The sequence below is a fragment of the Crocodylus siamensis genome, chromosome 4 (genome assembly GCF_052110815.1).
Source record: "Crocodylus siamensis isolate JL-2025a chromosome 4, ASM5211081v1, whole genome shotgun sequence".
Taxonomy (NCBI): domain Eukaryota; kingdom Metazoa; phylum Chordata; order Crocodylia; family Crocodylidae; genus Crocodylus; species Crocodylus siamensis.
Window position 1 is genome coordinate 214,587,465 of NC_143398.1, and position 1,076,707 is coordinate 215,664,171.

At 43.8% G+C, this 1,076,707-nt stretch overlaps 10 protein-coding genes across 26 annotated transcripts; 7 read left to right on the forward strand and 3 right to left on the reverse strand.

Annotated features, from left to right (window-relative positions):
- Nucleotides 1–9,000: 9,000 nt before the first annotated feature.
- Nucleotides 9,001–284,173, reverse strand: PKP4 (plakophilin 4). Of its 9 annotated transcripts, none has more exons than XM_090045673.1 (23): nucleotides 284,028–284,173; nucleotides 192,444–192,577; nucleotides 156,359–156,471; nucleotides 135,821–135,855; nucleotides 110,979–111,110; nucleotides 110,689–110,879; nucleotides 109,745–109,835; nucleotides 109,277–109,627; nucleotides 103,222–103,413; nucleotides 101,041–101,257; nucleotides 97,401–97,533; nucleotides 82,796–83,009; nucleotides 41,568–41,751; nucleotides 40,156–40,273; nucleotides 39,474–39,665; nucleotides 36,680–36,853; nucleotides 34,776–34,926; nucleotides 26,462–26,681; nucleotides 24,000–24,084; nucleotides 23,756–23,873; nucleotides 18,086–18,217; nucleotides 13,226–13,299; nucleotides 9,001–12,135 (listed from the first exon to the last, which is right to left on the reverse strand). In XM_090045673.1, exons 2-23 carry the CDS (start codon nucleotides 192,570–192,572, stop codon nucleotides 11,887–11,889), a joined length of 3,495 nt encoding a protein of 1,164 aa, XP_089901799.1. In that variant the 5' UTR covers nucleotides 192,573–192,577; nucleotides 284,028–284,173; the 3' UTR covers nucleotides 9,001–11,886. The 9 variants fall into 9 exon arrangements, with proteins under 9 accessions (XP_089901799.1, XP_089901795.1, XP_089901800.1 ...); XM_090045669.1 differs by adding an exon at nucleotides 269,959–270,067 and having other exon boundaries at nucleotides 109,277–109,835; nucleotides 284,028–284,159; XM_090045674.1 differs by lacking the exon at nucleotides 284,028–284,173 and adding exons at nucleotides 111,277–111,347; nucleotides 170,020–170,328 and having other exon boundaries at nucleotides 109,277–109,835; nucleotides 192,444–192,578.
- On the forward strand, nucleotides 69,478–71,544 carry LOC149867562 (uncharacterized). The gene is made up of 2 exons (XM_090046300.1): nucleotides 69,478–69,760; nucleotides 69,835–71,544. Exons 1-2 carry the CDS (start codon nucleotides 69,478–69,480, stop codon nucleotides 71,541–71,543), a joined length of 1,992 nt encoding a protein of 663 aa, XP_089902426.1. The 3' UTR covers nucleotide 71,544.
- LOC149867563 (uncharacterized) lies at nucleotides 72,925–75,639 on the forward strand. The gene has a single exon (XM_090045677.1). The coding sequence runs from the start codon at nucleotides 73,004–73,006 to the stop codon at nucleotides 74,627–74,629; it is 1,626 nt and encodes a 541-aa protein (XP_089901803.1). The 5' UTR covers nucleotides 72,925–73,003; the 3' UTR covers nucleotides 74,630–75,639.
- A 146-nt stretch (nucleotides 284,174–284,319) lies between the features above and the next one.
- Nucleotides 284,320–450,236, forward strand: CCDC148 (coiled-coil domain containing 148). The gene is made up of 15 exons (XM_090041252.1): nucleotides 284,320–284,374; nucleotides 306,757–306,820; nucleotides 308,621–308,742; nucleotides 315,664–315,767; nucleotides 318,084–318,166; nucleotides 318,308–318,471; nucleotides 321,282–321,377; nucleotides 321,477–321,658; nucleotides 344,565–344,703; nucleotides 350,502–350,708; nucleotides 399,020–399,160; nucleotides 419,807–419,925; nucleotides 440,401–440,518; nucleotides 442,844–442,984; nucleotides 449,322–450,236. The coding sequence occupies exons 2-15, from the start codon at nucleotides 306,766–306,768 to the stop codon at nucleotides 449,466–449,468; spliced, it is 1,818 nt and encodes a 605-aa protein (XP_089897378.1). The 5' UTR covers nucleotides 284,320–284,374; nucleotides 306,757–306,765; the 3' UTR covers nucleotides 449,469–450,236.
- Nucleotides 450,237–455,659: 5,423 nt separating this feature from the next.
- UPP2 (uridine phosphorylase 2) lies at nucleotides 455,660–489,875 on the reverse strand. Of its 3 annotated transcripts, XM_090045680.1 has the most exons (7): nucleotides 489,588–489,875; nucleotides 487,575–487,692; nucleotides 485,032–485,190; nucleotides 471,464–471,578; nucleotides 464,932–465,141; nucleotides 458,448–458,594; nucleotides 455,660–457,745 (listed from the first exon to the last, which is right to left on the reverse strand). In XM_090045680.1, the coding sequence occupies exons 1-7, from the start codon at nucleotides 489,611–489,613 to the stop codon at nucleotides 457,564–457,566; spliced, it is 957 nt and encodes a 318-aa protein (XP_089901806.1). In that variant the 5' UTR covers nucleotides 489,614–489,875; the 3' UTR covers nucleotides 455,660–457,563. The 3 variants fall into 3 exon arrangements, with proteins under 3 accessions (XP_089901806.1, XP_089901808.1, XP_089901807.1); XM_090045682.1 differs by lacking the exon at nucleotides 487,575–487,692; XM_090045681.1 differs by lacking the exon at nucleotides 458,448–458,594.
- Nucleotides 489,876–593,713: 103,838 nt separating this feature from the next.
- Nucleotides 593,714–708,508, forward strand: ACVR1 (activin A receptor type 1). Of its 5 annotated transcripts, none has more exons than XM_090045683.1 (11): nucleotides 593,714–593,924; nucleotides 646,859–646,932; nucleotides 659,919–660,182; nucleotides 660,652–660,869; nucleotides 666,279–666,378; nucleotides 671,604–671,645; nucleotides 675,365–675,511; nucleotides 682,923–683,198; nucleotides 687,622–687,819; nucleotides 706,370–706,500; nucleotides 707,222–708,508. In XM_090045683.1, the coding sequence occupies exons 1-11, from the start codon at nucleotides 593,917–593,919 to the stop codon at nucleotides 707,354–707,356; spliced, it is 1,593 nt and encodes a 530-aa protein (XP_089901809.1). In that variant the 5' UTR covers nucleotides 593,714–593,916; the 3' UTR covers nucleotides 707,357–708,508. The 5 variants fall into 5 exon arrangements, with proteins under 5 accessions (XP_089901809.1, XP_089901810.1, XP_089901811.1 ...); XM_090045685.1 differs by lacking the exon at nucleotides 593,714–593,924 and adding an exon at nucleotides 594,123–594,286; XM_090045688.1 differs by lacking the exon at nucleotides 593,714–593,924 and adding an exon at nucleotides 620,702–620,723.
- A 57,063-nt stretch (nucleotides 708,509–765,571) lies between these two features.
- Nucleotides 765,572–852,168, forward strand: ACVR1C (activin A receptor type 1C). 2 transcript variants are annotated; one of them, XM_090045689.1, is made up of 9 exons: nucleotides 765,572–765,842; nucleotides 787,212–787,442; nucleotides 831,049–831,294; nucleotides 834,792–835,022; nucleotides 836,808–836,975; nucleotides 837,857–838,013; nucleotides 840,673–840,797; nucleotides 842,699–842,829; nucleotides 848,345–852,168. In XM_090045689.1, exons 1-9 carry the CDS (start codon nucleotides 765,770–765,772, stop codon nucleotides 848,468–848,470), a joined length of 1,488 nt encoding a protein of 495 aa, XP_089901815.1. In that variant the 5' UTR covers nucleotides 765,572–765,769; the 3' UTR covers nucleotides 848,471–852,168. The 2 variants fall into 2 exon arrangements, with proteins under 2 accessions (XP_089901815.1, XP_089901816.1); XM_090045690.1 differs by lacking the exons at nucleotides 831,049–831,294; nucleotides 834,792–835,022.
- Nucleotides 852,169–885,398: 33,230 nt separating this feature from the next.
- CYTIP (cytohesin 1 interacting protein) lies at nucleotides 885,399–907,303 on the forward strand. The gene is made up of 8 exons (XM_090041254.1): nucleotides 885,399–885,639; nucleotides 889,937–889,983; nucleotides 890,353–890,407; nucleotides 892,886–892,988; nucleotides 894,447–894,540; nucleotides 895,086–895,155; nucleotides 905,521–905,587; nucleotides 906,380–907,303. The coding sequence occupies exons 1-8, from the start codon at nucleotides 885,472–885,474 to the stop codon at nucleotides 906,850–906,852; spliced, it is 1,077 nt and encodes a 358-aa protein (XP_089897380.1). The 5' UTR covers nucleotides 885,399–885,471; the 3' UTR covers nucleotides 906,853–907,303.
- A 42,338-nt stretch (nucleotides 907,304–949,641) lies between these two features.
- ERMN (ermin) lies at nucleotides 949,642–969,099 on the forward strand. Its single transcript, XM_090041255.1, has 4 exons — nucleotides 949,642–949,716; nucleotides 949,965–950,272; nucleotides 950,635–950,727; nucleotides 966,204–969,099. The coding sequence occupies exons 2-4, from the start codon at nucleotides 950,026–950,028 to the stop codon at nucleotides 966,713–966,715; spliced, it is 852 nt and encodes a 283-aa protein (XP_089897381.1). The 5' UTR covers nucleotides 949,642–949,716; nucleotides 949,965–950,025; the 3' UTR covers nucleotides 966,716–969,099.
- Nucleotides 969,100–970,519: 1,420 nt separating this feature from the next.
- GALNT5 (polypeptide N-acetylgalactosaminyltransferase 5) lies at nucleotides 970,520–1,019,039 on the reverse strand. 2 transcript variants are annotated; one of them, XR_016442085.1, is made up of 11 exons: nucleotides 1,017,145–1,019,039; nucleotides 1,010,524–1,010,690; nucleotides 1,007,533–1,007,652; nucleotides 1,000,762–1,000,897; nucleotides 999,334–999,453; nucleotides 997,412–997,529; nucleotides 995,761–996,084; nucleotides 987,332–987,412; nucleotides 986,090–986,251; nucleotides 979,297–980,359; nucleotides 970,525–974,580 (listed from the first exon to the last, which is right to left on the reverse strand). XR_016442085.1 is itself a non-coding variant. In XM_090045691.1 (10 exons), the coding sequence occupies exons 1-10, from the start codon at nucleotides 1,018,644–1,018,646 to the stop codon at nucleotides 980,219–980,221; spliced, it is 2,871 nt and encodes a 956-aa protein (XP_089901817.1). In that variant the 5' UTR covers nucleotides 1,018,647–1,019,039; the 3' UTR covers nucleotides 970,520–980,218. The 2 variants fall into 2 exon arrangements, 1 of the variants encoding a protein (XP_089901817.1); XM_090045691.1 differs by having other exon boundaries at nucleotides 970,520–980,359.
- Nucleotides 1,019,040–1,076,707: the final 57,668 nt, after the last annotated feature.

Below are 1,076,707 nucleotides of genomic sequence, written 5' to 3' on the forward strand. Positions count from 1 at the left end.
GAATAAATCTCAATAAGGATCTCAAAAGATTTGTTTATCCTTATCTTGATTTTTCAAGTTTCCCTGCAATCACCCTGTATTTTTACTTTCGAGCATTAATATAAGCAACAAAGTTTGTCTTCATTATCTTTTTTGGTTCTGAAGGTTGGTGACAGGATGCACAAAGTTGCTGCTGATGAGAGAGAGACTCACAACAGGAGAACCTCAGTTATTAGTTTTCAAACAATGCAGACCCATTGTAACGGTTTATTTTCCTATACAGAACATTAACCTATGCAGTGATATAGCCGGGGAAATTATGAAGTCAATGAAGTGTATTTGAGATTCTACAATAACAGCATAGGCAGAATGTGCAGTATAGGCAGCCATGATCATTTGCACTAAAACCAGGGTTAGACAAGCTCATCCCAAGCAGCAGATGTTCTGAGGAGTTCAAATCTTACCCAGGGTGCCTTTTTTTTTAATAATGACTGAAATTGCACACATGAAGGAAATGCATGACAGCTGGAAGACAGGACATGACATCTTTACCACCTTGCACTCAGGGTGCTAGTATATGAGATAAAAGGAAACTCTTTAGGATGTGGGTAACTATCAACCTGTCTTAACTGCTGAAGCCTAAGCAGAATCACAGTAAGTCAGCATACTACGCTATTCACATCATTTTCAGCCAGGCCATCTTTATACAAATACCATGAGACCTTTCAACATCCATGGTCTCCATTGCCAACCAGGAGCCCATGTTCCATGTTTGAGTGTGGCAAAGAGTCATGGACAGAACTAGGGGTGGAAGAGATCTCCAGAGGTCAACTAGTCCAACCCCCAATTCATTACGGTCACCACCTGGTGTAGCTATTTACAGCCAGACTATGTGGCTGCAAAGCACTTCTAAGATCCAAACGATCATTTTCGTGTGGGTGTAAATAACCCCATAAAATATGACTGGTGGACTCTCAGGCACCTATACATATGCCATAAGCCTGCTCTGATGCGTGCTAATTAGCACATGTTGCAGCAGACATGATTAATCGAGTCTGCTGGAGCGCTCCGATTAGCATGCTCCAGCAGCCTCTGCGTCACATGTATTCAACGTGCCCTCACTTCGAAATGGTGGTGAGGGTGTTTTAACTAATGCTTGTTGAACAACCCTTAGTTAAAGTGCCCCTGCTGCCATTTTGAAGTGTGGGACACTGAAGACACAGGACTCTGTGGGTGTTTTAATTAAAGCAGCTATTGGAGCCAATCTAATTAAAGCACCCCCACCCCCGCTGCACCCTGGAGTACATGGAAAGACACCCACTTCTAGAGGTGAGTCTTACCTCAAACAGGCCCTGCTTCAACTCCCTCAGAGAGCTGGCTCTGGAGTGAAACTTTGTTGGTTGAGTGATTTTTGTATGACAAATCTGAAGTTGAAAACAACTTTCAGATCCCAATAAATATCAGGAAATTGAAATGTTTGCTTTCTCCTCTCAGCAGACCTCAGGCTCTGCTTTAATTTTTTCCAAATTTTAAGAAGCTTTAGCTGGAAATAGTAAAAGTGGCTCCCAGCTGGATTTTTTTTTTTTGCCCAGCATGCAGCTCCTGATTTTGTTCATTAAAGATGGGTAAGATGGCTAGTTTGGTCTAATTAGGAGTCTAATTATCTTTGCCTTTTGTTGTTTTGTTGTTCTTACTCCGCCTACAAGTAGAAAAGGAAAGAGTAATTTTAGAGAAGTATTAATGGATTATATTGTATAGAACTATGAGCTAGTCTCAGCTGACCTCCTCTTATGGGGAGCTCTTTCATGCTAACCACCAAAAGAAATCAGTAAGGACCTCAGCTGGTATTTTTTCTTCCCAAGGCGCAGACACAACATGGCGAATCACTCTAGAAACTCACCTTGGTTCTTGTGACCATGCAGGAGCCTCTCACTGATTTTAATGGGTAATCTTGGTACACACTGAAAGCAGCAGGTTGAAGATAGAAAACTTGAATTCTTTTCCCAGCTTGTGATCGTAAGGTAGTTTGTGGTTTTGACATCTGCTAAATACAGAAGAAAAATCAGGTGTGAAGTGAGTTCAAAAACACTCTTCCCAAATGTGTCTCAATATCTATGGCTACAAAGAGCTAAGTATTTTATTACTGAAGACTTAGTTATGCTGGTTTTGAGAGCAACTCCATATCTTCTTTCACTTTGATTCTCTGGGGAATACTGTGGTGAAAAAATGGATCTTACAGCAGATACAGAAGGTGTCAATAGTGAGAGTCTTCCTGATTTTCCTTGGGAGAGTTCCTGACCTTTGTCCAGAACCTAAGTGTGCCTGTAGAAAACACTTTATATCCTGGTCCATTAAAACCATATCGTGGTTTTGTTCACTTTCCTCTTGGAGACTAACAAAATTCTTGGCAGGCCTTGGGCAGTATTTAGAGTGTTGTAAATCAGTAACAAAGACTCAGAAATGAATTTACTAGAGAAAGAAAAGCCAAAGCAAGTTGCAATTTGTAAGTGTAATAAGCCTTATTTCTTGGAGCCTTCTTTAAAGGAGCATCTCTCAACTAGTTGAGAATATTTCACTGAATCCTAGTATTGCCAGCCCCAAGCATCCAAAAATCACAACAGAGTGGCTGAAAAATCAGTTTCGATTGTCAGTCATGGCACTTTAGTTTTTTATGTCTTCTGGTATTCAGCCTCCAGAGTCTGCATTTCCAAGCTCTTTACAGCCACGAGGGCTAGATTCCACTGTCCCTCTCCACAGATTAAAACTGGGATTTTTTACAAAATCACATGGGTCCAGACAGGACACTCATGTTATTGTGAGAAGTTATTCCATTGGAAGGGAGCTGCACAGCCTAGCAGTCTAAACAAAGGACTAAGAGCCAGGATTGTCTCCATTTTATGTTTGGCTCTAATGCCAACTTCCGCTCTGATCTTTGCAGTTCAGTACTGTTGTAAAATAAGCTTAATGATGATTGCTTACCACCCCTATCCACATCAGTGGAAATGTAAGGATTAATCAGAATTAATCAGGTAGTGCTACATTCTGTCACCCTGCTCATGTTGAGTAGACCCCTAGGAAACAGTGATAAAACTCACTCCCCTTGCTGCCAAAAGGGGAAAAATCTTGTTAAAATATTTAGCCCTTTAAAAATGATGATCTATATTTAGTGAGAATGGATCAGAATAGTTAAAACCAAAAGACATTTGTAAGTCTCAAAAAACACTCCTACCTGTAAGTTAGTATCTTATAACAACACATTTTATATCTTTAAGCTTGAGAACGGACATGAAGTGGTTAATCAATGCCACACTCCAGTGAAGTAGGAAGGTCAGTATTAGTGCCTCATATTTTACAAAGAGAGAGGTGAGGTAAATCAGCAGTCAAGCCAGGACCAGAGCTCAGGAATTCAGGAGCCTGCCCAGCATCCCTTGTCCCATCCCAGAGGGCATTCTGTCTATGGGCAGTGCAGTGATAAAGTCATTTCTTAAAACCAAATCAGGAGGAATGTGTTTGGTAACACTATGTACTGGTCCCTGCAGTGCACCAACCCCATCAATACAATATAAGTAGAATATGACTTTTTACAGGATAAAAAAGTACCTGCCACTTTGAGAATAAGCTAATTTTGTTCTGTTAAAGATATCGCTTGATTGCATATAACTATATACAATGAATGCTTTGGAGCAGTCAATTGGTCAAGTCAAACCATGTCCATACTGTGGGGGAAAGAACACTGAAAGCCTCTTCAGTACCCTGTGACCAGCATCAGGGATGATAAGCTTTACAATTCTACTTGAAAAAAGATTTTTTTGTTCATTTTAAAATACTGTACGTGATTCATGAAGCCCTTGAAACTACAGAAAAGTGAAACCATTGAGGCCACACAGATTAATCAAAGCCCTTTTCAACAGCTGTGGTAGAGATAGCCTTATCTAGAACTTGTTCCTCTCTAGCAGCCTGCTCAGATAGGTTTGATTTAAGTAGTTGCTTATATCCATTAGAAAAGGGAGATTATTGGAAGTGTATATACTTTTAAAGAAGTCAGCAAATACCTGATTAATAGCTATGGAATCTGTAATTACAGCACCGTCAGAAGCCCAAATGTTCTCAATAAATCTAGTCTCATCTGGCTTTCTTAGCTGCTGGGAGAGGTATCAGCTTGATTTAGCCCCCATTCACATAGTTCCACATTATTAAACCTTTGAGAATACTCAGGTTTTAATGGATTGAGAGTTTCATTCTTGTCTAGTTTGGAATAGACATCCTAAGATACTATTGTCCTTGTGGAAAATAGGTGGAGAGACTAGGACTGGCTTTGTTTTCTCCTTTTTTTCCTTTAATTCACCTTTTTCACAATTCAGTTTCTCCATTTTTAGGCACCGAGTTTGTGGAACATGTTCATATTTCTAAGGCTGCTGTTTTGCTGGCTAAAATGGCTTAATAGTTTAAGGACTAAGCAGGGGCATAATCCAAGTGGGAACATCAATATCCATCTGACCAAATTCTTTTACACCAGGAACTACTACTAGAGCTAATGAGAGTCTGGAAATTAAGTACATTCAGGACTTGATCCACATTTTTAAATGTGTTTTGGGCACTTTGGGGTGAAAGTTTCTCTTTTAGCGTAGGATATTAGAAATGCAGAGCCACCCGTTAGGGGGGCTGGTATAGTGATGTGGTCAGAACCTTCCCTCTAGGTATGCACGTCATCTCTGTCAAGTTGTTCAGGAGCCCAGGGACTTGCCTTTTAAACTGTGCAGTAGCAAGGCACACAGGTACTCCTTGACCATTGATTGTTACCTTGAATTCCCACTGTTTGCTGAAGCCATGGGGTTAAGAAAAAGCTTTTCAGTATCAACCTAAATTTTAGAAGAGGACATTACTGAGCAAGAGCTGTACTTAGAGTGGCAGTGGATTTGTTTTGTAGTAATTGTCTTGAAGTCAGGCTTTAGTAAAAAGCAGGCCATTTTATTTTATGTAGAATTCATGAACAGTCCATTACCAAATCACTTCAGGGACTGGTGGGAGATGGAAACAATTTAGAATAAAACATTTCCAGGATCACCAGCTGAGCATAGAAAGGTTCAAATTAAGAACTGTTAATAAGATATCACATAGCAATGTGGATCTTTTCTTGAATTGTCTGTCCCCAGAAGCTTAGCTTTGCTCAATTATATTTAATAACAACACAGCCTCACTAGCCTCAACAAAGCATCATTTTTTTAATACACATTGTGCAATCTGAAGTAGAAAACGCATCGATGGCTTAAGTTCACACACACTTTAGCAAATCCAAACAGAATAGTTTCTATAATATAATTACTAAATCAGCATTATGTTGCTCAAGTTACAACATGGCATTTCATGACACGCTGGTTGCTGACATAAAGCAAGTTGTACAAATGGGATGCTCTCTGCTGCAAATATTTGAATCCCACCAATGGGTTTGAAGCCAGTCACTGAAAGAAAAGGAAATGATGTAATCATTGAAGGTACAGATCCTGTCCTGTTTTGCAGTGGTGGTGCTGGAGAGCTTTCAGAGAGCTTTCTTCCTCAGCATACCTATCTGGTAGTATCTCTTACCTCTAAATAACCTCTCATAAGGTGTGGTGGCATCACAAAAACCCAGGGATGGCAAATCTTCCAACTTGATGGTATGGGTATATTATCATGACCATGTATCAGAGATCCAATGATGTCAGCAATGTGAACCTGACCAGTGACTTTATAAAAGAGCAAACATACTCTTGAAAATCCTACTTTAAATGTCCTTGGTGACAAATGAGGGACCAGATATATTTAATACAGAAACAGAGCAATTTCTAAATAGATTTTTCTTGTACCATTTTTTCAAGAGACGTCAGCAGCTTTTTAACAAGGTTATGAACATTTCATCAGGAAGCACAGTGAACAAACAAAAAAATTAGCCTGTTAGAAATGAAAATGTATAATTAACTTTCCATAGAGTTGAAGCCTCAGTGAAGCAGAAGCATTGTACATTTATCAAAAGAACTTAAAACCCCCAAGAATTTAATAACTTACGTGTCTGATCAGAGTTTGTTCTCTCCAGGCAGCTGCTTGATTGCTGCACATGAATACCACAGAAGAGGAAAAAAAAAATCTTTTCTAGGCTATGCAGGAACAGCAGCGATCTTATGGTGTAGGTGGAAATTGGCAACCTTAAATTTCATATCATTTGGGGGAGTTGTTTCTAAAATTGGAGCACTGTCCATAATTGCAAACTCATTAAGAACTGGAGCACTGTTCCAACTCTATCAGCAGCTTGCTAGACATGGGTGTTGTACTGTCTGGTTCTGGAACATCTGACAGCGCCTTGGAATTCACACGTTTATTTTCCCCCCCCCAAAGTATCTTTTCAGTCCTGCAACACATTTCCTTTGTTCTTCTGAATGCTTAGCTTTTCTCCCATGTAGGGTTAGCATAGCTAAACATATTGTAATTCTTCAATGCAGTCCTGACACAAAATAACTTGCGCACCTCAAATAAATGAAGGGTGTTGTACTTTCACGATTAGCAATCTTCCTCTGAATTCTTCCAGAGTCCACATTTTTGGAAGGGTGTTTCAGATTAATGACAGAATACTATCTTCCTTTACACTCTCTCCCCCTCTCTGTCTTTCTCATAATAGAGAAGTACAAAATGTATCCAGATGGCTTGCTTCAGTTGTTAACAAGATTTTTCTGGTGATGGTTCCTAACATCACTGTCTCCATTTCAGGATACAACTGGAGAAGGCTTGCAAAAGACTGATTTGTCTGGGGGAAGGTTCATCAATTCTCCATCCTTGGAAGTATTCAAGAGCAGGGTGGACAGACACTTGACTGGGATAGTTTAATTAGGGATAATCCTGCTTTGAGCAGTGTCTGGATTAGGTGACCTCATCAGGCCCTTTCCAGTCCTACTTTCCTATGAACCTGTGAGCTCCCTCTGAGTCCTCTACTTGGTACATTCTTGCCATATGCAGCAGTATCCACAGTGGCCATTTTCTTACTGATGGTGCATTGTTGATTATTTTAAATACACAAAATTTAGAAGTTCCTTGCTGGATTCTTCTAAAGAAGGTGACATTCTTAATGAAAAGCATTTGACAGCATTCATAATTTTTAATTCTGAATGTCAGTAGCTCTGTTGACTTCCAAGCAGTGAAATGAACAAGAGGTACATTAGTGGAGACAGAAATAGAAGCCATTGTCTCAAAGAAGACAAAGTTTAATACATAAATTATTGATTTTGGATGAAAACTGACATTTATTGCTTTGTAATATTTATAAACTGGGATTATCCTTCCTCTCCCTTCTCAGAAAGAACATTTGGGAGATGCCTCATTCATGATCTGGGCAGTGAAAACAGACTATAAAGGTTTTTTACAGCCTTCATCTACCTGGTGGAAAGCAGTCTTCCTCCCCTTCATGAAATCTAATCTTAACTTGTGTTTGTTGGGTTATCTAGCTTTCCCTGAATACTTGCTTGTATGTAACCATGCCAGACAGACTAATGCGTACAGGTAAACTTCAGGGGTGTGTGAAGCAGGCAGCATTTGATTTGGATTCAGCCGGATTCGGGGAAGTGATTTGATTCGCTGATTCAGATCACTGTCCTGATTTGATTTGGCAGAATCTGAAGATTCGATTCTGATTCGGAGAATCAGCGATTTGGCCATGGACACAGCTTTTAAATGTTTTTTCTTCATACCCTGAGGTACCAGGTGTGGCTCGTGAACACTGAGATGGTGGGACAGATGGAGCGTACCACAGGGGGCCCCCACATGCTTGGTGGTGGACCCCCCTGTGCCCCCAGCTTGATGATTGGCCATGGGGGGTCCCGGGTGGACCCAGGAGGCACCAGTCACTGAGCCAAAGGGGTCCCCCGTGCACTCCATGGTGGACCCAGAAGTGGACAGGAAGTGCTTCCGGTCCACTTCTGGGTTCGCCGCCGAGCACGCTCGGAACCCCCCTGCACTCCTGTGGGATGCTCCATCTTCCCCACCATCTCAGCATTCACAACCTGCCTGGTACCTCGAGGTATGTAGAAAAAACGTATAAAGCTGTATCTATGTCTGAGTCGTCAAATCTCTCTGAATCTCTGCAATTCAATTTGGAGAGATTAAAGGGTCTCCTGGTTCGATTCAGATTCAGAGATTTGGCTGCCGAATTGGGCTGAATCTCTGCTGAATTGAATCAGAGACCATAGCTTCACGCAGCCCTAGTAAACTCTGCAAATATCCATGCATAATGTATGTCCCTTAAATTCAGTTCTTTACTATAATGTTTTCCATACAGACAGGACTCCAGATCTGATAGCAAGTTTTTTTGTAGGAAGGAACTTCTCTGAGGACTGTTTAAGAAGTACCCCAAGTGGTTGAGCATCTGGCCGCTGTCCCTTTGTTATTTCTCTGATCCCTTAATAGGGCAGGACAATTTCTTACCATTCTTCCCATTTACCTATAAAAGACTGTTTTCTCAAGATCCCACATATTCTCCTGAATCACCCCTTTCTGACTTCCTCCATAAACGTTACAGTCACATATGAGTCCTCCACAGTTTCTTATTAAATCTCCATTGTATGTTTTCTAAACCTATTGAACATTTATTTTTTTTAGATAATGTTTTAGCAGTCACTTTTCTTGCATCAGATTCACTATGTCATTCTTTGGAAGGTGGAAGCAAAAAAAAAAAAAAAGCTAAAAAAAAAAGCTCATTGTTGGCTTTTAATTGCTAAATCAGCAGCACCCACTCCAGAGGCCATCTGCTCTTTGTTTCTGTTAACAATCCTGCCTTCCCATTTCTATTGTTTTCACTGGAGGTATCAAGCTGAATGCAAAATTGTGAGTACAGTTCACTTTAAAGGAATTTAGCTCACAATTATGCACCTGCATTTTGAAACCAGACTGAAAGTCTGAATGCAGTACAAAAATCAGTATGAAAAATGGAAGAAATCTAGGTCTTCAATTCTTCCTTTTCCAACCACTGCCCATCCAAATATGAAGCAACGTATGCAGGGAATTAGTCAACAAATTTACTGTACAGATCATTTTAATTGGTATAGTACCAAGACATAACAATGTGTAAAAAATACATAAATAAATGAGACCAATAAAATGGAAGCAAATGAACAGCTTGAATCAATGTAACAGCACAGGAGCTGCAGGACTGGGGGATTTGCTTAGTTTCTTGCATTTGAACTTGATAGAACTTAGTCTCAGCAAAGAATCATTGCAGCATGGCCACTTACCCCTCAGATGGTCTCCTCCATAATTTTTTCAGAGTGAGATTGATACAAGATGGGCTGTGCCCATCTGCACAGGAACACTTAGTGTCAGGGTGCAAAATGGTCGACTAATTTATTAATCTTCCCAGGACAAGCAAGCTAAAAAGATGCTGGCTGAAGATCTTGGAATATCTTGCTAACACTTTCAAATTGTTACTTCAGTTAAGTTCTCTTATAATCTAGCTCAAGACTCTCCTCGTGGAGAGTACAGCACCATAATGCCTTAGTTTATTAATTCGTATGGAGCACACCAACATAGTGTTTGGCATTTAACTTTTATTTCATTACGACGATATATAAATAAGAGTCACTCATATGGTAGCCTGTGAAATTAATGCCTGCTGGGTCATATTCTTTGTACCCAACATCTTGTATCTTACTCTAATGGCAGTGAAGCAAAAGTCTGCTAAAAGATCTGCTGGGAAGTGGTTCTGACAGAGTGAATTCAAAGTGAAGACTTATTCTGTGTTAAAAGATCTCTTTGGAGAAAGAAGGCACCATCTCAAGACAGGAAGAGAAATTCTGTCTTCAGTGGCTCCTATGCAACAATAACGAGGGGGAGAGTGCATGGCTGTAATGAAGTCAGAGTTTGGTCTGAGTTTTTATTATTTTAGTGGTAATTTTTCTTTCATTTCTTGGCACTTGTTTAATGAAGAGGCAGATGTAGTCTGATAAATAGTGGTTCCCGATTGCACAATTGTCCCTGATTGCAGCACATTGGTTGTTTTTGACCCTACAGAGCAGCAGCAATGAGCTACTGTACAGTAGTGGCAGCATCACAGTTAGTGCCTGATGATGCTACGTCGCTTTAGCAACGAGCCATGTCGCCATAGCTCATCGCTATGGTGACGTAGCATCTTGTGTAGATGTGCCCAGCGCGTGGGAAACTAGGTTCTCAAGCTACTGGCTTGTTGTGTGACCTTAAGCAATTCCATTCACTTTTCTCAATTATCCTATCAGTGAAACGGGGAATCCTTGTAAAGCGCTTTGAAATCTACAATGAAAAGGACAGTGAAGACAAGTTAACTTGAATTATTATAATCTAGTTGCATCTACAGTCAGGGGAAGATGCATGATTGAGTGGTGGATTTCTTTTTTTTTGGACAAGAACTGCAAATAGAGGAAGTTGAACGTGTACCAGATAGACTGCTGACAATCCATTCTTGTTAAGGGAAATCTATTTTTTTCTGCAACAAGCAAGATAAAACTGAAAAGTCTTGGATTCACAATACTAAGTGAAAATATTAGGTTGGAGGAAAAACAAGGGAGGAACATATATAATTTCATGCTTTAGCTGCTACTTGACAAATAGGAAATGTATGAACTGCAGAAAACTTGGAAAATGGCCAAAACTGTGATATATTTAAGCTGCTTACAACATGCAATTAGTAGGGACCTACTTAATTTGTGATTTCACAGAAACAGCGAAATCCACAACTTCCCACAAAATCAACTCAGACAAATAAAATAAAATGCTAGCTCCCCAGTGGGAGCCATCAGTCCTTACTGCCATTGCAGCCTGCCCAGGAGAGGAAGGTGCTGGCTGGCAGGGTGGCATGAACAGCAGCCAGCAGCAACAATAGTGGCTGCCTCCTCCCCCTGGGGCTTTTCTGCCAATCAGCAGCAAGGAGCAGGGCCACACAAAGGGTAGCCAGCAGCCCAGATGGCGGCCACCCCCTCATCCATCCTCCTTCTTGGGGTCTCTGCCAATTAGTGGTAAGGGGCAGAGCTGCTGGGAAATGCTCGCGAAATTGGCTCTTTGTACTACAACCAAGCCACAAAAATTCCTTTTTCTGGCCATGAGTTAAGTAGGTCCCTAGCAATTAGATTAACATTTGCTGAATTTGCTTTTGAAATTACACACAGAAAGTAAAAATGAGCAGGGAACAACTTTACATGGATGAGACTTCCACATTTATTTTTCTTCCATGTGCATAGAAAATGGCAGTGGAGTAATCTATGAAAGAGGCAGGGAATGGGAGTGGTGTACTTTGTGCTTCAAAATTACACTGTTATTTTAAAAACCAAAAATGATATATTTTTTTCAATTTATAACAGTTCCTTGGATTTTCTTTGTCTGTTTCTAGATGTCATCTTTTCTAATCGGTCTTAAAATGACACAATTCATTACAAATGATGGCACTTTTAACCAATGTTGCATTTCCATATTTACACCAACAGAAAAAATGTACAAGACGTAATAGCATACAATCATGACATGTAGTAATAGCAATAAAACAAGGGCATCCATTTTATTTTTTCTGTACAAACTTTCAGAGCAAGACTTTTATTCACATTAAAAAAAATCAGCTTTAATTTGATCTGATCTACACATTTCCCAAATTCATGTTCCTCAATTCTCAAACCTTTCATCACATCGCCCACACCTTCACCAGACTACAGGAGCTACAAGTAATTAGATCTAACATCTAAACAGAGCAAAAAGACCTCCCTTCCAATTTCTCTCACACCTTCCTGATAATTCCTTGTAAAAAGCTCTTCCTTGTGCCTTCTTTTATTTCACTTCCACATTTCATCATCAAAATAGCAAACAGGCCATTCCTTTTCTTCTCAAGCAATATTAGAAAGATAGAATGTTTCTCTGTGTAACTTTCTGGTGCTACACCCAAGAGTCAGGAGAACCTGGGTATTGTTCTGCTCTATAAGAAGGTCGTCTAGTGGAATAGAAGTCTACATAATTTGTGGTTGACTTCAGTCCGTACTGTGTTGTGTAATCAGAAGCAGCTGGAAAATGAACTCGGTCGTCAAAATATGGGTCCTCATAGCTATGTGGGGATTGCAAATATAATCTGTATGTGTCATAGTTTTTTCTGTTGGTGTCATCTTGACTGTAGTATAACTGCTGATGCTGTTGACAAAACGTACAAATAAATATTAGTATTTTATAACTGTGTTTGAAGGAAAAGATCTTTGAGTTTTTCAACTCGCTTCTGAGTCAGTTATCAGCATATGTATAATGGGCTTTCGTGTACGCATTTAGCTACCTATTATCTTCTCATGCAAAATAAGAGTTGTGTGGCTACGTTTCTGCATACTGATCTGTACAATTTTAATCTAGGGTGCCTATACATGAGCAGGCTCAGTTAATTGAGTCTGCTGGAGAGTGCTAATTACTGTGCTCCAGCAGCCTCCTGTGTCTCATGTATCAGTGTTCCCATGCTTCAAAATGGCAGTGGGGGTGCTTTACCTAAAGCTCGCTCAACAAGCTTCAGATAAAGCACCCCTGCTGCCATTTTGAAGTGCAGGGATGCTGGTACATGAAATACTCCAGGAACTTCAGTTACAGCAGTGCTAGGAGCCACTTGAATTAAAGCACCGCGCACCCCTGCCCCCCAACTCATGGAGCACATGTATAATCACCCCTAGTGTCTAACATTTGGATTTTTTTAGATCTATCATCGGTAAGCGCAACCAGTGGGATAGATAACATAGGCAGGACTTAATTTTTTAAACCACTGAGAAGAATTACCAAAGGAAAGACAAAACTATGGAAAATTTCTCTTCTACCTTAGTCTTTTTTTACCCACTGGGAATCATGGGTCTAAAAAAGAGAGAGAGAGAGGCAGCCATATTTTATTGTCAAACAGCTGGATAAGAAATTGGTTTTATGAGGCAGCTGTTTTCTAAGTAGAATATTAAAGATTTTCTGAAAGAAACTAAAACTAAAAGTCAGGAGATGAGTGTCAGCTCCAACCATAACAAGACTGAAATCAAGTGACGAAAAGACATGGAATTAAAAGGATAATAAAGTGGCAACTGATAGCTTATCTCCAGGTACAGTAACAGTCTATAAAAACAACTAACTACATGTTACAAGTGTTTTATGAGAAGTGTATATAACAGTAATAGTATCTCCCTTCAGTTTGTTAAAACAGACAGCAGTAATATAGGATGACCCTTTTTAGCAGCGTCTTTTGAAATGAGATTTCAAAAATCACCTGTAGCCGTCTATTTTGTTCTCTTGCTGGTGAAGAATAGGAACTGATGTAAATTGGTGAAGCTTTGCTGGACCCTGTAAAAAATATTTTATGGTATCAAATTTAGCAGTTATTTTTTGTATGCCCACCTTGTCAGTGTCATGATACCTACAATAAATAAAGTGGCACCTGTATATTTAGGAACTTGTCTGCACTGCTTACTCCCTCTGTGTTCATTCACAGTTGGAAGAAACCTTGGGGGTCATTTAATTCAACCACCTACATGGATGCAGGATGTGCTGGTTTTAAAACTGTCTCAGGGAGGTGCCTACCTAGTAGGGCTGTGCAAAGCTGCGGTACCTGATTCAATTTGGAGGACACTGGGCCCAATTCAGGGACTGAATCTCCAAATCTGAATTGAATTGGGAGACCAAATAAAAGCTCTGAATCGATTTGAAGCATCCAAATCAATTTCAAAAAGCCTCAGAAAAGATTCAGCTGATTTGGAGATTCAGCCATAGATTAAACAGGCAGCTGACCATGGCCTCCAGCTGGTAAGTTTGTTGGGGTTGGGGGAGGGGGGAAGGAAGGGGCAAGGGGGAGGGAGGGACTGGGACAAGCTGCCCAGCTGGGGCGGGGGGGGCATGTTACTTGGGGGGGAACGGGGGGGCAAAGGATGTGGGTGCGACAGTGCTGGGAGTGGAGGCTCTGATCTGCTGCCGCTTGCCTAGCTAGGGGGACGGGGGGCGGGATGTGGGTAGAGCTCGCTCCAGGCAGAAGGGGGCACCCGCATCCTGCACCCTCCTGCACTGGCTGGCAAGCAACAGCAGGGCAGAGCTCCCACTCCCAGTGCTGATGTACATGCAGCAGAACTGGCAGTGGGGGCTCTGCCCTGCTGCTGCCCAGAGTGAGCTGTGCCTGCATCGCACCCCCCCATACCAGCTGGGCAAGCAGAAGCAGGGCATAGGCCCCATGGCTTCCCCCACCAAGGCAGAGGCAGGCACAGCTGGAGGAGCCATGGGAAAAGCTCCCATGGCTGCCTTGCCCGGCCCAGCCTCCTGGCACTTAAAAAAAGAAAAAGAGAAAAACAAAAAAAAGCCCCATAATCACCAGCTCCGGCAGCAGGGATTGGGGCCTTTGGGTGCTCGTGGCAGAGTCCCCCTGCACAGTGTGGGGCAGTGGTGGGTAGCGGGGAATGCCCCCCCACCTGGCACCTGCGCAGCAGCTGTCGCATTGCATGAGCGGAGCATGGTTTGGTGGTGTACTGCACACTGTCTGGGAGCTGGGGCGGTTCCACGTGTGAGCTGGAGTCTGGCACTGCTCAGCCCCAGCTCACAGACAGCGCGCAGCGCCCTGCTGAGCCACACTGCACCCATGCGACGTGACAGCTGCTGTGTGGGTGCCAGGTGGTGGGGGGCAATCCCCTCTGCCCCCCACTACCCTGGCGCTGTGCAGGGGGGGCTGTGCCACAAGTGCCCAGAGGCCCCAATCACCACTGCTGCATCCGGTGAGTGCGGAGCTTTAAAAAAAAAAAAAGATCCGCACTCACTGGCTGCAGCAGCGGCGATTGCAGCCTCTGGGTGCTTGTGGCAGAGCCCCTGTGCAGCACGGGGCAGTGGAGATCGCTCCCCCCTGCTTGGCAGCTGTGCAGCAGCTGCCCCCTGGTGTAGGTGCAGTGTGGCTCAGCAGGGTGCTGTGCACTGTCTTGGAGCTGGAGTGGTTTACCTGGAGCCCGACAACACTCAGCCCCAGCTTCCAGACAGTGTGCAGCACTCTGTGGAGCCACACTACAACCACGCCATGGGGCAGCTGCCATGTGGGTGCCAGGCGGTGTAGGGGGACGATGCCTATTGCCCCCCCACTGCCTTGTGCTGCATGGGGGGGGGGCTCTGCCGCCCAGAGGTCCCAGTTGCTGCTGCTGCTGCATCTGGTGAGTGTGGGGCATTTTTTTTAAAGTGCTGGGACTAGGCTGGGGCTGAGCATGACAGTCTTGGGGGCTTCTCCCATGGCTCTCTCTGCCTGGGGAGAGGCAGGCACAGCCGGAGAAGCTGCTCAGCTGTTCCTGCCTCTCCCCGGCTAATCTGAATCACCGAATCTCTCCAAATCAGCGCTGAATCTTCTGAATCAGCCGAATTGATTCAAGACAGTGATCCAAATCTCTGAATCAAATCACTGTCCTTTGAATCGGCTGAATCTGAATCGAATACTTCCCTATTCACACAGGCCTACTATCTAGCCAGTGATATTTTCCAGGGCCTGATACTATCTGTCTACAATGTCTTACTCTCAAAATATTAAAAATATTAATGATAATACCTAAATTATTCACCTGGCACACTGTTCTAAACATAACCTAAAAGGAATGTTACATTTCTTCCTTCCCAGTAATTTCCATGGCATTTTAGGTCAAGGCTTTCCTTACGTATAACACTTAGGTGGAATGCACTCAATATTGCTATACATATTTGGCCAGGAGGCTGAAACACCTACACACCCCTGTAGCACTACAAATGAACAGCTGTTAATTGCCTACATCAGAATACCAGGACAGAACCACTGAAGTGTTAGTATTGGTTATAACAAGGCAAATGAGAAAAAACTTAAGTGCAAGTTTTTAAGCCATTATTGTTCAATTGTAGTCCTTACTCTGATGCTAACTCCATCTGTGGCTTTTCACAGATCATCCAAAATTATATTATACCTATGATTTTCAATGCAGAAATGTGTTGATATCCCATTTTAACGGGGAACACTAGCCCTGTTACCAAGAAGCAGGGTGGCCCCTTTAAATCCAGAACTTTCCAGGTGTATTTGTCCAGTTGAGCAGGGGTTAAGGATCGAGCCGTACTGGCTGGTCAGGTGACTGGAAGGGAAAGGCCAGAACCATATAAACCCTAGGTGGAGAAGGCCGGAGGCAGCAGAGAGGGGGACTCCTGATGACTATGGAAAAGCTACGGCAACCTCCTCAGGAAGAATGCGACAAACTGGGAGACAGAAGCCCAATCGCATGTAAGCAGGCAGTTTGCCTCTCTTACCTTTATTTTCTTTATATGGCCACAGGGGCCTATTGTTTACGTTCAATGTTAAGGTCAGTGGTTTGTGGCTGAGGCTATAGTGGAGGAGGAGGTCTCAATAGTACCGAGGAGCGCTGTGATAGAGAGCTCAAGAAGCCCTACCGCATTGGGGTGAAGCACTAGGGCCACAAGCCCAGAGTCACTTGAAGGGAAGCTAGGAGCTTTGAAGCTGAGTCCTAGTGGGTGGACTTAGGCGAACAGCTTTAACTATAGAGAGAGGGGCAAAGCCGGAGGGGGCCAAGGCCCAAACAGCCTGGCACCACAAGGGTGTAGTATAGAAGGGCCAGTAGGCCTGGTGTCATGAAAAGTGTGAAACGGAGGGCCATGAGCCCAAGTGGGTTACAGAGCTAGAGCTTTGGAGTCAAGCTCTGCTTAGTGGGTTTTGACTGACAGGCCTAGATAGAGAGAGGCAGGGTAAGCCCACAGCGGCTGAGACCCCAACATAAAGAGAAGATTATAAACATCTGCGAGGCATGGGGCATGTCCAGGAAGATTGGAGCGTGCATTTTGTCCTGAAGGCTCATTATCCTACAGGTGGTGAGCCTTAGAGTCCATCTGGGAACCTTTGGGTCAGCCTCCCTCTTTAAGAACCAAGTGACATCAAGTCGTGGCAGATGAGCAAAGGGGAGGGGGAGGAAGCTGGTCTCTAAAGGAGAAAGAAAATATAGCAGGACTTGAAGGGTGCCTCCCTCACTGGCCTTTAAAAATGCTGCTGGAGATGGCACCCTGTTACGCCCATCCATCATCTACCTCTTAGGGGTTTTGTGAGGATGAATTAGCAAAGATTTACAAATAAATTTCCATCTGTAAAAGGATATACAAGTGCTAATTTTTATGGTTAATTCACTTTTATGCACAATTAGAAAATGAGCAGTTTTATCCACATAAAGATAAGTCAAGGTTACATCTACAGCATGCATAACATTTTATTCAGTCATATTTAAATAGATACTCATTAGTACAAAAATAAGAATACGAAATAATCAGAGGAGACCCAAATAGATTACTACTTCTTTTTACCCACCCTGCTTACTTTCTATTAAAGACTACTATGATATTTACCAATACAATAAAATCCTTATCTGGAAAAAGTACAATGAAAAATTAAATAAGTATATATGCAACAATGCTAGCAGGACAAACAAATCTCAGACTATATATTTTTAATTCACATTTCCTTAGAAAACCACATTGTGTTTGTGACGCCACACTTGTAATGTAACACGGTAATTAACTGCCATAGAAACCATACATCATTAGTAAACAGTAGCATGAACTCATAGTTTAAAAGATAAGAGCACAATTAAGATTTGTCCCTCAGCAGCAGTTAAAGTCAAATCAGGGATTTTAAAAATAAATAAGCTTTCAAGCACGGAATTTGTGTATTCCTTTTTCAATTTTTTCTTCTTGGAATATTTTTTTGGCAGAGGGGTGCAAGATACTTTGGGGGGGGGCAAATGGAATATTTTTTTTGGGGGGGAGGTTGAGATCAGTGAGATGATGAAGTCTTGGAATATTTTTCCTAAGATTTATGAATAAAACTATAAAAAGCAACTTCCTGCAACAGGCTTTGGTTGATAAAAATGTTGTTTGTTATGATCAAAAGTAACTTTTTTTAAAAGGAAGCACTGTTTTTTTTAGACACTAAATCCCCATTCTCTCACATTTTTAAGACAAACGTGTGAACATGTGAACTAAATCTTCCCATTCAGATACATTAGGCATTTCCATATGCATAATATAGGCTCTGTAAATAAGGTGCAGCTTAAAAGTATTTTAATTAAAGTTTGTCTAGCTGGTAACTTACCAGTATACATATCCTTATGTGTAATGACATCACCTTGGTTATTGTAATACTGCATAGAAGTTTGTGTCCTATCGTATTCTGAACGAGGTTCTCTAATTCCTAACAGTGCTGGCGATGAAGATGTGCTGCCAACTGAGGAAAAGAACGTAAGAGAGAGTATCAATGTATAGGGAGGAAAAAGCACTTTAGGAAAATGAAAGTGATGGCTAGAAATCTGGTGCTCAGCTTGGCTACTGAATTATCAGCACTCAGCACTGCATGGTACACATGAAATCAAATGTTTTCAACAACCCAAGAAACAGGTCTTTTAACAATGGTAGATTTGAAGTGTCAAAGTAGAAGGGCACTGTTGAATTTTAATTCATTACTAACTGTAATGTACTTTGAAGTTCTTATTATAGTAAACAGATTAATGTTATATGCACAAATTATACTTTTTCTGTACCAAAAATATAAAATAAAGCTTGTTTCTTCTAAAACCAATCTGAAAAGGAAGATTGATAAGTAATATTTCTCAGCTGATGTCCCCTAGGGACAAGTGACAAATTACTTATCACCTGAAATGAAGTTGGCAACTTCAACGAAGTACCTGCCCTAGACTGTTTACAGCTGAATTATACCCTAGCAACCAGTTCTGATTTGAGTGAGACACTTTATCTGTCTAATACAATCTATTATATTTGAAGACCTCACTACCCACAAAATAATAAAGCGCTTACCAGTTTGAAGACTGGTTTTTTTTTTTTATTATACTAGAATAGAAACTCTTAAATCTGTCCTGTGAAGGGGCACTGGCCAGATCCTTGGAAAGAAGATGCACACTTCTGCACCTGACTGGCTGAAATGATCTATTCAAACACACACTGAATCTGAATTCTTTGATCAGCACATAGAATGAAAACTCCTCAGCTCAGGCTAATAATGGTTGTCAGCTGATCAGAGCACAAATACGTTCATAACACAACTGCATGGTTACTTTATATCCTTACAGTGAATAATTAACTTTCTCTATTTTGATTGCTTTAATATCTATATTTTGATGTGCCTCCTCTGTTTTACAGAGTGGTCAATCAATCTGTCAGCAATGACAATGAACAGAACAGATCATCTCCACATTTTACATGGAGAAGAAAATTAGAGCACATCAAACCAAACAGTCTGTAAGGGAGCTAGGAAATCACTATAACTTTAATTTAAAAAATCATTTTAACTGGTGACATCTCCCCACATCCCACACCTTTTTCTTGATTTTGTTATTAGTAAGAGCTTACCAAAGACCTGAAAACAGACAGACTTTACTCACATCAGTGGGCACATCTACATGAGATGCTTCTAGCGCAGTAGACTAATTCTATTGTGCATTAGCATGGTGGGCAAAGCCCATGCTACTGCGCGGTAGATTTAGTCTAATGTGCAGAAGCATGAGAAAAAAACCATTCATCTGTGCTAATGCACAGTAGTGTAAATTACAGCACACTACGTTAGTACTTGTTACAGGTACTAAACAATGCACTCTAATTATGGTGTATTAATGGACATGTAGACATGCCCACTGAAACTTTGATATTGGTCAAAATGGCATTTGAATACGTAATAGTATCCCTAGAATACTAGCAATGAACCTCACTTTGAGGTCCCACTATACCAGCATAGTCTTTCAATTAAACGTGCTCTAGTCTGCAATGGAACTTGAATTGATACTGTAGTATTCAATAAACATACTATTTATACTCCAGACTCTGAGCTCATAAGATTAACAGGTCTCCTTGTATTTCCTAGCTCTGCTGGAACATGTCCTTGGTTGTCCTCATGATTTGTCTCCACTCCTTTCTGTCAAGGGCATCATTTTCCTATTGCTAATAACTTACGTTAAGAACTCTTAGGCCAGGGGTGGGCAAAATAAGGCCCGCGGGCTTGATCCGGCCCATCAGGCCATTCTATCTGGCTGGCAGGGCCCCTAAAAAATTTAGAAAATATGTACCTGCTCCTAGTTGCCTGTCAAAGACAACAGGAACCTGGGGCAGTAGGATCCAGGGGAAGCCGCAGCAGGAAGTAGGAGCCCAGCCTAGCCCAGCCCTACCCCACCCCACCCCCAGGCATTTCTCTACCTTCCTGCCCTGGCACTGCTCCAGCACCACATGGCTCCCAGCTGCATTGCCAGACCAGGAAGCACAGGCTGCACTGCTAGGGGTGTGTGTGTGTGTTTGTGTTCATAGAGCAAGTCCCACATGCACACCCCACCATACATATGCACCCACACCCCCCTTGCACTGCCATACATGCAGACCCCCACACCTACACCCCCTCACACACCCCAGCCACCCTCCCCCCACACAGTCCCCCCAGAAGCCCCACACCCACCTACACCACACATATCCACACACCCCCACATGCTCCCTCACCCCCCACACCTATCCACCCCCCGCAGACACAATCACACCTTCCCTCCCACCCCACATACCCACACACCTACAGTCCCCACAAACCTATACCCACCCTGCCACACTATACAAGAGTAAGGCTTCATATTATGCTATTATATATGATCCCCTCTATGTACAGTGCACAAACACATGTAAACCAGGACAAAATATTTTTTGAAATCAAATTAATAAACATTTTAGATGTTCACTTTTTAGAATATAATTTGGTGGTTTTCTAGTTCTAGCTGGCAAACCCCCTTGCTGAAAGGAGTACTTTGGGGGGCAAGGAGAGGGACTTCTGGTCACAAGATGCCGACTGGGGCGGGGCACCTGTCAAGGGACAGTGCTACCCAGGCATCCCTCGACAGCTTGCCAAAACACAATAAACGGCCGCGGTTCCAAAATAATTCCTGCCTCTGTTTTAGGCTTTTCTCAATATTATGTCTCTGTCCTCTCTTTCAATACCTACAGGGTCAAATTCATAAGAATGGCCTTCTAAGAGATACTGGACTGGTTCATCTGCCATCATCCTAGCTATATGCCCTGTTTAACAAAGAGCCTGGGGCCCTCTCTCACTTTAAGAGAGCAAAAGCCCAGCCAGAACACTGCTTTGGAAGCAGGGGACAACTGGAGCTAGGTTGCCATAGAGACTGACTGATTACATTAATTAGGAGACACTTGCAGGGAACCCTGAGGAAGTCAGTTGACCGGAAAGGCAGCAGGGTCTGAGAGAGAACTCTTAGGGATCCTGGTTTGCTCTGATAAAAAAATCCCCAATTTTCAGGTTAAAAAAGTAACCCAAAATCCACAGTTTTCCATGGTTAAAATGAAACGCCACTAATACATAGTGGTGTTTCATTGCGATAACTAAAAAATGTGGATTTTGGATTACTTTTTTTAACTTGAAAATTGGGGATTTTTTTAAATCACAGAAAAGCAGGATCCCTACCAGATGAGGCAGCCCCAGAGGCTGGCCAGGCAAGTCTGCCTATTGAGCTGAACAAGAAGCAGCTCTGTGGAGGGGCCTGTGAATTAGAGGCAGACTGAATGCACTAGGCCCCAAGTCAGCTAGAGACATGAGGGCTAGCAATGGATCTAGATCCAGGATTGAGCTGGCATTTTGTTAGAGTCAGAAGGGCTTGTGTTTGTGTTTTGATTCCAGTTTTGCCTGGTGGTTTGGGAGGATCATGGAGGTGATTTAGGAGGTCCCATGGCACCTGCAGGAGGTGTGCAGCAGCTGCAGAGAACCTGAGAAGGGTAGGACTGAGACTTTGGGGGCTAGGGAGCCCAGCGCCTGGGCAGGGCAGTGATAGGGCTTGGAGCCCAGAGAGAAAGCCTAGAGAGCTCTGCTCAACAGCCCAAGAAAGGAGCAGAAATAAAGGTCTTGTAGGGCCAGACTAGAAGTTGGAAACCCGGAAGCTCAGTTTGGTCAGTGGACTAGAGCTAGAGGGCTCAGCAAGAGCAAAAGGCTGGAGGCCAGGAAGGCTGAAGCCCACCACTTGAATGGCAGACTCACTCTAGGTCCCTCAGGAAGCCTCCCTCCTTTCCAGACAATAACATCAAAGGCATGGCAGGAAAAGTAAAGGAGGTAAGGGCCCCTAGAGCTGGAGCTGGGGCAGGCATTATGGAGCCACAACTGCACCTGGGACCTGCACCTGTCACATGCTGCCAGTGAAGTTGCTGGGATTTTACTGTTTACTATGCCTAGTCCATTACAGACCTCCCAAGTTGAACATAGCAAATATCCACAAAGTAATCTCCCTAACTCAAAAATTTGCCTCTATTTTATTTTTTAAGAGTATTTTACTGTCTTTTTCCATTTTGACAAGTACCCAGGTCTCTCAGCCATATAAAATAATAGGTCTTGTTGTGGTCTTGAATATCTGGACTTTGTCTTTCTCAGTATTTTGGAGATAAAAATGTTCTGCAGAGAAAAGTAACAGGCACCGCTGCTTTGCATCTATGCCTTATTTTTCTCCCTCATCAAAATGTTATTAACGTTTAGTGTTTCTAAGCGTCTAAACTGTCAAACTTGTTGATATCTATGGTTGTTTGCTGCTAGGTTAACTTGTCTAAGATGCTGGCTTACAATCATGTATTTGCTTTTATCTTCATTTAGCTTAAACCATTATTCTTATTTCTTAGACTTAAGTCATCCTTTGTACCATATCTTCTGTCTCTTACAACAGTCAGGTTATCAGCATATACAAAAAGCTGGTCCAGGTTATATGCCTTCACTCAGTGCTAAGAAAATCATAATTACTGTACCACTTTTTCCACAGCCACATTAAAAATACTGATGATGCTACATCTCTCTGCTTTAATCCCACAGTGATTATGGGGCTGAGTTCTCAATCCTCACTTATACTCTTGTCTTCTGGGCCATAAAACAGAGTTGTTTCATGGTAACATTTTAGGAGGGATTGCAAATGACTATATTAATACTTGATATTTTTACAAAAAGCTACTTTGAGTAATACCAGAAACACACACAGACTGGGCAACATGGGGCAATTTCCCTTTGTCCTTTAGGGAAGGAACTATATCTATTTTGATATTTGGACAATGGCTAGGAAGCCCAAACCCAGTTCCCAACTGCGGTCTCTACCATCCTATAGTATAAATATTAAATGCATGTTATATACATATAACCATCATCATTATAAGGCTGTTTTAATCTGTTCAGTCAGACTGACAGTTTAACAAGGACAAAATGTGCATCCAGCTTCTCAATAATGCATCTAAAATCACACAAACATACATATATGTTCATGTACAAATACAGCTAAGAAATGGGTCATGAAAATGTGGATCCTAATACTCCCAGCCTTGGACACAGAACAAAGCAGGAATTAAGTGTTCTGTTTCCTCCTCATTTAGTGAGTTTAACTGTGACAGATCCCTTGGGCTGGTCTTCTAGCCTAATAAGATAGTGCCTGAACCTGCAGGGAACCTCAGGTCTGGTTTTCCATATTGATCTCAAGTTCTGCACACAGCCTAGGCATTTGTGCATCTGAAAGGACAAGACTAGTGATTAATAGATAGAGTTGACAGGCTCTACAAGTAGTACCCACCTTTTCCTGTTTATAAGGAAAAATATGGTTGTGACACAGGGGATGTCCATTTCACAACGTAACAGCAAATAAATCAAAAGCAGAGTGCAGATTTTCAAAAGAGGAAACAAGGTCCCCCATAAGGGGCAAAGTCCCTCAGCAAGCCTGTCCAGAAAAACACGAAGGATACTGACCTGACTGTATGATAGGCGACATCTGCTGATTGGTTGTAGACAAAGAAGGATGTGATTTGAATCGGTCACGCTCTAATGTTGATACTGGTGTAATAAAATGACTCTGATTCCACCCATCCTGTGAAGTGGCAGCAGAACCGAATACCAGAGTGAATTACATTTCATTAAAATAAATGCTTTCAAATCTTTGTGGAATGATTTCCAGATGACTGCTGATTTTTTCAGATGCAGTGTTGTAATTTACCTTTTTATAAATGCTACGGAGGTCTCGGTATTGCCATAATGTATTCAATACCTGGGCTGCTGCCTTGACCACTTTCAATGATGATCTAAGAAAATAAAAAATACCGTTATAGTGTATAGTATGTAAAGAAAGTGCAAACGGTGCATATGTGAATTTCACTTTGATTTGCTACAGCCATGAAATAAGCTGGGGTAATTTCAGTCTAATTCCCAGTGAACAAATGCATATCAACATGTTGACACCACCTCTGCGCCATACTAACAAGCACTTCAGCGAAGCCCGACAGGCTGCTCTATGTATGCTGAACTCAGAAACAGATGCAATGCATGACAATAAGTGTGCCTAGATTGTACTGGTGTGAGCTCAGTTCTGCCCCCAGACAACTACATTACATCTATTTTGGAGTTCAGTATGTGTTAGGTGGATGCACTATGCTTCACTGAGCCACTTCCTAGTGCAATTTAGAGGCAAATCACAACTACTAGGGGTCACGGTGATAGGTCTCAGCAAAAAGGCTGGTTTACAACTACACAGGCATGGCCTTTACACTTATGTTATGCCAGATATGATTCCTCCAGGTCTGTCCGGTAGCACATGGATAGGTAGGGTGGGGCAGTTAGTATAGTTACTGCCTATGCTGTACCAGTTCTGTGGAATAACATTAAAACAAATAATTACAACTCTATTACACCTGATTTAAAGACAATCATGAATAAAGAGAAAGGTAGGCAGGACTTGTAGCACCACCTTGTAAGGTTGCCAAACACCCCTGCTAAGACCCTGTTTTCAGTCACTTACAATCAGTCTGTCAAGTGTTACCCAGTGGACTGAACTTGTCCCTGCTATGGATCTGGGCATTCAGTTCAGCCTGTTTTTTTTTTTTTAATTTCAGCCAAACAATTCCGCCACTTCCAAAATGAGGGCAGGGAAATCCATTGTTTTGACTGTTTTGTCAATGGTAAAAATGTTGGCAACCTGTTCTTTGAAAAGTGCTAGTACCCCTGTAAGTAGTGACTTGAAATTTGCCAGATCAGGCTCCCATGTTAGGCATGAGTCTTTTGCTATAAAAATTCACCTATATCTTGGCAATTTATAAGCCTTTGAAAATTCAGTTTGGTCTGGGAAAGGTATAGGTTGGAGGGAGTTGGAGCAGGAGAGGGCAAGCAAGAAGGCTATGTGCAGAAAATTCTGTGCCCACTAGAGCATGTTTCCCTCCAATACTGGGAATGGAACCAAAATCAAGTTAAGAATAGCAGTTAAGAAATGCCCATGTAACTAGTGTGTAGTTATGATATGGCCTTTCATTTAATATAATGTTTGTACACCATTTTTATTGCAGACTCCAACCTCAGTAAGTACATGGAGGGACCCACTCTGGGGATGAATCAGGGGGTGCAGTGGTTGAGACTTTTTGACTCCAGGATCCTTGCCTAAGTTATTCCAGTAGTTGGTAGATGTATAGTAAATAAGGCAGGGAATAGCCAGCAATAAGAGAAGATTTCATTGTGGTTAAAGTATTTGAATGATATGCTGGAGAACTAGAATGGAACCTTACGGCGGTCCTATGTGAAGCTTCGTAAGTCACTTAGAATACTAACTCTGCACAGATCCATCATTTGTTAGATGCCTGACTTGAGAGACTAAGGTCTGATTTGCAAAAGTGCTGCAGACTCTCACCTCCAACTGAAATCAATGGGTGCTGTTCTTGACCACACATACTAGATGTTCTGAAAAAAATCAGGTCCTTGGGCACCAAAAATAACTGAATGCTTTTGACATTAACTTGACTGTGCCTACCATGGATATTATGAATGCTAATTAATGTTTATGACATACTCAGATATTATATTTTGAGTGCCATGGAAAATCTCTTGAAGAAATATACGTTTTATATTCAGAAGAAGGTTTGAATGGTGTAGTAAATAAGGTACAGGATCAGTGATGAGCAAATAAAAATAGCTCACTAAGTAAGCACTATTTATTTTCACACTGACTAAAGCAGGGTGCTGCTGAAAGCAGAGGTTCACGGGATTAGCAACTATCACAATATACTGGTCTGGAGAAGCTGAATTAAAGTCACAAGCAGCCTTAACTCTGCAGTTTCTTAACTTGTGGGTGCTTGACATTGCAACTAACAATGTTCTATGAACAGAATGCAACAGAGGGCTGCTATTTTGTTTCTAATGGTTCCAATTATAGCAAAAGCTCCCACAAGCTTTAGACAGTATCCTGGCCTGTACCCAGTATACTGTGCCCTGAGAAAGACTGGCAGGACCTGGATGGAAATAACATTACAAAACGAAACAGATGCCAAAGAGCCTTTTCCCTTGCCTAACAGGTTGCAGCTATGGGAGACTACTAGTTTTGTCAGCAAACCAGGAATGTGGTAATGAATCCTTTTTCTCTTTAAAATTCCCTTTCAAGTGCTTTTTAAATCTGAAATGGAATAAGAAATATCTCACTCGTGAGCCCTGCTGCTGACTTGCCTGTCACCCCTTCCTTTTGTTATGTTCACAAGTTTTTCTATTCCTCCTGTGTCAGCCAAAGCTTTGGCATTTTCCATGTTCTTACTAGTGACCTCATGCAAAGCACAACAGATTGCTGCTACAGTCTCATCAGACAATATGCTTGTGCCGTTGCCTCCTGGAAGGCGATTCACTAGATCTCGCATGGCATATTTACCTACAAAGAACCATAAATAAAACCAAGTTAGAAAATGTGTTTTCTATTTGTATTTAAAAATTATAAAATCAGTATCTTGACAAGAAACATACAAGTTTAAAGGCAATAATGAAGGAATGTAGAATAAATACCACCACCACCAAGTTGAATACAATACTAATTCAAATGGCACACAGAAGCAAGAGAAAATATAGTGTTATTTTCTGAATTACAATTGGTTCTTTTTTCCTACTAGATTAGAGAAAGGCTGTTTAAATAAATATCATGGCAACATGCCAATATACACAGAGAGACTCAAATATGTATGCTTATTTATTTAGTTAGGTTTACTTTAGCTGGGGTGTTTTACACCAAAAGAGAAACAACGTTCCAATAACATTGTTTATGAATCTTTTAGAACAACTTGGGTCTTAGGGGAATGCACAAGAAATATATAATCTTCTACGAGCAGGGTTTGAATCAACGGATCTTTATTGGCCAATCACACTTTGCTGTCAATTGTTCTAAGTTAAAATGGTTGGAAAATGATGAAAAGGGTAAGAAAATATTGGACCTTATTATCATTTACTTTTGTCCTCAATTCAAACACTATCTTAATTGTTGACAGATATTATTAATTGGAAAGTCTTTACACTTTTAGGTAGACATAAACCTGTACTTTACTAGTAAATAGGTTTTGTCCACATTTATTTTCCCAACAGGGCTCTGTTGACTATGAGGTGAAAGATCACCCCCTATAGACAATGTCATTCTGTTGCTGAAGTCCCCCATGTGGATGCAGCTCTGCCTGTGGGAGATGGCTCCTGTCAGCAAAGCATCCGTTTTGGGGAGCAGCACTCTGGCAGCAGCAAAACTCGTCCTGCGAATGGAGCCATATCTACAGTGGAGGCCCAGGTACAGATGCTCTTTGTAAAGCAGCAGCAGCCCCCAGAGCATAGAGACACTCTCGGTAATTTTGAAAGCAGTTCTTATAGATGTTTTCTTCACCTTGCTCCTCACCCGCAAAAGATTAGATCTGGACTCTTTCAGATTTCAATTACTGCCTAACAAACAAGCATAGTCACGTTGCAAACAAGGGAAATTACTAAAGCTAAAGTCAATATTTTTTCTGCTTAGCCCATGTTGATAACTGAATGGCTATTAATGGATTTTATTGAAGACATTTATATATAATGGTGAATAATGGATAAATAATGGATAAAACTTTACACAAGGGCTTTAACTTTATATTTACATACTGTACCTGGGGAGAAACCCTGATCCTTAACCATAAAGAAATGCAACAAAAAAATAAGCTTTCTGACTCCATTAAAAAAACACAGCAATTCACCGGACTTCAGAAAGGCAGATTTTGATAAACTCAGGGAACTCTGGCGGGCAGGATCCCCTGGGGGCAAATCTGAGGAGAAAAGGAGTCCAGGAGAACTAACTGTATTTTAAGAAGGACCTTTTAAAGGTGCAGGAGTAAGCTATTTTGAAGCAGTGGAAGAATAGGAAGTGCAACAGGAGACCAGACTGGCTAGACAGGAATGTGTTCAATGAGCTGAAACTCAAAAAAGGAATCCTATGAAAAGTGGAACCTTGGTCATAGTACTAGTGAAGAGTATAAGAGCATTGCATGTGTGTGCAGGGAAAAATTAGGAAGGCCACGGCACAATTTGAGATGCAGCTGGCAAGGGACATGAAGGCAATAAAAGGGATTCTAGAAGTATGTCAAGAGTAAGATGAAGACTGTAGTAATAATAGATCCCTTACAGAATGCAGGAGGGAATCTAGGTACAGATGATACAGAGAAGGCATAAGTATTTAATGCCTTTTTTTATTCTAGTCTTCATAAATGGGGGCAGTCACTAGATGACAAGTGCATTTAATAGCAAAGATGGGGATATTGACAAACAGCCTAGAGCAGCAGAAGAACAAATTAGGGATTACTTAGAGAAACCACATGCTTTCAAGTCAGTAGGGCTAGATGGGATGCATCCTAGGGTACTGAAGGAATTGGCAGAAGGAGTTTCAGAGCTATTAGCTATGCTCTTTGAGAAGTCATGGATGTCAGGTGAAGTCTCAGATGATTCAAAAAAGGCAAATGCAGTGCCCATCTTTAAGAAAGGTGAGAAGAAGGATTTGAGGAATTAGATCAGTCAACCAGATGCTGATGCCTGGAAAGATCATGGAGTAGGCAGGTCCTCAAGGAATCTATTGCAAAGCGCTTAGAGAACAAGATCAGAAGAGATCCTGGTTTTCTTGTTTAAAAACTGAGAATTCTCTGATAAAAATGGCAAATTCTCTGATTAAACCCCCCCAAATCCATGTTTTTCCGTGATTAAAATAAAACACCACTATATATATATATAGGTATCAGTTGAACACAATGTTTTATTGATACAGTTACAGTTTTAAAGCAATTTGGAAGCCTATCAATGCCTCAGCCACTTATAATATAATATATTCTAAATACTGTACCTATATATTTTGGCATTTGATTTTAGTTTTTTATCACAGAAAATCAGAGCTCCCCTGTCACCTTTGCTCACCAGCACACAGGCCCAGCTGTGGCTTTGGGCCCCACTGCTTTGTGGTGCTGAGCAACTCTGATATGCTGGTGCTCAGCCCCTACTTTTGCCCCTCACTTCAAATCCACAGGCCCCCAGCCTTGCTGGTGGCCCTTTACTCCTGACCTATAGCCCACCGCCCCCTGCTGGTGTCCCTCACTCCCCACCAGCAGCCTGCCATCCACAGTACTACTAGTGCCCCTCACTCCCGGCCTGCAGCCCCTGCCCCCTGCAACCCTGCCAGAGGGGACCCCAGCTGCTATGGCTATGGGACCAGGGTTACGGGACCAGGGCTAGGGCCCACAGCTCCCTGCCCCCACCCCTCAGCAGCACCTGAGCCCAGCCACCACCTGTGGGAGATGGCAGCTGCTGTGGCCAGAGTGGAATCATGCTTCCCACCACTGCTCCCAAGGGCCACACGGACAGAGCAGAGCCTGATGTGGGGGGGGGTTGCGAATGTGGGCTGCTTGTTGTAGGCTTGGGGCTCCTTGTCCTGCTGTCCTCCCCCTGGAGGCCTCCATGGCCCAATGGGTGAAACCCAGCAGAGGAGAGCAGAGAAGGGCAGGCAGGCTCAGTGCCGCTGTTGGGAGCCCCATGCCACCATGGCAAGGTGCCCCTGGCTCACTTGACAGCAGCAGTGGTGGTGCAAAGGGCACCTTGCCATAGCAGTGTGGGGCTCCTGACAGCAGCACTGAGTCTGACTGCCCTTCTCTGCTCTCTTGTGCGGGGTCCCACCTGCTGGGCTGTGGGGGTCCCTGGGGGGAGGGCAGCAGGGTAGGAAGCACAGTGGGCATCTTCTATTTGACCCCATCCCATGCACAAATCTGGGGGGGAATGTGTCCTCCCATGCCTCTCCCTGGGAGTGTGTGCAGTGCGGGGAGCCAGCCCTCACCACTACACCCAGGATGAGCCACTTGTGGCTCCACCCTGCTCCCCAACTGACCCTGCATTCCCACCCTGTTCTTTGGCTTCATGCACAGCCCGGCTGGGCAGCACCCTTAGTCTGAGCCCTCCCTCACTGTTGGGGGCCTTAACCTGCTCTCCTCCCCCACAGACTTACATGGAGGGAACTGCGGGAGCTGTTTCCATGTTGCCTGGCCAGCACATACATGTGTATGCACACACATGCCTGTAGTGCCCCTTGTCTGTGATGGCTCTCCTCCCGCTCCCTCCAGCCCTTTGGAGGCTTGAAGGCTGACAGCTTGCAAAGGGAACCCATCATTTCTCATGCTTTTCTCCTTCAAAGGAAAAAGTCTGCATTTTCCCACATTTTCCCCATAGGAAACAGAAAACCCAGATCCCTGGAGATCAGAAACATCCAGCATGGATTCACAAAGAGCAAGTTATGCCTGACCAACCTGATTTCCTTCTATGAAATGGTGATAGGCTTTGTATGGGGGGAGAGCAGTGGATGTGAATTACTTTGATTTTAGCAAGGCTTTTGTCTGCCAGGGCTCCCTCATTAACAAACTAAGCAAATGGAGACTAGATAAAAGCACTGTAACATGGATATGTAACTGGTTGGATTATTGTGCTCAATGAGTAGTCATCAATGGCTCAATATCTAGTTGGGTGGAGGTATCAAGTGGGGTTTCCCAGAGGTCTGTCTTGGGTCTGGTATTATTCAACACCTTCATTAATGATTTGGAGGATGGGACTGAGTTCACCCTTAGCCAATTTGCTAGTGACACTAAGCTAGGTAGAGCTGTAGATAGTCTGGAGTACAGGGCTAGAATCCAGATTGACCTCGACAGGCTGGAGAAATGGTCTGTATTCAACCAGATGAGATGCAATATAGACAAGTGCAAAGCCCTGCACTTGGTATGGAATAATTGTATGCACAAATGCAGACTGGAATGATGGGCTGGGCTGCAGTACAGCAGAAAAGAACCTGGGGATTACAGTCAGCTGATTATGAGCCAACAGCAAAAAAAGCCAACAGAATATTGGGTTGTAGTAACAGAAGCATTGCTTGCAAATCAAGAGAAAGGATTCTCCTGCTCTATTCGGCACTAGTGAGGCCTCACCTGGAGTACTGTGTCCAGTTTTAGGCCCCACACATTAAGAAAGATGTGGCCAGATTGGAAAGAGTTGAGTGCAGAGTAACAAAAATGATTAGGGGCCTGGAAAGCAGAATTTATGAAGAAACATCAATGGCTATTCATTCTGGAGAAGAGAATACTCATAACTGTCTTGAAATACCTGAAGGGCAATTACAGAGAGGATGGATACAGGCTTTTATCTGTGACTCCAAGGGACAGGACTAGGAACAATGACCTCAAGCTTCAGCAGGGGGAAATTTAGGTTGGAGATTAGGAAGAATTTTCTTACTATGAGGATGGTCAAGTATTGGATGGTCTGCTATTTAGAGAAGTTGCAGAATCTTAATCCTTGGAAATTTTCAAGAGCAGGTTGGACAGACATTTAGCTGGGATGCTTTAGTCAGGGACAATCCTGCCATGAGCAGGGGGCTAGACTAAATGACCTTGTGAGGTCCCTTCTGGCTCTACTTTCCTATGCTACCTATGAGCAATATTTCTCTATCTGTCTGCAGAGAATATTTTTATTACAGTATTGGGAAAGATGTGCAAAATATTAGGCACACATTTTCAAATATAGGAGGTCTATTTACATGAAAATGGACACATTTTGCAAATATGGCTTTCACAGTAAACATGCCCAATCTTGTTTTTAAGAATATCTGTTCAACAAAACCATTAAGAAATGGAAAACCATGCAAAACAAGCTAACAAAAATGTCAGAGCTAAATGTAATGACACAAAGAGTACAGCCTATTCAGCAGTTCTGCTTTGATTTTATTAAGACTGAAGAACCTCTGGAAGCCATTCATAAGACCTATAATTCCTAGTAAAAATAATAAAAATAGATTATTTAAATCAACTGCAACTGGCTCCCATTTTAATAAAATAAACATAAAAACAAATGGTTCTGTAGTAACAAATAATCCCATCCTTTTTGTGAAATTCTATAGAAAACAGGATCAGTTTTCCAGCATATCTAAAAGGTTACCAAGGCAGGCTCTGGGAGTTGAGGGAGGGAATAGGAAAGCGTACATTACAGAGAGCTGAGAGGCCCTCTGGGAGATTACTCTGCCAGCAGTGATCTCTCCTACATGGAAGGAACTCCAGCTGGGTATCATCTGGATGCCGCAGACATTGCAACACATTTTTTTACTAACTTTTTGGTGACCTTGTTCAGAGTGTATCAGAGAGGGGAGAAAGTACATTTCATCAGTGCCTTATATGAGAATGCCTGAGGGACACAAACAACAGCTTACAATAACCACTGGCTCCTCCCATGTTTAGCGGAGGAAAACCTCTTCAAAGTGATTCTATTCACTTCTGCTAAAGGTCACCAGAGATTAACAAGTTATGATTAACTCAAAAGTATGATAAATTTTATATGGTCAAAGACAATATAAATATCTAATAATGTCAACACAAACTACAGACAGCAGAGCTAGGGATAGACATTCAAAAAGCCTGAGCCTGAATTGACTCAATCTTTACAGGTTAATTTAACCTGGCTAGGCTAAACCGGTTTGTAACCTCAGAGACATCCCAGAAATGCAGACACATACCTGCAGTGGCTCAGGCTAAAAACTGGGGGGTGCTAGAGCAGCCCTTCCTTCCCTTCCAGAGCACTGAGCTGAGGGGAGGCGTGGCCAGGCCCCGGCAGGATACTCTGATTAGAGAGGGGTTCTACCCCACGCCCCCAGCCGGCAATTGATAACAGTGTTTATCATCACCCCTAACTCAGTGTTTATCAGCTCATAAAGAAAACAAAAGCTTCTCTCCATTAGTTCAAACTCTTCTTCTTCCAAGGAAGGAACAGAGGAACATTACCAGCTAGCTGGTGATTAGTTCCAAAAAGCCCTAAGTAGACACAGTCCTGTCTGCCTTTGTCTAGTCTCCCACAGCACAGACTGCAGCCAGCATGTGGTATGTAGCTAATGCTGAGGTGTCTGTGTAAAGCAGAGAGGAGAGGGGAATCTCTGCTTAGCAGGGAATGGGGAGGGGCGGGGAGGGGTGAGGGAGTAGGGGGAAGCCAGGCAGATGCCTGCAGTCTCTGCCAGGAAGCAGAGGGGAGGAGCCAGCTCTGCTGTGGAGCAGAGAGCCCCGCCCAGCACAGAGAGCATGCCAGGATCCTGGGGGAGTCTGGTTTAACTTGAACCAGGAAGGGGTCTGGGACAGACTTTGCATAAACCAGTTTGACCCAAATCAGTTAAGTATGATATACTACATTCAACCAGGTTTATCTCAAACCAGTTGCAGCCATTTTCAAACCCATTTATGTGCACTGAACATCCGTTCTGTTACAGGTTTAAATTGGTTTCTGATCACTTAAACTGGTTTATGTGTAATGTCTGTCCCTAGCCCAGAAGTTCACGGATCAGTACAGCTACTGCAGTTTCCATCTCATAGCTAGGTGTATGTCCAGATTGAATAGGGTCAGAGAATTTGAAAACTGAAAATATTCATAGAGCTGCATTAATAACTTCCTTGCAATCTTTACTCAAAACACACATTATATATTGGTTTTTGGTTGCCAAGATTATTTTTATAATTATGAGATTATGGCATTGTATTCTGAGTATCCTAATTGAGTAAGCTTCATAAATAAATAATAGAACTGTATTTTCAACTGCATTTATATTTATCTGTACAAACTGTACCCTACTTGTGCAAGTAGCACTTGCATAATTATTACACTGGTTTAAAATAATCCCAGCGAGTTATTTCTTGTTATATGAAAATTAAGCTTCTCTGCATCATGACAGATGTTTGTGGGATTCTTTTGGACTACAACAGCCTGAAGCTAAGGCTGAGGCATTCTCAGAATGTGCTGTGCCCCGTCCTCTGGGTGGATTTGCAAGGCTCCTGTTCAGGGCAGGACAAATACTTATGTTCCCTTTGAAATGTATCCCAGATGAGAAGGGCACAGATTGGAGCTGCAAAGTGCTAATCATTAGTTTAGGAAACAAAAATAATTAATGATTTAGAAAAGTAGCACTATCAATTACGTATGCTCCTACTCTTATGTGGTCCCACACCTGAGTTTTGATGGAAACATGTATTTTAGTAGGAGATGAAGAATACAACATAATCAGAACAAAACATTTATTATGTGTTAAGATCTGGACTGTTAAATCCTTTACAGTACATGAACAACCTTGAGGCTGGCTGAGAAGGTTACTGTTTTGGCTCCAAGGAACAGTAGTTGCATTTTCCATCATGTTCTACAGTGATAACTTTTTATTTGATTTACTTTGAGTTCAAGTGACTCCTATGTGTTGTAAAGGGATTGTAAGACGGCTAAGGGCAAATTAACAGACAATGTTGTTCCAAACACCTATTGCTGTCAAGATTAAATGTGTGCGACACTAGTGACATATGATAAAAGGGAACACATAGATCACAGGGGAACATCATCCCAAAAGGAAAAAAATCCCTTATGTGCATCAAAGGAAAGATTGTCTTGTATTGCTATGACTGAACATGCAAGTCAGTGACAAACTTACCAATCAGCTCCTTGTTGCGAACATCTAACGCCATGTTCCTTAAGGCAGTTGCAACAGAAGAAACAACTCTATCATTATCCATTCTTAGCAGTTCCACAAGAATTGGAAGTCCTTTTTCTTTTCTGACAGCAGCTCGAATATATGCTGCAAACTAATACACATACTTAATGACTTACAAACCTGCCATCTTAAAACATCAACATAATGTTTTAATATAGTATTATTATTCCTAAGTGCTTTAGTGGGAGATTTTCAAAGGCACAAATGATAAAGAGGTGCCCAGTTCCTGGACAGGTGCTAGGAATTAGAACTTGCCTGTCTTTGGCCCACTGAATTCTCCCCATTTGAGAAGAATATTTAAAAACACAAAATTAATAAAAGCATGAACGACTAGATTAACTGTTCTAAATGGATGACATAAAACATTACATCTATTAAGAAGGGAATACTTTAGGAAAAAGGCTGATTCAAAAACATCTGCGATAAATGCTCAAAAGTCCTAGATAAAAATGTCAGCTATTTTTGTATAGCAAAGAAAGCAATGAGTATTTTTATCTCTTTCTGACAAATATATAAAAGTGATTAAAGAGATGTCCTGTGGTGCCTTCGCAATGAACCATATGTGAGGGCTACAAGTGTGAGTGTATGCTGAGAGTACAGCAGCAAATAATAAAAAGTGTCCTACTCTTGCTGATAGCCACTAAGCGTGTCAACTACCATAACTTACTAAGAAACAGCCTGTCCTGATTCCCACAAACTGGTGCCATACGTTTTATGTTTACATCTGGCTCATGTCCTCTGTTTCTGCATCAATTTTCCACCAAAATTCAGAGTTAAACGGTTCTCTGGCATTTGTATTCAGTGGGGAAAATACTACTTTGTTTTTAAACAGTGGCACAGATTTCAATGCCACTTTCAACAAGATGTCTCCTTTCCCTGCTGCCATACTTGTATTTCTTTTCATTGTGAAAATAAATTTCTGTGAAGTGGGGATAGTATGTATCTATCTTATAAGGCAGTTTTGATTGCTAGGCAAATCTGTACAGTAAAAGTGCACCAACAGCGCAAAAGATTATTTAAACATATTTTTATTTCACTAGATAAAAGATGACACCCCCTCCACCCCCAAGTAATCGAGTGCCTCCAAACTCATCTGAATTCTAAGAACATATTTGTCCACATCACAAATAACACTTTAAAATCTGGCATGTTTGTCCACCTGTTCAAGACAGGTCTAGCAAAAAGTTATAAAAGTGCATGCTATACTGCCAGTTATGGGTGTAAGAAAGACTCTGCTCAGCACCTGTGCGTGCTTATCTCCTTTGATTGCCTAAACTGACATGCACCAAGGAAGCGATGCACTTGGAGGCCAGTCCTTGACTTTTAATGAATACTCACAGTACTGTAACTAATGGGGGGCTATTTTTCTACCTTTATAGCAGAGTGCAAAAACAGCCACCACCATAGTGGTGGCTGACTGCACCACCATAATTAGCATTGTGGCAGCTCTGCACTGTCCCATGTGCCACAGCTGCTCCAAGTGCAAAGCTGTCCTACTGTGCTTCTGGATCTGCACTTTCAGCTGATTTCAAAGTAGATTTAAAAGAACCTTCAACTCAGAGGAACTGCTCTGCACTTTTAGGGACTAATTTCTTGGTCATTGTGGAGGAACAGTGATATGTACTGTATGTACACTATATGAATACAGGCTGTGCACTGTATGAATGAGCACTGAAGGCACTGATTAATGAAGATGTGTCAACATACACATGGCAGCAAATTATATATTCAATACACACAAGTGCTAATATTTTGTTGAAAGAGAACAATTAGGGTTTACATGTAGGAGGAAGTGGGGAAATTCAAACAGCTATTAAGATTATGGGATGAGCTTAATGTAATACCTTCCAGTTGCCTGCAGAAAGATTCTGGAGAGATCCTGCAGAACCCTCCAGGGTGGCTGGGTTAGAGCTTTCTGCTAGAAGTGTTAGATATGGTTTTACCACAGATGGATGCCATAGCATTTCCACCCCTTTGGGAGATTTAGAAAATCCTGGTATAGGGCCAACTCCATCCCACTGAGGGAAAAAACCAAAAGACGTGTTAGTTGTTAGCACACCAGTTCGAACAAAACTGAAATCCTCCACAATATTACTTTCATCAACTGATTTGTTAATCCCATAAAAATAGTTATCAAGTTAGTTTAACAGGATATTTTCCATAAAGCCTTATTAACTGGGATTTATTGTATTTCCCTCTTTTAATTCTTTATTATTCAAGTCCCATATCAACTATCCCACTATTTTGCTCAGGATCAATCTAGGGCTGACAGGCTTATAGTTACTTGAGGCTATGGTTTGGTGTTATGTTTGTACTGGGAGAAATGCCTTTCTTCCATCAGAGATAAGGTAGTGTACAGGTGTTCAAGGGGTTTTTCATGGAAGAAAGCAGTTTATCCACAAAACAATGGTAACACTTCCAGCCAGGAAGTTCTCTCTCCCAGGAAGCTTTTGTGTGCCAGCTTGAATGGCTGTATGTTTCTCTCAGGGTCACCCAGCATCCCCCAGTCTTTTGTTCTTCCTCCCTCCAAGGGGGAGGAAGAGAGGAAGAGCACTGGCTCTGATAGTCTGTCCAGTAGCAAGCTGTCAGGAAGCCTTGGAGGTATACTGCTCCAGCCTGCATATGCTGTTTAAGTGGTGGCAGCAATTTCTTGTGCCACTGCTCTGTGCTACACCTGTGCCACTGCTTCCTACTCCCTGCATAGATGGAATGACCCCAATCTATGCAAGGGGCAGAGGACAGAGGTAGTGTTTGCCTTATTGTTGGGTGTTCCAGGGAGGGTCCACTGGTGAGGATATCCTCCAGCCCTGCTGATTAAGTGACAGTAGGCCAGAAGCTGCTGGCTGCTTAGTTGGGTTGTGTGAAAATTTCAGCAGCTGTTTTGTTTCAGAAATGTTTTGGGCCATTTTAGTACCTGAAACACCAAATCCAAATTGAAATGGAAGGCTCCAGGACAGCTCCAAAATGAATCAGAAGGCTGCAAAACATTTTGGAAATGTTTTGGAGAACTTCAGAGTTTTGGAGCTGGGCTTGCAGGGAAACAAAAACTAAGAGGGAATGGAAATAGGGTGGGGGGGAAGGACTGCTCTGGTATTGATGTCTAATTCCCAGTTTGATTCCCCAGCTCTCAGATAGCTTCCCCGGCTCTCTGATCATTTCCCCAGCTCTTTCCAGCGGGTGCAGGCCCCTGACCTGCACGTGGGGTTTCAGCAGGCTGTCACTGCAGGCTGGGGCCAGTGGCAGCCGCTCAGCACAGCCTGCCAAAACCCAGCGCACAGATCCGGGGGCCCGCAGTCTCCAGGAAGAGTTGGGACAATGATCAGAGTGCTGGGGGAAGCAATCAGGAGGCTGGGGAATCGAGCTGCGGGACGGAGGAAGGTTCCAGTCCCTGAACATTCCCCCAGTTTCCAATTTGATTACCAAGCTCCTCGATCTTTCCCCCAGCTCTCTGATCACTGCCCTCAGCTCTTCCCATGGGACGTGGGCCCCCAGATGATGCAGGATGATGGCGGCTTGGGCCATCTCCCCAGCCGGCAGCAGCAGCAGCAGCCCACTGAAACTCTGCACATAGATCAGGGGGCTGCACCCCTCAGGAAGAGCTGGGGAAATGATTAGAGAGCTGGGGAATTGAACTGGGAGCTCTAGCTGACAGGTGGATCAGCTCCAACTCCCGGACAGTGCACAGCATCCTGCTGAGCTGTGCTGCACCCACACCATGGGACAGGTGCTGCATGGATGCCAGGTGGGGGGGGAGCCATCCTCGCTGTCCAGGGGGGGCTCTGCCATGAGTGCCCAGAGATCCCAATTGCTGCTGCCAGAGCCGATGAGTGTTTTTTTGTTTTTAAAGCTCTGCACTCACCGGCTACGGAGCATGCGGATAACAGCATGCTGCTGCTGCTGGCTGGGGCCAGGGCCAGCACCCACAACCGCGTCTGCTCAGCACACTCCATGCCAAGTGCAGGGAAGAACGCAGTGCTGGTGCTGGCCCCAGCTGGCAGCGGCAGCCTGCTGTCACCCTACATGCAGACGTGGGAGCCTGCGCGCCCTGGGAGGGCTGCAGGGCTGTGCCAGACTCCTTCTGGGGGGCACAGGCCCCTGGATCTGCATGAGGAATGACAGCATGCTCCCGCTGCTGGCAAATAATGTGCGATTTGCTTTGAACCGTTTGAGGTGCAGTTTCACAAAATCCTCTGCAACTATCTCCTTGAAACTTGGCAGGCTTCCTGCCCTCAGAAGGGGCTACCATTCCTGCAATTCCTGTCATCTGAATCAGGCAAGGAATGGTAACGTTATAGGCATTTTAGTGATTTCCCATTATAGCCTATGGCTGAAACACTGAAACACCGCTGAAACTCTGAAACAGATTGGGCCAAATCAAAACAGGACAGTTATCTGAAACACCAAAACAAATGACTGTCCCTCTGAAATGCCAAATGCAAAAACGCAATGAAACAGTCATTTCACAGAGCCCTAAATGGCACCTGAACTCTTTTGGAAATCTAACACAGCCCTATCTTAACATCAGCATTTTACGTGCCGGAGGTAGTCACTATGCTTTTATAGATAGTTTTCTCCACACATACTTCTCTACTATCAGGAAAACAGTATCTCAAGTTTTTAAACAAGGAAAAAGCAAACCTGATCTTCTTGTGCAGTTCTTTTTTTCTTCTTCTTCTTTTTTCCCCAGCAGCTTGGTTCTGCATCTTTACTTGGTGATTCTTTCCCTAGCAAGTCATCCAGTTCATTAATACCCAGTAGGCGTGCCTGAGGTACCTCCAATTCTAGACGATAGGACAGGTTTCTCAGTGTGCACACACAGTTCTCCACTGTCTAGAACCCAAAGTGTGAAGATAACCTGTAATTAACACTTTCACATAAAATGCATCAAGCTTTCAGACCACAGAATCTTGGACCAGGAACCCCAAATTCTAAATTTGAGCCTAACCACTCTCTCCTTGTCCTTGGACAAATTATAATCTTGTAAACTTCCTTCCCAAAAATGTGATAACAGTCACCCACTTTACAGTGATAAATTCAGGATTTTTTAAAAGGATTTTGAAGGTGAAAGGCATGCTAAGCACTGAATATTATTACTATTTACCAAAGAGGGAGTACTTCAACATTGTCAAATCAAACACACAGAATAAGTGTGTTCCACAGTTGGATTTGATTGTGCATAAATAAATGTAGCTGGAAAAGAAAAGGTCAGCAAAAGTAAGTACACCACAAGTGGTTCAATTCTACTGTACAAAGCAGAACAGAATCACATCAGACAACTGGTTTGGTACCAAAGAATTATTTAGTTAAAATGTGGCCACACCTTGCTGTCATAGTCTGATGTGTTCACACATGTGTGAATCACATACAGCAATGAATCAACCAGTCCTTCACAAGACCTCATCTGTTTCCGTGCTTCTTCTCCTGCAGAGCTTAGGTTCCTGAAGTGTTAAAATATAGCAAGAATGTAAATCAAGACTGTACAGTATTCAAAGGCATACATATATCAACACAGTGTTTTAATTAATCAAATAATTTGCAAAAGGAAGGGCTTTTTTAGAGTTGGCTGATAATTTACGTTGGGAAATTACAAATATGCCACTTAGCTCAATATAGTGCACTGCAAACAAATAGACTATACGTAGTTCATAAAAATCTGCAAGTTGGGGGGGGGGGAAGCACTTTTGGCAGGAATAGTCTAGCAATGTTCCAGGGTATGGGATGACCAGCCATCACCAAGTGCAAAGAAATCCCTCAGTTTCACTCTGATGACTGTAGAGCTCTGTATCACAACACTGTAGTTTAAAGAAACAGTCAGTGTGAAATCACTTAAAAAAAGGAAAAAGACACAAGTGGATTCACTACTTCGGGCCCTTGAGTTCTCTTGTAATTGATTTTTTTGGTTATTTTTAATTTCTCTATTTTACAAGTGTTCTTCTATCTTGGTGATGTGTGAAACACCCACGTAACGGAAGAAGTGAAATTGGCTATACAAAAAGTACTGCTGTGAAGTGCAAAGGAAAGTAGATAAAGACCCCCAGAAAATAAGTGCTTCGCCTTATCTTTCATTTATAGTAATCTTAGCTCTTACCTGTAGCAATAATACATTATAAGAATCATTTAGAAATGCAATTTTAACTTGCCATTAACTAAATTTCATGCACTGCTTATTGTTAACTACATTTAAACATTCACAGTCACTAAGCTTTCTTATATTTCTCATAAAAAGTATATATGCCTCTTATTATTTGTATTCGTTTCTAAGATTTAAATGGCTTTTGCAGAAAAATTAAAATCTTTTTTATATGTTATATAACCTTACCAGTGATGTAATAATATCACATTACTTTTGTAGAGGAGACTTCATTCAAATTGTTTCAAATGCTTATGGAAAATTCTTTTAGTATTATGACTTTGGTTATATTAGTTACTGTTAATAAGGAAAAGGTCACTGTATGATTTGAGAACAAAAACAACAGAAATGCAACGCTCAGGAAAAGAGCTGAAACAGCATTTTCTAACTGGTCTCTCCTAAGGTCTAAGTTTGTATTTATGCTGTTTTCTGAACAAGGATGAGTAAGAAGCAGTGCTGGCCTGAATGACAGAACTAAGCAGACTACAAAGAATATAATAACTACATGGTTTAAGAAATTGCATTTTAAAAAGAATCTGGATTCACTGTTGTACAGTTTGGCTATTATGTTAGTATGGATCTTGTAGTATGCAGTGATTTACCTCAGGCATCCCGTGGTATTGCGTAGAACTAGAGAAGTCTGGAATTTAATTTTATGATCATCATCAAAGGCAGAATTATTCCATCCAGAATGTGGAACTATCACAGTGTTTGTTAGCGTAGACAGAGCATCTCTAATGATTGTCATTTTTACTGCATCACATGAGGACAAGTTCCAAAGAACTCCTAAAAAGAAAATCCCATTGCAGTATTTAATGTTGAAAGATCACAAGAGACTTGGCAGCATTTAATACCAAATATAAAATAGCATTCACTGTTAAACAGGTGGATAAAAATCAACAGTTAAAAAAAATTGGATTTTAAAATTTAAATTGGATTTTTATTTAAATTAGATTTTTAGAATGTAATCACATTTTTTGATTTTTTTCTTAAGATGCTTTAAAAACAAAAACCTATATAAAGATAGTTTTAATTTAAGATATGTTAGAGCTCAAAGATATCATTGTGGAATAGGGATTATAACTTGAGACAATATATTTATGTAAACTTTTTTAGAAACGTTTTTATAAATAGGTCACAAGCCATAGACTGTTAGGGGCCCAATCTTATGGGGTTCCCAGAGGTTCCTCTATAGATTAGTAAAGATTAAAAAAAACCCAAACTCTCTACCCAGTGGGACTCAGTACTCAGTCTAGAAGTTCCCATTAAGCATCTCTGTGATGCTTAGTTTCAGTTCTCAAACTGTGGATTTGTGTCTCCAGAGATAACATCTTTGTTAACAGCAGTATATGGAAATGAAAGAGAATAGACCTGATAACCGACCCACCAGCCCTATTGTGTCTCTGCAAGTTTGTGTACACAGAGTCAAGCACTTGCCGCTCTCTACAAGTGCAAAGTTTCAAGTTAAATGAATAGAAGATTGTTGGGGTCATGAATGTTGCATGCTCCCAGAGGCTGGGGGGCACGGCGAGCTCTTGCAGGCGGTGGCAAGCAGTGAGCTCCCGCAGGTGGCCACAGCACTGTCGGGGGGGCGGGGGGTGGCGTGCACTGACCAGTGGTTGGTGACCACCCGGAGACACTGCCAGCAGTTATCGAGGGCTGCTGGCGGATGTCGCGGGTGGTGCCGGTGGTGAGGGGGCAGGTGGGGTGGCAAGCGGCAACCACTCGCAGGGACCACTGGCAGTGTCAATGGCGCTTTTTGCAGGGGGTGCACTGCCAAGCTCAGTGGGTACATGTGCACCCTGCATGTGCCCACTACATGTCGCCAATGGTTGGGGTGAAATAGATCAGGGCAAGGAAGAAGAGTCTGGAGATCAATGCAAGAAGGGAGGGGCAGTAGAAACGGAAGAGAAAAATTTTGAGTAGAATGTTTTAGAAGTCTTAAGGAATACATTTCAGAGTATCGAGACTGTAAAAGAGACTCAGTTTGGGAAAATTTTTATTAAGGTTGTATCAAACAACAAGAATACACTTTTTGAAGAAAACAATGATAAATAAAGGCTTCCTGACCAGTAACTTAAATTGTGATTTAAATCAATTTGATTTAAATCAAATCTACCTTTGGCTAAAGATCCAACATGTAAAGCATGGGAAAAATAATTTACCTATACACAAGCAAAGGCAATATGGTGCATCATCCTACCTTTACACTCCAAAGTGGGTATGATCAACAGGTCATCTGAAAAGTTGCCCTTGAAAACTTTTATTTTACAGACTGTGTAAACAAAATGGCTTTCATATTGTGGGGTATATGGTCCTTGACATTCCCCAGCCTGGCTGATCAATCAGAGCAGAAGCATCAGCAGCCTACCACTCAACTGTCTGACAAAACAAAGCATGAAATGATAAAAAGAACACACCTAATCTTAGGTGAGATGCAGGGAACGCATGTACCTCAGTTACTGCAATACACGTCTCATTTCCCCAACAGAAGAAAAAAGCTTTGGAGAAATTTTCTTTAGTGATCTAGTAGGGTGCAAAAGACCCATCTCTCACAGAGAACATAACTCCATTATGACATTTCAGAAGACAGGAGGAAGATCCACATCTGATTTCCTAGGGACAAGTACCCAGAGTCTCAATGCAGTTGACAAAACACATCTTCCTGGAGGTATGCGTCTTGGACTGGATTCTTGTGTCCCTAAAGGCTTAATTAGGGTTGTCAAACATACAGCCAATGGGCCGGAACTGACATATGGTACTACAGAATTCAGCCTGTGGGTCTTGCCAGCCCCAGCCCTGCATGGCAGATGACAGAACAAGGAATAACAGTCTCAAGGTGAAGCAAGAGAAGTTTAGGTTAGATACTAGAAAAAACTTTCTCACTAGGAGGGCAGTAAAACACTGGACCAGGTCACCTATGGAGGTGGTGGACTCTCCACCCTCAGAGGTTTCCAAGACCCAGCTAGACAAAGCTTTGGCTGGGGTGATCTAGTTAGGGATGGTCCTACTTTGGGCAGGGGGTTCCACTAGATGACCTCCTGAGGTCCCTTCCAACCCTAATTTTCTATGATTGTATGTCACATCCTGCTGGACAGCTGTGTGTGCTAGCTCTGGAGCCAATCCAGTGGGGTACCACATGCATAGAATGCCCTGTGCCAGCCACTTGTGCCTCATGCAGCATGTGTGGCCTGTCCAGCCCCCCCTGTGCTGCATACAGCATTTGCTGGCCACTGGACTTGATATGCAGGCAGCCTGTGGGCTTGACCTGGCACTGCACATAGCACAGGGGGGCTGACTGCATGCAGTGCCCACAATGCCAGAGCTAGCAAGCATGCTTAGCACAGAAGGACTGTCTGGGAAGGAGGCTACATGCAACACCCTGACAAATTGGCCCTGTGCACTGGCACTGTGAGCGGGATGAATTTGACATCCCTGGGCTACCCTATTTTCTACATATCCAAGAACCAATACCCTAAACAAACCCCTCGTCTCAGTAGAAAAGATTTTTCCAACACTGCACTCAACATGGCAAACACCAAACCATAGTTCTCTGAGAAGAAAAAAAGCAGAAGAAACTTTGTGCTGGCCAACTGGGTAGATAACTATGTATTAGGGTTCTGAGTGAGCAGCTTACTCCGCGAGTAAGGTAGGGACAGAAATTACACATAAACCAGTATAAGTGATCAGAAACTGCTTCAAATCTGTTACACAACAAAAGTTCAGTGCACATAAACCACTTTCAAAATAGCTGAAGCCAGTTTAGGAGAAACCTGGAAGTTATATCATTTGCCTGAACTTTGGTTCCAGATCCCCTCCAGATTCAAGTTAACTCACAGTCCCCCAGCATCCCGGATGCTCTGCACCTCCCCCACAAATGCCCCTTGCAGGGTGGGTGGGCTAACCTGAGCCCAAGCTATCTGCTTCAGCCAAGCAGGGAGGTGTGCTTTAGCATCCCCTGGCTTCTGGCCTGGGCCACTACAGGCATGTGGCTGCATTTCCAGAACCAAAAGTGAATGTCTGTTTACTTCCTTATTGGTTCAGTCTACGCAGCTTAAACTAACCTGCAAAGACTGAATTGATTTGGCTTCTGGCTTTCTGACTATCTGTATGACTAGCCCCATGTCATCTATGGTCCAGAACCTTGAGCTTTCTTTCCTCAACCCATTAGGGCTGAAAAAAATTATTCAAAAATATGAACTAAGTAGAATCGATGTAGCATTATCTACCTTACGTACAATGTCAAAATAGTTCTGTGAGGTGTAAACTGTCCCCCACTTTCCCCTAAAAAGTTAAGAAGATGTTAACTTAGCAACTCAGTGATAGGAACTTAAATGTAAGCACTGATAATTTCACTGTTGATCAAAAAACATAAGGAAGAAAATAGATGATCATATTCTGAAGATCTGCAGACTCTGTTAGAATGAATCTTTCTGGATCATGAACAGATACTGCTTAGAATACTAACAGCCAAGCATCAACACTAAACGCATATGGAGAAGTCAGGATCACTCATGAGGCCCCACAAAGCATATATGATGACCTTTTAATTCATCTCTACAATCTACTGTGTGTAATGTCACTCTGGTGTCTCAAATAGGTGGAGTATGGAACACACAACTCCTTTTCCCCCCACCATTCTATGTGACTGCTAACTAACACTTATCTTTTGCTTGTCTTTGAAAACATGGGCAAAAATGTATGGAAGTTAGGTGCTCCTCTGCTTTTAGTTATATGCCAGTACAGCCTTCAACAGTACAAAAGCCATCACTGCTCTTTGGCATAAATTTAAATACCCCTAAATACTTTCCTTCTCATCAACTTTAATTTAATAGATTTCATAGACATTAGGGACTGGAAGGGACCTTGTGAGATCATTGAGTCCAGCCCCCCACCATAGGTAAGAAGTCTGTTTGGGATAAATGATCCCAGCAAGATAAGCATCCGAATGCTTTTTGAATGAGTCCAGAGTAGGTGCTTGCACAATTTAAATAATAATTTACAATTAATCAGTTAAAAACAGTTTTAAATATGCAATCTGTGGAGAAAGAAAGGCTACCAAAATTTGGGGTGTTTTCCTCAACACACCTCAGCCTGGCTGACTGATTTTTAATTAAGTTTAAAAGTGTACCAAACTGACCTCTATTAAGATTCAAATCATACACATATTTGTTTTAGAAAAGAACTCAAGATCTTTCTAAAATGTAATGATTTTGTCATCTTCACATAATCTGAGATAACTTAGTGAATGAAGAAGGTGCCTTCTGTTGCTTCAGTATTTGCTACCTAATAGAAAATTTCAGCATAAACTGGAACAAATTAAAAGGGTTTTTTTTTAGTTAGACTATGTACATAAGGTCAGTAGGAAGAGCTCATTATCGTTAGGAAGAGTGCTCCAAAAGCTGCCCACATTTCATCAAGAAATTGAAGAATCAAAGCATGCTGGATACAATTTACAATACAATAGAAAACAACTTTTCTTGCATCAAGACAACTACGAAAGGAACAAGTGATTTGCTCCATTTTCTCCATATGAAAATTATATGCAGCTGAAATGATATTTTACTGAATGAAGCAATTTGTTGGTATGATTAACAGCAGCATTGTACTCATACTATATGAAAAAAATCATGCATAAAAAAATAAGGAAGAGGCTGGCCAATTCTGTTTATCCACTTCCAGTGAGAAACTTCTAGGACCAGCTAATGAAATTAGTATCTGCTCCCTCTCCATGTCACTAAACAATAAATAAACCAAAACTTTTGCACCTTTACTTAAAGGGCAATTAATACTTGATGGATCATGAAAAATGCTGTTAAGGAAGCAGTGAACAGGAGAGACATGCACCCTGAGCAAGACTAAGAGAACACAAAGGGTTTTAACTTTCCATAACAGCAGCATTACAGATGAGATTAAGTGAATGTTTTAATTTCTTACAGGGCACAGACACACTTACCACCCCCAGAAATAACTTCAGATTGCTTACGTTTTCACAACAGAAAGACCAGAAATAAGGCCTGCATGTGTTGCCATACTATTGAGCGCTTTTGTAATTACTTTCCTTGTGAAGATTATAATAACTCTGATACTGACTTTACAGGCATGTCCACATGACCACACACGTGCCTCTTGCCACCCCTCAAACCCTTTGAGGAACGGCAACAGGCACGTGAGGGAACAAAAAAAATGTTCCCCGTGCTGTAAACTTGCAATGTGGGGAGAAAATTTGACCCCTGGATATCCAAGGGTCTAAAAAAAGCTAAGTATAAAAAAGTGGGTCAGGGCACGGTCACTGTGCCCTGAGGCAACCAGAGGTTGGGTCCTCCATAGAGGTGCTCTGGCTGCCAGAGCGTATCTATGGTTGGCCTCAGCCCTGGTGCTGAAACATGTGGTGGGCCAGGCTGTGTGTTTTGGCACCAGGGCTCCAGTGATGCTGAGTAAGGGATTGGGGGGGCTGGAGGAGGGGGGAAGGGACTGTGGGGAGCAGGGACCTTTGCCGGCCCTGTCTAATCCCCCAGCCCCCCCGGCCAAGCCAGCCCCCCCGAGGCCGGCCACTCCCCCCAGCCCCCCCTCTCTCCCCAACAGCCCCCCCAACCCCTGCCAGGGCCGGCCCCTCCCCCTGCCAACCCCCCCAATGCCCCTGACCCCTGCCCTGTCTGGCCCCATCCCTGAACCCCCACCCCATACTTTAAAAAAACAACTACCCCCCTGGCACTTACAGCTGCCCTATGTCTGACTGGGGCCCCGCCTGCATAGTGCAGGGCAGGGTGACAGCCCCAGCTTAGGCCCTCCTGTCCCTCTGCTGTCCTGTGCTGCCCAAGGGCTCTGCCTGGAGGCCCTGGAGCCCACTCCACCCCTGCTTCTAAGGTAAGCAGAGGCTTTTTTCCCCCCATTTGTTTTCTGTTCTTTTTCTGGGTTTTTTTTTTTAAAGTGATGGTACCTGGGGTTCTGGGGGTAGCCTTGGGAGCCTGGGGTGCAAGTTGGGGGGTGGGGCAGCCATCGGGGGGGCTGCAGCAGCTGGTGGGGATGGGGCCAGGTGGGGAAGCAATCGGGTGGCTGGGGTGGGGCATGTGGGCCTTGCAGGTGGGATGGTAGCTCCTGCGGGGGCCATTTGGCGTGGTGGAATCCCTTGTGTGGGGGCCATCACCCTGTGGGAGGGCAGCAAAATATGTATTCATGAATTCATGAAACATGTATTTAGAGTTCACTTTATTATTAAGATAGAAGACTTGCTTTAACACTGTAGATACATCAACAAAACATTGGCCAGCTGATCGCTGTCTCTGTCTCACTCTTTCTCTCTCTCATTATAGTGGTCTTTTGTTTTACTTGTGAAGGAACATGGATTTGGGGGTATTTTACAATGTGACTTCGGGATTTTTTTTTTTAATCAGATTTTTCAGTTTTCCAATAGGGAACACCAGAATTCCTACTAGGGAGGCCAATGGTATGACTCTGCTTGCTCAGAGCTGGTACCTTGGACCCATCTGGCTGTGGCTGACCTCCTGGCCAAATGGGGCCAGAAGGACATGCTTTGACAGTTCAAAGCAGGCCACCACACCCAGAATATCTTCTGGGTGATAGCTGCCCAGGTGGTCGGGCAGGGGGCACAAATGGCAGTAGTTCCGCACAATGGCCAACCCTGCAACCGCAGTCCACTGGCAGCTGGTCCAGAGGGACAGATGCCTCTACTGGCTCTGCAGTCCCCATCCAAGACTGGCAGGTGCACAGCAGGTTACACCAGGCAGCAGCCCCCACTGCCAGAGTGCTGCAGTGGGTACAGGGTGCAGGGAACTCTCAGGGCTGCTTCGGCAGTCCAGCTGGCACGAGGGGTAGTGTACCAATTGGCTGGGCCCCACAAGCTCCTGAGAGCTAGTAGCCCTGAGCTACTTGCCACTGTGGCTTTTTATATTGCTGGGGCAAGGACAGGACAGCTTTTTATACCGCTGGGGACAGCACAGGTGCTGGCCCCAGACTCTAGCTCCCTCTGGCTGAAGATCCAGGAAAAGCCAGGCAGGGTTATTTTGTCCCAAGTGGCAAATTTGCTCCGCAACAAAGTGCATGTCCGAGCATGTGCACCGAGGAAAAAAGCCCGACTCAAATTTGCACCACTTTTGTTTGAGCTGCTGCAAGCGCATGTGCTTGCATGTGTGGACATGCCCTATGAGGATAAGGAATAAGGTGGTGAAGAAGTAGCAGAGAGACTATGATTAACGTTTTCAAAAGTGAGGTCTGATTCTGGGTGAGAAGTTGGTCACTCTTAAGACCACCAAAATATTAAACTTCTCAATTAAATGCCTTGCCCAAGCCTGCAGGGAAACTGAGACTAGAAATCAGCTCATATCCCTATATTTAAAAGACTGGAATATAGCATTCTCAGGGTATAGCAGGGAACCCTGGCAAACTACCTAAGAAAACCAAGATGGGTATATAAGCATGTATTTGAGATTAGTTTTACAAATGATAAGTTTTGCAAATTATTTAAGCTATATTCAGTTCACTGTATTTCTTACTATATGTCATCTTTCTTTTCACCATGAAAAACAGCTCAACGCTCATTTAAAATCTCAGCTAATATTCATCTTTTGCTACTTGCAATTTTTTCTTTCTATATTTTATTTTACTAATTATATTGCAGAATAGCACTGAATATTCAGTGAAAATGTTAAATAACATTTCCTCAACAGCCCACTAAAACTTCCATTATAAACCACATTATTAATTTTGCAATTTGACCAGACCCTTAAACACTGTCAATTCTTCCTTCATTAAATAGATTCTAGTAGTTTTCAAATGCATCAAAACAGCAAGAGTTTCTAATGTGTAAAATACTGGACACAGAGAAATGAGACAGACGTAAACCTTTTTGTCAGGCTGCAAACTCCTTTTTCGCTGTTGGGGCGGTAGGGATAAAGTTGACATATTTATGGCCATCCTCTGCTCGTATTTTACTTATCATTTATGAGCCAGCCTACCGGTTACACCTCTATACTGGGTTCTACAGAATGCTGAGTAAAGTTCTAGGTCTGGGCCTTATCTTCAAGGTCTCTTATGTCTTAGCCTACAGTATCTAAAAGGTTGCTTAAAGTGATGGAATGAAGAGTATATTTATGATCTTTATGCCTGTGACACAATGGACTTTTCTACTATAAGGAAAAGGCTCATCTCTGCAGGATACCAACTTTTCATCTCATCCAGCCCAAGACTGGAACAAACTCCCTTCCATAAGGTATTAAGGCTGTGTACATACTTTCAAATGACCTGGGAGAATTTTCCTGGTAGAAGAACTAACCTTGAGATGTCTGAACAGGCATTCAAATACAGAGCCACTGAAGAGCAGAGAGCTTGCAGTGTTCACACTACCCAGCTAGGAGGCCACTCTGCACAGATCTCAGCTGCTCTGCATGTTCCCTTAGTTTGCCTGGGGACAGATGGCAGGAGTGCACAGGGGAGGTCTGACTACTTGACCCAAACTACTCAGGGTTAACCTGTGTCTTTTTGCAGTACAATGTGGGATTCTGAAGAGGGAATGTTATGCTCCCTGTTTGACTGGAGTAGTAGAGTCCAGCCTGAGCAACAGTGTCTGGGGGAGGAAAGGGGCCAAGAACAAAGCACCCTGGGATGGTGGATGATTGTGCTGTTGCTTCTCTCATAAGGGTAAATTGTACAGATGGTCACTCTCTCTGTAGAACGACTGATTGAACCCTCATTGTTCCCAGGTTATTTTCCTGGCCATTTTTGCTCTGGGAGAAACTGAATGTCTGTATGTGGCCAAAGACCATCCCAGACCTAATTAACTCCCATGACAAGTGCAAGATACATTTTTTCGACTTTATTTTCCCTAACACTTAAGGCATAATTAATCAGTTAATCATGCCTTAAGTGGCCACCTGTTCACATGTTCAATTAACAGCATGATAAAAAGAGGAATAAGCTACAAAGCCATTCCACAAAACATGTGTAATAACTTGTACCTGCTTCTTATGATGCCATTAATTGAATGTGTGGTCAGGGGCCCCTGTGGTTGGGAGTCCGGTCAGCTGACCAGAGGTCGCAGCTTAGGGGGCAGGCATATACATCCTTGGAGCTCTCACCTGCACGGAGCCCCATGCATCCCTGCAGTTGGGAGACCATAGCAGCTGCAGTCTCCTATGTGTGGCATGTCAGGAGGCATGACTGTAGGAATTGCTCATTAAATTCCACTGCGCCTGTACCTGCACGTATAGAGGGGGCCTTAGTGCACAGAATAGACTGAATTCACTTAATGTTTTGCTTTCTCCTCCTTGTTCAATGTGCAGCCTCATAGCTCATTTATTTTGTTATGCACACCCTTCTCTGAAGGCAGAAATAATTTCCATGTGAGTTTTTCTGTGATGCTTAGCACAATAATATTTGAGTGATTTGCAAACATTAATGATTTTTCTAAACACCCCTGAGAAATTAAGAACTATATTTATTCCTATTTAAACAATAGGGAAGTGAGGTACAAACAAAATCTAATGCATTTGCTAATTTTGGGTGCCCAATCTGAATTGCCAAAGACATTTTTTTCAGAATAAACAGTGTTATATAGCACTTGATGCATTCAAAGCACAGCTCCCATTTACTTCAGCTTCAGCTATGAGAACATAGAATTTTAACAAAGTAGACTGTGAAGACCGCATCAGCACCTAGAAAATGAGAAACAGCCACTCTCCCTAAAAGAATCTCACAGAGTTCCCTAATGTGCAGCACTCATGTCAGGCAGCTAAACTCCAAGAGGGAGAGTTGCGACACACCTCTGGGCCTTTGTATTGGCCACTGTAGGTGCCTCCAGTCTCAGCATCCATACAACCTGATTACCTTTGGGAGGCACCTCAGTTTCCCATTCATTATGGAGGAGGGTCTAGACAGCAGAAGCAGCTTGTTCTTGGGGCACCCCAGCTGGTGCTGAAGAGTGAGGTGGGTGAATTGGAGCCCCCTACCTTGGGAGGGCGAAGGCTCCAATACCCCCAACCCCACCCTCAAGGGGGAGGCTGAAAAAACCCCAGACTGAACTCCCTCTGCTCCCTTTCCCCCCCTTCCCATTCTAAAAACAGTGACAGGCTGGGAGCTCTGCAGACACAAGTTATAAAAGATGCTACATTTTGAAATGTCCTTATATGATACCTCATGCAATGAGGGGTCAGATTTTCACCTGATCAGCCATTTTTGAAGCTGTCTGCAGCTGTGCTCTTGTGTTTGGTCAAAGCTATAAACTGCTTTCTGTGGCCAGATTGGGCAAAAATTGTCACTTCTGTCCGCATCCCACATTTTGATTGGGCAGGTTTTGATTCAACCTGGAAGTAGCTCAACTAAAACCTCTCCTTTTCTAAAACACTTCTGTGTCTGCATCAGTAATGCAAATTATGCTGAGAGAAATACATTTCATTATATTCTTATACTCTTATTCTATTTATATATTAAGCTATCCACAGTTACATACACTAAGGGCCCTCCTACCTATTCAAACTAAAGCTGGATAGAAACCAGCTATAGAGCTGTTACACATTTTCAGGCACTAACTTTATAGCTGACTGTATTTTTGTAGCTTGATCGTCACTTCTATGGTATGATAATTACTTCGCATGTGTAGTTGGTTTAATTTTTTTGCACAATTAACCAGTTAAACGGCGTGATTACTTTGTACATGTGACTGGTCTAAATTTATTGTGCTATTAAACAGTTAATTGAGTACTATATGTTAACATGTAGTAGGAGCCGGAGGAAAAAGGTCTACTTGGTTTTCTCTGGCCTATAATCCACATTTGGGAAATATAACTTGTACTGACCCATGGGACAAATGTCTCAGTATTGTCTTATTGGACCATTAACCATTCCACATGGGACAGTCTTTTGAAAGCTGTAAGACTAAATTATAGCTTGTAAGTTAACTGGAGCAGCTGGTTAGCATCTGTAAAACCTAATCAACAGAAAAAGAAGGCATCATGTATCCAAGAATCCTGGAAGCAGAAGTACACACCATACTTGTAAATAAAATTTGTGGCACCCAGTACTCGTATACATGGCTGCTTCCTAGCTTTCTGAAGGGACAGACTGCAGCTACTAGCAGCACTGCCTTCTTCACAGGTGTACTGATGGGAAGAAATACTTAGAGGAAGGAGCTCCCTGAATTTCATGTCCTCCTCCATTATTGAGCAAGACAAAGTGTGCCAATAAATTTAGCTGCTGAAGTATAGCAGAATCAAGTAATATCAATGATTCCAGAGAATAGTATGGGAATGACAGTTAAATGACAGTCAGTGGAGTTGTTTGGAGTAAGAATGCAAAAAATTACTTATTGAGGGGAAATAGCATAGGAATGAAAGGAGAAAAGGTACTTCTAATAAAGGTCCCAGTGCCTGTTTTATGTGATTACAACATAATTTAATGGTTTAGTAAGAGAGAGGACATTTTCTGCTTGTAAAGATGATCTAGAAAACAGGAATCATTTAAGTGTTGCAGTAATGTGCATCTGAGTCTAAAGACAACTTGAAACAGGACGTACATGAGGTGTAAAAGACATTGTAAAGTTCCATGGGTTATTAACTGTAACAGAGCTGACAACTAACAGCCTGCACACTGCATGCTTCTTAACCCCCTGTGGGGGGACAGCAGGGGCTTGGGGACACTTGGCTGGGCTGGCAATGGCCAGCAGGCTGGGAGATGGCCCTGCGCCTATTGGCCTGGGTCAGTGCATGCCTCTCCCTGCCTTTACCAATTGAAAACTGAGTGTCAGTTCAGTTAGTTATTGGTTCAACCTACACAGCTTAGAGGAAGCTGCCTAGATTTAATTGATTCAGCCTCAGGCTTTTTGACCGTCTGTACTTAGCCCTGGAGTCTCTGGATTTCCATGGCTTCCTCTGGCTGCCATTTCCTGCTTCTACCCAAGGGCAGTGTGCTGACCAGTGAGAGGAGTGGAGGATGAAACCAAGCTGCATACAGGAGATGGTGGGGGGCAGAGGAGGCACAGGGGGACAGGAATATGCATAGGGGATCATGCCCATGTGGTGCAATGATGGGATGAAGTGACTGTGACAGTGTGTGTTGCAGTTGGAGAGGATTGTATTTGTGCTCTCACATATTGCAGCAGGGGCAGGGGGAAGAGAATTGCACTCATGCATCTGTACAGTGTAATGGGGGTGAGTGGGGCCTTGGTGAAGGGGTCAGTGCCCATGAGGGTGCATGGTACAGTAGGGGGTTGAGGGGAAGTGACTGGGTGGCTCAACTGCTGTGGCCCCCAGGGCATGTAGACCCTGCTGGTGTGTCCCCCTAAGGACTTAGACCCTGCTGGTGTGTCCCCTTTAGGACTATAGTTGGGCATCCCTGAACTATAAGATCTACTGCTCTGGAGGTCCTCCCAACACCACTGTAGCAAAGAACGCTGTGTGTATCAAGAAGTGAGGAGTGTAGAGGTTCAATTAATTTACCCACAGAGTCAGATAAGCTATCCATCATTCCTGGAGCTGGAACAGGGGAAGAAAAGGAAGTTTAAAATGGCACAGAAAATAGCTACTGGGTAAGTATCTTTGGGCTTTGGCAAAAGGTTACCTGCATAACATCAGAAATCTGTTGACACACTTGCCACTAGAGGGCTGGCAAGTAATGGAGTGGATGGGAGTCAGGACTCTGTCTGTGCCCGCCCCCACCCTGGCTACATGCCACCTTCCTGCTCCTCTCCCACCACAGGGAAGGAATAGAGAAACCAGCATAGGATGTCTTCCCTGCCTCTACATCCAGCTGGAGTTAGAGTGGAGGGTGGGCTGGGAATAAAGAGAAAGAAGTATAAATGAGATTTTAAATAAATTAAAGGACTAAAATTTTGTAGGTGTCTCAGGGAATTGGGATTTGGTCAGAGGGAGGAGTGGGGTTAGGGGCAGCAGGGGTCATGCCAGCTGGGAGTGGGTAGCTGTCCTGGCTTGGGTGGCAAGACCCTGGGCCTGGGAAAGGATGCTTTTCCTCAGCTCCAGGATCCTGCAGCTGTTAAGCTGCTCTCTGAACAGCTGTGATAGCTTCAGCCTGAGCAAAGAGCCTCAGGGAGCCTGCTTCTCTGGGGCTCTGTGCCGGGGCTGAAAATGATGAGGCCTTTCCATGCTTATAGCACAGGGGCAGGGGCTCAGCCAGACAGGCAGGGGCTCAGCTGGGAAGTAGCTTCCTCAGGGCTCTGTGATCAGGCTGAAATTGAGGCAGCAGTTCCCCACTTAGAACAGAACATCTGGGGCTAGGCCAGAGTACACAGCACCAGAGAAGTCTTCCCAGGTCTTCCTGCTTGGGCTGAAATAGAGCTTCCTGCAGCCAGGCCACATTGCTGGAGGAAGCAGGCTTCCCTGGCTCCATGGGCTCTCTGTGATTAAGCTCAGAGCACTTGGTCTCTCAGTAGGAGGTGGGAAGGAACAACTAGAGTTTTGGAGGGTGGGAAGGGGTCCAGCAGTTGGGAGCTATGCATCCTGAGATGCTGGAGGAATGAAAGTAAAGCATTTTACCTCCAATGACCAATCAAACAATCCTGGGATTGGTATAGGTAAAACACTTTCAAGATAAACTGCCTTTTGAGTGGCTTATCTTTAAAATGTTTAGAGAGCACTTATGGAGGTTTAACACCCCTTAACTAATGCCTGCTCTCATTTTAAATGCCTTCATGATGTTTTTAAGGTAACTTATGCCAAGGTCCTAAGCCTATTTTACAGAAGGCTTTTTCAAACTCTGGATAGTTTAATTCTACTTAGAGCAGTGTGATAAAGGCTAGGTATAGACAGTCAAAAACTCTGAGACTGAATCGATTCAGTCTTTGCAGGTAAGTTTAAGCTGCACAGATTAAATTGAAACCGAAGTGAACAGACATTTACTTTCAATACAGGAAATGCAGCCACAGGCCTGCAGTGGCTCAGGACAGAAGGAGCCGGAGGTGTGCTAGAGCACGGCTCTCTGCTGTCTGTTCATTTCCTGTTCCTGTGGCCCTGAGGTCTCTGGGATTTGCAGTCCAGAATTACAGCAACACAACTCCGCAGGGTTGCTCATCATTTCCTCTTCCCACTTCCAGGTGCCTCTGGGATTTGTAGTCCACAGTTGCAGCCAGTAGTAAGTTTGAGCAGGGGAAAGGGTGTTTATCCGCCCCCCCCCCGGGCCCCAGACTCCAACTGGGGGTAGCCTCAGGCACAGAGGGGAGGGGAGGGGAGGGCTGCATCTCCAGCCGGGCTTGCCCCTCCACCTCCTTGTTAGCCAACCCTCCACCTAGGGAGCAGATGGGTGGGGCCAGCTCTGATCTCTGGAGCAGACAGCCCAGCCCAGGGCTGGAAAGCATGCTGGGGGACTCTGATTTAACTTGAAGCAGGAAGGGGTCTAGGACAGAAATTTCATAAACCAGTTTGACCCAGATCAGTTAAGTCTGATACTACATTCAACTAGGTTTATCTTAAACCAGTTTAAGCCATTTTGAAACTAGTTTATGTGCACTGAGCTTCTGTAACAGTTTAAACCAGTTTCTGATCACTTAAACTGGATTATGTGTAACTTGTGTCCCTAGCCAAACAATAGAAAAAAGCCATGAGCCGTGTTTACACTAAAATTTCCACTGTTACTACTATTACAAAAACCACAATGGAAGTAACAGCAGTCGGACAAATTTGCCATAATATCTTTTCCTGATTACAGGCTCAGAGGGCATGTTATTAACTCTTGCACCCTAAGGTATGTACAGACATTTGGGGAGGTCAGGGGAAAGTTCAGTTGATTTAAAAATGGTCACCAGTGGTCAATGATCTAAGGTAAGTCAGGATGGGGGAGTTAGCTGGGCAAGTGGGGTCTGCAGGAGTGGGAAGTGGAAATGGGGGTGGGAGGGCAAGCTGGGTATGGGAGAGGATCAGGGGGACTAGCAGCATCTTCAGGGGGAGTTGGGGGAATTGGGGAGCTAGCAGAGCCTGCTGGAAGGGAGGTTGGTAGGAAGCAGAAGGGTATGGTATACCGAAGGGGGTAAGTTGGGCCCACAGGGGGCTTGGAAGGATTGGGCAGGGGCCTGTCAGGGTCCATGGGTGGTTGGTGGGGTCTGGAAGGGTTTGGCGGGATCAGGGGGGCTATCAGGGTCTGCGAGGGGGTTTGGGGTGTGGTTTTCCCTAGAACTAGGGGCTATTCTTAGCCCCCCTCCCCCACGGCAAACTTACCCCCCAATCCCACCCACCCCTCCCCCCATCCTGACATACTTCCATCAGCTCCTGGCACTGGGAATGCAGGATAGGGGGTTTGATAGGCCTGGGGTTGCTGACTGGTCTGTGGTGGGACATTGGCTGTCTGGGGGAGGGGCCAGGGGGCTAAAAATAGCCTGGTGCCAGAGGGGTAGGTAGGAAAAGCACAGCCCTGGGGCTGGGGACAGCAGCTGGGTTTTCCTAGCCCTGGGGCTACACTGGGAACTGTACAGAAGTTCAATTTGATCAGTCTCACCGGACCTCATCCAAGACACCATCAGAAGTACAGTTAACTTAGACTGAGTTGGCCATTTTTAGACCAATCTAAACTTCCTGAACTTCTACACAGTTCGCTCCTAGATTTCTAGTTAGATCAATCTAAATGCAAGGCCTGTACCTTGGATGCAAGTGTCCTTGGACCCAGGTATTGTGGTGGACGTAGTCTTTCTGGACTTTAGGAAGGCCTTCGACACTGTCTCTCACGCCATTCTCATTAAAAAATTAGGTGACTGTGGTGTTGATGCCTACACACTCAGATGGGTCGCAAATTGGCTGGAGGGTCACACCCAGAGAGTGGTGGTGGATGGGCCATTTTTGACCTGGAGGGATGTGGGCAGTGGGGTTCGCCAGGGCTTGGTGCTCAGGCCTGCACTGTTCAACATCTTCATTAGCGACTTGGATGAGGGGGTGAAAAGTACTTTGTTTAAATTTGCAGATGACACTAAGATGTGGCGAGAAGTGGGCATGCTAGAGGACAGGAACAGACTACAACTAGATCTGGACAGGTTACAGGGGTGGGCAGATGAGAACAGGATGGATTTCAGCACTGACAAAAGGTACTGCACCTGGGGAGGAAGAACCAGCAGCATACCTACAGGCTGGGGAACTCCCTTCTAGTCAGCACAGAGGCAGAAAAGGATCTTGGAGTCATTACTGTGTCCAGATGAACATGGGCCATCTATGTGATCACGTGGTCAGGAAGGCCAACCGTACCTTCTTGTACATCCACAGATGCATCATAAGCAGGTCCAAGGAGGTGATCCTCCCCCTCTATGCGACACTGGTTAGGCTGCAGTTGGAGTTCTGTGTCCAGTTCTGGGTGCTGCACTTCAGGGGGCATGTGGCCAGCATCGAGAGGGTCCAGAGGAGGGCCACTCGCAGGATCAAGAGGCAGCAACGAAGGCCCTACAAGTGGAGGCTACGGGACCTGAACCTGTTCAGCCTCCACAAGAGAAGGCTGAGAGGGGATCTGGTGGCCATCTACAAACTGGCCAAGGGGGACCAGCAGGCTATGGGGGAGTCCCTGTTCCCCCAAGCACTACCAGGAGTAATGAAGAATAACGGCCATAAGTCGACCGAGTGTAGATTCAGGCTAGATATCAGGAGGCGCTACTTCACAGTCAGGGCGGCTAGGATCTGTAACCAACTTCCAAGGGAAGTGGTGCTCATTCCTACCCTAGGGGTCTTCAAAAGGAGTCTAGATAATCACCTAGATGGGGTCTTTTGACTCCAGCATTCTTTCCTGCCCCTGGCAGTGGGTTGGACTTGATGATCTGCTCGGGTCCCTCCTGACCCTACCAACTATGGAACTATGAAACTACCTGGGCAAATTAAGTTAGATCAGTGGCCACTCTTAATGTGATCTGACCTCCCTGAATGTCTGTACCTAGCTTAATTGAGGAAGAGAAGACAAATCATCTAACGAATGCAAGATTTTCTTTTTCCAAAACTGTAGTTATTGAAGCTGATTAGATATTAAAAAGAATAAAGTCCTAAAGAATCTGCCTTTTCCAATCAAATGATTAGCTTTCCATTTCATAAGTCTAGGGCTTTTTTTCCGCTGACCTCTGGCCCAGAGCGTGGAAGAATGATCATCTGGGTTTATTTGCAAGACCCAGGATTTAAATAAGAATGATTAACGATAAAGGAGAAAATGAACTGGTTTATATCTATACACCATACCCATCTGTTCTCTGGTATGAATTTCAGATAATTATAGACTCAATGTCTGTGAAACTTTGTAACTTATTAATTTCTAGTTCAATTAAATCATATATGCGTTTTGCATAAAACAATTAACAGAGCTCTGTGAATATATGTTAAGCATTACAACATAAATGCTAAAGTATAGCTGGAGTTCATAATAACCAAAAAAGAACATCTGGGATTTTCACATTAAATAATCTTCTTCAGTATTCCTTGTGCAACTTCTATCCAAGGAGTAATATTTCTAACAAAGACCGTCTAAAATCACTATGCTTTCTAAAAAGTTTGATGTTTTCTCATTTACAGCTACAAATCCTAGAATAAAAGGTTACTCAATTGCCTGGTACAAAGTCATTAAACTTTTTAAGGTTCAATCTCTTTCTGCTTTTCATCAATGAACATTAAGCACCTCAGACATGCATTTTACAATGCTACTAGGACTTTAGACATCAACTAAAAATGAAATTGAAAACTAGAAGTACACGGAGTTTAAAAAATATTACCTTAACAATCCACATTTATCAACTGTTAACAGGAAAAATCATTATACTTCACAGACTTCTATCTAGTCTTAACTTTTCAAGTATAAGAAAAAACCCCTCAAAATCATCTTAAATATTTAAAAGCCATTCTGATTAATAATTGATAGTTCTTAGACAACTTTTGGAAATGCAATCAAGTGCAGTTTCTTTCAAAGGCAAAATAAATGCAAGAATTTAACTGAATCATCATAAATGTAATGGAAGAAAACTGGAAGTGTACCCTTGAATATCACTTATCTACTTACAGATTATTAAATACAGTCAGAGTTAGCTCCTCTATTACAAGATGAAGCAATACCTTAATGTATTTATATTGGGGGGAGGGGGAGTTTAACCAGTGGGTGAAATAAAAAGAATATCTGAAAACTACTTGACAACTAGTAAGAAATCACATTAGATAATTTTTTTTAAAAAGCTCAGTGATCCACAGTATAGTGAAACTATTGTATGTGCATTTTCATCTCATACTTTGTTTATTCAATCAGGCATAAGAATTAACAAAATAATGCTACTGCAGTCTACATTATATTGATATTTCTTGTATTAATATAAAATAAATAGTTTTTACTTACTACTTAGAACTGCTGCAATATTGTTGTGCCATGGAACTTGAAATATCTTTGCTGTTAATTTTATTGTAATGGCACTCAAAAACGCCAAACAGGATGAAGATCTTATTTTGAGGACACTGACCAAGAAACTTAACAAATAAAACAACTTTAAAACTATGAAACTGTAGTTATAATCTTTTAAAACCTTGCTTCTTCCACTTACTTCTTGAAATATATGAACATTTCTTTCTGTGGTTGTTTCTGACTTGACTGGATTCAGTCAGTATTGGGAGATGGGAGAAATTGTGTTTCTAAAGGAAACATTCACACTTTGGAGAATTTTGTTGACTGAGAATACTGAGGTTTTAGGAGAGCATTAATTTATGAGATAAGGGTGGACTTCATCACAGTGTGTAAAATGTAAGGGGGAACATACTGGATCTTTTGACAGTCAAAACTGCTATTTCCTCCCTCTGGAGGATGAGGTGCCATTTTTCAAATGAGTAACTGACAGTCCTTTCCTTTTAAAGATCTCTCTTGATACTGGAAATCTTTCTGATATTGCCTTGTTTCTAATCATCCTTTTTTAGGCCAAGAATACTAAGAAAGTATTGAAATGGCAAACTGGCATTTTAATTATATTCTATTCCATTTTTTCTAGATTTAACCACAGTTGTTATTTTAGGTGACTAACTCCTCCTGGTAACTGGTGATAATTAGGTGTTAATTACAATTATTTAAAATCTTTCAATTTTTATTGTTAACTGTGAGTTTTGGTCTGTTTGTTTTCAATTTGATTATGAGTCAAGACAAAAGGTATTAATGATACAGTTTTGTTCGCTTTTCTCAGAGGTTTTCTCTTGTGAGGGGGTTCTGTAAAAATTCGTTTTTGACACCTATTTGATTCCAAGTATATGTGAAACGTCTGTGGTAAGGAGAAAGTGAGATGATGAGGAGTCTGGGGCCATCAAATGCAACATGCCTCATCAGGCCCACATAAGGTCTTAGTTTTTGTTTTTCTCTACCTTTTTATGCTTAAACACAGATAAAAGAGATGGTTGAAGTTCACTTCAGGGAGCAGAAATGTTTCTTCAGGTTTGCTAATCCTTTGCCCAAGATTTATTTGAAAGAATTTTCCAATTCCAACTATTTATAACAACTTTTGGGTACCTTTGGCAAAGATCATCCTTTCTCATTTGTACATTTTTTTTTGGTTGCAGACTTTGTCACTATAATCCAGATTTACAAGGCACTATTGGGCATGTCATGAGATATTTACTGCGGAGCTGATGAATTGGCTCTGTTTACGCGTATGACCTTATTACGTCACAGTAGGCTAATAAACACCACTGCGGGGTAGTTGACCCCAGCAAACTTCCAACCCATGGCAGGGGCACTGGACTTGATCTTGCAAGGTCCCTTCCAGCCCCTAATGTCTATGAAATGTATGCTGTGGAGGGGCTGGCTAAGGCATGTGGGTGCTTCAGCATGGGGCTAGCTGGCATGCAACCCCCATGCTGAAGCACTCTCGTGCCCCAGTCAGCCACTCCGCAGCATATGAAGCCCTGTTGGAGCAGCCAGCTGAGGGTCCCCTATAGGCCTGGGCTGATCTGACTGTGCACAAATGCTGTGTACAAATAATCTCCGGCGCAATATGCTCCAAAAGTTTATTCGTGAGCATTAACTGCATGTGTAGACACGCCCACTGATAAGCACTCTACTGGGGTATGGATACACATTGTCTAGGAGCTACAACTGGTACAGAACAGGTAGCCAACTAGTTATCACATTTAACAGCATCTTTTAGCTAGCTATACTACTTTCAAATTCCCTTCTGGCAATGTATAGAGCCATCTCCCAATGCTTGTTCCATTCTACCTCTCCCCAGAACGTAGATCTAAGTGCAGCTGAAGCAGCTTACCATTTTATATTTCTGTTTGTAATCTAATGGCACTTCCAAGGTAAATATGAGTCAAAAGAGCTTATAATGATGTATATATTGATAGAAACTGGAACCTCCATAAAATATAGCTTATCTGGAACCCTAGTGCATCTTCTGTATAGATTAGCAAGAAATGGGACAGAACTGGAATAGTAACCATAGCAGGGGTGGGCAAAACGAATGCCGCCCATGAGGCCATTCTATCTGGCCTGCGGGACCCCTAAAAATTTAGCAAATTAATATTTATCTGCCCCTGGCTGCCTGTCATGCGGTCCTCAATGGCTTGCCAAAACTCAGTAAACGGCCCTTCAACTGAACCGTAGTGAAAGACGGAGCATAGGCCTGACTGAAGGGACCTCAGAACTGTAACTTTTGTTACTTGTTATCATGGGTATCTGCGCATCATATGGTTCCTTTACAAAACTGATCAAGATTCATCTTAAAAGGAGTTAGGTATTTTTATCCCCTACTACTCTAACTGGCTGTTCCAGAATATCATTGCTGTGATGGTTAGAAACTATCTTCTAATTTTTAGCCTACATTTCCTTGTGGACAGTTTACACTCATTCATTTTTCTGCCAACATCTTCCTTTAATACTAAATAATTATTTTTCCTGTCTAGTATTTACTAGGTAGATATGTAAAAAAAAAAAAAGAAAAAAGAAGTTACATTTGTGCCAGGGAAAATGACTTTCTTCCAGGCCAAAGAGCATACACTGCTCAAGGGTTTTTTTGAGGAAGAGAACCAGCTCTTCTGTGAGAAAATAAGAGCACTTCTCCCATGCCAGCTTGAATGACCATATGTCTCTCCCACCCATCCCACAGACCAGGGTGACCCCAGTCTGTGGAAGAGGGAGTGGGCATTTTATTTCCCCATGACTTGACTCCTAGGATTGACAAGATTCAAGCTGAGGCTGCCCCCTGCATCTTCCACAGACTTGGGTGACCCTAGTCTGTGGAAGGGATGGATGGCATATCTCTATTATTGCTTGAATCCTTTCAGGACCAAGAGGAGTTAAGCTGCTGCCTAACCTCAATGTCTTTCACAGACTTGGGTCACCCTGGTTTGTGGAAGCCATGTAGGGGGGGCACTTCCCCATGGTGGTCAGGGACGCAGGGCAGCAGCTGGGGCTATGGACTCAGCTCTGATTTGCCGGCAGGAGTGAGGGGCAGCTGCAGGCCACAATGTCTGCACGCTTCTCTAGCATCACAATTCCCATTGATATAAATTTCTGGGAACTGAACATATGTGCATATCCAGAGACAGCAATCACTTTCTTCTTTACTAGGTTATGCAAACCAAGTTTTTAGTCTCCTTTCTTTAAACAGGTATTTCAATTTCATTAACATTTAATTTCATTAAACAGTCTCCTGATTATCCTGGGTATCTTTCTCTGCAGTTGCTCCATTTTGAATTCATTTTTCTAGAACGTGAATAACTAGAATTTTCACAGTGCTCCAGATGAACTCTCATCAGTAACTTGTAGTATTACTACCCTGTATCTCCAGGAAATACCTCTTCTGACCCATACAAAGACAGTATTTCTCTTTTTCACAATCAAAACCATCCTGAGATTGACAAATACATGCAGGCCTGTCATCTTCTCTGTCATTTTTAACTGATTCAATGTAGTTTAGAACCATTTTTTTTGTTTTTAGGTCCAAAGTACGTGGTCTTGAATTCCGTGCTACTGAATTTCAACTGACTACTATTACACCAGTCCTCTAGACCATCTCTTCTCCCCTGGCTAGTATTCTCCTGTATATTGAGGGTGCCTCCCACCTTTGTGTCATCAGCAAGTTTCATTATCACAAGGTCAGTAATGAAAATGTTATATAATAAGTTTCAAGATTGAAAATTAAATCTGTCTCACACAGGGAGCATATGATGCAGCTGAAAAGTAAAGCCAGATCTACTGAATCCCAGTCCAGTGCCTTAGAAACCAGACCATTCTTGTTCCTTATACAACATCAGGAAAATCTTTTTTTTCCCTATAAATTCCTTGCTTTGGAAAATGTGTTGATCCTCATTCATTTCATTATTTATATTTTTCCTTCATCCTAGCTATCAATGCCTTCATCCTACCTGCTGAAAATGAAACTAAAAATTATAGAGGTTAACGTTACAGCCTCTCTTTCTCACATGTGTACATAGGTGGGTGCACATGCATATCCCCCTGCCTTAAAAAGAACATTAAAGTTGTAAAGTCAGGCACTCAACAGTTAGAAGAATGTAAATAGTATAGTTGCTAATACCTTATTTAGGTCCATTTGTCTTTAATTACAAATTGTTTCCACATAAACCCTTCTGTAATCAGTGCTGAGGATAGATAATGTTCAGTTAACAAGCAGCTTTTTGGGATTTTGTTTTCTTTTCACTGAAAAATACATAGCCTTAAGACATTTTGCTGCATACTATTCCAACTGCTATGAAGACAGTATTATATATTTCCTTATTGGTTTTTCTAGGACACTCAATAATTTAACTTAATAACATCCCTGTGAGAAGGCAATCTATTGACACTTTTATGGGTCACATGTAGGTTTGGAAACTCTTGCTACCTGAGTTCATGGAGTAACTGATAGCACTTGTAGGTTGTCATTTTTGGGACAGGACCTTACTTTTCCTGTGGGTTACCCAGTTAAAGTAGAACCTGCATTTGGTGCATGGGTAGGTTCTCAGCCCCCACCTCCTTGCAAAGATGGGGATATGTGAAGTATCTAACATACAGAGATGCAGCAAATAGCTGTTCAGGACGGCTGAGTTCTTCAGCTGCTGGTTGCAGCTTCTTTTATCAGCTTTGAAGTAAAAAAAAACAGCAAATAGCTGAGTGGCTCATTCTTATTTTGACAAACCGTTGTAAACTAAGTGGGTTGCAAACTACTCCAGCGCAAATAATCCAGGTTCTACTGTATATGCTGAGGAACTGTGAGACTTGGGAATTTTAAATTTTATTCCAGATGCTGGAGGAAAATGCCAGATTCTTTTCAGAATCTCCCCCTGCCCTGCCTTCTTGCTTCATTCTGCTTTATACCCGCAGCCTCTCTCTGTCTCCCTTTCTTCCTAACCATTGGCTCACCAACCCTGCGTACCCAGGCAGTCCTCTAGTATCCCATCAGTATCAGCCTTCTGCCCAGTGGGTGTGTCTACATGTGTATTTACGTGTGGCTAAACTGAATGAACCTTTGGTTAAGGTGCATTATGGCAATTTAGGCATGGGTCTACATGTGGTTGCACTCGTGCATTAAGGTACATTAAATTTAGGTGTGAATAGCTAAGTTGCATCAGCGCACGTGCAGATGTATTAATGCACATTAACACAGTGTCTATCCACTGACGCACACTGCATTAATGTGCATTAGTGCATCTAAATGCACGCTAATGTGACTTAGCTAGCTGCACCTAAATTTGATACCTGCTTTATGCAGGTATCAAATTTAGGCTCACATAGCTGTAAATTGCCATTTTTAAGGCGCATCAAGGGTATGCATGTGTAGACATGCACCCTTAATGCACCTTAAAAATGGTGATTTTAGGCTAATCCTACTTAAAAGAGACATATAGATGCACCTGGATTGTCTTAGTCTCTGCACCTGGATTCACCATCTAAATTCTAATCAATCCTGCCACTCCCAAGTGTCTCCTCCAGTCCATGCCTAGTCCCAACCTCTTTAGTTAGTCATTGCCCTTCTCTCTCAGCTTCTTATTAAAATCTCTCTCCCATCTTCCCCACTGGTTCCCAGGCCCAATTTCCCATAGCAGGATCCTCATTCATTCTCAGTTTCATACCTCCCAATGCCTCCCTGGCTCCTTGTCCCAGATTTTTTGCTAAGCCAGTCCAGGTTTTGCTCTCACATCCAAGCTACTCATCAGATCTGTTACTCTTCCCCATCCAGCTGTACTTCCACTAGGTTCTAGTATTAATTTTCTTACTCAGCCACTCCTAGTCTCACTTCTTTCCCTCAGTTGTTTGTTCAGTCCAAGTGTAATTTCCAGTAAACTGGTTTCCAGAGCTTATTTATTAGCCCAGTTACAGTTGCTTCTATACAATCAGTCCCAACATCCTTATTGGCTGAGACTCCCAGCTGGCCCACCAGGAGAATCTACTCTCCCACCACTCCGAGTCTCTTTAACAGCCCAAAATTTTAGCTGTAACTTCTCCCCTCTATCCACAATCCACATCTCACCAGACTCCTTATCCCACCCAGTTTCTTCACTTCTGCCTGATTCAGCTTTTGCCCATGCTGCATACAAATCCGACTGCTTCTCCATTCAGACAGAGGAAATACTTTATTTAACAGATCATCCTTATAATTAATGTCTGAATGATCTCCTGCAATGCCTCAACTTTAACTCTTCTACAAAAAGGTTCAAGGTAGTTTCAGTAAAATAAGCAATTTCAATACTGTCATGGAAATTTTTTGAGTATGTGCTGCCAGTACAGAAGAGGTTAAACTGACATGCGCAGTTTGAAGCTGTGAGTGGAAATTTCCAAGGCTCACCCAGACCTTGCCCCCTGGGTGACCTGCGGAGCTGTCAATCATTGCTGACCTACTTTCCCCACAGACCATGCTCAGATTGTGTCAGCTCCTGACTGAGAGCATGCTCAGTCAGAACCTGACATGAGGTAATCGGACTAGAAATTTCTCTGCGGAGAGCACGCTGATTGGCTACTAAATTGATATAAAAGTTCTGTGAGCCCCTCCCTCGGGGTGGTGGTGTGTGGTGTGTGTGGTGGCGTGTGAGGGGAGATCGCAGGGACCAGAGACAGAGGCTGCTGCTGCAGGGACTGCTCTCTGAGTCAGGCTTTAGGGCCTATTGATCTCCTCCTTTGCCTCCTTCGCTTAGTATTTCGTATTACTCGTTGTATTGCGGTTTTGACTACGTTCATCTGGCTTCCTGACTTACCTTTCGAACTGATTAACGGCTTACGATTTCGGATCACCCTATGGACTTTGTTTAACTCGGTTCCGGATCACCGACCTCGGCTTTCCTTCACCACCTACGACTCTGCTCATCCCTCCAACTGACGTCTCCGCTGCATCACCTTCTGGCTACTGACCTCGGCTTCTCTCATTCGACCACCCGATTCGTCCATTGCTGTGGACTGGCGTCACGCGGTTCATCATCACCGTGTTACAGTTCGTTTTATTGTTTGTTTCGTTGTGTGTAATCCCCATTTATGAGCTGTTGACCAGCCCTGGGACTAGGTCTTCGGACTGAACCTCGTGGGCCAACAGACCCCTTTGTTGTTAATTGTTTGTTTGTGTTCCAACTGTAACTGAAGACCTTTCTGCCTACGCCTGAAGCGTAAGTCAAATAAATTCACCTGTCTTTCTCAATCCGCTCCGAGTCCCTAACTCCAGACTCTACGCCGCTAATCCCACCTGTCCGTATCTGATTGCCACCCCGGCCCACCGTGACCTTGGGGCCCGATCCTTCGGTTTTCCCCGACATGGCGTCACGAACAGGATCAATGGGAGGCGTATTGGAGTCGGAGATTATAAGGAGTTGCCCATGGAGCAACCGAGTCCGGCAGACCATCGGTGCCGAGGACTTATGGGACCACATAGCATTCCATCAGGCCGCACCGGCTGAAGGAACTGTGAGCGGGTACCTGTCCCTCCGGGGAGAAAGTGGGGAAGAATGGGCCGTTCGGCTCACCCCAAGTGCGCTGGGTTGCATTATCCAGGATCCTCGGGCCGTTTACCGCCCAAGGGGGGAGACCGGGACCGTAGCCCTGGCCCGTAAGAAACCTTCGGGCATGGCAACCTCAGGCCCGGACCGAGAATTCGCCCGGTGCATAAAGTATGTGAAGGAGGGTGGTGAGGATACCCCTCCTGACGGGTTTAACTGCCCGACCCTTGCCATCGGGTCTAGGGGGCATGAGCTCTTGGTCCAGCTACGAGAGTGCTTGGAGAAGGACGGCAGAAAAATAAAATGGTCAGGACCCCGGTGGAAGAAAGGCCGTATAATAAATGTGCTTTTCCGGGAGTATGTTGTCTTACTGAGGGAGCTAACTGACACTAGGGCCCAGCTCATGGCAGCAACCAGAGCTGTGACACAAAAATTGGCCGAGCGGCCATTACAAGATGGCGCCGACCAAACTGTCAGCGCGCCAAAACCAATGCTGACGTCACGACGCCCAGCTCCACCCATCCCGAGCCTGCCTTCCGGAAAAACCCCGTCTATGGTTCCGCCCACCGAGAGCCGGCCTCCCGCAACAGCGCCACCTGCTGTACGCAAGCCACCGCCCCCGTACGTCAGCCAGCGCCACCAGGAGGACGTACGGGAGAATTGCACCCAAACGGACAACGAAAACTGCAACAAAGTAATTAAACACAGCACAGGAACGGAAACAACTGAAACAACAAGCGAAGATAAGACTAACAACGTAACCATAAGGAAATCAAGAGTGAGCACGAATACTATTGGAACCGATACGAATGATGTAACAACAAGAAGCTTAACGATTAAAACGAGTACCATCGGAACAAACACAAGCAACGGATTAATAGAAATGACTAAACCAGTAACCAAGATGAATTATACAAACGAAACTATAAGTGCTGATGAAGCTGAGAACGACTTCATAAGAGTAACACGAAATAAACCAAGCCAACAACACAATGATTACACCGAAGAACTAGTATCTGCTTTTCCCATTGCAGTGCAAAAATGGGTAACTGATCCTCAGGGTCAGACAAGACAGACCATCACGACACGAACTAGAACACGTTCTGAGATGAATGAATTGAGAAAGGAAACCGGCATACGAAATGATGAAACACCGATTGCCTGGTTGGGGCGTTTAGTAGCAGAAGCAGGGAGTGAGACCATCAATCAAGATGAAGCCTTGCAGCTCGTGCGCAATTCAGCTTGGAGCCGAGCTAAAGTAGTGGACCCGGTGCCAGTGCTGGCCAATTATTATTGGCCAATACCCATTCCAGCTCTGGTTACCGAGGCACTTCAGAGGAAGATCCACACCTGGCACGAGGGACATGCGGGTCGTGCGAGTGCTACCTCACTGGTGTATACAGTGATCGGAGCCTCATACGCCATGTGGAACCCAGCCCACCAAGCTTTGAATTTGACACCTGCTCAGGTACAGGGGGCATGGCCACACAGATATGTACTGTCATCCGGGGATGTACCTTGTTTACAAGAAGCGGTCGATGCCGCCACTGAAATCTACGGAGGAAGTCAAAGTATAACAGCAAGACTCTTGCTAAGTACATCAGTAAACGGACCCGTAATCCATACCCTGGGTCAACTCGATCAGCTGAGAGGGGCGATGGAGAGATCGAAGCCCCACAAGAGTGTACATTCTGTGGAGGAAAGGGAATGGGAGTCAAAATGTGCTTACTCAGTGGAAAACCCTGTCAACCACTCAAGAGGGGGTGACAGAAGGGAATATCCCCGAAAGCAACCCCGAGTTTCACCCACAACTCCGAAAAAGTATTATACCCGAACCTCTTCACCTCCACAGCAAAGAGCCCGAGCAAGCTACTCACCACCGCAGAGAACCCCTCTAGAAAGAGCCATGTTTGGGTTCCTTCTAGACAAGTCTGGCCTAAGTAAGGAACAACTGAGGGCCCTAAGAGATGAAGGACAGCGAGCTCTTGCCAGAGCTCTAGGGTTTGTTGAGAAGACCAAGCCAAAAAACGAGTGATCGCCATCGGCGTAAGTCCGGCGATCGATGGCTTGACTGACCCAGCAAGGCGACAAACGGACTCAGCAATCGAAGTAACACAAAGCGAACGTAAGCGAAACGAACCTAAACCGAACTCAAACGAGGAAACGATTAACGAATTGAAACGAAGCGAACTTAAACGTGATGAAGCAAAACTAAGCGGACAAACCGAACTGAAACGGCGTAACCCAGAACGAAACGAACCAAAGCGTAACGAATCTACACGAAGCGAAACTCAACGAAGCGAATCCAAACGACGAAATGAAAAAACCGAAGTAAAGCGAAGAACACAAACCGAACTTGAAGAAACCGTGATAACCGAACCAAAACGTACCAAAACGAAACAAAGTCTGAAGCATAACGAAACCACACAAAACGAATCGAAACAAAACCAAGAAAAACCAAGCGTAACGGAAACTATTTTTTCTGAAGGAGTACAGGAGAGGGTTGGAGAAAAAGACATGGAAGCCCGAACCGGAAAACAAAAGATATTGGTAGCGACGAACCACATGAAACTCTTTGATAGCGATCCTCGACCGTACGCCTCAATAGAGATACAGAACCCCGATGATCCACACGACATCACTACGGCAAGATTCCTACTAGATACAGGGGCCCAGGTTAATGTCATCAAACCGTCGATCCCACATCATCGTACCAACAAGGTAATGATGGTTCAAGGCCTCAATGCTGCTACTGCAACAGCTCGTGTGAAATTTACCGTCAAGGGCCATCCCAAACGACTGGATGCGGTCCTCGGGAACGTGAACATTTTAGGAATCCCTGGCATTCGCACTTTGGAACTGAAACATAAGGTGTCAGAAGTCCTACCTATCATGACTGTACCTAGACCAGAGTGGCATACACCCTCGCTAAAAATCCACTCCCTATGGCGGTATACTCCGATACCAACGAAAATGCATCTTCAGGATCCTCTGGACACCTTGCTAGACGACTTGGTCCGTGAAGGCTCCATCAGGCGAATACAGGCGAGTACTTACCTTTCCCCAGGTTGGGGGATACCAAAGCCTGGAAGACCAGACGCCGTACGCCTCGTTGTGGATTACCGTGAGGTTAATAGACGTTGTGTAGCACTGACCCAACCTTCATCGAGTACGCTGCCACAGAACCTATATGAGATGGCCAATTATCAAGCCCATGACTGGGTGGGCACGACTATAGATCTGAAGAACATGTTCTATTCCATACCTATCGACGACTCTGAGGGTATCCTCAACATGTGCATCAGAGGGAAAATGTTTCACTGGAACGTATGTCCGCAGGGCTATCGAAATGCTCCAGCCTTAGCCACCAGTGCTATGAATGACACCCTTGACAGATTCACCAAAAGCAACGAAATCGCCAAGTCCATCCGAATCTGGGCTTACCTCGATGACATCGCCATCATGGGTAGGAACGCAACCGAAGTAATCCAAGTCACGACCGATCTCATCCAACATTTAACTACTGAAGGATGGATCGTAAATAAAGAAAAATCTCAACTGCACCCGCTTGCTGACCACATTCATTTTCTAGGTTCCACGCATAAAACAAGCACCAGTCAACCGGACTGCAAGGCTATTTCCTTTCTTTCTTTTTCTCTTTTCTTTTTTGCATGGAACTATTTCTTCCATAGACTTGGAACAATCAACTGGCCAAGTTATTAATTATGATACATCTAAAAAATGAAGTACTCCCCCTAGACGATACGAGCGAACCCATGCCACGACCAGTACCTAATGATGAAGTACTCCCCCTAGACGATACGAGCGAACCCTCGCCACGACTAGTACCTACTGATGAAGTACTCCCCCTAGACGATACGAGCGAACCCATGCCACGACCAGTACCTAATGATGAAGTACTCCCCCTAGACGATACGAGCGAACCCTCGCCACGACTAGTACCTACTGATGAAGTACTCCCCTTAGACGATACGAGCGAACCCAGGCCACGACTAGTAACTAATGATGAAGTATTCACCCTAGACGAAACGAGCGAACCCATTTGTATTGACCCCTACCTCACTTGGTTGCACGAGCGATGGAGTCATCCAGGCCCCAAGGCATGCTACTCCCGATGGCGTGAGACCATAGTAGAAAAGCCACAGTATGGCTTACATCGTGACTGGAGGCGCGTAGTCCAAGCCTGCGCAGCTTGTGCAAAGGAGAAAGTACATCCAACGAGGAGCACACAAGGAGCCCTCGCAAAAGAAAATTTCAACCCAGGTCAAACCTGGCAAGTCGACCTTTTTGGGCCATTACCTGGAGCCTCAGTCCCAAATAAGGGGCTACTCGTTATTGATCTCGGCTCTCGGCTAATGACCGTCATACCCCTTCGGAAGTCCCACGCCGCAGCAGTTACTACAGCCTTAACCGCCGTCTTCGCGATGTGGCAAGTTCCCACCACAATACAATCGGATGGTGGGCCACCTTTTACATCGAACACTGTCGAAAAATTCGCTAGGTCATATAACATCACATGGCATCATCATCTTCCTTACCATCCCCAGTCCAATGGGGTTGTGGAACGGGCCATAGGACTTTATAAAGAAGCGCTCCGAGTAACGGGAAATGGGAGTTATCGAAATTGGACAGTCCGTAATCATGAGATCCTAATTAATCTGAATGCGACCAAACCCTTGTGGGAACAATCTACGGAAAAACCAGTCGAACCATGGGAGAAGAAATTTGCAGACAACGAGTTAGTGTGGGTCTCCCTTCCAGACCATAACCATCGCCATCCTAAAGTTTTGCAAGGCGTAATACAATCTGCAGAGAGCTATCCGAACACCTACTTGGTCACCCTTACAGATAGCGGACGGACCATACTCACCCACCACAACTGGCTATCGAGACGCTCTAATACAGAAACGATTCTACCACAAGACGTTAACCATACCAATGAAACTACTTAAAGTCACAGCTCCTGTCCTCCCAGCAAGGGGGCAACTGTTTGTCCCTTATTAAGTGCTGGAAGGTACAGGAGAAAGAGGTCTATAGATAAAAAGGACACGTTCTGTTGTTTTGTTTATGTTTGTCGTTTCAGGTTATCGGATCATTCCTCAGAGGATTTGAGAGGAGCCTGGAAATTAGAGTGACAACTTAAATCAGACAAGGCTACAAAGATGCCAAGAAGACAAAAGGACTTTGGAGTACTCTGGGTTTTGATGTGTTGTAAATATGTTACTTTTGTATCTACGGTATCGATCTCAGATTCTGAGTGGTCTCAAAATTCGGTTCTGTACTTGTTGTCAATGTGGGCTAATGCCACGGGAGACGACGAGAATGGTGAGGGATTGACCGCGTGTCTTAAAATCCCTCTGTCCGTAGAGGATTCGGTCCTCATCCCATATTCAGTACCGTTTGACATCGAAACATGGTTTACCAAGGTCTCAGAAAGTGGGGAGAATGTTATCAATATCTCTGTCCCCTTGATGGGAGGAGGCTATATTCTGACTAGTTACACTTGGCCCCGTGGATTTAATCTCACCACTCTCTCGCTAATCACTCGACCACCTCGTGAGGAGTGCTGGGAAAGGGAAGCTCCATGCGCTTGTTCCACTATCCCATGGGGGATACACCCCGAAGGTGAGGATTGGTCTCGACCAGACATGTCGCTAAAGTGGGACCCCCGCTCAATTATCCCACCTTGGCACCTCACCCTCGTTCCCAGGGGAAGGAAAACTTCCGACCCTGAGGTCGCCCTCTCACCCCTCGTAAAGCCTACTCCCTTGGTGGTGTGGAACGAATCATTAGCAATCGATCTAACTCAGCCAGGCCCCAGGGGAAACAATTCATTGTTTAGTTTTTATTACCCCATATTACGAGCGGTGTTAGTAAGTGCTCTCTGCCATGGTGTGGAACAACCCATTAGACAATCCGGCCCCCCGGAAAGGACTAGGCATGCTTTTCCTGCCCCAGGTCGATGCTCTGAATTGAGTACACCAGCACCTTTGGGAATGGTATGGGCATGCTCGGACGGGCGATTGTACACCACCCTACCAGCTACATTATCAGGTGTACAGTGTTTCTTGAGTTCGATTTTATTTTGTCCACCTCTACAGGCTTCCACGGCACACCCGCCGAGTCCCCTTGTGTCACACCGAGATAAAAGATCTCGTACTCCGGTGTGGAGTTCTTTAACGAGTGGGGAAAAAGTTGCCCAGGGACTCAGTTGGGGTTTTGAGGGTCTCTTTTTCTGGGGACTCGCGATCGCCAAAGCCCGGATAGCATTAGCACAACTTTCTGAGCAGGTTGAGTTACTTGCAAATCATACGGCCACGGGTTTTGACCTCGTAGACCAACAGCTACAAGCAGTGTCGCGCATGACTATGCAGAACCGATTGGCGCTAGATGCACTCCTCATCCAGCAGGGAGGACTGTGCCAGTATTTGAATCTGTCCCACGATATGTGCTGCATAGCCATCCCTAATGTCAGCGTCCCACTACAAGGTCAAATCATCAAAATCCGAAAAATTGCAGAGGAGGTCAATTCCATTGCGGGAATAGGAAAAGGATGGCTGTCTAGAATATTCAATTGGTTGGGCTTTAATGTGTCGTCATGGCTAACGAATTTGTTAACACCCTTGTTATCGTTTTTATTCGTGTTCTTAGTTATCGTTCTCATTGTTAGTTGTATTTCTAAGATTCTGACACGGAAGGTTTCAGCTTTGTCTGTACACGTGTATTCCATCGTTCCCTCTCCCGATAAGTTTCGGAACGACGACAACACCGAGGGGGAGGAGGTATAATTCGGCCTTCTAGCTTCTGTGCTGACAGCAAGGGGGCATGTCATGGAAATTTTTTGAGTATGTGCTGCCAGTACAGAAGAGGTTAAACTGACATGCGCAGTTTGAAGCTGTGAGTGGAAATTTCCAAGGCTCACCCAGACCTTGCCCCCTGGGTGACCTGCGGAGCTGTCAATCATTGCTGACCTACTTTCCCCACAGACGCATGCTCAGATTGTGTCAGCTCCTGACTGAGAGCATGCTCAGTCAGAACCTGACATGAGGTAATCGGACTAGAAATTTCTCTGCGGAGAGCACGCTGATTGGCTACTAAATTGATATAAAAGTTCTGTGAGCCCCTCCCTCGGGGTGGTGGTGTGTGGTGTGTGTGGTGGCGTGTGAGGGGAGATCGCAGGGACCAGAGACAGAGGCTGCTGCTGCAGGGACTGCTCTCTGAGTCAGGCTTTAGGGCCTATTGATCTCCTCCTTTGCCTCCTTCGCTTAGTATTTCGTATTACTCGTTGTATTGCGGTTTTGACTACGTTCATCTGGCTTCCTGACTTACCTTTCGAACTGATTAACGGCTTACGATTTCGGATCACCCTATGGACTTTGTTTAACTCGGTTCCGGATCACCGACCTCGGCTTTCCTTCACCACCTACGACTCTGCTCATCCCTCCAACTGACGTCTCCGCTGCATCACCTTCTGGCTACTGACCTCGGCTTCTCTCATTCGACCACCCGATTCGTCCATTGCTGTGGACTGGCGTCACGCGGTTCATCATCACCGTGTTACAGTTCGTTTTATTGTTTGTTTCGTTGTGTGTAATCCCCATTTATGAGCTGTTGACCAGCCCTGGGACTAGGTCTTCGGACTGAACCTCGTGGGCCAACAGACCCCTTTGTTGTTAATTGTTTGTTTGTGTTCCAACTGTAACTGAAGACCTTTCTGCCTACGCCTGAAGCGTAAGTCAAATAAATTCACCTGTCTTTCTCAATCCGCTCCGAGTCCCTAACTCCAGACTCTACGCCGCTAATCCCACCTGTCCGTATCTGATTGCCACCCCGGCCCACCGTGACCTTGGGGCCCGATCCTTCGGTTTTCCCCGACAAATACATATATATACACACATGCACCTCTATTGAAATATATATATATATATATATATATATATATATAGGCATGTAACATAAATATATAATCTTTATCTTTATCCGAATATATACATATATATTCTGTTAGTGAAAATCAACATATAGTTTATGTGAAGATACACTGAACAAGTATATTTCTAAGACAGTGGGAACAAAATATATATGTCTATTTTGTTCCCGCTATCTTAGGAATGTATTTGTTCAATATATCTTCACATTATAGACTATATGTTGATTTTCACTAACGGAATATATGAGTCAAATACATACATACATATGTATGTAGTGTTTTGTTCCCACTATTTTAGGAATATACTTGTTCAATATATATTCACATTATAAACTATATGTTGATTTTCACTAACAGAACTCTTTGTATCTGAATAATTATTGGGCTGTTTTAGAGCTCACACAATCTCTATGCAACAGCAAAGATAAAGATCGTATATTTTTGTTATACGCCACTATAACTATTTCAATTATAATTGATACACATAATTACTTAAATTATTCAGAAATTTCCCCAACATTAGTTTTGTTTTCCAAAATTGATTTTTCCCTGAAATTCCAACTTTCTAAAATTTAGATTTTTAAAATTTTGCAATGTCCTGAAAACAAGAATGTAAACCAGAGTTTCTTTATTGAATTACTAATAAAATCTTACACTAGTGCTTCCAAATATAAGATGTCATCTTTAAAATTTTTTAAAAAGTTCATTATACTTAGTTTCTACTTTACTTGGGACATTGAGAATTCACATCCATCCCACAGCATGAGAAATGACATTTTCAGTGATGGCAGACATACCTCCTGTAGTTAATGATAGTTAACTGCTGGCAGTAAGAATCCAAGAGAAGTGGTGCTGGCTCCTACCCTGGGGGTCTTTAAGAGGAGGTTAGATGAACACCTTGCTGGGGTTGTTTGACCCCAGTAATCTTTCCTGCCATGGCAGGGGGTCGGACTAGACGATCTACTCAGGTCCCTTCCGACCCTAGAAACTATGAAACTATCCTTTTCTGCCTCTGTACTGATAAGAAGGGAGTTCCCCAGCCTGCAGGTATGGTGCTGGTTCTTTCTCCCCAGGTGCAGCACCTTGCACTTGTCAGTGTTGACAAGTGCAAGGTGTATCAGTTATATGGCTCAATTAATTTTAATTTTTTTTTTAAAGTAATTTCTGTAAAAGTATCCATTCTAAATATAACTCAAATCAATTAACATCGAGGTTTTCAACCTTCTTTGGTTGGTGCACTTCCAGCAGCCAGTCGAGAAGCGGGGAGTCCCCTGATGGCTTGTCGATGAACAAGGGAGGATGGGGGGGAGGGTCAGGGGGTACCTGGCACCTGGTTGACAAGTGAAACCAGAAATGCCAGCAGCTTCTCCACGCTGCTGCTGTGTACCCCCTGGGGCCTTCCCAGGGGTACACATACCTGGCTGACAACCCCTGAATTAACAGATTTTGTTAAATAAAAGAATCATTTATTCTATCTTTACAATAAGCCATTACAGACAGGTCATGTTCTAATTTTAGTTTAAAAATAAGTAACTTGCATGTTTTTGAGGAAATGCCCATATCCTGACACAAAGTAATCCAAAGGTTGGAGGACAACAGAACAGTTTAATTTGGATTTTGGTCCATAAGGGAAACATTACAAAATAAACCACAGTGTGTATTTATAATGTAAAAGCTATTTTGTATTCTCTCTCTGGGTGGAGTCTCTAATTCTGCACTGTGTGACTTTTTGCAGTTTAATGGCATGCATTTCAAAGGGGACTGAGATAAACTGCACTGACAAAAGAGCTCCTGTTGCAACTGCAAGACACTGGTTTAGTAAATGTGCAACTACATGTACTTAATATCCCTTTATTCTGTACAATGAAAAAGATATTTGCAGGAACCTAAAATTTTAAAAATCACTTCACTAAATAGCAACTATAACAATATGTGCTATTTCCAAGTATATTATTTTATCTTGACAGCACTGGGTACTGCAAAAAACACACTGTCCAAATTGTAACTGATTTGAACAACAATGTGGTTATGCAAATTGGCCAGTAAAACTTAAAAAATGAAGAAGAAATAAAACATACATTTAGACTTGGGAGAAATTAATTATTTCTCTGTCTGTAAATCAAGCAACAATTTAGGCCAATGTGTTCTCTCAGACAATAGCAGTTAAAACTATTTTTAAAATTAGAAGCAAGAGATCTTACATTTCCATGTGCAGCTCTCTCATAACAACTGATACTTGTTTTTATCTCATGATATATTCATAAATGCTAAACAAGCTTTTAGCTGTAGTTGGCAAAAGTTGAAACATCTGTGGAAATTGCTAGCTTAGGAACATGGAGCTACAGATCATACAAATACTGTATTCAAACAGTTAAATAATTTACTCTAATTGTTGGTTAAAGTAACATTTCAACCACCTTTTGCATAGTACTACTGAATGTTTTATATTTATTTCACACACTGTGAATGCTAATTCTGTGAAAGTGTCACATGTTACAACATTTTAACACAGAGTTGCTTAGTATTTTCAAATTATATTTCTCAGAAAAGCCAATGTCTATAACAACACGACTCTTCCCATAATAGCATGTCTTTGCTTACTTTAAAATACAGTCAAGCCCTGATAACGTCACATACACAGGATGGACAAAATACTAAGATACTAAGCACAGTTCACAATATCAGGGTTGCATACCAGGTGGCAGTGCATGGTGAAGAAGTGTTTAGAAAAATTATAGAAACCAATGAGATTATTTTCTTTTTGAATGTGTATTTTGCCTCAGACGTCCACCAAATGCACTTACTTGCATTCTCATTGCTTCACAAAAGGTGGTACCATGACTAAGTTCGGTGGGGCTAGAGTTCATACCCTAGTCTGTTTGTGAGCTTACTCACATGTCCAACTTTGACATTTAGGTTGCTTACAGATGTAATGCCCCCTCCCCATGGTGCTTTACTTTAAACTCAGTGTTCCCCCACGCTGAGCCCAGTGCCTGCCTAGAAGAGGCATTGAATTAATTTGACCCGGCTCACCTAACATCTATATAGACGGGGTGCTTCAGCAGGCCTTTTTTGGCGCTTTTGTCCAATAGCTGATTGAATTAGCTATTAGATAAAAGCACCAAAAATGCCCTGCTAAAATGCCCAATTTATACGACCCAGCTCTGCAGTGTCTGAATTCATGGGCTAGCTCTTCCAGTAAAGCGCATTTTTTCACATGTCAGCAGCCCTATTTATTATTAAAAATATAACATGAAATACCATAACAGTTATATTATGCTAAAAAATTATATTCAAAGTCAGTATTGCTCAATTTACCTTCTATGGGCCAGATGCAGCCTGAACAACCCATGTGACTGGTCCATCATGGGCATGAGCCCACTGGTATGCCAGCGTGGGCTTTGGCTGGAGCCACCATTGCATCCGTGCAGTTCCTGAGCCAAGGGGATGAATGCCAATGTCACTTGTACCCTCTTTTCCCCTGCCCCTGAATTGAACAGGGGTGAGGGGGAGGGCAACTGATGGCTATATTCACACACTAGGTTTCAGAATCACGTGAAAGTGGTGGCTCCAGGCAGAGCCTGTATTGGCATGTTGTTGAGCTCAAAGCTTACTGTACAGTTGAAAAGGGTGTGGCCTTTATTCGCCCATTTTTAATTTTAAGGTTTGGCCTATTCGTACACCCAAAAAGGATGAGCACTGTTATTCTAAATAATTGAGGAGAGGCTTCAGCATCACTTGTGTCCCCCTCCCCCATAGCAGCCTCATCCCTGAGCTTCACCCACTCTGTGACTCTAACTTTTTTGTCTGTTTTCAAGCATTTCACAAGTACATTGTAAAGTTACACTACATATTAAGAACACACACACGCCCAGCACGTACATGTAATACTAAAGCTTTAGGCAAGCTGCACTCAGATTTTGCTGGTACCTTAAATTCCTAGCGGCTGAGCAAGTATCTGATAAGCCAATCTTGCAGTTACAGTGAAAATATAGTTTTATGCTGTTTACTTTTACTTCTTCAGTGAGGCAAGTTATTTTGCCATTAACTGTCTGATAATTTAATCTAAGAACATCATTCAGTAATTATGACATTAATTTGTAAATTTACATAATAGAGATCACTTTACTTAGGAATGTCCAACTCATCCAGTGAGAGGTGTGGGACTGGTTCCTGGGCCAAATCAGGCCTGTATACACTGTCCCTTCCCCTTCCCACTCCCAGCATACTGGATCTGGTGCCTGCTACAGCCAGCCTGGGACCTGTGCTGTGTGGATACTGGACGAGTTGGAAGAGGAGCCATGTTTGGCACAGTCTGGCCAGGGGTATGTAGTGTGGATCCCAGCCTGGAAGGAGTGGATGCCACACTACATGAGGTGCCTGCTCTGGCCAAACTGTTGCACATTCAGTGTTTGCTCTGGAAACCATGCTGCACCTGGTGCCTGCTCTAGGACCCATGCTACATGTGGTGATGCATGTAGCACAAGTCCTGGATTGGCTGGAGCAGGCACCCAATGCAGCACCATCCTGGAACTGCTGGGGTAGGTATATATGCAGCACGTGTCTTGGAACCAGTGCTGCGTGTGGCACAGTCCAGCTGCAGCAGGCACTGCATGTACCATGGCACCCATTCTGGCTGGTCTGGGATCTGAACTATACACCTCTGGCCAGACTACACCTCAGGCAGTGCTTGTTCCAGCTGTTCCAGGATCCGTGCCACATGCCTGTCCATGCGATACTGTCTTGGGTCCAGTCCATAGGGATGGTCTGGTGCATGCTGTGCCCAGTGTAGATCTGCTCAGACCCAGGGGCATTAGCAGGGGCCAGGTGATGGGACTGTATGTTTGACACCCCTGACTTAAGTTGCTGACATTAAGTGGCTTGTAATAATGTCTTCAGTGACAAGAAACTGATTATATTGCATTATTACATATGCAAGTCAGCCACTGATGATCACATTTGTGTTAATGGGCAAAGTGCAACATAAAGAGGAGTGATATTTCCTGGGTTACAACATATCTATTAAAACATTTATTTAGTTCTATAAGGTTATCTTTAAGTATAATGTATAAATTTCTGTCATTCTTACAAAAAAGGACTTCAGAACTAAAAGGACTAAATAATTAGAGGTTTCAACACACTATACTAAACAGAGAGCCATACCGCTAAAATATGTGCTTGCTGTTGACTCAGTTTAGGAAATACTGCAAGTTTTAAATTTAAAGACGCATATTAGCAGAATCCTAAAATAATATGATGTTACCACAGGTAGGGCTTAATACACATCAACAGCCCTTACACAGGAGTCAAGTACAGTATGCAGGAGGACTACATGAGTGGGTTGAAGTAATCCCCCATACCAGAAGTATGTGCAGTTACAGGGATTAAGATGGTACATGACAGCAGTTTTCAGATTTTTGAAAGACTGCCATAAAGAAGATGGAGAAACATTGTTTTCCCTTGCCAGAGAAAAGGGATTTCACAGTGGGCTTAAACTTCAGCAAAGCGGATTTAGAGTAAATCTCAGAAAAAAACTTCCTACCCATTAAAATAGCAGGACAATGAAAGAAACTCTCTGGAAGGGAAGTGGTAGATGGCTGGACAACATTTAAATGGGGTTCCTAGAAAATCTTGCATTATGTGGGGAACTCAATTAGGTGACCCTTGAGATACTTTTCATTTCTGTGATTCTATACTATATGAATATAGTTCTCTAAATTTATCTACAATATATAAAATAATTTTAAGGGTCAATAGACAAAAAACAAATTACAGGCATACCTCAGAGATATTGCGGGTTCGGTTCCAGACCACCGCAATAAAGCGAATATCGCAATAAAGCGAGTCACATAATTTTTTTGGTTTCCCAGTGCATATAAAAGTTATGTTTACACTATACTGTAGTCTATTAAGTGTGCAATAGCATTATGTCTAAAAAAACAATTATCTTAGCTAGATCTTCTGGATAACTTGCTGCAGCTTCTACATCAGCACTTGTTGCTTCACCTTGCACTTTTATGTTATGGAGACGGCTTCTTTCCTTAAACCTCATGAACCAACCTCTGCTAGCTTCAAACTTTTCTTCTGCAGCTTCCTCACCTCTCTCAGCCTTCATAGAATTGAAGAGAGTTAGGGCCTTGCTCTGCATTAAGGGAATGTTGTGGCTGGTTTGATCTTCTATCCAGACCACTAAAACTTTCTCCATATCAGCAATAAGGCTGTTTCTTATCATTTGTGTGTTCACTGGAGTAGCACTTTTAATTTCCTTCAAGAACTTTTCCTTTGCATTCACAACTTGGCTAAGTGTTTGGCGCAAGAGGCCTAGCTTTCGGCCTGTCTCGGCTTTTGACATGCCTTCCTCACTAAGCTTAATCATTTCTAGCTTTTGATTTAAAGCGAGAGACGTGCGACTCTTCTTTTCACTTGAACACTTAGAGGCCATTGTAGGGTTATTAATTTCAATAGCCTAATTTCAATATTGTTGTGTCTCAGGGAATAGGGAGGCCCGAGGAGAGGGAGAGAGACGGGGGAACGGCCGGTCGGTGCAGCAGTCAGAACACACACAACATTTATCGATTAAGTTCGTCGTCTTATATGGGCGCGGTTCGTGGCGCCCCGAAACAATTACAATAGTAACATCAAAGATCACAGATCACCATAACAAATATAATAATAATGAAAAAGTTTGGAATATTGTGAGAATTACCAAAATGTGACACAGAGACATGAAGTGAGCAAATGCTGTTGGAAAAATGGCGCCGATAGACTTGCTTGACGCAGGGTTGCCACAAACCTTCAATTTGTGAAAAACGCATTATCTGCGAAGCGCAATAAAGCGAAGTGCAATAAAACAAGGTATGCCTGTAGTTAGTTATACAATTACCTAAGTACTAATGTACAAATAAAATTCTAATGAACATGCAATATTAGCATTCATTCTTAGCTACAAAACTTCTTATGAAGGTGTCACTCACTACAGAGAAATATACCTTAATTCATCACATGCTATCTATCCAAGACTTACCTGTTACAAGCTCTTTTATTTCTGCATCAACAGATTTTCTTAACAATCGCAAAAGGGCAGGTATCCCACCAACATTCTTCATAGCTATTTTATTTTCATCAGTAGATTTTCCATAAACAAGGTTTCGCAGTGCGCCACAAGCATTTTTCTGAACTTCGAGGACCCTATGATCCAGAAGGTCAACAAGGTGCTTGATTCCTCCTAATCTACAGACCTAGAAAGCAATGTTCATATCAGTTCCAATTAGTTGATAAGTTTTATTCTGTGCATTTAAAACTAAAATAAATCTTATTCCATTCCAAGAAATGTTATTTGTAAAACTCTCTATATAACATGACTGTCACATATTGTTTTACTGCCAAATTCAATGCACTGTTTGCATGCCTGTAATAGGGTGTTTACTGACATTTCTATTACCCACAGCAATTTTCAGGTGCTTATAGCACAACCATCATTAAAATCTTTACAGTGCTGTTTGCAACTTTACCCATGCTGTTTCTTACATCTAATAATAGCTGCACAGAGAATACCACAGTAATACAAGCAAATGAAAACTACAAAGATTTGAACTAATTATGTAACAGAGCTATTGAACTTAAATATGACCTTATTTCAGTCAGAACATTAGCATATAAAGGTCCCTCCTTAGAAGGAAGATTTAGTTTACAGAGCTGTACAAATAAACATAATAGGATAACTTGTTCTGATACCTGTTACTTAAAGAAAAACAAAGAAAGAAAAATTTGAGAGAAAACTAGCTTACAAGATCAACGGCGTTGTTTGTGTAATAGTAAATACATTCTAATAAAAACTTTTTAAAAATCCCATTCCTTTGCAATATTTACAGTTCAAACGCTGCAGCACTGTAGCAGCAAGAGAACCAGAGAATTAAATCTAAAAGAAACAAAAGTGGAACTGACAAGCTTATTTTCTCTGATCAAGCTAAAATGAAAGGAAATGAAAAATATAAATGATAAAAATGTTAGAATTTTATCTTCCGTCTAATAATCCAAGTTTATTTATATAAAAGTAACTTGTAATCTGCCAGTCTAAAAATTAATTTTAAAGTTTGCACACTGTCAAAAACCTAATTAAAAAAGGTTTCTGTTAATAACTTTTAAACACCATATTTACTGAAATACAAAACAAGGCTTTCCCGCTCCCAATCAGCATGGGGGAACCCCCCTCCGCCTTGTCTTATAATCACATGCAAGTAAAATCATTAAATACATTGTCTATCATAAAACTGCTGCCAAAAGCAGAATGTGCTCTTTAACAGAAACAGTAACAGTTACTAAGAAGTTGATTAAATGCAGCCAACACTGAGCATGACTATAAAACACATAGACACACAAAATAAATGTACTGACCCAAACCATTTTTTGTATGCCTGTGTGACCCTTAAAAAATGGGCAGGTGTTCCCTCTACATGGAACTGGCACCAGGCTATTGGGAGAGGCAGAACCAGCCCTGACCCTCTCCCCTTGGTGCCAAAAATATGGTACGTTTTATTTTAGCCAAAAAGGCTGAGATGATAATGGGAACCTTCCTCTTTTTTTTTTTTTTTTTTGGGCGGGGGGGAGGGATTTTTTGTGTTCCAGGTCAAATTAGCAAGATCAAATCCAAATCTGTTTGAATCAACCATATGTGGCCCTGCTACCAGCAAGCATCCTCCACCCCAGCAGCCTGGGGCTTCAGATACTTCCAAATCCTCTGGTAGGCATCCTATGTGCAAGCCCAAGCCTGGAGGCTTGGGGTTTGGATGCCCTGGGGTTTTGCTTGCCCTCAGTCATATCACTGCAGAAGCAAGCTAAGGAGGAGTCTCCCATTTCCATAAAGTCAGTGTGTAGTCAAGATCCTCCCACTGGAAGCCGGACAGTGGGAAGCTAACTATGAGGCTCTCATAGTGAGTCTTGTTCACAAGCTGACAGGGGTGCACCCTCCACTACACAGTACCATTTTAATTGCATTTTTGACTCAGGTATCAGACCAGTGCCTTCCTTTTTTTTAAAATTAAAATATATTTTTATATCTAGAGAGTTATATCTATACATCCTCTATCATAAGCTTTTCATCACACATCCTAAAACCGCATTAAAAAACCCACACTTCTTGTTACAAATACACCCACTCTCCTGAGCCTCTGTGCACACACCCTCTACCTTCACGCACCCAAATCACAGTCCTTTAATCCAAACTCTGATTTGGGGTTTACATTCTCAGTTCATTCACTGCCCTTCTCGCTGTTGACGTTGCTGTCATTTCCGCTGCTGCTGATCCTGTTGTAATCCTTCTCGCCATCTCCAGGTCCAGTTGCATCTCTGTCTTCTTCATTCTGTCTGTCCATTTCCCCTCCTGGGGGGTCTTGGAACAATCTGCACCAGGTGGTGCTTTTCCAAATGAAGTTGGCTATGCCTTCTCCATCCTCACTCACCACTTTCTGGTGGTAGGACTGAAGTTCGCTCAGAAAGATTTTAACAGTTTGTTTCTTTGAGTTAGGCGTGCCTGTATTAACACAAGGTTCCTGCATTGCCATAGGGTGCTCCTGATACAGGATACAAACTGGTTGAAATGCATTGTATGGGACCCGTGCTGCTCAGTAAGGTGTCTGTACATTGCCTCCTCCCTTGTCATCAGCCTGACTTCTGTAACTCTTTCAAGGAGCTGTCATAGGCTTTCCCACACACTCTTGGCATATGGGCAGTGCCATAAGAGGTGGTCAATGGTCTCTGCTTCTTCTTGGCAAGTTTCCCTCGGGCAATAGGTCCAAATCCCTCATCCCTCCCTGTACCTCCATGCCCTCACTGGGAGTACTCAGTTCGCTATCGATCAGCTCAAGTCCCTGTGGTCCTTGCAGAGGTCCTTGAGGAAGATCAGGTTCCAGATAGTCCCTGATGAGGACTGACAAGCTGTCTCCATGGTTGATAACCTGCCTTTGTCTCCAACTACTCTCTGTATCTTTTTGTGGGTGGACATAGTTACCAGGCTTTCCTTCTGTAACCCGTACTCACTCCGGAACTCATTCAGGACCCTGTAGAACCAGGGCTGCTCCATGGTCCACCCCATTTGAATAAAACATATGCTAGCACCCATTAAGTATAGCCCAACTTTTTCAAGTCATGATGAGCCATTACTTTGAATATGTTTCGACTTCCTCTTCATTTCCACAGCTGGGCTGTGCACCTTTCTTTCCCATTTCCAATGATTCCTGTTTCTTCACCAGCCTTAAATATGTGGCAAACATCACCAAATAGGACCCCAAACAGTTCAACCAGAATCCCTCTGTTGACCCCTCTCTCAGCTGCGTGATGCTTCAGTAGTTGATTTCATTTGGGGGAGATATGGCCCAATTCGGCAGCTGAAACTCTGAATCTGAATCGAGTCGGGAGACCTGTTAAAAGGTCTGAATTGATTCGGAAGCCTCTGAATTGATTCAAACAGATTCAGAGATTCAGCCATAGGTTATACAGGCAGCAGTCCTCGATGACACTGGGCACAGTTGCCTCCCACTGGTAAGTCTGTTGTGGTGGGTGGAGTGGGGAGGGAAGGGGCGTGGGAGGGAGAGACTAATGCCCCCACAGCAAGGGAGGGACTGGGGCTGGGACAAGCTGCCCAGCCAAGGTGGGGAGCATGGGACTTGGGAAGGGGGGCTTCTGCCACTGTGTGCTGCTGCATGCCGCCAGTCCAGGAGCTGGTCTTCTGGTGGCTCCTATGGCAGCTCTCGCCATCGGTCCAGGAGGGCATGGGAGCAGGCATGTGCCCATGGATCAGTGCGGGGTAGGCTGGACCAGGCTGCATTCCAGTAGACTAGCCCCAGCTGCTCACTGCTGGGCTGTGCTCTGCAGGGCAGGTGGAGCCAGGGTTGTGCTTCAGGTGGCTAGGCCCAGCCGCAGCCTGGAACATCCCTCAGAGCACAGCCCTGGCTCTGCTTGCACAGTGAAGCGGGTGCTGGGGGGGGGCTGCAGCCACTCTGAAATTCCCCAAAGACCCTGCTGCTGGCCCCATCCCAATTTGGGTGGACACGCCCATCCCCATGCCCTGCTGCTCACCCAGCCAGGGCAGGGTGGGGAGAAGCCGTGGCTTGTCTGGGAGGCACGGGGAGGCTGGAATGGCTTCTGCCACTGTGGACCGCTTGTCTGAGGCAGCACAGTGGCACCATCCCACACCTCCCCACCCCGGCTGGGCAAGTGGTGGAAGGGCATAACCCCAGCTCCCAGTGCCTTCCACCACCCGTCCAAAGTGAAGCCTGGCCCAGCCCGCTCCACGCAGATCCGGGGGCACATGCTTGCTCTCATACCCTCCTGGGCTGGTGGTGAGAGCTGCCAGAGGAGCACTGGAAGAGCAGCTCCTGGACCGGCGGCATGCAGTGGCAGGAGCCCTGTTCCCTGAGTCCTGCACCACATAAGCAGTTTTCGGAAGCTGTTGTGGGCTGATCAGGACCTCTCCTACATTCCCTGCAACAGCTCACCAAATCCAGAGCCTTCAGGCCCTGTGGTTCCTCCCTGCCTCTGCTGCTGCCAGCTGTGCCCGGTAACAGCTAAGCACACAGCCCTGGCCCATGCCTGCTCTGGACCCGCCCCAGGCAGAGTGGACCAGCTCCAAACCAGCTGGGACTCAAGTGCACAGCCCTGTTCCTGATCCACCTTGTGCCTGCTCCAAACCATCCCGCCACCCTCACAATGAGTGGCAGCGCCCAAGCAGAAGCTGCTGCTGGGCGCAGGGGAAAAGCGGGCACCTCCCTTGCCCCTTCTTGCTGTGGCCACCTAAACTCTATGCCCAGGCTGCCCAGTGGCTCCCCTCCACTGCCACTGCTGGGCGGCCCAGAGGCAACATTGGTGGCAGTGGTGATGGCAGTGGGGAGGAGCCTCAGGGCAGCCTGGGCACAGGCTCTGCGTGGTTGTAGCGAGAAGAGCCTGGCAGCAGCATGGAGAAGTGGCTGCTTTCCTCCTGCGCCCAGCAGCAGCTTCTGCTTGGGTGCTACTGTTCATTGTGGGTGGGCTAGTCTGGAGAAGGTGAGGGGTAGGCTGGGGTTGGGGCTGTATATGTATGTTCTGGATGGTCTGGAGCTGGTTCACACTGATTAGGGCTGGTCTGGAGTGCGCATGGAGTTGGCTGGGGTCGGGGCTGTGTACGTGGGTCCCTGCCAGCTTCTTTGTGGCCAGTGGTGGCAACTAGAAGGAGCAGCCCCACTGTGGGGTGCATGCCATGGGCTGGACGGGGCCTGGACAAGGCAGGACCAAGGGACCTGCTGTGGGCCAGATCTAACCTATGGGCCGTATTTTGCTTAACCCTGATTTAGACGCATTAGGGTGAATTAAGAAAGGATGATGAGATGATCGTAGCAGGGTGTGGGGCCCGGATGCGAAGAAGCCGGCGGTAGTGGCAGGGGATGAGGGAGTGGCGAGAGGCCAGACATGAAGCTGGCGGTGCGGAGTCACCAGCACGAGGTGGGTCCCGTAGGAGGGGGTGTCTGCTTCACCCAGCTCTGTGGGGTCCCCCAAAGCATGGGGCCCAGGGCAGTTGCCCCTATTCGTGTCCTCCTAGGGATGGGTCCTGATGACTATAGTTCTAAGCTTTACTCATAATTCGTTAGAATACCATTTTGGGTATTTAATGTAAAACAGAATCTGTGTCAGAAATCCATTCATAAGAGACTTCTTTACTAAACCACTGTGTATTCAAAGAACTATTCTAAACAAAATTATAGCAGCTGTATGAACAGGAACTTATTTTTCTAAATAAAAAAATCAAAAGAATTCATGTAAAATGGCAGTTTATGACATAATCTACCAACATTTTAAGTATTCAAGGAAAAATGAAGCTAGATAGATGTTCTTTAAACATATGCACAGCTTAAGCATTATATTTAGTTTCATAAGTCATTCAAATGATAAATCTTTACAGTTTTTACAGTTTGCAAACCTTCATGTTTTAGCAATGCAAGCATTTTAGTTCATTCTGTAAGACTTTTAATACCCTTGATAGTCAATTAATCTGATCCTTACCATAGCACTGAAATACAAAATCAAAATAATGAAAAATTTAAAGTTAAAGCAGTGTCAGACAAGGCTCTACTGATCTAGGTAAGGTAGTAAGTTTGAGCCCTTTCCAATCCAAAATAGCCTCTTGACTTCTGGCCTCTGATTAAAGGGGATATTCTTTTGTTAATATCTTTTTCTCAGGAGTCACAGACTATATCATGTCTTTTCAAAGTAAGTAAATCTCCATCTAGCATCTTAATTTAGAGGATAATTCTTCTGTGGCTGAATGAATATCAGATAGGTAGGGAAGAACTGATAAAGGCCTCCATGAAGCCTTCTTTTAGAACCTCACTTTAGAAGATTCCTCTCTTCTGAAGGCCTGTACAATCTGTACCTAGTAGTACATGAATTCCTAAGGGATGCTTCATCAGTGCAAACAGAGGGGCAAGAAATGATGGAACTAGCATGTTAAGCTCATTTAGATTTTCCCTTTCTTGGAGTAATTGACAGCATGAGAGGTCAAGAAATACCCCAGCCCTTCTTTCTCAAAATGGCAAAATATTTTTCCTTTTCTCCTGTATGGGCTGACCTAAACAAAAATCCAGACTCTTGGCATGGAAAGGTAACCACTATCTTTTTCCTGGATGAGGCCTTATGTACATGATGTGTAGCACAAGTTAAAAACATGTTACACCTGATGCTAACCAGAATTTGTGCTAATGCTAGCCAGAATTAAATACTGAAAAGGAGTTCAGCTTAATGTCTATGAGCCGAATCTCTCAAAACAAGCGCTCTGTTCCCAGCTTAGTAATGGCCTAAGATCTTGTAGTGGCCAGAGCAAATGCTACAAGGACACATTGAAGGCATACCTCACGAAAATAGATGCCAACATCAAGAGCTGGGAGGAGCTGGCTGCCGACTGACTCCAGTGTTGCCACAACCTCAACCAAGTGGCAGCTCATTCAGAGGTAAAGTATCTTGTCCTTGAAGCAGAGAAGAGAGAATGGAGGAAGGAAAAGGCGAGAAATCCTAGCCTACAGCCTACTTTTCCCTGTGGAAAGACCTGCAACTTCTGCAGATGGGTCTGTGGCTCGAGGATTGGACTCTTACGTCATCTAAAGACTCATCAATAAGTAGAGATCATCCTCAAACTGAGGGATTGCTGACTATGTTCAAATTTAATATAGTTGTTGGCTGCTCCATTCAAAATATTTTAAATTATAGACAGACAAGATTCTTTGGGTACATCTGATATCTTTTATTAGACCGACTCAAATAGTTGGAAAAATTCTTCTTTGCAAGCTTTCAGGTATAAATACCCTTCGTCAGACTGATGAAGCATGTACAGTCAGTGTGCACTCTTACTGGATGGAATTAATAGTAAAGAAGTTAGAGGCTGGTATGCATGCAAGAAAGACAGTCAGTCAAGATGTAAATTGAGGAGTCAGTGGGTGAGACACAGGTTGGGGGTAGAGGGGAGGGCAATGAATGTAGGCGGTAAATAGTGGAGAGGTACCTGGGGAATCAGATGTTAGGCAGGTTATAATATGCCATAAATCCAATGTCTATATTTAGTCCATGTTTTTTTGTATCCAGTAGGTTGATGAAGTGAAGTTTATAGACTTATCTGTGAAAAGTGTCTAATTTTACAAAACATGCTTCATACATGAGCCTACAAATGTCACTTCATCAACCTAGTGGATAGAGTGCACACTAGATTCCAAGTCCCTGATCTTTTAGATCAAAGTTAAAAAAACTGATTGCATATATACACCCCATCAGAATGTTTTGATACTGCAGTCAGCCTTCTAGAAACAATTTGAAAAGCAGCCCTTGTCTGGTGAGGAAGATAATGGAATGAGGAACATTGCTGCCATGGGGGACTTACAACCATGTCTACTGACATGGCTGTAAAAAAGCAGACTGAAGTAATCAAGACTAATACCACTGGTAACAGGTATAGATTTTACAGGTTTAGAGCTTACTGGTATAAAGCTTACAGATTTTGAGGTTGTCAGCTTGGTGGTAAAGGTTTTTTGCAGAGGGATGTACTACTAAGGAATAAGCGATAAACAATATATGACACTCCCAGTGCTCCTAGTATGCTCCTGACAACTCAGAGAAGATGATGCAATACTGAGGATAAATTGGAAGTGCCAGTCAGATTTCTAAGCTAAGAAAGATTTAAAAGGCTCTACATTATGCGCCTTATATATATATATTTTTTTTTATCAGTACCATGAAAACGGATACCGATTAGACTCGATCTCCTAGACACTCCTGCTTGAGCTGGTCTCTGATTCAAGGCAGACTCAAGCAGAAACTCGGGATAATTTCACACAGAATGCAGTCTTTTAGATTCAGAAGTCACATTTCTGATAACTGGGGCATTGGTAAGTACCACATTTAGTTGAACAGATTTCTGCAAATGAATAAATCTCAGTCTGACACAAGCCTGCTAGATGTTTCTTCAAGAAAAGCTTTCAAACTATCATTCTCAAAGCAGACTTAGCTTGAGATGAACTGCAGATTACATTTGCAGCAACATGCAATTTTTTAAAACAAGCATCTTCATAGTACTAGTGAAGAGTATAAGAACATTGCATGGGTGTGCAGGGAAAAAATTAGGAAGGCCAAGACACAATTTGAGATGCAGCTGGCAAGGGACTGAAAAGGCAATAAGAAGGGATTCCACAAGCATGTCAAAAGTAAGAGGAAGACCAGAGAAACCATAGACCCCATATGGCATACAGAAGGCAATCTAGTTATGTATGTGTAACAGAGAATTCTTACCCTGTTATGGGGAAGTAGAATGAGCCCTTTAAAGGATGAGTTTTTGTGAACCTGACAAAGGCAGCCAGCAAGGCTGGGGTTAAGAAACAGCCCCGTGATCAGGCCAGCTAAAAGGGCACCTGACCGGAAGAGGGTGGGGCTTGGGAGGCATATAAGCCCAGACCCTGATGCAAGAGGGCAGTCTATCTTGGGAGGCTGAAGAGCTCTGCAGCCAAAACACTGTGGCAGTCCTAAGGCTAGGGAAACTGCTGCCACAGGGGGGTGGGGAATATAAGCAAGGGGGAGAAGGCTTGCAAGGAGCCAGGATGCAGGATAATGAGAGTTTGGTACAGCTGGTGAGCGTAGACTTTTGTTACAGCCAGAAGGCTTATATTTTGGTTTGTGGTTTAAGCCAGTGCACTGGGTAGGACTAAAAGAGGAGATAAGGAGGTCCTATTGTTGCCCAAGGGGTGCATGGTTGCTCCGAGCCCTACTAAGTGTTGGGCCTGAGGTGCTGACAGGACTAGAGGTCCTGGGGATCCAGAGGCATGAGTTTTGAGCCTTCTAGGGTAGGGCACAAGCTGTTGTAGCCCAAGAGGGGCAGAGACAAAGGTCAGGGGCCCAGAAGCCCAAGAAGGGCAGAGACAAGGGCCCAAGGGGGCAAGATCAGGTCTGGGTAATAGAAGCCAGGTTTAACACAGTAGACCTAGGCTGGGAGGCACCTACATAGATAAGAGGGGCCAAAGATGGAACATGGACACCCCAAAAAGGGTGTGTTGACCTTGAAGTAGCCTAACAAGGTGATAATGAGTAACAACTACGAGGCATGGTGCAAGTAGAGAGGAAGAAGGAAGCCATGAGTTTAGCTTTTGAGGCAACAGAACTTAAGGCCTAGATGGGCCCAGAAGGCTCATTTAGCTTTCAAGGGGTACAGCTGAGAACCGCAGGGTCCAAGAGGGGTGAACTATTCGAAAGAAGGGCCATGGCATAACCTGGAGCTTGGGGGCAGCCTCCTTTTTCATACAGTAGTTGATGATATCAAGGTGTGGCAGGAAAGAGAAAACATCAGGGGTATGATCCTGTTATAGTATGATACAGAGAAAGCTGAAATATTTAATGTCCTTTTTATATCAGTCTTCACAAAGAGGGGCAGCTACCAGATGACAAGTGCAGTTGGCAGTAAAAATAAGGAAGGAGACAAACCATTTGGCATGGTAAAACAAGTTAGGGATTACAGGTTAGCTATATGTATTTAAGTTGGCAGGGCCAGTTGGGATGCATCCTAGGGTACTCAAAAAATTGGTTGAGGTAATTGCAGAGCCACTGGTTATTCTCTTTGAGGACTTGTGGAAGTAGGGTGAGGTCCTAGATGACTGGAAAAGGGCAAATATAGTGGGAACACCCTGGGAACTACAGATCAGTCAGCCTGACATAGATACCTAAAACGATCATGGAACAGATCATCAAGGAATCTGTTCTGAACCGTCTAGAGAGCCACTGTGCACTTCATAAACCTGGGGGAAGGCTGAGGGAAGAGAAGAATTGGGGATGGCGGGAGGGAGGGAACAAATTAATATTGTGAGTGTCCAGAGGCAGTACGAAGGAAGTGCTGCTGGCCTGTAATGACCTTGCTGTTAAGAGGGTACAAGGTCCCACCAGCTGCTTACAGCTACAGCAGAATCCATGTAAACAAATTCTTGATGAAAAGCAAATGCAACTTCCAGTGCATACTAGACAGTGCATACTCTGAACAGTAAGACATTCTACAGCTCTTCTACCATTTCTGTCCCCATACTGTAGGGCATGGGTACTCAACCTCTGGGCCGTGGGTCAAATGTGGCCTGCAGAGCCTTGGAATCTGGACCGCAGGGCTCCCAAGGATCAGGAAATTTGGCAGCAGGGGAGGAGTAGCTGTTAATATGCCATTCCTCCTTGCTGTCAAAATCCCAAGCCCTGTATGCTGGGTCAGAGCTGGGCCACAACTCTCCCTCCACAGGGTCAGACTGGCACCCTCCCCCCAGTGCAGCTGGTTCAGGGCTGATCTATGGCCCCTTCTCTCCCCCACCTTCTCCTTGCCCTGCAGGTCTGGGCCATGCTGTCTTTCCTCCATCAGGCCATTTTTGAGGCAATAGAGCTTGAGGCCTAGATGGTCTTCCCTCTACCAGACCATTCCCACTTCCCTCCCAGCCAGACAGGTTGGGGCTGAGCCATCCCCGCTTCCTCCTCTGAGGTTGGAGCACACTCCCTCTCCCCTAGGGGCTGGAATGGAGCTGGGTCATGCCCTCTCTCCTTCTGCAGGGCTGTGTTGGGGCTGGGTCAAGCCCTGTTTACTAGACTGGGGTTGGGATGCCCCTGCTACACCTGCCGAGGCCACTGGATGGGGTCTACTGGCTGGATCCAGCCCTGCTCATCTGGGGAACCACTTATCTGTATTCTTTTTCAGGTAGGAAGGATAGAGAGTTTGTTTCTTTCATTTTTTCCTCTTGCCACTACAGGCATAATCACATTTTATGTTCAAGAGTTTTAGTGAAAAAGAACATTCTGGGCTCAAGCACGGAGCAGTGACATACCCGGAGGAAACAGTATAGAACAAGGAGTTATTAAATTTAGGGAGATTAGGGATCATCATTAATTGAGCTAATAATCATAGGAAATTATAAGCATTTCTGAAATCAGTTGTTTTCAGGGATGACTAGTTTTCGAGGAAAACATTGTTTCTTGTAACTTTCACCAGTCCTTGAATTGGCTGCTATGAAAGAGTCAATGCTCTATGCTCTCAGTGCAGCAATGTGGATTGATTTAATTAGCATGATTGAAAACAAAGATGTCCAATATAGGGCCCATAGGCTGGATCTGGCACTGCATGTGGCATACTGAGTCTGGGGTGTAGGCTGCATGCAGCACCCTGGATCGATCTTCTGTGCTGCCTGCAGCACCATGTCCAGCTTGCATGGTGCAGACAACACAGGTCCTGTCCCAGCCCCACACACCGCATGCACAGTAAGCCCCAGGGCCAGCACATGCTGGACCCCGCACTGCAGGTGCTGCAGAGGGTGGGTCCAAGTCTGGCCTACAGATCCACCTTCCAAACTACATCTGGCCCACATTATCCTTCAAGGCTGGATGAATTTTACACCCCTGATTTAAAACAATAAGCAGGAAACTAGGAAGATATATTTTGGCTGGGATGCTATATTAAGCAAGATGTTGGGCTAGATGACCTCCTAAAGTCCCTCCCAATCCAAATTTTCTATCATTCTATATGAAACCCTGGTCAAAATAATGGATTTAATTCTTGCTTTTTATTTGTATTTTTTAGTTATTTTATAAAAAAAAGTTTGTCTTGTATGTCAGCTCTGTCCAGTTTCTAAGTGGCTGGGGGGCACTCACTGGCTAGTTATAGACATTCAAAAAGCTTGAGGTGGAATTGATCTATGTTATACAGTTTTCTGTAAGGAGCATAGCTTAGATAGGTAGTGAACAAAATGTACATTTGCCCTTTGGTAGGGGGGAGGGTCCGGGAGAGCAAATCTTAGATCAGGTTCTGCCATTAGACCAGCTTCAGCCAGGTGACTCCTGCTCCTGGCTGACTTCCACCCTGCCAGGTGGGCGGAGTGGCCGGTAGGCAGCCAGGAGCTGGAGCCAGAGCCCCACACACTGGGGCAAAAGCTGCCAAGTTAAAGCTTCCCCATCCTGCCCACAGCAGAACAGCAGGGGCAGGAGCATGAGTAGGAAGAGACACTGCTAGAGGCAAGGGGAACTGAGCAGCACCTGGGCAGCTGCAACTGCACCAGAAGCAGCCCCGACAGTAAGCTGTGTGCACCAGCCAGGACTGGCACCAGTGGGCACAGGCGGTATGAAGCCCTACCTGCTGCAGGGCGGGGCTCAGCCCCATGGAGAGCTCCACAGAAGCAGCTGAAGGCCAGATCCAATCCATTGGTAGTTGCACCCTGCAGCCTGGTTCTGGCTTATGGGCCATAATTTGCCTACCCCTGATTTATAGCCTTTGCACTTTATCTGCTTCTTTTTGCTAGCTTGGAAGATGCACTGGATTCCTTTACTGGAGCAATTATGTTGATTAATATATGTTTTTTTATTCTAAATTTTTACATATTTATTACCTTAGACAATACCACTTAATGTAACAAATTTGAGTATTTATATCGTCAATTTTCAATAGATTTATTTTCAAAAAGATAGAAGTATTATGTTGAAAAAAAATCTTTATTTTTATTTTTTACATCATTAGTTTTTTCTCCTTCCTGCCAGTACATTATAGGAAGCTATGTTTGCATGAAATGGATCTTAATTCATATTGATGGATACAAAAAATAAAATTCTTCAATCAAAATTCTGTTGTCAGCAGCCTCATTTTTCCACAGATATGTGTCTTGGTGTTTTTATTGTATTTTTTCATGTGTTGTACACCCGTAGATATAGTATGCCTCTTTATTTTGATGGGGAGCCTGAAGGAAGAAAAAAAGCCCTGGACTCTGTGTCAAGTCTGGATCAGACCTGGCTTATGGCTCCAGAGCCAGGACATGGTCCCAGGCTTGGTGCACAGCCCCAGAGATAGCATACAGGGTCAGACCTGGCATGTGGCTCTGGAGGTAGCATGTGGGGTCAGACCTGGTAAATCAGCTCTGGAGCCATGTGCCAGATCACACCTGGCATGCCAAGTCCAGCTGTATGCCAACTTCACACATCAGTTTGACCCAGGACAGTTGAGGAGGTGGGGTTCCTCACAGGTCTGGCAGGGAGGGGTGGAGGGAAGGAGCAGTGGCAGTGTTAAATTGCAGTGGCTCCCAGAGCCATGGCAATTAATGCTACCACTGCTTTGCCTCTTCCCCATCCAGCTTCCGGACTCATGGGGAACCCCTTTTCCTCATACATAATGCACACCCCAATTTTTCCCAGCTGGTTTTGGGTGGAAAGATGTGGTTTATATGCAAGAACAGGGTAAATGTACATTTTTGCTACTTCTGGGCTTTGTTCACAGATACTGTTAGAATTGCTTAGGTGATGTGGGAGTAACTAATTTTAAATCTGTCTGCTTGATTAAGTATTTTTAAGATTAAAGAAATGCTTGTAAATGTATGAAATTTCAGGATGAAAGATAACACACTCCAACATTGTGTACTACACAAACCCTTGATGGTGATTAAAGCTGGGTGGGAATTTTTTGATGATGATGTCTTTTTTCTGCTAAATATTTTATCAAAGTACATAACACAACATCAGGGAAATGGTGAGTAAGATGGTCAGGAGAGATGGATACAATGTGACAGGTTTCTTGAACATCAGTGGATTTACCGTTGCTTTGTAAAAGGAGTAGAATAATAGCCAGTAGCAGTTAAGATTATATTCTTCCTCACTTATCTCTCTCCTCCCTATCAACCTGGCAGAAACCCTGCTTACAGTCCCATAAATATTCATGGACTGGGATTTATTTGTTCTGCTTTCATTAGCTGTTCATAACTCACCACAACTTTATTTTTTTAATTCATTAAAACAGTGGAAAGTCTATGTGGATTTTTATAAAATCCAATTATCAATAGGTAAGTAGTTTTTATTACTGCATGAAATACATATTTTATAAAGCCAACTTTAAGAAAGTAATATATAGTTTTCAATATTGAAAATATTTGTGGTACTGCACACTTTAACCAATGATTTTGACCGTATGTTATGTTGTAAAATGTTAACATATCTAAGAATTAGCATGTTTTTCATTCTTGAAAGGGTGTAAATTCCAGTTTTTACAATGAAAAAAATCAAAATAAAAGGCTACCTATCTAGTTTCTCTTTGTTTACAGTTTATCAAATGAACAGAAACAACTTCAGTATTGTACCTCCGTTTTTACTTTGTTATCTCCAAAGCACAGGTGCTGAAGGTAGGCTGCTGCATTTGCTTGAACTGATGGGAACTGGTGTTGAAGCATGTGAATGACTTCAGGCAATTCTGGATCTCTCCAGGCAAACTCCCTTCATTAGATAAACAAATTCAAGGGAATGTATTAGTTTGTATATACTTACTGGAAAAATGTTAGTAGTTTTCTAAAATAGTATTTTGTCCTGAAGTGTCAGACGGAAGTGTGGAGGCTGTTATGTTAGTCATTCACTGTGAGTCATACTACTTTTCAGTTCTCCCGTTAGTAAATAACTCTTATTCTTAAGAACTCATAGCAAAAAAACCTAAAAAAATGACTGCACTGGCTTTTGTGGTCATCAGCATGCTAATGCTGATTGTACAACTAAATATACATAAGTTAATTCTACTAAATGAAGCACTACAATCTATATACACCTCCTTACCTTTTAAAAGGTAACAGCTTGACTTATATGAAGATAAGCATTCATTTATATCAGTGGAACACATGAGTAACTCCTCTAGGTAGCACTGTTTTCTGAACATCGAACACATTTTATTGTTCTGTCGTCAATAATACTTGGACAAAATACTGATGCAATTTTCTTCAACATATATCACATCAAAATAAAGTATCAGAAAGCTTTAGCAGCTTGAAGTGTATAAGGATTGTTGGCTTACAAACAATGTTATTGTATCTGCTTCACCAAGGACACAGCTCTTATGTAGTCAAAAGCCAGCAAGTTTTTAAGCACATGACCATAACATTAATCCAGTTTACATCTTTAGAAACTTATAGAAACATCATAGAAACTTATGCAGAGCCATCTGTTGGGAAATGTTCTTTTTCTACAGAAAGTTAAACAACACGATGCATATATTTCCCTCTTGCTGAAAATCTAGGCAAGTGAAATTATTGAAGCTCGGAGAACAGGGTAATATATAATATTACTGTGGAGCACATAGGACTCAAAATATGATTTATAAATCTAAACTGTGGGATATGTACTGTTGAACCTAATATCTTCTTTTAAAGATATTAGATAAATTAGTTAATGTTGGACTCAAATTTAAAATATGGGCTACTTTAAGGAAACTGTAAAAAAGCATACATTTTCATGATTTTTCTGTATTTTAAATTAAAATGCTTGTTTAGACTCCACATTTCTCTGTAGGAGCATGGTAGCCCCTCTCAAAAAGAGACTGAAGCTGACCAAAAGCAAGATATAACTTGCTTTTCACAATCAAACAGTTTTAACACAAAGTAAAGGAACCATTTGATCAATCATAAATAAATGAAAACATTCAAGTTCTGTCATAACAATGTAAACCATGAACAATAGCAGGCTTCCAGAATTTTTAGAAGACTACACAAAACATGTTATACTGTGCTTATTCTGATGATTTAGCAACAACATATAACTAATACATGCTATCTCTAAATTTAAGCTTACTCTTGCTAATACCTTAACCATACAGTCCAGAGCCAGAAGCAGCCATTTTTTCAGAGAATTACAAGAATGAGATTATAAAAAAATAAGGAATAATTTTGAAAATACTCTTGTTAAAAAATAAAGATACTAACAAAAAATTTGAAGATGTAACATATTTCTGAAATAGCCTGCGGAACTGCAGCTTCAATAAATGCTGTTGCTTGTAAAAATTAAGGTAAGATATTAATTTTTTTCTTACAAAATGTATTATTCCAAATATTTCTATGACTAATTTAATATTAAAAAAATATGACATTTAGAGATAGAAAGAACCCACAAGTTTCCAAGGCAGTTACCAATGACTAAGGTGCATATGTCTTTTTGAGACACCCAGTATTTTATTAAAATAAGAGACATTTCTTATTGTAACTAAATTATTATTATTTTGACCCAAGTTACTAAGTACGAGTCTGCTGACTTGTCGACAGTTAGAAATTAATAAAAAAACCATTCTGTGATAAATGGTTATTTCAGACAATTTCTATCTGCATACAAACCTTGACTTCCTGGTAATTTTAAAACCTAATTTGTCTCCCTTGCTCATATTACCTTATGCCTCAAATAAATCCTTAAAATAAACATTCAGTATATTGAGACAAGCTAATTGGCTGCATGTTAAAAGTGATGCAACAGCCACAGACCGCTTACCAAACAGAAGCTGTCAAACTTCTCTCCCCTAATTTGAACTTGACCCATTGAGGTGGTTTTAAAAGTTTGGAAACAAGGGACAAATACTTAAATACTTTTGCTTTGGTCATAGAAGAAGGCTGATAACTGTTTACAGAACTACCAGTACAAGTAAACTTGTCTCCATTTCCATTTTAAAGACACTTATTATCAATTAATATATGACTGTTCTCTACTTTTGCTAAATGGCATACTTGTTATTTTAAAGGCTTTCAAGAAATATGAAAACTTAATTATAACCAGGGATCTGGGTGTTCTGTTTCCCACAGAAAAACACAGTAAAACGTGGATTTCCCCCTTTACCAGAGGGAAATGCAGGTTTCTCATTTTATCAGAGAAACCTGAGGATTTTGCAGTTTTGCAATGAGTCCTCTGCAGGCTGGCAGAGTCCCAGCCTGCAGGGGGTTGGGAGGGAGCAGGAGGCACCACGGGGGCACCACATGCATGTACAAACACATAGCTGTCTGGCAGCCTGGAGAGCAGGTCCTGCAGGTAAGTGGCTGGGGGGTGAGGTCCCCACAGGGAAGGAGGGAGTTGGGGTTGGGTAGGGCTGGGGCTGCTGCCTAGCCAGGTAGTGTGTGGGGCTTGGGGCAACAATGCACAGCTGTAGGGCCCCAGGAGCATGAATGATGCATGCCCCTGGAGGCTGGGGGGTATGGCAGCGGCAAGCGGGAGCTCCTGCAGACACTGCCAGTGCTGTTGGTGGGAGGGGATGCGAGCGCCGGCCAGGGGTCAGCAACCACCCACAGACACCACCAGCAGCATTGATGGCGGTCAGTGGTGATTGCAGACCACCCGCAGATGCCGGCAGCATGGTGCCTCAGGGGTAGCAAGTGCCTTTTTGTAGGGGGTGCCTTGCCATGCTCAGGGGGTGCACATGTGCATCTTCCCTGCCTGGCAGGGAGTGGGACTGGGCCATGGCTATCTCATTTGGCGGAGGGGAGGGGGGGTGAGGGGCACCAGCCAGGGGGCTGTGGGAGCCTTTCATTCTAATCACGGATTTTTGGTTTTTTATCAGAGAATTTGCAATTTTTTATCAGGGAAAACCAGGATCCCTGATTATAACTCTAGATGTTCATAAACTTCATGCTCTGATAGACTTACAAATGTCTAAAACTTGCCAGAAAAAACATATTGTGACATTTAACAATTACTCAAAATAGTCAATGAAATCAAATGTATCATTCAAAGTTCAAATATTCCTTATTTTGCATGAAATATCTTATTTGAAACTGCAAATAAAAATAAACTTGAAGGAAAATTAAAATAACTAGCACAAATGGATGTAAATAAAAGCCATTCAGTAAAATCAGTCATATTTTTCTGTATAATGCAAAACTGGAACGTATATACTATTAAGGTTTTGTATTTGATCAAAGAATATTTTAGAATCATGCTATTCTGGTAATTGTGTATGATCCTTGAGAAATAAATTGGACTTACCTAGGGTCTTTCTGGATGCTGTCTATGGATGGAGATCTTGTTGTACCATCATCAGCTGGTGCTGCATGTTGCATCCTGTTATAACTGGATTCTGACATTCGGTAAGGCATTGACCTGTAGGGTTCCGCATAGGTAGCTGCTGTGTTCAGAGCATAATTATTTCTTTGGTATGTAAGTGTGCTACGTTGACTGGATGACCGTTGCAGATTTGCAAAACCTGGTGTAAAATCAGTATTAAAGGATAATAAGTTATTTTCTACAGACAACTATTAAGAGGCAGAGTACTTGGTTAAAGTAATGCAAAATTAGAGTTGAAGTGAGCCTGAAATACCCATATGTCTAAAAACTATTATTAGACTTGAGGGACCAATCACATCAATATGAAAAGTTTTTGCCAAAGAAGTCCCAAGAAAGATAATGAGATTAATTATACAAGTAAAGTTTTTGTGGCATGAGACCCAAATTGTTTCTAAATGAGATTAACTGTTTGATTATTTAATGTAACAAATGGTACTTTTGTCAAAAACATTAGCAGTAAACAAGAACTGAGCTATAAAACAGTTACAAGTAAAATAGCAGGCTGCCCTTGTATTTATTATGCACCTAGTGCCTTTCATATACTAGATACTAGCTTGTTTTGATCACCTGAGCAATCTGAATAGGAGGAGGGTGTTGGCCTGAAAGCTGTAGACTGGAAAGGAAACAGCTGGGATGCTCAGGGCTGTGTGGGTTGGACTGGGGACAAAGGAACATGTAATCCTTTTGTGATGGACCATAGGGTTTACTGTTAACTGTGTTCATGTTGTCATGATGCTATATGCCTCAGTTTACCCATAATGATAGGACGAGGAAAAGATGGGTTAGAGAGACAGGGAAGCAGGAGATGTGCCCACATGTGGGGCCAGACAAGGACTTCCGGTACCAACAGAGATTTGAACATCTTTGTTGATACATCCACAAAGTGGGGATCACAGGTAATACCCAGGAGGTGTCTAGGGGGAGAGAGAAATTAATATGACAATAAGAGAGCTGGCTGGACAAGGAAGGTGTCAACATTTTGTGGGGACAGTCTGAGGACAGAGTCTGGAGAGAGACCAGCAGACAGGCTTTTGGGCTCTGGAGCTGGAGACACTGGAAAGGAAGCAGTTGAGTATCTTTATTGGTGCTCTAAGATGCATGGACTGGACTGGGGACAGAGGCACTACTTAAACCTTTGGAGAGGAAGAGCAGAGGAAGGACCCCTGGCTAGGTGACTTCTGTCTCAATAAATACTTTATTGAAGTGGAGCTATCTTGTTTGCCACTTGGAACTTTGGGTTGCACTTGTTCGGTAAAATCCCTCTCTCAAGAGAGGAGCTGGATGAGAGATTTTCCTGAGTCAAGGCCACACAAGGAGAAACAGGGATGGCAACAGACTGAAATACCAGGGTCTCAGTGAGAAGGCCAAGCCTCGGCTGGTTTCTGAAGGCACTCTCAGAGACCAGACAAAGTTACTGCAGTCCTGAGCAAGCACTCAGGACACCTTTGCAAGGGCAAGGTCTTCCTCCTGTGTGGCCTTTCCTGCAGGGAGCTTTCTCCTTTGTCACCTGGCGCTCTTAGAGGGTGCACTTTTCCCTCTGAAGAAGAAAAAGATAGCTCCCTGAGACTGAACCACAGATAACCAGGGAGGATCAGAGATTGAACATCTGGGGTCCTGGAGTCAGAAGGAGCCAGGACTCATCCAGACCCTAGAAGCCGCATTTAGACTTGATTCCATGAGGACTTAGAAAGACCAGATAAGGCTGACAGTGAGGAGAGAAGGTCCTGGGCAAGTGCTTCCCTGGGGGAATCCGTGACTGTGATGTATCAAAATTAAAAGACACTGACTATCTCAAAATGAATGCGTTACCATACAGCCCTGAGTATTTGCTCCAGGGGGAAAGAATAGAGAACATTTTCAATTACTTTTCTTATTCCTATTTGCCATTATTTCAAAAGTCTTTTTGGGGTTATTTTTCACCTCCACTGATTTATGGCTTCTAGTCTATCATTTTAAATTGGCACTATATTGGCGCAGTCATGCATGTTGACAGTGTAGCACAGTATACTTACTGTCAAATAGTAAATCAATATGTAACTCAAAGATTTTCAGGCACATAAGTTAAATTGAAGCAACTATGAAAAATTTCAGTTCTTCACTTACCTGATCCAGTTCGATATAATGCAGACTGGGACCCCTGGTGTAACTCCATTGTTCCATGATTTGGACTTCGGTACACAGGACTGTAATAGGGTCTGCCTTCATATATGGGAGTGATGTGCAACTCAGGAGATACAGTTGAATGTAATTCTGGCCCAAGCTGGCTGTGCTGACTAGCATATGAACTTCGCAAGCCTAGAAATAAGAAAGATATATACTGCTTGCATTTTGTGGTAACGTCAAACTGAACAAAATCCTATCATCAGTGAAGTAGGGCCACATGGGTATCCAAAAACATAATAGAAAAAATAATATATGTAACTAGAAAAAATAATATGTGGTACAAATGGCCTGTAAATAAACAGACACATGGGAAAACCTTTTGCACATTTTTAAGTCTTGGAAAGACTTATGAGAGTGTTTTTCAAGTAACTAAGAAAAAATACAAAGTGTTCAGAAGTTGTACCATGTTTCCCAGAAATTAAGAAATACTTTACAGTACATTTGTGTGATTTGATTCTTTTATATCACTTTCTTTTTAACATACATATTCATTGTATATAAGTATTCATGTGTCCATAGGGCTTTAGATGAAAGAGATCTTAGCATGAAGATAAATAAAAGGGAAACTCAAGCATAATTATTTCTTCTAAAACTTTCTTATATTTTTGGCATTTTTGCCTATCCTGATCTTGGAAGTATTAAAAAAACAAAAAACCCAAGAAAGGCAGTTTGTTTTACACCTCTATTTGATTTTCTACTTGTTGCTAAAGCAAATATTTTAGTTGTAATATACAATCCTTCCTAAATGTTTTGCAGCTATATAACATCAGAAGTTCATGCTCTTATTTCTAGATTTGATGACTACTGAGCACAAAGCAACACACTGGTAAACACCACAACATAGTATTTAATTCTTTTTGATGAGAAATGCATGAATTTTATTTCTAAAATATCAACTCACTCTATACTATGCTGCCAAGATGATTAAAAAATAACACACAAATAAAATATTACAATCCAATTCTGCTGAAGTCAATCAGAACATTCTGATCTCAGTGAAAACAGGAGCAGGTGGGGGAATTTTTTTTACTTAGAGTGGCTCTGAGAGCTGCTCTAATTAAAATGCCCACAACATCTTGTGTATTCAGCATCCCTTGCTTCAAAATGTCAGCAGGGTGCTTTAACTAAAGCTTGTTTGATGAGCTTTAGTTAAAGCTCCCCGCAGGTCGCCATCATTTTGAAGCATGGGGATGCTAAGTACACGAGATGCAGAGGTTGGTGGAGCGCACTGATCAGCCCATTCCAGCAGACTCAATTCACTGAGTCTGCTCTGAGGTGCTGTAATTAGAGTATGTTGGAGCAGTGTTCCCACACATGTAAAGGCACCTGCTGAGACACAGGACTGACTGGTTGTTGGACAGCCACTCACAAGTTCTTTGGCTAACAAGCCTAAAACAGTCTTTAGTTTGCTTTAAATTACTGGGAATCATTTCAACAAAGTTCTTGCATGAAACAAAAGAATACAAAGTCTCTAAAAAACGAACCGAGAAAAAAAAGGGTGGATCATTACCAAAGAAAGGTAGAAAGTCTATTTGAATCTAGCGGCCCATTCGATTACAATTGGTAAAACATGCCACTTTCTGAAGCCCGGGTGGAATGCAAGAGGCTGTAGCTAACACCTGGCTGCCTTCAACTCCTCAGCACAAATGCTTAGGTTCCCATTTATAGCTGAGCTACCTTTGGCACCACCCTGAAACATGGCTCATACTCATGCTTCTGGATGCCTTAGCCCAGGCTTTTCCAACATGTGGCCTGCCAAGCCATTTTCTGAGGCTCGAGGTGCTGCAACGGGAAATGAAAGTAAACACTGTTTGCTTTTGTTCCCACCCCTTGTCCCTCAGCAGCTTCCTAATGGCGGCTGAAGGGCTGGGGAAGGGACGAGGTTCCCACATGCACCACGTCAGCCTGACGTTGCCTGCATGGTGTGGCTCCTCCCCTACCCACTCATTTCACAATGTCCCTTCCTAGCCCCCCCTCATATGCATGCCAGCTCCTCCCTTCTCCCTCATTGCAGGGTTTCCCTTCCTAGCCCCAGCCTTCCCTTCCTTATTTGCATGCTGGCCTTGCCCCACACTGGTCCCCACAAGCCGCACAGGCTGGAGCAGGTCGCGGTGCAGTGGCTGGGCAGGTGCGGATGCTGACTCAGAGGGATGCTGAGCCCACGGGAGATGCTGCTGCCACTGCTGCTGTGACTGTGGCAGCAGGAAGCCAGCACTGCTCCCGCCTCTCCGGATCCCCCCGTGCTCGCAGACATTGTGCTGGGGGTGGTGAGTTGTGGGCCCTGGGAAGGGAGGGAGCCCCCTGCTGGTTGGGCTCAGGCTGTCCCGGGGGGGAAGGAGCAGGGGAGTGTCCCTGCATGTCCCACACCCCACTGTAGGGTCTCCGCACGTCCCCCTGACTGCTAAGCCCAGGCGCACAGGTGTGGGAGCATCCTCGAGGCTGCCCAGGTGGCAGGGAGGACATGGCGGGGTCAGGCGGCACCGCTTGACCCATCTGCCCCCAGGCCATGGCCGGACTGGATAGGCTGCGCGAGCACCCGCTCCTGCCTCCCTGGCTGGATGTTGCCCCAAGAGAGCACCTGCAAAAAAGAAATTAATGATCTGTGATGCATTTCAACCAAGTATTTGAAAACTAGGAGGTATGAAACCATGGTAATAGAAAGCTCTGCTAACCTTTGGAAAAATCAGATCCCTGCAACAATTCTCTGGAGTAAATACAGCATGATGTCAACAGAGGTTTTGCATTCAAAAATGATTTTTACCCCTCTGCAAATTGTGGCTTTCCATGTGGACAAAGGCAGGGAATTAAGGGTGCAGTGGGGTGGTACGCTCCTCTTCAGCACTGCTAGGGGGCTGTTTAAAATAAAACAGTGCTACCAGACCAAATTGTTTTTATTTTGGATTTTAAACCACATTTTCAGACCCATTTCATTGTCACTTCCTGCAACTTCATTGGTGTCAGAGGTCACCTGACATCACTTCCTGATGTGATACTGCTTCCTGTGAGGTCTTTGAACATGGCTCACCAGCCCACTAGGTGATAGGAAGTTCATGATCCGGCCCTTCATTCAAAAAGGTTGGACACCCCTGCCTTAGCCACTCCACCAGTGTGCCCCTGAGCCAGGACTATGTCTCCTGAATGCAGAACTTTTGAAGGACCAAGAATACAAACAGTCCTATAATAATGGAATAAACCAGATCCAGTGCTTAGCTTGAAGTTAGCAGTGGAACTAAGCTTTATGGACTCTTCTGTCAGTATATGTGTGACCTATAGTTACGTCTACAATGTAGTCTTAAGAACAGTGTAGGGACCTCAAAGCTAGATTTAAAAAAGATTGCTCAGTTACCAAAAGCAATTTAGTCACAGCAGCAAAGAGTGGGCTAATCTAACCTAATAATAAAAGCTTAAAGAGTCATGGTACATTTTGCAAATAGAAGGTTTTGCTCTGCTGCCACTGTACATATTATTTTCTCTTTCACTGGGTATATCCTGCGTGGCAGCTGGTTGATATCCTCTGTTACAGAGATTCTGCTGCATTTCAGACATGCTTCCTTCTCTTCCTTCGGCTTCTGTGATTTGCTTTCCCAGGTTCCCTTCCGCTTCTATGGACATCCTTCCAAAGATCTTATGTCCACTCTCCTCTGCTGGTGCCCTTGCAGAGTATCTTCTAATTGTGGCTCTCATCTTTTATTTCTGTTCCTAGTATTTTGATGATTTCATTAGCTCCATTGGTTTAACTATACCAGTGGTGGCTAACTTTTTTGGCTAGTGTGCCCAAATAGAGCCCCAAGCCCTTTTTTGTAGCACTATTCTGCCAGTGCCCAGAGCCCCCCTGTCTCTATTCCTGTATATCCTTTATTGAGCATCCAGGGCTCACATGCCATTTTTGGCATACATGATGCAGGCTGGCCACCCCAAGCTATATTCTTTACAGTAATAATATTCTAACTACACTTTACCATATCTCTCTCCTGTGATTTAATTACATGCACTTTGCTGTTTTTCAGGACAGCTTTTCACATCTTCCTCTGGCTAATGAACTTTGATTTTTCAATCTAAGGTTGCACTAATGATAGGATTTATTTGTACAGAATTATAAAAACAATCTAACTCTGTCTCCATCTCTACAAATAAACTATCACTATCACAAAGTACAGCTAATAAATCAAAAGTCACAAATACAAACTTTTAACAGTATTAGTTATGTAAAAGTTAGCAAATAAGAATATGAATATACAGCTAGTTACTCAATAATTTGTTCAAATAACTAACTGGCTGCTAACAGAATCAAGTGAGTTTCAAGCAAGAACAATGTAAGGTCCAATATAATTCATAGGATCCAGTTCCTTACTTGTACTTCTAACAAGTTTATTTCAAATCTCTTTTATAAGGTACACACTGATTTGCAAAGCATGCCTACTTGTACATAAAGAAGTTGTCACTCTAGGTAGGCACTGCATTTTAGTAAACTAGTAATTATAGCTATGTAAAAAATTAATCTCTGGATTTAGAGGATTAGCTAAAAAGGTGATGTTTATCCCACTTCTCCAAAATGTGATTCTTTGATGAAGTGATACGCAGCTAATCATACAGTTAAGTTTGTATTTGTATATGTTAGGCAAGAATCTCCGACTTGCCTTCTATAATGTCTAGACACCTCTTCAATTGAGAACTCCTCAGGACAATAAAATGTCCTGAGAAAAAATTATTTGGAGACTGAGAAGAGAGGTGTTAAGTGACTTGCTCAAAGCAAACCAAGAAACTAAATTTTAGAACTAGAAATAAAATTTAGATCTGAATAGCTAAATGCAGGATCAGCTTGTTACATTCCAGGGAAATAATTTCAGTTTCTACCAGTTTCTCTGTACCAAATTGGTCTTCTTTTCTGAAAATAAAAATGTCAGGGAAAGAGAGGATACAATTAGCTATTCAATCTATCCTTTTTCTCAGCTTATATAGCAGTGGGCTTGGGTTTTTTTTTATGTTTTTATTATTGTGCTAGAGTCTGCCAAAATAGTAACCTTTTTTTCTATTACCTTCTGTCCAGTAGGTGCTCTCACATGTACAGTATCAGTGGTTAGAAAACCGATATAAATTTGAGTGAAAGATTTATGAGTTTTTTTGTTGACACCCCATGAAAAAGAGCTAATTTACTTTATCAGATGGTAGGTTACTATTAATCCTATGAAAAATAAAAAATGGTAGTTTATTCCTCTGATAGCAGTGTGAACAATTTGGGAAGTGCTAGCTCTATAATAGTTGAAAAGAAAAATAAAACATTTAAATCTGCACTGACAGAATATATTGTCCTAACTGCATGATCACTATGCCTTGGGGCTCTTGTAGATGAGAGAAATCAAGGGGAAAAAAAGGTGCAACTTCAAATCTAAAGTAATTATATCTTAATAAGCACTCCCTTTCTTAAATCAATAGGTCTTAGTATTCAAGGTGGCATATAGCTAAAACTGAACATTTGATAGCCGTTCCATTTGCTAACAGTTACAATATTACTATTTAATATATTGGATAGTACTTTTAAATTCATAACCTAGAGAATAAAAATTACCACAAAAATCAAATAATATTAATGACTTATTTAAAAAATAGTTCCATTTAACACTAGTTCAACCAGACCACCTTTTATTTTGTGTATAAATTGTGAATGTATTTGGATGTAAGCTAAATTGTTAAAACTATTTTGCTTTTAATTTCACCCGAGGTTTAAAATACAGTTTTATATATGGCTAATGTAATCTGTTGATTAAAGAAATTATGTCATTTGCTGCAAATTTACAGTATAACATGAATGCAATTATACCATTTGATAAATAAGGAGTAACAACTAAGGTGAAGAACTATCATCATTGCTTTCGTATCACAATGTTTTACTTGCACAGCTATAACTGCTTACTTCACAGTTGCAATTGCACTATTGGTTTTCTATACTTAAAGATCTCAGTGCAAACCTATAAGCTACATATAACTTTTTACTAACCTGTAAGGCTATCTGGACGTGGAGGGACCATTCGCTCATAGATATCAAACTGTTGCCCATACTGGTCTATATCATGAATTGTTCTTTGTAACGCTGTTCCTAAATGTTGTGGTACTGCAGTCATGCCAGAGCGTTTTGGGGAAGAAGATGCTATCTGGGATTGGGATGGAGAAGCTACTCTTGTCTGTGCATCAGTGAGGGCAAGAGGTGAGCCAACTCTTGCTGATGTTTGGTACTGAGAAGTTCCTCCGTTTGGATTAGCTGTTTGCCTCGATGTAACTGAACTGATTCGCCGCACAGCTGTTGGTGAAGCGGGTCTCTGTGTTGAATATGGAGATGCTGCTCGCTGCACTGGTAATGTAGTAGATGAATATGCATTAGAAGTTAGGGGTCGAGATTCAGTAACGGATGGAGAACCATATCCACTTCCTAAAGAAGTTCTCAGTGACCCCCTTGAAGGTGACACACCTGTGCTGACAACATACGAAGGAGACTGTGCTCTGGATGGAACTGAACTAACACGTCTCATGGCTCGGTTGGCAGCAATATTTACTGATGGCTGTTTATGAAGAAAAAAATAGGTTTATTAAGTTCAGGGTCTTGGTCAAATAATTAAATTGTCTTCCATGATACAACCAGAAAACCTATAAAAAAAAGTGCACAGCTCAAAAGTAACCGCATTGACTTTTATTTTAATCTTCATATTTATCAATCTAAACTTTGCTTTGAAATGTCTTTCCCCTGCAAAAACTCATCTCATCTGAAGTCTTTAACCATTTCTCCCTCAAAAAATAGCAAAAACATCAAATAAAAATATAAAAATTATATATATTCTACATTCTGTAATGCTTAGTTCTCTCCTGTTGTTTTTTTCCTTTTTCTCCCCACAGCTCTAATTGCTTATTATTGCTGAATCTTCTTTCTAGTTCTATATAGACAGTAATATATTATAGGACAGGCGGGAAAACGAAGCTCTTGTACCTATCTGAGATTCACAAAAACAGTTGAGAAAATAGGATAGAAAACATGGTAATACAAAAAATATCAGTCTCTATGTGTAAGATTTATGCACAAATATAAATTTAAGGTTAGAAAAGAAAAGTCTTGGAGATAAACAGCTATAGTTCACCTATAGTTCTGTCCAGATAAGATACAAATAATGTACCCGTTAGTCAGGTGTATTTTAGGTTTTTTTCTTGGTTTCAATTACAAGGAATTAGATTTCTGCCTGCCTGCTTGCCAAGTGATGCCTATGTTAATTTTTTTCCTTGTGAACTGTTACTAATCCATAAATGTTTTTGAAGTCTATTAAGCTACTTTAATTCTTGCATACAAAAAAATGAGTTAGATATATATTATGTTCAAACTATATTCAACTATGTAACTTAGATAAATTGTTACGCTGAGCATACCTGAACTAATGTTTGTCCTTCAGCCCGTGAGCTTCTCACCACATGATTATTCGTTGTTCCAATAAATGAATGCTGCTGTCTATTTTCTGATTTGCCCAAGTTCTGGCTGTTATGGAAACTGCTTACTTCCTGGTAACCACTATCAGAGTAGGAATTCATTTGTGTTGAACTTCTCGAGTTACCTACTGACCCTGTAGAAATCAAACCAGTATGAGAACAAACTATTATACAATTTTGACAAAAAGCAATAGAGAAATAAGATTCAAGTATTTAAAAACTATACAACAGACCCTCACTTTCATGAAGAGATGTCTGTTCTGGTGAGTAGAGATTCCCTTGTTCTGGTTCTGATCTAATGTGGTAAGTATTGGTATGGATGTTGTCAGATGCTCTAGATTTGCTTACACCTGTGTTTGGCGCATCTGAAAGCAAAGTTTTATTAGTTAAAACTATGTCATACAAATTTGCCATAAATTCAGGTTCTCAAGCAGATATTTATCAATTTATACACCACCTGTAACAAAAAACTTGGATGCTACGTTATGATCATAAATGCATACTACCACTGGTATACAAATATTAACTTACCATCATTTTATCTGTTCCTTATGCGTATTGAGGCTTGTGTCAAATTTTGCATTTTGTTACGTTTTTCCAACCTATTTTGGATGCAAAATGCAGATGAGCTTCTAAAAAGCACAGAGAAATATGTAATGTGTTTCTATTCTGAAAAGGGACGGTAAAATGACATCTTCTTACCTAACAGATTTACGCTCTGTGTGTATTTCAATCTAGTAACTGTCAAGCCAAGAAGAAAAGCCTTTTTATTCAAGTCCTATTATTGCTATAGAGTCAATGGAATTAAAATGCTACCGTGTGCATGGCCAACAAAAATATTTACAGTCACTTATACACATGCAAATCAATTTTCTACAGTAAGACCACAGAGGTGTCACTGAGAGCCTGCTGATTTGACCCACAGAACCTTTTATTACTATGGATGAATGTGTAAATGAAAAAAATCCAGCTTGACTTTGAGATTCCAGTTTGAGATTGCAGGCAAAAGAATTATAAAAAAATTGTTTTTTTGTGAGCATATCTGATAGCAAATCATTGAGTACACTTGGAAACCTATTAAAGTATGTTTATGACTTACATTTTAGAGCAGGATCACACTGTCTATAAGACTGATCTGAACTCCGATACAGTCTTCAAACAACTTTCCTTGTTTACCTCTACAGAACACACGGCTGATTTGCAATTCACAAAAAATGAAGCATCAGTGTTAACTTTTTAGCAAGAAAATGGAGCAGTACAATGTTTAGTGTGGGGAAAACTATGTTTCATAAAGAATGGTACTGATAAAGCTGATATTTAAGGAAAAGGCACATAGTCCTTAAATAACTCCTTCCTCCCAATGTCTTGTGTTTTTAAATTCTACTCTTCATGACGTAAGCTTTTTACATTTCTACTTGTGCAAAATGTAGGATCTTTTATTCTGGAGATCTGACATTTTTGCTACCTTTTTCAGTCAGAGGTCAGTTTCATTAGCCTGTCAGACTAAAAAGTAAAGCGCTTATTATCCTTTAAACTTGCAATTTATATGGCTGTAATAAGCAATGGAAAACATAGAATAAGTGATGGAAAATGTTACAATATATATAATTGTTCCTGATGCAAGCATAAGCTTTCATGGCTACTTCTAAACCCAAATCTGCTCTGTATGGTTGTGTTTGTCAGGATACTGAGACAGCCATTATTAGTTCCTCTTTTCAGATCAGTCCCATTTTTATTTTAAGAGAAAATGACACAATGCTAGATTTGGAACAAGTTGGAAGTGGTATATTTTCATTCCTTCAGAAGTGATCTTTCTTTTAAAATTTTCTTTTACAGGATTTCAGCAACCACTTTGGCTCGATTTCAGTTAATTTAGTTGCTGAATGTATTCAAGACATCAACTACATTCCAGTCAATAATCACGATTCCTCCTCAACTAGGACTCTTTGATTTTACAACCTAAAAGCAATGCAATGAAGTATCTATTGCAATTGAAATGCAATGAAGTAAAAATGTGCAATAGAGTGTCAAATAAGAAGACCATTTATGTAGTAACATGATTTCTGAGCACTGGGTATCCAGCCATTCATGATGCAGGTAAGCAAAAATATGCACAAAGACAGACTGGAATATATCTGGATCAAACTGTGAATTCTGTGCTGTACTGTAACCTCCATTTGGTGCTGTGTGCCAAGTGCATCCAATTTTGACAAAGTGGAGATTAGGATTTATTCCTGACAGCCAACCAGTTTGATACATTTAAGGATGATCTCTGAGAAGCCATCAACACAACTATCTAGGGTCATTTGACCCTACTACCAAGTCATCTCATAGAAAAATGGGATCTATGTAGAGCTTAACTTGCAGAAGCAATTGGAGTTTTTGGGCATTTGTATATGTTTGCGCTGCAGTGCCAGGCACTTTTAAAAGGGCTGGGAGCTGCGGCACATGCATTTGTGTAAATGGTGAAATGCACATCAGCGCTCAGAAAATGGCAGCAGCTTGCTTTTGAAGTAAAATACATTGAATGTGATTTAGTTCAAAAGTGCACCGCCACTATTTTTTCAGCACTGATGCACATTTCACCATTTATACAAATGTATGCGATGTGGCACCAGGCACTTCAGTTCACATGCGGAGCACACAAATGTATGTGTATAAATGTTCTCTCTGTTGGGGAAGAAAGGAACTTAGACTGTGCTTAAGGAAAGATGGATGTCTGAAGAGGAAGCCCACATAAAATGACTAGGATAGAGAAAGAGGAAGGACTCTGCCTATCCTGAAATGATAAAAAAGACCTCTAATTCACAAAAAGGAATGAGAGATAAGACTGCAGTAGTTAGGCTGGGAGATACAAGTCTCAGGACTTGCAATATCTTCTGTAAGTCTTAAGTAAAAGTGAAAGAAAGAAACAAACTAAAGAGTGAAGTGACTGTTGTTAAAACCTTCCCCTGTTAAGTTTGTGTTCCTTGCTTTCCTGCTACCCTGCCCCAGAGGAATTAAATTAGAAGCCAGTATGCCCACAGCTAACCATCTATCCCACAGCTAGATAAAACTCAGAGGGTGCGTAAAGAGTTAGGAGACTTGGCTCAGAGTCTGAGCCCAAGAATATGTTCCAAAAACAGACAACTAGAAATAGTGGCTGGTTTCTACCCAGGGGCAGAGGGTTTAAAAGCACAGAGGACCCAGTGTTCAGAAGTAGGCTAAGTAGTCTCACATACTAGTAATTGCAGCTCAAGTGTACTGCATTTGTACATTTATATTTCTAGGACATAGTCTGATAGACAGTGAGCTTCAAGAATATTCCAGAAGGCAAAACTCTCTTGCATGAACTCACTATTGCAGACCAAAAATTCAGAGTGAAGATTTTTTTATTCATTATCATATGTGTAGTCAATGCATACTTGAAAGTCAAACACTTCTGGACTGCAGCTACATTGAAGCCATGGCAGCTACAGTGGGCACCTACATACATGCCTGACACCTGCTCCAATGCGTGCTAATTAGCATACATCAGAGCAGACTTAATTAAGCTGCTGCTCAATTATTCAAGGCTGCTACTGTGCTAATTAGCATGCTCTACCATCCCCGCCCCCGTCATGTGTATTCAGTATCCCTGCACTTCAAAATGGCAGCAGAGGGCACTTTAACTAATGCTTGTCAAACGAGTTCACACCGCCATTTTGAAGTGTGGGGCGCTGAATATACAAGATGCTGTGGGTGCTTTAATTACAGCGGCTTTTGCCTCAGAGCATGTGTAAAGACACCCATTAAGACCAAAGCCAAAATTAGTGTGGTACTAGTTTGGAGCAGCTAATCCTGAGTACTGGGAAGTATTGGGGAGTATGCATGCAAAATTTCAGAAGGTACTGAAGAACAAAGCAGTTGATCTGCTAATAAAATCTAATATTTCTTTTAAAAGCAGCTACAGTGTCAGGGGTGGAAGGATAGCAATATAATTAATATGTAAAAAAAACATGCTTGGAAATGGTATTCCAGTGAATTTTTACTTTAATATCAAAGAAATGTCATAATAAAACTGAAAATAGAGTTATAGGACCTCTAAATGGGGATTACACAGATAAAACAAAATGGCTTTTCCACAGGAAATTTGTATCTTTAAATTAAAGAGAATTTACTTAAAAGTTTTAGAGTTAATAATCTTTCAAATATTCTTTGACAAATCCTTAAATACTTTAGAAGTAGAAGAATCAGAGAAAAAATAAAGTACTATCATATATTAGAAACATGATAAGTACAAAACAAATGATAGGAAAAAATAATCAAATTCTCATAAATAGAGAAGATTAAATTTTATCCTTCTAAATGGAAGATAATGCACATGGACAAGAATACTCTGAACCATGTATACACATTGTAGGTTCTTACAATAATTCTAACCCTCCTTAAGAACACTTGGGTGTTTCTACAAAGGGATTAATGATGTCTATCCAGTTCTCTCCTCTGGTATAAAACACCCAGTGTTAAGATACATGAAGAACAGAACAGAATGTAACAATGAAAATGTAACAAAAGTCATTGAAATAAACCAGTGAGACACCAACAACTGGAACACTGTCAATTTTGTTCATTTGTTCTCAAACACTATAACAGAAATAAGAGGTTCATAGATTGGTGATGAAAAGCTTCCCATACAAAGAGGGACTATAATGCTCAGGACTGCGTAATTTGGATGGCAGAATAAATAAATTACATTATTAGATTTATATAAAATTAAAATTAAGGTATATTGAACTTTCCTATTTACGTTCTCTCATAATATAAGAACAAGAAGTAATTCAATATGAAAGGTGGCAAATTTTAAATGTCTATCCCCTCCTAAACCAATGCATAATTAGCATGGGAAATTGATCGTCAGAAATATTTAGTGAAACAGAGCTAAGCAGTATCCATTTACAAAAAAGACTGTACATTTATGTAGACATTACACAGATTTTTAAAAAAATGTAGAACTGAAGCTATGGAGAGAGAAACATGCTTAACATAAAATTTCTGGTATCGACATGTTAGTATAGGCACTGAAAGAAGTAATGTTTTGTCACACGATCAGCCCCTTGAAACATTCTACAGCTGTGCCATGATAGAAATTCATGGCTGTAGAGTGCTTTAAAAGTGCCCAATAGCACAGCAATCAGAATCCTGATTATATGAGGTTTCAGATGAAGGCATTGCAAAGCAGAGCACCTTCGTTAACTTCTGTCAGTCCCTGCTGGAAGCAGGGCTAGACTAATACAGCTGCACACCACAACTGGTACTGTCTTCAGAATGGGAGAGGGAGCAGGGAGGGGATGGGGCTTGGTCTGGGTTTTGGCCAAACTGAGCTGGAGGGTGGGGCAGGTGGACTGGAGCCCCCCTGCCTAGGCAAGCTGGATCCCTCCCCTCCTTTCTCCCCGTTCCCATCCTGAAGGTAGCACCGGAGCTGGTGGAGGGAGGGGAGGAGGCTAGAGGAGAGAGGCTGCACACATGCAGCCACTCCAAACTGGAGCTCAATTCAGCCCCCTGCCCCGCCACACCCACCCAACAGCAAATGTCTGGTTGGGTCAAGGGAATTGCTATAACTTAGGGGTGGGCAAAACATGGCTCACAGACCAGATCTGGCCCATCAGATCATTCCAGCCAAGATCCGGCCCACCAGACCATTCCAGCTCACAGGCAAGATCTGGCCTACTAGCCCAGGAGGCCACTCCAAAAGACAATTATTACTGGTCCATGGCTGTCCCTCTGAAAGCTGGTGGGAGGCGCAGGCTTTCAGAGGTGCCAGCTGTAGCAGCAGCTTGGGCTCTGGTAGCTAACCAACCAACCCCCCATGTAACAGGGAGCTGATTCCTAGCCCCTGTTACATGCAGTAACACTGCATTCACTAGGCTTGTCACTTTCTGATAGTGAGCCCCATGCAGAGTTCACACCCCACTGGAAGACCTACCTCAAGCCAGCTAGAGTTGGTCTCCTCCAGGGATGCCATGCCAGCTGGGGATCTGAAGTAAGATGGACTGGACTGATCGCAGCAGGGGAGACCCAGCTCCACCCAGCAGTTGGAGTATGCAGCTAGGGGTGAACCATGAAGTGACTGAACTTCAAAAGCAGGGGAATTCCTGTCTATAGAGTACCAAGTGGTGTCAGCAATGGGACCAGACTGGACCATGTAGAAGCAACCCCATTTTTCACAGATTTCATAGACATCAGGGGCTGGAAGCAGGCCCATTTTTCATAGATTTCATAGACATTAGGGGCTGGAAGGAACCTTGCAAGATCATCAAGTCCAGCCCCCTTGCCATCAGCAAGAAGTCTGCTGGGGTCCCAGCAAGATAAGCATTCAAATGCTTTTTGAAAGAGTCCAGAGTAGATGCTTGCACCACCTCTGGGGGCAGTCTGTTCCAGACCCTGGACACTCGGGACCATTATAGAAGTTTTTCCTTATGTCTAGTCTAAATCTGCCTTCCAGAAGTTTGTGGCTGTTAGACCTTGTTATCCTTTGGGGAGCCCTTGTGAACAACTGTTCTCCCAGATCCTGGTGCATCCCCCTTATGTAATTATAGGCTGCCACCAAGTCCCCCCTGAGCCTTCTCTTCTCCAGGCTAAAGAGTCCCATGTCCCTCAGCTTCTCCTCATAAGGCTTACTCTCTTGGCCCTTGATCATGTGAATGGCTCTCCTTTGTACTCTCTCAAGCTTATCCACATCCCTCCTGAAGTGGGGGCCCAAAACTGGACACAGTACTCCAGCTGCAGCCTCACTAAGGCCAAGTAAAGTGGGAGGATGAGGTCCCTGGTTTTGCCTGAAATGATTTGGTGGATGCATGCCAGAGTTTGGTTTGCTTTGCTGGCTATGGCATTACATTGGTGGCTTATTCTCATCTTGTGGTCAATCAAGATGCCCAAGTCTCTTTTGGTTATGGTGCTAGCATGCATAGCACTACCAAACCTATAGGTATGATGCTAGTTTTTCCTCCCAAGGTGGAGCACCCTGCACTTCTCTACATTGAATGCCATCAGGTTTTGGTCCACCAACCTTGTGAGCCTGTCCAGGTTGGCCTGTATCCCCAGCCTGCCCTCCAGTGTGACTGCCTTCCCCTGTACTTTAGTTTCGTCCACAAACTTTGTCAGTCCGCATCTGACGCCCAAATCCAGATCATCAGTGAAGATGCTGAAGAGTACTGGCCCAAGTACTGAGCCCTGAGGGACACCACTGGTTGCCCTGCGCCATGTTGACTTGCTTCTGTTAACTAATACTCTTTGGGTCTGACCACAGAGCCAGTTCCCCAGCTATCAGACCATGAGATGATCAAGCTGCAGTTCCCCAGCTTAACCATGAGGACATCATGGGATACTAAGTCAAAGGCTTTCTTGAAATCCAGATATATGACATCAACCTTGTTTCCTTTTTCCAGGCAATGCATCATATGGTCATAGAAGGAGACAAGGTTGGTCAGGAAAGACCTTCTAGCAACAAAACCATGTTGGCTGGCACTCAGAAAGTTGCCTTCCATTAGCCTGCTGCTGATGAAACCTTTGATGATTTTCTCCATGCTCATTTCAGGGATGAATGTCAGACTGACTGACCTGTAATTCCCTGGATCTTCCTTCCTTCCTTTCTTGAAGATTGGGACCACGTGGCCCTTTTCCAATCTTCCGGTACCTCTCCCGAGCACCATGAGTTCTCAAATATCTTAGCCATAGGGCATACTATGAAGTCCGCCAGCTCCTTTAGGACTCTCGGATTCATTCCATCTGGGCCTGTGGACTTATGGATGTCAAGCCTCTTGAGGTGTTCCCTCACTTCAATGGTGAAATGTTATGTAACTGTGGGCCCATCTCCTGCCCCCTGGATGCTTTGTGTCCTGCCTAACATGGTGACCCCTTTAGGCAGGTGGAAGACCAACACAAAGTAATCATGTAGGAGATTAGCCTTTTCCTAAGCATCAGCTGACTTAAATAAGAGGATCAGGGATTCAGTTCTCCCCAGAGGGGGAAGAAGAGGCATTGTCTCTGTAATTAGAGTGGCGCATGCCTATGTGGAGGCACAGGACTAGGGTGAGCAGTCAGTAGACTAAACCGTTGAATGGAAAGCTTAGGAGGATGAAAGATGAATGGTGTAGTGAGATGGGTCAGTGAGACGCGGCTGCTGAAGGACTTTGGTTAGCCGACAGCACTAGACAACTACAGGAAACCTGGATTCACAAGGCAAGAATCCTAACTCATGCTGGGTAAGACTGTTTACGGACTTTAATAAATATTCAGAGAAAGGTGGAGGGAAGGGACAGTACCCTCACCTGGGTTTGGCTGAGGGGACTGAGAGAAGAAAATGGGCTGAGACCTGGACAACTGGTCAGATTGCTGGGGATAACCTGTGACCATTGTTTTGAGGATAATGGGTAAAAGATGCTCATTGCACCAACAGGAGTGGCGAGAAGAGGGCAAATGGGAGGTGAGAGTCCTATGAAGAAGACCATCAGGGTGATGAAGCTGTAATTCTCATTGTATGACTATTAACCAATGGCTTCCCATTTCTTTTCCAACAAGCTGTGGCAGGAGAGTGAGACAAAGCAGGCTGTGCTTCAGGCCCTAAGGGTGGGAATAAGAGCTACCCATTCACATCTCACCACTCCAGCCTGGCCTGACCGCCCCCCGCCTCCAAGGGAGGGGGCACTGGAAACAGGAAGCTTATGCCTAGCAGAAGTTTCTGCTTGGTGACCCCTGACTTTTCCCCAGCCCTCTCTCTATATGGGAGTAGAACTTAAGAAGGACCCCAGGGACTCCTGTTGGGAGAAAGTTGGGAGAAATAGGGAGGGAGCCATGGGCGACTACCCTGGTCTGTGTCTCATGTGCAACTCCTGAAACTCTGTCTGGCCCAGCCCCAGTCCTTGTTGCCACATGAGGCTCCTGGGACTCTAGTGGAGAGCCATACACCATTGGACCAGACTGGGCCAGCTTTGTGCCTCCACCTCTGTAGGGCTTTTGGCACTCCAGTTGGAAGCAATGGGGAGCCATGCACAATTGAGCCAGGCTGGACCAGCTCTGTGCTGCCATGTGTGGCTGCTGGTATTGTATCCAGGAGCTGTAGGAGGCACATGCCTTCAGGCCAGGCTGGCCCTGTTCCCCTATGTTTGGCTCCTGGCACTGCAGCCAGGAGCCGTGGGAGCTGTGCACCTTCAGGCCAGGCCAGTCTGGCTCTGTGCCACCAGGTGTAGCTCCTGACAATGCGGTTGGAAGCTGTGGGAGCAATGTGTGATTGGGCCAGGTTGGCTCTGTGCCACCAGTTGGGGAGGGACGTGCCATCAAGCCAGGCCGAGTTGGCTCTGTGCCTCCACACGTGGCTCCTGGCACTGCAGCCAAGAGTCGCAGGAGCTGTGCGCCTTCAGACTTGGCCAAGCTGGCTCTGTGTCACGTGGGGTTCCCATTAGGCTGCGTGGCTCTGTGCTACCACGTTTGGCTTCCAGGACTCCAGCTAGGAGCTGTGTGCCATCAGGCCGGGTCAGGCTAGCTCTTTGTCTCCATGTGCAGCTTCCTGCTGGAGTGCTTGGAGCCCCAAGTGGAGACAAGGAGCCAGAATAGTCCAATGGCATGCAGCTCCTCACAACTCCTGGCACTCCAGAGGGAAGCCATGCACTGTCAGGCCAGGCCAGCTCTGTGCAGTCACGTGCAGCTCCTGGGACTTGGCTAGAGCCATGTGCCACCCTTTGCCCTGTCCTTGCCCTTTGCCCTGTTCTCACCACCCCTGGAGCTGTACGCCTGTCACAGTCCATAATAAACTTGAGGGCCTGCCACCTGGTGCTGCTGCTGCCAGTGACAGGTGCTGTGCACAACTGGGGGGGGTCCCACACACACACCCCACCATATCCATACACACCCGCACCCCTCCACACCCCCCCACAAACCCCACCCTCCCACTCCCACACACACATCCACCCACTCCCCCCAAAACCCCACACCCACCTGCCCATGACCTCCCCCCCACACGATATGTAATAAGACTTTATTTTGAGCTATTATGCAATTGCCTCTATATAGACTAGGCAAATGCACATAAATCAGGACAAAAAATTTTCTGAAATATAATTAATGTATGTTATAGTAGATGTTTTATTTTTAGTATATGATTTGGGTTTTTTTGGTTCCAAGATGGCAAAGTCTGCTGCCAAAAAGAGTATTTTTAGGGGCAAGGGGAGGGACAAAGGTCAGAGGTTAAGGGCAGGATTTCTAATCCCAAGATGGTGACCAGGGGGCAAGGCACCTGTCAAGGGATGAGGCTACCCTTGCAGCCATCCACAGATCACCAAAAACTGTTAAGTGGCCCTCCAGCGGAAATAATTGCCCACCCCTGCTGTAACTCATTGCACTTTCTGTGACATACAATGAATAACAACAGGAAGCTGCCTGTCTGTCAGCGCCCTATGCGTTCCAGTTTCTTCCACTTTCCTCTGAAGGTTATGCTACAGACCAATGTTAGAAACTAGATATCTGACTAGATGGACTACGGATTTAATTTGACAGAGATTCCTTTCCCAGAAATCCCCACATTTCTGGGAAAGACATTTGAAAAGTATATATTTAAAATTTTTAGCTCAAATAAAAGTAATGCTAAACAGTTTTCTCTTCCTTAGCAACTACTAAGGTAAACTGTGTTTCATGTGATGATGTCAAAATAAATGTCAGAATTCATTCATTTACAACACAACTGACTGTCAAGAAAACTTTCAAATAAATTCAAAATTAAGGAGAGTAAAGTCACTGTGAAAACACTGACATTCTGTGAAAATGTAGGTTCACATAGTATCCATTTCTATCCACTGAATCAGGACCTAAAGAGGGATAGCAGAAGGATGGAAGGACAATTTTACAGTCCAACCCCTTTCTCAGGAGGCGGCATGATTATTCACATCTTTAAAGCATGCCACTTTGAGTGCAGAAATAAATATTGAAAATCTACTTTTGGGTTTCTTGAAAACTAGCCTCGAACTTCATCCATCAAATCTTTAAGAGGCTGGGTAAATTTCCAAAAGTTGCTATAAAGGCATGGATAGGTGGGTCATAACACTAAAGTAACAAGCCCAGGGAGGGCCGAGCTGGACCAGACAGTCCACAGGCCCAGAGGGACTGAACTAGACTAGAGAATCCTCAAGCCTAGAAAGGGGCTGAGAGCCGGACCAAGGAATCCATGAACATGAAGAAGAGGCTGAGCAGGGTACTGGGGGTTGACAGCTCAGAGAAGCGACTCTGTGGGACCAGGCAGCTGAGAGCTCATGAAGAGGCTGAATAAGGGATCAGAAGGCTGAATAGGTCAGTTTGTGGCCCCTCCTTCTCTCCCCCCCACTCCATTTTCAGCTTGACATGAGGAAGCAGGAAAAAAAGGAACCCTTTGGGGCCAATGAGCAATAAACATGCCAGCTTCCAGGTGAGTTTGCTAAGGAAGGGGTGCTTGGAAAAAGAGCAGTAAGAGAGAGAAGGCAGATTAAGAGACCCAGGGAAATGGCTGGAGGGTGTCTCAGTGCCAGAGCCACTGTCACTGTCTCTGCTTGCACTTGTGAGGTTAGTGTCCAACCAGGACCACTCATTATCAACGTTTTCACCCAGGTCCAGGTTTGGTGCTTGGGGACTATGCCTTGTAGGTTCCTTCCAGTGATGGCTAGGTCAGGGAGCACCTGCAGTTTGAGTGGTGCCTGCTGGTGGGGTGTCTCAAGAAACAGGCGAGAGAATAACAGGAGGAGATGGCAAGGCTATGAAGCACCCTCTGCCATGTGGAGTTCATCGATTCGATGCTGGAGGAGACCTCCAGGACCGTGGAGGAAGAAATGCCAGATGCAGCACTAGAGAAGAGAGAGGACATGGATACCCTAGATGGGTGGAAGCTGGAGGCTCCTTGAAACAAGAAGAGATCTTCACCTCCACCTGCAGTAGTTCATCTGGAGAATAGATATGCAGCCCTAGCAGCACAGAGGAAGAAGCACATTCCATTAGTTCAGGAAAAGAGGCCAGGTCTTACGAAGGTGGGGAGGATCGAGATGACAACTACTAAGAAGTGATGGGTGGTGGTGGTTGGAGACTCTCTTCTGCGGAGGATGGAGGGAGCCAACTGCTGACCTGACCTGTTGTCTCAGGAGGTCTGCTGCTTGCCCAGAGCTTGGATTCAAGATGTCACGGAGGGACTACTGAGGCTCATCTGACCCTCTACTACTACCACCCCATGCTGCTCATTGATGTGGGCACCAATGATATTGCCAGGAGAGATCCTGAACATATCAAAAGTAACTACAAGGCTCTGGGTGCACAGGAGAGGGGGCTGGGGCTCAGGTTGTGTTCTTGTTGATTCTTTTGGTCAAGGGAAAGGGCTCAGGCAGGACCAGGTGCATCCTGCAGATCAACACCTGGCTGCATACATTGTGTTGCCAGCAGGGCTTTGGCTTCTCCTACCATGGGATGTTCTTCCAAGAAGGATTTCTGGGAAGAGGTGGGATCCACCTGACGAAGAGAGGGAAGAACATCTTCACAGACAGGCTCGCTAACCTAGCAAGGAGGGCTTTAAACTAGGTTCGCTGGGGGATGGAGACCAAAGCCCTGAGGTAAGTGGGGAAGTTGCAGACCTGAAGGAAGAGCAAGCAGGAGTGGGCCACAGGGGAGGTGCTCTCATACTTCCTGAGAAATCAGGGCAATCAAGTAGTTAACTCAGGTGCCTGTACACAAATGCACAGAGCCTGGGAAAAAAGCAGGAAGAATTGGAAGTCCTTGCACAGTCACGGAACTATGATGTGACTGAAATAACAGAGGCTTGGTAGGATAGCTTGCATGACTGGAAGACTGTCATGGATGGGTACAAACTGTTTAGGAAGAATTGGCAGGGGAGAAGAGGAGTTGCACTTTATGTAAAAGAGCCATATGATTGCTCAGAGCTGCAGTATGAAGCTGGAGATAGGTCTGTTGAGAGTCTCTGGGTTAGGGTCAGAAGCGAGAGCAACAAGGGTGATGTCATGGTAGGGGTCTTCTACAGACCACGAGACAAGGAGGAAGTGGTGGATGAGGATTTCTTCAAACAGCTAGTAGAAATTTCCCGATCACAGGCCCTGGTTCTCATGGGGGCATTTCAATCACCCTGACATCTGCTGGGAGGGCAATACAGTAGCGCACAGACAATCCAGGAAGTTTGTGGAGAGTGTTGGAGACAACTTCCTGGTGCAAGTGCTGGAGCGGCCAACTAGGGACCATGTTCTTCTTGACCTGCTAGTCACAAACAGGGAAAATGTGGTGGGGAATGTAATGGTGGATGGCAACTTGGGCAGCAGTGACCACGAGATGACTGAGTTCAGGATCCTGAGAAAAGGATGGAGAGCAGCAGAGTAAGGATTCTGGACTTCAGTAAAGCAGACTGATTCACTCAGGGAACTCATGGGCAGGATCCCCTGGGAAGCCAGTCTGAGTGGGAGAGGAGTCCAGGAGAGCTGGCTGTATTTTAAAGAAGGCTTACTGAGCATGCAGAAACAAACCATCCTGATGTGCAGGAAGACTAGCAAGTGTGGCACAAGACCAGCTTGGCTTAGCACAGAACTCTTAAGTAAACTAAATCACAAAAAGGAAGCTTATAAGAAGTGGAAACTTAGACAAATAACTAGGGAAGAATAAAAGAGCACTGCATGAGTATGCAGGGATGAAGTCAGGAAGGCCAAAGCGCAATTGGAGTTGCAGCTAACAAGGTATGTGAAGGGTAACAGGAAGGGTTTCTACAAGTATGTCAGTAGCAAAAGGAGGATGAGGGAAAGTGTGGATCCCTTACTGAATGAGGGAGGCAACCTTTTGACAGAGGATGCAGAAAATACTGAAGACTCAATGGCTTTTTTGCCTCAGTCTTCACTGGCAAAGTCAGTTCCCAGACTACTGCACTGGGCAGCACAGTTTGGGGAGGAGGTGAGTAGCCCTCAGTAGTGAAAGAACAGGTTAGGGACTACTCAGAAAAGGTGGACATGTACAAGTCCATGGGGCTGGATAGGATGTACCTGAGGCTGCTGAGGGAGGTGGCTGATGTGATAGCAGAGCCATTGGCTATCATCTTTGAAAACTCATGGTAATCAGGACAGGTCCAAGATGACTGGAAAAGGGGGAACATAGTGCCCATATTTAAGACAGGAAAAAAGGAGGATCTAGGGAACTACAGACCAGTCAGCCTCACCTCAATCCCTGGAAAAATCATGAAGCAGATCCTCAAGGAATCCAGTTCTAAGCACTTGAAAGAGAAAAAGTTGATTAGGAACAGTCAGCATGGATTCACCAGGGGCAAGTCATGCCGACCAACCTGATTGCCTTCTATGACGAGACAGCTGGCTCTGTGGATGTGGGGAGACTGGTGGATGTAGTGTATCTTGATTTTAGCAAGGCTTTTGATAGGGTCTCCCACAACATTCCTGCAGGCAAGCTATGCCAGTATGGAATGGATGAATGGACTATACGGTGGATAGAAAACTGTCTGGAGCATTGGGCTCAGAGGATGGTAATCAATAGCTTGATGTTCAATTGGCAGCCAGTATCAAGTGGAGTACCCCTGGGGTCGGTTCTGGGGTTGGTTTTGTTCAATGTCTTCATCAACAACTTGGAAGATGGCTTAAAGTGCACCCTTAGCAAGTTTGCAGATGACACCAAGCTGGCGGGGGGTGAGGGGGTGGAGTAGTAGATATACTGGAGGGTAGAGCTAGGATTCAGAATGATCTAGATAAATTGGAGGATTGGGCCAAAAGGAAACTCATGAGTGAGGGCTTTAAAATGGCATTTAGAGGTCTGCTTCTGGGAACTGGCAAACAGGTAAAGTACATATGCATTAGAATAATGGTCTAGGGCACCAGTAAAGATTAACTGATTTTTAAAAGCCTGATTCTGAAAGTTTCCTCAAGGCCTGCTATGTCTGACAGGCAAGCAGTGAACAGACACACAGGCTGGGAAATTAAAGACATGCACCACACTGTTCCATAACATGAGATAAGGTGGCACCAGGTCACAGTACCCAAGTGCAGAGCCCTTGGGATTTTCAGTTTTGAGGGAACAGATCAAATTAGGAGGACACTGGGAAAGCCCAAATTAGGACGTGAGCATGTGATGGGTTTATGAAACAAAGGAATGTGCTGACAGGACAGAACTTGGATAGTATGATGACCACAGAGAGACCAAACAGCGATAGCCAGAAATGAAGTCATCACAAAGGGAAAAAAAATACAAGAGGAGGGATTTCAGAGCAACAAAGTGTCAAGAGGGGAACTGGAGGCCAAGATGGACAGAGGGGACACCACAAGTCCGTCTCACCCACCCCACTCGGGTGGGCTTTGGATTCCAAACATTCATGAGAGAACCTCAGAATGAAGCTCGACTCTGATGACAGCTCTAGGACTGGTAGATATAGAATTGTTTGCATTATTCTTATCTGCTATCACTGTGTATCAATTTGTCTGTTATTGACTAGAAAGGTCATGGTTGGTCTGAGGGTTTGTGTCTGCCCAGAACAAGGTATTGGGGTCATAAATCCAGTGCCAACAATGAGGTTCAACAAGGACAAGTGCAAAGTCCTGCACTTAAGGTGGTACAGTCCCATGAACCAGTACAGGCTAGAGGCTGACTGGCTGGGCAGCAGCTCTGAAGAAAAGGACCTGGCAGTTATAGTGGACAGTAAGCTGAATATGAGCCAGCAGTGTGCCCTTGTTGTCAAAAAGGCTAATGGCATCCTGGGCTGAATTGATAGATGCGTTTCCAGTACGTCAATGGAAGCGATTATTCCCCTCTATTCAGCACTGGTGAGGCCACATCTGGAGTACTGCGTTCAGTTTTGGCCTCCCACTACAGAAAAGATGCGGACAAATTGGACAGAGTCCAGCAGAGGGCAACAAAAATGGTGAGGGGGCTGAGGAGTATGACTTACAGAAAGACTGAGGGAACTGGGCTTATTTTAGTCTAGGGAAGAGGAGACAGAGGGGACTTAATAGCAGCCTTCAACTACCTGAAAGGAGGTTCAAAATAGGATGGAGCTAGACAGTTCTCAGTGGTGGCAGATGACAGAAGAAGCAGCAACCATCTTCAGTTCCAGCACAGGAAGCTTAGGTTAGATGTTAGGAAGAATTTTCCCACTAAGAGGGTAATAAAACACTGGAACAGGTTACCCAGATAGGTGGTGGAAGCTCCATCCTTGGAAGTTTTTAAGACCCAGCTAGATAAAGCTTTGGCCGGGATGATCTAGTTGGAGCTGGTCCTGCTTTGAGTGGGGGGTTGGACTAGATGACCTCCTGAGGTCCCTTCCAACCCTAACTTTCTATGATTCTAAAGGGGCTGAGAATGTAAATAGGTGACAAAGAGATTAACATCTGCGAGGCTTGGCACATCGTATAGGGAAGGAACGGGGCCGCACAATTTGCCCTTAAGGCTACAGGTGCCCTGCAGGGGCATAGCAGAGAAGGATCTACTAGGCTTGAGGGCCAAGCGAAGATGAAGGGAGTCCAGGATAGGTCCAGTGGAGATTTGTGTGGACTTAGGGTCTTTTTCTAAAGTTCAAAGGAAGCCCCCCCTTATGCTATCTCTAATAAGAACAAGACATGGTAGGCAAGTGTACAAGGGAGGGTCACACTAGTATCTGAGCCAAGCAGGGAACGTACAGCCTCCAGGGGGCATCAAGGCTGCCCCTGTGGACATAAACCTGCCACACTAACTAAATACTTTTTTTGGTGCTTTACTGATTCTGTTTCTTTAGCTTCTAATATCATGAACTATAATTTGGAAAACTCTCTTTTAATATGGACATCTTAAGATCCTATGATAATTCTGAAAATATAACTAGATTTTGGCTTACATTTTATGTAAGAATACAGGCTCTTCAGAAATAAAATAAATAATATGGATCAATTCTGTATACAGTAGCCCAATGCAATGTTTTTATAGGATATCTCAACATGCCATTTTGTCACTTGATTTGGTCTCATGCTGTGTATTATGCACAAGTTTGTTAAAAATGTATAAACTGAATAAAATACATGAAAAAAGCTCTTATTCAAAAGACTCTCTAAGCAGAGACTAGCATTACTACAGTAGCTGCATATTTATGAGAAAAGGGCCTTTTTTCCCTTTTCACTGCAGTAAAAGATACTTTTGGGAGGCCTTGACCAATGTCTTGTTGGCATGTCAAAGGCAAACAACATTGTTACTGTATCACTTTTTGCTTAAGACTACATTTATGAGAGGCATTTCTACAAAGTTATCTGTGAAAGCCAATCAAAATACAAGAATTAAACAGCATAGAATTCATGTTGATTTTGCCAAATGAAAAGAAGGCATAGCTTTCCCGTTCATAACAAGAGCAAGGCCACAAATCATTACTTTTACTCTTAAATATTTAAATTGCATACTCAGAGGCCTGCCCAGGTGCAGTACAAACACATCTGAAGACACTGTTTCCTGCCCTGAAGAAGTAAGACAAATCAGATAAGGCAAGGAAAGCATGAGATCAAAACAAATCAAACATGCTCTCAAAACCACTTTTAAAAGTGATTATAAACAGTGTAAAAACACATTTACTTCATGCATGATAAGACTTCCTTGAATTTATCTCTAAAACTAATATCCTCTCTTGCTTCTGCCTCTCACTTCCCACCTCTTCGGTCTTTCTTAAAAGAAATCAGCAAATTGCAGTTAAAACTGAGGGGAAATGTGTATACTTTACTGGGACTCCCCAATACTTTATCCTAATTTCTCCTTAATTTAGCTGAAATCAGCAAATTATGTCCAAATGCCCTAGCAGAAGTGGGCCTTGAAGTTAGAGGTAGAAGCAGAGATGATATTAGTTTTAGAGAGAAATACAGGGAGGTCTTGCCATGCATAAGGTTTACTAAGTAGCACAAGGATGAGAATGTCTGGGGCAAAGACTAATAGGTGGGCAAGTGTGGCACTGCTGATGGGACAAAGAAAGCAATGGGGTAATGTTATAAAAAGGCAATAAAAGTCAAGAGGTGTAACTCAATTATGCAGAGTCTTGAGAATGAAGACAAGAAACATGAAGTTTATGTAGTGAACCGAGATATGTCCATGGATGATTTCAAAATGGCACCTAACTCTTGAAGCACTGAATAAAAATCATCTTAAAAGATGTATGTCAAATAAACTGTAGATGACAATAAGGGTACAAGGGATGCTGGAGAGGAGGAAGTTATGACAAAAGATGAGAACCTAAACCAGAATCTGGGCTAGCTGTACAGTGGGGGAAAAAAACAGAACTTAGAAATACCTGGATGTGCAAAACAAGAGTAAAAACAATTAAATAGGACCACTATAAGTTTATGGGTCTGGATTTTGAGACAAAGATGGTACATGTCCAAGAGCATGAGAAAATGGAGGGAGACAAAGGGATTTCGGAAAAAATGTAAGTGTTTAGTTTTTATCATGGTAAGTTTAACCAGCACCAGCTTTGCTATCCAAAGATTAGGATGGAGAATAACAGCATGTCATCTATTGCTAAAGAAATGGTAATGAGTCACGTGATCTGAGGGGAAACCAAGGATAGAACCCTAAGTATTAGTGATCAGTTAAGAAGTTTAGTGAGGTATCATGTAAGAGGCTAAGAGGTTGGATGCAAGAGTCAAAGAGTCTAGAAAAACAGGCAATGAATACAATCATACTGCAGGGGAAGAAAAAAAAAATCAGCGCATAGTGGTCAGAAAATTGAACTTTTACCAGAGGTGCTCAGTACTACATAGGCGGAGAAAACAAATACTGGATACATACTGAAGACTGTGGTTGAAAACTGAGGAGAGAGAAAATGGAATAAAAGCTAAGGATAGCATGTTGGAATATTTTAATTTGCTTAAAAAGCAGACCTCTGTGTCAAAAGCTACAGCCAACGAAACCTCTCAAAATCTGATAAAGAGCTAGCCAAGTGAGTTCAGATTGTGATATTCAGAATGATAAATACATGAGTTACTGGGTGCCTAAACCAACTATTATCACACTATGCTTGAAAGGATGACCTAAAGTACAGATACAGTTTATTTGTGGCTAAATTTATGGAGTCAAACAGAAACATGTTGAATTTTACTTGTAAACAGATTTACACACACAAAAAATGCCTCAATAATTATGCAACCAACCAAAATAGAACATCCTATTAAGAATTATGCTCTATAATTTGGCACTATGAACAGAAGGTTTTTCATGTCCTTCAAATTATACATAAGAAAAAATAATTAACATTTTCCACTAACTTTGGAGCAATTTATTGCACAGTTTAGCTAATCAACACAATTTACTTGACAGAAATACAATTTTAGGTCAAAACCATCTGGTTTATTTGACACTGAAATCAATTCACTATAGAAACTGTACTATGGCTAAGTTAAAATGAGAATTGACTAGAAGTGTTATTATATCAATGCATTGCAACATTAAAGTTCTTAGAGTTGCAACCATGCACAGAACACAGGATCATTATGGATGTGAATGTCTCCCTCCTACATCTTTTTTAATGACATCAACTGGATAACAGATCATGAGAGAAATCAATTATATTAACAGTTTTTTTCAGTATTACACTTGTATGACTGGAATACTACATTTAAATACTCTTGTACATTTGCCTCCAACTTAACCATTTTAGTCTTTGGTTTTTGCTGTCAAAAACTACAAGAGCCTTTTATCTCTGTAACAGCATCAGCTAATTGTATGGAGTCAAATCTGAACTGACAGAAGCCTTTGCTGTCTGAGGAAAGAGGGAGGGAGAGAATCAAACTGGATTATGCAGTGTTAAAAGATTTTTCATATAGAACCAAAACTTAGGTTCCCATATTCCCCATTTAGCAAATGCTTACATGGCGTTAAAATTAGGAAAATGCTTTATGGGTCTGAGTAGAGCTCAGGATGATAGCAAGAATGCATAATAAAAAAGGTTTGTTCCTTCTCTAGATTCTTGTGCTACCATAAATCATGGGAACCAAAGCCCTCAATAAAATAATAGTCTTTTATACATGGTTGCTGATTTAATATTCTATTCATGAGCATCTGCAAAACAACATACTTCATGTTATATCTCTGTTATAAATTCTGTACAGTTCTACTGGTGCATAAAGCACTTTCATTTAAGTTCACATCTTATCACATCATGTGCTGATTTTTTTCTGTTGTAAATTACTAACTGCAGACAAGAAAAAAGAAAAAATGATTTAAGGTGGTGCTCTCATTTATCTTTAGCTCCATTATAGTTTTTTTTTTCAGATCCTAACTTCTAAGGCCTCCAATATTGACAAATCTTCACAATAAAGCTTCATAGTAAAAATTATAAAATATGAAAAAATCTATTGTGGTATTGTTTCAATTTTAAAAGTAATCAGTGTTAAATAAAAATGTTTGTATCAACTGTCAGTGTATGAAAGCATACAGTTTCTTCTAAAATAAAGTGAAAAAAACTATAGCTGCTGCTGAGCAATTGCTCTTAATAATCCCTATTTTGCAAAGACCCTGGTTAAAGTATAGAGGGATGTGGGAAGATTTCCAGAATGTAATTTCACTTAGGGAGATTTTAAAATTGGGTATACAAGATTTTATAAAGGGACAGCAAATACATATGTGTAAGGGGGATACTTAGCCTGCTGAGTCCTGCAGGCTTGGCTTTGGTCCCTGATGATGTGGACAGACATAAGACTTAGAACATTCTAAATACACTTCAAACCCTAAGAATTTAGATGTGCAGACCACTTGAGACTGGTTTAAACTTCCTGAAATGTTTCAAAAGCACACTGGGAAAGCCAAGTACTATTCTTAGCCACTCCTCTTTGAACCAGCTTGGTGTTATGTACGGACACAGAATATTCTGTGCCTAGTGTTTGGTCATTCCTCCAGGCATCCCAAACTGCACAGCTTCTCACCCTGCCCAAACCCATGCAGGGCAATGGGGCTGCTCTAGGATGCAACCAGGATTCTTAGGGCATTTATACACATACCTTTAGTTCTCAGATGTGTCAGAGGTGAGCCGCTTGGGAGCAGACTCAACTAATCAAGTCTGCTCTGCATGGGAGCTGATGCACACTGCACTGCGCAGCTTGCAGTTGTATAAGCAGTTGAATGCACATCAGCACAGAGAAAATGGTGGGAGTTCATTTTCAACCAAAGCACCTCCAAGGTGTTTTAGTTCAAAAGTGTACCACCACCATTTTCTTTGCGCTGAAACACATTTCACCACTTATACAACTGCAAGTGTCACAGTGCTGGATGCTTTTCAAAGTGCCCAGAGCTGCAATGCTTGCACGTGTAAAAATACCCTTACTGCTCAAAGATTCATTGCTTAGAGCCCACAAGCTGCAGGGGTGGAGAAACAGAAAGCCTCCATGTCAGCTTCACTTCCCTGCTAGGGACGCGGGCCAGGATCCCAGGCTTCTTTGGGGTAGAGAGGGGAGGCTTTGTGGCCCCTTGTTTGTGGTGGATGGGTGGTTGTGCCTGTTAACAGTAAAGATCTGTCAATTGTTGGGTGGTAGTCATGGGGAAACAAAGCACTTAACAGCTCAGAATACCTATCAAACCCAGGCTCAATATGAAGTAAACTGGTTCATTTACTGTAACTGTTGCTCATTCTCTGTGCTGCACTCCTACAGGCAGCCCACCCAGAAGGTTCTACCTTGCATATATCAGCTGGAAAAGCCAGGGAGTTCATGGGGGCCCCAGAGCACGCAGCAACCCCCATGCCACCCAGCAACATCCTCCACTCCAGCTCTCTGCTCCAATCTGGGTCTCTAGGGAAATCCTGGGGAAAACTCAGGGCACCAACTCCTGGAAGACATGATGATCTGGGCACTCTACCACCCCCTAGTGACGTTTTGGCAGCAATGCAGTCCCTACATGGTGAGGATTTGACTTGGAAGCTTTAACAGTGCATATGTGGACACTTGCATTGCAGAGACTTTTGTGAACTGGTTCCCAATCAGTGACATTCTCGGACTGTTTTTAGTATTATGTCTGTCCACACCCTGAGGAGCCAGTCCTTTCGAAATAAGACACAGTCTTGAACAGCAAACAAAACCCTTTGGCCCCGTCTCAAGCAGTAGGAGAGGGCTCTTTGGCTTTGGATCAGCACAGTGTGACCACTCCCTGCTAGAAAGCTGCTCCTTCACTCATCCTGAGCCTTTCTGCTTTCTCCCTTGGGATTTTAAGCTCCGAATGGGACACTCCATCATTATCTAAAAGCCCCACAGTTGGGCTTCCTCAACAGAGTGGACTGGTCCCTCTTAAAAGGCCAGAACACCCTGTTGCAATATGCAATCTTATACACACTACAATAAACACATACTTCCAAAACAAGGATAGTATTTCTTAGGCTCAGGTACACTGCCAAAGAAATGTAAGTATTACAGAGGGTATCACCAGGTGGTCATTTTAGTACTTGAAATTTCTGAGAAAGATTTGTGGGAGAAGGAACATGCAGGCATTCTAGCTTGCAACCATCCCCTTTCCCCTGCTTTCAAGGTCTTGCTCAGGCCAGGATGATGATCCCAGTCTGGGGAAGGTATGGGGAGCACAGTGGCTACTCCATTCCGCTTGGCTCCCAGGTGGAGTGGAGCAGTAGGGAAAGGCTCTCTATGCCTTCCCTAGATCAGGGTCATCCCAGTCTGAAGGAGCATAGGGAGCAGCAGGACAATGCTCCTCATGTGTTCCCCAGACTTGGGTTTCCTTAGGCTAGGGGATGCGCAGAGAGCACTTCCCAGCTGCTCCTCCACTTCCAGCATCATCTCTGGGAGAAGAGGGAGCAGCAGGACAACACTCCCAATGCATTCCCCAGATTGGGGTGTCCCCGCTCTCAAGAAGTTAGATTAGAAGTTAAACTTCTAGGGCACCTATACATGTGACAGAGCTCTGGTCCGATGCATACTAACAGAGTAGACTCAACTAATCAAGTCTGCTGCCAGTCTGCTGGAATGTGCTAATTATTGCACTCCAGCAGCCTCCACATCACATGTATTCAGCATCCCCACATTTCAAAACAACAGTGGGGGTGCTTTAACTACAGCTTATCGGATGAGCTTTAGTTAAAGCACCTCTGTCCCCATTTTGAAGTACAAGACACTGAGTACATGTGATGCTGGAGGCTGCTGGAGTGCTGTAATTACCACACTCCAGCAGACTTGATTAATTGAGTCTGTTTTGACGTGCTGTAATTATAGCGTGTCAGAGTAGCCTCACTGCTTGTGTATAGGCACCCAATATGCTTTCTATAGCAGAAACACCAAAACTAGGGGCTAACTCATGTTCTGGTGAAACTAGACATTCCTACACTATAGGAATAATTTTATTTTTTTTTTTTGCACCGGTCCTGGAAGCACTACTATACCAGGTCAATGCACGGAGTGGATGGAGCACGCTCCGGTTCCACCACCCAATACCAAAAAGAATCTGCTCAATATAGACCTCCTGTGGAGAACATATCAGCGGGCCAAAAGCCCCACATGAGCGGAATGCAGGGAGAGGCTGCAATGGGCTCTCCCGGGTCACTACAGGAATAATAGGGAGCAACTACACGAGATGCTTACTGAGTTGCCTAATTAGCTCTGCAGTAAAACAGAATCACTTTACATGTGTGGCGCCATTAGGCTGGAGTAAACTAACTAACTCCACCATAGGTTAGTACTGTCAGATACAAGTACTGTTCTACAACAGAGATATTTATTCTACCGCAATGCACATGTAGACACTGAGGGGGTTGGGGCACGAGGCTGTGTCAGTGGTGGGGCTGCCTGCTGGCTAGCTCCACACTGAAGCACCCTTGTGTCCCAGCCAGCTCCTCTGCAGCCTGCTGAGCTGGGGCAGAGCAGCCCCAGGCTGCTCCTTGGTCCCCCTGCCAGCCAGGACTGCACCACCACAGCTCAATATGCTGTTTTCCTGGGCACACGTATAAATGCTGTGTCCGGGGACAGTAAAATCCATACGAACTATGCTGGAGTTCATTGTGTTGTATTCATATTCACCTGTAGATGCACCCATATAGACATAGAGCGAGTAATACATAGAAAACAATATTTACCTGAAATAATACTTTTATTTTTATTCTACTAGTCTTGCTTAACCTATAGCCTTAAAAATAGAAGCTGCATGATCTGTGGAAAAGGCACTGGAGTAGGAGTCAAGCAACATGGGCTCTTTTTCTGGCTTTGTTTCTGTCCTGCTTTTTGGCCTTAAGCAAGGCAAATCTTTACTCATCTGTTTCCCTTCTTACTCTGCGTCACGACTAGTAATACTATAAACTCTTCAGGACAGGGACTCTCTCTTCAACCATAAGGTACTGAGCTTGATGCAAGAATTAGTGAGTGAAATTTTCTAGTCTGTTATCCAAATAGTCAGATTAGCTCATTAAAATGCATCCTTCTGAGCTACAAATTGTTACTTTCCAGATCCTACCCAAACAAAAGAGCCCTACTGATTCCACTGTCTATATTGAAAAGAAACAGGATACAAATCACCACAAATCTATTCTTTCTTGTACGAGGAAAGAACTTCCTAGACGTTGAAGGGAGTGAATAGAAAACAATAATATATTAGAAAATAACCTTGTATATACAAGTCAGTTTCTATCTAGGCAGAGAAACCTGGAAAAAGAAAAAAAACCTTCAGATTTTACATATAAAAAATCTTAATCTTAACCAAAAATTCTTGAGACTTTGATAGTAACTGTCATGGACATCATCAGCTATGAGGAGACAGATTCAACAGTATTTTTGAATTAACTGAAGAGGACTTCTAATATTAAAAAAGGTGTTTCCCACCCCTTACAGTTTCATTTTTCTCTTAAGAAAATCCAAGGGCATAAAGCTATCATACACAAAATATCATTACAGATGATATCAATTAAAAAGAGAAAGATAACATACAAGTACGTCTCAAGATATGAGTAAAAGCATATAACAACACTATTTTTGCTAAAGATACTTTAAAAAGATACACGGTATTTGTGCTAGCAAGGTTAATATCCAGTTCAATTCAGAACAGGTAGTAAATTGCATGAGAATGTTTAGAAAATAAATTGCTTTTGGGGCATAAAGAATGAAATGAAAAGTTTACACATAAAAGATTGTACCTGCTGATCTCCAAGGAAACGACTTCTCAGTAGAGCTACAGGAAAGGGAAAAAAATAATATTTATTTGCTTTATCACAAAAGTAAAGAAAGGGGCTATTTTGTATTTATTACCCAAAATGTATTATCTTAATATTAAATTATAGAAAAATCAAAGAATGAAAAAAAAATCTGAGATGCTTCTCAAAAAAATCTTACTATGTAATATAATTTAGTTTATGCAATTTAACCTTTGGACTTGTTTTGCTTTTATTTTACTGTAAATAATAAGATGGCACTTCTGCAATCGGATAGATGATATGCCCATCTAAGGTGTAACAATATCAATAAAATGTTGTAAAACATTTGGCATGATTCTATATTAAGGACAGCATAATATACAGAAATAAATTACATGGCTAATGACATTTTTACAAGCTGTATTTCGTGTAACCACTTTCCAAAGTGGTAAATTTTATACCTTGCATACTAAGACTCATGAAAATTGAAATGCTAGATATTTTAATTAAATAGACTCAATTTAGGGTAGGCAAAATTTCTGATATTCAGTGGTTGAGATGACTTGTGCAATAATAATATTTTAACTAGATGGATTATATTATCAGTACAACCCTATAATAACCCCGTAACTGTATATGTCCTTCAGTCATACAATTTTAATTCTTCTATTGCCCCAGGATGCCACATATTAGCACTTCATCAGGTGTGAATAGATATTTGTAGATCATCATATTGCAGATGGATGAGAAATTCAAACTGGCCTGTTCAATGTATTATTTTATTAGATTTACTAATGTAAAGGAAAAAATGTTTACATTTTCACTTCAGGCAACACCATCATCTTCTATAACACAATCATTACAAATGATATATATTTACTACAGAAATATACTGTACCCATCCATGTTTCAAAAATTGTATTTTGGGGAGAAGCAGGCTCTCCCCAACATTAGTTGGAAAATAGAAATCTGGGCACAGCATTTCTATTACCACATGTCAATTTCTAATTTGGCTTTTTTTTTTCTTTACTGATTTTCATCTCACCATATTACACAACAAAATCACAGCCCGTCATGTTTGGAGAAGGGAAAATGATGCTTATCTTTCTAGAATGACAGAAAGTAGATACAGAAAGGACCTCATAGGGACAAAAGTTACACATAAACCAGTATAAGTGATCAGAAACACGTTCAAATCTGTAACACAACAGAAGTTCAGTGCACATAAATTAATTTCAAAATGGCTGAAACTGGTTTAAAATAAACCTGGATGGATGTAGTATCAGACTTAACTGATTTAAATTAAACTGGTTTATTGAACTTCTGTCCCAGATCCCCCCCACCCCCAGATTCAAGTTAATTCAGAGTCCTACAGCATGCCAGGATGCTTTGCACCTCCTCCAAAAGCCCCCTCTCTCAGAGTGGGTGGGCTAGCCTTGGCCCAAGCTGTCTTCTCCAGCCGAGCAGGAAAGCATGCTCTAGTGCCCCTTGGCTTCTGGCCTGGGCCACCATGGCTGCATTTCTGGAATCAAAAGTAAATATCTGTTCACTTGCTTATTGGTTTGATTTACATAGCTTAAGCTAACCCTCAGCAAATTTGCAGATGACACCAAACTGTGGGGGAGTAGTAGATATGCTGGAGGGTAGGTCTATGATTTAGAGTGACCTAGACAAATTGGAGGATTGGGCCAAAAGAAATCTCATGAGGTTCAACAAGGACAAGTGCCAGGTTCTGCACTTAGGACGGAAAAATCCCATTCACTGGTACAGGCTGGGAGCTGACTGGTTGGACAGCAGCTCTGCAGAAAAGGACCTGGGGGTTACTGTGCACAGTAAGATGAATATGAGCCAGCAGCGTGCCCTTGTTACCAAGAACGCTAACGGCATACCAGGCTGCATTGGCAGGAGTGTTGCCAGCAGGTCAAGGGAAGTGATTCTTCTTCTGTTCTGAACTGGTGCAGCCACATCGGGAGTACTGTGTTCAGTTAACTACAGAAAGAATGTGGACAACTTGGAAAGAGTCCAACTGAGGGCAATAAAGATGGTGAGAGGGCTGAGAGACATGACTTCTGAGGAGAGAGTGAGAGTCGGGCTTATTTAATCCAGAGAAGAGAAGACTGAGTGGGGATTTAATAAACAGCCTTCAACTACCTGAAGAGGGGTTTGAAAGGCAATGAAACTAGACTGTTCTCAGCGGTGACAGATAACAAAACAAGGACTAATGGTGTTCAACTTGCAGCAAGGGAAGTTTAGGTTGCATATTAGAAAGAATTTTCTCCCTAGGCTGACAATAAAACACTGGTACAGGTTACTCAGAGGTTGTGGCCGCTCCACCCTTGGAGGTTTTTAAGACCCAGCTAGACAAAGCCTTGGCTGGGATGATCTAGTTGGGGATGGTCCTGCTTTGAGCAGGGGGTTGGATTAGATGACCTCCTGAGGTCTCTTCCAACCCTAATTTTCTACGATTCTGCTTTGGGCTTTTTGACTGTCTGCACTTAGCCATAATGTCATCAAGCCCAACTCCCTGCTCAAGACAGGGCTGTTTGTGACTATACCATCCAAGTCAAGTGTTAGTCTAAAGGACTTCCAAGGATGGAGATTCCACTATCTTTCCAGGTAACCCGCTCTAATGCTTAACTACCCTCATAGTTAAAAATATTTTTCTTATATCAAACCTAGATTTCCCTGATGCAATTTAACACCATGAGGCCTTGTCTGGTCCCCTTCAGTTACAGAAAATAGTCTACCGCTGTCTTCCACATAACCACCCTCACATATTTGAAGACTGTTATCAAATTTCCCCGCCCCCCGTCTTTTCTTCAGATTAAATAATCCAAGTTCTTTGATCATTTCCTCATAAATCGTGTTCCCAGGACTCTCTTAGATTTTTAAGATCCTCTTAAGACTAGACCACCATTCATCTTTTGCTAATTTGTGTTCTATGACACAAATGGGGAAAACAGAAGTAAATTTAACCAAAATTAAGATTAAAGTCCACATCTTAAGGAGGTGAAAAGCTACTCCCATTTAGCTATTATCTTCTGTTTTCAGAACTATTCCCTGAGTAATACTGGCCACTATTTCTTATAGTTGCGAATGCACAACATTTGCATTAAATTGGAACTTTTTAGATAAGGTTGGGGTGATTTGGGAGAAATTTCTAAGAAATTATGTTCCATTATGTGATGGTGGAACAATAAATGTTTAGTTAAGATTACTAAATACACTAATTACCTTAAGAAATTTATTTGCACTATACCATATTTCCATGCCACATGCCTTTCTGTGCCTGCACCCCTATTCTTGCCTCCCCCTCCCCCTTTGCCTGACACCTGTCTCCCATGTCTGCCCCAACATATAATTATCCCATTTACATGGCCGCAACTGAGATAAATGAGGGAAGAGATTTGCCCACAGTTATGCAGCAAGTCAGTGGCAGACCCACAAACTGAAGCCAAGTTTTCTGAGTTGTGATACAGTGTCCCATCAACTAAGCCAACTTGTAGCCTGAATGCATATCATGAAAACCAGCTCCCAGGTGGCCACCACTCCCCTCATTGCTCTGGCTGCAGTAATAGCTAGGGTCTCTGGGCTCCCCCTCCCAGGGGATGGGACAGGGCGGTACAGCACAATGCAACCCATAGGGTTGGGGGAACCCATTGCCTGGGGCCAGGAGCACAGGCAAGATGCAGTGCAGCAGGAGATCTGGGAGTGGGAGCCAGGGCAGCCACATGTCGTGGTGCAGCAGAGGGGAGGGAAGAGGGGGCCTGCAGCATGTAGTCCAGGGCTTATCTAGTGCAGGCCCTGGCCACCTAAAATTTAGACAGCCTTGAACTAAGTTATATTGCCTCAAAGCACAATTACTTAGCAGGACAAAGCCAACTGACAAACAGGATCTGAATAGCAAGATAACCACTTGGGTTTCCGTTCATACTTTTTATTTTAGATAGCAGAGATACAGATCAAGAAAGAAACAGATTTTTATTTTTAAAGAAAGATTCGTAAAAATGTGTAAATTAATATATGAATCATTCTCCCTCCTATCATCAAATGCAGTCTATCTAAATTCCAAGTGGAACTAAACTCTTCCTGCTACATAAAACCTTCACAACTGTTACCCAACACATGAAGACTATTTCATAGCAAGAATTCCATGTCAAGTCCAATTATTGTTTTATAGACTGCTTTAAAGAACAGTCTATAAGAAGAAATTGCAAACGCAATGATTTTTCAGGAAGAGGTAAGAATTTCTTTGGGTGATATCTTTTATTGGAACAACTATGTAGTTGGGATAAAGTCTGATAAGCTTTCAAATGTAAGATATTCTTTGTTGGGTCTCTGATTACAGGAGGCCAGGCATAGCAAGTGAAGCACAGAAAAGAGGAGGGGCTGAGAGAAATTCTCAGGAGTAGCAGACACACAAATCCTTGCCTTTCACAATTTCTGAACTATAATGGCTACATCACCACTCTTACACTACTATAACATGGCTGATTTCCAGCGGTGGGCAAAATGGTGGATCTGGCCAGCATCTGGACTCCATTTCCCAGCAGCCGCTGCATATGTGCTTGGGGCCAGTTTCCATGGAAAGCCCAGCAGCAGCTGTGCTGCGATAGTGCAGGGCCAGCGTTTTTGTGGAGACTTGCTGCAGCACTGGCAGAGTACGTGGCAGGGCATGGAGCTGCTCCGGGGTCCAGCTGGGATCTTGCAGGGGCAGCAGCATGGTCCAGAGCCAGGCAAAGCCATGATCTGCAGGCTGCATGCCCTGGGAAGGGGCATCCAGGGAGTGGATTGTGGCTCTGTCCCAGTTCCAGACCACGCTGTCACCGCTGCAAGGAGCTAGAGCAGAGCCACAACCCAGTGCCTTAACTCCCCTGCCCAGAGCATGCAGGCTGCAGCTCATGGCTCTGCCATGGCTCCAGACATGCGCACCCTGGCAGCACTGCTGGGGCCAGTCTCCACAGAAATCCTGGCCCTGCACTATCACAGGGTGCCTGCTGCTGGGGTCTCCATGGAAACTGGCCTCACCACTGCAGGCAGGGGCTTTTGGGAAATGGAGTCCACTGTTGGCCAGATCTGGTCCATGGGCTGGACTTTGCCTGCCCCCGGTTTTGACCACTGCCTTTCACCAGTACTATATCCATTTTAATATCCAAAGTGAAACTGCAAGTTTATAAGTGAAAATGTGAAATATAAAACCTTTTTCCATATAGCATTCAAAATGGGAAAAGTTTTGGAAAGTTAAACATTCAAATTTTGTAAAAAATTATCACAAAACTTGTTCAAAACATTTGTCAAAAGACACGTTTTTAGTCTCTTTCTTGAGTAGGCTTTTATTATGGGGATATATCTTCTTTCTGTCAGGCACTCAATGGCAAATGGTTTATTCATGTGGACTTGTGTTTGTTGCTTATTCAGAGTTACTGTCAGTCAGAATTTGAGAACTGTCTGTTACAATCATATATCAGTTAATCTGTCTTTTACTTTTCATTTTAATCATCTACAACAAGAATACCGTTTCAATTATTACATATGCTATGAAGTCTCTTTATACCTTGCAATTTTTATGACTAGTTTCCAACAAAATTGCCTAAATTCAGTTCTATATATGCAATATGCATCATTATATGGCCACTGACAAACAGGAAAAGTACAGTATAATGAGACCTTACATTTTTGCTGTTTTTCTATACAGGTTACTAGTATATTTTTCAATTTAATAATTTTCAACTGAACTTCAATGCTGTGTTTAGTCTTTAGCTCTTTAGCTTATTAATTCTGATGTGGAGAATATTTTTAGTTTATAGTGTCTGGCACAATGGCCTCTGTAACGGACAAAGATCCCAATATGCTACTATAAAGTAAATATTAAATAAACCAGCCAAGCAGCCATGCTTGAACCTGAGCATTTTCATTTTTTTCCAGAGATGAATTAATAGTCCTAAAATGCAATTTTAGTTAAACCCATCTCATAACTATCATGGAATACGTTGTCCTTTATAATTCTCCTGTAAGAAATTACATATTCATGTCCAAAACACATTAAGAAAAACAGCCCCGCTTTCTGGTTTGACAGTATTGTTTGTAGAGATTGAATCTGGGAATTCTGAATCTGAAAGCATAAATTTTCCACAAAATAGTTCTACTGGTGGAACTAAAAGACTGGACCCTATTAGCTTGGAAGCAACTGTTTTACTGTAATTTTCACTAAACCTATATTTGCAAAGTAATAGCCCAGGGGAAATTACACGACACTTAAAAAATACATTAACAATAGTCGTGATGGAGGCAGATCTGAGGTGTACAAAGTATTGCTGTATGAAAGGAGACTGTTTCCCATAGTGGGATGTCACACTGATACATGAAAGTAGGAAATCCCGTAAGTTCCCATAAGGAAGTACTGTGGCCACATTTAGAAGTTTCCAGATGCTGTTTCTTACCACCACAATTGTCATTTCACATCTAACTGATATATTTCAACTTTGCAAACACTATTCTACTTAGTTTTCTTTCTCATTTACTATTCTAACTTTGGTTTTTTACTTCATTTCCTTCTATCACGTTACCTTTACTTTTGCTAAATTAGGCTCTTTGCTAATTTTAGGTTATTTGGGGTGGAGGTTGCATATTTATTTCTATTTTTCTGTAAAATGCTCAATATGCTTTTGGGTTCTGTAAAAAAAAAAAGGTAATTTGTACATGTTAATAAAATCAACAACTTGGAAAAGAGAAATGATTTAGGAACTGTTGCTTCTCCTCAATAAAATAAAACTTCTTTCTTCCTCATAAAAATTAGTAACTGTGAACTTGCCTATTATTCAAAGTAAATTCAAAAGCTCATAAAAAATTATTGTCATATGACAGCAACCCAGCCATGGATATACATAATACATTAATCCAGGGGTTGTCAACCAGGGGTACACATCACCCACCACCCTGTGCTGCAATCTTCCAGGAGCAGGGCAGTGCGGGGGCGTGGAGGCAAGCAGCTTCCCTTTGCAGGCTGCATAGGTCCTGCCTGGCTCTACCAGAAGTGTACCCAGAAGGGGTACACGCCTTAAAAAAGATTGAAAATGCCTGCATTAATCAATTAATCGAGTCTGCTGGAGCATGGTAATTATTGTGCGCCAGTAGGCTCCCTCATCTCGTGTCTCAGTTTCCCCACGGTTCAAAATGGCCATGGGGCACTTTATCTAAAGCTCATTGAACACTGATACACAAGATGCTGTGGTGCTTTAATAAGAGCAGCTCTTGGAGCTGCTCTAATTAAAGCGCAGTCCCCCATCCCCGGGGCACGTGCAAAACTGTCCGTAAATATTTTGTGAACTTAAAGTTCACAAGAAGTACAACAACAAAACACTTCTGCCTATTCATTTGTAATTGAGGCTAAGGTAACAAGCCCTAAACCCCCTCCCCACCCCCAAACACAAATCTTGAAATAGATTACCGTAGACAACATGCATATCAGCCTCAATGAGAAAATGCTGAGGTTCCACAAGGAACTGAACTCTTTGCCTTGAACTCACTCACTCGGGCTGAAGACCATGTGACTAATGGTAGATTCAAAGGAAACAATTTCTCTACAGAGTTGCCTGCTCTGAAGTTTAAGACAATGATGCTTGATACTAAGACTTTCTTCACTCGCAACTGCTAAAACTCCAACACATCCAGTTTGTAGTTTGCAAATCAAGTCATCATTTATGAGCCTTTAACTTTTTAACTGTGGCTTTAATGTCAAGCCTCACCTTTTGAGGGTGCTGGGGAGGTACAATACCCAAGTGGGAAGCAATTATGTTTGAAAGAGGTACCACTACTTCCAGGACCCCAGGACACTAAAGGCAGAATCAGTAGCATAACTGAAAAGGGATGACCAGGGGAGCAACTCTGGGTGCTGCCCAGAGGAAAGGGTGGGGGTCCAAAAATACCTACTGCGGGCAGCACTGAAGCTGGCAGAATGGATGCTACACCACCCTTGAAGAAGTTAACTAATGCTCCACTCTGGCTGTTTCCTAAACTTACTGCATATGATACAAATGTTGAATAATAAGACGTCCTATTAAATTTGTGGAACACAATAAAGTAGGATTCCTTTTATCTGGACTGCTACTATCTAATCTTTCTGTATAACAAATCCTTGCAATGTCTTCTGCTCTACTGACTCCCTCTCCAATGACTTCTAATCACATGGTCCTTCAGAATATGGAGTCTAATCTTCTTCGGGACAAGAGAAAGGAGGGTATGCTGTTGCAGGTCAAAGGCAAGATAAGTAACTTTGTTAGCTTTCCTAATTCCTGAAGAATAAATATGCAAAAACAGAAGCAGCCAACCAGAAATAATTCAAATAAATCAAGAATTGAAAACGTGAGAATGTGTTCACTTGATTACCAGACAGTAAAAGTGTATAGGTAAGGAAAATACAAACATTGCTGACAAGGCAAGTAGATTTCTTTGAAAAAGTTTTCACTGCAGAGTATGTTGGGAGACACCTACTTTTTGTACGTAATAAAGATAAAAGAGAAAACTTACTGAAAACTCTACTCAATATATATCTGCATGCAAAATGTGAAACAATATTAGGCTATAGAAAGACTGGGATGGATAATTACTACTGAGGATTTTATGATGTTATGTACAATGGTGCATTCTCACCTATATAATAGTTCCATCCTAGTCAACCCATTTATTAATAAGGGTCAGGTACACAAATTACACATATTGCGCAGTAGGCACAAAGAAAGCCATAACTGAACAGACAGTCAGGACACACAGAATGCTGTAAAAATGGCTGGTCCCGCTCTTAGATAACCCTGTATGGATGTGGTATCAGTGCTGTAGGTCAGAGAACCATAAGTAACATCTATACTACACAGAGGTGTACTGATATTTTGGTTGCATATTGGATTGGCATCAATAAAAGGAAAATCAACATTACTAGCCATCAGCTTTTTTTGGCCAGTGTAGCCAATATTGTTCACCGATAAATACAATATGATGTTTGGCTGGGGCCCCAGACCCTGTGTGCACGTGCACAGCCCAGCCTGGCTGCACGCATGTGCATGACCAGGAATGCAGCTGGGCAGTGGGGAGAGCAGCACCCTGCAGGTAAGTCTGTGGAGCAGAACAGGAGTGCGGGAGACCAAGGACCCCACAGTGAGGGAGGGAGCGGAGCAGGGATGGGGCAGGGGACACTGCCCAGCCAGGGCAGTGAATGGGACCCAGGGCCAGGGCAGGAAGCAGGACAGAGCCATAGGAAGCTTGTCCAGGGGGCATGGGGAGGTTGGAAGGGTGGGGGGGGCAACTCCCCACCACTGTGAACACTTCCTGGGGAAGACATAGGGGGGCATGTGGCCCCCCCCGATTTGGATGCAGGCTATTCACTGTGAGCTTGGGGCCCTCGTTGCCACTTCCAGCCCAACACCTGCCCCCGCAGCTGCCACTCCCCCTCCCTCACACCTGCCCCCACTGCCACTTCTACCCTGTGCCTGCCTCTCTCTACCTGCAGCTCTGGCGTGACATGGTTCCAGCTGCAGAGCTGGGACCACAGAACACAGGAGGAGCACTGTGCAGTTGCCAGCTAAGAACCGTGTGGTGCCAACTGGCTCTTGCTGTACCAGCGATCCTCTCCTCCCTCTGCCCATTCTTATCTGCATTTCCCTCTCTGGTGAAAGGAGGTGAGGAGCAGCCCCAGGTTCCCAGGCCAGAAACTTCTGCTAAGGCAGGGGTTGGGGATGGGAGGGGCAGGGCAGCAGGCCTTGCTACTGCTGCAACTGGCTCCTGCCAGCAGCTTCCCCCTGGGTCCCACTGCCCTGGCTGCTGTCATCTTTGACAGCCAGCCAGGGGCAGATAAATATTAATTTAAATTTTTTTTTAGCAGCCTCCCATTTTGCCCACCCCTGAATTAGGGTCTGTCTTTTTATGACACTTGGTCTAATGTCCACAGCTTCCAGAATGCAGGGAATACTACTGTGTGTATGCAAGCTGTGTAGCCTCTTATGTGCCTCTGTGCACTAAGTGAATGGGGACAGTGCCTGGCCAGCCTGAGTTGTGGGCAGTGGTGGCTGTGATGCAGGGCCAGCGGAGCCTGGAGCTGGAGATCCATGGCCCACGGCTTTAGGGATCTGGACAGCTTGCTGTTGTGCGGAGCTGGGGCCACCAACATTGGTGGAGGAAAGACAGGCATCCAGGACATGCACACGTACTTGGTAGGCACAGGCTCCACCGGGTGGCCATCTATGGGATGGCCAGCTGGTGGCTTGTGGCTATGAGGGCACATGCCATGACAAGCTGCTGCTGGATCAGGTCTAGGTGGGCAGCCAGATGTTCCCCACCACCCACACCCCAGTCAGGGTTGGCTCAGCTTTTCAGCTCTGCTCAGGAGTTTTTGGCAGCTCAGAAAGCTCATGAGGCATGCTGGGAGATGCCAAAGATGCTCCCCCCACCTGCTGGTGGGGGGGAAAAAGGGGAACAGAAGCTGGGTGGAGGGGCAGGACAGGTGGGCAAAGGTAGCAGGGACAGGCACAAGCTGCTCCATTTTCACACAACAACTGTCCCCCCTACATCTGTGGAGGGGATGAATTTAAGATGTCCCTCCAATAATTAGATTCTATAAATGGAAAATTACAACAAATATATACATTTTTCATGTATATAATCTAATCATTGGGGGTGGGTCATCTTAAGTTTAGGGTCATCTTAAATCAGATTTTAAATTGCTCATTTTTAGCTCAGTATTTTATGTGAATTTTAGACTCTACTGTCCTTTTAATTCTCCAACAGAGTAGAAGTCCAGTTATTTTATTTATATGTTGCACTGATTGTAATTGCTGAAACTAATTCATATATTTACTGTCAACATCAGTGTTGATATTAGTATAAAAATAATGTTAATTATTGGGATGATTCATCAACACGTTTTGCAAAAAATAAGCTAAGCATAAAGATAATTTTGCATTGCTTTATAATTAAAGATTGGTATATGATGTTATACAATAATATGAAAGTCATTTCGAACAAGATTTCTCCGAAGTGTGAAGTATTTAATATCATGTTATATACAACATTATTCCACATTTTTTAACTAAGAAAGCTTAGCCTGCTCTTATTGGAAATTAAAGTTTCAATGAGGTCACGCTTTGAAAAACCTAGACTGCTTGCAGATGTAAACTCTCCCCCCGCAAAATGGCGCTTCATATTAAACTCGGTGCATTCCTGCGCCAAGCCCTGCACATGCCCACAACAGACAGTGTGCTACACCCAGCTTGCCCAATGTCTGTAAAGACTGGGTGCTTAGTAAGGCTTTTTGGCATTCTAACAGCCAATTGAATCAGCTTTAGCTGAAAGCACCCAATCTTTATAGATGCTGAAGAGCTGGGCTGAAGTAATGCACTGCTTCTTCAGGTAAAGCGTGTTTTTTGTTTGTTTGGGTTTTTTACTTCTGCAAGCAGCCCTAGATGTATTCAGCAAAAATCACACCAAACAATTAGTTCAACATTTAAATTTCTTTCAGGCAGAAACATGTTTCATGTACTGAAATGTCTAGACGGTTATCAGGTGGGTTAGCTGTCAGGTGATCTTATATGTTAATTCTCGATGGAACAAGAATTGGTTCATGCTACACTGTGGTCTGCCTGATCTCATCCAGATTATTCATCATGCTGACACTTTTCAGAAAAGGCTGCCATTATATACGAAACATCCTCGTGTGCATTAAAGTACAGTCAATATCGTTTTCCTGCAAAAATTTTAAATATTCAATTTACAGCATGTAATTATAGCATGTAATATTTTATTCGTATGGAGTACTTCTGAAACACTGTTATTTTAACACAAACTGCATAAAAATAAATCAGACCAAACAAACTATTCTGATAGTTATTAAAACCCTTACGTTTAAACTAAAATCTTCATATAGCCACAGCCTTAGACCACTTGAATTAGCTTGAATACTTCAGATCAAGAGAAATACTGACTGAATTACCTTAAAGATAAATGTCCTATGAGAGAATCAGATATATATTTTTATTTCCAGCTGATGGGGACCATTATAAGTTGGATTTTTATATCCCGGAGGAAACTGACCTGTGGCAGAAATTGTTTGTGATCAGAATGACAATGAGAAGTAATTAAAAATGGCTGCTTGAAGAGTTGTGCTTCAGTGAACTGCTCCAAATAAAACTGCACTTTTAGAGGTTTGCACCTCAACCATTCACTGCTTGAAGAGTTGTTTTGTTGACTATTTACTGTATTGTCAACAGGACATTTTAAAAATAGGATAAAAATGTACTATGCAGCAAAAGCAGGGCTATTTTGTAATGCTGCAAGAGCACAAGACACTTTATGTTGTCATTGGTAACAATTATGTATTCAGGTCTTTATGATACAAAATGATTAAACTGGTGCCAATAAGTGTGAGTTTTTTCTCAATGGTATTCAATTTTCTTCAGTTACATAGCAATTGTACCTGCTGACAGGAGGGAGAGGTGTTTACCAAATGGGAGTTTAGTATAACCAGCCTTTCACCTGGTTTACTTATCTTTCTTCTTTACATGTAGACTTCTGTCTACATCACAGAATTTACACACAATCTGATATCACTGACAGCCTCTGGTTCAGAATCACAGGGCTGAATTCACAATAATAGGTTAGAAGTAATGTGTGGTAATGGACATACAATAAAGCAATCAATGTCTTTTTTTGGGTTAAAGGAATGTTAATGCAAAAGTGGCAGCTCTACCTCTGGCCCAGGGCACACGCAGTGGCAGCAGTGGCTCCAGCTCTTGCTCAGGGCGTGTAGTGGCAGTGGCTTTAGAAAGGACAGTGCTGGGACCGGCGACAAAGGAGATAGGGCAAGTGCACAGTGGTGGTTGCAATGAGCCAAGTGGCTGCCTTGTATCCACGGCTGTATCAGCTGTTGCTCACTATCACTACGTCCACCAGGGCCCAAGGGCCCCAGGTTCTACAGTAGGCCACTCCTCCAGTCACACCGCCAAACTTCCTATTGCTCATCAGTAGCTTGGCAGGCTGAACAGAGTGACTCCACAGCCAGAGCCAGCCCATAGGCCCTATGTTCGACACCCCTGCCATGCAGCAACATGAAGGCATAAGTAAAATATGATAGCTGACATGTGCTCCTAAGCAACAGCTTCACCACCCACTTTGTAAAACAGCTTAGTATGTTTGTCCATTCTCTCAGATTGAATCTCTGGGCTATGAACCTCTTCTTCCTTTCATTTCTGAATTATGTTAAAGTGCCAGCCCCAGCTGTCTTGGGCATCCCTTTCACGCTAGGGACCTGCGACCAGTAAAGTAGATTAAAGTGATCCAAAAACAGCATCTTTAAAATAAAGCGTTATATCTTAATTTCCTCAAGGACAGAACATATGTATAGCAAAGTACAAAAAATAAAACAGTACCACTCTCCCATATAACTCGGTCTTATTCGCATCCCAGTCTTAACTTGCCAATTTTTGGGGGTTTATTTAAGTTCCCCTCAACCCAGTTAACCTCCATTTCTGGCTGGAAGAAACAGACTATCCTGGTTGCAACCTGATTGCTGGCTGTGTATTTCCCGACCAGCTCATCAATATTCATAGATCACAGACATTCCTTGGGTAACAGCTCACCAGTCAACATGCAGCAAAAGCTGTGTTAACCAGCATTTTATTAGCCAAAAAGCTCTACTAACTGATATCCAAGGGCCGCGGCAAAACTGAAACCGGAAGTCCCATTTCCGGTGACTTCCAGTTTTGCAACCATGAGCCGAGTTCTTCTTTGGCCTATGGCCTGCGGCAAAGCAGCCTGTGCAGGACCCCTCTCCCTGTCCCCCGGCACACTGGTGCCAGGGAGTGCACCAGACAGTGCACATTTGATTAACTGGCATATTTGATTAACTGGCATCCCCCTTTCCCAGGGGATGCCAAATAACAGAGCTTTTACTGTACCACCTTTCCTGTGGCTCAGGATGCTCTTGTCTTAGTGTTACTGTAGCAGGGCACTAAGGTGCCTGCTACTTGGAAAGCTGGAGTAGTGGCTCAGGTGCTGGTTGCTAGGGGCAACCAGGATGAGCTGAGGGCCCACACCTGAAGAGTCAGCTGACCGGAAGGGGAGGGCTGACTACTATAAGACAGACTGGAGGCTGTGAGCTCTTTCGCTCTCCCTCTCAACTGGCAGCCAGAAAAGAGGAGTACTGCTTGACTGAGGAAAGAGCTCGGCCCTGAATGTAGGAAAGAGAAAAAGACCTGGATGTATAAGCCTCTGAGAGATGTGGTGCGGTTTGGAGAATGCTTAGCCAGGAGGTTTAACTTTGTATTATAGCCCAGGGGCTTGTGTTATTGTTTGTTGTTACACTGGAGGACCGGGTGAGGCTATTAGGGGTTGAAAGAGGCCTCACAGGGGCTCCACGGTAGCGTGGGGAACCTGGTGCCAGAGAGGGCACAGCATTCAGGGGTGCACTGACCCCAGCCCTGAGAAGGGGAGCAGAAGATTGGGAGGGGGGCCAGGTAAGGCTGAGGCCGCCTGAGCCCTAAGTGCCCAGAGCAGGCAGTTTGAGACAAGCCAGAGAGTGCCAGTGAGGGTGCAGAAAGGGAAATCGACCAGACAACTTCTGGTACATCTGCGAGGCTTGGGGCATGGTACAGGGGTGGTTGGAGCCACGCATAGCCCATAAGACTGTGGTGCACTGAGTCACCCAAAATAGAACTGAGACCGAGATACATCAGAGCACCGTGTCAGAGAGGACAAAAGGCAGCCTCCCTTATTCATTGTTAACACCAAAGACGTGGCGGGTGAGATGTGAGGGTGCTTTAGTACCACGTTGGCACGGTAGGGGGCGCTAGGGGAGATCATGGCCATCCCTAGGACCCCACGCTGCTACAGTTACCTTTGATGTCTATTCTTAGCCTTAGCAAGACAGCTATGGGTGTGGACAGATTATGCAACAATGGAGCCAGTCCCAAATGTTGCTGATTGGGAACCCATTCACAACTGTTGTGGCTCAGATGCATTCAATGCCACAGCACAGTCACCTTTTAAGTATCAAAGTGCTGTGGCTTGAACATTAGGAGTAGGTGTGAGCACCCAGTCCAGTGTACTTGGGAGTGAAGGGAGAGTAGTACTTGAATCCACCTTTGGGGACGCCCCGGGGCTGGTGACCTGTAACTGGGGGATGTTTTCCCTCCTCTCCTAAACATGAGATCATGAAAGTTCAGCAGCCTGAACCTGAGTGAATTCAGCAGTGTGCTTACTTGATTTGGGGAGCTTGGGAAGAAGGGAGAGCTTGCACCCACAGTTTGGGGTTCCCACAGGCTGAGGGATAATAAGGGGCTGCAGTCAAGTACGAAATGAAGTCACAGCTAGCTGTTAGAAGAAAGCTTATACTGAACAAGCAATGTAAGGGAACTCACTGATAAGAGGTGCCAAGAAATGGGGGCAAAAAACAGTCAGTTGAGTAATGGCCATAAACCTGGTGGAGGGGGTAAGGTATGATGGAGTGTGTGATGCTGGAGAACCAATCAGACCTATGTCATGGAACACCTGGCGTCCATATGTAGCATTCCCAGTTCATAGAATCATAGAATCAATGAGTCGGAAGGGACCTAGACAGATCATCTAGTCAAACCCCCTGCCATGGGCAGGAAGGAGCACTGGGGGTGGGAGGGGTCATAAGACCCCAGCCAGATGCCTATCCAGTCTCCTCTTGAAGATCTATGAAACTATGAAACTATCTTCAGGGAAGGTGAGAGCACCACCTCTCTGGGAAGCCTATTCCAGGTTCTGGCCACCCTTACCATGAAGTAGTTCTTCTTAATATCTAACCTAAACCTATCCTCCCTCAGCTTGTGGCCATTGTTCCTGGTGACTCCAAGGGGGACCCTGGTGAACAGACTTTCCCCGACTCCCTGACGCTGGCCCCTGATAAAGTTGTAGGCAGCCACAAAATCTTCCCTCAGTCTCCTCTTGCAGAGACTGAAGAGATTCAGGTCCCTCAGCCTCTCCTCATAGGGCTGGCCACGGAGGCCCTCAACCATATGAGTGGCCCTCCTCTGGACCCTCTCCAGGTTCTCCACGCCCTTCTTGAAGTGCGGCACCCAGAACTGGACACAGTACTCCAGCTGTCACCTGACAGTGCCGCATAGAGGGGGAGCAAGACCTCTCTGGACCTGTTAGTGATGCCCCTGTTGATGCATGACAGGGTGCGGTTGGCTCTACCTATTGCTTTGTCGCATTGGTGACTCATATTCATCCTGGAGTCAATCCTGACTCCAAGATCCCTCTCTGCCTGTGTGTTGCCGAGAGGATCAGCCCCTAACCTATAACCATAATGCTGGTTCCCTCTCCCCAGGTGCAGCACCCTGCACTTGTCCTTGTTGAACTGCATCCTGTTCAGATCCACCCACTTCTCTAACCTATCCAGGTCTGCCTGGATGCGGTCCCTGTCTGCTGGTGTTTTCACTTTACCCCACAGCTTGGTGTCATCAGTGAACTTGAACAGGGTGCTCTCCACACCCTATTCATGTACTCTTGACCCAGTGCACTGCGATTTTCCAGGTTCATTTTTTAACCATTTCAAGTCACTTTAAACCAGTTTAAAGGGCTTGGTACATAGGTTCATTTCAGGTTTAGACTGCATTTAAACTGGTCTAAGTGTTCTGTGTGTCCATACTAGGCGTACACCAATAAAATTTTTTTTGACCAATACCAATGGCTGATTATTGACCAGCCACATCGGCTGATGCCAATCCAATTGCTGATATGCAGCCTGGAAACTTGGAGACCAATGTCTAGCTGGTAAGTCTGTTGAGGGGAAGGGATGTGTGTATGTGTGGACACACACACACAGATTTAGGCCCCCTGTGGTGAGGGAGGGAGGGGGGCAGGGGGAACTGCTGTCCATCTGGGGTGTGGCAGTGTGCAGGATGCTGGCAGCTCATCCAGAGGACAGGGAGGGGGAGCAGCTCCTGCCACTGCACACACCCCTGGGCGAGGCATGCAGGGGGCACTTACCCCCCAGATATGTGCATGGGGTGAGGGCTGGCTGCCTGCTGTGCACTTGGGACTGGGGCTGCTCCAGACAGCCCCTGGATGAGTCACTGGCTCCATCCTGTGCCCTCCTCCATCCTGGCTGGGCTGCCCCAGCCCTTCCCTCACTGTGTGGGCCTCAATCTGCACCCCCATGTCCCTTCTCTCCCCCACATCCTCTCTCCCCAACAGACTTACCAGCCAGACACTGCTCTCCAAGCCACCGAGCTGCACTCCTGGCCCAATGCGTGCTGCGGCTGCATGCACACATACAGCATTTATTGGCGACATTATCAGCCACATCAGCCAAAAAAAGCCGGTCACTGATAGTGTCAATTTTCCTTTTATGAGTGCCAATACAATATAGACTGATGTATCAGTGCACCTCTAGTCCATACCCTATGTCGTCAGAATTAGAAGTTGTTCTATTTGTTGGGAAACTTCTGTTTCTTGGGATACTCCTTAATTAGGCCATTGTTTTAACTGTCCTGCTTGGTTCTTCTAACAACTCCATTTATATAGTTTTGTGCAGCAAGTAATGGATTATTATTACACACACAGAGGCACATGCAATATTAATAAAAAGTAATACAGATTATCCAAGTTCAAATGTATCCTAGAGGAAAAAAGCTTTGGACCTCATCAGAAGCTGGCATGCAGACAATGAATCAAGAAGGTGGTTCTCTCATAGCAGCCCCTAGCAAGGCATTTTACTTTCTGGATGGCACACAACTACTTTCTCAGCTAGGTACAGTATAATCATAAAAAAGGAGGAAGGCAGGGTTTCGTGTAAAAATAAAAACCAACACTAACGTTCAGAGGCTTAGTATCTGCAAGTTGTTATGAAAGCTCCTGGGTAGATTACCTTTGGGCAGATTATTTTTCACAGAATACAGCTCAATATCAAGTAATAATATGAAGAATTTTGGATTACTGTTCAATTAAGGTGTTATTTATAAAACTACCAGTAAGATGTACTTCAAGTCAGACTTTATAACACTTAAAAAGTATGCACAGTACTTTTATTATTAGCTATGAAAAATATAGCACAGATACTGGCTGATAATGTATGTGCCTGGAGATTTTTACTAGATTCATAATTTACATGTACTAAAATACACGACAAACTGCCTTAATTTGAGTGCTAATGGACATTTAGAGAAAAACACATTAACTTAATTATGTAAATGGTCATTTGTTAAACCACAACAGAAACAATTGCAAGAGAAATGAGACTACATTTACAGCCATTACAGAATACAAGTTCCCACCTTGTATATGGGGATATAAAGCTCTTGGGAATGTATTACCTCTCTATGGGAATATATTACCCCTATATTACCTTTATGGTAATATATTTCCTTTTTATTACAGCAATAACAGCGATACTATATCATTTCAACAACTGGAGACATCTTGATTATTTAGAGTATAATAAAGATGTGCAGAGATGTAGCTAGGCATATTGGTGCTGAAGGCATGTGGGGGGGAGGGAGAGGGGGTGCTGAGCAGGGAAGGGCTGTGTGATTACCCCTTCATGTAGGGGTTGCTGCAGCTGTGGGAGCACTGCAAGCTGCAAAACATGGGCCACTGTTGTGGTAGTAGTAGGTGCAGGTTCTCTGGGGGCTGCCTCTCTAAATCAGCACCTGAGGCTGGTGCTTGCCCAACCCTGTTTACATAACTGAGGATATTGACTTAGTAAAACGATGAAGTTTGGGGACCATCTATCCAAGGCAGAATGTTTTTTGTTGTGTCTGGTAAAATGAACTGGAGTACTGAAGGTTTAAACAGAAGATACCTGGAGGCAAGACATAACTATGGCTTTGGAACGCCCTACCAAGAAGCATCCAATACAAACCTCCTTTTTTGGCCTTCACATACCTTTGGATACAAGTACAACACAAAGAATGGTGTGGGGAATATTGTATTTCCACTTGTCAGGTATTTCACAGTACATATAAATATTTTACAAGCAGAAACATGTTATGTGGTAACAATACTATCATATGACCACTGAGGTAAAGTATTTTAAAGTATGAAATTGAAGATTACAGGAAGTGAACTTCATTAGTTGGCCATGCTTTGGGAGATTTGTTTTCGGACCCAATATGAAGAGGATATCTATAGAGTTAAATACTCTAGCTCCAAAAAAGGATGTCCCTTCAATCAAAACAAAAGTTACTTTTGAAAGAATACAGAAACCAGTGGTATTTAAAACACAAGAAATTGCATGTATGAAGGAGCTGCTCTTTTAATGAATGTTAAAGAGGTCTGCTGGAAGTTGAAGCCTAGGTAGTTATTTTATGATAGTTCATGTAAAAAAGCTTTAAGAACGAGAATCTTCACTTTCAAAGGTTATTATAAAAATCACACAAATGTGGGGCTGAAGAGGCTCTCAGGAGATCAAGTCTAACGACATGCACAGGGCAGGGTAGCCAAAAGTCTGCCTAACCTGCGTTTATAAACTTCAAAGGAGAGGATTCCACTACCATTCCAGGTAATCTGTCCCAGAATTTAACTGCTCTCATAGTTAAAAGATTCTTCTTAATAGTCTACTTAAATATCCCTTGTTGCAATTTAAGCTCATTATGCATGTCTTACCTTCTGTGGACACAAAAAAGAGTTGATAGCCATCCTCTTTATAACAACTGTTTTTCGGGGGTCCCCCCCTCCCATTTGAGACTTATCAAATCCCTCACCCCATCAATATTTTCTTTTCTAGATAAAATGATCCCAGGACTTCTAACTTTCCCTAGTGTGCTGTGCCTATTAAAGATCTACATATTTCTTGTTGCTCTCTTTTGGACTTGTTCCAATCTGCTACCAATCACTTAATCTGCTTGAGGATTTTAATAATCTAAACACATTTGGCATATGAAAGCTTTCTAATTATGAAAAAATATACTGTAATTACTACACACCTACAACATACAGTATGTAATACTACATTTTAAAATGGACATATTGTGTCAAATATATAGCATTATATTATACCATTTTAAATATACTCAAAAGTATGCATAAAGAAACCAAGAACAAAATTTTAAAAGACTGATAAAACTAGATGACTTATTAAATACATACGGTAGCATGCAACTTTGTTACAAATAAATTTAAATATAAACATGAATTCTGGTTGGACATTTCCTGGGAAGTATTTGGAAACACAAGTATAACATTCACATCCTTGTATTATACCACTAATGATTAGAATCACCGAGTTACTGCAAATAAATAAATTAGTAAAATTGCTTTCACTAAATATGGGTAAGCCAAGTCCATAACAATTACTATGATAAATTCTTCTTCTACTCTGTTTTGATTTAGGACAATCCGGGAATAATTAAAACTTTACAAGCACTGCAGTAAAAGATAGGAAACAAGAGGCCTTTATAGTTTCAACTGTAGTGAATCAGCATTTTTGAATGCTAAGTAACTGTAAACTGATCAGCAACCTTACAAATAATTACACGTAGCACCCAAAACGACGAGGGGATGCAAAAATAAAGACATCAAGGCCTGTACCTTGTGCTGGCAATGCTCGGTGATTCTGCTCCAAGTCTACATCTTTCTAGTTGACTAGCAACAATTTGCCTCTCCACCTCCAGTTCTCTGGTGAGTCTTTGAAACTGCAGCTCCTGTAATTTCAAAACAAAAATAAGGCATTCTGGGTGTTATAAGTTAGATGAGATCCTATTAATCCAAGGTATCAGAGTTAAAAAAAATGAGTGTAGATCAATAATGAAACAGTAATAATGCATTATGATTTTCCCTTGTAACAACTCTTCAATAGCTAAAATAGTCTATTGGAATAATACAGTATACATTTTATAGCTCTTTAAACCAAAGGTAGCATAAACATAATTTCCCACCCTCCCCCATTAAAAAAAGGAAAAAGGAAAAGAATAAAATGCTCAGCTATCTGTGGCATAAATAGGAGACATTTATTATCTGTTGCTATATGATCTATGATTTCAGTTATTCCAGTATCTTCCTCTGCTGCTGCACTTTGACACATTGATTGAAACTTGAAAACATACTTAACTATGTCTGCAACTGTTGAGAATACTGCAGCTTGTCATTCTTAGCTACAAAACTTTAAGCCCTCAGCTGCAGTACATGGTGATTTTACATTAAAAAATTTAAACACAATTGCAGTTTGAAAGTTGACAGAAATGTTGCATAGACATTCCTCCACTTTTGAGAGCTGTAAAAAAAAATTCTCATTCTAGTACTTGTTATGTTTTCTCAGTTACACTTGCACCATCCCTCTCCGACAGCCTCAGATGCAGTCATGTAAAACAATGGTAAGCAGAGGTTGCTTATTGTTTCTAAAAGCTTGAGATTTCACAGAGAAATGATACTCTGCTCTGTGGTAGATCACTGAGGGAAATCAAATCATATTACAAGAGGAGAGATTTTACTTTTACATAGATAGCTTTCATAAATGATCAAACAGGTGACATTAGAACATCAGTATTATTTTAAATGCATATGGTTCAACTTCTATATGCATTTTACATTCTGCAAGTGAAATGAAATGGGTTTTTTAAATATTAATAAATGTTCATTAATACATATTAATACATGTGACCTGATGAAGAATGACTTGCATTCTAAAGGTTTAGAATTTTAAATCACAACCATTCAGTTGGTTCAATAAAAGATATCATCCCAAAAAAATCTTGCTGCTTGCAATAAATGTTTAAGCATCAGAATCCTAAACAGAATAGATATTTTTAAAAGGGTAACGTAACAACTTTTGCCATGCAAGTGGGTTTGACACAGCCATGTTCTGTAGGAGTTTCAGACTGTGCTGCTGGAACTCCATTTTCTCTTGTCCAGCTCACGGTCAGCTCTTTTAACAATAGGGACATATTAACGCTTAATTCTCTAAGTAAAAGCTAGTTGGGTAAACTGAGGCCATATTCTCAGCCTGCGTCCAAAATGTGCCAATAGCTGCCTTGCAACAGAGGTTTGGCAAGCTGGTCAATAGACTGCATATTTTTTGACTGGTCAAAGATTATAGCAATTTTATGGGGAATTAATATATTTTTGCAGTTCTCTGGATTGAAATATGATTTTTTTTTTTGCAAAAATTCTTAATGGAAAATTTGTGCTTCTTCTGTGCATGATTTGATCATATTAGCAATTTTCTGACTGATATTTGACTGGTTGACAACTTTATTTGACCAGTCAAATACCAAACCCTAATTATAACAATGTGAATACACAGTTAACAGAGAAATATTCCATTAAAACCCTTACTCCATCACAATGACATGGGAAACTAGGCATTGAAGTCTACAGAACTTTCACTGGGATCCTCAAAGCCAATCAGAACAACTCTGGTATTTTTGGTAGTGGCAGCTTTGATACCAACAAACTCCCTACTAACCCTGGAGCAGGCAGAGCCAGGTTTGGAATATGCCATGACAATAGATATTAGACATTATAATCAGATGAATAATCTGGTAAATATCCAAGTAACACATTAAGAATGAGTAGCCAGCGGGACATCATCCAGGTTCTGTCTCATTGGCTCAGGCAGTAAGGAAGATAGCAGACACTTCAGATTCCTCATACAGGAGACTATATACACCCAGCTGTACACTACTGCTTGGAAAAGATTCCAAATGCATGGGCATGAAGCCCATGCACATCCACAATGGGATCCAAATTAGACACATGCTTAAAATATATCTTTTGATTGGCCTCTGGATATTCCTATTTGTGAGTTTAACAAAGAGTACAACTGTAGAGCTCTGGTTGAATAAGGGCTATAAAACAACCAAAACAAAAGTTCAGTGCTGGTTGAAAGTGAGAATATTATTAGAAAAGACTGCAGTGTTACTCTGCTGAAAGTTTTTTGGAAATGCAATATATTTTTTGAACATATATTGAATGTAGGTAACATTTAAAAACCTTTTGAAAAAGAATGATGGAATCCAAGAGATGTTATCTGCAGACTCGTTGAATATATTATGACATCTTTAAGTGAGTAAATAACTGGAAAGTCTTAATAATGGTCTAAAAGCAAGTTGAAGAAAGATAAACCATCACCTGCCCTGATGGAAACGGTAATAAGTGGAGGCTGGAAATGGAGATGATGAAAGTTATGTGCAAATTATATAACAGGGAGCCAAGCTGAACCTGAACTTTTTAGATATCCCAAGAGATGGGAGGGGGAGAGTTTCCCCAATCCCAGTGTTGGTGCCTCAGGACTTCTAAAAGCCATGCGTGCAGCTGGAGTCATAGGTCAACAATCAGCTGCATAGATAGCCCAGGGTTTCGAACCCACTCTAACAGTTAGCTGATTTTCCTACCTGGTCTATCTAGACAGTCCTGGGTGTGTTTGAGACCCAGGGCTGTGGGGACCAGATCTTGAACTGGACCCAGAACTAACAGCTAGGTCTGACAATCAGCTGACCTGGCCTGGACATCCCTGAGTCTTGAATGCTGCTGGGAGTATTGTGGCTGGGGCTGACAATCAGCTGATTTTAAGAGCCAGCCCCAACAGTCCAGGAACCTTCAAGGATCTGAGCACAGCCCTAGTTTTGGGACAAAGCTGCCCTCTGCCCAATCTTCAGGACTGAGTTGGGGGCAGCTCAACAGTTGTACAATTGGAATCAGAGGGATTTTATGCCCTGCCCCAAATGTTGTTCCCCCTGTGGCAAAAAATTCCTCCAATCCTAATTGCATTTTAATGTTTTTCAGGGGCCAGACTTTTTTTCCAAAAGAGAATTACAAGTCTTTTAGTCTACAGACCTTTTGCAGAAGGCATTGACAGCACCATAAATTTTGGCTCACAACATCTCTTCAATTTTTTTTGTTAGGAAATGATGACAAGAGAAGCACTTAAATGGAGATAGGTTGGCAGATGGCTGTACTTTGCTGCAGAACAATACAGAATTTTGTTGGGATACATTTTGCCTATTTGTTATCCATAGATCGTTACATGTATTCTATTAGTAACTATTAGTAGTCTATTAGAATCCAAATTTATTTTTTTAAAAAGCACACAGGTCTTGTATTTTGGTAGGAAAGATTTCCAAGCACAGCCATTAAGGAAAAAATAGTCATCAAAATAACATTCACTGTTTTGTTTTGCTTTTCCCCCCCATAAAGTTGTAAGTGGAACTTGTACCCAACTGGCAGAGGGTGGGGAAGTGGGGGAGGGGGCAACCAGTAGGCAATTATTAATGACAGAAACAAATGAGCTGACTTTCAAAGATACTGAAATCCACAGTGTGGGCACAGTTGCTGCCAGCACAGAGCTAATGCCAGAGCTGTGCAGCCCAGCACAGCTGTTTGTTCTCTGCCTGCTGCTTGCTGCAGCTGCCCAGAGCCCGGGCTGGCTACAAACAGCTGCACCGGGCTCATCACCTCTGTCCCAGGAGCGGGGGAGAGACAGGGCTGCACTGTCTCAGGCCCCTCCCCCCCCCACCCGCTCTGAGGCGTGCCTGCACACACTAGTGTGGAGCTGATGCTGGAGCCGCCCAGAGCCCGGCACACCTATTGGGAGCCTCTTGGCTGCAGCTGGCGCTGGCTCTGGGCAGCTGCTGCCAGCCAGGATCCTGGGCTGCTCCCAGTAGGCAGCTGGGATGCTTCACGCCCTGCTGGGAGCAGCCTGGGCTCCGTTGCTGGCAACAGCTGCCTGGAGCTGGGGCTGGCTGCAGCATGTCAAGCAAAATGGCCTTGCATGCCACGCTCGGCATGTGTGCCAGGGGTTGCCGACCTCTGACTTACAGACTCACTATTCATAATGCTTTAATCCCTAAGTGCAATAAGCACCCATTCTAGACCTTCATATCAGTATTTGCATAGCCAAAACATTCACACAACTGAATCTCCTGGCAAAATCTGAGCCTGAGTTTCATGCTATGTTATTCATATACTGACTGATTTTTCCCCTGCAGGAGTTATGGAAAATGCTGCTAGACATCATCTGTTTACAGTATGCAACTGAAGCTGTTGACCTTGAAAATTCATAGGCTAAGGAGCATACTTAACAAATGAGTAGCCAGGGAAGGATTCTCCAAATCACCAAATTAACTAAACTTTCCATGACAGGGCTAATATGTAAGTGTACAAACACACAGTCCCTACTCACAATATTAATAAAAAAAACCCTCTTTACTTGTACCTATTATGAAAATATTTTCTTGAAGTTCTACAGGTATCTGAACCAGGCCTAGTGCAGTCCTGAGGCTGGGACCGACAATCTGCACTGGGTTATGTTGGGCTGTGGGCACCCAGCTTTCAACTTGCAAGATTATGATGCTGGGCACCCCCTGCACTGGCAAGTAGTAATGGTGCAATTTGGATCTGATCCCAAAAATCTCTTGTCCCATCATTTTTGGCATGACAGGAAGCATGATTATTGGGATTGCACTATTAAATCAATAGCCCAAGGCACTGTAAATTCATGCCCTAGCAACCTAGATTACTTTACAGTGACTTCATATTGAAACTCAATGCATTAGCAGGCTTTTCTGTATCTACAGATCAAATCTCTACTGCTTCTTAATGAAAAAAAAAATCCCATAATGCACAGCATTCTTAATTTTACAACATAAATTTTTGGTAATATAAAATGCATGCCAAAAATGACTTTATATTATTTGAAAGTAGAATAAAAATTAAGAATACCAAGCAGTAATATGTTCTACAGAATGAAAACAAAAATAATTATTACAGAAATTATACTGTATTTGTATAATTGCTAGTTTCAAGGAGAAAGTTGCCAATTTTCCCCCCAAAATCAAACAGCACTAGTTGATTCCAGACATGGGAAGATAAAAATTGTAATTTAAAAACACTTAAAAAATGAATGCATTTTAACCATGAGCTTTAATTAAATTAAAATTATAAAAATTAAAAGGCAGAATAATGGTTATTATTATTTGATATTACATAGGCAAAGAAAGAGTTATCATTAGTAAATAAAACAGGGCACTGCTAAACTCTTGCACTGCCAGATATACTTCATAAGTTTAAAAAAAGTATTTTCATTTAACATAGTGAGATCAACTGAATTTTTTTTAATTACAGAATTTACCTAGCAAATCTGAAACTTTTCCATGTTTATAATGGGAAATAATTTTTATTTCTGTAGTACAGTCAATAGAAAGGAAGATCCTTTTGAAGGCAACAACAGCTTCATTCACTGGACAAAGACACAGAAGACGATTGGGAAGATTGTTTTTAAATATAAATTTATCTTGTCAAAATTGTTTATCAAAAGTTGGAAACATTCATCACTGAAGTTCTCCTCTAAACTTTCCTTGCTACTGATTCCAATCTCAAATCTGGAATATTTTCTTAAAATAAAAAATTGAATAATTGTAAAGCCATAATTCACAAGATGCTATTGTTACTTTGAGAATAATAGTGCACTACGTTTAAGAAATTAACTTTATTCTTGGTATAAGCCAGGGGTAGACAGCTGCTGGCATGGGTGCCAGAGCACGGCATGTGAGCCTTGGGGCAGACCATGGGGAAGGGGATGGGGCTGTGCTGCCACAAGAAAGATCAGGCACCTCACAGCTCCCCTGCTGTCTGTCCTGGCACACCAACATCTTACAAGCTGAGGTTGGGTATTGGCACTTTGCCCAAAAACATTGCTAACTCCTGGTATAAGCATTGATACAGAGATCCTGGTCTCACCTCCATAACTAACTCTTTTATTCTATCATATTATGTAAAGCACTGTGGCTATAAAAGAAAACTGGCTTATAACTTGGACAGTTGTATGCTGAAGCTCTTAAAGGATCAAGTACATAAAAGTAAGGCTATGTTAAGACATTCAGAAAGGTTAGGGGGAAGTTAGATCATGTGAAAAATGGCCACCCAATCTAACTTAGTTCACCTATGTGTTGACCTTCTATTTGAATCCCTAGTTAAGTCAATCTAAGTACAACCTGTACAGAAGTTCCAGGAAGGTTCCAAAGCCAACAGCCCCCTCATCCTGCCATATCCCCCTTATCTACCCACCCCTTACTTCAATCAGGTTCCCAGGATGAGTGAACACTAGTAAAATCAGCCATAGGCACAGTTTTTGCAGGATATGGGGCAGTTCAGTGGGATTGGGGGCAGCCTGGGGAAGGGGGGGACTGGGTAGATTTGGCAGAAACAGAGAACCTCTCCAATCCTGCCAATCCCCTCAATCCTCCCAAACCCTGCCAGGGCCCCATTAGCCCTGTTTCCCCCAAGTCCCTCTGCTAGCCTCTTCCGCCTCCTTTGATATGCCTTAGATCAGATGGCCATTTTTAACCCGATATAACGCACCCCTAACCTCCCTGAATATTTGTATGTACCTAAGTGAAGAAGCACTTAATTAGTTGATCTTTTAAGACAGAAAGTGGTCCTTGGGCCAGATGAGTACTGTAAGGTTGGTCTGCAGGTGAACTGGAGTAAGGGTCCAGGCTGACACAAGGGTCCAGTCCCACATTCTGGATTGAGACTTGGCTCCAGTCCTGGCGCCACATGCTGCATGCTGGGTCAAGCCCAGTGGCACATTGCATTCATGGCCCTGCCCCACATGCACGGCCATGTTATCTGGCTCACAGGGCTTGGAAATTTGGCAACGGGGGAAATGGTGGCAGGGCTACTTCCTACTGCCAAATTTCTGGACCCATGGAGAGTACCATATGCCAAATGCATGGCTCTGTCAGCTGGATTTGACCCGCAGACCAGTTTGAGCACTGTTTTTAACACATTTTTTTTTCTCCAAAGCTTTCAACTTCCTTAAAGAGAAGAGGGAGAGGAAAACACTGCATTTTCAGCTGAAACATATCTGATCATTGAGTTATCAGCTGGAAGTCTAAACAGGCCTTCAGACTCTGACCTATATCCAAAAGGCAACATATTACCCTCAAAATGGAAGCAACTGCCATGGCTATTCTTTTCAGGTATTTCCTAAAATCAACATTATCTCATGCTCCATTCCTGTAGAGAAAGCAAGCAACTAAATCCATCCATCAAACCAGAATAGTATATTATACATAGGTCTTGAAGACACAACCAGAAAAGCATCCTCACTAGTCTTCTCAATACTCTTCTGAGTGAGTCAGCAGCCTTTTGGGAATTCTACAAGACAACTCTGTGAGTAGGAACAGTTTCCTATCATTACTTACATGCATATATATTCCTACATGCTCATGCACACATATGCACACATGCAAAGCAGAAACTAACTTCAATTGAAGTACTTCATTAAAAAGTGTTATTTGATACACTCATGATATACAGTTAATTAAAAGTATATTTATTGCAATCATGAGTCTGAGCAATATAATCAAATAATGGTCTGAAAATGAGTTCCCAAACGGCTTCATGACAAATGTATAGATAGAATACAATAGCCAGGAAATTATTCACCTTTTAATCAACAGGTGCAACTAGAAGTACTTTATGAAAAGACTCTGTTTGTTAAACCAAAAGGACAATGCCATGAACACAGGCGGCTTCTTGACTGATTTAAAATACACAAAAACAGTGCTAGTCATGTCAATGCTTGAAATAATCTACCATTTCCCAAGTCCTAAAAGTATGTGGGCCTGAAAAGTATTTTTAAATTTTGGCAGGTCATATGTTCATACCCCAAAATTGAATTCAGATTGGCATTTTCCATTCATTTCAATTGTAACAACATTTTAGCTGCTATTATCTAGAAAATAGAGAAATCTGTGAAAGCTATATACTTTCTAGAAAATAGTTATTAGATTATATATTAAAATCAGCAAAATGATAGCAAATAATGATACTAATATCATACAAATGCTCACAATTTTGTAGTGGTATGAAGACACATATACTCCAGTGGATGCTATGATGCAACAGTGCTCAACTTTCAGCCTGTGAAGCTCTGTCATTCAGACTGCAGGTCTCCCCATGGGTTTGGAAATTTGGTGGGAAGGGAACAGTGGCAGCACTAATTGCTGCTCCCTGCTTCTAAATTTCTGGACCTCTGGAAAGCCCTGAGGGCCGGATGTCATGGTTTAGCATGCAGAAGGACTGGTTCACAGGTTGCTCTGAAGCTGGATCTGGCGCACAGGCTAGGGACAGGCATTATACATAAACTGGCTTAAGTGATCAGAAATTGGTTTAAGCCTGTAACAGAACAGATGTTCAGTGCACATCAACCGGTTTGAAAATGGCTGAAACCAGTTTGAGATAAACCTGGTTGAATGTAGTATCAGACTTAACTGATCTGTGTCAAACCCATTTATGAAACTTCTGTCCCAGACCCTTTGCTGGTTTAAGTTAAACAAGACTCCCCCAGCATCCTCGCATGCTCTCTGGGCTGGGCGGGGCTCTCTGCTCCACAGCAGAGCTGGCTCCTCCCCTCTGCTCCCTGGCTGAGGCTCAGCAGAGACTGCAGGCATCTGCCTGGCTTCCCTCTGCTTCCCCCTCTCCACTCCCTGCTCAGCAGGGATTATTCTCTTGTCCTCTCTGCCTTACACAGATCCTTCTCAGCATTAGCTAGCAGGCCACATGCTGGCTATGGTCCATGCTGTGGCAGACGGGACAAAAGCAGAATCAACATGTAGCTGATAATGTCCCTCTGTTGTTTTCTTAATGGGGTGATAAACACTGTTATCAATTCCCTGCTGGACTGGTCAGAAGGGGTGAGGGGGATACCTGAAACAGAGCATCCTGCCAGGGCCTGGCCTTGCCCCCATCAGCTCAGCACTGTGAAAGGCAAGGGATGGCTGCTTTAAGCACCCCCTGGCTTCTCACCTGAACCACTGCAGGCATGTGCCTGCATTTCTGGGATGTCTGCACAGTTACAAAGTGATTCAGCCTAGCCAGGTTAGACTAACCTGCAAAGATTGAATCAATTCAGGCTCAGGCTTTTTGAATGTCTGTCCCTAGCCACAGGGTCGGGCCAGTGTGCTGTATCTGACCTGCGGATTAACCCTGTATTGGATCTGGCTGAAATGGCCCCATGCTACTCATCTAGCCCATGGGGTTGGAAGGTTGAGCACCACTGTTATAAATCAATATAGTCAGACACCTGAGTACAGCGGATATTCCATCCAAAAGGTAGACAAGACCTATGCACAAAGAGGTAGGAGACTGTTTATTGTTATACTGACTTGTAGAAACTAGGACTTTATTCTACAAAACTATTTATAGATATTAAGAGGGACCTGAAAAAGAAACAAAAACAAATAACAAGAAAAAGGGATGTACCCATTTCATTTTTGTCATGATATATAAAAGCTTGACATACTGGCCTTTTAAAATTTATTTTCATCAACTTGCTTTATATTAAAATTAGAAGTCTCGTCTACCCTGTTTTTCTAGAAGGATTATTAACAACTAAATAATTAACAGGATGCCACTGCAAATTCCAAAGAAATAAAAACATTAATTGAAAGTGATTTGACTGAGATTGAAATCTCTTCAGCAGCTAGCCAGGATGCAACAGTGATGTGTAGCTGGTATCTCACACTCCTCCTGCAGCAAGAGGAACAGAGGGGTGTCAGATGAAGACAAATGGCTGGGAAACAGAGGGCAGTATTGCAGAAGAATAAGCTGGAATAGGAGACAGAGAATCCAGCCTCAATGGGGGATCTGTAGCATGAAACAGGAGGCTCTTCAGGTTATAAAGCAATCAAGAAGGGATTCTTTGGCCATCTCTAGTCATTCTGTTAGTTTCATTTTAATTAACTATGAAAAAAACTGCTTCCATTTAACCACCCCCTGTGCCTACTAAATCATTTAGAACTGTGGTCTACAAAAGATCAAGTAGGCCAGCTTCCTATCCCCCTATCTCTTCCCATTTCATTTCTTATGTTATTTCAAATAAATGTTTTTTTTAACACAAATCTCAGTCAAGTACTTGCATGCACTCCCTCCTGTCACTAAAATATACTTAAATACCTGCAAACACAAATTATTATACGTCATTTTGAGGGTACTTGCATTACTAGAACAGTAAGACCTGAATCCGATTCTTCTTGTCCAAATCCAATAGAATACTATACAGAGTCAATTTCTAACTAACATGTAAAACAACAGCCCTGATATATTCTGTAGCTTTTCTTCTTTTTGCTGACATTCTGTATTGAACTCTTTTATCCTTATTCTTTAACCCCCTCCTCTCCAATAAGAAGGCCAGGATTTAGTTTTCCTTTGTGACCAAAAACTTAATTCACTTCTAAACAGTGAAGTTCTTTTCTAGCAGACCATTCTTATCAACATAAACGCGGTCTAGGCAATTGAAAAGAATAACATGCATACACAAGGCCTACTCCTACTCCTACTCAATCAACAGTAGTTTTGTCAAAATGCAAAAAGGAAACGGCTGGTATTCGGAACCTCTGCCCAGCAGCAGCAAAACACCTAGCGAGAACCAAACTCCAAACTGATAACTGCATTCAGCTCCCACCTTGGGAATACTCCCTCCTCCTTCCTGAGCTGGTCCTTTTGGAGGGCTGCTGCTGATCCTGCCTGCTTCAAGGAGTACTCTGGTGCTCCACTAGGACTTTCTCAATTAGCTCTTTCTTTTGCAGCTGCCTCTCCTTTTCTGAAAATAATCTAATAGCAAGTAGTTCTTTGCAAGTGGTTCTAGGTTTGGCAATGTTCTGCAGAGAAATAGCTGGGGTCTGTGCAAGAGTTGCAGTTACAAAGTATTGGTTCTCATTGGCCAATGGAACTGAAGGGATCAGGACACAAAATGATGGGACACAATGGAAGTGGGGGGTTCTGGGCTTATTTTCACTTAGCTCAAATGCAAGCATACACAGTGCAAAGGGTAGTTCAAATCACATCTGAGTTACTGCAGGCACACTGTTGCTGTACTTAATTATATGAAAGATAATGCCTTCTAAGGACATATTTTCTGGTTGTTTTTCCTATGTTACTCAGAACTGCTCCTTTCAGACTTATGTTGTGTGTGTGTGTGTGTGTGTGTGTGTGTGTGTACACCGATTTTTTCTGTCCAATTTGAGCACATGGTTGGGACTAGTATTTGCTCAACACTAAACACTGTACCTTATTTTGACTTTTGTATTTATGACTTCCATTCTTTTGTGAAACTGGGGATTGTACCTTGAAATGTTGACATCAATATCACCATCATTCTGGGAGCAGAGTCTGAGACTGGGTAGACACAGCACTATCTTTTGCTAAGGAAATTATGTAGGCTGCATGCAGACATATAATGCAGATTTTTCAGAGCTGGGCCATCACCCTATGCCAGGCAGACATTCTGGAGTGGGACATGCGGTAGCACTTAATTGTACTGTATGCCTAGCATGATCAATGCTAGAACCTCCAAAGGATGAAAGCAGCACAGGTACAAGTAATCCCAGCTTTTCATTGCAGGACACACAGTTGAAAGATGACATACCAATAGCAGGCTACTTTTGCTGTCTGGCAGCTGGCTACCTCAGACTAGCACAGGTTTGTGTGTAATGAATTTGGTAGCAACAAATCAATTGTGGTACTGTAGGTTTGCTAGACAATTAGGGTGCTGACAGACATGGAAAAAAAACAACCAACCAACCAACCAACAGTGCTTTACCAGAAGAGGAAGTGTGTTAGTTCAACATGGCTCTGCAGCATCTGCATAGGTTGGGTGCTGAAGCACCCAACCTATACAGATGCTGGGTGAGCCAGGTCAAACTAACATGATGCCTCTTCTGGACATGCAGTGCACTGAGCACAGGGGCATGCCATCTTAAAGTAAAACACTGGGTTTTCTGAAATCAGTAAACCAAAACCATATTGCTTTGGCTTACCCAGGTATGAAAAAGACTGCAAATAACTCACAACAGAAGCAAGAATTGAATGGGCAACCCATAATGTTCTTGGGTAATGGATAGCACATAGACCCATCACCTGTTTCTTCCACCCCCTACAAAAACACATGATTACATTATAGTAAAGGGCAATATTCTACTGTAGTGCACCAAGGCTTGCAGAACAAAGGGAGGTATCCAACTGGCTTCATGCAGGGGTCTGAAATCATATGGAGACAGCACCACGTTTTGCTGAGGAAATTATGCAGCATGCAGAAACATCTAATGCAGGTTTTTCAGAGCTATGCAATCTCCTGTGCCACGCAGACGCTCTGGAGTAGGATATGAGTTAGTACTAAATTGCTTAAAATGATTAGCGCTGGGGTAGAATGCTAACACAAAGACTCACCCTTTTTCAATCTGGACAAACTGGAAATGTATTCCATTCCAATAATATAAGTGAGGAAGTATGTGTGCCCACTGGCATTTTGGGAGATACAATCTATCCTCATTCATGTCCTGGCTTATAAAAAGCTACCCTAATTAGAAACATTTGGCAAAAGTTTCATTTACTTCCTGGAACAGTGAAGGAAGGTGGTGGAATCATCACCTTTCCTACTGAAGGCCAAATGGTAATGTCTAAAAATAATCTGGAATGTAATACATGCACAATTGATTTTACTGTGCTCTACACAATATGCAAGAGGGAAAGGGGGAACATTTTTTGCCAGGATCGGGAAAGATGATGGTCCTGTTTTACTATATGCAGCCAGAACATTGGCAAACTTTGGCTTACGCTTAGGACAGGGGTTGTCAACTGAGGGTAGGTGGACCCCTATGGGACAGATGTGGGGATGGGGGGGCGGCAGTGGTCTCCACATGTGAGCCCCCTCCCACTGCATCTGGCCACTGCCACAGAAGGGGTACACTTGTTAAAAAAGGTTGAATACCCCAGGTTAGAACTAAGGAAGTAAAGGGCACCTTGTGTTCTCACAAACTTTAGCTTGGAAAAGGAAATGAGGGAAGGGGGGAAAGGAATTAGATGTTCATACAGGTACCTTGAGCCAGACAATCTGTTTGTGTTTGTGTATGTGTTGTGAAGCCAATACTGCATTAGAAAAAAAGAGAGTCAAGTGTTGTGAAATTTCTCACCCTCTCCTTTTGCTAAAATACTTTTGGAGTACAAGGCAAAATAATTTATTCAAAGTAAACACTACCAGCTCTTAATTTCCCCAAGAGCAATCCATAGCCTAAAAGGTTATATGCACATAAGCAAGATAGCTTGTTAATCCTCTGATATTCCTATATAATTCGGGATACACTATTTGTTTGGTACAGATGACGAACACTCCACCAAAAGATTACTGGCAGCAGGATTTGGTAATATAATGACCATGACTGAGGCCAGGCCTGATGGGGCATTTCTAGTACCTGCTGGCCATCAAATATAACATGCAAAAAAGGTCCATCTGCTGCTGGCTCTTTTGCTCCTCCATCCCCTTGGCATGATCTCAAGTACTGGATACCATCTTCTGCTTTCTCCCAGCTTGTATGTGCACTCACGCTCCAGCATCTCTTTGAGGCTTGAAGAGGCAGTCAGACTTCCTGCCAAAGTCCCTGTGCATCTTTTATCAGCAGATCATCCCTTGCCTCTTTCTTCTGCTTGTGAGCATCTGGACCTGGCACTGAGAGTCAGCAGTCTTCTTCATGGTTGCCTCGTCTGCACTGCGGCAGATGGGCCTGTAAAGCAAACAGTATATAAAACTTTTCTGTCTGGGAGAGTATGCAGGAGAAGTTTCTCCCCGTTTACTTTCTGCATCGCAGCAAAGCTTAAGTCACATCTTTTATTTCAGTAGCATGCACTCTCCATCTCTGAAAATCTGCTCTGTAGGTGCTGTACTCTAGAATTTCTACCCCATATATAAAAACTAAAACAATGATATGAAGAACTTCAGGCAGGAGGCAGGCACTGGACAGCCAATCACTACCAGTGACAGGTTGCAGTTGTACTGGAAGATGTTAGCTTGCTTGAGATTCCTCAATAGAAGAGAAAGAAAAAACATTCCACATCTCCGGTGGAGAACCTTTCATTTAAACTATGACTCAATCCTGGGGGGAATCAATGATCAGAAGGGACCTGGAAGTTAAAATGAAGTCTATGGAAATATGGTCTGCATAGAACCTTGACAGATCCATTTGCAATATCTGCCACATAAATAAAAGTTCTTCTGTAGCAGTCCCCAAAACTGTACAAAAAAAGGTCAAGCCAATAGATTGCTAAACAAGATGCAGCAATATACAGCAACTGCAGATGTACCCTTCACCCTGCACTTCCATGATTTTGAGAAGGCCTGGGATGCACTATTACTGCATTTACCACATTTCAGCTTATCAGCACTACTCTAGATCAGCCATTTTGCCACATAATATTCATATGGCATCAAAGGAAAAGCAATGACAATTAGTTTTGGTGACACGTGAAGCATGGAGAGGAAAAAGCTAGAAAGCTACAGTTCTTCTGTTCTTATTTTGCATTTTAGCACTCAGCATGTACTACAACTACTGAAGAAATTTACCAAAGATTAAAAGCTGTACTTCATAAATTATACTCAAGTTACTCAGGTACTACCCTACTGAATTTCACATCTTTCTGGCTTAAAATCTATACTGCAGTGATCCAAGTGTTAACTCCTTATAGCTAATTAGAGAACAATACAGAAACAAACAAACAAAAAACAACCCTCCCCACAAAATACCTAAACAAAATCCCTGAATGCTCTTGTTCAGGGATATTGAATGCATAGTCTATGTGGCTTCTCATGGCCTGGATGATCCATTTCTGAGACTTAGATCTGTCCCATGGAACATGGCACCACATTTCCTGGAGTCACTGCATAAGTATGCCTGCCCTCCTGGCTGTCCTGTGTGCTCCCTTCCCCGCTCAATACCGCTTTTTCTCTCTCTTCTCTGCCATACTCTCCCTTACCTTTGCTCCATGCCAGCAGCAGGCTCTGCCCTCCCAGAAGCCTGGAGCATGGCTCTTGCAGTGGTGTCAGCTCTGTGCATAGGGCTGGGCTGGGGCCATGCTTAGTGCCTCTAAACTTCAGTGTGGACAACGCCTGCTGGCATGGAACAAAGCTAAGGGGGAAGGTAGAGAGGGGTAGAGACAGGAAGAAGGTGGGGGCAGGAACCCAAGGCTGTGGGGGGCATGCATAAGGGGGAGATATGTTTGCGTGCGCATGCAAGGGGGGGTGGCGGGGAGAAAGAACACGTGGCAGGGGGCAAGCTTCCTGTCTCCTCTACAACTTCCACACTGCCTGCCCCCTCCACTGCCCTGACAGGCCCCCCCAACCATTACTGCCTTCTTCACAATCTGCCCGTCAAACTGCCACCCTCATTACCTCTCCCTCACTGTCTGCAGTAGCGACGGGGGATGAATTTAGGATGATTCTCCAATAATTAGATTGTATACAAAGAAAATTATAATAAATTTACAAATTTTCCATATATAGAATTGAATTATTGGGAAGCTGCTTTAAATTCAGGGTTGTCTTCTATTTGCATAAATAAAAACAACAATGGGGGAAAGATGGGAGGTTAGTGGAAGCTGTATTAAGCCCCTAGGATTCTGGAGCAGTGCCAATACAGCAACTCCAGCAACCATGGGTATTAATGCATTCAGTACTGCTTGTCCAGTTTGCAAGAAGCCCCATAGTTCAGATTTAGTCCATGCAGCCAAATAAGCTTGATGCCCCTACTCTAAAGTTATATTCAAATATTGCTGTTTCTACATGTACATATGGTAAATAGATTTATACATACTTAGATGTACGTACTTGCCACATCTTGAAGAACGGCTCCAACACATACAATGTAAAATCGGGAACCAGGCAACAAGAATACCATGTGACAGTGTAGAAACCTAAGAGAGCTGCAATGACTGACAACTCTACTTACATATCTACTTACTTGCCACTAATCAGCAGAAGACTATTAAAGCCTTTAATAACTTTTGCATCTGAATTGTCCACTAGTCTAGTGATGTGGTTAGAGCTACTCTGACAATTGAGTGACTGTAGCAGGAGGCTTATTGCTCCTGCTACTTTAGGAGCTGGCAGGTGGTAGAAGAAGCAGGCTGCAAGTGTGGCTGGGGGAAATCAGGAGCCATGCGACCCAGAAGGGGGCTGGGCTTAGCAAGGATATAAGCCCAGGCCCCAAGCTGAGCAGGCAGGAGAGCCTGGAGGCCACTGAGGGAACACTGCCTAAGCAGGTTGTCAGCAGCTCCTGCATGCCAGCATGGAGAGTATAGCCTGTGGCAGTCTGGAGGTTTGTGGTCATGAGAAGATGATCAGGTTTGGGAAGCCCTGGGGAAGCCTCCTTTATCTAAAAGCTAGATACATTAAGGTATGGCAGAAGAATGAAGCATGACTATACAAAAAGAATGGAGTGCATAATAGTTGAGGAAACTTCAGGAGCATAACAGCCACCCCTGGAGCTGAACCCTGTTACAGGGACACAAGAATGATGAAAAGTGGTTGTCAGTATATTGACTTGAATACACTCATTAAGTAGGGGAGGAGAATGTAAGGCCTGAAACTATGACAGCATCCTTAAGTGACCCATATCAATCTATCATTATTGGACATCACAAGTTTATGGAGCCTGATTTTTCAGATATACTGAAAAGTCTGTCAGGTAAAGCACTGGTTGAAGACCGAGGAAGATGGAAAATATTTCAATGAGTAGGAAATTAAGTCACCCTGGTTTGCTGACTGTTGATGGAATTCAAGTGCTGATGGACAGGGGTAGAAGTAGTAAAGGAAACAGGCTGCTGATTTATATTTTAAAACTCATAATACCATTTTATATGTACCGTATTGTTCTGGTTATAGGGTGACCCAGGCCACAAGTCAACATCGCATTTTCAGGTTAAATTTTTGGAAAAATAATTTTTCTCTAAGTATAACTCGATAACTACAAATAAAAGACCTTGAATTGCTACTGTACTTACAAAATCCTACAGGAGAATAAAGTGATGGAGAAAGACCTAAATGGTTAATGAGATAAAAGATACCAAAATAAAAACTACACTTAAAAAATTCTGACTTGGTATTTTTATTGCATGAACAAGTACACTGAAATTACAAAAGTCAGAACTGCAGGGGGTGCCTGATTATAGTTTATCCTGCATAAAAAGTCAAGAGCAATTTTAATTGTTCTTTCTGAGGGGAAAAAATATAGATTTACAATCAGAACAATACAATATATCAAGAGTGTCCAGAGCTTTGTCTGTGATCGCTCTCGTGTACATTTTACAAGGCTGAATTACAATCTGGTTCTAAAGAGCTGAACTACCTTCTCTGGAACAAGATAGATGCTTGATGAAGAATCAGTTTCTAAATGTATCTCATGTTGACAAAAGAGAGATCAGAATTTGACAAGGGTTCTTAAGACATTACCTGGAAGTTCCCCTGATAGATACAGAAATGACAGTTTTGTTCAGGAGTAAGATCCTGTAAAAAAAAAGGATTCCTTAGGTTTGATGCACCAATTCTAGTATTTCATTGCAGTGAGCAGCCCCCATGAAGTTATGATACAGAGGTACGTTTTAGTTCACAAGGATTTCTTGTAAATTCCCTTTTCCAGTTATTCAGAAAGCACTGGCAATGATTTTGGAGGAAGACCCAAACAAACATCTGATGATATTTCCATACTGATAGTCATTTGAAACTCTGAGTGACTCTCTCCAATTATTGAGAAGCTAGGAAGAGCAAACATATTTTAGGATAAAAGCATTTCAGAAGAGCACAGAACAGAACTTGCTAAATGCTGTTATTCCTCTCTTACTTAAGTGCATGCCTCCTAAAGGTATCTGAGAAGTGAAGTATACTTTCCATGGCTTCTTGCAAACCCAAGTAATTTCCATCCATCAGACTGATAAATCAAAGAATTGTAGAAAATATGGATGGAAGGGCCCTCAGGAGTCCATCAAGTCAAACCTCCAGTTCACTGCAGGACCATCTCTATCTAAATCAGCAGTCAAGTGTTTGTCTTACCAGCACTTAAAAAACTTCCAGGGATGAAAACTCTACAACCTCTCTAGAAAATTTTGTTCTGGTGATTAAGTACTCTCAGAGAAAGTTCTTCCTAACACCTAACATACATCTCTCTTGCTTAGTTGAAAGCCATTACTGCTTGTCCTGTCCTTTGCAGTTGCAAAAAAACAGCTGAGTGATCATCCTCTTTATAACAACTCTTGTTATGACTTATTAACCTTTACCCACCTCCCAGTCTTCCCTTCTCCAGACTAAGTAACACCAGTTCTTCCAAACGTTCCTTGTAAGTCACTTCCCAGATCTTTTTTGCTGCTTTCCACTGGACTCTTTCGTTTGTTTAGTTCTTCTTAAAAGCATGATGCTCAACACTGGCCACAGTACTTCAAGCAAGGTCTCACCCTTGCAGATCAGAATGGAAGAATCACTTTTCTTGACTTGCTAGTGACACTCCTATTAATATATGCCAGTTTGTTATTGTCCTTTTTGGGGGGGGGGGAGAGGGGACAGGGGGGCAACAACACCATATTGTTGATTCATATTAAATTGACCGTCTATAAGAAGCCTCAGGTGCTTTTCTGCAATATTGCCAGTTGTTCCACGGTCTGCATTTGTACACGTGATTGTTCCACTGTAAGTGCAGGACTTTATACTTGTCAGTGTTGAATTGCATTCAGTTAACTTTGAATCATTTTCCAGTATATCAAGGTCATTTTATTGTAATCTTATCCTCCAGACTTTCTGCAGCTCCAACCAGATTAGTGTCATCTGAAAACATGCTAACTATGCCACCAATCCCATCATTCAAACCATTAGTGAAGATATTAAACAATATTGGATCCAGGACAGATGCCTGGGAACGCACTTGATACCTCCTCCCAGTTAGACATTGAACCATTGAGGACTACTGTTTGAGCATGCTGATCCAAATAATTATGTATCCAGCCTATGCTACCTTAATTTGGACTATATTTCTTTAGCTTACTAATAAAAATGTCAGGGTAAACAATGTTAAAAGCCTCACTAAAAATCAAAGTATATCACAGCCACTGCTCTCCCCTCACCATTATGTCATAGAAAAGAAATCAAATTAGTCAGTCATGACTCATAACTTTTTTTGATTAATCCAGGTTGGCATTTCCTGATCATTTTGTTCTCCTCCAGTTGAGAAATGGATTTTTTGATGACATAAATCAAATGGGATTTTATTATCTTTCCAGGTGTCAAGGTCAGACTGCCCATTCTGTTATTCCTCAGCTCCTTCCCCTGTCCGAACTTAGGGATGGACACTATATTTGCCCTTTTTTAGTCGTCAGGGACTTGACCCAACTTCCACTAGCTTTCAAAGACAATGCCAGTGGCTCTGAAATTACCTCCGCCAGTTCCTTGAATACTCTAGGATGCATCTCAACCAGTCTTGCAGATGTGAATATATCCAGCTTCTGCAACTTATCCTTAACCTGCCCTTCTCTTATTTTAGACAGATCTCCTCTTCAACCTGTGCTGTTAGCTACCTTTTTCTGATGGCTTATGCTATTTGTGAGGACTGACATAAAAAATCCATTAAATACTTAAGCCTTCTCTGCATCATTCATTATTACGTTGTCTTCCTCAGTTACTCAGGGACCTATGCTTTCCTTGTTCTTCCTTCTACTTCTGACTTGTACAGAATGCTTTGTCTTGCCCTTGCTAGCTGCATCACAGTTCATGCCTTGACCTTATTTTCTCCCTGCATTCTTGTGAATACTCTTGTACTCCTTAGTAACCTGGCCAAGTTTCAATTTTATGCAGGATTCCTTTCTGTGGTCAATGTTTAGTGAGGCCAGTCTCTTGACACCCTTCTTATCCTTTCATTGCACAGGGAGAGCATACTCTCGCAACCTTAATCTGGCCACCTTAATGTACAGCCAGCTCTCCAGGAATCCTTCCCCCCACCTCAGATTTGTCTCCCATGTGATCCTGCCCACCAGTTCTTTGAGTCTGTTAAAGTCTGTTTTCTGAAGTCTAGCACATTCCTCCCTTCCTCTCCTTCCCTCCCTCAACACTGCTCCAGAGCATGATACTCTTAGGTGGTGAACACAGTTCTAGACTACAATATTTTTTTCTGAACGAGTAAACAAAACGCTTAGTAACATCACATGGCTCCTTTTCAAATTAGGATTTTTCATTGCCCCCTGCCCCACAACAATAAAAAATGTACTCTTGGTTATGTTCAGGCAGCATCCTATTACTATCAAAGCCAACATCGATCCCACTCTCATCACAATACCATCAAAACAGCTGACATTAATAGTTATGCTTAGTCTTGTATGAGGCGAATTGTAGATCAAAAACAATTTAAGAATTATTTCTTTATGGAAGAATTTTGTACCTGTCTACAATTAAAATGTAGAGTTAAAGTATATAGTTTCCAATATTATTATTAATAGAAAAATGTTTTGATATGACTGTTATTCAAATAAGAATTATTACCTTAAGGAAATGCTATTAGTCAATATATTTATTATAATGTTTCTCCATGACCAGAAATAATATATAATAATTCTTAGTCTGTCATAGCCAATTTTCTATAAAAAAGGAGATAAAACATTGTTTATCTGTTTTTATAAGAAAATAATTTTAATAGAGTGTGACAAAAAAACAAAATCTTTTAGTCAAACATTATATATCTATATATTCATTATATACCTATATATTTTGTTTTGTTTTATTTCAACACAATCATCATATGTTACAGCCAGCTTTTTCCTGTAAGACTTTCCTCTCCAAAACCAATCACTGAAAAGGAAAGCTAACATGCTAAGCAGGAAATTCTATGCTGAATGATCCAGTCATCCGTTTAATCTCGCCAACTCAGCAACAATTCATTTCATATCCTATCCTGAAATGTCTGCATGTGCAAAGCAGCAGCAATTCCATAGGTCTATAATTCCATTCTGAGTAGCTGCCTTTCAATTTCAAAAGAAATTACAATTTTGAAAAGCTACATTATAGCACTGGCTTTAAGTGATAACTTGCTATTGACAACATGGAAATACTGAATTTTCTCTCACATATGAAAGAAAGGGACAGTTGATTTGGTATGAAAGAAAGGGACAGTTGATTTGGACCTACAACTGAAAAACCTCTATCCAAGTCTCTTGAAACAGGATCTAAGAAAAGATAAAGCAACGTATACCTTAGCACATAGGTTTGATGCAAGTACAGTTTCAGCACTTTCCTGAAGTTATCTAGTCCCAATCAAAATGATAAATTCTGAAATCTTTCAGCAGATTAACTAAATAGATTTGCAGCTTTCTTTTCAGATTTCCAAATCCAAAAGAGTAAAATAAAAAAAGTTAACCCTCACTTTTTTTTTTTTAAGTCATATGGCAGACTTCTTTGAATGCTCAGACTCCATACAATCAGGTATCCAAGGTTGTAGCCATATTGGTCTACAGGCAAAAGGAATCAGAACTTGTGGTAGAGGTGATAACTTTTATTAAACCAACTAGATTTTTGAAAAAATAAATTCTTTAATTGCAAGCTTTCGGGCACTAGCACCCTACCTTGATTCTGCTTACCACCAAACAACTTAGAGGTAAACAGACTATTCCAACTTTTCTCTGAGCCTAATCTGCATATAAAATGAACTGTTCCAAGCAAGACATTTTACCACACCTTCAACTCTCCTATGAAATATGAACTTTTATTTCTATCCAGGAGAATTTTTACAATCTTTTCTCCTATGCCTGAAGAAGGGTGCTTGTGCTTGAAAGCTTGCAATTAAAGAATTTTTTATTTTATTTTTTGCAAAAATCTGTTGGTCTAATTAAAGATATCACCTCTACCACGAGCCCTGATTCATACTACATACACATACTTAAACTTTTTTTGCTGCAGCATCTTAATATGTAGTGAAGGTTTGTTTGCTTCAACTATTTCAAAAATAAAAGCCTATTGCAAATAAAACTGGTTACTGAATAAAAGAAAGCTAGGCATTAGCAAACAGTATAGCAGCCTCAGTTTGAGTGGAATAAAGTAAATACTTGCACTGGAAAACATTCAGTTCTGGGCTTTCAGCCATACAGGAAGGGTGTTTAATTACTGACGCTGACACATCCATATCAACATAAAACTGAAACCAAAAAAGCAACATTTAATTCTTAATACTTTGCATATATCAGTTTTAAGAAAGAGGCAGGATGCTCATTTATTCTCAACTTGCTCCGTTTTATCAAATGTTAAAGAGTCTGGAAAACTTGGCTACCATTTTGAAACATGTTAATATACAAGTTTATTCCTTCCCTGATCAGAAATGATACGTGCAATATTTTTCCTTTAATACAAATGAGATCAGTTTTAACACCTTTGAAAAATGTAGAAATATCCTATTCTCAGTTCTCTTTCTTATTTAACACCACCCCCCCACCCCCAGATCCTGGTGTGGGTTTTAAAAACAATGTCCACTGATCGCTTACTATCTGACCACACAATAACCAGTTAAATAGTGTATGAAGCAAAGAATATCCTTTGGTAGGAGATGGCCCATCTTTTTTATTGCATCATACTATCATTTGTTAGCAAGAGCAAAAGTTAGGTTCCCTTGTTCCTTAGTCCTGCAGGAGTCAGACCTATTTATTATACAATGACAGGGGCCTTCATCCACCAGGAACACCAAGCTCTCCTCAGGGTATGAACAAATGTTCACCATATCCAGGCTAGGTGTAGGCAGTTTTAAGCCACTAAAACTTAGACCTGGAGCAGGCATGTACAGGAATTTGCCACCACCAGAAGCAGTGTGAGCTGCTACTGGAAGCCATGCAGGAGCCCACTGTAAGTGCCCTGGGGCAGGAGGCAAACAGGCCTATGTTGGGAGGAGGGAGCAGGGGCACCTCAGTTGCCCGCTCTGGGCTTGGGTTCTGGCCTTCTTGGCCTCAGCCTGCTTCGGTCACTCCTTCTGAGCTCAGGCTCTGGCCCTCTTGGCCTCAGCCTCTGTCTCCTGTCTTGAACCTTTTTCCTGGTAGGGCTCAAGATCTGACATGCCCATCAAGCACCCTTGCGTGGACTCCTTATTACCCCTAACCACCACCACCACCTAGTCCTCCACTATAAACTAAAACAGAAATGCAAGCAACTGCTTCAAACTAAGACTCAAAGCCTTTCCTGGGGTCACAGAGCTGCTGAAGCCCTCTTCTCAGTCATTGGCTCTCCTAGCCCCTCGGAGTACCTGACCAGGCCTGCAGCTTAAAGCTCCTTGCTGGTCTGAGCCAGCAAGAGCTCTTGATCTTACAGAGTTTAGGGCTGCACTGGCCCCTCTACATCAGGAATGCAGGCATATATCCCTGGGCACCTCCCCTTCTGGTCAGGTGTTCTCCTGACCAGCCACAGGTATGTCCTCAGGCTCTAGTTGTTCCCCTGGCCAGGCTGCCATAGTTCCCTCGCTGCCCACCCAGGGCTCTGCCATACTGTCCTATTGCTAAACAGTTAGCTATGCAATAGGCACTTGCAGCCCATGGGCACATCCAGATGGCTGTGCATGTGCAGTATGCAGCACCACAGACCCTTCTGTGATGATATACACCACACATGCAGGTGTCTGCCATGCTTTTAATTTGCAATACAGCAGGTTTTTTGGGGTTTTTTTGACCACAGGAGGTTCTGGTGTCAAAAAACCCAAAGCTTGAAAAGAGTGTGGTGGCACACATGGCAGCAGTGTGCGCGGCCTGAAACTGGAGCCTGGCTGGCCAAAGCCATGTTCCAACTGCTCACAATGTAGGTGCAATGTAGGTGCATAAAACACCTCCGGTGGCAGGCTATTCCAGACTTGGGGGCTCAGACAGTGAAGAAATTCTTCCTTATGTCCAGCCTGAAATGATATTGCTGGAGTTTATAACTATTCGACCTTGTCATCCTTTGGGGTGCTCTGGTGAACACCCCTCAGAAACTTATAGGTGGCCATCAGATTGCCCCTGAGCCTGCACTTTTTCAGGCTAAAGAGTCCCATAGCTTTCAGCCTGTCGTCATAAGCTTTCAGCATGTCTGGTTTCCTGACCTCTGATCATGTGCATGGCTCTTCTCTGGACTCCCTCAAGCTTCTCCACATCCTTTTTGAATTTTGGAGCCCAAAACTGGATGCAGTACTCCAACTGTGGCCTCACCAGGGCCATGTACAATGGGAGAGATGTCCTGGAATTTGCTTGAGAGGCATCTATGGATGCAAGCCAGCATTTTGCTCACTTTACTAGCTGCAGCATCACACTGATGACTCATCTTCATCTCGTGGTCAATCATGACCCCCAAGTCCCTTTCGTCTGTAGTGCTCGGTAGTAGCACTGCCGAGTCTATAAATGTGCTGCGGTTTTTCTTCCCAAGATGGAGAACCTTGAATTTTTTGGTGTTAAACACCATTAGGTCCTTGTCTGGCCATTTCCTGAGCCTGTCAAGGTCAGCCTGGATTGCCCTCCTGTCCTCAGGTGTGGACACTTAATCCCAGAGTTTGGTGTCGTTAGTGAACTTGGCCAGTCCATTTCTGATACCTATGTCCACATCATTAATGAAGATGTTGAATAGTATAGGCCCAAAGACAGAGCCTTGAGGGACCCCACTGGTCACACCAGAACAATTGACTTCCATCCATCACCACCCTCTGGGTCCAACCATGGAGCCAATTCCCCAGCCAGTGGACTGTGGTGAGGCCGAGGCCACAGCTGACCAGGTTTACTAAGAGGGGATCATGGGATACCAGATCGAAGGCTTTTCTGAAGTCAAGATATATGACATCAATCTCTTCTCCCTTGTCCAGGTGATAGGTTACCTGGTGCTGGCTATCCCTCAGAATGTTGCTCATAGGCCAGTCTGTTAAGAATGGTCTCTTTGATAATCTTTTCTAAGACCTTCCCTGGGATAGAGGTCAGGCTGATGGGCCTACAGTTTGCCGGATCCACTTTCCTCCCTTCTCCTCCCTTTTTTATACATAGGCACCACACTGACCTTCTTCCAAACTTTGGGCACTTCTCCAGAGCGCCAGGAGTTCTCGAAGATCCGTGCCACAGGCTTGCCTATGATGCTAGACAGCTCCTTCAGTACCCTGGGGTGTACATGGTCAGGGCCAGCTGAGTTGAAGGTATCCACCCGCTCAAGATATTCCTTCATGAGGTCGGCATTGATGGAGGGAAGGGAATCTCTCTCACCCAGGCCTCCCTCACCTAGGCTCCCCTGTCCCGTAGTGGGCAGAGAGTCCCATGGGACTGATGAAAGACTGACGCAAAATACCCATTTAATAGGTTGGCTTTTTCCTGGGCTTCGGTTGTCAGTTGTCCCATCTGGTTTAGCTGGTTCAATGTTGCCCTTGCTTTTCCTCCGGCTCCCCACATATCTAAAAAAGGACTTTTTATTGTCCTTAATACTTATAGCTAGTTGGAGTTCTGTTGCAGCCTTGGCTTTCCTGGTTTGCTCCCTGCAGGACCAGACCAGTGCAGAATATTCCTCCTTGGAGGTGGATGCCATCCTCCATCCTTTGTAGGCCTTTCTTTTTAGCTGCAGGAGACCCGCTAGTTCCCTGGAGAACCAAGGGGGCTGCTGTGACCTTTTGCTGCCTTTCCTCCGAGACAAAATAGCATTAGCATGTGCATCAAGGATCGCTCCCTTCAGGAGCAACCACTCTTCTTGAGCTCCCCTCCTCTTGGGGTTGTGGTCCCTTAAGGCCTCACTGACAAACCTCCTGAGTTTGTCAAAGCCAGCTTTCTTGAAGTCAAGGACTTCTGTATTGCTGACTGACTTGCCAGCTTTACGGCAGATGGTGAAGATGATCAGCTCGTGGTTGCTGTCACCCAGTTTCCTGTTGATCATTAGGTCACTGATTAGGTCGTCTCCGGTTGCCAGTACCAGCCTGAGCAGCGCTTTACCTCTTACTGGCCCATAGACCTCTTGCGTCAGATAGACATCATCCACACAAGGGAGGAAGCTTCGAGACTGCTCGAATTTAGCCAAGTGTTCTTCCCACGAGATGTCGTGGGAGACTTCAACCACCCAGACAGCCATGGACCTGGAGCATGCAGCCTCAGCCAATTCCCTAGCAAACTGCTGGTCAAGCTCTTGACTTCAGGTGGGAGGTCTGTAGTAGACTCCCACCATCGTGTCCCCTGTGCTTTGTTCTCCACAGATTTTAACCCAAAGGGTTTCCAGTCGTCCACCATGGTTGCCATTGTCGGTTTGCAGGGACACATAGCTCTCCTTGACATAAAGAGCTACATCCCTGCCCCTCTTTTGTCTACTCGATCTCTCCTGTACAGGGTATAGCCATTTATACTCGTGGTCCAGTCATGGGTGGAGTCCCACCAGGTTTCCATCACCCCTATGTCATCGTAATTTTTTGCATTAAGCAGGAGAACAAGTTCTTCCTGTTTATTCCCCAAGCTCCTGGCTTTTGTGTACAGGCAAGCAAGTGTCCCCTTGGGGGCCCTGCCTTGTCTATCGGTTGGTTCCAGGGCTGGGGCATGGGTGGGCTCCCTTAAGTGCCTTGGCCTGCTGGCTTGGTTGCTCAGCAGGCCAACAGTGGCGGTAGTCCATCCCCGTCCCCCGCCCCGGTCTCCCGGTGGGCTTAGTTTAAAGCCTGGTGGAGCAGGTCAGCCAGTGTGGCTAAGAAGAGCCTCCTCCACAGCGGAGAGAGGTGGAGGCCATTCCTTCCCAGCAGCTTGCTGCCTCTCTCACCAAAGAGCGGATTGTGGTCATGGAAGCCAAAGCCTTTCCCGTGACATGAGTGCTGCAATCTTTGGTTCACTACCTGGATCCTCTTCTCCCTCCTCAGCCCATAGCCCAAGACTGGGAAGATCAAAGAAAACACCACCTGTGCCCCCAGACACTTTAGCCCCACTCCCAAATCCCTGTAGCGCCTCATGACCCAGCTGGGAGTGCTCTGAGCCATGTCATTGGTGCCCACATGGATAAGGGCATGGGATAGTGGTCAGTGGGCTACAGGAATTTAGGGACCTTCTCTGCAATGTCTCAGATGCAGGTTCCTGGGAAGCAGCAGAGTGCTACCTCAGTCCCCCTCAGGATGGAGTCTCCCACGACAAAGAGTCTGAGTTTCGTCTAAGATATACTAAAGCTCAAAGATACCATCATGGAATAAGGATTATAAATTCTAAATAGCAAACTGCCTGTCAAAAATGACTGGGGTGGGGAGGGGGAAGTGATGGGGACAGAGCCCAGTGTTCAGCCCTGTGGCCCCATTCCCTGCCCCCATGCTCATCCAGCCCTGCCCCCTTCACACCCGACCTTGTCCCCCACAGCAGTTTCGGTTTGGGGCTGGGGCTGCTCCACCTACCTTTGCTGTGGGCCTGACCCCATTGCCCTCTCCCCGCCTCGCCACCATAGCCCTGCTCTCGCTTTGGGGTGGCTGTGGACGTGGGCCCAGCATGGCAGCTGGGGGCACGGGGTGGCAGCCGCGGCTACTGGTAACCACTCCCCTCCCCTCCCCACCGGCTCTTGTGGGGGGGGGCGGTGAGAGGAGGGTATTCTGGTCCCTGGCTCCAAGAAGTTGCTGGCCTCCCCCCTGCCATCCCCCTGTGCCTCCAAGGAGAAGGGGGGAGGGAGGCAGGCCAGTGCAGCTGGCTTGGCTGCCCCCCCCTCCAGCCCCTCAGTCTCCTCTGTCATGGCAGCGCTCCACCACCTGTTCTGTCTGTCTAGAGCACTCTGGTTGGCTGCCAAGACAGCTAATCAGAGTGTGAATAAAGCATTATTATTTACTATTTGAGACAATATATTCATGTGACCTTTTTAGAAGTTTTATAGATAGGTCACAACAGGCCATGGACTACATTAGGGGCCTAATGCTGGGGTTTCCAGAGGCTCTTATATAGATTAATAAAGATTAAAGAAAACCACTCTACTCAGTGGGACTCAGTGATCAGTCTAGAAGCTTCTTTTAAGCATCTATGCGAAGCGGATTTGTGTCTCCAGAGATCATATGCAGACAAGGTTTGTTGGGTAGATTTAGTATCTTTTATTACGCCAAATAAACAGTTGGAAAATTATTCTTTGTAAGCTTTCAGGCACAAATACCCTTCTTTAGGCATAGGGAGAATTTGTTTTATCTCTAGAGATAACATTCTTGTTAACAGAAGTCTATGGAGATGAGATAACAGACCTGATTACCTACCCATCAGCCTTCTTGTCTCGCTGCAAGTTTGTGTACACAGTCAAGCCCTTACCTCTCTCTAAAAGGTGAAGTTTCGAGAAGTTAAATGATATCAAACAACAAGAATGCATCTTTTGTAGAAAAAAGTGATTTAATTGAGGCTTCGTGACCAGTGATTTAAATCATGATTTCAATCCATCTGATTTAAATCAAATCCATGCTGGTCCCAGCTTCCCCTAGTCACCCCCAACAGCTTGCCGTGCACCAGAACACATCCCTGGGGAACACCCATGCACAAGAAGCAGTGACAACTATATGCCGTTGCTATCTGACATCAGGGAAATGCACGTGTGTGCTCATCTGGACATGCCCTTATGGATCCCTGGTTGCCTACTCCCCTGCAGCTAGCCCAGAATCAACTCTCTTTACCCATCTGGGGACACACCTGCTGCAGTTCCTTCCCTAAAGTAAGAGAAGACCCTGGCTCTCTGTTTCAGTTAACAACTAAGGTAACAAGGAAGGGCACATACATACAGAAACACTCCATTTAAAAGCATGCACCCCCTGCCCTGTTCCTTTCTCCTGAGCTCTTCCAGCCTTACTTCCCCCCCCAGCTCTCCCCCCCACCCCACATTAAGCCACATGGGGCTGTAGGAACTACTCTGTGCTGAGAGAAGAACCAAAGCCAGGAGCACAGAATAAGGTGCTGCGACTTGAAAAATGGAAATAGCAAAATGGTTGAAGAGTTTGCCTGCTGCCAGCTTAACTTAACTACCTTTTAGAAACTGACTTTTGTCTTTTACAGTCGGTATGTCTTAGTTTCATTTTTTAAATTTTGTAACAGAATTAACTGCTGACCCTGGGGTTTTGGAATAAAAGCCAAGGAAAAGAACTGTAGTTTTGACTATCATCCACATTTACACTCATCTAACACTGATAGTTATAAAAACCTCATAACATTTTTTTCAACTGTAATTTGTTTCATAACAGCAATTAACTTTTTTTTTTTGTAATTAACACAGGTATTCTACCTACTCAAGATTAAGGTCTTTTTCTTCACTGTCCTGATAAATTAATGCTTGGTGAATTGACCAGTCAAATATATTAAGTATTTTTTGACCAGTCAAATAAACAACCCTACAACATAATGAGTACAGGGTATTAATCCACAGAGAACTTAAATGTAAAATAAATAAAATAATTATTTTATTACAAATAGATTACAATATTTTTATACTTGAAGCAGTAAGTTTAACACCAACATCTTCAATGAGCATAAATACTTTGTTACTATAGCCATAACTCAAAACTGAATGCATTCTGAAAGTTGGATTAAACACTTTGTTAGGCTTGAAAATAAATCACACCCAATCAACAGCTTTGCTTTAACTTTTAAAAAAGTACAGATAAATGTGGACTGTAACACAGAGATAACTCTGCTATAGCTGCTTTTGAACTGTTACTTTTCGTTCAAAAGATGATTAATTTCAAGTGCTCTAAAATCTACCTGCTTTACTTCAGCTAACTCCAAGCATGCTGCAAACATGCATAAACTACACAACTAGAAAAAAATCACCCTTCAACAAGGAAAACTGTCAAGTGATACTAAGTACATCACAGAAACACTGTTGCATCTTTCAAGGTTTAAGGAAAACTTCTGAATGGAGTGCCACTCACACTGAAACTTAATTGGCCCACAATTAACAGGAAAAAACAGCGTCTATCATCGGTGCTGTGTACTACCAACCAAGCATGATTTCTGGAATATGCATATAAAAAAATATAATAAAAATTAATATGCATTTTAATTATGGGCATTTAATTATGGAAGTTTCCTGATGACTACACTGTTAAAAATCAGTTTTTGACACACAAAGCCTGCAATCAATCAGATGAAATTCAACTAGAACAAGTACAAAAGTCCTGTACTTGGGCAGAATAATAACACAAACAAATACAGAGTGGGGAAGGACTGGACAGGCTGCAGTACTGCAGAGAAGCTGGTTACAGTGGACCATAAACTGATGGCGAGTCAACAGTGTGCTCTTATTACAAAAAAGCCAAAAGCATCCTATCAAATAGCTCAGGGCTACTCACTCTCAGGAGCTTGTGGGGCACAGCCAATTGGTATCTGGGACACTACCCCTTTTGCCAGGTGGACTTCTGAAGCAGCCCTGAGAGTTCCCTGCACCCTCTACCCATTTCAGCAATCTGGCAGTGGGGGCTGCTGCCTGGCTGTGAGCTGCTGCAAACATGCCAGACCTGGATGGGGACTGCACAGCCAATAGAGACATCTGCCCCTGGGCCAGGGGCCAGCGGGCTGTGGCTGCAAAGTTGGCCTTTGTGTGGCATCACTGCCATGTCTGCCCCCCGCAGAGCCATCTGGACAGCTATCGCCCAAAAGATGTTCCCAGTGTGGTGGCCTGCTTTGAACTGTCACAGCATGTCCTCCTGGCTCCAACTGGCCAGGAGGTCAGCCACCTCCAGCTGGGTCCAAGGTGCCAGCTCTGAGCAGGCTCCTCTGCCTGGGTCCTGCCACTTGCCTCCCTAGTAGGAGTTCTGGTGTTCACTGTTTGAAAACTGAAAAATCCCTGATGAAAAAATCCCAAGGTCACTCTGTAAAATACCCTGAAATCCATGTTCCCCCACAATTAAAAGACCAGCATATAGAGTGAGAAAGAGAGAGAGTGAGAGACAGAGAGACAGCAATCATTTGGGCAATGTTTTATAGATGTATCTACAGTGTTAAAGCTATTTGGAAGCCTACCAGTGTCACTATCATCATCATAAAATGAATTCTAAATACGTATGTTTTGCTGTTTGCCTTTGGTTTTCTTACCATAGAGCAGTTAGAGCTCCCCCTGACCCCCTCACTAACGAGGATGTGGGGACAGCTGCCCCTGCAGTCACAGCTCTGCCAGCAGGTCTCATCCTGTCTGGCAGCTGGGCATGCAAGGTGTGTGCTGAGGGGATGTAGGTGGCTGTGGGAGGGATGTAAGGAGACATGGGGTGTGTGGGTAGGTGTGGGTGGATTGTGGAGGGACTGTGTAGTGGGGGGGCTGCTCAGTAGGGGTGGGTCTCCTGCTCCCCCACAGGGTGTAGCCCTCCTGCATAGCTCATGGACTGCCCGCTCAACAGGGGCCACAGCCCCCCCAGCAGGGGCCACAGCCCCCCCAGCAGGGCCTACATGGCCCCCGCAGGTTCCCCCTTGCAGGGCCCACATTCCGCCCTCTGCTTACTCCTTCAGCCCCTCCCCGGATTGCTGCCCTGCCTGGCCCCATTCCCCCATTGAGTCCTGCAGCCCCCACAATGGCTTTCCCACCCAGCTCCATCTCCCACTTGCACCCCCAGTTCCAACCCCCGGCACTTAAAAAAAAAACCTCACACTCACCAGTAGTAGCAAGGGCTGTAGGGGCTCTGGGGCCTTGTGGCAGAGCCCCCCCATGCAGCATGGGCCAGTGGGTTGCAGCGGGACTCCCCGATCGCCCCCCTCACCCAGTCCTGCCCCGATGCACCCCTGCCTGGCCCCAGCAGTCCGGGACTCAAAAAAACCCCACACTCACTGGCAGTAACAGCTGCTGTGGGGGTCACTGGGGCCTCGTAACAGCGCACCACACACAGCATGGGGCAGCAGGGCCTGGCCCCGGCCCCCTGGCACCCACACTGCCATTTCCCCATTGTGCATGTGTGGCAAGGGTTGCGCTGCGCAGCTCCATGCACTGTTGGGCCACTGGGGCTGCTGCGACTGTCACCTAGGCCCCATGATGCCGGGGGGGGCGGGGGTGTGTGCTCTGCCACATGGCCCCAGGGACCCTGATGACAGCTGCTACTGCCAGTGAGTGCAGGTTTTTTTTAATTGCCAAGATGCTGGGGCGGGGCAGGGCAGCTATCAAGGGAGATCAGAGGGCAGACAGGAGATGGGGGAACGGGCATGGCAGTGATTGGGGGGAGATGGTGGGGTGGGCAGAGCCAGCAGGCCCCATGGTTCCCTCCCCCCTCCTCCAACCATGCGTACGTACCGGCAAGAACCTGGGTCCAGCTCCCAGTAGCTGGCATGCTGCCTGCCCTGCATGCGCAGGCAGCGTGCTTCAGCACCAGAGCAAGGGCCAGCCATAGAGATGCTCTGGCTGGCTACCAGAGTGTTTCTGTGGGGGACTGAGCCTCCAGTTGCCTCAGGGCATGGTCCATGATTGTTCCCTGTCCCACTTTTTTCCCCCCCTCGCATTTTTTTTTGACCCCTGGATATCCAAGGGTCTAATTTGGCCCCCGTGCTGCACATCTGCAGTCCAGGGAAGGTTTTTTCATTCCTGCACATGCCTCTTGCAGAGTATCAAAGGGCTTTGAGATGCTGCGAGAGGCTCATGCGCACTTGTGTGGATGTGTCCACAGAGTTTTAAGAGGCACTAGTGGTTCCAGTTAACTGAAAAAAGCGTGTTTGCAATCCTTGACAACTTATTTTGGAGCAAGTAAAAATGTCTGCATGATGCAACGAGGGTGGGGGAGGGCAAGGAAAGAAAACAATTTAATTCAGAACACAGGTAAGGCTGCCACTTGAACAGATAACCTTATTCAGCAAATGCAGTAGTTGTCTCCATCAGATAGATAATGAAACTGTGTAATACCAAGTTTAGTATACTTTACCTACACTACTTTCACTAATCCAACCTTGACAGGACTATTAGCTTTCTACAGCTTTGAAACAGCTTCCAACTAGCTATCAGTAAAAAACACAGACCACTCAAGAACTTTACTAACAGGAACTAGATCTGAAACAGTAGAGGTAGAAGATACACTATCACCAATGATGCATACCAAAATGGGAGTAATGCTGCCTCCTCTGTAAATTGCCCGCAGGTCTAATTATTCATAGTGCTCAACAAAAACGTATCATTTACATTGATTTCATTGTAATATATTTGCAAGTCATGAAATTTTCTTCTATTCAGATTAAAAACGTATGTATTTTGAATGCAGAGGGTATGAGGTCTTCTTCCTGTGTTGGGGTGAAAGGAAAAAACAAATTTTGATTTAAAGGACCCAGCCTCATAAAAAAAATGCCAGTGGGCTTTAAAGAGTCCTCGTAATCAGTTTACATTACTTCACAAACTTTTATAATTTGTCTTTGCTTCCTTTCCCACTTAAAACTGGCCATAACATAATATAAAATCAGTCACACTAGGTAAAAAGTCTTAAAGTAATCATTGGTGGGAACATGCGCCTCATGTCTGTCTCCCAATTAAAATATATATAAATGGAAGGTGCATCAAGGAGAAGATTCAAACAACTGGAGAAATAAAATAATTGTCCAGATTGTCACAGGAACACCAAGGTGTCCTGTGCCATGGAACTAAAAGGAACCGAGCTGCCAATCAACCGGGCAGCTCAGGTGCCGGTTGCCAGGGCAACCAGGCGGGTCAGGTGGCCAGAAGGGGGCAGGGCCGGGCCTTTATAAACAGCCCAGGCCGGAGCCTGACTAACAGTTCCCTTCTGGCAGCTGCAGGAACAGGAGCTCTGCGGCTGAGCTGAGCAGCCTGAATTGGTAGTGGCAGCCTTGTGGTGCTGACTGGCTGCGATGACGCCGGGGATGAGAGCCCCTTGACGAAAGGTAGGGTTGGAGGCCCTGCTGGGGGGCTCAGTGTTTACGTTATGAGCAGGAGGCTCTGTGTTTTATGTTGAAGCCAGGTGGCTTGCGTTGTGTTACAGTTACTCCGGAGGACCGGGTGAGGCTGTAGGGGAGAGAAGAGGCCTCACGGGAGCTCCCCAGGAGCTTGGGGATTCCCGGTGCCCAGCAGGGGCACAGTGCCACAGCGGGCACAGCATAAGGAGTGCCAGGAGGGTGCTCACTGAGTGGGGGTTGTAGCCCCAGCTGCGAGAGGCGCAGCACAGGCCCCAGAGTGAGGCGGCGGGCGTGAGAAGCGCCCCCGGAGTAGGGCAGGCTCTGATTGATAAAGACCCAGTAGGGTCGGGGAGGCCAGGTAAGGCTCCGGCCGCCTGAGCCCAACCCGGGATTCTTGGCAAAGACCCAGTAGGGTTGGGGAGGCCAGGTAAGGCTCCAGCCGCCTGAGCCCAATTCAGTATTTACCAGTAGCAGGACATTGGAGTGAATAGTAGGAGCTAGGGCGGCGGCGACGAGCCAGGCCCAGGGGTGCTGGTAGGAGCTAGGGCGGCGGCGACGAGCCAGGCCCAGGGGTGCCGGTAACAGGCCGGTGGGTAGGAGCCCGGCCCAGGGGGCGCCAGGCGGGTGACGAGCCCAGGGTGCCAGGGGGAGAGCACCTGAGGGGCAGGGGACTGTACAACGTCCCACGGAACAGCTGCAAGGCTTGGGGCGTGCTAAAGGGGAGGTTTGGAGGCACGCATACCCCTTAAGGGAGGGGCGCACAGAGGCGCCCCATTTGGAGTAGGGGCAAGAACACACATACCGTTCACTAGGGGAACAAAGGCAGCCTCCCATTTAACCTATTAAACAGCAAAGTCGTGGCGGGCGAGGATTCGAGGGTGCCTAGTCCACCCTAACGTGATGGTAGGGGGCGCTAGGGAGTTCACGGCCGCTCCTAGGCCCCACTCCCTCACACAGATCACTAATTAAATATGACATAAGAAAAAAATCAGATAAAATTACTCAGACACTACGATTCCTAAATGGTTTGTGAGGTACTGTTCCAGAAGGCTGTGTTACAGTAAGTGGCCTTATTGATTTTTTTTTTTTTTTTTTTTTTTTTTTTTTCCATCTTGCCCTACCTTTCCAGGGGCAAAGTACTGAATATTAACACAGAGTGATCTATGACAACTAATACAATTATTTGGGTTCCAAGGTTTGTAATCTTGAACCAACCAAGTGCTATTTTTTAAATTTAAGGAGTTATTAAATGTCTACTTCTCTTGAAATGGAACATTCTGCATTATATTTTGTATGTATAAATCCATGATAGATGTGTCTTCCAGACATCAGTTTCTATAACCAGTTCTTTCTCTTTATTTTTGTTAAATCAAACAGATAAGCAGAACTAAAAAAAAATACTTTCTTCAAATGCTAATATAAATTTATGCTGAACTTGATTTTCAGTATGTGGGAAATCTTGATTTTTTTTTTTTTTTTTATAAAGCATCAGCCTAATTAGAGCAACATGTGATGATAAATATGAGACAGCGTAAAGATGAACAGGTATTCATATTTTGCATATCTATCTGAACTATGAATTTCAAAGTAAATCTAGCTCAGGGAGATTCAAGCCATTTTCTTACAAAATCAATTTAACACATTGCAGCATTCACAAGAAACATCCACAAAAAGTTTTATCTGCACATCTGATACACAAAAGATTTCTGAAACACTCCTGCACATCTGATACACAAAATATATACGAGTAAAACCACTTTTTTTGCATAAAACCCACATTTCAAGTCTGTTTTACAACTAGATTTCAGAGCATTCATACCATAGAAAGACTGCTTTAACAGTGTTTCTCTTTCTTGCATATAAATGCGCATATAGGCTGCACATCCAGAGTCCAACATGTCTTGTTGATGCTTACACTTCAGTCATTTCAAGGACCACCATTAAGGGAAGGAATTACCCTTTAGAAAGTCTGTTTCCTTGACCATTTTGACTTCAGATGAGTGATGCCTATATAATTCTGAAAAACATACCATACTTCTGACCTGCTACATAAGAAAATTAATACCTGTTCTTTTACAGAAGCCAGAATGGTTGTGGCAGTGGTCTCTGATTCCATTCCTGGGCCTGATGAAATTTCCTGGGTGGTCTGCTGGAGCCCCTCCTCCACCAAAGGGGTCTGCTCAGGAGCTGGCATATTGCCTGCAACCAAAAAACAACATACCAGTTAGTATTTTCAGGAGATGAGTTTAAATAAGCACAAGACTTATCAGAAGTTTAATATTAAAACAAAACAAAAAAACCTTGCAAAGGTTATATTCTGATATCTGTACATGCTACTATAAAGATTTTGCTTCTTTGGCTATTTTAAACTAGAATGATGTTTAAGGCCTTAAGGTCAGGAAGAAACCAATTAGAAGAGACAAGTGTAAAAGTCATCTTAAAAATAAATGCTTAGAAAATGACACTTTAGGATACCAGGGAGCAAAATGCAAGCACTTTTTTAATTACATAAATGCTGAACATCAGAAGTCAACATCAAACAAGTGGAGGCACATTAGAAATTTATCAGACTTGCACTTTTCGATAAGGAATAACAATAAAGTATCATGAAATGAGAGAGTTTTACAGGTACAAAATACTACGAAGTACTCTAGTTATTATTGACAAATAATTAGCTCTGTCAGCACTATCACAATTTTTGCAGAATAAGAAAGCGTAGTAGTTAGTTGAACTGCTCTAGGTTTGTACACAGCAAGAGAGGCTGACAGACCTCAGATTAGCATTCAAGAATTCAAAGGCTTGTGATGTCTAAGGCTGGAGAGTCTAAATCAGTGTTTCCCAAACTTATTAAAGTCTAGGGACAGACATTCAGAAAGCCCAAGCCTGAACTGATTCAATCTTTGCAAGTTAGTTTAACCTGTGTAGACTGAACCGTTTTGCAAGTGAATAGACATTCACTTTTGATTCCAGAAATGCAGGCACATGACTGTAGTGACTCTGGCTAGAAGCCAGGGGGTGCTAGAGCAGCCCTCCGTTTCTCCTCATAGCAGCGGCAAGGCTGGAGGGAAGCTGACCTGGGGATGTGGCCAGGTTCCCCCCCCCCCGGGGCGAAGTATGATTGGGGAGGGGTTAAGCCTCCACCCTGGCCTGTAGGGACCCCAGCAGGGGTGTGCCTGGAGGGGGAAGGGGGAAGCAGCCCTGGCCAGGCTTGTCCCCAAGGCCAGACACCTGCCAGGGCAGCGCCTCAGGCAAAGGGGAACAAAGTAGGGGATTAAACTCCCCCCATCTCCCCTCATGGGCACTGGGACCCCAGCTGAGGTCTGCTTGGATTTCTCCCCTGCTCATGTTGGAGGGGAGCCTGGCTAGAGCTGGCCCACATGGCCTTGCCATCTGGCCGGGGCTGGGGGGCTGAGACGAGCTGGCCTGCAGACGCTGCCGAGAGCAGACACAGAGGGGCCAGGCCCTTCCCAGTGGGCTGCAGCTCACGCTGGGGCTGTGGGAGCTGCGCAGCCAAATTGCTCCCAGCTTCCTGTACCTAAGCTGGCACGGCCCTTCCCAGCCAGCTGCAACTCCATGACAGCCCAGCCTGGCAACTTGGGCTGTTGGCTGGCCAGGCAGCAGGTGGGCAGAGAAGGTGGCAGGCATCCAGGAGCTGAAGCCAGAGAATCCATGTGCTGTGAAGAAGGGCTGAAGTTTCCACCTGCCTGGAGCAGCGCTGCACAGCGTGGCAAGCTGGAGGTGAGAGGAGCAGAACAGCCATGCTGGGCCCAGCCAGTGAGCAGCTTCACCTCAACTCCAGCAGCTCCTCCTCCTCCCACTCCTGCCCCTGCTGTGCTGTTCTGGGTGGCAGGGAGAGGGTGGAGGTATAGCTTCAGCCTGGCAGCTTCTGCCCAACGCATGGAAATCCAGCTCTGGCTCTTGGCCAACTTCCACCCACTCTGCTCACCCGCAGAGGCTGCTCATTGTGCTGGGCAGGTGGAGAGGATGGAAGGCACAGATGGCATAGGTGGGCCATGGAGGTTTTATAGCATGCTAGCTGGGGGCTCTCAGGAAGGAAAAAAAAAGTGCTGAAACCCCTTTATCTAGAGCAAAACTTAGATTCCAGAACAAATAAGCAGCAGTGCCAGGAACAGAAAAGGACTGAATTTCCAGTTTGTTTTAATCCCACCCATCCTCTCTCTCTCGCATCTCAATTATATGCTGATTCTATATTTAACATTTCAAAACAAAAGTGTCTCTATATAGGAATGTTTAAGGCAGGCATAAGCATAAGCAATAGAAGAGGCTCACAAGAAGTGCGAATTTATTGTAGAAGTCCCAAAAATGTATTTTGTTTAGAAAAGTAATTTAGTTGAAGTGATCTCCTGTGATAACAACTGCAAAGAACAATTTTCCAACTATTGAGTTGCTCTAATAAAAGATATCACACGTATCTAAAGAGCTCTTGTGAGCTGGTAATTTTAACTGGGTTACTAAAGACCTCAAAGGCCTTGAACAGACATTCAGGTTCTCCCAGCAAACCAAAAGTGTACAAATGTTCAGGCTTTTCCTCCCAGAGTAAAAATGGCCAGTCCAAGAGAAAAACAGCTGGGGAACTACCATGGTTAAGCCAGTCCCGGGAGAGTGAATGTGTGTACACTCTGTGGCTTCTCTCAGAATACAACACAGTCCTCCAGAATCCATTCCACTAGAATACTGCTAGTGGAATTCAACATCCACATCTTTAAACACGAGAAAGCAACAGAGATACCTCTTCAACAGTATATCACCATAAAATTATATATAAAAGAAGAGCTAACCCCCCAAATACATAAGTTTTTAAATAAAGAATCGTGATTTACAAGACAAAAAGTTAGGCTTTTCTATATATCTTCTGGTTTTTGAATCTTTTGAACAAAGATCCCTAGGTCTATGACTATGAGAATCAAAACATCATTTAGAAAACCAGAAATATGAAGCCCAGCAATCTCATGTAATCATTTGTCTCAACAAGATGCGTGTTAGAAGTGGAGAGTTAACACCACCGAATATTTGTCAGTAATAATCTATGCACAGTGGGGCAGGAGTGAAAAACTGAGACTGAACATTTCCCTTTCCTAATGCATCCTTTTAGGTCAAAGTACTTTATTAAGTGGTCTATATCAATGTTTGACATTCAGTCCCAGGGCTCTGGAAAGTGGTGGCACTAGCCAGAGTCAGTGCAGACATGCCAGTGAGCTCAGAGGATTCCCTATTACTGCATCATTCATTCATTCAACATGGTGTTACTGTTAAAGAACTAAGGGGAGAGTTCAGCAAAAAGGTTTGGTGTTCGAAGAGAAGAACAGGAGGGTCTGCCATGTTAAATCCTAAGAAAGAGGGGTGGGTTAGACAAGTACATCAAACCAGAGTTGGTGATTATTCTGAGCAGGGTTCAAAACTGAAGTAAGCCTGGTGCTAGGGAGGCACACAAAAATGTCACAACCCAAACTTTAAAGAAATAGTACCCCATGCACCCATACGACAGTTAAAAACAATACCATGACACACCATTTTTGCTTTGCCAGAGTACCAAAAAAAAAAAGAAAAGAAAAGAAAAAAGAATGCACAAATGGGCAAGGGATACAGCAAAGAGAAGAGATAAGATAGACACAGGCATTATGCTGTCCAGGGCATTTTGGGAAGGGACACAGAGCTGAAATTTAATTCAGAAGGCTTAAGAGAATTCAAGACTGCAAAAGGAATGTGGCAGAGTCAGAAAATGGGGCTAGTTGCATAATTCTTAACAGCAGTAGTTGTATAGATCAGGGACAGGAGTAGAAAGGAATAAATGAAATTGCAAATTTTTTTTTTTTTTACTTATGCAAGACAAATGCTTTAAAAAAAGTCATATAAATGTGCACAAGCACATGTACACACACACACACGCATGCACACTGCCAGCTCTCCCTCCCCTAGAAAGGGCAACAGGATTGAAATAGCGAAATAAAAAATAAAATACATAAATTACAATGGAGTTTCACAGCTGAAGAGTGAAGTGAGCGGACTTACTACATTTCTGCCACTGCTCTCCATTCCACCTTTGAAATCAGGATTTCCAGATTACATTTACCAATAAAACCAAGTCCTGGTTTCGTACTACTTCTACTGTAGCTAAGGCAAGTCTTGAGCGTCAGACAAAACCCTCAAGAAAAGATCGGCAAGCAATTCCTTCCCCTTCAACAAGCACATGTAATACTGCAGTAATGTCAAAGAAGTGTCATATCAGAATCTGCAAACTTTAGCAAGGAAATAAGTGCAAGTTGACTCAGTATAATCAGGGGAAAAAAGCAAGACACGGGCTTCTGCAACAAGCATACAGTATCACAGATCATCCTTTCCAAACTATATTGCACATAAAGTATTAGCGCAATTCAACCTGCTGTGCTCCGAATCTTCATTTCTAGTGAAATGAACCCAACAATTGTTTAAGTATTAAGTTTAATCTCCATAGCTTATAAAAATGGCTAAGCAGAAGCCAACTAGCGACCAATAAAGAAGACAGGCCTTACTAAAACAGGGAAACACCTTGGATGCTGTCTGCGATCTGCTGTCCCATAGTCATGCCATAAACAAACTACTTGCTCAATGTCCTCTGTTATTTATAGAGCTCGTGTCAGTTCCCCAAAGAAAGCTTCTTAGTTTAGGTAAAAAGTATTATTTTACTGTCTCTGTTACGGTATAACTTCATAAATCCGGCATGCTCGGAAATTTGAAAATGCTGAATTTTTAAACTGGTGCAGCAGCTGGTCGCAGAGTGGGGGAGGTGGGTAGTGGCAGCCAGTCCCGGAGCAGCTGCTGCATCTGGAGCAGCAGCATGGGGTAGTGAATGGCGGTGGCTACCACTGCACGCAAGCTTCCCCCTCCACGTCTTGAGAAGTGGCGCCCTGTCCCTGAACACTAAGGGGAAGTGATGGATTTTTGCTAATTCCAGATTTTTTGTATCTGGCTTTATGAGGTTATACTGTAGCAGAAAGTCTACTCAAAAGGGAATCTAGGCCTGACTTATGCTACATGAGTGCTATTGGTAAAACTATGTATGTAACTCTCTTGGCAGAGTAACATCAGCTCTCTAAGCATCAGACCACTTGATGGGCACCTGAAAGACATGTATACATGTCTACCTAGCGTTTCTGCCATGCTGCTGCAGCCCCTCTAACAGCTGGTACCTCCTTAGCATGTATTATGCGCTCTGCCAACAAAGCTACTGTAGTGAAGCCATCAGAAGCTCTAATGTGTTTTAGAGCAGGGGTCAGTAATGTTTTGGGGCCAAGTACCAAAAAACCCTGCAACCCTGACTTGAAAGATTTTGGTATGCTAGGGGCAGAGGGTGGCAGAGCCACAAGGGGCCTAATTTTCTTTGTAGCAGCACAGCTGCAGCCCTTGCCCCTTCCCTACCATCTGCCCAGAGGTACACATGCAGCCACTGCCAGCAATGAGCTGGGGCGAGGAATCACTCACTCAGTCCCGTTCCAGAGAGATCCAAATAGTTTCTTCTTGCCCTTTGCTCCACAATGCTATTGCTCCCAGGTCTGTCTTGCCAAAAAAACCTTCAAGGCTTCTTCCATTCCTCTGTACTGGAGCTTGGGTGGGGAGGGGCGGAGGAAATTGCAGGGGAGCTAGGAAGGCAGAAGGGAGTGGGACCAAAACCTGGAGTACGACATGATGGGGAAGCAGCTACCTCACTTCTCAGGGGCCAGGCAGATGGGGTGTGGCCACCAAACAGCAGGAGAAGGCAAGTGCAGCAGCGTCTATGCTTCTCAGTCCCACTGGGCTATGTACACGAGTGTGCGTGCAACATCCAGCACTTTGTGCGTGTGAATGTGAGTGTCAGATTGGGGCAGCTAGGAGTGGGGTGCACACCCACATTCCTTACCCCTAGGGGTGGGGGCTGTATGGGGCTAGAGCCTGAGAGGACTCCACCTCCTGCCTGCCCCTCCCCACATGCGTGCGCACCTCCCCCCCCCGCTCCTTCCTCCCTCCCCATTGGTGCATGAAGCAGCAACATTTCTTCTTCTCCTCCTTTCTCCCCACTCAATGAAAGCAGGGTGGGCACTGGGTGACAGAAGGGTAGGAGCGGAGGCAGGAGGCTCCTTACAGGGTGGTAGGTGATCACGGCAGGCAGCAGGGCATAGGTAGCTATCAGGGTAGCACAGCGCAGGGGCAAGGGCAAAGCCTCTGGTGCCTAAGCACTGCTGCCACCATTGCTGCTGCTCCCTCTGCACCACTCCCAGCACACAGCCTCTGCAGGGGCACCTGCTACACTAGCACTGCTGCTGCACCAAGCTGCACGGCTGTGGCAGGGCTCCTGCCTCTCCACTACTGCTATGTGCAAACTCGTGCCATGGGGTGGTGAGGGGGTAGGGAAGGGGAGGGCACCTGGAGCTCAATGCAGAGCAGCACCTGCAGCAGGAGCCAGGACAGATGGAGAGGAGAGCGGGGATTAGGGTGGCAGGAGAAGAAGGGAGGGGGGGAATGGGTCCCCCCCCCAACCTCCTAGCTGTGGTGTGCCAAGCAAAATAGCTTCACATGCCATGCTCTGGCACACAGGCTGGGAGTTGCTGAACACTGCTCTAAAGGCTTCCTTGGGCAACTGGTGCCTCCTGATCGCCAACTGGGGGGCGGACAGCAGCTGATCCCTGCCAGTAGCAGAAGTGCCAGCAGCAAACCCAGAAGCGCTTCTCTCAGCACCCCCACAATCTCAGGGGAGCACTGGCTGTTGCCCCCCCCCCTTCCCCAGCTGGCAAGGGCCAATCTCAGGGGTGGGCACATGCCCTCCCTCTGGCAACTGCTGTCTGCTTGCAGAACTGTTAGCACGAGGTTTGTAAAGTAAATTTAAGATACTGATAAGAGCTCTTCACATTATTTCTTTTCTATCACCAGCTGTTTTTGCTACTCTTAAGCAATCTGAATGCAGCACTATGAGTCTACCAATTGGCTGAAGTAGTTCAGTAGATAGAAAAAAACCAATCTGGCTCATTGCTTCAGTTACCCATGCAGATCTTCACTAACACCTCTCCTCTAAATTGTTGTCTCCTGTGCTCCTTGGAGGGGCATTTCTATATTAAACTTGGAAAAAAATGTAAGCTAAAGTTTGTACCAATATAGGGTTTTTTGAGAATCTCCATGTACTCCATACACTCAGCTGTTTGCAACAGTCCCTTTGAAAGTTGGAATGAATTGAGGTTAGTGATATGTCCTTTGTTTGCCCTATAAAATTATGTTCAACTTTGTTTGTTTCATGTTATTAATCAGCATGCAGTACAGGAGAGGACTGTCTTTATTAAGACAATTATTTACAGAGATACAGACATACAAGCTATATGCATACAGATTATTCTCTGTGCTCTTTCCTCCAAGTTCCACATGCACAGTTGAGATAAGCTCTTAGAAAAATCTCACTATTAACCTTCTGTGGCTTGCTAAAAATAAGCAGAGAGGTAGTTAGCCATGTTAGTCTTAAATCAGTCAGAAGGCAATGTTGAGATGCACCTTATAAAATAACTACATCAGAGATGCATACATTTTGTGAGCCCAAACTCACTTCATCAGGTGCTGAAGAGTGTCCAGAGAAGGGCATGATCAGAGGTTAGGAAAACAGACCTTACAATGACAGGCTGAGCATCATGGGACTCTTTAGCCTGGAAAAGTGCAGGCTCAGGGGTGATCTGACAGCCACCTAAAAGTTTATCGGGGTGACCACCAGGATCTGGGGGAATGTTTGTTCACCAGAGCACCCCAAGGCATGACGAGGTCGAACGGTTATAAATTATTGAAAGACCATTTCAGGCTGGATACAAGGAAGAATTTCTTTACTGTCCGAGCCCCCGAGGTCTGGAACTGCCTGCCATTAGAGGTGGTTCAAGCACCTACATTGAACACCTTCAAGAGCAAATTGGATGCTTATTTTGCTGGAATCCTATGTCCCCAGCTGACTTCCTGCCCTTTGGGCAGGGGGCTGGACTCGATCTCCCGAGGTCCCTTCCAGTCCTAATGTCTATGAAATCTATGCATTTGATTAAATGAGCTTGGGCTTACGAAAGCTTATGCTGCATCTGATGACGTCAACTCAGGCTCAAACTTATGAATCTCTGATTGAGTCCAAGGCAGGGGTTTTCAACCTTATTAATAAGTGTAGTCCCTCTGGTGGTGGTGGCTGGACATGGAGCGGGGAGGGGGATATGGGGGTCAAATGATATAGCGTCAAGAAAGAAAGTGTCAAAATCATGGATGCACAGATCAAGATTTTTTGGGCTAATACTGAGGGCCGATTATTAACCAGCCATATTGGCTGATACCAGTCTGACAGCTGGCTGATATGCAGCCCAGCAGCGTGGAGAGCAGCATCTGGCTAGTAAATCTGTGAGGTGAAAGGAGCATGGGGGAAGGAAGGGGTATGGAGGGGAGACGGGATAGATAGAGGCCCTGCACAGTGAGGGAGTGAGAGGGGCTGGGGCAAGTGCTGCCTAGCCAGGGCAGATCATCCATAGTTTCATAGTTTCTAGGGTCAGAAGGGACCTGAGTAGATCATCTAGTCTGACCCCCTGCCATGTCAGGAAAGATTACTGGGGTCAAAACGACCCCAGCAAGGTGTTCATCTAACCTTCTCTTAAAGACCCCCAGGGTAGGAGCCAGCACCACTTCCCTTGGAAGTTGGTTCCAGATCCTAGCCTCCCTGACTGTGAAGTAGTGCCTCCTGATATCTAGCCTAAATCTATCCTCTACCAGCTTGTGACCGTTATTCCTGGTCACTCCTGGCAGTGCCCAGTGCCTGCTGATCCCCCCTGAGTAGTTTGTAACAGGCCACTAGATCCCCCTCAGCCTTCTCTTGTGGAGGCTGAACAGGTTTAGGTCCCATAGCCTGTCCTCATAGGGTCTGCCCTGCTGCCCTCTGATCATACGAGTGGCCCTCCTCTGGACCCTCTCCATGTCGTTCACATTCTTCTTGAAGTGCGGCACCCAGAACTGGACGCGGTACTCCAGCTGCGCCTGACCAGTGCTGCATAGAGGGGAAGATCACCTCCTTGGATGCGTTCGAGATGCATCTGTGGATGCATCACAAGGTACGGTTGGCCTTCCTGACTGCATCCCCACACTGCCGGCCCATGTTCATCTTGGCATCAATGATGACTCCAAGATCCTTTTCTGCCTCTGTCCTGACAAGAAAGGAGTTCCCCAGCCTGTAGGTATGGTGCCGGTTGTTCCTCCACAGGTGCATCACCTTGCACTTGTCAGTGTTGAATCCCATCCTATTCTCATCCACCCACCCCTGTAACCCGTCTAGGTCTGATTGTAGCCTATTACTCCCTTCTAGCGTGCCCATATCCCCCCACATCTTAGTGTTATCAGCAAATTTGAACAGGGTGCTTTTTACCCCCTCATCCAAGTCACTGATGAAGATGTTGAACAGTGTGGGCCCCGAGGACCGAGCCCTGCGGAACCCCACTGCCCACGTCCTTCCAGGTTGAAAATGACCCATCCACCACCACTCTCTGGGTGCGGCCCTCCAGCCAGTTGGCCACGCAATTGACTGTGTGGGTGTCGACACCACAGTCCCCCAGTTTCTTAATGAGAACAGGGTGAGAGACAGTCTTGAAGGCCTTCCACTGCTACCCCTGCATCTAATGGATTTGGTAATCTGATCATAGAAGGCCACCAGGTTGGTCTGACAGGACCTGCCACTGATGAACCTGTGTTGGTTACCCCTAAGCATGAAATCCTCTGCTGGCCCCTCGTGGATATGTGCCAGCATAATTTTCTCAAACAGCTTGCCTAGGATCGAAGTAAGACTAAGTGGCCTATAGTTTCCCAGGTCCTCCTTCTTACCCTTTTGGAAGATGGGAACCACACTGGCCCTCTTCCAGTCCTCTGGCACCACACCAGAGCACCACAAGTGCTCGTAAACCCGTGCCAGGGGTCCTGCAATGACCTCAGCCAATTCCTTTAGTACTCTAGGGTGGAGATCGTCTGGACCAGCTGACATGAATATGTCCAGTCCCTCCAGAAGCTCCCTAACTAGTTCCTCACTAACCCTTAGCCTAGGTGTGCCTCCCCTGGAGCCTGAGGGGGGCCCAGCAGCGGGGTGGCTGTTCCAGTCCCTGCTTAGGAAGATGGAGGCAAAGGATTTGTTAAATATGTTGGTTTTGTCATCTGGTGTGACGACCAAGTTTCCTAACGTGTCCTGCAAGGGCCCCACATTACGTGGAACCTTCTTTTTACCCCCTATGTATTTAAATTAGTCCCAGTTCCATTTCTGCTTTGGCCTTCCTGACTGCCCCCCTACATTCCCAAGCAACTGCAGTGTATAGTCATCCCTGGTGCCACAGGGAGGGAACGTGGCTCCCACTGCTGCATGCACCCCTGGGCAAGGCATGGGGGGCATGTGCCCCCCTGGATTTTTGTCTGGGGTGAGGATGAGTTGCTTACCATGGGCTCAGGGCCAGGGGCTGCGCTGGCCTCTTCCTGACTGGGGGAGGGGTGAGGGGGCTGGGCCAGGGTTGTGCTCAGGGAGGGCAGCGGCATGAGGGGGCGGGGGGACTAGGAAGAATTTTGGAGTGACTGTAGCCCACCATGTAGCCCCCGCTCCAAGCACTGCTGCTGCCTGCCCTGAGCGCAGTCCCAGCCCAGCCCAGCCCCTGGCTCCGGGCCTTCAGTGGGCAGTCCAGCCTCACAAAATCGCAGGGGGGGGGGGCACATGCCCCCTATGCCTCCCCCAGGGGCACACACAGAGGTGGAAGCTGCCAACGCGGTCTCTCACCCCATTCTCATTAAAATATTAGGCGACTGTGGCGTTGATGCCTACACAGTCAGATGGGTTGCAAATTGGCTGGAGGGCCGTACCCAGAGAGTGGTAGTGGACAAGTCATTTTCAACCTGGAGGGATGTGGGCAGTGGGGTTCCCCAGGGCTCGGTACTCAGACCCGCACTGCTCAACATCTTCATCAGCGACTTGGACGAGGGGTTGAAAAAACACCTTGTTCAAATTAGCGGATGACGCTAAGATGTGGGCACGCTAGAAGAGAGGGACAGGCTACAACTAGATCTGGACAGGTTACAGGGGTGGTCAGATGAGAATAGGATGGGTTTCAGTACTAACAAGTGCAAGGTGATGCACTTGGGGATGAAGAACCAGCAGCATACCTACAGGCTGAGGAACTTCCTTCTTGTCAGCACAGAGGCAGAAAAAATCTTGGGAGTCATTACTGATTCCAAGATGAACACTGGCCGCCAATGTGAGGACATGGTCAGTAGGACTAACGACACCTTGTCATGCATCCACAGAAGCATCACGAGCAGCTCCAAGGAGGTGATCCTCCCCCTATGCGACATTGGTCAGGCCGCAGTTGGAGTACTGAGTCCAGTTCTGGAGGGATGTGGACAACATGGAGAGGGTCCAGAGGAGGGCCACTCGCATTATCAGGGGGCAGCAGAGCAGGCCTTACAAGGAAAGGCTATGGGACCTAAACCTGTTCAGCCTCCATAAGAGAAGGCTGAGAGGCGGATCTGGTGGCCATCTATAAACTTACCAAGCGGGACCAGCAGGGAATGGGAGAGACCTTGCTCCCCCCAGCACTACCAGGAGTAACTAGGACTAACGGCCATAAGTTGACTGAGAGTAGATTCAAGCTAGACATCAGGAAGCACTACTTCACAGTCAGGGCAGCTAGGATCTGGAACCAACTTCCAAGGGAAGTGGTGCTTGCTCCTACCCTGGCGGTCTTCCAAAGGAGGCTAGATAATCACCTAGCTTTGGTCGTTTGACCCCAGCATTCTTTCCTGCCCATGCCAGGGGGTTGCACTTGATGATCTGCTCAGGTCCCTTCTGACACTACTAACTATGAAACTATGGCAATGGACCCAGTGGCAGCTCATGCATGCCAATTTGTCTTTGGTTATCTGCAAGATGAGCAAGGATGGGCATTTCATGGGAGAAATACCAGGCACTTGCCTAATTCCATGCACAGGAAGGCATGACTATGTATATGTCCAGCTCTCCCTCTCTGCCAGTATTTTCCACCTTGAAGAGGTGTTGGCCACAAGCAATATAATATGTCCAGGGTACTGTGGGCCAGGGAGAGTAGCAGTGACTGTTGGGAACAGATAGCCATGGCCACCTGGGACAGAGAGCAGTGGCAGATGAACTTGTCCCAGACAACCTTGTCTTAAGTGGTAAATTATCAGGATGAGGGCATGCTTGACTGTGAAGTCCACAACAGTGCTGAATCGTGAATCTACATATTTTGGGAACTGTTTGTACATGCCATTTTACCCCATATCTCACTAGTTTCCCTCAGCAATAGCAATAGCAATAGCACAGTCTTCTTCCATAGTACCATTCACCTGGAATCAAGTGAATTGATTCCAAGTCTAAATTTTGTCAGCTTGTAAAGGAGACTGCTGATTTCATCAGATACATATTCATTTTTATTTTTCAAGATGCAGCCTTTGATAAAAAAGGTATACTGGCCATTTTCTTTGCATTCCAGAAAAAAATGCACATGTGCACTACTATTTAAAAAGAGATTCTCTTAGGAATACTGGCTTTCTTACATTACCTTTAAATAAACACATTTGTGCACTACTTCTGATGGACAAGTTGGTTAGAAATGTGGGCCTATTCCAATGTTATAACCACCTTCTGTATGCTATGTCCAAGTAAGGAAATGTTTTACTAGAGGCTAGAAAAAAAAGGGGGGCTCATTAAATTGCATCTGAAGTCTGGCCAAAAAAAAAAAAAAAAAAAAAAAAAAAGAACAACAATTGCCAACAATAAGAATTTAACCACCTAGATGCTATCTTTCATTTCTTACAATAGCCCCCTATTCATATTTTCTGAAGGACTTTGATTTGTTCCATGAACTCCACTCAGTAAAATTTTTTTTTCCTTCATTTATATACAGGCTTTGTTTTTATGCTTCATATAATCCCTTAAGAAAACCATTTATTCCTTTTTGCTTGCTAGTAAAAAGCTAATGTTAAATGTATTAATCTTCTAGGTTATGAAGTATTATTTCAGGAGAGCTAGCATGCAATATCATAGTTTGCCCTATTACGAAACAGATGATTAGTCTTTCGAATTCACTTCACATCCATAAAATGGATTCTCTTGGTAAATTTTCAGTAACTTTTTATTCCAAGGTTCACATATTTTCATCAAAGGAAGAAACTGTAGGGTTTTTTTTGCTGCTTCTCCCCATAGGCATATAATATAATCAGCTCAGACATCATCCTGCAGGGAACAAGAAAACTACTAGATAAATGACTTCCTGGGTTACATTTGCCTTGTGTTCCTGAACTCCTACAGTTCTGTCTTTCATGTTTCTAATGGGATTATTGTTAAATGACTACAACAAGATTGGGCCCCAGGGGTGGCAGTGGGGCCCCAGGGGTGACGGTGACACCCCCAGTGGCCACATGATTTCTGCTCTGCTCCAGCTTCTGGCATACCTTCGGTTTCCATCTCTCCTGCCATGCCTTTGTTGTAATAATTTGATTATGAAACAGGAGGCTGCCTATGGGTCCTAGAGTGTCTGTTTTTCAGTCAACAGGTCTCTGCCTTATGTTGCTGGTTCCATTCCTACCCTCAGGCTCTAAGTGAGCCTTCCTGACCCAGCTATGCTCCAGGGTATCTGTTGCCTTAAGGTTTATTCATGGTCTCCTTCTGCTCCCACAGCCACACCCATGCCTTGCAGATGTTACTATTTAATCACTTTAATGTCAGGCCTCTCCAGGCCCCCATACCCTTGTTGGGGCCTTGGCCTTCTCAGCTTCCACCCCTTTCCTCTAGCTGAGTCCATAGTCCAAGGTCCACTGTTCTGGACTTCAGCTTCGGGGACCCAGTCCCTGTCTCACCTCTCTTGGGGCTCTGGAATCCTGGTCCTGGTTTCTGCCCTTCTGGGGCTTCGGGCTGCTGGCCTTCTCAGTTCCAGACTGCCTCTATTGACTTTCTAAGTGCAGGCTTTAAGACTCTAGGTCAGCCTGCATGTACCTTGAGCACAGCCTCTGGCAGGACTCAGAGCCACACATGCCCCTTGGGCACCAAAGTGGTCTCCTCATCACTCCTTGTAGGCACACCCAGTCCATTATCATAAAAGCTTAACCAAAACTACATGGCCACTGGATGTAACCAAATTATCCCCATACTAGGTCCATACCTCCCTGCAAGCTATAAGCTGTTTACTTGCAACTCTCAGAGCAGCTCAGGTATCAGTCTCCCTCCTGCAGCACCCTTGCTCTGGAGCTCCTCCCCTTGCCATCTGCAGGGCCAGACTGGCTGTCTGGTCTTATGTACCTCTGAAGCCCTACCCCTTCTGGTCTAGTGGCTCCCCAGCCATCCTCAGGGTTTTCCACTTTGTGACTGATGACCAGTCTGCCTTATCTTGCAGTAGCTTAGTTTACCTGCTTTCAGCCCATGGTTTCTAGGCTGTCTAGACAACTGTCTTAGTGTAGCTTACTGCCCCACTACTACTTCCTGGCATAGTCGTGTCCTGACAGGTGGCCTCTAATCCAAAGGGCTACTAGCGTGCTGGCTTATAAGCAGTTAGTCTGTTTCCTAGCTGCCAGCCCTCATGCAGCCAGCTCAGCCTTCTGCAGCTTCCTCTTAAAGTAAAAGGAGCCCACTGGCTCCTGGTTACAATAACCAAATACAGGCAGTCCTTGACTTACGACTTTGAGCTACAACAAATGTTACTTACAACGTTTAAAAATTGACAATCTATTTCGACATTGCAACGTGCGTTTCAACTTTTGTCCAGCTGGTAAGTCTGTTGTAGTGGAAGGGAGAGGGAAAGGAAGGGGGGTGGGAGATGGGGGCAAATCAAGGCCCCTGCAGTGAGGGAGGGACTGGGACTCGGGCCGGGGCAAGTGCTGCCGAGCCAGGGCTGGGTGGGCATGGGACTGAGCTGTGTCTCATTGGGGAGGGGAGCACAGGAGGGAGTGGGCAGTGGCTTCCATCACTGTGTGCTGCTCATCTGGTGGCTTCTCCAGTAGTTCCTGCCGCTGCTCCTACTACTTATGCAGAAGGGAATGGGGGGGTGCCCCCCGGGGGTGGGCTATTGTGGGCTAGGCTCCAGGTGGGCGGTGAAAGCTAAGGCAAATTTTTGGGTGGCTGCAGGTCCCCCACTGCTCACCCAGCCAGGGCAGGGTGGGTGTGGCATGAAGCCATGGCTCGTCCAGGGGGTGCGGAGAGGGCAGCTCCCACTGCTGTGCACTGCTTATCTGAAGGCAGTGCAGTGGCTCCATCCCGTGCCCGTCCCACCCCAGCTAGGTGAGTGGCAGGAGAACATAAACCCTGCTCCCAGCACCACCGCCTCCAGCCTGCAGTGCAGCCCAGTACAGACCTGACCCCACCCCATGCAGATGCAGGGGCACATGCTCCCTCATGTCCTCCTGGACAAGCAGCAGAAGCAGTGGCAGGAACCTACGAATGAGCTGCCCAACGAGCAGTGTGCAGCAGCAGGATCCACCACTCTCTTCCTCCCTGCACTGCCCCCCCCAATGAGCTGCAGCTCAGTCCCATGCCTGCCCAGCACCAGCTGGGCAGTGCTTGCCCCAGCCCCAGTCCCTCCCTCATTGCAGGGGCCTTGATCTCCCTCCACCCTCCCCTTCCACCACAACAGATTTACCAGCTGGACTCAGCTGTAATTGACCATCATAAAGATACCAACCCCCCATTTATAACACTGTTCCTATGGGAAAATTGGTTCCGACTTGCAACGTTTTGACTTAAGATGAGGTTTTCAGGAACCAATTGCAGCGTAAGTCTGAGGACTGCCTGTATTTCATGCACTAAAAGCTATATACAACAGACTTTGGTTTAAGGAAAAAAATGAAACAAGCAACTCAAATAACCGCTCTCTTCCAAATCTCTATTCTGAAGAACTAGATAGACGGCAATAAAAAGAATGGGTGCATGCCTACGATTGTGTAAGAATCTGTACTTAATTTGGGCTTTAAGTAATCAAGAAAAGCCTGTCATATTTTAGAAATTCTGGCCTAGAATCATTAATGGCAAAAATAATGAGTTTTGGAAAATTAGTAAGGGTAAGGCACGATCGAGATGCAATTGGCAATTACATCACAGGCAATAAGAGAATTCTCGAAGCATGTCAAAAGTAAGTGGAAGAGGAAAAAAACCATAGGTTCCTTACAAAATGCAGAGTACAATCTAGTTACAGACAATACAAAGAAGATGTCTTTTTCACTTCAGTATTCTCATAAATGGGCAGCTACCAGATGATCAGTGCAGTTGGCAGCCATAACAGGGAAAGAAACAAACAGTTTAGAGTAATAGAAGAACTGGTTAAGAATTACTTAGAGCAGGGGTGGGCAAAATATGGCCCATGGCCCTGATCCAGCCTGCAAGGCTATTCTATCTGGTCCGTGGGGCCCTAAAAAATTTTTGAAAATTAAAATTTATCTATCCTTGGTTCCTGTCAAAAATGACAGGACCCAGGGGCACTAGGACCCAGGGGAATCCCAGGCAGGCTCCTGAAACAGCAGGGTCCACCCAACCCTGCCTTCCCAGCTGGAAGCCCCAGCAGGGTCTTCTGGCCTGGGACCATGCAACTGCCTCGCCCACCTCAGCTAAGTGGGGGAAGGAACTGGTGCCGAGCCTGGGGAAAAGCAGGCCCTCCCCGGCCCCATGGCTGGCGACCTGCGCTGCAGCCACTCAGCCCACCTGGGCTGCCTGTACCTGCTCAGAATAGTCTTGCAAAGGCTGCAAGTGGCTGCAGAAGGGAATGCAGGCCACAAGGGGCCACTTTTCCCCGTGCTCCACACCAACTCCTTCCCTGCCAGCGAGCAGGGGTGGTCGAGGCTGCGTGCTGCCCCTGCCTGTACTGCAGGGCTGGGGGGTACTGGGAGTGAGCAGGTGCATGGGGCCTGCACTGGTGTCCCAAGGCCAGTGCCAGCAGGGCCCAGAGCAGGGTGACAGGGGTACAGGGTCCTGGCCGGCAGAGGCTCTACGGAGCTGGGCCAGCTCACCCCTCTCCCTGCTGGTGCAGCCTAGCCCAGCTCCACAGACAGGCCTACACCCTGCTCTGGGCTGCACCGGTGCTGGCCCTGGGATATTGGTCCCAAGATGGTGACCAGGGGTGGGGCACCTGTCAAGCAATGGGGCTACCCATGTGGCCCTTGACAGCTTGCCAAAACTCGGTAAGCAACCCTGTGCCCTAAATAACTGCCCTGACTTAGAGCAGCTAGGTGCTTTCAAATCGACTGGGCAAAATGGGACACAACCTAGGATACTGAAGGATTTGGCGTACATAATTTCAGAGCCTATCCTTTTTTGAGAAACTGTGGAGGTTGGGTGAGGTCCCAGATGATTGGAAAAGGGAAAACAATGCCCAACTTTAAGAAAAGGAAGAAAAAGGATCCAAGGCAATAGAGACCAGTCAGCCAAATGTTGATACCTGGAAAGATTATGGGGCAGCTCTTCACGGAATCTATTACAAAGCACCAAGAGGATAACAAGGTACAGCAGCATGGATTTACCAGGAGGAAGCCTGACCAATTTGTTACCTTTCTATGATAAGGTGATAGATTGTATATTACACAGTGGACACATAACTGCATGGATCAATCGTTGTGCTCAGAGAGTAGTCATTAACAGCTCAACATCTAGTTGGACACAGATATCAAGTGGGGTTCCCCAGAGCTCTGTCCTGGGTCTGATATTGCTTAACATTATTAATAATTTCATTGATGGGAGTGAATGCTTAGTAAATTTGCTGGTGACACCAGGTTGGGTCAAGTTGCAGACACTCTGGAGAGTAGAGATTGGATCCAGAATGACCTGGATAAACAGTCCGCAGTCAGTCAGATAAGATTCAGTAAGGACAATGTGCAAAGTCCTGCACTTGGGACAGAATAACTGCATGCACAAATACAGACTGGGGTAAGGACTGGCTAGTTTTTGGTGCTGCACAGAAAGTCCTAGGGGTCACAGTGTACCAAAGCTGAATGAGCCAACAGTGCTCTTGTTGAAAAAGAAGTCAAGAGCATACTGGGTTGTATTAACAGGAATGACTCTTGCATATCAAGGGAAAAGATTATTTTGCTCTAGGCCTCATCTGGGGTGCACAGAGTTTTGACACTGCATAGAGTTTTGATCCCCACACTTCAAGAAAAATGTGGACAGATTGGAAAGTGACAACATGATTAGAGGCCTGGGAAGCATGATTTCAGGAAAGGGTGAAATAACTGGGGTTATTTAATGTGGAGAAGAGAAGATTGCAAGAAGATCAGATAACAATTTTCAAACATCTGAAGAGAGATTATAAAAAGGATGACAACTGATTTCTCTCTGTGGCTGTAGAGACCAGGACAAGGAGCAATGGATTCAAGCTGCAGCAGAAGAAATATAGGCTGGAAATGATGAAGAATGCTCTATGAGGGTGGTTAAGCACTGGAACCTAGAGAAGAAGTTGTGGAATTTCCATCCCTGGAAATTTTCAATAACAGCTTTAAGACAAATGCTTGTCTGGGATGGTTTAGTCAGGCATGTTCAAGGGGCAGGATTCAATGACTTCATGAAGTAACTTTCCCATCTCTATTTTCTTATAATTTGCCAGAAAGTTAATCCCTCCCCCCAACAAAAATGATTGGGTTAATTTTTCTGTAAGAATCTTGCTTAATCTTGACTACTACTTCCATTTAAATAGCTACCAAGATGCCATCACAGGCTACTGTTAAGTGGTTTCAAACATTTCCCACAGCTGAGTTACTGTTCTATACAATGAAAAGTATCTAAATGTAGCTTGGACAATGTATTTAGTCATATGTGTAGAATAATTCTTACAATGCCTTTTACATTACAGAGACTGTCCTTTTATTTTGCAAGCATGCAGCTGCTTCTAAACTTATGGCTACTATTCTTCACCTTTAAGACTGAATTCCCAGTTGGTACAAAATCTGTGCACGTGAACATGTGTGAAGGAGATACCTCATGAATATTTATCTGTGTCAAGGTTAGAGGAATATTTCTTTATTATTGGTATACTGTAGTTAACTTCATTGTGTAGACCAGAGATGTCCAATTGGTAGCCCGCACACCGTATGTGACCTCAGGGTTTTAAAATGTGGCCCCAGGACTCCTAGTTTGGAAGCTGCTCCCCTCTACCTAGCAGCTGTTGCTGCCAGTCTCTGGGCTCTCTGAATCCCTGGCTTCTGCTCCCTGGAAGCTGAGCTAAGGGAGACAGGGACCCTATGCAGCACAGTGCAGAGCACAGGCACAGTACAGCAGGTTGCCTGCCGTGTGGCAGGAGAGACTCATGTGGCCTAGCATGCAAAGCACAGCAGCACTGGGACAATGCAGCAGGGGCATGCCTGCAGTGTGTGGGTGTGCGCCAGGGCAACTGGGAAAAAGGGAGGGGGGAGTTGGGCATGTGCAACAGTGTGGCATGTTGCCCGTGTTACAGGAAGCCCATGCGGTCGTGAGGCCTTGAGGCCCCTGGCCACTCAGAGGTTGGACAGCTCTGGTATAGATCTACAGTTATTCTATGTCTGAGTAAAATAATCTAAAATTATACGCCTCGATACATGATCTGGCCATTCCTGATCATGAATAAAACATTAAATACTGGAACACTTCAAACTACATTGTAATATATTTTTTTATCTTGTTATATTCAGTGACCAGCCCTATGTTAGCAGGATGACACATTTGCCAATTCATGATTTCATTAATCCCTCTCACTTTCCTTTTTAACCCAAAGTCCTGAAATTGAGATGAAACCCACAAGCCATTTCTTGTAAATTTTGTTTAAACTTCTATTTATAATTCTGTCAAGATTAAGTTTCCTCTGTCTAAAATAACTGAAAGAAATCAGTACATTTTTTCTAAATATGCAATATGCTGGATTGATCCCTTGTAACAACTTATTCAGATTAAGTTATCAAATTTGTTAAATGTGAACGTCAAGGTTAAATGTTCATTTATTCCAACATTATTCAGAGATAAAATTAAATAATCATAACTTTCTAGACAAGTAGCTTTCAACTGCTGATCTTTCAATTAACACATATTTCTTGGCAAAGATACCAATTTTCTAAATCTTTGATTTTCTAATCAAATTAGATAAATATTGGCTTTAATTCTACAAGCACTTATGCCCATACTTAACTTAAAGGAAATGAGTATTCTTGATGATTTGAAATGATTGCAATCAAGGCTACGAAACTTAATTAAGAGCTTGGGTTATGCAGTACATTAAGTTAAAAAAGTCCAGGTAAAACTTCAATAAGGCAAGTTTCTATTTATGCTCACCCACCTTCTGGACTGGAAGGACCTCTCATTTGAAGAAATGACAGTTCTCAATAAGTGCAAACTTGACTCTACAATTTGCATAATTTTTAAAGTAGTAAAGCAACTCAGTTTTTCTCCTGAAGCCACTGCACAATTTCTCTCTCCTCATCACTAAGTCCATTTCACCTACCAGTAAGTATGTTACTTCATTGTATATTAGTCCAGTGACTCCCAGCAGGGAATGCTCACCCTGGGGTGCTGCAAGATCTTTGCAAGGATGTTGTGGCACCTGCCCAGTAAGTGATGAGGTAACCAGCTGCTCTTCCACACTATGCCTGCTCCAGCATCCTATGGACAAGTGACACTTCTGCCAGCTGCTCTGGGGGCTTCTGCTCCGCTCCCCCAAACAGCCTGTTTTGTCCAACACTCTAAGCAGTGATTTTTCACCTGTCTCGTTCCCTGTTCCCATGCTTCTAGAGCTGGTTGGGGGAGTTGCAGGGGCTGGTGAGTTGGATTGCAAGAGTACAAATCTCTGAAGGAGTAGGCACAGCAGCACGGGCTGCACTTGCCCCCTCAACTATACACTGGAGGAGGAGAAAGGATGGACAGAGGAAAGAGGAGGGCACAGCAGTGTTCTGCCCCATCTGGCACCAGCCACTCTGCTTCCAGCACCCAATTGCTCCCTTCCCCCTATTGTGGGGGCAGCTGCCTCTTTCAGGAATCTAATGACCCACCCCAAAGCTCCCCTATGTGCCCCACCACACAGCCTCAGCCAGCTCTGAGCACTGTGCACCACCCTTCTGCTGTGGTCTCAGGGGTGCCCTGCAACCCTTTTACGGACAACACAGGGTAGACAGAAGTGAGCACTGTAAGAAATAAACTCATTTTTAAAATTGGTGCTGTGAAACTCAGAAAAGTTATGGAGGGTACCTTAAGTCTAAAAATATTGAGAACCACTGCACCGAATAATGTGTGTTTGGGTGCTACAAATTAATAGCAGGCATTGCAGTACTGATCTATTTATGTTTCTATTCAGATGTCTTCCAACATTTACGAGGTGACATCAGAAGCTCCAGATGCTCCCACGTGGGCATATCCAAGACTCTAGATGTCTTCCCCCCCATTATAAACAAAGATAGCTAAAACTAAACATGCAACAGAACACAAGACTGCACTTAACTGGGATAGATATAAATCAAATCATTAAGACCCAAATGAGCTTGTAAGGTGCATCTGTTTAATGCAATACACCCTTAAAAGTTCAAGAGTTTCCTTAAAATTTTCCTTAAAAGTTCCAGAGTTCACAGCCTTTCACAGCTAACTCCCAAGTAGCTTACTCCCTTAGGTAATATTACAGATTATACAGCACCTCTAAGTCAAATCAGGTATCCTTTACCTGGACACCTGCCCTTCCTGCCCCCTTTAGTGGCAGAGAAGCCAATTAGAGTCGATTAAGGAAGTGAACAGAGTTCTCTCATCTTCCTCCAAGCAACCACACAGTAACCTGGAAAACGTAACAGGCAGCTGTTGCAGCTGACTCCTCCCTTCCACCTTCAGTCCGTGGAGAAATGAATTAAGAACTGCAGGAAATACAAGAGGAGCAGAAGTGATGTCATGTGTGTGACAGGATTGAAGCAGGCAGGGCAGAACTAACTGCTGGCAGTGGATTGGCAGATATGAAGGAAGAGATCTATTAGGACAAGCCTAGATGCTTTAACTAAATTCAGGAAAGTTTTGCCTAAGTTTTTGAGTACTTGAGAGCTATAAGCCAGTATTAGTGATGGAATTATAAGTTACCATTGTGAAACACCTTGAAACTTCTCAAAGAACCATGAGAGAGTCCAGAGCCACCCGAATGATCAGAGGTCAAGGCCTTATGAGGAGAGGCTGAGAAGCATGGGACTCTTCAGCCTGGAGAAGTGAAGGCTCAGGGATGACTTGGCAGCAGCCTATAAGTACAAAAGGGGCATGCATCAGGAACTGCGAGAACGCCTGTTCACCAGGCTACCCAAGGGAAGACAAAGTCTAATGGTCACAAACTGCTGGAAGGCCACTTTAGACTGGTCAGAAGGAAAAATTTCTTTACGGTCCAAGTCCCCAGAGTCTGGAAAGGCTCCCCCCAGAAGTGGTGCAAGAACCTACTCTGAATGCCTTTAAGAAATGCTTGGATGCTTATCTTGCTGGGGTGATCTGACCTCAGCTGACTTCCTGCCCCTGGGCAGCGGTCTGGACCCGATGATCTCGCAAGGTCCCTTCCAGCCCCTAATGTCTATGAAATCTATGAAATCAGGAATCAAGGATCTTAAATTAAGGAATTACAGTAAAATCTCTTCCTCTACACTTCACAGGTACTTCTTCCACCATTGTGAGACAGGAAGTGAATCCACCTCTTGATATAACCAGCCTGTCCTGAAAGGGTTCCCTGACTAGACATGAGGGAAAAAAGGTAAAGGACTAGGGAATGCACCTCCAGAGTTCCACAGAATTTCTAGGACCCCACACTGAAGAAGAGAGTAACCGCCCAGTGTTTCATAACTAGGGTACCACAAGACCCTTTCAAGGATGCCACCAGGTAGAACTGCCTTGTGCACCTCTGTTTCTGCAAGACATCTGCAGAGCCAGATTGGGAAGTGGCTGCTCTTACCTGCATTAAATTATAAATCTAATGAGCAGTCCTACCTGCAGCTGCTTCCTGATCCAGCTCTGCAGGATCCTCCTGGAAACAGAAGTACACAGGGAAGCTGAGACATTAGAACAGTGTTTCTCAATTAGGGTACCACCAAATTCAGAAAAGTTATGAAGGGATGCCTGGAATCTAAAATGGTTGAAAACCCCTGCTGTATACAGAGATGTTCAAAAGGTTTGTTTTGATATGGCTGCAGAATGGGAAGCTGAAAATAGAGACAAGTCGTCTCCTTTTCCAGAAAAGCTAACTTTTTCCTCAGCACGTGAACAATACTGATAAGGCATTAGGCAATTGTCTTTCAGGTGTCCCCAATTCTCTCTAGAAACTGACTGAAGGAGGGCTGGGCACTCTTTCAATGAATGCAGTATACCCTCAAGGAAAGTCTTCAATAGTTTTCCACAACACCACCTTGGTAAGTCCAACTCTTGGTCTCAGTACTATAAATCATGACCCACCAGTATACTGTAATTTGCTATGGATTTTGTTATCCCAGTGTGTCTAGTACTGTCTGAAGTGAAGTTCTTGTTACTAGCTGTGCCAATGAGATTAGTATTTGAGTTCTGTTTTCTTCTCTTATGGTCTCATTTTGTGAACAGGTTTATGTCACTATGTGATATCATATCCATGAAGAATTCTTAATTGCAAACCATCTGACGATTTATTTGGTAGAAAAAATACCTAAGATACTCAAGCTGTCACTGGTTTCATTTTCAGTTGTAGCTATGGGATTTCTCTCATGGGATACCACAACCATTAATGAGGCAGATACCAAAGTGTAAGGGTACTCAAAGGCAGTGAACTGTCCTGCACCTTTCTGAGTAGGTTGGGATATAAGTCTAAGTAATAATATCACTGATCTGCCTTACCTGAGATAGGCACAACCAATGATATGGCAGACACCAGCATTTTTTTGCTAGCTTCAATAAAGCTTTGTTACCTAGCATTGCCTGGAAGGTATGGAGTATATTAAGGGGCTTAAGAGAACTCTCCTATACAACTTCCAGAATCTCAGGTGAATCTACTACATTACAAAATCTTCAAGATTTGTTTTATTAACTTATCAACTGTTTTAAGGGTTACTATAGGCACCGCTGCTTTATATGGAGACAGAGGTGACAGCATTTAATGTGGTCTTTTACTTAGCAAGATGGACTGCAACCTGAGATTCCTCAATGTTTTCAAGCAGTATGAAATAAGGGTATTCCTTGCACAGGAAGGGAATGCAGATACAAGGTTATCTAGGATATTGTAGGCCCTAGTGGGCCCTGTAATGCTCTAAGTTCATATGATACATGAAAGAGCTGGACACCAGGGAAGAACACACTGTAGGGAGTAAGAGCTATTCCTTTATGAAGTGCAGAGGGCCCCTGACTTCCTGAACTAAGACTGCTGACAGATGTGGAAAAAAACCCCAAAACCAAAACTGTACTTTACTGGAAGAAGAAGTAGCGCTTTAGTTCAACCTGGTTCCGGGGCATCTTTAAAGATTGGGCACTTAGATAAGTGCCAAAAGGCCCTACCCAACAGCTGATTCAATCAGCTATTAGATAAAAGTGCCAAAACCCCCCCTGATAAAGCATCCAATCTATACAGACGTTGAGTGAGCTGGGTCCAACTAATGTGATGCCTCTTCTGGGAAAGTGCTGGGCTCGGCATGGGGGTGCACTGAGTTTAAAATGCTGGTTTTTGTTTTCTTATGTCTGTAAGCAGCCTGAGTGCCTAGGAAATTGGCAGAAATGCTGAACAAGAATGTTCCACTTCCTGGAGGGAAGGATGTCTAATATGTTCATCATGTAGCAGCTTCACTGATTTACAGGTGGGAAGATTTAAAGCTGACAACTACAGCCACAGTTTTGACTATGCCTTTGTACCATGGAAAATTTCTTCCCTTATAGTAAGGAAAAAATAAAAGATTTTACACAGTTTTCTCACTGTCAGATTTATACTATGTACTTTCCAGAATCCTAACTGTCTACTTTCAAAACCTATCATAATTTTTTTGGAAGTGTATATCCCAGCTGATGCAGTTATAGAACACCTGAAGTGGAATATACATGAATAAGTCACAGGGGCGGGGGGAGGGGGGTGAGAAAGAGGGAAAGCTTATTTCTATATTTTCTGCAAACATATTGGGATACTGAATGCCTTCCTGCCTCCGTTACAAAAACAGGCCAGTTTTGCCTTTTTGATGGATGAATGAAACAATATGGAATGTGTTAACAACATAAAAAAAGGGAGAACAGATTTTTGGCTTGAACTAAAATGTTATTTGAAAAGTTAGCATAAGCAACGAAAAAATTTATTTCTGAATTCCATGCAATATTTAAAATCCTCTAAGAATGTCATTTGTTAAGGAACCTGTTAATAAAGAAGGCCTGTAATTTTGCATTTTATGTACTTTTTGCCCCCTGGTTCCCTGCAGGATTTAATATCGAGAATGAGAGTAATAACAGTACTTGTGGGCCAAAGCAGGATTCTAGATTCAAACAAAAGTAATAATACAAACGTTTACCGAGAGAGGGAGAGGGAAAGGAGATATGAATTGGTGGTACGCAACTATGCCTTCTAATCTGGAAGGAAAACATTTAATCTAATAATTTACATAAGACTGTTTACTGCTACAAGAACAATATTAAAATTTCTGAATACTTGATTTTTGTGATATTTATGTTGTCTTCACATTGTATAAGCATGTTATAGATAGTGATGTTCAATCCACAGCCTGTGGAGCCCAGAGATGCAGCAATTAACACTGCTGCCATGGCCCCACTGCCAAACTTCTAGACATGTAGGGAGCTGCACTGTCTGCATGGGTTGTTTTTGTTTTTTTTTTAAACTGGTGTGTTTTACTGTTTTATCCTTCAGTTCTGATTTAGGGTGCCCACCTTCTTCCTTTGAGGAGAAAGAATTTCCTCTGTCCGGGACCAGGTGGATTAAAACACACACATCTATGGTCATATCTTCTGCAATTCTGAACTCTGAGATGAACAAAGGAACCCCATACTGATGATCATCTGACTTGCAGTACTTTGAAGGTGAATAGTAAAAAATAGTGCTGATTATTAAAATGTATCACCTTTTAGGAATATGTCCCTACTAATCCTGATTTGGCAAGAGACCAAAACTGGGCTCAGATTTCTTCCAAAAAATGTTAGGTGGTTGTTAATCTTCACAATCCTGGTTACTCAAGGAAGTATGAGACTCAGGCAGGTAAGTTTCCAGGGAAGAACATTTTTTCTCCATTTTTATTCTTGGAATCAATGAGATCTATTTCTACTGGAGTCTTCAGCTACGTATAAGGTAATATCCAGAAGTGGAAGTAGAAATGGAGTTGTATCCAAAAAACCTTTAGTGCATTGTAAAGAACATTTACAATGAACTATGGAGCTGACAACATTCATACTGTGTTCACACACCTTCACTTCTGATCTATGAGGAATTAGGAAGAGGTGGCAGTAGTTCAGAGATAGAGAAGTAGATACTTGTGAACAATAGAGCCACAATAGTTCAACTGGTGTTTCTGGTTCTATTTATCTTCAACTCCCAGCATGGAGATGAAAGAGTAGGGGTTGCATAAATCTTGAACAAGTTTTACCCCTGCCTACCTCCTTTCTAGGGAAAGGAAAAGAACCAGGGAAGGAAGAGGACATGGGGTATGCTGCGGGGTGGGGCACATACTTTACCTGGACCAGACTAAAAGGAAACCTGTATTTTGCCCAGTACAGGGCTCATCAGAGCTGGGCTCATCAAAATCAGAGCCTCAATAAGAGGTGGGGAGGGGGAGCTGGAGAGACAGAGTTTTCTTTTTGCCTATGGCTTTTCTTGGATTAACTTTCTTCCTGAAACCTGTACCAGCACCAGCCACTACAAATACCTTGAAAAGAAAATCTCTTTGCATCCCTAGAGCTCTGGGCCCTTCCCCTACATCCCCCATCCAAAAAAATTCAACAACCCAAACAAACAGATGCAGCCTTGGGATGCAGCTGGCAGTTTATTCCAACAGACTAAATGTGTTACAGTATTTGAAATGAAGATTGGATGTTTCCTTAGAAAAACTCTAAAGACGAGCCTGCCACTATGAGAACAAAACTAGAAGGAAGTTTGAAGAGCAAGATATTCCCATGCAGCCAGCTCTAGTGCTGCCTCTAAACTGCAAGTGTGTTTCTGTACCCACTGTAACAGATCTGTGGACCTTAGAAAGAAAAACTTAGTAGATCTACCACTGAGAGAACCTTGAAAGGGGAGTAACTTCTGCATTACTGATTTGCTTGAAAAAAAGACACCTACCTGAGGATCAGTGAAACTAGAACATTGGGACATTTTCAAAACTGTGTTTATAACCAATTCTTCTCCACACCAACTTGTATTGACAGGTAATATTTAAACACCAGATTAACCAATCTTTTTGGCTTTCTTTTCTTGGTTTCTACTTCTACAAGAACGCAAAATATGTTAAAAGCAGTTATGCAAATGATCAGGCAAAATGTAACTTGTATACCGTCTTGTGCTACATTAAAGTATGCAAGCAGCTGTAATATGAGAATAACTCATATCTAATAAAGCACACTTCTATTCTTGACTGACAAGTGAACCCACTGTTTAACTGCTACAAGTTGCTGCAATATTGTAGATTGCTAATTCTCAAATATCACCCCCAGAAAATTCTTCTAGTTCCTTTAGAGTCAACTTTTTTGCACAGAGGTCAAGGGGAGATTTGAACTGTGACTCATCTGGTGGAGTTTAGTTATGGATTCCAGCTTTGCAGCTGGCTCCCTCCCCTTTGCAGAGAGGTGTTCAAAATAGTTGTCCTGGATTGTTCAAAATAGTTGTCCTCACTAATAGAGGCTGATTCGGGAGCCCAAATCTACATACTCCTCTCGATTTCAGTCAAGCCAACCTTCATCTCTTACTCCTTCCCACATGTCTCCGGAAGGCTTTCCTCCCAAACAGCATGGGTGATGTTATTCCGCCTCTCTTCCCCAGAGGAAGCATTTTTCAAAGACCCTCCTGCCTTGCTGAACTTCCCAATTTTGAAACAGATTTCTCCAGTTGAAGCAAACAGAATTATTTTCAGCAGATGAGATTTATCCCTTTAGCAGTCATGGTAATAAGACGGGTAATATATCCCATTCAGGCAGAGTATTAAAAATTCCAATGTGTATCACTAAAATCCATGTTCTTATCTAACAACCAAATAAAATCAAGTAGAGGAAGTATATTCTCCAAAAAAGTGGAGTTTGTTAGAACAGCAGAGAAAAGAGTGCTAATTAAGGGGAACTTACAAAAGCATTTAATGGTAAATATTACACACAATAAAATAATACATAAGAATCTGTCCACATATCTAAAGATGCATACTTTAGGATTTAATCAAAGATATTAGTTACTCCTTTTCCTTCCTTCAGCGGTGTTTACTTAATAATGATGACACCTATTATTCAGTCTTCACTGTATAAAATCAAATGAAGACATGTTATTTTACTTATGAGTAGAAAAACTATGTATGCATCTCCTTTAGAAGATATCTATTGCCCTCAGTGTCCAATTACAACTATTTGACTGGAGAAAAAACAACAAACATATTGTACTTTCTTGGATCACCAACAGGAAAAATTAAAAATGAATGGTGTAAACACTGGTCAGATGTAATCCACATCCAGTAGCACATATAATTTCAAGCAGGTTATTCTGATGACATTTTAGGGATGACTGGTATGAAAGTTTCAAGCAAACAGTTCTGGTACTAGCTATATGTTGGGATTTTGCCTGGCTATACACAGTTCAGTCCCAATCACTTTGACCCCTGCTTCTTCTGATAATTGTAATAACTGGGTCTAGAAATTTATCATGTTGCATGATTTGATGGAAGTTAACAGAGAAGAAAAAGTTTTTCCCAATATTGCGTCTTCATAAGAGGGATGCAACAGAATCATCGGTAAAAGCAGATTTTCAGCAGATGAGATTTATCCCTTGAGAGGTCATGGTCCCTGAGTAGGGACCAGATCAGCCCCCCCCACTGGGCCCCCCTCAGTCCCCAGGGGTGGTGCACCTAGGCCAAGGGTCAATGACGATCTAGTCAGTGAACTTCCGGAGGGACTGGATGTATTTAAATCAGCTGGTCCGGATGGTCTCCATCCTGGAGTGCTGAGGGAATTAGCTGAGGTCACTGGGGGTCAGAGGAAGGGCAGGCTGAAGTGCTCTGGGTCAAGATTCAAGGGGGCCATGGGGAGAGCGATTTGATGGTGGGGGTCTACTACAGATCCCCCAACGAAGGGGAGGAACTGGACCAGGAATTTTTGGGCCAGCTTGCAGAGGCACTTAAGGCAAGGGATGTAATTGTCATGGGTGACTTTAATTACCCGGACATCTGCTGGGAGAAAGTCAGCCAGGTCGGACTATTCTACGAGGTTCTTGGCTGAGATACAGGACCTCCACTTAATTCAGGAGGTGCACAGTCCCACCACAGGAAATGCCCTGTTGGACCTGGTCCTGGCCACAGGCGATGACCTGGTAAGGGGCCTTCAGGTTCTTGACCACCTGGGCGACAGCGATCATCGCTTGCTGGAATTCACCATCCAGCACAGGGTGTCAAGGGCCTGCAGCAAGATGGTAGCCCTAGACTTTAGGAGGGCCAGCTTCAACAAGTTGAGACTAGTGGGAGAGGTACTGGGGTCCTTAAGGGCAGGGGAACTGAGTGTCCAGGACAAGTGGCTGTTCCTTAAAGAAATGAAACTCAGGGCCCAAGGGGTGTCCATCCCAACAAGAAGCAAGGGGGGAAAGAGTGCCCGAAAGCCCCCCTGGCTCACCAAGGGCGTCCGGGAAAGCCTGATTGCCAAAAAGGCGGTGTACACCCGGTGGAAGGGGGTTGCTCTCTCCAAAGAGGAGTATACCTCCTCTGCTCAGGCCTGTAGGCGGGCTGTCAGGAAAGCTAAGGTGGACATAGAGCTAGGACTAGCGTCTAAGACCAAGGATAATAAAAAGTCCTTTTTCAAATATATAGGGAAGATGAAAAAAGCACCGGATAATGTGGGGCCCCTGCAAAATATGCTGGACAATCTGGTGGTTGTGCCAGAGGAGAAAGCAGACCTCTTTAACCAATTCTTCACCTCCGTTTTCTTGTGGAGGGACAGGGACTTCCCCGCTGTGATGCAAGATGGACTCGAGGGGAACGCCTCCAGTCCTCAGGCTGGGGAGGACCGGGTTATAGAGCTTCTGGAGGGGCTGGACGTGTTCAAATCAGTGGGTCCAGATGCTCTCCACCCCAAGGTGTTGAGGGAGCTAGCTGGGGTTATTGCAGGGCTCCTGGCATGGTTTTTCGAGTGCTCATGGTGCTCGGGCCAGGTGCCAGATGATTGGAAGATAGCTAACGTGGTCCCCATATTCAAAAAAGGGAAGAGAGAGGACCCGGGCAATTATAGGGCCACCAGTCTTACCTCAATCCCAGGGAAACTCTTTGAGAAGATCAGGGAGCACATCTGTGATGGTCCGGCTTCAGGGATGATGCTCAAAGGCAACCAGCATGGTTTCATTAGGGGCAGGTCATGTCAGACCAACCCGATTGCCTTTTATGATCAGGTCACAAAGGCAATAGATGCAGGTGTTGCCGTGGATGTAGTCTTTCTAGACTTCAGCAAGGCCTTTGACACCGTCTCCCACCCCATCCTCATTAAAAAAACTAGGTGACTGTGGCATTGATGCCTGCACAGTCAGATGGATAGTTTCATAGTTTCATAGTAGCTAGAGTCGGAAGGGACCTAGGTAGATCATCTAGTCCGACCCCCTGCCTTAGCAGGAAAGAGCACCGGGGTCAGATGACCCCGGCAAGGTGCTCATCTAACTTCCTTTTAAAAATCCCCAGGCTAGGAGCCTGCACCACTTCCCCTGGAAGCTGGTTCCAGGCCCTAGCCGCCCTGACTGTGAAGTAGCGCCTCCTAATATCTAATCTAAACTTACCCTCCGCCAGTTTGTGACCGTTATTCCTGGTCACTCCTGGCAGCGCACGGGGGAACAGGGACTCCCCCAATACCTGCTGATCCCCCCTGACCAGTTTGTAGCAGGCCACAAGGTCCCCCCTTAACCTTCTTTTGTGGAGGCTAAACAGGTTCAGGTCCCGTAGCCTCTCCTCATAAGGCCTGCCCTGCTGACCCCTGATCATACGAGTGGCCCTCCTCTGAACTCTTTCCATATTGTCCACGTCCCTCTTGAAGTGTGGCGCCCAGAACTGGACGCAGTACTCCAGCTGCGGCCTGACCAGTGCCGCATAGAGGGGGAGGATCACCTCCCTGGACCTGCTCGAGATGCATCTGTGGATGCATGACAGGGTACGGTTGGCCTTCTTGACTGCCTCCCCACACTGCCGGCCCATGTTCATCGTGGAGTCAATGACGACTCCAAGATCCTTTTCCGTCTCCGTGCTGGCAAGAGGGGAGTTCCCCAACCTGTAAGTGTGGTGCCGGTTCTTCCTCCCCATGTGCAACACCTTGCACTTATCAGTGTTAAACCCCATCCTATTCTCATCCGCCCACCGTTGCAACCTGTCAAGGTCAGCTTGTAGCCTATTGCACCCTTCTAGTGCACCCACATCCCCCCACATCTTAGTGTCATCAGCAAACTTGAACAGGGTGCTTTCTACCCCGTCATCCAAGTCACTGATGAAGATGTTGAACAGTGCGGGCCCGAGGACCGAGCCCTGCGGAACCCCACTGCCCACGTCCTTCCAGGTCGAGAAGAACCCATCCACTACCACCCTCTGGGTGCGGCCCTCCAACCAGTTGGCGACCCATTTGACCGTGTGGGCATCGACACCACAGTCTCCCAGCTTTTTGATGAGGACAGGGTGAGAGACAGTGTCGAAAGCCTTCCGGAAGTCCAAAAAGACTACATCCACAGCAACCCCTGCGTCTAATGATTTGGTGACCTGATCGTAAAAGGCCACCAGGTTGGTCTGACAAGACCTGCCACTGATGAACCCATGTTGGTTGCCCCTAAGCATGCATTCCCCCGCAAGGCCCTCCTGGATGTGTGCCAGGATAATTTTTTCAAAGAGCTTACCCGGGATTGAGGTAAGACTAACTAGCCTGTAATTTCCCGGGTCCTCTTTTTTTCCCTTTTTTGAAGATAGGGACCACATTGGCCCTCTTCCAGTCCTCCGGCACCTCGCCAGAGCACCACGAGTGCTCATAGAGCCGCGCCAGGGGTCCCGCAATGACCTCGGCCAGTTCCTGTAGAACCCTAGGGTGAAGATCGTCCGGACCAGCAGACTTGAACACGTCCAGCCTCTCCAGAAGTACCCTAACTAACTCCTCGCTAACCCTTGGCCCAGGCGTGTCTCTCTCGGGGCCCGAGGGGGGCCCAGCAGGGAGGTGGCTGAACTGGTCCCTACTTAGGAAGACAGAGGCAAAGAAATCGTTAAATATGTTAGCTTTGTCATCTGGCGTGATGACTAAGTTGCCCATCGTGTCCTGCAGGGGCCCCACATTACCTGGGACCCTCTTTTTACCCCCTATGTATTTGAAGAAGGACTTCTTATTGTCTTTAATCCGGGAAGCTAGTCCTATCTCCATCTCTGCCTTGGCCCTCCTGACTGCCCCCCTACATCCTCGGGCGACTATAACATAGTCCTTCTTGGCGATGACCCCATCTCTCCATTGGGTATATGCCTCCCTTTTAGCAAGGAGACATTCCCGGATGCTCTTAGTGAGCCATGGGGGTTTATGTGCCCTCCTGCTCCCTTTGACCCTTGTTGGGATTACCTCCCTTTGGGCATGGAGGATCGTCTCCTTAAGGAGCAACCACTCACCTTCGACATCCGATTCCCTTCCCCTCTGGGTCCTCAGCGCTTCCCCAACGATCCTCCTTAGCTTGTTGAAGTCAGCCCTCCTAAAGTCTAGGGCTGTTGCCTTGCTGCAGCCCTTTGCCACCTTACGCTGGATGGTGAATTCCAGCAAGCGATGATCACTGTCTCCCAGGTGGCCCATCACCCGCAGCCCCCTCACCAGGTCATCCCCCGTGGCCAGCACCAGGTCCAACAAGGCGTCTCCCCTGGTGGGACTGTGCACCTCCTGGGTTAGATGGAGGTCCTGCACTCTGGCTAAGAACCGACGTGAGCGATCAGACTTGGCTGACTGCTCCTCCCAGCAGATGTCTGGGAAGTTCAGGTCCCCCATGATGACCACATCCTTAGCCCTCACTGCCTCTGTAAGCTGACCTAAGAATTCCTGGTCGAGCTCTTCTCCCTGGTTGGGAGGTCTATAGTTTTTTTTTGCAGACTGGCTCAAGGGTCGTACTCAGAGGGTGGTGGTAGACGGGTCATATTGGACCTGGGGGGAAGTGGGCAGTAGAGTCCCCCCAGGGCTCGGTTCTAGCGCCTGCGCTGTTCAATTTCTTCATCGGCGATTTGGACGACGGGGTGAAAAGCAATCTGTTTAAATTCACTGATGATACCAGAATTTGGGGTGAGGTGAGCACACTAGTAGGGAGGGAAAGATTGCAGCAAGATCTGGATAGGTTACAGGGGTGGGCTAACATAAACAGGATGTGTTTCAATACTGACAAGTGCAGGGTGCTGCACTTGGGCAGTAGAAACCAGCAGCACGCTTATAGAATGGGAAACTCCCAGCTTGAGAGCACGGAGGCAGAAAGGGATCTTGGAGTCATTACTGACTCCAGGATGAACATGGGCCGACAATGCGAGGTCATGGTTGGTAGGGCTAACCGGACCTTGTCGTGCATCCACAGGTGCATCTCAAGTAGAGCCAAGGAGGTGATCCTCCCCCTCTACGTGACACTGGTCAGGCCACAGCTGGAGTACTGCGTCCAGTTCTGTGCGCCCCACTTCAGGAGGGATGTGGACAAAATTGAAAGGGTCCAGAGGAGGGCCACCGGCATGATCCGGGGACTACAGGGCAGACCCTACAATGAGAGACTGCGGGACCTAAAGCTGTTCCGCCTTCACAAGAGAAGGCTGAGGGGGGACCTGGTGACTGTCTAGAAACTCACTAGGGGGGACGAGAAGGGTTTGGGAGAGACATTGTTTCCCCTAGCACCCCCTGGCATAACAAGGAATAATAGACACAAGTTACTGGAGAGTAGGTTTAGATTATACATCCGCAAGAACTCCTTCACAGTTAGGGCGGCTAGGACCTGGAGCCAACTTCCAAGGGAAGTGGTGCTGGCTCCTACCCTGGGGGTCTTTAAGAAGAGGCTTGATGCCTACCTGGCTGGACTCATTTGAGTCCAGTTTTTCTCTTGCCCAGGCGGGGAGGGTCAGACTTGAAGATCTACAAGGTCCCTTCCGACCCTACTTCTATGATTCTATGATTGCGGGACCCCTAACACAGCTTTATGAGCACTCATGGTGCTCTGGTGTGGTGCCAGGGGACTGGAAAAAGGGCCAGTGTGGTTCCCATCTTCAAAAAACAGAGGAAGGAAGACCCGGGAAACTATAGGCCAGTCAATCTTACCTTGATCCTGGGCAAGCTTTTTGAGACAATTATTGTGGCACGTGTCCACAAGGGGCCAGCAGGGGAGATTATGCTTAGGGGCAACCAACACGGGTTCATTAGTGGCAGGTCCTGTCAGACCAACCTGGTGGCCTTCTACGACCAGGTCACCAAATCCTTAGATGCAGGGGTAGCAGTGGACATAGTCTTCCTGGACTTTTGAAAGGCCTTCGACACTGTCTCTCACCCCGTTCTCATTAAAAAACTGGGGGACTGTGGTGTCAACACCTACATGGTCTAATGGGTCACCAACTGGCTGGAGGGCCGCATCCAGAGAGTGGTGGTGGGTGGGTCATTTTCGACCTGGAGGGATGTGGGCAGTGGGGTTCCGCAGGGCTCGATCCTGGGGCTTGCACTGTTTGACATCTTCATCTGTGACTTGGACAAGGGGGTAAAAAGCACCCTGTTCAAATTTGCTGATGACACTAAGATGTGGGGGGATGTGGGCATGTTAGAAGGGAGCAATAGGCTGCAATCGTACCTAAACAGGTTACAGGGGTGGGCAGAGGAAAATAGGATGGGATTCAACACTGACAAGTACAAGGTGATGCACCTGGGGAGGAAGAACCAGCACCATACCTACAGGCTGGGGAACTCCCTTCTCATCAGTACACAGGCAGAAAAGGATCCTGAAGTCACCATTGATGCCAAGATGAATATGGGTCAGCAGTTTGGGGATGCAGTCAGGAAGGCCAACCGCACCTTGTTGTGCATTCACAGATGCATCTCGAGCAGGTCCAGGGAGGTGATACTCCCCCTCTGTGACACTGGTAAGGCCGCAGTTGGAGTACTGCGTCCAGTTCTGGGCGCTGCACTTCAAGGAGGGATGTGGACAGCATGGAGAGGGCCCAGAGGAGGGCCACTCGCATGATCGGGGGCAGCAGGGCAGACCCTACGAGGAGAGGCGACGGGACCTGAACCTGTTCAGCCTCCACAAGAGAAAGCTATGGGGGGGATCTAGCGGCCATTTACAAACTAGTCAGAGGGGACCAGCAGGCATTGGGGGAGTCCCTGTTTCCCCGAGCACTACCAGGAGTGACTAGAAATAACGGTCACAAGCTGGCAGAGGGGAGATTCAGACTAAACATCAGGAGGCGCTACTTCACTCTCAGGGTGGCTAGGATCTGGAACCAACTTCCAAGAAAAGTGGTGCTGGCTCCTACCCTGGGGGTCTTTCAGACAAGGCTAGAAAAATCACCTTGCTGGGGTCCATGGCAGGGGGCTGGACTTGATGATCTGCTCAAGTCCCTTCCGACCCTACCATGAAACTATGAAACAACATTAATTTCAGTTTCAGGGGAAAACAGTTTACCGAGTGTAAATGGTGTTCTGACTAATGATCAGGTAAAGTCTACTATATATGAGAGACCGTAGATATGTTACAGGACTAGGCTTTTATTTGGTTTCTAATAGATGATTCAGCTCCCTTTCTCCCATAATTCAGTTATTTTTATTTTTCTGGAAGGCATTCAAGTCCAGAAGGTTCTTTTAGATTGTTTTCTAATTAATTTTTTTCAGCAAGTCATCACCCAGTACCCCTGCTATTGTAGATCACAATAGAAGTAAGGAAAATGCATCATACTCAGAAACATGCTTTTGTACTCTACTCTAGTAAGCAGGCATGACAGTACTAACTTCTACAAGACTTTCTGCCCCAACATGCTCAGAGGATTAAGTTGCTCTCCGATTCACACAGATATAGTGGGAAATTTATTGTAAAATGAACACATACTTATGAGCAGAGCTAACAACATTACCCTGGGCATAGTTTTGAAGGGTTGCTTGAAAGAGATCAGAGCTTTTATTGCCCAGAACTAATGTACTGGAAGGATTTACACTAGCCTACACATATATTTAGTACCTCAAGTTAAAAAGAGGAGGTGGAGGGAAAGGAAGGGCCAGGCCCCAAGTAAAAAGAACACTGAGTTAGCAGATCCAAATTCTGTTTTTTCCCATTCTTTATATTTGGATTCATCTATCACTGTTCTAAGTCCATGTTTTAACTCACTCTGATTTAGAAAAAACTGCATGAAAACACAGTACACAAAAAAGCAGGTCTCATAAACCAGCAAGCATGCAAAACAGATTTATCTGCAATAAATAACATTTAAAAACGAATTAGTTGTGACCCATTACAGACTGAAAAAATATGCATTATTTTAGAAAGAGATACATTACTGTTTCTTTTTTGTTTTCCCAAAAAGACATTTTTCTCTGGCTTGATGCTTTAATCACTTATTTAATTCTTTCATAATTATAAACCTTCAGTCTGATCGTGACATCTTCCAGGATTCATGTTGCCTAGTAATGTATTTAATGAGCTGTTTCCAATTCTAGGAAAACTGCAGCATGTACACTATAAATATATTACTTACATGCAAGATTTTGATGAAAATAAATTCTAAACAAGATTTAAGACTGACAGAATCTACTGTCCATTGAAATGGTCTAAGAAAGAAACAATGCAAAACAAGTCTAGAGTAATTTGAAGCAGGGATAGCAAACATTCCCACTTTTCAGTCATGTAAAAAAACTTTGTATGTCAATTTCTTTTCAATCCTTTAACTTATGTAGGAACTTTTCTGAAACAATGATGTGAAAATAAACACGTGTGTGTGTAAGATGAAGACTACATTAGGAAAAAAATATGACACTTGCTATGCTAGAGCTGGAACCACTAGAAAAAAAAGCGGGAAGATGAGGTGGGGGGAGGGGAATCTACTCAGTTTGTATAAATCTTTCAATTATTCCAATGTATTATAAAGACTGAACAAGCAAGCTTTGGGAACATCATAAAATGCTCTGAGTGCAGAGCGAGAATATGCCTGCAAGCTTTGAAAAATCCTTAGTATTTATTGTACAAACTTATCCATCAGAACCCAAGAAGTGTAACAATTATAAATTGCAGTTTATAATCATGGCATATAGATTTCATAGGATTTAACAGACATTAGGGCTGGAAGGGACCTGAGAAGATCGAGTCCAGCCCCCTGCCCCAGGGCCAGGATGTCAGCAGGGGCAGGGGGCTGGACATCCAAATGTCTCTTGAAGGCATTCAAAGTAGGTGCTTAAACCACCTCCAACGGCAGTCTATTCCAGACCCCGGGGGTTCAGACAGTAAAGAAGTTCTTCCTTATGTCCAGTCTGCCACTGTCATTGAAGAGCTTGTGGCCATTCCACCTTGTCATCCCTTGGGGCAAATCTGGTAAACAGACATTCCCCCAGATCCTGGTGAGCACCCCTTATAAACTTATAGTTGGCCACCAGATCACCCCTGAGCCTGCACTTTTCCAGGCTAAAGAGTCCTATAGCTTTCAGCCTCTTATCATAAGGTCTGTTTTCCTGACCTCTGATCATGCGCGTGGCTCTTCTCTGGACTCTCCCAAGCTTCTCCACATCCTTTTTGAATTGTGGAGCCCAAAACTGGATGCAGTACTCCAGCTGCAGCCTCACCAGGGCCAAGTACAATGGGAGAATGACGTCCTGGAATTTGCTTGAGAGGCATCTATGGATGCAAGCCAGCATCTTGCTCGCTTTACTAGCCGCAGCATCACACTGATGGCTCATTCATCTTGTGGTCAATCATGACCCCCAAGTCCCTTTGGTCTGTAGTGCTAGCCAGAGTAGCACTGCCGAGCCTATAAACGTGCTGTGGTTTTTCCTCCCAAGATGGAGAACCTTCTATTTTTCAGTGTTAAACACCATCAGGTTCTCATCTGCCCATTTCCTGAGCCTGTCAAGGTCAGATTGGATTGCCCTCCTGTCGTCAGGTGTAGACACTTTACCCCAGAGTTTGGTATCATTGGTGAACCTGGCCAGTCTGCTTCTGACTCCAATGTCCACATAATAAATGAAGATGTTGAATAGTATAGGCCCAAAGACAGAGCCTTGAGGGACCCCACTGGTCACAGCACACCAGAACAATTGACTTCCATCAATCACTACCCTCTGGGTCCAACCATGGAGCCAATTCCCCAGCCAGCGGACTGCGGTGAAGCCAAGGCCAAGGCCACAGTTGGCCAGGTTTACTAAGAGATGATAATGGGATACCAGATCGAAGGCTTTTCTGAAGTCAAGATATATGACATCAATCTCTTCTCCCTTGTCCAGGTGATAGGTTACCTGGTTGTAAAAGGAAATAAGATTGGTCAAACAAGACCTACCTACAACAAACCCATGCTGGCTATCCCTCAGGATGTTCCCATCAGCCCGTCTGTTAGGAATGGTTTCTGTGATAATCTTTTCTAAGACCTTCCCTGGGATAGAGGTCAGGCTGATGGGCCTATAGTTTGCCAGATCCACTTTCCTCCCTTTTTGTTTTGGTTTTTTTTTTTTTTTTTTTTTTGAAGACGGGCACCACATTGGCCTTCTTCCAATCTTTGGGCACTTGACCAGAATGCCAGGAGTTCTCGAAGATTCATGCCAGGGGCTGAGCCATGATGCTTGCCAGCTCCTTGAGTACCCTGGGATGTAAACTGTCAGGGCTAGCTGACTTGACAGTTTTTGCTAGCAGACTGTTTTTGCTCAGTTTACTTTTTATGACAACTTTAATCAGATTATTAGATTGAAATGTTAGTGAACTGCATCATCCAATGATAACACAGACAAATGATTTTGTTTAAGAATCAAGCAACACACACCATTTCAGGAAATGCACAATTTGTGGTTTGTGCATTTTGTTCTAAAACAGAAATTCTGTTTTGGAAAAGCCTCATATGAAATTAAGGGAATCTAATATTCAGAAGAACCACATGAGTGCACTACAGATCGAATCTGGAGCAAGGAAAACAGAGCTCCCACACATAGAAATACCACATTTCCCAATTGATGTAGAAATGTAAAGATTTATTAAGTAGCAGCAATTGTGCACCAACTTAGAACCTTATAAAAGATAGGCCACTATGCATAGGGGAAAGAATATCAGAAAACGTTTTTAATATCAGTTAATTGTAAAAATAGATTTCACAGATGGCATTAAGATTAGATAAAACCAGGGACAATTTGAGAACTTTTGATATACCTCAAATATTACATGAATGGATAACATTAAGACAAAAATTACTTTGGCAAATACAAGTTTTTTTTAAAATCAGCATGTATCATACATGTGTTTAAATTTTAAAAAAGGGAAGGAACTGTACACACAAGCATAATTTTGGACATGCCAACAAGATGCCTGCATAATCTTGTATTAACTTGAATCCAAGATGAGGGTCCCCGTCCCAGTTTCCATTCATCTTAGATTTGAGTTCAGCATGGAACAGGTGGTTGAGGCTCTAGCTCTGGTCCCAACCAAGGGAAAACTGTGCAATGTGGGAGCAGCGGGAGCATGGGGGAATCCATGAAGTACAAGAGTAATTGCACAGTTGCAGGGGAACTGCTGCAGCTCTGGTTCTAGCACCAGCCCTGACCAAAAAGGGGGCAGGCACCAGGAGAAACAAGCTGAGGTGGCAAGGCAGCCTGCAGGGCCTCCTCACTACTTTCCGTACCAGAGGCAGGAGGAATAAATTTAAGACAACCCTCCAATTATAACAAAATTTATAAATGTTCCATATATAGAATCTAATTACTTGGGGTCATTGTAAAGTTACAGTCATCTTAGATTTAGGTAAATACAGTATGTAGCAACACTCCAGCATCAAGATTAAAAGAGAACCACTATAAAAAAGTCCCATCATTAGTAAAACTGGAAGTACTATTTTCAGTTCCATTTTCTTTTCTTTTTTTTTTTTTTTTTAAAGACCTAGCAGAAGTAGAGGATTCAGGGATGAGTGAGAAGAATAATCAGGCATTGTGAACTGTGTGTGCTTAGGGGACAAGTGAAGTAGAATGAATATGAAATCACAGAGTAAGTGGAATAGAACAGGTGATGCAGACATTTCAATTCATCCTCCCTCAAAGAAACAGTAAGGGACAGTCAAAGTGTCTTCAGTGTGATCACACATTTCCTGTTCTGTGCTCTATGACATTATGTTTAACTAACCAATTGCCAGTCAAAAATGCCAGGTGGGGGGGAGGGTTCTGGGATGGAATGCCGCCAGCTAACGCCCCATGATGCTGCTGTTCTGCCACTTGCCAGCGCTGCTCTCCCACCCTGTCTGGTCCTCAGCATGGATTGCAAGGAGCGCAGTGGGAGAGCAGAGGCCAGTGCTGCTCCCCCACCCTCTGTCCACTCCTTGGCACAGCTTTGGAATCATGGCGGTGCTCCCCCACACTTGGAGTACTCTTATTAGCTATTTCCAGCAGCCAGTCAGTGTGCAAATAAAGCACGACAGACAGACAGACAGACAGACAGACAGACAGACAGACTTCAGATTTTATAATATTAGAATGCTTCCTCTTTTCTCAATGGCAATTGCTGATGACTTTCAAAAAGTTCTCTCTGCTGTCTCTTTGAGATAGCTTTCAGTATTCTTATTTAATACTATAGGAATACCACGTAATACTTTTCACTTAAAAAAAAAAAAAGCATTCACAGCCCCATATAGTTTCCAAATGCCTGTGAAATCATTTACAACCTTCTGAATAATGATCTTCCTTTTGATAAATCTGGAAGAGTAGGCACATGACAATCACCAGCAGTGTTGTACTATTAGATGCATTTTCAAAGGCCCATCAAGTGGATGCAATATGCATAAATACAACTTCAGACTTCAGCACTTCAAAAAATAAATACAATAAAAAATAAAAGGCCACTGACAGACATGGAAAACAAAACAAAAAACCCTCAGTGCTTTGCCAGAAGAGGAAGCACATTAGTTTGACCCACTCCCCAGCATCTGTATAGATCAGGCACTTCAAGTGGTGCTTTCTGGCACTTTAATGGCTGATGAAATCGGCTTTAGATAAGACAAAAGTACCAAAATGCCCCACTGAAGTATGTGATTTATACAGACATTGGGCAAGTCAGCTCAAACTAACATGGTGCCTGTTCTGGACATGCGCTGTGCTTGGTGCAGGAGTGAGCTGAGCTGAAAGTAAAGCACTGGGTCCCCTCCCTCTCCCAGTGTCAGTAAGCAGCCACGGTTATTTTCTAGGTCTTCTTTTCAAGCTTTCTTTGACTAAAGTACACTTTAAAGGTCCCAAACCCTACAATTATTTTTAAACACCTCATGTTTTTTAACCTTTTTTTAAAGACAGAAAAGGAGGACCTGTACCCGACTCTCAGTTGTTAATACAAGGGCCAGTCAGTATTTCTCCTAGGTTATGAATATATACTTCCCGGTTTATGTATAAGTATAATTTTTGTGCAGTACAAAAGTGAGTTTGCTTACACCTGTATGACAGATCCAGATGAGATCACACATGCAATATGCAGCACTGCAGACCCATCTGTGGCACTGCACACTGCATGCGCTGCACATGCAGGCATTCCCCACGCTGCTAATTTGCAGCGTGGGGGCTTTGACAGTGGGAGATCCCAGTGTCAAAAAAAACCCACACCCAAAAAAACAGAAGGGCAGCACATGTGGTGGCAGTGTGCGCCACCCCGAGCTTGAGTTGGCCAGCTGGAGCCATGCTCTGGCTTTCAGCCAGGCTCCCTGCTGCCAGATTGCCACAGCTGCAGCCCTTGGAGGTTCCCAGGCTCTTGTGCTGCTGTTGTTTGTCCCTGGAGAAATGCATGTTCCCGGCTCATGGGGATGCACCCATATCAGAAGAGATTTCTGATTGATACCTGTTCAACAGATACGTGCTGGAAATGCAGACAAAAAATTCAAAGTTTTGCAGGTGTAGATTAGATGCCCTGAGCAATTCCATACTTCAAGTGCCCAATTAGATAACCAGAGAAAATCTCTTAATTTAAGTCCCTCTCTCAAGTTCCTCCTGCAACACATCTTGCTTCACTGTTTAGTTGAGAACAAAGATGTCAAACTACCAAATCCTCAACTTGTATAAAAAGATTTGAAATTAACTATGGGTCCCATTTATTAGCTTTGTTAGTTGTGCAATAAATGTAGATTGGCTACACATGAAAATTAACTAATCGCACCTTAAGAAGGCCCAATCAACTATTAAGTTATTGCTCCAAAATGTGTAACAACATTTTGCATCTATGCATAATGCAATCTATGCATCCTCACAGATGAAGAGGGGCTAAGAGGCCTTATCTGGTGGGGCTCTTGGTTCCAGCTGCTCATATGGTGCAGCTAGGTTTGATATCCATCAGCATGGTCCCTGCGGCTGGGAGCCCCCTCAGCAAAACGGGGCTCCCAGCCATGGGAGCCGGCTTCTCACTAATTTGGGGGGAACCCAGGCTTGGCCTCTTCCTATACCAGCAATAAGGTGCAATCTGATCTAATACGTGATCCCATGTTGCACTTCCTGCCATGCCACACATGCACGGCAAGACATGCAATTGTGTAGATCACACAATAGATTCAATCACATCTTTACCTGAACACGTAGAGAGGACCATGGTGACTTACAAGGAAAAATATGGTTGCTGAGTTGAACTTCTCTCCATTACACACCTTATCTTATGCAAAAATAACTTCACAAAAATATTACCTCATTCAAAGAAGAGCTTCTTAGTGAGACTGTGTTTTCTAGCTGTTACAAGTAGCAATGGGACATGTTGTAGCACCACAAATGAACATTTGGATGTGTAGGAACTTATAAATTCAAGCAACCTTCATTTTCTAAGGATTATTACAGTTGTTTACAGATCAAAAAAAAAAGGAATTAAAAAGGTCATATTCATATTTGAATATGCCTGGAAACTAGTTCTAGTACATAGTTAATGATCAGATCTGTTATACTTGAACAACAAAATGGTTCAGAATTCAGTCAAATGTTTATTCTTTTATGTCAAAGCTTCCACAAAACTAAGACCAACAAGGGTTTTAAGACTATGCTTATTAAAGAAATAATCCATTGAAATAGTCACTTTCATTAAAGTGAAATATTTAAGAGCCTAACCCAAAAAGATTAAGTGCTATTTTTAAGGGAGTTCCATTTTCATAGCATGGAAACTTTTCCTCGCTTCATTATGCAAGACCAAGAATACAACAACACAGGAAACACACATGCATGACAATAGTTGCAAAGAATGAACTTTCTAGAACTCATCTTTTATAATTTGACTATGTTCACTTTCTAAACATAAGGCATTTTCTCCTCTTAAAATATATACACATACATATACATATACATACACATATGGCTTTTGAGAAACTAACAATATAAGTGTTCTGATATTGGGTTGGATATTAAAACATAACAAAATAAGTGACAGGAAACAAAAGCACCAAACAAGATAAGCACCAAAACAACAAAAGCAGAAAATAGGATGCAGATTCCTGAACTTCACTTGGTAGCATAAGAAAGGGACCTGTAGAAAAAGCACTGACGGTGTTTGTAGTAACTTTTCAATATACCACAAAGTCACAAGTGTAGACATTCATTAACCTCACAAGGTTTGTACCAAATGAAATGACTATCAATACAAAACAACCTGCCAATGATATACTTTAGAAAATAATTAGATATGGTAAATATTTTTAAACAAGGAAAAACTCCAATATTCACAGCAGACAGATTTAGTCACTATGCAAAAATAACACGGTATGTTAATTATTAATACTACAGGGTGATTAACAATGAAATAAATAAAAGTTAGAGTTTGTGGTCCCACCTGGTTCTGAAAAATAAGTACCTAATCTATTCCCACCCTAAAAAGCAACTGAATTCTCTCTTTTTTTTTTTATACAGTGGTTTAGATTAAGATAGATCAAATAATTGAAAGATGTTGAATTTAATGTTTTTCTAACCTACAAGACACCATAAGGTTCAAACACATTTGTAGAAGTCCACTCATTTTTTTCTCCTCCTATAAAAAGACAATACGCAAAAGAACCCCAAACAGTTTGAATCGTGATTTCCATGCTCAGCTTTTCTTGTTTTATCCTGATATTTATACTTATTATGCTATATTTTCCCCTTATTATAAGTATTTTATCTTAAGATATTTGTGCTCCTGGTAAGTACTTCACCTACAAGAATGACCTAAATAACATGAAAGTTGAAGATATTGGACAGATAACAGCAAAATTCTTCTTACAACACATCATATATAAACAACTACAGTTTCCAGGCTACAATATTTTCCATCTGCAACAGCTGAGTTTCCATAGTACAGTCTTATTCTACTATGAAAATCTCCTCCTACGTGGACCGAAGAATGTTTAAAATCCTGTTGAACTATAATTAGGGGAGTAAAAAGAGTCAAAACACCAATCTCTTTATAAAGTGGTTTAAGACTTGCAAATAACAAAAAGGAAATTTAACATAGCAAGGTAGATAAGGGAAGAGGATGATCATACAAAAGGTTTCTCAGTGATCTACTTCCTAAATTTAGTCTCAAAGTATTCTTTTTATTTCAGTAAAAACATCTGTTTGGTTGAAATAGATAACCTTCCCACTGACAGCAATACATTTACATACTCTTTTAGCCTGTATTAGAAATGAAGGAGAGGCAGAGGGCTCCTTACAGACTAACGGAATCAGAGATGCATAGCATCTGATGAAGTGAGCTGTGGCTCACAAACGCTTATGCATCTCTAATTCAGTCAGTCTGTAAGACGTATGCTGCCTCACCTACTATATTAGAAATATTAAAGTAAATGTCAAGGACAGAAAAAACTGCTTAAAAGCTCTATTATTGTAGATATAGAAAAGGTCTGCAAAGGATCTAAACTTTATTATACTTAACTAATACAGTTCTTTACCAGTTCAGTTCTTGCACAACCGGTCAGGTAAGGATACCAAATGACAGAACAAATATTGTCTCAACATGCCTAATATGGGTTGGGCAGGAAGTGGGGGCTAAAAATCTTACCTCAAACATCTTCAGAAAGTAACTGCTCATTTGTTTTTTCTGCCAGTTAAAAGTACAATTAAAAGCTAATTAATAAGTAACCTTAATATACAAGGTCTCTAATTATTTTTTTTTCATTTACTGAGCTACTATCTGCCCTTTTTCTTTATTAGACTCATTTCAAGAGTTTTTGGCTGCTGCTTTTTTCTTTTTTTAAATATATTAAGGGACACTGTTAGCTTGAAAGTTTGAAATAAGCCAATTCAAAGCATTAGGTTAGAGCTCTGTTCAGACTTCAGTATCTTGAAATAAAAGTTCCAGCTTTCTTGTTTAAAGAAACAGGAGAGCAACCTAACTATGTTCAAGCATCCCTTCCCTCTGTGTGCATGTACTTGCATACAAGTGGCTGCCTTTCATCCTCAGTCTTAATTCTGGTTCTACAGTAGCTAACAAACATCATCTTGGAAAGCCCAGGGAATTATGGGCACCAAGAGTTGTCAAATTCTCTCTCTCTCACACACACACACCCCATCTTTATTCGGTGCACCCTGGACTTACTGTGAACTGACTGCTTTTAAAAAGATGGAAATAAACATTTTCAAATCATAAATGAGTAAGATCTCATCTGAAAAATTTCCTCTTAAATTAGAGGTCAGCAGAATCTGAATAGATTTCATAGACATTAGGACTAGAAGGGACCTCGAGAGATCATCGGGTCCAGTCCCCTACCCAACGGGCAGGAAGTCAGCTGGTATCAGATCACCCCAGGCAGGTAAGCAACCAAGTGTTTCTTAAAAGTTATCCAAGAGTAGGTGCTTGCACCACTTCTAGGGGAAGTCTATTCTAGACTCTGGAGACTTGGATGGCAAAGTTTTTCCTTATGTTCAGTCTAAAGCAGTTTGTGACCATTAGACCTTTACCTGCTCACCAGGGCACCCAAGGGAAGACTTCTCCCAGTTCCTGATGCACACTCTTAATAGGCTGCCACCAAGTCACCCCTGAGCCTTTGCTTCTCCAGGCTGAAGAGTCCCATGCCAGGTCTCTGCTTTGTAACAGGCTTGCCCTGCCTCCAAGCCTTAGGACAGGGGTCAGCAACCTTCAAAAATGACAGGTCAAATTAATGCAGCTTGGTCTGAAGGTGGGATGCTGCTTGCAATTCAGTTGCTGCCACTGTCTTTCTTGCTGCCAGTTCCCTGTCACCAATGTCTCTGCTTTGCAACCTGGGGGAGGGAGGCAAGAAGAATATTTATATATTTTCTTGCTTGGTAGGCCAGATCTAGTTCACAGGCCATAGGTTGCTGATCCCTGGCTTTAGAATATCAATTATATTGAGACTTCATAAGCAAGACAGTTGAAAATTAAACAATAACATTCAGCAGAGCAATTAATTCAACAAACAGCAATTGACATTTTGAATGTCAGTTACTTTTACCTATATTATACTAGTTAACAGCCAATTCAGAACAAGTCGGGTATATGGACTTCATTACTTCCAGAAAGGGAAAGCAATGTAAATTCTCTTGTATCTATTTGTAATGAGCTCCACAGACGAATATAAGAATTTTCACTGATATATTTACTCAGGATGGTGGCACACACATACAGTTACTAACTTTTCTCCCAACCCTGTTCTTATGAACTAGAGTGTAACTCTTGATGTTCACATTCCAGTCATAAGAGCTGTTCCACCAGGCCTCTGTAATGCCAATCGGATCACAGTTCTTTTCACGGGCTGTAACTTCCAGCTAATATTGATTATTTCCCATACTTCTTGTATAAATGTATTGGATGTAGTTTGCATTTTATTCTACTTGCTTCCCTTTTCTGCAGTTCTTCAAAAAAGGGGAGAAAGGAGGATCTGGGTAACTATAGATCAGGTAGCCTCACCTCTATCGTTTGGAAAACCTTTGAAAAAAGTTATTAAGGATCACATTTGTGGGAGTCCAGCAGGAAAAATAATGCTGAAGGGCAACCAGCATGGATTCACAGCAGGTAGATCCTGCCTAACAAATCTTGTTTCTCTTTACGACCATGTCACAAACTGCTTACACACAGGAGTTGAGATGGATGTCGTATACTTGGATTTTAAAAAATCCTTTGATACGGTGTCACATCCCATTCTCATAAAAAAATGAGGCAGCGGTGACTTAGATGATTTCATAGTCAGGTGGGTGGTGAATTGCCTAATGGGATGCACCCAGAGAGTAGTGGTAGATGGGTCAGTATTGACCTGGAATGATGTGGGCAGTGGGGTCCCCACCCCCCCACAAGGCTTGGTCCTTGGACCAGTGCTGTTCAGTATCTTCATCAGTGACTTGGACGAGGGCATGGAGAGCACACTGTCCAAATTCGCAAATGACACCAAATTATGGGGCAAAGGAAATACACTGGAGGGCAGGGAATGGATTCAGGCAGATTTGGACAGGCTGGAGAAGTGGGCAGAACATAGGATGCAGTTTAACACAGATAAGTGCAAAGTACTGCACTTAGGGAGAAGGAATCACCAACACACTTTCAGATTGGGAAATGACTTAAGCAGCATAGCAGAGGAAAGGGATCTCAGAATCATAGTGGACTCAAAGATGAACATGAATCGACAATGTGACGAAGTGATCAGTAGAGCCAACCGGAACCTATCATGCATTACCCTTGAGAGGGTCCAGGGGAGAGCCACTCTTATGGTTAAGGGCCTGCAGGTAAGGTCCTACAAGGAGAGACTGAGGGACCTGGACCTTTTCAGCCTCCATAAGAGAAGGCTGAGAGATGATCTAGTGGCTGTCTACAAATTCATCTGGCTGTGGGGGGAGGGGAGGGCAGCAAGCGATAGGAAATACCCTGTTTACCAGGGTGCCCCTTGGAGTAAACTAGAAACAGCCATAAACTGACAGGCAACAGATTTAGACGAGCCATTAGGAAGAACTTTACAGTAAGGGTTACTAGAACCTGGAATGGGCTTCCAAGTGAGGTGGTGCTCTCCCCTACCTTGAAAGTCTTTAAGAGAAGACTGGACAAACATCTGGTTGGGGTCATCTGACCCCAGCATTCTTTCCTGCCCAGGATAGGGGGTCAGACTCAATCTACTGAGGTTCCTTCTGATCCCCCAAAATCTATGAGATTGATGAAGCATCTGCCCATTGTCAAAGAAGCCGAAGCCTTCACATTGACACCACTGGTTTCAGTTTACTTCCAGGATACCATGGTCTCTGCCTGGACCCTTGCCTTCCATGGGCAGACTATACGAGACCACCACTTTTGCTTCAAGCTCCTTACTCCTTCTGCCAAGAGCCTCATAGTCATTTCTGATCTGTTCGGTATCATTCCTGGCAGTACTGTTGGTGCTTACACAGGCAAGCAGAAAGAGGTAGAGATATGAAGGATGGAAGAGCTTTGGCAGTCTGCCTGTGACATCCTGAATTCAGGCAGCACACATCCCAGGCCTCCAAATCTGGATGACAAATTGATTCCTCTGTCCCCTGCAGAAGGGAGTCACCAATCATCACAACTCTTTTCTTCCTTCTTGGTGCAGTGGTCCTGGAGCCCATGTCATTGAGGCCTTTCTGCTCTCTAGGCTGCTGGCTCCTCTGCCTCATGCCGGCTTACATCCTCTCTTCTGCCTTTTCCTCAGCAGTTCCACTGCGGAGTACTTGAAAGCAGTTGCTGACTTCAATCTGTTCCTCTTCAATTCTGGGGGCCCCCTTTCTTCAAGTTGTGCCACTTCTCCTTATTGCCCTCTGGCCTCTCCAGTACATACCAGCTTCCAAAACCTCTTGTCGGAGTCATCTTCCTGGTTCAATACAGCATGGATATCCATGCTTCCAGTTTCTCAATTTTCTCCTCCAGGGCAGACACCAGGTTACACTTAGTGCAGATGAAGTACCCCTGACCCTCTCGGAGGAATTCAAACATGGCACATCCCATGTAGGTCACAAGAGCTGGCCCAGATTCCATTTGTGCCGCCTTTGCTCTCTGGAGAACACCTATGTTAAAGGTGGGGGGGGGGAAGGAAGCAGAAAAAAAAAATAACGCCCCCAAACCGACACACACGCACAATCTCCTGCTCCCACTCCCTCTCTAAGTAAATTCCCTCTCTTCATTGCTCACATGGTTTGCTGGGGACTGTCTTTTGTAATTCTAGCTCCACCCCTGTTATCTAAACCAACCCCACCTTGAGCAAGCCCTGTCACTCAGTCACTTCAGAAGAATGAAGAAAGAGAAGAAAAAAAAAAAAAAAAAAAAATATATATATATATATATATATATATACACACACACACACCACACACACACACACACACACACACACAAGGAAAACTCTCCAGCACCAGTCAAACACTCTAGGTCACTAGCACAGAGAAAAACTTCTTCAGAGCAGCTCCACACCTGAGCGGCTTATCCCAGAGCAACTGCTTTCGCTTGCTGCTGACCTTTCTGATTACTTTGAATTTCAGAGGACGCTCCCTCCCACAATAATTAAATTATAACATTTATAATGTTTAGTATCTAGACTGCCTGGATTCTGATCCTCACTAGTCTTTGGAGTATCAGATCTGTTGTGTAAGAAACAGAGATGGGAGATTTGTGCCATGTCCAGGAGATCAAAGAATCAAGGCTTTCTTGGTTCAGAACAGGAGCTCTTAGAAGAACTACTAGAACAGCTTTTCTCCTGAACCAATACGGTAATGAGAGGAAACATGAACAAGGTATGTAGAGACCCTGTGGCCATCCTTTGCCTTGTGGTGATGACCCTAATGAGTACAGGGAAATCCTGTAATTCAGTGGGAAATTAAGTTATTGTGGGAACAGCAAATTCCTTTAACTATTCTATAGGACACCTCTGGGTGTAGCTTCAATTCTGAATCATCTAGTTTTTCCTTGTTGGTGGCAGCCAGGCTACCATAATGTTTTTTTTTTCCCCCCTTTGAAAATGAAGGTATTAAGAAGTATCAAGAAAGCAGTGGGATGAGGCTTTTTCCTGCCCACCAGATCTTTTACACCTGGGGTACTGCTCTTATAATCTTCTCAGAAAATCCAGATTCCCAATTCCTGTGGAAAAACACAGATTTCCCCCTTTGAAGCAGGAAACTGTAGGTTTCCCCTTGCAGGCTGGCAGAGTTCCAGCCTGCAAGAGGCCCCTTGGAGCTGGGGAAGGGGATGGGAGGCAGGAGGCCCCATACGCATGTGCACATGGACACACACGGCTGGCAGTACAGCCAGGCAGGGTGGTGGGAGTAGTCCTGGCAGCTGGATAAAAGTAAGTCCATGGGACTGAGGGGGCTGGAGGTCCAGGGCTTGGAGACCATCCAGGCACGCCCATTAGCAATGCATTGAGAGTGCATGGGGGGGACCACATGCCTACGCCCCCCCCACAGACTTCTGCACAAACAGATAGGTGTGGGGCTGCAGCCTGGCTGGACTGGCACCCGGCAGGAGCCGCCTCCACAGTCCAGTGGCTGGGACCCAGTGTGGTAGGGCAGAGTGGGGTGGGGAGACTTGGTGCTGCTGCCACCAGGAGCTCTGTACCATCATTGCAAGGCACCACCTCTGCCTGCTCAGCAGCAGTGGGGGCGGAGGTGGGCGCAGCAGCTCAGGGCTCCCAGCGATGGCAACAGCACCAAGTCTCCCCACCCCACCCTCCCATGCCAGGTCCTGACTGCTGATCTGTGGAGGCCCCTAGGGGGAGGGCGGGAAGCCCCAAGCCCTGCCATGGGCAGCCCAATCTTCTGCCCTGCACAGGCTTTTGCTCAGCTCTACTCTGGCTGTGCTACCTGTGGGAAGGGTGGGAGGGGGACCTGGACTCTGCACTCTTCCTTCCACCCTGGCTGTAGCTGGTGCCTGCCAGGCAAGTGGGCAGGATGTAGCCACCTGGCCCCATAGCCTTGGCAGCTGGGAGGGTAGGGAGCCACGGGTCGGGAGAGAGAGGCACCAGCAGGGATGGGGGACTGAGAGTCAGGAGGGAAGGGCATCAGCAGGACTAGGGAGGGTGTGGGGATGCAGTTCAGAAGTAAAGAGTACCAGCAGGGCTGGGGGGGGGGGGGGGAGGAGGGGTCTGTGGCTTGGGAGCGAGGGGCAATGACATGGGCCTGGGCAGGGTACTGGCATATAAGGGCTGCTCAAACAAAGCAAAGTAGGGGGAGAAACAGCCACAGCTGGACCTAAGTCCTGGTGAGCAAGCAGGGGAGACAGAGAGAACTCTGATTTTTCATGATAAAAATACCAAAATCAAACACCAAAATATATAGACATTTAGAATTTATTTTATTCCAATTGAGGCACTGGTAGGCTTCTAAATTGCTTTAAAATGGTAAATATATCAATAAAATGTTGTGTTCAGCTGATACCTATATAGTGGCATTTCATTTTAAATCACAGAAAAACACAGATCTGGTTTTATCAAATAAGTTTGGATTCTGTTTTTAATCAGAGAAAACCAGGATGCCTGCTAAGGACAAAGACAGGAGAGGGAGGCTAGGGTATGCAGAGTCACCTACACAGAACTAGGAGAAACACCCGGGACATTGGGGCACAAAGACCCACAGATGCAGCTGGGGATGATGGCTCAATACACTTAGGTCATGCCTCAAGGTCCTACTGCGATTTGCCAATAACTTGGCTGATAACCTGACTTTTAGCTGTGATAGGAAATCCCTATCCCATTGCTATACTTCCCCAAGATGTCCAAGGAAGGATACAACTACAGCTTGTTTATGGCAACAAACTGTCCATCTGGCTGGCTGGGTTGCAAGGTGCAAGGGTTTGAGACAAGTTTTTGTTTTGAGAATGTGCTTCTGTTTAGATTACACAGCTGTCTGTGGTTTTGCACGTGGGAGGTCAGGCTTGGTAACTTTTTCTGGGCTACGCTTACTCTGCTTGCTGTTCTGTCTCTTGAATTTTTAATATAGCTACAATAGTTCTGCACAGTATTAACTTACTATCGTGTTTCAATGTTTCTGCTGCTTAATTGGGGAAGGAAAAGGCCAAAGAACTCTTCATCTCCAAATGCAGTGCTTAGCTGCATTTTTTCGTCTCTGATGCACTGGATATTGTCTGGAGTACACTGGTGCTCCTTATGGTAATGAAAAACCTCTCAGGAGGTTCTCATTACAACACAGAGTTAAACCAACTGCCAAATTTAGAGTCAGAAATAATAGACTAGCAAAGCCTAGCAAGACTTTTTTTTTTTTGGTGGGAGGAGGGGATAAATTAGCCTGAAAAGGAACAGACTGGTAAGGCTTCCTTGTAGCATGGGACTTTGCTCTCTTCCTACAATAGAATCATTTAGGTGTATTTTACCTAATTCTCTACGACTGCTGTATCGGATTGGCGGCCCCCTTGTACCTCCTGCTTTCTCCATGTAGTAAGGCTACAAGTTGGTTTTTGGGTTTGTTTAGTTTTTTGTTTTTCCCTAACTAGGGACCCAAAGTTTAAAGTGCTCTGTGGTTATGGTGTAAGTAAGGTGCCAAAGCAGATTCTCATGGACAATTACTACGTAGTTGGGCCCAAGGAGACATTGCTAACTTTTCCTTATTCCATCTACCCCAGACCTCTGCTACTGCACGGGAGGAAAATGAGGAACTGCAAGGGTCAACTGGGCTGTGAATGTGGGTTCCAGCGCCTGGGCAGGAAGCTTTCTTATGCTTTGGCATTCTGCCTCATCTTGCATTCATCTTTACCCATTCTTCCATGCAGGAGGAGAACGTGGGAAGGGAGGGCAATTGTGAGTAAGAAGGATCAGGGAATTGAGATTTGTGCAAGTCTAGGGCCACTGCCTGTGCAAGAGCTGGGAAGCTATTTTGCAGGTGAATTAATATTAGTAGTTTTGGAAATATCTGCTTACTATGGGTAGGAGGCTGTAAGACATCCTGCTCCATACCTTAAACAAATGAAGCATTTTGGCTCTCCCACACACTAGGCATCTGGGCCATCCAGCACAGGAGGTGCAGGAGGCATTACTTGGGTTCTCCTCTGAGCCTTCCCCACAGATGTCAAATTTGCACCTTCTTAGAGGTGGAGCCAGAGCACCTGTCACTATCCGGCAAGTTTGGTCCGTTTCTACGGCTGCATAGAGAACATACTCCACATCATGTGCATCTTACTATAAATGATGGTATCCTTTTAGATTTTTTCCTACATTCCCCTCCCCTCCCCAAATCCAGGAAACTGGAAAACACAATGGCTTAGATCATGGCTCAGAAGTCTACAGTTCACACGTTGAATCCAGCCCACAGAGCCAGGGGCACGATGGTATGGTGCTTCGCCTCTCACCTTTTGATTGGTGCCTCTCATAAGAATGGATGCTGCACAGCTATGCAGTAAAGAAACAGACTTCAAAAGCCACTATGGCTGCTTGCAGATGCAGAAAAACAAACCAAAACAAACACACGTAAAAACAGTGCTTTACTTTAAACTCAGCATGCTCCTGCACCGAGCCGAGCAAATGCCCAGAAGAGGCAGAGTGTTAACTGCACCCGGCTTTCCCAACATTTGTATAGACTGGGCACTTTAGTGGGGCTTTTTTGTTGCTTTTATCTAATAGCTGACTGAATCAGCTATTAGATAAAAGCACCAAAAAGCCCTGCCAAAATAACTGATCTATACAGATGCTATGGAGCTGAGCTGAAGTAACACACTGTTGCTTCCAGTAAAGTGTGTTTTGTTTTTTCCCCCCACATCTGTCAGCGCCCTACATTACAAAGAGGAAAAGCAGCTGTAGAACTAATAACAGTGTTATATGTTAAACAGAAGCCTCCAACTCATTTTAGCTGGAAATTCTCTGAAGGCACCAAGAAAAGGTGCTTTAAGAACAAACCTGAAGGACGTAAGTTTTGTGGACCTTTTGCTATTCAATACAGAGTACATTCATTCTTATTTAAATTTGGAGTAAAATTATTTTAAAATATGAATTCCTGACAAGAAAAGGGGGGGAAAAAATCTCTGTTCAAAATTAAACTCCCTGGTCTTTCAACGAAGATGTTAAAAAGCTAATTCCATTTATCTAGTTCTCCAAAAAAAAAACCCAGTCCCCTTCCCCCCCCCCCCCAAAAAAACCAACACACATCCAATAAAAGACAAAAACAACTAAATTCCACATTCATATAGTTAAGTTAAACAGCCCAACTCAAGCAACTGAACAAGAAACCTTTCTGGCTTTCTTTTTCACACAAATATGGTTCCACAAAAGATAACAAAAATGCACAGGTCTTCCCCTTAGCAGATCACCTGGAAGTGGACAGCTCTCCATACTAACTCAAACTGACACCATTTGTTGTTAACAAAAATCACTGCCACACTTCTCTGTTAGCATGTGTATAAGACAAACAAACAAACAAACAAACAAACAAACAAACAAGGTCATCGCAGATGATATCCTGATCTAAGCTCTTTAGCTTGTTAGAACAACTCTTGTTACAATAAAATATTTATGTTAGCACTTATGTCGAAACTAGCTGCATTATCTTTGGTTAAGATACTTAACTTAGTTAACTATAAGTTAAAAGAACTAAATATTATGCCAAGCCAGATTTTTTTTTTTTGTTTAAACAATTTTTTGAAGGACACTAGATTTCTTATTTCAGGAGGAAACCTGCAAACAGAAAATGACTTAAGATCTTGCCTCATGTTCAGTGACTGATTAGGTTCTTAGTGACTTTCAGAAGCACCTGGTAATGAGCACAGCCCTAGACAAGACCTGAACTAGAAAGACTTGGAGATTACACCGTGACACAGTGGGCACGTCTACACGTGGCCATACGGTGCCGTTTTTACTGCACCGTCCTTTAGTACTTCCTTTACTAAAAGATGATGCCGTAACACCCATTACTGCACTGTTCTTGCAGCACACAGTTATTTTTAGCTGCTACATCACCGTAGCGATGCACTACAATGAGGTAGTTCATTGCTACAGCAACATAGCTGTGATGTGACAGTTTGTGCCCGCCAATGCTACATCGCTGTAGTGTGCTGCTACAGTGACAGAGTGTCCTCATCTAGATATGGCCCAGGTTGGAAAGTCTTATATTTAGAAACATTAAAGTTAATTTTTAAAGACAGTACTGTAAATCCAGTGTCCCAACTGATAGATAAAAATATAAATACAAAATTGCCATATACAGTTTTATCCTGTTTCTAATAACTAGAGTTCATCACTGAGCATGAAATGTCATCTGCAATAAGTTCAAGTGAGTGTCTTGAGTACAATTATTGCAATTTTTCCACCCATGCACCCAAACTGGAAGTCGCTTGCTTTTCAATTTCAACTTTGTGAATGTCAGTTAAAAGTTCTCCTAAATAGGATCCACATAAAAACAAAATAATCATCACAAAATCACAGATGCATCTTACTTGGAAAACCCTTAACTGGCTATTCTAGCAAGTTACTTTTTCAAAAAGAAGCTTTTTGATGTTATCAAGTAATAGCATAGATTAGGCATTGGCAACCTTTTTAGAGTGCTGGGCCGTCACTTCTGACACCTTTAGGACCATGGGTCACCAATCCCCTCCATATACAAACACCATCTCTGCAGTTCCCAAGTTGCCTTCACTGCCTCCACAACATGAACCACCACTCCACATCCCCAGGAGCAGTGGGGAGGGGTAAATTTTGTGCTGACCATGAGTGGTGTATGCTGTACGGTTGGAAGGGTAGGAAGGCCAGAGAAGACAGTGGGAGGGGAAACACAAGGACTGTCTGTATACCAATCCGCCCAGTGCTGTGTTGCAGGATGGATCCAGAGCCATCGCCAGCCCACAAGTCATAGGCTGGTGACTCCTAGTATAGATGATGGCCTGCCCAGGCATATCTACAATTAAGCTGTATGAACAGTTAAAGATAAATCAAAATAATGCAACTTGATGAAAGGATGGTGTGCGCATGCGCATGTTGGGCAGCCTATGAAGTGCTTGTGTAAATAGAATTTGAATACACAGAGGAAAATTTAGCTTTATAAAAGTAGTTTTAGAATATAATTGCAATTTACTGGGTCAGACCATAGGCCCATCTTATCCAGTATCCTGAGTCACACAGTGGCAGAGAGTACACTTTGTCTTTCCTTTCTTGTGTCTGTGTGAAAAGGTATTTAGCAGAATTCATAGATTCACTGGAATTTGACAGGCTGCGTCAGAAGCACTTCTGCTATGGCCTCAAACTTATGACCTCTGGGCTGTCAACTGTGTGCTTTAGCACCTACGCCACCCCAGCCCCAGGTAGATACTGAAAGGGAGAGGGAACTGGGTATGACCAGGGTTTTTTCCAGTGGTCCTCTCTCGTTTTGTTTCATTGGAACATTACACATTTTGACTCTTGTTAAAATCAGGAAACTAAGTCTGCTATCAAGAAGCTCAAGTACCCAAAGCAAAATGTACTAAATTGAGCTGCAGTTCATTTAGGTTGTACATTCTTTTCTATACTGAAGTAGGATTTTAGATGATAATGTTATGGTGTTTGAGAGAAAAAAAAACATGTAAGCGTTTATATCAAATGCAATATTGTTTTCAAGGGTTCACACAGACTTAAGGAAAAAATAGTCTTATCAGTTTCAGAATCACAGAAGCTATTCACTGAATCACTGAAGATGTAATGTACTGCTCATTGTTAGCAAGCCCTTACATATTGACAGGTGTCAGGGTCTCTAAGAGAGAGCTCAGCCTGGGCTAACTGCCTAATTGGCCAACCCTGTAAGAGCCCAACAGCAGCTAATGAACCAGCTGGCCACCACTGGGGCCTTCTGATTTGTTGCTGGGGAGAACAGTCTCCTCATTTAAGTTCTACCTATGCCAACAAGCTGCAGCCCTCGGCCAGCTGATGGCTCTTCTGAAGGTTTGCTCTGGTAAGCCTCTTTGAGCTGAAGCTCTCTGGTTCCTGACCCAACTCAGCTTTTTTCCTTGACTTTGGCTTTTTGGAAAGTCCCCCTGGATCTAGTAACTTGGTCTCTGACTTTTGGCTCCAAATCCTGGCATACCCTGACTTCAGCTCGACTCCCAGCTCATCTTGACCCCAAGCACTGGTTTCTGACTCCTGAACTTTGACTTGGCCTGGAACTTGGACTCTGCCCCTGGATTTCCCTTTGGATCTGGTAAGTTGGTCTCTGATTCCTGCTCTCTGACTTGGCCTGTGATTTGGCTCTGGCTCTGCTCAAGTGGCTTAACTGTTATGCCAGACCACCTATGCCCCAGTCTTTAGAACAGGTCTTGTGCTTCACATAACATCACGTGCATCTTCTCTATATAGAAGTAATCAAGATGTATAATCTTTGTTAAAGTCAGTTTGCATGCTAGCATGAAGTAGTATAGAAATTTTAATGGACATTTGTTCTAAAACGCCCCCACTCTGTCAGTGACAAAGATCAGAAGCAGTCAGGAAGTTCTATCCAACAAAACGTACTGAATTAAGTCAAAACTGTCCCAGTAGCCATTATGCAGTTAATACGTTACACCATCTCAATTTAAGAATTTATGAAAAAGAATAGACCAAGGCAATGCCCATGTTCCAGGAAGCCATAAACAGTTTTCTACAGTTTATAGTTTCTTTGTAAAAAGAAGGATTAAATAAAAACACTGAAAAGCAAGGTGGATGAAGGCATTAGTAGTAAATGTATTAAATATAACAAATCAAAACTAGAATTATTCAATCCCTATGAAAAGTAATATTTCCTACACTTGCTCCTTAAGACCAGATCATTTCAGACTCTGACTCAGGTAGCTATATAAGTCTTATTTTCAGGGTGGCTCATGAGTTCAGCAGATTATACGAAGCAAAATTTAAAGAATTCTGCTAATATTTCTGATTTAGAAATTTATGCTTAATGGAGACTTGAAAAATATTTCAGTCTGTTCCATAGTGGAGATCTATATTGACAACGCTCTGGATCTCATAGCTACAGACACGTTTCTGGATGGATTAAAACCAGCACTTGAACCTATCATAGCCTAAGCGGCTTTGGATGCAATTACTCAAGTGACTGAGTAACTCTCCCTTTATGACAAATTGTTTGAGATTCAGAATACTCATGATAGAATTTTCTTTATACAGATGTCATGAAGTGTTTGGCAGAGCAATCTATGAAAGGTACTGGATTTGGGAATTCACTCCCACCTTCTATGTCTTGACTTGGTTTGGTTTTGTTTTTAAATCCCCTGGAAGAGACAGTTGGCTGCTAGCTGAAAGAAAATAAATTTATAGTTAGTCTAGACTGAGTTTAAATTTATGTTAACAGACACTCTTACCTGGTCATCCAGAGATATTTACAGACATTTTCAAAAGAAAACAAAACAAGTTTAGCTACCAAGTACATTTTTAGTATCTTTATCCTGGAGAGACCCCTATTCTATATAGTGCTACATAACAGAAGAATAGAAATCATGACTAGAACACTAGTGCTGTGTATTAATGATATGATGAACAGTAAGAACTAACTTTTTTGAATCAAAAGTCACTTTGGTGTACATGTTGAAGTCCTCTACAGATTACCAGGGCAGATCTGGCGAAATGATATAGATGTCTGATGTTTTTATGGAGATTAGTACTATCAAGAATGTTGTCATTATGGGAGACTACTTGGATGTAGGGAGGAGAACAAACATAACAATACAGTAGGGATGTGTTATTCCTGAATACAGAATGGACAGACTTTTTCATCAGTCACTGAACCAAGTAGAGGTGACATTGTTTTAGACATGATGTTGGTACGTAGATAGTGATATAGAAGATCTAATCACAGAAAATAACTTTGGACTTAGGGAAACGAGTTGATTCAGTTTAATTTAAAAGGAAGGATATCAAAAGTAGGCCTAAAGTTCTCCATTTTAAATGAGCCAGTCTAGATAAGTTATGGGAACTAGTTCATGAAGTGAATTAAGAAGCTCTAAGATTTGTATTTAGAGGAACTTGTTTAAAACAAATCATGTTAACCCAACTTGATTTTCTTTTCTGACAAGGTAGCTAATTTTGTTGATGGGTGGAATGCAGTAGATCCAATATACCTGGACTTCTGATGGTTCCATTGTTATAGGCTAGAAAGACACTGACAAATAAAGCAGATCAGCTGCTTCACTGGGTGAAACACATGGCCCAGTGTCTTGCCCCATTGATCTTGCAATGTGTTTCCCACTTCCAGAGATATGCTCATGGCTGCTTCAGGGGTGCTTCCAGAAATGTGCCCCAGAGACTGCTGCCAGGAGTGCATCTCGAAGTGAGGAACCCTGACTTCCCTTGCTTTCAGAGATAGGGAGATCCCAGTGATGTGGGAAGCGAAGAAGGCCATGCAGGATTGAGCCCCTTAAGCCCTGAAAATGTCTGCCTGGGACTGAAGAGTGCAGGCAGCTCTGGGCTGTCTGTACTCTCCTGCCATAAAGCAAACTGCAGTAAAGTGGCACAAATTACTACCACCCTGTGTTGAGACAACTGTGGAATGACAAAGGCTATGGATGTCTACTTGTTTTTGTTCTGTGCCAACATAAAAAATGTTATGCTGTCACAAAGGCAATAAAAGGCAACACCTGTTTCCACCCATACAAACTAGAGAAATGTAGGCTAGATGGATAGCAAGTATAAAGGGGATTGATATCAGAATAGTGGGGGGTTTCAAATGTGATTCTACAGCAGTCTTTAATGTTTTAACGTTTTTATTAATTATTTTGATATAAGAATAGACTAACTGCTGTTCAAGTTTGTGGGTGAGACAAATACTTGCGAAAATAAGTTTACTTTTTGAAAAGTATCTTGAAAAACTGGAGAATTGTGCACTACACAACAGAATAAAAAAGTCAATAAAGACAAAATAAAGATGCTGTACCACAGGAAGAAAACCCAAATACAAACAAAGAATGGGAGAGAAATGGGTAGGCAGTAGCATTACTGAAAGGGAGCCATGAGTTTCTGGTGCATCACAAATTCAACACAAACTAGCAATGAGAGACAGCATTTGCTTTCTTGGTGATTATGTTAACATAAGTACAGTAAGACATGAGAGGCAATAGTACCACTCAGTAACACTGGTTAGGGTCAACAGGTAACTCATAACTGGTGATAGTGGAAGAGGCACAATCTAAAATTTGGAAATAGAAGTGTGGACCTGCTTTGGATATCTCTCTCTCTCTGTGGTGCCAGATCCCACCCTGAGGCAATGGTGAGGAAAGGAAGAAGTGTTGCTACCTGGTTGTACTCTGCTGGAACAGCAACAGCACAGCCACCTCTTGCAGACCCCTTAGACATACTCCATGGACCCCCCAGAAATCTGAAGGGGCATGTACCCCCTCATACTTCCCCCAGACACAGACATAATTAGATCTGTGCTAAGAGTACTATATACAGTTCCAGGCACCACAATTAAGAAGGATGTAGAGAAACTAGGGAAGATGCAGGGGCAAGTGACAAAGATGAAGGGGCTAGAACATAAGTCACAAGGAGTCATAAGGAAAAGATGATAAAAACAAATATGCTTAGTTTGGCAAAAAGAGAGAGGAAGGAGCAGGGGTGGGGAGACATAACAGCGATATTTTTTTTTTCCCCCAACTGTTTGAAAGGGAGCCATAAAAGGCAAGTGAGAACAACTGTTCTCTCATTTCAGAGAGCAGGGCACAAGGCAATGAGTTTATCTAAACCTACTTTGCTTCAATCTAAAGTCACGTGGGGAATGATACAAACCCAAACAGTTTCCTTACTTCCAGAACAGGCCAATGGAAAGAGCTGCTTGAGGAAATTGTAGAATCTCCTTCATTGGAGGTTTTCCAAAAGGAAGCTGGATAAGTATATTCTGGGATAACATAAAAATAGTACGCCTTGCAAGTTTGCAGAAAGCTAGACTATATGACCTTAGAATCTGTACTGCAGGAAGGTGGGAACAGAGGTATGCAAAGGCTCCAAGCCCTTTAGGAATAAGCAAAAAAAGCTGTGTCTTTGTCATGAGTTAACATCCTTTGCAGGATCCAAGTCAGCCTAAAAACAAAACAATAAAACCTCTTCATACATTAAAAAAAGAGAATAAAGAAATATTGAGGATATTCTAGAAATGCCCAATCTCTTAAATTATTATTTTTGCTTCAGTTTAAAATGAGGATTTAGAATATGCAGGGAAGAATAGGATGACTTATTAGTACAATGGTATAGACATAGAAAATTTGCATATTTGAGGTGGATGCAAAAGCTCAAGAAGCTTAATGAGCTCAAGTGTTAGGCCAAGGTTCAGTGGGTAAGTGAAAGAATGGAAACAGGGTCAGGGATCAGCAGACTCTGGCCCTTCATGTTGGATCAAGATTGTAAGACAGGGAAGCTTTTTCAGCATTTCAGTGACAAGGCGAAGGGGAGAAGTAGCAATGGCTCTATAGTGAAAATTGGGGGTTGTGGTGGCAGTGCAGGCTGGGTTGGAAGTGTCCTGTGCTCGCAGCTAGGTTCCATTAAAGTGGTCCCCCACTACAAACATTGCCAACCCCTGAAAAAGATCAATTCTATACCAGAATTCTGAAAGAACTGGCAGGTAAAATACCAGGGTCTGTTAGGAAGAATATTTAATGACTCTCAGCTTGGGGTGGTAGTTTAAAACTGGAAAACAGCAGATGTAGCATACATATTTGAAGGAGGAGAGGAATTGGGCACTTTAGAAAAGGATTTGATATTGTGTCAACCTGGCAAATTTTTGCTTAAACTGGATTACATGAGGACTAGGAGAACTGTGTTAAAAAACTCCCCACACGAATTACAGAATTGTAGAAAATGAGGGTTGGAAGGGATGTCAGGAGGTCATCTAGTTCAACCCCCTGCTCAAAGCAGGACCATCCCCATCTATATTATCCTAGCCAAGGCTCCGTCTACCTGGATCTTAATCTCTAAAGGAGATTCCATAACCTTTCTGGGTAGCCCATTCCAGTAAAATGGGGAAAGGTCTGCTTGAAACACATGACAATGGTACTACTGAAAGGGGAAACATTGGGCTAGAGGAACATTATTAGTAGAGTTCCTCCAGCTGTGGTCTTGACCTAATTGCATTCATCATTTTCACTAACGAATATAGAACATACTTTTGCTGGTGACAACATTCAAAGGTATTGTCAGTGTACAGAAAAAGGCTTGGAATAACAAATGAAAAATGGGATGACCTTGAGTCATTTAAATAGCAGTAAGTTTAAATAGCTTTGTAGTGGCTTCTCAAAGTTGTGGAGCATGACCATGTGAACTCAAACAATGAATTAGTTACTTCTGTCATTTTTCCATGCAAAGCATCGAGTCACTCAGATACTGATCTGGCCTACATCAAACTGCTGTCTTTAAAATATGAGGAGGAATGGCAAGGGGGAAAAAAATAAGGTCAGCAAATCAACAATTGACATCCTGTACTGATAGCAAGAAGAACGCAGAGAACCTGGATTTTAAATTGGGGCATGCTCTCCTGCTTGTCAAACATCCATGTGAGAAGCTAGGCATACCTGCTATATGTGCAGTAAAATGGAGGCTTTGTGACAGTTAACATGTGGACACTGTCACAGTTAAGTCATCCTTAGTTTTGCTTTGAAAAAAAGACTTAAAAATTAGCAGGGAAAGCATTGAAAGAAGGATGAGCACAAATATCAAACTCTTCTTTAGTTCAGTCATACCAAAATGTGTCTGTGTCAAGATGGGCTTAACTCATTCATTGTTCAAAGGTAGGCCAGTAAAAATTATTTTCAAAATCAAGTTCTGAATGACTCTCAGCTTGGAGTGGTAGTTGAAAACTGGAAAACAGCAGATTATTTTCAAAATCAAGTTTTTGCTAGTTATTTCAGCTGCTAGCATTTGAGTCTCCATTGGTATGTGCAAACAATACGACATTTAGGTTGGTCAATGGTATGAGAGAAAAGTTAGAATTCATATCTTTTGTAGCAGTTTAGACTATCTGTTTATGCTTTTTTGGTACTGATATTGTTTTGCCGGATTGGATTTTCTAAAAGATAGGTGTTAGATCACTGTAATTCCTCTGTCTGAATGTAGCTATATTCATGTACAGGTGCTATACAGGTACAGATTATTTTCTTTCCCTTATAGAATGTTATCCTGGTATAGCTATATTCTTATAAATTAGCTCCATGAGACAGGTGGCTGTCTCAAGGTAGGCTGAATCACTGGCCTGCCCACCTGTCTAGGTTAGTCCACCCACCTGACTCACCTACCACATCTTTGATGCAACTGATAAGTAGTTGTTTATAAAAGGTGGGACGCTGCCAATTTTACTGGCTGATGCCAAGGACGTAATACAAGGTTCCATACCACCCTACACTCAGTCCCATGCCTTGCCCATGACATCACTACGTGGCTTTGGCCCCACACTGGGCCCCATTACAGTGGAGTTGCATCTTGCACAGGGGTTAGGTTCTAAAGTCAGCACATAAGGTGAAAATTGCATATAGTCAAAATTACCCTTGGGCTTGTCCAGTGGTACAGTCTGCTCCCTCCCTCATCCAGTGGTACAGTCCCTCCCTCCCTCCCACCCAGTGCAGCCTGCACCAAACTCCCGCCAGGCCAGCATGCACAGCTTCCCAGCAGGGCTGCTCCCAATGTAGCTGTTTGGCTCCATGCACAGTGCTGCAGAGGGAAGCTGCAGGCTGAATCCAAACAATCGGCACTCTGGGGCATACGCGTATGATGAATTCACTTAAGTTAAATGCGTGTATGATGCAACTCCACTGTACAGCCTAGTCTGATATGTCTGAAAGGAACAGAAAGAAGGGTGGAGGGGTGGTTCTCTATGTGAAGGAGCAGTACCCCTCCGTGCAGGTTACATTTGATGGCAAGGGGAAGTCCCTTGAGACCCTCTGGGTCAAGTTACAAGGGGGCTTGGGAGAAGGGGACCTGATGGTGGAAGTCTATTACAGGACCCGCTCCCCGCCCCCCCCCCTGCAAGAAGAGGATTATGACCTCACTTTCTACAGCAAACTGGCCAAAGCAGCCAGTACTAAAGGCTTGATTGTCATGAGTTACTTCAACTACCCTGATATCCATTGGGAAGATCATTCAGCCTGCTCCAGCAGATCAACCAACTTCCTGGCAACTACAGATGACCTGTTCTTGGTACAGGCTGTGGAGGGGCCGACTAGGAATAAAGCCACTCTGGACTTGGTGCTGGCCAAAGGAGAAGACGTGGTAAGTGACCTGAAGTCTGGAGATGCTCTGGGTGACAGCGATCACAATCTGATTAGATTCACCATCCACGGAAAGGCTGGGAACTCTACAAGCAGAACAAAAGTCCTAAACTTCAAATAGGTGGACTTTGGTAAACTTAGAAGTTTAGTTGGAAAGGCCCTTTGGAACCAGCATCTGAATGACTTGGGAGATGAAGAAAAATGGTGCTTCCTCAAGGAGGCTAATCTTCTCACTCAAAGAGGTTATCCCCATGCAATCGAAAAGAGGGAGAGGGGCCAAGAGACCTGCCTGGCTCAGAGACATTAAGGAACTTCTCAAAAAGAAAAAAATTGGAATCCCAATGGAAAAAATTGTTTGGGATCCAGAAAAGAGTCTGTTCACGTGGCCAGGATCTGCTGATACTAGACAGGGAAAGCCAAAACATCCATGGAAGTTGAGCTGGCAACCAAAATTAAAGATAACAAAAAATCCTTATATATGGAGCAAGAAAAAAAGTCAGGCTCCACTGTGGCACCCCTATGAAACATGAAGGGGAAGCCCACAGTTGACCACCCATGAAAAGGCAGAGCACTTCAACAAATACTTTGCATCAGTATCCCTGAAATTAAGAGAGAAGCGGTCACCAGACCAGGGGCTCAGAGAATACAGCAATGACAGTGGTCCATAATAGCTGAAATAAGGCAAACATGGTACCCATCTTTAAGAAGGGAAAGAGGAATGACCCTGGCCAACTACAGACTGATCAGTTTGACTCTGGTACCGGGGAAGATCTTTGAAAAAAAAATTGTCAAGGAGGATATCACCCACAAGCTTGCATTTGGTGGAGTTCTAAGAAGCAATCAGCATGGCTTTGTAGAGGGGTGGTCATGCGTAACAAACCTGGTGCTCTTTTATGACTTGGACATGGGACAGGAGGTGGACATCATCTACCTAGATGTCAGCAAGGCCTTTGATATTGTTTCCCATTAAATCCTCTCAGTTAAGTTGGAGAGTTCTGGCCTAGACCAGACTACAGTGATATGGGTTGGGAACTGGCTCAGCAGTTGATCCCAACGAGTCTTGATTGATGGGGTGGCCTCATCCTGGAAGGCTGTCTCCAGTGTTGTAACCCAGGGATCAGTGCTTGGGCCCCTGCTCTTTAATATCTTTATTAATAACTTGGATGAGGGAATGAAGAGTGGAATGATTAAATTTATGGATGATACCAAACTGTGGAGACAAGCTCAGAGGACAGGTCAAGGATTCAAGACAACCTTGACAGGCTGGTCTAATGGGATGAAGAAAACCAGATGAGGTTCAATGGGGACAAACGCCAAGTCCTTCATCTGGGTAAGAAGAACCCTCGCCGTATCTGTACAATTGGTGGTGGTCCACTGGCTGGCACTGCATCTAAAAGGGATGTACGGGTGACCATCAACCTGAAGATGAATGAGAGCCACAAGTGTGACGAAGTCACCAAGACAGCAAAATAGAACTCTGGCATTCATCAGCAGATCTCTCACCAACACATCCAGAGAGGTGTTCCTCCCCCTCTATTTGGCATTGGTGAGGCCACAACTGGAGTACTACATCCAGTTCTGGTCACCACACTTGAAGAAGGATATGGACAAGCTCGAAAGGGTACAGAGAAGGGCCACCCACATGATCAAGGACCTGGGGGACAGGCCCTATGAGGAGAGACTTTGGGATCTGGGACTCTTCAGCCTGAGCAAAAGGCGGCCGGGAGGCAGCTTGATAGCTGCCTACAAATATGTCAAAGGAAACACCAGGACCTAAGTGAACAACTTTTCAGAAAAGCCAACCCCAGAAGACAACTACCTTGTGTCCATTGGTCCATGAGGAAAAGTTTCAGCTGGACATAAAGAGAAACTTTTCTATACGAGTAACTACAATCTGGAACACATGTCCAGCAGAGGTCCAGGAGGCTGGACAAATCTCATTGGGCTCGTTTTGAGCCCAATTACCTCCTGCCCATGGCAGGGGACCGGACTTGATGACCTTATAGGTCCCCTCTAGCCCTTCTTTCTATGATTCTATGTCAAAACCCAACCTGGATCCCTCTTAGTCAGGTGGCTTAACCTCTGCCGTCATGCGGGGCTGCAAACTCCCTAGAACCCTTTCCTTCTTGGCAGTGGCCCCCCCGGGACCTTTGGCCTTGCGGGCCCTGGCCTCACCTCTAGGCCAGTAGGAACTCCAGGCCCCTGGTTCTGGCCGCCCCTTGCAGTGGGCATCCTTGCTTTTGATCTTGGCCCCAACATTGACCAGTCAAGGGTTTCCTGGCTAGGTTCCTCAGCAGCTAGCCCTCTCCACTTTGTACAAGTCTGCCTTCTCGGGCCCCTCCAAACAGCGTGCTTGATCTCTAAGCCCAGCCTATGTGCAGTCCTTTAGGTCTGCACATGAAGACCCTACTCTACACAGCCTACTTGTACATGCTGCATCACTGAGGCCACTACATTGCCCCTCACTAGGCCTGCTAGGCCTTATGTCCCTTGGGCCTTAAGCCTCTGACATGCCTGGACCCCTCGCCTGTCCCCTCTATGGAGTAATCCACCAGGTTGTTGGGGCTGAGAGTATATGGCACCCCATACTGGCCTTTCAGCAGAGAAGCACTGGTGTGGCATTTTGTGGGTACCACCCTGCCACAGGCAGCCCTACCACACCATTCGACCCTAGCAGGGTATAGTTTTAAGTTATGCCAGGACCAGGAACCTCCTCCATACCCATAGTTCCTACCCGGGCTTCTAGGTGTTCTGGGAGCAGCAGCTCTGGCTAGGTGATGTTACACCAGCAGCATCCCTGTAGCAACTGCCAGCTCACCTCTGAGGGCCTGGGTTTATACTGAGGCTGCCCAGCCCCACCCTTCAATCCAGGAGCCCTCTTGCAGTCATGTGACCACCTCATTAGGCTGCACCACACCTGCTGGCTGCTCCACAGCCTGCTTAAGCCTCTTAAAGTGTCAGGCAACAGAGGGGCCCTGCCACAGTCCACTTGAAGTGAAATGGTTCCACTTCAACTATCTGTGGACAGCTATTATAGTAAATAATATATTTGGACAAGCGCTTACCTAAAGATCATTTCCCACTTAGCTAGCTGTATACAAGTTAGAAGTGTACGCATTCACATCTTGCTTGCTTTTAGCAATGTGAACGTTCTGAGTGACAGTTTACAGCAGGGCATTATCATGTGCGTCAAAGGATGAATTTTAATTAAAGACTTCATACTCTTATTGAAGAGCCTATCCTAGTGTCAATTAAGAACTCATTTAAAAAAAAAAAAAATACTGCAGTAGTAACTGCATTTTTTAATTAGCAAAGTTACTATAACATTTAGCTTTACTTCCCAATCTGATCTCTCAAGAATATTGTAAGGTTGTTTTTACTTATTACACTTTCAGGCTCACACACGCACAATGTGCATCTTTGGCAAGCCAATATTATTAGAAAAACTTGTCTTTAAGGTATGATCGTTTGGCTATAGAGATAATATTCCATTACAATGGATAGAGCACCTTTAACTTTACAGCCTGTTTCAGCTATTACACTGTGTTTCAAAGCAGTATCATAGGAAAACAGGACATGAAAGGGCCTCATGAAGTACCCTAATTCAGCCCTCTGCTTGAGATGGGATTATCCTCAACTAACTCATCCAAACCGACTGTCTGCCATACCTGGTCTTCAAAATTTTCCAGTATTTTCTGGAAATTTCCACTCTAGGCAGCCTTTTTCCCAGGTCTCTAACCAGTTTTTGCACTCTGCTGGACTCTTTCAAATCTGTCCACATCTTACTTGAAATGTGGGGCTCAAAACAACACAGTACTCCAGCCTCACCATTTTTGGACACAGTGGAAGAATCAGTGCCCTAGCATTACAGTTTCACATTTGAAAGCTAAAAAAAAAACCAAAAAAAATTCTACATATTTAAGAAAACACAATCCTTCTGCAGACCCTGATTTTGTTGTTATGGTACCAGATGCATCAGGCAGAATAAATCCAACTACCTGAAGCCTCATATCACACTGTATAAATAGGGACCCACCAAAAATCATGATTTTGCAGATTTTTTTAAATCCAGCATTGCCTGTGACATTCACAGGAAAAAAAAAAAAAAAAGAGAAAAAAAAGACGACTTACTGAAAACAAAATGCTGCTTCCCGAGAGGGAGCCAGCAGTCTTCAGGGTGCTGTGGCAGCCTGCTGGGGTACGGAAGTGGGGGGTAGGAGATGCTGCCAGCAAGATGGTGGCTGCCCTGCCCCTCATCACTGATTCGCTGTGAGGGCTGCCTGTAATGTGGCCCTGCCCCTCTCCACAAAGAATGGTGAGGGGCAGGGCTGAATGACAGGTAGCCCATCAGCAGTTGCATAAGACCAACTTTTTCAAACTGCAGAACCAATTCTTCTTTTGCACTTCCAGTTGGCCCTACAAGCAACTCACAGGTTTTCTGTTTTTAAAAATAGGAAATCACCTCAATTAATAGTTATTGTGCATTTCAGCCAGAACTAATTCTCCCCCAGTATGGGATTTATAGAACTTACAGTAGAATTTGTTATAGTTTAAATTCAGTTGAGACCAAATAGAGCTCTGACATTGTTGTGCTAATCTAGACTAGACTCCGACCTTGTGTTTTAACATGTGAGCCATCCTTCCTTTTGAGCAGATAATATAAACTATGTAAGCTACCTGCATATTGCTGGATTTAAAATCAACCAGATTCTTAGCCAATCCCAGATAACAGAAATGGCATTTTAAACGAGCTGTAAATAACTTCTAAGGTATGCTACCAGACATAAAAACAAGTTAAGATGTTCTATAATTTAAACTTTAGAAATGACCATTTTAAGACCATACAACTAATTCTTGCTGAAAGCGACATGCTCAATATACTCTATACCCAGCATATTGCCTTTTATTATTGAATCAAATCCAGCTTGCAGGAAAGGCAAAAGTAAAAGAAAAATACCAGAATACTTTAAACATCAAAACTGCACTTTGTATGTGCCTTTGCATGCTAGTAAGGGGAGCTTCAGATGCAATTAAGTCATTAAGTTACTGGGCAGTTTCATTAAATGAACTTTCAAATAAAATTATAGCAATGCACACTGGCAGAGAACCAAGACAATCTGAACTTTTAGATGCTGATAGGCTTTCAGACTGCTAGGTTACTTGAGACACAAGCTTCCACTGGCTGAAGTGAATATGTCTGCTTATTATACCACAGCCCTTAAGTCCAAACAAGCAAATCAACATGAACGAACACACACTCACACTCTATAGAAGCAGACTGCACCTCTAGTTTCTTAAGGTATGTTTAATATGTTAATATGTTTAATTATAAAAACAGGATCTACAAACTGGATGGCTTTCAAAACTAGGATTATCAGACCTGTTTTAATTACAAAGGAGAGAATTTAGCTTTGTACTTTAATCAAGGCCCCTAAGTGGATAACAAATTATTCTTGCAAGTAAAGAACAGATTTTTGAATGTTCATAATATTTTCCTTTTTTCTTTTTTATATCTTAAACTGCTAAAACGAATGTTCTTTACTCATTTCCTACTTGCCAGTTGTGTTTCAGATTTTGCATGAAGGATTTTTTGCCAAGGAATTTCACCTCTGAAGCAGCTACATATGCCAAAACAAAGTGGCAGTGTCTCCAACATCTTCCGTTGCAAGAATAAACTTTAAATATAAAACGCAGAAAATAGTCCAAGCTAGATTTCAACACACTATCCACAACCAAACAATCCAAAGTTCAAAATGAGGAGGGTAATCAAACTAGATTACCCTCCTCATTCAGGACTTGTGGTGACTGGGTGCCTGCCATACAGACAACCAGTTTCAAGAGAATACTGTTTTCATAAACTATTCTGAGAGCATATTTATAGCTGCTGATATTAAAAACAAAAACAAACCCAAGGTGGATAGTCTATTTAAATTCAAAAACATGCAGGATTTTTATTTTCTGTTCCTAGTCTTATAATGTCTTTCCCATTTTAAATATAGCTTTAACTTGCTGAAGTGGATGTTTTGTATTTGTCTCTAATTAGTTCCTAATTGTTCACAGAACGATATTCTACTTTTTAAACTAAGCAGTTTTACTTTTACTGCTCATCTATGCTGCAACACAAGGCCTCATTAACATCACTACTGTGGTAGCACCATAGACTCAAATTCATGAATAAATATCAACCAACACCACCACCCTTCTAACATGTTGAGCTTCAAATAAATAAATAACCTCCCCTCTCCCAAGAACAAATATTTTGACCATACAGCTACTCCTTGCCTAATAGCGTAGTTATGTTCTTGAAAAATGCGATTTTAAGTGAATGCAATTACGTCACAGTAGTTACCTACCAGCAGGCAGCAGCCAAACATTAAAACCGAACATTGCGCGACTTTAAAACGGGTATGTTCTCTAATAGATCAGTGACATAATAACAAAACAACATTAACCAGGACAACGTTAAGTGAGGAATATCTGTACTATGTTTTTCCATCAGCCTCACAAGTCACATTAATTTCAAATTCTATTTCTGATATGATACTAAGAGGCATGTAAATATGAATTTAACACCCAAGTTCAGGCTTCCAGTTTTTTAAAGTTCTGGCCAAATATCTGAATTTTTAAAAATACATTAAAAACCTAATAGCTTTTCGCAATTAGCATCACAGCAAATTTTCAAGTGCTAAAGATTATGCTATTTAAAGACTCCTTTAATTAGAAAAGAAAGTGCAATTTGAGCTCCTTGCTGCTCCAAATTGATGCACAAGCTTAACTTTAAAGTGCCAAGTAGTTGCTTTTTACTTCATGGGACTATTCATATGAATAAAATTGCATACATGCTCAACCGTGTGCAAAAATCAGGGACTTTCTGTTGGTTGCTGCTTTGTTTAAAAAACAAAAAACCTGTCATCCTGTTCCTAACAAGAACAGCACTTAAAAACGATTTTAAATTTAGTTCAGTCTAAAATAGAAAAAACATGTTTCAAATTACAGTTTGTCTATACTATAAGCTCTCTGCCACTGTAAGTACTGCTGGCAGACAGCAGCCACTGAAGGGAAGCTTCCAACGTTCCCCACCTGAGCAGCTTCTGCCAGAGCTCTACAGGCCACTACAACAGCTGAGCTAACAAAATGTGTGGTGCATCTTAGAGCTGTTCAAATGATTACATCCATTCTTTCTCCTGGCAGCCCATTCCACACGTGAGTTCTGTTAGCTTCCTCTGTGGTAGCAGGAGCCTTCTGTCATTCAGAGCTGGCTCTGCTTTGCTAGCAGTCTGGAGAGCTTCTTCCACCATGGGGGGGGCAGGCTGTGTGGGTCAGTTTTGCTTGCAGAACCCCATTTCTGCCACCAAGTTACACAAGGCAGTGCAGACATGAATCTGACAGAGACTTATCTTGATTTAAAAGGTAGGTACCAAGACAAATGACTGAAAAGATTAAATCAATTATTTAAATACTACTTCAAACAACACACAGTTGGCTAGAAATTATTACAGGAGGAGTCACAGGCAGTCCTCGGACTTAGGACACAATGGGTTCCTGAAAACCGTGCCTCAAGTCAAAACGTTAGGGAAAATTAAAGATGGTACACATCCCCATAGGTAGAAAAATATTTTACGTTAATTTTGTATTATTTGAATACTGTATACCTAGTATAAAGTTAACATTACCCGACTTATTTCAATATCACTGATTGGAGGATACTTAGTTTGTCTATTTCAAAGATGGTCCAGGCAACAATGTATTGAAAATTCAAAGCTGTGTTTGCATGTCACGTTTCTCTTGTATTCAAAGAAGAATAAAGTCTTGATTACAAAACATTGAATTTACCCTTACCACTGAAATTGTTTTTCTACCTATGGGGACCTGTACCATCTTTAATTTCCCCCAAGCCTGAGGAAGGGCACGTGAGCTCAAAAACTTGCAAAAAAAGATAATTTTTTTGCAATTTCTGACTTCGTCTAATGAAAGGCATCATCGCTGAACCAAAAATGTTAAGAGTTTTGCATTTCTTTTTACCCAGTTATCAGCATTTATTTGACTACTTACTTAGTCACTAGTAGCATAAATCAAAGGGTATAAAAGAACCACTAGTTTTAAGACAGAAAGATCTCTGCTGGAAAAATTTAGTGTTAGTATAGTGAGAGGTGAGGATTTCATAGATTTCATAGACATCAGGGCTGGAAGGGACCTCGGGAGATCATCGAGTCCAGCCCCCTGCCCAAAAGGCAGGAAGTCAGCTGGGGTCATAGGATCCCAGCAAGATAAGCATCCAATTTACTCTTGAAGGTGTTCAATGTAGGTGCTTGAACCACCTCCGCTGGCAAACTGTTCCAGACCTTGGGGGCTCGGACAGTAAAGAAATTATTCCTTACGTCCAGTCTGAAACGGTCTTGCAGGAGTTTGTGACTGTTCGACCTAGACATCCCTTGGGGCGCTCTGGTGAACAAACGTTCCCCCAGATCCTGGTGGTCACCCCTGATAAACTTATAGGTGGCCATCAGATCACCCCTGAGCCTGCGCTTTTCCAGGCTAAAGAGTCCCATGGCTCTCAGCCTATCATTGTAAGATCTGTTTTCCTGACCTCTGATCATGCGCGTGGCTCTCCTCTGGACTCTCTCAAGCTTTTCCACATCCTTTTTGAATTGTGGAGCCCAAAACTGGACGCAGTACTCCAGCTGCGGCCTCACCAAGGCCGAGTACAAGGGGAGAATGACGTCCCGGGATTTGCTCAAGAAGCATTTATGGATGCAAGCCAGCGTTCTGGTCGCTTTACTAGCCGCAGCATCGCATTGCAGGCTCATGTTCATCTCGTGGTCAATGATGACCCCCAAGTCTCTTTCTTCTGTAGTCCTATCCAACGTAGCACTGCCGAGCCTATAAGGGTGCTGCAGGTTTTTCCTCCCAAGGTGGAGAACCTTGCATTTTTTGGTGTTAAACACCATGAGGTTCTCGTCTGCCCATTTGCTGAGCTTGTCCAGGTCAGCCTGGATCACCCGCCTATCTTCTGGCATGGATGCTTTGCCCCAAAGTTTGGTGTCATCGGCGAACTTGGCCAGTCCATTCCTGACTCCAATGTCCACATCATTAATGAAGATGTTGAACAGTGTGGGTCCAAAGACCCCACTGGTCACAGGGCACCACGATGAGTGACTGCCATCAATTACAACCCTCTGGGTCTGACCAGGGAGCCAATTTCCCAGCCAGTGGATCTTGGTGGAGCCAAGGCCACAACTGGCCAGTTTGGCCAAGAGGTGATCATGGGATACCAGATCAAAAGCTTTTTTGAAGTCAAGATATATGACATCAATCTCTTCTCCCTCGTCCAGGTGATAGGTCACCTGGTCGTAGAAGGAAATGAGATTGGTCAAACAAGTCCTACCCGCAACAAACCCGTGCTGGCTATCCCTTAGGATGTTAGCCTGGGCCAGTCCATCAAGGATGGCCTCCTTAATAAACTTTTCTAAGATCTTCCCCAGGATAGAAGTCAGGCTAATGGGCCTGTAGTTAGCCGGATCCACTCTCCTCCCTTTCTTGAAGATCGGCACCACATTGGCCTCCTTCCAGTCTTCGGGTGGTATCTTTTATAGAACCCAATGCATAGTTTGGATAGAGTTTTATATAAGCCTTTCAAAGTTTGAAAGGAAAGATCAGTGCCTATATTACATGCAATTAAATTTTTCCTAAAATAAAAATTTTGTAGCAGACAAGACAACATAAAGGTCCCCATGTAAAGTTCATGCTTTGTAAAGTAAAGGAGTTTGTTTCAAAATTGTTTCAAAATAATCAGTCCTTTTTCTGGCCCGGTCTGAAAAAGACCATGACTAAAACCAACCATTTGCCAGAACATAAGTAAAGGCCCAAAGCAGTGCACTGATCAATTATACCAAAAGCAATCACAGACCAATTAATATGTGAGCACTGAAAGTGTTAGTGTCAAAATAGTTTTAATTTAAAAAACCCAAACTATTTGAACTTAAATTGTAGAATGAAATGTGTATAAACACTTCCAGAACAAGCTTTTGCATTGTCATTTTCTAGCATATGGCTAAACCCAGAATATGAAAACTTCCATTCACAAAAAGAAAAGAATAAATATATATTCTTCAACATACAGAAGAGGTATGGCCTTAAGTAGAGCTCTGCTAACATTATTCAGTCATAAACAAGGTCTTTTCCATCTCAGAAACTCACGTTCTCCCATGAAATACTGAAGAAAACAATAGCTATTCTGAAAAGGGGTCTTGAGGAAACACTCTAGAAGAGGATGCAAGCCTGAAAGCTGTGCTTCAACTTGACTCTCAAAACTACTTGTGTTAATGCTGACTATATTGTTATTACTTCCTTTGTTGTATTCAAAGGATTAGAAGCCCCATGGAAATAAAAAGGGCTTCAAAGTTGACTTTTTTTCTATAAAAGTTTTAATTCTGAGAGTCTTAAAAACACCCTCAGTTTCCATGAGTCTCAGTAGTAACTTACTTCTAAAACTTTTACCAGCTACAATCCATGATAAAAATTTATGCTTGAAAAATTAATATTTAGTTTATCTAGTTTATTTGTTTGAGATTTGGCATCCTTTAAATCTACATTTGTTAGTTGGTTGTATATAATGTTAAGCTCTCCCCTTCCCGTAGTCTTTACTAAATTTATAGTATTATGTTTAATTATCTGTTTTGTAATGCTTTGGTTTTGCTTTCTTATTGCATTTTAATTATTAGTTTACATTAGATGGTTTTGTTCGTTTTATACTGTTATAATATGAAAAATAATTAATATAAAAGTTACAAAAAATAGAAATTAAATAGTGATAGCCGAAGACTGCATCTATGAGGCTAAATAGTTTTTATAAATGTGACCTCTAACATCTTACAAGGCTTCTGACAATTTCAGTGGTAAGGGTAAATTAAGTGTTTTGTAATAAAGACTTTATTCTTCTTTGACTACAAGAGAAATGTGACGTACAAACACAACTTTGTAGTTTTCAATAAATTGTTGCCTAGACCATCTTTGAAATAGACAAACTAAGTATCCTCCAATCAGTGATGCTGAAATAAGTCAGATAATGTTATGTGTATACTAGGTATACAGCATTAAAGTAATACAATATTAACCAAAAACAGATCAGTTGAAGTTAGTTTACAATACTTAATGAATTAAATAATATTGCAATAGTACAAGTTTGAAAATTAGGCTGAGGCTTTGTAAATGTCTAATTCCTTCTCTTCCTTCCACCTACCGCCATGAGCCAGAAGAAATATTCACAGATTCAGAAGAAATACAAGGAAGAGCTACTTTCATTGAATGCATGGTTAAGCTTGTGAAACTGAGCAATTCAATTGTTCCTACATTAGATACAATGGTCCTTTTCCCCTTCCTTATGAATATTCAAGAGTGCTCACTGAAAAACCTAGATTTAAATGAATTATGTCAAATACCATTGCATATTCATTAGCTTATTTTTAAAAATCCAATAATTTTAGCTTTCAATACTGTAATCAGCTTGCAGGTTACCACTGAAAATGAACATCTCACAGAAACTACAAGTGTACAGATGTTCAGGCTTTTACTCCCAGAGTAAAAATGGCTGCTCTCAGAGAAAAACAACCTGGAAACAACCAGGACTAAATTACTCCCCGGAGAGTTTAGCCTGGAAGAGCAAACGTCTGTATTCTTTGGGACTTATTCATAGATTGTAAGGGCTATAAGGGACCTCACAAGATTATTGGGTCCAGTCCCCCAGCATTAGGCAGGAAAGACAACTGAGGTCAGGTGACCCCAGCAAGGTGACTGTCCAGTCTGCTCTTGAAGATTTCTAGGGTAGGTATTTCCTCCACCTCTGGAGGGAGTTAATTCCACAGTCTGGACACCCTAGCTGTGAACAAGTTTCTCTTAAAACAGCCTTCCAGGAGTTTGTGGCCATTGCTCTTGGTTTTCCCCAAGGATGCCCTGGTGAACAGTTGTTCACCAAGCCCTTGATGTATTTCCCTGATACAGTGGTAAATTGCAATCAAGTCCCCTCACAGCCTTCTCTTAAAAGACAGGATAATCCTCTAGCATCACCTTCCGCCTTTACCACCTCTGCCCCAAAACACTGTTGCTCAGTGGAGTCTGCTGCTACAGCAGGGAACAGAATATGTCACCTCCCTCCCCCCACCCCACACAATCCCCACATTATGTTGCTGAAAAACACAGGCAGATCATGGGCATTCTGGTTCAGCCAATCAGGGCTGCACTATACAGTACAGTCACCTGTCACCAAGCAGACTGCAGAGCATATTGTGATGTGTGCGCAAGGCACCTCTCCCACCCAACAGCAAGTACTACAAGCTCTTTAGAATGTCATTAGGCAAATGTCTATACACACAGCTCTGAGTAAGTTTCTCTACCAAGAGAACAAACCTGGGAAAATTCTCCCAGGTTATATGAATGTATTTATGTAGCCTAATACATATTTGTCACCATAACTGTGCATGAGGACAAAGTTCCATTAATGTAATGGTTTCCATTCCAAACAACAAAAATGAAATGAAAGAGTCACTTGTCAGTTCAGGAACACTCTCGTGTAACACTGTAGGATCTTTTAAATATTAAGTTTTTCAAATACAGCTACAAAAAATGTGATCCAAAATGTAAAAACTGACAACGCTAAGCTCTAATGGAAATACTACTATTTCTTTGTATGTTTCCAATACAGGACTCAGATTGATCAGTCTCTCAAAACAATCTCTCTAGCAACAGTTACAGTTTCTACTAAAGATTAATTGCAAGTTCCATATATTTTGTTCAATTTTAAAAATTAGGTTTATTTACTGTATGATGCAGAGAGCAACAGGCAAGGGACATTCATATAATATTTTACCAAAATGTAGGTGACTGCCTTTATATTTAAACTCAAGAACAAAATAGGCTTTGACTTATACCCACAAAGATAGAGTATCAACTGCTATACAGACGTACAGCATTAACTTCTTATCTAATACAGATTCAATCTATAATGCCAATGGATAGGATCATTCCAATGCGCTTATTTCATTTCCAACTCTGGCTGAATAGGTGACATTACTGAATAAAAATGCAGACTGAGTTTAAATACAACTATTGTTGCTTTCATTTGCTCTGAAATGGCTCATTAAACTCCTTTATTGTGAATAAAATAACAACACTGGTAAATTTTTTAAATATGTTACCTGACCATCCTCAGAGCCTCACCTTCTTTTGCATCACATCTGCCAGACTGTGATCTCTTTGGTGTAAGGATTGTTGTTAACTAAGTAATGAGCAAGTAGGCTCTCAATCTCAATAATATATTTGGACATTGCTGTAATAAAAATTAAATTGGTTATAAAAGTATTTTGGTACTCATTATAATAGTGGTATGTTATTTTAACAGTTAAATTTTGTCCCATCCTCTTCCCAAATAAAAATAGAATACAAGATCACTAAACTACGTAGTCAGACTAAAGATCCCTAAAGACTCATTTTTAGGTATGCTAGCACTTGAACTGAAATCTGTATCATCATGTATAATAATGCTGTTACACATACACACACACACATGCACACACTTTAACTCTGTATGCAGACTCTCTGTAAAACCCAGAACTAAAAATAAGCACATATGGTGAACACACAAATAACGAGACCTAATTTAGAAGCATTTCTATTAGAATTGTTCAAGATTTAAAAAAATTTAATATTTTATTCTTTAACAGATTCCTTTTTTTAAACACTCAATTCCAATGGTTTAAATACATTTTTGGATAACAGTTGCAAAGAGAGCCAAGGGCTTTTCAATTCTCTTAAAAAATATGTCTATCTCCTTAGAGAGAAGTTTCTTTTAACAGTTATAAAGCTAGAAAAAATGGCTTTTTGGAATTGAAGAATTAATATGCTGAAGAAATGAAGTAGTAACACATTTCAGAACAAACCTCATGTGTGCAACTAGGAGAAGCATAATTTTGGAAGTAGTTTCCTAGGCATATAGTATCACAGCACCAGAAACCACTTCCACAGGATGCTGAGGAAGATTCATCTGCTCCTCACAAAACTGATCTATTCCAGCGGTTCTCAACCAGTAGGTCACAGACCTGCTACAAGAGCAGCAACGAGGGTTTAGGAGAAAGAGGACAATTAGCCGACCTGCTCCCATCCCCAACACGTTCACGAGCTCTTAGTTCTAGCATGGGAAGCAATATAAGTAGGTAAATGCAACTCTTGCAGGTAATATAATGAGCTCAGCCTGTTAGCGTTAAGTGAATATGACTTTGCTTCTTTTGAAGAACTAGCATTTACAGAACTCCTAGGCTATGGACCCATGTTCATTTATAGCATTACAAAGTGCTATAGAATCAAAGAGTTGAAGGACCTCTGACCTGTGCAATATGTTGAGACATTTGCAATCACAGATGGAAAGCTTTCAGTTGATGGAATTTCACCAGAAAAAGTTAATAAAAGGAATTCCAAAGTTATTAAGCTTGATGATTTTAAAGGGATATAAAATCAATGGGCACAAAATCCACTTCCTATATAATCATAGAAGAACTTGCTAATCTACAAATCATGCACGTTTCATTTTTTGCTATTAAGAATGTTCTCTGCTGCAATACTTTTTTGGTGGAGCAGCCACAATAAATTTAAACATTCTAAGCACTTCATATTTTATGCATCTAGCAGAGATGGCATAGGCAAAATAATTAAAGGCATACTAAAATGTGGAAAACATGAATTTCATTTAAACAAGTTTCAAATGCAATTTTCTTAAAAAATGTAATTAAGTAAAATTCACCTGTAGTATAAGCTTAACGGGCTAATGCTTTTCATACAACTTAATCTTCACAGTGGAGCTATGTCAGGTCATAAAAGAAAAACTATGTAAACAGTCATCTTTAGTCTGTGCAGTTTGGGGGAAAAGTATCCCCAAACTCCTGTTTAGGAAATACAGAAAAAAATTATAATAACTAATTTTTATAGAGCAGCATCTGCAGAAAGTCTGTATTTGGAAAAATGACAATTAAAGGTTAAGTGTCATTCATCACTATTCCAAATTAGTACTGAAGGCCTTAACAGAGTAAATAATCAGAACATTTAGAAGTGATTTTCACGCATACTATTGTTAAATTAAGAATTTTTAAAGCAAGCTGTGCTGCAGTAGACAACTTTTAGCTTGTAAACCTTTACAGGATTTACAGTAGTTTAAAAGCTGCAGAGAAAGACTGCTTTCAATACTTTTACATGTAAAACTAAGCCAAATTTTGGGTTCACAAATGGTTATATTACAATTCATTCTGGTTATGTTTTACTTTTTTACTTAAGAGGTTCCCTCCTTTTCATTTTATCACTAAGAATTCCATTCTAAACAAATAATATTTAGAACAGAAGAGAAACTAGACCGGTCCAGAATAATGAATCCACTTAAGCAGTCTATGTGTATATCTTTATTATTTTAGCTACTCTTACAGACATGAAACCCACCCCCAGAAAACAACCCAGCACCTTCAGCTCAGTGCAGCTCCCACACCAAGTGCAGCACATGCCGAGAGGCATCATGATATTTTGACCCAGTACATCCAACATGTGCGCAAGATCACATGTTTCAGCAGGGCTTCTTGGCACTTTTATCTAATAGCCGATTAAATCAGCTATTAGATAAATGTACCAGAAAGTCCTGTTGAAGTGCATGACCTATAGAGACGCTGGGGAGCTGAGCTGAACTAATGTGCTTCCTCTTCCAGTAAAGTACCAATTTTTTTTGTTTTTTTCCATGTATGTCAGCAGCCATATTTACTCCAATATAAGATGGCAACCTTCCAAATTAGATTATGTGCATACAAAATTTATAAATGTATAATTTAAATAATTTTTCAGGTCCAGAATCTAATTCTTGGAGTGTCTTGAATTCACGCCCCCCCGCCACAGGGAAAAATAGCAGGGGGAAGGGTCAGGTCCGCCCTTGCTCTCTGCACCCCCAAGTTCTTGTCCCTGCAGCTTTCCTGCCCTGCTTAGGTTCCGTTCCTCCAAGCACAATATGGAAGTGAACTGTATGTGACAGTAAGGTGGGGGAAGAAGGGACAGAACGGAGGGCAGAAACTGGAAAGGAACAGGAGACTGCTGTAGGCCTGACTGTCTGGCCCCAACCCTGAATACTCCAAATTTCAGCACCTACTCCATAAACTCACTGTTGAGCACCACATTTGTACCCACTTCTACATATTACAAACTATGCATGATCTTAGTCAAGAGGCTTATGACTTATATAATTCATCAGGCTGGGGCCCAGCAGAATCAAGAGCATTTCAAGCCACTGAGACCCCAAAACCCAGCACTGTTTGGTATGTGCATGTACTTCAGATACCCACTACAAAGGATCCATGTGCAAATTAGCCTCCCAAGTGCAACTGGAACTGGGTGTTCTTATCACCATTCCTGGGACCCTCCACAAATGTATATGCAGATATGACACAGGATTGTCTGGTCTGCCTCTACCCCAGAGTGGGGCCAGACTAATTAAATGCAACACAGAGAGAGGGAAACAGAGCCTCTCAGCTACATAGAAGTTTAGTGATGTATGCCAAGCATTTAAAGCTCATAAAAAAAAGAGAGATCACTACAAATGGGAAAGAAAGGCCCTGCTGAGCTGTAGGAATGAAGAAGTTAAAATGTATTTAATATAGTGGTTCACCAAGACTTAGAAAAGAGTTGGCAGTGAGGCAGACAGAGCACAATGGGCACTATATTTTATTCAGATGGGCTGCACTGGAATCACTGTGGTTCTACAGGATCCTAGAACATTTCCAGAATAAATACAAGCTGCACAACAAGGCCCCAGCAACCCTGACAAACCACTTCAAGATGCAAGAGTTAATAAGAATAAGAAATATGTTGTTGCCCGTGGACCTACTATCCACCAACTGCTGCCAGCCAGGCTGTGTGGAAGCAAAACTTCTGTAAGGACCAGCACAAGGATCACAGAGACTCAAACTGCCAGGCAGCCCTCCACACACTCCCCATATAGACATTGAAAAAAAGGGGTAGAGAGGCCCTAACTGCCCCAGGCAAACCTGCTGGTGGAAGGCCGAAATAATCAATCACCTCCTCTGGTACTGCCCATATGCTAAAGGGGTGTGGAGAAAAGTGATCTTTACCGCCTGTCACCATCATGATGAATAAGACCCTCAAGAGCGAGTCATTACTATTCAGTCACATGATCAAGGAGACCCCAACAGCCCACTTCAACGAGTTCATCTACAGCATTTCTGAAGCAGTAAGACCAGGAAACTGCTCATGTACAGACACACAAACTTCTCAGTATCAAAATGGGACCAAGTGAGATGCAGGGATACTACACAAAGTCAGAAGAAGACACTGGGGTGGAGATGGCAGAAATCATACAGAAAATAAGAGACTGGCAAAGACTGTTCAGGAGGTGGGACAGCTAGCAACAGCAACGACCATAACGATGATGACAGTGATGAAACACTGTTACAGCCTCCTCCTCACCTTGGGGCTAGCCTGTCTCCCTTCTTCTCTCTCTCATATGCTTATCAATCCAGTTATTGAGCAACCTGCTCTGCCTACGTGACTGACCACAGGTATGGAGGTGGGAACTCAACCTCTCTATAGTTTCGGCAATGACCTCATGGCCTGGGGGTGGGGACAAGAGCCCCCATCACTCCACCAGGTAACCAGTGATGCATTTCAAATTGATTGGCTAGCATCCAACAACACCTGACTTGATTGGATATAGAAGGTGGGGTTAGAAAAGTTATTTAAGAGCCCTTGTTCCTTGAAGAACAGGGAGAGCCATTTTGGAAAGCATGGACTACACACACATGCCTCTGAAGGTCTTCTAGGCTCCAGGTGGGAAGGGAGAGCCATTTTGGGGTACATGTGAGCAACTGACCAGGCAGAGAGATGGGGTTCTCTCTAAAATATCACTGATACATCATGAACTGCTTGCCTCTAGAAGAAAGCTCAACCAGCCTCTGGATGATACTTGTGAGTAAGCTATTTGAAACCTATCTAGATTATATAGCTTGCAGGAAAGCAGATGTGTGATCAAAGGATACCTAGCCACACTGTTTGCTCTAAGGTTATTCTGTGATATTTCTCTGTCCTGTACCCTTCCCCAAGCCTACTGTCTGTAATCAATAAAGTTCTCCATTGCACTAAGTGTGGTGAGCTGGCTAGGAGAGGGAAAGGGGCGTGCCTCTGTATCACCTCAGTTGGGCTGACTAAGGGAAGCTACTTTTTGTGCTTTAGGCTAAAAGAAGCACCCCAAGTTCTCACAGTGGGTCAAGCACCCTCAACATCTACAAGGCCTGCATACTCCTGGGGACACATGGCTGAAAACAGACCAAAGCCCCTGGGTAGTGGCAGTGGTGACCCCAGGCTTGCAGGTATGCTCTAGGAAGGGGGTCACCAGACATGAGGCGCCCCAGGGAGCTCGGAGCTTAGTAGGTGGTCTGGTGCAGCAAGGTGGGTGGCTCAGCAGAGGAGCGTCCCCTACTGGTCCACCACAATGACATTATAGCAACGAGCGAAAGGACTGGGGAAATCAGGAGAGGGAGTTGGAAGGGGATTGAGGGTATAGGAAGGAGAAGCAGAGGCAGTCTTTTGTGTGACTGTAACAACTGAAGGTGAATGTGATGGACATAAGGGCACACAGGAGCACAACATGGTCATCGTAACTGGAATAAGGATGATGTCACTGTAAAAGTGTGTTTTGGACTGTCAAGTGAACCACAGCGGTCATGAGACAGATACATAGAAGTGGGGGGGGGGTGTTTATTTATTTATCTATCTTCCCCCCTGCTCCCCCCAAACAAGTCCCCGTCAGCACCTTTGAAATTGAGCGGTCGGTGTCAGAGTTTGCTCCAACACTCATTCTTCTCCTGGGGGAGCAACTGTCCACTTTAAGGGCCACACACAAAAGAAAAAGGTTCCCATGACTGTTTTCCCAGTTTGGGCCATGTGTTTTATGAACATGCTCAGCATGGGCTGTATTCAATTAACTTCATAGCTGGTTTCCATGACTGAACACATGCCACTTATAAGCAGCAGTTTAATGGTAGCCAACATATTTAATCAGGCAGTTGGCTGGTATGCAAATATAAGATATGGGGCTTTCCCCCCCTTGCTGACTGGGGGAGAATAAACCTGATTGTGTTTATTATAATATATGATAACTTACTATCTACACTTTTGGTTTCTCCAGTTATTGGTATGCTAAAGAGAAATCAAAGCTGATGTAAAAGGGACCAATGCAAAAGATACAGCTCTGTCTCCAGGACTGAAAATACAAGATGATGCTTAAACCATCTCTGCAAGTCTATTCATAGCATCTGATGAAGTAGGTTGTTGCCTACAAAAGCATGTGCCTCTCATCCTGCCCTACCTTCTGTCTAACTTGAAACTAATATAGCTAACCATATCTGTTAAAATTACTTTACCTTAATTTCTGTGGTCTTCAGAACAATTTTTAAATACAAAGAGAAAAGAAGACTGAGTATCAACAGGCAGTGGAAGGGGAAAAGAATAAGGTAATCCATCCTGAGTAGTCATCAAGGAGAAATAGTTTTTTTCTGTGGTAAATTACTCCAGTACAATAACAATACTTTTATACATATCAGACAAATATATATTTATAATGCAATACCAGTGCTAAGTTTAACAAGCACATTGGTTAACCACAGCGGAGTTCACAACTTGCTTACATAATGGCTGAGTTCATAACTTGCTTACATGTTTAGCACCTTTCAGCACCACTGAAAGGTGCTATAAACATCTGTAATCAAATTATCTTCTGTTTAACTTTACAGGTAGTGAAACAGGTGAATCCTCAATCTCCAGGCTTCAAAACCAGCCCTGAATTGACTATAGCCTCTCTATTTCAAGGCTGCCATTAAGAAGCATGAGATGGTCTTAGAAGCAAGCTAAGGAGCCTTAATAAGGCACATAAAGCTTTGCAGTTAAGAATCACTGTGTCTAATAGGTCCATATAGTTGTGCAGCCTTTTTTTCAGTCCTAAGGCTACACTCTTTAAAAGAAGCACACTGATTTTAGGACTGAGAAGCACAAACTGTTAATTCCTCCCACCCTTCTCTATTTCCTTTCAGGTAGGAGGACAACAAAGCTGGAGGAAAGTGTTTGTATTAAGATCATTTCCTGATCAGTTTCTGTCCTAAAATCAACTTGCTTAGTAACTTTGGAACAGAAGGCAATATAACAGCAAGGAGTAATGAAAGTTGATAAATGGTTCCTTTTTAACAAATGTTCATGAGGACATGGATACAGTATAACACGTGTTTACAGGAATCATGGAATCTTGGTCCGTATGAAGCTGGATTAAATAGAAAGTTCTTCCCCTGCTCCATCCTTGCTTAGTTTATAGCTGGTTAGAGCAGTCAATCCAAAAAGCAGAGCACATGAAATATATGTATGAAAGAAAAAAGAGAGAGAGACAGAACAAAAAAGAAAAAAGAAAGACATTAAGTGCTAGTTGCCTTGGGTCTAGAGAAAGACCTAAGCTTCCTTACCAGATTTGCAGCTTGTTACTAGTTCAAGAACAAAAAAAAAAAAACCTTGCAAGCTAGCAGCATCAGTTCCAGCGGGGGGGGGGGGGGGGGGGAAATAAATAAATCAATCACCCGTTTCTCCAGGAAGTGGACTGACTGGCACAAAAGGTGATCCTGAAAAGCAAAACATGCCTGCTGAACCCCTGGATATGTAACCACTTTACTGTATAGCAAAGCAAAAAGAAGTTACATGTTCAGCTCTAAGGAAGTATGCCCTGACATGCTTGCAGATTGGGGCAAGCACTGGGCAACATCAGATTCAAAAGAAGCCTTCCCCTTAAGCACTGCATCTCTTTCCAAACAAAGAAGACTTTTGATGTTGTGTGGGATGTACACTTACTAATAAACATTAATCTACAATTACTAATAGTCATTTTCCACTAAATTAGGGAGTACTCAGCCTAAAAAGAATGAGAACCCAAGCTGGAGGGGAAAAGGAGAACAAGTTTTATCTGGAGGGGAGACAAAAGAAAGTATTTCACCTGAGAAACTGCCATTTGCAAATGGTTTTCAGATCTCTATTCTCCTTTGTGCAAGTAGAAATTCTGAGAAGCCTTTTTTTTAACTGTACTCATTCATTCCCCAATACACAAAAAAGGAACCATGTTTATCCCAACTGTAGGCAATAGAAAGCATGTGAAAAAAGCTACCAGACAACTCAAAATTTCTGAAGCTTGTGTAAAGACACTTGAGAAACAACCCCCCCCCACAAACGAACCACAAAAACCCCCATGCAACACATTATCCCCCAGGCCCCCAAAAAGCAATTTAATGTGGCACTGAAACAGTTAAGAAAATTCCCTATTAGACACTTGCTGTTAGTGCTGGCAGCCCAGTGAACATATTTTGTAAGTCTGCCATGTGAAGTTCTGTTGTAAAGACTGGACAGGTGTTTAAGAGGAGTGCTTTATATTTTTTAAGTAAACAATGTTCCCTCAGTTTCTAATTCTCTGTATTTTAACTATTTATGATTGCATAGCTCTTTACCTTCACTACCAGTTTTCATTACACTGGCCAACAGGCCTTAGCATTACCTTTAATGCTAAGGCCTTGCCTGTGCACAAGGAGCTACATTGGCTTAGCTACAGGCAAATAAAAAAAATTATTCTATTCTAAAGGAGGGGGGATGCATATCAGCACTGATAGAAATCAGATTTAAATAATCTCATTCATTTTTTCCACTTTATTCAAAGTGTATACTACTTTCTAAAAATAAAAAGCGTGTAAAATGAAATGTTTATTTAACATGAAATAGGTTAAGACCTACAATTATAATCTCCAAAATATTTAAATAATACAAATGCACTGAATTCTACTAATATACTGAATGCTGACTCCTGGAAATTTAGCATGAATAGAGAAAAGGAAAGAGAAGGTGAAATCTAAGTTTTAAAAAAATGTGAAGGATTGTCTAAGTAACTCTGGAACTCTTGAAAACAAAACATACACATAGGAACTTAGGATACCTATACACGTCAGACACTTACTCCAAAGCATCTCATCTCCAGAGAGCTGCTCTAATTAAAATGCCCCTCTCCCCCTCAACCTCAGAGTACATTAAAGATGCTCTTAAGTTCCAGTCCTTTCATTTGGACTCTTCCTCGGATAACCTGACATAATCAGCTTAAATCAGTAGTTGGCTATGGGTCAGAGTGGCCCAGCTCAAGCAGGAGTAACCCAGTTTGGGTTGGAGGCTGGAAGGCACTGGACCTAACCACTGCTGGTGCTTCCCTCCTCCTCCACCCCTGCCTTGAGGAGTGCCCACAGCTAGTGCTTCCCTGACATGGAAAGGGGAAACCAACTACACTCAAAGCCTTCAGCCACTAGATGCAATGGAAGCTGCACATCTGCAGGTGGTATCAGATGGCTCTGCAAGCCAAATTTGGCCTGTGGCTGTAAATTGCCAATCTCCGATTTAAAATGATTTAATGAATGGAAGATTAACTGTAGTCAGTGAATTTGCTGTGTGACTTGTTTTTATAAGAAAAGTTTATGTATCCAAATCATTTGAGGTTTTGTGTTTTAAAAAAACAAACAAACAAACAAAAAACTAGCTATTATCCTAATCCAGTTGCCTGACACAAATCAATTATTTGTGCTAATTAGCACTATTACTCACCATTTATAGAATTAATATTAAATGTTATCCTGTACTATACAGCTGCCTCAATGAATGGATGCTGCTTTAAAGTGACAGGGGGACAGGGCAAGAGAGCTTACCAAATCTAGTGTAAAAAGCTCTATTTAATCTACATGTTTTAGTTATAATCCCAAGGAAAATACATCATGACACAGTTGCACCAAAACACATATGTTAAATAAGTACACTTTAAAAGTGTCTTAATTTGTTTTAAGTTTGAGTTGGTAAATTATCAACTTAAAAAACAGCCTACACACCTGGGGAGTCTGAGTCCATAGATCTTAACTTAGGATGTCACACAGTAAGTATGTATGCATGTAAAAACAACTCTCTGCAGCAAAGCCCACATATCACTTTCTATTTAATACTGGATACAGAAGTACAGAGTACTGTTGGAGCCGAGTTATCCTTTTCAACTCACTGCCTCAGTTTTCTCTCCATTTGCCTATTTTGTTCATTTGTTGTGTTCTGCCTGACTTACAGGTTGTGGAGTCTCTTGGAAAGGGACTGTCTTCTTTGTACTTAGCTGTTCCCTGATTAGCAAAAACTGGGTCTTTAGTATTGATGGGAATTCCAAAAGGCAGCCATAATGCAAGTGAGAAGCAAAGCTTAAATAAGATTAAATGCGTCTGCATGAGGGATTTGCCCTGCTTTTTGATCTATTTAGTCAAGCCAGGACAACAACTTACAGTCATGGCTGAAGTTGAGATAGATGCCTGAGGTATTTTGGGGGCAGCATAGGGCTAGGGAGAGAAAGGGCACTACTTGGATGATATGAACTATAGTAAAACAACAAGAACAACACATCTATTTTCCATCAAAAATCTCTAGTCCTCATACTAAATTCAAATGTGGTTTCATTCTCTCAGCATGTTCCAACAGGCATATCCTGGCAATAAACCTAGATATCTTTGTCAGGTTTATTATGCCTCTGGTAATAAACCCTACTGTGATCACCAGGTCCTTGGATTAGTAAGAATGTTTTGTCGTAACTACAAAAATGTGATATGAAGTTAAAGATAGCTCAGAAGCATCTCATTTACTTACTACTGCAACATTTTTTCATTAAAATATCACAGAAACGGGGACCCTTTATGTTAGCATTCCACCAGTTATTTACAATCCTCATGCACACCATGATAAATCAGTTAACTGTCCTATCTGCTACACAGTACCAAATCACAAGAACAACAAATTAGTGTGTTTTACTTGGATACAAGCTAACACAATACATGTAATATTAATTAACACAGACAGTATTTCTTTCAAGTGAAGAGAACATATACAAACTACATGTATTAAGTCTGCTACTTGACATGAAGTTCTATGTAGTTCTTACATAGTTTCAAGGTTTAATATAAGCTATATTTGCAAAGAACATTTTTATTTAATAAAAACATTTAAAATGTCATTCTGACAGTACTTTATACTGCTAGAAAAAAAATAGTTGAATACTATTTTGGTAGCTGTAAATGAACTACATGGAACCATAAAAAAGAAGAGCACCCCCCCATACAAGAGGGAACACACTCCCAAAAGTATGCAATATTCTCAACATGCAATCAGAAAGTCTGCATGAATGCCAAAAAAGGGCCCATACAATATACTAATTGGATTAAAGTACGTGATTGCTATTGAAAGAGGAAAAATTCCATGTGTATACTTTATATACACATCACATTTTACAGAAATAAAGTATGTCAGGCAAGATAGGAATGACCTTATTTAATTATTATTGGAAAATACTTAGTGCATTGATTGAACCAACTAAATTAAAAAATGCATGTAACATACTGCAAGTGTCCTTTATGAATATTTTTTAAAAGCAACTGAATGAATACAGCTTCCAAGGCAAAAACTGTGGGAAGGGGAGCAGGGCTATCCTTGTTTTTGCTTTTGGGGTATTTTTCCCCCTGAGAACAGATGCAATTTGCAAGATGATGCTGTTCACCAAAATATGTATTATGTTCCAGTAATCTTATGCTCCAATTTTAAGTTTTAAAAAGAATTACCAAAAATAATTACCACATTAAAAAAGAATTCTACCCCGTCCCCCCGAAAACTATTCAATGAAGGCAAAAAAAGGTTTATTCTCCTTTCCTGGTCTCCTTTCTTCAAGCAGAATTTACCAAAAAAATTACAATCATGAAGAGAATTAAAAGCAAATTATAAAATATTACCACCTTCACTAATACCACACCTATTGCTTCAAGCAGTTAGTTTTATACATAATTATATACCACATGTTGGTTTGGACTGCTGTTTAAAATATTAGTATGTAGAGGAAGATTAGAAGGGAAGTATAGGATAGTCTTCTTGGGGCTACATACTTAGAAAATATAATAGTACATTTGTCCTATAGATTTTTGTGTGTGTTGGCATCTGAAAAAAGCATTCCTCCCCCTTCCTCCTTACCTGCCCCCCCCATACAGTGTTCCTATACATCATTTAGAATTTTACACTGGGAGTGCTCATTGATCACAGAAATACTGGTTTGTGCTGCAACATCTTAGATTCAACAACTTCAGAATTCATTTCACTCTTTCATTTCTTCCCCTCTCAGAACCTCCAATCCAGACAGGGTAGACATGCTCTACCTGCTAAATCATGTCTACCAATATGCCTACACTTTTTGTATGACTACTGCCGATAGCATACACACAGGCAAACTAGTAAATGCAATCCATCCTCAGAGGCAAAATGTGTCAGCTATAAAACATCTGTATGCGTCATTATAGTCAGTCAGAAGTGCTTGTTTGAAGGTATGTCATTTTTCTTCTGTTTATTTTGCTTATTGATCAGGCATGAAAATCCATAGCTTGTGCTCCCTATATTCAGCAACAAGGAATATTTTAGGAGGGAGAAATGTCTCTAAGATTTGGGTACTGAAATGTGGTTGTCACATGGGAAGAGAGAGCCACACACTTAATCCTTTAGTTGTGCTCACATGCATAGCAACTAACAATCATCTCAGACCTTTTGGACTTAAAAGCAGTACTGGAGAAATATATTCCTCTTTTCTTAACCACCCTCCACACTGATTAACAGATTCCAAATAGCTAAATTTACACTCCTGATCATGATGGCCATGATAGTAACAAAACTGGCCAAAACAATGTGTCAAAACAGCAGCAGGTATAACAATCCCCGAACTGATTTAGCTACTACTCCGATTTCCTTAGATAAATGCTATGTAGACTTTGACTAGAATGTGCCGATGCTACTCCTAAGGTTTCTGACTACAGGGTCTTGTCCCTCTACTCAAGGTTAAACTGATTGCCACTTTTGGTGACAGAAAGGGATTTTACCCTGTGGTCAGATTGGTCTGGGCTGTAGGGGGTGTTGCCTTCCTCTGCAGTGGAGACATGGCCTTCTACCTGGGATCTCTTGAGGTTGTACTGACATTTCATAGAAGCAAGAGGTTGGCTGTTGCAGTCCCCCTGCTTTACCTGTGGCAGGTTAGGGTGTCAGGTCTGTACTACGTCATATTCAATGGCAGTCTTACGTATGGATTGTACAGGATGGTTTGGATAGGAATGATCCTGCCTCAGGCAGGGGGTTGGACTACTGCTTCTCTCTCTAAGACAGTCTACCATTGGAATTATTACCTTTGAATCCGCAGAGAAAGAAAAGCCACAGACAAAAAATAACCTCTATTAGACCATCCTCAGGAGCATTCTGCTACCAAAGTTGGCAAAACCTCTTCCTCCTCCTCTCCTCTCCCACCTGCTCCAAATCACTCCCTGGCAAACATGCAGAGAAACAGCTATGACAGTTTGAGCAGCAGAATGAAAACTCCCGTAAGGCTACAGAGCGTAACAGTGGGAGAAGACATGGTGGCAACCGGTCTCCTGCCACCGTGCTGCCTCATTTCAGCTGGTGGCCGACACGCCCAGTGCACAGCTCCCGCACCAGACCGTCCTCTCCGTCCCATCCCTGCCACAACACTGCCTCTCTGTTCCTTCGAGTGACGCGAGATACAGGGGTCTCGCTGCGGCTCAGGAGGATGAAAAGCCGCAATTCAGGAGACGACAAGATGTGTCCAGGCACCGACAGCGATTTCCCACACCCTGCGGCCACAAGGGCTAGCGGAGGCCGCGCTGCGGCACCAGGCTGGTCCGCCCTCCCCCGAGCCCCAGCCCCAGCACGTTCCAAGCAGGAGCTCAACTTGGCGCGGGAAGCAAAGGCCGCGGGGGTGGGGGGGAGGGGGGTCCGGGACTGATCTCATGGCGGGAAAGTGCCGCGAGCCTCTAACCTGAGCGCGGCGCGGGCGGGCGAGGAGGCCGCCAGGCAGATGCTCCGGGGCCCTGCGGCTGCGGGGAGCGGGCGGGCTCCTTCCCAGCGCGTTCCTCGCATGCCTGCGCCCGCCCGCGCCGCGGCTCGCACCTGCCCAGCCCGGCAGCGCCCCGCCCCGCCCGGAGCCCGGCCGCACGCGGGGGCCGAGGGCAGCGCGGGCTGCGGAGCCGAGCCCTAGCCACGGGGCCGAGCCGGGGAAGGTTCCTCGGGGCAGCGGGACGAGGAAGGGAAGGGACGGCGAGCCCGGTCTCCGCGCCCGCCGCACTCACCGCGCAGATGCAGGCGCCGGCGGGGTCCGGGCGCGGACGGGCCCAGCGCAGCCCCCGCCGCGCCGCGCGCCCGGCCCTAGCCCGGGGTCTCCATGGTGCCGCCGTCGCCGCTGCCGCCGCGTCCACTCCTGGCCGCCTGCCCGCTCGCTCCGCCCCCCGCCCCACGCGTCACGCGGCGCCCTGCCCCGTGCCCCTCCACCATTGGCCGAGCCCCGCGCAGGGCCGCGCGCCATTGGTCGCTGCCCCGTGTGAAACCAGCCAATGAGCCGGCGACTTGAGGTTGCCAGGGTTACCGATGCTGTGAGCAGGCTGCGTGGAAGTGGCTGCAGGTCCTCCGGCCGGCGCGGGTGCGTGCGGCGGCGGCGGGAGGTTGCGGGTCCGTGCGGGGGAGGTGGTTGCGGGTCCGTGGGCGGACTGAGCCCTCTGCGCTTACCTGCATCAGTCCCTCCTCGCTGCTGCCCTCCATCCGATCTCCTCCCGCCGCTGCAGTCACAAATCCTGCTGCTAGAGACCTCTCTCTGTCTGCTTCCCTTTCTTCCCCCCCCCCACCATAATTTCCTCAAATGCCTAGGATCCAGACCTGAATCAGTGACTGATTTAATGTCTGATATTTTGTGACCTTTAAACACCGAAGTGTTTAAGCCCTGGGCCCCTTCTCTCTCTCTTTGGTAAAAAAATGTTGTGCTCTATTTAACTCCCTCATGGGTGAAACTGACTCGGCTCCCTCAGTATCAGGGCCTGGGGAGCGCCTAAAACTAGAAGTCTTGTCAGTCCCAGGATCCTTACTAAAGACTTAGGCCACTCCGGAAAAACAAGGCCACAAGCCTTAATGAAGCATAGGCGAGTAATTAGCAGTGTTTATACTGAATTTGGGGGGGTAAGTTTTTAGCCGGCTTTCTGTGCCATGGCTATGTCCTTCACCTTATTCTTGGGTGGTTACTGTGTGCCAGTTGAAAGACAAGGAATAGCTAAACGTGTCGAGCAGCAGTTAACAATGTTTTGGAGCCCCTGGTGGAAATAAGCAAGCTTCTGTCTGGTCTGAGGCAGCCCAGTGTCCCAACCCTGCCACCGCTCTTCCCTTCTGCTGCTTCTCCCTACCCCTTAGGTGCAGCACAAGCACAACCCTTTTCCACCTGATCCTAGCTCTGCTCCTTGCTGCCCAGCACAGCTGTGGGCAAGGGCCCCTGGCTCCACAGGCCAGATGTGGCCTGTGGCCATATGTTGCTGACCCCTGAGTAAAGTCATCTATATTTCTGAAGGAGGAGGGGAATCTCTTGTACGTGTGATTTCTGTCTTCCCACTTTTTGCTTCTGAAAACTGAGATATACCGATCGGTTCTATATATCCTCCTGTCCTCCTGGTTAGTTATAAGTTTTTTGTCTCTGTAGTGTTTGTTATTGCCATAGATTAAAGGAGACACCCAGAAGAAATCTGTTCAAACATCAGCAGGGAATAACTTGGTGTGTATAAATAGGGTTGCTGATTCTTCACAATTCCCGATGCCTTTATGACACTGCCACACTAGAATGGTGGCCTAGTTGCAGAAGTGTCACTGACTATTCAAAGTTCAGGGCAATGGAGAATCAGGCCCAAAGTGTTCAATCCGTGAAATCCCATATGTGTAAGAAAGCAAAGTTAAGGGGGAGGAAACATGAGGCAATAAGGAGAAGAGAAACGTGATTAAAGGTGGGTGGCAAAGAGGAGGGAACGCAAGTTAACTGAAAAGAGGTACCAGAAAAGAAGAGAAAAGTAGAAAACAGAGTAAAAATTGTGGGAGGAGTAATAGAAATGGGGCTAGGGGAAGAAGAGAAATACCTGTCCTGCCAGAAGCTAATTGGTCATAGTTGCTAAAGATGACTGGATTAACTACATCAATATTAAATCAATGCGGGTAAACTGCTGTAAAACTTGAATAATCAAATTGGTAACTTCTCAGAGTAGTTCAGTGCCTTCCTTTACTGTGGACACTGAAGCACATCAGAGCATTCAACTGTAGTGTCAGCCTTAGTGGAGTGAAGGGACACTCATAAAAGGCCAAGTGGCTGTGAATCAAATGCTGGGGAAACTTATGCAAGTACAGAAATGGAAAAAGTCCAGGAGAAGGATAAAACACCCAGGAAGCCATTGCAATGGCCAAGGTGGCTGTTCAGAAACGTGTGTTCTCTTAATCAGAAAAGTCTAAATTACAGTTCATAAGATGGAACAACCAAAAGATGACTCTGTCCTGAGGGAATAAATCAGTTGTTTGCATATGAGCAGCCCTGCACTGGAGTCAAAGCCCTGGAGAGTGACTGCTACTGCTGGTAGTGATGAAGCCCAAGTCCCTCTTCTACTTGACCTTGAGACCCGAAGCCTAAGAGATGTTGCTTTAAGTTCAACTTTATAGGGCAGCAACTCTTGTGAGAAATCCTACCTCCAGTTACTGGGGAAGGTAGACAGTCAGCTGAGCTGTAGCCTGGAATGTCTAACACACTGTATGTGGGTTCATGTGCCTCTTTCCTCCTAGATAATAGGGAGGAGACAGTGGCAGGAACCAGTCCTAAACTCAAACATAAAAGTTTTGGAGTGTCAGAGTTATATGTGGGTGCCTAAAAATCAACCCATACCATCCAAAGACGAAGATATACTTGACTGATTTCTTTTTCTTTGAAAACTAATGAAACATATATGTTGTTTAGTTATGGAAATACATACTGTAAGAAACTTCAAGTCATAAGAGGTTTTAATATATGGTCTAACTGAGAAAAGTGCTAAAATGTTCCCCGATACCTGAGGAGCACTTCCTGTTTGGCTTTTTTTGTGTGTGTGTGTTTTTTTTTTAGGGAAGGAAAGATGCATGTATTTTGTGTAAATCTCTATTTTCCTGAGTTTCCCTGGTCATGTCATTATCTTAGACCCACAGAATTAAAGCAAAAGAAAGCCTATTGGATAAAATAAGCACCAAGCAAAAACCCATTTCCCCCCTCCCTCCCTCTCCCACTGACAGCCCCAGAGCTTCAGGAAAGGGAAGGGGCAGGTTCCCATCTGCTGGCCAGCGCAGGTGCAAGCAGGCTCCAGCCCCTACCCCTCTGTTGGGGCAGGGCCTCTAACTCATGGCGCTTTACATAAAGTGTCACGATTTAGAGTGGGGCCCTAAACATCTGTAGGCACTGTAGATGTGGGTTGGCTTCTTTGGAAGTAATAGAAAGACAAGGAATTATTTTGTGAGGTTCCATTAGGTTTGCAACACAGTAATTTAACGATAACTGGTCATAGTCATGCATTCACGTATTTAAAAAATAAAACCAGTGATCCCTCTTGTTTATTTACCTTAAGATTCTATATAAGCCAAAGATAAGTTATTAGGTTAAAATATCTTCTATAAAGGAATTCAAACTTGATGTAAAGATATTAAGAGCTGAAGTATTTACCATTTTCCTTGATGTGCGATTAAATGGTTAATAATTTTACTCATAAAAATGCTGGCCGCACTTCTAATTTGAATTTGTCTGGTTTAAGCTTTCATCCTTTAATTCTTTTTGTGCCTTCTTCAGGATTTGATTTGGGAGTATTTTTTTTACAGTCTCAGTGCCATTAGGAAAGGACTTTGCCTCCACTGCATTGTTAGCAAATACTATATGAATTTTTGAGTGTATATCTCCTTTACCTCTTAAAGCTACCCAGATTGCTGTGACCTCTTCATCTGATCTCTGCCAGGTTTCATTGTATCTTTCACATTTTTGGCCAAGGAGTTTAGTTGACTGCTATTTGACAGTTCTATTCTTGCTATGATTCTTGCATCTTTCAAATCATTAATATTTTTCTGCTTCATTTAACCTGCCCTGGAATTAGCCGAAGTTGGAATCTGGCTTTTTCACAGATGTTCTCTGTGCTTGAAGAATATTAGCGTGACCAGTATTTAATGTCAGTTGATACTTCTACTTTTTCACAATTACCTGGAATCTTTTATTTGAATGAGAGCAAGAGAAGTGCCTTTGCTCATGACTAGGTAGAGTAGTAGATACATAGGACCTGCTTTCTGGAAAGGCAGGATTATAAAGATAAATAGCAGTCTTGAAAACAGTACTGCTTTGTTCTTCTGGTTTTGCTTAGCTGTATTTATTTTATCTATCGTCTCACTCAGGTGCTGAAGTTACAAGAATTTGAAAATGTTTTAAGTATTTGGAGGAGAGAGTGCATCTAAACAAGTGAAGAGCTATTTAGCATTCACAAAAGAAAAAATATAAATTATTTTTCGTTAAAACTTAGTTTGCTTTAAAATGATGTTAAATATTTTTGTGGCGGGGGGGTGGGGATAGAGGGAAATCAAGACAATTGAAACTGTTTTGAACATTTGTTCACCAGAGCGCCCCAAGGGATGACGAGGTCGAACGATCATAAACTACTACAAAACCGTTTCAGGCTGGACATAAGGAAGAATTTCTTTACTGTCCGAGCCCCCAAGGTCTGGAACAGCCTGCCATTGGAGGTGGTTCAAGCACCTACACTGACACCTTCAAGAGTAATTTGGATGCTTATCTTGCTGGGATCCTATGACCCCAGCTGACTTCCTGCCTTTCGGGTAGGGGGCTGGACTTGATGATCTCCCGAGGTCCCTTCCAGCTCTAATGTCTATGAAATCTATGAAATATTATGATACACTTTTGGCTCACTTGTAAACTGCAGTTGGTTAAAATGCAGTAAATATTAAGTGTGAAATAAATCCAAGTTAATAAGAGGTCTGTTTTCCAAATATAATGTCACAACACTGGGTTGACATTTTTTTTCCTGGCAGTAAGAATTTTTTCCCCATTTTTTAAATGGTGCCATACCTCACTATTCTACTTAATTTTATTTAGTTACCATATTTCTCAGCATACATAAAATCATTTTTTGAGGAATAGTGTCACCTAGTTACTTTTTAAATTAGTCTCTTGCTTTGTTGAACAATCAAGCTTGAGCATTGCAGTCTCATTCCTACAGGGTGCTGAGTACAATTCCGCAGAATACTGTAGGATACCAAGCAAATCTACTACTTTGGAAGTACTGCTTCCAACCCACTAGAATTGCTTACCACTTAAAGTGATCCATGCTACACAGCAAGTATTTAGCAGAAATAAAAAACTTGTGCAAAAAGCCATGGACTCCTAGTCAAATTAAATTAAACAAATTAAATAGCCTTTAATGATCACCAGCATGTAAATCACGCATCCTCCTCCACTAATTCTTATAGATTAAGTAATGCATTTTGCCTTGAAAACCAAAAAACATATAGTCTACACCACAAAGGATCCCCCTCCCTCTTCTGCTCATCTTAAAACCACGTATGGAAGGCAAGATTGAAGGCAGACTATTCTACAAAATGTCGTCTCTGAATCCTATGTCAAGGTAATTCTCATTTGGCCCAAAATGCCCTCATGAACAGTGTCAAATAATTAAAGAAAAAATTGAACAATTGCAGCCCTAAAAATGTATGGGATAAGGCCATTGCTGAATTAAGGCTAGAGTGCTCTGTCTCTCAGGCTGGGTCCCTCAGTTTAGATAATGTTTAACTGTTTTGCTTTACTGGCCAATTTTGACGTTTTATATTAGACTGGTCTGGCTTGGTTTTGAATTTATTTTTAAATGAATGAAACTCACAGCTCTGTATCATATTGCACAGAGATGCAATTTACAGTGCTGTGCCCTGCCCACCTGTACTGCAGAGAGAGCACAGAACTTTCTTGTTATCGTCATTTTCCCAAAATTTATAGTGTTATTTCTTCTCTCCAGAAAGGTAGATTATATTAATAAACTGGATATTTGGAACTGGGAACACTTCTCCCATTTGAGTTTAATGCTTAAAAATTCGGCCAGATTTTGGACCTGGCCCATGTTGCATTAATGTTCTTAAGGTAGCAATGCTCAAGAAATGTTAGTTGTTTTCCTTTACATTTATTTTCTCTGGAGTTTCTGTTCCCTTTGCACTTTCAAAATATTCACTATAAATTTAAAAAGAGGTGGCTAAAATATATGGGTGGCAGAAGTGTTTAGATCCAATCTGTAGGGCTGTTAGAGAGAGTGCAATTTAAGAGAGATTATTAGTGGAACAGAACGTTGGCATAGACTAATGGTTTCCAGCTGCTAGATAAATGCCTTGGTTTTACTTTACATTTATCAGAAATACACATTCAAGATGCTTCTAAGGCAAGCGACATTGATTGTAGTGGTTTTCTATTTCATTGTCTTTATTTCTGTGGAACTATATGAATGATGCTGACTTTTTTAAAAGCATTTTATTTTATGGGTGCCAGTGTGGTAAAGTAATATTTGCTCACTCTGCCATATGTAAAAGAAACTTTCTGAACAAGTTGGAAAACAATATTATTATTTAATAACATAATAACAAACCTATTATTTGAGCTGGTTAGGAAAAGGCACTTTATCCATCCAAAAGTTAAGTAGTTGTAAATTGGTATAGTGTATAAGATTCTGAAGGTATAATTCCTACTGAAACTCAGCTTCTGCTTAACTGCAGATCTTGAACTATATTGGTTTATTTTTACATTTTAAAAATAGCATGAGGATAGAGGGGAAACTTCCTTTTCTAACAGAAAAAGTTACTGTTAAGACTCTATAGACTTTGCATGTGATGAACCCTAAAACCCAGGTGTGAGATTCTGGGAAATTTGTTCTGGAAATCAGTGGGCCAAGATCTCACCCAAGATTGGTATGAGAAACCTACCAGCAGCGATACCACTGAAACTGGCATCTTTTGCTCCAGCAGTCTTTTCTCTCTCTCTCTCCCTCTGGTAAGCCTTTGACACTGACAGGCAGACTGCTGGGGCTAACTTTGAAATGGATGCATTTGGTCAGCAAAAATGGGATGTATAGGAGCTTTGTTTTTTTAAAAAAACAAAACACCAGCTGAATCACTTGATTGAACGTAGCTTGGCAGACATAGGTGACTTCAGTTCCTGGTTTTTTATGCCCCCTCCCTCCCCCCCCCCCCGGTCTTTTTTCTTTGTTTCTCTCCTTTTATTTTTAACCATTTGGCTTCTGTTTTGTGGGGTTTTTTTAACTAGTTGTTTGTTAATTCTCTGTATGATGTTGTTGTTAACTCTTTATGGAGCTAGTTTTTACATCCAAGATAAACTGAATTTATTTTTTTAAATGTAGTAAAATGTAAGGGATACAATAGTGGCATTGCAGTGTGCTGATGTGTGGAGAGGAGATGAGATAATGTTTTTTTGTTTCGTGGATAAAGTATACTATGAAATTCATTGGGTTTAAAAGTTACTTAACTTGACCTTCCTACTTACTCATTAAATGAAATTTAATCTAAAGTAATGAGCTTATCGGATACAAAAGGCCTGTGTTTGTTTTGGGATATACCTGACTCTCAGCTATTTCTACTTTACAATTCTTTGTTTAAAGATGGAATATTTGAATGATACTGAGATTAGAGGTATTTTCCAGGAAATACTTGACTGTAAGAGCATAAAACTATTACTATGCAACTATGTGTATCTCTGTGGGGAAGAGGATTTTTGTTTGTCTGGGACTGCTGGTAGCACTTGCTGACAAGTAATGTGAATAGGTGGTATTCTCAGGTAGTTGGCTAAGCTGGCAGAAGGGAATGATTGTGTTTAAGGATACTGTGTTTTTCATTTTGTGTTTTGCATCCAGCCCTACACCTGAAAGTGGTATTTTTGCCTTTCTTCCTTATGTTTATTCTGATTTCCTTCCTTAATCCCTCATTTGTTTCCCCAGATATAATTAGCATTCAAGAATCCCCACAACTGTACTTTAACATTCCCCTCCACTAAAGGGAAATATACAATGGTAAGGCAATTAATTAACAGGTCCGTAAACTTGAAAAGAAACTAGACAAATGTCAGTAAACCATTTTTTTTAAAGGCTCCAGGCATTTGAAAGAACAGGACTGAAGACAAGGGGCTTGTTTGTGACAAGTCCAAGAAGAAAATAAAAATCGTACATAGCTGTGCCTACCCTAGATAACATACAAACAAAGTTCTCACTGGTGCTCCATTGGTAACTACTGTTAAAAAAGTTCCAGTGGCTTTATTATTATTGTATACATATATTAAACAAGCTAGTTGAGTGACTGGTAGTGCTGGTAAAATGTAGACAACGTGAGGATAATATGCTCTTAGTGTCAAGGATCATTTTGGTTATCTCTTTCATTGCACCAAGAAAAAAATCCTTGCCTTCCTCATATATTTCCTGGACCTACCTGATATCATACCACTCTAACATGTGAAAGAGGTAGCTGTAAAGTTATGGAACTTCCAAGCACCTGAGTAGAGCTAACTTAATGTAACCACATTCAGGACCTAATGTTTTTCCCTTGAAGTGGCTTGCATAACTTTCATTGACTTCACTGAGAGTAGGATTAGGACTTAAGAGGTTGGTTCCAAAAAAGCAAATTTGTATCCCATTGATTTTTAAACTTGATTTATGTATGCACTTACAGTTTAAGCATGTGTTTAATTATTTTATCGAATTAAGAATGTAACATTATGATGCACTTGGATAACTTTAGTTATTGGGAATTCTGTCCAAAGAAGTAAATCAGAATTGTGTCTAAATTTTTGTATTCAAGGAAACCTTTTGTACGTGGGGACTCAAAATACTATAGTATAGTAATGGAATAAATATCTGCAAAAAGTAATGGGAAAGAAAGAAGTAACAGTATATGAAGTAATAATGAAACACTAAATTAGCAACATGAGCAAAAAAATGCAGGACTGGTAACCTCATACTTTTTACTGTTACTAAAAAGATTAGTCATGGCTGACTGTAGATGTGGCTGACTTGGCAATCTTTGGAAACATGTAATTTTCTGTGTACTGAAGACTTCTGCTCAACGTCTATTTGATTTATTCACCCTTTGCATCTTGGAAACAAAATACATCAAGGCTTCCAGCTATGAGGCTGTACTGAAGTATCAACAAAGCCTTGAAGCTGTGTGTCTGGATTTGGACTTAGAAGGCCTTTTAACTGGAGGAAGGTTTTCCTATGCATCAATCTCTTTTAAAATAGAAATCTATTTTACTTTTACTTCAATTATCATTTGATTTGTCTTACTACATGTTCTAGTTATTGAACATAAAATAGGGACTTGCACCAGGCCTTGCTGTTTCTCAGTCCACATGAATATTTTCCTCCTAGATGCTTCAGTGAAGTCATAATGCTGAATGTATGATATCGGAATAACTTTCACTGAAAAGGACTAAGATCAAATACAAACTTATGACTTCATTGCAGAAGAGATGAACAGCTAAACTGGAAGGGAATGAGCTCTTATCTAAACAATTGTCTGCATCAGTACCAAAATAGTACTGAAAACTGGCCAACTAAATTGCTTCTGTATAAATTTTGTTCTCTTATGTTTAGGCTGATTAGTTCTTTGACAGAGAAGCAAAAGTTACTGTAAGTGTGTGAAAAAGTATTAAAACACTAACAGTGTAACAGATACATGACACTAGGGGTGGCACAAGGTGCAAGAAAACAGACATTATAGGCTCTTGTTGTGCTCCAGGTGCTTAAAACTGTTGCCATGAAGAAAGGTAGTCATACTGTGGCACCTTAAATGTCTGTGTGCTTATTGCGAATCATGGGAGCTCCCCTGTGGGAGATCCCCCTGGTGCACTTATTGAGTTGCCTTGCCCAAATTCGAAGTGCACATGTGGAAGTGGGGGAACCTGCATGAGGGCTCCCCTGTTTTCAGATGTACATTGTGAATTAGGGTGTGGCACCTAGGGCACTTGTCCTGCAGGACTGTGTCCCTGAAGCCCTAGGACAGCAGGGGTCTTACCCTGAGTTACAATGACCCCTCCAATATCTGTAGATACCAATGAAACAAATCAGCTGTGCCAGGACACATGGTGGCACAGTTGACCCTACTCCAAAGACCACCTCTTTCTACCCTAGGAAGGGTAAGTTTTGGCTATCAAGACATTATCAGTAACATCAAATGAGTGGAGATTGAGGTTAAGAAAATCTTATTAGTACCTACAATTGGGTTTTTAAAACAAGAAAACAGGGCTACTATTATAAGTACACAATCTAAACCTAGGCAAGTAACCACAAGGTGACTGGCCAACATTATGATTGGTTACCATGTGATAATATAAGGGTATGTTAACAACAGGTAGGAGGATGATTCATTGTTACCAGTTATTCCCAAACACTCTTCAGACTTGTTATTGATAAGTGAGTTTTCTGTTGGGCATCATGGCAGAGGGGTCTTGTATATCAAAAATATAGGAATTTTGTAGATGAGCTTAGGAAAATACAACTATGTAAATAATAGTTGGGAATGGATAGAAAGCAAGAAAGTAGAATGAAGCCTGAACTGCTCAGAATATCCATTTCCCAGAGAAGAGGAACAGAATTTCCTCCTACCTAGGCTTGGAGAAGAGAGCACCTAGGTTGCGCTCAGAGTACAGCTACGGAGAACACTTAGTCTGCAATTAGGAACAACTGAAGGAGATGGTAAAGCATTTCTTCAAAGCTCCTAGAGAAATCTCTGGGTCCCACTAAGCTATTACTTCCAGAGCTGAACACTGTGCTTTTCTCTGTTGCTTATGTTTTCTTTTCCTTGAACAAGCATCTTTTCTCTGAAGTAAGGTTACCAAATTAGCTAATAAAGGAGACCTCGGGGATTAATACCAATTCATTCTTGATACTTATTTGGGACAGAAGTACTTTATTTTGATGCTTCAAGTATTTCATACCAACAGAGGGCTACTGTATTACTGTACAGTTTGTTGTTCTGTGTCTGGGACAGCCAGATGACATATTAATCTGCCTTGCACTTACAGGGTCTAACGCTGTTAACATAAATAAAAGTACCTACTGGTGAAGCTAATTAGACTTCTAATGTAAGGAATGTTATGCGAGAGAGGTTCAGAGAGTACCATTATGCTTATTAACTTACTGTAAAAGTATAAGAATGACAAAGTAATTATATAAGGGGAAAATAATCATTTGAGAAATATTATGCAATTAAAAATCACTGGGGACATAGTAATTTTCAGTTTCGTGACTCTTGAGAACTTCACTCTTAAGTGTAGTCTTGACACTCTCAAAATGGTAGAATCATAGAAAATAAGGGTTGGGAGGGACCTCAGGAGGTCATCTAGTTCAACCACCTGCTCAAAGCAGGACCACCCCCAACTAGATCATCCCAGCCAGGGTTTTGTTGAGCTGGGCCTTAAAAACCTCCAAGGATGATGATTCTACCGTCTCTCTAGGTAACCCATTCCAGTGCTTCACCACCCTCCTAGTGAGTTTTTTTTTGCTAATATCCAGCCTAAACCTCCCTTCCTGCAACTTGAGACCTTGTTCTGTCATCTCACTGTGAGGGGCGCGGTTTGTCGACCGACCGTCTCACAGGGGACCCCCGGTGGGAGGGGAATGTGCCGTCCTCACTGCACCCACACCAGTCTCGCCTGCCACGACTTTGATGGTAACTTGGGGTTCACAATATTGTGGCGCGTGCAGTTCGGAAAATGGTACTCCGTCTCCGCTGAGTCCAGGGGTCCTGAGGGCTCCTCCTCCCCTACACCCTCGCCTGGTCCTCCGGGTAGCGGCTGCCCCTCGGCAGGCCACTCATCAGGATGCTGGTCCCAAAAAAATGCTCAAAAGGAAAACAAAGTACAGAGTCCAACACAAAGTTCCTCACAGGGATTCACGGGAGCCGGGGTTTGTTTGGCCCCTCGGCTATCCTCCCTGATATCCCTACCTGCAGCAGGGCTGACCCCCTTCCAGACTTCGGGCTGGGATCTTCTGCCCTCTCCCAGGGCCTCCTTCTGCCCCTTAGTCCTCCCAAATTTCACAGGCGCGGTGACTTCCCTGCCTGTGGTCGCCCTTGTATTATAGTACTTACGGTATCCAGCTCCTGCCGGGTGCTGTCGTTTCCCGCGGCGCTAAGCCGCTCGAGTCTTCGCCGTCAGTTGGCCGGGCCTCCTCGCCGCGCCGGGGCTTACCCCTGCCCCAGTAGGTCCTGCCTTGTCTCCAGGCAGCTTGCACCCACTCCAGGGTGCTTCTCCCAATGCCGGCTCTTCCCCAGCTCTCCTCTGGATCCACCGCTCCCGACTCTGGACCCGCCGCTCCTGCCTCCGAATCCGCTGGGGCCCTCTCCGGACCCGCTGGGCTCTCTTTATCTGTCCGAGTAGGCCTCGACCCGGGTGCTTCCGGGTTCCTGGAAGGGGGAAACTTAGGTGCTTGGCTTTCTGCTGGGACCCGGAAGTCGGGCCAGTCCCCGCCGCTGCCGGCGTCACCCTCGCCCCGCACCTCCTTCACCCCCTTACACTCACCACTGAAGACAGTTTAGTTCTATCCTCTGTGGAACCACCTTTCAGGTAGTTGAAATTTTCTATCAGATCTCCTCTGCAGCCTTCTTTTCTCCAGACTAAATAAGCCCAGTTCCCTCAGAAGTCACACGGGCAGGGGCTTCTCCTCAGAAGTCATGGCCCCTGCCCCCTAACCATTTTCATTGCCCTCCACTGGTCTCTCTCCAGCTTGTCCACATCCTTTCTGTAGTGGGGGGGGGCAAGACTAGAAGCAGTACTCCAGATGTGGCCTCACCAGTGCTGAATAAAGGGAAGTGATTCTTTCCCTCAACCTACTGACAACACTTCTACCAATGCAGCCCAGTGTGGCATTAGCCTTTTTGGCAACAAGGGCACACTGTTCACTCATATTCAGCTTCTTGTCCACTGTTAGTAACCCCCAGGTCCTTTTCTGCAGAGCTGCTGCCCAGCCAGTCAGCCCTCAGCCTGTTCTGGTGCATGGGATTGTTCTGTCCTAAGTGCAGGACTTTGCACTTGTTCTTGCTGAACCTCATGAGATTTATTTTGGCCCAATCCTCCAATTTGTCTAGGTCACTCTGAATCCTAGCCCTACTCTCCAGCATATCTACCACTCCCACCCAGTTTAGTGTCATCCATGAACTTGCTGAGGGTGTACTCCATCACATCTTCCAGATCACTGATGAACAAAACTGGCTCAGGACTGACCCCTGCAGCACTCCACTTGATACTGGCTGCCAACTAGACATCTAGCCATTGATCGCTACCTGTTGAGCCCGATGATCCAGCCAGCTTTCCATCCACCTTACAGTCCATTCATTCAACCCATACTTCCTTAGCTTGCTTGCAAGAATATTATGGGAAATCATATCAAAAGCCTTGCTAAAGTCAAGGTGTATCATGGCCACTGCTCTTCCTGTATCCACAGAGCCAGTTATCTTATCACAGAAGGCAGATCAGGTTGGTTAGGCATGACTTGCCCTTGGTGAATGGATGCTGATGATTCCTAAGCACCTTGTTCTCCCCCAAGTGTTTAGAAAAGGATTCCTTGAGGACCTTCTCCATGTTTTTTTTCTAGGGACTGAGGTGAACCTGATTTGGTCTGTAGTTCCCTGGTACTTTCTTCGCCCCTTTCTTAAAGATGGCCACTATACTTGCCCTTTTACAAATCTTCTGGGGACTCCCCCCACCACACACACGCTCCAATTGAGATGAGTTTTCAAAAATAATGTCCCAGCAGCTCTGTAGTCACATCGGCCAACTCCCTCAGCACTCTCAGATGCATTGTAACATGGACTTGTACATACATGTTCAGCTTTTTTAAGTAGTCCCTAAATTTTTTTTAAACCACTGATGGCTGTTCACTTTCTCCCTGAACTGTGCTACCCAGTACAGTAGTCTGGGAACTGACCTTGCTCATGAAGACCAAGGTAAAAAAAAAAGGCATTGAGTACTTTAGCCTTTTCCTCATCATCATTGCCTCCCCCATTCAATAAGGGACCCAGACTTTCCCTGACCTTCCTCTTGTTGCTGATATACTTGTAGAAACCCTTCTTGTTACCCTTCATGTCCCTTGCTAGTTGCAACACAAATTGTGCTTTGGCCTTCCTAATTTCATCACTACATTCCCAAGTAATATTCTTATACTCCAACCTAGTCATCTGTCCAAGCTTCCTCTTGTAAGCTTATTTTTTGTGTTTAAGTTCACTGAAGAGCTCTGCTAAGACAAGGTGATCACCTGCCATGTTTGCTAATCTTCCTACACACTGGGATGGCTTGTTTCTGTGCTCACAGTAAGGTTTCTTTAAAATACAACCAGCTCTCCTAGACTCCTTTCCCCCTCAGACTGGCCTCCCAGGGGATCCTGCCCATCAGTTCCCCGAGGGGGTCAATCTGCTTTTCTGAAGTCCTGGGTAGTAGGCATAGTGATGTACAAGCAATGCTTACTCCACACAGTACAGTGAGCTGACTGGCATGCATCCAGCATGTCTATAACCCTGCATTACAACCATTTGTGTATGTTGCATGCCATGCTTCATCATCACATTCCATAGCACACTCTGGGAGTGGATATGGACATGTCCCTAGGGATGAGATTTTTATTTGAAATCAAAATAACTATACTAGGACAAGTGCTAGTGAGAATATGATTGTATTAGCATTAAAATGTGCAGTTGCTCACAGGACCAAGTCTGAAAAAAGCATGCTTCGTTTAGAGTCCAAACACTAAGTGGTAAGCATTGTGTTGTGAGCCTTGGTTCTAATGGGCTCTTAAAACATCTTTGTGAAAAATACAGCTCCCCATCACTAAGAGAGTTGATTTCCTTTCCTGTACAAGAAAAGCTATATCAGTATAATGCACCTTTTTACCAATACATTTGCATCTCCACTGTGGTAGAGGATTTCCTGGTAAAAATGCAGGCAGTACAATACAGTACATTGAGACTAGACTTCTGCTGGCAGAGCTGTTGGTTGGGGGCATGAAGAGGTGTGATCCCTGACCAACTAAGTGGGCTGGCAGAAGTTCCACATGTAGATGCCGTTATCCCTGTGACTTCATCCATTTACTAGTATAGCTGCATCTGTCCTTGGCTAGGGCAGTCTAACTGATATTTCTACACCAGTGAAACACCCTTAGTATAACTAGCCCTACCTATTAATCATCCATGGTCATCCTAGTCATCATGTCTCTGAAAAAGAATGCAAGGAAGGAGTGGACATTGTTTACAAAGGACTATTTAAAGATATGTTGAAAAAGTGAGGACCAAATATATTCAATGAGTCCTGCAAAGCAAAGATAAGAACAGTAAAAATGCAGAATGAGTTACTGCTAATCAAAAGGTAATAAAAATGTTTTTAAAAACATGGGACCAAAATAGATGGATGCACGCAGCCCACTAATAAATTGGAGCACGACTATATTTCTAATGACTTCAAAAATAACTAAGTTACTAAATTGTTTTCTAAGAATCTCTTTCCCAGGCAAAACAGTGACAAGAAATTAGTTGATAGAAAGCTTCTGCCTACATAGAATTCTAAGCATCCCCCCATTAAATGTGTTGTGGTGATGTGCTCAGGAATTATGTGTAAAGGTTTCTGGAGGATGTAGGTCAATAAACAAAGTACAGGAGTTTTCCAAGTTGAATGATTTAGGCCCTAGCTACATGGGTATGTTACTTTTGCATTCGTTTTTTTACTCTAAGGTGATGATTTAACCTTGTTGAACTGGAGCATGTCCACACAACACTATTTTTTTTAACCTGCTTGAGAAATTTCCCTTGTTAATAACTTCCCACATAATTCAAAACAGGCACTGAGCTAACTGTTTAGCATTCTGGGCCGATATTCCCAGGTGCAATCTTACACCCTTCAGTTTCGTGATTGTTCTTGCAGTGCATTATGGGCTTATTCCTGGAAATGACAGGTATTCTGGAACAGAGGTCAATCTAACAAGCTCCCATGATTCTTTTTCTTGCATCAATTGCATTTTGATGGGATTATTTTAAAATATGTTTTCTGTTATAAGTGCCCATCTGTGAAAACAGGGGAGGGATCCCATCAGGTAGCATGGAGGACATGCTGCTGAGCCCTATGGTCATGACGATCATTCATGTGACCAGGATGATGCACATGCATTTGGATTTGCCTAGGTGGGTGGGATTAGCTTGGCAGTTTCAAAAAGTTTTTGATGCTGTCATGATTCATTTAATGGAAAAGGCAAAGCAGGAGGTGATACTAAGCAGTTGCTGCTCCAGATACATGCTTGGCAAAAGTTTACCTAGTGGATTACTGCCTTTATGCTGTGTCAGCTAGTCAGTGGTGGCTGATGGACAAGTGATGCAGAACCAGTATGATCATCTGTGATGGCAGAGCTTCAGGAGGCAAACACCACTTTCTGAGAAAACTGTGCAGAGTCCACCCCAGCATTACAAAGACAAAATGAGAGTTGCCTTCATTGATGGAAAAGGTGTTGCACCATCTGAGAACTTGCCATTTGTGTTTGTAATTGGTCAGCAGCTAGCTAGGCGTTAGATCAACTGCCAGTCCTCCTCTCATCAAGGTTTTGTTATTCCATGAGGAGTATGCTACTGTGTTATCCCATGAAATAGGTCAAGTCACATGAGATTTTGCACAGAGCGGGCTCTGAATGATACTGAGAGTAGGAAGGAAATGGGTGCCTTGTTTTCAATTTTTTTTTTTTTTTACAATCAAGAATCCCAAACACTGTAAGTCATTGATAGAATGCCAACTTAATACATTTTGCAGCCTAGTTGTACCAAAATTTACCAAGATAACAAAAAATATATCTACCACATCTGTTGCTTTTGTTTTTCTTCAGGAAACAAGTAGGTGGTGCAAACCTAACACCAGTGAAACTGAGCCATGGCCAAATTGTAGGCGAGTTTACGAATTGCTGCAAGCCAGTCGTTGACAGATTGACTCAGTTCAGGCCAGGGCTGGTGCATAGGTGGGCACTAGGACCCAGCCACTGTCACTGCTTCTTTCTGTGGTGGCACAGGGAGAGTGACTGCTGCCAACCCCCTTTGCTGCCCAACGCCACTGAAACCTTATGTCTGCGAGCTGCATCTAATGGCTCTGTGGGCCATAGGTCTCTGAACTCTGCTATAGGCAGTGAATTTGAAAGAGTTCCCTTTCTGTACTTCCACATGACTTGTTGATGTGGGAAGATAGAAAAACCTGAATGAGTTTGCTTTAAATGTAGGTCCTAGGATGCGTTGTGCTTTATTTTGCTGAACATTGGTAGGCTGGGGTAAGGACTTGACCTCAGCAACAAAAGGTGCTCCGCCACAATGATTTTTTTACACTGTACATCGCAGAACCCTGTGCCCTTTTCTCAAAGCTGTCTTCTATTTTTCATCTATTTTTAAAAATCTTTTAAGCATGTTTCAGGAAACCATTCCTTCACATCTTTCTTCAGGACCCTCTATTAAGATGAATGCATCCATCAGATGTAGGACTCTTTGCCCCCAGCGACGTGGGGTGCAGCTAGGACCCAGGGTCCTGTCAGCTGTGGGGACTCTCAGCCTGGCTGCATGTGGTCCCCGTGGCTGGGAGCTCCGTCAGCAGGGGGGGCTCCCAGTCACAGTAGCCTGCTTCTTTCTGATGCAGAAGGAGCCCAGATGTCAAGTTTGGTCACTGATCTGGGTTTTTATATAGAATGAATAGCATTCGCGATGCATAGGGGGTGCTTGGCAATTGGCCTCTGGGGGACCACCCCCCCATTGGCAATCTGGTGCCCCCCCAGACCCAGGAGGCACCAGTCGCCCATGACTAATAGAATATTAACTGGAGATTTAATGTTTTATATCTTGAGCATGCTCTGAGGGGAAGAGGATAAATGTCAAGAAAGTGGACAGATTGTCCACTTGGCACGAGATACTTTTATCTGGAATTAGCTAATTAAAAGTCCCCTTTTAGTCCAGTAGTAAGAATAATCTTCAGACAAGAGAGTTGAACTCCTCAGTGGGCACATCTGCACAAAATGTTTACTGTGCAGTAGCCTACTACCACTGCACAGTAGCGTGCCTGTCAAAAACCGAGCTGATATGCTACTGCTAGTGTTATTAAGCTACTGTGCAGTAAGCAATGCCATAAGAATGAAGTTTGGTGCCCAGGGCAAAACCTGAAGTGGCAGCCTGCCCTCACCCTGCACACAGATCCAGGGGGCACATGCACCCCCATATTTGCCTGGGAGTGCACGCAGTGGCAGGAGCCACCCTTCTCCTATCCTCACATCCCCCCGAAATTAGCCGTCTCATGGCTCTGTCCTGCTTCCCGGCCCAACTGAGCCGTGCTTGTTGGCGCCCCATCGCTTTAGCACCCAGGGTGGTCACCTCGCTTACCCCCCGCCCCCGCTACAGCACAGGCAGTAAGTATCACAAAGAAACTGCGCGCCAGCGCTACTCTGTAGTAACTAGTTACTGCGCATTTAGTTAGTCCTTCATTAAGTAAGTACTAAACTCTGTAGTAACTACTGTGCATTAATGAATGTGTAAATGCACCCAGTGAGTACTTTAGCTACTGAGCTATGTGGTATGAGGGGGAGAGAGATGTGTCTTTCATTTTGTAAATGACAATCAAGGTTCCATGTGAATCCAGCCTGAAAAATTTGAAATGTTTAAATAAGAAAGCTAAAATGAAAATAAAATTAAGAAATATTGACATTTTTAGGGAGCTAAAACTAGTCATTACTCTGATCCAAATTTAGGAATAGTTTGAGTTCTCCCAAGACTGCTTCATTTTTGTTGTTGTTGTGAATGTACAAGTGTCCAAAAAAGGAAATATGTAGCCCTATTTTGAAGAAGTATCACATAAACATTTGAAGCACATTCCCTAGAAAGTGAAGTTAGCCCTTTTCTAAGGAAGACTAACTACTGCATCTTAGGACACTAAATAACAGTTAAAAAGACTGAATCTGAACAAATGTTACTCTGCCATGACAGTCCCACATAGACGAGGCCTAAGGGAAATAAGACTTAAAGTTGATGGAACTTGTGCTTTTTAATTAGGTGCATTATGTCCTATAATGCACGCCGTATTTCTGTTGCAACTTTTGTATACATAAAATCTGGAATATTCCAGCCACTATGTTGGCTTAGCAGTCCAAGCAAGCCCAAAGTTTTAAAGATTAATCTTTTTGGCTTTATCTCATCTCTACTCTTGGTGCAAATGCATTTTTTAAATAGAAGTGACATTATTTGTGATCAGAATATATGAATCCATATGTCTCTTCAATACTGTGTCAACAGCCAAGAGAGATACAACCAGATTTTAGAATATTATGGAAGACAGCAGCAACTTAATGGAAATTACCCTTTAAGGATACAAAATACCTATTCCTACACATTATAATGCCACCATCTAAAATAGATTATACCCTTTATTAAAAGGAAAGGAGGAATGTTGCTGAAAATCACTTTCCTATACCTTGAAACACAAAATGCAGTGGCTTTTCTATAAAAAAAAAAAATCAGAAGTACTTACATTTAGTTTTTGTGAAGTAGGGTTGAGATATAAGATGAAGTAAGCGATATTTCTGTCACTTATGATTATTTTTTCCCCCCTTGGCTTATGCTTGTAAGAATGAAAATGGAAGTAGGCTGAAAAGCTTTCAGAATGCGGTCTGAAATTTGCTGAATCACAGTTCCTCTACTCGACTGTGCAGACCAATATCAGCACAGTGGGGATTTCCTCAGTACTAGGGACTCAAAACCATATGCTATCAAAGCAGTCCCTGAAAGCAGATTGCTCATACTAGTACAAAATAGTTGCACTCTGAAATAAATGATAAATATATACTGTCACAGTCATGATTAAGACTTAAATGCTCTTTTTCATGAACTATCAGATATGAAATCCTTTGAGGTACATTTTACAGTTTTCTATTCATTTTCCACTCTTAAGGTTTAATTCTGCACCTGCAGTTGCCCTATTTAACTTCATTGTAGGAGAATCAGGCACGAGGGAGGCATTTCAACCTGCCAAGAGAGTAAGGTCATAGTCAAAATGTTGTATAGCCTGAAACATCTCAACACGGCTTCTTAAGCTGCTTTGATGTTACAGTCTATCTCAGCTGTGTGCTGTTTCCTCATCTAAGGGAAAATTAGTGCTGTTGTTAGTAACCTAAAGTAACTATTGCACAAAGTTCTGATTGAACATTAACTGGTGTTTAAAGGGCATACTGCAAGAAAGGCTGCTCTCTGGCCCTGTCTTAAACCTGTGCAAATCCAATGGCTCTGTTAGCAAAGATGGGTTTTTATATATTTTCAGCAGAGCTATCATTCTCTGCTTTTGTGTCTGTTTTATCCCCTTGGCTTCCTTTGGGTGCTTGTACATGGGACAGGGGTTTAATTTTCCCAAAATTGAAATGATGGGTTTTTAATTACTGGGTTTTTAATTGCATCGTTTAAAAACCCACCGTTTCAATTTAGGGACTTGCATGATGTCACAGTATGTCATGGCCCCTGATCAGCTCACCTGCCTCGCCTGTCGTCCCTCCCCCCAACCCCCACCCTGACAGGCTCCACCAAAAAAAAAGAAGTGATCAAGGGACCCATCCTTCCCCTGCTCCAAGCTTCTCCTGCAGCATTGGGGGCCAGTTGCCAGTGGGCTGAGTGGTTCCTGAGCTGTGGGAGACCCAGTCCTTCCTTGTGTGGTGGCAGTACCCCCCAGGCAGTACCTGTCTGCTAACAGCCCACCCGTGTCATCCCAGGGGGTGCTGCCAACGCAGAGGGAAGGCTTGGGGTTCCCCGCAGGGGCTGCTTGGCCCGCGGGCAGCTGGCCTCCATCCATGGGAGAGGCAGGTAAGCTCCAACACCCTGTGCACCATCCCTGCTGCCTTTCTGCCACCTGGGACTGCCTGGGAACAGCTGGCTTGCCCCTGTGGTAGGGCAGGAGGGCGGCTGGGTGTGCTGGCGGTGGAAATGGTGCACAGGGTGCTGGAAACCCACCAAGCCCGAGCTTCCCCAAGCACACCTGGGTTTCCAGTACCTCATGCAGCTTTGTGCTTCGTGACGTAGCAAACTAAAGTACCTCAGATGGATTTTACCTTGCTACGTAACAAAGTCATTTAAAGCAAAGTACACTGCCAAACATGTACATCATCATGAAATCTAAGTGAAATGTGCCGTCAAATGTGCAAACAGCAACATCATTAAAGCGGTGCAAGAAGGTGATTAAGCTGCTTTAAAGGCCAATTTTGTTGCATGGAGAAGCACCCCTTGTCATTTGTGCAGGCATGGTGTACATCTGGCCTTATAAAGGGAGAATTTGGGGAAGCTCTTGTTCATACATACGTTTTTTAAAATACCATTAAAATACTAATGTCATGCCAACTGAATGTTTTATGTTCCTCACATAATGCTAAGAATTTATTATAATGGTCTATACTTCAGATTAACCAATCACAGCAAAGTAATAAGTACATAATGAATTAGGAATTAATAGGAACAAATGTTCTTTGTGGGATAACTTGCCCTAGTGTGAATGCAGTTCTAGTGATATAAATGTACTTTTTTATATAGATTATTCCTCTTAAAAGAGGCAGTTAGCTAAGCTGTTTCATATAACTTCCTTCATACTGGGGACTGTGCTGGTATAGCTTTTCAGTTTAGGGGCTGTGTGTGGGGTCTTTTGTTTGTTTAACAAAAACAAAACAATATACTGAATATACTGGTACAAAGTGGTGTGTAGATGAGACCTTATGATGGCAAGAATGTTTAACAAGGTGCCTGCCTGTTGTGGGCATGGACGGCTAATCCATTTTATCTCCATGAACTTGGGCAAGTGCTATGTGGTTGCAATTTAAAACCAAAATAAAATTATTAGATTGAAAGTAATTGGAAGAATTTTTGTGACCACTTCATTTTTGAGGTGTTGGTGATTTAGAAGTAGAGGTTTGCATGAGGGATTAATTGGGATTAAATTCTTATTATAAGTAATAATGCATATAGTATTTTTCTCTTGAGGGGAAGGTAAGTAATTTTGTGTTTATTTGTTAATTTCAGTTTATGTAATTTTATTATACCCACCCATGTAGTTTCTTACTAATATACATTATAATTAATTTACCTTCATAAAAACCCTGTGAAACGTGTACTTATGGTATAGATACCATCAATTTAGTATAGATGGCTTTTAGAAATCTAAATATTGTTTCTGCTTTCTGAGCATTTCTATACTTCTTTTGTTCGGTGCAGAGTGCTATTGCATAATATCGGTGAAGACTGAAGAATATAAATCAAGGAACACTGAGAGATGTCAGGCTTGATCAATAGGCCTTTGTTTTCTGCTTGATATAGCCATGTATTATCAAATGTACAAAACCTAATGAGTTTGAATCCTCACTGCCTTGTAACTTGTGTATTAATTACATTTGTACAAAATGAGTATAAAACACCCACTCTCAGCCACATGTGGAATCATCTGTATGCCATTTTATAACTGTGATTCATATCTGAACTCTGTTGACTATCTTTAGGGATAATAGAAACTCCCTTTTTATAAAGCTAGATTGAATTTCCCGGATGTGATGGGTTTGTAATAGAGATTACTAGCATACCTACTCTACTTTTCTATTTCTTCTAATAAAGTAAGGAGGTTTATATGAATATTGTCTCAAGACAATGAAAGAGCTCCTGGACTTTATTTGGTGTAATTGTGAGGTAGTTTATACAATATTACCATGGTTTCCTTTCCCATGGAGCAGTAGTAACCAAAAGTTGTGCTGTGCTGGTGGTGAAGGGTCGTTTTCCCCCGTGACTTCATATTTCAGAATGGTCACTTAACCTTGGAAAATAAAGTCCCTTCTCTTTACTGGAACTCTAGGACTTTTTAAGTGTTTAGAAATTTAGATGTTAATGCTCATACTTAACATTTCTGGTTTTACTAATTTATTGTTTTCTCAACAGGTAGAAAAAATGAGTGGACGGGACCTTCGAGCATTCATTACAACTCACAGGACTAGTGATATAGGTATATTTATACTGTACATTTTTATGTTTCAATGTAATTATTCTATCACTAAATGAAAAAATGAACTGGCAATAATGCTTGAGGGCAAGTTTCATTATTCAAGATGACCTAATGGTAGAGATTAGAAAGAAGGAACCTTATCTTACAGATCCTCCCTTTATGGAACTCCCATATAAGTCATTGGGTGTTCTGTGCATTGAAGTTTTGCAGAATTGGGCCAAAAGTTCAAATATTTTCAGTCACACTTTAAATGTACCTAAGCTTTAGTTGTATCAAAAGGTTAGATTAGCACTTGTCAAGGATAGCCAGCAATTGTTTTCTCAGGGGGCTGTTCCCTGAGTTCCCTTCCAGCCCTATTTTTTCTACGATTTTATGAAAAGATTATTCATGTTGTTCATGGCCACCTTTTATATTTTTAACCACTTTTTTGCAGGCTTTGAAATCTTGCGTACATGGTGCTTTAGGTTTGTATAGCATTTAACAAAGATGATGCTACTTGTCCAAAGGTGTGTTTTTCTTTTTTTTTCATAGACACTAGGGCTGGAAGGGACCTTGGAAGTCTAGCCCAAAGTCTTGTACTCCAAAATTCTGAACTTGGAGTAAGTTCTTTCCTGGGTAGATATTTACTGAATGAGTGAATCATATCTCAGTATTAATTCCTTCAAGGAATATTCATTCAAAGAAGGAAGAGGTGGAGGTCTATGAAAGCAGTTTCAACCCTGTCTTCTGTCATATAAGGCTTCATGAAAGATATGGGGAAGAAGGTCATGGAGGGGTGAGCTATTGTGGAAAACTTAATAGTGTCCTGAGCTGTGGGAATGGCGTCAGCATCCAGCTGACCATTTTCCTGATCACCTCTTAAATGTACTGAGAGAAGAAATGTTCAAGTTAATAGAGTGTGTGGGGCATGCAGACCAGCCACAGGCTGGCTCATGAGGCCCCAACAGTTCCAGCACTTTGGCAGTGGGGGCGGGGGAAGTGGCAGCATTAATTGCTGCAGAACTCCTAGAGCCATGACAATTAATGTTGTCACCACTCCCCCACTGACAAATTTCCAGACTTGTCAAGAGCTTTATGGGCTGGATGACTCGGCTTCATGGACCAGATCCAGCCCTCAGGCCATCTTTTGGGCACCACTGCTATAGAGGGAGAATATTTGAACAGGGCATATTCAGAGTGATCCATCCCATGTTGTATTCTCCCTGGCATCAACCATCATTGCTGTAAGGATGTTAGTGGATAGAGCCTTGACTGTTCTATTTAAGAACTCTCAATGAATCTGTCCTCCATGAATTTCTCTAATTGCATTTTGAATTTGGTTCTGCTATTTACACCTACAACACCTGGTGGTAATGAATTCCACAAGCTAACTATATGCTGGTTTGTTTTAAATTAGCATCCCGATAACTGTAGTGGGTGCCCTGTAATAACAGTATTTTAGGATCTGGTGAGTAACATTTCCCTATTCACTTTATCTACATCCTTCATGATTTTATAGACCTCTTGGCCTTCTCCTATTCAAAGGAGCCTTTTCAGTCTCTTCTGGTATGGCAGTTGCTTCATACTCTTAATCATCTTTGCTGTCATACTCTTTTTACCATTTCTAATTTCAAAACTACCATTTTTAGCTGTGAAGACCAGGACTTCTTAATATATAAAATAACTAAATATTAAATAGTTTTCAGGCTTCATGTTAATGAAACATTTCACTTGAGTCCAACATGTAAAAAATAAAAAATGTTTTTTCACAATTTGGATTGATTTTTTTTGTGTGTGTTTGTGTGTGTATTTGCAAAATAGATAAGCTGGTGGTTCGTGTGAAAAATGGTCTTTGCAGCCAGAAGTATAAACCTGTTGACTATAAACAACTGTATGCACTTACTGAAGAAAAAAAAATAGCATCATTTAATATAAAATTAAAGGTAAGGATTTGGGGGCTTTTTTGGACTTCTGTTTCAAATAGCATTGCATTTTATGGAATTTAACCATCTTTTAGCTATTTTTCATTAATTAAAGCATACCTAGAGGCTTGTAGTGCAGGCTGGACACATGGTAAAGCACTGTACATAAGCATAAAGGCAATCACTGCCTTGAAACTTACCATCTAAATAAATATTAAAAGACACACCTAAGTAAAATAGCCTACTGGGGATATTGCTAGTTCCTCAGGCACTAGTCTCAGAACCAATCTTAATATTTTTTAAAGACTTTGGAACAAAGCGTTGATGTGTGCTAATGAACCTTGCTAATTAAAGGCATTATGCTTGAAAGGGAGAAGGATTGGCATATCATACAACAGGAAATGGATGACCTTGAGAACTGCCTTGAGGAACTTGAGTGGTGCAAACCATACAAAATGCAAGATCATGCAATTAGGAACACACAACAAGAATTTCTGAAGTAAATTCAAGGTTTCATCAGCTGGAAATAAGACTGGGCATATTGGTTGTTCAGGTGGTCACTTTCAGGTATATATCCCATGTTTCTATGAGCAGCAGTAAAAACACATGATATTTTAATGAGGGATTTGAAGGAAAATAACATAGTTGCTTTGCATATATTTATGGAAACCTCTCATGGGTAAGCATTTGCATGAGAAAGCGTGAAAGTTTATTAAGGAAAATTGACATCATTGGCAAGGCAGAGTTGAGAATAGATGATTTGATACCACATCAGAGAATGATCAGTTGGGTCATGCATGATGAACAATCTTACAAGTGAAAACAAATATCTCTTTGTAGTGGAAAAGGCCAGCTGTATAAGGAGTGTGATGGTAGTCAAGGGATAAATGAGGACAATAGACATGGCAGCAGAATTTTGAATAGAATGAGAATTAAAATGGAACAAGATGGTATTTGGCGATAATGAGGACCTGAACTGGAGTTTTAGCTCTGAGGAAGGACTGAATAATAGAGATGATGTAGATGATGTTCAAAGGTCTGCACATGTCTAGTCTGGTATTCAAGCGCTATATAAATTAATGAGGGCCATATAAAGAGCCATAGAGATCATATGGGTTAAATACAGAGTACTGCAATGAAATATTTAACTAAACATATTTACAATATGTTAATACGTGGTCTACTTGCCTACATACTTGCAAAGTGGTTTCTAGCAATTTGGTACCAGTTACAACAGCAACAAACTAAGGGTCATGCATAATAAGTACAGTATAATTTCAAGGGCTGTGCGAATCGCTGATTCGATTTGGCAGAGATTTGGTCCAATTTGGCGGTCAAATCTGAATCAAATCAGGAGACCTGTTAATCTCTCTGAGTCGAATCGGAACCCTCCAAATCAGGTCAGAGAGATTTGGAGAGATTCGATGATTTGGACATAGACACAGTTTTAAATGCTTTTTCTACATTCCTCAAGGTACCAGGTAGCTTGTGAATGCTGAGATGCTGGGGCAGATGGAGCATCCCATTGGAAGTGTGGAAGGGGGGGTCCCCAGGGCACTTGACGGTGGACCAGAAGCTCTTCCGGTCCACTTCCAGGTCTGCTGCAGAGCGTGTGGGGGACCCTCCCCCTGCTACCTGGCTTGGCAACTCATGCCTCCTGGCCTTGGGGGGGCATCCGGGGTCCCCCTGCGGCTGATCACCAAGCCAGGGACTGTGGGGGGGGGGGGTCCCCCCAGCGCTTCGGCGGCAGACCCAGAAGTGGACTGGAAGTAGTTCCAGTCCACTTCCAGGTCCGCCGCCAAGCATGTGGGGACCCCCTGCACTCCTGTTAGATGCTTCATCTGCCCCAGCATCACAACATTCACGAACTGCACCTAGTACCTCGAGGTATGTCGAAAAGACATTTAAAGCTGTGTCTGTGTCCAAATCTCTGATTCTCTGAATCAGCATTGAATCTCCTCTCCTGGCCCCTTGCCTAACCGGGCAGTGCTGGTTGTCATAGAATCATAGAAGTAGGGTCAGAAGGGACCGTGTAGATCTTCAAGTCTGACCCCCTGCCTTGGTGAGCCAGGGGGGCTTTCGGGCACTCCTGCCCCACTTGCTTCTTGTTGGGATGGTCACCCCTTGGGCCCTAAGTATCGTCTCCTTAAGGAACAACCACTCATCTTGAGACCTGAGTTCCCCTGCTCTCAAGAACCCAAGCGCCACTCCCACTAATCTCAACTCATTGAAGTTGGCCCTCTTGAAGTCTAGGGCTACCGCCTTGCTGCAGGCCCCTGACACCCTGTGCTGGATGGTGAATTCCAGCAAGCGATGATCACTATCACCCAGGTGGTCAAAGACCTGGAGGCCCCTTACCAGGTCATCATCGCCTGTGGCCAGGACCAGGTCCAACAGGGCATTTCCTGTGGTGGGACTGTGCACCTCCTGAATTAAATGGAGGTCCTGTATCTCGGCCAGGAACCTCCTGGGATGGTCCGACCTGGCTGACTGTTCCTCCCAGCAGATATCCGGGTAATTAAAATCACCCATGACAACTACATTCCTTGCCATAAGTGCCTCTGCAAGCTGGCCCAAAAATTCCTGGTCCAGCTCCTCCCCTTGGTTGGGGGGTCTGTAGTAGACCCCCTCCATTAGCTCTCTCTCTCCACAGCCCCCTTGTATCTTGACCCAGAGCACTTCCGCTTGCCCCTCCTCTGACCCCATTTTGCTGGCAGACGATGTGTATTGCTCCTTGACATAGAGTGCCACACCCCCACCTTTCCTTCCCTCTCAAGGGGTGCACCAGCACTCTCAGGGGGTGCCTCCTGAACAATAGTCTGATTTCAGAGTAGAACCATACTTTAAAGACCTGCAAAATTTCTTTCTCTTTGGTTTTGTATCAGAAGGCTTTGTTTTCCTGCTCTCTATCTTCCCTAATATTTTGTGGAGGAAATTCAGATTTTGATTAACTACCCCCGTCAAGAGACTACAAAAATAACAGTGTAAAAATAGTGGCAATAGTACTTGCCCAACTATGGTGATATAATATGGTTTGTTCATACTTGTGAGAATAGCTCCTAATCATGTTACAGCTGGAATAAAAATGTGTTTAGTCAATAGAACTCTATCTTGCCTAAAGCACTTCTTCAATAACGTTGTTAGGTCTCTGCTACACAGTTCCAACTAAAGCATATTATAGTACTGCAAGGCCACAACATGGCTTTTAAATAGTGTTATGCTTAGTTTTTATAATCTGTGTTATGGAAGCTCTTTTATGCTAAACTGTATTGAAAAGTCTTTGTCTTGTACTCAAATCTAGGTGAAATGGGTGAGAATGAACATTCTTGACTTGATAGGACAGTGTTCAAATATGTATCTGTTTGATATGTATCTTGGGAAGAATTTCAGTTTAGAATTTCAGTTTAGAAGCGCTTTCCCTGAGGAGAGAGAGAATTATGTCAAACGCCATAAATAGTTACCTTTTTGAGAAAAGGTCACCTTTATGAGAAAATGTTTTTAATCTTGGGAAGAGGATATAAATGCCTTTGTGGACTCCTTCAAGGCATTTGTTAGTATTTGTTGGTAGTGTTGCATGGCTTTCCCTTCCTTCTTTTGTACTTCCTATTTCGCTGAAGAATTCAACATAAAAATTCCAGGACAGAAATACACAGCTGTGATAATTCCTTGTGATAGTACGGCTGTTTGTAGTACGTGGTAGTCTGCTTAATGAAACAACTTGAAAATATTAGGTTCATGGAACTATCGTTTTGAGAGACAGTGCTGCAGAAGCAGCTGCCCACCAGCCTTTCTGTGGGAGAGCAGAAATCTGTCTTCACATGTGAATCTTGACCTACGATCTGCCCTTGTTGTCTTATGTTTTGGCCTAAGCTGGTCCTGATTTCTGAGACTGTATTCAGGCACAATCCACAAAAAAGTTAAATGGAATTTTGCTTAAGAATTGCAGAAAATTTAGAAGATGAAAAGCTTGAAAATTGCAATTTAGAAGTTCATCAAAAGAATGTTATTAAATATAGTGCATTGCCTAGCAAAAACCCTATGGTTTTATGGTTCATTTTTGCTTCTGTATTTTAACTGAATCTTTTACTAATGCTATTTGTTAAACTTTAATGATCAGAAAATATTTGGTACAGATAAGCTTTCCAATACTGGTGCCTGATACCACCCCCCAAAGCCTCAAGATAATATTACAAAATGAAAAGCAATGTGAACAGAAGTGTTGATACTAAATGTTTGAACAGAAGCAAGAATATCTGTCTTCAATGTAATAGTGCTTCCTTTAACATTACAGGTATAATCTATCCAAAGAGTTGGCAGATATTTCTTCCTAGGCTGAACAAAATTCTGCTGAGTTCAGTCAAGCTTTAAAACTAGATGTTAGTGTTATGTCCTGGTATTTTATTTTTCACAAGTCTGTTCCAGTTGAGTAGGTAGTAAAAGTTATACACTGAAAGCTCTACAATGGCTAAAATATTTCCCACTTTCTCTTTCTTCCTTTGCACTCCAACATTTGATTATTGGTTTAATTCCTTCACTGATGGAGATAGACCAGATTCAAATATACAATATGACAAGATTGTTATTGACCATATAAGAAAGAAAAATTGAGAATTTTACTGTATGTGTAGAGAACCCAAACTGTGGCAGTCCTATGGAAATGTCACTGGTGATATAGCCATGAAAATGTTATAAACATATTAAACTTTATTTGTGAACAAGTTTACTTTGAAACTAATGGTGAATAAAATAAATGTAAAAAATCCATTTTCAGGATGCTTTTTTAAAATCATGTAGGGTTTGCTAAGACGTTTTCCTTGTATTATATGTTATGATTGTAAAGGCATGACTTTCAAATACTTTATTACGGAAGTGCTGAAAATTTTTTTAAAGCAAAAACTTTAATTAGAATAAAGAGAGATTCTTGCTAAATCAGAAGTGTTATAAGTAAATTGAAGAATATTCTAAAACAGGAGTGTTCAGACTTTTTCATACTGCAGTTGTGTTTTAAAAGAAATTGTGTTATGGACACCTCAGTTCCCCTTCACAATCTAGTGACTTCTTTATGGTATCTGCAACAATTCTGTACACAAAACTGTGGTGGAAAGGGACTATGTATGAGGTGTGGGTGTCTGCTCTGTTCAGTAATCCTGCCATACGTGACCTATTACCTCTTGCAACTATTTATAAAATAGGGTAGGAGTTAATATTTTACTACCTTCTGAGATAGATTTATAAGGGCTATGAATGTTTAACGCATATCATCATGCTGAGCTCACAGTACCTTTTGTTACTTGCAAAAGTATTTTCATTAGTATTTTCTTTCACTTTCTGGCTAAGTCAGAGGAAGAAGTAAATCGGGCTTTCTAAATGAGAGGAGATACAATCCCTAATGATGGTAGCTTTCCAGGCTCTGTCAGTTTGACTGATGGAAGAGGTGTGTGATTTTTGACCAGCTAACTCTCCTTAGGGAATAGAGGACTGTTGTGGTAGAGCTTGGAAACCGGCATTACTACTCTCCTAAACACACTGGGCTCTCTTTCCTGTACAGTTACTGTAGCTTCTCCTTCTCTTCCACACTCCCCTCTCCCCTTATGCTGTACAACACAAGAAGATGTGAGGTGGTGGGGAATCCTCCCAAGTGCTTCCAATTGTGCTGTATTTGAAAGAAGCGGAGTGGGGAGGGAAAATCAATGGAAAACTTAATAAAAAAAACCTTGCATTTAAAATAAAATTAATGCTAGTTTAAATTTGATCCCCTAGGTACTAAAAACAAGAAAATGCCAGATGTGTACACTTCTTAAGCACATTCCAGTTCCCATGCAGCACACTTCTCTTGACAGAGAAAAATTCTGCACCTCTGCAAGAAACTTCTTGCTGGCTCTCATAGATAAAGGGAAAACCACATATGCTAAGCACAGTACTTTTCTTGTTCACACTAGAATTCAAAACCCTAATTAAACTATATAATTCCCCAGCCAGCAGAAAACATACTACATGCTTAATCTGCTTACATATGGCAACTGGGAGCAGGAGGGGAGTGATGGGGGCAAGTATTTGGGGAGGGAAAGAGGGAATGGGGCTGAAAAAAAAGCATCTGTGTGCAGCTGTGCATTTGTGATCATGGTGGCAATCGGAAGCCACTACTTCTCCTTTATCCTGGGTGGCTGGCCATGTCCCTACACTGCTGGATTGTAGGGTTCTTATTTTCTCACACGCATAGCCCCATTCATTTCAATATGACTACTTGACTGAGAAATAATTACAAACATTAGTTTGCCCTAAATATGATGAAAAAATATGATGTACATTGACTTTAAAAAGTGGCTCTATGTTCAAAGATAATGTTAACTCAGGTGTGTTTTGAAGGATTTAAGTAATTCCTAATTAAAAATGAAAATATTTAGTTTTAAAATAAGGTTTTTACTTAGTAACTGGATGGATGAAAAGTTGTACTGATCAGCAAAGGATACCAAAACAGAAAAGGAAGAAGTCTTAAATTGTACCCTGTATTTCAGCGTCCTTTGCAAATGATTGGATTTTCATTAATCAAAATTATTTGTTAATTTCTCTTTTCATTGTCATTTTTGTTTTCACCCATTCCTCTATTTAAAAAGAGGAGAGGGACAGCAAAGAGAGAGAGAAAGGAAAGAAAAAAGAAGAGAACTACTTTTTTTCATTTTGAATTTGTTAAATTTTTATTTCAAAATGAAAAAGTTTAAGAACAAGCAAACAAACAAACCAAATATTTTAAGTAAGAATGATGGGATCTCTGTTATTTACAAATCTTCTGTGACAGCTCTGTCTTTCAGCAATAAAGTACTTACAGAAGTACACAGGTTCACACAACTCAACATCATATGTTTCTTTAGGATATCCATTTTATAAACATATTGAATAGATTTTAATACCCCTTAGCCTTACTTTTGCTTTTTTTTCACACAGATCAGAAAAACAGAACAAGCTTCCAAAATTAACAAAGAACAAATACTGCTGAAACAGCATCACCAGGTGTGGTGGCAAGAACATAAAAGACAGAGTGAGAACCGGTAAGAGCTAGAGAGATCATAAAAACAAGACATTGATAACAAAAGTTTTAGTCTAGACAACTTCCTTCAAGACATACAATTCAGAAGAAGATAGAGTAAGCAGATGCAGATGAGTTTGGTGGGTGACCTTAACTATCCTGAGCTAAGTGACTAGATGTGGGTGGTTAACTGAGTTTGTAGGCATGAAATGTAAAAGGGAAATGGAAGATGGGTTATAGAAGTCTCATAGCTCAATATATGACCCTGGCCCAACTCTGAGCAGCCTTGAACCTACTAGGATATTGGCAATCCTCGGAGTCTACTTTTCTAAGGGTAAAATTCTGAAAATGCAACTTGTGTTGTATCAGGGAGTGTAATGCTCATCACTCAAATTCAAGGACAAAATTTAGTCATAACAGCTAATTGGTGTATGAGCTTCTGCTGTAGCTACACTGGCTAATTTTATTTTAGAAGCTATTTCCTCATCTTGGTGGTATTTTTGCATTTTTATCTCAATTTTTTCCCTTAAATTTTATTTTCAGTTTCCTGCTACCCTTACTATCAGAACGGTAAGGCAATGGGACAATATATCCAGGGAAGTTGTGGAATCTCCTTCTTCAGAAATTTCTCAAGAAGAGGCTGGCTAGGCATGATAGGGATGGATTAGGAAAAGGAATACATGAAGGGGGTTGGACTAGTTGACCTGTGGATCATTTCCAAACCTGTGATTCTATACGAAACGCCTATAGAATTGGGCCAGTCATGGCTTCATGTGTCTTTTGGGCTGAACTTTATCTCCATATTCAGCTGATTGGTAAGATCACATTTTAAGTGCTGGTAGCGTTCATAGTTGGTAGGGTTGGAAGCGACCTGAGAAGATCATCAAGTCCGACCCCATGCCATGGCAGGAAAGAATACTGGGGTCAGACGACCCTGGTGAGGTATTCATCCAGCCTCCTTTTAAAGACCCCCAGGTTAGGAGCCTGCACCACTTCTCTTGGAAGTTGGTTCCAGATCCTAGCCGCCCTGACCGTGAAGTAACGCCTCCTGATATCTAGCTTAAATCTACCCTCTGCCAGCCTGTGACCATTATTTTTTGTCATTCCTGGTAGTGCTTGGGGGAACAGGGACTCCCCCAATGCCTGCTGGTCCCCCCTGACTAGTTTGTAAATGGCCACTAGATCCCCCCCCCGTCAGCCTTCTCTTGTGGAGGCTGAACAAGTTCAGATCCCTTAGCGTCTCTTTGTAGGGCCTGCCCTGCTGACTCCTGATCATGTGAGTGGCCCTCCTCTAGACCCTCTCCATGTTGTCCACATCCCTTCTGAAGTGTAGTGCCCAGAACTGGACTGTACTCCAACTTTGGCCTGACCAGTGCCACATAGAAGGGGAGTATCACCTCCTTGGACCTGCTTGAGATGCATCTGTGGATGCATGACAAGGTGTGGTTGGCCTCCGTGACCGCGTCCCCACACTATCGGCCCATGTTCATTTTGGCATCAGTAATGACTGCAAGATCCTTTTCTGCTTCTGCACTGACGACAAGGGAGTTCCCCAGCCTGTAGGTGTGCTGCTGGTACTTTCTCCCCACGTGCAGTACCCTGAACTTCTTGGTGTTGAAACCCATCCTGTTCCCATTGGCCCACCCCTGTAACCTGTCTAGGTCCGATTGCAGCCTACTGCTCTCTTCTAGCATGCCCACTTCTCCCCACATCTTAGTGTCATCCACGAATTTGAACAGGGTGCTTTTTACCCCCTTGTCCAAGTCACTGATGAAGATGTTGAAAAGTGCGGGCCCGAGGACCAAGCCCTGGGGGACCCCACTACCCACATCCCTCCAGGTTGAATAAGACCCACCACCACTCTCTGGATGTGACCCTCCAGCCAGCTAGTGACCCATTTGACTATATACGTGTCGCCGCCACAGTCCCCTAGTTTTTTAATGAGAATAGGATAAAAGACAGTGCTGAAGGCCTTTCTAAAGTCCAGAAAGACTATGTCCACTGATACCCCTGTGTCTAAGGATTTTGTCATAGAAGGCCACCAGGTTGGTTTGACGGGACCTGCCTCTAATGAACCCATGTTGGTTGTCCCTAAGCATAATCTCCCCTGCTGGCCCCTCGCAGACATGCGCCAGGATAACTCTCTCAAAAAGCTTACCTAGGACCAAGGTAAGACTGACTGGCCTATAGTTTCCATAGTGAACCTCCAGTGAGATTTATCCTGTGAATCTCTTGCATTTACTTCCTTTCTAAATAGAGTTTCTTCCCTCTATTCATTGCTTTTGTTTAGAGTGACAGTGCTTTACCATTTTGCATAACCCACAGTTTTACTTTTCAGACACAAAGTAGAAGCAGAAATACAAACTTTCCTTGATGAAAGATGCCTTGAACCTGAATTTCTTTTGGATGTGTGGGACTTGGGTAAGAACTTTCACTCTTTCTTGCTCAATTTAAATGTGAGTATTTAAAAATAATAATATACTGCTGATTTCAATTTTTAATAAGAAACTGCAGAAACATATATTTTTGTCTTTGATAATGCTTTTGTTCAATTTGATATAGCACATCATTTATCAAAGGAAAGGGAGACATATCAACGAAATACAGTAGATCCTGTCTGGCAACTGAGAGAAGATTTGAAATTCAGGCTGTCTGAAATGCAATGCTGTCTCTCACAGCAGTCATCTTTGGGACTTCAGTTCAATCCAGTCAAGGTGTTAGAGCAGGTTGGTATTTCAACTTTTGCTCTTACAACTTTATTGTTGCTGGTTAGCAGAGGCATAGGCATAGCTCCTTCAGCAGCTGCAAGAGCAGCAGGGGAAAAATTATGCTGACCACTGAAGACTGAGGGAGGGGTAGGAGAATGGGGACAGACATTCCCTAGCTCTTTGCACTCTGGAGGCAGCTGCTGCTATAGCAGCAAGGGATGGCTGCAGCAGCCCAAAGGTGCAGATTACCTGGAAGCTGCTCCTGGTGCTCTGTTCTCTTCCCGCTCCACCTTTTCCAAACAGCACTGCTTTGTTTCGACTTCCATTTTGCCATTTTGAAGGGGTAGTTTTTCATTTTATCATTTTGTTTCATTTCAAAGCACTGTTCCATTTTGTTTTGTAGAAACTGTTTTGCTGTTTCGACGTTTCATCCATAGGCTATAATGGGGAATCATGAAAATACCTATAACTTTGTACTTTCTTGCCTGATGCAAATGAAAATTGCAGGGATGGTAGCCCCTTCTGAGGGCACGAAACCTACCATGTTTTAAAGAGATAGGTGGAGCTGTGCTGGACTCCTCCTGGGGGTGCAGGCCCCCAGATCTGTGTGCAGGATGACAGAAGGCGGCCACTGCCACCTGGGATCAGTGCTCGGTGCAGCCCACACCCAATCCTGGGAAGACTGCTGCTACCACTAGTCACAGGCAGCAGCAGCAGCCTCCTGCCATTCCACTCACAGATCTGGGGGCCTACGCCCTCCAGGAGGCCCATGCTTGGTGGCGGCACTGGGAGGGCAGATGGTGCGGGCTACAGCAAATTGTGGGGTGGCAGCAGCCCCCCTTTTATCACGGAGACCCTCCCCAGGCACTGGGGAGAGCCCAGTGCTGCCCCTGCTGCAGCCCCAGGAGCGGGGCATCCCATCTGCCTGCAGCCACTGGTCTTCACTGCACCAGGGGGTCCAGGGCACAGTGTAGCCCAGTGACTGCAGGCAGGCAGTGTCTGCCGCTCCCAGGGCTGCAGCAGGGACAGCACCAGGCTCTTTCCAGCACTCAGTGGCAGTGCTGGGAGGACAGGCTGAGTTCCATGGGGCTGGCAGAGCCACTTGGAGAACAGCCCTGGCTCTCCCTACCACAGATCTGAGCCTGGCAGTGGGAGGTGGGGGAGAGCCACTGTCCAGGACTGTGCTTGGAGCCAGGGCTGCACTCTGAGTGGCTCTGCCACTGGCTGTCTGCTACCTCCCACCACCAGGCTCAGCTCTGTGGGGTTGTGGAGCCTCCAGTTGCTAGGCTGTGCTCACCAGGGCTGCACTCCAAGTGGTTCCACAAATTCCATGGAACTCAGCCCAGTGGTGGGAGGCAGTCGGAGAGCCAGTGGCCAGGCCTATGCTCACAGCCAGGCCTGCGCTCCAAGCAGCTCTGCCACTGGCTCTCTCATCTCCAGGCTGAGCTCTGTAGGGAAGACCCCAGCACAGCCCCCCAGCTCACAGCCCTCCCATTGCAGCTGGTGCTGGTGGCCCCCCAGGAAGGGCTGGGGGAAGCAATTGGAGACCTGGGGGAAAGACTGGGGAGCTGGGGAATCCAACCAGGAACATTCCACCAGCTCCTGGTTCAATTCCCCAGCTCTCTGATTGCTTTCCTGAGCTCTTCCCAGGGGTGTGGGCCCCCAGATCTGCACACTGGGTTTCAGCGGGCTGCTGCTGCAGTTTCAGCGGAAGCCTACTGAAACCCCATGCACAGACTGGGGGCTGGCAACCCCCGGGAAGGTCTGGGGAAATGATCAGAGAGCTGGAGGTAGTGATCAGAGAGCTGGGGAATCGAACAGGGAGCTAGATATCAATATCGGAGCAGTCCTTCCACACTCTTCACCCCCCATCTTCTTAGTTTATGTTTAGCTCCAGCAAGCTTGGCTTTGAAATGTGAAATGTTTTGAAACATTTGAAACGTTTTGAGTGCCCTTGTTTCGTTTCAAAGCTGTTTCGAAGCCTTTTGTTTCATTTCAATTTCTCTGTTTTGAGCTCGAAATGTATTGAATCAACTTAAAAATGAAACGCCCATCAAAATTTCTCACAGCCCTAATATGCTGTTGTATGCAGGGCTGACTCCCCTGGGGGAGGGGCATTCTGTTTGTCCCCCACCCCCTGACACTCTGCTGGACATGGCCTGCAACTGCCCTGCTCCTCTAACTAGCCAACATGTGGCTGCTCCTGTCATGGCAAAGAACCTGGGGGTAAGAAGAAGCACATTCTGGCACCCCCTTATTGTCAGCACTCAGGTCGGTGCCCTGCTTGCCCCTCTTGTTTACACTGCTGCTGGCTGGTATTTATTTTTGAAGGATGGGGAGCAAGTATCTTGGAACCTTTTAAAAGAAATGTGAAATATAAAAATATGCACCTTAATTTTACAGAAAAATATTGTAGCTATTTTTTTTTTTTTAGTAATGAGAAATCTCCATTGGCCTGGATGATCCTTGAAATTGCTTCACTAATGTCACTTAAGTTACACCAATGTGAAACATGTATGTTAGAAGAAAAACAGGTTTTGTGGCAAACAAGCTACTGAAAAACAAATGAGCATACATTTGTAGTCGGCTACTCCAGCTAATCCAGAGTAACTTCCTGTCCACACAGTTTTACCACATGGCAATTCAAAGCAGTTTACCCACTTTAGCTGGGGGATTGACACCTTATCACACTATAATGTACACGAAACAGTTACTGCAGAGTGGCTGAGTAACTTGTTTGTGTGCCCTTCATAACCTTTGTTTTGTTTTGAAATGACAGCTTTCATATTTATAAAAATCTAACTGTGAAATAATATTTCATAAAATAGGTAGCCTTTGTGAAAGAACAACAGAAAACTATTTTGGATCAACTTAACCTTGAAAGACTGGCTTTGGAGAGAGAGCTTGAAGAATATAAAGCCAAAGTAAGAGCTGAAGAAGGTTCACTTTTCCAAATTAATCAAGTAAACAAAATATACCTGCATCATCCATATTGGCCCAATGATAAATGATTTTTCTTCTAGGTGTTGGTATACTCTTCAGAAGAGGAAGCTATCCTTTTTCACGAAGTTCCTACAGAATTACTGGCTTTGGAGTGCCCATACCCCGATTTGAAGACCTCAGTTCTTAGGGAATTCCATAAACTTGCAGGTGAATATTGGTCTAAGCTTCAGGAGATTGACCACCAGTTGAAAGTCATATTCAGGTAATGAAATAAATTTTAATATGTCTATTTTTAAGGACAAAAGAGAGAACTGTGCTGTTTTACACTCTTTAGAGAGGACATTTGTCTTTATCAGAATTACTTCTCTTTTGTAAAGTACAATACATAGTTGACTCTATGCCCAGCTCTCTGGGATTAAATAGTCAGTAACTGTTTGCACAGCTGAGAGAACTGTGACAGTCTTTCAAAAGAACTTGTCTGAAATAATAAGCAAAATATTTTACAGATTAAAGAACCAGTGTCTGGTGTATAGCAAATCTTTTCTTCACATGTTTTGCCTTACACAGATAGAAATTCTTTTGAACATTTTCCATACGGTAATTTCAGTACAGTATCAAACATTTAATATTGGAAAAGTATTTTACTTCCTTCTGAGGAAAATCTAGAACATACACCCATGTACACTAGATAAATAGGTCCACATCTTTTTATGAAGTGTAGTTCATTGCAGCAATATTGCGTTATGAGATACCAAAAGTTTACTGAATTAGTTTAGAATTATTTTAAAGGAGTCATTATTTATAAGTCATCGACATCATAATGGGATGAAATGTAACATGTTTTGACACACTAATATAACATAACTCACTGTAATGGTTTGCACATGCAACCTGACGCAATTGCAGAATGATGTATGAACTCATCAGGCAAACCTAGATTTGCACCCACTTGGAGGACTGATGAGAGCAGGAAAAATACTAGGTTTCTTTTGGGAAGGAGATTCCTGATGGAACAAAGAATGTTCAGGAAATATCTGCATGAAGCTGCTTTCGTTATGGTTTATGCAATATGACCAGGGATCCAGGTTTTCCATTTCCCACAGAAAAACAGAGTAAAATGCAAATTTCCCACTTTACCAGAGGAAATTGTGGATTTTTCATTTTAGCAGAGAAACCTATGCAGTTTTGCAAGGAATCCTCTACAGGGGTTCCAGCCTACAGGGGGCTGGGAGGGAGTGGAAGGAGGGTGGTCAGACAGGGGGTGCCATGTGCATGTACATGCACATGGCTGACAGGCAGCCTGGAGAGCAGCTCCTGCAAGTAAGTGAAAGGGGGATTGAGGCCCCCATTGGGAGGAAGGGAGTTGGGTAGGGCTGGGGCTACTGCCCAGCTGGGGAGTGTGTGGGGCTTGGGGCCCAGGGCAGGGAGTGGGACACAGCCACTGGTGGGTGGGTAGGGCTGGCTCTCTGCCACTGTATGCACTCCTGGAGGATGGGGGGGCCCTGTGATTTCCAGATCTGTGCATGGGGCAGGTGTGGGTTGCCTGGTGCAGGCTTGGGCTCCTGCCTTGCTGCCCTCCCCCAGGGTCACCTCAGCCCGGTGGGTGCAACCTAGTGCTGCAGGGCAGAGCGGGGCCATGTAGGAAAGCTGCTTGCAGCTGCAAGCTCTGAGCTGCCCTGGGGAGGTGTCTCCTGCATGCAACCCCATACCACTGCTCCTGCTGCTGTCGCATGGATAGGGCAGTGCAGAGCTCGCAGCGGCAAGCATTTTTCTGCATGGCCTCACTCTGCCCTGCAGCACTGGGTTGCACCCACCTGGCTGCGGAGGATGGCAGGGCAGGAAACCTAGCCCGCAGTGGGAAGCCCACACCCAACCCATACATACATCTGCAGGTCATGGGTCCCTCCTGCCTCCCTGGGACTGTGTGAGTAAGGAGCACGAATAGGGCCAGGGGGCTGTGGGGAGTCTTTCATTTTAATCATGGATTTGTGTGGGGTTATTTTTTGTTTGTTTGTTTTATTAGAGAACTTGCGATTTTTATTTATTTATTTATTTATTTTTCATCGGGGAAAACCAGGATCCCTGAATATGATACACTACACAATGCAGCTCTAGTTGAGGAGAAATTACATTTGTATTAAGTGCAGAAATCTCCAGTGGAGTCCTTTCTGAAAAAAATCTCATGACTGTTTGTCTGATAGCTATGTTTTATAACTTCAGTGAGTGTTACAGCCGTGTAACACGGTCTTTCTTTAAAGTGAGGAAAGACTCAGAATAACATTTATCGTGAATTTGAAAGCTTGTCTAATTTTATCTTAAATATGCAGTTGGTTCAATAAATGATATCATCCCCCAAAATCCTTGTCTCTCACATCATTCCTAAGCCATCATGGCTACAACATCACTTTAACATTACAATAACACTTACAGCATAAGCTTGCAAATCCTGTTTGATTTATATCACCTCTTTCCTGATTGACTTAGACCTGTCATGCAATTCAATCAAAGTTTTATTTTTATGGAAGTGATTTAAAGTAATTATTGTTAACAAATCTACAAAAAATATAGAATGACTAAAAAGTACAGGGATGTTTTGATACTCTTAATTTAGAAACTAAATATTACACTCAATGGAAATAGGAAAAATATTAGCTGGATATCAAAAGAATACCAGAATGCATGTGTTAGTGCATAATAACTAAATGTTACATTAAACAACCAACTAAATGTTACATTACAACCAACAGAGAAAGATAGATTGGAGGCTTTTTGCAACTGTACTTGAGTATCATATTTCAGTTTGGATTTTTGAATATCACCTAGTTTTTGCACTGGCAGGTAAAAACTACCTTGAAGGTGAAAACTAAAACACCATATGTGTACAGTGAAAGTAACTTGGCCCTAGTTATGAAGACCACCTTTATGGTTACCTTCATAACTATGGTATGGTATTTAATGAATATGTAGTATGAAAACTAGAAAAAATATGGAGGGAAACCCACTGGAAGGAGAAGTTAAAAGCAAAAGGAGCCCTCTACTGGAAGATGTAGGGAGGCTCTAATGGGTGAAAAATTAGGACATGTATGTGTATATTTTCTTATTGGCAACCCTAATTCACAAACTGTTAATCCTCCCAAAGTCATCAAGTATTTAAAATCATATTTAAAAATACATTTTAGGGGATTTTAAATTGCCTTCTAGCTTCTTAGCCATTAGTATGCTGTTGCTTTGTTCATGGTTTCAGGATTTCTTCTCAAATACCCAGGTGCTAGGATCTCTTTCCTTCTTGTGATTTTGTTTTTTGCCTTTTTAGTTAAAAACTGAGATTCATTAGCCTCAAAGACTGAGAGTTGGCAACACTGATATTTGTAACTTTTTAGAAGTACAGTCCTTTATAGGGCATTAAAAGATTAAACAAAGACTGTGGAATTGTAAGTCTAAAACTCAGATCTTTGCATTCTGCTGACTTCTTACTGCCCTAAGGGTTTACCTAAATTGCAAGGGAAAGTATGACTACTGCATGGGTAAACATATTTGAACTCAATCAAATTTGCATGGGTACCAATAACAGTGAAAACATGGAAGCACAAATTTCAGGCTCTTGAACACCATTACTAAGAATCTTTGCCTAGCTTGTACAGCTCATGCTGAAGCTTGTGCCTCAGCAATTGCGGCAAATATGTGTATTCATACTAGTCATAACTTCCATTGCAGCATACCCTAAGTTTTGTTCATACTGTGATTTTTTTTGTTTTTATTTTTTTTTAAAGAATCCTGCAATAGAATTATAGCCTTAATGACCTGTTTTTCCTTGATATAGTTCAGAACTATCTCTTTATTGCCTCTCTCTTCATATACATAAACTGCAGGCTTTCTTTATTATGCCATATATATAGTAGATCACACTTTTCTTGGCTGCTTGTTTCGGAGCAGCTGACAAACTTTGGCACAGATCTGAGAAACTGCCAGTTAGAATGTCTACCCTAAAGTGTAAAAAAGAAAGCCTGTAGTTAAAAATTAGAGTTCTTGTGGTTACAAATTTCTTTGGACCAAATGAACAATGAGAGAAAAAAATCTGCCTGTCACAATATTATGCATAACCATTTCAGAAGTAAGGAAAAAAAAAAGAGCAAGAGATTGGTTTTATAAGGGATTCTATTTCTTCTTGTTTTGGTGGATCTAAAAAAAGATAAGAGTTTCTTCTTTTTAAGAAAAAGAGAAAAATACATAAATAGTATAGAAGAATTGAACTACCAACAGCATACTTTGCAAGGAAAAAATATGCAATTAAGGCTAATTTTGGTAGATAAATTTTATCTATAAGTTATTAATAAAACATTCTACTTTTTAATGTTGCTGGAATATAAATTTTATTTGTAGAACCTCTGCCTCCCTCAAATCTTGAATTCCCACTTTTGATATTCAACCCAGAATCACATTTTACCTTTATTTCTAAGGAAAATAGTAATTTTCTGAATGATTTAAATAACAGAAAGACAAAAGAGTAATTTAATTTCCAGTCATTTGTATGTTTAAAACTTGCCCTCTCGTTTTTCCAGAAAAATAGAGTTTCAGGGTATGTCAAGTAATTTTACTCTGTACAAAGCTTTTAACTGGATGTTTCCAGTACAACAATAGACAATGACACGGTTGACAGCTGGGGAAATTGACATCTCACTTGGTGGTATTGTTGCAGTCTGTCTGTCTGCAGATTCAACAAGACAGCAGTGAATGAAGTTTACATTGTCCCAGCTGTTGTATAGGATATCTGGCGATTACTGAGGTGGAGAGGGTAGCTTCCCTTATTAGTTGTTTATATTCTTTAGAGGATGTAAAGCAAGAGATTAACTCTGGGTAAATCTGCTTCAAAGGAAGCAGCTGCCTGAGGGTTGTTGTGTATAGGATAATTGCCATGCTTCAGTTCTAAAACCAAATAATGGATACTTCTAGTAGAAGAACAATAGATATGATTTGGTAAAAGTACCACATTTAATATCTGGATTACATTTTCACCCTGGTGAAAAGGCCAAATTCTGACATTTTAAAGATGTATTTAATCTGAAAGACATTTGAGAGATTCCAGTTTTGTTTCAAGATAAGATCCCATACTTGTATTTTCACTGAGGCTAAAATAAAACTAAATCTTTCAGGATACCCTTTCTGGATTATGTGCAATGCACCAATTGTATACTGGCAGAGAATATAAAAGTAAAAATTCCCGGTATACTGGATCAGTTTTCCTGGATGTTTAGTGAGCAGCTGACAAACTTTGGCACAGATCTGAGGAACTGGCAGTTAGAATGGCTACCCTGACCATTTACAATAGACCATTATAATATACTAGCCAATCGTCCATCAGGAATGACAGGAGGGGGAGGATGGATGCCACCACCCACCACGCTGTGCCACTGCCATCTCCCAGGAGCAGAGGTGGTGGGGAAGCCTGCCCCTTTGGCCAGCACCCTGTGCTTCCACCACCTGCAGGGAGCAGGGCTGGGAGTGGGGGGCGAGGCCAGTGGGACTGGCCTCGCCCTCCTGCTCCATCCGCTCTGTCTCTACCATCCTGGCGGGGGCTCTGCCCCACCGCTGCCTCTTGGAGTGCGAATAAAGCATGACAGACAGACAGACTAAGGCTTTTATCATATTAGATTTTTCTCAGTGTGTCCTCCATATCTCTTTCAGGAAACCTAAACAACTCTATCTCTGTTCCTGTAAAGGCAGAAATATACCTTCAAGGCTAATTGGTTGCTAGAACAGTACACCTAGAAACAGAGGATTCCTCACTGCTTGACTTGGAAATTTAAATTGAGAATGGGGATCCCTTTGAAAGATAAGTTGTAGCTGAAACAGTTATGAGCCCAATGTAGGAATCATGAAGTTGATGTGAATGGGTGCATTACATGAGCAGTCAGCTGAGATGATTGTAACTTTCCTCTCTGACCATAGGCTAAATAAAATCTTATATTTATGATAAAACTGGCAGATTTTAAAAACTTTTCTTAACAAATAAAATAACGATTATTCTTTATTCTCACCCCCACCTCCCTGTACTCCTTGTAAAATTCCCAACTTTTAGAACTACAATAGATGGTGTCAATATTACAGCAGTTCCCAAATACAGGATTATTTGCACCAAGGCATTGCAGAAGGTTTAAAAAGAAAAATTCCTCGCTTCCAGTGTAAAAATATAGGATTAAGCGGCCATAATTGTCCTCAAGCATGCTTATTATTTTCACAGCTGGTGACGTGCTCGGAGTTTCTTAGAACAAACAATTCGTAGCAAACAACTTTGGCTAATTTAGTTTATTTTTTAACTTTTTAAAAATAATCTGCTATTCTACTTATGTATTTATACAGTGTGGAAACCTTTTATTCTATAGTTTGTAAAGTAAACACTTAGTCATGTGTGCACATCTAATTTGTGCTATTAGTGCTCATATGCTCAAGATGGTTCTGTAGAACAGCAGTGTTCCTTGCAGCTGGGTATGTGCCCTAAGGTCCTCATGCTCATATAGTGGTGGCATGAAAACCAGAGTGGTACCAGCTGCTGCTCCATTCCTTCTCATGTCCCATAGCTGCAAGGTGGGACTACTCAATGTCTGCTTCTTGGTTTTGTTTTGTTTTTAAATTTACTCTTGCTAGCTGTCTTTTGGTAAATATTAGGCTTAGACTAATTTTTGTTTCTGAGATTTAGTTTTATAATTTATTTGAAAAATATTTCTTTTTTCCCTCCCACTTTTCTGCTTACTTACTGGAGCCAGTGTTGTTTTAAAATTGAGAGAGTAGGTTAAATATTGCTCATTTTGTGATAAAGCAACACCAATAAACAATGGACATGCTAGGTGTCGTCTTTGGGGGGGGGTTTCCGGGGGAATCCTACATCCTCGGTTTTTCTATGTCCTTTAATTCTATCTCTAAAAGAACTCTGAAATTTAGATAAGTTTATTTAATTGGATTCAGGTCCAGCTGTAGTCCCAGTGGGGCAGACTCCATCTCTGTATGAGTGCTTCTGTAAATTTGAACTTAACTAGCTCCATTGTCTAAAGTCTCAGCTTTCACATGCTTGTGTTCAGGCCTGTGTGAAATTACAAAATTGCAGCACTACAGTTTTTCCAAAAATTGGGGGTCTCCTGACTTTAAAGATTCAGGAATCCTAGATCTATCCTGACCACAAAGCTCCTTCCATGCCTACTGGATTAAAATGTATTTAAATAGTGCCAGAAGCTCCTTTTTGAATGGGGCAATCATTTCTCACCTGAGATCCTTCTTTGGTTTCTGATGTAATAAGCCACCCCCCTCAAGAGTCCTTTCTTATGTGTCCTAAATGTTTTTGTATAGTATGAAATGCTATGCAAGAAATTTTTCAGTTCCAAAAAATGCTGACGCATACTCTGACTTGTGAAAAGGTTTCCCTTTCTTGTCCAGGCAATGCAAAGGTTTGTAGTGTTGGCAAATCTAAAATAAACTATCAGTAACAGACTCCTATAAAACTTTGCACTACACTAAGTGTTTGGGAAATTTGGTAGTTCTGTGCAGCTTTATATTTGTTTTGTCATAAGGTGAAGGCTGCCAGTTTAGGCAGACGAAGGAGTTTAAGAAGAAGGGTGCAGATGGTGTGGTGCAGGTGGTGTGGTGCATCACCACATATACCATGACCTAGTGAGAGAAGCTTTACTAATATGCTAGGGGCCTAGCACTATATTATTTTGTTTAAGATTGAAGCAAAAACACATATGTAAGTTTATTGGAATGTGCACTAATTTGTGAGTTTATGTTTAAGTTTTAAAAGATGAAAGACCCTAGGGGGAAACCCCCCCATCAAAATTAGTATAAAAAAAAAAACTTTCATAAGATCTGTAATCATTATAATTAAATATATGTCTCTTATTCAGATTTGTAGAACAAAATCTAGTTTTCTGGAGTGTCTTGAAAGTTCCTCCAGTATTTCACTGTCAGTCATTTCTACACCTAAATTAATGTTACCACACTATGCAGAAGAATAACAGACAGCAAAATTGCAGAAGAAGGGACAATTTGGATAGTGGACCATCAAGAACATTAAAAAGGAGAGGGTTAACACTTATGGAATGAAGAGACATTGGCAGGAAAAAGATAGATTATAATGAGCATTGAAGTCAATTGATTAAGTGTCATCTGAAAAGAAATGCCACTGACCCTCCCAGGCAGTTGGTTTTAATGTTTTAATGTTTCGGTAGAGTAGAAATCACACTGTACCACTGCAATCCCTAGATCCAATCCCACCAGTCAGACAATTTGTAAATGCATTCCTTCTTGTTGGAAGCCGTTCTTGTTGGAAGCTTTTCACAGGCACCGGGATTTCATAGCAAATAGGAGTGCCATATCAGAGATTCATAGATTGTAAGGCTGTAAGAGACCTTGGAATATCACCAGGCAGGAAAGACAGGTGGGGTCAGGTGACCCCAGCAAGATGACAATCCAGTCTCCTCTTGAAGATTTCCAGGGTAGGCGATTGCACCACCTCTGGAGGGAGCTTATTCCACAGTCTGGACACCTGAATTGTGAAGAAGTTTTTTCTAATGTTGTGCCTGAAACAGTCTTCCAGGAGTTTGTGGCCATTACTCCTGGTTCTCCCCAAGGGTGCCCCGGTGAACAGTTGTTCACCGAGCCCCTGATGTACTCCCCTGATGTAGCAATAAACTGCTACCAAGTTCCCTCTTGGCTTTCTCTTTTTCAGGCTGAGGAGTCTCGGGTCCCTCAGCCTTTCCTCGTATGGCTTGCTGTGCAACTCTCTAAACATATGGGTGGCCCTTCTCTGGACTCCCTCAAGTTGTACCACGTCTTTGTTAAAGTGCAGCACCCAGAACTGGATGCAGTACTCCAGTTGGGTCTCACCAGTGCCAGGTAGAGCGGAAGAATTACCTCCGTGGTCTTGCTGGAAATTCATTGACCGATGCATGCCAAAGTAGTATTTGCTCTGCTGGCAACAGAGTCACATTGCCGGCTCATATTCGTGCTCTGGCCTATTATTACCCCCAGGTCTCTTTCATTTGTAGTGCTGGTCAGGTTGGCATTGCCAAGCCTGTAGGTGTGCAAGGGATTGTTTGTCCCTTGGTGAAGGACTTTACATTTCTCAACATTGAACTTCATCTGGTTCTGATTCACCCAACTTGCTAGACTGTCCAGATCCACCAGTATCTATAGCCTATCTTCAAGCGTGACCATGCTTCCCCATAACTTGGTGTCATCTCCAAACTTGGCTAGTGAGCTCTTCATCCCTTCATCCAAATCATTGATGAAGATGTTGAAAAGTACAGGACCAAGCCCCGCCCCCCTGCAGGACACTGCTGTCCACTTCTTGCCAGGACAACACAGATCCGTTCATTAGGACTCTCTGGGTTCTGCCCCGCAGCCAGCTTTGTACCCACCTAACTGTCTTGCACTATCTTCCAATTTTCTCGCGAGAACATCATGAGATACCAGATAAAAGGCTTTTTGGAAGTCCAGGTACATAATATCCACCACTTCTCCCTTATCCAGGTGACAAATCACCTGATCATAAAAAGAGATGAGGTTTGTTAGACAAGACCTGCCCACGACAAAGCCATGCTGGCTGTTGTTCAGTATCCTACCTTCTGCAAGCCTATCATACATAGATTCCTTAGTGAATTTTTCCAGGATTTTCCCTGTGATAGATGTTAAGGTAATTGGTCTGTAGTTAGTCAGGTCCTTACTCCTCCCCTTCTTGAAGACGGGCACAACATTGGCCCTCTTCCAGTCCTCGTGAAGACGGGCACAACATTGGCCCTCTTCCAGTCCTCGGGGCATGCCACGAGTTTTGGAACAGTTTTGCCAGGGCCTCTGCAACGACATCGGCCAGCTCCTTCAGCACTCTTGCCCCTTCTGCTGCCCCCTAGCCAAGCCAAATTTCAACTCCCTATGCAAAACATGAAGGCACTAGTGCTTTTCAACAAAAAAAAGAAGAGTCTTTGAACATGGTGAAACAACATGTTTCTCTAAGCTTGTTTTTGGAAGTTTCTGGACCATTTTATCTGTATCTTCTAAAAATACTCAGTTTGAGGCAAGCACATAATATGGGACTCTTCAGCCTGAAAGACTGTAAAGTTCAGCAAAATAATAAGCAACTGATAATGGAAGGTATTAGACAAATTTATGCATAGGTATCAGAACTCGCGTTCCCTATATAAAAAAAAAAGAATCAATTAAAATGTAATTACATGAGGTATTTACATGAAGGAAATTCTTATGTGATGGTCATTAACTCATTTGTTTCATTGAAGATATAAAAAATGAAACTTATTATTAATATTAAACTACCTTGTCAAAAATAAGGAGTTTGAGTATATCTAGAAATTTTACACCGTAAACATAACTCTCACCACTACGACAATAATGCTGACATTGTGATCATGTGTACTCACTTCTTTAAATCTGTGGGTTAAGCAAGGGCTGCTGAGCTAGAAAGTCCTGAAGCTTCACATTGAAAAGGCAAGAATAAAACTAAGCAGGGCCTAGAAAGAACTGAAAACTTCTATCCTTTTTAGAGCACTGCTTGGGCAAAGAATTGGGACCAGAACAGGTGAAAAGCTTCTTCCTGACCAAAGAAAGATCATGGATACCCTTTCTAACAGACTTTCTAATATGGCTGCTGCATTACAGAAGCTAAAAGCCATCACTTAAAATCACACAAGTTCTTGTCCTGCTGCAAAAGCAGTTTCTTAATATTGAGGTCCATTTTCACTTGCTAATATCTGCCCTGAAGAGAGGGTGGATGGACAACTCTGTGTTACTCAAACTGGTGTAACTGCCCATATCCATATAAAACAGCCATCTTACAAATATTCATGTGAAGAAAAACAAGGAAAAAGGCAAGAAACAAGCAGCTATTTAGAAGATTAAAACCTGTTTTGTAGCATCTCCCTCCTTTTAGTATTGCCTCTAACCATATTAAGAATAATATGTTGCAGCATGGCATAAATCATGTTATAGACCTGTAATGTTGTTTCTGCAGTGCCATTTTTAAGTAATAATAAACTTTGGACTTTTGTTGCATGAAAACCTGAGGGGGAAGGATGAAGGAAAAACATTCATTGCCCATTGACCTTCATCCTTCCTTCATGGGTAAAAGTAGTAAAGGCTCGTCTTTCATCTATTTGGCCACCTCCAGATACCACAAAAGGGCAGATAAATGGTAACAGTCTGTACAAGTAAATTTTAGGTGAAAAAGTGAGCCTGGATTTTAGTGATGGGGGGGAGGCTACAAAAGGGCAGCATCAGGGTGTAGTGGAAGTGGGGACAGTGTGTGAAATGGAAGCAGTGCTGCCCCCACCCCCAAGAAGACTTCCCTCTGGTAGATACAAGCTCCAATGTGGGGACACCAGCTTCTCAAACACCATCAAGTGAGGTCTAGGAGCTTTTTCTTTGCTTTTTCCATATAATCGACACTGAATCAAACTGTGTGCAGTGGTTTGTATTCAGCATGGTTATATTGCACACAGAAGATAGGCACATAAACAGTTACTGCAAGGGATATTAGGATGTGAATTTATATTGGTTTCTGCAGTAACTGCCCATTTACACGTTCTTACCTCATGGTATATGTGATGTAGTTTTACCCTATGTGCAGGGGAGGTGGGATGAGTTGCCTCCAAAATAAGACTGTGCACACAGGCCATTAGTTCAACATCTACCCTACTCCACAGTGAGTTCACATGCTACTTTGCCTTGCATTCACTTGTTTGTGTGTTCATATCCATAGTTTTATAATGGGGTTGTATTAAATGGTGCTAAGCAGAATTTTTATTTTTTTGTCTGTTTTTTTTTAATGGCTGCTTTGATTCAATTTGGTTTTCTTCAAGCCATTGCTATCAGAAACTTGTTGAATAGGAGTTATACTTGTATGTCTTGGATAGTAGAAGCCCATTTATTATGTTTTTCCCCCCCCCCTCCTTTCAACTAACCTCACATTTCTGACTACCTTCTCCCCATCCACCTCTCTGTTGTTCCAGTGGATATATCTTGATGAATATATATAAAGGAACTGGTGTGTGGTGCATTGTTTTATTGCTGTTCTCCTGTTTTCTGTAGAGAGTGATCAATATGGTTTTCACTGCACTAGAATTTCTGATGCTTATTTTTGGCTCATATATAGCAATAAATATCAGTGACTTCAAGCGTAGAGAATATATAATTATTAGTAAACATGCTTGTTAATTTTATGTCTCGGGTGTTGAAAATATATAGTCTGCTTAATTGTGGCATATTTGCAAGAGGTGTTTGAAATATGAAGTCATTAAAATCAATGAGGGGACAAAACAGGATTTGATTTCGATAACTAGTCATGCCATGCTTGTTTTGAGGTGCATATTTGTGCATTGTCCTATAATGTCATCTATATCCAAATAATATTTTAATGTTGACACTTAATCTACAGTCAATCAATACCATCATGCAACATGTATAGAATTGTTATAAAACTGTATCCAACAACACTCAGTCTATTTTTTTCCATAATGAAATATTATTTCTGGTATTCTGTTATGAAAAAATACTCTAATAAAGCCTCTTCACTTTATGTTGGGGAAGCATTAGTCTTGCTGCTTAATTTAATGTGGCTGATCATTAAATGCAAATACATCAAAGTTACCATAATTATTTATATGTTTTGAAGGTCATATTCTTTAATTTCTAATTGAGCATAAGAAAACAAACTAGCTGTCTGCTATATTGCATGTTATTTTCATTCTATTCAGAATATAATCCTTCTTTTTTATTATTGCATCTCCATATGACACTTTAAAAATGTATTTTCTTCTTCATTCCTAGTTTCCTGGCACATTCTTCACAAAGGGACTTTAAAATGTGAACCAAATCTCATGCATGTTAATACTAGGACTTTTTTCATTTCAGCATTTGAATCAACAAGTCTGTAATAGATTCTACTAGAACCAAAAGTTTCTTCTCTGGCCCATCTTCCTTCATAAGAATAGATTTTTTTTTTTTGGTTTAATCCAAAATGAAAGGTCTCTGCACCCCCAAATGCCAAAAATGAAAAGCCAAAGGAAATGAATGCTAGATTTGCAATGTTATCAATGGAGGAAGCTTTACTGCTGCCACAGACCTGTTATTCAGTAATTCAGGAGTTAAAGGGTAAGCACTGAACTACTGAGTAATTCCTCCCCCTACCTGAGGGATTTGAACCAAAATTTCCTAAGAGTGTGTTCTAACCACCCCATTTTGTAGGGAGACAGCTTTCAATGTTAATACTTGACTACTTTAGGGGTGTACTTGGTAGCTGTGTTGGTCTGAGACAAAAAGACATACAAAAAATGAGAACTCTTGGTTCCAACACGATACCTTTTATTAGACCAACTGGAAAATGACAAGAAAATTGTCCTCTTCTGCAAGCTTTTGGGATCAAAGTTCCTTTGTCAGGCTCTGGATAAAGTGTAGATTGTACAAGATAGTAAAAAGTCCCCATCCCCACTTTTTACCATCTTGTACCATCTTCACTTTTCCCAGAGCCTGACGAAGGGACTTTGATCCTGAAAGCTTGCAGAAAAGGACAATTTTCTTGCCATTTTCCAGTTGGTCTAATAAAAAGTATCATTTTGGAACCAAGAGTTCTAGTTTTTTGTCAACTGCTGAAACAGAGACTGGAATCTAGATGTGTGGCCTAACTTCCCAACTCACACTTTGACTACTCTTATTCTATACAAACGCAAATGAAATGACTGCATCAGAAGAACTACCTCAGAGTATGCTTATAACTTAGTGGGACATCTGGGTTCTGGTTCATGAGCCTGTCTAAGTTAAATTTCTCCCTAGTCTCAGTGAACTGAATAACTAAGGGTTAAGGCACTGTCCTCAGAGGTGAGAGAGGTAGGTTCAAATTTCATGCCCTCAGATTCCTAGCTCTCTCAAATCCTGAACATGTGCTCTAAACCTTGAGCAGCTATTGATTAAATGGAGAGTCCTTCAACAGTTATGTAAATCCTTCCCTGAAAAAAAAAAAAAATCAGTTGAAACTCTTGGGCAATTTTTGACCAATATTTGCAAATAGTTCTCATCTAGTCAACCAGTCCAACCCGCTGCTCAAAAGAGGACCATCCACAACTATATCATCCCAGCCAAGCCTTTGTCTAGCTGGGTTCTAAAAACCACCAAGGATGGAGATTCCACCACCTCCCTGGGTAACCTGTTCCAGAGATTTACTACCCTTCCAGTGAGAGAGTTTTTCCTAAGATCTAGCCTAAACTTCCCTTGCTGCAACTTGAGACTATTGCTCCTTGTTCTGTCGTCTGTTAACCCTGACAACAGTCTAGTTCCGTCCTCTTTGGAACCACCTTTCAGGTAGTTGAAGGTTACTATTAAATCTGCCCTCAGTCTTTTCTTCTCCAAATTAAATAAACCCAGTTCCCTCAGCCTTTCCTCAGAAGTCCTGTGCCCCAGCCACCTAGCCATTTCTGTTGCCTTCTGGTGGACTCACTTCTATTTGTGCACATCCTTTCTATAGCGAGGGGTCCAAAACTGGACACTACTCCAGATGTGGCCTCATCAGTGCTGAATAGAGGGGAATAATTGCTTCCTTTGATCTGCCGGCAATGCTCTTATTAATGCACCCCAGTATGCCATTAGCCTTCTTGACAACAAGGGCACACTGTTGGCTCATATCTAGCTTATTGTCCACTGTGACCTACAAGTCCTTTACTGCAGAGCTGCTGCTTTGCCAGTCAGCCCCCAGCATGTACTGGTGCATGGGATTGTTCCATCCTAAGTGCAGGACTGTATTGGTCCTTGTTGAACTGCCAGGTTGGAGGGTTAGTCTCCCCTCTACCCCCACTGGCAGCAGGGTCTGCCCACCATCACTGCCACGCTTGCTCCCTGCAGGGGATTTATCCCCCTGCTGTCCCCTCCACCAGATGCCAGAGGGAGGGAGAATATCTCTGTATCTGCCCCTCACACCCCAAAGGGGCCCTGCCAGCTGGTGCCTGGCCATGCCCCCACCCTGCTACTGCAGTAGGAGGGGCAGGGCCTTTGGGGGCAGCAGCCCTTGTCATAATATTGTAAAGTGCAAGCTTCTTCCCAGCAGGGGGCTGTGCTGTGGGCAGGTAGAGCTGCGGCAGGCTGTGCATGGCAGCACCAGTGTCCAGAGCAGTCCAGAGCCTTCCAAGGCCCCCACAGTTCTGCCATGCTCTGCAACTGCTCTGCCAGCCCCACAGCACAGCCCCCTCCCAGGAAGAGGCTCGCGCTTGGCGAAACCATGTCCTGGGATGCTGCCCCCATCACGGTCATTCCCCCCCTTGCCTCTCTAGCAGCTGGGCAGGGGTGGGGCTAGTCGCTGCCAGTAGGGCCCCTGGGGGGGCAGGGAGGAGGGGTACAGGGAGCAGGGTTATTCCCCACTCTGCCCCTGGGGTACCGCAGCTGGGTTTGCCCCAGCCTGGCTGCAATCACTGCTCAGTCTGCGCTTGGGGCCAGCCCCCTCCCGGCAGGAGGGGGCTTGTTCCACCAGACACTGCCTTGAGTGCTGGTGCATGGGAGTACCAAGCAGTATCTGTGGCCAGGCTGGGCAAACCGGGCTGAACGAGCAAGGGGAGAGTGACCATGATGGTGGCAACAGCCCCAGTCACGGTTTCCCTAAGCATGAGCCTCTTCGTGGTGGGGGGGCCATAATGAGGAGTCAGCAGAGCTGCTGCAGAGGGTGGCAGTGCTGTGGGGGGCTTGGAGGGCGCTGGCCAGCTCCAGATCCTGGTGCTGCCGTGCACAGCTTGTTGAAGTTCTGCCTGCCTCGCAGCACATCCCCTCTCTGGGAAGAGGTTTGCTCTCTGAGACATTATGACAAGGGCTCATCCCCATCAAAGGCCCTGCCCTCTGCCACTGCAGCAGCAGGGCAGGGGCATGGCCAGACACTGGCAGGCCCCTTGTGGGCAACGGGGCAGGGATGTGGGCAACGGGGACAGCAGGGGGCTTATTCCCCTGCAAGGAGCAAGCACGGCAGCCAGCAGACGTGTCTGCTAACGGGGGTAGAGGGAAAACTAACCTTCCTCCCTGGCCCCCTCTGCCTCAGGGGCCATGGTGCTCTGCTGCAGCTGCAATGAGGGGGGAGCTGCTGGCAGACCTGGCTCAGGTCCTTGCCAGTGGGACAGAGAGAGGGGAATTCAACCCCTTTCTGGCCAGTTCAAACCAGACTGGCCATACCCCCCCAGCATACTTCGGTGCAGCCAAGGGCACGTTCTAGTGCTCCCAGCTCCTGGCTTGAGCATCTGCAGACATGGGCCTGCATTGCCTCAGTCCAGGGAGAATGTTTTGTCCTGTTACAAACTGGTTTAGCGCTTCACAACTGGAGAAAGGTGCAACTGGGCTGCTACACCCCTGGATCTGCCTTTGCTTAAGTCCTGCCCCTCAAATTGTTTCAGCCACTTCTGAAATGCAGTGTTGCTTCTGAGCAACAATACATAATCAGTTCATATAATAAAGTGAAATGTAGGGAAGGGAAGGGAAGAGAAAACTATCTGCCTGCAGAAAGGGCAGCAGTTGTGTGCATTTAGATTTTTTCCTCAGTAGCCTTTCCTAGGTAAAAGTAGTGACAATAAGAAATAGGAACAGAATTGTTGTCAGTTGATTGTACAAAATACAGAAACAGACACATCCAATACAAGAAAAATAACACAGCTAACGAGAGATGCAATTCTTTGCCAGGTTATCAGGTATCTTGTAACAGACATTCCTATTCTTAATAAAATACAAATAGGACAATGAGCATCATAAGAGACTGGAAGTGTTTTCTTGTTTCTCTCTGCAGGTATTGATTTTGCTAGGAGAGGATTAAGCTCTTTCTACTGATTAACAGGGGTAGGTTACTCATTATGGCACCAGGTATAAAGAGGAAGGGGTTGACTCTTTCAAGGAGTGTTTTAATGGTATGAGTTGAGCAGTCCTGAGGAAAAAACCCTATGATGAGCTAATCCTGTGGAAAAGTTTGAGGTTATATGAAGGACTATCATTTTTGTGTCGCTAAAACAAAATTCCTGAAAGTATGTGGAATGTACTTGTGCAGGAGGTTTAAAAATTGTCTTCTCACAACTGGATAGCCAAGGATATAAGTAACAGTCTCTAGTTTGTGCAAGCACAAATAGATATCCTGTGAATGCTGCAAAATGAAGGGAAATGCTTCTCAACTGTAAACTGTTTTGTAGAAGAAAAATCCTCCCAAAGATTACTTCTTTCAGTATTGCAAGATCTAGTTCTTGGTTCTCAAAATGTTTCATTCTGTAGGTATTGGGAATGGCCATTGGTGATTCGTAGACCGAGATTAAGAACTGTTATGGTGGACAACAGAAGCAGTACCTACTTATGCGCATCGTAATATAATATCGAGTATGATAACATCCCTGTGTTACACTTCCGCATAACAGTTGCAGACAGTAGAGATGTATGTGATGGCAACGCACTAATCAGAAGGTACCATTCACGTACAGAACAAAAATTAAATACACCACAACAGTGCTGCAATCATGTAGCAGGAGGTACAGTTGAGGAATTCATACTGAGGAAAAGGTTCTTACCTCAAGAGTAAGAGCCATCTCATAGAAGTGATCTTTTAGCGTTCCAGAAATTAATGCTAGGCCCATGTAAACCTACTTCTTTGTTCTTAGTCATACCAGTGGAGTTTCACAATACTGAAAATACATTCATAACTTGTAGAAGGCAGAACTTACCCAGTTTTCTTCTTTTGTTCAGTTCCTTTCAGCAACAGGGCCAGTGGATGAAGCTTTTTTAATGAATATAGATCTATAATGTTATAGATCGGTTATTTTAACAGAGGAGTCTTTCAGCATGCTTTAAAAGGAAATCAAAGCACACTCATGTTAACCTCTCATACAAGTTTATCCCATAATTTTGGGCCCCTCTTTAAAAACCCTTTCGCTATCATTCCAGTCTTTTTATTCCCAGATGAAAACTAGGCCAAAGTGACTTGCATAACCTATTATACAATAGAAGTAAAAAACCCCCACTGACCTCACACCTGTCATCCTACACTTGAACTTATAATAAGGGCCATCAAACAACTGCAGCCTATATTTGAAAAGGACTAGAGTTTGAGAAAAATACTTTCAGCACCCCGACTTCTGCCTTCAAACAGTCCTATAACCTTGCCCAACTCATCATCAGAAGTAAACTCCCTGCTGAACAGCAGGCACCTAATGGGACCCAGCTCTACCTCAGTAATAAATGCAAGACCTGTCATCATATTTCTACAACCACCACAATCAACACTCCTCACAACAAAATCATCCATCAGAATCCATGGGTCATACACATGTTTCTCTCGGAACGTAATATTCCTCATGCAGTGCACCATATGCCCTCATGGAAACTGGATGAAATGAGACTAAAACTATGCACTCCTTATCTAAATTCACAGTTCTAGTGCTCAAAGGAAATCTCACCAACACCTCTACAAGGTGAGACTGGGAATAGAAATTCACCAGCTTATTGGACATCAACCGTCAGAATTTTAACTTAGGTAACGATTTCATGATTATAGGAAGTTAGGGTTGGAAGGGACCTCAGGAGGTCATCTAGTCCAACACTTTGCTCAAAGCAGGACCATCCCCAACCACATCACCCCACCCAAAGCTTTGTCTAGCTGAGTTTTGAAGACCTCCAAGGATGGAGCTTCCATTACCTCTCTGGATAACCTGTTCCAGTGTTTTACTACCCTCCTAGTGAGAAAATTCTTCCTGATATCTAACCTAAACTTCCCTTGCTGCAACTTGAGACGGTCGCACCTTGTTCTGTCATCTGCCACCACTGAAAGCAGTCTAGCCTCCATCCTCTTTTGAACCATCTTTCAGGTAGTTGAAGGTTGCCATTATGTCCCCTCTGTCTCCTCTTCTGTAGCCTAAATAAGCCCAGTTCCCTCAGCCTCTTCTCAGAAGTCCTGTCTCCCAGCCTCTTCACCATTTTTGTTGTGCTCTGCTGGACTCTCTCCAGCTTGTCCACATCCTTTTTGATCCAGATCCATTATAATTTTTCTGATACTTGCTAACCCCCGCACTTCACAGATTACAACAACCATACTTAAAAAGCTTTTGATCCACCCACAATTTAGCTCATCTGTGCCCGCTTCTGTCTCTGTCTGAGGAAGGATACTGATACCCAAAGGCTTGCCTATGTCTGTACAAACTGTATACTTCATCCAATAAAAAATATCATCCACCAGAGTTCTTGCCTCTTGCATAAGCATAGTGATCATGATCCTTTCCTTGGACCGTAACCTTGTCATGGTGGAGAGGCTTATGTGTTCCAGTGACCCTCAGAGCTATGTCATTTGTTGTCTTCTACTCCTTATAGTGTCTTCCCTGGCAAACAGGTTTGAGGCAGGGTCCCAGACTAAGCATGGTTTAAACTTCTGAAGATCCCACTGGTGCAACAGATGTACTTGAGGACCTGCTGTTCTCTACTGCTGTGAAGGCAGACAAGGGCTGCAGTGGGATAGAGTTCTCTGGTTGTTTTGGACATCCTTGCCACTGGGTCCAGGGCTCCTTCCTGTCAAGTTTGTGTGGCTGTTGCTTGCGCACTGGCTTCCCCACATTAAAATATATCAGATGCAGGCCTCTGCCAAGGGTGTTAACATCTCCCACAAACCAAGTCCTGTGGTGATGGACAGGTGGTGGTGGTGGGGACAGGAACAGTGATCTCTGAGAGTCCCTAGCCACAAATATGTATGTACGTGGTGGTCATGTGATGATCATATTGCACTTACCAAGATAAAAGTACAATTTAGCAGCTGCAGCCATGACTGAGCAGTCCTATTTAGGATCCCCTCTGCTCACCCTGAGAGGGGAAGGGGCTAGAAAAGGTTCCCTAAACCTGTCTTGAACTGCCCTGGCTGGATTGCTGCATCCAGTGGGATCACTCTACCTGCAGTCAAAACCAACAAAATAAAGTACTGAAATTGTTAATGGTGCTGCACCATACATCAAGCTGCAGCTCATTTAAAGGAGAGCAGTCTTGCTCAGGAAGCCGAGAAATGGCAGAGGAGGAAGAAAAGTGCACAACATCCTGGTCAATAGCTGTGCCCCCCACCCCAAGACATCACCTCTCATATCTGTGGAAAAACTTGCAGAGATTGACTCTTCAGCCATCTTAAAACTCACCAATAATTCCCTCCCCCCTGGCAGACATCATCCTTGTATTGAGGGATAGTCAAAGAAGTGATCATGATAAAGAACAGAGAATGAGAGATGTTTTATGAGCTAATTGGTCCATTTGTTCTTATGTCACACCTTCATGATGCACTATTGTGGCAATAAATGAACACCATATTTAAAGCACACAGGGCACATCTACATGTGCACCAGACTGTTGTTACTGTGCAGTAATTTAGTATTTGCTTAAGCAAGTACTAAATGACTGTGCAGTAACTGGCATTACTACACAGTCCTGACGCCACATGGGTTTTTTCCCACACTACTGCGCAGTAGCGTTGGCATCATGGTTTGTACCTGCTAGCATTACATTGCTGTAGCAATGAACAGCCAACAGCTAGATTTCCCTGGAACAGTGAATTTCTGTTGTTCCAGGGGATCATTGAAACTGAGAACACTTCCTGAAAAGTGTTCTCAGTTACAGCATTCAGAGAGAGTGCAGAAAATCAGACCAAGTCACAGAAGAATTAGTAGTACAGCCTTGAGAACAGAAAGTGTGCTTTTCAGGCTAAGTACCAATTGACTTAAAGGGACTTGAGGCTGGGAAAAGAGAAGCTGCCCTCCATCATATGATCATTCCAGTGTTTAGAGAAAAAGGACTTTGCTTATACTAGTAAGTAAATAGCATGCCAAAGATGCCTCCATTATCTCGTAATGAAAACAATTAACAGAACACTGAACTTGTTGATTTGAGTAGTTAAATCAAAAGGTAACAAATGTATTAATTCCAATGGAATATCAGGTTAGGTTCTTATATACTGTAAGATCACCAACACAAAAAAGCTGGAATGTCTGTGAATAAAAATAGTTTAACACTAGCTATGAATGGTTAATTTACACAACAGTCCTGTTTCTGTTTTCAGCCAAATTGGTGACAAGAGTATCTTGCAGCAAATTCTCTTCATTGCTGTAAGACTGTGTTCATATAGATTATTCCCCTTTTGTTGGACAATGATACGAGTTTAGAGAGTCCAAATTGATTTTTTTTTTTTGGCTGTGTTTTGTATATATTGACCATTTTGGCAATTCAGAACCTTAATACATCATAATTGCTTTCACATATCACATCTTCTATTTTCTTTTTTGCAAGTTAGATTCCATCTGCTTGTTTCACCCCATATGTTCCCATTTCATACTCAGTTAAATTTTGCCTTCTGGGGCTGGATATGAACTCGCCCATTCTTAATTGCCTCAGAAATCCAACAGTAAATTTGTATGGGCCTTAAAAAAAACCAACTTGTTTTCAGCACTGAAAACATTCCAGAGCCATAACTTCAGGTAATGAAATATTGTGAAGAAATACCAGCAACCATAAGTAGCATCTTTGGCCAGCTTTATTTCACTTGACATTTTTTACACAGTGTAATTTCCTAAGTACTGTGGAAAGCAAGAATGTTTTAATACTTTCAGAATACTTTAAGGGTATATTTGAGTACTTTAATACATTTTAGCATTGTACCACATCTCTCTTTGTGTCTTATTTCCTTTGCTTCAATAATGTCCCATAAAGATCTGCAGGTAACTTCCTAGAAGAGGGGTAGCACTGACCCAGGAACAGTACTTGTAGAATAAAAGAATTCAGTCACTGAGGAAGAGAAAAAAACCTTGGAAAGTGGTTTGGAAAAATACTTTTCTTTCTAATTTAGGCCTGGGAGTAGTGTTCTGGCAGCAAGGAGGGCAAGAACTCTCATCTCCTCATAGTGATAAACTGATTCTTTAATGTTCCAGCCAGTCTTTTACTCATGGGACCAAGACAATACAATAGACTGGGAAATGTGGGTAGAAACAGATGTTACCTTGATGCCCCCATAACATATTTTATGGGGGCACAAAGGCCAAGCAAATAGATACCCACAGATATAAATAGCCACGCTATAAATAGTGGTTGCAACAAAGGTGTTATTTATTTGTGCTGGATGTACGTTTTAACAGTGGATATCTGTTTATGGTGCAAGAGTGAGTAGCCTGTAGCTGCCCATGCTCTCCAGCTGCCCTGGCATGTGCTCCAGACATTTGAGGGACCTGATCTTAAACATGTTGGGAATCTCTGGGCAAAACTGCATCCCTCAAGTCCTAGGATTGCCTTCCTGGTTTTCCCCGCTTGCTGAGATACACCCTTGGGATCTCCAGGGTGCATCTCAGTAAGCGAAGAAAGTTGGGCAGGTGTTCCCAGGGCCTGAGGGGCCAGATCCTGCCCAGGAATTCCCAGGGTGCATCAGACCGGGTTCCTCAAGCTTGAGGAGAACACATCAACAGTTGTCCTGGAACATCAATGGGTAATGTGTGTTTTTTCACAGTGAAGTGGATCAGCTGTGTCTGGAAGTGTCCAGGCATAGTTAATTCACTTCATTTTGCAATGTCTATTTCTACCCTGAAATTCCCATCTCTGTTGGGAATATAGTGTAGGGCTCTGGAAGGCCCCTTTGTGGAATGGCTTTGGATATCCAAGAACAACAGGTAGGAGAGAGACCAGGAAGGGAATATTGGTGCCAGCTCTTCTCTTCTGACTTTGGGCAAGCAACCTACCTTTTGTTCATGTTGTTTATTTATTTATTTTAAAACTAGGGGTTAGGGAGTGAGTGGGCTGAGTCTTTGTGAGAAGGACAAGAGCATAAAGTACAAGGCAGAAAAGGTGTGGCTTCTCTTTGCCAAGAACAGATCACAGGGCTGGTTTTCACTACCTTATTTGTCCTGCCTCTCACCGTTTCTATTTTCTTTTAATCCATCGCTCTATTTAATAGAGTTGACTCTACATGAGGAATATGCTTATACCCACTGTCATTCAGTAACTTCTGAATGACATTTCAGAAGCCCGTTTGACATTCAATTACACTCTGCGTAGATGTTCTGCTAATGCAAGGGTTAGCCTTAAAGAAAGCCAAATCTTACGATTTTCAGATCTCATTCGTTTTCAATTTAAATTATGTTGGACCTGATTATTTTGAATATTTACAGGAACTTTGGATGGAGTGAAGATGATCTCTGGGTTTTTCAGACTGTTATAAGTCAATATCCAAGTGACCTTCAGAGAAGAAGAACTCTCTACTTGGATATGCTACAGAGGTATCTACCCGACAAATCTAGGCATGAGCTGGTAAGTGCTGTTTTTTTTATGTTGAAAAGCTCCATTTGTTTTAAAAATCACTGTAATGAACATCTGCATGAATATATTAATTACAGAAGCTTGAGAGAAAAAAAGTTTTATATTTTAAAGTGAGTTAAATTTTATGCAAGATAAAAAAGTTTTATATTCATAAAGACAGTCCAGATGAAATATTCTAAATACATGCCTAATATAACTAACAATATGGTCCTGAAAAATTTCACTTCTCCACAACATGGGCTTCAGCAGTGCTGAAATTCCACCCTGTGAATCTAAGAACCATGAATCCAGCTTGCTGGGATTGTTTGTGCTATGGGTGTTTATAGTCATGTCACATTGTTCTTGCACTCTACCTTCTTGGTCTCTTTTTGTGAGTAGGAACCCTCTCAGATTAATCAATCATTCTGACTTACCTACTGTGCATGTTTCAAGCAAAAATGTGGAAAATTGCCCAGAATTGGCCCCCAAAAGATTGCTGTAGTTAAAAACTATGATATTCTAAGTGCTTGCAATAAGCATTGTATGGAGCAAGTTTATTATTTATTCTTTTTCTACTTGGTAGTAAAAATAAGAGAGACTTAAAAACCAAGAGTCTTCAGGACAGTGTATAAAAAAATGGAGAAAGGAGGCATCTGCCCCCTACCTTTCATGTTCTTTTAGACCAAAAGAGACCATCTAGCATTCTGTGTTGGTACCGTGCCTAGTGAAACGGAGTCACATTCGTGACTGGCCATTGGGAAACATGAAAAACAACAGTGAAGATGGTTGGTTCTTCTCAAAGTAGAATTCTTGTCAATACTAATACTTCTGCTTTCAGAAACTGAGCTAAAAGAAAAGGTGAGACTGATGACCTTTGTAATATGCATGTCAATTAATAAAAGTAAATCAATAATTTAATGGGTCTAATTTTAGACCCTCAGACTTTATTAGGAATTATTTTAAATAAATAAATTGGATTATATTACAGCTCTGGGTCCATTTTTCTCTTAGGGGAATGGAGCAGCATGCTACATATAGATTTGTTCTAACAGTACTAAAATCTATTTTTAAAATAGTTACATATTATTAGCATAGCTAAACTGGGTTTGCTTAATTTCTGTATTAGTGATTGGCAGTATATTTTCAAAGCTTGTAAGTTTTTTCCTGAATGTTTGACAGGTGTGAAATTAACATAAACTAAGCTTTATACCACACAGGTAAAATCTTAACAGTAGGATATTAAATAGAAAGTATTTTTAAAAATTAAAGTTCTTCACTTGTGAAAGCTTTTGCATGATAATCTGAGTCTGGTGATTTTTTTTTTCTAAGATAGGTTCAATCAGAAATAATTTTTGTGATTTGATTTTGATTGATTTTTTTTTTCACATCTGAGAAGACAAAAAGTAAAAAAGGGTAAACAACTTGCAGCATATATGATTTTTCAAAGCTGCAAGGCCAGACGGTTATTTTCTCTTTGACTTCTAATTCATAGAAGTCTAAATCCTACTGCTATGTTACAGGCATGAGCTTCCTTGTCCATTTTTGTTAGTTATGCACTTGGCAATCAGGGCAGCCCTCAAGAACCATAGTCCTTGTGGTGCAGTAAAATTAGTTTAGTGGGGTTGTATCTTTGGATATAATTTTCACCATAAGTCTGACTGCTGAAGTCAAATACCATTTTAACTTTCATGTCAGCCTCTTTCTACAGACGCCTGACTGTTGCACAGTCCCATGGCGTATATGTCTGTGGCCTTTTTCTATATTCCAGTACCAAAACCCACATAATTACTTTATCTTGTGCAACTTCAGTAATTCTTGTACATTTTTTTACTAAGAATTTTTGTTGTATTCAGGAAGATCTTTTGCCTGTGAACATAGATCTGGGGAGCATTATAAATTCCCAGTTATCCAGGAGCTTCTGGTAGCCCTAGGACAATACATTTTTGAATGTTGTATATTTCCCATTCTTCCTCCGAAGAATGTTGCTTGTTTGGGACTTTGTATCTATCTGAAAATGGACATGCTTGTAAAAATGTATCATTTTGCAGAAATGCAAGGGGGGTAACTCCAGTATTATTATTCATATTATCACAGTGCATGAAGATCCTGACAGATTGGGGCTCCACTATGTTTAGTATAGCACATTTACATAGTACATGAACAATGTAGAATCACAGGGCACATCCAGACAAATGCACACATGCCTCTTGCCTCGTCTCAAACCCCTTTGATATGGGGCAAGAGACACGTGTCGGAATGAAAAAATGTTCCCTGCACTGCAAGTTTGCAGCGTGGGGAGAAAATTAGACCCCTGGATATCTAGGGGTCTTAATAAAATGGAGTTTAAAAAAGTGGGGCAGCCTGAGGCAACTGGAGGCTGGGTCCTCCACAGAGATGCTCTGGCTGCCAGAGCATCTCTGTGGTTGGCCCCTCGCCCTGGTGCCGAACCACGCGGCCTGCCAGGCAGCATGCTGCAGCTCCAGAGCTCCAGTGCCAGTAAGTTAGGAGTCAGGAGGGTTGGAGGAGGGGGGGAGAGGACCATATGGGGGACCCCCGCTGGCCCCACACACTCCCCCAGCCCCCCTAGCCCTGCTCTGCCCGGCCTCACTCCCCACCTGCCCTCCAAGCCCCCCCGATCCCTGCTGTGCCTGGCCTTACCCTGAGACCCCAATCCCTGCCCCCCGACCCCAGCATCCCCATAGGAAAAAACAAACAAACAACCCCCCCAGCACTTATCAGCAGTCCAGCTGCTGTCTGTATCACTGGGGCCCCGCCTGCACAGTGCGAGGCAGAGGGACGGTCCCAGCAGCCTCAGCCCAAGCCCTCCTGCCCCCTGCCCTGTGCTGCCCAGGGGGGTTCTGCCAGGATACCCCCTGAGGCCCCCCAACCCCTGCTTCTAAGGTAAATAGAGGCTTTTTTTTTTTTTTAAGTTTTTAAGATTTGCTTTCTGTTTGGGCATCCACATCATTATTAAACAGGTTAACTTGCACTGGACCCAAGACAGACCCCAGTGGAACTCCAGTCAAAACTTCCTGTCTTTCTGACATTGATCCATTTAAAATTACTACAAAGTGAATAGATAACCGGCTCAATAATGGTACACAAAGGGTAATCATATTTAGCCTACATTTCTGCATTTTGCTTATGAGAAGGTCACATGGGACTTCATAAAAGCTTTACTAGAGTCCAGGTATATTATGTCCACTGCGTTCCCTTCATCCACCCAACTAATTACTTTGACAAAGAAAAAGAACAAGTTGATCTGACATGATTTGTTCTTTAAAAATCTATGCTGGCTGTGATTTAGCTCTCCCACCTCAAAGTGGTTACAAATCATCTTTATAATTTGTTCCAGTAACTTCCTAGGTATTGAAGTCAGGGTGACCAATTAAAACATTTCCAGGTCCTATTTTTTGCCTTTATGTTTTGGTAAGATGGGCACTATTTCAGTACTTTTCCAGTCCTTTGTAACAGCCCCAACCCCAACCCCAACCTTGTAAATATTAGGGGTCTGCAAAACAGGGTGTATTTGATTCAGATTTGGATTCAGCCTGAATCGGGGACAATAATTTGATTGGTTGATTCAGATCACTGTCTCTGGTTTGATTTGGCTGAATCTGAATCTGAAGATTCAATGCTAATTCAGAGAATCAGTGATTAAACCACAGACACAGCTTTAAATGTTTTTTCTACATACCTTGAAGTACCAGGTGCGGCTCATGAATGCTGCAATGCTAGGGTAGATGGAGCGTCCCACAGGAACGTGGGGGAGAGGGGGCCTGTATGCTTGGCAGTGAACCCAGAAATGGACTGGAAGTACTTCCAGTCCACTTCTGGTTCCACCAGGAAGCACACAGGAGGGCTCCCCCGTACTCCCCTCAGCTTGTGAGTCAGCTGCGGGAAACCTCGGGTTCCCCCTCCCCCCCAAAGCGAGGAGGCATCGGTTGCCAAGTCAGGGGGTCACGGGGTGCCTCCCCAGTGCTCCCCGGTGGACCCGGAAGTGGACCGGAAGTACTTCTGGTCCACTTTAGGGTCTGCTGCCGAGCGTGCTGGGGAGCCCCCCACACTCCTGTGGGATGCTCTATCTGCCCCAGCATTGCAGTGTTGATAAGCTGCCTGGTACCTTGAGGTATGTAGAAAAAACATTTAAAGCTGTGGCTATGTCCGAATCTCTGAATCTTTTCGAATCTCTTTGAATCGATTGGGAGGGTTCTGAATCGATTCAGAGAGGTTAAAGGATTTCCTGATTTGATTCAGAGATTCAGCCACCAAATCGGGCCACATCTCCACCAAATTGAATCGGCGACTGAAGCTTTGCACAGCCCAGTACATATTATTGCTATAATCTTTGAGATCCCTTTTTTGTCATTTTTTTTTATTACCTGGGACTGAAGTTTGTCAGGCCCTGCTGACTTATTTAAACTCATCAAAAGTGGTCTGACAATCTCTTCCATTTTCACAACACCCAGCTTTTCTCCTTCCTTGTATGTATAATTTTCATTAGCTCTCTGCTTGTAGCTTATTGTTTTTGTGAAGACTGAGGCAAAGAAGCTTTTGAACAGCAACTTCATTTATGCCTTTAGTTAATAGCTAATTAGTAGTGGACCTACAACTTCAGTAGTCTTTATTTTTTGACCAACACATATATAGAATCCTTTCTTATTGTCCTTAATTTCTTTCAGTAGATGTAACATTTTAAACTTTTGCTTCCCTGATTTTTATCCCTGCAAGTTCTTGCTATTCCTTAGTGACTTGCCCATCCTTCCAATGCCTGTATGTTTTCTTTTGCTTTTGAAGCATGCTAGAATTCTCCTTGTGCAGCCACATCAGTCTCTTGCCATTCTTCTTGTGCTTCCATCATGTTGAAATTAGCTTCTTGTTGAGCTTCCAATACTATGCCCTTTAGAAGCTGCCAGCCCTTCCAGACCTCTTTATCCTTCAGTCTGTCCTCCTATAGGCCCTTTCCTACTATATCTCTGAGTCAGTTGAAATCCAAGTAAATAAAGTACCTGTCAAAAAAACGTAGAGTGTGAAGGTCTCATTCTGCAAACCTCCCTCACCCCTAGTTGTACCTTCTTTTACAAGCATCCCTATTAATTTTAGCATGGTTGTTTGTACTATATGGCCCTGATCTTACTCCCTTGTACTCTCAAAAGCCTTATTGATAAGGGAGAATTAAGTGGCTGAAAGGAAGTAGGAATAGCAAAGTTGGTGGATTCTTTGACAATGTTAGATTCCCATCTCTTTTTAAGTTTTTATTCAGAGAATCCAAATTTATTCCTCTGTTTTCCATTAGGAAAAACAATTGGGCATATTCTGTATTGCATCAGTGCTGCATCATTGACTTCAGTGGAGCCATGAGAGAACAGAATTTTCCATTAAGGGCCTGATTTTACAAATTATTCAGTATCTTATATAAAGTACTTCCAATATGCAGAATTGTACAGTTTAAGCCTAGAAGGGGCCATTAGATTACATAGTCTGACCATTGGACATTACAGATTATTAAGTACTACCCGATTACCTCCATGTTGAACCATGTAACTTGGTTTAGAATGAAGCATTTTAGTCCTTGGGAGATGAAACCATTATGTGCTACGTAGAGACACTAGGAGAAATCTAGGTGCCATTCAAGTGCAAGGAATGGAGGTGTTCTGCACCTAACAGAAGACTCAGGACCTGCATTATTGATTCCATAGGAATACTGTTAATGTAAATGGTGACTTGCAAGTTACGCAATAATGTCCAGAATGATTTTCCTTTCATTTATGTCTGGTTTTAAATCTTTCTGAACTATATCTGTTTTTTAGGTTGTTCACGAAAAAGCTTTGGACCGGTATCATTTCACTAGGAATCAACACAGAGCTTTGATGTTAAACTGGGCTCAGGCTAGAGAAGCCTTTTTACTGAAGGCTATAATGACTATTGCTGAAGCCTGTGCTGCTCATGAGGCAGAAATGATGTTGGCTAATAATAGACGAAAGCAACAGGAAATCTGTGCTGATCTGAAAGGAAAGGTAGGCCAAATTACAAAACTACCACACATGTATCTGTTGTTAGGTGCAACTTGGTAGGCTCAAAATTAACTTCAGCAAAATCTTGTATAAGATGCAGTATCTTGAGACATTTATTTGTTTTTACTGTTTTGGTTTAATCCTTCTGGGCAATGCATTTTTTTTTAATATAAGAAAAGAAAATGCCTCCAGGTGAACAAAGAAGCACATGATCTTTGACAAAGATCTGTATATTTATACCTCATTGACTTGTGTACGTTTAAACTGCAAGTGACTTCGGTTCCTTCTTTTCATAGCTCTGATCCTTACTGACAATAGGGACACTCATGTACACTGAAACAGCTTTATGATTTCTTTTTTCTGTTAATTTTGGTGCTTTAAGCTATCATTCAGTGGCATAAAACCATACAGCTTCATTGGAGTCAATGCAGCTATACTCATTTTCACCAGCTCTGAATCTGATCCATCAAAAGCATGCATGAATAACAACGTGAAAGGAAGTGAAAGTTATGTCATATTCCCACTCGTGTTGAACCCCACTATTTTAACTGTTTATCTTTGCTAGCAATGTGAGTTGTGTTTGATATGGGTAAGATAGAAGGCTAACTGCATTAAATCCTTTTAATAAAGGGCTAAGAGTGGAGTAAATACAAAGTGTTAGAACCTGGTTGAGAACAAATGGGCAAAAGGTAGATGAAAAACATTAAATTGAGTTAGGGTTTGGAATACCTTTCTTTTTTCCTAAAGTATAAAAAAATTTAAAAGCTGGTTAAAAATGGATTTTTTCATGTAAAAATCCAGAAGCTTTTTAGATAAATTCATCCACATATTTTGAAAAATCTGAATTTAAAGAACAATGTTTCTGTTAAAGTATTTCTTCTTTTGTTTATTTGTGAGAAATTACAGCTTCTAGAACTTGAAAAAAATGGAAGCCACAGTTCTTCTCTCTCTTAGATAGGTAGTTTTTACTAGTATTTCACAAACATTATGAAAAGTGTTTTAACAGTGTTGGAAACTGCTTTTCTGTAGAGAATAGAATGAAAGGGGAGGAGCTAAACACAAAGAAGAGGAAAGTGATATGATGTTGATGCCTAAGGCACTTAAAGGGGGAAAATCACATTTCTGAGCATGACAATTCTATAAAAGGCATGTTAAAATGTGTTTGAACTGGGCTTTGCAATTTTTCCAGTTGCAGAGAAATTAATACTTGAAAGCACACATAGGATTCTCACTTCACTATTGTCATCTCTGTTGAACTCTTACTGGTCAACTAAAATTAGTTTTGGTTCTTTCAAATTGATGGTGCTAAATAAGCAAACAAATCCCCAAATTTGGGCCATATTCTTCAACAGAGTTACTCTGGATTTACAGGAGTATGACTGAAGTTAGAAATGTGACACTTAAACCTAATCTTACCTAAGAGATTACACTTTTTCTGTGTTTTTACTCTGGTACATATGGCAACATGGAACTTCTGTTCACTGAGTTTCTGCTTGGAAAACCCAGCAAGGTTCATGGGATTTATCAGGTAGTTGGGTTTAGTCCCCTTAGAATAGTAGTAGACTAGATTCTGATTTAGAGGAAAGTGGCCTGGAATTAGTCTACTGGATACTGTCTGATGGTTATCCCTGAAAGACCAGGCAGCAGATAAGCATAGCTTGCAGTGCAATGGTCTCTGGCTGTATTCTTTTTAGCACCACATGTGACCTCTGTGTTTGGGGCCAAATAGAGAAAGTGGCTGGGAATGCTGACGAGTTGAAAACTGTTGTGTTGTGGGAATTCTCAGCCAGCTAGATCTGGCAAATTTTCTATCTCTGAGGTGGTACAAAAATTACTATAACATAGCAGAGAATCAAACACAGTATTTAAGTTTGCCAGGCAGTAATAACCTTGGGTCTCACATTTCTGTGGAATTTTAATAGCTTCAGCTTTTTTTTGTCCAGGTCAGAATACTGCAGTGCTCGGTTATAAAATATTTGAGCCAATCTCTATTCTACTTTGACTCTGTTTCTTTGATGCCAACTTCTACTTGTAGTAAAAAAAAAAAAGAAAAATATGGAACCACTATATGCAGAACCAGGGAAGAGGAGGATCTTTGGTTAATATTGATCTAGTCTTTGGTTGGAAATTCCATGAAATTGTTTGAATGGTATAGCAGATTCAGGCTTATTGCTTAACTCATGAAGTCTTTAAACATGATACAGTCCTTTATTTCCATGGCACACCTGTATCTTAGGCATCCTCTTACATCAATCAGTTATCCAACACTAATGTAACTACAGTCCATAAAAGGTTAACATATGGGCCTCAGTCTTCTTTAGCCCCTGAGAAAGTGCCTCCAGCTTACTGCTGTTCCTTCTTATGGCAGTCTTTCTTCTCAGGCTGGCTGTGGCTCAGCTGTCTGCTATGGTGCTGCTGTTCCCAGTCTTGCAGCCTCTGAGTCTCTCTCCAGACCTTGGGAGTCCGTGGCCCAGTATTGTAGCTGCTAGCTAGGCCATTCTCTCTTACCTTCTGTCTGCCTGATTCCCCCCTGGTTTCCCCTCCCTTGGGAGCCTTTTAATTTCCTGTGGCAACTAATTATCTTCCTCAGCTGGCCAAGTCTCCCTGAGCAGCCTTTACTTAGTGTTACTTCCTGCAGATGGGTTGTAGCCTCTGGCTTCAGCAGCCTGTTACAAAAGGGTAATATTGTAGTGAGTTTTCCAACCGTATCTTCTTTCAGTGCACAGATCCCAAACCCAATGGTCAGCTTTTGGGTGACTGTCCCGGAGCTCAGTGAAGTAGGACTGGTGTAGAAGTCACATTCTGTATTCTTGGCCATAGACAGAAGTGATGGTGTGTCATGTACTTGGGACCCTGAAGCATTCTACAGCCATGCCCTTACCAAAGTACATGACTGCAGAGTGCTTTAAAAGTGCCTGATTCCATGACAATCTGAATCCTCATTATATGAAGGATCAGATGAAGGTGCTTCAAAGTGTAACACCTTCAATTAACTTGTGTTCCTGCATACCAGGAGCAGGGCTGGGCTGATGTAGCTCAGCCCCACTCCCAGTGCTGTCTTTACAATGGGAGAGGGAGAGGGAGTTCCATCTGGGGTTTGACCAGCCTGTGCTGGAGTGTGGGGTTGGGTGGATTGGAGCCCCCCTCCTCCTGAGTATGGGGGGGAAGGCTCCAATCCACCTACTCCACCCTCCAGTGCAGGCTGGGCAAACCTCAGACCAAGCTCCCTATGTTTCCTTCCCCCTGCCCCTTATTCTGAAGACAGCACTGGAGCTGTGGCAAAGGGAGGGGGCTATGGGAGAATAGTTGCAGACAGGCAGTCTCTCCAAACTGAAGCTTGATTTCCCAACCCCTCGGACTCAACAGCGAATGTCTGTTGCATAAGGGATCGCTGTAACTCACGGCACTTCCTGCAAAGTGCTATATTAGTTACAGCATGGAGCGCACATTTGTCAGCTCCCTTTGTTTCCCTGTTCACACCTGCTGTACTGTGATTGACTACACCTGTAGAAATGGGGCAGATCATTTTGTCTACCTTAATAAATTGCTTTAGGAAGTCTGTTATGTAAATACAAGAATCTCTCTATTGGCCATATGTAAGGGGACATTAAAATCTTGCTCGGTCATTATAGTGTGACTTCGGTTGCAACCCATTAAACATTTATAAATGCTTACATTTATAATCTCCTGTTGTCAGTAACTCAGAATTTATGACATTTTAAAGGGTTATTTTCTGCCAAAAAGTTAACTTTTTGAATGTTGAACATTTGATCAAACCAATTTAACTTATTTTTCCAGTATGAAGAAATCAAAAAGGTATAGTTTTTTCATCCTTGAACGAAATCATGGTGACTTGAACGGCTCTACAGATGAAAAGGTTAGGGGTTGACAGTTAAAATTCAGTGAAGGAGTAACTGTCTCTTGAGATGAATTGATTGGGTGTTCCCAGATTTAATTATTTGAATTTTACAGAATTAGAAGCATTTGATATCTCCTATCCTTCACAAATGCAGTTCATTTTACAGAGTTTTTTGCCTATGCTTCTGAAGTTCACAACTGAAAAAATGTGATACTGTTCATATTTGAGAAGGCACCTATAGACCTAATTATTCAGTCCTCTGAATTACTTTGAACTGGCAAAGATCCAGTAAATGAACTTTCTTTTATAGTGGAATGTATAGCAATGGAAACCCACCTTTAGCCAATGTTGGCCTTAATTTCAAACTTTACCTTGATGAAAACTGTTACTTCCTTGGGAAATAGGCCAATATGTTTGTTCCCATTTGTTCCCAAGGTCCTAGCTCCAGGTAGAGCTAGGAAAAGAGCCCTCATTATGATGTAAAAGACCTACATTGGATTCACAAGATGAGTGTCTCCCAGAAAACTTGTAAAATCTAAATGCTTAGTTATGACATCCATAAATTGGGACTACTCAGGCTTGTTACCAGATCAATAGATAAAAACTGCTATATAAATAGAATGAATTCTCATTGGCAGGAAATTTGAAGCATAGAAAAATAGAATGACTCACGTGGAAATTAACTATGGGCAGCAGGGTAAGCTGGGGCGTTTAAATTTGAAGGCTTTCGTTACTGTATGAACTCAGGCAAGCTATTTAACACATCTCATTTACTCTTCTTATAAAGTTCTAACCTTAACTTGGAACTTTTGTTCTTGCTAGTGTTGTAATTCTAAGAAATCACATTTCCTCTGAGTGAGAAATGTGTTTCTTGGTATTTGACATATACATTCATTAAGATGAAGGACTAAACAACTTATGTACCCAAAGTTATATAAGGATACTTAATTTTAGTAAATAATCATATATGCAATCTGGGTAGTGATTTTATACACACTTCATCTGTCAATCTCAAGCATTTAACAAGGAATGTCAGTACCTCCAACTTCTACAGAAGGAGAAATTGAGCAATAGGAGGTGAAATGACTCATCGGCTGATAGGGAAGCATCAAATATGGGAATAGAATCAAGGTTTCCCTAGTCCTAGTCCAATATTCTATCTGTTAGGCAACAGTTCCATAGCATCTGTCAACTGAAGGTCACATAATGCTTTGCAAAATTTTAACCCCCACGACTTTTACAAATGGAGAAACTGAGGCATAGAAAAGATAAGTAACTTGCTCGTGTATGCAAAATATGCCTGTGGGAGAACAGGAATAAAACCAAGATTTCTTGGCTCCCAGTTCTCTATCCATTGACAAGATTTATCTAATTCTTTTCTGAATAGAAATGTGCAAGGTTCAGGGGTATCAAAATAAAAGTGGAGAAAAAATGTGACCAGGGAGTAGCACACACATGTACTAGCTGAAAAGAACCACTGTGCAAAAACTGTGCACAAGCTACATAATTAGACTGGAATTTGTGCTATAGTTATCATCATGCAATGCAGAAATAAAAAGGGAAAAGAACTGGCATGCAAACTAAAGACATCAAGATAGATTTAAAAATACTGTTTAAACTTGTAGAAGCAACTAGACTATCTCTAAGCCTCTAGTGACAAGAGGTGATGGGACAATTAAAAAGTGAAGGCAGCAGAAAAGTGAAATTAATTTTTGCATTAGTTTTCACTTAGGGGATGATTTGGAAATTCTTATTCCAACTGCACTTCTCACAGAAAATCAATGTGCAGCCTTAACAGAAATCAGAATCTCTAAGGAGGAATTATGGAGCAACTTGAGAAACACAAGTGAAATAAATCACTGGGACCATATGGTATTCATCTGAGGGTTCTAAAGGAAATAAAGTGTGAAATGGGTGATACTGATGAGGATATGCTGTGTATCCTTAAACAGCAACTGTTCTTGAAAATGAGGGATGTGGTAAATATCTTAAAAAAAAAAAAACCCGACAGAAAATGGGGAAGTAGACTTTCAATTACTTCCTTAGCAAGTAGGAAGGGAGGAAACAAATGTGTCATTTAAGGACGTGTGAGTCTATTATTTGGATAAATTTTTGCTGAGAGAGTCATAGTCCCATGATATATGTTTAAGAAAAATCATGCTCTAATCTCCTTCTCATTTTTTTTTTTTAAAATGTCTACTCCTAAAGAATATAAACAGTGTAAGGAGAGGAAACACATTCCTGTTTTCAATCAAAAGCTGAACTGAATTGTTTAGAACTGAATTGAAGTGACAGCATGCTCCTTAAAGCTGCTGTATATTCAGTATTTGGAGAAGTAAATAAACAGAAAGTTGGCTAAGCATGCTTAGATAACTAAAGTTGTCATGGACTTTGGACTATGAGAAGCCCCAAAGGAGTTTATGTACACTGGGAGAAGAGGACTGGCACCTTGGCAAATAGTTTAAATTTTTTGTCTCTTGGACATTGTCACAGAATGGGGCCTAGGGGCGGCCGTGATCCCTCTAGCGCCCCCTACCGTGTCAAGTAGGCAAGCCAGCACCCTCTTTTCTCACCTGCCACGTCTTGTTGGTATATGGTTCTAGCAGGGAGGCTGCCTTTGATCCCCTTGTACATGGTGTTATTCTGAAACTATCCCCTGTTCCGTATGGGGTGACTCAGTGCACCCCAGCCTCATGGGCGATGTATGCCTCCTACCTCCCCTTTAGTACACCCCAAGCCTCGCAGCTCTTCCAGACGTTATCAGGTCCTTTTCCTCTCAGGCGCCCCTCTATCTGTTAGCCCTCTCGGGCTTACTGACAGTACTTTTCCCAGCTGGACTCAGGTGGCCTGAGCCTTACCTGGCCCCTTTGACCCTTCGGAGTCCCCACCACGGTGGAGCACCTCTGGGAACCTTCTCAGTCCACACCCCTCCCGGGGTTTCTATCAATAGTATACACCCCCCCTGGGGCTTTGCTCAATACTTGCCCTCACCGGGGTTTCTCTCGGCACACGCCCTCTCGTGGGGCTTCCCTCAAGTACACGCCCGCTTTTGGGGCTTCTCTCTGTCCTCTCCGGGCTCTCTGTAATCACAGACTCGCCCTCTCAGGGCTCGTCTCTCTAGTAGCACCCACCCTGGGCTTCTCTTCGTGTGCGCCCCCCTTGGGCCTAACACGAGCCCCTCGGGCTTCTTGCTGGTGCTCCTTGCAAGTGGGGCTCAGGTGGCCTTAGCTATGCCTGGCCCCAAAATCCTCTTTGCCCTTCTCAGGGCTGGGGTCTTGTACCCCAACTACAGTGCCCTCACCGGCACTGTGCCCCTCCCCAGGGTTGGGGTAGTATACCCTGCAATGTAGCCCTATACTCTGGCACTGGGAGCACCCCCACTCTACTGGGGCACTCCTAAATGAGGCCTCCTCCGTCCCCTTATAGCCTCACCCGGTCCCCCAGTGTAACAGTAACAAAACAGAACCATAAGCCAAACGGCTGTAACACAACAACAAGCCTCCTGGCTATAACATAGGATCTAAGCTCACTTGGCTCTCTAGCAATGGCCTCCCAGTCAGGGTTCTCTCCTCCCCTACCATGGTGCAGCCCCTTGTGTGCTCAGGCCGCTCCGCTCTGCTGCACCTCAGGCTGCCAGACAGGAACTGCTAACTAGGCTCTGGCCTGCGCTGTTTATAAAGGCCCAGCCCTGCCCCCTTCTGGTCACCTGACTAGCACGGTTGCCCCAGCAACCATCACCTGAGCTGCCCTTCCTAGGAACAGGGCACCTGCGTGACCCTGTGACAGACATGATGTTCACCTATAGGGCTATAAGGTAATGAGGCACTTGTAGTGCTACAAAAATGAAGTTTTATGGGAGTGTACATACCTGCACAGCTCCCTAGCTGGAACGGTACAAATCTGACTCAAAAGCATGCTCTCCAGTCAGTGGGCAATAGGGGGTTGCTCCTTTCCTTATCCCTTCCCTCAGGGAAGTCTGTTAGTGAGCTGGACCACTGACAGCCATGCTCTTCCCTGCTGGAGAAGGGAACAGATTGTCAGTGTTCACTGTCTCAGCCAGTTTCTCCCTTCTGCCTGGTGGGGTGCTGCCTTTGCAGGAAGTGAGAAGCTGTTTCAACAGCTGCTGAAGCACTGACTGTTACTGAGCTGCTGCTGCCTTCTTTACCAAATGGCTGATAGGCTGCTGATCAGGTGTTTGGCAGGATGGGACAGCAGCAGCAATAAAGGTCACAGGAGCAAGCTCCCTTGCTTCTCAGCTGTGGTCACGGAGCCAGCCACCCTCCCTCCCCTTCTCTTGGAGGATGGGAGGAAGAGCGAAACACTTAAGGAGGCTGTGGGTCTTAGAGACCCCCTATAGCACAAGAAGCAGCACTTCTGAGATGTTCCTGTTTGAAACAGGAAAGTGCTTTGTGCAGATCCACCATCTTTGTAGTGCTACAGACAGCCTGAATGTGTGGACACTTGCTTTTTGTAGTGCTCTACGGGCGTGTATAGCTACAAAAGTAATGTGTGACCGAGGACTCAGTTCAGGGATGTGCTAATTTGGGAGAAACAGATTCACACATCAGATATTGTACATTTCATAAATAATTTTTGTAACACTGTATATAATGACTAATGTTTTCTAATCAATGAGTACATCTTCACATGAAATTAATGCAATGCAGTAAACTGGTGCAGTTTGAGTTGGAGTTAGCTGTTGCCAGGCACAGAATCTACATGTGAGCTGGAACAGCATCAGAGTGAGCCAGAGTGGAGCAGCCCCTGGTGCATGGGCAGGGTCTGTGTCCGGCTGTTCTTGGCAGGGGGGAATGGGCCAGGGTGGGCGGCAGCAGTGCTGGGAGGAGGGAAAAAATGCTTAAAACAGTCACAGTAAAAATGCAATGGGCTTCATTAACAAAATGATTAAAAGAAAGGATAAGAAAATAGTAGTAAATTGGGATTCTTATAAAGTGCTTGACTGAAATCTTTATAAGAACTTAGGGTGAAATCCAAAGCGATCTTTTATATTTCTTGAACTTTTAGTCATCACAAAATAGGGCTAGACACTGACAGTATATACACGTGCTTCAACGTGTTCCAATTAAAATGTGTTGGAGCAGGCTTGATTCATTGAGTCTGTTCACATTCTAAGTAGAATGCTCTAGCATTGCCACAGCATCATGTGTATAAACCTCTGTGGGTTTAAAAATGGTTGCTGGGGTGCTTAATGGTTACACTAAAGCTTGTCAAATGAGCTCTTTGGGAACCGCTGTAATTAAAACACTTCCCAGGGGGTAGCAGGTAGAGTTTGGGGCTTGAGAAGCCATGACCAGCCTAGTAGGTGCCACCAGGTGGATGCCCCTGGTTTGGGCTTGGGGGGTAGAGGGAGGGGATGGGGATGGGGATGGGGATGGGGATGGGACACATCAGATCAGTGGAGGACATATCTGACCAACCCTGGACTAAGTCTGAGAGAGCCATGTACCAAGACATACAGCTATGTGCTTCTACCAGATCTTTACTTACCTGGTTACATCTGGACCTACCTTGTGCATCTGGACCCACCTACAGACACTCAGACCCCAGGAGCACCATGCAGTGCAATGGTAGAGCCTGGCTTGTTTTCCTCCACTGCTTACAGCTAAGGACAGAACTGAACCATCAAGGAAGTGATGGATCTCATTGCCATGTAGGGCAAGCAGGAGACCCAGGAGCTGCTTCACAGTGCACACCATGACAAAGATGAGAGCATGGGTTCACAACTGGGACTTGAAACAATACAGGGCCAAAACCAAATGGATAAAAACTGTTGGCACTGGATTTATGACCCATATACCTTGTTCTGGGCAGACCCAAACCCTGTGACTGACCATGACTTTTTCCATTCGACAATGGACAAATTTTGTTGATACATAGTGATAGCAGATAAGAGTAATGCAGGCAAAGCAAACAAAATAATGCCCTCCCTGGTTCTACTTATCTACCAGTCCTAGGACTGTCACAGAGAACAGTAACTCTTGGCCAGTATATGAATGCTACCCTGTGGTTTTTGCTTGAATGTTAGAAGTCAGCAGCCTTGGAGGTCAAGGGTGGAGGCCACCCCACCTTCAATGGGGTGGGTGAGATGGGCCAGTGGTGTGCCCTCTGACCATGGTGGCCTTGGGATTCCCCCTCTCAGGGACCTTTTGCTGCCCTAAAATCCCTCCTTTTGTATTCTTTCTCTTCTGACGACTCTTTGTTTCTGGGCATCACTGGTTGGTCTCCTTATGGTCATCATACTGTCCACGTTCTGTTTTGTCACCATAATTCTTTGTTTCCCAAACCCATCACATGCATACATCTTAATTCGGTTATTTACTGGTGTCTTAATTTGTGGATTTCCAGCCTCCTCATTTGGTCATTTCACCAAAACCATGAACCATTGATGGCCCCCACACAGTTTTGGAAATCCATATGGTGGAAGGCAACGATGACCTCCCATGGGTTGATGAGGTGAATGAAGTGGTTTGCCAAAGTTTTGGATGATTCTGCACATCTTCCGGAGTGCTGCTTCAGCTCTGGGCTGTGGACCTACTTGCATCAAGCTGGTTGGCAGTGGAGCGGAGGCTGTCAGAGTTGATGAGCTTCCAGATGGCCATGGTAACTCACTTCTTATGCTGATATCCTGCTGCTCAATGTGGTTAGGCTAGCTCAGTGACATTTGTGAAAGTGGGCTGGCACATATGGAAGTTCTGCAGCCACTGCATGTTGTTCGAAGTATCCAGGATGACCATCTCCCACCAGTTTCTGTTGGTCATGTGGGCTCTGAACTACTACTCAACCATCTGAAGGTACTTCTATAGCACCTCCCAGTCTATGCTGTTCAGGAGGGTCTCATCTTTGTCAGTCAGGTGGAAGTAGTTTGTTGATTCCAGGACTTTTGGTGTCTGTACGGTCCAGTAAATGGCCCCATGTGGGACACTGAGTTCCTGGGTTCTAGGTAGAAAGGCACATGTGCCAGTTCATCTGCAGATAGGCATGTGTAATGTCCCACAGCCTCTGGTGAAAGTTGCTCAAGGTAACAAGAAGGACATGCCATAGCTCTTGAGTCTGTGGCCTCGCTTGTGAGGTGTAGGGATCTGTGTCTGGGTCTGTGCAGAGAAATGGACACATTTGCAATTAACAAGAGAGGGGACCTACTCTGGGTCTCTTCTGAAATCTCTGGGCAGGGTAGCAGTGGGAGGTCACTGTGATTGGAGAGTTCCTGGGGGCGATGGGTGTGTTATGTGGTGACAATTGTCCTGCATGCTCAAGTGTGCTTGGCAATCTTTGACAACTCAGGAAGCCTGCAGGACAAGCTGGGATGTGTGCCAAGGGGCCTGTCTGTGGGCTGTCACCAGTGTGGGCTGTTTGCATGCCTTCTTCCCCAGATGTCAAACACTTGCCTAGTGCTCTATCAGTAGGGGTTTAGGCTGCTCAAATTAAGCTGCACAACTTAGGTTCATTTGAACACGCATGCACCCATTTTTAGACAAGTTCATAAAAACTGAGTTGCAGCTTTACTTTGAAAGAAGATTGTAAAATTTGGTGACAACTACCTTGGGCAAGGGAAATAATAAATTTACATTAAAAAAATCTATTCCTAAAGAGAGTATATTTACCTAAACCACAGCAGAAAGGGGACATGCTCGGCAGAAATAGTAAGGGATCAAAATAACTGTTCATATACAGTAATTGCAGAAGGAAATGTAAGAAATTGTTTGCAAAGGACTGAGAAGTATAATCAAAGAGGTGGTAAATGGAGATGCAGTTTAAAGGGATGTGTGAATATTTGAAATAAACAACCCACATAAAGTCTCAACAAATGAATAAAACTTTGACATTCCCATTGTCAAGAAAAAAAATAAATGTTTGACTGAAAATGGCTGAAAAGGGAGAAAACACAAGGACAAATCATGTGAGCATGTCAGCTTTTGCGCAGTCTTGAGCCAAGACGCTCTGATAAGCTTTCAGCTCCAAGCAACTCAGTCTCTCCTGCATTAGTTTGTAACATGTATAGCTGCCAGTCCTTAACCTGGGTAACTTAATTTTACAGTCTGGGCCTAGATGCAATTAAACTTAAATTTTGTTTGTTTGTTTGTTTTACTCGTCCCTTGGGGTAAATAGTTTTCGAAGGTATTTTATGGATAACAAGAACATAATGTGTTAAATTAATTGAACAGAAGTATGAAAAATGTAGACTTTCACGCTAAAACAACTGCAGTCTAACTGCAGGAGCTGGAAGAAATTTGACCTACAAGCAGATTATTCTGTGATTATTTATTTTCTACCATTCTGCTATGCCTCTTTGAACCATCCAGTACTGATCACAATCAGAGACTAGCTGGGCCACCTACCTGATTTGTTATAGTAACCACACTGTAAACTTGGTTTGAATGCAGGTGTGCTATCGGAAAATACACAAGATGAAAGAAGCACTCCTACATCAAGTTTAGACGTGCATTAATGGGACAAGGAACTTTTATCTTTTAACACACTGTTGGTTGTATGAATGACCTCACCTGTCATAATTTGTTAAATGTTCCTGAGGTAGCCAAGTGAAAAGAGCATTTGGAAAAGTGCTTTAGTCTCTTCATAAAGGTGACGCATGACAAACAGGACTTCACACCATCATAGCGTAAGTAAACAGAAATCATGCATTCAGCACAGTGTGCCTTCATCCTTTAGGAGTGCTTAGGGACATATTGTTGTGGGCTTCATATTTTTTTGCTTCCCCATAACCTCCAGATGAAGTTTGTTGTTAGATCAAGAAAACATGCTACCTTCCTCATCTCCTCACATTGTTTGTATATCATTAGTAATACATATTTATAAATATGAACCATATGATCTTCATAACTACTGTGATCCACACATATAGGTAGTCATAATTTTAGTTATGTGGTTGTCATTACCATAGTATTTGAGCACCTCACCATCTTTAAAGTCACCCCTGTAAAGTCCTGGAGTACTACTTTTCCTGTAGTACTGTAATTGACTGGTGAATTGACAGGCGAACACCACAGGCCAGATCCAAATCACCTTTGCAGATACCTAAACAGGGCTTAGGAGGAATTTTAGGTGCTTAATTCACAAAACATAATACAGATTAACCGTGCTCCAGAAAACACAAAAATATGTACAAATCTAGATTCAGTAAGCACCTCTCTTCTGGCTTGAAAAACTCCCCCAACATCTCAGCTTTGATTACTCTTCAGGTGCAGAAATTATCCTGATTGGCTACTTGATGCATGACTTTCACCAAAGCTGTTTGGTGGTCAAGGTAAACAATGGTGCCCATTCTTTTGCATAATTTTCTAGTGGTGAGAGCATTTCCCCAGGAAGTGGGATGCCCAGGTTTGGCTTTCCTGAGCCTGGGGGGTTCAAAACCCATATCCCACCTACCCTTCACTTCGTCTAGCCATGAGGCAATAGAATAAGCTGGATGGCAGTAACTTCCACCCATCTTGCTGAAGCTAGATCATCATACAGCCAAGAGTGCAAGAAGATCAAGCCAGAGGGAGACTCTTGTAGCCAAGTGGGAATGATACCCTTTTGGAACTGAAGAGTCCTGGGCTCCAGTCCTGTCCAGTTACAGAGTTATGTCTGGTTTTTATTTAGTCTCAAATAAAAAATGCATAAACACTCTTGAGGCAGGTGTTGGAAACCAAGGAGTCTATGGATTTCCCTCACTGGGCTACAGAGTTATGATTCTTTTTTTACAGTCCTTCTTCCTCATGCCTGTTACCATCCTGGCTGGCCGGTGCCCCAGCTTCAACAGGGAGGCTGGAAAGCGCTGCAGCCCAGCCTCTTCTTATATAGCTTGAAGTTTAGCCTGGTTTCCTGGGAAGTGGGTTGGAATGCTTCAAAGATAAGGAGGGTCTAGAATGCTGTTCTTTCACTTTTTTGAGTTCTTTAGTTGGACAAAATGTAGGCACCAGCATGAAGCTGTTCAAAAGTGAATGGGCTGAACTCTATGTTGCTCTGGCTGATCTGGATCCTAAGTTAATGGATGCAGCTATATATAGATAGATGGCTGTGAGTCTTTCTTTCTAACTGTTATTGTCAGTAAAGTATTTTGGATAAATGAAAATGGCACAGAATGATGACCTGAAACTGGAGGGTGGCTAACCAGTTTGTCAATGATGCTTGAGCAAAAATGGAACTGAGCTTCATAGATGCTTTTGCTTTGTGCTGCTAAGAGTAAAAATAATAAAGCACACTAGAGTTGTTGCTAAAGTAAACAGATGTTACTGTCCTCCTTGTAGCAAGCAAGGTGCAATTTTATATACCTGCTTTCCTGAACATAACCAGGCTTTTACTTCTGCCAGTTTTAACATGCAGGGCCGTCCCTTTGGGGGGGGTGGGGGGTGAATCAGGGTAGCCGCCCCAGGTCCTGCACTTTAGGGGCCCCTGCAGAGCTGGGCAAATGGTGCAGTGACTCTGCACTGCTGCTGGCTTCATGTCTGGCACCTTGACAGCCCCCCCACCCCGAATCTGGCGCCGGCTTCCTTGTGTCCAGGGTCAGGGCTCTGCATAGGCTGATTTGCCCTGGGCCCTGCACCCTGCTCAAATCATCTCTGTTAACATGCCAACTCTTACAGTAGTTTTATAGCTGTTAAAACAATAGCCCATTTTAGAATGGCATACTATTGATAGAAAATATCTATTTACTAATGTCAAATAAAGGTTGTTGTGTAGAAAATGTAATCAAATGTGATGATACAGTTCCTGTAAACACTGATTCTGAAGTTTTGCTCAGAAATACAATTCTTAATCTAAAAAGTGCTTTTTCTAAAAAGCTATTTATTGATGCATGATTCTAAAATGAGTAATTTTCTCTTAAGGCAGGAAAATTGAATTGAGTTAAATTAATATTTTGAAGATGAAATGATCTCCTTATACTCTGAAAAAGCAACATTTTTATATCTTAAAGTGTGCTTAAATTGGGGCGATTTGCAAAAACAGTTTCCACTATTGCTATGCTTGGTTCTTATCCACCAGTGTATTAAAGTTATGAACACTGGCATAGACAGCGAATTTTCAATTCTTGTGGTTTTTATTATAAGGATATTAAGGAAGAGGTAGAGGAGGACAACAAGGAGCGAAGGGACAAAGGGAGGGACAGGAGGGACCCTTTGTTAATCTCAAGTCTGATTTTGTATTTTCCTTTCCCCTTGATGACTCCTGATGACTCTTCATCTGTGGTTATCTCTGGTTGGCTGTCTCTGTGGTCACATGTCCACGTAGCCTTCCAGGCCTTCTCCTAATTTGGTCTGTTCTCCCAAAACCAGGACTTAGGCCCCGCTGCTCTTTGAGGCCTTGTTTCTGGTGTCACTTATCTTGTGTTATGGGACAGTATGGTATATACTTCTTTGGTTCCTAGGCTGTGTGTCCTTGTTGTGGCTGTGATCTCATGTTATGGCATGCCCCCCTTTATTCTGAGGCTGTGTCCATCTATTGGCTTTGTTGTGCTAGACAGCCCATCTGTTTTGAGGGCCATGAGAAGCTGTGTGTGTGTCTCCCAAGCTTTTTGGAAATCCATTTAACCCCTGTTGCCCATCTTGACCCCTTATAATACATATATCTATACCTATAAGCCAATTCCCAAAAAATAGGCCTTTAAATACCATTTCTTAGCCAACAATATGGACAGATTATAAACTATAAAGAATATTATCCCTGACAAGAAAACTGCTGTTTCCATTAAACTCTCCTGATTTATCTTCATATGCAATTGTTTTATGTTTGAGGACTTCCTATACCTACAAATGAATGGCTGCCATGGGCACACACATGGCTCCCTAGTATGCCAACATATTTATGACAAACCTTGAAGTCATCTGCAGCTGCCCTCTTATCTCCCTGGTTTATCTTGGGTACATTAATGACATCCCCATAATATAGACACTTGAGAAGGAATCTGTATAAAAATTTCACCAAGACATTAACAGCCTGCACCCTCCAGTCAGACTAATTCTGGAATACTCCATACATCAGGTTCATTTCCTAGACACTGCATTGAAGGTTTTCAGTGACCACATTGCCATCATGTTGTTTTGGAAACTTACTGACCGCCACAGCCACCTTTACGCCACCAGCTTTCATCCGAAGCATGCAACTAGTTCTAATGGCTGCAGCCAAGTTCTACATTAAAACCAGATCTGCTGTGATCCCACTGACTGGGATGAAAACCTTAAGGATTTAGAGCAGAGATTGCAACAATTACAACCCAGTCTCCAAACTGTAGCCACTCAGACCAACCAAACCAGACTCAGACCTTATTCTACCATACCATACAATACCAACCCCTGGACAAGGACAACAGAATCCCTCTAGTTGTCACCTACAGCTCCCAGCTTGAGCACCTAAGACACATCATTAATGACCTGCAACTCCACCTGGAAAAGGCTGTCTCAGGGAACAAACCTGTCCTGGCTTACAGATTGTACCCCAACCTCAAATGACATATTTCAAACAACAGACTAATGAACAGACTGTCCTCACTGAGATCCCAGGCCCTGCAATGAACTCAAAAGCCTGCTGTGTCCACACATCAATACAGTCCACATCATCACTGGACCTAATAATGAGAAGTTCAACATTCAAGGTTCATGTACCTACAACTCCTCCAATATCATATACACCATCACCTGCCTATAATGCTCATCTTCTGTCTACATTGGACAGACAGGGGAATTTCTGCATGTAAGAATGAACAAATGCTGATCTGACATCAGCTGCTGAAAGCCACAAAAGCCTGTGGCAGCACTTTTCAACTTCCCCGGACACTCAATTGCTGACCTCAGGACCGCTGTTCTTAGGCAAAAATATTTTAAAATTTGAATGAGAAACTGTGGAACATGAAATTATCCACACACTAAGTTAAATATGGTTTAAACAGGGACTATAGTTTCTTATTTCATTACCTGGATTAGTTTTTGTGACCGCTTTTGTTCCTGTAGGTTTATTGCTCACTTGCTTTTTACTCCTAGTGTATCCCTCCTCCCCCTATCTCTCCCTCCCCACTTTTCCTTGTCTTTTGTATTCTAATTTCTCTCTATTTCTTATACTCTGCTTTTTGCACTTAATTCAGAGCATCTAATGAAGTAAACTTTAGTTCAAGGAAGCTTGAGCTCCATATGTTTAACTCCAGTTAGTCTATAAAGGTGCATATATACCCTGCCTTAGTACTGTCAGTGGGCCACCAGTATTTAAAGCATTGTGTCATACAGCATTGCTGACAGCATGTCTAGTCAACATGGTACTTAATCTCCTGGCAGGAGGCAGTGACTTATCTGCACAAGGCTAATACTGAGACGTCTGAACCAGAACTAGTAGTGATGGAAGCTTCCTGTAAAATCTTACCAGTGAAGGTCAGGCTTAAAAAAATAAACAAACCAAATATCCATGCTGTAATTTAGCATGGTACATTAATACCAGAACTTAAGCCTCAGTGTCACTCCCTAAGAAGTTTATAGATATGATCGCATTGTTATATAACCAACACTGACTACTCTTAAAAATACATTTTTAGTCCCCTTATTAACTCTTTAGAGTTCAAGGGACTGTCCTTCATATTTCATTTGAACTTGTTCCCTGTTATAACTTACATTTAGTTAGTTGGTTTCTTGATTTTTCACACAGTATCTCAAACAGAAATTATATGCATAGATTTGGGTTTCTTGTCTTCTGCCCAAGAATAATATTATCTAATTTAATAATTTGATGTAGAGTAATTAGGTTAATGAGATTACACTCTATTTTTTTTGCATTTGCATTTGTTACCTCCCCTTCCAGCAAGAATACACACAAGACAATCCAGTTATATGGCAACATATGTGTCATTTAGGATTTAGCTCTTAAAAATAGGAAAGAAATATGATTATTTCATTTACTTATTTTTAAAAGGTACTGCTTTACATATGAAATGCCAAATACCTATTATGAAATAAATAATTTTATATAATTAAATACTTGTTTTTAACAAAGGCTTGCTGTTAAGCAATTTTGCAAAATTCTCTCTCAAAATTCTAGCATCCTATTCTATGTTTGAGGCTAAGCATATTCAGTGAGAGAAAGGGAGAGAATTGGGTATATGTTTTGAGCAGGGGGTTGGACTAGATGACCACCCAAAGTCCCTTCCAACTCTAATTTTCTATGATTTATTCTCCTTTAATAAAATAGGAATTTATATGCATAACTTCTATTAGCCTCAGTGGAAATTATCTGCATAAATCCCTCCACATTAAAATGAGACTAGAGCTTTAATTTGGTATTTTCCTCTCCATTTCCTTTTCTCCATTTCCTTCCTGTCTTTGTTGCGATTTTTTCTTTTCTCTTCCTTGAACTAGAGGGAGGCAGTGAGGCAAGAGATATAGATCAGCATGCACTACTTTGTTTTGAAGTATTTATTGCTCAACTCTATTGCAAGTGAAGAGGCTACACTGCTGGCAATGAAAGTCACCCTTTTATGAGTTTTCCATGTTAATCTTAGTGATCTCAGTTTGACTTCAGTCTTTGCCCTGTCCATAGTAGGGAAGAAGTAAAGACTTCCTCTTGCTTGAAAGAATTAAAACCTGTGCCAAATTCACTAAATCATCTCTTATTGATTATGTGTGTCCAGCAGGAAATGAACTAAGAAGAATATTCTCACTGAAGACCTCTTGTTGGAATCCTACACATCATGTAGCCCATAAACTTTAATAACTTTTCTTTATCACCTTTTACTTACATTTTGCTTAAGTTCTTACAGTTTGCTGGCTCCAAAATGCTCACTTCATTTATGTGGGATGGAAGTCTGCTCTGAGGCTGAATCCCTGATCCAAAAAAAAATTGATCCAAAAATTTAAGGCTGATTTTCTACTAAATTGACAATCAAGAGAGCTAATCCCTCTATGCTATGAGGCTGGTTTCTGTAGAAATTAAGAGGGACCCTCAGACTTATCAGTTAATCAGATTCTATGCTTCTCACATTTAGTGAGAGAAGGGGGAGAGAGAATGAGGTCACAGCATAGAAGATGAAGATCCTGGTACCAGGCTGGGGGAAAGTCTGGTCCTAAGAAAGGGGAGTCAGGCAGGAAGATATGAAAAGAGAAGAGCTAATAAATTGAGTGGGATTGACCACGACTGGCTTCAGAAGTTTGGGTAGTTTTAAGTGCTGCTTCCTGGGCTTCCTTTCCAGAACCCAAACTTACTTTACCTCTCTACTTTTTTTTTTCTTTTTTGGGGGTAAAATTACGGGTTCCAATAGCTGTAGGAACAGCCTCAGTGTCTACCCCGAATGAGTAACTATGACAAGGACAGCAGGTGCAGGTAGAGGACAATAGGTAAGCCTTTACATTGAAATAAACTTTATCTTGAGGTGGAGTGGTTGATGCTTGTGTCTCCTGGGTAAGAGAAAAAATCAAACATGCTATAACATTAGAACTGTGGTTTAACAGGATATATGCAAGAGCAGTCTCTCAAAATTGTTTTGTTATTAAAATATTTCTATTCCATTAAGTACATAGTAAAATATATTATTATTGTTCATGCTTGGGAGGGAATTATATAATTTATTACTTTAATTAGTTGCAGTGTATTTTACATTTGTTGCAATATTGAAATAATAAACTGAAAATAAATATGTAGCCATTCTGTGCAGCTCAGTGATTTAATAATTCACTTGGCAAAAACTCCTTTCTCTATGTATAAACTGTGAAATGTATCTGAAATGCCAGTTGTAATTAAAAACTTTACTTTCAGAGCTTACTGTTGGCAATGGTCACGCTGTTAAAATGTGAGCTCATTTGTGAAACAGGCAGTAGGAGTGCCAGTTTTCAGTATGTTTTAATATTAGTTTAACAATCAGGATTGTTTAATATTTAAACAGAATTTTTAATGTTTACTCAGTGAAGTCCATCATCTGCTTTTGTACAATTAGAAAGAAATGTGATTAAGACCACATTAATTTTTTCCAGTGTTCTTCTATAGTCTAAATTTAGTCTCTTTAGCAATTAATACATTTTCTTCAGGTTTTTTTCCACCCTTCAAATCCCACAACGTTACTTTAGGAAGAAGAAAATAAAGAATGAGAGTATGTTTTTCTCAAAAAGCATATTGTAGAAAGCCTGGAAATTGCAAATCCAGACTGCTTTTAAACAACAAAACATTCAAAAGAATGGAGATGTGCTTTTCTCCACTTCACTGTCTGTGCACTTCGTTGTTGTTTCTCTTGCAGCCATACTTGGAGGTTTCAAAATAGGTCTGGGATACTACTGGGTCATGTGCTATACTGACATGCAGTAAACCACAGTTTGCGATGTAAACACAGATGTAATTTGCTTTTGCTAGGGGGAAGTGTGTATATCTTTGTACAATACCAATATAAAGTAATCTGGTTCTTAATTTTTCAGCTAGTGATAAAATGGGTATAAAACTGTTTGGTAAGGAAAAGGGAGATGAGTACAGAAACTGAGCTCTTGAGAATCCCTGCTAGCCTTGAAAACTCTGCTTAAATAAAAGGTTAAAGTTTTCTAGAAGTGAAAATGTTGATGTTTTTCTTCCCTGCTAGAAGACTATAATTTTTTTTACTTACAAATGACACAGCTGCTTTTTCATATGCCTTATTTACTAAAATACAAGACAAGGTTTTTTTCCTCCAGTCATCATGGGGGAAAAAGCCCCTCATCTTACTTTTACATTCAAGGAAATCTCATTAAATACATTGCCTATCATTAGATTACTGCCAAAAGCAGCATGTGCTCAGTAATGGAAACTAACTATGAAGCTGATTAAGTGCAGCCAACACTGAACATGATTATAAAACACACGGTCCATATTGGGCAAGCATACTGATGAGGACCTGTTTTGTGTATGGCCCTTAAAAAAATGGGCAGTTATTCCCTCCATAGGCAACTGACACCAGACCTTGAGGTATTACAATACCAGGCCAGTACCTAAAGAGCCTGAGCCACCCCTGACACCCTCCCCTTGGTGCCAAAAATGCTACATTTGATATTAGGCAAAAAGGCCAAGATGTTGATGGGAACATTTTTTTTTCTTTTTAAGGAAAATTTTTTGTGTTCCAAGCCAAATCAGCCAAATCAATTCCAAATCCATGAGTCATTCAAGAACCATATGTGGCTCTACTACTGGCAAACATCCACCACCGCCGCCTGGGGCTTCAGGTCTTCCCAAATCATTTGACAGGCATTCTACGTGCAGGCCCAAACCTGGAGGCTTGGGGTTGGGGTTCCCCCCGGTTTCATTTGCCCTTAGCCATATGGCCGGAGGAGCAAGATAGGGAGGAGCTGATGGGAGCCTTCCACAAAGATAAGTTAGTGCAGCTGATCTCAATAAAGTATATTAGTGCCCATTGTGCTCAGTCCCCCTCAGTTCTGACTCTTAAGTCATAGTGAGCCACTACATTGAATAGATTTTGACTTCTTCATTCTTACAGCTGAGCTATGAATTCCTTTCCTATTTCCAATGATTCCTATTTCTTCACCAGCCTTGAATGTCTGGCAAGCATCAGCAAATGGAGTCCAAATTGTTCACCCAGAATCCCTCAATTGCCGTCTTTGTCAGCCTTTTGCATATGGTTAGTGTGGCCCTACCCTCCATGGACTGGAGCCAGACCAGATCCTGCAACTCTTTTTGGAGGATCTCAGGACTCATAACAAGAACACCTAATTCCAGTCATGAGTGTGGGGCTAATTAGCACATGGATCCACTTATGAGCTGTTGGGCAGGTATGGGCCATGTACACTCACACATAATGAACAATGCTGAGCTGTGGATTCACCCCTGGCTTGAAATGGAGAGCCATGAAAAGGAGGGGGGGAGGAGTTGGAATTGGAGCAGAGGGCAAAGGGGCTACCTACCTGATGCCCCAATTTATTTTCCTTGCTATAGCAGTAGGAGGGGGACAAATTCAAGGCACACCTCCAATAATTAGCTTCTATACCTGGAAAATTATAATAAATGTATACATTTTCCATATATAGATTCTAAATGTGGAGTGGGGGGTCATCTTATATTCAGGGTTGTCTTATATTCAAGTAAATATGGCATTTTCTATGGCCAGCTTAGGGCCTGTTACCCAACAGAAGTTGCATTTAGAATTGTAGATATTCAGACCTAGTCAGGAAATTAGAAGAATTAGAAATCTAATCTGCATTTTCACCATGATCAGCACCAGCTGCTCTGATTACACTGAGTTTCCATAGAGTTATGAATCTCTAACCCCTATTATCATTTGATGATAGAAGAATCATTATATTGCTTATAATAAAGGGGAAAAAACGGTGCCAGCAGAGTTTCTTTGAAAAAGCTGCATTTATTTTCAACATAGGTACTTGACAGCCAGCTTGAATTTTGCTATGAACTGGAGAAAGAAAATGATTGCTTTCTGCAACATAAAAGTTGGGAAGGGGGGTAAAAAGACATTAGGTTCTCTACCCATCCTCAGTGCATGTTTCGTCACTATCTCCATTTAATACTGGTTCAGTATCGGGCTGGGCTGGGCTGTCTGCCTGCTCCAGAGCACATGGCTGGCACTGCTCATCTCCTCCGTAGCTGGAGCTCCAGCTGGGTAAGAAGGAGGTGTAGACTGCAGGCACAAAGGTATCTGCCTGGTTCCCCTTGCCCTACCCTTCTGTCACTCACTGCTCAAGCAGGGATCCCCCTCTCTCCCATAGCAGGGGCCTCAGTGGCATGGACTCCAGCTAGCATCTGGTCACACCACCCCTATGCTAGCTAATGCTGAGTGGTGTCTGTGTGCGTGTGTCTCCAATTTCACTGGAAAAAAGGCATACAGAACAGTGTCCTCTTAGGGCTTTTTGGAACTAATCAACAGGTCAGCTGGTAATGTTCCTCTGTTCTTCCTTACAAAAGCCTTGGAAAAAGCTGTTTAAGAAGAGCTTGAACTAATGAGAGAGGCTTCTGTTTTCTTGATGGGCTGATAAGCTTTGTGTTCTGATAAGCCCTCTGCTGGCTCCCTGCCTCAGAGTCCTAGTCAGGGGCTGGGGGCTGGCAACACTCCCTGCCGTTTGAGCAGCAAGCAGGGAAAAACCTGGCCAGGACTGCTTCCCCCTCACCATTTAGGCACACCCCAGCTGGGGACTATTAAGGCCAGGGTGGAGGTTTAAAACTGTCCCTAATCATAACGCCCTGCTGGGAACTGGCCATGCCCCTCCTCCCTCAGCTCAGCACTGTGGAAGGGAAGGGAGAGCTTGTTCTAGCACTCTTGGCTTCTAGCCTGAGCCACTGCAAGCATGTGCCTGCATTTTCTGACTCAAAAGTGAATGTCTATCCGCTTGCAAATCAATGCAGTCTCTTCAGGTTATCCTAACCTGCAAAGATTGAATCAATTTAGGCTTGGGCCTTTTGAATGTCTGTCACTAGCCTATGGAACAGTACAATTAAGTTTTTCATGCTGTTCATTTTTCTTGAACCAGTTAGATAATATAAAGAAGAGCTGTTAATGGGGGCATCAAATTAGTACTTGGTAATGAAGCTAGATAGAGATATTCAAAAAGCCTGAGGAGGATTCAAACTAAGTTATGCTGTTTTCTCTAAGCAGACTACATTAGTTCATGAGTGAACAGAACACAAGTTTGCCTTTTCATGAAGGAAGAGGGCAGGGTATAATGGCTGCCTGTGGTGGCTGAGGCCAGCAGCTTGGGGACACTCCTGCATGTCTCCCAGCATGCTGGAGACTGCCAAGGGCAGATGAATGCAACTGAGTGGCAGGTCATCCCTGATTGGCTGCTAGGCATATGCCTTCTTCTGCCCCTTCTGTCAGACAGCTGTAAGCTGCATGCAGGCAGTGGAGGAAGACATGCTCACCCTGCTCATGATGGCATAGGGGCCCCTGGGCTCTGTCTAGAGTAGGGGTGCAACAGAGGCAGGACAGAGGTGGGAGGGAGCAGGGCTTGTGAGCTGCTGAGGGGTTCCAGTAGTGCACCCCACATTCCTGGTCGAGGTTGGTGGGGCACAGCGTCCGTCCCCTGTCCCACTTCTGTTTGAACCCCAGGACCCTGTGCTGGAGCTGATCTGGGAAGGTCTTGTTGGATTCCACCCCTCCCCACATCCTTCCCCTGGAGCCAGAACTGGGTTCACAGCTAAAGACACTTTCCCTGCAGCTGCAAGGACATGGCTGCCCCCTGCCTCCAGGGACTGGAGCCCCACAGTTACAGGGAAAGCAGCTTCAGCTGTGAACTCAGCATTGGCTCTGGAGGAGGAAATCCTCTGAGCCATTCCTGGAGCTGCTCCTGTGCATGGTCCTGGGGTTCAGATGGAATCAGGACAGGGAAGAGATGCTCTGTGCCTCAGAGACCTGGGCTGGGAATGTGGTGTGTGGCACTGCCTTCCCCAGTAGTTCACAAGCTTCCCGCTCCCCCTGCCTCTGTCCTGCATGCAGCTGACAACTGGAGATCTTAGGGGCAGAGTCGGCTAGGCACTCAGCTGGAGCAGCCAAGCCATGGCTCCTTGCAAGGGAAGATTAGCAGTGTCTCCCAAAGGCACCTGGGATGCTGGCAGGCAGCAACCTATCATGATTTGATGTGGAATCTGGTACAGAAGTCCAATAGATTGGTCTAACATAAACTGATCAAGTCTGATGTTAGTAATCAATGGATCAATGTCTAGTTGGCAGCTGGTATCAAGTAGAGTGCCCCAGGGGTTAGTCCTGGGGCTGGTTTTGTTCAATGTCTTCATTAATGACCTGGAAGATGGCACAGAGTGTACCCTTAGCATATTTGCAGATAACAGCAAGTTGGGGGGAGTAGCAGATATACTGGAGGGTAGGGCTAGGATTCAGAGTGACTGAGACAAATTGGAGGATTGGACCAAAAGGAATCTTATGAGGTACAGCAAGGACAAGTGCATAGTCCTGTACTTAGGACAGAACAATCCCATGTACCAGTACAGGCTGGGGTTGACTGGCTGGGCAGTAGCTCTGCAGAAAAGGACCTGGGGACAACAAGCTGAATATAAGCCATGAGTGTGCCCTTGTTGTCAAGAAGGCCAGCAGCATACTGGCCTGCATTGGTAGGTATGTTGTCAGTAGGTCAAGGGAAGTGATTATTCCCCTGTATTCAGCACTGGTGAGGCTACATCTGGAGTACTGTGTTCAGTTCTGGGTTCCCCACTACAGAAAGGACAAATTGGAGAGAGTCCAGCAGGGGGCAACAAAAATGATGAGGGCAGGGGCGACATGTAAGGGGTGCACAGGGGTTCATGTGCACCCCCTGAGAGTACGGGTGCACCTGCTGTCAGGCCATGCTCCCTGTTTAGCCAGTGGGCAGGAGGGCAGGTGGAAGCACCAGTGCCTTCCCTGCAAACGCCAGCTGGGGAGCGGGGCTGCCAGCAAAAGCAGCCTCGCCGCTTCCAGAAGTGGCCATAGAAGTTCCGGAAATGGCACGGCTTCGTTTACAGTGAGTGAAATCAGCTGCCGGGACCCTCCCCTGCCTCGGCCAGTGGGATTGGCTGCTGAGGCACCCCCCCCACCGGGGAGTGGGATCGGTTGCCAGGGGATCCCCCTCGGTCACTGACTGGTGTTGGGGGGGCATGTGCCCCCTCCCCTGACTCAAAAGGCACCAGACACCCATGATGAGGGGGCTGGGGCACATGATTTCTGAGGAGAGGCTGAGGGAGCTGGGCTTATTTAGTCTAGAAAAGAGAAGACTGAGAGGGGATTTAATAGCAGCCTTCAACTACCTGAAGTGGGGTTCAAAAGAGGATGGAGCTAGACTTTCCTCAGTGGTGGCGGATGACAGAAAAAAGAGCAATGCTCTGAAGTTGAAGCAAGGGAAGTTTACGTTAGATATTAGGAAGAAATTTCTCTCTAGGAGGGTAGTAAAACACTGGAACAGGTTACCCAGCGAAGTTGTGGACTCTCCATCCTGAGAGGTTTTTAAGACCTGGCTAGACAGAGCTTTGGCTGAGATGACCTAGTTGGGGATGGTCCTGCTTTGAGCAGGAGGTTGGACTAGATGACCTCTTGAGGTCCCTTCCAAACCAGTTTTTCTATGATTTCTATACTATATCCATCCAGATCTATCTTAGACTGGATTCAGCCATTTTTAAACCAGTTTATGTATACTGAATTTCTGTTCTGTTCTGTTACAGTGTGGTTTCTGATCACTTATATCAGTTTTATGCGTAATGTCTCTACCTGGCCTGAGTTTTCATCTTAGGTGCTCAAGTACCGTGGTGGAAATGATTAAATTCCATGGTGATAAACCAAGTAAATAAAAACCAAAATAACTAGATAAATGTAAAACAAATGTGAGTATATGCAGTGGGGAAGCTGACAAGCTTACCTTAGATTGGAATTTAGGCAATGTATACAACTTGTAATTTAGCAATATACTTTGGCTTGGGGGAATTGTGGTGCACAATTAATGTTTGTCAACTGAGTGAAGTTTTTGTTTGTTTGTTTGATGCTGAGGTACACTCGTATATTCAAATAAAAGCACTAAAGAACTGAAGGTATGCCCAAACATTGAAGTTTCTGCCTTTGATCTAATAGGGTGTTACAGGAAGACGTATGTGAATACACTAAAAAGAGGACACTATAAACTATACAAGCTTATAAGAGGAAAAGTAGCCCTAGAATCAGAGATCTGGCCACTAGCATAATTTGAGGGGAGGGGGGACAACCAGGGCACTAGCCTTGGGCACCGATTCAAAGGAGGAAGCAGAATGGAAGCCCCCAAGGAGCCTGAATGTAAGGCACATGCCTGCTCTCTAGTCACATCCCAACAACTCTTTATTGAAGGTTCTGTTTCTATTTTAAAGATTGATATGAAAAATTATATTAAATGGGACTTGGGAAGACGAGCTTAAAACATAAATATTCTATTTTTTTTAACAGTAGACTCACGAATAAATTACATGTTTGAATTGCACAGATCTAAACTGAATTTTTTCACTTCAGAAAATCCCAACCATACAGATTTATGAGTTCAGATTTTCTTAGAATACTTTAGCAGTTTATCTTAGCTTCAGTATAAAAGTAATATTGTTAAATTAAAATTGTCAGTATTAATGGACTTCATTTATTCAGTGTATGTTTTTAGAAAGCTTTTAGGCCTCATGAATGCTCCTTTATTCTATTCACTTTTTAAACCTTTTCAAAGGTGACTTGAAAATGATAATGTCTTTCAAAGGTTCATTTTCAAAATGATCCTGTTTTAGCTTATTAGAGGACCGTATAATGCAACTGAAACTACTCAACCTTTTATTTTACACACTTATACTGCAAATAGCTTGCTTTCATTTTTTTAAATCCCCATTTAGGCAAAGACCTTGTTTCACACTGGGAGGGACTTTTCATCAAAGTATTATAGCTAAGCCACCTTTACTATAATATTCTACCAAGTGCCACTATAATGATCTTCCCCAATCCCTTTTCTTTATCATTATCATTCCATATTTCTATTCAAATTGCCTTAAAACTGTAATTAGCTGCTTTTCATTAAGAAGGATATTGTAAAGTTCTTGTAGGCCATTCTTTCTTTTGTTGACATTTTACTTGGAAGCCTATCTGCTTTATGCTATTGCTTTGCTATTGATTTCTTTGCCCACCTACTGGTTATCTTATTCTTATACTGCTCAGAAATACCGTAATCAGATTGTCATTCTCTCTGCATGAGACATGCCCAAACCCGTAGACTTCCTCTGTGGGATCTATCTGATAAACATCTGTTAAACAGCATTTTCTTTTCAAGTCCTCTCTTACCCATTATACATTCTTGCCAAGCGGAGCAGTTTCTAGAAGCACCAAATTGCTTAGACTCCATCTAGTGCTGAAATTGCTATTAGAATGTCTGTGCTATAGGAACTGTACAATAGATATTTCTTGGTGGAACTTCCTATTATATAGTTTTTGAATATTCTGTGTACTTCTTTTTTTGTTTCCGAATTAATTCACAGTTAAGTGTTGCTTGCCTTCTATGATTCCCTTCAGAACTTTCGCAATACTAACTCTGTTTTAGAACTTTCTTGCCTGCTGATCTTGCTTTCTTCGGTAATGCCCCTCCAGTCAAATTGAACACCCTTCCTATGCTGGACCACAAAGTCACTGCCTTTTTGATTGTCCTGAAAATGAACTTCAAGAAACTAGCTGACTAAGGGCCCAGTTCTTCTCCTAGTGATGATACTGGGAGTGTTGGCAGTGACTTCAGGAACAACAGGATCAGTTCATAAGGCATCTATTTAGCTCCTTAATTTATTCAACTTGTGAATAAATGACTTCGTATAGAGAGATGGGGCTCTATCTTGAGAGAGAAGAGGATAAAGGGCATAAGAAAGCTAGGAAGGAGTGTAGTAGTGAAGGCAAAATTGTGTTTGCATGGACATAAAAAGAGAGAACAGGTATGTGTATGTTTTAAAAATAGTAGATTCTTATTTAGAGAAAAAAGGATGTGGGGAAAATAAATATAATTGAAAATATGATCGCCTACTGTAGAACCTGGCTGTAATTATACCTATTATAAAATTGTATAGATTTCCCACTGTAGTAGAGATGAGGATCATTTTGTCAGTAAAATTCCTAGATTATTGATCATTTTGCACCAGTTTCACAGCTACTCAGTGTAGTTCACATTGTCATTTCAGCGTGAATACAGTACATATTATAAAGAAAAAAATCAACCATATGAGGCGTTCTTGTAGTCCACTATTATACATCTGTATTATATTTATGGCCTATATTGTTTACTAGAAAATATTAGGAAATATGGGTTAAGGTACTCCGAAGTAGGACTATGTGAATACTTGATTATTTTTTGGTTTGACTGCTGAACTATTAAAAAACCCCTTTTGGTTTGGATCAAACTGAATTTAATTTATTTTTAATTTTTCCCCATAAGATAAATAACTAAAAACGTTGTATGGCGCCATAATCTTCCAGCTCACCAAAAACAAACCATTTCTTTGTGGGTACTTGTAAGAACAAATAAGGAAATTGATGACTAGAATCACTAAATACCTAGAGGATATGGCAGTTTCCTCCTCTTGCCCAGTATCTCAGGTTTTAGGGCACTTGCCAAAGAAGTTTGAGACCCAGGGCCCATTCTTTCCTCCATGCATTTGTAGATTTGAAATCTCATTATCCAAGAGGAATCACCTGGCTATAGGATGTCAGGGGAGGGAGAAGGAAGGAGATTCTCAACATATTCTGATAAGTCTTTTCTGTGTTGTGTAGACAAATAGTCCTAGAGCAGGGCCTGGAGCCTAGGTATCCTCGTTCCCAAGTTGAGTGTCTTAGTCCCTCTGGATAGAGAGCTCCTGACCTACTCTTTCTCAGGAGAGTGCCACACCTCCAACCGTAAAAACTGAGGAAGCACTGCCTCAGGCTATCCTACAGTTTAGAAAAGAGATCAGGACACTCACTCTGGAAGCGAAACACTGGCCTCCAACCTGCTTATTTTTATAATGAAGCAGCATTAACAGGTGATGTGTTCCCTTTGCATGCAGGAGGAAATTAACTTGGATATCCTACATCTTGAGCTATAGGATGGAATAGGCAGTGGTGTAACTAGCAGGGATAATAGGGGCAACAATGGCTGGGGCGCTAAGTTGAGGAGGGGAGGGGAGGAATGAAAGAAAGAGACTCCTGTTGGAAGCCATGTGTTCGTGATTGTGAACTGGAAATTGCCACTGTTGCTTTGCCCTATGTGCTTTGCCAGTCCCCTATACTGCTGAAACAGGGGACACATCTGGCATATTTCCCCTCAGCTTTAACTATATAGTACATGTCTCAAATTCATTATATATTCAAATGCATTCTTTCTCTCTCCCTCTCCTTCTCCCCCGCTCTATATATGGGATGACTGAAACCAAAATTTCCAGTGAATTTACTAGTTGTCAAACATTTTACCCATCTCTTCTCTCAGTAACTGGCTGTTAGGAACTTCAAGTAACTGATTCCCACACAAGATAAGTGGGATACATCAGAAAAGGAGGAGGTGTTGACCTATATATAAAAGATGTACATGTGTCCTGAAGTTCAGCACAAAGTGGAAAGTAAGCCTGTTGAAAGGCTCTGGGTATAGGTCAGATGATGGAAGTCACAGTGGACGTTTTTTGTAAGTGACCAAGCCAGGAGAAAGAGGTGGACAAAGCCTTCTTTAACCAATTGATGGAAACTTCCAAATTACAGGACCTTGTTTTCCTGGGAGAGTTTAATTATCAGGTCATCTGCTGGGAGGGAAACACAGCATTGCACAAGCAGAAGAGCAAATTCTTGGAGTGTCTCAGAGAGAAATTTTGATACAGATGGTAGACAAACCAACAAGGGGGAAGTCTTCTTGACTTGCTGCTTCCAAACAGGGAGGAGTTGATTGAGAATGTGAAGGTATCTTGAGTGACAGTGACCAGGAAGTGATAGAGTTCAAGATTCTAAGGCAGGGGTGAGCAAAGTCTAGTCTGCGGTGGACTCCATTTCCCAGCAGCCTCTGCCCTCGTTGCTGTGGCTGGTTTCAGTGGAGACCCCTGGAAGTGGAAAGGCTATGACTGCGTGAGGCCAGGGTTTCCATAGAGCCATGGATCGCAGCTCTGCCCCAGCTCTGGACCAATGTGTCACTGACGCAAGATCTCAGCCCAGTCCCAGAGCAGCTCCTTGCCCAGCCATGCGCCTTGCTAGCACTGCTAGGGATAGTCTCTGTGGAAACCCTGGTGGTCTTCATGGAAACTGGCCACAGCAACACAGGCAGAGGCTGTTGGGAAATGGATTATGGCTACCAACTGGATCTGCCATTTTGCCCACCCCTGTTCTAAGGGGAGGAAAGAAGGAGAGCAGCAGAATAAAGACCCTGGACTTCAGAAAAGCAGACATCAAGAAACTTCAAGACTGATGGGTAGAATCTCTTGGGAGGCAAGTCTGAGGGAAAAGGAGGCCAGGACAGCTGCTTGTACTTTAAGGAGGTCCCTTTAAGGACCCAGTATTTAGCACTTCTAGTACAACAGAAGAATGGCAAGTACAATATAAGACCAGGTTGTCTAGATGACAGTCTGTTTGAGTTGAAGCTCAAAAAGGTATCCTATAAAAATGGATACTTGGTCATAATACTAGATAATATAGGCCCCAGCCCTGGTACAATCTGTGGGCAAGGCAAGAGCCCCCAAGGGGACACTTGCCTGCTTGTACACAAATGCCAGGAGCTTGGGGAATAAGCAGGAGGAGCTCGTCCTCCTGGTCAGTGCAAATAATTATGATGTCATATGGATAATGGAGACCTGATGGGACTCCACCCATGATTGGACCTCGGGTATAGATGGCTATACCCTGTACAGGAGAGATCGTGTAGATAAAAGGGGTGGGGGTGTAGCTCTCTATGTTAAGGAAAGCTACATGACCCTGCAAGCTGATATTGGCGACCAGGTTGGACGACTGGAGACCCTCTGGGTTAAAATCCGTGGGGAACACAGCACAGGGGACACAATGGTGGGAGTCTACTACAGACCTCTCACCCAAAGCCCTGAGCTTGACCAGGAGTTCGCCTGGGAACTGGCTGCGGCCACATGCTCCAGGACCATGGTTGTCATGGGTGACTTCAATTACCCGGACATCTCATGGGAGGATCACTCAGCAAAATCTGAGAGGTTGCAAAGCTTTCTCTCGTGTGTGGATGACCTCTACGTGACTCAACAAGCCGAGAGGCAAAGCGCTGCTTGACCTGGTACTGGCTACAGGGGATGACTTAATCAGCAACCTAGTGATCGATGGGAAGTTGGGTGACAGCGACCACGAGCTGATCACCTTCACCATCCGCCGTAAAGCTGGCAAGTCAGTCAGCAACACTGAAGTCCTTGACTTCAGAAAAGCCGACTTTGACAGTGGCTTGTCAGGAGGCTTGTCAGTGAGGCCCTAAGGGACCATGACCCCAGAGAGTTGGGAGTTCAAGAAGAGTGGTTGCTCCTCAAGGGAGTGATCCTCAATGCACAAGCTATGTCTATTCCATCTCGGAGGAAAGGCAACAAGAGGGCACAGCAGCCCCTCTGGCTCTCCAGGGACCTAGCAGACCTCCTAAGGCTAAAAAGAAAAGCCTTCAAAGGATGGAGGACGGGATTCACCTCCAAGAAGGATTATTCTGCACTGGTCCGGTCCTGCAGGGAGCAAACCAGGAAAGCCAAGGCTGCAACTGAACTCTAACTAGCTTTGAGCATCAAGGACAATAAAAAGTCCTTTTTCAGATATGTGGGGAGCCGGAGGAAAAGCAAGGGCAACAAACTAGTCAGGGGAGACCTGCAGGCACTGGAAAAGTCCCTGTTCCCCCGAGCACTACCAGGAGTGACCAGGAATAACGGTCACAAGCTGGCAGAGGGTAGATTTAAGCTAGATATCAGGAGGCGCTACTTCACGGTCAGGGCGGCTAGGATCTGGAACCAACTTCCAAGAGAAGGGGTGCTGGCTCCTACCCTGGGGGTCTTTAAGAGGAGGTTAGATGTACACCTTGCTGGGGTCGTTTGACCCCAGTACTCTTTCCTGCCATGGCAGGGGGTCGAACTAGATGATCTACTCAGATCCCTTCTGACCCTAGAAACTATGAAACTATAAAACTATGGACCCCTGGTGTACCAGATGGACAACTGACAACTGAACACCCAGGAAAAAGCCAACCTATTAAATGGGTACTTTGCGTCAGTCTTTCATCAGTCCCATGGGGCGCCCATGCCCGCCACGGGACAGGGAGGTCCGGGTGAGGGAGATCCCCTGCTCTCCATAAATGCTGACCTCGTGAAGGAACATCTTGAGAAGCTGGATACCTTAAAGTCAGCCGGCTCTGACAATCTGCACCCCAGGGTACTCAAGGAGCTGGTGAGCATCATAGCCCAGCCCCTGGCACGGATCTTTGAAAATTCCTGGCGCTCTGGTGTAGTGCACAAAAACTGGAAAAAGGCCAATGTGGTGCCTATCTTCAAGAAAGGGAAGGAAAGTGGATCCGGCCTGACTTCTATCCCAGGGAAGATCTTAGAAAAGTTTATTAAAGAGGCCATCTTTAATGGACTGGCTGACGCCAACATCCTGAGGGATAGCCAGCACGGGTTTGTTGCGGGTAGGTCTTGCTTGACTAATCTCATTTCCTTCTACAACCAGGTGACCTATCACCTGGACAAGGGAGAAGAGATTGATGTCATATATCTTGACTTCAAAAAAGCCTTTGATCTGGTATCCCACGATCACCTCTTGGCCAAACTGCCCAGTTGTGGCCTTGGGTCCACCACGATTCGCTGGCTGGGACATTGGCTCTGTGGTCGGACCCAGAGGGTAGTAATTGATGGCAGTCACTCATCATGGTGTCTTGTAACCAGTGGGGTCCCTCAAGGCTCTGTCCTTGGACCCATACTGTTCAACATCTTCATTAATGATGTGGACATTGGAATCAGGAGCGGACTGGCCAAGTTCACTAACGACACCAAACTCTGGGATTAAGTGTCCACACCTGAGGACAGGAGGGCAATCCAGGCTGACCTTGACAGGCTCAGCAAACGTGCGGATGAGAACCTCATGGTGTTTAACACCGAAAAATGCAAGGTTCTCCACCTTGGGAAGAAAAACCTGCAGCATCCTTATAGGTTCAGCAGTGCTACGCTGGCTAGCACTACGGAAGAAGGAGGCTTGGGGGTCATCATTGACCACAAGATGAACATGAGCCTTCAATGTGATCCTGCGGCTACTAAACTGACCAAAACGCTGGCTTGCATCCATAGATGGTTCTGAAGGAAATTCCGGGACGTCATTCTCCCTTTGTACTTGGCCTTGGTGAGGCTGCAACTGGAGTACTGTGTGCAGTATTGGGCTCCACAATTCAAAAAGGATGTGGAGAAGCTTGAGAGAGTCCAGAGAAGAGCCATGCGCATGATCAGAGGTCAGGGAAACAGACCTTACGACGACAGGCTGAGAGCCATGGGGCTCTTTAGCTTGGAAAAGCGCAGGCTCAGGGGTGATCTGATGGCCACCTATAAGTTTATCGGGGGTGACCACCAGGATCTGGGGGAACGTTTGTTCACTAGAGCACCCCAAGGGATGATGAGGTCTAATGGTCATAAACTACTGCGAGGCCGTTTCAGGATGGACATAAGGAAGAATTTCTTTACTGTCTGAGCCCCCAAGGTCTGGAACAGTCTGCCATCAGAGGTGGTTCAGGCACCTACATTGAACACCTTCAGTAGCAAATTGGATGCTTATCTTGTTGGGATCCTGTGACCCCAGCTGACTTCCTGCCCTTTGGGCGGTGGGCTGGGCTCAATGATCTTCCGAGGTCCCTTCCAGCCCAAATGTCTATGAAATCTATGAGAAGAGTATAAGACTATTGCATGGGTGTGCAGGCCAAGGTATGACTTGAGATTCAACTGGCAAAGGACATAAAAGGCAATAAAAAGGGATTCTATAAGCAAGTCAATATTACGATGCAAACCAAAGAAACCATAGGTCCTTTACTGAATGCAGAAGGCAATCTAATTATGATGATGCAGAGAAGGCTGAAATATGTACTACTTTTTTTTCTTTAGTCAGAGCATTTCATGCCTGACCAACCTGATTTCCCTGCCTGGCCCCATCTCCCACCTGGCCTCAGCCTAGTCCCAGCACTTAAAAAAAAGCCCTGCACTCACTGGCTCTGGCAGCGCTGATTGGGGCCCCTGGGTGCTCATGCCAGAGCCCCCCCATGCAGTCAGGGCAATGGGGGGCAGTGGCGCGTGGGTGCAGCGTGGTTCAGCAGGGAGATGTGTACTGTCTGGGAGCTGAGGCTGCTGGGGCTGAGCGGTGCTGGGCTCCAGCTGACGTGTGGAGACCAGCAGCTGCCTGCCCAGCTCCCAGGCAGTGTGTGGTGCCCTGAACCTGTGCAATGTGACAGCTGTTGTGCGGATGCCAAGTGGGGGAGGTGTTCCCCACTGGTCCCCACTTCCCTGTGCTGCATGGGGTGGCTCTGTTATGAGTGCCCAGGGGCCCCAGTTGCTGCAGGTGGTGAGTCTGGGGATTTTTTTTTCTTAAAGTGCCAGGATGCTGGGACTGGGGGGGGGGGGGGGGCATCGGGGCAGGGCTGAGAGGGGGGGCAATCAGGGAGTGGAGGCTGTGTGGGGGTTCTTCCAGGAGGCCCCAGAGCCTCCACAGCCCCTGCTACAGCATATGAGTGCAGGGCTTAAAAAAAAAAGCTGGTTGTACTCACCGGCTGCAGCCATGGCAATTGGAACCTCTGGGCACTCATGGTGTAGCCCCCCCCATGCAGCACGGGGCAGTGGGGGGCACTGGGCATCATCCCCTGGCCTGGCACCTGCCCTATGGTATGGGTACAGTGTGGCTCAGCAGGGTGCTGCGCACTGTCTGGAAGCTGGGGCCACTGGGGCTGAGTGGTGCTGGGCTCTGGGTGACAGGTGGAGCTGCTCCAGCTCCCAAACAGCATGCGGCACCTTGCCAAGCTGCCCTGCAGCCATGCCATGGGGCAGTTGCCACGTGGGTGCCAGGCAGGGGGGTGACTCCTGCTGTCCCCCACTGCCCTGAGCTGCATGGGGAGCTTTGCCACAAGCCTTCAGAGGCTCCAATCCCCACTGCTAGAGCCGGTGAGTAAGGCTGGGCCAGTTGGGGGATGGGGCCAGGTAGGGCAGCCATGGGGGCTTCTCACACAGCTTCTCTGGGTGTGCCTGCCTTTGCCTGCTGCCACTTGTCCGGGTGGCATGGGGGGGTGCGATCTAGATGTCGCTTGCTCCAAGCAGCAGTGGGTCATAGCCCCTGCACCCAGCACTGCCACATCCACATCAGTGCTGGGAGTGGGGGCTCTGCCCTGCCCCTGCTTGCCAGCTGGCGTCGAGGGGTGTGGGATGCGGGCATGGCAGGACTGGGAGTGGGGGCTCTGCTTTGCTGCCACTTGCCCCCTTCTGTCTGGAGCAAGTTGCTCCCCCATTCTATTCCCCCCCTCCACTGTAGCAGGGCAAGCAGCAGCAGGGCAGAGCTCCGCTCCCAGCACTGCTGTGCCTGCATCTCACCCCCCGTAATGCTCCCCCCTGCCCTGTCTGGGCAGCTTGTCCCAGCCCCAGCCCCAATCCCTTCCTCTCCCATGCCCCTTCCCTCCCCACTCTTCCAGCCCCAACACACTGACCAGCTGGAGGCAGATGTGTCAGCTGCCTATTTAGTCTATGGCTGAATCTCCAAAGCTGTCAAATCTTTTCCGAATCTATTTAGATGCTTTGAATCGATTCAGAACTTTTATTTGTCTCCTGATTCAATTTTGAGTTGGTGATTCAGTCCCCATATTGGGCCAAATCTCCTCCAAACTGAATCAGCTATCAAAGCTTTGCACAGTCCTAGTAGCCATGTGCACAGGCTGACTTCCTGATGCCTGGTCCAAATTGTTCTGCTCTGGAAGCTGTCCTGTTTCCTGTATCCTTGATACAGATATTACTGTATTGAAGAGTGTTTAATTTAAGGGAATTTAATATTTTAGTATCAGCAGCTCCAGACTTTTAGCAATGAGAGGAGATATGTGGCTTTAAAAATAACTTCATTTGGAACAACTTTTTTTCCCATAACATATATCTGATTCTGGAGACCTGGTTTGGTTGAGACAGGCCTTTTCTGTAGTATTTAACAACTACACCAGCTAACTAGTGTTCTAACCAGTGTTCCAGGGATGCTGGCAGCCTTTCTTTGGCCTCTTCCAGGACAAACAGCTCACATGATAGGTGGAAGAGAAGGCTAACCACAGAGGCATGATCCCTTTCATGCAGGAGTAGATTTGGGGAGGTGAGGTGAGCTAGTGGTGGATCCCCCCCTACTGCCACTGCCATCCCCAGCTGATCCAAGCACTGGGGATGCCCCAGAGTTGCTCCTGCCTCACTCCAACTGTGGCCATATGGGGTGCAAGGTTCAGCATGGGACAGCAGCAGCAGCATGCAGGTTCCTCTTTTCAGTACCTGCTCCCTTCCCTCCCCCACCACAGAGGATGTCCCATGCTGGCTGGGAGCAGACATTGGAAGGAGAAAGTAAGCCCTGTCCTTGGCTGACAGGCATGGGGGAGCTCTAGAGCCACTCCTGCCCCATGCTCCAAGGAGCCTGCTTTACTTCAGTCTTTGGCCAGCAGGGGACACGCGAGGCGGGGAAAGAGGGGAGGGGTGAGCAGGAAGGAGGAAACTGTGCTACCACAGCAGGTGTGCCCAACCAAATCTGGCTCTCCACAGCCCCCAGCTGGAGTGGGGGAAGAGCAGTTCTACTTCCCCCATTCCCTCTGAGTCATCCAGGGGCAGTAGCAGCAGTGTTGGCCTGGGGCATATTCCTTTCCACCCCCACACTGTTCTTTGTATTCCTGTTCACTGTCTGGCTCCCTGGTGTCCCTGGCAGACCTGGGGGCTCCAGCCACACTGTGGCCTGAGGGCATGGCGTGGCACACCTCACTTCAATAATTTCTGGATCTGTCCATGTTTTCATGATCCCCTGTGAAGAAACAGATGGGAAGTTATGATGATATGGGGCTCATATGTCTGCATTTGTCTCCTGTAAAAGAGTTAGGGCTTCTTTGAGACAGAGCTGGTTTTACTGGGAACGGGTGGGAGCAGAGAAGCAGAAAGCCTATTTGCACATGTGTGTATGAGTCTAGTTGCACACAAATGCATGATGGGATTTTTTGTGAAGTTGGATCATGGACCATGGATAATGCAGAAGAGTTGTGGGAAAGAACCACTCTATATCCCAAAGCCATAGCTAGTACACTGAAAGAAGTAGTAGTGCATTTAGTGGTTGAGTGACCGCTTCCAATGAAACAGAGAATTTCTACCTGATTTCAGCAGATCACAAGTCATTAAATATATACCCTACAGGGCCTACACTATAGGGCCTACAGAAGGTGCCTGCCATATTTGCAGCTCTGTTGTTAGATCAGTGATCAATTTGATTCCATCTGAATTGTGGAGATAGCTACAATATGGAGCCTCAAGACATGCTAAATAGCAACATGTGGTTCAAGAAATATTACTAAAGGCTGGTGGTACACAATAAAACTATTCAGACTTCACCATCAAATGAAGGCTGTTGATTAAAAAACGATGAAAAAGAAACATCAGCTAGTATTTATAGTAGTTGACACATAGGAATACTGTCTTGTGCTGGGCAGTAGGGCAGTGCAAGCTATCTATATCTGCAGTACAGTACCAGAATCTCCTCAACATACAAGAAGAGAGAGATCAGTCACTATGAGTCCTGTCCAGATTCTAACCAAATTTGGGGAAATATTTCAAGAAGATGGACACTTAAAGGACTAGGTGAAATTAAAAATAGACCCTTTGAAACTAGGAAAATGAAGGAGTTTCACTTGCGTTAAAATGACTGAAAATAGCCAGTGGAGCCAGAGAGAAGGGCTAAAGTTACATCCAGGAGGATATAGAAGGCACCTTGAATATTAACTGGTTTGAAGTAAATAATACAGATGACCAAGAGAATGCTGCCCAGCATGGAGGCCGCCAAGGGATAGAAGCAGGTCCCTCACTGTCAATCAAAACACAAAGTGCTATATACTAGCCCCCACCAGATCCAGCAAGTTAACAAACACTGGAAATAAAGGCAACAGCAACAAAAATTGTTGAAAGGAAAGATGTAGCAACTGCATGAACAATGGAGGGAGGAGCACAGGTTGCAGGCAGAATGATTCAAAGGATGCTTTACAAGGATGCTGGCTACAGCTGCCGAATCTCTGTAAATAGCTCTTTTAATAAATACCCAGTTTAGTTTTACAAATGTGGAGTCTTTTCAGCATACAATGCATGAAACAGTTATGCAACAGAAGACATATCTACTGGACTACATCATACCGTTCTTCTATATTTTTCATTTTCTATGTTATGCCTAATACAATTTCTCTGATATCATATAACATGCTATTACTTTTTGAAACAGAAACAACTCAGAGCATTTTTGGCATTTAAAAAAACCTATTTTACAAAACAAACGGTGATATTTTTGCTGTGAATTGATAGATGTACTGGGGAAGAGGTTTTAGATAAATAGTTTCAATTCTAGCCTATAGCTAGGTACAGACATTCAGGGAGGTTAGGGGTAGGTTAGAGCGAGTTAAAAATGGTGACGCTAAGGTAAATTGGGATGGGGACCTAGCAGGGGTGGGGTGGAGGTTGGAAGATTTGGGGGCAAGCAGGCACAGGGGGAATCAGGGTATTCATGGGGGAATTGGGTGGCAGGTAGCATCCATGATAGGGATCGGAGGGGCTAGCAGGGTCTGCAGAGGGATTGGGGATTCAGGGGCAGGTGGCATCTGTAGGGGAAATTGGAAGGAATAGAGGGGGCAAGCAGAGTCTGCAGAGCACTTGGAGAGTTGCATCTGTGGGGGGCTAGTGAGGTCTGTGGGGGAATTTGGAGAGCTAGCAGGGTATACAGGAGCAATTTGGGAGATTGGAAGGGCAGGCAGGGGGTTGGTGGGATCTGGGAGGTTTTGGCAGAATCAGGGGGGCTTGGGAAGGTCTTTCCTCCACCCCAAATGAACAATCCCCTTCCCTGGCAAACCGCTGAAAAAACTGGCACTGGCAGCTTACAGGATGGGGGGTTTGGTGGACTGGAGGAAGAAGCGGGGCTGGCTGGTCTGTAGGAAGGGGTTGTCCATCTGGGAGTGGGAAAAGGCTAAAAATATCTTTGTGCCAAGGGGTGAGTAGGGAAAGATTAGCCCTGGGGCTGGGGCTAGCAGCTGGGCTTTCCCAGCCCTGAGGCTGTACTGAGAACTGTACAGAAAGTCAGGACAGTTAGACTGGTCTAAAAATGGCTAACCCAATCTGAGTTAGACTACATTGGAGGCACAGTTAACTTAAATTGGTTTGGCCATTTTTAAAGTATTCTAACGTTCCTAAACTTTTGTACAGATGGCACTTAGGTTGACCTAAGCGTAACCTGGGTGAATTCAGTTATATCTGGTGGCCATTTTTAACACAATCTAACCTTTCCCTAACCTCCCCACAGATCTGTATGCACCCTTAATGTGCTCTTCAGTATTACCAATTTATACCTTCTAGGTCATATAGTCTGTTGCTAATAAACGACCACTTGATTGTTCAAATTAATTGAACAAATTAACCACTAAGAGAGGATCATATTGTATGGTCCCTGATATGCAACAGCAGGTGTCAGTGAAGAGATTCTGTTGCCCTCTGCAGTTTGGTGGGGTGAGGACCCATGTTGGGTCTAGAGAAAAACACATGGGGTTTTGTACTTTACCCTGCAGTTTGTTCATTTCCTAATCTACTCCCTACCTGAGCCCAGGAGTTCACCTTTTTATCAGAATTTTTCTTCACCCCTAAAAGGTATGGTTGAGAATCACAACCACTTCCCTCTAGCAGTCCTTCTAGCTCATAAATCCACATAAATAGTCCCAGCTTCTCATTTCTCCACTCTGCTTTTCTCCCTCTGTCTCCATGCACCCTATTCTAGATCCAGGCTTCCATCTTCATTCACTCTCTTCTTTCTTTAGTTCCTGCTTGTGTCTTTGCTACCACACTGAGCCCATGTTTTTTCTGGACCACAACCATTCCCTAATCTCATGGTTCCTCTTTTCTTGCATCCCCCAAACAAACTCTCCACATCCCTGCTGGTCTTTAATTCTCTTACCACCCAGGGTCTCTGCTTTCCCTCCCAGCCCCAACTTTTCTTTCCTTTTTCAGCTCTTTTCTTTCTTCATGCCCCCAAACCCATACCTTCCCAGTTCAAAAGTGCCACTCTCCTACTGCTTGTAAGGGATGATCAGATCCCTGGCATCACTGTATAGACAATGTACTAGGAAGGGAAGAAGGAATGAAGCTGCCTTCATTCTCTGCTCTGTCTGATTCTATCAGCTATTATTTTAAATCTGTCAGAGAAGTCATTCAGGGTGTCAGCATTTTAAATTCTGTTATCATAAAGGAAGAGCTGAGATAGTGCTGTTTGTGTGGAAGATCTAAATAAATACTAGGGCTCTGTGAAATTTTGACGAGTGTTTCATTTTGAAGCTGTTTCGACACATTTTGAGCTCGAAACAGTGAAATTGAAATGAAACAAAAGGCTTCAAAACAGCTTTGAAATGAAATGAGGGCACTCAAAACGCTTCAAAAGTTTCAAAAAGTTTCAAGTTTTGAAGCTGGGCTTGCTGCACCTAAACAGAAGCTAAGGAGATGGAGGGTGAAGAGTGGGGAAGGACTGCTCTGATACTGACATCTAGCTCCGTGTTCAATTCCCCAGCTCTCTGATCGCTTCCCCCAGCTCTCTGATCATTTCCCCAGCTATTCCCAGGGGATGCCAGCCTCCGATCTGCACATGGGGTTTCAGTAGGCTTCTGCTGAAACTGCAACGGCAGCCTGCTGAAACCCAGTGTGCAGATCCAGGGGCCCGTACCCCCGGGGAAGACCTCGGGGGAGTGATCAGAGAGCTGGAGAATTGAACCAGGAGCTGGGGGAATGTTCAGGTCCCTGAACATTCTGGTTGGATTCCCCAGCTCTCCAGTTTTTCCCCCAGTTCTCTGATCAGCTTCCCCCAGCTCTTCCTGGGGGGACACCAGTGCCAGCTACAATGGGAGGGCTGTGGGATGGGGGGCTGTGCTGGGGTCTTCCTTATGGAGCTCAGCCTGACAGTGGGAGCATCAGTGGCAGAGCTGCTCGGAGTTCAGCCCTGGCTCCAAGCACAGCCCTGGCCAGTGGCTCTCCCCCACTTCCCGCTGCCTTCTGGTGCCAGGCTCAGCTCTGTGGGGCTGGCAGAGTGACTCAGAGAGCAGCCCAGTGGTGGGAGCTGGGGAAGAGACAGAGCTGTGCTCTGAGCATCTCTGCCAGCCCTATGGAGCTGAACCTGGTGGCAGGAGGTGGCGGAAGGCCTAGTGGTGGAGCCACTCTGAGTGCAGCCCTGGCAAGCACAGCCTGGTGGTGGGAGGTTATGCAGCCCCATGGAGCTGAGCCTGGCAGTGGGAGGCAGCGGACAGCCAGTGGTGGAGCTGCTCTGAGTGCAGCCCTAGCTCCAAGTGCAGCCCTGGCTGGTGGCTCTCTGCTGCCTCCTGCTGCCAGGCTCAGCTCCATGGGGCTGCAAAGCCTTCCACTTCTGGGCTGTGCTCACCAGGGCTGTGCTCCAAGTGGCTCCTCCACTGGCTCTCCTACTGCCTCCCACTGACATGCTGAGCTCCATGGAGCTGGTGGAGCCACTTGGAGCACAGCTCTGGCGAGCACAGCCCAGTGGCTGGAGGTTCTGCAGCTCCACAGATGCGAGCCTGTCGGTGGGAGGTGGTGGAAAGCCAGTGGCAGAGCTACTCGGAGTGCAGCCCTAACGTCAAGCGCAGTCCTGGTCAGTGGCTCTCCACTGCCTCCTGCTTCCAGGCTGTTCTGTGGGGCTGTGTGGCACCTCTAGTGAGCGGGGTAAGTACCATACCATCTCCCTTTACTGGAGCACCCCTCAACTTTTCTGCCATGACTTGTTGTTATTAAGTTAAAGGAGGGGGTTCAGTGGTGTTCCTCTTCTTGGGTGACCCGGTGACGGAGGTACTCACATTTGCACCGCAGTGTTCCTCAGGGCTCCGCCTCCCCTACACCCTGTCCACTTGCCAACTGCTTGGGCATTGGTATCATTGTTTCCACCATTCCCTGTGAAACCCTTTTACTGTGGGGTTCAGCTTCAGTACCGGTCAGTTGCGAGGATGTCAAGGCATCTGGAGCCCTGGACCCTGATGCCAGAGGGCTGGGCTCCCAGAGAGAGAGGTGCTCTTATGAATTCTTGAATGCAGGCAGGTGGGGACCGATCGTCCCCCTGCCGAATGCAGAGACACTGCTCTCCTTGCTCCAGGTGCAGGCACAGCACCTGTGGCAACACTCCTGCCAGCCACCAGTTTTTGAACTTCCTGTAGCGGTTGCCCAAGCTGCCACAATTAGCCCGGGGTTTCCCCACCTTGGGAACAGCTGTTTAAAGAGCCAGCATAATGCTGGGTCGTGTGGCCATGGCTCTGGTTCTGGCTCTGGCCGTGCTAAGAAAAGCAAGTTCCCTGGGATCTGGGGGGTCTTTGTGTTCCCTACAGGGGCTCTTGGGGTTTTCCCCAGCCCCCTTGATGCTTGTGGGGGCTTCTTGCCACCACAGGCTGGCAGAGTCACTTGGAGTGCAGCCTGGTGGCGGGAGGTGGGAGAGCTAGGGCTGTGCTCCGAGTGGCTTTGCCAGCTCCATGGAGCTGAACCTGCCCTCCTAGCACTGCCACCGAGTGCTGGGAAGGGCCCAGTGCTGCCCCTGCTGCAGCCCCAGAAGGGGCTGACGCTGGCTGCCTGCAGCTGGTGGGATGCATCATGCCCCGAACCCCCTGGTGCAGTGCAGCCCAGCAGCTATAGGCAGGCGGCATCTGCCATTCCCGGGGCTGCTGTAGGGGTGGCCCTGGCCTCTCCCCAGCACTCAGGGCAGGCCACAGTGGTGGAAGGGGGGCTGCTGCCACCCCAAAATTTGCTATAGCCCCTCCTGCAACTCCCAGCACCACCACTGAGCACTGGTCTTCTGGGGGGCACAGGCCCCCAGATCTGCATGTGGAATGACAGGAGGCTGCCACTACTGCCTGGGGCCAGTGGCAACAGCAGTCTTCCCGGCGCTGGACAAGGGCTGCACACAGTGCTGATCCCAGGCGGCAGTGGCAGCCTCATGTCATCCCACATGCAGATCCAGGGGCCTGCATCCCGGGGAGGAGTCCGGCACAGCCCCACAGCCCTCTTGGGGGTATGGGCCTCCAGATCTGCACAGGGGATGACAGCAGGCTGCCACTGCCAGCAAGCTATATGAGTTTTGATTTCATAGATTTCATAAACATTAGGGCTCGAAGGGACCTCGGGAGATCATCGAGTCCAGCCCCCTGCCCAAAGGGCAGGAAGTCAGCTGGGGTCATAGGATCCCAGCAAGATAAGCATCCAGTTTACTCTTGAAGGTGTTCAATGTAGGCGCTTGAACCACCTCCGCTGGCAGACTGTTCCAGACCTTGGGGGCTCAGACAGTAAAGAAATTCTTCCTTATGTCCAGCTTGAAACGGTCTTGCAGGAGTTTGTGACCGTTCGACCTCGTCATCCCATGGGGCGCTCTGGTGAACAGATGTTCCCCCAGATCCTGGTGGTCACCCCTGATAAACTTGTAGGTGGCCATCAGATCACCCCTGAGCCTGCGCTTTTCCAGGCTAAAGAGTCTCATGGCTCTCAGCCTGTCATCCTAAGATCTGTTTTTCTGACCTCTGATCATGCGCGTGGCTCTCCTCTGGACTCTCTCAAGCTTCTCCACATCCTTTTTGAATTGTGGAGCCCAAAACTGGACGCAGTACTCCAGCTGCGACTTCACTAAGGCCGAGTACAAGGGGAGAATGACGTCCCGGGATTTGCTTGAGAAGCATCTATGGATGCACGCCAGCATTTTGGTCGCTTTATTAGCTGCAGCATCGCATTGGAGGCTCATATTCATCTTGTGGTCAATGATGACCCCCAAGTCTTTTTCTTCTGTAGTGCTAACCAACGTAGCACTGCCGAGCCTATAAGGGTGCTGCAGGTTTTTCCTCCCAAGGTGGAGAACCTTGCATTTTTTGGTGTTAAACACCATGAGGTTCTCGTGTGCCCATTTGCTGAGCGTGTCCAGGTCAGCCTGGATCACCCGCCTATCTTCTGGCGTGGATGCTTTGCCCCAAAGTTTGGTGTCATCGGCGAACTTGGCCAGTCCACTCTGACTCCAATGTCAACATCATTAATGAAGATATTGAACAGTATGGGTCCCAGGACAGAGCCTTGAGGGACCCCACTGGTCACAGGGCACCACGATGAGTGACTGCCATCAATCACAACCCTCTGGGTCCGACCACGAAGCCAATTTCCCAGCCAGCGGATCGTGGTGGAGCCAAAGCCACAACTGGCCAGTTTGGCCAAGAGGTGATCATGGGATACCAGATCAAAAGCTTTTTTGAAGTCAAGATATATGACATCAATCTCTTCTCCCTTGTCCAGGTGATAGGTCACCTGGTCATAGAAGGAACTGAGATTGGTCAAACAAGACCTACCTGCAACAAACCCATGCTGGCTGTCCCTTAGAATGTTAGCCTGGGCCAGTCCATCAAGGATAGCCTCCTTAATAAACTTTTCTAATATCTTCCCCAGGATAGAAGTCAGGCTAATGGGCCTGTAGTTAGCCGGATCCACTCTCCTCCCTTTCTTGAAGATTGGCACCACATTGGCCTTCTTCCAGTCTTCGGGCACTACACCAGAGCGCCAGGAGTTTTCAAAGATCTGTGCCAGGGGCTGGGCTATGACGCTCACCAGCTCCTTGAGTACCCTGGGGTGCAGGTTGTCAGGGCCAGCTGACTTGAAGGTATCCAGCTTCTCAAGGTGTTCCTTTACGAGGTCAGCATTGATGGAGGGTAGGGGATCCCCCTCACCCAGATCTCCCTGTCCCATAGCAGGCATGGGCATCCCGTGTGACTGATGAAAGACTGACGCAAAGTACCTATTTAATAGGTTGGCTTTTTCCTGGGCGTCAGTTGTCAGTTGCCCCATCTGGTTTAGCAGGGGTCCAACATTGCCCTTGCTTTTCCTCCGGCTCCCCACATATCTGAAAAAGGACTTTTTGTTGTCCTTGATGCCTGAAGCTAGTTGGAGTTGAGTTGCAGCCTTGGCTTTCCTGGTTTGCTCCCTGCAGGACCGGACCAGCGCGGAGTAATCCTCCTTGGAGGTGAATCCCATCCTCCATCCTTTGTAGGCTTTCCTTGTTAGCCACAGTAGGTCCACTAGGTCCCTGGAGAGCCAGGGGGGCTGCTGTGCCTTCTTGCTGCCTTTCCTCCGTGTTGGAATAGATTTAGCTTGTGCACTGAGGATCGCTTCCTTGAGAAGCAACCACTCTTCTTGAACTCCCAACTCCCTGGGGTCATGGTCCCTGAGGGCCTGACTGACTAGCCTCTTGAGCTTGTCAAAGTCGGCTTTTCTGAAGTCAAGGACTTCAGTGTTGCTGACTGACTTGCCAGCTTTACGGCGGATGGTGAAGGTGATCAGCTCGTGGTCGCTGTCACCCAACTTCCCATCAATCACTAGGTCACCGATTAGGTCGTCCCCCGTAGCCAGTATCAGGTCAAGCAGCGCTTTGCCTCTCGTTGGCCCATAGACTTCTTGAGTCAGGTAGAAGTCATCCACGCACGAGAGAAAGCTTTGCGCCCGCTCAGATTTAGCTGAGTGATCTTCCCACGAGATGTCCGGGTAATTGAAGTCACCCATGACAACCAAGGTCCTGGAGCAAGCGGCCTCAGTCAGTTCCTGGGCGAACTCCTGGTCAAGCTCGGGACTTTGAGTGGGAGGTCTGTAGTAGACTCCCACCGTTGTGTCCCCTGTGCCGAATTCCCCACGAATTTCAACTGTTTGAGGTATAGTTTCACAAAAATCCCTGTACCTATCTCCTTGAAACTTGGCAGCTTTCATGTCCTCAGAAGGCACTACCATCTCTGCAATTTTCATCTGAATCAGGCAAGAAATGACAAAGTTATTGGCATTTTCATGATTCCCCATTATAATCTATGGGCTAGATGTTTAAACACGTTGAAACAGCGAAAGAGTTTCGACGAAATGAAATGGAACAGTGCTTCAAAATGAAACAAAATGAGAAAGTAAAACACTGTCCCTTCAAAATGGTGAAACAGAAGTCAAAACAAAGTGGATCTGTAAATGTGAGGGGCTCTGACTGTCTCCCATTTCTTTCTTCTGAATTTTTCATTTTCTTCCAGAAATATAGGGATTAGGGTAATAAACATTTTATCCCATAGTAGTCTGGTCACTGATGCCTAAAACATTCCCTGGAAGTCAGGACAGTGACCAGATTCTTGGTAAAGTTTGCTGATTGCAGTGTTTGAGTCTTTTCATCCTGGGATCCACCTGTCCTTTGACTTTCCTTGTCTGAATAGGACCACCATTGACCCTTTCCTTGGCTTCTTTGACACAATTTTTGGGCACAGGTTTTATATCTGTTACTCAGGAAATGAGACCCCACAGCCCAGGTGTGAAACTTCCAGAATCAGTTCTGACCTCCCACTATAGCTTAAGTGGAACTTTTCCTAGAGTTTTCAATCTTGTAAGTGCTCTGTGTCTCTAGCTTATCTCTTCAGGGACATGTGACAGATGCAGCCAAGAGACCTGTAAGGGTTCCAGAAATCAATGACTGTTTAACTAACATAAGAAATAAACATATCTAAACAAAATAATAAAATACCTGCCTTTCTTTACCACTCTTGGGTGTTCTTTGGGCTTAAGTCAGAGTCCCATAGGGAGCCCTTCTTCCAATGGCTTCTTCAAATTATGGAATTATTTTCTCTGTAACCAGTTTTCATCTTTGTCCACTGCTCCCATGGGTAAACAGGGCCCATTGAGTATTAAATAGGGCGACCATACAGGAGAGTGTGAAATCCAGGACACTTCACCTGCCTTCTGCCCCCGAAGTCAGCAGTGCTGCTTCAGGTAGAGGTGGGCATGGTACACTGGCAGCTGTGTCTGCCTGCCTGTCTGCCTGGCACTCCATGCCACTCCTTGCTTTCCACTTCCCTGCCAGACTGTGGTCTGCACGCCTGTGTTTCTAGGACGCTCATTTTAATTCTCACTGGCTGGCTGGGACCAGCCTCCAAAATCCTGGATGTATGGTCACCCTGCTATTAAAGTATACTGTTCTATACAAGCTTCCTTTGTTTCTGGCAGTCTCTCAGGTGTGTGTATGGCCATAATACCTACCTTTTTGTGTTCTAATTTAAGGATTTTTTCATTGTCCGAACCCTTGCAGAGCGACTGGAGAAAATTGGTTTCATGTAGGATGCAACCAAGGTCCTTGTATTTGAATGGGAGCAATTCTCTCTGGTCTGGGAGATATGTGGTAGAGCTTCAATAACAGCAGCAGCAGTAACAACAACAACAACACAGTATACAGTTGCTTAGAAGAAAGAGCTGTGTGCTGACTACACCTGAGAGAATGGACATACAAACAAGTGAACATAAAGCAAATGGGGTTGGAGCTTCCCAGTGTTTTCACTGCTCTTTGCTAAGTGCCCTGGCGCACGTACTTCTCCGATAGTAAACAAGAACGAATCTTCGTTCTCCTTCTCCTCTGCTCTCTGTTAACTTTCTTTTTACTGAGGGGTAGGGGTTTACTTACATAGGCAATCATACGGAGCAACTAATTTGCTGTAGAGGTAGAGAAGCTCCACCTTCTTTTACCTCAGTCTTTTATGCCACTTAAATGCTTTTGACAATTTACCCAAAGTTATTACATTTGCATATGTGTTTGTGCTCCTTAAATACTATGCCACCAAATTAAGACTGACTTACAATAGGGAAATAATGTTCATTAGGTAATTGCATATTGCTGAACCATAAAACTTAATGTATAAAATGCGTTTCTGCATTATTCAAATTCTTGTTTCCAGGGTCAAGATATTACATTTCTTTTATCATGGGTCAATCTACATGTGAAGACTTTCTCAGTCTTTTCTTTTAGGTTCTGCAGTGGAGAGCACAACAAGAGGAGGCTGCCAGATTGGAAGTTGCTATAGCTGCCAGAAGAAAAGAAAAGGAAGATGAAAAAGAAAGGCTACAGAAACAAAAGGAAATGATTTGGAGAGCAGAGGAGAAAGAAAAAGTATGTGAAATTTGGTATTTCAATGAGTTACTATGTCTAATTGCCTCTAAAATCTCTAACTCATCTCAGTTCTTCACACTTTTTGTAAACAGTTTTTGGTATTTGTGCAGAGATATAGTGGTTAATGGAGCTTTGCCAATGCCCATTTTGGCATTAAAACTGCATGCACTTCCACAGTGATTGTGCTAATTTCTCATTTTTCTAAAAAAGGGCACAGATACAGGCATATAGCCTGTGACTGTCACAGTCTTGTAGAGGAAATCAATGCAGAGAAAATACTGAATTTCTAGCTGTTTTACAGACTTGTATTATTGAGCAATATGGCAAAGACCTACTGAAGCTTCCAGTGCTGCAGTAAGGTATGCTGCAATGCAGCAAATAAGTCTCACAAAGTATTGTCTGCAATATAGCACACTGCACTTAGAACAGCACAGGAAACTTTCCAATTGCCTTCTCTTAACAGAGGGCCTGATGCACATATTAATATTAACACTTTCAAGACAGCAGAGAGATGTAGTGTCTTATCCTAAGTTTTCATTTGGTGCACAGGAAATTACATTGTTTTAAATCTGAACAATACCTAGTGGAAAATCTTCAATCACTTTAGTATTTATTTTTAAAAAAAAGCTATGTATCAAACTGTTCACAAAGGACAGGCAGGGAAGAAGAGGAGAAGGAGTTCCACTTTATATAAAAGAGCCATATGATTGCTCAGAGTTTCAGTATGAAACTGGAGATAGGCCTGTTGAAAGTCTCTGGTTAAGGTTAGAGGGGAAAGCAACAAGGGTGATGTTGTGGTGGGGGTCTGCTATAGACCACCAGACCAGGAGGAAGTGGTGGATGAGGCTTTCTTCAAACATCTAGCAGAAGTTTCCCAATCAAAAGCCCTGGTTCTTATGGGAGACTTCAGTCACCCTGACATGTGCTTGGGAGGACAATACAGCAGTGCACAGGAAATCCAGGAAGTTTCTGGAGAGTATTGGGGAAACTTCCTGGTGCGAGTGCTGAAGAGGCCAACTAGGGGCCATGCTCTTATTGACCTTATGCTCGCAAACAGGGAAAAGTTGGTGGGGAAAGTAGTAGTGGATGGCAGCTTGGGCAGCAGTGACCATGAGATGACTGAGTTCAGGATCCTGAGGAAAGGAAGGATGGAGAGCAGCAAAGTAAAGACCCTGGGCTTCAGAAAAGCAGACTTAGACTTGCTCAGGAAATTCATAGGCAGGATCCCTTGGGAAGCCAGTGTGAGGGAGAGAAGAATCTAGGAGAGTTGGCTATACTTGAAAGAAGCCTTACTGAGAGTGCAGGAACAAACTATCCTGATGCATAGGAAGACAAGCAAATATGGCAGAAGACTAACTTTGCTTAGCAGGGAACTCTTCAGTAAACTAAGTCAAAAAAAGGAAGCTTATAAGAAGTGGAAAGTTGAACAAATAAATAGGGAGGAGTATAAAAGCATTGCTCAAGCATACAGGCATTAAGTCAGGAAGGCCAAAGCACAATAGGAGTTGCAGTTAGGAAGGGATGTGAAGGGTAACAAGAAGGGTTTCTACAAGTATGTTGATAGCAAGAGGAAGATTAGGGAAAGTGTGGGTCCCTTACTGAATGGGGGAGGCAACCTTGTGACAGAGGATGCAGAAAAGGCTGAAGTGCTCGATGCCTTTTTTGCCTCAGTCTTCACAGGCAAGGTCAGCTCCCAGGCTACTGTACCAGGCAGCACAGTTTGGGGAGGAAGTGAGCAGCCAACAGTGGCTAAAGAACAGGTTAGGCACTGTTTAGAGAAGTTGGACATATACAAGTCCAGGGGGATTGGATGCACCTAGGGATGCTGAGGGAGTTGACTGATGAGATTGAAGAGCCACTGGCCATCATCTTTGAAAACTCATAGTGATCAGGAGAGGTCTGGATGACTGGAAAAGGGCAAACAGTGCCCATATTTAAGAAGGGGAAAAAGGAAGATCCAGGGAACTACAGATCTGTCAACCTTACCTCAGTCCATGGAAAATCATGAAGCACATCCTCAAGGAATCCATTTGTAAACACTTGGAGGAGAAGAAGGTGATTAGGAACAGTCAGCATGGATTCACCAGGGTCAAGTCATGCCTGACCAACCTGATTAGCTTCTATGATGAGGTGACTGGCTCTGTGAATGTGGAGAGACCAGTGGATGTGATACACCTTGATTTTAGCAAGGCTTTTGATATGGTCTCCCACAACATTTTCACAGGGAAGTTAAGGAGGTATGGGCTACATGAATGGACTGTAGGGTAGATAGAAAACTGGCTGGAGTATCAGGCTCAGAGAGTAATAATTAATGACTTGAGGTCTAGTTGGCATCCAGTGTCAAGTGGAATGCTCCAGGGGTCAGTCCTGGGGCCGGTTTTGTTCAATGTCTTCATTAAGGACCTGGAAGATGGCGCAGAGGATACTCTCAGCAAGTTTAGAGATGACACCAAGCTGGGGGGAGTAGTAGATACACTGAAGGGTAGGGCTAGGATTCAAAGTGACCGACATAAAGTGGAAGATTGGGCCAAAAGTTATCTCATGAAGTTCAACAAGGACAAGTGCAAAATCCTGCACTTAGGACAGAACAATCCCATGCACTGGTACAGGCTGGGGCACTGACTGGCTGGTCAGTAGGCCTGCAGAAAAGGACCTGGGGATTACAGTGGACAATAAGCTGAATATGAGCCAACAGTGTACCTTTGTTGCCAAGAAGGCTAATGGCATATTGGGCAACGTTGGTAGGTGTGCTGCTAGCAGTTCAAGGAAAGTGCTTCTTCCCCTCTATTCAGCACTGGTGAGGCCACATCTGGAGTACTGTGTTCAGCTTTGGGCACCCCCACTACAGAAAGGATGTGGACAAATCGGAAGGAGTCCAGTGGAGGGCAACAAAAATGATGAAGGGGCTGGGGGGGCATGACTTATAAGGAAAGACTGAGTGAACTTGGCTTATTTAGTCTGGAGAAGTGGAGACAGAGGGGATTTAATAGCATCCTTCAACCACATGAAATGGGGCTTGAAAGAGGATGGAGCTAGACTGCTCTGTGTGGTGGCAGATGAGTAACAAGGAGTAATGGTCTAAAGGTGCAGCAAGGGAAGTTTAGGTTATATATTAAGAAAAAAATGTCTCATTAGGAGGGTATTAAAACAGTGGAACAGGTTACCCAGAGAGGTGGTGGAATTTCCATCCTTGGAAATGTTTAAGACCTGGATAGACAAAGCTTTGGCTGGGATGATGTAGTTGGGAGTGGTCCTGCCTTGAGTAGGGGGCTGGATTAGACGACCTCCTGAGGTCCCTTTCAACCCTAATTTTCTATGTTTCTGTATGCTAGCTGTAGTTCTGTTATCTAGATTTTATTTAATATACAGAAATGTGACCTTTTCAATACTCATTTTGCTTAGTTCTTACTTTTAAAACTTAATCCTTTGAATGTAATATTGGAACTGCTTTCTGTGGAATTTTTATATTAAAAATTTTTAATTATTATTATTTCAATAATGATAAACACCAGAAGTAGCAAATCTTGTGGGGTGGTCCTACAAACATATCAACACATGAGTAACTTAAGTTCTCCTATTTGCTTCTTTGAGATTGCTTATTGTTAAAGTTACTAACATGCTGAGTGTGTCCTTTTGCGTGTATCTGTTCGAAATAATAAGTTAAAAATAAAATAAATAAACCAGGCAGAATTATTTTAAAATGCAATGGTTTCATGATATATGTTCTTCACAAGAAGGACTTAAATTATCAGATATCAACTGGTGGAAGAAGGACGTATAAAGAAAACAGAGTACCTATCATCCATGTGTCCTCTTTGGAATTAAAATTTCTTCCCTTTATTTAGTTGCCATATTCCTTTGTAACATACCTTAATGAGAGACAACACAAGATCACAAATAGGGGAAGGGGTGCAGGAAAACCCTTTACTGCTTGTTAGAAGCTGAGAGATTTTCATCTCTTTAAAGCCATCTGCATGAAATTACTGATATCACAGTAACATTCTTAAAAACGATAATAAAAATATAAACCATAAAAGAAACTGTTAGCATAACATGCCTTATCTGAATATTTTTCCACATTTAATGAGATAGGGTTCCATTACCTTAGTTACAGAGAAAAGAAAAGAAAATCCTACACTTCTAGAAATTTCTCTAATCAGTTTGGGTTTAACTCTGACCCAACTTTCCCTGCTGTGTTCAAAGACATTTCCTTTCCCTCACCTGTGTAGCAGGTTCCAGGTGCTAGTGCTCATAATCAGGTGGCTATATAAGAATTCCACATAGCAAAATGATTAAGTGGCATATAGCTAGCTTGACAATGGGGCAAAATGTTTTTTTCTCCTTCTATCTTGTTTTTGTCTGTTCTCATAACCTATAACTTAGAGTTTTATTATGAAGGCTCATGGCTTCCAAACATGGACATGAGGAAATCTTCTTTGGAAGTATAATAAAGTATACACTTTCAGTTGACTAGTTGTAGTCAATACATGTTTTGCCTTTATCTTCAGTGGGGCAGAATCACAGGAACATACTCTGTGCAGGCATATTCTAGACATCTGCTGTACATTTTAAGCATAAACATACGGAAAAATGCACAAGAGAAACTTTTCAAATTCTGTTTATTCTGAGCTCTGGCATTCTTACAGTTTGACTCAGGCAAATGTTTCTCATATTTCTTCTGCGTTGCTGGCCTATTATTGCTTTTTCTTGGCTATTATTAGTCTTTTCACAGTATTAAGGGAATAAATGCATATAACCACAGGTCATTTAAAAAAAAAAACCTAACAAAAAACTGTTTGATTTTCAATCCCTTGATATTTGCATACATCTTCACCCTACTGAGTAAAGGTAAAGACATTGGGGGCCAATACCGATAGCTGATATTTAAGGAGGCATATTTGCCAATACCGATCCGATATCTTATACAGCTGCCTCCAGGTGGTAAGTCCAGTGTTGTGGAAAGGGACAGGGAAGGGAAGGGGCGTGGGGGGGGCAGGTCAACAGCCCCCATGCTGAGGGAGGGGGCAGGCGCTGCCCAGTGAGGGGGGCATGGGACGGAGCTGTGGCATGTTTGGTGGGGACAGCTCCTGTCACTGCTTGCATCCCTGGAGGGTGTGGGGAGAGTGTGCCTCTGGATCTGCATGGCTCAGGGTGGGCTGCAGCTGCTGGGTGGAGACGGAGCTGGCACTGCACAGGGCTTTTCTTGCTGAAGGCTGGGATTGGAGCAGGCTCTGGCAGTGCTGGGAAAAGGCTGCAGCCACCCCAAATTTCATCACAGCTCCACTCCCAGCCCCATGTTGCTGCCTGCTAAAAAGCTGTGGCTGCATCAGGTGGTGGCACAGGGTTGGCAGTAGAGCTGCAGTGAAATTTGGGGTGGCTGCAGCCTTCTCCAGGAGCAGCCAAAGCCTGCTCCAAGCCATGCAGATCTGGAGACACATGCCTCTGCCCCCCTGGAATGTAAGCAGCAATGGACCATCCCCCTGCCTCAGCTGGGCAGTGCCTGAGCATTGATCAGCGCCCCCACATCCCTTTCCTCTGCCCTCCCCTTCCAACTTACCAGCTGGAGGCAGCTCTCCACGCTGCCAGCTGTGCTCCATGCTGCATTGTAGCTGCGTGCAGCACAGGCATTTATCAGCCAAATTGTTGGCCCCATTGGGCTGATATCCGATACAGAGAATTTTCTTCATATTGGTACCAATCCAATACCAGACCGATGTATCAGTGTACCTCTAATTGTGATGCAACCCTGATTGAGATATTTCATAGATTTCATAGACATTAGGGCTGGAAGGGACCTCGGAAGATCATCGAGTCCAGCCCCCTGCCCAAAGGGCAGGAAGTCAGCTGGGGTCATAGGATCCCAGCAAGATAAGCATCCAATTTACTCTTGAAGGTGTTCAATGTAGGTGCTTGAACCACCTCCGCTGGCAGACTGTTCCAGACCTTGGGGGCTCGGACAGTAAAGAAATTCTTCCTTATGTCCAGCTTGAAACGGTCTTGCAGGAGTTTGTGACCGTTCGACCTCGTCATCCCTTGGGGCGCTCTGGTGAACAAACGTTCCCCCAGATCCTGGTGGTCACCCCCGATAAACCTATAGGTGGCCATCAGATCACCCCTGAGCCTACGCTTTTCCAGGCTAAAGAGTCCCATGGCTCTCAGCCTGTCATCGTAAGATCTGTTTTCCTGACCTCTGATCATGCGCGTGGCTTTCCTCTGGACTCTCTCAAGCTTCTCCAATTGTGGAGCCCAAAACTGGACACAGTACTCCAGCTGCGGCCTCACCAAGGCCGAGTACAAGGGGAGAATGACGTCCCGGGATTTGCTCAAGAAGCATCTATGGATGCAAGCCAGCGTTTTGGTCACTTTACTAGCCGCAGCATCACATTGGAGGCTCATGTTCATCTTGTGGTCAATGATGACCCCCAAGTCTCTTTCTTCTGTAGTGCTATCCAACGTAGCACTGCCGAGCCTATAAGGATGCTGCAGGTTTTTCCTCCCAAGGTGGAGAACCTTGCATTTTTCGGTGTTAAACACCATCAGGTTCTTGTCTGCCCATTTGCTGAGCGTGTCCAGGTCAGCCTGGATCACCCGCCTATCTTCTGGCATGGATGCCTTGCCCCAAAGTTTGGTGTCATCGGCGAACTTGGCCAGTCCACTCCTGACTCCAATGTCCACATCATTAATGAAGATGTTGAACAGTATGGGTCCCAGGACAGAGCCTTGAGGGACCCCACTGGTCACAGGGCACCACGATGAGTGACTGCCATCAATTACAACCCTCTGGGTTCGACCACAGAGCCAGTTTCCCAGCCAGCGGATCGTGGTGGAGCCAAGGCCACAACTGGGCAGTTTGGCCAAGAGGTGATCATGGGATACCAGATCAAAGGCTTTTTTGAAGTCAAGATATATGACATCAATCTCTTCTCCCTTGTCCAGGTGATAGGTCACCTGGTCATAGAAGGAAATGAGATTGGTCAAACAAGACCTACCCGCAACAGACCCGTGCTGGCTTTCTCTTAGAATGTTAGCCTGGGCCAGGCCATCAAGGATGGCCTTCTTAATAAACTTTTCTAAGATCTTCCCCAGGATAGAAGTCAGGCTAATGGGCCTGTAGTTAGGTGGATCCACTCTCCTCCCTTCACCTTTGTGGTGAAGATCGGCACCACATCGGCCTTCTTCCAGTCTTCGGGCACTACACCAGAGTGCCAGGAGTTTTCAAAGATCTGTGCCAGGGGCTGGGCTATGACGCTCACCAGCTCCTTGAGTACCCTGGGGTGCAGATTGTCAGGGCCGGCTGACTTGAAGGTATCCAGCTTCTCAAGGTGTTCCTTTACGAGGTCAGCATTTATGGAGGGTAGGGGATCCCCATCACCCGGATCTCCCTGTCCCATAGCAGGCATGGGCGTCCCATGGGACTGATGAAAGACTGACGCAAAGTACCTATTTAATAGGTTGGCTTTTTCCTGGGCGTCAGTTGTCAGTTGCCCCATCTGGTTTAGCAGGGGTCCAACATTGCCCTTGCTTTTCCTCCGGCTCCCCACATATCTGAAAAAGGACTTTTTGTTGTCCTTGATGCTTGAAGCTAGTTGGAGTTGAGTTGCAGCCTTGGCTTTCCTGGTTTGCTCCCTGCAGGACCTGACCAGTGCAGAATAATCCTCCTTGGAGGTGAATCCCATCCTCCATCCTTTGTAGGCTTTCCTTTTTAGCCATAGGAGGTCCGCTAGGTCCCTGGAGAGCCAGGGGGGCTGCTGTGCCTTCTTGCTGCCTTTCCTCCGTGTTGGAATAGATTTAGCTTGTGCACTGAGGATCACTTCCTTGAGAAGCAACCACTCTTCTTGAACTCCCATCTCCCTGGGGTCATGGTCCCTGAGGGCCTGACTGACAAGTCTCTTGAGCTTGTCAAAGTCAGCTTTTCTGAAGTGAAGGACTTCTGTGTTGCTGACTGACTTGCCAGCTTTACGGCAGATGGTGAAGGTGATCAGCTCATGGTCGCTGTCACCCAGCTTCCCATTGATCACTAGGTCGCCGATTAGGTCGTCCCCGTAGCCAGTACTAGGTCTAGCAGCGCTTTGCCTCTCGTTGGCCCATAGACTTCTTGAGTCAGGTAGAAGTCATCCACGCATGAGAGAAAGCTTTTTGACTGCTTGGATTTTGCTGAGTGAGACCGCTCGGATTTTGCTGAGGGGTTAACTACCAAATTGTTGCTGTTGGAGCTCTTGATATATAGTTTTTATTTTCTCCACCTTTATGGGAAGAATCAGGGATGTAGTGAATAGCATGCATCACATCTTTAATAGCAATCCACTTAAAGTTTTTTATCTGTTGATAATTTTGTTATAGTTTATTTTGTTATAGTTTTTTCTGACTTCTGGTTTGTTTTTAGATTGGTCACCCATTGGTAGTTGATAGTAAAACCACAAGGAAAGGAAGAGAGGCTTGGTTTGATGGGGGCATTCAAATGACCTTTGGCAATATCATTCTTAACATATAAGAATCTGGGTCATGCAAGACTCCCTGCACCTTAAGTGATTCAGGCAAAACGACTGTTCAGGGGCATTGAAATTGTGTGTTGCAATCGTCAGCACTCATTGCTTGATCCCAGAGGGGAGCTCCCTTTATTTCTGAGTGAATATACCATATGGTAGCAAAAAAAATCTGTAATCAGTAGGGTGTATAAGAAACGTTCCCACTTTACACAGACTGTAGCACTGTTGGATATGTTGAGTGTTCCCACATAACAGAGAACGGGTAAAACATTAAATCAACAGATATCATATTTGACCTGCTCAACACAGTGTTACAGTACATGATATAGACATACCTAGTATGCCATGTCAGTCACAGATTTTTTTTAACATATTCAAATATTATATTTAATTATGCCTTGTGGCTCCTAATTAGATTTTATGAGGAATAGTGATTTCTCCTTTGGGCAATACTATATAAAGGAAAGCATCTAATGCGATAGGAGAAATTTTATTTTATAACATAAATTTGTCAGGTAATATTTAATAAAAATATTCTAAAATTAGAGTTGTATAGGTGTCCTTGCCTTCATATTTGCATGTAAAAATGTCCTAAATAAAGTTATACTTAGTTATTACATTTTAACCTATAATGCTAGAAATTGGGAGTACTGAGGTACAAGCATTGTTTGAAAAATCCATTCTCTCACAGCAGCTAGGGGCTTGTCTACAGAGATGAAGTGGTGGGGGGTGGGAGGAGGCTGGCATCCTGAACTACAAATACCTGTAACTAATGAATTCTAGATTCATTAGCTAAATTTAAATTAAAGGCCATATACCTTTTATGGCCATTTCATAGATATTTCATTGCAAGGGGTGGTCACTTGATTCCTTTCTGAGTAAATACCTTCATTAATGTTGGAGAGTATGAGACTATTTTCCCAAAATCCTCTCTAGACCTTTGGTTCATTTCCCACCATTAATCCTTGGTTTGATAAGAGTCCCAGCACTTGGCCCTAATCTTTAGGTTGAAGTAGCACACTTAAATCTCTTACAGTTATGTCTTTCCTCTTTCTCTTCTTTAACTTAAGCAACCTAATTCTCTCACTCTTCTATCGAGGCCATTCTTTCTAGACATTTGATAATTTTTCTTGCTCTTCTTTAGATTTTTTCCTTGAAGAATGATGTATAAAACTAAATGAGGGCATAAGAGCTGAGGAAAGTAGAAGGTTCATTTCACATCTAACACAGAACATTTCTGTTTATATATTCTGGGATGATATCTACTTTTAAATATATATAAATATATACACACACAATGGTAAAACGTTGTTGACTCATGTTTATTTTGTGTTGCTCTCTAACCCACAGATTCTTTTCTTTAGAACAGCTGCCTGATTAATTGCACAGTTATTCAAGTTGTACTGGTTTGCACTTGTCCTTCTTGAATTTTATCCTGTTCACTTCAGTCCACATCTTCAATTTATCAAGATCATTTTGCGTTTTAATCTGTCCCAAGTTCTTGAGATATTTTATGAAGCTCCTTTTGCAAAGATCCAGGATCAGAACTCTTTTGAATCTCTTTCTATGGAATTGCTAAGCTATGTTGACTTTACCTCTTGCTTGCACTGAAATCTAATTTTGAAACTCCCACTGCCTTAGGTAGAAAAGAAGCTCTTCTCTGAAGCATAGTTAATTCAGTGAGAAGATTTGCAGATAAAAGCTCCTGTGAACATCTGTGAAATAGGTCCCCAAAGTATAAGACACATGAACTTTACACAGAGAGTTCTAACATGGAATGACAAATCTAACATGGGATTTGGGGTATCTTAAACCTACATTTTCTTCTTTTAAAATGATTTTACTTAAAGTGAATCTGTGCATTGGATTTCTTAATGTTTACGCTTTAGAATCATAGAAAGTTAAGGTTGGAAGGGACCTCAGGAGTCCATCTAGTCCAACCACCTGCTCAAAGCAAGACCATCCCCAACTAGATCATCCCAGCCAAAGCTTTGTCTAACCAGGTCTTGAAAACCTCCAAAGAAGGAGCTTCTCCTGCCTCTCTGGATAACCTGTTCCAGTGTTTTACTACCCTCCTAGTGAGAATTTTCTAATATCTAACCTAAACTTTCCTAACCTAAACTTCCCTTGCTGCAACTTCAGACCACTCCTTGTTCTGTCATCTGCCACCACTAAGAACAGTCCAGCTCCACCCTCTTTTGAACCATCCTTCAGGTAGTTGAAGGCTGCTATTAAGTCCCCTCTGTCTCCTCTTCTCTAGTCTAAATAAGCCCAGTTCCCTCAGTCTTTCCTCAGAAGTCAGCCCCCTCACCATTTCTGTTGTCCTCTGCTGGATTTTCTCCAATTTGTCCACATCTTTTCTGTAGTGGGAGGCCCAAATGTGAACACAGTACTCCAGATGTGGCCTCACTCGTTCTGAACAGAGGCAACTAATCCCTTCAAGATTTGCTTGACCTACTGGCAACATACCTACCATTGCAACCCAGTATGCCATTAGCCTCTTTGGCAACAGGGACACACTGCTGACTCATATTCAGCTTATTGTCCACTGTAATCCCCAGGTCCTTTTCTTGAGAGCTGCTGCCCAGCCAGTCAGCCCCCAGCCTGTACCAGTGCATGGGATTGTTCTGTCCTAAGTGCAGCGCTTTGCAGTTGTCCTTGTTGAGCCTCATGAGATTCCTTTTGGCTCAATCCTCCAACTTGTCTAAATCACTCTGAATCCTAGCTGTACTCTCCAGCATATCTACTACTCCCCCAGCTTGGTGTGATCTTCAAACTTGCTGAAGGTGCACTCTTTTCCATCTTCCAGGTCATTGATGAAGACACTGAACAAAACCAGCCCCAGGACCAACCTCTGGGGCACTCCACTTGATACCAGCTGCTAACTAGATATCGAGCCATTGATTACAGTTTTCTATCCATTCATCTAGCCCATACTTCCTTAGCTCATCTGCAAGAATGTTGTGGGAAACTGTATCAAAAACCTTGCTAAAAAATTAGGGTATACCACATCCATCCATCTTCCCTCATCCACAAAGCCAATCATCTCATCATAGAAGGCAATCAGGTAGGTCAGGCATGACTTGCCCCTGGTGAATCCATGCTAATTGTTCCTAATCACCTTCTTTTCCTCCAAGTGCTAAGAAATGGTTTCCTTAAGGAACTGCTCCATAATTTTTTTCAGAGACTGAAGTGACGCTGATGGTACTGTAGTTCCCTGGATCCTCCTTCTTCCCTTTCTTAAAATAAAAAGAATATATTTCCCCTTTTCCAATCATTCAAGACCTCTCCTGATTGCCATGAATTTTCAAAGATGATGGCCAGTGAGATTGCAGAGCTATCTGCCAACTCCCTCAGCACTCTTAGGTGCATCCCATCCAGCTCCATGGACTTGTACACTTCCAACTTCTCTAAACAGTCTTTAACCTGTTCTTTTGCCATTGCTGGCTGCTCCCTGTGAAGACTGAGGCAAAAAGTCATTGAGCACATGGGCCTTTTTTGCATCCTCTGTCACAAGGTTGCCTCCCCCATTCAGTAAGGGACCCACACTTTCCCTGATCCTCCTCTTGCTTATTGACATGCTTGTAGAAACTCTTTTTGTTCCCCTTCACATCCCTTGCTAGCTGCAAATCCAATTGTGCTTGGCCTTCCTAATTTCATCCTTGCATGTCTGAGCAATGATTTTATATTCTTCTTTATAATATTAAATTGCCATATTCTATTAGTGTTTTTTCTTTGAATTATAGGAATGTATTTATAACCCTAATTTTGTCATAAGTGTTTCATCTTGGAATTATAATAAATACAGTAACATCATGATTTTTGAAGTAGTCACTTTTTAAAATTGGAGATCCATGACATCACAAAACCCTTTTTTTCAACAAGTAGATTGTTAGCCCTAAAGATAATACTTTTCTGTATTTTGCTAGAAGCATTTTTTATTAGCACTCTTTTATAGTTTGTTCTTCTATTCAAGCCAGCAATTGCAGAGAACATAATAGCCTATTAAGATCAGGGAGGCAAAAGGTCTGTCAGTCAAGGCTATTGAAGTACAAAAGCACCAATCTATTTACTTCCAAATTTCTTTGCCTCCTGACCTGGAAGTATGGAGTGTTTCTTTCTTTCTTTTTCTTCTAGTTCCTTCACATAAAAGAAGGAAAAGGTATGTGTAGAGAGATTAAGAAATATGGAAGAGGATAAGAGCAAGAGGAAGGGTAACAAAGAGAAATCCCACAGTTTCTACATTTAGCTCACAGCCAAAATGAGTTTAACATGATAGAAATTTCTGGAAAATGAACAGGAAATACCCATCCTCCCCACTAAACCTAACCTGTATCTCTGCTCCTGAATCAATCCATCTCCTACATAGGGCCAAGTTCTATTCATAAGGCTAGATTTAATTTCTGTACAGGATTTCATGTCCCTTTTGTTTGCTTAGTCAGTTTGGCAGCCAGTCTTTTGATTCCTCCACAGAAAGAGGCTCTGTAAGGTTTATGGCTTGTTTTACTGTCAAAAAGATGTATATTCAAGGTGGGATAACTTTTGTCTTGGCTGTCCCAATGTAAAATTCTAGTGGAGACAAGACTCTGTAATTGTATCATGAGGGGAAACTAGAAAATGTCAACTATAGGTAATGGGATACTGTTGACTTTACCTAGCAGTCTTGTGGTGAAAGTTACATATAATTCCTCCTTTAGTACTTTACAGAAGGGTAACTATTGGATGTAAGTTATCTTGCCCTTTAAAACGGACCTTTTTTTGCATTGAAGGCATAGTTTACGAGTTTCAGTGATTCTCAGGAACTGTTCTATTCTATACAGGTTCTTTTACCACCATCTCACTGCAGTACCTGAATACCTAACCAGTAGCACAGCAAGCAGAGTTGGCACTCAGGGCAAACCATGTGTGGGATCAGGAAGTGGCATGAGAAAGCAGTACTACTCATGCCAGGAACTTCTAAACAGTCCCTGGCTGAGCTGCTGCTGCTGCTGCTGTGTGCCCCACCATGGGCATGCTGCCAGGACACAGACTCTACAGGGGTGGGGACCCATTCTGATGCCCCTCCTAATTTAGCACCTGGCACAGATGCCCCTCTCACCCATCCCTAGTAATGTTACTGACTTGTTGTAGGTCTCTCTTATTTCAGAGGCCCAGTGCTTTTCTGACCTAGACATCAAGAGGTTGAACAATCTATGTCCCCATCCTGCTACCTTGGCCTTAGTTTTTCTTATTGCCTTTTGGGTCCCAGAAATTAGCTGATTATTAGGATTGCTTCCATTACAAGAAATTGATTACAAGATTCAGATATTTGTTTGCTACAAGATTGTTAATTTACAACAAGTATATACAAAATATGTGCCCAAAGCTAGGGACAGACATTATGCGTACACTGGTTTAAGTGTTCAGAAACTGGTTTAAACCTGTCATAGAACAGTCACTGCACATAAACCAGTTTGAAAATGGCTGATACCAGTTTGAGATAAGCCTGGTTGAATGTAGTCATGAACAGTGTGATCCCCTGGTGGTTGGGGGGAGGCACGGCTGTGCCAGTGATGGCGGGAGTGCAGCGACAGGAGCCTGTTGGCGGTGAGTCGGGAGCTCCCGCAGATGCAGCCGGCACTGTCGGCGGTGGGGGTGGGGGTGGCAAGCACTGAACTCAGGTTGGCAACCACCTGCAGGTGCCACTCCTGGCGGTGGCCAGGGGCAATCATGGACTGCCTGCAGATGCCATTGGCAGTGGGGTGGTGTGCAGCGACCACCCACAGGTGCTGCTGACAGTATCAGCGGTGCCTTTTTGCAGGGGGTGCACTGCCATGCGCAGCGGGTGCACGTGCACCCACGTGCATCCCCTATGCATCGCCCCTGAATGTAGTATCACACATAACTGATTGAGTTTAAAACAGTTTATGCAATTCTGTCACAAACCCCTTCTTGGTTTAAGTTAAATCAGAGTCCCGCAGCATCCCAACATGCTCTCTGGGCTGGCCGCTCTGCTGTAGCTGAGCAGGGCTGGCCCTGCCCCTCTGCTCCCCAGACTGAGAAGCAACAGGCAGGGGCATAGGTTTGGCCAGGCACTGGCCCAGAGGGGAGCAGGGAAGAAGTTTATTCCCCCCTTCCCTCCCCTGTCCCACCAGCACAGATCTGCACTTCTCTGTGCTGGCTGCTCCAGTGACAGGGGCATGGTCAGCCTGGGCAGTAGCCTTGACTGAACTGTCCAGGGAGGGGTTTAATTCCCCCCTCCCTTTCCCATGGGCAGGGACCTGAGCTGGGTCTGCAGGCTCTGCCTTGCTGCTGCAGTGGCAGGGCTAGGTGCAGCCAAACACTGGCTAGCATGGCCCCCGAGGCAGAGGGGACAGGGAGGGGGTTATTCTCCCCTCTACCCCTACTACACCTGGGGGACCACGGCTGGGTCTGCCCGCACTGACCCCTGCTGCTCACTCCCTATTTGGGGCAAATGGTGGAATAAGCTCCCTACTGCCCCCTCTGCCAGATGCCAGAGGGAGGGGAAATAACCACCCTTCCTGCCCTCCACCTAAGGGGCTCTGCTTCCTGGTCTCTGACTGCACCCCATCCCCACTACTGCATCGGCAAGGGGGCAGGGCCCTTGATGGGAGCAGCAGCCCCTGTTATGGTGTCAGGGAGCATGAGCCTTTTCCTGGTGGGGGACTGTGCCGCAGAGTGGGCAGAGCTGTGCCGGACTGAGTGTAACAGCACCAGGGCTCCCCTCTGCTGGAAAGAGGCTTGCACTCCCTGACACCATGACAGGGGCTGCTCCCCTCATCCTGCTCACTCCCGCCTTGCCACTTCAGTGGCCAGGCAGGGGTGGGACCAAAGACAAGCCAGCAGAGCCCCTTAGGCAGGGGGGCAGGAGTTATTCTCTTGTGTGACCACAGTGGGGCCTCTCTACCTGAACCATTGCTGTCACCACTCTGTGCCCGGGGCAAATGGTGGAATAAGCCCCTTCTGCCAGACACTGGAGGGAGGGGACACCCTTACTCCACCCTGGGCACAGAGCAAATGGCGGTAGTGGTGGCTGGGGAGGGCAGACCATGTTGCGGTACCCTGGGGGGAGAGGTGGGGAATAACCCTGCTCTCTGTCCCCCGCCCAACAGGCTCTGCTGGCCAGCCTCTGGCCCTGCCCCCACCTGGCTGCTGGAGCAGTGAGTGGGGAGCGACCATGATGGGGGCAGCAGCCTCTATCATGGTGTCAGGGAGCATGAACTGGCTCCTCACCTGAGCAACTGCAGGCATGTGCCAGCATTTCCTTCATCCAGAGGGAATGCCTATGCAGTTGCAGATCAGTTCAACATAAGCAGGTTAGACTGACCTGCAAAGATTGAATCAATTCAGGCCCCAGTTTTTTGAATATCCGTCTCTAGCCCAAAGGAACAAGCAATAACATGTAGTTTCTTTGCTCAACAATTCAACTCTGCCTTTCCAACAAGTACTGTGCCTAAAAATAATTCTGTCTTTGGCTTCCTTCCAGAGTCATGCTTCTTGCTTTTTGATGATCATAGACGTAGACACACCAGGCTGCTGCAACCAGTCAATATCCTGAATTTACAATCAGTTCCACATGCTTAAATTTGCTCAGTCATATAGCTGAGTGCCTTAGTTTGTGACTTCTTATTGTTTCCAGTTAAACACTATGTAAAGAGATCAGAGGCATGATGAAAAATGTCTTACATTTGAAATCTTGTCTAACTTTAACCCAGCTACATAGGTGGTCTAATAAAAGATATCACCCTAAAAAATCCTTGCCTTTCCCACTACATAAGGAAACATTTAATTGTTCCTTTCACTTAGCTTGAATGAAGGATGCTCAGTAAACTCATCAGCTGTGCTGTGGTTGTTTGCAGATCAAATAATTGCTTGAAGACAGTTATTATCACCTGCCAGATAATTCTACCATCAGGAAAGAGTTGTTGTGTTATCATTGCACAATAGTATATGGTTTGTAAGGGAAGTGCATGTGCACAAATATACTCTGTAGCATATGTAGAAGTGGGCAAAAAGAAGCACCTACCCTGGATACCAGGTTAGGAGGGTGCCATAATTGCCCCCCACCCCAGTGGAATACATACCCAGTGGACAGCATAGCTGTACTGGGAGCTCCAAAACAGTCTCCAGCTGCTGCTTGAAGAACAACAATTGGGATGGGCAGAGCACGTGGAGGCAGCAGCTCAGACAAGGAACTGTTCAGGAGGTCCTGGCATAGTTAAACCTGCTGCGAGTCCCGCCCATGCTCCCCTAACTCTCAGAACCATGCATATCCCTCCTTAATTCTGAGAACTTGAACCCCTTCCCCTGCTCTCATAATTTACAACCTGCACCCATCCCCCTGCTTTCATAATTTACATGCCCCTCTGCTCCCACTGTTGGAACTAAGCACCAGCCCTTCCCTCCCCACTACAAGGTTTGCCCTGGGCACCAACTCTGTTTCTTATGCCGCTACATGCACTCATTTTTTTAGCATTTGCTGCTATGTTGTCTAGGAAAGGAATTTAGAATCAGCTGCCCCTTCCAACATGATTGAGTGCCAAGTAAATTGAATAGTTTCTTCTGAGAGGATGATGGCCAAGACTTTTAGTGATTGCAGCTGAAAGGTAAAGTTACAAAGGGGCTTACATGACTAGTAGCCTAGACAGTCTGCCTTGGATTCAGTGTTGTGATTGCAGAGTAGTGTAGAAATGCCCAAGATAACCTTATGCTAACTAGCATGAATACTGCTAGCATTGTAGCCATAGCAGCAAAACACACCTGAAAAAGCAGGCTGAACACTTTAGGCATTTAGCTTGTATGGAGCTCTGTTTTTTTATAATGAGACCACTATTAGTAGCTGAAGCAGCATGGGTAAAACTCTTTTGACAGCAGTGTACTGTAGTGACTACACTACAGATATAACTTAACTTCTATTGACCCTTAATAGGTCTTAGATGCAAGGTACCTTATAGCAGGTCTGGCCTCTGAGGTTGGCTGTGGCACTCCCTGGTGACCACATAAAACCTGCCCCACTCCAGATCCTCAGTGTACTCCTCCACTATTTCTCCTACCACACCTTGATCTATATGAATTGGGAGGCTACCACCAACTTGCCTTTAATTCACCTAACCAAACTCATGGTCCTACTGGTTGCTCTCTGGACCCTTAATCTGCTACCCAATTATTCTGTGCCCTTCTGGCCCTTACCCTGCCCTTCAGGCACCACCCGTGGCTCTTTCTGTGCCTTAAGGTACTAAATTGCTTTAAGAGCATTAATTGTGGCCTCCCATATCCACATCCATGCTTCATAAATGTCAGTTACCATCAGTTAGTAAATCTTATCCCTTTTGTTCAGGTTTTGCCCTTTACAACTTTGGCCCCCTTCCTCTGGCTGTCACCTTTGGCCCTCTAAGCCTCAGCCTCTTCCATGGGTTCTGGCCCTGTCATGGCTTCAGCTTCTCTAGGGCTTCAACTCTTCTGTCTTGGCTTCAACTATTTCAGCTTCAGCCCATATTTATTGAGGCTTCAACTCTCTCAGCCTTAGCCAAGTTGCAACCCTGCTTCTTGCAGGGCACAGAGCACCATAAGCACCCTGATGCATGGTCCCCTGTCCACACCTACAGCCACAATCCAGTCCTCTAGTCTAAAAGCCTACAGTAATCAAAACCCTAAACACCATCAGTTGAGCCAGATGCTTCTCTCCAGACTTTCCTCAGCTCCTACCTTGTTTAGCTGGCTTCTCCCAGCCCTGGCCCTCCTGGGCCCACTCACAGTTCCAACTGTCTTTTAGCTCTGTGCCAGATTTTTTTTTCCACATGGAGAGCCTGGGTCCTGAGCTTTTATCTGCCAAGGCTCTACCTCTTCCAGTCTGGTGATCCCTTGACCAGTTGCAGGTGTGTGCCCTCAGCTTAATAAGCCCTGCCCAAAGTTTGTTGCACTTTGTGGATGCTGACAGACATGCAGTTCCCTGTTGTAACTCATAGTGCTGTACAGGAAGCACAATGACTTACAGTGATCCCCCCCCCGTCCCAACAGATGTTCTCTGTTGAGACTGGGGGGTGGGGGATCGAGCTCCAGTTTTGAGCTGGCTGCATGTCTGCAGCCTCTGTCCCCTAGCCCTACCCCCTTATCCCAGCTCTGCTGCTGTCTTCAAGATGGGGGGGAAGGAAGGGGAGGGATTTTGGTCTGGGGTTTGCCTAGCCTGCATTGGAGGGTGGGGTGGGGTGGGGTGGATTGGAGCTCTCCTGAGGTGGGAGGGCTCCAATCCACTGCCTCTCCCCAAGTGCAAGCTGGGCAAACCCCAGACCAAACTCCCTCCTCTCCCTTCCCGCCTCCCATCTTGAAGACAACACCAGGGCTGCGGGCTGCATCAGCCCAACCCTGGTCCCAGCATGCACTGACAGAAGCTAATTGAAAGCATTCCGCTTTGGAGCGCCTTCATCTGAACCCTTATGTAATGAAGGTTCATTTGTCATGCAATCAGACACTTTTAAAGCACTCTGCAGGTAGGTACTTCTGTCAGGGCACAGCTGTAGAGCACTTTAAAGGGTCCAACTGCATGACAAAATGTCACTTCTGCCAGTGCCCTGCCTTCCTACTTGCCTGGGACTCTGTGCTATTGTCTTGCAGCTAGCTCCTAAGCAGCTATTTTGCTATCCTATAGCCTATCTTTTTGCTTTCTCTGACTACTTATTCTCCTGCAGCCATCCCTACCTCAGCTGCCTACCTCAAATTGAAGACTTCTAATGCAGCCTTTTTATTGCATAAGTAGCAGGAATTAAGAGACCATGCTATAACTTTTAAAAACGTTATTCAGTGTCTGTAGGTCAACTCTTTCCAGGCTCATCTCAAATATCTGTAGTCCCTTCAAAGGTAAAGCAATTTGTTCTCTTCCCTCTGATGAAGAGCTTTATTCATATCTTTCACAGACCTAAGAACTGGTCAGTAACTTGTGAGTGCCTTCGTTTAGCGCGAGTTCCCATTCAGATTTTTGGGAGATATATCTCAGAAGGTATTTTACCTTAAGATAGCGTATTTAATTGAGGTCATCCCATGCTGCAGACTGTTAAGATTAAGTTTGCTTCTGATTCCTTCTTCTTATCTTCAAAGAACTGCTCTGAGTTTAAAAGACTTGGATTCTCTTGAGTTAATTCAAGAGAAGAATTTGGAATTTTGTTTTATTGACCTGCTGTTTTATTTATATGGTATCTTGAAACTTCTTCGTTGTAACAAAGAGACTTCATTCCTTAGATGTCACAGAGTTCCTAAATTTTTACTTTCCTCTCATTCAAAGTTTTATAAAAGCTATTCAGTTTAGTTGTCTAGAGGGATAATACAACTAGGGACTGTAGGCCATAAGGACTACTGTGAATTAAAGACATTTTCCTCTTAGCGTTTGATCGGGACAAAAGTATCTGTTGAAAGTTATTAACTGACATTCAGTAAGCAGCATGACAATTTTCAGGGTCACTGAATTTGTAAAACTTTTACCTATTCATAACTCACACCTTCATTTGGCATTTCCTGTCACACCAAAAGCAATGTCAGTGAGGGCAGCTCTGGCATTCCCAGCATCTGAAATAAAGCCATGCAGCTCATTTGGTTATTCCTGTAACACCTATTTTTTGTAATCACTGTTACTGAGTGAGACAGGAGAAGAGGAAAATAAGAAAGGAAAATAATTCACAGTCAGTTGTGTGTGTCATCATTCCCACTTCTTTCCTCCTATCTTACCCTATGCTATCCTGTCTTGTCCTATCCTGTGTCTGGCGTTTCTGCTCTTGACATTTGGAGTTACTGTTGTTTCTAACTGGAAAGAAGTGTCCTAATTGACAATTGTTTTGCTTGCTTGTTCTCTGTACTTGCTGTTGTTGGGTAGAATGGAAAGAGAAAGGACAGTACAATACATTCTAGTCAATAATTGTTTCATTCAATTTTTGTGGTTCACATGCTGTTGCTTCTCAAAACCAATTTTTGCACCTTGAATCATTAGAATGTGACTTGTTCTTGTTTCCTATCAACATAAGCAATATGCTATACTAAAATAAACATACATTACAAAGTAAACAACATGTCAAATTTTTTTCTAACTCTTCAATCTTTTCGCATTGATAATTCTCTTTTTTGTTTATAAGTAACTGCTATTTTAATTTGTATACTGCATTCATTCAAACTTTAGGTGAGAAAGTATTGGGCTGAGAAACAACAAAAATGGCAAGAACTAGAAGAGAAGGATCTTCTGTGCCTGGCAGAACTAAAGAAATTAATGGCTGAACAAGCATTTAAAGACAGAGAAAGGTAAAAACATGAATACAGTACCAGTATTAACTTTTCTTGGTCTGCTTTGTTTAATCTCACTAAATTAGGATACATTAAAAATTAGTAATTTTTTCCTTCTTGTTCTGTAGTGATTCCTACCCATCATATCCAGGTTGTAACACAGCTGTTTTCTGGAGCAGTCTTGTGTAGGTATAAAACAAAAATGTCAAAGCTTTAGGTCTGCTTAAACTGCAACTTGGATGGGTACAAAACAATATAACCAAATCTTTCACTCATTTGTTATTGTGGTATAGATGGAGCTTTCCCTTCCTCTACTTGCAACTAGTTATCATCATATTTGGCTTTTTGTGAATGAAATAAGAGGAGACTGCAATAGGGTGATCTATTTCTTTAAAGAGGAATAGTCAACCCTGTTAGCAAAACCCAGCTGCTGGGTATTTGGGTGATTAGGGATTATCCACCAGGATCTTTAAAAGCTCCCAGAAGAGGAAATAAGAGAGAGGAGAAAGTAAGGTATGAAGGGAACAGCTGCTTGCAAGGAGGACCCAGGCTACTGTGCTAGGGCTAGAATGGCAAGGGACACTTCTAGTGTCTATGACCTAAAACTGCACCCTGCCAGGAATGAGTGGTCTGGTGGGGCTCCCAGTGGTGTAGGAACCCCAGGAAAATGCCAGGCCAGTTACCACCCCAGTGAAAGGTGGGTAGGGGCACTTTAACTCCAGCCCTCACCTTCAGGTTGGGGAGGATTATATGATCCATCTCATCCAGGGAAGGCCAGGTAAGCTTCTTGAAGCACCTGAGCCTGCTGGGGTGTGTGTGGTGAGGTGGACATCCCTCAGTAGCTGCAGCTAGCTCCCCACCTGCCTCTGGACATGCTGCCTGCCTATCTTACCTGCCATGCCTTGGTGGTAATTAATAAGTTGTTAATTAAGGCGAGAGGCTGCCAACTGTTGCACCCTGATATTAGGGGGGTGTCTGCAGCTCCATACCTCCCCTACACCATGGCCCAAACCTTGCAGGTGGCATCTCAGACTGTTAGCTGAACCTTCACCTTCACCATATTAGCTGTGGCTCCCAACTGTGGGGACCTTCGGCTTCCATAAGCCCTGGCCCCATCTCAGGCCCAGTTGGGACCCCGAGCTTCTGCGCTTATCATGGGGTGTCCCTCATGGTGGGTCCCTGGCACTTTTGACCCTTAGGTCCTGGCCCCAGCATTGACCAGTCGAGTCCCTCAACAGGGTCTTTGCCTCCTGCCTGAGCTTATGGAGTGGGGTTCCCTCATTCCCAGCTCAGGTGCTCGGGGAGCGTGCCTGGCCCTGCAGGGTCTCTCCCCAACTAGCTCAGGCACTTCCTGAAGCTTACCTGGTCTCTACTCCTCCCTTTGATCTTATTCTCCTCGCACACACCATGAATGGTGCTCCAGGGTCTCACAGGGACTCTGACTCCCCTCCCTGGAGCAGGAGGTCATTGTGCTTGGCTATAGATGTCACTCTCTACCCACCCAAAGGTGAGGGCTGGGGTTAAGGTGCCCCTACTTGCCTTTCACTGGGGTGGTCACTAGCCTGGCATTTCCTGGGGGCTCTTGCACCACTGAGAGCACCACCAGGTCACTCACTCCTGTCAGGGTGCAGTTTTAGGTCATGCCCAGGACCAGGAGCCTCCTAACCATCCCCTTACCTCCAGGATGATACCAGCGGCCTTGTAGCCAGGTGAAGTTGCTGCCTCCTCTGCCAGGGAACTAATCCAGTTATAAAGGCAGCCAGGGATTTAAAATGGCAGCAGACACCTGCTGGCAGCTTGGTGCAGGCCCTTAAAGTAGCAGGCACCCTGCCACAGTGAGTGACCCCATGGGGCCAGGGACAATTTGTGAAGCACCTGAGCCAGGAATGGGGGACCCTGATCCCTGAGTACAGGCAGAAGGCTTATACCTAATCGAGGGACCCAACTGGTCAATGCTGGGGCCAGGACCCAGATAGGGGTCCAAAGAGCCAGGGGCCCACTGCGAGGGATGCCCATATAGACCAAAGAAGCTCGGGGATCTGACTGGTCTGAGATGGGACCAGGGCTTAAAGGAAAGCCGAAGGTCCCAGGGAAGGGGCTACAGCTAATAGGCAAAGGGGATGGTTGAGTTAGCTGTCTGAGATACTATCTGTGAGGCTTGGGCTGCTGTGTAGGGGTGAAACGGAGCTGTGGGTAGCCCTCACAATATCAGAGTGTATAATGGGCAGCCTCCTGCCCAATTATCTCATCAATATTATTATACCAAGGTGTGGCAGGAGAGTGAGGTGGGTGGCTGACATGTAGACTGGGGGAAGGCCGGTGCTTGCACCAGGCATGAAAACCTGCCCCTGTCACAACAGGATAGAAGGGATTTTGTTTTGTTTTATTTCTTTCTTTAGTCAAAATATGAACTTTGCTGTGGAGACCTGGCTGAAGATCAAAGACTCAAAGAAAATTAGGGATGGAAGGGACCTGAGAAGGTCATCTAGCCCAACCCCCTGCTCAAAGGAGGACCATCCCCAAATACATTATCCCAGGCAAAGCTTTGTTTAGGCCTTTGAAACCTCCAAGGATTTTTGTAAAACCTGCAAGGTTACACAACTTCTCTGAGTAACCTGTTCCAGTGCTTTTACTATCCTCCTTGTGCCAAAAATTGTCCTGATATCTAACCTAACTTCCCTTGCTGGAACTTGACAACATTGATCCTTGTTCTGTCACTTGTCAGCACTGAGAACAGTCCAGCTCCATCCTCTTTTGAACCATCCATCAGGTAGTTGAAGGCTGCTATTAAGTCCCCTCTGTCTCCTCTTCTCTTGTCTAAATAAGCCCAGTTCCCTCAGTCTTTCCTCAGAAGTCACATCCTCTAGCCCCCTCACCATTTTCATTGTCCTCAGATGAACGCTCTCCAGTTTGTCCACATCCTTGCCATAGTGCAGGGCCCAAAACTGAACACAGTACTTTAGATGTGACCTCACCAGTGCTGAATAGAGGGGAAGAATCACTTTCCTTGATCTGCTGGCAATGCTCCTACTACTGCAGCCCAGTATGCCATTAGCCTTTGCAACAGGGGCACACTGCTGGCTAATATTTAGCTTATTGTCCACTGTAACCCCCAGATCCCTGGCTGTCTAGCCAGTTAGTCCCCAGCCTGTATTGGTGCATGGGATTGTCCCATTCTAAGTGCAGGACTTCGCACTTGTCCTTATTGAACTTTATGAGATTTTTTTTGGTTCAATCCAATTTGTCAAGGTCTTTTTTAATCCTAGCCCTACCCTCTAACATATCTACTACTCCCCCATTTTGGTATTATCTGCAAACTTGCTGAGGATGCACTTCATCCCATCTTCCAGGCCATTGATGAAGAAATTGACCAAAACTAGCCTCAGAACTGACTCCTGGGGCACTCCACTTGATACCGGTTGCCAAGTAGACATTGAGCCTTTGATTACTATCCTCTGAGTATGATGATCCAGCCAGTTTTCTATGCACCTAAAGTCCATTCATCCAACCTGTACTTCCTAAGCGTGCTTGAAAAAATGTTATGGGAGACTATCAAAAGCCTTCCTAAAATCAAGGTATATTGTGTCCACTGCTCTTCTCACATTCACACAGCCAGCCATGATTGAATGCAATCAGGGTCGTCAGGTATGACTTAGCCTTGGTGAATCCATGTTGACTGTTCCTAATTACTTTCTTCTCACATTGGCTAAGATGTTGTAAGTAAGCAAGTTTTTCTACAAAAGTCAGCAGGATAAATGTCCTACTTAAAGAGACATTTTTGTAGATTTCAGATCCTGCATTAAAATTATATTATGTAATCTACATTTGTTTATAGTCTAAAATTTCAAAAGCAGGTAGTTATTTTTGTGTGCTTTTATTATTTTTTTAATGTGGGTGGGAGGATTTTTTAGGGTTCTGCCACAAGATGCATTTATGCTGTGATTAAGGAGTTAATAGCACCATAAATAATAAACCTGCTACACATTAAAGACATATTATATTGTGATAATTTAGTAAAGGAGCCAGGCAGACATTTAAAATATAATGTATAATAGTTTTGTGGATTGTTTGTATCATACCTAAAATTGAACAAGTCAGAAAAAGTGCACAACCTGAATCAGTACTTGAACTTGAGTTGTAGCATAGTTAGTTTTTTTAAAGACTGCCATAAAACATAATGCTAACCTGCTTTTGACCCCAAATAACCCCTGGCAACATCTCCTGATGCATCTTAGTCCCAAACATTCATAATCTTATACAAGATAAGAGGCTGAAGTGCAGTGAGCTAAAGAAAGGCTATTGCAAGTGTGTTAAAGAGGAGGCAAACATACATAAATAAGGAGCACTGAAACTGAGAACTGGAGGACATAACAGTGGCGAACAAGTCCCTTCATCCAAACCAAAGATGTATTTAAGGGTCACTTGCCAGCAGGGTCTTGATGTCCCTGAAGCTGCTCTACACTACAAAAAAATAAGATCAGAGATCTGGTTATCCAGTTATCTGGTTATCCCCAAATCAGTTGTTTAATGTAGATACTTCACTTTGTCCCTAGACAGCACAGTTTGGAGATCCTGTCTAAACTAAAGACAAAATTCTGCTTTGATTGTATGAGAGACCAACAGTATTGTAAACAGAACCTGTAATGCAGTTTCTTTTACATTACAGTCAAGCCCTAAAGCTACATTCCTTTACAATATCAACTGCTGCTTCAGGGAGAAGGCAAGGTACAGTAGCACCTTAGATACTAACTAGTTCAGAGAAGCATAAGCTTTTCTAGGAGACAGCTAATTGTCTCAGAAATTTGGGGAACAATTACAAGGCGTTAAAGGCCAGATCCTGTGCCAGTGAAACCAAACAAAGATATGGCAAATACCCTAGTGAAAACAGGTTCATGCCCTGAATGACCTAAAACAAGCCAATAGTATTTACGATATTAACACTAATACAATGCAAAACGTGGTGTTCATATTTTCATTCCTTATTCTAAATCATATGGTTTCTCAGGATGTTTTTATTTGGTATCTCTTAAAGATCATGAAATAATCTTCTTTGGGATAAGGGAAAAACAGTTCTTCTTGGACCCCTTTCAGATGTTATTATACCATATATAACAAGCATTGATTTCAAGATTCATAATATATATATGTGTGTGTGTGAATCTGTGTGTGTGTGTGTGTATAATATATATATACATATATAATCCCTCTCCATGTGCAGGTGAAAGCGCAAAGGGATATTATGCACAATCCCACAATCACACCTCCTGCCATACACATGAGGCATGGCAGGAACACAAGTAATTGTGTGTATCGTACACTAGATCCCATCACACTTTATTGACGGTGCAGGGAGAGCCTGGGATCATGATCCTGGGCTTCTCCTGCACTGGCTCCTGTGGTTGCAAGCCCCACAGCTGATGAAGCTCAGAGGGGCTTGCAGTGGGGAAGTGTGGGGAACACTGCCACCACTGTGAGCCCTGCACCTCACGAGGCTCAAAGCGAGGGCAGCATTCTTCCCACATGTGCATGGCAGGGCACATCATTTTGGGATTGGGGATCAGATCCCAATTGTGCCTTATTTGCTGGTGCAGGGGTAGCCTGGACTCATGAACCTGGGTTCTCCCTGCACCAACAAGGGGAAACAAATGAAATGATTGTCAATTGCAGCTGGGAACCAGACCAGTCCCTGGTCTGAGTGGACAATCAGCTTGGCACAGAGGGAATCCACCCAGCTAGCCATTACACAGGGTTAAAACAGCTCTCTGTGCATGGGAAGCCCAGCATTGGACTAGTGTAGCCAGGCTCCCTGCACACCATGACTTGTCAGAACCCCAAAGATGTTGCCCAGCTGGGCAGCACATGGGGTTGTGACATGTCCTGGCCACACATTCAGTTTAGGGCATGATACAAATGAGCCACAAAGTTATTCCACATGGCTTGTTTACTGCATCATCTTGCCTTAAATTGAGTTGCACGTGTGTCCAGGTTACTGTTTAAGGCACAATTAACCTGTTAATCATGCCTTACATGTAACATGTATTGGGGGCCTAAGACGCCGGCCCATTCACACATGCCAAACCAAACTCTATTTTAATCAAGTTCAACCACACTCATACTTCTTCATAACATCAGACCTAGTTGTTCTGGAAATGTATATACATTTCTGAATGCCGTTGCACTTTTCTATGTCTACTTGGACTCAGAGGTTATTCTACATATTAAGGTCACTCCACAACTTTCTTTTCAAAACTCTTCATGACATGCAGTTTTTAAAGTGTTCCATCCTTATTCCATTTTTGATTCCTTGAACTTTTATTTAGGGAAATATTTTTTACTATATTATTTTTCTTTTGTTAAGAATCAGGACCAAGATTAAGTTTGATCCATGTTTTCAACAATTCCTTTTCCACCTCTTAAGCTTTAAACATTAACTGTACTGAAGCTTCAGGGCAGATCTTTATTGATCTGTTTTAGAGTTCCATTCACTTAGTAACCTCTGTTGGTCAGGCATCAGTTCTGCTTAAAATATTCAATTAACACAGCAAATCCATACTGGTATTGAAACCTTATCTCCCCATATTCCTATGATTTGTTGAATTTCAAAATAGCATTTTTCAAAATAGCAGGCCTTCTACTCTGAAGATCTTTGCAATAGGTTTTTCTCCCTTTCTGCTTTTCTTCCATCCTTTCTGTTATTGTAGGCCAAAGACAAGTGAAATGACATTTCTTGGAGTCTGGAACTACCCCTGCAGCTATTGTACCAATTGATGCAGAGGTCTCTATATATGAAATTAGGAATTTAGGGATTTAAATCCTAATTCTTTATTTTCATAGGTGTTTAACACCTAATGCTCCATTGTGTTTAACACCTAAACCTCCATTCAGTGGAATCTATGGCTGTGTCCAGATGAGCAGGGTCATGCAGTATGTGGCGCGGTAGACACATCTGGAGTGCCATGTACCGCATGTTCTGTTGTTCTTTGCTCTGCAAGGGAGCAGCATGGAGGGTTTTTTTACCCCTGCCAAAAAAAAGTTGGAGTGCCACATGCAGCAGCAGCATGCACTGCCCAAAGCTGGAGACTGGCCAGCTGGAGTCGCACTCCACTGCCAGCCAGGCTCTGTGCAGCAGGAGCAATGCAGCTGCAGCCCTGTGAAGCCCCCAGGTAATGCTGCTGGGGGCAGCCCAGTGCTGGCCCCAGCCTCCCCTACCCCACCTAGGGTAACCTGCTGCATGCCAGAGCATGTGGCATGAGTGTTCCCTGGGGACAACTAGCAGCAGCACAAGGCGTGCCCCTAGATCAGGTTATGACTAGGTTCCCCTAACAGTCTGATGTAAAATGCCACATGGCATTTTCTGCTTCTGGGTTTTATGAGCATTTAATATGCTCACAAAGTATTATTCTAATGTGTTTTTTAAAGCTATAGATACATGTTTGCACTGCCTAGATACAGTGGGGGCGTGTGCTTATGTAAATAAGTGATACAGAAATTAAATGCACAATTAATTAAAGAACCCAGTAAAAAATAATCACACCTTCAGGTTATTATGAATCAAAAGCAAGTAAATGTTCAATTTTGCTTTTCCCATAGTTGTCAAACTGTACAAAATAAAACAGTAAGAGCAAGGAAAAATATTTGCTTTTTTGAAGGGAATGCTAAATCTTTGAAATTACATAGTCTTTTTCATCTTAAAAAGCTTTCACTAACATTAAACAAAGAAGGAAAGAGAGATATTACTGCTATTCTGTACTGTAGTTCCACAATTATGGTATTACAGCATGCCACAAAATATAGTGTGCCAAACATAAATGTAATACCTGCCTCAATGAGTTTTCAGCATAGGTTCACCATCTTTAGGCATGAACTTAAATTAGCATGAGAACAACTAGATTCTTTGTGGAACTGGCTTAAAAGAGTAAAGGTAGGGAGAACTAGATACACAGGGTGGCAAGTGGTCATTTCACATGCAACATCTTCTGGTCTGATATGTTTCCAATACCTTTTGAAGGAGGAAAGGAAGGGCATTTAGGAGACATATATTGATATGCTTTTGCAAACAGAAAGGAAAGATGGAAGAAAGCATAAAAATGGGACTTGACAAAAGGCAGTCTAATATTTAATCAATATTTACAAATTAAAGATAGCATTGGATAATTGTGTCTGTTAAACTATCAGTAGCAGGGAGATGGGGCTTTTCCATCTCCAGCTTTTATCCTAATGCCACAAAAACTTCATGCCAGGCTCTGTTGTATCGTGTGGCTTCTTAACTCTCTTGTGGTGATACAATTCTGTAGGAAACCAGATTTAATCTTAAAATGAATTTGTAGCTGTTTTACATTCCCAGTGTTTTGCAAAGCAAAGCAAAAATGGATTGAATTGTACCCTTGAATCTGGTGCCAAATGAGGATTTTTCTTGTAAAGCTTGTAAGTACTTCAGTTTGGGAGCTATTAGGTCATGGTGTCTGTGACAGTATGAAGAAATGTATAGTTATCTCTTCACTACTTTAAAGTTTAACTTTCTTTCCAAAAAGTTATAGAGTGATGGCTGTAACTCCTGTTTCTTTTGATACTTTTCTGTTTTGGTAGAAAATCAATGTGTACTTCACAGCAGCAGACTGGTGAATCGTTTTTTAAATGTGTAGACCTTATGATGTTCAATCTCACAAATGTTTTCAAAAGTCTACAAAGTGAAGATTACAAAAGAGTTTTAGAAAAGTGGTACAGAGCTCATGACTACTCAACTTTAAGAGTCTTCTTTAGTTGTGTATGAGGCATTGTAGATTTTTCTATAACTAGAAAGATTTTTCAGCGTGTATACAGAAATCAAACAAGAAAAATGTTCAATCTGGAGGCTGAGCTGCACACAAGGAAATGTACAAATGCTATTTATATTTGCATAGAAAGAACCTTCATTTGCATTTGTGTACTAAATAACCTGAGCATGTTCTGTTACATTTACTTGGCAATCAATATTCTCTTATTCCTTAAGCAGCCCGGCTTAAGATAGTGTGTGGAGAAGGAACCATTTGTGGAGGGAGGGACTATTCAGTATATCTATCACGGTATCAGTGTTTCACAAGGATTTCTTGAGTGATATCTTTTACTCGACCAACTTTACGTACAGTTGGACGAGCTCAGTGTCCAAAAGTTGGATACATATGTATCCAATGTGTCTTCATCATTGTTGTTGCTTTTGGCAATCCTTTGATTTGAGGATGAACTCTACTATGGCTCATTGAGTCTTGAGTTGACTTAAATGTCCAACCCTTGAACCACAGACCTGTCTGCAGAACTTGCATGCCTTTCTGCAGGGGAAAGTAGGCTACAGGCTGGGATTCTCCTTTTCCTTCCTTCACTCTCTCTTCTCTGCTTTGAGGGCAAGACACTTCACTTCTAAAAGGTCTGTCACTTGGTTGAGGTTGCAATGCCATTAGTTAGTTGGCAGCCAACTCCTCCCAATTCTTGATGTTGGCAGTTGTTTTCTTGAGGTATGCCTTCAATATGTCCTTGTAGCATTTCATTTGGCCACCACAAGATCTCAGGTCATTATTAAGCTGAGAGTAGAGCACTCATTTTGGGAATCAAGAGACAGACGTATGCACACAATGTCTGGTCCAGCAAAATTGGTGCCTGAGGATCACCAACTCGGTTCTGGTAACACTGGGTTTAGGAGGAAGGCTGCTGTTTGTGCAGAGATCTGATGCAGAGAATTTTCTGGAGACATTGTTGGTGATACCACTTCAGGCTCTTGAGATGATGGTGATAGGTCACCGATGTTTCATATCTGTAGTGGTGACTGGAAATGATGGCTACTTTGTAGACCTGGATCTTGGTGTCCCTCTGGAGACTGTGATGAATAAAGAGAGACTGAAGCGATTTCCCAAAGGAGGCATTTGTGATCCCAATCCTGTGCTGGATCTCTTAATCAGTGTTCACTTTCTGAGAGAGGTGGCTACTAAGGTAGGCAAAGGGGTAGATCCCTCCAGGGTCTTTTTCTCCATGGTAATTTGGAAGGGGGTAGGGGATAACATTCATGACCTGGAGCAGGTAGATAGAGTATTTTAGTCTTCTTGATGTTGAGATAGAGGTCCAACACTAGGTAGGATTTTCCATAAAGATCCAGCATGGTCTGGAGGTTTTCCTCAGTGTGCGTAAAGATAGCACAGTCATTGGCATATTGAAGATCAAAGATGGTTGTTTTGAGTACTTAGGTTTTTGAGCAAAAATGACCCAGATTGCAGAGGCATTCATCCATTTGGAATTCAGTGTTCCAACACACATCCAACATTAAAAGCACCAGTATCTGTTTCATTGTATTCACAGAGGGTCAGATCCTCAGTGGATGTATATTGTCCCAGTTTCATTTATTCTAAATGAGTTATGCAGGTTATACAAATTGAAGATCTAACCCCTGGGGTTTTGTGCAGGGGAGTCAGATGATACTTCTGAATGTTATATTAGATTTTAAATATCATGTATGCCAATATTGGCAAGCTTGCACAACAAGACAGTGTTTCAGAAATGGAAACAGAACTTAGGTCTTCTGACCCTTAATCCTGTCACTGAACCTCTAGATCCACCATAGTGACCAGAACCACTAGATAATACTCCATATAGATCATTTATTCAAGTCACAGCAAAAAGAGGGTAACTGATAATGGGCTGGAAAAAAACCCCTTTAGTATATATGATAAACATATTTTTTTAAAGTTCTCTTAAAACTTTTATAATAAACATGCTAGTTAGTTTCTTACTCTTGAATATTTATGAGGCAGTCTCTGAAAGCAGAGTTTTAATGAAATTATGCTTATCAGAAATTACATAAGTGTGTACCCACAATACTTCAAAAGGTAACTGTACTGAAACTAATCAACTGAGCTCATTTTTCAGCTGTTATTTATTAAAATTGTTACTTACTGTGGTACTTAAAGTAAAAATTGAGTATTAAAAACATTTTAATTTTCATGTTCTGCTGTAAAATTAAAATGTACTTTGACGCAATAGTAGCTAGATGCTTATTAACTACAATATAATAAAAAGAAATGTAACAAAATTATTTCCATGTGGACAGTTTGGCATTAAAACAAGAAGAAACACTTGAAAACAGCTATAAGTAAATAGCTACCAGTTGATAATCTATTTACTATAGATACTTCATCTATATAAACCATTTACCAGTTGTTAATCTATTTACAAATTATAAACCTCCCCCACCACCTTTCTTATGTGTAGATTTCATACCCTTTTGGTTGACTCTGACCAGGAAACTGAAGATTTTTGTTAATATTTTTCCTTGACTCTACAGCACAAATAATATGGTGGTCCTTTCAGGATAATATATTAATGAAAATAAGATTGGTACTGTCACTCCTTGCTTCTTCAGGAAACAAGAGACGGAAACTTTGAGGCTGATTCCCTGCAGCCTTGCTTGATCCAGTTGTGCAAAGCAAGGGCCAAATTGTGTAGAATGTTTCCATTCTGTTTTGATAGTGTTTCCATTCTTTTTGTTTTGGGGCTGGGCCCACTCCTTCCATCCCCCCACTCCCACCACCTTGGCCTGGGTCTTCTGCTCCTCACCCTGCAGCAAGCTGGTTTTTGCCCCCCTTCAGGCCTGCTCCTCCCCTCTCCCCCACTGCTGCCGCATTAGCTGTATAAAGGACCCAAATAGGAGTAAGAGTTTAAATCAATCCTAGATACATAACTTTAGTTTTTCATCTTTGGTATTTGAGCACAACTTCCAGATCACTGAGCGTCATATTTGATACTATTGGATTAGTTTAGAGATGACATAGTAGTGTAGGCAGTAGTGCAGCCTATAGAAGGTATACAAAATAATGTAAATGTTATTATTTGGGTTTTTTAGGAAAAAAGATGCTTCTTGTTTTTCATCAAGAGGTTTTCATGTAATTTCACTTGCTACAAAAGAAGTGAATTATTCTCAATTCTTGCATACCACAACAAATACACTATTTTGTGCTTTATAACTTTTTTTATTTTTTAGCAGTAATAGTGTAAAAATCCCAATAATGTGTGAGGCAAGGATTTTTGGCTAATCTTTTACTAGCCAATTGCCCATCAAGAATGATGGGTGGGAATAGAGGCCTGCATCTGGCTCCCCCCCCACCTTTGGGGCCGGGCCTGCTCCTCCTTTTCTGCACTTTGCCATGGGGCAGGGCCTGGCTCCCCCCCTCCCTGCTGCCATAGTGGGGCTGGGCCCACCTCCCCACCACCATTTTGGGGCCAGACCTGTCCTCTCCCACCCCACCTTCCCGCCACAGTTTCGGGGCTGGGCCTGCTCCCCCCATCAATGTTCCCACTGCTGTTTCTGGGGCGGGCTGAACCCAGTGTGCCCCCCACCCTCCCTGTTGATGTTGTGGGGCCAGCACTGGGCCTGCCCCCTCCACTCTCCTCACTGCCACTGTGGGGCTGGGCTGGGCCCTCCCCCCACCTTCCTGCCACCGTTTCAGGACCGGGCCTGTCCCCCCGCAACCTCCCCACTGCCATTTCCAGGGTGGGCTGGGCCCAGCACACCCCCCACCATACCCTCCATTTTGGGGCCAGGCTGGGCCTGGCATGCCCCCACCCTCCCCACCAGCTTTTCAGGGCTGGGCTGAGCTGGGCCAGGCTGCTGCCCCCCACTCTCCATTTTGGGGCCGGGTTGGGCCCTGCACAACCCCCACCCTCTCTGCCACTGTTTTGGGGCTGGGCCCACTCCTTCCACCCCCCCACTCCCACCACATTGGCCTGGGTCTTCTGCTCCTCACCCTGCAGCAAGCTGGTTTTTGCCCCCCTTCAGGCCTGCTCCTCCCCTCTCCCCCACTGCTGCCGCATTAGCTTGGGTCTGCTGCTTCCCCTTCATCACAGCAGCACTGGCCTCAGTCCCCCCGCTTCCATATTCTCTGCCTGCTGGGAGCAGAGAGGGGGTTGAGTCCAGTGCTGCTGGCCTCGCCCCCACATGAAGCGTCCTGTTCCTGCTCCTCCCCTGCAACTGCTGCCACCTCCAAGGAGCAAAGGGGGGTGTTCCATTCACTCCATTGCCTCCACCTCCAGGCAGCAGGGCAGGCCCCGCTCCATCCCCTGTGTCCCCACCATCATGGCAGCATTCTGCTGCATTGCCACCTCCTGTCTGAATACTGTATTCACACTCTGATTGGTTGTTTCCATCAGCCAATCAGAGTGCAAATAAAGCGTTATGAACAGACAGACAGCGTACGGCTTTTAGGACTGACAAGCTGTATAGTTGGGAGAGAAGGGTACCTTGTTTCCAAAAGCTTGCCTAAGGTCTCTCCCAATTATGTAGTTGGTCCAATAATGGATACAAGAACTGATTGTATTATCAAAAGTTCACTAGTAAAAAGGCTCTGTTAGAAACAGTTTTAGGAGATTTTGCACAAAATTACCCCCCTTTCTATTTTATAACTTAAAAATAATACAGTTCTGTAATTTTTCTTACTTTAAAGGCAGCAACATTACGAGAGATTATCCATTTCTTTAATGGAAGGGGTAAAGTGAGGAGGGTTATGTTTTGCTACCAGTCACGGATATGAGAAAACCTTTCTTATTAGCAAATAAAATGAAAAAAGTGGTATGAAGGTGGTAAAGGATAATGAAAAAGGTATGGTTTCTGAAATGCAGTCTAGTAATTAGGTAACTTGTAAAAATATAAATTCCAAATGATCTGTTCTTTAAACTCTTGGACTAATAAATAATTATGTTAGTACAGCAGTTTGAAATAAATCATTATTACCTTTGTCTGTTTCTTTCAGGTGTTTTGAGGAAACATACATAAGATGGCCAAACATAATTTATTCCTTGTTTTCAAACTGCAATAATATATCCATTTAAAATATAAATGCTTTATATACATAGACATATATAATGCCTGTCACTCATATTCTAGTATGACTACTACTGATACTGGAAATCAGTTTCCACATGTATGGTTCAGGAAACACGCCAGTTGGAGTCTATGTTCCCTCCTACTGTTGGTTGAAGTGGCAAAATGATGTTCTGTTGTTCATTCTGCTTCCTTCACAGCAGAGTGCCAAGCTTATCTATTATGGGCCCATATCCTCCCAGGTCATTAAATGCAGCCTGGTAGACTGTATGTGCTGCTTGATGCAATCCTTGTAGCGGAGTTTGGGATGGCCAACCTTCTTGACTTTTTGAAATTCACTCTACAGAACTCTCTTAGGCAATCAGTTTTTTGTCCATAGGTATGATGTGGCCAACCCAGGATTTGCTTCCTTGCTAACATGGCTTCTATACTTGGCATGGCTGCCAGTCTTAGTACTTCATTGTTGGTGATTTTGTCAGACCATTTAATCCCCATTAAGCTGTAAAGGTGGCATTGTTGCAAGCAGTAAAGTTTTTTGATATGGTGATGAAAAAGGGGACAGGTGTCTAATGAGTATAGCAGGCAAATGAGCAATCAGTTTTGTAAACTTGGCATAGCATTTTGTAGACACTTTGACTCTGTCTTGTCCATAGTCTTTTTTGTAGGTAACCAAAAGATGAGGCAGCTGACTTTAAGGCTAGGGACAGACATTCAAAAAGCCTGAGCCTGAATTGATTCAATCTTTGCAGGTTAGTTTAACTTGGCTAGACTAAACTATTTTGTAACCATCCAGACATCCTTCTGGACTGAAAAAATGCAGGCACATGCCTGCAGTAGTTCAGGCTAGAAGCCAAGGGACATTAGAGCAGCCCTTCCTTCCCTTCCATAGTGCTGAGCTGAGGGCAGTGTGGCCAGGCCCAGGCAGGACGCTCTAATTAGGGAGGGGTCCCCCTGCTTCTGACCTGCCCAGCAGAGAATTGATGATAGTTTTTTATCAACCCTAGCTCAGTGTTTATCACCCCATTAAGAAAACAGAGGGACATTACCAACTACCTGATGATTTGGCCTTTGTCCCATCTGCTACAGCACAGATCATAATGAGCATGTGGTCTGCTAGCTAAAGCTGTGTGTCTGTCTAAGGCAGAGGGGACAGTGGAATTCCTGCTTAGAGGGGAGGGGCGATCAGAAGCCAGGCAGATTCCTGCAGTCTCTGCCAGAGCTGTAGCCAGGGAGCAGAGAGGAGGGATCAGCCCTGCTGTGGAACAGAGAGCCCTGCCCAGCCCCGAGAACATGCCTAGATGCTGGGGGAGTCTGATTTAACTTAAACTAGCAGGGGGTCTGGGACAGACATTGCATAAACCAGTTTGACCCAAATCAGTTAAGTCTGATACTAAATTCAGCCAGGTTTGTCTCAAACCAGTTTTAGCCATTTTCAAACTGGTTTATATGTACTGAACATGTGTTCTGTTACAGGTTTAAACCAGTTTCTGATCATTTAAGCTGCTTTATATATAATGTCTGTCCCTAGCCTAAGCGTGCTGAAAGTCCTTTGTCAGTGCTGGTGTCATTGATAACTGTGCTGCCTAGGTAGCAGAATGACTTGGTGTTGTTTAATTGTCTGCCATTCAGTTTTATTACTGGTGGTGATGGAAGTGATGGATTTCTGCCAGACAGTGGTTGGTACAGGACTTTGCTTTTCTTTACAGTGATACAGAGGCCAAAAAGGGATTCGGATGGGCAAAGGAATTCAGTAAATGTTGCAGGTCATTCTCAGAAAGGGATACACACACATACTTATACATATATGAATGGTCCTGGCCTCCATTCAAATGGAGCTCCTGACCCCAGGCTGTGGAGGCTGCCTGGAACGTCTGCTGGAGGCTGGGATCTGGGGTACAGGCACTCCCATTTGTGGGATGTGCTCACTGATGGAGACTCTGGAGGACTAGGTGAGGGAGCTCCAGGAGGAGGTGACCAGACTGTGAACCATCAGGGAACACAAGGAGGACATCAGTGCTTACTGCCAGGCACCTGGAGAAGGATGCCAAGGAGACCAAGCAGAAGAGTGAGCTTCAGCAAGATGCCCCTACAGATGGAGAGTGGAAATTGGTCACATCAGGCCCAAAGCCACAATGTGCATCAGCTGCTCCACCAATAGTGCTGCACAACAACTACCCAGCCCTAACACCATCAACAGATGAGGCATCCACATCCTCCACACTGAGGACAGGACAGGAACAGCCACGCCAACCAAAGAAGAAATGAAGGATGATTGTTGTGGGAGACTCTCTGCTGCAGGGAACAGAAGGTGCCATCTGTCATCCAGACCCCTTAGTTCAAGCGGTCTGCTGCCTTCCAGGAGCCAGGATCTAAGATGTAATGGTGAGGATCCCAAAGCTGGTCCACCCTATGGACCACTACCCCATGCTCCTTGTCCACAGGGACACAAATGACATGGTGATAAACAGACCCAGGAGAACCATGAGTGACTACAAGACCTTGGGGACAAAGCTCAAGGAGCTAGGAGCACAAGTGGTCTTCTCCTCAATCCTCCCAGTTAGAGACCGTGGTTGTCAAAGGGAGGAATGCATTAAAGAAGTCAACTGAAGGCTTTGGAGATGGTGTCACTGTGTTGGTTTTTGATTCCTTGAACTTGGTATGCAATTCAGTGGTACTGGTTTGCATGCAAGAGATGGTATCCACCTCATGGGCAGAGGGAAGAAGCTCTTCTCTACAAGAATTGCTGCCTTGCTGAGGAGGGCTTTGAACTAAGCATGTCCAGAGGAGTAAGGGTGGATTCCACTGCTGGGCATAAATCCTGTGGCCAGGATGACCCAGGGGAGGGTAGTCATGTAGGGGACATCCAGATGAGTACCAATGCCCTGAGACACTTGCAGAGTGACAGAAAACCTGGGATGACAAGGGGTGAACTCAGGTATCTTCATGGGAATGCCAGAAGCATGGGCAATAAACACAACAAACTAGCACTCATTCTGGCAGACAAAAGTTCTTAGCAAGCTTTCGGGTGCAGTCACCCTTCTTCAGGCCTAGAGGGTCTTTGCTGTACTCCCTGTGACTGAAGAAGTGTGACTGCACCTGAAAGCTTGCTAAGAACATTTTTCCAACAACTCAGCTGGTCTAATAAAAGATATCACATCTGCTTAAAGAATCTTGCCTGTCTGTGTCTTTAGACAAGCACAGCTACAACCAAAATCCCAGCTTCTGGCAGACAAGGAATTTGACATAATTGGGTTGATAAAGGACCTGGTGGGATGATAGATATGATTGGGTAGTGGATATTGGGGGCTATAGGCTCTATAGGAAGGATCGGGTTGGGAAGAATGGAGGAGGGGTGGCTCTCTATGTGAAAGAGCAGTACCCCTCCCTGCAGGTCACATTTGATTGCACGGGGAGGTCCCTTGAGACCCTCTGGGTTAAGATACAAGGGGGCTTATGAGAAGGGGACCCAATGGCGGAAGTCTACTATAGACCTCCCTACCAAGAAGAGGAGAGTGACCAGGCATTCTCAAGGGAACTGACCGAGGCAGCCAGCACTAAAGATTTGATTGTCACGGATGACTTCAACTACCCTGGCATCTGTTGGGAAGACCATTTAGCCAGCTCCAGCAGGTCAACCAACTTCTTGGCAGCTATAGACAACATGTTCTTGATACAGGCTGTGGAGGGACCGATTAGAGGTAAAGCCACTCTGGACTTGATGCTGACCAAAGGGGAAGACATGGTAGGATTGGAAGTACTCTTGGTGACAGTGATCACAATCTGATTAGATTCACCATCCACCAAAAGGTCCTAGACTTCAGAAGAGCAAACTTTAGTAAACTCAGGAGTCTAGTTAGCAAGGTCCTTTGCAATCAGCGACTGGCTGATTTGAGAGTTCAGGAATGGTGGTGCTTTCTTAAGGAGGCAACTCTTACTACTCAAAAAGAGGGCATCCCCATGTAGTCACAAAGAGGTACAGGGGCCGAGAGACCCACTTGGCTCAACAGGGACATTAGGGAACTTGTGAAATAAAAAAAAGAAGCATACATGCAATGGAAAAATGGTTCAGCATCCAGAGAGAAGTACACTCATATGGCCAGGGTTTGCAGATACGAGACAAGGAAACCCAAGGCATGCATGGAGATCAAGCTGGCAACAGAAATAAAAGATAATAAAAAGTCCTTCTATAGGTACATAAGGAGCAAGAAAAAAATCAAGCTCCACTGTGGGACCCCCTACTGAATACCTGGGGGGGAGGGGTGCAGCCCCCAGTGGATTCCTGTTAAAAGGCAGAGCTCCTAAATATTCACTTCACATCAGTATTCTTGAAATCAGACAGGAACTTATCACCTGCCCAGAGGCCCGGAGAATACAAGGAAGACCGAAGTCCACATGAAATCAGTCTGGAACAGGTGAGGGTACTCTTAGTACATTTGGACATTTTCAAGTCTGCTGGGCCAGATGACCTACATCCAAGAGGTCTACATCCAAAGAACTGGCTGAACTCATAGCGGTAACTTTGGCAAGGCTATTTGAAGAGTCATGAAACTCAGGAGTGGTCCTGAATGACTGGAAGAAGGCTAACTATGGTATCCATCTTTAAGAAAGGGAAGAGGGACAACCCTGCAAACTATAGACTGACTTTGGTCCTGGGAAAAATCTTTGAAAAAATTGTCAAGGAAACCATCAACTACCAGCTTGTAACTGGTGGGGTATTAAGAGGCAACCAGCATGGCTTTGTCAAGGGGAACTAACGCCTAATAAACCTGGTATCTTTTTATGACCAGGTAACTAACTAGCTGGACTTGGGACACGTGAGGTTGACATCATCTACCTAGATTTCAGCAAGGCCTTTGATACTGTTTCCCATGAGATTCTCTCAATTAAGTTGGAGGGTACTGGCCTAGAGCAGTCTACAGTGAGGTGGGTTGGCAGCTGATTCAGAGGCTGGTCCCAGAGAGTTGTAATCCATGGGATGGCCTCATCCTGGAGGGCTGTCTCCAGTGGTGTCCCCCAGAGATCAGTGCTTGGGCCTGTACTCTTTAACATTTTTATCGATGATTTGGATGAGGGAGTGGAAAGCGGAATGATTACATTTGTGGATGACACCAAGCTGTGGGGAAATGTGGGCACATCTGAGGACAGGGTAAGGATGCAGGATGACCTTGACAGATTGGTCCAGTGGGCTAAACGCAATCAGATGAGGTACAATAAGAACAAGTGCTGGGTCCTTCACTTGGGTAGGAAGAAGCTTTATCATAACTATACGATCCGTGGTGGTCCACTGGCTGACAATGCATCTGAAAGGGACCTAGGACTGACAATTGACCAGCGGATGAATATAGCCAACAGTGCGATGAAGTCACCAGCAGGGCAAATAGAACTCCAGTGTATATCAGCTGACGTGTTGTGAATAGATGCAGAAAAGTGCTCCTCCTCCTCCTTTATTTAGCGTTAATGAGGCCACAGCTGGAGTACTGTGTCCAGTTCTGGGCACCGCACTTCAAGAAGGATGTGGATAAGCTTGAAAGGGCACAGAGAAGGACCACCTGTATGATTAGGGGCTTAGTGGATAGGCCCTATGAGGAGAGACTATAGGAACTGGGTTTATTCAGTCTGAGTAAGATAAAACTGAGGTGACTTGATAGCTGTCTGCTAGGGGTGTGTGAAGTGGGCCCTATTCAATTTGGATTTGGATTTTGCCTGAATCAGGGACAGTGATTCAATTCGTTGATTCAGATCACTGTCCCTGATTCAATTTGGCCAAATCTGAATCTGGAGATTTGATGTTGATTCAGAGAATCAGTGATTCGGACATAGACACAGTTTTAAAAGTTTTTTCTACATACCTTGAGGTAGCAGGCGCGGCTTGTGATTGCTGTGATGCTGGGGCGCATTAAGCTTCCCACAGGAGTGCAGAGGGGCCTCCATGTGCTCGGCGGTCCCCCTGCATGCTCCCTGGTAGACTGGTCCACTTCCCAGTCTGCTGCTGAGCATGCTGGGGATGCCCCTCTGCCTCTGTGGGACACTCTGTGCGCCCCAGCATTGCAGCACTCACAAGCAGCTTGCTACCTAGAGGTGTGTAGAAAAAACATGTAAAGCTGTGTCTATGTCTGAATCTCCAAATCTTTCCGAATCTCTCCGAATCAATTAGGAGGGTTCCAGTTTGATTTGGAGAGATTAAAGGGTCCTCTGATTTGGAGATTCAGCCACCAAATCATGCCGAATCTCTGCTGAATCAAATCAGGGACCAAAGCTTTGCCTACAAGTATGTCAGAGGTGAACACTAAGATATAGGGGAGCAACTCTTTAGAAAGGCAGCCCTTGGGAGGACAAGGACAAAAGGGCATAAGCTAGCTGAGGAAAAATTTAAGCTAGACATAAGGAAAAACTCCTTTTCTGTAAGGGTATCTAAAATCTGGAACACACTCCCAGTAGAGGTGATGCAGTCACCATCCCTGGAGGTATTCAAGAGGAGGTTGTACAAGCACCTTGATGAGCTCATTTGAGCCCAACTACCCCTTGCCCATGGCAGGAACCAGACTTAAAATCTTACAGGTCCCTTCCAGTCCTCTTTTTCTATGATTTTATATACACATGTACGCATGCACACACACACACACACAAAACATAATATGTATATAATTGTTGTATAGGGTAAAGTTTAGACAAGAACTGTTGGAAAAACGCTGGATGGAGAAAAAGGAACTGGCCCTCCAAGAAGCACATGAGGAAGAAGAACGGCAAAGACGTCTTGAAGCCCTCCGACAACAGGTGCTTTTATATCCTGTATTTTGTATTTCATATGTATTTAAATTACTAATATTTACATAAATATTATGTGAAAGTTATAAAAACAGTCCCTCAACATCAGGAAACAAAAATATTAAAGGTTTTGTAGGAACATTAACACTGGCACATTACATACATCCTGTATGTTAGAAGCTATTGACAAATAAATATAAATTTCTCTGTGTTTGGCCCATTTTCTCTTTTTCTGTGGTTGTTTTTTTTCTTTTTGTTTTTTTCTTAACTCTGTGCAAAGGGTGAAAACAAGGATTTTAAATAACCCTGAGCCCTGAAAAGGGGCTGGAATAGAACACAGATTCTCGGTACAAGGCTGAGTTTAGCTCTCTCTAAAGCTGGTGTAGGTCACAAAAAACTGCATTCCAGGTAAAATTTGTCCAAGCCTGCTGACTCAGATTTTTTACTTTAACTTTTTTCTTGCTTGTCTTTGAATATTTGCATTTTTATTAGTAAATTTCCTTGATTTTTTTTCAAAGGATTATAAAGGAAGAAATCATGGTTGTGATTCTGTGTACTTCATTACTAGGGTACAGGGAAAGGGTGATTTTTTTTTGTGGTCATTCTAATTCTGTGTTATTCTGGAAGTGAGGCTCTGAGGGAGAGAAGGGCATCGGAAAATATAAACAAACCTCAACGTTTGTTTGGCTGCTATTTAATCCTATTTAATCTTTATAAAAACCTATTTCCAGTCAGTTAGTAATAATATTTTTAAGAACTTAATTCAGTTAAAATATTCTGTGCTCATACCCACATCATTTGGGTATTTTATTGCATTCTAAAAATCTTTTAAAATCTTTTTTATTAATCAGTTGAACTACATTGCCTTTGTTTTCATACCAGAAAGTATTTTCCTTGCTGGCAGCAAGCTTGGTTGTAAAGTCAGTGAACTCTTAATTTGTAGAGACTGATTTTGCTTGGTTATTAAAGTACCCACCAAAACTGGTTTTATCAGGATAACTGAGTTCCACTTAAATTATTCTTCTAACAACTATTTTTAACTCCATTTACACCTAGTATTATTGAAATCTTATTCTGTGAAATACACACCTTAGCTTTTATGTGGAGCAGATAAAGTTAGTATAATGGAGCCTGGGGTGTTGAAGCTGAGCCACTGTGCAGCCAGGAAAGCAAGAGGGAGCAAAAGGGAGCCAAGTGATGTGTGCATTTCCCTGGAAAGAAGTCCTGTGTGTTCTGGTCCCTGCTCCCAGGGCTACATATTAATTTTACATTAGTTAGTCAATGGACCAAACACAGAAATAATCCTGGGAGCTTCTGCTCCTGCTACCTCTCTGGCCTCATGACTCTCATATTGTTGGCTACCCACTGGAGATGCAGAAGGTACTGTTCTCTAGCTTGTCAGTTAGACAGGCTCTTGGAGGTAATAAGATATGGATTTCAATGTCCTCAGGAGTGCTGTTAAGCACCCAGTGCTTGGGTGCTTGACTTACCCTCACGTTTGGTATACTTTGGAACCTGTATGGACAAAGAAACCTAGGGTGGAATTCAGTTCCCTTTTGTATACATAAATGGAAGTTTTTCCAGCCATGTAAATAGCCTTTTTTGGCACTTCAGCACAGTCTGCAATTCTTTTACCCTCTGTTACCTATGTAGTATGGATGCATAAGTGTAAGTGCAGTAGGCTACTCACTGGACAGAGATCTATGTGGCTACACCCAATGGATTCATGTATGCCATAAATTCGTGTCAAGAACAATGGACAAACAAACTGGACAAAAGCAGTGTCTAGTGGCGGTTAGATGCTGAAGGAAGAGGGTCTTTCCCTGTTTTAGCCTCAATTGCACTCTGCTACCTGCTATGAGAGATCAGCTGTCTAAGCTTCATTTACTTAACTCTTTTCAGCCTGTGATAGTTAATTTATTCACTAGCTGTTTAACTGGGGCTATTCAAAGGCATTTGAGACACATATCAAAAGCTCTTTTTTTTTAAAGCACATTTCCCCTGCATTTACACACAAATCCAGGTAATTTCCCATCTCCCCATCCACCTTTCCCTGATTTTTTGGATTTTGCTGTAACTCTTTAATTCAATAGAGGAAGCTGAAGGCAGTAGTGGCTACATCCTTATAACTTCAAAAACAATTGTTGGGATCTTGTTTTTTGGGTGGTTCAGAGTTTGATAGATAGGGTCCTGCTCATTTCCATGTGAAGGCAGAGAAGCAACATAATGAAAAGACAAGTGGTACTGGTAAGGAATTTCTCTTTCGTAAGCTTAACTCCAGTCAGATGGTGTTAGTTGTCTGTCTAGTAAATATTTGTATGTCATATTGCTTAGGTTGCAATTGTTGCAGAATTTGATCCAGCTAGAATGATGGCTGACACAGTGGCATCTAAGGCTAGAATGGGCATTGGAACTGAAGAAGAATTTATTCTTCAAAGGCCGCTGTTTAAGTTGCATACATACAGTGAACAACAGGTAATTGCCTCTATCATGTAATTTATAGTATGCAAATTAATATATCAAAACCAGAAATATGAATAATGGAAAGTAAATTTCATGAATTAATACAAAAATATTGAGGGTTTTTTTAGAAATCTTAATATTGTTAAAATGAATAAAGTAAACTTTTGATGTGTATTATGCTTATATCTAAGACTGCTGATTTTTTTCCTGCGTTAGCATCAAGCTAGATATTTAAGTCAAGTTTGTCCTGACTGAAAACACCATATGAAGGGAGAGAGACTGTTGTGAGAATGTCTATAATGGGAACATCTTTTAATGAAAGAGTGCTCATTCCATAGTCTTAGAGTCCTACAGAACACAAAGTATATAGTACACTGTACAGTATATAGTTTGGTACAGTATATAGTATAATCATTATATGTCTAACTTTAGAGCATGGGCATCATGTTGGAATTTAATATGCATGGGATAGATGGAGGAGGTATAGAGCCTAGTCAGCCATAAAGAAAAACACCAAATTGGAATAATTATACTCCTATACTCAGAATAAGATTGCTGGGGGGACATTCCTACTTCTGCTGGAAATAGAAATTAAGAAAGGGTACAATAGATTTTGTGGCGGAATGCCGGGCTAGCGGTTCCGGCACCACTTAGGGGAGCCGTGGGCTTTGCGGAGCTGTGCGAGCACGCGGCTTGTGGGGCAGGATTGGAGGTAGCTTTATAGCCGCCCTTGAGGTTCGCCGAGTTGGCACAAGTAGACGACTTAGAGTAAGTTGTTAGTTTTTTATTCTATAGGATGTCCGTTGGTTCACGAGGTTCCAGAGCCAGCCCTTGCGTTCCAACAGTGGAGCTAGTCCAAAGCTAGGTGCGGCTGCCGGCTCTTTAAGTCTCAGAACTGGTCAACGGCTCATTGATATGGGTTGTTAGTAGTAAAAGTTATTACAGAGTAGATATAGAGTAAAACAAAAAGATTTTATTCACTCACCTGGCCTCAACCTCTTACGAATAAGAGGGGAGGCCGGTTGGAACGAAGCTGCAGTAAATACAAGTATAGCGAGCGTAGATATGCTGTCTAAGCTACAATGAGAGGCAATCAAGGAGTGGAGTCTCTGATGTTTCTTCAGTTACAGTATGCTGGATACAAAGGGGGTTTGTTGGTTCACGGGGTTCCAGAGCCAGTCCTTGCGTTCCAACAGTGGAGCTAGTCTAAAGCTAGGTGCGGCTGCCAGCTCTTTAAGTCCCAGAACTGGTCAACAGCTCATGAATGGGATATACAGTACAAAACCGTAACACAGTGAATCGTTGTCAGTTGTCGGATTTTTGAGGCCTTTGTCTTCGCTGGGGTACGCCCAGACGGAGAGGCTGAGAACCGGTCTATAGGGTGATCGGGCCTATAGAGTTTTCCAGTCGTCGTCTCTGCTGTTTTCTGTTTCTTTGCCTCTTTATAGATGTTGGTTGGACTGCCTCTGTGACACTAACTATGATATAAGCTGAGCATACAGGGATAAGATAGTTTCTTTTACATAGTAATTGCTAGGCAGACTTTCTACATAAGTTTCATTTCTGCAAAAATAACACTTCTAGATAAGAAATGAAATCTACAAAATGTGCATGTGTAGCTTAATGTCAACAGAGAAAAATACAAAGCGCTCATTTAGCTTACTAGTTAAGACTTCAAGGTTACATAAATGTGAGAGTGCCACGCGGCAGTTATACAGAAGAAAAAAAAATAAAACAGTTACAGGTTTATTGATTGATTGATTTTGCCCCACATGCTATATCCGCATGTTTTCATAGATTTCATAGACATCAGGGCTGGAAGGCACCTCGGGAGATCATCGAGTCCAGCCCCCTGCCCAAAGGGCAGGAAGTCAGCTGGGGTCATAGGATCCCAGCAAGATAAGCATCCAATTTACTCTTGAAGGTGTTCAATGTAGGTGCTTGAACCACCTCCGCTGGCAGACTGTTCCAGACCTTGGGGGCTCGGACAGTAAAGAAATTCTTCCTTATGTCCAGCCTGAAACGGTCTTGCAGGAGTTTGTGACCGTTCGACCTCGTCATCCCTTGGGGCACTCTGGTGAACAAACGTTCCCCCAGATCCTGGTGGTCACCCCTGATAAACTTATAGGTGGCCATCAGATCACCCCTGAGCCTACGCTTTTCCAGGCTAAAGAGTCCCATGTCTCTCAGCCTATCATTGTAAGATCTGTTTTCCTGACCTCTGATCATGCGCGTGGCTCTCCTCTGGACTCTCTCAAGCTTCTCCACATCCTTTTTGAATTGCAGAGCCCAAAACTGGACGCAGTGTAAAATACTGTGTAAAAATACTGTCATGTTCTTGTATACAAATGCAGAAAGTATACTTAAAAGCAGTGGTACACTGTTTTAACAGAACACATTTTGCTCTGGTTTACCCTGAAGTTAGATATTACTTGTCATTAACGTTGTTCAGCACTTTCCATTATAAAGGCCTGTTCCTGGTTGACTATAACTTTGCCAAACTGTAATCATTCAGGCTGGAATGTTTGTATGCTGTCTGCCTGGGGTTCATGTGTTTATTTTGGAGTGTGTGCTGGAGCTTTTTCAGCCAAAGTCTGCCTGTGCTGAGCATGGTCCATTCACTCATGCTTCTTTTATGCTGATCATCCTGCACATACACTGTCCCCAGCATGATTGATGCTCAGTACTGGGGTAACCCGGGTCATTCTGCACAATCTCTACTTCTGGTAGCCATTGGAACTGGGGGCAAGTTCCAATCCTCTCTGTTTTGCACCAGTGATGCTCAGGCAGAGAGGAACTGGAGAAGCAAGTAGCCAAGCTGCATGTAGAGGGATGGGGATATAGAAATCAGAGATTGAAGCTGGATTAGGAGCAGAGGAAAAGAAAAGAGGTAAAAGGAGGTGGATAGTGGAAATTGGAAAAGGGTCAGCACTTGGATTTGAATCTGGGAGCCCTCAGCCTCTGTGTTCCTTTGCTGCTTGTAATTATCAGTGAAACTCACTGGCAAAGCATGTTTCATCTCCTGCTGTAGTGATTGGGCCACAAAGCAGTTAACAGACTAGTATTGCTGCCTTGCATGCCACTGGTTCAGGTGCTAATCGCTTAATTGGGGAGCACTATGGTTTCATGTGATGGAGATTGTTTGTTTTTTTTTAAATTAGGAAATGACAGTAAAAACCTTTTAAAAATGTTAAGATTGAAAAATCAAGTAGCCAAAGGTTAGAAAATGACAGAATGAAGTTTCCCTTTTGCAAAAGGATTATCTTTAAATATATGATAATATATGTGTATGATCACATATTATTTTTCTCAGGGGACCTCTACCTCATGTAGTGCAGAGGATGGATAGTATTCGGGGAGTCAGGGTATGTAGTGAATGATGCTGTTTGATAGGATCGTGGTTTATTTGATGAGCTGGAAGGTTTATTTGTTGAAGTTGGAAGGTGTGTAGTGAATGAGGTAGGGGACTGTAGGAAGAAAACGGATGGTCTGTGCTTTAACTATATAAACTGCTGTAAAATGCTTGGTATTCTGAAAAAGCGGGCCTTCAAGTTCACAGTTTGGAAATCCAAAATTAGGGGATCCTTTTAACAATTTTCATTGCATGTCTCTGGCCTTAATTGTTTGTCTGTGTAAAAAAAAAATAAATTAAAAAATGGGGGGGTAATATTACTATATTACTACTCATTCACAAAGAAGTACTGGAAGTAGGGCTGTGCAAAGCTTCAGTAGCTGACTAGATTCAGAGGAGATTTGGCCCAATTTGGGGACCGAATCTCCAAATCCGAATCAAATCAGGAGACCAATTAAAAGCTCTGAATTGATTCGGATGCTTTGAATCGATTCAGAAAAGATTCAGCCACTTCAGAGATTCAGCCATAGATTAAACAGGCAGCTGATACAGCTGCCTCTGGTTGGTAAGTCTGTTGGGGTTGGAGGATGGGAGAGGGAAGGGGCATGGGGGAGGGAAGTATTGGGACTGGGACAAGTTACCCAGCTGGGGCAGGGGGCATGTTACTTGGGGAGGGGGGTGGAGGGGGGTGGGATGCAGGCGTGGCAGCACTGGGAACAAGGGCTCTGCCCTGCTGCTACTTGCCCAGCCAGGGCAGGTGGGGGGAGTCAGGGTGCAGGCACGGCTTGCTCCAAGCAGAAGGGAACAAATGACAGCATAGCATAGCCTGCTCTCCCAGCGTTGCCTTGCCCATATCCCATGCCCCACCGTGCCAGCTGGCAAGCGGTGCAGGGTTGGAGAGCAGGGGCTGCAATGCAGGTGCAGGAGCTCTGGGAGAGGGGGCTATGCCATGCTGCCACCTGGAGCGAGCCGCACCTGCATCGCATTCCCCCCTCCGTACTGGCTGGGCAGGCAGCAGCAAGGCAGAACCCCCACAGTTCCCCCTGCCAGGGCAGAGGCAGGCACAGCCAGGGGAGACACAGGAGAAGTCCCCATGGCTTCGCTGCCCAGCCCCATCCCCTGCCCGGCTCAGACTCCTGGTACTTAAAAAAAAAAAAAAAAAGCCCCACACTCACTGGCTTTGGCAGCAGTGATTTAGGGCCTCTGAGGGCTCATGGCAGAGCCCTCCTGCACAGCATGAGACAGTGGGGAACAGCAAGGATTGCTCCCCCCCACTTGGCACCCGCACAGCAGCTGCCCTATGTTGTGGGTGCAGTGCAGCTCAGCACGGTGTATGAGAGATGGGGTGGCTCCACTTGACACCCAGAGCCCAGCATTGCACAGCCCCAGCTCCCAGACAGTGTTCAGCACCCTGGCAAGCCATGCTGCACTTGTGCGGTGTGACAGCTTCCACATGCCAATGGCAGGGGGGGCAGGTGATCCCTGCTGCCCCCCCTGCCCTGCACTGCATGGGGGGGTGGGCTCTGCCACAAGTGCCCAGAGGCCCCAATCACTGCTGCTGCAGCTGGTGGGTGTGGAGTTTAAACAAATAAATAAAAAAGCCATGCATTCACTGGCTGTAGCAGGGGCTGTGGAGGCTCTGAGCTCACATGGCAGAGCCCCCCAAACAGCCCCCACTTCCCGATCTCTCCCCTGCCCAGCCCAGCCCCTGCTGGCCCCCCTGCTCGGCCCCAGACTCCTGTCACTTTTTAAAAAAAAAAGCCCCTCACCTCACCAGCTGCAGCAGCGGCAACTGGGGCCTCTGAGGGCTCATGGCACAGCTCCTCCATGCAGTGTGGGGCAGTGGGGGGCAGCGGGGATCACCCCCCTGCTTGGTACTCACACAGCAGGTATCGCATTTCACAGGTGCAGTGCAGCACAATAGGATACCACGTGCTGCTTGGGAGTTAGAGAGGCTCCAGTAGTCAGATGGAGCCCAGCATTGCTCATCCCCAGTAGTCTCAGCTCCCAGACAATGTGTAGTGCCTTGCCAAGCAGCACTGCACCCATGCCATGGGGCAGCTGCCACGCAGGTGCCAGGTGTGGGGGGGAGGGGTGATCCGCGCTGCCCCCAACTGCCCCTCACGGCATGGGGGAGCCCTGTCATGAGTGCCCAGAGTCACTGCTGCTGCAACTGGTAAGTGAGGGGCTTTTTTTTTTAAGTGCTGGGACTATGCTGGGGCTGAGCAGAGGATGGGGATGGGCAGGGCAGTCATAGGGGCTTCTTCTGCTGCTCCCCCCGCTTGGGGAGAGGCAGACACAGCCAGAGGAGCTGTGGGAGAACCTGCAGCCTTCCAGCTGTGCCTGCCTCTCCCCAGCCAATCTGAATCACCAAATCTGTCTGAATCAGCAGCGAATCTTCTGAGCCGATTCGGCCGAATTGATTCAGGACAGTGATCTGAATCTCCTAATCGAATCACTGTTCTCCAAATTGGCCAAATCTGAATCTGAATCAAATACTTCCCTATTTGCACAGGCCTACTGTGAAGAGGATTTATTTAATATTTGTGAAGAACTTAGATATCACAGCAGCATATAAGAGGAAATTAAAGTCCTGTCTTCAGGGTGGGGTTTCATGGTGTATGTTAAGAACACGACTTTAATTTGATGAAAATCTCAAGTTTTGGCTGGGCCGCAGTTTCTGGGGATTCCAGACCAGGAGGAAGTTGATTAATTTTTCATCAACTTTTATAGCTTTGCTGGGGGAAAGTCATGAATTCTGAATGAGGCCAGTGTCATGTGTTAAAAATAGTCGGTGATTGTAAAATTAAAGACTATAACATAATACATGGGCAAAAGGGGTCTGAATTAAGGTGATTCATTCTGGACTTTTTTTAACTTTTGAGGGCTCAATTTTACAACCTTTTAAAGTTATTTTTCCCCATACAGAGATTAGCTTTTTGTGATTACACCATTGTAAACAGTTCTGTTCATCATCACTGTATTTTTTTTTAACAGATCATTTCTGACCCTAGAGTTCGTATTGAGCTAGCTCTTCGAGAAGCTGAACTTCATAACACGCTTTATGCGAAAGAGATTTTGCCAAAAATTCCTCCATTGAAGCTTCCAAGAAGGGATATGGAATCTACAGTCTTTAAAATTTAAAATACAGCATATACCAACGATTTGTGTTTAATGTAGTCTATAATATGAAAATTTTTAATAAACTTCCTACATCTAGGATACTTCATAGAACTATTTACTCCTTAGTTTTTGCAGTCATTTAAAAAAAAAGCCAGTCTGCATTTGCTTTGCAGTGCTCAGTAGACCATTTAACACTCCCCCACAGTCATGAATAAAGCTTCATAATGTCATATTCTTGAAGAACACGATTTACTGAAACTGTAATGTAATTATCTGGAGCCAGATCAAACCCCTGTCTCAAATGCCCAGGACAAGTATTTGTGCATAGAATCTTTGCTGGATTCCCACATAGCATCACATCAGGGATGGGCTTTGCCCCTCTGAGTATCCTGGGTCTAGTCCACCATCAAATCTGATGAATCTTGGGGGATTCCTGGAGGACAGAGACTATCAGCATGGCCTGTGTGTGGCCTCTCTCTGTTTCTGGTCTTTGGTAGATTTGCAGCCCACAAGCTTGGCAGTTCTTTTGGAACTTTAGGGTTACCATACGTCTGGGTTTTCCTGGACATGTCCTCTTTTTGGGTCCTCTAATCTCTGTCTGGGCAGTTTTTTGAAATCTGAACAAATGTCCGGGATTTTGTTCTGCTCCACTGGTGGGAGTGGGGCAAGGGTGATTGGAGGCAGGAGGCACCATGTACATCTCTATGTGCACACACGTGTCTGGCATACAGCCAGGCAAGGAGGGGGACCAGCCTTGCCAGCTGGATGCAGGTAAGTGCAAGGAGTGGGGCTTGGAGAGCCAGGGTTTGGGGACTGTCTAGGGGGAAGCAGGGGGGCACGGTGCTGGGGCTGTGGCAGGGCAGGGGGGAGGTGCATGCCCTTCCAGTAGGGGAAGGGGGGGGGCCTTTGATGGCAGTAGGGAACTCTGTGGCTGGGCTGAAGGCACAGGGCCCAATGCCCGTGCTTGCAGGTGCAGAGTGGCCAAGACACACTTCTGCAAGGATGTGACCAGGTTGCCTGGTGCCGCAGATGAACCCCAGCCCAAGGCGGGGGGTGCCACAGGCCACCCCTCCCCTTACTTCCCACCTATGCCAGGGCTGGACTTGCTCTACTGCCAGCTGCATGAATTGGAGTCCCTGTGCTCTGGCCTGGTTGGGAGAGGGGTAACTGGGGGCCCCCTTTGGCAGGGCTGGGGGGAACAAGGGTCTGAAGGTTGGGAGTGAGGGGCACTGACAGTGCCAGGGGGGCTGTGGCTTGGGAGGGAGGGGATGGGGGGAGTGGCTTGTGGGCCAGGAATGTGGGGCACTGGCAGCACCAAGGGGCTGCGAGTCAGGCGTGAGAGGCACCAGCAGGGACAGGGGCCTGCGGGTTGGGAGTGAAGGGCAACAGCATGGACTGGAGGCAGGGGTGGGGGACTGAGGGTTGGGAGTGAGGGGCATCAGCATAGCGCAGGGGGACAAAGGACTGTGGGTCAGGAGTGGTGGGCACCAGGGCCAAGAGAATGCAGGTTGGGAGTGAGAGGCAGCAGCAGGAATTGGGGGGCTGCAGGTTAGGAGTGAGGGGCACTGGCAGAGCTAGGGGGTTGTGGGTTGGGAGTGAGGTGTCCCCCCAACAGGAGTCCTCTTTTTTGGAACTGGAAATATGGTAACCCTAAGAACAATACAACTCGGAACTGCCGTCCTCACTTCCCAGCAGAAAACAGCAGAGAGGACCCTCCCCACCAAGATAATGGAGGATATGGACTGGCTCTTGGTAACCACCATGCAACCAGATGGGGTTCTTTATTTAATTGACAATGCAAATCTAAAATATTTTTACAAAATTGTCATTTTAAATGGTGTATAGCTGCATCCCACAGAACTTTCATTTCAGGTTCATTGAGAATTTGATTTTTTAATTACAAAACCTCATTATCCTGAATACCTCTATTATTCCTTGATTATTATAAGAGGAAACTTAACCTTTCTCTAAATTTAGAAACCAATTTGGTGCAACATGTTTACTGCAAACCAGTCATCCAAACAATTTCATTTTGCAAATTAGTCTTTCTGAATAAATTATAAAATTAGAAATAACATTTCAGCTCTGGGATCTTTACTGTGGTGTTGAAAAAAAGCAAATATGACTAAGTTAAACAAGAGATGTCGTTATGTTTTATAACTCTGTCAGCCTTTTTTAACCTTTCACTACATTTGTGTAAAATGGATGTAAATAAGAAATAGCAAATATACAACTAGTGACTTAAATTATTCAATGTTCTTTTTTTTTAATTGTGGTCAACTGAAAACTTGTTGTATTACTTCTTAAAGCATATATTTGTATTGGGATTTCATTATACGTAAGGCGCACATACTGCACATATTATGCAGTAATCAGAAACAACAAATATCAGAATGCCTTTAAGATTCATGTTACGGGGTGTAGGTTGTAGCCATGTCCGTCTAAGGACATAGGCAGACAAGGTTCTGTAGGTGAATCTGATATATTTTATTAGACCAACTTAAAACTTTAAATTGGTCTAATAAAAGATATCAGATTCACCCAAAGAACCTTGTCTGCCTTTAAGATTCATGTACATGATTCCTTGTCTCTCTCAATACCTGTATGTCCCTCATTGCCATAATTCTCTCATGCCTCAGAGTTGTTAACAGATTGTATGCTCACAGTACCTTGAGAAATAGGGAATATTTCCCTGTTATACAGATGGGAAATAGGGCACAGAAGACTAAGTGATGTTTGTTTCAATAGCTGTAACAGGCTAATTGCCTGTGTCTGAGAAGTATGTAAGAGAAGCCAAGGAAAGAGCCAGACCTGCTGCCTATCCACACCAGAGGAAATACACAGGATGAAGGATCTTAAAGCCCAGTGAGTGTCCAGCTGAAAAAGCTTTGACAGCCATGCTAGTTATGCCCATCACCTGGGGGCTTGATTGCTGCATGTCTGTGCCCAAACTGCAGTGATGTTTTCATTTGTGCCATGGGTGACTAGTTGCTCTATATACAATATGCTGAGCAAGCTACACAACTTGTTGGGGACTTAAGGGGAAAGCTAGCCTTACTTCTCTTCTCCATGTATCCAAGGAGATCAGGTTGGCTTGCCTGAAAAGCTGAGTTTGTGGGGAGAGACAGTGTCCAAAAGCACAGGGTCTCAGACAGTCACTTGTTATTGTGCCTGAAGGCAGGCTTAAAAATCATTTCAGTGTTTTTTGTTGTCACAGGGTAATTGCCTTTTGCTCCTGCATAAATGCCAAGCCATGTAAAGAAAATAGATGTTTAGATGAAGCGTAGATTGATTTTTGAAGCTTGAGGCATTGATCCTATGGTAACGTTCTGTTATACTTAAGGTTCTATTGCTCTTATACCTCTGATCATTTGGTCCCTTTTGAAATAAATGGATGAAACTCCACTGCAGTCCATTGGAGCACATCTGTGCTAAGTTACAGCAGCAGACAGTTTGGCTCAGTGATTCATATTTTATATTTGAGGCTGCAGTGTGGATTTTGAACCTACTTCTGAATGAGGGTCAAACATGGAAGGAACATGACAATGATGCCTAACATTTTTTGTGCAGTGAACAAAGAGCATGTTAGCTTACAGGTGCACTGCATGGAGTATATACTGAAGCAGCAGTTGTTTTATGTTGTAACATTTGCATAGCATACCCTTCCCCAGCACCTTCAGTTTGGAAGGAGATGGGGCTATATCACTTCCCTCAACCCTGCTCCTTGGAGATGTTAATTAGAATGAATCAAAACCACATTTTTGATTATAAATGGACACTTTCTCAAGAACATTTCCTAGAAAACTTTCTATAAAAGTACCTAGGGAGTTTATGGAATGGCCTTCATTGGAAGTTTTCAAGAAAAGGCTGGATAGGTATCTATCTGAGAAGGTTTAGGTGCTGAGAATTGGAGCAGATATCCCTTGAGGTCTTTTCCAAACCTATGATGCTTTTATATGATTCTGTGATTTTTTTCCCCTCAAAAATGAAAAAAAAAAAAAAAGAATCTACAGGATTTTCAGTTTTGGGGACCTGGGTGAAAAATCAAAACATTCTGTGAAATCCTGTTGCACATTAAATGCTTCTTTACCTGAACATTTTTCGCAGGTTTTCTTGCTTTATGCGGGTTCTGAATGTGCAAATTTGCTCTTATGTGATGACCCTTTTTATACCAAGAATTCATTATATGCAAGGTAAATTCACTCATATGCAATTGGTGTGGTAGAAGCCTGCAGTCAGCTGCTTTCTGTGGTGCGTTGTGGGAGTGATGCACCAAAATAGTCTCCTGTGGGGATCTATGCTCCTTTCTCATTCTCTGTGAGATATGTTTCTGTAGTTGCCATCCCCATTATGGTAACATTCACCACCACCCTGTGCTTGTGTGTACTGTCTGCTGCCAGTGAGAACTAAAATTGTCTTGTAAAAGTGGTAGAAATGGGTCTGGGGGTCAGTACAGTCAAGGTCTTGGAATGCATCCCTATTTGTTACATTGTAAAGTGCATTCCCTTTATGCAAATTCAAGTTATGTGCCATTTTCCAGGAATGCATGTACAGCATAAAATGAGGGAAACCTGTATGCTTTCCAACTAATCCTAATACTGATGCTCTCACTAACAGCGCCAACTCTCTCTCTCCTTTTGCACCTAGGTAATAAAAGGCATGGAATTCATGCTGTCTCCTTATCAGAAGTACGAGGTGTGTAAAGAAAAAAAAAAGATCCAGAATAGCCCTTTTTCTAGTAGTAGTTTCAAGTTTGTAATATCTTCCTATAGTATTTTTGACTTGTTACAGTTTGACTGACAAAAATCTATCTTAAATCAGAGAACAACTTAACAAAAAAAATCTTTTAATTTTAAAATGTAATGTACTTCTACAAATTAAAAAAAAAAACCAGACAGAAAGCAGCTTAAATGCTAATCAATGATTAAAGGTCAAGTATCCAACAGGGACAATTTCCATTTGGCAGCATATTCTAAATATGCTCATGTACATTTTCTAACATTACTACCATTTACAGGAAAAAAAGTGAAAGTGATTGTGATGCAATTTATAATGATCCTTTCCAAAACTGATCCTTTCCTTTACAGTAATGATTAACATTTTGAAAATTGACTTACAAATGACATGTTTTTTGAACTTGGTAAACAATTAACTGTACAATCTAAAGCATTATAGAGCATCAAATTTTACATGTGCCACAAAGAAATCATTGTTCTCGTATCATTAAGATAAAAGAAAAATAAGCAAAACAATGCTTTTGTTAGCCTGAAAAATTAAAATTTCTCCACTGTTGGCAAATTAATAATCAAGCCAAAGATTCTGTATGCTGTTTAGTTAAAAGGGTTGTAAATGATTACTGTAAAAAATACAGTATTAGGTAAGTAGCACATTAACTCATTTCAGTAATCTTTAACCCTCACAGAATTAAAATTAACTTTTAGTTTATACAAGTTAAGTCACAAGCAAAAAACTGTTTTACTGGTCTCATTTCTGGTCCTAGAGGATGTTAGTTCATGTCCCATAACCTCTACACATGTGGTTCTCAACCTTTTTAGAATCAAGGCACCCTTTGGAAAATGCTAGCTTTTAGTTTTCACACTTTTTATGCCTGCAGGAAAATAATAGAGTGATTTTTCTGTTGCAAAGAACTCAGACCACAATTATGGATTTCTATTTGAAATCTCTGGGTTTATATTGTGAATCATTTTTGCAAACCTAACAAAGCCAACATTATATAGCACCTCGAGGCACCCTTGAAAAGATCTCAAGGAGGCCCAGAATGCCATAGCTTCCTAGTTGAGAATCACCACTCTACCCAGTAAGGTACATTTGGCAGTCTTAAACCCCTGCTCAACTGGAGCAGAATTAAGCTAAAGATATCACAGGTCAAATTGTTTATAAATTGGTATAGTGGTAGTCCATATTATGAGTGGTTGCATCAAGTGCCATTGATCTGACTTGCAATCCTCAGTTCAAAACATCCATAGCAATTAAAGACTTGATTTACTGGTAATATTTTTTTTGATCAGGGACTGGTGAATTCAGAATATTGATAAGGGATATAAAACCAGTCTTTCAGTTTCCAGTCTGAAGTCAGTCTGTTACTGGTATTAGAAACTATGAAATGACTGTTTGTGGGGTAAATTGGCAGTCAGAATCCAGTTGCTATTGGACAGGTGTCAGTTTCCCCACACCCATTGCCTCAACTGATACTCGCTTTAATTAAGCTTTATTGAAGTAACACATTCTACTTGGAGCAAAGCATATAAAATATACAGAAATAACATATATACAAACACAACAATATCTTTGCTGATAATAAGAACTGTTTGGTGATAACCAATCAGTTCACACCTGGCCTGAAAAGTACCTCCACACTAGGCAGTCCCCTGCCTCTCTTGGTTGAGCCACTTGGTCTAGTAAGTTTGCTTAATGGGGAGAGTTAAGAAACACGCCTGTCCCTAGCATTTCCTGTTGCATCTCTCTTTCGTTGTTCTTCACTCAGCAATTCTGGCTTTTATGCATTCCATGCATCGTAGGCACATCATTTAGGACATCAGAATCCACACTGTGGGCCAGATGCCTAAGGGTATATCTGTATGCTGTAGTGCAGTGCTGTGCAGAGATATTTGAGTTACCTTTCAGAGCTGGGTCAGGGACTGGAAACAGTGTGATGTCTCTAGCATAGTGCTCCACCCAGGAGAAATAGCTTCACTAAGATTCCCTTCTCATGCCTGATTATTAAAACAGGAATAATTACAGTGAAGACAGTATAAAATCAGCATAGGTGAGAGGAGAATCAGGCTTTAAATTAATTATATAGGATTTTAAAAGTGTTATTTTTTAGACTTGCAGTTGTTGAAGTAACATTTTCTGAAAATGATTTCAGGAATACCAGCAAGGCAAATTAGGCTTTAGGATCACCTATGAAATATCTGGTAACACTCCTTTTCTAATTATATTTGCAGGCTTTCTTAAATGAAATCAGTATATTAATTTATCCCTTTAATGGCACCTTTTCTCCCTTTAATGTGATAAACCTATAAAATTTAAAAACCATTATATGCTATAAATTTCTGTTACAAGATTACTGAGTTCTCAGAATTCATTTGCAAACAGTGAATTTTGCAAACAAGAATTTGAATCATGAAGTCAATGGGAACTGATGTCAGCAGACTCTAGATGAACCCTTTCATTAATAAAATAAGAAAGCAAACACCAAAGAGTCATGTTCAACTTACAGACACTTAAAGAGCATGACTTGTATTGCTACATGCTGATTATCAAGCAAGTTCAGAGGATACTATAGATGTCAGGTATTTAGAGTTAAATTAAATTTGGACTGATGATATCTGTTCTTTTTCACACTCAGAAATGTATGATGTACTCATCTCCTGCATTTACTGAAATTCTTAACTATGAAAACCAATAGCAGATGTTCCATATTCAATCAGGAGCATTTATACATAGTAAAGGCATGGCTGTACAATGATAGCTCCTGTCTTTAAACTTTGAACAATTTTAGATTGACATTCAATACGAAATATTACTTTTAAAAAGTTATTGGCTGCCTTCAAAGGTGTACTAATTCTTATTTATAATTCTGATTCAGTGGGTGAGTGGGACATACCTGAAGAAGGATCTGATGTGGAAAGTGTCTGCTTATATCAAAGGGATTAATCTTAGAGTTTCATTTTTATATGACTAAGGGCCCTGCTACATGTTCAAATTAAAGCTTTATAGAAATCAGCTATAGAGTTGTAATACATTTTCAAGCACTAATTTTATAGATGGTTGGCTCTTTTTATAGTTGGATAGTCATTTTTATCATGCAATAATTATTTTGCATGTGTGGCTGGTCTAAATTTTTAATGCAGTTAACCCGTTAATTGTGTGATAATTACTTTGTATTTGTGGCTGGTCTGTCTTTGTGCATGTGGCTGGTCTAAATTTATTGGACAATTAAACAGTTCAATGTGTAATATATGTAACATATAGTAGGGAGCTATAAGTGCTGTATTTATGTCTGCCTACACACACACACACACACGCACGCACACACACTTGTGTGCAATGAAAGACATTCATTTTATATATTGGCAGAATCTATTTTTTCTTAGTTGCTGAGGAAAAACGCATTATCCAATAAGTTATTTTGGTTATATAATCCAAGTCGCTTCTTGATAAAGATTGAGATCAGCTGCTGTGGGCGTTGTTGATATTCTAATAGAACTTCATGGGGAATAGTGATTTGGTCACCTTCAAGTCGGTTGAGGAGTGTCACACAGACAACAGCAGCTGGAACAGAATAGATGTTACACTTTAAGTTATTTGCTGTACCATAAATGCCAAGTATTTTCTTCAGTAAAGGATAGCACATATGAGTAATGCAGGGTCACTGTTTTTCTTTTAAATGAGGACTCATTTAACTTCCCCGTGAAAGTATATAAACTGAACCCATGAACCTAGAGGAGAACTATACCAGTGAGGGCATTTACCATCAGGAGAGCAGCTGAGGCTGTGACACGGTTGTTCTCCTTTTGGGGTTCTGCCAAAGGGGATCAGCTTTAAGCTCTGTCTAGAGCTCCTTAGGAGTTCAAGTGGCGGGAAGTAGGTGGAAAATTGAACCAAAATATGATGTATGCTATAGTGGAAGGAGACAAATGGCCTTTGCAGTCAGTAAAAGAAAACCAGGGACACTGGCATAATTAAGAAACTGTTTAGAGCTGGCATGAGTGAAATTTTGTTTTTAGGCTAGACACAGTTAACATTTTTCTTCTCCCTGCACTCAAAACCAGTAGTTTCAGGTAACCCATTTATGAAGCACTGAGTTTGCATTGATACAGTTTTCAGAGCAAAAAATGTTTGGAATATGTTTGTGATCTTCAGAGTGTACAAATTCCATAGCAAGCCATATCCATATGGAGATAAAATTATGAAATGTGAAGGTGTAAGAGAACAAACATGAGAAAAGAAATGGTCCGTGAAAACAAATCTTACCTTTAAGACCACAAAGTCCGCACATGGCAGCAAATACTGTGGACTCCATTTCAATATTTCTAACCCCAGCATTATAAGCTCTTTTTAAGTACTCCAATTTTTTTTCACTGGAAAAAGAGCACAGGGCTCCATCTAATCGTCCCTGACCTTGAAAAGAAGAGAACCTGTGACTGCTTGCACTTTTATAGGAAGGGGAGTAAAGTCATAGTAAAACCAGCTGTGATATTCCATTGTTTCACCTAGATGGTGAAATGTTTACTTAAATTCTAATGAAAACCTCACAACATTTTCATTTGCATAATGCTCACTTAACTACTTATTTCTTATTCCATGATAAATTATCATGGTGAGGTCCTGGCATACCTGACAACTCAGACCAGTGGAGGTTCTGGTGGATGTAATCTACAAATTGCTCATCTGCTGTTCAAAAGGTTTAACAAACCATGTCATGAATGGATAAAATTAACATGGAAAAGACTTCAAAGAAACAGTTTTTTTGTTAAGCATTCAAGCCTTTGCTTGCATGGCTCCAGATCTCTGAGCTTCACTATCAGTTTAGGAAAATAAATCACTGCCACATGTTCTGTCAAACAGCCAGTTCTTGAGTGCAGCTTGTACCCGTTGGAGGACGTGAGGATACTTGTTGGGGGAGCTAAGGGCAGGCTTAACCCACATCAGTAAGTAATTTCAGAGCCTCTGGCCAGTCAGACCTAGCTGGGCTGAGCCTTTGAGCTTCTTTACCTGACCTTGATCCCTGGCTAATGCAACTTCCCCAGTTCTCGACTTTTAAGTGCCCGGCAGGTTCAGGCTGCAGGCATGCCTTAGTAACAGCTTTAGCCTGCTCTGGCAAGTCTTGTGTTCACTGCTCTCTGTGGTTCTCCTGGCTCCTGATTTGTCTCTGGCTTTCTCTGACTCTGGTCTTGGATCTTCCCTGGAACTTGGCACCCAACTCTTTAACTCTCCTGGCTTCTGACTTTGGTTTGTACCCCGGAATACATCCCTCAGATCTCTGGTCCACTGATTCGAACCCTGACCTGATGCCCCAATAACCTGCACCCCCACCCAGCCGACCTCCTGATTGCCTTTCAGGGGCCTAGTTGCCAGACTGGCTGCCTATGTTTGCAGGTAATGGCCTTGAAAGAGAACTTGAAGAACCTCATTTCTGGTGACTATAACATTAGGAAGCTTTGAGATCCATTCTTGAATTGCTTACCATCCTTCAACAGGTTCCTTAAGGTTAGGTTGGGGACCAGGAGCTAAGTGAGTGGGGCGCACGTGTGTCACATACACATGTGTACCCCCTTACCTCGGTGGCGGAGGCAGCAGCTGCGGAGGAGACAACGGCGGGGGCAGCAACAGCTGATTCCTCCTAAGGTAAGTGAGGCAGAGGGTACAGCACAGCTGAGGTGGATCAGGAGGGGAAGCCCTTTGGAGCCTTCTTAGCTTGCCTGACAGGGAGCCGCGCTCCCTAGCCGCACGAAACAGGCACGCTCTGTAAGGGCGCACCGGCTTTTGTGCTGGTGTTCACGTAAGGCAGGCACGAGGTAGCTGCCCAGAGTGGCAACTCCAGCGAGCAAAAGCAGTGGGCGCAGCTCTGCAGACATGGTGCAGACGTGGAGCGTGGCTGCCAGGGGCCCTGCCCTGGCATTGCCACCTGCCATGGGCTCTTCTGAGGCCTCCACCCAGACGGAGCTCATAGTGGGGTCAGCAGCCCCTTGCCCCCCGTCTGTGGGGGGGCTCGGTGGGGTCCTGGGGGGTGAGGCCTGGTGGTCTCCTTGCCTGTCCCTCCTGTGCATGACTTAAGGCCCTGGAGGAGCAGGTGAGGGAGCTCCAGGCTGAGGTGAGCAGGCTGAGGGGGATCAGGGATGCAGAGGATGAAATTGATGCCTATCTCTGTTCTCTGCAAGCCCGGTTGCCCACTGTACAGCCCCCACAGGAGACGCATCCAACGCAGGAGTGGCAGAAGGTGTCCAAATCCAGAGCTGCTAGGCATAGAGTGATGGAAGCTCCCCAGGTTCACCTGGGGAACAGGTTCGATGCCCTGGCAGCTGTGATGGAGAAAGACAGATAAATTGCCCCTGGCAGGGACGATGCCACTCCCCACATGACAAGGAATGGGCAGAGAGTGAACACCAGCAGGAAGAAATGCCGGGTCCTTGTCATTGGAGAGGCAAGCTGAAGAGCTCTGGGTCAGGATACAAGGGGACCGTGGGGAGAGGGATTTAAAAGTGTGGGTTTACTACAGATGCCCCAGCCAAGGGGAGGAGCTGGACTGGGTGATTTAAATTACCCGGACATCTGCTGGGAGGAACAGTCAGCCAGGTCGGACCGTCCCAGGAGGTTCCTGGCGGAGATACAGGACCTCCACTTAATTCAGGAGGTGCACAGTCCCACCAGAAGAAATGCCCTGTTGGACCTGGTCCTGGCCACAGGCGATGACCTGGTAAGGGGCCTCCAGGTTCTTGACCACCAGGGCAATAGCAATCATCGCTTGCTGGAATTCACCATCCAGCGCAGGGTGTCAAGGGCCTGCAGCAAGGCAGTAGCCCTAGAATTTAAGAAGGCCAACTTCAACAAGTTGAGGGGATTAGTGGGAGAGGCACTTGGGTTCTCCAGAGCAGGGGAACTCAGTGCTCAAGATGAGCGGTCGTTCCTTAAGGAGACGATACTCAGGGCCAAGAGGTGACCACCCCAACAAGAAGCAAGGGTGGCAGGAGTGCCCGAAAGCCCCCCTGGCTCACCAAGGGCATCTGGGAATGCCTGATTGCCAAAAAGGCGGTGTACACCTGGTGGAAGGGGGGTGCCATCACCAAAGAGGACTATACCTCCTCTGTTTAGGCCTGTAGGGGGGCTGTCAGGAAAGCTGAGGCAGACATAGAGCCAGGACTAGCGTCCAAGATCAAAGATAATAAAAAGTCCTTTTTCAAATATATAGGGAGGATGAAGAAAGCACCGGAAAACGTGGGGCCCCTGCAAGATACTCTGGGCAATCTGGTGGTTGCGCCAGAGGAGAAAGCAGACCTCTTTAACCAACTCTTCACCTCCGTTTCCTTGTGCAAGGACTGGGACTTCCCCAGCATGATGCAAGACGGACTTGAGGGGAACGCCTCCAGACCTCAGGTTGGGGAGGACCGGGTTAGAGAGCTTCTGGAGGGGCTGGGCATGTTCAAATCAGTGGGTCCAGATGCTGTCCATCCTAGGGTGTTGAGGGAGCTAGCAGGGGTTATTGCAGAGCCCTTGGCACAGCTTTACGAGCGGTCATGGTGTTCGGACCAGGTGCCAGATGGTTGGAAGATAGCCAACGTGGTCCCCATCTTTAAAAAAGGGAGGAGAGAGGACCCAGGCAACTATAGGCCCATCAGTCTTACCTCAATCCTAGGGAAACTTTTTGAGAAGATCATCAAGAGATGATGCTCAAGGGCAACCAGCACGGTTTCATTAGGGGCAGGTCATGTCAGACCAACCTGATTGCCTTTTACGATCAGGTCACAAAAGCATTGGATGCAGGTGTTGCCGTGGACAGTGTCTTTCTGGACTTCAGCAAGGCCTTTGACACCGTCTCCCACCCCATCCTCATTAAAAAACTAGGCAACTGTGGCATTGATGCCTACACAGTCAGATGGATTGCAGATTGGCTGAAGGGTCGCACTCAGAGGGTGGTGGTGGATGGGTCATATTCGACCTGGGGAGAAGTGGGCAGCGGAGTCCCCCAGGGCTCGGTCCTTGGGCCTGTGCTGTTCAATCTCTTGATCAGTGATTTGGACAACGGAGTGAAAAGCAACCTGTTTAAATTCGCTGATGATACCAAAATTTGGGGTGAGGTGAGCACGCTAGTAGGGAGGGAAAGACTGCAGCAAGACCAGGATGGATTGAAGGGGTGGGCTAGCAAAAACAGGATGCGCTTCAATACTGACAAGTGCAGGGTGCTGCACTTGGGCAGTAGTAACCAGCAGCACACTTATAAGATGGGAAACTCCCCTCTTGAGAGCACAGAGGCAGAAAGGGATTTTGGAATCATTATTGATTCCAAGATGAACATGGGCTGACAATGCGAGGTCATAGTTGGCACGGCTAACCGGACCTTGTCATGCATCCACAGGTGCATTTCAAGTAGGGCCAAGGAGGTGATCCTCCCCCTCTACATGACAGTGGTCAGGCCACAGCTGGAGTACTGTGTCCAGTTCTGTGTGCCTCATTTCAGGAGGGATGTGGACAACATTGAGAGGGTCTGGAGGAGGGCCACCCGCATGATCCGGGGACAACAGGGCAGACCCTACAATGAGAGACGGCAGGACCTGAACCTGTTCAGCCTTCACAAGAGGAGGCTGAGGGGGGACCTGGTGACCATCTATAAACTCACTAGCGGGGACCAGAAGGGTTTGGGAGAGAACTTGTTTCTTCTAGCACCCCCTGGCATAACAAGGAATAACGGCCACAAGTTGTTGGAGAGCATGTTTAGATTAGACATCCATAAGAACTACTTCACAGTTAGGGCGGCTAGGACCTGGAGCCAACTTCCAAGGGAAGTGGTGCTGGCTTCTACCCTGGGGGTCTTTAAGAAAAGGCTTGATGCCTACCTGGCTGGAGTCATCTCAGCCCAGTTTTTTCTCCTGCTCTGGCAGGGGGTCAGACTTAAAGATCTACAAGGTCCCTTCCGACTCGACTTCTATGATTCTATGAAGTGGTGACCCATTTTATTTGACTCAGTCCGTCATTTTATCTTTGTTGATCCTTAATCTTCCTGATTTGGCAAATGAGGATAGCCAGTACATTCTAGGTTTTTAAAAGGTGCTTAGTTACTAGTTAGAAATAGCAATGCCTTTATGAACACTCTAGTTGCTTGGGGCATTTGGGGACTAGTTTGTAAGGCTGACATACTGTCTGTTCAGCAAATTTAATCAAACTTTGCATTCTAACCTCCTATGACCTTGTACGTGCCTTTAACTGAAGGTCTCAAAACACTGCCTATCAGACTCACAGGAGTCCTCATACCATTGTTCAGAAAAGTCTCTGTGACAGATTTATAAAGCTGCTATAGGGAGCTCAATTCACTTATCTCCCCTTGACTTAGCCTCCAGGTCTCAATGCCAAAGTGAAACTGCAGTTCTGTAATCATAACTTAGTTTGTTTTCTCCTCTAATCCATGATCATGTGGTGGTGGTGACAGGGATTGTCATTTTCGTTTGCCACTCTCCCAAATGGCACAATATAAAGGGGAAAAGTGGTAGCTCACTACCAACTGGATTCATTCTGTCCAATCCCCTTTCCCTCTGAAACTTTAGTTTAATTTTTTGACTAAGTCAGAGGAGAAATGGATTTGGATTAGTATTGAGACAGTTTATATGCCTGTGGTTTTGAAGGTTCAGGTTTGTGATGGACTATGTGTGTGGTAACAACAGACACAATTTATCCATAGTGTCTACACTGAGGGCACATATGCCTCCCTTTGAAAGCAGGTCTATTGAAGAAACTCTCAGCTCATGTAATATCTCTCTCTCTCAAACTTGGCTGATTGTTTGTTGCTAGTATTTTAGAGTTGAACATGGACCCAAAATAAGGGACCCATTCTCAGATGTACCAGGATTTCTTATCCAAAATGGCATGTCTTTTGCTTAGGAAAAATGTATATCTCCAGCTGTACTAACCTAAGTAAACTATTTCATTTCATTATCATCCCTCCTGTTAATCCTCTCAAATGGCTTTTTATTTAAGTAAACATGGCCTTGAGCAATACACAGATGGCCACATTTGCAAGCAGCTCCAAAGGGTTATAAATAGTTCTCGAATTATTAATTCTCCATTTATTCTGTGTCATCCACTTTGTGATGAACATTTAATTTTCTAAGGAAATGGTTCCACAGTAGGGCTCAAAATCTAAGGGTTGCAAACACAAATGTCATACACTTCTTGACATTTTTCTTCTGTTTGGTAATTCTGCAGACATAATCCCATCATAGGAAGTAACATTGTGGAACCCATCTGTTAAAGTTATGTTAAGATTACAGACAAGGGGCTGTTTACTTTAACTGCTTAATGTTATGTGCCTGTTGCTTTCAGAGGTTCACTGAGCATTTGCTGGCTTTTGTGGTGCAGTCAGGCTGAGAGACAGCAGGAAGTGCTATGGGAGTGAATGCTGTCCAGAATGAATCATAATGCTTGATTCACTGTCATGGTGACACTAATATTTCCCTTGCAGATACGATGTTGTTACAAAATTGACTAAGTGACAGATGCAACAGAGGCCAATTATGGCATGATTCTCTTAATTAATGTTATGTGTTATAAAAGTAGCTCCTTTTCTGACCTGCAGACAAACCCTTAAAAATATAATAAGTCAAATCTCATCTCTCCTCACTTTTTACTTCATGCTTAGGGAAATCTCCAGCTGACTGGGTTGGTGATTTTTGCTTCAGCAAGGATAATAGGATTTGGCCTTATGACTGAAAAACAAAAAAATGAATAGAAAGGTATAGTTCATTCTCACCCTCATAAAAGTCATAGGTGCACATTGTATGACCAATCATCGTTGGGAAGTCGTGGATCTCTTTGCTGCAGTTCAGTAGTTCCTCAGCAAGGTCCTTATCAAGTTCAGTGCTTCGTACAACTACATTATCCAGTATTATCTGCTCAAACTGAGGCTTGAAAAATGAATCCAGTGCAGTGTCTGTTATTACAACAGATCCAGGTTCAATGCCTGCAAAAGCAGAGACAAGAATGAGGAAGAATGGTTAGTGCTACATGGTATTTATACCCTAATGATAACTGGAACATTTTTTATAAATATGAATAGCTATCAGTAACACAATATATAGGTGAGAACAATTGAAACACAAAATAATGGTTAATACATTATTCATGTAAGAATAATCAATATCTCAATCTTGTGACATCAGTGACAGTAACACAGCTCAGCATCTCTCAGGAATGGATCCTAAATGTTTAGATAGTTAGTTTCATACTAATTTGCATCACTAATAAATATAAACCAGAAAATATATGTGCACTAACAGAAGATAGCAGGCTATTGGGGGAATATGTTGGACAAAGGATATTTATTAATTTTGATAAGTTCATAGAACAAGGAAAGCTCATGTGCATGAGAGATTCAGAAACTAATGGCAATTTAAAAAAAAACCCATTTTGTGTCCAATGATCATTTCCTGGACTACATCATAGAATTATAGAATATGAGGGTTGGAAGGGACCTCAGGAGGTTATCAGTCCAAATCCCTGCTCAAAGCATGACCAGCCCCAACTAGATCATCCCAGCCAAAGCTTTGTCTAGCCCAGTCTTGAAAACCTTGATGAGGATGGAGATTCCACCACCTCTCTGGGTAACCTGTTCCAGTGTTTTACTACCCTCCTAGGGATAAAATTCTTTCTAATATCTAATGTAAACTTCCTCAGCTGCAACTTCAGACTGTTGCTCCTTGTTCTGTTGTCCGCCACCACTGAGCACAGTCTAGCTCCATCCTCTTTTGAAACCCCCTTCAGGTAGTTGCATGCTGCTATTAAATTCCCTCTTGGTCTTCTCTTCTCTGGACTCAGTAAGCCCAGTTCCCTCAGCCTGTCTTCATAAGTCCTGTCCCCCAGCCCTCTCACCATTTTTTGTTGCCCTCTATTTTTGTTGGACCCTCTCCAATTTGTCCACATCCTTTGTGTAGTGGGGGGCCCAAAACTGAACACAGTACTCCAGATATGGTTTCACCAGTGCTGAACAGGGAGGAAGAATCACTTCCCTTCACCTACTGGCAACATATCTACAAATGCAGCCCTGGGTGTCATTAGCCCTCTTGGCAACAAGGGCACACTGCTGGCTTATATTCAGCTTACTGTCCATTATAAACCCCAGGTCCTTTTCTACAGAGCTGCTGCCCAGCCAGTCAACCCCCAGCTTGAACTAATGCATGGGATTGTTCCATCCCAAGTGCAGAGCTTTGCATTTGTCTTTGTTGAACCTCATGAGATTCTTTTTGGCTCAATCCTCCAATTTGTCTCAGTCACTCTGAATCCTAGCCCTACCCTCCAGTATATCTAGTACTCCCCACAATTTTGTGTCATTTGCAGACTTGCTGAGGGTGTACTCTATGCCATCTTCCAGGTTGTTGATGAAGGCATTGAACCAGCCTCAGGACTAACTCTTGGGGCACTCCACTTAATACTGGTTGCCAACTAGACATGGAGCCATTGATTACTGCTTTCTGAGCCCAATGCTCCAGGCAGTTTTCTGTCCTTCTTATAGTCCATTCATTCGGCCCATACTTCCTTATCTTGCCTGAAAGAATGTTGTGAGAGACCATGTGGCAGGGCACCTTTGGTGCCTACCTCTTTAAGGGCCTGAGCAGGTTGTGAGGCAGCCTGCAGATAACTGGAGAACCAGCAGGCCACCTCATTGGAGCTGGGCTGTGGAGTCTCAGCATAAGAGCAGGTCCTGAGAGACAAAGCCAGCAGTTGTTGCAGGGATGCTGCCATGGCAACATCACCAGCCTGAGATCTGCTGCTCCCAGGTACACCATCAGGTAAAGGGCAAGACCTATGGGGATGGAAGAGGTTCCTCATCCTGCGGAATGACCTAAGCTACACCTTGCTGGGGTTGGATGGTGTGGTGGGGCCGCTGGTGATGGGGCAACCCCCAGGAAATGCCACACTAGTGCCTAATTAGTGAACGGCAAGTATGGGGTGCCAGAAAGCCTCAGCCCCTGCTGCCTTGTGGGTACCCCATGGAGGGAAAAGGCTAAGGGAGCACACCCTAACAGAAAAGCATCAGGCTTGGGCAGGATCATGGAGGCCAGGAGGGCCCAAGGCCCAAGACCTGAATGAGTGAGACCTAATGAGAGGCCTGGAGGGGAGTGAGGTCCAGGCACATAGACACTTGAGGCCTGAGTGGGCCATAGGCTGATAGTGAGGTCCAGGCATGTTTACAGAGACACCTGAGACCTAAGGGGTGTAAGGCCCTGCAGCCCCAGTGAGGGGGTAGAGTAGTGACCCCAATGAGGGGTAGAGTGTGAGGGGCTAGAAGCCTGTAGAGAGGCATAGAGCCTAGAGTGGGAGTAGAGGCCCCAGTGAGGGGGCATGCAGCCAAGGTAAGTATCCGGATGCCTGAGGCTGACTTTGGGCCAGAGGCCGAGTGTGGCTCAGCAATGGAGCTGGGGGAGTAATAGTGGATAGTTTGGGCCAGTGGCCTAGTGAAGCCCAGCAATGTGGCTGGAAGAGCTAGGAGTACTTTGGGTGCCCTTTGCAAGACATGGGACATGGTAAAGAGGAGGTTGGAGCTGTGTATAGCATCTTTGGCATGAGGGCATTAAATGGACAGCCTCCCACTTAGAAACATCTATTTATTAAGGCATGGCAGGAGAGTTAGTTTGGCAGACTGCCCTGGACAGGTGGGCAGGCCAGTACTGTGATTGGCCCTGGGGATGGCCCCCTTTCACAGACTGTATCAAAAGCCTTTTCTAAAATCAAGGTACACCATATCCATCCATCCATCTCTCTGCAGCCAGAGAACAAGTCATCTTATCACAGAAGGTAATCAGGTTGGTCAGGCATGACTTGCCCCGGTAAATCCATACTGACTGTTCCTAAACACCTTTTCTTCCAAGTGCTTAGAAATGGATTCCCTAAGGATCTGCTCCATGATTTTTCCAAGGACTGAGGTGAGGCTGACTGGTTTGCAGTTCCCTAGATCCTCCTTTTTCCCTTTCTTAAATATGGGTACTATGTTTACTCTCTTCCAATCATCTGGGACCTCTCCTGATCACCATGAGTTTTCAAAGATGATGGCCAGTGCTCTGCAATCACATCACATCAGCCAACTCCCTCAGCACCCTCGGGTGCATCCCATCTGGCCTCATTTCTACATGGACAGCTTTTCTACATAGTCCTAACCTGTTTTATGACCACTGTTGACTGTTTACCTCCTCCCCAAACTGTGCTGCCCAGTGCAGTAGCCTGGGAGCTGACCTTGCCTGTGAAGACTGAGGCAAAAAAGCCATTGAGCACTTCAGCCTTCTCTGCACCCTCTGTTACAAGGTTGCCTTCCCCATTCAGTAAGGGATTAACACTTTCCCTAATCCTCCTCTTCCTACTGACATACTTGTAGAAATACTTCTTGTTCCCCTTCACATCCCTTGCTAGCTGTAACTCCATTTGCACTTTGGCCTTCCTGACTTCATCCCTGCATGCCTGAGCAATGCTCTTATATTCTTCCCTAGTTATTTGTCCAAGTTTTCACTTCTTATAAGCTTCCTTTTTTGTGATTTAATTTACTGAGGAGTTCCCTGCTAAGCCCAGCTGGTCTTCTGCCAAGTCTTGCTAGTCTTCCTACACATTGGGATTGTTTGTTCCTGCACCCTCAGTAAGGTTTATTTCAAGTTCAGCTATCTATCCTAGACTCCTCTCCCCCTCTGACTGGCTTCCCAGGGGATCCTCCCCAGAGTTCCCTGCGTGAGTCGAAATCTGCTTTTCTGAAGTCCAGGATCCTTACTCTGCTGCTCTCCATCCTTCCTTTCCCCAGGATCCTGAACTCAATCATCTCATGGTCACTGCTGCCCAAGTTGCCATCTACTATACTACATTCCCCACCAATTCTTCCTTGTTCGTAAGTAGCAGGTCAAGAAGAGCATTGCCTCTAGTTGGCCACTCCAGCACTTGCACCGGGAAATTGTCCCCAGTACTCTCTGTATTGTCCCCCAAAACTTCCTGGATTGCCTGCACCACTGCTCTATTGCCCTCCCAGCAAATGTCAGGATAATTGAAGTCCCCCATAAGAACCAGGACCTGTGATTGGGAAACTTCCACCAGCTGTTTGAAGAAAGCCTCATCTACCATTTCCTCCTGGTCTGGTGGTTGATTTCAGAACCCCACCATGACATCACCCATGTTGCTCTCCCTTCTGTCACTACCCCAAAGACTCTGAATAGGCATATCTCCAGCTTCATACTGGAGCGCTAAGCAATCTTATGGCTCTCTTGTATAAAAGCCTTCCTGTCTCTTTCCCAGACAGTTTGTACCTATCCATGACTGTGCCCCAGTCATGTGACCTCTCCCACCAAGTCTGTTATTCCAATCACATCATAGTTCCATGACTGTGCAAGGATTTCCAGTTCTTCCTGCTTGTTTCCCAGGCTCTGTGCATTGGTGTACAGGCACCTGTACTAACTAGTTGATTGCCTTGATTTTTCAGAAAGTATGAGAGCACCTCCCCTGTTGTCCCTTCCTGCTTGCTCTTTTTCCAAGTCTCCTGGTTCCCCACTTACCTCAAGGCTTTGGTCTCCATCCCCCAGCCAACCTAGTTTAAAGACCTCCTCACTAGGTTAGCGAGGCTGTCTGTGAAGATGCTCTTCCCTCTCTTCATCAGCTGGGTCCCATCTCTTCCCAGCAATCCTTCTTCTTGGAAGAATATCGCATGGTTGAAGAAGCCAAAGTCCTGCTGGCAACACCACCTGCACAGCCAGATGTTGATCTGCAGGATGCACTTGCTCCTGCCTGGCCCCTTTCCCTTGACCGGAAGGCTTGACAATAGCACAACCTGAGCACATCACTTCTCTGTGTAGTCAAAGACAAGCTATCGGGGTGTTTGACAATGCTGCCATCAGTGTTCCCTGCTGCTGTGTAGTTTTCTTATTTGTTGCATGTGCATGGGCAACCATTTTGCCATTAGTTTCTGAAGCCCTGTGAGGAGAGATCGAGGGACCTGGAACTCTTCAGCCTCGGCAAGAGAAGCCTGAGAGGTGACCTTGGTAGCTGCCTACAAATTCATTGGGGGGCAGGGGAAGCAGCAAGGAACAGGAGATGCTCGGTTTACCAGGGCACCCCTTGAAGAAACTAGAAGCAACAGCCACAAGCTGATGGAGAGCAGATTTAGGTTAGACATCAGGAAGAAACTTTTTATGGTAAGAGTTGCCAGAATCTGGAATGGCCTTCCAAGGGAGGTGGTGCTCTCCCATACCTTGGGGGTCTTTAAGAGGATGCTAGATATGCACCTGGCTAGAGTCATCTGGCCCCAGCTCTCCTTTCCAGGGCAGAGGGTTGGACTTGATGATCTACTGAAGTTCCTTCTGACTGAAACATCTATGAATCTATGAAATATCCTTGTAGCTATTGGTTTGTATGTACCTTGACTTAGGGTGAAAGGAAAGGCATATTTAATGTTATTTCCCACTGTATCTCTTAAGACCTGTATTGCTAAAAGACAAAAGAAGTTCTTGTGCTTTAGCTAATTCAGTAGAGGCTTGTGGTTTCTGACCATGCTGTTCTGCACCTGCCATGACATTCTGCGTGACCTTTGTGCACATGTGCAACAGGGTGAGAACGGTGACGTTCTAAGCACTGACAGGTCAGATAAAATACATGGTGTTTTTTCATAGATCTGAGCCTGAAGTGCTTATGCAAACACAACTATCGCGGAGGCCATAGAACATTTGCCAGCATCCAGGCCAAGCAGGCCTTCCGTGGTATCCAGTGTATAACGATGCCAATTCTTTTTTGAAGTTTCATATGAATTCATATTTTTCTAAATTCCAGGTCACGGGGTAGCCCTATTGCAAAGAAGGATTTCTGTTGGTGCCCTGTCCTCAATGAGTTCTTCATAGTTTTTACTTTCATTCTTAAACTGTAACCGCCCTGGAACAAGAACTGTCTCTCTAATCCCAATCCTGATGAGGACCTTAAATGCCAATATGCTGGATAACTATTTTTATTTAACTGAAAGACGTTCCATTATGGCTTAAAAATGTGAGTGCATTGAGAGGTTTCAGAAAGTTGGAGCAAATCCTGTCAGGTGGTTTGGATTGTTCAGATATTTTAGATCTCGAGATCATCATGTGTTATGAGAATGTGTGCTTCTGCTATGCCAGGCATTACAACTGTGCTGTTTGGTGACCTGAAATAAAATATACTGTTGCTTTGGTATTTGAAAACCTGAACAAATATGAAAAGCTCATAATTACATGACCGATTGCCTGGATAGGTTGGATTAACATCCTTCTTGTCTGTCAGTAGCAAAACTGGTCACTCACCTAAGCCCCCAGAAGTACCGATGCGTATAATAGTAACACCCCGGCATTTTGCATGGTGTAGTAATTTGATTAATTCATGAAGCATAATAGAAATGGAAGGAATACCCATCCCATGCTATTGAGAGAAAAAGAAATAAAAACCATCATTAATCATCATTTTTGTTTAAACTTATTTATTTACCTCAAAAATACCTCATAATTATAATACATAGGTGGAGGTATCCTGCTTCAGTGAAGTCAGTGGAATTGTTTTTCTGTGAGCAAAGCATAAGCCCACAGAACATTATTCTGGGTTGGGTTGGGGTGGGAGCACGTCAGTGTCAGGACTTCTGAATTATGTTCTGAGGCCCCTCCTTCTGCCATAACAGCAGGAAGAGTAATACAACTAATCACTTCCTGTCTGCTCCTATTATGCCCACTCTGAGCACGCCTACAGGGATGAACAACATGGAGAGAAGCCCACAGGAATAAATGGCAAGAGGATGAGCATCCATTTTGGCTTGCATTTTCCTCTGGTTATCCTAGGGAGTGATGCCACACAACAAGCTTTTTTTGGAAGTGACTTTCTTTTATTCTATGGACAGTGCCTGATACTCTGATTTCTTCTGGGGTTCGCTGGGGCTTCTGTGGTGGTCATCATAATTAAGAGGCCATAAACCCACCCTGAACTGTTTCTACCCCAGGGAGCAACAAACACATTAAGTTCAGTGTCTTTCCTGCACTTCAGCACTTACATTGCCCTAAGCCCCAAATAGCTGATGGTGGCGGGATCAGCTCAGGGGTGCATATCCTGTGACAGTTTTTCTGGCAGTATGAATGGAGCTTTTCTATACCCAACTGAACCTTGATTGCTAATTCACCCTCTCAAGCCACTGGCAATTATCACAAGATAAATACACCCAGGCTGTTTCCAGTAGATGAATTATCAGAATATAACAGAAATTCTCATTAGTCCATAAATGTATGACCATGTACTTCCATATTTCATGCTTCTTCAATTATTGCAGATCTTTGTGTATAATATTCTGATTCTCCTCTGTATTGGAAATGCCTCCTAAATTTTCTTAATCAGCAAACTTCATTAGCATGCTCTTTATTAGCACATTTTTGAGGAAGTATTACTAATGACATTTTAGTACCATTTAAAAAATATTTCCAAGACCAGCTCCACTGGTAACCTCCCTCCAGCCTAATAGTTCCTTTTCAGCACAATCTATTGATGTCTCCCTTCAGCCAATTCCTTATCCAATTTACAAGTCTTGTATTAATTCCTGTCTTTTCTGGCTTAACTAAGAATTTCATGGTAATGCCATAATAAATGTTTTACTGAAATCCAGTTAAATTAGAATCACTGTGTTTCCCATGTCTAGAAAATCAATCTGTTATGACCTGCCTTTGGAAAATCCATGTTGCATTTTATACCATAGCCCATTTACTGACATGTCTTTAATTATTCTTTCCTTCACCATTTTGTTTTAAAGTCTTGAATGCTACTTAGATCAGACTAACAGGTCTATAGTTGACTGGATTGGTTCTGTGCCTTTTTGAAACACAGTCCTGGCAGATGTTACAGTTATGATGCAATTAACATGTGAATCATGCCATAAATAGCAACACTGCTACATGGTAAAGTCAATGTGTACTGGAATAGTATAGCAAATGAGCCACATAGGTGATCAGAGTTTGGTTACGGCTTTGTGGCTTATTTGTAACCGGCCTCAGTTGAACATGTGGTATAAGGGGGCTCAGGATCCTCACTCTTAGCTGAGCATTGATCTGGCATGAGAAAGCCCCAGGATCTGAGACCACCCCTGTCTGATCAGAGGGTTCTGACTGGGAGCAATTCTGGGTCCCATACCTGGCTGCTTCCTGTCTGATCCCAGGAGGAAGATGGGAAAGGTGTGACATTGGGAAGCATCACCCAATTGTTGGGCCCATGGCATCCCAGGCCTTTAAAAAGTAGGCAGACACCTGGGAATCTCAGCTTTCTAAAGTTTTCAGGGTATCCATGGAAGCTGGAGAGTGGGGAGCTCCCTGCTCTCCAGCTTCAGGCACTGCTTCATGGTACATGCTGATGGCTAGAAAATTATATTTAAAGGTTTGTTTTTAAGAATTGGCTTGTAGGTAAAATACATATACATTAGAGCAGGGGTTCTCAATGTTTGTGTGCCCAAGGGCACATTCGAATTTAAAAGAAAAAGCAGCAGGCATCAATATGACAGCATTTTTGTTGGAATAATGATTTTTTACTGATCATGAAAATGCATGCAGGCACCTAAATAAACCTCAGGGGGTGCCATGGCACCTGCAGGCACCATGTTGGGAACCGCTACATTAGAGCAGTTGGTTTAGGGGGACTGCAAGGGTTAATTGGTTTCAAAGAGCCTATTTGTGACAAAGTGTCATTCAAGGCCCACTGTGTATGAAGTAGACACAGGCTGGGAAATTGAAGACATGTAGCACACCGTTCCATAACATGAAATAAGGTGGTATTAGGTCTCAGTGCCCAACTGCAGAGCCCCTGGTATTTCTGGTTTTGGTGGACAGACCAAATTAAGGCACTGGTAAATAACCAAATTAAGATGTATGCATATGATGGGTTTGTGAAACAAGGGAATATGTTGACAGAACAAAATGTGGACAATATGAAAACCACAGAACTGATCATTGATGCCCAGAGATGAAGAGTCATCAGAGGGGACAAAGGATACAAAAGGAGGAGCAGCAAAGGGTCCCAGAGTGGGGAACCCGAGGCCACCATGGACAGAGGGCACACCACCAATCTGTCTTGTCTACCCCACAGGAAGAGATGGGTTTTGTCCCTTTACCTGCTGACTGCTGACATTCAAGAAAGAACCACAGGGTGAAGCTCATGTACTGGCCAGGTATACCTTCCATATGTGACAGCCCTAGGACTGGCAGATATAGAATTGTTTGCTTTGCCTGCATTGTTCTTATCTGCTATCACTGTGTATCAATAAAATTAGCCTGTTATCGAATGGAGAAGTCATGGTCAGTCTGAAGGTTTGGGTCCACCTGGAACAATGTATCTGGGCCATAAAACTGACACATGGCTGCAGCTGGGCTGCCCAGCCCAGGGCCCAGCCCAGGGCAACACTGCATCTCTCCCTGATCCCTGCAACCTACTGGCAGGTGGGTTGTTTAAAAGTCCCCTGTTGCTGGGAACCAGGGAGCTTCTCCCCAGTGCCTGGGTCCAACTGCCTGGGAAGGTTTAAAGAGTACAGTTGCAGCCCTGCTGCAGTCATGTTTTTGTTTTTTGTTTCGTTTTTAAGTCCCTATGCGCCAGGACCCAGTGTGGAGCTAGAGAGCTGGTGGGTCCTGGCTCCTCAGCTTCTGCTCCTATGTTGCCCTGGGACCTTAAAGTGGGTTTGCACTTGAGCTACAGGCACATTTTTCAAAAGTCTGCAGGTGCTGGGAATGAGAGACTGGGGGCCAGTCCCTGGGTTCCAGCACTTGGGGAACTTTGAAAACATGGCAGTTGCCATGTAATTGGGATCCAACTAATTTTATGTCATATCCCAAAATTGTGACTCCTGACATGCACATGTGACATGGTAGGGCACACAAGTGTTAGGAATGGGCACAAAATCAGTCAGATCCCAATTGCATGAGTAAATTAACAAAATTAAATTTTGCTATTCTCCAGTTTTCAGGTAACACTTTTTGACTTGACAGATTTATTAAGAACCCTTCCCATCTGCTTTCCTACCTATCACATGACATCCTTTTGTGTCCTAGTTCTTTCAGCATTCTAGGCTGGAATTTTCTGGTCTCCTGATTGGAACACATTGAGTGAGTTTTGCTTCCACCATGGATATGGTAAGTTCTATTTCCATATGAGTGTTTCCTTTAGCAGCCCCTAGGGTCAACACAGTCATACTTTCTGAAAACTGAGTCAAAGTATTTATTGAGCCTTTGGGCTATCCCTTGATTATTTTTTATTTCTAACTCATCCTCACTGTTTAGCTGTACAGCTTCTTTGTAGCTTGTTCTCATTTTATTCATACTGCTGAAGGTCCTTTGCTTTCTGTTTTAATCACCTTTGCAAAGCCTAACAGCTTGATTTTGGCTATTCTTTATCTCAACATTTCCTAATATTTTTTTCTCCTTTTTTCTGTTTCATGTGCATTCTCTGCTTTTTCCTACTATTCTTTTTGAAGTGGCTATCCTTTTTGAGACAATTAGCGCTGAAAACCTTCCCTATACTTTTTTTCTGAAGTTCTAGATAGTTTTCACAGCTTTGATTTAAATAAATGTCACACCTCCTCCATATTCAAATCCCTGAACCCTTCAATACAGTTGACATCACTAGCTCTTTTAATGTATCAAGAATTATCCTTTTGAAATAAAAAGCCTATTTTCTTGTTTAAATCTCAGTTGATTTCTTCTGAATCAACTTGTGATCACTTGCACTGAGATTATTTTCTACAACCACTGCTGACCTTATCACTTAGCAAATCAAGACTTAAAATAGCATTGCCTCTTATTGTTTCAGGGATGTTTGGTAAAGAAAGCTATTGGCTACTACATCCAGGAATAACTGGGGGTTACCACCATTAGTAGTGGTATCTGTGGGCTTGTCTACATTTGGGAGCCTCTGCTGCTATGATTGAACCTCCATAATTATGTTGGGGAAAGTTCCCTCACAGAGACAGCATATATCAGAGGAAAGTATTTTTCTCCTGGCACAGCTGTACTCTAATGACAGAGCTAACTTGGTAGAAGCCCTCTTCTGTTGGCATAACAACATCAGTATCAGGGCTTTTGCAGGCATAGCTATGTTGAATAGCATGTGCACTTTCACACCCTTAGCCAACACAGCTGTCAGCAACATGTCTGTAGTACAGACCAAACTTCTATATCTGGGAAGTTAGTTTCCCATCATGGTACAATTACTAATAGTATTTATCTATGAAATAATATGATAGCTCTCTATTCACATCCAAATCTTGTGCTGGGGTCTACAGCAGACCCTTACCATCTCCCCAGGAGAACCACTTCACTAAGGTGAGTTTGGCTCAGATTCTCTAGTGAACAGGCTCTCCCTTCTTTTTTATAATCTGTCAGGTTATTCATGTATAGCCATTTCCCATGTCCCAATTTGCTGGTCTGCCATGTTTGTTAGTCCTTCGATATCATTTTACATGTCCTGCAAAACTAGTTCTAATTCCTTTATTTTATTTCCAAGTCTCCTGGCATTAGTTTATAAACATCTGAGTTGTTTCTCACTGATATAATCCCTTTTTTAGATTAGACTACCATATTTACCCATATATGGCAACCCTAAATATAAGATGACTCCCCCCTGTCCCTCTCCTCCAAATTAGAATCTATACATGGAAACATTTTCCCTACTGTAGCAGAGGAAGGGGTGCAAATTCAAGGTAAACTTCCAAAAATTTGATTTTATATCTGGAAAATTAAAACAAATTTGATGCCAACAGCCCCAAGCGCTGTCCCCAGCAGGAATAAACAACAAGCAGCAGCCATGGCTCAGTGATGAGTCCTACTGCACATGGGCCAGGGAGGAAGCCAGGGGCTGGTGGAGGATGGTGCCAACAGGAAACAGAGTGAGACAGCCATTTGTCTGACCTTTCAGATAGTCCCTTTGTTTTCTGTGCTATGCCAACTTGTTTCCCCTGCAGCTCCTTTCCCCATTTCTTCCTATCAGATGCTGCTCTCCCTGAGCACATGGAAGTGAGCGGCAAATCTGAAAACGCTGATCTAGAAATACACATATCTATAGTAATTTACACATAACGAAATTACTACAGGTACTCATAGACTTGCTTCATCCAGAATTGATGCAGTGTACCTTTTTTGAAACTGCTGCATGTTTTTAGCACAGGTACTCCATAAAATATACTTTTAAGCAGCACTTCTGTACCAACTTCTAGATAGTACAAACTATGCATGATATTAGCCCAAAGCCAAAAGGCTCTTGATTTACCATACAGCTCATTGGGCTGAGACCCATCAGAGTCAAAAGGGTTCCAAGCCATGGTGATCCCATAGCCCAGCACTGTTAAGTATCTGTGTGTACTCCAGCTACTCCTCACAAAGGAGCCATGTGCTAATTAGCCCCCACTCATGACTGGATCCAGGTGTTCTTGTCATGAGTCCTGGGATTCTCCAAAAAATTATATTCAGATGAAGTGCCGGGCAACCTGGTGTGGCTCCATCTCATGGCGAGTGGGGTCACATTAATCATACGTGACAGGCTGAGGCAGTGGGTATCAGGGGGATTCTGGGTAAGCTGTTTTGGGCCCTATTCAGTGATATTCTCCAGACATATAGGGCTGGTTGTAGCAGGACTACCACTATCGGAGCCTCTCTGGGTGTGGCTCCACCCTCCTGTAATGGGCCAACCAGCTGCTTACTTTCCTGCCATGCCTTAATCTTATTTGATTAATAGATTGTTGTAATCAGTGGGAGGCTGCCCATTTCTATGCACCCCGATGACAGGGGGCGCTACCTGCAGCTCCTTTTCCTCCCCTACACTGCAGCCCAAGCCTCGCAGATGGTGCTGATGTGATCTGACCTGGGCCCTGTTATGTCTTGGCCCTCCTTTTGCTCTCAGGGCTCCCCACTGCCTCCTCTCTTTTTCTCTCGGGGCTCCTCACTTCCCCCTCTCGTCCTTGGGGCTCCTCATTGCCCCCCTCTTGCTCTCAGTGCTCCTCACCACCCCTTCTTGTTCTTGGGGTTCCTTGCTGCCCCCTTCACTCTAGGGCTGGGGCCAATGCACCCCCCCCCAAGATACTGCACCCTCTCAGGCGCCAGGACTCCCACGCTACTGTGGAGTCCCTATGAAGCCTTCTCCAACCCCTAATGGCCTCACCCGGTCCTCCGGTAAACAGTAAACACAAAGCACAAAGCCCCCAGGCTATAACATAAAACTAAACCGTCCGGTTAGACAACATTTGATCCCTACCGGGAAAAATACTCCAGCTCATGGCAGCAACCAGTGGATACTCATGCAGTCAAATCCTTGCCCTTCTCTCTGCACTGGCTGAGCTCCCCACTCCTTGGCTGCCAGAGGGGAACTGCCATCCTGGCCTCCTGCCTGGGTTTAAGAAGGGCTAAGCCCTGCCCCTTCCTGTCAGCAGGGTTCACTGGTTGCCCCAGCAACCAGCATCTGTGTTACCCTGGTGACTGGTGGCTGCGCCTCCCCCTTCTCACTGCTAGGGGCCTCTCTTGAGCCGTCCCTGTTCTCAGGCGCAGGGCACCTAAGTGCTCTGCGACACTGGTTAAAAATCAGGACTCATCGGAAATGGGAAAGAAAGGCTCAGTCCAGTTGCAGGTGGAAGAGGAAGCAGAAGTGTACCTTTCTTGGTAACAAGGGCATACTTTTGTCTCATATTCAGCTTATTGTCCACTGTAGCCCCCAGGTCCTTTGCTGCAGAGCTGCTGCCCAGCCAGTTGGTCTACAGCTTGTACTGGTGCATGAGATTGTTCCATCCTAAGTACAGGACTTTGCACTTCTTCTTTTTGAACCTCATGAGATTTCTTTTGGTGCAATTCTTCAATTTGTCAGGGTCTCTCTGAATCCTAGCCCTACCCTTCACTGTATCTACTACTCCCCCAGCTTGCTATAATTTGTAAGGGCAAAACTTCCCAAAACCTTCCTTATGACTTTTCAGTCTTTGAGCCATCTTCATTATCATGCTATGCTTTGAAAGCCTGGAAGATTACCTGAGCCCTCCACTTCTTTCAGCATCTCCAGTCTGTCGGTATCACTCTTAATTCAACTCTGTCAGCATCAGTGTCATTTGTGAAGAATTATCAGTTGTTTTTTCCCTGATCTGATTTTTTTAAATCTTTATGTGCACCTCTTATCCTTTATCCTGGAAGACAGCACACCCTTTCATTTCTAGATTGTCCCTGGTGACAGCACTGCCAATCCTTCCCCCAAGGAAGCTATATATAAATGTTTTCCCAGTGTTGGTATGAACCTCAGTTCCTCTCTTTTCTATTATTCCTTTTGTCTGCAGATTTCATGCATGGTTTCACTGAAAGTTGAGAGTGGACAAACAGAAATTTTGTCGTGAGCCTTCAGCAACAGTGATTATTTTTAATGGGTCATGAATGGATTTTAGATAAAACGTGCTAATTTTTCTTTCTACATGCATTAAAACCATGATAGAACTGATACAGAAATAAAACTAAACCTGGGGGTCTGACTTCAGAACTTGTCCCAGGGAATGAAAGTTTCTGTGGGTGCCACAGTTTGTATACAATCATCTTGTATCATACAATCTTGTTCCTCCTGAAGCATTGGTCTTTGGCTTTATCCATTGTCTCTTCCTCTCTTGTGGGTCTAGTCACCTCCCTGTCTGACTTCCTTCAGTTTCTATTTCCCTTTCTTGCTCTCCAGAGTAGTAACTCTACTTCTTGTTCCTAATTTTTATATTTCCTCCTCCTTTCTTGTGGCCATGTACTTCTATAGGCCATGTTCACCATCAGGTGTCTTGTCCTCTTGTTCAGGTATCTAAAAACCTTGAGTTGTCCATGAAGTCTCCTTCTCTTTCATGTCTCCAAATCCACATCTGAATTCCATCATTGTCTCTAGCTGTATTGATACTACTTGGATCTTTTTCTTGCATGAGCTCTATCAGGAGATATTTCATGCATACATTGATTCTTTGTCAGGTACCCTCCCAAGAATATTGTACATTATGCAGCTTCTGCATGCACTCAGCTTCCATGTATCCATCATTCTGTTCCACTGCTCCTCACTCAGTAGCCATTATTGTCTTCTCTTCTTAGTCCCTACTTTTCAAGAAAAAAAAGGAAAATTCCCCATCCTCGCATACAAATGCCCCTATTTCCTGCTCTCTGTTTGCAGACCCAATTACATTTTCAAAAACCTGAAGGAAGGTGCTTCCAAAAGGGCAGAGTTTATTTTAATGTATATAATAATGTATATATTTCTTTTTCTGCCATGTTCTCTTTCCAGTTTTTGGTCATATAACCTGAGTCTTATGAAGTTTTGATTGTAGTTTACAATATAAATATATTATATTCCTATTTTTCTTCTACAACAGCCTGAATTCCTTGCCAGTACCTTTTAAAAAGTTGACTCTTATTAAAAAGATACAAGCCAGGGATGTTGCAAAAATCCCTGGTATTTTTTTAACTTACTTGCATCTCTCAGCAATTCACAAAAAAATGTGGCATCTGTGATTTTGGCAAAAGCTGTCAGCAAAACATCCAAGAGGGAAGTTGTCAGAAGTTGAATCCTACTTACCATCCAGACATGCAGTGTAGAGCATGCAGGGGAAAGTTGTCCCTTACCTAGCCCATACTTAGACAGTAGTTTTTCTCAATACCTGGACAGGCCAACTACAATATCTGGGTCAGGGGACATAAAATAACAACAAATACCTTGGAATCATCAAGGTGTGTACTTTGGTAGCCCATGACCCTGAAATTATTACTGTCACCCTTCTTTCCTTTCTCTCTTTTTATTGTTGCACAGCCACTTGTTATATCTTGTCTTAGGCCTTGTCTATGCATACCCTAGCATTGGTTTAACAAATAGTCTTTTAACCTAGTAAAGCTAAATCTGTCCCTGCTGGTGTATAGGCAAGGCCTTATACTGGGAACCCATTCTGCTAGTGACACACTTGTTACTAGACTTTAACCAGACAGAGCAGTAGTAAATCTGTTCCCAGCTAATTGTCTTTTCTATATCTGTTTTTTTTAAGGCAGACACAAGTGTGTCACTTCAGTCACACAAGTGGTCCAATTGACTTCTCATGTGAGTGTAGTTCAAGGCTACTCTTCTGAGCGAAGTAACGTATGTATGTAAATGACTGATGGATTGACTCCTTGGATTATAAACTCTTAGCAAACAAAAGCTGTCTTCATTTTTTTAAAATTTGTATAATGCCAAACATATTGCTGCACTTAACATGGTTCAATACGACATGATTCAAATATAAGACTGTTCTTATAAATCAGGGTCAGGTAATTATTTTGGCTGGAGGGCTGCTTAATGAGTTTTGGTGAGCTGTTGAGGGCTGCAAGGATAGCTCCTCCCCTTGAGGGGTGCCCTGCCCCCTGGTTGTCATCTTGGGACCAGAAGTCCCTCCCCTAACCCCTGACCTTTGCCACCAGAAAAGCCTCCCCTTGATTCTGGATGTACTCCTTTTGGGTTTGCCATCTTAAAACCGGAAAAAAACAAATGATATACCAAAAATCAAACATCCACAATAACATACTTTAATTTTATTTTAAAAATACATTTTTATCCTGATTTGTGTGTGTTTGCATTGTGTATATACAGGCGATTGCATAAGAGCTCAAAATGAAGTCTTAGTCTTGTATATTATGGGGGTGAATGGGTGGAGGGGTATAAGTGAGTGGATATAGGGTTTGTGGAGGGCTGTGGGTGTGTGTGTGTGAAAGTATGTGTGGATGTGGGTGAGTATGGGAGGTTTGTGAGGGGGATTTTATGGGGATGTGTGGTGTAGATGGGTATGGGGTTTGTGGGGGCTGTGGGGTATGTGGAGGGAGAGGGTGGCTGAGGGTGTATGTCTGGAGGGGTGGGGTGGGGTGTGTGTGGGGAGTGTAGGTGCATGTGTGGTGAGGTATGTGCAAGGGGCTCCACCCCCAGAGGCACTCGGTTGTGTGTGTACGTGGGGGTGCATGTGAGGAGGTGTATGGGATTTGTGGGGGGGTTGCAGGTGAGCGCAGTGTTTGTGGGGTGTGTGACTGTGTGGGGGGAGGGTGTGGTTGTAGGGCTTGTGGGGGAGGGTTTATGGATATAGGGGGATGTTCATGGGAGTTGCCCCCCACCTATACCTCGCTGAGCCACTCAGCACCTGCCTCTGCCCTGCAACACCCTGGAGCCCATGCACACTGCAGCACCTCCCCACCACTGCCAACAGCCAGCGCACAGCCCCCGCCCTATCCCACACCTGCTCCAGAATCACCCTGGCAGGAGCTAGTCAGCCAGAACCCACGCACACAGCCCTGACTTCAGCCTGCCCCATGCCTGCTCCACACCGCCCTCCTGTGGCATGTCTTGCCACCCCCTGGGCATGCCCGTGGTTTGGGCAGGTCCATGGCTAGACTGCCTTTCTAGGCAGCCCACGCAGCAATGGTTCCTTCTGGCTGCTGCTGCTGCTAGCCCCAGCTCCGTGGTACTGGTAGGGACCCACGCACACAGCCCTGACCTGGCCCACCCCCCAGACTTGCCAGTGCTGAGCAGTGGCAGCAGCAGTGACTGCTGGCGGAAACGGATCCTCAATGTAGGGGAAAGCGGCCCCTCCCCCTTGCCACTGCTGGGTTCTTCCTGGTGTATCTGCCTGGACCCTGTGCTGGGCTGCTCTGCATCTCTACCCCCTCTGAGCTGTTCAGCAGGGCAGCGGTGGCAGTGCAGAGCAGCCGCAGGGCAGCCTGGAGTGGGCCCTGGGTGGCTGCAGTGGGAAGGGCCTGGCAGTGGTGCAGGAGTGGGGGTGCTGCTTTTCCCCCATGCTGAGGAATAGTTTCTGCCCAGCAGCCACTGCTGCTGCTGTTGCTCAGCCTGGGCAGGTGAGTCCAGAGCAGGCATAGGGTGGGCTGGGTGGGGGCTGTGCACATGGGTCCCTGGGGCCAGTGGCAGTGGCAGCCGGAAGGAGCCGCTACTGCCTGGGCTGCCTGGAAACCCCCAGCCCTGCTGCATGTCCAGAGGGCGGCAGGACGTGTCACAGGCGGATGCTGCCTGGACCAGGTAGGACCAAGGGACTCACCGCAGGCTGGACAAAGCCCTTCCAGATCTGGTCCATGGGCCATATTTTGCCCATCCCTGTTATAAATCATGGTCCTTGGTGTAATCTAGCTTATCTTGAAATCCATGATCCATTGGATCAGGATTGGGCTCCTTGCCTATTAAGTGTGAACCCAGCCTGTTTCACGAGAGCTTGGGAAAGGGAAATTCATGAGCCAAGGTATGTGCATCTCCTCTAGTGCTGGTATTGTAGAAGTGGCGATATAAATCAGAAGCTGTGAGTGGCAGCAGCAGTTTATCACTAAGCTTATTAAAGTGTAAATTGTAGCTTTTTAGAATGACTGTATGAGTTTACTTGTAATAATGGTTTGAGGAGAAAGCAGAAAAGTTGCCTGTGGATTAGTCAGTTATGAACTAAAAGCAAAGACCTGGGAGTCAGGTCATTCCTAAGGCAGCATGCCAAGTAACTGTGGGCAAATCCTTTAACCAAGGCAATTATCCTGTGCCTTGGATAATTATGCTGACCTATGTAAGAGACTATTGGCAAGATTGATTAATTAGCGTTTGATTAATTAGTTAGGGGTTCTTCTGATGGTAGGCATAACAGAAATGCAGACAGTATGAGTGAAACTTAGATATTTCTACCTTGTCAATCCTTGACACAATATGAGATGGAAGAAAATGACTTGCTGTGGTAATATCTACTTTTAAATCACTTGCCAACCTGCAGGCACGCTGAACTCTACTGTTATATCTATATGCACTGCCTGCAGGAAACAGCACATCAGGAACGATGTAGCAATATCAGTTCCTAGACTTTCTAATGCACCTGCACTTCAGAATGCCCCAAAGTTTTCTGCTTTGTTGAAATTGGGGACTTTATGGCTTAGAAGACAGGAAGAGGCTTTTAATTCTCAGAGTTTGTCTATATTGCACTCAAATGTGTAATGACCACCTATATAAAAATGCTCCAGCTTATGCTGCACTAGGTTGTTCAAGTACTCTTTACAGTGCTACTGCAGCAGCCCATGCAAACATACAGGTTCCTAGGAAGCTACTGTCTTCTGTCTGCTTAGTGAGTTATACAAAATGAATTTTGTAGACTATTCCATTCTCAGTGGCTAAAAGTCAACATTAAGAAAATACCACCATAACCGATACATGCGGTCAATGTAAGTACAGAAGCCAACAAGAGAAGGGCATGGATACTTAATGAGCCTCTCCTGTGGGTGGTCCCTGCATATCAGGGCTAAATCGTATTAGTTAGGGAAGCTGGAGAATGCTTTTTGCAGTTATGCTTCTTCAATACCACTCCTGTACAAACAGCTCCACAAAATAACTCTACACAGTAAAATTACTGTGCCAGGGAGTAGTGCCCTCAAGCATGCTGTCCTGCTCTGGGCACATTGTTTCTTCAGCCAGAAGCAGAGTAGCTAGCCCTCCAAGACTATGGGTGGGCTGATTCATTACCATTGCTGAGTGACAGTGCCAATTAGCCCTACCCCCATATAGTCCAGTCCACTAGAGTTCCATGTAGCGATTACTACATGCCCCATGTTTTGGAGGCAATCTGCCTGGTAGGCTGAGGCATACCTGAAGTTACCACTACTCCCTAGCTTCCATGTGAATGTAAAGTTGCTGAAAGCTGCTGTATGGACAGTCCTGGATGCTAAGTATCCAGAGCAAATATGGCCATGGTCTCCAGGGTTGTCTATACAACAATTTCAGCAGCTTTAAATTCACGTCTGCATTTAAGGAAGAATTATAAACAACGTACTAAGTCCTTCAGTTGTTGCTATGCTGCAAATAGAAGTATACATTATAAAGTACTTACACTGACAGAGAGCACAGGTCCAACTTTGTACATAGAGTACCGATCTGTCCCCGCACAAATATCTTTCACATCTTTCCCATCTCCTTCAAATCCAAGTTCTTTGTGCATGAACTGAGCAAAGGCTTTCATTCGATTTGCGCTGCCACCGACACAGACAAACTAAATATAAAATATATAGATACCCATACCATTTTAGCTAGAGCTGGAATAAGACTCAGCCTGCATTTGTAATATTTATAATGATCTGTTTCATCTACTCAGACAGAGCAAATGTAAATGCACGAGTAAACTGACTGCAAGATGCATTTGTCTGCTCATCCAGTTTTGACATGGAAACTGTTTTTAGAATCATGTTGCATTTTACATTATTAAATGTGCTACCATGCTGTCTCAGTTGGCTAATAATTCTAAGACCCTTATCCTAGGATGATAACAATTTTTTGCAATCCATTCCTGCCCTTAAGGAGGACCTGTATTATTCTGGTTCTGAGCATGAAGGTTTCATGGTTGGAGAATGGAAATAGGACTTTGGAAAATGCAATTCTGTTTATATTATGTTTTTCTAAGATATGTATCCCCTAGTGTCTAGGATTTGGTGATAACTTGAAATTTATTTGTTCCTGTCATCTATCTTTCTGTGCCTCAATTTGCTCCTCTTTAAAATGAAATGAATTCCTCTTATTTCCCTGATAGAGGTTCTCTCAGGCTTAGACTTTTAGGGTGCCTATACATGAGCTGGGAGGCTGCCCTGATGTGCTGTGATTAATTGAGTTTGCTGGACAGTGGTAATTACCATGCTTGAGCCAGCTGCTGCGTCTTGTGTATCAGTATCCCCACACTTTCAAAATCATGGCAAGAGTGCTTTAACTAAAGCTTCTTTGATGAGCTTTAGATAAAGCACTGCTGTCACTGTTTTGAAGTCCAGGGATGCTGATACACAAGATGCTCTGGGCACTTTAGAGTGGCTCTTGGAGCTGCTGTAATTAAAGCCCCTCCCAAGACTCCTGGAGCACATGTAAAAATGTTCTTGAAATTTGGAAAAGTAATTTGTGATCCTCAGATGGAAGGTACTGTGTTACTATACAAGTGCAAACTATTACTGTTATATGTTAGGTTCATGACTCGCTTATGGGAGTGAACAAAGCAAACGTTTTCTTTTAGTAAGAACCATACAACATCGGTCTGATAAAATAGGCAGTAACATTAAAAATAGTATAAGGTGTCACAAATACTTGGATACTAATTCCCAGCTGAGTAAATTCAAAATAACTTCAGTGTAATGCATGCACAGCAAAGCAGAAACAGATGTTAGAGTAGCTTGTGGTCTAATTTATTCTCTGAACACTGTCAACTAAGAATTACAGAGCATAGCTGAAGGCTCTGAGACTATAAAGTCGGAAAGAAAAAGGACAAGATTTCACAAATTATTGTATTTTTTTAAAAACCTAACTCTAAATTTCAGAGGCAGCTAATTGTTCAACTCTGACAGTCAGGTTTCAAATCAGGCTGCTCAGACCAGAAACAAAAGGAAGTTTTGGACCACCAACATGATCTCTAGTGGATGCTTGTTCATATTGTAAAACTCCTGCACCTTCATACTCTTAGAAAAAACCTAAGGCTGGAGCAGTTTCAGGTCAGAAATGAAATACATGGCAGGTGGGGGTGGGGAGGCAGGTGGAATGGAAAAGCTAACTGCCAGTACTAGTACTAGGACTTTGCTTTCAACACTTTTGTACCCTAAAAAATATTTTAAGAAGCTTTGGTAAAAAACTGGAGTCATGATAAGTCATAATCAAGTCATATGAGCTCAGATCTCAATTGGGAAGTGCATCATCCTTTATCATTTGTCTCAGGCATACCACAACCAGATATTGCAGGCCTAATGTCCTTCCCCTGTGGAACTCCACTGACGGGCTTATGCTACGTTCTTATGGCAGACCTGAAACTTGTTTTTACTGAGATGTATTTTTTTAAAAGAACTTTTTATTTAGGTTTCTGAGCAGATTAGTGAATCACAGAATTATGTGGGCTTCTGTGTGAAAAGCTCTTGGGATAGAATTGTACCTTTCAGAGCAAAAATTCCTTTGGGAACAGCGGCTGAAGGCTTTCTGGGATATAATTTAGCTCTGCTGTCATGGCAGCAATGGGGCACATCCTTCTTTTCTTACTAATAAAACACATACACTTTGAAATGACACCTATGATGATGAGCCACGTTCATCCCTTGAAATCAATGTTCTTTCTTACACTAAGTCAGTAGAACTACTCCAGGGAAGAAAGTAGCTCATTATGCCTGTTATAAGTTTAGCTTTTGCATATACATCTTTTATTGAGAAAAGAAGGGCAATCTCTATTGCCAAAGCTACAGCACAGTTTCTCATTTGCTTCTCAGAAAGGCAGCATTTCCTTTGGGAGCTTTAACTCATTCTCCTCGAAAGAGCCAAGGAGAATGATAAAGAGATCTGTAAAATCTGTGATAAGAAGGGAGAGGAGGAATGAGATTATTTGTGTTCCAAGTTGTCGCTTTTGCATTTGTTGTTTACCTTTATGTCACCAAACATCGCTGGTAGGTTGTGTGTTTTTGTTCCTAAATCTAAGTGATAGAGAATGTCTTCATCCATCAGAGCCAAATGAGGATTTTTAACATGAACAAACCCATTTCTGGAGGGGGAAAAAACAACTTTTAAAAACCTTTGTGGACAAAGTCAAATCAAACAAGGGAATTCATGACATCTGAGCCAGTATCAGGACTATTGTATAGTAATTTGGGTTGCCTCGTTATAATGCTATGTATGCCCAAGAGACCTAGGCTATGTGTCATAGGCCCAACCACTGGGGAGGAAGACCAGACATTTTCTTCCCATTCTGTTGACGTTCCCCTTAATATAACTTCAGGACTTGTTCACCGTCTCTTAGTCCCCAACACCTTTTACACACTTGTACCACTGCTCTTTTCCCATAGTTGTAATTGGCAAGTAGAAAAGAGTTGTATCAAGGAGCACCCCATTTCTGCCACTGTGGTAGCAGACAGCTGGATCTGGCATTGTCATCTCTAAGGCAGGGCTAAAGTGTGGTGACCACAGAGGAACTCATTAGAAGAGGTCACTAGGTCTCACTAGCAAACTGTAATCACTGTTACAGAAGGAATGAATGGAGTGGACTGCTTAGGCTTCTTCCTCAATACACAACCAAAGGAAGAGGGCAGGATCTTGAGGGGAAGCAAAGTAAAGGGACAGGGACAGATGGGGAAGGATGAAAGAATGGAGGTAGGGAGAGAGACTGAAGTGAAGAACTGAAATGAGAGAGAAAGAGAATAAGGCAATGCTTAGGTGAGAGTAAAGGGAAAAGGTAAAAATGATACAGATCACAAGGGGTGTAGGTTAGGATGAGAGAGATGTAGATAAGCCCAGACACACTGCAGTGAAGGAAGATCAGTACATGTAGGAAAACCTTTGAGGCCACAAAAGGGAGAGGGAAAATGGATGGAAACAAGATGAACAGGCGAAGTTAAGTTCGGGAAAAATCCATTCTGCCAAAACCTAGGACTGCTGCTGCAGGAAGAACAGAAACAGACATCAGGCACTACGGGAACAGAATGGAAAGAACTAACAGCTCAGATCTTAAGTAGGTGAACGAAGTGGGGAGGTGGCAGGCCAGGCCACCCCACTGCGTTCATCTATTCATTCAGCAACAAAGGGCTTCCGTGTTGTATCTATTCCACATAAATGGTTTCCAGGCCTGGTCCTTTCAGCTGCCACCTATATCTGGGATTCAAATCCAGCTTTACCCACGAACTGTCCTAGCCCTTTCATTGCATTCTGCACTGGCTACTGTGCCAGTAACAGCTTGTAATTTACTGCCAAGGCTTTGTTTCTGGTCCCCTCTTGGGTTTTAAGCAGCTGGTTCCTCACAGGCTTCTATTTCGAAAGACTGCAGTAGGCGGACACAGCCCACCTATACTTCCTGCGTTACAGCCAGTGGCTGTTGTGGTAATGTTTAGGGAAAAATATTACTGTTTTAATTATTGCCAGATAAATGGCCAGTGAAATATTTTCACTCTCAGTTAAAACCTTAGAGTTGCATTAATATTTTTCTTTGCATTTATACAGTTATCAGAAAATACCTAAAATATGTTGCAATTATCTCCAAAAAGGTTCTGCTAAAAGAAAAATACCATTAATATTTCCTACTAATCTTAACAATGAGAAAAACCTTAAGACTTTTTTAACACAATTCATCCAGAAATAGATGACCAGTAATATACTTATGCCCTAATTCTGGATTAGTTCATCTAGCAGAGTTTGCTAAACTCTTAACAAATGATGTGATTCCATGCTGTCCCAAATCCCTGTCCCAAATCCCTGAATTACAGCTTAAATTACAATAAAATTACTAAGACAGTAGAGTTCTACTTTGCATTCCTTTTCCAGTTGCTATAATAAATTTAGCAGGACTAAATACCAGTGAAGGTCAATATTTAAATAAAGGCTAGTGCAAAACAGAAAATACACATCTAATCTTATTAAAACAAATCTCAAACTCTCTCCTTTACTTACCCAGCATAACCTTTTTTTTCAGTCATTATGGGTTTGTTGGATTCAGCGAAGAGGGATGTTACGAATTCCCACTTTCAGAAAAACACTCCTTGGTTGACTCAAGGTAAGGAAAATACTTGTTGTTACTTCAGCTGCTAAGTTTTAGGCTCATGTAAGACTATTGGAAGCTGCTCCTAAGGAAGTTAAATACATTCCGAGATAAGTAATGCAACTTTTTCCTTCTGATATATTCTGTTCAACACAAAAGCAATGAAATATTCCTCCTCCTGTGGATGTGTTGTTATTTGTTTGAGAAGGCCCTCTATAGACTGGCTGTTTTTGAAGGTGTGTCACTTCTAACCTTAATTCACCTCCCACTATTATGCTAAGGTAACACAAGGGCCAGGGCTAGTTAACCTCTTGCTGCTGATATATTTACTCATTGCTCAGGGTCCCGAACTTGGCAGTTATCCCTGCATGTGACTCATGTACATTCTGAGAGCAAAAGCAGCTGAGAGTGCAAATTGCCTGCCTGATCTCATAGGGCACTGACAGAAGTGACACTTGTTGTGTGATCAGCCCCCTGAAAGCACTCTACAGCAGTGCCATGACAGAAGTGCATGACTGCAGACCACTTTAATAGTGGCCGATCACACAACAAATTAACTCTCATCTAATGAGGGATCTGATGAAAGTTTGCAGTACCTTAGGGAACTTCTGAGAGGAGACCCCTCAGGGGATTTAGGTGCTATATAAACCTTGCGTAGTTTCTAGATACCCATAAGGCTTAGGCAGCACCTCAGTGCCTAACTGCTCAGACTGGAGCAGTACTAGGCATGCACAGAAGGCTGAACTGAATGTAGAGAAGTTTCAGGCCAAAAAGGGAGATCTCAACTGAGTCTAGGCTCCCCTTGAACAGGTGACTGGGGTATATTGCACTATAGGACCTAAGTGCCAAAAGTTTGCCCAAGTCTTGTGTTAGATGCCTGATTCCTTTTCTGGATCTGGCTCACTCATTCATATTAGAGCCACTTGAAAGTGAAAAATGTGGTTGTCAGTTCCATTAAACTAAGTTCTGGTACAAAGGTGGTACTACTCTATGGTCTGGTAAGCACAGCATTTGCAGCTCAGAAGGCTATTTCGTGATATTTAAGCTCTGTCTCCATGTTCCTCTGTCTACATGATGCAGAAACATGGAATAGGTTGGAAATGAAAAGTCAGGTGGAAGGCAGGAAGAGAACTGAACATAGATTCATTAGGATCATAGATTCTCAGCTCTTAGGAACATGCAGTAGAACAAATTGCTTCATCTAAACCTATAGTGGTTTAGGAGAGACTGATGTAATGATGCATCAGCACTGGAGTAGAAGCTCTTTGTATCAATCAGCAACTGCTTTCACCTTTTATTGTTCTAAAAGATGTTTCTGACAAAATAAAACAATGTAGCCAAATCAGCAGGAAAGGCTGCTTCTAACAGCTTAAACTACAAGATCATCTAACCCTTCCTGAAGGACACTATAAACACTTAGTTCTTTGCTGGGCATTTCTCCCATAAATGTTGTCAGCACTTTGATTCAATTTCAGATGGATGTACACTTGCATTTTAAACATGTGAACTGTCTTTTCAGAACATAAAAAAGACTGAAGGTTTTAGAGCTGCGGCCTGTTGTTACCTGCAACAATATTAAAACCTGTTTTAGGCACTGGCTGGAAGGACAGCAACTTTCCATTTGGGATTTACATTTGACTATTACAGGTGAAAAAGTTGGCTAATTAGGCAAGTGTGGATGATTGGCTACTCCAATGCTTTGAGCTCATAAACATGTCTGAGTCTGTAGCCAACACACTCAATCTGCAGCAGTCTTAGATAATTCTGCTATGATTTATGTGTCCCATGTAGCAGCTCCCTTGGTTATTACGGCAAATACTCATCATTTTATTGAACCACTGAATAGTCATGAAGGATCTATAAAAATGGACCGAGTGCTAATGAGAGCCTCCTGGGTAAGCTTCACTTATAGAAAAAGCTTGTTCTCATTTTTAAAATCCTGTCTCCACTTTCCCTCCAGTTGGAACCATTCAGGATTGTAATTAGTGTTGTGCAAACCCTCCAGGGCTTGACTGGCAAGGGTCTTTGCAAAGGCAACTTTCCATAGTTCAGTCTGCAAGAGGTCAGAAGGAAAGACAGCTCTTCATGTTTACCTGAATGCTTGAGTCAGGCCATTTCAATTACCAAGAGACCTTCCCATTCAAACACCTCAGTTTATTCCCATAGCTCAACTTTAAACATTGTGAATATTGGGATCTTATAACAGTGGGCCAGTTGACCCCTCTGACTCTTCTACAGTTTCTTGGGCCTGTTTTCCCATCATCCCCAATTCTCCTCAGGATCATTATCAGCACTTAGTCCTCACAATTTTCAGCTGTCTCTTGACTCTGCAAGAAATCCCACACCCAATAGATTTTAGAAAAAGACTTCTGCAGCTCTTCATTAACCCTGGGTAGCTTCAAACCACAGTTTAACATGCTTAATACAGAGTTCTCAGAGGTGGAAAATGTATAATTTCTATGTTACACTGCACTCTGAGCTTTCAGCATGTTGCATCTAAAGATGGTAAAACATTTTGCAAAGGTGAGTCGGCATTATGAGCCAACAGTATCGAAACACACAGGTAATACAGTCAAGGTAAGAATGTGTCTTACGTGCTGGAGAGAACTTCTCTTGATCTCTTGTAAAAATGAGTATTCCAGGAGTTCTTGGGGACTACACATGCATTGTTCTCAGTCTTAAATTGTATAAGTCAAACAATATAATCACTGCAGTTTTCAAATCAAAGACATAAATGTTTCAGCACACTGCATTTAATGCAGAGATTGTCATGAAAAATAAAATCTTTACAGTTTTGGCTAATTAACATTACTTGTTAGAAAGAATACAATAAGGAGGTTAGTTACTTGCAAAAGGCAGTTGTAAAGATTTTAAGGAAGACAAGATCACAGCATAAAGGTGCCAAGTGGAATTGTTTTGTTTCCTTTGCTGTATTTTTGTCTAACAAATTAAAATGTGATTCTCCTTATGCAACAGCTCTTCTGATGCATTATTCAAATTTCTCTGTGGGACTAAAATATTCTTTCCTGTTTCTATTTGTGCTTTTTAGCCCTTTAGATGAAACACAGCTGAGCTGAAGTGAACTAGTTTCTACACCTTGTGTATCAAACAGAATTGTTTACTGGACTCCAATCAGCTACAAATGTGCAAATACTCTGAAGTCATCTGAGTTGCACAGCTATTGCTAAGGGAGTAATTTGGCCTGAGGAATCCTTATGACTGGTTATGATGCATGAGATGGAAAGAATACAGCTTATGTGTCAGAGCCCAGATGAGTTCGTAGGACTAGGAGGAAGTGTTACGGTCTCTGCTGGTAATCCAGTATGTTTGATACAGAAATCATTGAGACACAGAAGAGTGGAAATCACATCATGCTATTATTTACCTTTGCAACTAAAACTCAATCCAGAAATGGCATTTGCAAGTGAGAACAGGTTTTCAGACCTGACGAAGTTCAGAGAAGGTGGGATATGTCTTCACTCTTATGAAGAGATGCAGTGGTTCTGGAGAGATGCCCACTCTACTGTTGGATGCTACTGTGTTGCTGAAGTCCCTTCAAAAACACTGTGCATAAATGTTGCCCTTAAAATGTTGCTGTTTTTTTTTTTAATTGTACACTGTGCTGTCCTAATGACAGCAATGTGTTTAGTCTGTCTTAAGAGTGAGCCAATCAGTAGAAGTTGGGGGACTAAGTAGTTTTATATTATACTATTTAGAATAGAGCTGAATTTTTAAGAGCTTCTATTCTGTCAGTTTACATTAAACCCATTTAAGGCTTTATCCTAACGACTTTTTTGGTTTTATGCTGACATTTTTAAGGGAGACTAAAGAAATTGGGGACCTATGTCCCATGGATCATCAATGATTTCTGAGCACTTAAAGACTGCTTCCTGTTCATTCACCAAAGGGCAGTGTGGTCTGGAGGAGACTGTGGTAGGCTGGGCTTTGTGCATCCTAAATTCAAGGCTTAGTTCTGCCACTGGTTTCTTAGGTGACTTTAGGCATTTACTTTCCTACTTTAATTGTGATGCAACTGCAAGCAGTCTAACTACTCTCCACCCCAAAAGGATACCAGGGAAGTTAGAAGAGGAATTTCTGTTTCAAGTCCCTGTTACAGTAACTAAAAATAGAAACACAGTCACACTGTTTATAAAAGATGATTTATTGTATTATTTCCGAGTCTTCTGTCTTATATGCTGATATATTGCTTATCAAACTCTCAGGGTGTCAAAATGGCACTAAGTTAATTGGCACTAAGTCAATGATCCCTTTGTATTTAAGACGCAGAGGTTCTTTACACACCTCTTTTCTTGGGCCCAATTTTTAAAAGGCTGAAAGTCTTGCCAGGCAGTCCTTTGCTACACTGGTTTAAGACTGACTACACAATGCCCTGTGGCAGGGTATGGAAAACACCCTGGAAAGCAGCATTTCTGTATTGCATGGTATCTCTATTGCTGGAGTGGGCAGTAGTGGTTCTGCCACAACACATTTGCCTTATTGCAATAAATTTGGTGTATAACTCAAAATTGACATGATACTAGATTCAGCGTTCCCTTGTGTGCTGCTAGCTACACAAACCTTTACCATGCCTTACCCATGATTACCCTATGGGCTGTTAGGCTCAGGAAAATCTTTGTGTCAGAACTGGGATTAGGATGCTGAATTCTGTTTATTACCCTGTCACTGCCCCTGCATTGCAACAGGGTAAATTGATTAAAGCCTGTGTTTGCTTGTCTAAAAAGCAAGACGCTTCCCTTCCTCAAAGGACTATTGTGAAAATGTATTCCCTCAAGTTTGTGAAGAACTTTTGAGATCATCCAAGAGAAGTCACTATAGAAGTAGAAGCTAAATTATTTACAGGAAAGTGTTTCTAACTTAAAGAAAATAAAATTTTAGACATACGCCTCAAAAAAAAAAAGGTTATGAATATACAAACTCATTATTAATTATTAAATTTGTCTCTGAGTTCATGTCTCAAATGTATTTTGCCTGCCTACTCATTTAACTGCATGCAATTTGCTATAAAATATTTTAGAATGCCTCTAGCAAATCCTGTAACTGCAGTGCTCTAAATTTCTTACGATAAAGGCATTTACCACGTATCATAAAACATGGAGACAAGGTTGTTGTTTAAATTTCCCTACAGATCCATCAAATACCCATTTAACTTCTGCTTATTAGCAGATTATTTTTTAAATGACACTTGTAACTGTCAATATCCCTACTCATATTTTACAGATTACCATTAAGAGACCTAGAACAGATAAACAATTAATATGACCATTATTGAATCCACATAATATACATTCCAGACCACTTTTGGAGGGGATCTGTCCATAAGCACATCTGAGATGGTAATAGGGCCTTGCTGGGTCTTGTATATGGTTAGGCAGCTGTTCATCTGGATTTGAGATCAACAAGACTGTCCCAAATGCTCATTACATAAGATCCCCTGATTCATCTTCTTATACAGAACTACATGTGCGGATCAGATTTGTGTGTGTAATGTGTGTATATATACACGTAAGTGTATATATACATTAAAACTTCTAAGATTGGAAGGGCAGATTGATTTATAGGTATCACACTAGGAACTGTTAGGTGGCTACCATCAAGCATATATTCGATAGGCAATTGTAGACCTTTTGGAAACCGATGGGCATGTTACCAACATGTTCATTCAGGCTAAATAGCAGAAGCAGTTACATGCCTCTACAGGCAGTAGAGTGTGTGCAGTCAGGCTTACCCCAGTATAGGAAACAGCAGTCAGTTCTTGCTCACAGTTCTCCAAGCCTGCCTTCCCAGCAAGTGCTGTGCCCCAAAGGTCTTTGGTCTCTGCTCCTTCTCAGGGCCATGCTATTACACAGTTCTTTGGATTTCTCCCTCCAACACCCAGACACACACAAAGCTTCCACAAAGCAGACACCCAGACACACAAAGGATGCACAAGTCAGTCCCCAGGGACTGGTCTGTCCTTTGTGGCCAATGGTTTCTATATTTCAGTTATCTGCCAGCTGTGTTCAAAGAAACAGGGCGTTATTCTTTGTAAATAAATGAATTGCACCACAGGGACTCCTGTCACTGTGCAAGACCCTGAGTATTAGTTAACTCCTTATGTTAAGGAACAGCAATTTATACCATCCCACACATTATCAGCAGTGAGGTCTGTTTTTACAAAAGTATGTTTCTTTTGAGGCCAGAGTATAAGCTGTGACTGAGACTGCGTGTCAGTTTTATTCCAGAGACAGACAAACCGTGATTTTTTTGTCAGTTCTGCTTTAGACTGGCTTTATGAGTGAATTCACACCCTGTCACTTTTTCCTTAACCAGCTTGCTGTATATTCATCTTGCGCACAGTGTACCAATGTAACATTGGTATCAATGGAATTGCAGATTGCAAGTAATCTGTGCAACCTGCAATAAGCAACCTGCCTCTATAGGTCCCCCACAAAGAAGCAAAGTAGTTGCTCAAGGCCACACAGGAGATCAGCGGTGGGGCAGGGAATCAAAGCTAAGTCTGCTAGGTTCCAGGCTGGCACCTTCACCTCTGGGCTATCCTTTCTCCCTTTTTCCACCCCATAGGAGCCCATATAGCTGCCCAATAGAGTTATAGATAGATTTTGCAATAGGGCTCATGATTACAGTCAATATTATTGTCCTTGTTTTGCAGATGAGGGTAGGGAAGCAAGGCACAGACAGCATTTGCCCCAGAGAGAGCACAGCAAACTAAGGAACAAAGTCCAGGTTGACTGAGATGCGATCAGTGAACTTACGCACCTGTCATCCAGTAACAAAAAACAAGGTGACATATGCAACAGAACTACCTACATAATCCTACCTCTAGTGCAGTGGTAATGCAGAAAGGCTTCTCAGCAAGGTATCGACTCTGGAAAGCTGCTATCTTTACTTTTATTTAGGTGTTGTATAGATCTGAACGTGCATGTCAGCCTTGTCCCCCACCACAGCCTGTTCCAGTCAGCAAGAATTTGTTCACTTTGGGCATGTTTGAACTCATCACTGGTGATTTCTCTCTTGTGATACTTCTGTGGTAATACTGCGATCCTGCAGTACTACATGAAATGGCTGATAACCAAGATATCAGAACATTTGCATAACTGTTCCTAGTACAGTGAATGAGGGCAGAGAGCCCATGGGAGTCGTTTGAGGCTGGAGGTCCCTAGTGCTGTGAAAAAACAGGCAGATTGTATTCATAACAGGAGTACATTATTCCTTTGCATTTACAATAGCGTATGCAAACCAATGTTCACATGAGTGAGTTAGCGTCAGGTTTTAAATTAGCAGTTGCATTTCATTAGTAGCTGATGTAACTACACGATGTGAGAGATGCTTGGTATTGTATACTAACACTGCTTGCAAAACAGGAAGAGTTTTGGCCTAAGGGAAACAAGACTACTTGCCAATATTAAGGGTTTTTCAAAAAAAAAATCTGTGTTCAAAATACAGACACAGAAAAGCAAACAAGACAGACTAGATGTTGGTTTTATCAAATCTTTGATCTGGGTTCTTTGTTTTGTCTTGGTTTATTATTTGCATATATCTGATCCAGGCTGTATGAGAAGTCAGTAAAGTGCTGTAAGAAGGAATGAGATGCCACTAATCCTTAGAGGCATGCAAATAAGTAGAAGCTTGTCAGACCATGTTTTCCCCCGAGGTGAAACATTGTCATAAACCTACTCATTAATGTAAAATCTTATTCCCGATCTTGAAAAACAGAATCAACCCCCTGATATATATGTAGATAGTTAAAGAGCCATTGATTCCCCAGGCTCCATAGTTTAGAAAGTCCTTTGTTTTACATTATGGGAGCAAATGAGTTCAGTTAATTCACTAGGAGACTCTGGCCTATACTGCTGGAGCATTATCATGTGTAACTTTTTCAACACACCCAGCTGTAATCTTAACAAAGGTAGTTGCTTTGATTGTAGAAACCTAGCCCTTCATTTAAGTTATGATTTTCCCTTAATGATTTCAATAGTGTGCCCCTCCACTGCATAGCTGAAGAGTATGGTTAAAGGCCTACTCATCTCAATTGGTGCATTGTCTGTGCCTTTTAGTGAGTTGTTCGTGCCTTCTCCTTCCCTCAAAACCCTACTGCAAACCTACTATAAGACTGCAGAATAACTTCATAACATACTTCCTCTCTTTTCTTCAACAGCAACATAGTTAACATCAATCTTCAAAGTATCATCATTAGCATCCAAATGGAAGATATTGAGCAATTTATTGCTTAGAGCTATTATTTTAGCCCCTAGCATCTCTGCATTCCCTGCATCTCTGGTAGCACTCCAATTAAACCCTTGTTTATGGTATGAAGCTCTGCCAGCAAAGCCATGTCAGTTAGGGGTATTTAAAAGATTGTAGTTCATAACTGAAAAAAACCATACAGTGGCTGTGGCTCTGCTGGCAAAGGATGTTTTTTTTCCGGCAATTATTATTTGAGGGAAATGGCATAGCTCTGGCAGAAGAAAACCTCCTTCTACCAGCATAGCTGCATACACCTCAGTAAGGCCTGCCACTGCTTAAATCCTGTGCTGTAATTAGAGGCAGCAGGCCTGGGAGTGTAGGCATAGCCTATGTTGAGACAGATTCTCTACAGCCCTAATAGCTAAAACCTGTGCATAATTTTAATTAAAGCGGAAACTCTGTAGAACAAGCTAAGGGTTTCTTTGCCCTTGCTTAGCTAGTCTTTCATGCCCTCCTACCCTCACCCCTGAATACTTCCTTGACATCTCTTTGAGGGGTACACCTTATACTTGCTAGTCTGATATGGTCTTAAGATCTCTGCCTCCTGGATACAGTGAGCATTGTAGGGGAGAAAAACAAACTTCAAAGAAGGAACGCAAGCTGTCATAACTGAGGTAGGATTTCAAGGCCAGTAACTATTATTATGAGAATTCATAAAATGTTTCTGTGGTTTGGTTCAGTTCTGGCATAACTCCACCAAAGTAAATAAATGGTACCTGTCTGTGTCAGGGATGAAGCTGTCCCTATTTTTAACTTCTGCTACATTGCAACAAGTCCATATCCCTCACTCACTCAGAATTTTAAGGTGTCTCTACACTTCACAGCCATGCCTCACTCATGATGACACCAGGGACAGGACTGTAACACTCTTGTTTTACAACTAAAGCTCTGCCACTGCTCTTCTAGACCCCATCACTTGCACAAAAGGCAGCAATTTTTCTTGTTAACTGGGGTGGGCAGTTGAGCAATAACAGCTGAGCATTTTCTAATTTGTCCAGTAGATGGGACCTGTTAAGATTCACAAATGAGATCACAGGGCAACCACTGTGAAATGGAATGGTTGCATTTGACTCTTGAAGTGGGTAAGAGTCTCTGTCAAAGATCGCCAACAGAAATGGCACCTTTGATAGCTTCTGTAGAGGCCCAGAATAAATGGGTATGCAATCTGGAGGGTCCCTTCAAGAATATGCAAAACCTCTGTTTATTAAATTTGTGTTGGACACATACATGGCCCCCAGGCTGGGCTAGGAGAGAAAGTTGTCTAGAAAGGACACATACATGCCAACAGTGATGTACTAGTAAGTAAAATGAGGCACAGAACTTGCTTGTGGTAAAAGAAATACAAAAAATACAAATAGTAAAATAAATCTTCCTGTCTTCAAAGGAAAGGAAACCGAAGCTGTCATGTTTGTACTTCTGGGAGGTTCTTTACACCTGAGCTGTGCTGGAGATTGGTGCTGGATTTGGCAGCAAAGAAGCAAGACTTCCATTTATGCCTGGAACAGGAAGCAGCAGTACAAGCATCCCCAAGTGATCTGTCTCATTCAGTTTCCCTAAAGATCAGGGGTATCAGTTTCAAAAGTAAACAACATTTTTGGCACATAACTTACACAAACTCAGAGTTCTTTTCATACCTTCATGGAAATCAAAATGAAAAGTAAAAACAAAAGCAGGATTGCTTTAGAGATGGGGAGATCTATAGGCAGCTTGTTTTAAGGTTTGCCCTGCATTCCCGCAAACTACTTTGTATATTGATCTGCCATGCTGACAACATGCACTTTTGAATGTTAACTACTGTGTAGATAGAATTGCAGAGCTCTGTGGTGAGCTGCCAGTACCACACTGACGGTACGAGGGAATGCCATATAGAGGTGGGCCATGCCTACACTACACAGTCTCCCAGACCTTAAGTGGAGTGGCCAGCTTTGTGCCTCAATAAGCCTGAATATAGGTCCTATGCAAACTTTCACAAATACAGCATTATCTGATTCAAACTAAGTTTTAAAACATTTTCTGTAGCATAGTTTGGTCTTGACTGTGTTAAAGGACTTGCTCCTTCAGTATGCGTTGGGCTTCATCTAAAGGGATCCAGAGCACCAATGATTCTCACTAAAGAAGGGCAGTTCAAGTGGGAGCTCAATATCACTCAAGATCAGGCTGTTGCGGACTGTTTAGTTTGGGGAAAAGGAAGGAATGAATGAGCCATTAAATAATTCTTGATCCTGGGACAGACTAGGGGGTAGAATCACTCCCAAATCAAAGTTTGAATGGATATGAGCAGAATACATTCCCACAGCCCTGCCCCCAGCCCTGGCCTCATTCTCAACCAGTTTCTATATACTTATAGCAATATGGGGAATTTGTGGCTGAGAGCAGAGGGCTGCAGTGTAAGGACACAGCTGGGTACCTGGGACAAAGCAGAACCACTGACTTCCAGTTCACAGGCACACAGTTGCCAACAATAGCTGCTTTTCTTCCTCCACCGGCAAGTCTGTGCCTGGAGAAGTTGCCTGTATTGCCCCCTCTTCCCCCAGCAGCAGCAATGGTGGTGCGACTCCTTAGCTCAGCATACTAAGGTGCCCTCATCATGTCCCATTATCGATGCAGGTTTAGTATGGGGTTTTATAAGTAAAGATGGTAAACTTCAAGCCAGTGACAAATAATAGTAGACAGACAAAGAAGGTGAAAATGGGAACTGAAGAGCAGGGGAAGGAAAAGTTGAGGAATAAGAATGACTGAGAGTCATATTATAAATGTGTCTGAAATGCTGATCTTCTAAAGAAAGAATGAAACGGAGAAGGAGAGGAATAGATGAGCAAAGGAGCAGAGTTCTGTAGAAGTGGGTGAAGCTAAGGAACTCTGTTTTGAGGTAGGATGTATAGACAGTGGGCAAGGATGCTTGGTCCACTGGAAGACGGGTGAGATGTAATCTACCCAGGAGGTCAGAGGAAAGTCTTTTACAGTACTACAATGGAAATTAGGCCAGGTCTGTAGGGAGCAGTTGAAGAGATTTGAGGAAGCCATGAAAACAAGGTATGGCTAGAAAGGACTCTGGGTAAGTCTGGAATCTGTCTTCTTTTCTGCTTCCATGTAAGACAGGGTTGTTTTCAAAACGCTTCAGATTAGAATGCTACAATTCAGATCCCATTTAAATTTAACGTTTTTAAAGCAAGCCACTTCCAGCTTGCTTGCTTTAAAAATGTTACTCCTCAATGTTGGTCAGTGCTGCTTTTTCCCCTTGAACTTTCTTGACAATTCTCAGTGGACCATAATATGTCTTCTACTTATGCCATGCTCTGCTTCTAGCCATGCCTTGCAAGCTGTATGCAATTAAATATGAGCACCCATCCCATCTTCTTTAGATGTCTGGATCTCCACTTCCAGACTTGAGCCCTGTCTTTTCTTGCCACTGCTTCTTTGATCCTCTAGTAGTAAGGAACCTCTTAAGTGCTCAGAAACTAAGTCCTTAGACAAACATGGCTACAACCTACTGTGGCAGGGCACCAGTGGTGCCTGCCACTGTAAGGGCTAGATCAAACACTCAGCAGGTGTTTGATCACGATGACCATTTTAGAACTCTGGCCATGCTGGGGGCCATGCAAGAAACATTGCCTGGCTGAGCTGCTGCATAGGAACATCTTGCAGGTAGCAGCAGGACACCCTGGTCCTGGGCATGACCTAAAACTACACCTTGCCAGGAGTGGGTGGTCTGGTGGGGCTCCCTAAGTGCAAGCAGTTGGCTTAGACCTAACCGAGGGACCTGACTGGTCAATGCTTGGACCAGGACCCAGATAGAGGTCAAAAGGGCCAGGTGCCCACTGAGAGGGACACCCATATACAGCAAAGAAGCTTCTGGCCTGAGATGGGACCAGGGATTAAAGGGAAGCCGAAGGTCCCAGGGAGGGGGCTACAGCTAATAGGCAAAGGGGATGGTTGAGTTAGCTGTCTGAGATACTATCTGTGAGGCTTGGGCTGTGGTGTAGGAGTGGAATGGAGCCATGGATAGCCTCACAATATTGGGGTGTATAATGGGCAGCCTTCTGCCTAATTATTACATCAATTTTATTACATGAAGACATGGCAGGTGAGTGAGGCGGGTGGCTGACCCATAGACAGGGGGCAGGCTGGTGCTTGCACCGGGTATGAAAGAGCTCCCCTGTCACACCTACACACCAGAAGCTAATCTGATATTGTGCCCATCACTAAATGGTGCTTATTCACCTTAGTTACAGGTTTTTTTAGTTTTTTTTTAATTGAACTTGTCTTCTAGCTATGAGGATTTTCCCCCCAGATTGCATTTAGAGAGGATGTACTCTCTCTCCTGGATCTGTTCAGGCACTTATGGTAGACTAATCAGTAGCTAGAGTTCATATACAAGTGGGAAGAAATTATCCATTTTTCTACATTAGTATTTTCTCTACATTACCTCTCTCACCCGCTTCTTAACTGCAGGATCCTTCTCACCATTTGGCCTCCTACACATGGTCAAAATTTGGTAGTCAAAGTATTTAAATAGGATAAAAACTAAGCTATTCCCACCCTCAGCCCTTCTCATTGCTCTGTTGCTTTAATAACTATTGCTTTCCCTGTCAACTTGTAATTACAGTCATAATTCATGTGAGGGTAGCTAGAAAGTGGAAGCAGCAATACAGAGACTTGCTGAGACCAAACTCTTTGCCTTAATTGGAGGAACATTATTCATGTTGCAAACCGGTCGCTAAGCACCAAGTCTGTTTATTTGAAGGGAAGAGTTTCTGGATATGGTGGGGTAAGCTTTCTCCATTCCAAAGGGGAAATCCATAACATAATGATTTGTTAATGAAAAATCTTTATCTTCCTTTAAGGTTTTTCACATTCAAGGAACTGCTCATTCACTCACTGGGCCAACTACATTGCAGCACTGGGAAAAGAAAAAGATTGGGCCAATCAAGTTATCACCCTGTATTAGTGTTTAAGATTAACCCTAATTAACTTATTCTGTGATGTTGCCAACCATACTAAATAGAAGCTTTTGAGATCCGTATTTTATTGAATATAAAAAGGATTTGGAATTAAGTCTTTTTGAGACACAAGATAATTCTCTCTTCTTTACTCCTAATAGATGAAATAGATTATTAGAGAATCAGTGACTTTTTTTTAAAATAGTGCTAAATACTTAACAATTTGGAAGTGCTTTGTTGAACAAAATGTATAAAACCATACCCATATCTTACTGCCAGAGAGGCAGAGGGGACTGCTTGTTCCTCTGGAAGATATCATTAGCAAAGACTTTTCACCTGTGAAGGTCTCCCAGGGACATCTCTTGCCTGCTCCTAATTAGGCACTGTCTTCCCTGTTCCAGCAGATCTTGCACATTTGGCTCCCATTGATGTAACAAGGCATTGTATGCCAAAGTATGACACAGATTAAATGGATTTGAGATAACAGGGCTACACAAAAGTTTTCACTGCAGCTCTATGTGCTGGAACAAGAGGGTGCATGTGGTTCTTGGACAGTTTTGACAGCCCCTTGCCTAACTATTAGAGCACCACGAACAAAAAAAAGTAAGGCTAATTGAATTTTCCTCCCCTTCTGCCATGGAACCAGAAACTAGCACTGGGCTTAGCCTGGATGTAGTAAAATCCTTTATCCCCATTAGCCCTTTGGGGAAGGAGAGGTGCACCAGATATTCTCTTCCCTGTTCACTTACCAAAAATTAACTTCATGTGCCTGCCAAAACTTTGCCATCATTCTGCAGTCATTTTTTTATCCTCTCTCCATTCCAGCCAGGAGCACAAAAATAAGTATATTTTATCCAATAAAGTGCTATTGTTAGAAAAAAGGTAATTTTCCTAAGTGCTTTATAAATAATGTTATATTATTACAACAATCTAATGTGAGCCACTGGAAGCAGTAGCTATCTGTGTCCTGCCATAGGGCAAGAATATCAACCTTTGCAATGCTGTTTCACATTGAGTGACTGAACAAAACTGACTTTTTCACACCCCTTTAGGAAATGTACTGTTGGGTTTATCAATGTATAAAGCCAAGATGCTTCTTTTAAAAATATAACTTGATCAAAATAAGCTTAAGTTGTCAAGCAAGTTTTCTGGGCTAGGGACAAACATTACACATAAACCGCTTTAAGTGATTAGAAACTGGTTTAAACCAGTAACAGAACAGATATTCAGTGGACATAAAACAGTTTGAGAATGGCTGAAACCAGCTTAAGTTAACCCTGGTTGACTGTAGTATCAGACTTAACTGATTTGGCTCAAACCTATTTATGCAATGTCTGTCCCAGACCCCTTGCTGGTTCAAGTTAATTCAGACTCCCCCAGCATCCCGGCATGCTCTCTGTGCTGGGAAGGGCTCTTTGCTCCACAGCAGGGCTGGTCCCTCCCCTCTGCTCCCTGGCTGCAGTCTCTGCAGGCTTCTGCTCCCTGCCCCTCTGCTAGGCAGGCATTCCCCGTCTCTCACAGACACCTCCCAGTAGTAGCTAGCAGACCACATGCTGGCTTTCTCTGAGCTGTGGCACATGGAACAAAGGCAGAATCAACAAAAGCTTGTAATGTCCCTCTGTTTTCTTACTGGTGTGATAAACATTGAGTTTGGGGTGATAAATAAGGGTGTGTGAAACTTTGGTCACTGATTTGATTCAAAGGAGATTTGGCCCAATTTGGTGGCTGAATCTCCAAATCCGAATAGACTCAGAAGACCCGTTAATCTCTCTGAATTGAATCAGAAGTTTCTAAATTGATTTGGAGAGATTCGATAATTCGGCCATAGACACAGCTTTATATGTTTTTTCTATGTACCTCAAGGTAACAGGCTATTATCTGCTAAGGAGAATAGTCGGGGAAGCAATGAGGTCCCAGAGGGGAGGGGAGCCAGGTGTCCAACGAGAGTGGTCGCTCCTTAAGGAGACAATCCTCCAAGCCCAAAGGGAGGTAATCCCAATGAGGATCAAAGGGAACAGTAGGGCACACAAGCCCCCATGGCTCACCAAAAGCATCTGGGAATGTCTCCTAGCTAAAAGAGAGGCAAACACCAAATGGAAGGGAGGGGACATCACCAGGGATGACTATACTGCAGTTGCTAGGGGATGTAGGAGGGCAGTCAGGAAGGCCAAGGCAGAGATGGAAATGGGACTAGCTTCCCCAATTAAGGACAACAAGAAGTCCTTCTTTAAATACATAGGGGGTAAAAAGAAGTTTCCGGGTAATGTGGGGTCCCTGCAGGACATGTTTGGAAATTTGGTCGTCACACCAGACGACAAAGCCAACATGTTTAACAATTTCTTTGCCTCCATCTTCCTAAGCTGGGACCGGAAGAGCCACCCCCCCCGCTGGACCCCCCCTCATGCCCCAGGGCAGGCATACCTAGGCCAAGGGTTAGTGAGGAACTAGTTAGGGAGCTTCTGGAGGGACAGGACATATTCAAGTCAGCTGGTCCAAACGATTTCCACCATAGAGTACTAAAGGAATTGGCTGAGGTCATTGCAGGACCCCTGACACGGCTTTACGAGTACTCATGGTGCTCTGGTGTGGAGCCAGGGGACTGGAAGAGGGCCAATGTGGTTCCCATCTTCAGAAAGGGTAAGAAGGAGGACCCAGGAAACTATAGGCCAGTTAGTCTTACCTCGATCCTAGGCAAGCTGTTTGAGAAAATTATTCTGGCACACATCCACAAGGGGCCAGCAGGGTATTTCATGCTTAGGGGCAACCAACATGGGTTCATCAGTGGCAGGTCCTGTCAGACTAACCTGGTGGCCTTCTATGATCAGATTACCAAATCCTTAGATGCAGGGGTAGCAGTGGACATAGTCTTCCTGGAGTTTCGGAAGGCCTTCGACACTGTCTCTCACCCCGTTCTCATTAAGAAACTGGGAAACTGTGGTGTCGACACCCGCACAGTCAATTGGGTCACCAACTGGCTGGAGGGCCGCACCCAGAGAGTGGTGGTGGATGGGTCATTTTCAACCTGGAGGGATGTGGGCAGTGGGGTTCCGCAGGGCTCGGTCCTTGGGCCCGCACTGTTCAACATCTTCATCAGCGACTTGGACAAGGGGGTAAAAAGCACCCTGTTCAAATTTGCTGATGACACTAAGATGTGGGGGGATGTGGGCACGCTAGAAGGGAGCAATAGGCTACAATCGGACCTAGACAGGTTACAGGGTTGGGCAGATGAGAATAGGATGGGATTCAACACCAACAAGTGCAAAGTGATGCACCTGGGGAGGAACAACCGGCACCATACCTACAGGTTAGGGAACTCCCTTCTTGTCAGTACAGAGGTGGAAAAGGATCTTGGAGTCATCATTGACTCCAAGATGAACATGGGCTGGCAGTGTGGGGACACAGTCAGGAAGGCCAACTGCACCTTGTCATGCATCCACAGATGCACCTTGAGCAGGTCCAAGGAATGTGATCCTCCCTCTCTATGCGGCACTGGTCAGGCGCAGCTGGAGTACTGCATCCAGTTCTGGGCGCTGCACTTCAAGAGGGATGTGGACAACATGGAGAGGGTCCAGAGAAGGGCCACTTGCATGATCGGGGGCAGCAGGGCAGGCCCTATGAGGAGAGGCTATGGGACCTGAACCTGTTAAGCCTCCACAAGAGAAGGCTGAGCGGGGATCTAGTGGCTGTTTACAAATTAGTCAGAGGGGACCAGCAGGCACTGGGGAAGTCCCTGTTCCCCCGAGCACTGCCAGGAGTGACCAGGAATAACGGTCACAAGCTGGCAGAGGGTAGATTTAGGCTAGATATCAGGAGGCGCTACTTCACGGACAGGGCGGCTAGGATCTGGAACCAACTTCCAAGAGAAGTGGTGCTGGCTCCTACCCTGGGGGTCTTTAAGAGGAGGTTAGATCAACACCTTGCTGGGGTTGTTTGACCCCACTAATCTTTCCTGCCATGGCAGGGGGTCGGACTAGATGATCTACTCGGGTCCCTTCCAACCCTAGAAACTATGAAACTATAGGCATGGCTTGTGAACACTGAGATGGTGGGGTGGAGCATCTCATGCGTGCTTGGGGGGGTCCCCTGTGTACTTGGTGGTGAACCTGGAATTGTAGTACTTCTGGTCCACTTCTGGGTCCACTGCAGAGTGAGTGGGGGACCCCCCTGACCCCTGGCTCAGCAACTGGTGCCTCCTGGGTCTGGGAGGGGGCACCTGGTGTCCCCCCATGGCCAATTGCTGAGCCAGGTGGCTGCCAGGGAGTCCCTTGCGCACTAGGCGGTGGACCCGGAAGTGCACTTCTGGGACTGTCGCTGAGTGCATAGGGGACCCCTGTGGGATGCTCCATCTTCCCCACCATCTCAGCATTAACGAGCCATGCCTGGTACCTTGAGGTGTGTAGAAAAAACATACCAAGCTGTGTCTATGGCCATATTGCTGATTCTCCAAATCAGAATCAAATCTTCATATTCAGTTGACTCGAATTACTGTCGTTTGAATCAGGTTGAATCTGAATTGAATACTGCCCACTTTGTACACCCCTAGTGATAAACATTCTCTGCTGAGCCATTTCAGGGGGGAGGGGGAAACCCCTCCCTAATCACAGCGTCCTGCTGGGGCCTGGCCAAGCCCCCATCAGCTCAGCCTTGTGGAAAGGAAGGGAGGGCTGCTCTAGTGCCTCCCAGTTTCTAACCTGAGCCACTGTGGGCATGTGCCTGCATCTGTGGGATGTCTGTCTGGTTACAAAACTGATTTAGCCTAGCCAGGTTAGACTAACCTGCAAAGATTGAATCAATTCAGGCTTGGTCTTTTTGAATGTCTGTCCCTAGCCATAATGTTGCTGTGACTCCATTCATCCCAAGGACTTTGCAGATTGAATGCATACATCATCATTGAAATGCAGCCACCTCTCCAATGGGAGACAGAAGAACATTTTACCCTAAGACACTCTCAGGTAAGCACCTACTCAAGGAAATAAATGTCAAGATGCTAAACTTATTCACAGACAATAAAGAGACTCGGGTTCTTGTCTTGTATAAGAATTCTTCTTTTGTTCCTAGAAACCAAATTTATTTCTGGAGTAAATGTAATATACTCTTAGACGGTGTATTACTCTCTCTATTTCACCTAAATGGTTGGACTACCGATACGAGTCCGCAATTTGGTTTTGAGCTAGCACTTGTGAGTTTGTTGGCTTGTGCAGCAGATACGCATCGTTTTAGATTCAAAAGTTTCAGCTTTAGGTACTGCTGCTGGTGAACCAGGCAGAGACATCACATTCTGTAGTGAATGTGGTGTCTCCTGTGGCCTCAAGGCTGCTCATCTCTGTGTTGAAGAGGCAATACAGCAGCCATTTCCCCATGACTTTTAAGATCTAAGGGTGCCATCATAACAGTTAACTTATGACATCTCTTCATTATTTTCTTTGATCAAGTAAAGAATCTCTACTGTCATCTTCGCTGTCCTTTCAGTAATACTATCTATATACTTTTTCCTTGGTTGGACTCTTTACCACTTCTGGCAATTAAAATAGAAGTTTATTTTGATAGAGAGATCTAAGATCTTTAAAATAAGCGGTAGTTTTCTCAGTGCTATTGTTGCTATTGCAGTTCTTTACTTTGTCTTCTCTATAGTTCACTGTCATGATGACTTCTAAGTACTTAAAAGAGTTCTTTTTTCAAGACTCCTTTCTCTAATGTATGCCTTCATGTCCTGTATTGTTAGTTATACCCATGGACATTATCTTACTTTTGTCCTCACTGGCTTCCATGCCCTAAAATGGTGCCATTGTGTTTAATCCCTGTTAATTCTGACAGATTATTGATTATTCTGATTGGAGTCCCTTGCCAATCACATTTTTTCCCCTCCGAGAAATATTAAATTTCCACAAGTGGATTGAAAAAATGTGTTACTTGTTGCCTTGCTTATTGTCCTGGGTATAGGAAATGTGTATAAAAGTCTCTTCATTTTTATTCCCCCTAACAATTCTGAAAAATATGAAGTTCAATGAGAAAAACACTTTGGTTTTTAAAGATCTGTGCAAAGCCCTCCAAAACAAGAGATAACTTCAACTACTTCAGCTTACTAAGGGGAGAAAGGAGCAAAAGGTGTTAAATTTGAAAAAAAATTGCTGCAATTGGACTGCTGCCTTCTTTATATCTACATAGGTATATGCAAATTTTTAAACATTACCATAGGACAACTTTACCAGCCAAGAAATTCCTTCCACAGCTGTGAGGATGAATTGCATAACAATCTGCAGGGAAGAGAGAGATGATGTCATTAGCATATGCTCTGTCCTCTTTGATATTACTGTAGCCTAGATACTGGAGTCGAAATCCAAATAGACATTCAGGCTGTCTGGCTTTACTGATGAGTATGGAATATACATGTACAGCCTTAATCAAACTAAAGGCCTTACTTAGACTGCATCTGAGCAAATAGAAATCTACCTGTGTCACATCATTTCCTGCTCTACACTATATTATTAAGGAAAAAAGAGTGACCTTGGATTTAAGTGCCACTAGCAATTACAATAGTGTTTTTGAAGAAAGGAGAGTAAAAGATATGACTGATTCCTTTATACAGTGGAACAACTAAGTCCACAATCTGCCTTCCTTAATCTTAGCAAGCAGCGAGTTCACTGTAAAGGTCAAGCACATGATTTTTCTTTCTTTTCAAATGCATCAGAATTTGTCAATGATGAAAGGATGGCCTGTACACGAAAGAGTGGTGGGAAATGGTTTCAGAGATCATATGACTTATCTTGTAGTGATGAAAGTTCTAGTTAACTTTCTGTTTCTTGCCTAAAAGTTCTTTGCATAAGCTCACCTCAGATGTTGTTGCTTGGCTGGTGGTTGGAAGAAACCTTGTTGATGGCTGCCCTTCATAAAGGGAAAATGTAAGCAGCAGCTCAGGTCCTTTTCGACTAAGATAACTGGAACTGTGACCCAGCACAGGAAAGCCTGGTCAGGAAGAGAGTTATGTCAGTGGAGAAGTTCCACTTAGGGCTGGACACAAGCACAGAGAGCTATCTGTTGTTCTACTAGAGCTATGTGCAGGTAGATCCAGAACATGCCACAGGTGCAGAGAAGGCAGTAAACAACCAAGGACAACCAGAGAAATACTTGTAGCATGGCCCTGAGAAAACAGCGATTGCTTTTTTGAGTAGATGGCTAGCTGGAAAAAGGAAATTTGAATTTTGAGTATGGATTCTTTCTCCTGTTGTAAGTTCAGAGGGTAAAGATTTAGGAACCTTCTTCCTAAAAAAGGTATAACAACAAAATAATATCTGATTCCAGCTTCAGTTTCTCCTCTGTTAGAAATAACCTCCAAGATCCTGAATAATGACTAGCTGTTCAGGTCAGAAACAGTAACATTACATTTAGTCTGATCCCATGTGGGAGAGTATTTCTTTGGTGTTGAAAGTATTATTTATTAATGTTCTAATTAGTCTTTTTGATTAATCCTGCTAGACCAGAAAGTTGTATGCTCCCTACTGAAGGGCATGTCTTTCCTGCTTTGTGTTACTTACGCATAATTTCATTTGACAAGTAATCTAGTACTGGGGAATAAGATGAAGGATTCTGGGACAGAGGGTATGTTCAATGACAGATGGAGAGCTGGTTGGAAGCATTTTGTGGAGGGGCTGAGTCTTGCATTACTCCAATCCCAGCATTATGCAATTAGAGTGGGTTGGAATCTCAAGACTGCCATGTCCCTTCTGGTTGTACCCACCTTGTTCTGTAGAATACAGCGTCTAGAGGTGGCCTTTTCTGTTGCCTTTTCAAATGGCCCAGCTGCCAGAACCTTCCTTTGTAGAGAGAAAGTCTTTATAAGAATGTGAGCCTAGTTGCTCACAACAAGTGCTTGCTGTTTAATGTTGTGACACACCTTATTCCCCATTAACTCCTCTCTCAACACTGCAAGTGCCAATATATTTTTCTAACCCATTACTGATGTACTTGTCAGGTCCATGTAGAGCAAATGTAGCTGAGTAGTATTCACAAAGCAATAGTTTTCCCCATCACTGTAATCCTATGTCAACCATACCTATACATCTGTAGCTACCACCCACATCTGCGTGAGTATATCCTAGGAAAATCCAGGCACCTAACTTAAAATGTCTCAACGGAGAAACAAAGAGAAGCACATGGAAGCAATAGCATTTGTTACGTGGTGTCGAGATCATCAGTAATTTTGAATTTGGAACAAAGAATTTACATTTCAGGATGATGCTTAAAAATATGTTGCATGTGACTACAAACTCTCAGATGAAATCTTGGCTTTGCTGAAGCAAATGGATGAAAACCTGATCTGAAAGTGAGAGTTTTGCCTTTTTCTTTCAGCTGGTGGCATTAACTTACCATAGACTACATTTTCAAAATACACATGTCTACAGGTGTTTGCAAAAGATGTTTGTTCTCCACTGTCTTTCTTCTTAGGATGCTGCCTTTGCTTTATGAAATGAGAAGCTACAGTACAATTTAACACCGAGCTGGCTCCAGCATTGCTTGGCTCCAGTCCTTTATGTGCTGTAATGGCAGCATTTGTTGGCCAGCTGTGATTTCCAGTAGACATGTGTTCTCTTCTTGTTGCTACAGATCCATCCTTCAGAACCAATTTTATTTTCTTTGCGTTTGGAAGTCACTTGTTTCCTAGATGAGTAGAAATCCCTCCCAGCTCCCAATCCCTCTGATTTCCTGCTCCCAGAAGCCCCAGTATAGGAATGCAAAACTGGATTAGTTGAAATGAAAACAGAAGCCCTAAAATGCTATGTTTTGCTTCCTGGAGAATGGATCAGAAAGCCCAGAAACACCAAAGAGCTCAGATTGCATTTCTACAGTGTGCCTTACTAGTGACGAGCAAGACTGTATTACCTCATTGGAAAAGTAGGACTGCTCCAAAAGTTGAAACCTGGTATAAGGAAAAGGCACCACCAGCATCCATGGAGAGAATCACATTTTGCAGACATAGCTGTTTTGAGAAGTTTAATACGATTGGGAAAGATGTTTTTGGTTTATTTTGGCAACCAGCTGTGTGTGCTGAAAGCTGTGCATGTGCGTGCTGTGCTGTCCATGTGTGTGTATCCTGGGCAGGTGTATGTGTACCTGGGGGTGTGCATGTTGGTGCTAGGGAGCCAGCAGTGGGTCAGGCACAGAGCAGACTTGTCAGCTCCTAATCATGCCTTTGCTCACCAGCCCTGGTATCAACCCCAAACATGTCACTGATCCCAGCACATGCCAACATTAACAATGACCTAACATTCCTTAAAGTTATCATTTGCTAAGCATACCCTGAAACAGATTTGTTTAACATTGAGAGGCAAGGATTTTGTGGGTGATAACTTTTATTGAACCCACTGCATAGTTGGGAGAGATGTAGACAAGCTTTTGGAAATGAAGTAGTCTTCCTTCATTTTTTAAGCCTTCAGATTTAGTCAACTCACATTTTCTAGCATTCCCATGCAAGTGTGAGAACAAAGAAATATACTTTATTTTGTCAAAGAAAGCTGAGTGGCTTGTAATCCTGTGCTGACCAGATCTGGGGTTTCCAAGAAATGCCAAATATTGTCAGGCTTATAGTAAAATCCCAGAGGATGGTGAAACTCCAAGAGTGGAGAAGTGCCCCTTAGAGAGTCACCCTTGGGGCTAGGGTTGCATAGCAGTAATCAAAAGGATTTCAGGGTCTCCCGTTTCTGCTGGATTTGAGCCTATACAAAATGCTGATGAGAAGTGCTCAAGAGGGGGTAGAGGTTCTCATGTGAATCTGCAGGTGCCATACTTTTTGTATGGGAAGCATTTGGTGCTGTGGCCGGGGGTCCATTTTGTTCTTATTTTCCCTTGTTTATATTTATGCTGCTACAATTTCATTGGACTCTCTCTCCCGTGGCCTGATTCAAAACCCATGTTGGTTAAGGAAAGTCTTTTTGTTGATTTCAGTGGATTATGCAGCACAGGATCCTGCCTGGGAGTGTTTGCTGTTAGTTGTAGTTAAAAGGAAACGTTAATAATTAAGGGCAGCCATGCCCCTGCCTTGGGTGACTGCCAGGAAGGTGGGATTTCTATTTTCGTAAGGACAATGCAAGAAATAATTTGTGTACTGCTTTTCTGATTAGACATTTATTAATTAAAATCATAAGATGTCAATGAGCAGGGCTGATTCTTATCTTGTTTGCAAATGTAATGACTAGGCTTGGAAGGCTGCACTGAGTGTGACATTTCAGTATAAACCGGCGACTAACAGATGGATGCAAACAGGCCAGATGAACCACAAGTTCCTTTCCAAACCCGAACCTAGTATATATTGCTCCTAAAGATTTGTGACACCATTCATGCCTCATTTAAGCAATAAAACATTACATGTCTGGGATTATGGGATCTTTGGTGCTTTGGGAGATGTGGGATTGAAGGACAAGCTACTTCAGCCATTCAAAAGGTGCAATACTCACCTAAAATACACTTTTTGACATGCCCCATTGAATTTTTTAAAAGTACCATGTTCATATCTTACTAGGGGTGAAATAGCTGTATATTTTATTATATATATCTCAAAAGTACTGCATTTTGTCTACATTTCTAAAGCAATTTCAGATTTGCCCCTCAAGAACTGAAAAATGTGACCGCAGTTAAGATCCACAAGGGAAAAAGAGATTAAATGGAGAACAGTAACTTTCAGGGGATCTCAGTTTAATGACTGCTGGTGAAATACTGTCTCAGTGACTTTCAATGTGAGTCACGGGGTGCTGGACATGAACGTGTTTCTGTGCTTTTTTTTACATGACACATCCAAGAGAAATACTGTGAACAGAACTGTAATCTCTTGATGGGTTTCATTGGCATCATGGAAGCTTTTGATGTGATCAGTCTATCTGGCTGCTAGCACCTGCTGGACAGGTCCACACATCTTGAAAAGTTCCCCAGGGCCCAGAATAAGGATTGGCGTTGATCTACTTGAGCCTTTCCCCGTCTGTAATGGGGAAAAACAAGACTGAGTTTTTGGTCCAGGGCTGTTTCCCCTTCTCTGCAGCACGCTCGTAGAAGGCAGCTGATTGCTTCTCTGGTATTATTGTTCCATCATGAGAAATTACATGCAACATCAAAATTATCACCCTATTCCGCCTGGAATTGTTTTACGGGATGACTTGTGGATGTTGATTGGCTGCTTTGTGACAGCTATGGACAGGTTTGAGCTTGTAGCTAGTTTAATGAAAACCAAGGCGTGTATCAGCTGGCTTCTGGGCAAAAGATAATGTGCCATCTGCACTGTACATTGGTGGTGGGTCACTTCCTGTGACTCATGAGTTTTTCTACCTGGGAACTGTGTTGGTAGAATGAGTTAGTGCTGATGAGGTTATTTCCTGCATCCTGAAAAGCAAATAAAGCCTTTGGCAAGCTGTTCAAATAGGTGTGAAGGTCTTCATGAAGGTTAAGGTTTTTAAGTACGTTGTTCCTGTATCTTATTTGATGTGTGTGAAACCTGAACGTTGTACAGGTGATGTTTGTGGCAGCTGATGAAATTCCACCAATATTTCATGTGTTTCTGCCTGAGGGCCAGATTGTTTGACAGAGTATCCAATGCCCAGCTACTATAATGAGAGGGTTGCTACAGCACTGAAGCATTGATAATCAAGGAGCAGCTGCATTGGGCTGGCCTCACAACGTGCATGGGCAGTGGGTATGTGGCTAAGCAGCTGCTGTTCAGAGAAATGGGTGAAGGTGAGGCTCACTGAAAAAATGTCTTGTGTTCCTGCTGACGTTCCACCTCTTCAGAGCAGGTTATCAGCTGGCTGCTGGGAAGCACTGAGTACAGGTAGACAGTGATGGCATGCAAGGAGCAGAGAGGGGGTTGATCTCTTTAGGCAGTGATACAGTGCCAGTTTGCAAGAAAAAGGGCCAGGCCCAAGGAGCCATAGCAGCAGAAAAGACAGACCATGCAGCTGCCACAGAAATGCAGGTGGCAAGGCAGGGAATATGCTCAAAGCTTGCTGTTACAAACTTGCCTAGTGAACAAGGTGTGCACTTATTGCATCTGTAGGAATCCTTTGAAGGCTATTTCCTCAGGCTGAGATGCCTTGACAAAGCCGTCCCTGAGTCCAGGGGAATGATGATGATGATATTGCTAAGTCATCTCATTACGTGACCTGTTGTGTGGTCTTCAACTGATGCTTAAATACAAATATGATGAGCTCATCACTCTGAACAGCTTTTATTAGCAATTAAAATTGTCCTTCCAAAAATTATATGTTTTTCTCCTGTGTGCCTTAAAATATGAAAAATTATGTCAGGTTACTGTACTGTGAGGGGCATAGATGTGCTCAAAATCATCCTTATTTTCAGATTTCAGTGCTTTGCAATGGATAAAATATTTAAAATGTAGCAGACATTCAAAGTTGGAAACTCTTTAGGACCCTGTATACATTTTGTATAAAGTTAAAGCAGAACATTTAGTGGGAGAATTGGATTCATAATTTACCCTGTACAAAAAGTATAATAGGAGACTGTATGTTTATAGCCATATACACAAATATCTGAAAACATGACCTTATGTCCCACTCAAGTCTTTCTCGTGCATCTAACAGACATGTTAAGATTGGCCAAACACAGGTTTTCCAAAGAAAATATCTTAAAAATAAAACAATTTCTAAGATCGGAGTTGAGTAGACAAATAGTTGGGTTATTTTTTTAAATACCCAGAGGTACCCATGGTTAGCAGCTGTTTAGATTTCATCTTCTCTTTAATGGTAATGGTATTGGCATCAGCGTATAAGGCAGCACTCTGCAACATGGGACTCCCAAGCTGTATGTAGCTCTCTCAATATGTCTGGCTCAGTGGAGTGCTGGCAAATGGTTGAGCGCACGATGTTTGTAACATCTGCTGGAATCTTTAGTGTGTGCAACCAGCTGCTAAGATGTAATTCTTTATAGTGCAACCTCTTCCCACCAACCCCCACCCCCAAATAAAAACTCTCGCTGTGAAAGACATGTGTATTCTCAAAAGTTTGCACTGTGTTGTTTAGCTTTCTAATTTTGATAATCAGAAACGCTTAAAATTCTACTTGAAATCAAAATCTAACAGAAACTTAAAAAAAAAAGTGATAACAAAATATCTATTTTCACTGGCACTAATGTGCCTGATTCATGTACAGGTGTAAGACAGATGCTGGGAACAAGCAGTTGGGTTTCCAAAAAAAAAAAAAGAGTGAGAGTTGCAGTTCCCTAGTGGAAACAAAGCTGGGGGAGGAATGCATTGGATTGATTCCATCTTGAGTCTAGATGCAATGAGTTTAATCATCTCAACCCAGCCCTGAGGGGGGAGAGCATGGTTAGCTGTAATGAGGGCCATACAATGGAATTATTAGGTAGCAGGTTTAAAAAAAAACAAAAAGGAAATTTTCTCACACAACAGGTAATAAACATTTGGACCTCATAGCCACAAGATGTTGTAGATGCTGAAAACTTAACCAGATTCAAAAGAGGATTAGATAAAATCCTGCGGGATCAGTCTATCAGTGGTTATTAAACATGGTAGTTACTGGTGCAACCTCCCAGCTGAGACTTCCTAAGTCTCTGCATGCTGAAAGATGTAAGGGGAGGGACACACAGGGCAGATCAGTCTGGAGAGGCTTTAGCATGCACACTCTGCCACCATGAGGTACAGCACACTGGGCTGGCTGAACCTTTGCTCTGACTCAGTATATTTTTTATACATTTTTTTCTGTGTGAGAAGCTATAACAAAAAGCTTCCAACAGACAAACAGAGGCAATCTGGAGAAAGGGGGGAGGGAGGCTATGCAGTACAGTTGCTGCTCTCAGACAATTAAGTTTCCAGTTGGAATTTTGAATGGTGCAAGGTGCATCTACAGTGCAAAGTCTGGAGACTTGGCAAAGGATGCAGTTGATTAAGAGATAATCTTTTAAATGTCTGCTAATTTTGAATTGCAGGAGACTGGTGTAGATTAACCAAGATATCCCCTCCTTTTCAGTACTAGGGTTGCTCAAACTCTGGCTGGTGGAACCATGGCATCCAGTGCATGGGGCTCCCTATGGGCCAGAAAATTTGGCAATGGGGGATTCATGGCAATTAATACCACAACTCTCCCTGGCTGCCAGGCCACACCTGCCCTCTGCACAGCCAGATCAGGGCTAAACCAAGCCCTCTTCCCCTGCACCACCAGATTGGGGCTGGGCCATGCCCTCTTGCCATATGTGGGCAGATCAGAGATAGAATCATAGAAGTAGGGTTGGAAGGGACCTTATAGATCTTCAAGTCCAACCGCCTGCCAGGGCAGGAGAAAAAACTGGGCTCAAATGATCCCAGCTAGGTAGGCATCAAGCCTTCTCTTAAAGACCCCCAGGGTAGGAGCCAGCACCACTTCCCTTGGAAGTTGGCTCCAGGTCCTAGCCGCCCTAACTGTGAAGTAGTTCTTACGGATGTCTAATCTAAACCTACTCTCCAACAACTTGTAGCCGTTATTCCTTGTTATGCCAGGGGGCGCTTGGGGAAACAAGGTCTCTCCCAAACCCTTCTGGTTCCCCCTAGTGAGTTTCTAGACTGTCACCAGGTCCCCCCTCACCCTTCTCTTGTGAAGGCTGAACAGGTTCAGGTCCCGCAGTTTCTCATTGTAGGGTCTGCCCTGCTGTCCCCAGATCATGCGGGTGGCCCTCCTCTGGACCCTCTCCATGTTGTCCACATCTCTCCTGGAGTGAGGCGCACAGAACGGGACACAGTACTCCAGCTGTGGCCTGACCAGTGTTACGTAGAGGGGGAGGATCACCTCCTTGGCCCTGCTAGAGATGCACCTGTGGATGCACGACAAGGTGCGGTTAGTCCTTCCAGCCGTGACCTCACATTGTCAGCCCACGTTCATCTTGGAGTCGATAATGACTCCAAAATCCCTTTCTGCCTCCGTGCTCTCAAGAAGGGCATTTCCTATCTTATAAGTGTGCTACTACTGCCCAAGTGCAGCACCCTGCACTTGTCAGTATTGAAGCGCATCCTGTTTTTGCTAGCCCACCCCTGTAACCTATCCTGGTCGTGCTGCAGTCTTTCCCTCCCTACTAGTGTGCTCACCTCACCCCAAATTTTGGTATCATCAGCGAATTTAAACAGGATTCTTTTCACTCTGTTGTCCAAATCACTGATAAAGACATTGAACAGCGCGGGCCCAAGGACCGAGCCCTGGGGGACTCCGCTGCCCACTTCTCCCCAGGTCGAATATGACCCGTCCACCACCGCCCTCTGAGTGCGACCCTTCAGCCAATCTGCAATCCATCTGACTGTGTAGGCATTAATGCCACAGTTGCCCAATTTTTTAATGAGGATGGGGTGGGAAACAGTGTCAAAGGCCTTGCTGAAGTCCAGAAAGACTACATCCACGGCGAGATCTGCATCCAATGCTTTCGTGACCTGATCATAAAAGGCAATCAGGTTGGTCTGACATGACCTGCCCCTAATGAAACCATGCTGGTTGCCCTTGAGCATCATCCCTGAGGCTGGCCCATCATAGATGTGCTCCATGATGATCTTCTCAAAGAGTTTCCCTAGGATTGAGGTATGACTGACAGGCCTATAGTTGCTTGGGTCCTCCCTCCTCCCTTTTTTAAAGATGGGGACCACGTAGGCTATCTTCCAATCATCCGACACCTGGCCTGAGCACCACGAGTGCTCGTAAAGCCATGCCAAGGGCCCTGCAATAACCCCTGCTAGCTCCCTCAACACCCTGGGGTGGACAGCATCTGGACCCGCTGATTTGAACATGCCCAGCCCCTCCAGAAGCTCTCTAACCCGGTCCTCCCCAGCCTGAGGACTGGTGGCGTTCCCCTCGAGTCCGCCTTGCATCACGCTAGGGAAGTCCTGGTCCCTGCCCAAGAAAACAGAGGTGAAGAATTGGTTAAAGAGATCTGCTTTCTCCTCTGGCGCAACCACCAGGTTGCCCAGAGAATCTTCCAGGGGCCCCACGTTTCCCGGTGCTTTCTTCATCCTCCCTATATATTTGAAAAAGGACTTTTTATTGTCTTTGATCTTGGACGCTAGTCCTAGCTCTATGTCCACCTTAGCTTTCCTGACAGCCCCCCTACAGGCCTGAGCAGAGGAGGTATACTCCTCTTTGGTGACAGCACCCCCCTTCCACTGGGTGTACGCTGCCTTTTTGGCAATCAGGCATTCCTGGACACCCTTGGTGAGCCAGGGGGGCTTTTGGGCACTCATGCCCCCCTTGCTTCTTGTTGGGATGGTCACCCCTTGGGCCCTGAGTATCATCTCCTTAAGGAACAACCACTCATCTTGGGCACTGAGTTCCCCTGCCCTTGAGAACCCCAGTGCCTCTCCCACTAATCTCAACTCGTTGAAGTTGGCCCTCTTGAAGTCTAGAGCCACCGTCTTGCTGCAGGCCCTTGACACCCTGTGCTGGATGGTGAATTCCAGCAAGCGATGATCGCTACCACCCAGGTTGTCAAGGACCTGGAGGCCCCTTACCAGGTTGTTGCCTGTAGCCAGGACCAGGTCCAACAGGGCATTTCCTCTGGTGGGACTGTGCACCTCCTGAATTAAGTGGAGGTCCTGTATCTCAGCCAGGAACCTCCTGGGATGGTCCGACCTGGCTGACTGTTCCTCCCAGCAAATGTCCGGGTAATTGAAGTTACCCATGACAACTACAGCCCTTGCTTTAAGTGCCTCTGCAAGCTGGCCCAAAAATTCCTGGTCCAGCTCCTCCCCTTGGTTGGGCGGTCTGTAGTAGACCCCCCACCATTAAATCCCTCTCCCCACTGCCCCCTTGTATCTTGACCCAGAGCACTTCAGCTTGCCCCTCCTCTGATCCCATTTTTGCTGGCAGAGGATGTGTAGTGCTCCTTGACATAGAGTGCCACACCCCCACCTTTCCTTCCTTCTCTATCCCGCCTGTAAAGCCTATAGCCCCTAATGCTAACTGCCCAGTCGTGGGATGAGTCTCACCAAGTTTCTGTTAACCCTATTATGTCTGGGTCTGAACTGGCTATTCTGAGGGCAAGTTCCTCCTGCTTATTCCCCATAGTGCGAGCATTGGTATATAGGCATTTAAGGCCTTGCCTACCTGCGTGTGCCACCCCCTGATTTGGGAGACTGTTTGGACCCCTATTTCTTACCTGGGCACTCCTACCATTTGTTATCTGTCTTGCTTGGGTGGTGTCTCCTAGTCTTCCTGCAGAGATAGGCCGTGCCCTTTCCCCCTGCACAGCCAGATGATCTGGGTCATGCATCCACTGGGTCAGGCTAAGTGTCCTTCCCCCATGTGGCTGGCTTGGGAAGGGAGGCTTCCACCCCTCCTCCCCCCCCACCTCCACACTCCTCAAGTGCAGCCAGATGGAGCCCTGCCATGCCTGCCCTGGGCACTGGATTGGGGCTACCAACCACATCTGGCCCTGCCAGGCAAGAAGGTTGAGCATCACTGCTCTTGACCCTTGTTTTACAAATTACTACCAAGAGATACTTTGATAATTTCCACACCCCCCCCCAAAAAAAAAGAAGAAAAAAGAGACACTTTGAGATGCCTCACAACGGGAGACATGAGCCATGTGTACACAGTGAACTTGCTGTGGCAGGCAGTGGTAAGCTCAGCCATGCTGCACCACTCTGAATGGGCTGACTCCTAAGTGTAACAAGGGCAGGCCAGAACTTGAGACCCAGCCAGTCCCACCCAAGAGATGAGGGCAAGTCATCCCAGAGCAAGCTCAGAGCAGTGCCAAAGTTCTAGCCTGGGAGAGGTGATCAAGGCAGCCAGTCCACTGAAGCCACAGGCAGTAGGACCCATCCATTCCAGCCCTTAAAAGCCGGGTTCAGGTCACAGTCTCCTTGCTTGGGCAAAGATGAAAGCTTTTGTTCCTGACCATCTGTGTGATTCTTTGCTGGTCTCCCGGTTTTGACCCCTGGCTCTCACTGGTTAAGGTCTCTGGCATTTCTTGATTCTGGTTGACCTTTTAGCTCTGGCTTTTGGCTTCTGATCCTGGTTAACCCTTGACCTACCCTGTTTCCAGCTTTGGCTTCTGCCCTGGTTTGTCTTGACTTTGGCTACAGCTTCCAAATCCATAAGAACTGCCATTTACTGGGTCAGACCCTAGTCCATCTTGCCCAGTCCCTTGTGTCCACCAGGGAGCACCATGATTCCCCCTGGCTGCTGGAGCTGTTGGGCCAGGGAGCAGAAGGAGCTCTGCTGAGCTACTGCAGGCTCCTGCTTTCTGCAGCACCACCTCGCCTGGACCTACAGCCCCCCCCCCTCCCTGTTTGTGGGGAGGAGAGGCCTCCTGCCTCACCTGTCACCAGCCACCACCAGCTGCCGTGGCTGCCTGTAGAGAGAGGGGACCCCACAGTGCTAGTGAGGCCCCTCCACCTGCAGCAACCCCTGTATTTCACCTTTTTGTGATGAGTCCTGTGCTTCACTTCTCCCTTCTCCCAGTGTTTTGTGTAAGGCAGAATAAGCCAACAGCATGCTTCCCCCCACTTCCCTTCTGTGTGTGTCCTTGCATGTCTTTGTGGTTTACCCCCCAGCCCTTCACACACACACACCAGCAGCCAGGGCGGGGCCCAGGTGGGTGCAGGAAAACCTGTATCCTCATGACATTTTTATACATGCATGTGCTGCAGCGCTGGGCAGTTTGAAAAGTGCCTGATGCTGCAGTTGTACAAGTGGCAAAATGTGCACCAGCATGCAGAAAATGGCAGGGGTACGCTTTTTAACTAAAACACATACAAGGTACTTTAGTTCAAAAGCACACTGCTGCCATTTTCTGCGTGCTGGCACACATTTTGCTGCTTGTACAACTGCATGTGACGCAACGCAGTGTGCGTCAGCTTGTGTGTGGAGCAGACTTGATTAATTGAGTCTGCTCTCAAGTGGTGGATCTCTGGTGTGTTGCGGGACCAAACAGTATGTGTATAAATGCCCTCAGAGTCTGGGCCCTCCACTACCTCTTCCCACACCACCTCAGGCAATTGGGGGAGCCCTCTCCCCATCAGCAGGTGCCATGGGGTGCACTTCTGTATGCCTGAGAGAGAGACTCCTGCTTCAAAACATATATGTGAGTGCTTACTCAGGCAGTGGGAGCCCTGAAGATCATTAAGGCCTCTAGAGACTATGGCAAGGGAGTCTTCTACATTGCCATGGAGGTTGCTGTGCAGGTGGAGGTAGAGAAGGGGCTCATAATGGGGACCAAGCTCATCCCCCTTGAATCCCTGGAAGAGCTGGGGACCTGGGTGTTCCTCAGCCCCATTTCCCTGATTGGGCCCTCATGCCTATTCAAGGTCTGGAGAGAGTCATCTCCTCAGTCACCACCCTCCTACTGGTAAGCCAGGACTCCAGCCTTCACCACATTCAATCCTTCTGCCGCCAGTCCATCATCCAACTGGCAGTGAGGGTGGAAGTGGAGGGACTTTATGGTCCCTTTCCAGGGGTCCCCCAACAATTCTACATGGCATTAGAGGTGAGATGCTTCTGATGCTGGGCACTGGGGCACCTCCACCAAGAGTGCCCTTTCAACCAGCAATGGGCCATGATGACCCCCCACCAAGGTATAGGGTTGCCACCACCACCAGCACTCCTGATGCCCTGGCCCCAGCATCCAGACCCACTGCAAGCTCATGGGACCCTGTGCCACAACAATGGGTGGGGTCCCCAGGCAGGGGAGGGGCATGTACCTGCTCCTACCACTCCACCCACCATTACCCCTTCCTAGGCCCACACTGCTCCCAGCACCCCTGACCAAACCCTTCCTGGGCCACCCCAAGGCTGGGTTCCTGCTGGCTCCATATTGGCTGTGATCTGCCACCCAGAGCAAGATCAAGCACAGTCATAGCTCAGGTCCTCCGATATGCAGGAGGCTACCTTCCCACCACCTAAGAGAGGGGATGACATTGAGGTTATGCTCATCACCTCCCAAACTGCACCAGGAATCCTACCATGAGAAAAAATAAAAATGTTAGCTGGTGCCACCATGGAGGAGGGCCCCAGAAAGCATAGCTGTCCTGCAGTAGAGGAGTCCATAGAGGAGAGCCCCAATTCTGCTGGTCACAACCTGCCCCCCACCACTATAGACACTGAGATCCCATCCTCAGATATTTCTGGGTTGGGTCTGGATGTGGCCCCCTCCCCCTCAGAAAACCTGGGGTAGGTGGGAGCCCTGGGGCTCATGCCAGTGGGCCCCAATAAAGAAGAATCCCTTCCCCTAGGTTCCATGGAGGGCAACATTTCTACCCAGGTGCCTGAACTGTCCCCTAAGGCTCCCATTGTGAGGTGATTAAATCATAGTCTATAAGTACACAACGGGGGAGATTCCTGATAACAGAGAGCTCTTAAATCTAGCAGATTAAGGCATGATAATATCTAGTGGCCTGAAGCTGAAGCTAGAGAAAGCTTAACAAACTGGTACTAAAATTAATCTATATTAATTGTGAGGGTAATTAACCACCACAGAAGTTAAACAGCAGTCTAATAAGTTCATGATCACCTGAGATCTTAAACCAAGACTGAATGTCTCTTTGAAAATATAAGGTAGCTCAACCAGAAGGTATTGGCTTGATACTGAAATTATTGGATAAATTTCTGTGATCTGTGTTATGTAGGAGGCAGGATAGATTTGCACCTTATCCATCTAGATCCATGGTTCTCAGCCTTTTAAGACTCAAGGCATCCCTCCATATCTTCTGTGATTTTAGTGACACCTAGTTTCAAAGGCTAATTTATATATTCCAGTGCTCACCTCCTGGGCTGGATCCAGCATAGGAGCTGGACAGTGGGGATGAAAGATCAGCCAAGCAGAGACAAGACTGATCCTGTGCTTATCTATTTATTTCTTCATGCCTCAAGGCACCCTACAAAGCATCTGGTAGCCCCCCAGGATGACCCAGCATGCTAGTTGAGAATTACTGATCTAGATTATTGCCATGGTGCCTTCTGGCTTTAAATCTATTAGTTTACTATTTTCATAGAGGCCAAGTGCTTACTTGGAGTGTTGGCTGCTGAGTACCTTTGAAAATTAGGCCCAAGTTGGCACAAGCAGAGTACCTAAATTCACAGTCATTAAAAAATTATTGGCTTAGGTTTCTTGATGGGGCTTATAAACTGAACACAGGAGAGAGAGCGATGAACCACAAATGAAACCCATATAGTGGTCCTTCCAGGCTTAGAAACTAGCTCATTTCTGATCTCCCTTAGGACTATATAAGGGTGTTAGCCAGGGGATGGAATCAGTTTAGTGTGGGCAACTGAAGAACTCCTAGTTGTGGGGAACTAGCCAAGGGATGAGGACTTTCTGGATAAAGGCTACATTGAAGGTGGAGCCTCTTTAGCTGTTGATGAATGAGCAAGACAATGCTGCTGTAGGACCAGGGATGCAGATGGTGCTTCTGGGAGACTGAGACAAGTGGTCCAGGGGGTTAAGTTGTGCTGGGAGGACCTTTTGGGGCTATCTTCACAGCTGTTCAAGATCCAAGGTGGACTTGATCACCCTACCTCAACCCCACCTGGATAAGAATTTTTAATATCACCTTGCAGAAGAACATCTGCAGTGAGTTATTTTTACTGGGGGCATGAGCCATAACAGACCATTAGAGCACAGTAAACTGCTGGGTGTTTATTACTTGCTGAAAAGATCACAGCAAATGCAGCAAACATAGAGGTGTAACTGTGCAGAACTGGTACTTGGATTCTGCACCATCATTCATTCCAGTAATGCTGAGGTAAAGCTTGGGGCAGGCATGTAGCTGGGTCATGCTGTGCTCTGGCTATCCCAACCGGTGCAGCGGTGAGAGCCACTGACTGCTGTTCTACATCAAAGCATCTCTCATCTGTGGTCACAGACAGATGTGCAGCTCCTCACTGTAGACTGAGAACACTTTGCAGGAAGTGTTCAGAGTTACAGGAATCCTCCGGACCAAACAGAAGTTCATGGTGCTGGCTGTGAGTCCACAGCTGGCTTCTCCTAGCAACGGCCCCATCTCTCTCCCAGCTCCCTGCCAGCCCACGCTGTTTACAGAATGGGAGGCCAAGAGAGAGGATCAGTCTGGCAAAAGACTTCAGAAGCTTTTCCTCAATGATATTTCACAGATTGCAGTTTCATGAATCCTGCAGCATTTTAACCGTCTTGTAGCTTGTGGCGCCTTCCTAGGCTGAAAGATGAATATGATAACAGCTTCTTCCAAAATCTGGTTCTACAAACATGGTGGCATCCTGCTTCTCTCTAATGGCACAAGATTGCTTCTTTTAAAATATTTTCTGGAGCAGTAAATGGGCAGGCATGTAGCTTTCCCATAATTAAAATAAATAGCCTGGCATATCATACTTCAGTTCTGGAGGAAATGTGGGAGCAGGATCCTATACTAGCACAAAGGCAAATCCTGTTTTCCTCACTGAATTCCATATTTGCATGACTCTGGCTAAGAATAGAAGTTGGTCATGTACCACTTTTTCTGGGGAACATAAAGGATAAAATGCCACTTAACATTCTCAGCCATTAATATACATTTAAATACTCAACTAATTTAGCAAATCAATTTAATATCATCACACAGACACTTTTGCAAAATATTCATATTAGTTAAATATGCATAAACAGTTGTGGAAACTCATTACTTTTATAGGTCACAGAGAGTTAGAAAATGGGTATACTGTTTAAAATGTATATGCTGTGCGAAAATAACATGATTATTTTTTCCCCTGCTCTTACAAACCACTTTGCAGCCCAGAAATGTAGTTTTCTATGAAATCTCAAAGACCTGGTCATCCTCATAGTGGAAGCAGAAACAAAAATATTGATTTTGAGATTTGTTGCAATTTTTAAAAAAGTTTTTAAAAAGAAAAAAGAGCAATTAATAATTGGTAGTTTGATTTGGTGAAAATCAATGCAAACTAACACACAAGGCATGAATCAGCCCTCACTTACATAGTAGAAGAAAGTTGAAAGGAATTCATTTAAAATTAATGTTATTGCAACATAGATTCTGACAAGCATATCTGACATCAGGAAGTAGCCTCTAGGCAGAAGACCTGTGTAAACCATGCCATTTGTTAAAAATTCTTTATATGGGCTCTGGGGATGGCGAGGGAGGCACTTTAGAGACAGCCGCTTTAATTAAAGTACCTGCAGCATCTTGTGTATTTAGCATCCCGTGCTTCAAAATGTCAGCGGAGATGCTTTAACTAAAGTTCATTAAACAAGCCTTAGTTAAAGTGCCCCCGCTGCCATTCTGAAGCATGGAGACACCAAATACATGAGACGCAGAGGCTGGTGGAGCATGCTAATTAGCATGCATGCTCCAGCAGACTTGATTAATTGAGTCTGCTCTGATACACTGTAATTACAACACATTGGAACAGCATCCCTGCAAGTCCACAGGCACTCCTGGGCTAAGACAGAAGTTACACATAAACCAGTTTAAGTGATCAGAAATCAGTTTAAACCTGTAACAGAACAGAAGTACAGTGTATATAAACTGCTTTCAAAATGGCTGAAACTGATTTAAGATAAACCTGCTTGAATGTAGTATCAGATTTAACTGTTTTAGGTCAAATTGGTTTCAGGAACTTCTGTCCCAGACCCCTTCCTGGTTTAAGTTAACTCACAGTCCCTTGGCATCCCAGGATGCTTTGCAGCCCTGGGCTGGGCTGTGCTATCTGCTCTAGCAGAGGAGGTTGGCCCTGCCCCTCTGTCCCCTAGCCAGAGCACTCTCACTGCTCTGGCTGGCTGAGAAGAGGGTGGGGGTGGGAAACCCTGCTCAGGACTGCAGCTGGGACTTGCCTGGTAGGGGCACAGCAGCTTGGATATGGGGGCATGGCCAGACCCTGGGGAGGGAAAGGGGATACAAACCTCTTTGCCTCCCCTCTCCCACTGGTATGGGACCCCAGCTGGGGTCTGCCTGGCAGGGGTGCAGGAGCCCCTGCCAGGCTTTTCCCCCCACCTTGCCCCACTTCAGCTCAGGCAGCTGGCCTGGGGCTGGGGTCTGGCCATGCTCCTGCTGCTTGAGCAGGGGGAAAAGCCTGGTGGGGGCTGCTGTGCCCCAGACCCTGACTGGGATCTTATATTTGTGAGAGAGGGGAGGGAGGGGTATTAAGCCCCCCTCCCTCCTCTTCACCTCAGCCTGCCAGCCCAGGGTCAGAATCTGGCCACACCTCTGCCCCCACTACTCGAGTAGGGGGGAAAGCCTGGCAAGGACTGCTATGCCCCTGCCAGGCAGACCCCTGCTGGGGTCCCATGCCAGTGGGGGAGGGGTTTAAATCCCCCTCCCTCCCACTGTCACCTCAGTGTGCTGGCCAGGGGCTGGGGGCTGGCTATGCCCCCTGCCCCCACTGTTTGAGTGGCAAGTGGGGAAAAGCCTGGCAGAGGCTGTTTTCCCCCTCACTCTCCAGGCACACCCTGGCTGGGAACTGCGCAGGCCAAGGTGGGGGTTTAAACTGCTCCCCAGTCATACTCAGCAGCTTGCTGGGGCCTGGCCATGGCCCCCCCCACCCAGCTCAAGCAGGAAGCAGGGAAAAACCTTGACGGCATCTCTCCCAGCTTCCCTCCAGCCTTCCAGCTGCTGCCGAAGGGAAGGGAGGGCTTGCTCTAGCACCTCCCAGCTTCTAGCCTGAACCACAGCAAGCATGTGGCTGTATTTCCAGAACCAAAAGTGAATGGCTATTCACTTGCTTCTTGGTTCAGTGTACACAGTTTAGACTAATCTGCAAAGATTGAATCTATGAGGCTCCTGCTTTTTGAATGTCTGTACTTAGCCCTGGATCTTAAGCAGGATAGATGCAGAAGCAGTTCATAACCTTGTTTGCCTTCTACCCTGAGCTGAGACCTGAGCCTGTGATATCTAAGAGTTAACTAGGTTGAGGTTTAGGTTCAGGGTCCGGGACAAGATGTGAAGCAGGGAACAACTAAACTAAACTAAACAAAGTCAGCTGCACTAGAAGAAAACAAACCCATCACACAGCATGAAAACGAATGGCATATTTTTCCATTTGCAGTGCACCAGTGTAACACTTCACAGCAGGGAATGGCAGTCAATATCCTGCTAACAGCTAGCAAACTATCAGCACTAAAGCAACTTTAAAAGCAAACTACTTGGAATGGACTGGGATCCTTCTTAACCAGATGCATATCAGGCAGGGTGACCCTTTGGCCTCTTTTAAACACATCTCCTACCTGTCCTGTCAGTTTGGCCAAATGAATGCTTGTGTCCCCCATTTTCAGAGGGAATGTAGTAGTGGCTGGCACTCTCCAGCCAGGGAACATGATAAGGGGTTGCCAGTCCACTGCCATCCTGCAGTGCCCCATCTCGCCCACCTTGCTCTTTAGCCCCCGCCCCTCTCACCACTCTCCAGAGAGTCAGCTGAGATTGCAGCTTAGGCAGTTGAGCTCTCCGCAGAGCTGAGCAGTAGTTTAGAGGGGGAATGTCTCACTTTGAGACTCAGAAAACATGGTCATCATAATGTGCCCTGCTAGCTGCCTTGAAGCCAATGAAATTACACTGGAGCAGGACTAGCGTCCTAGGAACGGCCAATTATATTTGTATTTAAAAAGAGAAGAGGTACTTTCCACAGAGATGTCTCAGTTACATTGGGAATGGTTGGGGATTGTCTGACACAGTACTGTTCCAGGGCAAAAAGCCAACTCATCAAAATCAGTGATTCGTGGTAGCATGTTGATTTTGACAGTTACCCAAAGTTTTCCAGAGGGTGCGGGAAACCTGGCACAGCTTCTTGACAATGTAGTTCTATGTGGACATTTTCAGAATGTAACGTTGGCTTTCATTTTGAATGGTTTTATTTCAATTATAAATTAAAATATGTATTAAATGTCCAGCTAATTATAATAATCAACCCCCCAGAAAATCAGACTTTTGCTTTGCAAGAAATTTTGGAACTTATTTTCTCATTGAGTCCTGGAATATTGAAACAAAATGAAATTATGGACTATTCCCCAAAAAGGCAAATCTATTTCCCACCCGGTGCTACTACATATAGGAATGTGCAACTGAACCAGTTTTCCCCTAAGCTCCTCTGCCCTGTAGCACACGTAGGCTTTGCCTGATTAGAAGAGAACAACTGTAGAATTAGAGAAATAATTTTGGAATGAAGATAAATAACCTCTAATACCGGGGTTAGCCTTCCACCCCGCCATGGGCGACTGGTGTCTCCTAAGTCAGCGACTGACTGGGGGATCCCCCTGCAGCTAAGCGCGCCGACCTGAAAGCTGCGTTCCCTCTAACCTGGTTCTAAGAGGGAACATTACCTGGAATTACCAGCAGCATGCCTGAAAGGGCCAGGGACATGCCTGGAAGTGCCAGTGGCACTTCTTCTGGAGCCCCCACTCCCTGGCCAGCGCTCTCATGGGGGTTATCAGCGCTCCCACCTGCTCCCCCTACCTGCCACCTAAGTGGGGAATGCTGCTTTGAGGGGGTGCACTGATGCTCTCAGGGGGTGCATGTGCACCCCCATGCACCTGCTATGCATCACCACCGCCAGAAGCCCTTTTGTGTGAAAGATGGACACACAAAAGCCTCCAACAGTTGGAAGACAGCTTCCCATTCAAGATACTGGGGGTAGAGGAATGAGTTTGTGTTCCTCCTTCAACACTCCTTATTGGACTGTGTTTCCCAAGAAAACAATCACAGGTAGAAACAGCCTGTGTGTCTCTGGGTTAGTTTTACTGTCTGTACCTATGGTTATTTTCAGAGTATTTTGTGGAGGGTGTGTTGTGTAGCCTTCATAGATGTGGATCAACATTTACTTCCCACCCATACTACAAATTGGAACAGAATCGTTGTGGGATAATGGATATTATAATTGCATTGTAACCAGGTCCCCATCACCAGTTGCAATTGTAAGGGTCATAAATTGTTCTCTTTCACTCCCATCTTGTAGCAGGAGGTCTATTGCCCCCTCTGGATTTGTTGCTCTGATTTACTACTGGTGAGTTTGGGCAAGTGCTCTTTCTATATACGGAACATGGAACTCTCCGGGGTGTTTTCAGTGTTGTGTATTACATTCCTAGTGATATAAAATACCATTTAAAATGGTACTATTGGTCTTGGATGGATCTGATTTGCTGAATATAGGATCCTAATGTGCATGGGTTCCTGAAGTCAGGTATTGTATTAAAACCCTTGGAATTTAAGTTTTAGAAGTGACTGTGCCTGCTTGCAATGGAAAACATTCAGTTACGATTTCTCCTCAGTCCCCCAGCACAGCACATTCCTGATTCCATCAGGGATATGACATGATTCAAGTTGTCAGGCTTAATACACATAATTATAACTTGCTGACATCTGTTGGCTGATTTTTATCTTCTTAGAATAACTATGAGCTTTTGAGCTCTGTCTGATAAAAGATAGTTTGCCCTTGGCATCACCTGCTGTGTTCCTGGCACATTTTGGAACCGAGAGACTTTTGGATGCTGTTTTAGTTACAATAGAAATGTTAATATTGCTTTGAGTTATAGGCACATTGATCTTTTTCAGAAGCAACAACCAGCTATCCAACACAGAAAATACACTCCAAAATATAGATGAGTGGATCAACAGCAGTCAAAGAGAGATCCACAAAGTTGGCTTTAGACTTGTATGGTAGTGGACTGACTCTGTGACAGCTGGTGTAATTTACTTTCTAAATTTTATAGCACACTGGCCACGTCTACACAAGACGCGACTGCACAGTAGCTTGTTACCACTGCACAGTAGTGTGGGGGGCACTGACCATGTTGTGATGCTATTGTACAGTAGTAATGAGCTATTGCACAGTAGCTTGTTGCTACGGCACAATAGCATCAGAAAAAACCATGTAGGGCTGCTACTGTTCAGTAACACTGGTTACTGCACAGTCATTTAGTATTTGGTTATGCAAGTACTAAATGACTGCTCAGTAACAACTGCACAGTCCACTGCTCATGCAGACGTGGCCACTGAAGACTGTTGTCAGTCATATTAGTTGTCAGTAGCCCCAGAAGACATTGCTGGGAAATGCCATGTGCCTTTCTCTGGTTAGGTCCTCTACTACACAGCTATACCATGTTGATTTGAACCTCCTGTAGATGAGTATGCCAGCATTAGCACTACTTTTTTCTAATGGTAGAGCTTAAAGTATATCTAAAAGAGGGCAGAATCTGGGCCAGAGATCAGCTTAGCTAATGTTAAATGTTCCAAGAAGCCAAAGCCAGTCCTAAGAACAACACTGAAGTGTTATATTCCCACTACCAGGCCCCAGAGAGGCTTCCTAGGAACAGAAGGTATTTCCCTCCCACTCTCTTCCTCTCAATCTCTCAATATAGAGATTTACAGATCCTTCACATACTTTCTTATAGGAATCACTGGCCAAAGAGGTTCCATCTTTATTTTTTTTAAATAATAAAGCTCTGCTGTACATTGCAGTCCATTAGCTATCTGTGGTTCAAAAAGAAAATCACTTCTGTGGATATCTCTGTTAATTTACCTTTTCGGTATAATTACAGATGGGTTTTTTTAGGGTCTCAAAAAGAAAATCTAGCACCTCCTTCCTTTGCGCAATTCTAGACCATAATGGTAGAGATGTCATCAGTGCTGGACACAGAGCTTGTCTGGGCCTATGTGCAGAATTCAAATGACTAAATTATAATATTAGTGGCTTTTTGCACAAGAATGTAAACTCATGACTGGCACCATCTGAAACATAATTATACAGTTAATGTCATCTCTGACTTTGGTATCAAGTACATCCCATGCCCAACTACTCTAAATTGATTATGAATAAGTTCCCCTTTCAATGTGATTGCTTCTTCCTTGTTATCAGATCCCTCACCAATCTAGGTGTCTGTACCAGTTGGAAAATATTTTGGGTTCTGCCCAGTTATCACAACAACCTACACCGTGCCTTACAATTCTGAGTCTAAGAGTCAAGTCCTGCTGCAATTAAATCAAGTAGTATACCTCCAGGCTAGGGTGTCGGGCTCGAGTAACCAAGCCACACTACAGTTAAGCAAATGACAAACCTCCAGAGTGATCAAGGAGTTTTGTGCATGTCAGTTTCATCTACGATAACCAGAGAGAGATCCGAAAGGCTAACATTTACTACGCAACCAAAGGACAATGACCTCCACATTGTCTGCTTTGCCTGGACCCTGATCTTCAACTCATCAAGAAAAATATGCTTTGAAGAATGAGTATAAGAGAAGGATGGAGCTGCCCCATGAGTATAAGAGAAGGATGAGCAAGGTGTGCTCATCTCAGAAGAGAAACACCATGCTGACCCAGCATAACCTGTGTCCAACTGACCACCCTTGGTGATGGATTCATGCCTGGTGAGAGGCTGCAAAGATCAGGACGGCTTACTTGCCCGTGCTGGTGAGAAAACCACTATTATGGCTAGAAATACACTGGACTTGATTAGAGCTTGTTTTGTTTGTAGATTGCAATAGCCTATCTGTCATTTTCCTACATAGCTCATTGTTTAGTTAATAAAGCCTTTCTGCTGTTTATCAATGGAAGTGTCATGTCAGTCTTCCTAAGCACTAAGCACCCCATTTTTAATTGCAACAATCAGGACTCAGAAATCTCTGGCACTAGGCATGTACCTACATGTGCACACATTAAAGTACATTAATGCCATGTACGCAGACTAATGTGGGACTAAAATTAGTCCCAAGTCAGTCCACATACAGCATTGATGCGCCTTAACACATATACATGTGCATTAATGCTCTTTAGCTATTTGCACCTAAATTTAGGCATAAATAGCCTAAAATAACCATTTTAAAGGCTAATTAAGGACATGTGTAGATATGCACTAGGATGTGTTTAAGTGGGAACTCTGGTATCTTCTTTGCCCACTGGTCAAGTAAGCCAGTGTTTCCCATTCAGTGTGTGCACAAAAGTGTGCTGTCAGAAATGAACAGGTGTGCTGCAGTATTTTGCCATGGCAATGAGCTACTATAGGTCTGAGGATGGGGAATGCCTTAACAGGTGTGCTGCAGAAAATTTTTATTAATGTAAGTGTGCCTTGGGCTGGAAAAGGTTGGGAAACACTGAAGTAAGCTTTGAAAAGTATCCTGTTAGCAAAGGGTGTTACTACTGCTTTGAGAACTGTGTAATACGATCTCCATGACTATGTCTGGGGTTTTTTTCTGTATACACTAAACAGTATTTAGAACAGTGATGGAAACCAGTTTTTCCACATTGCAAAAGAGGGTTCTTCTGAGCTGCGAGCCTTAATTATGGCCCAGCTTGGAAACAGAACAAAGGGTCCTTAGGTCGTCAGATTCAGAAGTTATGTATATGGTAGTCTAAATTACACCTGACTAAGTGAATGTATAAATTGCTTGCTGAGTGGGTGGAAGTTGGGGCTTGCAGCAGAGGAAGCAACTGGCAGGAAAGTGTATGATGAAGTACTGAACCTGCTGTAGCTGACATCATCTTACAGCTCCCTATTAATTGCTTTTCCTGCTTCATTATTACCCAGCACCTCCTCAGTTTGCAAGTTCATTCACTAATCAACCTCTAGACTTAAGTCTGTTAGCTTGATCCTTTACTGTCTTGTCTTTTGGGCAAGTGCTTACCTCTATGGAAAGAGAATGCAAAACATGACCATTCTCATTTGGAAACACATGACACCCTTTTGGCACAGATAGAAAAAATAGATTTTATATATATATAAAATATGAATGAGACCTACCTAAAACTATTTATAAAACAAGTATTATTGGTCTGTAGAATGGGTAACACACATAATTGATCTCTACAGTAGTTGTTTTCAACCTATGGTCTGGGGATCCCTAGGAGTCTACAGACTATGTCTAAGGAGTCTGCGAAAAATGACTATGATCAATCAAAGGTGTATGAATACCCACACTTACAATTCATATTTGAAATCTGAAATTTCTGAAGTGGTCTACACTTCTATTAAAAATGTTTAGGGGTCCACAAATGAAAAAAGGTTGAAACCCACTACTTTATAGTAACTTCATACTGTATAGAATTATAAGTGTTTCAAGCATAGTTAAGGTAAAGTTGCAAATGACTAATGTAAAAATTGTGTATAATTGACTGTTGCAAATTCAGGTCGTAGATTAGCCGTGCCTACTGCGCATCCTCAGAGATGCTATGGTAGATGTATATAAGTAACTCTGACTGGAATGCCTAGCACAAGCCTCTGGGAGACGGGTTGCAGCTGCCTCACCCTGAGAATCCTGGGAGCAGCATCACTTCCATGGGCTTTCACTGTTCAAGGAAGGAGGTAGGACATCTGGACCTGTGAGGTAAAGAGCAAATGCAATTGAGAATGGCTTAATTTGGGCATGAGTGGGAAAGGCAGGGGCAGTTGTGACTGAATCAACAGTCAAACTAACGAGCTTGTTTTGCGTAGTGTCCCCAAAGAGAATCTCCCAAGTCCTGCCCTGCATGAGCAGTCATGGAAAGGCCTGCTGACTGTAGTACAACAACAACATAGACCTCACCAAGACTTCTGGATTACTACCTCCAAACTCTTGAGGAAAGTGTATAGACAACTGAGACCTTTGTTTGAAGTCCTACTCATTCAAGTCCCTAACATCATACAGGATTAATGCATAGGCAAGCCAGGCACATGCCTGGAGTCCTAAGTGAAGAAGGAGCCCAGTTGTGCTTATTTTATATATTATAATTATTGAGTGAAAAAAGTAATATAAATATACAGTATTAAGTAGGGGCTCATGAGTTTGTTTGCCTAGAGCCCACTAAAAGGTTAATCTGACCCTGGTCATACCAAATTGTGAGTTAGTACCTGACTCAGAAGGAGTGAATGCTATCAGTCTTCGTCATCATGATCCCCAATCAAGTTTCTACCCAGTGGCATTTCCTGTACCTCCAACCTAAGTTCCCAGCCTGTTTAGTGTGAGATCTGAAGTACTCAGAACAACAAATGAGCCAGCAGTGGCAAAGACTTTCATTAGTTGGAAAATGAAAGTCTGTTTCGCTGTTCCATGTGTACTGCTATTGTTAAGCAGTGAATCATCTCTTCTGGTGGATTTAAATTCTCCAGAGTATCTGATGTATTTTATATCAACCAACATTGTTCTCATTTCATATCTTTCTTTGTCCAGATCTAAATGTTCTTGATGGGATGTTTACTTTTTATCTGCAGGAAATGATTTTAAACGGCTTCTAATAAATTTACTGTAGGAATGGGCCTGTAGTTCCAAAGGAAATAAGAATAAATGGGAATGCTGGCAAACATCAAAAGTCAGATTTGACCTTGTACAACAACTGAGACAGTTCCCTTTGCTTTGGAAGTGGTGGTATTCAATGTTTCTGTGCTAACCTGGTGTCACTGGGGACTGGCAGAAGAAATACTAAAATACCATTAGAGAGCCTGTTGTCCCATTTTGGGGGTGGGGGCTCATAGGAACCTAGGAAATATTGGTATCTATATTGTGCCTCTTGATACCAGAGACTATTTATGTTTTGGTAGGGCCCAAGTGATGATGTCACAGTGCTCAATAATGGGAATACTGCACAGAACATAAAGAGAGGCCCTGCTCCAGAGATCTACCAGCCTGAATAGGCGAGCAAGGCTGGAGCTCTGGGAAGGGGACAGCTTGCATAACTGTTTGCCTTGGGTGACACAAGGCACATGGATTATTTCCACATTATGTTTCTTCCCTCCTCTCTTCCTTTATGTCCTACTCCTGTTACTTTAATGCTCCCCTTCCAGGAGATGTAGGGCTAAATGACATATTTTTGTCTTTTTGGTTTTCACAATCAGAGATGTGGATTACAGCCCCACTGGCAGCTGTGTCCTGGCAGGAATCTAAGCTGAATGGGTTGAAGCCTCTTAAATAAGCATCTACCCCTCACATACCCTTGGATCACTGGGAACCCTGACTGTAGGCAGATCATGGGACCAAGCCTCATTTGTCCTTGGGTGCTTAGTTGGCCCCAGATGTAGAAGGTGTCATGTGGAATAAGTTGCAGGCTCTTTCCCATTATAGACTGTTAAGGGTCCATATGGCAATCAGGTGATAATTCTGACATATTATGCAAGAATTTAGGATTGGTTGTTTTCTCTAGACCAGTGGTTCTCAACCTTTTGTGTACCAGGACCCATTTGTAAACATGAATGACTAGTCCTGAGCCAGTGGCCTCATTCCCAACCCATGCCCAGCACCCCCTCCCTGGCTCCAGGCCCCAGCCCCCCTCTGTGTTGGGGTTGGTGGGGTGTGTGTGGGGCTTGGAGAGACTCAAGCAGCTCCTTGCAGGCTGGAGCTCTGCCAGCCTGCAAGGGCAAAGCCACAATTTCCCAAGTGTTTCTCTTCTAAAGGAAAATCCATTTTTTAAATTTGCTGATCCATTTTTAAAATTTGTTCGCGACCCTTTCTCATGACCCACTTTTGGGTTGCGACCCACAGGTTGGGAAACGCTGCTCTAGACCACATAACCTAATTAGCCAAAGTACTATTAAAATCTCCCATTACTGGATGAACCTCCAGACAATCTAGTAGCTTAGAAAATTCCCAGTTAATGTAACTGATTCCAGGGCAACATAAATATTATGAGGAGTAATCCAGATGCAATAAAATATTTGCTGTGCAGGTCAATTAAGGTTTTATCAGCTGCTACAGTAGAAGACCTGTGTTTTAAGTGTATACACCCTAGAACGCCTGGGAGGAAAGTGAACATAAGATAAACTCCCCTATTCAGCTTCATCTGATTGTTGACTTGGTGAGCTCTAACAGGGAACTCAGCCCAGTGCAGATCCAAAGGGGAAATGATTTTAAATGTTTTTAGTTACAAAGGCATGTCTCTCAACTGGTTCTCATTAAAAAGCTCAACCCTTTTAATGTTTTTGAAGATTAGTGCAATCCTTGGACATTCCTGCTATGAATATTAACAGTTTCTTTCTTCTCCATAAAGAAAAAAATGTACAAAGCACTTTTAACACTCAAGTCATATTTTCCGTATAGGCACCCCAGCAAAGAATACCATGGTGGTGCATAGAGAGAGAAATGTGCACTGTCTCAGAGAGCCACCTGGAGAGCACTGTGTGCATTACAGAGACTCAGGATAACTGGGCTGAACAAGGCAACAAAGATACGATGCTAGACAGCAGGATAAGAATGCTCTATCGTTTTCAGTACTTCATGAAATGTTTCCTCTTTGGTACCAACTAGCATACCTCTCTGCCTTGTATTGTAGCTATATCATCACCAGTCAGTTCCTCACTTACCACATGGATGGGGTGCAGTAAGAAGTCTTACATTAAAATAAAAATAAATGTTTATCAGTCTTGTAGTATCAGTAGTGGATTTAATAACTTTTCCTAACTATTTTTGTTAATTTATCTGGTGATTTGTGTTTTAACCAGCTGTAACAGGAGATCTTGAAACCTATTATGAGAAAGAAAGAGAGCGTAAGAGTGGGTAAAGTTTACTGCGCCTTTAAGGACAGCCCCTTGGGATATATAAACCGGGCTCTGGGGAGAACTGGACAGTCAGGCCCTGTGTGGAGAGGAGCTCCCCCATTATCAAACACTGTATTAGCCAGAGCACGGCTGGCCCTGTGATGTGGCCATGGAAAGAGGAGCACCTAAATTTGCCTCCTTAGGAGAGTGAGCTGAAGCATGCTGCACAGCCTGAACTATTGTTACCATCAAAAGCGGGGCACGCAAGAGGCAGGACACTGGGAGGCAGGCAGGCACCGCAGAGCCTTTTGGCCCTGCAGTACCAGTGTTTTGTTCGTCCAAGGTTCATCCTCTTGCTTGATTTGGTTCTACCATAAGATCTCCATGTTGAAATGTAAATGATTTGGTTTGGAAAGAAGTATCTCCAGAAGGAGAGCAATTCATAATTGGGTTTCTGTCAAAACCAACAGTGTTTTCCGCTGTTTTCAGAATGTAGCCATCACAATCCTGTCTGTCGTATCATAGTGATGGACCTGAGCCTTGGATCTGGGTCCACCTTTTAGGCTTAATCCTGGGTCAGTGAAGACAGGGGGAGCGTGTATGCCGACTCGGATGGGAGCACCATTGAGTGGTCTTTGGGACTATTCCTTACACGAAGCGGGGGAAGATTTTTTCTCGGCCTAGACCCCGGGTTAGCTTGGGAATCATTCTGTGGCTAGTGTCGCAGTCAGTGGTGCTGTGTACCCAAATGCCAGAGGGAGTTTGTGCCAACAATGTGGGGAGGATTTTCTGAAGTAAGTTTTCACAGGCAAAGTAGAAATTATTTTCCTTAGAAACTGTGTCTAATGAACTACAGGTAGATGAAGGAAACCCTGAGTGCTGGGAGTTTGTAGAGCATACAGACTAAGTAATCACATGTTCAAAGTAGAGCACGGCTCTAGCCCCATGACTCCCCATTAAAGTTAATGGGAATCAAATCCCTGCATGCTGCTTTGAAAATTCTGTGGCATATGTTTAAACTGTGTAGATTAAACTGACATGGACACTTATCTTTTCAATGCCTCTGCTGATTCTTTCATTGGTGTTTTTATTGCAACAGCTCCTCCTTACCCCTTTCATTCCTGTTCCAAGCTGGTGGTGTTTGTGTATGCAGTTAAAGCAATCTGCGAATCAAATGATTAGAGACTCATGGAAGACGAGAGACATCTGCAGGGTTCACTAAAGTCACCACATTTTTCAGCCCTAAGTAAACAAAATCACCTTCACAGTGGTGTTTGGCACTGACAAGCAGCAGATCCTGGCAGTGTGACGGTAGTTTGAGGAGAGGGTCTCAGTTTTCTTAAATTCCTTTACTAGAGGGCCAGATTCTGCCACCCATCATTTTGTCCAGCAGTCTTTCACTTGAATCGGCTCTGAAATCAATGAGACTTGCTTTCAGAGTAATGCATGCCCCTCACCCTGACTTCTTTGGTGCAGCAACAGTACTGTAATCTTAGTCATGCACTCTTGAAATCAGCTTTCTGGTGGCTGGAAACACAGGTCTCTGCATCAGCCATTGCCTTATTTGAAGATGCTGCTTCAAGTGTTACTATAAACACCTGTGTAAACTAAAGATTTTAATTTAATCATCTTGTAAGGCAACATTTCTGGTTGCTTAGTCTGATAAGGGCAGCAACTGCTTTTGCAGCATAAACCTACCCCTGCCCCTTAAATGTATGTTACATTATATGCAGTCTGTATTTTAGGGGTGACTTTCCTTTTTAAGACCTAAAGCATTTTCAAAGCCAGGATGTAATGTTCTCTCGGCAGGAGAGCCGCAAGGCAGTGCAGCATGTTTGGTTAAACAGATGCTAAAGCTTGCCATCTTGTGGTTGATCTGATACCTGCTGTCACTTCTGGGGTTTCCATATTTTTACCTTCTGTTTATTTATTTTTTTACCTTGTGAATGGAAATAGAGACTAGTGTCTCAAACCAGGATTAGCAAGTAAGTATTGCCCAACCTTTCACCACACAGCTATGTGGATTCCTTTAATACCTGACTTCTGGGATTACAGTCCTTGGCCATCTATTATAAATACTGTTCTAAACCTTTTTGGCCAGCATGCCGCAAATCAGCTCTGTGCCTTCCCTGAGTCCCACTCTGATCCCCTGCCACTGGCCAACTTGCCAATCTTGTTTCTGCTCCCTGCCCAATCTGCTGCTTTGCTTTCTGCTTCCTTCCCCATCTGCCACTCTGCTGCCTGTCCCCTCCCCAGTGCGCTGCATGCCACATACAAGGGTTGCCTTTGCAACTTGTGGCATGGGTGCCACACTTTGGTCACCCCTGGACTAAACTATGTGGCAGTATTGGAGATGAGATCAGCCACATTTTTTCTTGTGAATAAGGACCGGACTCTAAGTGGATTTTTAAAAAAACAATGCCTCACTCCTCATTTTCAAGGTGGTAGTGCTTCACATTTAATTTTGCACAGGAATGAGGCAGCAAAGAATCAGGTCCTAGGGCTCTGTAAGTTGTCGCGTCCGAGGACCGGTGCACCCTTGACCTGCGAGCCTGGGTCGGCATGACCGGCTGGACGCGAGTACAATACGGTGGTCGTACAGGTGGAAAAGCAAGAGGAGTCAGGGAGTTTAAATGCGTTTTGGTTAAAGATTTATTATTACTTACACCACAGAAGAGTTGCGGCGTAGGAAGGAAGTCGTGGTTACACAGTGAGAAAGGAGAAGTTCAGTTCAGCTTGCAGATGCTTTTTCGTTGCTCAGATCATAAACTGCTTGGTGCAGATTTTCAGCAAAGCGTACGGGTAACTTCGGTTCAAAGACGTTCGTGAGCTCTTGGTGAGAACAGACGAGTCGACAAAAAATCGGATACAACACCTGAAAATTTTTCACCACAGGTGGGGAGGGGTCAGTGACTGGCCAGATCACTGACTATGTCTCCTGGGTGTGTGTGGAGGTCTCCACAGAAGGCGGAAATCTTTCCAAAATTAAAGGTTTTCAGGTAGCCGATCATAACACACCAGGCTTGAATAATTACAGGGCTGCCAATTATGACTGTGAGCAGACTTTGCGTGTTTCTTACTTCTGCTCAGGTTTCATGCAAGAATGACTGTGCATGTATTTTACATTTAAGCTGGGGGAGGGCTGAATACGGAACTATGATGATGAAATATGTTAACCTTTTGACCTTTTTGCCACTGGCATTTGAAATCAAAGATTTTTCTTTGACATAAGTGACTGACAACTCCACTAAATTACTGAATCACTTGTCTCTGGTCCTTCAAACTGGGTACTATTTCATATATCACAACTAAGAAAGTTCCTGCTGCTTACCAGAAACCTATTTCTCTGCACTTAGGAGTAGAGGGCGAGATGCACATCTAAAAAAACCCATAATTTGAATCTTAAGGAAGTCCATTATATGTTTACCTGTGTGTTCCTATCTGAGTATATACCTACAGTTCTTTTTACTTGTACTCCTGCCCAAATTGGGTTTAAAATGATACTGAAGATCCAGCCTCAGTTTCTTTCTTCTATTGCATCTCAGAGTTGGAAAGGAAGAAAATACATAGTATCAGGGAACAAATGAACAAATGTAATGAAAATGATGAGAGGATAGAAGACTATGGAAAAATAAGGAAAATCAAGTAATTGAACTTGGAGAAATAAGGTAGTGGGCTCACTGAAACTGTGAGATCTTTCATGAGGCAGGCGTTTCTTAGAAGAAATAGATTTGGATTCTGTAAACAGGAAATAGGAAGTAAAAGACAGGAGAGAAACAAAGGGCTGTAAGGGCATTTATACACATGCTCTCGGGGAGAGGCGCTTTAATTAGAGCAGTGCACCCAAAGTGTCTCATGTATCAGCGTCTCTGCACTTTAAGATGGTGGTGAGGATGCTTTATTAAAAGCTTGTTCCACGAGCTGTAGATAAAATGCCCCCACTGCCATTCTGAAGTGCAGGAAGGCTGATGCACAAGACATGGAAGACTGCTGAAGCACAGTAATTGCCATGCTCCAGCAGACACGATTAATCAAGTCCATTCCAACGCACTGGAATAACAGCTCATGTATAAGCACCCAAAGGCTATAAGGACATCCTATCTCCCATCTCAGACTAAAACCAGTCAATTCTTACTCCTTCACATCAATAAATGTCCTCTTTTCTAACTATTTCCATGTCTGTGAGTATTCATGTCTTGTGTAACCTTCTTGCTCTGGGCTCTTCTTGCATCTCCCCATTCCAATCTAGTCAAAACACAGCTGCTAAAGCTATCTTGCTCTCCTGCCACTCTGTCCACATCACCCGCCCCCTCAAATCCCTTCTTGTCTCATACTACATCAGCTTGAAATTTCTGTCATCACCTTCTAGTCCCCCACCTCCCTCTTTATCTCATTTCCTTCTGCTCTTCTGCTTGCTCACTCCCTCCATCCTCCCACATACATCATGTCCTTTTGATTCTTTCTTGCACTCTTATATTTGCCTGGAGCGATCTTGCATTTCCTGTCCTGCAGCTGTTTTTCTCTTCTCCTTTATATCCTTAATGGAAATCTAGTTTTCGGGAGTATTTCCTTCTCCTCCTCACCAGTAAGCCCTTTTCACTTGAGCTGCTGTTGCCCCAGGTCTTGCACTTGTTTGTGGCATCTGTCTTGCATTGTAAGTTCCTTGAGCTAGAGAACATTCCATCTCCCAACAAGAGGCCAGAGAGATCTGAAATATAAACTAATGAACATAATTGCTGCTAGGCTGCTGTCCTTTGTGTCAGCACAAGCCAGGACGCCTGTCTTTATGGCTCTGTATTTTGAACACACCCACTAGAATGATATGGAAGTCAATGTATCTATTTGAACAGGAGATGTACTTTCTCAGTGTATTCAATTGTCCAGGTCATGCTGCTTCTGCAATTGAATTCCAGATGGAACATAACCAGCAATTGGTGTATGTAGTTCTCAGGTCTAAAGGTGACCTCTTAGGTTTCTTACTCATTTGATCAAAAAAAAAAGAGAGCGAGAGAGAGAAATAAGGAGTTTTATTAGCTACCTTGGACCACATAAATATTGGTTTGCTTCCCTTTATTCTTTGTATAAATAGAGTAAATAGACTAGCCAATCTCTGTTCAAATTCTCTTTGTAACTTATCTGTTATTGTGGTAATACATAATGTAAAGAAAAGGAACAGGGAAGGTTTCCTGATGATGTTCTAAGACATCACAAGGACAATTTTTTTTAGTGCAGAATACTTTTTGCCTGCAAAATCCAGTTTAAAAGGATTCAATTTTAGTTTTCATAATTGTTAGATTAAAGGTCTTCATATATTTAGCATAAAGCCCTGAAAACTTTACAACTGAACTCTCCTTTATTCTAGTGAGCACATGCATGTACACATGCACAGCCTTGATGGTATTGCATTTTGGGTACTTGGTGTTTGTTCATGTTCATTCATTTACATACTTTATTTTTTGTGTCACAATTATAATGGATTTTAGAAGTACCACCTGAGAGCAGGGACCTTTTCTGCTAAGTGCTGGACATTGTTGTAGAGAAACACTCCTGCCTTGAATATCTTTACATTCTACTGTATTTATAAAATAACAACCATATAGCTCTTTATCTTAAAAAAAAAGAAAAGAAAGTAAAACCAACTCCACCCCTATCCCTCAGTGTGATTATCTATAAATTATCCTAGAGAGCTCTGACAAGCAGTGTAAGAATGTTAATCATATTTTGGTCCTTACCAAGGTTGGCAGCGTATCTTTATACAGCTACTCCTCACTTAACGTTGTAGTTATGTTCTTGAAAAATGCAACTTTAAGCGAATAATAGTAAGCGAATCCAATTATGTCACAGTAGTTACGTACTAGCAGGTGGCAGCCAAACAATGTTATAACTGAACATTGCGCAACTTTAAATGAGTATGTTCTCTAATCAGTGACGTAATGACGAAACAACGTTAACTGGGACAACGTTAAGTGAGGAGTACCTGTATGTATAAATAAGTCTTTTGATCAATATTTACATTCCTCCCCTCATTTTCTCAGCTGTAACAGTAATTATTTGATCTACATTATTTAGGAATAGCATCCTTTAAAACATGTTTAGTACACTGAAGTATATTTCAAGCAGCTACAGACAATTTATTTAAAAATCAATATCCATAAGTTGAATGTATAGATCATTCTATCTGTTCATGCATTCATACTGTGCCAACTAGTATGGGATAGATGAGCTGTTCATTACAGCAGATTAAAAGACATTTTGACTGTAAATTAGCAAACCACATTGGTTTAATAAAGGGGAATGATAAGGTATTTATAGCTTAGGTTAAAATTAAAACAAATATAAAGGGCAGTGAGGTTTAGCTATTCACTGTCAGTTTTAAAGGGATCAGTAGATGTTACAAGATAATTTGTTACTCAAGTTAATTCAGAGTTTTAGCAGGATGATTGCAAAGAAAAACGACTACATTTTCAAAACAGAATAAAAGAACTGCAATATCTCTGACAGCTTCCATTAACTAAATATAACACAAAGTGTCTGTTTCCCAAATATTAACTGAGTCTATTAGCAGGTATAATACAGTATTGCTAGATTGAGTCCTAATGTTTTTCTCAGATGCTGAATTGAGGCTCGATCCTGCAAAATCTGGCCTGGGTACTCTGATTTCTGATGAAGCCCATGTGCACATCTTGAACCTAAGCATGTGCTCAAATGTTTGCTGAATCAGGGCAGAGTGCTAGGCACTTTGCAAAACTGGACCTCTCATAGCTGTAGATGCTCATTGGGTCATGAAAATCAATGGGATTGTGCTAATTTCAGACACAGCTGAGGGTCAGCCCCTACAAGTTAGTATCTTTTTGCTAGGGAATCATTTATTCTTTCTGATGTTCTGTACTATTTGTCGTTTTGGAAGGGCTGCTGAAATGATGCTAGCATACACTGAATGCTATTAATATCCATCCCTGTGGTTAATGTATAGTAATATAGAATGAAATTTATTTAGCCGCCAGTTACATACTTAGAATTATGTTGTATTTCCGTAAAGTTAGGACTGCTTCTTTTATTTTTTGCCCAGTAAAGATTCTTCTATGGCAATCGGCCATAGAAATCATAGAAGGCTTTTTCACCATTGCAAACTGGGATCAATAGAGCAATAAAACAAACTTAGAAAGAGGGAGGTATCTACTGCCAACAGTCTGATAGCTGAGCACATGTAGGAGCCTGGTTAATATGCAATTAATGTCCTTCCTAAACATTTATAAACATGCATGTCCAAACAATGGAGAAGGGCAAAAAGACTGCCTTGTGTCCCAGGCAAAGTATCTGTACCTTCTAATGCTTGATCTGTTGTGTGACTTTGTAGTTCAGTTGGAATTGAAGTGTAAGTTATGTAAGTCAGTAGAGCAGCGGTTCCCAAACTGGGTTGTGACACCAAATGGGGTCACAACATCAGGGGTTGGGGGTCACAAGATTTCTGTGCCTGGTGGCAATGGGGCTGGACAAGCTCCAGGCTGGAGCCACCTCCACAGCCCAGAAGGCAGGACCCGGTGTAGGAGGGAGCACTGCACTGTCATGGCTGCCAAAGTGAGGTGTAGCGGTGGTGTGGATTCATGCCTCCACTACTGCTGGGTGGGCGGAGTGTGCCTCAGCTTGGCAGCTATGGTGACACAGTGCTCCCTTCCATACCAGGTCCCATTTGCTGAGCCGTGGAGCCCCTGGGGGGAGGTCAGCAGGGCAGGGAGTCCGTGTCCTTCCCCCCACCCATGGGCTCTGCTCCTGCCATGCCATCTCCCACAAGCAGCAGCTATGGGTTAGGCAGTGCTGCGGGGTGGAGTGGTGGGGACAGGGAGCTGTGGGAACTGGCTGTCGGGCACCTGGTGGGAGTGGGGGGCTGCAGGTTGGGAGTGGGCAGCACCAGCAGGGCCAGGGGGCTGTGGATTGGGAGTGAAGGGCACCCAGGGAGGTGGGGAGCTGTGGGTTGGGAGTGTGGAGCCATGCTGAGGAAATGGGGTCATGATGAGGAAATGGGGTCAGAAATGGGGTCATGCTAAGGAAACGTTTGGGAAGCATGGCACTAGGGCAAGAACTCTTTCTCCCATTGTGTTTTGTAAAGTGGTACATAAAAATGATAGACAAGCCATCAGGCCAGATGTTAATACACTGTTCACCACTGGTCTTGCTCTGAGGAAGTAGGAGTTTCCAAGGAAGTAGTAGGAGTTTCCATGGAAGTCAACAAGAGTTTGTGTATGTTCAGCTTCTCTCAGAATCAAAACTTGAGACTCAGCTGAAAAATGTGAGAACCAAATTAGCCCAAGGTCCTGCAGATATCCCAGGGATCCATCCTAGCTGTAGACCAGGACTTCATATTTAAGCCTCCTAGTTTTAAAAAACTGTTTCCAGCCTTTTAATTATAGATATAACCTTGAAATTTGAATTGACTGTAATAGGATATAAGCAGTGACTACCTGAGTCTGCACACAGCTTAGAACCATATCAATGAAAGGACTGAACCCCATACATTTCATCATGAAGTTAACTCCGGAGCCTAATGATGATGGCTTAAATGCCAACATTGTTGTTTATTTCAAAGCTGATCTTCTAAATGGACATACTAATCATGTGCCTTCATCTCACTGTTCCAAACCACCTCCTCGATATCAAAGGAGGATTTCAAAGGTCCAAAAGCCTTCTTACTCAATTGACAAAACTTTCAGCTTTCCTATAGACAACTTGTATTGACAATATGTAACTATACCATATAAACCCCTAGAATCTGTGACAACCAACAAAGAATTTAGCATTCAAACAAGTAATACAGGAGCTGAAGTAATGGCTGGATAATTAATTTTAATATTTAATTATTCAAACTTTCATTATTTACAACAAAATAAGGTTGTCACAGAGTTTCCAGTCTTGTGTACTAAATATTACAGACACTAGAAACCTTGCCATAGCTGTAAGTCCAGTTTGCTTTGAAGAGCATAGTCTTATAGAAGGGGCTAGGAAAGGCAAAAATGCTTATCATTTAAGCAGGACTTAAAAATTAGACAGTTAAGTCAGGGTGTGATTATGTGTGTAGAGTGATTACTGTCAAGGCAAGGAAATACAATCTGCCCTACTCACATACCCTGCTTGTTATTCCCAAAGCTTTGGCTATGTTTTTGTAAAAGGCTATGCTAGTGTGTTACAACTTGAAGGCCATGTCTTCACTGGGATTTAGCATAATTCGGGTATGGTTTTGCAGAGGGGACACACACAGGCTGAGCAAAACCAAATGTCAGACCTCTGTGGCAATCCCCAGGCTATCTTTACTGTTTCCGTACTTGCCGCTGTGTGTCAGTGTAGCAGGGCACTAGGGTGCCTGCTACTGAAGATAAGAAATGGCTTAGCTGCCAGTTAGCAAGGCAGCAGGTGTTAGCTGTGGGAGCTGAGTAGATCAGCTGATCGCCAGGGGGCGAGGCTTGGCCTTCATAAGGAGGGAAGGCTGAGGCCAGACAGTTCCCCTCTGGCAGCCGCAGGAGCAGGAGCTCTGTGGGCGAGCTGAGCAGCCCGAGTCAGTGGTTGCAGCCTGACCACTCTGACCAGCTGCAATGATGCAGGGGTGGAGAGAACCCTGACAGAGGTTTGTGAGTGGGCCAGCATAGTTGTGGAGTTGTGATTATTACACCGGAGGACCGGGCGAGGCTGTAGGGGTGGAGGAGGCCTTAGCAGGAGCTCCCCAGTAAGGTGGGGGAGTTCCTGGCACCAAGGAGAGTGCTGCATGTGGGGTTGTCCCGACCCCAGCCCATTGGGGCGACTTCAGGAAGAGCCTAGCAGAGGTGGAAGCCCAGTAGGGTGGGGGCCCAGGAAGGTGGGCCTAAGCAGTGGGGGGTCCTGACCCCAGCCCAGCGTGGGCATTACCGGGACAGGCTCCAATTGGAAGCCCCAGTTGGGAAGAGCCCCAGTGGGGTGAAGGCTCAAGTTGGGCATAGGAGGCCCGAATGCGGGCGGGGAGAGCACGAGGCACGAGTGAGGGCCCCAGTGGGGGCATAGAAGGCCCGAGTGTGGGCAGCGAGCATAAGGGAGGCAGGCCAAGTAGGGTGCTGCCTGGGAGACACGAAGCCCCGAGAGGGGAGTAAGCCTGTTGGGGTTCTGGGCTGGGCAAGAAGGGGCGCAGTTTGAGAGAGCCGCCCCAGGAGGGGGCGCGTGTATTGAGTTAGCCCCGGGATAAGACCAGCACCGGGACTCAGAGGAAATCCCGGCACTGTAAGACCGGCCCCGTGCCAAGAAGGGTAGGAACGCAGCCTCCTTCACTAACTTGAACTAACAAGATCAAAGATGTGGCGGGTGAGAAGGAGGATGTGTTAAAGGTCCAGACTTGGCACGGTAGACAAGGACACTAGGGGAGGTCACGGCACCCCTAGGGGCTGTCCTGCCACAGTCAGTAAGCATATCCCATGGTTCTTTTTTCTGGGAAACTCAAATATTTCATAGATTTCATAGACATTGGGGCTAGAAGGGACCTCAGAAGATCATCGAGTCCAGCCCCCTGCCCCAGGGGCAGGAAGTCAGCTGGGGTCATAGGATCCCAGCAAGATAAGCATCCAAATTTCTCTTGAAGGCGTTCAAAGTGAGTGCTTAAACCACCTCTGATGGCAGGCTGTTCCAGACCTGGGGGCTCGGATAATAAAGAAATTCTTCCTTATGTCCAGCCTGAAATGGTCTTGCAGTAGTTTATAACCATTTGACCTTGCCATCCTTTGGGGTGCTCTGGTGAACAATCATTCCCCCAGATCCTGTTGAACATCCCTGATAAACTTATAGGTGGCCATCAGATCTCCCCTGAGCCTGCGGTTTTCCAGGCTAAAGAGTCCCATAGCTCTTAACCTGTTGTCATAAGGTCTGTTTTCCTGACCTCTGATTATGTGCATGGCTCTTCTCTGGACTCTTTTAAGCTTCTTTACATACTTTTTAAATCATGGAGCCCAGAACTGGATGCAGTACTCCAGCTGCAGCCTCACCAAGGCTGAGTACAAGGGAAGAATGATGTCCTGGGATTTACTTGAGAAGCATCTATGGATGCGAGCCAGTGTTTTGCTCTCTTTACTAGCCTCAGCATCACACTGATGGCTCATGTTCATCTTGTGGTCAGTCATGACCCCCAAGTCTCTTTCATCTGTAGTGCTAGGCAGCCTAGCACTGCCGAGCCTATAAGGATGCTGCAGCTTTTTCCTCCCAAGGTGGAGAACCTTGCATTTTTCAGCATTAAACACCATCAGGTTCTCATCTGCCCATTTCCTGAGCCTGTCAAGGTCAGCTTGGATTGCCCTCCTGTTGTCAGTTGTGGATGCTTTACCCCAGAGTTTAGTATTGTCAGCGAACTTGGCCAGTCCACTTCTGACTCCAATGTCCGCATCATTAATGAGGATGTTGAACAATATAGGTTCAAGGACAGAGCCTTGGGGGATCCCACCGGTCACCGGGCACCATGATGATTGACTTCTGTCAACTACAACCCTCTGGGTCTGACCACAGAGCCAATTCCCCAGCCAGTGGATCATGGTGGACCCGAGGCCACAGTTGGCCAGTTTTACCAAGAGGTGATCATAGGATACCAGATCGAAGGCTTTTTTTGAAGTCAAGATATACAACATCAGTCTCCTCTCCCTTGTCCAAGTGATAGGTCACCTTGTCATAGAAGGAAATGAGATTGGTCAAGCAAGACCTACCCACAAAAAACCCATGCTGGTTATCCCTCAGGATGTTGTCATTGGTCAGTCAGTTAAGAATGGCCTCTTTAATAATCTTTTCCAAGACCTTCCCCAGGATAGAAGTCAGGCTGATGGGCCTGTAGTTTGCCAGATCCACTTTCCTCCCTTTCTTAAAGATAAGCACCACATTGGCCTTCTTCCAATCTTTGGGCACTTTACCAGGGTGCCAGGAGTTCTCAAAGATCTGTGCCAGGGGCTGGGCTATGATGTTAGCCAGCTCTTTGAGTTCCCTAGGGTGTAGATTGTCAGGGCCGGCTGACTTGAAGGTGTTCCTTCACAACATCAGCATTGATGGAGGGTAAGGAATCTCCCTCATCCAGGCCTCCCTGTCCCATAATGGCCATGGAGGTCCTGTGGGACTGATGAAAGACTGATGCAAAGTACCCATTTAATAGGTTGGCTTTTTCCTGGGCATCAGTTGTCATTTGTCCCATTTGGTTTAGTAGGGGTCCAATGTTGCCCTTGCTTTTCCTCCAGCTCTACACATATCTGAAAAAGGACTTTTTATTGTCCTTGATACTTGTAGCTAGTTGGAGTTCCATCGCAGCCTTGGCTCTCCTCGTTCACTCCCTGCAGGACTGGACCAGTGCAGAATATTACTCCTTGGAGGTGGATCCTGTCCTTCATCCTTTGTAGGCCTTTCTTTTTTGCTGCTGTGCCCTTTTGCTGCCTTTCCTCCGAGATGGAATAGCCTGAGCTTGTGCATCGTAGATTGCTCCCTTGAGGAGCAACCACTCTTCCTGAACTCCCCTCCCCTTGGGGTCGTGGTCCCTTAGGGCCTCACCGACAAGGCTCCTGAGCTTGTCAAAGTCAAAGTTAAAGTCAATGCAGTTATGGGTAAAGATAACAGAGCTAATAATAAACAAACTAATTCTGGTCCCAGAAGCAGCATAGCTCATTATCATAGAATCAAAGAATCATAGAAGTAGGGTCGGAAGGGACCTTGTAGATCTTCAAGTCTGACCCCCTGCCTGGGCAGGAGAAAAAACTGTGCTCAAATGACTCCAGTCCGGTAGGCATCAAGCCTCCTCTTAAAGACCCCCAGGGTAGAAGCCAGCACCACTTCCCTTGGAAATTGGTTCCAGGTCCTAGCCGCCCTGACCGTGAAGTAGTTCTTACAGGTGTCTAATCTAAACCTACTCTCCAACAACTTGTGGCCGTTATTCCTTGTTATGCCAGGGGGTGCTAGGGGAAACAAGATCTCTCCCAAACCCTTCTGTTCCCCTCTCGTGAGTTTCTAGACTGTCACCAGGTACCCTCTCAACCTTCTCTTGTGAAGGCTGAACAGGTTCAGGTCCCGCAGTCTCTCATTGTAGGGTCTGCCCTGTTGTCCCCAGATCATGTGGGTGGCCCTCCTGTGGACCCTCTCGTTGTCCACATCCCTCCTGAAGTGGGGCGCACAGAACTGGACACAGTACTCCAGCTGTGGCCTGACCAGTGCTGCATAGAGGGGGAGGATCACCTCCTTGTCCCTGCTAGAGATGCACCTGTGGATTAACCTGTGGACCAGGTTAGCCCTGCCAACCTTGACCTCACATTGTCAGCCCATGTTCATCTTGGAGTCAATAATGACTCCAAGATCCTTTTCTGCCTCTGTGCTCTCAAGAAGGTAATTTCCAATCTTATAAGTGTGCTGCTGGTTACTACTGCCCAAGTTCAGCAACCTGCACTTGTCAGTATTGAAGCGCATCCTGTTTTTGCTAGCCCACCCCTGTAACCTATCCAAGTCTTGTTGCAAGAGCTCAATACAGCATAGAGCTCTATTGTTTCTGAAGGACTTCCAAGAGTCTAGCTCATTTAGCACAACCTCAAGAATCTCCTCATTGCCTTGTATTGTGCCATACAGACATTCCTTCAGTGATTCTTCGAATACAACTATGGGAGAGCTTGCCCATCCTTAAGGGAAATTGTGGGAAGGCATTGGAAGGTTATTGGTACTCATATGTCTTCACTGCAAACTATGCAGTTTCCAGCTCAGGCCAATGTAGATCTTAGGCTCCAGCCACACCCAGAGCTGGGTAATCTGGCCCAAGCTTAAAGCACATCCAAACCGAGGTATAATGTGTTTATGTGAGGATATCAAACGTTCATCCGATGTATGCCCAGTGTCATTTAACAGCTTGCTTCAGAGTCTTTCTCTTTTGCATAGAAAAGAGAAAGGAAAGACTCCCCTTATTTTATGTTCCATCATTGAAAGGCCACAGCTTGATCCCTTTATCGACCTGAATATGTCCCTGTTCTTCCTGAGGACACTGGCATGTTCAGAAGTTCCTCCTGGCATGCAGCCAAACCACAGAAACACCATGACTGCGGTAAAAATGTCAGGTTTACTTCATTAAGTAATTTTTTTGGCATGTGGTAAAAGAGGACAATGTGTGCAATCAAATCAGGGAGCTGTTACTTGCACTGGTTTTAGTAATATATTAGATTGGGAAAATCTTGGAAGATATTTATCCACTGATGGTAGTGGCCTTAAGGATGACCACCTGGGGCCCCACACTTTATGGGGCCCAAAAATTTTGAACCTAGAATGGGCCTAGAATATAGCTCAATGTTAAAAAATTCTTTCTTTGTATTATCAATAATACATTAGGATACTTTCATTGTAGTTTCATGGATAGGGCAAAGTGAAATTGAAATTGAAAATGTCTGACTTGCTTATAGGTCATCCAAATTAAGCCTCTAAGAGGCCCCAGTTGACTCTCTTGTCCAGGGCTCCAACAACCCTAAGGCTACCATTGCTGCTGAACATCCCAGAGTAGAAGAGGAAGCAAGATTTCCAGGCTAGTGGTAGATTTTCATCAGGAAGAATTGGTGCCTCCTGAAACTGGGGGGGCAGGTACCACGGCAGCAAGCAGCAAGTAAGGACTCCCCACATCCACCAGCACTGGTGTCAGTGGTGGCAAGCAGTGAGTGGGGACTGCCCACAGCCACCAACATTGGTCTAGGCAGTGGGCGGGGGGGTGGCAAGTGGCGTGTGGGGACCTCCTGCAGATACTGGTGGTCATGTCAATAGCAAGGATGGGGTGCGGGTGGCAAGCAGTGACTGCCTGCAGAAGCTGGTGGTGGCTTCAACGGCAGTCAAACTCAGGGGGGGCATGTGTCACCCATACCCCTCTATGTGTTGCCTATGATTTTTCATCAAACTATGTAAAAAGAGATTATTTGTTGTCTGATGATCAGATAGTATGTCAAGGAATGGATATAGGCAGTGGATTTCAGGGGTGGTTATTGGAAGTTTGTCTTTCCCAAGAATCTCACCAGCTATCAAGAGCATGAAAAATTCACAAGCATTCACTCCCAGGAGTGAAGGATAATGCAACTGAACATTAACATGATGTTAAAGTAAGATGCGGAGGACTGAAGTCCCCTTCTGACTGGAGTTAAGAGGTCAATCCTGATGTCCCAAGGGACTTTTTTTAACTTAGAGTCAAAGAAGCTTCATTATCTAGGCTGTCTAAGATGAGGCTGTAACTTTAGTTATGGTATAAAACTATATCAGGCTACTGTTATGACAGAAGTAGAAACAGCATGGTGTATGTTGAAATGTGTTCTCATGCTTGCTAATCCTCACTAAGCCCATAATTCTGATTCTTACTTTTAGTGAGTGTGTCCTAGGGGTACAAACACTGGTCACAGGCAGCACCAGCATGTGGAAAGAGACCCCGCCAAGAAGAGCAGGGAAAAGCACGGAGGATGATGGATACTCCCCACACCAGGAGCTGACAAACTGGACTGTGGGAAGTGAATTAACCCAGAGAGAGAGGTCTGAGAAGCTCTCATTTGGCAGAGAGCAGAGCAGCTTCGGGGGATGCAGCAGGGCCCAGGCTCTAGAGCACAACCAGTATAACAAGGCCGTTCTGCCTGATCTTTCCTTTGTTGCATACCTGCCTTTTCTTTCCCCCCCACTTTTCTCTCTTTCTCTGGTGTCCTCCCTTTTTGTTTCCTTCTGACCAGTGCTCATTCCTTAGTTGTCTCCAGTTTTATTTTGCTGTTTTATTTTACTTGCTGGTGACCCTTCATTGAGGGATCTGGGCAATGGTCATGCAACAGAGAACTGCCCGCAAAGGAAAAAGTGACAGATAACCAGCAGGGAGCAAGAGAAACTCTCAGGAGAGGGGAACATCCATCGGACCCAGGGTCCATTAGGAAGTAGACCCGATACCCAACATCTAACTTTGGGTAAAAGTCATCAAGACTGGAGGGCTGACTGCACCAAGATCAGGTGGCCTGTCAGATGCTGACATATGGAAGGGGTGTAGGGGAGGTCGAGCCCCATGAACATCTGTCAGGTGGAACAACCAACCTTGAGGGACCCCCAACAGGAGATCCCACCACTGAAGAAACACTTAAATCATGGCAGATGAGTTCTAGAGCCTTCCCTGGGGTGATGGGGCCCCTGTCAGAGGTTGCTCAAAGCCTCCCTGCACCCACCACTAGGCATCCACACCAAGGCAACACGTGAATGGATACTCGAAGCTAGGTAGGCACAAAGTGTAAACTTAATATATCTTTAGATCAATGTTTAAATTTCTTTCCCCACTTGGAATCCATTTTGGATCATACAAGTGGGAGAGTGACCGAAGAGGACCAGATAAATGGTATAGACATCCCATATCTTGGAAGATCCTCCATAACAGTAATGTTATTGGTCACTGCTGAGAAATGTCCCCTGGCATCCCTTCCAGCTGCAACAATGTTCCCCAATAATATTAACAAAGATGGAAGAATGCCACTTTCTTGTAGCTCTAAGCTGCTCCCTGGGCCTATCCCTGAAAAGATCCTCAGAATATGGATTGATTAGAATAATACATTAAATAAATAAATAAATAATGTAGCCACAAGGCATCCACCAACCCAGTTGGATGCACGGCTTTATCCAGAGCAAGCTCTAGCACAGTGTCTGTTCTGAGATCTATTTCTGTGATTCTGTCCCCTCTTCCACCATGTTTCCTCTGCTTTTAATCCCATCCATTCTGATTTCAGAATCATGCCACCTCTGTTCTAAGCCTGTCAAGCAGGACTTTGGGCTCTTGAGGACCCAGTCAAAAGTCTCATAGTAGTGTGATAGATGGGAAATGCAGAACTTGTGGTTTCTGTCCTTTGCCTTGCAGTAGTAGCTGGTCATTAGGTTTTTAATATACTGCCTGTTTGGAATCGCTACTCACTTATTACATCCCTTTTGACATATGTTAACACCAGTGCAGAAAATGAATCAGAGTGTGTAGAATGAAAGGTTAAAAATGATAGAAAGATAGATTATCTATCTATCTATCTGTCTATCTATCTATCTATCTATCTATGAGGATTTATCTATCTATCTATCTATCAATCAAAATCCTTATAGTACTGTGATAGATGGATATATCTTTGTGTGTGTGTATATGTACGTATGTGTATGTACGTATGTGTATGCATGTGTGTGTGTGCGTGTGTGTATGTGTACGTGTATGTATGTAAAAGGGGACCAGCTACCGGGATATATATTTTAGATATTATATAACAGGGGTAGGTAACATTTTTTGGCCAGAGTGCTGAAAACCCCCACAATACCTACCTTGGAAGGCGCTGGAGTGCCAGCATGCCAGAAAAACAAAATGAGGGCAGGGGTACATGGCAGGATGCCCTGCTTGTGCCCTGTGCCCCTCACCCAAAGCCCCTGCCCCCCAACCCTGCTACCCCTTGCCCCCCAGCCCTGCTGCCCCCTGCCCCCCACCCAAAGCCCCTGCCCCCCAGCCTTGCTTGTGACCCTTGCCCCTCACCCCTGCTGCCCCTTGCCCCCCAACCCGAAGACCCTGCCCCCCAGCCTCGGCTCTGTGGCTGTCAATCTGGGCCAGCTGCAAACATCTTCTGCCTCTCCACCCCAGCCCCAGCCCCAGCCCCAGCCCCAGCCCCAGCCGCCTCCCAACCCCAGCCCTGGCCCCAGGCTCTGGGGAGGCAGCACATACCAGCAATGCTCCCTGCTGTGCTGCCTGCACCACTTCTGCAGCACTGGAAACTGGTGCAGCAGGGCACAGCAGAGGGTGCAGAAAGCTGCTCTGCAAAGCAGCATTGGAACTCACTGCCCTGCCACACTTCAGGTGGGGGCAGCGTGGGCAGCAGTGCAGGGTTGAGGTGAGGTTGTGGGGGTAGGTGGCTCAGCTCCTCCTGTTGTTGTGCCTCTGTCTAGTGAGGAGGGTGATAAGGCAGGATCCCCACCCTCAACTCAGAAGTGGGTGGGTAGTGTAGTGTGGAATCATTCTGAGGTGGTAGATGATCCCAGGTATCCTACCTGCCAGCACTGCTGAAGGCAAATCAGCCAGGGCAAGGAGGTGAAACCCTTCACCACTTCGGTGATGCAGCTGCATCTCAGGAGGCTACATTTGGAATGTTTCCCACCTTGGACCAGTGCGGGAAAGGTGGAGACAGTGGAGACAGAGGAGGGTGCACTCTGAAGGTGAACAAGGTCACCCACAACATTGGGGAAATGTGTGTTCTGGATGGCCAGTCCTTCTCCTTTGCTGAGTGTCCAGGGTTCAGGCAGCTCATGGCACTCATGGCCCCATCATACCAAGTGCCCACACATACCACCTTTAGCAGGACAGTGGTGCCCTCCCTGTATGAGGCATGCTGGGAGTACTTGAGGGAGGAGCTGTGGAAGGCAGGTCCACAGGTAACCTTACACTTTACCTTGGACATCTGGAGCAGCTGGGGTACAGATCATGCCTACTTCTCCCTCACAGGACACTGGTGCGATCAGCCAGGGTGTTGGTGGACTCTCCTTCAAGTGGAAGTGATGGATGAGTCCCACATGGCAAGGGAGATCATGGTGGCATGAACTGCATAGTGCAGGGGTGGCTTGTTGGGCAGGGTGCTGTGTGGAACACAAGTTCCACCTCATAGTCAGGGATGCCTTGGAGGGGGACAGAGCTCCTGGTGATGGCACCATTACTACTAGCCAGCTCATTTCAAAATACAGGAAGGTGGCAGGCTATTTCTACTGGAGCATCAAAGGGGAAAAGATGCTGTGGGACAAACAGGCAGAGCTGAGCATCCCACAGCACAAAATCATGCAGGATGTGGAGACTCAGTAGAACTCCACATACCTGATTCTGGAAAGGCTGGTCAAGCAACAGAAGGCCATCCATGAGATCAACAGCCCACTTAACAAAATGGAATGGGATACCATCTCCCAGATCTTGGTGGTCCTCAAGCTGTTCGTCAAGGCCACTGAGACTCTCAGTGCTGGCAGTGCCCTCCTTAGCCATGTGATGCCCATAGTGAAGGAGCTTGAGAGTGAAATGGAGAAGTTACAGGGGATCAATGTTCCTGTCTGGGGCAAGCTGCTTTCACCAGAGGTGCAGGCACCGGTGAAGCAGCTGAAGGAGGGGATCAAAAAATGGCTGGATCCATTGCAGTCCAGTACAGTCCACGTGCTGGTGGGCATGTGAAACCTGAGGGTGAAGGGGAGCGTCTGCAGCAGCAAAACCCTTGATCACTGGACAGAAGTGCTGGTGAAAAGAGTCAGGGAGGCAGAAGGGCAGAATCAGGAGGACATGGAAGAAGGGGATCCACTTTCCTGTGCCAGCATTCCAACCACAAACCAATCTCCTCCACCACACCTGCTGCTAATGGGGGCCAAGGGTATAACTTCAAAGTTGGGGTCCAGAGGCACCAGACCCCACCATCAGACAGGTAGTGCAGAGGCCTTGGTGGCTACCTGTCTCACCACCGAGGCTGCTGCACTGCACTGTGACCCCTTGGCCTATAGGGCAACCCACAGTCAGGTGTGGCAGGGTCTGGCCACAGTTGCCTGGGAACACCTGCCCTGTCCACCAATCACTGTTCCAAGCGAGAGGATGTTCAGCATTGCTGGGGATATTGTGATACCCCGTCACACCTCCTTGGATCCTGGTTTGGTGGAGCAGGTATTCCTCAGCATAAACCTCCAGCTTCTGGGGTTTCCTAAGCTCCATGTGGAGACAGAGCAAGTGCTACCCTCCTCACTCCCCACCTATTTGCTTTTTTTATTTGCTTTCAGAAACTTGAGCTGCACATTCACAGAAACCCCTGCACCACTGTGCCTGAAACCTGGCAGGCCTCATGCCTGCATGAGGGGCTACCATCCCTGCTGTTTTCATCCTACTCTGCCTTAACACACACAAGTGATATGAGTTTTGCTTTCAATAGTTTGAGGTGCACTTTCACAGAAACACCTGCACCTATCTCCTTGAAACTTTGCAGGCTTCATGCCCTCAGAAGGGGCTCCATCCCTGCTGTTTTCATCTGAATCTGAAAAAAAAATGAAAAAGTTATAGGTATTTTAGTGATTCCCCATTATAGCCTATGACTGAATCTCCAAATCGGCACCGAATCTCTGAATCTGAATCGGCTGAATCGAATCAGAACAGTGATTCAAATCACCAAATTGAATCACTGTCCCTCTGAATTGGCTGAATCCAAATCCAAAGTGAATACCTGCTGCTTCTTACAGGCCTGAATTATTCATACCTTCAGCAGTGTCAGTGAGATGAGGTCCAAAATACAGATTAGCATGGGTGCGAGTGTTTTCTGTGTGGATGGTAGTGGGGTTGTGCTAAAATACTAGGCAAGTCTGATTCATAGCCACCCTGGGGTATTGTTTATGCTGTAATGTATATAGGCTGATTCTTTCTGCTGGTTACAGAAAAAGATTTACAGTAAAAACTCTTTTATCCAGCATCCCCCGGGAATGGGGGATACCGGATAACAAAATATGCTGGTTAATCGAGCAGCCCAGGCCGCTGCTTCTCCCACTGTGTCTGGGGCATCCCACTTCCCCTTCTGCAGCATTGCTGCCCCTCCTGTGGGCCCTGCAGGACAGGGAGGTGGGCCCTGCACAGCCTATTATGCCCTGAGCCTTTATCTTACAAGCCGGCATGCTTGTTAATTAACATGCTGGCTTGTAAGATGCCAGTTAACAGAACTTTTACTGTATATCCTTTTAGAGATTTTTAGACTAGACAAGCAATTATTTCAAGCAACAGACATCATACAACAGTTGTTCTGTAGCTGTAATGCCTTTTCCATGAGTGTAGATATGGGGAAAGCACCTGTAGCAGAATAGGATGAACAGCAAGCTCCTCTTCAAACACTTTGAATCTCATTAACCCAGTCAGGAGTTCATGCTGAGCAGCCAAGGGAGGATGTTATGAACTTCCTCTGAGAGTGCTGAAGGAGCTGGCTGAAGTCATAGTAGGACCTCTGGTGAAACTCTTCCAAAACTCATGGCACTCAGGGGAGATCCCTGAAGACTGGAAGAGGGCCAATGTTGTACCCATCTTCAAGAAGGGGAGGAGAGAGGATCTGGGCAACTCTAAGCCAATTTGCCTAACTTCTATACCAGGGAATATCCTGGAAAAATTCGTCAAGGAGTTTACGTGCGATACACCTGCAGAAGCTGGGATCCTGAATGACAGCCAGCATAGCTTTGTTGCAGCAGGTCTCGTCTTACCAATCTCATTCCCTTTTATGACCAGGTAGTTTGCCACCTGGGTAAGAGGGAGGAGGTTGATATTGTATACCTAGATTTCCAAAAGGCCTTTGATCTGCTATCTCATGATGTTTTCATGGAAAAATTGGAGAATTGTGGACTTAACTTCTTGACAGTTAGGTGGGTAGAAAGCTGGCTGCAAGGTTGGACCCAGAGGGCGCGTCCACATGAGCGCGCACGTGCGTCTTGCCCCGCATCAAACCCCTTTGAGGCGGGGCAAGAGGCACATGTGGGAACAAAAAAATGTTCCCCCCACTGCAAAACTTGTAGCTCAGGGAGAAAATGAGACCCCTGGATATACAGGGGTCTAAAGAAATAAATATTTAAAACAGCGGGGCAGAACACAGTTCCTGACCACGCCCTGAGGCAACTGAGAGCTGGGTCCTCCATGGAAATGCTCTGGTTGCCAGAGTGTCCCTATGGTTGGCCTTCACCCTGGTGCTGAAACATGCAGCCACCCAGACCACATGTTTCAGCACCAGGGCTCCAGTGCCAGTGAATAGGGGTTTGGGAGGGGCTGGAGAAGGGAGGAGAGGACCATGGGGGGGGGACCCTGATGGCCCCCCCTACCCCCCCAGCCCCTCCTCCCCCTGCCAGCCCCCCTGAGGCCCCAGTTCCCTGCCTTGGCTGACCCCATCCCCGCAACCCCACAATCCCTGCCTCCTTACCTCAAACTTAAAAAAAAAGCAACAACCTCCCCAGCACTTACCAGCAGTTGGAGCTGCCATCTGACTGACTGGGGCCCCACCCGCACAGTGCAGGGCAGGGTGACAGCCTCTGCGGCCCCAGCCTGGGCCCTCCTGCCCCTACACTATCCTCTGCTGCCCAAGGGCTCTGCCAGGAGGCCCTGGAGCCCCCCCACCTCTGCTTCTAAGGTAAGCAGAGGCTTTTTTTCCCCATTTTTTCCCGTTTTTTTCCCTGTTTTTTATTAAGTGATGGTGCCTGGGGTTTTGGGGGTAGCCTTGGGTGCCTGGGGGTGCAAGCTGGGGGGTGAGGATGGATGGGGAAGCCATGGGGGGGCCTTCAGCAACTGGTGGGGAATGGGGCCAGGTGGGGCAGCAATTGGGGGGCTAGGGTGGGACATGTGGGCCTTCCAAGGGGGGTGGTAGCCCCTATGGGGGCCATTCGGTCCCCATTGGGGGGCCATACCACTTGTGAGAGGGCTGAACCCCTTGCTGGGGGGCCAAATCTCCTGTTTGAGGGGTTGAACCCCCTGTTGGGTGGCTGAACCCTCTGTTTGGGGGCATACCCCTTGTGTGGGGGTTGAACCCCCTGTTGGGGGGGCTATGCCCATTGTGAGAGTGCCAAACCCCTTGTTTGGGGGCAGAATCCCCTGTTGGAGACATATCCCTTTTGTGGGGGCTGAATTTACTGTTGGGAACCCATACCCCTTGTGTGGGGGTTGAACCCCCTGTTGGGGAGCCATACACCTTGTGAGAGGGCCAAACCCCCTGTTGGGGGGCCAAACCCCTTGTGTGGGGGCCATCACCCTGTGGGAGTACAGCGAAACCTGTATTTAGAGTTCACTTTATTATTATGATAAAAGAGTTGCTTTAACACTGCAAGATATATCAATAAAAAGTTGTCCAACTGATCGCTTTCTCTTTCTTGCTCTCTGTCTTTATAGTGGTCTTTTGTTTTACTTGTGGAGGAACGTGGATTTGGGGGTATTTTACAGAGTGACTTTGGGATTTTTTTTAACAGAGATTTTTCAGTTTTCCGATAGGGAACACCAGAATTCCTGTTATGGAGGCCAGCGGCAGGACCCTGCTTGCTCACAGTTGGCACCTTGGACCCATCTGACTTGGCTGACTTCCTGGCCAAATGGGGCCAGGAGGACATGCTTTGACAGTTCAAAGCAGGCCACCACACCCGGAACCTCTTTTGGGTGATAGCTGCCCAGATGGCTGGCCAGGGGGCACAAATGGCAGTAGTGCCGCAGAAAGGCCAACCCTGCAACCGCAGTCCACTGGCAGCTGGCCCAGAGGGGCAGATGTCTCTACTGGCTCTGAAGTCCTCATCCTAGTCTGGCAGGTGCTCAGCAGGTTACAGCCAGGCAGCAGCCCCCACTGCCAAACTGCTGCAGTGGGTAGAGGATGCAGGGAACTCTCAGGGCTGCTTCAGCAGTCCAGCTGGCACAAGGGGTAGTGTCTCCAGGTATCAATTGGCTGGGGCCCAGAAGCTCCTGAGAGCTATTAGCCCTGAGCTACTTGCCAGGGAGGCTTTTTATACTCCTGGGGCCAGGATAGGATAGCTTTTTATACTTCTGGGGACAGCACAGGTGCTGGCCCTGGGCTCTAGCTCACCCTGACTGCAGATCCGGGAGGAGCCAGGCAGGGTTATTTTGCCCCAAGTGGCACAATTTGCTCCACAACAAAGTGCATGTCTGAGCACGTGCATGAAACAAAAAGGCCCGGCTCAAATTTGCACCGCTTCTATTTGAGCTGCTGCAAGCGCACGTGCTTGCATGTGTGGATGCGCCCAGAGAGTTCTAATGAACGGATCTGTGTCATCCTGGCAAGAAGTGGCCAGTGGTGTTCCTCAGGGGTCCATGCTTGGTCCAGTGCTTTTCAACATCTTTATCAATGATTTGGATGTGAGGGAGAAAAGCTCACTGGCCAAGTTCGCAGACAACACCAAGTCATGGGGGAGTGTGGTCACGCTTGAAAACAGGCTGCAGATACAGGAGGACCTAGACAGGCTGGCAAGTTGGGCAGATTGGAACCAGGTTAAATTCAACATTGAGAAGTGTAAAGTGCTCCATCTAGGGATGAACAATTTCCAACATACTTACAGGTTTGGTGATGCCAAACTACCTAGTACCATGACTGAAAGGGACCTAGGCGTAATAATAGACCATAGTGTGAACATAAGCCATCAGTGTGATGCAGTAGCCAGCAGAGCAAACAATACTTTGGCAAGCATCAACTGATGCATCTCTGGCAAAACCAAGGAAGTGATTCTTCTGCTTTACTCAGCATTGGTGAGACCGCAGCTGGAGTATTGCATCCAGTTCTGGGTGATGCACTTCAACAAGGATGTGGAAAAGCTTGAGACAGTCCAAAGAAGAGTCACCCCTATGGTCAGAGACTTGCAGGAAAGCTAAGGGACTTGGCTTGCATGTGTGGACGTGCTTGCATGTGTGGATGCGCCCAATGAATCTAAGTCATGGGGAGCCAGTATATCTACAGAACAAAGCATTAGGTTCTCTTTAAGAATCTGTTTAAGTATCTGAGGATCCTTAGCTCTTTGACATTACTGGTAAGTGTCTGCTGAGTGACTCAGCAAGAGCGACCCTGCTAAGGCTAAGCTCGGCCTCCAGTTGCTGTCTACCCTTGTCTCTAGTGCTTGCCCTACTTAGGTACCTACTTAGACTCCTGCTCCTTGCCTGGCCTTACCTTCCTACTTTCTCTCAGCTCCCTGACTCTGATGTTGAACTGTGGTTCTGGCCTAGAATCTCACCATTCAATCCTGCTCCACTCTTTGTTCTGAACTGCTCATGACCTGGCCCTTGACAGAAATAACAATGGTATGACAATGGCTGCAGAAGGGGGCCAATGGGGGTCCCTGGAAAGCAGACTGGTATTTCTGGGATCTATGGGAGTAGGATAAAGTTCCCCGTTGATCCCCAGCCAGCAAGAGTTTGAATACTAGCACTTTCTTCACTATCAGCCTCAAACCCAAACTATTGAGGAGAGAATATAAGAAAGGTTCAAGGTAAATCTTGCAGTATCCTGGGCCCTTGGTCCCTTTCTTTGTCTATTTCTGTGGGAGAATGTGTTATGTTGGCTAACACGGCTGTGGAAGCAGGGCCACTTCAAGCATATCTGGGATCCCCCTACACAGCTAATAGCATCCATTCCAAGGGTTCTGATCCATACTGGCTTCAGGCACGTATTCCCACCAGACAGCAGCAGTAAGCATGATAGGGAGAGACTAAGTAACGTGTCCAGAATAGGCATGTGTGAGTTTTTAGAGCCTGTTAGAGAAACAGTTACTGCTTTAAACAGGAAGAGGGGGAAATCATTGCATCTCAGTCTGCAGAGACAGGTGACATGCACTGTTTCCACAAATGGTTCACTGTTCTCCCAGCTCTCGGCATTACACAACCTCATAAGGCCAGATTCTGATTTTGTTCCACCCATTAGGTGCATAAGTTGGACCCCCCCATTTCAGATCATGAAAAACTGTTAATATTAAAGGTGGGTGGATCTTCTGTTGCCTTTCAGCTTTTTTGTGACGGAATCTTACCGGTAAGAGGATAGTACGTCATGAAAGTAAATGCATTAATGGATTTTTAGGGACCTGGACTTAGAATTGCATTAGTTTCACAAATCCACTTAGACAATTAATAGGTGGAATAGGATCTGACTTATAGCCTAAACCAGTGGTTCTCAACCTTTTTAGGCTCCAAGCACCCTTTACAAAATGTCAGCTTAGTTTTCACTCAATTTTGACTGTTACTAGAGCAATTCTTCTGTTGCGGAGGACTTCAGTAGCCTACAACAGGACAGAAGGTTTTTAACACTATGGATTCCTATTGAAAATCTGGTCAGTCATGTTTCCATACCTAATAATGCTAAAATGTCATGGCATGTCATGCGCCCATGAAAGGATTTCATGACACCTGAGGATGTTGAGGCACTCTGATTGAAAATCACTGGTCTACACCAGTGTTGTTCATTACCAAAGTACAATCATATGGATAGATCTCATGATCCTAGGGACTGAAGTGTTCTTCCCTAGAATGGGTTTAGCTCAAGGAAGCCTTAAGCTAAAAACCAGAAATGGTTTGGAAAGAAGGATAAATCAGAACCGGGGGAAGAAATAAATGATTTTCCTAATTTGAGCATGGTCATAACCAAGAAAAGAAAAAGAAACCTGTAACGACAATAGCAGAACAGCTGTTCCTAACCTGTTAGCAAGAGAAAAGATCAAAAATAGTTCAGATCTTGGTTTGTCCAGGAAGCACTTAGAAAAGCTTTATGAAATTGAAAGGAAAGTCCATGCGTACAAACCAAATCAGCACGTAATTTATAAGAAAATATGGCATTGCATTTAAAGTTCAGTGCACAGACTGCAGCTTAACACAGAATACTGAAGATCATCTTTTCTGATTAGCAAATGCTAATTAAAATAATGACAATATTTCTGGTGTATTAATATTTGGAGAAAAGTTATTAGTTTTTTGGGTTTCTGATTAAATGGTTATCAGTTCAGAGTTATAGTGAAAGATTAGCCTAGGACACTGGTGCTCAAAATTTTGCCCCATGGGCTGGATGGGTGGTGCCTGGTACATCCGTGGGCCAGATCCAGTGAGCATGGCAGGGCCCACTCTGGCTATGTGGAAGGGGGTAGAAGCACCCTGGCCCCAACCTGGTTGTGTGGGGAAAGGGATGGCACGACCCCTATCTGGCCTTGCAGGGAGTGAGGCTTGGCCGGGTCCTGATCTGGCCAAGTGGGGCTTAGGAATATGTCAGCAGGGGAGAAGTGGCAGTATTAATTGCCATTTCTCCACCTCCCCGAAATTTCCCAACCTGTGGGGATCCCCATGGGCTGGATGCCATGTCTTGTGGGCCAGAGGCTGAACTTCCCATGTCTAGGAAACCACTTAGCTTCCCATTTTCTTCCTCCCTTGCCCCGTGTTAGTGAGCGTTAGTCAACTGCATTCAGTGTCTGCAGCTACAAACAATTGTTTACCCTCCGTTCTAAACAAATCTAGTTGCTGTTAGCTACCACAGCAACATTAACTTAGGTTCCTTCTGCTGCCCCGTTCAATGTTGTTTTGTTGTTTTAGCTTATCTGAGTACTGCTAGTGCCAAATACCAAGGCTGGGTATATAACAAAAAGCTTAAGTGTCTATTAGTGTACATTCAGAAATGTAAAGATGTGATTAATGCTATACAAAAAAGAAGGAAAAGGATTTGCTTGTAGAAAACTGGCCAGAAAGACAAAATGTTATGGAATTTTATTTTGATTTTCTTACATAAAAGAAGACCGTTCCTAATGGGCATCCCATATTGCACCAGGAAGGCCAGCTCAGGAAGGAAAGCTCTTCAAAGTATGTCAAAGCTGGGTAGAAGTTTTCCAGCAGAATGGTTTTTCCATCAGAAAATACCGCTCTGCTGAAAGCAAATCACTTTGTGGAGACTTGTGTAACCCGAGTGCACCCAAGTATGTGCTCTCCTCTGCAAATAGAAGGGATGGGTGGCTAGGCAGGAGTGCTGTGAGAGGGATCTGCAAATGCAAACCAGTTCCCTCTATTCCATATTAGAGTCAGGCCAGGACAAGGAATGCTTAAGTACGTACAAATTTATTAATATATATAAAATCTAAAGAAATTGACATTATACCCTCTGAGGGCTCTGCCCCTGGACTGCAAAAAGACCCATCACATTGAAGCAAGGTTCAGGCTTTAACCAGTTCCAGGTTCTTTGCTGAGCCCTGGGTAGGGGCAGGGCAAGCTTCTTCCCGGCAATCACCCGATTGGTGGAAGGGCTTCACCAATTACAATGAAGATTCTCTGAGCCTGGACATGCTGGGCAGCTATCAGTAAGCCTGCCACACTTGTCATTTTTCATGAGACTTTTGACATACTCCAGTTTGCTAGGCAGGTGTTGAAACAATTCCACTGAAACCCGGCAGACTTTCTTGCTAGCTCATCCAGCCTGCCACCTCCTTAGTTTGCTGTGTTCCAAGGGTGGGAGGCTGGGAAGCTCCACCACCTTCTGACTAGAAATGTACATAATTACTGTTGCTTTCATTGCTACTCACCACTAAAAAGCAACTATGAGGGTGGCTGGCCTTGCTGAATCATTGCTGCTACTCAGCAGTGGCAGCAGTAGCAAGAATAAGTCATCTGGGTCTCATGGAGTCTGTTTCAGAAGCACCATGCATCTAGGGACAGACTGGAGGGGGGGGGAGGGAAGTTCCCTGGTGCACTTGTACCCTCCCCCCCATTTGATTCCTGCTCCCCTCAACGTTGAAAACCAACCAACTGCCTGGCAGTGGCAGAAGCATTTCTATTCAGACAGTGCTAAGAGAGTTATTTGACTTCATGGCTCATTTTAAATTTACCTGTTCCCTTCTAAACTTTTCATTCCACAGATGTTAATGACCCTCTCCTCTTTTTAATGGTCTTCATGTTTCAACGATCAAGCCATCTACCAGTTAGTAGTAGGGTAATGGAGCTCCTATTTCACAACCTTGTAGATTGTGTTTAACTCATTCCAATGAAGTTGTATTTGCTTTTGCTTCAATCTTAAATGGAATAACATAGCCCTAAGCCCATTGCATATTAGTAAAGTTTCTAATTTATTTTTAACTGGAAAAAATGTGTTTTATATGTTCTGAGGCACCTAACCATCTGCACCCGCCTTTTCAAAATTCTAGATCTGCCCATAGATACATCTGTATTTCTGAAAACAAACATTTTATAGAACTCCTGTCTTCTAAAATAAAATAAATATAAAGGCTTTGTTGTGAATCAGAATGAAACTAAATGTCAGGATTTACTATGACCTGGAAATGCTAAGCTGCAATAGACAAAATGACTTAGTGATGTGTTCTTGTTATCTCAAAAGCTAAGCAGAGTTTGGTCTGGTTTGGGAAGAGGCCAAGGAAAATTCAGGTGCTAGATGAAGTGTTGTGGGTGATTCAATAAGTGGCACTCTGCCTTCTGAATCAGCACTAAACAGGAGCTGTGTTGGAGGTGCCATGTCTTAGATGAGACATAAAATTGAGTTTCTGGCCATCTGTGGTCATTTAATATTCCAAGACAGTTTTTATAAGAGTAGTAGGAGTGGAGTTCTTGGTATCCTAGCAAAATTCTAATGTGAACTTTCTGCCTACAACATTTGCCGTCTTCATCTGAATGTTGTGTTCTTTCTACATTTATAGAATAAGCGATTGTGCACTGTGCTGACATACTATTCAGTGCTGCTTCAGTGCACTATAAGGACATGTCTAGACTGGCTTTACTCTTCTGTTCCATTCTATGTAGGGGTTTTTTTTTTGTAAACTTTGCTCATCATCACTGTGTTATCTAAGGTCCTTCCAGTAATGTGTTAAACATGTCTGTACAAATGTTACTTGAAATTTGTTCTTATTCTACCCTCAGGTGGCCAATCAAGGGCAGTAGAATATCTGGTTTCAGTAGGATCTGGGGGGTTTTGTTTGATTTTTATAAGTCTGTGTCTACACTGTAAAGTTAGTGTGCCTAAGAGTAGCACCCTCAAACATGCTGCACTATTCCAGACAGGCTGCTGTCTTGACCAGGAGTGGTATATCTCTGCATGGTACTTCAGGTGGGCTAATTAGCACTGTTAATGATAGGGTCAATAAGCCTATTCTAACACTGAGTACACATAGTTCAACTGTGAAGGCAGCCTGCCTGTACAGTACAGCACAGTTGAAAACACTACTTCCAGATGTGTTGTTGGCCAATTAGTTATGGTCTAAATACTAATTACGTTATTATATAGCTAGCTAGCTATACTTTATATAGATAGGCGTACATATATTTATATATGTATGTAACAGGGTTCCCGACTGAAGCCCTGTTACTTGAGAAATCCCAGCAGCTAGTGGTGATAATGCCCTGGTGGGAGCCAATGGGGCTCGCTGTCCAGGGATATGAAGAGGAGAGATTAGAGAAACTTATGAGGAGAGATTAGAGAAACTTATGAGGAGAGATTAGAGAAACTGGACCTTTTCAGCCTCCGCAAGAGAAGGTTGAGAGGCGACCTGGTGGCTGCCTATAAGTTCGTCAGGGGGGCACAGAAGGGAATTGGTGAGTATTTATTCACCAAGGCGCCCCCAGGGGTTACAAGAAATAATGGCCACAAGCTGGAGGAGAGCAGATTTAGATTAGATATTAGGAGGAACTTCTTCACAGTTCGAGTGGCCAAGGTCTGGAACGGGCTCCCAAGGGAGGTGGTGCTCTCCCCTACCCTGGGGGTATTCAAGAGAAGGTTGGATGTGTATCTAGCTGGGGTAATGTAGGCCCAGCACTCTTTCCTGCTTATGCAGGGGGTCGGACTCGATGATCTATTGAGGTCCCTTCCGACCCTAGCATCTATGAATCTATGAATCTATGAATCTATGATGCCTAGGGAAGAGGGAACATGACTTCGGTCATGACAAGGGAAGAGAGGAGCTGCTGGGGACTCTCGCAAAGGAGGATCCGAAGGAGGGATCTGTGCCTTGAGACCAGCGTGAGCTGAGGGGCTCTGGAGCCTGGGATCAGCAAAACCACGTGCTTTTATCTTGAACCTGGCACGGTAGGGGGCGTTAGGAGAGATCACGGCCACTCCTAGGACCCCGCGCTGTGACAGTATTAAGTAGGACATTGGATAATACAGTGATGAGTACAGTCTAAAAAAAATACATGGAATAGAAAGAATAAGGCAATCCTTATATTGCATAGCAGCATTAAACAACATTTCAGTACTGCACACAATAGTTTATTCTGTATATTACAGAAATTATGAACTATATAACTACATTATGCCATATGCTTATATAAGATGTACATAAAAATATTCCTTGCACTTGGAGTCCATGCTGTCTAAGATGAGGGTCGGTATATTTCTTAGGTCCTGGAGTTCCTACCACAGACTCAGACCAGCCCTGTAGGATGTTCTGTCTCTCCCACAGAAACATTTTTATTTTCTTGTGAAGAATCCCATGGTGCCAGAAGAGCATAGTTATCAACCTTGGTCTTCATTATGGAGCTTTTGGCAGCCTTTTAAATTAAGTGAAGGTCATAGAGTGCCTCGAAGATAAGGCCTGAAATTTTAAACTTGATTTGAAATTCTGTGGGAAGGCAGTGTAGAGAGCTGAAGGCAGGTTTGATAAGCTCAGGGCACCATGTAGTTCAGAAGATGTGTTGCAGTTTTCTGTACCAGCTGAAAGTTGTTAAGTGCTGAAAGCTGTTGCAGTCCATTTGAGAAGTGGTGAAGGTGTGACTAATTGAGGCAAAGTTGTAACTGAGGAAGGTGCCTTCTAGCCAACTGGTAGGGTAGCCATCATAGAGGATATTCCAGTTTTCTGCTACTCTGTCCTCTGTCCTCTATTGATATGAAACTCGATGCCTTTATGTCCTCTATTTTTCTTTTTCAAGAGAAAAATAGAGGACATAAAGGTGTCGGGTTTTGTATCAATAGAGGATAGAGGACAACCAGACTGTCCTGTATGATGGCCAACCAACCAACTGGGGATGACAGAAAGCATTGCTAGTGGATGCTGCTTATTTTGGGAGGTTGGCATCTGGAAAGAATAAAAAATTGCTCGTAGAGTATGGATCAGTTCAAAAGATACATATGTGTGTGTATGCGCGCGTGCGTGTGTGTGTATAATAAATATCAACAATAATAAATATGTACAATAACATATCTTGGATATTGTATTTGTGTTTATGCAATAAACTGGAGTGAGAATTATTTAGGAAGTCTAGTGAGGGAAAAAGAGAACAGACCAGTGAATGCTGTATCTCAGTTGGGCAAATAGCCACATTAATAAGGACATATTCTCATAGTTCCCATGTTACAAACTGCTTAGGATGAAGTTATGGCCAGTGGTCATGATTACAGTGATTGCAGAGGGCGGGGCTGCTAATGAAGATCTAATAGATTCTATTCAGCTCCTATCCCCAGTATTGAAGTCTTGATTGAAATGCTTGCTCCACCCTAGGGTGTCAGATAACCTTTTGTTTCTCCTGTTAGATTTGGAGAAAGTAAAATCATCATGGACTGAAACAAACCGATTTCAGGGCAAAGGTGCATGTGCCTATATTTCAGGTATACCTCCCCCAGCTTGGTGTTGCAATCAGACAACAAATCCTTCTTAATAATATCTTTCCCATATAATTAAGCAAGAAAGAATTAATCCCTTTTTACCCAGGAAGGTTAAATCAATCTTCTGCTAGAGGATTATGTGTGTTTTCAGTGTGGCCAATTCAGAAGACTCTTGACAGAAGCAGAAGATACTTGGTGTTATTTCTTAAAGGCTTTCTTAAACTCAGGTTTCTGAAGTCATATAAACAAGTTTTTAGTCCTCATGGTTATGAAAAAGCCATGATCCCAGTGCATCCCAAAAGTTAGAAAAAACAGGAGGTAAATACAAAGAACCCCTGCTGCACTGTGTGTGTTTTGCTAAAAATCATACAATATTTTTTGTTTGCTTGTTGGGTTTTTAGTATTTAATTTTACAATTTTCAGATCCTGACTCCTGGGTTTTGAATGTTGGTGGTTGGCAATATTATATTATTGGGCAAGTCACAGACCTCCTCTGTCATCTTTGTGGAGGAGACACATTTGAGTTGTACAGAAAACAAAACTGGCAAGAATAGGAAGAAGCGTATTCACTGCTCACCAATAAACGAAGTTCATTTTGACTTTGCTCTCTAAACTTCTAAGGGTGATCAAAATTATGGGTTCAGATTTCCATTTTGCCAGTTCTATGCAGCTAAAGCTCTGTTGGCTCCACTGTCTCACAACTGCTGTCGCATGTCAAGTTATGCATCAAAGGCAATTCTGTTAAGTGTGCCAAAATTTATATCATGTTGGATAGACTAGAGGCCCTGTGTGTCCTTGGCACTGTCCTGCTAAGTTTTCAGCAGAACCTTGGCTCAACAAAGCCTCAGGTCTTAACCGGCTTCCCTCCCCTCTTCCCCCGCCCCCCGCACCCTTTCTCCTTAGTTGAATAAGGTTTCTGCTTCTAACGAAGTTTCCCTCCCTTCCTGTAAGATAGTACTAAGCTTAGTTGGGCTGCCACAAACAGGGAGTAGGGAATTTCAGGGCCCTTGCAGTTTATACTTGGACAATTATATATAACATAAGTATAAAAGATGTAATTGTTCTATCACCCTTCAGACATGTCACCAATACAGACTTTCCTTCTGCCAGTCAGTCTAATCAACCAGCTGACATTGATTTAAAGGCCTCTAGTTATACTTGCTGGGTGCATCTACCCTTGTGCCCTAGCCAGCTACTCCGCTGCCTGACACCACCATGCCTGGGGCTGACCCCCTGAGCCTCCTGCCAGCCTGGCTCCGCTCCAGCCTGGTTCAAAGTGAGGTTGTCCTAGGTACATGTATAGATACTGGACTCAGGAGCAGCATACTCCAGTCTTAACTGCTCCAGAGTTTATGAGGTTGCATTACATGCATGTGTAGACGTACCCACTGTGTCATTTCTTAAGTTTAATAAATACAGTGTGTAGTAAGCCATGCACAAATCTTCAGGAAAAGTGCAGAACTGGGGCCCAGCCAACCTACGCACGTCCAACACATCATAGAAATTAATTCACAGAGGAGCTTTAGCTATAGTGCTACTCAGCATTTCTGGACAAAATTGTGTAGGAATTGCTAATTCCTCTAGTTCCCAAATGTAGCCAAGATGTTAGGTGTGAATGCAATATTTTTTCTCCCTTTATTCTCTGTTCTTTTACTTCTTGGCTGACTAAACTTTGAAATGCTTCTCTGTAGTACTAGACGAGTCCCTGGTTAAGCCAAAATTATATAAAAAGACATAAGATAAATGACTTCCCCTAAGTCCCATGGAGCAAAATATCCTGACAATGATGACCCTGATCCATTTCTTGTTTCATGCCAATGCTCCTATCCACTAAAACAGCTGTCCTCTCAATGTTACAGGGCTGTTTATAACCACTCCCCCTCACTCTCACTCATCTTAATGTGCTTCAGAGTAAATTGCTAGAGTGCAGTTTACTACAGGCTACAGTATATTTAAACATCTCTTTACTGGACATGCAACAATTTTAGTGCCAAAAAAGAGTACTCATATTATAATAAAGACAGATGTCTCCCAATACAGTTTGGACTACTTCAAAAGAAAGACTTAAGCGAAGCTACAACCATTTACAGGAGATTTGCGGGAATCTTGGATCTTCCCAATCACTTTATTAAGGTATAATGGTATCTCACAGCATGCACTTCCCTTAACTGGGTTAGTCTGTCTGCTCTCTGATGTATTGCTGGGTTATTTCTGTCATGTCCAATATTAAATTAGTAACAGACCCTTTCTCTCTTTTCTTTTCCAGCTGTTCAGGAACATCACAGCAAGCAGGCTTCAGCTTCTTATCCTTTGCCAGTCAACAAATTATTTTTTCTCCTCCTTCACCAGCTACTTAATCACCTGCAGGAGAGAAGAAAATAAAACTGGTGCTTGTGTGTTCTGATTTATGAACACTATCTTCATACTGGTGCTGAGTCTCTTTTTGGCCTTTCCTTTTGATAGAGCTATCAGGGAGTTTAACTATACTTGTTGATCCCATGCCCAGAACTTTAGAGACATCTGAACCACAATCCAAATTTGGAAGATGGCTTGTGTCATTAAAATGGAGTGAACCAAATACCTCCTTTGAGTTCTTTTCCTCCCCTCCCAAGTGCAAACTAGACAGCTGTGGTCTACTTCTTTTTTTAACACCTCCCTTTTTTTTAAAAAAAGGAGGCTATTTTAAAAAGTGTTTCCAAACTCTCTGTGATTGGTTTTAGAACAGAAAGTGAGGGTCAGGCTTCAAACTGGTCCTGGAGAAGTAAGTAGTAAATGCAGCAGAAATAACCTGAAGAGGCAGCAGGAGCTTATGTTCAGTGCTGATCTTCATAGACCAGTAGTAAGTCAGCAGGTCAAGAATAAATTTCTCTTGCCCTAAAGAGAGGGTTAAGTATGGATGAAAGAAGCCTACCGACAGTGAGATTTCTAGTGAGTCCTTTTTGCTAACTGGTAGGAATGAGCAGACTCACTATGGCTAGCCTCGACTGTTCAGAAATCATGGGCAGTTGGTGTGACGGGATTAAGAAGCCTGAGATTCATTTTTTCCCTCCTGGTTTTCATCCTTTAGGATTTACATTTCCACCAAGGTAATGCAATTAAAACAGCACTGTGTAGTGGAGGGTGCACCCTTGTCTGCTTGTGGGCAGGATTCCCTCTGAAAACCTCATAGGGCACGTCCAGATGAGCACAGTCATGCGGTACGTGGTGCTGCACGCACGTTTGCAGCGCCACATACCACACAATAAAAGCAGAGTCGGGCTGCCCGGGGTCATGCTGCTGCCGCCGCTCAGGCTCTGCCCAGCAGGACCATCATGGCTGCAGTCCCAGGAGGCCCCCAGAGTCCCAGGGAAGGCTGTTGGGGCCAGCACAGTGCTGGCCCCAACTGCCCTTATCCCCGTGGGGTAACTTGCCACATGCCAAAGCGTGTGTGGCACGGGCATTCCCTGGGGACAAGTAGCAGTGGACATTGGGGAACCAAACATCCACACATGCCTGGGGAACCAAATGTCCACACACCTCTGGACGTGCCCATAGTTAGCTTCCCACTGGCCAGCTTCCAGTGGGAAGATCTCAGCTACATGCTGACTTTATGAAAATGGGAGATTCCTCCCTAGGTTGCTCCAGGCCATCTGGCTGAGGACAAGTGAAACCTGGGGGTATCTAAACCCCAAGCCTCCAGGCTTGGGCCTGCACATGGGATGCCTGACAAAAGATATGGAAGTATCTGAAGCCCTACGCTGAATAGTGGAGAATACTTGCCAGCAGTAAGGCCACATATGGTTCTTGAATGATTCAAAGGATTTGGAACTGATCTGGCTGATCTGGCTAATTTGACCGGGGACATGAATAATTTTCCTTAAAAAAAAATTAAATTAAACTTCTAAGCTTTTCTTCAGAACCATGATGACCAGAAGCTTACTCTTTTTTATTTTTAAGTAAGTAAGATTCTCATCTAATCATATGAGAGCCCCGGGCCTGCATAAACATTTGGAAATTGTAGAGCTAATGACTCAGGCCTCTGTCTACCTCCTACAGAAGCTGTTGTGTGAATTTGTCCCAACATAAGATGGGCTGGGACTTATAAAGCAATAAATTGAGTTAGCAAGAAAGAAAAAAGAAACCTGCTACTTATGGCAGTAGCGTCTGTCATTAACATGGCAGCATGAAGGTGATCTTTGGTACCTTAACATTTGTACCGCCTGCTTTATTTTGTGATCTTAATTTTACTACTTTAATATTGCATAAATGCATTTGATTTCTTGACTTGTGTTTTATGATTGTGTTTTTTATTTAATATTTTAAAAGAAAATAGTAATTCTACAGCTATCTGGTTTATGGATGATAGTTTTGCTAGCTTCACTAACAGAGCTTTCAATGCGGACAAGGCTGTAACATCATAGTGTGGCTGAACTTCATTAGAGATGCCTGGGAACTGGTGAATTCCTTGAATCCAGAAATCTGTGCTTCACTTGTTCCACTTTCTTGTATATAGTGCAGATGTTGGCACTGATCATAGGAAGTCCTGTGTCATACACAGTAGAGTGTGTGAGGTTGGCTCACAGAATTTATAGGCTCTATAAAGCTGAAAGATCTCATACATGCTATAGGACTATAGCTGACTCCACTTCTAATTAATGACTGCTCAACCTCTATGGCTGATAACCAGATAAAACATTTTTAAAGATATAAAACTGCATTTAAAATAGTCTTGTTAAAATGTCTTAGTTTTACATGTTTCTAAATATGATCTGCTTTTTAAATTTAGACATAATTGATGTGTGAGTGTTGGGAGAAAGAAACAAAGGATTCAGATACTCAGAAACCATGGTGACTGGGAAGGTATAATTTAGATGTAATGTTTTGCTCTCTTTTAAACAAATGACCTTGTTCATTTGTTACTAAGTATTTTGAAGGGCTTTTTTACCACTCAATACTTTTAATCTATACACTCACTACTTTTCTCTAACAGCTCTGCATAAATTACATGACTTTGACAGGTCTTTTTAACCTCCAGTTTCTATGATTCTGTGAACCTGCTCTATTTAACATTGCCTTGCCACATTTAAGAGAAACCACTTGATAACCTGTAACTCTTTTCCTCCATTGGGTTCTGTTTCTTCCTGTGGCTTTCTTAAAAGCACACTCTACAATCAGTGTGTGTGAAGTGGTATACATATCCTGCCTCAGAAGAGAAGGGGTTAAAAAGTTTCTTTGCAACTGACTAGCTCAGTCCTTCTACACATGCAAGACATGTCAGGGATGGTGAAAGGCTTTCAGAGAAGCTGAGCTCTGTCAGAAGCCGAGGAGATGGTTGCTTCCAAGAGTTCATAGCATCCTGGTGAAAGAGGGAGCCTGCTGCTACTCTTGGGGTTTGTCCACAGTGCTTTCATACTGTGCCCAGGAGCATGCCTGCCTACTTGCTTCTATTTCTCAAATCCGAGAAATGAGGCAATATAGCTGCCATAGGATGGTCGTGAGTTCATGCCTGTAAGCAGGCCCAAGGCTGAGAACCTGTGAGCATCTCAGTGCTATTCTAAGGCACCCACATTCCTTCTTTTTGGGAACTGGCACATGTTAAATAGGAAAGAAGAGGTGAGGTCTTCAGCTTGGAAGTGCTCCTGGCCAGGGCATGGAGGCAGTGCAGACATGCCTTCAGAGACCGCAAATAGCAAGCCAGACTGGCCCCAGTTGGGACTCATTCTACTCTCTTATTTTTCCTTTTTCTAATTTAGCTTCCTCCAAGTCATGGAAAGGGCAAACTCCAGAGGAGTTCAACCAAGAGGCAACTGCCCTGACCTGGATAAGGGAACTGGAAGTAAGTTTGTGGGTCCAACAAGCCTAAACAGGTTGTTAAAAGAGTCTGTGCTTTTGACAAGGAACACAGACCCTGTCTGATGGCTTTTATGGAACTGCAAAAAGCATCATCTCCTTATAGCTTATTGGTTCTCTTAGCTGCTCTTAACTGAACTGACTTGTCATCCCTCCGGATTATCCTTAAGACGTTCACTCTTTACTGAGTGGGTCTCACAAACCAGAAAGTAATGTTCAGGCTTTTTGTTTCTGCAAAGTATTTGCTCAGTCTGCCTCCCTAGTTCTGAGGGAAAAATGCTAATTTAAAAAAATGTTTTCATGAATAAGAGATGGAAGACTGGACCCTTAAAGTTGCCAGAAATGACTGGCCTTTGACCTAAGGGAATAGACACTTTCATGATCATCATCAAAGCCCTTTGGAACGCCAGCAATATATCAACAAATCTGGAATTGGAGTGATGTCCCGCTCACAACAGGTATCCAGAGGCGGGCACCAAGCTGGTCTTTGCATGCCTAACAGTGCTAATATTGTGTGACACCCTTAAAAAGTTCCTTACAGGGTGAACAGCTCAACAATCACTGTGGTAGATGATTCCCAGAGAGTCCCTGCCTAGAGATAAGAATGAGAAGTCTACTTTTTGCTCTTTGTCCTCTTGTGTTGAGAATAGGCATCATGACCAGCATCAGGAAGAGTCTGATGAAGAGGACTTGTAACTGTGGGAGTGTGCATGCAATATATAAACAGAAACAAATTGTAAGAAAAAGAGCAGCCAGAACCTCAAAAAGAGGTTCTGAAGGAGGTGAAACAGGGACTGAAGCCTGATGCACACTAAGTTGCTGTTGTAAATTAATCTGAAAACAATAAAAACCCTCACCTAGAATGCTGATCCATGTGTCCTAGTTTCCATGCAGCCATGTCATGTGGTTCACTGGTTTTATAGGAACATTAGTACTGGCAGTCCTCAACTGGTTCCTGAAAACTGCGTCTTAAGTCGAAATGCTGTAATGTTCTCATAAGAAACAATGTTATAAATGGAGGATTCGTTCCTGAACCAAGGCCCAATACTCTATTTTCACCAAAAATACCCCAGAATTTTATACTCGATCAATTATAGATGAGTAATGTAGCTACACTAATGTATTTATATTGTAAATAGCAATCATATGGATTTAGAAGGACTTCTTTGAGGTGAGTTTGGACTTGTTGAAGGGTTCTTGGCTGGAGTCTTCTCAGGAGTCTTGGCTGCAGGTTTTTCTGGAGTCTTGTCTGCTTTCTTAAAAAGAGTGTCCAAGGAAATTTGGACAGATGTTCTCCAGGGAGATGAGTGATGCAGTAAACTTGTTTGCTGGCATGGTGTTGCATCAGATCAAGCGATGTAAAGTTGAAATTGATGTCAGAAAGTTGAAATGGTGTCAATTTATAAGAGATGTAAGTGCAAAACATTGTAACTCGAAATGTTGTAAGTCGAAGACTGCCTGCACACTTGTTTGTTGTAGTTATAAAGAAGTGGGAGGAACTACTGGAAAAAATAGCATAAAAGCTAAAAGCTGAATTTGAAACGGCACTGGGAATGTCACTATGAGAAAAGCTAAGAGATGTAGCCTTTGCAGTTAAGCTTTAAGTGGAAAGGGCTGGGCCCTGTGCAAAAGATACTATATCTTGTGTTCAGGGAAACATGCCTTTGAAAATCCTTTGTAAATAAGCAGAATTGTATAAAAAATGCCTGGCTTTCTCATTGAGTTTTGGAAACTTCCCACCGTGCCCCCAAGTTAGTAATGATACTAGTACTAGTTGGTAATATACTGATGTGGTGGAACATCTGTTGACTCAAGTTTTAGTCAATAGTTTCTTGTTCTAAAGTGCTTGAGTTTTCAATCTCCTTTGAAGGGGTGAAATATTGGAAGGATGAAGTACTGGAAAATGACAATATTCACAAATAACCATTTCTGCTAACTCATACTTATTGCAGTTCAAATAATGATGTTTGTGTTATTGACAGATGGGACAACTGCCGACAGACACCCAGGAAAAAGCCAACTTCCTAAATGGGTGCTTTGTGGTGGTTTTTCACCAGTCCCATAAGACGCCCCTGCCTGTTATGGGATGGGAAGACCCAGGTGAGGGAGATTCCTTACACTCCGCCAATGCTGACCTCATGAAGGAACACCTTGAGAGGCTGGATACCTTCAAATCAGCTGGCCTTGACAGTTTACACCCCAGGGTAGACAAGGAACTAGCAAACATCATAGCTCAGCCCCTGGCACAGATGTTTGAGAATTCCTGGCATTCTGTAGTGCCACAAGACTGGAAGAATGCCAATGTGGTGCCTATCTTCAAGAAATGGAGGAAAGTGGATCCAGCTAACTACAGGCCCATCAGCCTGAGCTCTATCCTGGGGAAGGTCTTAGAAAAGATCATCAAAGAGGCCATTCTTAACAGACTGGCCAATGGCAACTTCCTGAGGGATAGCCAGCATGGGTTTGTTATGGGTAGGTCTTGCTTGACCAATCTTGTTACCTTTTAGGACCAGGTGAGCTATCACCTGGACAAGGGAGAAGAGATTGATGTCATATATCTTGACTTTAAAAAAGACTTCTATCTGGTATCCCATGATCACCTCTTAGCAAAACTGCCTAACTGTGCCCTCGGCCTCACCACGATCTGCTGGCTGGGGAATTGGCTCTGTGGTTGGACCCAGAGGATGGTGACTGATGGAAGTCAATCACTGTGGTGCACTGTGACCAGTGGGGTCTCTCAAGGCTCTGTCCTTGGGCCTATACTATTCAACATCTTCATTAATGATGTGGGCATCAGTATCAGAAGTGGACTGACCAAGTTCGCCAATGACACTGAACTTTGGGGTAAAGCGTCCACACCTGACTTTGACGGGCTCAGGAAATGGGCAGACAGAACCTCATGGTGTTTAACACCGAAAAAAGCAAAGTTCTCCACCTTGGGAAGAAAAACCTGCAGCATCCTTATAGGCTCGGCAGTGCTATGCTGGCTAGCACTATGGACGAAAGGGACTTGGGGGTCATGATTGACCACAAGATGAACACAAGTCATCAATGTGATGCTGCAGCTAGTAAAGCGAGTAAAACGCTTCTCAAGCAAATCTCAGGACTTCATTCTCCTGTTGTACTCAGCCTTGGTGAGGCTGCAGCTGGAGTACTTCATCCAGTTTTGGGCTCCACAATTCAAAAAGGATGTGGAGAAACTTGAGAGAGTCCAGAGAAGAGCCATGCGCATAATCAGAGGTCAGAAAAACAGACCTTATGATGACAGGTTGAGAGCTATGGGACTCTTCAGCCTTGAAAAATTCTGGTTCAGGGGTGATCTGGTGGCCACCTACAAGTTTATAAGGGGTGCTCACCAGGATCTGGGGGAATGTCTGCTCACCACAGCACCCCAAGGTATGACAAGGTCGAATGGTCACTAGCTCCTCCATGACTGTTTCAGGCTGGACATAAGGAAGAACTTCTTTACTGTCTGAGCCCCCAACGTTTGGAATAGACTGCCACCGGAGGTGGTTCAAGCAGCTACTTTGAACACTTTCAAGACACATTTGGATGCTTGTCTTGCTGGGATCCTATGACCCCAGCTGACTTCCTGCCCCTGGGGCAGGGGGTTGGACTCGATGATCTTCCGAGGTCCCTTCTAGCCTTAATGTCTATGAAATCTATGAATCTATTGGCATTGATTGTAAGTGAATATAGGGATCAATTTGTGAAACCTTCAGCTCCGCTTGGCAATGGGATACTAATAACATGTGTTAAAAGCCCTGGAACCTAAATATTTTGCTGCTATAAATATTACTAGTGAGAGATCTAGTGCACATTTTAAATGCCAGATGACAGATACAGTTGCCAAAGAAAAGCACTTTCTTTAGCCAAGTTGGAAAGGGAATGGACATAACTAAGCCAAAAGGACTATCGGTGAACAAACAATTCATGTCTGGTTGGAACTGGGAAATGCACAGAATATACACCATCAGGATTCAGGAACAAACAAGATCAGACTGACCATGTCCCAAGGTGACACCAAGCCTTGCAAAGGAAGAGGCTGTTATTTTTAATCGTGTTCTGTTGATGCCGGATATCCTCTGAAAACTCTAAGAAAAATAGAGTCCTGTCACTTTTAGGCTGCAAGCCATCAATGGAGCAGAGACTTGTAAGGATAGGATTCACCATGGAGTAAAGCTTTACCCTGTTACTTTTACTAGACATTAAATTAATTCGTAGGAACAGTATTCCCATATTAAAGCCTTGTTGTTTCTGAAATAGTAGAGTTTGTTAACTTCTCCATCCTAATCCCAGTTGCATGTACTATGACTCAATTGTATGAATTCTCATGAGCTGAAACTTGGCATACAAGGTCTCATACCCAGCTGGGGAGCAATTTTAATCATTTATTTTTGACATAATTTCAATACATTCCATTTGGTGGTTCCTGAATCACACCAAGAGCAGAAAGAAGAAAAGTTGTATTGCTTTGCAAAACAAATTTTTGCAATTATAGAACTTGAACGCATTTTGGTGGGTGTTTTGGTAAGAACTAAATGTTGCAGATGATGAGTTTGGAAAGCAAAGTGGACTAATTGCAAGTGATATTTAAAAATGGAATGTAAATGAGTAGTGCTATTTAATGCTGTGATATGAGAAGCTGGTTTTGCTTAATTTAATAACACTGTGTGGCTTTTGCAAAGTTGAATGAGGAACAATTGGTTGGTGTTGGACTCTGTCCTCATGATTGTAATGAATTTGACTTTTTACTTCTCAGGTAATCCCATTGAAACCAGTGAGATTACTTAGGTAAAATATAATCAGTGGGAATGTATACACATGTAAAATTATACACCTGCATGCATGCCTAAATTTTCAAGGCCTAACTGATGTCATGGTATGAGTGTCTGCAGAATCTCACCCTTTTATAATTAATGAAATGCCAATAGCTTTGCTGGATCCAGTCTTTTAGATTAATAATCCTGAACAAAATTACTGAGAGCTGTGCATGTATTGTCACATCAGGTCCATTCTGTTGTCTTTTAACAGTCTGATTATTTGAGGCTTATATTACTTTTGTGACTCATATACGCTTGACTCAGAACCTTATGAAATACCTACATGTATTCTAAGACACAAAATTATTACTGTAAAAAATACAATCACTTATTTTAATATTTAAACCTGACCTCTGAGTAGTTTCAATGCTTTTTTCAATCAATGCATTCAGTCAGACCTAAATTATGTCATGGTTTTGAGAGGGAACAATTGTAGAACTATTGCACTTATACTGCAATCGCAATATCTTATTATGTTCGTGTTCTATACAAATGGTGAAATTTCCCTAAAGCAAAAGAAAAGAATGCAATAAAAGAAAAAGCATGAAAGGTCAGATGGATTATTACTTCTATAAGGTAGCTCATATCCAAAATGTGAGCAATCGCAGTCTGCGCATATACTGTTTTAAATATATTTAGTGTTCTTTAATCTTAACAATATTCCAAGTAATCATACATATGATTTAATATATACTAGTGTCACACTTTTCCAATGTATCTCTTAGTGCACATTTTAGAGGAAATAATAATTCTTCTAAACAAATATTTCTTTTCAGCTCTGTTTACTGTACAAGGTCAGGCAAATGAATCAAATCCTTTGATATCTCATTTATTTAAAAGAAAATGATGATGACCCTCACCTCAGTTTGTAAAAACTATTTGGCTAAACCTGCCCAACAGTGGTAAAAACCATCTTTGCATCTATTCTTTAGCACTGTAGATTGCAACCAGAGTGTTTACATCAATGCAGAAAAAAATGTTAACGAATTTTACCAATATAGATACACTTTAGAAATGTTTAGTATTGTCATTTTCATATGGGTTTGTTCCTGCTCCTACTGAAATGACAAAACTACCCTGCCATTTAACAAAAACAAGATCAAGCCCTACAAGAAAATAAACTGGTTAAAACAAGACAAGGGATTTGTGCTTCAAGGCCATCCTTAGTTTTCCCAATGTTTCCTTCATTACTGTTTTTGGAAATTTGAAACTTTACAATATAGCTTGAGCCTGCAAAGCAATGGGAAACATTCTTACTGGGAATTTTAAGCTCAGAGAGAGATGGAATATTGTTCTCAGATCTCTTTCTGTAGGATTAATGTAACACAATGGAGCCCTGGGGTACTATGAGTAGAGAGATGTAGTTATCCACTTATCCTGAAGTAAGGCAGAAAGCAGGGCAAGGTGGCACCTTAGACCATGTGTAGATGAAATGAGATGCATGTCTACTCAACACTTTAAAGCAGGCTAAATACTTCTGCGCTGCTTTAATGGTGTCGGTGTTTGCACGCCTTGGCGGTGTATTGCACGTTAATTCCAGCTGTTGCAGGAAATTTGGTGGTGTAATGCACCTTAAATGACTTGGGGTGCATCAAACTGCTGACCCTTCAGCCACAGAGCGAAGCACCAGGCTCTGTGCAGCTCCATGGCTCTGCAGGAAGCCCTGCAGGCAGCCTGACAGCAGCCCAGGAAAGCAGGCTCCGCCCAGGAACAGCAGTGAGCCTGATCTTCCCTCCTCCCCACCCCTCCCCCAGAGCCTGTCTACCTGCCTGAGCTGCATGGGGACTGGTGCTTCCCTCTGCAGCTGTGGTGCACCCCAGAACTGCCCAAACCAGATGCCTGTGGGTGGGTATTGCCAGGGCGGGGGCCATAGCTGCTGCAGAGGGAAGCACCAGCCCCGCCCCCCCTCCCCTCCCCGCTCTGCAGCCCTGGGACCACCACTCCATCTGCTGGCAGCTCACCCTCCCCTCCCCACCGGAGAGGCAGGTAATTCAGAGGGTGTGTGCATGACATGGGGCTTTAATCAGACCTAAATTGAAGTTTGTTTTTTAAAACCTATCGCTTTAATTTAGGGGCTGTCACAGACCAGCTGGGCACTGTGAGTGTATCAATTCTATTGCAGGCCAACTGGGTGCTGTGAAGGTATCAGTCACTGGCCTGTTTGGTTCAGTTTTGGATTGAGGAGGCAAAGTTGGGAGTGAAGCAAAGGCAAATTTATTATAGCTTACAAACACAACAGTTAACAGCAAGATAAATGCGATAAGCAAATAATGCAGTATTAAAGAGCTAATAGTAAATAATAACAACAGATAATAACTACAGATAGATGGATCAATTCTGTCGCAGGCTAACTGGGCACTGTGAGGGTATCAGCCTCGCAGTGCCCAGATAGGCAACAGATAGACAGACATGGGTTGGCAACTTATCGATAGTCCCTTGATGCCTGGTGCACGCCAAGTGATTCCAGCAAAGTCAGGCATCCCCGATTGACGCTGTTGGAGGGATTACCGGGGAAGGTCCCTTGATTAGGATCCAATCCTCACTCACACCAGGAGTCCGGAATCTGGGCTTGGAACAGCAATGACCGTTCTGTTTCCTCCTTCCTGCTGGTCACCTGCTGGTTACCTGATGCACGCACTTTTTATATCTAGTCTTATGCTAATCTGTTGGCTTTAGAGCCACTCACAATCTTGTCCTATAGCTGTTACCCTATGGGATTGAAAGGTGTTAAAAATTATCATAAAAGGTTACTACCTTGACTCGGGTTTATCTAATAAGCAAAATACAATCCAGCATCTTTAGAGTTGAAATTGATATTACTAAGCTCAGCCCTTCTAGGTTTCTCTGAATATGCTTTCTTGGGATGTGCTTTCCTGGAATGTGTTGCATGTGCCACGTGGTTGGATCCAGTTTTTATCGTCAAGGCTGAAACCTGAGCAAAAACCATTAGGTCAGCTAATCTTTCAGCTACAGCTTCGCCTTTGGGGCCCAGTCAGTTCCATGAACAGTTAGTTTTATCATTTTTGTTAAACTTATGACAGACAAATTACACTTGCAGGTTACAAACTTACAAGCTTTATATTAGCTAATGTTACCTGTTAGGCAAAAATACCAAATGCCTCCAAGAAGCACATATTTATTGCTTATTAATCCCTCTGGTTCTGGCCATCAGAAGGGGCCCTGTTTCATCTACACATGCCCTTAGAAACAAACTAGTTCAGAGCAGCATAAGCTTTCATAGGGGACAACCTACTTCATCAGATTATATGACAAAGTAGGCTGTTGCCTAAAAAATCTTATGACTCTCTGAACTAGTTAGACTCTAAGGGCGTGTCCAGACAACACCCGGCAGGATCATCATGGCTGCAGCCCTGGGAGGCCCCCAGGACCCCAGGTAAGGCTGCTGGGGCCAGCACAGTTCTCCCTTACTGCCTCCAGGGTAACTTGCCATGTGCCAAAGCACACGTGGCACAGGCATTCCCCAGGGACAAGTAGCAGCAGCACAATGTGCATGTCTGGATCGCCACCATTGTAGCCCTGGGGGGCCTATAGAACCCCAGGTAAGGCTTCTGGGGCCAGCACAGGTGCTGGCTCTAGCCTCCCCTATCCCACCTGGGGCAATCTGCCATGTGCCAAAGTGCAGGTGCAGGGGTATTCCACAAGAAAAGTAGCAGTGGCACAACTATGTGCTGCTGCTATTTGTCCCTGGGAAAATACATACACGTGCTCATGGGGATGCACCCTAAGGCGCCACCCTGCCCTGCCTTTTGCCTGGGGTGCTATGGTAAGATAAGTATAGGAGCCTATGCTTGCCATCCCTGCTCTTGCTGAGTGAATTTTAGGTAATTTGTTCACAATGGCTTTATGAGGTCATAGAATGCAAAGCTACATGATAACTACATGAAAATCAGTGGGACTGTTCTAGATTTAAGGAATGGCAATTTATGCCCACAATACCTATATAAATCAACTGCTATTAAGTGTAACACCTTTCCACAGAAGAACTCAACATGCTTTAGAAAGGTGGGTGTTATTGTCTCTCTCTCACTGTTCGTAGATCACTGAATCATGGAAAAATTGTGATTTGTGAAGGATCACAAGGCAAGCAATGGAAGAATCTGGAACACACACCTCCAAATTGGCAGCCATTCTCTGCAGCCACTAAATGCACAGTCTATTTATGATTTTAATATGGTTTCATTGCTGTTTTTAATGAAAGCAATAATAAAAAGCAATAACTCCCAGCATTTGAAATCAACTTTAAAGTCATAATAAGTTACATGGACAGTAGATGGAAAAAAATTGTTTCCTTTTTTAAGGAGAATTTTTGTCAGCAACAATGAATAAGTAATATTCAAAGGGATGGAGAATACATAGGAATGTGTATATAGAATCATACAAAATTAGGGTTGGCAGGGACCTCAGGAAGTCATCTAGTCTAAACCCCTGCTCAAAACAGGACCATTCCCAACTATAAGGACAATACTGGGATTCATTCACCAACCTAATATTTTCCTCTGCTTACTCATCTTCAGACAATCTGCTAAATGTAGAAGTTATGAAATTTAATTGTACAAAACTGTTAGCCATGAACTCATGAATGCTGATCCTGCCCCCTAATATTACTTTCTTCTGTGCTTTTTACATGCATTTAACTTCAGTTCTCCCCTCACAGCTGTGTTGTGTGAATTAGTGGGTTAATCAAAGTTTTTCAAGAGCAAGCCAACCTACAAAAAAGGGAGTGGAAACTCCACAATGCAAAGATTCTTCTAAGCCATGTAGTTTTCTGTTCTACCTAGGTGATCTTGCAACCTGTCAGTCAGCAAAGGTGGTTTTTAATCTAAGAGTATTCACCTGATATTACAATTACTCTCAAAGAATTAGGCCAACATTTAAAAATGTATTAACTGCCCACATGGACTTAACATAAATGATGGGTGGGTCTTCTGCCTCTTAGGTGTGGGCTTTTTGTTTTTTTGTGACTTATAAGGCTAAAAGTACAGCATGTTAGAAAAACAGATCTTAAAAGATTTTTAAGGACTCAAGCAGGATTACAGTTCACTGTCTATGTCCACTTGGGTGCCTAATGCATGAAATGGGATGTGTCTTTTGGTGGATATAGTTAGGCTATTAAGATGTGTAGAGAGATTGCTTTTTCCACCATTTAAAGCATGTTATTTCCATGTCTTAACAGAAATGCATGGCTTTACAACACTTTAAAATGATACAGCACTTTCAGTGAACCCTTGTATTACATTTGAAGTGCTGTATTTTACAGCACTTTAGCAACCTACAGCACTTTAAATTCCTGTATGCTGGTCAAATTTCTGACCAGTGGAGAAGCCCTAGGAGGATGCAGAGTAGCTCCTACCTCCTAACTTGGAAAGCACAGGGAGGTTCAGAGGACCCCCAACTAAACACTGCACTTCTGTTGTGTTTGAGAGTGCTGTTAACTTTATAAAGCTATAAAAAGTGCTCTAAATTACATCACTGTAAAACATGCATGGAGTACTTCTGTACATTCCTGTAAGTAAGAATCTAGATTTCACAAGTGCTGGGTTACCAGTGGGTCCCATGTCACATCATGAGAAGCTACTGGATGTTTGGCACCTTTGAAAATTTAGCTACTTGGATGCAGAGAGAATTAATTAGCCCTGTTAGTGTGAAGGTAAGCAGTATTTTACAGACTAACTGAATCAGATGCATAAGTTTTGTGAACAACAGCTTACTGCACTGGATGCTATGAAAGGACATACAGAAAGCAGGCTATCAGGAGGGATTTAAAACTCAGAGATGGCAGTGGGGAGGAGGGGAAGGAAGGAGAGAAGACAGTGCTGGGAGAGGCAGAGTGGGGTAGAGAGAATAGCAATGCAATAAATCTATAGGGATATAAAAGCTAATCCAGGTAATAGAATAAGAATTCATAGTTCCCTCTTTACCATACTTAACCCAATCCAGTCTTTGGAGGATTGTTTTGTTCTACAATTTCACATTCAAGGCCTGGTGCCTCAGTGAGAATAGGAGGTAGGTAGGTAGGTAGCCTGTTGCCAGAGAGACACCATTTGATACAGGGGGGCTATTCATAAGCCAGGATAGGTTTGTCCCCCAGGGCTACCTGGAGATGGTCACCATTTTCCAGGAGGGGTTGCAGGTCATTAATAATGTTTCCAAGGTATTCAAACTGGGGGCTGTGACAACCAGAGGGCTTCTGTTTGCAATGAACCCAGGTGCCAGCCATGTTTTTGCTGCAAACAGAAGCCCTCTGCTTGTCACTTTCAGCCCCCAGCTTAAACACCTTGGATACATGTTTGATACCTAGCTATTAAGATAGGTAACTAAATATGGATTGAGGAGTCACTCTTTAGACTCCTCTTGCTGAAAATGTGTCTTTACTGGAGTTGTATTTTCTCCTGATGGACACCTACACAAAAACTACTTGAATGTCATACCCAGCAATTTGGCAGTATGTTATGGAAAATTACTGGTCTTGAGCTGTTGAGCTGAATCTAGACTTCTCTGTATTTTAAATACTTTAATATTTCTTCCTCCATGAAAACATTTGCATTACTCATAATAAGCCAATCAAAGTCCACTTAAATCAAGTATAGAGAAAGGAAGGATAGAATTCTTTCCCCAGCTATCTGACAGGATACACCATCCTTTCAGACTGCTTGGGATCATCTATTCTTGGAAAATTAAAAATTGTACTTCTATCCCAGAACAGTCTACAGTAAAGACAGAGAGAACTCAGACTTCTTTTATAGTTATGTTGGCTTAGAAAACATGATGGTAAATTGCTCTTAATGTGGTCCACTACAACCTAGTCGTCTAGTCTAACCCACTGCTCAAAGCAGGACCATTCCCAACAAGATCATCCCAGCCAACGCTTTGTCTAGTTGCGTCTTAAAAATCTCTATGGATGGAGGGTCCACCACCTCCTTGGGTAACCTGTTCCAGTGTTTTACTGCCCTTCTACTGAGACAATTCTTCCTAATATCTAACCTACACTTCCCCTGCTGCAACTTAAGACCGTTACCCCTTGTTCTGTCATCTGACACCACTGAGAACAGTTTAGCTCCATTGTCTTTTGAACCCCCCTACAGGTAGTTGAAAGCTGCTATTAAGTCCCCTCTTAGTCTCCTCTTCTGTAGACGAAATAAGCCCAGTTTCCTCAGTCTTTCTTCGTAAGTCCTCTCACCATTTTTGTTGGACTCCATTTTTGTTGGACTCTCTCCAATTTGTCCACATCCCCACAGCCTTTTCTGCATCCTCTGTCACAAGGTTGCCTCCCCCATTCAGCAAGCCAGTGATTCTCAGCCTCTGGTACCTTACGTACCCCCTGCCAATTGACGTGGCAAAAGCAAAACCGGAAGTCCCCCCATGGCACTTCTGGTTTCACTACTGTGAGCTGAGTCCCACTTTTTCCTCATGGACCACAGCCTGGGGTAAAGCAGCCTGCGCAGGGTCTCCCTCCCTATCCCCTGGCACACTGATGCTGGTGAGTGAAAGCCCCGGTGCACAGGACACAGCGAGAGGGGTGACAGCCCAAACTTCTGGCCTGAGCAGGCGAGGATGCCTCCAACCCACTGGGTGAGGGTGCGGGCCAAACTCAAAATGCAGCACCCACGTACCCCCTGCCCAAGTCTTGTGTACCCCCGGGGGTATGCGTACCATGGGTTGAGAAACACTGCAGTAAGGGACCCACACATTCTCTGGTTTTCCTCTTGTTACTGACATACTTGTAGAAACCCTTCTTGTTACCCTTCACATCCCTTGCTAGTTGCAACTCCAATTGCATTTTGGCTTTCCAGGGCACTTGTACACATGACAGGGGTTTATTCCTCTAAATTCAAATGGTGGGTTTTTAATTGTGACTATTAAAAACCCACCATTTCAATGTAGAGGCTTCCATCACTGTTATGGTGAGGGCCCCAGTCCTTTTTTTTTCTTTGTGAAGCTGCCTGCCTCTTCTGCAGCTGGGGAGTGAGCTGCCACGGGGCTGAGTGGCCCCTGAGCTGCTTGGGGCCCTTCCTTCCATGGCAGTGGCATCCTCTGGGGCCACTCCAGTGGGCTGCTAGTGGCCAGGGGGCTACTCCAGCTTGGGTTAAGGGAACAGTTGGATCGGGTTGGGTGCTGCCTCTGAGCTGGGGCAGCACCTGGCCCACTAGCAGCCCACCCAGGCGGCCCTACTGGGCACCACCACTGCAGAGGGAAGGACTGGGGCTCCCCACAGCTCAGGGCCTGCTGGCAACTCTGCAAAAAAAAAAAAAAAAAAAAAAGGGATCAGGTCTCTTGACACTTTTATTTCCCAATGGAACCTCCCAATATGAGCTGCTAGCAGGCTGAGTTGCCTCTGAGCTGTGAGAGGCTCCAGTCCTTACCTCTGCAGTGATGGGATCCCCTGGAGCTGGCTGGCTGGTCTGCTAGTAGGCCAGATGCTGTCCCAGCTCAGAGGCAGCATGTGGCCAGATCCAACACTTCCCTGAGCCTGCCCAGGAAGCAGTACCCTGTGCACTGTCTCCGCTGCCTTCCTGCTGCCTGGGACCACCCAGGTCTTGCCCCTGGGACCGCGCAGGGAAGCTGCATGAGGGTGGCTGGGTGTGCTGGTGGCTGGAGAAGGGGGCAGGGATGGTACATGGTGCTCTAGAAACCTGGGCAGGCTCGGGGAAACTCAGGCTCACCAGCCTTCCAGAGCGCTATGCACCATCTCTGCTGCCGTCTCCAGCTGCCAGCACACCCAGCTACCTTCCTGCTGCTTCCCTGCACTGCCCCAGGGTCAAGCCAGCACAGTTCCAGCTGGCAGGGACAGTGCATGAGGTGCTGGAAGACCCAGCAGGCTTGGGGAAGAGTTGGATCTAGCGGGTGCTCCTTCTGAGCTGGGGCATCCCCTGGCCTGCTAGCAGCCCACGTGGGTGGCCCTGGAGGGCAACACTACCATGGAGGGAAAAACCAGGGTCCCTCGCAGCTCAGGGGTCACTCAGCCTGCTGGCAGCTTGCCCCCTGCTTGCAGGAGACGTGGGCAGACTCTGCTGAAAAAGAAAAAAAGAGATTGGGCCCCTTGCTGCTTCTGCCTTCAGTCCACCTCTCCCACGTCCGGGGGTGCGCTGTTAGAATAAAGGCTGCAATGTTATAAGTAGCTATGTTGCAAACTAAATTAAATGGGGATGTAATTTAGTTCGCGATATAACAAACTCATTTAAATTGCAACCCCCACCCCATGTACATGTAGTATGATGCTATTAAACCACAAAAACAGGCAATTTTCATCACATGTACAAGCACCCCGATTTCATCCCTGCATTCCTGAACAATACTGTTATACTCCTCCCTAGCTGTTTGTTGAAGTTTCCATTTCTTATAAACTTCCCTTTTGTGATGTAGTTTACTGAAGATTTCCCTGCTAAGCCAAGCTGATCTTTTGCCACACTTGCTAGTCTTCCTGCATGTCGGGATGGCTTGTTCCTTCACTGTCAGTGAGCTAGAGAGTCAGTAGACCCTACAGCTTGTACATCTTTGCCAAGTGATCTACTGAGTTGTTTTTTAAAACCTGTTAGATGAAGTTTAGCTGAGTAGAGCGAATCATTCTAGCTATGACTGAATTTTGATCGGGGAAATGCATGAGATACAAATGGAGAACAAACAGTATTTGTTGAGTTGCCTATGGTATTTACTGTCCATTTTGAGTCTCTTGAATTTGTTTAAAATATGGTGCATGGTTTCCATGATGTTATCCTCTCCCCCTAAGTGCTTTACTGATATTAATTGGGTAAAATTAGGTTTGAAATCAGGCTCATTGAATCCCCTTTTTTAAAAAAAGAAATGCCTTTTCCCAGATATGGACAAGTGTTTAACATCTCAGCCTGGTCAATACTCAGTTTTTGCACAACTTGTAATCAGTAGCAAAACAGATTTAGTTAAATTAGTGCAGCCTCCAAATGCTGACAACAGAAAGGTGTTTCTGTTCTATCAACAGAAAGGTGTTTTTACAGGTATAGCTGAGCTTGTCTTAATTTGGTGCAAAACCCATATGTAGACCAGGGCCTTTTTATAAATAATCCTTCTCATCATTAGGTTTCTAAATTTTTTCTTGGGTTAATACTCTTATCTTAAAAGGATCTCAGACCATTATGAAAAAGAGTAAACCTGGTGATTGTATGCATCAGGATTTCCTTAACATTTAACTGTGCAGTGCAGGTAAATTCACCCTGCCTGGCTGGGGATTAATCTACTTAAATATTGAGGGAAATTAGCTATAATCTTTTGTCATTTGTTTGCATGTCACAGGATTCTCTATGCCAGCTTCCACTCCTTCAGATCATTCAGGCTTTGTGGGCCCCACTAATTAGCATAGCAACTCCATACTCCAGAGTCTGTTGCAATTTAAAATGAGGTAAGGTCTCTGATGTTTGGATTTATATCAAGGCATGTTGGAAAGAGAAATGTGAAGACTTCATTTAAGGGACATAAAATGGCATTGTTCCTATTCCTAAGGATTACATTTTAGAAATGAAAATGGCTCTGGTCTGTATCAGAACAAAAGAGTCTTTATCATTTGTTTCTGGAGTTGGTCAAACTTTTGGGTATGAAGTTAGCTAGTGCTTTGGTTAGTGAATGATTCAAAACCTGAGTTCAATCTTCTTTTTACTAGTCTGGACAAATACAATTATTGGTTGTTTACAAACTGGTGACTTCAACTATTTAATAGCAGAGCTGTGCAGCTGGTTTGTAAGTTGCATGCAATCCCTAATCAAATAACAAACATTTTAATCAGGAAAATTACTGGTCACACATGGCAGATGATGTATGTTCCCTAATAGTATTCAGAGGAATAATTTTCCTGGGTATCTTTTAGGAGTTGTATTATTTATTTATATAGTAGTTGCAAAAATACCTCAAAATAACAACAACACATAAGATTTGTCTTTTTTATTTACAAAATGACTATAAATCAATTTGTTTTCCTTTTCATTCAGCTATGTTCATTACTGTGAGGCAGATATATGGATCATCAGTTTGAATGCATTAAGCTGGGCTGCATCAATGATCTCAATAAAAATCTTGAAAAACAACCTTGACAGTCTCCAACATAATATGCTACTGTTACTCTGTTGGTAGTTAATTTAATTCTATTGTGGTTATTTTTTATTTTAATTTTCCATGTTTAGTGCAACACCACAGTAGCTACAAAAGAGTAAAAAATAGTTTGAGAACAACAGACTTTCAAAAGATGAATCCAATTTTTATATGCTTCATTCTTCAGTATAATATAGTAAATAGAGACAACAGATTGAGTCAGTGGCTCAACTTTTCCTTATGGCTGGGAATACTTATAACTATGTAGCCAAGTTGCATTGCAGAGTTAAAGTGGCACTCTTTAAAAACTGCCATTATAAATAAAAAATATAACTTTGCTGCTTAAGTTGATCGTTGCCTGTTAAAGCAATTTGAATGGAGTCCAGAGAGACCAGATGAACAGTTTTTACTAGCAACAGAGCCTCTCTCCAACCCTGAGTTTGTAAACTGCCTTTTGTGATGAGCCCCAGATGTTGCATTTTCCTATTTTCCGTATTGCCTCCTGAACCACATCCAACATTCTCCTTTTGCGTTACAAAATGTCTAGCTCCAAGGTTCCAACTTTATCTGATTACATTTCCCTATAGCAAAGCTATGCTTTAATAAAATAAAGTGTCTGATGTAAAAAACTAAAAATCACTGAGTAACAATAGTAGGGGTAGATTCTCCTTTTAACTGATTTGTATCTTCCAACTGAGGGAGATGGGTAACAGTAGAATTTGATAATTTCTTGTAGATTCTTTCAGCCGTTGTACTTAGAAAAATCTAACATGCTTAGGCTTTACACTCTATGCAGAAAGAGAACATGCAGCACTGAATACTAGTTATAAGAAAATGTAATATCAGTTCAGTTAATCCAAGGGAAGTGCCAATATCCAGCTGCATAATCCTTCTACTACAAATCCATTTATATGCTCCCTGCTTACCTTCCAATCCTGAGAGATTCAGTTTTGAAGGAACCACACCTCTCTGTTTTCCAAGGCAAAAGCATACTCAAATTCCTTGTTGGGATGAAAAGATCCCTGGCTCCAACAGTATGGATCAATAACCATCCCCAAAAGGCTGCTACACCCAACTTCCACAAGCACACTTTGCTTTTTTGTGAATGGTTTCCCCATATATTGTACTTTACGTGACTCCCAAAGTTTTCATGCAGGCCCCGATTCATTTTTTTTGGTGGGGGAGGTGGGGCGGGGGGGGGAAAGGTGTGCAGGAGTGGTGAGAGAAGAGGGGCTGTATTTTACCAGTAAGATCAATAGCTCTTCCTCATTTTAAACACTACAGGAACCTAATTTTTCCTCTAGTTATACCTCTGCCAGCCTATTGCCCACTGCCTTGAAGACAGCTGCAGACATACCTGAAGGGAAAATTTGTCAAAGTAACTGAATTTGTACCCTCACCTTCAATGTATTCCCTATTCCTCACTTTCCAAAGCTCAGCACACATGTAGCGCTTGAGGCAAAACGGCAACACACCTTGTGATTCTGCCACACTTGGACTAGCACTTGGTGTGACATTTGTCAGGGGCTGGAGAGAAGGTTGATGGCAAAAGGTACAGAAAAGAATCCAAACCTAGAGACGAGGTCTGTGGCTTGGTCTACACTGCAATGAGAGATGCAATAGGGGCATGCACGTGCATGCCTAAGCTAGCTTTAAATTAACTACCTTGGGTACCAGTAACTGTGAAGGCTTGTTGGCAGTGGCTTCCCTTAGCCACTGTGAAGGCTAGTCACCTATGGAAGTACTTGAGATCCTGTATCTTCCCAGCTGGTGGCAATATTCAGCACTGGTGAGGCCTCACCAGGAGTGCCGCATCCAGTTTTGGGTCCCGCACTTCAAGAAGGATGTGGACTGTTTGGAAGGAGTCCAGTGCAGGGCAACAGAAATTATTACGGGCTTTGGAGGCAAGACTTATAACAAAAAGCTGAAAGAACTAGGGTTATTTAGCTTGGAGAAGAAAAATTGAGGAGAGATTTGGTGTAGCTCTTCAAATACCCGAAGGGTGATAATTATAGAGAGGATAGAGATGGCTGCAGGGGACAGGACTAGGAGCGAAGGTCTCAAGCTGCAGCAGGGGAAATTTAGGCTGGAGACTAGGGGGAACTTGGTGACCATGAGAGCGGTCAGGCATTGGAGCAGCCACGCGGTCTCTGTGCTTGGGAACAAGCCCGACAGACAGACACTTCACCGGCCGGTTTACTCAGGGACGACCCAGCTTTCAGCAGGGGGCTGGGCGAGATGACCTCGTGAGGCCCCCTCCAGCCCCTCCGTGAGCTAGCTGTGCCGGGCAGAAGCCGCGCGTAGGAAGGCAGGTTTGTCCGCTGCTAGACAGGCTGCTCCGGCCCCGTCTGGCACCAGCGGGGGGGGTGGTCCTCGTCTCCCTCGCGGCGCAGCCTCTCCCCAGCAGCCGGCTGGGCCGTGCGGGCGCCTGCCTCCCACTCGCCCACTGAGTCCCACTTGTCCCCTGTACCGAAAGCCACTCTCCCTTTAAAGCCCCGGCTGCTGGAGCCCCGTGAATCCACCCAAGGGCTTCAGAGACGCCCCCCATGCTTGCGGACAGGAGCTGGGCCCGGGAGCAGGCCCCACGCTTGTGCGGCGCCGGGACCCCCAGCCCTGCCCGAGCGCGGCGCGCGGCGCGCTGGCTCGGCGCCGGGAGGAAATGATGCGCCGGTGCCTGGTTCATTCCAGCGCCCGACGCCCATTGGCGGAGCGGGGCGCAGCCACTTCCTCCCGCCGCTCCCCCCCCAACCCCCGCTCCCGGCCGCCGCCGCCGCCGGGAACTTCGCGGCTCGCACCTCCGCCCCCCGCGCTCGCGACATGCGGCGGCGGCAGCGCAGCGGCCCCATGGCCCCGCGCTAGCTCGGCATCCCGCCGCGGGAGGGAGGCGCCCGCCTCGGCCTGCGGGGCCATGCGGAGGTGAGTGCGGCCCGGGGCCGCCGCCGCCGCGCTTTGTTCGGGAGCCGGAGGAGGCCGAGGGGGCGCGGGGCTGGTCCCCGGGGCAGGCCCACCCCTGAGGGCTGAGGGGAGGGATCCTCCCCGCTGCGGTGAGCGCTGGAGGCCGGGCTGTGTCCTGGGCAGGGATGTGGGGGGATGCGCACGGCTTTCACCGCCAAGTTGGGTCGGGGTGGGGGCCCAACCCGGAGCCTGGTCCCCGTGCGCTTTGGCGGGCAGGCAGCGCTGCCCCAGCACCAGGCCGGCCGGGCCGGGCTCCTGAGTCATCTTGTGAGCCGAGACCCCTGGGCCCTGCTGCGGCTGCGGGGACGGAGTTTGAAAACCAGGTCTGGTTAAAAAAAAAAATGCTTTGTTTCGTATTGCTGGGAACGTGCTTCGTTGGTAACGTGAGTGAGCCGGGTGTGGGTAACTCCAAGCGAGCAAACGGAAATCAGGAAGTGGGGATGTGAAATTTGAGGTAGCCTGGAGAGACTCTTCCACAAAGGAGCGTGGCGGGTAGACTAGGAATCAAAGCTGTGTCTGGGCTTTTGTGCTCCCAAGTGCTTTCCCCACAGCCTGTCTGGCTCGGGGGGACGGGTGCCTTGTACTGCTCTACAGCAGTCCTGTTAATATGATGAAGAGTGGCATCATATCAATAGCCTAAAGATGCTTATTCTGTCTAGTTGTCAGTCCTGAGAAGACTGTTTTCCCTTTGTATATTTTTCCCTCACTCCCCTTCCCCTCAGAAGGCTGGAGCTGGGAGAAATGCGTGTTTTTAAAGAAGACGGATAAAAATGCCTAGAGATTGTTTCGTAATTTCATAGTTTGTAGGGTCGGAAGGGACCTGAGCAGATCATCAAGTCCACCCCCCTGCCAAGGCAGGAAAGAGTACTGGGGTCAAACAACCCCAGCAAGGTGTTGGGTTATTCGCATTCCCAAATGCTTGCGGAAAATAACATTAATAAAATAACAAGTAAATTCACAAACTATCTTTTTACTCTCAGAAAAGACAGCTTCCTTTCTAGGCATACGCCTACTATCTAAATGGATAACTATGGCAGACATAAACTAATAGTCTGTCTCGCTTCAGGGACTCTGGGAAGGGTGGTACGTGTTAACAAATTCAATCCCAACGACTGCCTTCCAAAGTGAAGGGTGCGTGATGCCAAATTCCTGTGTTATATAGCTCCGTCTTCTGGTATTACAAAAAAACAACTGGGTAGCTGATTCTCTGACTTGATCACATTTCATCTAGTTTAGAATATCTTTTTTGCTGAAGAACTATATAATGGTTAACGATATTTCTGTTGTGCTCAGGGGCATATAAGAAAGCGACTGCCCTTTCTGCACTAGGATTTCATTTTTAACAGGAGCAGGTTTCCTTAGTATAATTCAGAGTTTGAACTGGTGCAGCAAAACTGAACTATTGGATTGTATTATTGGGCCTCTGCCACATGGATATTTTCTGTACCATAGAGCTCCATGTTTTGAAAGGAAACTGAAAGTCACAGAGGCCAGGCCAAAGTCCCTTATATATTTGTGGCTGTTGAGGTTGCTTCATTTATAGCTGATGTGGTGGTCCCAACACACTTTGGGAGAGACTAAATCCAGCCACCTCTTTCCCTTCTCATATGATTGTTTTTACAGGAAAAAAGCAATGTGAAGTTTCAAGTTCAGGTCTATTGCTGTAATTCCTGTTTTACAGTTTAGAATGGCTTTTGATATCAGATCAGGATAGGACTGTAATCTAGGTAGGAAATCATTTGTGTCTCTGTAGACTGTCAGATCCATGTGCTAACTTCAAGATCTTATTTCTGTCTTGTGCATAATGTGAGGAAACTGCCTCAAGTTACGTGGTTGGAAAGGTTGACTAGACGATATGCTGTAGAGGGTGAGAATGATCTGTTTGTAGTAGCAAACTGGAACAAGAGCATTTCAGTTTTTCCTGGACTTCATACCTATAGGAACATACCTTGTTAAAACCTGCTGAGAGCTATGGGCTAGAACCTGAGGGTATAATGGGGCCTAGTGATTCTCAACCGTTTTGGTACCAGGACCCGTTTGTAAACATTGATGGCCAGTCTCAATCCAGTAAATAGTTTAAGTAGAAAACAGCTCCCTGGCCCCTCATTCCTGATCCCAACTCCTGGGGGAGTTATGCGTGGGGCATGGAGGGGCCCCAAGCTGCCCCTTGCAGGCTAGGCCAGCCTTCAAGGGAAAACCCATGGTTTCCCATGTTTTTCTCCTTGAAAGATTAATCCATTTTTAAAGTTTGTTCATGACTGTCATATATACTTGTGACCCACGGGTTGAGAAACGCTGGCCTAGAGACCCTTTGTTACTAGTGGTGATGCACAAGATGGAAATATTCCCATTCCAGGATGAAATGACACGACTGGCAGTTATGTGTGGTTTTTCCCAGCCACGTGAGCCTGCTTGAGAGCTCAGAGATTCCATGCATATGCTCTTGAATCTACAGTTGTTGTCCATTTTTATGTAAGATGATATCCTTGATTGGACCAGCTGCGTGGTTGGGATAGGTATAAGTAAGTTCTTGGGTACTGCAGTACTTTTTCTCAGGCCTCCCTAAGGAAGCTACTAACATCCATTTTTATGGCATGCTCTCAGCCATTTTTCTCATGGACAGCCTTTCATTCAGGGCATGTCCTGTTTTTGCAAGGATTAGAACAGTTTGCTATTCTCTACAATTAGTCTATCATTAGACATTTCTCTCTGACTTTTTTGTTTCTGTATCCTACATCCTTGAACTTTGAGTTCTGCACTTATCTAGGGAAGCCATACTGACCTGGAATATGTCAAATTCTTTATAACTATCCTCCAAGTTCCATTTCTAAAGATATGATACTGGTTGAAATGTGATCATGATAATAGTAATAGTATGATATGATGTTCTTCTTAGGTTTGGCTTGAAATTAAATGCTCTAAGAAGGTCACCTATACAGATGTGATGTAAATGCATTACTAACTATGTGTTGACCCCAGCATATTTTTACTTTGACTTGCAGTGTTGCAAGAAGAATTTCCCCACCTCATGCTCATCTCCATCTTGTACTGTGCCCTCCTTAATAAGAGATTTATTATATACTGCCCATTGTTCTGAGTGACTTGACTCTCAGCTCAGTGTTAACTTGCTTGTTAGTATGAAAACCTGCTCCTCCGCACACTTTGTTAGTAAAAGGTCCTTGGTATACTGGATTTTTCGAGACTTGTGTATTGTCAGGTGGCATGCAGCTCTTGGGTAGTTCTTACTTGTAGGTCTTCCTACTGCTTGTCTGCTCTCTTGTCTTTCTTCCTCTGTTTCCATTTCAGGACAAACTTTATGGTATGCTGTGGTGACTGAGATAATCTCTGCAGCCATTTCAATTTATATATCATCAGCCTACATGATAAATTGTAGTCAGTCCAAAAATATAGAAGGTGGGGCTGTTATTAAAAAGAATGCCTGAGGGAAAGGAACCATTTATGTGTGTTTAATTATAATTCCTGTAAATATAACAACTTTCAAAATTAGAAGCAGAGAAATGAATTCCTGTTTGGATGTTATGGGCAGTGTGGTACGTTGTATTAGCTGCTTCATTCTGCAGAGAATTTCAGTGATTAAGTGTTGTATTTTTATTCATTTCTTTCTTTCTGTGTTACGGTATTCATTAATAACTTACAATTTTGAACTTGCAAGGAATTTAATGTTACCAGGATATTCCTGATAGGGGTGCACCAATAAAGATTTTCTTGTCTGAGACTGATGGCTGATAATTAACCAGCCATATCATGCAACACCAATCTGATAGCTGATTTACAGGAATGCAGCCTGGCAGCTTGGAGAGCAGCCTCCTGCTGGTAAGTCTGTGGGAGGGAGGGGAACAGGGTGTGAAGGGGCAGATCGAGGCCTTTGCAATGAGGAAGGGAGTGGGGTAGGAGCAGGCATTGCCCAGCCAGGGCAGTGAATGCAACCCCAGGAGAAGGACGAAGCTGCAGGTGGCTGTCCAGGGGGCAGAGGGTGGCTGGGGAAATGGGGCGGCTCCCTGCTGCTGCACGTACCCCTGGGGGAAGGCATGGGGGGCATATGCCCCCACAGATTTATGCGTGGGGCAGAGGCAGGCTGCTCACTGTGGGCTCAGGGCCAGGGGCTGCGTCAGCCTTTTCCCAACAGGGTGGCTGGGCCAGGGCTACACTTGAGCAGGTGGGGGTGGGGTGGGCGGTGGCAGTGCTGGGAGAGGTGGCTATGGGCTGGGCTGTAGCCACCCCAAAATTCCCCATAGCCACCCTGTTGCCACCTCTCCCAGCACCACCACTTGCCCACTCCGTGTGGGGCCATGGCTCAGTCCCCCTGCCAGGAAGAGGCTGGTACAGCCCCTGGCCTCAAGCCCACAGTGAGGAGCCCACCCTTGCCCCCTACACAAATCTGGGGGGCACATGCAGTGGTGGGGAGCTGCCCCCTCTCTCCCCCTTCCCGTGCCCACTGGACGACTGCCCATGGCTCTGTTGCACTCCTGGGGTTGCATTCACCGCCCTAGTTGAGCAGTGCCTGCCCCTACCCCACTCCCTCCCTCACTGTGGGGGCCTCAGTCTGCCCCCCCCTCAATCCCTTTCCCCTCCCCCCACCACATACTTACCGGCAGGAGGTTGCTCTCCAAGTTGCTGGGCTGCATTCCTGGCCATGTGTATGCTGCGGCTGTGTGCATGCACGTGGCATTTATTGGTGACTTTGTTGGCTACACTGGCCAAAAAAAGCTGATGTGCCAATAATGTTAATTTTCCTTTTATCAGGGCTGATCTGATATACCACTGATATGTTGGTGCACCTCTAATTCCTGATGTTTTATTATATAGGGAATATAGTAGTGCATTGGTTGGTTTGGTCTTTACAAATCATGTTACCTAACATTTATACTTGGTACAGGCATACCTCGTTTTATTGCGCTTTGCAGATATTGTGTTTTTTACAAATTGAAGGTTTGTGGCAACCCTGCGTCGAACAAGTCTATCGGCGCCATTTTTCCAACAGCATTTGCTCAGTTCGCATTTTTTAGCAATAAAGTATTTTTTAATTAAGGTATGTACATTTTTTTTTTAGACATAATGCTATTGCACACTTAATAGACTACAGTATAGTGTAAACGTAACTTCTATATGCACTGGGAAACCAAAAAACCCGTGTGACTCGCTTTATTGCGATATTCACTTTATTGCGGTGGTCTGGAACCGAACCCGCAATATCTCCGAGGTATGCCTGTATAAGGAATACTGTAGTCATGTGAATCACTTATAAAGGGATTTGCAAAGACTTTAATGGTGACCACAAAAATTTGGCCCATATCTGCACGGGCCTTTCTCATATAGCATTTTCATCTGTATTATCTTCCTGAAGCTAGTTATTGGACATGCTCTGATTACTAGAATAGGGAAGGTCTCTTTTAGAAGTATAGAAGTACCAAAGAGACATTATCATCATCAAGAGGTCAAATTGGTTCACTTGCACTTTCACCAACCAGGTACTTCTAGGGAAGGGATGAAATAACGAAGACTAGTTTCTTTCTCAGCAGTTGGGTAGCTCTTGAAGGTAGAAAGAGAATAGATTTTTTCTCCCTGCCAGAAGGTACCACGAAGTGAAATATTTTAAGGTGCTGACATGAAAACAGGGTCTGGTAACAGCACCTTTGCAGAAATCTCTAGATCCATTCTCTTTAGTAGAGATTTGACTTTGCAAATGGGGACCCATTAGTTTGTTGAAGTATGTCTACCTCTTCAAATGAAGGCAGGGTAGATTTGCACCGTGGTTAGTCTCAGCTCATTGCCCCTCTTTTCTAATTGAGAAATATGGTTCAGTGGTTCATCTGAAAATGCACCTTTTTAAATTGTGTAGATGGCACCTTTAATGTATGTGCTTCTATCGGGGGCTGGTGATATTTCTGAGCATTGTTGCTTAGCTTAATTCCCAAATGCTTTTAGTTCATCTCAGAGTGATGGTGAGTACAAAATACTGTATTAAACTTAATATAAATGCTTTCAAGAAATTACATGAGAATCAGATTTGAATATTTCCCTGCCACATTTGCAACCAAAAGGTTCCAATGTAGTCTGAAGTTATTTTCAAAAGCACATAAGCAACTTTGGATTTCAAGTGTCCTTTCAGAAGTGGCTTAGGCTTGTAAGCCTCATTGAAATTCAGTGGGTGCTCTTGAATTTTTTTTCTCTCTATCACATAGGAACCAACAAGAAACTGGCTAGAATCATAAATGTCACTTTGGATTTAGCTTTTGGAATCAACTGGGTGGGATGCCAACAATTTATAAAAGACAAAAGGGATATGAAAAGTGAGACTGCCTGTTATTAACAACACACAAGGAATTAAAAAAACCCAACTTTTCATGAATATGATCTTGTCCATTTAGTAGTAGTTTTATGCTGACACAGATCTGGAGAGCCAAAACCAAGATAATCATTACTGGAATCACTTATGATTCATCTAGTGTTGTATAGACAACCCTAAATACTGAATCTTATAACTACTTAAATAATAAGACAGCTCTTTCTTCAGACAGGATGCTGCTTCATATTCTGATTAGACATACTAGATCAGGGGTGGGCAAAATGCGGCCTGGGTGCAGGCCATTCTTTCGGGCCCGCGGGGCCTCTAAAAAAATTGAGGAAATGAATATTAATCTGCCCTTGGCTGCCTGTCATGCAGTCCTTGATGGCTTGCCAAAACTCAGTATGCGGCCCTCTGCCCAAAATATTTGCCCACCCCTGTGCTAGATCCTTTGCTGCTATGGCTTCACTTTACCTGCTGTGGTACTAGTGCCTGGTAACATTTCACTGAAATCAGTAATGCTTTGGGATTTACCTGGCAGGCTGAGCACTGTATTGGGACTGTGCTTGGCATTGATCAGAACCAGCCTTAGTAATCATTGTTTGTTTGATTTCAGAATGGTTTGCCACCAGTTCAAAAAAGCAAGCAAGCAAGCAAACACACGAACAGAAGCCTACCCACCAGTCTTGTCTCTTGCCTGTTGCAACTGCACCCCATTCTGCCTCAGTGCCACGAAGAAAGCAAAGAATTAAGATAGACATAGGTACCTGGAATTTCGACCCTGTTCTTAGGACCTGTTCATACCAGTTTTATAAGAGACCAGTGAATCTTATTTTTTAAACTGTAACAGAGTACCATTTTAGAGCAGGGGTTCCCAACCTTTTTGTGCTGAGGACTGGCAAGCTGTGGACTGGAAGTGACTGGGATACTGCAGGCAGGTAGCCAACTGCATTTTATACTCGGTATAAAAAAGGGTTGGCTGCCGGTCCCCAGCATGCCGGTCACTTCCAGTCCATGAATTGCTGGTCTGTGGTTATGTCTGGTCCGGTAACCAGCCCTCCTGCGGACCCTTCGCGGCCTGGGGGTTGGGAACCCCTGTTTGAGAGGTGTGGTGGATCAGATATATTGATGAGAATGCCAGCAGCCTAAATGAGCATGTATCATTTGGGACTACAGACCTACCAAAATCACGGAGGGAGTGGACTGCACGACAGCTCCTTTAATCTGGCAGGTTCCCCCATGCATCCCAGTCCATTGCTGATTGACTGAAGTGCCTCAATGGTCCTGCTGCTTGTTGCTGACTGGCCAGGAGGCAAAAACGGTGCCATATTTAAAACCACATCTTTTTCCTCCCTGCTGATCAGAAGTGAGTGGCAGGGCCTCTTCCCCGCTTAGTGGGAGAGGGTGCATGAGGGAACCTGCAAGATTAAAGGAGCTGACACAGCCTGCTTTTGCCATGAATTTGGTAGGGTCCTAGTTGGGACCAACTCCTGGGTCTGCCATATAAGATAATGTTGCTACCTTGTCTTCCAGGATACGTCCAAGATATGTCTACAGAGAAGTCGCTAACTGGCTTTAACTGATAGGTTTATATATGATCGGGATACCACACAGATCTGTTTGTGGTATACCCAAACAGGATGGGGCCAGGGCCTCAATAGTTAGGATTTGTTTAAAATGAGAACACTTGTATATGAAAACATTTTAGCTAATCCAGGATTTCTACAAAAATTGACCACAGTTCATGCATTCGTATGTACAGTTTGCTTTGCAAAGTTGTGTTAACATTAACTGGTACTTTTTTAACTGACATAATATATTGATCTATACACTACAGTCATCTTGTTGGGAAGTCTGAGACACTGGACATGGCTAAGTGCTACCACTGCTTATTGGTCATATAGTACATAGAAAAGAATCTGAGAGAATAGGAAAAAAGGGCTAGCCTAAATTTTTCTAGAGGGCCATTGAGTAGGGGATGTTGTTATTAGATATAGTAAAGTAAAAGGGTATGAATCTGGAAGTAGCTTGATATCTGGGTATGGGCTGCTTTAATCTGCATATATGCATGGGCTCCATCTAGTGGGAAAAGGACTTTGAGAACACTCTTGGTTAACCAAGAGAAGAGGAAGGGTTAGTCTGCTTTTAGTGGTGGTGAAAGTTGAAATGTGACCATCAGTAACTTTGTCAGGTGCACTGTTTTAACTTTAGTTTCTCTGTATGGAGGAGTTAATTATGTTTGGCAGTTCCTTGAGTGCCTCTTCTTTTTTCTCCTACCCTTCCTTTTGCCCGTTTGGAAAGAAGTGGGAAGAGGGAAGTGGACCTGATTTAGCAAGGGTGGCTTCACAGAGGGAAGAGGTAGTGTCTTGACTGACAATCTGGGAGCTCTCTGCCTTGGTGATCTAAGAGGGAGCAAGTATGTGTAGGCGTGTGCTCTGAAGATGTGGAGGCAATACTGAAAGCAAGTGGGTACCAGCCTTCCATCAGGTTTGTGAAGGCACTTGCAGGTATCTGCTGTGCTCACTGGGGGTCAAAATGTTTTTAGCTCTGTCTGTGAATTACCAGTCTGTCTAGTAGGCAGATTGCAGAGAACGGTTCAAGATCAGGCACCTGTTCTGATTTCATTTTTCTCTCTTCCTGGCCAAGTAACCCTTAGCCTTTGAAGCAGGTGGACTGTTTCAAGGCTGCTGTTGTTGGGTGGAAAAATGTCCTGTGAGATTAGCAGCAGCTTCTCTTTGAAGTCCTGTGAGTGGCTTATCCCTAATAGAGCTGTGTGGGGATTTCATACGAGTGTCTCAGCAAGGCCCTTAAATTCTTTGCTAGTATGTTGTTGGGATCTTGACTTTAAAAAAGGCAGATGTCTAGGAAGAGGCATTTGTGGGTGTACTGACTTTCCTGACCATCTCTGCTGGAAAATTTCTCAGAATGTCTTTGGCTCCTTCCTGCTATTGTAGATGCTACTCACTATCAGGTGTCCAGCTGTTTAGTCTTCTGGAACTACAGCTGCATATGGATTTCTTGTTGCTCTGTTAGTCTCTTCTGTCCTTGCTATAGTGGAAGACTCTGCCTTTTTAAATTGTACAGGCTTGAACATGCAAGACATTCAGGGTCTTGCGTTCCACAAACTACCACTTACACTTATTTTAATGCTTGCCACTTTCTTTAAAGCCTGCTTCCTTTGCTTTCTTTTCAAAAGGACAACCAATATGGCTACTAATCCACTACTTGACTTCAGTTGTTAGGGCAGATTTAGCTATGCTACTTATCCCATTGGGAGCAGATAATTCTCTATAGTGTCAATTAATACTGAATAGGAATGAGAGGCAGAGGAGAGGCCTGAAGCTTTGTAGAAAACAACTCTAAGATTAAGCAAGATGAACATTTGTGTTACTGGGTTTAAAGCAGACAGTGCTATTTAGAGCTTTACAGCAGTATCACTTCAATAAAGTTGTCTCTTGTGTTTGTGTGGGTGGACTGGAACCACTATATCATCTTAAGACTGAATGTTTTAAAAGACTAGAAATATAGCCTACAGTTAAAATATTCATGCGTAACATGGAGTTCTTTTTGCTATGTGTGTCATATTGATGGTTTTAATGATAAGCAGCCAGCCAGTAGGTACACTCTTTTTCAGTGAAACTGGCAAATACAGGGAGGAAAAAAAAAAAGAGTAGAGTGAATTCTGTTTGAAGATGTAGGGGTTTTTTTGCTTGAATTCTTTAATAATTTCTCCTCTTCACCATGCAGCTGGTAGACTGTTTTCTGTGTTATGCATTTGGCAAAGGCTGATGATCATATATTTAACAAAGATGCTGCTTAGCTGACTCATGTTTTCAGAAACTGCAGAACTTGCTGAAACTTTCCTGGGCCATAGACAGTCTCAAAACTGCGCCATTCAAGTCTAATGATTGGGTTTAAGGGAGGATTATTTAACAACGTCTTGTGTAATATCAGTGGAAGGGTATGTAGTGCCTTGTTGGATACACCTCATGGGTAAAATCCTGGCTTCGCTATATGATAAAACTCATTGACTTTGCTAGCATCTTGTTTTTTACTCCAAGCCCTTGGGTATTAAAGTGATTACATTTGCACTATAAAAGAGATGCTTTATTAAGAAAAAAGGACCTCTGCTTTGTTGGGCAACTCGATTGTAATGTGGAACCCAACTATGTAATGTCATCCCAACTTGGGTGATCAATTCTATCCCTCACGCAAGTCGAGTCAATTTTGAATCATCCTGAAGCCTTGTCAAGGATTCAGTGGTAGAATAACTTGGTAAAATGTTTAGTATGGCCATCTGTCTCACAACATGATAGTATTCTGGCACCAAATTGAACCAGATTCCAACTTCTAATTCACTGGATGGGGTACTAAGTTGCCCAGGTCATACCAATTTTGGAACAGAATTATATCTTGAGTTATATATTAAATAAATTCACTTTGAATTGCACTTTCTAAACACTGGTTAAAGTTAAACAGTAGTGAAAAAGTTTGTGTAATGCGGGTGGCATGAAAAGAATTTTGATACATTTTCAAAGATCTCTTAAGTGAAATTATTACTTGTGATTTTGCCTAATGTTACTACAGTATAACAATCTTTTAACTCGCTGGAAGAAAACTTCACAGCTCTTTGCATAACTGTGTAGGATATTTTTATGGGTGTTCTGTTAGCTGACATAGGAATGCACAGCCAAAATGTTCATACAGGTTTCAATTTATGGTTAATGCAGTCAACCTATTAACTATAACAAAATAATTCTGAATCTTCTTTCTGAAAATATTTTGGTTGAATGGCTAAATTCCTGTCCAGACCTCATCTTATTTGTCTGGGGCAGAGTCTGAGCACTTTTTTTTTTTTGGCTGCTTTAACTATACGGATTTAGAAATGGACTGTTTAAAATATCTCCATCTGTGCTAGACAACTGTATTATGCTGGTGTAAAATTGCTTGCCCTGGTATAATTCATGGAAATAGTTCATCATAGCCAGAGTCCCTCCTCAAGTGCTGATATTCCTCTGCTGTTCTTCTGTAGGAGAATTTTTCTGGAAAACAAACTCATTCAGAAAGAATTATAGTGCTTTGGTTTAGTTTACTGCAGCATAAAGAATCATGGGATATGTCCCCAGAAACTCTTGGAGCATGTCCCATGGAGTACAGCACCAGTGAGGACACCATAAATAGGATGTGATTTAGCAGATGTGAGTGGCCGAACTGGAAGCCCAGCCTGGGTGTTCTGATCTATATGTTGATTGCAGGGGCAGCCTGAAGTGGCGTGACTTAAGTGACAGTCGGTTAGTTTGCCGAGCCCTTGAAATCTGTCCACTGGCTTCTGATTTTCCATCACGCCTGGGGTTAGTTTCAAAGGCATTTGTAGTTCTCCTGCCCTACTTATCTGCTCTTATGTTCCCTTCCTCTTGGTCTGTAATGCCAGCCTCAGCTACCCTTTTTTTCTTGCACAGGTCTTGTAACTTATCTTCACTAGCCTTTTTACCTTGTGTTAATTGGTTATTAATTAACTTGAGGTTTTCGCACATTTTAAAGTCTGTGGATACATTTTGCATGTATATTCCAGGCAGTAGTTTTCTGTCCTATAATTTTATGCAGTATAAATTAACAAGTTCTGGCTTGTTTAAACAATAACATTGGTTCTGTTTTGCGTAGGTTTCCTGTCCACATGTAAAACTCACGTCTTTACCTACAGTACAGAGCCACACACAATCATTCTGTAAGATCTCTTCTGTGTCTGGAGCTACTTTACCCTCTACTCCTACTTACATATTTCCCAGGAGTCAAATAACCTCCTGAAGAATAATTGCATCAACATGACCAGCCCACAGCTCTGGAAGTAAAGCCCCTCATGTTGTTAAACTATTTTTGTGTGGCTGGGCATATAGTATTTCCAGGCCCTGGGCATAAATGGCCGCTTGTAAAAAAAAAAAAAACAAAAAATGTTTTTTTTTTTACTTCATTCTTTTTAATTAGGCATTAGCACCTGATTGTTGTGGGTTTTTTTTTTTTTGGTTTTTTTAACAGCATTTGAAAACAAACTTTTTAGACTGGATGAGTCAGAAGCTTTAAGAAACTATTTTATTTTGCTTCCCCACCACTTCAAGAGGACTTAAACTAACTTATGGAAGCCTTACCAAGGTAGTACCTTGCAGAATTAATTGTGTGGATTCAAGGCATCTGATGAAATTCTAAATGTACATTTGTGACTAGACTAAGAATAAGAGGATACAATTATAATATCAAGGCTTGTGGGAAAGTTTTACCATTTTTACCAGTATAGTTATACAGTGATACAATTGCAAATGTGGAATCTTCTCTTCTGGTAGCAGTGTAGTTTTTTTTTTGAGGAAAAAATGTTTCAAGAAGCTCATCGTTAGCTAAGCTCAGGCCACTCAAATGCTTTGACATCAACGCTTCCTGAAGATGAAGCTATGAGGGGTAATGAGTTTTGGTTCAGAAGAGTAGTGCATCAGTAAAACAGTAAATATTTCTCTTGCTCATGTTTAAAAGATGAATCTGTACAACTTTGGAAGAAGCTATTGGCCAGAAAAAAGTAAGATATGAATTTGAAAAGCAGCAGGTATTCTGTACTAACTCTCTGCGTGGACATTCTTATTCCACATCAAAAATGCCTTTTTCTGCTTTAGAAAAATACTGTTTTTAACCCACTTTGGAAGTCTCTCTCTCCTACTGGATAAGAGTGCCCACATGAAATTAATGTGGAACAAGCTCTTCAGCAATTTGTAATGCAGGTTATTTACCTGTGTAAGTGAGCTCTTAATTTGTAGCTTTTGGAGTATTGCTGTATTAATGCTTCCTGTTGTTTTATTTATTGTTTTTCTTTTTTTAAATCCCAGCTTCTGATTTAATTTTTGAAGGTAGGTTTCAAACTTCCCGGGCTACAAAGAAAAACTTAAATGTAACTTAGAGCTACAGGAGTCATGGGCGTAGTCACTCCATACTTTTTTGGCTGCACAGTAGTTCACAGGAAAATTAGGCATCACTGCAGCTGGACTAGTTGTGGGTCCTACAACAGCTAGGAAGACAAAAAAGGCTGCAACTAAGAGAGGAGAAGCTGTGGAGAACAACTGAGAGACCATCTCTTTTTAGCCATGTGTTCATAGCAGTGGTGCTCAGCCCTTTTCCCTGGTGGGCTGGATGGGCAGTATTCCATGCATCCACAGACCGGATCCTGCCAGTGGTCCCAGTCTGGTACTGGGGCTGCTGTGGTGAGCACCATCTAGGCATGCAGAGGGGCATGGTGGGCAGCCCAGCTGCAACCTAGCCCCAGAAGGGAAGGGGGCATGGCTTGACCCCATGGGGAGAAGGGGGGAGGGGGAGTAGGGAGTGTGGCCTGGCCCTGCAGGGGGAGGGGGCATGGCTGAGCTCCATAGGAAAAGTGGTGTGGCCCACCCCCGAACTGGCTCAGGTATGGAAGGGGGGCATTGCCTGGCCCCAGCCCTGCCTGATGGGGGGGAGGGGTGTGGCCTGGCTCTGATCCAGATGCAGGGGGAGATGGCCCAGCTGTGACTAGCAGCATGGGGCTTGGGAACTTGCGGGGGGGTGGTGGTGACTGTATTAATGGCCACTGTTACCCTGTTGCTGGTCTCAGCCCATGGTCCAGATGTTGGGGCTCTGTGGGCCACATTTGGCGCAGGGGCCAGAGGTTGAGCACCCCTAGTTTATAAACCCTAAAAGGTACTACGCTGCCCTGCCTGACACTGCCTTCTTCCTGTTTTCAGACTGGCACAGCTGAACCTCCTTTCTCTACCTATGGGCTTATAAGAAATGGCAGAGTTAGCTGGGAACGAGGCCCACAGAATATGAGTGAGGGAAAATTGCCTACAAGAAAAACAAGTGGGGAAATAGTCAAGGGCAGGGAAGAGATAGCTCCACCTGTTTTATATAGGTTCCTGGGCTCAAACCCAGTTGTATATGGGTTGGGTTTCCCACCTGAGGGGTTGCTCAAGCTGCAGAGTTGAGGGGTTGGCACTCTGTGGGACTGAGGAGCCAAAGAGTTAACAGTATTCCTGACTCCAGACCCATCCTACTCTGAGAAGCAAGAGACTGTTGAGGGGCCTGACCGGAGGGCTAGAGTCATTACCAGGGAATGCCATGATTACTCCCTCCTGGGTACATTCTGGACTTAATCTACAGTGGTAAAAGGATGTACTGTAAAAGTAGAACAAAGTGACCTCATGTTCATTTCATGGTTGTTTTACTTAAACCAATAGTTCCCCATCTTTTTGGTGAGTAACCTCCCTCTTGGGGTGGGGATCATGGGTTAACTATAGTCATGACATGACCAAGTCTGTCCTGCATCTGTGGAACTTGCAACCTCCCAGTGTACTCTCATAAAGACTGTGACCCCTTTAGCAGTCAGTGACTTGAATATGCCTGTGTGACAAGTTTAACTGTGCTAGGGAAGAGGGGGGCTATGGTTAGGGATTTTGGTTTAAAGTGCTACATTTTATTGCTAGTAAGAAGTGTTTATTCCAGGCCAGCAGCTGGTTGAGGGTGTGGCTGCTAGGCACATGTAGACTGGCCTCAAACATACTGCACTAAGGTGGATGTCTTGTAAGTCAGAAGTTGTGTAACCACTTCTGCGAAATAATGGTCTCTTACTCAGCACTGCTGCTTAGCCAACCTTCTGCCCTGTATGGATATGGCTACACTACTGCTGGCCAGAGTGGTATGATGTGCTTGAGGGCACTGCTGTGGGGCACAGCATATTAGTCATATATGCATGTCCATAGTTTCTCTTGTGAAGCTAGTGAACACGCAAAGGGCTATTATCACAAAGGGCAGTGCTTAACTATAGTCTCTTAAATTTTGTGAATGTGGTTTGTTTTGAGTGTTCTCTCCACCCAGAAAAAGTCCATATGAAAATAGTTCAGGGCTGACTGGCCAGTTTTCAGCTTAAGGCAGGCGCAGGCAATTATTTTGGGCAGAGGGCTGCTTCCTGAGTTTTGGCAAGCCATTGGGGGCCACATGACAGGCAGCCCAGGCCAGATAAATATTTTCTAAATGTTTTTAGGGGCTCCATGGGCTGGATAGAATGGCATTGCGGGCTGCATTCAGCCCCTGGGCTGCATTTTGCCCACTCCTGGCTTAAGGTGATTTTTTGCATACTAAAGAATGCTTAAAATGGTGAAAGCGTTCTTAAAGGTGTTAGCCTGTGGACTCAGCATGAGCTTCCTTTTGAATCCGAAAGGTGACTGCTATACATGAAATGGGGACTTATCTTGGGTTTGGAGGTGCACTGATATATTGGTCCATATTGCATCAGCACTGCTAAAAAGAAAATTGACGTTATTTCTAATCAGCTTTTTTTGGTTAGTTTGCTGATAATATCACTGATTAAATGCTGCTTGCATGCATGCAGCCCCGCAATTCGCTGTAGTCCGCAGTAGGCCCCCCCACTGGGAAGAGGCCCATGCAGTCCCTAGCCCCGAGCCTGTAGCAGGCAGCCTGCCCTTTCCCTGTTTACATATTTGGGGGACACATGCCCTCCATGACTCCCTCAGGGGTGTGCGTAGCAGCAGGGTCTGCCCCCTGAATGAGCCACCCACGGCTCTGTCCTGCGCCCTGTCCCGCCCTGGCTGGGGAACGCCTGCCCCAGCCCCACTCCCTCCCTCACTGCAGGGGCCTCAGTCTGCCCCCTCCACACTCCTTCCCTCCTGCAGACTTACTGGCTCGATGCTGCTTTCCAAGCTGCTGGGCTGCATATCAGCTATCGGATCAGGATTAGCCGATATGGCCGGTTAATAACTGGCCATTGGTATCGGCTGAAAAAATCTTTTATCAGTGCACCCCTACTTGGATTAGGTGTAGTTACCAAGCTTGAATGTATGCATACCCAACATGGGGAAAGTGAGTGGGTTTTTTTCAAAAGTTACTGAAAAATGCTCTGAAAACAGTCTTACCAGTTTTACTGTAAGTTCTTCCACTGAAAAAACCCTCATAAACAAGTGGATAAATTAAAAATGATTTAATTCTTTATTCTGTGTTTGGTTTAACTGTACTTAGAAGGTCCACATAATTTGTGTGTGGTGTGTTCAAGAGAGCTCAAAGCTACCCTGTAACTCTGGAGTTCACCTACATTTTTTTGAGTTGCTAATTAATCTGAGAGAAGGGTGAAAGAAGAGGAAGGAAGTTCCACAAGTGATTCACAGTATATTATGCTGGCTAAAAAATATTTCAGATATCTTGTTTTGAGCCATTGTCGTTAATTTATTGATTTTATTTTATTTTATTTATTTATTTTTTTTAAGAGTTATCCAAGTCAATACGAAAAATACTTTTTGTTAAGTGTTGGTGTGTACTTGTCTTCTCCTGAAATATATTAGATTATATTGAGTTACTTTTTCATCTTTTGGTAACAACTTTAATGGTATCAAAGAACTTAATACTTCAAAGTCCCTTGCATTGTAATAGAGTAGTGTGTTCAAGTACACTATATTACCACTGTATCAATGGCAAATACATGCCAAAGGAAAGCATTGGAACCTTTATAGTTTAAGGAGGATATTGGTACACCAAAGTAAAAAAAAAAAAAAAAAAAAAAATTGTACACTTTTTTTAACTGTTACAGAAACTGAAGAAACTATGTATAAAGCATGGCATACCTAGTACGAGAGAGATTTTTTTTGGCTGTCTTGCTTTGAAAAAAACTTGTCTTTCAAAGAATTATTGCCTGTGATAGTTAGGATTAAGCATAAACATTTAAGCTATAGGCTTGTGTTTTATAATCTTTTTAAAGTAAATCATGCAGAGCACAATTTAAAGTCTGATTTATCCCTGCATTAATTGGTTGAATAGATTGAAGGTTAAAACCTAAACTTTTTATGGGATAATTCCTAGGAAATCTGATTATTTTGATCAGTTTTCAAACTGGCGCTTTGTAACACTTTACGTGACTTGCTCTTAAAGACAGTCAATCCATATTATTTAAAAAAATCTGTTACTTGTACTATTATATTGAATGGTGAAGAATAACTTAATTAAAATAACTTAGAATGTAGTAGTTTTGTTTCTGTTGATGTAATCAAACAGGTAAGAGAGAGGGGCCAGGGTAACGTTGGGACTAGGGGGTCAGTATACACACCCGCAGGAAACCTCAAATGCCTCTACACAAACGCTCGTAGTATGGGCAACAAGCAGGAGGAACTCACCCTCCTGCTGGCTGACACCAGCCCGGACATAGTGGGGATTACAGAAACGTGGTGGGACGAAACGCATGATTGGGCGGTCAATGTCAAGGGCTATAGGCTGTACAGGAGCGACAGGATAGGAAAGAGGGGTGGGGGTGTGGCGCTCTATATTAAGGAGGAATACACATCCTCGTTAATTAGCAAGGAGCCAGGGGAGGGGCACTCTGAAGTGCTTTAGTGGGTTAGAGTACAAGGCAGTCGAGGGGAAAGGGACTTAATGGTGGGAGTCTACTACAGACCTCTCAACCAGGGAGAACAGCTTGACCAGGAATTCTTGGGTCAGCTCACAGAGGTAGTGAAGGCTAAGGATGTGGTAGTCATGGGGGACCTGAATTTCCCGGACATCTGCTGGGAAGAGCAGTCAGCCAGGTCTGAATGCTCAAGTAGGTTCTTGGCCAGAGTGCAGGACCTCCATCTAACCCAGGAGGTGCACAGCCCCACCAGGGGGGACGCCTTGTTGGACCTAGTGCTGGCCACGGGTGATGACCTGGTGAGGGGGCTGCGAGTGCTCGACCACCTGGGTGACAGCGATCATTGCCTGCTGGAATTCACCATCCAGCGCAAGGTGGCAAAGGCATGCAGTAAGGCAGCGGCCCTCGACTTTAGGAGGGCAGACTTCAACAAGCTAAGGAGGATAGTTGGAGAAGTGCTGAGGTCCCGGAGGGGAGGGGAGCCAGGTCGCTCCTTAAGGAGACAATCCTCCAAGCCCAAAGGAAGGTAATCCCAACGAGGATCAAAGGGAGCAGGAGAGCACACAAGCCTCTGTGGCTCACCAAAAGAATCCGGGAATGTCTCCTTGCTAAAAAGGAGGCTTATACCCAGTGGAAAGAAGGGGTCATCACCAGGGAGGGCTATTCTGTAGTTGCTTGGGGATGTAGGGGGGCAGTTAGGAAGGCCAAGGCAGAGATGGAACTGGGGCTAGCTTCCCAGATTAAAGGACAATAAGAAGTCTTTTTTTTAAATACATAGGGGGTAAAAAGAAGGTCCTGGGTGATATGGGGCCCTTGCAGGACGACATGGGTAACTTGGTCGTCACACCAGATGGCAAAGCTAACATGTTTAACTATTTCTTTGCCTCCGTCTTCCTAAGTAGGGACCAGAACAGCACCTCCCTGCTGGGCCCCCCTCAGGCCCCGGGGGAGGCACACCTGGGTCACGGGTTAGTGAGGATTTAGTTAGGGAGCTTCTGGAGGGGTTGGACATATTCAAGTCAGCCGGCCCGGATGATCTCCACCTTAGAGTTCTAAAGGAACTGACTGAGGTCATTGCAAGTCCCCTGGCACGGCTTTACGAGCACTCGTGGTGCTCTGGTGAGGTACCGGAGGACTGGAAGAGGGCCAATGTGGTCCCCATCTTCAAAAAAGGCAGGAAGGAGGACCTGGGAAACTATAGGCCAGTTAGTCTCACCTCGATCCTAGGCAAGCTGTTCGAGAAAATTATGCTGGCACACATCCAGGAGGGGCCAGCAGGAGACTGCATGCTTAGGGGCAACCAACACGGGTTCATCAGTGGCAGGTCCTGTCAGACCAACCTGGTGGCCTTTTATGATCAGATCACCAGATCATTAGATGCAGGGGTAGCAGTGGATATAATCTTCCTGGACTTCCGGAAGGCTTTTGACACTGTCTCTCACCCCGTTCTCATTAAGAAACTGGGGGGGCTGTGGTGTAGACACCCACACAGTCAAATGGGTCGCCAGCTGGCTGGAGGGCTGCACCCATAGGGTGGTAGTGGATGGGTCCTTCTCAGCCTGGAAGGACGTGGGCAGTGGGGTTCCGCAGGGCTCGGTCCTCGGGCCCGCACTGTTCAACATCTTCATCAAGGATTTGGAGGAGGGGTTAAAAAGCACCCTGTTCAAATTTGCTGATGACACTAAGATGTGGGGGGACGTGGGTACATTGAAAGGATGCAACAGGCTACAATCAGACCTAGACAGGTTACAAGGGTGGGCGGACGAGAACAGGATTGGTTTCAACACAGACAAGTGCAAGGTGATGCACCTCGGGAGGAACAACCGGCACCATACCTACAGGTTAGGGAACTCCCCACTTATCAGCACGGAGGCGGAAAGGGATCTGGGGGTCATCATTGACTCCAAGATGAACATGGGCGGGCAGTGTGGAGAGGCAGTAAGGAAGGCCAACCACACCTTGTCATGCATCCACAGATGCATCTCAAGCAGGTCCAAAGAGGTGATCCTCCCCATCTATGCGGCACTGGTCAGGCTGCAGTTGGAGTACTGCATCCAGTTCTGGGCGCCACACTTCAAGAGGGATGTGGACAGCATGGAGAGGGTCCAGCGGAGGGCCACTCATATGATCAGGGGACAACAGGGCAGGCCCTATGAGGACAGGCTGTGGGACCTGAATCTGTTCAGCCTCCAAAAGAGAAGGCTGAGGGGGGATCTTGTGGCCTGTTATAAACTAGTCAGGGGGGATCAGCAGGCATTGGGGAAGTCACTATTTCCCCGTGCACTGCCAGGAGTGACCAGGAATAACGGTCACAAGCTGGCAGAGGGTAGGTTTAGGTTAGATATCAGGAGGCGCTACTTCACAGTCAGGGCAGCTAGAGTCTGGAACCAGCTTCCAAGAGAAGTGGTGCTGGCCCCTACCCTGGGGGTGTTTAAGAGGAGGTTGGATGAACATCTTGCTGGGGTCATTTGACCCCGGTACTCTTTCCTGCCATGGCGGGGGGTCGGACTAGATGATCTGCTCAGGTCGCTTCCGACCCTAGAAACTATGAAACTATGAAATGGTTCTCATACTGTGTACAGCACTCCTGTGTCTAGATTTCACATTTGTTAGAGAAATGCTCGGAGTAGGTAAAATTGAGAATAAAAAAACAGATTTTATTTTAAATAAATTATTTTTTCCCCTTTTAGAAACCATACATGTGTTGAGGTTTAAACTATTCATATTCTTCATTTTTACTTTTGAAGTTTTAAAGAAAATTAAACCAAGACTGATGGAAGTCCCTGGCTAAATCTCCGTAACCAGAGTTTGATGAAGTGCCAAATTTAGCTTTTGACTGTAGTAACCTCTTTCATATGCAGACCAGTGCTTTCTTAATTTCATTTCAGGTCAGTGAGTTCATTCATTGTTGAGAACTGGAGGTTGAAAAAGAAATACGGGATTTCCTGCTTTTTCCAATCTGTTGGTAATAAAGGTAGAATGAAGTGCGAGTAGATATGAGGTCTACTAGATTAAAGTATTTGAAAGACACAGTAACAAGAAACAAGGTCAATATAGCTAAAACTGTATTTAATAAATCAATTTATCAAAACATGTTTTGCATTTAAGACATTTTTAGCTTACCAGCACATTCAACCAGGCCTAATCTGCTAATAAGATTTTAAAATTATTTTTTATGCATTCTTATTGGTACTTCATTCCTAAATATAGCTACTATAATAAAATTTAAATATAAAACCCAGGGAACTGAATGTATTACGTTTTATTACATTTTTTAATGAATATGTATAGATACATTATATATTTTCTGGCACAAAGTGGCAAATCCAGTGTAAAGGCTATTGTTAGCTGAAAATGGTTATCATCTAGTGAAAATTATACTTTCTTTGGGGAAAATAACTACAAAGTACAAATGAAAAATAAGATTAGAATTGATTATATAAAGTGTGATTTTTATACTGGTGACTTATATCACCTTCAGTCAACTTGCCCTGGAAATGTTTAAAGAGTTATTGGAAATTAAAACAAAAAATTTGTCATATATAAGCATAAAACCTATTCCAGAAATTTTTTATTTTGGAAGACCTGGTAAGATTCTAAATAGCAGTTTGGTTAGCTGTCCTCTTAGTTGGTTTATTTACCTGACATTGCTAATAGTCACTCATAGACTGAATAGATTTCATAGATGTTAAGGTTGGAAGGGACCTTAGATCATAGAGTCTGACCCCCTGCCCTGGGTAGGAAAGAGTGCTGGGGTCAAGTGACCCCAGCCAGGTGCTTGTTCAGCCTCCTCTTGAAGACCTCCAAGGGAGAGCACCACCTCCCTTGGCAGCCCGTTCCAGATTCTGGTAACCCTTGCCGTAAAGAAGTTCTTACTGATGTCTAACCTAAATCTGCTGTCCGTCAGTTTGTGGCTGTTGTTCCTAGTTACTCCAAGGGGTGCCCTGGTAAACAGAGCATCTTCTATTCCTTGCTGTTCCCCCTGAGAAATGTGTAGATGGCCACCAGATTCCCTCTGTTTCTCCTCTGGAGGCTGAAGAGATCCAGGTTCCTCAGCCTCTCCTTGTAGGACCTTACCTGTCAATAAGGCCTACTTTGCATTTCTTTTTCTTTACTGGATTTATATTAATGGATATATAATAATAAAGCACTCCATTTAACATTCTCCTTCATGGCCAGCACTAGCTCCTGTTCACACACACAGGCTGTGTCAGTGAGGGACAGCAAAAGTGCTGTTGCCTACAAGGGGAATTGCTCTAGTGGTAATTTTTCCAGCGTGTACCTCACTGCTAATGAATACATAATGTGAGAACACTGCATTTTGGTAGGCACTTATGTTCATTTCTACAAGAGCCTGACCGAAAATATACAACTTTCAAATAAATAAAAACAAAGTGAGTGTGGTTGTGATTCAAATAAATAAAGATAAGATAGTGAGGCTGTGATTTTTCTTTTCGGATGAAGCTATAGCAGCATGAAGGGAACAGTAAAACCATGAGAGACATGTATTTAGGTGCAGATTCTATGCAAGGTAGCTACGGACTGCCCTAGGAAGCCTCTTTTTCAAGTCATGGTGTAGGAAGCTGGGCTGGAAGACATGGGACTAGCATGTATAATTCTGCACAGAGCTGTTGCTGACAAACTACTTGGGTTTTTGTTGCCATAACGTAGTCAAACTTAATATCTAAATTGGTAATAACTTAATTGGTATTAAGCCAGTCCTGCTCCCACTGTCTCTTGGGATGCAAGGTTTCTATTTGGCATAGAAGTTCACTCTGAGGTTTATAATTCCCTTGCACTTTGCTGCTAGGAATGCTGACTCAGACAAGGATGCTGACATTTGAAGTACTGTATAGTTTAGACCTGTTTTTTATATGCTGGAGACAGTCTTAACAAGTGCTTCTTTTGACGCAGTTGCATTAGCAGCTATGCCTAGTGGAAAGTGTACAGGGCAAGAAAGTCATATCTACTCTTCATTCCACTGCCCTTTCATCCACACCTTGGTTGCATCCAGGATTTGTGATGCCAGCTGTGAACAAAGAATTTCAAGGTCTTGGAGAGAGATCAGCATGAGAGGCTGAAATAGCTGGTGGTTGGAGGAAGGTCACTTGCCAAGGAGATCTGGAAGATAGCTGACATCCACAAAACTGTAAAGGCCAGAATTGTGAGCTTTTTGAAGTAATATCCTTGACACCAGCCTAGAATGAGGTCTTAATACAAGGTTTTAATGTTTGGGGCATACTGTGTTATAAACTTTCTTTCAGTCAGTTAGAGGTTTTTAAGCTTTGAAAACGGTAAGCTCTGAAAGACAGCACCAAAGGACTTTTCCACCAGAAATACAGATCCTGTATGATTTAACATTTACATCACGTTTCTTAAAAGGTTTCTTTTGTATTACTGTTTAATGGATGTCAGTCTCTGCTGCAAAGATCTTTACTTTAGTGTATAGCTAAACTGTTTGGCAAATAGTAGAAACTTTGGTCTTTTTCCAGAATACTAAGAATCAGATTCAGTCAGGCCTCAAAATTACTTCAGATTTATTCCAATTCTCACAGAAGCCCATGGAAGCTTAACATTGATGTTCTTATTAATTGAATCTTTCCCTTTACAAAGAGAACACCAGTGTTTGAAGCTAGCAGCTGAACAGGGCATGTAACTTTTTTTGTTTTTCCTGTTCAAGAAGACAGAGGATACGACTAGGGAATCATCTATCTTAAATCTTGTCCTGACCAATAGGGAAGAACTGATGGAGGTTGTGAAGGTGATGGGTAACTTGGCAGCTGGTGATCATGATGTGATAGAATTCCAGATCATGAGACAGGGAAAGCATGAAATCAGCAAAATTAGGAGGATAGACTTCAAAAAGGTAGATTTCATCCAATTTCAGGAGTCAATAGGCATGATGCCATGAAGGATAAAAGCACCCAGGAGGGCTGGGAGCTTCTAAAGGGAAGCCCAACAAGAAACTGTCCCCACAAAATGGAATAAGAAGAATGATAATGAAAAGAAACTCAGGAGAGCAACATACAGCTGTGAGGCAACGGAAAAAGAAGAGATGATAAAAATGAAATGAAAATGTTCTCATTACAAGAAGGCTTGGAATAAGAATAAACAGGTGATTATGAGAAAACAGAAAAGATTAAAAGGAAGAAAGAAACTGATTCTTTTTTGTTTTTAAATAATAAATTCTGTGCCATGTAGCATATTGGGAAGCAAAATTGCAATAAGATGTCCATTAAAGGAAATTTCTTAGGCAAGTGCTGCATAGCTCTTCTAATTTGAAAAACGGTGAAATTTGCGAGTGAAACTGATGGTTCTTGTATGAAGAAATGCTGCTTAATGTCAATCTGTTTTAACTGACCACTTGCTGCAGTAATTGGTAACTTGTCACTGGGTTTCCCATTTTGCTAGTTCAGTTCTTGACCATCATGCATACTCTTTCTTTTCATGTTTCTAGCCAGGGCATACTTAGAATACTAGGTGGCTGTCCCCCATATGCTTTTTTAGAAAACTAGTGGTCCTCTGGCATGGGTCCTTATTGCTTCTTTTGGTAGGCCTATGCAAGAGGTTGAAACCTTGGTACACATGACTAATGTCTGTTTTGACTTCAGTAAATATTTCTCTCTCACACTCTGAAATACAACAAATTGCAGTGCACAATTTGGGAAAATCTTTAGCAGAATATTTGACAGATTTTCAGTGAATAAGTCCACATTATTTGATAAACTCTTCAAGCTTGAAAGATATTTGAGTAACTTATTTGTTCATGTTTTTTCATCAATTGATGAATAATGGTAAAAAAGTTATTGGCAAATACCTTATTTGTTCAGCTCCTAGTTTGCAGTTTCTGCTCCAGAGAGGCCTAACTTGAGAATACTGAGTATTTCTTTCATGGCAGATCAGAGATGTGCTGTCAGAGTTGTGTGGGATTCGAGGTCTGGAATATCAGGGACATTGCATGACATATGTTATGTTAACAAAGCTATGTGTGTAGGGAAGCTGTCACAGTGCCCTCTCCTCTTCATGCTGTAATGGTCTTAGTCAGTGCTTTGGGTCCTGTAGCTTCATATGCATCTATTTTTAAAATGAATATTCAAAATAAAAATGACTACCTAAGGTAATGGGTGTCTCCTGAGTAGTCACCGGGTAGATTTTAAATTTGTCCTTTTCTTTTGCTTTATGCAGACATGGTTATTTCTTAAGTGTCATATATTTGTTCTCATCATCACCATTATTATTATTATGGTATATATCCAGTGTCGAATTAACATTTGATATTGTCGGGGAAAACCGAAGGATCGGGCCCCAAGGTCACGGTGGGCCGGGGTGGCAATTAGATACGGACAGGTGGGATTAGCGGCGTAGAGTCTGGAGTTAGGGACTCGGAGCGGATTGAGGAAAACAGGTGAATTTATTTGACTTACGCTTCAGGCGTAGGCAGAAAGGTCTTCAGTTACAGTTGGAACACAAACAAACAATTAACAACAAAGGGGTCTGTTGGCCCACGAGGTTCAGTCCGAAGACCTAGTCCCAGGGCTGGTCAACAGCTCATAAATGGGGATTACAAACAACGAAACAAACAATAAAACGAACTGTAACACGGTGATGTTGAACCGCGTGACGCCAGTCCACAGCAATGGACGAATCGGGTGGTCGTATGAGAAAAGCCGAGGTCAGTAGCCAGAAGGTGATGCAGCGGAGACGTCAGTTGGAGGGATGAGCAGAGTCGTAGTTGGTGAAGGAAGCCGAGGTCGATGATCCAGAACCGGGTTAAACAAAGTCCAGAGGGTGATCCAAAATCGTAAGCCGTTAATCAGTTCGAAAGGTAAGTCAGGAAGCCAGATGATCGTAGTCAAAACCGAAATACAATAAGCAATAAGCCACCGAAGGAGGAGATCAATAGGCCCTGAAGCCTGACTCAGAGAACAGTCCCTGCAGCAGCAGCCTCTGTCTCTGGTCCACGCGATCTCCCCCCACACACCACCACACACACCACCACCACCACCACCACGAGGGAGGGGCTCACAGAACTTTTATATCAATTTAGTAGCCAATCAGCGTGCTCTCCGCAGAGAAATTTCTAGTCCGATTACCTCATGTCAGGTTCTGACTGAGCATGCTCTCAGTCAGGAGCTGACACAATCTGAGCATGCGTCTGTGGGGAAAGTAGGTCAACAATGATTGACAGCTCCGCAGGTCACCCAGGGGGCAAGGACTGGGTGAGCCTTGGAAATTTCCACTCACAGCTTCAAACTGCGCATGTCAGTTTAACCTCTTCTGTACTGGCAGCACATACTCAAAAAATTTCCATGACAGATATATAGAGTTGTTGCTTCCCAAACTTAACTGAAGTTGTCATGAGACATCTCTTTGAAGCTGATCTTCACAATGCCCAAGTTTTGTTAACTAGTTGTACAGTGTAACGGTTGACATTGGTCCACTTGCAACACGATGGGTTCTGTTCAACAGGAATAGTTTAATTGGTTTCCACTGTGCATTACTTTAAAACTGCTTGTAGATATAGAAATCCTTGACATGTGTTTTCAGGAACAAACAAAACATATGCTTTATTCTGCTTTGGTCATTCAGCTTAGTTTTATGTGATTGTCAGCTGGAAAAAAAAAACTGCATTTGGCAGCACTTCAACAGCAAAGCAGCTTCCTGCAGCCTAGGACTATAAACTGTATAATTTGTCCATGGAGGCCTATGCATTACAGAAATGAAAATTCCTTCTCTGACAGCATTCATTGCTTAGCACACAGCAATTTGGCTGTCAGAAACAGCTGGCACCGTAGGGTGGGACAATAGGAAGGGGGAGAGAAGGAAGTGCTTACTCAAAGCACCCACTGAGAGGATCAAGTTGCACAGTCTGTCATTAACAACAGACTGTACCATGATCTGAGATGCAGCTTTATGTCTGAGCAGGAGTCTGTGGCTCAGATAGTAGGTATTTTTACTGAACAGTGGTGGGGAGAAGTCCTTGCATTAAGTTATACTAAATATGGCCTGTGCCTATATGAAGTTATGCATTGAAGTGGAAGTAAGTTCTTTTTCAAGGTTAGGTGAAGTTTTACTTATTTCTTCTGTGGCATGGCAGGGGGGAAGGGGAGGTCAAAAAGTTGTGAAAGTAATTCTTGGAGGGTTTGTCTTTTAAGCGTGTAGTTTTCAGTCTTTTAAGCCTGTAGTCTGGTAGCCAGTTACAAAAAACAGCAGATGTAACTATTAGTATTTAACCTATCAGAAAGTCAACTGAGTAACAGTGGGGGGGAAAAAAATCTCTATCTTTTCAGTATGTCATGTGTGCCCCCCTCCCCTCCCCGCCTGCCCCCACAACAGAACAGTACTTCACTCTTGATTTCTGTGTACCTACAGCTTGGCTTTGTTTCCTCTATATTGATTCTCATGATTCATTGAACATGATCTAAGTAAAAAGCATACTTAAATGATAGTGGAGACAGCTGTCTGTTAAAGTAGGACATTTATACGTGGTGTAATGGCGCCAGATTCTTTTTTTTCCCTTGACTTTTCTGTTGTAATGTGTGTACATACTAGCAATATTTCATTAAAGGTTTATTTTCTTTTATAAAGCACCTGTGTCTTGCCTTTATGTGATGTTTAAAGAACTGTATTTTTGTTATTGCAAACTTCAGTGTCATTTTTGGCTTTTGAAGGGCCAACTATTGTGTCTGTGGTTATCTTGCTTGTTGCATTTTTTAAGTTGAAAGGATTTTACAGTGTGTTCCAGAGTCCCTGTCAAAAATGTGCAGAGGAAAGAAAAGCCTGAGTTTCCCCCGCCAAGCTAGCTGGTTGACTAGCTAGCAGGACTGTTTAAAATGTACGTATGGGGAATTTGGATAAAGACAGAAACTTTACAATACCCTGGAAACTGATGTGTGGCTTTTTCCTGTTTTAATCTGTTGTACTTTGTATGACAGAGGCTGAAGTTCCAGATGTTGTTTTGGATTAAAGATAGTGGATGGAAAAATAAGCTTTCTTTAATAATAGCGTCAGACTGGCTGGTTCTGTATTGACAGCAAAATGGAGAGATAAGAACTCTTTTAGTGGAGCATACAGTGCCTAAAGTAACCAATAAAACAATGCTGTTTTCATATTGGCACTGATCAATGCCAACTGCAAGAGGAGACAGCTGCAGAGACTGACAAGTATTAGCATAAAAACTAAATGTTAACTTATGTGAGGAGGTGTGGGGTTTTTGTTATTGGTGTATACATGATTTTCTTAAAAGTTATTCTTTAATACTCTGTGAAAAGAAAGCATTACATTTAAATTTTATAGTGTTGCATTGAGGGCTGTGGTGAGAAGAAGCAGGGGATAGAGGGAATTTAAAATGCATTCTCCAATGGTTTCTATTTGTAGTCTGTTAGCACCATATTTTGTACCAGTCTCTAGTGTGATTTGGTTTATTTCCATCCCACTCTTCCCTTCAAACGATTTCTCAGATCTTTTAGAAAGATTCCTTTTAATGGTATCTGCAATTCTGTTCATTTCCTCATTTTAATCTCAGTTACATTCTTCTCCCAAGTCCTAGCAAATCTGACAAACAATGATTGCAGCTTTTCCGTTCAGTAGAATGCCTTCTCCTTCCTTCTCATCAGTATCTGATAAATTACTGTGCTGTTTTAGCAAAACTGGCTTCCTCCAGATTCCCTGACCTTGGAAAGCAGCTGTTCCAACAGTAAGTATTTCACGTATGCTGATCCATGGCATAATACTGAAAGTTACAGGATGTAGTACCAGCCAACTTCATGCTGTATAGAGCTAAGCAATTATTATCCTTCAGCATCTAAATCAGTGGTTCTCAGCTAGCACGCCACAAGATCTTTTCAAGGGTGATGTGGGGAGCCACACAATGTTAGCATGCCTCACTGTGCTAACATGATTCACAAAGTAAAACCACAGATTTCATGTAGAAATTCATAAAGTTAAAAATATTCTGACCACTTGAGTCTTTTTGAGTTCTTTGCACCAGAAGAATTGTTCTATTATTTTTTTTTGTAATCAAAAAACAAGTGTAAGCTAAGAACTGGCATTTTCTGACATTTGTGATTTAAATCTCACAAAATTGAAAACCACTGATCTAAACACTTGTCTGTGTTTAACTGCTGCTGCTTGCAGTTGGGTTTAACAGTCTAAGCAGATTTATTAATCAGAAACAAGTTTGTTTTGTGTTATTGAGTTTCTTGACACTTTCTCTTTGTTTTTATTCTCTTTTTCTCTGTTGTCAGGAAATGGCAATTGAGTATTGTGGACACAGTAGCTTAGATTTGAGCGAAGCCTAGTTGTTTTCAATCTGATTTTGGCCTGTTTAGCTCAGTTTTGGGTGGATGGTGGGGTTTTTTTTTTTTGTTTTTTTTTTTTAGCTGGAAATTTTTAGATGCATCATCTAGGTTGGGGCTCCCTGGACTTCTAAAAGACTTGACATTCTTCCAGCTGAAGCTAAGAATTCGTGGTCAACTTGAGCCTTTTTAGATAGAAAAGGCTTCTCTCGTAGCAGTAGACACCTCTGTTGCATTACTTCAACCCCGATGTGCGGCATTATTAATGTTTCCTGTTAACTCATACGCTTGGTCCGCAGTTTAGGTTTGGGGTCAGAGTTAGAGAACAGAATGTTTAGTTCTCTGTTTTTCTCCTTTTAAGCAGGTGGGGCTCTGGAGTGTAATACTTGGAAATGCCTGCCTGTGGCTGGATAGGCAGAGTAAGGCATGGTGCAGAGATAGATTGCTTCTGTCTTGCTAACAGCTGACGGAACAGGTCTCCCCACTGTACTGCAAGAAGGTTGAAACTCCCCCATAAGTATTTGTGGATATATTTAAAACAGTCTTGCCAAATCTTTGTCAGAGTGCTCAATTAAATTATTAGTTAAGGTAAGGGTTATGGAGGTATTCTCAGCCTAGTGAAACTCCTCAACTGGAGGTTTGTGGAGCGGGAGGAGACCTAGAGTATAGCTATTATATGATGCCCAAATTTATATATACAATTTATTCAACTTGTTATGGCTGTATGCATCAGTTTTTTGGGGGGGGAGAAAAAAATCTCTGACTTGCTGGTTTTTTTCTGCCTTTGTTTCTTTGTTTTCCATGTACTCTGTTCTTCTCCTTTTTCTGCTCCGTCTACTCCCTGTTTGACTCTCTTCCGTCCTTCCTGTGGCAGCTCCCGATCCAGTTGTGGGTTTAACTTTATCTTTTCTTATCTCATTCTGGAGAGCTAATAGACCCTACATTTTGGTACTAGTCCTGCTTCAGCTTCTAAGGAGCATAGACCCAGTATTTTTCATATAACCATAGAAAATTAGGGTTGGAAGAGCCCTCAGGAGGTCATCTAGTCAAACCCTCTGCACAAAGGAGGATCTATACCCAACTAGATCATCCTAGCCAAGGCTTTTGTCTAGGCAGCTCTTAAAAACCGCCAAGACCGAGATTCCACAACCTCTTTGGGTAGCCTGCTTAAAAAAATAAGGGTTTTACTACCCATGTAGTGAGAGAGATTTTCCTAATATCCAACCTAAACTTCCCTTGCTTGCAGCTTCATACCATTGTTCCTTGTTCTGTCATCTTCCACCACTAAGAGTAGTCTAGCTCCATCCTCTCTGAAACCCCCCTTCAGGTAGTTGAAGGTTGCTATTAAATCCCCCCTCAGTCTTTTCTTCTCCAGACTAAATAAGCCCAGTTCCCTCAGCCTCTGCTCAGAAGTCATGTCCCTCAACCCCCTGTGCATTTTTGTTGCCCTCTGCTAGACTTTCTCCAATGTTTTCTGTAGTGGGGGGCCCAAAACTGGGCACAGTACTCCAGAAGTGGCATCGCCAGTTCCGAATAGAGGGGAATGATCACTTCTTTTGGTTTGCTGTTAATGCTTCTACTAATGCAGCCCAGCATGCTGTTAGCTGCCTTCACAACAGGGGTACACTGTTTGCTCATATTCAGCTTATTACCCACTGTAATCCCCAGGTTCCTTTCTGTAGAGCTGCTGCTTAGTCAGTTGGTCCCCAGCCTATACCAGTGCATGGGATTGTTCTGTTTCAAGCGTACGACTTTGATAAAGTCAGGGTATGCCATGTCCACTGTTCTTCCCCCATTCACAGAGCCAGTCATCTCATCATAGAAGCCAATCGAGTTGGTCAGGCATGACTTGCCCTTGGTAAATCCATGCTGACTGTTCCTGATCACTTTTCTTCTCCTCCAAGTGTTTAAAAATGGATGCCATGAGGACATGCTCCGTAAGTTTTCCATGGACTGAGGTGAGGCTGACTGGTCTGTAGTTCCCCAGATTCTTCTTCTTTCCTTTTTAGAGTGGGCATTATATTTGCCCTTTCCAGTTGTCTGGGACCTCTCCTGACTGCCCTGAGTTTTCAAAGATAATGGCTGGTGGCTCTGCAGTTACATTGGCCAACTCCTTCAGCACCCTTGGATGTTTTCTGTCCAGCCCATGGACTTGTATGTGTCTAGCTTGTATAGGTCCAGCTTTTTCAAAATAGTCCCTAACCTGTTCTTTCACTTATTTGGCTGTTCACCTCAGTGTTGCCAGGTGTAGTAGTTTGGGAGCTGACCTTGCCTGTGAAGACTGAGGTAAAAGGCACTGAGTACTTTCAGCCTTTTCCGCATGGTCTGTTACTAGGTTGCCTCCCCCAGTCACTAAGTGACCAACACGTTCTCTGATCTTTTGTTGCTGACATAGTTGTAGAAACCAGTCTTGTTACCATTCACATCCCAGATCTGAGATGTCACAGAAGGATTACCAGAGTCATCTAGCCCTGACTTCTAACATAATTTAAAGCTCTCTTCACTAGTTTAGGGAGCCTGTCTGCAAAAATGCCCTTCCCTGTCTTCGTCTGATAGATCCTGTAACTTTCTAGCAATCCTTCTTCTGGAACAACATTTCATGTTTGAAGAAGTCAAAGCCCCATTGGCTACACCGTCTGTGCAGCCATGCATTGATCTGCAGGGTGCATCCTCTCCTGCTTGGGTCCTTCCCCATTACCAGAGGGATTGAGGAGAACACCACCTGAGACCCTCCCTGTCCCCTTCACCCTTGTATCCAGAGCCCTGTAGTCACTTTTGATCTGTTCAGGGTCACCCCTGGCAGTATCATTGGTATTGGTGCCTACATGGATGAGCAGCATGGAAAAGTAGTCAAGGCCAGATGAGTTTTAGTAATTCTTCTGTGACATCTTGGATCTGGGCTCCGAGCATGCAGCAGACCTCCCAAGACAACAGGTCAGGCCATCAGATGGATGCCTCTCTCCCCCCGCAGAAGGGGGTTTCCAACTACCACCACCTCTTGCTTTTTCTTGGTGGCAGTAGTCTATCCTCCCAAATTTGGGGATGCCTAGCCTGGTGTCTTCCACCAATGGTATGTGCTTCCCCTCTTCTGTTGCTAGGGCTCCATTATGTGTTCTCCACGGAAACAGCTTTAGGCAGAGATGAAGACTTCTGCTTACTATCAGAGGTCGCAAGCTTCTACCTTCCATCTTTCTGGGAGTCCGTTTCCCTTCCTTCTCTATCACTGCTTCCCTCCACAGTCCTAGGGAACTCCTCCAGTGCAGAGCTGATGAACGCCTCATGGTGGAGGATGCTTCGGAACCTGCCACCTTCTCCTGTAGCTCTCTTGTCTGCTCCCTGAGGGACACCACCAGGATGCACCACTCACATTGCAGACACTCCCCCACCTGGCTGTCGCTGGAAGGAACCTGAAAGCAGCAGTCTCCACAGTGCCAAACTAGGACCTGGGCGAAAGTCTTGATGGTGAGCAGCCCTGACTGGACAGACACCTTACTTTTGGACTCTAGTTAAACGAGGGTTTTACATATTGGCTAAACTGAGTTTTAACTAACACTAAATATCTGTAAGTTAGTTACTCTTGATCAAAGAAAGAGCTTAACTTAAAGCACTGGTCTCCAACCTTTTTAGGTCGGAGATCACTTTTGGAATGCGTGCAGGTGGTCAGCCCCCGCAGCTCAGGATCTACTTCAAGAGGCTCTGGGATTGGTTGGTGACCCCTGACTTAAAGGCTGCCCTTCAAAGAAGGGGGTGGCACACTGGCTGGCAAACTGACTTGCAAACTGCTTGCAGATTGCCCTGTTTGTTGTCCCTGGTCATTTGGGGAATCTCCTCTTATACTAGGGGTGGGTAATTATTTCAGCTGGAGGGACACTTAATGAGGTTTGGTGAGCTGTTGAGGGCCATACACAAAAGTAATGGTGTAGATATTTTAACAGATTATAGATAAGAAACAAACTGTATCTTAAAAATCAAACATCTCCTATAAAATATTTAAAAAAATAATTTCTGTCTTTATTTTGTTTTTTTTTGAGTAGTGTATATAGAGGTGATTGCATAATAGCTCAAAACAAAGTTTTACTTTTATATATTGAAAATTAGGTTAAAGAAAAAAAGAAACTTAGAGGGAAGAATAAAGCCTCTGATGTGCGTTAACCAGAGAATCAAAGTCAGCCATGGGCTCCCAAGCCGCAGGCAGGCAATGTCACTGGCCTAGCCCGAGTGGGAGTGCTAGGCCTGAGTGCAGCTTGCCTGGGGTCTGCTAACTGGAGCTGGGCAGGTGGGTAGGGCTTCTTCCATCCAGCATCCCCCACGGGGCCAGCAGAAGCCAGAGCTGCCAGGACCCAAGTGTGGCTTGCCCAGGGCCTGGTGCACAGTGCCAGGTGAGGCTGCTTCCACCCAGTGGGCCCCATGGTGCCAGCAGGGACTGCAGTTGCTGCCTGCCCGCAGGCTGGATGGAATGAAATGGCGGTCAGATATGGCCCACAGGCTGTATTTTGCCCACACCTTTTATAACCACCTGGGCCTGGACTGCTTTGACACGGGCAGCAGTCGTCCAGCTAGCAGTATTCCCAGCTGCTCAGAGCACAAGCTCAAATACACAGCCCACCAAACAAACAGTTATCAAGCCAAACACATGGGCAACCCTGGCTCATTTTCTCCCCAGAGCAGGATCCAGTGCCTGGTGTTTGTCTCCTCTTCCTCTTCTCCTTCCTCTCTTGCTTCTAGTGAACTGCTTGCAAACTGCCCTGTTTATTGCCCCTGTTTGCTCCCTCCCTGATGGCTTGGGGGATATGCTTTTATAGCTTCCCAGGTCTGACTTCACCCCCTTGTCACATTTTTCATCAGACACGGACAGTTCCAAGTGTTGATCCTCCTCTGTGTATCCCTGTTAGACGATCACAAGGGATCCTCTTGAGTTCCTGCAGGACCACTACTTGGACAGGGAGACTGATCTCAGTCCTGGGGACCCTTTCAGTGTGAACCGGCTATGTACTGTGTGTCTGACAATGAAAACACAAAAGGCATGATTATAATTCTGCCTTGCTTTATTATTGAGTACTGGTATAATACATTAGTATTAGCTGGAATCCCTGTTATTAGCCTGGGATGTGCTAAGATTAACGAGGCAGGAGCAGATATCTTCATCTGGACCTCTTCCTTCAGTGCCTGTCAAAGTAGAGTTGGGATTACTGCAATCTCTACTGATTTCAAAAGTATCACTTCTGTCTTGTGCATCTGCAATTAGTGGCAATGTCTTACACTCCTACTTACCAAGGATTTATTGTCCTTTATAAAGCTTGGAGAGCAGTTCAAGACTTTTTTGCATTACTCTAGTACAGAGGTCTGCAACCTACAACTTGTAAACCCTGAATGGCTACAGCAATTCTGTGGGAGGTTGGTACTGCAGGGGGGAGTGATGGTGACACTGTAGCCTGCTGCACCAAAAGGTTGGTGAAGCCTGCTCTAGTAAATTGGTTTATCAACAAAATATGTCTTGGCATCCCTTGCCATCAGGACTACTGCCACCCCCTTCAGTAATTAATGGCCATATTGGAGCCCATGTGACTCATCAGTACAGATGGCTACCTTCTAGAACCAAGCGACCAAGTCTTCATTTCCTAAAGATCAAACTGCTTAGTAGGTCCTAGTAGAGAAAGCATTCCCATACCAAGATAACTGGCTTGTGAAAGGTGCCTCCTTCTGCCAGGTGCAGTGGTTGCTGAATGCGGTCCTAGATGTGTTCTAAGCTCTGGGACTCTTGGAAAATGCAGAAAAGAGTTTAATTTTTGGTTTAATTACTGGAGTCTGAGATGTGGTATCTGCTTTCCTTCCTTTGGATTTTGATATTTCAGTGCTTTGATCTTCAGTAGCAAAGTGGAATGGTGCACCTTTTGCTATACTGTATAAGGATAGGTAGGGCATGTGTGCAGGCCAGTTGCATACTACAGACAAAATCTCCAATCTTGCATATGTGGAAGACACCTGGGGACATTGTATTTTGAAGAACTCCAGTTACTGAACTGGTTGAGTAATCTTTCTCTTCCATCAAAACCATTAGCATTATTATTTTTTTAATTGGACTACTCGTATTTTGCTAACGCCAAGCTTTTGTGATGCATTTGACACCCCTGTTCTTACGCTTCTCATAGACAATATTACTAATCTAAAATTAACATCCTACTTCACCTGTTTGGTGTCTGAGTATGATCTTACTGCACTCTGCATGCCCCCCCCCCCAAAAAAAAAACAAACCCAAAAAGCTGTGAATACAGAGGATCAGTGGGTCCTCCTCTTCTTGGCTTCTTTTTCATCACTTTTTCATCTTAAAGATGAAATACCAGATGCCTAACCAAAAGATGGCAGGGGGTCGGACTCGATCTGTTGAGGTCCCTTCTGACCCTATCATCTATGAATCTGTGAATCTATTCTATATTGTTATAGAATATGGAAACCTGATCAACAATTGTGCTGCTGTTCTAGCTGTTATGTGTAGACAGAACAATAAAAAGGAAATAAAAGAAGTTGTAGCATCTCTATCCCTGGGAATTTTCAGGAACAGGTTGAAGTTGGACAGATATCTGGCTAGGATGGTTTAATCAGGGATGATCTAGCCTTGAGCAGAGGGCTGGACATAGATGACTTTTGTGAGGTCCCTTCCAGACCTACTTTCCTATGATCTTATGAATGTTGGCAGTTATTCTAAAGTAGGAGTATGAAATGTATGGCCTGTGGGCTGGGTTTCACCTGTGGAGCTGTTGTCTGACCAGTGGGGCTCCCAGAAGGGTTGAGAATTTGGGGCTCACCCCACTTCTGCTGCTGCTGCCACCCTCACTACCATATCTAGCTGGTGAGGAGCCCCTCAGTCTTGGATCAGGCCCAGGGACTGGTTGAGTTTGATACCCCTGTTCTAAAGGAAACTGAGGCAAGCAGGGGGTGGAGGAAAAGTAATGGGAGGACAATTTACAGAAGTGTGTGGTTGACCTATGTTGACAAAAGAGCTGAAAAGACAAAGAGAATAAGAACTTAAGTACTAGTCCTGAATTTTGGCTAGGAAATGGTGATCAGAGTTTGATAAGAACAGTTCCAGAGATGGGAATGGATTGTAGTGTTTCCAGGGCTGTGTGGGAAGAATTATTAGTAGGTTAGCTGGTGGAAGACTTTATTAACTCTGGTGTTTTACAAAATTTGTGATGCATTGGAAAAACACATCCTTACATTAGAAAACTCAGCAGCTAAACTTACTGTTTCAGACTGTCCATAATTTGTAAAAGCAAGCTATGAATTGCATTAATCTCGCAACCATAATTGACCTTTAAATGTTGTTCTATTTTTAAACATATAATCTTGCTAGTTAGATTGAGTGCTTTTTTGTTGCGTCTTGCTGTAGTACCATCAAAGGCCAATTAAACTTGCAGAATCTCATTAATGAATGGTGGAAGTGGGAAGAGTGCCTATGTGCTATTCTTGGTACAGAATGGTTAACAAACCTATAGTTGCATTGGGCTGCAGGAATAGGCTCCACTATGTTAGATTGGGGTTTGATTTTGCCCAGAATTCATATACAACAAAAGGTTTTGTTGAGATGGTTTGTCCCTGTCCAGAAAGGCCAGATCAAACTGCATTGTCAAGCCTATCATATTGTGACACCATCTTCCAAAGAGTATGCCTTCTTTGTATAGAAGAGTTTTATTTTTCCTCTCTGGATAATTAACTATATTTTAGTTTTTTTGTATTTTAAGCGTTCAGATAATTTAAAAAAATTTTTTGAAGGAATACAGTTCCTATGTGACATGTCCATTCACCCTAATGTTTCACTGTAGACAAGTGATAAGGAAAAGATTTTTAATCTTATTACAAAAAAATACCTTTTTATTAACACCTGTTAAACTTTCATGTAATATATAGCTGACATACTGTAGAAACAAAAATTGATAAAATGTTAAAGAAAAACAACTACCTTCAAACCTCTCTTTCAACTCTTTCAGACTTTTTAACTCTTTCAAGCTTGAGGCAAATCAATGCCTAAAAAAAACACACCAACAAAAACACAAGCCTAAGCCTTCCTAGCCACCTCCACTTATTATGAAGAAGCTAAGGGAAAAAAAAAAAAAGGTAACAGTCAAAATTTGAACACTCCTTTTTAAATTGCCTTCTTGAATAATAAATAGCACAACCTCATTTCATAATATTTATTAAAGACCATTGTCCTGTGCACATGGAACTTAACCCTGAACTTCTTTCTTTTGCAATAGCTCATGTGGTGTTTCATGCTCCTGCCCTGCTCTTTTCTGTGTTTGGTGGATATGGTTTAATGAGCAGCTGTGCATTTGCTGAGTCACTAATTATTTGGTTCTGCCATAGCAGTGAGGTGGGCAAAAACACATTTCAAGCTGAGTTGTGTGAAAATTCCATTAATCACATTCTAGTTAGCAGGCTTGGGGTGATGGGAAGGAAGCAAAAGTATTCTTGTGTATGAATGTTTATAATGGTTTTCTCTTTATTGGTTTAGTAGGTAATTTGATTGCTGTTTAACATATTAGACCTTGTGAAAATAATTATAGAGATTCAGCTTTACACTGGCAGGCAAAATCCTGCTGTGATTATTGATGTGCAAATGAAGTTAGTTTCTGGTGGTGAAGTATTTTAAATAGATAAGGGGTCATTGAAAAACTTCTGTTGGCAATGACAGAGTGCTTGAAGTAGCATTCCATGAATTCATTTACTAAGTATTCAGTTTTAAATGCTCCAACATGATAACATCAGAGGCTGAAAATAAGAGACATTTGCACCTTTTAAGGTCCATGCATGTGTGAAAATGGCAGAACTAAAAACAAGCCAGACACTGCTTAATTAGTACATCTGTAGGATCTAGACTTCCACAGGCTGTTTTGCAAGGGGGGAGGTGACTTTTGAAATATAGGTCTCTAAATAGGATGCATGTATTTGTCAGATAAGTGGATTTCACAGGTTCTCTTGTATGCCCTCTGCTAAACTGAGCTTCTCTCTAATATTATGTAACGTGTTTACTCTGGCAAAATGACAATGCAGGCAGAACCTTGGTTGAAAGGAACATGTCTTAGTTTTTCTAAACATTACCTTTGAAATGAGTTTAAAGCTTTTAATGTCCTGTTTTGATTTGTAAGAACAACATACTGTTTGCAAACACGTAATGGTTTGATCTTAAATTAGTTCTTGTAACTTTGTAAGATCATTTTATTGGAAGAATTTTTGCAATGTATTTTCTGAAGTAAATCTGCACCCAGGGGAGGACAACAAAGACTTCGTGAATTCAGGAGGGCAAAAGTATCTAATCTGTAAAACTTCCTGTGTACATATGGCTGTATAAATGTGGTTTCCTTTTACACATTAAGTAGCTTGGCCAGAAAGGGGTGGGGAGTGTGGGGGGGGTTAACCTTAAAATTTCATCTATTTGGTAACAAACTCAACATTCCTAAAATGGATACAACCCTACCTATTTTTATGTAAAGGCTGATTAAAAATGTCACTGTGATCTTCTGTGACTTTCCTGTTGGTATGCTGGTAGAGGGCAAAAACTCAATCCTTACTTTTCTTTTTCCTGTCTTCACTTGAGAGATGCAATCAATATTGTACCAACCATTTTAGATCCTAATTTTGAAAACCCCATAAACTGTCACAAGCTGCCAGTTAATCCCCAAATATTTTTGATTAAGTGCTACATATTTAGTGGTATTACTACCAGTGTAAAATCTTGGAAAAAAAATACTGCTAGATACATCTGGGTCACGTTTCAAGTTTAAAATTGCTACTGCATACCTCTAAATTTTGAAAATAGTTTTTAGTACGTTGGTTATTTTCACATGCGTTTTTCATGTGAAAAAAGGCAACGATTCGTCCTAGCTAACTCATGTGATTGTCTTCTGTTAAGTGTACAAGCGTCAACAATGGCCAAAATGAGTTTAATCTGTTAAACACGTCTCCTGAAGTTCTTTGTTGGCATCTTAAAAAGCATGGACTTGATGCTATAGATCAGTGGTTCTCAACCAGGACACCATGGCATCCTGGGGTGTCTTGAGGTGTTTTCAAGGGTGCCACAACTTGTAGCATTGTTAGGAGGAGACAGTATCCAAGAAAATTATTTATCTTGTAACAGCAACCTAGCCCCACACTGCAGTGTGCTACCCATCCTTGGGAGCAGTGTCTGGGCATCGCATTTTATAGTATGTTTTTTGCAACAAAGTTTTTGCAAGCTTAGTTAAGTATCTTTTTTGTATTCAGAGTACATTTACCTTAATAAGGTTCTAAAATATGTGGGAAGCAAACAGCAGTAAGTGTTTTCACTTAGTTATTTACCCCAGGCACAGAATAAGAGACAAAGCCAGTACATGCTCACATGTCTGTCTGACTTCTGCATGCTTGCAGATGTGTATTGGTTCCCCATACCAATGATAGTTAGTCATCTCACTGGCTCTGACTTCTCAGAAGTGCTCATATAGCTTTCACAGTATTGTGCTCTTAGAGATGCCATGACCTGTGAACCAGAGCAATTAAACTATTGATCAGTTTTTAAGAAGTACCATTTTGTGTAAAGGGAGAAGATTCCACAGTCTCTACTTCTCTTTTTGTATGGTAGTATTTGCCCCTGTCTTGAGCAAAATGTTGTCAGTCCTTGGATGATTTCATTGTCTGTTGAAAGCAGTAAGCCATATATAAGGATAGCTTTAGAAGGCACAAGTTCCTCACTAGAAAATTAAGCCTGAGTGAAAAGTACTGCCCCACCTCTTTCAAAGTTGCACCCATTTTTAACTGTCCATCTTTGCTTCACCTGTAAACCAGTTCTTTCCTTCCTCTTAAGCCACACCAATTTGTTTTGCTACTCAAAGATAAGATTTTGAACTCATGTACAAAGCAGTTAATACTGAACTAGATAATGAATGTTTGGGCTCCTTCAGCTTCTTCCTCCTTTTTAAAGGAGATCCTGTACTCTGTGATTGTAGCCTGCTTGTCTTTTTCCCTTCCCCTCTCTTGAAAGCAGTCTGTGTTTCTTGTTCAACTTTGTTCTTTTTCTGCTCCTTTGTCTCAAAAATAAAAAAAGGAGGCACTGGCATCCTGCCTCCGTTCAGCCCATTTGCCCAGGCAAAAGTTTGTCTCCTCCTGAGTGAGTGGGGTTTTCAAACCTTGTGTATGGTTCTCGTCTATCCTCACATGCTGTGTAATTTTTGTAATTGCTGTGTCAGTTGGAGAGCTGTGGGTGACAGCATAAGCAATAAATGTATGTTAACTTGATGCCAGCAGGGAGACCAAACAGGATTTTATTTAAACAGTTGATTATTGTACATGGTTGTCTTAACCTAGATAGTTAGAACTGGAAAAGCTGTTATGAACAAGACTTTGATTTACACTTAATTTCCTGGGAAGTTAGGTTCTTATGGGGGATGCGGTTTCTTGCCTGGAAGAGTTCAGTTTAGTATCTCTTTCTCAAAATTTTGACAGGGAGGAACCCAGAGCATCAAGCAGTTTGCTAGGACCTAAACTGTTGAGACAGAGCTTTTAGCTTAAGGGTAGGCAATTATTTTGGCTGTACAGTCACTTAAAGTTTTGTTGAGCTGCTGAGAACCATGCACATAAAATCTTTCAGAAGATATTTTAACAAATTATAGGCTAAACCCCCCCAAATCGTACATTAAAAAATATATATAAAATATTATAATTTTGTTTCAAATAATCATTTCTGACCTGATTTATGTATTTTTGAGTAGTGCATATAAAGGTGATTGCGTAATAGCTGAGAATAAAGTCTTACTTTTGTATATAGATTGTGGCGGGGGGGGGCTGCCCATGGAGCTGGCCAAGGTTTGGGGGAGTGGCGGGAGTGTGTGCAACAGTTTGCCTGGTCAGTGTGGTCTGTGCCCCTCCTTGCCCCTCCAGTCTGGCCTGTGGCTACCTCTGCAGCCCTCTGTACGGGGCTGAGCCCCACCTGCTTCTGCCTGAGGCAGCTTGTGCCCCACTGGCCCCAGCCCTGATGGGGATGCTTCTGGTGCTCGGCTTTCCTTGCCTCCAGCAGCTCCTCCTCCTGCTTGACAGGGTGGGTAGAAGGTGTCCCAGAATTGGAGCTAGAGTCCCATGCACTAGGGCAGGAACCACCCAGGTGCAGCTTCCCCCTTGCTTGGAACAGTGCAGCATAGATTCATAGACGCTAGGGTCGGAAGGGACCTCAATAGATCATCGAGTCCGACCCCCTGCATAAGCAGGAAAGAGTGCTGGGCCTACATTACCCCAGCTAGATACACATCTAGCCTTTGCTTGAAGACCCCCAGGGTAGGGGAGAGCACCACCTCCCTTGGGAGCCCGTTCCAGACCTTGGCCACTCGAACTGTGAAGAAGTTCCTCCTAATATCCAATCTAAATCTGCTCTCTTCTAGCTTGTGGCCATTATTTCTTGTAACCCCCGGGGGTGCCTTGGTGAATAAATACTCACCAATTCCCTTCTGTGCCCCCCTGACGAACTTATAGGCAGCCACCAGGTCGCCTCTCAACCTTCTCTTGCGGAGGCTGAAAAGGTCCAGTTTCTCTAATCTCTCCTCGTAGGGCTTGGCCTGCAGGCCCTTAACCATACGAGTGGCCCTTCTCTGGACCCTCTCCAGGTTATCCGCATCCTTCTTGAAGTGCGGCGCCCAGAATTGCACGCAGTACTCCAGCTGCGGTCTGACCAGCGCCCGATAGAGGGGAAGTATCACCTCCTTGGACCTATTTGTCATGCATCTGCTGATGCACGATAAAGTGCCATTGGCTTTTTGATGGTTTCGTCACACTGCCGACTCATGTTCATCTTGGAGTCCACTAGGACTCCAAGATCCCTTTCCACTTCCGTGCCACCCAGCAGGTCATTTCCTAGGCTGTAGGTGTGCTGGACATTTTTCCTCCCTAGATGCAGCACTTTGCATTTCTCCTTGTTGAACTGCATTCTGTTGTTTTCTGCCCACTTGTCTAACCTGTCCAGGTCTGCTTGCAGCTGTTCCCTGCCCTCCAGCGTGTCCACTTCGCCCCATAGCTTAGTGTCATCTGCAAACTTGGACAGAGTACATTTCACCCCCTCGTCCAAGTCGCTGATGAAGACATTAAAGAGTATCGGTCCAAGCACCGAGCCCTGCGGGACCCCACTGCCCACACTCTTCCAGGTCGAAACCGACCCATCCACCACGACTCTCTGGGTGCGACCCTCCAGCCAATTCTCCACCCACCGGACTGTGCAGTCATCCAAGTCACAGCCCCTTAACTTGTTCACCAGTATGGGGTGGGATACCGTATCAAAGGCCTTCCTGAAGTCCAAGTATACGACATCCACCCCTCCTCCTGCGTCGAGGCGTTTTGTGACCTGGTCATAAAAAGAGACTAGATTGGTCAGGCACGATCTGCCTGCCACGAAACCGTGCTGGTTTCTCCTCAGCATAATTTGTCCTGCCGGGCTCTCACAAATGTGAGCCTTGATGATTTTTTCAAAGATTTTGCCAAGGATGGAGGTGAGACTGACTGGCCTATAGTTACCCGGGTCCTCCTTCCTCCCCTTCTTGAAAATGGGAACCACATTGGCCCTTTTCCAGTCCTCCGGGACTTGACCCGTGCGCCACGAGCATTCAAATATTCCCGCCAGTGGCTCTGCAATGATGTCGGCCAGTGCCTTCAGTACCCTTGGATGGAGCTCATCCGGGCCTGCCGACTTAAAGGCATCCAGTTCTTCCAAGTGACCCTGCACCACCTCAGGGTCCATCTGGAATGGGTGGGGCTCAGCCACATGTGGAGTGCTGCAAGGGTTGCTGAGGGCCAAATTCAGTCAACTGGTGGGTGCAGGTCTGTGGGTCCACTGGCTGATCCGGTCCATGGGTTGTATTTTGCCCACCTTGTCTTAACCGAAGATGAAATAAAAGAGTGAGCACAGTCATGACAAGTGCCTTACCCACACCTCTGCAGATGTCAAATGCAGTGTTTTTCCCTGTTGTCTCAAACACATCTTGGCAATGCAGAATATATTAATCTTGCAGGACCTAACTTAGAGAGCAAATCTTTCATGCTTCTGGCTCTGGTTTATATGTTTAAGCTCCCCAGCTTCTCCAGACATCTGGTTCTCAAATATTTTTTGGATGGCGTACTCTTTGATAAGTTTTTTATGCTGCTGTGGGCTTCTCTAATTCCACATTATGGATAATAAAAAGGTAATGCTTTGTGATGGTAGTCTTGTATTGTAACATCTGCAACAACCTAAGGCATTTTTTAGTTCTTTTTTTTCCCTTTTTCTGTCTCTTCCTCCATTTATTTTTTTTCCCCTTGTTTTGTTTCTCATTCCATCATCTGACTTACCATCTACCTTCTGTGCACCCCAGTTTGAGAAATACCACTAGAGATCCATCTGTAATTATTTGCTGAATCTGCAGTGTGAGGACCAGACTTGTACAGTCTTTAACTGCTGATAAACTCAGCTGATGTGCAGCTCTCATGGAAGGTAGAATTACAGACCAATGTTATGTCTGTCTTGTACTTTAGATTTTATCAAAATATATGATTGGTATCTACAGCCCTTAGGCTCTTGGCTAGTTGCCACTACTACTGTTGGTGATAGTGTGGGTGCTTCTGATTTCTTCATAATACTTTGAACTTGTTTAATCACTTATGTTTCTATTCTATTCCATGTTGAGATGCAACATAGTGCTTTTTTTTTGGTTAATTCATCCTGTTTTTCTTCTGTTTGGTATTCATGGGGTGGGATGGGTATGTGCCATTGGTGATTCAGAACAGAAGACGACCCCCTAGCTGCTTGTTGTAGTCGAGGTCTTAGTTTTTAAGTTTTTGACCTTTTTACTTTTTTAAAATCCCTGAGTGACTGAATATAACTTCCCTAATGGCTCACCCAGCTTGACTTTAATTTTTGTCCTAATGAAATGTATGTATGAATTCCAGGAATCATCTGAAGCTATGCATTTGCATAAATAATACTGTAACCCACCTTGATTCTAAATACTGTCCAGTCTGTTGGCATTAGGACATGAATTTGTTGCTACTGTGTTGCTCCTAAATTACTCTTACCCTACCAGGGTTATCTTCTAAATACATGGTATAGAAAATCTTCCCAAAAGAAATGTTGTTGATAAGAGAGTGTTGCTGCAAAAGAGCAGTGACAGTAGGCAGGCATGATGCAAAACTCTTAAATCCTGTGGACTCATGTTATGAATGTCCTCAGGGCTAAGTACAGGCAGTCAAAAAGCCCAAGGCAGAATCGATTCAGTCTTTGTGGGTTTGTCTAGGCCGCATAGATTGAATTGATTAATGAGCTGAACTGACATTCAGTTTTCAATTGAGAAAGGCAGGTGGAGACCTGCACTAACCCAGGCCAAAAGACAGAGGGTGAAAGAGATTGTGCCCTGCCATCTGGTGCAAGCCCCTTGAACCTTCTGATGCGTCCTGGTGGAATCTGGCACCAGCAGCAGCTGGCAAGATGAGCCTGAGGCCTTGGGCTGGGAGCAGGACCCAATGCTTCCTTCTATGGAGCCAGCCCAGCTGGGCAGGGAGTGGGGAAACCCCCTCCCCCCCACCTTCTTAGCCCCTGCAGCTGGGAAGATCCCAGCTCAGGGTGGCTGAGACCAGGGTGGGTGGCTTTATTTCTCCCTCCCCACTTCACATTGGTGACTTGTGCCAGCTCAGCCTTGATGGGGGAATCGCCCCCCTCCCCCCTGCCCATAAAGCTGGGAAGACCAGGGCTTGGGGGCTCTCTGTCATGGGGCTTCCCTATACTGGGCTTGGGGGCTGGCCTGGGGAGGGGGGACTACTTTCACCTCTACACCCCTCCCTCAGCAGGTCAGTGACTTATGCTGGCTTGTCCTAGGAGGGTGGCAGCAACCTTCTCAGACCAGGGCTCTGGGCTGGGGGTTCTGTTCCCCTGCCTGCTCCCCCCACTGCCCCACAGGGCTGACTGGTGCAGGCAGCACCTGCTGCCTTGGTTCTGTGACAGCCACAGTGCAGGGCCAGCCTAGGCTCTGCCAGAGCAGACAGCACAGCCAAGACTAGCCAGCCTGCCCTGCGAGGTGGGGTTAACAGGGGGCCACAATATTCTGGGATGCTGGGTAGGGTTACCATATTTCCAGCATCCAAAAAAAAAAGGACATCTGGGAGGGAAGGGGGGATATGATTGTGTGGGGGACCATGATATGCCTGTGCCCTGCCTCTGCCCCTCACTCCTCTGGACCTGCAGCCCTTGTTCCATAGATCTCTGCCCCACCAGCCCTTCTGCCCAAGCAGCTCACGTGTTGCGTGCATGTCCACTCTCACGTACACATGTATGCACTCAGTGTCACTTTACCTGGCTTGCTGGGGCTCACGCAGGGAGCACATGACCCCTGACAGCTAATCACCTTGCCTGCTGCTCCCAGCCCCAAGTAGCTAGCCCAGGAGAGTAGAGGACCAGTAAAAAACCTGGACATTTGCTCTTACTTTAAAAACCCACCTAGATGCAGCACAGGGAGCCAAAAAAGAGGACATGTCCGGGAAAACCCATACGCATGGTAACCCTAATGCCGGGGGACTGAGACATAACCTGAGTCAGGAGGGGATCTGAAACAGAAGTTCCATAGACCAGTTTAACTTAAATCAATTAAGTCTGATACTACATCCATCCAGGTTTATCTTAAACCAGGTGTGGCCATATTGAAAGTTTTATGTGCACTGAATTTCTGTTCTGTTACAGGTTTAAATGGGTTTTTGATCACTTATATCAGCTTATGTGTAATTTCTGTCCCTAGTCCTAGTGATCATGGTAGCTCTAATTGTGCATAGTCCAGGAAATGTCTGACCTGCCATACCCTTTCTGCAACTGAAAGTTGGATGGGTAATGAAAGCAAAATCTCTGGTGAATTTAGCTGTACAAGTCTAAGTGTCTCTTCGTAAAAAAAAATAAAATAAATGCCAGACCCTAAATAGCATGAATGTTCAATATAAAACATTGTGTATTTTACAGATTTATGAACCCACCATGCTAATCCATGTATGCGTATTTATGCACTACATTAAGTAAATAATTCTTTAAAAAAATACTTAAGTATACCTTTTCCAGTTTGCTTTCCTTGCTTGCTTCTTTCAGCTTGGCAATATAAGTAGTCTTTTCTAATCCTACTGGCTTTATTTCTGTGTAGTTTGTCTTGTATTGTTCTATATTGCCATGTACATAATGCTGTCTGAGAATATAAACATTTTGAAAGAAGGTTTTACTTTCAGATGCTTTCATTTGCACTTGAACAAGAGCCCTTATTACTATTAAAACTTTACAATTAATGGAGCTTGGGGCCAAATGCAGTACAGGAATAGTCCTTCAAAAACAGTAATTAAAAACCAGACAATAATATCCAAAATTGGGTGTGGAATTTGGTACTGCATAATTTAAAAAACCCTGAAACTTGTTTTCATTTGCTTTTAATTCTAATGGAAATAGCTTTGTTTTTTTTTTAATCGTGTGTGTGTGTGTGTGTGTGTGTGTGTGTGTGTTTAAAAACATTTCTGTGCTGTGTTTACAGCTCAGTCTTGTGTTAATGTAAGAAAGTCTGAAAGTGAAACTGACTAGAAACCTATCTGCTCTACCTCTCCACTATCCTTGGCTGCCTTTTAAAGCACGCATCAGCCCCACAAATCCTAAACTTGAGCCAGGTCTCTTCCTCCCAGAAAACAATCAATCCAAAATATGGTCCACACAGTACTGTACTTACTGGGCCTTTGCTTCATCCCTTCCCTTTTCTATGTGTTCCTGAACCTGCAAAAGGGGTTTGGAGGTATGAGCCTTTCCATTTATACAGAGTTCTGTTAACTTCACTCCAGCTGACTCCATCCAGGTAGAAGGGTTCAGGCGCATCCCGGTTTGGGACCTTGGATTCTAAACTCTTCCAGCTTGGAGTTCACACTGGTTTCTAAACTTTGCAGCATACTTCTGGTGGTGAGTAAAATATGTAACTTCATCACCTGAGCTGAGAGAAACGGAACCCCCAAAAACAAACAAACAAAACCTGAACCTCCACCCCAGCATTATAAATATAAATAAAAGGTTGGATAAAAAAAAAGTTGTTGTAATAATCTTGGACATTAATGTAGTAATATAATGAGCATTCCTCCTTTGACCTCACAGTATGACTTCAAAATGCTGTATAAACATTGGGTATATTTTTAAAGTTTAGAATAAAGCGCTGTTTAAGTCCCGACTATAATAATTTTAGTTTTGCTGCTAGATTTGTATTTTACTCTTACCAATACTAATACAGTATATTTACTGAACTCTTGTAATGGTTCTTTTTAGAATGTGTTATGGAATCTTGTATATTTTGCAGTTTTAAAATGGCATAGCTTTCACTGCCTTATGCATTATTATGAATATATTTTGGAGCTTAAAGGCATCTCTTTAAATTACATTTTTATGGAGGGGAATCATACTCATTTTATAGCCGGTATATTTTAAGTAGATTATGGTACAGTGTTTTCAGTGACCATAACTCAGACTTGCCCCAATTAGTTTGTGTCTGCTTGGGTTTGTAGGAGGCTAGTGATAACATAGCAAATACCAAGACAATAGAGCACCAGCTCTCATGTAATGCTCCTGCCAGAGCACAGTCATGGGAGTCAGCTTTGATGTATTCTGAAAAAAGGTGCAGCTTATTGGCTGTAACTACTTTTCTTTTTTTTCCTGAACCACAAGTATGTCTGACTCCTGCAGGTAAGCAGCCAGGGCTGTTTTCCTTCAGTGCTCAGCACTTTCAAGCTTGGAAACAGTAGTGTCTTTGTCAGGTTTATCTCTGCAGCAGGAAACATTTAATCTAAAACTTTGAGAAGCAAGGATGTTGCTGGGAAATCAAAGCTGAGAAGGCAGTCGACTAACTGGAGATGGGATTGTACGGCAGAAGGGCTTATCGGAGGATAAGTCTGAAGTGACAGATCATTTTGAACAGGCAACAGTACTGAGCTGCTCTCCAAGGCTATGCAATTTGGACCAGTGCCACCTCTTCCCCTACCCCTTCCAGCCAGCACATCAGAGGGACGGCTCAGCCAGCAGAGGGTTGCATTTCTTTTCTTACAAACAGTCATATGCTAATCTCTGTGAAGGATTTCTTTTTTGATGGGTTCATTTCTCTCTCGATAAGAGGGAGTTTGTTGAACCCCCTCTTTGTTTTGACTGTTGGCATCTGATCCTGGAGCTGATTTATAAATGGGTTTTCTTTCGGGGTTTATTTTTAACTAGCTGAATTAATAGGCTAACAGCAGATACTGCAGTCTCTGAGCAAAATGGCAACCAGCTAGGGATCCTGACTTCTCTTCCAAAGTTTTTGGCAGGCTTTCAGCTATCTAAACACAGTATGTTGGCTGGAGCTGGATAACCACATACAGTAAGAAGAGATATCTCTCTTGCTTGCTGGTGTCTGTCTTTTTATTTAATATAAATCCAAACAAAAGGAACATTTTGAAGCAGACAGAAATCTTTGTGCAGAATAAAGTATTCAAGAGTTTTTATTTATTTTAGTTACATGTTTTGGGTAACTTTTTTTCAGAGGAAAATCAGGATACTTTTATTTTAGTCTCCTCCCACCCCTCTTCTCTTGTGCTCAGATTTATAGCAGATCCAGCTGTAGTGGAATAACTCAGTTGTGAAGCCTTACGGGCCACAACAGCTATTTGCCAGAAGTCTAAGGGCTGTACCTTGTCTGCACAAACACAGGACAAGATTTTAATTGTTGATAAATATGTACAGGGTGAGGTGTTTTAAAAAAAAAAAAAAAAAAAGCTGTAGTAAGTATGCATGGCACTTCAGAGCCAGTAGACAAAATATTCTTTTAGGCCTTTCGGAGAAGGAATGTCTACAAGAAGAAAGTTTCAGAGAAGCAGCCAGGTACTACCTGGCATCTGGCTTTCCCTTTTGAGAGGGCTAAGTATGTTATAAAATGCATATTTGAGTATGTTAATAGACTGATCTTTCACGCTATCATTCAGATTTGTAATGGGAGAGCTCTGTATAATAGCTATATGAGCTGCTGAAGTACTTTGGACAGATATGCCCTCTAACATAGATCTAACACAGATCTGGTATGTCAGACATTCAACTGATGATTTTTATAGAAAGTAAGGAGTTTTGGGAAGAAAGAGGCATGACATAGCCTCAACCTGGCCCTGCAGGGGGGGGAAGAGGGTGTGATCCTGCACCCCCTCAGTGGTGGGGAAAATCAGGCATAGTTTGCCCCTGACCAGCTGTGAAGAGCTTGGGGTTTTGGGATTTGCCAGGAGAGTGGGTATCCAAATTAATGGATACTGAGCCCCACCACCAAATTTCCTGATCCATGGGGATCCCTGTGGGGTAGGTACAGTGGCTTTATCAGCCTCAGGTTGAGCATCCCTAGCTTACTGGATGGAGTCCTGGACTAGGTTTTGCAAGACCATTTCAGCTCTCCACTGGTCTGCTGGTTGGCACAGGGCAAGTGACTTCTCTGCCATAGTGTTTTCATAATGATGATGATTCCCTTTAAGCTCTGTAATTGTAATGAAACTAGATCTTCTGGTATCATCTATAGGGGTTTCTGAACATGGCCTGATAGTTCAAGCATCAAACAGTTGAGCAGATGCTGTGGCAGGGCACCATTTAAGGGCAGAGTTGGGCAGCTACCAGGTACCTGTTGATGGCAGCCATTTTGAGAGCATGGGATATAAAGGCTGCAGTTTGCTGCTGCCAACCCAGGCAGAAACACTGCCTGGCTGAGCTACAGCAGGAACATCTGAAAGGTAAGAGCAGGAGGCTTGTGGTCCTTGGTGTGACCTAAAACTAAACCCTGCTAGGGAAGGGTGGCCTGGTGGGGCTGTGGGTGGTGCGGGAACCCCCAGGAAATGCCAGGCCAGTTACCTCCCCGGTGAAAGGTGAGAAGGGGTGCCTTAACCCTAGCCCTCATCTTTGGGTGGCCTTTGGAGGCAGTTGTGGGAGCAGTGGGGCCAGACACGGCAAGCAGAGTGCTACCTGAGCCCAGCAAGAATACGAGATCCCAGAGACCCCAGAGGGGATGGTGTAGAGATGTTGGGAGTAGTGGGGGCCAGGTATGCCTATGTGTAGGTGCCTTAGCCCGGCAGGGATGAGAGATCTGCGAGACCTCAGGAGGGGTAGCACGGGGAGTATACAGCGTGGCCCCCACATAGTGTAGGGCTGAATGGGAGTAGGCTTGAAGGGCTGTGCACGATGGGGGCTGAGTAGGGTTGAATGGGAGTAGGCCTGATGGGCAGTCCCAGGGGTGCATTGAGTAGGACCGAACTTGGAGTAAGCCTGAAAGGCAACACAAGGGCCAGCCCTGTGAGTGAGTTGTTTGTGAAGATAAGACCCCAGGGTGGTGTGTGGTGATGTAGGAATTTCAGGTGTGGGGAAGAGGCCAAGGCATGGTTGTGGATGCCTGAGGCCATAGTTTGGGCAAGAGTTCGAGTGGGGGGCTCAGCCAGAGATTTAGGGATGAGTTCTGACCCCAGTAAGTCCCCTGCTGTAAGGAGGCCAAGACTGAGTTGAAGGAAAGACCTTAAGGGGAAGCATAATGACCCGCTGCTCCAGAGAGGGAGCGAGAGTCTCTGTGGGACCCTGGAGCACCAGTCTTGGTGTAGATTATGATTACATAATGTGGATGCCATCTGCGAGGCATGGGCTGCAGTGTACGGGAGCATGGAGCCGCAGCTAGTGCTCCCTGGCATCGGGGCAGTAATGGGCAGTCTCCTGCATTATATCAACAGCTTATGGAACAGCAAAGTCGTGGCAGGAGAGACTGGGTGGACTACCGCATAGAGACAGGTGGGCGGGCTGGTATGAGAACTGGCTCCAAGAGCTGCCCCCTGTCACGGATGCCCTTTTTTTGAAAGTTGATCCCTTTGCCTAGTGGAAGAGCTTTTATTCATGTCTTGAAAGTTTTATGGTCCATTTTCATTTAGTTTAATTTATTTTTTGTTTGGAATCATATACGGTGTATGTTTATATTTCAGGGTGAGAGAAGCACCTCTCTAATAGGTCACATTTTAGAAAGAGATCATTGCTTCCCCAGAGCGAAGGGTCCTGGTGTACTCCCATTGCCTTCTCCAATCCTAGAAAAGTATCTGTTTTTGTGTTTGAGAAACTGTCAAAGGATTCTTCAGAATGTAAATGTTTTGTGGTGTCTCCCTCATTTCTATGTCATGACTTTTTTCTTCAGTCTCTTACTATATTTTCAGGTAACCTTTCGTATATTTACGTTTAATGCCTTAAATTCTAGAGGGAGGAAACAGTGGATTTTGCTCTGTATTTGTTTGCTTCACTCTGTCCCTATTCCTGGCCAGTTAGCTCTTCTGGGTTGGTATAGAATGCGTGTCCTACTTGCCCTCCAAATGAGGCTGGGAGTGAACTGGAGAATTTCTGGAGATTATACAACCCTGCGGTATGTCTCCCCTCCAGGGTTGCTTCTTTAGCCACCTCTGTGGTGGCTAGATACCAACATCACTAAAATCAGTTTTTTCTGTATGGGCACTTGAGCTGTTGATATGTTTGAAAGGAGATGGCATGTTGAATCTGCCACCTTTTTCCCAGGCTTGCATAATTTCATCTGGATACAGTGTCAAGAAGAATTTTTTTTTTTTTTTTTTGTGAGCTGTTGAGACAAATGAAACTTGGTAACTGACAGTTTGGGGTATTAAAGAGGAAGACTGTCCAAGTCATCTCCATCAACTTGCACATACTTTTTTTTTAATGGCAAAGCACCCTTCTACTTATCTTCAAACATTACAACAAAGATGAGTTGGCTGTCTTCCACACTTTTTATTGCTCAAAATGATGTTATATTTTATTTCGGGGTATCCCTGGCACAATGTTCTGTTCCAGTCTTCTGTTCCCATCTTGTTTCTAGTGAGAGACAGAAAATGAATACTTACCTGTTGAAAGAGCTGGAATATTGACACTGTTGCATTGGCATATGAAAAGAAATAGCTGGAGAAGGTTATTTGGTTAATGATTCTTGAAATAGAGGAAGTTATTGCTTTTTGAGCTAGAAATTAAGAGTGGTTAACACAGTTTATAATATAACTCTTCCATCCTACAGACAGTGATTCTGCTAAGGATTGTGTTTATTACGACTAAAACTCCAGGCTTTGAGTTGAAAGATCTTTTGATCATTTTAACTGATGTTAGTTTCCATGTTTATATTTTGGGTATAATTTTTTTTTTAACTGAAAAGAATTGGTAAATATAAAGTTGGTTGAAGGGAATCGAGTGCTATTTTTAAAGAGAATTTAATGAACAGCAGGACTTGTTTTGCAGAGCTCTCTGTGACGGTCTATATTTTCAACACTTTTGAGACCTCTGTCTAATCTATTAGTTGAAAACCAGTGGCAAGACTACACAGTCCACCCTGACATAACCACAAGACATAACACTGTAAAATTCAGATTAATCTCATGCGTAAAATGACTCGTTTGAAAGTTCAGAACTTTTGGCTGTATGTTGGTCAAGGTTTATGTCACGAATTTGTATCGTATTTGGATCTATAAACAATATTGGAAGATGGCTTACATGAGTAAAGCTGGTACTCTGGGTTAGTATCTGGAGGAAAATAACAAATGCTATTTCTGAGACTCTTTTATTTGGACAATTAAAATTGTTGTAAATGCAGTGAGATGGAAATAATGTGTAATGGGGGTGGGAGGGAGAGTGATATCCAGAAACAAACCTACGTGCTGCCTAAATCATGTGTTGAATCAGTGAATGCCAGTTGATAAAGCTGCATGGTGGGTAGGGGGGTGTGTGTGTGTGTGTGTGTGTGGGGGGGGGATTGGAGGGGGAAAAAAAAGTATCTAATCATGAAAGTATAAACATTTCTCTCTTGTGCTCTTTCTACAGATCTATAATGATACATGGAGTTATGATTCTTCCCATACTGATGATGATGGCTTTTCCCTCACCCAGTTTCGAAGGTAAGTAAAGTGAGTTATAGTGAGCTAACACAGTAGCTGTTTTTTCTCTTGAAGGTCTAGGTTTGTATTCAGATTTATGTATTAGAGTTAGTTGGTCTTAGCCTACAAATTGACAGTTCTCAAAAATTTTTTAGAGGTATCCACTTGCTTTAGCATTTAGGGTTGCTTATCTTTGCACTTGTAGTGAGTGTGAGTTATCAGAACTCATTTTCAGTACCTACAATGACTTGTGCTTGCTCCAGTAAGAGACTTGAGTCTTCAGGCTGACATTTTATTCAGTAATACAGGGGTAGGCAAAATACAACCCATGGGCTGGATTTGGCCTGCCAGACCATTCTATCAGGCCTGAGGGGCCCTCAAAAAATTTAGAAAATTAATATTAATCTGTCCCTGGTTGCCTGTCAAAGATGACAGGAACCAGGGGCAGTAGGACCCAGGGGGAGCTAGTGGCGGAACTAAACAGCTGCAGAAGTAAATCTGTGCGCCCCCACCCTTTCCACCCCTCTTCCCCCGAGTCCCAGCTGGAAGCCTTTGCCTAGTGAGAGCTTTTGAAGGCTTCTGGCCTGGGACTATTCCTGCATCTGTGTGTCGAGGGAAATACAGATAGGAAGGTGGGGGGTGGGGGGTGACTTTAAAAGGATAGCCATAAATTATGCTGAAAAAAACAATAATTGATTTAGCTCTTTAAGGACCATTTATGGTGTCAGTACTCAGACGAGGTTTTGGTAGGGAACCATGTGTTTATACCTGGTAGGGAGATTAAGAAACCAGCCATATCACTTGTTTTGCCAATGGATTTTGACTTCTTGGGGAAGGATAACTTCTTGAAGCCTTTAATAATGGGCTCTAAATTTCTTTGTATCCAATGCCATTGATGGACCTGAAGAAGAAAGTAGAGAGAAAAGTGATAGTGAGGATGCATGTGAAGGTGGCCAATCTTAAATTGTAGGACTTATCAGGATTTTTTGGGCAGAACTTAAACTCAACAAACATTACCTAAATATATATTATGACTTAGTTTTTGTCAGTAGGTCTTCTTATAAAAAACGTATTTTTTCCACGTGTGGAATCTAATTATGGGGGAGGTGTTGTTTAAATTTAGGGTTGTTTTGGATTCAGAGGTAAACTGAAATGATAGGAAACAAACATTAAAGTTGTAGTTTTATTTACTTGCAGAATGTTCTGGCTTTAAATTTTCAGGGCAGAAGGAAACATCATGATTGTATACTTTAAATTGACTGCGTAATGTAGGAGGTAGCATATATCACCCAGATTTCACTGTCCGGCCTAATAACTTAAACTACTTTGCAAAATTATATTTTAATTAAAAAATAAACTTAGTTATCCAGCTGTTTTAGCATTGCATTCCCACCCCCAATACCCGGCAAATGTTTCTAGTCATTGTTTTATCTGACTCAGCCTTGTTTTTAATGCAGTGTAAAACTTTTTGATGGTACCCCTTTAAAAAAAAAAAAAAAAAAAAGGATGTGTTCATCAAGGGAACAATTACAGTCTCCTTTCTTTTCCAGAAATGGCTGACTATACTAAACCTGGAGTAATGTGATAGTACTTAGTTATGTAGTGAGAGGCAATGCTGGCATCTAATGTGCTCCTAGTATGGATTTTAGAAAGAGATATATGTTAGGTAGAGGGAAGAAAAGGGCTAGCAGGCTCTTTATCCGTGCTGTTTATTGACTTATACCAGGGCTCAGCAGATGGCCTGTGTCTGCGCTGTCCATGGGTTGGGAAATTTCGTGTAGGGGAACCAGTAGCAATTAATACAGCCACCTTCCCCTGCTGCCAATTTCCCAGACCCCAAGCCCTGTGGGGTTGGATGTCGACCAGGTCATGCCCTTTTGTCTCAGGGTGACCAAGTGTGGGCTGGGACATGTCTCCTCCCCTCCACTGCCCATCTGGCCTGTCAGGCAAATAGGTTGAGCACCACTGACTTATACAAATAGAGCATTTACATAGACCAAAGCATTTCCTATTCATGTTGTATTAGGCTGCAAAGTTAAGGGAAGAACATTATTTTTGAATTGGAGGGTGCTCTGTAATTAAGTTTGGTATCATTTGTGATGGAGTTGAAGCTTGTAAGAAGCGGTCAGAAAGCTAATCCTACACACTTCCTTTTGTGCATCTTCCTTTAGAATCATAGAAAATTAGGGTTGGAAAGGATCTCTGGAGGTTATCTAGTCCAGTCATCTCCTGCTCATCCCCAAGTATATCATCCACAGGATGTAAATATCATTTAAGAAATATTCATTTAACTTTCTCTAATTTTATCAGTTAAACAGTTAACTGATTAACACACTAGCTGGGACATGGCTGCTGCTGGGAGACACTCCTGGCTCCTGGGGCCCTTTGACTGGGGGGGAAAGGAAGCAAACCCAGCCAGACAACACGGCCCACATGAAGCCGTGCCCTGGGAGGGGAAGAGAACCTGTGAAGGAGCAGCTAGTTGCTTAATTGGTGAGTCATTAGTCTTCTGGCTGTTTTCCTCTTCTGCTATGGGTATTAGTTCCTCTCCCTTCTCTTCCTCCCCTCCTCTTTGCTCCTCTCTCCCTCCATTCTGCCTGCCCTGCTGCCTTCTGATTCCTGCTGGGGCACCAGGAAGCCTTCCTTTCCCCGCCCCCCCTTCTCTGCCACACTGCATGGGGAGCTAGAGGATAATGGGTAACCTAACTGGTTATCACTGTCCTTATTGGTTAAACGATTAATCAGTGGGGATACTGGGAGGGGGGTGGGCTACAGAGGCCTGTAGCCTACCCTATAGCTTCCCTTCCAGTGCCTCTGTTGCCTGGCCCCAGCACAGCTCCAGCCTAGGTGTCCCCCCCTCCCCCCCGCGCTGAGAACCCAGTGCCACCTGCAGCTGCAGCAGCAGCCTGCCTTCACCCTGCGCACAGAACTGGTGGGCACTTGCCCCCCATGCCTCCCCAGGGGTGTGCCTAGCAGTGGGAGGACCCCCCCCCTGCCCCATGACCCCAGACAAGCTGCTCATAGCTCCATCATGTGCCCCATCATGGTTGGGCAGTGCCTGCCCCTCTCCTCCCTCACTGTGAGAGCCTTGATCTGCCCCTCCTTCCTCCCCTTCACCCCCCAATAAACTTACCATCTGGATGCTGCTTTGGAAGCTGCTGGGCTGCATATCAGCAATCGGATTAATATCAGTCTCAGCCACTGGTGTCAGCCCAAAAAATCTTCCTTGGTGCGCCCCTATTCACAACCTCTGTGGGTAACCTATTCCAGTGTTTTACTACACTTCTAGTGAGAGAGTTTTTCCTACTATCTAACCTAAACTTCCCTTGCTGCAACTTGAGACCATTGCTCCTTGTTCTGTTATCAGCCACCACTGAGAACAGGCCAGCTCTATTCTCTTTCAACCCCCACTTCACGCAGTTGAAAGCTGCTATTAAATCCCCTCTCAGTCTTCTCTTCTCTAGACTAAATAAGCTCAGTTCCCTCGGCCTCTCCTCAGAAGTCCTGTTCCCCAGCCCCCTCACCATTTTTGTTGCCCTCCGCTACACTCTTCAATCTGTCTACATCTTTTCACTCTCCCTGACTGGTTTTTCTATTTGTATTTCGGATAGTTGCTGGGATGATGCACAGTGTTGCTTATATCATTTTTTACTAATGCTGGCAATGACGTAGCAGTGGTCTTGCTGTTTTCCTTGTATTTTCTTGTAGTAACAGCTGTTTTCTTGTACTGAAAGTAGGAGGCAAGGACTGACCAGTGTGCACAATGTTTTTGTACCTGTTAGTCACACATTTCAGATCTTGCAGTGGCTGGGCATTGGGAGTGGTGTGAAAATTCCACTTTTCTGTTCCACAATTTCACTTTGTAACTGTTACTGATACAAGATACAGTGTTGGTAGCTGACCAGGAGCAGACTTGGGTTTGTGGAGTGGGATGGGGAAGGAAAGTGCTACTCTAGGACTTATTTTAGGGTGTGCTCCTGTCCTGTAGGTTTGTACATATGAGCAGGGAGAAAGGGGAACTACAGGCAACCCCTGCTTAGCGCTTTTAATTGGTTCTGGAAAAACCGAGCCCTAAGTGAAACAGCGTTAATTGAAATCCATTTCCCCATTGGATTTAATGTAAATAAAGATAATTGGTAATGCACCACCTGCTGGCCCAGGCCCCATGCTCCTGCAGCCCGGGCCCAGCACTCCTGCTGGCCCTGGCCAGGCTGCTCCCAGCAAGGCACCACGTGGATTCTTCCAGGGAAGGCAGCAGCTCCTCCTGGCCTCATTTTCCCCCTGCCGCGATGGCCCCTGCTAGCCTGCACGCGCTGGCCTCCAGTGCACCTGTGCGTGGCCTTAGCCACCCTGCCCATGGGGCCTGAGTCAGGTACCTGTCTGCCCAGGGATTTATGGTGAGAAGGCAGCAGGGCTCTGACACAGGGTAAGTAGTGGCATCACCCACCTGCCCACGCCCCGCTTTGCCCACCTGGGACTCCTTCCAGGGCACCTGGCACTGGGACAAGCTACTACCACCAGATTGCGGTGTGGGAGCTCTGTGGGCTTGGCTTGCACTGGCCCAGGCCCTGCACTCTTGCTGGCCAAGCCTTGGGCCCTGTGCTCCTCCCTGCCTGCTGGCTGTTCCAGTACCATGTGCCGGAGTGGACCCTGAGCTCCTGCCACCTCCACTGGCCTGGGCTCCAGGCTCACGCTGCCCTGCCCCTTCTGACTGCTACTGCTCCTCCCTGCCCGCTCCAGAACCATATGCTGGAGTGGACCCTGGGCTCCCGCCAGCTGCCACTTACCACTTCCCTCGATGCTGACACCAACGCCATTGCTTCTCCCTGCCCTTGCACTGAGCGCTATAATGAAACACTCTGAGCCCTAAGTGAAACCAGGTAGATATGTTAAATTAGTGCTACAATGAAACCACAGTAAGCAAAACCACGTTAAGGTGTGGTGGTGTGTAGTTCATTCAAACCTCTTCCTTTGTGGGAGGCTAGGGCCAGTAGTTGTGGTAGATGGCAAGTGGTGCAGTGCAGATAGATCTGCATTGTAACTGGCTCTTACTTTATGGTAGAAGAGTTGTAGTATTCTCTTACTCTGCTTTCCAGACATGTGCTGCCAGCTAGCATAATCTCATTCTGTAACTGGTAAAATATTATGCCTGTCTGCCTCCTAACTTTGAATGGCTAGTAAGTCTTTTATTATAAAGCATAGCAAATGCTTCGAGTTTGTTAAAGTCCAAAATTAGCCCTGAAGTATCCTGTTTCTTAAGCTAACTCTACTGAATAGTAGTAATTTACATGTGGTGTAAGAACACCCCCAAACCTTGCAGCGGTCCTGGCCATCTGCACATTATTATACTTCCAAGTTTTATAGCTGTGCCCGTGATCCTAACTCCCTGCAGCTGTGGAGTGATTCTTATCAGATGCAATTAAGTGCTATTACAGAATTTACGTGGAAGGTCATATATGGCCTCTTCATAGTGGGACAGTTCTTCCTACTATCAAACCTAAATTGCCTTGCTGCATCTTAAGACTGTTGCTTCTCGTTCTGTCATAGCCGCAGAGAATAGTCTGCCTCTTAATAGCCAACCTTTAGGTATTTGGAGACTGTTATCAAGTCCCCCCCTCAGTCTTATCTTCTCCAGACTAAATAATCTTACTTATTTCAGCCTTTCCTCATAAATCAAGTTTCTCAGACCTCTGAACATTTTTACATTTTTGTTACTCTACACTGGACATTTTTTTTCCCTTATTTATCTACTTTCTTTGAGGGGCCCAAAACTGGACACAGTAATCCAAGCAAGGCCTCACTAGTAAGTGGGGAATAAGTTCCCCTGTTCTGCATGACACTTCTATTAATACAGCCCAATATTCTATCAGCCATTTTTTGCAACAAGAGTATGTTCAACTAATTATCCACTTGTAACCCTTAAGACCCTTTGGGCAGTACTGCAGTCTAGCTAGTCATTCCTCAGTCTGTATTTGTGCATGTGACTTTAATGTCTCAAGTGCAGGATTTGCAAAAATTCCAGTGCTTTGGAACCTGTCTGCTTGTTTAGTTCCCCCACCCTTCAGTTTAAAAAGAAATGGAGGTGCTCATTGGATGGTGATACTCTTGACTTCTAGTGGCAGGATTGAAGAGATCACCCATAATATTTCTGATCATGATTTTCCTTAGCTCAAGTAGCTGAGCTCCTGCGCAGCTGTGAAGGTTGATTTCTGTTTTACCCATCTGAGCTTAGCTGATGATCATAGTGTCTGTGTATGTACAGTATGCAGTCACAGATTCATTTCAGCTTCCTACTGCAGTGACGGACAGTAATTTACCAGTAGGAATTTACTATCAGGTTTTTTCTGTTCTGACGTTCTCTGTCTTCGTCTCCTTCCTTGTGGTGTAGATCTGATTTTTCTTTCTTTGACCTATCCCTGGGACAAATACCAAATAATCTTAACTAGTGTTTTTTATACATAATCTGTTCTTAATTATTTCATCAGGGTCCATGGAAACACCGGTTTATGTTTTTGTCAGTCTGAAAACATTCTGGTGCCAATTTTCCATCCAGTGGCATGCACAAGCTTAGTCCCCCTATACTGCCTCTTTAGGGCTTCCAGCATTTCCAGTTCCTTTTATCGTGAAGGTGAAATGCCACTTTCGGCCATGCTTTGGATGATAGGCCCTCTGGAGGAAATGCTTTTGAAATGTAAATAGTAACAAAAGTAATAAACCTTGAGTATGGCTAAATGACCTACCCAGATTAACGTGAATGTAATTTAGAGTTCCTTAGTTCTCAGTAAAATAAAGGGTGTTTTTACAAGTGTTCCAGGGATGGGGGTGGGGGTTAATTAGAGCTGCTCTCAGGAGCCACCTTAATTAAAATGTCTGCAGCATCTTGTGTATTCAGCAACGCGTGCTTGTTCGATAAGCATCATTAAAGTGCCCCCGCCACCATTTTGAAATGTGGGGACACTGAATACACATGATGCTGAGGCTACTGGAGTGTTGCGTTTTAATTGGAACACTTCAGCAGACTTGATTAATTGAGTCTGCTCTGATGCATTCTAATTAGAACGCATGGGAACAGGTGTTGGGCATGTGTATAGGTGCCCAAAGTGATCCAGGGCCTCTCTTTATTGTTTTGATTTAGAGAATTCAAATTATTGATATAGCAAGGTAAGATAGCAATATGACATATTTCTGTGGTGGTTGTGTATATAAAGTTAAACTTAAAAGAAGTTGTGGTACCTGGGCCAAAGAACTTACATTATGACAGAGAGAAACTGGGCGCAACATACAAAGTGAAGTGATGCATTTGGCAACTGGTAACATAAAGTGGTGTTCAAACCCCCCCCTCCCCCCCGCTTTGTGAAGCTAAAGCCCCAGTCTGGCCCCAAGTGCCATTGATTCCCATCACCAGCAGCAAGGGGCAACCATGTATTTGGCAGCAGCATAGGACACTGCCCTCTAAGTCAGCCCTCAGGGAGTGTGCCCCAGTTGTCTGCCCCTAATTACATTGTTGATTTTGGGTTTGTCTTTCTAGTTTGTGTAATGTCCATAGATTATCCCAAAAGCTTGAATTCTAGCTGCAGTCAACCAGCTGATGTTTTGTGGACATAGAAGATGGGAAGCCTGTGGAGCAGCTCACAGAGGACAATCCATGCAGCGTTGTTGTATTTTGTGCAGAATTATCTTGATTAAACCAATTTCAAATGGGTTAAAAGAATGGAGACTGCATTTTACTGGTTAAAACCTGAGTATCATCATTCTTGTTTCATAGGAGTAGCTTGGTAATTCACAGTAATAGCTGGGATTGCCCTAGCTAAATATTGCAAAGGGGCAAGTCAGCAAACTAAGAAAAAATGTCAAACTAAGCTGAAGTTCCTAATACCTAGAGGGGTATTAGGGGTACAAGGGATCAGGGATTTGGGGCTAAATTTGTCCTATTCTAGCATTTATTTATTTATTGTCATGGGGGAAATCATGGGTACTACATCCCCTTAACTTCAAAGTTTGTCCATACCCTAAATAATGAATTTGAGCTATATATGTGTATGGGAAATTAGACTTGTAAGTTGTATTAGTGCAGGGGTGGGCAATTATTTCGGGCGGAGGGCCACTTACTGAGTTTTGGCAAGCCATCGAGGGCTGCATGACAGGCAGCCAGGTGTAGATGAATATTAATTTTCTAAATTTTTTAGGGGCCTCACGGGCCGGATAGAATGGCCTGGTGGGCCACATTTTGCCCATCCCTGTATTAGAAATCTTGCAGCAAGCTCACATATCTTTACATGTTGTAAGTCAGAAGAAGTGCAGGGTCTAAAAATGCTGTCGCATGCTTGTATATTAAGAAACATGGTAAGTGGGATAATTGTGTTTTTGTTTTTTCATTTTGAGTATTTCAGTCACCTAAACTTTGGCTTTTTACCTAATATATTGCCCAGTGGAGATGTATGTGTATATGTGTATATATATTTCTGACAGCATTCCATGTCTCAAATAGCTGTTATTTCTTACTTTCAGTAGGTGCTTTTCATACATTTACATGTCTTTGGTAAAGCACTTTATAATTTTGACTGGCTTATGACAGTCTTCATGATTTGGTCTCTTGTATAGCCAAGCAGTGATAAAAATTAATGCCCTTTGAGCACTCATGCTACAAATGCTGTACTTCTGCCAGGTCCTTGGGTACTAAGGAGCTTTGTTCCTTTCCTTTCAAGTTTTAAAATGTAGTCCAGTATGAAATATTTTACATTTCAGGCCTATTGAATTCCATTTCTGTATTTGATCTCGTATGATTTTGGGAAATCTTGTTATTTTCCCATTTCTTGTGTAGATTAGTAAAAAAAAAAAAAAAAAAAAGTTTGGTTTTTTTCCCCTCACTCCATCCCTTACTTTACATTTTACTGATAATTTAAAGGAATATTGGTGGAACCCATCCTGTTTCACATAAAGAACTGTTGGATTTGGACGTGAAAAGCGAATTTATAACTAAGCATTTGGTAGCCTGCATTTCTGCATTCCTGACAGTTCACCTGGCATATTGTATGGGACTTCTAAGGTCATGGCCAGACTAAGTGTCTGAGGACAATTTAAAGATTTGCTTGCTTTTTAAATTAGTTTGAGGCTGTATTAGCAGTTAGCTACTCACTATATACTTGGCTGGTATATCTGAGTAGCGCATCAGTGAATTGGAGAAGCTACAGACTAAACAAGGGTGAGACCAGAATAGAGAAATCACGACTCTTGAAAATCTTGTTTTCTGTAGTCTTTAAGATTATTGTAGTTTTCCCACCAGGTGCAAAGGATGATATTTGTAATCAGAAATAAAAATGTTTTGACTACAGAAAAATCAGACGGCTCTGTCTTGCCTTGATAAGGCAGAAAGCATACCGTAGCATGCTGCCACTGTGGTGGCACTGAATAAATCAAGATACCGAGGCACTCTGAAGCTTTCACGTAGGTGTGCCCAGTGTTAGAGGATTCCACCCTTATATTCTCGTACATCAGTAGGCATTTCTCTCATTGCTTATTAAATGAAGTGCCCGTTACTATAACCTATGAACTTCCTCAGCTTTTTGTCTTAGTAAGTAACTGTTATAAAACAATTACAGGCAGTCCTTGGACTTATGACACAATCGGTTCCTGAAAACTGCGTCTTAAGTCAAAACCTTGCAACTTGGAACCAATTTTTTCATAAGAAACAATGTTATAAATGGAGGATTGGTTCCTGAACCAAGGCCCAATACTCTATTTTCACCAAAAATACTCCAGAATTTTATACTCGATCAATTATAGATGAGTAATACAGCTACATTAATGTATTTATATTGTAAACAGCAATCCTATTGATTTGGAAGGACTTCTTTGAGGAGACATTGCTGGACTTTTTGAAAGGCTCTTGGCTGGACTTTTTGAAGGGTTCTTAGCTGGAGTCTTCTCAGGAGTCTTGGCTGGAAGTTTTTCTGAAGTCTTGTCTGCTTGCTTAAAGTATCCGAGGAAGTTTGGACAGATGTTCTCCTGTACACCAGAATTTGTGTGTTTTGTGCCTATTCTACCAAGAAAGAAACTACAGAAATGTTCATGAGGACTGAACTGTTGCTGATCTGGGGCTTATAGCCTGGTGGTGCATTCTCACCAGGTGCACAGGTATACAGTTCCTACACTTTGCAGTTAGGCAGATCATGACTAGGTAGAAAAACAAATGTGACATCCAGATATTTTGTCCAGTCAATGTAGAATCTTAATAGATGTTTAGTGACAACAGTGAGGGTACAGTTTCAAATTTTATGATGCTAGCTTGTTTTCATTTCATGTGACACTGACTTCAGAAATCCTTTTTAACATTGTCACAAACCCAACTCATTTCATGTAATTAGCAAATTATTATTTTACATGGCAATATTATATAGAAAGATGCAGTTGTCTATTTATGCACATTGGTGTCGAGTACAGACTTTTGTCTGTTTTTTTCCCCAAGTCAATTATGACATTTCCTCATAAACCTAAGACCTGAAATCTTAGTTTAAGTCCACATAAGTTATTTATTCTCAGTGGCAGACTCTAATTGTTGGCTTGATTAAACTCAAACTTGTGGTACGGTCAGTGGACACTTTGGGCGTATCCACCACATTTTTAGTTAGAAATGTTTCTGTGGGAGAGACTTGGCAAGGAGAATATAAATACAAGATGGGTTAACAGAAGTGAATGTGTATAGGTGAGTATTGAATGTGTAGTCTGATGGACAGTGGCTTGCAAGCTGTACCATCCAAAAATATGCTTCTTTTTTTAGTTGCCTGTGAGCCTACAACAGTACGTCTCTGCTGACTGTGCATAGACTGTTTGTTCTGCTCAAATATTCCAGAATTATTTTCTAGTAATTGCTGCCTTCCTCCCCCCAAACCTTTTCCACTAGTTTCCTTGATTACCAATATTCAGTGCTGAGTATATTAGGAAAGTGAGCAGAGGTAACATATCAAGACCACTGGGTGTGGTAGAAAATGCAAGAATGACATTGTAAGATTCAAGCTTACAGAGTGATTTTTCTATCCATGGAACTCTTAAATGGTTTTCTGCTTTTGTCTTTTTTCAGAAAGTGAATGGAAAAAGTTGTTAGGCAAGGCTGGGTCTTCTGACAGTGTTACTACTTTGCTACCTTTGTATACTGTACATTGATCAGTCAAAGTCCAAACTTGAAAGCTAATGTTCAAGGCCTTCTCTGTGTGGGAACCTCTGGGTAAATTAATCCAAATTAACTTTTAGATTGGATTAGTTAAACTGCATTCAGTTGTATTGTGTAGACAGTTTTATTCAGAATTAGTGGTCTTGCTTTGGGTTTACCTTAATTGATTCACAGAGTAATTCTGAACAAATTCAGAGCAATTCTGACGAAACTCTGGCTTGCATCCATAGAAGCTTCTCAAGTAAATCTCAGGATGTCATCCTTCTGCTATACTCGGCTTTGGTGAGGCTGTGACTGGAGTACTGCATCCAATTTTAGGCTCCACAATTCAAGAAGGATATTGAGAAGTTTGAGAGAGTCCAGAGGAGGGCCACATGCATGATCACAGGACAGGAGAAGAGGCCTTATGAAGGGAGGCTGAGAGCCATGGGACTCCTAAGCGTGGAAAAGTGCAGGCTCAGGAGTGACCTGGTGGCAGTCTACAAGTACATCAGGGGTGTGCATCAGGATCTGGGGGAACACCTGTTCACCAGAGCACCCCAAGGAATGACAAGAACCAGCTTTCACAATCTCCTCCAAGACCATTTTAGGCGGGGCATAAGGAAAAAATTCTTTATTGTCGCAGCCCCCCAGGCCTGGAATAGGCTCCCTCCAGAGATGGTGCAAGCACCTACTCTGGACTCCTTTAAGAAACGTTTGACTGCTTATCCTGCTTTGATCCTTTGACCTAGCTGACTTCTTGCCCTTGGGGCAGGGGGCTGGACTCGATCTCCCGAGGTCCTTTCCAGCCCTTATGTCTATGAATCTATGAAATATATGTAATATGTGTGCACAGAGGATTCATATAGTTTAATCAGTTTGAAATTTGCAATTTAAGTTGCACATTAAGCTGAGTCCTATATTGTGGATTCAGGCTGTACAGAGATTATGCAAGACTAGGGTTACCATGTCTGGGTTTTCCTGGACATGCCCTTTTTATTAGACCCCTGTGCTGCGTCCGGGTGGTTTTTTAAAATAACAGCAAATGTCTGGGTTTTTTGTTTTCGTGACCTAGCTGCGTCGGGCTGGGAGCAGTAGGCAAGGGGATTGGCTCTCAGGGGTCCTGTGTTCCCTGTGCAGGCTCTGACAAGCTAGATAGAGAGAAAGTGTTTGCAATGTGGGAGCTGCTTGGGCAGCGGGGTTGGGGAGGAAGGGGTCTGCGGGTCCAGAGTGCGGGATGCTGGCAGCACTGGGGGGGGGCAGGGGCTGTGGGTTGGAAGTGTGCAAAACACTGGGAGTGTCAGGGGGCTGCAGTTTGGGAGTGAGAGGCACCAGCATGGCTGGGGGCAGAGACTTGTTCTAGAGTAAGAGGCACTGGCAGGGCTGTGGTTCCGGGGTGAAGGGCACCGGCAGGGCTAGGATCAGTGAGTCTGGAGTAAGGGGCAGCAGCAGGTCTGGGGGGGTGTGGCTTGTCAGTGAGGGGCAACAGAATGGGCACTGGCATGTTGCTGCCCCTCCCACCATCATATTCCCCCTGCCCACACAAGTGATGGGTGTCCTTTTTTGGATGTGAAAATATCGTAACCCTATAAAGATGTGTCTTGAAAATGAAAAATAGGTATTTGTGCACCTTGAACGGTAGGGAGAAAGGTACGTCTTGAAATGGGGACTTCCATCTACTTAATACATCATATTGTAAAATATTCTCAATTCCTTCTAGCATTAATTTCTATTCAAATAACTTTTTCCTCCTTAAATGAAAGGCTATATTGTCTTCTAAATGAAACCAAGGGTAACCTTTGCTCATAACTGGAGTGCTGAAATAAAATATATGATTTTTCATCAATTGTCCCCTTTACAGATGATGAGCTGAAGCTAAACATGGTCCCCTACGAATGTGTGTGTGAAGGCATGTCCTGTGGGGCTGAAGATCGCTGCCGGGGCCAGCAGTGCTTTTCCTCCCTCAGCATAAATGATGGCTCTAAAGTATACCAGAAAGGCTGTTTCCAAGTCTACGAACAGGGGAAAATGACATGCAAGACACCCCCATCTCCTGACCAAGCTGTTGAGTGCTGTCAGGGATACTTGTGTAACATGAATATCACTGCACAGTTGCCTACTAAAGGTGAAAGGTTATTTTTTTTAAACAGCTCTTTAAAGAGAGAGAAATGTTTTACTGGGAGTTGCCTATACCCCAGTGGTACCCAGGGTTTCGGTGATGGTCAGGCTTCTGCTGCATCATTGGACTGGGAGTAGGATGGCATTGGTGTCAACCAATTCTGTGATCTGAATGGGAGGAAGTATTGGAAACTAAAATGCATAAAACAGAGATTAAGAACTCGCTCATGCTAGCTGTAATTAAAATCCATTTAAATCTTTAAAAGAGATTGGGGCTGTCATACAGGCCTTTCAGTGTATAAGTGATGGTAATGGGCTGTGTAAATATACATGAAGTCGCTTTGATTGTCCTGTGACCTCTCTTTCATTTCATTAGTTGGCTAGAAAGGAAAATGTCAGCCTTAAATTTTATTGTTTTTAAATGATTATCTGTGAGAGTCCTTAATCTCCCTTCTTTTTCCTGTTTTCTTACCAAGGGCAAACTCTTCAGGGAGAAGCTGTGGGTTACACTGTGGAAACACTAATCCTTGTTATAATGGCTCCAGTACTAGTGCTGATAATCTTTTCTGCGGTAGCTGTGTTGATCATCAGAAAAATCCAGAAACACCATATGGAAAGGCTCAATTCCAGAGATGCAGAGTATGGCACAATTGAAGGACTCATTGCATCAAATGTTGGAGACAGTACATTGGCAGTAAGTAAGCATTGTATGTAGTATAAATCACCTTAACCTTTCAACACCTCAGTTGGTTTGGGGTTGTTTTTCTCCAGTGGTTAGGTCTACACTAGAAACTTTCTGTTTTAGTAGTGTTGATTATGGATATGACAACCCTGTGTTTACAAAAGCCATAATATAAATCCAGTTTATACCAGAGTAAGAGTTTGTGTCAGCATAGTTTTATTTCACTTGGGGAACTGGGGTAATGTATATCGACAAAAACAGTCCTGTGTTCAGATAAGATGAGAGAGAAGTTGGGGTGCCAGCGGCACTAGCAAAGAATGAATGGAGAGTGATTCATGTTGCTTTATAGAGTCTTGTGAAGTTGAATGAGCAACAATGCATTTGTCTCCATGATGTTTAATGAATTCCTAAAAGGTAGCTAGGGAAGGGGGTGTACAGCGAAAGGGGATTAACACCCCACAGATGTATTTATGTTGACAAGGTTAGAAATTAGTGCCCTGTTCTTGCTTTGGGGACTCCTTTTGGATGCCTGGAGAACTAGTGAAATTTTAATGTCAGAAGACATGGAAACCAGAGGAGAGAAGACTTAAGGCTTTTTAAAGCTCTATTTTTGTTTGTTTTAGTTAGCATTTACTGAGGCTAAAAAAACTTAAACATCCCACATGGAAAAATCTTTAAAAAGAAAGATTCAAACCACTCCACCCACTCACTTGAGCATGAGAAAATGGTCACAATGGTTTTTTTTGTTCCCTATTGAAACTAGGAAGACACAACTTGATAGACCTGACATTTCTAAAATAAATACAAAGAAGAAAAATCACCATCTGTTTGGATTAAAAAAAGTCTTTAGCCTGTCTTATTTCACAAAGAAGCCAAAAAGCAAACATAATTCTCCCATAATATTATTGTAACACTTTAAATATGTTCATAGCTACAGAAGTGTTTAAGGAATGACTTAAGGAGGGAAAATGGGCCAAAGAACACAGATACAAAGATTAATAACGTGCTGCATATTTGGGTTTAGTATTTCCTGTCTCTGTTTTGATAGACCTGCTGTTCTTTGCCTGAGAGAGAAGTCAAATGATAGCCACTCAGCTTTTGCTTCCTTTTAAGAGGTGAAGTAGCTAACTGTAAAAGCTTATTTCAGTTTAACTGCTGTATGGTGCTGAGAATGAAGCTTCATTATATAGTGCAACTGAGTAGTGGTAATACAAAAAACTGCTTGTCTCGTTACACATTGATAGTATTCATATTACCTAATTCTTTTTATTATGTACTAGTATTTCCCCTGCATTGAGTATTTAAATCTTGGCGTTTATAATGCTGTCAGATTTGTTTGCATCTGGGATTAGTTTCCTCGGTGTAGTAAATACTTACTACAGTGAACTTCCTAACTGAAGAATGGAAAGAGTTGTGGCCTGTTAAAATCTTGTTTGTGCAGTCATTGCTGAAGATAACATTTTGCTTTCTAATACAAGTAGAAAGGAAAATGTTAGTTCACGAAGTGGATAAAAACTCCCAAGAAAGTCCAGTCCTTAAAACAAATAATTTGGCAAATGATTTTGTTTTTGAGTACACTTAAGAAATACGAGACTTCAGATTTTAACCAAAAAACCTGTGAAAGTGCAGTTTGTCACTAATTTATGAAAATTAATACATCAATAAATTATTTATTGTTTTTCCCTACCAAGAGAAGTAAATAGTTCATTAGTGATTATGCTTCCATTTGTGTCTCAAGTGAGTAGTAAAGTATATAAAAATGGATGGGTATTAAGATTTTTATGTTCAGGGTAGAAACAGATGTTATCTTTCGTTGCCTTTGTGCCATCATAAAAATTGCTTTATGGTGACAGAGTGCGGGCAATCTGAAGCTACCTCCATTCTCCCACCACTCTGGGATCTGCCCCCTTGGTTTTTAGGGGCCCTGTGCTCCCTGGTAATTCCTGTGCAGGATCGTGCCCCTTAAGCCTGGCAAGTGCCTGCCCGACTTTCCCCACTTAGAGACATGCTTTGGCAATCTCTGGGACTCATATATGGAAGTGGGGAAGTCAGAGGTCTCTTCTTCCAGATTCATCCAGAGATTGCTGGGGTATGTCTGCAAGCAGAGAATGCGTGGCTACATTGTAAGATCAATGGGTGAGACAACAAGCAGCATGTGTTCCACTCACTGAAGCAGATCTGTTGTGCCAGGACACATCCTGGCACAGATGATCCACTTCATTTGGCAACATCTGTTTTTAGCCCCTGTTGGAGTCTTACTTATTCATGATTTGATGAGATTAAAGTTTAAACTTTGCCACTTCCCATTATTTTTAGTACCAAAAAAACCCACACTTTTTAAACAAAAAGATTTGTCATTTAAAAACTATCAGGAGTGTTTAATTATACGTGGTACAGGAAGCATTTCAGATAGTGGTTTTATGTTTTTCATGATAAGACCCTTTCTGTAGTTACTTGTAACTTTGTCAGATTTGTATGTGGTTTTGGGTGAAACATTCTATGCTGAGTGTCTGCTTCAGGCTAAAATTTTCTGGCTAGGAATGTTCAGCTAGAATGGCTCTTCATTTCTACGAATGAGACATGCGGGGAAGTTTTGTTTATGTTAAAAAAAAAAAAAGTGTGGGGGTAAGCGGAGGAAGAGATCTGCAGACCTCTTTTTGGGAGCAGAACGTGAAATTTGGTGTAGGGACTACCATGCTGTCTGAATATGCCTTTTGCCATCCTGCCAAAAATGCGGCCAGTTTTTATAAATTTGTATCCGTAAAGTGGATATGTTAATGCTTGGTAGAGAGTTCTTGTTTTGGCATCTGAATTTACTGAAGGTTTATATGTGCACATGCTTACAGCTGCTACTTGTCAACCAGGCTGAACATACGCCATTTACTCCCCACTGTGTAAATGGGCATGTTCCTCTGAAGAGCCTCTGTGGAGTAGGGAGATGTTTCCAGTGTCTTCAGTATCTTCTCCCAGCTTGTATACAGGCATTGAAGAGTAGGAGGAGAAAGCAGGGTGATTTTGAAGTTGAAGATGAACAGCAGAAGGGAGGATTTAGGGACAGGAGTAGAAGTTGGTGTGGAAGATGGAGATGGAAGCAAAAGAGGGTTGAAGACCAAGGAAGGAAATAATGGGTATGAGGAGAAGGGCTGGGGAGGAAGGGAGAAGGAGCAGAAGTAGGATTATGGATAGGAAATACAGAGCTCTATATGGGCAGAATAAGGGACAAAAGCATCTGTAGAGGACACTCCCTTATAGAACCTGCAATTGAAACCATTATTCCTAAATTCCCATATTCTGTCCAGTAAATATCTGGACAGCATCCAAATATTCCCAGATACTTTCCTAATGTATCTAAATATATGAATCCATCCCCTTAAAATGGACCACTTTAGGTAATAGCCTTCTAGTGCTGCCTGTTATTCTCTCTCAAAATCCCCTGCCCTCCTTCTCTAGCTACAGTTTTGTGTCACTCCCCCTCCCTTAAAAAACAACACAAAACAGATGTTAAAAGAATGTTAAGGGATGTCAAGCACTGAATGATTGGGAAATTAAAACTGCTGGTGCAAGTGCAACCTTAATTTGGGTCCTTTTGTGTGCATATATTTTGATAGTCTTGAATTACACAGTTCTGTATTTTTTCCAAGGACTCAGTTCACAAGGTTGAGGGGGATTTTATGTATGTTCTCAGTAGAACAAATGGGTGGCTAGTAATACATTTTGCCAAATATTACACTTGACAGGTGGAAATAAGTGCAAGTTCGTCTTCACAGTGTTGTTTGTGTGTGTGGGGGGCCTCTGTTTTTTGTGTGGGGGGGTTGGCAGGAGGGGGTGGGCATCTGTGTTTGTGTTCATTTTGTTTCTGAAAGTTAGTTCTTTCTGAAGACGCATAAATGTCATATTGGAGTGTTCAAGTGCTGCCACCTGGTGGAATACTCAAAGTTTCCAATGCTAGGGAACAAGAATAAGAAGTTTCAGAGTTTAAATGTTCAGGTTTAAATGTGCATTTTACCTTTTGATCTCTTCAATTCTGAATTGTTTAAAAAAAAAGCTTTGCATGGAAAAAAATCCAGGTTCTAAATCTCTCTTTCAAAACATAAGGGATTCATAAAACAAATTTTGATCTGTGATATGAGACAACAGTAATTACTTATGGGAAGGTGTTCTATCTCTGCTTAGTCAAGTGACATTTACAGCACTGTGCTCTTCTGGTAATCTTTAATGAAAAGGTACAGAGCAAAGGGTTTCCCTTTTAAAAGTGAATGCTGTATTTTTACTTTCTAGTAAGTATACAGGGCCTGAAGAATCTTAAATTTGGTAACAGCCTAAGAAGAGAAATTTGTACCGTTTAGAAGGAAATCCTCCTATGAGACTGTTCTAAAACAGGAAGTGGATAAAAGGTTATTTGAGATGGTGACAAATAAAGGATTAAGGGAGCAAAAGCTAAGCTAAGACAGGACAGGGCATTAAAAGAATTTGAGTGGAATTTTATTACAGAGAGTATCTAGCATACTATTGGCAGCTCCCCAAGGGCAGCAGTACAGCTCATAATAAATGTTGCTCACTTTTTTAAATACAAGAAAAAAGGTCATTTAGAGGATACAGTGCAGTGGGTGCAACTGCCAACTGAAGAAGTAGCGATAGAATAACAATGTTAAAATTGAATATATTGTCTATAGAGAATTTTGAGCTTTTTTGTTTTTGTTTTCTTTTGTATTCCCACACCAAGGGTTGAAGTAGAAAATAGCTATATAGTATATAGTTTGTATTGTCCCTTTCCCTTCTTGGGTATGTCCTGACAAGCGTGCATGTGCAGTCTGTGGCACCTCAGACTGCTTTGATGCGCCACAAACTGCATGTGGCGCATGTGCACCTGTTCACCATGCTGCTAATTTGTGGCGCAGCAGCTTTGTGGTTTTTTTGTTGACACCTGGGAGGATCCCAGTGTCAAAAAAAAACCCTCCAAAAAACATGCTGCTGAAAATAGCGGTATGGTGCATGTGACAGCAGCGTGTATCACCAGAAAAGGAGCCTAGCTGGCCAGTGGCTGGCTTGGCACTGCTGCTGCCCTGGGAGGCCCTCAGGACCTATTCCACCAGTATCGTTTTGCTGTGCGCTACAGCATGTGTGTAGGGGTGTGCCTGGGAACAAATAGCAGCATAAATGTGTGCTGCTGGTATTTGTCCTGTGGGAAATATGCATGTTCATTGGTACATGCCCCTTAAGTGTAACTTGTTATCTTGGAATGCAAGCTCCTCAGGAATCTGTCTACTTCTGTACTATGGTTATCAGACCATGGTCACAATGCTACTCTTTTATAAATAATAATCGGTAAATAAGTAAGAAGTGTGGGTATGTGTGTTTCATGAATACATACATACATGTCCATTTCTCAATTGTTTTTCTTCTTGTTTTCCATTTAAACAGGACTTACTGGATCATTCCTGTACATCTGGCAGTGGCTCTGGTCTTCCTTTCCTGGTGCAAAGAACAGTGGCTCGTCAGATTACACTTGTAGAATGTGTAGGTCAGTAAAGCTCTTGTTTGTATTTCTCATGAAGCCTTGTAGCTGTATGCTGTGCTGAGTGAGCCACAGCTTCTGTTCTAAACATCCCTGTTCTTTCTCAGTTGATCTTAATCTTCTGGGTAAAATTTTCCAGCTTCAGCCCTCTGGGGAATTTTTTTTTTTTCAAGAAAGGTTGATGAAAGATTCACTTCAAACTAGTGTTTGAGAGATGATGAATATACTCATTACAACAGAATTTGGGAGAAACTTTATCTTAGATCAATCAGCTGAAGCTAGAAAGTTCAAACTTGGCTAATTCTGCTGATCACCTTGAAAGCCAAGCAAATTAGATGTGAAGGAAATCATGTTAAACTCATTTTTGTCAGGTTTGTAGAGTTTGAAATTGTTAATGTGTGAAGCAGAAATTTCTTGTGCAGGTGTTCAATTTAGTAAGTAGAGTTCTTTGGCTGTTAGATGGGCTAATTTAAGTTAGTAAATGTTGGTGATGTTAAGCCCAGTAGTTCAATTTTTAATTTGCATTTTTAATAGAGGTCATGACTCTCTGGCATCAGAAAGTCAAAAACTCAAAAATTACATAGGTTTGAGCTGTTTCAAAAGGGGTGGGAATGCAGGGGCACTCTTGCTCCAAGCTGGGGAGCAGCTGCTATGTTCTAATAGTTGTGCTGTGGAATGATACAAATACAGCAAAGCAGCTCCTGCTTTAATGCTGCTTCATCCAGTTTAAAGTTCATTCTAACACGCAGTATTTTAGAAGCTTGCCTCACAATAGCCACCCCTTCATTCGATGTGAGAGAAAACATTGTAATTAGAGGTGCACCGATACGTTGGTCCGATATTGGATTGGCACCAATGTAAAGAAAATTTATTATATTGGAAATTGGCCTGGTGTGGCTGATAATTTGGTTGATAAATGCCCGTGCATGTGCACAGCTGCAGTGCAGCGTGTAGGCAGCAAGGAGCACATCCTGGCAGCTTGGAGAGCTGCATATGCAGCTGGTAAGTCTGGTGTGGTAGAAGGGGAGGGGGGAGGGAAAGTGTGTGGGGGGCAGATTAAGGCCCCTCGTGGGGAAGGAGAGAGTGGGGCAGGGGCTGGAGCAGACTTTCCAGCCATGGCGCAGGACAGAGCTGCAGCTCATCCAAGGGCGCGGGGCAGCTCCTGTTGCTGTGCGCATCCCAGGAGGGTACGGGACAGGGCATGTGCTCCCAAATCTGTGCAGGGGGGTAGGGTGAGTTGCAGCTGCAGACTGGGGCTGGGGCTGCACTGGGCTCTCCTTGGTGTGTGGGGGCTGAGCTTAGGACTGAGCTTGGCGTGGGTGGCAGTGGTGTTGGGAGGGGACTATGAGGGGGCTAGGGCAAAATTTGGGGTGGCTGCAGCCCCCCAACCATAATCCCCTCCCAGTGCTGCCCCAGCCTGCCCTGAGCACAGCCCTGGCCCAACCACTGCTATGTGCCAGGAAGAGCCTGGTTTGCAATTCAACTGTTGTTCTTTCATTTAATACATTTTATTTGAATAGTTGATGCCCCATATTGAGGCTTTTGCAGAGAGGAATAACACTGATATTATGTTTTCCTAACTCTTCAGCTAATTTGTTAAATTTAACACTACATAAATGCTTGCTTTGGTTTTATCTAAGTTTCTCTTTCTAGAATATTATGATTCAGTTTTTGTATGCCAAACACTGAAATAGTCTTAACTTTAAAAAATGCATTTAATCTTTGCATGTGAAAGCCAGATCCAAAAAAAAGACCTGTGCCCCTGAAGTGAAACTTGGGTAGAAATGTAGGCACTGAAGTCTAAAACTGAGATCCTGAAACTGTCTGAACAAAACCTGCCTGGCCCTAGACATGCCTAAACTCTGCCTACCACTGGGAGGTGCCTACTTTGTGACTAAGTGTCTAAAGTTGCTCATCTACCCTCAAGTCTGAATGACGTAATACCTAATACATGCATAAGATCAGCTAGCAACTAGAAGATGGGCATCCCCCTCCTCATGGGTGGTGGGTTAGGTATGCCACTGGGATGTGAAAGATCTGGGTTTGAATCTCCACCAGCTAAGCAGCCAGTTGAATACGTGTCTCCTCTATATTTGGGAATATTCTTAAAACACTAAGCTGGTACATACAAGGGTTAGAGGGCAAGTATTTAAAAAGTTTTGGTGTTAAACTCGAAGGCACCTAAGTCTTTTATTAGACCTCTTAACTCTACTTGATTGCTTGAATTAGAAAAAGTTCTTTTTTTTTTTTTCTTCCCCTCAACAGTCTTTTAGTTCTGTCTTGCCAGCAGACAGTATTTTGCAGTCAACAAGTACACAGGTCTCTGAAGTGATCTTAGCCCAGTGGTAGACAAAGTCTGGCCCACAGAGGTTTTATCCAGCCCATGGTGGGTCCCTCAGTTGTGCCTGGCCCAGGTGCCTTCTGACCCGTGGCACATCCTGCTGCCCCAAGGTGTGCAGCAGGGCTGGGGCAGCTCCATAGCTGGACTCCAGCTCCCAGCAGCCCTGGTGGTGGTGGCTGCTTCTAGCTGCTGCTGGCCCTGGCTCCAGCCTCGTGGGGACCAGCCAGGACATGTGTGGGTGGGGCCCAAACCCTAGGCCAAGCGTGCAGTCCCAGCCCACCCCACGCAGGGGTGTTGGGGTCCCTGGAGCGCTCGCTCTGGACCCTCCTGCCCTGGCCATGATGAGCGGCTCTGGCAGTGTCTGGGCAGAAGCTGCTGCTGGGCACAGGAAAAGAAGTGGGACCTGGTGGCAGGTGCAGCTGCCTCCCCCTTACCATTGCCAGACCCTTCTTGCTGGCACTGCCTGGAGCCCATGCTGGGGCTGCCCTGCAGCCCCTTTGTGGCACTGCTGCCACCCGTGTTGCCTCTTGGCTGTCCTGGGCTCCTGCACTCAGTGGGGCAAGGTGGGTAGGAGCCACAGGGCAGCCCTGGCATGGGCTGTGGGTGGTAGCAGCAGCAAGAAGGGCCCAGCAGCAGCAAGGGGAGGCAGCTGCACCCACCATTAGGTCCCACTTTTTTCCTGCATTCCGCATCAGCTTCTGCCCAGCTGCCCTTGTTCATTGTAGCCAGGGCAGGTGGGTCTGGAGTGGGTGCTGTGGGGCAGTCACAGCAAGAAGACCCCTACAGCAATGAGGGGGAGGTGGCTGTGTTCACTGCCAGGTCCCACTTTTTCTTGGTGCCCAGCAGTATCTTCTGCCCAGATGCTGCCATCTGCACTTAGGGCACCATCACCGAATCTGGGGAGCAGGCCCTTCTTGGGGTAGAAGAGTGGCGTGGAGGCAGCACTGGTGGTGGCCGTGCTGAGGCTGTCTCATGCCTGTCCCCATCCCACATAAGGAGGTTTGGTAAGTTGTTGTGGGGGGAGGGGTGCTGACCCATCCCACAACAGCTTTCCAAAAATCCCTATGTGACCCACAGTCCCAAATAATTGCCCCACCCCATCTTAACCCCTGATGCTTGTAAATTTTGGCTTTCTTTCTGCTTGCAAGAGCAGGGCAGGCCAGTAAGGTGATAGGGGAGAGAATGGAGTAGTATAGTTACAGAAACAAGAGCCGTCCAGAAATATGGAAGTGTGTGGCCCATATTTGTGAACAAGGGAGCTGGGCTGAAACTCTGTGATATTCCTGTAGGAGTCCCAACATCAAATTTGCAGAGCCAGAAGAAAGGAGGCTAGGCAGTTCTTGATATCTTTTGGTGCCTGCCTGATCCAGAGCAGCTCCAGGGGTTAGCAGGCCTCCAGTATAACTCTAGCTGGGACACGTCAGGCAATTAGCTATAATAACTACGGCACTCTTCACTGTAGCCCATCATTAGTAAATCTAAACTAGAATTTACAAGAGGGTCCTCAGCCTTACAGTTGCCTATGACAGTTTCTGCACTAAGGAATTCTCATATGGTTGTGTAGGGGCCATCTAGTACTAATATATGCAATTCCAGCCCTTTTAAGTTGGTGCCAGGAGCATCCCCAGAGTCCGAGCTGTGGCTTTAAAATCTTGGCTTTGACTTGGCTGAGTCACCATACCTCTCTCTGCCTTGTTTTCTCATCTGTAAAAACAGGATACTGTTTTTCTCAGGGAAGGTGCTGAGGTTTAATTAATTTATCATAACAGCATAATTGGCTTTGTGGTGCCATATGAAGATTAAGAGTTGTTACCCTAAATAATGTGTTTGTTTTTTGGGAAAATGGTTTCCTGAGGATAGAGAGGTCTGGACTCTGGGCCAGGTGGGATTGCTTGTCCCAGTGCCATTCTGCCTTTGATTTTAATGTTCTCATCCTTAATTCTGTAAGCCACTGGAACGGCACATAAAAATGACTCTTATGTCAGTGGGACTCTATCTGGCATAACAGGGATATTATACCCCTTAGACTATAGAAAGCTTAGTTAGCCCCCTTCTGTCCCCTCCCCCACCATGGACCTCATCAGTTGATGGGTTGTCATGTCATATAGTTAGCTAGGTGCTAGGTCGCACAGCTGTATTGAGTCCCTTTGCCCCTCTTCTCCCTCTCTCCTTTATAATCCACCTGCAGAGGCCTTGTTGCTTTGGCTCTGTACTTCCACAACAGTCTGTGACCTACTTCTTTGACTCTTCATGCCAGAGCTCTTTTCCATCCCAACACTCACTCACTCCTGAATTCCAAAGTGAAAACAAGTGGGCAGTTTAATGCAGCACTTTTTTGGTGTCTGATTTTAGTGGGAATCTGTTAAATCTGCTTTTAGCAGATGTCCACATCTGAAACATCTAGTTCTGTATGTAGTGATTTATCTGGTACCAGTATTTCTATAGAGGAACTCAGAGATCATGTTCCAATGAGGATGGTAGGTCATTACCTGAAATTCAAGGGTTTTTTTTTAACTAGGGTAGGTAAAATATTCTGAACACAAGAATACAGAAAATTATAGCGCTCATGGAGCCCTACAGATGTGATGTTTTTCTTTTTGTTTACTATCCAGGACAATAGCAAAATTTCCCATTGTTTTATATATATATATGTTTTCTTTTTAAGCACAAAGAAGGAACATTAAGATCACTTGCTGAAAGGAGAGACAATATTTTAATGTTCTGCTTTTTAAAAACGGTACTCACGTTTTGAGTTTAAATACTAATATATATATTTAAAAAGCAGAACATTAAAATATTGTCTTTCCTTTCAGTAAGTGATCCTAATGTTCCTCCTTTGTGCTTAAAAAGAAAAGTAGAAGCTAAATTTATTTGTTTTCCTTCTCTACAGCAAAAGAAGAAAACAGGAAATTCTGTGGCCTGTGTATATGTGGTATGTCAGATTTAGATGTTCATGATGGCCTTCTGGGCCTTAAATTTTATAAATCTGTGACTAGATCTGAATCAGTCTCCCCCATCTTTTTGTTATTTTAGATTTTTACTTCATTGGCTGCTGTACTGTAGTAGCTAGGGGACCTCAATAAGAACTAGAACAAGAAGAAAATAAATGAGGTTATTCATTCCCTGCACCAGCAGACAAACAGTTTTGGGCAGTGTTGTGTATTGAATTTGTATTTAGCACTGGCTATGCAGATTAGCTGGGACCTAATAAATTAAATTCAACTGTCTAAGACCAAATTGGATTCCTGTATTCATTAGCTGCCTAATGAAGATCCAGAAGTTGGTTAGTTAGCTTCTTTCTGATACCACAGGATTTATCTAAAACCAGTTTTGATTCCAGAAATGATTGGTTTGATTATGAGTACAGTTGTATCAACATTAAAGGTGACGTATACTATTCTAACTATTCTCTTTAAGGTGGTAAAGAGTTTTAGTAATTTTAAAAATGACCCCCTAACCAAAATAACTATCAATAAACCAGGCCTTAATCTGTTTGCACTTGAATACACTTGCAGTTGATTCGTATGTACCAAAAAAGAGCCATAAACAGTGTAGGAATGGAAGACAGAATTCAGAGATGGGTAGTTGCCAAAGTCAACAGGTTGTAGTGCACTTAGATTAAGGCTACGGATTTTAAACAGCTAGCAGTCAGAAGCCTGGCATGTGGTCTGTGCTTCACTGTTGATTTATGAGTGGCTTGATGCATTGTCCTGAGCAGATCACGTGGGCAAATTTCTGCTTCCAATATACAAGTTGTTTGGGTACCATTTTGGTGTTCTACAGAAATTCTAAGCAATTCCTCAGCCAATCAGTTCTCTTCATATGTTGGATGTATATTTTTAAAAGCCCAGTTCCCCAAGATATTTTCCTTTTACATTTGGGATATTCATATTTTTAGCATTAACTGTAATGATAATTCATTTATCTTAAGAATTAAAAATAGAAAAATGTGTTCTGTATGCTAAGCATGTTGCTTTTTATTGGCTGAGTGAAGTGTGGCTCTATAAGGGCAGTGGCATTCCTGACTGTTTGTAATGCTCTAATTTCAAAATGCTGGGTGTGATATATTGCAGAATTCCAGGGGGTGTTCTAAATACCAGTGGATTATATCCCTCTTGGTCTTGGCACTGATTAAAACATCAGCAAAGCCTGAATTGGAGGAAAATTGGGGCCCAAAGGCTGCTAATGTTGGAGGTTGAGTTGTCTTTCTACCTCCCCTACTGCTTCCTTATATGTATCAGAAGTAGCAACTTGGCTTGCTCTGTAGCGATGGTCTCTCTACAGTCTGTAGCCTGCACTGTGTAATAAAAATCAAAGAGCTTTGTAGGGATGGGAGTGGAAGCAGGAGGGTGGATGGGGGAAATAAGAATCAGGGCCCTGAAGAAGATGGGAGTGGGCAGTGGGGAGGGAGAGGATGACTAAAAGAGAGGCAAGGACATAGAAGGGGAAGAGAGTTGGAGATGACGGTGATAAGCACGAATCTTGGTTTTCTCCAAATTTTAACCCCCCCCCCCCCAATTTTGGGATTAAAGTAACCCCAAATCCACATTTTCTCTGATTTTTTTAAATGACCCCCTTTCTCTTTTTCGAGAGAGGCATTTCATTTTAATCATGGAAAAATGTGGATTTGGGGTTAATATTTTTAGCTAAAAATTGGGAATTGGGCTTGGCCAGCTGCTCCTTGCTGCCTGGTGAGCTCTTGCGCTTGTTCTCTTTGGAGACTGTTAAGAAGCTCAGTGCCTGGCCTGGCTCAGCCTCTGTCATTGTGCCATCCAGCTTCTTGGTGCCCTTGGCCAGCTCCAGGAGCTGCTGGAGCAAGCCCATGCTGCGCGCGCCACTGCAAGGGCCGGGTCCAGGGCCAGCCTTGGCACTCCTCTCCAGCAGGTGAATGGGCCGCCATGCAGGAGCTGCTCCCCCAGCTGCATGTTCAGCTTAGCTAGCGTGGACACACACTTGAGCCCTTTCCCTGCCTCCTGTTCCTGTCCCCCTAGCCTGGGTCCCTTTCCTCAGCAGGGCTCATGTCCAGGAGCTGTAGTTGCACAGAGCAGAGCAGAAAGAGATTGCAGCATGCCTCCATCTGGGCTTTGGGCCGGTTTCACTCCACTTTCTCCCCCTGATCTGGCCATTTCTCCTGGCCTGCCTCAGGCAAAACTCCCACCCTGGGCTGGGAAGGCACAGAGGGATTGCTCCCTGGCTGGGAAGGAGGTTTGGGGGGGTCTTGGGTTGTGCTGAGCCACGAGCAGGGGTAAAAGCTGGACAGACTCCATGCCAGTGTGGGAAGGGAGAAGGGGGGGGGGAAGTTAATTCCCCTCTCTCTTCCCCCCTTCACCTGAGGCGCTGCCTGGGCTGCCAGCTAGCCACTCCCCACCACTGCTCAGGGACAAGCCTGGCAGGGCTACTTCCTCCTCCAGGCATACCCTGGCTACGGTCCCTGCAGGCCAGGGTTGGGGTTTAAACCCCTCTCTAGTCATACTGAGCAGCCTGCCAGGTCCTGGCTATGCCCCTTGCTCCCCCAGCTCAGCTGCCCTTCAGTCTCCCAGCCACTATGGAAGGGAGAGCTGCAGGTATGTAGCTTCATTTCTGGAATCAAAAGTAAATGTCTGTCTATTCACTTATTTCTCTGTTCAAGCTATGCAGGTTAGATTATTCTGCAAAGATTGAATCAATTCAGGCTCAGGCTTTTTAAATGTTTGTACTTAGCTGTTGTCATTTAGAATTTAAATATACATCTTTTTCAGATTCATAGAAGAAAATTTAGTCTTCTTAAGCATCTTGATAGTGCATCCAGTGTTTTACTGAAAGTTATTTCCACACCTAAATTGATGTTCACTTGAGTTCATGGATAGAGTTAAAAATAGTCTGCAAGGCTGTGAAAGAGGAGTTTACGTTACCAGGAGCAGCTAACAGACAGCAGGATTTAAGAAAAAGGGATAACTCGATTAGTGAAATCTAAGAACCATAAAAAAGGAGAGGGGGTCATTAACACCAGTGGAATCAAGAGTTTAGAAGGAATCCGGTAGGTTATAATGACCCATGAAGTCAGGTGACTCCCTGACCTGCTTCTTAAATAGAAATGCTGTTGCCACTATCAGGTAGTTGTTTTTAAACTTTGGGTGGACCAGAAATCAGAGGAGGGTTGCAATATCACCCCCTTGCCCCTCTCTTCCCCCCCCCCCAATTTATCTCTGCTTCTCAGCTTTACCCCTAAGAGTTTTATTATGATTGCCAGGCATTATGGTAGAAAACAGCCCTCAGCAGGATTCAAATATGAAGAGTGTAATGTCCTCAGGGAGCAGATTAAAAGAGTGTTTGTGCACAGAAACCAGTGTGGGGAAAGGCAGAAGTAGACAAGCACTATGGATAGTTAGATATGTGTATAAGAAAGATGCCTTATCCTTATGTTACTGTGAGAGATTGTGTTGGCTTTAATTATATATGTGTATATGTATTGCAACCTTCATATTGTGTTTAATATGTACTTATGAATTGCATTAATTTATGCAGCATTTGAGAGCAAGTGAGCGGTGCACAGCAGGCAGTGTTGTGTATTGAATTTGTAAATGGATAATTTCAGCTGGGATACTTGTTACAGTTCATTCTTACTAGTAGAGACTGCTGGTCAAAATTACCTGAATTGCTTGTTTTTGCCAGGAAAAGGCCGATATGGAGAGGTCTGGAGAGGGCAGTGGCAAGGAGAAAATGTTGCAGTGAAGATCTTTTCTTCCCGAGATGAAAAATCCTGGTTCCGGGAAACTGAATTGTACAACACTGTATTACTGCGGCATGAAAATATTTTAGGTAAGTATATAAAGCTAGCCAATTGTCTGTCAGGAATGACAGGGGTGTGCAGGGAAGGAGTCCTGTGGTTCCCCCCTCCTGTCTGGGCCTGTTCTCCCTTTACCTCCTGCTGCTTGGGGTCTGGACCTGCTCCTGACCCTCTCTGTCACAGTGTTGGGGGGGGGGGGAGGGGGGGAGGAGTGGGCCCAGGCCCAATGCAGGGGAGGACTGGGCCTGAGGATGGGGACAAGTTGGCCTGCTGTGGCAGGGGAAGCAGCAGGCCCGGGCCAACCCAGCAGTGGCAGGGGAATGGGAGGAGCGGGCTTGAACCTGACGGGGTGGTGGCAGGAGGAAGGGGGTGGGGGAGGAGTGGGCCCAGGCCCAAGCGGTGGAGGAGGCCTGCTCTTCCCCTCCCCCAGCTACTGCTGCATTGGGCCAGGCCTGTTGCTCCCCCTACTACCATGGTGGGTTGGCTTCTTTCCTGGCTTGGGCTCAGTCCTTATCCCCCCCCAACCCTCCAGGTTGGGCCTGGACCCACTCTTCCCCTCCCCCCACTTCTACCACCACAGTGCACCTGCTATTCCCCCAACCTGTGTCTCTCCTCCCCCCGCTGCCCCCATGACCCCGCAGCGTCCCACCCCCACTCCCGCGCTGCTGCTGCTGCTGTCACATGCGGGGTTGGGGAACTGAGGCCAGCTCCAGAGGTTTTGCTCCCCCCCCCCACTTCATTGTTGCCACCTGCAGGGAGCAGGGCTGTGCTGGTCTCACCCCCCCTGTTCTGTCCTCTCCATTGTCCCCACCTCCAGACAGCAGGGCAAGGAGCAGGCAAGACCAGTACAGCTGACCTCACACCGCCTCCCCATCCCATGTCCCCACCATCATGGTGGCCCTCCGCCATGCCACCAGCTCCTGTTTGAACGCTTGTTCACACTCTGATTGGCTGTTTGTCAGCCAATCAGAGCGCAAATAAAGCATTACGGACAGACAGACATAAGCTTTTATAATATTAGAATGGATGCAAGCATTCTAAGGGGAATGTTAGGAAAGAATGAGTTAATTGAGCAACAGTTTGGCATGTTCACTTTTGTAGGTAGCAGGCAGGTTTTGGCTTGTGTTTGGGGAACAAATGTGTTACAGGGAAACTTACAAGGAGAGGGGAAGAATTTAGAGCAAGATCCTGGAGATCTGAGCCCATGATCAAAGCAGTCTTCCTGGCAACAATGATCCGTTGTCTTAGTAGGCAGTGTTGTGATCTCCTGTTTGCTGGCAGCCCAGCATGCAGTGAGGAACGGACTGCCACCAGACCCTGTGCTATCACCTCCGTTTGTAAGGTCAAGTCATGTTGTGACCAAAAGGCAAAGGAGAGAGGCTGGTAATTTCTGAGAGTTGAGTCCAACACTGGGCCAAGAGAAGGGTGGTTCTGGGCCCAGGAACATTATGAGGAGTGGGCACAGCAGGGTGTTTTCATACAGAACAGCATTCTTGTACTATGTGCTTTCATGTGCAAGAGGTGGGAGGTGGTAGTGCCTCTCTACTCATCGCTGGTTAGGTCTCATCTGGAGTACTGTGTGCAGTTCTGGTTTCCACATTTTAAAAAGTTCATGAAGATAGAGAGGGTCCAGAGGCAGGTGACAAAAGTTGATCAAGGAAGGGCTTGGAAGACAAGTCATATGAGAAGAGACTGAAGGAACTAGGTATGTTCAGCTTGCAGAAAAGACCCTTAAGAGGTGACATGAAAGCAGTCTTCATATACTTGAAGGGCTGCCATAAAGAAGAGGGAAAGCACCTTTTCTGTCTTGCTGCAGAGAATAGGGTGCAGACCAGTGGCTTAAATTACCTTTCAGCAAAGGCAATTTAGATTGGATATCTGGAAAAACTTCTTCACTATGAGAATAGTGAAGCAGTGGAATAGACTGCCTACGGAAGTTGTGGATTCCATCACTGGAGGTGTTCAAGAAGAGGTTGGGTAGCCACTGGTTGGGGATTCATAGATGCTAGGGTCAGAAGGGACCTCAGCAGATCGAGTCCAACACCCTGTCTGGGCAGGAAAGTGTGCTAGGGTCAGATGACCCCAGCCAGATGCCTATCCACCCTTCTCTTGAAGACCCCCAAGGTGGGAGAGAGCACCACCTCTCTTGGAAGCTCATTCCAAATTTTGGCCACCCTTACTGTGAAGAAGTTTTTCCTGATATCTAGCCTAAATCTGCTCTGTCAGTTTGTGACCATTGTTCCTTGTTACCCCAAGAGGTGCCCTGGTGAAGAGAGCATCCCTGGCATAGCTATGCTTGTTTTCTATCATGGGTACTTTCCATGCTCCTAGGCTTTGATGGTTGCTGCCACACTTCCCTCATCCCCCCTGCTTTTTTTGGCTTTTAAGCCTCCCCAGGGGCATTAGGTGTTGGCTGCAGCTAAGGCTGGGAGCTTAAGTGAAGCATGCCAATTTTCCTGCTACAAGCAAAGCCAAGAGTTTCCTAGCTAAAGGGTCTTGAACTCCGCTCAGGGTCTGATTGATTGCCATATTTGGGGTCAGGAAGTAATTTTACCCCATGGTCAGATTGGTATGGACTGTGGGGGCATTTGCTTTCCTCTATAGTGGGGGGAGCAGCCCTCTACCCTGGATCTCTTGAGCGTGTATTGACAATATCTTAGAGAAGCAGAACATTGGCTGCTTTATCTAACATCCCCTGCTTTATCTGTGTCAGGTTAGAGTGTTAGGTCTGCATTGTCAGGGTTGATGGTAGTCTTGTGAAGAGTTTGGATTATGGATTGTATAGGATGGTTTGGATAGGAATGATCCTGCTTCAGGCAGGGTGTTGGCCTAGATGACCCAACAGGTCCCGTCCAGCCCTGCTTCTCTATGATTCTATGCACTCAAGTATTTGAACCTTAATATTCCTCATGACTTCCTGGATGCAGACATGTTGTTTAGGTATGAAAAAAGGACGTTAAAAACAGTAAAACTAGCTCTTAAGAAAAATTGTCTTAGTTGTTGCGTAAATGATGTGGATCTTTATGAGGCTATTGAGATTTACCTATTTTTAAGAAATTTTACTATCGAGTACAATGTGTGCCATAAACACACTTCCTAAGCTTGCACATACTAATAACTGGAACACAAGACGTTTCAAGCGTGTGCACTTAACCTGAAGGTAACTTGAGCTAATATAGATGCCACGGTCTTTGAGACTAGTGTACTAAATTTAAATTAGGTGATTGGTTAAAGATAGAACCCTTGCTTGTTGAAATACAATGCCCTTGTCTTCACCTTTTAAATATGTTAAAATATCATAGGCCTAAGGTTGCATTGTTTTCCTAGCTGGTGTCCTCCTGCACCCTTATGGGGTATTCCTACCTTCTAACTTCTACTGTCTTACCTTTGTAACTGTTATGTCTTGATTCTAGCTCCAGGATATAATCTAATGCTGTGTTGTGTCTTGTAACCTTATGTTCCTTACTATGAAACAGAGCACCCAGATTATCCATTTTTGTTACAATGTTCTTAACCTTTTTTCCCCCAGAGCTTATGTTGAAATCAAATTTATCTCCTTTTAAAGTTCAGGCTTCAATTAGAGTTGCTCTTCATAGTCACCTATTTTTCCTGTAAATAAATGTGTGTCCTAATATTTTTGATTATTACTGAGGCCTATTGCCATTTTTGTTACTTGTTCCTGTGACAGCTCTCTGCGTAGATCTAAATAAATGTGTTATTCCTTTAACTTCATCACACATGCACATCCTAAACTACAATTGCACTTTGTGCTTTAGGAGGGCCCTTTCCTTCCATGTGGACACAATCTCAACCTTTTCAGCTTTTCATTTCTTAGGATGATGCACCAGCAAGTCTCTCTAGTCTAGTGACATACTTACCTGTCTCAGTACAGACAGTTTTGTTAGGCCCCTTTTTGTTTTCCTGTTGAAGAATGTTCCAGCAGCCCTGTGGATCAGTGTCTTTAATGTTAGTCTCGTGTTTACTGAAATGATTTCCTTTGTTGTTTAAAAATAATACTATCACCCTCAGGGCATGAGTTTTTGAGCTTTCCTTCCTGAGAGGTTACTGATTTGGCTGAAATATTCATTGTCACCATATTCCAGTACAGTGGTGTTTAGTCTTTCTTAGATAATGGTCAAGAAAGATTAACTGTCAAGTTTGGCAATTAGAATGTTTAAGGTTCAGTATCAAGTAACCTTGCACTTTACCAAAAAATAATTGATTTCTTGAAAGAAAGCAGGTAGCAGTGTATCCTCTCAACTCCTCTGGGATACATCTCTCTGGGTTTATAATAAACATTACATTCCTGTAATGTACATAGGTGACAGGAGGAACATTAACTGCCTCCAGGGCAAGAGCTGTTCACTTCAATTGTGTGTAAACAGTATGGTATAGTAGGAGCAGCTCAATCTCTTTTTGCCTCCCAGTCTGGGTTTTGATCTCATCTAGAACTTTGGTTCTGAAAAGAGTTTGGGTTGGGGGTGAGGAGAAAGTTGTCCTTCCTCAGTTTACAAAACAAATTGTTCTTCTTATACTATAAAGAGAAATTGAGCCACTGTGAGTAGCTGTATTCAGTCCAACCCAGGTGAGCACCTCAACTTAATTACCTGGTATTTAGGTGAGACGAATTTGTTATGATAGTGCTCTAGTCTTTTGGTCTTGGCAAGCTCTGCTTGGCAATTTGCCACCATCTTTATGTCCTACTGATCTGTAGTTGGATGGGATATTTTTGGGTGGCTTAGGTACCTAGAGTAGTATAGAGCAGCCTTGAGGTTTTGCTAATTTGTCAGGCTGCAATAATCCTCAAGTGGTCTTTCCAGCATCTGGAGAACAAGCTTTTTGATGATCAACCCAAGTAAGCTTACCTGTTGGTGAAAGTTTGAAGGAAACATTTAAAAGATACGATAAATCATGACTGCCTTGATTGTGGGTGTATTTTTCCTGGCTATTATGAGTTCATAATCTGAAGATCTGTCATTTATCTATGAAGCAGACATTGATCAAATAGCTACTGTGACCAAGTCTACTATTCTTCCAAATACCTTTGGTCAGAAAGGAGAAGTATTTCATTTTCGAGACAGATCTCACTTCAGTCAGTAGTTTGGGCTATTTATAGCTGTCCATGTAGATCAGCATCTTTAAATCTGAAATGTTAACAGGTGTAGAATATGTCTGCCTGCCTGCTTAGCAGATTAGTCCACCTGAAACACACTGATACCTGCTCTTTGTCACCTGTATGGGCTGTTTCTTGGCTTCAAGTAAAATTTTTAAGTTATTGTTTTTGACCAATAAGGACTTAAAGAGTTAAAACACAGGGCTTGGACCTGAGTCTTAACTCTCCCCAGTGTAATACAGGTAGAGTCACAGGAGAGAGATGCTGAAATTGGACTTCCTGTGCAGGTTCCACAGCTTTAAACCCCCACTCTTGGACCCAAGATAGCTTGAACTAGTTGCTCTCCAGTGCAAGTTATAAAACTTAGGCATATAGGAGAACTTTTGGGTAGAGTGTAAATCAGGGGTGGGCAAAATATGGCCTGTGGGCCGGATCTGCTTTGCGAGGCCATTTTATCTGGTCTGCGGGGCCCCTAGAAAACTTTGGAAAATTAATATTTCTCTACCCTTGGGTCCTGCAAAAAAAATAACAGGAACCAAGGACAGTAGGACCCAGGGGAAGCCCAGCAGGCTCCAACAACAGTGGGCCCACCCAGCCCCGCCTCCCAGCCCAGAAGCCCCTTCCAGGGTTTCTGGGCTGGGAGCACATGGCTGTCCTGGAGCAGGAAGCTCAGGTAATTGGTGGGGGGGGGACCCTGGGCAAGGAAGGAGCAGGGGGTGGGGGAAAGTGGCCCCTCCCCATCCACTCTTGGCACCCCACGCTGCAGCTGCTTCCAGGCCTCATGGGGTTGACTCTGCCTGCTCTGGACAACCCCAGGCAGGCTGTGAGCGTCTGTGGCGCGGGGCACCGTCATGGGGCGGGGAAGAGGCCACTTCCTCCCCCTGTGCGCAGCTTTTCCCTGGGCTCCTTTTCTGGGCGGAGAAAGTGGCCCCACACCTGCCCCATGGCTGGCACCCCATGCTGTAGGCGCTCACAGGCCCCAGGCAGGCTGCAAGTGGCTGCAACGCAGCGCGCTGGGCATGGGGTGGGGAGGGGCTGCTTTCTCCCCCCTCCCCACATTCAGCACCGCTTTGTAACCCAGCCCCGCTGGCAGTGGGGCGGGTTACAAGCTGGTGCTGAGCACTAGGAAAAGTGGCCCCTTGCCTGCCTCATGGCTAGCACCCCATGCTGCAGGCGCTTGCAGCCTGCCTGGGGCTTCCTGTGCCTGCTCTGGACAGCCCCGTGCGGCCTGTGAACACCTGTAGCACGGGGCGCCGGCTATGGAGCGGGTGAGGGGCCACTTTTCCCCATGTTCAGCATCAGCCTCTTCCCTGCTGGCAAGTAGGGGGTTGGGGCTGTGCGCTGCCCTCCACCTGTACTGTGGGGCTGGGGGGGCACTAGGTGTAAGCAGGCAGGGAGCCAGTGGGAGCACGGGGCCCACACTGGTGTCCCGGGGCCAGTGCCGGTGGGGTCCAGAGCAGGGTGGCAGGAGCACAGGGTCCCAGCTGGCAGGGACTCTATGGAGCTGGGCCAGCTCCCCCCTCCCTGCTTGTGCAGCCCAGCCCAGCTCCACGGACCCCTGCCAGCCTGCACCCTGCTTTGGGCCCCACCAGTGCTGGCCCTGGGACTTTGGGACGTTTGGTCCCAAGATGGTGACCAGGTGGCGGGGCACCTGTCAAGGGGTGGGGCTACCCATGCAGACCTCGACAGCCTGCCAAAACTGGGTAAGTGGCCCTCCACTCAAAATAATTGCCCGCCCCTGGAGTAAATGATAAGCTTTTATAGTGGAGTGCAGTGCAGGTTGTTTTCTGCTTGGCGCTTTGATTGTTTTTCGTTAGAGTCAGATTAAGAGGTATATACCAATGAAATGATTATAATTGTGTTCAGGGTGATTAGAGCTATGGAGTGATGCTTATTTAATTTTGGAAATCTAAATAATATTTGATCTGGTTTTGATTATTGTAGCAGACAATTGCTGAATCGCTTTGTTCAAATTATTAGGAATCAAAGCTACAAACATTATACTTATTGTAATTCCTCTTGAAAACAAACATTATTTGGTAACAACCATAAAAATGTAGCAGTAGTGTCACAACTAAACTTTGAGGAGGTGAATGTTCTTAGAAATCTTATTTGTATGTCCTTTTTGTGGGCCCACAAATAAAACTTTACTGATATAATTCACTTAATCACAAAAATATATTTCAGATTTTCCTTTTATATTATTTTTTTCCAAAGTGACATTACAGCAGAAGACTGTTTCAATTTTGATTTTAAATGACAAGAACACTGTAAATGACATTTTGGTCATTTAGACTTGAAAGCTTTGAAATCTGATGTTGTCTTTTCAGGTTTTATCGCTTCAGATATGACCTCCAGAAACTCCAGCACCCAGTTGTGGTTAATTACACACTATCACGAAATGGGCTCTTTGTATGACTATCTACAGCTCACAACGCTTGATACTGTCAGCTGTCTACGAATAGTTCTGTCCATAGCCAGTGGTCTTGCACATTTGCACATAGAGATATTTGGGACACAAGGGAAGCCTGCTATTTCGCATCGGGACTTGAAGAGCAAAAATATCCTTGTTAAGAAAAATGGACAGTGCTGCATAGCAGATTTAGGTGAGTTTTAGTGTGCTAACAGCACAAACTGCATGTTCCTTATGTAATGCAAGTCCCTTAAAATTGCCTAAATGTATGTGTTTTGGAATTGTTTTGAAAATTATGACTGCCACTAGAGGGCATGTAGAAGTTAGAAAGTAATCTGTTCTAGGTGAATAAGCCTAGCATCACTTCTGATTTTTTTCAAGCCTCTTCCGTGTTGGATTAATTCTGTAGTTAGTTTTCATCAGTAAATAAAACTTTTACAGTTTCATAAATACTGTCTAGTTCAGAAAATGTGGTGGAGTATTATGACATTTTTTTAAAAAATAAGTTGGATCACAAGGGTTCCTTCTTTTTTTTCCTCCTTTTTTGTCATTTGTTGAGTGCTTCCTTTTTAAATTCAAGAGCAAACAATACTTTAGAGTTTTATCCATCTCTGAAGTAGTGGGAGTTAGTTTGGGCTGGGATCTTACTAAGAATGATGTATTTATGTACTTCCTGCCCCAAGACACTTTTTTTGTTTTTTAACAACTTAATATCATGCTGATGAAACTTATTGCTGCTTGCAATGTAAGACTTGACTCACTGACCCCAGCAGGTTTGATCATGCTTTGTGGAAGTGAAAAACGCACTTTCTGAATAACTGGTGTGAATTTTAAATTAGGTACATGGAAATGATGAGACAAATTAAAGCGAAGTGGCTCAATAATATGCAAGATCTTTTGGGAATGAGTGTTTCTATTTGAGCAAGAAGAAGCTAAAAGAAAAAAGAAGGTAGAACAGTCCTCTTAATATTGTACACTGAATATTATGAAATAATCACCTGGACTCCAAACACATTGAAGGATATTTCTTAGGAGGATCTATTTTGAATAAATCTCAATATCCTAGTGACCCAAATGTAGAACAATAAGGACTGGTGACTGGCAGTGCCTGTAGGTGCCTGCTACTTTAAGGGCCAAGCCAAGTGGCCAACAGGCGCTTAATTGCGGCTGCCATTTTTGATCCATGGCTGCCTATGTAAACATGGCAGTTTGCTGCTGGCAGGCCAGGCAGTAACATTGCCTGGCTGCAAGGCTGCTTGGAACATCCTGCAGGTAAGGGCAGGAGCTGTAGGGGAGCTGGAGGCTCCTGGTCCTGGGCATGACCTAAAACTGCACCCTGCCGGGAGTGGGTGGCCTGGTAGGGCTCTCCGTGGTGCAGAAGGCCCCAGGAAATGCCAGGCCAGTGATCACCCCAGTGAAAGGCGAGTAGGGGCACCTTAATTCCAGCCCTTACCTTCGGGTGGACCATATAACATCTGAGCAGAGCAGGCCAGGTAAGCTTCTGGAGGCGCCTGAGCCTGCTGGGGGGAGTGACCCTGCAGGGCCAGGCACTCTTCCAGGAGCACCTGAGCCAGGAATGGGGGACCCCAACCTATAAGTGCAGGCAGGAGGTGAAAACCCTGCTGAGGTACTTGACTGGTCAATGCTGGGGCCAGGACCAAAAGGTCAAAAGGGCCAGGGGCCCTCTGCAATGGATGCCTGCAAAGAGCTAAGGAGTGTGGGTGTCCCAACTGGGCCTGAGACGGGGCCAGGGCTTATGGAAGCCAAAGGTCCCCAGGGTTGGGGGACACAGCTAATGGGTGAAGGCGATGGTTGAGCTAACCGCCTGATATGCCATCTGCAAGGCTTGGGCCACAGTGTAGGGGTAGAACAGAGCTGCGTATGGCCCCCCTCTTCCCCCCCCCAGTATTGGATGCCTCCCACCTTAATTAACGACATAATTAATTACCAACAAGGCGTGGCAGGTGAGACAGGTAGCCAGTGTGCCCAGAGGCAGGTGGGAAGCTAGCTTCATGGCTAGTCAGGGACCCCACCTTGCCACAGTGACCAACATAAATGCAGTTGCCCGTGAGTAATGATAACTGCCATTTTCTCAGGGTTGACTTCTCTGAGGATATAGCAAATAGAAAATGGATAATTTAATTTATTTTGCTTTTGACTCAACCACAGTAGTTCTCTGTACATATTTTCTGTACCAGGTTATCTGAAAATGTCAAAATATACTGCAGGTGGTGGGTGGGTGTTTTCACACCAAGGTGGAATGGAAATTACTTATTTTTGCTGTAATATATTTTATAATGGTGAGAAAATGGCTATTTATATGAAACCTCAGGCATTTATTTATAGGGCATTCTTCATTCATTTTCTCTGAAGGAGATTAATTAAAGAAGGTATTGTGCATCTAGGATGAATTAAGTCCTTCTTGGTGCCCATCCTGTTTTTAATTATTTTGTGGTATCTCTTCTCTCCCCCCACTCCTCCCTTACACACACTCTTCCTTTTCCTTCGTCCCCATTCTGAGGTGAGTATTTTTCTGTGCCTACCTTTTTAGCAAGTACTCTAAGTCAGTGGTGCTAACAATCTGAAAATCGTGGTCAGATAAAAACTGAATGCAGCAAAGCTTATGATAGCTTTAGAGGTGCATTACTCAAATCCTATTCCAGAACATGGTCAGTAAAATGACCATGTATATGACTTAGGTAATATAATGTACTACATATGCCAGTGAATCAAATTAAGAGCAGGTTCCTTAATTCTTTAGACAAAAAAATTGTTCTGATGTGCACATTGCCAAGTCTTATACATTAAGCTTGCTCCATTGGATTGTTACTCAATACAGGTAGATTCTAGTTTATAGTTAATAGAAGTGACAAAAGAAATCCATAACCAAAATGATGCATAGTAATGCAATAGCTTTCTAATACAGAGCAGACCAAAGCTTATGCATGCTGAAGGACACTAAATGCCATTTTTTTCTGAAACCAATAGCAAATCTACCCAAGTAGTTATATTATTATGTCACCTCACTGTTTAATGACTTCCAGACAAAATAGTCCATTGTAGGATCCCAAAGGTAACCTATTGAATGCTTATTTGTTTTTGGAGATGGAACTGGTACAGTTTTCAAACTTTTCTTTCCCTCTTGTCCCTAACACATTCCCTGTCAGTCTGTAGTAATTTGATGCCCTGATTAGCACTTGGTTTCCCCAACTCAGATTAACACCCATGTCTCCTGAGGTGAAAAACAAATGCATTCAAAACAGCGCAGTATCTCTAGAGGTCAAAAAGTGGTACAAATGCCACCATGTTGAGGACCTGCTTACAAAACTGTTGTCCCCTGACCTGGTTGCAAAACTGTTTAGTGTGTAGGGTAGAATGAGATTGACTCGTGTCCCTGAACCTTAAACTCTTGACCTGTCAGTCTGTTGGATCTTATACAGGAGAAGCCTGCATTTTGCCTAGTTTGGATAGGCAATGATCATATCATCAGATTCCTCAAACTGTTGTGTTGCCAAAGTTTGCTGAGAAAATTGCTCCGTTAAGTTTACCTCCAGGATTCAGAAAGGATCCAGTTACTTCTACTTACTGGGGCTGAGAGAGACATTAGCTGAAGAGCAGACTTGCTATAGTATCTTTTTCAGTAATAAAAAAGAGAGAACTTGCTGTGCAACTTCAAATTGACTTGAAATGCACTTAAACTGCAGGAAAGTATTTGCAAATTCTGCAGTGTGAAGCAGAGACTATGTTTTGACAAAAGACTCAGGCATCCAGTAACGATCTGGAGTTTAACATTTCAGGAGTCTGTGGTAGAAGCTTTATAAAGATGTAGCTAAAATAAACTCCTGTTAAGTTTAATTGGTACGTGTTGCTCTTCCGGAACTGGGTAAGGAAGTCGGGAAGAGTGTTTTTATTATCGGTAATGTCATACAGCTATTGCTGTTCAATTTGGAGTGATTCTGTTTACCATGGGAAAACTGGTGCTTTGCGTTCCCAAATTTACTATAATTTAGTCTCTCACAGTATGTTCCTTGCTTTAATATTTTGGAGATTTGTGCTAACCAGGTAAAGTGGTTTTGGCTGACTCATTTCAGATCGCTTTAAGGATGTTTACTTTTCACCATGTGTGCGTGTGTGGCCTTTTTTTAAACTCCTGGATTGGTCATGCAGTATTTTTCTTCTTCCTTAGCCACAGTTCAGACACATCCACCTACCCAAAAGATCCATAAATACATATAAACTCTGGGTAAAATTGTTTTCTTTACGTAACAGATGCCTTCTGGTTATACGTGCCTAGAGTAACGATGACATCCAGTGGCTGCAAAACACTTAGTCCTTGAAATGATAATGCTTTATAACAGTGCAATATACATGGTTGGTGGTAATCTTTTAAGAGATAGTTGGTCTAAGTCTATGGCCAAACTGATTGTTTTTTTGCTGTCACTTAGCAACTTTGGAGCTGACACAGCTATTCTTTGCACAGCTGCACCTAGTTGATTGCTTGTTTTCAAGTAACTTTTTGGTTTATGGAATGTGTATATATCCCTTGTATGTAGTCTGAATTCACAGATACCCATAATACAAGAACAGATTTAACAGCAGTGCTTTCTATGATTCAGGTCTTGCAGTTATGCACTCCCAAAGCACTAATCAGTTGGATGTGGGGAACAACCCTCGTGTGGGTACCAAGCGTTATATGGCTCCAGAAGTGTTGGACGAAACCATCCAAGCAGACTGTTTTGATTCTTATAAAAGGGTTGACATCTGGGCTTTCGGACTGGTTCTCTGGGAAGTTGCCAGACGTATGGTTAGCAATGGTAAGTATTTGAGGCCTGCTTATTAGGATTGCTTTTATAGAGAGGTAAGGAAATGGAAATTTAGCAGAAAGCATTTGCACCTCAGTGCATATGTTACATCGTACTTCTGTAAAGCATTTCTTTTCCAGTTGCTTGAATTTCTACCCAGTTTGAAGATCTTGGCATAGTAAATACAGTGACACAAATGTTTGCCAGTTTTGGCTGGGCTGATGTGAAAAGGGACTTTTGATGAATTCCAAATAGAGGATGAATTATTTATCACTTAAGTATTAATTGTCAATTTCAATTAAAATCTTTAAGCTGAGAAGCCTTTTGACCTCTTAAAGGTAGGCTTACACCATCTTTATTCCATACAAATGTTCTTTTAGGTATTTATTTTAAATGAAAACTCCTAGGAAATCCAAAGGAGAATATAAAATAGACAAAGGAAGTGCCAAGAATGCAGTAATGTGCTTCATATTTTACATATACTTTAGACTAGGCACTGCAGTACTTGTTCAGAGTACAGTTTCTGTGGAAAAGAATTCCAATGACTTCTTTTTGCTGGGAACACTGCTGCATTGGCAAAGGAGTCTGAAGCAAAAGGCCAGCCACATTCTTTACACCAGAGTTATTTGGCGGCCTAAAGGAATTGCCTACCTTTCAGGTGTCCCTGCCACAGTTTCAGAACCTGGCTTGGCTGCTTGGCTCAGAAGGAAGAGGGCAAACTTTGGCGTTATTGTTTTTTATGAATGTGGGTAAAGTTGATGTTCTGTTTTGCTGTAACCTTGATAAGCATGGGCCTAAGTTTAAGCTTTAAGTACCTTTCTGAATCTGTACCTATATTCTCTGAAAAAATGCTGTATGGATTAAAGATAAGAGATGAGAATTTTGGTCCCTTACTTAAATTTTGTTGGAGAAAAAGATACTATGGATGAAAGTTGTTGTCTGGGAACATAAAAGCCTGTACCTGTATAGCAAGGTATAAGTATTAATTTTGCTTTGTACCTAATCCTGCTGCTGCTACAATTGATCAAAAGGCTTGTGAGGTCAACAAAATTACTTTTGTTAAAAGAAAAAGTATGTTCTTAACTTGTTTTGTATTATCATTGTGCCTAGGAACCCTGGTCATGGATCAGGGTCAGTGAAGTGCTATATAAATACAGAAGAGAGAGCTTATATTCTAGGTACAAGATAAGGGGTGAAGACAGACAGGCAAGCACAGGAAGCAGTGGGGTGATGTTGGTCATTATGATGGCAGTAGCCATCAGAGGCATAACTGGGTAGGTTTGCACCCTAAGCCAAACCTGCTGTATGATGTGTTAGAGCCGCAGCTGCTGGCAGAGCTCTTGTAGCACAGTAGCCAGTGGGTTAACAGAGCCCTACCATTGAATGGTGTCACCAGGCATGATTAGAAAAGTTAAATATGGCAGTGGCAAAAGGCGGCTGGGGAGCAATACCCAAAAATGGCTCTGTTAACCCACTAGCTGCTGGTTTCCTTGGCACATTCACCAGTAGCGGTATCTGTCCTGACATCAGTGAGGCTTCCTGCTGTTGCCACTCTACTCTGACAGCCTGGGCAGCAGCCATTCTGGTGCCCTTTCTTGAGTCAGAACCTGGGGCTTGTGTCCTATTCATCCACCCTACATTCATCATTTATACTGGTGGTAGCTGTAACACCATCCATAGCCTAATGCTTGTAAAGTTCCTTTTGGATATTACAGTATTGCAAAAAAGAGTTTTAAGCAAGCATTCCAAAAAAGGGTACTGAGACAGCTTTGCGGATGTCTACAGGGACTCCTGCCAGCTGTAAGGGGCAGCATGGGAGAAAGCATGAAGATGCCTGTTGGAAAGTCAGACCAGTGGAGGCTGGCATTGTGGAAGCTGACCCCTTAATACCGAATGAAACAAAGGTGGGAAAGAAATGGATTATGAAGGGTTTTGAAAGTGAAGACTCATGTTAACTAACATGTAGCAATGAAAAACAAGTAAAAACCCTAGTGAAGACAAGTCAGCTATAGTTTTAATGCAAGTGAGTGTAGGACAAGGTAAACCCCAATCCTCAGGTAGTCTATATTAAAATCTGCTAATGCAGAGCTGTCCAGATACAGACTTGTGAGCTGCATTTGGCCAATGAACAGTGTATTCATGGCCTATGGGCTCCTGCTTGGGCACTGCTCCCTGCATTGCTCTTGCTGCTGTTGTTGCTGCTACTGTGATCTCCAGGCTCCTGTTCCCTTCTCCCAGCTTCCTCTGTCTGCCCCTGCTTCAAGAGTCAGGGGGCACAACCTGTGGAGGGGGGTACCTGTAGTGTCCATGGTCCGCAGCCACTCAGAAGTTAGACAACCAAGTCTAATGCACGTGAATACAAAAATCTGTTGATCTTCACTAGGATTTTGCCCTGTTGCAGTATGTGTTAACTAAGTAGAGATGAACACATTTCTGTTCTTCCATGTCCTTATCCCCCTGTTAATTTTAAAAATATTAACTTAAGCGAGTTTAAATATGCCATTCATAGCAAGTCGTCTCTGCCAATTTGCAATCTTAACTATAATGTAGGTAACAGCTCTTTTATCAAAGTGTCATGTTCTAATCAGGATGAGGATTGGTGTGATAAATAAATAACCCTTAGGCAGCTGGTTATCTCCATGTACTCTAAATGCTGCAAGGCTGGCCAAGGAAAGGCTCCTCTGTAGTTGTGGCTATCATGGGAAAATTCCCCAAAGCCAGATTTCCCTGGTTAATTCCTGGGAGCCAGAGAACTGGCCCTAGCACCCTTCCCCCCCACCCCCCAAATATCACATTGTCCCTGTGATGTAATGTATTAAGCAAAACAGACTTTCAGAGAAGAGTGCAGCAGATGAGAATCTATGATTATTGGATGTCCAGAATAAAGTATTTTAAAAAAAGTTTGAAACCTTGAACAGAATTCTAACATGGAGAATTCTTCCTTTGGAGCTCTGTAAGCATGATGGGCTAATTGAGTGGCTCTGTTGCGAGTAATTCTTCATATCTTTAAATCTGCCAAAAATAAATAAAACCTGTTCCCATGGAATTGAATTAGAATCCTGTGATTAGCTCTAGAAGCAGCACTCATATTGCTGTCTGAATTTCAGCCATCTTCTCATAAGATCTGTATTGTTCTGCTGCTGTGGAGAGGGTAATAATTATAATTGGGACTTCTTGCTGCTTTAAACACTTGGCTTTTGAACCATGATACATAGGTATGAAGCGACTGCAAGAGATGGTTAACTAGAGAAGTGAGAAAATGATAGTAAAAGAGTTGTGAGCAGTCCCCTTTTGTGGTTATAAAGAGGAGAATGGATCCTTTTTGTCAATATTTTATTGGCAAACTTTTTTTTAAGGAGTCATGGAGATTCAGTAATTGTATTTCTCAATATTTGGAAACTGGGTTGTAGTTCTTGTCATTTCAATGTCTTGAGAATTCAGTCTGTAACAATGAGGTTGTTATGCTCAGCTTTAAGTTATGAACTTTGTCTGAAATTGCATATTTTTTTCTTAACAATCCCTGAGCATTGGGGATTGGGAATCTAGTTACCAACTGTCTTAATGAGAGGCTTGTTGGATGGGTAGTAGTTTAACCAACTGTGCAATGGGTAACACTACCCAAGACAAGGGGAGAAGCTGACATGCATGAGTTGAGAAAGTGTTGGCTTCAATGTGACTGAGTAAGCAATGTTGCTCTGTTTGACAGGATCAACAATACTTACGGTGTACTTCACAGTTTTTTGGTTTTAACTTAAACTGTCAGCCTGCCTCACAAAGAAACTCAATCAGGGTAGAAAAAAATTGAATTTGAAATTCTTTAGTTATATGTGGGAAGTGTTTTTAGTTTGTATAAAATAATTCTTGCCATTTTAATTTGAACAAATTAAATTAAATTTTCATCAAATCCTTTGTGAATAGTTATTTAAATTGGTGAAGAAACAACATGTATCCCTAGTGTATTAAATATCACCTTATAAACTACTGTATTGTGATACATGTACATTATGTCTGTAGCCTGTATCAAGTCAGTCCCAAGGCCACTGCAACCACTGGGGCACCTTAGATGCTTTAACAACCCTAGTTGAGTTGCTTTGCATGATTGGTGTTTCTTCGGGTAGAGTGATCTGGTGGCACCCATCTCCTCTCCAGGTATAAATGGCTGTTGGCTCACAAGGAGCTCATCCACCCTTTGACAGGTCTTGTTTTTCATCCTGCCGGGTATCCACACACCCTCTTCGCTTAGGTAAGCCCAGGTGGGGGCACTGGTTTAATTGCCAACAGCTCAACCATGGAACAGGCTGTACTGGCTTACATGGCACCAGATAGCAAATCAAGAGAGGCCTGACCCGACGGTGGCAATCTGTATAGAATCATAGAAAATTAGGGTTGGAAGAGATCTCAGGAGGTCATCTAATCCAAGCCCCTGCTTAAAGCAGGACCATCCCAACCTATATTATCCCAGCCAAGGCTTTGACTGCCTGGGTCTTAAACTTCTAAGGATGTAGATTCCAAACCTCTCTGGGTAACCTGGTCCAGTGCTTTACTGCCCTTCTAGTGAGAGAGTTTTTCCTAATATTTAACCTGGGGTAGGTAACGTTTTTGACCAGAGTGCTGAAAAAACCCACGGTGCCTACCTTGGAAGGTGCTGGAGTGCTGGCATGCCAGAAAAAACAAACAAAACAAGGGCAGGGGGTACATGGCAGGATGCCCTGCTTGTGCCTCTGCTGCCCCTGCCCCTCAGCCCAGGGTCTGTGGCTATCAGCAGCTACCCAGAATCTGGACCAGTTGTAGCCGGGAGGCTGCAAACAGCTGCTGCCTCCCTGCCCCAGCCCTGGCCCTGGCCTCCGGGGGCGGGCAGCAGATACTGGCAGTGCTCCCCACTGTGCTGTCCTCATACACGCTGCACTCCTGGCCCTGTTGCCTCCCCTGGGCACTCTCAAGTGCAGTGTGTGTGACCCAGAGGGGCTGCACAGGGAAGGTGCCTACTGCAGCAAACTCTGCACTGCCCAGGTCACACTTCCCCTGTGTGCACAGGAGCAGCGTGGGCAGCACTCAGGGTTGAGCTCCTCGCTGCTGCCCCCACCTGCAGGGTAAGTGTGGCCAGGGCAGTGAGGAGCTTAGAGCGGCAGGCAGCTTTTTGCACCTCCCACTGTGCTGTCCTGTGCTCTGCAGAGGTGGTGGCAAGGGCAGCATAGTGGGGAGCATTGCCAGTATCTGCTGCCTCCCTGGAGCCCAGGGCTGGATCTGGGGCTGAGGCCGGGGCTGGGTGGCAGCAGCTGTTTGTAGCCTCCCAGCTGCAGCCGACCCAGGTTCTGGGCAACTGCCGATAGCCACAGAGCCTGGGCTGCTCTCAGCAAGGCTTCCATTCTCCCAGCAAGCTGCTGGGAGCAGCCCAGGCTCCATGGCTATCAGCAGCTACCTCGAACCTGGGCTGGCTGCAGCCAGCAAACAGCTGCTGCCTCCCCGTCTTGGCTGTCTCCAGGCTTCAGGCAGACGGCATGTGCCAGCACTGCACCCATTGGGGCTGGGGCCAGAGCTGTGGGCAGTGGGGCTGGGGCTGTCGGCAGCATGGGGCTGGGGCCAGGGCCTCCTGGCAGTGTGGGGCTGGGCCCCGGAGCAAGCTGGGGCTGGGGCTGCAGCTGGCCTGTCTCCAGTGCCGGGATGAGGCCTGCAGGGGCGGTGATGCTGGCTTTGGCTGGGCGTCCGCAAGGCTGGGGTCTGGTGGCAGCATGTGGCTGGGGCCTTCGGGAGCACCAGGATGGGGTCGGGTCCTGCGTGGGCCCCATCCCCATCCCCATCCCCATGTTGCCAACAGCAGCAGCACTGTGCTGGGGCTGGTGGTGGCAGTGTTGAGGGCTGGGGCCGGCCCTGCCAGCAGCTGGCACCACTGCCATGGCTGGGGCCTGGGACTGGCCCGGCCCCAGCTAGCTGCTGGGATGGGATTGGGGCCTGAGCAGGTCGCCGGCCCTGGCCCTGTCCAGGTGCTGCTGATGGCCCCGGCTTGGCAGCGGTGGTGCCGGCTGGGGCCGGGCTTGCTGGCAGCACATGGCCGGGGCTGGGGCCCATACAGGTCCACGGCCCCGGCCTCATTCCAGGGCTGCCAGTGGCCCCGGCCCCATCCCTTACCACTCCTGCTGGGCCAGGGCCATCGGCAGTGTCAGGATGAGGCCGAGGCGCTTCTGGCTGGGGGGGTGGAGCTGGGCAGGCTCTGCTGGTCCGGGATCCTGCAGAGGATTCCCCTGGATCGTACTGCCCCTGGTTCTTGTCAGTTTTGACAGAAACCAAGGACAGATAACTTGATTTTCAAAATTTTTTTAGGGGCCCTGCGGGCTGGATAGAATGGCTTCGGAGGCAGGATCTGGCCCGCAGGCCGTATTTTGCCCACCCCTGGGATAGTGCACTGTCCAGGCAGGGACAAGCCTGAACCTGTGCTTATCTGCTTAACTAGCCAATTGCATATCAAGAATGATGGCGGGGTGGCAGGTGGGGACAGAGGCCTGTGTCACTCTCCCCCTTCCCCCCCGCCTCGGGCCAGGGCTGGAGCCAGGACTGTACCCCACCTCCCCCTGGTGCTTATGGCCGGGGCCAGGCCTGCTTCCTCCCCCCCCGCTACTGCAGGCCAGGTCCAGGGCCATTCCCCCACCACCACTTCAGGCTGGGGCCTGGGCCACTCCCCACCTCCCCCTACTACTTCAGGTGGGGGCTGTTTCCCCCCTCTCCCCCCGCCACTTTGGGCCGGGCCCCATTCCCTCCCCTGCCTGCTAGGTGTACTTGTGGAGGACGTCGGCCCCTGGCTCCAAGGAGCAGATCCAGGGGGTGGGTGGGGTGAGGCCAGTGCCCCCCTGCTCCATCACCTCCGTTATGGCGGCGCTCCAGGCCCTGTCATCCCCCGTGTCTCCAAGGAGCCCCGCTCCCCTCTGGCCCCTCAGTACCCACTATCATGGCAGTGCTCTGCTGTCTGTCCCTGTCTGTGTAGGGCACTCGGGCTGCTGAAACAGCCAATCAGAGCACAAATAAAGTGTTACAGACAGATAGACAGACTTAGGCTTTTATAATATTAGATTTATTTGCTTCTCTCATAACACCTCACTTATATCTCATACCTCCCAACACCCTTCAAAAGATCTGGTGGCACACTGATTGAGAATCCTGGTTATAGGCTTTAATGTGAGTTAACCAATCAGGATTTTTACCCAGCTTCCATAGGGGACCCAGTGCTGCCCTCTCTCTTCTCTGTGCCCCAGGATTGGGCACCAAAGATTTGGTGCCACTCTGTCCTGCCTTCACATGCTGCAGTTGGTCCCTAGGGGCCTGGCACTGTCCCTTTCCAATCCTCGTGGGCCAGGATTGGGTCCTGAGGGGCTCAGCACTGCTCCTTCCTGCCTTCCGGGATTGGGTCCTGGGAAGCTTGGCAGTGCTCCCTCCTGTCTTCTGAATGCTAAGATTGGGCCCTGGGCCCAGCTCCCTGAGCTTGGTACTCCATGCAGTGTGCCAGGCTCAGGGCTCTCCATGGGCTTGGAAATTTGGCAGCAGGGGAGCAGTGCCATTGCTCTCTAACCTTCTGGACCTGTGGGGAGGGGAGCCTTGTGGGCGGGCTGAATGGCACCGTGGGCTGAATCTGGAATCATAGCGGATTCTATACTATGGATTTGCTAGTCTTCTGGCATACCACTGGATACATGGCTCCTTGTGTTAATGGTTTGAATCAGAATGGTAAACCGTACATTCCTGTTTTGTAAACATTGACTTATTTGGGTATTTCAGCTCTTAAAGGCCACCCCTTCTGTGAAATAAGCTATTCTGTCTGAATGATCATTTGGAAGAGTCAGCACCCCTCATTGCTCATCTTCTCAGTTGTTGATTAGAGTAATGGGGGGGCATAATATAATGGCTTTTCAGCAGTCTTTGTGCCTGTCATCTGACACTGTCCCTTTCCCTAGCGCTCTTGCTTGTATATTTACTTCATATTTGTAATATTCTAATCTTGCTGACTATCATTATACATTACAGAGAATGAAGACCACATAATAATCCTCGCAGTTTCAACTAGTATTTTTGTGCAAAGATATGTTTATTTGTGAAGGGAAGCCATTCAGTGCCCCAGCAGGAACTAGAAGGTGGCAGGCAGGGCAGGAGGGAGGGAGGAGTGAGGTGGTGGGGAGGAAGAGAGATGAACAGAATTAGTACCCATAGCCTGTGATGTTAAAGAAGAAAACAGCAGGTGGCCTAATGACTCATCAATTAAGCAATTAGCTGTTTGTTCACAGGTGCTCCCTCCCTCCCAGTATGGGGCTTCTTGTGGGCTGTGTTGTCTGGCTGGGCTTGCCACCGCTGCTGCCTCCTCCTCTCCCCCAAAGGGCCCCAGGAGTGGTTCCTAGCAGCACCCGTGTCCAAGCTTCTGTGCTATCGATTAAACAGTTAACTGATATAGAGGCAGTTAAACAGATAAATTTTTAAACTTTGATTCAGTTGGCAAACAACTGGTTCCCATATAGGGAAATTTTAAAATATTTCAGTTTTGAATCAGGTCCTGGCATGCTAGGAATTATATTTTCCATGCATTTAGGATTGGTATTTTACCTATTGAGAGGCTTGTTTTCTTCCCCTCTTCGAAGTGGATAAGAGAAGGATGTCATAGTTCATAATGACAATTTTGTTATGATAGTGTGGACTAGAGGTTATCATGCTGGGTTGGCATAATTCAGCACTTGTTCTGGAGCCAGCAGTGATCCCAGTGGGTCCATGAAGTTTGACTGTGGTTGGTAGCTTAAAACATTTTAAAGTTGTTTTCATAGAGTAAAGGCTAGCTCATGTTTCTCGCATCATATTTGTTAAGTATAAGTGACAGTTAATTTTAATCATTGTAAACTGAAAATATTGAATTAGAAGACTAAATGAAAATAGTAACTTAAACCCATAATGTATTTGTAGTGATAAAGAGAAAGTTTGCCCGAAAATATAAGTTTAGATCACAGTTAGAAAATAAATTAACAAAATCACTTTTCTAGTATTTGATGGCTCTCTGAACTTTTACATTCAGACATTGTAAAACTGTTCCCCCATGCATATTTTAAACTCCAGTTAAAACAAGTTTTACATTGCCCTCATTGTGAACTGGGTATCGCTGTCGGGTGATCTGGGGATGCATCTTTGTGAATTCCTCTGGAACTCACTGGAAAAGACTGGCAGCCAGGACTGGGAGTTGGCTGCGGGTAGGGGAAGGAATGAATGTTCTTCTTGGAAATAAAACAAAATATGCTTAACTCAGTATCTCAAATTTAGGTTAGTATTACTTCATGCGTGTATTAGACCTGCCTTTCTATATTCATATCAAAGCTAGTAATAAACCTCATATAAATATAGTTGTCTCGGACCCAATTTCACTTTCAATGTAGTGTTATGATCGGATAAAATCATGAACTTGCTGCCTGCCAGTTACCTTTATTCTTATATTTGTACTTTTATGATATTTTATTTTTTTTGTACAGTATTTGCCAGTCTTTAATGATGTTAAAATGGCCTTATGGACTAGAAGTAGAATTGAATTTACAAGCCCATTAAGTACAACACAAGTCAACTTTGATGTTGTGCTTGGATCCTTTTAAATGATCCAAGGTTGCCGCAGAATTTGGCTTTCTTCCTTTTGCCACGTGTGCCATTTTATATTATCTTATATAACATTTTTAGGGTGATAAAAGCCAAATTGGAGACTTGGAAGAGGCTTGTCCAATCTTTTCATGTAGTAGCTTATTGCTGGGCCTCCTATTGCACCTCAAACTTATCCATGCCTCTTTAGGTCTAATATTGAGCAAAATATTTATGGAAAAAGGGAGATTAGTTGTGGAAGCATTGTATAAGTAAGTTAGGAGACTTTTATGTGCAGTGGGAAGTTCTTTTCTGAAACTGTCTTGCTCCCCAGTATTCGGGAATACTACAGTATTACTTCCTTGGGGTAACAATATGATGTGACTGGTAGAATTCTGTCATGTTCCAGACGTGTCACCTTGTAAATCAATTTAGCTTTTAGTTTTCTCTTTTGGTCCTCTTCATTGCATCCTGATATATTTGAATCCTTTCACCATTCTAAAGTGGGATGAACTCTTTTTTGTAGGCATAATGCAAATGTTAAAGGTAAATAGTGTTAGTCATCCAGGACCCTAAATATCCTTTTTAGGCCTGGTCTGTGGTTTAAAACAGTGGCCATAGACAGGTGCTCATTTCTCCTGGTAAGAATTTCAGAGAAATGCTTAGCAATGGGAAAATTATCCAGGAGCTGGACCATACATGCATTCTTGCCCTCAGCTGGAGAGCTACACAGGTCAGCTCTCCAGCCAGGAGGCACTAGAGAGTTGTTCCACGAGCTACCCCAACCCTTAGGAGGTTATAGTACTTGGGTACCTTTGTGGGGGTAGTGGGTACCTGTAAGTTCTAGTATCTTTGGACTAGGCAAGTTCAAAGCATTAGTCTGGTTAAGTGACTTGAAAACATATGGCATATCAATTAAATCCTGTCTATCATTCAAACTGTCAGTCCTACAACCTGGCTGCACTCTTACTGCTCCGTTACGGAGAATCCTGAAACAACTGTCTGAAGGAATCACCTTTGTATTTTGTATGTCCTGTTTTACACCCATAATGTTACTTAATGTTATTTAATGTTTACCCCTCCTAGTGCATTTGAATAAGAAAAGAAAAAAATCCATTAAAAAAAGTAGGGGTGCGTTGATACAGATTTTTTGGGTTGATACTGATGGCCGATTTTAATGAGCCATAACAGCCAATGCTAATCTGATTGCCAGTATGTGGCATGACAGCATGAAGAGCAGTGTCCAGCTGGTAAGTTTGTTGGGGAAGGAGGGAGGGAAGAGATCGAGGGGCATATTGAGGCCCTCCCTGGTGAGGGAGGGAGTGGGGCTGGGGCAGGGGCATGTGCTGCCCAGGTGGAGTGGAGCAGGACGCAGGACGGAGTCATGTCTCATCCAGGGGGTGTGAGGAGAGGGTGTGTGGCTCCCACAACTTCATGCACTCCAGGAAGACATGGGGGGGAAGGTGTGCCTGCTGGATCTGTGCATGGGGTGAGGGCAAGCTGCCACTGCAGGCTTGGGCCAGGGGCAGCACTGGGCTCTTTCAGGCAGAGGGGATGTGCTGGGCTGCGGTTGGGACAAGCAGCAGTGGCACTGGGAGTGACGGCTATGGTGAATTTCGAGGTGGCTGTTGCTCCCACTTCCAGCACCACTGCCTCCTGCCTTGAGCACAGTCCAGCTCAGCCTCTCTGCTGGAAGAGCTGGGCGCAGCCCTGGCCCGCAGCAGCAGCTTGCCCTTGCCCTGTGCACAGATCTGGGGGATACATGTCCACCATGCCCTCCTGAGGTATGTCAAGCAGTGGGAGCTCCCCCCCTCCCCTTGTATTCCCTGGACGAGCTGCTTGCAGCTTTGTCCCATGCCCAGCTCCACCCTGGTTGGGAAGTGCCTGCCCCTGCCCCAGCCCCACTTCCACCCTCACTGCGGGGGCCTTGATCTGCTTCCCCCTGCCCTTTCTCGCACAACAAATTTACCAACTGTATGCTGTGCTCCTGGATGCCTGTGTGCTGCAGTGCAGCTGCGCACATGCATGGGGCATTTATCAGTGACATTATCGGCCACGTCAGCCAAAAAAAAAGCTGATTGCCGATAATGTCAATTTTTCTTATATTGATGGTGATATGACATGGAACCGATGTATCAATGCACCCCTCCAATAAAGATTTGGGATTTCTGCCTTCCTTACTTGCATGGCAATGTACCGTCTGACAGTCTCCAAAAGACTTTCTTGTCTTCCATGTTAAATACCAAATGGCTCACAGTGGCATGTGTCCAAGGCCTGTCAATCCACAGGCTACCCCTGGCGGAAATCTAGAGTTGGTAAAGCACAATGTGCTACCTTTCCCTTCCAAGGTTTTTATTTATTTATTTATTTTTGGTGGGGGTGGGGAATCATAGAAGTAGGGTCGGAAGGGACCTTGTAGATCTTCAAGTCCGACCCCATCCCCCCGCCTGGGTGGGAGGAAAACTGGACTCAAATGAGTCCAGCCAGGTAGGCATCAGGCCTCTTCTTAAAGACCCCCAGGGTAGGAGCCAGCACCACTTCCCTTGGAAGTTGGTTCCAGCTCCTAGCCACCCTAACTGTGAAGTAGTTCTTGCAGATGTCTAATCTAAACCTACTCTCCAGTAACTTGTGTCCATTATTCCTTGTTATGCCAGGGGGCGCTAGGGGAAACAAGGTCTCTCCCAAACCCTTCTGGTCCCCCCTAGTGAGTTTCTAGACAGTCACCAGGTCCCCCCTCACCCTTCTTTTGTGAAGGCTGAACAGGTTTAGGTCCCGCAGTCTTTCATTGTAGGGTCTGCCCTGTTGTCCCCGGATCATGCGGGTGGCCCACCTCTAGACCCACTCACTGTTGTCCACATCCCTCCTGAAGTGGGGCGCATAGAACTGGACACAGTACTCCAGCTGTGGCCTGACCAGAGTCGCACAGAGGGGGAGGATCACCTCCTTGGCCCTGCTAGAGATGCACCTGTGGATGCACGACAAGGTGCGGTTAGCCCTTCCAACTGTGACCTCGCATTGTCGGCCCATGTTCATCCTGGAGTCAATAATGACTCCAAGATCCCTTTCTGCCTCCGTGCTCTCAAGAAGGGAGTTTCCCATTCTATAAGTGTGCTGCTGGTTTCTGCTGCCTAAGTGCAGCACCCTGCACTTGTCAGTATTGAAACGCATCCTGTTTATGTTAGCCCACCCCTGTAACCTATCCAGATCTTGCTGCAATCTTTCTCTCCCTACTAGTGTGCTCTCCTCACCCCAAATTTTGGTATCATCAGCAAATTTAAACAGGTTGCTTTTCACCCCGTGAGTGAGACTGACCTACAGGAATGATACTGGGAGAGGGATTAAGACGGGGTGTGCAGTTATTTCAGGTGGAGGGCTGCTTAATGAGTTTTTTGTTGAGCTGTTGAGGGCTGTGTGGGTAGCCCCTTCCTTTGACACTTGCCCCATCCCCTGGTTGACATTATGGACTGGAAGTCTCCCTCCCCCACCCCCCAATCCCTGACCTTTGCCACTGGAAGTCCCTCCCTTTGCTCGCCCTCCCAAAATACTCCTTTTGGGAGCGGGGTTGCTATCTTAGAACCAGAAAAAAAAAGAACTCATACACTAAAAGTCGAATACCTACTAGAACATATTTGAATTTTATTATTACAAAAAGTATTTTTGTCATGATTTGTGTCTGCATAGTGCATGGGTTTTCAACCTTTTAAAATAAATGTAGCCCTGGTGGCCCCATTTTTAGTAAGTGTGCCCCCTGGGGGTGACGGTGGGGTGGCGAGCAGCCAGACACTGAGTCAGGGTAGGGGTGGGGGGGTGCACGCCAGATGCAGAGCAGGGTTGTGGCAAGTGGTGGCAGTGCGGCGTCTGTTCCGCCCTGCTCCTGTGAGGCAGTGGTGCGGGGTGGCAGCGCTCCATCCCCACCCTCCTCTGTGTGCCCCTTGGGACCTTTCAGAGTACCCCCGGTTGATAACCTCTGGCATAGTGTATATGAGGTGATTGGATAATAACTCAAAGATAAATTCTTAGTTTTGTATATTGTGGGGTGTGTGTATGGTAGAGTGAGGTGTGTGTATGGGGGGGATGTGCGGGGGGTGCTGCCGCTGCCTGCCATACCATGGGGGGCGGGGGGGGCATTTTCACACCCACGTCTGCATCCTCCCTCACACCCACAAACTGCCCAGCTGAGCTATTGAGCTACCACTGCCCCCTGGGCGGGGGCTCTGCACTGCTGCTAGCCCCACGATCTGTGCTTCTGCCCAGCTGCAGCCCCGCCCCTGCCACTTCCCTGCCTGCTGCCCGGAGCAAATAGGAGGCCGGGGAAGTGGAGCAGGTCCCCAGGGGCCGCAGCAGCCTGCCCAGAAGCTTCGCACTGGCTGGGCCACGCCTTTCTGCCCACAGGGTTTGGAGCGAGGTGCAGTAGGGTATGTTTGGGGCTGTGTACACAAGATAGCATTGGGCCTCTGCAAGATCAAATGGAGCAGCTGACATCTGATACCCAAGAAAAGGCCAATCTCCTAAATTACTTTTTCTCATCGGTTTTTCACCCTCCCAAGGGGATCACACTGTCAGAAAGGAAACGAACCAGCCTGGGAGCAGGTGGCAGGCCCAAAATTGATGTAGATCAGGTGAGGAAACACCTTGAGAAATGACATTCACAAGTCCACGGGCCCAAAAAGAATGCACCCGAGAGTCTTGAAGGAGCTGGCAGACATCCTTGCACCCCCCTTGGCAAAGATATTTGAAAATTTGTGGCACTCGGGTGAGGTCCCCAAAGACTGGAAAAGAGCCAACGTGGTCCCTATCTGCAAGAAAGGAAGGAGGGATGACCTGGGGAATTATAGATCAATCAGTTTGCCATCCATCCCTGGAAAAATCCTGGAGAAAATTGTCAAGGGATCCATCAACACCAAACTAATGGAAGGCAGGCTTCTCAAGGCCAGTCAACACAGCTTTGTGACTGTCAGATCTTGCCTGACCAACCTCATCTCCTATGACCAGGTGACATGAGCCCTAGACCAGGGAGATGACATGGATGTCATATATCTGGATTTCAAAAAAGCCTTTGACCTAGTTTCCCACAATGTCCTCATGGCTAAGCTAGGAAACTGTGGCCTTGATCATCTTATGTTTCAATGGCTAAGTAACTGTCTATGGGGTCGAACCCAAAGAGTGCTAGTTGACGGGAGCAAATCAACATGGCTCGGGGTGACCAGTGGAGTCCCTCAGGGCTCGGTACTTGGGCCTGTATTTTTTAACATCTTCATTAACGATCTGGAGTCAGGAGTCGCATACAAACTGGCAAAGTTCATAGATGAAATCAAATTTTGGGCGAGGGCGGTCACATCACAGGACAGGCTGGGGATACAGGCTGACTTGGACATGCTCTCAAGATGGGCTGACCAACACCTGATGGCCTTCAATGTAGAGAAGTGTAAGGTGCTGCACCTTGATAGGAAGAACCATCAACATACTTACAAGCTTGGCAGTGCTACGCTTGCTAGCACCATGGCTTTAAAGATACTTGGGGGTCCTGATTGACCACAAGATGAATATGAGTCACCAATGCAATGCTGTGGCTGGCAACACAAACCAAACTCTGAGGTGCATCTAGCTATGCATCTCAAGCAAAACCAGGGATGTCATCCTCCCGATTTACTCGGCCTTGGTGAGGCTGCAGCTGGAGTACTGTGTCTAGTTTTGGGCCCCCCACTTCAGGAGGGATGTGGAAAAGCTTGAGAGAGTCCAGAGGAGAGCCACTTGTACGGCCTGCCCTCCAGGCACTAGATCATACAAGCAGAGGCTGAGGGATTTGGGACTCTTCAGTCTGGAAAAGAGAAGACTCAGGGGGGACTTGCTACCAGCTTACAATTCTATATGAGGGGTACATCAGGATCTGGGAGAATAGCTGTTCACCAGAGCTCCTCAAGGGGTAACAAGGTCTAACAGCCACAAACTCCAGAAAGGTCGATTTAGACTAGACGTAAGAAAAAGTTCTTTGTGGTGCGTGTGTCCAGGGTTTGGAACAGACTCCACCAGAGTCTGCAAGCACCTACTCTGGACTCTTTAAAGAAATATCTGGATATCTTTCTTGCTGGGATCACTTGATCCCGGCTGACTTCCTACCTATGGCGGTGGGGCTGGACTTGATGATCTCACTAGGTCCCTTCTAGCCCCTAATGTCTTTGAAGTCTATGGGTGCCTTGCTCCCACCCTTGTGGGCAGAAGGGCTGGGTGGGGTACAATTTGTTGGGGGGTGCCGCAGGCCAGATGAAAATGCTTGGCAGGCCAGATGGCCTGCAGGCCATATTTTGATCACCCCTTGATTAAGAACATGGGTTGAGTTGAATAGAGTAGTTAACACCTTGCAGTGCTGTTATGAGCTACATTCATATCTGTAGGATGGTCTTCCAGCTCAGAATAGAATAGGCTGTTTCACACCTCTGAGAAAGAGACTGTTGATTCAGTGGGTCAGGTGTTTGGCTTGAAAAGCATGACCAAAACAGAGCTTGAAGAGCCCACATAGGTAGAGGGATGTAGTGGGGCTGTCTAACAGGCTGTTTAGATTACATAATCCAGGTTGCTACTTGCAATGAAGGTACTTGGCAGCTGAGGGCACCAGAAGCAAGGATCACTTACGTACAAATACCTTCTAAAATGCTAATTTTTTTCTACTATTCTGTTTTAAAATGTCAATGGCTTCTAAAACACTAATATGTTGGGATTGCTTGTGATGGGGTGGAGAGCATGATCCGGGAATGGCGCAGGGACAGTGGAAGGGAGTAGAGGAGAGAGACGTGCCTGCAGTTGTTGTAACCAACATGGAGCTAAATTATTAGGGCTGGAGGACCTAGCCCATGTCTCACCAGCCTTGTTAAAAGCTGCACGCTCCTGACCTTTTCAAAGTATGACCATAGCCTCCATTCCATACCAAAGGGTACAGGGTGAGAGGAGGATATCTTAAAGTCCTTTACCTAACGGCTCTAGCATCTGAGCTGCAAATCTACCTAAAAGCTGCTTTAAAGCTCACTGATTCCTACAAATTACATTTCTCTTCCCATTTAGAAAACCAAGAAAATTCACTGATAAAACTTCATTAACGCAGAAGCTTTCAGGTTATCCAGCAGCATCTCATGGACTTCCAGAACATTGAATTCAGGATGAGCAGCACTACAGTGCTATCCCACCCAATATGAACTTTGATTTCTTTGTGCATGAATGCCTATAATATGCAGGTTTTGAACTGTGCTGAACAGGAACTACATATCCCTACCCTGCAACTAACTACTTACCCAGTCCACGGTTAGCCAGTCCACAGAGACCATCATGTCTGCTAAAACTGACACCCCCTTCACTACCTTTCATGTTTCTATTGTTCTACAGCACATGATTCTATCTAGGACAGTCACTGTACCCATCATTAAACACACTGACCACAGTATTTTTCAGACAACTTCTGACAGCCCATTTGGCAAGAAGCCTGTTTGCTCAGCAGTAGTGAGCCAAACCTGAGTTTGAGTCAGGTCAGTTGATATATATCTCCAGAGAAAAAGCAGCATTTCGTAAGCAACTTTCCTTTGAAGCAACAGGCTGAGCGTATATAAGGACTTCGTTGCTTTTTGTCTTTCTTCATGTGTTAAGGAAACGTGTGTATGATTTATCTCTCAAAAGGGATGAATCCAATAATGCAGTGATGAAATGAAGTATACTGTGGGTCTGTTATGACACAAAAAGCAGAGGCACTCGACCCTCCCTTGTATGGTGTTCCCACATCACCTGCAGCTCTGGCAAGCTGATTCAACTCTTGCTACCATTCAGTATGGCTGGGCAACACTGAACACAGCTGGAGTCCTTGCAGAAGGCTCTATTTAGCTATTGCCAGCTCTAAGCTGTAGATTTAAAGTGTGTGTGTGCGCGTGCACACGTACATGCACAGGTGTGTGCTTGTATGTACATGCTATTGTAACTCTGTTACCTATATTACTGTCACCTATAGCTTCTGTAGTTTTGAAATCAACTTTACAGTTTTACTTCTTCCTAGAAATATAGTAACTTGGCTTTGTGATGACATGTGACTTTTTAAAAACAATATATGTGTATGTGTGTGTGTATATGTGTAACTGAGCTATACCTTTATTTGAGATGGCAGTGTGATGGTGCAAAAAGACTTAATTGTGTTTTGTCTTTCTCCATGTATCATGACTGCATGCGATTACCCAGCAAGGCCAATAATTTTTCTTCATCATTTCTGAACAGAAATCCCACTTGTCTGGAAATTTTGTGAATTTACATGCATTTCACAAGGACACAAGAGTCAGTTTATACAATTAATACAATTATAAGTGATTGAAAGTGATTAAATCTGTGATTAACAATGCCTAACTCTATTAAATACGTCAGGAGAGGAAATGTACAGTTACTGTACAGGTGCTTAAGTAAAACTGACTTTACCTTTTTGAGTTGTTTACCAGGAGTAAACAATGGCTTTTGTTTGAGAGTGCCATCAGGAAAGTATCTTGTATTAAAAGCTATCTAGTCCTCTTAACCTTTTGTCATTTGATTCTCTCATGTGTGAGAACCTCACTAGCTTTCCACCCATAGTGATTTAGGAAGCAGCGTGGGTAGATAATCATGCTTGTGTTAGTTCCTGTAATACTTCTGAGTTCTGATCGTAGCTCTGCCTTGGGCAAGTTAGCTAGTTTTTCTGTGTTTTTAGCTTCTCCAATTACAAAATAGAGATGATTCTTGTTTGCCTCTCAGGCTTCTTGTGCACTGATTTAATATCTTAAAATGCAAAGCTACAGATATGGTGGTAATATTCCATTTTGTAATAGCTGTTCAGCACTCCACACCATCCTTTTCTGAAAGATTATTGCATGTCTCAGTCGGTTAAATCATGTAACCTCATCCTCTGTGTAGCAGTGTTGTCTTACTGATGAAGATACTAAAACAACAGTGTGCTAACATAAGCCTTTTTGTCTCCTAGGTATTGTAGAAGACTATAAACCACCATTCTATGATTTGGTTCCTAATGACCCAAGTTTTGAAGATATGAGAAAAGTGGTCTGTGTAGATCAGCAAAGGCCAAACATTCCCAACAGATGGTTCTCAGACCCAGTAAGTGTGCAAGTCCAAGTTCATGTCTTGAAACATCAGATTATCTCCTCCTTCGTTCTTCTGGCATAGACTGTTTTAGAGCTCCTTTATTTCTTTTTCTTCACCAGAATCTATTTAGTAGTGTCCTCAAAAATCTCAATTTTTTTCTCTGTTTCTGAAGTGGTAGAATTTATGGTTAAATCTATGTAGTGTAGATGAGGGAATGGAGCATGTGGGCATTATTTGTCCAGGACCTACAAAATATTATAGTTGTATAGTCCTTGGCTGTGCTGCCACCAAAGACAGTTATTTCCTGGTAATGCAAAGCTGCACTGGGTATTGAACTTAGAAGCAGAAAAGTACCTGTATTTGTTACTGGACTTCTACATTGATTTTACAGAAAAAGTTAAGCTGAAAATAAATACAAGAAGAAGTATTTTGTTAGTAAAACTGTATTCTTGAATGTTTAAAACTATCCGAGTTTGACATCATCTCTTGTTTTCATCTGGCCAGTGCATCCTCTGGACCCCATCTTCCTAAAATGCTGGATAGTTTCTATGTATCCAATACTTCATACATCTGTAGAGTTTTTTTGTGTTTGAGGACCAGATTTTTTTTTTTAGGTGGCAATGAACTGCACTATAGATTCTCAATCTTGGAGTATTAATCAGGCAGTAAGTAAAGTCTCTGAAGGTCGTTGGTTTGTGATTTGTGACTTTTTTTGTTTTTATTCTCTTTCCAGACATTAACATCCCTTGCCAAACTGATGAAAGAATGCTGGTATCAAAACCCATCAGCAAGACTAACAGCCCTGCGAATCAAAAAGACTTTGACCAAAATTGATAATTCCTTAGATAAGCTGAAAGCTGACTGTTGACACTTTTTTTTTTCATGGAGCAATCCTGATGGAAGGCTTTTGTCTGGCTCAGAAGTGTTCTGGCCTGACAAGTTTTAGAATGGGTCCCAAGTGGCTTCTTTATAGTGGCAGAAGTTCTTACCTAGTCATCTGTTTGGGAGGCAGTGGAACCATAAGAACTTTTGTTCATTGACTTCAATGGGCATTTCACGAATGGTCAAGCTACACAGACTCATGGTGGAAGTACTGTTTCAAAGGTAGTGGCCTGAAGGAAGACAGAAATTCTAAGACAAGATCAGGGCATTAAACAATGGTTTTAATAGACTTTTTTGTTTGTTTTTATTCTTTGTTTTTATGTCTCCTAGTCACTCCCAGGGTAAACACATGGAAGTGGGAAATTTTAATCAGCAATATTGCCTGTGCTTCTCTTCTTTATTGCACTAGGAATTCTTTGCATTCCTTACTTGCACTGTCACTGTTAATTTTAAAGATATGACTTGCCAAAAATATGATTGGTTATGTACTCCATTGATCTATGCCTGAAATATAGGAAATCAATTTGGCAAACTGAAAAGGTAACTGTCAGATTTTTTTTAGCTGCATTTTACATGTGTACTGAAGTTTACAGTAATGCTGAACATTAGGAAATTCTTGTTTATAAAAAACTTGCAAATTATTTATTACTAGTGCACTTGTCAGTTTTTTAAAAAGCTGAAATAAGTGTATAAAGTTAAAGCTTATTTTTATGTGGCCTCTTTCATGATTTCTTACACAAATCTTTTTTGTAACACAATATAACCTGGCACAGAAATTTGTTTTCTGTATCATCATATTACAACTTGATAGTCACATTTTAAGTGCTTCACATTTGTAGGTGTGTGGTCTGTAACAAATATTTTCAGTTCAAATGGAGAACATATATAGCCATTACCCACATGACACTGCATCTAGTATCCTACTGATATAGAAATGAAAGCAATGGAAGATGTCAGTAGAGTTTTAGGTCACGAATGCCATGGGGAAAATGCATTTTTCTTCTAAGCTATATAATGTGCATTTAAACTCTGCCAGAAAAAATAACTATTTTGTTTTAATCTACTTTTTCTATTTAGTAGTTATTTGTATGAATTAAATAGAATGTTTTCAAGCCAAACAAACAAGTGTGTTAGTTCTCTTACTGTCTATTAATAACGGAACAATGTACTAATTATAGTAGTGTGTGGTATCTTTCAGTTGCATTTTGCAAGCTAGCTACAAGAGTTGTCTACATCAGTACTCAGATGGAACCTAAGTGCTAAGGCATATATATTATTGATTATTCATTTAGGTGGCATTCTTTGCTTTAAGGTAATACTGAACCAATACCCCTGAATAATATTGGAGGGAACTGGTACAATTTTTGGAGGAGCTATAAATCTGACCCGAGGTTGTCGTCGTCATCATCATCATCATCATCTTGTGTCTCTACACTACATTTTACTATTTTGTTATACATGCTTGTGCTCATTTATTGTATTTTGCAAAATCTTTCATTGCACATGTGCCATCAAACAGCAGGCATTGCAGCAGGTGTGTTGCATAGTTTGAGGCTCTGTGTCACAGTCACAAGTGGTTGAACAGTAGTTACGTGTGGGCAGTACATTCTAGTGGTGCATTTTTCAAAAGTAGGAGTTTTAACTCTGCTTTTCTGGTAAAATCTGTTTTCACCCATTACATACATTTTCTCTGCCCTCACTTAGCTGTGTCCTCATGTTGTTTGCAGAACAAAGTAGAAACATGCAAAAGAAAATGACAGTATTTTTTCATGTGTGTGAAAGAACTCTTGTTTGTTAACCCCAAACATTCAAGGCTACTTAAGAGAGTCCCCTATGTGTTACCTCTAGATTCATATACCTCAAATTCTCTTTTCTACCTTCAGTTCTTCAAGACTTGAGACCCACCCCGCCCCCATTATTCCATCTAGCCTTCCCTCTCATTTCATGGTCTCCTCATCTGTCTGATCTGCTCACCACTACTTCCTATGGTGCTAAGGTAGAAATGGCAGGCAAGCCTGTAACGGTAGGCAATGTAGTGCTGAGAAGGAGAAACACCTTAAGAGTCAATGGTATTTAGTTGAGAGTGTGCAAATTGGATCTTCTAAGCATCAGGTGCTAGATTGCCTTATTAAACCTAACTGAGCAGCATCACTGTAGGAATTCAGCAGCTGCACCAAAACCAGGGAAGAGATGGTCTTCTTCCACCTGTACAAGTCTAAAGTCATGTGGTTTGCATGAATTCTACCTTACCCTCTGAGATGGATAAGTATCCTACTTCTACAGTACTTGACTTCTGTGCATGCATGTTAAACAGCAGCATCCTACAGATGAACACATTTCAGTGGTGGGTGGAATGAATCCTGTGTATACGCTTCATCGCAATCTGTAGGATCAAAGATGCTGTGCAAATGGAAGCCATTATTATTAGTTATGCAAGAGCAAACTGGTTATGTTGTAGTCACCAGAACTCTGAGAGGACTGATGTATGACCATTTCATATTACCCAAATCCCATGAGGGATGGGCATGTTTTTGTTTGTACATTGAAGAGTCACACCTTAAAGGATGGGGCAGGGGGATGAGTATGTGAGCCTTCTCAAAAGGTGCAGAGTATTGGAGCCTTCCCCGCCCTAGTCTTGCATGGACTGAAAAAACCTGAGACTGAACTCCCTCCACTTTCTTTCCCCACTCCCATTCTGAAAACAGCAACAGGATGGAGACAGTGCAGATGCAAGTTTTAGAAGATGCTGTGTTTTAAAATGTCTTCATCTGACCCCTCATGCAATGAGAGAGTTCAGATTTTCACCTCACTGGCCATTTTTGAAGCAGTGTGCAGCCATGCGCTTGTGTTTGACCATGGCTATAGATTGCTTTCCGTGGCCAGATCCTGGCTACAGCCAAAGAGGTACTGTACTGGGGAATCCTCACAGAGTTGTACTCGGTGTTGTTATGCAAGTACTGTTGATCTCCAGTAAGGGGACTGGGCTTCATTTTGCATGGGGCATTGCACCAGAAATGCCTGGGACGACTGACATGCTAAGACTTGGGTGCAGACCATATTTTTAAATATTTGTGCAGTGTCTAGCACAATGTCCTGATTTGAGAACCTGGCAGTTCATGTAACATGAAGGTGAACTATTAGGACTGTGCAAAGCTTTGGTCCCTGACTTGATTTGACGGAGATTCGGCCTGATTCGGTGGCCAAATATCTGAATCCAAATCCAATCAAAGGACTCCTTGATCTCTCTGAATTTAATTAGAATCCTCTGAATTGATTCGGAAAGATTTGGCAATTCAGACATAGACACATTAAATGCTTTTTCTACATACCTCCAGGTAGCAGGGGTTCATGAGTATTGCGATGCTGGTGTGCATGGAGTATTCCACAAAAGCATAGGGGGTCCCCAGCGTGTACAGCAGCAGACCCAGAAGTGGATCAGAAGCACTTCTGGTAGACTTAGGGGTACACTGGGGAGCGCACAGCCCCTCCCCCCAGGCTCAGTGACTGGTGCCTCCTGGGTCTGGGGGGGCACCCAGACTCCCCTTGCGGCCAATCACCGAGCCAGGGAGGCATGGGGGGGCCCCCCTGTGCGCTCCCCAGTGAACTTGGAAGTGGACTGGAAGTACTTCTGATTCACTTCCAGGTTTGCGGCAGAGCACGTGGAAGGACCCTCGCACTCCTGTGGGATGCTTCATGCACCTCAGCATCGCAGCGATCGCAAGCCGCGTGTGCTACCTCAAGGCTTGTAGAAAAAACTTTTAAAGCTGTGTCTATGTCCAAATCGAATTACTGTCCCCAATTCAGGTGGAATCTGAATCCAAATCGAATAGGGCCCGCTTTGCACACCCCTATGAACTATTGTGAACAGTACTTTCTTATGCTGCTGTTGGTTGTTCAGCTGTGCTGTCAGGGGTTCTCTGTCCTGTGAGTGGAACATTATGTATTTTGGTGAATTTGTGCTCGCTGCAAGGACTAGCTGAGAGAGTCCTGATATTTGCTCTATCATGTTGCTCATTTTATTATCCTCCCCCAGCTTTGCCTCCCTGCTGATGTGATCACAAGAGGTAAACTTCATGTTTGAACTAGAGGAAATGAGGTAAATTGGGGGGTGGGTTGCTGCTGCATTGCCTAAATTAAGGAAATGTCTGTCAGCTTGGTTTGTTGTTTACCTTTAGTGAAACATGCCATTGTTGGTTAGTCTAGTCTTCAGGTTTTATTTAAAAAAGAAAAGGAAAAAAACTTGACCTGATGCATCCTTATTCTATATAAATTGGAGACTCAGAAAAATCAAAAATGGATCTGTGTAAGAGCAAAAACCATTTTTTACTGAGTTCTTTTTCTTCTCTTTCTGAGATCGGAAACAAACAATGCAGATCACGCCATGGCACTGCCTGCCAGAGACAACCTGCCCACTCCCTTTTATTTTGGTTCTGCTTTCTGATCCTGGGGCACACTCATGAATGGGAGTGCTCACTCATATTCTCTCCTTGAGCTGGAAGAGAGCAAAAGAGGAAGCAGACACTTAAAGGAGTTCCAGTGGACCCCCTGCCCCTCCCAAAGAGAGAAAAAGTCTTGACAGGTCCATAGATTTCACAGACATTAGGGCTGGAAGGGACCTTGGAAGATCATGGAGTCCAGCCCCCCACCCAAAGGGCAGGAAGTCAGCTGGGGTCATAGGATCCCAGCAAGATAAGCATCCAATTTGCTCTTGAAGGTGTAAATTTGCTCTTGAAGATGTAAAAGGAGGAGGTCAGCAGGATTTCCGACCTTCTTGAGGACTTTCCTGGGTGGTGGTTGGGGTGGGAGAGAGGGGGTTGATTTGAAGCAACAAAGGCCAAGACTTAAATGAGTCCTACTCGGCCTCCTTCATAACTCCTGTTTGAATTTCCTGCTGCAACTCCTCTGACACCTTCAGTCACTCCTTTTTGAAGTTATTGATCCAGCCAAGGTGAGGTGAGTTTCCTTTCTTCAAGGCTTCCCTTCTTCATTGACTAAACTTAGTCTACTCCTGTGGTTTGAGTTGCTAACTAGCATTTACCACTACTGCTCACACCATCCTCAGTCACAATAGCAGGCTTTCTGTCTGTTGTTCAAGTCTAATCTTTGCTATTGGCTTTTGTCCCTCTTGAGCAGTTTCACTGCAGTTGGTGGATAACATAACATGCTAGCTCATTCACTCTGAGATCTAAACAGGCGAAGGCTCAAATGAGTTCAACCAGATTTGCCACCAGAGAGAATACCTGTGACACTCAACCTGTCAGCATAATTTCCCTTTAGTTTGCTGTTAGTTGACTCCATACTGTTTCCAGTTAGTTGTTTCCAGACTCATTCCATTTTAGGTTCCTTTTGGTTGAGAGTAATTTTGCCCACCTCTCTAATTTCCTCTTCTCAGGGAATGCTCTGGCCTTGGGAGTCTCTGGCTGCATGGCCTGTGGAAGACAGCTGAAGGGCTCCAGATTGACAGTGTTGCACATGTGGGCAGTCCTGACACAGATAGACTGTTCTATAAGGACACAATTAGACAAGGACTTCTTTCAAATTTATGTTTGGCCTGGAGCTGTTGGTTATGGAAGAGAACACTTGAGAGCTCCACATAAATGTAGAGTGGGTCTTTTTCCCTCTTAAAAGCCAAAGCAAAAAAATTTTAGACGTGAAAGTGCTTGGATTAGAAGAAAAAGCTGCCACGTCTGGTATTTGAACATCACCACTTCTGTTAATAACCTGGCAAGAGGCACCCAAGTTTATAAAACTGCCTCTTCCTCTGCCAGAAATGCTCATGAGTTGAGCCACAGCACTTGGTATCTGCTAGGAAAGTGCAAAAGTAAATCCTAAGTTTCTTTGCACATAAAAAATGGCATTAATTTATTGTTGGAACTAGGGCTGTTTATTTCATTTTACAATACTTCTGCTGCTTTGCTTGGATTATTAATTAAAACTTTAGCTGCCTCATCATGAGATGTCTCTTGTTATTCATATACTGTATGCTGTTGGGCTTATTAGAAATGTGCAAGCCATTTTTCAAGGAACTTTTTCAAGGCATCATCTTGGAATCCAGGAAACCTACGGTTTTATCCTGTTTTTGACAGACTAACTAAGTGACTTCAAGGACATCAATTAAATTTGATGTCTTGGTTTCCTACCCTACAAAATGGGGATAACAGATTAATTTCACATTTGGAGAAATGTAAAATAAAGGTTATTATTAAAGTCAGTTACTAGGAAGTAAGTGAGAGAGAGGGAGGGAGTGTGCATAGTGGTGACTTTCAGCTCGTAATTTACTAAATCAGACCCAGTATGCTTTTCATACCAAAATTTCCCCCTGTGAATTTCTGAACAAAAGTTAAAAGTTTATGGAGACACTTTATAAGTCAAGTACTTTCTTGTCCAGATTTTTTTTTGAAAATTTCTGAAATTTTACAAAGTTGCTTCAATGATGTAGGTGTTTTTCAAACTCCAATCAAGTAAATTTCATTAAAAAGTATTCATGATAAATAACTTGCCCAAATCTATTTAAAAAGTTGTTCAGTAATGTCTTTATGTAATATGTGTTTAACACTGCATTTAATCAAGGAGACGCTGCTCAAAAATAGGTCCCAGAGGCTACTTGAATAAAATCAGCGAAGTAAGGAGACTGCTCTCTTTAGTCACCTCATCTGTCAGTCGTGATAGGACTTCCATTGTCTTTGGCTTTTCAGGGGCCTGTTTGTATAGTTATGGAAGAGATTTCATTGATGTTGGTGACCTGATTTCTCCCAAGATTTTAAGGCTTTTTTTTTTTTTTTTTTTTTTTAAGAAAAGGACATTAAGGAGTTTCCAGATTTGATGTAGAGTCAAAAATATCTCCACTTCCAAACATGTTCCTTCCATATTTATTGAATCAGTTTTCTTTTAGTCCTGCCATTAAACTTAAAATTTTAAAGAGATTTGGAATGCTTTATATTATCTGTTGTTGGAGCTGTGTAACTATGGAGATGGGGGTTAGCATTTCCATGACTAAAGTTGCCTTATTTACCTTCCTGTTATGTATGTGCTGAACACTTAACTAGTATAGATCTGGAATTTTAATTCAAGTAGATTCAGGACCTGATAACAAATTTCTAGTAAAGTTATAGAGAAGTAGGGCTGGATGGGATCTCCAGAGGTCATTTAGCCCCATACCCTGCCTGATGCAGAATTATCCCTGTTTAAAACATCCCATACAACCATAATCTAAACTCCGCAAAGGTTACCCTCAACACTGGCACAACATACACCCTACCCTGACATGGGTAAAGTAGGGGAACCATGGCAGTCAACATCCTGCTTCTATAAAATATTGTCAATATGCACTCAAGGGCTGGATCCACATGAGCAGGGGCATGACCACAAATAGTAGTGGCACAAATTTATGCTGCTACTTTGTGCAGCAGTGCCCGCCCCTACCCATGTGCTCCATGTGCTGCAGGAGGGGGCTGATGGGCACAGGGTACCTCAGCAGGGGCTTGCCATCTCCTGGCCAGCCAGGAAGCAGAGTGTAGATGAGGGAACAGACAACCCATGCTGCCTGCTCCCCATCTCTGTGTGCTGCAGAGCCCCTGCACTGAGGCCCCAGCCAGCTGCTCCCCACCTGGCTGGGGTACAGTGTGCCTCAAGGCAGGGAGCAGGCAACCTCGGCCTGGCTTGCTCCTGTCTCCATGTGCTTCAACGTGGCGGCTTTGCTGTGGAACCCGCACACTGAGGCACACTGCAGCAGAGCAGCTGGCTGGGGTGCAGGGTGCCTTGAGACGGGGGAGCAGGTAGCCTCCATCCCCTGTCTCAAGGCACACTGCACCCCAGCCAGGCCAACAGGGCTCCATCTACCTCAGTAATGTCTTGAGGGATGCAGACATGGGAGCAGCAAATCTTACTCACAGTGATGGGACAGCAGACAGCCCTAAGCTGCCTGCTTCTCCATCTCTGCATTTGTCTTGGCACTTGCCACTTTGCCTTGGGTTTTTTTCCAGGTTTGTTTTTTTGCTATCAGAAAATCCCATTAGAAATTTTTGCTAAGGTGCTGCAAATTAGCAGCACCATGCACCGATTTATGTGCAACTCATGTGGTTTGTGGCACTGCAAAGAGGTTTGCAGTGCCACAAACCACAAGTGCCTGCACGTCTGGATCCAGCAAAGAGGTCCTGGGTAGAGGGACACTCCCACTGCAAAGGAAAGCAAATATCCCCACAGTCCATACCAATCTGACCATGGGGTAAAATTCCTTCCTGACCCCAAACATGGGAATCAGTCTGACCCTGAGCAGAGGTCAAGACCCTCTAGCCAGGAATCTCTGGCTTTGCTTCTAGCAGGAGAATTGGTACCCCCTCCCCCCCTCACTGAAGTCCCTAGCCTTAGCTGGGGAGGCTTAAAAACACCCTGCTAGAAAATAGAGCAGAAAAAAGGGGGCATGGGACACAGACATTTATTTGATTCAGGAAATCAGCCACATGCCTGCAATGGTTCAGGCCAGCTGCCAGGGGGTGCTAGAGCGTGGATCTCTAACTGGGTGTTCATTTCCTCTTCCTGCTGCTTCTGAGGTCTCTGGGGTTTGTAGTCTAGAATCACAGCAGCAGGACTCTGCAGGGCTGCTTATCACTTCCTCTTCTTGCTTCCAGGTGCCTCTGGGATTGTAGTCTACAGTTGTAGCCAGAGCTAAATTTCAGTGGGGGAAGGGGTGTCTAACTCCCCTCCCTGGCCCCAGCCCCCAGCCAGGGTTTACAGGGGGCAGTTGTTACCAGATTTGCCCACTACTTTGGGGTGTGCTCATTTATTATGGCTAGGGTCTTGGTAATTCTATTAATGTGCTGCTTGTGTTACTTGTGTTTCTATACGGAGCTGTCCCTCTCCCTTCTGCAAGCCCTCACCCCCAGTGGAGCTATCTTGCAGGACTCGGTTCAGTGGGGCTGGGTTCCTCCAGTTCCCAAATCAGTCATACACACAAACACACACACATTAATGTGACACGCCTGACCTGGCCGGGTTGATCAGCATGGACAGGCTGACACCCTCATATGCCAAGAATCAGTTCATCAGAGCAACAATAACTACAGTCAGACACAAGCACACAGTTAAACAGAATACCTCTGAATTGGGCTGGGTGTCCAGATGACACCCTCATGGGCCAGCATTCAGTTCATTAGGGCACGTCTGAGCCAAACTGGGTCAATCGGCCAGTACAAGCTGATCCCCTTATGTGTTTCAAACTCAGCATGTCCCAATCTTTTAGCCTCTTGATCAGCAAACCCCACAGTACTTTTGGGCTACACAGGGATCTTTAGCTTAGGTAAAAGAAGTGTTGCTGCAGAGCAAATGGGAAAGAAGTAAAGAAGGGAAAATATACCCAGTTACCACCAGTTTGACTATAAAAGTTATTTATTGCTAAGTATATGAAGTATACAACGGCACTAGCAGTAATAGACATGCAAAGGAAAAACAAACACAAGCAATCACAGTATACCCTGGTTTCACTAAGTATTTGGGGAAACTTAGCTCAAGCTTAACTAATACAGGGCAGGTTCAGAACTCTGTGCTTGGAGAGAGAAGAGAAAAGAGAGAGAGCTGGGATCTCACCAGTCCAAGGCACTCAGGTTGCAAAGCTGACAGGTTAAAGTTCTCAGCACGATCCTTGAAGGGAGATGATCTGCCTCCTTCAGCCTCTCCAGAAGAAGGCAGGTGGTGTCAGCACACACTGCTGCTTCTTTTACAGATTTTTATACCCTCAGTTCAGCTTTCAAGCATTCTCAATAGTGTAAATCAAATTGTCTTTTCTTTTGACAAGGAGTTATCTGGTTGGAACATCTCAGGAAACTGACTGATACTCAGGAAACACAAACTTAGGAGCCAGCTTGACATTCCTATGGATAGCAGATATACTGATGGGATATCTCCTTGTGGCTTCAGAAACAATTGATAGCTTGCAGCATCAGGGTTTTGGATTTTTACTTGCTGTGAACAAGCCTCAGCTTAGCATGACTTTTCCAGATCTTACTATAGTCTTTTAACAGACTCTTAAGGCAATTATTGGAGTGTTCATAACCTGTTGTGGAGAGGACTTCCACCAGCTGTCTCGGGAAAAGTATGACAACACTCGTGGACAGGGCTCCAATGGGCTGGATGCTGTGATGAACCCTGTACCATTGCTCAAATGTTGTCCATACCCCGACTTGGTGCCTTGCCTCAGCATTCCCTAACCCAGCAACTGAGTTGTAGCCAATTAAGTTTAAATAGGCCTCCCATAGTGGGACCGGGGAATGTACGGGCTGAGATGCCTATTAAACTTACTTCTGCTTAGAGGTGTGCGTGTGTGGTGGAGGGAAAAGTCCTTTGTTATTCCAGATTAGAACTGGTCTGATAAATGCTGAGCTGGGTGTGAGGGTTGATTAGCTTTTGGAGCACAGATTCCGCATCATGCAGTGCTCCCCTGCTTCCCTGATCCCAGAATTCACTGCAGTCTCTGCTTCAGGCTTCCTGTTCTCCATCTCTCATGTAAATAAATGGTCATCTTGTTCCATCTCAGAGGCAAATGAGACCTAGGGCAGTTGTTTCACTTCTGTCACCCTTATCTGGAGGGTTTTAGGTGCGTCTCTCACTGCATCTTAATCAGTTTCTGTTTAGGTAGAGAAGGGCGGGGATTCTTTGTGAGTCAGACAGTCTGTGTTCTGTGTCAGGGTTCCCCAAGAAAATGGAGCTGAGAGGTAACCAGTCCTCCCGCTGGATCCCAAGCTGGGCTTACTACCCACCCCTCCCTTTTCAGCCGCCACTCAGTGCTTCAGCTAGGGAGTGGCGAGGGGGGGGGGGCTAGCCCTGCACTCTAGACCAGACAGCATAGCTCAGCTCAGGGCTGCAAACATGCCGGGATGCTGGGGGACTGTGATTTTACTTGAACTAGGAAGGGGTCTGGGACAGAAGTTTCATAAACCAATTTGACCTAAATCAGTTAAGTCTGATACTACATTCAACCAGGTTTATCTTAAACCAGTTTTAGCCATTTTGAAACTAGTTTATGTGCACTGAACTTCTATTCTGTTACAGATTTAAACTGGTTTCTGATCATTTAAACCAGTTTGTGTGTAACTTGTCCCTAGCCCACATGACTTGCCTTCCAAGCTTTTCCTTGGTCATCTTTTGTCACCTGCCTCTGGACTCTCTCTTTTCTTCATGTCCTTTTTTAAAATGTGGAGCCCAGAACTGCACACAGTACTCCAAATGAGGTCTAACAAGTGCTGAGTAGAGAGGTACTGTCACCTCCTGTATCTTGCACCTAACACTAGTATTAATGCACCTCAAAACAATGTTCGCCTTTTGTGTGGCTGCATCACACTGCACTCGTTAAATCCGTGGCCTACTAACTCCTTATCCATAGTGCTACCATCCAGCCAGGTGTCCTCCATTTTTCATTTGTGTTTTTGACTATTCCTCCTGAGGTGTAACACCTTGCATTTGTCCACATTGAACTTCATCCTGTGAGCTCTGGCCCAACTTTCCAATCTGTCGAGATCCTTCTGAATTGCATTGAGTCCTCCAACATCTTCACAATATTTCTCAGTTTTGTCATCCACAAATTTGCTCTAGAAGGTTTCTGCGTCGGCATCCAAATTGTTAATAAACAAGTTGAACAGCACCATGCTGCGGACAGGCCCCTTTGGAACTCTGCTCAAAACCTCCTATTATTCTGACAGGGAACCATTAATAATTACCCTCTGCTTATGGCTATTATAATTTCATAGTTAGTAGGGCCGGAAGGGACCTGAGCAGATCATCAAGTCCGACCCCCTGCCATGGCAAGAAAGAGTACTAGGGTCAAATGACCCCAGAAAGGTGTTCCCGCCTCCTCTTAAAGACCCCCAGGGTAGGACCCAGCACCACTTCCCTTGGAAGTTGGTTCCAGATCCTAGCCGCCCTGACCGTGAAGTAGCGCCTACTGATATCTAGCCTAAATCTACCCTCTGCCAGCTTGTGACCATTATTCCTGGTCACTCCTGGTAGTGCTCGGGGGAACAGGGACTTCCCCAATGCCTGCTGATCCCCCCTGACTAATTTGTAACAGGCTACTAGATCCCCCCCTCAGCCTTCTCTTGTGGAAGCTGAACAGGTTCGGGTCCTGTAGACTCTCCCCGTAGGGCCTGCCCTGCTGCACCCTGCTCATGCGAGTGGCCCTCCTCTGGACCCTCTCCATGTTGTCCACATCCTTCCAGAAGTGCGGCACCCAGAACTCAGCTGCGGCCTGACCAGTGCCACATAGAGGGGGAGTATCACCTCCTTAGGTCTGCTTGAGATTCATCTGTGGATGCATGGCAAGGTGTGGTTGGTCTTCCTGACTGTGTCCCCACACTGTTGGCCCATGTTCATCTTGGCATCAGTGAGGACTCGGAGATCCTTTTCTGCCTCTGCACTGACGAGAGGGGAGTTCCCTAGCCTGTAGGTATGGTGCCGGTTGTTCCTCCCCAGGTGCATCACCTTGCACTTGTCAGTGTTGAAACCCACCCTATTCTTATCTGCCCACCCCTGTAACCTGTTTAGGTCGGATTGTAGCCTATTCCTTCCTTCTAGTGTACCCACGTCCCCCCACATCTTAGTGTCATCAGCAAATTTGAACAGGGTACTTTTTACCCCCTCATCCAAGTCACTGATGAAGATGTTGAACAGTGCAGGCCTGAGGACCAAGCCCTGGGGGATCCCACTGCTCACATCCCTCCAGGTTGAAAATGACCCATCCACCACCCCTCTCTGGGTGCGGCCCTCCAGCCAGTTGGCAACCCATTTGACTGTGTAGGTGTTGATACCACAGTCCCCCAGTTTTTTCATGAGAACGGGGTGAGAGACAATGTCAAAGGCCTTCCGAAAGTCCAGGAAGACTGTCTATTGCTACCCCTGCATCTAAGGATTTGGTGACCTGGTCTTAGGAGGCCACCAGGTTGGTCTGACAGGACCTGCCTCTAATGAACCGGTGTTGGTTGCCCCTAAGCATAATCTTCCCTGCTGGCCCCTCGTGGACATGTGCCAGAATAATTCTCTCAAAAAGCTTACCCAGGATCGAGGTAAGACTAACTGGTCTATAGTTTCCCGGGTCCTCCTTCCTCCTCTTTTTGAAGATGGGAACCACATTGGCCCTTTTCCAGTCCTCTCAGCCAGTTGTCTATCAACCTTGAAGTAGTTTTGTCCAGCCCACATTTCTCCAGTTTGTTTATGAGAAGGTTGTGTGGTACCTTGTCAGAAGTCTACATATGCTATATTCACAGCATTCACTTTATCTACTCAAGTTGTTATTTGTCAGAAAGGAGATCAGGTTTGTTTGACACAACTTGTTTTTCATAATCCATGCTGGCTGCTTGCAATTAGCCTTTCTTCCTCCAGATGCTTGCAAATAGTCTTCCTTAGGATATGCTGTAGTAATTTGCCAGGTACTGAGGTTAACTGGTCTGTAGTTCCCTGAGTTCTCCTCCTTGCCTTTTTTTTAAGAGGGGCACTACATTGGCATTTTCCCAGTTCTCTGGTACCTGGCTCATCTCACTCTACTTTATGAAGATCATTGCCAAGGACTCTGAGATCTCCTCTGCCAGTTCCTTGAGGACCCTGGAAGAAGCTCATTCAGCCCTGCTGACCTGAATTCATTCAAACCCAGAAAAATCTCTGGCCATTTATTTTGTCTCCTCCCTCAGCTTGGCCCCCTTCCTTATCTAGATAATCCCTACGGGCACATCCACACATGCAAGCACATGCGCTTGCAGTAGCTTAAATAGAAGTGGTGCAAATTTGAACCAGGGCTTTTTGCCCCAGCGCATGTGCTTGGACATGCACTTTGTTGAGAAGCAAATTGTGCCACTTGGGGCAAAATAACCCTGCCTGGCTCCTCCCGGATCTGCAGTCAGGGGGATCTAAAGCCCGGGCCCAGCACCTATGCTGTCCGGAGCAATATAAAAAGCTGCTCTGTCCTGGCCCAGCAGTACAACAAGCTGCCCTGACAAATAGCTCAGGGCTTCATGCTCTTGGGAGCTTCTGGGGCCTAGGCAATTGGTACTTGAGGACACTACCCCTTGTGCCAGCTGGACTGCTGAAGCAGCCCAGAGAGTTCCCTGCACACTTTACCCACTGCAGTAGTCTGGCAGTGGGGGCTGCTGCCTGGCCATGACCTGCTGTGCACCTGCCAGACCAGGATAAAGTATTTGCCCCTCTGGGCCAGTTGCCAATGGGTTGTGGCTGCAGGGTTGGCTTCTGTGTGGCACTACTGCCATGTGTGCTCCCTGCTTGGCCATCTGGGCAACTATTGCCCGGAAGATGTTTCATAGATTTCATAGACATTAAGGCTGGAAGGGACCTCGGGAGATCATCGAGTCCAGCCCCCTGCCCAAAGGGCAGGAAGTCAGCTGGGGTCATAGGATCCCAGCAAGATAAGCATCCAATTTACTCTTGAAGGTGTTCAACGTAGGTGCTTGAACCACCTCCGCTGGCAGACTGTTCCAGACCTTGGGGGCTCGGACAGTAAAGAAATTCTTCCTTATGTCCAGCTTGAAACGGTCTTGCAGGAGTTTGTGACCATTCGACCTCGTCATCCCTTGGGGCGCTCTGGTGAACAGACGTTCCCCCAGATCCTGGTGGTCACCCCTGATAAACTTGTAGGTAGCCATCAGATCACCCCTGAGCCTGCGCTTTTCCAGGCTAAAGAGTCCCATGGCTCTCAGCCTGTCATCGTAAGATCTGTTTTCCTGACCTCTGATCATGCGCATGGCTCTCCTCTGGACTCTCTCAAGCTTCTCCACATCCTTTTTGAATTGTGGAGCCCAAAACTGGACGCAGTACTCCAGCTGTGGCCTCACTAAGGCCGAGTACAAGGGGAGAATGACGTCCCGGGATTTGCTTGAGAAGCATCTATGGATGCAAGCCAGCGTTTTACTCGCTTTACTAGCCGCAGCATTGCATTGCAGGCTCATGTTCATCTTGTGGTCAATGATGACCCCCAAGTCTCTTTCTTCTGTAGTGCTAGCCAACGTAGCACTGCTGAGCCTATAAGGATGCTGCAGGTTTTTCCTCCCAAGGTGGAGAACCTTGCATTTTTCGGTGTTAAACACCATGAGATTCTCGTCTGCCCATTTGCTGAGCTTGATCAGGTCAGCCTGGATCACCCGCCTATCTTCTGGCATGGATGCTTTGCCCCAAAGTTTGGTGTCATCGGCGAACTTGGCCAGTCCACTCCTGACTCCAATGTCCACATCATTAATGAAGATGTTGAACAGGATGGGTCCCAGGACAGAGCCTTGAGGGACCCCACTGGGGTGTGGTGGCCTGCTTTGTACTGTCAAAGCATGTCCTCCTGGCCCCAGTTGTCCAGGCGGTCAGCCACAGCCAGCTGAGTCCAAGGTGCCAGCTCTGAGAAGGCAAGGTCCTGCCACTGGCCTCTATAGCAGGAATTCTGGTGTTCCTTATTGGAAAACTGAAAAATACCTGATAAAAAAAAAATCCCAAAGTCAAAGCGGAGACCAACTGGAGGTTACAGGAATGGTGCTTCGAGGCGGGCTTTGGCTTCCTCAGCCATGACCGGCACATCATGATGAGAGACATGCTGGGATGGGATGGGCTCCACCTTTCCCCTAAAGGTAAGCGTGTGTTCTCTTCCAGGTTGGTGAACCTCCTTCGGCGGGCTTTAAACTAGGCTCGTCGGGGGAGGGGGAAGATGAGGGCGGAGGAGACGATGAACTACCAGGCCCAGCATCAGCCAGCGAGCCCAGACCAATGGTCAAAAGGGAGAAACAGGTAAGTGATGGGGGACGGGGCATTGCTGAGACTAGGGGGTCAGTGGGCACAACCGTTGGAGGCCTCAAATGCCTCTACACGAATGCTCGAAGTATGGGGAAGAAGCAGGAGGAACTCGCCCTCCTAGCTGTCACCAGCCCTGACATAGTGGGGATCACAGAAACGTGGTGGGACTCATCGCATGACTGGGCGGTGAGTGTCAAGGGCTATAGGCTATACAGGAGGGACAGGATAGGAAAGAAAGGTGGAGGAGTAGCACTCTACATCAAGGAGGAATATACTTCCTTGTCAATTAGCAAGGGGGTAGAGTGGGGGCACTCTGAGGTGCTCTGGGTTAGAGTAAAAGGCAGTCCAGGGGATAGAGACTTAACGGTGGGAGTCTACTATAGACCTCCCAACCAGGGAGAAGAGCTCGACCAGGAATTCTTAGGTCAGCTCACAGAGGCAGTGAGGGCTAAGGATGTGGTCATCATGGGGGACCTGAACTTCCCAGACATCTGCTGGGAGGAGCAGTCAGCCAAGTCTGATCGCTCACGTCGGTTCTTAGCCAGAGTGCAGGACCTCCATCTAACCCAGGAGGTGCACAGCCCCACCAGGGGAGACGCCTTGTTGGACCTGGTGCTGGCCACGGGTGACGACCTGGTGAGGGGGCTGCGGGTGATGGGCCACCTGGGAGACAGTGATCATCGCTTGCTGGAATTCACCATCCAGCGTAAGGTGGCAAAGGGCTGCAGCAAGGCAACAGCCCTAGACTTTAGGAGGGCTGACTTCAACAAGCTAAGGAGGATCGTTGGGGAAGCGCTGAGGACCCAGAGGGGAAGGGAGCCAGATGTCCAAGGTGAGTGGTTGCTCCTTAAGGAGACGATCCTCCATGCCCAAAGGGAGGTACTCCCAACAAGGGTCAAAGGGAGCAGGAGGGCACATAAACCCCCATGGCTCACTAGGAGCATCCAGGAATGTCTCCTTGCTAAAAGGGAGGCATACACCCAATGGAGGGATGGGGTCATCACCAAGAAGGACTATGTTACAGTCGCCCAAGGATGTAGGGGGGCAGTCAGGAAGGCCAAGGCAGAGATGGAGATAGGACTAGCTTCCCGGATTAAGGACAATAAGAAGTCCTTCTTCAAATACATAGGGGGTAAAAAGAGGGTCCCGGGTAATGTGGGGCCCCTGCAGGACACGATGGGCAGCTTAGTCGTCACACCAGATGACAAAGCTAACATATTTAATGATTTCTTTGCCTCTGTCTTCCTAAGTAGGGACCAGTTCAGCCACCTCCCTGCTGGGCCCCCCTCGGGCCCCGGGAGAGACACGCCTGGGCCAGGGGTTAGCGAGGAGTTAGTTAGGGTACTTCTGGAGAGGCTGGACGTGTTCAAGTCCGCTGGTCCGGACCATCTTCACCCTAGGGTTCTACAGGAACTGGCCGAGGTCATTGCGGGACCCCTGGTGCGGCTCTATGAGCACTCGTGGTGCTCTGGCGAGGTGCCGGAGGACTGGAAGAGGGCCAATGTGGTCCCTATCTTCAAAAAGGGAAAAAAAGAGGACCCGGGAAATTACAGGCCAGTTAGTCTGACCTCAATCCCGGGTAAGCTCTTTGAAAAAATTATCCTGGCATACATCCAGGAGGGCCTTGCGGGGGAATGCATGCTCAGGGGCAACCAACATGGGTTCATCAGTGGCAGATCTTGTCAGACCAACCTGGTGGCCTTTTACGATCAGGTCACCAAATCATTAGACGCAGGGGTTGCTGTGGATGTAGTCTTTCTGGACTTCCGGAAGGCTTTCGACACTGTCTCTCACCCTGTCCTCATCAAAAAGCTGGGAGACTGTGGTGTCGATGCCCACACGGTCAAATGGGTAGCCAACTGGTTGGAGGGCCGCACCCAGAGGGTGGTAGTGGATGGGTTCTTCTCGACCTGGAAGGACGTGGACAGTGGGGTTCCGCAGGGCTCGGTCCTCGGGCCCGCACTGTTCAACATCTTCATCAGTGACTTGGATGACGGGGTAGAAAGCACCCTGTTCAAGTTTGCTGATGACACTAAGATGTGGGGGGATGTGGGTGCACTAGAAGGGAGCAATAGGCTACAAGCTGACCTTGACAGGTTGCAACGGTGGGCGGATGAGAATAGGATGGGGTTTAACACTGATAAGTGCAAGGTGTTGCACATGGGGAGGAAGAACCGGCACCACACTTACAGGTTGGGGAACTCCCCTCTTGCCAGCACGGAGATGGAAAAGGATCTTGGAGTCCTCATTGACTCCACGATGAACATGGGCCGGCAGTGTGGGGAGGCAGTCAAGAAGGCCAATCGTACCCTGTCATGCATCCACAGATGCATCTCGAGCAGGTCCAGGGAGGTGATCCTCCCCCTCTTTGCGGCACTGGTCAGGCCACAGCTGGAGTACTGCGTCCAGTTCTGGGCGCCACACTTCAAGAGGGACGTGGACGATATGGAAAGAGTTCAGAGGAGGGCCACTCGTATGATCAGGGGTCAGCAGGGCAAGCCTTATGAGGAGAGGCTACGGGACCTGAACCTGTTTAGCCTCCACAAGAGAAGGTTAAGGGGGGACCTTGTGGCCTGCTACAAACTGGTCAGGGGGGATCAGCAGGTATTGGGGGAGTCCCTGTTCCCCCGTGTGCTGCCAGGAGTGACCAGGAATAACGGTCACAAGCTGGCGGAGGGTAAGTTTAGATTAGATATTAGGAGGCGCTACTTCACAGTCAGGGCGGCTAGGGCCTGGAACCGGCTTCCAGGGGAAGTGGTGCAGGCTCCTAGCCTAGGGATTTTTAAAAGGAAGTTAGATGAGCACCTTGCCGGGGTCATCTGACCCCGGTGCTCTTTCCTGCCAAGGCAGGGGGTCGGACTAGATGATCTTCTTAGGTCCCTTCCGACTCTAGCTACTATGAAACTATGAAACTCGGTAAAATACCCCCAAATCCATGTTCCTCCACAGTTGAAACAAAAGACCACTTTGAGAGAGAGAGAGTTAGACAGTGATCAGTTGGGCAATGTTTTATTGATATATCTACAGTGTTAAAGCACTGGCTGTTGCGGGGGTTTATGGCTCTCCAACAGAGGCCACCCCCCCACAAGGCCCACATGCCCCACTCCAGCCCCTCAGTTGCTGCCCCACCTGGCCGCATCCCCTGCTAGCAGCTGCAGCCCCCCGATGGCTGCCCTTTAAGCACCCCCACACTCTTCCAGACCCCCCAGTGGCTGCCATGCCTGGCCCCACCCCCACTTGCATCCCCAGCCCTCCAGCCCCCCAGTCCCAGGCACCAGCACTTAAAAAAAAAAACCCAACCCCCCATGAAAAAACAGAAAAAAATGGGGGAAAAAAGCCTCTACTTACCCCAGGTGCAGGGGTGGTGGGTTCCAGGGCCTCCTAGCAGAGCCCCCTGGGAAGCATGGGGCAGAAGGGCCTCTGGGGCTTTCCCTTTGCCCCCTGCTCTGTGGGCATGGCCCTAAGTGATCCTCATGGCAGTTGAAGCTGGGTTTTTTTTGTTTTTTAAAGTGAGCATGCTGGGGGAGGGGGGCTGGGGGGATGAGGCTGGGCAGGCCAGGGGGAGGGGGGGCTTGGGGGGTAGGCAGGGGGAGGGGCTGGGCACCATAGGGATCAGGGGGGCTGGGGCAGACACCGCAGGGATCAGGGGCCTTGGGGGGGTGAGGTGGGCGCTGCAGGGATCGAGGAATGGGTGGGGCCAGCGGGGGTCCCCCCCCCACAGTCCTCTCCCCTGTCCTCCAGCCCCCCAACCCCTTACTCACCAGCTCTGGAACCCTGGTGCTGAAGCATGCTGCTTCAGCACCAGGGTGAGGGGCCAACCACAGAGACACTCTGGCAGCCAGAATGTCTCCCTGAAGGAGCTAGCCTCCGGTTTCCTCATGGCATGGTCCAGGACCGTGTCCTGCTCCGCTTTTTTAAACTTTGGTTGTTTTAGACCCCTGGATATCCAGGGGTCTAACTTGCAGCGTGAGGAACATTTTTTCCCACATGTGCCTCTTGCCCCATCGCAACAGGGTTTGAGATGGGGCAAGAGGCATGCGCGCGCTCATCTGGACGTGGCGTATTAGGTGTTTGGCTGAAGCTTAACTTTTTTGTGAAGACTGAGGCAAAGTAGCTGTTGAATATCTCCGCCTTCTTTGTATCTTTGGTTAGGCATTCCCCCTGGCTTGTTAACAGAGGACCCACAGCCTCCTTGGTGCTTTTCTCGCCAACCTCTTCTTGTCTTTAACTTCCTTTACCAGGTGCAGCTTGTTCTTTATCTTTGCCTTCATGTTTTTGTCCTTACAGGCTTTTGCATTTTGTGGTATGCACGACCTGTCCATTCTTGCTGTTCATACAGGCAATCTGTATGTTTTCCTCTTGCATATGAGGCATTTTAGAAGCTCCTTGTGCAGCCACATTGGTGTCTCACCATTCTTTTTGTGTGTCCATCGTGTTGGGACAGTTTCTTGTTGGACTTCCAATACCGTGCCCCTTAGAAGCTCCCAACCCTCCTAGGCACCTTCTATCCTTCGATCTGTCCTTCTGTGACACCATGCCCACTAGCTCCTTAAGTCAGATGAAATCCACTTTTTTTTTTTTAAATCTAGGATTCTAATTTTGCTGCCCTCATACTTTCCCTGTTTCAAGACCTGGAATTCTATTGTGTCACGATCACTTCCTCCCAACTTACCCATCACCTTCACGTCCTCCACCAGTTCTTCCCTCAATAGTAGAAATAGTTCTTTGTGTGAAAATAAAAACAACTAAGAACACATGAATGGTACTGTACATACTGAATTACCTTATACTCATCTGCCATTTAGTTAATAGGATAAAAGGTAAACAATTACAACATGGTTTTCTCCTCATGCATTTTTTTTTTTATTTTTGATTTATAATATTTCTTACTGAGATTAATACATTTTAGAATGGCTGTTCAGAGTAATCCAGTGCTGCGTTCATAGAATCGCTTTAGCATTTTTAGTTAATACTGCATTTAAGGCTGAAAACATTTTCCCACCCAACGTTCTTTATGGTCCAGTTGAGCTGACTGTTTCATTGTAGACTCTTTGCCCAAAGTTTTGCAAAGTTTGAGGGGTACTGATTTAGGATAGTTTTAGCAGGCATTGGGAACAAGTAATAAGAATCCTTGCAGCAGAGAAAACATTTAAGACTTTCTCTTCAGTATGGGAAAAGGGAGAATAAGAGAAACACAATGTTAAAAGGTAGTGGGTATTTGTTTGGCTGTTTGTTAGTTTGTTTGGGTTTTTTGAACTGCTTCTTCTCTTTGCTCAGTAGAAATGCGTGTTTGGTATTTTGGCTAGAGTTAAAGTGCAGACCATTGTATAAAATGCGTATATGTTGCCTCATGACAGCCACTCTTGTTTGAGAATAACAAAACCTGCTTTATTCTCAGCCAAAAACCTTTCTGGAACCTCAACCAAAAAGAAATTCAGCAGAGGCTAAACAAATACCAGGAAAAAACAAGCTGTATTAAGAAAAAAGCAGTACATGATGATATCAACCTAGAGCAATATAAACACTTGAGACAAAGATGCAGCTGCTCTAAGCCAAAGCTTGAGGCCAGAGCAACAGAGGTAGAAACTCTCATGCCCTCTGCAGGTCTAGAAAGTGCAACTTTGCAACTCTGGAGTTTTTTAAACTCTGGGATGAGTTGAAGTGAGAATTTGGAAATTTCGCATGTTTCCAAAGGAAAATGTTGCAATTGTCTTTTGCAAATAAATGTAAAAGGGAGCCTGAAGTCTTGATGGAGGATAAGGCAGCCAAGATGCCTCTTTCTTGAGTTGCCAACCCAAGACAAATTCTTTTTTTTTTTTTTAATAGAAAATTAAATTTCTGCTAGGCTCTGGACAAGGGCTATATTCAAATTTAGTGCTTAACACTAACATTAATAAAAGAAACAAAAATTCTGGCTGTTAGTAAAAAATCTGAAGATTATCAGTTTAAAAAATTGTCTTGAGTTGGCAACCCTGCTTAAGTGCATCTTGCTGCCCCTACCCCAGGAGTCTTCTACTGACCCCCACCCGACATACCCCCACCCGACTGACCCCCACCCGACTACCCATTCTGGTCCCAGCACAGGCCCTCAAAGAAGGACTGCTTTCTGCCTACCTGTGACCCAACACTGTTACAGGCAGAGATGCAGCAGCAGCACATGGCTGGGAGTGGACAGGGCTACAAAGCCCTGAGACTATGGTTCCTGCAGGATGCTGTGCTCCCACTCAGACACCAGACAGCAATATACTGCTTTGTCTGTCCTTCAGTGTTTGCTTCTGAAGATGGATCTTCAATCAAGCTCCAGTTGCTTGGTTTTCATTTTTCTGCACAGGAATTTTCAGCTGTCTTTATTGTGATGAGCTAGCTGGCAGTAACTTAGCCCACGGGTTTTGAAAGGGCAAAAAATGATTGGAGGACTTGGGATTCCCTTTCCTCACCAATCTGGTAATGATTTGGCCCAGGGGCTTTGAAGGGGTAAAAGATGATTGGAGGACTTGGGGTACCCTTTACTCACCAATCAGACCCCAGAGACTCACCCTCTGGGTCCCCTGATTGGCCCCTTGGGTCACCTGGAGGGGGATAAAAGGGGCAGTGCAGCTGACTCGGAGAAGACCAGTGAGGGACCACAAGGAAGTAGCTTCAAAGAGCTGGCAAGAGCTGGGCCAGTGGGGTGGGAGCAGTTGTCCCAGAAGCACCTGAAGGTGTGGGAGCTGCAAGCAGCAGTTGGGCCCTCAGAGCAGTGCAGCATTCAATCGGCAGGAGAGGCTCCTTGCTGGGCTCCAGGATCCCCTGGGAGAGGCTGCGGCCAGCAGGAGGGGCTCCCCCAGCTCCAGCAAGGATCTGAGCAGCGACCTGAGAGGTTCCCAGCTCTGCTTCCAGCTCCTCTAATAAGAGGCCAGGCAGCTTGACATGAGGCCAGAGCTCTGAGACGATCAAGACCCCTACCAGCTTGGAGCAGTACCAGCAGTGGTGGTTGTGTGCTAGAGTTTCTGCCTATCATGTGGGAGATACAAGTTCAAGTCTTAGCTGGGATGACTTGGGGTGAGTGAAGTAGCAGGAAGAAATCCTTGTTGCAGTGGAAAAGGGTCATTGTGTTTTCCCTCTTCCCCCCCCCCCCAGGTACCTACGCCCTATATTCCTTGTTATTTGACATTTTGTATTTTGTGCCTTTTATATTTCACCAACCAGTATTGTTTGTTCTGCTGTTTGTGTTTTATATTTTGTTAACCCTGTCTCTTGTCAATGATTATAATTGTCTAACCTTTGTTGAATCCTGTCCCCTTGGGGCATTGTAGTGTCCCTTGTACCACCTGGTTTATGCCTGTTATGTTCCCAGTACTGTTCTTTCATTAAAAGGTATATGGGTAAGGCCCCATTGGTGGTCTCGCTCTGCTCTGTAGGGGGAGGAGAGTCCCTACACCTCCCACGGTGCTTGTGCACTTGCTTTGATCCCTTCAATTGGAGAGGGGGTACCTCTTGGAGTACCGCCTGGGTTACACTATGTTCTGTCCATAAATTTATAGACAGTTACCAACCCTGCCTCCTACTGGTTGACTACCTGACTGTTGACTCATTTAACTTGTTTTGTAGGACCAGTTCTCTCCAACAACCTAAGTAACCCTCAGTTTTAATGTAATGGTTGAATGTAATGTGATACATTGAAGTACCTACCAGCCTTTTGACCTGCAGCCTCAAGACACTTTATTAAAACAAAGGAGAACTCCACCTGTCCTCTTTTATTAATTGCTTTGCTCAGTATTTTTTAAAGTGGGGTGAATTATGTTTTCTAAATAGATATCCAAACATCAGAAGTGAGGCCTGATTTGAGCAGCATAAAAGTTCTCCTACAGACATTCTCAGCCTGCTGATCTCATGGGTGCTCAGTGCTTGAGTCACATTCTGAGGAGCTTTAAAAATGTCTGCTCACACTGAGATCCAAGAGTAAAAAGACTTGTCAGCAGAGTGGTGCCATTCTTCATCTAGGTCAGGGGCAAGGAGTGCTGTGCTTTTTCCTTTTTGGGAGGGGCAAGGCAGGGAAACAGTGACTGATCCAGGCTTTGGATCAGATTCTTTTGAGGCTATGTAGAATCCAGAAAGGCAGAGAAAATGTATGTCAAAAAAACAGAAAACTTGAAGAGATGCTAAACCATGAAATGAGGGAAAATAACCATTCCCTACCCCATCTTTCCCATTCCTATGAGCTCCAAGGGGTAAATCAAAGAGCTCAGTGGAATCGGTGCTGCTATGTCCTAGTGCACTGGTGCAACATCAGCACATTTTTAGTACAGTGTGAGAGTTTCAGTGCCATAACTTCTTTGACTGTGTGTGAGGCTCATAAAATTATAAAGCAGCTTTGAATGGTGAAGGATATGTAATGCTATCTTAAATGCTGTTGTCAGGTATGGTTTATAAATAGCTCCGTGCTAGAAATTTACTAATCCCTTCTTCCAAAGCCTGGAAAAAAAAAACCCTGTCAAAATTACTTTCAGTATATTAGCACTAGTTCAGTACCTAACTTCTTTCCCTTGGGAATCTCCGAGAAATTTTAATTCAAGAAAAATATGCTAAAATCCTTCAGTTTCTGGTAGCATTTATTTTATTTGCAAAACTTTTTTTTGTCATACTGTTAGGTATGTGAAGAACTACTGTTGTGTTTAGTTTCAACAGTGTTATTTCTTCCTCATGTTGGCAGCCTGAGTGGTTTTTAATGGCTCAGTTTTGGGGCATCTGTCCTATAGGTGTATCTGGTTCTATAAAACTTTCTGGTTCCTACTGATTTGCAGGGGGGGAGGACAGTATTTTAGGAAAGAATCCTATGTGAGGGGTTGACTGGGTCACCAGTGGCATCCGGGGGGTCAGCAGGGTGGGGCTATAGGTTACCAGAACCGAGAGGGGAGATCCAAGAGACAGTAGTCCAAGACGTATGCCCAAGGAGCCAGGGGTCAGAGAACTGGTGCTGAGTTCCAAGGAAGAGCAGCGGTAAGGGTCGAGGAAGCCAAGCTGCGTCAGGATGCCAGGGAAACCAGAGAGAGCAGAGCTGGTGCTGAAGTTAGGCGGTGATTGAAAGTCAGAGTCAGAGTAAGCCAAAGCCAAGCCAGGAGCACCAGGCAGCAGTGAAAGCAAGGCTTGTCAGAACAGAGTGAGGCTGTATGAAGGCATGCCTGCAGCCTGAGGCTGCACTGCAGGTTTGATTATAAGGGGTAAATGGTGCTTTTGACAACCAATCTGGCTGCAGAGAATTGGGGCAGTTGCATTCACCAGGGATCGGGGGCAGGTGTGGTAGCTCAGATGCTTGGCTCAGCCAGGTATGCTTGATCCAAGGCCCTGACACACTGGATGAGATGAGAACAGTGATCTGGAAAAAAGAGGGAATTGCCGTGGCCAGTTTCAAAATTTGCTATCTTGTGATGCAGTTGTAGGTGCATCCAGGTAGCCCTTAACTTAATGGGAAAACATGAAAGATTTATATTTGTATTGCTTATAAAGTAAAGGAAAAAGCAAGTGGACTGATTTCTCTTTCCTTGAGAATTTCATTTTTTTTAAATGGGGTTTTTTTTCTATGTCGTATCTTGTTTAACTGTAGCACAAGCTTTAAAGATGCTAATTTGATAACTCCCACTGCTGGGGTGTTTGACATGTATAAAGAGCTTAGGTAGTGTGTAATTTGCTGGTTGCAAAATGGATTTGCAGATAGCGCTGCTGTATTTTTGCTATTAAATACTTGAGTATTACCAGTGTGCCTCCATTTCAAATGGAAACTGATAGTGTTCCTCTGGGGGGAAGTGTCACTTTAACCCAAGTAGCTTGATTTTCCTGGGACTGAAACACTTGTGGGGGCTTTGCTATGAAGCTAGGAAGCTTCAGTGTGATGATGAATGTAGCCTGATCCTCACTCAGTTGTATGTAGCTGGGATGATTAAGGCACTAATATAACGAGGCATGGGTGACAAGACCACCAGCCCCAGGCACCCACTTAAAAGGGACACAAGAGAGGCTGCTGCTGCTGTCAGCTCGGCCTTTCTTGCCACCTCCACATTCCAGGGTGCAGACCCTGTAAATTATGATGCTGGATTGTAATGCTTTTGCCAAATGATGTACTTGCATGCTCAGTTTTTCTGTGAAGTAGGTTAGAATGCCATCTGCTGTAAATGAACTATTTTTTTCTGATCAAGATGTGACAAAGCCTTTTGTCTAGTTTATGAAACAGCTTCAGAGAGACAGTTGTCCAGTGGTTACTTACAAGATTCAGCCTTAGAGGTACTTGGATTCAGTTTCCTATTCCTGTTGCAGACCCCTCTTCCTCCTCCTGTGTGGTTTTAGGCAATTTAAAGTCTTTGCACCCCATCTGTAACATGGAAAATGATAGGGGTTTCTTAGTCCTAGGATAGGAGGTTCTCAGGGATACAATACTTTGTGTACAGCCTACGCTGTAGTTGGTGCTGTGTGTCCCTTTGGTGATGTGTAGGGGGTGCACATGCACCCCCTGAGAAAAGGCACCGCTAACATGGCTGGTAGTGCCCATGAGTGGACCCCTTGCCATCGACACCACCAGCAACATCTGTGGGTGGTCCACGATTGCTGCTGGCCACTGCCACTACTGCTGGCTGACACATGCCACCCCCCAACCCCGCTGCTGACAGCGCTGTGCCCACCTGCGAGAGCTCCCTGCTTGCTGCTGCCATGCTCCCACTGCCAACAGTGCCACCACTGCCTGCGGGAGCTTGCTATGCTGCCCCAGCCGCCAAGGGCATGTGACATTCATGGTGTATCCTACAACCTCAAGATCTGTAGACCTTGGATTGGTAGTTTACTAAGGAGGAAAGACTGCTTTTGAAATGTGTGTTAAATTGAAGACTCTGAGGGTAGAATAAGACATTGGCTGTATATCACCCGTGTGCCACCATAAAAATCACTTATTGTGGCACAGAGCCCCAGGAAGCAGACGTCTTTGCCTCTTATGCTATTATGATTCCATGGTGATAGGGGGTCATAAATTATTGGTCTTTATCTCAGAGGACATCTGTTGCCTTGTAGCACAAGAAAGTTACGGAGCTGGTGGACACATCCATCCTCCAAGCACCCCAGTTTGCAGTCTGCCTAATTGTTCTGCTCCTGGCTACCAAACTCGATTGCTCTGGCCTCAAGCAGCCATTCCCATCTTTAAATTGCCTAGCATTGAAAATTGTCGGCCATTTCACTTGCTTGCCACTAGAGGTGCACCAGTATATTGAATTGGATCAGCATCATATTGGATCAACACCAATAAAAAGACAATTGACATTATTGACAATCTGCTTTTTTTGGCCACTGTAGCTGATCTTGTCAATGATAAATGCCACATGTATGTGCTCAGCCAGGAATGCAGCCCACCAGCATGAAGAGCAGCATATGGACAGTAAGTCTGTTGGGGGGAAGAAGTGGGGGGGCAGATTGAAGCCTTCAAGGAGAGGGAGGGAGTGGGGCAGAGGTAGGTGTGGGGTGCAGCATTGAGCTACAGGTGGCTTGTCCAAGGGGGTGGGGGGGCAGGTCTCACTGCTGCACACAACCCCGAGGGAGTCACTGGGGGGGGGGGCATATGCTCCCTAGATTTATGAGTTGGGTGAGGGTGGGCTGCCTGCTGTGGGCATGGGGCCAGGGGCTGCACCAGCCTCTTCTCAGTAGGATGCTGGGCCAGGGCTGCACTCAGGGTGAGCAGGGTCAATGATGGGTGGGAGACTATGGGGTGGGATACAGCCACCCCAAAATTTACCATAGTCCCCTATACCCCCTCCCAGATCCACTGACACCTGCCCTGCCCCCACCCACCCTGAGCGCAGCACCAGTACAGCCCAAAAGCCCACAGTGGGCAGCCCACCCACACCCTGTTCACAAATCCAGGGGGCACATGCCCCCCATGCCTCCCTAAGAGTGCACACAGCAGTGGAGTGCCACTTCCTGTCCCCTCTGCACACCCCTGGATAAGCTGCCGGCAGCTCTATCCCATGCCCTGCCCTACTCCGGCTGAGCAGCCTCTGCCCCACTCTTTCCATCACCATGGGGACCTTGGTCTGCCCCCTCATGCCCCTTCTCTCCTCCATGCCTCTTCCCCATCCCCCAGATTTACTGGCCAGACACTGGTCTCTAAGCTGCCAGGCTGCATATTGGCAATTGCACCAGTGTTGGCCAATATGGTTGATTAATAATCGGCAATTGGTATTGGCCAAAAAAATCTTTATTGGTGCACTCCTACTTGCCACCTCCCTCCCCAGACTTGTATAGGAACCCACATCCTCCCTTTGCTGGAAAGCTTATCATTCTCCACCATGGTTGCCCAGTCTGAAAAGTCCAAACACAGTAGCAACTAGAAAGAGAATGAGGTAAAAAGTCTTATTGTCATCTGGATGAGAGAGAAATCGAATATTTCCTCAAGTCAATCAGCCAGTATATGTCTATCCGAGGACTGCAAAAGAAATGACAGTTCAAGGATATAACCAGGAGCGAACCCAGTGCTGGTCTAAGATAAAGTTCTTGAGCAACAGTTCATGAAGACATGAGAGAGAAACCAAGAGTTAGGTATGCAAAGAGTCTCATATGCTCAACACGAGGCACTATTTTGCATCTTTGGTGTAAATGACACTGTGAGGGCTGAAAACATGATGGGTATCACAGCAGTTCGCACAGACATCCGGGAGTGATAGGAGGATTCAGACATGACCAATATTGACCACATGCAGCCCTCCCAGGATAGTGCATCAACTGCAGCAATAAACTGCATCTTTGAGTCCCAGCCCCTCCTACTGCTGGGACTCACCCGAGGGCTAGCAGCCGCCCCCCCGCCCCCGAAGTTGATCCAGGTTTAGGCAACCATATATTAGAGGTTCTTACCACCCCCACCTCACGTTCAACATCCAAACCATGGATCTCCCAAGATAGATCAGGTATTCCAAAAGAACCAGCTCATGGCAAGACAAGTCCTGGGCATGGTAAGCTGCAGGTATCCCCTCTAGTCCTGTCACCCTTTCTGGTGTGTCTGTAGGGAAGATTTGGGGGAGAAGGGGGGGTGGCGCTTTGCTGACTACCTCCCCACCCCGAGCCAGTGCCGGCAGGCTTTCTCAGGGAAAGTTGCATTGAGTTGGTAGGAGAAACAGCACTGAAACTGGTCTTGGAGCAGTTTGAAATTTCCCTGGTTCCTGACTGCAGTTGAGCTGAGTAAAGCAGGTTTTTGTGGCATGTTCTTTGTATGGTGGTATGGGGAGTGGGAGAGAGCTTAGCTACTTTGCGCCCTCCGCCCATGGTGACTGGGGAAGTGATTTCCCAACCACCACAGCCCCATTGTGTTCCCATCCTGTGCTAGGGATGCAGGGTGGGAGAGGGCTTTGCTGCCAGGACCCCCTTAGCCAGGCCAGCTAATTCTCCAGGTAAAAGTGCCTGGGGAGGTGGGGTGGGATTTTTAATGAAAAATACCTAGAGAATTGCTTGCCTGCTTCCTTGCTTTTGTAGGTTAATCTCATTGCACCCATGAGAGCTTCTTGTTCCTCCTCACAAACCACCTGTGTGCTGCCCCTCCCCATCCGCCTTGTTTTCGGGAACCTTCTGCCACCCTCCCAACATGCCAGGAGCTTAGTGTCTCCACCCATCTTTCCACATGTCAGGTCTCAGCGTGCCTCTATGGTACAGACTCTCTGCCCCTTACTCTATCATGTGCATGCTTCCCTCTCTGCCCCTTACTCTATCCACGAGGGTTGTGCATGCTTCCCTATTCTCCTCTCTGCACCTTTTCAGGGACTACATGCCCTCCATTTCTCCACCAGGTCATTAGCTCCATGTGCCTCATTTGTCTATCTCACCATAGGGATTCCATCGTAACAGATTTCCTTACTAGGTGTTCTTCTCTTCCACTATAGAAGGGGTGAATTGTAAGTGTCCCTGTTAACCCCTTCCCCATTTTTTATTTTCTTTCCTGTCAGGAGTCATATCAGGGAGTCAACATTTTAACCTGCATTAGACAAAAGGATGGAATTGAGATCGGTGATGGAAGCAGGAGATGTTTTGCTGTAAGGCACCAGTTCCCAAACTCTGACAGATTGCACATCACCAGTTTAAAATGATACAACCTTACGTACCACCAGGAAATTTTTGCCATATAAAGTAATTATAATAAACCTGTTAATACGTACCACTGACTAGTTGCCTGCATACCACAGTTTGGGAACCACTGCTGTAAGGTGTTTAAAGGCTGCCTTCATTCTGTTCTTTGATATATTAATAATAGTGTGCTGGGGATGAAGCTGTTTATTCCCACTAACCATTTAGAAGGGACGCTGTGATTTTCCTTCCTACCTCATGTCCCCTGTGCTGTTTTCTGATGATCTTTTTCAATGGTGATGCCTACATCATCCCCTCATATTTTTAAATTAATTGGAGGCAGCATTCAAAAGGTATCATCGAAAAATGATAAACTTGTAACCTAACAGAATCCTAAAAATACCAGCAGGAAATTTTAGAATAATTTACTAAACACTAGATTCTTAGGAGAAAAGAAATACTAGTGAAAGTGAAAGGTATACTGGACACAGCTTATCAGATTTGGAAGGACGGCTAACAAACAGAAGTACAATGTCCTAAGAAGTTGCAAAATAAGCAGAAGAAAAAAATCCTCTTGACTGCTCATTTCTTTTTTGTTATGTTGTTTGTTCTACATGTATCTTGCAATCTTTATTATTGCAAAATAGACCATTTTAAAAACAGTTTAATATTTGTCTTCATATCAAGAGTCGTTTGACATTTAAGTGGAAAGGCTGGGGGCACAGTCTGAAACACTCATTGCTAATTGCTACAGCCTCTACATTCATTTTTTAAAAATATAAGCCCCAAATCATGTAGTAATTGCCCAGTACCATGACTGAAGTTCAGCTTACGTTTAATTTCCTGTTGAAAATCAGGATTATGGTACAGAGTCTTAACTCTGAAACCTATGATGAAACTTGTGTACCACATCTCTTGTATTCAAATTTGGTATGAACTGGCAATTACTATGCAAGGTAATGATGATACCTTTAAAAGCAGGTCAAAAGACACTATTAGCTTTAATTGTTTGCAGCTGACTATTTTTGATTAATTCTGTTTTCTGGTAGTTTTCTTCTGAAATACCAAGACCTGATTTTAAAGAAACAAAAACAAAGTACTTTAATTTTTAAAAAGTTTTTGTTTTCCTACTGTAAAAGTGTTCTGAGATAAAATCAGAGCTGCTCAGGCTGTTTCCTTTGCCACTTACTTGCTCGTATGCACTTCTATCTGATTATTTCTTTCAATTTTAGACTTGGTTTTGTTGCTCTTGGCAAATTCTCCCTTACAGAAACAGGTGCTCATAAAAATGAAATGGTCGCTATGCTCTTTTCAAAACATCCACTGATAAGCAGCCAGCCTCAAAGCAAAGAAATCAGTGTGCTATTCTAACAGTCACACCAGAGTAATTTGTCATGATATAGTCTGAAGTCCAAGGTTATTCCCATAAACAAGCCAAACCAGGAGTAGATCTAGGGGGTGGTACAGTTGTACTCCTCGATTCCTGTTCCATACACTGTTTGAAACAAACTGCCCACAGGGACAGGTACATGTTTATTCAGGTGGGCTGAGGTAGTCATTTGACTTCATGGCTCACAATTACCTGCTTGATTTCTGCTCATCGCTTCACCTTGAATTTTTGCTAATTATGCTGTCCTTTCTTCTACAATTATCCTGGTAATATTCTTCTGCTCATGCTCCCAGGGTGTCCAGTAAAGGTGTGCTACAAATCTGTACTACTGGGACAGGCAAAATACAACCTGTGGGCCGGATCCAGCCCACCAGGCATTTTCATCTGGCCCACGGTGCCCCCCAGTGAATTGTGCCCCACCTAGCCCTTCCCCTAGCAAGGGCTGGAGTGAGGCACCCATGTATATAGCCTTCCCCAACATACCCTATTGGTTCTCGCTCCCACCCTTGTGGACAGAAGAGCCCCCTGCCTGGCCAGCAGCAGCTTCCCAGTGTGGATGCTGCTGCAGGCTTCCCCAGAGGGTGGGGGCGGTGTGCCCCACACTTCCCTCATGGCATGCAACCCTGGTAGGAAGCAGCAGGAGCATCAGCAGGCAGGGGTGCTCCGGGTCCTTGTGCTCTGTGCTGGTGCCCGGCTGGGGCCAGCTCTGCACAGCACCCTACCAGGCTTCTATTGTGGTGCACCCCACAATGGCATGGCATGGGAAGGAAGCCCCACGTCCTGAAGCTGGCTGCCTTGCCCCATCTGGCTCTAGCACGTGGGGCACCTCTCCACTGCAGCATGAGTGCTGGAAGCACTGGCAATACAGATAGCCCAGCAGGGGCTGCACTCCTCACTGTCATGTGCAGCACTGGCCTCACTGGGCTTCAGAGCCCTGAGAGCCCCCACCTGCTGCTGGGCCATGTGGAGATGTGGGGGCAGGTCCCCATACCCCCCCAACATATCCTATGCCCCCCCCGCCACAGGCTCACACACACACCCTACCCCCCACACACAATATAAAAGACTAAGAATTTATTTTGAATTATTACACAGTCACTTCAACATGCAGTACATAAACACAAATCATGACAAAAATATTGTTCATAATAAAATTAAAATATGCTCTAGTAGGTGCTTGACTTTTAATGTATGACTTGGTTTTTTTCTGATCCTAAAATAGACCTCCCCTCCCCCCCGCTCCCAAAAGGCGTATTTCTGGGGGGCAATGGGAGGGAGTTCCAGTGGCAAAGGTTAAGGGTTAGGGGTGCAACCTCCGATCCAAAGATGGCGACCAGGGGCAGAAAAACTGTCAGGGGGTGGGACCTTGCAGCCCTGGAAAGCTCACCAAACCTTATTAAGTGGTTCTCCACCTGATACAATTGCCCATCCCTGCTGTACTGGGTGGCTTTGTTCCTATGGGACTCAAACCCACAACAAATCAGATGCTGGGAGGGGAGGGGCAGGGTTGAATATAGGCCCAGCTGTCTGGGGGCTGTGGCACAGAGGTCAGAGGCAGGAGGAAGTGGCAGAAGTGGGGCAAAAAGGTAACTTAACTGCGGTGACCTCTTACTAGGTGACTCACTGCAGTAAACAGGCTGTGGGAGTCTGACCCAGTGACATAAATTTGGTTATTGGTGGATCCAGAGGGTTGGTCTACCCAAGCAGTAGTGCTGCAAGCAATTGAAGAGCTCTGCCCTGATGCCAGCTGTTTCTTTCTGTACATTGAGGGTGTTGGGCAGTAGAGGCTGGCTCTGGGCATGCTGTGGGGTGTGGTTATTTCTTATGGTCAGGGGCCATGAGGGGCAGGGGAAACTGATTGGGAGAGCTTCTTAGGTGAAAGGAATCCTGGGAGCCATGAGGGCTGGCTGGGAGGTCACAGGGCTTTTGGGGGAGGGGAGGGCCTTTGGGGTAAAGGGGTATGGGATGAGGAGGGGTGAGGGGCAAGTGGGTTTTGGGGCTGAGTATAGTGGTGGCTGTGGTGCTAAAACAGGGTCTGGGGTAATTTGGAGCAAGAGGGATTGTGGGTGAGATGGGGCAGATGGTGGGGGAGCTGCAAGGGGCCTGATCCTTGTGGCAGTGTAGCCCTGGCTCCTTCCCTGCCATCTGCCTTGAGGTACGCGTCCATTCACCACCAGCAGGGAGCTGGGCTGGGGCTCCGCAGGCCTCAGTTCAACCGCTTGCAACCTCCCAGCTGCCAGCAATAACCGGCCAAAGGTATGGGTAGGGCCCTGCTGCCTGCCGTGGAGCCTGGACTGCTCGCAGCTGCACTAGGGTCTGCAGAGCCCCCGCCCAGCTCATTGCCAGTGGCAGATGCACACATGCCTGGAGGCAGATGGCAGGGAAGGGGCTGGGGCTGCATTGCCACAACAAGGATCAGGCCCCTTGCAGATCTCCCCTGAGGTGCATGTGACAAGCAAAATGCCTTCATGTGCCACACTGGCATGCATGCTGGGGGTTCCCTACCCCTGAGTTGTATCCAATCAGATCAATGGTCCGTTTAACAGTGGCCCGTAATAGATGATTTGAAGCCTGGTAATGGACAATTATGGAACTAATTTACATTATGAAGTGCATTCCTAAACCAAATCAGTTAGTAGTAGTATTATTTCCTAAAATGTAAGATGTTTATATCACTTATTTGTTAAATAGGATTTAAATAACTATTGAATCCCTTTTTGAATTTATATTTGGCTTCCAGCAGTTTTAAATGTGTTACACTTCAGTTGTTTTGAATGTCTCATTCTGAAATTGGAGAAGGTAAAAAAATTCTGTGTGTGTGTGTTCATTCCCTTTTATTCTTCTCTAGCTTCCTCTCTAGCCCTATCTTCATTTTCTCCTGGTATAGAAGTCTCCCCACAATCCTATTTATATTAGTTTTTCTTTCTTTGCCTGAAAGGAGGACATTAAAATCTTTTTATAAATTTCCATCATCAATAAGAGATCTTTCTACCTATATGCTATCATTTTTAGCATACATTTAAGAAGACTTACGACAGGGATAAAAATAAAGATGTGAAAAAAGTATTTTCTTGTGAAGCTTTATGGAAGCATCCTAATGATTCAAATGGCAGCCAGTAGACTTGAATGCTCATCTTTATAATTCTTGGTATTGTTTGCTGTAAATTTTGAAAATATCACTCCTGGTACTTGAAGTGGAAGGTGCTAAGGCTCGCAATGGTCCTTGATCCCTGTAGTGGTTTGTTCTGTGGCTGGGAGAAGCTATGGCATGGGCATAGCTCCCAGCTATCCACTTCAGCATGTATGTGAGAGAATCTGAACCCATACCTCCCTTCTCTGATCACCAAAGCCACCCAGCCCACGTCAGAACAGATCTGGGTTGTTCTGGCCTGCGGTTTCTTAAAGGTTGCCAATCACTGATCTAAAGAAATCCCAGGATAGTGAGCCAAGGACAGGGTGTGATGTGATCTAAGATAACATTGCTTAAATAACATGGTTATGTTCCATTCTGTACTAACTGGAATTTATTTTATGCTGATTACATTGGGTATATTGCATTGCTGTAGCCTGACTGGGACATGCCAGAGGTATAACTGAGACTGGGTTGATGCCCCTTGCCAACCGGAGATGATAGCAGTATCCGTCAGTAACATTAGTTCAGCATTCCAGTGGGCCAGTTTAGTGTCATACAGGAATCTAGGGACACCTTTAAACTGCAGACTGATTTAACTAATTTTGGACATGCATCTTCAACTTTAGGAGACAGATTTTTGACTGTGAACCTGTAGAAGTGTTTTCTTACCTCTGTTATGTAGCTGTCTTCTTGCCTGGGTTCTACTTGAGCTAGCTGCCCTTCAACCAGGAGTTAATTAATTTGGTCCAAGCAATGGGCCATCCCAGTGGTACCAGCATATTCTTAAGTGGTGAAATGTCACTTTTTTTGTCTTTTGCATGTCACTGGCATGAGTTCACATTGTTCTTCTGTGCTGCAGAATACCACAGGGACAATATTAGGTACAACAGGAATGAGAAGAATGAGAATGGATTTATTTCTAGTGATGGCAAGAGATCCTTTAACTGGAACAACAAAAGTTGTTTCTGTCCTATGTCCTGGCTCTGAATTAGACTGAGCTAGGTCTAGAATTTTTGTTTTGGTTGAGGCTTGTAGTAAGTCTCTGACTAGCTTTTCTAAGAATTTACTCAGGGTCAGAGGTTTCATGTTTTCATTTTGGTTGGTTTTATTTACTAAGCATGTTAAATCTGACCTTTTGAAAACTAAGTGGAACTTGGGGTTGGTCAGGAATGATTTGAAAAAATATTTTTCATTAGCAAATGTAATGAAAATTTTGGACCAAGACAGATGTGTGCCAACTTTTACAAAACGTTCAGGAAGCTTTTGTGGGTATGAAGTATTTTGGGAGTAGCTATTCTCTCACATGCACATGGGCATTCACCTGAGATGTGGGCGACTCCAGTTCACCACAATGTTCTGCTTAATTCAGAGCAGGACCTGGACCCTTAGTTTGCTGCATCATAGGTGAATGTTTTAATCACTGGACTATTGTTAATTGTATTTATTTTTCTCTCTTTCACAAATTTTGCAAAGGCCTATTTTGTTCCAGTGCAAAATGAAAACAAATTACAAAACAGAATTCTTGTTTTCTAGCCAACCCTAGAACTACTTCCAGTTGGCAAATATTTTTCCAATGTTTCTTCTATTTCCAAAGACTCTTAAATCCCTAGGAAATGCTGTTTCTGTCCTGGTATGAACCATTCCATGAAAACTTGTAGCTTGGGAACAAATTTGTTTGAATAGTCTCTAATTGTTTTTTAAAAGATGGCACTTGGTGTGTCAAAGGCCTGCAAGAGACCAGAGAGAGGAGGTCCAAGATTAGCTGCTGTGATGGACTGTTGAAGAACCTAATCCTGCAGATATTGAGCCTTCTCATATCCCTAAAAGTAAATGGAAATTGAGGGGATCTCAGTAGTACACAGAATATATCCAATAGTTCCTAAAGATGTGAACTATTTTTCTTATTCTTTGTATTCTTTTATCTTGAGCTGCTAATTATAATCTCGGAGCCTATTCCTATCTTGGGCTTCATTACTGTAGACCAGAGATGCGCAACCTTTTGGCCCTGTGGATTGGATGAGAGGTGTGTGGTGGATCCATGGACCAGATTGGGCCGAGCCCCACATGCCAGACTTGGGCCCTGTGCTGCATCTTCTCAGCCCTGCACCCCCATATCAGGTCTCGTGCCTCCCCAGCCCCATGCACCTGGATCAGCCCCTGCACTGCTGCCTCCTGGCCTTGTTCCCCCAGATGGGCTTTGTGCTGTCCCAGCTTCACAGGCTTCCCCTGGGTCTAGACATTTGGCAACCGGGGAGCAACAATTAACTCTGCCACTGCTCCCCTGCCACCAAGTTCTTGGACCTGTGGGGAGCCCGGTGGCCCAGTAGACATGACTCTGTGAGCCAGATCTGGCCTGAAGGCCAGGAGCTTAGCAGGCGCTGCTGCCATTCAGTGTGACTCATTGTGGTTGCTAATGTCTGTGCTGGAAGACCCTGTTACAAGATGTGGGGAGGTGGAGGAGGATCTGTATTTGCAACTGTTACTTTGTTTTATTGAAAACAAAATATAGAAAATTGCTCTGCTTGCTTTCAAAATTTATAGAAGTTTAATAAAAGGCTTTTAAGTCTCTCTCCCATCTTACTGGAGCTGAAAATCAGCTTGACTTTAAAACACTAAATTTGTTGTAGTTTTGTCTTTGAGAGAGAGTACAATGTCCACAATGTGAACTTTGGGTGGAGATTTGTAAGCACTACAGCTCTTGCTTCAGTAAGGGAGCTGATGACATTTTCTAACAAATGTACATGTCATTCTAAATAGTTACTCAGAGTAAAGACTGGAAGCATACAAACAGAGGTGCAGCAAGATACTTCAGCACCTGGGGCAGAGGTTGGGGGAGCGAAGGAAGAAATTATGCTGACCACTGGAAACCAGGGGGAGGGGGACAGACTCTTATCTGCCCTGCTTTCTGCGCTTGGGTGGCAACTGCTATAGCTCTTGCTGTGGCAGCATGCGCTTGGCTGCTGTAGCTGAGGGAGAGGCTCCCTACACACTTGGTGCAGCAGCCTGACCCAGCACAGGCTTTCTGAGGCTAGTCTTGGTGCCCTGTTTGCTCCTCCTTCCCACAAATATGTTTCTAGGTGCAGGGCTGAGCCTCCCGCACCAATGCCAGAGAGGGAGGGCTATATTCCACTCACCTTGCCCATCCCCCTCTCCCACAGATGCATCACAGGGTATGGGGCTGCACCTGCCTGACTCCCTATGGCCAAGATGCACAAGGCTGCTCTTGCTGTGCAAAAGAGACCTGAGCAGGAAGAGGCCATACTGGTACCCTTTTTAAGTCAGCATCCTGGCTGGTCCCCCTTTGTCCCCATCCTAGTTACACTACTGCACACAAATAATGGGAGAGAACAGAGTAGAGGAAATGCAGATGAAGGTTTCAATGTACTCAATAAAGCTAGATTTGTAAAAGCAAAGCTGGTAGGTGTTCTTCAAAACAATTTAAAAATAGTGCTTCAGATATGGTACCTTTTGATTATTCATTGATAGTACTACGGCTTGGTCATGTTACATGATTTTCCTGTCAGCGTAAGCAAAAAAAAGCTGACACAGGTAATTCAGACCATCACCTCAAACTCTAGTGACCATCATGTATTGGAGTAAACAGACGGTGGGTTAACTTGTGAAAAATAGAGTGCTTGGGATGTGATAAAAGTCTCAAATATATCTTGAGGACAGGTAACTTAGGACCACTATTAAGTTTTTGAATAGGAGTATTAAACATGGACGACACTTTACCTTGCTGTGTTGTGGTATGTGGGTAGGAGAAAACCTTTTCCTTGTTAAGTATGATAAAGTAAAGGATTTAAAAAAAAACAAACAAAACCTATCATGTTTAACCCAACAATATTAAGTTGATAAAATAAAATCCAGCTAAATGGTTGGATATATTCAAATATCTAGAAGAGCATTGTCAGATGGCTAAGCATACCATCTATTTGTATATTCAAAGTGGCATGGGTTGGTGATAGTCAACAATCAGGAAAGCCAAGGGTGTGATGGAACTCCAGCTAGCTACAAATATCAAGGAAAATAAAAAGTCCTTTTTTAGGATATTACCTATAGTTATCAATTTATTCCATGCAAAACCTGTTTTTCCTAAAACTGAAGATAAGCGTAAGATGGTGTTAACTTATATGCAGTGTTGTCTTATCATCGGAATTCTACATTGTATTCTAGGTTTGGGATGCAAGTAAGGTACAATGTGATTGATTATAAGCCAAATTTTAACAGTTTGGATTTTAAAATTATTCTTTAATCTTTCAGAATTTTTCAAAATCTTTAAATATTTGAACATGCTGCAAAAACTAGAATTGTATACGAAAATAAAATTTTAATTGATGTTTTAATTGGTTAATATTTATTTTAAATGTTACTGACAAAAATTTCACTCATTAATTTGTTCATATCAATAGGCAGAGCATCATGTAGTTTGGAGAGTGTTACAAGGTATCTGTGGAATTCTCCTCGACTCCAAGTATTCTTTAATGTCATTTCTACATACCTCTATCTTGCTGGAGTGAATGCTTGCAACAGGCAGATTGGACAGCAAACAAGCTTATGACAGTTTTCTTACCTTGTAGTATATGTTGTGTATAAATATCCCATCCATGTTTTGGCAGGCAACCTTCTTTGGGTAGATTCAGTATCTTTTATTAGACCAACTAAGTAGTTGGAAAAAAGTTCTTTGCAAGCTTTTGGACACAGGCACTCTTCTTCAGGCATAGGGAGCCTCTACTGTTCTGAGATCTCCAAGGAATGAAAGAACCTAAAAGTGTGACAGGATGCCAGTGAGAATGTAAATAGGTGGAAATTAGGAAAACAATGGGTAGAGAAGGGAAGGGGGAGGGAGGGAGGACGTGGAAATAATTCCAAAGGTAAGTAAGGGAGACTCTACTATAGTTGAGTTCTCCAAGGGAGAAAAGAGACAATTTGTGAAAAAGTAAATAGCTGGAAATTAGGAAGACAAAGGGTAGAAAAGGGGAAAGGGGAGAAAGGTGGGGGGAAAAAAGGTGTAAATGGTAAGGCCAGGCAGGTACCTGGTGAATCATATGTCAGGCAGGTTGAAATGTGTCATAAAGTCAATGTCTATATTGAGTCCATGATTTATTGTATCCAGTAGATTTATGAAGTGAAGTTCATAGGCTTGTCTACGAAAGGTGTTTTGTAAATTCCCTTTGATGATTAGAACCGAGAGATACGGTACTGAGAGGAATATTATTTATTTATTTATTTGTTTATTGAATGTTTAAGCTGCCTTTCCCAACAAAGACTCAGAACAGCTTACATGCATGTACAACCTCTCTGCAGTGGATTTGAGCAAGAGAGAACTGTCTTCTCCAGCTACACTTTCAAAGATCTCAATGAATATCAGATTAAATATTATTCTTTGGATGTTCACATTTTACAATGGACAGTGTATGGCTGCTTCACTTGGTGGAAAAACAATCACATTCAGGTAGGTTAAAAAGTTTTCTTCACAACCGTATAATTATAGGGGAATTTTACATATGCAAGCGCCGCAGCACTGGGTGCTTTGAAAAGTGCCTGGCACTGTGACTCTTGCAGTTGTATAAGTGGTGAAATGCATGTCAGTGTGAAGAAAATGGCAGTGGCACATTTTTGAACTAAAACACCTTGGAGGTGCTTCAGTTCAAAAGCGCACTGCCACCATTTTCTCCACACTGATACACATTTCACCGCTTATACAACAGCAAGCGGTGCAGCATGGTGTGCATCATCTCCCATGTAGACTCATACTGTGATGTTTAATAAGAAGTTTGAATTGCTGCCTGATCTTTTTGCTTGTTACTTCTTCCTCCAGCAGGGGTTGTGACACAGTTCAGCTAAGCAAGTTGAATCTCTGCAATCATTTTATCCCATGAGCAACAATGGTGTATGCATGCAGGAAACAAATGGCTAAATTTGACTGTTTGGTTAGGCCATTTAGATCAAAGCAGATGTTTAGGTCTCTTTCTCTCTTTTTTTCATATAGGATTTTCTCTGCTGCACTCATCATTGTAGTACTGTTTCAGTAGGTACATGCATTTCCTTGCAAGCCGAACTAAAAAAATTGCTATAAATAACCAAATCTAACCTTTTCTATTTAATTTATTTTATAAAAAGAATTTTCAGTGGCGCTCTTTTCTCAGAACACATTATAGTATGGTTCTATTTTGTTGTCTGAGTGTTAGTTATTACTATTAAAGAGGTAATAAAGGTAAGGTTCATATTTTAATAAGATGCTGGGGGAAGGGCTAGAATGATATGGATTAAAAGTTGCACCACTCTCTAGTTAACAATGGCATACCTACATGGGTGAGACAATTTCGATATTTCAATCAGCTCCAACGTTCCTAGCAATCTGAGAGGAAATGTGCGTTGAACATCTGGGTACAAGGGAGAAAGCAAGTGATATTAAAATGAAAGGGGTTTTTTTGGAAGTTGGGTTTTGGAAGGTTTTTTTGGAAGTAACACTACAGTGATCAAAAATGAGATTAAAACATCCTTTCAGGGACTAGATGTGTAAAATAAATAACAATTTAACCAAAGTTCACTTAATTTTACAGAAGGAGATGAAGGCTGACCATCTCTGTACATTTCAAATAAAATTGTAACTTCAGGTCATTCCTTAAACTATGCAGTTTCATTTAGCAGTAATTTCATACATTGGCTAACAATAATGTAACAGTTAATTCACAAAATAAATATTTCTGATACCAGAGTCTATCCAATGAGTATTTACACAATTTATGTCATATACTATTTCTGAGAGCAAAATGATTTAGTTATTTATAAACCTGGTTCCTATGGAATTTAATAGGAGCTTTTGTTTCATCCTAAATCCTACTTGCACAAAAGTCTGGCACATTAGTACTGACTAATCATGGCAAATTAGAGTCTAGTTTTCTTATCCGATCAGAAGGCTAAGTACAGTACTCGTATTATCTGCTGTAAGTCAAAGTATGACTTTATAGTATCTTCAAAACAGAAAACTGTTGCCAAGATCCGGAAAGGCAATTAAGTTGATTCTAGGAACTACAGTCTAAAAGAAAGATAGAGGAAAACACCTCTCAGCAGCTTCCTATTCCTGGGGGCAACTACATACCTTTGGCACGTGAACTTTGAAATGCATAGTTCACTGGGTGCTTGTACTTAGATTTCTGTATGTGTAGAGGTACTCCAAGTCGAGCAGCTAACTCCCACCTATACTTCAAAAAGATCTGGATACAAGGCACAGGTTTGTTTAAGTCAGGGGAGGGCAATTATTTTGGTTGGCTTGACAAGTTTTGGTGAGCTGTTGAGAGCTGCATTGGTAGTCCTGCCCCTTGACATTTTCCCCACTCCCTTGTCACCATCCTGGGACTGGAAGTTCCATCCCTAACCTCTTGCCACCAGAAGTCCCTCCTCTTGCGCCCCTGGAAATACTCCTTTTAGGAGGGGAGTTGCTATCTTAGAATCAGAGAAAAAACAAATCATATACTAAAAGTCAAACACCTACTATAACGTATATTTTTGTCATGATTTGTGTTTACATAGTGTATATAGAGGTGATTGCATAATAACTCAAAAATTAGTCTTGTATATTGTGGGACGTGTGGGGGTGTATGGTGGGATGTGGGTGTGTGAGTGGTGGGGGTGTATGGTGGGGTGTGGTAGCATGTCAGGGGTGTGGGGGAGTTGCAAGGGGGTGTGGCTGCATGTGGGGAGGCATAGGGTATGTTAAAGGGTTGTGGGGGCAGGCTGCGGGTGTGGGTATGTGGGATTTGTGGGGAGTGGGGGTTGTGGGGACCCCCCCACACACACCTAAGGGCACAGGTGCCCCGTGGGACGCAACTCTGGCCAGTGCTGCACATTGTAGCAAGGGGTGCAACCTCTACCAACCTGTCCATATTACCAGTGTTCCATGCCACTCACGCATAGCCCCTACACTCATTGGGCACAGGAGGGAAGCCCTGCATGCTGAAGCTGGCTGCCTTCCCAGCTGGGGCTGTGCGGCAGGGGAGGGATGCTCCAGGCACCTTCCCCTGGGGAGTGGGAAATGCAGCTGGCTCCAGTGCCTGGGGCTTCTCTCTGGTGCTGTGCAGCCCCAGTGGGGAAGGCAGCTGACTCCAGCAAGTAGGGCTTCCCTCCCGTACTGTGCGAGTGCAGGGGCTGCACGTGAGTGGCAGGGAGCACCAGCAATACAGAGCCCTGGTGGAGGCTGCAGCCCTTGCCGCGATGTGCAGCACTGGTTGGAGCTGTGCCCTGAGCACAGCACCTACTGGTGTTGCTGCCTCCAGTGCCTGCCGGGGCTATGCACCATGCGGCAAGTGTGGGGTGGGGTCCCCACATCCCCCCTTCCTTCACACCCACATACTACTCAGCCAAGCTCTGCTGCTGCCACCCACTATATGTGGTCTCCATGCTGCTGCCAGCCCTCCACTCTGTGCTTCTGCTCAGCTGCAGCTGCGCACCTGCTGCTTCCTACCTGTTGCCCAGAGCCAGCAGGAGACTGGGGAAGAGGAGCAGGTCCCTTGGGGGATGCAGCAGCCCTGTGTGGAAGCTGCACACTGGCTGGGCCAGACCTTTCTGTCCACATGGGTGGGAGCATGGCAATAGGGTATGTCTGTACCCTATTAGGTATGTTTATGGGAGCAAGGCAATAGGGGCTGAATGTACACATGGGTGCCTAGCTCCCACCCTCATGGGCAGAAGAGCTGGGTGGGGCACAATTTGTTGGTGGGTGCAGTGGGAGGGATGAAAGTGGTTGGTGGGCTGAATCTGGCCCATGGGCCATGTTTTGCCCGCCCCGGCTTAAATGCTACTTAAGTCCTTGATGTGGCCTGATCTATTAGGTGTCTGTGTTGAACATGCCTAAGGCACATCAACAGTATAGAATGCTTGACCACTGCCATCCATCTCTTGCATTACAGCCTTTTGGTTAGAAGAGTGGTCAAGGAAGTAGGAGACCTGGGATATAGGTTGCCCTTAGGCTGAAGGGATGCAAAACCATATTTTCTACTTTCCAGGAGAATACCACAGGCTATAAACAGTGTGGAGATGGCCATGCTTTATCCTTCTTGTTGAAGCTGCACTACCACCATGCATCTAAGATGAGATTCACTGGATAAGATGGAGAAGCAGAAGAAAAGAATCTGTAGCCTAGCATTTTGGGTACTCAACCAGGAGAGGAGAGACCCAGGTACTAGTCCCTGCTCCCAGCATTATAATTGATTTTTATCTAATAACTGTCTGATGTAAAATGCATAAATATCTCTGGACCCAGGACTTGACCTCTGGGACATTTAACAAGGATATTTTGTGATGGGACTAGTAAATATTCAAGTCAGTTTTTCTGAACTTTACATCTGAAATTTTTAAAAATAGAGTTGGTAGGTGACTTAATTTAACCACTTTTCCTTACAACTGAGTCAGAACTTCTTGTATAAAGGAAATTAGTTTGATCTTTTCTTTTTTCTTTTTATTAGAACTCTGCCTTATGAAGTTGTCACTACCTCTCTGTAATTTAGAATAGAGGAAGAATATGGGATGTTATACAAAGTTTCTTGTTCACCCAGTGTAAAATAACTGATGGAGAAGGCTGTTTAAAGGCAAGACAACTGTCCTGGACGCCAAATACAAGAAATAAGCGTTAAAATCAGCTACCGAGTAACATCATAAAATTGAAAAGATTATTTTGTTTACGGCCTTGACATAAGCATAAAAAGTGAGAGGAAGGGAGTCACAGCAACAAATTTAGTTCTTGCAACTGATAAATTATTTTTATGGAAGAATTTTCATCCTGAAAATATAGCTTGTTAAAAAGAAATGCATTCAAAAGAACGTGTTAATTTTGATGAGACTTTCAATAGGAAAAACCTGAAATGTAATAGTATTTCTATTTTTCTGTTTCAGTAATTGACATTTTCAGAACAAAATATTTCAAATGTTTCATTTAAATTTTTCATATATGAAAAGTTATTATATATTAAAATATTATTAGCTATATATTAGTATTACATATTAATATATAGTATTAATTTAATATAAATAATGTGATATGTTTTGACATTACTGAAGCTAAAGATCTTACCTTATTGAAATGAATGTTTTTATTTGTGAAATTTCTCAGGATCTATGCATTTTGTGCAGGCAATTTTGAAATTTTCTATATAAAGCCATAATATAATTATATACAATTATATAAAGTCATAATATCTTATGGAATTAAAAATGTATTTTGTATTAGTGATCATGGATGCATATTTATGTGATCATATATGTGATATATACATATCTATAGAGAGACTTTACTAACTCACATTGTATAAAAATGTCACCTTGTTATCAAAAGAGAATTTATCAATAACTTTTCTAGACACTCTGACTTTACACCATATTTGAGAGGTCAGTGAGGACTCTTATTTTTACAACTACTACATATTTGCTAGTTTCTCCTAAGATCCACAGACAGTTTCTAATAGCGGTTTTTTGGCCTGCGTTTCCACGTAACTTTGATTTTCAGCCTACATCTCTCACTATATACCAACTGATGCAATGAAAGGAGTATCACAGGAGTTGCTGGCTTTGGGATTATGGGAGCTATTGTCCAGCCAGATTGCTTGGCCCACAAAGGAAAATAGGAGCATAATGCATCTGATTTACAGCTTCCATTAGACATGGTAATACCATTTTCGACTATTTTGGAAATTAGGGAGCTTGGGGGGGAGGGGAAGGAGGTGGGAGCCAAACATGAAAAACGAAGCTCTTGTGGAGAAAACACAACAAAAAACAACTTGGCATAAATCTAATTTTTCTATGAGAAAAAAAGCGTGATGGAAAATTTTCCAACTAGCATTACTAATAGCTTCTAGATTTTACTGTGTTCCATGTGTGAAGCAGTAATTTCTTTATTTCATTAGCCCAGCCACCTTGTTTAACCCTGTTCTCTCCATATAATATATTTTCATCCTCCTTGCTCCCCTCCTCTGTATCTTCTTTGCCTATTATAGTCTCACCTCTTCACCATGTATCCTTTTTAACAAAGAAGCTTGCAAATTAAATGAATGGGAAGTACTGTCAGTCACCCTTGTCCTACCCTAGCCAGCTTCTTTAACTCTGTATCTTTTTGAGTGAGTGACTACTGGTGTAATTGTAAGGCTAACAACAAAACATTAAAAAGTAAATAGCTTATTTATTAATCAATTTTAGATGGATAAATTATGAAAGTCAGACTTATTGCAGTCATGACTGGAAAGTATGTGAGAAATGTATTTTGATATTATTCTTAATAGAAATCTTACCATTGAAATGTATACTTTTAACAGAAAAACTTAGCTTTAACAACTTAAATATTTTTTCAATGCTTTCTCACAAACAAATAAGCAAAATCAATTGTTAGCAGTTTACATATTATTGTGAACCCAATTTAGGAATGTTACAAGAGGCGTATCTTATACTTGCCGTAAGTATCTAAATCCATAAATCTTGCTGATTAATTTATCCTCACGCAATTTAAAATACCATACGCATGTATATAAATATTACTTTCATATTTTCCTGTTCACATATATTTCAAGACTTTAATAGTTTAGACTCACTAGTATTACAAGTATCATCTTCCCCAAATTGTAGGGTTGTTGTTGTCAGAAGAAATTATTAGAACATTTTTTGGACTGGATGTCACAGTATATTCCTGGTAAATGGTCTCATTAAGCTTATGAATTTGGAGGCTGAAATGTCAGAGGCATGAGAGAGCTCTGCTTTATGTACTGGAACAGGTGCATATCAAGTTTTTCAAAGATCAAGGAAAGAGACTGGAACATCTTTTATTCTGTGCATGAAAACCAGTTTCGTGTCTCTTTATTTGCACTAATGGCATCACAATTCAAGGTAAAAAGTATCAATTTGCAATTTCACCATCATTTGGCAAAATAAAGAGCTCTTTGGAAGTCTGCCATGTTGTTTCATGTTCCCTGTTACTGGTAAAATCAGCTAGACCTCTACCAAAATGTACACTTCTGATGAGAATAGAAGGTAATCCTCACAAAACTGATGAAGGAAGCAGGTCCCTATAGCACTCCTGGCATAAAAGTGAACAGCAGCTTGTGGAGATGGATTACAAAGCTGCTTTTGTGGCAGGAACTCTTGCATCCATGTGGGGTTCTCTAGCCGATTACCGTTCGGCCTAGGCTATTGCAGAGAGGCTCTGACAGAATAATGGTTCATATGCAGCTAAGCTTTTGTAATCTTAATTAAATGACCCATAGTAGTCAAGGCTGGAGACATTGCACAGAAATTGAGGAGATGGTTTAAGGAAAAGCTGAACACTTTTCAATTTGCCTTCCAGGAGAGTCTCTTTTTAGATTCCTAATAAAGTTACAGTAAATCATCTTAAAATCCCCTTAAATTTTTATTAAAGGGAAAAGCTAACCCCACAGTAGGATTCAGACTAGTGACCATTACGTTATTTTTTTCTGATAGAGTAGTTCAGTACGTATAAGAGGACCCACTGCTCAGAGCCAGGGGTGGATGCAGGGTGGTGCAGGAGCAGGTCTCACCCCTCCTTCCACAGTGAAGCTCATGTGCTGGTGGCTCCATTTCCCCAGGGCCCAGGTGCTTCAGTGCCCTGTAGCATCTAAGACAAGAGTGGGACAACAGGGGACCAAATCTCTGTTGGAAAGGTAGACCCACACACTGGCACTGTCCCCAGCTGACCCAGGAGCAGGGGAAGCCCCAGCACTGCCCTTGCTCAGGGGCTGTGGAGAATGGCTGCTTGAGGTGCCATGTCCCTGCTCCCACTCCCTTCACCAGGTTTCTGCTGCTAGCCCAAAGGCTCATGCTGTGAGAAGCAGCTGTGTAGGGTTGGGCATTTCAGGGTTTTGGAGCAGAGCTGGCTTTAAGAAAAATGGTGCCCTGGTGCATGTGTATTTTGGTGCTTCCCTAAGTCAGTGGTGCGACTGCAGGCAGGGGCAGGGGCAGGGGTAGGGGTGGAGGCAAGGCAGAGCGGCGGGCATCAGGGCTACTGTGTGGGAGCAAGGCAGGTGGCCTGGAACAGGTGCCACCCAGCCCACACAGCCTGGCCTGGCTCCTTCTGTGCTACGGCTAGAGGCAGGGGCTGGGCTGGGCACTGCTCCTGCCTGGAGCAGGGATTGAGCGGGATGAGCCAGGGCAGGAGGAGAGCCCTGGTGTGAGTGCAGGCTGCTCACACGTGTGTATGTGTGTGGTCGTGGTACCCTGGGCAGTTGCCCATGTCGCCCACCCTAAGGAGTCAGTGCTGGAAGCTGGGAATTGCTGTCCTCCCTCCCTCAGCCCTACTCAGCACTCCATGAAGCTGCTCCCTGGACAGGGAGCCCTTGGGCCAGTGGAGGAGAGGGAGCATGGACCTGGCACCTGTACAGCCACTCCTTGCAGCCCCACTAGAGCAGGGCAGGGGCAGTCCTGGGGCTTCCCCTGGTCCCTGGCGGCAGCAGCAGCAGTAGTAGTGGGTTGTCCTCCCTTCTTGCACCCAAAGGCAACCCCAGGGAGAGCTGGGAGCAATGTGCGTGTGTGTGTGTGGGGTCATACTTACATTCCCTGGCAGGTGCTGTGGCATGGCTTGCCCATGAGATGGGGGAGGTGAAGGGGGGGTTGCAACCTCACCTGGGCACTGGTGGCATCTCCCACCCCTCTCTTCAAATTCCTGGATCTGCCCATGCTCAGAACCACTGATTCAGACCTTCTGACTAGTAATTCTAAGGCAAAACAGAGATAACTAAAGAATATCAGGACAGTTGGGGGTTTTTTTCCCTCAAGAATTGATTAATTTTGTTGCCTAGATCTGAAATTTCTCTTTAATTAGCTTCTGCCACATTTTCATTTGACCTACTAATAAACCCAGTAAATACTTGTTAAAGAAGCAATATCTTCATGAAGTACACAATATACACGAGTATCTAAAACACAGAAGAGAATGAATTAAAGATGGCTTGCATGATAGTCTCTGTGTATGTGGAATTTGCTAGGAAATTGTGGCAGTCCATGAGCTGTTACAATTCTCACAGTATGTGATTTTGCAGGATTAACATGGAAGCCCTCTGGTGACTAACTTTACATGGGTACAGTTGCTATTAATCAAAAGTTCAAGAACAGCAACTGGGGCATTTGACAAATTAAATGACTGCTAAATTCAAATCCTGTTTAGTTTGTATCTTCTTGTATTTTACTCTTGTCTTTAGCTGCTATAGAACAAATTGGTTTTTTACCTTTCTTAACCTGTTGATGCTTACTGGTATAAATAACATCTTTTTTAGGATAATGTGAATCATATTTTTAGCATACAGAATAACATTTTATTATACAATTGCCTATCTAGTTTTAAAACATTTTCATTAAAAGTGTTTAAATATTATTTAAGGAGACAAACAAAATATTACTGAATGCTCATGAAAGTTTATGTGCAAGATGCAAAGTGCTGTTAACCCATTCTGCTAATCAAGATATCCTTTTACTACAATTCTTCAACTAAATGGGTGAAAGTCTGTATAGTAAACAGTTTTCAGGGCCTTGTTCATAAGATGTGTTAGAAACCCTAATGCTTCCATTTGCTTGCCTCCGGAGCATAGTATTGCACAAACCTTAAACTACATACACTTTAGCTTTAGCTATTGTCCACTCTGGAGAGGCTACTTTATTGGGGATTGGCATAGTTAAACCATAGTTCTAGTTTAATATTATTTATCGTGTACCACTATGCAGAAATGAGCAATAGGAAGGTATAGAAGAAAGGCAGCTATAAAATAAATAAATTGAAGTATTAGAGTTGCATTTCATGCTTATTCCTGAAGGTTGAGATATGCATGCATACATACATAAATGTTTTATGTGCACATTTGTGTATATAAATACAAATACTAGGTAGATAGGAATACTGTAGCGTGATTTTATTTTGGAGCTCAGATACTTACAGACTTGGACGTACCTCTGCAATGGTCTAGTTCACACTATCACATTATTTCAGTGTGAGACACTTCGTATCTTCATTGGTTCTTTTGGATCTACTTCGTACTTTTAAGAGGTAGAAGAAGAGGTGGAGGAAGAAAAAGTTGCATTTGTATCTGCATTTTGACAAATGTTTCAGACTTTTTAACTTAGGAGTTTTGTTGCTGTCCATCTGTATTCATATCTAATCAGAACTGACCACTTCGGAGAAAAACTTTACCAATGAATACATAACAAAGGCCATCAATGTTTTGTTACTGTGTTTCAGTTAGTGTTGAGGCTTCTCGGCCTCTTCTAGGCTCCTATCAATTTATACAAATGTTGTTTAATTGAACCTAATTTTATGTGGGAAAGTGTTGGTTTTTGTTAAACAATTTTAATAGGAAAAAGATTTCATTTTGATTATTTTTTATTTTGATATTTATATAGAAATAGTGTCAACATTATACTGAATGTCTACACCTGCAATATATTTGTTTACTATCTTAGCATAACAGTGAAACAAAATTATCCATGTGATATTTTTTCTCAGAGTGTCTCAATTTCCCAAGGAACAGATATTTCTATTTCTGACTAAAACAGTTTATAAATTTCACACCCATGCCAATTAATCTAGGGCAACATTTTTAACAATTAATAGCTGAAATGCCATTGTTATCTCATAGTATTTCTTTCACAAGGAGATATCGTTAAGAGAAGAACTGTATGGGCACTGGAACTTCTATTTCCCAGGAAGTGTGATTCTGACTTTCTTTTATTCCAAATCAAAACAAGTTTCTATATTTTCCATAAAATCATTTTCATAAATTGTTGTATCAATTGTGACATTTTCTTATTAAAACCAGCATTTTTTTTGACTGGTCATAATTATTTTGTATGAACTTTGAAACAAAATGCCATTTTCAAATGAAAAATCAAAACTTTCCATGCTGGAATTGTCAAAATGGAGCATTATTTCTACATTAAATTTAATGAAAATGTACATATTCCTAACCACCGCTATTTTTGCAGATAGTGCTTCAGAAATACTTGTGATATAATGCAAATCAGCTGCTTGGCGAAAGAGTTGTCTCCTCTACCAGTTTTACAGGACTCACCAACATAGGTGCTTATGAAATCCAGAAGAGGTAATAAAAAGGATCTACTTCCCATGCTAGCAATCCATGGTAGGATTAATGAGGTCCAGGAAAGTAAAAGCCTATTTTTTCCTCTCTTTCCTCTAACTAATGGGCTTCATAATCAATGATCTTCATAAGAAGGTAGGTAAGAACCATTTATTATTATTATTAGCAGAAGCATCTTATATTTTGTCAGTGGAAAAATAGATGTCAAGAGTTTAAATGAATCTGAGTCTGGCAGTAAAGCATTGACAAAACTAAAATTAGAACTCATGAGTTTCTGACTGAATACTTTGCTCAACCTATCAGACTATGTATAGCCCAGGGGTTAGCAGCCTATGGCCCTGGGGCTGGATCTAGCCCACAGAACCATTAGATCACCACAGAGATGGGGCTTCAACAGCGTTTGATGGTGGGGGCTTCAGTAAGTTGCTTTTCCCTGCTGATACAGGGAAAAACAGTGGTGGCAGGTACTCTCTTTGTGTTGACACAGGGAAAATTGATGGCACCTAAGTCTTATCTTGTGGCCCACAACCTTAAAAGGTTGCAGACTGCTAATAAGGCTTTTACAAATACACCAGGTGAAATGGCAACTCTAGAAAGGAGCCAAGCTCATTAATAAATCAGAAGAGAGATTTAACTCTGACACTGAAGAGGGAAAAACTTTCAGATATTTAGGAGGTTAACAGGACATTGCACATTTAGCTAATACTACACTGGTTAAGGGACCATTTGAGAAAATTACATGTATAAAATCAGCAGGGTTTTTGGGTGCTGATGAGGATGCTTTATTCAATTTTAATGCAGTTATGGAACCTTTGGCAGTTCATTCTGAAATGTCAGAGAGAACAGGGAGGGTCCTAGAGAACTAACGGGGAAATGTAAGTAGCTCCAGTTTTAAAAAATGGCAGAGAGCACTCATGTCAAATACTGTCCAGTGAATACAATTTAAATTACTAAGCATCATAATTGCAACAAATATGAAAAGAATTCAAATCTGAAAAGTTTATAAAGAACAATAAAACCATAGTAGGTCAAATGTGTAAAATGCTAGGCAGAATTTCTTTACTTGATTGAATTATAAAATTTGCTAATGAGGAAGATTTTAACCATGGACTAACTATGTATTACAGTATCTGATGCTATTTCTCATTAAATCATACTTGAAAAATGAATTCCAAGAGAGATCATCATATAGATTAAAATGAAAAGGAATCTTGAGAACAATAAAATTGAGGGATAAATTGGTCTAAGAGCTGTTCACTGAAGTGCTGCAGGTACTTGTCAGGCATAGCTTGATTTAACATTTAACTTTCCTATTAACAAGTTGGAAGGAGTAACACTTGCCAATAATATGCAATTATTATTTATGATGTGTTGTAAAGGTCATGAAGCCAAAGATGCAATAAAAGTTTAAACTGTATATAAAAAATATAGACAGAAAATATGAAATAATTGGAAAAGAAAGGTAGAGTAAACATAAGTGGAAAACAGACCCATAGGCCATTTATAGATGACACTTTTTAGTGGGTTTAAAGTGGGCTAAATGCCTTTTGCACCGCTTTAATGGCATTGCTGTTTGCACATTTGGCAGCGTATTGCACATTAATTCCAGCCGCTGTCGCACGTTCAGTGACATAATACGCCTTAAATGACTTTAGGATGCAGCAAATTACTTTGGGGTGCTGCAAAGTAAAACACCACTGAGGAGTTTTACTTTCCTACCCTACAGCCACAGAGGGAAGCACCAGGCTCTGTGCGTCTCAGGGGCTGTGCAGGGATCCCACACAGACAGCCTGGCAGCAGCCCGGGAAGGCAGGCTCCACACAAGGGGTGGGGTGGGGGAAAGTGGCTTTTTAAACTATTAGGAATGGAGGGGAGAGAATCTGATGTATTTATGAAGCATTAAACTAGATAGGATAACAAATATTTGAAAGATGTAAATATTAAGGGGAAAAGATTGCTTAAGGCTGGTTTGAGGTATTAATGGCTAAAAACACACAATAAGAAGCAATGACATCAAGGGATCAGGTGCAGTTCTAGAAGAGATGCGCTGTGAAGCACTAATCTGTATCTGAGTCATTCCAGATTCTCCAAGTCTGTCTGGGGAGGGCAGTACCTTCTAGGGTTCTGTCCCCCCCCCCAAGGGGGGGGGCAGCTGCTGCCAGACTGAGAGGGGGTGGGGTGGGGAAAAAAGTAGTGGCACTGAATTTATAAAAGCTTGAGTAAGAATAGCCTTTCCTCTGAAGCAAGCATGTATTGAACACAGCACTTTACCACTTTACAACAGGGGGCTGGACTCGATCTCCTGAGGTCCCTTCCAGCCCTAATGTCTATGAAAAAAAAAGTCTATGAAAACCTCAAGCACACAACAGAATAACTAAAAACCTTCGCCTAAGCTAAGACAAAGCATAGTAAAACACAGTGAGAGCACACGCGGCTTAGTCTAACTTAAAATTGAATATAAGAAACCAAAAAGAGAAGAGGAAGCCTTGCATAATCCTCAGTGCATCCTTACAGCCAAGTATTCAGAAAGTCCTTCCTTAGGTATTCCAGTCTCCCACCTTTTACAGGTTCTGCTATATAATGTAAATGTAATTTTCTGCTTTCTTTGGTACACACTAGCTCAAGCTGTCTGTACCATCTCCTGTTCCTCCATCTCCAGCACATACGTGCGATGATTGTGCCAGGTCTTTGCCAACACCTCCCACCTCTCAGTCTGGTCCTGCAAGGCTTGGCTCTGTGCTCACAGGTGGCAGGGGACCAGCCCAGTTCCTCAGCCTCTTCCCCCTCCCCCTATGGCCTGGGGGATCTGAGGGGAATTATGCTCCCTCCCCATCCCCTTATCAACTGCTTGTAGTTCTCTACTTTCCTTGGTCACACTAGCCTGAGCAGTCGCTGTGCTGTTCCCTTAGCTCCATCTCCAGTACATATGTGATGACTGTGTCAGCAGAGAGCAGTGAGCTGGGGGTGGAGGGGGCAAGGATTAAAGCCCCTCCCAGACCCCAGCCAGGTTTGCCTGGGGGTGCAGTCCCTCTCAGCCTGTTGTCCTGCCCTTCCCTGGCCCACACCCCTGCCCCCTCCACTCCAGGGGAAAAGGTCTGGCAGGGACTGCCCCCGCACCCAGCAGACCTGGCTGCAGTCGCTAGCCAGGTTTCCCACCCCCCTCCCCCACATGTCAGCTAGCCCTCAGTGCTCTGGCTAGGGAACAAAGGGGAAGGGCCAACCCTGCTCTCTGGAGCAGATAGCACAGCACAGCACAGCCTAGGTCTGCAAAGCATGCTGGGATGCTGGGGGACTCTGATTTAACTTAAACAAGGAAGGGTCTGGGACACAAGTTCCATAAACTGGTTTGACCTCAATCAGTTAAGTCTGATACTGCATTCAACCAGGTTTAACTTAAACCAGTTTCAGACATTTTGAAACTGGTTTATGTGCACTGAGCTTCTGTTCTGTTACAGGTTTAAACCAGTTTTAGATCACTTAAAACGGTTCATGTGTAACTTCTGTCCCTAGCCTGAGGGTCCAGAGATTTGGCAGCAGGGCACTGCTCCCCCACTGCCAAGCTTCCAGACCTGTGGGAAACCCTGCTGGCAAGGTAAAAGAGCACTACAGGCTGGCTCTGACCTGCAGGCTGGAGGTTGAGCACCCCTATTTTATACTATTCAAGTAGAAAGCAATCCAGAACACAGACAACATAGGCACTTACTTGCTTGTCTGCCCTGTCCTGCCTGCCTGAAGCTCAGCCTGAATCTCATAGATTTTGGCAAAGATGTGGGAAAAAACTGTACTTGCACCTTCTGGGCAACCTATAGCTTTTGTCTGTGGTGTTCCCTTGGCTGAGTCATGGCTAGACGCATACAACTGTGGCAGAAGGAAGGATGTTGTCAGCTGCAACACCTACTCAAGATGTCAGTCTTGGTATCAGTCTCTCTTTTCACATCCTGCAACAAACTAGACCAGGCTGTCTCTAAGCAAGCACCCCCAAGTCCACTGGCAGTAGCCAACTTGCCTTATTTTAGCAAAAGCAGCAACTATAGCATCATGATCCATCCATAACTCTTGCCTCTACTAAATAACCCAAGACACTCCACATACAATTACCCCTTAAAGTTTCAGGCATCTCACCATTGCCAGCTTCCCCCTAATATTTATAAATACATTGTATAAGGCTTCATGCCCTACCCTCTGCTAGTGCTTGATGCAGGCTATATGGACAGTAGATTGAATTCTATTTTGTGCAAATGTTCAAATATTATAAATTATCTGCAGAAACTGTTACACATAGTATTTGGTAGCTATGCATCTTCTCAGGGTACAGTATACCAGTTACAACTGAACTTGGAGTGTGAAGCATAAATGGGTTGATTTTTTTTCCACTTGGAAAGTATGCCCATCCTTAATAGTACAGTATTATTGGAAATACTGTTGGTGATTCAGTAAGCGGCCCTCTTTATTTTAAACTGGTGTTAAGGAACACTAGAGCAATGTGTTAAGGGAGGGCTTCAGGGCCAGAGGAAAAAAATGTACAGATGAGGCCTTTGCCAATTATAGCTATTAATTATTTCATCACTTTTCACAGGAGAAGGGATGTCATTGCCAGAGATTTAGTCAAATTCTAATTTGAAGCATTATACTCAGTTTGCTTGAACTATGCCCCGCCGTTCCTTTTGCATATGACATTCTGCACTTTTCTCCTTCAACTTCTTGGTACTTTGTGGCACTATTTTGGTCCAAAATGTTTCACTAGCACAATGGTGCTCAACCTTTTTAGACTCAAGGCACCACTCCTTAGACTTATGGACCCCTTCAGAAAATGTCAGCTCTGTTTTCACATATTTTTGACTACAGAAAATAATACAGCAATTTTCTGCTTCAAAGATCAAAAAAGGTCAGAATAGTTTTAACACTATAGGCTAGGCAGAGGTATTCAAAAAGCCTGAGGTGGAATCAGTCTAAGTTATGTGTTTTCTGTAAGTGGCATAGTTAGATCGGTAGTGAAAAACTACACACTTGCCCTGCTTTGTGGGGATGGAGGGAGGTCTGGGAAAAACCTTAGACTACGTTCTGCCATTTTTAAACTAGTTTATGTGTACCAAATTTCTGTTCTGTTAGAGGTATGGATTGGTTTTGTGCGCTGAACTTTTGTTCAGTTATGGGTATAGACTGGTTTCCAATCACTTATACCAGTAAAAGTGTAATGTCTGTACCTGGCCGTGGTTTCCTATTTGAAATCTCTGGGCTTCTCTTGTGACTCATGTTTGCATACTGGACAGTGCTAATATTGTGTGGCATCCCATGGCGCCCTTGAAAGAATCTCAAGGTATCCCACAGTGGTGCAGCACCCAGGTTGAGAATCACTGCACAAGCATGTGAAGAACCTGCTATGCATAATTTGTGTATCAGCCTGCTTATAGTGTTTGGGGATATTTTGAGATGAAAGGGCTATATTATAGCCCTATAATTATAGTTATATCACAAGCATGTCAGTTAAAAAAATATATTTTTCTTCTCTTTATGCCTCTTTGTAGCTCTTAATTCCCTGTTCTGTCTCATAGTGAGACGTCTGTCATTATCAGCCAAGCTTTCTTCAGATAGTTCTGTCACTATTTGCCATCTTAACAGTTGCTACAGCAGTGAGCACAGTGATATAGAGTTGATCAGAAGTAAGCAGGTTATAACCTAAGTCAGATTTTTCTGTATGTAAATATTTAATGATAGACCTGGTTGTTCCTTTCTGATCATGTATGGAAAGTAAATTTATCACTTACCAATGGCCTTTGGTAGGCAGAGAGATGTCATAGCCATGTCTGGCAATGTGTTGCCCTCTCTACACATTACACTTATGGCATGATTCACCAGGTAATCATGCCTTATGTTGTGACCCAGATAAATGTTCAGCCAATTAATGCCATGATACAACAAGAAATAAGCTACGAAGTTATTCCACAAAAAATGTGTAACAACTTTGTGACTTGTTTTAATCATGCCATTAACTGAACCTAGAGCCAGAGACCCTCAGCAACAGAAGTACAGCACCTGCTGCCAGCCCTGCAGTTGACAAGGCTCACAGTGGTTGCAGTGCGGCCAGTTGTGTGGTTTGCAGCAGGGAGAATGCTGCTGCTGCTGCACCACATGAGGTTTGCAGTGATGGCAGCATTCTCCTTGCTGCCACTGCTGCGAGCCCCACAGCATGAGCCTCCCCTGTGAGTCCCGCAGCTAATGACGCTTGCAGCAGTGGCAGTGTTTCTGGCACTGCCCCCACTACAAGCCCTATCAAAGTTGCTACAAGCCCTGGCACCCACTGCACCAGTGATAATGTGTGATGTGATCTAATGCGTGACCCCACAATTGCACCTCCTGCCACTTGTGGCATGGCAGAGGGGCATGATTGTGCACCAGATCCCATCACACCTTGACCTGCACATGTGGAGCAGCCCTTGACTAAGCACAATATGTGCACATCAGAAAAGGGTTTATTGCTCCAACTCTTTTAATCTCTTGGCTGAAGTAGGGATGCTTATTCACAGAAAGAGTTGTATTTCCAGAAATCTCATTAAAGCTGGAAGGAAACCAGCTCTAGAGTTCTTGCACATTTTTCAAGCACTAATGCTGTAGCTGTTTGGCTTTTTTGTAGCTGGATTGCCATTTTTGTGGCAGGATCATTACTTTGTATCTGTGCCAGTGTAGATTTATTGTGTGATTCACTAGTTAATTCTGTGATAATTACTTTGCACTTGTGGCCCATCTTTGTACGTGGCCAGTCTAAATTTATTGCAAGGTTAACCAGTTAACAGCATCATATATGTAACATGTAGCCGTGGCCTACTATTATTATGATTACCATTATTACTACTAATATTAATGATAGGCCCCTGCTACACCTTGCATATATTAATAGTAATAATAATGCTATTACTATTACTAATATTATTATTACTATACTATTACTACTAGTAATATTAACAATGAACTCCTGCTACACCGTACACATATTACTTGACAGTAACTATGGCTGCTTGTAGACATCAAAAAAACAAAACAAAATGGCACTTTACTTTGAATTCTGCGTGGTCCTGAGCTGAGCACAGCACGTCTAGAAGAAGTATTGTGTTAATGGGACCCAGCTCACCTGACATATGTATCCATCAAGCACTTTAGTGGGTCTTTTTTGATGCTTTTATCTAATAGCTGATAGACTTGGCTTTAGATATAAGTGACAAAAAGCCTCGCTAAAGCGCCTGATCTATACAGATGTTGTGGACCTGGGTTGAAGTAATATGCTTCTTCTTTCCAGTAAAGTGCATTCCTTTTTTATCTAATAGCTGATAGTCCTTTTTTAACAACTGCAAGCAGCCAATAATATTGTTATTACTGATAACAGTAATATTAATAATAGGCCCTGGCTACATGCTACATATATTACTTAGTAGCAATAATAGTACTAGTACTACTAGTAATAGTAGTACTAGGCTTCTGCTACACCTCATATGTTGCTTAATAGCAGTAATACTATTACTATTTGTATTATTACTATTACTAATATTAATAGCAGGCCCCAGCTACATCCTACCTGTATTACTCAACAACAGTAATATGATGCTATTCCTATAACTAGCATTACTATTAATACTAGGCTCCCGCTACACCTTGCATAAATGAATGAGACGACTAACGCTCTTGCTATGAGTACGCCCGCTAACAGTACTGGCAGGCGGCGCGACACCGCCAGGTAGTGCTTCACAGCAGCACTACAGGGCAGGACGGGAACCGCGGCGCGGCTCTTGTCCTGGCCGTGACTTGCCATGAGGGCGGACGGAGCCAGTGCGCCGCGCTGCCCCGGTGCGCGGGGGCGGAGGCGGCGGAGGCACCGCCCCCCGGTGCTGCTATAGCCGCGGGCGCGCGGGCGGCGGCGCGGAGCTGAGCTGAGCTGAGGGGCCGGCGGCCGGCGGAGCCCGCAGATGCGCGGCCATGCGGTGCGCGCCGAGCCCCGCGCTGCGGCCGGCCCTGCTGCTCCTGGGCGCCGCCGCCTCGCTGTGCTCAGGTACCGGGACCCGGACCGCGGCGGGCTGCTGCGGAGCCCGGGCTGGCCCCGCTCGGCGAGCGGCCGGGGCAGGGGTGCCCCAGGGCGCCCGCCGGGTGGTCGGGGCAGCTCGGCGTCCGTCCCCTCTGGCAGAGCTGGGGAGACGGGGCAGGTCTTCCAGCTCATGCAGAAGGGAATGAAGCGTCTGGATTTTCCCACATCCAGGGTCTCCTCAGAGAGTTTGGGTCTTGCCTCTCATTTTTTTCCCGCCTTCTGTTTCGTGTTGTCGGGATGCGGGTCAGCGGCAGTGTGCGCTGGCAGGGGATGGCGTGGCTTTCGGTGACTTGGGTTCGCTTCGGTTTCCCAAGCTCCTGCAGACGGCATGGCAAAGTCGGGATAGTTTAGGAAGGTAGGATTGGGCCCTTTGGAAACACTGCATCAATATTTCATTGGCACACTGGGGAAGAATAAACCGGCCCCGCTTACATTGCTTTCTTTTTTTTCTTTCTACCTTGCGTTCAGGGAGATTCGTAGAATAATGCTGCTGCTTGCTTCATACAGTGTAAATGGTAACCTGGAGACAAATGACTAGTACCTGACAGGTCAGCATAGGTGAGAGAGCCCAGTATTTTAAGCTGAAAATAATTTTCACTTTGTATATCTTCTAGTGCTACAGTGAGATCTCGGTGCGCGCTAAATGCACAGTCCTACCAGGTCCTCACCTTGTCAGAGGAGTGTGATCTGGAGATGGGGCATCCTGTCTGCCCGACGACCCTTCTTCTTCCCTTCCGTTCTGTGTCTTCCATCTCCTCGTGCCTGCCTTGTTCAGATTCTCTCATCTAGTAAAATTAGTGTTTGTTATACCATTGTTACACAAATTTTCTTAATATGCAGCCTATATCCCCCCTCTTAAATTTTATCTGCTTACTCTTTAGATAGCTACCTCCTTTTACACGAATTGTCTTCAGCGTTCCAAAATATTTAGTAAATGGTTTGCAAGGCTTACTTTTCTTCTTCACAGCTGTACTGCAGTGGGATTTGAGGGTTCTCATTTGTCGTTTTCTATATCAAAACCAAATTAGTTTCCTGTTGAAAAGTTTGGGTTGCCTGTGAGGTGGGTGCATTGTGTTCCTGCACACGTTTGAAGACTTACCTGTAAAAGTGGACTCCATCATTGAAAATGCTGTATTTATAAAGCAGCAGGTCTTAACTCAGGGGTGGGCAAATGCGGCCCACCAGGCCATTCTATCCGACCCATGGGGCTCCTAAAAAATTGAGAAAATTAGTATTTATCTGCCTCTGGCTGCCTGTCATGCGGCCCCTGATGGCTTGCCAAAACTCCCAAAATAATTGGCCGCTCCTAGCTTAACCAGACACTTCCTTGCTTTTTGTGGCTTGAGAAGGTGGGTGTCTCTTGAAGGCAATCTCCATAATTTGGGACCAGCGAGAATTGAGGGACTTTCCTCAGGCACCACCTGGGGTTACTAGGAATAAAGGCTACAGATGGTTAGAGAGCAGGTTCAGGCTGGACAGCAGGAGACATTTTTTTTACAGTTAGGGCTGCCAGGCTCTGGAACAGACTCCCAAGTGTGGTGGTGGTCTCTTCTATCTTGGGGGTCTTCAAGAGGAGGCTGGACAGATATTTGGCTGGGGTGACCCCGGCACCTGTTCCTGCCCGGGGCAGGGGGTTGGACCTGATGATCTGTTTAGGTCCCTTCCGACCCCAAGTACTATGATAATTTTAATGACATAGAATTAATTATACAATGGGAAAACTATGAGACTCTCCCCATGGTTGCTATGGTGTGGTTGTTTTTTGTGAGTAATGGAAACATATGAGTGTACAGCAAACATACAGGAGCAGATCTGTAACTCTTGCATACTGACTGATTTACCCAGCTCAAAGTTTGGTGCACGATATTTGTCCAAAACATCTGCTTTTTAAAAAAAACCCTATTATTTTCCATTCCCTTCATAAAAGGAAGAGGCTAAGTACACTGCTATTGAGAATAGTCAAATAAGTGTACACATCTAAGTACCAGAAGGTAGAGTCTATGTGTTTATCATGCAAGAAGCAACTGTATTAAAACATTATCACATGACTGTCCTGCCATGCCGCGAGAGTGTAGTCATAGTGAGCTATAAACACTCGAGTCTGGATTCTCAGTTACATTCTGCTTGCTTTGTACTGAAGATTACTGAGACATTTCATTATTAAACAATTTTAAAATACTAGCAAGAAAAAATAGCATATAATAGAGACCTTACATACCATATGTGACTAAAACTTGGATTCAGCTTAACTACCTTACACGGTTGTTTCTAACTTTTATTTAGGTCCGCATTTTCTCTGTATCATTATACACTTGGAGAAAAGGAAAGATACCAAAAACCAAAGTAATTGCAGTGTTCACACATGATGTAATTCACTGTTTAAAAACAGTTGCTGAACTGGGTGCCTGAAGAGTGGTTAATGTGATCCTATTATTAACAAAACAAAATGAACAAAACAACAGGGAGGTCCCAAGAAACTATATAAAATACGTATAAGAAACTAACTGAGATGATAATTTATTTTCTAGGTAGGAAATAGCAGCATAAAGGTAAAGTACTATGGTCTTTGTAATTGGATAGGATTATAGACTCTCAGAATTTAGTCACTAGTTTCTGCTAGGAATTGTAACAAAATATTGTCAAAAACATAGTACAGTGCTGCTTTGGATTTTTGAAAATTAAATATTGGTGACTTTTTTTCAAAAAGGAATTTTAGACCTTTTCTGCACTAGAAAACTGTCTCACAATATTAGCAGGGTTAGAGCAGTACAGACTTCCTCAGAGCCCAAAGTTATAGCACTATAAAACTACACCCTTAAAGAAAAAGACTAAGCTGTGTAAGTGTAAGGCCTGGTCTTCATTAGAAGTGCTACTAACATAGATTTGTCTGTTGTGGGGGAGAGGGAGGCTTTTAAATCCAGCTATTTACAGCAGTATAGTAACTAGCATGAATACAGGTTTGTGGCTGTATCATATCATGCTTTATAGCTTATTTCCCTTCCTATATGGAAATATACTCTATAAAGGTGATGACGACAGTATAGTTTAACTGTATCCATTGTCAGGAGAGAATCAGATGTCTGTTGCTTTAACAATAGTGATTATTCAAAGCACTAAACTTTTACTGTTAAAGGTATAAAGTTATAGTTCGTTATAACTGCAGCCACATTAAGGTTTGTTGCAATATAACAATACCAGTAAAAACCCATGCCCTTAATACACCCACAAACTGTGTATAGATCTTAGTAATGATACTATGAGAGGCAGTCCTGTCAAGGAGGGAAAAAGAGTGTAGAAGTTAAGAATCAGAATAAGAATGAATAGGTAATTATCATCTTGGAATAGGTATTAATATTAATATTAACATCCTAAGGAACAGCACTAAAATGTGAGTGAACTATTTTTATTGAAGCCTTTTAATTTATCTATAATATCTGGTAATAATATTGGTGGCTAGCTAGGATTTGATCTTTTCTTGTAAGTTCCTGTGAGCAAAACTGGGTGTGAATACGTCACATTACTACCTATACAAATTCTGTCTAGCCTGGAAGACTCTGACAACTTGGAAGCTAATGAAATGAAGACTTAAGTGAGGAGAATGAAAGCTGAGCAACTGCGAGGGGAAAAGGTGTGTAAATATATTATGTTGATTAATGTTAAAGACTGACAACTCAGACTGAAGAACAAAAATCTTTTTGGCTGCTTTCTTTAATTAAATTGTGAGAATTAACAATGTATAGTATCTCTTTTGAGATCCCCAAAAATCTTGAATAAAGTTGACATGATTCATTTCTAAAATAGTATATTGGACATACACAAATGTTTTAGACGTGGCTCACCAAGAGCATCCGGGAATGTCTCCTTGCTAAAAAGGAGGCTTATACCCAATGGAAAGAAGGGGTCATCACTAGGGAGGGCTATTCTGTAGTTGCTCGGGGATGTAGGGGGGCAGTTAGGAAGGCCAAGGCAGAGATGGAACTGGAACTAGCTTCCCAGATTAAGGACAATAAGAAATCCTTTTTTAAATACATAGGGGGTAAAAAGAAGGTCCCGGGTAATGTGGGGCCCTTGCAGGACGCGATGGGAAACTTGGTCGTCACACCAGACGGCAAAGCTAACACGTTTAACGATTTCTTTGCCTCCGTCTTCCTAAGTAGGGACCAGAACAGCACCTCCCTGCTGGGCCCCCCTCAGGCCCCGGGGGAGGCACACCTGGGCCACGGGTTAGCGAGGATTTAGTTAGGGAGCTTCTGGAGGGGTTGGACGTATTCAAGTCAGCCGGCCCGGATGATCTCCACCCTAGAGTTCTAAAGGAACTGGCCGAGGTCATTGCAAGTCCCCTGGCACGGAGGACTGGAAGAGGGCCAACGTGGTCCCCATCTTCAAAAAAGGCAGGAAGGAGGACCCGGGAAACTGTAGGCCGGTTAGTCTCACCTTGATCCTAGGCAAGCTGTTCGAGAAAATTATGCTGGCACACATCCAGGAGGGGCCAGCAGGGGACTGCATGCTTAGGGGCAACCAACACGGGTTCATCAGTGGCAGGTCCTGTCAGACCAACCTGGTGGCCTTTTATGATCAGATCACCAGATCATTAGATGCAGGGGTAGCAGTGGATATAGTCTTCCTGGACTTCCGGAAGGCTTTTGACACTGTCTCTCACCCCGTTCTCATTAAGAAACTGGGGGGCTGTGGTGTAGACACTCCCACAGTCAAATGGGTTGCCAACTGGCTGGAGGGCCGCACCCAGAGGGTGGTGGTGAATGGGTCCTTCTCAGCCTGGAAGGACGTGGGCAGTGGGGTTCCGCAGGGCTCGGTCCTCGGGCCCGCACTGTTCAACATCTTCATCAGCGATTTGGAGGAGAGGGTAAAAAGCACCCTGTTCAAATTTGCTGATGACACTAAGATGTGGGGGGACGTGGGTACATTGGAAGGATGCAACAGGCTACAATCAGACCTAGACAGGTTACAAGGGTGGGTGGACGAGAACAGGATTGGTTTCAACACAGACAAGTGCAAGGTGATGCACCTCGGGAGAAACAACCGGCACCATACCTACAGGTTAGGGAACTCCCCTCTTGTCAGCATGGAGGCGGAAAAGGATCTGGGGGTCATCATTGACTCCAAGATGAACATGGGCCGGCAGTGTGGAGAGGTGGTTAGGAAGGCCAACCCTCACCTTGTCATGCATCCACAGATGCATCTCGAGCAGGTCCAAGGAGGTGATCCTCCCCCCCATGCGGCACTGGTCAGGCTGCAGTTGGAGTACTGCGTCCAGTTCTGGGTGCCACACTTCAAGAGGGATGTGGACAGCATGGAGAGGGTCCAGAGGAGGGCCACTCATATGATCAGGGGACAACAGGGCAGGCCCTATGAGGACAGGCTGCGGGACCTGAACCTGTTCAACCTCCAAAAGAGAAGGCTGAGGGGAGATCTTGTGGCCTGTTATAAACTAGTCAGGGGGGATCAGCAGGCACTGGGGGAGTCCCTGTTACCCCGAGCACTGCCAGGAGTGACTAGGAATAATGGTCACAAGCTGGCAGAGGGTAGATTTACGCTAGATATCAGGAGGCGCTACTTCACGGTCAGGGCGGCTAGGGTCTGGGACCAGCTTCCAAGAGAAGTGGTGCAGACTCCTACCCTGGGGGTGTTTAAGAGGAGGTTGGATAAACATCTTGCTGGGGTCATTTGACCCCAGTACTCTTTCCTGCCATGGCGGGGGGTCGGACTAGATGATCTGCTCAGGTTGCTTCCGACCCTAGAAACTATGAAACTATGGAAAGCTAAGTAGGATTTGAATGTTGGTGTAAACATGATGCAAGGAAATATGATATTTGCATTGAAGCAACTGTGTATTTGAGAGAGAGACTAGGCAAAATTGGGGCACAAAATACCATTCTTCAGGATGCTTTAGTACACTGTGTCTGAAAGCTTGTGTAACATCTCTGCCAACTATACAGTTAGTTCAGTAAAGCTATCACTAAAAAAAACTAGATTTTTTATTGGCATCACGTTGACCACTCTTGAGGCACCTAGTTTAGCAAACTGTTTTAAAACAGTGAATTACATCATGTATGAACATTGCAGTTACTTTATTCTTTGATGTCTTTCCTTTTCTCCAAGTATATAAAGATGCAGGGAAGAAGAAAAAAACCTTGTTTTTTTTGGTGGCTCTAAGTAAGGTTGTTGCTGCTTTTATGTCCATAGATCACTGCTTGTTGTTCTCATCTTCTTGAATTTTTCCATGTCTTTTTGATATGAGCTTCTCACAGAGGTATGAATATTTTTCCACTAGCTTAAAATGTATGTCTGGTACAAACTGTATTTTGTTGCTAGTGCCTTTCTCCATTCAGAGAGTGATGCGTTTTAGAGATGAGCTGAACTTGAGAAGCATTTTGAGGTTCTTCAGGATGAAAGATGCTATGAAGTACAAATTCTTTTTTTCATGTGTAAACCATAAAATCTCTGTTTTGGTCTTTGAAACTTTGTTCAGTTCAGTTTTGTAACTTACATAGTTCTATTTTTTGTCATGAAGAATACTTTTTTTTTTATAAGGTAGCTGATTTTTTTTTTGTAAGCAGATCAGTGCTTGAACACTTTATATTTCACTAAAATCTCCCCGACAAGGCCCACATTTCAATCGTGTGACCTATGGAATAGTTTTCACAAAATATATTTGCTGCTGCATTTTGGGTAATTTTGATACTTTAATGTTTTTATTTTAAATGACACTTGACAAACTGGCCAGTTTTAGATTCAATATTACTTTAAATTTAGAAATGTTATTTCCGATGTCAACATTTGATGTCATTTTTTGCTCAGAGTAAGCCTATTTTTCCCTGAGGGAAATTTCCTCCTTTTCAATGGAATTGAACCTGTTTTAAAGTGCTACATTGCTTGTCTGCTATTGCCCCTGTCAGAGTTATCTATTAATCTCTTTGCCTTGCATGAAAGACACTTTATTTTCATTTTAAGAATTGGAAACAAGTTACTGTAGCCCTAGATTTATGAACTTGATTTCAGTTCTGAATAATGAAAACTAATGAATCTGGATGAAATAATACAATAATGTCAGTAGAAAACAAAACTGAAATTTTATCTGGTGGTGATATTATCTTTTCTTCTTTCATATAAAAAACTTATATTATCATGGTCAGAGTTGTCTTTTATGTTCAGTGGTCGAAGAAGAAATAAAATTATTTCCTCCTTGTGTGTAAAGGCTGGCAGAATAGCAGTCAACAGGTACAAGGATTAATCTCGCCCTTCTGCTAAATCAGGTGGAAGGAATTGGGCCAGGGTTCTTGCTGACCACTGCTGGCCCATGAAACTGGGAAATACTTTGTGTGACAGCAGAGGTTTAGCAGTTTCTTAGCTCTAGGACAACAATTCCCAACTGAGTGTTGTGTGATTCTCACTGTGGGTTGCTGCAAGATCTTTGAAAGGTGCCAGGAGATATGAGGAAATAGCCAAGGTTTGAAGAGATGAGCACAGGCTCAGGCTTGTTTCGCCAAGCTGCTCCCCCACCCCCCACTGCCCAGCCCCTCTACAAAGAGGTAAGCACTATAATAAATTATTTTTTGGAAATGGGGTGCTGCTTAATTCATAAAAGTTATAAAGGGGTGCCTTGAGTCTAAAAAGATCAATCACTATTCTAGGAGTCTTTGGAGGCATAACTGTGGTGCCTCTGAGATGAGTTTCATACCACCGTGTTAGGCTATTTGCTGATAGCACAATCTAGCTGTAAGTGAGTATAAACAGGAAATGCAGGTATTTGTGCTATAATGAGACCAACCTCTCTCAATTCTGGGATATTTTTTGTTCTTCTTTGACTAGGACAGTAAAAATTAAAGTTCACAATACATATAATAATTGCAAACATAAATACAGACAAAGTATTTATCTTTCCCACTCATCATGATTAAAGACAAAGTTGTGAATTCAGTAATGTTAATTATGTATTTATATTGTAACTTAGTTTCAATTTTAGTTTGAAATGTTCTGCCACTGTATAACCACAATAAGATGCTGTTGCGTGTTACAGATGGCACTGGATTATGATTTAAAGGAAGGTTAATGTCTTGATAACTGTCTTTATAGTAAAAGTTTATGAATTGAATTATAGAGCCCTCATGAATAGCAGGAAATGTTTTTCATTTCAGTTTTAAAAACTTTACCTAAATTGCACTAAAATAAATTTAAAATTGTATTTTTAAACCTATTCTAGAGCCAAATCATTAAATCTTTCACTTGTTCATTTGTATTATCATCGTGCTCTGCTGGTGCACATGTATCTGCAATATGTATGAAAGAGCCACTGGTAAAAACTGAACAGTAAAAGAAAAAAAAACCCCTTCTGCTATTGCTTTTTGTATTGTTGAGCTTGAATTAACAAATCCGTTACTAATTCAGATCGTTCTGCTTTATTTGCTAATTTGACTGCGTTGTGTACATGGACTGTCAGTACTACCTTGATTGCAGGGGAATGTTCTGTTTATGGATGCAAAATACTTTTTTTCCCTCATGTATGTGAAATCTAAAGGTTAATTCCAGCTCCAAAAGACAAATTGCTCTCTGCTTTACCTGGAGCAAGCCTCATCCAGTGAATTGCTGTGTGACCTCTATTCCTATAGACATTTATTCCCATTTCACTTCATTATTTTAATGTCTTAATCATATTATGCTCCAGTTATTCATGCCCCCTGGCATTTCTACACCGAAACTTCAGAATATCTGTTTTTTTTTCTTTTTTGTTTGTATTTTTGATAACACTGTGTATAATGAATGTGCCAGTTTCACCTGTGGGTTCAGTTAATTTTTCTTAGTTGTGTTGGTCTTTCACAAAGCAACAAAGGAAGAAGTGTGTGTGCGCGTACAGATTCTTAAAAAGCAAAACATTCACCTGGGTATTCCAGAGCAGTTGTAGTATCTAAACTTCATGAAGTATTTATTCCCCAGAATATAACTGCCAGTTTTATGCTTTTCGTTTGCTTCTACATTCCTTCCAGGGTCTTTCCCTATAGTGGCATTCTGCCCTTTTCAACAGTCTACATATGATGTGTATGGGGATGAGTGAGCTTCTTTAGTAGTTGGGCAACCAGGTCTGGATGCCTAACATAACTTTTGGAGGCCATAAAGCATTTCAATCCTGTCACTTTCTCCTAATTTCTCAATAACAAGAAAGTGTAGGAAATATCATTTGCCTTCTCTCTGACTCTAATCAAATTGTGATAGTTTTCTTTTCATTATTTGTTCAGAAGAACTCTTTTAAGCTTAAAACAGTTTCTCCTTCCCCCTTTTTGGTTATTTTGCTTTTCTTCATTTTGAAAACATATTATTTTACTTTACTTTTTTGTTTTCATTTTGAAAACATGTTTTTTTCTTTTTATTTCACTTTGGTTTCCACTACAAGTTATGTTCTTTGGCCTTTGCCAGTTCTCCTGAATCCCCAGTGATATAATCAGTAAAATACATTTTGCTACATCTGGGAAAATAAGTGTGAAATGGAGAGAGGTTATACATTCCTTTGGGATTTTTTCTGGAATAAATGTGAAGGGCTCGCTTTCGAATTCTTCATGGCAATAAGGAAATAGATCTAATGTGCTCCATATTTTATATTGGGGACTTGAAATGGACAGAGGGGCCTTGATATCAGCCTTTTGCTGTCCCTAAGAAAATGCACCAACATATGGCCATTTTATAACCCTTTAATTTAAAATATCACAGTTTGCAACTGTTTTGTAAAGACTTGGATTTTAGCAGCCAAAACACAATGGTTACATCTTTATGGATCACTGTTGAGCCTTAATATTCCTAGTACTGATCAGATTATGCATATACCATCCCCTCACAACTTTTCCTTATGATCAGGTAACATATACATCATTCCCATTTCTCCAAGTCCATTCATAGCATCTGATGAAGTAGGCTGTGACCTGCAAAAGATCATGTCTCTAAATCAGTGGTGCTTAACTTTTTGGCCTCCCATGCCAGATGAGCAGTGCAGGGACCAGTGCTCAGGCTGGTTTGGGTCCTGGGCCCCAGCTTTTCTGCCTTCCCCTTGCCCCCAGCCCTGTGTGCTGAGATTGGGTCCTGGTGGCTTGGTGCCACCCTTCTCTGCCCCCAACTTCTGCTAGGATTGGGTCCCAGGGACTCAGACCTGCCCCTTTACACCCCAAACATGCTAGGATTGGGTCCTGGGAGTTCAGTGCATCCCTTTCCTGCCCACACCAAGATTGGGCCTCAAATCCTAGTGCTACCCCCACCCTGTCCAGCTCTGCTTGGAGTTATCTATGGTTCTAGAAATTTGGTAGTAGGGGAGTGGTGGAATTCCCATGGGGAATTCTGCAGGCTGGAAGACAGCACCATGCACCAAATATGGCCTGCAGGCTGGGGGTTGAGCAGCCCTGCCCTAAACCAGGTCAGTTCAGGTCTCTCCCTCCCCTGCCTTCTGTCATCTCTGTGGAGTGACTGAGAATGGTCAGGATTCCTTAGGCTCAGAAGAGCTTTCTCTAAGTGCTGCTTTCAGCTGTTCCAGGCTAGAGTGTACCTGGAAACTGGAAGGGAAAGTGGGGAATGTCACTCATATGTTCTCCTTCCCCACCACTACTTCCACAGTGTCTGTTGTATTCAGCATTATTCAAACAGATGAACAGGGTTCTTGTCTTGACCTTGGATGATCCCATATTGTCCAGATTTATTGCATTAAAAAAATGGACGAACATGGGCAAAGCTGGACAACCATTTAAAAATCCTGCAGGATAAAGGCTTTTTCCTAAAAACAGAATGGGATACTAGGTCCACAGGGGAGGCTGTAATACCCCCTGGTGGCTGCATGACTACTGTCTCACACCAGCCCCTCAGGGTACCCTTCCTTTCCTCTTGCCTGCCATCCTTTGATGGAACTTTTTTTTTCTTTTGTAAGAGGGAAGGCTGGCCCAGGGTCCTAGAGTGAGCCCTAGTCTAGTTTTGATCAGCAGGTCTCTTCCATACCCACTTGCCCACAGTCTTGTTCTTCAAGAAGCTCACGGGCCAGCCAGAGGTAACATTCTCCTAGGCTTGGTCTTGGCCGAAGGAGATGATCTGGTGAGCGACTTGAATATAGAGGGTATCCTGGGTGACAGCAACTATGAAACCATCATGTTCACTGTCTGTATGAACATGAGCTGTCAGTGTGATGCTGTAGCCAGCAGAGGAAACAATACTCTGGCATATATCCAATGATACATCCCAAGTAAAACCAAGGAGGTGATTCTTCCACTTTCTCAAGTTTTTCTATGTCCTTGCTGACATGTGGCTTCCAAAACTGGATGCAGTACTCCAGCTGCAGTCTCATCAACGCTGAGCAGAGTTCAGTGAAGAGCCATCTGTATGATCAGAGACTTGCAAGTCAAGCCATATGAGGAAAGGTTGAAGGACTTGGGTCTCTGTGGCCTGAAAGAGAAAAAGCTGAGAGGAGACTTGGTAGTAGCTTACTGCTATATCAGGGGAATACATCAAGGGCTCAGTGAACAACTGTTCACCAGGACATTCTTGGGGAAAACCAGGAGTGATGGGCACAAACTCCTGGAAGGCCATTTCAGGCTTAACACTAGGAAAAACTTCACAGTTAGGGTGTCCAGACTGTGGAATAAGCTGCCTCCAGAGGTGGTGCAATCACCTACCCTGGAAATCTTCAAGAGGAGACTGGACAGTCACCTCGCTAGGGTCACCTGACCCCAGTTGTCTTTCCTGCGTAGTGCAGTGGGGCTGGACCTGATGATCTTGTGAGGTCCCTTTCAACCACTTACAATCTATGAATCTATAAGCCCAAGTGTGAGTCCCCCTGACCGTATCCATGTCCCAGGGCACCAGTTGTCTTAAGGGCTAATTGTGGCCTCCTTCCACCCCTACAGCCACCTCCATACCTTGCGAGTATGACTTCAAGTTGTCTGCTGCACCCTCCAGCCCATCTGTCACACACCTGTCAGCCAGCTGAGCCCCTGCCCTGGCAAATTTCTCTGTTTTCTCTGGGTACCTAGTCGTAATCCATTCTTCCCAGTTTAAGCCTGCTCTGACCCCAGCCTTTTGCTCTCTGGGCCCTGGTCCTTGCTTGGCAGGTTGCCCTGGTCCTATTCTAGCCCTCAGCCATCTGGGGCCCTGGCCCCAGGCAAAGCTGCTTCCTGTACACCAGTCTCTTTTTTTTTTTCTCCCCGTGGTCAGATGCTGAGTCCAGAAGTGCCAGTGGTGCGCATGGAAGTGCCAGCGGCACTTCCCCCCGCCTGTCACCTAAGCCGAAAGCACTCGCTTTCGGGGGGGGCACCAGTGCTCTCAGGGGGGGCACGTGCACCCCCATGTACCCCTTACGCATTGCCTATGTTGTACCAGGACCCATTTGTAAATATCAATGGCCAGTCCTGACGCAGTGCCCCTCACTCCTGACCCACTTCCCGGAGGTCCCAGCCCCCCAGTGCATGGGACAGGGTGTGGGTGTGTGGGTTATGGGGAGCCCCAAGCAGCCTCTCACGGGCTGGAACTCTGCCAGCCTGCAAGGGAAATGCCACAGTTTCCCACATTTTTCTCCTTTAAAGAAGAATCCATTTTTCAAGTTTGTTGATCCATTTTTATAAAGTTTTTTCCCTGCAGTTTTTTCATATAGTCTTGTGAGCCCCTTTCAGGTTGTGACCCATGGTGTTGAGAAATGCTGCCGTAAAGTAACAGGAGCCTCTGGCCCCCTGATGCAGATAAAAATCTGTTCCGCAGTAGTGTGGTGGGGTTCTGGTGCTTGAGAACAGGTATTCATACAAGCCAGTTTGGGGTTTGATGGTATTCAGAATCATAAAAAAAAGTTGTTTCATAATCCTGTTTAGTAGGTGCTGTAGAAACAGCACAGGTCATATGGTAAATGGAACTACTCTGTGTAGTACAACAGTAGAAAATACCATTTTTTTTTTTAGGTGGCAGGTGGAAAAGTGCAGGGTGTGTAGGTGAATTTGTCCATGACTCTTTTCTAAACCCTTTGTGGACTTAAATCCCAGTTGATGCTGAGCCCTTTTAGTTTTGAAGCAAATTGTTATCTTTTACTTTGGTCAAATAAAGTTGCTGGGAAATGTCCAGAACCACATAGGTATGTAGAGCATCCAGAATCCTAGGAATATCTTTGATCAATTCTCAATTTCAAGTAGCCCACTAATATACCAGAATAAAAATGAAACTATCTGTTATTGTTTTGGACTGCAACAATACAACCTGTTCCCCATCTTGTATTTAGCCTCAGAGAGCTGGGAACAAGTTGAACAGGGCTTTGTTTGAAGCAGCTGAATAAGTTCCTAAAGGAGGCTTATCTTCACACTCCCGGTTTACTATTCCACAGACAATTCTTATGTTTTTGCATAGAGATGGTGGTTTCTATCTTCACTGATTGTCATATGATTTGATAAGAAATACTTATTTCTTCCTGCATCATGACAGCATTACTGTTGAATTTGAGGATTGTCTTCTCAGACAGTTTCTCTTATTCATGTCCTGTACAGAGACTTTCCAGTTGAAACAAGCATGCAACAATAGAGATTTTGGACTATCTTAGATTCAGGATAAACCTTAACATATGGTGCCATGAAAGTAATTTGTAGGCTTGGGCTGATTATGAATACTATCAGGCACAAGCTGTCATCTCAGATGAATGTTTAACAGAAGGTGACCATAAACGCATACTATCACGGAAACAAAAATCAAATTATTTTTGAAAAGCTGTTAGTAAATTTGGTTTTAAACAGACCTGTTTCAGTGAACCCAGAGTGCATGAAACCTTCCTGAAAATTCTTGTCATTCTCTCCCTGAATTGCAAGCTATTGTATCTGTTGTCAAGGGATTATTTTGTTATCCATTCTCTCAAATGGTGGGTACAGAGAATCAGATTTTTTTTAAGGGATCCATCCATTAGTGAATCAAGAAGAGCAATAGTTATGTCAGATCCCAGCAGGGGATATTGGATAGGATTCATTCCATGTCCTACTTCAATCAAGGAAATGAACAGTAGAAAAAACAAGAGCACAACATCTACTGGACTGTAGTGATTCATTGAGACCTTAGAGCACTCTTCCTTCTGGGGTAGGGGAACAGATTTATTTTGGTTGTGACAGTCAACATGACTACTTTCAATTATAATCTAGGAGGAACGCTACCAGTCCTACCCCAGAGAAAAAACTGACATACACCTTTTTGGCAAAGGAAAGATATGTATGAACTGTCTACCAAAGAAGAAATAAACAGGACTTACATGGCAGAGTTGGATTCAACAGAATAGAACCTTACCCAGAAATATTCTTGGTTGTTTTAAGTCAGGTAATGACTTAGCATTTGACCTCTTTGTATGTGGAAACAGCAATAGTATTCAGTATAACTTACTTTTAAAATTACCATGTGAACTGCCCTACTGCCTCTAACAACAGAACCCAGGATTTGAGGTGGTGAATGAATCTTGCAAAACTGGGCAAGGTCTCTGCTGTGTGTTGTTTAACTATCATGTTAAACAAATAGATTGTAGCCTTGAATTTCTTTTACAGAGCCTTAAGGTGCTTGTATAAGAATGTCTAAACTAAAATGTCGAGTTTCTGTAGCATGTCATTGATATGTTCAAAAAAGCATTTGTATAAATCTTAACATTAAATGTTTCTCCAGTCATAGAATGTGAGTAAAGCATGACTTTGGAATATCTCTCTTCTCCTTATAATGACACTGCTCAAGCAGAACTTTACTTCCTCTCTATCAAGGTAGGTTTCTCAATAGCTGCTAAATTGTCAGCCGTGTTTTTGAAGTTGGATATGTCTTCTGCTGAAATCCAGCATTGCATTTTTAATCCAGAAAATAAGTTTTTAAAGCTGTCACATCATTCATTTCCAAAATACTTTTAAAAAGTAGTTCTTCCTACTGTTAAGCATTAAAACCCTGTAGTTAAGAGCACTGGCAACATTTGGTAGAGTGGTCTTTTGTCCAGAATTGAAATATGCTAGACAGCCACATAAATCCCCATATCACTGGCATTTCTGGCAGAAATCTTATCAACACTTTGATGGCAAGAGAAAGATGGAAGTGATTTAATACAACTCATCTTTTAGGCTTATATTTAAAGACCTACTCCTTTTAGTGATAGAAGCTATAATTTAGAGATGTTCTCTTACAGAAGACTGAGGAGGCTGGGAATTGGGAGATGGTCCCTGAATAAGGGGGCAGCTAGTTACTGAGTGAGTTCGAGAGAGACAGAGGGACTGCAGAGGTTGTCTAATGCTCCACAATTAAAGTTTTGTTGTTTAGTTCTCATTCATGTATGCATGTATTTATTGAACTTGGTGATCACTGCCATGGTGTTAGAAGTGGTTAATGAGAACTTGAAAGAATTTGAGTTCCAAACTGAAACAGAAGTTGAAAACTGAGAGCAAGCGAAGTAATGCAGCCACTTGGAAGGACAAAGACTTCTGTAAGTGATCTTCTTGAAGAGTCTAAGTAAAAGGACAGTTAGTTATGGAAGTTTTACAACTTCCACCTGCCCTTCTGATGTTGGGGAATATAGGAGAGAAGTGGTTGTTGTCAGGCAATGGTTTGTTTGATACCTAACAGGCACAGGAGCAGAGGATAAGAATGACAGAGTCCAAATCATCTACATTGCAAATTGTGGAGGAGGGAGCCCTGACTTTTTTATAACACCTTTACCTTTGAAGAAGGCCAAAATACACAGTTTAGAGGAATACTGTCCACATTTGAGGAGTATGACAAGCCAAAAAAAGAATAAGTCTCTTGAAAGATGCATTATTTTATATGCAATCAAGCAACAGAACCAAGTATAGATTAGTATGTTACTTGAAGGGATCAAGTAAGAACTAGGCATCTGGGTACTTGCCAGAATCTCTAAAATTAGAGATGGGGTTATTTGTGGCATTGCAGACACTGCATTACAAAAAAAGCAATTGTTCGGGAGACTTGTCCTTAACAAAGACTGCCCAAATATGTAAGGCAGCAGAAACTGTGCAGGCCCAAGCTGCAAAGCTGAATCCACCAAAAGAGGTTGCCCATGCAGTAGGCATGAAAGACTCTGACCAGAAAATCCACCTCACAGGGTGGAATTTTCTGCTGTAAGAAACCACCTCACAGGGTAGACTCCTCCATCAGGAAGAAGGCTACTTAGGGAGAGAGAGCAAATATCCAAGTATGCAGCAAATATGGGAGGCAACATGGCCCTAAATGTGCTGTATTTGGAAAGCTCTGTCTTGACTGCAACAAAAGGAGACATTTTGCCAAGTGCTGCAGATCTCAAACAAAAAAAAATTCACGTGCATACAGTTGAGAACATACCAGAAGGAAATGTATACAGATACAGGTTTCCCTCAGTTTATGCAGGTTCTGTATATGTGAATTCACTCTTTATGTAATGACTCCTTTTATAACAAAAAATTGTTAAATGCGATGTAAATTAACTTTTAGGCGATTGGTGTGGTGGAAGCCTGCAGTCAGCTGCTTTGTGTGGTGCATTGTGGGAGTGACATGCGCCAAAATCCCACAGTTTCCTGCGTAGACCTGTGCTCCTTGCTCGTTGTCTGCGACACGTGTTTCTGTAGTTGCTATTACCATTATGATAGTGCCCTGTGCTTGCGTGTACAGCCCGCTGTTGGTGGGTACCAAAATTGTCTTGTAAAAGTGGTAGAAATGGGTCTGGAGGTCAGGACAGTTGAGATCTTGGAATGTATCCCTATTTGTTACATTGTAAAGTGTGTTCCCTTTATGCGAACTTGAGTTATGTGCTGTTTTCCAGGAACACATGTACAGCATAAAGTGAGAGAAACCTGTACGATAGAATCCAGTAAAATCAATGACAGCGACTGGATTTTGCCAGTGCAAGAAACAATTGTTTCATTTAAATTGGACACTAGCTCAGGTTACTATTCTACCAGGATACGAATATAGAAAATTAAAACTGACAGCAAAAGCAAGTCCAACAAATATCAAAATAACTGGCTATTCAGGAAAAATATACCAGTGAAAGGGAGATGCACTGTTAGCATCCAATATAAGCACAGAGTATAAAAACTCATTGTGGTACCTCAGGAGGTGGCACCAATTTTGTGTCTGCCAGCTTGTGAGAAACTATAGTTAAGTGAGTGCTTGCACCACAAGAGGACACAACATTCATGCTACCTGATGGTCCTCTTGGCCATCATGGCCAAAACCTGGACAGTCTTTTTAGGAAGAAACCAATTTTTCCAGTGCACAAGAACCAACTGTGTCCCTATGGGAAGAAATGCATGTCGGCGCAGAAAGAGGAAATCAACCATCTGTAGCTAATGGACTTTGTGCAATGTGCAGAAGCTGCCAAAAGTGCAAGTCAACTGGATTCCACTATATAAGGACTCAAGTTTATCAAGACTTCAAGAAAAAGCTTTCCAAAAACAATTGGAAGCCAGGTCTGATACCTGACCAGCTTGAAAAGAACTTCAAAGTTCCTGAACAACTCACAGAGACTTGCTAAAGGAGCTGCAGAAAAAGGGGATTAGGAAAGTGAGTGATAAAGACACTTCAGAGTGACATCGTGGTAGCCTTTCTGTAGGTATATGTTTTAATAGTTTTTTGTGTTAATAGACTTCTGTAGGTATTATTAAAGGAGAAGATATAGTGATGGAAGTTAGAACAGGGGTTAGTGAGTGAGTGAGAGCAGGTGTAAAGGTAGGCAGTTATTTGGGCCCGTGAGCCACAGGGAGTGTTGCTGACCTGTTGCAAGCTGGTTTGGCACCCTCCCCAATCCTGCAACAACTTGCCAGAACTCCCTATGTGGGATGGTGCTGTGGGTGGGTGGGGAGTGATGTTTGAGAGTTGGTGGGTGGAGCTGGGATCATGGGGCTGGAGCTGGGGCAGAGCTGTGATCTGCTCATTGCACACCCCTGTGACAGGTATGGGTTCTGCAGGCAGGGGAATGCAGGGAGCAGTTCACAGGTCTGTTCTGGTCCTGGCCCGTCAGTGGCCTGCGAGCCTGGCCTCCGCTCCCCACCTGGTTGTATGCCTTGCCTGCATGACTTCTGGCTTGTCTCCATGGAGACCCCAGGATTGTGGGGCAGTGACAGCACAGGGCTGGGGCAGAGCTGCGATGTGCCCCCCACACATCCCCACATTCTGCCCTGGTCCCACGCTGTCATGGCTCTGTAATCCTGGGCTCTCCATGAAGACTGTCCGGGAGCCACATGGGGAACTGCATCTTCAGCTGGGATCTCGGGATGGCGACAATGCAGGGCTAGGGCCAGGGCAGAGCCATGATCTGCTCCCTGTGTGCTCTGCCTGCAGAACCCATGCCCATTTCAGGGGTGTGCAGGCAGTGGATCATGATTCTGCCCCAGTCCTGTACTGTAACTACCACAAGATCCCAGGGTCTCCCTGGCCCTGCCTGCCCATTTTGCTCTCAGACACTGCTTACCACCAGCCTGCAGCCCCATCTCCTCTGCTCGACTACACACCCTGCCCACATAGGTCCTGTCACTGGTGGTGGGTGTGGGATGGATGGGCTGAGGTGCCTGGGCAGTGGGCCAGGTTCAGCGGTGGCCTGAAGGAGCCTCTGCTGCTGGGGCATCTGGCAAAAGGAGTCCAGTCACTGTGCTGCCCCAGCACCACTGCACACTGAAGGCGGTGGGACTGGGCTGCCCTTCAGACTGGGACCAGGCGGGACCAAGGGACCCACCATGGGCCAGGCAAAATCATTCTATGGGCTGGATCTATTTGCCCACCCACGGAGTTAGAGAGAGACAAAGGGACTGCAGAAATTTCCTACTGCTCCAGGTTTGTTGTTTGATTCTTCTCATTCATGTATTTCTGTTCGTTGAACCTGGTGATCACTGATCACTACACTTCTTAGCTTTGGAGGAACATTGCTTTAAGAATTTTTGGCTTCAACATGAAGAAGATATCTGTGTCTACTTGAAAGCACAGATTTGACTTGGTATGGAAATAAATTGCCAAGAGTAGAGAGCAAAATTGGCATCCAAGGATTTGGACTTGTTTAATGAGTTTCTTATACTGTGCAGTAGGAGAAATTATTGTGCTATATGACACACACACACACACACACACACACACACACACACTCACTCTTTCCTATATATAAAGGAGTGTGTGTGTGTGTAGAGGATAGTGTGCGTGTGTGTGTATACTTTCCTAAATTTTAAATGGCATAATGTATTATACTATTTATATTTCATATTTTAATTTTAGGAAACTATAGTTGAGTTATCCTGCTTGTAGATGGAAGTTACACACACACGCGTTTTAACTAGAAGTTACTTCAGGAATCAGGATGTTCCCTACTTAGAGACTGACAGATCTTTTTAGTCCCCAAGCTGTAAGCAGGTTGAAGTACCCATTAGAGCAGATGTTTTAGAAAGGCAATTTTCAAGTAATCATGGATATATTTTCTATTTTTTCTTGTTGTTTGTGCTATTCTAATCTTGTTTGTTTTGCTATTTTTGTTCTACCTTGCATCTGAGTTTTTTTACTTTTCCATTTTTGGTGGTCTTATCTTTAATATAGGTATAAAATAAGTAGCAGAGCTCAATTAATGCTATTACAATATTTTTGTAAATACTTTTTAAAATGAAAACCTGTGGCATGTGTGCGTTTCCACAAATATTTGAATTTTTAAACTCGAATGTCAAAATTGTAGCTAAAAATTAATTTAAAAATGTATATTCATTTGTGACGTGTGAAATTTCACATGCTCTGTAGATTAGCTATGAGAGTCAGGTTAGTAATGGGAAACAGTACCATTGCCTGTTCTGCTTATGTGCCCTCTCTCTTTCCCATGCCCTTTGTCTTATCTATTTGGAATGCAAGGACTTTGGGGCAGGGTGGTTTTGTACTCCGTGTTTGTACAATGCCTACTGTAATGGGACCTCATTCTCGGTTTGCTCATAGGCACTGTGGTAAGAAACATGATAAATAACAGCAACGTTCAATTAATTATGTGCTTATTATTTTGCAAGACTTAAATGTGACACGTTTTGTATTATGTAGCAGTGGTACTTAAGATATTTTAATTTGTATCAACTTTGGCCCATTTTATACTCATACTTAAATATTTGCTGCATTTTTTTATCCCTACAAAACAGATGTGGATTACTGTGTCAGTGAATATTTTTCAAAGATTACCGCTAAAATAAAATTTCTTAAAATAATCCCTCAGTTCTGCTTTAGCTCATAGTAACAGAACTTCACCTTGCATACCTTGTGGTAGGCTATGTCTTAATTAAAATCAGGAGTCCAGCTATGTCTTGACTCAGTCCTGTTCCTGGAGGCTGTTGGGAGCTTCCCTGTGCCCTCACGGAGCCCCACTAAAGATAGTGATACATCATGTGGGTTTAGGGTTCTGAATTCCTGGACCATCTTGAAAACCCTGACCCCTATCATAGACTTTTATATAACTTTTCAAAGATAATGAGGATGGGTGAGGGTGAACTTTTAAAGATATTCTCTAAAAACATGCTGGATGCGCTGAGATAAGGTTCTCTTCAGAAATGATACAGTATAGTGAGTATTATAATATCACCATAGATTGGACAGACATGGCAGAAAAGTCAGAAATTATTTCCTTCTGCTGGGAAGACCAACATTAATACTTGTTCTTCATTTTATTTTGATAGCATGAACTGAAAAATGGCCATGGCACTTCTTTTCAACAGTGCCTGTGAAATGTAGTCTTTACCTATTAAACTTAATTCCCTTAGATTGCATATTTTGATTTAAATAATTACAGAAATGGAAATCTTAAAAATTAAGCTTATAGCACACAAATGACTATTTAGGTGGCAGAAACTATTTCTGTAAGATCCCTGAGGAACAGTCAAGATTCATCTTTTTTCATAGTAGTTCCTAGTTTATATTTGGTTTATGTAGGAAAAAAGCATATGGTAATATAACTTAAAATGTTTTGTATTAAAGTATAAAATTTCCCATCTGAGCACCTTAAACATGCTTTGTGATAGATACTTGATTTAAACCTGCCAATACCTTGGCAATGTAAGTGTGTTTTATAATTATACAGATGGGTGCATTATAGTACAGAAATGCAGTAGCTATGATTCAGGAAATCATTAAAGCATATTAACTAGACTTCTCACATACTTGAAATCAGGCACATCCCTAAATAGTGGGCTGAAATGGATGAACTTAAGCATACATGTCGAGTTAAGCATGTACTATACAAATGCAGGAAGTTTAATTAATCTTTGGTAGAATTGAGACTAGATTCAATAAATCCAAGTTTGCTTACCTGAGCAGAAAACCATTTCCTTCCTGGGCATTTTTCATTAATTACTTTTTTACAATATTTTTCAGGTCTAAAGTGTGTATGCCAGTTGTGTGAGCATACAAACTTCACCTGCCAAACTGAAGGAGCATGTTGGACTTCAGTCATGCTGACTAACGGCAAAGAAGAAGTGATAAAGTCATGTGTATCTCTTCCAGAATTGAATGCTCAAGTGTTCTGCCATAGTTCTAAAAATGTAACAAAAACAGAGTGCTGCTACACTGACTTTTGCAACAACATAACTCTCCATCTGCCAGCAGGTAAACAGCATCTTACTGTTAGGTTTTCCTTGAATAATCTTGACAGAAGGAAAGATATGTAGCAATTGTTGAAAGCTTAATAAGCCCTGGTGTGACAAAATGCAACTAAATGCAAGTTGTAAAGAACAGATGTAAAACATAAATTTTACAGTATTTCAATAATATTCCAAACCGCAAAGAAAATTCTAATCAGTAATTACTACTGGGGAGGGGCCACAGAGGGATTTGAATTAACTTCTACCTTCAGACATTCATATGTGATTCTAATGGCAGCCAAAGAGAAGTATAGATGTCTACCAGGTCAGAATGCTGGCTGAAGGAAGCAAATTGCATTGCCAAACATACATATCTTTCTATGCTAGTGTATCTTAATTCAGAATTCTAACTGATTTATTGATATTTAAATCTAGACCTTTTACACAGTTGTACGCAGCGTACCAGGGCCTTGTAAGTATTGTTACTTTATACTGGGCAGTAACACAGACATAAATTTTGGCTGTTAATGAGATTAGTCTTAGAGATCTGTGTATGCTGCTGAATGAAAAGAACTTAAAGACATTACCTGACAGTATATGGTTCTTTATTAGTGAATAATAGAACAATAATTCCTGCCGAAAGGCTTTTGCAGTCTAAACTGGATGTACCAACATTTATATGACAGTCTTGATTAAATGTCTAAGATAGAAAACAGGGTAGAAAAGTTTGAGAATATCACTCTAAGAAGAAAGAAAACTAGACACTCACTATCTGGGTAGTTAATTGTTTGTTTGAAGCTCCTGTGTCATCTGTGGGCTACAGATCAGTGCAATGGCTGCATAATGCTTAATCCCAGCATTTGTTTGTTACAAGTCATGAGTGTTACCCTTTCTTTTAATTTTGACTAGTTGTTTATAAGAGTCCTGTGAACTGTCATTTGATAAAGGTGGCTGGGAAATTAGAGCTTGTGACAGGAGTATCTCTACCGGAGCCTTTCTACTGGTGACTCCACCTTCCTGTTATGGGCCAACCGCCTACTTACTTGCCTGCCATGCCTTGATCTTAATTGATTAATTGACTGATGTAATTAGCGGGAGGCTGCACACTTTATGCACCCTGGTGCCGGGGCGCCATCTGTGGCTCCTTTTCCACCCCTACACTGCAGCCCAAGCCTCGCAGATGGTACTGACATAGTTTTTGACCTGGGCCCTGTTTTGACTTGGCCCTCTCCTTGGGGCTTCTTGCTGCTCCCCCCTTGCTCTGGGGCTGGGGCCAGTCCACCCCAAATGCTGCGCCATCTCTGGCGCCAGGATCCCCACATTACTGTGGAATCCCTATGAGGCCTCCTCCAACCCCTAAGAGCCTCACCCGGTCCTCCGGTCAAAAGCAGCGAACACAAAAACACAAAGTCCCCGGGCTATAACATAAAAAACTAAACCGTCTGGCCAAAAAACATTCAATCCCTACTGAGAAATACTCCAACCCGTGGCAGCGATCAGCGGATGCTCATGCAGTCGGGCTTCTCCCCTCTGTTTGGACTGGCCGAGCTCCCCCTCCCTTGGCCGCCAGAGGGGAACTGCCCCCCTGGCCTCATGCCTGGCGCTTAAGAAGGGCCAAGCCCTGCCCCTTCCTGTCAGCTGTCTCCACCAGTTGCTCTAGCAACCAGCACCTGTGACTCTGGCTGCCCTGGTGACTGGCAGCTGAGCCTCCCCCTTCTTGCCACTAGGGGTCTCTCCCAAGCTGTTTTGTGCTCTCAGGCACAGGGCACCTGAGTGCTCTGCAACAGAGCTCATATTAGAATGTTTACATGGTAGAAATTTTTTCTTAGTTGCTTGTTAATATTAAGTTCAGAAGGGGAAAGGTAGAGCCAAACAAAGAGTGCACAGTATAACTATTTTTACAGTTCAGGTTCATCACTCTATATTATTTGGGACAAAGGCTTTATGAGACATCATCTCCATCTGTACTTTTAGCAAGTTTGTAAGTGTGTCTTGAACTTTTAAATTCTGCAAACAAGTGTAGCAGCGGACTGTGTAGCAGCTTTATGGTCAGTATTACATTGGTATCATTGCCTTGCCCAGTAAGTGTAAGATTCCTGGTTCCAATTACAGATGCAAGTCTGAGGAAAGGATTTACTTTTCCTGGAACACGATAACATATGTTTGGTGCCACATTTGTGTCTGGCAGACTCAAAGTTATGACTCAAAGTTGTGTAATTGAGAGAACAGGATTCATTGCTGGGTTTTTTCCATTCTAACGTTAGATTTTATTTACAGATATAGACTATGCTTCTACCCTTCATTTTTAATTAATATATTTCCAATAAATCATCCAATACACTACCTTTAAGACATGTAGCATTTGGTTGTAAAGCCTGTTACCTTATAAAGGTTAATTTGTTTACTGTCTGTATTGATAAGTCTTGTATAGTAGGTCTATGTGTTATGATGTTATGTAGTACTCTACAGAGAGAATTAGGATAGCTCCTTTGAAGATGTTATAACCTAGGCTAGGAACCATTGTATTTATCCTGGGAAAAGTTTCTTCCTGGAACAGAAAAATCCCAGGATTGACATGTAGACATATCGCCCTTTCAGTTGGGGTTTAGTGAGTGTCTGCATGCACTGCTGCTTTTTTGCCATTGATTCAATGATGCAATCCCAGAACAGCTGTTCAGATACACTTCTTGATGTCCCAGGACAAACTGTTAGCACTTTTTGTCCTGCGAGCCTTTTTAGGATTTGTCATAGTGACCTGTAGGACATTGGTTTGAGGAAAGTAGAGGGATTTTTGATGAGACCAGCAGAGGAAGGATTCCTGGAAAAAGATGGGGGTTGAAGATGCAGAGTTTTAGAGGGTGTGTCTACACATGCAGTTAATGTGACTGAATGAACTCAATTTGAGCCAGAGTAAACTAAGCAGTAAGGCACACATGTAGATGCACCCAGAGAGTTACATAAGAGAAGGGTAAAAATTGGAAATGTGAGACCAGAGAGAAGAACAATTAAAATAGGTAGAGTAGGAGTGATGTGAGGAGCAGGTTGAGGGTTTAAAGGGAATTAGATCAGAGGCATAGGTGGGATCTTCTAAGGGAGCATGGAATCTAACAAGGTAAGAGGAAGCCAGTGCAGTGTTGGATATGGTGTATGTGATGACTTTGCAGGAAGTATTGTGGACAGGCTTGAGGAAGGGTGGAGAGAGTACTTCAGAACTTTTACATGAAGTTATATGGGGATATCATTGACAAGTTATATGAGGGTATACTTTTTCAACCCTCTTGGTCTTTCTCAGTCCAGCCTTCATCATCTTTATCTCCTTTTTCTTCCTTGTTTATAGAGGCCTATTTTCTTCAGGTTGGTGCTGGCTTAAGGCCATATTCTGGAAAGTAGCTTATCTCACCTAGATATACATTTCCCCCTTCTTCTTTTTTTTTGGGGCGGGGGGAGAGGCACACTGCAAATTATCTTCTGCCTTGAGATGGGATCTGTCACACTGCAACTATAAGTGTAAGTGGATGATGCTTCAGAAGTTTGCACCAAAGTGAAGTGTGGTGGGCTTGCTGCTTTTGCCTGGCCAGCCTGGCTTGGAGAAGGACACTTTGGATTGGTGGAACATTTCCACCAATCAGATAACAGCTGGAAGGGGCTCGCCCTGTTCCTGGTTGGAGGCGGGGGATGCAAGGAGCCCCTGGACCTGATTTAAGGCTGCGCTTTGCAAGTCCAACAGACTTCAGGGGCGGGGACTCCGGTGTAAATAAAAACCCAGTGTGTTCAGCATACTGGGCAGATACAGCAAGGGATGGTGAGGAGAGAGGAGCTCCAGAGAAGACCATCATTTGGACCCTGCCTGAGCCTTGATGTTGTGTGGCTTGGCGCATGGAGAGCCGGCCGTGGGAGCAGCTCAAGTCTGCTTGGGCCCCACATGGTGTGCTGGTCAGTGCACGGAGAGTTGGTCCTGGGAGCAGCTCAAGGATGCTCAAGTTAGTCCAGGTTCTAGGCTGGATAACCAGAGCCCCACAGTGTGGCTCAGCAATAAACTAAAAGAGTCCCTGTGCCCAGAACAGGGCCCGGGAAGGGGAAAGACCCCTGGTGTGAGGCTGGTGACCTGGAGCCAGTGAAGGCTCCCATAGGAGTTCCTTGGGTGCTCAATGCGGGGCCCAGGGCCTAGAGGGAAGAACACTCAACTCAAGGCCAATCGCTCCAGGAAGCCTGAGATGGTCTGAGGACCCAGAGGCCAGATCAACAGCACCCAGAGGAAGGACCGGGAGTTACTGGGAACCCAGGTCCCAGGGGGAAGGTGCTCCTGGGGAAGGGACTCTGGGGGGAGTGGGCCTGGGGGAAAAAGACCTTATCCCATTTCAGGGACCAAGTGGTTGGAACTCAGATAGGGTGCATCTAATATCTAATAGTTACATTTCCTATTCAGTATCTATTGTTATTGTTGGTGTTATAAATAGTTGGGTGTATTAATTCTGTGTAATGGGCTCTGTAAGGATGTCTTTATTAGCTAACCCACTTGTCATATAAACTTGCTGGATTGACTGTCCTGGGATCCACCCCTCTTCTGGCCCTGAGGCATGGGTACTTACCCGAATGCCCTCCCTAGGGCCGACTTCCTCCAGCTAACAGACCTTTATATGTATATTTGTATCTATATCTGTAATTATATCTATCTTGAAGAGTTTTATATATATAGGTTGATAACTCAGTAAATTGTATATAGTTAAGAACTTTAGGATTGGGGTAATTCTACAGAGGAAAGAGGGATCTCTTTGAAATTCTGGCATCCCCCTCACAGCACCCCCTCCTACCTACCTATCCCATCTGATTGAAAATAGGGCACACCCTTGGGTGTACCTGGGTTACAGAAAGAAAGATCATTGTAAGGGCTCTGCATAAAAATCAGGAGGGGAGGGAGCCAGGAAGTTTGGAAAGGATTGTCTTTCCTAATAACGTAAGGAGATGTGTCACCCTGGAGCTGATAAGAAAATGATTTCCATACTTAAGTCTCCAAAACCAGCAATTGTCCCAAGCACACCAAAAAGTTGTAGTCTTTTTTCAGGCCCTCAGCTATCACCACATGTGCTCCGAGGAGAATATTTACAAGACCTGCCTGGCCAGCCTAAAACCTGCCTTTATGCAATAATGACATTCCAGTAGAGGAATAGACTTGTATCTTTGGAAGAGCTACCCAAGTGCCCCACAGTAATTTACTACGATACAAATCCCTGCCTCCCCCCACAGACCATACACCTCTGGTGGCCACCTATTGCCCACACTGGGACCAGTTAGAAGAATTACAACCTTCACTCAACAAAGATCAAACCTTGAGAGAGATATTCCCAGGCCTTCTGTTCCTGGCTTTCAAACAACCCTCTAACCTTGCCCAATTCATCTTCAGAAGCAAACTCCCCACTATGTAACTGACATCAAATGGGACACAGCCTTGCCTTAACAATAGATGCTTAAACCCGTCAACACATCTTCAATGCTACAATCACAGGCATCACTCCTACTCCCTCCACAATGAACCCATTAAAATCCATATGCCTTTCCAGAAATGTGATGTATGTGATCCAATGCACTAGATACTGTCAAGGTAATTACGCAGGTGAAATGAAACAGCAATTATGTACCTGTGCTTATGACACAGTACAAAATGCCAAGTAAGATTTCAACCAAGGTACTTTGGGTGAATCTGATATCTTTTACTAGACCAATTTAAATAGTTGGAAAAAAAAAAATTAAGCAAGCTTTTGGGTTTAAAAACCCTTCGTAAGGCCGAGGCAGTGTCTGTAGTTGGTCTGTGCTCTTTCTGGATGGAATGAATAATAAAGAAGCCAGAGGCTGGTCTGCATGCGAGATAGGCAGTCAGTGCAGATGTAAACTGAGGAGTCAATGGGTGAGAGAGAGGCTGGGAGGGGGGAAGAAAAGGGATGAATGTAGCAGTACCTGGGGAGTCAGGTGTCAGGCAGGTCATAATGTATCATAAATCCAATGTCTATATTCAGTCCATGAATTTTAGTATCCAGGAGGTTGATGAAGTGGAGTTCATAGGTTTGTCTCTGAGAAGTGTTTTGTAATTTTCCTTTGAGGATTAGAACTGAGATTAGAGAGAGAGTGGTCTTCTGGTGAGAAATGTGCCCCCGCAGGTAACTGGGTATTCCTGTCTTGGATAGATTTCCGGTGTGCATTCATTCTGGTGCGCAGTTGTTGTTTGGTCTCTCCTACGTATTTTCCATCAGGGCATTTGGTGCACTGGATGAGATGTATTAAATTTATGGAGGTGCAGCTGTAAGAACCGGGAATGCTGATTTTCAGGTTTATTGGTTGAAGCCATGTTGGTCTAAGGACAGGGGCAGACAAAGTTCTTTGGGGAAATGTGTTATCTTTTATTAGACCAACTAAATAGCTGGAAAAATTGTTCTTTGTGAGCTTTTGGGTACAAATGCTCTTCTTCAGGCACAGGGAGAGTTTGTTGTTTTCTGTGTGCTCTCTTGGGTGGAATGGAAGCCAGCATGCAAAATGCAGGTCTGTGAAAACGCAAATGTGGCAGCGAGGATCTGAGGTCCTGGGAGACGATTGGTGTGAGATAGGTGGGAGTGGTGGGGGAAGAGGGAAGAATGTAGCTGGTAAAATGCAGACAAGTTTCCTGGGGTGAGCAGATGGCAGGTCGGTAGTAATATGTCATAAATCCATCATTCTATATATAGTCCATGATTTTTTGTATCCAGTAGATATATGAAGTTAAGTTTACAGACTCCTCTATGAAAGCTGTTTTGTAAGATCCCTTTGAGGATTAGAACCGAGAGACTGGAGATTGGAGTGGTTGTCTTGTGAAAAGTCTGCCCCCACAGGTAATTGGGTATTTTTGTCTTTGATACATTTTCAGTGTGCATTCATTCTGGTACACAGTTGTTGTTTGGTTTCTTCTATATATTTTCCATCTGGGCATTTACTGCACTGGGTGAGATATATTACCTTTCTGGAGGTACAGGTGTAAAAGCCAGAAATGGTGATGAATGCAAAATGTAGTGTAGTTGTATACTAGTTGTACTACACATTAAACCTATGTATAACAGTAATACTCATTTTCAGTTGATATTTGCTGATAGATACTTGTAATAATTTTAGTTAGCAACTTCACTACATAGGTAGAATCTATAGCTTAATGAAGCAAAATACTTTTATTATGATTTCATAAAATATGCAGGGAATTGAAAAATGGAACAAATTTTATACTATAACTGTAGATGGGCAGCAGAAGCACTTGTGTCCGTCTAACACATCTGGACTGGTATTGGTGGAATATCTCGCTTCCTATTGCTGTTAGCAGTAATGGTAATTTTCATGAGTGTAGCCAGAGACCTTTGCCCTAAACATTTGGGAGAATTCAGACTAGATGCAGTTGTGCAAGTGCCAAGGTTATTTGGTTTCTAGTCTCCTCTGACAGCTTTCTTACGAATTAACATTTTTCAGACAACGTGAATATTTGGGTCCAAGTGAAAGAATGATCTTTCATTGGATTTTACTGGACTTGTAGGCCCTAAATCCTGGCTGTACTAATATTGTTCTTTAGCACAGTCATGTTGCACAGTTTCACCGATGTAGACATGAGAAAATGCCCTTAATGCAGGTAAGTACCTTCACTCGTTCAAAACCAGGATAATGGACTCTGTGGCAGTCATCTTGCTGCAGCTGACACAGGGAGTGTGCCTGAGAAATAGGTATGGTTGGAGTTTCTCTGAATCTTAATAGTTTTCAATTGTTGTAATGGCAAGTTAATACCATCAGCAGTGAGTATGCAAAAATGGGATCTTAACATTTAGCAGAACTGCACACTGCAGAAATTGTTTGAAATTTGCTCAGGTATAATGAGGGATCCAGTTTGATCTTAGATTATTATAGGTGGTGATGCATAGGAAAAAGAAAGTAAACTCTTATAGGCCAGTTTGCCATTAGGAGGTAGTCAGGTGACTTGTAAACATATGAGCATATTTCATATAAAATTAGAGATAGACAAATGCAGCATGTTAGCTTTATAGTATTCTGGAATTGTTTTACTAAGCAAAACTATTTTGTCTGTATTAAATGGCTTTAGTACAGTATGTTACACCCTGAGTTGCAAATCTACTTCATGACAACACATCTTGAGTTACAATACTACTAAAAATGTCTCCTTATGCCTGAGATGCATATATTTCACATTAAGAAGTTAGGACAGAACATAGGTGGTGGAAGAGGGGGCTAATTGAGCTCAGCCCCCCTGCAAACACAGGCTCTGTCCCCTCTGGCCCAGTGGTGCAGCCAAGACTGGCCCCATTCTGGGCTCCCCCATGTGGTGTGGGGCGGCAAATTCACGGACTGCTGGCACTGGGCAACGACTCTGGGGACAGGGGAAAGGATGGGCGCAGTGGACCCTGGCCCTAGTCCTGGGCCCGGCTCTGCTCTGCTCCCTGTCCAGTCCCAGCCCCATTCTCCCCTATCCTTCCATGGCCTTTCCACGCCCCACCCAGACTTTTGGGGGGGGGGGCGTGCTCAGCCCCTCCCCCCAATTTTTTTCTCCCTCCACCTATGGGACAGAATTTTCATAATGGTTCTTATGTGCTTTAATTCACAGTTGTACACCTTGTTGCTTATGCAATAGGTAGACTTTAACATACTGAAATAGCAGTGTTTAAGAGCCAAAGAGCTCTTTTGTGCATTTAAACAGAAGTGCAAAAAGCCCTTCTGACTCATTTTAAATGGGTATACAGAGCTTAATGCCTAGGTTTGTGGAGATATAAGATGTGACCAGCTAGTAAATGGTGCAAGTACATAGTCAACATAATTAGAGATCTAATTGAGTGCCTAAACTAGGCAGTGTGTGATTATATTGAAAAGGTAGCTAACTCATTCTGTACTTGCATATCTAATTATTGGAAGATGTTTCACTGGAAAATTGTTTGGGGAGTACATCCTTTAATTTACTTTGTAGTGAAGCTTAACAAAAAATAAATAGGTCATAGGTAATAAATCAAAAGCTTATGCTCTGCAGATATCAGAAGTAGCTTTATTTTTAAAAAACTATTAAACAATGACTGACGTATCATGAGGATGTTTTGCCAAAAGGCAGATTGTTTACTGCAATTGCCTGTATATTAGTTTTCCTACTAAAGCCATAGGTGGAAGTATGAAGTGTTAAGCAACAGAAGTTTTATGATGGTCCTCTTGTTCCTTTTTTGCTTTTGGCTGAGAAGGACATGATCCAAAATTCATGATTTACTGCCTGATTCAGGACTAAATAATTCTTATTTTGCAGCTGGTGTGTGGAGTGGTGGTGCGATGACAAATTTGCAAATGCTATCATTACTTGGATAACTAAGTTTTGATAGACTAACTTAGCGGTGGGCAAATAAGGGCCATGGGCTGGATCTGGCCCATCAACTGGTTGGATCTAGCCTGTGGGAAGGTGCCTGCCAATTGATTACATCTGGCCCAGGGGGCTCTGCAAGGGGCTGAGCCCCACCTGAGGCAGCCCATGCTGTGCTCCCACTCACCTGACCCCACCCCGCCATTGCCATGCACACAGTTTTCAGGCAGGGCTGCTGTCAGTGAGACTACAGCTGCCCAATTACTGCTCAGGTACCCTGCCTCCAGTGTCTCTTCTTCCTTCTTCTGCTCCTGCTGTGCCACTCTGGGCAGCAGGCAGTGAGGGGAAGCCATGGGGGTGCATGCCAGGCACTACATACCTAGCCAGGTATGGGGGAAGCTGAAGCTGGGCAGCTCCTGTCCCAGTGTGTGGGGCTCCAGTTCTAGCCCCCGGCTGCCTTTCACCTATTCCACCCATCTGGTGAGACGAGCAGCCACTTGCAGGTGGCCGAGTGGGTGGAAGGTGGCTGGGAGCTACAGCTGGAGCCCCACGCACTGGGCCAGGAGTGGCCTAGCTTCAGCTTCCCCTCCTCTCCCTCCCCCACAGCGTGCTGGGCATGTGGTGCCTGGCACCCCCCTCCCCAAGGCTTCCCTGCACTGCCTGGTGCCCAGAGTGATGCAGCAGGGGCAAGAAAAGGAGGAGCTGCTGGAGGCACAGGAAGTTGAGTAGTAGTTGGCATTATTACCCCCAGGTCCCTTTCATTTGTAGTGCATAAAGACCAGGTGGCTGCAGACAGGAAACTGTGTGTGTTGGCAGGGGCTAGGGCAGTGCTGTCTGGCAGTTGCAGGCCAGGGTGGGTGGGAGCATGGCGTGGGCTGGTGTGGGTGGGGGCTCAACTCCATTTGGAGTACCTCAGGGGCAGCCAGGGGCCTGTGAGGTGGACTACACCTGCACTGTCTGGGCGAGCTCAGCTGCATGCGTTCTCTGCCCCTCCTCCCTCCCCCCACCCTTGGCTATCATGTTGGCAGACTTCCCCCCCGCCACCCCATGCATGTCCCCATCCCCATCCTCCCCAACACAAGATACAAGAGTAAGACTTTATTTTGAGTTGTTATGCAATCACCTCTATATACGTTACTCAAAAAATATCAATCAGGACAAAACATTCTTTTAAACCAAATTAAAATATTTTGTAGTAGATGTTTGATTTTTAGTATGATTTGTTTTTATCTATAATTTGTTAAAATGGTATCGTCTAAAAGATTTTGTGTGTGGCCCTCAACAACTCACCAAAACTGGTTAAGTGGCCCTCCAACCAAAATAATTGCTCACCTCTGGACTAACCACTTCTAGTTTTGGCTTGTTTACACCCCTTTGTGAAATTTATACTCTCATGTAAGTCCAATGTAAAATTAATATGCAGATGGCAGTGTTATCCAGGTGTTTGTGATACTCTAGGTTTTTTTCTTCATATTACTATTTCTAGTTTTTATTTCCAGCAGTTTTCTGACTTGAATTGACCTTTGTCTGTCCAGCAGGTAGTTGCAACAAATCTTGTTAAAATGAAGTATACTTTTGGATTAGTCTGCCTTTGTTTCTGTTTTTTGGAGGAGAAATGGCTCTGGGCACTTTCAATATGATGCAGACTATTTTGAGGAGCTGCTAATAGGATCTATGAGCTTTTTTCAGGTTGTGAACTCTGGTAATAGGTGGCTAACCTTCCTAGATTATCAGGCCACATTCCAGTCTAAAAGTAATTGACATACAACTATTGAGCTATTGTATAATTTGGAGAGACACTTGGCCGGGAGGAAGTAACATTGGAAGCAAAGCAGCATAATGTACTAAATCCATTGCCAAACCATGGACTAAAAGTATTTAAATCAGTTTAACAATATAAAACCAATCATGTTATCAGAGATGCTTGAAGTATTAACTAACACAATGCATTTGTCATGTTGTCATGAGTTCAGGGATGAGCAGCACCTGAGATCTCTACCCTAGTTTGTGGGGTGAATAATTCTATGTGAATCAAGAAATATTATAACATTACTCCCAGAGTGCAATTTCTGTGGTTCATAGTCCCCCAGGCTTGTCCTCTCCATCTGGCTCCAGGGGTCTTTGACATTGGGTAGAGATCAAAGATTGTAAGGAATTATGGTTCAAATCACATTATCTCAAAGGTGTTGACAGTCAATGATGTTGCCTTCTCCTGTACTTTGGGGTATTTAGGTAGCATCCATGATCCTGGGGAGTTTGTGTTCCATATTCTATTTCTGCTTTTCAGATCTTTTGCCCTCTTTTGTCCCCATCAGTGTTGTGGGGACTCCTCTTGAACCATCATCCATTGCTAGGGCACCTTTTCTTCTCTGGTTATCAGAGTCCAGCAACTTAGCCAACTCTGACCTTTTAGAGTTTTTTCAAATTTTACTCTGGTTCCTGGGCAGCTCTGCTGGCCACCTTTCCAAGAGCTGCCTGTAATTTATTTCCTGTTCCTGTCTTTTTCTCTTCTCTTCATGGAAGAGCTCCAGACTGTTTTTCCTCTTGCTTCATCTTTGGTAATATGCATTTGAATTTCTGACATCATTTATTGCTAGTCACCACTGTCACAGTTGCTTTCCACAGCCATGTCCAGGTTCTGGGGTGAGCCGTATTGGTGATCACTTCCCTAGTGTCTTTTGTGGGCATTGTTCCCAAGTCGTTTTAAGGATCATAGGTATGTTCTCTGGAGATACGCTATCTCCGTCATCATTTTGTTTCTTCCTTGTTTTCTGTAATTTACTCTGTGTAGTTAGCTAGAATAGTATCACATAAGTCAAGTGAAGTACAAAATATTCACACAAATTAATACAGATATCTCCCACATTCTGCATGCCAACAAAGTTATTGAAATTAGATTGCTGTGTTGGTTTCACTAAGGTTTTTTTGGGCATCTATACACATGCTCCAGGGTGGGGGTGGGCGGGCACTTTAATTAGAGTGACTCTAAGAGCTGTTCTAATTAAAGCACCTGCAGTGTTATATGTATGCTTCAAAATGGTGGCACGGGCACTTTAACTAAAGCATATTTGATGTGCTTTAGTTAAAGCGCCCCTGCTGCCATTTTGAAATGTGGGGACGCTGAATACACATGACACGGAAACTGCTGGAGCTCAGTAATTAGCATGCTCTAGCAGACTTGATTAATCGAGTCTGCTTTGATGCGTTATAATTGGCATGCATTGGAGCACAGCTCTGGTCATGTGTATAAGTGCCCTTTGAGACTATTTGGAGGCAGGGAAACTGCTCATTCCAGGGAAGAACAGGATTACTAGACATAACAGCTGGAAAGCTGGCAGGTTTTGCTTGAACAGTGCAGAGATGAGTCTTAATGTTTTTAAATAATGTTCCTAACATGTAGATCTCATCACTTTACAAAAGAGGGTAAGCACCATTTTACCCATTTACAAGTAGAGAAATTTAGGTGTAGAGGGTTGCAGTCAGGGCTACAAAAATCTCAGGAACTTTTAGAAGCTGAGGTTCAAATTCTATAGGCCTGCCCTTTAGCATGATAATCAGTAAAGAAAAAAATCTTAAATTTTTGGCATGGCAAACTATATTAGATAGTTAGGTCTAAACTAATAATTGATTACAATAGGGTAATTGATATGGATGATAATAGGGTAGATGTTTCTGTGAAATGTGTGCAGTTTACCACTCCTATCCAAATGTATCTTGGGATTCTGGGTCCAAAGAGGGGAAACCTGAATAAAAGAGTGAGGAAAGAACCATTTTGCATATGTATGTTGCTCATTGATGTTAAAGTTCTCGAGAGAGAGACAGCATCTGCATTTAGATCAGGGATGTCAAGCTTACATTCTGTCCTGGGCTGGATCCAGATGGCAGGGCTTCTTGCAGGCCCTGTCTAGACCAGGACACAAGGTGGCTCCAGTGGCAGTGGCTCTGGCTTGCATTTCTGCTTGGTGCACGTAGCGAATCTGGTTCCTGCTTCCACCATATACTCCATGCCAGAGCTGGAGCTGCTGCCCCCACACGTTTTATGCTGTGGTGGTAGTTCTGGCTCTAGCACAGAGCCCATGGTAATGATGAGTCCAGTACAAGGCACATGGCAGCAGCGATGTCAGCAGATAAGGAGCTGGGGTTGTGGTGGTCATGATGGGTGAAGTGTCCAGAGAGTGACTGGGGCTTATATATGTTTGAATAGTATTAAAGCAGTTTTTGACAGCAACTGCTGCATTTAAAATGACAAAAGAATGTTAATTTTAAACCATTAAATTTAAAATCAACTGTTGTCCTGAAATTTTCTGACTAAAACCAAATATTATGTTACTGACGTTTTGGGAAAAAACATTGCTTCACTTGTTTGACGGTTATGCAAAAGTATACCTTTTCTCTCATTGATTGTGTTTAAAAAAAAGAAATATTCCCTTATTGACATTTTTACAACTCTGTTTTAATATGTCAACATTTGAGGCTTGAAGATTGTTCCCCAGCTCACACTCTGTGTCGCAGCAACAGGCTGAGAGACAAATGTGGGGGAAAAGTTTGCAGGGCTTTTTTCCATCCCATACTTAAGATCCCATAGTCTTGATTTTGGAGCAGGTAAAAGGGGGTTCTGTTTTTCTCCATTCATTCTCCTACTCAGAAGGTGAAGGCAGGGAAGTACGATAGATAAAGGTGCCAATGACATTGTCTGCCTTCTCTCCTTTCCTTTCCTTGTCTTCTCTTAGTTTACTTCATCCATCACTAATTTCATTAGAAACCTTCAAAAAGAGGAAGTAGCCTTACCATCTCTTCTTATTTGTCCACTTTCTGTGTTTTTTTGCTGATCTCCTTTATCTTTTTAATAATGCTTTTTAAAAGCCAAACTGAACCCTCTAGGGCCTGCCAGAATTTAACTGTCACGAGCTTGTAATTAGTGGTCTACTCAGATGCTAATGCTTTGTGGCTTCATTTAATTGATGGGCTTTTGCAGACAGAACTGTCAGCAGATGGGGCAAGACCTGCCTCATTTGGCAGCAGGGGTTTGAAAAAAGAATTGTTGCATCTTCCCATTAGTAATAGTGTGGTGGCACTTTCTGTGGTCTCACTAGATGAGTCCAGAGAAATGTGGACTGTTGAGAACTCTAGGCCTGGATACACACAACACATTTACTCCAGTATAATTTACATTGATTCTGGTCACAGATGTAAATCCCATCTGGGTCCAGGAGGGACAGACAAGTTGCTTATTCCAGTATAGTAAATTGTTTACTACAATTATTGTGCCTTGTTATTATGTTCTAGGGAGCTAATCCTATCTTGTTGCATTGCACAAACAGACACTTGGGAGGAAACTCCAAACCTAGGACCCTTACACTGGCATAACTTTCATCAGTGTAGTTTTGCTACTGATTTTTTTTCAGATGTGATTCTATACCAAATTGGAAGCAGTTACCATGGTGTAGTGGATTAGATTATCTGTCTGTTCCTTTTTACACTGATTGTTGATACCAGTGTAAACATGCCATGTGTCCATGGTCTCTCCTTAAGCAAGAATTGAGTTACAGTTGAATCAACTACTACTTTTGAAAAACATCACTTTAATTCAGTTCTATAGGGTTGAGTCAGCCTTTGAGAACTGTTACCTGTGCTGTGTTATTCCAAAATATAGTCTACGTTTCTAATCACTCTTTTTTTGAGAATTTTGTATATATGCCAGATATCTATGAAGTATCCACTTTCGGTGATAATGTGCCTACAAGCCTCTCCTAGTCTTTCTTCTAAGAGTTTATGACTGTTGCTCCTGGTCTTCCCCTGGGGAATTTTGGTGATTAGTTGTTCACTTAGCCCCTGATGCTCACCTCTGATATATTTGTAAGCTGCCACCAAATCCCCCTGAAGTCTTCTCTCACCTTGTTCCCTCACCTCTGCCCAAAGATGAAGAAAAACCATGATATCAACACGGGTCCAACTGGAAATGCAATGACAAGGCGTCACAAAACTAACTGGAAAGTTATGCCAAAAGGCCCACTGCGGAGGTAGGTGTGCTTGCTAGGTATGTTGATGTCTACACCATGTACGAACGAAGAAACAGAACCTGGCTATATGCCTGCATACAAACAGGGAAGTGACATCTGGTTGCCATGACACCAGAGCTATAAAAGTATACAAATAAAAAGAGCAACAGGTGTGAGTGTGTTGTTAAATATGATGATGATGAAATATTTACTGCTTATGCTGCAGGCTCCAGTTTCTCATTCCATGGAGGAATTCATAAAAATATAATTTCTATATTCCTTTGAATCCAAGATGCATTTAAAAAAAAACAGATTTATTTTAAAATAGCCTTTGTCTTATATTCAAGTAAAGGAAAAGTAAAAAGCTCTTATTATGCAGCATAGAAGTTGTAGCCTTGTAGATATGTCTTTATTTGGTGTTTTATTCCTTTTTTTGGGTGCATTGTAAGTTCAAAGACATCTCAAATTTGAAGGAACATTTTATTTAAAATAAGGCCAGGCAGTGAGATGTGTGTGAGAGGGGGGAGCTGATTTAGTAATGCAGTTTGTGCATCTGAGAGACTTTTCTGTCCCTCCAGAGCATCTGCTTGTGTTCAGTCTCTGGCGATCGTACCTTTCACCCAAATGACTCTGCCCAGACTGTGATTGTGAGATGTGTTTGGAAGTTTGGGAGGCTTTTAATTTTGGCCTTTGGTCCAGTTTACATGATGGATGGATTTTTAAATTAATATTTTCTACATGCAAATACAATTTTAAAAGATGCCCTCTAAAATTAAAATTGTAAAAGCTTTTTTTAGCAGAAAACTATAACCTACTGAAATTTGAAGCCCAATCCTGCAGTTCTCAGGCTTTGGGTGTCCTAAAAGGTTCATGAAATACTTTTTTTGTTTTTTTTTAATGATCCTTGGAAGATACCTAATGCTGTATTATGAAATCATTATAGAGTTTGCCAGATATGCTACACTATTTCATACACACTAATTTACAGAAAGCTTCTATTTTTATACAGTAAGTAATTGGGTACATTTGAAATATGGGTTGCAAAATATTTTGATTAATATGCTTCATTTAATACTTTTAAATAGAGAAGAGGAAAGTTATTTTCTTATGTTCCCTGAGAGATTAACGTTGCACAATTGCCATATTATTTTTGGCCATCCAGGCTAAAATTGCTGATTATGCCTCCTTCTTCTGTGCCTGCTGATTATGCCTTCTTTTGAATTGATTTTCTTAACATGTAACATATTTGTGCAAGTTTGTCTCAACCATGCTTTTTTCCTCATAAGTTGACTGGTAAATTCATAATCTGTTAGTTTGGATTTAGCATAAAAGAATTTGATAATACACTGATTTTTACACTTCTCATCCCCTGCTTCATTTGAAGTAACAGATAATAGTAGAAAGTGTTGGGTGTCCATAGGGGAGAATAAAGGATAGTTAGGGTTAGGTATACTAGGAGTGTTTCACTGGTGTAGAAATATCAGTTAGACTGTCTTGGCTGAGTATGGATGCAGCTATATTAGTAAATGCATGAAGTCACAGGGATAACTGCATCTACACGAGGGGCTTCTGCCAACCTATTTATGTTGGTCAGGGATCACACTTCTTCACGCCCCTGACCAACTGCTCTGCCAGCAGAAGTCTAGTTTAGAAATACTGTTTTGTACTGCCTGCATTTTTACCAGGAAAACATCTACCACAGTGTAGATGCAGATATATTGGTAGAAAGGTGCATTATACTGGTATAGCTGTACTTGTACAAGAAAGGAAATAAACTCTCTGGCCGCGTCCAGATGAGCACAGCTGTACGGTATGTGGCGCCACAGACTTGAGTGCTCTGAGGGCCTGCTGCTGGCTGCTGCCACCTGTGGTGGGGGCTGTATGCAGTGGCGGGGGGCACCCCTGCCACGCAGTCCCCACACTCACCTGCATACACATGCCATCGATGCCCCTGACGTAGTTCCCTGCCCATTTGCAAGTAGCTTCTGCAGGCTGGAACTCAGCCAGCCTGCAGAAAGCTGTTTGCAAATGAGGAAACCCATGGTTTCCCCTTGAAAAGGGAAAATTCGTGTTTTCCCATGTGAAATGGAAAGCCCATGTCCTTGCTTACCAGGATCCAGGAAAGCCAGGAAATACCTGGAAAGCCCATGTCCTTGCCTGTGGTCCCTGTCACATACTTCAGGTCCTCCTGACTCTGTTGCTGGCCTGGAGCTGAGATCTGGGGGTGTCAGCCTCTGGGGCACAGGCACAACTGGCCCCTATGCATGGCTGCAAGGCAGCCTGCCTGTCCTGCTGCTGTGCCTGGCTCCACGGCAGACCCTGGGTGCCAAGCAAGCTCTGAAGCAACCCAGGACAGCCTGGGTCCCAGCCGCCTCTGGAGCCACTGCTGCTAGCCATGCCTGGCTATTTTGTTATTATGCAGGGGCATGCAGCAGGCATAGAGACCCTCTGGCCAGATGCTAGAGCATCTCCTTGGAGGACCCAGCCTCCAGCTGCTTCCACTTTTTTCTGGTGTGTTTTCTTTTGATACCAGGATTCCCTTGTAGCAAACATAAGAGCCCATGTTACAAATATGCAGCGTGGGCAACATTTTTTAGTTCGTGGGATGCCTTCTGTGGTGTCTCAAACTGCTTTGAAACACTGCAGCCGACATGTGTAATTCAGTTCCCCATCACCTTATAGTTTCACAAAGCTGTTATAAGAGCCCATTGGAACCAGGTGTGTTGAGCGGAGCTCACATAACACAATGCTTATCAGTTAGCGTTTGGACTCTGAATGAAGCACGCTTTTGTCAGACTTGGTTGTGGGAATGATTGCACATTTTAACACTAATACAACTGTATTCTCACTAGCATGTGTTGTAGTATAGTTATTTTGATTTAAAATAAAAATCACATCCCTAGGGTTATGTCTACATCCACTCCAGAGTGTGCTATGGAATGTGATGATGAAGCATGGCATGCTACTTACACAAATGTTTGTAATGCAGGGTTATAGAGGTGCTGGGTGCATGTCAGTCAGCTCACTGTGCTATGCAGAACAAGCATCACTATGTAATTCTGTGGTGTGGCTCTTTTGAGGTATAGAAAGAATTGTATAGCTATAACCTTTACGCTTAGACCTGGCCTGCAGCAGAATGTCCAGCAAAGACTGTGCTTGGACACAGCTCTACAGAAGTGACTTCCTGGGGTCAGTAAGAAGTACAGTTAAGGAACAGATGCACTGCTGTTTGGGGGAGCAAGGTACAACAGCTCCTGCTAGTATTGATAATTGGACAGCCAGAGGTTTAGCTGCCATGAAAATGGGGAGTGAAATTGCGAGTAGGGAAAATAGGGAGTAAAACTCTTGACTTCTGAGAGAATCCCTGACACTGAGCAGGTTGAAGGAGCAGCAACTTTCGGACTCTCATTTGTTCTGTTTTTATAGCGAAGAGCAAAGCAGGTGAGAATGGTGGGCTCCTGACCTCTCATAGCTGGCATCAGTGGTGGCTCATGGCAGAGACACAAGTCCTTCAACCCTTTAGGGCTAAATCCTACTCAGTTTGCTTACATGGAGATAGCCACTGATCCAAAGGGGCAGTACCCAGATAAATAACTTGAATAAAATTTGCTCATTAGAGAGAGAGAGTCCCTTAGAATGTACCTTTATTGGTGCTTTACAAAAGTGATACCCCCTGTCTGGCTGCCTTACTGCTATGCAGTTGCACCTGTAGAGGTTCTTGACTCATGATTCTTTTTAGGTAACCTCATCTTGAAAAAGGAAGATGGCTGTATGGGCACCATCACAGCCAACTGATTTATAGGATATCATGCTTCTCAGCAGACTCAGTTAAACAGTATTAAATTAGTGAATGTTACTACAAACTTGATAGTGGTGTCAGTTATATGAAAGCATAACTTCTTAAACTTCTACACTAACTAGCAAATTGTCCATCAAGAATGATGGGGGTGGGGACGGAGCCCCGCATCTGGCCCTTCCCCCTTCCCCCTTGCAGCTCTGGGTCCAGGCCCACTCCACCCCCCACGCTGCTCCGGGTGCGGGTCCTGTCCACCTCCCCACACTGCTCCGCATCCAGGCCTGCTCTACCCCCACTGCTGCTCTGGGCCCAGCCCCACTCCACACCCCCCGTTGGTCTGGATTTGGCTTTGCTCTACCCCGCCCCCCGCACTGCTCTGGGTCTGGCCCCAGTCTATCCACCTTGTGTCACTTCAGGTCTGGTTTTACTCTACCCCCACCACCCCGTAGCTCTGGATCTGACCCTGCTCTACTCCCTGCCCCACCGCTCCAGATCCAGCCCTGCTCTACCAGCCTCTCTGCCACTCCAGGTCTGGCCCTGCTCCACCCCTGCCCTGCCACTCTGGAACAAAACAAAACTGCTGTCCATAAAAATTAAGCAACTGAGAGCTGATTGAAGAACACTTTTGGAAAGAAGCGTGAAGGCAAGCATTGAAGGACAGGCAAGCATTGAAGGACAGGCAGAGCACAGTGCTGTTTTGTGTCTGAATCAGGAGTACAACAACTTGCAAGGAAGCATCCTTAGGGCTTTGTAGTTCTGTAGCCTCCATCCACTCTCTTACCCATATGTTGCCACTGTGTGTACCTGATTGGGAGAGAGCTCTGCCTTGGCATTTCCCAAAAAGACCTATTCAGTTTCCCTCTCCTGATAGGACCTCCTGAAGCCAGTCCTACCATGGCTTCACAAGGGGGAAGTCTCTGGCTTTGAGACCTGGTTCTTCTCATTCCCTAGCTTCCCCAGTGATCTGTAGCACCTCCACTTGGGAGAATTCCTTCTTTTTTGGACAGTTCTTAGGAGGGGGTGTATGATTTCTTCCTTTAAAAGGAAGGTGTCAGAGTGCTGATGTTCCAGCACAACAGACTCTGCCTCAACACAAATAGTTTTTATTGTGCCATTCCAGTTCCCTCTGTCCTTCCACAGACTCCTCTTTGTCCTCCCTGGGACCTTCTTCCTGACCCTTCTGGGGTTGCCCTTTTCCCAGCTCTCTCAGAGCTTCACTGTTTCTCCTTCAAGCCCAGTCAACCACCCTTGCACGAAAACAGTTACAAAACTCCAATACAATGACACATGAAGTCCTTTCAGGAGGAAGAAGATAGTAGAGCAGAATGTGTTTCACTGAGGATGAAAGGTAAAAGCTGCAGCACCGATATAATGGTGGGGATTTATTGTACCCTACCAGATCAGGAAGAGGAGGTAGATGAAGCACTCTTGAAACAGGTGATAAATCTATCCAAAAGTTATGGGATGACATTGATGGGAGACTTCAGTTTTCTGTACATCTACTGGAAGAAAAATATAACTAAGCATAAAATGCCAAGCTGGTTCCTAACTTAGGTGATGGACACCTTTCTGTTCCACAAGGCCGGGGATACAGCTAGGCCTTGTCTATCTTGGATCTTGTCCTAACCACAAGGGAAGAACTGGTGGAGGATTTGAAGGTGATGTGAAACTCGAGAGGAAGTGATCATGATAAAATAGATTATCTCGTGAGATGGGGAAAGCATGAGGTCAGTAAAACTAGGATGCTAGATTTAAAAAAGGTGGATTTCACATCACTCAAGGCATGGTGCCATGAGACGATGGACTGAAGGATATAGGCACCGAGGAGGGCTGAAAGTGCCTAAAGGGCACAGTATTGGAAGCTCAACAAGAAATTGTCCCAACATGATGGAAGCACAATAAGAATGTCAAAAGACCAATGTGGCTGCACAAAGAGCTTCTAGGATTCCTCAAATGCAAAAGAAAAGCATACAGGCAATGGGAAAATGGGCCTCACCAAGAGCCCTTACCAGGAAATAGCAAGAACTTGCAGGGACAAAACCAGGAATGCAGAGATAAAGAATGAGCTGCATCTGGTGAGGGAGGTTAATAACAACCAGAATGAGTTCTATAAGTATGTTGGCCAGAAAAGAAAGCAGCTGTGGGGCCACTATTAACTAGCTGGGGTGGGGGGGAGCGGCAGAGGGGAAATGATCTCTTAACAGAAGGTACAAAGAAGGCAGAGCTACTTAACAGTTACTTTGGCTCAGTCTTCACAAGAAAAGTAAGTTGTAACCAGATACCTAAAAAGGATTATTTGGAAAAGGAAGGGGACAAGCTGAAGGATAAAGTAACAAAAGAGATGGTTTGGGTCTGAATGAATTCAAGTCAGCAGGGCTTGATGAACTTTATCCCAAGCTGGCAGAGGAGATCTCAGAACACTTGCCAATAATAGTCATGAGAGATAGGCAAGGTACCAGAGGACTGCAAAAAGGGCTAACATAGTGCTTCTCATCTTTAAAAAAAAAAAAAAAAAAAGTAAAAGAGGAGGGCCAAGTAAGCTAAATACCAGTTAGTCTCACCTCAGTACCCTGAAAGTTACTGGAGCATATCCTAAGGAAGTTCTAAGCATTCAGCATGGATTTACTAATAACAGATCATGTCAAACAAACTTGATTCCCTTCTTGGACAAAGTAACTGCTTGGGTTCTTGAAGAGAATGTTGTGGATAGCCCTCCTGTCTTCAGGTGTGAGTGCTTTGCCCCAAAGTTTGGTGTCATCGGTGAACTTGGCCAGTCCGCTTCTGACTGCAATGTCCACATCATTAATGAAGATGTTGAACAATATGTGTCCAAGGATAGAGCCTTGGGAGACTCCACTGGTCACTGGGCACCGTCAATTACCACCCTCTGTGTCCAGCCACGGAGCCAGTTTCCCAGCCAGTGGATCATGGTGGACCCAAGGCCACAATTAGCCAGTTTCACCAAGGGGTGATCACGTGATACCAGATTGAAGGCTTTTTTGAAGTCAAGATATATGACATCAATCTCTTCCCCTTGTCCAGGTGATAGGTCATCTGGTCATAAACGGAAATGAGATTGGTCAAGCAAGACCTATCCGCAACAAACCAATGCTGGGTATCCCTCAGGATATTGCTGTCAGCTAGTCTGTTAAGGATATCTTCTTTGATACTTTTTTCCAAGACCTTCCCCAGGATAGAGGTCAGGCAGATGGGCCTGTAGTTCGCTGGATCTACTTTCCTCCCTTTCTTGAAGATAGGCACCACATTGGCCTTCTTCCAATCTTCGGGCACTTCACCAGAGCACCAGCTCTCAAAGATCCATGCCAGGGGCTGAGCTATGATACTTGCCAGCTCCTTGAGTACCCTTGGGTGTAAACCATCAAGGCTGGCTAACTTGAAGGTGTTCAGCCTGTCAAGGTGTTCCTTCATGAGGTCAGCTTTGATGGAGGGCAAGGAATCTTCCTCACCTGGGCCTCCCTGACCCACAGTGGACAGGGGTATCCCATAGAACTGGTGAAAAACTGATGCAAATTAGCCATTAAGCAAGTTTGCTTTTTCATGGGTATTAGTTGTCAGTTGTCCCATCTGGTTTAGCAGGGGTCCAATGTTGCCCTTGCTTTTCCTCCGGCTCCCCACATATCTAAAAAGGACTTTTTATTGTCCTTTATATTTGTAGCTACTTGGAGTTCAGTTGCAGCTTTGGCTTCCCTGGTTTGCTCCCTGCAGGTCCAGACCAGAACAGAGTAATCCTCCTTGGTGGTGGTTCCAGTCCTCCATCCTTTTCAGGTCTTCCTTTTAAGATGCAGGAGGTCCACCAGTTCCCTGGAGAGTCAAGGGGGCTGCTGTGCCTTCTTGCTGCCTTTCCTCTGAGATGGGATGGACTTTCCTTGCACATCCAGGGTTGCTTCCTTGACGAGCAGCCACTTGTCCTGAACTCCCCTCCCCTTTGGGTTGTGGCCCTGTAGGGCCTCACTGACAAGCCTCCTTAGCTTGTCAAAGTCAGCTTTCCTGAAGTCAAGTACTTCTGTATTAGTGACTGACTTGCCAGCTTTATGGCAGATGGTGAAGGTCACTTATGGTCACTGTCACCCAGCTTCCCTTTGATCATTTGGTCACTGATTAGGTTGTCCCCAGTTGCCAGTACAAGATCGAGCAGTGCCTTCCCTCTTGTTGGTCCATAGACTTCCTGTATCAGATAAAGGTCATCCACACATGAAAGAAAGTTTTGCAACCACTCGGATTTGGCTGAGCGTTCCTCCCATGAGATGTCTGGGTAGTTAAAGTCTCCCATGATAATCATGCACCAGGAGCACGTGGCCTTAGTTAATTCCCTGGCAAACTCCTGGTCAAGGTCTTGCCCCTGGGCAGGGAGTCTGTAGTAGACTCCCACCATAGTATCCCCTGTGCCATGTTCTCCATGGATTTTAACTCAGAGAGTCTCAAGTCACCCACTGTGGATGCCAGTGTCTGCTTGCAGGGACATGTAGCTTTCCTTGACATAGAGAGCAACACCTCTGCCCCTTTTGTCCACTCGATCCCTCCTGTACAGGATATAGCCATTTATACCCATGGTCCAGTCATGGGTGGAGTCCCAACAGGTCTCCGTTATCCCTATGACATCATAGTTATTTGCATTTAGCAGGAAGACAAGTTCCTCCTGCTTATTCCTCCAGCTCCTGGCATTTGTGTAGAGGCAGGCAAGTGTCCCTTTGGGGGCTCTTGCCTTGCCTACAGATTGTTCCAGGGCTGGGGCAGGGATGGGCTCCCTTAAATGCCTTGACCTGCTCGCTTTGCAAGGGTTGCTAAGTGGGCCAGCAGTGGCAGTAGTTCCCCCATCCCCCAGCGGGCTTATTTTAAAGCCCGGTGGACCAGGTCAGCCAGTCTGGCTGAGAAGAGCCTCCTCCCCAGCGGAGAGAGGTGGAGGCCATCCCTTCCAGCAGCTCGCTGCCTCTCTCACCAAGGAGTGGACTGTGGTCATGGAAGCCAAAGCTTTCCCAATGACACCAGCGCCGTAGTCGTTGATTGACTACCTGGATCCTCCTCTTCCCTCCTCAGCCCATAACCCGAGACAGGGAGGATTAAAGAAAACACCACCTGTGCCCTCAGACCCTTAAGCCCTGCTCCCAAATCCCTGTAGTGCCACATGACCTGGCTGGGAGGGTTCTGAGCTGTGTCATTGGTGCCCACATGGATAAGGAGCATGGGATAGTGGTCAGTGGGCTGGAGTTTAGGGATCTTCTCTGCCATGTCTCAGATGTGGGCTCCTGGGAAGCAGCAGACTTCCTGGGCTAAGGGGTCGGGGCAGCAGATTAGCCCCTCAGGATGGAGTCTCCCACAACAAACACTTTACGTTTTGTCTTGGGGAGGACAGGGGCGGTAGCTATAGTAGCGCCTGTGTTGCCTGTAGGAGTCAGCAACTCATCAGGCTCTGCTGGGGTGCAAGAGGTTCATACCTGTTGTAAAGTTCCAGCGGGGTGGGGGCCTTGGTGCAGCAGGCCTTGGGGCTCTTGACCACCTTGGTCCAACCCCTGGGATGGACAGAATGGGAGGTCTCCATGTCTTCCCTTGTCCTGGAGGAAGACTGTGGTCTACCCTCTGTTTCCCAGGGGAGAAGGGCCTGGCAGTAGGAGTCAATCTGTTGCTCACAGTCCCTGATGTCACACAGTGTCTGGACTGTGGCCTGGAGCTCCTCCAGCTGGCATGCCAGAGACCCCAGTAGGCACCACACCTCACAAGGGGAGGTGGTCATACTCCTGGGCCCCAGAGCCTGGAAAAGTGACAGGAATCCCCTGCAGCTGGGAGCCAGGGGCTCTGTCTGTGTGTAGTCTGGAACCATGGGTGGCGGTCTCTGAGGTGGGGGCCACAGGCCCTGAGGGGACCCTCGGGGTGCGGCATGTGTCTATCCGCTTCATGCCACTGGTGGGCTGACTGCGGCTGGGACTGTTTACCTTGGGGGGCTCATAGGCAGGGCCTCAGGCCCTCCCACTTGCCCTCCTGTGCAAACTCCCACGCTAACTCATGTGCCGGGCCTAGGAGCACGCCTGGTTGTGCGGCCTGTTCACAAGGCTCCAGTCGCATGGCTCCCTGGAGGGCTGGGCAAAGTAGGAGCCAGGGTGGGGTGTGACCTTCCTCAGCCCACTTAGCCTGCTCCCAGCTGTCTAGGTCCCTCCCTCCATGGGCCCCCGCTTACCTGCGGCAGGCCAGGGCTCACTGGGGCTCCTGGGGTCTCATGGGGACACAGTGGGCTTACACCCGCTGTCTCACGCCGGAGCTGGGACCAAACTGAGGCTTGTGCCATTGCCGGGCCCTTTTTAAATTGTGCACATGCGCAGAAGGGCCAGCTGGTGCCTCGCTGTTTTTAGGGGGCTAGAGGGGCTAAGGGGGGATTCCTCCCCCCCACCGAGGTAAGGAGAGGTGGGTCCTCCTCCTAACCTGGCTCATACACTGGCAGCTTGGTTTTGTGGCTCCCTGGGGGGGTAGGAGCCGGGGAGGGCATGACCCTCCTTGGCCCACTTAGCCCACTCCCAGTTGTATAGGTCCCTCCCTCCATGGGACCCCGCTTACCTGGGGCAGGCTGGGGCTCATCGGGGGTCCTGTGGTCTCGCAGGGGGTCCCTGGGCTCACAGGGGTGCAGCGAGCTTACAACCATGCATCTTGCACCAGAGCCGGGACCAAACTGCAGGATCTCGACAGATTCAAAAGCTGGGCCGGAGCTAATGGGATAAAGTTCAGTGCTGGCAAATGCTAAGTGTGCAATGTGTTACACCTCAGGAAAAATAATCAAAAATACAAAATGGTGACATCTGCTTTACCTGTGGCAGGTTAAAGTGTTTGTCTTGTGTTGTGTCAGGGTTGACTGTAGTTTTGCTAAGAAATTAGATAATGGATTTGTATGTGATGTTTTGGATAGGGATGATCTTGCCTTAGGTAGGGGGCTGTACTAGGTGACCTGTGGAGGTCCCTTCCAGCTCTCCATCTCTATGATTCTAAGTAATTTGGGAAGCAGTCAGGGAGCAGTCTCTTAGCCCTGCTGCTAGCCCCCTCCTCCCCCTGCAATGAAAAAGAATATAGATATCCTGCTTATGAAATTATTTACAAGAATTATTTACAGCAAAGCCTGTTTATAATGTTCCCTCACCCCCCAAAAAAGTGTTATCAGCAGGAACAGCTGAGTATTTCAGGGCTTTGTAGTTCTGTAACCCCCTCTCCCCTTCCTAGCCATGTGCTGATGCTGTGTGCCTTTGGTCATCCCCTGTGTCAAAGAGCTGCTCACCTGGAAGCTATGGGGAGGGGGAGCAGTGCAGCTGGAAGGAGAGGGGGTGGATGGGGGTCTGTGCTGAGACAGGGAGGAGCAGGGCTGGCAGGAAGTATGGCTGGGGTGGGCTGTGGTGGGCATCAAGGCACCAGGTAGCAGACGCCTTGGTGCAAGGGCCACACAACGTAAAGCAGGGCTGCCAACCCACAAACATTTTTTAACGATAATCTGGAACATTTTACTGACAACCAGTGTTTTTTACTATGGGTTAGGGGTTTAAACTCCTCAGTTTGAACCTGGCCTTTCTCCAGGACCTGACAGAATTGTTACATTTACATTATATGTCAGTAGAAAAGTTTAATTGGCAATAAAAAGTGCAGGTTTTCAGTGAAAAAAATCCATTCTCTTGGGCTGGCAGCCCTGAGGGAGGTGCAACAAGAAGGCTATGGGGATGGAGGGAGAGAAATCAAGGCAGCAGAAGGAGGAAACTAGGAATGAAGAGAGTCTGAAGGGCTCTCTCCGCAGGCACTGCCTTGGTGAGGATGATGGGTTATACAGAGCTAGGAATGGGGATATAACAGGACTCTGACAAAAGGACAGGTTGGAGGGGTACAGCAAGATCAGCCAAGCTTAAGGAGAAGAGATAAGTGTCTGTATCTACTAGAATACAATTCCCTCCACAGTCTGGAACAGAACCCAAGATTTTGGCATTGCACCATTCCTGTGCCGTCAGCAGATATCTATGAAACTGGCTGGTAGAGCGTCCCATCCATGCTATGCCAGGACATTAGCAGGATGATAATCTACTATTGTTAGTTCCAACTATGCTAATGGGCCAGATGAATGTCAGTATCAGGGGAATTTCTGGCTTATTTTCTTTCTTTTATAAACTAAGAAATTTGAAAAATTTAAAAAACAACCCTCCTTTCCTCCTACCCCCCAATACAAAACAAAATTGTCAGTACTAAATCGCCCATCCTGAGAATATTTATTAAGATACAGCCTTTAATTATACTATATTTTCCCTTAGTGCTGCTGCCTAATTCAGTGCACAGTATAGATGTGTTCTGGGGATCCATAAGATTTGTTTAGTGGAGTAGACTGTTGTCTTGCTCTTTTTTGCAGAAGTTGGAAGACGCATATTGAATGCAGTGTCAAATTCCAGGGAGACAGGATGGTTTTAGGCTTTAAGGCTTAAAACTAGGATGCTAGATGAATTCTATCCTAGAGAATTAGATTCTGTTCCTCTCTCTACCACTGATTTTCTGTGTACTTCTAGGTGAGTCACTTAGACCCCCAACTTGACAAGCAGTCACCACTGGTGGATTTTTTGTTTGTTTGTTTGTTTGTTTTTTAAAACTGGGTTTGAGGTTCTGGGATCTGATTTGTAGAAGTGCTGAGCATTTGCAGCTGTAACTGAAATCAATTGAACCTGGTCTTTGAACTTATATAAAGTGTTATGTAATACTGACTATTCTGGAAAAACAGGGTTCCTCAATTGGGCACTAAAAGTTAGTGAATGCTTTTGACCTTAATTCTATGCTCTATTTGCCCACCTACACAATGGCATAGTATATAGCCTTATCAGGAAGGTTATGAAACTCATTAATGCTTTTAAAGCATTTGCATCTTATCTACATAAGACATTTACACTGGGGAAATTGTTTGCATTATTGTGTTGTTCACACAATGCATCTTGTTACATTGGTAGCACTGGCAAATTGCTCTGGAGGTTTTACTTCTGTTGGTAAGGCAAGCTAGACTCAGTAAGAACAAGTTCCATTATAGTAACAATTATATCAAAGCATAGTTTTGCCTGCATTTTTGTGGTACTCCAGCTGCCTTCCTACACTGCTTTACACCCTGTTTCACTCACACCTGTTGCTCTTTTTATTTGTATACTTTTATAGCTCTGGTGTCATGGCAACCAGATGTCACTTCCCTGTTTGTATGCAGGCATATAGCCAGGTTCTGTTTCTTCGTTTGTACATGGTGTAGACATCAACATACCTAGCAAGCACACCTACCTCCGCAGTGGGCCTTTTGGCATAACTTTCCAGTTAGTTTTGTGACATGCCTTGTCATTGCATTTCCAGTTGGACCCGTGTTGATATCATGGTTTTTCTTCATCTTTGGGCAGAGGTGAGGGAACAAGGTGAGAGAAGACTTCAGGGGGATTTGGTGGCAGCTTACAAATATATCAGAGGTGAGCATCAGGGGCTAAGTGAACAACTAATCACCAAAATTCCCCAGGGGAAGACCAGGAGCAACAGTCATAAACTCTTAGAAGAAGGCTTCAGACTGGCTATAAGGAAAAACATCATGGTTCATGTGACCAGACTCTGGAATAGACCCCAGTGGGGGTCGTGCAGGCACCTACCCTGGAGCTCTTTAAAAGAAGACTGGACGTTCACATTGATGGGGTTATTTGACCCCAGCAGGCTTTCCCGCCCAGAGCAGGGGACCCAGTGATGTCATGAAGGGGGGGGTTTCTGTGCTACCCCCAGATCCCTTTCATTTGTAGTGCTGGTCAGGTTAGCAATGCCCAGCCTGTAGGTGTGCTGGGGGTTCTTCCTTCCCAGATGCAGCACTTTGCATTTCTCTACGTTGAATCTCATTTGGTTCCATTCTGCTCAACATGACAGCCTGTCTAGGTTTGCTTGTATCTGCAGCCTATCTGCCAGTGTGTCTGCACAACCCCATATACTGGTGTCGTCCGTGAACTTGGCCAATGGGCTTTCCACCTCCGCATCCAAGTCATTGATGGAGATATTGAACAGCACTGGGCCAAGTACCCCTGGAGTATGCCGCTGCCCACATCTCACCAGGATGACACCGATCCATTCATTTGGACTCTCTGCGTCCTACTCCGCAACCAGTTTCGCACCCACTTGATGGTCCCACAGTTGAGCCCAATATCTTCCAGTTTTCTGATCAGTACCTCACAGGATACCAGGTCAAAGGCTTTCTGGAAGTCGAGGTATGTGATGTCAACTGCTTTTCTCTCATCTGGGTGACAAGTCACCTGATCATATAAAGAAATTAGGTTGGTCAGAAAAGACCTGACTGCAATGAAGCCATGCTGGCTGTCATTCAGTATCATGCCTTCTGCAAGTGTGTCACATATAGCCTCTTTGATGAATGTTTCTAGGATTTTCCCTGGAGTAGAAGTCAAGCTAATTGGCCTGTAATTTCCCAGGTCTTCACGCTTCCCCTTCTTGAAGATGGGCACAACATTTGCCCTCTTCCAGTCCTCTGGAATTTCTCCAGAGGCCCATGATTTTTTAAAAACTTTTGGCAGGGACTCTGTGATTACTTTGGCCAACTCTTGCAGCACTCTTGGGTGGAGTTCATCTGGGCCTGCTGATTTTATATACATCTGATTTCTTTAATTGATTGTAATTGCATCCAGTTCTATGGCAATGTTGGGAATGGTGTCAATCCTGCCTTCCTCGTTCTGTGCCGTACCTGGCATGTTGTCCTTGATTCTTGTAGCTAGTTTTAGTTTGATTTCTATCTTAGCTTGCCTAATCTGGTTTCTACGAGCACGGGCCACTGTCAAGTAGTCTTCCTTAGAGGCCATCCCAAGCTTCCATCATTTGTATGCCTCTTTCTTTTTCTGTAGGAGGGCTGCAAATTCCTTGCTTAGCCAAGATGGTTTTTTGACCCTTCTGCTACTTTTTCTCTGTAAGGGAATGGATTTTCTCTGACCTTAAGGACTAGGTCCTTAAGGAATGACCATTCTTCTTAAGCTCCCTTTACCTGTGGTCCTTGGTTTTTCAGGGCATTCTGTACTAGTGACCTGAGCTTATTAAAATTTGTGTTTTTTAAGTCTAAGACTTTGAGCTTGGTATCTGTTTTGTCAGCCCTGCGATGGACCATGAACATAATGATTTCATGGTCACTCTCGCCTAGGCTGCTCTCTGTTTGAGTTGGTCACCAGGTCATCCCCTTTGGCCAGGACCAGGTCAAGAACTGCATTGCCTCTAGTTGGCCCGTGCACCTTCTGAGTCAAAAAAAAGCTCTTCAGTGCTGGTCAGGAAGGATCGTGATCGAGCCAAGCTGGCTGAGCGTGCCTCCCAGGAAATGTCTGGGTATTTGAAGTCACCCATGACAGCCATGTCCCATGCATGCGCGGCCTCCATTAGTTCACGGGTGAATGCTAGATCAAGTTCCTCTCCTTGGTTAGGCAGTCTGTAGTATATGCCTACAGTCAGGTCTCTCTCACCGTGCCTCCCCCGGAGCTTGACCGAGAGGGTTTCAAGCTGCTCTTCTTTGGGGCCAACATCGGCCTGTAGGGAGGTGTACTGCTCCTTCACATAGAGGGCAACACTGCCACCTCTCTTCCCTACCCAATCCCTTCTGTGAAAGATGTAGCCCTTTATGGCTGTGCTCCAGTCACAAGAGGTGTCCCACCAGGTCTCTGTGATCCCTACTAGATTGTAGTGCCCAGTGGAAAGCAGGAGGGCTGGTTCCTCTTGTTTGTTCCCCATGCTTCTGACATTGGTGTACAGGCACCTAAGTCCTTCTACTGAGGTCACTGGCTGTCTGTTGTTGAAGGGGAGCTGTTTTCTCAGCTCCCATAAGAATGGCTTGCTTGGTTTCACTGTTGATAGAGCTTTCCTGTATATTGGTCCCCGGGTAGGCTTCAGTTACCATTTCCCCATCCCCCTGTGATCTTACTTTAAAGCCCTAAGAGATCAGCCATCCTGGCCAAGAAAAGGGACTTACCTTTCTGCATGAGGTCGATGCCATCTCTCCCCAGGAGTCCTCTGTCCTTGAAGTGGGCGCTTCGACTGTTGGCTCCTTGCTTGCTGCTCCGTTCGGTGTGGCTGGGGGGAGCTGAGGGCTCATGTACACTGACACACACATGTGCCTTCTTCGGCACCCAAGCCCAACTGGTGGGAATTTGAAATGATTTTGATGATTTTTTCCAGGGATGGATGTCAGACTGATTGGCTTGTAATTCCCTGAATCTTCCTTCCTTCCTTTCTGGAAGATTGGGACCATGCTGACTCTTTTCCAGTCCTCCACCTCTCACGAACTCCATGAGTTCTCAAATATCTTCACCATAGGACATACTATGATATCCACCAACTCCTTCAGGACTCTTGGGTGCATCCTGTCCAGGCCTGCGGACTTAGGGATGTTGAGCCTACATCAGTTGTGGGCCCATTTCCTGCACTCTGGATTCTTTGTGTCCTGGCAAATGCCTCTGGTAAGCTGCTGGTCATCTTTAACTTGTTTCTTATTGGCACTTACTATGCTCTCATCATGTGCAGCATCTGTGAGGTTTATTACTAGCCATTCTTCAGACACTCCCGAATTTCTTCTATGGGAAGCAGGCAAGGACTCTGTGGCAGTTGTGTAACTAGGGGCCAGCAAAGCATCACCCGAGTGCCAATTTAGAGGAGGTACCAGTACGGCACTCCTTCCCATTCTGCCCCTGCGGTCTGTGGTACCCAGCAACCTCCCTTCCCTCCTCCAATGGCAGCATGTCAAATATACAAGGCCCTGTGTATGCCCAATAACCAGTATTGCAGCTGTTTATTTCAAATTTTCTAATGGAAGTTTGCAAGTAGGGTTGGCTGCCCAAAAAGGCAGTGCACAAGCTCATTAAGTAGTCGTGGGGATTTTAGAATTTGAATCCTATCTGTGGAATACAGTGACTTTTAGGTGGCTTTCATGAACTATCTCAGTTGGTGCTGTGGGAACAGTCCCTCAGTGCATATGGTTTGGGAACAGCAGAGAAGGTATTCACTTGCTATGCTGTGCATGTACCTCAGAAGAAATGCCCCTATACCTAAGCTGTGATCCATAGGGAAAAAAAAGCCAGCTCTTGGTTTCAGTGCAACTGTTTCATGCCAGTTAACATGAAGCATTTTCATCGTATTTCACCTTGATGTCAATCCTCTCAGGTAGGTGAGCCCTTGCATACTGGTCGTCATGAACACTGTAGAAAAAGTCATTGGGGAAATTACTCATTCTGGTTTTAGATTACAGTTTGAGTCATGTGCTGTAAGAAAAAAAAAGTGGTAGGGCCACCCATTATACAAAGAAAAAACAAGATGTTGTTATTGAGCAGAATGGTGCTCACTCATTTCAGTAGGTGTGCTGTGGGGGAAAAAGTAGCATGTGACCTTATAATTAAAGACTGTGCTACAATGTATATATGTAGAGAAGGTGAATTAGTGTTGCGTGGGTTAAGTCCAGAATTTCCTGTAATTCTGGTTACAGGGTTCTTAGATGAGCATCAGAGGGACACCAGCCTACCAACTATTGATGAAATCATCAGCAAATGCACTTTATCGTGCATCAGCAGATACATGACAAATAGAACCAAGGAGGTGATACTTCCCCTCTATGTGGCATTAGTCAGACCGCAGTTGGAGTACTGGGTCCGGTTTTAGGCTCTGTACTTCAACAAGGAGGTTGATAGACTTGAGAGGGTCCAGAGGAAGGCCACTCATATGGTTAGGGGCTTGCAGGACAAGCCCTATGAGGAGAGACTGAGGGGCTTAAACCTTTTCAGCCTTTGCAAGAGAAGGCCAAGAGGTGATCTTGTGGCCGCCTACAAATTCATTAGGGGGATGCAGCAAGGGATTGGAGGTGCTCTGTTCACCAGGCTGCCTCTTGGGGTAAAAAGGAACAGTAGTCACAAACTGACAGAGAATAGATTTAGGCTAGATATCAGGAAAAACTTGTTCATGGTAAAGGTGGCCAAAATTTGGAATGGACTTCCAAGGGAGGTGGTGCTCTCCCCTACCTTGGGGGTCTTTAAGAGACTTTGTCATGCATCTGCTGATGCATGATAAAGTGCGGTTAGCTTTGCTGATGATTTCATCACACTGATTCATGTTCATCTCGGAGTCCACTAGGACTCGGAGATCCCTTTCTGCTTCTGTGCTGCTGAGAAGGTCACCTCCCAGCAAGTAGGTGTGCTTGATATTTTTGCACCCTAGATGCAGCACTGTGCAATTTTCCTTGTTGGATTGGGAATCTGGATAGGCATCTGGCTGGGGTCATCTAACCCCAGCACTCTTTCCTGCCTAGGCAGGGGGTCGGACTCTGATCTGTTGAGGTCCCTTCTGACCCTAGCATCTATGAATGTATGTAAGTGCTTGAGTTTGCAAACTTCATAAGTTCCTTTCTAATGTAGCTTTTTTGTGCAAGACATAAAGTAATTAAGGTGAGGTGACGGAGAGCAGTTATTCTGAAAGTGTGTCAGCTTATTTCTTTTGAAGATTTGTTTATTGAAAGGTTTTAGGTATATCCTGAATCTTGTGGGTTAATTAAGGTTGTACAGTACACATGCGTTTTAACCTTTTCATAACTGAGATCGTAATTTTTTCTGTGTAAACAAAAAAACCCTTGCCTTTATCTCATATGAATTCATAATGTATGGTGTAAATTCCTTTTCTACTTTCCATCAAGTTACAGCTATATGAGTCCAGACAGTGCTCTGATTCTACTTTGTAGTGATTACCTTACATGTAGTGGCATTTTTTCTGTGAGGAATTTGTTTGTAAAAGCTGTGCTCTTGACTGTAATCTCTTGCAAGTAAATTATTTGTTAGGGTTAGGGCAGTAGGTGTCAGTATACCCATGTATTTTGTACAGACATGTAGTATGAGAAGTAGGCTGACTTATGACACTTTGGTCTTTCTGTTTGTGTTGCACTGATGAGACCATATCTTTTACAAGATTTAATAGGGTTCTGAGTTTTATGGGCTACATAGGCCCTACACAGACACTAACCTGCAACTTATCTCATGGCACTGGTTTTAACTTTCACACAAAATTATGTGCATCTTTAAAGATTTATTATAGATGGGGTATTTAGAAATGTTATTTTGGTAGGGTTTTTATGTGACTATTTTGAAGAATATAAAAAGTCATAAACCAGAAGGATACTATGCCCATCAATCTTTAAGCTTTTAACCATCATAAAGATGATTAATAAGTAGCATATATAATCATAGTTTGTAAGCCACAGTTACTTCAGTTCACCTGAGTGCAAAGTTGTCATATACAGTACTGAGATCCATGTTAGTTAGGCTGTTGATGCAGAATTTGTACTGAAATATATTTCACAGAATCCAGATAGCCCGAACACAGAATTAGGGTTGCCCAGTAATAGCTCATGTTGCTTTGGAACATCAATTTCAGCAAAACTCAAACCTCTGAAAATCAGGAAACACAGAATTCAGGTCCATGTCAATGGAAATGTAACTGTGTTTCTCTTGGAGCTGGTGGTAGCTATCGAGAATGATCTGCATCAGCTCCAGGTGCATTCACTGTGTTAGGGGTACCTGAAAAAGCTTGGTAGATCTGTGCTTGGGATAGAACTGAAGTGCTCTGTGATTACCATTCTTAGGAGAGGATCTGCACCTTTATTTCTGCTTTTCCATGGTGTTTGTGATAAGGGAAAAAGGTGCCTATGTACCTGGAAGGAGTCAGCACATCTCATTTCAGCAGTTTGGTTGGTTTTGTCAGTAGTTATGCATAGTAGCACCCTTATCATAGGGACCACCAGCAGCGATGTCTGTAATATAGCTAGAAATGTTTGGGTGTGGATAAACAGGCCATAAAAATTAGCCACTGTGAAGTGTTTTCTAGGGTGTGCATCAGTATCCATAAAGCAGGTGTTGAGTTCTCAGTTAGCACAACTTACCTAGAACAAAATTTGTGTTTGACAAAGCTTGTGCTGTGAGGGTCTATGCCCTATTTCCTGGGTGAGATGTGCTGTCTGGAAAAACTCTATGCGATGCTGGTCAGGCCACAGCTGGAGTACTGCGTCTACTTCTGTGTGCCCCATTTCAGGAGGGATGTGGACAACATTGAAACGGTCCAGAGGAGGGCCACACGCATGATCTGGGGACTACAGGACAGACCCTACATTGAAAGACTGTGGGACCTAAACCAGTTCAGCCTTCACAAGAGAAGGCTGAGGGGGGACCTGGTGACTGTCTATAAACTCACTGGGGGGACCAGAAGGGTTTAGGGGAGACACTGTTTCCCCGAGCGCCCCCTGGCATGACAAGGAACAATGGACACAAATTATTAGAGAGTAGATTTAGATTAGACATCCGCAAGAACTGCTTCACAGTTAGGGCGGCTAGGATCTGGAACCAACTTCCAAGGAAAGTGGTGCTGGCTTCTACCCTGGGGATCTTTAAGAAGAGGCTTGATGCCTACCTGGCTGGACTCATTTGAGTCCAGTCTTTTCTCCCACCCAGGTGGGGGGTCGGACTTGAAGATCTACAAGGTCCCTTCTGACCCTACTTCTGTGATTCTATGATTCAAAAACAGGGTGGGGAGGAGATCAGCTCATTTTCTATTATTTTGAACAGAAGTGGAATTGTGTAAATTCTTTTTTTTTAATAGAATTGTGTGATAATGTGTCTTCCAGTTGTTACATTGGTTTACACTTGGCTACAAAATGACTCTAAGGCTAGGGACAAACATTACACACAAACCTGTGTAAGTGATCAGAAACTGGTTTAAACTTATAATACTACAGATGTTCAGTGCATATATACCAGTTTGAAAATGGCTGAAACCAGTTTGCAATAAACCTGTTTAAATGTAATATCAGACTTAACTGTTTTGGATCAAATAGGTTATGCAATGTCTGTCCCAGACCCCTTGCTGGTTTAAGATAAATCAGAGTCCCCCAGCATCCCGGCATGCTGTCTGAGCTGGGCGGGGCTCTTTGCTCCACAGCAGGGCTGGCCCCTCCCCTCTGCTCCCTGCCTGCAGCTCTGGCAGAAGCTGCAGGCATCTGCCTGGCTTTTGCTCCCCGCCCCTCCTCTAAGCAGGGATTCTGCCATCCCCTCCGTCTTACCCAGACACACAGCTTTAGCTAGCAGACTACATGCTGGCTACGGTCTGCGCTGTGGCAGATGGAACAAAGGCCGAATCAACAGGTAGCTGGTAATGTCCCTCTGTTTTCTTAATGGGGTGATAAAACACTGAGTTAGGGGTGATGAACGCTGTTATCAATTCCCTGCTGGGCTGCTCGGGTGGTGGGGGGGAAGGGGGTGGCGGGACAGGACCTCTCCCTAATCAGAGCATCCTGCCAGGGCCTGGCCACACCCCCCTCAGCTCAGCACTTAGGAAGGGAAGGGAGGGCTTCTCTAGCGCTCCCCGGCTTCTAGCCTGAGCCACTGCAGGCATATCCCTGCATTTTTTCAGTCCAGAAGGGATGTCTTTATGGTTACAAACTGGTTTAGCCTATCCAGGTTAGACTAACCTGCAAAGATTGAATCAATTCAGGCTCAGGCTTTTTGAATATCTGTCGCTAGCCTGAGTGTTTCTCTTCCCCTTCTGCCCATAAACTTTATGGTAGTGAAATGGAGAGTCATGATGATAAAAGCCATGGCTCAAAATGCCTGGAGGATGAACTGCTGATGAAACAGGGAAAACAAATTACAGGGGTAATGTATGTCCCTTCATATTGGTACTTTTATTCTATGTTGGCTACAGTAAATTTAAGCATGTGTGTCCTTTCTCTTACAGAAGCAGAAAGCATGTGTATCCTTTTTCGTACAGAAGCAGAAAGAGATCTTGGAGTCATAGTGGACTCCAAGATGAACATGAGTCATCAATGTGACGAAAACATAAGGAAAGCTAACCACACTTTATCATGCATCAGCAGATGCATGACAAATAGAACCAAGGAGGTGATACTTCACCTCTGTGCGGCATTAGTTGGACCACAGTTGGTGTACTGTATCCAGTTTTGGGCGCCATACTTCAAGAAGGATGTGGATAACTTTGAGAGGGTCCGGAGGAGGGCGACTTGTATGGTTAAGGGTTTTCAGGCCAATCCCTATGAGGAGAGATGAAGGGACCTGGATCTCTTCAGCTTCCGCAAGAGAACGCTGAGAGGTGATCTTATGGCTGCCTACAAATTCATTAGGGGGGGACGCAGCAAGGAACCAGAGATGCTCTGCTCACCAGGATGCCTCTTGGGGTAACCAGGAACAATGCTCACAAACTGACTGAGAGCAGATTTAGGCTAGGTATCAGGAAAAACTTCTTCACGGTAAGGGTGGCCAAAATTTGGAATGGGCTTCCTAGGGAGGTAGTGCTCTCCCCTACCCTGGAGGTGTTTAAGGGTGGATAGGCATCTGGCTGGGGTCATCTGACTCCAGCACTCTTTCCTGTCCAGGCAGGGGGTCGGGCTCGTTGATCTGTTGAGGTCCCTTCCTACCCTAGCATCTATGAATCTATGCATCCTTCTTAGTCCCACTCCCCCTGCCATCCTCAGCAACATACAGCCACCCTGCCAACATTTTCAGCCAACCCTGGTGTCTCCTTTCTTTTCTCATTAAGCTGTCATTTTAGGAATCATTAGGACATGAAATATTGCTTTTTGCTGTCTGACACCCTTTGCTGCTGTGTACATGCATCTCCTGTAGGGCTCTTATACTTCCTTGGTTATTTAAGATGAGCAATACATTGAATTAGTCCTCACACTTTTATATCCATATTCAAGCCTTGCATTCACAATGAATTTCTTGTACACCTATTCTGACCTCCTCCTCCTCCCATCCCTGAGGTAGTGCAGTCTTTAGCTGTCACTTCTGGTTCTAAGTTTAGCTACTCTTCATGTTCAGGAAGGCTACTAGGCACTGTTGGGCAATCTTAAGTCTCCATAAATAGAATGTTTTTGGGTATCTAATTTTCTCTGTGTTAAAAAAAATCTCAGTACCTGTATCCAAATCTGTCCCATTTCTCCCCTCCACTATTTTTGCCTCCCTGGCAGTAAGTATTGCAGCAATATTGCCTGCAGGTTTGTTCACTGAACACAAATTAGCTCCTTGCCTTCTGTTGCTGTGCCTGTTCATAACAGCTTGGTTTTTGTTGTTCCTTCCCATTCTTCCCAATCCATGGTGAGGCATAGAGGTGGAGGAGCTAGGGAGGGAATGCAAAACAGCAGGCACTAGGATAGAGTCAGTGGGGATGTTTTATGGGGAAGGAGGCTATTTATAAAGAGACCTGAGAAGAAGGATGATCCAGGAAATTACGGGGTAGACTTTGTGTGTGATCTTGGGCAAGTCACTGACAGCCTGTGTCTCAGCAAAAGAGTATAAGCATATTTTTCTTTATTGCAAGCATGTTGGGAGGCATGTAGATACTACAGAGATTGGATCCATGTAAATTACTGTCATTGATTCATTGTGGCGGTTTGGGAAGGAGAGGACAGAAGTCCACAGCCTTTTCCACAGAACAGAACAGCTCTGATTGCCTTGTTTCACTCATTCCTACCTGGATTTTTCTAATGCACAAGTCTCCCTGTTTCCACGTTCAGACTTCTTCCCCACTGCTCCAATTCCTCCATCGTTTCTTTCATTACATCCAAGTCTCCCTCGTAGCCCTACTGCTTTGAAGCTCCCCCACCATCTTGTCACTCCATGTCTGGGATAGATTTGGAGAGGCTATGGCAAGGTGGCAAGAATGTAGGCACTGTGGGAAGTGCAGTTCAGGAAGCTCAGAGAAATGTGAAGTGACCAATTCATCTCAGAGATGTTTCAGCTGAATGAGACCATTTCATGACTCTGGAAAAACAGCTTGGAGAGGTGTGAATTGCTCAGTTCATCTCAGTGAGCATTCCTGTTCCTTCTTCCTAGTGCCAATGTTTGTTGATTCTGTACACTGCAGCCTGCCCATTCTCAGGTCCTTACTGAGCAGCAGGGCTTCCCAGTATGCACAGTTGGAGGTCATACCATAGGGACAGCATCTCCTCAGATACCAGCTTTTGGAGGACAGGGAGAGAAGTTGAACACATTTTAGAGCACACATCCTGCCAGATTACAGTGTGAATGCATGGGGCACAGGAGAAGTTGGTCAGACTCCTTCCCCTAATTCCTGGTTACCTGCACAGGAGAAGAGAAGGTGGGATTGGCTGGCCTTTCCAACCCATGTTCCTTCCTCATGTTTCCCTTCTTAGTGACTAACACCTTTCTCTACCATGAATCTTCATTTGCTTACTAATCTGCCACAGCCCAATTATACTCTTCCACTCTCTACATATCACCAAACCTTTCATCCTCAGGCCTTCACTGTCTCATATGAATTCTTCATCAGTGCTCTGAGTCTTTGTTTTGTACCCATGCCGGCGTGCCCCAAAGAAGTTACAACACTAAAAACGTTATGAGCACTTCATGTTAGAGGAGTAGTGTATCAGGAATACCTTTATCTTAAGCACAGTCAGCTTCACAGTTAAGGAATACATGTCATTTTCTTATCTTTCTTAATCAGTGTCACCTAATTAGTGCTTATCCCTGTTGAAATAATATCTGGTAGCATGGTGCTTAACAGCTATTCTCACATATCTCTGCAGTGTAATTTACTTTCTCAGAACCTACTTAGAGGCCTTTCTAACTTAGCAGTAGAAATTAGCTGGGCATGTTTCCCAAAAGGTTAAAAAAACCAAAACCAAACCTCAACCGAGGCATAAGCATTCTTATTTTCTCAGATTTATAGCATGGTAATGCTCAGATCTATAGTTCATGACTGCAGCTCAGGTTCAGTGAGCTTTACACGTACCCTTGAGTCGCCAAATGTTTGTGACCATGGCTGAATCGTAAACCCTGTTATTTAGGATTGCTGCATACTGACTTTTTAGTCTCTTCAGAGCATGAAGAGCATATAGTTTTCTGGAGAGCCAGACTTTTCCTTTAATGTTCTTTGTATTTTTACAGAGTGCCCTCTAGGGGGTTCCTTCTCTGGAGGCTTCTTTGGTCACAGAGGGTCCTCTGGAGCCAGCCTAAGTTTGTCTGCTAGAGTAAGGGTCTGCCAGGCTCTTTCTCACTCTGAGACCTCAGCCTTGCACATGGTTGTACATGTGATAGGGGTTTAATCCTCAGGGTTTTATTCTCTTCCCCCTAAATTGAATCAGTGAGAGAGAGAATAAAACCCTGAGAACTAAACGATTTCAGTTTATTTTTTCTGTCGTTGTCATGTTATGGTGAGGGGCCCTATTTTTTTTCAGAGCCAGAGCCTGCCCACAGCCGGGAGGGAGAGGGGTGGTGTGAGCTGCCGGCGGGCTGAGTGGCCCTTGAGCTGTTGGGGGCCCTGGTCCTGCACTCTGCAGCCAGGTGGGCGACTAGTGGGCTGGGTGCTGTCTGAGCTGGCAGGCACCTGATCCAACCCTCCCCCCCCACTGCCTACCCAGGCTTCAAGCACCTTGTATGCTATCCCCACGGGCTTCTTGCACCCCCAGCCACCCTCCTGTCACCCCCCTGTGCTGCCCCTGGGGCAAGCCAGCCTGTTCTGGGGTGGCCCCAGGTGTCCAGCTGGCTGCAGCAAACTGCTATAAGCAGGAGTGAGGGGCCCAATCTTGTTTTTGGCAGAGCCTGCCCCGCCTGCAGCCTGGGGCCGAGCTGCTGATCAGTCATGCAGCCCCTGAGCTTTAGAGGGCCCTGGTCCTTCCCTCCACGGTGGCAGCAGCCCCCAGGTCTACCTGGCTGGGCTGCTAGCAGGCCAGGCACTGCCCCAGCTTGGAGGCAGCACCTACCTAATCCAATTCTTCCCCAATCCCACCTAGGGAGCAGCTCCTGATGGGCTTCCAGTGGGTGGACTCGGGGAATATTTGGATCTAGCTGGGTTGTACCTCTGAGCTGAGGCAGCACCCAGCATGCTAGCAGCCTGCTGGGCAGCCCCAGGAGGTGCTGCCACTGCAGAGGGAAGGATTGGGGCCCCTGCAGGTCAGGGGCTGCTCAGCTCACCGGCAGCTCACCCCCTGGCTGCAGGCAGGCACCGCTGGGGGGGAAAAAAAAAAAGATTGGGTCCCTCCCTACTTCTGCCTTCATCAAGTGCCTGCGGAAGGTAGAAGTGGTGAGGGGCCTGATCCTTTTTCCACAGAGTCTGCCCACCTCTCCCATGGCTGGGGGACAAGCTGCCAGTGGGTTGAGTCCTTCCCTCTCAGGTCCTTCCCTCTTCCAGGTGGGCTGAGTACTTCCCACTGAGGTCCTTCCCTCTGCAGCACCAGTGCCCCCAGTACGGCCCAGGCAGGCAGCTGGCAGGTGAGGTGCTGCCCTAGCTCAGGATCAGGGAAAAGTTGGATTAGGCTGCGGGCTGCCTCCAAGCTGAGGCAGCACCTGGCTTGCTAGCAGCCTGCCCAGGTGGCACCAGGGGGTGCTGCCATTGCAGAGGGAATGGCTGGGGCCCCCCACAGCTCAGGGGCCACTCAGCCTGCCAGTGGCTTGTCCCCTGGCCATGGAAGAGGTGGGCAGGCTCCGCTGGAAAAAAAAAAAAAAAAAGGATCAGGCCCCTCACCACTTCTGCCTTCAGCAGGCATTTAGTTTGCAATGATGCAGTCATTTAAAACTCCCAAAAGTCTTGCACGTGTACACTGGGTTGCTGTTAAGCTACACAACGTGACATTTTTGTCATACGTACATGTTAAGGGTGTCACATGTATGAGTGCCCTCAGTGTCTCACTTTACCTGACTCTCCATGACCCATCCAGTTCTGCTCTGAGAGAGGGGCTTTATCTCTCTTTATGGAGACCGAGGACAACCCAAAGTCCAAATAGCACAGTAGACAGACTCTCTGCTCCCTCCAAAGGGTCAAGTGATTCTTCTGTCCCTGGTCCAGCCCATACAGCCCGTAAAGATATTTTGCTGTTCCCTATTCAGTATTTCCAAATTCTCAGTCCCAAAACTCCACAGCTGCTCAGTTGTCTTCGTCTCCAAACTCTTTCCCAGAGTTTCCTAGGACCTTGCTTGTTCAGCCTGCTCTCCCATGGTTACATTTATCTCAGTCTCCTCTGGCCATCTCACCTTTGTCAATGTCACCAGAGATATGTCACCATAGTTGAGACTGTTGTTGCTAAAGGTTCATCTGGTCTTGCCCTGCACATAGCCAGATATCATGCTTCACTATTTCTTTAACTTATTCCTTTCCCATACACCAGCTATATGGGGAAATTAAGGCATGCAACATTATGAGAACATAAACACAATTAACATAGAAATATTACAATAAAACCCACAGTCTATCACAGTCTGTCCCCAAAAGAAAGGGGTTTCCTCAGTGTTTAGTGATAGCGTTGAGGTCAAATGAATCACCATGAGAATCTTAGCTGATGTTCCAATCAGAAGAGCCAGAGGGGTTGCATCTGGAAACCACTCTGTCAAAAAATACCAGATTTGGACCTTTAACTGTCTCTTTGACCCTAAGGCAGTGGTTCTCAACTGGGGAGCTGTGGCATGATGTCTTGAGAATCTGCGGGATGTGCCTCTATGCTTGCACTGCTGCTGTGGGGAAAAGCTGGCTGGCACATCTTGACTTTCAGAAGGCGTATCAGAGCCGAACCAGGAAGAGCTGTAGAAGTGGCACATCTGCCTGCAGGCAGGCACACCTTTCTGCTAAAGCTGGTTTTCAGTTTGGCTCCAATATGCCCCCTGAAAACTAATCTGTGAGGTGCAGTTTAACCTTGTGGTGGCGGTGGCAACCATGACAGCACTGCTGCCTCCATTCTCCTGGGTCTTGTGCATCCTTTTGCCTACTTCCCATCCCCTCAGTACTCCTCAGGTGCTTTGGGTGCGTCCTGGTACCTCATTTCTGCCAGCCAGGCATACCTGGACTCTTTGTTAGAGGCCCAGGGCTGGCGTTCAGGGCAGATTGCCCTAGGAAGCTAAGAGAAGAACTTGCTCCAGTGGTTCCTGATCCTCACAAATGACCTTGAGCCATGGGTAGGGAGTTCACTGCTGCACAAGGATCAAATGCATGCTGAACCAGGCAGAGCTAGGGGAGGCTCCCTGTCAGTGTCCTGAAGGGGTGATTAGAATATAAGTACACAATCAAATAACATATTAATTAATATCAGAATTATAATGTTTATACTATAATATTCATATGTTTATGTTAGGTTTTTAAATGGGGCACTGCTAAATTCTGAAAAGTTCGAGAGTTTGTTGAGTCCAAAAAAGGTTGAGAGCCTCTGCCATAAAGAACAGTGAATTTCAAATGTGCAGATTTTAGAGCACTCTCAGTAGTTGTTGTTTTTTAAACAGAACGTGACTCTCAACCTTAGGTGTAGCAGAGCTGGTGTTCTGCTGCGCTGAGGAAGCTGGGGAAAGACTCCTGTTGACTCCCATTTGGGATCACGCCTTAAAATTACAACTGAAAGTAACTTTATAACATGGGATACTGACTTAAAATCTCTCTCCTTCCCTCCCTTCTCTCTCTCCCTCCCTTCTCTCTCATATTAAAGCTTCAGAATCCTCAAGCAGACCAAACCTAGGACCTCTGATGCTGGCCATGATAGTTGCTATCCCAGTTTGTATCTTGTCTCTAGCTGTAATGCTGACTATATGTATACGTCAAGGTCGCTACTGTGCATACAGAAAGAAAAAGCGACAAAATATTGAAGAGCCCCTATCTGAATGTAACCTTGTAAACTCTGGAAAAACTCTTAAAGATCTTATTTATGATATGACAACATCTGGGTCTGGATCTGGTATGTATGCAATGCTAAACAGAATAAAATATATATCTTTGTTAGTAAATGGATAAAAGAACAAAATCACAACACTATCCATTCCATTTTCTCCATCCCGTATAGACAAAAATATGCTGTTAAAAGTTTTCTGCTGATAAGTACAACAGTTTGTTTTTTGTACAAGTATTTTCACCACTTAGAATGGTAAGTACTAGTAGAATCTATCTACTAGTGGTAAAGAGGCATATATTCCATTATGCCCACAGTACAACTGCATGAAATGTATTGCCCAGTGAATATAACAGTAGGTCAGCATATCACTGTTAATTATTAATAAAACAGGGTCATAATGGCTAAGTGCAGACATTTGGAGAGGTTAAATTGGGTTCTAAATGGCCACCCAATTTAAACTTAGCTTGTCCTGTTGCTGACCTTATACTTACAGACCCGTCTTAGTGATGGCAGTCAGTCTAGACCTGTAACTGTACAGAAGTTCCAGGCATGAAAATCAGTCTAAAAATTGCAGAAACTGGTTTAAGATAAACCTGGATCTGTGTACTGTCAAACTGACTCAATTTAGGTCAGACCGTTGCATGGAACTTCCCTGCGCAGCACCAGGGCTAGGAAAACCCAGCCACTGCTGCAGTCCCAGGGCTGTTCTTTTCACAACCCCCCTGCAGGTCATGTCTGCCTCCCCACCCCACTTGTGGGTTATGCCTGTCCGCCCCACCCCTCATGGGTCATGCCTGCCCCCTTGCCCCTTGTGGATTATGTTTGCCCCCCCACACACACTAGCAAGTCACTTCTGCCCCCCACCCCTCATGGGTCACGCCTCTCCCCACATCCCCCAGTTAGCCCTCCCATCCTGACTTATCTTATATCAGGCAACCATTTTGAATCGATTTAACTTCCCCCTAATGCCTCCAAATGTCTGTACTTAGCCCTTAAGAGATGGCCAAACGTTTTTGTTGGAACAGTTTTCTTTCAAAATCAAAATATTTTAGAGGAACTTTCAATGTTAATGAAGTTTATCAAATACAAAAAGTTAAAATGTTTAATTTTTGACACTTTCAAAACATTTAGACTTTCTATAGTAACGTTCTAATCTTAGCATATTAAAATGATAGAGTAAATGAAAAATGTTGTAATGAATATGTAATGTTTCAATATAAAGTCTGAATAAAAAAGTCAAAATGACATTCTCAAAATAATGAGGGTTGTTATCACCTGTGAAATGCAGAGATTAGTGAGCATCAGGTAAGTTATAATGGACCATGACATCATTGTCTATGCTAAATTGTCCGTTCCTTAATATAGTGTTTAACATAGATGGTTGTCCATAACTTCTGCATTTCACAGGTGATAATAACCTTCCAGAATAATCTTGTTCCTCCTTTATTAGATATATACTTTATATCTTCTGCCCATTGGCTACTTGATAATTTCTCATATCTTTTTTGGGGGGTTTTTTTTGGTTTATGTATGGAGTTTTACACAACCTTTTGTTCCATCTGCTATTCAGCTCTGCTCTGTCTGCTTCTCTCCCAGAAGCCTGAGACAGTATACTGTGCTACCTGAAAGCTTGCTTATGTCTACCTCAGCCATGCAGTTGATGCAATAAAAGATATCACCCCCCAAATTCTTGCCTCTCTTGTAGTTAAGGCTGCCCTGTAGAGTTGAATTCTGTCCCTGCCTCTGCCACTAGGTTCCTGTGTAGTTCTAGGCAAATTACATAGGCCACATTTTTCACAGGTGGTCACTAATTGTGTTTTATTCATTTTTCTGCGTGGCCACCTTGAGATCCTGGGCTTGCTCCATTTGGCTGTATTGTGAATTCAGGCACATACCTGATTATTCAGGCAGGGGAATCAGAGGTGGCCAGATGTGATGCTAGTTAAATCGTTCCATTGAGTTCCATTAACTAGAGAAGCCAGGAAATTCCAGCGGGGCCAGCTGGCCCCAACAGACTTTTGATTTTGCAGGGTTTGCTCTTTTTTAAGTGCACCTGGGATTGAAGTCAGTGGGGGCTTTGCTTTGAGCACTGTATAAAGTGCTATAATTTGCTAAGTTCCCTGAAAATACTGGCTTATCTGGTAGTCTAGTGATGAGCATCACAGAAAAGTCCATAAAGAAATAAATAATTCTGTTTTTAGAGAATGGTTAGAACAGTGTGCAGTAAAGGTCTGGAGCTCCCCTGTTGTACAATGGAAAAAGAACAAATACCGAACAGCTGCTCATTACATGAGTGGCATCTCTCTTGTGCACTGAGTGGTGCAGAAAGCTGTGGAAAATGAGTTTGTGATCATGTAGTTAAAGACCAGAAAAACCCTGGGAGCAAATTAAATTTACACAGGCAATCTTAATTTTATTATTTCTAACATTTGAGGGCTCTCTTTAACGTGTTTAATTCCCTCCCTCCCTCCTCCCTTCCAGGGGGGTGTTTTAAATTTTTTTTTTAAAGTAGAAGGGATATTGATTGTACTTATTCCAATATTTCTCAGTACCCAATACCTTCATGAAAAGGAAATAAGTTGAAACTATTTCATTAGAAAACTGAAGGTTCAGTTGACCTCTAAATATGATTTCTTCTTCCTTTGCGAGCAGAGCCTTTTACTCCCAGAGCCTTAGTCTAACCTTTGAGCCAAATGATTTAGTTCAGTGCTGCTGCAGTTTGTGAACTTCTGGATAGATTGGAGCAAGACTTACTTATGCTTATACCTGTCTGCCCTCACTGTAATAGAAGTAAAAAAATCATAAGTAATAGTGACAATGTGAATATGTTTCGGGGATATTTTATAATGTAGACATATTTCATTCTTTGTGTAATGAAACATTTTTGTTCATCTCAGAATTACTGTAGCTTATTGTGGATTTTTCACATCAGTCTTTGCTTAAGAAATCTCTTTTGTGTGCTGGAACAATTTCTCATGTAAAACTTCCCGTGCAGCTCAGCCTTTTTCCACCTTAATACTCTTTTGTAGATGTGTCAGGTTTAAGTTTCTTGAGCTACATTGTATTTTCTTGGTTAAGCTTATTTCATGAGCCAGCTTTCTATTACCCTGTTAACAGAACCAATTAAACAAGATATACACCCTGTTTCAGACGTTTGCTCGTTAGCCTTGGTTTGGTAATGAGTTCTGTGTTGTTGTAAGGCAGTGTCCCCAAGAATCTGGCTACAGTATGGGTAACACTGGGGCAAAGCCTAGGACAGTTGCCCAAATCGGTTCCTTCCCTCGCTTTCACTCAGTTACGCCATTGAATATGGGGGCTTTTAAAAATTAAATGTAATGATATTTTGTTCTGCTGTAATGTTTACAGTTCAGAGTAGTGCCTTAATCTGTCAAATAGAATTGAAAGAATAGTCTCAGAAAATTGTGCGCGTGTCTGTGGGCATGGTGGTGAGTTTTTGTTTTTGGTCATAAGACCATGTAATCACAACAATTTATTTTTAATCTGACTAAATAACTTCTAGTACATTTCTTTTTAAACAAAGCATCCTTATTCTTCTTTATTAGGTTTACCTCTGCTAGTGCAAAGAACAATTGCAAGGACTATTGTTCTTCAGGAAATAGTAGGAAAAGGTCGATTTGGTGAAGTCTGGCGTGGAAAATGGTGCGGGGAAGATGTTGCTGTAAAAATCTTCTCTTCAAGGGATGAAAGGTCTTGGTTTCGTGAGGCGGAAATCTATCAAACAATTATGCTGAGACACGAAAATATCCTGGGTTTTATTGCTGCTGATAACAAGGGTATATAATCTTTCCAGACATCTTTTGACAATTAAAGTTGGCTGAAAAAACCCCATCTGTCTACTGGGAAGTTCTCAGCCTTCAAGGTTCTGTTTGACTCGCAGCTGGAACAAAACTTTGAACCTTGGGATTTCTTGTGGAAGGGAGTATTCATTTTTAGGAACATACCAGTGCTGCCCCTTCCAACTGTCCCATGTCTCCATGTCCTCCAGCACTGCTTTTGGAGGGAAGGAAGCTTCCAGGCATATTGGAGGAGGGGTGGCGTTAGGGAAAACCCTGTCTTGATAATGACAGGGGAAGGACAGGCTGGGAATCTGAACAGCCTGCTGGGCTGGGTTCTGGGGAGTTTGGGAGCTGAAAGAAACCAAACTTCTGTTAAGCTGGCTCTGGAAGAGCTGGGGAGTGGCTGTCCTGGGAGCCCCAGTTCAGGACTGCCTGCTGGTTCTGCTGCTGGGGACCCAGGAGTCCCACCTCTGGGGCAGCTCACTTACTGGGCTCCAGAGGAACCCGGGTGGTTGCAGAGCTGTTGAAGAAAGGTTTTTGTTTAACCTCAACAAAACATCATTTATGCAAAGAAGAATGTTCTATTATAAATTTTCTAACTAGTTCTGTTCAGTATTTTTCCTGTCACGTGGCAGCCCAAGGAACTTGATTTTTTTCTCCCGTTTTGTGAAAGCACAGAGATGTGAGTGCAACAGTTTGAAGGAATAATTAGTAAAGTTCAAGTCGATAATGGTCACTTTGACTGTGATATCAAATTCCTTTGCTGAGGTTCTGCCGTGACCTGCAGGGCAAGGAAACGTCTTTTGCATGAAGCCATGGAGCTCCTCACAGGTGTAGGGGTCTGCCGGTATGCCACCCAGAGCATAGGCCTTGGTGTCTTGTGTCAAGACTAGGGTGGCGACCGAGGTACCTCAAGAATAGAGGACAGTTGCGTTTGACTGAGCAGTGAAAAATAGAGGACATAAAGTCATCCAGTATCGTATCAATAGAGGACAGAGGACCAAAAAACTGGACTCTCCTCTATAAAACCGGACAAATGGTAACCCTAGTTAAGGCTTACATGAGTCTTGTCAGTATTAGGCAGTTTGTCGATCTGAAGATATCTGGTAAAATAATACTGAAAGGCTTTTTCCTGTTCCTAACGTGATAATCAATCTGCATGACGGTTTTATACTCCCCAGAGCTAATGCTATTGCATTAGATCAATTTCCATATGTAATTTCATACCAAGAAAAATGGCATGGGAATGTTTGAAATCCAGGATTTCCATACTTGGAACTTTTTAGGTTCTGTTTAGACCTAGGTCTGGTTTTCCACCTGTCAAAGACTGTAGGATTTGATCATGATCTTGCAGAAGCTGCAGAACAATGAAGCTCCACTTCCTGTGCTGCTTTGGTTATTGGTACTGACATCAACTCCTATGAGGAAAACAGAGCACAGCTCATTCTTTTATATGAAATTCTTTTTCAAAATTGTTCCCATTGTTCCCTGTTTGGTTGGTGAGTGCTGAAAAAGTTTGAAATACTGGCTATGAATATATTAGTATTGTGATTATTTTTATCTTGTGTAGCTTTCCAGATGCATAACACAAGATAGCCTTCTTTAGCTGATATGGTGGTCCACTTAAAACGGCATTCAAAATATCCCTGTGGTAGGGAGCAAAATGTATATAGTTAAACTGGTATTTAAAATATTCACTTCACCTTGACATGACTGAATCTCTTGCTAATTTTTTAAACTAATTTATACATAAAGTTCAGTAACATTTTTTTCTTTTGGTAGATAATGGAACTTGGACTCAGCTCTGGCTTGTGTCTGAATATCACGACCAAGGCTCCTTGTTTGATTATTTAAACAGAAATACTGTGACAATAGATGGGATGATTAAATTGGCACTTTCAATAGCCAGTGGCCTAGCACATCTTCACATGGAAATAGTTGGTACACAAGGTATTTATTTCTCTATAATATATTCTTTAAAAAAAGATGAGAGGAAAATGTGGGTGATATTTCCATAAATGTTTATTAGCTACAAGATACACTAACACTTTCTTTGATAAAGAGCTTGATTCATTAGTACTTATTTTAAAGTGATACTTAAAACATTATTCAATTTGTCTCCCAATGCTCGTATAAATGGAAAGAAAAGCACATAACATTCTCAGCTGAGCTTATGATGCAGTCAACTGCCAAACCATCCAGTTATTACTATTCTTGAGTACAGTTCTATAGTACATTGAAAATAAATCAGGAGTAACATAAAACAAATATAACTTAATATCAAACAATACAAGTATTGAATTGATTGTGTTAATTATCATTTTAATTACGTTTTCAATGAAAGGTTTATTTAGCTGAAGCTGCCACGTCTCCAGTCTGATGAATAGGAGTGCCACAGGAGAATGCTGTAAAATTTAGGTCAAGCTTGCTTTAGTGTGCCTGAAGTGTTTGAATATGCTCAGTGGAGTCTATCAGTCTACTGTTGACTAGTGTTAGTACTTAACTATTCAAACACTAGGATACCAGTGAAATATACTGGGTTATTGCATGCCTGAATAGAGTAGTAGTGTGGATTATGGGAAACATTGTGGTCCTGGAATAGGATTTAAGAGTAAAAGGAATGTCTGGATGAAAGAAGTTTTTATTGTGTGTCTGTGGTGAGTAATGGCAGACAGAATCTAATTTGTGCTAAACTTAGAAGGAAAATGGCAACAGGCTGTTTTATTTTAGGAGGGGGTGTTATTTTTTATTTTTTTTTATTTTTTCCATATTAACATTCATTATAATGGTTGGATGTTTTCTTCTGTTGTTGTTTTTGGTGCTGTTATCAGGCAAACCAGCTATTGCACACAGAGATATGAAATCCAAAAACATTTTGGTGAAAAAAAATGAAACCTGTGCCATTGCAGACTTGGGGCTGGCTGTTAAGCATGATTCTGTATTGAACACAATTGACATACCTCTGAATCCTAGAGTGGGAACAAAGAGGTAAGAGCTTTGATGCATTTGATAAAGAAAGGTATTAGGGAGAATCACCAGAGGGAGTTCAGGCTTTTCTACTTCTGTGCAGTTTTCAAGCACTGTATGAAGTAGGGGCACTCCTTTTCTTCCACTCTCAGGCTTTCCTTTCAAGCTCTGCTTGGACTCTTTTGACAGGGCAGATCCAGATCCTAAATCTGGGCATTGTATGAGGGAATTGTTCAGGAGGATGAAAGGCCAGGGCTCTTTCAAATTCAGTATGGCAATAGAGGGCAAAGGTAGCCATGAAAGGAGATTGTCTCAAACCTTCCCTTGGCCATAAAATTGTATGGGATGTCTCTGAATTTAAAGAGAGAGCAACCATGTAATAGACAGTGATCCTGCTCATACATTCAGATGTTAGATAACAAGTTGGCTTCTTTTGGTTTGCCTATGTATCCATTGATGTTAAATATCTAGATGTTAATAAAATCCCTAAGCGTGGCTCTAGGTCCTAGTGCTGTCTAGAACAGTGATTCTCATCTGGGGTGCCACGGTAAACCTGTTGCACGATAAAACCAGACATTTCAAATAGGAATTGACACTGAATCTAAAAAGTTCAAGAACCACTGGCCTAGAGTGACAGCAGCCAGCTGCTGACATTCTTTGAAAAGAATTTGGGAATTCCTTCCCGACCTTGACTGCATGCTGAGCTGCTGCCTTTCTTCCTCACTCAGTCTTTACTGAGATCAGGATACATTTTACTTCTGTTTCAGTTTCAGTAGTACTTTTGGCCCACTAATGTCATTAAATACAATCCAGTTTGTCTTGTAGGGGAAACTTTATTAGTAAATAAAACCTCAAGATCAAATATAAATGGAGATGGAATGAAACTCTTCAGCTGAAGTAGCTATCTGGGCCCTGCATTTGTTTGGTTATTAAGCAAAACCAAAAAATTTTAATCATAGGAAGTCTTTTGTTTGACTTAATCTTGCAGGTTAAAAGCTGTGTCTCTTCAGTCTCTGTTTTCTTGGGTCACCGCATTCAAAAAGATGTATACAAGTGACAGTTGAACTCTCTGCTTGTTTCAAGCAGGTCTTTTCACTTCATAGGTTAAGGTGCTTGCTTTCCTTTACCAAAAGGATCTTAGAATTTGAACAAGTAGGGAAAAATTCCCCGTTCCCTTTTCTGATTCCAAAAGGAGTCCCGTTTTTCATACCTCTTTGCAAACCAGATTAAGGAAGCTTCATACTTTATACTAGCCTTTACACATATTGCTCCACAAGTCTTGGCCTTTCATACTCCTTAACAATGCCCTCATACGTTGAGAAATGAACCTGCCTCCATTACTTAAGCCAGCCTTTAAAAGCAGTTTATCCTTAGCTTTTCAGTGCAAGGTTTTTAAGAGAGAAAATTTAAAAAAATCAAAATTATTACAATATTAATCAAAAGTTTAGCAAGCTTAATTACTCTGAAGGAGGAGCAGGGGAAGCAGTATATTATATAACTGTGGTGTTGGCACACACAAATATTGGTCACACAAAACATTTAGCCTTTAGATGAACATCTTGAATAAATAACCCAAGCTAAACTTTATTTACAGAAAAATATATATAGGGTATCCCGGCCCATTATTAAAGGTTGGATCAAAGAGCATGGTTCAACTCAAATGGTGATTCTTGAATCTTTCATCAAACAAACTTCTTAGATTGGTGCAATGTATAGTCAGATGTGGTGAAAATGGCCCTTTTTAGGACTTTTCAGAATCTAAGTAATAATATGTTTGAATGCAGATGAAATAAATGAGGGCATGGGCACATGAAACGCAAGCAAATTACAGGAAGGTAAAGGAGGGTAGGGTTTCACAGCCTGTCAGCTGCTCTGTACTTACTGCATATGTGCACACTTGCCTTGGAGTAGATGAAACCTAACCTGCCCTAGTTTGCCCTCTGGTGAAAAAAGACCAGGAGCATATATACAGACAGCTTTTCTGGAACAGCTGACATGCTGTGGGTCCTCCCACCCTTAGTAACTTTGTGTGCTCGTGTCCTAAATGGAGATAGAAATCAATGGTCAAGGCCAGTGGTGCCCAAACTTCTCACCTTGTGGGCCAGATGAATGGCACAAGGCTGATCTGTGGGCCAGCTCCCACGGGTGGGGTTATTCTGCAGGCTGGATCCAATGTAGGGGCAGAGCAGCAGGGCAGTTCATATGTGTTACTGAGCACTCAAGCTTGGCCCTGTACACCAGATATGTCTGCAGTGACCCCATGCACTGGCTAGATGTATTTGCGACTTGATCCCACATGCTGACCTGATTCCATGTGTTGGATCCAGCTGCAGAGTGACCCCAACATGCCAGTAAAAAATTTGGCCCATGGGGTCATGTCATCCAGCCTGTAGGGTTCTCCACAAGTCTGTAAATTTGGCAGCAGGAGTGGTGGCTGAGTTAATTGTTCCCTCACCACCGAATTTCTGGACCTGTGGGGAGCCCCACAGACTGGAGTCTTGTGGGCCATGGCAGTTGAGCACTACTAATCAAGTTCAGTAAAAGTGATGGCAAGTAATTAAGGCACTCCAACATATTGTTTCCGAATACCCCCATGCCAGATACTAGGATCTTAGTAATAACTTGTCAACTGACATACTTGGTATATGTATTTGTATATGTATCTTTATTTTTTTTAAAGGTACATGGCTCCTGAAATACTTGATGATGTAATGAACATAAATATCTTTGAATCTTTCAAGCATGCAGACATATATTCTCTTGGTCTAGTGTACTGGGAGATATCACGAAGATGCTCAATTGGAGGTAAAATTTCTGGTCTCTTCCCCTCCCCTCTCCCCCCCTTCCCCAACTCAGATTTGATTAAAAAAAAAAGAATTTAAAGGAACATGCTGTTTCAGTATATGTGCTTTTTCTTTTTTCCGCTCTGAATTATGAAGATTGGATATGGAAGCAGGAGTGCTGCATGACTTGCAGTGATTTCCTCAAAAGGAAATGCGGATGTGCCCTGTGCCTCCTTGAGCTCCCAGGGCAGCCACCTCAGTTGGGACAGCAGGAGTTGACATAACTTCGTGCATCAGTCCCGCAGATGTAGATCTATCCTGCTACAGAACTGCTACTTGCACTAAAGCCAAGACTAATACATCCAGCACTGAAGCCAGGTGTTAGGAGAGGCCACCTGAACACAAGGGCAAAGATCAGTGTGTTTCTACTAGGCAAAGCTATTAAGGCCTCTAGGAAGAAAACCACTAATTCTTCAACAGCATGTAAGGCTAGTGATACCAACATGGCACAGAGGAAAAATTTCTTTACTCTGTGGCCCTATTCTGCTTGCTGGGATCTGCCTTTACACTGTTCTAAGATCCGATCTGCATCCAGTTCTAGAAAGTAGGAGACTGCACTGGCATTGTTGGCCAGAGCAATAGTAAAGTCCTGCCATGTGCCCTAACAACCTTTTGTCTTTGTCACGCAGCAAACCTGTGTCATCAGTGCTGGCACCAGATGACTTACAAGAATAGCACAGGCTCTAGAAAGAGACATCTGTAATGCAAAAAGACTCATTAATTGTCAACATACCACCTGCTTTGGGCCCAGCTGTACAGTCATTCTCCCCAGGCAACACAGAGAAACCTGTTTTATCACATTAAGTAGTTTTCACTTCCCCTGATTATCAGACTAGGAAGAAACTAGAACATCTGCCTGTTCAATAACATGTCCCACTTAGTTGTGCATCAGGAAATTTGATGGGACTTTCAGGAGCCAAAGTTAGCCAGTCCAAGAAGCCTAACCTTTGGTCTGCCTTAGAATTGAAAACTTGGAAGTTAGAAATCATTGCCCACAGTTACTTTATCCTGCTTTATTCTTTTCTTCCTTGCCTTTCCAATTTATCTTCTGGGAGCCCTCCCATGACAGCCTGTTGCAGAAAGAAATGGCCTTGTTGCTTCATCTAGGAACCTTAGAAAAGGGGCAAACAATACAAAGGAAGAGGCTTCTTTTGGCATTTCCTTGTATCAAAGAAGAGAGGAGGTCTCTGTACATATCATTAGAGTGTGGGAAAGAAATAAGATGGCGACCATAACACAGGAAGATTTGAATGGGCTGTGGGGTTGTGCAAGTTCACTTCTTGGCCTCTTGAAGGCTAAGATCAAGTTTGTTATCTGTATTTTTTCAAAATTATACAGTGTTTTGACTAGACCTATATGAATAATTGATTTCTTTGGTGCAGCTGCCAAACAAAAAGCCAACAAAACCCAGAAAATTGGTTCAGATGAAACTGAACTTGAAATTTTTGTTTTTTCTGCAAATAGTTTCAGGGCACTGAAACCATGTTTTTGGTAGCTGTACTAATAGCAGAACATTGTAGCAGAGCTTCAGGTTGAAGAGGTTTTTTAAATATTTAAATAAGTTCTAGTTCAAGAAGCTTTTACTATAACAATTTTAGCCAAATTTAGTGTCAATAGAACATAATTTGCTGCAAGTCCATTTACAATATCCAGTGCTGTGACTATTTGATTGTATATTGATTTGTACACTAAAAAGTAATAATAGCAGTAGACACTATCTGGAGTAACAAGTATTGATGAATACATTCACAGTTACATATTAGAAAGAGTTCTTTTGTCAGTGAGAAGCATAATCAAAGTTATTTTGGAGCATCTGCTTTTGTTTCACCTATGCACTTCAGCTGCACCACATTTCTCTTTCAGGACTTGTTGAGGAGTACCAGTTGCCTTTTTATGATGTTGTGCCTTCTGATCCTTCAGTAGAAGACATGAGAAGGGCAGTTTGTGAACAAAAACTTAGGCCAAATATTCCAAACCAGTGGCAAAGTTGTGAGGTAAAAGGGATTTTTTTAAAGTATATTGAGTTATACTTGATGAGGTGGGGATTTTCAAACCCACTGAAGGGCTAGGGACAGAAGGTACACATAAACTGGTTTAAGTGATCAGAAACTGGTCTAAACCTGTAACAGAACAGAAGTTCAGTGCACATAAACCAGTTTCAAAATGGCTGAAATTAGTTTAAGATGAACCTAATTTAATGTAATATCAGACTTAACTGATTTGGGTTAAACCAGTTTATGGAACTTGTGTCCCAGACCTTCCTTGTTTAAGTTAAATCAGAGTCCCCCAGTATCCCAGCATGCTTTTCAGTCTGGGGCTGGGCTGTCCTGTCTGCTTCAGAGAGCAGGGTTGGCTCTGCCCTTCTGCTCTCTAGCTGGAGCAGGGGCAGGAGCATGGCCCTAACTGGCATGTTGTGGGTTTATTCCCCCTTCTCTCCCCTTTCCCCCCGAGGAGCCACAGCTGGGGTCTACCTGGCTGGACTGGAGCAGCCCCAGTCAGGGTCTCCCCTGACTTTGACACTCCAGTGGTAGGGTCAGGGGGCGTGGCCAGAGCAGGATGGTATGACCCTGCCATGTGCCCACCTTGCTTGGGGCTGGGGGGGCTGAGCTGGGCCAGCCCACAGGCACTGCTAAGCGTGGGCATGGAGGGGCCAGCCTGGGCTGGGCTGCAGGAAAAGGGCCCTTTTCAGCTGGCTGTGGCTCAGGCTGGAGCTGCAGGAGCTAGGCACCTGGATTGTTCCTGGCTCCTTGTACCCAGGCTTGGCTGGGCTGGGCTGTCGTGGAGCCACAGCTGGCTGGGAATGGCCCTGCTCCCGTGGCACATCCTGAGCCAGCCCTGCTATCTGTCTGCCTTCCCCGGGGCTGAGTGGGATCAATTGCCTCATGAGTGACAGATTCTTTGTAGGCACTGCATCTCCATGACAGCTCAGGAGCTGGGTGCAGGGAGCTGGGTGCAGTCTGGGCACACAGCTCCTGTGGCCCCAACCCAAGCCGCAGCTGTCTGGGAAGGACCTTGCCTTTGCGGCCCAGCCCAGCTTGGCAACCTCCACACCTGCCCTCAGCAGTGCCCTTGGGCTGGCCTGGCTTAACCTCCTAGCCCCAGCCCCAAGCGAGGCAGGTGGATGACAGGGGCCATACCAGCTGGCTCTGGCTGCACCCCCTGCCGTACAAGTGGCCAGCGGCATGGAAAGCCAGGCAGACTCCATTTGCGGGGTCCCCATACCTACGAGGCAGAGGGGAGACAGGGGAGTTTAATCCCTCCTCACCTTCCCTTTGCTGAGGCACTGTCGTGGCTGGTGTCTGGCTATGTCCCAGGCTTGGGGTTTTTGAATGTCTGTACTTAGCTAAGGGAGTTAGGTGCCCAGCTTCCGCTGAATTTGAAAATGATTTAGAAACCTAACTTTCTTAGGGTATGAATAGGCAGTTTCACCACATGAAATCTTGTGCTTCAACTCCATGAAACCTAGCGATTTCACCACAAGCAGTTATCTCTTTAAAAACAATTTTCCTGTTTCCTAGTGCCATGTGTGACACCTGTTCAATATCTCACAGTCAGAGGGAGGGAGGGAGGGAGAACAGTGGCTCCCTGATGGCCCACCCAGTTTCGGGGAGCCCTGTGGGGATCTTGTTGCCATGGTCATTTCAGCAACCCTGGGGCACTCTGGGACTGCACAAGTGGCAGTTCCAATGTCCCCCCACCTTTTGAACAGTCTCAAGGACTCTCTAGAGCTGTTCAGAAGCTGGAGATGAGGAGAGCAGTTAGATTGCTGCCAATGGTTTCTTGACAGCTTTCCCCCTTGCTGGGAACAGCCATGGAGCAGCCCCCTATTGCCTCCTGGCTGGACAGCTTGGCTCTGAGGTGTCCATACAGCTGTCTGGCCAGGGGCTTGTGTGCTCCTTCTCAACATTTTCCCAACACTATGAGTTTCCCAGAAATTCTTAGTACTGTACCTGAAAGCCTGCCCGTGGTCTTAGATACCTTTATTTTTGGGGGGGAATACAGAAAAAGTTGTCCATTAGGATTGAATATGAAACTAATTTCTTTCTTTAACAAGCCCAAAATGAAAATCTCTAGGGCTTGGAATAAATGTTACATTTGTCCCAGAACAAGTTGTGCATTTGTCCCAGGACAGAAATGTTCCAGGATTGGCATGTACACAAGAGGGTTTAGTGAGTGGCTGAATGCACTTCCATATTTCTGCTATTGACTGATTAGTGCAATTCTGGGATAACTGTTCTAGGACACACTTAGAGATGTCCCAAGATGAACTGTTAGCACTTCTTATCCTGTCAGCCTTTCCAGGGTTTGTCCAGGAACAATGGATGTGGATGTTTGAACAATTGCACTTTGTCCCAGGATGAAGTGCTTTATCTTTAAAAAAAGCCCGCTGGGGGATGGGGGCTACCACCACTGCTGGCCCACTGAGCAACCCTTGTAAAGCCAGCAGGCCAAGGCACTTAAGGGAGCCCACGCCTGCCCCAGCCCTGGTACAATCTGTGGGCAAGGCAAGAACCCCCAAGAGGACACTTGCCTGCCTGCACACAAATGCCAGGAGCTTGGGGAATAAGCAGGAGGAGCTTATCCTCCTGCCCACTGCAAATAATTATGACATCATAGGGATAATGGAGACCTGGTGAGACTCCACCCATGACTGGAGGGATTGTGTAGATAAAATGGGAGGGGGTGTAGCTCTCTACGTTAAGGAACGCTATGTGTCCCTACAAGCTGATATTGGTGACCAGGGTGGATGACTGGAGACCCTCTGGGTTAAAATCCGTGGGGAACATGGCACAGGGAACATGGTGGTAGGAGTCTACTACAGACCTCCCACCCAAAGTCAAGAGCTTGACCAGGTGTTTGCCCGGGAACTGGCTGAGGCCGCATGCTCCAGAACCATGGTTGTCATGGGTGACTTCAATTACTTGAACATCTCATGGGAGGATCACTCAGCAAAATCTGAGCGGTCACAAAGCTTCCTCTCATGCATGGATGACCTCTACCTGACTCAAGAAGTCTATGGGCCAATGAGAGGTAAAGCGCTGCTTGACTTGGTACTGGCTACTGGGGATGACCTAATCAGTGACCTAGTGATTGATGGGAAGCTGGGTGACAGCGACCATGAGCTGATCACCTTCACCATCTGCCATAAAGCTGGCAAGTCAGTCAGCAACACGGAGGTCCTTGACTTCAGGAAAGCTGACTTTGACAAGCTTAGGAGGCTTCTCAGTGAGGCCCTAAGGGACCACGACCCCAGGGAGAGGGGAGTTCAAGAAGAGTGGTCGCTTCTCAAGGGAGTGAGCCTCAATGCACAAGCTAATTCGATTCCATCTCGGAGAAAAGGCAGCAAGAAGGCACAGCAGCCCCCCTGGCTCTCCAGGGATCTAGCAGACCTCCTGAGGCTAAAAAGAAAGGCCTGCAAAGGATGGTGGATGGGATTCACCTCCAAGGAGGATTATTCTGCACTGGTTCGGTCCTGCAGGGAGCAAACCAGGAAAGCCAAGGCTGCAACTGAACTCCAACTAGCTTCGAGCATCAAGGACAACAAAAAGTCCTTTTTCAGATATGTGAGGAACCAGAGGAAAAGCAAGGGCAACACTGGACCCCTGTTGAACCAGATGGGGCAACTGACACCTGACGCCCAGGAAAAGTCAACTATTAAATGGGTACTTTGCGTCGGTCTTTCATCAATCCCGTGGGATGCCCATGCCCACTATGGGACAGGGAGATCCGGGTGAGGGAGATCTCCTGCCCTCCATAAATGCTGACCTTGTGAAGGAACATCTTGAGAAGCTGGATACGTTCAAGTCAGCTGGCTCTGACAATCTACACCCCAGGGTACTCAAGGACCTGTCAAGCATCATAGCCCAGCCCCTGGCACAGATCTTTGAAAACTCCTGGTGCTCTGGTGTAGTGCCTGAAGACAGGAAGAAGGCCAACGTGGTGCCTATCTTCAAGAAAGGGAGGAAAGTGGATCCGGCTAACTATAGGCCCATCAGCCTGACTTCTATCCTGGGGAAGATCTTAGAAAAGTTTATTAAAGAGGCCATCCTTAATGGACTGGCCGATGCCAGCATCCTAAGGGATAGCCAGCATGGGTTTGTTGCGGGTAGGTCTTGCTTGACCAATCTCATTTCCTTCTTTGATCAGGTGACCTATCACCTGGACAAGGGAAAAGAGATTGATGCCATATATCTTGACTTCAAAGAAGCCTTCAATCTGGTATGCCGTGATCACCTCTTGGCGAAACTGGCCAATTGTGACCTTTGGTCCAGCACGATCCACTGGCTGGAAAATTGGCTCTGTGGTCGGACCCAGAGGGTAGTAATTTATGGAAGTGACTCATCATGGTGTCCTGTGACCAGTGGGGTCCCCCAAGGCTCTGTCCTTGGACCCATATTGTTCAACTTCTTCATTAATGATGTGGACATTGGAGTCAGAAGTGAACTGGCCAAGTTCGCTGATGACACCACACTTTGGGGCAAAGCATCCACACCTGATGACAGGCAGGTGATCCAGGCTGATCTGAACACGCTTTGCAAATGGGCGGACAAGAACCTGATGGTGTTTAACACAGAAAAATGCAAGGTTCTCCACCTTGGGAGGAAAAACCTGCAGCATGCTTATAGGCTTGGCAGTGCTAGGCTGGCTAGCACTACGGAAGAAAGAGACTTGAGGGTCTTCATTGACCACAAGCTGAACATGAGCCTGCAATGCGATGCTGCGGCTAGTAAAGTGACCAAAATGCTGGCTTGCATCCATAGATACTTCTCAAGCAAATCCCAGGATGTCATTCTCCCCTTGTACTCGGCCTTGGTGAAGCCACAGCTGGAGTACTGCGTCCACTTTTGGCCGACACAATTCAAAAAGGATGTGGAGAAGCTTGAGTCCAGAGAAGAGCCATGCGCATGATCAGAGGTCAGGAAAACAGACCTTACGACGACAGGCTGAGAGCCATGGGGCTCTTTAGCCTGGAAAAGCGCAGGCTCAGGGGTGATCTGATGGCCACCTGTAAGTTTATCAGGGGTGACCACCAGGATCTGGGGGAATGATTGTTCACCAGAGCGCCCCAAGGGATGACGAGGTTGAACGGTCATAAACTACTGCAAGACCATTTCAGGCTGGACATAAAGAAGAATTTCTTTACTGTCCGAGCCCCCAAGGCCTGGAACAGCCTGCCATTGGAGGTGGTGCAAGCACTTACATTGAACACCTTCAAGAGCAAACTGGATGCTTATCTTGCTGGGATCCTATGACCCCAGCTGACTTCCTGCCCTTTGGGCGGGGGGTTGTACTTGATCTTCCGAGGTCCCTTCCAGCTCTAATGTCTATGAAAATTTATGAAATTTTGAGACAAATGCAATATCTTTTTGTAGCCAAACTTACTGCCACTCCCACTGGATTTTGATTTCGGAGGATTTTATTATATGTTACAGTGTGTTTTCTTAATTCATTGCTACATGAAGGCAGTAGAAGTGTTTTTATTTCTAACCTGTTTTCTTTTATCTTAAGGCACTCAGAGTCATGGGCAGAATAATGCGCGAGTGCTGGTACACTAATGGAGCAGCCCGTCTCACTGCGCTTCGCATTAAGAAGACTATTTCACAGCTCTGTGTACAGGAAGATTGCAAAGCCTAAACAAGTGATTGGAAGAAAAGAAGGGTAGATAGAAGGAATCATTGTGTTAATCTTTTTATGTGTGTGTGCGTGTGGTGTGTTGTGTGTGTGTGTGTGTGTTTTCTTTTACCTACCTCACATATATACGGTATGGTATTTAAGTGCCCGAACCACAGCACTGAAAAATAGCTTTATAGTTGACCTCAGGCAAATGCAGCTTCTAGTTGATGGTTTTGTTTTTGTTTTTTTTAATACAGCAAGTCACTGACTCACCTTGGTTTTCTTAAGGAAAGTGGTTAATAGAAAAATAGCAGAACTGATCTAAGAAATAATATTAGAGCTTAAAATACATTTCACTGTTCGTAAGACTTTTCTTCTTTTTAGAATCAAAATACATTGTAGGTGGGTTGCTGCATGGCTTTAAGAAATGGATTGGGGAAAAATCCCATGCATTTTTTTTGTCAAACCAAAAAAAAGTAGCAGAACAAATATATTGAGTGTCTTAGGTATTTTACTTAGTGTTCTGGAGAATAGCTGTCAGTGAAGTGCATTTATATGTTTTTAGACTATAATGATCATTTACTAACCAAACAAAGAGAAATATTCCATTGAACTTGTGTACTGTGAAAGCAAAGTAAATGCATTGTTGTTTTTTAAGTATTTTTTTTATTACAGCTTTATCTGAAAAAATGTAGGTAACGTTGGTAGTATTTTTGTTATGTACCCTTATGAGCTGATTGTTCCAAAATGCCAGGCTAGGACCAAATTTTCTATTTTGTACTAGTGAGGAAATATAATGTGGGGAGTATTTTGTTAGCCTTTGTGGCTAAAATTTTGATAGGACCTCTTCTGTATTATCTGAAAAGAATGCATTTTTAACCGACATTTTGCAAAGCATTAGTTGATCTGGAGAGTGCCTTTTGTTGGGGACTAGGATGAGCTAACAAAGTTAATTTCTGAAAAAACTCAGCATCTTGGATGACATTTTTACATGCAGACCCATACCTAACAACTTGCACTCTAAGGAGGCCAGCATAGATGGCTATTCTTAAGGTGGGCCTGGGTGGTTTCCACAGTTTGGAATTGTGCAGAGTGAGTGTCTTCAGCACCCGGAGTGAGTGGTACAGGCATGCCTCATGATCTAAACCTGAATGACAGTAGTACAGTCCCTGTGATCTGACCCAGCTTTAGCCTTTAGAGAACTTATTCCCCCACCCAGAGCATGAGTTCCCACACTAACCCATTTTCTTATGTGTATAAATATATTTTTAAGTACAGCCCAGTAGTATATAAATGGGTGGGTGGGTGAGACACAAGGGAGAGGTGCCAGAATAGGATTAGGGGGTGCCTTACTTTCCTGTCCCCCATCCTGTCCCTTATACCCTGCCCCTTCTCTGCATTGGTCCAGTTCTGGCTCTAGTAGAGCAGCAGGGGTGAAGCAGTGGCACAGGGCAGGAGCAGTGGCTGGAGGTTTGATGCTGTGGGGAGAGATGTTACCTCACTTTTTAGGCACCACAAATTGTTAAATGGCTGCTGAAGACATGTGTTGGTAGGTAAAAGGAGGCAACATTTGCCAAGCAGCAGCAAATTTCTAGCCTTTGCCTCTGTACCAGGTGAGACTGTCACCTGGTTCTGGCTAGTATGCCTCTGTGCAAATAGTTTTTGCCATTGTGCAAATAGTTTTTCAGTGTGTATCTCATAATTTAATGCACATGTTCAATAGTTAAAAAAAAATCTGACATCCCCTGGTGTCCTGGAGGGTTTGAGGCATGTGGTCATTTCATATACTTTGAAAAAAATTCTTTTAAAATATTTATCTTAACCCCACAAAGTCCATGAACTATAGAATTAGGGCCACAGATCTCTCCATTCTCTGTAACACAGTGGTTTTGGAGGAAAAAAATAGAAAAGGAGGAAAGTGATCTTGAATACCACAGTTTACTTTATAGTTTCCTGTGTTTAATCTTTGTTGTTGGGTCTTTTGAATTCCATTTTAGGTGGAAAACCAGCACCATAGTCTTCAGTCAGCTAGGTCAGTGTTTCATGTTTTATTTTGCAGCTTCTGTTGCAGTGAACATTATTTGCTCTTTAAATCACTACTAGCAAAGTGTAGCATAAATGTTTGTATAATTTACCTTAGCTTGCTTAAAGCAAAGCTGAGCCCTACTTTATTATTTGTGATCTTGTAACCACACTACAGAGTATGAGCTAAAGGATTGCTAGTAGATTTTATTTCTGTATGCTTTGAGTTGTAGACAAACTTACTGTTTATATTTTTAATACTTTTTGTATGTTCCAGTTGTGGTTAGTCACACGCACTATCTAATCGACAGTATTTATTTGAAAATGAAATGAAAAGCCAACCTACTATAATGATCTTATTTTTAGAGGACGTTTGCTTGCTTGCTATCTTTATGAACCCTAAAGCTGATTTGGTTTCTTTTATTATGAATGAAAGTATAAACAAGAATCCAGTGCTTGAGCCTCAAGCACTGTAATTCAAAAATAGTTTTTTATTTAAAAGCAAGAATTGTCAAGAAATTTCTAAATAAAAAAGCCTGATCCACCTCTCAGTGAAGTCAGTAAAAAAAGACTTATTGATGCCAATAGGAGCTGGATAAGATGCAGAATATTGTGGTTACATTGTAGTTAACATGATGTTAAGCTAGGGCCATATTTTCAAAAGAAATTGGCCCCCACAGTTGGAGCAGGATTTTTATAATAGTTTGGATGTCTAAATAAAGTGTCCAGATTATCAAAAATGTTCTGGATTCAGCAACGCTTGTTATTCCCTCTATCTCTTAAAGATTTATTTAGGGAAAAGAGAAACAAAATACCTGTTAATTACACAACAACACAATGACATTGGTATTAGGCTACTGCACAGTTAACATCTGTAAAAACCTGTGCATTGATGCTACTGCACAGTAGTGCCAGTTACTGCGCATTGATTTAGTCCTTAGTTATCCAAGTACTAAACCTAATGCGCAGTAACTACGGCACATATCCTAATTTTCCTTTTTATGTCTCAGTGGGTATGTCTACATGTTCTAATGAACATGTAGACATGTAGGATACTGAAATTCAGCCCATCTCCAGATGTAACATCTAGAAACTGGAAGGATTACAAGGAACTAGAATTACATTCTCTAAAGCAGGGGTGTCAAAGATGCAGCCTGCAGGCTGGATCTGCCCCACCGAGTTCAATCATCTGGCTTCCTGTGCTGCCCCTGGGTCTCAGAGTTGACCTATGTGTGCATGAAGCATGTGCAGGGCCTGGGATATGCACGTTATGCAGGGGTATGGGGTTCGTGGACCTGATCTAGTCCATGGACCTGCCCTGCACCTTTCATCCAGCCTGCAGGGCCAGATGAATTTGACACCTCTTCTCTAAAGGAGTAAATCAGAGAGCAGAGGCAGGCAAAATATGACCCACCAAGGGATTGTATCCAGCCCGTGGCAGGTCCCTTGGTCCCACCTGGCCCAGGGGTAGGGGGCAGCTCAGGCTGTGGTGTGTGTGGCCAGTCCCACTGCCCCCAAGCGTGCAGCAGGGCTGGGGGCGGGGAAGGGGGAAAGGGCTGGTGGCTGTACTCTGCTTTCCAGCAGCCCCAGTCACGGTGGCTTCTTCTGGCTACTGCCACTAGTATTGCTACTACTGCTGGACCTGGCTGCACTGCCTGGGTACTCTGATCTGTCTGCCCCACAACCACCACCAGGGGTGCTGGGTGGAGTTGGGGGGGTGGGTGGGATTTCCAAGAAGACCAGCCAGGACCCATGCAGGCAGGGTGCACTCAGCCAGGTAGATGGGAGGGGCTGTGGGTGGGGCGGGGGAGTGGCTTCCAGGAGTGGGATGGGTGGCCAGGGCTGGGGTCAGGGCCATGGCCAGAATTGCAGGGTGATGACAACACAGGGCCAGGGCCCAGGTCAGAGCCACGATCTGTTGGCCACACATCCCTGTGATGGGTGCTGGTTTCATGGGCAGGGACGTGCGGGAAGTGGATCTTGGCTTTGACCCAGGGCCTGGCACCACACTGTCACCACCCCTTGATTCTGGCCCTGTCCTTGCCCCTGCCTACCTGTGCCACTACTGGATGCCACTTTCCACCCTCCTGCAGCTTCATTTGATCCTCCTGGCTAAATGTACCCTGCCTGTGGGGTTCCCAGGACTAGGATCACTAAGCAGTGACAGCACAGGGCCAGGGGCCAGAGCCACAATCTGCTCCCAGGTCTAGAAATCCACTACTTAGGGAGTTTTGGTGAGCTGTTACAGGCCACAGTGTGGGGGTGCTGATCTGACCTGCAACTGCTCACCAAAACCATCTAAGTGTCCCTCTAGCCCAAATGGTTGCCCACCCCTGTCAGAGAGAGTTGCCAGTAGACCGAATGATAGCTTGTGCAGTACTTAAAATCATAGAAAATAGGGCTTGGAAGGTCAAGAGGTCATCTAGTTCAGCTCCTTTTTCTAAGACATGCTCATCCCTGCCTAAGCCAAATATCCAGTTGATTACATCTCTTCCACAACCTTTCTAGGTAATTTGTTTCAGAATGGACTGTCATTTCAAAGTTAGAAAGTTCCTCCTAATGCAGCCCCAAAGCTCCTTTCTTTCAGTTTTAACCCACTAATGCTTGTCCTGTCTCCTTGTGGATACAGAAAATAGTTGATCACCATTCTTTTTGTAAAACCCCTTTTTATATTTGAAGACTTATCAAATTTCTACTCAGTCTTCAGACTAAATAACTCCAGTTATTCCAAACTTCCCTTGTGTATGTATCGTGTTTCCTAGATCTCTAATTTTTGTGTTGCTCTCCCCTGGAATTCAGCTTGTTTTGCAACTATATTATGATGTTGTCTCATATTCAGCTTTTGTGTATATATATATATAATATATATTTATGTGTGTGATTCTGCATAGCTAAATTTAATATGCATTATAGGAAATATTGATGATAAACTTTGAAGAAAAGACATAAAAACTGCAGGCAGTTTAGACCCTTTTAAAAGTGATGTTTTTAAAAAGAATAGTCTTAGCAGAGGCCCCAAATTTGTTTGGTTAGCAGAAAATTAAGAATGCCTATTAACTCAAAAAAAGGAAAGTCCATCATAGTGTTTGTCCATCATATAAACAGATACAGCATCCACCATAATTTTGGTCAAGAGACTGCTGAACTGGGCATCCTTTCAGAACACTTCAATACTACCCAATTGTTTGGAGTTGGTGCTCAACAAGCTCTCTCTGTAGCAGTATGTTGCCTTTGTAGCATTCCTAATGCATATTTCAGGGCACTGAAAATCTAATCCAAGTTCCCCATGTGGGGATATAGAACACTAGATCTCAAACGTGGCCACTTTCATTAAAGTCTTAACTTTTCTAAATTTCAGAATCTATAAAAGATCTTGAAAATTTGTTTTTGGATTCAGGTATACTACTCTTTGTTGTTGTTGAGTTTTTTTACATGCTCATATTCTCTTTGTAAAATTGCATGTGTATAAATATTTAGTTTACTACTTTTCCTCGCTGTATTTCATGATTTTGTATTTGTTTCTTAGTTCTTTGTTCTACTATTTTTCCTGTTTTCTGTGCTTGTTATTTCTACCTCTAACCGTGGTTAGTTTGTTCAATTTTCTTTTTTTTCTTTAATTTTTACTTATATTCTTTTTATTGTGACTCTTTGTTTTGGGATATGGTTAGAATTCCATAATGCATGGTAACCTTTTTATACAATGATTGAACCTTCCTGGAATGTGAATGAGATCCTTCCTACAGTGTTATGCAGGCTGTTTCAAAATGGATATTATTTCCAATTGAATGTTATTATATTTAAAAATAACTTTTTATAAAAGAGTCTTGGTTTTATCCCTAGTAAACAGTATACATTTTTCTGGAAATTACCTCTTCTCTGAATTTTATTATATTCAAACATGTAAAGTTTTTATGCTGATAAGGCAGGAGGAGACAGGTTTTGGGGTTTTTTTACGGAATAAAGTTGAAGTAAATTGGTCCCCAGAAATCTGGTATCTTATGTTTTAGTACAAGATTTAAATACTTCCCATTAAAATGCTTATAAAAGACAGTTTTCTTAATCTCCTTATGAGTGGGAAATATCCTTGTTTAATCTGTGCCCAAAGGTAAGTTCATTCTATTTATTTTTCAATTTGAATCTATTGTATTGAGACATTTTTGAATTACAGTGGACTAACTTTAATGTTTCTATTGGCATGAGAGAGCTCATTGATTTTCCTGGTATTCCTCATTTGGGGGGATAGGAATTGTCTCAAACTGTTAGTATCTTTCAAAACAGGAAATATTTAAGTTTGACCCACTGATAAGAGGTGCTGGGTGGCCCCAAGTCCACAAACAAATGCAATCAATTGGCAGAGGACTCATTTATACTTTGCATTAAATGCAAAGTATAATGCAACATTATGTAAAATGCTATTCAAATTTCCAATACCAGTTGCTATTGCTGTTTTTCTCCTTCTCTTCTTCCTCTTCCATTTTTTTAAGATTTCTTAATTCTCCCCCTAAAGCAAAATCCTGTCTTTTAACCCAGGCTTTTTTTAACCACACTGATATTTTTTATAGTTATTTGCATTTAACCAAATTTATTACATGAATTAATCCTTATAATATCGTTATTTTTCACCATTGTTACTTAACTACATACTATCTATTATGACTCTTGTAAATAAACCATTAATATAGATTATGAGAGTTGTTTCTCATCCTATAATTTTTAAGATCGGTTTAGAAGTCTCCTCTTCAGTCTGCTTTGTGCAGCTCTAATAATTCATAAAAATCTGTATTGCCCTACAGATAAAGGATATAGAGTATACAATTGAGATATTTATTGCAGATTAGAAAGAATTTTCTTCACCGTTTCAAATAAGGTCCTAATATTTGCCTTAAAATGTTGTCTAATGTGAACTTTTGCAAGTGCTTCGCAGCGTTACTATTATAGTTTGTAATATTTCTGCAGGATAATCAGTGAGTCATAGCTGTAGCCTCTTCCTGCTCCCATTAAATGCTATGGGAGTTTTGTCAGTGTTTTTTAATGGGACAGGGTGAGGTTGCTATGATTGCAGCACAGATCTCAAATAAACAGCCTGATAACAGCTTGACTGTAAGATCTGAACTTCCTTCAGGCAAATTTTCCTTTAAAGTTAGTGGGACTGATTATGATCTCAAAAGACCATCATATATCTCATTTACGTGGGATCAAAAGTGGGCCAAGGAGGGAGCCTTTTAGGGCCTGTCTACATTGCAAGGTGTGCTCCTGCTCCCACCCACCTCAAGATTGCTGATTCCCTCCAGAGCCAGAAGTTTGCCATTCAGCTGTCTCCTCCCCAGGTGGCTGTTTGCAGACCTGCCAGAGACTGAGGGCTTCAGAGCAGGCACTGGGGACAAGACAGGCAGCTTCTATGGGGTAAACTTCCAGTTTTGGAGTGCATTTGGTAGACAGGGTGTGCTAAACCTCACCACCCCCTGAGATCCACCACTGATGCAGTATAAACAAGCCCTCAGAGCAAAGGGTTTAGAAGTGTGTCCTAAAAAGGCCTGAATTTATTGTGAAAACACTGCTGGCAGAATACATTGTCAAATTGTTCTGAATCCACAGCTGAAAATATACATGCTCACTTTTTTGTTTTGAAGTCCTACATATATATAAGGACTGTGGATCATAAAAAGGCCATTGTCCAGGTACTAGTTTTATAAAACTGTTTTTGCCTGTTTATATGTTTGTTTGGTGCTATGTAAAAGTCACAACACAAATAATTAGTTGCCTTGTATGAAAGAGGAAAAATCTTAATGTGACATTGAAAGCTACCTGTTAGTGGTTTGAAATTCTATGGTAAGGATCATCATTAGTTCTTGTGATTAGACTGATCCTTTGAAGCTTATTTTTGCAAAAGAACTTATAAGTTACCTTGTATTGGACAGGGGAAATAAACATTTAAAAGTACAAATATTTCTATAGTTAGACATGTGCAATAAATTGTATCCAAAGATTCTGAATGTATTTTCAGCCTAAATGGATTGAATGTAGCTATTAAGTTTCTGTGTCTAGCTGTTGTGGCACTCAATCCCCAAAGAGAAATGTACAGTATTTGTCAATTTACAAGTTTCTGTATAAACTGTGCATTTTATAGCAACATTAATATTTTATCTGGAAGTAATAAAATATTTTAAAACTTAGTACATTAGTTACATGATAAAATCTACTTTCATTCTGTATGATGTTTAATCTAATGTATACTGTTGCAAGTAAAATTACTTTTTTAAAAAGCTTACTGTTATTGCTTGCTATTTCACTGGTCTCTGGATGTAAATATTTTTTCCATGTCATTGTATTTTGTATACATACCTTTCACATGGATACACTTTCAGAAGAAAACGGGAATTGCAATAAATTAAGCAGTCCCTGCCACTGCTGTTAGGCATTCTTTGCCTTTGGAGCATAAGACAATTTAAATTTTTTTATTGTATGTTATAGAGTTTGGATAATGCTTTTCTGTTGTGTTACAGTCTTTTTTTATATTTGGTCTCGGAAACCTTTTCATATACTCAGTTAACACACAGTGCATGCATTTACACATGCTATTAAGGTGAAGAAATAAACTCTGACGTGATTTGTAACTGAGTCAGTGCTTCTGGGTGCAGCATCTACATATGGGCCTGGGACCACAGCATTTAGAGCCAGGATGGAGCAGCCTCCCTCACTGCTGCCTGAATAGAAGTGCTACTGCCACTGCTAGGCAACGGGCTTTAAATTTTGAATGGACCAGGAATCAAAGGGAGGTACATGTTCAACAGTGCACCCCCCTTGGATCTGCCCCTAAGTGGGGATAACATACTTTCTATTGCCTTCATTTATACAGAGGAAAACAGGGTTTCCTGGCTCCAGGCCTCTTCATCTTCACCATTCATAAGCGCTCTATTAATCGTAAATTAATACCTGAGAATTCTCACAGTATTTGAAACTACTGGAGAATTTTTAAAGCACTAACAAAAACAGCACTTTATTTAAAGTACAGCACTTTCCCTTTCTTTTATCACCTGTAATAAATTTAAAAAAATGAATAATGTCTATCTAAATCATGAATCTAGAAAGTATAAATAAAGCAAAACTGAAAGTAGACCCTAAAAGTAGATTTTTAGGGGACTCTGGGGGCCAGCCCCAGGTTCTGGTGGCAGTGGCAGATGGCAGAGAGGCTGGCTGGGGCACAAGGGTGCTAAAGTGTGAGGTTGGCAGTAGGCAGCCCCCACACTTCAGCATCCTCATGCCTCAGCCAACCTCTGTTACAGTCTACACATGCATTTCAGTATAGTTATGTATTCCACTGTAGTCCCTGACAGTACTATCTTATGGCGGGGTTAGTAAATTTGCTGCGACTTAATACCAGCATTTGTGCAGATGGTGATACCTTACTAGTCTACTCCACAGTAAAGCGCACATAAAGACGCACCCATTTGGACCCAAATTTTAGGAATCTGAACCTCTGACTTGTATCATTCTTCCCATGGGTAAAACTTGGATTAAAATGAAAGTGGAGGGGAGACTATGGCTCAGTCTTAGGTGCTTTCTGTTTCTTTTTGTTATCTGAAGTATACTCTGTTTTATTTGAAGCATCACCAAAAGGTTTTTGCATATTGATTTTTCTTGTGTTACCGTTGGTACAAACTCAGTGGGCAAAATTATTTTCTTGGCTATGCCAGCATGAACCTAGGAGAATGCAGCCTCTCTAGAGGAGCTGCAATAACCCAATATTTTTTTTTAAAAGTCCCATAACAAATTAACAGGACTGGGAGCTGAGCAAATATGAAGTAAGTCAGAGTGTTTCCAAGGGCTAAAATAGACCCCTTTAGGTTTGTTTCTTAGTTACTTTTATTTATTTATTTTTTAATTTTAAATTGATGTTTTTGGAAGAGAGGCAATAGTAAGCAAGTTTTCCTGAGCCGTGTAAAATGCCTGTCATTGTCTGGCCTCCAATAATTGTAATAATAATCTCACTTTACATATTTTAGGGTAGCCTTTGCTTGCCAAATATGTCTCTGTAAAATATATATATTTCTATATTAGTCATATTTGGCAAGCTCTGTGTGTGTGTATATGTGTGTATATATATAAAATTAATTTTGTTACAGGAAAGGCTTTTTGTGGGTGATATCTTTTATTGGACCAACTGCATGGTTGAGATTAGATGTTTAGACAAGCTGTCAAATGCAGTACATTCATCTTCAAGTCTTGCTGCTTTAGCAGCACCTAATGAAGCTGCTTTAACATGCCCAACCAAACAAATACAGCTATGATCACTATGATGTATACTGCTTGTTCCCAAGAGCAGTCTGCCATCTGCTGGATACAAGTAGATTTGTATTTTGTTCATTTTCTTTCTATGATATACTGTAACTGGATGAAAAATTTTGTGTAAAAAGAAATCAAATTTTGTCCTTTAGCAGCATATAAATTCTACTTGTTAGGTATTTTATATTGCACCATAACAGAGAAAAGAGCTTCTTTACTGACTGGTTAAAAGAAGACACATTTTTCTTTTACATACATGAAACAGCACAATCTTACTCCAAGCTCATTCTGCATTTCACTACTAGAATCAATAATGCTCACATCAGGAGTGGTGTGAACTTGGGCAGGGTTTAGATTAAAGGAGTAAACTTTGGATATAAAAGTCAGCCTGATTCTCTACTTTCTCATGTTATACTAAACCAGGATGTGAGAGACAAGGATTTCTTAAGGTGATATCTTTCATTAGATCAACTATTTATTTGGAATAGAGTTAGACAAGTTCTTAAATATAAGACTTTCCTCCTCAAGTCTGATCTCTAATTTATGGACCATTCTAGCTACGACATCATGCTTAAATTACTAAAACAGGAGTAGCTTAATTAATGCCAGTGACTGGGACAATAGTTAGGGATGGTTAAGTTAGGGGTGATCCTGCCTTGAGCAGGGGGTTGGACTAGATGATCAAATTAGGTCATTGACAATCTGTTTGTCTTTAGGGAAAAAAATCGGTGCCTAGCTTTGCCAATGTCTTTGGGCATTGACCGGTGGGAACTGAAGAGTTCACAGTCCCACACCGTAATAGTTTTCCTGTATATGAGTAATATAAGACAGAGGGGAATTATTCCTGCCCCCACATCCCTGAATCCTCCTGGAAGCTCCCTCCTACACAGGAAAAGAGGGATATAGGTTTTTACAGCTAAAAAGGCTGGTGTGGTAGCATAGCTGGCAGAGAGGATATGTGGGGAAGGGGGTGAGATTCTGTTTCTGGAAAGAGAGTTTGGGTATGAGGTGGAGGAGCCTAGACAGGAACTTATAGACACGAGAAGGGCTAAAAGGGTGGGAGCAACAGCCCAGGGCATGAAGGAATATCCTGTGGGGGACTATTTGGGACTGGAGTGGGTAACACTAGGCCTCTGGTGGGTAGGCCACGATGTGGAAGGCAAAACAGCTGGTTGAGGATGGGTATACAAGATTATTCTTTCCTGTTCCGTACTGATGTTCTTTATAACTATCCCAGTACTTCACTGGGCCCACAGCCTCCCTGGTGGCCTTGGCATTCTGGCATGCTTGGAAGATCACTCTATTCCTGGCCTTGGCATATTTCCTTCCTAACCAAGTCAGCACAGCAATGTTGATGATACTCCATCCAGACACACCACTCTTCTTCTGTCTGTTGAGGCAGTCAGCTTTGCCTTCTTGCTCTCCTTTCTCCTCTGCCTCAGTCTGGCTACTCACTGATCTCCTTTTTGTGACCTTGGGACCTCAGCAGTGGCAGGATGAAGGGCAACCACTGCAGGTATGTCAACCCTGATATGCAAATACATGAACCTTTGTTAAATTTGTCCAAGTTCAAGTTACTAACTCCCCACTGGGAGGCATTCAGGAGTTTCCTTACATTTGGTCCAGGCTCCTAAGAGAGTAAGTATATACAACCTGACGCTGTGGGGATAGCATCTCTGTCTCTCTCTTGTGACCTCCAAGCAATTAAGATGTTTTTTGTTAACCTCAAGGTACGGAATCCACCTGGGGAGGACATAACTCTTGTATATGTGTTGTCACTATGATGGTGAGAGGATGCTGATGAATAGTGGTGTTGCACAATTCATATGGTTTCAGGACACATGACAAGGGGATGCTATCTGTACCCCACATTTCTATCAGGGTGGAAAGTATTTCCTTGCCAAATCTAGGACACACTACTATTTGCTACCTGCTACCTTCTAGATCTCTCCTACACCACTACCCATTCTTAAAGGGTTTTCTTATTGAATCTCAGATAATCTGCCAGTTCTGTGTGTGGCTTTTTGAAACTGCTAGTCCTTTGCCTTGTGCCTGCCACAGTCTGCTGCTGTCCCAGGCTTGATTACATGCATAACCTCACTAATGGTTAGTCAGTCCTTAAAACTGCAAATCTTGCTGGTCTTGGAAACTCTCTAGTTGAATGTGCTGTTTGTATTTTGGGGAGCAGGTAATTAGTTTGTAGATTTGCCCAAGGCTGTCCTGTGTGATAGACTTTTAAAGATTTCTGTTGTGGAATGTGTTTCTGGGGCTTTCTGGTTACTGTTGTTTTCTGTGTGTGTGGATGGGATGGACCGCTTCTCTCTGCAAGAAGAGTGCCTTTTCCTTCATTGCTGAAACATGTCTGTGCATTTGCAGCATCAGAAAAGTTTGGCAAAATGATCTTTCTGGTATTTTTGTTGTAGCTCCCTGGGTGGTGGAGTGAAACAATACCTAGGGGTTGGAATTCAGTCCAGAAGGGTGCACAGCCCTAGGGTTCCTCTTGCCCCAGAAAGGCTCTTAGGGCCTAGTGCTGGGCCCAGGACAGCTCCTGTAGGCCAGGGATAGGGCAGGGCCTGGGAGAGCTTAATACGTTAGGGTTAGGAGTAAGCCCAGTTGGGGCTGCTGGGATAATTTATTAGAATATTAAGATTGTTTACCAGACATGTATAAATAGTGGGTATAGGCTGAATGGGAACTTGGGAACTTTTACATAACACCTGCTGGACTTCCTGGAGGAACCCATTGCTGTGGAGATAGCAAGTCTGGCCAGCTTTGCTTTACAGCAGCCAAGACACATCCTATAAGTTTGAGCTTATCCTTGGCTACTTACCTTGCTTTGTCAATTAATCAATATACTTCTCACATTGGCTGTAATGACCCAAGGCTCCATTTGAATTTTTCACCCATCCATCCCTATAAAAATTTGTTAACAAAGTGCACGGGCTGGCCCTGGAGGGCTTCTGGCTCTGGGCTAAAGCTTCAGTAAGGACCATGGGGGTAAAGACAGAATGCCTAATAGGAATAAGGGTCTGGAAGTAGAAGCAACCACAGTGGAGACCGCAGAAAAACATGGATCTCAATGCACTCATGTTGGGGCCATCAGGAAGCCTCCATCTAAGACCCTGGAAATAAATGGCAATTTCCAGAAAAATGAGGAAGGATTTAGTTTGTGTGTCATACCTAAATACCTAATCTTTGTTCCATCTTCATCACAGAGTGGACCCATTTTTTTCTTTGTTGCCTTTTAATCCAGGTGCCAGAAGAATCTTTAGCTATTTTTGTTTTGTTTTTTATTTCTTATGCAAGGTCTAATGCAGCTTGACTTTTGTCAATTCCCATTTTAGCCTTGCAACAATGTAGATGCCTTTTATTCCCTTTTCCATTACTTTTAGCTTTCTGCTTACTCCTTTATAAAATGGTCATTCATCCAATTTGCTCTGGATACTTTTCCTAGCAATGTACTCCTCTTGTAATGCAAGTTTTGGACAGTTTTTGCTCCTAAAAAAATTCTAATTCTCTTCCATATTCAAGTTTGAGCTCTTCAGTCTAAGACTGTGATATATTTTATTACTAATTATTTATTTACCTTTGTGCCCACTTTGATATTGCTAACCCACCCCCATTAGAACTTCAGACCGGTGGATCAGAGAGCTATACTTCATGTTAAAAATAGCCCTGATATTATTCTACAACAGGCTGATTAAGGGGGGTGCCATTGTTGTCATGGACAAAACAGCAGAAATACAGGAGGCTAAGAAACAACTTTCCAATACTGAGTTTAATATTGAGCTGTGTACCCCATGGCACAATACTAGAGGAAACTACACAATCTCTTGGAGACACTACCTCCTGAAATACAGGAGAGGATTAATGCTTTTACCTTCTGGGAATGCAAGCCAGACAACTTTTACTTATTACCCAAGATCCCCAAACTTGAGATGTGTGCAGGGTCTGCTGGGAAATGGAGTCCGGCCAGATCTGCTGTTTTTCTCACCCCTGACCTATGGCATAGGCACCATTATGGTAGGAGTTTCTGGCTACATTGACTCTGCTCTATTGTCATATGCTACTAGAACTTCTAGTTATTTGAAAGTCGCAATAAATTTCCTAAAGAAACAAAGCGCCATTGACGAGCTTCCAGCAACCCGCATGTTAGCTATCATGGATGTCACATCTCTGTACATCAGCATTCCCCATGAGGATGGTTTACAAACCACAAAGAACATTATCTCCAGTGATGACATGGTTCTGTTTCCATCGCATTTTCCTGCTTTATCTTCATAGCACCTGGCCTTGCAGCGGACCCAGATCCATTTGTGTCCCCCAAAACAACACATAACACAACATCATTGGACCAAATAACATGGATTATAACATCTGAGGTTCATTCACTTGCTTCTCTACCAATGTCATGTATGCAGTCACTTGCTCACAGTGCCTCTGTGCTGTTTACATTGGACAGGTGGGATAGTCCCTATGTGAAAGGCTGAATGGATGCTGATCTGATGTCCAGACCAGATATATACAAAAGCCTATAGCAAAATACATTAACCTTGGAGTAGTTGTTCTGAAAACAGCAAAACTAAAAAAATTATTTGAACTTGAAATTGTGGAATGATTGTGGTCAGGCCTGCTATTGGAGTACTGCGTCCAGTTCTGGGCATGGCACTTCAAGAGGGATGTGGACAACATGGAGAGGGTCCAGAGGAGGGCCTCTCGCATGATCGGGGTCAGCAGGGCAGGCCCTATGAGGAAAGGCTACAGGACCTGAACCTGTTCAGCTTCCACAAGAGAAGGCTGAGGGGGGATCTAGTGGCAGTTTACAAACTAGTCAGGGGGGACCAGCAGGCATTGGGGGAGTCCCTGTTCCCCTGAGCACTACCAGGAGTGACAAGAAATAACGGTCACAAGCTGGCAGAGGGTAAATTCAGACTAGACATCAGGAGGCGCTACTTCACGGTCAGGGCGGCTAGGATCTGGAACCAGCTTCCAAGTGAAGTGGTGCTGGCTCCTACCTTGGGGGTCTTTAAGAGGAGGCTGGTTGAACACCTTGCCAGGGTTGTTTGACCCCAGTACTCTTTCTTGCCATGGCGGGGCATTGGACTTGATGATCTGCTCAGGTCCCTTCTGACCCCACCAACTATAAAACTATGAAGAAATTATCCACAGATTATCCATGGATGAAATTATCCATCTTCACATTACAGATATCTCATAATTAACTAGTTAATTGCACAATTACCTTAATATCAGCTACACATGCAAAGTACTTATTACACAATAAAAAAGCTCCACCCATCTATAAAGATAGACCTAAAAAATATGTACTAATTTGATAGCTGGTTGCTATCAAGCTTTAAATTGAATGTGTAATGGTGTCTCCGTTGTGGCTGGGAGCTCCGTCAGCTGACAGAGCTCCCAACCACTGGGGTGCACTATGGCCAGGGTGAAATCCCAGGGCATGGGAGGGTTGCAGAAGCCATGATATCCAAGGCTCAGGGGTACATGAAACACCTGTGCCCACACACAGAGCCAGGACTGAGTGTCCCACACTGGAAGGGACTCTTGGTCCTGATTATAGATTTCATAGACATTAGGGCTGGAAGGGACCTCGGGAGATCATCGAGTCCAGCCCCCTGCCCAAAGGGCAGGAAGTCAGCTGGGGTCATAGGATCCCAGCAAGATAAGCATCCAATTTACTCTTGAACGTGTTCAATGTAGGTGCTTGAACCACCTCCGCTGGCAGACTGTTCCAGACCTTGGGGGCTCGGACAGTAAAGAAATTCTTCCTTATGTCCAGCCTGAAACGGTCTTGCAGGAGTTTGTGACCGTTCGACCTCGTCATCCCTTGGGGCGCTCTGGTGAACAGACGTTCCCCCAGATCCTGGTGGTCACCCCTGATAAACTTATAGGTGGCCATCAGATCACCCCTGAGCCTGCGCTTTTCCAGGCTAGAGTCCCGTGGCTCTCACCCTGTCATCGTAAGATCTGTTTTCCTGACCTCTGATCATGCGCGTGGCTCTCCTCTGGACTCTCTCAAGCTTCTCCACATCCTTTTTGAATTATGGAGCCCAAAACTGGACGCAGTACTCCAGCTGCGACCTCAGCAAGGCCGAGTACAAGGGGAGAATGACGTCCCGGGATTTGCTCGAGAAGCATCTATGGATGCACGCCAGCATTTTGGTCGCTTTACTAGCCGCAGCATCGCAATGGAGGCTCATGTTCATCTTCTGGTCAATGATGACCCCCAAGTCTCTTTCTTCTGTAGTGCTAACCAACATAGCACTGCCGAGCCTATAAGGATGCTGCAGGTTTTTCCTCCCAAGGTGGAGAACCTTGCATTTATCGGTGTTAAACACCATCAGGTTCTCATCTGCCCATTTGCTGAGCTTGTCCAGGTCAGCCTGGATCACCCGCCTATCTTCTGGCGTGGATGCTTTGCCCCAAAGTTTGGTGTCATCGGCGAACTTGGCCAGTCCACTCCTGACTCCAATGTCCACATCGTTAGTGAAGATGTTGAACAGTATGGGTCCCAGGACAGAGCCTTGAGGGACCCCACTGGTCACAGGGCACCATGATGAGTGACTGCCATCAATCACAACTCTCTGGGTCCGACCACAAAGCCAATTTCCCAGCCAGCGGATTGTGGTGGAGCCAAGGCCACAACTGGGCAGTTTGGCCAAGAGGTGATCGTGGGATACAAGATCAAAAGCTTTTTTGAAGTCAAGATATATGACATCAATCTCTTCTCCCTTGTCCAGGTGATAGGTCACAGAAGGAAATGAGATTGGTCAAACAAGACCTACCCGCAACAAACCCGTGCTGGCTATCCCTTAGGATGTTAGCCTGGGCCAGTCCATCAAGGATGGCCTCCTTAATAAACTTTTCTAAGATCTTCCCCAGGATAGAAGTCAGGCTAATGGGCCTGTAGTTAGCCGGATCCACTCTCCTCCCTTTCTTGAAGAACGGAACCACATTGGCCTTCTTCCAGTCTTCGGGCACTACACCAGAGCGCCAGGAGTTTTCAAAGATCCGTGCCAGGGGCTGGGCTATGATGCTCGCCAGCTCCTTGAGTACCCTGGGGTGCAGATTGTCAGGGCCAGCTGACTTGAAGGTATCCAGCTTCTCAAGGTGTTCCTTCACGAGATCAGTATTGATGGAGGGTAGGGGATCTCCCTCACCCAGATTTCCCTGTCCCATAGCAGGCATGGGCATCCCGTGTGACTGATGAAAGACTGACGCAAAGTACCTATTTAATAGGTTGGCTTTTTCCTGGGTGTCAGTTGTCAGTTGCCCCATCTGGTTTAGCAGGGGTCCAACATTGCCCTTGCTTTTCCTCCGGCTCCCCACATATCTGAAAAAGGACTTTTTGTTGTCCTTGATGCCTGAAGCTAGTTGGAGTTCAGTTGCAGCCTTGGCTTTCCTGGTTTGGTACCTGCAGGACTGGACCAGCGTGGAGTAATCCTCCTTGGAGGTGAATCCCATCCTCCATCCTTTGTAGGCTTTCCTTTTTTAGCCACAGTAGGTCCACTAGGTCTCTGGAGAGCCAGGGGGGCTGCTGTGCCTTCTTGCTGCCTTTCTTCCATGTTGGAATAGATTTAGCTTGTGCACTGAGGATCGGTTCCTTGAGAAGCAACCACTCTTCTTGAACTCCCATCTCCCTGGGGTCATGGTCCCTGAGGGCCTGACCGACTAGCCTCTTGAGCTTGTCAAAGTTGGCTTTTCTGAAGTCAAGGACTTCTGTGTTGCTGACTGACTTGCCAGCTTTATGGCGGATGGTGAAGGTGATCAGCTCGTGGTCGCTGTCACCCAACTTCCCATCAATCACTAGGTCACCGATTAGGTCGTCCCCCATAGCCAGTACCAGGTCAAGCAGCGCTTTGCCTCTCGTTGGCCCATAGACTTCTTGAGTCAGGTAGAGGTCATCCACGCACGAGAGAAAGCTTTGCGCCCGCTCAGATTTAGCTGAGTGATCTTCCCAGGAGATGTCCGGGTAATTGAAGTCACCCATGACAACCAAGGTCCTGGAGCAAGCGGCCTCAGTCAGTTCCCGGGCGAACCCCTGGTCAAGCTCGGGACTTTGAGTGGGAGGTCTGTAGTAGACTCCCACTGTTGTGTCCCCTGTGCCAAATTCCCCACGAATTTTTACCCAGAGGGTCTCTAGCTGTCCATGCCGGTCGCCAACATCAGCTTGCAGGGACAAGTAGCTTTCCTTCACATAGAGAGCTACACCCCCGCCCCTTTTGTCAACGATCCCTCCTGTATAGGGTATAGCCCTCTATACCCGTGGTCTAGTCATGGGTGGAGTCCCACCAGGTCTCCGTTATCCCAATGACATCATATTTCTTTGCACCGAGCAGGAGGACGAGCTCGTCCTGCTTGTTGCCCAGGCTCCTGGCGTTAGTGTACAGGCAGGCAAGTGTGCCCTTGGGGGCTCTTGCCTTGCCCACAGATTGTGCCAGGGCTGGGGCAGGGGTGGGCTCCCTTAAGTGCCCCCTTAAGTGCCTTGGTCCGCTGGCTTTGCAAGGGCTGTTCAGCGGGCCAGCAGGGGCAGTTGTCCCCCCATCCCCCGGTGGAGCAGGTCAGCCAGCCTGGCTGAGAAGAGCCTCCTCCCCAGGGGAGAGAGGTGGAGGCCATCTCTTCCCAGCAGCTCGCTGCCTCTCTCTCCAAAGAGCGGGCTGTGGTCATGGAAGCCAAAGCCTTCCCGATTAACACCAGCGCCGCAGTCTTTGGTTCACTGCATGGATCCTCCTCTCCCTCCTCAGCCCATAGCCCGAGACTGGGAGGATCGACGAAAACACCACCTGAGCTCCCAGACCCCTAAGCCCCACTCCCAACTCCCTGTAGCGCCTCATGACCTGGCTGGGTGTGCTCCGAGCCGTGTCATTGGTGCCCACATGAATAAGGAGCATGGGGTAGTGGTCTGTGGGCCGGAGGAGCTGCAGGATCCTCTCCGCAATGTCTCAGATGTGGGCCCCCGGGAAGCAGTAGACTTCCCGGGCTAAGGGGTTGGGGCGGCAGATTGCTCCCTCAGTGCCCTGCAGGATGGAGTCTCCCACAACAAACACCTTACGCTTTGTCTTGGGGAGAGTGGGGCCAGTAGCTGTGGTCGAGCCTGGGTTGCCTGCGGGTGCTGGCAACTGCGTGGGCTCTGCTGGGGCTGCAAGAGGTGCGAACCTGTTGCTAAGCTCCGGCGGGGCAGGGGCCTTGGTGCGGATTAGGTTGAACCTGTGTCTGAGCCAAGCGAGGACTAAGCCTGTGTCTGGATTCACATACCAGATGGGACTCTCCATCCCAGCTGTACCACACATGCAGCCAGGACTGAGGTGCGGGACTGTGTTCTGGCTGAGCAAAGTCCCCATGGCAAAGAGGGCTCTCAGCCATGGGAGCCTGTTCCTTGCCAATGCAGGGGGAGCCCAGGATCAGGTTCTCCCTACACCAGCAATAAGGCACAGTTGGATCTAATGTGCAATCCCACAGCTGTGCCTCCTGCCACGAGTGTGTGAATCATGCATTACAAGTTTCCCTCACTTTATGCTGTACATGCATGCCTGGAAAACTCAAATTTGCATAAAGAGAACCTACTTTACAATGTAATAAATAGGGATACGTTCCAAGACCTCGACTGTACTGACCTCCAGACTCATCTCTACCACTTTTACAAGACAATTTTGGTACTCGCCAGCAGCAGACAGTACACACAAGCACAGGGCACTATCATAATGGGGATGACAACTACAGAAACATGTGTTGCAGACAATGAACAAGGAGCACAGATCCACACAGGAGACTATATTTTGGTGCGTGTCTCTTCCACAACGCACTGCACAAAGCAGCTGACTGTGGGCTTCCACCACACTGATTACATAAGAGTGAATTTACCTTGCATATAACACATTTTTGGTATAAAAAGGTTCATTGCATAAGAGTGAATTTACATATACAACAAGGGAACCCACATAAAGTGGGAAACCTGTAGATTCAATTTTGCCTTTACCTGCATGTGTAGAGGGGGAGCAGGAAGCAGAGCAGCAGATTAGGGCAATGGGAAGAAAGTAGACCAAGGGATTGGGCAGGGGAGGGGGATTGAAGCGGGCTAAGCTAATTTGTGGCATGCCTTCCAAAAAGGTTGGGTCCTGCTTTGGATCAGGAGGAGAATCATTTTATCCTTATGCTGTAAATGTGTGCAAAAGTGAATTATACTGGGCATATCTAGACATGTGCTTTAATGTGCAGTAGCTTATTTTACTGCATATTAAAGCATCACATAAAAAAATGTGATTATGCTAATGTGTAGTGAAATAGGCTTCTGCACATTAAGCATCACTTAAAAACCATGCACATTTGTTACTGTGCATTAAGGCAGCCTAATGCACATATCTTTAGTACCTCACATTGGAGATACTAAATTTAATGCACGTTAGAAAAAGCACCTTAATGCATGTGTAGATGCACCCAGTACTGTTATGTAGATAGTTGCTGGACCTTTCAGTCTATGAATTTAAAGTTGATAAAAAACACACAATTGATTAGATTTATTCTGAAATGTATTTGTTACTTAATTTAAAATGGGGTATTATATTGAAAATTCACTTACTGTAGGAGCTGTCAAAAATGCCATTTTGTTTTTGCAAATATTCAAAAACCTGAATGGGAAATCTTCAGGTTATGAAAAAGACTTGGTTTTCAGATCAGCTGCAACTCTCATGTACACTAACACATTTCTAGATGTTTAGCACTTCTTGAATATCAGGTGATTTGTTTCATGGTAACATCTGCTCTATATGAAAAAATTCTAAATGTGATTGAGGAAGTGGATGTACGTGCATATGATAAACCTGGATTGCAGAATTAGTTGGTATGTCAGGAGATGTACTGAATATCACTTTATTACTCATTTAGGTACACAGACCGTTATTCTGAGTCATTGCATGGTTCAGCAACTACTTATCAGATGGGAAATGTCGTGGTATAAAAAAGTAGCTACTGCTTTCTGCAAGGCAAGCATCTGAAGCTATAATGTGACTGTTTAAATATAGGAGTTTTATGTAGACAAAAATCTTAGAGAAGTTGTGTGACAAAACATTCTTCCAAAAAAGAGATCTTTGAAGATACACAGTAGATTTCAGAAGATCGCAGTAGGGCTAATTATAACACTACAGTAAAATTAGCCTGTGTCATAGTGTATGACATTTTTTAGACATGATGAACTAGCTTTAAAAAAATCATGTCCTCTTTCCAACAAGATCACTTCAGGACTGAATTCCGCTTTCATGTATGTTGTTGTAGCTCCTACTAAAGCTGATTAAAGTTGCACCCTATTAATTCAGTGAAAAGTCTGGCTTATAATATCTCAACATTTCTCAGCTTTCTTTCAGAATACCTTGAAATTGGGTAGATAAAATAAAAGCAAGGAAACTGGAGAAAACAAAGGAAAAAAGATTATGGAGAAACTGAATGAGGATAGACATATAAGGGTCCAGGGAAAAAATGCCCAGACTTATTTAAAAATTTGTCTCCCCCATTTTTTGTGTAGTCAAATTGGAAATCTTGGGGAAAAAATTACAAGAAACATTTGGTTTTTGTTTTTTTTCCCCTCAGATTGAAGAGCGAAATAATTTTTAGAGTAATATTTTAAATGATGCTATTATTGTTGCTCTTTAGTCCTTCATTTGCATTCTAATAATAAGTAAGTATTTCAAATAATTTTACTTTGATTCAGAACTTTGATTCATGTTATGCAATTATTCTTCTAATATGCCAATTATATCCATATTCCCACCTGGGCATATTGCAGCCGTCAGCATGTAGAGGGTACTGCCATCTTTACTAGAAACTGGAATGTGCACAGGTTGGGGCCTTTTTTCCTTGGTGGCTGCCTGTTTACCACTAGTAACCTCTGTCCAAGCACTAGAGCATGGTGTGGAGATCATACGTGTATATAATCACTCACTACACCCAATCTTGGTTTAGGCAGCTTATTTTAAGCCGCCTAAACCTAGACTGGGAGCAGTGTGTGCAAGCATTCACTGCTGATGAGAGTGGCATGGGAAGTTTAGAATAAGATGAGATAAGAGTGGCATGGGCAGCCTGAGGTAAGTAACTCAGGGTGGAAGGAAGAGCTGGTTTGGAAGGGCCGGCAGGTCTAGGGGGTTTGGCAGGGCTGGCAGGATAGAGGGGGGATATTGATGGGCAGCAGAGGGCATAGTTGGGGAGCTAAAAATAGGGATTGGGAGGGGTATAGTGGGGATGAATGATGTGTAGAAAAAGCACAGCTCTGAGGCTGGGGTGAATGGCTGGGCTTTCTTAGTCCTGGGGCTGTGTTGTCAACATGTGTAGGCATTTGCTAGATTGGGTTAACTCTGTTGTAGGTCAGGTTAACTCTTTCTTGATCCAAGTTCACCTCCTGAGGTGAACTAACTTAGATTGGGCATGTCATTTTTTGGCCAATTTAAACCCTGTGAACACCTGCACAAGTAAGCATTTAGATTGGCCTAACCCTGATTAGGTCAGTTTAAATGTAACTCTTGGACATACCCCATGCTTGCAGGATGGGAGAAGCAGCTGCTACTTTGAAGCTACAATTTTCATGACTGACCCCAGCAAGCAGCTCATTCATCCCAAGGACAAACTCTTCAGCAGACTGTCAAGTTGAATTTGGTGGTGATGGTAAGCAGCACTTGCTGCAGAAATGGGGGAAAGGATGGGGAGAATGCGGAGAGGGATGCTGTGGAAGGATCAGACCCAAGAAAAGCAGCAGCCCAGGCAGCAGGGGCCAAGCAGACAGGTTAACCCTTCCCTGCCTGCTCCCTATGACAGACAGCGAGGGCAGCCACAAGTGAGTGGGGAGGTGGCAGAGGGGAATCCCAAGTGACAAGGGGTGAGCCCCTGGGATAGGGGGAGACCAGGGGAGCTCCAGGGGGCAAGGGGAAGCCTGAATGGGAGGAGAGGGGCATGATTCTTACCTTTCAGTCCTCTGGGCCCCTGCTGACCTAAAAATACAACTGCTCCAAAATCAAGCTAGCATTAACACTGATCAATATTTGTGCAGCTTACAGTGTAAGGTGTAACAATGCTCATGGAGGAGTTGATTTCCCTACTACAGGTAGACACTGCCTTGGGGCCTGACCATTTCTGCCTGTGTGTGAGAGTGGCAATTCTTTTTGTCCCAGGGTCACAAAAGCAAGAGAAATTCAGGTGTTCCACCTTTCCTTGACAAAATCATACCCCAAACCATAAAGACATATACAGACAGCACAACACTGGCTATACCAAAGAAGCATCAAACTTACCCCATGCCTTGGGCCAGATCATGTGGGGGTTCTCCCAGGCCAGGTCCCAGGTCTAGTGGTGTAAAGAGGGGGGCAGCAGCAGGGCAAATATCTGCACAGCCCTTGCTCATACCCTGCTGCTGATGCCCATGTCCGCTGGGGTCTAGGGATCCTGAATTTTGTAGCAGGCCACACTCCACTTGCCCTGCCCCCAACTTCCATTAGTCTGCTGGAGTGGGCCAGGTGGAATGGTTTTGAGGACTGAATCCAGCCCATGGGCTGTTGTTTGTCATGCCTGTTGTACAGTGATAAATGGATACAGGATAAAGTTGCCCTTACAGTGAGACCACTTATGACATATCAGTACAGTTAACCACAAGAAAACATTCATGACATGTCACAAACACCAAAACATAACATGATTCATAGCACTATGCTCCAATATTTTTACCCTTGTAGTATTTCATTATTAATCATAGAGAACAGTTATTGGCAGGTAGCATTTAAATTGTTACGACTGGTACCCCAGCTATTCAGTAGACATTCTTTGAGAGAGCCTTGCCTACCATCAGCATGTGAATACATAATAGAAATTGTGCAAGAAGAAAATAACAAAGCATTTATCTGACAACACATGCAAATGGGTGCACAAATAAATAGGTGAGGTGAGGGCATTAGGAACTTTATGATACCAGCATGTTAACTAGTTTTTTTACAGAAACATTGAAATGGGAGAGAACAAACATATTGAAGAGTATGATGTTAGTGAAATATATTGGTACTAGAGAAGATTAGAAGTGGGAAAATAGTTTCTTTGCTGGCTGATAATGCCAGCATTACGCAAGTTGCTTGGGACATTGTAATGGATGAATGTCAACACAATACTGCAAAAGAAAGTACTTCTTGGGTTCATCTACACGTACAAATAATCTGGGAGCAGTTTATTCTAAAGTACTCTAGGGTAAACTTTCCTAGCCATGCTTCTACACATACAGGGGCACAGTAGCAGATTTGCTGCAGCTAGAAGGAGACTGCTTGCACTCCCTGTGGCCCTATACCTGGCCTCTGCAGCAGCCAGGGGGAGCTCTAGGCTCCCTGCGGGTGCTAGCCCAGGAGGCAGGAGACAGCTGTCTTTTGGCATTGTTCCCTGCCCCCAGGAGCTGCTTGATGCCAGGGCAGGCTCCAGCACCAGAGCCTGGGTGGGAACAATGTCCCCTTGTCTCAGTAGCAGGGAGCTCTCAGCCCCTACTCCATGATCATGGGGCTGGGAGACTCTTACCTCTCAGTGCCAGATCTGTGGTCTTGGGGCTAGTGCTGGGGGATCCTTATTTATCCCAGTGAGAGAAGAATCTCCCAGCACCAAACCCACAACTGTGGAGCTGGGAAATAAGATAAGAATCTCCCAGCCTAGGCCCCCTGACCATGAAGCAGGCACTGGGAGATAAGGATCTCCCCACCCGGGCCCTGTGACTGCAGACCTGGCGCTGGAAGAGAAGGATCCTGCAATCACAGAGCAGGGGCTAGGAGCTCTCTGTTGCCACACCATGGGGACATAGTCCCTACCCATGCCCTGGTGGCGGAGTTTGCCCCAGCAGCAGGCACCTTCCAAGGCTAGGAAGCAATCTCCCATCCCCTGTTGCTTGGCTGACCAGGACCACATTTGCTCCTGGTCATGTGTCTACACATGTGCCCCAGTGCCGTAAATAATTTTGAATAAATTTGCTATTTGCATTTGCAAGTAGCAAATTTACTTGCAGTTACAGCAATTTACTGTGCAGTAAACATTTGCATGTGTAGACAGTGATGCTTACTGTGCAGTAATTAGGTCTAATCTCAAGTAAAGCATTTTGCCTAGACCCCTGCTCCCTGTGGCCTAAATCTATTTAATAATGTTATGAAATTAGGCCTAATAGAAATTATCTTCTAAAAGAGCAAAAGAAGGCATAAAGGGCATGAAAATTCCTCAGATTATTTTAGCTGCAGTCTTGAAGTAGGAAGACAAATATGGTTAGAATAAAATGGTAATGCTGGAACATTTTAATAGAACAATATAGGGAAGTGTGAGGATGTCATTTGAAAGTTTATTAAAAACAAAGCAGCTGCCCAAGAAACAGTGATAAACAAAAATGTGAAAGTACATACAAGTGTATGACACTTTGAAGATGCTACAGTCTCTCTATCTGAATAGAATACAACACTTTTATCAGCTATTTCTCAAATTACAGTTAAAATCAGCTGGTTTTGAACAGCTAAGTACACCTTTACTCAGAAGTCAGGAATAAAGTGAAGAACTTTGTTCATAAGCAAGAAGCATTTTGCTTCTGTTCAGTACATGCTGTGTTGCAAGCCTATGAGAACTAAGGTTCAAAGGTTAGTTTTGATAGCATTTGACTTGGATTATTAGACAAACAACACTCTAAGGACTAGATACTGGAAAAGTATTTTCAGATATTTCAGACTGGAGAGTCTCTTAAGGCATGTAGTCCAAGAGTGCTATCTAGGAACCTATTAGGCATATTGCTTCTACAGTGTGGTGGCAAAGCCTTTGTACAATAGAACCTGTAGCTCTGCTTGGTGCTCATCTGCTTTAGATTCCTCCCTTTTCTGCAGCACTGTCTGCAGAAAGGAACTGCCCAATGTCTGGAAGAATATAAGGGAGTGTCAGAAAGGAATGGCAAACTGTATGTCTGCAATTGGGAAACTACACAGTAGCAGGAAACATTGGTGGCCTTGTTGAATGCACCCATCATTTACAAGTCTGTAGAGAAGTAATGTGATCCAGAAATGATCAATGCACAAAAATGTGCTCTTATTATGAAATTGCCATTCATTTCTGAAACACCCCCATACATACTCAATTAAGAAACAAACAAACATTATGAGTTGTGGAGCTTGTTTCAATTCATGTAGGTCTTTAACTTAATGACAAATGTGAAGATCAGAGCGAAGCTCAGAATCAGAAGTTGTGGACTTTTGGACAGAAATTCTCATTAGAGAAATCATAAGGAAAACTTGAATGAAGTTACCATTTCCCAGCTTGTATTAGTAATGCAACTGTTTATGTTACCTTAGATTTGTCTATTGTTTTGCCTACACGTGACACTTTATTATATGGGGATATACTATTAAAGTTTGATACCAAGTTTACTACGGATGTTTGTGTATATGCCCAAATATACCATTGACCTATAATACTGTGCTGTGTTTACTACATTGTAATGTAGTTATAATTTTTCAAACTTTGAGTTTCTTTTGTATTTGCATTACATATCAGAGGTCTATTTGTATATTTGTTTCTGAGCCCTTCAGATATAACTTTCATTTTGTTTACAAGTCAAGGGTGGTGATGCTTTCTATTTTCAACACTTACATTTTCCCCTTATTAGAGAGACGTCAAGAGGCAAAACATACACATAAGTATCTTAGGTACAGTTAAGTACCCTTAGATGTGGTTTCACCTCTAATATTAGTTATATTTAGAATTATTCAAAAGTAAAATGCCAGACCTGGAAATGAGGCAGTGAAGCTGCCTTGGGAACACCCCTTGCTGCTGTTCTAAAAGTCTCTGTCTCAGGTGTGCTTGAGAGCTCTGGTGGGGAACCCCAGGGCAGCTTCACAGTCTCATTTCTTGGTTTGACTTGTACGAGCAGAGTGTGCATCTCAGCCATGACCAGTGACCACAGGGGCACTACGGTCAGTGAAGACATAACCTGAAAGGCCAGAAAGTGCTTTAAAGTATATTTGAGGAGGTAAATGTACTTGGAAATGTTTCTAGGATTTGGAGAGTCCACAAGAACGAGAAGGAATAGCAGAAGCTGAAAGAAGCCCTTTTAAAACATAGAGGTTTATAAACTATATATAAAATCAGAGATCATAGGGAAGACTGAACTAATGAGAAGGTTGCAGAGTCCCAGGGATAGTTGTGCTAGACATGCTCATTCATACTCCAATTAGAATTCACTTCACCATCATGTGTATTAAGTCCCCCACACATTTCAAAATGGCTGTGAATGCACTTTATCTAAACCTTGTTAAATGAACTTTAGATCAAGTGTCCCATGGCCATTTTTAAATATTCAGGGGCTTAATACATATGATGATGAACTACTTTAAATACAGTGGCAGTCTGGGGAACTCTCTAATTAAAAAATACCCCCCACCCTGGAGCATATGTATGGGCAACCTAGGTAGGGATTTGGATAGTATAGTTCAGTGGAAATAGTTAATTTTGGTAGAGAGGGAACAAGAGAAATGTAGTGGATAGGGAGAGAGCACACCAAATGGCTGAGCTGCCAGGCAAGTGTAGAGAGAGGATTTCATCCTTATGAAAAGATGGTTGGCGTAACTGCTGATGCAAACATAATTTTTGCATCTTTATTTTTCTCTGCAGTTACAATCTTCAACAACATGCAAATTAACTGTGGATCTCAGGCTTGGCAGATATATCAACTTGTCTTCTGGTGACACTCCTCTGAAACTGCCCAGGAAAAAGATACTAGTAGTGTACCAGTATTCTCTCTTGCAATAGTACTAGATTTAGACATGTTCAGTGAAAGGGTATCCACATGGTATCCAATTCTAAGCGGTGTGATTGCATACACATGGAAGGGAATGAAAGGGATAAAAAGAAAATATAGTTTTCCAGTGTCTAGTATGGAGTCATTAGCCACATGATCTTGCATAACAGTGCAGCATACATATAGTCCTTTACAATCTCAAAGTACTGAACAAACATTAACTGGCAATGATGCTTGACACTTGCATGTAACTTTGCTCACTCAGCATGGAAACTTGTAATCCTCATGTAAGCACTGTGAAATAGCTAAATACTCTGCTGTTTGCCTGATTTTCCTTCCCACTGGTGGAGGCGAGGGACAAGGCACATGCTGAGTACACACAAGCACCTACCTCTCTGCCAGATGTTGCAGAGGTGAGGAGTCGGAATAGATGGAAAGGATTCAGCTATGCCAGGGTTAGTCAGGGAGGTCTGCTGGTTTCAGTGCTGTGGCCCAATTCTACTTAGGCAGGTTCTTCACTTGGCAGAACAAGGGGCTGAAGATAACTGGTACATACCCAAGTCTTGAAGGCGGGTTCATTGCTTGTAGAGGACCTGAGGTCCTACTTATGGATTCAATAATCCATAGAGTGACCAGGGTCGAGTACGTTGATTTTTATGATGCAGCAGAAAGTTGTAGGTAGTTTCCCAAGTTTGTAGAGTTTGACGGAGCAGCTTCTCCATAGTTCTGACTTCCAGCTTTCTGCTCATTCCTTCATTCCATGCTAATAAGATCTTGCTTTTAAGTTTCAAGATAGCAATTGGTCTCGACTGTCACAGGCAGGCAGCCTAGAAATCATACATTAGAGACAGACTATAGGCTGGCAGTATAACTACTCAGACTGTTTAGTAAGGATTGTCAGGAGAGAAGGTTTGGCACATTTTTTGGTTCACAAATACTCAGCCCATTCTGAATCTGCTCATGCTTCTGGAATCACTGAGTACACACTGAGCTGTCTCAGATTTATTAGACAATACCACATTTAATATATATCATCTTACGTAGTTATTCCCCTTTTGTGATACAGTATTCACCTTGACAAACATTAATGATTGCATTGAAACAAAATAATATATATTTCTTAAGATCTTAACATTTGTGTTGCTTAGTTACTGGCATTTTGTTGTCTCTGGCTAGTACTCAGTTGTTAGAAACAGGTGCTTAACTTGCATGTTTACTTTCTGGTGGGAGAGCTATTTTTTCTCTCATTTGTTAAGAGATGAGTCATTTGATTTCAAAAAGGAAAAAAAAAAGTACTTCAAGAACTGAAATGCATGCTGTTTCCCAAGAGATTGAAAAAAATACAGGCAAGCAGGGGAATAGGAAGGTGTCACAAGGGACTCTACATTACTCATTTTGCTTTAGCAAGTGAGAAGATGATGCCACCACTGAGATAACCATCTAGTTTGAAAGAAACAAACTCTTTCTGATGTATCATACGTTGTTTCCTTTTACTTTAAATGCATTAACCTAATCAAAGGTATGGAGGAGAAGGGCTGGAAGGTGTATGGACTTAAAAAGTGCAAGTGAAGTGATTGGTGAAAGGGGGATACGATGAAGAGCTGCATTAGTCACAGAACGAGATCTAATTTGTTAAATGACTAATGGACCCACTCCTTGATCTCGCGGTACCACCTCTAGGTTTCACAAGTCCATTTAGTATTTGTGCCTCCTTCAACTCTCAACACCGCCCTTTATGCAGGAATGGTGTCTGATTCCAATAACATCTATTGTGTTTCATTCATCCCCAAATACTAGGGATCATGCCTGCTGCAATCCCTAGGGCTCAGAGATTTCACACACACTGAGCCCTGGGGATTGTGGTTGTGAGTTTCACACACCCCTGATCCTGGGAGATCATGGTTCCTATGATCCCCAAACCCCAAAGGTACTTGTTTCTTGCCCATGCAGGGAGACTCTGGGATTGGGCTCCCCCTGCACTGGCAATAAAGCACGATGGGATTTAACACACGATCCCGTGATTGCACCTCCTGGCATACACATGTGGCATAGCAGGAGGCACGATTGTGTGGGTTGCACATTAGATCCTGTTGCACATTTACCTGCACCTGTAGAGGGGACCTATGTGTACATGTGTGTGTGATGCATGCTTGTCCACAAGGAAGAGAACAGGGACCACAGTGACTTATTACCCATCAGTTGTTGATCACCAGCCACCAGATGCATGTAATGGAGCTAGCTGAAAATTTTTCAACACAAGACTTCTCTGTCACAAAATGCTTTTTTAATGGGATCGAAATTTCTGTGGGTAGGTGGCAATTCCAGCAAAACTTTCAGTGGAAACCAGACAGGCTAGCTTGTCTGGTTTCCTGTCATTCTGGACTCCTTCTGTTCCCCTGGCAACTTCCTTCCCATGTTGTCTACCTCATGTTTTGGGCTGCCGTAGGGGGGGAGTTGCTCATGGACTTCATCACTTGGGAGCAAAATGATAATTTCTGTTTTATTTCTATTGACATGGAATCTTTCAGAGTTTCTCCTCCCACAAAAACATTTGGCTTTTTGACTTTCCATCTTGATTTGGGAGAAATTATATATACAATGTGTGTGTGTGTGTGTGTGTGTGACTTTTTTCAGCAGGAGGAAATTCCATTTTCCAGCCAGCTTTAGAGTTTGTATAACACATTATCCTTGAAAGTTCCTCAACATCTGAAAGCCTACTTCTATACACTTAAGTATAACCACCTCATAGCTACTACTCAACTGTAGGGTTGGTTGAAATGGTCCATCAAAATTGTTTTTTGATAGAAAATGAATCTTTGATTAACCTGTTTTTTCATTAACCTTTTTTCTTTCAGCCTTACCTCATAAGTCTTGCTTCCAAGGGCCCTAATAATTTTTGCAGCTTTGCACTGGGCTCTTTCCAATCTATGCACATTGTTTTTGAAATGCGAGGGCCCAAACTGGACAAAGTACTCCAAATGGAGCCTCACCAGTACTGAAAAGAGCAGAAGAATCACTTCCCTTGATTTGCAAATGATGCTTCTGTTGATACAACCCAGTGTGCTACTGACTTGCTGTTAGCTGACTCATATTCAGGTTATGGTCTACTGTAATTCCTAAGTCCCTCTCTGGACCATTATGTTTGAGTGGAAAGATCAATGTGAACTTTACCTTGACCCCTGACATGGTAACTTTAGGAAATTTATATTTCTTTCATGGAAAATGTATTTCTTTTTAAAAAAAAATCAGTTTGGGAATACTACTGAAGTGCCTCATTGGGTGTGTCCAGATGAGTGTGGCCATGCAGTATGCAGTGTCACATACCACACAGTCAGGCAGTCTCTGTGATGCAAGGGCATGCTGCACATGCGTGCACTGCTCCAGTCTTTTTTTCTGTGGGTGTTTTTGACCCCCAGATAGCCAGGGGTCAAAAAAACCTGTGGAAAAAAAAAACTGGAGCAGTGCATACTTGACCAGCATGCACTGCTGAAAAGCAGAGGTGGGCCACCCAGAGCCATGCTGTGGTTGCCGGTCAGGCTCCACCCAGCATTGTTGCAGCTGCAGCATCAGGTTGCCCCCAGGATCCCAGGTAAGGCTTCTGGGACCAGCACAGTGCTAGCCCCAGCATGCCTACCATTCCCAGGGTAACTTGCTGTGCCCCAAAGTGAGTGTGGCACAGGCATTCCCCAGGGACAAGTAGCTGTGACACAAGGAGCAGCTCCATCCCAGCACCAGGACACGAGTCTAGCTGCAGCTATCCCACCTGCTGTTTTGTGGATCTGAGCAGTGCCAGCCCTTGCTGTTCTGCTCCCTGCATCTGTGCCCAGGCCCCAGCAATCCTCTTGCTGTTTCTGGGAATTCCTTGAGTGGGGCTCAGGTGCTGGGCTGGGCAAACCCTTTCCCTTCCAGGCTGGTCTCCTCTGTACAGGCTGCTCTAGGGGGGCTCTAAGTCTGATTGGCAGCCTCTCCTACCTGAAGCACTCCTCTATCCCTGACCCCATCTCTGTCTGTCTGTCTGTCTGTCTGTCTGTCTGTCTCTCACACACACACACATACACACACACACACACACACACACACACACACACACACACACACACACAGCTGCCACCTACCCCCAGCCCATCACACCCCACCAAATACCCTCCAAGAAGCCTCCCTCCTGGGAGGCTGGGGCTGCATGTCCCAGCACTGGTGTGAGCACCAGGCAAGGCTGAAGTGTGATAGATGCCCCAGAAGCTGTGGCTCCCACCAGCAAATCCCATCCCATCTGGTGGCTGGGCATACAAAGTGTGAGATTTGGGAGGGGTGTGGGGTTTGTGGGGACATTTGTGAGGTTGAGGTCTTTGGGGAGATGGGGGGCTGGGTGAATTGTGGGGGGATGTGGGGTTTTGGGGTTTGTGGTTGGATTGGTGGGGAGTGTGGGGGTTTGTGAGTGGGGGTATGGGGTTTGTGGGTGGATTGTGAGGGGGTGTGCGGGTGTGGGGAGGACAATGTGGGAGAGGTGGGTCCCTCACCTGCCCCCTGCATGGCATACAGCCCCACCTGCAGCAGCAGCAGCAGGCCGTCAGGGTGCTCACATTTTCCCACAAAGCATTGTTTTCAACTGGCTATATGTGGTAGTACACAATAATACTACACAGACCTTTATGCGAATGAGACTATGAAATTCCACAGGAATTTCAGGGAAAAGGGCAGGGAAATTTAATTTCTTAAACTATACCTTGATCAGTACACTAAAGCTTATTTCCCTTATTAGGAAAAATACTTGTAGGATGATGAATGACCATAGCAAAACATGACTCAGTTTGAAAAAAGATACTCTTCTCACTTCCAGATAATGCCCTGAAGCAAGATATGAAGCATTGTTTCACAACTTTGGCAGAAAAACAAATTTTCCCTCAATTTTCAATATTCTTTTTTTTTAAATCTGGGTTTTACCTGGATTCTGTCTAGTCTAGGGTTTTGATCATGTAACTTGAGTTAGTTAAAACAATTGTAAATTCAACCTTGGGGGGTGCAGAAATATTTGTTTCAAGACGCACAAAAGTTTGTGGTCTGTGGTTCAAGCAGTTGTAGAAATACTTTGGTATTCAGAAATAAGCACTTGTAGAGAGCTATATTTTCATTTAGAATTGTAGTAGTTAACATGGCAGTATCTGTATTGCCTCCCTGCTGAGCCTGGGATTGCTGCTGAGAAGCAAATCCTGCTCACTTGTTTCCGCTCACCTCACATCCAAGTCTGGCAATGAGAAGAGATGGTTCAGATAAGTTCTTAGTGGATATTAGTGCAAGGGCCTGAGACAGCTTCTGTGCTGTTTACTCTGGTTGCTTTCTAGGCTTGAACATAGATGAAGTTGGAGTAGGTAACCTTACTTTTCAGTAGGGAGGCCATGTAAACATGACTTTAATTGTCCATAAGTTAACACATTTATTTAAGATAAAACCAAAGGGGCTCAAAGACAAAATGGAGACAAAAATAATGCAGAAATGTGGCAAATTCAAAACAGGCACAAGGAAATATTTTCATACACAATGAGCAGTTAGGCTGAGGATCTCATTACCACTGGGTATCATTGAAGTCAGGGACTTAGTGAGACTCAGTGAGGAGATGAAAATTTCATCAATATACAAGAATGCTTAGAGTTACAAGAGTGCTAGAGAGAGATTTATATCAACTTCTAATGATTCAGGATTACATAGAAGACAGACCGCACCACATCCATCTACAGCATTTTGTATTGTGCCTTCCTTTGAATCATCTGATACTGGCCATTGTTGAAGCCGTGATATGGGCTGCCAGTTGGGTCCTGAGTCTGATCCACTATGATGATTCCTGGTTACTAGGACACTAGCCTAGACAAGCCTATAGAAATTTGCCATGTAATGCGTAGTTCTAACCCCGCTTCCCTCTTGAAATCTGATTAGGCTGTACAGGAAGGCATTAGCAGATCCAGGAACAGAATTTAGGTCTTTGAGTTGAGTGACATATTTTAACCACAAATACATCCTTTGTCTCTTAATTTTGGTTTTCCAAGTATAGTCAGGTCAAAATCAATTTCTGTGTTTTTACTTGCTGGGTGGATTTTAAACTGAATAAAATATTTCTACTCTTCAATAAACTAAGATCTAATTTAATCTGATCAGCCATCAACCTAAGCACTATTTTACTTATTTATGATATTTAAATCATTCAGTGTTTTGTCTCCTTCAAAATATGCTAACACTTAAGAGTCTCATACGCAGAGCAAGATCAGTGCTGTCTAAGATCAAATGTTAGGTCACAGTACAGAGAGCAAAAAAAAAAAAGACAGTCCCTGCCCCCCAAACTTTGCAATCAAAATAGACTTAGATCCTGTGCTGAGTGAATCACATTAATTCAGACCAGTCCCTTCATTGATTTCTTGTTCGTCTGCTTCCCACCTGACTGATCAGTAAAAGGACTGATTTGTTAAATTACTACAAATCTCTTTCATCTGAACTATAAATAGCCTGCTAGGAGGATAGGAAATGAAAATGGAATAAAATAAGTGAAGAGGAATATGAAATGGAATAACAGAAAATGATGGGGAGAAAAGCTAAGATGTCATATTCTCAAGGATATAAAATGAAAAATATAGAAAAAGGAGAATATAAAGGAATCCAATAGGATAAGAAGGATACCACAGATACCTTAAAGGAGAGTGTGTGACTTATTCATGTATTGATATAGCAGGTTGCAATGACAATTACTCCCATTCTATTTGCTTTTAGTTAGCACTTCCAGGTGCTTCTTGCAGGGCTTTTATTTATTCATCAATCAGTCATCCTCTCTCTCAGATGTTGGACATCATGACATCAATGCAACATACAATAGTGCTTTGGTTTTGATGGAAAAGGTAACACTATTCATGTATTTAATATTGCTAAAGAGATTTTGTTAATTGAAGATTGTTGGAACTAGGGCTATTTCTAACTCCTTGGACGAGACTTTCGTTTTAGGATATGTCTTTTCTTCTCTCTTTTCCAGAGAAGCAGGTTTCCTCACATTGAAGCATTAAAGGGAATCTGCCATAGTAAAATTTTTGTCATTTGTCAAGAGCTGCTTTATTATATGTTGAATATATCAACTCATTGATCTATCACATGTTGATCAATTTAGATGGGTCCTAACAACTTAGATGGGTCCTAATATGACTCCCCATTCAATACTCCTGACAGAATGAAGAATTTTTCCTCCAAAATGTAGGGACCTTCTTGACTTCTATGCACCTACTCTGAAGAACAGTGGCAACAGCCTTACGATACAGGAATTGTACAAGAGGATTATACCACTGCTTGCAGTCCACTAGGTTTTATACTATTATTGTAAAATACTTTGACATTACTCTGGAAGCCACCGGGAATTTTACTTGAGAAAAATATTAGAATAAGGAAATGACCTATACACCAACATTAGGATTGGTAGGCAGTTAATTTCCTCATTTTAATTTTATTCTATCATTACATTAGTGTTATTCTTACTGTAATTTTAAAATCAAGCAAGGAAATACATTTACTTCATTACTACCTAATTGTTGGTAGTTTCCTTGTTTGAAGAATCAACTTATGTACCACTGTGTAAAAACTGTAGGTAGAAGATGTGATTGCTCTTTGTGTTCTGGTGCCTGTGGCCGCATATATGTCAATTCACAGTGGTACAGGAAACTAGGGCTAGGCAAATGACACTTCTCTTTGTGAAGCAAATGCAGGAAACAGCAGAGCAAAGTAACAGGGGAGGAAATGGGTTTACCATAGCAGAAATGTGATTAAGATCAGCTAAGCAGGAAAAATTAATTGCGTCAGCCATGCAAGACTCTAATAAAACTCTTGGTTCAGAGATGATGCTTTTTATTAGACCAACTAAGAAATGACAAAAAATGTATCTTTCTTTGCAAGCTTTCTGGCACACACCCCCTTCTTGAGGATGAGTAAAAATTAAAGATGGTAAAAGTCCCCATAGGTAGAAAATACACTACATTTTGCACATAGGAAGCTGAAGGTGGATGCCTGTTCCTTTGGGTCATTGTGTTAGCCATTACATTTTACTTGACTTGTCTTTTTGAAGAGGACATTCTACTCATGACAGTCCAAATGGGTTTCTTACAGACTTTGATGCTTTGTTGTGTACTTGTTCTTTTTATGGTGTATAACACTCCAAAAATGTAATACTAAAGGGAACCAGGTGCCTTTTTAAAAATTAACATATTAAAGCAGCTTCCTTCACAATGTTTCACTTAATCTCAGTTCTCTTTCTGAGTGGGTTATGTCCATGATCCTCAACCAGGATGCCTTAGGTTTCTTTGAGACCTTTACACATGAGAATGGAATTTGATAGAGTTTTTGATTGCATATTAGCAACAAAATGCAAATTCCCCTTTATGAATATTTACTATAAAAATATTGCAGAGTGTAAATCGAGCACTTTTACAACATATCCTTTTATATTGGTGTCTAATTCTTGTTTATGGCCCTAATCATGCACTCAAGTAATTACTTGATAAAATCATGGCTTTCCACATTTTATGCCAAAGGTAATTGAGAAATGTGAGAGAACACTGAGAATGGAAGTTTAGGAAAGTTCTGTTTTTTAAAACAGATGCTGGCTTACAGAGCCATTACAGAATATAAAATCTGCCTGATGAGAGATCCATTTGCTTCCAGGAGTGGAAAAATAAGCAGATTTCTCTAATTGCAAAACCCAACTCTTAGCTCTTCCAAAAGCTTAAAAACATTGAGTAACATTGGTGAACTACAAGAAGAGATTTCTGTACATGCACCTAAACCACAAGTCACGTGGCCCCTTTTCCATTCTGGTACTTTTTGACTGCTGGTAGAGGAGGGTGCAGTTTTAGTTTCTTCAGTCATACCATGTTATTTGACAGTGCTACTCAAATGATCAGCACCCATCATGTCCTTAAAAAGGCTCATTCAGCAAAACCATAATGCCAATTTTGCAGGCTTCTGTGTTAGTCCTTATACTCCTTACTTGGAAACTATGTGCAGCCCACAGATGGATAATAAGCAATTTCAGAACCTGGCAAATGCAGTGGGGACCTTACCCAGAGGACGCAGGCAGGTAAGTTTTTTGCTTTTACCATTGCAGAAAGTTTCTTTTTGAGAGGACAGCTAATTGTTTTTCTGTATTTGCAGTTATAAATGTAATCTGCAAGGTTATTAGCAAGTAATTTGAAATGTTTGTTGTGAAATGTAGCTTGCCAGATTCAACTATAGGGTGATTTTAACAGTCAGTGGAATTACAGCTAGGATGAATTTGGCCTGCTTTGTTTTGAATGGTAATTAATTATTTAAAAAATCTAAATCTAGCCAATTTCCTGCAGTAAGTGAACACAGGATGAATTCAAACCCTAAAGCACCTTGAAACATATAAAGAGATTTTGAAACTAGAGTAGTGGCAGGTTTTTTTTTGTTCTCATTTTACAGCTATGCTGAGAATCAAAAGAAGCTGTTGACTTCAGGGTTTATGGGATTTCTCATGTCCTTTAAGTTTAATTTATTTTACTTCAATGTATGCTGTGTTCAGGCTTTTCGTTTCCTCATAGGCTTGCTTTCAGATATGACTGATACCAGCAATATGTAGTTATGCCCACCTGGGTACATCTCTGCTTTAAAAGTTTCTGGGTTGGATGTTTCTCAATACAAAATTATTTGTTTTCCTTGATTTCCCCCTGTTATGTTAACAACATGACAGTTTTCTGTCATTTGCAATTGGCTGCTAACAAAATCCTGTTTCCATTTTTACTGTTCCTGTAAATTGGCAAATGAGCACTTACAGGATATTATTTAGTGATCTGGTGTAAATCAATCAAAATTCAAAGTATTTGAGATATATTATAAATGCAAATTATCATCAAAGAATTGTTATGTATTGATTGGGCACTTAAGCCCTCACTTTGTACAGTAATTGATGTGCTCTTAATTCATCTTTTTTGTACAACCTGAGAAAAGATAAAGTAAGGCCAGAACTTGACAGATTAACATGTTTCCATGGAATGGTCTTACTGATTTTTGTTCAGCTAGCATTGTTTGTGAAAAAGAAACAATTTATTTTGTCTCTGTATGGCAATCAGTCCTGATTCAGAGATAACATTTATGACAGTGGCTATGAGGTGGCTATGTTTGTTAAAAATAAATTGCAACATGCAAGGGAACTATCCTTCACAATGAGCTTGCACAACTGATGGGTACTTTGCAGAAGTCGTTCAGCTTAGAGTTACATACGTATGGACTTCTCTTAACTGACCTGGTGCTTACGTACATCTAATATTTCCCCCCCCAGATAAATACATGTAAATGAGCTGGGATTTTTGCAGAGATGGTTTTTTTACAGGGGCACATTTTGAAGAAGTCTGCATCTCATGGCTAATTATAAGGACTTGAAGTCCACAAGTCTGTTAGTGATATAGGCCAATGATTCCTTATTTGATATTTACATTTTCAGGAAGAAGCAGCTTCAATTTGATATTAGCTTTTTATAATCTTTCTTGATTTCTTAAGTACTTTTCTGTTTCTATGCAACATCAAGGTGCAGTCAATTGGTTTCATGAATGTTTGGGTATGCTGTTAGAAATTACCTTGCATGAAGACACCTTCATTATTCCTGTTAAGGTCAGGTAGTGTCACACAGGCACTCCTGCACAGGGTTAAATCAATCTAATTACACTCAATGCTTTGTAGACCTTCTTACAGAAATGCTGGAATTAGCATTAGGAAACGAGTTTTTTCTACGCTTTAGAAACAGCCCCACAAATACCAGTGTGCGGACACAATGCTTCTCATGTTTTGAGTCTTGGATTAACCCTAATCCTCCCATTTAAACCGATGAAGTGTGACTTGAGGGGAGCAGAGTTCACTTAAAGATGTGAAGGATTTTTGGATCCCACCTTGGTGATCTCTTCTTTTGATGTAGCATATAAGTCTCATTGGTATTAGTGGAGATGGGGAGGGCTCTGTGATAAGGTGATGCTTCAGATATGTTTGGGCTATCTATGGATAAAGAACAGCACAAAGGGAGAATAAAAGCAGATGTCTGAAAGTTAAAATGGTTTCAGTTCTGCTGCTGGTTCAATTATGTACTTCCTGTTTAACCTTGGGCAACCTTGTTTGTGCCTCAGCTTTCCCACTTGTAAAACAGAGCTAATTTTGTGTGTCCCACAGATATTGTTAATAAACGGTTTTGAGATTTTCTGAGATATGGTATGCTAGAAAAGTAAAGTATTACTGTTCTTAAAGCCCACTGTTAGCACAATGGAATAATGTTAGTATGCATGCATGTATTTGCTGTTCACCCTACTCCTTTGCATGGCATTTTAAAAGGCTCCCAAATATATGGAAAAATAGAATGATTTGTAAACAAGTGTATTTCCTAACACCATGCAAATGAGTTCTTTGAGATTTGCTTGCAACCTCTTAGAAATAAGATAGCACGGCTGGTGTTCGTGGATGCTGGGTATACACAGGCATAAGCTGTGCCTAAATGAAGAGCATGGGTGCTCAGACTGCACATCTCACACTTTGTTTAGGTTCTGCAATTTCCATAGCATACTGTACTGTAATAATAGCAGCAGTATCAAAGTAAATGTAGGGCTGTTGCTACTTGAGGTTCTGCAGAACTACTAGTACTCAGCTTTCTTGAGATCAGACTAAGATTATAGAATCAAACAAATTGCAAAGCTCTATAGAGCTGCTTGTCCCCACCACCATACCAATACAGGATTTCTCTTTATGAATTGCTACCTATTGCAGTTTTCAGTTCCAATGTCTCAAGACATTAAGCAATGTCTTAAGTGTTAGCATTTCATTGTGGGGGAATGAATTCTGTGATCTAAACCGTTTCGCTCTCCGAATCATTCTCTTGATATTTACTTTTTCTTCTTCATATTTTCATCCAACGACTTCTTGTTACAATGTTTCATCACCTTAAACAGCATTTTCCTTTGTGTTTACAACCCTAAAATGCTTGGCAGCTATCATCCTGGTCATCACCTTGCTACACTTGTTGTACACTTTCCCAGAGGTTTCCTCTTTCAGGGTAGCTGTTCCTGAGCTCTAAGTGATCACAAAGGTGTTAAGTTGTAGTGATCATCCCAGCACAGTAATGCATAGTGAATTGGGTGGTAGTAAGATCTATTCAAAGCTCTCTTTTTTATCCTATTGGCAGTACAATCATGCCTTATACAAGGGCAGATATTGGACAGTTTTAAAAATAAAGCTTGAATCACCATCACACCACATTACTGCAATTTTTTTCATGGAGAACTAACACAGATTTTGTAATGGCATACAACTGATGTCATAAAGCCCTCAATTACCCAAATATTGCCATGCTATAGTATCAGAAACTAGGGCTAAAGCTTCAGTTGCTGAGTTGAGTTGGAGGAGATTCGGCCCAATTTGGTGACTGAATCTCCAAATCTGAATTGAATCAGGAGACTGTTTAGTCTTTCCAAATCAAATTGGAATCCTCTGAATCGGTTCAGAGAGATTAAGAAAGGTTCAACGATTCAGACATAGACACAGCTTTGGGGTGGGGGGGGCACCTGGAGTCCCCCCCATGGCTGATTGCCGAGCCAGGGAAAGTGCAGGGGGGCTGCCCCTCCACGCTTGGCAGCAGACCTGGAAGCAGACTGGAAGTACTACTGGTTCAGTTCTGGGTTCGCTGCTGAGCTTGCGGGAGGTCCCCCCATGCTCCTGTGGGATGCTCCATCTGCCCCACCATCTCAGCATTCATGAGCCGTGCCTGGTACCTCGAGGTATGTAGAAAAAACATTTAAATCTGTGTCTATGGCCAAATCGCTGATTCTCTAAGTCAGCTTCAAATCTTTAGATTTGGCTGAATCTAGTCGGGACAGTGATCCGAATCAATGAATCGAATCACTGCCCCCGATTCAGGCCAAATCTGAATCCGAACTGAATACAGTCCATTTTGTACACCCCTATCAGAAACCTCACTGTAGTCTCACTTTATATGTAAGAGTTTCACAGCTGTTTAGATATGTTGCCAGTTTCTTAAGTCTACATTTCCTATGGTAGTTAATACATAGTAAAACCTAATTTGTAACAGTACAAACTGTCCTCTCCCAGGGGACTCAAAAGTGAGCAGTAGTGGCTTTACAGATTGATTTTGGAGTATGCTTATTCAGTGCAGCAGATTGGGATGGGAGCAGAATGCAAATGAGGGGCAGAGCAAAGGGAACGGAGTAGTACTTGGGAAGGACAAAGGTCTTAATTTGTGGTATTCCTAGTGAAAAGGTTGGCCCTCACTGGTCTACTAGATCATTAACTGTATGTGTTATATATGAAAAGATGAATGTATGAACCTACTAGGAATTACAAACTTCCATTTCTGTTTCCAGTTTGCTTTAAGAAGATCAAGTTCCTTAGACTCTTCGGGGCCTCAAAGGTAAAGAGATGTTTTTTTCCTACTATCATTACTTTTTCTTTCTTTATATTGTCAGCAGTGCTAATACATCTATTATAGTCTTTCAGCACTACCAGTGATAGTATCGATAATATTGATGTTGGTTTAGTATCAAAACTGGACAGAAAATGGGGATTGTTTGGTACCACGGCTGTTAATCACCAGATCAGGTACAATTTGTATGTGGTCTGAATTTGGAAAGGGAGACAACATAGAAATAACTAAGTGCAATATTCATAAGATTAACCTATGGCTGCTGGTCAATAGGAGCATTGTATATTACTTAGTAATACATGAAACTGAAAAAGGTGGTGTGACTTTCATGTGCAAATTTATGTATTTTTCTTACAGACAACTCCTTGCTATTATCAAAGAAGATAATGAAACATTTGGGTTTGAAATTCAGGTGAGACTTTAATACTGTGAAGATAGTTTAATTATGTGACCGAGTGTGACCAGCTTGTGTTCATAACGAAACTGAAGTGCTTCCTATAATGACACAGGGGTTTGACGTACTTGAAACTGTTTGTGACTAGAAAAGGACACAGACCAAAACGTTTCATCTGATAATCTCCCATGACACTTGAATCCAAATCTAGATTCAAAGTTTGTGGTTGGCCTGTCTTTATTTTGGGACAAACAGAATTGTGAAGTCAAATACCTACAACTTTTGTGGCTTGTTATGGTTGTCATAGCTGGAAAACAAATAACTGAATCCACAGTGTACTTCTTGCTTCCAGTAGAAAGGAATATTTGGAGATGATTAGAACAGAAGATTCAAAGTAAGAGGCTTCCTGATTTCAATTTCCATTTTTGTCACTGCCTTTCAATACCTTAGGCAAGCCACTTGTCTTGGTGCAAGGGGTTGTCCACACCTGAAAGTTAAAGTCAAATCCAGTTGTAGACTGCATATATGTTCAGTACAAAATGGGTAAATACAGTGTCTAACAGGGATGTTGACTTTTTAGTGAAAGCTAAAGAAAGATTCTAGACCAACTTGTGCTTGGCAACTCTGGGATAATTCCTCTATAGCCTTAATACATATCATTAAAGCCATGTCTACACACTGTCTGTGCCACACCTTGGAATGCGGATGGAAGACATTCACTCCACTCCAATGTGTATCAAATCTGAGCAATTAAGCAGTGTGGCCAACTTAGAGCAGCCATGGATGCATGACCTAATGCTGCTCTTAGGCATTGTGTCTCCAGAGTGTTTCTTTGCATGTACTTAGGCCACTCTAAGGCGGTTGTCTCACCTCATTTCCAAGAAGATTGGGTTCATACTCGGTGGCAGTGGGTAGGTGAAGCATATTTTTATGTAGCAGTTCTAGGTCCAGGAGAGGCAATGCAAACATGACATAATTCCAATAGGAATTCCTCCTGTTTTCTGAGGTAGAACCACAGAGCCTTGTGCCACCCTTAAGGGATAACAAATGTCTGAGTACAGGAGAATAACATGCAAAAATATAAAAGCCATAAAATACTTTCTCCTCAACATATGGTACTGTACTTTTAAAATAGATACATTTTTGGAAATAAATGTTAACAAGTTAAGGTTTATAGGTACTTCACTCATCATAATTTTTCTAAGTTCAACACTCATTTTTAAGTAAAATATACAAAAATCAACTCTCTCAACTCTCTCTAGCCCCTCCTCTGCTCCCCCAATATAATACCCATCAAATAAAAATAAAAAGTAATTATGGGTACTAGTTAGCATAGTGCTTGCTTCTGGACAGTTACTCACAGAAGTAATCCTCACATTAGTAGTCCCACTGAAATCTAAGTTTATAGGGTCAGACCATAGCAGATTACATGTATTTAGGAGATAACAATCTCAGTTATGCTTCTTTCAGAAACAGTGGTGCTTTCAAGAACCATTCACACTTTGTCATAAACTGATTTCAATAACATTTTGCCTTGATCATTAGAAAAACCAAATAGATACATTTTCCAGGAGTAATTGCCTAATACAAATAGTACAGAAAGAGGCCTGTAATCTATATATACACAAATTAATTCTGTATGTGTGTATATTCCAATAGTCTTTATCAATGTTCATTTAACATTTTGCATAATTACAATAGGTAGCATGGCCATAGCATTGAAATATATCATTAATGCTGATAATGAGAGATGAGTAAGATCTATATATTTAAAAGATTATATAAAATACATTTATATATGTTCTCAATAAAAGCATCAGGTGTCTTAAGGCACAACATTAAAGCTTATTTTAGGAAATAAGTAGCTATTTCCCTATTTACAATGCATAAAAGAATATCTTTGAAACAGTTTCCCATATTTATGCACAAAAAGGGAATACTATTTTTAGCCAAATTAGCGTATAAGGAAAAGCATACCTTTTTTTAACTTAGCTCAGTGGCTAATAAATGTGTAAGTAGTCGGGTCAGAAATAAAGAGCGGTCAGAAGTGAAGATGATTGAGTCAATTACTACGCTTATATATAAACTGATGGGGCAGATTTGTTGCCCTCTGATTTAAAAAGTTATTTTTGGTATATTTTTATTTTTTAAGATACATTCAGTGTTGGCATCTCATTTGAAGCCTTGGCTAAGAAAAGGCAGTATATGTTTGATATGAAAATCAGTAAACAAAGGATTTGCATTATTTAGTATTGTTATTTCATTTTTACAATATAAATTTAGGGAAACGTATTATTTGTGCTGCAAACCTCCTGAATTTCTCAATCATGATGATATAACGTATATTTGTAAAAGTATATGCATACTTTTACATAAGTAAAATGCTGAAATGCCATGAATTAAACTGTCCACTGATTAGGCTGCACAGCAATAACTACTTTTAAAATTCATTCCGAGGCTTTACTAATGGTTCCACTCTTATGTTCATCTTTCTAGACTTGTAGATTACCCAGCCAGAATGATTACACCCCAGAGACACGTACTTATGTCTACAGAATACAAGAGAAAAGCCCTGCCCATCTCTCTGGCCTACAAACTGGTAAAAACAAAACAAAACAAAACATATTATCCTATATTTTTTACTTGACTTGCCTTTCCCTCCTATATTTTTTGTGTATTTAACTGGAATGTCAAAGATATGGCTTGCAGGCTGGATGCAGCCAGTGGAGCCGTTTTGTGTGGTATGCGGAACTAGGAATATAGACCTGGGGCAAGCCAGAGTGGGTCTGCCCCCAGATTCCTGAATACAGAGCCCCATTGGGATCATTTACTGGCAGCAGAGGATGACATAAGGGCTAGGGACAGACATTCAAAAAGCCTGAGCCTGAATTGATTCAATCTTTGCAGGTTAGTCTAACCTGTCTAGATTGAATCAGTTTGCAACTTTACAGACATTCCCTCTGGACTGAAGAAATGCAGGCACATGCCTGCAGTGGCTCAGGCTAGAAGCTGGGGGGCACGAGAGCATTTCTCCCTTCCCTTCGACAGTACTGAGCTGAAGTAGGGGATGGCCGGGCCCTAGCATGACCTATGATTAGGGAGGGGTTTAAACCCCCACCCTGCCTGCACAGTCCCAGGCTTTTCCACACTCGCTGCTCAAGGGTTGGGAGAGTGGCCAAACTTCAGCCCTGGGCTAGCACTCTGAGGCAAAGGAGGGTGTGTACTATGCATGCATCTGTTGACAGTACTGAGCTTTTCAGTCTCCCTCTCCTTGCTTCTTCATGCTGTCTGCAGACCTGACAGGCAAGGGAGCTGCAGCATTTACCAGCCCATCAACAAAACAAAAGCCTCTCTCATTAGTTTAAGTTCTTAAGTAGGTTTCTCCAAGGAAGGAACATTACAGGCTGACCTGTTGATTAGTTCCAAAAAGCCCTAAGTGGACACTGTTCCCTCTGCCTGTCCCAGTGAAACTGGCACATGCCTAGGGTGCATGGGGCTGGGGTCCATGCTGTAGGAGGTGGGAAGGACGGAGGTGGGGAGCCCTGCTTGAGCAGTGAGTGGTGTGGGGAGAGGGACAGGAGGAAGCCAGCTAGATCCTGCTGCACTTGCAGTTTCTGCCAGAGCTCTGACTAGGGAGCTGAAGGGCAGAGCCAGCCTTGTTCTCTGGAGCAGGGAGCATAGGCCCACAGAGCCCAGGGTTGCAAAACATCTGGGATGCTGGGGGACTCTGGTTAAACTTAAACCTGGAAGCTGGTTTGATCCAAATCAGTTAAGTCTGATATTACATTCAACCAGGTTTGTCTTAAACCAGTTTCACCCATTTTGAAACTGGTTTATGTGCACTGAATTTATGTTCCGTTACAGGTTTAAACCAGTTTCTGATCACTTTTATGTGTAATGTCTGTCCCTAGCCAATGAGCTCTGGGGTCTGGATCCAGCCCAGGGGAGCCAATGAAGCTTGACACCCCTGATTTAGACTATTTATTATTTTTTAGCGAAAGTTGACAGAGTGATGTAGATTTTAGATGTTCATTTTACTGTTCTTTAAATTTACCAGGTGATATTCTTGCCAATATCAATGGAGTGAACATCGAGGGGTTTAATCACAAGCAAATAGTGGACTTAATAAAATCTTCAGGCAATTATTTAAGGTAGACCATGATCTTCAGATATTTTTTGTGTAATTCCCTATTATACTATGATCCCCAAAATAAATATTTTCTTGTTACCCTATGCTTTCTTCCCTACTTCATTTGCTAAGAAAAAAGTACTATTTCTTGTAGAAGGCAGAAGGCAGCTAAACAAATTAAAATTGTTCTTGCAAGCATTATTAAGCATAAGGCAGGCAGGTTCTTATGCTGGATCAGCACAATACTGTTTGCTGAAGCTATTTCTAGAATGATTGTTATAAGACTTCCTCAGTCTAAAGAGCACATTGGTTCTGATGACAGCTAAATCGAGAGAGCAAATAAATATCTTATGGATCCCTCTCTCCAATCTTTTCTCCAATGCCTCTTGTCTTCTTAGATTATAAAATCTTTCATGTACCAACTATGTCTTCCTATGAATCTGTAGCTGCATCTAGAATAATGGAGCCTAGCAGGCAATATAAATATTAACTAAACATTATAAAATAACTGTAGATGCTTAAGTAGCCTTTGTACATTTCACCGTTGAAAATATTTGTTCTTTACAGATTAGAGACTGTTAATGGAGCTATGATTTTTAGGAGAATGGAACTTGACAACAAGCTTCAATTATTGAAGGTAATTACATGAATATGTGTAAATATAAAGATATTGTTCGTAAAATATGTTAGACTGATATTCCTAAAGAGTGAAGTAAGCTGTTTACTTCAGACTGGGAGGGAACAGGCAATGACAATGCAAAATTCTGTGTTCCCCTAGTAAGATGCTGTACCCGTGGTGCTAGTTGTGGGGGCAGTCTTTGTGGAAACTCTTCCCTAGAGTGATTCTTAAATTACCTTGGGCATGTTATCAATTGCTTAATTTCATGTGCACTGAGATATTTTTCATACCCAGTACATAGACTCAAGGAATGCTTGCTGAATCAGGCTGGCCCACATGTTGCTGAATAACCACAAATACTGGTTGAGAGGAAAGATATTACAGTGGGCTGTGTAACCTTGGGCCAGATTCAACAAAGGAGTTTGGTGCTATGACCCTTAACTTTTGGGTGCCTGGACCCCAAAGTAGAATCCAGAACTCAGATTTAAGCTGTTAGGGCTCCCTATTTAATGGATGAAGAGACTTAGGTGTCTTAGAAAGGTGATCCAAAACACCCACATACTGAACACAGGAATGTCAGGATTCTCATTCCTTCTCGGAGTTTAGGTGCCTGAGTCATGGTCACGGGAAGGTGTCTCCATCCATTTGAGACCCAGATCCTCTCCTGAGAGGAGAGCTGAGCAGTAATAACTGTTTTATCTTTAAAATAAAGGCAGCACATGGTAGTGCTTACCTTTTACATAATAGCCTAAAATGTGCTTAAGAAATAGGATTGATTCCTGCATTCTAAGCTTTCCTCAACCTGAGGGGATTTAAATGCAAGTCTTTCACCTCCAAGGAGTGTGCCATAGCTACCAGACTGTAGGGTAGGCTGGGTAGTAGAGGCACGCTTCACCCCTTGTGTGGCAACTGTTGTTACTATACAAAACCAGATCCCATCCTATGTGCCATCTCCAGCCCTGAACAATCTCAGGAAGTGGGAGAAGAAAAGCAAAACCAGATACATATGTAGTTGTGTACTAAGGAAAAAGAAACCTTCCTGAATTCAGAAGACATCCAGCTGAAATACTGTAGAAGCATGAGATTTGATTGTAATTGTTGTCTTAATATAGGACTGCAGGTGTTGTGAGCAAATGAGGACAATGCAGGAAAACCTGTTCTTTCCAGATACGCACGAAAGAAAGGGAATGTAAAGGGAGACTGACAGACTTTAGATTTCAAGGGCAGAAGGGACCAATATGACTAGCTAGTCCATTCCCCCCAATTCAGGCTTTGAAATTTTTCCCAAAGACAAATTTAAAACACCTTTTAAAAATAAATCCAAATGTTAATGAGTCCATCATCTTCTGGAGGGTCTTCCAAACTTCAATTATCCTCATGGCTAGGAAACAACAACATCTTTTAAATTTGAAGTTGTATAACATCAGTTTCTAGCCACTGGATCACATTGTCTTTAAAAGCAAGCTAGAAAAGCCCCAGCTATCATATGTCTTTTCTAGTATAGGTAAAGAGGTACAAGAGGTAAAGTCACCTTTTGTATTTTCTTTTCAATAAGCTGTGTACTTTTACATGGTTGGTCTTAAATGATGTATGGGTATAAAAGCAGTGCTTCCTTTTGGTTTAAAAAGAAGACACATGTTGGGAGATCCATAGGGATATGCGCATAAATTTGACTACTTCTGGAAAAGTTAAGCTAAAATGCTTGCTAATCTTTTAGAAATAGGAAAAAATTAGAGTGATATAAATGAAGAAAAAGTGATGAATGGACATACTGGAATTGCCATGATTATGGTAATCTCAATTCACAGGAAATTCCTATGAAAGGAAAGCAATGTACCAGCTATGACATATGAAGAGGCTTACCTGAGGCTCAATTACATAGTTAATCAAAAATACATGCAGGACCAGAACTTTGGGGTCCTTCCTTTCTGACCCATATTTTAATCATAAAGTTAAATTCCAGCTACTATGTCATGATCCAAACCACTCCCACCCCCAAGTCCACTAAAACTCACGTGTTTCTTGAGATTTGAAAAATTTATTTAATTATTACATTTTTATTCAGCAGCCATTGCCACACCACCAGGTTTTTTGTAAAAGCAAGACAAATCAGCATTTTCTCAGAGAATGTCTGTTTACTCCATCTCTTTAAAGACCTGGTAGAAAGACTAGAAAGTTAATAGCACCCAGGGTCCCCCTGTGGCTGATTGCCAAGCCAGGGAGGCGCAGGGGGGCCCTCCAGCATGCTCCCCAGCAGAGCCAGAAGTGGACTGGAAGGTCCACTTGCTGCCAAGCATGTGGAGGGCACCTCCGTGCACTCCTGTGGGACGCTCCATGTGCCCCAGCATCGCAGTGATCATAAGCCACGCCTGCTACCTCAAGGTATGTAGAAAAAGCTTTTAAAGCTGTGTCTGTATCCAAATCGCTGAATCTCTGAATCAGATTTGGATTTGGCTGAATTGAATCAGGGACAGTGATCCTAATCAACAAATTGAATCACTCTCCCCAATTCGGGCCAAATCTGAATCCGAATCAAATAGGGCCCATTTTGCACACCCCTATTCCTTAGCTTGTGTGTAAGAATGTTGTCGGAGACTGTATCAAAAGCTAAAATCAAGGTACCCCACATCCACTGGTCTCCCCACATCCACAGAGTCAGTTATGTCATAGAAGGCAATTAGGTTGGTCAGGCATGACTTGCCCTTGGTGAATCCATGCTGACTTGTCCTAATCACCTCCTTCTCCTCCAAATGCTTCATAGAATCATAGAATCATAGAAGTAGGGTCGGAGGGGACCTTGTAGATCTTCAAGTCCGACCCCCCGCCTGGGTGGGAGAAAAGACTGGACTCAAATGAGTCCAGCCAGGTAGTCATCAAGCCTCTTCTTAAAGATCCCCAGGGTAGGAACCAGCACCACTTCCCTAGGAAGTTGGTTCCAGCTCCTAGCCACCCTAACTGTGAAGTAGTTCTTTCAGATGTCTAATCTAAATCTGCTTAGAAATGGATTCCTTGAGGATCTGGTCCATGATTTTTCCAGGGACTGAGGTGAGGCTGACTGATCTGTATTTTCCCGGATCCTTCTTTTTCCCCTTTCTTAAATATGGGCACTATGTTGGCCCTTTTCCAATCATCCAGGACATCTCTTGATTGCCATGAGTTTTCAAAGATGATGGCCAGCAGCTCTGCAATTGCATCAGCCTCAGAACCCTTGGGTGCATCCCATCCAGCCCCATAGACTTGCACATGTCCAGCTTTTCTAAACAGTCCCTAACCTGTTCTTTCACCACTGTTGGCTGTTCACCTCCACACCAAACTGTGCTGCCCAATGCAGTAGTCTGGGAGCTGACCTTGCTTTTGAAGACTGAGGCAAAAAAGGCACTGAGCACTTCAGCCTTTTCTGCTTCTCTTTTTTCCCCTGTAAGTCCTAGAGTTTAGGACATGAAGGATCCATTGATTTTATTAATTTATATAAAACCATTAAAATAAATATTTAATTAATTAATCCACTATTAACTTTATGTACGTGGCCCTCAACAGCTCACCAAAAATGCATTAAGTGGTCTGTCAGCCCAAATAGTTGCCCACTCCGAGCTACACAACTTCAGTTTGTCACTGCACTAGTAGCTCCTTTGTTACAGTGTACTTTCATGTCCTGTCTCTTCTGCCTAAAGAACCTGCTACATTTGTGAACCATGTAGCTCAAAAACTGAACAATTCTTAAAGTCCAAATATGCTTATTCTATGTGTAATTTAATTATACTTTGCTTTCACACCTTCATATTACACATTTCTGTAAAATGTTAAGTGAAGAAGTCAATAGGGCGTTGATCTCTCACATAGAGAATGAGGTTTTTACTAATAGAACTGCACTAACATTTTGTCATATACTGACAGTTCTGTGGGATAGTGGTTTTGCACTTACAGTTAACTAAAGTTACCAAACATAAAGTACCTTGTGAAAGTAGGGTGGCATAGATGCATTATGGAACAAGTTGATCAAAATTTTTGTCAATTATGATCCAGCTTGAAGATGTTGAACTCGCCAAAGTGGGTGCTAATAGTTGATTTCCCACACGCCTTTGTGATGCCCTGGTAACTTCAACAGTATGTTCAAATTGGCCCCTTCTAATAGCACCATGATAAGGCACTGTGATAATGTCTGCAATGAAGTAAGCACTAAAATCAACAAAAGAGACAGCTTTTTATTAATTCTGAACTACAACAGAAAATGTGGAATGAGCCTGGAGTTTGCATTTAGAGGGGAAAAGGAAAGTTGCAAGTTTCATATTTTACAAATGCATTTTTCAGATAGCAGAGATCAGCTGCTAAAAGCCAGAAGGATGAGTATTTTAAATCCAGAATGAAAAATAAACACACTCCAACTAATTCTTCTAAAATCAAACTGACCTTCAGCATGCCAGAAAGCACAACAACTTTATTATGTTTTCATGTGGCCCAGATATATTCCAAAGCTTTTATTTCAAAGCAAAAGATCAATCATTAGGCAATTTATTCAAGCCTGTATGACTAACAGTCTGTAGCAGTGTTAGTGATTGCCAACATAATGATCAACTCCTGTGTTTTCATGAATTGCAGCAATGAAAGGTTTGGGACTGAGGCACAGCTTATTCCTAGCTCTTTCTGAACTAGATGGTAGCAGCTGCTTAATCAAATTGTTGTTACAAATCCAATACCAAAGTAATCTGAAGGTCATATTCACATGGTGTCCCCATGTGGGATCAGCAAAGAGTCTGAACAGGTGTAGTCTCCTGCTCCTTCTACCTTATTAAATCTCCTAAAGTCATGAAACAGGGCAGAACATTGTACACTGCACAGAAGCAATACTGTATATGAAGGAGCTTTCTCCCAGATTCAGCATCAGACCACAGCAGCAGGTCAATGGTAGTAGTAGTAGTATTTCACTTAGGAGCTCCAAATGAGAGTGGAAGACAGTCCCTGCCCTAAAGATCTTATAGTCTAAATAAAACAATAAAGTATGAAAGAAGAAATGGACTCAGAGAGGTGAGGAGACTTGGCCAGCATCCCAGTGGAGATCAATGTTCAGAACAGAACCCAGGTCTTCCAATTTCCAGCCCTATCTACAATACCGTACTCCCTTCCCAAGCCTGAAAATCACCTTACATTTAAGAACCACATAATTTATTATAAGAAGCATAAATAACAAAAGATCCTGAGTAAAGTTTACAAGAACTAAATTGCTGAAATAATATGGACAGTTTTCACATTTCTATCACAAAAAATTACATTTTTGTGACCCAATTCATTGCTGCAAATCTGGTTTAGTCACAAGGTAAATAGCATTTCATGCATAAAACAACAGGTCAACCTCTTGAGAAAACAAAACTGCGTTAGTTTTCTTGAACCAGTACAGGCAAATTCGTAAATTATTTGGCACCTACTACTGCCATATTCTTGGACCATTCAAGCCCTGTTTTTATAGCACTTTTCAAGATATATTAGGTTATAACTCATGAAGATGCTGGCCAACCTGTGGAATATGCCAGTTTAAAGATGCCTAAATTACTACCTGAAAAATTGTTTAGTGGTCCCTATGATGTTAGGGAGAGCTATGCAGCTGTTATAGCCATGGTCAAGGGTTTTCTGTGAATCTTTCCTGAATCACTCAAAACTGGAAATATAAGGGACTCTCTTACAAAAATTGCAATCCTTTTTAAGTTCTATCAGTTGGAAATTATTGCAGGACTAGTCTGCTCTCCAGTCTAGTTCAGGCGTGGGCAATGATTTGGGCTGGAGGGCCACTTAATGAGTTTTGGTGAGTTGTTGAGGGCCCCTGTAGCAGGACACTAGTGTGCCTGCTACTGGTAGCAGGAATAATAGTAACTAGAGGCAGCAGGACACTAGGGTGCCTGTTACTGAAAGCTTGAATGGTAGTGAAAGGGGCTCAGCTGCCACTCACCAGGGTAGCAGGTGGGAGTTGTTATGGCGACTAATTGGGTCAGCTGATTGCCAGGGGGCAAGGCCTGGCCTTTATAAACAGAGAAGGCGGAGGCCAGAGGTCAGTTCCCCTGCCGGCAGCCTAGGAGAAAGAGGGAGCTCTGTGTAAGCAAGCTGACCAAAACATTAGAGAAGCCAGGTAGCTGGTGAGTGACTGCTTGGTGGCACTGGGTAGAAGAAACCCTGATAAGGAGATGTGAGAGGGAGCCGGGTTTGCTTGGAACTTATGTTGGAATCCTGGAGGGGGAAGATTTCGGTTGTGCTTGGAAGTTATGTTGTAACTCAGGAAGGGGAGATTTTGGGTTCAGTTATTGTTAAAACCGGAGGACCAGGTGAGGCTGTAGGGGTGGAGGAGGCCTCAAGGGAGCTCCCCAGTAGAAGGGGGGTTCCTAGCACCGCAGGGGTGCTGTGTTTTGGGGTGTCCCGACCCCAACCCCAGTGTGGGCGACTAGCAGGACAGGCCCGGTGGGGCATAGGCCCAGGAAGGCGGATCTGGGGTCCAGGTAAGGCTAAGACCTCCTGAGCCCCAATTGCGGAAGGCCCGAGTCGGGCATAGGACCCAAGGAAGGGTCTGGGGGCCAGGTAAGGCTGAGGCCACCTGAGCCCCAATCTTGGGAAGCCCGAGTCGGGCATAGAAGGCCCCAGTGCGGGCGGGGAGCCCGGAAAGCGCGAGCAAGGCCCCAGTGCGGGCGGGGAGTGCGGGGACGCACATATCGGATCAGGCCCCAGGAGGGGGCATGCATATCGGAGCAGGCCCCAATGTGGCAACAAGGCCACGAGAGAAGCGAGGGAGCACCCGGGAGGGTGCCAGCGGGCAATTGGCCAGGGCCCCAGTACAACAAGGCAGGCACTGTGCCAAGGAGGGCAGGAAGGCAGCCTCCCATTAAATATTTACCAACAAGACATGGCAGGTGAGAGAGAGGGTGCATTCAAGACCCAAGTTGGCACAGGTAGGTAGGGTTGGGAGAGGCCACGGTACCCCTGGAGGCCATTCTGCCACAGCCCCACACACAAAATTTAATGGTGGATTAATTAAAATACTAATTAAAATTATTAATGTAAATTAATAAGATTAATAGACCCTTCATGTGCTAGAGGGAAGGAAAGAGAAGGAGTGGGTAAAATATAGTATGAAGGGACTAGGGGTTGGAGAAAGCCCAACAAACTGATGGAGAGAGGGGGAGGAGGAAGATCTGGACAGGGACAGAAGAAGGGGAGAAGCAGAGGTGCAGGGGGCCAAGGGCAGAGAAGCTCAGCCACAGAGCACAGCTCAGGAAGGCCTCAGGGAGGTGGGAAGAGAGGATGGGGACTGGCCAGAGAGGTTGGGGTGGGAGGAGTGGAGCGGGGGAGCCCTAAGGCTGGGCTGAGACATGGCTGGAGAAGGGCAGCAGGGAGTGGAGTGGGGTGGCTTGTTTACTTCTGGAGCTCCCTCAAACTGCCTCTCCCAGACCTCACAGGAGGGACCGCGCCTGAGGGGGTCAAGGGGAGCACTGTGCCTGGGGTGGGGGGGAGCGGCAGGGCAGCCAGGGCCACCCCAGTGTGTGAGGGAATGTGTCACCTAGGGTGGGTGTGTGGGGAGCAGCTGCCACTGCTGAGGACCCACCCCTAGCTCAGATCAGTTCAACTCACTATGGCTTTGGGGGAGCTGGGAGAGTTTGCACAGATAAGCAAGTGCCATGCCCCCTGCTGCCTGGCTGAACTGCATTACATTTCCACTCCCTGCAGCCTTGCCCAGGGCTGAGCCACAGCTGTGTATCCTGCTCCCCCTCGCACCTCTTCCATGGCAAAAAAAAAAAAAAAAGCAAGTGGTGGTGCATATGGACATCCCCATCCCAGCCCTGCCTCAGTCATTAATTTTTGGGCTTAGCGGTGCCACCCTTGCAGAAGTTGGTGCCAATGTCCCTGCCTTGCCTGCGGGGGTCCTACCTGCACTGTTCAGCCCCAGGGAGCTGTGCCCCAGCCCTGGGGCCTCCCACTCTGTAGAGCTAGCAGGGCGGAGAGCACCAGGGGGCCAGCCACGGGCCAGAGAGTCGATTGGCAGGCCAGATAGGACCTGTGGGCCCTATTTTGCCCACCCCTGGTCCAGCTGGCTGCTGCTTCACAGCAGGGGAAGTGCATTCCGCACATTGTTTATTTGAGAATCTAGTTGCTCCCAAATTTTTAGTTGCTAAATAATAATTAGAAGAGACTTTGATTTGATACTGATGAGAATAAGGAAATTATTGGCTATTGTGAATAACTACAAAAAGATGTTTTTTCTATTCCCATGGAAATCCATTCAGATTTGACATACCAGGAATTCCAAGCCCGTGAAAATCACCTTTTGCAGTTATTTCATGAAGCTTGTTACAGGTGTGGTGCTCACTATCTCTCAATATTCAATCCATACCGAGCAAGCTTCAGCCTCACAATCTTCTACATAACAAAATTTGTGAATGTGGGTCAAATGGACAGACTATGTTTTTCTAGAAATTTTGGAAGTCTGAACTATTTCATTGGGATATTTTTGAAATTTAAAAGGCAGTTCCTGAAAAAACATTTTTTGTTTACAGTTTTTCTTTCAATGCTAAAACTGAAACACTTTAATTATAGGACCAACCAGAAATACTGCAACTGACAACTGAAATATGGGACTGGTGGATTCTGTTCCAATCTCTGCTAGAGATGTCAACAGAATGAGTTAAGACTGTGCATGCAACTTTAACATGGGCATTTTCTAACTTCTTCCGTACATTACTTTGGAAACTTGACAGTGTTTTAATGTAGTTTTTGTGTATAATACCAAAACGGTCTTTTAAAGACTAAGAAACATTTTGTTTTATTAAATCTATTTTATTGTCAACATGGAAATCTATTTTCTCTTTAATATCAGGGGTATATTTCCTACCTTGTTGATGTAAATCTGTTTATGTCTTTTCTAAACCTCATCTTGTACAAAGTGTTTATAACAAAACAAATTAATAGTGCTTAAGAGTATAGGAAGCAGCCTACAAACACAAGATATTCATTTTACATTGAATAAGGTTAATTTAAAAAAATGCATGCACACCATGCCTGTGGTGCTAGCAAAAACTAGGATTTGTATGTACCATTGAATATTTGCAACCTCAAAACAGGGAACAGTACCTACCTTTATATATCATTGTGGATTGACATGTGGAAACTGCCTTAAAGCAAAACATTATCAAGTTTCTTTTTGAAGTAATACATGTAATTGTACATCTATGCTGTGCCTAAATAGACACACAACAGAGAGGAAGTGATTAAAAATATTGAGCAACATCAGAATGGTATATACATTTATAGACAGGGGACAGAACAGCATGTCCTGTTGCTGACCATGACATCAGCCCATTGTTCATATCAAAATAAAGACTAGAAGCATGTGTAAGCTTATTTACAAATGCTCAGGATTTACAATGGGAGACAGATTTCCAAAAGAAATGAGCTCCCTCTGAGACTTCTAACAATGGGCCATATTTTCAAAAGTGCTCAGGTCTTTTTTGGTGACTATAAGCTCTTTTCAAAATCCGAAGAACATGACACAGATATCAGAAGGGCATAACTGGCAGCTTTAATGAAAGAAGCCAGTATTGAGAATTCTGGAAATCCTGATAGGAAATACCTGGAGAAACTGTCTCTTCTTCTCCCTTTTGGTAAATAAATTTCACTGGGTGCATCTTCACAAGATGCTACTGCAAATGGTTACTGCGCATTTATTTAGTGTTTGTATAAGCAAGTACTAAATAAATGTGCAGTAAAACAGAGTTTTTATGCAATAGCATCAGCGAACATCTTTTAAATGCTGCTGCTATGCAGTAACCTAATAATACTGTGTAGTAGCATATTAGCACTGTCCACTGTGTGACATGCTACTGCGCAGTATTATATGGTTACTGTGCAGTAAGCATCTCATGTAGACATGCCCACTAGGTACTAAACTTACTGTGTACTAACCAGAAAAATTATAGCTTTTGGTTCCCATGCTTTTATTATGTAATATTCAAATATTGATGATACTCATTAGTAATTATGGTATTGTGGTATGGTCCAGTATGGTATCATGCCTTTAAAATTTACATTTCTCTTTGTTAGAAGTGAGTCGGGCTTCCTGTCGTCATATCAGTAGATATTGGAGCCCCCCTCATATTAACATATGTTAGGTGCACAAGCAAAATTCATACAAAAACACTGCTGGAAATTAACAGAATAATGTATTTCTGGGATAAATTTGCTGACTTCTATGAAGGTTCTGTTAATACTATCAGCAAAAAGGTCATAGATATGTTTGAAAGTACCTGCTTCCCAGAGTTAAGTACAATTTTTTTGAGTACACCATTTTCTGTGAAAAACTTTACATTCAAAGAAAGTTTGTGAATGATAAAAAGCCCTATTTACCCTCCACAGCAAACCTTGCGGGAAAAACTAGTGGAGTTCCGGTCTCTGCAGTTACAGGAACAACGCCTACTGCATGGTAAGTTTTAACTTCCTGTTAGGAAACCACACTATGTTTTATGACTGTCACAGCTGCTTCTGAAGAAATTTGAAATGCTCAGTCGAAAGTAAGACTTTATTTGACTGTCGGTCTCATTTGCTGCTTTTTATCCAGTTAGTGGGTATGGTGGTGAGGCAACTGGGAACCCTGTATCAGGGAATAAAAATTTGAATGCCTGACTTTTTGATTGGCACAGGAAGAAAGGTCATTTGCATAAATCCTACTAAACAGAAGTTGGTGTTGATTACATACTTTTCTCAGATCCTCCTTCTTTGCAACGTTACCTCCCCATGAACTTTCTCAGACACTCCTACTTTGCAATGTTACCTCCCCATGAATCTGCATTCTGCATCTAGGAGGAAGCTAGAGTTCTACAGCCTTTCACAGTTGGTAAATACATCTTCCGCTAAAACATCTGTTATTAGTCCCTGCCTGAGGCAGGACACTGGTTTGGATAGACCAATATTCTAACCTGACATAATAAATGCTTATAGCACTCTTCCTCATTTCCTGGCTGGAAAAAAGACCATGTCATGACATCAAGGGAGCAAAGGGGAAGGCTGAGAAAGTCTAGAGAAGATCAAATGAAATTGATGACATGTCCATCAAACATGCAGGTGTGAATTACCAGGTCTATATCTCTCCAGTGACAGTTCAGGAAGATCAGATTGCTGGGTTGTAGATTGTCTTTGATTACACACATTTTCTATTCTCTGGCTTTTTTGAAATTCTCCCTTGTATAATGTTTCTTCTTTGATACCTATTTTCTAGGAGAGGTGAATGACAACACTTTGTTTAATGCCATGGAAACAGAAGAGTTTAATTTATTTGGGAGCTGCACTGCACCCAGACCTACGTTCCCAATTAAGCCCCGATTCTCCAGTGAAAGCAGCTCGAAAAGCAGATTGAGTTCAATGACAGTGGACAGTGAGGATGGCTTCTACCAGACCTGTGTTTCAGAGGATTCTGCTAATGAGACTCTGAGCCGACAGTCAAGCCTAGATGATGATTGCTTCTTCCAAAGGGACAATGACGCTGTTGTGGGGAGATCTTCACTGAGAAGGAACAGAAGCATCAGTGTTGCCAGCAATGGGTCAATGTCACCTCAGTGGGAGGGAGGGAGCGTCCCAAATATTTTTGGCACACTCCCACGGAAAAGTAGGAAAGGAAGTATCCGAAAGCATATTTTAAAATTTATTCCTGGCCTTCACCATGCAGTGGAGGAGGAAGAAAGTCGTGTCTGACATTTTATGTAACTTCATCTGTGTACAGGACTGTGCTAGTGTGTGTAGACAGGAAATGCAGCAGTAAAGCAATGTGGTATCTAGGACACAGACTGTAGAATCTCATATGAAGGATGGGAAGGAACATTTCTAACAAAGATACTGCATTGTTTTCCCTGATAGGATTTCAGGACAGGACTGACATTATTTAAAATTCTAGAGTACTTTTCATTACTCCTGAACACAGCACATTGTGGGGCCTAGTTTAGTTATAATGGAACAGGTTTCCAGTGACTAACTTTGATATTTGAAAACATTTGTAGAGCGTTCTCAGCAAACTTTGTGATACCCACCTTTTCTATTGTATGCAAACTATTTATTTCCTGTTATCAAGTCAAGAGTTATTCTTCATGTGTCTTTATTATATGGCCCAACCCTCATAAAATTTTTGACAAAAACCTTATTGTGAGCAGGAAGAGTCCAGAATATATAAATGAACACAAGAACAAAGCTGTGAAGTACAGTACTTGTAAAGCTCAAGGATATACTTGTAAGTTGTTCAGCAAGTTGCACAGTATCTGCTGTGCTACATCCAGTTTTGGGCCTCACACTTCAAGAACCATGTGGACAGTTTGAAAAGAGTCCAATGGAGAGCAACACAAGTGATTAGGGGTTGGGAAGCAAGACTTATAAGGAAAGGTTGAAAGAACTAGGGTTGTTAGCTTGGAGAAGAGAAGACTGAGGGGGGTTTGGTTCAAAGACTCAAAGGGTGATTATAGAGAGGATGGAGATGGGCTTTTTTTCTGTGGCAGTAGCGGACAGGATGACAAGCAGCAGCCTCAAACTACATGAGGGGAAATTTAGATTGGAAATTAGGCAGACTTTTCTAACTATGAGGATGGTCAAGCACTTGAACAGGTTAACTAGAAAAAACATGAAATGTCTATCCTTGGAAGTTTTCAGGAGCAGGTTAAACAAACACTTGGCTCGGATGGTTTAGTCAGGGATGATTCTGCCTTTAGTGTGGGGCTTCTACCCCTAATTTCCTATGATGCTAAATTAGTTAACTTTATATTTTGCCCATGCCATGGTTCAAACTAACATACACTTGGATTTTTATTTAAATGCAACTGTCTTTCCAGTCACTAAATTAGAGATCAGGCTTCTCTAATCAAGCTTTCACCTAAAGGACAGTAGTCTCATTCTTCTGTGAGTACTATATTCCTACCCTGCCTTGATCTTTTCATACAACAGGTATAATGACCCACAGTATAACCTGTGCCACACATTTCTCAGATCTGATCCTACTAGTTAAAATCACTGCAGATAGCTAACATCATGTGTCATGGTAAGACTTTACTATCTCAGGATTTGAAATATAAAGGTCACATATATAATATAGACATCACCTATATAATCCCTCTCATAACAGCCCCAAAGCTTTTTCACTATACCAGTTCATTAAGTCCATTGCTTGATTTTTATACAAGCCTGTTACAATGGCCAGGATTGATGTATTAAAATATTACATATTTCATGCCTATGCATAACAGGGATAAACAGGGGTATTAAATATAAAGGAATGGGAGCCAAAATATTGACATTAAAAAAAAGTGTCTTCTGGTAGAGAAAAACATAAAGCATTGTTGGGTAAAATAAATAAGAAGGAATGTGGACATACAAAAGAACTAGAGTCTTTGGACTTAAAAGAAGTACTTCTCATAGGGATGTGAAAATCTTGGGGGTTTCTGATGATGCTGAGGTATGTTGTTTAAACTGCTGTAAAGCTGCAGGTTTAGTATAGACATAGAGAGGAAGTGGCTTTCTTTTGCAGTGAGCATCAGCCTGATAATAACCTTGTTGTTAATATTGGCCTTGCACTTAGCAGCAGCAATGAAAGGAACACAGTTGAAATGGAGAACATGAAAACATGCTAGCTGGATGTGTACAAAGAATTAATCTGACAACAGAGGGTTGGGAATAGATTTAAGTAGTTTGGAATGAAAAGACAATAGAGACATCTTCTAGGGATAAATACATGAAAATAGAGGGGAAAAGGAAAAATAATAGGGCAGTACAGGGACTTTGAAAATTAATGGTATACTCTCTTGGCTTTTGTACATTCTTTGCTTCAAGGCCTGCTATGACAGCTCAGGCTGGGCCCCTTATTCCTGTTCTACAGTGACATGTCTTTAAGTCCCATCACTTGTTTCTGCAATGCTAATCAGGTTTATTGAAAACATATTTTCCTGTACTGTGCATATATCAAGCTCACTACCAGGTAATTTAAAGGTTATGCATCTCTACTGTCACCTGTTGAGATTATTGCAGTCAAAGAAGCTTATCAGAATTTCAGCAGACTTGAAAACATATTGATCAGGCACCGTTGACTTAAATACATACTTCAATAAATTCTGCCTCTTCAAGGTCACAGAAATAACAAACCTCCCTCCTACGCCATTCTCAGAGGATGTTTTGCACTTTCTAACAGGATCTGTTTTGTTTCTGAATGAAATGCAAGTTCCAGTCTCATCTTAGAAAACTCCTAAAAAAAGTCACTGAAGCATACCTGCTTGGGTTTCAAAACTCACAAACAAGCCTGCAGTAACAAAGATTTTATGGACCTCCTTTTAGAGTGTTTAGTAGACCATTATTGAAACAAAAGGTTCAATGATTGCCTTGGTTCCTTTCAGATGAAAGATTTCTATAGTACAGATTGTGAAGCTAGAAAGGAGAGTTTACCAAAGACTATCTGAAACTATTTAATAAGTGAAGCTCTAAGTGAGAAAGAGACAATTTTATGTTGCCTGATAAGTGCACAAATAAGTCATGGTTTATAGCAAGCACAAGTCAAGTCATAGAAACTGTGGCAAACCTTTTCAAAATAGAGCATAGATGGAAAAAGTTGTAATTAGCTGCAAGAACAGTCTCTACTTTATGTGAGGCACTTGCTTTTAACTGACAAGAAAGAATTCTAAAAGGTGATAGATACTTAAGACATCCTTATTTAAAATTAACATCTTTAAAAACCTCAAAGTCAAACAAATAACTTCCTCAACAACAGATATATAAACAAATAGAAAAATACAGACTGTTTTTGCCTAATATACTTCCAGCTGGTACAATTTCAAATGCAAAACTTCCAAGGAGACTTAATCATATATTTTTGGTAGGTAACAGGAGCTGCAAATCAGCATTTCAAATAACTTTTATGCTAAGTACAGACAGTCAAAAACCCTGATGCTGAATCAATTCAGCCTTTGCAGGTTAGTCTAAACTGCGTAGATTGAATCGAAAAGCAAGTGAAGACATTCTGGAAATGCAGCCACATGCCTGCAGTGGCTCAGGATAGAAGCTGGGGGGTACTCGAGCAAACCTTCCCTTCCCTTTGGCAGTGACTGGATGGCTGGAGAGAAGCTGGGAGAAGCTCTCTAAGCTTTTCCCACTCCCTGCATGAACTTGGGGGGGTGGGGGGGAGGGCATGACCAGGCCTTGGCAGGTCTGCTTAATATGCCTGGGGAGGGCCCACAGGGACCCCAGCCAGGATGTCCCTGGAGGAGAAGGGAAGAAGCAGCCCCTGCCAGGCTTTTCTCCTGCTCCCCAGTGAAGCCAGGGGGGAGAGGGAGGGATGTGTCCAGACCCCAGCCCAGGCCAGCATGCTGAGACAGAGGGAAAGAAAGTGGGATTTAAACCCCCTCACCCACATGGGACCCCAGCAGGGGTCTGCTTGGCAGGGGCACAGCTGCCCCTGCCAGGCTTTTCCCTGCTCCCCACTGAAGTGGAGGAGGCAGGGGCATGGTCAGACACTGGCCCCACGCTGGCACATTGAGGCAAAAGGGAGGGAGAGAGAGGTGGGGGGCACACCCCTGCCCCCTCCGCTTGAGTGAGGAGCAAGGAAAAGCCTGACAGGGCTGCTGCGCCCTGACAGGGCTGCTGCGCCCTGCCAAGCAGACCCTGCTGGGGTCCTTGGTGGGGAGGTATTGGCTTAAAGCCATCTCTCCCCTCTGCTTCATTCTGCCTGCCTGGACCCAGAGTCTGGCCACCTCCATTCCTCTGTTCCAGTGGTGAGTTGGGGAAAAAGTCTGGCAGAAGCTGCTTCATCCCTGCAGGCAGACCCAGCTGTGGTCTGGACTTGAGTTTCCACCCCCTTCTCGGCCAGCTGGAGCAGCGATAGTGCCCTGGGTAGGGAGCAGAGGGGCAGGTCCAGCCCTGCTCTTTGGAGCAGACAGCACAACCCAGCCAATGGCTGCAAAGCATCCTGGGATACTGGGGGACTGTGAGTTAACTTGAACCAGAAAGGAGTCTAGGACAGAAGTTCCATAAACCAGTTTGACCTAAATCAATTAAGGCTTATACTACATTCAACTAGGTTTATCTTAAATCAGTTTCAGCCATTTTGAAAGTGGTTTATGTACACTGAACTTCTGTTCTGTTACAGGCTTAAACCAGTTTTTGATCACTTAAACCAGTTTATGTGTAACTTCTGACCCTAGCCTTGTAGTCCCCTCCCCAAAAAAGATTAAAAGGATTTGTTTGGCAATTCTCCATAGCAACTTGGTGGGGATGGGGAGGGAGGGGAACTGCCACTTAAATACAAGAGAAGCTTTATTGTTCTGAGTTTTTAAATGTACTTTTGCTTGTTGGTTTAATGGTAGTCTGTATATGTTAAAAGTGAAGATATGTCTGAAGCAAAGTCATTGCTTCAAATGCCCTAAATTCAACTCTCAGATTGTTCAGAATCCAAACTTGGATCCAGATCGTACTTTTTTTTGGCAGGCTAAATTAAACCTCTGGATCCAAATAACTTCTCACTTCTGGGGAAGTTTGAATTTTTGATCTAGGCACAACCTAATTTTTCATGCTGGCGTCTTTTTTTTTAATGAGTCAACTGTTTGCTTATGATTTAGTGTGTTTAGGTACAGAGTATAATTTAAAAAAATGTTCCTTTCTTCTTTTCCCTGCAGTTATTGTCATTGGTAGGCTTTTGGGAATAATCAGGTATATAAGTGTCCAAGGGGAAGTACCTCCGGACTCGCTGATCAGTTTGCTTGGCGGAGGCTGGTTTAAAAGGCAACCTCAGAAAGCTGTGCAGAGATCATATGGAGCCTTATGTTTCAACCTAATTGGCAAATTCAGAGGTTCAGTATGGCAAAATGCAAATAATTATGTCCACACATATGCAACAATGTGCACAATGTAGGATCTACCAACCTATAAACCAAAATAACAGTAAAATATGCAGGCAATGTAACTTTTGTATTGAAATTGCACCTACAGAGTTAGAGACCACCTCTGATAAACAAGCTTTTAAAGTATAGGATGTTCCCCTGAGAAGTGAAAGTGCTGCATGGAATTCCATAATTTTTTTAAATTTTGTTTTTATCATGCTTCCCATCCATATGAGGTGAAATCTCAGCCCTGTTGAAGTGCATTGATTTCAACTTGGGCTGGTTTTCACCAATAACATTTAGAGTAATTTAGCAAAATGTGATAGGTATTCCATAGATGTGTAAAATGTTGCTTGCGATGGAATATATGATTTTATATTATGGGATTAGGGAAAAAATACAATATTGGAGCAAAAACTGAGCCCCCAGTTTGTGATGTTGGCCAACATATGACTGACACAATTAAAATATGCATATTTACAACTCGGGCATTTTTATACATACTCTGGGGGTGAGGGGCACTTTAATTAGAGTGCCTCCAAGAGCTGCTCTAATTAAAGTGCCCAGAGCATCTTGTGTAGCAGCATCCCTGCACTTCAAAATGGCAGCAGGGGCACTTTATCTAAAGCCCATTGAATGAGCTTTAGATAAAGCACCCACACCACCATTTTGAAACACAGGTACACTGATACACAAGACATAGAGGCTGGCTGGAGCACGGTAATTACCTCACTCCAGCAGACACAATTACTCGAGTCTGCTCCGATGCACTGCAATTACAGCACATCGGAACAGCCTCTGGGCTCATGTATAGGCACCCCAGGGGTGTAGTAACCTGATGTGGCTAAATTAGTGCTTCCCAGACCATAAATTATTATTTGTTGGGCTTGGCAAGCTTCTGTGGTCATTATTTGTATATCAGTCTAATGACTAGATCAATGAAAATGACTGGAATAAGTGTTTTAAGCATGGGCATGTTAATTTAATTGAACAAAGGGATCCAAATGTTCCTGATCTATGCCTTCTTCATTTTAGGAGTTGTGAGGAACTAGAGATGGGCCAAAACCACACATTCCTAAACTGATTATGAATTTCAAATCATTTAGCTTTTGAGAGCTTTGCTCTGCATGAGTTTTGGGCTCAGCTCACTGTTAAAAAGGGACCATTTACAATCTTTGGTTCTGTATGGACTGAATGTATGTAATGTGTGGACTGAATTTTTTTTTAATCCAAGTTTTGAAAGTGTTTCAATCTAACTTTTTGGTTTAAGTCTGTCTCCAGATGAAAGTGGCATTCTTTGGCTTTCTTGCTTGACCTGAGGGTAAATATTTGTACTCTTGTACTGTAAATGGTTATTTTTACTTGTGTTAAGTACCTCAGATGCAAAAAGAATGCAGCCTCCGAGTGGTAAGCTATAGCTCCTGTATTGAAAAACATAGACTCTATAGCAAAGCTGTGGAAATAAATTACAATAAATAAGTGTTTTACAACTGTATTGAAAACACATATAAAAGCTTATTTTACCTTTGTTATATTTTATTTATACAAGAGTACAATCCCTTGGAGTAGAGGTGAGAGTTGGACTTAGTGTTTTCACCAAGTTCTACATTGTCATCATTATGTTGCTAAAAAGTTTGTTTAATATTTTACAAACAAACATTTAAAGGAAGATGTTTATCTGGTATAAACTGAAAGATCTCCATGGTCCAAAGTAATTACGTGTTTTTGAATGTGAAGTTAAAAAGGTTAATATTACACTTCTTTTACATGCAAACTGAGTAGATTTTGTTATACAAGGCAAACTATTGTTACCTTTTATGTAGCCAAACTGAGACTTGTGTTGGAAATCTTCAGTATGAAGAAAAAAGACATTCTATAGCAAACTACTCCAGAGCATGTAAAAAAGTGATCAAGCTTTGGTTGCTACTCATACCACAAGATGACATTTACATCAAGAAAGTCAGAGCCACAGTCTTGCAGCAGATCAAAAACAGGATGTGGGTACTGGAGATGTATGGGATGCTGTTAAAACACATTCGCTGAATATCAAAGATGGCTAGAAAATTATAGGAAAAGAGTATTAAATAATCTAAATATCTTATAAAGAAAGAAAGAAACTTTTTCTAAATTGCATTTCTCCATGCAGAATGCATTTTATACATTTATAATGCATTCTCCCACATTTGCACGAAAAGCAGATATGGGGCAAGGTGGTATAGTGAAAACTAGCTATGGAAATGGCTAACAAGTCTTCCAACTAGTTCATCATTTCAAGGAAAGAAGCACCCCATGGGCACCACTCCCTGTATATGCAGTGCTAGTCACGTGAGTAACAAGCAATGCATCCTAGCTATTGCATCATTGCTTGGATTTCTGTATGATAGGATATGTCTACAATATGTCCTTGGGCTGTCTGGGAAAGGACAGTTTCACATGCCAGATCTGGAACTACAGAGGTGAAGATAGTCCAGATAGCTTGCTGCTACTCTTGAGCACATCAGAGACAGAAATCTTCAAAGTGGCAGAAGAGGAGAGGGATGTCTCAGAGCAATTTCATAACTATATTTCTAGATTTGTCATGTAGGAGTGGCACTGCATGGGTAGGGCATGTTTGGGAGCATCCCTCCCAGGATACACTAGAGACTGGGCTTGTGCAAAGTGGCTAGTATTCACTTTAGATTTCAATTTGGCTGATTCGGGGGACAATGATTTGATTCAGAGATTTGAATCACTGTCCCGAATCAATTAAGCTGAATCTGATTCAGAGATTTGGCCACTGCCAAATCTACTGAATCTCTGAATCAAACAGGCCCCATCTCCTGCCCAGTCTCCCAGCCCTGTCAATGGTTGCCCTGCCCAGTCCCAGCATCCTGGCACTTAAAAAAAAAAGAAAAAAAGAAAAAGAAAAAAGCCTGCCAGGTGAGGGGAAGATCCCCATTGCCCCCCCCACTTCCCCTTGCTGCTTGGGGGGGCTCTGCCACAAGCCCCCAGAGGCCCAGCCATCCACTGCAGGAGCGGATGAGTGTGGGGCTTTTTTTTTTTTTTTAAGTGCTGGGATGCTGGGGCCAGTGGGGCAGCCATTGATAGGGCTGGGAAAGTGGGTGGGGTTCAAGGGGGTGCTCAGGTGGGCTGGGGGAGCTGGTAGGGGATGGGGCTGGGGCTGGTTGGGGGGTCCCCCCATGGTCACCTTCCCCCTCCCCCAGCCACCCCTGATCCCTACTTAGTGGCACGGAGCCCAGGTCCAGCTCCCTGTGGTGGTGCACAGGGACTACCCAAATCTCCTCTATCTCTCTTCTGAATCAATTTGGAGGCCTCAGATTGATTTGGACATTTTTATTGGTCTCTTGATTTGATTTGGATTTGGAGATTTGGCCGTCGACTTGGGCCAAATCTCCTCCGAATTGAATCAGCAACTGAAGTTTCACACAGCCCTGCTAGAGATGTGGTACAGGCCTGTCCATGGACACCAAAGTGGAGATTTTTAATAGGCCACAAGCTTTTTCTCCCCTGTATATATATTGCTTTTCCAAGAAATACCTAGCCCCTGTTCTTGCTATATCTATTCCAAAGAGGGAAATTCTTTGGCCCACATAATTCAGCTTCTATTTAAAACCTCGCCATGTGCTTGTGTTTTGAGTGGTATGTCCACCCACTCCATGGCATCTTAATCTTAAATGAAGTATTGCTGTTACTCCTTGCTTCAAAATGGGGTTAGTATAAATCATAGCAGAATAAATAAATGCACCATTAGCATCTTTCAAAATAAAGCACTAGGTAATAGAAGAACAGTATGAAAACTTAGAATATGAATTATGAAAAATTAGCAGAAAGAGTGACTGGTAGTAGCAGTTTGCCAGTTCAGAAACATAAAGTAGATTAACCAGAAGCACTGTGTTCTCCCAGTGTTACCCTATGGATTCTCCACTCTGTCCCAGATAACACACACATTTTTTTCTCAATGCTTCAAGGGCACCAACACTGAACTGCAGGGAACAGCATATGCAAAAAAGGGAACATTCATTTAACAAATGAACCTCCCACTGGGGTTTAGTAGCAGAGCAGTTAAGGTGTCCTGCTATGGAAGAGTTGCTTTCAACCCTGTAGTGCCTTGAGGTCCTTGAGGGTGCTGCAGGTTGTCACGTAATTGTTAGGTGTGCAAACATGATTTTCAAGATAAACTCAGAGATTTCCAATAGGAATCAAGAGTATTAAGAACATTCTGCCCTGTGGTGGGCTTCCTGAGTTCTTCAAAACAGAAGAATTGCTCTAGGATTTTTTTGTACTAAAAAATTGAGTGAAAACTAAGAACTGGCATTTTCCAAGGGGTGCCTTGATTCTAATAAGGGATGATGCCTTCAGTATAAAATATATAAAAATATTGAGAATCGCTGATTTAGAGGCATGAGTTTGAAGCCATACTCTAGACTTGTGCTGAAGGCTAGCCCCAGGAGATACAGTTCTAAATGGATATTTGGGGAATTGGGGTTGGCTGGACATAAAGCTAGCCACCTGTTTCCCTTCTGTGTCATTGACAAGAGTGTTGTGCCTTAACCACATTACCCCAATGTGCTATTGAGCTTCCACACTGAAAACTTCCTTTACAATGGGCACATCTACATGAGACACTTACTGTGCATTAGCCAAATAACACTGTGCAGTAGCATGTTACAGCAAAAAACATGCTAATAGCCTACTGCACAGTGTTATTAAGCTAATGCACAGTAAGCATCACTAAATAACCATGAGCCAGCATTACTGTGCAGCAACTCTAGGTACTGCACATTTAGTTAGCAATTTATTAAGGAAGTACTAAACTAAATGTGCAGTATCATCACCCTGTGACCCTCTCTGCCTGCCCATGGCTTCATCCTATCTGCCTGGCTGAGCATGCTCTGGCTGTGGGGGATCTCAGGCTGCCTCCAAGGAGACACCACCTGCCCACCCACTCCATCTGGTGCTCCTGGTGGTGGGTGCAGGGTGGATGGACGAGGATGCCCAGGCAGTGGTGTTGGGTTTGACAGTAACAGTGGAGACACTGGCAGTAGCAACTAGAAGTGTGAAGGCAGGATGAGCCACTGCTGTGGTTGCTACCAGGAAGCTGAGTCCAGCTGCAGCACTGCCCCTGTTCTGCTTCCATGCGGCCTGGCCCACAGTTCCCAGTGTGCCTGAGGCATGTATGGGGATAGGGTAGGCTGATCAGGCAGATGCTGTCCTCTGAATGAATACACACTACCTAGTGTTAGCCAGTGGGATGATTTAATTGTTTACAATATTTTGTTTACCATTATTCAAAGGGAACTATCACCTATTATCTTCCAGCCTTTGGATTAAAGATTTCTAACTACAGGTTTTAATGGCTTGCTTGGTTATCTCTGTGTTGGAGGGTTATGTGTTTCTCTGTTTATCATCTGTAAATGAAGAAGGCAAATCAAGTTTGTTAAAAAAGGAAATAAAAGATCCTGCTCTGAAAGAATACATTTTTCCCCAAGACTGTAGTCCCTAGGTCTTTTTCACTCTCTGCAATGAATTCTTGCTCTTTAGCCACTCTTGCTGTTCCTTTACACTTTCCTCCAGTAGTATAAGGATGGGTAAGCAAGCAGAGCACAAGCTCTGTCCCCTGTCCCACCTTCCCCCTGCCCGTTGCAGGGCTTCTTGTTTGCCACTGAAAACTGGTCTTTTTGGTTGTTTGACATGTGTGGTGCTTCATATTGAGGTGACATCTCCCACAGGAGCAGAAAACTGCAATCACAGCACCAGCACTGCATGCTGCAGCTGCAGCCACTGCTCTGCCCTCTAGGGAAGGTGCAAGGTGTGAGTACCCATGGAACAATACTAGTAAATTATGCCCCTGGCCCCCTCAGATCCTTCTGCTGGGATCTTTTGGTCTATAGTCTCCACTGCTGAAGTTTGTCCATGGTCCTCTAAACATATTCCATTTTCTAATGTGAGCATTTTAAAATGTAGCACAAAATGATTCAGGTGTTGTGTACTTTTTCCCCCCTTAAAACTTGTTTCTCCTTCCAAATTTGAGGTACCACAAGGTACTGAACTGTTCAGTACTTCACTAGATTGGGTATGTATTTCCTTCTGGGTCTCTTTTTGTTACTTTGTTTAATTTTTCACTGAGTATGTTGCTATCTCTTAGAGTCCATGAATACATATTTGCATGCTTCTCACAGATTGCTGCATCTTCTCTATCTTAATGCTTTCACTTCTGTTTTTATTAATTTTTGGTTTCATGTGAGATGCTTCCTTTCTCATACTGATGTTTTAAATGTATCTTACATAATTACTTACCATTTGGCAGTTGGCTACATACAGCCTAAGATAGTGAAAAAGGTCACAACCTTTAGGTATAGTTATGCGCACAGGTTGTATTGGAAGTTACCATAATTACCTCTGACAAATCAATGGATTACTGTACTGCATCTCTCATCAATACAGACTACATCATCACTGGGTCAAATAACATGTATTATAACATCCAAAGTTCATTTACCTGAACATCTACTGTCATATATGCCATCACTTGCTTACAATGCCCCTGTGCAGTTTACATTGGACATATGGGGTGATCACTATATATAAGAATAAATGAACACTGATCTTACATCCATTCCAGAAAGACAAATAAGCCTGTAGCAGTATACTTCAACCTCCCTGGACATACCAGCACTGGCTGCAGAGTATCTGTTTTTAGACATCAAAACTCTAAAAATAAAGCTGAATAAGAAATTGAGAAGAACAATCATCCACAGAATACATCGGGGTGGGCAAAATACGATCCATGGGCTGGATTCAGCCCATCAAGCACTTTCATCTGGCCCGCAGGTCTCCCTACAAATTGTGCCCCACCCAGCCCTTCTTTCCCATGAGGGCAGGAACAAGGCGCCCATGTTTATACGCAGCCCCAAAAATGTACCCTATTGCCTGGCTCCCACCATTGTGGGTGGAAGGGCCCAGCTGGCATGCAGCTTCCATGTGAGGCTGTTGCTGCCACAGCCCCTAGGACCTGCTCACTTCCCTGCTCTCCTGCTGGCTCAAGGCAGCAGGGAAGGAAGCAGCAGGAGTAAGGCTGCTGCTGGAAGGGAGCCCAGACTGTGGGGCTTGGGTTGGTGGCAGCGTGGAGCCCGCATCTAGGGGAACAGGGGGCAGCAGCAGTGTGGAGCTGGGGTGGGCAGCTTGTGGGTGTGAGGGAGTGTGGTGGGTGTAGCAACCCCCCCCACACCTCCCATGGCACTCAGCCCTGGCAGGTGTTGGCAGCAGCAGCAGGCGGGGTTCTCAGGTGCTGGCGCCTGTAGGGCGTAGCTCCAGCCAGTGCTACACATCACAGTGAGGGGCACAGCCTCCATGCAGCTCCCTGTATTGCCAGTGCTCCCTGCACTCATGTGCAGCCCCTGCACTCACATAGCAGGGCAGGAAGCCCCACATGCTGGAGCCAGGTGTCTTCCTTGCTGGAGCTGCATAGCACCAGAGGCAAATTTCAGGCTCTGGAGCTAGCTGCCTTCCCTGCCCGGGGCTTCCCTCCCCTGCAGCACAGCCCCTGCAGGGGAGGCAGCTAGCTCCAGCACCTGCGGCTTCTTTCTGGTGCTGCGCAACCCCAGCAGGGAAGGCACCTAGCTCCAGCATGGGGGGCTTCCCTCCCTGCTGTGCTAATGCAGGGGCTGCATGTGAGTGGCAGGGAGTGCCGGTGATACAGGCAGCTGTGCTGAGGCTGCACCCCTCACTGCCATGTGCAGTGCTGGCCAGAGCTGTGCCTTGCCGGGTATCTGCACCCTGAGCGCCCCACCTGCTGCTGCACCATAAGAGTGTGTGGGGGTGTCCTCACACCCTCAACATTCATCACACCCACACCCTGCCCCCACAACCCCCCACATATACACAACCCCCAACATACTCTATGTCCCCCACACAGCCACACCCCCACAAGCCCCACCCACATCCTAGCAGACACCAACACCCCCCACACCCCACCATACACATCTACCATATACACACAAACACATCACATATACCACACATACCCCCCACACCATAGACACACACACAACACACACTCATACCACACACACACACACCACAACACCTCACATACCATACATAACATGCACACATGCCACACACACCACACATACCATGCACATATGCCACACACACACCACCCCCCCACACCATGCACACATCACACCCGCCCCATATACAAAACTAAGAGTTTATTTTTGAGTTATTATGCAATCCCCTCTAAATACAGTAAGCAAACACAAATCATGACAAAAATATTTTTTGTAATAAAATTAAAATATGTTATAGTAAATATACAACCTGCACCCTTATAGTAGGTATTTCACTTTTAGTGTATGATTTAGGTTTTTTTTCTGGTTCCAAGATGGCAACCCCCATTCCCAAAAGGAGTATTTCCAGGGGGCAAGGGGAAGGACTTCCAGTGGCAAAGGTCAGGGATTAGGAGGTGAGACTGCCAGTGCCAAGATGGCAACAAGGGGACAGGGCAAATGTCAAAGGGTGGGACTACCCATGCGGGCCTTGACAGCTCACCAGAACTTGTTAAGTGGCCCTCCACCCAAAATAATTGCTCACCACTGCAACAGATTTTGTTAAATGTGGTCTAAACAGGGACTATAGGTTCTTATCCCATTACCTGGATTAGCCCTTGTCCCTATGGATTTATTGCTTGTTTGCCTCTCCCAGCACTGCTCCTCCACTCTCTTCTCTCCCTCCTTTTTGTCTTTTGTATTCAGATCTCTCTCTCCATTTGATACACTGCTCTGTGCATGTCCTTTCACAGCATCTGATGAAGTGCGCTCAGGCTCATGAAATCTCATGCTATACATCTCTGATATAGGTAGCCTACAAGATGCATTTCTACCCTACTTTTTTACTGTACTTAAACATCTCGTAATATTTGCTCTACTTCTCCAGTTTCTAGGAATACAACCAAATACATTACTGCAACATAAAGTGTTCTGGCAACCACATTGGCCAACATCCTGCTTGAGTTATATTTCAAAGTGATGCCGAGGGAACAGCAAGAAACTTTGATAAAACCAAACAAAGAGACACAAGATCAGTTGTTTCCAATGCAGCTGTGCAATAAATCATTTATACAAAATTGCCATCCACCATGAAAAAGGAAACAGAGAAAGTTCTGATGGGCTGTTTGGAAAGAATAAGATGTAACTCTGGTTTGCAAAGGTCTGGTTTGGGGAGGGAGACATGGGGGGTGGGCACAAGCTGCCCAGGTTTGTTTGCAGGATGTAGGCAGATGCATGCTGCCCACTGTGGCCTTAGGTTCCATGCCCTACTGCTTTCCTCCTGGAAGTCCTGTGCTGGCCATACCGCCATGGTGAGGTGCCTTCTGCCTGCCTGGCAGTATCAGAGGTGGCAGCAGGGAGTTGTGCCACCCACTGCTGCTGAGGGCAGGGGCTACCTCACCATGGTGGCACAGCTGGTGTGGAGTTCCCAGGTGGACAGCAGCAGGCCAGGGAGCCCTAAGCCCACAGCAATCAGCCCACATCCACCCTCACCCCCTCATGGGCTCTGCTTGGCCAAGCCACCCAGAGGGTGGGGGGAGGGGACTAGGGAGAACATCATCTTAGGACCCCCCCCCCAGGAAAAATAAAAGTCGGCAACTATGTTAATGGGCTATGTGGGGCTCTGAGCATTCAAATATCCATTCCTTTTTGCTTATAACATGAGCTTTTGGGCTCCTGCCTCTAAGTATGCATTAATAAGCATGTCTTAGGACAAAGGCCTAGGAATATTGCTGGGCACTTGCTAAGGACAGCTCTAAAGCAACTACATTGCCTCATTTTTAGGATTTGGGACATTTGGAATGGGAGATACTGAGAATGCTTCATGGTGGTGCTTCCAAGTGCAGTGTGGTGGTTCTCTCTGTAGCCATACTGTGTGTATTGCGTGATGAAGCTAGCACGGTTCACCTAAGCCCATGACAGTGAGTTAAAGACATTCTAATATGGAAATGGCACAATAGTCAAGATAAATGAGTGGCCTAAATAAATGTTTATTTACATGATCAAAATACATCCATATTCACCACCACTGAATTAACAGGACTGGTGATACTGATTTAGAATAGATTCAGACATTTCTACCCTTCTGTATTTTAACCCTGAACAAAATGATCACAGAGGAACAACCTTTGAAATTCATCAGGTCTTGGGGAAAAAAACAACAACACTAGACCTGTTTTGCAGGTCGGGATAAGCTAGTTGTAGATTTTCTAGTTCTGTAGAACAAGCTCCTTTACTAGATAAGGACGGGGGAGTTACAGTGGACAATGAGCTGGATATGAGACAACAGCATGCCCTTGTTGCCAAGAAGGTTAATGACATACTGGGTTACATTGGTATTAGTGTTGCCACAAGATCAAAGGAAGTGATTATTCCCCTCTATTTAGCACTGGTGAGACCAAAACTGTGTTCAGTTTTGGAGCCCCCCCACTTCAGAAAGGATGTGGACAAATTGGAGAGAGTCCAGCAGAAAGCAATGAAAATGGTGAGGGGGCTGGGGCACATGACTTCTGAGAAGAGGCTGAAGGAGCTTGGTTTATTTAGTCAAAAGAAGAGAAGACTGAGGGGGGATTTAATAGCAGCCTTCAACTACCTGAGGGGGGGTTTGAAAGAGGATGGAGCTAGACTGTGTGTCAGTGGTGGCAGACAACAGAACAAGGAGCAATCGTCTCAAGTTGCAGCAAGGGAAGTTTAGGTTAGATATTAGGAAGAATTTTCTCACTAGGAGGGTAATCAAACTCTGGAACAGGTTACTCAGAGAGGTGGTGGAAGCTCCACCTTTGGAAGCTTTTAAGACTGGCCTAGACAAAGCCTTGGCTGAGATGATCTGGTTGGGACTGGTCCTGCTTTGAGCAGGGGGTTGAATTAAATGGCCTCCTGAAGTCCCTTCCAACCCTAATTGTCTACAGTTCTATTGGCTTGTCACAGCTGAAAGGAAAGCTCAAAAAAGCATTCTCTCCCATTTCGGAATTCTTGAAGAAATTGCCACTTTTACCAAGCTACTAATTGGTTAGCTGTAAGCATGAAGCTTTTGGGATACAGTATTCTTTCAATATGTTGCTTCCAAATACCACTGACTTCAGGGGAATAGATTAGATCAGTTTATAAGAGTGTTCACTATAGAAGGCCACAAACCAGTAGGGGTGTGCAAAATGGGCCTGTTTTGAGATTTCATAGATTTCATAGACATTAGGGCTGGAAGGGACCTCGGGAGATCATCGAGTCCAGCCCCCTGCCCAAAGGGCAGGAAGTCAGCTGGGGTCATAGGATCCCAGCAAGATAAGCATCCAATTTACTCTTGAACGTGTTCAATGTAGGTACTTGAACCACCTCCGCTGGCAGACTGTTCCAGACCTTGGGGGCTCGGACAGTAAAGAAATTCTTCCTTATGTCCAGCCTGAAACGGTCTTGCAGGAGTTTGTAACCGTTCAACCTAGTCATCCCTTGGGGCGCTCTGGTGAACAAACATTCCCCCAGATCCTGGTGGTCACCCCTGATAAACTTGTAGGTGGCCATCATATCACCCCTGAGCCTGCACTTTTCCAGGCTAAAGAGTCCCATGGCTCTCAGCCTATCATCGTAAGATCTGTTTTCCTGACCTCTGATCATGCGCATGGCTCTGCTCTGGACTCTCTCAAGCTTCTCCACATCCTTTTTGAATTATGGAGCCCAAAACTGGACGCAGTACTCCAGCTGCGGCCTCACCAAGGCCGAGTACAAGGGGAGAATGACGTCCCGGGATTTGCTCGAGAAGCATCTATGGATGCAAGCCAGCATTTTGGTCACTTTACTAGCCACAGCATCGCACTGGAGGCTCATGTTCATCTTGTGGTCAATGATGACCCCCAAGTCTCTTTCTTCTGTAGTGCTATCCAATGTAGCACTGCTGAGCCTATAAGGGTGCTGCAGGTTTTTCCTCCCAAGGTGGAGAACCTTGCATTTTTCGGTGTTAAACACCATCAGGTTCTCATCTGCCCATTTGCTGAGCTTGTCCAGGTCAGCCTGGATCACCCGCCTATCTTCTGGCATGGATGCTTTGCCCCAAAGTTTGGTGTCATTGGTGAACTTGGCCAGTCCACTCCTGACTCCAATGTCCACATCATTAATGAAGATGTTGAACAGGATGGGTCCAAGGACAGAGCCTTGAGGGACCCCACTGGTCACAGGGCACCACAATGAGTGACAGCCATCAATTACAACCCTCTGGGTTCGACCACAGAGCCAGTTTCCCAGCCAGCGGATCCTGGTGGAGCCAAGGCCACAACTGGGCAGTTTGGCCAAGAGGTGATCATGGGATACCAGATCAAAAGCTTTTTTGAAGTCAAGATATATGACATCAATCTCTTCTCCCTTGTCCAGGTGATAGGTCACCTGGTCATAGAAGGAAATGAGATTGGTCAAACAAGACCTACCCGCAACAAACCCGTGCTGGCTGTCCCTTAGGATGTTAGCCTGGGCCAGTCCATCAAGGATGGCCTCCTTAATCAACTTTTCTAAGGTCTTCCCCAGGATAGAAGTCAGGCTAATGGGCCTGTAGTTAGCCGGATCCACTCTCCTCCCTTTCTTGAAGAGCGGAACCACATTGGCCTTCTTCCAGTCTTCGGGCACTACACCAGAGCACCAGGAGTTTTCAAAGATCCGTGCCAGGGGCTGGGCTAGGACGCTTGCCAGCTCCTTGAGTACCCTGGGGTGCAGATTGTCAGGGCTGGTTGACTTGAAGATATCCAGCTTCTCAAGGTGTTCCTTCACGAGGTCAGCATTTATGGAGGGTAGGGGATCCCCATCACCCGGATTTCCCTGTCCCATAGCAGGCATGGGCGTCCTATGGGCCTGATGAAAGACTGACGCAAAGTACCTATTTAATAGGTTGGCTTTTTCCTGGGTGTCAGTTGTCAGTTGCCCCATCTGGTTTAGCAGGGGTCCAACACTGCCCTTGCTTTTCCTCTGGCTCCCCACATATCTGAAAAAGGACTTTTTGTTGTCCTTGATGCTTGAAGCTAGTTGGAGTTCAGTTGCAGCCTTGGCTTTCCTGGTTTGCTCCCTGCAGGACCGGACCAGTGCAGAATAATCCTCCTTGGAGGTAAATCCCATCCTCCATCCTTTGTAGGCTTTCCTTTTTAGCCGCAGGAGGTCCGCTAGGTCCCTGGAGAGCCAGGAGGGCTGCTGTGTCTTCTTGCTGCCTTTCCTCCGTTGTTTCAGATTTGGCCCAAATCAGGGACAGCAATTCGATTTGTTGATTCAGATCACTGTCCCCGATTCGATTCAGCTGAATCCGAATCTGATGTTTCAATGCTGATTCATTGAATCAGCAACTTGGACACAAGCACAGCTTTAAAGGTTTTTTCTACATATCTTGAGGTAGCAGCGTGGCTTGTGATCACTGGGGTGCCAAGGTAGATGGTCCCATAGCACGGGGGGCTCTCCAGCTTGCTCAGCAGTGAATCTGGAAGTGGACTGGAAGTACTTCTGGTCCATTTCCAGGTCCACCGGAGAGCATGCTGAGGGCCCCCTGCATCTGCCCAGCTTGGTGATCAGCCACAGGGGGACCCTGGGTGTCCCGCCAGACTCAGGAGGTATCAGTCACTAAGCTGGTGGGGCCCAGCACACTCCCCAGTGGACCTGGAAGTGCTTCTGGTTCACTTCTGGGTCTGCTGCTGAGCGCACTGGGGAGTCCCCCGTGCTTCTGTGGGATGCTCCATGCGCCCCAGCATCACAGTGATCTCAAGCCCCTGTTACCTAGAGGTATGTAGAAAAAATATTTAAAGCTGTCTCTATGCCTGAATTGCAGAATCTGTCTGAATCTCTCCAAATTGATTTGGAGGGTTTTGAATCAATTCATAGCGATTCAAGGGTCTTCTGCTTCAATTCAGATTCAGCCACTGAATTGGGCCAAATCTCTGCCCAATCAAATCAGGGAATGAAGCTTCGTACACCCCTACAAACCAGTTCTTGTCAGAAGATAGGTGCCTAGCTTGTGTTATTTTTCACAGAACATTTTTCACAAAATGACAGCCCCTTCTTAGAACTCCCTATCCTTTTACTCAAAGGGAATTTACAAACAAGTCCAAAAGATGGGCCTAAGGCCAGAAATTCATAACTCTACTGGACTGTAAAAAAATCTAGACTTAATACAGACAATGGTTTTATGGCTCATTACAACCCAAAAAATACTGCAGAGTTTCATTGCATTTCACAAGGAATAACCACTTGTTCCTTGAATGTTTTTGCCACCAACTGGATTGCCTATTCTACTGCACTTCTTTTGTCTTATAAGAACTATGGGTAACACCTCTTCACTCCTAATTTACAGCCCTCTCTCATCCTTTCAAGTGCACTGTTTACATTATTTGAATGCAGCATTTCCCCAGATATTTAGCTCAATCTACTTCTATTTCTCTCTCAGATCTAAGGGCCAGCACTTGACACCCAAAAGCTTGCTGGACAACTCTCTCTACTATACAGTTGGTCCAGTAAGCGATATTACAAAAAATCCTTGGTTTCTCCTTCTTGTAGTAAACCCAAATCAGATGATCATGTGTTAAACACAACACTACTGGTCTTAAAAGTAAATCTTTGCCTAAGTAACCCTACTTAAAAGATGTATCAGACATGACTTTCAGTGGGAGTTCAATGGGAATGCCTAATCTGTTTAGGAACTTTTCTAAATCCCATCTTTAGATACCGGCACTAATTGTGGCTCTTTGTTTATTAATAGGTCTGACACACAGGCCAGGTACTGACAGACATACTTTCACCAGTAAAAGTGACCAGAAACTGGTCTATACCCAGAACAGAACAGAAATTTGCCCACAGAGGCTGGTTTAAAAAGGTGGAACCCTCCCCCCTGCAACCAAAGGTGCAGACAGAAGTGCAACTTCTTTTGAAAGTGCCAGGAGTTAGACTGACCCTTCTGATCCAGTAGACATCTGCTGTTGGATTGGGAGGGTGGGTGATTGAGCTGTGTTTTCAACTTCTGTCCCCTAGTCCTGCTACCCTCTCCAAGTTCCTGTCTCGTCTCAGGATAGAAGGGGGGAAGGCAAGGGAGGGAGGTCCATCCTCAGATTTCCTCAGCTGCGCTGGAGTGGTGGGGATGGGTGGGTTGGAGCTCCAATCCATGTGCCCCACCCTCCCGCACTGGCTGGGCAACCCCCAGAACGAGCTCCCTCTGTTCTGCTCCTGTTCTGAAAATAGCGTCAGGAGCAGTGCTGGGCTGTGTCAGCTAAGGCCTGCTCCCAGCAAGCACAGACAGAAATTACTGGCTCTGTAGTGGGTTTCCTATCTTTACCTCACTATCCTCATACTCAAAAGGATATTACAAACCACTCCAGAAGTTGTTTGTAACAGATTTAATGAGGGTTCAGATTTTTGTGGGTTTAGGCCCTTTTAGAGCACTCTGCAACCATGCACTTGTGTTTGGTCACAGCTGTAGTGTGCTTTCAGGGGCCAGATTGGGTGAAAATTGTCATTTCTGTCTGCATCTCAAAAGTTGAATGTTTGTTCTGTTCACTACTTATCTAAACTATGCTGCTTACAGAAAGCCACGTAACTTAGATCAATTCCACCTCAGGATTTTTGAATGTCTGTACCTAGCCATAAAGTAAAAGATTATAGAGCTGATCAGGATGTTTTCACTGATACTGTTTCTCAGTGAAAAAATATCCACTTAGTTGAAATCAAAATGTTTAAAAATCTTGGCAATTTTTAAAGCATAAATGTTTTTTGATAGTGCTGTGAATCCTTATTTCAGAAAGTAATTTCAAAATGAAATTCATCATTTTCAAAAAAGAGTTTAAATAGGTCAAAATCAGACTGAAATAGTTCCTTTTTATATCAATGAAATGTGATAATTACCCTAAAACAATTTTATTTACGTAGTTTGAATTATAAACAAGTATCTTTGGTAGGAGGACCCTAAATGTACCTCCATGTGAGCATAATAATTAACTTCAGTCTGGTTAAGAAACAATACTATAAATATTGCTATAAATTTCCATATTGCTTGTCACCATAACAACCAAGACCCAGTTGATGGACTGTTAATCAGCTCTTATGCAAAGTTACTCCCAAGGGCTAAAGACTATAAGCTACACCCACAAGTGCCTCCAAACAAACAGCTACAGTCCTTTTTTTTTACATTAGTAACCAGCAACCACATGGAAGCAGACAATGATTTCCAGGAAAGCTGTTGTTGTTTTCTGTTTTTACTGCTGTCAGAACTTCATGTATCTTGCATACTTATGTAATTATTAACACATATGCCCCTGATTTGATCATCCTAAACTCTTATGTTTTAGTTTACAGAGAAAAAGACTACTGCTTCCTCCCACAGTTGCTTCTTTGAAGTTACCTGGCAGTAAGTATTAACCCTTTGTGGGTTTACAGGAAGTTCTTTACCAGATGCTACTGAACTAACAATGGTTAGCGAAAACACTGATTATGATTATTTTAACTCTTTAACTACCTATAGCAGAACAGACCTTTAATAGTGACTGTGATCAGATTTCTGCTCTTTTATGATTTTCCTTCTGGTGTTAATTTGAATATTGTTAGGAGGCCTGCCCAGCCTGGGCAGAAGCTGCTAGCTCTGTGGCATAGCTATGCACTCCAGCTGCTACTGCTGACATGAATTTCCAGTTTCTACCATGAGAAAATGCAAAGCATATTTACAGTATTATGTGGAACAACAGAAGAAATCAGATCCAGAGTTGGTACCAGCATAAGTGCTTATACAAGCTAAATGTCTTGACCTTTTAAAGTCCATTCATTATGATTGTTCCACCTGCTTGCTTCTCCAGTCTTGGACCCTCTCTTTGCTTCCAGATTTCTACTCTTCTCTCTACTTGAGGAGTATATTTCGCCAGAAAAAGAAGGTGGAGGGAACTGTCCTGCAAGGCTTGGGTTTGGTTTCTCCCTGTGGCAAGCTTGAACAAACACAAATTTTCTCTAACTGTTCAGCTGGAGTGCCACTAATATCCCTAGAGTTCCTGAGACTAATTACCATCCATATTGCTTCCCTCCCTTAAATGGTGCTAATAAGCCCCAGAAGGGTTTACTCTTGTCAATCACAGTATTCAAACAATAGTCACTCTTTAGAAGTGTCTTGTATTCATTGCAGGCAGAGAAGTAATAGAAAATAAATATGCTCAAAGCTCAGGGGATGCAAGGCTATGCTATTTGCACAGATGGAATGAGAGCTGGGAGAAGGTTCTATATGGAGGGAGGGGAAGTGTTTTGGGTGGGAAGGGAAAAGCAAGAAATAGCATCATGAGAGACCTGGGATATTTACTTCAAGGGTGAGTTCCTTCTGATAAGACGAGTGTGCTTTATTCTTATACTATATAGACAGAAGTAGAGCAGAGTAAAATTCTGAAATTACACCCCAATGGAAATTCTGATATTTCAATATTTTTTTTCAACCTAAAATGGAAAAAAAGGTTAATTTTGAAAAATCTCTATAAAATAGAAATTCCAAAATATTTCTGACATTTCTGAAATAGAAATGACTTTCAATGCTTCTTTCAATGGATGACTTAACAGCCTAGATGAATGACTTCAAGCTCAGGTGGCTACATAGTAGGGGTGTATGAAGTGGGCCCTATTCAATTCAGATTTAGATTCAGATTCTACCCTAATCAGGGACAGTGATTCAATTAGTTGATTCAGATTACTGTCCCTGATTCGATTCAGCCGAATCCAAATCTGAAGATTTTATGCTGATTCAGAGAATCAATGATTTGGACATAGACACGGCTTTAAAAGTTTTTTCTACATACCTTGAGGTAGCAGGTGCGGCTTGTGATTGCTGTGATATTAGGGTGCATGGAGCATCCCACAGGAGTGCAAGAGGGCCCTCCACATGCTTGGCAGGAAGCCAGGAAGTACTTCCACTCCACTTCTGGCTCTGCTGGAGAGCATGCTGGAGGGCCCCCTCACGCCTCCTCGGCTTGGCAATTGGCCACCAGGGGATCCCAGGTGCCCACCCCCAGACCCAGGAGGCACCAGTTGCCAAGGTGGAGGGGTTCAGGGGAATGCGGGGGGCCCCCAGCATGCTCCCTGGTGGACCTGGAAGTGGGTCTGCTGCCAAGTGTGCTGGGGAGCCCCCCCAAACTTCTGTGGGACACTCCTTGTGCCCCAGCATCACAGCACTCATGAGCTGCCTGCTTCCTAGAGGTATGTGGAAAAAACATTTAAAGCTCTGTCCATATCCAAATCTCTGAATTTTTCTGAATCTCTCTGAATCAATTCAGAGGGTTCTGATTCAATTCAGAGGAGTTTAAAGGGTCACCTGATTCAGTTTGGATTCAGAAATTAGGCCACTGAATTGGGCCGAATCTCCACTGAATTGAATCAGTGACTGAAGCTTTGCACAACCCTACTACCTAGTGGGAACAGAATACTGCTGCAGTGGCACTGGTTCATACCCTACAAGGGAAGGGTACTGCCAAGGGTACTTCTTTCATGCTCTTGCCACCTCTAACAGCCCTGTCCACTTGTGAACTGAAAGTGACTGCCATAGAAGTTCAGGAGGGAACAGGAGAAGTTATGAATCATTGACACATCCTATTGCTCTCAGAGTTATCCGACTGATCAGGCCAGTGTTGGGTTAGTAGTCAGCTTATTAACTAACAAGCAAACAAGGGCAGCTTCAAAACCAGCATGAAGCCAATGTGAACATGCTTCAAGAGGCCACAGCCTGATGGAACCCATATAATGGGACACTGCATGAACCCACCTGCTGCAAAAAGAGAGATAATGGTAGACATGGGTTTTGTGCCTCTATGGTGAGGGCAAGACATTTTGCAATTCCATGCTCTCTTAAGCAGAAGATTTCTGAGAAGTGCAGGGAATTCCAAGACTTAGCCAAAATAAACAGGCCAAACTTGGGGCCGTCCTAAGGCTCCTCGTTCAAGCAATATCTTCCCTGTTGTCTTCCAACATTCCTCCCTGCTTCAGAAACTGGCCCTTTTCTTCCATACTGCTATGGGCAAATTGGTTCAATGTGAACCAATCCTGAATTTGGAGCCTCAAAAATATAATGGATCTGTATTTCATTAAGGCCCACCAGGTGTTCATAAAGCTCAAAGAATCAATTAATTGAACAGACAAATGGATCCCTGTTCTCACTTGAACCTGCTTTATAAAACACCATCCTGCTGGAGGCAACTACAAAAGTCCCAAATGAAGCACTACAGTGGGGAATAATTTGGACTACCCACTTTCCAATTATCTTGGGCATTCCATGGATCATTCTACATGACCCAGATGAACAGTGGTATGTGGGGAAGGTTTATATTATTGAAAGATTTTCATCCTTCCCTATCTCTCTTGAGCTTCAGCCAATTCTTCTGCCAGTATGTGAACCTATAGAATACACTAAATCCCTGATGTCTTCAGCACAATTTCTTCCAGCAAAAGAGCCTGAATGTACCCCAAACCTGGCTGTCTTACCTACTAAATACTGGGATTTTTCTGATGCTCCTCATAAAGAGGCAGATACTCTTGTCCCTCACAGTACTTAAATCATAAGCAAGGATCCAGGTTTTCCATTTCCCAAAGAAAAACAGAGAAAACCATGGATTTCCTCTTTTTATCAGAGAAAACATGGATTTCTCCTTTTAGCATAGAAACCTGCAGGTTCCCTGCTTTTTGCAAACAGCTCTGCAGGCTGGTTGAGCTTCAGTCTGCAAGAGCTGTTTGCAAACAGGGCGGGAAACCCCAGCCCTGCCTGGAGGGGGAGGGGGAAGGCAGGGCCTGAGGCTCTCACTCAGCCACAGCTCTGCTCAGCTCAGCACAGCCTTATTCTTCTCCTGGAAGAGGTACATGGGGACTGCAGAGGGCTAGAGGCTCCTATGGCAGGGCTGGGGGGGTTGTGGGTCAATCCTGGGGGCACCAGCAGGGCTGGTGGGGAGCCAGGAACCAGCCCTGGCCCCACCCAAGTACGTGGCAGCAGTGGGGGAGCTGGCTTCATGCTGCTTCTGCTGTAGCTGCCTGCTGTTTGGGAGGGGACCTGCAGACTTGGGTCCCTGGCCCCATCCCCAACAGCAGGGCCGGGAGACAAGGGCTGTGTGGGGGGGCAAGAAGCATGTGTAGGGTCGGGGGGGCTATTGTGGGAGCAGTGCAGTTAACCAGCAGTATTGGGAGGGGTTTGGGGCAGTTAGAGGCACCAGCAGGGCTGGGGGGTACTGCAGGGGGCTTTTAATTTTAATAAAAGATTTTGGGGTTTTTGTCAGAGAATTTGCAATTTGTCATCAGAGAATTTGTGCTTTTTTATTAGAGAAAACCAGGATCCCTGGTCATAAGACTGCCCTGTCATTAACCTCCAGATTAGTTTGAGATCCCTGTTTAGGCACTCTTTGAGCCTCAAAGAATACAATACATCCATAAGAACCTGAAAAGAAGTTTATCTGCTTGTCTAATTCCCTGCCAGAGGCTACAGTCATTTTATCTATAAGAAGGATGGTTCCAAATGTTTTTCTGAACCTATTAATTTCATGCAGCTGGTGCCACCTGGCACTGATAAACAAGCTTTTGAACACTGCTTTCTAATCTCACTTTATTTCTTTCTATTTGTAGCAGTAGTTGCTCAACACAAACTCTTTTTGAGAGTTTGCTGCCTCATACTTGTAGGGGCTGCCTCACGACTGAAGTAATTTTTGGTTTTGATCTCAGCATCTGACTCCTGGTTCCTGACTTTGTTTTCTGTCTTTTAGATCTTGAAGTCTAGATTCTGACTCCTGGTTCCAACTTGACTTCTTGCTGGTTTATGATTTAGCGTCTTGTTGCACATTGCACGTTGAGCTGCTCAAAGCAGTGTTAGTGCTGGTTTGAGTTTGGAGCACTCAAATGGTAAGGCCAAAAACCATTTCTGACTGTCCCCCATCTGCATAACTGTGACTTGCCACTAGAGGGCTGGTAAGCAGGGGATGACCAGGAACTACTACTTTGAGTTGCCCCACTACAGGGCTGGTGAGCCAGGGCAGACTTCTATCCCTGCTCTAGGCAGAGATGTGTGAGAGACTGGTGGGGGGAAGGATGGGGGAGGGGATAGGAACATGAAGCTGGGAAGCAGAAAATTAATGGGATGGGGTAGGTAATGAAATGGGAGGTGGAAAGGAAATGGGGTGGGAGAAGGGTAGTGAAATGAAGTCAGCCAGTCACTGAGGGATAAAATAAAAATAAGTAAAAGAATAATTTAGAAAAAAATGAAGAAATAAATTAAAGAAGGTCTCATGTTTTAATAAACTGGGATTTTGGATTGGGTGTGGTGGGGTGCTGGTTTTATTTCCCGGGGTGGATAGGATGTGGGAATGAGTGAGAGAAGGCACTTTTGGAAGCTACTGCTCCTGAACTAAGAAGGAAGCCTCAGTTCATGGGTACCCAATCCAGCCCTTTACTTTGTTCCACCCCCAACCCTCCTAGACACTATGCCTGGATCCATCTGTGCCCTGCAACCTGGACAGATGGCATATGCTTCAGGCTGTTTGCATGGGCGTACATCCCTAAGGACAGGAAAGTCACGGCCCTGGGGACAGGTAGGGTAGTTGGCTTGTTGCCAGAACTATCCCCTGTTGGAAAGTTTGTCCACAAAGAAGGGGGGAGGGAGGGAAGACACTGCATTCTGGGATGCTGGAGCATTGCAACTTGTGCAGCTCATCTGTTGAGTGTAGCTACACATTAATGGACCACGAGCTGGGTATCACAGATCAGAGATAAACCTGCACTGGAGAATATTTTACCTAAAGTAGCTTAAAGCTAGTTTCAGGTATTAATGTTTGGGAAATTGAGGGGTTAAGAGCTCCAGGAACTGTCCCAAATTAATGTGCAATAAGGGTCTTAATCGCAACTCTACATGTTCATTAATGTGCATTAAATCTAGTACCTCTGGGCACTTTTACACATGCTCTGGGGGTAGGGGGGGATGGCACTTTAATTAGAGTGGCTTTGAGAGCTGCTTTAATTAAAGAGCCACAGCATCTCATATATTAGTGTCCTTACATTTCAAAATGGTGTGTTTCAATGAGCTTTAGTTCAGGCACCCTGTCAACATTTTGAAGCGTGGGGATGCTGATACACGAGAAACTGGAGGCCGCTGGAATGCAATAATTACCATGCTCCAGGAGACTTGATTAATCAAGTCTGCTCTGACATGCTGTAATTACAGCACATCAGAACAGCCTGTGCACTCATGTAAAGGTGCTCTCCATTGTGAGATGCTAGAAAAAGGGCATATAACTTATTTTACTCTGCATTAGCTAAAAAGCATGAGTTTTTTTGTGGTGCTTTAATGTGCATTAAAATAGGCTAATGGGCACTAAAACATGTGTAGATAAGCCATGATCCTTAATTCTTGCCACAAATTTCTGGGTCTGACTTGGCTTGTCACAGAAGCCACATACCCTTAGAGGGGATTCAACCTAGAGGACTTCCTTAGAAAAACATACACACACTTGGAAAACCAACAAACCTGCAGGAAAGTAACATCTGAAAATGTGCAGTTTTATGAATTTTTGGCCTGATCCTGCCCACTGCAATTAACAGGAATCTGTCATTGACATTTATTAATTTTTGTCATTTGAAGAGAAATCTCCAGTCCTCATACTGACTTAGAAGTGTGATTACTTTCAGCAGCTGAGGTTGGTGAGGATTTCTGGAAACTTCCACTACCAGATTATAACCAAAACCAGTATGTGAACAAATGTTTACATTTCAATTTCACAGTGGGACATTGGAGAAGAAATGCAAAAAAAATGGATGAGGTGAAGCTATAGGTTTGGCAGCTATCATGGGATATTGTCTGGTGGAAGTATATATCTATAGGAGTGAAGAAAATATCAGGGCTTTGGTGGTAGCACAGCCTGGGGAGTTGAAAGAGAATAGAATTAAAGAAGGCTGACAGTTCCCTTGCTGATGAAGATTTAAGAGCCTATATCTAATTTAATAGGTCTAATACTATATCTAATATACATAGTAGATATGATCAGTACATATGATTAGATATATGCTGGTATTTAACCTGTGTGGAGCCAAGACTAGGGATAACTGTCTACACATGCTGATTTAATGTGCATTAAGGGCATGAATCTACATATGTGCCCTTAATGCATCTTAAAAATGGTGGTTTTAGGCTATGCATGCTTAAATTTGATACCTTCCAAAACAGGTATCAAATTTAGGCATAACTAGCTAAAGTACATTAATGCCCATGTAGATGTGTTAAGGCATATTAACAAGGTGTATTGATTGACTTGGGGCTAACTTTAATCCCACATCAGTCCGTGTATATGGCGTTAATTCACTTTAACATGTGCATATGTAGACGTGAGCCTAAATTGCCTTCATATGCATTAAGATAATGTGGATTAAATTAGGCACCTCCAAATGCATGTGTAGATGCACCCACGTGGGAAATAGGTAGAAGTCCCTGTCAAAACCCACAGTGAACCTGAGGCCATGCTTGTAGTGACAGTACATGTCCTTAAGATGCACTTTTAAAAAATCTGTGTTTTTTCCCACTTTTTCATTTCTTACAGGACAGTCAGTGACCAGGAATAATATGTGTGTGCTGTACATATATAAATGTACATGTATGTGTACAGACAGGATCCTTAAAATTTAGAGAGATAGATAGAAAATAAGTTTATAAGACTATCATTTAAACAAAAGCCATGGCATAGAGAATTAATGATATGCATTTATAAAGTATAATCCAAAATGTGATCCTGATAATCTCATATCAGGAACATTAATTCAAACTAATGCTACTACATGGGTCACTTTCTACTAGTACATGTAAGTTCATTGCTTAACTTTCAAATTCCCAGAGTGTTCTAATAACTGCTATATTATAAGGACTGTTTTAGAACTTAACAAAAGTATTCAAAGCTCAACCATAGTAAAAACTCCCAATTTTAAATTCAAACAGTGTTTTTGTTCACAATACTCTAATTTGGGATAGTGTGAATTAGTGAGAATTAAATTTGCCACCAACAGATGGCACCAGTAAATATCTATTTCTTACAGTATCTTTTTGCAAGAAGCATGAAGGGACAACGGAATGTTTGTTGCTTGGGATAGCTGGTTTTGTTTCCCGCAAGGTTAAACTAAATACCAGTAAATGTACTGTAGACAATAATCCTTCCCAGGCAAGTAGCTACACAGCTGTTTTCTATTTCAAATTTCAATGACTAGACAAACAGTATTTATAAGACTGTTGTCACGGAGTCACAGAGGGGCTCCGTGATTGTGAGGGTGATTGGCAGGGCTGCCAATCACCCAGGCAGCTCAGGTGCCGGGTTACCAGGGCAACCAGGCGGTCACATGACCGGAAGGGGGCAGGGCCAGGCCTTTAAAACCAGCTCAGGCCAGAGCCTGACACACAGTTCCCTTCTGGCTGCCGCAGGAGCAGGAGCTCTGCAGCTGAGCTGAGCGGCCGGGGTTAGTGGCTGCTACTTCATGGCGCTAACCGGCCGCAATGATGCAGGGAACAGCATCGCCCTGACTGGAGGTAGGATTGCGGGCCCTGGTGGGGCTTGGAGTTGTTAGGCGTGTGGAGCCTTTGTATTTATGTTATAGCCAGATGGCTGGAGTATTAAGTTACAGTTTATCCGGAGGACCGGGGAGGCTGTAGGGGAGCGAGGAGGCCTCAGGGGAGCTCCCCAACAGCTTGGGGGTTCCCAGGGCCCAGTTGAGGCACAGTGCCGGGGGCACTAGTGTCAGTGCGGCTGGGCATGGCATTGCGCCAGGGAGGCGCAGTGTGCGGGTTACAGACCCCAGCCCAGAAGGGCGGTGTTTAACCCTGGAGCGGAGCAGTGACAGAGCGCAGGAGGCGCAGAGTCAGCCCGAGAGGGCAAGGCCCGGAGCAGGGCAGAGACAGAGAGCGGCCTAGCTAGCCACCTGAGGGCGCTGAGATTAGGGCGGCGATAGTGAGCCGGCCCGAGGGCGCCGAGGCCAGGGCGGCGACAGAGCTTAGGCCAGGGCGGCGATAGTGCCAGCCACCCGAGGGCGCCGAGATTAGGGCGGCGGTAGTGCCGGCCCAAGGGCGCCGTGACTAGGGCGGCAATTGAGCCAAGGCTAGCGCGGCGAGAGCAGCCTAGCTAGCCACCCGAGGGCGCCGAGACGAGGGCGGCGGTAGTGCTTGCCCAAGGGCGCCGAGACTAGGGTGGCGAGAGACCCGAGATCCGGGCGCAGGGAGTGAGCCGGCCCGAGGGCGCCGAGACTAGGGCGGCGGGAGTGAGCCGGCCTGAGGGCGCCGAGACTAGGGCGGCGGGAGTGAGCCGGCCCGAGGGCGCCGAGACTAGGGCGGCGATAGAGCTGAGATCCGGGCAGAAGGAGCGTGCCGGCCCAAGGGCACCGAGGCTAGGGCGGCGAGAGCGCTCCAGACTTAAGACAGAGCCGGCGATTAGCCAGGCGCCGGCTAGGACCCGGCCCAGGGGGCGCCGGTAGTGAGCGGCGCTGGCGAGCCGACCCAGGAGGCGCCAGCAAGTAGCTGGGCGCCAGCGTGACAGGCCCAGGGCGCGGGGAACGGGCGAGGGATTGGGGCCCGACCCAAGGAGGCGCCAGGTGGGCGAAGAGCCCCGGTGCCCGAGAGCGAGAACAAGGGCACCCGAGGGGCGAGGGACCATACAAGCGTCCCCCGGAATAGCTGCGAGGCTTGGGGCGTGCTAAGGGGGAGGCTTGGAGGCACGCATTGCCCTTAAGGCAGGACACTTATCAAATACCCGTCTGGGAATAGGGACGACTAACAAGACCGTCCATTAGGGAAACTGGCAGCCTCCACATCATATATCTTAACATCAAAGTCGTGGCGGGCGAGGTTCTGAGGGTGCTACGTCACCCTAAAGTGACGGTAGGCGGCGCTAGGGAGCTCACGGCCGCCCCTAGCCGCCGCTCCCTCACAACTGTCTTAAAGGAGGAGAATGGACTCCCCAGAAAGTCAAATTTCTGGTTTATGTACTGGACCTGAGGTAAAATTAACAGGCCCTTACTGACTTCATCAGATGCAACTTGATAGATACCTACCTATGAGTCACAGGTAAATTGCACAGTGCTTAGCTCACCTTGGTTTCATGTGAAATTACTTTTTACATTGTTTTTGCATCATTATAACTATGTTGGTTAGGAAAATAGCCATATGGGTACAACCCAGTATGGACAAAGCATAAAGGTGTCTTATGCTAGTAGGGTTTATTCCACTTCCTAAAGAGCAATACATCACAGTGAAATAAAGCATCATTATATGGTAAACTGCAATCATCCTAGGACAGAAGGCAGGGTAGAGAAAGGTACAACTGCTGAAGTGAGCTCTTGCTCTTGACCCATAGTGTTAAAAATGTTCTGAACAGTTGTGGCCTTTCTGAGTGCTTTGCAATGGAATAATTGCTCAATTACTGTATTTTTCTCTAGTTATAAAGCGAGTAAAATCTAAGAGCTGGCATGTCCAAAAAGGTGCCTTGAGTCTAAGAAGGTTGATATCCACTGCCCTAGGATTTGCCACTGTCAAATCCTGGCAACTTCTTGAGTAGTGAGGCAGTCTGCAGTTTCCAATATGGCCCATAGCCTAATTCCATCTGGTACCTAAGGGTGGAAATAGGCAATGAATTTTGTCACCTTTGTGCTGCCATAAACAGGTTGGTTTTTTTTTACTTAAAAGAGCCTTCACATTTTCCCTTAACCTCTTGGAAAAGGGTGAACTTTTTGACTTTTTGAAGTATATATATCGATCTGAAGCAGAAACCTGGCATGGAAAATTTCAACTGAAATGGTTAAAGTTTGGTATAAGTAATTGAAAACAGGATCTTGTAAAGGAAATTATTAGGCAAACTTAATGCCAGCCCAGCCAAAAATAATACTATAATAATGAATAGTAATGGAAGTATACAAGACAATGGATTTTAATAAGGATTTAGTTTTCCCAGAGGTTTGGGAAAGGAGAAAGAGAATTTCTCCTTTGTTCAAAACGTGAACAAACATTTGGGTCTTTTTTGTTAAAACAGATATGGGAGTAACTTCTGTATATGAAGCCTGCCACTCTAAATGAAAACACAGCAAACTAAATGAAACTGGTTTAACAGTCTTTAATGTAATACACAAAACTGTGGTCTCCCCAACCAATTTTATTCATTCTAGATTCCATTGCACTTTTGTCAATGTGAATGATGATAATTTCAAATGAATGGATTGCTAAGAATAGCTAAGTTACATGAGTGCTTCATAACCTTTTCTAAATGAGGGATATCTCCATCCCCAAGGCTTCTACACACTTAGTGGCTACATCTACAAGTGCATTAATGTGCATAATCAGTAGTGCTGGCACATGCTTTTTTGGGACACTAATGAGCAGTAGACTAATTCTACTGTGCATTAGTGCATTAGCACCATTTTTTCCTGCCATGCTAATGTTCAGTACAATTAGTCTACTGCACATTTAGTGTCTTGTGTAGATGCACCTAGTGAGATAGGAAATGCAGTTTGGGAATCACTGACCCATGTTAACCACCAGTGTCATATTCAGACTGTAGTTTCCTGGGGTGTTTGCTTGAGTGTTTTGCCTTTTTGGGCCAATTGGGCGCAGCTGTCTCCTTGTGGGTCGGCACCTTGCCCTCCAATGGGAGTCTCTAACGTCCCCAGGGGTTGCCTGCCACAACTTGATGTTAAGAATTATTGCTGGGAGGAAGTTCTCAAGTCCTGCCTCTCCTGGTTCCCTCTTCGATCTCTTGCTTAGGTCTTTGTCTCAGGGCTCTGCCTCCCCTACACCCTGCCTTACACCAACCAGAGATAATGTTAGATTTTGATTAAGGCTAACTCAAAGACAATCAGCCATGGCTGGGCCTTAGCTCCTATTTAATTTCAGTCCCAGTTTGGACGGTGTACCATCCTTGTTCTGGCTTTACGTAGGCCTGACTCGTTGTGTGTACCCCAGGGCACCTTTCTTCAGGGCTTGCTCCCTCCCCAGGGGTTACTCATGGCTTTCAATAGCCTTCTTCCTTTCCTGTCTCCTTAGGCTCACCACTATCCCAGTCTCTATCAGCTTTGTCCGGGATCCATGGCTTTGTGAGAAGTATGTATTCTGGCTCCTCCAAGCCACCCTTAGCTGGGCATCCCAACTCTCAGGGTTGCTACCACTCACCCCTGCTGGGGCACCTGTTTGCTTCCAGCTGCTCTGGGCTCTCAGGAGGCCTCGCTTCTAGTTCTCCTTGGATGTTGGCCACTGGGGATTTTATCCCTCTCTCCAACGGGCAGCTGGCAAATTGACATCGGCAAATCCACAAATCGTGCCCGCAAAGTGTGCCCACACTGGTCCAGGGGAGTGCGTTTGGTCTTTGGCGTTGCTCTGTTGCTTTTCCTGCTGCTCCTACACTGGCACTGCTTGTCTTCTGGTGGCGGCATCTCCGTTGCAGTGCCTTTGATCTTCAGCGGCATTCTGGAGCCACTGCTTTTCCCTCCACTCCATCACTGGAGGTGAGTTTAAGGTCATGGCAGTATCCCTGCCACACAGATGTTGGTTTGAAGCATTTAAAACAAACCAATATTGGTCAGCCAAGTATCTTGACTGACCCCTGGGAAAGATTCCCTGGGAAGCCAGTCTGAGGGAGAGAAGAGTCCAGGACTGATGGCTGTACTTTAAAGGAGCCTTACCGAGGCTGCAGGAACAAACCATCCCGATGTGCAGGAAGACTAGCAACTGTGGCAGAAGACCAACTTGGCTTAGCAGTAAACTAAATCACAAAAAGGAAGCTTATAAGAAATGGAAAATTGGATAAACAACTAGGGAAGAGTATAAGAGCATTGCTCAGGCCTGCAGGCATGAAGTCAGGAAGGTCAAAGCTTAATTAGCCTTGTAGCTAGCAAGGGATGTGAAGGGTAGCAAGAAGGGTTTCTGCAAGTAAGTCAGTAGCAAGAGGAGGATCAGGGAAAGTGTGGGTCCCTTATTGAATGGGGGAGGCAACCTTGTGACAGGATGCTGAAAAGGATGAAATGCTCAATGCCTTTGCCTCAGTCTTCACAGGCAAAGTCAGCTCCCAGACTACTGCACCTGGCAGCACAATTTGGGGAGGAGGTGAGCAGCCAACAATGGTTTCATAGTTTCATAGTTTCTAGGGTTGGAAGGGACCTGAGCAGATCATCTAGTCTGACCCCCTGACATGGTAGGAAAAAGTACTGGGGTCAAACAACCCCAGAAAGGTGTATGTCTAGCCTCCTCTTAAAGACCCCCAGGGTAGGAGCCAGCACCACTTCTCTTGGAAGTCGGTTCCAGATCCTAGCCGCCCTGACTGTGAAGTAGCACCTCCTGATATCTAGCCTAAATCTACCCTCTGCCAGCTTGTGACCGTTATTCCTAGTCACTCCTGGTAGTGCTCGGGGGAACAGGGACTTCCCCAATGCCTGCTGGTCCCCCCTGACTGGTTTGTAACAGGCCACTAGATCCCCCCTCAGCCTTCTCTTTTGGAGGCTGAACAAGTTCAGGTCCTGTAGCCTCTCCTCATAAGGCCTGCCCTGTTGCCCCCTGATCATGCAAGTGGCCCTCCTCTGGACCCTCTCCATGTTGTCCACATCCCTCTTGAAGTGAAGCACCCAGAACTGGACACAGTAGTCCAGCTGCAGCCTGACCAATGCCGCATAGAGGGGGAGGATCACCACCTTGGACCTGCTTGAGATGCATCTGTGGATGCATGACAGGGTGCGGTTGGCCTTCCTGACTGCATCCCCACACTGCTGGCCCATGTTCATCTTGGCATCGGTGATGAATCTAAGATCCTTTTCTGCCTCTGTACTGACAAGAAGGGAGTTCCCCAGCCTGTAGGTATGGTGCTGGTTGTTCTTGCCCAGGTGCATCACTTTGCACTTGTCGGTGTTGAATCCCATCCTTTTCTCATCCACCCACCCCTGTAACCTGTCTAGGTCTGATTGTAGCCTATTCCTTCCTTCTAACATGCCCACATCCCCCCACCTCTTAGTGTCATCAACAAATTTGAACAGGGTGCTTTTCACCCCCTCGTCCAAGTCACTGATGAAGATGTTGAACAGTGCGGGGCTGAGGACTGAGCCCTGCGGAACCCCATTGCACACATCCCTCCAGGTCAAAAATGACCCATCTGCTACCATAGTGAAATAACAGGCTAGGAACTATTTAGAAAACCTGGACATATATAAATCTATGGGGCCAGATGGGATGCACCTAAGGGTGCTAAGGGAGTTGACTGATTTGATTGTAGAGCTGCTGACCGTCATCTTTGAAAACTCATGGCAATTAGGAGAGGTCCTGGATGTTTGGAAAAGGGCAAACATAGTACCTATATTTAAGAAAAGGAAAAAGGAGGATCCACAGAACTACAGATGAGTCAGCCTCACCTCAGTTTCTGGAAAAATCATGGAGTAGATTCTCAAGGAATCCTTCTCTAAGCACTTGGAGGATAAGAAGCTGATTAGGAACACTCAACATGGATACACTAGGGACAAGTCATGCTTGACCAACCTGGTTGCCTTCTATGATGAGATGACTGCCTCTGTGGGTTCAGGGAGAGCAGTGGATGTGGTATACCCTGATTTTAGCAAAGCTTTTGATATGGTCTCCCAAAACATTCTCGCAGGCAAGCTAAGGAAGTATGGGCTGGATGAATGGGCTGTAAGGTGGATAGAAAACTGGCTGCAGCATCAGGCTCAGAGGGTTGTAACCAATGGCTCAATGTCTAGTTGAGAGCTGGTATCAAGTATAGTGCCCCAGGGATCAGTTCTGGGGCTGGTTTTGTTTAGTGTCTTCATTAGTCATGGGGCACATGATTTCTGAGAAGAGGCAGGTTCTTTTCTGCAGAGCTGCTGCCCAATTACAGTGGGCAATAAGTTGAATATGAGCCAACACTGTGGTGGCAGATGACAGAACAAGGAGCAATGGTCTCAAGTTGCAGCAAAGGAAGTTGAGGTTAGCTATTAGGAAGAATTTTCTCACTAGAAGGGTAGTAAAACACTGGAACGGGTTTGGAGGTTTTTAAGATCCGGCTAGACAAAGCTTTGGCTGGGATGATCTAGTTAGGGCTGGTCCTGCTTTGAGCAGGGAATTGGACAAGACAACCCGCTAAGGTCCGCTCTGTAGCAGGGCACTGGGTATGCTTGCTCCTTTAAGGGAGCTAGCAACCTGTGAGGCTGCTTGCTGGTGCGGAAGGGAACTAATGAGACACATGACTGAAAAAGAGCTTGGGCTGGAGCTATATAAGCCCAGAGCCTTAGCTGGTCAGGGTCTTCTTTTCCTGGCAGCTGCAGGGGAAGGAGCTCCTGCTTAGGAGAGCCATCCAGGGATACTTGACTGCCTGCTTTGCTGCCTACAGGAGTAGTGAGGCTCAGGGAGCTCACAAGGTACCCAGGGTAGGAAGCATTCCTCTACTCTTCAGCTGCCCCTTGGAGAGTAGAGAGTAAAGGCATGCCTCTACTCTGGCTATGCCTGATTCAACCTGCTCTGCCCTCTGAGCTCAGCCCACCCCTGTGTCCTTCATAAGGTATGAAGGTTAGATGGTCTTCTGAGCTTTAATGCTGGTCCTGTTCCCACCACCACTTCTCCCCTTCCTGCCTGCCACTGCTTCCCCCCAGTCACCTGCTGCTGCCTTCTTCACCTCTTGCTTGCCCACTGCTCCAGTGTATGGTTTCTGGCTGGCTTCTGGAACCATGTGCTGCTGGAGACAGCCCTGGCCTGGCTGGCACTGCACAAAGCCAGCTGGGAGTCACATGGACTGGGCCGGCTCCTGCTATACTCGCAGGAAAAGGGGGGAACTGGCCCATCTCCACAGGGCCCCTGCCAGCCTGGGCTCCATGCTCCTACCACCCCACCCTGGTCCCCCACCAACACAGGCTCTGTGCTCCTCCCTTGCACTTCAGCCCAGCTGTTGCTGTGCTCCTGCCTACCTGCTTGCTGTTACTCCCCACCCCCGCCTGCTCCTTCTGCTGCTGCTCCTGCTGCTGCCACCACCACCATTTCTGCACCTTCCCACTGCTTCTCCCCTCCCTTGCACTCTGACTTTGCATTCTCAGGTGGACGGCAGTGGGAAACAGCCCCAGGCATTGCCAACCCAGAAGCCTTTGCTAGGCAGAGGCTTCCAGGTGTGTGTGGGGGGGCAGATCTATCAGGCCTTGCTGCTGCTGCCCCGGGTCCTGCTGCTGGCTTCTTCTAGGTCCTACCACTGTTGGTACCTCATCAGCTTAGACACGCAGCTAGGAACACATAATAATTAATTTTATAAATTTTTTAGGGGCCCTGAAGGCTGGATAGAATGGCCCTGCAGGCTGCATTTTTCCCACCCCTGACTGAGACCCAGTTGTTCAACATACTGGCTTCAGTCTTTGAGTAGCTTCTGCCTCTGACTTCTTTGGTTCGTACTGAGGTACCCTTGCCTACATACTCATTTTGACCTTGGTTTGCTTCCCAACTTCTGATTTATAGTAAACCCTTTGGCTTGGTGTTTGAACTTGGGTTTGACCTCAGTTTGCTTCCTGAAACCTGATCCTGGTTAGTCCCCTGGCTTGGCACTTAGCTTCTGACTCCTGGCTTGTTACTCAGATCTGTCCTTTGTTGTTCCATGCTGCAGCTTACATCAGGAATCCCTGGTCCACCTAGGCCTGATGCCTCTGTGGACCATTACAAGCTCAAGCACAACATTCAAAATTTGACCATGTAAAAGGCAATGATCTTCAGTGCAAAAGAAGAGTTGCTGATTTTCTCTTTCTCCTTGTAAAAATAGCAAACAACCATTAACAGACCTTATTTTTAATAAAATTCATAACTTTCACAGCCACATCAAGAACCCTCCTTGGTTCTGCCAACATCCATGAGGCCATGAGACAATGAAGTGAATCTGTTAGCAGTAGAATCACTGAAGGGGAAAGGAAGGTATCTTGCAGCTTGATTATGTGATCAATGCAAGCAAATTATGTTATAATCAAACTCACTTTCTTGTGAGGGGAAACCTAAGGAACAAGAAGCAGTTTATCACACAGTAAATCTTTCCAAGCTGGATACTCACCAGCCTGCTGTGTTTGGATCCATTCACTTTGGACTTATGTGCTTTTCAACTTCCCTTTCCTTGAGAAAGCCACATTCCTGTCCCTTTCCTTGTCCTCTCTGGAATCCTTTCTGGACACAGGCTCTTTCTGTCACCCTCTTTCTGGCTCCCTGGGACAAATGTGGATTCTGCAGATTCCTCAGTAGCTTAACTACACCTTTTCCTGGTACTTCAACCATGTAGCCACCTTGTGGGTTTACACATCTCTTCTTTTCTTCAGAAACATTGCTATTTAAAGCAGAAGCACAGATTTCATAATGAGTTCAAACCCCCTTCATTACTTTTGTTGCAACAAGAAACACATAGACCTAGGGAAAATAATAACCATCTATCCGTGTTTCCTTATATTCCCTGCATGTCATCTCTGAATCATGAAATCTGTCACTCTTGAGTACAGCAGTAAAGCTGGACCTCTCTGCTATGAATCCCTTCTGTTTTTCTTCCTAGACTCAATAATGGGCTTCCCCTTTCATCTCTCTCTCTCTCTCTCTCTCTCTCTCTCTCTCTCTCTCTTCCCCCCCCCCCCCACACACACTTTGCCTCATGTTTCCTAGGCTCTGGTTTCTGAGACCTAGTGTTACTACCACATTTCTTTGTTCTGCATTTAGGGCAATTCTCTTGCTTCCAGATGAAAAACTTGGCTGGATTAGTTTCCATAGGCTTTAGCCCTCCCACTGTCCTAAAATACTTCTATTGATAGGCCTGACTGACTCTATATATACTTTTAGTCTATAAGAAAGCAATTCCACAGTCCAAACAAAATTCATGAATTCTATCAACTTCTCAAATTATCACACACACCAACCAACATAACTCAGCAGGGCAAGGAGACAGGAAAAAAAATTGTGCTGGGTGCCTGGCTGTAGAATGAGAACATTTCCCAGGGAAAATGCTTCATTTTGTGACATCAGGAAAAAATGACAAATTTTATAGCCATAGAATGGCAGACTCTATGGTACTCAGACTGAGATGACCTGTGGCATTTATACCTCTCAGAGCTACTGGGTCCAGACATTTGCAATTTAAGATGTCACTGAAATTGCAGATGTACATTCAGTTCATAGTCTTGAATTTGTCACTGCAATTATAACAGCTAAAATTTCACTTTTTAAAGGAAAGGTTAAAAAAGTTAAGCACTGGATTGCTGGTTGTGATCCTGAAACTTGAGTTAATCTTTTCAGGCCTGGGGAGCTCTTGGAATAGACAAAATGATCCTGTACAAATTCCAAATGAGGTATTCACAGCCTGTCTTTATAAAGAGCTCTAATTTCAGTTAGATCACTTAGTTTTTACTTCCTTCAGAGAAATATTGTAACATGTTGTTATGTGTTGATGTTTCCTTAAAATTTGGCTATGTAAAAATAGCATGGTGGGCTTCTATTTCTGTCATGTCTTACTGACTTTTTGATCACATCAGCTTAGTCTCCAATAAAGACAGTTTTTTTTCCTCTGCCATCTAGTCCTGTAAATTCACCCTGCACTCTGGCACTTGGGCCGGGTTCTTTCCAATTTATCCAGCAACTTCAGTGACCAAAGTCCTGCAGGTCCAATTATGAAACAGCTCCTCTGGTCTTCAGATTGTCCCTTCACTGACAGCTGCATTACCCCTACAAGTGCTGGGTTTTGTATTTCTTGAAAGGCTTGGGCCTGAGTTTAGCCCTAAATCCACTGAATACAGGCAAGGAAGAGAATCCTAAAAGGCTTGTTTGTGGCTACTCAGTCCTCCTGTCAGGGCAAACCAGGGTTAGTTTGACTCCTGTGTCAGCGTGTCCACACAGAGTACTCCCCCAAGCCTCTTGATTCTCGCCTGCCATGACTTGGATCTTAATAGAAATAGGGAGGAAGGGGGTGTTATTCAAGTGAGTACCCGCGGGAAGTACCACGCTGGATCGGGGTATAATGCAGGTGCTTTTATTTAGCTTTCTTTCTATTACTTACAGGACCCCCTTTGGAGGAGGAATCAGTCAAACAGACCGATCTCGGGGATGCCCCAGGCCTCCTGGCTGATCCCTGTCCACTAATGCAATAGGTAAGTACTGCACAAAGTCCTGGTATCCACCTCTAATTATCTCATTAGCAGCTCGTTAGCAGCACCTTTAGCGTCTTTTGCTGGATTGGGGCCTGCTGCATGCTAGGGGTCTCCTGTCCCTGACCCCCTTCTCTTCAGGTGCGGGGTGCCAGATCCCTGTCTCCTCAGGGTCAGGTTGGGTGTTCCCTGCTCCCCTTTGCTCCCGAGTACCTTCATCGTGCCCTGGCCTGGAGCTGTGGCTCTTCCTGTGTTGTGGATCCGCTTCTCTCCAACTCACCATCACCAGTGTGGACTACAGGTACATAGAGGGGGGGAGCAGCCGGTCCTGGAATTCCTTCATCATCCTCGTACGGACTCTTGCATCTAGGATCCACCCTCTGGTTGCTTTGTAGCTGCGTCCTCCACGCCTTCTCCATGGATTGCAGTGCCCAAAGGCAATTTCTCCTTTGCCTTCTCTCCCTCTTATCCTTTGGTCCCGGGCCTCATTGGTTCTCTGGGGGCAGGACCCACCTCTCCCCACCAAGTTGTAACTGTCTTCAGCTGTCCACGTCTCTCTAGTAACAGGGTCTCAGTTGGGGCCCTGTTACATCCTGGCATAGCTTATAATTGCTCTAACCAAGATGCTACAAGGTATAGCCATAAGGAGATGATTCGTAAGTGGGGGCTTGCAATGCTTTAGAAATAGCATATTTTCCTGGACTGCTGCTGGCATGCCCCTACTGTGGAGATCGGCAGCTTGGGAGGACTATTTATGCCCTCAAGTGATTCTCTTGAGAAATCTTCCACCTTTGTAGTCTTTTTATGCCATGAGAATGGAGCATAGCGAAGATCAGCATGTGTTGAGTTTTTTTTTTACAAAGTAGATATTTGGTCCTTATTACAGATATACTAGTAGGGAACATATTTCTACTTTTCTGATCATTCAGAAGTGATGAACATATGCAATAAGTATGACAGGAAAAAATGCTTTGCCCAAGCTACTTCTAGACAAATCTATCAACAGCTAAATCTGGATTTCACAGATATCATTAATGTCATAATCTGAAGACAAAGACAACAAAGATGCTATAAGGTATAGCCATAAGGAGATGATTTTTTGTCCCTTTTTGACTCCATTTCAGTGGCATATCCCAACTGACAAAAATACTGAGAACAAAACTTATCAAGTAAGAAAATGCTGCATTCCATGGCCTTTCCCCGAAACACCTGAAAAGGTCCATTTGAACAAACATTTTGAATCCAAGGGACAGCAGCAGCAAAATGTTGTTTGAAAATGACCTCCTCCACACCGGTAGCAATCCTTCCATTTCCAAAGTTCCTTTCCTCTTGGCTATCTATGCACATACATGTCCAGTCCACTTTTAACTCTTCATCTGGTATGAAGAGTTAAAACAATTACAGATCACTTACAGTAAACTTATTTTATGACAATTATGAAAAAAATATTGATTTTAAAGTGCATGCTTACTGATCATTGAAAGATGTCAGGGCTTTTGGTCCATTTTCAGTCGCCATGTAGGATCTCACCAGAATGATTCTGAAATGTGTAAGCCAAAAAAATATATGTTTTGCACTGTACAAATATGAAAAGTAATTTGGAGATACATATTCTTATATAAACTTGGTTTAATGTGGTAGGCTTGTAGGGGGGAGGGATAAGTTCAGTTATGGGCAGAAAATGCCTTTAATGCTTTGTCCAGGCCAGCTGTTACCCAGTGAGTCATGGCAGTGACTTCTTTCATTCTTTGTGAGTATTCTTATAAAAAGTTTCATTTTCCTCAGTCAGCTTGTTGGATCAGGGTTATAAGTAATTATATTAGTATTAATCTTCTGCCACTGCTTCTTTTGTCATACAGATTATTATGTTATTATTAGATATTATTAGGATTAAATCTGGAATCTGTCTACATGCTATATGACAACCACGCTTGTTTGTGATGACTCTATCATCACTCTATTGAAAATGTTTGCACCAGGTTCTCTAGCATGTAGAAATGTCCTGTCATGGGGATTTCTCTGCCTTATCAATTCACCATCTCATTTTAGAAAGTTTCTTTCCCTCCTTCCAGTTTTACTACTATTATTTTTTATTTTAATTCTCCAATCTTATTTCTGAGGGTCAGATCCTAAGCAGGGAAGAATGTTTGCAACTTCCATTGAAATAAATGACTTCCAGGATTTGGTCCTATTTCTGTAAAGTATTATTGGATGGATATAGGTGGCATAAGCTATGCTGTATGGAAGAAAGTGGCATTGTGCTGTATTGTATGCAAAGTATGTATGCTTCTCAAATAAAATAGCTTGCCCCTTAACCAATGTAAAATGAACCTATTGTCTGACCAACAGTATTTTGAGATTTAACAGAATATAAACCTTTTGGGGAATGTTAAGCTGGTTACATATAATTAATATGACTAAAGGCCGTCACCCTGCCTGGATTAAAGATTTAGAACAATTGTTTTTCCTGTTCTGAGGAGAGCACACAAAGAGCCATTATGACAAGAGTACAAAATCTCTGTTTATTACCACCAGGCTGACATGCTGAAAGACCTGCTCTACATGCCAGCACAAAAGCTTTGTTGCTTCAGATTGTTTGTGTATGTAAATTAAAATGGTGCATTTAATTATGCAACTGGAAGACTCTAAGCAACAAGAAAGGTGCTGATTGGATTATTTTGTGTAAAGGGACTGCTGACAAATCCTAGACAAAACCTGATATTGTTACTCTGTCCCCTGTTTTGCTACAGTGCTGTCAGAAGAGAAGCTTAATAACTCTTTATGGGGGGTTGGGGAACCAAGTGAGAAAGGTAATAAGGCAAATAGCTAATTTTTTTTTTGGTTGCAGGATACTGTGACTTCAGTGGAAGTGTACAGCCTAAGGGAATAAGTAGGACACTACCATAATCATGACAGAAGATGCACCAATTGCATCCAGCATATCTGAGTATAATGGGAATGTACCTCCTGAAAAAACTCGGTTCCACGTCATTGATATTATTGATGAAATAGCAAAATCTGTTGGGTCAGTTCCACGTGAAGATGCAGAAACCAGTTCTGAAGCTCCATTTTTAAAAGAAAATCCAGAGGAAATTAAAAATTCTTTAGAGGACAGCACAACGTGTGAAGCTCCTGAAGGGAAGCAGCAATGTGAAGGTAAAGTCAATTGTTGCATTTTTTTAATTTGCTTGGAAAGAAAATCCTTCATTTTCAACACAGCATCATGAATAGTACTATGTATCTTAAACTTCACCCTTTTGGGTAGATATAACATTGATGAGGAGTAATTCAGAATTGGATTCAAATTTGAACTAGAAAGGAAAGATACATGCAAGGAAGTAAATTAAGTTGCCTGCAGCATTGCTTCAGGTATAGATAAATGATGTTAAAATATGTGGCTGAAGAGCTAAGCAGTTTTTAACTCCTACTTAGCAAAGGCAGCAGGCTATTAAAACCTAGTCTTTATCATTCTGAGCTGCATCATTAGTTGCTTTCTTACTTTCTTGTATCTTCTAAAGAAAAACAAGATGAAAACAATACAACTCTAAAGAAGAGATCAGCTGACATCCCTTCCCAGGAAGCACGAGCTGAGCAAAAGAAATCAGAGGAAGGTAATAAGAAATGTTGTGTTATATGACTTAAAGAAAATGGTTTTACAAACATTTATTTTTTCGAAGTAAAAAACTAGAAAATAAATCAAATTCCTGCTTCTGCACTGAGCCATAAATCACTCAAAGTTTATAGAGCTTCTGAAACTTAGAAAACATCACTGGTGCTCAGGGATGTATCTTAGGAATGTACATAGGTTCATAGCGTCATAAAAAGGAGAACTGGAAGGGACCTTATAAGGTTGTTTAATTCAGACCCCTTCTCAAGGCAAGATCATCCCTGACTAAGATATCTCAGCCAAGTGTCTGCCTAACCTGCTTTTGAACATTTCAAGGTTAGATAGGCACAGACCCATTACTTTAGTTTTGGAACTTAAAAAAATTCCTTGGAAAAATAGAGGATTGCTATAATCCCTGTTTCACAGAGATGAGCAAAGGCACTAAGAGGTTAACGGCTACATCCACAAAAGGGTTTAGATGCCTAACTGCTACCTATCTGACACTATAAGTGCCTAAGTCCAAAAATTACATTCTCAATACCCCCACTGCCATGAGCAGATCTAGGATTTTGAAAAGGGGGGTATAGTTGGTGTGGCACATCATCACATATTACAACACATTTTTCTCCAGTTAAACAGAAACAAGCTTTACTAATATACTAGGGATCTAGCACTGTATCATTCAGTTTGAGATCAAAGCAAAAACAAATGTAAATTCATTGGAATATTTACTCATTTGCTAGAATATAAATTAAGTTTAAAAAAAAATGAAGTGGACAAAATGGCAAAAGATAGTGTCCCATTAGTCCTGTAGTCATTATACTTAAATGTATTCAGATCTGTAAAACAAAATCTAGTTTTATTGAGTGTCTTGACAGTACCTCCACTATTTCACTGTCTGTCATTTCTACACCTGAATTAATACATCAGTTAAGGTTTTTAGCCAAAGCTAAAACATGCTGCAGGGCTGTGAAATAGATGAGAGACATTACCAGAAATGACTAATTAAGAGTGAAATTGCAGAAGAAAGGATAGTTTAAATAGTGGACCATCAAGACCATTAAAAAGGAAAAAGGGTTGTTAATACCTCTGGAGTGAAGAAAGATTTGCAGGAAGTAGGTTGATTAAGTGAGTCATGAAGTCAGTTGACTCCCTCACTGCTGCCTGAATAGAAATGCCACTGCCAGGCAGTTGCTTTTAAAGTTTGGGTGGAGCAACTATCAAAGAAGGGGAGAGGGTTCAACTACACTACTCCCCTCCTCCCCCGCTTTTGATCTCCCCACCTTTTTGGTGCTGCATAAGACTAAAGTGTCTTACTTGCTTTAGCACCTGGATCGGCTAGTAAAATTTCCTAGGGCATGTTTACACGTGCACTTTAATGAGCAGTAGCCTATTTTACTGCACATTAAAGTGTCATGTGAAAAATCATGTAATTACACTAATTCACAGTAAAATGTGACTACTGTACATTAAGTGTCACTTTAAAAATGTGCACATTCATTACTGCACAGTAAGGCAGCCTAATGCACATTTCTTTAGTACCTCCTATTGGAAGTACTAAATTTAATGCACATAAAAAAATGCATGTGTAGACACACCTTGTATTTCAGACATGACTGGCATATTTCATAGATTTCATAGACATCAGGGCTGGAAGGGACCTCAGGAGATCATTGAGTCCAGCCCCCTGCCCAAACGGCAGGAAGTCAGCTGGGGTCATAGGATCCCAGCAAGATAAGCATCCAATTTACTCTTGAAGGTGTTCAATGTAGGTGCTTGAACCACCTCCGCTGACAGACTGTTCCAGACCTTGGGGGCTCGGACAGTAAAGAAATTCTTCCTTATGTCCAGCCTGAAATGGTCTTGCAGGAGTTTGTGACTGTTCGACCTCGTCATCCCTTGGGGTGCTCTGGTGAACAGAAGTTCCCCCAGATCCTGGTGGTCACCCCTGATAAACTTATAGGTGGCCATCAGATCACCCCTGAGCCTGCGCTTTTCCAGGCTAAAGAGTCCCGTGGCTCTCAGCCTGTCATCGTAAGATCTGTTTTCCTGACCTCTGATCATGCGCGTGGCTCTCCTCTGGACTCTCTCAAGCTTCTCCACATCCTTTTTGAATTGTGGAGCCCAAAACTGGACGCAGTACTCCAGCTGCGGCCTCACCAAGGCCGAATACAAGGGGAGAATGACGTCCCGGGATTTGCTCGAGAAGCATCTATGGATGCATGCCAGCATTTTGGTCGCTTTACTAGCCGCAGCATCGCATTGGAGGCTCATGTTCATCTTGTGGTCAATGATGACCCCCAGGTCTTTTTCTTCTGTAGTGCTAACCAACGTAGCACTGCCGAGCCTATAAGGGTGCTGCAGGTTTTTCCTCCCAAGGTGGAGAACCTTGCATTTTTCGGTGTTAAACACCATGAGGTTCTCGTCTGCCCATTTGCTGAGCTTGTCCAGGTCAGCCTGGATCACCTGCCTATCTTCTGGCATGGATGCTTTGCCCCAAAGTTTGGTGTCATCGGCGAACTTGGCCAGTCCACTCCTAACTCCAATGTCCACATCGTTAATGAAGATGTTGAACAGTCTGGATCCCAGGACAGAGCCTTGAGGGACCCCACTGGTCACAGGGCACCATGATGAGTGACTGCCATCAATCACAACCCTCTGGGTCTGACCACGAAGCCAATTTCCCAGCCAGAGGATAGTGGTGGAGCCAAGGCCACAACTGGGCAGTTTGGCCAAGAGGTGATCATGGGGTACCAGATCAAAAGCTTTTTTGAAGTCAAGATATATGACATCAATCTCTTCTCCCTTGTCCAGGTGATAGGTCACCTGGTCATAGAAGGAAATGAGATTGGTCAAACAAGACCTACCCGCAACAAACCCGTGCTGGCTATCCCTTAGAATGTTAGCCTGGGCGAGTCCCTCAAGGATGGCCTCCTTAATAAACTTTCCTAAGATCTTCCCCAGGATAGAAGTCAGGCTAATGGGCCTGTAGTTAGCCGGATCCACTCTCCTCCCTTTCTTGAAGATCGGCACCACATTGGATACCTCCCTAATTAGTTGTGCAGTTCTCTGGCACTTACAGTTCTGGCTCTTCATATAAATAGATTTGCCCTACCCCAACTGGCTAGGCATCTAGCTCCTACCTAAATCCAATCAGGACACCGAAATTGGGTGGAACAGTGCCAAAGTCCTCACAGAAGTCTTGTTTAGTAGGTGTGCATGGAGCACACTGAGCACACGCTGACAGGACAGAAGGTCCTCATGACATGCATAATTCCTAAAATACAGTAGGGGTGGTGCTGCCCATCATCTGATAGACTTATGGTTAGAGCATTCACTGAAGAAATGGAAAACCTCCTCAGCTCCAAGGGATTTAAGCTCATATGTCCCACGTCCCAAGAAAGTACCTTAACCAGAAGACTATAATCCAGGTGTGGTACTGGTGGCCTCCCCAATTCCTATTATTATTTATGCATTTTCCTTAAATATCCATTGGGAAAACCTGGAAATAATCACAGGAGCTGGGAGTGAAACCAAGGTCTCCCTCAACTCTAACTGCTATGTTACGAAGTCAGGATTTTAGGCTCTCTCATATTGCCTCCATTAATCTTTTGTTCCTTCCTGCACAGACACGCAGCTTCACAAGGAAGGTTAGAGCATGTCCATTCCTTCAGCCAAGCTGGTATTCTGAAAGTTAGGACACTTTCCTGAGAGGTGGGAGAAATGGGCTTAAACCCTCTGGCTATGGACAGAAGTTGAACATAAACCAGTTTAAGTGATCATGAACTGGTTAAAACCTGTAACAGAACAAAAATACAGTGCACATAAACCAGTTTCAAAATGGCTGAAACTGATTTAAGATAAACCTGGTTGAATGTCATTTCAGACTTAACTGATTTGAATCAAACCAGTTTAAGGAACTTTTCATAGATTCATAGATGCTAGGGTCGGAAGGGACCTCAACAGATTATCGAGTCCAACCCCCTGCCTAGGCAGGAAAGGGTGCTGGGGTCAGATGACCCTAGCCAGATGCCTAACCAGCCTTCTCTTAAAGATCCCCAAGGTGGGAGACAGCACCACCACCCTTGGAAGCCCATTCCAAATTTTGCCCACCCTTACCATGAAGAAGTTTTTCCTGATATCTAGCCTAAATCTGCTCTCTGTCAGCCAAACCAGTAGCCTCAGTCCCAGACCCCTTCCTGGTTCAAGTTAAGTCACAGTCCCCCAGCATCCCAGGTTGCTTTGCAGCCCTGGGCTGTGCTGTGCTATCTGCTCCAGAGAGCAGTGTTGGCCCTGCCCCTCTGTTCTCTAGCCAGAGCAGTGAGGGATGGCTGACAAGGGGGTTGGGGTGGAAAACCCAGTTGGGGACCACAGCTAGGTTTGCCTGTGTGGTGGAGGGGGAGGGCGGAGAGGAGCCCCTGCCAGATTTTTCTCCACTGGAGTGGGGGTGGAGCTGTGGGCAGGCAGGTCAGGCAGAGGGGAGGGAGGGAGGTTTAAACCCTCTGTCCCACTGCCATGGGAACCTAGCTCAGATTTGCTTGGCAGGGGGCTGGCAGGAGACCAGCAGACTTCACCCCCTCCCCCCTCTGGCACACTGAGGCCAGCAGTTGATAAGGGGTAATTTTCCCTCAGCTCCTCCAGGCCATGGGGGAGGGGAAAGAGGCTGGGGAACCAGTGCTGGAGGGACTGGTCCCCCACCATCTGGGAGCACAGGGCCAAGCCCTTCAGGACCAGATTGAGAGGTGAGAGGTGTTGTTAAAGACCTAGCACAATCATCACATGTATGTGCTAGAGACAGAGCTGAGGGAACAGGAGAGGGTCCCAGACTGCTTGGGCTGGTGACACCAAAGAAGCAGAGAACTACATTTACATAATAAAGCAGAACCTGTAAAAGAAAAGACAAAAGACCTGCCTGCCATCTGATAATCCCAGGTAAATTATCTGCATTTTACTAGCTACATTCTATCACCAGTTCAATGTTTCCCTTTCCGATCTCCCACCCCCACCTACCTGTCTCACACCTACTGTCTCCCATTTCCTCTGATCCTCACTGGCACGCACTTGCATTTTCATAGATCTGCATTTTGCATATTGGCTTCCATTCCAGCCAGGAGAGCACATAAACACCAGCAGACTGTCCCTATGCCTGAAGAAGGGTGTTTGTGCCTGAAAGCTTGCAAAGAACAATTTTCCCAACTATTCAGTTGCTCTAATAAAAGATATCACATCTACCCAAAGACCATTGTCTGCAAAAGACACTGAATGCAGAGAGACCTGCCAAAGCTGCTATAGGTGACAAGCATACTAATGTTAAGGCAACCAAGGGGGAGAAGGGGTGCACCTGTAGAGACCCAAGTAGGGACGAGCCTGTGGCTCCACTTCAATACCTAAAACTACCTGCTGATTCCCCAAGAAAGACTTTCTGAATACCTGGCTGTAAGGAGATACTGTGCCCTCAGGATTATATAAGACTTATGCAAGGCTTTCTCTTGTCTTTTTGGTTTCTTACATTCCATTTTAAGTTAGACTAAGCTGTGTGCACTCTTACTGTGTTTTTCTGTGATGTATCTTAGCTTAGGCAAAGATTTTTGGTTGTTGTTTGTTGCATGCTTGAGGTTGCAAATTACTGTGTTCAATATGTGCTGGCTTCAGAGGAAGGACTATTCTTGTTCAAGCTTTTATGAATTCAGTGCCACTCCTTTTTTCCTCTACCCACCTCCTATTCAGGCTGGCAGGGGCTGCCCACCTCCCCCTTCCAGCGGGTAGTGGGGGGCAGGGGGCAGAAGCCTGGAAGGCCCTGCTGCCCCTCCCAGCCAGACCTGGGCTGGGCTCCTGTGTGGGTCAGGGAAGGGATTTAAACCTCCACCCTCCTGGGCCCTGGCCATGCCCCCTCCACTTGAGTAGAGAGGGGGGAAAAGTCTTGGAGCTTCTGTCCCTTCCCTTTGGGAGTGGGTGTCAGGCTAGAAGGCATGCTCTAGCGCCCCCTGGCTTATGGCCTGAGCCACTGCAGGCATGTGGCTGCATTTTCTGAATCAAAAGTGAATGTCTGTTCACTTACCTCTCACTTTATTCGCTTCAGCTTAGAGTAACCTGCAAAGACTGAATTGATTCAGCCTCAGGCTTTATGATTGTGTATTCTTAGCGTCTAAGGTAGAAGAAGACCATAAAACCCAAGATTCTTGCTCCCTGCCTGGGGGTGGTAGTAGATTGTAGCACCACCTTGCCCTCCACTAGTGGCCATGTCTTAAAAGTCAGCTGCGAGCTTTGCTTGTTTTTCACTGATTCCAAGTCTCCCCACTCCCAGGAGAGAGCCCTAATCGCCAGGCTATGAAGACCTTTGCAGACTGGAATAGCTTCAACAGGAGGCTCTGTTCAGAAGAAGTCCTACCCCAGAATTATCTAGAACTGAGTGGCTGGAGCACTCACCTCAGAAGTGGGAGTTGCAGAGGCAACAAGAGACAACCTGTGTGTGTTACCTCCTGAGTGAATGCCCTAACTAGTGGGTTATTGAGTAGAAAGCACAACAGGGCTTTGTGAAAAAAGATTAGCACTGAGGCCTAATGACAGATTAGGATTCATTATTATGTCCTTGAAAGGAGTGAAGTTTAAGCCATCTCTCTTTCCTTAGCATTTTCTACTGCTTAGCTTAGGCAACTGCCCACTCAGCAGTCTGGATTTTCTCAGGTTTCTAATTCTACCCACACGTGCATAGGGTGCATCTATAGCACACACTTATTGTGCCATGGAAAAACCACTGCTAACCAGCTGCATTGTTCTGCACATGGCTGGACTGGAAACAGTGCTGCCAGCATGCTCTTTAGCTGGCCTGCCTGCAAGAGTGTATGAATTTGACTATTCTGTTTCCAACTCAGTAAGTGACATGGACAAAACAGCACTGCATGTTAGAGGGTTGCCTGGCATGCTATAGCTTGTGGTGTAGATATGCCTATGGTGAGCACAGGCACCTCATGCAGGAATGCTGATTTCAGCAGATGACAAATTATCTACAAGTTTGGCACTGTGACATGCACGATCTTCAATGAATCTGGCCTGAAGTGACTTGGACAAGTTCACACATTTAGTTGAAAAGCTGGGAGTAGAATCATCAATCTCTTAGTTCCTTACTCCAGGGTAGCATATTACCAATGCTACTACCTTGTAATGTTGAAACCTGGGCTGCAGCTCTTCAACTCATTGACAGAGGGATGAGGACTTCGACTTCCTTTCCTAACTTGGAAAGAAATGTGTAAAGTTCATTATTCTACTCCTGATTATCTGTGAAACCAACAGCTGAGGTTTCAGTTTCCTGTCACCAATCTAGGTCCTTTAACAATCTTGCTAACAGTTAAAAAATACTGGCGTCAGGGGAAGATGGAAGAAATTAATACTATGAGCTCATAGGGTGAGGTGTTCTTTTACAGTCTTCTACAAGTACAATGATGATATTTGCTGCGCAATTCCACTTTGTTTTAATTTCTCACTGTCTATTGCCATCTGATTCAAACATAGTGCATGAATTATGTTTTCCAGGAGCTGTCGATGGTAGAGTTCAACTTTAACTGTGAACTATAATGCATAGGTGAATTCAATCTGGGCTTCTGCTCTGAATACTTGTCTAACTAGGCTGTGAGGGTATTCTGCTCATAAGAAACTTTTAAACTGACTTTCTCTTTATTTGGCTTCTGTAAACCCATATTCTGCTCCTCCCCCACTCCCAGTAACCCTTTAACTGCTCACTGAAGATATCCCAGAAAGCATCATTATGCAGCATTAAAATACCAACATTTGCTAGCAGATAATACACATTCACCACATAGCTTCATAATCTAATTTTAGAGGAAAAGTGTTATAACTTCACCTCAGAAACCACTGTGTGGTAATTGCTGGCAAATGCTGACTTTTTAATTGTGGCCATTGGAGGAAGAAGATTTCAGAGGAAAAAAAATGAATGTTAATTAAAACTTTGCTGAATGCCCCTCAAAGCCAGGTTATTGGGGACATTTCAGCACACAGTGCTTAATTCATTTTTAATTTTAGCTTGAGGCTCAGGTTGAATGAATGAAGGCTAAGCTGAATTACTGAACAGCTCATGACAACTTGAGACTCATTTGCCCTTCTTTTTTAAATCAATTTTCTCCCCTTGTAGGTATAAGAATCACAGACTTTGGCAATAATCATTTTTCAGAGGAAAAATTAATGAGCATATTATAATGTTCTGTATCTCAAATATCAGCAAAATGTCCCAAAATTGATAGTCATTTGACTTCTTCCACAGGAAGTTCCACTGCAGTAGGTCTAGGAATCAGCTAGGTGGCAGAACTGGATGGTCTAAATGACCTAATAGGGCTTCACTATTGATTTTTACTGATTCTTTTACATGAAATGTCTCTTTTCTGGGCACAAATTGATTAAGACAGGGGATTACAAAGAGCTGCTTTCCCAAGAAGGCAAAGTATGAAAATAATTTATTTTGCTGTCTTTTTTAATATCTTAAATTGAAATATTACATGTTGGTTTTGATATAGATATTGTTAGATACCAGGTATAGCAGCTGCTAAATACCGGAGTAGGTGGACCAGTTGTCTACACAAACATGTGAACATGTGGCCAGTTCTGTAAGTACAATATATCACTTTTATTAAAAAATCTTAAACCAGCAGGTACTCCAAGAACTCCCTGCTCTTCCCACCTTTTTCCTTTCATTTTATTATTTTTTTAAAAACAAAAATTGCACCAGGAAAATCTCCTGTTTGCCCTTATTGAAACTATGTTGAAAACACTCTTTAAGTGATGCATGGTTTAGAAGAGAGTGTCAAAGCAATAATACAGACACCCTGAAAAATCTTTTTGTTTCACTTCTGTTTTAAAGAGAGCTCTTATCCTATAAGGGTCTTGTTTTTATGAATGGATGAAGACTAAAGTACTGATAACAAGTGATAGACTATGATTCAGTGGGCCCAGTGCTACCCAAAATTTCAACCCCCTTCCGAAAGGCCTAGGTTAGACTCCTCTACTAGAATTTAGGGCAAGGTACAGACACTTTAAGAGCCTAAGGCAGAATCAATCAAATTTACGTGGTTTTATGTAAGCTGCATAGTTTAGATTGGTAGCAAACAAACATTTGCCCTTTGGTCGGGGGAGCAAATCTTTGACCAGTTTCTGCCATTTTTAAACTGGTCTATGGGTACCAAACTTCTGTTCTTTTTTGGGCATAGACCAGTGTTGTGTACCAAACTTCTTTTTGTTACAGGTATAGATTGGCTCCGATCACTTATGCTGGTAAAAGTGTATTGTCTGTACTTGGCCTAAGCATAGGGGGTCTCACTGTGATTTCTTACAGTCTCTAATCTGGGTCAGAAAAAGCCCATTGGCTGCAAAAAGCTGAAAGTCTTTGTGTTTTGCTGGCTGAGCAATGAATAGCTTCTTCAGCTTGCTCTTTAATTAAAAAAGGGAAATGGAAAACAATATGCAAAATATCCCCAGTGCCGCACTGTGGACCTGTGTATAAATTTTATTTAGGGACTCCCCTATCTGTAGAAGTATCTCCAGCTGCTTCAAAGATCCTGCCTTAAGTCTGGGTCTTCAGGCACTTTAAGGCTGATGACCAGAGATATAATGGTGGTCAAACTTTTTATGAACCTGAATCGAGGTTAATAATAGCAAGATGTCCAACCTGTTATTATCCTACATTCTCTGAAGAATGGCTTGTTATAACTCAACGACTGCATCCAGACAAGCAAGCACATGCGTGTTGCAGCATTTCAAAGTAGTTTGGGACACTGCAGGAGGCACACTAGGAACAAAACAATGTTTCCCGTGATGCAGATTTGCAGCACAGATTCTAAGTTTGGTACCAGGACATTCTGGTATTAAAAAAAGCATGCCATAAAAAAGGCAGCACAGGGTATGCTCTGGGAGCGTGCCCTGAAGCAACCAGAGGCTGGGTCCTCTAAAGAGACACTCTAGTACCCGGCCACACTACCTTAGTGTGCTGGAGCAAATAGAAGCAGGGTATAGCTGGTAACAGTGGCTCTGCCCCTGGTAAAGCAAGAGTGTGAGGGTCAGGGGGGTGGTGTGGATGAAGGAGGCTGTGGGGGTGGGGGGGATGTGGGGGTGGGAGGACAGTGGGGTAGGTCCCCCCGGCATGGTGCACAGCCCCTGCTTCCCCACAGCAGCAGCAGGCCAGGAGGGTACTTGTGACCTGCTGCTGGCAGAGGCCCCTGGTGGTATGTGGAACTGCCTGAGACCCGGGGGTTTCATGTGCCACATGGCTCTGGCCCGGCTCACTGGTGTACAGCTTCGGGAATGACTGAGCTGGCTCCTGCTGTCACCCAGGGCTCCTGGCTCTGCATACAGAAGCTGTGCACTATTGGGCTGGGCTGGGCTGGCTTCACGGAGGCAGGAGTTGGCCCCTGGGTCTCAGATGGCACTGTGCACTGCTGGGGGACTCTGCTAGCAGTACGCCACAAGTGCCCCAATGGACTACTGCTGGCTGCTGCTACTGCTGAGGGGTGCGGGCTCTGCGTTCTTCATTAGAGCAGCCTGTGCAGGGGGAAGCCAGCCTGGAAGGGAAGGGCCTTGCCCAGCCCATTCCCTGAGGCTCAGTTGAAAGCTTCCCAGGAATGGAATGGGGATCACTGGGGCCTGGGCACAGGCACAGGGAGCAGAACAATAAGGGTTGGCACTGCTTAAGAGCTACAAAGCAGCAGGTGGTACAGCTGCAGCTGGATCCGTGTCCTGGTGCTGGGACAGAGCTGATGCTGGGAGGGAGCTAGTGGGGGGCAGGCAGGGGCATTAGCAGGGCTGTGGGTTGGGAGTGAGGGGAAAGGGCATGGGCAGAGGCAGGGCACTGGCATCCCAGTGCTGCTCAGCGCCCCACATCCTGATGAACGAAGGGGGCTGGTGCAGTTCTGATTCTTCTATGACAAAAAAACCCAAAAGCAAATGCCAAAGTGTATAGATATTTAGAATTCATTTTGTTATGATGATAGAGGCACTGACAGGCTTCCAAATTGCTTTAAAATTGTAAAAATATCAATAAAACACTGCCCAACCGATCTTTCTATATATAGTGGTGTTTCATTTTAATCATGGAAGAACACAGATTTTGGGTTTTTTAATGAGAGAATTTTCATTTTTTAAACAGGGAACACCAGGATCCCTGATGGTAGGGCAAGTGGCGGGACCCAGTCAGAGGAACCTGCCCAGGGCCAGCACTGGGGACCCAGCTGGAGGGGAGATGATGAGGCTCACCTCCTGGCCATTTGGGTCCAGGAGGACATGCCTCGACAGTTCAAAATGGGCCACTGCAATGAGCAAATCTTCTAGGCGATAGCTGCTGAGATGGCAGAGGGGGGACACCAGAGGATGTGACAGCAGTGCCACCTGAAGGCCAACTGTGCAGCCACAGCCTACTGGCAGCTGGTCCAGAGGTACAGGAGGCTCAGCTGCCTGTACCACAGCCCAGGTGGTTGTGTGATCCCCATCTGGGTCTGGCAGGCACACAGCCACGGGGCTGTGGGTCCAATGGGGTGGGTACTGTCGCAGGTGGCATCAGGTCACAGCCAGGCAGCAACCACCACTCCCAGACTGCTGCACCAGGTAGAAGGTGCATGGGCCACGCTAGGTCAGGGCTGCTGCAGTAGTCCAGCTGGCACAAGGGGCTAATGTCCACAGATACCAACTGGCTGGGCCTCAGAGGCTCCTGACGGCAAGTAACCCTGAGTTGCTCACCAGGGCAGCTTTCTTATACTGCTGGGGCCAGCACAGGCACTGGCCCCAGCCTGTAGCTCCCCCTAGCTTAAGATCTGGGAGGAGCTGGACAGGATTGGTTTGCTCCACACCAAAGTGCAGGTTCAGGCACATGTGCCAAGGCACAAATCTTGGGGACTAATTTGTGCTGCTGGAAGCTCACATTCCTGCATGTGTGGACATGCCCAGAGGCCATGTCCACATGTCGTGGGGATGTCTGGTTCCCCAGGGACAACTAGCAGCAGTGCACCAAGGTGCACCCCAGGGCATGCTTATGCCAAGCATACTCTGGAATGTGGCAAGTTACCCCAGGGGCAGTAGGGGAGGCTGGGGCCAGCACTGGGCTGGCCCCAGCAGCCCTATCTGGAGTCCTCAGGGCCTCCTAGGGCAGCAGAAGTGGCAATCCTGCGACACAGAGCTTGGCTGGCAGCCACAGCACAACTCCAGGCTTCACTTTTGAGCAGAGCACGGTACTCTCATGTGCGCTGCTCCATTTTTTTTCTCTGTGCTGCTTCATTGCAGTATGGAGAACAGCTGAACATAAGGAGTGTGGTGTCACATACCACATGGCTGTGCTCATCTGGCCGTGGCCAAGAAGGGTAAAATCTCTGCTGTGCCCTGATGTGAAATACATTGATATATGGAAAGAATTGTCTAGAATGTGTTACTCTTTGTGGATCCATCATTGACCTGAAGTCTCATGGAAACTATTTCCCAGGGACACAAACTGGAGTAACTGTACTGTCTCATCAAATGTGTTCTTGAAAACCTGACCTAGAGAATTAGGGGGTTGTTGACTGTCTCCTTAACCTTCTTGAACAGAAGCGTGGGTGCAGAGGAAAATGTTTCTCTGATTTTGAAAATAGACTGTGGGGTCCAAAAAATGTTGTTCTCTCTTATACTTACATTGATTAGTATCTTATGCCAAGTATCTTAGAGATACTTGCCAAGTAACATACTCATTCCAAAGAAATATTTCACAAACTAGGTTTTAATGAATATATTCTTTCTTTTCTTGGGAGAAAGGAATGGCTTTGAAATAAAATTGTAAATGTTTGACAATACAAGATAGACCATGTGCAACAGAAAATTCTGGAAGCTGTTAATCGTGCATTTACAATATCTACTGTGGTTCAAAACAGTGCTAGCACCATTGTCTGATTAAAGGAATTTTAGAATCAGCAGAGAACATAAAATCAAATAGGCTTAGTAGTTTTGAGCACAATGCAGTGGAGCTTGTAAGTACCACCTTATGTTCCTGCCTGTTGGAGGAACGTATACTATGTCTGTAGCCGCGGGTTAAAGAACTGGCAAGTGTCCCAGATAGAGCTGATAGAACTTTCCGGCTGCAGGGGCAGACATAGAGCTGATATATCCTGGAAACTACCCAATTTTCCTCATAAAATGTCTGCTAGAAAAGCTGCCAGTGGTTGTTACCTGAACAATGAAAGTATACCAAGAAAGTTTACACCATGCATTAGGTTTGTGCACTTTAAGAACTATTTTAGGTAACTCATCTCTGACTATAGTCCTTAGTACTGTTGTTCTTGAAGAGCTTAAAGACCCGAGCTTCAATAACATGCTGAGTATTTAGGCAATATTCAAGCATTCTGGTTAACTGTGCCTCAGAAAATTCCTGGTTAACTTTGGGGAAGTTCCAGAAATGCAAATTCAGGTAACAGGGCCGTTAGAGTGTTAGAACTTGAGCTTTGCAGGTATACAAGCATGGGCCAAAGGGCTTTAGAATTGTCCTTTCTTAAAAAAACCCCACAAAAAATCAGCAAAACTCTATCAATGCAAAAATAATGGCACAATAATGCTCTATAGAAGCATGTATTAGATTAGGGGAAAGGGTATTTCTTAGTAGTGGTCTTAGGAAACAGAGGCAGATCCAGAAGGGGTGCAGTGAAATGGTAGCACTCCCTTTTGGACCATGCTGCATGAACAGCAGCCAGGGACTGCTTGAGTCCCAGAAGTATGTAAGAATTCACCCTCCTCTTTTTCTCTCCCTGCTTAGCAACACATCCTTCCCCCTCCCATTGCCTTCCTTCCCCACCCACTGCTGACCCAGGGGGTGGGAGGAGCCCCACAGCAGGTCCTGCCCCACTCCGGCTGGGCTGTGTGGGGAGTTGGGCTGTGCCAGGGACAGCAGTGGTGGTGGAAATGGGTGGGTTCCCCCTCCTTGCCTGGTCTTCCCAACTGTTCCCTTCCAGCCTGGGAGCAGGTTCAGTGTGGGGGAACCTGCCTGCTGCTGCCAGGGTTGCCACTGTCTCCAACTGGGACTGGCTCCATGTGCAGCCTGGCTGGAGTAGGTCAGGAAGGGGGTCCTGGAGCTCCCCCTGCCCACAGGTCAGCTGAGGACAGTGGTGGCTGTGGGAGCATAGGTGTGGACTTTTATTTTTGCTGGGGGTGGCAGGGGGTGGGGAGAGCTAAGATGATGGATATGGGGAAAGTTTTACACATTTTAGGTGACAGCATTCTTCCTGGGGGTGGGGAAAGAACCATTAGGCCCCCAAATACTTGGCACCTTTGGGTGGGAGAAGGGGGAATAATAGGGAATGGGTTGTTGCTGAGCATGGAGGGGAAAGGAGGGGGTGCCAAGGGCAAAGGGGGGAGATTCTTATCTGATTCTGGGATTTGAGAAAAGTCCCCAGCTGTTGCTGCCACAGTGAGATCTGCCTAATGGGGAAGGGGCAGAGGGGTGCAGCCAGACCTGCAGTGCCAGTTACTGTTTGCACACCTCCCTTTACAAAATCTTGTGTCTTCCCGTGGCAGGAAACATAAGGTTTTCAAGGGCATGACACAGTCTGGGAACCTGGGAAAGAGTGAAAATTGCACTTTGGTTTGTTTCTTCATTTTGTGAACTCCATTCAAAGAGGTCTGCTGGAAGTGCAATTATGTTATCCTGTCAGTAATATGCTTAACTGTCTCTCTGGAAATCTCAGTACTGCTTGCAGCATGAATGACCCACCACGCCTACCATTCTTGGAAGATATAGCAGCCCCTTTCTTTCCTACTGTCCGTGTGTAGGAACTGAGCTGTCACTTGGTCCTAAGGTGTGGCTGAGTTAACATTGTATGAGAAATCTTGGCACATTAAACAGTTTGTGGTTCCCTGAAATTTTGGAATTTACTGACCTCAGAATATTGATTTCAGAACCTTGAACAACTTTAGTTATTTACATTTTCCATAATGAATGCTTGTGATAGAATTCCTCCCCAAAGAACTTACAGTCTAATATGGGCAAGACAGACAAAAGGAAAGAAAACAGAGGCAAAGCAATTCAAGTAGTGTTATATAACAGATCCACAAGCGCAGCCCAGAGTGGCATGAATCCTACTTAGTCCTGGATCCTCATCACTACGTCATATTAGACTTCCACTTAAAGGTCAGATGTGTAATAAACATGAAGAAAGGCATGAGGGAGATCATCAGTAAAATACGTAAGGGTGCACAAAGACAGCGTGAGAATCTGAAACCCTTTGTAAAATATATGGGTATTGGTGGTGATATTTGTGGACATCCAGGCTGCATGTGTATTTAACTACTGACTCTTGGATCTGTTTTAGAAAATGGTTACAGGGGTTATCCTACCCTTTTGATAGGGGCTGGTATATTTGTAAGCTATAGAAATCCAGGCTAAAATTCAACTTTTGTTTTAGCAGGTTGCAGCATAAAATATTCTGAATGTGCCATACTTTATCTAGTACTTATTGGTTTTTCTTGCAGGGCAATATGAGGAGATAATTTCTGTAAGCACCAAGGAATGTGAAGTAAATAGGCAGGAAGAAAGGAATGCAAAGCATCCTCATGGAAGAAAGGTTGAACATGCTAACAAGGCTGAGAAGTTTCTACCCGCAGGAGCGCAAGAAATGGTGCAGATCCTTGAACGCAAATTACAAATTAAAGACGAGATGCAATTAAAAGCAAGAGAGAAGGCAGCAGGGGAAGAGGATGAGGATGTTGAAGAGGAAGAACTAGTGCAGTTGACAGAAAATAAGAAAGTAAACAGTGAGGAGTCTTATTTAAAGAAACAAGAAAATGGCAGGGAGGAATCCCCTCCTAACAGTCCCAGTTTTAACTCCCAGGCTGAGAAACCAGGGGAGCAGCTAGAAATTGGGGGAAAAAATGATGTCTCCAAACATAGTTATTCTAAATACAATACAATCTCCTATCGGAAGATTAGAAAAGGAAACACAAAACAAAGAATTGATGAATTTGAATCCATGATGCATTTATAAACTGAAGGGGGAGAATTTGCTTCATAAGCTGAGAGTTCATTTTATTTTTCCAAGATGCATCTCTTCATGCAATATCAGGCCATTATTATATCCTTTTTGTGTGTAATTTCATAATATACTGTGAAGATTTAATTTCTGTATTTCATTTTGAAATCATATGGAAAAATTGGAAAAAGGATGGAAAAAAATCATCAGTTTGTTAAACTTAGTACAACTTGTTTCAAAGCTTATTCTTTTTCTTTTCTATACCATTTTTATAACAGGTTTTAAGCAGTAAAATATTTTAGATTAATTGGTAATGCTATAGGCCCATGAACAAATGTTTCCGTGCTATTGGTCTTGCTGGCAATTAGTAGGCAGAATAATAGTTGCAGTAAAACTAGAGTGCAGTAACAATAATAGAGACAACTGTTTACAATTGCAATGCTCTCTATTTTGAAATCGGCCTATTTTGGTGGATACAAACACAAAATGGCTTTTAGTGTTTATAAACAAATCATTCCATTTTGTACTGGTGGGATGGACTAATTGAATAAACTTATAAATGTAGAACTGTAGAAATTAAGTACATAATTTTCATATGACGAGGTAATAAACCCATTAAAGTCCTTGTGCTCTTTAACTTTCTGTACCACTCATAAATATATTTTCATCTGGTATGGACTGCTTTCCTTTCAGACCATTATAGTCAGCATTTGCAACTATTCGTATCATCCAATGGTTACATATTAATTTAGGTTATGAGCAGTTGAGACTGTTATATTACTAAAATGGTTTTAAAGTCTCAAATAGATATTTTCCTTCAGTTCAAATATTTTATATAACAACATTAAGTTGTATGTAAAATTAATGAAAAAGAGCTAAGCAGTGATTAAGAAACAGTCCCTTTTTGGTTTGTATTCCTTCCCTACTTTCCTAAGCATCACTTTGTATCAAAGTCACTACACACTTCTTTCCTTAGCAATGTGAGGCAGCTCTGGTCAAAGTGTCACCAGTTATTTAGGAGTAGATGTATCATTTTAAATTCAGAACTTACTGGCATATTATCTTTTTATAAAAAGAAAGCATGATGGATGATTATGGTATAAATAGTTAATTTATTATCCTTTAGTAATTGGGGCAATTAATGTTAATGTGTGATATGTATAATCTTTTGTGAATCTTTTAGCAGGAACTGGTAATTTAGATAAATGCACATAGGAAGTCAGCACTTTATAAACATTTATATATATGGCACATAGCACATATACAGGTGTGTCTATGCTTGTCAACCGATGAAAAAAAGAAGACAGAGAAAATTAGTATTCTCCAAATTTTGCCATTTAGGGCTCCAAGATTTTCTCACACATTTTCATACTTTTAAATATACTCAACATTCTTCAAGTTTAGCTTAAATTCAAATCTTAATGATATTTCCAAAACATGGTAAATTTGAAATATCACTTATTTCTAAGTTATCTCTGTACATTTTTCTAGTTTAACCCCTTGAATGACTATGGTATAAACAAGCTGATTTTGTTTAAATATTTTGAAAGGAATATTCATCTTGGGTTGAAGCCAAGCTTGACAAATCCCAGCACAGAAGGAATTTGTTTAGGAAAGTTTGAGCATCTACAAACAATGAGAACAGAGATTGGAAAGGAACTCAGTTTATCACTACAGTAGCTTCTACTGTGTCTGCTATAATGCTTCTTTAATAATTACGTTTACATTTCCAGCAGCATCCATTACTGTTTCAAATTTTCTGTTCTACATAAAAGGCAATTATTTATTGGCTATGTGGAAAAAAAAAATAAAAGACAATTCTTTATTGTGCAAACAAAACAGTCTTCATTGTACTATTCAGACTTGTTTATCTGCTCTTTGTTTTGTGAAAACCCAAGCAGTTAGCTGTTATGAAGGTATATTGCTGTTTTTGTTGTTTGGGTTTTTGTTTAGTTTAGTTTTTTTATTTTAAAGTACTGCAATCCTGACTATTGAGTGAGAATTCTATATAAAATAATAATAATGGGGATTAACTTTCAATAGTGTTGAGAACCCATATTTTTCTTTAGCTTAGGTTGTGGTTGGAAAACATTTCTAAACACTCCATCACATTTAAATAATTGAGAGTTAATTAGCTGGCTCAGGAAAGCTGACATGTAACACCCCTAGAGAATAGATCAATTTAAGTACCAAACAGGTATGGTATGGGCAGCTGGAGTACAAATTTCTCTACATTTTACCATCCAAATCCATTACTTGGGACCTGAAGGAGACCATTTTTTGTGCTGGCAAGGTAATTCCATCTTCAGGATCATTTAAGCTTGACCTTTATGTATTTATCATCTATCTAAGTCTAACATAGTAAAAATACTTTCTGTAATAAAAGCTGTAGAAAACTACAAAAGACACACAGAAAAATAATGTACTTTTTCATTTGAGAGAATCACACAATGTATGTGTGTGTGTGTGGCTGTGTCCACATGTGCATTTAAGCACAACTAAATTTAATGCAAATGTGCATTAAGCTAACGTGCATTAAGCAATTTTTGGTAGGTGTCTACACACGCTGGGAATTGGAACTAAAGTTAGTGCACTTGGCACTAAAGTCAGTGCCAAGTCCCTGAAGTCCTGCCATGCGCCCCTAGTGGTTGGGCAGACCCAGTGCTAAAGTTAGTGCCCAGTTTCATTTACATGTGTTAATGCACTTTAACTAATCACAACTAAATTTGATACCTTCATTTGCAGGTATCAAATTTAGGCATGATTAGCCTAATTTTGCCATTTTTAATGTCCATTAAGAACACACACATATCGATGCATGCCCATAATGTGCATTAAATTAGGCTAATGTGCATTAACATAGCTTGTGTAGACATGCCCTGTGTGTGTGTGTGTGTGTGTGTGTGTGTGTGTGTGTGTGTATAAATACAATCCCATCTTACTCTACCTGTAAGCATCATATATATATATATGATAATATATATATATGATGCTTACAGGTAGAGTAAGATGGGGTTGTTACTTCAGACTGGTTTCCCTGAGAAGGAAGCCAGACTAGGGCTGGATTGTGTCTTTAGGCCCATCCCTCAGCAAGGGATGTTATGTAAACTTCACTACTGCAGGAGTGGCCCAGAAACGATTTTGACTCATGGACACATAAATGTCAGTTCCCATCCACTCTCCAGTCTCCACTGACCACTCTGACAACAAGCAGAAATCAAGTTTCAGTCATTCGGTATCTACTCCAAACAGTAGCCTTGCTGCCTCCTAAATGCCAGGACCTAAGAATCAGGTTACCTTTTGTGAAGATACATTCTTCTTTTGCACAGTCTGACATGGACCTTAACCCTCTGTTAGTGAAATACATTGCTTTTTCCTGTTTTATTGTAGCCCTCCAGGTTTTGTTTGTTAATACCAGTGCTCACATTTGCTTTATGGTGTTCCAGCTTTCTACTCGAATATTAAAACTATAATAAAATACAGTTTTTGATAGATTTAGGAATGTGCATTACCTGGGGTGGTCCAGAAAGATGCCAGCAGAATTTAGAATTTTGCATGGTTCCAGCCCCTAGATTGGCTTCCTCCTCAGGACAAAACTAGTTTGAAATACTAATTTCAGAAAACTTAGCCTCTCTTGTGTCTTACTTGGAAAGCAAACTTATTCTTCATGGTCATGAAAAGCTTGAGATTGATGACTGACCTTTGAACAATTTATTCCTCCCCCACTTCTACTTGGGCTTCTTTCTTACACTGTAAGAAAATCACTTAAATGAGGAGGCAAACATGGCCCCTATTAAAGTGAATACCAATGTGAGGGGCTTAAAACTGTGGCTTACCTTGAGGAATAACCTCTTCTCTTCTATGGGATTTTCAATTACAACACATTCCAAACCTGGTGCATCCAGCTGCCCTGACTGCAGCAACATTGGGAGTGCTGAGATCTTGGAGATACTCCTCAAAAGCTGAGGGACCTTCCAGAAACTACTGTCTGTTCAGCTACCCAAGGTTTGGTAGATATGATGTGTAAATGAGTGTAGAGCCATAGTTATGACACCTAATTCTTCAGCAGCATCTTTATTTCTAGTATTCCAGGAAGGGTTAAGAATCATTATTTCCATTTTCCAGCTGAAGAAACTGAGGGATGGATGTAAAGTGACTTGCCCTAAGGTACCCAGCAGGCTTGTGACATAACTCTCAATAGAACCTAGATCCTTAGATCTATCCCCTTTATTGTACATTTTTAACAAAGCTGCCTTGCCTTTCATGAAGCACCACATAAATGACCCTAAATTTTGGAAATAAAGCTCATCCATTGAACTATATAATACCTCTATCCACAAATCATGGGTTCTGAGGCAGAACTAAGGCACAGAAAGACCATTTAAGACAGAAGGATCTATGTACACAGCAAGGGACCCAATCTTTTCACTGAAGGCAGCAGTAACATTCTCATTCAAAAATAAGGTGCAGGATCAGGCCCTGAGTACAGCTCAGACATACTTGAAAGGCTTGACTACTGTCTCCACTGAAAGCTAGTAGTATGTTGTTAGTTTATATTTGTGGAGAGGAGCTGGAGTTGTTCATTAAGCTTTTATGTTTAACTACTGCAATGAAAGCATATTTTTTATTTTCCACTTCTACTCCCACCCCACACACACAGTGTCAGCAAAAACTAGTATGTGTAACACCCAACAGTACAGAAAAATCTGTTTTCATTGTCTAAGCTGAATGAAAGGCATAATGCCCATAAACAGTATAAACAGTAGAAATTGAAGTGTTACCATTTTACCCAACAGTAACGCAGTAAGGAAACAGTAAGGAAAGGAATTCAAAGCAATAAGAACTCTGTTATCACAGTAACACTCCAGATGAGAATCTTCATTTCCATTTATTTACGTTTTCTAAGAATATCTTCTGTCGCCGTCACCTTCCTCCCCCTTTTTATTTTCTGTTTTTAGTAGAAAATAAACCAAGTTTTCAGATTCAGCCTTCAAATTCAGTTTTCAAATTCAAAAAATGTACAGGTAAAAGTACAGTGTGAAGGCCTGTTATATTTCCGCATATAAGAACTGAGCTGAAATACCCATAAATCATATTTTATAAAGTACATTTGTTTATATTTTAAAAATATGTACATCTTTCTCTTTAACAAAATAATGAATGAAACTAGCTGTCTTCTGGTTCTTATACATATGTCATTTGATATATTTACATTGCATAGTGTCTTGATGAACACATTGAAAATTCACAAAGTATATGCCAGAAATGCTTACGTTTGAAAAGGCTTAAACTAAAACTAAAGTAAAAGGATAAAATTCACATATAAATGTTTCAGGAAAATTCAACAAATAAAAATAAAACTACTTATTGCCATGTAAATATATACACGTGGGTATACATCCATGTGCATAAAATACAGGATTATCCCCCACTGCAATGAAATGGCGTATATGTTTTAAGAAAAACTGACCATCTCTAACAACTATGATTCAAAGGTACAAAATGTATCAGAAGGTAGAGTTTGCCACAAGGTGTGAAACAATGTCACTGAAATCTGTTTAACTGTTCAAACTGTTTGTTTGATTTTTGCAAAAAATAAAACATGATCATTATCTGTCTGTAACCCAGCCAAGCAAGTCAAAGCAACTCAGAGCTGCAGAAGAGCTAGTAACATATGCATGCCTACAGAAGAGCTGCCAAAAGGAGTGAGGCTCACTGAAGCCTAGTAAACAGTCTCACACTTCTTTGAACTGAAACAATTTTTATTTGCATTTGTGAATTGAGGAAGCTGGAAGTAGTACTCAAAATCTGATCTCTGGCCTGGGAATATGAATTGGATCAAGGGTATAGGTGCTCTTCACAATCTCATCAGTTCTATGATGACGCCTGGAAAAAATTGTCAGTGTTTCTAAGGAAAATTATACACTTGTTTCTTCTTGGGTGTTTCTACACAAGATGCTTTACTCAAGATTAGAGCAAATTACTGTACAGTAGGTGTCACTGTCTACATGTGCAGATGCTTATTGTGCAGTAATTTGCTCTAATCACAAGTAAATTTGCTACCTGTAAATACAAATAGCAAATGTATTCGGGAGTAATACTGTGCAGTATGGCATGTGTAGATGCCCAAAGGATCAAATGTGCTCCCAGTCAGCTGGGCAGCAGGGGGTGGGAGATCGCTCTCTGCCCTTAGGAGTTGCCTGCTGGTGGAGAGGGCTCTGCCACCGGAGCCTAGGTGGGGACAATGCCCACTGGCCCCAGCAGCAGGGAGTTCTCAGTCCTCACTCCATGACCAGGGAGCAGGGTCTGGGAGCTCCCTGCTATGGGGGTAGAGGGATATTGTCCCTGCCCTGACAGCAGGCAGCTTTCGTGGGCAAGGAGCAATCTTCCAGTTCCTGCCATGAGAAAGCTGTCTCCTGGCCTTGTGATCCCTGCCAGCCCCTGGACGAGTACCTGGGGGGAGCCTAGAGTTCCCACTGACTGCTGCAGGGGGCCAGTGCAGGGCCAGCAGGACTGGGAATAGACTGCTGCCATGAGCAGCAAATCTGCTCCTGCTTGCCTGCATGTGTAGATGCCTGCCCGAGGTGGGTCAACTCTAGAGTAAATTACTCTAGAATACACCCAGAGCATTTGCACATGTAGATGTGCCCCTTGAATAGTTTTCTGAGTGTGCTAGGAAAATGCTAGTGTTTTGGAAGTCTAGGCGACTGATATAATCTAAGTGTTTTTAATACTGTGTAGCAGAACAGCCCAGTTTATTTTCAGTAGTCCCTAGGGATGTACTATCAAATTTAGGGAAAAGATACAAATGTTGAAGTGAACATTTCCACAAATCAGGAAGAAGAGTACAAGTGACAGGACTGCAAATGTGATGTGACCATGACAGATAACCATTTGGTGCCTGTTCAGTGACAAATGATTGAATGTCAGCAAACAGAATTTAATGAAATTCATGCTCCTGATAAAACATGACTGCACAAACAACATGTGTCATTTTTCTGATAGTGACTTCAGGCTAGCTGTATTATGGAAAGGAGGAAAAAAATCAGGAAGACAGTTGGAATAGAAGCCAATTGTGAAAATCTGTTAGGCAAATCAATATTTTTGGCGGACTCATCCTGTCAAACGCTGTCAGAGATGATCCTTGATGTGAAAGATAATGTTAAACAGAAGCCTTTTGAAAAAGCAAAGAGATGAAACAAATTATTTTGTAACCCTCTGTGAGCACTAAGGTGATGGCTTGGTTGTCGGAACAACAATGTATAAACCGAGTACAAAGCTCAGTCTTATGTATCTTGAAAAATAAGGCATAATGCTTATATTCACAGAAGCTTATTTTCTAACTTGCAAAGCAATTGCCAAGGAGTGTGAGAACTACATGGCTATTACTGACAACTCAGATTTGCACGGATCTTCAGTTTGTCCCCCCCCAAAATATGAAAAAACTTAATAAAAAGTTCAAACAGTCCTTTGTGCAAAATATTGAAATATAAATATTCTGTCAGAATTGAATTGATTTCCCTAGCAAAAATGTAACTTAGAATCATTTAACAAACTGATTACTGTCAGCAGACAGAAAATGATGTTAAAAAAAAAGATTCACAGTAAACAAAATCAACATGAATATGCATTCACAGGGATATTCAGTACGTTGAGCTTGGTCAACTGAGTTCTGTTCAGAAGGTATTTTATTCCACATAAGTGTTAAGGTAAGTTCTACTTGTCCTGCACCGCATTGAAACCAACCTGCCATGTGAAGTATATGTGACTAAGCCTTCTATCAAGAACAGGAAATGCCAAATTCCACAGTCCTTTTCTATGATAACTTCTAGTTGATTTCAGTGAGGTTCTCAACATTATGAGCTGGACTCTGGCTCCTTCTGCAAATGAACAGAAGAGCGCTTTCAGATGCTATCACATAGAATCCTAGGATTTCATCTAGTGTAACCCTCTATACAAAAGCAGGATGTGTTGTTCCAAAACTTTGAAAACTCCCAATGAAGGAGATGTAACTATCTCTCCAGGCATCTTGTTCTATTGTCCTGCTGGGAAATGAAGTCCTAGTTCCTGTGATAGTTTCCTACCTGTGGCATAGAGGGAATGCTGGTGTGGGAAAAGGGTGTGGTGCAGAACTCCATTACTCACAGCACAACTATAGGGGATGAGTAGGGATCAGCCCCAGGTGCTGAATGTGGGGAAGTGCCACAATCCCCCATAGAGTCTTTGCTACAGCAGGGGCAGCCCTGCCTGGCCTGGCCATAGGAGCTGAAAAGTGTAGCTCTTCACCTAGCAGTGTATCTAGTGGGACAGAGGCAAGTGGGGCAAGCGGAGCAGTGCTTCCCATACCATGGGGAGACTTTGCCTACACCCAATAGCATATCTGGGGAGACAGGAGTGAACCGAGCACCAGGTGTGGCTCTCAGGGATCTCACCCCACAGGGCTGCTGATGTTGCTGGATCCAACACAACTACAGCAAAAGTAGTGACAGCAGCAGTGGCAGCAACAGCATTAGCAGCTGCTTTCAGCATGAAGAAAACCCAGGCAGGTAAGAGCTTCAATTTTCTTCTGAGGGGTTAAAATTAAGTTTTAGGGGTTAAAATTGGAAATGGAAATATGGGACATAAGGTCTGAAAGCACGAGTCTGCTTTCAGCTTAACAGGGTGAGTATAAGGCAGGGGCAGGGAAACTCTGGTCAGTGGGCTGGATCAGGTTCATGGTTGACTCCATTTCCCAGCAGCCTCTTCCTGCATTGCTATGGCTGGTTTCCATGGAGACCCCAGCAGTGGCAGTGTGTGCCAGCCAGGGTTTCCCAGCCAGAGGCCAGGGTTTTCATGGAGACTGGCCCCAGCAGGGCTGGCAAGGCACACAGCTGGGTGGAGAGCTGTTCCAGGGTTGGGGTCTTGCAGCCATGACAGTATGGTCTGGATCTGGGGCAGACCTGTGCAGGGGCGTGTGGGCAGCAGATCGCAGCTCTGCCCCAGCTCTGGACCGTGCTATCACCACTGCAAGATCCTAGCCCAGGCTGTGGAGCAGCTCCCCACTCTGCCATGTACCCTGCACGTCCTGCTGGGGCTGGTCTCCGCAGAAACCCAGGCCTTGCACTGTCATGCTGCTCGGGTCTCCATGGAAATGCTGCTGGGTTCTCCATGGAAACTGACTGCAGCAATGCGTGCAGTTAAGGGCTGCTGGGAAATGGAGTCCCACCACTAGCCAGACCCACCATTTTGCCCACCCCTGGTATAAGGTATCCTACCACTGGTGTGTATGTGGAACACCTGCTTCTGTACATGCGAAGCTCCTACTCCATCTCTCCTCCTCCTGCTAATAAATGCTAGACTGAGCCATGGCTTGGTGCAGGCATGAGTGAAAAGCAGGGTGCTGGGGAGGGGAGAAAGGTACAGAAGGACACAAAAAAATCCATGCGTTTGGCTGGTCTTGTCTGAGGCAACAGCTGTCATCTCAAAGGATCATGACTGTGCCATTCCCAGTGGACGAGCTAGCAAATTTGGCAGGTATCTGAGAGAGGTTATGGGTCATCATGACAATGTATGGAGACAGATGACGAACTGGAGAGACTCTAGAGCAGGCCAAGCAAATGGAACTGCCAAGGAGATAGGAAGGAGTTGGGTGGGGACCTTCTAAAGAGTGACTGTGATCTTGGGCTGGGGTCAGGGGAAGGGCTGCTTCTGTACTAGGCCAATCCCAAACTTTTTAGCAAATCATGTTTGGTTTGTAGAAAGCAGTGACATTTCAGCCACTTTTTACAACTAGTTTGATTGCCTTGTATGTAGGAGTTACATCAAATCACTCTATATCATTAACCAGTATAACATTAAGGGGTAGATCTTGGTCTTTGTCAATATGGCTACACTAGGGAATAAGTAAAAAGGAGCGTTTTTCACTCTCAGTAGCAGGAGCTCTATTTATTCCTTTGGGAATAGAAGAAAATGGCTTAGGCTACTGTGTCAGCTACAGCACTGGGACCCCACATTAAATGCTAACTAGCACATATGCTGCATTCTGCCCACCCAAAGACTTTCTGTCTTGTACTCATGTCAGACACACAGCCACTAGGGATAAGGACATTCAAAAAGCCCAAGCCTGAATTGCTTCAGTCTTTGCAGGTGAGTCTAACCTGCAGAGATTGAACTGGTTTGCAACTGGATAGAATGAAAATCTCTTTTCATTCTAGAAATGCAGGCACATGTCGGCAGTGGCTCAGGCCAGAGGCCCCGGGGTGCTAGATCAGTCCTTTCCTTCCACAGGGAAGCTGAACTGAGGAGGGGGACTGTGGCCAGGCCCCGGCAGGACTGAGTAAGACTGAGGAGGGGTTTAAACCCCAACCTTAGCCCACAGGGTTCAGAAGGTAGGGGCAGAGGAAGCATGGCCAGACCACTGTGGCAGGCCAAGGAGGAGAAGGGGAGAGCTCTGCGTGCCCCAGTGGCTGCCTGACAGCCAGGAGTAATCTCAGTGCACAGCACTGCCTGGCCCCAAAGAGTAAATTTTCTCCCTTCTCCCTTTCCCCCACCACCACAGGGCAGGGAAGGGGTCTCTGTGTGGTACTGCCTGGTCCAACCCAGCCCAGCCAAGCCATGGGGGCAGGGCCACCCCAGCCAATGCAGCTTGGTGACAGGGAGGCTGAGCCCTGTCAGAAAGCACAGCTCGGCCCAGCATGCACAGTTGGTAGCTGGCACGGCAGCAGGCTACTGGGATTGGCTCAGAAGTGCCAGCAGGCCCAGAGCTCAGCAGCTGCCCACCACAGCAGCTCACTGCAGACCCACAAGCCCCTACAGTGCCTCCAAACTGGCTCTGGTAGCCTAGTACCTGGCTAGCTGCTTGGCTAGCTGTCACTAAGCTGCAGTGCCTGGGGGTGGTCCTGGTGTGGCTGGGCCAGGCGAGGCCAGATAGCAACTCATAGAGCCCCTCTCTGGGGCAGAGAAGCAGGCCAGGGCTATCTCGAGGGGTCCTGGCAGGTATGCGGGGCCCTGGGGTCAGTGCCCAGCAACCCCTCTGATCAGCGGCTGACTCAGGCCGGAGTGGCACAGGCCTGGGCAGCCCTCCACGAGGCCATGTCAACCCAGAGGTCTGGAAGGGGACTGATCTGGTGGGCCAGGCTGGGCAGCAGTTCCAGGAGCCCGGGCACAATTCTGGACAGGGAAAGGTGAAGGGTGAAGAGTCTCCCTCTGGGGCTGGGCAGCCCCCTACATAGAAGCTCTCCCCACCCCATGGTGGGGAGGGCAGGGAGGAAGGGGGCTTCTCTGCCCCAGCTCCAGTCTCCTGGGGGTGGGGTGGGCTGAATCCCCTTCTTGCCCCCTTAGCCTTAATGGGGCCATGCCAGAAGGGCCGCAGTCCCTGCCGGTGGAATAGAGAAGAGAGGATGGGGGGATAAAACCCCTCCTAGGCACTCTGATATTTGGAGGGTATTCATGTCCCTCCCCCTCCCCTCACTGCTCCATCAGCGGGGATGTGGCCAGATGCCATCCCAGCCTGGCCCCATTAAGGCAAAGGGGGTAGGAAGAAGGGTTAATTCCTCCCTCTGTCCCTTCTGCCCTGCAGTCGGGTCTGCCAGCCCCAAAGACCACCACTGCAGTCCCCTCCCCTCTGCTCCCCAGTAGATATACAGACCCAACTGCAGTGGGGGAGGAGGGGAAGGAGGGAAAAATTAACCCTCTCCCTGCCCACTTTGCCTTAATGGGGTCATGCTGACTGGTATCTTGCCATGCCTAGTCCCTGCTCAGACTAGACAGCAGAGGGGCAGGGCCAGCCCTGCTTTCTGGAACAGAGAGTACAGCCCAGCTCAGAGAGCATGCTGGGATTCTGGAGGACTCTGGTTTAACTTAAAACAGGAAGGGGTCTGGGACAGATGTTGCATAAACCTATTTGAGTTCCATCAGTTAGGTCTGATGCTGCATTCAACCAGGTTTATCTCAAACCAGTTTTGGTGATTTTGAAACTGGTTTATGTGCACTAGATGTCTGTTCTCTTACAGGTTCAAACCAGTTTCTGATCACTTAAACCAGTGTAATGTTTGTCCCTAGCCTAGCACACTGCTCTCAGTAATGCACAGCTCCTTCAAGGAAGGGCAGGATTCACCCTAACATAATTATACCTGGTGTGCACCACAGACCAGGTATAATTCAGTCAATAAAATTACCTTAACAATGTAATATGACTGTTCCCAATAGACAATAGATTCATCAGAATCCTGCACTTTTGTTACCCTTTTAACAAGTGACCACATTCATGAAAACCTAAAATGAAATATCTTAGATGCATGGGCATATTCAGATTGTCCATGAAAACATCTTTTGTTCTACTAAGCAAACAAAGACTCCATTTTTTTCACAGTAGTGTGAAAATAGAACAGGCTATTAAAATAGTTTTCAAGTTTCTCAGCCGTTGCCAGCTTGTTTCACTGTTGCTTCAAACATATCCAATCTAGGAGGCAAAGAAATCATGCCCAGCAGTGCATAGTTGCTAGACTGGATTCACTGTTAGTGAAGAGCCAGTCACTGCAGGTCTGATAATTGTTTTCCTGGTGAAGGGGCGCTTCGACTCACCACCCCAGTCACCAGCACCTTCGTAAACCACTCACCATTTTCATGTTTTATTACTGAGGCAAACTTCCTTTTCTGTGAGGGGGGTTGGAAGGAGAGTTTCTTTAAAAGCTACTGCATTGATGCTGCTCCAGTACTGACCAGAAAGTTAGCTGTAGAGGTATATATGAGGCAACTCCCACCTACATGTTAAAGAGGCTGGCTTTTTCAAACAGACTTTTTCTTCCTCATCTGGGAAGCAGAAGAAAAAAATCAAGGTAGCAAATTCAAGTTCCTTCTATGTGTAAGTACAGTCCATACACAGTTTAGCTTGCTGTAACTTTTAAGGCATTTAAGGATTTTGTTTCCTGTGGTTAGAAAAAAGGTATTTGTCAAAGGAAACCAATTTAAAAAAATGGGTCCAGACATTTACCGTTCAAAAGCAATGAATCTACTTGGTTGGGAACAAGCTGCTGTTATTAGGCTGAACACAGGCATTTAGGATAAATTTAGTCTTATGATGCTCCCATTTTGTTGGCTTGTAGAAAAACTGACCCTAATAAAAGTGGATCTCCCAAACAACAGGTCACTTGGTACTTACAGTTAGAAGGCTCAAGCTCTGCAACTCTTTCAGATAGGTTGCATTTCTTCCTGAAGTAAATTGTCTTAGGCCTACTTATGAGGAGATGAAGAATTTAAGAAAATATTCTATTTACAGAAAAAAGACATCCTTTTTAATTCTGCCTTCCCCAAAATGCCCACCAGTGAGTGAAAAACATGCCTGCGTGTCTTAAATATCATTAAACCAGATGTACTGCTGCCTGATATGTTCATCTTTCAATATGCTGGTTTAAATTATGGATTTCAATTACCATGGGGAAATGAACCTCCAACTTTGTAATTGCTGTTTCAAGTCTTACAGATGACATTCTTGAATTCACAAGATTAGAACGCTCTGTTTTGTGTTTGATCAAGTTCTCTTCAGTTAGCATAATAATTTCCAAACTGCCACTTTTGATAAGGATTTGAGGAGTCACAAGCATTTACCCTCAGGGCTTTGTAAGACTGATCCACTTCCAAACATGTTGGCTGCTGAAGGTGTTCTAAAACAATGTGATCCATCTGAAGAGAAAACGGAGAAGACAGTAAGTAACAGGACTCATGCTGTACTTGTTATTACTTGAAACTGGAAAAAAGATGGAAGTGGAAATGATGTTTATCTGTTTTGCACAGTGCAAGTTTTGATTCCCCATGTTGCACCCAGTTTTCCATATGTACAATTCTTTCAGAGGTTTAAAGAGAATTTTGGGTGGGCTCCAAAATTTGCACCTGTTGCTGAACTAGATTATATACCTTCTGTGCTGCATGGCTTCTTAATTCTTTAGAAATTAAAAGATTAGTTCTCTTGCTGTCCAAATGATAATTATCATTCAAAGGAAATAACTCCAGATGGCATTTGCAATGTAGGAAAACGTATGGCAGGAGACTTGGTTTTCATATGTGGTATTTCTTACTGATGAAGTAAAAGCACACTCGCTATGATGAAAAATGTGTTAGGTAATTTGATAATTAAGTCCAAGTGCTGGGATGCTAAATTGGATTATGAAATTGTGAAGGGTTTGAATAATTAGGGGCCATAATTGATTCTGATTCTTTTGTGCTTATGTGCATTTACCTTTGCCTACATATTGCTGGTATGACAATGCTACAAGTATGTTGAATGCTAGAAACATTTTAATTTTATTGCTTTACACTCTAACAACTGAGAGCATAATCTGATTAATACCGAGGTGAAATAATAATGAAATACAGACAGACTTTATTTGAACAGGCAATGGGACTTTGTGTGTGGTAAATGTACTGAACATTGTAGAAGTGGCATGATCATTATGACAATGGATGAAAGTAAAGGACACTACTGTTCCAGTGGTCATCATTAATCATGAATTGACTATCTCTTCACTTTTCTTGTTGCATGAAACAATAAATACTAGTCTGAATGGTTTTTAACCCTTTGTTTACAGAAACACACATTGATCTTTTTTTGTAATCGACTGCCACTTGACCATTCAGAATTGTCCTCGGCTATTACCATGCAGAGGTGAATACAAGCCTAGCTGAACCACAGCAGTGCTCCCTTTTTCTTAATGCAGTGATAAACACATCAGGAAGGCATAATCAGGATTAGGTGCCTTTACCAATTGGTGTCCTTTTCAGGAACAGTTTTACATATATGTATATATACTTGTGGAACTTGTATTTATCATAACTTTCCAAATTATTTAGTAATGTTGGGCTGCAAATTTATTCTTCTCCAAGGTTGCCCCACACTCCTGAAGACTTATCTTTTGGATTCTTAGTACAAATTAAATGGACATTTACTAGTTGCATTCTTGTTTTTTTGTTCAGCTACAAATAATGGGTATAATGATCCTTAATATTATATAAATCACTTAATCTCATTCAGCCTTGGTGATGGTCAATAAAACAAAAATAAACAGGATGATGATATGCATCTCTTTTGCTGCTCTGATTAGTTACAACCACAGTACCCTTGACCTAAGACCCACTGTAAAAAACCATGATATTTAATTACTTATTCAGCTATCAAACCAAGGTAAAAGGCGAAAGATTTATGTGACTTTACGAGGAACCAGAGTATTACTACTTAACTTCCAGCTTCAATAGAGGAATGGTTAACACTACTCCATGTAAGGAAGTTGGGATACACTTTCTTTTTTCTTCATTCAAAATAATGCAGTTACAACTGGGCTTAGTGAGGAGGATATTTCATGGGAGAAAAAGGAAGTGTTTTTGGTTAACAAATTTTTATGGTTGTAATTGAAAGGCAGGGACTGCCAGTGACAGCTGGAGGCTGTCTTTCTTTCATAGGCTGTGTACAGTATGTTTTTAAAATCCAGTGCTTTCATAAAAACTAATCTGATGTCTTACTTCACCGAAAAAATAATTGTACAACCCAGGCCTGTCACTAGCTCAGTCATGAGCAGGTACAATCATCTGTGTCAAATTGTGTTGGACTGGGTATTGTGGCTTTTTAAAATGAAACACAACTTTCTTTATTTTATCAGGAACCATCAAATGTATCTAGCTTAGGGCTTAAGGTCTGGCCTGGAACAGTTCCAAACATCCAAAACTGTCAATTTATCTATTGAACTCTCTGTGTTCATAAATGGATGATTGTGTTCCTATATGTTCACAAAGTTTTGGGGGAAGTGATTTTTTAATGCTAAGTTTGGCTAAAAGTAAAGAATGGAAGGCTGTCAATATCAAAATGTCTTATGAGAATCAATCAAATGACATAATAGCTCCTCTTTTCCCTCTAAATTGAAGAGTCTTCTAAAAGATGCCATTTCAAATGGAGTAGATCATTTCAAATTTTTCATGACACTCTTAAATTGTTAGAGTTATCTAAATCATGGCAGGCAGGGATCAGAGGCCCTGTGAGATAATAGGTGAGAGAAGGGTGGAAGGGGCAGGCAGGGATGGGGAAGAGGAAAGAATGTAACTGGTAAAATACAGACAGGTTACCTGGGGTTATCAGATGGCAGGCAGGTTATAATGTGTCATAATGTGCCATAAAGCCAATGTCTATAGTCCACGATTTTTTGTATCCAGTGGATTTATGGAGTGAAGTTCATGGGCTTATCTACAAAAGGTGTTTTGTAAATTCCCTTTGAAGATTAGAATTTACAAGATAACTACTCTCTCACCTATTTCTCAGAAGTGTGCTCCCACAGGTAGGTGTGTATTTTTGTCTTTGATGGATTTATTCTGGTATGTAGTTGTTTAGTTTCTCCTACATATTTTTCCATCTGGGCCTTTAGTGCACTGGATAAGAGAGAGTACATTTCTGGGGGTGCAGGTGTAAGATCTAGGAATAGTGATGGTTTTGTTGTGTGGTGTAGTTATTGTGGTGGTAGTGGAAATGTCTTACATTTTACACACTCCCTAAAATCCATAAACAAGGGAACCCAGGAAGACCTATAATATCCAACCATGGAACCTTCACTGAGGACATACCAGGTTTCATTGAATCCATTCAAAAACCTCTTGTCATGCAAAGACCAAGTATTGTCCAAGACACAACAGACTTTCTCCTGAAACTTAAAAACATAGATCACCTTCCCAGCAATACCCTCCTAGCCACCATGGATGTTACCAGCTTATATACCAACATCCCACACCAGAAGGCATATAAGCCTGCCTTATGTATTTAAAAGAGCAAGATTACAACTCAGACCTAAAGGTATTACTGAACTTATACACTTCATCCTCACACACAACAACTTCTGTTTTAACAACCAACACTTCCTCCAGACCATAAGCACAACTATGGGCACCTAAATGGCCCCACAATATGCCAACCTTTTCATGGCCCACCTGGAACAAGGATTCCTCATGAACTGCACCATCAAACCCATGCTGTATCTAAGATGTATAGATGACATCTTCATCATTTGGACAGAAAACCTGCAGTCTCTGATTTCTATCACAAGTTCAATAACCATCATCCCTCCATCAGACTCTCTCTTAAATACTCCAGCATCAACATTTCTTTTTCAGACTCTATGATTAATCTCCAGAATCGTAAAATACAAACCAACATATACAAGAAACCCATGGACCAACATACATATCGACATAGAACCAGCAATCACCCTAAACACACCAAGAAAGCCATAATGTACAGCCAAGGCTTCTGATGCCACCAAATTTGCATTGAGGAGAATACTGATGATCAGCACCTTGCAAATCTCAAAAAGATTTTCACTCAACAAGGACACTCCTCCAGAGAGAGAGATCATACTTTTGAAAGACTTATCTGGATACCAGGTAAAGAATTGCTGCAGTACAAAGAAAATCAGCACAAATTACATAGCATTACATGTCACTAGAGGCTTGCAGCTACTGCTGCCACTGCCAATGCGGTTACTGTTGCCAACACCAACGTTGCTGCTGCAGCTGCTGCCAATGCCACCATTGCTGCTGCCAATGCAAACACTATCACCATCGCTGCCAATGCCATGACTAGCCCATAAATTGGGGAAGCCAGCCTTGGCCTGCAGGGCCAGGGACAAACCAGGGTGGCTGGCTGGGATCTGGCTCCAGGGCAGCACGGAGTCCCTGGGTATATCACAGACCCCCAGTAGCCCCATAGTCAGGACCTGTGCACATAGTGTGTCAGTGGAGAGCCCCTTTGAATGATGGATGCCAGAGGAAGGAGGAAAAAGGGGTGAAGTGAGAACTCTCCAAAACTCCAACACTCAGGAGTGAGCAGCTCAGCGCAGGGCACCAGAACCCTGCCTCAACCATGCTGATAGATGTTTAGTTAGTCATTTTTAATTTGTGTTAACCTTTTCACCCTGACTATAGTACTGCATGGCTAGTGGCTGCAGATGGGACACCATGTGGCTGCATGCCAATTGACCACATCAAACCCTCAAATGCAGCTTGTGATCCATCTTAACAACTGAGTGGAAAGGGGTGGGGTTTAGGGAAGGAGGATCCCCACAGAAGATGCCAGAAGGGAGCCCAAGCCAGCAGGAAGATCTTCAGTCAAGTGAACATCTTCCATAAGTCTGGGCAGAAAAGTCATCTCAGGGCAATCCAACCCCCACATGCAGCATGGAAGCCTGCCACAAGGAGAAACCAAATAACAACTGCATACCAGAATAAATGCAGACTGAAAATCTATCAAAGACAAAAACATACAAGTATCTGTGGGTGCACACTTCTCACAAAGTAATCACTCGCTCTCCAATCTCTCAGTTCTCATCCTCAGAGGGAATCTACAAAACACCTTTTGTAGATAAGCCTGTAAACTTCACTTAAATTTACTGGATACAAAAAAATCATAAACTAAATATAGACATTGGCTTTATGGCATATTATAACGCACCTGCCATCTGATAACCCCAGGTAACCCGTCCACATTTTACTAGCTACACTCTTCCCTCTTTTCCCCGCTTCCCTGCTCCCCACCCCCTTTCTTTCAGCTGTTGTCTCACAGAGCCCCTGATCCCCCCTGCCATGCATATACATTTTCACAGAATAGCATTTTTTGCTGGCTTCCATCTATCCAGGAGAGAGCACAAAGAAACAACAAACTCCCCCTGTGCTTGAAGAAGGGTTTTTATACCTAAAAGCTTGCAAAGAATTTTTTTTTCCAGCTATTTATTTGGTCTTATAAAAGATATCATATTTACCTAAAGAACTTTGGCTGCCTTTGTCTTTAGGCCGGCACAGCTACAACCAGGAACCCTACAGTTATCTAACAAATGCAAAGCTTTCACTTTCTGGAACACAGGATTTGGGCCAAAAGAATAGACAATGATATTTGATTGATGTACTTATATATTTTTGTCCTAGGTTGGTTTAATTGTATATCATTTTGATTGATGCAATGCAAAAGCAGGCAGAATGTAGATATACACCACTCTGAGAGGTAATGTGGCCACAGGAGTAGAATCACAATGCTGTCCAATAGCCTTGAATGTGCACTGCAAAAAAAAAATCACTGGGGCCAACAATTGTTTTAGCAAAAGTAAATAAAATGTCTGAAATATTCTGCTGTAACATTTGTCTTATGAAAAAGAGATTTGGAACCATTTCTCTCCCTCACATTTTTAGAAACCCACAAAGAGAGAAACACTATGCACATGTACGTATCTAGACATAATCTCTATGAAGCTGCTATAGTTTCTGACAAAACATTTCAATTGTATATTTAAATTATATATTTTTGGCACATACAATTGTTTTTCCTTCATTTTAGTTTTAGTTCATGTTTCACTACAGCGAGGAAAATTTTTTACAAAATGTTCTACTTACGAGCTTTACTTGAAAGGAGACCAGTGATTTATGTAACCATTTCAAGCTATTGTTTCTGTTATCACAAGGGTACAGGCCCAATGTTCCTTTTGCATCTACAGATGCTATGCAGAAATCTCCATGTTTAATCAGTCTCAGCCAAGTATAGTTGAACTTCTGGTTCTGTGGAGAAAAGTCAGTTGCAGACTGATTTCATTTTGCATGTGTGGGATTTTTTTCCCCCTGTATTTCTGTCTTGCCCTTCTTAAATCCAACAGTATTCATCTATACTTCCTGTAATTGTTTCATATTGGTCTGAGTGACTCTTGAGCTATGAATCAGGATTTAGGATCTGATCATACTTCAGATAACTTCACTGATTATGCTCCTTCTGCCTCTGATGGGAAGAGGATATGCCTGTCAAACTGCTATAGCTGAGATCAGGATACAACTCAACAGCTTTCTTAATGTTTGTGTTTACAATATGCTAGGGCAGTGGCAAAATGATCAAAGAAACTTTTGTGGCCCACATTACTGAATACTGGGGTAAAAGGAAAATGATATGTGGGCAGATCCCTCTTTGCAGAATTCAGAAGCTGGAGACGGCTCTAGAACAAACGCAAAAAAGGAGACTTGGCTATACAGTTGGTATAAAATAGCTGATGCTGGAATCTCAAGACTGGCCATCAACTGGAAAATGGCTATTGTCCTGCCATAGTAAGGTTATTCCTCATCAATCCTAGCAGGTGACCTTGTTTCTATACTGATCAGTAATTATTAGGGTATTGCCTGTCAAGAAATACTGCCCATAAAAGACAGTACTTGTTGCTTGAAACAGTTCCCACTTTTCTTCTCACTCCTGCCCCATTTTGACTTTGCTGTTTTCATGTAGAATACAGTTGTGGTCCAAAGCCATTTTGGCTTTGTTAGTGTTATATAAAGTTGTGATCCTTTTCTACTGAAGCTTGTTGTCCCATTGGGTGCATATCCCTTAGACTGTATGTAAACTAACTGCAAGTTTCCATTTAGTTGTGAAGGTTCTCAGAGTTTTAATGTATGTTTTCATTTCAACTCTACAGATACAGTACAGTTCTCACTTTTTGATGGAATCTTTTGGCAGTATATTTTAAAAGGATTACATTAACCTCAAAGTTGGGATTCAAGCCAGTAGAGTAGAATTCAAGGGGATTCAGCAGAATTATCAATACAACTGACAACATTTGCTGTCTAGTTTCCAAAATAACAACCCCAAATATTTCTTACCTTGTTATTAATATCACAAGTCTCAAAAGTTAGAGTGGTATTTTCCATTGTAATACATCCAGCCATTGCTATATTAACAATCTGGAAAACAGAATTAAAAATAGAGATTTAGAAAAGGGAATAAGTCTAAAGTTATGCATGTAACTGCAGGAAAGAGAAAATAGCAAAGAGAATATTACTTTGCAATTGCCCTAAAGGATCCCTGAGATAACTGGTTAGAACAGTGATACCCAGCCTTTTAAGAGTCAGGACACCCTTCATTAGACTCAAGGGATCCCTCAGAAAATACCAGCTCTTAGTTATTGCTCAGCTTGTGATCACAGGTCAGAAAGTTTTTCACACGATGGATTTCTATTTGAAATCTCCGAGTTTATCTTATAAATCATGTTTGCAGACCTAAAAGTGCTCATCAAGGTTGACAGCTATAAGTACATTTACTGACTATCAGTAAAAAATCAGGACAAAAATGGCTGTCAGTAAAGTCCATAAAAAAAAAATTAACTGTCAGTAAAATCACTAGGTAGCCACAGCTTGATTTAAGTTCTGACCAAGCACAGCAGTGCCACCTGGGGTCTAAACTGTAGCACAGCACTTAGCAGGGAGCATTCTGCTGCTGCTGCATCCCAGGCTGCCTATAATATTGCTGCTGGGTCACCGGTATGCTCCTTTGGGGTTCCTTGCTGGAATGGGAGGAGTGAGGCTAGCAGGCGTAAGATTGAGGAATTGACTTGGGAGGAGATGGGAATGATGGGGAGGGCCAGGATCATGCAGTGAGGGTCATCAGAGTATGGGGGTGAATATGGGGCTGCTGGCATCACTTAGGGGGGCAGAGGCAGGCAGTATAGTGTAAAGCTATGGTTTTAGTCAAGCAGGGTTGCCAACCCAAGATTTTTTTTCACTGCAAACTTTTTACTAACAACCAAACATGTTTACTTTTTTTTATTACTATAGTTGATGTTAAACTCCTAAATTTAAACCCAGCTTTTTAACTGAGACCTAGGAACAGGGCAGGACCTGGTAGAAGAGTTATATTTACATTATATAAAACATGTATATATATGTAAACGTGTGTGTGTATGTATGTGTGTGTGTGTGTGTGTGTATATATACATATATATATAACATTTATATATCAATAAAGACGTGCCAGTAAAAATGTTTCGTTGTCAGAAGCTTGAAGATTGTCAGCAAAATAAAACAATATTGAGTTGGCGATGCTGCTGCTAACATTATCCAGGGCATGTCTATAAATGCTTTTATGTGCACATAAACTTAATGCACATTTGCCTAATGCACATTAAGGTACATGTGCATGCAGTAAGGTGCATTAATGTGGTGTGTGGACCGACTTGGGACTAAAGTTAGTCCCAAGTCAGTTGACATGCACAGTGTTAAGGTGCCTTAGTGCATGTACGTGTGCGTTAAGGTGCTTTAGCTATTCGTGCCTAAATTTGCCATTTTAAGGCATTTTAACAGCAGTCATGTGTGGATGCACTCCCTTAATGAGCTTTAAATTGGGCTAAAGTACCTTCAGTTGGCATGTGTAGATGAGCTTCCAGAGGGCCACAGTTCCTTGGTTGAGAATCACTGGGTTAGTTATATGTTTTACTGAATGATATATGTAATAGAGACATAACGTAATCTTACCCATACGTTCCCATACTTGAGGCCAGGGGTCACACTTGGGTCCATACACTTTTACAGTTTTTCACTGAAAAGTTGATGATAAAGGCTTGGTGTAGTCTACCTGAAATTCTGAGGACTGACCATAGTCTATTCATCAAAAAAATATTGAAGCCCCAGTTTAGCCAAAGTAAAGCTACTGGTCCACATTCTCTGCTGCTGTTTGTGAGTGCTCATACTCAAGTCTATATTTTTAATCAACAGCAGGAAATTGACCCTTCTTGAAACACCAGAGGTATCACATATCTAATTTCTTCTGTTAGACATAGCTACTGTTTCTACTTTATATTCTGTAAATTGTTGAAAAATTAATTATAAAATCTATTCACATTCCTACCTCAAGTCAAGCAAGCAATAGATTAGAAGAGTCTCTTTGGTAGACCATATGCAGACAAATTGAATACCTGGCCAATCAAATCTGAGATCAAATATCTCCAATTATCTTGGCTAGCAAAGGCCAATACACATATAAAAACTGTTCTGAGCTAATTATGAATGCTACAGTTGGCTAACCAGAAAGTAAAAAAAAAATAAACAAATGCAGCTGGCAGAATGTATCTGCTCTATGACCATAGTTTGCTAATAGATGTAGGAAACAAGTGGTGAGGCACAATTCTATTCTATTCAGCTGGCTACTTTACTGCCGTCACCTGTTGTAACAGCTCTTTGAAGAGGATTAAATGATATAACAAGTATGTATTGCATACTTGTTTTTTTTTCTCTTTCTGGCTCTGTTTCTTTTTCCACAAGAGGAAACAATTTGTAAATTTTTAGTTATAATATATTTAATTCTATTATGTATGATGTGCTCTGTATTAGGTCACTGAGATGACTCTTTCTCCCTTTCAGATGGGGGTGGCTGCACTTGACCAGTCTGCAAAATGGAAGAATTAGTACTTATGTTAAGACAGAAATAGCTATGTATGGGTTGATGCCTCAGAAAGAAGCACCTTCAGTTGCAATGTAAGCATGAATATTTCAGCTATTTTTAAGCTAGGTCACAATTTTGTAGCAGGTTGGTGGAGACACAGAATGCGTGTCACAGATTGGAGTTGAACATGCAATAGTCAGTTGAAAGTACAGATACCTGTGACGTTTTTAAAAGGATATCTATTTTCTTTATGTTCCCATATTCTTGTTTTAATGTTTTATTCTTGTTATAATGCCAACACAATGTCTCGTGTAGACGGGTCCACTTATGAGTGCTGAGGATTATAGCAAAACACTGCTACTGCTGAGCTGAATTCTGCAAGATACCAAGTGTCTTCACATCTGACAGACTAAAATTAATGGAGCTATGTTTATTTATACCACATGTGGATCTGGGCTTCTATTAAACATGTGGAGGTACATTCATTGTGTTTTAAAATAATCAAAACAATATTGGCATACTACAGCTGAACTATTTTAAACTGTTTTTTTTACAAATGTAGTCACTTCCCCTCCTTTTTCAATTACTGAACATGTTATGAAACAAACCAGGTTCCTGTGAGTAAATTTCAAATTCATAAAATATTCCTCAAGCAGCTTGAGTAGTTAGCCAAACAGTACTTTGCAGAACTTGTTGGAAAATGTATTTTCCATCCCACATAATTTCAAGATATTGAATTTGCTTCTGTCCTGAATTAGAGCAAAACTGCCAAAAGACTAAATATTTTCAGAAACCTATGCTCTGAAAAAAAACAAACATTTTTGATCAGATTCATATTTTGAAAAAATCCAAACATTGCATTTGTTTTCAACTCTGGATAAAATAGATTTTGAAACACAAAGCTGTTTGACCTGAACATACTAAACATAACTCTAAAATGGAATTTTGCTATTCTTAGCATATCTTTTTTCCATTAAAAAAAATGAAAGTTCACCTACATTAAGATTTATTTTAAAAAGTAGTCTCATCATAATGGTATTTTCTGACAAGTTAAAAAAATCTCCTACAAACTCTAATTGTTGGTGAATTGTTTAATTCAGTAATTATCACAGAAAAATAACAAGCTGTTGCTTCTATCCAGCAATTGAAACGTTTTAAACAGCTGAATAGTAAATAACCAACTTTAATCATTTTCAGGTGAATGATTCCATCTTAAAGAGGGTAAAGATGCATTTCATAGTTACATAGTTTATAGGGTCAGAAGAGACCTGAGCAGATTTCATAGATTTCATAGACATTAGGGCTGGAAGGGACCTCGGGAGATCATCGAGTCCAGCCCCCTGCCCAAAGGGCAGGAAGTCAGCTGGGGTCATAGGATCCCAGCAAGATAAGCATCCAATTTACTCTTGAAGGTGTTCAATGTAGGTGCTTGAACCACCTCCACTGGCAGACTGTTCCAGACCTTGGGGGCTTGGACAGTAAAGAAATTCTTCCTTATGTCCAGCCTGAAACGGTCTTGCAGGAGTTTGTGACCATTCGACCTCGTCATCCCTTGGGGCGCTCTGGTGAACAAACGTTCCCCCAGATCCTGGTGGTCACCCCTGATAAACTTATAGGTGGCCATCAGATCACCCCTGAGCCTACGCTTTTCCAGGCTAAAGAGTCCCATGGCTCTCAGCCTTTCATCGTAAGATCTGTTTTCCTGACCTCTGATCATGCACGTGGCTCTTCTCTGGACTCTCTCAAGCTTCTCCACATCCTTTTTGAATTGTGGAGCCCAAAACTGGACGCAGTACTCCAGCTGCGGCCTCACCAAGGCTAAGTACAAGGGGAGAATGACGTCCCGGGATTTGCTCAAGAAGCATCTATGGATGCAAGCCAGCGTTTTGGTCAGTTTAGTAGCTGCAGGATCACATTGAAGGCTCATGTTCATCTTGTGGTCAATGATGACCCCCAAGTCTCTTTCTTCCATAGTGCTAGCCAGCGTAGCACTGCCGAGCCTATAAGGAAGCTGCAGGTTTTTCCTCCCAAGGTGGAGAACCTTGCATTTTTCGGTGTTAAACACAATCAGGTTCTTGTCTGCCCATTTGCTGAGCTTGTCCAGGTCAGCCTGGATCACCCGCCTATCTTCTGGCATGGATGCTTTGCCCCAAAGTTTGGTGTCATCGGCGAACTTGGCCAGTCCACTCCTAACTCCAATGTCCACATCGTTAATGAAGATGTTGAACAGTATGGGTCCCAGGACAGAGCCTTGAGGGACCCCACTGGTCACAGGGCACCACGATGAGTGCCATCAATTACAACCCTCTGGGTCCGACCACGGAGCCAGTTTCCCAGCCAGCGGATCGTGGTGGAGCCAAGGCTACAACTGGCCAAGAGGTGATCATGGGATACCAGATCAAAAGCTTTTTTGAAGTCAAGATATATGACATCAATCTCTTCTCCCTTATCCAGGTGATAGGTCACCCGGTCATAGAAGGAAATGAGATTGGTCAAGCAAGACCTACCGGCAACAAACCCGTGCTGGCCAGCCCTTAGAATGTTAGCCTGGGCCAGTCCATCAAGGATGGCCTCCTTAATAAACTTTTCTAAGATCTTCCCCAGGATAGAAGTCAGGCTAATGGGCCTGTAGTTAGCCGGATCCACTCTCCTCCCTTTCTTGAAGATCGGCACCACATTGGCCTTCTTCCAGTCTTCGGGCACTACACCAGAGCGCCAGGAGTTTTCAAAGATCCGTGCCAGGGGCTGGGCTAGGACGCTCACCAGCTCCTTGAGTACCCTGGGGAGCAGGTTGTCAGGGCCGGCTGACTTGAAGGTATCCAGCTTCTCAAGGTGTTCCTTCACGAGGTCAGCATTTATGGAGGGTAGGGGATCCCCATCACCCGGATCTCCCTGTCCCATAGCAGGCATGGGCGCCCCATGGGACTGATGAAAGACTGACGCAAAGTACATTTAATAGGTTGGCTTTTTCCTGGGCGTCAGTTGCCCCATCTGGTTTAGCAGGGGTCCAACGTTGCCCTTGCTTTTCCTCTGGCTCCCCACATATCTGAAAAAGGACTTTTTGTTGTCCTTGATGCTTGAAGCTAGTTGGAGTTCAGTTGCAGCCTTGGCTTTCCTGGTTTGCTCCCTGCAGGACCAGACCAGCGCAGAATAATCCTCCTTGGAGGTGAATCCCGTCCTCCATCCTTTGTAGGCTTTCCTTTTTAGCCACCGGAGGTCCACTAGGTCCCTGGAGAGCCAGGAGGGCTGCTGTGCCTTCTTGCTGCCTTTCCTCCATGTTGGAATAGATTTAGCTTGTGCATTGAGGATTGCTTCCTTGAGAAGCAACCACTCTTCTTGTACTCCCATCTCCCTGGGGTCATGGTCTCTGAGGGATCATCAAGTCCGACCCTCTGCCATGGCAGGAAAGTGTACTGGGGTCAAATGACCCCAGGAAGGTGATTGTCTAGCCTTGTCTTAAAGACCCCAAGGTAGGAGCTAAAGGTAAGAGGAAAGATACTCCTACTTCCCAGTTTGGATTTATTTGAATATGACACTTATACTTAAAAACCTTCTCCCTGGGCGTATCTACATGTGATGCTGTGTCATTGTAGTAATGCACTACGGCGACATAGCATCAATGGGCAAAAACTGTGATGCTGCAGTGATGCAGCTGCACTCCCTCAAAATAGCTTCCTCCTTCATTATAGTGCGCTGCTACAGCAACATAGCAACTAAAAATAACCATTCATGGGTGGTATAGTGCAGTACAGGCTGTTACTGCACTGTCACTTATCGTTTCATAGTTTCTAGGGTCAGAAGGGACCTGAGCAGTTCATCAAGTCCAACCCCCTGCAATGGCAGGAAAGAGTACTGGGGTCAAATGACCCCATCAGGGTGTATATCTAGCCTCCTCTTAAAGACCCCCAGGGTAGAACCCAGCACCACTTCCCTTGGAAGTTGGTTCCAGATCCTAGCCGCCCTGACCGTGAAGTAGCGCCTCCTGATATCTAACCTAAACCTACCCTCTGCCAGTTTGTAACCATTAGTCCTAGTCACTCCTGGTAGTGCTCGGGGGAACAGGGACTCCCCCAGTGCCTGTTGGTCCCCTCTGACTAGTATGTGAAAATATAAAATGTGTGAAACTTTTGGGGCATGTTAATGCAGGCCCAGTGGCCAGTTCCAGATCACAAAGCACACAAATTATGACAACGCATCCTCAGCATTTATATTCACAAAAAATATTCTTTGACACTATATTATTTGTTTAGGTCTACTGAAAATATTTGGCCAGATCGCAGCTGGCACAACTCACTGGATTGCTGGAGATTCCTGTACAAGACAGGGATGTCTAAGAGGTTACAAGGAGCATTGTCTTCCTATACCTCCTCTTGTACTGGCCCATCCTAGAAGGCATATCTCAATGTGTCCTGTGTTGCCATGCGCTGTCTCTGGCTGCCAGAACGGGCTATGAGGTGGATTTCAGTTGCACTGGGGAGGATGACTAGAATCACTGCCAGGCTTAGCATTAGGAGACACAAAGCTATTTATGTTTGTCCCCTTAGAAAGCATAGTACTGTCAGAACTGAACACCTGGCACAGTCCTACTTCTATTGTTTATCTAAAAGGACTTTTAGAAGCAGATGGATTCACTAATAATTTTTTCTAGAAGCCAGAAATTGAATTTAAATGTAGTCTAAAATTCTAAGTGAAATATCATTCTTATGATGCCTCAGTGGGAATATTTTATGCTCCTGGATTTTTAGAAATGTTTCCAGTAGCCCTAAGCTTTGTTAAAGTCTGGATGAGGGCCAAGATGAGAATCTAAATTTTGTTTGGGAAAAAATAATTTATAAAGAGATGCTGAATATCTGAACAATTAGCACATCTGTGCAAATGTGATTCACTTGATGTTCAGGTTTAAAGAATAGCATGGATATAACACCAGGATGATTAAAGGTACTGGGAAGCAGATTCAGATCATACAGAGAATGATACTTGTTCTGTTACATTCTCCTCAAAACTATAACTTTAAAGTCAATGGGATTTCTAGCAGGCAGTACAACTGAGCCTAAAATATGTTTGAAAAAGGTTTCTGCCCAGTTCATTGCACTTGTGTCGAAACTGGCATTTGGACTGTAGCTGCACTTTAATATATAGCATGACTTTGCTAGGCTGGCTACCTCCATCTGTAGTTTGGAAATAGCTAGAAATGAATCTGTATTTATTCTAGAAAGTGAAAAAATATAGTTTTCTAGTGCACTCTAGTGGTGACAGGCTATTAGTACAAGCCCTGCAACAAATTTTCTCCAGGTATTTTTTTCCCCCCACATAACCTATGAAAGCTCTAGAAATCTTGTACAAAAAAAATAAATAAATAACACAACCAAAATTTCTCTCGTCTGTCCATACATTTGTCTGCAGAGACAACATTTTTAAAGCTTAATCTGGCTCTTGATTATAAACAGGGCTGTTACTATAAAATCATATCCTTAGGTTTCTATTCATTTCCTTGTAAAAATACAGGGAAGTGAGAGTCCTGAAATATAAAATATTCAGAAATTTCAGTGAATAGGAAGTGTAAATGGAAAGACAGGAATCCCAACTAAGGAGGGACATGCCCTGATCTGCTGCCTATCATGGACCAAAGACAATCCCTCAAGATACCAAAGCTGTTTCCTTGTACACCATCATATGCAGCAAAATGAAGTGCATGATGCAAAGGGGTAATCTGTAGTATTCTGCACTTCTGGGAGATGCTGAGTGAGCAAGTGCCCTGGACTGCCTAGATGTCAGTGACAAATCATTGAAAGCAAATATAAATGAGGGGGTGGCAGGAAAACCAGCAATGTCAACATACAATTGTAATATATTTGCACTTGTAAAGTTCACGTACCAGCCCACTTGCTCTGACAAGAGGAGCTTCCAGGTCCGGGTAGACATTCTCCAGATACCACTTGAAGCTTTTGCACTGAAGTTTCTTTCGCAGTTGTATTTGTTGAGTCAAGTTTCCGACATCCAAGTTTTTCAGGATTAAGTGGTAGGCATGTCCATAGAATAGTTCTTTGTACTCATCTAGCCAGACCTCTGCAACACGAGCCAAATTCCGCTCCACTGTCTTTATCCTATCTTTAGGGAAGGAGTAGGGATTGTCATTCCTGAAAATATGTCCAACTCTGGAGCATGGGTTGATCTCAATTTCTCCTCCACACATCCAGATCTGGTAAACAGAGTTTGATTTGTTAAATATGATACACATCTTATTCTGGGAGGTTTTCAAGGCCCACCTAGACAAACTTTGGCTGGGATGATCTAGCTGGGAACGGCCCAGCTTTGAGCAGGGGGTTAGACTAGAAGACCTCTAGAGGTCCCTTCCAGCCCTAATTTTTCTATGCTTTCTATGAAAACAGCAGACCTGATTTTGAGAAGAGGCCTTGATTTTGCAGACATAGTTCTGTGTGTATAATTTTACACTTGCAGTTATGTGAGGCTACAAATGAAACATGCACAACAGGAGCTGGATTGTGTTAAGGATACTGAGGAGATATTTTACGCTCAGAGGAACCTTTTTCAATCAGGTTTCCCTCCAGAGCTCTTCGAAACAGAGAAATCACAACTTCTATCCTACCCAGTAGGGAGCAGCAGTATATGTTGCCTTGCCTATCTTGCCTGCTTATTTGGCTCATGTAGTAGAGGCGCGTAGTCAAGGCTCTGCCTCCTTCAGTTTCTCTGGAGAAGTCCGCTGACTCTGGGGCACTAGTAGACACTGTAGTTATTGTATCTTGTCCCCTGACAGGGAGAAAAAGGAAGGTTTCTAACTCACCGCTCCATGCACCCATACAAATGCTCCAGCCCAGGACGCCTTTAGTTAGTTATGCCTTAATGGCAGCATTTGCAAGTGCAATGAATTGCAGGTCTGTGGAGAGTGTGTCTTGCTGACACAGGCCTCCAGAGCTAAATGTATGAGAGCCATGACTCTGCTATTGGAAGACGTAATAACTTCTCTGTGGACAGCACACATTCACCAATAGCTTACATATGAGTTTCTTGTCAGGAGCTGAGGGTGAGGCCTTTCTAAAAATCATATAATATGGCATTCAGACAGACTAACTTGCAAACAGTAATAAAAAGTTCTCTGCTTTGTTCTCTGAGCATTGGTGAATTGAGCAATAACTCAACACCTGGCCTTGTATCACCAGAAAAAAGAACTTAGGTAAATATACAGAGTGACTTCTGGTTCCTAGTCCATGCCAGAAAGGAAATAATTACTACAATACCTGGTGTAGGAGTATGAACACAGCACATTTCAGAGCCACACTCCTTTTTGTAACCTGACCAGCTAATTGCCACATCCTTAGATGCAAGGGTGACTGTTTAAATCATACCGATTCAAAGTCTATCTTTAGTGTCAAGGCCTTGATTCAACAAACTCATGTAGAACATAAATTGGAGCCTAAATAAGATTCAGGGACAATAACATTTGAAGACCAAATGTATTCAGACTTAAAGAAGGAAACATTCATGACTTCATTAGGGATGTAGCATACCTTGAATGAAATCTCCATATTTTCACCTCCCCAAACATCCAGTCCAGGATCATATGTTCCAAGTTCAAAAAAATACTTCTTATCAATGGAAAACAATCCACCTGCCATTACAGGGCACCTGGGAATGAACCACAGATGTTACATCTGTATTCTAGGGGAAAATAAAAATTAATCTTCACAGCTCTTGAATAAAGGAATTGCCAGGAAATCATGGGCTACCAGCTGCCCCATGACAGGTACCACATGTAAGAATATCCTATATTAATTTTCATTCATAGAACTGGAGACTAAACAGCCACCTGTTAGTTTATATAAAGAGGTAGAAAACTTTATTTAGAAAAAATGGTGAGGAATCAGAGAACAGAATAAGCAAAGCCAGACATTGTTTAAACTGTGATGGCAGTCAAGTGGTAGTGAGCAGATCTATAAATGATCTTCGTAGAGGTAGGGAAAGATGACTGACGGAGGTGCTAGTGTTTAAAAGCATGGATGGTGGTAAAAAGAAGAGGCATATTCTTGGGTAGAAGAAAGTAGAATAAGCCTTGGCAAAGTATGTAAACAGAAGCTTAAATTTTTAATGAAACTATGCAATCTTTTTTTTCTGATGTCCATAAATGTTGGTCTGTTTCTCTATCCAGATTCTTCAACAGTTGTCCAGTACTGTATTATTTGAGTGCCAGAACTGCAGGAAAAAATAACTTATGGGGTTCAGTTTTTATTTTAGGTTTTTTTCTGGTTAAAGATGCATGTCTGTGCAGTTTTGGCAATGGTGCAAAGTGGAGTAATGATGACGGTAGTATGGGAAGCCAAAAAAGGATAGATACACTGGAAAGGCCACTGTACAGAAAATCCATTCATGCAAATGACATGGAAGAGTCAATCACTTAAAAGGTAGCAAGAATAAGAGACCAGACTGTTCAATCATTGTGGTAAATTTTAGAACTGCTTGGGTGAGACTCCCTGTCCCACCCAGGCTCCACTTAGACACAGTTCAGTTGGCAGAGATGCAGGGAATCGGTTATGTATCCCTGATTCAGCATTGTCCAGCTGTGGCCTAGGAAGTTGTACCAAGTGCACTTTGCTGGGTGAAGAATCCAATCACTTAACTTCAAGTGCTGACAGCAAACGCTGACAGCAAACACAGCACAATTTAGGGCTGATAAGGGCAAAAATAAGCAGAAGACTTTGCACCTTACTATCTTGAATTACCAAAGCTACAGTGGCTCCTGACACAAAAGGCCCTTCTACTAATGTACCTAAGTATACAGAGTGACAGTTCACAGTCTTCGTCAGTGGCCCCACTGCTGCTGGAATCCCTTGTTTTGTCCATAATGCAGCATTTGACAGATTATCTATAGCAGTGGTCTCCAAACTTTTTTGATCGCGCACCCCTGTCAGTAAAAAATTTTTGAGCATGCACCCCCAATATATGTATATTTATTGAGGGCGCCACTGAGGGTGCCACTGTCAACCCCTCTGCATTGTGGAGCTCTCACTCTTCCCTCAGGATACCTCATATACCGTACGTGACATGTGACCATCTGACATACAAACCAAGTGAGGGCAATCCGTATATTAAAAATTAGTAAAGCTTAATTTCTTTCTTATTTTTTTAGCTAAAAAATAAATAGAAATAGAAGTTCTAATATTTTCTTCCCACACCCCAATGGATCATCTTGTGTACCCCCTGGGGTGCGTGCACTCCACTTGGGAGACCACTGATCTATAGCATTGTGAGTGAGAGTTTTGCTCACATTAGGTGGTACAGCTTAATACAGAATTCAGTTAGCCATAATTTTTCTGGGCCTTCTGTACTCAGTTACACAAGAGTGATGTTTGGCTCAGAAAGATTAGGTTCCCTGCTATGAAAACACCAAAGAAAGGGAATCTTTGCTCACAAAAAAATAATGTTGTACTCTCACCTTATTATATCTGTTTCCTTGATTTTATTCTTTTCAATAACCTCCTGAGGAATCTGCCTCCACCCAAAATTCATTGGCCAAGTAAAAATCCCACGCTGGAAGTTGTCCACTGTCATATAACTAAAACCAGAAAGGGAAAGCTATGACATCAGCTTATGAAGCAGGATCTTAATCAGAAGAAATTAGTGAAACTGGATTTGTTTATGTAAGTAAACAAAATTCTAACAAATTTCTTTCTTGACCTCCTTTGAACGCTAAAAATTCATGAAATGTCAGACAAAATGCGGTTTAGTGTATTTGGGCAATTGGTAGTTGGTCTAATTTCTACTCGTATTTATTTTCTCATATTCCTTGTGAAGTAATTTTGTGAAAGGTAATTAAGTAATTATAGTTCCTGGAGAGCCATTCTAATTAAAATGCCTCATGTCATGTGTATTAAACCCCTGCATGTTTAAAAAGGGCTGCAGGATGTTGTAACTAAAGTTCATTCAATGAGCTTTAGTTAAAGTACCCCAGTGGCCATTTTGAAACCCACAGGGTTTTATACATGTGGTGCTGTGGTGATGCTAGAGTGTTTTAATTAAAATGCAGAGCAGACTTGATTAATCAGAGCACGTGTATAGGCACACTAAGTTAACCCTTCATGGATGAGATATTAGACTAAAGCACTTTCTGTTAGAGCATGTGATCGAATGTCTGTGCCAGATCCCATCAGGGATTAACTTAGAGCATGATTGATGCCATACCATGCGGCATTTCACAGGGCTGTGCTCTAGCCCTGGGCAGAGCTCCTCTGCTCTGTCTGAGTGCAAGGCTGGCTCTGCCCTTTGGCTCTCATTGACCCAGTCAGTGACAGCCTCCGATCCCAGCCTGGTGTGAAGCCGGAATGGGGGGTGGAGGAAGAAGGGTTTCTGTCCTCACAGCCACCCTGGCACCATCCTGTGCCACAGCCCACTCAGGGGGGCTGTGGGGGAAGGAGTCTGGGTTCTCTCTCCCCGCAGCTGCCCTAGCCAGGCAGCAATGCACCTATGCGTGGCCTGGGGGGCTGTGGGCAAAGGGCTCCAGGGTGTCTCTTTCTCCACCCCCTCCCCCCTCAGCTACTTCTCACAGTTGCCAGCTGATGGGGGTGCAGAGGGCAGGCTGTGGAGTGGGGCACTCCAGCAGCTTCTTAGGATGTGTGCAGAAGTGCCCCCAGTAGTCAGTGCTGGCAGGCTCTAAGCTCCCTCCCCACTGAACAGTGAACATCTATTCAATTAGCTCATGGTTAGCTTACTTTTATAGTGCTTTAAGTAAAGTGTAATAGAGTGCTTCCACAAGGGGATTTTTGAATGTCTATACTTAGCCTTTGTTATACAAGCAATTTTCATGAAATACTAATTATTATATCTTATATTTCATAAATGTACACCAGAGCAAGAAATGAAGTACCTCATGTCCTTGTCACTGACTACTTCAATAACTGGGCATGCCACTTTTGTCCTGTTTATACGGACTCTTTCTAGAAGTGGTTCCAACCATCCTACATTACATTCCACATGAGAATCTAGGAATGTCAGTACATCACCTAGAGGGGAAATGCAGAGATTGGATTACTAATTTATGAGAATTAAAATGGACTTTAATGAACTTTTTCCAGAAAATACTGAACTTGATTTTGTAAAGAACCTATTTTGTAAACAACATTTGACTACTTGCAAAGTATCACATTCTGGCTAGAACTGGCACAAGGTGCAAAGACAGAAAGGTATGAATGGTATTCTTCTCTCATCACCCACCCTGCCCAAGTCCCTACTTTGTTGTAACATTTTTGTAGCTGCTAGTGACCTAAGTGTGGCTAGAGTCATGACCCTCTTGCAACTGGTCTGCAGAATGTGCACAGAACACGGAGTATGCTGCACCTGCTGCTCTAGGATTTACTCCCCAGATGCCAGGCAACATTTCCCCTTTGCTCCCTCCTATTTAAGATCACTGGGGGCAAAATCTTGGACTCAAAAGTTAGTCTCCTCATGGAGAATGCAAAATTGGTAAAGGGTGGCCTTGCATAAAACAATAGAAAAATAAGGGGAAAATGCTTCCTGAAGCATTCCTGATGAACAGGTCCAAGCTGTGAATCAACACACTTCACTTAACATGGCCTTAGACAAACTTCCAAACCTTCTCTGTTTACCATCCAAGAAAATTCTAGCCAACAAAAATTCAAAGTAAGCTCAAGAGTTAGGCTCCGGAGCGGCGAGAGATGCGCGGGTGAAAGCCCGCCATGCCCCCCCTCCCCTGAAGCCCCCTAGACACCTCCCAGCAGCTGTGGAGGCCCCCGCTGACCCCCAGCACAGCCAGAGGCAAGCAGAGCCATGGTGGGAAGTGGTTAACCCCTCTCTGAGAGGGGAGGAGGTGGCTGCGTGGAGCTAGGCCAGGTCAAGCCCCTCCCAGGCCCCTATTTGGCCCGGCCCCCCAGGGAGAGAGAAAGGTAGGAGGAGGTACTCACCAGTCCCCCTCCAGTAGGGCAGGGCCCCCCAAATCCTGGGCAGGGCCCCCCCTTGCCTGAGAGCAGCTTTCCCTGATGACAGGTCCACTGCGCATGCGCACAGTTTAAAAGGGCCCGCCAAACAGCAAAAAAAGCCCCAGTTAGGCTCTGGAGCAGCAAGAGACGCGCGGGTGAAAGCCCACCATGCTCCTGCTCCCCTGAAGCCCCCCAGACACCCCCCAGCAGCTGCGGAGCCTCCCTCTGACACCCAGCACACCCGGAGGCAAGCGGGACCATGGTGGGAAGGGGTTAACCCCTCTCTGAGAGGGGAGGAGGCAGCTGAGTGGAGCCGGGCTGGGTCAAGCCCCGCCTAGGCCCCTACTTTGCCCAGCCCCCCAGGGAGCCATGCGACCGGAGTCATGTGAACAGGCTGTGCAAACAAGTGCGCTTGTCTGTTGGCACATGAGTTAGCGTGGAGTTCGTGCAGGAGGGGGAGCAGGAGGGCCTGAGACCCTGCCTGTGAACCCCCCAGGGTAGACAGTCCCAGCTGTAGCCAGCCTACCAGATGCATGACACGGATAGGCACGTGCTGCACCCCTTGGGTCCCCTCAGGCTCTACGGCCCCCCCGCTCAGGCATCTCGGGCACCTCAGTGACTGCCACCCAGATGGAACCCATGGTTCCGGGATTCATGCAAACAGAGACTCTGGCTCTCAGCTGCACGGGCTGCCTGTCCCTTTTTCATGCTCTGGGGCTCGGGACCATGGCCACCTCCCCGTGTGGGGTCTGCTCCCTTTTGGGGTCTCTGGCATGCCAGCTGGAGGAGCTCCAGGCCACAGTCCAGAGACTGCGCACCATCAGGGACTGTGAGCAGGAGATTGATTCTTACTGCCAGGCCCTTCTTCCCCGGGAGCTGGAGGGTAGACCACCACCTCCTTCCAGGACAAAGGAGGACTCCAGGACCTCCCACTTTGTCCAGTCCAGTCAGGGGCATGGACCAAGGTGGTCAAGGGCCCTAAGGCCCGCCGCACCAAGGCCCCTGCCCTGCTGGAGCTTAGCAACAGGTACACACCTCTTTCTGCTCCAGCAGAGCCTGCTGAGTTGCCAGCTCCCATAGGCAGCACAGGCTGAACTGCAGCTACCTTCCAGGCTCTCCCCAAGACAAAACGTAAGGTGTTTGTTGTGGGAGACTCCATCCTGAGGGGGATTGAGGGAGTGATCTGCTGCCCCAACCCCTTAGTCCGGGAAGTCTGCTGCTTTCTGGGGGCCCGCATCCGGGACGTTGCAGAGAAGATCCCAAAGCTCCTCCAGCCCACAGACCACTATCCTATTCTTCTTAGTTATGTGGGCACCAATGACACAGCTCGGAGCACTCCCAGCTGAGTCATGAGGTGCTACAGGGATTTGGGAGCAGGACTAAAGGGTCTGGGGGGCACAGGTGGTGATCCTCCCAGTCTCGGGCAATGGGTTGAGGAGGGAGTGGAGGATCCACGTAGTCAACAAAAGACTGTGGTGCTGGTGTCATCAGGAAGGCTTCGGCTTCCATGACCACAGCCCGCTCTTTGGCGAGAGAGGCAGCGAGCTGCTGGGAAGACATGGCCTCCACCATGGGGAGGAGGCTTTTCTCAGCCAGACTGGCTGACCTGCTCTATTGGGCTTTAAACGAAGCTCGTTGGGGGACGGGGGGACTACTGCCACTGCTGGCCTGCTGAGCAACCCTTGCAAAGCCAGCAGGCCAAGGCACTTAAAGGAGCCCACCCCTGCCCCAGCCCTGGTACAATCTGTGGGCAAGGCAAGAGCCCCCAAGGGGACACTTGCCTGCCTGTACACAAATGCCAGGAGCTTGGGGAATAAGCAGGAGGAGCTCGTCCTCCTGCTCAATGCAAATAATTATGATGTCATAGGGATAACGGAGACCTGGTGGAACTCCACCCGTGACTGGACCTCGGGTATAGATGACTATACCCTGTACAGGAGGGATCATGTAGATAACAGGGGCAGGGGTGTAGCTCTTTATGTTAAGGAAAGCTACATGTCCCTGCAGGCTGATATAGGTGATCAAGGTGGATGACTAGAGACCCTCTGCATTAAAATCCGTGGGGAACATGGCACAGGGGACACAATGGGAATCTACTACAGACCTTCCACCCAAAGTCCTGAGCTTGACCAGGAGTTCACCCGGGAACTGGCTGAGGCCGCATGCTCCAGGACCACGGTTGTCATAGGTGACTTCAATTACCCGGACATCTCATGGGAGGACCACTGAGCAAAATCTGAGTGATCGCAAAGCTTCTTTTGTGCGTGGACGACCTCTACCTGACTCAAGAAGTCTATGGGCTAATTGCTCGACCTGGTACTGGCTACAGGGGATGACCTATTCAGTGACCTAGTGATCGATGGGAAGTTGGGTGACAGCGACCATGAGCTGATCGCTTTCACCATCCTCTGTAAAGCTGGCAAGTCAGTCAGCAACACGGAAGTCCTTGACTTCAGGAAAGCCGACTTTGACAAGCTCAGGAGGTTTGTCAGTGAGGCCCTAAGGGACCATGACCCCAGGGAGAGGGGAGTTCAAGAAGAGTGGTTGCTTCTCAAGGGAGCGATCCTCAGTGCACAAGCTAAATCTATTCCAACATGGAGGAAAGGCAGCAAGAGGGCACAGCAGCCCCCCTGGCTCTCCAGGGATCTAGCAGACCTCCTGAGGCTAAAAGGAAAGGCGACAAAGGATGGAGGATGGGATTCACCTCCAAGGAGGATTACTCTGCACTGGTTCGGTCCTGCAGGGAGCAAACCAGGAAAGCCAAGGCTGCAACTGAACTCCAACTAGCTTCGAGCATCAAGGACAATAAAAAGTCCTTTTTCAGATATGTGGGGAGCTGGAGAAAAAGCAAGGGCAACATTGGACCCCTGCTGAACCAGATGGGGCAACTGACAACTAACGCCCAGGAAAAAGCCAACCTATTAAATGGGTACTTTGCGTCGGTCTTTCATCAGTCCCATGGGACGTCCATGCCCGCTATGGGACAGGGAGATCTGGGTGAGGGAGATCCCCTGCCCTCCATAAATGCTGACCTTGTGAAGGAACATCTTGAGAAGCTGGATACCTTCAAGTCAGCTGGCCCTGACAATCTGCACCCCAGGGTACTCAAGGAGCTGGCGAGCGTCATAGCCCAGCTTCTGGCACGGAACTTTGAAAACTCCTGGCGCTCTGGTGAAGTGCCTGAAGACTGGAAGAAGGCCAATGTGGTGCCTATCTTCAAGAAAGGGAGGAAAGTGGATCCAGCTAACTATAGGCCCATCAGCCTGACTTCTATCCCAGGGAAGAACTTAGAAAAGTTTATTAAAGAGGCCATCCTTAATGGACTGGCTGATGCCAACATCCTAAGGGCTGGCCAGCATGGGTTTGTTGTGGGTAGGTCTTGCTTGACCAATCTCATTTCCTTCTACGACCAGGTGACCTATCACCTGGACAAGGGAGAAGAGATTGATGACTTAAAAAAAGCCTTCGATCTGGTATCCCATGATAACCTCTTGGCAAAACTGGCCAATTGTGGCTTTGGGTCCACCATGATCCGCTGGCTGGGAAATTGGCTCTGTGGTCAGGCCCAGAGGGTAGTAATTGATGGCAGTCACTCATCATGGTGCCCTGTGACCAGTGGGGTCCCCCAAGGCTCTGTCATTGGACCCATATTTTTCAACATTTTCATTAATGATGTGGACATTGGAGTCAGGAGCAGACTGGCCAAGTTCACCGATGACACCACACTTTGGCAAAAAGCATCCATGCCAGAAGATAGGCGGGTAATCCAAGCTGACCTGGACAGGGTCAGCAAATGGGCGGATGAGAACCTGATGGTGTTTAACACCAAAAAATGCAAGGTTCTCCACCTTGGGAGGAAAAACCTGCAGCATGCTTATAGGCTCGACAGTGCTACGCTGGCTAGCACTATGGAAGAAAGAGACTTGGGGGTCATCATTGACCACAAGATGAACATGAGCCTGCAATGCAATGCTGAGGCTAGTAAAGTGAGCAAAACGCTGGCTTGCATCCATAGATGCTTCTCAAGCAAATCCTGGGACATCGTTCTCCCCTTGTACTGAGCTTTGGTGAGGCTGCAGCTGGAGTACTGCATCCAGTTTTGAGCTCCACAATTCAAAAAGATGTGGAGAAGCTTGAGAGAGTCCAGAGAAGAGCCATGCGCATGATCAGAGGTCAGGAAAACAGTCCTTACGACGACAGGCTGAGAGCCATGGGGCTCTTCAGCCTGGAAAAGTGCAGGCTCAGGGGTGATCTCACGGCCATCTATAAGTTTATCAGGGGTGAACACCAGGATCTGGGGGAACGTTTGTTCACCAGAGCACCCCAAGGGATGATGAGGTCAAATGATCATAAACCACTGCAAGACCATTTCAGGCTGGACATAAGGGAGAATTTCTTTACTGTCTGAGCCCCCAGGGTCTGGAACAGCCTGCCATCGGAGGTGGTTGAAGCACCTACACTGAACACCTTCAAGAGCAAATTGGATGCTTATCTTGCTGGGATCCTATGACGCCAGCTGACTTCCTGCCCTTTGGGTAGGGGGCTGGACTCGATGATCTTCTGAGGTCCCTTCTAGCCTAAATGTCTATGAAATCTATGAAATATCAGGCAAAACTGACTGTGCTAGTAGAAAGCCCAACTTCAGTACAATTAGTCTATAGTGATATTTTAATAAGTAAACTATATGGGTTTTTAGCACCAAAAATGAGTTCAGAAAAAGGCAAAACCAGAAATGTTAACATTGTTTTCATCCTGCTGGAAAATACAAGCCCTTCCATAGCGCAAAATAATCAGCCTTTCAGCTGAGGAATGAAACTATTGTGTTTTATCATTTATTATTTATTTTCTGTAGATCAGCATTATAAACCTGTGAGTTAGAACTGAATTAGCAGAAAAAGGGCAAAGTGTCAAATAATAGTGTATGAAAAAGTTGCCATTTTTTTCAAAATATGTTGTTGGCTGAATTGCCTTCAACAGTTTGTAGGCCTGGTCAGCTGAAAAATGACAAAAATATGTTAAATAACATTCAGCTCTAATATTAGGTCAGTGGTCAAGATACATAGCATAGTAATGAGAGGGCATGCCTATATGTGGCTGTACGATACTGCACCATCACTTAGTACTTCCTTTTTACCAGGAGTGACCAGGAATAACGGTCACAAGCTGGCAGAGGGGAGATTTAGGCTAGATATCAGGAGGCGCTACTTCACAGTCAGGGTGGCTAGGATCTGGAACCAACTTCCAAGAGAAGTGGTGCTGGCTTCTACCCTGGGGGCCTTTAAGAGGAGGCTAGATGTACACCTTAATGGGGTCGTTTGACCCCAGTACTCTTTCCTGCCATGGCGGGGGGTCGGACTAGATGATCTGCTCAGGTCCCTTCCGACCCTAGAAACTATGAAACTATAAGTGACGGTGCAGTAACAGCCTGTACTGCATTATACCGACCACGAATGGTTATTTTTAGTTGCTATGTTGCTGTAGCAGCGCACTATAATGAGGGAGGAAACTATATTGAGGGAGTGCATTGCTGCAGTGATGCAGCTGCAGCATCACGGTTTTTGCCCATTGATGCTATGTTGCCGTAGTGCATTGCTACAATGACACAGCATCACATGTAGATATGCCCAGGGAGAAGGTTTTTAAGTATAAGTGTCATATTCAAATAAATCCAAACTGGGAAGTAGGAGTATCTTTTCTCTTACCTTTAGCAATCTCCGCCCCTGCCAGTCTGGCTCTTATTAAGCCATGTCTTTCTTTCAGGTGAAGGATCTTCACTTTTGGGAACTGTGACATATATTTGTCTAAATTGTCCTTGAGATATTCTAAACAGGAGAAAAATTTAGTAAATTCCTTCAAAAACTTAACTTCTCTGTTTTGATGCCAGTGACAAATCAGTGGAAAACATTTCCTCTGAGTTTTAAACCATTTCCAAAACACACTATATTTTTTTCCTTTGGAGATAGTGCTGCTAGAGAACATATAAATTCAGTGATATTCAAGAGAACTATCTGCTCCTCCCTTCAAACCACATGGAGGAAGTCCTTTATTTAGCTTTCATATGTTTGAGCAGTGTAGAGGATTGTAGTATAGCCAGCTGGAAGGAAGAAGACAAAATCATATCTACTCTGGGTGGAATCTTCAACTATACTAAGCATTAATTGGCCTCTACTCCTATGTAGGCTGAAGATAATAGCTTCCATTTATATTTTTGACAGAAGACCAGTTTTAAATCCCACACTGTATGATATAATGATTCTGCTAACTGTTGATTTGTCCCATGAAAGATAGTACCTAACAGTTGATTTTAAAACTTTTAAAATCAGAATTATAGTCCTTAAACCACTAGAACATTAAAACCTACCCCTCAGATTGCATTTGTGTTTTTTTTGCTTTGTTCTGCAAATGCTGCATTGAATTGCAAGAGCTAATGTGAAGAGCTACATTTAAATAATCCATCTGGTCTCAAACTGCGTGAGGATGCATCAATGCACATCACTGGTTCTTATATGGCATTTTATATTTTGTTTTCATTTGTTGCTGAAGTGGTTTTACTGTAGAAAATCTTTAGACAGAATAAAACGTAAGGCAGCTGTATGAGTGAGAGGCAATCCCAAGCATGTTTGGGTTGAGTATATTGAGAGAGCACCTTGCCTGAGTAACGTAAGAGTGAGATCTGAAAGGGGATTTCAATTAGAGTTTTCATTCTGGGTTTTTGGCACCTTCCTTTAAAGCATCTGGTACTGGGCCCTTTTGGAGATGAGATATTGAAATAGATGCATTGCTGACCTGATTCAATGTAGAAACTCCTTGTTATAATAGTTTGTCTTAGGGGAAAAAAATCTCTCAGGGTTTTAGCCCCTCAATTTGATATGTCTTTTTAGTCTATTAAGAGGAAATAATATTTTATATTCCAAGATCTTGGCCCTGATTCCAAAAAAACCAATATTTTCATTCAGCCACTGAGGTTAACACACATAAAGGGAAGTGATGTGAGAACATACTGAAGAGCAAAATTGAAAGTAAATTTTGGTGGGAAATTTGCTCAAAAATCTATTTATTATCATAAAAAATGAACATATATATAACAACTGTTTATACTAAGTTGAGCTTGTTTCCCCTCACTATTTTCATGTAATCACTCTTCTTAATCTGTAATCTATTCTGGGACAAAGACCCTGCCTTGGTATATCATTTAAAAATCCCTAGTATATGTGGCCCTGATGTTGATATGACACAGTGACACAGTCACCCCCTGTGACAAGTCAGCAATTTAAGAATTATAACATCCTTAAAAAATTCAGGACTGAACTCTGGTGAAAGCCAAAGTACTAAGTAGGTTCTTTGCATTATCTACAATTGGGATGACTGTGCCCATAACTGGTTACTCCTGCAAATGGACATTTAAGGCATGTCCAGACATGCACAGATGTTTGGTTCCCCAGGGACAAAGTGCGGCAGTGCACCTTGCGCTACTGCCTCTTATCCCTGGGGAATGCCCATGCCATGCACACTTTGGCACATAGCAAGTTGTCGTGGGTGGGGTAGGGGAGGCTTGGCCAGCACTGTGCTGGCCCCAGCAGCCTTACCGAGGGTCTTGGGGGCCTCCTGGATTGCTGCAGGCATGGCGATCCTGCTGGGTGGAGCCTGGCCAGCAGCCACAGCACAGCTCTGAGTGGCCCAGCTCTGCTTTTTAGCAGTGCATACTGTCTGAGCATGCACTGCTTCAGGTTTTTTTCCTGTGTGGTTTTTTGACCCCTAGATATCCAAGGGTCAAAAAAAACTGGAAAAACAAAACAGAGCATCGCATGCTTGGGCAGCACGCCCTTACAGCGCGAAGAACTCTGGACTCTGCGGTATGTGGTGCTGCAAACGTATTTGCACTACCACATACCACACAATTGTGCTTATCTGGACGCACCCTTAGCACGCATCCAGACGAGCACACAAGTGTGGCTTGTGGTGCCTTAAGCCTGTCTGAGGTGCTGTAAACCACAAGTGGTGAACCTGCAACTGTGCTGCCAGAAATAGAGCCTGGCCATCCAAAGCCAGGCTCTGGCTGCCAGCCAGGGTCTGTGCAGCCAGATCAGTGCTGCTGCTGCCTAAGGAGACCCACAGCACCCCAGGCGCTGGCCCCAGTCTCCCCTACCTCACCTGGAGCAATTTGGTAGGTGCCAGAGAGCACATTCAGGGGCATGCCCTGGGGGACAAAACAGCAGCACAAATGCATGCTGTTGCTTTTTGTGCCCCTGGAAACTCACGCCTCTGCACATAGGGACACACCCTTAGATGCTTCAATTTATTTCTGCCTGTATTTGTTGCCAGTATCTGATTCTATGTCTGAACATGACAATTGCACCCCCCCCCCCCAGCTTCATATGAAAACTACACATGAAAGGATAAAGATGTCTTTTAGACCTATCCCCAAGCTAGGACTTTAGACTCCCTGAAGATGTGGAAATTTTCTATCTTTGGAATAGTTTGGCCTCATTCTACTGGCTTTGTCTTCCCTTAGCAAATCTCACACTCTGAAGATATAATAGCACCGACTGGAATGGTTTTGTGTTTAACACATACTAACGAGATGAAATTAAAGAAGGAAATTACTCGCATTTCTAATTGAAGCATCAAGGAGTAAACTGCATTTTAGCCCTGGGCCATATTAATTTCCTGAAGATAAAGGAAGCTTTGCTTACCTTTAGTGCTGAAGTCATCCACTAGAATAACCTCTTCAATTAGGTGTAGAGGAGATCGATTGAGAACACTATGAACTGAGCGTAGAAGAGTGGACCACACTTCATCCACAAAGCACATGATAACTGTGGTGGTTGGGAGGTCATTGTGGACCAATTGTCTTGAACACCTGCAATGTCAGCAACACAAATGCATAATGCACAACAGATGTTCTTAAATGTATAGGAGGCCAGAAAATGTGTATTTCTATAACTCAGTAAAACTTGGAAAGGCTCCTGGTTTAGCGGTTAGCTTGGGAATTTATGAAGAGGGAGGAAAAAAGTATTCTGAATCATAAACCTGTAATTCCAATAATGAAATATCAGTGATAAATGGAAAAGAGTTCAGGTAGACAAAATGATGATTTTTTATAATACATAATTGATGCTTGTTGTGGGCAGCTTCATCAGAGAGGTCCAGGGTATTGTCTCTATTTCTCTTTTCTTCTCCCTCAAGCAGGCTCCTACTTTTTATCTACCCACCCTTCTAGCACACCTCAGATAGGCTAGGTTTGCTGCTTAGTAGGTCCAGTAGAATAGTCCTTGATCCTGATCCTGTAAAACAATTAGAGCACCATGTGATCCTGTTCCTTGCTAAGTTGTGTTAAGTTTTTCGTGTGAACAAAGTTTCACATGTGGAGATCTCAGGGTATTCAGTGCTCATCATGTCAGGTTACTACTCACTGCTTTGATAGCTTTTACAGGTCATGCTCCCATGTTTTTGGCATGCCTGTAGCTTATAGCTGAAACAACATTCTGTCTGGCATGTCTCCATCTCTTTCTTGGTGTCACTTCCTCAGAGCAGAGTCCTTAGTTACTCATAAAGAAATCCAATTATGCCACCTACACTGCTACCATGACATGGGTTTGAGAAAGTGCTGCTTTGTCAGAATTAGCAGGGTGGCTAGGGTAACCTTGCAAAGTCCAGGCACACAAGCTACTTCTCCAGATAATCAACTTCTTAAAGGGTTCTAACATTTGCACTATGCTGTAGTGAATTGGAAGGAATGAAAAGCCATAAGAAATGCTGAGCGTTCACAGAGCAGCAGAACTCCTTGAGAATCCACACTGCATGAAAATCAGGTATATAGGAGGGAAAAGAAATCTAATCGTACCTTTTAAAATACAGGGAAATAATCACTTCCAAAAGGGACTAAACATTGAACATGCACATACAGAAGAAAGCCTGCCCCATCTAAATTTTGTGCCTCAAATGGCCAGAAGTGGATTCATTTTGGGAAGGGGGGAAGAAATCCAATATACTTAATTTCAATGCTATGACTGTACTCTTTATACAAAAAGTACAAAAGTACAAAAGTTGTCTTTGAGGTCTCATTTCCCAAACAACCCCAAAAGAAAAACCCTAAAACATTGTTGTTCTTTGTCAGGAGACCTAGGCCTCTGCACTTGAACTTTGCCCCATCCCATGCTGTGAATTGTGAGTGTTCATCAAGAGTCTGCCATCCAGGCAGTTTGAAGGTAGCTTACTTGCTTAACAAACAGGGAAAGATAAAAATCAGTAGATTTGAAGGAACGATAAAATTTCTCCCATTTCTATAAAATTGTCATTATATTCCATGACAGTCAAGATGTGATGGCAAGGTCAGGTCTGTGTCTTCAGTGTTTGAAGAAAAGGTCGATGAGCAGCTTTTCTTATATTCTATTTGCAATTCAACAACTGCTTTGATGTGCGCCTTAAGGGGGCCTTCACTCCCCAAGCCCTAGTATCTTCAAGTGGATCTCAAGGAGTATAGAACATCTTACTGAAGAACTCGTCTTCCCAGAATTACATTATTTTATCCTAGAAAACCTAAGAGTTAATGGAACTTGCTTTCTCTCTCTGCTGTTTGAAAGAAATAACTTGATACATTTTTACTTTCTTTGTACTTTTAGAGTAGACCTCTTACAAGCATAACCCTCTTACCTGCAAATTCTGAAAACTACAAGAATACAGCTTTTCATGGTGAATGGAAAATAAAAAGTCTCAGTTACTTTTTTAAATATACTTTACCTTAAAAAACAAGCTGGTAATAGGGAAATATGTGCAGGAGGTGCATGTAAAATTCTATATTTGTCTTATGTTTGGAAATATGAACTATCAAGTTCAGTATGCACTGGCTCTGATATGCTCTGTATGGAACTACTGCACATCTAAGGAAGCTGAGTATGGACCCCAAAATGCTGATCAGAATTTCATAGCCAACTGTTAAGTGCAAAGTGTTGACTTCTTTTCTAGCATTTAGCATCAAAAATTAACTCCAGAATGGGCTTCTGTAAGCATTCCTCTAAGTGCGTCTTTCAAGTATATCTTTTATAGCATGCAAATAATTTCATAATTGACTCATAATTAATTCAGCTCAAAACACCAATCATCACTGGATCAGCCAGAAATAAATGTTGATATCTGATATGGTTTAGTTGTAAACCATAAATGTACTGGCCCTTAGCAATGGCATGATAGCTACATATCATTGACTTTTCCCTTGACTTTGCCCTTATATGCCCTTGACTTTGATAGCTACAGTTACATTCAGCTAATTTCATAGATTTCATAGACATTAGGGCTGGAAGGGACCTCAGAAGATCGAGTCTAGCTCCTGCCCCAGAGGCAGAAAGTCAGCTGGGGTAACAGGATCCCAGAAAGATAAATGTTCCAGGCCTTGGGGACTCAGACTGTAAAGAAGTTTTTCCTTATGTCCAGCCTGAAATGGTCTTGGAGAAGTTTGTGACCATTTGACCTTGTCATCCTGTGGGGCACTCTGGTGAACAGGCATTCCCCCAGATCCTGATGCACACCCCTTATATACTTATAGGCAGCCACCAGGTCCATTCGAAGCCTACGCTTTTCCAGGCTGAAGAGTCTTGTAGCTCTTAACCTGTCATCATAAAGCCTGTTTTCCTGCCCTCTGATCAAATGTGGGTAGGAAATGTTGAATGCTTCTGAAAATCCCACCCTTAAATTCTGTCTTTAATAAAATTAGTCCCATAGCTTCATACTCTGCATTCTGATGGAGTTGACTTTGACTACTTCCAATTCCTAAATGAGAGGAAAAATTTTTGAAGTGTCTGAGTGAGTTTGCGATTAAGCCACAAGACTAGTCAATAGGGCTTAAGCTCTTAACTCCCTTTAAAAGCCTTTGAAAATGTTTCCTTGGATCTCCTGATTTGTGAGTTTGGGAGTAGCGTATATACTCCGACACACTAGTGAGGCAGTGAAGTACAGCTGGTGGCCTAACATGTTTCCTCTGCTGTTAGGAAGATGGTGTCTAAGACCCATGAGTTTGCTGCCATGTTTCCCTAGTCACCAAGTTAGCGTGGTACATATAACAAGTACTGCCCTTCTGCTAAGAGACATTGTTTTAGATTGCACATTACCAGGATTAACCTAAATTATTCCAAATAAACAGATGTGCTCAAGGGAGCAACACTGGTAATTGGGAGGGGCTATAGGATCATAAGTTCAGAGAAAATGGACACCAATCATACATTGCCAGTGTTGTAGTAACATCTCAGAGCAGCAGTGGTATCAATGGTTCATTATTTGATGCTTTGCAAAAGGACTTTATCCCATATCATACTTGCAAACCAAGTGGTTAGTCCACTGCAAGTAATCTAGATTTCCCCTAACTTGCTTTTTTGGCATTCTTCCCATCCCTGCGCTGGTTCCACAGTGTTATGGACTATTAATTAAACATTTCTGTCCTTGCCTAGTGGGATTTTGTCCCAGTTTTTGTTTGTATTGTACAAAGAGAAAGACAAATGTGAAACAGATACAAACAGTTTGCCTGATTTGGGGTACAGTGTCCTAGCTCAGTATTGCAACACAGAGCAAAACAGGGTCTGGGTTGTAAACTAGAAGAGACTGGGAGACTGCTGAGGAGAAAAAAATGGAAATTTTATCATATAAATTTTCCAAGAGATTCAGTGAAATACAAACAGTTTGCCAAGGGACACTGTACAAAGCATATGGATTGCCCTTTGCTGATGTGGATTAAAAAAAAAACTTCCAAGACATAATGATATATTTTGGAGTCAGCAATTGGCCTATCCCAGTTGCTATGCACTACTGTGATTGGCTATATCTTTTTTCACCTGCCTTGCTATCATATGTCAGACAGCACTGCCTAGACAGCCTGGCTAAGCCCCAAGATCTGCTGATAGGGAATTGTAACTCTGTGAATTAAACAAAGAGAAAATCTTTGCCCTCTAGAAATGGAAAGGCTGCCAGCATAGGGAAAGTATCCCAGGCAGTTCTGCATGTAGCCGAGTGCGCTTCCTGTCCTGTTATCTTTGCAGAGTGTACTCTAAACTGCAACATCATGTGGGCAGTTTGCCTAGCTGCCATGTCACCTGCAACACTTCCATATTTGGATTGGGTGTCTCTTTGCTAACAGGGCATATGCCCACTTTCTGATCTTAACAAGATCTGTGATTCATCATGTTGCATGGCTGTATAACACTGGTTACATTCACTGATGAGACTGGAAGGTGGACATCCTGATTTTTTTGATCCCTGTATCTTTTATTTCCTATATATGGTTTTATAAATACAGCTTTGTTCCCTGAATGAAGCGCTACCAACATCATTTTTGTCTACATATTAGCCTCCTATCACCTCTAATTTCCCTAGGTTTCTGTGCTACCCTCCGTAGTAAAAAACAGTGCCAAGTTTGCTCTCTCCTGGTCTCACTCCTCCTGTAGTGTGGTAAGGGCTTGGGGAATTCCTCTTGCATCATGCAGTCAATTCCTGCATAAAATATTGCAGACTACACAGAGGAGAGAGGCAGATAATGATGTAAATGACAGCAAAGTTAGTGACCATGTGAAGTAACAGCACATTAAAGTCCAGGGAGTGTATGTGTAATGAAACATAGCTTACATTCCAGGAACCTGGAAGAGAAAGCTGTAGTAGGAAAAGTAGCTGTTAGGAATGGGGTAGAAAGTGTGCAGCAGGATTCATACTTGAGTTGCCACCTTTGAGTCAGACCAGGTATCTATCTAGCCAAAAGTCCTCTTTCTGGCAGCTAGCTGATTCCCTGCTTGGTGCCCCTCTTTGGAACCCTAGTTATTAAACTTTCACCTTCACTCCCATCCCTGGTTTTTATATTTGCTGTCCCAAGCATTTTAGGTATAGACAGAAATTACATTTGTCACATGATCAGCCCCTTAAAAATGCTCTACAGCAATATCTAAACAGAAGTACACAGCTGTAGAGTGCTCCAGTTTCCCAACAAATTAAACCTCATTATCTGTGGGTTTAAATGAAGGTGTTCCAAAGTGGTCTATCCCTGCTGCTCTCTCAGGATGGGAGGGGGAGAAGGCAGGGAAGGCAGTCTGTTCTAGGGTTGGCCAGCCATGCTGGAGTGAGGTGCAGGTGGATTGGAGCTCTCCTGAGGCGAGAGGCTCCAGTCCACCCATCTCCTACATCAGTGTAGCTGGACATTCCTCCCCTGCTTTCTTCCCCTCCCATCCTGAGACAGCACTGGGGATGGGGGGTGGGGGAAAGGGAGGCAGGGCTAGAGGAAGAGGCTGCAGACAGGCAGCCTCTCTCACTGGTTCAGCTCCAAATTGAAGCTTAATCCCCCACTCTCCCAACCCAACATCTGTTGGACTGGGAGGGTCAGTCTAATTCATGGCGCTTTCTGTGAAGCACCATGAGTTAGATCAGGGAGCTGTACTTCTGTTGTGCTTTTGTTGTTATTCATTTAGTGGTCTCTCTCAAATTGAGGGAGGCTTGTAGTTTCCAGGTCAGCCTAGGTTTACCTTCTCTGTATAGCAAATAGACATTTCTGTGATGGTGGCAAGCAGCAAATGCTTTAGAAGAAGAATGTAAGATACAGGCTGTGTTTAGAGTGATCCCAGTCAGAGGTTTGGTAATGGTGAACCTGAGGTTACATCCTTTACTGCTATGTGTAAAAGCCCAGACAGAGGTGGGATCAGGGCTCTACCTTAAATACCACCTTTCTTTTTGAGCCATCGATTTTTTTTCTCATTTAAAGCATAAACATGCCATTTTCAGGGGCATCTAAAATTTCAAGGAGATATTTGGTTTCATGGCCAACTTTTTTTTTTTTTTCAAATGACAAAATTCTGGTATTTTTGTGCTGTGCATTTTCATGCATTTGAGATTCCCAAATATCTCCTTCTCAGAGCCATCCTGGAGTATAACTTTGAAATTGAGCTCTTTGCTGTGACAGCATTCATGTGCGAATCAAACATCCAAATGTCAAAGGACCTGATATTGTAACGATTAACTTTTAAATGTGGGTATGCCAGATAAACTGGGTCACAATTTCCAAAGTGCTCAAGCAATTTAGGATCCTAAATTCCATTTTCAAAAGTAATGCTTCCCCAGGCACTCAAGCCTCTATTGTGAATAATACTGAGGTTTCTAAATTTCAGGTGCTTCTGAAAATTTGATCCAATTGTATACTAATAAACTCTCAGTAGCTGCAGTCTGAGGAAACACTTGATAACCTGAAGTTAACCCTTCACATGCAGATTAAAAGCATTCCAGAAAGCAGGCAGGGATCAAATACAATTCGCATTTGCTTGGGATCATATGTAGTGGGAAATGGATCTTACCCAGCAGGCCTTGTGTCATCAATGGCTCGGTCTATTGGGATTAAATCACTGAGGTAGACATTGAAGTTTCCTTCTTTCCATCTGCTTTTTGCCTCTTCTTGCTTCTCATCAGGGACTACAGCAGCATGGCCAAACTGGCCAGGGGCTTTGGGATCTCTTGGGGAAAGTGTCACATCAACGGTTAAAACTTTGTGCATCCCAGTATTTCTTCTCAATTGAGCTGTACTGTTTCTTCCATCTGTTTTCTTTTTTGAGTCCTTATCAGTTAAATTGACTTTGCGGACTTTTGCTAGTTGTAGATCTTCAGTCAAAATTGCTTTCTTAGTTAGATTCTTAAGAACTGATGCTTTGTTTACAATATTCACCTTAAGGTTGTCCTCACTTTTGTTGCTAACAAGTTGCTGTTTTATACTCTTTTCTGGTCTCTTTGGCAAGTATTTTTTTGAGTTGGGTATGAGGTCCTGGGACACTGGGCTGCTCATTTTGATACCATCTTTATTAATAATGACAAACTGATGTTCAGAGGAAGTTGGTTTCTTTTCATGATCAACTTTTGATTCATCTTCTTTTGGCAGGTTTCCCAGTTCTGTTGCATTTATAGACAATCCCTTTTTCTCTGCTCTGGTAGCAGCAGCCAGTTTGCTGACAGGTAGGTATGAAGCATTTAGTGCTTTCAGCTCTGTCCTTTTTGGGTTTGCAGGGATGTTTTGCCTAGGAGCTGGCAAGTCTGGTAGTGGGAATTTGTTTTGGGGTTCCTTCAGGTTTCTCCCAGCAGGCAATTCCTTTTCTAATCCAGCCAAAGAGGCTTTATCTGTAAGCTGAATTTTTAATTTGCCTTCCTTTCTCTTTGATGCCTTTGTTACAGGATCATACACTTTTTGTGCAACTTTGTTGTTTACAGAAACTGCTCTGTGTGTTAATTTGACAACTGATCTCCTTGTTGCTGTTACTAACGGGATCTGTTGAATCCCTTTGGGAACTGATTGCTTTGTTTTCAGCAGATCTGTGGAGTTTGCAGCCTTTTCATGCTTTTCTCTCCCTGCCTTTTCCATGGGAACAGAGGGATGGGGGCTCAGCAATTTTACTGGGTTGGTCCCAAGTGCAGTCATTTTCTCATAGGCTGCTTTAGAGGCTGCATTTATCTTTTCTGTTGCTTTTGGTGTCTTCTTGTCATTCATGTATTTGTCTATTTTGTTTACAGCCTTCACCATTTTCTCTTCTATATTTCTAAATTCCTCATTGCTGAGCCTCCCCCGTTCCCAGCCCTTTGGGGGCAGTTTTGGTTCCTTTCTGGTGCTCTCAGGGATCTTCTCTGGGCTGCGCCAAACTCTGAACTTTTCCCGTTCTCTCCTGATCATCTCCTCTTTGAGAACCTTGGTGTTAATCTCACTGAATGAAAGCCTGAGAGCTGCCATGTCAAAGATCAGCCAGATGACAGAGGCAGCAAATATAAATGCAAGAGCTCTCCCACTCCCTCGGAAAAACTTCCGGATTTTATTCATCTTTAAGTTTATCTGTCTTCTCTCTGGCACTTGCCCCCTGAGCCTCTTACCTTAAGGAGCCAAGGAGTTATACCGCCTCCACTCCCTGGAACACGTCTGATTAGTGATTCAGGGAAAACTTCAGATCCTGCTGCCTGTCAGTCTTTGCCTGCGTGGCATTTTACAACAGGGCATGTGCGTCTCCTCGGCTTTTCATGATTAATCCAGCTGCATTTCATTTTCATATCCTCAGTAAACACAGGCATTAAGTCACTGAGGAAGCAACAAATATAAGCTCCACATTATACTTCCTTGGTCTGTCTCATTTAACTCTTGTACACGTTACCCTAAGATGAGGAAAAGGTTGCAGATCAGATGTTTTTCTTCTCTCCACCCAGCTCTCAGTCCTCAGGCTGTAACTCAACACCTCCTCACATAAGGAAACTATTTCAATCCACAACCCACTAAACTTTCTGTGTAGCTTTTACCTTTTCAGTCCTCCTGTCTGTTAACCATTTATACAAAATCCTATCCAGAGTCAATGCCTTAGTTTCCATTTTGGGACCAAACTTTCTTAGTGTTGAAAGTTAACCCTTCATTTACTATACAGTGATTTTTTTAAGTATCAACATGTGTTCCATACAAATGAATAAAAAGAAATGACCAAATTCATCTCCAGTGCAACTGCATTTGTACCAAAGGATGGATATGATCCATAACTAGGTAAAGTAGAAACATTTCATTGTGGGTCTATAGTGTGTCTCAATTAGAAATGGATAAGTAGAAGTGTAACTGCCCCCAAATTTAACAGGTACTTTTATTATTATTATTTTTGCTATGTTTTACATAAGAGATGCATTTGATGTTTACAGATAATATTACTTAAAATATGAATGCTACCTATTTGAACCTGGGGCAGAGCTAGCTGCCAGGTAAATAGAGCTGCTCAAGGAAGTCAAGGGCAAACAACAAACCTGCACTTCAAACACAATGAACCAAACTTTCTTTTCAAAAAGGTGTATCCAAGGGAAACAAAGACAACTTCCATGCATGTCATGACACTGAAAAAACAGAGCTGCCTTCTCTTAGCTTTTTCTTCATGGACCTCTGCACAATCACAGAGGATGAGTCATGCTCCCCATTAACTTTAGTCTTGCTTAGGATCCTTGGGTTTCAGAACTTGGTCACAAGGTTATGGGGTTTTGTGCCTGAGGAGAGAGCAGTCATTTTAAAGGACAGGACTAGAATTCAAAATGACCTTGATAAACTGGGAAAATGTTCTCATTCATCTTATTTCAGATCAAGTGCAAAGTATAACACTTAAGATGGAACAACCAAACATAAATACAAAATGAGGAAGGCCTGGCTACGATGTAGTACTGCATCTGCTAGGATGCATAAAAGATCCTGGAAGTTTTAATGGATCACAAACTTGAATATAAATCAATATAATGGCAAAATATGCTAATTGTATACTGGGCTCTATTAATGGAACTGGTATGCAAGCCACAGGAACTGATTCTTCCACCTGTTTTGACACTGATAAGGTATTATCAAAGATTAGTGTGTCCAGTTCTCGGCACTGCATCTCACTTCAAGAAAGACATGGAAAAATTGGAAGAGTCCAGAGGAGAGCAACATAAATGATTTAAAATTCTAAAAAGCACGACATACGGAAAGTCTAAAATACCTGTGGTTATTTCATCTTGGTGATAACAGTTTGATAACAGTCTTTATAACAAAAAGGGCTGTTATAAAGTGGGTAACAATAAGTTGGTCTTTGTGTCTACAGGAATGGGACAAAAAGGACAAGTAATAGGTTTAAAAGTTAACATAGAATATTTGTGATATCTATTAAGAATTTATCATCTCTGGGGTTGGGGTGAATCACTGGACTAGAGAACCTAGAGAGACTGGAATCACTATTACTGGACGTTTTTAAGAGCATGTTAGACAAATATTTGCTTGCCATAGATTAGATAGGGAGGATCCTGTATCGAGGAAGGTGGTAGCCTCAATAACTTCCGGTAATCCCTTTCAGCTCTTTTTTTCCCTTTGGTTCTATGTCATTTTCTCTATGTTGCTTCTAACAATGGCATTATTTAGCATTGTCATGCTGGGATTGCTGTATTCCTTCTGTCCAGGCATATGTGGAGAAAGAAGAAGAATCAGTGCTGTACTTAAAGTCAGCAATTCTGAACCATTTAAAAGACTGGTAAATTTCTTGCCAGTTTCCTAGGGAAACATGATGTGTATAGACACCACTTTTTATGTCTACCTTGCAGTAAATCCCATCATACCCCATGAAACACCTGCCCTATGGGCTAAGTACAGACAGTCAAAAAGTCAGAGGCTGAATCGATTCAATCTTCACAGGTTAGTTGAAGTTGCATAAACTGAACTGGTAAACTGAACTGGTAAAGCATGTTAACAGACATTCACTTTTGATTCCAGAAATGCAGTCACATGCCTGCAGTGGCCCAGGTCAGATGCTGGTAGATGTAAAGCATGCTCCCCTGCTCGGCTCTAGCAGACCACTTGGCCCAAGGCTAGCCTGCCTACCGGGGGAGGGGAGAGGTGGCTTGCTGGGGAGGTGCAAAGCATCCTGGGATGCTGGGGGACTGTGGGTTATCTTGAATCTGGAGGGGATCTAGGATAGAATTTTAATAAATTGATTTAACATAAATCAGTTAAGTCTGATACTACATCCATCCAGGTTTATCTTTAAACTGGTCTTGGCCATTTTAAAAGCAGTTTATGTGCACTGAACTTCTACCTCTGATCTGCTGCACTGCAATTACTGTGCTTCAATTGCATTTAAATCAGATACACTGAAGATGTACGAGATGTACATTGACTAACCAAAACTTGCTTACTCAGGCTTTTGGTGACTGGGTGGAATATTGACCTTGAGCTGTGGAACAATGCAACTACTTTCTATTCCCTTCTATAGTGTCTATATAGCTGTGCAGAAATCTTATGATAATATGTCAGCCAAAGAAGAAAAGCTACAAATTGCCCTTCAATGCAATACTGCACCTTGAAACAGACTAATACATTACTCTGCCTGTCAACCCTTCCCCTCTCCCCACTTAAAAACTCAACCTGGATTTTCTTTACTCTGTAAGTAAAGAGAACTTGAACAGTCTGCAATAATATCAGATGTGTACCGTAGACATCATCTCTTCTATGAAATGAGTTTATATGATTCATGTGGACATCAGTTGTGAAAGTGTTTTACAACTCATGATATAACTATTAAAGTGAAAAGGTAAAAACTTTTAATTTGCCAGTATTTTGTAGATTATTCAAATACTGGTATTAATAAGTAATATATAGGCAATACATTTTTGGAAATCCAGATGAATAGTAATAATAAAGAAGGAAATGAAAAAGAAAGACACTGGCCAAAACAAAAACAAAACAAAACAAAGGTCAAGTAAAATAAAAATGTACGCAGGAAGGAACAGAAACCATTAAGATAAAAACGGGCTGAAATGAATCCTTCTTTGGTTACTAATTCCAAGGTCTACACTGTGTTTATATTTTTCAGAATATGATGTATGGTTTTTTTAAGCTTCTATAGTTTTGATACTCTTCCAAATTTCTTTTTTTAAAGGAAAACTTTTTTTATCTGATATGCAAGGCAGGTCTGGATTTCAGTGGGACAAACTCATGTGAATACAAAATGCACAATCTTAAGCATGCTTCTTGGGATTTTCAGGGTTGTAATTTTAGTTGAGATGGAGTGAAGTCTAAGAATCCATACCAGCAATGAAAGGCAAAAATCCATATAAGATCATTACAAAAAAAATCTTTTGAAACACCAGAATCTCAGTTAGGGTTAAATTTGAAAAATACACAAGCATTTTCAATACAGAAATTCACATATAAAACTAAACCAAAGGTACAGAAATTACACTTTATCGGTATACATGGTCAGAAACCGGTCTATACCCATAACAGAACAGAAGTTCAGCACACAAAGAGTGATTTAAAAATGGTGGAACTCGGTTTAAGATTTGCCCCAGTCCCACCCCTCCCCCGCTCCGCCAAAGAGTGAACGTGTGTTCTGCTCACTACTGATCTAAACTACGCTGCTTACAGAAAACCACATAACTCAGATTCGGCCTCAAGCTTTCTGCGTGTTTGTACCTAGCTTTCATTATCATTGCAACACTATTCATTCATCAGTTTTTTCACGCTTGCTTTGTATTTGAAATAAAACTTCTAAAAGCTTTCAGAAGACAGTGGCTATATACATCAGTCATGTGGAAAATCCTCTCTGCTAGTAGAGTGGCCATATCACTACTGTTGTTCTAGTTTCCTTAAGTCCTCTGTTTTCTTAAGCATTTTTTTTTTAATGTTAACTCAATTTGGAGAAATCAGTGTGCTTGCATCCTATGGTATCAAAAATCCAAAAGGTGTATCATGGAACGGAAGTCAAGAAAGGGATAAACTTCTGTTTCTCTGTACAGACAAAGATTGTTTCAGTTCAAAACTATTAGGGTGGTGTTTTTATTTTTGTTTTGTTCTGGTTTTTTGTTTGTTTGGTTTGTTTTGGAAGCTGCTTCCCTGGGTGCACTCTGTAGAAAGTCATGATTTTCCTCAGAAGGCTAACATATTTGCAATTCCTGTCATGGAAAATGCTGGGTTCCTAACTACAGAAGTTGGGTATCACTGTGTGATGCAGATCTTGCAAAGGTCAGGAGGTGAATTATATTTACGAGGTCACATTTTTGTGGGGTGAGTCATAGCCACGTGATCAGCAGTATTCAAACTGACAAAGGGTGAAACTGGGAGAGGGAGATTGCTCACATGGACATGTTGTTACTTGGAAGAAAAGCAGAGAGGGAAAACACTGGCAAGAAAAATCACTTTTAAGCAGTGGAATTGGCATCAACAGCTGTAGTGCTGTACAATCCTGTTTATTTGCCTTTCATACAAACTTGGAAATAAAAACAAAAAGGATATTTTCTCCACTGGTGACACTATACATGGAAAATCTAACTAGAAGCAGGGAGGGATCTTGAGCACCAGGAGAAAGAAGAAAATTGGTGAAACAATGTAAGGAAGCTTCAGGGTAATATTGTTCTCTTCGTATTTCTTGTGTGCAACAATTATGAAGGATTTTATTTTCCCAAAAATTTCAGTTCAGCTTCATTATATTTTATTCTGAGAATTGTTAAATGATCCCACTTAGGGTTACCATATTTTCAGTTCCAAAAAGGACATCTGTCGTGTGTGTGTGGGGGGGGAGACTATGACTAGGGGGGGCGGGCAGTGATATGACAGTGCCCTGTCCCTGCCCATTCTGTTGCCCCTTGATCCCTAGCCAACCCCCCCCCCCCCGCTCTGCTGCTGCCCCTCACTCCCAAACCACAGTACCCTGCCCCACTGGGCCATATTGGTTCCTCTTACTCCTGACCAGCAGCCCTTTGCTCCCCCAGCCCAACCAGTGCTCCTTCCTTCTTACCAGCAGCCCCCTGCCCTCCCAGCCCTGTTGGAGGGGCTTCAGTTGCCCCCATCCTGACCAGGCCAGAGCGCTGTGTCTCAGAGTGAGTTCAACCCCAGTGTGGGCTAGAGGGAACAGGAGGGGATACTTGTGACACCCTCTGCCCTGGGCTGAGGCTGCCGTGCTGCACCATGCCAGGAGGCCTGGCCACATCCCACCTCTCCCTCCTCTCCTTTTGCCCCTCCCCTCCCCTCCCTGCAGCGTTTCCTGGCCACTCCACCCCTGCAAGCATGGGCACCGGGTACTGGCCCTTTTGATGCTGGCCTGGCCATGGCCCTCAAAAGCCCCCCCCGCCCCCTTCCCCTGCTGGAGGGCACCCCTCCTGACCCCCTTCCTGCTGCAACTTCAGCTCCCCAACCCAGACTTACCTGCCTGCAGCTCCCTGCCTACAATTGCTCCTCCTCCTGCTTCCACCAGCAGAGCAAAGCAAAACCCCAGGCATTTGTTCAGATTTGCAAAACCTTCCCAGACAGAGATAGGATGACTCAAAAAGAGGACACATCTGGGAAAACTTGGATGAAGGGTAACCCTATCCCACTAAAATTAATGAGCTATGAGTAGGGTGACCACCCATCCCTAACTGGGTGGGCTAGTTCCAAAATGTGAACATCAAGTCCTGGTACCAGGTTGAATGACTCTGGGACAGCATTTGTCTCATATTCCCAGTATCATGTGTAAGGATCTGGGTTTTCTGTTCACCATGGAAAAATGTGGGAAATGGTGGGTTTCCCCTTGCAGGTTGGCAGAATTCCAGCCTGCAAGGGGCTGTTTGGGGCTGGGTGGAGCCAGATGCAGAGGTCTCCAGGTACACACATGCATGTGGCCAGGGGGGAATAGAAAAGCTAGGGATGGCTCATCCAGGGAGCAGAAGAAGGGAGGAAGAGGGGACTCCCTGCTGCTGTGAACACACCTGGGGAAGTAGGGCATGGGCAGCTCATGCCTTTCTCCCCCCCCCCCCCCCCCGATTTGTGCACAGGGCGGGGGTGGATGAGGGTTGCCCACTGTGGACCTCAGGGTTTCCCACCCTGCTGCCTTCCCTCCAGGAGCCCTGTGCCAGCCATACCACCATGGCAAGGCATCCCCTGCCCTCCCAGCAGGAGCAGCAGCAGTAGCAACATGGAGTTGTGCCCCCTGCTGCTGCCAGGTGGGTAGGGAGTGCCTCACCATAGCAGTGTGGATGGCATGGGGCTTAGAACTGCGCAAAATTTTGCTGGCTGTTTCATTTTGACACTGTTTTGACTCACTTTGAGCTCAAAACAGTGAAATTGAAATAAAATGAAGGGTTTCAAAACATCCTTGAGATGAAATGAGGGCAGTTGAAATGTTTTGAAGCAGCCAGCCAGGTGGTGGGAGACAGGGGAGAACCAGGGTTGTGGTTGGGACGGGGAAGGGAACTTAGCCCAGCTGAGGAGTGCCAGTTCCCTTCCCCAGCCTGATGGTAGCAATGGGAAAGGGAACGCAGCTGGGTTGAGTTCTCTTCCCCAGTCCAACTGAAATGTTGAAACAGCAAAACCATTTTGATGAAACAGAACAGAACAATGTTTTTGAAATGAAATGAAACACTGTTCCACTGAAACATTGAAACAGATGTTGAAGTGGAATGCTGCAGTTTTGCACAGCCCTAATGGGGCTCCCAGGGGGGAGGACAGCAGGACAGGGAGCTGTAAGCCCATCCCTCTCTCACCCCTCATGGGCTCTGCTTTGCTCTTCTCCAGCCATGCTGCCAGAGGGGGCCAGGAGGGAGGTGGGCATGTGTCCAGACTTTCCATTTTGAAAAGGCCACCCTAGTTATGAGTTGTGAGACCTCAGCACCTCCCTGAATTAAGCGCTACAGTCACAGGTAGGATGTCTCTGCAACAGCTAAAACAACTGATGGTGACCTGGAAGTTTCAAGAGAGATGTGTGCTACTAAAACATCAAAACCAAACAGTTTTTGCATATTTCTATGCAAAAAAGGGCTTGTTCCTGTAAAAGAGATCTGCAAGAGCAAATCCCTAAACTTCTGCCCAGTCCTGGTCACAAGGGTGCATGCTAATGAATCTGATTGCAGAATCAGTGCCGCAGAGAATAGCTATGTTTTAATTACTATCTCTATACTGGAGTATTTCTAGTGCTGGTTATCTTCAAATCCTAACACCTTGCCGAAGGTGCTAAGCCTCTCTCAGAACTCTCAGCACTTAATTACCAGTAACTAAGGAGGAAATGCTTACCATTGTAAAATAGAAAGGTCAGTTTGTTTTCTAATAATAAGGCACTTCACCTGCACAATCCAGTCTGCCAGTGAATGAATCATGCACTGTGAATGGTGGGAAAACCTTCTATGTTCTTTTAAAGTTTGCCTTCACATTATGACTTATGACAAAGTCACTACTAGTGTTGGCACCATGGTCAACTGGTCATTCCCACTGTAAACTCTACATCCTGCTTTGGCAAATATAAATGCTACAGGTACTAGAACAGCATGCCTTAATATGACATAGTTGCCTTTGTGGGAACAAACTGATTGATTTAGTCCAGAAGATTACGTCATTATGATAATCTTAAGGGCCAGATACACACCCAAATATTGGAGCTGAGAAATCCATGATTTTTCTATCATTGGGGTCTCAGAAGAGGAGGTGACCTTAGAGCAAGCCCCAGAGAGTGCTTCAAGATGAGTAGGAACTTGTGCTTTCCAGTGGCTCAGAGCCTTCTGAGGTGCCACAAAATACGTATGGCTCATGTTGAAAAGGTTCTCTGTGCTGCATATTTGAAGCACAGAGCCGAAGTTAGATACTGGGGAAATCCTGGTATCTTAAAAAAAAAGGTAGGACAGTGCACGTGGCTGTAGTGTACTCTACCCAAAACTGTAGCCTGACTTGCCAGAGCCACGCTCTGGCTGCCGGCTAGCCTCCACGCACCCAGATTGCTGCTGCTGCAGCTCTGGGAGGCTCCTAGGACACCAGGTGAGGCTGCTGGGGCCAGCCCAGATGCTGGCCTCAGCCTCCCCTACCTCGCCAAATGACACAACTATGTGCTGCTATTTGTCCCCCAGGAAACACACATTCCCACTTGTCTGGATATACCCAGAGTATCTAGATTTGCCATTTTAGTAATATAAGAAAAAACTCAAGTCCTGTGATTCAGTGGTAAAATGCCTGTGAAGGTGAGGGAGAAATGACCTGAACTATAATGTAACTGGTGAAGAGGATTATGTTTTTCAACTGCTGTTGGAGACAGCATATCAGCCTACAGGGATAAAGCTCTGACAAGACACATCCATGGTTCTTCAGATTAAGCAAGATCACCTATTGGCAAAGTTACTGCGCAGTACAGGCATGTGTCTACATGTGCACACATGTACCATGCAGTAACTATGGTGACTAATACTGAGTTGGGCCCACTTAGTTATTGTGCAGTAAGGCACGTGTAGATGCCTTATTGTGCAGTAACACTGTGTGAGTGTTCCAGCATGGGAGTAACTTTACTCCCAAGTCAGAGCACACACAGTGTACATGTGTAGTAATGCCTACATGTGTAGACACCAGTCTAAAAGTTGCTTACTGCCCCTGCTGCCTCCACCTCAGGGGTCCCCTACTCATCCCATACCCTGATGCTCCTGACTGTACCCAGTACTACCTCCTAGACCTGGTCCCACCATCTCCATCATCCCATCCCAGTAAGGACTGCAAAAGAAACACTTCTATCTGCCTACCTGCAACCTGGCAGTGTTACAAGCAGGCAATGAGATAGAACAGCAGCAGCAGCACATGGCTGAGAGAGAAGGGGGCTACCAAGCCCTGAGAGAATGCTCCCTGCAGGGTGCTGTGCTCCTGCTCAGTTTTCTTTTACAGATTTTATGGACAGACATTTTTAGGTTTGTTTTCTATGGACAGCTGGCAATCTGCTCTGTCCACTCCCTGAATTACACCTTTAATTCATACCAGGTGGTTTCAGTGCTTGGCCATTAGTACTTGTTACTAATACAAGGTGCAGAAGACCAACTGGAATATACACAGTGCTAGTGAAAAGATATCTACTGGGCACATCTACACAAGACGTTTACTGTGCAGTTGACTAATTAACTGTGCAGTAAACATTTCAGCATCTACACATGAGCCCTTATTACAAAAGTAATAAACTGCGGCAGAGGTTTTTTTGTGTACAGTAGTGCACATGTAGACACTGAACCAGCTGGCTGAGGAATGAGGGCGGTTCAGTGCAGGGGCTGCCTGAAAGGTAGTCCCACACTGTAGTGTCCGTGTGCCCCAGCCAGGCCCTCTGCAGCAAATTGAATCTGGTTGGAGCAGCTGTGTGCTGTCAGGCTAACCCTCCAGGCCCTCTGCCAGCCAGGGCTGCTGTGACCTGGCTCAAAGTGCTGCAGTCTGGGCATGTGTGAAAACTGCATGCCTGGGAGCTTTCCAGGAGCAATAAACCTATTGCTACATGTTAATGATGCATATAAACACACCCACTGAAAACTAGAATAGGAACAGGGGGGCAAAAGCTTATTATTTGTTGTCTTTGTCCAAGGTAAACAAGACTCTTGTGCAAGGGATCAACCTATTTCAGGGATTCCAACATTTATGAATTGCGTTAGATTTGGCATATTCTTGTTTGAGAACTGCTTGTAAGCCCAGAAAATATTTTAAAGAAATAGATTTCAGGAACTTAGTTTTCCATTTAATTTTCACAAACTTTATTATGTTTTCTGTTTTAAGTACAGAAGACAAGCTTTTTGCAGCCTGTCATGCTAATCATCTGAAATCTGGCAAATGATCCTTGATGAGCTTCTGAAGACAACATATTTTAAAACTGGGAAATCTTGCAGGAAAGGCAAATGAGAAGAAAAGACAGGGCATGAAGGGAGGTTTTTGAAACAGCATGTTTAAAAAAAAGGCAAAAAAAGCCAAACTTGGTGTAAAGAATAATTTGGGATACATCAAACATTCCAGTTTTTCTGCAGGTACACTTTCATAACTAAACAGATAAATTATTTTCTGTAAGATTTCTGCCTTCATGCTAGTTTATGGGATAGCACTACCAAGAGTTATTTTGGAAGGTCTGAGTCTGTAAGGTGCAGAGTTTAACTCAGACTTTGGTGGGTATCATAGAAAATTAGGGCTGGAAGGGACCTGAGGAAGTCATCTAGTCTAACCCCTTGCTTAAAGGAGGACCATTCCCAACTATATCATCCCAAAAACATTTGATTCTGGTAGTACTTGAACCTACAACCTTTGAATGACTACTTAATTGTGGACATCCAATGTGCTGTGCAGAGTCACTCCAAAACTCAGAATTCTGCAAGAGCTGCTTTTTCAGGCTGAATTTCAGGTGCCTACATACAGCCTTGAACTGGCAACTTTTCAGCTAGAAGCTCTGAGCCACAGAATAAGCTGAAAGCACAAAACAATATTGAGTTGAGTCCTGCTTATTTCTATCTTGTTCTAATCATATATAGCTTTATAGAATTCTGCATACAGAATTATCAGTTTCACATCTTAAATATGACCATGCCTTTCACATTGCCTTGATTTATTTTTTGGAGCAGTAAATTGCCAGAGGCAATTTATTTGTGAATTATTTGTTCATTTAAATACTGTATTCAATCAGCTTGAATATTTTTTTTGCCAGATGCTGCACTGATTTTGGCAAAAGAAGTGCACATTATTCCAAAGAGTGACTAATAGAATGAAAATTCATTGGTTTTACATATCTGTATAATGAGGCGTGTTAAGTAGAATGATTAAAGTACTGGCATATTTTATTCTTCATTAAAAATTATCTGTATACTCTAAATAGGAAACGATGGCGAAAAAGTTTTTCTTATTTTCCAATCTGAATATCCTTTGTTGTAATTTGAGACCATTTCTTCTAGTCTTACTTCTAACCACCCTTCAGGGACTTGAAGACTGTTACCAAATCCCCCCTCACTCATTTTTTTCTCCAGACTTAGTTATTTCAGCCTTTCCTTATAAGCCAGGCATCTAAAATTTTTTGCCACTCTCCACTAGACTCTTTCCAAACTGTCCACATGTTTCTTAAAGTGTAGGACTCATAACTGGACATGATACTCCAGCTGAGGCTTTATCAGTGCCAGACAGAAAAGAAGGATAATTTCTTTTAATTTGCAAGCAACATTCTTGTTAAAACAACCCGGTATACTATTAATTTTTTTAGCAACAGGAGCATACTGTTGGTTCATATTCAGCTTGTGGTCCATTGTAATCTTAAGGTACTTTTCTTCAGTACTGCAGCCTAACCAGTAGGGCTGTGCGAAACAGTACCATTTCGTTTCAACTTCCATTTGGCCATTTTGCCAGGGCAGTGTTTTGCTTTGGGTTTAATTTAGTTTCAAGGCACTGCTCCATTTCATTTCATCAAAACTGTTTTGGTCTTTCAACGGTTTGCCCATAGGCTATAATGGGGAATCATAAAACTGCCTATAACTTTCTCACTTCTTGCCTGATTCAACTGAAAACTGCCAGGATGGTAACCCCTTCTGAGACCATGAAGCCTGCCATGGTTAAGTTGTTGGCAAGGTTTCAAGGAGATACGTGAAGGTGTTTCTGGGAAACTGCACCTCAAGCTGCTGACAAGTAAAACTTGTGACGTGTGACTGTGAGTGGAGTTAAGGCACAGCAGGGTGAAAACAGGAGCCATGGTCGCCCATTATGAGGCCATGAAGCCTGCCAAGTTTCAAGGAGATGGGGGTTTCTGGGAAACTGCACCTCAAACTTTTCAGAGCAAAACTTGTGTCATATGTGACTGGGTATGTGTGTTAAGGCACAGCGAGGTGAAAACAGCAGGCATGGTAGCCCTGCTGAGATTTCAAGGAAATAGGTGCAGGGGTTTCTGGGAAACTGCACCTCAAGCTGCTGACAAGCAAAACTCATGACGTGTAACTGTGTGTGTGTGTTAAGGCACAGCTGTTTTTCCGTCCCTCCCCCAGAGCACTGGGATTGGAAGGGACCTCAGGGAAGGATCACAGTCACGGGCCAGCTATTCAGTCAATATCAGAGCAGTTCTTCCCCACTCTTCTCCCTCCCCTTCCTTAGTTTCTGTTTCCCTGCAAGCAAGCCCAGCTTCAAAATTCAAAACATTTAGAAACTTTTGAAACATTTTGAGTGCCCTTGTTTCATTTCAAGGCTGTTTTAAAGCCTTTCATTTCATTTCGATTTCACTGTTTTGAGCTCAAAACGAAACAGCTTTGAAACAAAACACCCAGAGAAATTTAGCACAGCCCTACTAACCAGTCCTTCCCCAGCCTGTATTTGTGCATGTGATTGTTCTATCCCAAGTACAGGAACTTCTCCTTCTTAAATTTCATCTGATTCATTTTGGGTTCATTTCTCCAGTTTATTCATGTCATTCTGAATTCTAGCTATTTCCTCCAGTCTGTCTGCAACTCCACTCAAAGTGGTGTCATCTGCAAATTTACAGTCATAGACTCATAGAACTGTATGAGACCTGTACGATCATTAAGTCCAGTCCCCTGCCCTGAGCAAGAAGTATTGGGGTCAGATGAGGTCAGCAAGGTCCTTGTCCAGGCTTGTCTTGAACACCTCCAAGGAGGGTGACTGCACCACCTCTGCTGGGAGCGTGTTCCAGATTCTGGTGACCCTTACAGAGAAGAATTTTTTCCTTGTAACCAACCTGAATTTACTCTCTATTAGTTTATGCCCATTGGTCCTCGTCCTCCCTTAAAGTGCCCTCCTGAATAGTTGCTCTCCTAGTTCTTGATGCTTCCCCTAGAGATACTTGTAGGCAGCTATCAAGTTACCTCTCAGTCTTCTTTTCCTCAGGCTGAACAGGCCCAGTTCCCAGAGTTTCTCCTCATGGGGCCTACTCTCCATGCTCTTAATCAAATGGGTAGCCCTTTGTACCCTCTCGAGCTTATCCATGTCCTTATCCAACAACCAGACTTTTATTGGCCCTTTTGGCAGCCTTGCCACACTGTTGGGTCATATTTGTCTTCTAGTTGATCGTGACCCCTAGGTCTCGTTCAGATGTTGTGTCAGCCAGCAGGCCACCACCCACTATATAATTTTTGCTAAGTATGTACTCAAAACCATCCTCCATCCTCTTGGAGCTGCTCTAATTAAAGTGCTCCTTCTCCCCCTACTCTTAGCACACGTGTATAAATTCCTTTATAGAACGACTTGCTCAGGGAAACATGAGGTTTCATGGACTATAGCCCACTTTGTCAGATGTTTTGTCATACCATCCAATGAGGATAGAGACAGATTATTCTCTGAGGCTGTAGGGAACAGGACTTAGAACAGTGGTCTCAAATTACAGCAAGGAAATTTTACTTTGGAGAGTAGAAAGAACTTTCTCACTATGAGGGTGGTTAAGCATTGGAGCAGGCTAGTTAGTGAGGTTGTGATACCAATGTACCTGTCTTCCTAATTAGCTTATTAGTGAGAATGTAGTGGGAGATAGTGTCAAAAGCCTTCCTAAAATCAAAATACATCTCATTCACTGCTTTCTCCTCACCCAGAGAGCCTGATGCCTTGTCACAGAAGACTATCAGGTTAGTCAAGCATGATTTGCTTTTGGTGAATCCATGCTGGCTGTTCCTGATCGCATTGTTTTCCTCCAGCTGCTTAGGATTAGATTCCTTGATGACTTGTAATGGACTGTAATTCCCTGGATCCCACTTATCAAAGGTGGGTACTATATTTAACTTTTTCCAGTCATCTAGGACCTCACAAGACCTCCATGAGTTCTCAAAGGTTGGGAATGGGACACTAACTTAGATGCTGGAATTCCAGAATAGGCCCTGTTAGTCAAATTTGGGATCAACACTGCAAGAAAGAAAAGAATGTATATAGTCATAATGTTCAACAGAATTTTATACACAACTCCAGGAACACTGTCATTGAGCAAATGAGGACAGAATCTTAAAGAATTTCAATACAATTTCTCTCTCCAGTTTTTGGCTTCTAGATGCAATATGTCAGCATTATAACTCTAAAGTCCAAATTATTTCTTCCAAGTAAAACCTTATGTCAACACATACAAATAGTTATTGTTGCTGGAAAGAAATAGGTTTATTCTTGTGTTACTACGCAAAGGTTCTGTTTAAGTACAGAATTAGGTAATTGCTTTCTTCAGTAGCTCAGCTTTCAGTTTTTATCTGAAAGTAAGTAATGCAAGATGTGGATGGAAACTATAACGTGCCTTTTCAATACTAAGCAGTATTCATATATGGTTCAAAAAACTTGAACCTCTACATTTTTCAGTAGCAAATATTGCTCAGTGTTAGGACTGAAGTCAGGAACAAAGCAAATAATTTAGTGTTTTGGCAAATGTTTTGGAATCTGTTTTGGAATGTTTATTACAGGGACAAAAACTGATTAGCATTCAGCTGTGAGAATAGGACAGATTTTTTTCCCCAATATCAAAATTCACAGATTATTATTAAATAACTGTTGTGATATACATTGTTTACAAATTAAAGAACAGACTCAGTGCAACATACGAGCACAGGCGAAGCTGCTAGTCTATACATGATGTTACAGAATTCAAGATTTGCCTTAAGTATATATATGCCTATTAGAAAGAAGAGCTTTATTATTAGTTATGGATCTAGCCAATATTAGTGTCCAAATGAGAAATTGCTATACTAGTTACACGTTGATATCATTCTGTTAATGCTAAATTTGCAAAGTCACACACCTAAATTTGCAAAGTCACACACTCAAAACCTAAGACTTTCTGGAAATAAGATGTTGTAATATTTTATCTTAAGTTTCAAAATATTTGGTGAATTCCTTGAAGCCCCAGCTCTTGAAGGCAGGGAATTAGATGAGAATATCAGGGTTTTTTAAATGCATAGTTTTCATAATATGACTCAAATGCACTCTCAAGGCTCAAAAAAACCTATAAAGGAAAGAAATAGAACTCTAGATGATTATTTTTTTAAAAACCTGATGATTTTCAAGTTAATCTCATGGTTCCTGAACTGTTGGTATGGGCAATGGTACATTCCTAGGGAACAGACAGTATAAAATAAGGCTCAAAATGCCTTTTCCCAAAATGTAACTGATTATATAACATAGGATTAAAATACCCATCTTTTTTTGGAAATAAATAATGACCTAATTTTAAAGTGGTGTTTGTAAAATGGGCCAATGTTATGTAATTCTGGTTTCTTCCTGTCAGCTGCAGAAACAATTTAGGAATACCAAAGAGCATCATCTAAGTAACTGTATATGTGTGAGAGAAAGAGAGATGGAGAGAGAGAGAACACTTTGGAACGTGTTATGAAGATTCAGAATGAAAATAACAGCAGGTCTCTGCAATTTGCATGGAGGTCATGTTTTGCTAATATGTGTCTTGTAGAAGCAGACAGCATGTAAAAGAGGATGGTAAAACCTGACCCAGCAATGTTTTTAAATTTCAAATTATGCATAAAGTGTGCATTAAATTAATTAGGGAATTCATTAAGGAGAGAAGAGTAAAGAAAGTAGTTAGCAGTGTGCAACATTTAGTAATGTAAGCCATTTTCTATAATTGTTAAATATGATTTGTCTCATAGCATTATCCTTTGATAAATTATTGCAGCATAATATGATATATGTAGCTTATTAACAGTTTCATTAATTACTATTAGAGCAAAGACATTCTGAAATCTGGTGCACATAGGAACAAATGTTGAAGCAGATGGTTGAAATTAGCTAAACGCAATCGGTTGCTGAACCCGTTTACCTAATTAGATTATTACATCAAAATAGTTAAACTAAATTTGTCAAGTTGTCGGCAAGGAGATGGAGATTTTTGGAATCAGCGTCATCGTGTGACAACTCAAAAGAGTGGGCAAGCAGCAAACTGTTATGGGCTCAAATCCACAAATTACTTGTTTGTTCTTGTTCTATATCTTTAGAACATTTATTACAAGTTGAAAAACTGTAAACGGGACTGAAATATTTCCTACTTCCAACCAGAGTTCAGTTCAAAACTAGATGAGAGATGATGCAATTTAATACATTTTAAATTATTAGGATACCTTATAATTTAGAAGTATTGTGTACCATTAAAACTGTTATTTTTCTTTGCTTGTGGTCTGCTTTCTCATTTGCTGTGCTGAAGAGGAGGAAGGATTTATGAACCAACTGGAGTGTCCAGGTCAGGACCAATAAGAAAAAAGTGCTGCCCTACCCTAATGGGACCTTCTCTTCTTACCTGGTTTATTCTTGCTCTCTGGCTACCTTTCTCTTGTTCAAACCAGCCACATGTTAAGAAATAAAAGCTGTGGGCTATGGGAACTTCCTGGTATGAAGCCCAGAGTTGGAGGTTATACATGGAGATAATGCAGACCTTTTATTGTCTTAGAAAGAGGTGGCCTTCAAATCTAGGGAGGGGGTATGCTGGAGAAATGGGGGAGGTTGCATTCTGAAAAGGGAAGGCAAGGGACAGTGCAGAAACAGGTTTGGAAATGATACCACACCAAGGAATACAGGAAGAAAGAGACACAAAGTTAACTTATCCTACTATTAGTATCTCTTACCATAAAGTCCCAAAGATGACTAAGTTGGTCCATCTATCACGGTCTCTGGGCATGTCCCCACAAGTGTGCACATATACTTTGCAGCACTGTGAACTGTGTGCACCACATGTGCATGCATTCACTATGCTCCTAATTTGCTGGGAGAGCCCAGTGTCAAAAAAAAAAAAAAAAAAAAGAGCCAAAAAAAGCATGGTGCAGTATGTACTGCCCAAAACTGGAGCTTGACTGGCCAGAGCCATGGTTCAGCTGTTGGCCAAGTCTGCACACCTGGATCGCCACTGCTGCAGCCCTGGGAGGTCCCCAGGGCACCAGGTAAGGTTGCTGGGGCTAGCAGAGGTTTTGACCTCAGCCTCCCCTACCCCACATGGGGCAATCTGCTGTGCACCAGAGCACGCCTGCAGGGACATGCCCAGGGACAACTACTAGTGGCACAAGTATGTGTCACTGTTATTTGTTCCTGGGGGAAAGCATGTTCCCACTCATGGGGACACACCCTCTTTGTCCACATGTACTGTGTTCCATAGTAATAGGTACAATTTTCAGGGTGCTGAGAAATAAATGCAAATCATGGAAATATTTTTGTGAACTGAGCCTTGCCCAGGAATGAGTAAGCATTTGGCTAATGCTTTAGATAAAATATTAGCAAACAGGAAGACAAAACTTTGGTTTGGCTTTTTTGTTCTGCCTCTCATAGGCTTTGATAGCCAGATACGTAGACTATACAAAACAAAGGCATTTATTTCAAAAAGAGATTCTGCTGTGATTGGAGAAACTTCAGCAGACCTACTGGTTAGCAACTCACAACCCCCATCATTATACAGACAATATCCTAAAAGGATTTCCATACAAGCAAATATCCCACTACAAATGCCCTATTTATATTATGGATACAAATGCTCAGTATTGTGATTTGTTAGTCCCCAGAGCCATCCCTCTTTACTTCTTGCTTACATGGAGAAGGTCAGTCCCTCTTAAACATTCCAGACTTCCTCCTATGCCTTGCACCTTGCATTTTTCCATATGTTATGTCTTGTATAGTTCAGTTGTTCTTGAAATCATACCTTCTTCCATTCTTCTTCAACTCCCTGAACTAGCTCGTCCTTTTCACTGCCCAGAAGATTTTTCTCTCTCACTTCAAAAATCATCTTTAAAACAGTTCATTCAGACTGCCTCTCAACTGCTCATTTTGTACTGAAGTATACTGTAGTATATGTGGCTGAACTAGACTATAAGCCCTTTGGGGAACTGTTCATGCCTCCTACGTACATTTCTGAATAGCAGTGAATGGCAATATAGGCAGTGATCGTGCTTCATAAATTTATTAAGTTCAATTGTGAGAAATTTGCTGCTAAACAGTATAAACCATTCCAAAGAATCTGATTGAATCAGACTGAGCCTTTCTACTGATCTTGATTTTTTTAAATTTGTGTATTTTTAAAACATTTTAACAATTCTGAAATTACAAATTTGGCAGAGTTGCACCTGCTTTTGTAAAAGTAGTGCTCTGGAGAAAGATTTTCTTATTGGTATCTACCCTTATCTAATTCTGTTTAGTGCTTGAAAAGTTACTCTTTTCCCTACCATTATTACTGTATTACCTGCCACCAAGTTTCTGATATCTCTGGAGCAGATTGCTAGGCTTGTTCTTTTATTAATAAAATACAGTTTGTGGAAGTATGATGCTTCTGTGGGGTATAATTTGCATGAGACGTAAAAGCCAAAAAATGTGAGTAGCAGAAAACTAGGTGTGGCTAATAAAGAGATTGGCCATATTATTTGACACTGTTGGAAAAATGCAGATCAGAGCGATATGGCATCCAAACAAAGGATGCTGACTGCAGCAATGATTTGCAACGTATTTTCTTTGCATCAGTGTGAAATACCAATATTCACGTGTCACTGCTTAGATAACTCAATCTTTTCACTGAAAAATCATCACAATGCAGAGCACTCTAGGAGTAAAAGTTACTTTGATAGTAGAAGCATGTTGACCTGGTGTCTTATCTATTTTGATTTGGAGAATGAAAGGATTCTATTTCTTACCTTGCCCTTGTGCAGAAAAAAGTGGAGTAAATTAGAAAGCTAAGCAAAATATTGTTCCCAAATAACACAGTGTAACTTTCATCACTGCCTTTGCAAATATATGAAAGTGCATATGTTGATTTCCATGTAGATTTGGCTTGTTCTTTTGATGTTATGGCATAATTGCTCTGTCATCAAAAACGCTCCATGATAAATTTGAATACAAGAATCAACATAACAGAATCAACAATATCTTGCCACTCTTAACAAAGTTTAGTTCAATGCTTCAGAGCATGCAGAACTTTGGGGAGTAAAACTCATAGTGAAATATATGGCTATTACTTCTAATATTTAGCGATCTGTCAGAACTTTGCTCCTAAGTTTGTTGGTTCTGATGAACAGGAGCCTGGCTCTTATCACTGCTTTTAAATTTGAATAAACAACATGGAAACATGGTATCTTTGGCCAGTCTCAAGTGATTTAATAATCTTCTGAGACTAAACTAAGACTATTTGCAGACTGGGAGTCTTTGAAAAAAGGGTTTGGGAGATAAGAGAAAGATCAAATGATAGACATGTTTCAATAACAGTGCACTGGTTGCTTGTGACATAGTAGAACTCATTGCTTGACCAGTGACCCTAAACAATACCAATGCTTGTACTTGACATGGACTTGTACTACTTCTAAACAGAGGGACAATGAATGTTACCAACTCTAACCCCAACCCTAACAGAAGCAGACATACTAATATATTTGTTTCATTTGTAAGTTTGTGCTTTGGAAGTTAGAGTAAGGTTAGATGATTACTGGATGTTGCAGGATATCTGATGTAGTATGTCATGAATATACTGTACTCTAATAGGTGGCAGACACTGATTAATGTTATAAAATACATTTCCAAATTGAACAAAAGTAAAAAAATGGAACATATTTTGCACCATTTTGCAGTTTTGCTCTTGTGCCTGACTGAAACCAGAGAAATACTTAGTAGCAGACATCTCCAGGTGTTCACATCCAGGCCATGTCTGAAATGTTCTGTTTTTTTTCTGCATTACATATTTAAAACAAAGCCTTTCCTATCTATGTAAACAACTAAAACCTTCACCCAGGCTCTTAACATGTTGACTCTTGATTTCTACAACATTTTGTCCTCTGCAGACCCATGTGGAGAAAGGAAACTCTTTTGGACACAAAATTTAGGGACTGTGAAATTTATTTTCATTCTGATTAGTAACAGAACTCCAATATTTTAAAGTTCTCTGAAAGAATGTAGACAAAATTATTTTGGTTTGATAAAAACATTTTTACTTTGATGTTTGATTTTTTTAAAAATGTTTGAAAAGAAAATGTGCAGCATTTAGCTTTCAAAGTGTTATGGTGGTAATGCAATGTATTGTATCAACTTTTTCCTTTTGCCTCTAAACACAATTTTGCTTTTGATCGTGTCATTTTATGAAAATAGGTTCATCATTTTTATGTTGATCTGGATGGACAATGCAAGCTTACTTCACTTTATCAATTTACATTACAAATAACAATATCCTAAACCAAGGGGTTTTAACCTTTTATAAGGAGTGTAACCCTTCTGAGTATACTTGTGGTGGGGGGGGGGAGGGGACAGGGGTGGTGGCAGCTGGATGCAGGGGGTGGGTGCTTGCACGTGGCAGTATAGGGTGGTGAATGGCAGCCATGTGTGAGCTCTCCTGCCCACCTCATGTCTAGCTGACACCTGTGTGTCCCACAGAGGGGGTGCGGTTGCCCTCGTCCAGCCGGCCCTGCTCCTGGGTGGTGGCAGTGTGGGGTAGTAGGTCTCCACCTGCCTGCATGTACCCCCTGGCCCCTTTCCAAGTACCCCCAGGGGTACATGTATCCCCGGTTGACAACCTCTGTCCTAAAGTATTGCTCTGATCACATCATTCTTTCCTTGCACACATCCACCAGCTCTCCATTTCCTGTTGCATTAAATAGGCTCCTTGTCCTTGTCTTTATTTTCAAGGTCCTTCACAACCTATACCCCTGGTGCCTATAATCTCTCACTCAGTACTGAGATGTTGATTCCTGCTTCTAATCAGATGCTTATGCCAGCCTCCATTGCTCATGTTTGGAAGGAGCTCTCTGTAAAGACACTTTGCTCTATTCCTTCCATTTCCACCTCTGAAATTCCCCTTTGAAGGACAAAAGGTGTGACAATACTTTAAGGCTTTTTGCGTGCTGAGATTAGTGCTTGGGATTCTGACAAATGTTGACTCCCTGTGTAATCCCATCTCTCTGTTTCTGTCCATCATCTCCTGTCAGAGACTGTTTGGTGGGACCACCATTTTATCGTTGCTTATAAAATGACTAGCAGATTGGAGTCATAAGGCTTCTGCACATATTGGACTCACTAGGGCTTTTGCACACGGTAGTAGTTCCCTAGAATTTGTTGTACTTTCTATACATTATGAGACGATTTCAACCTTATATAATACTTTGGATTTATATACAAATAGATCTAGATTACTATGGAAGTATTTCTTATTCATGAGAATTTAGCTAAAAATTTGAAGTATTCAGAAACTATTCAGCTTGCTTATTTTCTGTTTGAGGTGTTGGATTGATCACCTGAGTTGCACAGTATTTTTTTCTGTCTCCTGATTGGTTGAAAAAAACAGTTAAAAAACCCAACATGCTGATTAACGTATTGAATAATAGGCATTGTATCAACTACTCTTCTTTGTGAGTAAATGCCTTTGTTTGCATGTAAATATACATATGAGCACAAAAGACAACAATTCTAATATTTGTGTGAGCAAAAACCAAATCAAGTCCATGTCTGTGAATAGCAAGTAAAAGAAATCAAATTATGGGTGAGTGAAATGTTTGCGAACACTATTTTACAGTATTTGACCAGCTCTGTTCATGTGTCTTTCCTATTTCAGCTACTCTATTAGCTGTTTGCAATTTAATTTCTTGTCAGTTTAGTGACTTGGTGGTTACTTCCTGTTGCAGGCTTAGTGGGTTAGCCGCCTAAGGGTGGGCACTTTTTTCTTTTCTTTATCATGGGAAAAAAACAGAAGCAGGTAAGTAACTTATGAGCTGGAGTCTTGGGATCTCAACTCCGAAGTCACTTTGGTGTTTTTATAAGTGGGACAAAGGACCTTTTTTCCCAGGTGTGAACAGCTTGTTACATGTCAACTAAAAATGTTTTTTAGAGCTTCTTGATGCTTCAGGAAAGACTTTCTCACACATTGGATCAAAGAGAGAGTTTCCTTTTGTGAGTCTACCCTCTAGATCTCCTCTTGTTCTGAGCATTTGATGAGGATTTTGTTGTTTTGTTGTTAAAAGAGCTGAGTGAATTCTTCACAATTGAATAGTTTGTTCAGTGTAATCATGTGTATTCAATGATTAATGTAATCTTTTTCTGTGCACAAACTTCTGCAAGAGGATCATGATGTTCCTGAATGTGTTTGTTGTTTGAAATGATTTGACAAATTGTTTCTGTAACAGTCTGTAGCTTCTGCATGAATGGCCTTTTGTGAATATCTGATATGTGAAATTTGAGCCAGCTTGGACAGGTAATCTCATGGTATGTTTCTGCTTCTTTGTTGCTTAGAATGAGCTTTTCAGTGTAAATTCAGTAATTATGAATATGTATTTTGGTTACCATAAATATTATGGATTATTCATTTGAAATGTGATGTTTTGGCAAACATTCTTGCCAGTAAACTGGTTTGCTAGACTGCTGATAGAGAGTGATGTTAAAGAGGGTTAATAGAGCCAAAAAGAATTAGTTAAAACATTTTCAAATGAATATTTAAAGAAATTGTTAGCCCTATTTTCCTGTCTTAGGAGGAATCAAATATTTGTAAACTGTTATTTACTGCATTTATTTCTGGCCTTTTTTTGTTTCAAATATAATGAGTTATTCATGCAAGGTAGATTTTCAGAGACATTTTGTTCTGAGAATCCAATGGAGAAATATTTCACTAAGAAAATCCTAATAGGACAATGAAACTCACCTCTGTTTAAAGTAGGATAGAGCTCTGGGGCCTGATTCTAATGCCATTTACACTAGCATAACTCAGGAGTCATGATAGTGACTTCAGTTGAGTTTCTCTTGAATTATGTGTCCATATTCAGAAGCAGCATCTGTTTCTGGTCCTTAATAGCTCATAAAACAAGATAATCTTTTAAAAAAAATCTCATGATTGCTAAAGTAACGGATGATAGCAATTAAGTATTTCTAGTTTAAACTTTAACATGAGTGATTACACGAATGGATTAATTTTCACAATATACTCCTGAGTAACCAGATGATTATTTTACTTGTCACTCTTGTTCTTGGAACAAAGAATGGTGTTTTGGTAGCTTTCTAGCAATGGAATAATATGACATGGTATGGTGGTCATCATGATAGGTAAAGGACAGTATGTCATTGTCTTACAGATCGCTTCATATTCATAATGCTTAAGAGAATAAAAGTAATCAGTAATATACTATATACCCAGGAGAAAGTAATTAGTAATAGGTAACCAATTGTCATTTGGACCTACTGATTAGAAAGTTTTTCAAACCAATTTAAATAACCCTGTGTATAATGTATTCATAAAGACACCACAAACTGCTCATACCACATAAGATATCAGTAAAAAGAAGCTATATTCAAGACTTCTTGAATGTACGACCCTATTGCTTAGAAACAAAGAAATGAATGTCCATATTCTAGTTATTTTCATGATTTTTTTTTACTGTAACAGTGATAATATGCTAAGAAATAGAAAATGAACTACAGACAAATGAGCTGATTCTTCCAAATGTAGCTGATCAGACACAGATCTGGTATTTTCAAGTATAGCTAAATGGCAACTTCTAGAAAGTTTTGTGGGTATTCTGCTTTAAAATTTGCATTTCTTAGTAGGAATAAACAGGTCACGTCTACATAAGACATGTTACTGTGCATTAGCTTAATTTAATGCGTATTATGGGTATGCATCTACATGTGCACACCCTTAATGTGCATTAAAATGGCAAAAATAGGCTAATCATGCCTAAATTTGATACCTGCAACTGCAGGTATCAAATTTAGGTGTGATTAGTTAAAGAGAATTAAAGCACATGTAGACATGACCTGACACTAACTTTAGTGCCATGTCTGACCAGCCACTAGGGGCATATGGCAGGGCTGCAGGGACTTGGCACTAACTTTAGTGCCAAGTCTCTGCATGTGTAGACACCTTCCAAATATTGTTTAATACACATTAGCTTAAATTGTATTAAATTTAGTTGTGCTTAAATGCACATGTAGATGCACCCATAATGTAAAACTTGCCTCCTTGTGTTTAGTAAGTGGAGAGGATGGGCCTGCTTTTGCTGTCACTTACACTAGGATAAATCAAGAGTAACTTGAATGTGGTTACAGAACTGGGCAGTAAATATACAGGGGAGGAGAATCAGGCCCCACTTTGTTAACCTGAGGCCTTGAGACTGAATTATATTTTTCTCCTAAGAAACAGAAATGCAATTCTAGGGACACTGAAAGAAGGGCAGGACATAGAATTTTTATTTTAGCATTTGATTCAACAAGCCACAGGGATTCTTGCCTCCTTCTTTCAGCACCCTAACTACTGGCTGTACATTTAGACATTGATTTGGGTAAGATTTAACTTGAATAATTTATTCTCAGTTAAATCAATTGGACTATTCAGAGTCTGGAAGTCACTGCAGGTTGTCCATCTTAGTTTGGGATTACTTATAGGTTTATAGATGGGTAAGGGAGAGAACCAGCTTTGTTTTATAACAAAATTATATAATTTCTTTCATGTGGTCTGGTGTTGGATTTTATAACCTTAGAAGAAACACTTTATATCCAGAAATGTAATTATATTAACTTATTGTAGCTGACAATCTTGTTGTACCTAAAGTTCCAGTGTGTTTTGTGGCAGGGGCATGGGGAAAAGGAATGAAAAGTATTACAGAAAATAGTTGCATGGAGGAAAAAGGCTGACTGCATTGCTGAATTGATTGTCTAGAAATATATATATTTCTGTTAGCCACAGGGTGGTGCTTTTGCCTTCTTTATCTGTTGGCACAACTGCAAAAATAGCTCTGAAATGGTTGACGAAAGTCTTTAATTTTAGAAGAATCATTAGGGTTCAAAGCACTTGTTACATACCATTCCCAGAAACACTCCCCACTTATACCCTGTGGTAACAAATGTTAATGCTGAGGTGAAAGGGAAATGCTTCTTTTTATCTACAGGGACTTTTCATTTTATCCCCCTTCCTCCTTAGACGGCAGCTATCAGAGTGTATTAATTCTGGCCAGAACAGCAGCAAGTAACTCTCTCTGACTCCCACCTGGATGTCACTGTAGGGTTCTCCCAGCATAGCAGAGGATATTGCATCTCAGGTCCCAACCTCAGGCATCTGAACTGCTGCTGGTTGCAGTGTCTGCTCCTGGCATCCAGGTTAGGTGGAGTAGGTAGCTGGGGAGGGTCAGCATTTCCTCCAACATATCTAGATTTAAACAATGAGTGCTCTTCTATTTTACAATTAAGGCACAATATTCTTTTGCCTTTATAAAAACTTCATCCATACAGATATAGGGCAGTATACATATCTATGCAGCACATAAAAAAAAGAATTTCACATCTTCACATCCAGTTCTACATGGGAAAATCCTCAGGTCTAAATATACCTGAAAATGGATATATTTTCCGTATGGTTTTTTGAGTGACAGTAGCCTTGTATGGCAAAAACCATGAAGTGATTCTACTACACAGGAGTATTAGGCTGCTGCACAGGAGCATCACAAAAAAGGCATTCATTGGTGCTTTTGAGCAGTAACCACTGCACAATAGCATCTTGTTTAGATGCAGCCATGAATATTAGAAATCAGCAGTAATTTTTTATAGGATGATTTTAAAATATCTAAAGAAATGGTTTCATTTTCTATTAAATTCTATCAGACTTACTTGCAAGAGGTGTAGAAGCCACATTAAACTTCTTCTGAGGCATAAGCAATGTTTTGCTCTTCTGCAGTCATGAAGAAAATTTAACTTTTTTTTATAGATTTGTTTGATGTGGGCTGAGGGTCACAAAGGTCAACATCAAGAAGCCAAACCTGCTCTAGAAAGGCTGGTTCTTATGGAGGTCTCCTGTGCTAATTAAAGGCCTGGATTACCCTGAATATGGATCTGTATCTTCTCTCTTACTTTTCAAGAATTTGGCCTAATTCTTCTGTTTCCTAATCCACTTGAACAGGGATTCTGTCAAAGCAAGGACAGAAGGACTGGTCATCCTTTAGTCATCTGTGCCAGCTAAACTATCCAGATTGCATTGCAAAAATGTATAAGAATGCCCACTAATGACACTGATCTGTTTAAGACAATGAGGAATACAACATGCAGTGCATGTGATCAGTACATGTGATTAGTACAGTGGAAACTATACCTATTACTTTGTCTATCTCTTAGCCATTTGAGGGCAATTCCATTTGACTTACAGAAAAAGCTCAAACAGATCTTTGTGGCTTTCCCAGGTGGTCATAAGTGATAAGTTTCATTGTACCATGTATTAAAACAGGATTAAAGCAATTTACTGATAATTGCCTACTGCAGCTAATCAGACAGGTCTATAACCAAAAGTTAGTTGTTGCCTTCCGTATTCAGAATTGTAATTCTTTATCTTATAGTACTTTATTGCAGTTATACGGCATGTCTGAATGTAGTGTCCACTAGATGTGTGCTAAGATAAATATCATAATTACCTGAAGCCTTGAGTTCAAAAATCCACTGCCCTCAATAATGGTATTGTACTAAATTCATGCTGAGTTGTTGATGTCATTGACTGGGGGTACCAATATGGAGAAATGATGCCTGTAGAGATTATGTTAAAATTTACCAAGAGGAAATGGATGATTTGGGGAACTGGTAATGCCCTACAGTTATTTACTTTTTTGTAATTGATTCAAATCTTGCTGGGGCTGATGGGGAGAAAAGTCATTACCATCCTATGGATGGTTGGTGACCTTTGGTATGAAAGGAATTGATGGCCCCAAGGAAAGGTTTTTCAAAAATGCCTGAGGAATTTAGTAGCACAAAACCTATTGAGAGTTAATGCAACTTCTAAGTCAATTAGGTTTTGAAAATCTCTGTCCCAGTGCTATTAGACAGCAGCTCAGATCAACCAGATCATCCTCACAGTTGCTATCCTTTTTAGCAGTCTCAGGAGAGATGAGGAGTGGGATTTTTAAATGTACCTAAGTGACACAGGAGTACAAGTCCTATTATCTGTAAATGGGATTTGTGTCTGTTAGTCACTGTGGGCATGTCTATATGTGGTCTCAGAAATACTGATCTCTAGCATGTCCTACCCACTCACCCCTGCTTCAAGCATCCCAAACCCCCAAATGAGTCAGTAATTGCTAAGAGATTCTTCCTTTTGCTACTCTCAATATCTGTCGGATATACTTGACGGTAGTGGAGGGGACACCCCCAGGACAGCTAAATTGATTTGTTTCCACCCTTGGCAAAGGCAGGGAGGAAATGGGCAGACAGAGCTTGTTTGAGAGTGGTGCTCCTGAGGTCCTGAAGAAGCAGTATAGACATATTCTTATTCACATGAATGGACAAGAAAAGGTATTTCTTCTTTGAAGAGCACAAATGGGGCCTAACTGAAACCTGGGCCTTTGAAAAGCTACACCAAAGACTACTGTTTTCTCACAGCCCATTAGGGCTGAAGCAAATTTGTAGAGATGAGTAAGGAAGAGCTTATACTGCTTCTCTGTTTTGTTTCTCCCGTGGAGAAATATAGGACATCAGGCTCTAGGGCTGTCTAGTTCTTGTACCTTTCATAAGGACTAAATATTGAAAAGACCTTGATTACTTCTCTATCATCTCCTGCCCCCCCTATAGCTTAGATATTGAGGGTTCTGTGTCCTATGGATAAATAAGCCTTTTGGGTAAGCCCCTAGCGGGGAATTAGTTTAGCTCGTTGCGTTCTGTATGTCTTCAAGCTGTGTATGCATTTTGTCTGAGCTTTTACAGGAGAATAAGACTAAGAACATATGGTTTAATGATCTATTTGGAGATGGTCATTTGTTCTATTTTCCACCTGAATAAATTTAAAGGCACAGCTGAAATTAAAATGTCAAATTTCCATTTAAAATGTAATCTATTGTCATATGCATACTATCAGATATGTTAATAATCAGAACTGGGTACCTCAGTTTAACTGCAGCCACTAAATACTAAATTCAAATCCTTTATATTTATTTTTTTCATAGCAAGACTAGAATCAAGGGCATCACTGTATTGATACCAGCTTATTTTTTGTTCTTGAAAAGGAGTATTCACCTCATTTTCAACGAAAGTCAATGGGCAGAGACAGAAGTGATAATTTTTGCCTGATCTGGCCACAGAAAGCAGTCTATAGCCTTGACCAAACACAAGAGCACGGCTGCAGATAGCTTAAAAAATGGCCAGTCAGGTGAAAATCTAGCGGTCAGATGAAGATGTTTCAAAACAGAGTGTCTTCTGTAACTTCTGTCTGCACTGCCTGCCAGCCTTGAGCTGTTTTCAGAATGGGAGGGGGAAAGGGAGTGGAGGGGAGTTTGGTCTGGGGTTTTTTCAGACCAAATTCCCTTTCAACCCTAAGGTGAAGGACTCCAGTTCACTCACCCCACTCTCCAGCTGGCTGGAGAGCCCCTAAAATGAACGCCCTCTGTTCCCATTCCCCACTCCCATTCTGAAATCTTTGCAGCCTCACAGGGAGGAGGTGCCTTTGCTAGAGGAAACCAGCTGCAGGCTGCAGCCAGCAGCTAGATTCCCCTCCCCCTTGGAACCAACAGTGAACTTCTGTTTGGTCCGGGGAGTCGTTGTAACCCAGAACACTTCCTGCAAAGTGTTCTCAGTCTACAGTGTGGAGCTACACTTCTGTCTGCAACCAGTGAGATTTAGGTCTCTAGCTGCTGTTTATGCCTTTGAAAATGTCCACTTACAGTGCTAACTGTCCAACAAACAATACCTATAGTAACATGGATTTAGCAGAATTAAAGATGGATACTTATGTAGCCAAAGACACAGACTTGCCTCCCTTAAAATATTTGGGAAAATTCTCATTGACTTCAGTAGGTTCAAGACTGGAGCCTAGATGCTGGTAGCAGTTCCTTGCTCTTCTTAAACTGTTGGTGATGTTTTTAGGTTCTGTTGTAGAAGCATAGAAATAGTTCTGGTACAACAGCTACTCACAAAGAACATATTAATCTATTTTCAGCAAAAATAATGTTAACAATGTATTTAATGTTAATGATCTTTTTAATAATTGACCAACTACAGAGATGGAGAAAACAGCAGGAAAACATGGATAATTATTTAGTGAAAAACTGGCCAATTCATAATGAATATAGGTCTCAAGAACCAACCATAAAAGAACTATGAATCCAGGCTTTTTATAAGGAATTTCAAAATTCCTTATAAAGAAGTATTGTCCATGAAAGACAGGGTAAAGACCATTTACATAGACTTACTACTTTGTTAGTCAATGCAGGAGAATCATCCTATAACAGCTGTAAAAATTATTGTGAAAAAAAATCACTTATTTCATATGACAAAAAGATAACTGGGAAAAGAAACACATTGGGAATGCATTTTATGTTGGTATTTTTCTTTAAAGGTAACCCTTGATTCTTGTTATGAATCTTAGTTTTCATAGTAAGTATCAGGAAAAATCTGCCAGTTAGGGTTTTGACTACTGAAACTTCATACTCTGGTAGTTGCCCACATATTTTCTGGAGTCCAATGCTAGAAGCATCATACGTGGAAGTGAAAGCTTGTAAATGTCTCTGCCATAAAGAGTTCTGCATCGCTGTAAATTAACATTTAATATGTTGTTGTTTTTCCCATAATGAATTTGGGTGAATAAGCCCATTAAAGTTGCTGAACATCTGCACGATACTTTCAACAGGCATCCTGAATTCTTGGCTCATGATAAACAACAAATCTAAAGAAAAAAGGCAAATTGTAAACAGGAATTTTTGTTTTTGATATTTCAGGAACCATGTTACTATATTTGACTCAGGCAACTTTGAGTTTCACTGAAGGACATACAGCTTCTTGGACTGCAGTTTAACAAAGCAGTATATACATATGCAGTGTTAAGCACAGGAATCTTCTTACTGACCAAAATAAGACTACAAAATATAAGCATTCTGCTGGGTCAGAGGCTTAGGAAATCTACCCTTTCTCTGTCCTGAGCCTAAGTGTGCCTTCAAGAAGCATGCCTTGCCCACTCATTCCTGCTCCACAGGCTCTGACATCAGGGTGTGTAGCTGCTTTTGAGTGGCCTTGAAAGCATACTGCTCTAAGCAGCCAGGACAAAGACTGTGAGAATGTATCTGAAGTGCTGCTCTAAAGCAGCCACCATGCCTCATTTCTGAAACTAGCATGCTTGGAATGGGAGTGGGTTTGGGGGAGGGAGGTATACTTCTTGGAGGTGGTGAAGAAAAGCCCTCAGGCACTGCTACACTTTTCTCATACATAAGTGATATCCACCTATATGAAAGGAATGACATTAGATCGAATTTGTGTTTTGGAAGCATGCTGCTTTTTGCTGCTTCATTGTAAGCATCTGGTTTGACCATAAGTCTTGGAATAATTTCCCCCATATTTTATCACATTCTGTGTCCAACCTGGTGGTTTTTATCCATGCTCCTGCCACACCTTTAAAAACTCTGCTAGTACCCCATAGCTAGTCAAATTCTTAGAGAAAGTCTCAGTGGTGAACTGAATTGCTCTAATTTGATTTTAGACAACTTCGTTTATCCATACTGAATGAGTCTTAGAGTCACAGAATCATAGAAAATTAGGGGTAGAAAGAGCCTCAGGAGGTCATTTAGTCCAACCACCTGCTCAAAGCAGGAACATCCCCAACAAGATCATTCCAGCCAAGGTTTTGTCAAGCTGGGCCTTAAAAACCTCCAAGGATGGAGATTCCACCACCTCTCTAGGTAACTTGCTCCAATGCTTCACCACCCACCCAGTGAAAACATTCTTCCTAATATCCAGCCTAAACCTCCCTTGCTGCAACTTGAGTTCTGTCGTCTGTCACCTCTGAGAATAGTCTAGTTCCATTCTCTTTGGAAATCCCCCTTCAGGTAGTTAAAGGCTGGTATCAAATCCCCTCTGAGTCTTCTCTTCTGCAGACTAAATAAACCCAATTCCCTCAACCTCTCCTCAGAAGTTATGTGCCCCAGCCCCAAACCATTTTTGTTGCTCTCCACTGGACTCTCTCCAATTTGTCCACATCCTTTTTATGGTGGGGGGCCCAAAACTGGACGTAGTAATCTAGATGTGGCCTCACCAGTGCAGAATAGAGGGAATAATTACTTCTGTCTATCTGTTGGCAACGCTTCTACTAATGTAGCCCAGTATACTGTTAACCTTCTTGGCAATAAGGGCACAGTGCTGACTCATATCCAGTTTATTGTCCACAGTAACCCCCAGGTTCTTTCTGCAGAGCTGCTGCCCAGCCAGTCAGCCCCCAGCCTGTTCTGGTGTATAGGATTCTTCTGTCCTCTGTGCAGGACTTTGCACTTGTCCTTGTTGAACTTCATGAGATTTCTTTTGGCACAATTCTCCAGTTTGTCTAGGTCACTCTGAATCCTAGACCTATCCTCCAGTATATCTACCAGACCCCTAGTTTTGTGTCATCTGTAAACTTGCTGAGGGTGCAATTCATCCCATCTTCTAGATCATTAATTAAGATATAGCACAAAACCTGCCCCAGGACCCACCCTTGGTACATTCCACTTGATACTGGCTGCCAGGTAGATATTGTTCCAGTTCTGCTGAATGCTGAATACATTGTCTACATCTGCTACCCAAGGTTATCTTTTCTCAGACTCATTGAACTGAAAAGAGACTCTGGTTTTTTTGGGTACAAAATTGGAATTGGATACAAAATTATAGCCTTCTATTTTCTAGTTGGAGGCAGATGATCAATCCAGTTGAATATGAACCGGAACCTTATCTTTGATTTGTCCGCAGATTTAACCTCTGAAGCCTGTCCTACAAATAATCTGGATCTAGACCTAAATGCATTTCCCCAGCATCTCTAATCATGATCCTAATAGTCTTTAATAATAAAGTGTCCAGAATCTACTTGTGAAAGGTGTTATAAAGTACAAAATTATAATTAAAAAAGTAAAGGAGAAAAGAACTGCATCTCATTTTTCTTTTCAAAATGTTTTGGGGTAAAGAGTGTAAATGTAAGGCTATATTGAAGATAGCCTTCCAGAGAGTAAGATGAGCAGAAGGAGAGAGTGAAAATGTGAAGCAGTAAGCATAAAACATTAAAAAAAAATATTTTAAGAGCTTAATTTCTCCCAAAGCATCAGAAGGAATGTGGGAGGAGAAAAGGAGAGTGGGAATGTGTGGACTGAGTCACTGAACATAACTTCATGGTTTTGGCGTTTTAATGATCTACACTGACAATTTTCAGGAAATCTCCCACCATTGTTCTACTACTACTGAAACTCCATTGGTGCTAGCATGGGTGGGAAGAATGGACATGGCACAAGTGTTCTGTCGTCATACTCTAACAGAAATGCGCAGTGAGCAGCCCACACTCAGGCTAAAATCAAGGGCCACGTTGTTTGAGTGTCTCTAATCAAAACTGTAGTAGCATGGTCCAGGGCAAGAGGTCATTATTGAGCTAACCTGGTTTCAGATTATCTTTGAAACTTGCTAACAAAAGAAGAAATTGTGAAACAAAAGTTTAATGCAGTCGACATGAAACACCTTTCAAAGGAAAGCCAACATTTAATACTTATTTCAGTTCACCGGGGGCCTCAGTTTGTAACAATGCATCAAGTACATTTAAAAGATCAAGTGTCAAAATGATACAAACATGATCAATCATAACAAAGCACTATCCAATTCAGTCCTTTTCAAATTGCCATGAAGTAATATTGCAAGGGTTTATTTCAAATCATTCTAGATTCCCATTCTAGATTCTGATGCTAGCGTCACAGAGTGCCCTCCAGGGACAAGCCTGCTTGGGCCTGCTGTGGCCTTGTCTGGTCTCTAGACTTGGAATGTCCCCTGAAACCAACCCAGGATTAGCTTTTAGAGCAAGGGGGGAACCCAGGCTCTTCCTCACTCTGAGATCTCAGTCTTTTGGTCTGGCACCTTCCCTGGCTCTCCATGGCACTGACTCAAGGATCTAGCATCCAGTTCTGCTCCTGACAGAGGAGCTAAGAACACCCTGAAGTTTCAGTCTGCATAGAAAACAGTCTCTTCAGTAAAGACACTTACTGGGGCAAAGCCATAGTTTCTTTGCTGCTTCCAAAGGAGTTAAGCAATCCTTCTGTCCCCAGTCCAGCTGGCACAGGCCTGAGCATCCCTAAAGATACTCAGCTGTTCCCTTTCTAGTCTTTTCAGCTCCCCAGAGCTCCTTCACTCCCCTAGGTTCTTCTGTCCAGGAGCTGACAGGTTGCTTCCCCCCAGACTGCTCTCCCATTATCATGTATCTCCCCGCCAGACACTCCTTTGCATTGGGCTTTGTTGATGTGTCAGTAAAGCCATTCAAGACTCTGGTGATGCTAAAGGTCCATCTTGTCTTGTCTTACATGTTCTCCACATAGCCTTCCCTGGCACTTAACCCTACATTCTCTGTGTGCAGGCTAATGAGGTAAGCTAAGTTGGCTAATATTATAACAACATGAACACAATTAACACAGAAGTATCACAATAAAGCACATAGTCTGTCACAGCTCGTGAATTTATTGAGTGGACCCAGATATAATGACCCCTTGATTAATAATTGATATTCCAGCTCTGGTGCGGGAACATTGTTAAAGACACAAAGTCAGACACTCAAGAGTGTGGGCATGTCAAATGCATCTTGAAGAGGGATCCGGAGGTGTATAATTGCTGGGCTATGGACAAGCCAGTATGGGTGTGGGAGGGAACAGATAATACATTAATTAGAGTTTCAGAGTTTGTGAGACACTGAAAACTCTGCAGCATCAGGCATCCAGCAAGACCTACAGCAGGACTAGAATCCTCTTACTGAATTTTGAAGACTGGCAACTGACAATACAACCTGCCACACATGCACACACACATTAGGGCTGGGCAGGGGAGAGTTCAGAAATTAAATGGCCAAGCAAAAAATCACTCTGCAGTCTCTTTAAAAACACTGCTATGATTTCTGAGCTACTTTTATGATTTTATGGTGTTAGAACCTCTGGAATTTATCATTTTAACTTGGCCGACCATCCTCACTGAGGGACCTCTTGTTTCCAAGCATGGGAATGCTCTAGTGTTTCTAATGTAAATGGCTACAAGATGTTTTTTTAACACAGACAAAACAACATATTTTTCTTTAATATCCTTGTAAAAAGGGCAGAAACATTTTCCTCTAAAACTTCCCTCTCCATCCCTCTCCCATGCAAAAAATAAAAAATAAAAATCTGGTTATAGTAGATATCTAGCACAGGGAATTTAAAATCACATGTTTTAAGTTTGGCAAAGGTATAAGCAGCTGTAAACATAGTGTTATAATGTGTCAATCAACATTAACAATAGGTAGTACTACTTGATCTACCTATAATTATACTACATTGTTACAGCTTTGCAAGTTTGTGGTTTCTGCTGGAGATGGAAATGAAAGCTTTAAGGGGTGTTGGATTGCCTTACTGACAGCACTGAGGCCACGGAAAAGTATGTAAGAGCCTTCCCCTGTAATTCCCATTTCTATGCGTTTAAACATATTGGTGATATAGACAGATGTATCAATTGTATCGATACCAGAGGTCACTGATGTAAGTCATTATGATGTAAGTGTTATATCTGTGCCAGTTTGTCATAATACAAATATAGCTCATTCAGGGTCAAAGTTAGGGGGATTTGGCTCACTTGCATCTCTGCAGGATCAGGCAGGTATAACAGTTACAACATAATAACTGAAGTTGACTTGAGAGCAGCTGCTCCCCCTCTCTACTTAAAGCAGTTAACTTATGTTTGTCCCTACCCTGCCTAGATAGAATGTGTGCTTCCTGCACCAACTTTAACTACCACTAACTGTAGCTTGCCTTTAACTGTAGGTTGTATTATATCTCTAATATGTACTCTTTAAACACTTCACACATGTAAATCTCTATGACAGTCCCATCTCATCCTGTTCCTCCAGATGTTGCTCCTTAGTTTGAAATGTGTGTGTTCTTTTCTGACTTTCTATACGGCAAATTATGACAGTTACAGACTGTGATCTGCTTCTGTCCATCAATTGATTTGGGGTAGCAGATATGAAGAACATCAATATTTAGCACCCTTCTTTTTGTCTACATATAAATCCCACACTGTTGGATGTATTTTTCGTGCGAAGCTAAACTAAATCTGTCTTTGGCACGATAACGCTATATAAGGGACTTTGGTTTGGTTACAGACTTCATAGGCTAAGAGCATAATTTTGACAATAGTTGCTTTTGTTTGTCTTAACAGCTTTATAATATATAAATGCAGGTAAATAAGATGTAAGCCTACACTTAGCAATGCGGTATTTTTTTATTATGTGATTTTTGCAATATTATTCTCATAACCATTGCATCCAAGCTGCTTTTTCAGGTGGTTCTACATCGATATCAATCTTTTCCTATTGATCAGGTAGTCTTTTTCTGGCTCATGGGCACATAATGCACAAAGGGGCATGTGATACTATTATGTCATAACTGCCAGAAGGACAGGCAGAAAACTTATCACATGCAGATTTGTGCAGGCTGCCCATCTGAACCATTGGCAACTGAGCTGTAGTAAAACTAATATACCATATGTTGAGTAGGCATGATGCCATTTGAACAGGGATGGTGGACAGTGAAAAGAGACCTCATAAGAACATCCCATGAGTTTGCTCAGGGAAGAATTCCAGGCCAGGAATCTCAATATAACTCTGTCCTGAGATTATACACATATGGTTAAGAAGATATGCCAGTATGAGTCACATTAAAAATTCCATAAAAATAGTTTCTGCAAATATATAAAGAAAATAACAGGTACTAATTAATTAGGGCATGAGTTGGGTTGGGGTTTTTTTTGTTTATTTGTGTTGTTTTTTAAATTCCAGAGGAGACTGTGGACAAAATGTGCACTAGGACAACTGACTCCTTTTCAGCACTCTACATGCAGGTAAAACAAAGTAAAGCAAGGTTCCTCAAACAGTCACATTTCTACTGAAAGTTTCAGAAACCCTATTTGATTTTTGCTGGAAAAAAAGCCTTTCAATATTTTCTAATGCTATTTGCAATACATATGCAATAGAGCAAGCACAGTTTTATTTCTATTCCAAAGGAATTAAATTAATTTTAGAAATGGTACTATAACTACTTTCCTGCCTGAGGGACCATTTGTTTTAAAATCATTAAAGATTTTTATATGACACTGCACTGACATTTGGTATGCATAAATTAGGGGAATTAGTATGAAACTGCTTGCTTTCTTCATAGATTTCCAAGTCTATAGTGTATTTGCATGCATGTACATTTTGCAAATGCTGTGCAAATTGAAAAGTCTGTATTAAGACAATGGTGTTCATGTATGAATAAAATGTATGAATATTGCACTAAAGGAGTTCAGCCATTGAAAACAGAGATGCAGGAATTTATTTGATTAGCTAGACTCAGTATCTCTTCGCACATCCGTAGGGGTCACAGAACTCATCAGCATCACTTAGTCACACTCTAAAAATGCACTATGAAGCAACCCTTAGCAGTCATGAGAGAAATGGGACAACATTTGGGCCATTTAACTATAAGTCATCCTCTATCCCATACTCAGGAAATTTTGACCATGGATCCAAGCAGATTCAATTCAAGTTTTTACAAAACCGAAATCCAATCAGCTTGGCTGGATTTTGTAAAAATATATCACCCTTCATTAGTAGAAGAGCTGTCAGTAGTACAGGATATATTAGATAAAACACAAAAAAGCCTAAGTTAAAATATTGCAAAGTAAGCTACCTAACATCAGGAAAATCCATATTTAAGGTTTAAAAACAAATTCTTAATTCATCCCCTTTGTCCAAATTCATTACGATATAGTCTTTAATTATATGATCACATACAATGTCTTCCACAGGACTCTAGTCTCCTTCACTGCAAACAGTGATATTTCTCGTTTAACAGCAAGTATCTGCTACCTTGTTTCCTCTTTTTCTTTTGTGTATGTGGCTTTACGGCTTATTAAGTATATGCAAGTCAAACTCTGCTCTGAAGACAAACATTCATTTCTGCTTGGGCTTTTCCATGGCATTCATCACTACACTACTTATCTCCACTGATTTTGAGTGTCCAATTTCATATACCTAATTTTTCAAAGTACTCAACATTATATAATATTTTATATGTTCAAGTCACTGCTCCTATTGATTTCATTGCAGCTGTGAGTAAACACTCCTGCAAATCAGGCTCCAGGATCTAAAGTTAGGCACTCTGAAAATAAGAAACATACAATTACCAACGAGGAAAAGTGACTGGCCTAGAAGCATATAGAAACTATGAGGGGGACACAGAAAGAATCCAGTTCTCTAGGGCATCACACAACTGCCTCAATTATGGGACCATCTCCTTTCTCTTCCTGTAACTGTCTATTTCATTCTATACATGCCTACCAACTTCTGCAGCAAATGAAGCAAGGATCCAAAGCACAACAGCTCCTTTATTAACATCAGTGTAGTTACATCCTGTGCAAAGAATGTGGAGGGAAAAATGTATGATTATGTAATTAAATACTGCATCAGAATGCGTTTGCAAAACTGGCTGCATTAAGGCAACATAAATATTCCCAGCTCTGCCATTTCCTAACTCTGAGACTCTAAGTGCAATTTTGCTGATGGCTTTTTAATGTAGGGTTTGGGGGGGATTTTTTAATTTGTAATTTCCTAGGTGACTTTTTTTTTCTTTTTAATACAAAGCAAACTTAAAAGGGAGACATTCAGTACTGTTGTATTGTTATAATATTCACATGAGTGATTAGAAGAACTGAAATCTTTATAACTACCATACAGATGTCTGCCACGCAACTTCAGAGGAATTGGGAGCAGGATGAAGTTGTCTTTGTCTAGTAAACTACCCACTGAACATAGGACACTTTGCCACTGAGTTTTAAAAACTTGTCCTGACAGCAAGAGAAATTTTAAGACTTGAGGTTCTGGGGTCCTAGTTCAGGCTCTGGACAAGAGTATTCACCAACTGATCTGCCTGTTCACACCTAGCATGATTCCTTCTGCCATTTTCACTCCAACCAGTTCTGTCTCTTCCTGTTCTTCACCAGGCCAGGCTCGATATGCAAACCCCAGGTTTCCCATATCAAATGGAGCCTCTAATCCTAGGAAGTCAGAGTCTCACACTTCTAGATCCCCCACCCAGGTCCTTGTTCCAATCTCTTCCTCCTCCCATCTCAGTGCCTCTCTCAGGCTCTTTTTCCCAGGCCTTCTGTCCACCTTTCTCACCAGCACCCCAGCTTCCCATCCCAGTCTTCTTGTTGGAAAGGTCACTCAGTCCACCCACAATGTCCCTTGCTCCAGTTCACTCCCAAGCCTACTCTCTCTACCACGCAGGTCTCTTTTCAGGTTTTCTGTATTTGAATTAGGCAGCTTCCTCCTCTAGGATGCCAAACCCAGCAGAGGCCATTGAAAGCCCAGAACACAAAACACGTGCTCTCAGTTCTAGCACTTGGACATAGATCTGGACCTGACAAAGCCTTCAAAAGCTCCGAGCTGGAATTACAATAAAAGTCCTCCTCGGCTACGTGCTGGAGCAGGCTCAGGAGAATCTTCATGAAATTGAGCTACTAAAATCTAAGTCTGTACTGAGCACGTGCAAGCTGTAAAATTGGTCACATTCAGGCTGATTTCACAGGTAATCTAAGTTCCCAAATTTCAAGCCACTGCTCCAGGGGAGGGTGGTACAACTGCGGGGGGGAAAGGTAATGAGAATTGTTAAACATGGTCAAAGTAGCATTTTTTTTCATATTTTTTCTTTTTTTTTTTTAAATTTCCCCCTGCCCCAGAAACAGCATTAGGGGGGAAAAGTCAGCCTGGAGCAGATGAGACTGATGGAAAATTTCAGTCCAAATAATGAAAGTTTGGTCAAGTTATAAGAACTAGAATTTTTTTTCTAATAGGTAGTGTTGGCTAACTGTAATAATAGGTGGCACTGCCAGCCAAGTTTATATTCTGTAGCATATGTAAAGTAGAATGGGGGCCTGGTCACAGTGAATATTGATATGGTTCTGCAGATTTCATTTTGCCCCATTCCTGCTTTCATCATGATATACATTTCTGGAGTGGGGGGAACTTAAGACAGATGTTCTTGTGGTCACAGCTCAGAGACAAATACAATTTTATGTTTGTCTGTTTGTATTTTAAATTTGAGAAAAATACTGCCAGTCATTTTTGAGTTATCAAGGGATATTAGTTTCTTTTATGGGAATTATCTCTGTGAATTTCTCTCGTCTCAGATTTCACAGCATTGCAGCCTGTTTTTGGTCCTTGTTGTGACTGCTTTTTCCTCAGACCTGGAGAAGAAAGCACTGCATTCAAAAACTTGTCTAAGTCTATCCCAACTTTGCAGCTGGTCCAATAAATGATATAATTCACAAAATGTCAAATTCCACTTGCCTTCTGATTCTGTACAGAAAACTATACAGTCAGAGGCTTAGAAGCTAGAAGGTTTTGAGAGACTGAATGCTTTGCTTCCCTGCACCATTGGATCAGAAGGGAATTTTACATATTAAAATTTCACCTTAGTGCATTTGGGGAAGGTGGTTTAATGTTGTGTGATTTGGAGCATGATTATGTTCTCTTTTTAGAGATTTTATTAAATAGTTCTGGTAGCTAATGTAAAGGTGGGAAGAAACTGGGAAATATAGCTTAAGGAAAGCTCTATACAATTTAGTATGATTCCTTCCTAAGGTTTAAAGTAGCAGGCTTTGAGATCAACACGAATTGAAAGCAGAAGGCTGGAAAGACTTTATCAAAGAAATTAGGGGCCCTGTCCAGAGGATTCTTTTTGGACGTAGATCTCTTCTACAGACAGGAACCCAGTGATGAGCAGCTTTGCAGGATCTAAGTAGTAATAATAGAAAAGATTCAGCAAACTGAACTGGATTTGACACAGATTTTCCTTAACAGCAGGATTGATTTGACTCTGTGGGAACAAACTCATGTTCTCTTCACTGGATTACAGCAGACAGAGCTGATTGTCATCAAATCCAATCAGGTTTGTGAGCTAGATTAGTGGAGTGTGGGTGCTATGTTTCTGACCTACAACCAGTGAGACATATTAAATTGTTTGTTGGTTATGCCTTTATATGCTGGTCAGGTTCTGCTAATTTTGTGCTTTCCCAATTCAAAATGTTGTGATTGTATGTCACTGAGCACTCCTGCGTGCTTCTGAATGGGGAAAGAGCACTGGAGAAGTGACCAGCCAGGCTAACATGTATATTCCTAGGATCAGATGTAGGAGTACAACTTTGGGTACAGGCTTAAGAAATATATTCAATTTGTTTTAAAAGGTGTCCCCGTGATTTAGTGAAACCAGCCTTTGTTGCTAAAATTAATGCCTAGTAGAAGGGTTAATCAGTGCCCACCTGTGTTTGCCATGTAGTAAGTGAACTTTAATTTAAAAAGATAGTCCTCCTGATTGTTATGAAAAGCTTAAAAATGTCACCCAAATACCCCGTAAAGACTGAAGAAACCGGAAAGGGAATGAGAAGAATCCAAAACTTTTTTTTAAGTTTCAGGATTTTTAAACCCAGTATCATAGTTTTATTAAATGTTGATTTTAGCAATACTTCTAGATGGTAAACTCTTCAGGGCAGGGATTGCTGGTTGCTCCATGCTTATATTATACCTTGTAAAATGGGGATGCACTTTTTCCTGGGTCTTTTAATGAAATCTCCTGTATCAAGGGTCAAAATCATTTTATTTGATCCACTTTTTTGGTGAATTTACAATCAAAATTTACAACCCTGTAATTACCTCTTACAGATGTTGGGAGTTAATTGGGCAAGTAAAAATCTGAAAATGACAGACTAAAAGATTACTTATCTTTTTTATTTAAGATACTCAGCCACTCTTCACAGTCCTGGGGCTGTGATGTTTTTACTTCCCCCTCCCCTGGACCCTGACTAGGCATTTTTTAGCCTCCCTTTGGACCCACCAACACCACCCCCACTTGCACACTGTGATCCTGACTCAGGTTTAGACAGATTAAACTAAAATACCTGAACCTAAGCTTTGTCCCACAAATGCTTGTTTGCACCTGTTGGCCAAGATCAGAAGGTTATTCTCAAAATCCAGGACTAAATCTATTGACATTTGTAAGAACCTACCAAGCACTGGGCAAAATGTGGCTGAATTATGGCTACTCTCTGGTATTGGAGTGGCACAGAGAGGAGCTATTGACTCTACTGTGTGCATAATGGCATAGTTTAGCTGAAGACCTTAGAAGGAGATATAAGGTTAAAAATGTAAATAGCCTCTAACATGTTTTTCTACAAGGCAAAGGGGAAGCCAAAAGAGGCTGGACATCTACCTTGGAAGGACCCTGCTTTATACCTAACATAGTATAAGGTTATGCTATCCTCCACAAAATCCTTGTAAGCTTTACATCTTTACACCTCAAATCCAGGCCCTGGTGCTGCTAGTGTTTGGTGGTGCTAACTATGTTCCTTTTAGTGTAGCTCTGTCTACTAAACATCACAAATCAGTCCAGAGTATTTTTAAAGTACCCTGTAGCCTAGATCTATTGTTAATTTTTCCTATTGGTTTCTGGTAATTCCTAAAGAACAGGCAAGGGCAAATGATTATTGTTGGAAACGATAGTTAACCAATGCAAAAGATGAACAACCAATGCAGAGATGGATGTTGTGTGGAAATTGAATCTGAGAGTTTGCTTTGTGGACCAAAGCAGCACAATGGCTACTTGTCTTTTAGTAGTGTGAAGGCAATCTATTAAGCTATAATTGTTTTCATTATTGAGGTCACTCTTTTTAGCATTTGCTAAAGCCCCAGACACAGAAAGGCAGGAGCCTAGGAACTGTATATGTTTAGAATCATGCAAATTCCCAGTCAATTTTTACATATGGTTGCAGTAGCAAAATCAATCACACAATATATGTGGAGTGACTAAAATCTGTTCCCACTGAAATCAGTGACAAATTTCACAGTGTCAATAGGAGCAAGAGCAAGTCTATAAAGGAAAGGCATTTAAATAGAATACTGAGTTTGTAATGCCATTAAGGAGAGATCACTGTAATGGACTCTACATGGGGTTACACCTTAAAACCATTTGGAAAATGAAGTTTATGTAGAAAGTGGCAGCATTTTTATTAAGAGGAACACCACGCAGGGAGAACATCAGAGCAGTACTTTGTAATCTGCACTGACTGCCAATAGGCTTCCAGGGGAGGTTCAAAGGTCTGGTTTTGACTGGTAAAATGCTTCAAAGTTTGGATCAAGTTTCCTGAAAGAAGGTTTATCACATAGCTGCAGTTATTAAGTGAAGCATTTGTTCTGGAGCCCTGATGATTTAAAAGGGAGAACACTACTAGCAGGGAATTCCCAGATTATGGCTTTGGGTTTAGAAGTCCCTGCTCACCTTGATTTTCCAGACCCAGATTTATTATTTTCCAGGTGTGCGACAAAGCCCACCTTTTACCCAAGGTATTTAGGGATATGCTGGGTTTGATCTAGAGTGATCATCATTATTATCACTAATAAATAATTTTTTATTTATGTCATACAAATATTTTTAAAATCTCTGAATGGTTTTAAATGTGGAATGGAATTACTGCTTCTGTGAAGCAGGTGGACTTTCAGGTAAGTACAGTACAATGAAATAAATGAAAAGAAAATGAATACTGGTCCACTTGAGGTAAACTGCCTGGTGCTTTCTTTATTTCAGGAGTGTCCAGAGAATGAATGTGGTAGAAAAGGTGTCAGGATCAGGAGTTAAGGGCTCCTGAATTCTAATCCTCTGTTGGCGACAACTCTTTTGTGTGACCTTAGACAAATTACTTCACAAATTGTTTCTCTGTTTTCCCGTCTATAAAATGGAATAATATAGCTGCTTTGCCATATGCATATTTTATGATGGCTACTGTGTTAAATGTTTATTCTCTGCTTTAAATATGTAAAGTATTACCTAAATACTAAAATAATATCAGTTGTCCTAAATACTGAAGTCATATACAGCTGTCCAATTTTTGCTGAATCAGTACTTCAAACTTACTCCTGTCCTTTAAAATTTTCCATTAGTATGGCACACAAATAGCTGTAAAACTTACTTGCTTAACTCCAGTAAATTCTTAATGTTTGTGAAGGCCTAGATCTGCTTTATCCTACCTCATATCATTTGATATTCCTGTCTGTTTGCTTTAGATTTTCTCTCAAATGTTAGTTGCTGAAAAATAGCAGCTTGTCTCAGGTCAGGTTTTTTTAGCATTTATATAATAAGCAGTATTAATCCAGAGGGACAATTAAATGATTGCATAAAGTGCAAGTTATAGTTTGCACACATTAAAAAAATGTATTCATGCCTAAATTTACAGAGATAGCTACCAAATGCAGGGAAAACCAGTTAGTTATGTTGGCATGGTGACCACAGCAATTAAATCATTAACCAAATGCCTTTTCTAAAGAGATGTAAAATTGTTGCATGTGGCTGTCAGTATTTTCAAAAGTCCATAGATTTAAGTGGAAGCAGACAGAGGGCAATGCTAATCAGTTTTAAAAATTCCTCTGCAAATATTCCAGAAGGGGGATTTATTGGCATGTGACTATCCGTGTCATATGGGCACGCCCACACGTGCAGGCATGTGTGCTTGCAGTAACTCAAATAGTAGTGGCACAAATTTGTGCCGGAGATACATGCCTCAGCACATGTATCTGAATATGCACTTTCATCTGGGGTTAATAGTGCCACTTGGGCAAACTGACTCAGCCCAGCTCCTCCCAGATCTTCAGCCAGGGGGAAGTAGAGGCTAGGGTCAATATCTGTCCTGCCCCTAGCAGAATAAAAAGCTGCCCAGGTGAGCAGCTTGGGGCTACTCACTCTCAGGAGCTTCTGGGAGGAAGTTGGCCATGCCTCTTCCTGTCCCAGGCTACTGCTGTTGCTGGTTGCTGCAAGCTTGGTCTCAGGAGCTTCTGCAGAGAAGCTGGCCAGGCCCTTCTCTGCCTCTGGCTACTATTAGCTGCTGGCTTGGTCTCAGGGCTTTTGCGAGTAAGCTGACCATACCCCTTCCTGCCTTGGAGGAGACAGCAACAGCAGCAGCCCATGTGGGGGGTCCTTTGCTGCATGCTGTTTCCCACTGCACTGCACTGCACCGCACCGCACCCCACCCCAGCTTCTGTACCTGTTCCAGCCTGCTGCCGAGCTGCAGCTGGGGGACAGCTTGGGGAGGAAGCCTGTACTGCTGGTAGGCCCCTCCCCCACCACCACTGCTGGAACCTAGAGGTGGCTGCCTTGGCAGGCCGCTCCCCCCCTTCACATCTGCTTTTTACCTGAAGCACACTCTGAGTGGCTGAACTGGACACCTACTACCACTGCTGCTGCCGCCTCTCAGGAGAGAGGGAGGTTCCCTGCTGCACCACCTGATACCCCACCTGTACTGGATTACTTCTTAATTGACTGATTGCCCCTGCCCTCCCCCCACAGCTGCCTCACTGCATCTGATCCTGCCTTGTTTTCCTGCCTACTGCTCTGGTGCTGAGCACCTGGCTGGAGGCCTGAGGGGCTCCTGGACAGATCTTCAAGAAACAAAGCCCCTCTACCTTTCCAGCCATCTTTTACATCTGCCTCAGCAGCCTTCCCTGTGTGTTTTTGCCCTTGTGTGGTAAGTTCTGTGGTCCACTCCCCCTGGCCTGGTGTTTGTTGTGTAGCTGAGTAAGCCAGCTCACGTTTTCCCAGCCCTTGTGTGTATGTTCTCCCTTCCCCCACATTCCCAAAGCACAGCCCTCCTGGTTTCTTTCCTGTGGGGCTGTAGCTCAGTGAGCTTCAGCCCCCATTCCTCCTTGCCCCTATTCTCTTCCACAACCCCAGCCTGCCCCTACTAGATTCACCAGCCCCACTGAATATTTTATTCTTCTTTATTGTCTTCCCTGACCTCATGTGAAACAATGGCAGGGCAGGAAACTTCTGGGGGGCAGATGCCCCCACAAAGCTTCCTGCAGCCCCCACTATGGGGGTGGATCCTAGCCAAGCCCCCAAGGGGATGAATGCCCCTGAGGCCTAGACCCCAGAGGCACAGTCCAACCAACCTCCTCTGGGGATAGGGAAGCCTGCAACTTCTGCTGCAGGGGTAGGTGGGACTATGGCAGGGAGCCAACAGGGTGTCCCCTGGCCAGCCCCCCCCAAGGGGTTCCCAAGCCCCCTCTCCTGTCATCAGGGGCCAAGGGCAAGGGCAGTGGGAAGGGTTCCTCTTCAGCCTCCTCCACAGCTGGGGGGTGGGAAGGATGAGGGCCCTGCCCTCAAGCCTAGACCATCAGGGACTGAGGGGACCAGGTGTGCTATACCAGCCAGCACACCCACTCAGCCCTAGACCCAACCCCACCAATGTGTCCCTCCAGTGCGGGAACTACAGCTATGCACAGGTAGCTGTGGGGAGACCCAAAGCCAGGGGGCCTGGACCCTCCACTGTTGGTCCTTCCAGCTCAGGAAGCAGGGCCCCCTTTCTGGCACTTACCCATGGCATGGGGTGAAGTGCCAACTGCCCAGGTGAGACAGCCTGCACTTTAAGACCTGGGTGCAGGCCCTGGCTCAGATAGTGGGGGCCCCCAAGATCACGGTGGCCTCCTGCTTTCATGGCAAAGGGATCCTTTTTCCTTGCCTTGGAAGCCACCATGCAAAAGTGGCAGTGGAGAAGGGGCTTGCGGTGGAAGGTGAGAACGTCCCCCTCGAGCCTCTAGAAGAGCTGGGGACCAGGGTGGTCCTTAGCTCTGTCCCGCCCTATATCCCTAATTGGACCCTGCTCCCCAAGCGCCAAACCCTGGGGAGTTATGTCCCCAGTGGTGACCCTCTCACTGGGGTGCCAAGACCCTGGCCTCCACCACATGCACTCTTTCCGTTGCCAGGTTATGATCCAGGTGGTGCTGGAAGTGTAGCTGGAGGCTGAGGGGTGCCTGGCAATTCCTTTTCAGGGGGCCCTGCTGAAGGTTTTCTATACACTGGGGGACCTGTGGTGCTTCTGGTGCTGCACCCCAGGGCAGTTGTGTCATAAGTGCCCTATGGGCCAGGAGGAGAGGGCATTTGCAGGTCCCACTGGTGAGAGGGGTGCCCCTGCCACTGATACCCCTCCTCCCTGTGAGTTCCAGGGACCCTGCCCCCCAAACCAAGTTTGGCGGAGTCTCAGGGAGGAGAGCAGAAGTGGGAGTAGGCCCCCATTGCCCCTAGTCATGCCATGGCTGTAGCTGCCCCCCCAACCCTCATGTTCTACTAGAACCTGTCCACCTGAGGACCACTCCATGACTGAGTGGGTGCAGGTCACCTCTAGGCGCAAAGCCAAAAGGAAGGCCGGGGTGAAGCTGGAGTCCTCTGATGTGGATGACTTCTGGCCCACTCCCAAGACCACCACACTGGGAGAAGGAGCAACCCAGCTTCTGGGGGCCTTCCTGGCTGTGCCTGACACCCCACCCCCAGGAAAGATCAAATGAGTGATCCCTGTGGAGGAGGTTTCAGGGCTGCTAGACAGCCTCAAGCAGAAGCCCATGGAAGAGGCCCCTCACTTCACTGGCCAGAGCCTATTCCCTGAGACCATGGGTGCTGAGGCCAACCCAATGAAAGGTCCATCAGTGGAGCCCTCCCCCTCCAATGATCTAGGGGAGATGGGGGTCTTGGAGCTCAACTTGGTGAGTTCTGAGGTGGGAAGTAACCTCTCCCAGGACCCCGAGACAGGCACTAATACCACCCTGGTGCCTGATGGGTCTCCTCCTCCCCACTCCCAGTCAAACCCCACTACTAGCCCACCCAATGATCCCACACCAAAGAAGGTTGGGGTGGGGTCTCTGGACCAACAGTCCAGTCTTGTCTGGGACCCCATGCAGATCCACTGGAGTTCCAGCTCTACCCTTCCATCTTGTGAGGGAACCCTGCCCCACCCTTACCCCCACCCTCATCCAAAGGGGCTGTCCCAATCTCAGCCAGAGTCTGGGTCTGAGTGGACTGAGGGGTTCAGATAAGGAGCCCACTGAACCCCAGGATCAGGAGAAGGATGCCCGAGAACCATCAGGCTTCATAGATCCTGCAGATACCTCAGTCCTGGCAGTCCCCAGGGACAAGCTACTTGCATTTCTTGACTGTAACTACACCCACCAGTCCACCAGCAAGGCACAGCAAACCTTGGATTATTGGGGAGATATTGACAGCATCCTTGCTGCTGCATGGGTACTAGAGGGGGAATGCAAGGGGCCCAAAGGCTGCAATGCCTGGATCTATAGGCAGGCCTACAGCTTTGTAGATGCCCTCTATACTTATGGGAGGGCATTGCATGAGCCAGTGGACCCTGCACTGGGTGTTGAGATGTGCAAGGTCCCTGCTGAACCATCTATTCCACCCCCCCAGCCATGAGGTCATTTAAGATCACAACCTTCTTCATCCACGGTTGTGGGAAGGGTCTCTGGAGATGCCGGGTGCTCTCCTTCCTTCAGGAGGGGTGGAACCCCATGGTATTCTTGTGGGAGATTCTGACAACTCTGGTCAATGAACCTAACTGGCAGCCGGAGTAGGGAGGGAGGGTCTTTTTTAGTCACCTCTTGGCCACCTCTTGCGGGGTGGCCTCCCTGTTTTCCCCAGACCTGCAGCTGGAGGTTCTCAAAGATGTTGAGGTGGTGACGGGCCACCTGCTGCACCTCCAGGTCCAGGTGCAGAGGCTGGTCCTGAACCTTTTGAATGTGTACACCCCTTAGAGGGACCTGGAGTTGATGGGTTCTCTTCTGCCAGGTGGCCACTTGTATCAACACCCACAACCCTTATGAGTGCCTCGTCTTTGGCAGGGACTTTAACATCACCCTGGACACGTGAGACTGGTTGGGCAGGGAGTAGAACCAGGCCACTGTGGGCATTCTCGGGGAGATCCTGATGGACTCCTCCCTGTTGGATGTCTGGTGTGCCTGTCACCCTACCGAACCCATTCCTTCACCTATGTAAGGGTGGGGAAGGAGCAGGAATGCCACTCCTGGTTGGATTGGGTTTATAGCTCTTTGCTGCACTTTGCCCAAGCCCACTCCTCTGGCATCTGGCTGGCCTCTTTCTGCAATTACCACCTTGCCTGGGCCCAGGCCACACTAGGGCCTGGGCATCTGGGGTTGGCCTACTGGCATTTCAATGCAAGTCTGCTGGAGGATGTGAGCTTCAGGGAGGCCTTCCAGGAGTTCTGGCTGGCCTGGTGGGAGCAATGAGCAACTTTTCCCTTGGTTTGGAGATGGTAGGATGTGGGGAAGGTATGCATCTGGCTTTTTGGCCACAGTTACACTTGGGGGGCACACCTAGCAGAGGGAAGCAGTCCGAGAGCAGCTCAAGCAGGAAGTCCTAGAGCTTGAGCAGCACCTGGCCATTGACCCAGCCAACCCATCCCTCTGTGGAGAATGTTGGGAGAGGCAGGAAGAGCCTTGTGCTCTGGATGACTACCATGCCTGTGGTGCATTTGTCTACTCACGTGTCTGGCTCCTTCAGGAGATGGACCATGGCTTTGCTTCTTCTCTGCCTTGGAGAGGAGGCGAGGGTCCAAGAAGTACATCACTTGCCTTCTGGTGGGTGACTGCACCCTCTCATGGATCTAGGTGAGAAACACCAGCATGTGCAGGCCTTCTACGAAGAGCTCTTTTCCCTGGGTCTGACCAATGCTGAAGCCTGTGGGAAGGACTCCCACATATCAGTGTGGGTGACCAGGACCAGCTGGAGGCTCCTCTCACTCTGACTGAATTTTTGGCCATTCTCTACCTGATGCCTGGTAACAAGGTGCTGGGCATTGACGGCCTGACCGCAGAGTTCTATCAGGCCTTCTGGGACGTCTTCGGCCTGGACTTTGTCGCAGTCTGGGCTGAATCTGAGGGAAGTTGCGAGCTCCCCCTGTCATGCCAGAGGGCCATGTTGACCCTCCTGCTGAAGAAAGGGGATTCCCATGACCTGAGGAACTAGTGTCCTGTGTCCCTCCTCTGCATGGTGATCATGGGGAAGGGATGCAGCTCCATAGGGAACACGATATCCTGTCATCCTTATTTAGCTCCAAAGCCAATCACTAACAGGAGTAGTTCACATAGGTCACTGAACTAACCTGACACTGAATCATTTGAACTTCATGCCAGAGGTAAAATATTTTTAATCCTCAGAGGCATCAGGTTTGTAATCTGCAAATTACATTTAACAAATAACCATAATGCCTAAATTCTATTACAGGTTTCCCTCAATTTATGCAGTAGATGCATTCCCAGGGAACAGCACATAAATTGAATTCACATAAAGCGAACCCAGTTTACAATGAAACTGTGTTCCCAAGGCAGTGAGGGATTGGGGAAGTGGGGCTAGGGCTAGGGAAGGGGTGGGGAAAGGGGCACGGTGCAGCCCAGTGGCTGCAAGCAGGCAGTGGCTACCATTCCTGGGGCTGCAGCAGAGGCAGAACTGGGCTTTTCATGGTGCTCTGGGTTGGCAACAGCCCTACCCACCCCACTTCAGTGCTGGATCCCACTCACTTCCCCCTGAAGAGCCTGGTGCTGCCCTTGGCCTGAGTCTGCAGTGGCTGCTGACCCCAGCCTGCTCTCAACTGACTGAAGGCAGCTGTCTGCCTATGCTAGTGGCTTGCAGCCGCTGGGCTACACTGTGCCTCAAACCGCCCAGGGTTCTGCTTCCCCTAGGACACTGTGCCCTGAACCCCCTGGCACAGTGCAGCCCAACAGCTGCAAGCAGGTGGCATCCACTGCTCCCAGGGCTGCAGCAGGGGTGGGCAGCTGCCTGCAGTTGGACAAGACCAAGCTGGGGCCAGCAGCCACTGTAGACTCTGGATGGCAGCAGCACCAGGCTCTTCACAGGTGGGTGATTAGGGCCTGGCCCTTTCCCTTCCCTTTGCCCCCTCCTCTGCTCGTGGTCCTTTCCCATCCGTCACAAACTCAGACTTACCTGCCTGGGGAAGGGCAGAGTGCTCCTATGCCGATTGCATAAGATTGGTCTATGCTGATCGCATATATGCGAATTTACCTTACATATAATGAATTTCGGGTACAAAAGGGTCATCACATATGAGCAAATTTGCATAAATTGAACCTAAATAAATTGAGGGGAAACCTGTATTAAGATTTAAAAAAATGTCATAATAATGGACAAAAAGCATTGTTTACTGTAGATAACAAACTAGGATTATAGATCGTTCTTTTATTTCCTATCAGCAAACAGTTGTTTGTTGACTTACACTCTCCCTATTTGTGCTTCCCGTTTTTCTCTTCCCCTTCCTTTCCACCCCCTGCTCAAGGCAGGATCATTTCCAACTAGATCATCACAGCCAAAGCTTTATCTAGCTGCGTCTTAAAAACCTCCAAGGATGGAGATTCCACCACCTCTCTGGGTAACCTGTTCCAGTGTTTTACTACCCTCCTAGTAAGAAAATTCTTCCTAATATCTAACCTAAATGTCCCTTGTTTCAACTTGAGACCATTGCTCCTTGTTCTGTCATCTACCACCACTGAGAACAGTCTAGCTCCATCCTCTGCTGAACCCCCCTTTAGGTAGTTGAAGGCTGCTATTAAATTCACTCTTGGTCTCCTCTTCTGCAGACTAAGTAAGACCAGGTCCCCAAATTTTTCCTTATAAGTCATGGCCAGACCCAAGCCATTTCCAATTCGTCCACTTCCTTTTTGTAGTGGGGGGGCCCAAAACTGAACATGGTACTCCAGTTGTAGCCTCCCCAGCGCTGACTAGAGAAGGACAATTGCTTCCCTTGAACTGGCAACACATCTACTATTACAGCTTAGTATGCCATTAGCCTTCTTGGCAACAATAGCACACTTTTGGCTCATTCAGCTTGTTGTCTACTGTAAACTTCAAATCCTTTTCTGCAGAGCTGCTGCCCAGCCAGTCAGCCCCCAACCAGTGCGAGTTCATGGGATTGTTCTGTCCTAAATCACTGTGTGGAATTTTCACGCAACTTTGCAGATAAAATAATAGAATTGATGTATTTTGGAATGACCTGTCTTTTTCTCTGTGGTGACAGAGCTGTGTCTTGAAGGAATAAATATGAGGGCTCTGCTGGTGAATAAGTTGGTTTTGCACAGTGTATCCTCCCTCCCCTTTTAATTTAGTATAATTGTTTCATCTGTGTATAACTTCATTCCTTCACTTTATCTCAAGAACTAAAGATGCTGTTTGTCAAGTTTGGTATACAGCTGCTGTTTTCTGGCAGGACTGGATAATATCAGGACTGTTGGTATTGATTTACAGAAGAATTTTTGGTCAAGTCCTAAAATGCAGTAGAAGATCCATTTTCCAGTTGAATGCTGACTCCAACTACGAATAGGTCTTCTGCAATTATGATTGCAAGTGACTTGGAAAATATTCCGTTTCCATTGGCTCCTAACCTTCTAAGACTCTTTTTGGCCAAAATTTCCCTCATTTGGACCACAGAGCTAATAACAATGTCAGCAGGATCTGTGATTTTTTAGGCCATTTACAAACATTCATTTCTACCACTGGAAAACTTCCACCTCTAAAAATGATCCCAGGAGAGGGAGCAGTACAAGCATTCAGCCTGCAACTTCCCCCTCTCCCCTGTTCCTTTCACCTTCCTGAGACTAGGATGATCCCAGATTGGGGAAAGTGTGGGGAGCAACAAAGGCTCCTGTCTGCAATGCTGGGAGCCCCAGATGGCCTGGTCCTGCCTGTGTAGCCCTCAGGTCTCAAGCAACACTGCATGCTGGCAGGGGGCCATGAGTACGCCAACAGCCTGCTGCTGACTGCTGCTGCTGTGGGGGGTGGTGCTGACTGCAGCTGCTGTGGGGGGTTAGACTATGTGCCATGCAGGGGCAGGGTGAATGGGAGACCCACCCCTCCCATACAGTCCCCCCCACCCACACATTCCCCCCATACCCACAAACCCCACACCCCCAAACCACCCCCACCCATAAAGCCCCCAACAATCCACCCAAACCCCACATCCCCCACAAACTCTCCCAATCCCCCCACAAGCCCCACACCCCTTCGCCCCAAAGCTTACACCCCCCCATAAATCTCACATCTTGCATGCCCAGCTGCCAGATGGGATGGGACCTGATGGCAGGAGCTGTGGCTTCAGAGGAAACTGCCACTGTGCAGCCCTGCTCCATGTCCACACCAGTGCTGGAACATGCAGCCCCAGCCTGGAGGGGCTCCTGGTCCCAGAAACCACTTGGGGGGGAGGGGTGATGGGCTGTGGGGAAGAGGGGAGGTGGCAGCAGGGATGAGATAGACACAGAGAGAGAGAAAGGCAGGATAGGGGAGCGCTCCGGGTAGGAGAAGCCACCAGAGCCAGGCTTAGAGCTCCCCTGGCCCCCTACAGCAGCTTGTGCAGGAAGAGGCTGGCCTGGAAGGGAAGAGGCTTCCCCAGCCCAGCACCTGAGCCCTGTTAAGGGATTGCTGGGGCTGGGCACAGATGCAGGGAACAGAACAGCAAGGGCTGGCACTGCTCAGAGCCACAAAGCAGCAGGTGGGACAGCTGCAGTTGGACTCATCCTGGTACTGAGATGGAGTTGCTGTCAGGAGGGAGCTAGTGGGGGCAGGCAGGAGCTGTAGGTCAGGAGTTAGGGGCACTGGCAGGGCTGTGGGTTCAGAGCAAGAGGCAAGGGCAGGAGTAGCGTAATAGCATATCAGCAGTGCTCAGCACCTCACATCCTGATGAGCAAAGAGGGCAGAGGCACCTCTGATTTTTGTATGATTAAAAAAAAAATCAAAAGGAAACACCACAGTGTATAGATGTTTAGAATTCATTTTATTATGTAGATGCACTCGTAGGCTTCCAAACTGCTTTAATATTGTAAATATATCAATAAAACATTGCCCAACTGATCTTTTATATATATATAAAAATTAGTGGTGTTTCATTTTAATCATGGAAGAACATGGATTTTGAGTATTTTAATGAGAGGATTTGGGTTTTTCTAATCAGAGAATTTGCAATTATTAAACAGAGAACACCAGGATCCTGCTGGTAAGACAAGTGGAGGGACCTGGCAGAGAAGCCTACCCAGGACCAGCAGGACACACTTCAACAGTTCAAAGCAGGCCACTGCAACAAGCACATCTTCTAAGTGATAGCTGCCCAGAGTGCAGAGCAGGGGCCCCAGAAGACATGACAGAAGTGCCATCTGAAGGTCAGCTGTGCAGACCACTGCCCACTGGCAGCTGTCCCAGAGGTGCAGGCAGCTCAGCTGCAGTGCCTATGCCAGAGCCCAGGCTGCTGTGTAGTCCCCATCTAGGTCTGACAGGCATGCAGACATGAGGCTGCAGGTCCAAGGGGTGGGTGCTGTTGCAGGTGGCAGCAGGTCACAGCCAAGCAGCATCCCCCAGTGCCAGACTGCTGCAGTGGATAGAAGGTGCAGGGGCCACTCTACGCTAGGGCTGCTTCATCAGTCCAGCTGGCACAAGGAGCTAGTGTCCCCAGATACAAAGTGGCCAGACCTCAGAAGCTCCTGTCTATTTGCATCTTCCAGAGATCACGGGCCTTAAGGCCCACCTAGTTAATTAATAGCCCCCACTATGTGGGGCCAAAGTTTGAAAGATAGAACTGATAGTTCTCCCACCTAAATAAATAAATAAGGAAGAAAAGGGTAAGAGTGACATGGGCGTCAAGGGTTCAAATTGTGAAAAGAAGTTCTCCAGAGGGGGACATGGAGCAGAGCCCCCTGGGCATCACCCACCAGTACTCAGAGGCACCTTTTGATACTCTCCTATCCAGAGGAGGCCCTGTTTATGAGCTTACAGAGCCCTGCCACACGTTCAAATTAAAGCTGGACAGAAACCAGATATAAAGTTGTTATACTTTCAAGCACTAACTCTGCAGCTGTTTGGTTCTTTTTATAGCTGGATGGATATTTTTATGGTGTGATAATTACTTTGTACATATGGCCAGTCTAAATTGATCACATGATTGACCTGTTAATTACATCTGTGGCAAAGTGGGTATCCCTGCTAGCCATAGCTAGCCCCCCACCTGCCTCTGGGCATGCCGTCCACCTGTCTCACCCGCCACATCTTGTTGGAATAATAAATATGCTGTTAAATAAGGTGGGAGGCTGCCCACTACTGCATTCCCATATTTGGGGGTGTCCGTTGCTCCATACATCCCCTATACCACAGCCTAAGCCTCGTAGATGGCATCTAGATGTTACAGTGCCCTGGCCTACAGCCTGAGCATGCTTAGGCCATGCCATCAGGCCTCAGTCACACACACAGTCATACTGCCCGCTTCTCACTCAGGTCTCACTCACTCCACCCTCTCTCACATCAAGAACTTATGCCGCCTTGCTCCCTCTTGAAGCGGGCACCCTTTGGTCATAGACTTAGCTAGTCCATTCCTTGGGTGGCAGACATACTGTCTGTTGAGCCTCTCCTGCAACCCTTACTGGGGTAGTGGCCAGCCAATTACCTGACTAGGTCTAAGCACACTAGGGCCCCTTTCGGGGTAACACTCAGAGTCTGTATGTGTATTGGGTCCTCAGCCCTCTAGTTCTTCTCCCCGCTTAAAGGATGCCCCTTCTACTTGGGGTCTCGGGGCTTCCATCCTCAGGTGGGCTCAGGTGGCGATAGCCATGCCTGGCCCCTTTACCTCTGTTGTCACCTGCCCCACCCAAAGGTGGGAGCTGGGGTTAAGGTGCTCCAACCCACCTTTCACCTGAGTGGTAACTGGCCTGGCATTTCCTGGGGTCTTCTGCAGCACTGAGAGCCCCACCAGACCACCCACTCCTGGCAGGGTACAGTTTTAGGTCATGCTCAGGAGCCTACTAAACCATCCCCTACACCTCCATATGATACCAATAGCCAGGTGATGTTGTTGCCTGGCATTCCAGTAGCAAAATGCCCTGTTTATATGGGCAGCCCTGAATCCAAAATGGCTGCCCTCATCAGGCACCTGCTGGCTGCTGGCTTCAGGCCCTTAAAGTGGCAGACACAAGTAGTGCCCTGCTACAGTGTCATATATGCAAATGTGTGGTATCAGCCCCACAGTCAGAACCCAAAATGATATAGCTGTAGGTTCCACCTACTTCTCTTACTCCTCTGCAATTGGGATAATCAACAAGACTGTAGTTTTCTTTGCTTATTGTTTTATTTGTGATGCTTGGCATGGTTCTCCTTTCACAAACATTAATGTAAGCCAGGAATAGTTCTGTTGAAGTCAACAGAGTTACATTGGTATGAACAGGTGTATGTGCCTTCATAGTCAGGCCCTCTCTTAAACCAGTCTACCAGATTTTTTGAGGGTGTTGTAATATTTTGTCAAAACAACCTCCTACAGACTAGGTCTAGCTAAAGTACTGTATTTATCCAAATCCAAGATGACTCTGAATTTAAGGCAACCCCCCATTCATTAGATTCTAGATCTGGAAAATGTATAAATATGTTATAATTTTCCAAGCCTACAATCTAATTTTTGAAGAGTCATCATAAATTTATGCCCACCAACTACTGCAGCAGGGCAAGCAGCAGCAAAGCTATAGGTGGGGGAAGGGCAGGGCAGATGGCTGGAGTATCAAGTGGCCTGATCCCTCCCCCTGCTTCCTGCTCTCCCACCACTTGTGCCCTAGCTGCCTACCTCTCACTAGTGCTTGTGAGCCCCATACCTGCCCCTGTATTGCCTATACCCCTTGCTGCCTGTCCTCTACCATTTGTACCCCCTACGACCTACCCCCACCACTTGTTCCCACTCCTGTCTGCCCCCTTCCCCCTGGGCATCTACCCTTCCCTGTGGTGCCTGCATCCTCTGGCATGTTCCTCTGCTGCCTGCCCCTCACTACTCACTTGCTGTCTGCTCCCTATGTCACTGCCCCTTCCCCTTACAGCTCTGGCTGGGGTCCTGCTCTGGCAGGGAGCATCTAGCATGTGTTGCATCCAGCCCATCCCAGCAATACAATGGTGATAGCAGCTTCAGCTCTGGCCCCAGACAAAGACAAAGAGATTTCCCACAAGTTGAATGGGGGGAAATACCTTATCTTAGATTTGATTAAATATGGCAAATAAATTTAAATAAAGCATTTGTCCTTTCTGATTGTCAAGAAGAAGCTGCTTTGGGTGTCTGAGGAAAAGTGATCTGGATTGTAGTGATACTTTCTTTTCTTGTCTATGTCTTACTATGTCTGTATCAAACCCCTAAGTATTAGAGAACTTTACAGTGACTGTGAATACAACATACCTTACTCTGTGGCAAGCAAGCCTATCTACTACACATTTCTTTCTTGTAAAGTGCTGGTTTTCTGTAAATAAGAAATTAAGTTTGTTATGGTGCAACTAATGTGTGGTAGTGGCAAATGCAGCCATTATGGCTGTAGCTGCTAAGGGGAGAGTTCTGGGTACCAGGGGAAATACACAAGGCCAGATACAATCTAGGCCAAAGAAATCTAATAAGGAGTGGATTTGGGGCAAGTTTTGTGTCTTGCCTTATTCCCTTGTACAGACTGCCCACATAGTAGAGCTCTGTGGAAGTATTACTGCTCTTTAAATGCAGAAAGGAAGGAGATGGCAGGTAGAGATGGGGGTATTGGGTGGAGTCCTTAGCTCTGACTACTTCACGCCTTGCATTATGATGGCCTGCACAGTTCAGGAAACACAGAAGGGAAGGGAATGTGAAACAGGTACAGACCAGCAGCATATTACGTCCCATCTAGAGTAAGGCAAGAACCAGAGAGGTAAGCAATTCTCAAAGTTGCAATTCTTCTCCACTGTGCTTGTTTGCTTCCTTTTACATATGGCAGCTTGTAATTTAATAATCTTGCAGCTGTTTGGCATTGAGAATGACATCATTAAATTAACATGATTATTGCATTTGTAAAGCCATGTGCAATCTCAGGCAAGCGAAGGAGACAACTATTCATTGAAATAAAAATGTTTGTCAGGGCATGTTCCTTAGCTTCCATTTTCATGTACTGTATAACTTTGCTTAAAAATAACTTTGGAGGCTAACATTTCCGAGGTTTGGTTTGAGAACACTGTATGGATTTTTGTGTGCACCAAGTGAGGTACCATTCTGCTTAGCTGTTTTTTCAGTCATAATATCTACATGGGAAGAAAAGGAATTTTTTAGAGGTTATGAATTTGAGTGGCAGAAAGACATTGGAGAATTAATACTTATAAAGGAAGTGTTGTTTTGTATCTTAACTATATTCCCTGTTCTGTTCAGCTGCTTTTGAAATTTTAATTGCGAGTAAATTTTAGTATAAAAAAATTGTCATTGTATTTTGTGCGGAGCCAGTACATATATCCAAAACTCAGCAGGACTAGCTATATAGTGAAAGATAAGCAAAGTAAGCATGTTAAGAGGATGGCTGGCCATTTCTCTTCTTCTAAGATAAATAATCTAACAGATCTTCACAGTCATTGCAGGCATGAGTGAGTTATTCAATCTCTCATCAAAAATAAAAGTAAATGTCATCAGAGGTCAGCCACTATTTATCATGTTTACACAGTGCATATTCTGTTTTCTCCTACTGTCGTGCAATATTGGAACTATTTTTCTGTTACATGTCTAGGAGTTAGAGTAGGCGGGTGGAACATGAAAGCCTGACCCAGCCTTGCTACTGACTTGCTGTTTGACTTTTTGAAAATTACTTAACTGTTATTCAAATGAAAAAAACCTGATGTATGAAGAGCCTGATTCTCTTTTACACTGAACCTGGTGTTTATTTGTGCCAAATCTGTGGTACGTAACTCTGGCAAGGTAAAGCAGTTTTAAAGTATGTAAAACATTTTCAGCCACTTTAAAGCTTTTTATTGTCAAGGTGATGCAAAGGGATCTTAGTATAAATGAAAATTTGGCCCACTGATTAATAGCAGTGTACACTATGTCTA

Coding starts and splice junctions, on each gene's coding strand:
- LOC149867562 (XM_090046300.1), top strand. CDS start 69,478: ATGGAGAGATCGAAGCCCCACAAGAGTGTACATTCTGTGGAGGAAAGG. Junction 69,761..69,834: donor TCTAGACAAGTCTGGCCTAA/GTAAGGAACAAC, acceptor TTTGTTGAGAAG/ACCAAGCCAAAAAACGAGTG.
- LOC149867563 (XM_090045677.1), top strand. CDS start 73,004: ATGCCAAGAAGACAAAAGGACTTTGGAGTACTCTGGGTTTTGATGTGT.
- PKP4 (XM_090045668.1), bottom strand. CDS start 192,572: ATGCCAGCTCCTGAGCAGACCCCTTTGGTGGAGGAGGGGCTCCAGCAG. Junction 103,414..109,276: donor ACGTCCAGATAGCCTTACAG/GTTAGTAAAAAG, acceptor TCTTATTTCTAG/GCTTGCGAAGTTCATATGCT. Junction 41,752..82,795: donor AATAAAAGAGCTTGTAACAG/GTAAGTCTTGGA, acceptor TTTTCTTTTTAG/GAGTTCTTTGGAACTTGTCC.
- CCDC148 (XM_090041252.1), top strand. CDS start 306,766: ATGAGTGGACGGGACCTTCGAGCATTCATTACAACTCACAGGACTAGT. Junction 344,704..350,501: donor ACAAATCTAGGCATGAGCTG/GTAAGTGCTGTT, acceptor TCTGTTTTTTAG/GTTGTTCACGAAAAAGCTTT. Junction 419,926..440,400: donor GCATTTAAAGACAGAGAAAG/GTAAAAACATGA, acceptor ATTGTTGTATAG/GGTAAAGTTTAGACAAGAAC.
- UPP2 (XM_090045680.1), bottom strand. CDS start 489,613: ATGACTGAAAAAAAAGGTTATGCTGG. Junction 485,191..487,574: donor CGATGTTTGGTGACATAAAG/GTAAACAACAAA, acceptor TTTTATATTTAG/TTTGTCTGTGTCGGTGGCAG. Junction 471,579..485,031: donor GACCTGTGCTCTCTGTCAGT/GTAAGTACTTTA, acceptor TTCTCTCAATAG/CATGGGATGGGTATTCCTTC.
- ACVR1 (XM_090045683.1), top strand. Junction 660,870..666,278: donor TTGGAGACAGTACATTGGCA/GTAAGTAAGCAT, acceptor CCATTTAAACAG/GACTTACTGGATCATTCCTG. Junction 683,199..687,621: donor GTGCTGCATAGCAGATTTAG/GTGAGTTTTAGT, acceptor TCTATGATTCAG/GTCTTGCAGTTATGCACTCC.
- ACVR1C (XM_090045689.1), top strand. CDS start 765,770: ATGCGGTGCGCGCCGAGCCCCGCGCTGCGGCCGGCCCTGCTGCTCCTG. Junction 765,843..787,211: donor CGCCGCCTCGCTGTGCTCAG/GTACCGGGACCC, acceptor AATATTTTTCAG/GTCTAAAGTGTGTATGCCAG. Junction 835,023..836,807: donor TATTGCTGCTGATAACAAGG/GTATATAATCTT, acceptor TTCTTTTGGTAG/ATAATGGAACTTGGACTCAG.
- CYTIP (XM_090041254.1), top strand. CDS start 885,472: ATGTCCTTAAAAAGGCTCATTCAGCAAAACCATAATGCCAATTTTGCA. Junction 892,989..894,446: donor TCTCTCTGGCCTACAAACTG/GTAAAAACAAAA, acceptor TAAATTTACCAG/GTGATATTCTTGCCAATATC. Junction 894,541..895,085: donor TCTTCAGGCAATTATTTAAG/GTAGACCATGAT, acceptor TGTTCTTTACAG/ATTAGAGACTGTTAATGGAG.
- ERMN (XM_090041255.1), top strand. CDS start 950,026: ATGACAGAAGATGCACCAATTGCATCCAGCATATCTGAGTATAATGGG. Junction 950,273..950,634: donor AGGGAAGCAGCAATGTGAAG/GTAAAGTCAATT, acceptor TATCTTCTAAAG/AAAAACAAGATGAAAACAAT. Junction 950,728..966,203: donor GCAAAAGAAATCAGAGGAAG/GTAATAAGAAAT, acceptor TTTTTCTTGCAG/GGCAATATGAGGAGATAATT.
- GALNT5 (XM_090045691.1), bottom strand. CDS start 1,018,646: ATGAATAAAATCCGGAAGTTTTTCCGAGGGAGTGGGAGAGCTCTTGCA. Junction 1,000,898..1,007,532: donor AGGGGCGGAGATTGCTAAAG/GTAAGAGAAAAG, acceptor TTTCCCCTCTAG/GTGATGTACTGACATTCCTA. Junction 999,454..1,000,761: donor GTCAGTGACAAGGACATGAG/GTACTTCATTTC, acceptor TTCTGGTTTTAG/TTATATGACAGTGGACAACT.